Source organism: Macaca mulatta, chromosome 16 (genome assembly GCF_049350105.2).
Source record: "Macaca mulatta isolate MMU2019108-1 chromosome 16, T2T-MMU8v2.0, whole genome shotgun sequence".
NCBI lineage: Eukaryota > Metazoa > Chordata > Mammalia > Primates > Cercopithecidae > Macaca > Macaca mulatta.
Window position 1 is genome coordinate 76037086 of NC_133421.1, and position 1116714 is coordinate 77153799.

Consider the following 1116714-nt stretch of genomic DNA (forward strand, 5'->3'; position numbering starts at 1 on the left):
TCTCCTTTTGGGCTATAGAAGAAAGACCTGAGCTCCTCAGTGACAGGGAGCGTATCTTCTTTATTTTGTATTCCTGGGACTAGCAGAGTGTCTGCCAAAGAGCTGAAGGGTCATGTTTCAGTTTTTGGAAGAGAACTCCACTTGAGCCTCACATCTATTGGACAGAGTGGGCTTATCTTGGCCCTCCAGGCGAAGTCAGCTGAAGGCCATAGTGGAGACCCAACTGGTTCTTCTAGTCTTCTTCTAGTTTGTTTATTAGTTTTGCTAAACTTAGCTCTTTATAACCTTCAACAAATTCAAGGTTTTATTGTGGTATAATTGATTTGCAATAAACTGCACATACTTAAAGTGTACAATTTGATGAGTTTTATATGTGCGTAATTGTGAAACCAACAGACAGTTAACATAGCATCACCCCCAGGAGTTTCCTCATGGTGGTTTTATTTCAAGGTTTTATTATCTAGAGATAAAGAGATAAGAAGATAGATGAAATAGGATTCTTCACGAGTTGATAATTGTTGGAGCTGGGTGACAAGGATTCAATGATTCATTGTTTGAAACTGTTTTTATATATGTTTGAATACATTCATTTATAAATTTAAAAAAAAAATTTTTTTTTAGAAAAAACTTCAATATGTTAATTCCCATTGATGATAGAGGCCACCGGCTCCTGTTTAAAAAATTCAGGAAATGTGCATGGTCAGATACTTCTCCCCAACAAGGTTTGGGGAAGCATTATGAGTGAATTTAATACCCTCTCCCATGTCAACTAAATTAGTCACGAATGAAAAGATATGGGAATTATTTGGGTGGGTCCTTTAGATCTGAATTTTTTTTCTTTCTTTTTGGAGATCGAGTCTCACTCTGTCACCCAGGGTGGAGTGCAGTGGCATGACCTCGGCTTACTGCAACCTCTGCCTCCTGGGTTCAAGCAATTCTCCTGCCTCAGCCTCCTGAGTGCACTATAGGTGCATGCTGCCACGCTCAGTTAATTTTTTGTATTTTAGTAGAGATGGGGTTTCACCATGTTGCCCAGGCTGGTCTCGAACTTCTGAACTCAGGCAATCCGCCTGCCTCAGCCTCCCAAAGTGCTAGGATTATAGGTGTGAGCCACCGCACCCGGCCAGATCTGAAATCTTCAAAGAATTCAAGGATTATGGCTTTGGCTAAAAACCAATTCATGTATTATTTATTTTGATGGGAGGTCTCATTCTGTCACTCAGGCTGGAGTATAGAGGTACAATCTTGGCTCCTGCAGCCTCAATCTCCTGGGCTCAAGGAATTCTCCTGCCTCAGCGTCCTGAGTAGCTGGGACTACAGGCACATGCCACCATGCCTGGCTAATTTTCTATATTTTTTTGTAGACACGGGGTTTCACTATATTGTCCAGTCTAGTCTCAAACTCCTGGGCTCAAATGATCCTCTCACCTTGGCCTTCCAAAATGCTGGGATTACAGGCATGCGCCACTGCATCCAGCCCAGATATTTTAAATGTATATTTATATATAATCTTTTTAAAAACCCATACACGCTAACATTCTATGCACATTTCTGCATTTTGCATTTTCACTCATACATCTGGAAGATATTTCTGTATCAGTACATATAATTAATCTCATTTTTTAAACAGCTGCAAATAATTCTAGCAAATGAATGCATAATTGATCTAACTAATCTCCTGTGGATAGACATTTAATAATTGTTTGCTACTGGAGTCAGTGTACCTTTATACATATGCCTTCATGTACCTGTGCATTTATATATGCAAGATACATTTACAGAAGTGGAATTGGTAGGATTACATATATAAAATGTATCAACCTTTTAAAAGTACTTGCATCAAATGGTTTGTTACATTTTTAAATCCGACAATTACTGCCAAATTGCTCTGTATCATGTCTGTGTGTGACAATTTACAATCCTGCTAATGATGTATGAAACCATTTGATTCTGTACACCCTTAATGAAACAGTGTGTTCCTTACACTTTTTATGTGTGCCCAACTCTTCAGTCACAGTGGGGTTTCAATATGGTCTTAATTTACATTTATCTTTTTATGAGACAGGTTGAGAATCTTACCGTAGGAACTATTTGTTATTTCCTTTTCTGAGAACTATCTGTTCACGACATTTGCCATTATTTTTTCTTGGGCTTGTTATTCTTTTTGTTCTTGATTAATATCTGGTGGGATATTTATTCCTACTTTTTCATTTGGACTGTTGAATTAGCTTGTCTACTTCCAAAAAAATTCTACTTTCATTGGGCTAAGTTACATTTATGGTTTAATTTAAGAAAAACTGACATTTCAATGTCTCTTCCTGTATGAGAACAGGGCATATCTTTCCATTTATTCAAGACATAAAGTGGGTTTAAACAGGTACATTTTTAAAAGATGGCTACTTGTGGAGACCAAATTGAGAAGGGCAAGAATGAAAGCAGGAAGACCAATTAAGTGGTCCTGCAGTGGCCCAGGAGACAGAGCTTAGGCTAGGGTTGGGGGTGGACAGATTTGAGGTCTGTCCTCGAGGAAGTACTAATTAAACTTTCTCATGGATTGGATATGGGAGTAAGACAAAGGGAAGCCTAAGGATGATGCCTAGGTTTTCAACTTGAGCCATTCAGGGACTAGTGATGCTGTGAGATACAGGAGACAGAAAGAGATCCTAGAAGAAGGCTTGCTTAGAAGCAAAGTCCCCAAGCCTCAAACTCCAGGGAGGCTGCCCACAGAAGCTCTTTCAGTGGCAACACAACCAACTGGAATCACAACCAGCCAGGGCCTCCACTAACCCGTGTGGTACCTTGATGTGAATTTAAAAATGGTGGCTTTTCTGGGAAGACACAGGCCCAAAGGTACACTTGGAGAGGAGTATGTGAGTTGAGTTTTAGCCCCTACTTAGTCTCTTGACTGGGTGCTCCTGTGCTATGAGCAACCTGCATGACCAGACCTGGAAGCCTTGGAACTAACCTCTGACTAGGGCATCTGACTCATCCACTCCTATAAAGTATTATCCTGCTCCTTAAACTTACCCCAAAATGGGCCCTGACTCTAGTGTTCTGCTTCTCAGCTAGATCCTCATCTCTACCTATTTAGAGATCTTCCAGTTACAGTGAATCTGACTGCTGCCTGCTTATGCATTTCGGCAGTTGCCTTGCCTCTCCTAAACCTTGAATATAGTGCATAGCGTAAAATATAAGCCTTAAGTCATCTTGGTAACCATAAATCTCAGAATGATGCTTTTTTGATACTTACGCAATTCCTATTGCCCAATTTGAAAATGCCCTGGTTCATCTGAAAACAGACCAGTTAGCTGCATAGAGCAGCAAGTTGTAAGTTGCATCTGAAAGACCACTGGCTTCAAACCATTCTGATTCTGAGTCATCTGTTTGGTGCTCTGACTTTGATCCCAGCCTCCAGCCTCTGGGTCCCCCTGGTCTAGGTGACACCTCTCCAAACAGTGTTGAGCTTACTCCTCAAAGGCAGAGGACAGAGGCAGATTCTGAAAAACTCTGCGTTCAGTCTGACATTCCCTGTTCTTTTCCTGCACCTTCCCCATGAAATAGCACATTCGAAAATAATTACTCATGCCCTCATGACTGACTGACTACCCCAACCCAGGGAGCTCTCCCTTCCTTAATCCCCTCCATTTTAGTTATACCATGGGGACTTCAGGTGGGCTGCAGGAGTACATCCACATTTCCATCAGTCCTTGCTAGGGCCAGTGTTACACTACATTGATAATTCCCCACTCCGGGTGCACAGTCCCCTCTCCTCAACTGAGCTAAGATGTAGGCTACTGATGATTTCATGCCCAGCCCAACTATGAATCAGCTGCTTCCAGTTAATCATTCCTCCTCGTACCCACCAGGAGAAACAGTAACAACTGAGGCAAGAATGCAAAGCCACAACCTAAAAGAAAAGAGACACATTGTTCCATCTGATCTACTGACAGCTAAGACAGTCACTCCATGGAGTACACAGGAGATTCCCAGGCTGCTGCCAGGGCTCATTTTGTTCTTGTCTTCCCTATGACTTTGCTCAGGATTCCGCTATCAGCAACTTCATCCTCCAGCTCTCTCCATCCTCCTATCAAAGCCTCAGGGACATAGAAAGAAGCTTACCTTCGTAAAATGTGCCAGGACCTCTGTCTTAGATAAAAGATGACTCTGAGAAAAGAAATTATTTCATTCCACTATGTTCCATTGGATTTCTGCTTTGCTTAAAAGCAGAAACAACCATGGCTTGAGATGCTTCTAGTGTTTCATGGAGAATTGGGACTATTTCCCCGACATGCCCTGCTCTTCATTCCTCTTTGCTTCTTCCCTTTTTGCCTCCTTGGACTCGAGAGGCGACCATAAGTGGTGAAATTTCTCACCAGATAGAACGCCAGGCAGGTGCAGCTCTTGAAGCACCAAGACTGGCTCAAGAGATTGTAAATGGATCTGTCAAGTGCATGCGCCACTGATGTTCAGTCAGGAGAGCTTCCATTTGTTAAAAATATAAAGGACATTCCTATCATCAAGCATCACAATTACGCAAACTCAAAGAAAACAATGTTAGCTCTACTTGGCCTATGTTATACGCTCTAAGAAAGTATTTTAGAAAAATTTTTTTTTCTTTTAACAAAAATTTATTGAAGGATCAAACGTGTTCTCTTTCTTGATGTCTTTAGCTCGTAAAGTCGTTTTGGGAACTTCGTGCATCTGGCAAATAAAATAAAACACCAATGAAATGCTGAGAAATGATTATTTCCCTTAAGTATTTTAGCGGCCTCCAGGCAGACCTGATAAATATTCAGCGAGTGATTAGCTGGTGCATCCCCACCTGCGTCCTTTGCATAGCCATGTCCGCTACTCTTTCACAGGCAGTTTTACTTGGTAATTTACAAATGTACCGGCTGCACTCTGCACCTGACAGTATTGCAGTAATTAGCTTGGGATGCAAAATGATTTCTAAATTAAGGTCCTAGACTTGCAAAATCAAGAAAGCCTGATAATCAACATCGTCCCTCTGATGGCCAGTGAATAACGGGATAAATACCTAAGACAAGTCCTTTAACCATCCCACGTGGTGATAAATGCCCGACGTACAAATTAAAAGTCTCTACGACACGCAGGTGAAATACGGTATAGGTCAAGAAGAGAAGGTAGGGGAAAGGGTCAATGCTTAATTAGTTAAAAATCGCTGTCTTCCTCCTGTAGGAAGGTCTAGAGCCTGTGTCCTTTAGGGCACACGTGATGAAAGCGACATTTTGGCCAGGTGAAACCTCAAGCTGGTACAGGCTGCTAACACACGGGCGTCGTGCCCCGGAGACATCGGGGGTCCTGAAGATGGGGAAGGGACTCCCTGTTGCGTGTGCTCAGGGGTTAGCGGGTGAGCACCGGGCGGGAGGCTCCGGGGCAGGGGCTGCGCGTGGAGCCTACTCCGGAACGCGGGCTCCTCTCGGCCCGGCACGGACGGCGCAGGACTCCGAGCCGGTCGATAAGACAGAGAGAGAGCGGGAGTGGGAGGAGGAAGACGGGGAGAGGAGGAGGCCGGACGGCAGGAGCGGAAGAAGAGGAGGAGAACTGAGGCGGAGGAGGGCGAGAGGGTGGAGAGCCGGGAGCAGGAAGGGAGGAAAGAAAAAGGCGGCGGAGGAGCGCGCACCCGCCACTCCCGCCCTCCTCCTCCTCCGCATCCCCACTCGGGCTGGCCCTCCCCGGGCCGCCCGCCGCCGCCGCCTCTCCCTGTTCAGTCTTCCCAGCACCGCCAGGCGCCCTCTGCCTCCTCCGCACTCGGCGCGGCCCGCTCGGCGCCGCCGCCGCCCCCCCCCGCGCGCTCCTGGCCCGCGCGCCCCCGCCGTTCTCGTCCGCGCGGCCTCGCGCTCGGGGCATGCGCGGTGGGCGGCGCCGCTCCGGGCCGCCTCTGCCGCCGCGAGTAGGAAGCGCGAGCGCCGGGCGCCGGGCTGTCAGTGAGCCTGGGGCCAGCGGGCGAGCCAGCGGCTCAGGCTCCGGCTCCGGCTCCGGCTCCCGCTCCCGCTCTGCGCCGCACCGGCCTGACTCTCCCCGGTCCCCGCCGCGCCCCCTCGCCGCGACCTCGGCCACCGGCCCGCGCCCCCCGCCCGGGGTCGCCCCGAGCCCGCACCTCTCCGCCGCCGCCCCCGCCCACCCGGCCCTCCGCGGCCGCCGCTCCCCGGCGGAGGCAAGAGGTGGTTGGGGGGGACCATGGCTGACGTTTTCCCGGCCAACGACTCCACGGCGTCTCAGGACGTGGCCAACCGCTTCGCCCGCAAAGGGGCGCTGAGGCAGAAGAACGTGCACGAGGTGAAGGACCACAAATTCATCGCGCGCTTCTTCAAGCAGCCCACCTTCTGCAGCCACTGCACCGACTTCATCTGGTAGGTGCCGGGCCGGGCACCCCTGCCCCGCTCCTCCCCGCCCCTGGGTCCCGGTCCCCGGCGCGCCGGCAAGTCCGCCCCGGGGCTGGCTCACTCCGAGAACTTGGAACCGGCGGGAGTCCGAACTCTCGCCCGGAGTGACACGCGCTCCCGGCCCTGACACCGGCGGGCAGGACTCCCGGGACGTCGCCGCCCCGCCACACACACCCCCTGGCGCCGGAGGGAGGCTGGCCCCGTGCGGTGGCGGCGGGGATCTTTCCCCGGGCCGGGCCCGTCACCTCCCCGGGGGCGTCCACCCGCACGCACCCAGCGGAGCGGCCGCTTGCCGGGGTGGGAGCCCAGTGGACAGGGGAGGAGGAGAGGCCCGAAGGAGCGAAGGTTCCCGGAGAAACGCGTCCCGGAGTAACGGGGGAGCGGCGGCGATTGCGCTGCGCGGTCCAAGTTGCTGGCGAGCCAGGCTGGGCGCGTTCGGGGGGGTGTGTTTGTGCTTCCCATCGGGCTGGACCGCGCTGGAATCTTGGGCCCCTGCCTACTGTAGGCTGCATCTACTGGGCACGGACAGACTTTGACTTTTCTGAGTGAGCAGAGAGAGAGAGAACAAACTGTTGAAAGCTTGCAGTGGGGGAGGGAGAGTTCGAGCAGGCAAATGGCACAAGGGCAGAGGGACTCATTTAAAATAGACCCTGTCGGCCAGGCGCGGTGGCTCACGCCTGTGATCCCAGCACTTTGGGAGGCCGAGGCAGGCGGATCACCTGAAGTCAGGTGTTCGAGACCAGCCTGGCCAACATGGTGAAATCCCGTACTACTAAAAGTACAAAATTTGCGGGCGTGGTGGCAGACGCCTGTAATTCCAGCTACTCGGGAGGCTGAGACAGGAGACTCGCTTGAACCCGGGAGGCGGAGGCTGCAGTGAGCCGAGATCGGGCCACTGCACTCCAGCCTGGTCGAGACAGAGCGAGACTCCGTCTCAAAAAAAATTAAAATAGACCCTGTCAACACGAGATTAGACCTGTAACCCTGTTGATGAGGACAGAGGCCTTATTTAAGAAAAATAACATAAGGGCCAGAGGTGTCAGAGTTCAGGTAATCGCCAATGAATTCAGGCATTCTTAACTCGGAGGATCCTTGGGGGCTTATGGAGAATCGATACATAGAAGGGCTTCAGGGGTCTCTGAACCCTGCAAAACTGGGTGAAATTGTGTTTGTGAATCTTTTTGCTGGTGAGAGAATTACAGCTTTCATCTGATTCTCAAAAGTGTGTGACCCTTCTTCCCAGCTCCCCGTCACCACACAGAAGTTTAGAAAGCTGGAACTAAAGGAGCTCTAGGTCCTCTAGTTAGAGCAGCAGTAGTTTGGTTTTTCTCTTAGATTGCCGGATGCCCTGACTCTTCTACCTCTTCTTTGTCGTGTAGCAATTTCCTGACAAGACAGAGCTATGGCTAGGGCTTCTTAGCTCCCTCCCCTTCTAGGCCAGGGGGAGCTACCCAGGGTGGCAGTCATGGAGTGAATCCTGCCACCAGCCAGCTGTGTGGCACAGGTATCTTGGGCCACTAGAGTGAACATAATATGGATGGATCTGTCTGAATCCATCACACCTGGGGAAAAACATCCCAAAGGTCAGGTCCCATGATCGTGGTGCTGATAAGGTGTTTAATTTTTCCTTTCCTTTTTAGACATCTGCTCCCAAGTACACTTTTACGAAAAGCACAGCCACCTCTATGAGTGATTTCCACTGTCTAGTCAGCATATGAAGCGATTGTGCTCAAAGGAGTAGGTAATCGTAGATAAGGCTATTTAAAATACAATTTCGGAGCATCAGGGCAAAGAGAATATTGCATTTGGTTAAGAGGAGGTGGTCAACTGTGAGAGTCCATTAAAAGGGAACAGACTGCTGGTGACTTTTGCAGGAAGTGGGAGAGTTAGAAAGGGACTTGCAGCCGACCGAGGCTAGCTAGTGTCTTTCCACTGTCAGTTGCCCTTGAAGGATCAGCCCTTGGTGAGCTGAAGAGGCGCTCAGGTCACTAGCAGTGTTGTGAAGTGGAAGATAAAGGCCCCCCTGAGTATCCCTGCAGCTCTCTGCATTTAATTGTAAACCAACCAATTGGAAGTCCCAGGAAACCATCTACAGGGATTGTCTTTTTCAGTTTGCTTTCATTGTTGTTTCTACGGGGTCCTTGATTTGCAAGTTTATTTCAATATTAAATCACTGATATTTTTAAGTGAAATGTTTAGAGTTCATTATGGTTTTTGGTGAGGGGGGATGACTCTTAAGTTAATTTTAAAAGTATGTGAAATACTTTGTGCATTAAACATTCTATGTGAAGCAAGAGGTTATGACGCTCAGCCTTCTGAAGAAATGTTAATGCAGTTAATCCTAGTAGAACAATACCTGCAATTGAATGTCCATGTCAGGGTTCTCTGCTTACAGAGTAAATTCTCTAAAGTCATTTACAAGAACAAAATACCCTCCGTACGTGCTTTGACTGCTGTCGGTTCTCAGTCGAAATTAGATCATGGTAATCTCAAATGCAAACAATAGGAATGATATTTTCTAGCATCTGGTTCCTTAAGCCAAAATTAAATGTTAAAAGTGATGCCGTTTGGCAATTTCTAGACACATAATACTTTAAACAAATGCATAATAAGTAAGCCCACTTTGTTGTCTTTAGGGAGGAAAAAAAAACAATTTTCATTTGGTCTTCGGGAACAAAATTAAGTAACTTCCTTTTAAAATTTTAACCATAAACTCTTTTGTTACTTGAATATTGTATTGTAGCCAACAAGTTTGAATACACAGTCATGTTCTTGTCTTAGTATCGATAACATAGTATAAAAAATTGAAAAGAAGCTTGATATATTGGAATAGTTCAGTGATCCTTTATAGGCAAGATTTTTTTTCCCCTCAAAGTTGAATTTACACAGTAATCTGACTAGATATTTAGGTATGTTTTTTCTATTAAGTCATTGGGTTTCACGTACAAACCTTTAGTAGTGGAGTACTTGGTCACATAACTTGTTTGAAATATGCTATCCAACGCAAAATATGTTAAGAGATTTTGTTTTTGTTTTTGTTTTTCAGGGGGTTTGGGAAACAGGGCTTCCAGTGCCAAGGTAAGCTGCCACTTTTGATTTTATTTTCAAGCACAACATGAAATAAGCATTCCAAACAAGAACAGTATTTCCAGTCATCTTTTCTTTCCAATAAAAAAAAGGTTATTCAGATAATGTTTTTGAAATATGAGGGCTGTAAATTTGGGCCTTAAATAATTTGAGCCTACTAATCTGCATATAGAGCTGCCTTTTTCTCATTGGGAAAAAAAAAAAAAGCCTTCCTGTAATTTTATTTTTTGCCGAGAACATTCTTGTCAGAAACTGCTGTCTTTGTGTGGGTGTTGAGAAAAAAATGGAATCACTTTGTATTCAAGTGGCTTTTCTTCCTTGTTCTTCCTCTTTGTTTTTATTCTTCATCGCTTTTACTTATGTATTGAGTTGGACTCACTGCATCTAATTTTAGGCCACATTTCATTCTAGTAAGGGTTTGTTTTGTTTAGATTACCAGTTGTCATCCAGAACAAAGTTTGCATGTTTTAAAGTTTTGTCGATGATTTGATGGTGACTGATTTCTCCGGTTTGACTATGTGGCATGCTTTTCTTTAAGCTTACGTATCTGACAACACGTGATACCAGCCATCACATACAGAAAGGAATCCATTTGCTTCCCCCTCTGATCTGTAATTATATTCCACACACATCAAATATCTAACTTTTTGTACTCTCCATTCTATTTGTTTGGCTTTTCCTTTTTGAAGAAACCCACTTTATAGATCGTGAAGGCATCACAGGCTCATTAGCTAACTTTTCTGGCTCTCCTGCTCATTGTCTGTGTTGTGTTTATTTAGTTCTGGTTCCATTTCCCATCTGGGCATAGATTTATTATTAGGGCAAGCAGAAAGTACATTCTAGCCTGGAAAATATTATCCTAACACTGTTTAATATTAAGTGCATTAGAGAAAAAGGCACTGTGTACTTTCTTACAACTTGGAGGTTGTGCTAGCTAGTAAATTGGTTGCCTTTTAAAAACTTCTTCAAATTTGTGAACTTGTTTCTTATATACATTTTCTAAACATATTTTAGATGGGAGTATTTTATGGTATGATTATTCATTTAATATTCTACCTTTCTTTCTCCCAGCACATCTTTCTCCAAGATGTGCTTAAAACCCCTACTGAGAGTATCATTTTCAGAGTTACATTTGAAAATCAAGGGATATTCCTTTTAAAAAGAGAATAAAGAGAAAGATGTGTTATACCAGTCTCTACAAAAGATGAAAGGAAAATGTAGCTCTTTCTAGTTCTCAAAGTTGTGGGCCTGAACTTTGTAGGTGAGATTTGAGCCTAGGCTTGAACATGACTTTAGGGAGTTTAAAGATGTAAGATTCTGGGCCAATGTGATTGACATCTGTTAGTTTTGGTGATATTTTTGGTTTGGGTGGGGACTTATATAAATCTATAAGAAAATTTTTGTACTGAATCTTCTCAGTACTACTTGTCTGGGAGAAAGTGCTTATCTTGTTCTAAAACTTTTATCATTTTCTGCGTAAATAAAAAGTAAGATTGATTAGAATAAGGTTGGTTCCTCTTAGACCTGCTCATCTGAGCAGATTCTGTTGTGGAAATCCCAGTGACCATATTACTAGGCTCCAGGGGGTTTTGCACGGTTTCCCCCAGAGCATCTCTGGAACTTTTAGTGGATTAGCAGATTAATAGTCTCATGGCAGCATAACTCCCTTTTACCTAAATTATACAAGTGAAACCCGTAAAAATTTTAAACTGTATAAAATAAAAAGTGAAGTTGCATTCCCTTCTCTCTTCCCACCTCCAGGGATAGCTTCTGTTTGAGACAACCATTCATTCACTCACTCACACATACTTAGTTTTTAAAAGGAGATCAACATTTTATACCACTTTGCAACTGGCTTTTTTCACTCAGCAGTAGATGGTGGATATTCTTCCACATCAAAGCATCAGTTCTGCCTTACTCTGCTTAGTGGCTGCATGTGTGGATGTATCCAATTTATTCACCCATTCCTCTATTGAGGGGTATTTTGGTACTCAGTTCCTACTAGTACGATACCTTTGTCAAGAGCATTATTGAACACTAGTATAGGTATTCCTACAACAGTCAGAAGTGTGTATGTGTGCATCTTAAATGTTAATGGCTACTGCTAAATTACTCATCAAAAGAGTTCCAGTGCACATTTTTTTTTTTGTATTAATGGGACTGCCCCTTCAGTTTTACCAGTGAAGATATTAGATAATGTACATCTTTTACATTTTTTACCAATCTGGTAGGTGAAAAGGGGCCCCTCTAATAGATTTCCATCTCCTGCATTCTGGGTGAGCGTGAACATTTTTTTTTCAACTATGTTTTAGCCATTTGTGTTGTGTGAATTGCCTTACTTTACGTAATATTTGAAACTCTGGATTTACAAACTAGATAAATTAGAGAAGTGACTATGTGCTTTCTATATAGTTCTTTGCTTTGGTGAAGAATTTAACCTCAGATCTCTTTAAATAATGAATTACCCTACTGCATTTACAAATTATAGTTCACAGAAACTTTTTCCAATAGTATACATTTATTTGTAACATGCTGTCCGCTTGTTATATTTTGTTTACTGTGTCTCATCTGTATTTGACTTCTAGTAGGCATATGCTAGTCCATTATATTTTGTTGTTTGTTGTAACTTAATTAAGAAGGATGTGTTACCTCGGGATGATGCTTTTAATCCCACAAATACAGTTATCCAGCTTTTTCTGTTTTGGCTCTTACCTCAAAATTAATCTTTCTATTAACATCTGACCATTGTAGAGTGTTTAAGTTTTCTTTTAATGCACTCATTTTTTTTTTCCTGGTTTTGTTTGATAGAGCATCATTCTTCTGCGGGAGAATAACTCATTCTCACTCATACCTTTGGCAACACACCCTCTGGAAATGACAGCTGGAGTTTGAAACTGCTTTTTGTATTCCTCATACATCAGAGTACTTTTACACGATGAGGCAGTGCTTTCTATCTACTTGTATGTAGTGTGTTGCTTTGGTTAGTAGGTAAAATATCTGCAGCAAGCATAGTTTTTCTTCCTTTCTTTAACTAGAGAGGTGTGTATGCTCCTAGTGACTCACATATTCATGCAGTAAGTAATATAGCTTTAGATCCAAAATATTTATCTTCATATTACTTAGTAAATGATGAGTAGGTATTTGAAGACTAAAGAAATGAGTTTCAGTCCTTAAAACTGAGTTTGTAATTTATGCCATTTAGAGAGTGGCATTTTACAAGCATGTGAAACACTAAGGTTATTTCTACTTTCATTTATGTTGTATCTTGAGAAAGAGAAGGACGTTTTTCTGGAGAGAGACTTATTGGCTTATTCCCATTTTCCCTTCATGGACTCTGTACCATTCTTCTTTATATTGCAATATAGGTGTGCAACCCTGAAAACGGATATTACCAGGGCAAGTAACACAGGAAACCATTGTCAGAATTTGCTGCCTAAAATGGTGAAACCAAGGGCCATTCTTCTGGGGAGGAGAAAGATGAATGTGTAGTAGATTTCCAAGTAGGAAATACTTTTCTTAAGGTCCTCAGAGATAAAGACAAGCGTGTTCCTTCACAGCTCTGAAGTGACCCTTTTTACATGACTTGGAGTTGCCTTCTTATTTTTGGCTGAATGTTTTTTGCTTGATGTATTCCTAGCACTCCTTTCATCTCCATAAGATTAGCAGAGATCTAGTCCTTGCCCACTTTTTCCCCCCGCCTCAGAGAAAGGAGAAGATGACAGGGGAGTAGATTTGTGTGGTATGGACATTGATGAAGTTGAATGTCAAGTCTGGAAGGCCTCTTTCCAGTTGGTAGTTTCTGTCTTGCACTGGCTACTTCCAAAGTCAGTCATCAGAGAACAGAGCGATCCACTGTACTGCTCAAATGCACTCTTCCTCTGGGGCAGTGGAGCTGAAACAGTGTTATCTACTGCTTTCGGTACTGGAAAAGGGAAAGCCAACTCGATTTTATCCCCCTCCTTAGGCGGAGCAACACCCATGCACTTCTCTAATTACAGTGGTAGAAACAGCCTCTCAAAATGGGACCTGCTTATTTCAAATGCCAAACAGTTACATAGTTTGTTACATCTGCCTAACCTCCCCTTGTTTTCCCTAATTTTTTTTTTTGGCTATTCTTTGTCTTTTAATATCACAAATTAAAATGTACTACAAACCCAGGCTCTTTGAGGAAGATACTCAAGAGACAGCATGAGAATTAGGCTCTGCCAATAACCATGACCAACAGGAGCCTGTGGTCCCTGAATGATCATCACTGGATTTTGAGCGGTCTGCTGGGAAATAATTCACATTTTTGTGCTTTCAATGATGCCACTAAGAAGTTGTTTTGAATCTTGAGTCATTTCCCTGCTAAGAACACAACACATATTGTACTTCGTCTGTGACTCCAGCTGAAGCTCTGCATTTTTCAGTGTTAAGGGTTAAAAAATCAGCTACTCGGCCGGGCACGGTGGCTCACGCCTGTAATCCCAGCACTTTGGGAGGCTGAGGTGGGTGGATCATGAGGTCAGGAGATTGAGACCATCCTGGCTAACACGGTGAAACCCCATATCTGCTAAAAATACAAAAAGTTAGCCAGGCGTGGTGGTGGGCGCCTGTAGTCCCAGCTACTCGGGAGGCTGAGACAGGAGAATGGTGTGAACCTGGGAGGCAGAGCTTGCAGTGAGCCAAGATCATGCCACTGCACTCCAGCCTGGACGACGAGCGAGACTCCATCTCAAAAAAAAAAAAAAAAAAAAAAAATCAACTACTCTTCCCCTTTGATATTTTGTTTGAAGGCCCGTTTCAGAGGAGATATTTCCATTGGCTCATCTGAGCAGGGTGGTGGTTTCTATTCCTTCTATAAGAATGAAACTTGGTGTTTTTTTTTTTTTTTTTTTTTTTTTGTTGAGACGGAGTCTCGCTCTGTCGCCCGGGCTGGAGTGCAGTGGCCGGATCTCAGCTCACTGCAAGCTCCGCCTCCCGGGTTTACGCCATTCTCCTGCCTCAGCCTCCCGTGTAGCTGGGACTACAGGCGCCCGCCACCTCGCCCGGCTAATTTTTTGTATTTTTAGTAGAGACGGGGTTTCACCGTGTTAGCCAGGATGGTCTTGATCTCCTGACCTCGTGATCCGCCCGTCTCGGCCTCCCAAAGTGCTAGGATTACAGGCTTGAGCCACCGCGCCCGGCCGAAACTTGGTGTTTAAAGGAAGAAAAAAAAGAATGATTCTCCTCTTGGCTGTGTGAACTGAGGGATTCTAGAAAACAAAACTAGTTAAGGAAGGTGACCTTTAAACAGAAAGGGGGCAGTAGCGATTGAGTCATCAGCCTTTCAGAAAAGGGATGCGCAGTTGTCTTCGTCTGCCACGGTGTTCTGAGAGCTGAGTTGTATGGACACCAAGTACCAGGAGATAGGATACTGAGGTCCGAGTTGGGCAGAATCATGAGGTTGGCCAACTTGAGCAGAGGATCTGTCCTCCCTACGTACTGCATTGACCACTGCTTACCCTGTGTGGCCTCTGGCTGCCCGCTGATTTTCAAAGTTATGGGTTTCAAAGCCAGGGTTTTCCATTATTCTGTCTTCAAGAGGGGTTCAGCCCTTGGTACCTGAGTTTTGATTGGTTACCCATCCCCAAATTGTAAGTTACTTTAATTATAGATGAACTCTTGAAGGTTTAGTTCCAAAAAGATAGAATCCATGGAAGACTGAGTGTAATTTGAAACCTAGAGGTTTTGTAGTTAATGCCAGGTGAAAGCATTATCTCAGCCTCAAAGATGAAATGGCCAATAATGCCTGAATACAGAGAAAAATGGTGGAGGTGGACAGTTAGAACTGCCTTTCTGTGCTTGAGTGCAGTGGCTCATGCCTGTCATCCCAGCACTTTGGAAGGTTGAGGCAATCGAACTGCTTGAGCCCAGAACTTTAAGACCAGGCTGGGCAACATGGCAAAACACCGTCGCTACAAAAAATACAAAAAGTAGCTGGGCATGGTGGTGCGGTGCCCATGGTCTGAGCTACTTGGGAAGCTGAGGTGGGAGGATCACTTGAGCCTGGGAGGTCGAGGATGCAATAAAGTGTGATTGTGCCACTGCACTCCAGCCTGGGCAACAGAGTGAGACCCTGTCTCAAAAAACAAAACCAAACAAACAAACAAACAAAAAACCCCTGTTTTTCTTTTCAACAGTGGTTTTCCTCCGTAAAAATGTGTTAATACTTAGAAGTAGGGACGCTTAGATAAAACTAGCGTTAGGTGTTCCCTTTTGGTGCTATATACTTGTTATAAAATGATTTGATTAATGACTTTCTGAATTGCTACTTTTACTTTATATGGTAAGTGAAAGTGTTTTGTTAATTTATTCACACATCAATCCTACCCCCGCCACCAGAAGCTGGGGCTGTAGCATATGGAGTGGCTATTTATCCTCATAGGCAGTAAAAGCCAAATAAATGTTTACTTTTGCAGATACATCTGATGTTTGAGTTTCCTTTTCTTTATATTATTTTATTTTTTTGAGATGGAGTCTTGCTCTCGTTGCCCAGGCTGGGATGCAGTGGCTCAACTTTGGCTCACTGCAACCCCTGCCTTCTGGGTTCAAGCAATTCTTCTGCCTCAGCCTCCTGAATAGCTGGGATTACAGGTGCATGCCACCATCCCCAGCTAATTTTTGTATTTTTGGTAGAGACGGGGTTTCACCATATTGGCCAGGCTGGTCTTGAACTCCTGACGTTAGGTGATCCTCTTGCTTCAGCCTCCCAAAGTGCTGGGATTACAGGCATGAGCCACCGTGCGCAACCGGAGTTTCCTTTTCTTTAAATTTTTTGGTGGTGTCATGCCCTCTGAGTATTTCACTCTTGATGATACTATTGAAATTTAAATTTTTAGACAAATTAACCCCTCACTTGCTCAGTTGTTTTTCTTCATGAAGAGTCAGAGTATTCCATTTCCAAATAGCATTAGTTTCACAGCTGCCCTATCAGGATAAGTCCAACTCCTTAGCAAGACATTGGAAGACTGTTAAAGTCTCCTGCCTGACATCTTCAGACTTACCTACAATGCTTTCTTTCTTCCCATCCCTGGGTCATTGTGAGTAAGTTGCAGTTTCCCAGGAAGTGCTTTCTTCAATTCTTTCCTCAACCCCCTTTGCCCAGATGATACCTGTTTCACCTGTTAAGTCTTAGTCTAAGGTTTGGCTCTGGTCTTTCCCGATTGTCCTGCTATTCTACATGTTCTTCCTATCATAGGACCCTTTTTTTTTTTTTTTTTTTGAGACAGAGTGTCACTCTGTCACCCAGGCTGGAGTGTGCAGTGGCACAGTCTTGGATCACTGCAACCTTTGCCTCCTGGGCTCAAGCAATTCTCATGCCTCAGCCTCCTAAGTAGCTGGGATTACAGGCACTTACCACGATGCCCAGCTAATTTTTGTATTTTTAGTAGAGACGGGGTGTCGCCATGTTAGTCAGGCTAGTCTCGAACTCCTAACCTCAAGTGATCTGCCTGCCTCCGCATCCCAAAGTGCTGGGATTACAGGCATGAGCCCCCGCACCCCACCCTTCCTGTCATAGGACCTTCACACTGTATCACCTCTTTACTTCTGTTTCCTCTGCCAGTTTTGAGTACAAGGACTGAGTCTTACTTCTTTTTGTGTCTCCAGTGTGTAATGTGGTGCCTGACACTCAGTAGATACTATGTAAATATTTGTTGGGTGTGTGATTATATAAATATTAAGAGATGTGATACAAACGTTCATAACCAGAAAGATCACAGTGACTTCTGCCTGGCTACCTTTTCTATATTTTTTTAAAGCAAGCTTATAATCCAAAGTTATGCCAACTAAAATCTTAGGATCATTAAAGAAAAAGTACTTTTTGAAGCTAAGCATACTTATTCCAAAGAGGGAGCAGAAAATTCTATGTTTATGTGTGTAATAAGTTAACATATGTAATGGCTAAACCTAACACATTAACACTGTAGAAATAAACCACTTAATGTGTCTTCTTTCTGTCTTTGGAAGAGTGTCCAAGCATCAAGAATAAATCTTATTGCACAAATAAAACAAGAGTGTATTATGGGCTGTAGCAGGAGAGGGAAGATATCTTGGGTACAGGGTGAGAAAGTAAGACCAGCTTTTAGTACTTGTTTGGTACAGTTATTTAAATGCTCTGTTTTACTTTGAGATTGGTAATAACTGGAGCTCAATCATCATGCTCCAGAGGGAGCAGTAGCTCAACTTCACTGATTCTGTTATTTTTAAAATTTTTGTACCTGAAAAGTTTTGTGCCTTAATACATTTTTTTTGTGCCTTAATACAAATAATAAAGGTTTTTGTGCCTTAATATGCAAGTAAATGTACAGGGATGGCAGTGGCAGCTTTGGAGTGAAACAGCTGTGATTATGTTTATCATCACAGATTATAACGGTGATTAGAATCACTTTCAAGATTTTATTCAATTGAAAGGAAAGAAAATGAATATGTATTCAATGCTGCATTATGTCAGACATCTAACTTTCATGTTTTATATGCTTTCATTCCAAAAGCACCCCATAACAGGATGTTATCCCCATCTTAGAAATAGAGCTAAAGTACTTAACCAGGCTGGTGGGGCGTATCATGGGTTCAGATACTAACGGTTTTGCAGAAAACATTCTTCAGAGCCAAGTGGAAACTTTTGGTATGAATGAAGCCTGGATTTATATTAGGAGAGGAAAGAATGATGCCATTATGAAACATTTCTTGGTGACATAAAATTAAGGTTTCACTGTCCTCATCAGTCTGTCAAAATTTCCACGGCAGACCCTTTATTTCAGGTCTTGTTTCCACCCAAACTGAAATCTCATGCTCAACTTAAGGCATGGCCATTTCAATGTTGGCTGTGTCTAGTAGAAATTGCTATAACTGCATTAAACTCTTTACTAAATTATACAAAAGGGAAAATGGTTTCTGGAAATAGATTTCTATCAAGAATGGAATGGAAGGGAATGATTTGATTAATTGCCAGCACAAGATAAGAATTATTTAAGAGCGAGACGGGCGGATCACTAGGTCAGGAGATCGAGACCATCCTGGCGAAAACGGTGAAACCCCGTCTCTACTAAAAAATACAAAAAACTAGCCGGGCGAGGCGGCGGGCGCCTGTAGTCCCAGCTACTCGGGAGGCTGAGGCAGGAGAATGGCGTAAACCCGGGGGGCGGAGCTTGCAGTGAGCTGAGATCCGGCCACTGCACTCCAGCCCGGGCGACAGAGCCAGACTCCGTCTCAAAAAAAAAAAAGAATTATTTAAGAGCAAGTCCATAAAGTAAGATTAGCATGAGGGCAATGTATCTTTAATGCCTTCACTTGCTGTTCCCCCTCCAATATCTATACATTTCTATTCTTGGTATTTTGAGAAATAGTAGATCCATCTGTCCTGTCCAGGGTGACTCCGGTAGGTAGTTAGGAAATAAACCATAAGGGTGTAAATATGAGACTTGAAGATGTGCTTATAAATAAGTTTAGCTCTGACTTGGACAGACTTCCTCAAGTTTGAGGGGATGGATCAGTGAGGGTCCAGTTAACAGTTGAATTGAGAGGAAAATTCTACCGTGGAGATTAACTCATGGTTTTACCATCTAGTTTTGAGTTAATCTCTACGATAGAATTTTACTGTATAGTGAGATATATATGTATATATGTGTGTGTGTATATATGTATATGTGTATATGTGTATATATATGTATATATGTGTGTGTATATATATACACACACACACCAGCTGGAGTATGGTTGTGCACGAAGTTTATGACATAGGGGTTTTCTTATAATTGAAACACAATTGATAGCCAGCACCCAGATAGCACTTACTGTACACACTGTTGTAAGCACTCACTTTTAACTCATTTGATCCTCACGACAATTCTGAAGAGAGAGGCAGTGTTGTGATTCCCGTTTTACAGCTGAGGAAACAGGCCCTGAGGCACGGGGAGGTTTACTAATTTGTCCACAGTCACACAGTTAGAAAATGGTGGGGCTGGGATTCAGACCTGGGCAGTATGAGTCCAGATGCCATGCCGTTAAGCCGGGTGTTCTCCTGCTTCTCAGTTCTCCTTTTCTTGAAGTTTTGTCACACTTAAATCACACCATTGACTCGAATGTCTAGGTATTAAAGAATGAAGCATTTTTTTCTTTTTTTTTTTTTTTGAGACGGAGTCTTGCCCTGTCGCCCAGACTGGAGTGCAGTAGCGTGATCTCGACCCACCGCAACCTCCGTCTCTCAGGTTCAAGCAATTCTCCTGCCTCAGCCTTCCGAGTAGCTGGGATGACAGGCTTGTGCCACGATGCCCGGCTAATTTTTGTATTCTTAGTAGAGATGGGGTTTCACCGTGTTGGCCAGGCTGGTGTGGAACTCCTGACCTCAGGTGATCCACCTAACTCGGCCTCCCAAAGTGCTGGGATCGCAGGCATGAGCCACCGCGCCCAGCGGGAAGCATTTTTTCAATTCAATAACACTTAATGTGCTTCCTGCCTGAAGTGGGAGGTTATGGCCCCATAGATGGACTCTGTTTAGTCTGTGTCATGCCAGATCCTGCAGGGTGTGGGACAGAAGACATATATGAAAACAACACATTGTGACAGTACATCATGTACATTATATTACATCGTAGTCTGAATGAAATAACAGTTTTTGAAGCATGTGGGAAGGAAGGAGATATTTTTTGAGCTCATTAGGAGATGGCTCTTGTTTTGGGCTTTGCAGGTTGCTAGAATTTCCTTTGATTAGGAGAATGGAGGAAGCCCTTCTAAGGTAAGGGAATGGCATGAGTGAGAGAGGGATGTGAGTGACTCACGTTCAGGGAGCAGTAGACTGGGAGAGCCCATCTTATTTGAGATGTAACCCCCGCTGACCTCCAAAAGGAAGAACAGATGAGAAAAATATGTGGGCAGCCGCTTCACGTTTGCCACATACTGATTCTTTATTAAATACGTTGTTTCCTCTTGTATCTTTTTGTTTTCATGTCATCATTTTCAGAACAAAGTTACAAATACAGAGATTACTGTATCTACATGTAGAAGATACATTGTAATGAAGCTTGGAAAATAACTTCTTGAGTTTAAAACAGCTTGTTCAACCAGTGGGCCACATGCAGCCCAGGATGGCTTTGAATGTGGCCCAAGACAAACTTGAAAACTTCCTTAAAAAATTATGCATTTAAAAATTTTTATTTGTTTTAAAAGCTTATCAGCTATCGTTAGTGTTATTTTATATGTGGCCTAAGACAGTTCTTCCAGTATGGCCCAGGGAAGCCAAAGATTGGACACGCCTGGTTTAAAAAGTGTGGTACTTTGACACTTCTTTCTGCTCATCTCTCTACTATAAGGAAGCTGGCATATTGATTATTGATTATAGCATCCTGTTGGGAGTCCAGGGTCTTACCACGTGGAAATTATGATTGGAGATGAGATACTCAGTTATACTAGATATATGTATTAATAAGGGGAAAATAAAGAATTAAAACATTTACATATTAAAAATCGGCAACACTTTCTATTTTAGAAACTGTCTACCGATTTATTCAGTCAGAATTTCTGGTTCATGATCCGTAGTTTATTCCTCCTCTCTCCATGGGCTAACCTTGGGCTGATGTGTTTTCACCGTGGTCAGAAACCTTGGTAAGGAAAGCAAAGGGGTGCTGCAGTGTACTGGTGTCCTATTTGGAGTGTAAGATAAGTTTTCGTCTGAGATTCAGATTTGAGAAATACAAGTTTACATGATACTACTACCATGCTACTGTGAACTTACAGTGTACCACCACCGCATGGGTGGAAAGGATGCTGGAACAGAAGCTAAGTAGGCTGCCCTCATGTGTGACTGGTGAACTGGGAAGCTGTAATTTGAAATCAGGCAGATTTACTGAATGTCTGTTTCCACTGCAGTAGTTTTTTTAGTTGCTGAAGCAGTACAGATAAGTAGCCAATCCCTTTTTCTCAACTTATCTCTTCATTTTTCCCTTCTTTTAGGTTTCTAATAAAGAATGATTTGTGGTGCTGTTTGTGGTAATTGGAATAAAACTCTCACTGGCTTAGAAAGCTTGGCTCACAGTTGGAAAGACTTCCATTAGCTTCCTTTTAGATTTGTGTTGAAGTTAAATGGCTGTACACTAGCTTAAATAATTTTCCTTCTTCTGTTGAATTCATGCAACTGTACATCCTCTGTGAATGAACTGCCTTAAAATGTGAAAATGGGAGATTACTCATTTTAAAAAAATTTTAAATATTTTAACTTGATTCTTAAGTATTTACAATGTAGAAAATAGCTTAAAACATGATGGTTAAGTTCTAAATAGGAAGATGTTTTTCTTAATGCTGTTATAGTTGTGAAAAGTTGTACATGATGACTTAAAATTTAATAGGTGGGTTACAAAATAAGATGATGGTATTATGAGTAATTTGCCTACCAATACTTCTGAAGTTTCTTTTTAGTGAACCTAATTTTATCATATGCCAAATTTGTTTAATACTAAAGTGACTTTTGTTCCTTTGGTTTCACATTAGTTTCCTCAATCTGAATAGCACATTAATATGGAAAACTTCTCTAGAATTTTTCTGTTTTAATTAAAAAATGGGGCTTTGTTTCTCTATATCACATATGTGTGTGACTTTAAAATTGAAATGATCATTAATTATAAACAGTTTAGAAACATGGAGGAATGATTTTTATTTAATTTTTAGGTGCGAATTCAAGTTTAGGACTAATGACTGATAGACACCATTATCCTTTTTTTTCTTTCTTTTTTTTCTTTTTTACTTGTTTTGTACAACCAGGCACCATAGCACATGCTGGTATTGAGCTGGATTGGTGTCTATGTGATGCAGATTAGCTTTCACATCATATGTTATAAAGCTGAGTTATTGGGCTGGAGCGGGAATAGTTGGTATGCTTAAGACGTGTCATGGTGGGTTGGACACGGTGGCTCACGCCTATAATCCCAGCGCTTTGGGAGGCCGGGCCGAGGTGGGCAGATTGTTTGAGGTCAGTAGTGCGAGACTAGCCTGGCCAATATGGTGAAACCTTGTCTCCACTAAAAATACAAAAATTAGCCGGGCGTGGTGGCGGGTGCCTATAATCCCAGTTACTTGGGAGGCTGAGGCAGGAGAATTGCTTGAACCCAGGATGTGGAGGTTGCAGTGAGCCAAGTTTGTGCCATTGCACTCCAGCCTGGGTGACAGAGTGAGACTTGGTCTCAAAAAAAAAAAAAAAAAAAAAAAGAGAAAATACTTGTCATGGTGACTGGGTGCAGTGACTCATGCCTGTAATCCCAGGACTTTGGGAGGCCGAGGTGGGCAGATTGCTTGAATTCATGAGTTTTAGACCAGCCTGGGTAACACGGCAAAAACCTTTCTCTACCAAAAAATATGAAAATTAGCAAGGCTAATTTTTATTAGCCTGTAGTCCCAGCTACTTTGGAAGTGGGAGGATTGCTTGAGCCCGGTGGTCCAGGCTGCAGTGAGCCAAGATTGTGCCACTGCACTTTAGCCTGGGTGACAGAGCGAGACCTTGTCCCCTCCACCGCCACCCAGTAAAAGTCTTGCCATGGTGGTCTGCCGTGGTGGTCTACCATGAATCTAATGAAACGTTGTGGAAGGATAATTTAGGGGCTCTGGGCTTTTTAGTTTAATTTTCTGAGTAATATGACAATTGAGGTATATTGCTAATGCTTTTCTAGATGCTACATGTTTTATTTAAAGTAAATTCTGGAAAATGTAAAGCATTTGTGATTTTAATTTTGACAATATCATTTGTGCACAAGTTGTTTTTGGCTGACTTACCCATTGGTGAAGAATTATCAAAGGTTGAAGTTTTGTCTCAAAATTATGAAGCACGTTATTAACTTTGGCTTTTGTTGTATTTCTAATGTGTTCCTTTTTGTCAGGTTATATTTTATATTCTAGGTATTTTGTCCTGATAGCCTGAGACTTTTTCTTATATGGAGACTTTCTTAGCATGAAAAAAAAATACTTTTTTAAGTAGAATATAGTTCATGTCAGGTGAGCAAAACTTTTGGTCACTAAGAAGTAGCTGAGTATCTCTTACAGAACATTGGGTTTTAATAGTACTAAAATTATATATTCATAGGTGGTAGTCATGCAATAACCTGAATTCATATACTTCTGTGTTTTAAAATTTTTTTGAGACAAGTCTTGCTCTGTTGCTCAGGGTAGAGTACAGTGGTGTGATCTCGGCTCACCGCAACCTCTGCCTACTGGGTTCAAGCGATTCTCCTGCCTCAGCCTCCTAAGTAGCTGGGGTTACAGACGCCTGCCTGTAATTTTTTTGTAGTTTTAGTAGAGACAGGGTTTCGACATGTTGGTCAGGCTGGTCTTGAACACCTGACCTCAAGTGATCTGCCACACCTCGGCCTCCCAAAGTGCTGGGATTACGGGTGTGAGCCACTCAGCCTGCCTCTGAATTCACATACATTTAAGTACTGACCTTTGTTGACCTTTTTGGTGAATCCTGTTGTCATAGGATCAGGAAAAGCCCTGTTCTTAGAATTTTAGAGTAAGAAAGGACCATAGAGGCTGTCTAACCCAGGTTCTTGAATTTATACCGGTAGAACTGGCGGTAAGAGTTAAGTGACTTGCTGTAAACCAAACCCCCAGAGAGTGGCCACTTAAATCTCCAGCCCCTACCTCCTATAGGGTGACCCTGTGCTATGAACCTTTGTACTTGTACTCTGTAGTCTTGACTCTCAAATGCCATTCCCAGTGAGTACAAGTGCTCATCCAATACTCTATTTAAAACAAAAACAAACAAACAAACAAAAACATGAGGGAATCTGCAAACAAAGCAGACACGAGATTCCTTTTATTTTCTTTGAAAAATGGCAGTGCCTTTTAGAGACAAATATGCATCTAAAGTCTGGAAGTTTACCAAGTAAATAAGGATTGTATGTTTAGCTTTTATAATTTATAGGTGAACAGTCTAGTAACAACATAAAGAACTTGTATTAAAGAATATTAAAAATGCTTCAGACTTTTGATTTGTATTGGATGAGAATTCACGGGCAAGGAAGATGACCCTTCATGAAATTATATATTTTTTCTCTCTAATTTTAACTCTATGATTCTCTGGCAACAGGCTATACAGCTCTGGTGTTACTTAGTCTGCAAAAATCTTACATTGTTTTCATACCAGAGCTGATTTTACCTTTTTATATATTACCTAAAATACACACATACAAATAAATTACTCAGTTAATCTACAAATGTACATATTTTTAGTGGCTCCCTAAGTGAGATTTAAAGCTTGACTAAATGTAGTCATGGAGCTTATTATTTGGTAGTTTTGCATTCTGTAGTTTATGTAACTCCATCCTTAAAATTGAAATTATTTCTAAGTGGTACAAGCCAAATGCAGAAGTCAGAGCTTTATTTTTGATAGTTTCAATGTTGTTGATTTGAGGTTCTGACCTTGGAAATAAAGATACAGAAAATAAACACACAAAATATACAAAATAACAGATCTGGTGATGAGAGATTAAACATGGACATTTATGTATGCTTTTTCCAATGTTTATTTTCTAGCTAAATCCAAGCACAACCTAAAAGTCTTATAAATATTCCATGGAAAATTTTCCTTCCTATGCTAGGTTTCTGAGTTGCTTTAAAAATTAGTCTGAAACCATGGTTCCTTTTTTCTCCTTGGTAAATTTCCCTGGGTCGGGGGGGTCTCTTGGGCATTCTTTATTGCCCTGAGTCTTTGAACCATATTCAGAATGAGAAACTAAAGACAGTTTTTCTGAAGATACTCAGAGGATGGACAGAAATGACCACTGCTGATTTGATGTGTATGAATAATTTGGAAAAATTTTGATAGAACTTAAGTGCCAAGGATAGTTTCCATGTCGCTTTCTTTATTGCTCCTTTGTGCCTGCTATATAGATGTTATTGTCTTCTTTGAATAATGGCCTGCCTTTTCAAACAATTTAGCTCACTTAAAAAAAATTTTTTTTTGAGTCTTGCTCTGTCGTCCATGCTGGAGTGCAATGGCATGATCTCTGCTCACTACAACCTCTGCCTCCTGGGTTCAAGCAATTCTCCTGTGTCAGCCTCCCAAGTAGCTGGGATTACAAGCATGCACCACCGCACTTGGCTAATTTTTGTATTTTTAGTAGAGACAGAATTTTGCCATCTTGGCCAGTCTGATCTCAAACTCCTGACCTCAGGTAATCCACCCACCTCAGCCTCCCAAAGTGCTGGGATTACAGGGTGTTAGCTAACTTTTCTTGAAAAAATCTTTGATAGTTCCCAGAATGAAGGGCTGAGGGGACTTGTATTTATTCCATGAACTCAGACTCATGCCATCCATGTCTCATCCTGAAGTGATCAAACCATTCTTGGCTCTAACTGGAGTGCTTTCTCATCAGTACCCTTCTGAAATCTTTAGAAGAAGTAGGTTTCTTTGCCCCAAACTTCTTAAACTTTTAGTTGCTCTGGAATAATGTCACTCTGGGTGAGGTCAGCCTTGTCAGGGTGGTTGCTGGGTGCACTTATATTGGTTCTCATTGGCAGTAATCTCATTCACAAACATGGTTAATAGAAATGGAAGGCCAAAGATCTTATGTCATTGCCTGGTCTCTTAGGAGAGATGAAACAGGAATTCATGGAGCTTCAGAGATCTGGAAACGCATCTTCCTGTAGACCAACACTGTCCTGTAGAATTTTGTGTGATCATGGAGTGTTCCCTAATGTGCACTACCTAGTACGGTAGCCACTAGCACCATCTGGCTACTAAGCACTTGAGATGTAGAATTGAATTTTTTATTTAATTTGTTAAAGTTTAAAGTTAAATGGCTACATGTGTCTAGTGGCTACTGTACTGGAAGATTCAAATTTAAACTATTTTTAAAAAAATTCTTTAAATTTTTTAAAGAGATGGGGTCTCCCTCTGTCACCCAGGCTAGAGTGCAGTGGTACAGTTCTAGCTCACTTCAGCCTCCAACTCCTGGCCTCACGTAATCCTCCCACCTTAGCCACCCAAGTAGCTAGGACCACAGGTGGCTCTCACCATGCCCAGCTAATTTTTAATTTTTTTTTTTTTAGAGATAGGGTCTTACTTTGTTGTCCAGGTTGGTCTCCAACTTCTGACCTCAAGCAGTCCTCCTGTCTTGGCCTCCCAAAGTGGTGGGATTATAGGCGTGAGCCACTTCAACTGGCTAGCTTTGGAGTATTCTTAGGGAGTAACATTGGATCACAGTTTTTAAACCTGAATTTCATTGTAAAATAAAACACATACAGAAAACCATGCAAAGCAAATGCATAGTTTAATGAATTACATGCCAACATTCCTATAACCACCACCCAGGGCTAAGTAGTAGAACTTGACCAGTCCTCCACGTGCCTCATCCCTCCCACCGAAAGTAATCACTGTTGTGACTTTTAGATTCATGGCTTCCTCATGTTTTTTAGTTTTATCACCCAAGTGGTTTCCTTAGGCACTATAGTTTGATCTTGCATATTTAAAAATAATTGGAAATGTCCTTAAATCTCTTAAATGATCACTTCCTCCTCCATCTCCTCCTTTTCCTTATAATTTATCTGGGGGAGTACCTGACTTCTTTTGACCTGTAGAGTTTTCCACAGTCAGAATTTTGCTAATTGCATGTTCCCAGTGCACATGACCATATTCCTTTGTATTTTCTGCAAATTGGCAGCTTGATCCAGAGGTTCTAATGATCAGACGCAGGTCAATCTGGGTTATTTAGTTTTTAAGATGCCTTTATAACTTCATATGCTTGTTAATTATATGTCTGTTATTGTGGAAAGAACACCAATGGAATGTTTTCTATCAAGGTGTCCAAAATTGAGAACAGTTAGTATGATTAAATGGTTTGTGTTAAATTTTGCTGCATCTAAAATGCAACACTGAGACATCTACTTCGTGCCACTTGTGGAAAATCAGATTGTCAGAGGTTTCTCTAAGTGTATTTAGTATGTTCATTGGACCTCTATGCAGATTGAGTTTTTATCAACTGCTTCTGTGGGCAAGAAGTGTGTATGGGTGTGTCTCCTGGGGATGGTTCGAAGAATTGCTAATCAGCTCGGTGTGGTGGCTCACGCCTGTAATCCCAGCACTTCGGGAGGCCAAGGTGGGTGGGTCACCTGAGGCCAGGAGTTCGAGACCAACCTGGCCAATGTGGTCAAACCCCGTCTCTACCCAAAATACAAAAATTAGCCTGGCATGGTGGCTCACGCCTGTAATCCCAGCACTTTGGGAGGCCGAGGCGGGTGGATCACCTGAGGCCAGGAGTTTGAGACCAGCCTGGCCAACATGGTGAAACCCTGTCTCTACCCAAAATACAAAAATTAGCCCAGCATGGTGGCTCACACCTGTAATCCCAGCTACTGTGGAGGCTGAGACAGAATGGCTTAAACCCGGGAGGTAGGTGGAGGTTGCAGTGAGCTGAGATCACACCACTGCACTCCAGCCTGGGCAACACAGCAAGACTCTGACTCAAAAAGAAAAATTGCTAATCAAATTGTTATAGCCATTTACTTGTCTAAACTTCATCCACATGACTGTCTATACTGTCTTTTTTTTTCCTAGTCTTTTAATTTCAAACTCAAGATCAGAATTGGGTTTTAGTTATTTTTGTGCACTAGAACATCTGGTGGCAAAGAGAGCAAGAGGTGAATTGGGTGTGTTCCTGTTTGAAGAAGCAGATGGTCAGCAACACTTGGACCTGCTGTGTATAGAACTTCACATAAACATTGATATGGAGAAAGAGTTTTCATAAAAATTAGCCTCTTCATTCTTATCAGGGAGTTTAAAATATAACTAGATGAATCTGACTTAGATACACAAATAAAGGGTGCTTTTACGAAGAAATATAGGTTGGGATCAGTGGCTCACGCCTGTAATCCCAGCACTTTCGGAGGCTGAGGCAGGCAGACCATCTGAGGTCAGGAGTTCAAGGCCAGCCTGGCCAACATGGCGAAACCCTGTCTCTACTAAAAAAACAAAACAAAACAAAAAAACCCCCAAAAAACCAACAACAAAACAACAACAAAAAAAACTAGCTGGGTGAGGTGGTGTGTGCTTGTAATCCCAGCTACTTGGGAAGCTGAGGCAAGAGAATTGCTTGAACCTGGGAGGCAGAGGTTGCAGTGAGCTGGGATTGTGCCACTGCACTCTAGCCTGGGCAACAGAGCGGGACTCCGTCTCAAAAAAAAATGTCAACATGTACAAGTTAATATATAAAAAAAATTTGAGAGACTTTCCAATGTGCTAAAAAAGCAGTAGACTGGAAATTAGGTCATCTTGATTTGACTCCAGTTTAGGCCTCATCTGTGTAAATGGGGGAATTAGATTCTAGTAGGGGTAGCAAACATATGACATTCTTGCCAGATACTATGGCAGATAACACTCATTAGTCACGGTCTTCATTCAACTTCAGAATTCTTCTCAAATTTAGGGCTCCAGTGGCCATTACTTATTGGGTGATTGGAATTGACATGGGAGACAACAATTTGTCATTCCTAGGCTACATCCTTTCCAAGTCCCTTCCTAGCTACAGATCTCCTCTGAGAATAAAGAAAAATATTTGGAAGCTCTAAATTACCCTGCTAGTCAGTGTTTATATGACATATTTCCCTCACTTCTTTTAATTCTTCCCTAGAAGTGCAGCATCTCTGAAAAATATGCTAGTAAAAATTTTTCCTAAAAATGTTATCCTTTGAAATATTGAATATTTCATGCAAAACAAACCATTGGTCATTGTGTATTGGCCTTAGGCCAGAATTGAGTTGGTTTAGAATGGGTTGAGGGGTGGGGGAAACTAACAGTCCTTTTTATCCCTTGATGTTATTTTTCTTTTCTTTTTTTTTTTTTTTGAGACGGAGTCTCACTTTGTTGCCCAGGCTGGAGCGCAGTGGCACGATCTTGGCTCACTGCAAGCTCTGTCTCCCAGGTTCATGCCATTCTACTGCCTCAGCCTCCCGAGTAGCTGGGACTACAGGTGCCCGACACCTCGCCCTGCTAATTTTTGTATTTTTAGTAGAGAGTGGGTTTCACCATGTTAGCCAGGATGGTCTCGATCTCCTGACCTCATGATCCGCCCACTTCAGCCTCCCAAAGTGCTGGGATTACAGGCATGAGCCACGGCACCTGGCCCCTTGATGTTAGTTTTCTTTATTAGCAGCATGTAAAATGTTAAATTTTTCCAACTTTTGTTGGCCTCAAGCTGATGTTTATTACTACTTATTTTATGGGAACTCTTTGCAGTTGAAATTTGGTATTTGAGTCATGTATTGATTTCATGGCCTTTTACAGAGCTCTGTGACCCAAGTAATCACTCTGGTGGCTTCCGCCCCACTTAAAAAAAAATCTGGACAAGAAATAACAAAATACTAGGAGTAGACTTGTGTTTGATCTTATAGGAACCATAATTAAGGGTGAAATAGTAGGATCCTCACCCCAGCAATGCTTGATGATAGTAGGGGTAGAGTGTCCTATTCATAAATCCACAGGAGAGAAAGTCATGTTGGGAACAGCAAGTCGGGAGGCAAATGTTCCTAAAAACCCTTTGAGAACAGGGTGCAGAGAAGGGAGAAAAAGCCTGGGGGTGGGTGGTTGTGATTTATTGAAAGCTCACTCCCCAATCCTTTGAGCTAGCTAGAGAGCCCTAGGATTACTTTGAGTTTATAGGACTTCATGCTTTTGCATGCACAAATCCTATTTTTGCAAATTTGACCTTTAAAATGATTTCCATTCCTGTCTCCTGTGTCTCTCTGCCTTTCCCCCTTTTAAAACTGGCCTTTTGTGTAAAGTTTTAGGTTTTAGGGTTGATGTGAAGGCCCTAAGACCTCCATCTGACTGGCTACCATCCACTCAGACACCTAAAAGTTATTTAGCAGGTACCATGCTAGTTACCAGGAATAACTGGAGGACCTGACATTTGTTGAGAACCCCCTTTGTGTATGGCCCATTGTTAGGCACTTTATGTAGATATCTTTTCTCATTTAATCATCACCAAATGAGGACAGATTATTTTCTGGATGCAATTCAGATTAAGTGTTGCTCAAATCACACAACTGCATGACTGGGTTAGTGTTTGAATGTAGAGCTTCATATTGGTTCATTTTGGTTTTCTCATCACATGGATTTTTGTGACATTTCATAAAGAAAGGTTTTTGAAAGGTAATTTTTTCCATGGGTCTGTATATTTTTAAAAGCAAATGTTGTCTTCCCTGCCCTCTGCCCTCACTCACCCATAATAAATTGTAAACATCTGTAAGAGCGTGCTCTTTAATTTCCTGTCGTATATCCTGGTGGTATATGATGATATAAAACAAGTGTGGCTGAGCCTGGCAAATTTATAAGATTGAGGAGCTTTCAGAGATGCATGAAAATGGGTTTACATATAATCAAAGGTTAACTCAACTCTAACACTTTACTTTTGAGGAGCATCCTCTTTTCTGTATCCCTACCTGAGGATGAAAGCTGCTAGGAGCTCAAACAACTCAGTAATTGTGTGCCTGCCGCATGCCTAGTCTGTTCATCCTTTTGAGCTGCCGGTATCAATTATGTTGAACATAGCCAGAGTAGGGTGTAGTCTGGGTACAGACTCCTCTTGTCTTGGCATTGGCAGTGTGTGACTTCTGTATCTGATGTGTCCATCTAATTCATGTTTTGGAGTTTACTTAGGCCTCTTATTCATCAGTATTTGAAAATTCTTGATAGTCTAAAGTTTGATCCAGGGGAGATTTGCTGAAAGTGATATCAAATAGTACCTTTGTTTTACTTTTGATAACGGATTCATGTAAAAATCACCAGGCATGGTGGCGTACAACTATGGTTCCAGCTACTCAGGAGGCCAAGGTTAGGGGAAATCACTTGAACCCTGAAGTTTAAGGCTGTTGTGAGCTATGATCATACCACTGCACTCCAGCCTGAGTGACCGAGTGAGACCCTGTCTCTTAATAATAATTACTTAAATAAAAATATTCCTGGATGGGCCAGGTGCAGTGGCTCACGCCTGTAATCCCAGCACCGTGGGAGGACGAGGTGTGTGGATCACCTGGGGCCAGGAGTTTGAGACCAACCTGGCTAACATAGCAAAATTCCATCTCTACTAAAAATACAAAAATAGCTGGGTGTGGTGGCATGTGCCTATAATCCCAGCTACTGGGGAGGCTGAGGCAGGAAAATCACTGTAACCGGGGAGGTGGAGGTTGCAGTGAGCCGAGATCGCACCCCTGTAGTCCAGCCTGGGTAACACAGTGAGACTGTCTCAAAAATAAAATAAAATTTCTGGATGTTTCTATCATCATGTACTCCCATAACCACCAGCTATCTGACATCAACTCTGTAAACTTCATGTCCTGTGTCTCCTTCGTCCACATGACTGACTTTACTTTTTTTTTTTTTTTTGAGATGGAGTCTCGCTCTGTTGCCCAGGCTGGAGTGCAGTGACGTTGTCTCGGCTCACTGCAAGCTCTGCCTCCCGGGTTCACACCATTCTCCTGCCTCAGCCTCCCAAGTAGCTGGAACTACAGGTGCCCGCCATCATGCCCGGCTAAGTTTTTGTATTTTTAGTAGAGATGAGGTTTTACCATGTTAGCCAGGATGGTCTCGATCTCCTGACCTCGTGATCCGCCCGCCTCGGCCTCCCAAAGTGCTGGGATTACAGGCATGAGCCACCGTGCCCGGCCATGACTTACATTTATTTCAATCCATTCTTTCTACTCTCATCTCTTTCTCATCTTTTTAAAATTTGTAGTCATCAGATAGATTTTATCTGAGTATTAATATGACAAGTTTGGAGGAGAATTATTTCACAGAATGAGGTCTAAAATTTTAGGTGACTATTCAACAGATTTTTTTCCCTAAGCATTCATTGTCATATCTGTCAGCCACGGTGTCTGATGCTGGAGATACAAGGGAGCAAAGCTGAGACTGCCTCTGCTGGAATCCCTGTAGTGATGGACCCATCCACTAATCCGAAAATCATGTGGACAAATAACAAAAGACTGCATACGGAGTTGCAAAGGAGAGGACCACGGGATTTTGGCCGTGTGTAACGGGGGACCTAACTTAGTCTGAAGGATCAGGAACATCTCTCCTGAGAAGCTAATGTGTTTCCCTCTGTTGCCCGGGTAAGAGTCAGTGGCAGTCGTAGCTCGCTGCCATCTCAATCTCCTGGGCTCAGTCCTCCTGCCTCAGCCTTCGGAGTAGCTGGGTATTAACAGATGCATGCTCCTATGCCTGGCTATTAAAAGACAATTTTTTTTTTTTTTTTGGTAGAGATGGAGGTCTCTCTGTTGTCCAGGCCGGTCTTGAACTCCTGGCCTCAAGGGATGATCCTCCTACCTTGGCCTCCCAAAGTGCTGGGATTACAGGCATGCGCCAGCATACCCAGCTGGAAATAATATTTGAATGAACTCTAAAGGATGAAAGGAGTTAATGGATTGAAAATGAAAGGAAAACCCTTCTAGGTAAAGCAACCAGCAAGTGCAAAGGCCCTAAAAGGGGAACATTGTGTGTTCTAGAAACTGAAGGCAGGGGCTGGGCTCAGCGGCTCATGCCTGTAGTCCCAGCACTTTTGGAGGCTGAAGTGGGCAGATCACTTGAGGTCAGGAGTTCAAGACCAGCCTGGCCAACATGGGGAAACCCCATCTCTACTAAAAATACGAAAATTAGCCGGGCATGGTGGCATGTGCCTGTAATCCCAGCTACTTGGGAGGATGAGGCCGGAGAAGCTCTTGAACCTGGGAGGCGGAGCTTGCAGTGAGCTGAGATGGTGCCACTGCATTCCAGCCTGGGTGACAGAGCCAGACTCTGTCTCAAAACAAACAAACAAACAAACAAAAAACAAGGCAGATCTCATTTGCTGGAGCGTTTTGAATGAGGATCATTATGGTGAGAAGAGGCTGGAGAAGTAGGCAGGAGCCACCTTGCAGGTCTTAGTCCATTTAGTCTGTGTTAAAAATTCAGTGCTTTAGCCCAAGAACCATGGGAATCTTTCAAAGGGTTTTAAGTGAGGAGGTGGCCTGATTAGCGTCTGCTCGTGTAGGAGGATCATGTCTACTGTTATGTGAAGAACTAACTAGAAGTGGACAAGAATGGATAGGGCAGCCTGTTGGGAGGTCTGTCTTCATTCTGGTGAGAGACTTGGTTCCAGAAACCAGAGATGTGGTGGAGGACAAACGTTTGCAAATCCAGGATCCTATTTAGGAGGAGAGATCAGCTGGACATGATTTGGATGTGGAAAGGAGGGGAGGATATCAAAGGTCAGAGGACTGTAGTGCCATTCACTATTATGTAGCATGCTAGAGGAAGACCAGGTTTCGGGGACAACCTTGTGGTTTTAAACCTGTTGAATGAGAATTGCCTCAGAGGTCTCCAAGTGTATGGTGTGAGGACTGGTGCAGAGGGTGATGCCGGGAAGGCAGCCAGATTTAGGTGCTGGAGCTGAGAGAGGCAGCCAGGGCTGGAGAGTCATCTCCTTACAAGTTAAGTTGAATGAATGGCAAGGATTCGAGTGCCTAGAAGAAGGCACAGAGAGAAAAGATGAGAGGGATGATGGAATCAATATAGTTTAGTCATCTACGGAGATGAGAATGAACAAGAGAGGGGGCAGGGTTTGCCCAGAGAAGCAGGAACAAAACCAGGAGCAGTGGTGGTAGGAAAGCCAAGAGAAGAGAGAATTTTAAGCAGGAGGTCCCTACTGCCATAGGTAGGGTGAAGTTTCAAGACAGGAGCTGCTCTGATGGCCTGTGGAGGTTGGAGCTTCATTGTAATGGGCAGAGTAAAGGAAGTGCCACTGCAGCCATCTGAGCAGTAATTCCCTGGAGAGTTACCAAGGATTGTTCAGTCAAACACACCCCGTCATTTATCTGCATAGTTCTGATTTTTGCATACATTGTCTTTGATTGAAATGTCAGTCTTTTTTCAACCAAACGGGATGAAAATGGTGTGAATCGTGTTATCTGTCTTTAGAAGGAAACTGATAAAATTGGGTTTTCTTTGTTCTTCCTTTTATTTTCATCCATTCAATACCTAGTCCTGACTGAGCTGGTCTTACTCAACCCATTCCCTCTGCTGGTCTGTTGGGTACTAATAACAGATGGAAACAACTGGGAAGATAAGCGATTTTCCTGGATTTTTTTTTTTTTTTTTGAAACAGAGTTTCACTCTTGTTTCCCAGGCTGGAGTACAGTGGCACGATCTTGGCTCACTACAACCTCCACTTCCTGCGTTCAAGAGATTCTCCTGCCTCAGCCTCCCAAGTAGCTGAGATTACAGGTGCCCACCACCACGCCCAGTTAATTTTTTGTATTTTTAGTAGAGATGGCGTTTCGCCATGTTGGCCAGGTTGGTCTCGAGCTCCTGACCTCAGGTGATCCACCCGCCTCAACCTCCCAAAGTGCTGAGATTACAGGCATGAGCCATCACGCCTGGCCCCTGGAGATAATATTGATATGTGACTCAGGGAGGTACCAAGCCCAGCTGTTGCCCCCTTTCCTTTATTTACTTATCCAGGACATTTATCTGTATCTGTAAAATGATTTATTTTTTAGAATCATACAGCTGTAATGTCTATTCATCCTATCAGAAGAGATAAAGCGGATCAGTAGGCAAGCATTTGTTGGTGCTTGAGAGAGATTTTATTAAGCTAAAATATTCCATTAGACTCAACTCCATTTTCAAATATTTTGTTAAGAGGGTCTCAGGATGATGGTAGGAAAAAGGTATTTGGAAGATCACGTACACTGACAATAACTAGATTACAAAATTTTATAAATTAGTTAAGATGGACTTTAAAATAGCAACAGGAAAAACAATTTTGGACTCATCTGCGAGTGTGAGCGAAGCTGATAGTAATGAGATTTATGGGTTCTGGGCCTGCAGGGATCCCGGTAGGGATGAATAAGGCACATGTCTGCTGGTACATTCACTGATTCTGCTCTCGGGTATATTATTTACTTCTTTTCTCTTTTAGTAAGACTTTGATCTGTATTAGTCATTGCCCTATACTTTTAATCTCTGGAGCAACTCCATAAATTAACAGGGGGTTATGTCTAAGATGATGCTGATAACCCTGAAGATAAGTTTTATTTAGTGTTTTTGGGATGATGTGTAGAGATGGGATGTCAAAAGGAATAATTTGGAATCTTATCTCCCTGCTCCTTGGACTCAGGTTATCAGGGGACGGGAGCTTGGGGGTGTGGCTGTCTTAGCTATGTCCTCTGACGGCCTCCTCTTGGTGGTTTGGGTTGAAAGACTGTATCTCGTGCTTTTCTCTTCTGTGCTTAAGTATAAACAGAACCCCTTTGTACCTCTCATGTCTTTATCTTCGGAAGACTCCGATGTGGCTACTATGCTCTCTTGCATTGGTTAATGCTACTTTAGTATCTTTATACTTTTGTTGTGTTAGTTGTGATCAGCAAAGTTCTATGCTGTAGCAACACATTCATCTCCAAATCTCAGTGGCTTAACGCTACAGAGGTCTGCTTCTCCCTTGCTATTCATATTCATTGTGAGTCAGTACCGGGACTCCTCCGCACAGACTTGTAGGATCTCAGTATCTAGAACCTAAGGCCAGATCTTTCAGGAGCTGGGGAGGAGAGACCGGAGGATGGTTCATGGGCTTGTTATTGCTTCAGCTCAAAAACACTTCCACTCAAAGTCGCTGGGCGGAGAAAACCACGCAACTTAATCTTGAGAGGTGGAGATAGGGGAAGTGGCGCGACCTAGAGAAGGGTTGGAACATACAGGGCAGAATGAGAATGTCTTGTGAGTGTTCTGGTCTCTGCCCCATCTGTATTATCTTTGTTTCTGGGAAGGAAATTTCTGACAGCTGTGTTGCTGGTATACCCTTTTGGTTGTTAAATGCATTGCTATAGACTTTTCCTTGATGGAAACTTTCTCCAAGACAATATAAACTACGCATTGTCTCTTTCTTGTTAAAACACTTATTTGTACAGTTTATTTTTTCTTTTGCTGTTACAGATTTGATCAGTATTTTCCTTTTGAATCCAATGGTAGCAAACCAGCTTTTTTCCCCCAGAATATATTAGGGCAAAAGAAAACAACTTTTACCCCATTCATAATAGGATGTGTAAGAGTAATACGTCTTGGAATAGACCATGGGAATTCTGGTGATACCTAGGGCATCTCATTTGTTAAAGTATTTTCTTTCTTCCCTTCCCCTTCCCCTCCCCCTCCCTTCCCCCTCCCTTCCCTTCCCCTCCCTTCCCTTCCCCCTCCCTTCCCCCTCCCTTCCCCCTCCCTTCCCCTCACTTCCCTTCCCTTCTCCTCCCTTCCCCTCCCTTCCCTTCCCTTCCCCTCCCTTCCCTTCCCTTCCCCTCCCTTCCCTTCCCTTCCCTTCCCTTCCCTTCCCTTCCCTTCCCTTCCCTTCCCTTCCCTTCCCTTCCCTTCCCTTCCCTTCCCTTCCCTTCCCTTCCCTTCCCTTCCCTTCCCTTCCCCTCCCTTCCCCTCCCTTCCACTCCCTTCCCTTCCCTTCCCCTCCCCTTCCTAGTCTCACTCTGTCACCCAGGCTGGAGTGCAGTGGCACAATCTCAGCTCACTGCAACCTCTTATATCCTGGGTTGCAGCGATTCTCCTGCCTCAGCCTCCCAGGTAGCTGGGATTACAGGCTTGCACCACCATGGCCAGCTACTTTTTGTATTTTTAGTAGAGTTAGGGTTTCACCGTGTTGGCCAGGCTGGTCTTGAACTCCTGACATCAGGTGATCCCCCAGCCTCAGCCTCCCAAAGTGCTAGGATTATAGGCGCGAGCCACTGCACCTGACCTAAAGTATTTTCAAAGCCTCTGCCATAGAGTATAGTGGGAGATGTGGAGAAGTTGCAGAGGGAGGGGCACATTAGCATCTAAAGATTCTGTTGACCATCATCCACGTTAGGTCCATTCTTCATTTTCTTTGAGGTCTAAAGTAGGTTCCTGATATTTTTAAGGGATTTGTTTGTGATTTACGAATCTGGCTATTTTATAGGAGGCTTAAGTGTTCTTTGTTTAAATAAAATGAAAATTTCAAATTTTCCTTTAGAACCATTTGACCAGTTACCTCTGTTTCATCTGCCATATGTGGAAATAGCTTTCCAAGAGAAACTGACATGGAGGCATGTAGTCTACTACATCAATGACATCTATATTACAAATAATTTAAAAATAGTATATGAAGCAGAGACTGGGTTTACCTATTAGAGAATCTAACAAACTATAGCAAATAAGCATACTTTTTAATGAAAACAGATCCCTCTAAATGCTGCAAATTTTATATTAGTGAAATAACTCAATCTTTAACTCATATTCTTGTTATAGCATGAATGATGAAGCTGTTTTCTGATAAATAGCTCAAGGATAAAGTGGTCCAATTTGAATAATGGGACTTTATTAGGGGGATCTGCTTTAATGTGATTTGAAGCACATCTTTCTATGCTCACTCAGTTGCCTTTTCTATAATTACATTCATTATCCATTGTTGATAAAGGTTCACTTCATTTTAACTAGTTTTCAAGTTCTGTCAGGGGAGAGAACCTCTTATTCCCCATGCCCTGTGCTTGTGAAGAGGCCTGGACGATATAAATGGGACGGAGCGAGAGGGAGTGAAGGGGATTAAGTCCTGGACTTTGCAGTTCTGTTGTCAGCATCCCCTGGGAACCAGGCCCTGACTCCTTGGGTCCGTCTGTTCTGAGCCCTGACAGACAGGACAAGTAGAGGTATGTCTAGTCTTTCTTCATACTGGAGGGTAACTTCGGAAAGTCTTTAGGATGATGCTCTTCATCGAAACCTGGGGGTTATGCTTTTTTAAAAAATGTGTTTCACTGTCCCCTTACCCTCTGATTATACTAGTCTTGTGTTCTTTTTAGAACACCTTGCAAATAAAGTATAAAAAAGAGGCCGGGCACGGTGGCTCACTCCTGTAATCTCAGCACTTTGGGAGGCCGAGGTGGGTGGATCACCTGAGGTCAGGAGTTCGAGACTGGCCTGACCAGCATGGTGAAACCCTGTTTCTACTAAAAATACAAAAATTAGCCAGGTGTGGTGGCTCATGCCTGTAGTCCCAGCTACTTGGGAGGCTGAGGTAGTAGAATCTTTTGAACCCGGGAGTCGGAGGTTGCAGTGAGCTGAGACTGTGCCACTGCACTCCAGCCTGGGCAACAGAGTGAAACTAGGTCTCAAAAAAAAAAAAAAAAAAAAAAGAAAAGAAAAAGAAAAAGAAAAAGAAAAAAAAAAGTAATAAAGTGTAAAAAAGAAATGAAGTTACACATGATCAAGTAATCTCTGTTAATCTTTTGTTATACTCTTCTGTCTTTTTAAGTGTGTGTGTGCTTACTTTTTTTCCTTATGTTACAAAAATACATTTTTAGGTCTTTTGTTACTTAAGAGTATATTGTGATAACTCAATTTAAAAATGGGCAAAGGACTTGAACAGACATTTCTCTGAAGAAGACGTACAAATGGCCAATAAGCACATGAGAAGACGCTCCACATTGGGGAAGTACAAATCAAGACCACAGCGAGATACTGCTGCACACCTATTGGATGGCTGTTGAGAAGAGAAGAGAAAACAAGTGCTGAGAATGTGGGTAAATTAGAACTCTTGTGCTTTGCTGGTGGAAATGTAAAATAGTGCAGCTGCTGTGGAAAATGGTATGAGGGCTTCTCCAAACATTAAACATAGAATTCCTGTATGACCCAGCAATTCCACTTCTGGGTATCTACCCAGAAGAATTGAAAGCAGAGACTTGACAGACATTGTACACCCATGTTGATAGCATTATTCATAATAGCTGAATGGTAGAAACAACCCACTGTTTGTCAGTGGATGAATGGATAAACAAAGTATGGGAACACATAGAGTGGAATATTACTGAGCCTTAAACAGGAAGGGAATTCTGGCACATGCTACAATTTGGATGAACTTCAAAGACATTATGCCAAGTGAAATGAGCCAGTAACAAAAGGACAAATGTATAATTTCACTTACATGAGTTATACACTTCATGTATAACTCATGGAGACAGAAAGTAGAATGGTAGTGGGCTAGGGGTAGGGGGAAATGGGAAGTTCGTTTTTTTATTTTTATTTTATTTTTTTGAGGCAGCATCTCACTCTGTCACCCAGGCTGGACTGCAATGGTGTGATCATAGCTCACGACATCCTCCATCTCCTAGCTCAAGCCGTCCTCCCGTCTCAGCTTCCCTAGTAGCTGAGACTGCAAGACATGTGCCACCATGCCTGGCTATTTTTTTTTTTTTTTAGTGGAGACAAGGTATGACTATGTTGCCCAGGCTTGTCTGAAACTCCTGGCCTCAAGCATTCTTCCCACTTTGGCCTCTCAAAGTGCTGGGATTACAGGTGAGAGCCTCTACACATAGTGGGAAGTTAGTTTTTAACGGTAGTTCCAGTTTGGGAAGAAAACATTCTGCAGATGGATGATGATAACTGCAGAATGGTGTGAGTGTACCTAATGCTGTAGGAGTGTGTGCACTCCAGCCTGGGCAACAAGAGTGAAACTCCATCTCAAAAATAATAAAAACAAAAAAACAACAAAAAAAACTATGTGCTTAAAAATGGTTAAAATGTTAAATTGTATGTTATTGCAATTTAAGAGAGTATACTGTGATCATTTCCCACATTACATATTTTTTGAAACTGTGTTTAATATTCCATTTTATAGAATATCTTTTACCATTTTATTTTTAGCCATCATCGTTTTTCTAATTTTCACTAATGCGAGGAATACTATCATGAATAACCTTGTTTATCAGGTTTTTCTTTATAGATAATTACTTAGGATAAATTCCTAGGGGTGAGATTACTAGGCTGCATGGTATGAACCTTTTTAAGGCTCTTGATCCATCTCATCACATTATCCTCAGAATAGTTACTAAATTTCATTTTGGCCAAGCACACTTCCACCAGCAGTGTATGAGGTTGAGCTTTCATTTTATTTTCCCAGGCACTACGTGTTATCATTACAAATAAATTGCCTGTTAAGCTAAACAATGATATGTCATCATTGTTTCAATTTAATCCTTTTTTATTACTGATGACTTTTGTGTTTTTTTTTCCCCCACTTTCATTAATAGTACCTGAAATGTAGGGAGTGCTTGATATTTGTTGAATGAATTTATCAGGTATCTTCTAGTTGCCATATCCTTTTACAGATGTGTGGGATATAATATCAAACAAGACTGAAGTATATTATACTTCTCTCACTGTGTTTACAGTCCAGTGGAAGAGCCATTTAAACAATTGGTAGGTACTATCAGTTGAAGTATGCTTGACATGCAAACAAATATTGGTGGTCCCTAACCCAGTCTGTAAGAGATGAGACTTCTGTAAGGACGTCATGTTTAAGCCAAAATCTGGTTGAATAGGAGGCATCTCAAGGATTCCCCTTCCAGGGGATGAAGTGGAGCTCAAGGAAGAAGGAATGTTTCCAGAAGAAGAACCCCAAGATATAAACTAAAGTTGGCCATTTGTATTTTTTCTTACAGGATTTGGCTATTCATTGTCCTTTGCTCTTTTTCCCCCCTCTCCTATCGGCTTATTTTTTTTTGGTGGGGGGGAGTAATTTAAAAGTACCCTTTATATAGTAAATTATTAAACATTTGCTATTCATAATGTTTCACCCTTCTCTGGTTAATGTGTCACATCCTGAACCCCTGCAAATAAGTTGTATGTGTGTGTGTTTGAGATGGAGTTTCCCTCTTGTTGCCCAGGCTGGAGTGCAGTGGTGCGATCTCGGCTCACTGCAACCTCTGCCTCCTGGGCTCAAATGATTGTCCTGCCTCAGCCTCCCGAGTAGCTGAGATTACAGGCTCCCGCCACCATGTCCAGCTGATTTTTTGTACTTTTAGTAGAGATGAGGTTTCATCATGTTGACCAGGCTGGTCTCGAACTCCTGACCTCAGGTGATCCGCCTTCCTCGGCCTCCCAAAGTGCTAGGATTACAGGCCTGGGCCACCGTGCCCAGCCAGACATACCTTCTTTATTGTTGTAGGAGTCTTTAATTAGATCATTTTTGCTTCCTCCACAGAGTCAAACTCATAGTCCTGGGAGGAAGATAGGAAGGGGGCAGGCAGGGAGGTTACAGGGGGACTCTGAGATGTCTGAGGGTGAGGAGAGGATGGAAGGCGAGGCAAAGGAGTAGGTATCGTTGGTGATCCCCTAAGGACAGTGACCTTCCACCTTATCTCAGTCCTCAACATGTAAAGAGTTTCCTCCATTTTACAAGCGAGGAAACCAAGTTTCTAAGAGGTAAGTACTGTTTGTGGTAGATCTAAGATTTTGTCTTGAGACAGTCTCGCTCTGTCATGCAGGCTAGAGTACAGTAGCATTATCATGGCACACTGCAGACTGCAGCCTCGACCTCCCAGGCTCAAGTGATCCTTGTGTCTCAGCCTCCTCAGTTGGGACTGCCGGTGGTTGCCTCCGTGGCCAGCTCTTTTTTTTTTTTTTTTTTTTTTTTTTAAGAGATGAGGTTTCGCTGTTTCCCAGGCTTGTCCCAAACTCCTGGCCTCAAGCAATCCACCTGCCTTGGCCTCCCAAAATTCTGGGATTTACAGGCATGAGCCACTGCACCCAGCATGGATCTAAGTTTTTTTGAGCTAATAGCAAAACCTATCTTTTTATAATATACTTTTTATAATATACCTCAATGCTGCTGCTTTCAACTTTTTATAATATACCTCAATGCTGCTGCTGCTTTTTTTTTTTTTTTAAAGGGAAGTAATGGAAAACTGGATGCTGGCTTTTTGACTTCTCTTTGAATGTTAAATAAGCTTGACTCCATGAAATTCTTGTAATCTTAAATGCCACAGCTTTAGACCATAATGATTAATCACTTTGTGGCTTTCTATAAGTCAAAAAGCCAATTAAAAAAAACTCTTGTTGCTAAAATTTGTAAGCAGTATGGAGAGTTGTGTGTGTATGTATGATTGAACCTGGGAATCTTTTTTCCCCCCCTTAATTTCCAATTGAGTAGTGATTTATTGTGCTTGTAGAGGTTTTAACCCGGTGAATTCCTCTCGTGGTTCTTCCTGAATGATTTCCTAAGGCATTTTGAAAATCTCTTGGGTAGTGCTTTCAACCTGGCTTTCACAGTTCATCTTTCTTTATTCAGGGAGTGTTTGGATTTTACACCATGCTTGAGGCTGCCGTGTCTCGGTTGCAATAACCAGAAAACATTGGCTTGCTTTGGTCGCCGACCAAGCTTGTCACTACTCATTTCTGCCTGGCTCTAGACTGAAGACTTCAGTCCAATTTTCAGAATGTCCTCTTTTGACTTACTGTGCACAAACCCCACTTTGGCTCTGAACCGTGCTCTGAATATTAGCATAAGCACCTAATGCTGCTTGACTAAATTGTTATTGTTGAGAGAGGCGGATGAGGAAAGGCTGGCACAGGGAACATCTGTTAGGGCTGTACCTTTTCGTTGTATTAGTTTTTCTGACTTCCGGGATTATTTTCATTATGCAACTCTTCAATAAAGCAAATTTGGTATGATAAGGACATAACATTCCCCCCGCTCATTCTAAACATATGGGGTTTCCGGGCTGTTATTCAAAACTGTCTCACAGACTAAAACTTAAAATACAAGTGAACCAGGATTCTGCAGCTGAATCTGGGCTTTGAGGAGCCCACAGTGGGAGAAGGGGGTGAAAAAAACATATTATGTGGAATGTGCTATAACCAACCAATAAGATGTTTTTGCTATTTTAATTGGCTCTTCCTGGCAGGAGTTTCGTACAGCGGTGTCTCAGAGACACTGACCAAATCTGTTTATGGTAAGTCATTTTTGTAGAGAACAACAACATTCAACAGGCTATGGTATCACTCCATTTGGAAGTATGTTTCCTGATCTTGAGGTCGTAGAAGAAAATGACAAGAACATACTTGTGCCCACAGAGGCCTTAATCTCTCTTGCTGGCATTCCTTAGACATTTATTTATTGAAGAGTCTATGGGTCTATATTGAGGTGAGAAACTAGATAGGTTAAGGAATGGATGATAACTTTGATTCTGAGAGCTCTTGTGCTATCAGAAGGAATGTGATAGATGGTGCTTAAGTGAAAGAGTAACTGTTGCAGTATCAACCAAGGAAGAGAGAGCGGATGGCTGGTTTTGGAAGCTGACTTACAGCACTGTTATATCTGGTGTTATAACCTTCCAGAGTGTTACAAAGTTTCCAGTCTGTTCTTATGTCAGCCCTCAGTGAGCTAGCATTGAGATTCGGCAGTTTATTTGCCGAAACAGTTAATCTATCTTTCTTTAAAAATTAGGCCTTCTGGAAACAGTGGCTCAACAGGGAAATGAATTCTTCCCTAAGATCCCACATTTCTTATGCTTCCACTTGGAATAAGATCCCTCTCCTTAACACAAATAATGTTTAATTTTTTTTAAACCACTCTGAAGCTAACTTAGGTTTAATTTTAGTTTATGCTGTAAGTTTTTCTTATGTGACTCCTACAGTTTTCCTGGAGTTATTGAAGAAATTGCTCCTGTAAAGCAAGTTTAGTTTTTATTCTGTTCATTTGAGATCCTTAATAGCGTTTTTTCATTACTACTTGAGGGGAACTTAAAAAGAAAGAAATATAACAGCTGTTTTGGAGCACATTTGAAAAATGGTGAACTGCAGAATCTGTTGCTTTTCCTTCACTCCCTTCACTCTCCCCCAAAGACTTTTAAATAGAAGCTGTTTCCTTTTGCTGCATTAACCCCAAACCCTATCTGATTTCTTCCAGTTGCCGAGCAAAGAGTGGCAGCTTGCCTCTGAAGGCCACCAAAAAGGACCAAAATGTTTTAATGGAAATGGCAACCAAAAAACCCCTAATATTAAAAACCTACCTTGAAATCTGCCAGTGGTGAATGGAAGCTTCATCAGATTTTCAAATGGCTTTTATTAAATTATATAATGGAGGTGAAAGGGAAAGGTCTACACCGTAACTCCTATTCCATGAGCTAAACGTGTAAGCCTTACCATTTGATGTTCTCTTCTAGGCTTAACAGTAAGGACCATTTTGGAGTTAAAATGGTGTGGATTAGTTCTGTGTTAAACATGTCTTCATCTCATTTATGTATTGTATTAAACTCTTTTTTTTTTTTTTTTTTTTTGAGACGGAGTCTTGCTCTGTAGCCCGGGCTGGAGTGCAGTGGCCAGATCTCAGCTCACTGCAAGCTCCGCCTCCCGGGTTCACGCCATTCTCCCGCCTCAGCCTCCGGAGTAGCTGGGACTACAGGCGCCCGCCACCTCGCCCGGCTAGTTTTTTGTATTTTTAGTAGAGACGGGGTTTCACCGTGTTAGCCAGGATGGTCTCGATCTCCTGACCTCGTGATCCGCCCGTCTCGGCCTCCCAAAGTGCTGGGATTACAGGCTTGAGCCACCGCGCCCGGCCTGTATTAAACTCTTTAGGGGAACAGATAAAAAGGACATTTTAGGCTTTACAAACACGCTACACACCATAAAATGTTTGTTTCAGCCCATTGCTTACTCCAAAGCAATGGTCTTTCGCTTGAAGCTAATCTCAGTAATGGAAAACAATTACCAAAGGAGCTAGGTTTTGGGTGGATGAATTGGCCCTCCACAAGGGACTGCGGAATGCTGGTATTTGAACCAGGGGTGTTTTTTTTTGTTTGTTTTGTTTTTGTTTTTGTTGGCTTGTTTTCGTTTGTCAGAATATGGCCCCAGTTTGGTTTTAAGTTTTGAATGTTCAGTAAGTTCTCAGAGCAGACAGGGTCCGTAAAGACTTAGTAGTACTTCTGTGCAAACAGTGATTTCTTTTTTCCCCCAAAATTAATTTGGCCTAAGTGTGATCATGGCTGCTTGACATTTTTTTGTGTTAAGATGGGAGAGCATAAACCACATTCAAAGAAAATATTAGAGCCTATGTATTAGAATATTTAAACTGCTTAATATAGAGCAAAGAAAAATGTCGCCATTGGGTGCTGTTGTGTTCTAAGCAAGTAATGCTTCTCTGGATTTGGATACCTGAGAAATCCTTTATTTAGAAGTCATTCATATTCATCTTTAATACAGCAACTGTGAATATCGTTAGCCAGTAGCAATAAATTTTGCTAAAATTATTTGGCAGTTCAGAAGGTAGGATAGCCAGTTGAAGTCCTGTAGGTCCAAGGAGGAACTTGGCAGTGAGTTATTGTTAAAAGCGGCGAGTGCCAGGAGTCAGCCCAAGGAGAGTTCTGTGGGAATCAGAGGAGTGTGGGGCTAGCTGAGTCCTTATATTATTTATTCCTGCAAGCATGACAGATTATTACAGATCTGAAAAACCACTTGCATGGGTCTTCTCATAATTTTTCACCCCTCTTTTCTTCCTTTTTGTGAGCGGGTAAGACTTAGAACCACATACCTCAGGATACATTGCTGAATCAGTTTTTTGATGGTCACAGACCTCTGTCTAGAAAGCTGCTAGCTTTCTGCTATTTAAAATACAAATTTTGGGATATGGCAGGCTTCACCATTTCTTCACTGTATGTGGCACTGCTTGCTGGGCAGCAGACAGTAAATATTAAGTAAGGTCTTCAAAATCAGTTTCATTCCATTGGAGCATGGTAACATTTTTTCCCCCCGCGTTTAATCCGAGGTGCAAATTCTGAGGGATATTAAGTAATTAAAAAAAATTTATCTACTATCTTTGTGTTTGCTGTGAGATATCTTTCTGGAGATATAAAATTAAGTGAGGCACGTTGTTCTGAAATCTGGGTGCCAATAATTCTTGCATGGTAGGGAGCTGTGCCTTGCATTGTGTATGCATGTCAAATCTGAATATCTCACCTCAAAAGAAGTTTACTAAAAGGGAAAAAGCACTTCCCAAACAATCCTAAATTTTGAGTAAGGAGTACTCAGAGAAAGGGACTGTTTTCAGGAGAGGTTTCATAAATGGTAATCAATCACAAATAATTAACGAGGTACTTGACCATGCAGGTATGATCCTAGCACAGTGCGATGGCAGCTTAGAATTTGAAATTGAACTTTTACCCTGGTTATTTTTAGAATGCTGTTTCTCTTTCATTTATGTGAATAAACGTATATTTTGCATGTTACCCTAAACATTTACATATCCTTATACCTTTGCAATTTACCAAGAAAGGCTTATAAAATTGTGATAAAGATTTCTAGTGAATTATTTTCTTACAGCTATTATACAAGGAATTTAAGATGTTGTATTATCCTATATGGGTCAAAGATATATGTGGTTTGATAGGTTATAAGCTATCTTGACACTGTTCTGCATTTGTAAATTCAGCCATCTTGCAAATGTTTCTGGAGCGTCTCCCTGCACACAGACACCAAGGATGCACCAGCATCCTTGTCAGTTGTGGTCCCTACTTTTGAGGGAGTGTTGAAGACTATTCAGTTAAAAGCCAAATCGTGGCCGGGCGCGGTGGCTCATGCCTGTAATCCCGGCACTTTGGGAGGCCGAGGCGGGTGGATCACAAGGTCAGGAGTTCAGGACCATCCTGGCCAACCAACATGGTGAAACCCCAACTCTACTAAAAATACAAAAATTAGCCGGGTGTGGTGGCTCATGCCTGGAATCCCAGCTACTCAGGAGGCTGAGGCAGGAGAATTGCTTCAACCTGGGAGGCAGAGGTTGCAGTGAGCCAAGACTGGGCCATTGCACTCTCAAAAAAAAAAAAAAAAAAAAAAAAAAGCAGCTCAATCATAGTAAGCAGTTCAGAGATAGAGATAACTTTGGGAGGCAGGGTGAGCATCTGAACCTGTTTGAATGTAGATCGAACTAATGCCAATTAAGGGAATTGCAGGGACAGGACAGAATGTGAAAGTTATACACCTAGAAACTATAAAAATAGTGTAACTGAGCCAAAGTCTGGAGGCAGAGAAAGGAAAACTAAGAGAAGGTATAAGTATGCTGGTATCCACATCTTTGAAAGTAGATTCTCTTACGTCCACCTCCACCTCCTCTGTCCAACTGATTCTGTCTAAAACAGAAGCATTGTTCAAAAAAATTGCTGCAGCTTTTTAATAGTTTCACCATCTCTTAATCTGAAATTTCATTAATTTTCTTTTGCTAGAGTCAAGAAAAATTATATCAGAAATGAAAATAGCACATGGAACATGTTCCCATTTTCATAAAATTACTTGTCATCCATCCATGTTCATAGAAAGATGGCTAGAATGGTTTTTGCTTAGTGTTAATGGTATTATTTCTGTGTGTTGGCATTTGAGTTGATTTATTTTTACATTTGTCTTTCTACTCTGCATTGCATAAATTCTCTATTTCTTTTTTTAAAAAAGAAGCAAATATGCCAAGATGTTAAAAGTAGATAATTTTGGATGTTGAGAACCTGAATAATTTTTTTTTTGTAGTTTTAATTTCCAAAATTAGGGGAGAGGGAGAATGTTATTTGGTTTACCATGCTGAACATAGATTATATGTTATTTTATGCACATAAGTTTAAGTAATTTAAATACCAAGTTACTACTAGTACTTGATTTCCTAAGTTACTGGGAATATACATAGTGGGCTGTTTATAATTTTTGGTACTTAATCCATTTCTTCTCTGCCATGCTTAGCTTTTTCTCTGTCACTCCCCGCCCCCCACCCCTTGTCTATTCTGGAGCCATATCACTCTTTGTTATCCATCACTGAATGGCCTAACTTCCTTTCAAACAAAGTTTCCCTTGTTTGATTAGTTTTCGGTTTTCATGGAAAGTTGTTGAAGGGGTATAAGTGAGTATGGGGTAGGGGAAGGTGGTTTTGATATGATCAGGTTTAGTAGTTCATTTGGCCTGCTGTGCAGAGATCGGATTGGAGGGAGACTGGAGTGAGTGAGACTATACCAGTTAGGTACGGCTGAACAACCATCCCCAAAGGTGATGGCAACTTGGACAGAGGAGGTGCAGGTGGATGTAAGAGGCTGTACTTGAAAAATGGACTAGACTTAGTGGAAGATTAGATATGGAGGGGGGTTGAAGGACAGGGAGTATCCAGGGTGACTTCTAGGTTCTGAACTTGGACAGTAGGATGGATGGTGATCCATTTGCTGAGACAAGGCGTGATGGAAGAGGAACTTGATGTTTGTTTGTATCTGAATCATGAGGCTGGACCAGGTGACCTTGGGCTTCATTTTAAAATTGATAGCACCATAATGCCTACCATTGTATATTTTTAGTGAGGGCTCATGAGTGGGTTTCTTGGGCCCCATCCCTCCCTAAATTAGAGAAAAAAAAATTGTCAGCAGCATTTTCTGGGGAGAGGTTCCTTCCATATTTTTCATTAGGCTTTCTAGGTGGGCCATGACTCAAGAAAAATTAAGAACCACTAAGTATGTTTAATCACAGTGACCATTCAATAAATAATTGTCATAGGCTTATAAAGCACAAGAACAGTATCAATGAATGGAAATTTCCTATTCTGCATTTTAAAGGGGAGTTTGAAGTGCTCCTAAGAACCATTTTCCCAGCACGTCTTTTCTGATCACCTAAGACCAAAATGATCACTCAGTCTCTTAATTCCTTTAGCAGTAATTATGCCTGTACTATTTCTTGGCTTTATTTTTGTTTTTTTGAGTACACTGCTTAGCTTTTCCAGTAGAAACAGCTAGCTATGCTGGGCGCAGTGGCCCATGCCTATAATCCCAGCACTTTGGGAGGCTGAGGCGAGCAGATAACTTAAGCTGAGGAGTTCGAGATCAGGCTGGCTAACATGGCGAAGCCCGTCTCTATCAAAAACCAAAAACAAACAAATAAAGCCGGTTAGTTGTTGTTAGCCTATCCCCATGCTGGCTAAGTTGCATAATCATCCCTGTGAAGTTAGTGTTGGCATCCTTCTTTTAGAGATGAGGAAACTGAGGCTTAGAAATGTAAGTAAATGGTATCTAGTAAGTGGCAGAACTGTGATTTGAATCAAGGCTGTTTGATGCCAGAGCTTTCTATTTGTCACAGGTATTGATAAGTCCTGTTGGTTGGCAGAAGTCAAACCTATACTTTACTTTTATTTATTTTGAGATGGAGTCCCACTGTGTTGCCCAGGCTGGAGTGCACTTGCGTGATCTCGGCTCACTGCAACCTCCACCTCCTGGGTTCGAGTGATTCGCCTGCCTCAGTCTCCCAAGTAGCTGGGAATGCAGGCACCTGCCACCACACCTCATACCTATACTTTGTTTCCAACGTCGTGCATTCAGATTTTTACTGAAAGAATGAATATACATTCTGCAGTATGATCAAGCCTGTTTTGTGTAATGCCCCTGCATATGCCCAGAATAAAATTACCCTTTTTATTTTTCTCATTTGTCTCCTATTTCTTTTACAAACTAAATGCCCTTTCCCGCACCCCCCACCCTCTTGCTGAATTTTCTTAGGAACTCTTATACCCTATCTTGCTTTGGAAATAGCAAAATACACAGGATTACAGAATTGTTATCAATTCACACATTTGAGATTTATATCTGTGTTACCACCATTTCTTCCCACACCAGTTTTCTAGCTACTTTTTTGTGTATGTGGTAGTGCTGTGTGTTTGTATGTGTGTGTGTGTGTGTGTGTGTGTGTGTGTGTTGTGTATGTGTGTATTTAAATTGTGATTAAATTAGAAAACCTTGTTAGGAAGTTGAATTTCTGAAGCAGTCATTTATGTTCAGCCTGTGTAACTAATGTACAATTATCTTTCAGTTTCCTCTGGAATCTTGCTTTAATGACTTTCAGAGTATTGTTTATATATGCCATCACTTGCCTAATTAGTTTTATAAGGAAATCCGTGCTCTCCCGGGTCATCCTGCCAATAGAGGCAGCTTCCAATTCTCTTGAGTCTCCCGAGGGATGCATTCCCTTCACAAAGTGCTGGACCCTGGCTTTTCCGGGACCATTTTCCTTTCTTTTTTTTATCATGGAAATGAGAAAGTCAGTGTCAGGGAGGTGACTGACTGTACTACGGTCCTTCTGATTATTGACATATTTCTCTTACCTCAAAACTTGAGTTATTTCATTGTAAAATTGCAGGCAGGAAAAATGTAGAGAAGCAGTAGCTTTCAGACTGAAGGTGAAGAGGTCTCTCTGAACTTCAGGGAAATTTGGAGATGAACAAGAATTTTGAAAACATTTGAAAAGGGAATTCATAGCCCTAATAAAAAATGCAGTTCAGTGTATCAACATTCTGATTCCGAGGAGACCAAGCACAGTGCCAGGCATATAATAGATGGTTAATTAATTTTATTGAATGAATACCTAAGCAGATGATGGATGAATGCCACTGGAACATAATGTCCATGAGGACAGTGTTGCTGATATTTCTAGCATCATCTAGAAGGTGCTCAGTAACTACATTTGGAGTGAATGACTGAATGCCAGTAAAAGATAAGCTATTGGGTTATCTTTTTTTGCTTTTTTTTTTTTTTTTTTTGAGATGGAGTCTCACTCTGTCGCACAAGCTGGAGTGCACACGTGGCATGATCTCGGCTCACTGCAACATCCACCTCCCAGGTTTAAGCGATTCTCTTGCCTCAGCCTCCCGAGTAGCTGGGACTACAGGCACGTGCCAGCATGCCTGGCTAATTTTTTGTATTTTTAGTAGAGATGGGAATTCATGGTGTTAGCCAGGATGGTCTCGATCTCCTGACCTCATGGTCTGTCCGCTTCAGCCTCCCAAAGTGCTGGGATTACAGGCGTGAGCCACCATGCTCGGCCGAGATAATCTTTTTTAAATTAAAAAATAAATTAGAGACAGTCTTGCTATATTGCCCAGGATGGACTTGTGCTCTTGGGCTCAAGCCTCTTGCTTTAGCCTCCCAAGTGGTTGGTTTTACAGGTTTGCGCCACTGTGCCTGGCTGTTGGGTGGGTTTTAGTATGAAAACTACAGATCCTAAGAGATGATCCCTGGGCATATCAACAAAGTATATTTAAAAGCCAAGCTTATTAGTAATATTGATTATGTCTTATGATACCGAAAATCCATTTATTTGGAAATAGTTGACATATTGAATTTTTAAATATAAATTAAGGCACTGGTTCTCAAACTTTTAGGTCTCAGGATGGCTTTCGGTGCAGTGACTCATGCCTGTAATCCCAGCACTTTGGGAGGCTGAGGCAAGCGGATCATTTGAGGTCAGGAGTTTGAGCCCATCGTGGCCAGCATGGTGAAACTCCGTCTCTACTAAAAATACAAAAAATTAGCTGGGCGTGGTGGCTCGCACCTGTAATCCCAGCTACTCGGGAGGCTGAGGCAGGAGAATCACTTGAACGCGGGAGGTGGAGGTTGCAGTGAGCTGAGGTCACACCACTGTACTCCAGCCTGGGTGACAGAGCAAGACTCCATCTAAAAAAAAAAAAATTATTGGGGACTCCAAAGAGTTTTATTTATATAGATTTTGTCTACTGATATTGATCATATTAGAAATTTAAAATGAGAGATTTTAAAGATATTAATTCATTTAAAATAGTAATAGTAATCCCTTCATACAGTTACATAAACTACATAATTTTATGAAAAAGGACTATATTTTCCCAAACAAAATTTAGTGGGAAGAGTGGTGTTTTACATCCCTCTTCGATCTGACTCAAATAAAACGTAGTTGGACTCTCAGCTGCTTCTGCCTCAATCTGTTGTGATATGTTTTGGTTGAAGTATATGTCTAACACAGTTACGGAATTGAAAAAAGGAGGGAGGATTTTAGCAGCTTTTTCAGGTAACTGGAGATATTCTCTGATATTTTTGATAGTGGTAGTTGGCAAGTAATTGTTTCTCAAAGGTCGGTTGCAAGGTAGAGAATGAAACGGTGTCTGTTTCATGCTGGTTCATATTATGTGTTGAATGACTCATTTTTTTTAGATTGAGCCTCACACTGTTGTTGTCTAGAGTGCAGTGACGCGATCTCGGCTCACTGCAAGCTCCGCCTCCCGGGTTTACGCCATTCTCCTGCCTCAGCCGCCCTAGTAGCTGGGACTACAGGTGCCCACCACCACACCCGGCTAATTTTTTGTATTTTTAGTAGAGACGGGGTTTCGCTGTGTTAGCCAGGATGATCTTGGTCTCCTGACTTCATGATCTGCCCGTCTCAGCCTCCCAAAGTGCTGGGATTACAGACATGAGCGCCTGGCCCTGAATGGCTCTTTTATGCATTGGTGTGACCGCATTCTTTGGTTTGGAAAACACTTTTTCATTGAGTTCTGCAGGTTCTTCTAAATGGTGACACATTTCATTATGCAACATCAAGAAAGTCACAATTGTTAGTATCACCATCAATCTCATCAAAGAGCCTTTAAGTATTATCAGGAAGCTGTCAAGCTGATGGTAGATGCACATTTTCTAAAATTGTATTTTTCACTTGGAAGCTTGAATTTATCATTGGCAGTAAATTCTGTCAGTTACTCAAGCGAAGTGACAGGCTCACTTTACTGTATTTCAAAAAAGTATCTGCCAAATCTCCAAGTCTAAGTAACCATATTGTAGTTGTTCTTTCGAGTCAAATTGGTGTTTCATGTAGAGAGTGGCTGCTCAGCTTAGGACAACCGTCATCCCCGGAGTGTAGGCAAATGCTTTATGTGTCAGAACATTTATGCAGAATCCATTTTTTTTTTTTTGAGACAGAGTCTCGCTCTGTGCCCACACTGGAGTGTAGTGGCCCAGTCTCAGCTCACTGCAACCTCCACCTCCTAGTTTCAAGCGATTCTACTGCCTCAGACTTCGGAGTAGCTGGGATTACAGGCATCCACCACCGCGCCCAGCTAATTTTTGTATTTTTGATAGAAACGGGGTTTCACCATGTTGGCCAGGCTGGTCTTCAACTCCTGGCCTCATGTGATCCACCTGCCTTGGCCTCCCAAAGTGCTGGGATTATAGATATGAGCCACTGTGCCTGGCCCAGAATCAATAATTGTTAATGCTTCATCGAGACTTTCTTAAATGAAACTGGCATAAAAAACAACAAAAAACCCCTGGGGTTTCATGGTGCAAAGAACATAATTCCTGCTAGTACCGCCTGGCACTGTCACCTTGACTCATGCTAGGGTTCCTGCTGTCACACCACCATTGCTCTTGCACCATCAGTGCAAACGTCAACACAAGGAAAAAGGCAAATAGTGGCTCAGTATTATCATTAAAGTGGTTTGATCGTGAGGACCCTTAAAGGTTTGTGGAGCATACTTTCAGGCACACTTTGATTTAAGAGGTTAGAAACAGGCTGGGCGGGTGGCTCACACTTGTAATCCCAGCACTTTGGTAGGCCGAGGTGGGCAGATCATGGGGTCAGGAGATCGAGACCATCCTGGCTAACACGGTGAAACCCCATCTCTACTAAAAATACAAAAAATTAGCCGGGCGTGGTGGCAGCGGGCGCCTGTGGTCCCAGCTACTTGGGAGGCTGAGGCAGGAGAATGGCGTGAACCCAGGAGGCGGAGCTTGCAGTGAGCCGAGATCGTGCCACTGCACTCCAGCCTGGGCGACAGAGCTAGACTCTGTCTCAAAAAAAAAAAAGAGGTTAGAAACATCACATTAAAATTCATACTAATAAAGTGAAATTGTGCCAATTACCCAAACAGTGCATAAATCCAAAATTCTTTTTTGTCTTGGAGAAATGCATTCAAAACATAGTCAACACCACTATCTCATTTTGTCTCTGTGTTGTGTTAAGATGGGTTTGCATACTTTCAGCTTCTTAGAGCAGGCAGTTGGAACATTATCCACCAGCAGGTTGAACAGCAGAGGGGGAGGGCAGCTGGAAGTTGGGCTAATCTAACAAATGAGTCATCCACATGTGGATAATGGAGTTGTAAAATTACTCTCAGCTTTAGTCAGCAGCAGCAAGACTATACGGTTAAAAATTACAGGTCTCCAAAATAGAGACTTCCTGAGAACTTTTAATGTGGCATTTAACTGAGAATGTATCGAGGGTTGGTTGAGGCTTTTTTCGTAAAACCTTTCTGTTCTGGAAGGCAAGTTTGTTTTTTTTTTTTTTTTTTTTTTTTTGAGACGGAGTCTCACTCTGTCGCCCAGGCTGGAGTGCAGTGGCGCGATCTCTGCTCACTGCAAGCTCCGCCTCCCGGGTTCACGCCATTCTCCTGCCTCAGCCTCCCGAGTAGCTGGGACTATAGGCGCCCACAACCGCGCCCGGCTAATTTTTTGTATTTTTAGTAGAGACGGGGTTTCACCGTGGTCTCGATCTCCTGACCTTGTGATCCGCCCGCCTCGGCCTCCCAAAGCACTGGGATTACAGGCATGAGCCACCGCGCCCGGCCAAGTTTGTTATTAATTAAGAGCTTCAGTAATTTCTCTTATGAGGTGTTCAAAATGCACCAGCACCTGAACACAATGTGAGCAGCTGAGTGTTCATCTCAGCTGTGTCCATCAAGTGAATGGTTTGCTGTCTTCCTGTCCATAATTTGAGAGTCAGCCTAATGGCGAGTGGACAATCATCTGATCAAATATTTCATACCTGGGGCAGCAGGTATAAAGCAGATAGTTTATTTTTGCCTTCCATGTAAAGTTTGGCAGTAAAGTTTTTGTCTTGAGATTTTTGTTTTTATAAGAGAAATTAAAATTCCTTCTGGGCTTCCACTGCTCTCCCCTGAGGTTGAATATGCTGCCTGCCCACCCTGCTCCCCACCCCTCCCGGCCCCCGCAGCCCGCATTTGGCAAGGTAGCCGATGTCTTAGGGTTGGAAAACCAGTAGCCGACCCGAAACTAGGCCTGCTGTGTAGACCTCTCTTGGTGATTATGGAACTGTTCCGCAGTAGAGGGTTGCAAAGAAGCCGTCACACCCTTGTTTCCTCTCTCCTTCTGGCTTTTCATTTTTCTTCTGGCCTGTTGTATGGAAGAAATAAGTCATCCATTTTGAACAGTTTGGGTGTGGAGAGTTTGCCCATGTGGTAGACTCTGGCAGGACGGAGGGTTTTCCCGGGCCTTTAGTTGTCCAGGTGCTGTGTTCTTGCACCTCCTCCAGGCTGCTGACTGCGCACAAACACAAGATTCATTCCTCCAATAGAACAGCGTTTGGCCTGGCTCCCAAAACTGCTCTCCTCGCTTGCGTGGCTTTGATTGAGTGTTAGGTGTCTCTTTGGCTGCCTCCAGTGTCTCTTATTTTTAGGGCCTTCGTTAATGTCTTCTGTGTGTGAAACATGAAAATGGAGCCACGGCTGCTGGAATTGGAAACTTAGGGTTTTTAGGCCACCATTCCCTTATCACATGGCCCTATCAGGTTATTTAGTTACAGAGGTTAAAAAAAAAGTCCACCCTAGGAGCCGGCGTGTGTGGGGAAAGGAGAGAGGGGGCAGCTGGGCACCTAACGGACAGTGAAAACAGATATTGTAACTAAAGCTCGGGCCAGTGTCCTCAGAGCGATGGCCTTTCAGGGGCTGGCAGGGGTCTGCTTACAGCTCAGCCTGGTTACAGATGAGGGGATAAATTGGTGGTAACAGTGCCTTTTTATTTTTTTCCTTTTTCCTGTGGAAACTGGCTTTTCACATGTTGGGAAATGAGCTTGGATGCTCAGTAGTTCTGATCTGAGAGGAAGGGCTCAGGAAAGGTGTGACCAAATGAGCCATCTGAGTGGTCAGTCCAGCCCAGGGCTCACCCATGCAGGGAGCTAGGGTCTTTCATGTGGGTGTCCATGGACCCATAGGAGACAAGGAAGGATTGATTACAGGGGAAACTGCTTCTCTTTCCCTCTCCTAAGGGAAACAGAAAAATGAAATAAAAATCTAAAATGTCATTTTCCATCTTTGGAATTCTGTTCATTTGTGTATGGGGCAAATTTTTAAATTAAAAAAAAATTTTTTTTGAGACAGGATCTCCCTCTGTCACCCAGGCTGCAGTGCAGTAGCACCATCGTAGCTCACTGCAGTCTTGATCTCCCAGGCTCAAGCGATCCTCCCACCTCAGCCTCCCAAGTAGCTGGGACTGTAGGTGCGCACAACCACACCTGGCTAATTTTTTTTTCCCCTTGGTAGAGATGGGGTTTTGCTGTGTTGCCCAGGCTGGCCTTGAACTCCTGGGCTCAAGCAATCTGCTTGCCTCAGCCTCCCAAACTACTGGGATTGCAGACATGAGCCACCGTGACTAGCCTGGGACCAGTTTTTTGACAGTCCCTAGCATTCCAAGCATTTGTATGCAAATGCACAGTCCAGAGGCGTGTTTAGTTGACTCCAGTTCCCTCTCTCCCTTTCAGTGTGTGAAACTCGCAGCTTGCTTTCTCTGCATTCCTGCGGTCTGCCACACTTCTCTTTTTAACATGGACTGCAGTACATTTTAATTGTCTGTGTACCAGTTTCCTCTCTCTTACTAAAGTGTGAATGTTTGATGGCAGAAACTCTTGAGTGGACAGGTTCTGTCATAATCACCCCAGTATTCCCCATCATGTGGTGCTGAGTCTGGTACGTGGTGGGGGTGGGTATGCAGTGAATGTGGAATGGGTGGATGCTTGAATGAGTACAACCAAATTTCCTGGCCAGGAAAACCATGAAGTGTCAGCACTGTTCTGATTTTATTTCCTCCTTCACGCTATGGGCACATGCCAACTAACAGGGCAGGGACTGCCATGGCTAGTGGCTATTACCTAAACTCCAGGCGAGTTTTGGTGCCCCTGTTTCTGAGTCCTGAGCAAGTGTTCCTGGCATTGTGTTGGCTCCTATGGTATGTATTTTAGTCTGTGAGACTCTTTCCTCAATTTGAAGATCTGAAAGTAAGATCTTTCACCCAAGGTTTTTAGATTCGAGAGCTCATCCCTTAGGCCAGGGAGAATGAGTACTAATACTTACTGAACCTCTCTCTATATGTGGCTGTGTTTAGAAAGGGCTATGGGGAAACATAAAAAATAGATTTTGACGTTGGAAACAAATGCATTTTAGTACATGCTGCTAAAGAAATGTGTGCTGTAAGCTATTCTCCTGGGGTTATAAATCATTAAATATTAGGTTTTTAAATGATTAAACATGTGACTATATCTTATTGGTTACGAATAATAAATGCCTACTCAAAACAGTGTAAACCATAAAAGTAGATTTTATATAAGGATTCACAGGGTGGTTTATGGGGAAAAGGGCAGGAAATGCTGCCAGGCTACAAGGGAGTCTGGAACCAGGACTGGCGTGGTACCAGGAGCCAAGGCACTGCTCTTTTACCCCGAGAACCCTGGGACACACCCATGCTTCTCTCCCAGTATCGGATTCGTTCTCTGTGGCAGTGGTTGGGCTTCCTCCACTTCCCTGCTCTTAGGGTTTAAACTGGCGGTGTCAGGTCCTGAGTATACCTCTGCCTTCAAGTTCAAATGCAAACAGACACAAGTCTCTGTTTAAATTCCTGAGGAAGAATTTGGTTGGCCCGACCTGGGCAGCCATCCACCCCAGTTCAGTGAACTCTGCTCGCGGGAATGGGCTGGAGAATAAATGTGGCTTAGAGGGCTGATGTGAGATCCCAGAGTCTGGAGGCTCTTTCAAGGTTCTGGAAATAGTCTAAGAGGGCTACAAAACTCAGAGCAAGCCATAGGGTCCGGACAGTACCCTATTTCCTTTATTTCTAATAATTTTCTACTCTGTGTTTTAAGGGAACTCATCAGTGTCTTCCTGAGGCCTGGAGGCTTGTCTGTGACCATGAGATGAATTATCAAGAGCAGGGCATGGGCTCTGCAGACAGCCCAGAAGTTCTCTGATGCAGGGCTAAGTGATAATTATACCGAGGCCGTTGACCTTCCGCTGGATAGCTTTAGAGCAGATGAAAGGGAAAGAATATCAGGAGAGAAAGAGCATTTTGAATTTGTGGTGTTTTTTGAGTTGTATTTTTTTTTTTTTTTGAAACGGCGTCTCGCTCTGTTGCCAGGTGGGAGTGCAGTGGTGCAATCTTGACTCACTGCAACCTCCACCTCCCAGGTTCTGGCGATTCTCCTGCCTCAGCCTCCGAAGTAGCTGGGACTATAGGCGCCCGCCACCGTGCCCAGTTTTAGTAGAGACGGGGTTTCACCATGTTGACCAGGCTGGTCTTGAACTCCTGACCTTGTGATCTGCCTGCCTCTGCCTTCCAAAGTGCTGGAATTACAGGTGTGAGCCACTGTGCCTGGCCTGAGTTGTATTATTTTAGGGTTTGGGGAGGAGGGAAGTGGTGAAGAATGGTATATGAAGGGTGTTCTTGATTTTTCTGAGATGAAATAATTTTATCCAGCCATTTATATTTCAATATATTTCTTTGGTGTCTGTTTTTAATATCCTATTAGACATTTTAGTCTATGAAGAGTTATTGTTAATTGTCAACTAACTACCTGGTTGCAGGGAAGATAGGTTGTTTTTATGCCATGCACTCCAGAGATCTACTAAACAGCTGGATGACTGATTTGCATTAAACTAATGAAGTCCCCTGGTTAAAGGGGTATGTCCTAGATTTAACATTTGAAATCCTTTCCATTAAGTACAGCACAAGCAGATCTTTCTGCACATTTTGGTGAAGCTTAACCATTTTCGATGGCTCACTTTGATGCTAATCTTTAATTTTTCTGATTGCTTTTGGTAACCTTCTATTTGGGCTGTCTGCTGAATTTTATGATAGGTATCCTTTAGACAGCAGATATAATCAGGTCTTTTGATTCAGAAAAGGAGTTTGCTTTCCCTTCTGACTTCTGTTTTGAAAGCGCCAAGGGGCCAGGCACAATGGCTCATGCCTGTAATCCCAGCACTTTGGGAGGCTGAGGCGGATGGATCACCTGAGGTCAGGAGTTCAAGATCAACCTGACCAACATGGTGAAACCCCGTCTCTACTAAGGATACAAAAATTAGCCGGGCATAGTGGCATGTGCCTGTAATCCCAGCTACTCAGGAGGCTGAGGCAGGAGAATTGCTTGAACCCGGGAGGCAGAACTTGCAGTGAGCCAAGATCAGGCCATCGCACTCCAGCCTGGGTGACAAAGTGAGACTCTGTCTCAAAAAAACAAAAACAAAAAAAGCACCGAGGAATTCCCCAATAGAAACAGCGCATGGAACATAATTTGGAAATGAAGAAATTAAGATGGTGTGAGGTTTTTGTGGCTTGCTCTGCGTTTTATAGCCCTGGTGGGCTACAAACAGGGATCTTGCTTCAGCTCTCAAAGCAGCCTCCGTCACTGGGAACTTTTTTTTTTCCCACTGATGCTGCTTTCTCAGCTTCTAGAATTGTTTCCTTTGTCCTGAGTTAGAATGTCAGAGACAGGTTTCGTGCTACTTTGCTGGGAAGGACCACCATCGAACACGTCATGTAGTTTATCTTGAAATTTTATGATTTGGGCATCAGATTCCTTCAAATAAGTTTGTGTCATCTGTTTTGTTGAGCGAGCTTGTGGCTGGGATCGCAGACACGAACCTTGCCTCTTCCTGAATTGTGTCCTTGAGTTGGTTGCATCTCCAGAGTCCAGTGTTTTCTTTTGCAGAATGAAGGAGTTGGTCTGCAGTGATCTCTAAGAGAATTCCAACCCAGCACAGCAGGACTCAAGCTTAAGAAAGAACTATTTTTGTTATGAGTCACGTACATTTAGGGTTCTTACCAGACAGGATAATTAAATATATGCAGCTTTGCTCCATGCAGGCAGGCTCTGGGTCCTCACCTCTGCATACACGATGCTGAGCGTGGTAGTCAGTTCATCAATACTGTTGGTGGTGTAAATGAATGAACGGTGGCCATTCTGAAACTGCTTTGTAGGATCTAAGCTGTGTTGGGAGCCAGTGTAAGTCTAGTCTCTGTCATTTGGAGTATATTTTGAAAATGGAAGATTAAAACCTCTCTTCATTTAAGTTGCCGTCTAAGGTCCTGGACCAGCCTTGGTTCACTCAGGTTTTTTCCTCTGCAGGACATTGGCTCACAGGAAACAGGGCTGCCCCCTTTCCCTGCGTATTTGCCCTCGGACTGTCTACTTGACTAATCAGTTTAAGCTCTTTCCTCTTAGGCCATTAATCCTATTTCTCCAGCCGAGAAGCAGCAGGATAATAGTAATGTGTCCTGTAGCTATTAAAAGATGATATTGCCTTGCACATGAATAAATAAAGTACTTTTTTTTCCTCTGCAAAAGGATGATCAAACAGAAATTTAATTTTCATTTATGCTTTTGCCTTTTTGTGATATTTCTTTGTATCTTCTAGTGCAGTCAGGGGAGAACATAATTTTTACTGTTATTGATAGTTATTGTCTGCTTGTTTTCAGCATCCTAACAAGGTATTTGCTTTCCCATACATGCTTACATTTTGTCATCCTATGATGAACTCTGCTTGCTTGAGGGGACGAAAACAAGAAACGATCTTTGGCATGTGGTGGTTTCTGAAAAACTGAATTTCAAAATAAGCACATTTTGTGGCATTTGCTAACCACAATAATCTCCAGATTCCTAGAGGTCAGATTTTCTCATTGAACACATTTTTTTTTTCTTCTCAGTTTATATATGCAGAAAAGGCTTCATTAAAACTGAGATCATTCTCATTCAATCTTAAGCTGGCAGCCAACCCAGATCCTTTAAAACTCTGCTGTATGTGCTAATGAAAACTCAGGGAAGTGCTAATGAAAGGGAGGTGGTGAGGCTCCTTCCTCTTCTTGCCTAGAGATTTAACCTGTACATTTCTCGGCTTTTCAGAGTTAAGTATTGCACCTGCTTGTGCAGTGGTGATGGAGCTCCTGAGGTATTTCTGCATTTGCTTCCTTGGTCTTGATTTTCCACCGTTAAATTTCAGTCTAGTGGCAGGTACATGGGTGTGTGTTACATAATTCTGAGCTTTTTTTGTATGTCCAAAATAATTTTGTCATCACCATGATCATGGCTGCCATCATCATTTCGACTTTTGAGAGTCAGTTTATCCTCTGACCCTCCAAATCTGCTTCTGAGAATTGGCCCTAAGCAAGTAATCTTGCATATGAAGGAAGATTTTTGCACAGTGAACCTGCCTATTGCTGGTTTATTCGTAACAGAAAAAGCATTGGAAACATCCTTTATGTCCAGTTTTGGGGGAAATGATTCAGTAATGATTGGTACTGTATATTCAAGTAATAGAATATTAAGTGTCCTTTCAAATCATTGCTTAGGATAAATACAGAAAAATGCCCTTGAAAATATACCTTCCCAATTATAGGAAAGATAGTAAATTATATTCACAGTATGATTAAAGTGATTTTTTTTGAGACGGAGTTTCGCTCTTGTCACCCAGGCTGGAGTGCAATGGCATGATCTCGGCTCACTGCAACCTCCGCCTCTCAGGTTCAAGCGATTCTCCTGCTTCAGCCTCCCGAGTAGCTGGGATTTTAGGCACGTGCCACCATGCCCAGCTAATTTTTGTATTTTTGGTAGAGATGGGGTTTTGCCATGTTGGGCAAGCTGGTCTGGGAACTCCTGACCTCAAGTGATCCACCTGCCTCGGCCTCCCAAAGTGTTGGGATTACAGGCGTTAGCCACCACGCCCATCAGTGATTTTTTTTTTTAATCCAGTTTTTAAAATAGTGAACAGTGATGGTGTAAAGGATGAGATGATAGAATACTTTTTTTCTTTTCATATTTCTGATTTTCTTTATCATCTACTTTTTAAAAAGACACCAACATTATTTGCATAACAAAACACCATATAGGCTGGGCATGGTGGCTCATGCCTGTAATCCCAGCACTTTGGGGGGCTGAGGCAGGCGGATCACGAGGTCAGGAGATTGAGACCATCCTGGCTAACACGGTGAAACCCTGTCTCTACTAAAAATACAAAAAATTAGCCGGGCGTGGTGGCGGGCACCTGTAGTCCCAGCTACTCGGGAGGCTGAGGCAGGAGAATCGCTTGAATCTGGGAGGCGGAGATTGCAGTGAGGTGAGATTGTGCCACTGCACTCCAACCTGGGTGACGGAGTGAGACTCTGTCTCAAAACAAACAAACAAAAAACAAAACACCATATAGATGGATATCTAAAAGTGAATAAGACGTGAAAATCAGCCAGAAGTGGTTGCTGTGGTGATAGACATAACCCTTAAAATGATTTTTTAAATATATATTTTTAAAATAGGGTCTTACTCCAATTGCCCAGCCTGGAATGTTACTGGAGTGGTACGGATTCAGCTCACTGCAGCCTTGACCTCTCGGGCTCAGGTGATTCTCCCACCTCAGCCTCCTGAGTAGCTGGGACTACAGGTGCACCACCCTGCCCAGCTATTTACTGATTTCTTTTTTTTTTTTTTTTTTTACTTTTGGGAGAGACGGAGTTTTGCCATGTTGCCCAGGTTGGTCTTGAACTCCTGGGCTCAAGTGATTCACTTGCCTCAACCTCCCAAAGTGCTGGGATTATAGGCATGAGCCACCATGCCCCGCCAAAATGAATTCTTTGGGGTCCAGAAGTCTTGTCTTTTGCAAAGATAGTTTGATGGGGTAGGGTTGCTGGGAAATGAGGGTCCCAGGCTAATAGTTCTCTCAAGTGTGCTTCATGGCTTCTGAGTGCCAGCTCTGAGTCAGGGGTACAGGAGCTGGTGGAAGGAGGGCGGGTATTGCTGAAGCTGGGTGGGAGGGGAGGGCACCAGAGGCAGCTGTGGTCTGAGTCACACTTGGGTCTTGCATCTGGCTTTCTGCTTTTATTACTATTATAGTTTTTAATGCAATGAGCTGTAGATGCACAACCAGCTTTGAGTTGTTAAGAATAATGAGGTCTGTCCTGACAGTGAGGGCAGCAGAGGCATAAACAAATCCCAATGAATTATAATAATGCAATTTTATATTTAGACTTAGAATGCATTATGATGATCATTATAAAAAATATCTATTTCAAATTCTATTAAGGACGATGGTATAGCCATAGGGGCTTTGGAATTAGAAAAGGGTTGAATACCGGCCCTACTACTTATTAGCTGTGGTTTTTAGACAAGTCACTTAAGTTTTCCTGGCAGAGTTCTCTCATTTGTAACATAGAAATAATACTACCTTTCTCATAGGAGTTTGTGCTTATTAAATGAGAGGTAATGTATGTATGGTTCATGGTATATTTGGTAGATGACGATTATCATGAATAACTAGTAAAGTGTAAGTAATGTTACTTAAGTTATGTTATTACAAGACCCGCTGAATACTGTGTCATGGGGAACACGGACTATTATGCTAGTTTGGAAGAGAAATCTGGTTCGGGCAACAGAATGATTGGAGATGAGTGCCTTGGTGAGCCAGTTCTTTCTGGTGAACTTGAAGCAGAGAAAAGAGTAACAAATTATGGAATGTAATTATATTAATTAGAATTATATGATGATTATAATAGAATTGTCTTTTGTTCTAGAATTAATATTTTATAATTTTATAATTAGATCTCTTGAGCATTTGAAAAATTCAGTAAGAAGTACTTGTTTGTGTCATATTAGTCTATTTTAATTGATACACATGCACACAGAGCACAATTTTTTTTTTTAAAGCTCAAAAGTTTATTAGTGTTGGGATGGGATTTGATGCATTGAGGTTTTCCCTGGACAAGATTCTTACCTTCTTTGAGGACTGAATTTAAATAGTTATTCCCAGGAGGGCAGAGGAACTCTTCTGTTTTAATCGAATAATCAGTGTCATTCTTGGGTACCAGATAAATGTAACTGATCACTTAATTGATGCTTTGAATGGCTGCATAATGTGTAAGTTCTTGGAAGCCAGAGATGAGATTTGTTCATGTTTTGCCCTTCCAGTACCTGGAAGGTACTTTGCACATGGTAATGAATACATGTGTGAATTAATAGATGGTAATCTATTACACTCTACACATTTCCTTCCTCAAAGATTCGAGCCTAAGGCTAACATAATATTGAGAAGAAGAAACATAACTACCTTGCTCTTGACAGTGTAGCAGCAAATGTGATCATGTGTGGAACTTCAGGGTTTTCCGTTCCTTCAGTGGTCAGCATACAAAACATGCATCAGTTCCTTTTTTCTTGTCCTCTTAAAATTTTATTTCTTTACCCCCAGAGTGATGTTGGCACAGTTGCTCTGCTGAGATGATTTCAAGAGCTCTTCGCTGCTGATTCATTTAATGATGACAGTCCAAATGGCCCCATTCCCACAAGGAAAAGTGTCTCCGCGTGAGCAGGCACTTTCTTCTGCTTGGTTTCTATAGTTCCATACATTGTGTCACTTTGAGGAGTTGGAAAGAAATTTAACAGGATATTAGGATGAGGGAACCTTTAAAAAAAAAAAAGTTCTGCTAAGGAAGTGTTTCATCCTGGTGAATAATGAAATAAGGTTAAAATTTGCCTTAATAATGACTTTAGACGTAGTCCTTGTTGTTCTCACATTTCATGGGCTGATTCCTTTTTTATTTTAGCTGAGGTCGTGTTAAAACCAAAATAAAGTTGTTTGAAAATCTAACGCAATATTTTATTTTTCTGTCAATGTGTCATTCCCAGAGCAAATTTGGGGAGAGCCAAGTAAATTAAAAAGTGTGAATTTAGGTGATGTTAAGTCTAAGATAGCCCTCAATAAAGAGCTTCTCAGAAAATTCTTGAGCGGCACCAACTTTCATCACTGATAGCCCACAGACACGCGTCACTTCAGTTCTTTGAAAACCTACACTCACCAGAAATGATAAACTTGTAAATGATTTTGGAATCTACTGCCGGTTTCTTAAAAAAAATTATCACAGTTTCTTAATTTATTCTGAACTGGATTTGACACACAGAAAACTGGTTTCCCTGCCTGCTTAGGAATATATCACATCATGTAATAAGCTTCTTGGAGATGTAGCATTGAGTAGATTAAGGCCTCATCTCATAGAAGAATCCCACCCTGGCCGTGTGGGTCTGAAACTTTGGAGGGCTTTAACAATGTCTTGAGGCCATTGTCATCTAAAGAGATGACTCAGTGGTTTTATTTAGTAGAAATAAATGCTAAATAAATAATCTCCACAGGTTATCCAGGGAGGTAAGTTGAAGGACGTTGACAGATAACTCAGTAAATTGTGCCCAAATATTAATAACAGTTTATTCTGTGCCAGCACCAAAAATATTTCAGAGATGCTTTTAGGTTTCTCTCAAGTATGCTGGGAACAGAAAAGGATTATAGAAATATTTATAGTAGGCATAAACTTACACAAAAGCTCAAAGTAGCTTAAGCAAGCTTGTTGCAATTACTCTTTTGGAGAACCGGATTAGGTAATTATTTCTTGTAGCCTCTGACTATTTAACTCCTACTAAACTGCCTGTTTAAATGTCTCTTATTTAGCTCTGTTTTTATCACTCCTTAAATTTAATATTCTCAAGGCCAAAATTATAGCAGTGATGGTCAAGACATCTTTGAAGACAATTAGATTCTCAGAGGATAATTTATGTATAGAATTAGAAATATTCATATCACTCAGAAGTATCATAAAAACCATTCTTTCACAATAACTTTTCCACTCAAACATCGCCACACTTGATTACCAAGACCCTCGCTGTATTTCACTTCTTTGCAGTATTTGAAGTTGGAGGGAAGGGTTTCCATAGCTGAAGAGTTTGGCTAAACCATGGGACCCTTTCACATTGACTGAGGGGATGAGAGTGGGTATTGATCCAAGCCAGCCCGCCCTTATTGATCGGAACTCCCTTTTAGTACTTGGGGGTGACAGGGGAAAGGCCTGGAGAGCATCGGTCCTCCATGAGTCTTAGCTGCTTCACAAGAAAAATGCCCACTGTTTTCTCATAGGCATTGCCACAGTCTTCTCTGATGAGTGTTTAGCAGGCATGGCCTGGTCTGGGAAAGTCCCCTGTTCCTTGGCCCTGCCTGGAAGCTGTGGTGGGGGAGGCCATGGTTTGGAAGAAACCCTAAGGTGGATATCCGAAGGGCTCTTAAATGTTGCTTGTGGCAGCTCGGAGCAGGGATACTAATGAGGAAGGACCAGCTCTTCAATTTCAGGTGGTTCCTGGAGCCTCAGGCGGGAGTCAGATTTAAGGGATAAGTGGTTCCTGTTTTCAGTATCTCTCCTACCCAGGTCTTTATGGAAAATCTTAAAACCTACTCTTGTCATCAGAACTGGATAATGCAGGTTCTTGGTCCTTCCAGTGCTACATTGAACCAAGGGTTCAGAAACAATTGAGCGGTGGGTGATCAGTTCCAAAGTGGCGCTTAGAGGGTCTCAGAATGAGGAGGGAGGTTTAGGGAATGAGTTTGGAGTCGTGTTTTCATTTCTTTTGGTTGAAGGAATTCAAGAGTATCATCTTTATCTGGTTTTATGTATTGTTTTTGTTTGGGGTAGGTGATTAAAAATAGAAAAGTGGGGAAAGGGACAAAGTTAGGCTTCAACAAGCTGTCAGTGATCTGTGACCATATCGTTTTCATTGAAGATTATTTACAAGGTGATGCAGCCTTGGATGCTGCTGAGCTGGCTTCAGGGCAGTAGATAGGAAGGATATTTCCAAGGAAAACTGACTCCGAATGAACTTGTCCTTAGGTATGTGGGTAACCGATATCAACCAAACCAAATGTCAACAAGTCATTCATTGTGAATCATCCTTTTTAGGTCTTGACACTGCAGATACCAGAACAGTTGATCTCTCTCATTTGTAAGTCTTTCAAAAGATGCATACATTAGATTTGTGAGACAAAGTCTTGCTCTGTTGCCCAGGCTGGAGTGCAGTAGTGCGACCCTGGCTCACTGTAACCTCTGCTTCCTGGGTTCAAGTAATTCTCCTGCCTCAGCCTCCTGAGTAGCTGGGATTACAGGCACCCGCCCCCAAGCCTGGCTAATTTTTGTATTTTAGTAGAGATGAGGTTTCACCATATTGGCCAGGCCGGTCTTGAACTCCTGACCTCAAATGATCCACCCGCCTCGGCCTCCCAGAGTACCAGGATTACAGGCATGAGCCACTGTGCCTGCCGGTACATTGGATTTTATTTTCCTCCAACAGCATGGACTCTACCCAGTCTTCCTGGTTCTGGTTTTCCAATAGTTATCTTTCATTGAAGGTGGTCACTGTTTTTTAAATGTTTATAGATTTACTTTAGCTTTCCATTAAGAAATCAAGTAAATCAGATGTACTTGTCCTAATGTAGTAATAAAGATAATAAAATTGTTAGTGGTTAATATTTCCTGAGCATGTTCTCTGCGTCAGGCACCATTCTAAGTGGGCCTTGGCTCGGTTTCCACAAAGCCCCATGGAATGTGGTTTACAGAGAATAATGCGAGAGGGTGTCTGTTTCCCCCAAGCCTTGCTATAGAGGCCGTGGCATCATCTACTGACAATTTTCACCACCTGCTCTATGAAGCCACTTGCATATTCTAGAAGGGGTTGAGCTCTTTCTTTCTTTCTTCTTTTTTTTTTTTATTTTTATTTGACATGGAGTTTTGCTCTTGTTGTCCAGGTCGGAGTGCAGTGTCACGATCTTGTCTCACTGCAACCTCTGCCTCCCGGGTTCGAGCGATTCTCCTGCCTCAGCCTCCTGAGTGGCTGGAATTACAGGCACCCACCACCACACTGGAGTAACTTTTTGTATTTTTAGTAGAGACTGGGTTTCATCATGTTGGCCAGACTGGTCTCGAACTCCAGACCTCAGATGATCCACCCACCTTGGCCTCCCAAAGTGCAGGGGATTACAGGTGTGAGCCACCACCATGCCCAGCTGGGTTGAGCTCTTTCTCACCTGTTTACCTTTTAGTGCAGCTTCCTCTGGGCAGACTGTCCCACTCTTTCAGCCTTCCGGATGCCTCTTGGCTCTACAGGCTGGGTGTCATCTGTCCTCCGCTCAGTTGTCCCCCAGTTTCCACTGTTCTGTATTATAATTGTCTGGTGGTGGTTGGATGCCTTCACTGGATCCTGAGCTCCTTAAGGCTGAGATAAGTCTCACCTTTGTGTCTCATGGGCCTGTTACACAGGAGATAACAGGTGAAGTCTGTTGACTTTTTTTTTTTTTTTTTTGTGACGGAGTCTCGCTCTGTCGCCCAGGCTGGAGTGCAGTGGCCAGATCTCAGCTCACTGCAAGCTCCGCCTCCCGGGTTCCCGCCATTCTCCTGCCTCAGCCTCCCGAGTAGCTGGGACCACAGGCGCCGCCACCTCGCCCGGCTAATTTTTTGTGTTTTTAGTAGAGACGGGGTTTCGCCGTGTTAGCCAGGATGGTCTCGATCTCCTGACCTCGTGATCCGCCCGTCTCGGCCTCCCAAAGTGCTGGGATTACAGGCTTGAGCCACCGCGCCCGGCCAAAGTCTGTTGACTCTTAACTGATGGGGAAATGTATTTGTTCTCTTTCCCTCAACTAGTGAGGTGCCTTGCAGGGTTTTTTTTTTTTTTTTTTTTTTTTGAGACGGAGTCTTGCTCTGCCGCCCAGGCTGGAGTGCAGTGGCCGGATCTCAGCTCACTGCAAGCTCCGCCTCCCGGGTTCACGCCATTCTCCTGTCTCAGCCTCCCGAGTAGCTGGGACTACAGGCGCCCACCACCTCGCCCGGCTATTTTTTTAAAAATCTTTTATTTTTTGAGACAGAGTCTCAGTCTATCACCCAGGCTGGAGTGCAGTGGTGCGATCTTGGCTCACTGCAACCTCTGCCTCCCAGGTTCAAGCAATTCTTATGCCTCAGCCACCCAAGCAGTTGGGATTACAGGCGCCCGCCACCATGCCAGGCTAATTTTTGTATTTTAGTAGAGATGGGATTTTGCCATGTTGGCCAGGCTGGTCTCAAACTCTCGGCCTCAGGTGATCCACCCACCTCAGCCTCCCAAAGTGTTGAGATTACAGGTGTGAGCCACTGCACCTGGCTGCCTTGCAGGCTTTTAGGCACCTTGAATGTGTCTCGTTTTATCAGAATAGCGTCCTGGAGATCTTAGAAATCTTACTTGTTGGAGAACGTTTTAAAGTGCCCCAACCATCCCAGCAGTTGTACATCCTTTCACTCACACTAAAATGCATCCTGTTTTGCTTTCACAGTTATGTATGTTTTGATGAAAAGACATTGCAAAATTGAGCACCAGCTAGCCTAAGTGTGTAGTAAACATTGCATGACTATCTGTGTGTATTTTGTTTTGTTATTTTATTCAGTCAACCCTTTTGTTGTTTTACCATAAGTTTATTTACAAAGGGTAATCTTCTCCCATTACAGTTGCATGGAAGGAATCTTGGAGGAAAAAGTTACTGACTTTCTTAGTGTGAGATCAGAAAAATGAAGCGTTGGCATTGGCCTTGGGGACTTGCTGTCCTTCATCCTCGGTAAAGCAAACTAGCCGTCTGAATGCAAAGGCAGCTCCTTACTTTCCATAAGTAATAAGTCATGATTTCTTAATGAGGCAAATTATCTATTATTTAGTGAATTCATAGTATTTGTTACAAGTAAATTCATTAAGAAAGAGTGCTGTTCCAATAAAGCCAATTTAATTTCACAGACAATTAAGGGGCATCTTCCATGTGCTCTGCACTGTGCTAGCCACAGGGATGGATATAGAAATGGACAAGCTAGGGATGGGCTTCTTATTTATTTTTTTGTTTTGAGATGGAGTCTCACTCACCTAGGCTGGAGTGCAGTGGCACCATCTCGGCTCACTACAACCTCTACCTCTCAGGTTCAAATGATTCTTCTGCTTCAGCCTCCTAAGTAACTGGGACTACAGGCATGCGCCACCACGCCTGGCTAATTTTTGTATTTTTAGTAGAAATGTGGTCTCAGCATATTGGCCAGGCTGGTCTCGAACTCCTGACCTTGTGATCTGCCTGCCTCGGCCTCCCAAAGTGCTGGAATTACAGTGTCAGCCACCACGCCAGGCCTGGAATGGACTTTTTAAAGGACATTATAGCCAAGGGCAGTGGTGTGCACCTGTAGTCCCAGCTACTTAGGAGGCTGAGGTAGGAGGATCACTTGAGCTCAGGAGCTCTGAGCTGTAGTGCACTGTGCCAATTGGGTGTCTGCACTAAATTTAGCATCAATATGGTGATCTCCCAGGAGTCAGGGACCACCAGGTTGCCTGAGGGAGGTGTGAACCTACCCAGGTCAGAACTGGAGCAGATCAAGACTCTCATGCTGATCAGTAGTGGGATCTCACCTGTGAATAGCCACTGCATTCCAGCCTGACCAACACAGACCCCATCTCAATCAGTAAATTCATTTATTCATTCATAGGAATAACAGACAAGGGAATCACTTACCATAAAAAATATACAAAATATAACACGGTGAAACCCCACCTCTACTAAAAATACAAAAAATTAGCTGGGTGCGGTGGCGGGCGCCTGTAGTCCCAGCTACTCGGGAGGCTGAGGCAGGAGAATGGCGTGAACCTGGGAGGCGGAGCTTGCAGTGAGCAGAGATCGCGCCACTGCACTCCAGCCTGGGCTACAGAGCGAGACTCCGTCTCAATTAAAAAAAAATATATATATACACACACACACACACACACAATATAAATGGCTCCAGAGACATAAAACCAAAAGGATTTTGTGCCAAAAAATAGGAATCAAGGAAGTAACATTTGAATTTGATCTTAGAGAATGGATGTACCTTAAACAGGTAGCCCTGTATGGAGAAGAGGAGAGTGGGAATGATAACGAAGAACAGAGACATGGAGGCTGGAAGATGCCAGCTCTACCAGAAAAAGTAGCAGAAGTCAGTGTGGTTGAAGTCGGGGGAGTGCGGGAGCAGGGAGGGTGTGATTGATGCCTGGCAGCTGACCGTAAGGTATGATGAAGTATGGCTTATCCCTTGATTTGGGGGTTTCCAGTTCTCCCTGGCTGCTGGCGGGGCTCCCTCAGGCACACATTAATGGATTCACTCAACCAATGATTCTTCTGTTTTCTCTCTCATTTCCACTTTTCTATCCCATCATGGTTTTCTGCATAACCCCATCTAATTTTAGACCAATTTTGATGTGATTTTTTTCTTCTACGTGAGTGGCTCAGTGAAGGCTTTACAATACCATTTTCCCACTTGCATACTGTTTCAGAACCGAAAGAAAGTAAAATCTAATTGTACCAGGTTTTTGAAAAGCAGTAGTTTCCATTGTATGTGTTTAAAAAGTCCCCAAAGGTCTGTCTGTAAGAATCTTTGAAAAGACACATTGCAGCCCAAACCTTAGGAGAAAAGAAAAAGGGGGCCTTCAAATTGTAAAAGCAGCATTTCTCTTTGCATCTGGATGTTCCGAGGATAGACTCTTGCCTTTGTAAGTGGAGTTTTCTTGTGCCTTTTGGGGGGAAGATTCATGAGAATTAGGGCAGATTTTCTGGAAAGTCCCGAAATTCAGCCTTCTGTTGGATTTCTGTTATCTGTTGAGCAAGACAGTTGGGACAATGAGTCTTGGCATTAAATGTAGCATACAGGAGGGAGGAGAGAGAAGTGGAAGGTGTATCAAGTCTTGCTGGCTTCCTATAGCCTAAGCAGGAGGAGGAAAAGGAGAGGGTGTGAGTAGATGACCCAAGCCCTGCACTAAGCCCTTTAGGTGCATGATCTCATTTAATCCCATTTTCAGAGGAAACTGCCTGTCTGAGATACATTTGACCCAGGCTTTGCGCTCTTAACCACTAAATGGCTTCTCTTTACTGAGGATTTTACTCTGCCCTTATCTTATAGTTACTTACAGGCAGCTATATTTACTTCTTCCAAATAGATTAACTCTTTGTATACTCTTAGGTACCTAGAATAAGTCCTGTGTAATCCTAAACGCTCAAGAACTGTTTCTTAAAATGAAGATGATTCTCCTTGACAGAAAATTGATCTTATTGAGCATATATCCACTGAGAAGACAGACGTATGAATGTTTAATACTCCCTGATTATCGTATACTTTCTTATTTAAGCAGAAGTATAAAACACATGCCAAAGGCTCACATAAATGATTTATTATGCACCAATTAACGTTATCTGAGCCATGGTTTTTCTTTGTTGTTATGAACTGAGCATTGACAGCAATGCAGCACTCATTTGCTTTTTGTTTCTATGCAGAAAACATTTGAAACAGGCAACTGTTGTCTCTCCTGAGTGGTCTGAGAAGGGTGAATAGAGACATTTGTATTAGGTGTCCATCTCATGACGAATATGCTTTGTACTTTTCAAGTTTGCTTTATTCTTAAGATTGTGGTAACTATAAATCTGCCATCCCCACAGATTGTCATAATGTGATCAGCTCTAAAAAGCTTTCTGCTTTTAAAAATGTATAGCCTTAAGGGTGACAATCATATAGATAATCTTTTAGATGTCAACACAGGTGATCTTTTTATGTGATTTATTCATGATGCAACTTACAGTACTCAAAGGAAAAAAATCCAGAAGCCTTACATGGTCTTTAATAAGTACAAACATAGATTGCTATAGGTAGAAAGTAAACTTTAAAGCAAAACTTTATGACACCATTTTGTGAGGCTTTTATTAATTACTCTGTTTTCCAGCAAGGCTTTTTCATAGGAACATGCACCTGACTCACTTATTAAAAATAAATTGCCTTTGCAGTCTTATTTTCAGGGCCTGGTGCTGAAGTTGGAAGGTGATTGGGCAGTTTTCTTTTATACAGAGAGAAAACAATCCAGGAAGAGATCTTAATTGATCTATTAGCTGAACTGGGGAGATGAATTAGTTGTAGTAAGTTTGTCAAAGTTAAGTAATAGCAGTGAGTTTGGAGGGGTGAGCTAGCAGAACTAGAAGAGAAAGGAAAGGAGAATGAGAAATAACTCACAGGCCAGCTGCATAATGGGTAGAGTGAGCTATAGATGAACAAGAGCCTTGCTCTGTTGGCTGAATTCCTTGAAAAGAAAGGATGAGACATTTTTACTCCAGTAAATTTTATGTGTATCTCTTGTGGATTGAAGAAATTATCATTGACTCGATATGATTTAAGTTAGAAACAAAACACACTCACAAAATTCCAAAATCAGTCTTTTTTAAAAAAGCACTTCGTAGTGAGCAAAATTTTAAATTAAATCATCATCTAAATTATGACATGCATTGAGAGGCACAGGTAGGGTTTTTACTCCACGTTGGCGTCCATGTAACAATAATTTTCATGTTAAAGTGATCTTTTCAGTTTGCCCTCTTCCCCTCTCCTTTCTGTTTTCAGATAATTATGTTGTCAGGACGAAAGTAAAATCTTTTGAAAGCACTGCTTTCAGGGTGCCAGAAACTAGGCATTTATAACTGGCCTCAATTTGCAAACAATTTAGGGGTTTGATAAGTTTCTAACGGGACCATGGTGAGTTCACAAAATCTGATTTCTGTAATGGAAACAAAAAGTGTACTTTGTGGAAGTTGATGTTAGGAATTACAAAGAAACCTGCTATTCAGCACAAGTACCCGGGCCTTTGGCCAAGAATTCCTCCGCTTGGAACCTGAGCTAAGAAAAAACCCCTGGTCACACTTACAGATAAAAGACTTAGTGAAAGCTGGGAGGACAGGTGGAAAATGATGGTTTGGAAGCCAGAGACTGTTAAATAGAAGTGACAGGTGAGAGAGGTATCCCGGAAAAGCCACTGCTGTACCTAAAACAGTAGTTAAAATGATTTAAAAATGTAAAGTCTTGGAAATTTGGAACTGTGCTGTTTCTGTACCTTTCTAAATGATCTCCTCAGCCCTTCAGAGTCTGTTACACTGTTGTATCCTAAAAAATGGTCTTGATAGTAAATGGGGTAAAATGGTCTCATCAGGTCTATTTTTCTCTTCTGGTTAAATGTTTACTTAGGTTGAATAAAAGCTGTCCTGTTGTAGTCAAAACAATTAGTTCCTGGCCTCATAAGACCAGGTTTGAATCTGAGCTGTGCTTTTGCTGGCTTTATGGTATGGGCAAGTTGGCAATGTTTAACTTAATTATGTCTCCTCGTTTGCTAAATGGATACCAATTTATGAGACTACGCTCACAAACCTAGAGTGAACAGGTGAAAGACCCTCTGCAAACTAGCTGCTCAAGAAACTGTTGCATGCTAATCCTAAATAAACACTTAAGAGGTATCAGTTACAATGAATTCCCTGTGTTTATAAAATAACCTACAGGTGCAGTTCCCCTTCATAGGGAGTAACTTGAATAAGTAACATCACGTCACCATACTGTTCTGAGAGGTACTAGCAGGTTGGTCAATACTGTGAACTCAGAACTCCAACCGTGGGATCTCAGCCGTCCATTCAGTGGCATTTCTACCAGCACATCTATTTAAGAGATTGAAGGTTGTTTAATTTTGGCGATTCTTACCTTGTACAGAATTCTGTGCATTTTAAGTTAAATTACTCTAGGTAATTGGGAATTTTGAAAATCTAGGCTCAGTTGTTGGTAATTCCAGTGACCTTTGGTCTGGAGCAAATCCCTTAACCTATATATATGTGTGTGTGTGTGTGTGTGTGTGTGTGTGTGTGTGTGTGTGTGTGTGTGTGTGTATGTGTTTATATCTATATGTGTGTGTGTATATATGTGTGTGTATGTGTGTATATGTGTGTGTGTATGTGTGTGTATGTGTATGTGTTTATATCTATATGTGTGTATACATATATGTGTGTATGTGTTTATATGTGTATGTATATATATGTGTGTGTATGTGTTTATATCTATATGTGTGTGTGTATATGTGTGTGTGTATGTGTGTGTGTATGTGTATGTGTTTATATCTATATGTGTGTATACATATATGTGTGTATGTGTTTATATGTGTATGTATATATATGTGTGTGTATGTGTTTATATCTATATGTGTGTGTGTATGTGTTTATATCTATATGTGTATATATATATGTGGTGTGTATGTGTATGTGTTTATATGTGTGTGTATATATGTGGTGTGTGTGTATGTGTATGTGTTTATATCTATGTGTGTATATATATGTGTGTATGTGTATGTGTTTATATATGTGTGTGTGTATAAATTGTGTGTGTATGTGTATGTGTTTATATCTATATGTGTGTGTATATGTGTGTGTGTGTGTGTGTGTATATATATATATATATTTTGAGACAGGGTTTCTGTTACCCAGGCTAGAATGCAGTGGCACGATCTCATCTCATGGCAGCCTCCACCTCCCAGCCTCAAATGATCCACCTCAGCCTCCTGAGTAGCTAGGATTACAGGCGCACACCAGCACATCCGGCTAAGTGTTGTAGAGACAGGATTCCGCTGTGTTGGCCAGGCTGGTCTCAAACTCCTGAGCTCAGGTGATCTGCCCACCCCAGCCTCCCAAAGTGCTGGGATTACAGGCATAAGCCACCACGCCTGGCCCCTTAGCCTGTATAGTTCATGTTTCTCATTCATAATATAAAGACAGAAAAGGTGCTACCTATGGGAAGATGCACGTGGACACAATTTCAAAAATTAAGTTTTATACAAATGTAAAGTACTGCAATTCATGTTGCGCCTCTTGGCTTAGTTGGTTTTAGAATAAAGGGGTTAGCTAGAGGCCTGAGTCTTGCTCCCTGGCCTGGCCCAAATCGCCTTGACCCAGGAGACATCCCAGCCTCTCTAGCTTTTAGTTTCCTAATCTGTAGATTGTGAGGGGGGTTGACTCCACGATTCCCTGAGGTCTCTTCTCAAACATCTCATTCTAGAATATTCCATCGGTCCTTTTCTGTCACCTTCTTCCCAAGTGGTTGTGAAAGAGTGGCTCGTAGGCATTAGGCCAGAGCTGTGTATTAGCCATAATTCAGATAATACAGCTTATAATTCATCTTGTGTTGATCAGAAACTCTGCCCAAGGGAAGGCCCAGGTAACAGCTGTGAAGTGCTGGAGTTTCATCACAGATGATGCTATTGCAGAGCCTCCAAGATTTTGCCTCTTTTTTGTGAGCTTTAGTGACTACGCAAGCCTAATGAGGTCCAAGTTATCCCAGTACTTCCACAGGAGGATCATGTGAAGATTGCTCTCTGGTTCCAAAACTCCCTGATAGAACAGCAAAGGTGGCACCTGGGGGAGCAGGAGGGACCCGTGAGAGGGGTATCAGTGATTCTGCTGGTGATTCCTCCTCTTCCTGTCCCCTTATTAAAATTCCCTGAGGCTGACGTCAGCTAGATGTTGATCAGATTAAAGCAGTTGGTGCTGGGACGAAGGATTATTAAGCTTGAAGATTTTTAACTCGGAGGCCTTGAGGTACTCATTTCATCTCCAAGCATTTTCCATCTCTCTCCCAACTAGTCCAGTAAAACCTGTGGCATTGCTGAGCAATAAGCAATGCACCTGCCCGCTTTCACTATTGGATCTTGCTCTATCCACTGTTTTCTGGGAGAACAGAGGGGACGGGTGGAGTGATGGCCCACTGAGCGTGGGGCTTCTCCATCCTCCATCTGAGTTGGCTGCATTCCTGTCCCAGGCGTCCTCCGCTTCTGCTGAGCCACTGCCACTGCTACCTCCAAGTGTCCTTCCTTCCCTCCGCATGCAGAATGGAGCTTTCCATCCCCCAAGAGCTCCAGCAGCCCGTTTACATCACTGCTGGGAGACCTGTTCAGTACTGCCAAGCGCTGCAGGTGTTTCTGCCTCAGTTGTCTTATCGTTAGAGTGATCATACTTATCATCCAAACCAGGACACTTTTGAGAGTGAAGGGGGGAGAGCCATTAATAATTAAGCTGGGACAACAGGCGTAAACCAGGATTGTCTGGGCAGACTGGAACATATGGTCACCCTATTTGTTCCCTGTACTTGATGGACGCCTTCCTGACAGTAAGGGCAGTCCTTTCACATCCCCTCAACCTCCACAGTGGCACAGACATAATTAGTTTATTGAATGAAGCAATAAATCAAACTATTTTGATAAGCTTTTTTTTTTTTTTTTGAGATGGAGTCTCGCTCTGTTGCCCAAGCTGGAGTGCAGTGGCATGATCTTGGCTTACTGCAACCTCTGCCTCCCAGGTTCAAGTGATTTTCCTGCCTCAGCCTCCTGAGTAGCTGGGACTGCAGGTGCACACCACCACGGCTGGCTATTTTGATAAGCTTTAATGACAGGGATGGTGAACAGTGGTTCACAGTGAGCATTGCCAGGTGCAGTATGCAAGGTCAGCACTTTGTATGATTATTTAATCCTCACAAAATGGCTCTATAGATTTGGTACTATTTTTCTTTTCTTTTTTTGTTTTGTTTTTTGAGACAGGGTCTCACTCCGTCGCCCAAGATGTGTGCGGTGGTGTGATCATAGGTCACTGCAGCCTGGAACTCCCAGGCCCAAGCAATCCTTCCACCTCAGACTCTCAAGTAGCTGGGACTAGAGGTGCGTGCCACCATGCTTGGCTAACATTTTATTTTTTGTAGAGATGGGGTCTCATTATGTTGCCCAAGCTGGTCTCAAACTCCTGGACTCAAGCGATCCACCACTGCCTGGCCTATTTTTCTGTTTTTTGGAGGAGGATATTGATGCCTAGAGAAGTTAAGTTGCCTGAGGGCAGAGTAAGCAGCAGAGCTGGGGTTCAAACCCAGCGTGTAATCTCATAGGCGCTGTATTATACAGATAAGCTAGATGCAGGGGCAGGCTGGTATGTAAGAGGGCATGTTGTCTGTAGCATTTCTCCTTAGTGAATCTCAAAAACAAATCACATCCTGTTTATTTCCAACAAAGGAGCACAAATTTGTGATTATATCTGATTATAGCATGCAAGTAGCAAATATGATGTATGTATTTTTGTAGTTTTTTCTTTTCCAAGTTCCCCATCTTTGGCAAAAATACCACATTTTAAACCCACAAAGAGTTAAATCTAGAGTTAATCACTTAGCATCAGCAGTGCAGCCAGAATTTCCATCTCCTGATTCTAAACTGCCTGACCCTACCCTGAAGTCACTAATGAGGTTGAGAGGAGTTCAGAATGAAGAGAGAATTGTCTCAACCACCTGTTCTGCATGAGAGCCTTTCACCATTTTCTGTATGTTTGTGAAATGACCATTCTGAAGTTCAGATCCACATAAGACTCATTCAAAATGATCTTCCTCATTGGAAACCGGGGGTGAGTTTTGAACCTTAGAGAGACAGTCTGCTCTGGCTGGTGAACAGCACAGCTCTGGACCCAGACTGCCTGGGTTCAAGTCTCAGCTCTGCCACTTCTAACTTTGTGATTCAGGCAAATTATTGAACTCCCAGTTTTTTTTTTTTTTTCTATCTGTAACATAGAGATAATAACAGCACTAGCCACATTGGATGGTATAAGATTGAAATCAATTACTATGTGTAAAATTCTTAGAATAGGGCTTGGCATAAAGCGACACTGTAACTGTTTTATCTGTAATATATATGTTGCTTTTTAAAGGCCACTAGGTGATACATTAGAGCAGGTAAGGTGCCATGTAACGACCCAACCTTTTGTCGTCTGGCAATATTGCCTAAAATCCGGACGGTGGATTTTCACCTTTAAAGTGGTTATTTGGGCACAAGGCCAGTCTTCCGAAACTCCCTGCTTGGTGCCTGGCACATCATAGTCATCTCATATTTTTTGTTAAATTGAACTGAAAACTTGAAGCGCTTAGTATCTAAACAAATGTAGAAAAGTGAGAAGCTGTATCCAGGGTCTGAAGTTGAAAAGATTTAAAATGTGGATAGAAACTTCAGGGGTGGGGGTTGGGTGGGATATTTGTAATTACGGATGATAAGAAGACAGTATCTGCGGTGTTTTACCATGTATATGAGTCTCTTGGGGACTTCATTTTTAAAAATGTGTCTTCTGCATTTGAGATTCTGACTCAGGAGGTCTAGATGGGACCCAGGACTCTGCATTGGCACAGGTGGTCTGTGAACCAGACTTGGAGAAACACTATTTTAGTCCAGCATCTTGGATGCATGAGCTTATAGCTCCTTGGCAATGGCAAAATTAGAAATCTAACTGACATCACCTAGAAGATGTGCATGTATTGCATATACCATTGGAGACACCCACTCAGAGTTTGCTTATTGAGAGAACATTTCAGTTTTGAATTCATAGACGATTCGGTGGCACTGATGAATCGCTAGTTTTTTAAAAATGTAAGCAGGAATACATCCACAAACACTTTCCTGAGAGGTGATAATCTCACGCAAAATTTAAGAAACTTTTATTCTTGGCTGAATCTTTGTGACTTTATGTTATGTGTATTCTTTATTTTGAGACATCCTGAAATCCTTAAATTTTGCTCAGTTTTTTAAAAGCCAAATCCCATGTAACTATGTAAGTATATTCTTTTTCAGTAGTTTTCTCTGGAGAGTTTCCTAAATACATGAATTTAATGGGGGAGCCAGGATGAATGGGTCAGTATGCTCATTGCATTGCCATCTCTTAAAGGGTAAAACTGGCAGCAGTCTAAAAGGGCAACAGGCCGGGCACAGTGGCTCACACCTGTAATCCTAGTATTTTGGGAAGCCGAGGCAGGCAGATCACTTGAGGTCAGGAATTCAACACCAGCCTGCCCAACATGGTGAAAACCCTGCCTCTACTAAAATACAAAAATTAGCCTGGCTTCCATGGCAGGCACCTATAATCCCAGCTACTTGGGAGGCTTGCAGCAGGAGAATTGCTGGAACCTGGGAGGTGGAGGTTGCAGAGAGCCAAGATTGCACTACTGCACTCCAGCCTTGGTGACAGAGCGAGACTCCTTCTCAAAAAAGAGGGCAATAAAGGAAGAGAGATTGATTTATGGCTCACATGCACAATAAATATACCTAACAATTAACTATGAAAATGTGGAAGTGTATTTGCTGTCATGAAAAGATATTTGATATATGGGTAGATGAACAAGCATGTTAAAGAACACATTGTAAGAAAATATCATAATACAGCTAATATTTACTGAGTACTTACTATGTGATGGACATTTGGAATCTATTATCTCATTGAATCCTCACCCTAAACCTGTGTGTTTAAAGTACTATTATCTCTATTTTCTGATGACAGACTTGTGGCCCAGGGAGGGTAAGTGACTTGTCCAAGGTCATACAGCCTATAAATGTTCCCCAAAAGCCCATGTACTTTCGCTGTCATGCATTACTGCACCTGCGGCAGTAGCCACACACTTTGTTTAAAGGGCCTGTATGAATATACCAAAATATTCATGATACTGATTCAAGTTGTAGGAGTTTGGTGATTTAATTAATTTTCCTCTTTCTGCTTCCCTGCATTTTCTTTTTCTTCCCACGGCCAGTTATTAAGTCAACCAACAAATAATTCTAGTGGCTTCCTGTATGTAGAAAGTTGGTTAATTTTGGTATTGCTTTTGCCATTCAGGGATTTACATAGAGACCATCAGATGCTACACCAGTTAACCTTTGTAGGAAAGCTGCCATTAACACCCTCCCTCCTGTTTTCATGGTCAGTTTTCATCCTAAGATCGGGTAGGTTACCTCTGCATTTGTAACATCTTCAGGACTCAAGGCTTGGATGTAGGAGAGAAGCCAGTTTAAAGGGTCCTCAGGTGTTCAGCACCCACTCGTCACCCCAGGAGCCCTTAGAGTTAATAAGCCCAGCGCACCAGTGATCAGCTACTTCATTTCCAGAAGTGGGATGTGGGGGCCCTGCTGCTGTAGTGGGGGTTTGAGGGCAGCTGTTCACCTGGGTGCATGTCCTGGATCTCATGTTGGGGGCGGCAGTGCTCGCCTGGAAGGGGATGAGCCAGGGAGGGGTCTGCAAGGGAGGATGGGCCAGGGAGGGAGGGCTCTGAAGCACACCCTTGCTGCTTGGGCAGGGCCTGCATCCAGAGTTCCTTCCTTCTGCCTGGGGCTTTCCCATGAATCCTTCCTTCACCACCCCCTCAGCTAGCACCTCCAGCTCTCCCTGCCTAACCCAGCTACCTCAGCCCATGTGTGTCCCTTCTTTGCCAGCTCTTCTGTGTGCTAAGTGGCACGGACTGCTGTCTGTGGCTTCAGTCCCCGGTGGCGGAGCGCTGGGGTGTTCCTCCTCTCAAGAGACTGTTGGTTGAGGGCCTGCGTATCTATTTCTGGGTTTGTCATTATCAGGGTCACACGGGTGTCGCCCCAGACTCCTCTGCTGCTTACAGGGCCTCGTGCTGGCGTTACCATGGCATCAGCCCAGCCTAGCGGAGACTTGCTATCTGATTTCCATCCTCATCCTCCAGTCCCCTTTGCACCTCAGCCCCCTGAATTAATTAAGCAAACAATCAAGTCTTGTTTGACACTGTTAAAGGGAGCAGGCTTCCTGGTCTGTGGGGAGCTTCAGGGGAGGGATGTGATGACTTAATTACAACTGCCACTTGACTGAGTGTCTGCTAGGTACAGGCTGCTGAGTTGCATCTTTTTTTTTTTTTTTTTTTTCTGAGACAGGGTCTTGCTCTGTTGTCCAGGCTGGAGCGTAGTGGCTTGATCTTGGCTCACTGCAACTTCTGCTTCCTGGGTTCAAGCAGTTCTCGTGCGTCAGTCTCCTGAGTAGCTGGGACTACACGCACGTGCCACCATGCCTGGCCAATTTTTTATTTGTATTTTTAGTAGAGATGGGGTTTCACCATGTTGCCCAGAGTGGTCTCAAACTCCTGGCCTCAAGCAATCTGCCTGCCTTGGCCTCTCGAAGTGCTGGGATTACAGGCATGAGACACCGCACCCGGCCTGAGTTGCATTCTTTATTCTGTTGAATCTTTATCCTTCTGCATTGTATGCAGCCTTAAGGGGGTAATAGCTTAACGGGAGAATTTATAGTTTTACCTGTATACTCGGTGGAAGACTTCAGGTGAGCAGAAGTCCTGGGAGGATTAAGCATCGAGGGAGATCTTGAGAATGAACACAGTTGAAAATGAAATCAGTCCAGTTGTAGGTAATAAGTGATTGAGGAAAAGGAAGTTCCTTTACCTGGTTAATGAATATTTATTGCTTGCCACCCGGAAACAACCTGGTCTCAGAAGACTTGAGGATACCAGGTTTGTACAACAGGCAGCTTTTGCACTGGACTTGCTGGCTAAAGCCAGATATCGACATGGGCTGTACAGTGATGGCTGGTTCATTCTTCCTTGGTCTGCTTGGTTGGAAATGGAGTCGATGGTATTTCTAGCTGATCCCCTTACCTCTGAATTTAGTCTCGGTAGCTGGTGACTCCTTGGTGAAGTCAGTTTAAGTCTCTGGGAAAAGCATCCCATTCATGTCGTATTCTAAATGTTCTGTGTCAGCCCCAGGTTTCTTTCCCAGGTCCTGTGTTATTAAAGCTCTGGGGGCAGTTCTTGAGGGCATATGTCTTTTCTGCCGTATTTAAAATAGTTGTTTGCTTTAGGCTTGTTTTACACTTCAGGTCATCTACAAGGGAAATGCTACTTTGAGGGAAAAGAGATGCAATGAAGAGATAAATATATAAAGATACAGAGGCTCATCAACACTCTAGTTCACAGCTCCTGGCCAGCCCTGTCCATAGGAGCCATATGGACCCAGCATGTGGCTTAATCCTCGTAAGCCTGGGTCCCTCAGACAGCTGTGAAGGGGGATGTTGCTACCTGCTTCCCAACATGCTGAGCTGTGAAGATCAACTGAGGTCATAGATAATGAAGTGCTGGGCACTCGCAAAACATAATTTACAATCTCCGCAAAGAATCCATTGTTTATTCAATATATATTTATTGACTTCCTTCTGTGTGCTGGGTACAGAGCTATATACCAGCCACCCTTGGAGTGCAGTCCCTGAGCAGGAAGCTTCAGCCTGATGGAAACACTGTTTCTTAGGTTTCCTGGGCCCTGCGGAAGCCTGCTGCATCCGAATCTTCAGGAATCTGTGTTTGACCACCCTCCCCTGACTGATACACAGTCATGTTTGAGAAGGTCTCCTGGCACAGTAGGAGAGGTTCAGAGACAAGCTAACTGTTATGGGCGAGGCTGGCACAAGCAATGGAAGGCGGTAGTAAAAGAACAGATGGTCTGGCCGGGCGTCGTGGCTCACGCCTATAATCCTAACACTTTGGGAGGCCGAGGCAGGTGGATCACCTGAGGTCAGGGGTTCAAGAACAGGCTGGCCAACATGGTAAAACCCCATCTCTACTAAAAATACAAAAATTATCTGGGCATGGTGGTGGGCGCCTGTAATTCCAGCTACTTGGGAGACTGAGGCAGGAGAATCGCTTGAACCTGGAAGGCAGAGTTTGTAGTGAGCCACGATCATGCCATTGCACTCCAGCCTGGGCAACAAGAGTGAAACTCCATCTCAAATCAATCAATCAATCAGTCAATCCTGAGGCTTTGGGATTTTGCAGGGGACTAAACTCAAGCTCTGAGCTGCTTTGGTGCTGGTTTATTACCCCATCTCTACTACATGTATTACATATATACACATATATTATATGTATTGCATATATACACATATATACACTATATATATATATATATATATTTTTTTTTTTTTTTTGGAGACAGGACCTCACTCTGTCTCCCAGGCTACAGGCTGCTAATTAATTTTTTTTTTTTTTTAAATAGAGACAGGTACATTGCCCAGGCTGGTCTTGAACTCCTGGCCTCAAGTGATCCTCCCCCTTCAACCTCCCAAAGTGCTGGGATTAGGCATGAGCCCCTGTCCTTGGCCTGCTGCTGCTTATTACTGTCATTACTGACCGCCATGGTTTACTGTGAATGGATGAAAGGGAAAGTTAAGAACCATTGATGGACATATTATATTGTACCCAACATATTAACATGAAGGTTCTTCTAGGCTGGGCGTGGTGGCTCACGCCTGTAATCCCAGCACTTTGGGAGGCCAAGGTAGGCAGATTACCTGAGGTCAGGAGTTAGAGACCAGCCTGGGCAACATGGCAAAACCCCGTCTCTACTAAAAATACAAAAATTGGCTGGCTGTGGTGGCACGTGCCTATAGTCTCAGCTACTCAGGAGGCTGAGGCAGGAAAATCGCTTGAACCTGGAAGGCGATGAGGTGACATCACGCCGCTACCCTCCAGCCTGGGTGACAGAGCAAGACCCCGTATCAAAAATGTGTTCTGATTTTTTTCCTCTATCACATATGCCATTTAAAAAATAAGGGATGTATGGAGGTATGATTCATGTATCATAAAATTCACCATTTTGGTGGTTTTTAGTATATTCACGGAGTTGAATGACTATTAATACCATCTACTTTGGAATATTTTTATCACTCCAGAAAGAAACCCCAGACCCTCTAGCAATCACTCTCTATTTCCCCTCTCTCTAGCCCCTGGCAACCTTGAATCTACTTTCTGTCTCTTCGAATTTGCCTAGTTTGGACACTTCGTATAAATGTAATTAAACAGGCTGGGCGTGGTGTCTCACTCCTGTAATCCTAGAACTTTGGGAGGCCAAGGCGGGCGAATCATTGAGGCCAGCAGTTCAAGACCAGCCTGGCCAACATGGTGAAACCCCGTCTCTACTAAAAATACAAAAATTAGCCAGGCGTGGAGGCACATGCTACTTGGGAGACTTGGGAGGCTGAGGCAGGAGAATCGCTTGAACTCAGGAGGCAGAAGTTGCAGTGAGCCGAGATCATACCACTACATTCCAGCCTGAGCGACAGAGCAAGACTCTATCTCCAAAACAAAACAAAAGATAATTATATAATATGTGACTTTTTGTGTCTGGCTTCTTTCACTTAGCATAACATTTTTAAGGTTCATTTATATTGTAGAATGAATCAGTACTTCACCCCTTTTTATGGCTTAATAATAATTTTATTTCTCCATCAGTTGGTAGACAGTTGAGTTGTTTCTACTTTGACTATTATGAATAGTGCTGCTGTGAACATTCAGTTGTGTATGAGTTTTTGTGTGGACGTGTATGTTCGTTCCTCTTGGGTATATACCTAGGGCTGAAATTGCTGGATCATACGTTAATTCTGTGATTAACATTTTGAGGAATTGCCGAGCTATTTTCCAAAGAAGTGGCCCTAGTTTACAGTCCTACCAGCAGTATAGTAGAGTTCATATTTCTCCACATCTTCACCAACATTTACTATTTATCCTTTTTATTTAGTCAGCCTGGTAAGACTAATGATGTTGAACATCTTTTCATGTGCTTATCGGCCATATGTGTGTTGGAGAAATGTCTGTTCGGATTCTTTGCCCATTGTTTAATTGGGTTGTCTTTTTATTATTGAGTTGGAAGAGTTATTTATATATTCCAAACATGAATCCCTTTATCAGATACAGGATTTGCAGATATTTTTCTCCTATTCTGCGAGTTGTCTTTTAGTGATGCCCTTTGAAGCTTCACTAATTGTAATTTTGTAAGGAACAAATGTAAGTTTTATACCAGGCTGCATTTTTTGCCTGTTTGGTTTTGCATTTTATTATTATTGGTATCATTCATGAAAGACTTAGCAGCATTTCATTGGTTAAAGCTAACTTTAATTTTGAGGAAGTCCAGTTTATCTTTTTATCTTTTTATCCAGTTTATTATTGTTCATGAAAGACTTAGCAGCATTTCATTGGTTAAAGCTAACTTTAATTTTGAGGAAGTCCAGTTTTCTAAGGTCATGGATATTCCTATGTTCCAAGAATTTTAGTGTTAGGAACTACACTTAGGTCTGTGATCATTTATAGTTAATTTTTGAGGTCTTTCTAATTTCTATTAAAAGTAATCTTTAGTCCAGGATATTGGAAGTATAAAGCTAAAAAAAATAGCCTTGATTTTTCTAAAAGGGATTGTGATACTCAGTTCTGTCCTGTCGAAATTACTAGTCACAGGATGCTAAAATTATAGGTTTAGTTTTTTAAGGGAATAAATAAATGCCTCAATCTCAAATTAATTTTGCTCTGAAATTGAGCTGACTACTAAGACGAGTTCCAGTTTAGGAAGTGTTTTGATATTACCCCCAGTGAGCAGTTTGAGAAGCACATTCAGCAAAAATAAGAAAGCATTCACGTGGGCTGCTTTGTAGGTTTTTGTTTTTGTTTTTAAGTGTTGTATTTAACCTTATGAGAAACACTTGAAAGTATGCAACTTGATTGTCCATACATATATATGTTCGGCTGTGTAAATACAATTTCTATAGTTTTACTCAGGGAGTAAGTGATGTATCTCCTCAGGTTCCTAATAATTCCCTTTTTAAAAATGAGTAAAATAATATTGTATACCTCATGGGGTTCTTGTGAGGATTAGAAACGTTTATTAAAAGGGTTGGAATAAACCTGGCACGTGGTAAATGCTTATAAAATGCTTATTATTAAATATTCCATTATTCTGCTATTTGCAGTACATTTTAGCCACCAGCATAATCAGTACTTCTCATTTAATGTTAAATACTGCTATATTTTTGAATTATTGAGTAAATATATGTTAATTATGATTTTTGCCTGCAGTAAAGGAATAATAAACAGTTCTCATGAATAACTTAAGGCTAATAATGTTTTTATTGTTTTATAACATTTTTCATTTAGTTATAATTACCTAAATTCAGAAAAGCAATTGTAGAACTAGGTAGCAGAGTGTTTGGTGTGTTGAGTTCCTTGTCCTTAATCACAGTAGTTTAACCAATGAAATGATGCTAGATCTTCTGTGAATGTACCCAAAATAAAAAGCAAAACCAAATGGGCAAAAATATAGTCTCTTATAAGATTTATATTTGTTCCTTATAAAGAATCTAAGGTATTTTTGTTTTTTATTTTTCTTTTCTTTTTGGAGACAGGGTCTCTTTCTGTCACTCATGCTAGGGTACAGTGGCACCATCATAGCTCACTGTAGCCTTGAACTCTGGGCTCAAGCGATCCTCCTGCTTCAGCCTCCAGAATAGCAGGGACTACAGGCACAAGCCACCACGCCCAGCTAATTTTTGCATTTTTTGTAGAGATGGGGATCTCACTGTGTTGGCTGGGCTGGTCTCAGACTCCTGGCCTCAAGCAGTCCTCCTGCCTTGGCCTCCCAAAGTGCTGAGTTTACAAGTGTGAGCCACCGTGCCTGGCCAGGTGTCTGCTTTCTCTCCCAGACCAAACAGGAGAAAAGTTCTGAATTTGAAAGGGAAACTTAGGGAGCATTTTGAAGATGGCTTTAGGCCAATTATGAGTCAGTTTTTCTAGCTTGGAGTTCAAGGAGCAAGGAGTTTGTTTGGATGGATGACCTGTGGAAGGAGTGAATCCACCTGGTGGAAGGTTCAGGATGACAAGCCCATGGACATCCGGGTAGAAATGACCACTGGGCATAAGCGTGAGAGGGAGGGCCATGAAGTTTAAATTTGAGAGGAGGAGAAGGATTGGGCAATCAGGTTGCAAAGGTAGCTTGAGGCCAGTTAGGACTTCTTTCCACATCTTGCTCTGTTCTACAGGCAGTCAGAGATTTGCCAATGAATGTACTTATGTAGCATGGGGCAGCAAAATAGGTACGGATTTGCTAACACATAAAGCAAAAATTTAATAGACCGTCCCCACTGTCTTACAGGGTTTCAGTTTTACTGCCCTGCTTGCTGGATTCTAAGAAATAAGTTTAGCTTGTTTTACCGTCACTTTTTAGACATTCTGTGATTTCTCTCTGACCTGTTGTTTCCAAAGCAACAGCATGTGGCCAGTCAAAATACGATTTCACTCTTGTTTGTAGAGCTTTGTAGTAATTAGGAGAGGATTTGAACCTCCATTTGAAATGCAGGCTGGTAATACGATGATGTGCTGAATGTTTCTCAGTGGAGAATAAGGTGCTCCAAAACCATGGCGGCAAAATACTAAATGTTGTGAGAGAGATGGTGATGTCTTCCTCTGTTCATCTCCATTATGGGAAACTTTTAGATGTGGACTAACTTTGCAGGGGTGGAGCCGTGCAAGATAAGGAAGGTTATCCTGGAGGAGCTGCTTTGGTGGAGAAAACCTGGTGTCCTGCCAAGCGTTGGCCTTCAGAATGACCGTAGGGCTGGTCTTCCACATTGTGGGAGAGAGGGACCTGCTAGTCTCGTGATCTCTACTTGCGGGCAATGCACTAAAGAAAAGGGCTTTTTTTTTTTTTTTTTTTGAGACGGAGTCTCGCTTTGTCGCCCAGGCTGGAGTGCAGTGGCCGGATCTCAGCTCACTGCAAGCTCCGCCTCCCGGGTTTACGCCATTCTCCTGCCTCAGCCTCCCGAGTAGCTGGGACTACAGGCGCCCACCACCTCGCCCGGCTAGTTTTTTGTATTTTTAGTAGAGACGGGGTTTCACCATATTAGCCAGGATGGTCTCGATCTCCTGACCTCGTGATCCGCCCGTCTCGGCCTCCCAAAGTGCTGGGATTACAGGCTTGAGCCACCGCGCCCGGCCGAAAAGGGCTTTTAGTTTTGAGTAAAGAGATAGTCATTAAATATTGACTTTTGCTATTGCCATTTATTTATTTATTTAGACAGAGTCTCACTCTGTCGCCCAGGCTGGAGTGCAGTGGCTCAATTTCAGCTCACTGCAACCTTTGCCTCCCAGGCTCAAGTGATTCTCCTGCCTCAGCCTCCCGAGTAGCTGGGACTATAGGTGCGTGCCACCATGCCCAGCTAATTTTTGTATTTTTAGTAGAGATGGGGTTTTACCATGTTGGCCGGGCTGGTCTCGAACTCCTGACCTTAAGTGATCTGCCCGCCTCAGCCTCCCAAAGTGCTGGGATTACAGCAGGTCACTGTGCCCAGCTGCCATTTATTTTTATTTTTTAAAAAATATATGTAATAATAAGACAGAAAAAGTAGGGAGTAGATGAAAAAAGTAACTTAAACGTAGTGGTTCTCAATCAGGAATGATTTTGCTTCCCGGGAGACACTTGACAGTCATGTCTGGAGACAATTTTTTATTATTATCCTGGGGCTGGAGGGTTGCTACTGGCATCTAGTGGGTAGAGGTTAGGAATGCTGCTCAACATTCTGTATGTCCTGGACAGACACCCCTCCCCCCAACCCACAAACAATAAAGGGTGATCCAGCGCAAAATGCCAGTAGTGCCAAGGCTGAGAATTCCTGCAAGAATCCACCCCAACACATAATAATCCCACCCCTAGTTGCATTATGATGGTGTATTTTCTTTCATTATTTTATTTACACATTATACGCAACTGTGTACATAGTTTTTTTTTTGTATCTGGTTCTCTTCATAGAGCATTATATCCTAACTAAAAGAGTAATTATGTAATTTTCAAAATTTTTAAAACTTACGCATTTCTTTCCTGTGCTACATGTATTCTAACTTACTGCCGATGTGTATGACCTGTAAGGAATAACTTTGTGTATTTGGCTTTTCTGTTTCTTTTTTTGTTTTTGAATTTCTAGTTATTTCTTAAGGGTGGCATTTGTAAGTGTTCATATTATTTTTCTAAGTGGTGAATTTTTTATGATTCTTGACAACTCCTTCCAAGTTGCTTTCCAAAGGCATGGTACTAATTTCTGTGTCATCAACAATGTATAGACATTCTGTTTGCTTTTGTTTTTGTCTGCATAAAGCGTAAAGTTATGGGGAAAAACCTATTTTTTTTGGGCTAAGTCAATAGGCAAAAAATGGTATGTGTTTGATTAGTAGTGCTTTTGCGTGGGAGAAACATTATCCTGATCACTGTCATCACAACCCTCAGAAGTCATGATAAAACCATCTGTTTTGGTGGCTCAAGCCTGTAATCCCAGCACTTTGGGAGGCCAAGACGGGTGATCACGAGGTGACAAGATCGAGACCATTCTGGCTAACACGGTGAAACACCGTCTCTACTAAAAAAATACAAAAAACTAGCCAGGCATGGTGGCGGGCGCCTGTAGTCCTAGCTACTCGGGAGGCTGAGGCAGGAGAATGGTGTGAACCCGGGAGGCGGAGCTTGCAGTGAGCTGAGATCGTGCCACTGCACTCCAGCCTGGGCGACAGAGTGAGACTCTGTCTCCAAAAAAAAAAAAAAAAAAAAATCTGTTTCTGTTTCACAAAGGCTGTGAGAGGTATTCTGGGTGAGTGGAATGATGCCTGTCTGTACTTACTGCAAAGAAATTTATTAAGATAAATTGCGATAGTTTCAGCTTTCTTGGAATACTTTTAAAAGAATAAGATCCACTCAAATCATCATGGAAAATCCTGTCAAACTCTTAAGAAAATTGTCTAGGAGGCCAAAGTGGGCGAATCACTTGAGGTCAGGAGTTCAAAACCAGCCAGGGCAATGTGGTGAAACCCCATCTCTACTAAAAATACAAAAACTAGCCAGGTGTGGTGGTACATGGTTGTAATCCCAGCTCCTCGGGAGGCTGAGGCAGGAGAATAGCTTGAACTTGGGAGGTGGAGGTTGTAGTGAGCTGAGATGGTGCCACTTCATTCCAGCCTGGGTGAAAGAGCGAGACTCTGTCTTAAAAAAAAAAAAAAAAAAAAAAGATTGTTTTTGATGAAGCCATTAATGTTATAGTTAAAATATATTTAGGTATGCTAGGACTCCATTGCACTTTCCTATTTTTATGAATTATTTGTGTATTTAATGGGGCACCTGGCACTCCTTGACATTTCATATATGTAGTTTATATATATGCTTGACACGTGGAATGGTCAGTGAAAATGTATTAAATATGAACGAACAAACTTCTGCCCGCACTTTAGGGCCAAGAGTATAATTTTCTGCTGTAATGATGACAGAGAGCTGTAGTGGAGTGTGACCTTTTGATGTACTGTTGGTCCTGATGATAGTTTACTTGACTTTGAAGCCTTGATCAGGAATAAAACCTCCAATTATATCACTTTTTCAGTGGCAAACCTGTTTTATGGAGTAGTGATTTGTCTTGCAACAGGACTTTGGAAACTCATTAAAAGCAGGGATTTTCTCATACATTTCCTAAGAGAATTACAAATGTGAAAAGCTGTGGATAAAAATTCTCTCTCTGAGTTTTGAAGATTTGCTCCGTTTTAGAATAAAACGTTTTCTTATATTTTCATATCATGTTTTCTCAATTTTTATTCTTTCTTGAGGGAACCATTCCAAGTTGTACATTTCTTTAAATATTTGCATTTGACAGTGACTCCCTTCTCTGGTTCTTCTAACATCTTAAATGACTTTTTTTTTTTTTTTTTTTTTTGAGATGGAGTCTCACTCTGTCTCCCAGGCTGGAGTGCAGTGGCACGATCTTGGCTCACTGCAAGATCCACCTCCCGGGTTTACACATTCTCCTGCCTCAGCCTCCTGAGTAGCTGGGACTACAGGTGCCTGCCACCATGTCCGGCTAATTTTTTTTTTTGTATTTTTAGTAGAGGTGAGGTTTTCACCGTGTTAGCCAGCATGGTCTCGATCTCCTGACCTCGTGATCCACCCGCCTCGGCCTCTCAAAGTGCTGTGATTACAGGCGTGAGCCACTGCGTTGGCCAACTGTTTTAGTTACTAATATGTGTCAGTAAATGCCTGAGAACTCTGTCTTCCTCTTCTTTGACTTTTAAAACTTCTTATACAGTAGTATCTTTCTGAATTATGTAGCAATTTTGCTTTATCCTGGATTAGGTGTGCTCATCTAGGCTGGGTTGTTGTGTAATACATTGTGTGATCAGACAGCAGGCGTGGACCAGGACGGTCCCTGGTAGTCCCCGTGTAGGGCTCAACTCGTTCCTTCCCTTGTCTTATGTTACTCACTGGAGCATTTGCTGCTTTCTGTCTTCTCAGCCCATCAACCTAGAATTGAGTAGGAAAGAGTGCGTTGAATCAAGTATTTAAATTGCCCTGATGGTTTTGTATGTGCTACAGAAGGAATTCGAAGACAGTTTACTTTTTGTCATTTTCATGGGAATCAAGAACCTCATTTAATCAGTAGCTTGATATTAGTTGTACATCATCCACACACAGACATGGGGTGATTTTGGTCATGTTATTTTATAGGGCATTGCCTTCTCCTCCAGCCAAAATATTTGTAATATAAAGCCCATGATTTTATCCTCTCTCTCTCTCTGGTTTCATTGATAAACTTCTAATATTTTTTATAAGAACACTTTTAAAAATTAAAAATAGATCCTGGTGTGGTGGCTCACAAATGGAATCCCAGCACTTTGGGAGGCCGTGGCCAGAGGATCGCTTGAGCCCAGGAGTTTTAGACCAGCTTGGCCAACACAGGGAGACTCTGCCTGGGCAACATAGACGCTGCCTCTACAAAACAAAAAAAATAAAATAATACTTGATAGAAAATTCAAACAGATGGAAGGGCACAGTTATTATTATTATTATTTTTCCGAGACGGAGTCTCGGTGTGTCGCCTAGGCTGCCTGGCATAACCTCAGCTCACTGCAACTTCCGCCTCCTGGGGTCAAGCAATTTTCCTGCCTCAGCCTCCCAAGTAGCTGGGTTTACAGGTACCTGCCACCACGCCTGGCTAATTTTTTTTGTATTTTTTAGTAAAGACAGGGTTCGCCATGTTGGCCAGGCTGGTCTTGAACTCCTGACCTCAGGTGATCCGCCCACCTCGGCCTCCCAAAGTGCTGGGATGACAGGCGAGAGCCACTGCGCCCAGCCAGGCACAGTTATTTTTAAGTTTCTTTTCCCATGCTATAGGTTCATTTTGCAGATGTAACCACTTTTGAAGTCTCATTTGTGTCCTTTAAGAACTGCTTTTGATGTATCTCTGCTCTACATTGTATCATCCTACAGTTCTGAGACTTGCTTTTTTTATTAACAATATAGATCTTGGACCTCTTTCCCCATCAGCACAGAGACATAACTTACTTTTGCAGTCGTTCAGTAGTGCTTCGTTGTGTGGGTATGCCAAAGTTTATTTAAGCAGAGCCCAGTTGATGGGCATTTAAGTTACATGCTGTGTTTTGCCTTTTTAAAACAAAGCTGCAGTGAATATCCTTTGCCTGCCTGGGTTTGAATCCTGGCTGCACCGGTTGCCAGTTCATTGACTCTGAGCAAGTTGCTTTACCTCTCATGTCTGCAGGTTTCCCGTCTGTAAAATGGGAATATTAATAATATCTGATGGGTATGTGGAATAAAATAGCCAATGCATATGATACCCAGAACAATGCCTGGGACATAGTGATCAGTGATCATTAGCTCTGTCTGACTGCCTGTGTCTTTGCACACTTGAGAGTCAGTCAAATACATTCCTAAATGCTGAATTGCCGGGCTGCTGGTTCAAAAAATGTACAATTCAAATTTTGATGGAAACTCCTGGTTGCCCTACACACATTACACCCAGTTATTCTTCCACTGGTAATTAAACTTTTAAACTCTAAAAGCCTTTTTTTTGTTGTTTTGTTTTATGAAAGGCTTGAAAGCAAGAATGTTCCTTCACTACTTCCTCCTACTTATCCCTACTTTTGACCTTACTACGTCATGACACATCTTATGAGATACTGGTGTGGTAATAAGCGTTTTGTGCATCCCTTCCATGGAAGAATTGCTGAAAATGTAAAGGTTCTCAGTGGTCTTTTGATTTGTGTTTGAGCTTCTCCCTGGCAACGAGACGCCTGACTAAGAGAGTAAAGGTTATTTCCTGCGTGTTTAATGGGGCTTGATATTTGCATATGGGCAGGTACATCCTGCTTGATGAACAGTGTTGGGAGCCATGTGGATGATTGACATCAACTTGTAGTACAACAGGCAAACATTCCTAGATTAATTTTCCTTTTCACTGGGTAGGGCTAAAGGGTAACTGCACGTGAAATGCTAGGCTGCAGGTTGATGGCTTGTCTTGAGCTATGAATAATAGTTTGGTAGCAGCCTGGGCAGAAAGGTTGAGATTTCTGGATACAGGACCTGGTGAGGCAGGTTCTGTCACAGGGTCAGATCACGTCTAACACCTGGCCATCCCCAGTGCAAAGGAAAACTAGGAGAGAGAGAAGTGAGTAAGAGGCAGCTGAGGGACTCTTGTCAAAGTTGAGAAGGATCTGTTGTCCTGGAGAGTTCTTGTCTTCTGGAGTTAGTGACACCATCTCCGTTTTGTAGAGGCTCCTGATGGCTCAGTAAAAGGGGCCTTTCATCTTGCCCTTCCTACAGGGCCAAGAGGGGAGGGGTTCTTGGGAAAGTGGCTTTTAGCAGAAAACAGTAGAAGCTGTAGGCTGGGCTATCACATGCTTTGCTACTTCTTAGTTTGTAATCCTCCTCTGTGTGTCCCCAAAAGTCCCCTGGTTTCCTCTAAACTGTGGGGCTCCAGCTGAATTCCTGTCTGCTCCCCAGGGGCACCCCGCAGCAGTCAGAGCAGCTTGTTGAGAAGGAGCCCCAGGTGTAGGGCACAGGTGGACCGCAAGCCAGAGAAGGCCACTTGACACAGTGATTGGAGCCCTCCCAGCCTGTGCTTTAGACCTTCCAGATTCCTACCCACTTCACCTTGGAGTAGGACATTTCTCTTCACAATGTCCAGGCTTAACTGTGCCGTCCCCGGCTCTATTCCCAACTGTTCCTATTCAAGATGTCTAGACCTTTGTCCCCCACCTTGGCATTCTCCTTTCCTGGTGTGGAGTATCTCTTTTTGAAATAGCTGTCTCAGCTTTAACATGGCAGAACAGAAAATCTATGTCTGGGCTTGAGGCAGGGGGAGGAAACCATAGATAGATCAAGGAATGGCCAAAGTGAGCAGAGATCCTTGAGCCTGGATGTGTCATGACATAACAAGGATAATTGGGTGGGAGGGGCAGGGATGACATCTTTAGCTTTCTGTGAAATCATAGACATGCTTTTGTTCTTTAGTAGAATCAAGTAATTTTGAAGATAGAGCTATCTGAGTCCTTCAATACTTACCTCTTTTTTTTGAGACAGAGTTTCTTGTTGCCCAGACTGAAGTGCAATGGTGCCATCTCGGCTCACTGCAACATCCGCCTCCCAGGTTCAAGCGATTATCTTGCTTCAGCCTCCCAAGTAGCTGAGATTACAGGTGTGCACCACCACATCTGGCTAATTTTGTGTTTTTAGTAGAGATGAGATTTCACCATGTTGATCAGACTGGTCTCGAACTCTTGACCTCAAGTGATTTACCCGCCTTAGCTTCCCGAAGTGCTTAGGGTTACAGGCATGAGCCACTGCACCCGGCCAATACTTAGCTCTTATTGGCTACAGTTCTCTTGGAGAGTTTGGAGAAAGGTATGGGCCTCTCCCCAGAATACTATATACATGATGTACTTACCAAACAAGTGCACGCGAGTTTAGGGGTTCACAGGCCCCTGAGGTTTGTCTGCACATCTGCACTGTGGGGCAGCCGCACCTTCCTATACACAAAGATCTGAGGTCGTGGGGAGAGGGGACTTGTGTGGGTCACAGAGCTGGAGACGGTACACCAGAGGTTATTGGTCCGCAGCGTCGTGTCTTGCGTTTTATACTCCACCACGTTGCTTCGGTGGGAAAGGTGACCTCATTTTTTGTTTAATTCGAAGACCTCACTGGAAAAGAAACACATAGAGATGTGGAAGGAAAAAGAAAAAGCCGTGGGAAATTGTGAATTCATGGCCATTGATGGTGAAAGGCTCATTGAAACCATTGATGGGAACATCGTGATTCTATTTAAGAAACAGCATCATGTATATGCCTTTCTAATAAAACGGCGTGGCACCTTCCCACGCAACTTGCAGCCATGAGGCTCACCAGAGATAAACGCAGCTTTCCTTTTCCTTACATCTTCCTGCAGCAGCCTTTACAATAGCCCGCACCAAGAGAGTGCTTAGGGTGAATATCTGTGGAGTTGAATTTCACTTTCATACAGAAAGGCTGGCCTTTGAAGGGGAGGGAAGAGAGGACCACCACTCACTTGGGCCTCCCAGAGGCAGGCTTGAGGACCTCTCCTGCAGCATAGTGGATGGGGAGGAGCAGCACTGGGGGTTCAGGCTGACCCCAGCTAGACTCTTGGGGGGTCTCTAGCTCTGTGACCGGAGTGGCTTCTGCCTCAGTAGCCTCCTCTACAGAAGGACACCTTTGCAGGGGTCTCATAAGGAATGGAGAGACTGTATTGAAAAATACGCTGGTGGTATCTGGTTCCTACGGGGTCCTCAGATGATGGCCAGCATCATCTTCAGCATCTTCTTTCACTGTCATCATCATTGCTGCCATCGTTGTCCTGGGCCAGGATGGTTGGCAGTGAGGGGGTCTGGCATACCCATCGTGCTCTGTGATGTCCTGGTGCTGTTTGAAACGTGGGACTGCTTCTTTTAGAGACTGGGCTGAGGAGCATCACCTTTTGTGAACCATGCTGATCAAGTTCATCTATTGTTTGATGTTGGTTGAGAAAATTATTGACCCTAACCTTTCATTCTTACATAGCCTTAATGTTCTTTTTAAGAAAGAGATAGAAGGGCTTTGCCCATGTAAAATGCACATGAATAATGGCTTACCCACTTGCAGATAATCCGTGTGAAAATAAGTTTGCTTGGAATAACATAAAATCATGAAGAGGCCGGGTGTGGTGGCTCACGCCTGTAATCCCAGCACTTTGGGAGGCCAAGATGGGTGGATCACCTGAGGTCAGGAGTTCAAGACCAGCCTGGCCAACATGGTGAAACCCCATCTCTACTAAAAATACAAAATTACCCAGGTGCAATGGCATGCACCTGTAATCCAAGCTACTCAGGAGGCTGAGGCAGGAGAATCGCTTGAACCCAGGAGGCAGAGGTTGCAGTGACCTGAGATTACACCATTGCACCCTAGCCTGGGCAACAAGAGTGAAACTGAGTCTCAAAAAAAAAAAAAAATCATGAATAGTGGACCGTTTTGCAATTTATATATTTTCCTATATTCTGCGATGCTTATAATCATAATATAAACTAATACTTCTTTGGCTGCAATAGCCAAAATATAATTATGGGAAGTAATATTCAGAAGAAAAACACATTTCCTGAGCTAACAGAAAGCCATATAGGAAGAAATGAAGTGTGTGCCGTGGGCTCTCACTCAGCTTTCTGTTTTTTAAGGAACACCCCATTTTAAAGAGAAAGGCCCAGCTATTTCCACTGATGTGTTTCTCTCTCTGAGCCATCAGTAGCATCTGTGGTGGTTTTCTGGAAAATGGAGAGGAGATGCCATGAACTTTGATTTCAGAGCTCCCCTCTGATCATCAAATTGACCCTCTTGGTGATGAATCCCACCACTAGTCCCCAAAAGGTCATACCTTGGTCACTTTTTAATTACATGACCCCCATGGGGTACACAAAAGGAGCTTCATGGGGTCTTCGTGGGCCTCTCCACTGTCTACAACTTGGAGCTTAATTTGCAAAGCCATCGGGAGAGAATTCCCTATGGGGTGAGCAGCCACCGTTGGCAAACAGCTCCACCACCACAGCCTTGGAGAGGGAGGGCGGTGCAGACCGACCCATCCCACCCAGCCCAGGAGTCAACGCCAGGGTTATCAGCATGCGAAGTGAAGAAATCAAGTCTGTAGCAGAGGAAACCCAGCCACCCCAAAGAACTGCTGAGAAGAAATCAGAACCTCCTGAAGACTTCCGGTGCAGTCCACTGCTGGTGTAAAGAGGGATTTTCCATTTTGGTAGATCACATGGACTCATCTTCAGCAAACCGCTGGGCAGGGAATCAAAAGTCATCATAAAGACCTCTGGGTGTTTTTCTGCATCAGTCCCCTGCGTGCTGCGAGTCCTGAAATGGAGCTTTGGGAGCAGTGGGCAGGAGGAGAAGGTCATCGTCCCTGCTGGTTTTGCTTGGCTTGTTTTACCCTGTCCCCACGCGTGGACAGATTCAGCCGGGTGCTTCAAGGCACCATTGAACTTGCATATGCTTTGTTTGTTTATTACACAAATATTTATTGGTTGTGATGTGCTCTTTGAGTGCTTCTTGGTTCCCCCTTCCTCCTCCTCCAAGAAAAGATGGATGTTCCTCTCCTTCTTCCTTACACAGCTTCTCTTCACCTCCCGTCCAAATGCCCATGGCATCCCCAGTGGTGTCATCTGTGCCACATTGGCCACGGGTCAGTAGGGTCAGGAAAGAGGCCTGTTCATCACTTCATCTGCTGCACCTACCACAGTGCCTGGAGGTGGAAGCTTAAACACTTACTGGATGAGAAGTTTCCATAGTCCTCTTACTCAGCCTCTAGGTGGTCACTTAGTGGCCAAAAACAAAACCAAAGAACAACGGTTTTTTACTTCATTGGACAATCACTGCTTGAGCCGCTACTGTTTGTTTTTTTCGCTTCAAAATTGTTTTCTTTTGGAAACTTTCAACAGAAAAGATGAAAGTACGGAGCAGCGAACACTTGGGTATTCCTCTGTCTGGATCCAGAAACTGTTAACAACTCGGCACACCCACTGTGTCCATCTCCCTCCCTCCCCTGTGTGCACACACACGTGTGCATAGACACAGCCTCCTCTTGTGCTAAATCTTCTGAAAGTAAGCACCCCACCCCTATATATTTCAGTCTTAGGAATAAGATACGCCATTTGAAAGTGTGGTTACAGGCCGGGCGCAGTGGCTCATGCCTGTAATCCCAGCACTTTAGGAGGCTGAGGCGGGCAGATCATGAGGTCAGGAGATCCTGACCTCCTGGCTAATACGGTGAAATCCTGTCTCTACTAAAAACACAAAAAATTAGCTGGGTGTGGTGGTGAGTGCCTTTAGTCCCAGCTACTTGGGAGGCTGAGGCAGGAGAATGGTGTGAACCCGGGAGGCGGAGCTTGCAGTGAGCTGAGACTGCGGCACTGGGTGACAGAGCGAGACTCGGTCTCAAAAAAAAAAAAAAAAAAAATGTGGTTACAGAGGACCATGTGTTTAGGAGTACAGAGTGGGAAAAGTTACTTTCCCCAAAAATGGAAACAATTAGAAATGGTTTCTTTGAGAAGGTAACAACGTGTGCTGAGCCATTTGCATAGACACCGGTTTACAGTAAAACTTTAACAAAAGGGAAAAGATAACAGTCTTTCAAAAAGCTTACTATCTCCTCGAAAAACTCATTCCCCTTTACCATATTTGGAGGTTTGGTTTTTATGATTCCTCTGCGGTTTTGTAATAACTACACTTATTATTTCCTTAGCTTCTCAGGGGCTGTCATTGAAAAAGTGCCTTTAATTTTGCTTACTTTTACTAGTAAGGTTTATTCATGTGCAGAGGGGCTGCATAGACCAGTGAAGTGTTTAGTCAGCTGCATCCGCCTTGCTGTGCCAAACGCTGGTGAAAGCTCAGTGACTGGGAGCAACACCAAAATCCAATTTCTGCATTTTAATAATAGCTTAATTTTGTGATTTTGCTTAACAATTCTATACATCCCTAAATAAAACAAAGTATAGGCCATTCTAGGTAGTCAGAACTTCAGCTTTTTCTACCATATAATGGAGGGTTTTGCTAAATTTAAAAATGTGTCCTTGAAGCTGAAAGGCCACCTCTGAGGCACTCTGGGGAGAGTATTCGCTTTCCAACAGTCGGGAAGCAAGCAAATGGCACACACCCTAGACCAGCAAGCGAAAGGCACTTGCAGGCCTGTCAGGCATTTTGTTGGCTAAATAGAGGGGGAAATGATGGAAAACAAATACTGAATATTGGTTTGGGGAGGGAATAATAACAGCTTGTGTGAAATGGAGGTGATTTTAAACATAAGCCAGTAGGTTTCAGAGCACAGGCTATCGGGGGAAGTGGTGGGGAGGGGGAAGCTTAGCAAATCTGGGTATTGGTTTTGCCTTTTCTTTAAACCCCCTTTTGAGTCTAGTAAGGTTAACCACTCTGGTTAGTTCAGCGTTCTAACAGGCGACTTTACGTTGGAGGAAGACGTCCAGAGGCGTGGAAGACACATCTTAGGGCAGCCCCAGCTTCTGGTGATTTCGTTCATCTGGGTTGCAGACCCCATCTGTGTCACACCCAGGAACTGGGACTGGCCTTCATTACCTTATTGACCTGCCTCTCTCAGACACACACACACATCACATTTGCAGCCGTCTCAATTCAGTGGAGGAAATCACATAACCAAAACACTCCCCCAGTGTGTGCTGGAGAAAAGCTTGGAGGGACGGGACTACCCGTCATTTCCTGACACTCACTGACTTGAGTGCAAGACCCCAGAGCCTGGGTGTGTGCAGAGGGCGGGTAGCACATGGGTCCCTGCAGGAGGCCCCTCAGCCTTCTTCCATGTGTGTGCACGTGTGTGTGCGTGTGTGTGTGTGAGCCCTCAAATGTCGGAGCTGCTGGGGACCACCCCGGGAACCCTCTGGGCAGGGGTGTCTAGCCCAGGCCTGAGTGCAGGGCCCTCCCTGAGGGTGAGGGTTGGCTTTTAAAAGAGGAGACCTTTGGCTGGGTGTGGTGGCTCAACGTCTGTAATTCCAGCACTTTTGGAAGCTGATGTGGGCAGATTACTTGAGGTCAGGAGTTTGAGACCAGCCTGGCTAACATGGTGAAAGCCTGTCTCTACTAAAAATCCAAAAATTGGCCAGGCATTATGGCAGACATCTGTAATCCCACCTACTTGGGAGACTGAGGCACGAGAATCGCTTGAACCTGGGAGGCAGAGGTTGCAGTGAGCTGAGATCACACCACCCCATTCCAGTCTGGGTGACAGACCGAGACCGTCTCAGAAAAAGAAAAAAGTGACACTTGAAATAGGGGGCAAGAGGCTCTGAGGGAGAAGCCTTAGAAAAGGCAGCTCTGCTCTTCCTAGAGGAGTCTTAGTTTAGCATTTTACCACAAAGAAATGTATTTTTTTTTTTTTAACAGCAGAGGTCCACAGAAGCTGTGACATGGCTAAGCTTAGATGTCCCAGGCCAGGACTGGAACTGGGTGCTCATCTCACACCTCCACACCTAGCACTAGCCCAAGCTGGGACCCATGAGTTAGGGAGAAAGGATGAATTGGCAAGGAAAGATTCACTTCCAAAGTATGGGCTTAGCAGAGGAGCTGGCTCACTGTGGGATGAGACTCAACTGACGGCAGTGTCATTATTTATGCATAATCTTCACTCATCATTTATTCCCTAATCATGACATCAGGCACACCTGCTGGGTTCTAGGTGCTGAGCATTTGGCTGTGGACAGGACAATCAAGTCCTGTTGTAAAGGGGCTTTTCTTCTGTAGTGTTGGGGTGGTTGGGGCCCATAGTAAGTAAACCCCATGATATGGTTAGGCTTTGTGTCCCCACCCAAATCTCATCTTGAATTGTAATTCCCGTAATCCCCATGTATCAAGAGAGAGACATGGTGGAGGTAGTTGAATCACATGGGGCAGTTTCCCCCATGCTGTTCTTGTGATAGTGAGTTCTCATGAGGTCTGATGGTTTTACATAAGGGGCTCTTGCCCCCTGCTCGGCACTTCTCCTTCCTGCCACCTTGTGAAGAAGGTGCGTTGCTTCCCCTTCGCCTTCTGCCATGATTGTAAGTTTCCTGAGGCCTCCCCAGCCATGCTGAACTGTGGGGTTGGTTAAACCGCTTTACTTTATAAGTTACCCTGGAAAGTCTCTCACTGGGAAAAATAATTGGCACAGGCAGCATGACTATTTTTAGCATTATTTCAATATGGGTTTAAACTTTTTTTTAAAATTGAATACTGTGACTATTAAGTTTAAACTTAAGGATGTGGTTGCTAAGTATAGTTCTTCACTCACTATAATTTAAATTTTAAGTTATAAAGAACTGGCAGTTCTTTATAGCAGCATGAAAACGGACTAATATACCCCACAAACCAGCAGGACCATTTCAGATGGTGATGTGAACTCTAAAGAAGATAGACAATGTGATGATGGCTTAGAACAGTGCAGTAGAATGGAGATCCAATGCAAGATGTGCAGTTTTAAATATTCTAGTAGCCACATTTTGAAATGTAAAAAGCAAGGGAAACTAACTTAATGTAACTTATAACCAGTATATTCATAATGTTACCATTATATATAAATAATTGAGATATTTATCATTTTCTTTGCATTAAGTCTTCTAAATCTGGTGTGTATTTTATACTTAGAGCACATCTCAACTTGGATTAGCCACATTTCATATACTCAATAGGCACACTTGGCTAGTGGCTTTGGCTAGCACAGACTTAGTGCTTGGGGGCAGTGGTACAGGTCCATTTTAGATTGCATGGTCATCTTTAAGAAAAGTCCCATTAAGCACAAGGAATGGTTCCTACTACTGATCTATGTTATGTTTTGTTTGCTGCTAATGTGGTCATACATCAAGGTAAATTATTATTTTAATCTAGATTTCAGCTGACTTTTTAACAGTTTTGCTGTGTGCACACTGAATGGGATTCTCCAAGGACAGGCAATGAGAAATCCTTCAACATTATAGGAGGTGACAGTGGAGAGAGATCCTTGGAGTCTTTGAGAGAAGGCTTTGGGGTTTCCAGGGGATACATTTTATCAGAGATCTTCTTTCCTGTACAGGAAAGTTGGTGGTGCAGGTTCCTTGTTTTTCAGTCTTCCCTTAATTATGGGAAGGAATTCCACCAACATTCATGTTTAACCTGGAAAGTCTCCCACTGGGGAAAATAATTGGCACAGGCAGCATGACTATTTTTAGCATTATTTCAATATGGGTTTAAACTGTTTTTTTTTTTAATTGAATATTGTAACTATTAAGTTTAAACCTAAGGATATGGTTGCTAAGTATAGTTCTTCTTTCACCTACTCAGTCTTTGGGTGGGTGAAATGCTACTTGTTGAATGAAATTACAATAATTTCCATCTGAGTTTTTCAGGTTCAGCTCCAAATCAAGGAGTTGGTTTAGAGTCAATTTAAGAAGAAAGTTTTGGAAAACATTAGAGTATTTTGTGTGTGTGAAAATTAGACTTGTGTGGCTCAAGCCTGTAATCCCAGCACTTTGGGAGGCCGAGACGGGCGGATCACGAGGTCAGGAGATCGAGACCATCCTGGCTGACACGGTGAAACCCCGTCTCTACTAAAAAATACAAAAAACTAGCCGGGCGCGGTGGCGGGCGCCTGTAGTCCCAACTACTCGGGAGGCTGAGGCAGGAGAATGGCGTGAACCCGGGAGGCGGAGCTTGCAGTGAGCTGAGATCCGGCCGCTGCACTCCAGCCTGGGTGGCAGAGCGAGACTCCGTCTCAAAAAAAAAAAAAAAAAGAAAATTAGACTTGTGGAAAGGAGTGTGGTAAAAACTGCTAGCAAACACTAGGCAAAATTTTTCTAAAAATCATTTTCCTTTGCCTTCATGTGTAAAAGTCATATATGTTCTTTGGAACCAATTTGAAAAACAATAAATCATCCATAATGCCATATCTTTACAGTCTTTTTTTCCCCCTGTACTTTTAGATGTGTATTTGATAATGTAGTTTTTACATAGTTTTATGCTGCTTTTTACACTTGTCACGTGTATTTTCTCATTTTCTTATTTTTCAAGAATTAATGGCTGTGTAATATTTTACCTTATGAATGTTCGGTCATTCATCCTCTTTTTTTCTTTTTCTTTTTTTTTTTTTTTTTGCACGACAGAGTCTCACTCTGTTGCCTGTTGCCCAGACTGGAGTGCGGTGGTGCGATCGCCGCTCACTGCAACCTCTGCCTTCCAGGTTCAGGCGATTCTCCTGCCTCAGCCTCCCAAGTAGCTAAGATTACAGGTGCCCGCCACCATGTCTGGCTAATTTTTGTATTTTTAGTAGAGATGGGGTTTCACCATGTTAGCCAGGCTGGTCTCGAATTCCTGACCTCAGTTGTTCTGCCTGTTTCAGCCTCCCAAAGTGCTGGGATTACAGGCGTGAGCCACCATGCCTGGCCCTGTCATTAATTTCATATTTAATTCACCTTCTATTGTTGTTTTTTATTTTTCATTATTATTAGTAATGCTGGCATGAATATCTTTCTACATAAATATTTGTATGGATATCTAATTATTGCAGCAAAAGCTGGTAGAAGCAATCATTGGGTCAAACAATATAGACTTTTTTTTTTTTTTTTGAGAGTCTCTCTCTGTCACCCGGGCTGGAGGACGGTGGCACGATCTTGGCTCACTGTAACCTCTGCCTCCCAGGTTCAAGCGAGTCTCCTGCCTCAGCCTCCCAAGTAGCTGGGACTACAGGCGCCCACCACCATGCCCGGCTGATTTTTGTATTTTTAGTAGAGACAGGGTTTCTCCATGTTGGCCAGGCTGGTCTCGAACTCCTGACCTCAGGTGATCCACCTCACTCAGCCTCCCAAAGTGCTGGGCTTACAGGCGTGAGCCAGCGTGCCCGGCCCCAATGTAGACTTTTTTTTTTTTTTTTTTAGGGCTTTTGATATTTGTTGCCAAGTTACCCTCTAAAAACCTAGTGTAAGATTACATTCTCACCCCTGGGGTGTGAGTGCCTTTTGCCCCGCAGTATAGACCATGCTGGATTTATAATCTTAAGGGAATTTATTAATTTGATAGATGATGGTCATGTCATTTTGATGCAGGACTTTAAGGGAGAAAAGATGTATCTTTAAAAAAAGTGTTCTGTTTTTCTTTTTTAGCTTGTCTTTTGGAGTTCTTGCCTTTGACTTCAGGAGCAAATGTCTTTCTGAGAGAGCTGGGTGTGTGGGTCACAGGTGGTTAGTCATTTTTCTTTTTTTCCAACTCAGTAAAGTTCAGCACTAGTTTTGTGACTTACTATATAGAAGACTTGAATGCATCAAGGGCCTCTAGGGATTTGTGGTAACATCAAGACGTATAGTTTGTAATATGTCATGGGGGCTGTGAGCCATTCAAGGGGAGTTACTCTTAATGGTACCATTATTCAGGATACAGTGCTGACGCCTGCATCCTGATGGCACCACTGTAGTCCAGCTCTCTACGTTTGTGACATTGTTCATGGCCTCTGCAGAGTCAGGGAGCTCCTCAGGATAAGGCTCTGTGACATCGTCTAAACTCCAAAGAATTATAGCCATTATATTTCCTTCCCCAAGGGAGCTGGCATCTACCATCACTGACATTTTTTGAGTCTCTGTACCAGGATGTGGACCCCAACTCTTTATTTCCATGATTAATCCCTATATCAATCAATGTACATGGCAAGTGCTAGCATTTCCTTCATTTTATTGATGATAGAATCGAAACTCGGAGTGTTTAGGTAATTTCCTTGAAATTACATAGCCAGGAATGGGCGAGGCTGGGAACCAAATGGACTCCAGAACCCATGGTCAAAATCCAAGCTCAATATCTCTGAGACCTGGAAGGAAATGAAACAGACTGAAATCAGAGTAACCCTTAAAACCATGAAGATTCCAGCCCAGGGATTCTATCTGCCACATGCAGACACGATTTATACCCCTAGAGGGAAACTGAAGAAACGAGGTGGTAGTTGTACAATAACAGACCCAAAACCCGACCACACTTTTTAAGTGAATAGTGGCTCACGATGGCTTTAAACGTCTTAGGAGAAAAATCAAAGTTGGTGTTGGGCTAATTTGGAAGATTAGCTGAAAAAGATAAGGTGCTAAGAACTAAGTGATGGTTGGAGTGAGGAAGACACTTTGGTGTGGAGAAAGTAAGATGGGGAAGGAAAGCTCCCGGAATAACTCTAGGATTAGAAGCTGGGAGTAGTATGGTTTAATCAGACAATTTGGAAGCAAGACAGAGAGGGGATATTCCCCATTTGGAGAGTAAGCGTTAGTATTCAGGGTAATCAGAAAGGAAGAGTCGGAAGCATATGTAATTAATGAACGAGAAAGGCAGATGGATGATGGGGCGGTGGGTGGCGTCGCGCTACTCATATGTTCTTTTGATAAGTAAAATTATAGCATAATTTCTCACTCATTGGAAACAAGGTTATGCAATTAGGATCCTGCTGCTGCTAAAAGCTTCCAGAGATTTTAGTGCACTGGGCAGACAGAATTATGATGTTTACTTTAAAAATCGAACTTCTCTTTCCAGAGGCTTAATTTTATTTAATGCTCGATTTTTGTATTTACTGGTTCTGCATTTTCTCATGTAGATTAAGATCCAATTTAGAGAAGAAATATATGGGCAGTTTGGCTGTGGAAAGCACAGAGGAATGATGCTGTGGATATCGATGCACCACTTGGTAGACAGCATTTTCTTTTTTCTTTTTTTGAGACAGGACCTTAATCTGTCGCCCGGGCTGCAGTACAGTGGCGCGATCAGGGCTCACTGCACCCTCAACCTCCTGGGCTCAGTTGATCCTCCCTTCTCAGCCTTCCAAGTAGCTGGGACACCACGTCCAGCTAATTTTTGTCTTTTTTGTAGAATACAGGGTTTCACCCCATTGTCTGGTCTTGAACTCAAGGGATCTGCTCGCGTTGGCCTCCCAGAGTGCTGAGATTACCTGGCTGACAGCATTTTTTTTTAAAGCAGTAAAATTTGGATATTCCTTTTAAATTTTTCAAAATTTCAATCTACAGGTTTTAATCTACACAAAAAAAAATTATGGTAAAAGATGCCTAACATAAAAATTACAATCTTAACCACTTGTAAGCGTATGGTTTGGTAGTGTTAAGTAGATTCACTTTTTGAAACAGACCTCCAGAAATTTTTTCAACTTGCAAAACGGAAACTGTTTGCCTATCAAACAACAGCTCTTCATTTCCTCTTCCTCCTAGCCTTTGGCAGTTACTATTCTACTTTGTTTCTTTGAATTTGACTACTTTGGCTAACTCGTAAATGGAATCATACAGTATTTGTCTTTTTGTGATTCTCTTGTTTCACTTAGCGTAATATCCTCCAGGCTCACCCACATTGTAGCTGTGACAGGGTTCCTTTCCTTTTTAGGGCTGAATAATATAACATTGTGTGGATATATACATTGAATATCCCTTATCTGAAATGCTTGGGACCAGAAATGTTTCAGATTGGGGATTTTTTCAGATTTTGGAATATTTGCAGAATTCTTCCGGGTTGAGCATTCCTAATCAAAAATCTGAAATCTGCAGTGCTCTAATGAGCATTTCCTTGGAGCATCATGTTGGTACTTAAAAAGTTTCAAATTTTGGAGCATTTCAGATTTCAGATTTTTGTGTTAGGGATCTTCAATATCATTTTATTTTTTTATCTGTCAATGAATAAAATTACAATTTTAACCACTTGTAAGCATACGGTTTGGTAGTAGCGTTAAGTATATTCACCTTTTTTTGTTGTTGTTTGAGATGGAGTCTAGCTCTGTCGCCCAGCCTGGAGTGCAGTGGCACAATCTCGGCTCACTGCAACCTCCACCTCATGGGTTCAGGCAATTCTTGTGCCTCAGCTACCGAGTAGCTGGGACTACAGGCGTGCGCTACCACGCTCAGCTAATTTTTGCATTTTTAGTAGAGATGGGGTTTTTCCATTTTGGCCAGGCTTGTCAAACTCCTGACCTCAAGTGATCCGGCTGCCTTGGCCTCCCCCAAGTGCTGGGATTACAGGTGTGAGCAACCGTGCCTGGGCTAACTATAGTCACCTTTTGATACAGACCTCCAGAACTTTTCATCTTGCAAAACTGAAACTCTCTGCCTATCAAACAGCAACTCTTCATTGCTTCCACCTTTTGGCTACTCTTGAGTAGTGTTGCTGTGAACATGGGTGTGCAAATATCTCTGAGACCCTGCTTTCAATTCTTTAGGATAGATAGCCAGAATTGAGATTGCTGGATTACATGATGGTTCTATTTAATTTTTTGAGGGGCCTCTATGCAATTTTCCATTGTAGTTACACCATTTTATAGTCTATCCAACAGTGCACAAAGGTTCCAATTTCTCTGCATCATTGCCAACACCTTTTAAAAACAGTACCCATCCAAATGGGCATGAAGACAATCTATAGTTTATTATATCAAGCTTTTCCTCATGGTTATAAAGAAATATTGTAATTAGTGATTTATCTGTGTTTGCTGCTCTACTCCCCAAGGGAGGATGAGTATACCATATATGTCTATATTGATATGTATCTCAGAGTACTGGTTGTACAAGACTATGCCAGGCATTGTTCTTCTTTAAGTATTTGGGGTGTTTCTTTTTGCTTATAATTTAGTATAACTATTCTCAGTTCAGTTAATAATGAGTCCTACTGTGTGGCAGTTGAGAACATGAAAATAATCAGGACACAGTTCCTGCCCTCAAGGGACTGATGAGAAGTAGCCACATTTTGTAGGAATGGGCAAATGAAATGGCAAAGGGAGGTGGCCATGGGTTGCCATAGCATCCCAGGTGAGAGATGAGGAAAGGAAGCACTACACTAGATCGGCTTGTGAGGTGGGATAAAGAAGGCTTCTTGCAGGTAAAGTCAGAGCTGAATTCGGAAGATGGTAGGAATTCACCTGCTAGCTTGGGAGGTGTGAGTGGAGTGCCTGCAGCTGGACCCACTTGAGCAATTGGAAAGCCTGTATAGGAAGCCACAGGTGGCATGATGCCAAGTGGACGTGACATTCAGGAAGGTGATAGGCAAAGAAGTTGGCTGGATGTATGTCAGAGAACATGGTTTTTATGCAGTCATTGATGGAAAGCCCATGACACATTCAGTGATGTGGACGGTTTTGTGGTCTCTGCAGACCACTCTGAGGGCAACGTGGAGGTGGAGGTGGAGGCAGAGAGATTAGGTAAGAGGTGTTTGTGAAAGTTCAAGCGAGATAAGGAATGAACTAGGGCAGTGGTAGTAAGGATGAGGAGAAGGGAGAAAACCTGCCAAATACTTCAAAAAATTAGTAGCCATATGCTGATTAAGTGTGTGAGTGGTGAGACGGGGAACATTGAAGATAACCCACGGATTTCTGGTAGTGGTTTCATGATCTGAAATTAGGAATATAAGAATAGAAACTGAGGGTGGACAGGATCAATTCTATTTTGGACATTTTGAGTTTGATGTGTCTGTAGAAGATACAAATGGTGATGTCCAGTTTACCTTGGGTTTGTGAGTCAAATTTGACAGATTCAGATAGAGACGCACTCTTGGTTCTTATTAGATGTATGCAGTAGTTAAAACTATGAAAGCAGATCCATTCCCTGTGTTGGAGGGGCACAAAGAGAAGGAGCAGCTCAGCAAGGAGCTTGGAGAATGAGAATGAGGGGTGGACCAAGAGGGAATCGTGTCTCGGGGGCTGGGGAAAGTAGAAAGGTTCCAGAATGAGTGAGTGGTCAGGAACTTCAGATGTAGCAAAAGAGGTCTTAGAATGTAAAGATGGAGTCACTTGCCGTGTCAGGATACAGACTGAATAAGTTGGCAGCGTGGAGATACAAGGCAGTGTGAAGATCCTTAGGACCTTTGCCCAGGCGGTTTTAGGAGCTTGGTGGTTGTGGGAAACTAATTTCAGGTAAATGTTTATGATGGGAAGGAAGGAGGGAAAGGTGAAAAAGAGGCCAATAATTTTTTTTTTTTTTTTTTTTTTTTTTTTTTAAGAATGTTATAAGGCAAGGAAGAGGTTGTTGATGATTAAAGTAGCTGACATTTTGGAGGGCTTGCTCCATATCACCTATATCCAGCAGCTGTATATCAACGAGCTCGTCGAATCCATCCAACAGCTCTGAGATGCTGGGACAATTACTATTCCCAGTGTTATGAATAAGAAACGGAGGTACAAGGATGTCAAGTGGATCTGGGCGACACCGGCAGTAAGAGAGCCCAGTTTCTCATAACCTGTGTAGATGTCACTATTTACCAGTGCACTGAGATGTTTCCTGGTTTTGAGGGAGAAGTGGAAGATTTAGGGTAAAGAAGGAACAATTACTAGAACCAAGTTCTAGAAGACACTGGAAAGGATGGGCAGAAAGCTTTGTGAAATTCATTTTTTTTTTAAACATGAAGATTAAAAGTTTAATCATAAGGGAAAAATAGGGACAGTAAACAGAGTTGGATAGAGAAAGCTCCTAAATATTGGAACCTGTCCTGGCTCTGCCTCCTGCAAGAACAGTGGTTTTGGTTTCTCTTCTGCACAAGGTGGTCCTTTTAGTCACATACTGGTTTCTTTATTCTCACGGTCTGAGCTGTCATGGAGTGTGTGACCTTCTGTTATTTTAACAGTGTTATATTAAGAACCTACTGTATGTTTGGGTTTTTTTCAATCCAGTGACTGAAATGATAGCACGTCCTCCATTCTTATTGGTGACTTGTGCTGAGAAATCTTATGCTGGGGACATATTGAAATTGTTGCAACGTGGTTTAATATTACATGTGTTAAAAGCTAAGAAGCTCCTATTATCCTCTGAAATATACCTGGTTTCCAATTTAGTCTACAAAGGAGATGTCATTCCCGACCCTGATTTAGTGGGAGAGACAGAGATGCCTATATGGGATGATGTATTATTCCATACACGCCTACATCCTCAGCTCTAGAATGTTTAGGAGGCTTCAACAATGGGCAGATAGAAACCTGCAGCTCCTACTGCATTATAGCTCCCAAATATGGTGCTAGCATGATTATTTACGAATTTACCCTGTGAGCTATATTTCAAATCCTTGGCCAATCAAAGGGAAAAATAAATCACTGGGAGTAGTGTTTTACTTAAAACCCATTAAAGCAATTTAAGTGAAAGTTTTTTTTTCAGGTATAAATACCTAGCTCCCTGCAGGAGGGCAAATGTTGATGTAGGGATATCTTTATTAATGGTCTTGGTGAAACTGAAGGAGAATGCATACAATACAGTCTTTCAGGGAACTCAGCAGTAGCCATAAATCAATTTATGAACAGTTCAAGTAATAGAGCTTTGAAGCATAACATTAGTTTTCAATAATGATGTTATTTTTTAAAAAATCAAAGGTTTAAATATAACGCATGGGGAAATGAGGCATAATAAATTTGAATAAGTGAGCATGACTTTTCAGTGGATCCAGCAGATTCCCTTATTATTTTATTTATTGTTCAGGTTGTTGAATTTTGTTTATTCAAATAGTAAATGAGACATATTCCAGGGAAGAGCCCTTTGCTTATGCTATGTGATTTAAGGCCGGCTGCAGTTTTTCCCGAGCTACATACGCTTCATAATGTTGGAGGAATCAACTTCAGAAGTCAGCTGGCTGTTCTGCAGACAAGCATCAGACCTGTTATTCACCCTGAATCCTCAGCCTTAGCTCCCCAATCTCTGTTGCACAGAAAACTACAATTCCTGGGTGCCTGAAAAGAGAGTGATGAATATTAATTTGCGTGACAGTATCCTGCACAGGACCTCGTGCTAGGAGAAGCCCAGGAAATGTTTGTTGGTAGTTTTCACTTTGTCTTGCTAGAAAAGCCTCTACAGGAAATCTCGTCTGCTTCTAGGAACGTCAACTTTCAAATAATCCTGGCCAAGTAGCTGGTTCCTATTCTCGACTCCTTCATGGGGGCGGCGGAGGGGAAAGCTTCCTATGATAATACATTGCAGCATTACGCTGCCCAAAGTGCCAAGGGCGGTTGGGTACTATTCTTAGTGCTTATGTCTTTAGTGCTTGTTCTCTTACTTATTTATTTTTGGCAGATTACTGTTTACAAGCCTCAGGAAGTTAGCAGCAAGTTTGTCTCTTAGTCCTTAGCAATAACGTTTGAGAATTGCTGGAACCTGTTTGTCTTGTTAGCAACTACCCAAATACGAAGAAGCAAGGCTGCAAGGCAAACACCAAACTTGTTATTCACCCCAAATCTTCTGCCTTAGCTCCCCAGAGTCTGTTCCACACACTCCCATGCTGGCTGCTGGAAAGGGAGTAGTAGGCCTTTTTTTAAAAAAAATTTTTTATTTATTTATTTTATTTTATTTTATTTATTTATTTTTTTGAGACAGCATCTCACTCTGTAGTGCAGGCTGGAGTGCAGTGGCACGATCTCGACTCACTGCAACCTCCGCCTCCTGGGTTCAAGCAATTCTCCTGCCTCAACCTCCCGAGTAGGTGAGATTACAGGTGCACGCCACCACGCCTGGCTAATTTTTTTTTTTTTTTTTTTGAGATGGAGTCTCACTCTGTCACCCAGGCTGGAGTGCAGTCACGTGATCTCCGCTCACTGCAAGCTCCACCTTCCGGGTTCACGCCATTCTCCTGCCTCAGCCTCCTGAGTAACTGGGACTACAGGCGCCCGCCACCATGCCCAGCTGTATTTTTAGTAGAGACGGATTTTCACCATGTTAGCCAGGATGGTCTCGATCTCCTGACCTCGTGATCTGCCCGCCTCGGCCTCCCAAAATGCTAGGATTACAGGCGTGAGTCACTGCGCCTGGCCTAAGTTTTGTATTTTTAGTAGAGACGGGGGTTTCACCATGTTGGCCAGGCTGATCTGGAGCTCCTGACCTCAAGTGATCCCTCTCACCTCAGCCTCCTAAAGTGCTGGGATTACAGGTGTGAACCACCACGCCCGGCCAAGAGAGTGGTAGGCCTTTTTGATGGGATTGAAACTACTCTTCCTGGGATTTCAGCCAGCCCCTGTCTGTCCCATCAGGAGTGAAGGCAGGGTACAGAGATGGTCCATGGGCTGGTCTCTGTTCACTTTCCCAAGGTGCCGACACTGCGTACACTCCACACGCGAGGCAGGTGTGGGAATGAAGCTGCCTGAAGGCCGTGGGGATTTCACAGCTGGTGAACCTGCTGTCCCTGAAGTGTCATTCCTTAAATCCAGAGTTTTCTGCTCACTTCTCATTTTCTTGAAAATGGTGCATTGGCAAAGTGATGTTGAACTGGGACTCAAAACCAGCGTTGTCCCTCTGCTTTCATCAGACTGACCCACGGGCTGTCCACTCCCCTGTGATGCTCTCTGGATCAGGTCCAGCCCTTGCTTTCCTTGGAAAACATCTGCCTATATTTAGTGGTACCACTAGATCTTCCAGCATCTGTTTTCTGTTGCTGTGTATTCATTAATAATAGGGAGGAAATAAAAAAACAACCCAGTCCTTGTGTAATTGCTATTTGAATTTCACAGTTAGAGTAGACATTTAAAGATTTAGTTGGCTTTAAAATGTAAATTTAGAAGTTCCTGGTAGGCAAAGCATATTTCTCTAAGCGTTTATAATCCAATAATTCAATCCCTATTCCTTTACATGTAAAATTAAGCCTTCCCAATAGGTACAGACGCCTGAATGGAGAAGTTGGAAGGTTCTTGGCAGATGGCTCTCTGTGCTCTTCATTGGCGATTTTTTTTTTTAGCTTGAAAAAGTCAAGCATTTTGGTAGGAGAATATGCTTTGCTGGACTCTGCCAAGTTTCTTGTGGCTGTGTTCCTGTTAGTGGGTTTCAGGGGCTTCCTGTGGACAATGATTATGGTTGGTATGGAGGAAAAATGGAATACATTATTTTCATCTTTTCATTTAAAAAATGTGGCTTCCTTCCCTTTTCTCCAGCCAGCTGTCAGATTTGAATGCCTGCCCCAGTTTGCTCTGTCATCATCCAGTTAGTGGGTTGAGTGATGGGAGCTGGCAGAAGCCCATTAGAATGATTACCAGTTTCCAAACACACCCCGAATCCCTTGCTACAGATGTCTAGGAAAACGGGATAACAGAAATTTTGCCTCTGGGTTTCAGTACATTGATTTCTTGCTCATTTTAACTACAGGTCTCCCATTAAGGAACGGGGTGGGGGATGTTGGGGGGGGGTGCAGGAGGACAGGGGGAAGCAGCTTTGAATTAAAAATGTGACTTGTTTATGGGTTTAGTTGCTTTACTATGAAGACTTGCTCTAAAAAGAAAGTTTCATTGGATGCTCTGAAAGTTCTTTATAAAAAGATCTGCATTGTACAGATGCTGACAACATTCCATGAACAAAAGGCTTATCTGGATCACCTGAAGGGTCTGTTTGGAATCCAAAATAAAACTGGTTCCCAGGTGGCTAATTATCACTTTCTTTATCATGCCTGGAAAATACACAGCCTCCTTTGCCAGGAGTCTATGGCAGGGCAGAAAACGCTGCCCAGGCAGCTTCATGAAGCATTGTAGCTTTTCCAGGTTTTTTTTTTTTTTTTTGATGTCACAGAAAAGATACCGGTGGATATGCATCCTTTGTGCTGAAGTTGGATGGCAGTTAGAACTTAAAATTTAAAGAATGCATTCCATCAGTTGGGCTAATCTGTTTGGGTAGCTGGAGCCTGATACCAGGTAGGTAAAATTACAGGGCCATCTACTTTCATTCTTTTCCACCCATTTGCCATGCCCTGCACCGTCTGCCAGATGAGAGAGGGATGTCAGCTCAGTGCAGGGTTTTACCATGCCTGGAGAAAAGAGCTCATGTCTGCTTCTAAGGGACTGTGAATTGCTGGCAACTTCTTGATCTGTAGAGGACACTTCCTTTCCAGGAAATCTAATTTTAAGAAAACGATTGCACTTCTAAAGGTCTTTCCTGCGTGATCTCTAGACAGTCTTCATTGCTTTAAAATGAAACCTGGGTTTTAATATTTTTACACCATTGCATAGATTCAGAGCAACTAATATTTTGCTTGTTCAGTGGACATCTTGTTGAAGTATGAGTTGAATTAAAGAACTTATGAATTGTAATCTTTAGCCAACCTTTTTTTTTTTTTTTTTTTTTTTTTTTTTGAGACGGAGTCTCGCTCTGTCACCCAGGCTGGAGTGCAGTGGCCAGATCTCAGCTCGCTGCAAGCTCTGCCTCCCGGGTTCATGCCATTCTCCTGCCTCAGCCTCCCGAGTAGCTGGGACTACAGGCGCCCGCCACCTCACCCGGCTAGTTTTTTTGTATTTTTTTAGTAGAGATGGGTTTTCACCGTGTTAGCCAGGATGGTCTCGATCTCCTGACCTCGTGATCCGCCCGTCTCGGCCTCCCAAAGTGCTGGGATTACAGGCTTGCGCCACTGCGCCTGGCCTTTTTTTTTTTTCATTGGTTTTATCCATCTATAAAAGGTTTGGAACTGTGCCCCACCCAAATCTCACGTGGAACTGTGATCCCCAGTGTTGGAGGTGGGGCCTGCTGGGAAGTGATCGATCATGGGGGCGGATCCTTCGTGAATGGTTTAGCACCGTCACCTTGGGCTGTTCTCAGGGATCTGACAGTGAGTTCTCAGGGATCTGGTGGTTTAAAAGTGTGTAGAATCTCCCCCTGACACTTGTGCCTGCAAGAAAGCTTGCCCTGGCTTTGCTTTCTGCCATGATTTTAAGTTTTCTGATGCCTCCCCAGAAGCCGAGTGAAAGCCACTTTGCTTCCTGGACAGCCTGCAGTACCATGAGCCAGTTAAACCTCTTTTCTCTATACATTACCCAGTCACAGGTATTTCTTTACAGCAGTGTGAGAATGGACTAATGCACCATCTGTGCATTATTTATTTGGACCTAAATATTTCTCAGGAATTGTGGTAGACTGAAAATATAGTCTGTATATGCACATTTGAAGTTTATGTGATTCTGCTACTCTGAAGAATGTTTTGCATTCTTTTGTGAAAAAAAGTAGGTTTCCTTTTCTTTACAGTTAAATTAGCATATTAGTAAAAAAAAGTGTTGTATTTTATGGTTCATTAACAGAATTTTACAATTTTCTAACTTGCCAAGGATTATGGTGTTTATTCTTGAACATTGCAAGTGCCATTAAAGTTTGGATTTAACATAGGTGTACATTTTTATGTGTGTTTCTTAGAAATAACAGAGAAGCAGTTTAAAATCATTGTTTCCATAGAAGCTGAAATTCATCTTTTTGAAATAGGTTGGGTAAGGATTTGAGCATTCATGTAATTTGTTGTTGGAACCACCACCTCTAAGGAGGTTATGCTCCATTACATATTATAAAAATTGGCATTGACACTAATTCACTTTCTGTGAAAGATTTACTGGAAAAGATGCTGTAATCAAAATAGGTTGTCAAAGGCAACTACAGGTTGATGGCATGTTATTTGCAGATAAACTGAACTTTTGAAAAAAAGAAGACTATTTGGAAGGAAAAGAATTTCAATCCGATTATCCAGTGTTTAAAAAGACCTGGCTATGAGATTGAGTTGGCTATCTTTCATTGACTGTTAATTAATTAGTACCTTTATAATGGCATAATTTAGAGCACTGCATTTTAGGGCATTACCTTAGTCTCAAGGTTGTCAAATATTTTAGTATTGTAACTTGAGCTTTGAAAACTAGTTTGTGAAAATGAGGGAATACATTTTATCAGTGTCAACTAATTTGAATCAATGACATAAAATACAGCTTGTGCATTAAAGCATCATGTTTGCTTTTGCTTTGCCTTAAAGATGCCCTTACCCACCCACAGAGCCTGAGTGAGCTGATCAGGGCATAGACTTAGTATTTTCCATGTTTGATAATTGTATATAATTCTGTTTTTTTGTTTTGTTTTGTTTTGTTTTTGAGGCGGAGTCTCGCTCTGTCGCCCAGGCTGGAGTGCAGTGGCCGGATCTCGGCTCACTGCAAGCTCTGCCTCCCAGATTTACGCCATTCTCCTGCCTCAGCCTCCTGAGTAGCTGGGACTACAGGTGCCCGCCACCTCGCCCGGTTAGTTTTTTGTATTTTTTAGTAGAGACGGGGTTTCACTGTGTTAGCCAGGATGGTCTCGATCTTCTGACCTCGTGATCCACCCGTCTCGGCCTCCCAAAGTGCTGGGATTACAGGCTTGAGCCACCGCGCCCGGCCTATAATTCTGTTTCTGTTTTGTTTTGGGGACAAGGTCTTGTCCTGTCACCCAGGCTAGAGTGCGGTAGTGCAATCATGACTCACTGCAGCCTCAACCTCCTGGGCTCAAGCGATCCTCCTACCTCAGCCTCCCAAGTAGTTGGGACCATATAGTTGTGCCCCTGTAGCACCAACACCTGACTTTTTTTTTTTTTTTTTTTTTTGGTAGAGATAGGTTCTCTCTATGTTGTCCAGGCTGATCTTGAATTCCTGGGCTCAAAGGATCCTGCCAAAGTGCTGGGATTATGGGCATGAGCTACTGCACGCAGCCATGCTTGCAAATTCTTAAGTCTTTAAAAAAAGAGCAATGTTTGATCTTTTAGACACACTTAGGTGTTTTAAGATTATTTGTGTACTTACTGTATTGTTAAAAAAACAAAAACAAAACCGTGAAAACCCATCCTGAAGTTTTAGTTTTCCTGCCGTCTGCGACAGCTGTTCTCAAGGCATGGTCTGTGGACTGCCGGGGGGTCTATAAGACCAGAGGGTCTTTAAGGCCAAACCACTTTCATGGTAGTACTTTGATGCTTTTGTTGTTTTCACTGTTGACAGTTGCCCGAATGGTGCAAAAGTAGAGGTGGATGAGACTGCTTGTGTCTTGGTGTGAGTCAAGGCAGTAGCTGCACAGCCACTAGTGGCCCTCCTGATCTTCCCCTCCCACCATGTGCAGTAATAAATGAAAAAAGTCAGTTTCATTTGAGAGTGGCCTTGATGAAGCAGTATTAATGTCATCAAACCTTAACTGTGCTGCAGGGTTTCTCGTCTGAGCAATGGGCCACCTGCTTTCTGGTATTTTTTGAGAATATGAAAAAACCTTACTTTTTAAAAATATTCTTCGTAATAAAATGAGAAGTATGGATAAAGTGCCTCTGAGAGATCATTATTTTTCAGGAAAAAACTTTTTTTTTTTTTTTTTTGAGTAGTGAATGGAACTAGCCACTACTCTCATGGAGCATCACTTTTACTTAGTTTAATTAATTAATTAATTTACTTAAGACTGGGTCTCATTCCATCACCCAGGCTGGAGTGCAGTGGCACGATCACTGCTCACTGCCGCCTTGACTTCCTGAGCTCAGGTGATCCGCCTCAGCCTCCCAAGTAGCTGGGACAACACACACACACCACCACACCCAGCTGATTTTTGTATTTTTGGAAGAGATGGAGTTTCTCCATGTTGGTGAGGCTGATTTGAAATTCCTGAGCTCAAGCTGTCCACCCAGCTTGGCCTCCTGAAGTGCTGGGATTACAAGTGTGAGCCACTGCACCTGGCCTATTTTTAAATTTCTATTTTTTTTTAATTTATGTATTTACTTTTGCACTTTTACTTAAAAGAGCGACTGACAAGTCAGTTATTCAGACTTGGTCTTTAAAATGAGTGAAATTAGTGTGTCACTTCAAGGGAAATAACCCTGAGTGTTTGTCCTGAGTCCCACGTTTAGGAGCATCTGCCCTTGGAACATGGGAGAGTCCACACTAGGAGCTGCAGGGACCTGTTTGTCCCACGAGCTTCTGCAGGGATTTGTGTCCGAGCTCTGCACCACCTGCTTCCTGGTGTCCTTCCTTTGTGAATTTCCCAAGTGCTTTTGACTTACCTTAGTAGCGAGGTGGCTGGGTTCTGGGTTCGGGTTAGTAGTTTCTTGAAGATACACCACCCTTCCCCTTCCTCTGGTCTGTAAGAGATAGGAAAAAACCGAAGTGTTTTTCTTATTCTAATACAGACCACTTCGCCCTTGGTCTCTAAAACATGTGAGGATTTCTCCACGCCAGCAGCCAGTCCGTTCCCCAGCAGATACCAGCCGTTAGAGATGGGAAGAACTGAGGTGTTCTTTCTACTCTAATGCACCACTCAACACAACACTTCAGATACCAGATATGTGGAGATTCCCCCCTCCACACACACACACACCCAGCAATTCTCCAGCAGGCACCAGCTGTGTAGTTCAGTTCAGTTCCGATGCTGCCCACCTGGCGATAGTGTCAGATCCCACAAGGTAAGGGCTCAGTCACAAGAGACTACTGCCTCTCTCCTCAGATGCCAACCTGAATCGCCAGATTGTGACCTGTGCTTCCGACTGACTGTCTCTCATTTTGGCTTTCCATCACCCCTTCTCAGGCTCAGTTCATCTACCAGGGCAGCTCACAGAACTTAGGCAACTACTTATATTTGCTGGTTTATTATAAAGGATATTTCTTTCTTTTTTTTTTGAGACAGAGTCTTGCTCTGTCACTCAGACTGGAGTGCAGTGGCGCAGTCTTGGCTCACTGCAAGCTCTGCCTCCTGGGTTCACACCATTCTCCTGCCTCAGCCTCCTGAGTAGCTGGGACTACAGGCGCCCCCCACCATGCCCGGCTAATTTTTTGTATTTTTAGTAGAGACGGGGTTTCACCGTGTTAGCCATGATGGTCTTGATCTCCTGACCTCGTGATCTGCCCGCCTTGGCCTCCCAAAGTGCTGGGATTACAGGCGTGAGCCACCACGCCTGGCCTATAAAGGATATTTCAAGGGATACAGATGAACAGCCAGAAGGAAGAAATGCACAGTAGGGCATGTAGGCAGGGGGGTGGGGTGTCCATGCCCTTTCCAGGTGTGCCAGCTTCCTGGCACCTCAGCAACCAGGAGCCTCTCCATTATGTAGACATGACTGATGATTACATCATTGACCCTTGGTGATCAATTCAACCCTCAGCCTCTCTCCCCTCCCCAGAGGTCAGAGAGTGGGGCTGAGAGTTTCAGCCTCTACTCAGATGGTTTTCCTGGCAACCAGCCACCTACGCATCCTGAGACCATTGAGGAGCCCACCAAGAGTCACCTCATTAGAACAAAAGATGCCCCCCTTACCCAACAGATGCCAAAAGATTTTGCAGCTCTGTGTCAGATACTCGTGTTCCTCAGGAAATTACAGAGCTCTTATGAGCTCTGTGTGAGGAACTGGGCTCAAAGACTAAGTATGAGGGCTGGGTATGGTGGCACACGCCTGTAATCCCAGCACTTTGGGAGGCCAAGGAAGGCAGATCACTGGAGGTCAGGAGTTCGAGATCAGCCTGGCCAACATGGCAATACCCGTTTCTACTAAAAATACAAAAATTAGCTGAGCATGGTGGTGGGCGCCTGTAGTCCCAGCTACTCGGGAGGCTGAGGCAGGAGAATCGCTTGAACCAGGAGGCGGCATTTGCAGTGAGCAGAGATTATACCATTGCACTCCAGCCTGGGCAACAGAATGAGGCTGCGTCTCAAAAACAACAACAACAACAACAAACAAACGAAAAAGTCATTAAATATGAGAACAAAAGATGCCCGTAGTGTCCCTGTCTATTTATGAGGGTTTCAGGAACTCTACATCAGGAACTAAATGGATACCAGCGATATGGTTTGGATCTTCATCCCCACCCACATATCATGTGAAATTGTGATCCCCAGTGTTGGAGGTGGGGCTTGGTGAGAGGTGATCGGATCATGGGGGTGGATCCTTTAAGAATGGTTTAGCACCATCCCCTTGGTGTTGTGAGTGAGTTCTCACGAGATCTGATCGTTTAAAAGTGTGTAGCACCTCCCTGCTCCCTCTCTCTTCCTCCTGCTCCTGCCATGGAAACACCTCCCTCCCCCTTTGCCTTCTGCCATGATTGTAAGTTCCCTGAGGCCTCCCCAGAAACAGATGTCGCCTTGCTTCCTGTACAGCCTGTGGAACTGCGAGGCAATTAAACCTCTCTTCTTTATAAATTACCCAGTCTCAGGTGTTTCCTTATAGCAATGAGAGAATAGATGAATACAACCAGAGGCCAAAAACATATTTCTTGTTACACAACGTCATACTTTGTTACACATGTATATAACCAAGAATGTTTTTGCTTGTCTTATATAATAGGACCAGCTTGGCAGTGGATCTAGTCATTTAGGAGTTTTGCTACTAACTCTGCTTGGTTTCTGTTTGTGTGTGACAATGTGATTCAAGCAGATGTTATAGTCCAGGAACAGTGAACACCGGGTGTACTCTACTGCAGGAAATAGAAAAAGTCAGGGGCTGGTTTGATACATTGTGGTCTTCCTGCATGTGCTATATGCCAGGAGACTTACTTCATGGTAAGACATACTAGGAAGCCACTAGAAACTGAGTTTATTTTTTTATTTTTATTTATTTATTTATTTTTTGAGACGGAGTCTTGCTCTGTTGCCCAGGCTGGAGTGCAGTGGCCGGATCTCGGCTCACTGCAAGCTCTGCCTCCCAGGTTTACACCATTCTCCTGCCTCAGCCTCCCAAGTAGCTGGGACTACAGGTGCCCGCCACCTCGCCCGGCTAGTTTTTTGTATTTTTTTAGTAGAGACGGAGTTTCACCGTGTTAGCCAGGACGGTCTCGATCTCCTGACCTCGTGATTCGCCTGTCTCGGCCTCCCAAAGTGCTGGGATTACAGGCTTGAGCCACCGCGCCCAGCCTGTGTTTAAAGACTGGTTTAGTGACATGTTAGTAAGAAGAGTGGCAAGGTACAAATGCCTATAAATAGACCACAATGAAAATATACTTAAATGTACCCAGAGAAAAAGGCCGGAAGGAAGTGCGCCAACATGATAACGCTTATCTCCTGGTGCTCGTATAATGAGTAGTTTTTTTTTCTTTATACTCTTCCACATTTTCCAAATTTTCAAAAATGGGCTTGGATTACTGTTATAATCAGTAATTTAAATAAACTTTTTAACAGGGCAGCTTATCTGTATTTCATAGTAAAGTCTAGATCATCTCTGCTGAGTTTAAATTCAGCAGTATTATGTACTTAACCATGATTGAGCTAAAAGATGCTGTCATTGAACTTTTAATTTTGATGTTCATTTAGAAAATAAGTTAGAATCTCCTTTGGACTTTTTCCTTCAGTGAACAGCTTATATCAAATTAGCATGAGGTTGATTCTGAATTGGCTACGAAGTGCATGTCCTTTGTAATTTTCAGAGTGATCATTGAGGGGTTAGAAGCTTGCTGTAAAGTGCCGGTTTACCTACACTTGCTCAGCTGTAAATTATTAACTTTTGGCCTAAAGGTAGCCCTGGAAGTCCTGAGCTATTCATTCAGGAGCACGATAGGCTGAGGCCAATGGCCTTAAAACCAAACGGCCAGGTTTCTAAGAGCAGTCTTAAAGCATTCTTCTTTGTTTCCATAAAGATCAAAGCTATCCTTAAATCGATGTTAGAGAAAGCATTCAAAGAAGTGTTCAACTTCAAAGAAAAATAAGTGGTAAGCTTTCCAGCCCTTCCCAGCTCTAAGTGCCCTGGGGTCTGTTGGTTTCTGGGTAGGTTGGGCAATAGGGACTTTGCCTGGTGGCCTTTTTTGCTGTCTGCTTCCTCATCTGTGAAATGGGGATAACAACAATGCCTGCTCAAGCTTGTTGGGTGGATTGCATGAATCCATCCATGTAAAATGCCTGGCACATAAACACTCATCAGCTGTTGTTATAATTAAGGTCAGTCCTTGAAAGGCTGAAAGAAACTCGGGCAGGAGGCTGCTGTAAGTGACATCCACCCGTACTGTCAGGCTGCATGCATTCCCATTCACTAGGGGCGAAAAAGGCCTGGCTGGGCGCAGTGGCTCACACCTGTAATTGCAGCACTGTGGGAGGCCAAGGTGAACGGATCACCTGAGCTTAGGAGTTTGAGACCAGCCTGGACAAAACGGCAAAACCCTGTCTCTACCGAAAGTACAAAAATTAGCTGGGTGTGGTGGCAGGCACCTGTAGTCCCAGCTGCTCGGGAGGCTGAGGCAGGAGAATCACTTGAACCCGGAAGGCGGAGGTTGCAGTGAGCCGAGATCGTGCCATTGCACTCCAGCCTGGGCAACAGAGCGAGACCCACCCCCACCTTTTTTTTTTTTTTTGAGACAAAGGCCAGAGTTCCAGAACCTTTTCCAATACTGTGATACGTGGACAGGGTAGATCCCAGACAGACAATCCACGGTAAGGATTCTGGCACCCAGGATGGGCAGTCCACACACAGGAACAGCATGTTTCCAGCAGCAGAAGGAAGCGGTAGGTTACACAGGCTTCAGAGTCAGGCTGCCAGGGATCATATCCCAGCACCTCCTTTTTCCTGTGATGGGGCTTGTTCAACTTCTTTGATATCTCTAAACTAGGGATAACAGCAGCACTCGCTCGAGACTGGGATACAGACTGGCACACAGTGGGCATTCTGTAAATGGTGGTTAAATGGATGAATGAATGGGTAAGACCCCTCCCTCGCTATGCACTTTTCTTAATCATCTATAATTAATTCCAAAGTCTCCTATCATGAAAGAGCCTGCACTGTTGTCACCTGCCTCTACTGAGGTGGCTGATAGGCTAGCTGCTGGTGGTGACTATCACACAGGCGACAGGTCCTGGACCCCTGCAGGATGGGCAACCACCGTCCTGACTGGCTGAGAGTGGACACCCAGGAAAAGATGGGTGTGGGCTGTGCAGAAAGCTGCAGCGGAATGTCATTAGTGCAACTTCACGTGTGTGCCTGATAGGCTGGAACAGGGAGAGGGCAGCAGAGGCAGTGGCGGAAGTGTACACAGGCAGAGGTGGCTAGGGGAGTGGGGAGCATCCATGTGGCCAGCAGCTGGGGACTGACAGGCACAGCTGGATCCTCTGCCACCGTGCAGTGGCCTGCCCAAACTCCAGTAAGCCTTTTCAAGGACTGGCCTTAATTATAACAGCTAATGAATGCTTATTATGTGCTGGGCATTTTACATAGATGAGTTCATTCAATCTGCCCAGTAGTCTCAAGCGGGCGTTGTTGTTATCCCTAGTTTAGAGATATCAAAGAAGTTGAATAAGCCCCATCACAGGAAAAAGGAGGTGCTGGGATATGATCCCTGGCAGCCTGACTCTGAAGCCTGTGTAACCTACCGCTTCCTTCTGCTGCTGGAAACATGCTGTTCCTGTGCGTGGACTGCCCATCCCGGGTGCCAGAATCCTTACCATGGATTGTCTGTCTGGGATCTACCCTGTCCATGTATCACAGTATTGGAAAAGGTTCTGGAACTCTGGCCTTTGTCTCAAAAAAAAAAAAAAAAAAAAAAAAAGGTGGGGGTGGGTCTCGCTCTGTTGCCCAGGCTGGAGTGCAATGGCATGATCTCTGCTCACTGCAACCTCCGCCTTCTGGGTTCAAGTGATTCTCCTGCCTCAGCCTCCCGAGCAGCTGGGACTACAGGTGCCCGCCACCACACCCAGCTAATTTTTGCATTTTCGGTAGAGACGGGGTTTTGCCGTTTTGTCCAGGCTGGTCTCAAACTCCTGAGCTCAGGTGATCCGTTCACCTTGGCCTCTCACAGTGCTGCAATTACAGGTGTGAGCCACCGCGCCCAGCCCGGCCTTTTTTTTTTTTTAAATACAATAAAAAGTTTAATTGAAAATTATTAAATCCATAGCATAGTTTACTGCAGTTTACCGTATTGTTCAATTTCAGTATAATTAAAGACACAGGTGCCCTAATACCACAAAACTGGAGAGTGTGAACTTTGGTCCCTAAAGATCTGGTGAAATCCCCAGCCAGGTGCAGCAGAGGAATTTGTCTTTGCCTGGATTATCATCTTTGGATGTTACTGTCCTATGTTGCCTCTGTGGCCCATCCATTCCTAGGCTGCAAGGATGGCTTCAGGCCATTTCTACTTGTAGAGACTATAAGTCTCTCTCTGGAATTGCTCTGAGCTGAGGTTTTTCACTTGAGCAAACCCTCATCACATGTACCTGCAGAGAGCCCCTGTGGTCTCTTTTCTCAGTTGCACACCACCCCAGGTAAGGAGGGTCCCTCTGCCTCCAGTGTCACTGCAAAGCGACAGCTACCTGTTGCCCATTGCCCAGGCTCACGTTTGGTCTTTTGCTTGGCTGCCTCTCAGGTAGTGGAAGGTGAAACACATGACTTTTTCTGATAGAAATAGATATTCCTCTGTTGAAATCCAATTTAAATCTCATTCTCTTCATGGCAAGAAAGAGTCCTAGAATTGCTCAGGCCATTCTTTGTTTCACAGTCCCCAGGATGCATGCAACTGGGATTTTTCTTAAAAAACTACTTACCACTTTTATTTCTGTGGTAACTTCCATGCAAGGAATACAAAACACGAATCTGCACAGCAATGTTGCATACTCTGTACCTGTTTTCTTTTCCCCAAATTAGCTGTGTTTGAGCATGGACCTCTTCACGGGCAGTGCAGATCACTCAGCACACATTTCTGTAAACTTTTCGATGCGCACGGGTTTTACTGTCTTCTGTTGAAGCTGTGTTCCCCATTTGGAAGGACATGCAGGTACGAAGGAAGGACAGTTCTTGCTGGAAAAGATGGGAATGGCTTGCAAATGTCTATGGGTTAAGCAGATCTAAAGGCTATGAGAAAATTGCCTACTTGTGTGTGCGCGCGTATGTGTATATGCACACATTTTATATTGACATTCTGTAGATATGTTTGAATACAGAAACTTGTTTTTATTCCAGCTACTGAATCCAGAAGTACCAAATAATATATAGTAAAACTAAAATTTAAGACTGTGTCAAAAAGGTACAGTGATTCAGCCATATCCATTTTTCATTTGTTTCAGCCTTTTTTTTTTTTTTTTTTTGGAGATGGAGTCTCGCTCTGTCGCCAGACTGGAGTACAGTGATGCGATCTCAGCTCACTGCAGCCTGTGCCTCCCGGATTCAAGTGATTCTCCTGCCTCAGCCTCCCAAGTAGCTGGGATCACAGCTGCGAGCCACCACGCCTGGCTAATTTTTGTATTTTTAGTAGAGATGGAGTTTCACCCATGTTGGCCAGGATGGCTTAGATCTCCTGACTGCAGGTGATCTGCCTGCCCTGGCCTCCTAAGTTGCGGGATTATAGGCTTGAGCCACTGCACCTGGCCGGTTTCAGCTTTTTTTAAGATGAGCATTTTTCTTTCTGCAGTTGATTAGTTGGATCCTCCACATCTTGTGTATATACATGGGCTCAATTATTATGTTAGGAAAATCAAATAAAAATACTAGTTCAATGAATACTAGTTCAGCACAGAATGGCGGTTAGGCAGCCATGTGCTCAATACTGATTTCACCTCTTTCTGTAAGCATACTGAGTAGAGACTTTTTTTAGGTTTAAATTGATTTACATGAAAGTGAATTAAAAGACCTTTTCAAAAGAATGGTTTTGAAAAACCTCAGTGCCCTTTAATACTTGTACATTTATTTCCTTTCTTCATTTAATGTAACATATGTCTGTTGTAACTGTTTCTTAAATATGATTTTAAGGTTATATGTTCTTTAATTATGGTCAAATATAATTTGGTCACCAAAAATGAAATAAAAGTTTAAAATAAGTAGCTGTTACTAAGTGTGCTAAAAATACTCATTTTGTAATTAATTTTTAAAGCTTCCTTAGTAAATTATAAATTGTGCCCTGGTCAAGTACAAATGTATACATTAAAATGCCCATATTGTATCTGTCTGTAGTCATTTGATGTGAATTATATGTGAATTTTTTTTGGTTCAAAATTTTGCTAACCAGAATTAAACACGCCGCATGAGAAAAATGGCACAACGCAATCTTGAGGTCCCTTCTGAATCATCAGATTGTATTATGCTTCATGTGTTAAAGAAAAAAGAAACCTGCCTACTTTATTAAACTTACAAGTTTGATAGAGTCTTGGAGACTGATGTCTTGGGGCATGATTGGGAAAGTCTCCAAGGCGTAGGTCCATCCATTTATTTCTTCGTTTATTGACATCTTGTGCCCAGCACTTACTGAGCCACAGCAATGTATAGTAAACATAATGCGTCCTCCATCAGTGTTTGTTGAAGGGGTACACAAACCCTGTTCTGGGTCAAGTTCTTTTTTTTTTTTTAAATATGAGACAGAGTCTTGCTCTGTCGCCAGGCTGGAATGCAGTGGCGCGATCTCGGCTCACTGCAACCTCCACCTCCTGGGTTCAAGCGATTCCCCTGCCTCAGCCTCCTGAGTAGCTGGGACTACAGGAGCGCGCCACCACGCCCGGCTAATTTTTGTATTTTTAGTAGAGATGGGGTTTCACCATGTTGGCCAGGATGGTCTCGATCTCCTAATCTTGTGATCCACCTGCCTTGGCCTCCCAAAGTGCTGGGATTACAGACCTGAGCCACCATACCCAACCAACCAGGGGACATGTTCTTAAAGATAGTGAAGCATCAGCTTTGTCTAAGCTTTAGGCAAGAGTCAGAACTGATACGGATGGTCCCAACTTAGCATCATGGTTCAACTTAAGATTTTTCAACTTCATGACGGTGTAAAAGTGATGGAAATTCAGTGGAAATTGTCCTTAAAGTACCTGTACGACCATTCTGTTTTTCATTTTCAGCACGGCATTCAGCAAATACATGAGATACTTAACATTTAATTATCAAATAGGCTTTGTGTGAGATGATTTTACCTAACTGTAGGCTAATGTAAGTGTTCTGTGCATGGTTAAGGTAGGCCGGGCTACGATATGATGTTAGGTGTATTAAATGCATGACAATACTTTCAATATATGGTGGCTCTTTCGGGATGTAGCCCATTCTAGGTTGAGGATCATGGAGCATTTGTAGTCAGAGGGAAGAAAAGACATTTGGAGGGTTTCGACTGGCTTTTTTTTTTTTTTTTTTTAAATCATTTTGAGACCAGTTTTGGACTAAGAAGACAATCAAATCAATGTTCTCTTTTGGCCTGAAGTTTTGGAATTCAGTGATGTCGTTGTGCCCTGCATTCCCCTCCTTTCTGGAATTTCAAAATCCCCTTCACATAACGAGGGAAATTAACCCTGAAGAAAGAAGGGACTGGAATTTCTACTAGCTTGTTGATAATGCGTTATTGTTATGCTGTCATGGGAAACCTGTCTTCCTAGGTTCTAAATTGGTGGACTGTCTGGTGGCAGAGTCCAAGCGTCATTGCACAGTGAGGAGGAAAAATGCATGTGGCATGGCTACTCCAATGAAGTTGAAAAATGCTTGCTTGATTGATAAAATGTTTGCCTGATAAAATGCTTGCCTGATAAAATGCTTGCCTGATGGCTACTCCAGTTGAGCACATGCATACTGCCTTCTGCTTTTGCTCAGGAGGAAGAGAAGTGAAACCGAAAGATTTTGGTTGAGTAATTTAGAGAGGGAGTAAAAAGATTTTGGTGTTTGTCACAGGAGTTCACAGGCTCTTCTCATGGAATGGAGAACTGCTTTAGGGGCCAGTTTCAGGTTTGTGCCCTTCTGGAAGGAAGGGGTGGTCCCTTTCCCCTTTGACCACTTAACTCAGTTTGTATAATTATGTCAGAACTCAGCCACAGCCTTTTTTTTTTTTTTTTTTTTTGTAGCTCTATCGAGTGATTTTCAGCTTTATAGGGAAAGACAGCTCTGAAATTTTCCTTTTTTTTTTCTCTCTTTCTTTCTTTCTTTCTTTCTTTTTTTTTTTTTGAGACAGAGTCTTACACTGTTACTCAGGCTGGAGTATAGTGGCACCATCTCGGCTCACTGCAGCCTCCATCTCCCGGGTTCAAGCGATTCTCCTGCCTCAGCCTCCTGAGTAGATGGGATTACAGGTGCCCGCCACCAGGCCCAGCTAATTTTTTTTTTTTTTTTAAAGTAGAGGCTGGATTTCATCATGTTGGTCAGGCTCGTCACCAACTCCTGACCTCAAGTGATCCACTTGCCTTGGCCTCCCAAAGTGCTGGAATTAGAGGTGTGAACCACCATGCTCGGCCTTGGAATTTCTTTTTCTCTACTTTTTCCTTTTTACTCACTGTTTAGTTTACTAGGGCTGCTGTAACAAAGTACCATAGACTGGGTAGCTTAAAGAGCAGAAGTTGGTCGGGCGCGGTGGCTCATGCCTGTAATCCCAGCACTTTGGGAGGGCAAGACGGGCGGATCACGAGGTCAGGAGATCGAGACCATCCTGGCTAACACGGTGAAACCTTGTCCCTACTAAAAAAAATAAAAATACAAAAAAATTAGCCAGGCGCAGTAGCGGGTGCCTGTAGTCCAAGCTACTCGGGAGGCTGAGGCAGGAGAATGGCATGAACCCGGGAGGCAGAGCTTGCAGTGAGTGGAGATCATGCCACTGCACTCCAGCCTGGGGGACAGAGCAAAACTCCATCTCAAAAAAAAAAAAAAAAAAAAAAAAAAGCAGAAGTTTAGTTTTTCACAATTCTGGTAGCTAGATATTTAAGATCAAGGTGTCAGCAGAGGTTTGGTTTTGACTGGAGCTTCTCTCCTTGACTCGTCAATGCCATCTCCTCCTTGTATCTTTACATAGTTTTCTCTCTGTCCTTGTTTGTCATAATCTCTTCTCATAAGGACCCCACTCATACCAGATTAGGACCCACCTTAATGACCTTATAAAACCCTCTTGTCTTTCTAAAAGGTCCTATTTCCAAGTAAGGTCACATTCTGAGATACTGGGGGTTGGGACTTCAACATGAGTGATTTGAGGGGAGACTAACATGAATTTTTTGGGGGTGAGGTTTAGCCCCTAACGCCCACTTCACTTTTTCATAGTGCATTGGCAATTCTGCGTCAGGAGCTCAGTTCATAATTGTTTGATGTGTCATGGATTAGAATGTGAAGCAGGGATTTTGTTTTATTCATAAAACTGTAACCCTAGTACCTAGAGCATAGCGTAAGCCCTCAATAAATATTGGTTGGATGTTATTGGATGAATACATGTCATATCTAGAAGAAGGATAAAGGAATGCCCTGAAGACATGTTAGTTTCAAAATGTTCTAAATGCCCCAGAAAGGCAGTGAAGATTTTCACTGGCTTCAGGGCTCTGTGCATAATATTGAAATAGAGAATCTCACACTGAAGCCAGTCAACAGGACCGACTTCTTATAGCCAGTCCTGTCTTTCTAGCAGCATCATTCAATCTAGGACATAAGAGAGCCCTTGTCAAACCATTTTTATATACTGTGACACTCTATTTTTAACATAGTGGTAGGATTATTTATATGCAGTCTTAGATTCATTCAATAACCACAGGTAGATAGTGCTCTCACCTCATTAAAGTATTATTGCAGGCCAGGCATGGTGGCTCACGCCTGTAATCCCAGCACTTTGGGAGGCCGAGGCAGGTGGATCACCTGAGGTCAGGAGTTCGAGACCAGTCTGGCCAACATGGTGAAACCCTATCTCTACTAAAAATACAAAAATTAGCCGAGCGTGGTGGCAGATGCCTGTAATTCCAGCTACTTGGGAGGCTGAGGCAGGAGAATTGCTTGAACCCGGGAGGTGGAGGTTGCAGTGAGCCCAGATTGTGCCATTGCACTCCAGCCTGGGTGATAAGAGCGAGACCTTGTCTCAAAAAAAAAAAAAAAAAAAAAAGAAAAAAAAAGAAGTATTATTGCAGAAAAGGATGTACTCTTAGAACTCTGGACTCTGTTAGCAAAAGCGTTGGGGATTGATGGCAGATTAAATTTTATTCATGATGCTGAGAGTCTCACCAGAATGCAGCGAGGATTTTGCCCCTCGTGTCATCAAGCTAGTAGTACTTTATCTTATGCCTGGTTTCTTGTCTGATGCAACCTTCTATGCACCATAGTGAAAAGTTGCGCTTAACATGTTTATGATCCCATATTTGGAAATCTTGGCTTATTTGGATTTTGCAGGTTTGATATTTTGATAATTCAGAGAGGTTGGACTCAAATTTTAATTTTTATAAACAAAGGATTTACTAACAATAATTTGGAATGATATGACTAAGAAAGATGTTCATTACTTACAGATCTCTTTAGAAGCATCATTTACATGCAACAATGACCTGACTCGGAAGAAAGTCCCCTAGGGAAGTCATCTGACAGTCCTGGTCACTGTCTATGCTTTAAAGCTGGCTGTTACTGAGGCCTTTCATGCATACTGTTTTTCTTCCCAGGTAATCTACAGTAGTAATTATGGTTTAGTTGAGTGGCCTCCCCCAGTTGAGAAACACAATCATATCATACAGTAAAAAATATTTAAAGCACACTTATAGTTCTAGAACTTTGCATGGATAACTAATTAGTCTGGGAGCGCTTCCCTGGAGCCGAATGTGTTTAAGAATTCAATCTTTTAAGTGCTGGTGATGTCAGTTTTGAGACAGCAGTATGCAGCTCCATTCCGCTGTGAATCCATCGCTAGTTGCAGTGTATTTTAGCTAATAGAATCAAGTGCTTGTGTTCAAGTTTTTAAGAGCATAAAAACCCTGTTTATTAAAACAATTCTCTTTGGCACTTTGCAGCATTATGATAATGCTGTCTTAGCAGAAGTGTAGAGAGCTGTGAACTCCTAGGGGGAGGCTCTGGAGGAGGGCCATTCTTTCCCATTGTATTTCTTCAAGACAAGCATCATTTCTTTCCTTAGTCAAGGGCTTTGTCTCAGCTTGCACTTCACATTTTGAATATCTTTCTGGAGAGAAGGAACAGCAAGTATTCTAGATATTACACATGATGATGGTTTTCTTTAATGCCTATCTAATATAAACTCCCATTCTCCTGGAAACTCACATATTTTAAAAAATATTACTTGGGGCTGGGTACAATGGCTCCCGACTGTAATCCCAGCACTTTGGGAGGCTCAGGCTGGTGGATCACTTGAGGCCAGGAGTTCAACAACAGCCTGGGCAATACGTTGTAACTCTACTAAAAATAACAAAATCAGCCAGGCATGGTGGCGGCATCTGTAATCCCAGCTACTTAGGAGGTTGAGGCACGAGAATCGCTTGAACCCAGGAGGCGGAGATTGCAGTGAGCTGAGATGGCGCCACTGAACTGTAGCCGGGGCGGCAGAGCACAACCCTGTCTCAAACACACACACACGCGCGCACACACACACAGGCACACACATATACACATCTTTGAAGTAAGTTACTGATAGGGATGGAAGTCTTCCAAATCTGGAAAAATCGATGTATGAAAGATCCATAAATATTCTGAATTTGTCCTAATGTTTCTATGCACAATGTAAGGAATGCAGTGATAGGTTTCTATGCTGTTCCCCTCACACACACCCCCCCTTTTTTTGTGACAGAGTCTTGCTGTGACACCCAGGCTGGAGTGCAGTGGCACGATCTGGGCTCACCATAGCCCCAACCACCTGGGCTCAAGTGATTCTCCCGCCTCAGCCTCCCAAGTAGCTGGGACTACAGTGCTGCACCACCATGTCTGACTATTCTTTTTTTTTTTGTATTTTTAGTAGAGATGGGGTTTTACTGGGTTGCCCAGGCTGGTCTCAAACTCCTGGGCTCAAGCGATCCACCCTCTTGGCTTCCCAGCATGTTGGGATTACAGGCATGATCCACCATGCCCAGCCTGTATACTGTTGCTGTATAGAAGAGTCTAGTAAAGTCTGGCTCATATTTGAACATTCAAGAAATAGTTGTTGGTCCTGTCGTTCCCACAAGCTGCACAATTTTTGAGTAAACATAGCCAAAGTTTTCAGAATCACTGAACGATGCTAGGTTTTTTTCTTTTCATGATTAATTCAGACAAGCCACATCCCTGGGAGACCCTTCTTCTCCCACTTCTACCAGCATCCACAGATACCTCCCACCAAGGCTACAACCATTGAGCCCTCTGACAGATTTGATCGCACTGCTCAGGCTTACTGTCCTCACTTTCTTCTATGTGTGGTTTGGTCTTTTTCTGTCCGGCTCACCCAGGGCAGGCCTTCCCATGGTGCTGCGATAAGAGTATTGTTATTTGTTGCTTATTGTGTGGAGAAAATCTCTCAATTCCATATTGAACGGTTGTTTGAGGCCTTTTGTTTTCATTGTCAAATGTGTCAGGTGGCAGTCTCAGGAAAAAAATCACATTTGAAGGTATATTCATGACACCTGGTAGGAAGAGAAAAATAATGGTGTTCCTGTGGCCTGTTTACCCGATTCTGACTAAACAGTGTTGCGTGGAAAGCGATTTTAGGGAGCTTAGAAAATAAGGCTTTGTGTCTTTTTTTTTTGAAATCCAGAGATTCAGTTAGTATATTATTTGTTTGTGTGTATCTTACCTTTTCAAGAACTCTTAAGGTATATGCGACCCCAATGCAAACAGCATTAAATTGTGGAAGCAGGAATGGTGTTAAAAGGATTCTTAGAGGTGGTGCCGGTTAGGAGGAGGAAGGAAACCATTGCGTGCCAGGCATGGTGTCACCACATGTATTTCGTCCTCGTAATGATCCTGTGAATTACCCACCGTGACCAGGCTTTCTGGATGAGCACAATGAGTCCCAGTCTGGGCAAGGGATGATGTAGCAGCAAATGGCCGAGCTGGTTGGCTGGGAGTCACACCCAGGCCTCCTTTGTCTACATTGGATTACCTTTTCTATGTCTACCAGCATTAGAAAATGAGAAAAATGTCATTATTTGGAGGAATATAGGGCATTTCAGGTTAGGAAGCAAGCAAGAGTGAAAGTCTAGGATAGAGGTGAACATGAGCCAGGATATTCGGGGAACAATGACCAGACAGTCCAGCTGGAGCGGGGAGTGCTGGTGTAGGGTGGGGAAGGAAAGGTAGGCAAGAGGTCACACCCTTCTGCCCGACGGAGGAATTGGTTTTCATCATCTGTAGGCGCTTTTGTAAGTTTTTGAGGAGAGACACTAGTGAGTGACAGCTTGGAAGTGGGGTTCGACCATAAAGGTTAGGCAGCGTGTGTTGCGCAAAGTGATTATACAGGAGCAAGATTTCAGGTCGGGTCAATGGTCCAGGGAGGCGGAGCAAACCGACAGGAAGACTGGAAGGAGTAAGTGAAAAGTTAAAAGATTTGGGTGGTTGCAGAGGGGAGGTGGTTTGAGGAGGAAGATTATTGTAGCACCATCTGCTGGCACCAGTACCCCAGAGCCATTCCTCTTCCTGTGCTGCAAAACCCCCCCGTTTTGTTCAAGTGTCCAACCCTTGCCTATGTAAACTTGGGTGAATCCTGATTGCTTTGAGATAGTCATGGGAATACCCTTCAAGGGTGGGCATGTGATTCCTGTTAGTGAGCAGGTCACTTCTGAGAAAGATTTCTTTACCCTAAAAAGGGATACAATGAAGAAGTTGTTTCAGCTGCTGCTGGATGTTGCCGTGCGTGTGTATCTCCTTGAGCAGTGGCAGCCATCCGGTGACTGTGAGGAAAGCTGGGAGAAGGAAGCAGGACCTTTGTAGGTGGTTGAGTGACTAAATCAATGAACCCTGGGGTTTTCCTGCCTCGGACCTTGTTTTGTAAGATTATTAACCTTATTGTTCAAGTCAGGGGTTGGCAAACTATGGTCCGTGAGCCACCAGCCACTTAAAAAAATTTTTTTTTTTAAAATTTTTAAAGAGATGAAGTCTTGCTCTGTCTTCCAGGAGCATAGTGGTGCAGTCTGGGCTCACTGCAACCTCTGCCTCCCGGGCTCAAGCGATCCTCCCACCTCAGCCTCCTAAGTCACTGGGACTACAGGCGCGTGCCACTATGTCTGGAGAATTTTTGTATTTCTTGTAGAGACGAGGTTTTGCTGTGTTACCCAGGCTGGTTTTGAACTCCTAAGCTCAGGCAATCCACCCGCCTTGGCCTGCCAAAGTGCTGGGATCATAGGCATGCGCCACCACGCCTGGGCTCACTTGTTTTTTTGTAAATAAAGTTTTATTGGCACACAGCAATGTCATATCATCTATGGCTGCTTTTGCATTGCAGTGGTGGAATTGAGTAGTTATGAAAGAGAGACAATATGGTCCACAAAGCCTTAAATATTTGCTATCTGGTCTTTTAGAGAAAAAGTTTGTTCACCTCTAGTCTAAGCCATTTTGAGTTAGGTTTTCTGTTTATTTGTAGCCAAAGCCTGTTTAAGATGCTGGCCTTGTTTGTACCTATTTACTGGAGATTGTCATGTAGGCAAGGGCTTTGTAGAGCTGTTGTGTTGTCAGGACTGAAGATGTGCATTTGGGATTCACTTTCATATCTCCGAAAGCAGGTAAGAGTTTCTAAGTATGGGGGGTCGATAACATCCAGTGCAGATTGGTTGCAATTTCAATATGGTGGTGAAAAGCCAAGATGACAGGTGCTTAAAAAGGGAATGAGTGGGAATATCAGTTTATGGTCATAAATTAAAATAAATGTTTCAGGTATTTCACCTGTGAACCTAGGATGAATCTTGATGGTCCTGGATTATGAAAATTAACGTTTAATCTGACTTGCTCTAAACAAGGACAAAGTTAGGCAAAAATGCATCCCATGTAACTTGTTTTTGTAGCCTCTGTGATTCTTCCTCCTGACCTCTGCCGTGCTGGTACTGAGCAAAGACTTAAGGTATACATGAGACCCTCATGTATAATGGTTTGACTGATAGCCCCTTACTTGTGTGATTTTTTTCTCGTCATAAATAGTCCTTTTACACAGTAATTGCCCAACTCACGTGATTCACTTCGATTCCAATTCTGTGGCTGATGTTGCATGAAGGTTATAGGCACTGCTGTGCCAGAGTCAACAGGGATAAAGAAACCTGATAGATTGATTTGATGGCAGAGACGTGTGATTAGAGAAGGTCGAATCCATAGGCCTTGGCAGGAGGCAGTGATTCCAGCACCGACATTGAGCTGTCTTCAAAATACTAATGAACAGGTGAGATGTCAAAGGAAGACAGCGTGAACCAAAGATGATTTATTTGATCACTTCAGGGGGAATAAAACCAGTTGACAACACATCAGAATTCAAGGGAAACTGCACAAGACATTTCAAGAAAGTTGAAAAAGATAGTCCAGAAAAGTTAAGCTGAAAATCTGTTTTTTGTTTTTTTTTTTGAGATAGAATCTCGCTCTGTCACCCAGGCTGGAGTGCAGTGGCACGATCTCGGCTCACTGCAACCTCCACCTCCTGGGTTCAAGCGATTCTCATGCCTCAGCCTCCTGAGAAGCCGGGACTACAGTCATGTGTCACCACGCCCAGCTAATTTTTGTATTTGTAGTAGAGACAGGTTTTCACCACGTTGCTCAGGCTGGTCTCAAACTCCTGACCTCAAGTGATCTGCCCACCTTGGCCTCCCAAAGTGCTGGGATTACAGGTGTTAGCCACCACACCCAGCCTGAGAATCTTGAAGGAGAAGGCTGCTACTCCTTGCCTGCTATGGATATTTAATTTTGATGAAATAGAGAGTAAAGGATCATTGAAGGAGTCACTGTAAATTTAAACTTGCACTTAAGCATATACCACCTAAAGCCTTTTAAGAGCCATTAACGTACAGGGAAGTAGTAGATAAAGTTTGAGATAAATTGTCTTATTTTTAAATGTAGTTGGAAGATCTTTGGGGGTGATAAAGAACACCTTTTTTGTCACCAGGAGGTTTCTTTTTGTGACAGTTTTTCATGCTCTTCCGCCAGATCCAAACTTCTCGAGAGTATGGACTGTGTCTGGTTTTGTTCAGCTAAAATCTGACATAGTGCTTGATATCTAGTAGGTGCTTCATAAATATGTGTTAAACAAATTTGCTTTACTCCTAGTTTTATAAGACTTGTGTTTAAGCTGCTTCAGCAGTCAAGTTCCACATAGTAGAAACATCCTCCAGAATGAAGATTGACAACTTAGCTTTAACGTTGTTGGCTTTCATGAACGTAATACATACGTCTGAATGCATATATGGGGTTTTACTTTCTTTTCATGATGGGTTTTGATATATTTAACATTTGAAATTGATTTTTAGAAACAGAACCCCAGTCTATATACCATTATAGCTCTGGGAAGTAAGAGTTTTCTACTTTACTATGGTTTGATTTGTGATTATCATTTAACAACCAGTCAGTAGTGAGGGGTTGCATGTACATTGCGTGGAATGTTAGGACTGGGAAGAGATTCAGCGATAGTTGCATCTAGTCCTTTTTTTTTTTTTTTTTTAAACAAATGAGGAAACTGAGGTAACTTCCTCACCTAAGTTCCAACTGCTGATTCTTTTCATAGAGGGAAGCTACCACCAGTCTGGTTCCTTCTTTCCTCATTGCCCTATCCTCCCTGCCCCCAATCCTGCCTGTACCTCCCTGCAAAATTTAGGCAAAGGTAGAGTCCATCTTCATAAGAGTATACATTGGGTAACAGAATTAATGTGATGGATAGGAAGGAGTTTTATAAGGATGCTGGGAGTGGTGCTTTATGTAATTTTCTGATTGCTTTAAGATCTTTTACTGAAGTGAAACCTTTATTCTTAGCAGATTTGGGTTCACAGATATAAGCATCTGTTTAGGCTTGTGACCAGCATCTCTTTGGCTTGTGATAGAATACTGCTTTTCTCTGCACCTTTTGAGGACTCCTGAGCTACACACTCTTTATTTGATAGAGAAAATTGTAGATATACATATCTGTTGGGTGGTTCTGGATGGAAGTTCTGTTTTCTTTGTCTGCACAGACCCTGATGAACTCTTCCCTGCTCTGCTGGGAACTGGCCCTCATCCTCCTTTTCCATCAAGGTTACACTTCAGGCTTTGAGTGGATTCATGCAGAGAGAAAACAATCTCCTGCCTTTCCCCATTTCAAGTCCCTGGAGCCTCGAGGCTCTGGGGGCAACACCGAATACAGGGATAGAGTGTGGTGCTCATCCAGCATCATCAGCTTTTGCAGCCTCAGCCCCCAGCTGACTACAGGGAGACCTCTGCCATGCCTCCTTTCCCAGGGCTGTGGCTCCGGAAGAGCTGGTATCTGGAGGCACGGCCCTGGGACCAGAGGCATGACAGAGGTCTCCCTGTAGTCAAAACCTGTGATTGGGTTCGTGGTAAGCTATCTGAGGCATCTGCTGTGTCCCTCCCCTCTTAAGGGGTGGTCTCTCTCTCAGGGTTGAAGTGTAAATCTGGGACGCAGGTCCTTAGGGGGCCAGCCCTGTGGTGCACTGAGCCGCAAAGAGGTTCCAGATTGAAACCTTTACAGATCTTCCTCCAGAGCTTGATTTTCATTCATGGTGCAGAGAACTTGCAGGACAAGATTCATTTGCCCTTCTCTGCCGTTTCTCCTTTGCCTTTGTTCACATAGACAAGGAGCAAGGTGGCCTTCGGGAGACTTTCTGGGGCACTAGGAAATGGCCAAGTGATTGGACGCAGAGTTGAAGACTGCTGTTTTCGACCAGGGCTCCCAGCACTGTAGCTTGATTACTGCTGATTACTTCACTTCCTCCCACTAATCCTTTACCTTCCACGTGGAGAGGAAAAGTCCCACTTTCTGACTGGCAGAGGGCTTTCCAAGGAAATCACAGGCCCCAAGGAAAAGTAGAGTGTTAATTTGCTTCATGGGGTGAAACTGCTTTCCGAACGCATGGTTTGGGCCTCCAGTTTGTAATAAAATCACAGCCGGCCCTTATTGTTCACACTGGAAAATGTATTCTTGTTTGTGTACCACTAATGACTAGCTTTCAGAATGCTTACTTTCTTCTCATAATTGTCCACTAATTTACTGTCCTTCTGATGGGAAGAATAACAATGTATTTGAAGTTCCTTGGGCTACTGGGTTTATTGTTTTCGATACTTTTAGATATTTCAAACGTGGACCTTTTATGTGCTTTATGTTGTGCAATATTCATATTTATTAGGGCTACTTAATAGCGATGTAAATGAGTTCAGTGCAGCTGCGCCGGACAATAGTCATGGAAATGAATTCATCTTGCTGCTTTTTTCGTTTCTTTGGTCGTTCTGATCTTTTCATATTTTTCTTAATGGAACAAGCACGTTTCTTCAGGAAAGGTGGCCTCATGTTTTCATTTGTCTGCAGGGCAAATAATTTGAGTTTCATTGCTTTCTGTGGCTCATGACCCAAGTTGGTCAGAATAAAGTCGATTGCATCAGAAATATTGCAGAAGTTTTGTCTCAGCTCTCCAGAGTTCGGCTGAGAAAGCTTCACTCTGGGTAGCTGTGGCTTCCCCTCTGCACTCCAGCAATGTCCATGCTCGTCAGTGACGCACATGCCCTTCCCCTCCATTGTATTACTCTTAAATTCCTTCTGAAACCAAGAATTTAGAATCAATGGAATTGATTCCTGAGTTGGACACATTAGTAACAGCCCTGGTTGCCAACTCCATCCCTCTTCCCCATATCATTTTCAGCTTTTAATCTTCACTGAAAGCCAATAATTAAGTATTGCAGAATTATGTCTGAAACAAGGCCAAATTGGCACTGGGTAAACCTGAGGACCTGTCCCATGGAAAACCAGTAATAATTTCCCCCCGCATCCTAATTCTTTTTTCCTTTCAAATCAGCATTTCCAAAGCACTTTCAAGACCATTTCCTTTTTTTCCATCCTTAGGCTGAAACATGCCCTGAAAGGAAGGGGAGAATGTTTTTAGTGACTCATATTCAAGAAAGAGAACATTGCCAAAAATTTGCAACAACAAGGTAAATTTATTACTCATGCAAGTAAGAAGCAGAGCTCTGCTTCAGCGACAGCTTTCCTCAGCAAAGCTGGGAGCTGGTCTTGCTTAGGATCTTGGGAAGCCTGAAGTTCGGGACTGGTCAGGCTTTGACGGGTAGGAATGAAAGGTCATTAGCAGGCTCCTTGGATGAGTGTCTTGTTGATCAGCTGTTGACAAAAGCATGGGGATGTCAGAAGCCTGTGTACTGGTTCTGAGCTGTCATTGATTCCTTAAACTGGTGGTTTCTTGTTACCATGACTACAGATCATTCCCCCACCTTTACTTCCCCCAAGCACACTCTTCCTCCACATACGCTTTTTGAGGTTTTCTCAGACAAAGCTTCAGGAGAGACCCTCCGGGAGAATCTTCCCTGTGGTTATTAATTTTCCTTCCTGATAATATTTTATTTTCAGGGGTCTGATTTTCATTTGCATTACATACGTGAGAAAACTAAGGCTTAGGGAGGTCCTGGGGCTTTTCTAAGTTCCTGTATTTGGCCAGTTTGAGAACCTAGGCCTTGTCACTTCTTGAGATCTTAGGAGTCTTGATGCCAGGGACTAGGCCTTATTCATGTGAGTTTCTTTGGTGTTTTGCATGTAGTAGGTCTGTAGTTGCTGTTTGTTGATTGAATAAGTGACACCACCAGTTCACTGAGCAGGTCAGATTTTGTTTCTAAGTAAGCACAGGACCCGTCAGTACTGATAAAGCCCCAAACCCCCCACCATTGCAATCAGCCTATTGTGTATTTGGTTGCTGCAAAAGTAATTGCGATTTTTGCTTTTTTTTTTTTTAATGGGAAAAACTGCAATTACTTTTGCACCAACCTAAGACCTTTCAGTAAGTGAGAGGGCAGCTTGTCAAGCCAGGCTGTTTGTAAGGTGTGAGCTACTGAAGGTGAAGCATCCAAAACTAGGCTCTGATGTGTGCAGTTAGCCAGGGGGAAGGAGGTGGTTCAGAAACCCAGGAGGTGGCAGCTAGAATTAAGAATCCCTGCCTCCTGATTTGGATATATCATCACTGCCTTTTTTTGTTTTTTAAGCAAGAACTCTAGAGATTAAGTGTTCCAATAACTGGGATGCTTTCAGAAGGCCGTGTATAAAGCAGTGTATGTATTCCCAGTAGTGTGGGCCCTGGAGGAAACCCCAGGGCCCAGAGCTTCCCCACAGCATGGCCCTGGCCCTGGCGGCATCTTGTAATGAAATTACCTCCACTGAAGTTTCCTATAAACATAGTCAAGAGCAGCCTCTCTCCCTGCTGACCTATTGTGGATCCCTCCCCCTTCCTCTTCCGCTCTCCTTTCTCTGAAACACCAAGTGAGGATGCATGTTTGCTTGTTTTAAGCACTGAGGAGCTAAAGGAGCAGGGATGGAGCTTGAGTTTCTCCAGCCCAGAAGTTCACCGGAGGAGTGTTTTTCGTTTTGTTTTTTATGGAGACAGAGTCTTGCTCTGTCACCCAGGCTGGAGTGCAGTGGTGTTCTCTCAGCTCACTGCAACCTGTGCCTCCCGGGTTCAAGCAATTCTCATGTCACAGCCTCTTGTGACTAGCTGGGACTGCAGGCACCCGTCACCACGCCCTGCCCATTTTTTACATTTTAGTAGAGACTGGGTTTCACCATGTTGCCCACGCTGGTCTCGAACTCCTGAGCTCAAACAATCTACCCGTCTTGGCCTCCCAAAGTGTTGGGATTATAGGCGTGAGCCACTGTACCCAGCCCACCTGAGGAGTTTGTGAAACATCTCACTCAAACCTCCAGCAGTGAGTCCTGGGCACCTGGTTGTTAACTGAGTTTCCCTGAGGACCCTCGGTCTTCCTCATTAGTAGGCCTTGCCCTGGTCAGGCTTCCTCAGTTTGTGGATGGAGCAGGCAGGGCGCACGGAGGTGAATCTCCTGAGCCAGGAGCAGCAGAGCCGGGATGGACCCTGACTTCCAGCTTCCCTCAGCCTGAGCTCTTTCTCTCTTTCTGCCACACTCTTCTTGGGCCTCTTGCTGTCACCCTGGGCTTGTCAGGTGCCAGCAGGAGCTCTGGGACAAATGTCCTATTTCTGCTTGAGGCTTGAGGTTTGGAGCAGCTTAACTGGGAGAGAAGGCAGCATCCCTTACTGCGGCTGGCAGTTTAATGCCATCAAGGGTTGGGATGGGAGTGTGAATGGAAGACAGCCCGTCTTCACTAGAAGGATGTGGCTTGTCAAATGCAGTGTTTGTAGACCTTGTGAAGACATCATGGGCCTCTCAGTGCTAAGAGGGACCTGAATGCAAGGAAAACAATGGCTTTCAATGATGATTTGGGAAACATGGATAGTGCACGGATCTGAGCTTGTAGATCCTGTCCTTGGGTGAACAGAGGGAGGTCAGAAATAGGTGGATGCATGATTCGTTCCAGCCACTGCTGCTGGAGTTATTTTAGCAAAGCTCTCCGTTTCTGTAGTCGGTGCTGGCATTTTGACACTTTCCCCCTGTGCTGTGGTGATCTGGAAGCACAGAGCCAGATTTGTAGCTATTGTTTTGTTCCTAGGCATGCCTTTCTTCCCCGAATGTGGCCTTGGAGTCATATGACCCAGGTTCATACTTTGGTTCCTCGGCTTGTTGGCTGCGTGGCCCAGACAGCTTGCTTAACTTCTCTGTGCCTGGGTTAGAATGATAGCACCCAATAGTCCTCATAACAGTTCCTCAGGTATAGTAATTACTACCTACCTCGTAGGGTTATTGTGAGGAATACGTACAATCGTAATGTTAAGGGCTGAGAGCCTTCCTGGAACACAGTAACTATCCCATTAATGTTCACAAAACCATCACCACTCACGAATTCCTGGCTTGAATATCTACATTAGTTTTGTCTCTCAAACTTGACTCTTTGGTTTGATTGACGTTTTCCGTAATGCTGATTTTCACCTTTATTTCTACTTTGCTGTTTGTATTCTTGTGAGTAACCTTTGGTGTGTGAATGAAATAAATAAACTCAAATGCCAGGCTTTTACCATAGGGTCTAATGTGCTTGAAATCAGAGTGTGATAGAAGCTTTTGCTAAGCTTAAGGGCAAAGAGGGGCTAGTGCTGTGTCTAGGGATTTCAGCCTGGGGACTGCATCCTGGCCTTTTCTGTCCAGTGCCTTCCTGATTCTCCCGCACTTAACTTGCTATCACAGTACCTTGCTACACCAACTAACCAGCACAGTTTGAGACTTTTCTTTCCTTGCTCTGACTTCTTTGTGAGTGCAGCTTATGTTGTCAAAAAGCTCAAAATGTTGTGATGTTAAGGCTGCAGTCCCGTGCAGCCAGCGTTTTGTCGTGTGGGTGTGATGGTGCTTGTGTGCTGTGTTCTTATTGGCAATCGTGAGACACACTCACGGGATCACAGATGCTACCTAAAAAAGGTAACTATGTTCCATAAAATCAGGGATCCTGTTTACTTCGCCCTGGACTAGGCTCTGGGAGGGAGGAGGGAGAGGTGGAGGAGTACCAAAGAAGAGGAGTGTGCAAATTTGGTGGGGAGAAAAAATCTTCTACAAAATTGGGGAGATATCATAAAGCACTGGCAAAAAGAAATGTGTAAAGATGTGTTTAAAACAGTGCACGTGAAGCACAAAGTCTGTGGGGTGGTTCTGATGAGCGAGCTTGGAGGACTTTTTAGGCGGGTGGTGATCTTAAGCTGTGTCTTAAAGACAAAGTGAAGAGAAGTTTTCAGATAGAGAGGATGGTATGAGTTAAGTGGATGCAGACATAGTGCTAAGAATAAAGGAGATTGCGTGTTTGACAAGACCATCGTGAAGGACCCATGCTCTGTTGAACCTAGTAGTGAGGTTAGGATTGCAGAGGCCAAGTTATAGGACAAGGAAAGTAGCTTTGTCATCATGGGCGAGAGGAAACCACTGCAGGTTCTGAGTTGATCCATGGTCCAAATGGGTGGAAACTGGTGATGGCTGGCAGGGGAAAAGGGGAGGGTCCCATTTTCAGGCGTCATGGAGAAAAGTTACCAGGATTTGTTCAATAGTTGGATGGTACAGAAAAAGCATGAAGAAAAATAATTCCAAGTCTTCAATGCTTTTGAGAATCAAGAGGTTGGATGGCATTGATGTTGAATGAAAATCATGTGAAAGCTGGAGATGCAGCACTTAGCAGGGGGACGTCATTAGCACACTTCAAAAGAGGAGAGGCAGTATGTCTGTGAAGTTTGGCTTCTGGACCCTGCAATCACCTGGGTCAAACCCTGGTTCTACCAGTCATTAGCTTTGCAACCTTGACCAAATGAACCTCTATCTGTTTTCCCCATTTATGAGGGTGAAAATAGCACCTACCTCATAAGGTGGTGGCAAGGATTAAGTGAGAGAACACATGTGACAAGGGCAGAACAGTGCCTGGCATGTGGTAAGTACCCCCTGAATGCCAGTGCTTTTATTACGGTGAATATTCATTGTATTGAAAATCAGACACATAGGTGTGGAACCGGTTATGGGAGTGAGGATAAGTCTAGATTTGAGAATCAGTCACAGAGAGGTGGACGATGAACGTCTGAGAAGAAAGGATCTTGCCAGTGGAGTGAACTCAGAGCTTGATAAAGGGAGGATCAGTGCAAGTGGAGCTCAACGCTGTGCCTTGGGAAATACCTCTGTGGATTGGTGGGAGCACAATGAGAAATCCAAGAAAGACACAGATAATGAATAACCAGAGAATTAGGAGGCAAATCAAGAGACTGTGTTGTCATGGAAACCAAGGAAGGAAGATTTTTTTTTTTTTTAAAAGATGTCGTATAAGTCAGATACAATGAGAATTAAGTGAAAATTGAGGCTAACATAATGTACTACTGATTAGGCTTGAATATTATTAAACATGCTAGAGCTGTGGGATGTTTTGAAACCAGAGTTTATGGGATATGGGAACTGTGATGGGAGATGATAGGAAAAAGATGGAGTGGTGCTTAGAAGAGGCAGCAGAGCAAATGAAGCCAGGAGTTAAGAATTTAAAAGCTCTATGAAAAGAGAAATAGAAGGGCAAGAAATTAGAAACACAAATGCAGGCGGGAATGCATGTGGGAGACCAGGTAGGGAGTTGGCAGCGTGGGGAACATAGAGGAGAAAGGCCCTGCTGAGCAGGTGGAGAGGACCTTTTTTGGCGAACAGTGATGGGGAGATGTGTGCAGTGGTGGAGAAATCTGGATCCAGGGGAAGGCACAGACTGAGAACAGGTTTTCTCTATCATAATAAATATCTGCCTGTGACTTGTATAAATGTTGATGCTTCTCAAACCTTAAGAAACTTCCAGCATTTTGTTTTGTTTTGTTTTTTAAATGATAAGTTCTTATTCATACTGCTTCTAAGCATTGGGAAAGAAGTAACTCAGAGTTTTAAAAAGCTTTTATTTTAAAGAGGTCTTGTCTCCCAGGAAACATAAGTTTGGAAACAGTTTGCAAAGAATTTGCTTTTTCTTACTGACAGATGCGGTGTCTTTTGGTTGGAGCAGAGTCCCGGAGCCAGAGGACCTGCCTGCTTGCTTGGCAGTCCCGCGAACAGACACAATTTAGGAACAGGAAACCATAGAGAAACCTGAGTCAGGAGGCTGTGGGTCCCAGAAGCAACTGGGTAGTTGTTTCGAGTTTCCCCCCCTTTTTTTTTTTGGAGGGGGCGGGGGTGGGGGGTGGGAGTGGGGGTGGCGGCTTCAAATTGGAGATTAGCCAAAATGAGTTGGATATTTCCTTAGACAGTTCAAACCCACATAGGTGAACTCATCTCCTTCTCTGTTTCTGCTTAGTTTTCTGCACATCCTTTCTAAGAACTGACTTATGTCTATAAATACCTTTTAACAGGTTCTCTTCATATTTGGATACCAGGAGTAAATAAGTGATTTTGCAAGTATACTTAAGGATTTTGGACTAGGTGTTACTGTGCCCTTTATACAGCCCAGTGGAGGTTGGGGGTGTGTATGGAAAAGAGAAACTCCCAAACCCTCAAAGAGGATGGGGAACAATGTCTGGAAAGAACAGGGCTCAGGCAGCAGAAGAGCTGAAGGGTCTCTGTTCTGAACGGGTCCCCCTTCTTTCTCCCTGCCCCTCATCTTGTGTGACTGTGGTTGAGAAAGACCTGCAGGATTAAAGGATCTGGTGACCTCAGGACCTACACTTGCTTGGCAGTGACAGTCCTGAGGAATTGTATTCTTTCAATTCCTCTATCAGCAAAGCAGCTCAGTAGGTAAGGGGTGAATTCCAGCATGTCAGTGTCTCTTGGCATGGGTAGCTCTCATATTTCCAGTTGATGATGTCTGGACACATGCCCTTGTGAAATGAGTTGAGTGGTGTGAGATCGTGAGCCCACACCTGTGAACACCCAACTGGGCTTTTTCCTGGCCATGAAAAGCTCAAATAATGGAGTGCTTTAGGAAATAAGTGGTTTGAAAACTCTGTTGAGTTGACTTTGAGCATTTGTGGAATATTATTTTAAGAACCAGTTATTTCATTTAAAACAGAGTAAGAAGAGAAGATGATTCTATTAGTCTGTTCTCATATTGCTGCAAAGATACTACCTGAGACCGGGTACTTTATAAAGGAAAGAGGTTTAATTGACTCATGGTTCTGCATGGCTGGGAAGGCCTCAGGAAACTTACAATCATGGTGGAAGGGGAAGCAAACATGTCCTTCTTTACAGGGCAGCGGGAAGGAGAATGAACGAGTGCCCAGTGAAGGGGGAAGCCCGTTATAAAACCATCAGATCTTGTGAGACACTCACTCACTCTCACGAGAACAGGATGGGGGAAACTGCCCGCCTCGGTGATTCAATTATTTCCACCTGGTCCCTTCTACGACATGTGGGGATTATGGGAACTACAATTCAAGATGAAATTTGGGTGGGGACACAGCCAAACCATATCCGTGATTGAGGGGAGAACAGAGAATGAAACATCCCCTCTCAACAGTGGCAGGAATAATGGCTTGTCATCATTATTGTCAGCAGTGACTGACATTTCTTGAAGACCTCAGTGCATAAGGCAGTCTACTGAGCACTTTATATTGTGTCGTCTTTAATTTCATTCAACCGTCCCAACAGCCTCCCTGTACTACATTAAATACTACTGTTACCCACTTTTTATTTTATTTTATTTTATTTTATTTTATTTTATTTTTTTGAGGTGGAGTCTCGCTTTGTTGCCCAGGCTGGAGTGCAGTGGCATGATCTCGGCTCACTGCAACCTCCGCCTCCTGGGTTCAAGTGATTCTTCTGCTTCAGCCTCCTGAGTAGCTGGGACTACAGGCGCGTGCCACCACACATCTGGTTAATTTTTGTATTTTTTAGTAGAGACAGGGTTTCAGCATATTGGCCAGGCTGGTCTCGAACTCCTGACCTTGTGACCCGCCCACCTTGGCCTCCCAAAGTTCTGGGATTACAGGTGTGAGCCACCGTGCCTGGCCTGTTACCCACATTTTACAGGTGAAAAAAATTATGTTGCTCTACCATTTCCACAGATGGCATGGGCTGGCCAATTACTATCCTGTTCCAAAATATGTCTCTCTCAAATAGCTCTGCAGCTCTTCAGGGCTCCTCATTGTCCTCTGTGCTTTACAGTTTGAGATCCTTCATGTTGGAGGTTTGTGGAGGATCACAGTTGGAAAATAGGGCACCTGGGGTCTCTGTTTATCTGCATTTTGCCAAAGGATAATATAGGTCATAGTGCACGGTCTTTTGCTGACTTTCTTTTTGGCAAGAAGCACTATTTTTCATCATTTGCCAAGAAAACCTTTTGTGCATTTTACCTTAAGGACCTAGATAGCATAGGCAGAGAAAGGGAATCAGCATTTTCATGTTTTGAAAAGTAAAACAAGGCTCTTTTTGGTCTTTGCGCCCACATGCCCTGGAAATCCCGTCATGAGTGCAACTGTCTCCTTCTGCTGATGGATTTCCTACGTCACTCCCAGAAAGGGGTGCTTTGTATTGTATTAATATATTCATCCTAAATAAGGGTCTTGGGTTTTTTCCCCCCTCCCAAGATGTATTAAGATTTACTGTAGGCTTTGATTTACTTATTTCCTATGAAATGCCAGAAACACCAAGTCCTAAAATCCTAGATCCAAGTCACTGACTTCTCAGTGATTGTGACCACATTGAATTGATTAAACTCAAGTGACTGACAAGGCAAATAAGAATAGCCCAAAATGAGTCCAGGCCCCATGGTTTTACGAGCCCCCTCCCCCCCCCAGTTCCCTAAAGCTACAGGATGGAAAGGACTCTTGATCCTCTGTAGCTGAAGAGTGTGGTACCTAAGGTATAGCCAATGTTCATTTGTTTCTTCTCTCTGTATTTTATAAACATAATTACTTTGAATGAATTGGGTTATTCAGGAAGTCAGCACACATCTCCATCTCCTGCTTCCTATTTCTAAAGTCCTTGATAGACTTTGCAGACAAGAGGCCCCTGCCCCTTCAGAGCTTAGAGTCTATCAGAGAGATGGGTATTCAGGAAATCCCCAAATAGTGTTAGAGCTACAGCAGCAGTGAGTGACAGGCAGGAGAACTGTAGGACGCTGGTAATGCATATAACCGGGGTGTTACCTAGTCTGGGACTGGTGGTCAAGGGGGCTTTTTTGAGGCCTAGACAACCCAGAGACCGAGGGTGGGCTAGTGAGAGCCAGTGAGGGACACTCTTCAAGATCCCAGTGCTTAAAAGATTGGTTGAGTGCGATGACTCAGGCCTGGAACCCCATCTCTACAAAAAAGTAAATTAGCCAGGGCGGGGTATGGTGGCTCACACCTATAATCCCAGCGTTTTGGGAGGGTGAGGTGGGTGGATTGCCTGAGCTTAGGAGTTCGAGATCAGCCTGGCAACATGGCGAATCCTGTCTCTACTAAAAAATACAAAAAATTAGCTGAGCGTGGTAGCAGGCACCTGTAATCCCAGCTACTCAAGATGCTGAGGCACGAGAATTGCTTGGACCCAGGAGGCGGATGTAGCATTGAGCCCAGATCGCGCCACTGCACTCCAGCCTGGGAGACAAAGTGAAACTCTGTCTCTTAAAAAAAAAAAAAAAAGGTAAATTAGCTAGGCATGGTGGTACTAGCCTGTGGTACCAAGCTCCTCAGGAGGCTGAGACAGAAGGATGGCCTGAGGCCAGGAGTTCGAGGTTGCAGTGAGCTGTGATCACACCTCTGCATTCCAGCTTGGAGGCATGACAGAACAAAGCCCTGTTTCAAAATAAATAAATAAAAAAAATGATTGGGGTGCTCTTAAGTTCACAGTTCTGGCCATCTCCTCCTTCCTTAGTGGAGGAAGATCGTGGATCCCTGAGGGGGAAACCTACTTCCCCTTTCACTTCAAAGTCTGCTTCTGTTTCTAAAAATGAACTGAAACCCCATCTGTTTGCTCATGTATTTGAAAACCCTTGAAAATGTTTATTTTTGTACATCTTCGTACGACTCTCCTTTCAGAGCTGCTTCTCCTCTTCAGGTGGTTTCCGGGCACACTGGGGACGTCTGTGCACCTCCTTTGAGTGGAAGTCAGTGCTGGTCAGCCCCCTTCTCAAGGAGGCACGGATAGCTTTTGCACTGTTTTTTCAGCCTGTAGCCAGTTTTCATGTTGTTTTTGTTCTCAAAATAATAAACTTTTTTTCAGGTGAAGACAGGGAACGTTTAATTTACACTGAAATGATTTTTCCTCTGAGACCTTCTGAAAGCTATGACATATGAGTATTTATACCATAATAGATACTAATGGTATCTTCTCTGGGTGATGGGCCCAGAGATGTTGATACCACAGCATTTTACTCCACTGATAAATGTGGGTGGACGGATGGACGGGCAGACAGATGGAAATATCACACAGGACTGTGCCCAGGTTCCAGTTTGGCTTCAGGACCCCAACTCTGCCAAGGGATATTTTTTATATCGCATCATGTTTTTCATCATGATGTTAGTCTCTCTCTTTTTTTCTTTTTTGAGATGGAGTCTCGCTCTGTTGCCCAGGCATGAGTGCAGTGGCACCATCTTAGCTCACTGTGACCTCTGCCTCCCGGGTTCAAGTGATTCTCCTGCCTCAGCCTCCCGAGTAGCTGGGACTACAGGTGCCCACCATGCCTATTTTTTTTTTTTTTTTTTAGTTGAGATGAGTTTTCACATTGGCCAGGCTGGTCTTGAACTCCTGACCTCAAGTGATCCGCCCAGCCGGGCCTCCCAAAGTCCTGGGATTACAGGCGTGAGCCACTGTACCTGCCTGTAATGTTAGTCTCTCTTCTGAATCCAGTCCCCCAGCTCCTCGCCTGGCCTCCCTGCACCTATTCCTGGTCCCCTCCCTCCTCCAATCTCTTTTCCACTTCACAGAGTGATCTTTAATATTCCTGGCTGCACCGCATACTTCCTGCCTGTAATCATGTAAAGGCTTCCCATTGTTTCTAGGATGAAGTCCAGGATCCTTAAGCTGACCTACAAGGCCCTGTATCATCGGCTGCCCTGCGTCTCCAGCCACCTCTCCTCATCACCCACTTTATTCTCCAGGTGCCATGACCTTGCCTCAACTCCCTGCTCCTGTCACCCACACTTTTTCTTCATAGCCTCCATCCTAGCTGTAATGCAGAATTTTGTTTGATAATTATTTAATTCATATTAACCTCTCCCATTAGACTGCAAGCTTAGCGAGGCCGGGGGCTGTTTTGTTATTTACCCTTAAACCCCAACCCGTAGCACATGTAAGTACTCATTTATCAAGTATTTGTGTTTCATACCCATTTTTTGCCTTTTCTTACATACATGTACACACTTTTCTCTCTTTTGAGATAACTTCCGGAACTGAGTGGTTATGAGCAATTCCTGAATCCCTGTTTGCCTCAGAGCCAGTAACTGTTCTCACCTTTTGGGAACCAGGAACACTGCCATTGTTGAGCTGAACACGGGGTGACTCTGCCAGGAGACCTGGCCATCGTCCCTTTTGTGGTGATCATCTGATGTTTGTGCAGCTACACACATCATATCTCATTTGATCTCATGGACTCCCATTGGTTAGTAGAGACCTTATTTTATAGACAAACAGCTGAAGCTCAGAAGTGTTCAGAAACTTGCCCCATTTGCTGCAAATGGTCCATGAGGGTCTGGAATCAAGACCTTCTGGTTCTGGTTTGATGCTGGGACTGCTCTTTCTGAATTGTTTCCATGCCTGTCTATTCAGTGTTGTAATGATGAGGGGGCCGGCCCCTCACCAGCTGCATTCTGACTGGAGGCTAGAAAATAATGAATGGGAAGTAACTTAGGGGAAAACTATGATGAGGTTGTTGGCATTTGTTACTCTTGGAAAGAAACGTAGCCTTGGAAACCGGAGGCTAAGAAATAAAGCGAGGCTTCTTATATATCGTTGTGTATTAAACAGGAAGCCCGTTTGCTCTGGCCATAGAGTGTGCCCATGAGAGTTTATGGAAGAATGAACTTGACTTAAAAAATAACCCACTCAACGCATGATACCCTTTTCTTCAGCTGCAAGTAAATGTCTGTCATGATGAGTGACATTTGTGGCAGGTTGGACTCTGTGAAACCGAGTCCACACACAGCCTGCTGTGCTGCCTGCCTTGAAACGGGACGGGCCCTTGGTAAATGACTTGCTCCTGAATGGTATCCTCATGATGACGTGTGTGGCCCATTTAATGAGAGAAGTAAAGACCACAGAGGATGGAGGAAAGGGCAGGGGGAGAAGTTTAGCTAATATTAAATTCCTTACCACCCACACCTAATGAGAAAGAATGTCCTGCTTGCAGAGGCAGTGAATTAGGCTGGTGAGGTACCAAGGGAGGAGGAAAAGTGTGTGGATGGATACCTGCTTCATCTGAGCACAGACAGCCCAGAAATGCGGGCGGTCAGGAAATCATGATGGGTTTGGACCTGGGCAGACTTGAGTTGAGACCTATTCCCTCCTCCTCACCAGCCTCAGAAGGCTGTTGAGTCTTTTTCTGAGTCTCAGTTTCTCATTCTGTAAGTGGGGGGATGATGAGGATAAAACCTGACAAGATAATTGTGACTCAAATGCCAGTTCTTAGTACTGGTGTTAGCACAAAGCTGAGTAAATACTCATGGGTTCGAAGGGGCGAGATGTCAAACCATCCAAGTTATCACGGATGTATTTGCTGAGTGCTCCCTGGGTGCTGACCTGGCTTTACAGGTTCTGAATGAAGAGTTGAACAGGGTCTGGTTCCTGTAGTCAGGGCACTTCGGATAGAGAGAAAGCGGCTTGCCACCATCTCTCATGGAATCCCAGATGTGTGCGCTTTCACAGTTCAACGTTCTGGAATCCAGACGTGTCTTACATCATGGCCTGTCATAGATTAATGGGCAGCCTTTTATTTCTTAGAGGTGCATCTACAATGGCTGGGGGTGTGGATTCTCAGACACCTATCGTCAGATGGTTCCTTGGAGCGATTCTCAGAGCTAGGCTACCTAGGGAATGAGGGCTCAGGACTCAGAGCCCTCCTTCTTAATGACCTTCCGAAGAACATCCCTTTTCCTGGAGTGTAAAATATTGCATGTTATCAGGTTTGCAGTTTCCTTGAATTAGGGTGGGGGTGTCACAAGGCTTCTCTTTGAGGCTGAGGTTCAGTGGGTTTGGAGAAGTGTGTTGGCAATGAATTTCGGGGAGAATCTTTGCCTTGTTGTCTGCCTGTGTAGGAGTTTAATTTTAGCAGTTGTGATTGTGAATTATTTTTCAAAAGGTACTCCCACCTCGGAAGCCCTTGTTTGCACCTGGTGGAGACAATAAAGCTTCTAAGAGCAAGATATAGTTTCCTTCCCTGCTTGTTTCTTTTCTTAGCATTTTGGAAAATCCCACTCAGTTTCTAGAGTTCTTTAACACCTTTCCCCACTACTCAGAACACAACACACAACACACACACACTCTCACACATACAGACTCGCTCACTGACCTCGTGGGCCCTTTGCTCTGCTAAACACATAGGCACTGGCGTTTGTAGCAACATGTACCTGCCCCGAATTTGTCATCCAGATGTCGCCTTTGGATGTCCTGTCCTTGACATTGACCCAGGGTGGGACTTCTGCAGTCAAATGCTCTACCCCTGAGCTATCCCCCCTCGGGTGGGGACTTCGGAATAAAGCCTGTGTCACTGTCTCTCTGGTTCCCTTCAGCGGGAGCTCCCTGTGGTTTAGTGGAGTCTCCACTTGTCCAGGGGTGTTTCCAGATGGGAAACCCAGGGAGGGCTGCAGACAAATGGGAGTGAAAACTGAGCTCTGTCCCACTCCAAATGGCATCCGGTATTCACATATCAAGGCTGGCTGGGAACAACTGATCCAGGCTGATCCTGACACTGGAGAGGCCAAGCACTGGGGGCCAGAGGCCATTCAGAAGAATTACCTCGGAGTAGAAGGCTTCCTGATGAGCAGTAAGGAGGAACCCCCCATTCTTAGGGCACAGGCCTAATTGAAACCATCCTGGGAGGAGAACATCTAATTAAGTCTGACTCCTCAGATGACTCGAATAGTTATGTGTGAAGAAATGCTAATCTCGTGGCCTTACTTGTGGCTGAGGAGCCCGAGGTGATGCTCAGGACGGCTACACCAGCCCGCAAGGCCTTGCTGTGTGTCCTGGGCTGTGAACAGTGTGGAAGGGCCCTGTCTGTCTGTCCCCGTGATTTTGACAGAGGATGCCAGGGGCAGAAGTGCTGCTCTTTGGTGGTGTCCTTGGTGGTGTTTTAATCTGTCTACATTAGGGTTGGGTTCACTTTTTTTTTTTTTTTTTTTTCCTTGAGATGGGATCTGGCTCTGGCTGTGTCATCCGGCTGGAGTGCAATGGCACGATCTCGGCTCACTGCAACCTTTGCCTCTTGGGCTCAAGCCATCCTCCCACCTCAGCCTCCCAAGTAGCTGGGACTACAGGTGCATGCCACTACACCTGGCTAATTTTTGTATTTTCTGTAGAGACAGGGTTTCGCCATGTTGCCCAGGCTGGTCTCAAACTCCTGAGCTCAAGTGATCCGTGCACCTCGGCCTCCCAAAGTGCTGGGATTACAGGCTTGATTCCAGCCGAAGTACCTGGCTCACTCTTTGAATTAGGAGTTAAGGTGGGCTTTTAGAACCCTGGTCTTTTCTGTGATTTGAAATGTTGCCTCTGGGGAAGGTGCTGCTTTCTAGTTTTATGAAATGGTAGACTCTGTTCCCAACACTCTCTCTCTCTCTCTTTCTTTCTTTCTCTCTCCCTCTCTCTTTTTCTGTCACTCACTCACTCACTCACACTCCCGCTTCTTGAGGAGACGACAGGAGCTGTGAAGACAGTTGTCCTTGGTGTGGCCAGCCTGGCTGTGGGACATGGGCCTTAAGGTACAGCATCCCCATTCACCTTCTCCAGGATGAAAACAATTTTCTTCTTCCTAATCAGCCTTGCTCAAGAAATATGCCAGGCATTTCAATGTCTTCTGTCCAGACTCTGAAGGATACTCAGGCTACTTCTGTTTAAACGGGGCTTGTTTTTCATAAGCAGTTGCATCGTTGATGTGGCTATATTTAGACAGAGCCCCATCTAGATTGTGGTCAAAGGCTATGAATGCTGCCTCCACTGAGCACCAGGTGGGCTTGTACATTTTGGTGACTCGTTGCTGCTTGTGACCAGAGGGGTCTGCACCCTTAAACCCCTCCAAGGCAGCACTGCCCTGTTCAGTCTCATCTGTGACTCAACGTCAGGAAGCTGAGGACCCAGGTAGCCTGTGGAACTGAGGTGTGCTCCTGGGCTGCAGTGGAAGAGGATCTTGGGGCCCTAGTGATCTCCTAGATCTACAAAGCAGAGACGGCTTAGAGGAATAGAGGATTTGGTCAGGGTATGTGTGTGTTGGAGGGGTCGGGGCGGTTATTTTCTTGCACTGAAAAGGACGAAAACTTCTAGCTTGTTTTGCTTTTTGTCACCCAGTGATTTCTAAAGACAGTACACTTGTGTGTTCAAATCCTTTCTCACAGCTGGAGAAGTTCACTCTTGACTCCCTTTCAATGTAAGAAGTAGTTTAACGTAGTTCCAGAAATGCTTCGATATCAAGCCATCAAAAGACAGACCGTGAAGTCACTCCGAGTGGAAGCGCTCTCTGTATGTGGAGGGCCAGCTTTCTGAGAATGTTTTGGCAGGGACTTGAAAATATCAGTCATGTGTAGACAGGGAAGTGTCACACCCTTGAGATGTATATGGGATGGTGACAGAGTGGGAGGGGCCTTGGGGTGTTGAAAGAAGGGAGCGATTGTTGTAGTCCCAATTCGTTGTCCCCTGAGTCGCTCTTCCCTCATCCTCTTGCATGTAGCTTTGTCTGGTCAGGGATGCCAGGCGAGTTCTGAGCCAGAGACTCATGGGGAGTCCTCTTGTGCAGCTGACATCTTCTGGAGACACCTTCCTCACTCCCAACGGTGCGGGGCCTGAGTGCTTTCTGAGTAGCCACCTTGGACCATGGGTTCAACAATTTGAATAGTAAAATGTGGGATGACATTTTCTTGTGAAAGCGCAGCTTGACTGGGGGAATGAGTTGTTAAAAGAGCAGGGTGGTGGCATAAACGACAGGCGTTCCTAAATTTAGAGATCTGGACCTGGACTGTGCTGCTGAATGTGGACACCTGGACTCAGTGTGACCATCTCTAAGCTCCTTTGAGCTTCTTAGGAGTCTGTCATCAAAGGTGGTTTCCAACAGCCTCCATGGTCCCCTGGCGCTTTGTGCTCCGTCCCCACCTCCCCGCTCATTCCAGTTTCACGTGGGGCTACGAGGCCGCCACCTCACGTCTAGGCTGTCCTCCTTCTGAGATGCCCTTTCTCTTTCTTGTTTACTGGACAGCTTGGTTAAGACCAAACTCGGGTACCCTGGGCATAACTAGGGACTCCCGTACCTCCTTTCCAGAGCTTCGTGTGTGGACCCTTTTTGTCGTGTAGTTATTTGGTTATTTTTCTGCCTCGGTCAGGCAGTGGGTATCGACAGGTAAGGCTACCTTGTTCACCTTGGTATCTGTGAGCACTCAAAAGTGAATGGATTGAATGGAATTAAATCCTTGGAATTACACTAGGAAGCTTAGGTTCTTTAGAATGCAATCGTGGTGAAAGATGGCCGGTGTGTTCTGTTTATCTTGTGCCTTTTGTCCCCCTAACAAGTTGATTATCGTGCCGTTATTTTGTTTTGTTGATAGCATAGTGTGGACTTTGTGCTTCTAAACCTGAGGACAGTGTGGGTGATTAGTCATTTTTGTCACACTGCCGTCTGCCCTAATAAACATAGTATTGGAAAAACAAGATCTGTTAACGGGAATGATGAATTTTGCTGCCTCGGAGCTTGTTGAAAGCTGAAAGTTGGTTTCGGAAATCGAGACGCCTGATGGAAGTTTGTGTGTCGTTTTGGCTGCATTAGGCTCTTCTTGATCCCTGTTAGGCTCGATGCCATTAAACTGCTATGCGTAATGAGGGTGGCACGTTGCAGTGAACTCCCATCCTCCAGAGGCTTTTAAACTGTAGAAACCTGTGTATGTGCTGTGCCTACCCTTTATAGTATATATTAAAATAAAGTCACACAAAAATCCAAGTTTAGTGATTAAAATACATGGAAGCGTATAATTCACGTTATAAGGAAAGTGTGTCCTTTCAAAAGAATTCACCGTGGCTTTCCCTGACTCCTGACATATCATATGATTTACACCAAATCAAAAAACATTCAGCAACATCTCACATCCCTTTAAGCAATCAATGAAAATGCTCATCCAGTTTTACCCCTCAAAATGTGCTTTAGATAAGTGAGTCTAATGGTATGAAATAATGTGCCTCTGTGGACAGGAATAAGTGAGATTCTGGCCAAAAAAAAAAAAAAAAAAACTAAAAGCTTTTTAGACTTATTGAATCTGTCAGTCTTGTTCAACTTTTTTTTGTAGTATTCCTAGTATTTTGAAGAGAATAGGTCCAGCTTTGAAAATATCTGAACTTTAAAAAAAAAAAAAAAGGTGGCCAGGTGAGGTGGCTCATGCCTGTAATCCTAGCACTTTGGAATGCTGAGGTGGGAGGATTGCTTGAGCCCAGAATTTCCAGACCAGCCTGGGCAACATAGTGAGACCCTGTCTGTACAAAAAATGAATTTAAAAAATAGCTGGATGTGGTGGCATGTACCTGTAGGCCTAGCTACTTGGGAGGCTGAGCTGGGAGGATTGCTTGAGCCCAGGAGATGGAAGTGGCAGTGAGCCGCGACAGCACCACTGCACTCCATCTCCAGCCTGGGCAACAGAGCAAGACCCTATCTCAAAGAAAAAAAAAAAAAAGAGGAAAAGCAAAAAAAGTATGAGCTTTAAAGAGAGTGGCTAGGTAGAGAGATTGAGGAATTTTTTGGTAACTCCTTAGCTATACTGCCTTTAAAAAAAAAGTGTGTATATAAGGTAGCAAATAAGTGTAACACTGCTCTTGTTTATATTCTTTGAATTGAACCTTGTTGCCCAACCAGTAGTACATCCTCAGCCTTTTTTCCTCTCCCCAGATAACTCATCTTCACTACCCCTAGCACAGCACTAAATGCAAACCATGCATCCTTATCTGTGAGTCAGGTACAGTTTAGTCTGGAGAAAAGGCCCCTGCGTCTGAAGCTGTTCGTTCTATGAGCCAAACATCAAGTGTTCAAGTCAGAGGGACTCACAGACGAGCACGGGGGGGGCTGGCTTCTAGGGCTGAGGTTGTTGCTGTGATCGTTTTTGGGTGTGCACCTGCAGCGCCTGTGTAAAGATGGAGACAGTCGTGGGAGAAGGAGTGAATTCTCCCACCGTGGTTGGATGGTAGCTGAACGGCCTCAGGTGTAGACAGTTTTTTTTTTTTTTGGGAGCTTCAGTTTGGAAGCAGCCTGTATTGTACGCATTGATTACTTTGAAGAAGTGATTTCTTATTTTGTTTCGTGTTCATTTTCAAGGAGGTATCCCTTGGGGGGTGGGTGTGTTTTTTGTTTTTGTTTTTTTTTTAAAGCATTGTTTATAGCCATGACAGAATGTCATTGGAAAGAGTGGAGGCTTTGGAATTACATTTTTATCCCATACTAACTGGGTGACCTTTGACAAGATCGTTAACTCATTCAGTCATCACTTGACTGAGTGGTGGAGTTCCTGTTTCATGCTGGGAATCATGCTGGGACCTCAAAGACCTCCTGTTCTGGAGAGAGGGATGCTCGTGGGGGGCCAGCAGAGCTAGGCTCACAGGACAGAGCAGGGATGCTCCAGCCAGTCTGCAAGAATTGGAACAGCTTGGTGGAAGAGGGACGCAGTCCCTGTTAGTCACAGTCTCCTTGTCTGGAAGTAGGGGCGATGATACCACAGAGACGTGGTGCTGAGTGCTAAGTAAAACAAGCTAGAAATGCCTTCCGCAGAGTCTGATGAATGAATGTGGGTCCCCATCTGCGGTACCTGAAGACGGCCATGTCCCACAGGTGTGTGGTCAGAGGGTGCGCAGTTCACAGGAGGCCTCCACAGTGAGGTCGGATGCAGGTGGAGAGAGAAGTCCCAGGAAAAGGGAGGCAGGGGAGGAAACAGAAAGCTTGCAGTTGGAAGAAGACCTCAGCACAGGTGCACTTTTTCTCTTGTGAATTAGTTATTACCAGGATGACTTTCATCCACACACTTAACACTGTCTTTGCAGGGACGGTTTTGGAGACGGGTAGGCGTCTGCTTTCACGGAAGGTAATTATCGCAAAAGCTGGTACCAGCTGATGCCGTTCTGATGTTTTGGTTACGCAATCATGGGCCCCTGCACTGTAGTACATTTGTCTTCATAAGCTGTGCTGAATTATTTTTTAAAACCGCTAACTGATATGACTGGTAAAACATTTCGGTTTTTAACTTTTGATGAAAATAGCACTGTTAGGAACTGTGATGCAGGGGTTTCCTGCTGAGTGAAGTTCTAGAATTTTGCTGAAAGTAACGTGACCTCCTCTGTGGGTCTCAGTCTGTCTCTCTGTTGTCTAAGATCGTTGAGTGACTGGAAGAAAAGGAAGACTTGGTGTGTTTCTGATGATCTGTAAGAAATGATGAAGTGAATACGTTCTGTGGATCTCTGTTCTCTCCTTGAGTCTTCTATTAACCACGTGATATCTTAATTTAAAATGATGAAATTTAGGAAATTAGACATTGCGGTTCATCTTAGAAGGCAACAAAGTATTCATGCTGGTGTGGTGAAGCCATATATTAAATCCTCTTAAAACTTAAACCGTGCCTTTTTTTTCAGATTTGATCTGTGTGTGGATATTCTAATGATTGAATATAATAGGAGTCCATTCTTCAATTTCAATTTCAAAACTTTTAAAATACGGAGTTAGAATTTATTTATTTATTTATTTATTTATTTATTTATTTATTTATTTCCTAAGACAGGTTCAGGGGAAGATGCTTTTTGATTATCATCACATTTTGAGATTTTGTTTTTGATAACATGCAGGCCATATATGAATGAAATTTTGCCATTTCACAGCATGGTATGAGCATCCGTTTCTTGTAATTAGAATACGTCTATAGGAGAAGAGGGATTTTAATTTTCAAGTTGCAGCGGATATCTGAGAGTTGACCAGGTATTTTGGAGTAGTAGTTGTACTTTGAGCATATTTGTGTTTGCTTTTCTGGTCAGGAGCCTAGATAAGGAAGCGCCCCCTATCGGGTCAGTGGAGCAGGGGGAGTGGGGTGAGAGATGGAGAGGAGGAGGCCTGGGCAAGGAAGGATTTGTGGGTCTGCCTTCCTGTCCATGGCACTGCCCGCCAGTCACAGCTCCTGAGTCAAAGGCTCTGAAGCAAAGTTGTATGATGAACCTTGGGTTTCCTGTACAGTTTGGCTAACTCTAGGGTGACCTCTAATAAAGATAAAGGCCAGGGGACAGAAATATCTTTCTTTTGCTCCTGGCAAATCCCATTTTGATTCTGTCTCAATCTAACTGTCCGGAAAATTGGATTGAAAGCAGGACACCGCCGGGAAGTAAATCAGATTAGGGCTTCCTCTGCCACAGCCTCCAGCAGACATTTCATTTTGCAGTGCGCTTCCATCATTTATATGAAGCCGTGCATGGCCCCTCCATGCAGCAGGGCGCGTCCAAGCTGACCCAGGGAACCGAGGCATTAGGTGACCCTCCAATTTGATTCATTGAAAATACTGCTGGTGGCTTCATTTTCTCCAGAGAACTGTCTGCACTTCTGTTGGGTGCCTATGATGACCTCATTGAAGTCTTCATCTTTTCCTCAGCCGATGTAGTGTTTGCTAAGGAGCCAGGCCTCAGATAGGAATGGAGAGCCCCAGAATCCAGGTGCAGCACAGGTGCTTCTAGAACCTTCTATTTGGCCCCTTCGGGAAAGGATCATCTGTTTTTGTGAGGCTTAACAGGAAGACAGAACTAGGGAAGAAGCAGGATGAGGAGGGAGACGTGCAGCTGTGTATAGCAAGAATAAGGATCTGCCCAAATTTATCTTGGTGTGTGCTTCCAGAACCTTCTAGTTGGTCCCTTCAGGAAAGGATCATCTGTTTTCGTGAGGCTTAACAGGAAGACAGAACTAGGAAAGAAGCAGGATGAGGAGGGAGACGTGCAGCTGTGTATAGCAAGAATAAGGATCTGCCCAAATTTATCTTGGGGTTTTTATTTCCTCTTGAAATGTTGTGCATTCCAAGAACCTCGAGGAGTGTTGCTGTCACCTGATGGGAACCGACCCAGCTTGTTCCCATTGCACTGAAGCCTTCAGGAGTGGGGCCTCTGCACCTGTGATGAAAACGACATCCAAGAAACCCACCAGTGGGTTCCAGAGCTTCCTTTCTACAGTGACTGTTTGGGTCACAAAACGTAACTAGACAAAAAATTAGCCGGGCGTGGTGGTGGGCACCTGTAGTCCCAGCTACTCGGGAGGCTGAGGCAGGAGAATGGCATGAACCTGGGAGGCGGAGCTTGTAGTGAGCTGAGATCACACCACTGCACTCCAGCCTGGGTGACAGAGTGAGACTCCATCTCAAAAACAAACACATAACTAGAAATTATGAGGTTTATAAGGGCTGGTGTCTTAAACTGCAAGTGCCTGTTTGAACCCCCATTGAGCTTGTAGCATCGCGATGTACTGCCTGTCACATTCAGCCACGTTTGTACAGTTGGTGGCATTTAGGAGTCCTGCCTGGAAGGCCAAAAATATTTTTCCCCACAGTGGCTTAGGAAATGGAACAGGAAGCCCTCATTCCCCTCACTTCCTACTGGCCAGGTGGTCACGGATGTGGAAGTATTCCAAGCTTGAAACCACTGAAGGATGGAGCTCATGACTTGAAACAGAGGCTCTGGGGTAAGGCAGGCACGGGGGACTTGAGGGAATCCCAGGAAAAGACTGGGAACCGGGAGCCACCTGCCCTCATAAGGATCCATAGTCCCCTTTCCTTGGGTCCCGTGATCCTTTTTTTTTTTGAGGGGGGACAGAGTCTTGCTCTGTCGCCCAGGCTGGAGTGCAGTGGTGCAATCTCGGCTCATTGCAAGCTCCACCTCCTGGGTTCATGCCATTTTCCTGCCTCAGCCTCCCGAGTAGCTGGGATTACAGGCGCCCACCACCACGCCCGGCTAATTTTTTGTGTTTTTAGTAGAGACGCGTTTCACCATGTTGGCCAGACTAGTCTCGAACTCCTGACCTCAGGCGATCCACCCACCTCAGCCTCCTGAAGTGCTGGGATTACAGATGTGAGTCACTGCACCCCACCCCCGTGATCTTTAGAGCTGCCCTGCTTGCCTCCCTTTGCGCTGCCCTCGTCTGCTGTAGGTTGAATTGGTTGAAGAGCTGGGCATCAACTGGGGAGAAAAATCAGAGTAGGGCTTCCTAGGACTCTTCTGGTTGTTCTGACTAAAATTGGGTTTTACTCGGTTTTTCTGTCCCTGTTGTAAACATGTACATATTGTTTGAGATTTTTTTTTTTTTTTTTTTTTTTTTTTTGAGACAGAGTGTTGCTCTGTCGCCCAGGCTGGAGTGCAGTGGCCAGATCTCAGCTCACTGCAAGCTCCGCCTCCCGGGTTCACGCCATTCTCCTGTCTCAGCCTCCCGAGTAGCTGGGACTACAGGCGCCCGCCACCTCGCCCGGCTAGTTTTTTGTATTTTTTAGTAGAGACGGGGTTTAACGCGACCATTTAGCTAACACGCAAGTCAAAATACTTTGGGTTTTTTCAGATCCAGTAGCAGGGACATCCAGGCTTTTAAAGCTGTGGGATAGGATTTCTGTGTATTCGGGCTGAATTAATTTGTTTATTGATAACCTCAGTTGTTATCACGTGAAACTGTCAGAATTGGATGTGAACCCAGTGCTTACGGAGACTTTATTTATGTCTGGCTTCCTTCTGAAAACAATTCCTCCTCATGCCCTAGTTTCATGTTGTGATTTTAGCAGAATTAATCTGAAATGACTCAAAATTATACAATTAATTGCATTCAGCTTCAATTACAGTCTGCTGACTGAACCAAGCCCACCGCCCTCTCTGGGCAGTCACTTGCACGTGGCAGCTTTGTAGGTGCTGAGGCCCTGTGGACTCCCTGGTCAGTGTGCTGGCTTCCTGGGGAAAGCATTTTGGGGTTGACAGTCTCAGGGGCCTAATGCCTCAGTTGCAGACAAATGCAGGCTGGACCTTGGGCTGCAAAAATGCCAGGTAACAGCAAAGACCATGGAGGCGAGTGTCATGGACTTTGGGATAAATGATAAATCATTTTTTTCTTTTTTAGTAGAAAACCCAGATTTGGGTATTTAGGGTTGGAGAAGGCAGGATCTGGGTAGGTGTATTAGTCTGTTTTCATGCTGCTGATAAAGACATACCCGAAACTGGGCAATTTACAAAAGAAAGAGGTTTAATGGACTCACAGTTCCATGTGTCTGGGGAGGCCTCACAGTCATGGCAGAAGGTGAAAGGCACATCCACATGGCAGCAGACAAGAGAAGAATGAGAGCCAAGTGAAACAGGTTTCCCTTTATAAACCATCAGATCTCATGAGACTTCTTCACTACCGCGAGAACAGTCCACCATGATTCAATTAATTAACTCCCACCGGGTCCCTCCCACAGTGTGTGGGGATTATGGGAGGTACAATTCAAGGAGAGATTTGAGGGGGAAACACAGCCAAACTATATCAGTAGGTTTAAGGTTTGGAAGGGTGCCAGCCCCAGGGCAGAGAAGCTTCTACTGGGGATTCCTTTCTTTCTCCTTTTATCTCCGTGCAACTGTGGGCCCTGGGGTGAGCCAGGTGAGGGCAGGTGCCTGACCGCAGGATGGAAGGGCCGGCTGATGGTGGACCCAGGCAACAGTGGAGGAAGGGTGGGGGTTGAGGGGACACAGAGGCCTGAGAGAAACTGGGGATGGAGGGCCCTGTGGTCGACGCAGCTATAGGTCTTGACTGATTTTTCCCAGATGAAGAATGTCTTTAAGTGCACATAATTGAATCAGGGACTGCTTGTATTCAACTTGTTCTCCTTTGGAATGTTCTTATTCTCCCCACGAACTGACTTTCATTCACACCGTCTATTTGGCAATACGTGACCGAATTTGGAGCCTAGTTCTTTTTGGCAAGAAAAGTTCATTAATTTTAGTTGGCTCCCCACACGCTTCACAAATGTGCTTGAAAAAATAAAGGGCCTCTTATCGCCACACAATTGCCACGAAATTGCCAGAAGTGCTGAGTGCTCACATGTAGAGGACGACCATTTATGTTGGTGCTATGAGAGGAAAAGGTCCCCTGAAGTACTTTGAACTGGAGCTGCCGGGAAAATCATGTTAAATGCGGAAGCATCAGCGAACCCATAGGCTTTATGACCATTTATTTTTCCAAATTCCTAAGGATTATCTTCATCTCTTTTATTCTGTAAACACTGATTAACATTCAAAGGTGATGAAAGTCTGGCAGAGTCAAATTTACTCATCCATCAACTTAGTGGACTTAGAGAAAAGGCCCTGCCATGGCATTTTGATTAACTGGGATCTTACCTGTGTGGGGTTTTCTTAATATCTAAGAACACAGGGGTGGGAAGAAACTTCAGTGCCTGCCTGCCTTCTGCTCTTTCCATTATGTTATTTTTATTTATTTATTTATTTATTTTTTGAGACAGAGTCTCGCTCTGTCACCCAGGCTGGAGTGCATGGCATGATCTCAGCTCACTGTAAGCTCTGCCTCCCGGGTTCACGCCATTCTCCTGCCTCAGCCTCCCGAGTACCTGGGACCACAGGCACCTGCCACCACGTGCGGCTGATTTTTTTTTTTTTTTTTTGGTGGTATTTTTTAGTAGAGACGGGGTTTCACTGTATTAGCCAGGATGATCTCGATCTCCTGACCTTGTGATCCGCCCGCCTCGGCCTCCGAAAGTGCTGCAATTACGGGCGGGAGCCACTGCACCCGCCCTGCTCTTTTCTTCATCTGTAAATGAACATCTGAGAAGGGAGTGAGAAGTTCATATCCACCTGTGCAGTAGGCCTAGCTATACTCATTTATTTGCTCTCTCTCTTCTGATTTCTCTCTCTACTGGGTTGAAAAATATCCCCTCAAAATTCATGCTCATCCAGAACCTCACAGTGTCACCTTATTTGCAAATAGCAGATACAAGTAGTTAAGGTGGTGGTAGATTAGGAGAGACGCTAAATCCACTGACTATTGTCCTCGTAAGAAGGCCAGGTGAAGACGCAGAGACACACAGGAGGAAGGCCACAAGATGCTGGAGGCAGAGATTGGAAAGCTGCATCTACAAGCCGAGGAATGCCAAGAATTGCCAGGAGCCACGAGGAACTAGGAGTGAGAGATGAGGAACAGATTCTTTCTCAGAGCTTCCAGAAGGAACCAGCCCCGCCAATGCCTTGATTCCAGAGTTTTGTCCTCCAGTAGCAATTCTGAGAATAGATTCCTGTTCTGAGTTACCCAGCTTGTGGTACTTTGCTGGGGCAGCCCTGGGAAATGAGTAAACTTGTGCTTCTGAGGTGTCTTTGTTCCCTTTTTAATTCCAGGTACATACTGCTGCTCATTCTAAATTTCCTCTTGTCTAACCCAAGTTTAGAGCCCTAAGTGGCCTGTTCTAAGTTTTCTTCCCATCCAAGGCTCTGTAAGAGGCCACTGCCCCAAACCAAGGGTTTGGAATAGTCAAAGTTTCTGCCCAGATATGATGCCCAGGTGTTCTCAGCCATGGGTTTGGGGATGATGGATCCCTAAAAATCTTGAACATCTAGACTTTAACATTGTCATCCACTGTGCTGGCTTCCAGCCATAGGTTCTGTGCTGCTTCCAGCTCCCTTCTCTGCTGTTGGAGATTATTTGGGGACTGACCGTGAGGCCAAGTGAATGAAATAGATGGCAGAAAAGACAAAGGCTAAAAAATCCCCTGCATCTACTGGCTTCCCAGACAGTGTCCAAGGAATAAAATAGCTTGAGCCGTGGGCCACACCATATTTCTGTCTTGCCTGTAGCTGTTTTGTTAAGGAGCCTGAACTAGCCTTGGAGGAACAGCTTTCAGTGCTACAAGGGAAGCACAGAGTGGGGATAGCTGATGGGAGTCGTTTCAGTGGTTTAGGCTGACTTGGTGATTCTAGGCATGCCTTAGGCCCGTGGCTTGCTTCTTCATCTGTACGTGAATGTGTGAGTAGGGAGTGAGAGGTTCATGTAAACCTCATGTTGTAGGCCCAGCTGTGTGGCCATGGGAGGGTGTTTGGCATGACTCGGGTGGAAAACTTTTTTGCCTACACTTATCATGCCAGAGCAATTTAATATTTCAGTAAGAATTTAAGGGATGGACTCATCTTGGAGTCATCTTCTTGGCCTGTATTCTCACCAGTGTTTTGGGTATTTGTCCAAGAGAACTTGTGAGTTCTTAACTGAGTATTCTGGGCCTATGGAGTCAGGAGAATAGCACGTTTGTACCTCTGCTGAAGGTAGGAGCTACCTTGGCGTTTGGGGTGAAGAGATGTGTGGGGTTTCTCAGTGTAGTGGATGGTGGTGGAGCCTGGGAGACCTAGATGGCTCAGTTCTTCTAATTCGTTGAGCTTTGGTGCATCCCTCTCTTGGGGTGATGATCATGGTGCCACCTCAGAGGGCTGTTGACGACGTGAGATGCACATGGAGCACAGCATCTGGCTCGCTGTGAGCTCTCTGGCGAGGTTAGCCATTGAGATAGTTTGGCTGTGTCTCCACCCAAATCTCATCTTGAACTGTAGTTCCCATAATCCGCATGTGGAAGGGACCTGGTGGAAGGTAATTGAACCATGGGGGTGGTTACCTCCATGCTGTTCTTGTGATAGTGAGTTCTCATGAGATCTGATGGTTTTATAAGGGGCCTTTCCCACCCTTCACTCTGCACTTCTCCTTGCTGCCAGCATGTGCAGAAGGACATGTTGCTTCCCCTTCCATCATGATTGTGAGTTTCCTGAGGCCTCATCAGCTCTGCGGAACAGCGAGTCAGTTAAACCTCTTTCTTTACTCAATGACCCAATCTCAGGTATGTCTTTATTAGCAGCGCGAGAACGGACTAATACAGCCATGATCACTAGCTGAGTGTGCTGCTGGGGTCACCTGCCATACTCCTGTAGACCTCAATCTTTACAGAGTAGAAAAATGAAGCCTGATATCCCCAAGGGCTCTTTTTGTATATCAGAATCTCCGTCATCTCCCACCTGTCAAACTGGTTTGGAGCAAGCAGCCTGACATAAGGAGTGTGACCTTCACAAAGTCATGTTGTGAAAGTAGCAGTTTCCAGAACTAGGCAATGTAAGTGAGAGCTTGAAACCACTTAGTGGATGAGGGTATCCTGATTTTCACTTTGAAAAGTGGAGATATTATCGGAACATGAAAGGAAGCCTGTTCTGCAGAATCAGCCAGTGCGGCATCCCTTCTATGGTCAGGATCTTGTAGTTGCTGTGTCAGTTAATCTGCTTTTCTATTTAGGCCATTGAAATAAAATTATATCTAAAACCTTGAAGTAAGGTACAAAAGAGTCTACAACTTCCTGGAACGCAGCCTGGACTCTGGAGTTCAACAAAGATGGAGCACTGGAAACAGGGGTCTTAAGATCCCCCAATAGATTATGCAACACTGCTAGGGTGCCTTGAAGATCCTTTCAGGTTCTTCTTCTTCTTCTTTATTTTCTTCTTTATTTTCCTTTTTTTTTTTTGAGACAGAGTTTCTATCCTGTCGCCCAGGCTGGAGTGCAGTGGTGTACTCTCAGCTCACCACAACCTCCACCTCCTGGACTCAAGCAATCCTCCTGCCTCAGCCTCCCATGTAACTGAGACTACAGGTGTGCACCACCATGCCTAGCTAATTTTTGTATTTTTAGTAGAGATGGGGTTTCACCATGTTGGTCAGGTTGGTCTCGAACTCCTGAGCTCAGGTGATCTGCCCGCCTCAGCCTTCCAAACTGCTAGGATTACAGGCGTGAGCCACCGCGCCCGGCCCCTTTCAGAATCTTCTGAGAATTGTCTTATCGTAATATTCCTTACACGTTTGGTTACCGACTTTCCCAGTACATCATTGGAGAAAGCAAAGGGAAAAGGGGGAAGGAGAGAAGTAACATTTGTTAAATGCTGACTGTGTGCCAACCACTTGACATGATGCATGTTATCCCCATTTTACAGATAGGGATGTAGAGGCTGGGGGAGGTAAAGTAACTTGATTAAGTTTACCCTGCTATGAAGTAGTGGGAGTTGGGATTTGAACCACTAAGGAGCACATCTAGGTTATTGTAAGCAAATAGCGGGATAATGGTTGAGCACACTGGCTCACACCTGTTATCCTAACACTTTGGGAGATTGAGGTGGGCAGATTGCTTGAGCCCAGGAATTCAAGTCCAGCCTGGGTCATCTGGCAAAACCCCGTCTCAAAAAACAAAAACAAAAACAAAAATTAGCTGCAAGTGGTGGTACATACCTGAAGTCCCAGCTACTCAGAAGGCTGAGGCAGGAGGATCAATTGAGCCTGGAAAGTTGAGGCTGCAGTGAGGCATGATCATGCTACTGCGCTCCAGCCTGGATGACAGAACAACAATAACAACAACAAAACAAAACACATGAAGAATACTCACCAAAAGATCAAATTAGCTTCTCTGCCTCTGTTGAAGAAGGTAAGAAAGTATACACCAGAAATCCCTCAGAAATATTAATGGTTAGAATTATTTTTAAAGTTTTGTAAGTGCAGGGCAAATTGCTGTTTTCTAGAAAATTCTTCTGGAGGAACACCTTGCTCTCTAAAGGGGCCAGATAAATGAGATTCTGCTTGATTTTAGTACTAACTTCTATGTCTAGTTCTTCCTTGTTGTTATTAAGCAGCAAAGAGAGACAGATGGTTGCAGACTGGGAGGCTTTTCTCTTTATCTTTACTGTATTTATAGATCTGACTCCATCGGGGGTGCTTTTAAGTAAGTAATTATTTGGGGGCATTGTTGCTCTTTTTAGTTTAGTGCGTTAAGTATCACTCTCTACCTGCTTCCTGACCTCTATGTTTTTATTTTTATTTTTTTAGTACTTCCCAGTGAGAAGGGATGTGGCCTCCCAGCTGGTGTTTGTCAGGGTTACATGGTACATGTGCAGGAAGGGCCACATCAGCAGGCCTTGAGTAATCCATCCGCAGTCTCGAAGGATGAATCATTCATGAAAGCAGTTTTCCATCCCGCTCACTGGATGCGAGCCTTTCTTGCAAAGCTGATTTTTTTTTTTTTTTTTTTTTTTTCAAAATTAACCTTTGCTTTCTGCTCGTTGCCCACACAGTTTTTGAAATAGGAAGCCCACAGAGTTGTATTGTTTTTTTCTAAGTAAGTCTAACGGACTGGGCACTTGTAACTTCAGTTATGATGCAAGGTATTGAATTCTACCTATGAAATCTATGGAGGTCATTGCCTGTGGACTTAGAAGTGCCTAGCAGAGTTGAATGTGGTACGTGGGCTGTGTGTGTATGTACGTATTTTTGATCCATATGGCTGAAGTCATGGTTCTTACTATTACTATATGATTATGTATTTTTAAAATATAGCTCCTTGAGATTTTAACTAGTTTTAAAACTCAAAGTATGTGAAAGGGTTTGCATTTGATAGAGGGGGGAAAAGGGCCTACTTAACATCCAGGGTTGATAAGCTAAGGCATGCCACCCCTTCTAAATCCACCCCTTTCATCCTTTACCCCCATTTCTTACACTACTTTTTTGGTGTTTTGTGCATTTTAATTTTTTCTGAATTGCAGCAGTGCAGACAGGGAGAAGAACTAAAATCACTATAGCTGGTCTCTGCTGCTCATTACGTTTTAGTGGGATAAAACCTTGTCTTGCCCTCCTAGTTGGAGAAGCAGCTGAATTGCACCTTTGAATATTGCTGGATTTTGTGCCAACCTGCCAGCTGCTGGGGCAGACCAGCAGCTCGAGTGTCTCCTTTGCTGCGGAAGCAGAACTGCATCCCCATTATTTGACAGGCGGGAAATGGTGAGGTTAGCAAAGCAGGGACCGAAGACTTCAGGTGTCCCAGCTCCTACCCCAGAGGTTGGTCGCAGACACACGTTTATAAAACATCAGTATGTGGAGTCACCTTCTCTGAAGTTGTCTTGTTGTCTTGATATGTCTGTTTCTTCCTTAGAAAAGCACGTCCCAGATGGGCATGATGGTTCACGCCTGTAATCCCAGCACTTTGGGAGGTTGAGGCAGGTGGGTCATTTGAGCCCAGGAGTTGGAGACCAGCCTGGGCGGCAAGGCGAAACCCCGTCTCTACAAAAAATATAAAGATTAGCCGGGTGTGATAGCACACACCTGGAGTTCCAGCTACTCAGGGGACTGAGGCAGGAGGATTGCTTGAGCCCAAGAGCTCAAGGCTACAGTGAACCATATTCATGTCACTGCACCCCAGGCTGGGTGAAAAAGTGAGACCCTATCTCAAAAAAAGAAAAGAAAAGAAAATCACATCACAATACTTTTAAACATTCATGTGCCAAATTTAATATTCAAGTTGCTAACATGTTATCTGTATGTAAAAAAAAAATGTTCTTCTAACTAGACTTCTTCCAGACTTGTTTTGATCAGTCTCAACCGGCATATGTCATTGGCACATTTAAGCACAGGTATGTAATTATTAGCAATAGTGAGATGTTCTACAGTGGAGTGCCCATGTCACCTGAGATGTGGTGAACAGTTTCAAATATCCTTCATTTTCTGGTATTCGAAAATGAGGAAATGACCTCAAATTTCAGTGCTATGATAATTCTCCTAGTTATCTCCTAATTCTGTGCTCAGTTTTTGATGCAGCAATTGAAGCACAGAGAGCTGCCATGCTAGGCAAAAATGATATAACATTTTCTGGGGAAATGTATCCAAAGATCAATCTGTAATAGAAAAACAGTATTCACTGGGCACTTAGGTTTATATTAATGATAGCAGATACTTGAGAACTTTCTCGGAGTAGAAGCATTCTGTGGGTTTCATGGTGGCCTATAAGTTAATTGGCAGCTGGAGTGTGAAATAATTGGCCCCCAAGATAATGGGTGTATAATGAGGAGACTGGGGTTCCTAACTATCGAGCATGCTTCTATGGGATGTCATTGAGGTGTTTCCTGTTTCCGTGAACAGTGTCTAGTTTTTTCTTTTTTGACCCTCTATTTTCATCACTTCTCAGATGAGACCCTGGTTGTGGGCAGAGGGCGTGTGATACATTCTCTTAAACGTCGGGTCTGCTCCCCTCTGTTTAAACTCAAGTTGGACAGACAAATCCCTTCACTGAATGGAAGCTGGCTGGCGCTCTGCGGTTTGAGATCAGTGCACAAGGCCAAACCCAGTTTGTCAATAACAGCTTCTTCCTCATTGTTTTATGTTTCTAATGAAACAGCTCCTATCTTGTAGTACACAAAGGGGAAATATGAGGCTGGAAAGCAACATAGGATTCTTCATTCCAGACAGCAGCCAGTGGGCCCATTGATTAAGCGATGGTTGTGCTTAATGAGAGAAGAAAAAAGACATCTAACAGCTAAAGTTTGCCTAAACGTAATCATCACTTCCCGTGTAGCAATTCCATTTTTCTAATACTTAAATCTCTTATTATATAAGAAAGCAAGGTACTTATTTATTTTTACAACCTTACCTCTAGTTTCTGTGAACGTTTTCATGATATAAATTTGTTTCTTTCTCAAAATAGATAAAAGACACCAACCGTCTTTTTTAATCTACTGAAGCACATGAATAGTGCTCATGTCCATTTTAGGATACTTCTTTTGTAAGCTATGATATAGGTCTTCCCCACCAATGGTGGCAGCTTCTGTAGAGGCAATTTACAAAAACACGAGCACCCCTACCTCCCACCTACGGTTTTTGCTTTCTATAAAAGTGTTGAGTATGTCATAGCTAAGTGGAATGAAACGTCCTCCTCCAGAGAAGAAGAATCTCTTACTAAAAGTAGCCCAGAAGTTTACTGTTGGTGCTTAGAAAATAATTGAAGGATGTGGAAGAAGAATTACAAAGACATGCACACACATGCACTTGCACACATACACACACACACACACACACACACACATTTATGAGTCACTGACTGGCAATCATAATAAATTATTCCCCCAAAATGAATTTTAAGCCTGCAGACTCCAGAGAGGTTGCCTCACCGGCCTGGAGCAGTGCTGGGTGGAGTTGTTTACTCTCCAGTGGCAGCCTTAGGGCTCTTCAGGTATATGCGCTCTTAGGCCTCTTACCTTCTGTCACCGGGAGACAGGCAGCGAGCGTGTGCACCAGAAACTGCTGCCATGCCTGTCGCCCTCTATAATGTGCAGTTTTTGCTGACTTTTCTCTGAAACCGTAAGAAAAGATCTAGGGACCAGCTGAATCACTTGAACTATGTGAGTTAACTGAGCAAACTTGCAGCTACCCAGGAATTTGATTTTATATGGTGAAATTCTTAGCCTTGAGATTCTGTGTGTGTGTGTGTGTGTGTGTGTGTGTGTGTTTGTGTGTGTGTGTGTGTGTGTGTGTGTGTGTTTTGAGATGGAGTTTTGCTCTGTTGCCCAGGCTGGAGTGCAGTGATATGATCTCGACTCACTGCATCCTCCACCTCCCGAGTTCAAGTGATTCTCCTGCCTCAGCCTCCCGAGTAGCTGAGACTACAGGCATGTGCCACCATGCCCAGCTAATTTTTTGTATTTTTAGTAGAGACGGGGTTTTACTGTGTTAGCCGGGATGGTCTCGATCTCCTGACCTTGTGATCCGCCTGTCTCGGCCTCCCAAAGTACTGGGATTTGCAGGTGCGAGACACTGTGCCCAGCTGGTGTTTTGTTTGTTTGTTTGTTTTGTTTTTTAAATTTATTTTTTAGAGCAGTTTTAGGTTCCCAGCAAAACTGAGCAGAAGATACAGAGATTTCCCAGGTACCTCATTTCTCTATGCCTGCACAGCACCCCCACTGTCATCATCCCTCACCAGGGTGGTCCATTCATTGCAATTGATTAACCTGCATTGACATTATCATCACCCAAAGTCCACAGTTTACTCTTGGCGTATCTTCTGTGAGTTCTGACAAATGTATCATGATATATATTCACCATTCTAGTATCATACAGGGCACATTTTCACCGCCCTAAAGATCTTCTGTGCTCCACCTGTTCATCCCTTTTTCCTCCAACCCTTAGCACCCATTGATCCGTCTGTTGTCTCCACATTTTTGCCTTGTTCAGGATGTCATGTATTCGGAATCTTGCAGCATGTGACCTTTTCAGATTGGCTTCTTTCACTTAGTAGTATGCATTTATGTTTTTTCTGTGTCTCTTCATGGCTGGATAGCTCATTTTTGTTTAGTGCTAAATGAGATTCTGTCATCTGGATGCACCACGGTTTATCCACTCACCTACTGACGGGCATCTGGGCTGCTTTCAAGTTTGGGCAGTCATAAAGAAGGCTGCCATAAACATCCGTGTGCAGGTTTTCATACGTTTTAAACTCATTTGGGTAGATACATGACCCAGTGTAATTGTGGGGTAATATGGAAAGAATATGTTTAGTTTTTTAAGAAACTGCCAAGCTGTCTTCCAAAGTGGCCATACCATTTTGCATACCTTCCATCAACAAATAAGAGGTTTCACTGGTCCGCATCCTTGCCAGCACTTGGTGGTGTCAGTGTTTTGGATTTTGGCCATTCTAATAGGTGTGTAGTGGTATCTCATTGTTGCTTTAATGTGCAGATTGCTAATGACATCTGATATTGAACATCTTTTCACATGCATGTTTGCCATCTGTACATCTTCTTTGGTGAGATATCTCATCAGGTCTTTTTCCTGTTTTTAATTGGGCTATTTGTTTTCCTATTGCTGAATGTTAAGAGTTATTTGTATATTTTGGATAATAGTTCTTTATCAGATTTATTTTTTGCAGTATTTTCTCCCAGCCTATAATATCTTCTGATTCTTTTGATGGTGTCTTTTGCAGAGCAGAAGTTTTTAATTGTAATGAAATCTAGCGTTCCAATTATTTTTCATGAATTACTCCTTTCACCTTTAGTGTTGTATCTAAAACAGTATTGCCAAACCCGAGGTCATCTAGATTTTCTCCTTTGTTATTTTGTAGAGTTTTACAATTTTGTGTTTTGGTTTTTTTAATTAAATAAAAAGGGATTGGTGGTTTTTGTTTCTTGGTAGAAACATAGTTTGTTTCTTCACCAGTGACATAGCCAATAACTTAAGTAAATAAATGAATGACTAGGAAACTCTTGACTAGGCCAACCCCCATAGCCTTAATAACCACAACCTAACATTAATATGAAAGACTAATCCTTCAGTTTATCTTTTATGTCTGTCCAGAACTTTAGTCCTGTGAGCTGTTTCATAAACGAGATTTGTTTTGTGGGAAAGGGAATTTTATTTCAACACTTCCCTAAGAAATTGATCTCATTGGGTAATTCTTAAATTTGACTTAGCGTAGTAATGTATCTGGAAGAAATTTATCAACTGATACGTTATTATTTTTTAATTTTTTTAAATTTTTGAGACAAGTCTCATTCTTTTGCCCGGACTGGAGTGCAATGGTGTGATTATGGTTCTCAGCAGCCTTGAACTCCTGGGTTCAAGAGATCCTCCCACCTCAGCCTCCTGAGTAGCTGGGACTAAAGGCATGTGCCACCGTGCCTGGCTAGTTAATTTTTTTTTTTTTTTTTTTTAGTAGTGGTGAAGTCTTGCTGTGTTGCCCAAGCTGATCTCACACTCCTGAGCTTGAACAGTCCTCCCACCTTGGCCCCTCAAAAGTGTTGAGATTACAGGTGTGAGCCACTATGCCCAGCCTGATATGTTTTAATTCTAACAGTAGATCTGCATAGAGAGAAAAGTTGGTATTATGAACAAAGGTAGCTTTAATTCCAAGAGACAACCATCCCCATTCCATGACCTCTTTTCACCCAAGCAAGGAAATTTATTGAGGCCAGTAACATTTTAAATGCTTTTTGGAGTTATTTCCATGTACTTTCTTTCTTATTGTGTAAGATTTGACTTTTTTTATTTTAAAGGAGTTTCTTCACATGGATAACTCAGTTTGTATAGCCTAATGTAATCTCAGCAATAAGTCAAAAGTTTTTCTTCTGTAGGGCTATATAGTTCTCTGACATAGGAAATCATTCTTAGTTCCATTATGTTGAGAAGAAACAGAGAAGCATTTTACATCCAAGTGCACTAGCAGCTGTTTTGTTATGTAGCTGCTCCGTGCAGAGCCCAATACTGAGAATTTTAAGAAGTCACTGAAATATGTCAAAGCATGAGGATGGGTCTGGATCTCCTCACTCTAGATGCCTGTACCTTTTTTCTGTAGACAGTGAATGAAATTTTGGAAAGTGAACTGCACATGTGGGAAGCATTTGTGTGTGTGGGTGGAGGAAGCATCTAACGGAACTGAGCTGGGAGAAGTAGAGCTTGGTCCCAGGTGTCCCAGCTGGAAGAGCTTGAAGCCAGACAGACCCAGGGAGCCCTGTGTTCGAGGCCACCTGCACTGCTTACAAGCCACGGGCCTTAGGAAGCCCTTTCTTGGACCTTGCTTGTGGAGTTGAGATGGGGGTCTGAGTTATTCTGCAAAGTGGTTCCCATTGAGCTACAAGTGACTTTCTCTTCCTCCACATTCTCCTTACCTCAAAACGGAACAAACTTCTTGGCAAAATACCATTTAACATAATTTGGCCACACTGAACATTTATGGAGTCTGTACTGTTAAGAATTGATAAGTATTCCACATAAAATCTAAACATTATTCTTTTCTTTATGAAATGTTTGGTGTAATGCACAAAAACTTGAAGCTTCAGCTTTTTTTTTTTTTTTTTTTGAGATGGAGTCTCGCTCTGTCGCCCGGGCTGGAGTGCAGTGGCCGGATCTCAGCTCACTGCAAGCTCCGCCTCCCGGGTTCGCGCCATTCTCCTGCCTCAGCCTCCCGAGCAGCTGGGATTACAGGCGCCCGCCACCTCGCCCGGCTAGTTTTTTTGTATTTTTATAGTAGAGACGGGGTTTCACCGTGTTAGCCAGGATGGTCTTGATCTCCTGACCTCGATAACATTGACTTTATTTCCACTTCTCTTTAGAAGTGCGAATTCCTTCACGCTGGGGTCAAAGAAGGGAAGTCTATGTGAAGATTTGAATTGTGACCTCTTCCTTCATTTACAAAAAAAAAAAAAAAAAAAAGACTTAAATTACTCATGCCCTCAGTTTAAATTTGTGACTGACATTTGCAACTATGGAAATGATTCACTTTTCCTTGTAGCAAGAAAATTTGAAAATGAAAGCAAAACGATGCTCATATTCAAACTGAACCTACGGTGAAAAGATGTGTGCTGATGGCTTCGTTGCCCTGAAAACACACACGACAGAGATGTCTGTCTGTTGTTCAACACCTTATTTTCCTCTTCCTCTGAGCATCTTAGAGAGGGATGACTGTGCACGTTGCCCCATGCGCAGGAGGTGGTGTATAAAGATCTTTTGGTTTATATCGTGGCTTACAGACTCTCATTTAGGCCATGGAATGGTACATTCCAATACCATGAGTGGTTAAATCCCAGGAATTCCAAAGTGTATGAACGGGGCAATGTCAGCTATACTCTCATTTCATGCTACGTAGCCAGATGTCGTGTAGCTAATCTCAGCAGTTACTATACATAGTATGCTATACCTGACTGATTTAAGGTAAACTGCCTCAGTTTCCTCATCTGTAAATTATGGCTTTTGACTAAATAATAGCTTAGTTTTCATAGTGAACAAAATGCTTAAATAACAGTTTAGCTGTGCAAACACATTTTGCAGAAAAACGGCCCTATCAACAATAGTACCTGCTCTAGTGCTTTTAAAAATTAGAATGAAATTTTGTTTGTACATTTTTGTTTTTGAGACGGTCTCACTGTGTCGCCCAGGCTGGAGTGCAGTGGCACCATCTTCGCTCACCACAGCCTCAAACTCCTGGACTCAAGCGATCCTCCTGCTTCAACCTCCTGAGTAGCTGGGACCACAGGTGCATGCTAGTATGCCTAGCTAATTTTTTAATTTTTTGTGCATCGAGATCTTACTATGTTGCTCAGGCTTGTCTCGAACTCCTGTGCTCACGTGATCCCCTGACCTCGGCCTCCCAGAGTGCTAGGATTATAGGTATGAGCCACTTCGTCTGGCCTTGGTTGTACTTAAAAAACAAAAACAAAAATAAAAGAAAAACAGAAAACTTGTCTTGGCTCCCAGGAGCATTTATATGACTAACAACTTACCTTTCCTTGCTGATAGTTCCAGTTTCCTGAAAATGTGTTTGACAGAAATGGCTCTTAGTTTAGGAACTCCTCATTAGTTGTTTCCAGGAGTGGTCAGGTATCATTTTGATGCTTCTTTATTTCTTCTACCCAACTAAAATACAGGGTGAAGATACGATGTCTCTGAAATGATAAAGCTACATTTGTCAAAAAGCACATATGTTCCATTCGACATTTTGGCTTAAAGAAATGAAAACTACAGAATGACTTTTTCCTTTATCTGAGTCTACGCTGTGTAGTTACCTATTTAAAAAGATATACAGATGAAAAATAGTTTTTGAAATGAACTTGTCTGAATCAAGACGCACACTCTTACAGCAACATCATGGGGCGTCTCTGTCACTGAGGAATCTGTCCCCATTTGTATGGGCTGGCTGGGTGTCTGGCTGTGGGAGGCACACATTGGTGATCTTGGTACAGCAGTTTGCAGTCAGCTGACTGACTTGCTCCTGCACGTGCATTTTTTCCCCCTGGCAAGTCATAATTCATGTTTTTCCTGAGGTCCAACCCTATTATAACTAACAGATCCTAACTGGCTGAGAAACATGGGCACCCTTCTCTTCTTGCCTCTTGTTCCCAACATATTTGTATGCTTTTCAATAGGAAGCTGACCTGGAGTAAATGCCCAGGGTTGTCTGAGGTGTCTTAATGGAAGGTGTGGTCTGAAACCAGCTAACTATGGCAGCATTAGGGCAAGAGCGCACACATAAAGGACTTGTGAAGGAGGGTGGAGGGTGGGAAAGTGGGAGGGGTGAGAGCTACCGTGAATGAAACCGAAGAGAAAAAGAAGTTGTGGCTGGCATGCAGGAAAAACCCAGATTCCCATTCACCACTTCCTCTCGTTTCCAGAAGTTACCCACCATTCCTCTCTATTTTGCAATCCTCTCTTATTTCCCCTGAAGGTTCTGCTTTGAATACTCTCTTCCTAGCAGAAATGTTGAAGGGAAGTAGCTCAGCCCAGTTCCCTTCTGGGCCACCACTTTCAACTATAGACGTTCTAGTCAGAGCCAAGAAGGCCACGGACTGGGAGGATGGCGTTTAAAGTCTCTGCCGGGCTCCACTTAGTTCCCCTTCCCCTACAGATGCCTTATTCCCTCGAAATGCAAGCGAGGCTCCATGGCCACAGTTTCCTTCCCCCTTCTGTCCACATTCCAGTCTCGAGTTCATCATCTCGAGAACACTGGGGCACCCTCCTCTCCCTGCCATAAGAGCTGTCATTTAGTTGTGATCCACAAATCTGCTAAAGAGAAAGGTGCCCTGCTATCATTTTACAAAGGCTTGCTTGGAACACATTCCTGCCATTCTTTTTTGCTGCTCTGTAGCCTGAGTGATGATTTGTTTAGTGTAGGAGTAAGTATGAGGGGCACTGTATTTCTTTAAAAAAAACCAAAAACAAAAACTTTGAGTGACATATGCTCATTGGAGGAAATAAGATAGAAATAAATAATACTGAAAACAAACATCCCTCAATCAAGTGACAACCACAATATAGCACGTTGGTGAAAGTGGTCTTAATTTAAAAAGAAAGCCCATCTCTCTAGGTATCTGAGCAATTCATTACTATTCTGTGTAATTTTTGTGGGTTCATAATTAATTTTGTAGATTGGAGATTTACTAGCATGTGATACCTTTTATAGGATATTTTACATTAAATTATCTTCCTCCCTAGCACATTGCCTAATTCTGTCACTTGTGTTATTGAGGAAACATTTGCAAGCAGGACGAAAACCGGTCTGCAGATACTTAGGCTTTGAGTTGTTTTGTTCTGAAATGCAAACACTATCAATTGGGTTAAGTCTCCCAGCCCCTAAGTGGGGTTATTTATGTTTTTTTTAGGAAAGAGAGGAACTTGGGAAGTAAATGAGAAGTGCCCAGGGCCGATGGCCAGAGTCTTAGAGGAAACATAAACCTCTAAGATCAAGTGAGTATCCACAAACTTAGAGCACTGCAAAAGAAACAGTTGGGTTAGCATTTTATTAGGAAGGTCAGAGATGATTTGGAAAGTTAACCCTTCTAATTGGTAATTACCTTCAGTATGTGTCCGTGGTGGCATGCTGTGTGCGTTCACTACTTTTTTTTTTTAGTGGGAAAATAACAACATGACTCTGCTGCATGTCCCAGGAAGAGGCCACAGAAATGAAACCTCAGGGTCACATGCCAAGAAGGAGATTCCCTTGACATATTTCAGAGCTGATGCTTAATGGACCTGAAGCAGTTTGCTTTCTTTCTTTCTTTCTTTTTTTTTTTTTTTTTTTGAGACGGAGTCTTGCTCTGTCGCCCAGGCTGGGGTGCAGTGGCCGGATCTCAGCTCACTGCAAGCTCCACCTCCCGGGTTTACGCCATTCTCCTGCCTCAGCCTCCTGAGTAGCTGGGACTACAGGCGCCCGCCACCTTGCCCGGCTAGTTTTTTGTATTTTTTAGTAGAGATGGGGTTTCACCGTGTTAGCCAGGATGGTCTCGATCTCCTGACCTTGTGATCCACCCGTCTCGGCCTCCCAAAGTGCTGGGATTACAGGCTTGAGCCACCGCGCCCGGCTCTTTCTTTTCTTTTTTTTTTAAAGACAGAGTTTTGCCCTTTGGCCCAGGCTGGAGTGAAGTGGCACGATCTTGGCTCAATGTAACCTCTGCCGCTCCCGCCACCAACCCGGTTCAAGCGATTCTCCTGCTTCAGCCTCTCGAGTGGCTGGAATTACAGGCATCCCCGCCACCACACTTGTCTAATTTTTGTATTTTTAGTAGAGACGGAGTTTCACTATGTTGGCCAGGATGGTCTCGAACTCTTGACCTCAGGTGATCCACCCACCCTGGCCTCCCAAAGTGCTGAGATTGCAGGCGTGAGTCACTGTGCCCAGCCCCCGTTTACATTTTTTTTTCTCTTTTTGAGACGGAGTCTTGCTCTGTTGCCCAGGCTGGAGTGCAGTGGCCGGATCTCAGCTCACTGCAAGCTCCGCCTCCTGGGTTTATGCCATTCTCCTGCCTTAGCGTCCCAAGTAGCTGGGACTACAGGCGCCTGCCACCTCGCCTGGCTAGTTTTTTTTTATTTTTATTTTTATTTTTTAGTAGAGACGGGGTTTCACCGGGTTAGCCAGAATGGTCTTGATCACCTGACCTCGTCATCCGCCTGTCTTGGCCTCCCAGAGTGCTGGGATTATAGGCTTGAGCCACCGCACCCGGCCTGCATTTTTTTTTTTTTTTTTTTTTTTTTTTTTTTTTTTACAGGGCAGAGACTGAAGGGCACTTGGAGCTACCTGGCCCCGCCTGGCTTTAGAGACCTGATCTGTGCAGACGTGGTAATTCCCCATGTGTCGATGCAGTTCCGACTTAAAGGGCACAGTCAGCCCTTCGTTTCAATACCAAGAATTGCCCTTTTGAAAGGGTCTTGAAGGACTTGACATTCTAGGATTTAATTATTAGGAGCAGAGGCAATGAGATGCAACTCTGAAACAAATGTTTAACCACTTGAGTAGAAGAGGAAACAGAGTGAATTAAAACTTGAAAAGTGATCTTCAAATCAGCTTCCCTCCTTGTAGGCTGATGAAACGACAACTAGCATCTCCAGCTAAGAGTGTGTATAATTAGACAGCCCTGTAGGCTATATCTCAAGTGAGAAAAGAAACATGCCCTTTTCTTAGCCTTTCCTTATTTTTGGCCTGTATTTGGGAACCTTTTTTTTTTAAAGTTTATTTTTTATTTATTTGTTTTTTTAATTGCGCTTCTACAAAGGGCTCTGCAAGTTACAGAGCATGAGGATATATACAAAAGCTTTAGCTTCATTTAGGACATATTCTCTAATTTCTGAAACTTCAGATTAATTTAGCATTTGATGACCTAATATTGCATTTCCTCAATTTTGTTCTATAAGTAGCATTCATCAGAGCCAAGTTTATTTTATGTTGGTGGCATTCAGTAAGTGATACATCACAAAGATTGGATACTGTGGCGTATCAAATATACTTTGAACTGTGTTCTCTGGCAATGCCATAGATTGTAACTGCAACTGACAACTTGTACTTCTAAGAGAGCATTTATCATTGTTGGGCGTGCATTATGTCTGTCTGCTGATTAGCTTGTGAACTCCTTCAGGTTATCCATCTCATAGAGGCCAGTGTCTAGCACAGAATAGGTACCCGCTGAAGGTATCCTGAGTGGAATTGAGTTGCAACAGTGTGTTATAGATAGTGTAGTTCACAAGGAAAAATAGTCATCACCGAGCAGAACTGCACCTTGCAGACCTCCATGATTTTAGGGGAGAGCAAATATAAAACACGTTTTCAGACGGGTGAGTCTGACTAATTTGGAAAATTGAATGGACTATTTTCTAATTTTTTTTTTTTTTTTGCATCTGGGATATACAGCAACAGTGAAAGTTACTTTTTAAAAATGGGCTGAAGAGTGAGAAATGAATCTGACTTATCGAATCCACAGAGGGATTTATTACTTACTGTACCTTTATTATTTATTATTACTTTATTACTTATTATACCTTTATTATTTATTACTCCTTTATTACTTTATTATTTATTACTTTATTATTTATTACACCTTTATTACTGTGCTGCTCTTCATCCCATGCCTGCCTGCTTTCATGACAAGTCGCAGTGAAGTTGTATTTGGCTACGAGAAGTGACTTGCCTTCAGGGTCACTGTGAACCATGTGGGTGGGGCCGGGCAAATGCGTATTCAACTGCTCTAAAATATTTAGAAGCAGAAGATTCAAAATTTGACCCATAAGTTTGATCAAGTTTAATATTTATTTATCTATCATTCATTCATTCATTCATTCATTCATTCATTCATTCATTCATTCATTCAGACATGGTCTTGCCGTGTTGCCCAGGCAGGAATGCTGAGGCTCCATCATAGATACCTGCAGCCTGGAACTCCTGGGCTCAAGCAATCCTTTCCTGCCTCAGCCTTCAGAGTAGCTAGGATTACAGGCTTGCACCACTGCACTTGACTAATTTTTAAAAATTTCTGCAAAGATGAAGTCTTGCTGTATTACCCAGGTTGGTCTGGCTTCAAGTGGTCCTCTCACTTTAGCCTCCCAAAGTGCTGGGATTACAGGCGTGGACCACCCCACCCAGCCTAAGTTTTACTATAACCAATGAGGCAACCTCCGTGGAGACCAAGAAGAAGGGGTGGTACCTTCTAGACATCTTGACCTTTGTCTTCTGGTTCCAGGAGCTGTGATCTGCAGGAGAAGGAAGTCCTGTCTGCTCACAGCCCACCCGCCTCTGCTCAGGTCTCTCTGGGTTGGCTCATTCATGGTAGTGGTGGAAATTGTCTCAGTCATTACGTACAGCCTGTGAATCCTATTAGCATTTCTCCAGTTTTCTTTGTTTTTGTCAAGAGAACATAAATCTATTATCAGGTATTTCCACAAAATTGACCTCATATTTCCTTCCCGGGTTTAGTGCTCAGTTGCCAAAAAAGAAGTGAGGAGTCAGCAGAATTGATGTGAAGTCACTGGGAGTGAGTATCTTCAAATTAACAAGACGTAACATCCCTTTCCTGTCTTTAGCCCACAGATACCCTCCTCTGCTGAGCCACCTTCTTGCAAAGGAGGCTTTTGGAAAAGATCTTTTGGGATTCTATCAGGATCCCACATGTAAAGTAGAAGGAGAATCACGAGTTCCGTGGGAAATGACTCTAGGTCATTTTTCCATTTTCAGAGAAATCAGTGCCTTTGAAAGAGACTGTAGCTTTTTCTGCCTCCAACTGAACCTGCCTAATTTGTGGGGGTGAATGAGGCAGCCTTTGTTCTCTGCCAGGCTGGAGTCAGAGCCCTTAAGCATGGCTTGTTGTACTCCTCTTTCATATCGCAGAGTCCAGAGCATGGTAGAGAAATTTGGAGCATCCTCGTAACTGTAGCACCACCACAAATAATAACCACAGGAGCTACCATTACAGAGGAACTGCCCCATGCCCTGCAGCCACCTCTCCTCCCCAACTCCCCCCCCCACTCCCCCCCCACTCCCCCACTCCTCCCCCACTCCCCCCCCACTCCCCCACTCCCCCACTCCCCCCCCACTCCCCCACTCCCCCACTCCCTCCCCACTCCCCCACTCCCCCACTACCCCCCCACTCCCCCACTCCCCCCCACTCCCCCACTCCCCCACTCCCCCACTCCCCCACTCCCCTCCCCCACTCCCCCACTCCTCCTTCCTCTCCTTCCTCTCCTGCTCCAATATTGTGTGTTTTTACCTGACTGTGCAGCGAGCTGCCTCCCCCTGGAGCTTACTCCTTTGACCTAGACTTTGGGTTTCTGGTGCTTGTACCTGCTCCCTCTACCCTGGGCCAGGATTCTCAGTCTCTGGGATTGGCTTCAATCTTTGTGTTTCCCCAGTACCTTGCTTACCCCTTCACACGTGCTTGGATTGCATGGACTCGCTCTGGCTTGCTCACATGAAACACTCTCCTACCCATCTCTTCCTCTCAGCTGGAGGCGCTGTGCCCATTTCAGACTCTGCCTTCACACCAGGACTCCAACCCTTCCCTTGTAACAGCCTCCATTCAGGAAGGGGGCACCTTGCAGCCTAGACCCTTAGTGACCAGAGTCCCTCGGAACAGCCTTTCCTGTTCTACTGCTGTTCAAGTGTGATGGTAGAGAAAATCAGAGCATCATGATAACTGCAGCACCATCCAAAATAATAACTACAGTAGCTACTGTTAAGGAGTACAGTGTCTAGCAGCTACTGTTTTGGTAGAAGCTCAAGCCAACATGCCTGTAATCCCAGCACTTTGGGAGGCCGGGGTGGGCAGATCACCTGAGGTCAGGAGTTCAAGACCAGCCTGACCAACGTGGTGAAACCCTGTCTCTACTAAAAATACAAAATTAGCTGGGTGTGGTGGCAGGCGCCTGTAATCCCAGCTACTCGGGAGGCTGAGGCAGGAGAATCGCTTGAACCTGGAAGGCAGAGGTTGTAGTGAGCTGAGATCACACCACTGCACTCCAGCCTGGGCAACAAGAGTGAAACTCTGTCTCAAAAAAAAAAAAAAAAAAAAAAAAAAAAAAGGCTCAAGCCAGATCATCAGGATTCAAGCTCAGCCTCATGCATATGAACTGTGTGACTTTGCAATTTACTACTTCTCGCCACATCATTCTCATCCTTAATAAATAAAATCATTTATGAAGAAGATTATTAATACCATCAGTATTATGAAGACTATTACTCTTATCGTTGATCCTTATTTTCTCATGAGACCTGTCAAGTTGGAGTGACCTAACATTATACAGTTTAACCTATTCTTCTGCAGCAACACACCCAGATGGGGAGGAACCCAAAACACCAATGGTGCTATTGACATGATCAGAACTCTCCAGTGACGTTGTCTCTATTTTCTTGTGCATGTGCATGCACGCACGAGAGCTTAAAAAATTGATGGGGACCCTGGGCTGCTGGCTAAGCAGCTCTCCTGCCTCATGCCCAGACAATGTTGTATCTGTATACATTTGCTGGGAAGGGGAGTCAACCTAGCTGGAAGGCTATTATTGTTATGCAAATTGGAAAAGGACACTTTTAACCTACACTCTGGCGAAATGGCTGAGGGTGGCAGTGTGCTTAGGGCTCCAGCCTGAGTTTAATCGTTGTAATGAATCCGATGGAAAAGGACCAAGTTTGCTGCTTCAAGCTCCACGTTCCACCTTCAGCTGTATAATGTGCCGCAGGTATTGCACTTGCCTGAAATAAAGCGCTCTCTGTCTTTTCTTCTTCCAAAGAATCCTTTAGCTGTGTTTTATTATACCGGCAGCCCATTTCCTCAACTTAAAGTAATGATTAACAACAACTAAAGCTTTTTCTCAGTGTGGTTGGATTCAGTAGTTTTAGGATTCAGGGTGGATGTAGAAGAAGGTTTGTGTGTTGCGTGTAACCTGGGTCGTGTGGAGTATGTGGATGCTTTCCCCAGTCATGGAGCAGTTATAACACAGAGCAACAGCTCTGGTGACCACTCAGTCCTCTCGCCTCCATTTCCAGGCAGACCTTACATCTTTCTCTCTGAAAGTGAGCTGAAATCTGATACCCTGTAACTTCCACCCTTTGTTTCTACAGGATTTCCATCCTTCAGGGACAAACAGAACAAGCTTAATCCTTCCTGCAAATATCAGGTCTTCAAGTATTTGCAGACAGCTAAGTTGCAAGCTGTCTTCCCTTTCAGGTGGATCCCACACTCCTCTTAGGAAGTGGTTTCCGGTTATATTCTCTTGTTGGAAAACTTAAGCCAGAGAGGGGCTGCACCCAAGCAATGAGGGCTTGGAACCCTGAACCCTGTCTCAGGAGGAGTAAATACAGATTTGTTGTATGGAGCGCTCACCTCCTCCATCCGAGATGATATACCTCTGTTTATGCAGTCTCTTCTCCTAGTGGCTCTTTTGGCAGCCATGGCACCTTGTTAATGTGTTTGTTAAAACGCCTCAGTCTTTTCATCTGTGGTGCCGTCGATCAGTCTCCTTCTCACTCTGCATTTCTGTAGTTTTGAAGCTAGGTATGGGGATTTTCGAATGATCCTTATTACTCAGTGGAGTCTTGATAGCTATCAGTTTGGTCCAGTTGTGGATTTTCCTGTTGGTTTCTAATTTAGTCATGCAGGATGTGTATTGTGTTTCCCAGTTTCCCTTTTCCCATTTGAGACTTTTGCCTTGTGTGAGTTCATCAAGGTATGGAAAAGGAAGCCTCGTAGCAGCCCTGTTACCTTTGTAGCAGCCTATTACTTCTCCTAAACCAATCCCCCTTTCAGCTCACGTTTAATGCGGATACCTTTTATCTTGGGTACTTGTCAGAAGGTCTTCTTTATATCTTTGTCTTACAGATACAGATAATTGCACAGTGTAGGAACTGATTAATGCCCAGGGGACTGAGTGCCATCACACATAATTGTGGAATGAGAGATTTTGATTGCGGTCAATGAAGATTTGCAGGAGGTTGAGGAAACTTCCTCCCTAATTGTGAGGGGTCCTTTTTAAATATTATTATACCTGATTTTCTTCTTATTTTTTGTTTTTTGAGATGGAGTCTTGCTCTGTCACCCAGGCTGGAACACAGTGGTGTGATCTCTGCTCACTGCAACCTCTGCCTCCCAGGTTCAAGCGATTCTCATGCCTCAGCCTCCCAAGTAGCTGGGATTACACGTGCCTGCCACCAGGCTTGGCTAATTTTATTATATTTTTAGTAGAGGCAGAGTTTTGCTATGTTGGCCAGGCTGGTCTTGAACTGCTGACTTCAAACGATTCGCCTGCCTTGGCCTCCCAAAGTGCTGGGATTATAGGTGTGAGTCACCGTGCTGGCCAATTTTCTTCTACTCTTGGACTGGAAGAGGCTGTGGTTTCTGCTACCTTTTCTACCTTTAGATGGATGGGGTCACACCTTGGGGGCCTTCAGTTGTTGGTGTTGAAGAGGGGGTGGCAGGCCCAGGCTCTGCAAGCCTGGTCCTTGGGGGCATGTTACCTTTCTGCTGCACAGCACCTCCTACCATTGTCCTGGTCAAGCTGGGTTTCCTGATTTACAGGAGAGCCTGGGCTCAGAGGGAGACTGTGAGGGGCCCTGAGAGAATGCCAGCCAAGGCCCTGCCTGGTCTCACCTGCCAGCGCCTGGCCTTTGGGTGGAACTGGGAAGGCTGGGGAAGGAGGTTATGAGAGGCACAAGCTCTGGTTCTCTGTCATTACCTCTCAGCCTAGAAGTGGCCGTTGGAATCCTTTGTATGTTTTCTCTTTTATAGTAAATAAAGAGGAAACTTCTCCCCTCACTGGCCTGCATAGGCTACAGTTGCCCGAGGCTCAGGCTTGCCTATTCTTCTAATCATTGACCTTCTTGTTAGTTGGATTCTCTTTTTCTTTATTTAAAAATACGCCACATTTCCTTTCCCTCAGTCTTGTTGCAAGTTCCCAGTAATTTTGGAGTCCTATTAAATGACTTGTACTTTTAATAAATTTGCTTTCCCCTCAATCTGGAGAGAGAGAAGAGGAATTACTTGTAGAGTGTCTACTGTGTCTCAGGGCTAGGCTGAAGCTTCATGTACGTCATCCTGTCTGTCCTTTACAGTCCTACAAGGCTGGTGGTGCTAATTTCCATTTTAGAGTCGGAGACAGCTGAGATTGTGGGCTTCACGTGCCCAGGGTCATGCAGCTGGAAAATAGGGGTGTGAAGATGAGGACACGGGGCACTGTCCCACCCACACTACCAGGACGAGGGGTATCGTGCTAAACTCTGGCCCACTAGAAACCACCTGGGAAACATAAATACCCATGGATACAGCCATTTCAAAGATCCACACTTAGACCAGAACATTTAGCACAAACCCAAACCCACAGAAACCTCAAAAGGAATAAAAATATCATGTTAATGTTAAAAAAATTATTTAAAATTTGGAAATAAGGCATAAAGGTAACAGCAGCATGTAGTTCTTCAAATGTTGGCCAGGGGCGTTGCTTCACAAGCCTACCCAAGTGTTGTTTGTTTAGGGTGTCATACCTGGCTTTGTTTTTAACTTTTAAAAAATAACAACTTCGTGGCCAGGTGCGGTGGCTCACACCTGTAATCCTAGCACTTTGGGAGGCCGAGGTAGGCGGATCACCTGAGGTCGGGAGTTCGAGACCAGCCTGGCCAACATGGTGAAGCCCCTTCTCTACTAAAAATACAAAAATTACCCGGACGTGGTGGCATGCACCTGTAGTCCCAGCTGCTCGGAAGGCTGAGGCAGGAGAATTGCTTGAACATGGGAGACGGAGGTTGTGGTGAGCTGAGATTGCAACACTGCAGACCAGCCTGGGCAACAGAGCGAGACTCTGTCTCAGAACAAAAAACAAACACAGCTTTGTAATATAATTCACATAATGCACAATTCACCCATTTAAAGTGTACACTCCAGGGGTTTCTAGTAATTTCAGAGTTGTATAACCATCAGCACAGTCCATTTTAGAGCATTCTCATTGCCCCAAGAAGAAACCCATTAGCAGTTCCTCCCCGTTCTCTAACTGGGCAAACTTCTTTTAGATATATTTATTGGTGGACTCTCATTCTCATTTGACCTAGCTTTACCAACTTAGTGGTTCCCTCTGTAAACCAAAAAGTGCCCGAGACAGGTCTCAATCAATTTAGAAGTTTATTTTGCCAAGGTTAAGGACGTGTGCCCAGGAGATAGGTCTGTGCCTTTCGCCAAAGATGCTTTTGAGTGCTTTAGTGTTTAAAGCGGAAGGAGGAAGAAATTGTAAAAGGTGTGGGTAGATAAGAGGCAGAGGGTTGCATTCTTTTCAGTCTTTCATCAGCTGTTCACATGAGAGAGGGAGTAGAGGAATAGTCACTTATGCATTCCTCTAGCTCTGTGAATCTGCTTTTTTAATTTAATTTTATTTTTTTGAGATGGAGTTTCACTCTTGTTGCCCAGACTGCAGTGCAATGGCACAATCTCAGCTCACCGTGACCTCCACCTTCCGGGTTCAAGTGATTCTCCTGCCTCAGCCTCCCGAGTAGCTGGGATTACAGGCATGTGCCACCACGCCTGGCTAATTTTTAGTAGAGATGGGGTTTCTCCATGTTGGTGAGGCTGGTCTTGAACTCCTGACCTCAGGTGATCCATCCACCTTGGCCTTCCAAAGTGTTGGGATTATAGGCATGGACCACCGTGCCCGGCCCATATTCAACTTATTTTTTTAATGATAATTCATAAAACACTTTAGGATCTTGCATTGTAATAGCATTGTCGTGAACATTGCTCTAAAGTTAAGAGTTTTAGTTTCTTAACTAATTAACAATTGGAAAAATTAGAGAATATAGATGAACAAAAATAAAAGTAAAATTAAATTTTCCCAAACACTGCCTTAGAGACATCCCCTTTATCACATTGGTCTGTGTCCTTATAGACTTTTTCTCTTGCAACAACAACTTGTAGTATTTTAAAATCAGTAAATAGCCCTACATCATGATTTTTGTTAAATATAAGTTTTTTGAAACACTATGTATAAGGGTAGATTAAAAACCATTTTGGTTGACTGTAAAAACCCTGGAAGACAACCTAGGCAGCACCATTGAGGACATAGGCGTGGGCAAAGATTTCATGATGAAGACGCCAAAAGCAATTGCGATAAAAGCAAAAATTGACAAATGGCATCTAACTAAACTTAACAGTTTCTGCACAGCAAAAGAAACTATCGATCCAGTAAACAACCTACGGAATGGGAGAAAATTTTTGCAAGCTATGCATCTGGCAAAGATCTAGTATCCAGCATCTATAAGGAACTTAAATTTACAAGAAAAAACCCCGTAAAAAAGTGGGCAAAGACATGAAAAGACACTTTTCAAAAGAAGACATACAGCCAACAATCATGAAAAAACTCTCAACATCACTGATCATTAGAGAAATGCAAATCAAACCTTGAAATACCATCTCACGCCCATCAGTATAGCTATTACTAAAAAGTCAAAAAATAATAGATGCTTGGTGAGGTTGTGGAGAAAAAGGAACACTTTTACACTTATGGTGGAAATGTAAATTAGTTCAACCATTGGGGAAAACAGTGTGGCCATTCCTCAAAGAGCTAAAAGCAGAACTACCATGCGACCCAGCAATCCCATTACTAGGTATATACCCAAAGGAATATAAATTGTTCTATTATAAAGACACATGCACACATATGTTCATTGCAACACTGTTCACAATAGCAAGGACATGGAATTAACTTAAATGCCCATCAATGATAGACTGGATAAAGAAAATGTGGTACAGATATACCATGGAATACTATGCAGCCATAAAAAAGGATGAGTTCATGTCCTTGGCAGGGACATGGATGGAGCTGGAGGCATTTATCCTTACCAAACTAACACAGGAACAGAAAACCAGATACTGCACGTTCTCACTTATAAATGACAGCTAAACAGTGAGAACACACGGACACACAGAGAGGGGAACAACACATAGTGAGGCCTGTCGGAAGGTAGAGGGTGAGAAGAGGGAGAGGATCAGGAAAAATAACTCATGGATACATGGCTTTATATCTGGGTGATGAAACAATCTGTACAGCAAACCCCCATGACACAAGTTTACCCATATAACCTGCATAGGTACCTCTGAACTTAGAAAAAACATTTTTTTTTGGTTTTAAAATTCTGAATAACAATTTATCATATTTATTTTTGAATTCATTTTTTCTTATATTTTCTGACATGCAGTTTGGAAAGGTCATGTATTTGTTTTGTAAGATTTTTCTTTAGTTTTTAAAATTTATGGGTGCTTCTATGCCTTCATGTCCTTCTTTGTGTGAAGACTTTCCTGGTTCCTTTGTCTTGTGTTTTTCCCCAGTTGCTCTCCGCTGTTACCCATGGGCATTAGAATCCCTTGGATGCCTTCAGATTTCCTTTTTGGAAGCTCCTGGCCCCATTCCTTTGTAATTATGTGGTGTTCCACGTCCCTGATGTTTTATTAGTTCCCAAGAATACTTGATAAAAGAGAGGTAATTAACATTTTGGCTTCGTTTTGAAGTGTTCCCCAAGATAAGCAGAGGGAAATGTTACATGGGGAAAAATTTACATCATAATGTGACCAGGCTTTGTCACAAAAGCTCAATGTAATCATGAAAAAATGAAAGCATGTTATTTATGGAAAGTTTCTGCATGTATTTATCTCTAAGAATTAAAAATTGCCACCGCGTTATGGTGGCCTCTGATTTTAGAAGCAACGTTGTACTGTGTTTACTTGTACCGTGCCCTGCCTGTCTAACCAAACTCGAACACCCTCCTTTCGTTTCTGAGACTGTTCTGTGCCCATTCTACCACTGATTGAAACCAAAGCCAAACCAGAACATTAAGTACGAAATGCTTTTTCCCTCACCCATAGGAGCTTTGTAATTACGTGGCTTCAAAAAAAACAACAACAACAACAACAACAACACTGAATTCTGAAATAAGAGTGTTTAGTAAAATATTTGGAACAGTTTCCTACTCTCCTTCAGTGAACCATGGCCAAAGGTAACGTTTTCTTGGTCAATGTGAATTGCATTCCTTCCCCCAGTGCTTGATTTCCCTTTGACCTATTCCGTCTCCATAGTTTGCATGAGGTGGCCCAAGCCTCTTTCCATAATTTTACATAGTTGTTACTGCAGAACGCTGCCAGATGGCTGTCCGTCTTGGTGGGGAGAAGTCCCTGGATCTGCTGTCCTTTTTCATTCTCAGCACCAGCGTCATTTCTGCCACGAGTCTTCCTTGAACTCAAGGCTGGGCTGAGGGCTATTGCCCGGGCACTCAGAGCTTACATTGGCAAGACCTTCCTCCACTTGTATGAACTTGAAATGCTCTCCTAGTGACTCTTTCCCAAACTAGACTCAAAGCTCCGGAGGGACCCTGAGCGCAGTTGATCTTTACAACCGCCAGGGCCCGGCACCATATCTGGGATGTAGCTGTTGTTCGATAAATATTTGTTGACCAGAAGGTAAGTGAACCGAGTACTCCCTGTCCATCATCTGTTTCTTTCTTGCCTACATTCCTGCCAACCCCTGTGTATGACAACGACTCTTCAGTCCCAGGCCTAATAGACTTGCCCCAGTCAGCTCCTTCCTGATTTCATAGAAGAGTGACATGATTGAATACTTCTTCCTTCCTGAAATGTTTTCCCCGTCAGATGTAGGGGCTTCTGCTCTCTGCTCGCCTCTCTGCTAGGCCTGTCTCTGAGGTTGGACTAACTCCTCTTGTCACCCCTCCAGCACTATGAGCAAGGAATTCTGGTTCTCCCCGCACCATCTTTTTTGAAATTGCATTCGTGATCTCCACCATCTCTTCTAGGAAGATGCCTGAAGGGACTGGGCTTCATGTAGTCCTCCCAGGCCTGCCAGGCTTTCCGGCCTTCAACTAGGAGCTTCCTCCGTGTCTTGGAAGGAGTGACCAGTGGACAAACATACAGCTCTATTTTGAAAGTGGATTAGGGCCTGGTGCAGTGACTCATGCCTGCAATCCCAGCATTTGGGAGGCAGAGTTGGGGATCATGAGGTCAGGAGTTCGAGACTAGCCTGGCCAACATGGTGAAACCCCATCTCTACTAAAAATACAAAAATTTACTGGGCGCGGTGGCGGGCACCTGTAATCCCAGCTACATGGGAGGCTGAGGCGGGAGGATCACTTGAACCTGGGAGGTGGAGGTTGCAGTGAGCCGACATCACACCACTGCACTCCATCCTGGGCTACAGAACGAGACTCCGTCTCAAAAAAAAAAGAAAAAAAAAGTGGATCGAGTATAAATTATGCAATTGCAAAGACCAGAAGGATAGATGTGGGTCTTTCAAGGCCTTGCCCTTGAGTTTGCAATCAACTGGCTTGTTTAATAAACAAATATGTGCTAAGGATGATGGCTCCTCACAGAACTTAGGGCATGAAATCATTGACTTCAGAATAAAACTGTAGCTTAGGACCCAGAGAGAAGAACAGAGGTGAGGAAGAATCATGACCTCACTCACTGCTCACCCCTTCCAGTGCCCACCTAGAACCCTCCAGGGATCACAGCTTCAGAACCTTTCCAGTGGATTCTTTCTGAAGTTCATTCTCAAACTCTCAGTGATATTTACTGCCTTTTAAATTAGGAATGTTCTTCACAAAAAGGAATGCTACAGGTTACTTCACTGGGTACGAGGTGAAGATTCCAAGTGTTCATTTTCTGGGTGACTGTGTATCATTTGTGTGGGAACCCACATTCTTATCTCACCACTAAAGATCAAGAAAGTGCTTTCACCAGCCAGCAAGCATCACCTGTATGTGGCCATTGTATGATTACGACGACAGGTGCCAGCTGGTGTATTAAGCAGAACACACACATACAAAGGCAATGATTTTAAACCGGACTTTGGATTAAAGTAATATATTTAACCCCTTAAGAGTTCTGACTGCATTCAACTCATTTATAATCACGAGCACATGAGTCTGTACTAATGCCCCGGATGTTTTTGAATTTGGCAACTTCTATTTCCTAATTGTAATTTAGGTTTAAATAACTTTTTCACTTATGCTCACGTGTAATCTTTGTGTGCCTTTGTTTTTCCCCGTGGAAGTATTCACAGGGCCCTAAGTCACTGGTTTGGTAATAGCTCGTTGCTGCTATGGACTTAAAGGTACCCTCTGTATTTTTAACAGACACAGACATGCTGTCCCGTGGAGCTGTCGGGGAAGAATGCCTTGAATCCCTAACCACTTGCTCTTGTTCATAGTACTTAATTGTCACTCACTGAATCACCTGCCTTCTAAAAACCACCTTGTTGCATGTATTAGTTTGTTAGGGCTGTCGTAACAAATTACCACAAACCGGGCCGCTTAAACAACGGAGGTATGTTGCCTCACTTCCAAAGGCTCGATGCTGGGAGGGTGGGTTCCTTCTGAGGGCTGCGAGAGAGACTCTGTTCCATGAACCCCCCTGGCTTCTGGTGGTTTCCCGGCAATCTTTGGCAATCCTTGGCTTGCAGAAGCAGAAGCATCACCTCAGTCTCTTTCTCCATCGTCACACGAGTTCTTCCAGGGTGTGTTTATGTTCAAATTTGCCCCCACCTTTTTTTTTTTTTTTTGAGACGGAGTCAGTGCAGTGGTGCGATCTTGGCTCACTGCAAGCTCCGCCTCCCAGGTTCACGCCATTCTTCTGCCTCAGCCTCCCAAGTAGCTGGGACTACAGGTGCCCGCCACCGCGCCCAGCTAATTTTTTGTATTTTTAGTAGAGATGGGGTTTCACCGTGTTAGCCAGGATGGTCTCGATCTCCTGACCTGGTGATCCACCCGCCTTGGCCTCCCAAAGTGCTGGGATTGCAGGCGTGAGCCACCGTGCCCAGCCCAAATTTCCCTTTTTTGTAAGGATGCCAGTCATATTGGATTAGAGGCCTTACCTTATGCCAGTGTGACCCCATCTTCACTAATTATATCTGCAGCAGCCCTTTTTCCAAATAAGATCACATTCTGAGATACTGGAAGTTAGAACATCAACATGAATTTTGTGGGGATAGTTTGTGTTGGTCTGTTTTCATGCTGCTGATAAAGACATACCTGAGACTAGTCAATTTATTAAGAAAAAGAAGTTTAATGGGCTCACAGTTCTACATGGCTGGGGAGGCCTCACAATCATGGCAGAAGGCAAAAGACCCATCTTACATGGTGGCAGGCAAGAAAGAGAATGAGAGCCAAGCAAAAGGGGAACTCCTTATAAAACCATCGAATCTCGTGAGACTTATTCACTATGACGAGAACAGTATGGGGGAAGGCACCCCCATGATTCAATTGTCTCCCACTGGGCGCCTCCTACAACTTGTGGGAATTATTTGAGCTACAATTCAAGATGAGATTTGGGTGGGGACGCAGCCACACCATATCACAGTTCAACCCCTAAGAGTATAGCTAATACCTGAAATAATCAGATGACATTTTTATTTGGCAATTCTGTGGAGAGATGGGTAGAAATAACAGTAAATTGCATTGAGTATATACTCAGAGACTATCGAGAAAGGCAATTGTTGTTGGATCCTAAATTATATGAAAGAATTTGGGGGATTGTTTTTGACATATGTAATATAAAAGTAACTTATTTCCCAGGTTTCTTCTCTTATTTTTTTCTGACCAGCTGTTTGTCCATACTGATTCAATAATTTCCCAATGTCCTTCAACTAACGGAGAAAAAGAATTTGACCATATTTGTAAAATCCAGTGTAACTACTGTATTTATTTATGTTTTAGCTTTTATGTACATTTTCATATATCTGGAAAAGCAGAGAGAATAGTATAATAAAAACCATATACTCTTCTTGCAGCTTTAATAATTGTCAACTATTACCAACTTGTTTCATCCATCTTCCCTCCACATATTTTTCTTGCTGGAGTCTTATAAAGGGAATTGCAGATATCCTATTATTTCACTTGTGTAACTTTTTTTTAAGTTAGAGAAATATAATGTTATACTTTCTCACTATTGAAATTAAGGAGGAGAAAGGTAAAACTACTTAATGATAAGTATTAGGACATACACCTTGGCTTTTACACTGTAATGAATTTAAAGAAGGAAAAGCAGGAGATAAAGGAGGAGTTGGACAGGTGGGGATGGGAAGCGAGAGGATGTGAGAGACACCAGCTCCTTTACATGTTTCCTTCCCTACCACGTTTCCTTCCCTCACTAAACTCCGAGCTCCTCAAGGGCAGAAACTGTGTCTTGGTCCTCCAGTTACCTTCATACCTTATAGGGAACTGGTGTATAGTAAGTGTACATCAGCAAACATTTGCCGAATAATTGAATGAATAAAAGAATAAACGATGCTCCCTCAAAACCTTGCATAGAAAGAGACAGAGACACGCTCAGAAAAATACACATTTAGCTCTAGAGGTAAGAAAAAAGAAATAAAAAGACCCTAAAAGATACATTGCTTCTCGTAGTCTCCAGGATATTTTCTCTGACGTTTAGATCTTGTGTAGCGTTTCTGCAACCCTACCAAGAAACAGGACTGTCCTAATGTGCTAAGTACTTATGCCCTTAGCGAGGTGGAGAGGTTTCATCCATGCTGTGAGAGCTCATTCTTCATTTGCATTAAGTGAGAATCGAAGCCTGAGTTCTGAGTGTTTTGACTACCTTCCATCCTCTCAGAATTCTGGAGCCACACTTTGTTTTGCCTGCCATTTGGGAGAAGATCTGGGTTGCTGTGAAACTTAAAGGGCTACACATTTTGCTGAAAAAGAGACTGCAGTCTCAGATGTCCACACTGCAGGCAGACCTACACGCTTATAGATATGAGTGACACTGAAGCAGGGGAAACAAGTCCTGTTCCACTAGACCGAGGAGGCCTTGGACTGAAGGCAAGAGAGAGAAGGCAGAGCATGCAGTCCTAAAGCCCAGTCCAGCCTCCTCAGCTCCTTGCAACTCTCTCTCAAACCCCAGTTTAAGTAATTCCAGACTGAAAAATAAAAGCCTTAAAAATACTGCAGAGAAAAGTTTGGTATTAGAGTCATGATAAACCCTCGTGTAGAACATGTTGCAATAATTAGTTTTTAGGGTCAAAATGAAACCTGACACGCACACTGGGTTGTGGGTGTTCAGACATGAAGCTTGTATTGCAAAGTGCTGAAGGCTTTATGCCCTTATGAGATTAAAGGAAAGTTGGATTCATCAGATGATTCTGAAGTCAGTCCCCAAACACTGCTTGATCTGAGTTTTCCAAAGTAAACCTCTGGGCTTCTCTTTAAATATTTTTGCGTGATTCGTCATATACTTATCTGTAAGAGTTTTGTTGCTGTTGTTCTTTCCATAGAGCAGATACCCTTTTATGCTACAGGTACTCAAGATTTCATTCATGTATATTCTTAGTCAATATGAGAAAAATCTATTTCATTGTAGTTCTGAGTTGAATATGGGAATAAGTTGAAATGAATAAATCTGTTAGCAAACGTGTCACTGTCATCATCTGCATCCTTCTAAGTGTGTGGCTTCTGGGCCATGATGGGCGAGTAATGACCACATCCCATCACCATTCTCATCTTCTCTCCTTGGCTCTGGAAGGAATCCTTTATACTGGTGATTGCCCAACTGTTCTTGAGATTTTTCTTCCCTCAACCCTCTCCAGCCCCCTGCTCTCTCCTGATTCTTCCCACCCCTCAGACAGCCTCGTCCTTTCTACCATCAAACACAAAACTTGGGTGTTTCCAGGACTCGCCTTGCAGTTCTCCCTCACCATGAAGACACCTCTCAGGGCTTGGTCCACAGTCTCCCATTGTCTTTTGGCTTCTAACCTTGAATTTACACCTGCTTGCCTGACATCTATCTGGGTTACCTAGCAGCATATTATATTTAACTTTTCTTAAATTGAGACCCCTGTTTATTGTTTCATTATTTTTTATTGATCTATAATAGTTGTACATATTTTGGGGATACATCTGATATTTTGATACAGGCATCAAAATACCATCCACAGAGTTCATTGGGAGCATGTGCACAGGTATCAAAATATCAGAAGCACCCCCAAAATATGTACAGCTATTATATATCTACATACAATGTGTAATGATAAAATCAGGGCAACTGAAATATTCATCATCTCAAACGTTTATATTTTGTGTTGGGAACATGACAAATCTTTTTCTTCTAGCTATTTTGAAATATACAGTAAGTTATTAACTATAATTTCCCTGCTGTACTATCTATTACTAGAACTTATTCCTCCTATCTAACTGCATTTTTGAACCTGTTAACTAACTGGTCTTCAGCCCTTTCTCCTCTTTTTTCTTCCCAGCGTCTGGTGGCAGCCACCATTCTACTCGTTACCTCTGTGAGATCCACTTTTTTAGCTCCCACATATGAATGAGAGCATATGATGTTTGTCTTCCTGTGCCTGGCTTATGTCACGTCACATAATGACCTCCAGTTCCATTCATGTTGCTGCAAATGATAGGATTTCATTCTTTTTTTATGGTTGAATAATATTCCATTTTGTAGACATACTACATCTTTTTCATCCATTCATCTGTTGATGGGCATTAGGTTGATGCTGTATCTTGGCTATAGTGAGTGATGCTGCAGTGAATGTGGGATTACAGATGTCCGATAGACTGATTTCCTTTCTTTCGATGTATACGCAGCGGTGGGATTGGTGGATCTGATGGTAGCTCTGTGTTTAGTTGTTTGGGAACGTCCATAGTGCTTTCTGTAGTGGCTCTACCACTTCACATTCCCTCCAGCAGCATCCCAGCCTTCCCTTTTCTCTGCATCCTCACCAGCATCTGTTCTTTTTCTGTCCTTTTCATAATAGCCATTCTAACTGTGGTGAGATATTACGGTGGTTTTCGTTTTGCATTTCCTTCATATTTAGTGATGATGAACGTTTTTTCTTCTACCTGTTGGCCATTTGTTTGTCGTCTTTTGAGAAATGTCTGTTCAGGTCTTTTGCCCATTTTAAAATTGTTGAGTGAAGAGTTTGAGACTGTTTTTTCCAATTCTGAAGGTTGTTTCTTTGCTTTGTTTCCTTTGCTGCACAGAAGCTTCTTAGCTTGATGTAATCCCATTTGTCTGTTTTTGCTTTTGTTGTCTGTGCTTTTGAGGTCTTGCCCCAAAATTTTGTCCAGACCATAATGCCCTGTAGCATAAAACTCCTGTTTAAACAACATGAAGAGTAGTTTCTCCTCTTTAAGCTTGTGTAATACTCAGGTTGCAAGTCCCCACGTCCAAGTTAATTCTTAACTTGCCCCTTGGTCTTCTCTGTTCATTTTCTACAACCTGCCAGTTCACCCTTTAGCATTTAGAATTCTTTCTGTGGAAAGTACAGAAAACTCATTCAAACTGGCGTGAACAGTAAAAGCATGTATGATATGACTTTGTGGATTCAAGTGTATTATATGGTATGTAAATGAAGAAAATGACGTTTTTAAAGGGTATTTAATAGTTCGCGTGACTGAGCAGTCTGAAGGCGATAGCCTTGCTGACGCCAAGATCTGGTTTCTTTCTTTCTCCTCTGAGTCTTCTGTATTCTCAGTTTCATCATAAGGCTCACCTCTTGGTTGCAGAATGGCAACACCCTTTACTCAGTTGCTCTGACCGGAAGCTGAGGGCCATTCTTGACTCTCCTTCACATCCCATGTTCAATCTCAGCCCTGTCTTCAAAGTGTACCTCAGGTCCAACCAGGGAAAAATGCACGAAAGATGCTCACCAGTCTTTGCTGAAATGAGAGAAAAAGAAGGCAAGGGAAGAATTAAAGATGAATCTTCTAAAGAAGGGGGAAAGAGGCTTGCCTGCTTAGAATTGGGAATACTGGATTTTCTAAAGAGTTCATTGGGAGCACGTGCACAGATGCTGAAAGGCAGAATCAAGGTGCTGTCTGAAGAATGACATTCTTTATAATATGTGATACAGTGCATTTATTTGATTTGTTTTCATACGACTTTTAATGTGTATCCCAGGAGAAGACTGTTTTCATTGTTACAAATCTGAAACCAATAATTTTCTTTTAACATGTAGATATAATATAAGCTCACTTTTTCATTACTTTCCCTACAAAGCTGAAAGCAGTTGACTTGCCTTAGAGATTTTCCTTTCATTGTATTCTGTTGTGACGTTGCCTTTCATTAATCCCTTCTAGCTAAGCAAAATTTAATTAGAACCATCTCACGTGATGGCAACCATTTATGTATTTAAAAAAAGAATTCAAGGAAGCTCAGCTACCAGTCTTCTCTTCTAAGCAAAGTCTAACTATTATATTTAGTAGATTCTTTCCAGAATTCAGAATTTGTTACATAATGGCTTTTTCTTCATTAATTTTGGATAATAGGGAATTTCTATTCCTGTGTTCCGTTTTACATGACTGTGACCTGAATTTGAAATGACATGGACTTGAGGGTGAAAGGAAAGGAAATTATTTTTTAAAGGAGAAATGGAAAATGACCCTTAGCAGCACATACACACACACACACACACACACACACACACACACACACACACACACACACACACACATATATTTCCCCCTCAATGAATATAGCAATCCATGTTAGGTGTGAATAGGGATGAACCCATTTTGCATATAGATTAAGTGACCAAATGTCTCAGTAGTTTGGCAGGAAAGCCAAGCCTGCAGCCTGAGGGGCCTCACTTCCACCATCATTATTGACAATTATGTGCTCAAGCGAGCAGGGAGGATGCAAGGAACATGTCTTCAGTCCTCAAAGATTATGTGAGTCCTTTGCTCTGAAGTCTGAATTTTCCCTTTGTCTCCACTTTATGCCAACACTGATTTTATTTAGAATTTTATAGAATGGAAGCAAAATCTTTCTTTCATCCTTTCTTTTCTTTCTTTTCCTTCCTTCCTTCCTTTCCCTTTCCTTTTACTTCCTTTCTTTTCTTTCATTCTTTCTTTCGTTGAGACAGGGTCTCACACTGTCACCCAGGCTGGAGTACAGTGGCGTGATCTCAGCTCACTGCAACCTCCACCTCCTGGGTTCAAGTCATCCTCCCACCTCAGCCACCCAAGTAGCTGGGATTACAGGCATGCAACACCACACCTAGCTAATTTTTGTAATTTTAGTAGAGACAGGGTTTTGCCATGTTGGCCAGGCTGGTCTTGAACTCTTGACCTCAAGTGATCTGCCTGTCTTGGTCTCCCAAAGTGCTAGGATTACAGGCATGAACAACCACACCTGGCCCAAATCCTTTTTTTTTTTGATGTCATAATGAACTCAACTATGAACACAAGTAATCATAAAAAGTCTATATAAGCAAGGCTCTTACTGCCTCTTCCTATTCCTCTTATTTATAATTTCATAAATATTGCTTTAGGTTGATAAGTTAAAAATTTTTATTGTAGGTTATGTATAAGATTTTACCACTTTAACCATTTTAAATGTACAAGTCAGTGGCATTAAGTACATTCCCAGTGTTAGACAACCATCACTACCATCCATTTCCAGAACCCTCCCCTGCTTTTTTTTTTTTGAGATGGTGTTTTGCTCTTGTTACCCACGCTGGAGTACAATGGTGGGATCACAGCTCACTGCAACCTCTGCCTCCTGGGTTCAAGTGATTTTTCTGCCTCAGCCTCCCAAGTAGTTGGGATTACAGGCGCCCACCACCACGCCTGGCTAATTTTTTGTGTTTTTAGTTGAGATGGGGGTTTCACCATGTTGGCCAGGCTGGTCTTGAACTCCTGACCTCAGGTGATCCACCTGCCTTGGCCTCCCAAAGAGCTGGGATTACAGGCATGAGCTACCGCACCTGGCCCCCCAGAACTCATTTTTATCATTTCAAACAAACTCTGTACCTATTAATCACTAACTCCCTATTCTCCCCGTTGCCCACAACTGATCACTTCTATTCTACTTTGTGTTTCTATAAATTTGCCTGTCCTAGGTACCTCATATGAGTGGAACCATACAATATTTGCCCTTTTGTGTCTGGCTTATTTCACGTAGCATAACACTCTCAAGGTTCATTGATGATGTAGCATGGGTCAGAGTTTCATTTTTTAAGGTTGAGTCATATTTCATTGTATGTATATGCCACATTTTGTTTATATATCATTGACGGATATTTGGGTTGTTTCTTATTGTCTATCATGAATAATGCTGCAGTGAACACTGGTGTGCAGATATCTGTTTAGGTCCTTGCTTTTGATTCTTTTGGGTCTATGTCCAGGAGTGGAATTGCTGGGTCATATGGTAATTCTATGTTTAATTTTGGAGAGAACCAACACTGATTTCCCAGCGACTGCACCATTTTACATTCCCACCAGCAATGGACAAAGGCTCCAATTTCTCTGCATCCTTGGCGACACTTGTCATTTTACCCATTCTTTTCTTTTTTTTGAGATGGAGTCTTGCTCTGTCACCCAGGCTGGAGTGCATTGGCGCGATCTCGGCTCACTACAACCTCTGCCTCCTGGGTTCAAGCGATTCTCCTCCCTCAACCTCCCACGTAGCTGGGATTACAGGCGAGCACCACCACGCCTGGCTAATTTTTGTATTTTTAATAGAGACAGGGTTTCACCATATTGACCAGGTTGGTCTCAAACTCCTGACCTCTAGTGATCTGCCGATCTCGGCCTCCCAAAGTGCTGGGATGACAGGTGTGACCCACCATGCCCGGCCCCATTCTTTTCCTTTTTAGATAATAGCCATTCTAAAGGGTATGAAGTGGTGATGAATTACTTTTAATTGGAATTTTCCCTCAGCTTGGAACCATGGCTGACGTGTGTGTGATTCATGTTGGTTGCATGCTTGAGGAGGAATTTGCCTTGATTGACTAGGAGCACTGTGCTGCATCTGATTCCTCTATCTGTGGCATCAGTTTGCCATATTCTTTTCATTTTTCTGTAAACCTCTCTTCACGAATGGAGTATGGAAAAAGCCTCTGGACTTACCATTTGCTCAAGATCACTCTAGGAAACGTTGTCCAGCGTTGCGAGCCCCAGCTCATCCATCCATAGGGTGATGACTTTTGACACCGAAACAAGGTACTCTGAGGTCCCTGTGTGTGTCTCATGGGCCAAGACTCATTGTTGCTAAATTATTCAAATTCATGGGGAGAGCAGCATCAGAGGGAGTGCTATTCCCCTTACAAGAGTGTTTGCCTTCAGCACACCCTTTGCTGCTTTTTATTCTCTTTAAGCTCGTGAGCACAATTGAGAACCACTCAATTGAGAACCAATTGAGAAACTGGAGTCTGTGTCCATTGCTGGTGGGAATGTAAAATGGTGCAGTTGCTGGGAAATCAGTTTGTTGGTTCTCCCGAAAATTAAACATTGATTTACCATATGACCAAGCAATTCCACTCCTAGACATAGCCCCAAAAGAATCAAAAGCAAGAACCCAAACAGATATCTGCACACCAGTGTTCACTGTGGCATTATTCATGAATCACAATTCAGAATCAACATGGCAGTGTCAAAGTACACCTCAACTTTTCCCAAAATTTTTATAAATTCTTTTTTGTTGTTGTTTTTTTGTGACGGAGACTTGCTCCGTCACCCAGGCTGGACTGGAGTGCAGTGGCGTGATCTCAGCTCACTGTAACCCCTCCCTCCCGGATTCAAGTGATTCTCCTGCCTCAGCCTCCCAAGTAGCTGGGATTACAGGCACAAGCAACCAAGCCTTGCTAACTTTTGTATTTTTAGTAGAGACGGGGTTTTCCCATATTGGCCAGGGTGGTCTTGAACTCCTAACCTCAAGTGATCTGCCCACCTCAGCCTCCCAAAATGCAGGGATTACAGGCGTGACCCACTGCTTCTGGCCATATGAATTCTTGAGCCAAACACAGGTGACTGTTACTTGTTCTGTTTCTGAAATATACTTTTGACAAGTGATGAAAACTCTGCTTAATTTCCATCTAGTTTACTTCTATAAGCAAGATTAGCAAGGAATATGGATCAGTAGATTGGGTGTTCTCAGTTTTAAAGCCAGGTAATGTCAAGATTTGTTACTTGGCCAAGTCTGTGGTCTTTATTAGTTTTTTGTCCCACCATGTCATTTGCTCAGTGTGATTTGTGCATTTCCTGTGTCATCCATCACTGCTGGGGAGCATACACGTATTACGTAGAGGATTAGAGGAAAGTGATTTTGTGCTTAGAAATAATTGAACGAAGATTTACTTGGACTGGAAGCTGCAGGATAGCTGCCTGTTTTAAAACCTCTCATTGAGTTATATAACCAGAGGTGACCCAAAGTCTTTAAAGATGAGTTTCCGTCTCTGAGTGAGTTTTTGTTGGATAGCCTGTGCTTGCTGGAGCAAAGACCTGTTTAAGGGCCAAGAGCGGCCCCCACGCCAGTCATCGGGTGGAATCTTCCATGACATGTCTCCACTTCCTCCCAGCTGAGTGGCTGCTGTCTTTAAGTTCCTTCTGCCAAGGTCAGGCAGATGTTTGTTGAAGGTTTGCTATGTAACAGGTACCACCTTATTACCTCTTTACTCCAATTTCCTTTGCTTCATATACTGTGGTTAGATGAATTCCTTTAGAGTCCCAAATAAAAAAAAAAAAGACAAAAAGCAATAGCTTCTGATTTTTAGCCAGGGGAAAGCCTGTGTTGTCCATCTCCAGGTAAACCCAGTGCATCCTTTTGTTTTACTGAGCCAGTCTTTTCCTCTTTCAGCAACACTAGCAAGACTTCTCAAATGTCTTCCTTAGATTGTCTTACAAAATATGCATTATCCAATTTCGTTTGGAACTTGAACCCAAAGATCAAGGCCAGCCATCTGTGATTTTTGAAACCTCTGGCTGTTGCTCAGTTTTCTGGGGCAGCCTTTCCCAGGCACATGCTGCGTCCAGCCGGCGTCAGCCAACCTCCAAGCTCCTCTTTCCTGCTCCCCTCAGGGTAAGTGGGGGTGTTGGAGAGGAGAGGGGGCATCTGGGTTTTTTCTCCTTAGTTACCAGGATTGGGCACATTCTCTTTCTTCTTCCTTTGGAGATCATCCATTCTGAATTTTGAGTCTTCAAATAGGCTTGGAGGGTTCTTTATCCTTCAGATAACGTGTCTGTGATTGGCTGCCTGGAAACACATGGCGCTTCTGTCTGCCTCTCACAGGGTGAATCCAGTCCTTCAAATGGGAAGCTTTCCTGTAAGGTAGGTGGGGAGGGGGTAGTTAAGGAAGGCTGGGAGGAAATTAATTTGGGATAGGTAAGGCTTGTTGCTGCTCTTGCAAATTATAGTGGCTAATGAGGGCCTGGGTCGTCTTATGATAAAATTTGACATAAGAGATTTTTTTTGAGGTGTACAATAGAAATACTTCCTGCTGTAGATACATAATTGCATTGACATGTAAATCGTAGACAGAAAGAACAGATACAAAAAGCAAACTCTTCTTCCATGAGATTTGATAAGTGTGAGTTTTCTTAACAGTGTTCATCTGAATGTGGAGATGTTTTTTTTAAAAAGAGATGAAAGGCCCAAATGTTTGAACGATTAAGTAGGGAATAAGAATACTTATTTTCCACCCAAAACACTGCATCTGTAATAAACCATGATGAGGAAGTAATGCCCCTGTAACCTTTTTCCTTTGGTAATTTATCTTTCTAATTCCAGTGGATGAAAGATGACTTTGTGCCTGGGGAGAGCAAGCAGGTCAGATTAATTTGTGCCATCACAGCACAGCTTTATTATCCATCCTTCGAGAGTTTTGCAATCAAGATGCTTTTAGCAGAAACACCGTGGAAAGGCCACTTCTCTCAGGGCTTGTAGGAGCTAAGCACTGCCCTTTGAGTGTCTCCGTGCTGCCTGGGCAGCCAAGAGGGCTGTTTTCTTCACTTCACACTCACCTCCTCCTGCCCCTGACTGTGCAGGGCAGACAGGTGTGGCCAGCGTGCTCCGCAGCCAGCAGGATCCCTCACCCAGGGTACCTCCCCCTATAAAGGGATGCTTGCTTTAAGACACCTCCACTTGTCCCCTTTCTGTGGATGGTGCCTGTTTGGATATCTGGCTCTTTGTCTGCTCAGTATCAGGCATGCATTTTCTTTTTTAAAAAGTGTATTTTTACAGTGACATGGTATCATGAGTACCTTTAAAATGTGTATTTTTACAATCACATTATATTATGATTACCTTAAAAGAAAACTCTTTAAAAAGAATTATCCATGATTCTGTTTCCCTAATATAACATATCTTCATCCTCTGGGTTTTATATTTGTGTATATGTATATGTCTGTGTAGGTATATTTGTGTGTGTGTGTGTGTGTCTATTTTGTCATGTACCCATTTTCCTGTTACCCATGTAAAAAATCTTGGCATCAGCTCTATACCCTTTCTGCTCTGGAAATCCTGCCAGTGGATATGACATGAGGAAAGGAGAGGGGGCCGTGGTGTCCCGCAACTCTTAGCATGAATCTGGTTCCATCACACGGTGACTCACCTTGGGAAAGACCATCCTCTGTTTGTTGGTTCATTCATCTATCCATCTGTCTGTCCTCCCTGCCTCCCTTCCTGTCTCCTGTTCACGAGCATTCACTCTACTGTCGTACAGCATGCTAGATGTGGGGGATCTGGGCAGCATTTTCCCATCCATAAAATATAGATATTGCAGCATATTAAGGAGTATTGTTATGAGGATTCAACTTGCTAATGCATGTGAAGAGACCTAGCACAACAACAGCAACAGCCTGGCACGTGATAGGATGCCAGTTAATGGTGCTGTGTGATCAGTCAGCAAGTCTCATCGTTCTTATGTAATTTCCCTGGCCTCTGTTACTTCCATTTCTTAGCAGCCTGCATGATGATGGGCAATTACTTTCATACCTAGACTGTGCAAGAGGCTTTTAACGGGGCATCATAGGCCTCAATCTATTCTGTTAAATTCTTCCTATTACCACCATTTGCACTTCTAAAGCATTGTTTTTGTGTGTGTTACTCTTGGTGCAGAACCTTTCAGTGACTTCCGAGGCTTTTCTGAATTTCTTACTGGCCACTCGCGGCCCTCCCAGTACTCTGGGCTCCTCTTGAGATTTCAGCTCTGAGCCATCTTGCCACCCTCTTCCACCTACGGAAATGACTCACCCATTTGGTCTTCTGTGTCTACTGCCATATGTGCAGGGAACTGCATTGTCACTGGTGAGAGGAGAAAACAGCATATGAGCCACACATTTGGGAAGCTCTAACCTTCCTTGTGCAGCGTCTTAGTTCATTTTTGCTGCTGTAACAGAATACCTGAGACTAGGTGATTGGTAAAGAACAGAAATTTGTGTTCTCACGGTTCTAGAGGCTGGGAAGTCCGAGATCAAGGTGCCAGCATTGAGCAAGGGCCTGTTTACTGCACGCTCCCAGGGGGACGAAGACCTTATCTTCACGTGGCAGAAGGCAGAAGGGCATAGAGACAGAAGGGCATAGAGACAGAAGGGCATAGAGACAGAAGGGCATAGAGACAGAAGGGCATAGAGACAGAAGGGCATAGAGACAGAAGGGCATAGAGACAGAAGGGCATAGAGACAGAAGGGCATAGAGACAGAAGGGGGCTCTACTCACCCTTTTATAATGACGTTGATTCTACCACTGAGGGCAAAGCCCTTATGGCCGAGTTACTCTCCAAGGGTCCCATCTCCCAAAACTGCCACTATGGCAACCAAATTTCAACACGGGTTTCAGAGCTGACTTGCAATCAAACCATAGCATGCAGTAAAGACTTATGACTAACCTAGTATTTCTGAGGGTATACTGTTTTTTAACATGTTGTTATTATTCAACAAATGATAAGAGTAGTAGATGATACCTTTTTGGAGCTAGACTTCAAGCTTTCAAGGAGAGACTAACTAGGTCATGTATTTTTTGCACCCTCTATATTATTACCATCAATACAAACCTTTTAGGGGGCCATGTGCAGTGGCTCACGCCTATAATCCCAGCACTTTGGGATGCCAAGGCGGGCAGATTGCTTGAGCTTAGGAGTTCGAGACCAGCCTGGGCAACATGGTGAAACCCTGTCTCTACAAAAATGTAAAAATTAGCAGGGTGTGGTGGCGCTCACCTGTATTCCCAGCTACTTGTGGGTCTGAGGCAGGAGGATTTCTTGAACCCAGGAGACTGAGGCTGCAGTGAGCCAAGATCACCCCACTGCATTCCAGCCTGGGTGACAAAGTGAGACCCTGTCTGGAGAAAAAAAACAAACCTCTTAGGGGATTACATTCTATAACAATTACTTTGTTGATTCATCCTCAGGACTATTTATCAAAACCATGTTAAGCTCTGAAAATATTTACTGGGTAGTAGATTTTGCTGAATTTGCAGGAACTCTCCCAACTGGTGACAGCATCTGTAGCAAAAAGACAGATACACGAAGGTGTTAAGGTGTTTCCTAAGATTGTTTTGTTTTGTTTCATTTCAAAGGTGTGTTTTCTGTAGATTGCATTTGTGTCTGAATGAGTTTATTAAGTTCCGAATTCTGCTGAGGAAGTCCTGCAACCCACATTTGGGGATACTCACATTATTTATAATCAGTTATTATCTTTATATTTTATTTCACCCACAGAATATAATGTTTATATACATTTATGTGTGTGTTAGTGTGTTGCTATAGGATGGTGCAAAGTATTTTATTTTATTTTATTTTATTTTATTTTATTTTTTTGGGACGGAGTTTCACTCTTGTTGCCCAGTCTGGAGTGCAGTAGCATGGATCTTGGCTCACTGCAGCCTACGCCTCCCAGGTTCAAGCAATTCTCCTGCCTCAACCTCCCAAGTAGCTGGGATTACAGGCGCCCATCACCATGTCCAGCTCATTTTTTTTTTGTTATTGTATTTTTAGTAGAAATGGGGTTTTACTGTGTTGGCCAGGTTGCTCTGGAACTCCTGACCTCAAGTGATCCACCTGCCTTGGCCTCCCAAAGTGCTGGAATTACAGGCGTGAACCACCGCACCTGGCTAGGATGGCACAAACTATTTTAAATTTTGATTACCGGTTTCTACTTTGGGAAACTGTCTTACAATCTCTGATTCTCCTCTCCTTCAACTTCAGAGAGTAAGAGGCACTGTTTGTGGCCCTGTCAGTGCTGGCATTTTGGGACTCTGTTATCTATGAGTCTAATCAATACCAAATGTTGCTGATTCTAGAATGAAATGCCTTCTGATTGCTGTTTATCAGATTCCGTCTGTAGTGAAATTAAATTGACTTCTAACAGCAAGTATCTCTGTTTGGAAAATAAAGCTCGTATGTTAAATCATGTCTATTCTAATTTTAGTTTTCTTTTCTCTCCACCAGTTTGCTGTTTTGTGGTCCACAAGAGGTGCCATGAATTTGTTACTTTTTCTTGTCCGGGTGCAGATAAGGGACCCGACACTGATGTAAGTATTCTGGAAATCATGAGTTGATGTCAATGTGGATTTCTGAACTTTAATTTTTTTAACGCCTGTACAACTGTTTGTTTTGGCACTTACTATTAATGGGAAGACTCAATTCCCATAGAACGTTGGCTTCTACTAATGAGCAGATTTATAGCTCATTCGAGCTCTGGACTACATCTTAGAGAAATTCTTGTAGGAGAATTTCTTGTTAGCATGTACTGTTCCACTCTGAGCAGCTGCATTGACTAAATCCACCAAATTTATCGTAATAGCTTTCATAAACACAATGCAGTTGTTGACAGATTTTATAATGAACATTTATCACCCTTCAGTTTCTTTCCTTTCCTTTTCCTTTTCCTTTTCCCTGTCCCTGTCCCTGTCCTTTCCTTGGAGTCTCACACTGTTGCCCAGGCTGGAGTGCAGTGACACGATCTCAGCTCACTGCAACCTCTGCCTTCCAAGTTCAAGTGATTTTCCTGCCTCAGCCTCCTGAGTAGCTGGGACTATAAGGCGTGCACCACCACGCACAGCTAATTTTTGTATTTTTAGTAGACATGGGGTTTCATCATGTTGGCAGGCTGTTCTTGAATCCTGACCTCAAGCGATCTGCCCATCTTGGCCTCCCAAAGTGCTACAGGTGTGAGCCACTGGGCCTGGCCACCCTTCAGTTTACTTCTAAGCTGAAATAAACCAATAGGAGCATCATTGCTTTGGGCCAATGTAACAAACTACTCCTGGTTTACTCCCGGGGATTCTTGCTGCCTTTTAAGTGTATATTATCAATGCTGCGGCTGATTGAAATAATTTAGCATCTGTTTCACTGAACAGTGATCTCTGAAGTTGCCCATGTGTGAACACATAATTTCCTCTCTTTGTGGACAATTCTGATGGTCTCTGTTGCATCTCTTCTGTACTTAAAAATGGATCCACAGACCAGGCACGGTGGCTCACGCCGGTAATCCCAGCACTTTGGAAGGCTGAGGTGGGCGGATCACCTGAGGTTGGGAATTCGAGACCAGCCTGACCAACATGGAGAAACCCCATCTCTACTAAAAATACAAAATTCGCCGGGCATAGTGGCGCATCCTGTAATCCCAGCTCCTCAGGAGGCTGAGGCAGAAGAATTGCTTGAACCCGCGAGGCAGAGGTTGTGGTGAGCCAAGATAATTGTGCCATTGCAATCTAACCTGGGCAACAAGAGCAAAACTCCGTCTCAAAAAAAAGAAAAAAGAAAAAAAGGATCCACAAAGGAGTCATGGAAAATACCAATGTCTAAAATATGTTGGATGGAGAGAAACTTCAGCCGTTATATGAAAAGTAATATTTTAACTGAATTAAAAAAATTGTCAGGCAGGCTTAGAAGACTGGACATTTCTGTTCTGAATTGCTTTTGCTTGATCAGTTCAGTCACTCAAGTTGTGTGCTTGAAGCGATTCCCATCTTTAATGCCTGTTCCCATCAGGAAACTTTGATTTGAAAGCGGCTTTCTCAGTGCAGGCAAGACTCAATTCTTCCCTCTGCGAAAGATGACATTTTTGCAGCGTGCTCTGAGGGATTCCAGTTTACGTTATTGTAACACAAATAAGAGGAAAATTGCTGTTTGGTGTTCAGTGCACAGGAACATGCACAATGGGGTTAGGGTGCTCGTGGAGGCAAGATAGAGTGCCTGTTGTGGGTTCTGAGCCACCACGGGTTCCACAAAGGCTCCCAGGACATGGGAGCCAGAGGAAGCTCAGGGGTCATCTTGTTTTATAACTTCATGGACAAGGAAGTCCAAGTCCATGAATGTTGAGTGACTTGGCTGCATACAAACAAAACTAGTTAGTGTCATGCCCCCGCCCTGCCCCCCGGCCCCCGCCACTTTCCATCCTTCTCTTCTGGAACATTGTGCCACTTTCCATCCTTCTCTTCTGGAACATTGTGGAATATTGTCTTCCTTTAGGGCATTTTAGAGGTAGAAATAGCTGGAACATAAAGTACTAACTTTTCCAAAATGCCAAGTCCTATTGACCTTGTTTGGAGTTGTCTAAAACCTCATGTCACAGCCTTCACTTCCTTGCTCATCATTCCCATCTTCATCTTGCTGTTTTTTTTTTTTCTTTCCTCTCTTCTCTCTCCTCCCATTTCTGCCCCATCAAGAATGGGGAGGGAGTATGGGCAGTCAAGAACGGGGAGGGAGGACGGGCAGGCTTCAGGATGTGAGTAGTTTGTCCCTCTTCTCTTCCCTTTTTTCCCCCCTCCTACTTTTTCATTCTTTCGCTTAAATATTCTTTATTGAGAACCCATAATGGGCCAAAGTCTGTGCTGGGTCCTGGGGTATAACACTAAGCACGGAGATGTGCTCCTTACCCTCCTGGACGTTCTGCACGGGGAAGGCAGACATTAACATATCACTCATTAAAATAGGATACATGTACACTGAGCAGGTTTCTCTAAGGGACCTATTGCATTTAAACTGAGCTTGATGCATGGGTAGGAGATAGGCAGACGAAAGGAAGGGGGTGTGTGTGTGCACACATGCATGCTGAGCTGTATGGGGCCCTGGAAAAGGATGTTTGAGACAAAGGGAAGAGCAAGTGAGAACGCCAAGATGTGGGAAGTTTAATCAATAACAGAAAGCTGGGAGTTGGGTGTCTGGCAAGGATTTTGGGCACACTCTTAGGAGCACTGGGGGCTCAGGAAAGGTTTTAACCTAAAAATGATGTGGTCCGATTTGCATCTTAAAAAGGTTACTCTGGTTGCCTTCTAAGAAATGGATTGGGCAGGAAGTGCGCTTGGTGTACTGGTGGAGATGGGGAAATAGCAAAGGCTGGAGAATACTGTGTAGAGGTACCTCTCCTCTGGGCGATGTCATAGGGGCTTGGTGTAGACGGACGCACTGGGGATAGACAGAGTCAACTCATTCAAGATATGTTTAGGAGCCAGATCTGCAGTTCTTGGTCATTGTTGGATCGGGGAGATGGAGATGTTGAAAATGACTCCCTGGTTTCTGGCATGAACATGTGAATGGATGGAGGTACATGAAAGCCATGGGGACTCTGGAGGGAGAGCATGTATTTGGGAGAGTGAGATGGGGCAGAACAGGGGTTTCACTTTGGTCATAGTCTGTTCCTGTTGCCAACACAAAATACTGTAGACTGGGTAATTTGTAATTAATAGGAAATGTTTTTTCACAGTTCTGGAGGCTGGGAAGTCCAAGATCAAGGTGCCAGCAGATTCTGACTGCCAGTGTCAGACATCTCACACTGAATATGTCTCCTAATGGTCCATATCCCCGAAAATCCGTATGCTGAAACTTAACTGCAGTGTGATTGTATGAAGAGGTGGGTCCTTTAGGAGGTGATTCAGCCATGAGGTGGGGCCTTCCTGAATGGGACCAGCTCCCTTGTAAGAGAGGTACAAGGGAGCTGTTACTGCCATTTCCCCTTTTAACCCTTCTGTTATGTGAGTACACAGCGAAAAGGCATCATCCAGGAAGCAGAGCCCAGCTTGCGCCAGATACAGAATCTGCTGGCACCATGATCTTGGAAGAGAAAGGAGAAAATCTGATTTTTGGTCTTTGGCGCGAGAGACCTATGACTAGGGCTTTCTGCAGCCAAGGCCTGAGAAGTGTTGACTGGCTGTGTGCAGGATGATTTTACTTACTCTGCAAATCTGCAAGCAAATCTTATGAAGGTACAGGATGATCAAACTGTCCTGTACCAGGGAGATAGTTGGAAAATCATGAAGGCATTGGGAGGTAGAACTGAGCTGAGATGCTAGAATGTTCTTATTTTATCCTTTTCTGAATACCATTTTTCTGCAAATCCCAGGAGTATTGAGCCAGAAGGGGTATTAAGGATTTATCTGGGTTGACCTTATTTTATCGATGAGGAGACAGCTAAGGCAAAAATGATCTGAGGTACTGTCATATGTTATCTCTTGAGTATCCAGTGGGCTTGTGGCTGATTCTTTCAAGGCAATTGGTCATGAAGAGAAACGAGGCGTTGGTGGCTTGACTGGGTTGTGCAGCCAGTGGAGCACATTGACAGCTATTCCTTGGTGCATTTGTTGAAAATTCTGGTCAGGTGTTTAGAAAACTAGCAGGCTTATTTTACCATCTTGAGAATTATCTTATTCTCCAGTCCTTTTCAGTGTCTTAGAAATCGATCCAATAAAAAATGCCTGCCAGCAGGCTCAAGGAGAAAGACCAGTGAAAATAATGGGAGGTTTCAGAATTTAAGAGAAAAAAAAAAAAACTGCCCGAAGCATTCTTCCCCTGAAAAATTTGAAAATTTTAAATTGGGATTTTTTTTTTCATACCATGGAGAATGGTTAAGATGTCCTGTTCATATGCTGCTTAATAGTACCTTAACTGAGCTTGGCAGACTCTTAACACATTCACAGACGGGGAAAAAGAAGGTACAATCCTTGTGAAATCCTCAAATGTTGTACCTGCTCTGCCATCTTCAAGATGAAAGGATGGGAAAAAGTACTGAGACATAAAATAGCAGTACCCAGATTACAGTAGCCAGATGGGAAGACATTACAAAGTTCTTTTGAACAGAGATGTTCTTCAAGACTCAAGGAGCAGTGGTAGTTGAGAGTATGCATTAGTGCAGGGAATCCTGGCAGAGAAAAGGCCCCCGGGTTCAGCAGAAGGCCCCTCCCTGGAGATCCTCAGGCCAATTTCTCAAGGGTCCTCTGCCCCTTCTGGATGAGATGGCATTCTGTACCAGCAAATCTAGAGCAAAAAGCCGAGCAATTCCTAGACTTTAAGTCTGTCCCCATACACACTGAGTAGAGAAGAAATGAAAGCAGAAGACTTAAAGGAACCTAACGTTATTGGTGAGCTCATTCCCTGGCGCTGCCTGACTTTGCAGCCAGGGCTCAGGCTTGGACGCTGCAGTATGTGGCTCGTGGAATGAGCCATTCTCTTCTTACCTGGTGTTGGTTGGGAAGGCACTTTGAGTTGGTGCAGGATTTATGTTTCCAGGTGTGTGGCCCCAGAATGCAGCTTGGAGCTCTGCCCAGTACCCCATTCCCGCATCCGAGGTTTCATCAGACAACGTAAAATAAGATAAAAGTGCTCTGTGTTTAGAAATGGCTTTTCCCCCTTCTCCACCAAATTAAGACACAGACTCGGACAAGGGCAGGTAGAAGGAGAGTAGGACTTGCTTTCTGGGGCAGTGGGAGTAGTGAGCGTGGCTCTGCTCTGCTGGAGGGCAGCAAGGACCCATGCTTCTTTGGCTGCCATTGATCACCTGCCTCCATGGGCTTCTCTTCCCTGCTCTGGCCATGATGGGGCGGGGCGGATTCAGGAAGGGCTAGTGGTGTGGGGTCTGCAGGGCTGGCTCTTTCCAGACTTCTTCCTCTACTTCTTAAAACCTTTGCTCACCAGCATCTTCTTGGTCAGTGCAGAGCTCCTCCCTGTTCTTAGAAGAGTTACCATTCACTTTCAATTATGTCTGTTCATGAAGCCCACCCTGCTACGAAGAGGAAGAACGAGGTCTGGGGGCTTCCCCTTAGGCATCTGTGCATGGATGTGTGGATATGTATTTGTGTGTGTGTGTTTATTAGCACATTCAGCCGTTTTTAAAATTCTTTTTTTTTTCTTGAGACGGAGTCTCGCTCTTTTTCCCAGGCTGGAGTGTAGTGGCGCTATCTCAGCTCACTGCAGCTTCCACCTTCCAAATTCAAGCGATTCTCTTGTCTCGGTCTCCTGAGTAGCTGGGACTACAGGCATGCGCCACCACATCTGGCTAATTTTTGTATTTTTAGTAGAGACGGGGTTTTGCCATTTTGTTCAGGCTGGTCTCGAACTCTTGACCTTAGGTGATCCACTCACCTAGGCCTTCCAAAGTGCTGGGATTACAGGCATGAGCCACTGCACCTGGCCCTTTTTAAAATTCTTTGTTTTCTCTGTGTGTCTTAAGTGAGAATCACTTTGAGAGAATCATACTAAGCTCAGTCCTGTTCTTAGGGCCACAATGACAACTCCCCCTGCCCCCCAGCTTCCTTTTTTTTTTTTTTTGAGACAGTCTCGCTGTGTCGCCCAGGCTGGAGTGCAGTGGCCGGATCTCAGCTCACTGCAAGCTCCGCCTCCCGGGTTTACGCCATTCTCCTGCCTCAGCCTCCCAAGTAGCTGGGACTACAGGCGCCCGCCACCTCGCCCGGCTAGTTTTTTGTATTTTTTAGTAGAGACGGGGTTTCACCATGTTAGCCAGGATGGCCTCGATCTCCTGACCTTGTGATCCGCCTGTCTTGGCCTCCCAAAGTGCTGGGATTACAGGCTTGAGCCACCGTGCCGGGCCTGGTTCATGCGTTTCTCCTGCCTCAGCCTCCCGAGCAGCAGGGACTACAAGCACATGCCACTACGCCTGGCTAATTTTTTTTATTTTTATTTTTAGTAGAGACAGGGTTTCACCGTGTTAGCCAGGATGGTCTCGATCTCCGGACCTCGTGATCCGCCCACCTCGGCCTCCCAAAGTGCTGGGATTACAGGAGTGAGCCACCACGCCCGGCGTGCCCCTCAGCTTTTTAGTCAAAAGTTGTAGGAAGAGAAGCTGTTCTTATGTGTCATCCATAAAATAACACACATGCTAAGCAACTGTTTACACATAATCTTTAGAGTGTTTACTCTGTGCCTTGGCTGTGTGGACATTTGAGAAAGTAAGGGGTGGTAGGGGGAGGGAGTGGGAGAGGGATTCGTTAAAAGGCTTCAAGCGTCTGGAGGTAGTAAGCTTTCCTCGCATTTTTGTTGAGTCATTATGTTTTTATTTGCCCCGTGCATTTTTACCAGTGACCCTGGCTTCTCTGGGGAGAAACTGTTCACACAGTATTTTGCATGTTATATGTTTGAACCATCCCGTTGAACAGAATTCAGGTGACTTCCCAGGTTGTTGCTGTACCTCACCTGGCAGACAGCCAGCATGTATACCGGTGATGTCACAGGTTCACTGAAGTGTGCCAGAATGTTTGGAAGGAGACCAAATGAATAAATTAATTAACTTGTTAAAAAATAGGGAGGCTTGCTTCAGACCTGGGTACACCTTCAAGTCAGTGAAGATCGTAAAACTGATCTATTTGAAGAAGCTGAGAGCACTGACTATAAACACTGAATGCTAAAAACGGAACCTATCGCACAAATTGCTACAAACCAAAAGTGATATCCCCTGTGAGACTGGACTCCATGGAGGACTATATGTCTAGAAAGCAAAATTGCCTTCTTTTCTTTCTTTACTACAACCTTGAGAATTCTCTCTTTCTCCAGTCCTTTTCAGTGTCTTAGAAAACCAATCAAATAGTAAGGGCCGCTGAAATATTGAAAATTCAACATTTCAAAGATTCAGTTATAATAAAATTTAAAGCGTTTAAAATAAACCTAGAAAAAAATTTTATAGTGAATCTTCTATTTTTTTGAAGTGCACTTTTAAACATCTAATTTGGAAAAAGATGATTTTGTGAGCAAAGCCAGTTCCGCCCCCAAAACATTTTTATGTTCCTGAACTGACACAGTAAAGTTAGATTTGTATGAGGTACAGGAGCTAAAAAGGTGCATTTAAAATTCCTCAGAGTATATAGTGCAGAGTGTCCTGGAGTGGGAATTGGGAGTTCTGCTGGGCCGTATTACTGAAGCCCCTTCTAGACCTTTGTTTTCTTACGTATAAATATGGAGGTTGAATTTAGTGATCTTTAAAGTTGCCTTCAGACCCAGGTTTCATTATAGTCCCTCTGTTATTAAACATGGATTGACAGCCCTGTACTATGAAGGTTACAAAGGTAAAGATAGTTCCTGCCCTCCCAATGCAGCGATTATCCTTCAATTGCAAGGATAAACCAATCAGGCAAAGAGTTATAAGATTGCACAGGGTAGGCCAGGAACGGTGGCTCACACCTATAATCCCAGCACTTTGGGAGGCCGAGGCAGGTGGATCACCTGAGGTCAGGAGCTCAAGAGCAGCCAGGCTGACCAACATGGTGAAACCCCATCTCTACTAAAAATACAAAATTAGCCGGGCGTGGTGGCACACACCTGTAATCCCAGCTACTTGGGAGACTGAGGCAGGAGAATTACCTGAACCAGGGAGGCAGAGGTTGCAGTTAGCCAAGATTGCACCATTGCACTCCAGCCTGGGCAACAAGAGTGAAACTCTGTCTCAAAAAAGAAAAAAAAAGAAAAAAAAAAAAAAGATTGCACAGGGTAGGTGCCGTAAGTGGGGAAGAAATAGAAATAAAATGCTGCTGAGTTTAGCAGCCAGAAAGCCAGCCTGCATCTAATGGGAGAATGCAGGAAGAGCGTCATGAAGATGGTGACATTTCAAGATGTATTTCAATTCTTTTCATCATTTTCCTTTAAAAATAAGTCGATCAGTGTTTTCCTATTGCTCATGTGGGCCCATGGGAGTTACATCTCTTGCCTAATGCTGTCATCCAGCAGTGCCTACACTCAGGTGACATATTTGCCAGTGGACCTGTCATAATAGTGCAAGAAGGGAAGCCTGTAATGTTCTGCATGTCCTATCGGGACCCCCCTCCCGTGAGCCTCTGAGGAAGCCCGAGTCCGTTTCTGAAAGCACCCTCGGCACTTGCCCGCAGGTACCCTTCCTCGCTTGCTGTGATGCCACAGGAAACCTTAAAAAGAAGTTATTTCGGGGAAACAAACCCAACAAAAAAACTCCAGTGCTAATTCTGCTCTTCAGTGGGTGGATTATTTTATGTACCAGATTCACAGTAACAGAAGTATTTCCTACAAGGGAAGGGACTCCTGCTGCACTTGGACCAAATTAATTTAGCCAGGAGTTAAAAATAGCCCCTGAGACTTGTATCCTCATCCGTGGTTCTGATGAGCAAAAGGAGACAGTGGGGGAGGGGCTGGCATGACCATTCTCTTGACTTACCAAGTTCTGGCCACAGGGAAGAGAGAGGGGTGGGGATTTGCCCCGTGGTCTGCACCTGATTAGTAGGGAAGAAATGCATGATGTAATTACAAAGTAAATGCTCCCATTTTCAACCAATCTTTGGAAGGCATGTTTTCAAGGGAGTCACCCTGGGGGCTTTTCAGCTTAGTCCCTAGATTGTAGTTCCTACCTCCCATCTTTGGAACTCCACTTTCGAATGGCCTAGGTGGCCAGTAGTACATCCTTTTCAAAATCTTCACCCTTGCCGAGTGGTCAGCCTCTGAAAGGGTGGTGAGATTGTTTTGGGGGGGCAGACAAAAGGCCAGTGGAACCTAGTCAGAATAAGGGAGCCCTTTGAGGTGGGTAGAATTGTTTTTGGTCAAAAAAAGGAGGTGAGATGATACATTAGAGTGATTTTGTTGTGAAACTTATAAAATATCTCTGACATCAAGTCTGGGAAGAGACCTTTGTGTATTAACGATGGAGAGTGTGTTTGCATCATTGTATAACGTCTCTGGGGCACTTTTAGTTAATATGCTTATTTATTTATTTATTTGTTTATTTCGAATTTTAGAGATGAGACTTGCTATGTTGCCCAGGCTGGACTTGAACTGGACTCAAGTGATCCTCCTGCCTTAGCCTCCTGAGTAGCTGGGTAGACAGGCGTGAGCAGCTTCACCCGGTGCATGTTTGTTTTTAAAAAAATTATTTACTCGGAGGCCAGGCGCGGTGGCTCACACATGTAATCCCAGCACTTTGGGAGGTCAAGGCAGGTGGATCCCCTGAGGTCAGGAGTTTGACACCAGCCTGGCCAACATCGGGAAACTAAAAGTACTCTACTAAAAATTACAAATTTTTACTCTACTAAAAGTACAAAATTTAGCTGGGCATGGTGGTGCATGCCTGTACTCCCAGTTACTTGGGAGGCTGAGGCAGGATAATTGCTCAAACCCAGGAGGTGGAGGTTGCAGTAAACCAAGATTGTGCCACTGCATTCTAGTCTGCGCGACAGAGTGAGACTCTGTCTTTAAAAAAAAAAAAAATTATTTACTCGGGATCTGGCCTAGGCAACAGAGCGAGACCCTATTTCTTAAATTAAAAGAAAAAATGGTCATATTACTTAATAATCATGTTTACACAGTGAATTCTTTGTGAGAGGGTCCTGTGTGTTTTCCGTTTGAAAATGGCTGATGCTGGGGGTGTGGGGGAGCACACCTGATGGGCTTTTCTGTTTTTCCCAGTAGCTGTTTCAAAGTGTTGTCTTCACTATTTGGAATTTAGTTGCAAAAGTAATGGGCAAGGCAGTAGCTTTTTACTGGTTGGAATCGACAATTGGTATGATGGATGTTTGTTTGTCCTGACCAATCCGAGTGACTCGGTAATACTAGACATTTCACGATGTACAAACTGCCAAATTACCTGTCCCTGAGAACTGTTGTTGGAAATGGTGTCTGGAGAGCCTGCTGTAGGAGTGCAAATTCTCAGAAGCCCAGAGTTGGAAGATCCACGGCACAAGATGTGACATCTTTGTGATACTCTTTCACCACGTATTTTAGCGTCTCTTATGTGTCTGGTGTTTTTCTTGCATTTATTCATTGTATGTCATCATTAAATGTTTCTTGAGCATTTATTGTGTGTGAGGTATTATGGGAGGCAAAGGTTAAAAAACACAGTTCTTGTCTTCAAACAACTTATCCTTAGTGAGAAGTCATGTATATGAATAAATACTCAAATAGTCCCTTCAGTGGATAACATACATAAACGCACTAGGTATGCATCATTGTTCCCATTGTACACATGTGCAAATTGAGTCTTGGGGTAGTTAAGTGATTCTCCCAAATGCAGTAGTAAGTGGAGCACTAAGCTTTGAACTGGATCTCTCAACTTCCAACCCTGTTCTTTTTCCACAGTACCACGTGACTGAACAGCAACGCTAACTTAGGGGCAGTTTTCTGTCAGTGAAGGCTCCATTTTTGTGGGTGGAGTCTGGGGTCATTGTGACTATGAGAAATCTTAAAATGGTAAAAGAAATTTGGAATCATACAATCCTGAGACATTAAGAGTAAAAACACTCACAAGACAGATCAGCAACATGAACTAGTAAAGACGGGAGCATGTGGAGCTGATGGGACCAGGTGGGAGCTGGCAGCGGCTTGGAGACTTGGTTTCGGTCCTTCCGAAGAGGGTGCAGAGTGGGACTTTTCAGGACATTGGGTTTCTGGGAAGATCCATTTCAAGTGTCTACACCCTAAGCTGAAAGCCAGCCCAGAGAGCTTTTTGGCTCATGCTGGGGCTTATTCCTGGATTCTAATGAGTCACGTTTTTTAGAAGCTGAACTTCTAAACTTCTAAGCTGAATCCCATTCAGTTAACTGGTACCTTCACCTTGACTTTGTTTTCTGTTTTTGCTGCTTAATGAATTTCCAGCAGGAGATTTAGGAAGGGTCTGTGGACAGAGAAGTAGATTTCCCAAGATCTAAGAAAAGAAGGAAGGTTTACTGTGGGTAGTCTAGCTGTCATTACAACTGTGTTATTTTATTGATTTACAAAGGGATCATGGGCCAAAACCAATCATAACAATCAAATGAACCCACTTAGGAATTCTGTTTCAGCCTCCGATGGTGGCTAAGAGAGAAACAGCAAGTGGGAAGGGCCCCCCACCCCTCCACAGTCGCTTCTATTATGTTGTACTGGAAGCTGGGATCCAGCACCCTCAAACGTAGAGGCTTGTACTAGCAAGAGTGAGATGGACAGTGGGAAGGTCCATTCTAATTATTCTGTTAGTAATTCAGCCTGTTCTATTTATTCGTATAATCCAGCACATTCCAAAACATATTTGTTTTGAGAATGATAAACCAAGGAGAAAAGTCAGGTTCTCAGAAGAATGTCATGGCCGTGATGATAACATTGCTGTTGGGCATTGCTGTGGTCCTGACTGGGTGAAGGTTTCCCAATGACCGTCTTTGTGTGGGAAGAGCGCTCTGCTCCTCATGTTGGGGATGTCATGCCGCCCACGTACGCCACTGTCCTTAGCCTTCCAGCTCTCTTGCCTGTTCTTCGTGCATCTCTTCCTCCCCGCGAGCCAATGCTTACTCCTGTCACCCTGTTCGATTGTAACACCCGATTGTCCTCTGCACACAGGATCCCAAGCCAGAAGCCTTGGGATTCTCTTGGTTGTCTCCTTTTTTTTTTGGTCTCGCGCACCTAATAGGTTTCCAAGTGCTGCGAGTTCCGCTGTCAACTCTCTTTCCTCTCCATCTTCATAGCCACCGTCTTTGTGAAGGCCTGTTGTGTGCTGTGAGTTGGTCTTACTGACTCTGGACTCTTTCTCCTCTATGAACTGTCTTTCATATTGTCACCCCATGGTACTCCAGTTGTTGCTTTTTTGGTTTTGTTTTTGTTTTTTTTTAAATGTGATTATGCACTGTCTTGCTTAACATTTTCCAAGGTTGGTACAGAGTCACTCACAGCAGCCTCACTGACTGTTAGCTGTGGCCGCTGGCCAGGGAGTCCTAGGGTCTGCCCCACATTAGCTTGGGAGGGTAGTACAGGTTTTTTACAAGGGAGTGGCAGTTTTCCAAGAAGGAACACCTGAGTGTACAGACACTTAACAAACTTCCCAGCACTGTGTTTCCCAGTGTTTCATTGGCCAAAGCCGAGAGTCACTGTGAAGGTTTATGAATCAGGGTTCTCCAGAGAAAAAGACCGTGTGTGTGTGTGTGTGTGTGTGTGTGTGTGTGTGTGTGTGTGTGTAAAGAGATTTAATATAAAGTGTTGACTTAATGCAATTATGAAGGCTGGCAAGTCCCAAGATTTTCAGGGTGAGTTGGCAAGCTGGAGAGCCAATGGGATAGTACCAGTCTGATTCTGAAGGTCTGGGAGCCAGGTGAGCTAATGATGTAAGTTCCAGTCCAAGCTCAAAGGCAGGCAAGCTTAAGACATCAGCTGTTAAGTAAGAGCTGATGTTTTAGGTTGAGTCCAAGAGCAAGAAAAAGCTGGTGACTAAATCTCAAGGCCTTCAGGCAGGAAGAATTCTCTCTTACTTGGAGGAGAGGAAGGCTTTTTGTTCCATTCAGGCCGTCAACAGATTGGATGAGACCCACCTGCACTAGGGAGGACAGTGTGCTTTGCTCAACCTCCCAATCTGTATGTTAATAACATACAAAAACACCATTGTGTAAACACCCAGAATAATGTGTGACCAAATGTCTGGGCACCCAGGCCCTGGGGAGGTTGGGTGCTTATAAAATTAACTACCACAGAAGGGTGTGGAACCTGGGGGTATGAGTCACTGGGGTCATTAGTGTAACCATTTGCCATAGGCAGACTTGTCTGGGTTATACTATAATTCTTCCCTCTAAATCTTCTTCATCTCTGTATCCCCAATGCCTAGTATGATCTCTGACTTTTAGTAGGTGATCATTAATGTTTGTTGAAAGAGTGAATGAATGGGGAAAAAAAAATGAGGTATTTGATCCCAAAAGAAAATGAAAATTATTTCCTAGGTTTGAGTCAAGCTTGTCCAGTGCACCTTATTTTGCTGTGGTTGTGGTTCTGTTTTGTTTTGTTTGAGGCTTTTAGCAACCTGAAGCCATGGTTTTTAGTTTCTGTCTCTAGTGATAATAGAAAAGAAGGATGAGGAAGGGACTTGACTGGCCCAACAAGAAACAGAAACTAAGAACCTATGACTGCATTATCTCCCTTGGACACTCCTAGGAGTGGAATATCTGTGAAATGCTTCCTGGGATTCTTTCAGAATCAATACCAGCCACTTCCTGATTGTAAGTTTCCATCTTTAGAAAGAGAATTTCATTTTTGGGGGGAAAAGGTTTTTTATGTTGAGGGACTCTTCAGTGCTTGAAGTTTAAGCCTAACAAAATTATGCAAGATGCCCATTGAGCTTTGCGTGCTGTGTGACCAGAATCTCTTAACCTGGTGAGCATTTTTTTGGTTAAATGTTGGTAGGAAAAACCACCTATTGAAATGCAATACTTGTTTTGTCACCTGCGTATTTTAGGGTGATCATCCTTGAAGTAATTGCTTATCGTGTAGAGAGGTTTATAACCAATCACAATTCAAAAGGGAGAAATTTATAACCAATCACAATTCAAAAGGGAGAAATTTATAACCAATCACAATGTCAAAAGGGACAGCTGAGCGCTAAGGAGTCGATAGCCTTTGATTTCTTTCCTGTTTGATCACTGCCTTTCTGGGTATATACCTGCCTTTACATAGCCTACCTTCACCAGGGTAGAGGCTCCTCTTCAGAAATCGTAGAGTTTGCTATTCTTGTTCATGAGAAATTGTTATGAGATTGCTATAGGAAAGTATGTATTTTATTAATTTTATTATTTTTTTGAGATGGGGTCTCACTCTCTTGCCCAGGCTGGAGTACAGTCTCCAGATCATGGCTCACTGCAGCATCAGCCTCCCCGGGCTCAGGTATTTCTCCTACCTCAGCCTCCCTAGTAGCTGGGACGACAGGCGCACACCACCACACGTGGCTAATTTTTGTGTTTTTTGTAGAGATGGGATTTTGCCATGTTGCCCAGGCTGGTCTCAAACTCCAGTGTTCAAGTGATCTACCCGCCCCTGCCTCCCAAATAATGTATTTTAAAACCCACAGATTATAACTGCTTTACAATAGGTGAGGAATTTTTTTGTGTGTCATAAAACATGCCTGTGACCAATGCCTTTAGGAAAGCAATATGCCTATTGCTAGCTTTCTACACTTTCAAGTTCCAAGCCTGTTCCTCCTCATCTCTCTTTCAAGGCAGGAAGCGTTGTAGAATGAGCATGGGATATCAGTGTTTAAAACGTAAGAATTTCATACTTGAAAATGATATTCTCTGTGGAGGAGGTTTTAGGTTTCTAGATATTAAGCTTGTATTATGACTCATTTGTTCTTAAACAGGTTGTTCTCCAGTTACTAAAATTAATCACAAAAGACCAAGGAAGCTTGAAAAAGAAGGGGAGTTCATACAGCAGGTCTTAAAATTAGAAAGGCAGGGCTGCTCTCTTTTGCGTTTACTAAGTTTGAATGATGCACCAGGATTTAGGTAATTCATCGTAATTGTTGTTTTTTTCCCCATTAAGAATTGGTAACTGGGAATAACTTAATGCGTAAAACTAGACGGGGAAGAAGAATGGTAGGCTGAACGTTTAAGAAGGAATCACATCCCTAGGTATTAAACGGGCTTGGTCTTGCGGATTTGCTGCTTGCCGTCAGTTTGGACACATGTTCAGATCAGGTCATTCTCTCATATGGTGAACTTTTTTTTTTGAGATGGAGTCTCGCTCTATCACCCAGGCTGGAGTGCAGTGGCATGATCTTGGCTCACTGCAACCTCTGCCTCCCAGGCTCAAGAAATTCTCCTGCCTCAGCCTCCTGAGTAGCTGGGATTACAGGCGCACACCACCACAGTTGGTTTATTTTTGCATTTTTAGTGGAGATGGGGTTTCACCATGTTGTCTTGAACTCCTTGTAGATCTCAGGTGATCTACCCCTGTCAGCCTCCCAAAGTGCTGGGATTACAGGCATGAGCTACCACACCCAGCTGTCACATAGTGAACTTCTGTCCATCCAGCAGCCAGACAGTGAGAGAGTCTACACAGTAGTAGCCTCGGAAGAAATACACTGCTTGCCAAATAGCTTCCTAACTTGGCTCCTGGTTTCCATTCCCATCCCCTACAGTTTAACCTCCACAGTAGTTAGCTTCGTGTTTTGCATGTGTTAATATGACACAGATCAAATCATTGTGTCATTCCATCTGAACCCTTCAGTGCCCTCCTCTTAACCACTGGAATAAAAAATATATATATACCCAGCCTGGCCAACATGGTGAAACCCCGTCTCTACTAAAAACACAAAAATTAGCTGGGCTTGTTGGTGGATGCCTGTAATCTCAGCTACTCAGATGGCTGAGGCAAGAGAATTGCTTGAACCTGGGAGGTGGAGGTTGCAGTGAGCTGAGATCACACCACTGCACTCTAGCCTTGATGCCAGAGTGAGACCCTGTCTCCAAAAAAAGAAAAAGAAAAAGTGTGTGACTGTGTGTGTGTGTGTCCATCATGATCATGATCTGGCTCCTGTACACCTCACTGACCAGAACATCCCAAGCTCATGTGCACCCCAGGGCAGATTCCTCTTTATAGAACTGATCTTCACAATGCTCATTTGCACCACTTGAGACTCTGCCGAAATACTGCCTCCTTCGAGAGCCTTTTTAGATGATACCCCCCTCGTTATTAATATTTTCGAACTGGCCCAGGCTGGAGTGCAATGGCGTGAACTTGGCTCACTGCAACTTCCACCTCTCAGGTTCGAGCAATTCTCCTGCCTCAGCCTCCTGAGTGGCTGGGATTACAGGCATGCGCCACCACGCCTGGCTAATTTTTGTATTTTTAGTACATACAGACAAGGTTTCACCATGTTGGTCAGGCTGGTCTCGAACTCCTGGCCTCAGTTGACCTGCCCGCCTCCGCCTCCCAAAGTGCTGGGATTACAGGCGTGAGCCACCGCACCTGGTCCCCCTCATTATTTTCTATTACTTTATCTTTATGCACTTCAAAGCCCCTGTCAATTTATTTGTTACTTGATTATTGTGTATTTCTCCACCAACTTGAAAGCACCATGAGAGCAGGATGTTATCTTACTCTTCTGCTTAACCTAAAACGATGCCTAATGCATGGTAGGTGCTCGGTAAATATTTGTTGGGTGGATGAGTGAATGCATTTTAGTTTCACAAGGAAGATGAAAGATCTTACAGTGGTTTTTGTTTCCTTCTAACAATAAAACTAAAGGGAAATGTCCTAAGGTCAATAGAGACTTTTTCCTTTCTATGACTGTGATGCCATGCCAGTGAAGCCTGAGACCTGCCGTGTGATTCGACATCTTCCAAATAAAAGGTGTGTTCTTCTTAATCTTAATGTTGATGTGGCCTGTAAAATTAATTTTAAAATAAAATGTATACAATCAGCCTTATTTAACTAGAATACATAATTAACCACTAGATTCTGAATGTTGCCCATTCTGGATAAGTGCAGTAGACGTTGAATTTAAAACCTTGAGAATAATTTGTATCTAATAGGATCCTAACCTTGAATATTATGGCTGCATATTGACTTGGGATCAGTGTCCTCTCTTAGATTGTCCTCCGCAGTCATTAATTTTTTTCTACTAATATTCTTGGTGAGCAGTAGGGAGTTGTTAAGTAAATTGATACATCAGTGTGATAAAATACATGCAGCCATTAAGAATGATGCTTATAAAGACATAGACAAATGCTTATATGATGCTAGGTGCAAAGGCTTATTATAAAGTTATTGCCATGATTGTCACTACAGCAGAGTTAGTGCGGGGGAGCAGGAAGTAGAAGGAAACCTAAAAGATGGAAATCATTTAATTGATTTTTAAGGTGATTTGACATAGGGAGATTTTCTTTTTGGACTTAATCTTGTTAGAACAATACAATTTTGAACAGTTCTAAAATTTTGTTTAAAGTACAGTAGTCCCCACTTATCTGTGGTTTGTTACCTTTAGTATAGTACACTAAGATATTTTGAGAAACCACATTCACGTAACTTTCATTACATACCGTGTATTAGTGTAGTTGTTCTATTTTATTATTATTGTTATTAATCTCTTACTGTGCCTGATTTATAAATTAATCTTTAACATGGGTATGTATGTATGTATAGGAAAAACATAGTATATATACGGTTTGGTACTAGCCACGGTTTCAGGCATTTACTGGGGTTTCTTGGGATGTACGCCCTGCAGATAAAAGGGCGACCGTTCTTGTACCTTTCTCTAGTCTAGGCCATGTAAAATTCTCTTGAAATATGACAAAGCACTGTCACCTCCCAGAATGCTACGTGAATGAAACATAACCACCCATCTGAGAACTTTCCTTCGCCCAACAGTGTGATGAGAAAGCTGTCTGTTGCAGATATCTACACTGCTGCAAGCTAAATGTATCATCCTGGGATTCAAACATGAGTAATAGAAAACTTGACTAAGCAGTGGCTTGAACTGAATAGGGAGCTCACTCTCCTCATTTAACAAAATGTCCAGAACAGGGCAGTCTAAAGCTGATAAGAGCAGCTCCGTGATTGTGTGTGGGACCCGGCCTCCTCCAGCCTTTAGTTTAGCTGTCTTGTCTTGTAGGCTTCTTTCTTTCATCCTCATCTTTGTTACCCAGTAGGTGTGAGATGCCTGCTCCAGAAGCATCCTACCCATGCTCCAAGCAGGAGGTGAGCCAAAGGTGAACTCAAATCACAGATGCTTGTTAAGGCCATTCCCATTCAAATAACTACTCCAGAAACAATTCCATTCCAGCAGTTTCTGTTTACATCATCTTGGCCAGAAGCGTATCACGTAGCCACTCCGATTTGGAAAATGTTAGGTTTCTGGTATATTTGGAGGGTTTTCTTTGCTTGCTTTTGTTGAGGTTGCTTTTCACCTGGAACAAAGTTAACTTAGTTTTGTGATAAAGAAGGGAATGTGGCTGGGCGCGGTGGCTCACACATGTAATCCCAGCACTTTGGGAGGCTGAGGCGGGTAGATCATGAGATCGGGAGATCGAGACTGTCCTGGCTAACGCCGTGAAACGCTGTTTCCACTAAAAATACAAAAAAATTAGCCAGGTGCAGTGGCATGTGCCTGTAGTCCCAGTTACTCAGGAGGCTGAGGCAGGAGAGTCACTTGAACCCAGGAGGTGGAGGCTGCAGTGAGCCGAGATTGTGCTACTGCACTCCGGCCTGGGTGACAGAGCAAGACTCCGTCTCAAAAAACAAAAAAAGAAAGAAAAAAAAAGAAGGGAACGAATGTTGGATAGGTCAGTGACTTAACTCTGTCGTAAAGTTGCTGAGGATTGCTTCACCATATGTGCACACATGGGTGTAAGTCTTTTCAATGCTCCTATTGCTGTGACTTCATCTCTAGTACAGGAAGGATTCTGTTACATGATGTCATGACAGGTTTTGAGATACAGTGGAATGAACTGAGTTTCTTGATCTGTTGATGACAGGAAAAGGAGACAGGGATGAGGAAGTCTTGTGTGAGTTTTTCTTTTTTTGGGGGCGGGGTAGGGTGTCACACTTCTTTTGCCCAGGCTTGAGTGCAGTGGTGTGGTCACAGCTCACTGCAGCCTCGACTCTCTGGGTTCAGGTGATCCTCCCCCCTCAGCCTCCCAAGTAACTGGGACTGCAGGAGTGCATCACCACACCCAGCTAATTTTTAATATTTTTAGTAGAGATGGCGCCTCACTATGTTGCCCTGGCTGGTCTTGAACTCCTGGACTGAAGCAATCTGCCCACCTCGGCTTTGCTGAGTGTTGGAATTACAGGCGTGAGTCACCATGCCCAGCAATGAGTTTTTGTTTTGTTTTTGTTTTTTGTTTTTAAACAAGCCTTTTCTTTTGTCTTTAAACAGTTTGCTGGTTCTTTCTGTTTTGGTAGTTGTACTACTTCTAAGTTGTTTATTTTGTTAGGGGGATTTTGTTGTCATCATGAAGTATTTTGAGATTCAATACTTGTGTTTATTCAGTCATAATATTCTTATTATATAATAGCTCCTGATAGTAGATATAGGGATTGATTGAAGCAAAGCAGGTGTATTAATAAACTCAGTATTCATTAAAGCAGCTTGGGTTGCCTGCAGAAATGGCAGAGCATCCCCAAGGCTGAGGGAGGCGGGGCTCCTCTGTGAGTAGCAGACTTCAACCGCAGGACCATGTGCAGCACAGGCTGCGGGTATTAAAGGAGGGATCGAGAAACTGATATGACCAGAGGCACTTGGGAGGATAGGGGTCGGGTAAGCCATAGCGTAGACACCCAGAAAATGAGCCAGGAGTGTTTAGTGTGAAAAAAAGAATAAGGCCGGGCACAGTGGCTCACCCCTGCAATGCCACCACTTTGGAAAGCCGAGGCAGGTGGATCACTCGAGGTCAGGAGTTCGAGACCAGCCTGGCCAACATTGTGAGACCCCCATCTCTACTAAAAATATGAAAATTAGCCAGGCGTGACCGTGGGTGCCTGTAATCCCAGCTACTTGGGAGGCTGAGGTGGGAGAATCACTTGAACCTGGGAGGCAGAGGTTGCAGTGAGCCAAGATCATACCACTGTACTCCAGTCTGGGCAACAGATCTAGACTCTGTCTTAAAAACAAACAAACAAAAAAACAGTAAGTTGCAGGACTTGACGGGAGAGCTGCCTTTCTAGGAAGAAGGGAGGACTCACCTTGGGAACTCCATGTGCTGACCCAGACCACTGACAAGGCGTTAACAGGGGAGAGCGTTTTTCACTACCCTGAAAACAGCTTCCAATGAGCAGATGTTTCCAGCAACAGAACAAGGACTGCAGAACAGGGAGGCTGAGGGGGCTTACCAAGGAATGCCAGCTCTGAACTGGGCTGAAGCAGCAGTGATGGTTCCCCTAGGCTGGAATTTGACACGAGGCTAGGATGGACATTGGGTTTTCTCTCTGGAATACCTCACCTCCTCCTGTATCACCTGGCTAATTCATACTCTTCCTTCAAGAATCAGAGTTGGCCGGTGGCTCACACCTGTAATCCTAGCACTTTGGGAGGCTGAGGCGGGTGGATCATGAGGTCAAGAGATTGACACCATCCTGGCCAACATGGTGAAACTCCGTCTCTACTAAAAATACAAAAATTATCTGGGCGTGGTGGTACACACCTGTAGTCCCGGCTATTTGGGAGGCTGAGGCGGGAGAATCACTTGAACCCAGGAGGTAGAAGTTGCAGTGAGCCGAGATTGGGCCACTGCACTCCAGCCTGGTGACAGAGCGAGAGTCTGTCTCAAAAAAAAAAAAAAAAATCGGAATTAGCATCTCAGGAGATTTTCCTGACTACGCCGTGTCCCCCTATAGACTCCTTTCTTCCTCTCCCTGACCCCAGTTCAGTTGCTTCTCTTCCACCTCCTGCGTACCTCTTTGAAGACTTTCATACCACTTGTTGTAATTGTTCCTCTGTGTCTGCCCGTACACTGTGGCCCTTGAGGTTAAAACCTATCTTTCATCTCCCCGTCCCTGTCCTCAGTGCTTACACAGAATCTGGCATGTATCTGGCTCTCAACAAATATTTACTGAATTAGCAAGTAAATGAATAGAGATCTGAGAGATTCTGCTTGAGTTAACCTTGACGTTAGACAGAATTTCTGTTCTAACTTTTTTCACGCCAAAACCATTCTAACAGGTTTTTCTGAGCCAATCTGTTGTGGCCTCTTAGCATAATGGATAGTTACTGAGAAAAAAGAATAACACCGAGTTCTTGGCGCAAGTGCCATCTCGTTGAGATCTGCGACTTCCATGCTTGTGACAAGGTTGAAAATTACTCATCAAGCTGTTTTTGCAAAGCGGTTTCTGCACTTCAGTTTACGCGTGAAAAGTCCACTCTCTGTCGATGACCGTAACGTGGACCATCTAACAGCTAGGGTGTTTAGGGTGGATGTGAGCACAGCTGCAGGTTCCCTTTTGCTTATTGAAATAGAATAACCAGAGAAGAACAAGGCAAGTTTTAAAAATAACTTGGTACACATGTAGGTGAAATAACCTTACCTCCTAGTAGCTGAGGAAAAAGAAGAAGGTCTCAATGCTGGCTGTTGTTCCAGGATATTTTTAGTAAGATGGCCCTGTCATCTTTGACGGTCAACGAAGGAATAATAATGGCAGAAAAAAAATATTAGGCGAGGAGAAGGCCACGGGCGTTGTTTGGTGTTTCATTTAATTTCCACCTCATCCACCAGAGAAAAGCAAACATAAGCAGAGGCTGATCATGAGCACAGGAGAAAGGAAAATGTGATGCGTCCTTTCCTTGTATTGGTTGATAATACGTGATTTGCTTATACCACATACTGCTGGGAGGTATTTTCAGTCTGTGGCTTTGTAAATTGAAGGGCCTCCTAAGAAACTCCTGTTTCATAAGATATTCCCCGTCTTAACTTTATTCAGGAAAAAAATATGATTTTTTCGGAGTTGCTTAATAGTTTTTAGCTTTTTAAATAGGTATAGTTTATTTGCCACAGCATTTGAGCTATCAGCATTTTACTATGAATGCTACCGGAAAGGTTTGTTCTATTTTTACGAGAATCTTCTTAGGGAAATTGATGAACCTGGTAACCTAATTTTAGACCTCCTGAAATTTGGCAGATGGATGGTATTTATAGTGTTCTGAATCAGTCCCTATTAGACATTTAAAAATAGTCACATCATTAGAGAATACGTTCAAAAAAGAAAAGATTTTTAACCCGAAATCTAATGCCCAGAAAATTTTTAGTCTCCTAAACTGGGTGTGCATTTTGGTAACAGTTTCTAAAAAGCCTTTTTGTACTCTCCTCGTTCTCTTTCCTGTGTGATGCTGCTGTTGTCATGGAAACAGATCTTGGAGTTGCTTTGTTAATACCGTGTAAGGGACTCCCTGATATGGAGAGTTACTGCAGGTCATTATCATCAACACAGAGCTTTAATATCAAGCGTTGTGCTGTGATGTGTACACTACAAAGCACGGAAATCTGTGTTTGGAGGTTACACTAAAGACATTTAACCTTGACACCCATACACACTACACAAACATCAGGGTCTTCAGTCATAGAACCTCGAAAAGTAGAGGCAGTGGGCTCATGCTATTTCTATTGCAGATGGTGAGTTCTGTCCTGGGTTGGGCCCGGCCATTGTTAGGTGCTCCATTAGGGTTGGCTTATTGAGAAAGGAGGATTTGGAAGATTGTTGAGAGAGTCCAGGAAAGGAGTAAGCCGAAAGTTCGCAGGGATTGTTGGAAATTTCCAACAACAGTTTAGAGATGGAAATTGGCTCTCTGGATGAAAAATGGCTGTGCATATTGTGTTTGAGTGCTTGGAGGCCTCTAGCTAGAATGTTTTATTAGCAAGTTTGCAGTCACATATTCATACAAGGCATTTTATGATGTACGTGATTTTGTTGATTGGGGCCTAAGGTGGGGGTGAAGCAATTGGAAGGTATTGTGGACCCTTGCTGCCCTGGGACTATCTCTTGCCTTCCCGCTTATCAGTAAATACCATAACCTTCCTGGCCCTCAGTTTCCTCACCTTTCAATTGGTGATTCTTTTATAAGTTATACTAGGAATTAAATGGGGTGGATGATGATAAAGGATCTTCATGTGCTTGGTGCTTGGTAAGCACTAATTCCTCCAGCCCCCACTTACTTCAACATTCCCTATGGCGGCGGTTCTCAAAGGGGCCTCCCAGACGTACAGGATCAGTATCACTTAGAAGCTCATTAGCAGATATTCTCACACCGCAGATCTTCAGAAGCAGCAAGGCAGTGGCTGGGGCCTGGCATTCTGCATTTCCCAAGCTCTCCAGGTAATGCCTATGTTTGAGAACCACAACCCTAGACTATGTTTCTGGGGCCAAGATTGCCTTGGATATGGTTGAGTGCAGTTCTCCTTACCATGTAAGATTCCTGGCAATTACCAGAGCTCATACACTTCACTGTTAAAATAAGGTGTTGGATGAGGTGGCTTTTGGATTCCTAAGCTATTGGAAGACCAGGATAACTGATTTTGTTTGTTTTGGCTGAAATGCAGTGATCTGATCATAGCTCACTATAGCCTCAGGCACTTGCCACCCACAATGCTAATATTTTTGTTGTTGTTGTTAAGACAGAGTCTTGCTCTGTCACCCATGCTGGAGTGCAGTAGTGTGATTTCGGCTCACTGCAACCTCCACCTCCTGGGTTCAAGCAATTCTCCTGCCTCAGCCTTCCAAGTAGCTGGGATTACGGACGCCTGCCACCATGCCTGGCTAGTTTTTGTACTTTTAGTAGAGAGGGGGTTTTGCCATGTTGGCCAAGCTGGTCTCAAACTCCTGACCTCAGGTGATCCACCCGCCTTGGCCTCCCAAAGTGCTGCGATTGCAGGCGTGCGCCACCGCGCCCAGCCCACCCTGCTAAGTTTTAAATCTTTTATAGAGCCAGGGTCTTGCCGTGTTGCCCAGGCTGGTCTCAAAACTCCTGACCTCAAGGAATCCTTCTGCCTCACACTCCCAGGGTGCTGGGATTACAGGTGTGAGCCATCTCAAAACACAGAATAACTTTGAATACATAGGTCTATTTGTATTTGTCTTGCTATCAAAAGGCACGTTGAGTTCAGCTTATCAAAGTTAATGCAATTAGCAACCATTTTTCCCCTAAATTTCAGGTATTCAGATTTATTATTTAGAATTATACTTTCTCCTTGGGCTGAAGAAACAGTTGGCCCACACTTTTCTAACTCTGTATTCTTCATTCTTATTCCAAAGTGACTGCTGATTTCTGACTTTTAAAACCCAAAATATTTCTTCCTAAACTTACCAAGAAAAGTAAAATGACTCCAGTACCACTTGCCACTGCTATTTTAGAGCCTGTGAAATTCTCTGAGGTCTGTCATTCCTGATTGTATTGCTTTGTAAAGGCCTGCTATAGAATGTTTTTAAAAAATACAATGATTTAGAAGTCTCCATGCCAGGGCATCACTGGCACATGAGGCAGGGGGTCTTCATGTAGGAGATGCTTCAGGGACAGTGTGGCTTGTGGCAGCCTCAGGACTCTGGGCATCTGTCCACTCAGTATAAACCAAATTGCAACTTCAACTAATTTTGATTTGGAAATTGCCCCCTTAAAAAATAAAGTACTAAAAATGTTTGACATTTACCAGATTTCTGCAGCAGTCTGCAGTTTCTCTTGCAAGTGTATTCACAGACAGTGAAAGGAAGTATTTGGCAATTGCTAACTCATGTTTTTATATAGTGTAGAAGACCAAAGATGGTAATAATGTCATATTATAGTGAAGGGGATCTATAGTGTAAAGTATAATGACCATAAAAGAGTTTTCATTTTTATGGTTTTTAAACATGATTTCAGCCTCCAGAGGCAAACTCCTATGTAAGGATAATGGTTGTGCATGGCCGCAGAGATTTTTTCTTTCTTTAATTCTCAGTTGCTTTTCACACTTAACTTTTTCTAATAAGTACTGTCTCCCAAGATCCCAGATGATGGTACAAATGACAAAATAAGTTTTATCTTTTCTCTAAGAAAGACTAAACTGTGATTTTTTTTTTCCTTTTTGGCTAATTAGGACAACTAAAAGTAAACATCCAATTATGCAGCGATGAATCGAGTCATCTGGCTGGAGCTGGATTCTTCAGTGTCTTAAGTTAGAGTAAATATTGAAAAGAAGGACTTCATGCAGGAGGACTGTTAAAAAGAAAAAAAAAAGAAGAAGACCAGTCTCAGACATTCAAATATCTTGTAGAGAATAAATGCCTCTTGGGTTTATGGATTTGTACCATATGTGTGAGAAGAGAAAATAGGGTCAAGAATTGTTGTATTTCTTGACTCTTTGAAAGACAAGAACATTGGCTTGGGAAATAGGGACACGTGGTTTCTAGTGTTAGATAAATCTTCAGAATACAGAATGCTCTTTGAAATAACAAAATACGAGGCCAGGCGCGGTGGCTCAAGCCTGTCATCCCAGCACTTTGGGAGGCCGAGACGGGTGGATCACGAGGTGAGGAGATCGAGACCATCCTGGCTAACAGGGTGAAACCCCGTCTCTACTAAAAAATACAAAAAGCTAGCCGGGCGAGGTGGCGGGCGCCTGTAGTCTCAGCTACTCGGGAGGCTGAGGCAGGAGAATGGCGTGAACCCGGGAGGTGGAGCTTGCAGTGAGCTGAGATCTGGCCACTGCACTCCAGCCTGGGCGACAGAGCGAGACTCCGTCTCAAAAAAAAAAAAAAAAAAAAGAAATAACAAAATACTTGAGTGAAGGAAAGAATTCAGGAACAAATTTAAATTTAGCTCTGAAAGAATTCTTCAGTCTGTGGTTCCCTTAGCTACTGTTCAATCTCTCATTTTCATCTTAGCCATATTTTAGCTTCCATCCTGTGTGACGGAGACAGGGGTCTTTCTCTTGTTTGGAGCACACATCCCTCAACATGTCCAGTAGGGAGCTCCTGGGCAACGGGTCCTGCAGGTGGATGTGGACCAGGAGCCCTGTGGGAGGAACGTGTCCCTGGGGAGAGCTGGTGGACACCCCCAGTGGCAGGCCACCTGGGGTGAAGCCAGTGGAACCTGACTATGGCAGGATGAGAACACTAGCATTTTATAATACCCACTTTTTTTTTTTCACTTCTTGCAGTTTCTGTTTATTTCCTGTTAGCATTTAGTAGTATCTTTATGAGTTTATCTCAGTTATGCTAGGCAGAAAGGAGCTCTTGTCAATTGGCAGGACCAAAAGGAGAGAATAGGCAGGGGGAAGAGGGGACAGTAATCGAAGTAGGAGCACCTTGAGCGAAGTGAAACATGGGATGGAAGTGGAAGCTCCTGTTTGTGATCTCCCAGAGAGGCTCAGTCCATTGCCAGGTGCTGTGTGGTTGTGTAATAAAGAGATCGAATTCTTCCTGTACAAGAGCTTCATGCTGAACCCCACCTTTGTTGAAGGGGAGGAATTAGCTGCCCGAGGCAAACTAGAAGCATGCTTGCCGGAGGGAAGGCTAAGACACACAGTTTATGTGCATAGCAATGAAAGCCGTAGTGTCTGTTCTGAAGTTTGGGAAAATAGTTGTGAGACTGTCTAGTTGGGTCTGTCATTGGCTGACGTGTAGTATGTGTGGGCGCTCATAAAAAAAAAAAAAAAAAAGCCAGGCCCCAAAGGAAGAGGGCATTATTCATAATGAAACCCACTATGAATCCAGTGGGGCCTTGATTTCCTTCCTGGGCTGTGCTGTCAGGACTTCTTTGATAGACCTTCCGTGTCATCATGAATTCTGTTACTGATCCTGGAATAAAGATTTGGTGCCCTCTGGTTTCCAGCAGTGTCCAGAGATGTCCACGGAGGATTTGGGTGGGAGGGATTAAAGTTTGTATACAGGAGAGAAGACTGGACTCTCTATAGTGTGTGTGGCCTGAGTCCCTGGTAAAGGTGGGCTTGGGTCAGATTCTGGTCACGCTGTCATTCTGGCTGCAGAAAAATAGAAGCAAGATGAGTCAATCAGTGTAGGATTTCAGGGTGTGGGGCACTGACCCCCCAAATTTGGCTGCACGTCTGAATCACCTTGGGTACTTTCCAAATTGCACTCCCCCAGTTCCTCCCCGAAATTCAGGCAGGTTGTTCTTGGGAAAAATCGGGAGTTACAAAGCACAAACTTTGGAGTTGAATAGCACTTGGGTTGAATCTCAGCATCAGCATCTTTTATTAGTTGTATGACCTTGAGCAGGGCATTTAACCTCTCCAGACCAGTTTGTTGTGAGCAGAAGACAAACAATCCTACTTATTTATAGATTTTTGGGATGAATTAGATGAAATAATGCATGTAAAATGCCTAGCTCTTTGCCCAGCATATAGTAATCGTTCAATAAATATTAGCTTATGTTTAACCAAAATGTGTGTGTCACATCCCTGCTTAGCACTGTGGGAATGTGCAATAGAATTAGAAAAGTCGTGCTCCCTTCCCTGAGAATATGGCTGAAAAACGCAAATGCACCTGACTATTTGGTGAGCTCTGGCAGGAGGAGGGGACATTATAATGAAGCTCAGATTGCTGGAAGATGCTGGAAGGATGCACTTGGGACCTAAGGCAGGTCCAGGGTGGTGCCTGGTGGACACGAAGAAGGCAGCGACTTTCAGAGCGAGCGTCAGAGGGGCTTGTAATGAACAGAATTGCCTTCTGATGATGTCAACATATCTAATACAAGACTCTGACTAATTACTATTTATAGTTGCTTATGTTCAAAAGCTTGTTTATGCTGCAAGTAAGGCTGAAAACTGTCAGCAGGGTGTAGTGGAAAGAGCTCAGAGCTGAGTCTGAACTCCTCAATTTTTATCCCATCTCTGCTCCTGACTAGCTGGGTGACATCAGACAAGCCTTGCAACTCCCAGGCCTCAGCTTCTGCCCTGTGTACAGAGTGTGTGTGAGTGGGAGGAGATAGGGGGCCAGACAACTGCTGGGGTCTTTTGGCTCCAACATTCAACACCAGCATTGACTGCACTTCTTTCCCAAAACTGACCGTGTGTCCTGATTTTCAATTCCTGATCCTCTGTAAGGGACATTGTTCAGTGGGAGACTGTGTGTTTTGCTAATTTGTTGCTTGCGATTCAGATTCCTTTAAAGTTAGCAAAGAGCATTTTTGTTCTATTGGAATGATATAGGAAGTATCCTTCATTATGCTTTCATTTGGTTTTGAGTCACAAGAAACTCTTACGTTGTTTTGGGAGACCGATGTGGGAATGTCTTAGCACATCATTTCTCTGCTCTAATTTTAAACACGGGTAGTCCCTGACTTATAAACAGTTGACTCGAGATGACCCACATGTACAGTTAGTACTATCTCAGATGCCGAATCCAGTTCTCATCTCCTGCTGCAGAACTCTTCTGTAATGTTTCAATCAGAACACCTAGGAGATGTCTATTCTTCTCATTTCACAGATCTTCACTGCTTGCCTTTTATGGGCCAGGTTCTCTTCTGTGCCCTGGGTATCCAACAGTGAACTAAACAGACAGATCTCTGTGCTCACAGAGCTTAGGTTACGGTGCCATTGGCCTGGAAGGTACGCTTGCCTATTGCCCCAGGTGAGGGGGAGCCTGTGACAGGTGTCTGGGTCTATCTTCCTTTATCCAAGATCATTTTCCCCACCTCTTCCCTGCAAGGAGACTAAGTCATAAAACCACAATACTCTTTTATGTAGAAACAATAAAATATGTGACTGCTAGGTGTATATAGTATATTACAAAGAATAGTCACAGATCCTCCCATCCTGGTTACATGTTCTCTTATAACATGTCTTTGCCATGCTTTCAGTCAGGTGTCTATTTCTCTACTTCTATGAGTCGAGTGGCTTTGTGACTTCCTTTGACCAGTAGAATGCAGCGCAGTTGACATCATGGTAAGGTACTAAGTTGAGGTGTGAAGAGGCTTCACATATCCCACTCCTGCTCCTTCACTCGGAACTTCTGCAGCTGATTACCCTCCTGGAGGAAGTTCTGATTACCCTCCTGGGGGATGGGAGACCACGTGGAGCAGAAATGAGTGTAAACCAAACCAGCACCATTGAGTTAGGCCGTCAGGCACCTGCAGCTGCATGAGCTTTCACCAGCTTAAAAGTCTCAAGATGCTCACCAAGAGCATCATATTTTTTTTGTTACTAACAATTGAAAGATGTAAATATTTATGAACTTAATATGGATATTAATATATTTCCTATTTGTCATGAATGAAATAGGCCCTGGAAGGTTGGCATTGGAAAATGCCTTTCACATTTTGGACCATCCACTTAGAGACACATTTTTGGAAAAGAACCACTTGAAATCTGGTGCCCAGCTGTACATGTGTTTTGTGGAGAGAGAGAGATTAGCACTGGCACATGTGAGACAGTGGTTAGTGAAGGGTGGAGGATTGCCAGGGCACATGGATCTGTTTCGGATGGATGTAAATAGTTGGAGTATACTGGAAGGGCGTGTGTCTAACATGACCCTGACCAGAGTTTGGACGAGTGTGATTTCATTCTTGGGGGACTGACACTTATTTCTTTCCTAGAAGTGTTGATGAAAGTCACGACTCAGTCATATCAGAAGTGTAAGACCAAAGTGGAAAATAAACTCCTGTCTTCATGAATGAAACAGAAACATGTCAGGGCCACTCCATACTCTTTTTCCTGTCTTCCAAAAGTCTTTTTTTTTTTTTTTTTTAATTCAGAAGAAGGTCTGGGAATATTCTGTGCACATAAGTATTTTATAAACAGTATTTTATTTAATGCCCTTGCCAATAATACTTCCTATAAATAAACAATAAGAGTCATAATGGTTCCAGATTGCCTTTATAATAATGATATACCATATGTTTAAAGAAATGATCTAAAAAACATACTGCTGTGATTGAAAAATTTTTGGAAATTGTGTATGCTTACCGTATATTGCTCTACAGAAATCTGTTTTGATCAGTGGATAAAAGCAGCTACACATAACTATGAGGAAATCTTGAGAACATTTATTAGCAATTAAATATATAGCTGAAATATGCGTCTATATGTATATCTGAAAATTATTTCACAGGAGATGGTTTTCAATGAAGATGATTGGATGGCTTTGAAATAAATACGTGGTTTGGTTTATGATTAATGGATTTATTAATTGACTGTGGTCACCTAACAATCCACCCCAGAAGTTGGTGGCTTTACAGCAATAATCATAGTATCACTTACAGTCATGTTATCACTTGCAGACATAATCTGCATGTCACGTGAGGGTTGGCTGATTTCACCTGTGCTCAGCTGGGCACCTCGACCTCTCATTGTGAGGCTGTGAAGGGACTCTGCACCATGTACTTCTCCACCTCTGACGAGGGGGAAGCTAGCTTGGGTGTGCTCTTCGCAGGGCTAAGGGGACAAGGCAAACCCAGGAGGATGGGCAGAAACTCTAAGTCTGCTTCATTCTAGGCTTGGTAGGGGCATGTTGTTACTTCTATCTCATTATGTTGGCCAAAGTGAGTCACATGGCTAAGCTCAAAGTTAGGAAGCAGGGAAATATACTGTATCTTTAGGGGAGGAATTTGAAAGTCATATGAAAAAAAAAGGTAGGGATACTACAGCCAGGGATGAAGATTTGGGGCCAGTAATGATATTCACTGCTGTGTCTGTGTGACTCCTAAGAAGAGCCAAGACTTGTTAAAGACGAGCAGAGAGGTAAATTAGTTTAGAGATGGTGAAGAAGCAGTTTGGGGATACTTTGGTCTGCATATAACATGAAGACGTCTGTCTTTCCCTGTATACCAGGGGTTGCAAACTATAGCTTATTGGGCCACATCCTGCCCAAGGCTTGTTTTATTAAAACACAGCTGTGTCCAGTAGTTTGTGTGTGTCTTGTGTACAGCTGCTCAGCCCTGCCACAGACAGTTGAATACTTGAGGCAGAGACTGAGTGGCCTGCAGAGTTGAAAATGTTGACTACCCGGCTCTTTGCAGGTAAAACTAGCTGACCCCTGTTTTATATGATGCAACTGAATAGAAGTCATTCGGCTATAATCTCCCCCTCTCTGCCTGCCCACCCCACACCCACCCCAGTTCCTTTTAGGGTTTTCCTACTGTGCTTTGCATTCTCATTATTCTGTGTTTTTATAACATAGGTAAAATAATCCTGGTGCCTGGCTGTTGGCACTGATGACCAATGCAATTTGCATCCACGGGTCATAATCCTTAAAGTTTATAAGGCGACAAATTGCAGATTAGAGAACATACAAATGAGGGAGCCAGTGGCTGCTTTTGCCTTTATTATTAATGTTTTGTGGCTCTGCGGGTCATTCATGGTGTTAGACAATAGGGTGATTATTTCTGTTCTGCTGAAAGACAATCTGATTGTGTTTTGTGTAGATGAGGCACTGATTCGCTCTGCCTGCTTCCCATGAGAAATGCCGCAGACCTTTGTCTGCTCAAACCTCCTCCCGTCAGCTCTGGTATTGTGATGGAAGTAATTGCCCAGGCTCCATGGGTCAGCATATATCTGTACTGCTGTTTATTTTTCTTTCTACTTTTTAATGACTAAAATCACTTTCTTGTAAAATAGACATTTTAAAAGAAAAGACTGTCCATTGTATTTTTCCACCCCCTTAACATACATTGGTAACGATCTTTTTAACTGGGTGGGACTTGATTTGGTTTAAAAACAATAATCTTGGTGACTATATGGAAATATGGAAAATGTTTAATACCGTATTCCATTAAAAACATGATACAGGTTGGGTGCAGTGGCTCACGCCTGAAATCCCAGCACTTTGGGAGGCCAAGGCAGGGCAGATCACTTGAGGTCTGGAGGTTGAGACTAGCCTGGCCAATGTGGTGAGATGGTGAGACCCTGTCTCTACTAAAAATACAAGAATTAGCCAAGTGTGGTGGCAGGCACCTGTAAGCCCAGCTACTCAGGAGGCTGAGGCAGGAGAATTGCTTGAACCCAGGAAGTGGAGGTTGCAGTGAGCTGAGATCGCACCACTGCACTCCAGCCAGGGTGACAGAGCGAAACTCTGTCTCCCAAAAAAAAAAAAAAAAAAAAAAAAAAAGATGCAGAATTGCTGCAGGTATATGATTGCAACCATGGAATAAATAGGTATGTGCATGTGGTAGATAGAATGATGTGCCTTCCCCCTGAAGATATCCATGTCCTAATATCCAGACCCTGTGAGTGTGTTTCCTACATGGAAAAGAGTATAATGCAGATGTGGTTAAGTTAAGGGTCTTGTAAGAGATTACCCTGGGTTATTTGGGTGGGCCCAATGTAATCACAAAGGTGAGAGTGAGGGATGAACTCACAAAAGGATGCAGAAGCAGAGTTGGGAGGGCTGCACTTCGAACATGGAGGAAGAGGCCATGAGCCAAGGAATACAGGTGGTCTCTTAACACTGGAAAAGGCAAGGGAAGCAGAGGCCCCCAGAACTCCTGCTAGCACCTCCATTGTAGCCTTATAAGACTCATTTTGGAAGTCTGACTGCAGACCTGTGAGATAATAAATTTGTGTTGCTTTAAGTCACTAAGTTTGTGGTATTTTGTTTTACAGCAGCAATGAAAAACTAATATGGCACATAAGACTGGAAGGGAAGATATTTTAAAATGATAGTTGGAAGTACAATGTATTTTAGTTTGTGTATTTTGATAGGGTGCTTGTGAGTTTGGTTGGTTAAGACTAAGAGGCAACAGATGACTTTTAAATGTTAGAGGAGGGAAAAATGGTAGAGTTTAAAGTTCAGAATCAAGTACAAATGACGAATAAGCCCAGCAAAATTGTTCTCCAGTTTGGGTTTTGATGTGTTGGGTTCAGATGGTTCCAGCCTTAATGGAGAAGCCAGCTTCTTTTTTCTTGTCTTTTTATTGTTTTTAAGCCTCTGTCTGGTTTTCAGTAGAGTCTGAACTTAAATATCTTTGATTACTATTGGTGTCCTTGTAGTTAAGGTCTTTGCAAAAGTTTGCGTGCAAGTATTAAGCTAAAAACATGTTTTTAAACTTTCACAAATGTTTTAAGATGACATAAGCATTCTGTAACATAGACATTATGGTAATAGCGATTTTCTCTCCATCCCTATTTTGTCCAGCGATTTCCAAGTTATAAGATGTGAATAAGACTAACTGCTCACTCCACCAGCAGCTGACCTGGTGGGCTTTTGAGTTCAAAGAGTCATTTCCTTGTCTTACCTCTAGCACTGGAGGGCCGTGTGACATTGCAAAGCCTTGTTTTTCATTGATTAAAGGAGCTCATGCCTCATAAAGCCACTGGTAAGGGCCATGGAGCTCCTGGGCCATCAGGCTTCCTGCCTATCACCTGTGGGTGGAATTGACATTACCCAATGAGTTCTTCATCGGGTCACCCGGGAGGGAGTGGCCCATGGGTGGAATGACAAAATCTCATAGTCAGTCTTTGCAGTTTTCTCCACAGGTAAAATGAGATTTTGGAAGATTTTCATTTGTTTGTATTTGTCCCAAGGTGAGTCTTACATATTTTGAGCAACAAAACGAAGATCATTATGAAAATGTCCTTATGGAAGCACTCTAGGGCCATTGCTCATTTTTATGAGTCCTGGTGCTAAGTCCCTGAGCACTGTGGCTCCTGGCTTAGCTGGCTAAATCAGAGTCACAATTCTCTTAAGCCTCAAAATAAGCTGCTGATGATACTTGCCTGTTGGGCAGACTAATCAAATACATTTGATGTTTCAGCTGACTCCAGATACTTTTCCTGGCTCCTTCTTGGGTCTTTAACTGTCATCCCAGATCCACGGCGTGCAATGAGGTAAACTGAGTCAGGGAGGAAGTAGGACTCCTTTTGCTGCGATGAACCACATTAGCTTTGGATTGTCCGTAGAATGCACCCTGAACAGTTCTTGGAAAATGAATGATTATTTGGCTTCTGCCCCACGTTCAGTTTTCTTTGGCAGCTGCAAACATATCCTAGCTAGAATCCTTATCGTCTTGAAGTTCATCAAAGATTTTGAGCAGTCACGGTGGAGACATAACCTAAGTACATTCATTCCCGTTGAGACAGTTCTTTGGTTTGAGCCACAGAAGGAGGAATAAACACATGAATATATTTTATTGAATCCCAGAGACCCCGAAACACCAAGACTCACTAATATATGCACACATGGATGGCAGGATCATAAACCTCACCTGACCTGTCAGTGTACTCTCAGTTTTTCAGGTTCTCCCCAAACAGGGAAACTGAAAAATACTTGGGCAGAAAGAAAATATCGTCAAATAACACCTATTTCTTTTCAGCTCTGGAGATGGCTGGATATCAAAAGCACCACAGGAGCTGTGCAATTTGTTGCCTCTTTTCAGCCCTCAGCTGGACTCTCAGTTTTCAAGAGGGAGAAAATGAATGTTTCCCAGCATTCTCTGTCCTCTGCTCCAAAGAAGTGAGGAGGCGGTGGTTTCCAAACCTTCTGTATTTTCTTATTGCTGTTAGAGGGATCAACTGCATGTTTCCTGAGGGAAAAGGATGGCTCACTGACCTCCCTGAAGGCGTTCTTTCAGTGGAAGCTAGGCAAGAGAATCCAGGGGTTTCTTTTGCAGGTTTCTGTGCAGTGTCCCTGCCATCACGCTGCCTAAAATGTGAATATTCCTTCCCTGCGTTTCAGAGGTGGCAATATTGGGGCAAGTGGTGGAGATCTAAAAAAAAAAAACATCTTTGTGCTCCCTACCTTGCCCCTGGTATGGATTAAACAGCCAGCACCCTCCTTCCCTTATACCCTGGGGCCTCCTGATGATACTTTCAGTTGCTCCATTGATTCCTTAGATTTTTGGGACACAAGGGCCCGCGTTGTGTCCTCCTGACAACACTTTCAGTTGCTCTATTGATTACTTAGATTTTTGTTGGCAATTAGGAGCTTTTCAGTAACATTCTTTGCTCCAGCGGTAGTCTCTGCTGGCTCCTGTTCACTCAGGAAACACCTGAGCACAAGGCTTCAGGAAAGCCTTCTATTAAATGGGCAGAGGCCCCAGCAGGGCCCCTGTGTGTTCATCTGCACAGCCAGAAACAGCTGGAGGGCAGGAGGAGCCCCGTTCACATAGGGTTCTGCACCCTTGGAGTCACCGTTTCTTCCAAGTACTCTTCACATCAGTGGTTCTTAGCCTTGCCTGAACCGTAGAGTCCTCCGAGGAGCTTTCAAATGAAGCGTGGCAGCCTGGGCAGGTTGCAGGTCCATTAAATCCACATCTCCGGGGTGGGAGCCAGTGGCATCCTTGCTTTGCCAGAACTCCCCGAGTGACCCTAATGTGAAACCTGGGCTGAGAGGCCCTGCCTGAAGCTCAGTTACTTTCACCTGTGGGCGTAGGCGATCGCTTCCCTTTGTGGCTGTTGTCAGGAGGCAGAAAATCCCCTGGGTTGTTGGCTCCCTGGAGTCTTGTTTTTACAGAGCGCCCTGTTTCAGGTGCAGCGACCTGACTGACGTTTTTACAGATAACCTTTTGGTGGCCTCCTGTCACTGCTGTCTCCCTGCAAGGGTTAAATAAGCCTCTCTCTCACCCATTCCTTTTCACACCTGTGTCGTGTATTATTGGCAGGCCTCAGTCCTCAGGGTGTCCGATGGAACTGATGGATGCCAGACATTGTGGATATCTGCAAGTCCCTGGGCAGCAACCAGGACTTGAAGAGTAGACTTTCTTCTCAAACTTATCTTCACGCTGTTTTCCTTCCCCAGACCTCAAGTCTGGAGCCCGTGCTTCCAGGGGTGGAATTTGATTTCCCCAGAGAGGAGCTGTGTTCGGCTTCTGGGCTGAGGAGCTAAGCGGCCAAGCCTCTCCCAGCCCTCTGTGTATTCGCTCCTGCATTATTCAGCGCCTTTGCTGACAGAGCACCATGTTCCACTTCTGAGCAGATCAGGGTGAGTTTCCAAGAGGGAACATTGCAGATGGCTTTGCCTTCAGGGATAGATTTTCTTACTCCCAAGTGACTCACTTCTGGTAAAAAAAAAAAAAAAAAAAACGCAAAAAAACCCCCCACAAAACCTTGAGTCCCTTGAGTCTGTCCCTACCATCTTTGCTCAGAGGGAATTAAAGAGCCAATTCGGAACTTTAGAAAAGTCACGTGATGATCCATTATCTTTTTGCTGGTCATTTCCTGGCCCGCTCCCCGACACTGACTTGTAGTTTTTCATAAGCATTTATTCATCCTTGAATTTTTTTTTTTTTTTTTTTTTTGGAGACAGAGTCTCGTTCTGTCACCCAGGGTGGAGTGCAGTGGTGCGATCTCGGCTCACGGCAACCTCCACCTCCCGGATTTGAGCAATTCTTGTGCCTCCACCTCCCGAGGAGCTGGGACTACAGGCATACACCACCATGCCCAACTAATTTTTGTATTTTTAGTAGATACAGGGTTCATGGCTAGGCTGGTAACTTGAACTCCTGGCCTCAGGTGATCCACCCACCTCGGCCTTCCAGAATGCTGGGATTACAGGCGTGAGCCACCGTGCCCGGCCCATCCTTGAAGTTTAACTGCAACCCCATCTCCTTCCCTCTTTGCATGGGTAAAACCCTACTGCAAGGACTAGAATTCCTTCCACTCACATCCCTGCTGCTGGTCTGGCCTTGAAGGAGATGGGGTCAGTTGCTGTGACCATGGACAGGTTGCCTTGCTGCCTCTCCTGAACATGGGAGGGATACAAAGTCTTTTTTCAGGGGTTGATTCCCAGCGGCTGAACAGCTGCCATCGGTGGAATCGGTTTGCACACGCAGAATCCCGGGGAGTGGAACAGTGCTTTCTGAGCACAAAACAGACAACGTTTGCTTCCCTTCTTTCAGTGAAGAGGAATCCACAGCTGGAAAATACTTGAAGGCAATTGTAACCTTAGGCAGTCAGCAACACTTCAGTCCTTTGGAAGTGGATTTTAAGGAAGAGGAGACTTCAGACGGTAGAGCTCTCTGTGATGTACCTCTTAGATAATGCCTTTTTGATTCCTACACTTCTTCTCCTCTCACCAAGTGATACTTAAAAGGATGCCCTAAAACAGCAGTAAAGTCATAGGCCCTTTTTAAAATAAATTTCATGAATTCACTACTTCTTCCCCGTCACATCTTCTCTTAACCAATGTAATTGCATTTGGTTTGCCTAAAAGAGGAAATGTTTCCTCTGCTCCTCGGCTCACCGTTAATTCCAACGAGACAGGCCTTTGTCCTCTAAAGGCAACCGGGCATTGGCCAAATCCCCTGTTTTACTGCATTCCTTTTTGGAGCTCAGTATTGGCCTGTCCTGATCCCCCCTAGTTTGCCTCAGAATAATTATTAAGGCCATGTGTCTTGAAACAAGTCACACCTAAGGCTGCTAGTCTGTGTGTTGACTGCCTGATTTATAATGAATGCTGAATTTGGCTAGGCAAATGAGAAATGTGGTAGGGTCAGCCTTCTGCCTCCTCCTGGTTTACAGACTCATCTTGACCTTTTGTTTTTCCCATCTAAGGCTTTAATTTGATACCCAGTGGGTTGGTCTTAAGCAACCAGCAACCGGGCAAGATCCAGAGGAGACTGTCCAGGCTGCCGCTCCCCTGGCCAGGCAGCCCGCCCCCGCCTCCCCGGCCAGGCAGACCCTGTTTCTTTTGCGAGTTTCCTGCAAGGCTGTTGTTGACTTGGGGGAGCGGCTTTTGGTTGCTCAGGCTTCTTTCTGCTGCTGCAGAGGAATGTGTTCCCCCGTAGAGGCTGTTGGAAAGGGCAGCACAGACAAGCCGGCTTCCCAGGCATTTAAACAAGTTGTCTGGAAGTTGTTGGACTCTGCAGCACATCAGCCCGTCCGTTTTGTTCCTTCTGTAATGCCGCAGTGTTTATGGAGCCCTGCCTTTTGGAGGAGTGGAAAGTGGAGCTTCCAACTTTTAGCCTGTGTGTTTCTGTCATTTAGAGGCAATATGAAGATTATGACCTTTTCTGGAACTGCTGTCCCCCCTCCAAAAAAAAAATTAGAAAATGATTAGTTTTGATTACATTGACCCTGACCACTTTCTTCCCAAGTGGAGCTGACCACGATTCTGTGTTGGAGCCGAGGTTTTGTATCTGCATATTCCCCTGGGATGGGAACTGGGTCAGTTATTATTGTTCTAACGAGCAGGCGGAATCGGGGTCTCTGAGGCATGAGGGAGATTCCATTGTCTTCTGTCTATTCTGCTGGTATTTCATATCTGATGAAGGTCGCTTCTTATCCCTAATTGTCTGACTTCCTCCTGGGTTTTGTATTCTGAGTATTAGAAATCACAAGTTGATCGGGCCGGGCACGGTGGCTCATGCCTATAATCCCAGCACTTCGGGAGGCTGAGGCGGGTGGATCACGAGGTCAAGAGATCGAGACCATCCTGGCTAACACGGTGAAACCCCATCTCTACGAAAAATACAAAAAATTAGCCGATCGTGGTGGCGGGCGCCTGTAGTCCCAGCTACTTGGGAGGCTGAGGCAGGAGAATGGTGCAAACCTGGGAGGTGGAGATCATGCCACTGCACTCCAGCCTGGGCGCAGAGCAAGACTCTATCTCAAAAAAAAAAAATCACAAGTTGATCTTTCTGAATGTTGGGGCCCAATGTAACATGAGGGAAATGGACAAGTGAACCTTTTAAGGACTCATGGTAATTTGACCCTCTCCTGTATGTTTCCTTACTGACAGTGACATGAAGGGGAATTGCTTGGGATAGACTTAGGCTGTCTAGTGTCATATGCTGATTTTATTAATCCAAAGATTTCTGATAGGAATTTATTTCCATTTCAGTGGGACTAGAGTATAAAAAATGCTTTGTTACCATTTTTTACATACACCACCACCACCGTAAGTAATAATAGTAGTTAGCATTTACCCTCTGTGTGTTACCTACAAGGTGCTCTTCTCAGCCCTTCATGTGAATTATTTCTCAAATTATCCCCAATTCTCTGAGACTGCGCTGTTAACATTTTGCTTCGTAGCTAAAGAAACATCTTAGAGAGGTTGAGTAACTTTTCCAAGGCATACTCAGCAGCAGGCAGGACTTGAACCTGCTTTGTGATTTGTGAATTCACACTTTTAACCACCCTTCACTGCCCATCTACACTGCCTCTTGCACATCTCATGTTTTGCCAGATGGGAAAACTCACCAAGGATGAGACTTCCTTAAGATCTTCTTGAGTATAAATAGGCCATCTGTTGATCTGTGTGTCCATCAGATTAGGGACTCTTACCACAAGCCAACATATGGCAGAAAAAGAAATGTATTGATGTCTTGCGGGACAGTTAATAAAACACAAACGTGCAGTACAACTTCTTTAACCTTCAGTCCTTCTTGGACCCAAATTCCCCTACCCCTGCTGCCAAGCAGGCCTCTACCTGATGGGGTGGGTGTCCCCATCAGCTCTGTGCTGGCCCAGCTTCCTTGGGGTTGGCTCTCACCAGAGTAAGGGCACAAAATACAGCTCTTGAGGGGTCTGCAGACCATCAGAGGAGCCTGAGACCTTTTCTTGGCGGCTCCTGTTGGATCTGTCCTTCCCTTTTTAATCCTGGTGGGATCTCCTCACTACCTGGTCACTGTCTCTGTTCTCACAACAAGATTTAAACAGTTATAGGATATCAGAGAACTGTGAGACCACAAAGTCTTCTAGTCCATTCGCCTCCTTTTAGTGAGTGGCCCACACAGCTGTGGGGTTGTAGCATCCAAGCCAGACCTCCAGTTTCCTTTTCAATAAATACCTACCTTTGAAATAAAAGTGAAAACTTACATCAAAACAGCGTCATGCCTGGAACATACTGAATGGACAGCAGTTCCTTTCTTTCCCTTCCTTGTTCCCCTGATTATTAATTATTTGCCTGACTTTGGATAGCTGTTGGCTTCTGTCCTCTGATATTAATGTACTCATAATTTCTGTTTCTTACCTGGTTTTGGACTAATTGTTCTTTTTTTTTGCACATGCTCTGCCTCTCCAATTGTGACATTTCTTGCAGTCCTTTCAGTATATTTCTGATCACAGTCCCAAATGACATTGAGAAGCCCTGATAGGAAAACGGTGTGTAAGAAACATGAGCTATTTGTCTACGTGACTAGAACTTTCCTGGTGTACTCTGTCCAGTTCAGACCATCTGAATGCGGTTATCTGACTTGCAGATAGATCCTCCACTGATCCGTCATTCAGAGAAAAGCCGCGGAAAACACACAAGATTAGAAAAATAAAACCCACATGTAAAGGCTGTAATGAGGTTACAGCATAGATTATGCAGTCTGGGTAAAGAAGGATAATGCAAATTAAAATATCTGAAATATTAGAATAGCATAAACATAGTTAACTTCAGAGCCGGAAGACGCGGGTTGAATCTTGGCTTCTTCCCTTACTGGCCATGTAACCTTGGGCTTCTTGCTGAACCCCTCTGAGCTGCAGAAGGGGGGTTGCTGTTGTTGATGTCATCATCACCAGTGGCCGCAGTAGAAGCTATCAGTGATGGTGGTTATCACTATTATTATCGTTGTTGTTAGTAAGGAGAGCTAACAAGATGGCTCCAACTGCTCTTCCCCCGTGGGAATTAGTTTTCTGCAGTGGATCATGTGACAGATTCCTGTGGATTCCTGGGACAGATTCAGCCACCTGTCCTTTCTTCTATCCTCCTATACTCATCAGATTGAGCACCATGTGGGTCCAGGCCCTGCGATGAGTGCTCGATAGATAGAGGTGAATAACGGGGGCTTAGTCTCACGGAGCCGGCCTGTAAAATCCCCTCCACCATATCCAGTGCATACAGCTGGGCATTCTTTGCATAGATCACCCCAGTTCTTAGAATCTGTGTTTCAGTAATTCACTCTGTGGGCTCCAGTGTTTCCTTGTGAATTTTACTCTCAGGGAAGCCCCGACTGTGCTCCTGAGGCTGTTTTTTTATTCATAGTAATTTAGCATGCGTGTAGGAGTTGAGGACTCTTGCCTACCCAGGATCAGAGGTGGGGAGGAAAACCACGGTGTTTCAGTCCTTATTTTCTTTTTGAGATCTGTAATTCACCAAAGCCAGGTCCACTGAAGTAAATTATTACCATAATTTATCGTGAGAATTATTTGGGGCCACAGATAAGCTTGCAGGTGAGTATCATTGAGAAAGTACAAAATTTTGAAATGAACTCTAACCTTATGAGTCTGTTGCTCTAGGGATCTTAGGATGGTTTTAGGAGGTAGTGTTAAGAATCACAACTGCGTTGTTAAATGCCAGGTGTTCTTTGTGATTTGATTGAGGCTATAGTTGGGATTCTTTAGGTTCTATATGTGGGACACCACCTAAATATTAACGTTCTTGGGAAGATTTTGTATAGACAGCTTTCTCTGTCATCCGAATGCCGTGTGTTCTTCAGAGTATGTCATAAAAAAAGTCATGAGACACAAATCTGATGGAACTTTCTTTAGCATGTGTTTAAGACTTGTCATCTTCCCATCTCATCTTTGCAGTCAAAAAATACCAACGTTTCCCTGAACAAAATAGAAGTATTTTCTACTTCCCCATTTCTGAAGCTCCTAGACGTTTTATTCTTTTGAGTAAGAGATTGCTTCGTATCCAGGGGCCTGTGCATGGTGCCTTTTCTTTTACTGTGGGTTTTTGTTTTGTTTTGTTTTTGGAGATGGAGTCTTGCTCTGTCCCCCAGGCTGGAGTAAATTGGCATGATCTTGGCTCACTGCGATCTCCACCTCCTGGGTTTAAGGGGTTCTCGTGCCTCAGCTTCCCGAGTGGTTGGGATTACAGGTTCATGCCACCATGCCCAGCTAATTTTTTGTATTTTTAGTAGAGACAGGGTTTCACCATGTTGCCTAAGCCAGTCTCCTGAGCTCAGGCAATCTGCCCGCCTCTGCCTCCCAAAGTGCTAGAATGACAGGCGTGAGCCACCACGTCTGGCCCCTTTTCTTTTTCTTGATGTCACTGAAGACTTTATTTTGGAAGTAGTGAGGGTGCAGAGCTGATCCCTTCTGGAGATGTGTGACAGGGTAAAGAACGCAACTTTGAAACTCCGCGGCTTTGAAACTCCAGTTCTGTTGCTTAAAGCTGTGCATCTTTCAGAGTTACTTAACCTCTCTGAACCTTAGTTTCCTCTTCTGCATAATGGGAGACTAGCATGGGGTGGCTTTGTGAGGATTAAATGATGAGTAGACCTGAAGCATCTGGTGGGATCTCCAGCAGTTAGTAAATGGCAGCTATTTTTATTCTTCAGTTTCATCCCATGTTGGTAGTACTCTCCTGATCCAGTGATGGGCATTAGTGGCATTTGGGACTTGAGGATAACCTTCATAGGTTGGAATGAGTACCGTGCAAAACAGAATTCCACACTTAGCCAGAAACCATTCCAGTTAGCAAACTACCTGACGGTGTAATGTGCCCAGAGGACCCAGGAGGGCCATCCCAGGGAGAACAGCGTCGTCATTTCGGCTGGCCACACGCTGTCTCCTGAGCCCCGGTATCTGAGGCCCTCATCGCAGACATAGGCATATTAGCAGTTATGCTGCCAGACTTTTATCAGCAGTCTGTACTTCTCCTTTTATCTTCCGAACTGTGATGAAAAGAACAGTCCACTCCCTTCTGATCTCAACACTTACCAAAGCTCATCTGTTCACAGGCAAATGTACATTTTTTATTGGAGACTGAGTTTCAGGTGTAGATATCATTGTATTTCTGTGTGGTGTCCTCAGATTTTCACTCTTGTTCTTTCTCCCGACTGCCTTTTTTTTAAAAACTCCTTTGCACTCTTAAATGTCAGGCTGAGTGTCTGTGTGTAAATAAATGCTTTAGGTAGAGACTATTGTTCTGCTATGACAAGCCTTAAAGCAGCACAGCAAGAAACAATACGTTTCTAATTTGTGAGTTTTTCTTACGTTTCCCCTTTGCAAGGCTAGTTATTTCATTAAATTCATTTAATTTAAGCTTTCAATCCTTTTTTTTTTTTTTTTTTTTTTTTTGAGATGGAGTCTTGCTCTATCCCCCAGGCTGGAGTGCAGTAGTACAATCTCGGCTCACTGGAAGCTTCACCTCCCAGGTTCACACCATTCTCCTGCCTCAGCCTCCCCAGCAGCTAGGACTACAGGTGCCCTCCACCACGTCTGGCTAATTTTTTTGTATTTTTAGTAGAGATGGGGTTTCCCTGTGTTAGCCAGGATGGTCTCGATCTCCTGACCTCGTGATCTGCCTGCCTCGTCCAGGTGTGAGCCACCGCGCCTGGCCTAAGCTTTCAATCTTAATAAGAATGGCTAACTTTTAGATGAGAGTTTAACATCAGAAAACCTCATCATACCCAGAGAGATGCTTCTTTAATTCAGATCTGAAGGGACGAATTTCCTTGTTCTGGATTAAACAGCTCACTCAGACGCACCAAATGAATGCAGCATGCAGTCCTAGGTGGCACCAATCACAGAAGAGTGAAAAGCATAAAACAGTTTTAGAAAAGGTCACCACACTTAGAAATAGAAATCTACCCTTGCTCACGCAACCCGAGAGATTTGAAAATAATTTCGAAAATCAATTTAAACATGTAGGCCACCCGTCTTTTGGAGAGATGCAGTTGGTGCCTCTCCTGCAGAAGGGGTGTTAAGCTGTTGCATTTGTTGCCAGGGAGGTGATGCTTTCCCCATTGGGAACCCTAGGCCAGCAAACTTCGGGAAGTGTCTGTGGCAGCTTGAATGCTGCTATTTAAGAGCTGATGAAGAGGCAGCTTGGAGAAAACCTCAAAAATAAATACTCTGATTCATCATTGTTGTTCAGGCTTTCCAGCCGTCAGAGCCGGCCCAGGGTTCTGAGACAAAGGGTAACATTCAGCACAGAGCCCAGTGGAGAGTCTGGAGCCCTGACTGTCTCTAAAAGAGGGGGTGGAGAGGGAGGTAGCTGCCTGCAAACCCTGGAGCGGGGCTTGGTGCTGGGGGACAGTGTGTGCTGGTTTTGCTGCTTTGGGGGTGAGGAGAGGATGAATAATCCAAAGAGGGACATCTCCCGAGAGCAGAGACTGTCTCATAAATATCCCAGAGCAGTCAGTTGGGTGGCGGGCTGCTGTGCGGGGGCTGCAGTTAGAAGCAGGACTCGGAGTGGGGTGGGGCCTCCCAGCGGGGCCCTGCTGTACTTTGTGCATGCTCTGTGGTCGAAGGCCAGCTGGGCCTGAAGGCAGAACATCTGGATTTTGCAGAGGGTTCCTAGGCAGAGACGGAATTCGGACTCTAGGCTCTGTGAGACTTTGTGTGAAACCCCCGGTTCTGTCTCTGTCATTTCTTTGAGTCCCCCACTTCTCTATCAAAAGATTGAATGTGGTGGCTTACAACAGAGGCAGTCAGGGGTAGTTATTAGCATCGTGGTTTGACCTCAAGATCTGGCACTTCCTGGACCTATTTCCTTGTATATTTCTCTGGGCACTCCCTGAGCCTCCCTTTTCTCAGCTGAGAAAATGGTCACACCTATGGTATCCCACACTGTGGAAAATGACCACATAAGACAAGGTATGTGCAAGTATTCGGTAGACCCCTACAGAGGTAGGAAGTGGCTGTTACTAGCTGTTTCCACTGGTATTCTCTGGCCATCTCAGAGCTGTTTAGGGAACATTCCAACTACAGAGGAGGGCAAGATTTAGAGTAGACTCTCAAATGAGTCCATCGTATTTTTTGTAAGAAGGAACTCTAGTAAGAAAGTCTGAACAAAGATGTGAACAATGAGGGGTTTTATTTTGCTTTTTAACTAGATTTTAATACGTTGTGTGCTGTTTCTCCACTGCAGAGATTGACCAAGAGTTAGCTGCAGATTGTAGTTCAGTAAGAAGGTCTTGTGGTACGTGCTCCTGCGGCCCCCACCTCAAGCTCCTGCCTCTCGTGTTCTTGAAAGAAATGGGGGCACCTTTGCAGAGCCAAGGGAAAATGCAAGATTTTGGAGGTTTAGCCCCTTTATGGTTTTTTCCCCCTGTTGCTTATATTGATTTCTGCAGCAAAGAGCAGTTGACTGGAATTGAAAGCTACTCTGCTGGTCTTGGATGTGGAAGAAAAAATAATTCCCACTTTCCAAATAGAGGCTGATCCAGAGGCAGCAGATGCCAGAGGCAGCAGATACTAGCTGCAGTTCTGCAGGCAGGAATTGCATGTGCAAAACGGAGCTGACATCCAGTCCACGCCTCATGGCACTTTGGAAGTGCATCTGACACCGTGTGCCTGCCACACACAAGCCACAAAGACTTTTTGAGGCGACAGGTTATGCCAGAAATTAAGTAAAAATGACATGGCTTCATATGACATTTACGTATCTGTATTTTCAAGGTTTCAGAACATGTGCCCTACAAAAATGTACAGCTGCATTGTTGAAAACTCTTCTGAGTCTCTTAGGATTTTCTATCAGTGCATCCCTCTCGGTTATCACTTAAATGGTAAGTCCCTAAGCTTGTATGAGCCCCTAAAATGTTTTTGAGTCCCACAGTAAATTTTTGGCTGACCGCATTTGTTCTATGTGAGGCTGATAACAAGCCACCACGTGGAATCTCACAGTGGGACTTTAGTATCAGGCATTTACAGAAGCCTTAAGCTCATGTTGCAATTATGGTTCTATATAAAGCCCCAGGGGAAAAAGTCATTTCATGCCTTTAAAATTACTAGTTAATGTTTAAGGAGTTTATACGGAGTGGACTGAGCCAAGCATTTTCCCCTTAACTTTAAAATTATTACAGAGAGGCCTTAAGAACCTGTTCTGTATTAGATGGTGTTTAAAATATGACCTTTTTCTTTCTTTATGCTTAGGATTTTCACGATGTGGTTTGCAATTAATCTGTACGTGCACAGTCTTCATGCTAGTTTCTGTGGACATACAGTGGTGTTGCTTGGCCTTAAGAGCTTCCTGTGTGTGGTTGGGAGATAGGCAGTTAGTAAGCCACGTGTGTGTAAGAAAACCCAGAGCATAGAAGTCGCACATGAGAGTACCAGGTGCTGAGTACCATGGGGGTGAGAGCAAGGAGGGATTATTTCTGCCCCAGGAAGTCTTCTTGGGAAATAGAGCAGTTATGAAGGACCTGGAAAGATGTTCCATTAATACTTGGGTGAGGAGACAAGATAGTCCTAAGTAGGGAGGGCAGAGCACCCTGAGTAGAGGCGTGGTGTCAGAAAGTGTGAGAATTCTTCAGAGACCAATAGTCAGAAGGGATTCCTCTGCAAAGGCCTGCGGAAGGATATGAAGGTTGGAAAGACAAGTGGGAGCCATTGGGGAGACTCAACAAACGTGTATTGTATTGTGTGTGTTTCACTTGGAAAATTATCATGCTATTAATGATAAAGTACAGATTAATGCATTTTTTTGTTTTACTGGATTCAAATTATATTTGACAAGTCATTTCATTCTAGTGTATGCATGTAATTTTCTTGGAATGAGGGTAACATTCTAAAGATAGGATTTGATGAGTCAGTGAGGTATTTTTCAAATAGATTACTGTACTTAGAAAATGTTATAAAATATCTTGGAGTTACAGTTAAGAGTCAATTATTGTTTCATCTATAGGCATCCAATTAAAGTTGAATTATGCTGTTATTTTCACTCAATTTCCAAAGCTATGAACTTCTATAATTTCTATCCTTGTTTACAGTCAGTATAATGTTTAATGCAATGTGCCTGATTTAGCGCTTTGCATTATAAATTTTGCCTGATAAATAATCAACTTATTTTCTTCCGTATGATGACAGATTTCTGCACAGTGAATGGAGCTTAGTGTATTTATATAAAATGTAAGTCTGGGAGAGTTTCCATTATAGTTCAAGTATATTAATTGAATGTTCAAAAGAATGCAGTATTTGTGGTTTTTTGGCATTCTTTGAATACCATGTGGCTCTTCTCTCTTCCTTCTCACCAAACCCCTGTCATTTTATTATTTATATAATGAGAAACTGTAAGATACTAAAACATAAGTTACTGTGAGGTCTGGCTTTTGATGCTGTGAAGTATCCTTTGTTATTTGAGACTAATGAAATGAAATCAGTGAGTTCCAGCTTGTCTACTAGTATGTTGCCTGGAAACAATTACATTCTTTTGAACATTAAATTAATATATTTGAACTATAAGGAAACTCTCCCAGACTTGTATTTTATATAAATACACTAAGCTCCATTGACCGTGCAGAAATCTGTCGGCATACGAGAGGAACAAGCGGATTATTTATCAGGCAGATTTTATAATGCAGAAATACGAAGCAACATAGTGCTGTGCTGAAGACAGAATTGAACATTGTTAGACACTTAGCAATCCTAAGAGGCATCGTGAAGTCCGTGTGCCCTACACCATAGAAAAGGCCACACCCCAAAGTTCTGAAACAAGCCTGGTTTGCTGGCTTTCTGGTGTCAAATGTCAGAAGCAGAAAATGGGAGGATGGTAAAACAGTAGACTCAGTGAGAGCAGCACTGAACTTCAGCAGGCCCTGTAACTGTACAGAAACAAGATTGCTAGGCCGGGCGCTGTGGCTCTCGCCTGTAATCCCAGCACTTTGGGAGGCCGAGGCAGGCAGATCACTTGAGGTCAGGAGTTCAAGACCAGCCTGGCTGACATGGTGAAAACCCTGACTGTACTTTAAAAAAAAAAAAAATACATAAATTAGCCGGATGTGGTGGTGCGCACCTGTAGACCCTGCTACTGGGGTGATGGGGGGAGCTGAGGCAGGAGAATCGCTGGAACCCGGGAGGTGGAGACTGCAGTGAGCCAAGATCAGACTACTGCACTCCAGCCTGGGCGACACAGCGAGACTTCATCTCAAACAACAACAACTACAAAAGATTTCTCACGGCCACTTAGTTTAGGAAGAAGACCCCCATGTAGTTCATGAACCCATTTCTGTGAACCAAAATACTATAAACACCAGTATTCTAGGTCACCACTGTGATCATTGAGAAAATGTTAAAGTATATTGACATATTCTGTTTAAGGAAACAAAAGACTTAAAATGCATTTTAGAAATATTTGTACACATGCTGGTTTAAAAAAGACTGAAAACAAGCCTTAGTATATAAAAAGAAAATACTCAGTTTTCCAGAAAAATGAGGATACTCCCTTACATGAAGCCTTGTTATAGTACTTTTAGTCTTCTTTATTCAAAGAAAGAATTACCAATATCTTTTTTTTTTTCTTTTTAAGATGGAGTCTTGCTTTGTCACCCAGGGTGGAGTACTGTGACGTGATCTCAGCTCACTGCAAACTCCGCCTCCTGGGTTCGAGCCATTCTCCTGTCTCAGCCTCCCAAGTAGCTGGGATTACAGGCATGCGCCACCACGCCCAGCTAATTTTTGTATTTTTAGTAGAGACGGGGTTTCACCATGTTGGTCAGGCAGATTTCAAACTCTTGACCTCAGGTGATCCACCTGCCTCGGCCTCCCAAAGTGCTGGGATTACAGGCATGAGCCACTACACCCGGCCACCGATATCAATGTTTAAAAGTAAATTATTACAATTTCCCTAGGTGGTTAATAAATTACCATTATTTTCTCTATTTTACAGATGACGAAATGATAAGTAACTTACCCAAGGTTATGTTATTTAAGTTAATCAAATGTTTATTGATTGCCAGACTTTTTTCTAGGCTTAAGCAAATGTTGGAAGATACTTCTCTGAGCTTTCAAAAATGTCATTTCTACTTGTCAGTGCTGCAGGAGTTTAATACAGATTTACATACTGTATGACTTTACATTTAAAAATGTTTGTATCCTTGTAGTAAGACTGTTATTTTTTTTTAATCCTACATCACATCATGCATTCCTGAGTGTGAGCTCCCAGTGTTTTTGTCTAGGGCTAGATTACTAGAGCTAAAATATCGGGAGAATTAATGAGAAAAAAAGGCTTAATGACTGAGGCTCTGTCAATATCATTTTTTGTGGCAGGCCATGTTTACTTTCTTCAAGGAAAAATGTCAAGCAAAACTTTATGAACACAAATACAAAAGAGAAGAACATTTAAAAAATCTGATCATTATAGAAATCGTAGTCAGTGCAGAATGTGTCCTGCAGAATCCAAATGTTTAACGAACGTTGGTGGAAAATATGAAGTGTGTGATGTGATTGGAAAGTCATTTACCATATTCATTTTTCTTTTAGAAAAAAAAGTAAGTTAGATTTTGTATGAAAATAAACCTTACTGAGACTTGTTAATTTTGCTCTGAAATTTACTGTCTGATATTAGTCTGGCCAGTCTAGCTTTCCTTTAGATTAATGTTAACATGATATTTTGTTTTTTAGCCTTTTTCTTTTCATATATCTGTGTCTTTAAGTCTGTAAAACGAGTTTCATATAGACAGTATCAGTATGTAGTCTGGTCCTTTTTTATCTGCTGTGACAATCTTTGCCATTTAATTGCAGTCTTTACACCATTTATATGTAATGGAATTATCATTAATTTACCTGGGATTATAATTTACATTTAATGACCACTATCATCTTTCTGTTTGCATTCAGTTCATCCTCTTGTTCCCTTTTTCCTTCTTTTGGGATAATTGAGTATTTTTCATTATTTCATTTTATTATGTTTGGCTATATTAGTTTCTAATATGGTTAGCTGTATTAGTTTCTAAGGCTGCCATAACAGATTAACATAGAGTGTCTTAAAACAACAGAAATATATTCATACACAGTTCTGAAAGCTAGAATTCCAAAATTAAGGCCTTGGCAGGGTCATGCTTCCTTTGAAGGCTCTTGGCAAGAATCTTTCCTTGCATTTTCCTATATTCTGTTAGTTGCCCGTGATCCTCTATGTTCATTGACTTGTGGCTGCATCACTCCAATTTCTGCCTCTGTCTTCACATGGCCATCTTCCTTCTGTGTGTGCCTACCATTTCCAAATCTTTATTTCCTTATAAAAATATCAATCATTGGATTTAAGGGCTACCCTAATCCAATATTGACCTCATGTTACTTGATTACATTTGCAAAGACCTTATTTTTGAATAACGTCACTTTCACATAGACCTGGAGTAAAGACTTTGAGATATTGTTTTGGGGAACACAATACAACCCACAGCATTAGTTTTACCTCTTCATGTTTTGTTTTGTTTTGTTTTGTTTTGTTTTGTGGTTGTTCTAGGGCTTGTAATGTAAATCTTTAATCAGGCCAGGCGCAGTGGCTCACGCCTGTAATCCCAGCACTCTGGAAGGCCGAGGCGGGCGGATCACGAGGTCAGGAGATTGAGACCATCCTGGCTAACATGGTGAAACCCCGTCTCTACTAAAAATACAAAAAATTAGCTGGGCGCAGTGGCGGGCGCCTGTAGTCCCAGCTACTTGGGAGGCTGAGGCAGGAGAATGGCGTGAACCCGGGAGGCGGAGCTTGCAGTGAGCTGAGATCACGCCACTGCACTCCAACCTGAGCAACAGAGTGAGACTCTGTCTCAAAAAATAAAAATAAATAAATAAATAAATAAATAAATCTTTAATCAATCAGTCTACTTTCCAACAATGTTGTACCACATCACGTATGGTGTAAGAACCTTACAACAGTTTACTTGTATTTCCCCTTATTTTGCCAAGCATCAAATACTATGACTTTAAGCTCCTGTAGCATCTCCCGTATCTGTCCCCTCCTGTAGATTCCTACTACTGCCGACTTAAGGTAAGCTCCTTGTTATTTCTTGCCTTTTGTCTTCAGTAGTCTGGAGTTTCACCAGTTTACCTTTGCAATCTTGCCCTTACCTATCTACCTTCATTTCTCACTTAAGTATCGTGTTTCTGTCTCCACATATGCCTGGGTATGTTACATCTCTGAACTTTGCTCACACTGAACTTGAACACCCTGCCCTCCACTTATCTTTCAAACAGTTATTTCCCTTTCAAGACCAAGACAAGTCTTGCCTTCTTTGAATCACTCAATGCAGTCAGCTGTGGTCTCCCTCTGTGCCCTGCTGTGGATGACACACACCCCAATCTCAGTCCCAATCCCAGGTCCTGTTAACGTTTTACTGGATGATTTATCTATCCTCTTCCTCCAAAGGGGATAGGAACCTTGTGAGAGTCATCTCCTAGCATCTAGGATGTCATCAGACTGATAATCACTGTTCAATGAATGTACACTGAATGAAGTTATCAATGAATCAGTAAGTTGAGTACTGGTTTCACTAGTCCTTACTATTTACCGAGAATTGTTTATAAATGACTAAATGTTCCCTTAGTAGGTGTGATGAATCCTACCCACCCTGGGTAAGTTCCTTGACTGTTCATTGATAACTTCATCGAAAGTTACTTGAGAATCGAGAGTCATTTTGACAGGTTCAAATATTGACAGAAGGACATGGACATATTTTCCAGATGCCTTAAAAAAATAGGATGATTTCCTCATTGAAGTAGAAAATAATGAACCCTTGATACCACCAGTTCAACTCAAATATTTACTTGGGCAAATAATTATTTGCAAGCAACGAAACCATCTTATGGCATTTTATTCTGACACATGAAAGTGCTTATCATGAGAAAACCATACACACATCTTTTAGATAATTTTGACCAGAAACATTGGAAGGACATTCATGACACATCCTGGCTGCTTAGAGGTTTGCAAAACATGCTGCTCCACTCTTTTTTTCTTAGGCCTGTACACAGATCCCAAGTCATTTTTTAAATATGGAAATGTTTAAGGGGTTTTAATGTTTTCTGATTAGGGAAACCATACTAATTGTAGCTGTAATAGTGAGACTAGAGCCTGAGGGAGCTTTTCTCTGATTCTTGTTCGGGGGGGGGGTTTCCTTAAAGTCGACAGTGGAAGAACATTATAAAGCAAAAACTACAGCTCCTTACACTTCTCCTTAGCTGTGAAAATAGAGACCAAAAAATTTACTGAGATGATGGTGAAGGCCACCAAACCTCACAGGGCTGAGTCAGCTGGTGCCCATGAGGGTGCCCCTCCTTGACACTTCCTTCCTCTTGGCAGGAAGGAGAGGGGCAGAGAGTCATCTCCTGCCACCTCCCTCCCCCCAGAAAACGATTTATAACGCTTGAGGGATCTGCTGTGAGCAGAGTTCAACACACATGCCTAAAGGACAAGTCCTCTAACAAATGAGGACTTAGCAAGTTGCCTGCCAGGCACCAAGCTGTGTATACCACACAGGTATTTCTCACTTAATCTTTACAACGCATTACGATAGGTGATGTGGTATCCTGAGAGGTGGCCCCTCCCATGCATATCCGTATGCCAATCGCTGGAACCTGTAAATATTGCCTTATTTGGAACAAAAGGGTCTTAAGGTGACCCTATCCCGGACTATCTGCATGGGCCCTATATGCCATCCCATGGGCTTTCTAAAAGGCGAGGCCAAGATTGGAGCGATGCTGACGAGGCAGGGAGGCTGGAGGAGGTGAGGAGGTGAGAGCTGGATTCCCTCCTAGCGCCCACAGGAGAATACGTTTCGGTAAGTTTTTTTTTTTTTTTTTTTGGAAGCAGGCTGTCTCTCTGTTGCCCAGGCTGGAGTGTAGTGGCGCTCACTGCAGCCTCTGCCTCCCTGGCTCAAGCGATCCTCCTGCCTCAGCCTCCTGAGTAGCTGGGACCACAGGTGCACTACCACACCCAGCTAATTTTTGTATTTTTTTGGTAGAGACAGGGTTTTGCCATGTTGCCAGGCTGGTCGCTGAACTCCTGGGCTCAAGCGACCTGCCTGCCTTGGCCTCCCAGAGTGCTGGGATTACTGGCATGAGCCACTGTGCCGGGCCACTTTCTGTAATTTTAAGCTACCAAGTTTATGGCTTTTTTTTTTTTTTTTTTACAATAGCCATAGGAAGACCGTGCAGGTGCCATTATTGCCTTGTTTTACAGAGGTGGAAACTGAGGCTTAGAGAAATGGATTAAGGTGCTCAAGGTTGTAAATTGGGTGTGGGTGGAGCTGGGATGCACGCTCAGTCCTTCGTCCAGAACCTGGGCTCTCAACTTGTTCCCAGTGAAGAAATGCTAATTTGCGTCTATGGCTGATAACAGAATGGGTGGGAACCAGCCAGGGTCTGGTGTAGCTCACAGCAGGTTGCTCCCTTCTGCCACGTGATAATAAGAATCACTTGTGGCCCAGGCCCCTCTAAAGAGATTGAAGTCTTAGAGGAGGTTGTAATGGGACTCTCCAGGCCATGGGACAGGAATGACAGTGCATTTGCCTGTGTCGTAGCCACCTGCTTTTAATCAGCACTTTCAAGGGGGCTGAAACCACAGATTTCACATAAATGGACACTGAGCCGTTGTGTGAATTCCATTTGGACCTCCTCTGGTGGTGGTTCTAACCCAAATTATTTAAAGTGTTTGGTAGGAACACACGCCACTTGCTGATGAGAGAGAGGAGTAAAAAAGACACTGATTTTCCATTCTGGGAATTTTGTTTCTTAAAGCAAGAAAGAAATCCTGAATTGCCTCCTATGTTGCTGTTTTTATTCCCCCCTTTTGAATGGTCAGTGGGGTGTGCTTCTTAATTGTGACAGCACAGATAGAATTCACCTTGGGCCCAAACAAGAAGTGAAGCATTAAGAAATCTAAAAGGAATGAAGTTTACGGAAACATGAGTCACCTCTCATCACACACCACTGCCTCCTCCCCCGGTTAAGGAATTCCTCTGAAATTCCCTGCATGTTTCTCTTTAGACTCTTAAGACCCCTGGGTACTTGCATCTCCACTTGGAACGACTTGAGAGAATCCCTGGCCTGTTGTATTTCATATACTTCCCAGTGTCTCACACACAAGCAGACTTGCTTTTCTGACATGTGCAGAGTTTTACTCTTTTTTCTTGGGTAAGGAGATCCAATATTTCTTGGGTAAATAGCCATGATGGAAAATGAGATCCCAGGACTAAAACCAGTTAGATGATATTCATCTGCTTCTGAGCCAGCATTCTCTCACAAAGGCTTCCCTTTGAGATGTTCCTGAGTGTAGGCCCTTGGGGAAAACATGCCAAGTTTCTGTACAAACTGTCCAGTCTCTTGACAATTGAAAGTTCCGCAGCAGATTAAAGAAGGCTCTGGGTCCGGGTGCAGTGGCCCACGTCTATAATCCCAACACTTTAGGAGGCTGAGGTAGGTAGATCATCTGAGGTCAGGAGTTCAAGACCAGCCTGGTCAACATAGTGAAACCCTGTCTGTACTAAAAATACAAAAATTAGCTGGGTATGGTGGCAGGTACCTGTAGTCCCAGCTACTTGGGAGGCTGAGGCAGGAGAATGGCTTGAACCCGGGAGGCAGAGGTTGCAGTGAGCCGAGATCGTGCCACTGCACTCCAGCCTGGGTGACAGAGTGAGACTCTGTCTCAAAAACAGATGATCAATCAATCAGTCAATCACTAAGGCTCTGGGAATGGAAAAGGGAAAGATTCTCCAGTGCGGGTAAAGGAAAGCACAGCCCTAATTAAAGCTTCCTGCCAGCATTAGAGGCCCGTTCATTCACTGCCTCCTCCATGGTGCGATGCAGGTGCAAAGGGAAGCAACACATTGGTCTTTCTTGCAAAGAGCTTGCAAAGCTGTATACTGTTGAGCATGTAAGAGTGGGGAGCTGTGTGTGTTTTATGAAAATGTCTTTTGTTGCCAAGCGTAGCTGTTATTAAATGGCATCTTTTCTTTTAAAGCCTATAAAACTTAGGAGTTACGTGGGCAGTTACATCAATTTTGTGTTGGTATATAGTAAATTACCCCAAAACACAGTGGCTTAAAACAATTGATGTTTATTATGTCACAGCATCTTTTTTTATTGTTGTTTTTTGAGACAAGGTCTCACTCTGTCGCCCAGGCTGGAGTGCAGTGGCACAGTCATGACTCATTGTAGCCTTGATCTCCTGGCCTCGAGGGATCCTCCCACCTCAACCTTGTGAGTAGCTGGGACCACAGGCGTGCACCACCACACCTGGCTAATTTTTTTTTTTTTTTGAGATGGAATCTCGCTCTGTCGCCCAGGCTGGAGTGCAGTGGTGCATCTCGGCTCACTGCAGGCTCCACCTCCTGGGCTGACACCATTCTCCTGCCTCAGCCTCCCAAGTAGCTGGGACTACGGGTGCTCACCACCACGTCCAGCTAATTTTTTTGTATTTTTGGTAGAGATGGGGTTTCACTGTGTTAGCCAGGATGGTCTTGATCTCCTGATCTCATGATCCGCCCACCTCAGCCTCCCAAAGTGCTGGGATTACAGGTGTGAGCCACCGTGCCCGGCACCTGGCCAATTTTTTTTTTTTTTTTTTTTTTTTGGAGACGGAGTCTCGCTCTGTCGCCCAGGCTGGAGTGCAGTGGCCGGATCTCAGCTCACTGCAAGCTCCGCCTCCCGGGTCTACGCCATTCTCCTGCCTCAGCCTCCCGAGTAGCTGGGACTACAGGCGCCCGCCACCTCGCCCGGCTAGTTTTTTGTATTTTTTTAGTAGAGACGGGGTTTCACTGTGTTAGCCAGGATGGTCTCGATCTCCTGACCTCGTGATCCGCCCGTCTCGGCCTCCCAAAGTGCTGGGATTACAGGCTTGAGCCACCGCGCCCGGCCGGCCTGGCCAATTTTTTATACTTTTCCATAGAGACAGGGTTTTGCCATGTTACCTTGGCTTCATGGTATCTTTGGGTCAGAAATCGGTACCCAGCTGAGCAAAGTGTCTGCCTCAGGGACTCACACAAGGCTGCAATCAAGGTATGGGCTGGGGCTGCAGCCATCTCACACCTTGAGCAGGGGAGGACCCATTTCCAAGCCTGCTTTTCGCAAGCTGTTGGAGGAAGCCTCCTTTGATTCCTTGCCATAGGGCAGCTCTCAGCATGGTAGCTGGCTTCCATCAGAGTGAGTCAGAGAGGGCGAGCAAGACGAAATCAGTCTTATACCTAATCCAGGAGTGATACCCCATCACTTTTGCTATATTCCATATACTTGAAGTGAGTCACTAGGTCCAGCCCATACTCAAGGGGAAGATATTGTCTGAACACATGAGTACCAGGACAGGGGGCAGGGGCAAATTAGGGGGAAACTCAGAGGTTGCCTGCCATAGCAGAACAGTAAGTTTCACTTGAAGCAAACATGTTTATGACAATCCTACTTTGTATATATGAGAGAGAGAGGGGAATTATCTTTCTCTTCTTTCCTTTAATGAAGTATAATTCACATATTACAAAATGCATAGATCTTAAGTGCATAGTTTGAATTCTGAAAAATGTTTAGGATTTTTTTATTTTATAAAACCCTGGGCCATGAGATTTCTTTAAATGCCAAATACTATAGATTTATTTACAGTGTATGTATTTATGTACAATGTAAACAGTAGGTGTATTTGGCCAGGCACAATGACTCACGCCCGTAATCCTAGCACTTTGGGAGGCTGAGGTGGGCAGATCACTTGAGCCCAGGAGTTTGAGACCAGTCTGGGCAACATGGCGAAATCCCATCTCTAGGAAAAAATACAAAATTAGCTGGGCATGGTGGTGCATGCCTGTACTCCCAGTGACTCGGGAGGTTGAGGCAGGAGAATCAACAGAGCCTGGGAGTTAGAGGTTGCAGTGAGCCATGATCACACCACTGCACTCCAGTCTGGGTAATAGCTAAGACCCTGTCTCCAAAACAAAACAAGAAGATGTATTTTTTATGGATTGCATATAACAAATGTCCCTAAAATGTTGTGGCTTAAAGCAATACCATGTATTATCTCGCAGTTTCTGTGGGTCACAGTTCAGCTGTGTGCTTCTGACTAAACCAGGCTGTAGCCCAGAAGTCTAATCATCTAAGGCTCGACTGGGGAAGGATCTGCTTCTCAGCCTGCTCATGTGACTGATGGCAGGATTCAGTTCCTCATTGATGTTAGACTGGTCCCTTAGTTCCTTATGGCCGTTGGCTGGACTTGGCCCTCATTTCCTTGCCCCACGGGCCGCTTGCTTCCTGAAAGCATCCAAGCCGAGACTATGAGGGGGAGAACTTCCAGCAAGGTCTCAGTCACGGTCTTTTATACTCTAATCACAGAGGTGACAACCTGACATTTTCTCCATAGTCTGTTCATTTGGAGCAAGCCACTAGGTCCAGCTCACACTCAAGAAGAGACTACACAAGGGCATGGGCACCAGGAGGCAGGGACGCACTGAGAGCCATGTCACACGCTGCCTCCCGCCATGTCTGATGAAATACACTCTAGACATAACTATTTTAAGAACCTACCAGTTTTATGACTCCAGGTATGTCTTTTCAGTAGAACATCTAAATACAGACAGCTAGAATAACTAAATCTTATAAAAATCTGAATAATTTTTTTTTTTTTTTGAGACAGAATATTGCTCTGTTGCCCATCCCAGAGTGCAGTGGCGCAATCTCGGCTCACTGCAACCTCTGCCTGCTGAGTTCAAGCAATTTTCCTGCCTCGGCCTCCCAGGTAGCTGGGACTACAGGCACGTTCCACTATGCCTGGCTAATTTTTGCATTTTTAGTAGAGATGGGGTTTTGCCATGTCCCCCAGACTGGTCTCGATCTCCTGGGCTCAAGGGATCCACCCGCCTCAGCCGCCCACAGCTCTGGGATTATAGTGTAAGCCACCCAGCACCCGGCCTTATGAATGATTTTTAAATTATGACTCCCCTATGCTCAAATGAGATTGGATCAAATAATGTTTTCTTTTTTTTTTTTTTTTTTTTTTTGAGATGGAGTCTTGCTCTGTCACCCAGGCTGGAGTGCAGTGGCCGGATCTCAGCTCACTGCAAGCTCCGCCTCCCGGGTTTACGCTGTTCTCCTGCCTCAGCCTCCCGAGTAGCTGGGACTACAGGCGCCCGCCACCTCGCCCGGCTAGTTTTTTTGTATTTTTTAGTAGAGACGGGGTTTCACCGTGTTAGCCGGGATCGTCTCTTGATCTCCTGGCCTCGTGATCCGCCCGTCTCGGCCTCCCAAAGTGCTGGGATTACAGGCTTGAGCCACCGCGCCCGGCCTTCAAATAATGTTTTCTATAGCAAATAATTCCATAGCTAGAAAGATCTTTGGTAGGTAGTTTCCTTCCTCTCGTGTGTTCCCTGAGCTCTCCTACTGACATTTTGGAATATTTTCACAGATTGCTGAATAGTCCTTTCTGCAATGGGTAAAGAGCTTAACTCTTATCCTCTTACATGTGGACTAGATTTCGCGACTTGCTTCTAATGAATAGAATATGGTAGCAGTGACAGTGTGTGACTTCTGAGAATAGCTGTAAAAGGCTTCATAGCTTCCTCATATGCTGTTTTTCTTGGATCACTTGCTCTGGGGAAGCCCAGCAGCCATGCCATGAGGACACTCAAGCAGCCTTTGAAGGAGCTGCTGGTGAGGAACTGAGTCTCTCTGCTGACATTGACATGAGCGCAGCATCTTGGAAGTGGATCCTTTCATTTTTCAGGTACCGTGCCAGGGCCTGTGAGGGAACCAAGATGTGTAAGACATGGCCTGTCTTTAGTGCTTAAGGAGTAGAGGAAAGCTGGTGCCATCTCATTGTTCAGGAGATGAAGTGTGTGACCGGGGTGATCCAGAGAGTCTCCTTGAAAGCACACTGTTGAGCCTTGGACCTTGGGGTAGAATTCAGACAGGCGGATGGACAGCTAAAGTGGTTCAGAGGCTGGGGTATAGCATGAGGTCATTAAAATGATGGTGCTGAGAAGTATAAGACCTGTAAGTGGAGAGCTGGGCACCAGATATTGGCACGAAGAGGAAGAAGACACCTGTGTTCAGAAGTGAGCCTGCCAGGGCAGAGTTAAGACTTTTCGCTGGCCAGGTACGGTGGCTCACACCTGTCATCCGAACACTTTGGGAGGCCAAGGCAGGAGAATTGCTCTAGACCAGCTTGGGCAACATCGCGTGACTCCGTCTTTATGAAAAAAAAAAAAAAAAAGAAGAAGAAGAAGTAAAAAGTAATGAGAAAAAACATTATTTCTCAAAAAATAGCCTTGGACTTGTTCAAATTTGGATCAAGTGTGAACTTGTCCCAGTGGAGCCATGGAGCCCAGGCTGTGTGTCAGAAAGCCTGCAAAAGGCTTCCTTGACCCAGAAGATTTTTAGAGCCTCCATTACCAATCACGCTGTGACATGTTTCTTGTTTCCATTGGGGCCTGTGTTTCAAACTTTGGGCTCGAAGAGAACATTCCCATGACTACTCACATCATTTCTCTTACCTAGAACTCTTCTCCCCAGTATTCCCATGCCCGTCTCTACCTTTTGAGATCCTACTCACTTTCCAAAGGTAAGATGACCTGTTATTTTAAAGGACTTTTTTTTTGGTGGGGGGCACTAGCAAATAAATAAAATCTATGGATGTGAAGGGAGTTGGGTTATGACATCCACTGCTCCATTAGCAGCCTTGTACTTCCTCTTGGCCTCCCAAGCTGTGTGTTCTGTGGAAGAAGAGGCCTCTCCTTGCTCCTGGAATGGACTAGCCAGTTGGGATTATCTGTTGCCTCTGAACACTTGTAGTACTGTGTCGATACCATCTCATTATACTTGTGATTCCACATTGCCACCTGAAGTAGATTGTAAATTCTTTTTTTTTTTTTTTTTTTTTTAAGAGACAGAGTCTCACTGTGTCACCCAGGCTGGAGAGCAGTGGCACAATCTCAGCTCACTGCAACCTCCACCTCACAGGTTCTGGCAATTCTCCTGCCTCAGCCTCCCAAGTAGCTGAGACTACAGGCACATGCTGCCACGCCTGGCTAATCTTTTGGTATTTTAGTAGAGACGGGGTTTCACCCTGTTGCCCAGGCTGGTCTCGAACTCCTGAGCTCAGGCAATCCACCCGCCTTGGCCTCCCAAAGTGCTGGGATTACAGGCGTGAGCCACCACGCCCAGCCAGTAGATTGTAAATTCTTTGAAGGCAGGTATCGTCTCTTCCTGTGCAGTCAGCACAGCATTTTAAATACAATGCTTGCTTAGGAAGGGCTGTTTTTCTTTCTGGACTGTTGAGTGTGGCAGGTGGAGGGAGTGCCACGCAACCAGACTTCTTGGCTGCCACACACACGTGGCTTCTTTTATGGAAGTTGCCACCTGCAGATCCCTCACCACCAAGAACATGCTTTTCTACCATATTGCAGAATCTTTGTGGAGGATCCTCGTTCGTCCTTAACTTCCTTTGTGCCACACGCTTCCCCACTTCACTTGGGCACCTTTGAACAGAGAAGCAGGATTGCTGCCTCCCCACCAATGTCATAGATGCTCTTTGCAAATGTCCCTCCTTGGAAGTATATGTTGTAGAAATCCTAGTTTCTAACTTCATCCAAGAAATTTCTAGACAACTTGTAGCCTAGATTATCCTTTAAGAGCCACTTACACTACTGGAAAACAACTCCACCCAGATTCTTATTTGAGTTACAGGGATAAGAAGTCTTTGTATTGTGGGTTAAATTTTTTTTTTTTGATTTTTTAAAAATTTTTTAAAGTTCTATTATGAACTACCACAGTTGACAAATAGTTTCCATAGCAATTTTAGACTGTCCTTAGGTGAAGGGTTTCCCTTCCACATACTATTTAAGATTAAACATGTGTGGAAAGCCTGTAATCCCAGCACTTTGGGAGGCCGAGACGGGCGGATCACGAGGTCAGGAGATCGAGACCATCCTGGCTAACACGGTGAAACCCCGTCTCTACTAAAAAATACAAAAAACTAGCCGGGCGAGGTGGCGGGCGCCTGTAGTCCCAGCTACTCGGGAGGCTGAGGCAGGAGAATGGTCTAAACCCGGGAGGCGGAGCTTGCAGTGAGCTGAGATCCGGCCACTGCACCCCAGCCTGGGCGACAGAGCAAGACTCTGTCTCCAAAAAAAAAAAAAAAAAAAAAAACAAAACAAAAAAAAATGTGTGGAATCCAAGAAGTCATAAAATTATTTCATGTGTCATACCTTGGCAATGCGTGCTACTAATTATTTTTTTGTTCCTGTCGTTAAATATAGAGCCTTCTCATTTATTTTGTCAAATGAATTTTCCTCTACTATTTTTTTTTTTTTAAAGAAAGATGCTCTGTGAAAAGGAAGCCATTCATCCATCCAGGTGAGCTCTGGATGGGCGAGCCAGCCATGGGGCCTCCTCCCTGGGACTGTTGCTCTTTTTGACTGAGCTGCACCTTCGGGCATCAAGTTTCTGTTTACCACCTGGATGCTTTCCATTTTGAACACATTTGGGCCTTTCACTGAAAGGCACTTTAAAAATTCAAGGTTTTAGCATCATCGCCGAAAACATCTACTAAAATATGCATTTGTACCTGGAGTCATTTAAAACAGATGAGTTAACCTCCTGTGCTTTGAGAATAATCTTTTCTTTCTTCTTCTTCTTTTTTTTTTTTTTTTGGTCAAGACAATAGTCTTCATGGGCATTAGGTGACAACAGCTATGCAATTCCATTTTAGTCTGTAATACATTATTTAAAGAGGTTATTGAAAAAGTTGATTCCTGGAGCTAAAGAAATGGAAATATTTAACCAAAAGAAGAGAAACTTTGAAGACCTCAAAGCTTTCATGAGATGTTTGAAAGGCAGTTGAGTGTGGAGAGGGTATGCTATCTGCTCAGGTTTGGCTCTGTTTCCCCACCCAAATCTCACCTTGAATTGTGTCAAGAGCAAGACCAGTCTGAGACAATTGAATCATGGGGGTCGGTGTTTTTCCCATGCTGTTCTCATGATAGTGAGTTCTCAGAGATCTGATAGTTTTATAAGGGGCTTCCCCCTTTGCTCAGCTCTCTTTCTTCTCTCTCCTGCCGCCTTGTGAAGAAGGATGTGTTTGTGTCCCCTTCCTCCATGATTTTAAGTTTCCTGAGGCCTCCCCAGACCTGTGGACTGTGAGTCAATTAAATCTCTTCCCCTTATAAATTACCCAGTCTCAGGTATGTCCTTATAAGAGCATGAGAATGGACTAATACACCACCTGATACTCCCCAGGGAAGAACCCCACGGCATCAGGATAGGGGATCAGGAAACCAGTTTGAGTCAATGGAGGAGCAAATTTGCCAGCAGTTTGGAGCTGTTGATAGTTGGATTCGATGGTTTCATGAAGTTGTGAGCCTCTGGATTCAGAGACCAAGTGACCACCTTCCCCTTGAGCTGAGAGGGAATTTCTTCAGCTGGTTGGAAATGGAATGATAGGTAGGATCCAGAAGGGCCATCTAACTTGATAATTTATGTGACTGTTTTCTCATTTAAGGGAGAGAATATTATCTACAGTGTTTCTGATTTTTTAAGGGCCTTTGGGAAGGACGTAATGAATTATTCAGAGACTTCTCTCTGTGAAGCAAGTTGCACAGAGACAGACAACTTGATACAAATTACGATTCTAAAATTGTTAGTAATATATTTTATTCATGCACTCTACTTACAATAGATTTCCTGCTTGACATTTCTCAGACATATCACTCATGATCCCACAGTTGCTCTTTGAATGGGTGCGAAACCTGTGCAAAAAAAAAAAAAATTATGTACATAGTCTAATGGATTATGCAAGTCTTAAAATACCTCAAGAAAAAGATTACTCATTAGGATTTTCGAATGAATAAATTCAATATAATTGTCGGTACAACTGCTCTCTCATGTAATAGGTATCAAAATCTGATTCGTGTTTTATACTGGGGGGACAGGTACTTTTCTGAAGAATTTTAACAGAGGCAAATAAATACCTCTTCTAGGGTGCTTTATAGTAGAACCCACAAAGATTTTCTTCAGCAATACTATCAGTACTGCTTTTCTCTCCATACTTTAAAAACCTAGAATTTTTTTGCCAGTACTTTTTCCCTGTTTTCTTCTGAGTGGTAAAATCCATCTGGGAAGATTTTCTACAGACCTGTGAGGGGGTGTTAGCCAGAGAGCAGTGTTTTGAGCTCATGTACAGAATAGCTGCCTCTGGATAGAAGTTCCCATCCCAGTATCCTCTCCCAGGCCCCAGTTCTGCACAGGCAGAGGACACCATCCCCATCCAGTCCAGACACCTGCCAGCAAATGCACTGATTTGCTGACATCTAGGGAACCTTATGTTGCTTCTGAATACTGCCCACTGTTCCCAAATGCTGAAATATTTAAGAACTTTATAGCTCTAGCCAATACTGGAACAGCTGTACATTCAGGAATGCTCGTGAAATGTGGCAGGGCCCTGTGCTGCTAGGCTTGAGGCCCAGGCTCCTGGTGGTTGGTTTGATTGGTGGTTCATGCACCTGATACTTACTGTTTATGGGTAGGCGCTAGGCACTGTGCACACACCGAAGCATAAACATTTCCCCTCCTGGGGCTTCTGGTCTTGTTGAAGAGACTGAGAGTCAACATGTATGCCAATAAACACATTATTTGTTTAAAGTCACAGTAGGTGCTATGTAGGCGAAAAACAAGGAGTACCGGTAAGGAATAGGAGAGGAGGGCTTTGCTGGGATGGGATCTTTAGCGGAGACTCAGGGGATGTGTGGAATCAGTCTAGGGAGAGGAGAGGGGAGCATGCCAGGGAGAAAGGAGCTTGGCTGAGGGCCTGGAGCACCCGGGGCAAAGGGGGACCTGGTGCAGGCTGAGGCAGGTGAGCTGGACAGAGGCAGACAGGGCCCAGTGCAGTGAGGAATTTGATTCTCATCCAGCTGCAAAGGGGAGAGTTACAAGGTTTTAGGCTGGGAGTGAGATCATCATAAAGATGGCCCTGACTACTGCCTAGGAGGAGTGGAGAGTGACGGGGGAGGGAGGACAGACTTTAAGTGGAAAAGAGAGAGTGTGAAAAGAGTAGTGGTTGTCAATTGCAGTCGTTTTAGTCCAAGATGATGATACCCGCAACTGAGGTGGTGGCAGTGAAGCAGCTGACGGTGAAGGTCTGCATGGAGGTTCGGCCGTGGACCTGAGGGGTAATCCACCATGCAGCGCAGAACGATGACCCTTGGACTGGGCATGCTTCTCAGTTAACATCTGATGCTGCCCTACTAAAGGTAAAATGGATGGTCCAATGCAGGCAAGGCGGAAATAGTGCTGGTAAGAACTGAGAACACCTGCGCTTGCCATCCCTGTGCATTGGAACAGGCCTCTGGGCTCAAGCGGAACTGTTTGGACAGTACACATTTGAATCTGTGACAGCTTTTGCACTGGACCAGGAAAGTTTTGGGCAAAAGGAGTCCTTTAATCAGAGACTATTTACGCAGGGACAGACCTTAAAAGCCCTCCAGGCCAGGCGCAGTGGCTCACGCCTGTAATCCCAGCACTTTGGGAGGCCGAGGTGGATGGATCATGAGGTCAGGAGTTCAAGACCAGCCTGGCCAATATAGTGAAATGCTGTCTCTACTAAAAATACAAAAAAAAATTTAGCTGGGCATGGTGGTGGGTGCCTGTAATCCCAGCTGCTCAGGAGGCTGAGGCAGAGAATTGCTTGAACCCAGGAGGCGGAGATTGCAGTGAGCCAGGATTGTGCCACTGCACTCCGGCCTGAGTGACAGAGCGAGACTCTGTCTCAGGCAAAAGCTCTCCAGCACTCTCGTCTTAGAGCTTAGGGAACTAAGGCTCAGAGAGGTTTGAGTTATTCGGTTATTCATACAAAGACACGCGTCCAGTGAGTGACAGACAGAAACTATCCAACGAGGCAAACTTTTTTTTTTTAAGAATTTTGAATGATATACTTATAAGTCTTCTTTAAGTCCTTCTAGGATCTAATTTTTGTAAATCCTTTCAGAACTAATTTATTTAAGGATTAAGGCAGTCAAAACCCCAGAACTGTTTCAAGTCAACAGCTTAAAAGTGGAATCTGAATGTTAACCAAGATAATTTTCCTTGTATGTGGACGGCGGTAATTGGGCCCCAGTCTCTCATGTGAAAAGCCAAACAGATTCAGATCTAATGAGTTCTGGCTGCTGGGACAGATGGATTTTGGAATTTGCTATTTATAGTGTTTTCAAGTGTCACCTTCCCCTTTTAATAAGCACTGAGCTGTGATCTGGCCTCAGGAGACTGGAGCACATTGGTGGGTGTGCTGGGGGCCTCGCAGCCCAATGACTTCTGGTCCAGGTTTGGAGTTGAAGGTTTAAGTTGCAATGTTGGCTGTTCCTCAGAATTGAGGATGTTGAGGTGCGCTTGGTGGAGAGAGGCGCACCCCCAGAGGCTTGAGGAGGGCAGTTGCATTTCACGTGCTGAGGAGGAGAGTAGTGGTGTGGTTAAATCAGGAATAAAAAAATATGAAGAAATTGTCAGGGAGAGCCTCAGCTGGGCCCAAAGGAAATCAAGAAAATGAGAACGCAATTTAAAATGTAAAATACAAACTGAAATCAAAGCCATTTCTATGAAACATTAGGAACATTCTGTAAGTATTGCTGGTCAGGAAAGCACAACAAATTGTCTGTGTTTTGAGCCCATTATCAGTGTGTTATTTAGAGGGGAAGTTCTGATTTTTGCTAAGGAGTTATTCTGAGTTGTGAAGCGGTGCGGTGTTGGGGGAAGAACACCACCAGCTCCAGGCCAGCTGCTCCATCTCCTGGAATCTCCCTTTTCTCATCTGTAAGATGGGACCCAGGGCGGCCTCCGTCTGATCACACTGAATTGTTGAGAGGCTCAAAGGAGATAATGTACCAAACATTTTGTCAGCCCTATGACACCATTCAAAGTCTATTGCCTCCCAGCTCTGTTTTCTAAAATCAGGCTGTACATTCGAATCACCTGAGAAGCTTAAGACTATTACTGGCCCCACCACTGGCATTTTTCGTTCTCTTGGACATTAGAGGTTTTCCAAAGCCCTGGAGGTCATTCTGCTGGGCAAGCCTGGCTGAGGGGGCTCTGAGGCATTGGAGGGCCTGTCCACCCTTGCCTTTGGGAAACCAGCCAGCCAGTGGTCCAAGGAGATTGTCGGCTGTCTTCCCAAGTCAGTGCCATCTTCCTTCCTACGCATTTCCTGTCTCCCAGTTTTCCCCTGGAAGCTTTCCCATTTAAATATGAATTCAGCGGCCGCCCGCTGGGATCTGAAGTACTAGCGAGTTGACTGCCTGAGGAGGTGGGCCTGTGGAGAACCAGAGCTACAATTTTCCGCAAAACATATCATTTTAAATGATTCTGAAGCCTGTTAAATTACACTGATGGGATTAATCTGATAAAGTGGTAACAGGGTAGATGCACAGAAGTGATCGCTTTCACATGCTTTTAAATTCAGTCAAAATTAATGAAAGATCTTGTGTTTACAGACAGAACTGGAGTTTAAAATTCTGAGTACAGAATTCATTAGCCGTTTTAATGCATTAATCGAACTTCCTTGTCCGTGCGTGAAACTGAACTGGAGCGCAGCTCGATGCTCCTCTGCCAAGTGAACAGGCAGAAGGAAGCCACATTTTACCCTTGAAGCTGGGTTAGCCCCGTGCCTTGACCATGCCACTGAGAATGTATGTTTCTAGTCTGAATCCTTTTGGCTTTATGTTGTCATTCAGCATGTGTCATGTCCACACCCAGGGATAGTTCCTCTCTTAGAAATAAGGCGTATGATCCAGCAATTACACTTCTGGATACAGACCCAGAAGAGGGTCTCGAAGAGATACTTGTACACCCGTGTTCATAGCAGCAGCAACATTCACGATAGATAAGAGGTGGAAGCAACCCAAGTGCCTATTAAACAACAAATGGATAAACACAATGTGGTAATTACATATGATTGAGTGTTGTTCAGTCTTCAAGAAGAAGAAATGCTAACACCTGTTACAGTGTGGATGAACCCTGAAGACTTTATGCTAAATGAAAAAGCCATTCAAAAAAGGACAAGCACTAAACGATTATATGAGGTACTTAGAATAGTCAGAAATCATGGCAAGTAGAATGATGGCTGCTAGAGGCTACAGGGGAGGAGGAATGTTAATGGGTATAGAGTTTCAGTTGCGGAAGATGAAAGCGTTGTTGAGGTGGATGGTGATGATGGTTGCAGAACAATGTGAATGTACTTAATGCCATACAACTGTACACTTAAAAATGGTTAAAGTGGTCAATTTAATTTTATATATATGTTTAAATAATTAAATATATATATTTAATATCACAATAAAAAAAGTAAAACATAATTTAAAAAAAAAGTAAAACATAACAAAAGAGTAGATGTATCTATAGGAGCTCCCTGCCCTGATTCAGATAGTACCACCCTATAATTGCTGGTGAAGTCTACAGGATTTTTGCCAGCATGGCAACCACTGTGCTGTCCATTCTTGCTCAGAACTGTAGAAGGAAAACAACAGTTGTGGAAGTGTGTCCAGGCATGCTGGAGGACACCTCAGGGGAAACTCATCTGACAAGGACGCAGACATTTTTCAGGTTCCCTGAGTCTTCTATGTGGTCCATCCTATCAGCTGGAGTTACCTGATATTCCAGTGTATGTGAAAATAATAGCTAAGTTTTTTTTTTTTTTTTTTAAGGCAGAGTCTCACTTGGTCACCCAGGCTGGAGTGCAGTGGCTCTATCTTGGTTCCCTGCAACCTCTGTCTCCTGGGTTCAAGTGATTCTTCTGCCTCAGCCTCCCGAGTAGCTGGGATTACAGGGGCCGGCCATCATACCTGGCTAATTTTTGTATTTTTAGTAGAGACTGGGTTTCACCTTGTTGGCCAGGCTGGTCTTGAACTCCTGGCTTCAAGTGATCTGCCTGCCTCAGCCTCCCAAAGTGCTGGGATTACAGACATGAGCCACTGTACCTGGCCTGCTAAAATTTTTAAAAACACTGTATGCCAAGTCCTGCAAGAAATGCTTTAACTGTAACAGCCATTTTAAAGGATTTTCTTATTATCCCCATTGTAGAGATAGCCAAAACAAGGGTGGAAAGAACGGTTGTTCATGGCACACAAGCACCAGAGCCAGGATTTGACAGGCAGACTAGCTGTGTCTGTCTTGTACATGCATCCTCCATGGGTGGAGTAAGTGCCTGTAAATTAGCTTGATAATTTTTTTTTTTTTTGAGACGGAGTCTTGCTCTGTTGCCCAGGCTGGAGTGGCATGATCTTGGCTCACTGCATCTTCCCCCTACTGGGTTCAAGAGATTCTCCTGCCTCAGCTTCCTGAGTAGCTGGGATTACAGGCATGCACCACCATGCCTGGCTAATTTTTGTATTTTTAGTAGAGACAGGGTTTCACCATGTTGGCCAGGCTTGTCTCAAACTCCTGACCTCAGATGATCTGCCCGCCTCAGCCTCCCAAAGTGCTGGGATTACAGGCGTGAGCCACTGTGCCTGGCCAGCTGGATTAATTTTTATGCAGAATGGTTTTATTTTATTATTATTTGGAAGGGAATAATGGCCTTTCTCCATGATTGCCAGTTATATACCTGTAACAATAGCAGCTATTTCATCCTGTTATATTTTCTTTTTAAAAGAATAATTTTTTAGAGCCATTGTTTTAGGGTTATAGGAAAATGGAGTGGAAAGTACAGTGTTCCCTTATATCTGCCCCTCTCCTCAACAGTTTCCCCTCTTATTAACATCTTGCATTAATTAGTGTGGTACGTTTCTTACAACTGATGCAATATTATTAACAAAAGTCCATGGTTTACGTTAGGGTTCAATCTTGGTGGTGTATAGTCTGTGGGTTTGGACAAATGTGTCATGGCCCATATCCACCTTTGTAGTGTCATACAGAGGATCTTCACTGCCCTAAAATCCTCTGTGCTCCATCTGTTCTTGCCTCCCTCCCATCAGCCGCTGATCCTTCTATTGCCTCCATAAGTTTTCCTCTTTTGGAATGTCATATAGTTGAAGTCATGCGGTATGTAGCCTGTTCAGATTGGCTTCTTGCACTTAGTAATATGCACTTTAGTTTCCTCCATGCCTTTTCTTGGCTTGATAGTTCATTTCTTTTTAGTGCTAAATCATACTCCATCGTCTGGATGTACCATGGTTTATCCGTTCACCTATTCAAGGGTATCCTCATTGCTCCCAGTCCTGTGCTCTTTTAAGATTTCAGTTTTTGACCCTTGATATGACAAGATGGGAAGGGCCATAAAAAATCTCATTCTTTTTCTCCTGTTGACTTAGTCTAAATACTCCAGACTATGCTGACCTGTGTGGTTCAGTCTAGGAACTGTAGGCTCTATGAGGCTGTTGAACAATTGAAATGCGGCTGGTCAAGATGGAGATGTTCGTACTGTCTGTGCAGATGCACATTGGATTTCAGACTTAGTATAAACAAAAGTGTAAAATATCGATAATTTCTTACATCACTTATTATAGAAATGATAATTTTTGTTGGATTATATAAAACATTTAAAAACTGTTGTACTTATTTATTCTTATTTATTTATTTATTTATTTAGAGACAGAGTCTTGCTCTGTGGCCCAGGGTAGAGTGCAGTGGTGCCATCTCGGCTCAGTGCAGCCTCTGCCTGCCGGGTTCAAGGGATTCTCCTGCCTCAGCCTCCCGAGTAGTTAGAATTACAGGTGCCCATCACCACACCTGGCTAATTTTTGTATTTTTAGTAGAGACAAGGTTTCACCATGTTGGTCAGGCTGGTCTCGAACTCCTAACCTCAGGTGATCCACCTGCCTTGAACTCCCAGAGTGCTGGTATTATAGGCATGAGCCTCTGTGCCCAGCCTCTTTTTAATGAGACTACTAGAAAACTGTAAATTACCTACAGCTCACATCATGTTTCTGTTGGGCGGTGCTGCTGGGAAAAAGAGGAATGTGTGACTTTTGTCCATGGTGCCCCTTGAAGGATGTTATTCAGCTGATGTTTCTCGGGTACCTGCTATGTGCCAAGTGCTGATGAAACACTTCAGATAATTCAGTGGTTGAAAGAAGCAAACCCCATGACTTTGTAGGTTTTAGTACATTAGATTTGAATATTATCAAATTATTTTGGCATTTTTTCTCCACAGTAGCACCACTTTGTTTAAAAAACCAGGGCCGGCCGGGTGCGGTGGCTCATGTCTGTAATCCTAGCACTTTGGGAGGCCAAGGTGGGTGGATCATGAGGTCAGGAGTTCAATACCAGCCTCACCAAGATGGTGATACCCTGTCTCTACTAAAAATACAAAGATTAGCCAGGCGCGGTGGCAGGCACCTGTAATCCCAGCTACTCGGGAGGCTGAGGCAGGATAATCACTTGAACCTGGTGGGCAGAGGTTACAGTGAGCCCCACTGCACTCCAGCCTGGGTGATAGAGTGAGACTCTGTCTCAAAACAACAACCAAAACACACACACACACACACACACACACACACACACACACACACACACACACACACACACACACACTCCAGTGCCCCAGGAAAGAAAAAGGAGGCTTTAGGATATGTCCTGGTTCTCATTCTGGTCCCAACACTTATTATGGGTGTGACTTTTGGCAGTTCCTTACCCATTAAGCCTCGATTTCCTATCCGTAAAATGGGACTAAGTTATTCCTCTCATAGAGTGCTGCTTGTGCAACAAGGGGTCAGAATGAGTACTCAGGAAGTGATTCCCGCTCAGCCCGCATCCCTTCCTGGAGCACTACAGCTTTGGGATTCTTGTCTCCAGCCCAGCTCTTACAGCCTCAAAGAGCACCCTGAGCAGGGGAAATTCGCTGCTCTAAAGTTCAATTTGCATTGTACCATCTCCATTTACATTTCTTGACCTTTCCCTTTCTCATCCAGCAATCCCCAGTGGGGTGTCTGTTTTCTAAGGCACCCACCTAGCCTCTTTCTGAATTTTAATCCCAGCTCGGGCTAAAAGCCTTAAAGCAAAATATGAATTGTAACTCCACAATTATAATGTGGGACTTTCTGTATAAAATGAAGTTGCTCTAGCAGAAAGCCAGCGCTACAAATCAGTAGCAGCTTCAGGATGCATGGCCTCTTCCTGGCATAGGAGGTCCCTTTTTCTGCTCAGCGGTGGTGTTTCTTCCAACATCTGCGCGTGTCTGTCTGGAGAGAGCTGATGCTAAGAGATACGTACTAATGAAATGCACAGGTGTTCCCTCTTTCTGTTCCAAGTCCCTGTGTGCCCTCCTGTCTTGGTAGATAAGATGGCAGGACATAGAAACACTTGGAACCTGTTTACTATTTTCTGTAAAGGCCTTGCCTGTGGCCCATTGATCTACCCACTATGTATATTCATTTTAATGCTCTTTTTGAGTCTGTTGACCATCCTGGGAAATCAAAATTGACTACCACAGCCCTAGTCCTCAAGTGTCTTGCCTGCAATGAGGTTATCTGGCCTATTAGAATTAAGTGCTAAAATGCAGGAGCTGGGGTCACACCTGCCCGCTGTTTGTGACTACCCTTGAAGATGTTGGGGATTTAAATTTTAGATGGATCATTGTAGCTACAAGGGGTAGGACTGATAGGTGGGGTATCCAGAGTCCTTGGATACCTTGTCTTCCTGGACTCCCTCTCAGCACCCTTGGGCTAAGATGCACTCTTGAATACGTTTCCTCTCTGGCCCCTTTCAAATCTGTGGATGATGCCTGGAGTCCTCCTTTCAGAGTGACCCAGCCCAGTCCCGGGGAAGGGGCAGATAGACTCTGTTGCCCATCTCAAAGTTCCCTGACTTTATTTTCTTTTGAGGTTTTATCAGTCCAGAACTGGAAAGAAGATGGACGCCATTTGCTTTAGAAATATTTTATATGTTTTAGGGAGAAAGAAGCGGAGAATATACTTTTAGATGAGCACACTTTGAAATATCAGTAAGACAGACTTGTTGGAAGACAGGCATTGTGAAGAACTATTTTTTGTTTGTTTGTTTGTTTCATTTTTTGCAACAGCTTTCCCCACTTTGGGTAATGAGACCTTACGCCCTCCTGAATGTTGTATTTGATGGGCCTTAGATCCGTGGGGGATTTTTTTTTTTTTTTTTTTTGGTAAAAGGTAACCTGCTAAGTATAGTCATATCCTTCTAGCATAAAATGTAATCATTTATTAGACCAGCACTGTTTGTAAATTCAGCAGTGTGTCTTGAAAAAGAGCCACCCTCAAATTTAAAGTAGAAATAGATTCTCCATTCTACTACTTTTTCACATCAGATTTGCTTTCCTGGTCTCAGTGCAGGTGTTCCTCCTGTTCGGTGTTTGGGACACAGCCTCCGAGTAAGTCCAAGGAGAGCTCAGGGAGAGCTCAACGGGCCATGAGCCCCTTGCCAGCCTTCCAGGGACTTTAAGAGGGGATGTTGGGGAGAAGATGCTTAATGAAAGGATGTTTTGTAATTTAGAGAGAAAAAGGAAATTTATCCCGTAGATAACTAAACCCAAATGGGAATATTAGAAAATATAGTTGTCACATTATGTAATATTTGTACATTTTCCACTGCAAGTAAGAATACGTCCTTTCCTTCATTTTAAAATATGGAAAAAGTTGACCTTTCTGCTGCCATAAGAAAAATCAAGGGAAAAGGAGGTTTTATACATGATATGGGGAACTTGGTATAAGTATTTAGCTCAGTATGAAAAACAGCAACAGGAATATAAGGTAATTAATTCCTCTAAGTATGAAATGCAATCTTGAAAAAATAGGAAACAGGCGCCAAGGTGACGAGATAGGAAGACAAGCTGGGTGTTGTGCAGTGGCAACAAACAACTTCTGGAACGTTCCAGAGCGTGGCTTTGTAGCTGGAGAGAGCCTCCTGGCTTCTGTGTGGTGACCGAGACTGACCCCTGCTGGCGGGTTGTTGCTAAACCGTAGCTGTTAATGAAGCAGGGCAAAGGCCCTTAAGGAGGAGATCCTGCCAGGACACAGGCAGGTCTGTCTCCCAGGCCTGGCCTTGCACCAACCCTTGATGCTGTTGCCTGAATTCTCAGTGGGAAGAAAAATGGACCTAGCAGTTTTTAGTTTTTTGGTCTCAGTTTCCACCATTTCTCCCCTTTCCCAGTCTGGGATGTCAGTGTTTGCTCTCTCCTCCCTCCCCTCTGTTACCTCAAGGTTTCATGGAAAGAAAAAGCCCTGCTAAATCACAAAGAGGCTGAAAATTCCAGATCCACCTCGGAGCCAGCCACTTGAGAAATTTGATGCCAAGGTACTTTTTGTTTGGGAAAACATCCATATTAGGTTTATTTAAGAAGTATTTGAAAAATTCCTATAAGTGAAAATCAGATGGGAAGAAGTCCAGAAATCTGATTCATGCCATGACCATGATACAACCAAGATCCCCGTGAGCCAGTGGATGGGGAAGAGAGATAATGTACAATATTTGTATGTGTTTCCTGGAAAAATTCTTAAACAGATTATAAAAAGCACTAAGCGTAAAGGAAAATGTTAATACATTGACTGCATTAGATAATAGACCAGCAGAGGCCTGGCATGGTGACTCATGCCTGTAATCCCAGAACTTTAGGAGGGCGAGGCAGGCAGATCACTTGAGGTCAGTAGTTCAAGACTGGCCTGGCCAACACGATGAAACCCCGTCTCAGGCCGGGCGCAGTGGCTCAAGCCTGTAATCCCAGCACTTTGGGAGGCCGAGACGGGCGGATCACGAGGTCAGGAGATCGAGACCATCCTGGCTAACACGGTGAAACCCCGTCTCTACTAAAAAATACAAAAAAAACTAGCCGGGCGAGGTGGCGGGTGCCTGTAGTCCCAGCTACTCGGGAGGCTGAGGCAGGAGAATGGCGTGAACCCGGGAGGCGGAGCTTGCAGTGAGCCGAGATCTGGCCATTGCACTCCAGCCTGGGTGACACAGCAAGACTCCGTCTCAAAAAAAAAAAAAAAAAAAAAAAAAAAAGAAACCCCGTCTCTAGTAAAATTACAAAATTAGCTGGGCATGGTGGCACACACCTGTAATCCCAGTTGCTTGGGAGACTGAGGCATGAGAATCAGTTGAACCCCAAAGGCAAAGGTTGCAGTGAGCTGAGATGGCACCACTGCATGCCAGCCTGGATGACAGAACAAGACTCTGTCTCAAAAAACCCCCCAAAAAATAGATGTGCAGAGTCTATTTCTGGTAGAGGTTTGTGTTTTCCCCACTACATTTTCCACCAGCTTGTTCTGGGAGCTGCTTTTGGGTGCTGGTGAGGAGTAATTCGTGGTTTAGGAAGCTTGAGTGCGGGTGCTGGGTCATCCGCTTGCTGTTCAGCAGGGTATTGGAGGCTGGCGCTGCAGAAATCTGTCTTCAGTGCACTTGCTGGTGTTGCCATGGACAGCTCATTGGTATAGCTGGTGTGGAGGTAATGAAGTAGGGATGTTTTTAAAATGAAATTTTTAAAATGGGGTTTGAGAAGTAAACAGTTCCTTGTGGCATAAAATGACATTATAATCATTTAATTTTGAGATGATTTAAAAATCATTTCCTCATGTTCCGTGTTCTACAGGTTACCAGTCAGGAAAAAGGATAATTCTGTGGGACTCAATGAAGTAATGAAATTGAGAACAAAGCCTTTCATCTTGGAACTTACCCTTCCATGTTCCTAAAAGAGTTAGGCAGGCATATGTAGGTAAATCAAAGACTGAAAACTTGGGGTCTTTGGAAATTTTTTTTCTGGGTCATCTTTTTAATCTTAAAGCTAAGCCTTCAATTGCCAAGCAGTGGTTTTTTGCAATGAATGAGGCTGGTCAATAGGATATCTATATTTTTAAAAATCTCAACCACAAGTAACACCCTACACAAAAACCAATTATAGATAGATAGTAGACCTCATTGTAAAACAATAAATGTTCTAGAAAATGACAGAGCGAGAACATGTTTATGAAGTTGAGGTACAAAATAATTTTGTAAACAGGATCTAAATAGAACTAACCATAAAGGAAAAGATTGATATATTAGATTATAATTAAAATTAGGCATTTTTGTTAATTGAAACATTAAGGAGTGAAAGGTAGACAGGTATTGGGGGAAGATATTTGCTATACTTTTACCTATTAAAGGGCTTGTGTCCTGAATTAAAAAAAAAAAAAAAAAAAAAAGGCACGGTGGCTCACGCCTGTAATCCCAGCACTTTGGGAGGCCGAGGCAGGCGGATCGCCTGAGGTCAGGAGTTCAAGACTGGCCTGGCCAACATGGTGAAACCCTGTCTCTACTAAAAATACAAAAATTAGCCGGGTGTGGTGGCAGGCGCCTGTAATCCCAGCTACTTGTGAGGTTGAGACAGGAGAATCCCTTGAACTTGGGAGGCAAAAGTTGCAGTGAGCTGAGACTGCGCCACTGCACTCCAGCCTGAGCAAGAAGATTGAAACTCCATCTCAAAACAAACAAACAAAACTCTTCCTACAGATCAGTAAGAAAAAGACAATCCAGTAGAAAAATGGGGAGGAGATTTGTAAACTTGATGAGAGATGATATAAAATGGACAATAAACATAAGGTGTTCAACCTAGGTCATCAGGGGAATGCAAATTAAAACTGCAATGGGATGTCACCAGCAGTCATAAAGAGTAAAATGAAAAAAACCACAGTACTAAGTGTTAGTAAGGACATGTTACTGGTATGCAAATTGCTATAAGCACTTTAGAAAACCGTCAGTATTGATTAAAGCTGAATACACACTCCTGTCACACAGCAGTTCTTCTCCTAGGTGGATCCCCAAAAGAAACATGTACATGTGTACCCCTAAAGTTCCTCACACGTAGATTGGACTTTTTTTGTATAATCCTATCATGGGGTACTGTGCAGCCCTAATGAGAAACCTGTTATGTGCAACAAAAGTGTGATTCTTGCAGACCTAACACTGGGAGAAAGAACCCAGGCACAGACCTAACACTGGGAGAAAGAACCCAGGCACAGAGTTACGTTTTCTGTATGTAAAGCTCAAAAAAGGGGCAACACTCATCTCTAGTGCCTAGGGGTCAAGACAGCCACATCCTCTTGCTGGGGAGAAGAGTGACTAGAACAAGCACAAGAGGACTTCTGGGACTCTCATTCCATTCTGCCGATGGACGGGTTTGCGGATACACAGGCGAGTTTATGTTGTGAGAATCCATCAGGCTGCATATTATGACTTGTGCATGTAAAACATGTATGCCACACCTAATAAAACGTGTTTATTTTAGAAATGCCTTCAATATCTACAGCTATGATAGATCATAGAAAAAAAAGACACTTTAAAATTTCTAAAAAAAAAATGTTTAAAAAGCAGTGCCTTCGAACACCCAGGCTACCGCGCAGCGTGTTGCTACTGTCTGTGATGCCTGCGAGGCATGGGTGAGAGGAGGAGGCGATGCCAGTGAGTAGAGTGAGATGGTGATATTGCTAAATCACTTTCTTAGGGTGTGAAAGACTCTGCTTTAGCTCTTTTTCGGGCTTTTCTGCCATGCCTTACTAGTTTTGGCAGTTTTCCTATTAAAATTACATGTAATGTCTTGATATAACTGTGCTCGTCTGGAGCTGTGTATTTAAATAGCTGTAAACTTCTCAACCCAAATTGTGGGAATTAAATTTCCATTAGCAGATTGGCAGCATAATCTGGTGGGATGTTCTCTGGGCCCAAAGCCAAGAGCCCTGGGTTCTAGTTACAGCTTCTAGTCCGGACCCGGAGCGTGTCACTCAGCCATTCTCCATGGGTACCTCCCCGCCAAAATAATATTAAATCTACATATGGAAATCACATCCACCCACCTCTGAGGTTGCTGTGAAGGTAAGGGAAGATAATATCTGTAAGCACTGTTTGCAGATTGCAACTGCAGAGTCATAAATCCGCTTGCATAAACCGCACATTCCGGAGGGATTCTGATTGTGTTTACATATACTTCTTAAATTTCATACTAAATGTCTGTAGACATGAAGATGTGAAAACAAAAGTTCAGTGAAAAAACAACCAACAGAATGGAGGAATTCTGGAGAAGTCTTAGCGTGTAGTGGTTTTCCTGTTCCTGATCCGTATCATGTTGTGGCATTGGATGTATTTATTTCTGTGATTTCATGTTACTAACTGACCATTTTGGATGGCTGAATATACAGGAGAGGCACTGGTTCAGGAAGTAATTTTTTTTTAGCCCATATTTCAAAAGTAATTCTTGTTGGTATATACAAATATGTTTAAATTTTATTATTTGTCTTTTAACAAATTACAACATGCCACATTAGGAATAAGTTTGACACAACTTAATCATTTTAACTGTTATTATCACTAAAATTTGCAGCATCGTCCTTCATGGAAGAAAAAGTTAATTTGGTGGAGTCTTTAGTCAAATTAATTGGTCAGAAGAAATACTGTATACTTAAATGGGGGGGGGGAACCCTGTTTTAATGAACTTAATTTTAACTGAACAACCTTCCTCAATGAATGTTTTAGAAATGGTTTTTCTCAGGAAACAAACTGTTCACCTAGGCAGATGGTTTAAAAACTTTTGTTTGACAGTAAACATCTGCTTTTGCAAATTAAACCTTCCACGGAACCTGAGTCTGTAGGGCAGATAAAAGACCACTCTGAAGCAGGGGTGGGAGTGGAGATGGTAGAAAAATGGGTGGTAGATCTTCCCACTGAGTGTTTGGCGATTGAAATGAGAAGCCTGTTGGATGCCATGAAAAGCCAGATAATTGTTACTCTGAGTGGTGGTGCAGGGGACATTCTGTGTGTGGTTGTGTTATGCTGACATTCCATCCAGTATGCCACTCCATATAATTGGGATGCTGTCTGTTCACTTTGCTGATAGAGGTGGGATTCAGGGACTGTGGTGTCTGTGATGCTGTGATCCTAGACAAGGTAAGTGCCTGATACCTCTAGATGCTGATAGATTAAGCTTTAATTGAATTTATAGTTTCCAGAATGAATATTGTACTTTGAGAGGCTATAAAGAATATCAGGCTAGGCGTGGTGGCTCACACCTCTAATCCCAGCACTTTGGGAGACCAAGGTGGGCAGATCACCTGAGGTCAGGAGTTTGAGACCAGCCTGCCCAACATGGCAAAACCCCATCTCTACTAAAAGTACAAAAATCAACCAGGTGTGGTGGTGGGCACCTGTAATCCCAGCTACTCGGGAGGCTGAGGCAGGAGAATAGCTTGAATCCAGGAGAAAGAGGTTGCAGTGAGCCAAGATTGTACCATTACACTCCAGCCTGGGCCACAGAGCGAGACTCTGTCTCGCCGGGGATAGGGGGAAGAATATCAGTAACTGAGAAATACCCAGGATGAGCCACCTTTCCAGAAATGTTCCAGTTAATCAAATTATACTGGTAACCCACAGCTCACTGCAGCCTTAACTTCCTGGGCCCAAAATATCCTCCCACCTAAGCCTGCCAACTAACTGGGACCATAGGTGCACAACAGCATCCCTGGCTTTTTGATTTTTTGTAGAGATGGGCTCTTGCTGTGTTGCCCAGGCTGGTCTCAAACTTCTGGGATCAAGCAGTCCTCCTGCCTTGGCCTCCTAAAGTGCTGGGTCATGAGCCACCCCACCTGGCCCTGAGGCTTTTTTGACTAAAATATTTTAAAATGTTATATATTTTTAAAACTAGTTTTTGCTATAGTGTGAAATGAATATCTGTCCCCTTTTGAGTGAATTTCAATAAAAAGATACAGAATCCTGTAATTCAGTGATAAGGGAGTTTGGGAGGCCCTTACTTTCAGACCTGAAGAGTTTCATCCCCTTCCACCATTTCTGAAAGGATTCCGAGAACTGCTGGCTTGGGAACTTTTAAAAGTATGGATTTGTTTTTGTGAGTTTGTAAGAGCTGCGTTCTGTCTACAGAGGACCTTGTTAATGAATCCCTCCTGTTATGTTATTTTAGATAGAAATGCTTGGTTCGTGGGTTGCGCCCGTGACATAAACTCTGGGAAATAAGAAAATTATAGACAAACCAAAATAGAAAGCAGCTCCTCTCTCAAGGTGAGTTCAGCAGTTGTCAGTGGATTGATAAAAGGGCCTTGTCGTGAGCAGCTAAGCGCACACTCCTGAATGCCTTTTCATTATAAGAATGAAAATGAAGAGATAAAGGAGGTTTTTTTCTGAGTAATTCCAGCTTACACCGTGAGCAACAGATAGAGGCCAACTTTAAAATCTCCACAACTGAATTACACCTCCAAAACTTGTGATCTGTTCATTTTCTGCTGAAATCAGGAATACATGGGTCATTAATATTAAGTAGAATAGAAAAGAGAAAAGCAGTACCTAAATGCAACCATCTTTTTTATCCTCAGTTGGAAAAGTGTCTGTTTTCTTCTAATTACAAAGATACTGCATGCTCATTACAGGAAGTTCTAAGAGTATCAGAAAGTGTGAAGAATAAAAGATTACCCAAAATTCAGGGAAAAGATTGTTAAAACAATGTTGACAAGCATTTATAACAAAGCATAACATTATTCTTTGACATTATGCTTTGTTGTTGTTTTTAACAATCTACATCTAGCTTCCTAAGTATTTTTCATTTTGAAGTCCCACATTCACCCACCAGAATATACACTGAACTCATAAAAATATTCCACGTTTTCAAAAGACGAAATACAGCCTGTAAATAAACACCTAGAAAAAAGGCCTCGCTGGGCACAGGAGTGCACGCCTGCAGTCCCAGCTCCTTGGGAGGCTGAGACGGGAGGATCGCTTGAGGCCAAGGAGTTTGAGACCAGCCTGGATAACACAGACCCCTATCTCTAAAAAATAAATTTATTTAAAAATTTTTGAAAATGGCCTGAAGGGTATTAAAGACAACATTGTAAAACAAGATCCTGCTTAAGTTAATGAAATCACAACACCCAGGGTTGACAAGGGAGCTAAAAATGGCAGTCTTTTTCTGTCTTACGGCCTATACGTTGATATGGTATATTTGGAAAGGAATTTGGTGATATGTATCAAGAAGCTTTACTGTTTATAATCTTGATCTGAGAACTTCATTTTTGTATTTATTTGCCTAAAGGAAGACTCTATATTTAGAAGGGTGTTTGTGTTGAAATGGTCATTCCAGTGGAAATGGCCTACGTGGAATGGGCTGTACCCCAGTTAGACTTCAATTCAAATGGCTATCTACCAGCTCTGAGCCTTGGGCAAGTCACTTAACCTCTAAGCCTCAGTCTCTACGTTTTCAAATGGGGATGACAATAATCCCTGCCTCAGAGTGTTTTTATGAAGATTACAGTGGAATTTAATATACAAAGCACTTAGAACCCTGTCTTAGCACAGAGAAACACTCAGCGCAGTTGTTACCCCTTCTCTTCAGGGGATACATTCCAGGGACTCCCATGGAAGCCTAAAACTCCAATAGTGTCTACCCTATATAAGCAGGTTGATTATCCCTAATCTGAAAATTTGAAATGTTCCAAAATCCGAAACTCAGTGGTGAAAGGAAATCCCCACTGGGGCATTTTGGATTTTCAGATTGGGGTGTTTAACCAGTTCGTCTAAAACAGATATTCCAAAATCCAAAACAAATCCCAAGTTCAAAACACTTCTGGTCCCAAGCATTTTGGAAAAGGGATACCTAACCTGTACTATGTTTCTTATGCATTAATACGTCTGATCCATTTATAAATTAGGCAGAGTAAGAGATAAACAGTAAGAGATTAACAACAATAATAAAATAGAACAATTATAACAATATACTGTAGTAAAAGTTATGTGAACGGGGCCCCCCCCTCACTGAAAATATCATACTGTTGAGGTAAATCTCGGCATATGAAATTTTTACTTATTGGGAATTTTCACCTTTTCACTTAAAGTAATTTCCAGCTTCTCTTTGACGTACCTGAATTGCCGGCATCACTACTCTGGCAGTTTGTGGCCATTATGAAGTAAAATAAGGATTCCCTGAGCTCAAGCCCTGTGATACCTCAACAGTTGATCTATAACTGAGATAGCTATGAAGTGACTAAGAGGCAGTAGCAGCATCTACAGAAGGGGTCTGCTGGACAGAGAGATGATTTGCATCCCGGATGATACAGCGGGATGGTATGAGATTTCATCACACTATTCAGAATTGTGTGCATTTTAAAACTTACGAATTGGGCCAGGCGTGGTAGCTCGTGCCCGTAATCCCAGCACTTTGGGAGGCCATGGTGGGCATATCACCTGAGGTCAGGAGTTTAAGACCAGCATGGCCAACATTGTGAAACCCCATCTCTACTAAAAATACAAAAATTAGCCAGGCATGGTGGTGCACACCTATAATCCCAGCTACTCGGGAGGCTGAGGCAGGAGAATCACTTGAACCCGGGAGGCGGAGGTTGCAGTGAGCCGAGATCACATCTTTGCACTCCAGCCTGGGTGACAAGAGCAAAACTCTGTCTTAAAAAAATAAATAATACTTATGAGTTGTTTGTTTCTGGAATTTTCCTTTTAATATATTCAGACTGAGGTTGAGCACAGGTAATTGAAACTGGAAAGCAAAACCACACATAGAGGGATTACTTGTAAACATTGCCTGTTACCACCTTATGTATTGCTGTGAGGCTTGAATGGAGTAACACCTGAGGGCAGTGTCTGGATAGAGTAAACCAGCACCGCATGTTCGATGATATTCTTAGTGTTAGTATTAGTACATAAAACTTAGAAACAGGACCAGGCACGTGGCTCACGCCTGGGATTCCAGCACTTTGGGAGGCCGAGGCGGGTGGATCACGAGGTCAGGAGCTTGAGACCAGTCTAACCAACATGGTGAAACCCTGTCTCTACTAAAAATACAAAAATTAGCCGGATGTGGTGGCATGTGCCTGTAATCCCAGCTACTCCAGAGGCTGAGGCAGGAGAATCGCTTGAACCCAGAAGGTGGAGGTTGCAGTGAGCCGAGATGGCGCCACTGCACTCCAGCCTGGGCCACAGACCCCCGTCTCAAACAAATAAACAAAAACTTAGAAACAAATATTCATCTAATAACTGGAGGAAAAGCAAAATAAATTTCAAATGGAGGCTATGCTGTTGAAAACAGTTGGTTACAACACAGTGTTCACTGTAAGGATACCAAATTTTGTGTGTACGGTTGCTGTACCTCTGCCAAAGGATATATGCATAGGAAGACGAAGTAAAAGTAGATTTATTCGACAGTTATAGTACCAGCTTCCATGGTGCCTGGCAAAACATGAAGAAGCTTTGGTTTTGGCCTCTTGAAATTAATTTAAAGCATGAGACAGACTTAAGCCCATACTTTAGAGACCATTAAGATGAAGGAAGAGCTTGATAATTCTGGGCCAGTCTATAATTTGAAATAAATGTATTTTGAAGCGTCAAAGCCAGTGGCTCTTTACTGAAGCATGTAATTTGATGTCTATTGATTTTCGCAAGGTGCTTGAGGACTGTTTTCATGCTGAAATTTCATTTCGGCTGTTCGCAGGACAAGAGAAATTTGATACCCATGTATGACTTGACCAGGCTTGAAATTTCACTTTATTTGATGGCTTGGCTAGTCATATAGAAATTAGTAGGTTCAGGCTTCAGTGGGGAACACACACAGAGCCAGCAGCTGTGGCCCGTTCCTATCTCCTGAGTGAGCAGCATTCACGATGTTCTTTTCACTTAGAAAGGGCTTAGGGAGGATTTATGTGTTCACTGTCTCTCATTTCTGTTCTCAAACCCTTGTTTTCTCCATGGAATTTTTTTTTTTTTTTTTTGAAACAGGGTCTTGCTCTTTCACCCAGGCTGTAGTCCAGTGGTGTGATCTTGGCTCACTGCAACCTCCACCTCCCGGGCTCAGGTGATCCTCCCACCTCAGTCTCCCAAGTAGCTGGCACTACAGACAACGTACCACCAGTTAATTTTTGTATTTTTGGTAGAGACAGGGTTTGGCCATGTTCCCCAGGCTGGTCTTGAACTTCTGGGCTCAAGAGATCTGCCTGCCTCTGCCTCCGCCTCCCAGAGTGCTGAGATTACAGGTATGAACCATCGTGCTTGGCCCTGTGATGCACTTTTGATCATAGCAGTATTTGGTCAAAGGAGTTAAAAGATGGCAGAATAAATAGGCTTGTGGGCTAGGGAGCATCCAGGAGGGACACCTGGTCTTCCTTGAGAGTCCGGAGATGGGGATCTTTGCATCCCTCGCTCACATTGGTCAAGGCCTCATTTCTACTCCTGACGTCTGCTCCTGCTTTGGGCCTGAGAGGTGCAAGCTCTCTTTCCAGAGTAGAATAAGCAGATGGTGATTCTGAGCAATGTGGGATGTGGACTGCGGCCTGGGCAAAGGAGTCCCTTGAGATGAGTCCTCCATAGCAGCCAGGTTGCCACCCTGACTTCTGAGTCCACTTTTAGTCTCTTTTTCTGCAGGCCATGAAATGGCTCAGCCCCTGGCCTGCTTCAGAACTAGAGCTCAGCCAGCCTGCGCTTCGGCCCTGGTTATGGCTTGGGGGATCTGCTCTGTTTCTAGCCCAGGGAGGTGTGTAGTTTGTATGGGAGTGAACTACATCTTTTTAAAAATACATTTTCTTCTTTTCTTTTTTATCGTGTCCATGTATTTAGAGCTAAAGGGGGGATCCACAGCATGAGTTTACACTTCACCTTAGCCAGAAGTCCCTGCCACATTTATCCTTAGATCAGAGAGTGACACTGGAGTGAGGACAGGGCGGTGGGTGGGTGGGGCTGCCCTAGCCTGTTCCCAGATGCTGCATGAGTCATCGTTTTCAATCCTGCGCGCTTAGCTTCCGACCCCCGTCACCCTGCCACCCCCTCAGAAGCTGCCGCACACCTGCTGTGTGCCGTGGACCAGCCGGAGTGCAGGGTTTGTGTCATGCGTCCCCTCCACCCCGCGAGCTCGCTCTTTAACCTTTCTCCTGCAGCTCCTCCTCAGCCCCCTTTGCAATGCCAAGTTCAGAAGCTGTGTTTCCCTTCCTCAGCCAGCTAGCAAGAGACTGAATTTAAAAACTAACAAAACAACCCTCATTGTCTCCCTTTGATATTTGCCTTTCATCTCATCTGTCCCAGGGTCAGGGCATCCACCTAGGCCAGCACTCTGGAAAGGCACCTCACCTGTGACAGGTAGAGCCCAGCAAGTCAGCCCAGGCTTCTGCACATGGTCATGTCCCCATGGGTTTGTCCTTGGAAACGCTTCAACTCCAGGGAGCCTCAAGTCCTTGGCGAAGGATGAAGTGGAAGGGGAATGCAGCATGAGGGAGTCTTTCTCTTCATATTCACCGCCCGAAAATGATGATGGCTCAGGAAGTGCACCTTCTAGACGAGGTGGTCTCAGCAAGCCTTAAAACCATCTGGTCAACAAGAGCAAAACATGTATAAGGCCACGAATGTACCTGGGGCTGGTTTGGTTTGCACAAACTGCCCCCTCCTCTGAATGATGTGTAAATAAGAAAGAAAATAGTAAACCCAGCTCCCTGCCAAGTCATTCTAAAGATGTAGCCCTGTCTTTGCTGGCCAGGTTTGTCTTCCCTTTAGTGTAGAAGACATCAGGGCCCACTTCTGCATCTTGGGCCTGTGGTTTCTGTCCTCTTCATCCAGATGTGCGACTGTCATGATGGTGTCCTAACCGGCCACCTATCTCTGGTCTTGTCCCTCCTCCCAGCCATCCTTGGGCCCCCTTGCACTGTGGGTCACGTCCCCTTGTCAACGCTCATCTGTTTCAAACTGCGGGTGGCTCCCCGTGCAGCTCACCGGGCAGGCCTCTGTGAACCAACTCTAGGCGTCCTCTCCAGCCTCACGTTGCTTCTCACCTCTGCACTTGCAAGAGGCTACTTGTGCTTCTGTGCGGGTCGTGGACTCTCAGGGCTCCCTGCGTCTGCGGGGGCTGCTGCTTTCTGCCTGGAGCATGTGCACGTGCGCGTTCCCTACTCAGTACACAATCATCCCCTGCTGTGGTGCCGGCACACAGCGGAGAGCAAGAGAAGTGGCTTTGCCCCCCATTGAACAGACAGACTAGTAGGGAAGACAGACATCAAGCTAGTCATCATGGCCATAATTACATAATTACCCCTTATGACAAGAGCTGTGAAGTGGCAGGAAAGAGGCAGACCAGGGTCAAGGATGGCCTTCCTGTGGTGTGATGTGTAAGCTGGAATTTGGGTAGGAAATAGCTGGAGAAAGAGCCTGAAGAAAGATGTTTCCAGAACCTGGGATCAAGATGTGTGAAAGTCATGATGGGAAAATGAGGATAACGGTAGCAGTGGGTAGGGGTCAGAGGTCATGCTTACCGAGGGTTTACCGTGTCAGGCACAGGTCTGTGCTACCTCATCACATCCTCATAGGACACTGCAGGGAAGGTGCTTTTACCATCCCCACTGCACACACGTGGAAACTGAGGCACAGAGAGGCCAGTGGGCATGCCTGAGCTCACGTGGCTGGTAGTGTGGCGGGATTTGGACCCAGGTAGTCTGGGTCCCAGGATCAAGCTGCAGTCACTGCAGCATCTTGCTGGGGCCTTTGAAGAGGCCTTTGTGACTGGAGCTGAATCCAAGGAGCTAAGGCTGGAAGGCAGAGGCAGAGGCAGAGGCAGGACCAGCGAGACGGTTTAGGAAGTGAGTGATGGAATTTGGATTTTTATGTGATCAGACTTGGTTGGGAGGACAGTGGATTGGAGGAGAGGCAAGGGAAGGAGGCAGAGAGAGGAATTAAACACCGAAGGTTAAAAAAAAAAATCGGGGATTCGACTTCCCGCCTTCCTTCACCTGGTGCTCTCTCCTTATCCTTCAAGTCCTGGTACAGGTGTCAGTTTCTCTCCTTGGCTCACTCTCTTTCTCTACGCTAGAGATCCTCAAGATCAGGGGAGATGTCTTGGCATCTCTCAGGGTTCCTCATGCATAGGGGGCTCTCTACAAATAGATGAAAGGAATGGAGGGAAAATAGTTATAAAGCTAAGAAGCAAGATGTTTTATTGAGGAATTTAACTTTTCAAGTTCATAATTCTGATGTGACTTTCACAGTGTAAGCTGCCTGCGGCTGATACTTTACTTATGGAGTACCAGTGGTCTGTTATTCAAGCTAAAATTTCCATTTCCTTATTAGCATGAGTGACCAGGATTACTCCCCTAGCTCCACATTCTTAGGGAGTCAAGAGGTCGCTTTCAGCAGGCCAATCTGCGCACGACCTGCTGGTGCCGCAGCATTCCTTACTCAGATCTCAGAGACCCTGGGATTTTGCAGTGCTCTGGAAAGCTGAGAGGGCTGGCACTGGGGGCCGGCTGGGATGGGAACAGGCTGCCCCTCTTGGCTCTCCACACAGGCCTGAGAGCCACGTGGTCCCACATGAGACACTGAGCTATGTGTGGGCTCCGCCTCCAGGGTTCCATGCATTCTTAGCGTCTCAGCAATCCAAGGACAAGCACATCAGCTTCCACGTAGTTAAACATAAGAAAGTTGTCCGTGTTTTAATATAAACTTTACTGACATTTAAACATGCATACTTCATGAAAAGTACAATATTGTAAATGTGCGGTAAAATGGGTTTTCGCCAAACTGAACACACTTAAGATCAAAACATGCCCACATTTGCACCCAGATCAGGAAACAGAACATGACGCCACCCTGCGTCCTTCTTGCTTCCCTTCTGTTTACTGTACTCCTTGCAAAGGTAACCTTTGTCATCGCTTCTAACAGCCTGGATTAATTTTGCCTGTTTTTTGAGCTTTCTACCAATGGAATCATACAATGTGTAGAAAGGATGTACATTTAAGATGAGATTTGTTTTGGTTCCCCCCTTTCCCCGCCAGTGCTCAATTTATCCCGTGTTCCTAGAAATAATAGAGATAACACAAGTGGAAAGACAGTCTCACAGTCTCATGAGAGGAAGGTTATCCATCCGGGGTCAAACCATGCTTGGCACAGAGCCACTCGTTAGGATTTAGCAGTAATTAAAATGACTGTGTTGTTTATAAATTGTTTTATGAGTACATTAGTGCCTTGTTTATTTTTTATCACCAGAGAAAAAGTGATTCTCCTAAGTAAATGTTGTAGATCAGTGGTGAGCAAACTTTTTCAGCCAAGGGCCAGATAGTAAATATTTTTGGCTTTGCAGGTGCATATGGTCTTTGTTGCAACCACTCAATTCTGCTCTTGGGATGCAAAAGCTGCCTTGGACAATATATGCACAAATGAGGCTGGCTGTGCTCCAAAAAAGCTCCATTTGTGGACACTGAGATGGAAAGTTCACATAATTTTTACTTGTCACAAAATATTATTCTTCCAACTTTTTAAACTTGAATCTTTCTGAAGTGTTTTTGTTTTTGTTTTGAGACGGAGTCTCGCTCTGTCTCTCAGGCTGGAGTGCGGTGGTGCGATCTCAGCTCACTGAAACCTCCGCCTCCCAGGTTCATGCCATTCTCTTGCCTCAGCCTCCCGTGTAGCTGGGACTACAGGCGCCTGCCACCACGCCTGGCTAATTTTTTGTACTTTTAGTAGAGACAGGGTTTCACTGTGTTAGCCAGGATTGTCTCGGTCTCCTGAACTTGTGATCCACCTGCCTCAGCCTCCCAAAGGGCTGGGATTACAGGCATAAGTCACCGTGCCTGGCCATCTTTCTGAAGTTTTTAAACACTGATTTAAATTCTCAGGATGAGCTGAGAACATTTTCTTAGTAAATATGGGCAACATGGTATAATAAAAACATGGAACCCCTGGCACTGTCCTTTTGCCGTGTCTCTTTGGGCAAGTTTTAACTTCTCTGGATCTGTTTCATCTTCTATGGGACAGGGATAATAGGAAGGACATTCCACCAGTAGCCCCAGGATAGCTGTACTAGTTATTTGTGAACAGAACCCCATCTGGAGAGTCACAGAGGATCCTAGTTGGTCAGCTTTCAGGCTGTGGCAGTTGTTAAATATTCTGAATATCACTCTTTTTCATGACATCCTCTCTACTGAGGTCTTGTATGCACTATGGCCAGCATTTGCCTCGCATATAGTAATTGCTCCTTCTCCTCTTCCCATGGAAATGGCTGTAGGCATTCTTGGCTAAGAGGGATACTTTACTTTTGTATTAACTACCCTGAAGGGGTGGCCTGCCCCTCCACACCTGGCGTTTCTCATCAGGTGGAAGAGAGACTTGAGAAAAGAAAGAGACACAGAGACTAAAGTATAGCGAAAGAAAAGTGTTCCCTCAGTATTTATTGATCAGTATCTTTACCATCTCCGAGAGGGGGATGTGGCAGGACAATAGGGTAATAGTGGGGAGAGGGTCAGCAGGAAAACATGTGAGCAAAGATCTCTGTGTCATAAATAAGTTTAAGGAAAGGTGCTGTGCCTTGATGTGCATGTATACAAACATCTCCACAAACATTTTAGTGCATTAAGGAGCAGCATTGCTGCTAGCACGTCTCACCTCCAGCTGTAAGGCGGTTTTCTCCTATCTCAGTAAATAGAACATACAGTCGTTACACCGAGACATTCCATTGCCCAGGGACGAGCAGGAGACAGATGCCTTCCTCTGTCTCAACTGCAAAGAGGCCTTCCTCTTTTACTAATCCTCTTCAGCACAGACCCTTTACGGGTGTCGGGCTGGGGGACATGATCAGGTCTTTCCTTTCCCACGAGGCCATATTTCAGACTATCACTGGGGAGAAACCTTGGACAATACCTGGATTTCCTAGGCAGAGGTCCCTGCGGCTGTCCACAGTGTTTGTGTCCCTCGGTACTTGAGATTAGAGAATGGTGATGACTTTTAACAAGCATACTGCCTTCAAGCACTTGTTTAACAAAGCACATCCTGCATAGCCTTAAATCCATTAAACCTTGAATAAACACAGCATGTGTCTCTGCAAGCACAGGGTTGGGGGTAGAGTTACGAATTAACAGCATCTCAAGGCAGAAGAATTTTTCTTAGTACAGAACAAAATGGAGTCTCTTATGTCTACTTCTTTCTACATAGACACAGTAACAGTCTGATCTCTCTCTCTTTTCCCCACAACTACCCCCAACTCAGGGACTTCTGTGCTACAGGTAGAATATCCTTATCCAAAATGCTTGGAACCGGATGTGTTTTAGATTCACATTGTTGGATTTGGGATTTGCCGTGGTTTGGCTGTGTCCCCACCCGAATCTCACCTTGAAGTGTAATAATCCCCACGTGTCAAGAGTGTTGCCAGGTGGAGATAATGGAATCATGGGGGCAGTTCCCCCCATACTGTTCTCATGGTAGTGGATAAGTCCCATGAGATCTGATGGTTTTATAAGTGGGAGCTCCCCCTGCACAAGCTGTCTTGCCTGCCACCATGTAAGATGTGATTTTGCTCCTCATTTGCCTTCTGCCATGATTGTGAGGCCTCCCCAGCCTTGTGGAACTGTGAGTCCATTAAACCTCTTTCCTTTATAAATTGCTTAGTCTTGGGTATGTCTTTATTAGAGTGTGAGAACAGACTAACACAGGACTCTCAACCTGTAGTTTGTCTAGTTTTCTATTCCCCTAGTGGCCACCAGGATGTGAGCTGTACCGTCACCTAGCCTACCTTCAAGTCAGCTCCTCTACCAACTCTACCTTGCTGTTTCAGATGGGTAGGCTGATTAAAACTCTCTAAAGCCAGAGGAGCCCTGCATTCCACCCTCAGCTGAGCGTGAGCCCTGTGTGACCTAGGAAGTCAGCAGCATGGACTTTGGGGCCAGACAGCCTGGTGGAATCCCAGCCCCTGCCATTTATGTTATGTGCATCCTGTGACATGTTACTTACCTTCTCTGTTCTTCCGTCTCCTCCTCTGTGAAATGGGGAGAAATAGCACCTACTGTATAGTTGCTGTGAGGATTTGGTGAATTAGTGTGTGAGAACATTTCAAACAGTCCAGGAAGCACTGTGTAAATATTTGCTAGCATTATTTTTTTGTTTTCACTCCAAACATATTGCTTGGTTCTGATGCTTTCTAATGATAGTTGAGGTTCCCAGGTATATGACCTCTAGATTAGAGAATTTACATATTAAATGACAGATTTGGTGTTGTGGGGAATCTCATGGGCATTGTTTTAGGATTTGATTATTTTCTGTTGTATCTCATTGTCCTCTTCTTAATAGCTCTAGACATCTAACCCTGAGCTAATGTTTTACTGTTCTGTTACTCAGAAAAATTCTGAAATGCAGGGGTTAAGAATGGACAATCAAGTCTTAAGTGCTTTGCAAAATGAATTTATTCCTTTGAGAATTAAAGTGATGTCCTGAAGGAAGTCACAGTTAATGGTTAGTTTCCTTTAGGGAAATATTCTTAAATAATTATAGTGCTGGTCTCACATATCTTTGATGGAAACCAAACAACTCCTGGGTTAATGTTTAGTTAAATGAACCAAAAAAAAAAAAAAAGTATCACTTTGCTTAGTTAGAAGCAGAGGAAAATATTATTTGAATGGAGAAATGTTTGAAAATGAGAAATAAATATGTTACGGTGGTGGGATTACAGATGATAAGTATTTTTCTTTTTTTAAAAGATGGATTTGCCTTTTAAAAAGGGGAAAAAGCCTGAAGCTGTTACAGTCTGTCTCTAAACTAAATTATCTTCACTGCAATCTAACACTGTGCAGCTAAGTGTCATAAAATTAAGACCCACAGCCTAAACCCTCTAATAGGTAAGACTATTCTAAGACACTGGTAACACGTCTCTGAAGAGTGCTGGCGTTTTGTGCTGTTAGTCTCCTGGGTTGATTTTGGTTTGAGTTCACAGCAGAAGTCTGTTGGGTGGGCAGAAAGGAAGAATCATCACGCTGGGACATGAGTCCGAGCGAGTCCTGTCTGTCCTCTGCATTCTTCCTTCCCCCGCATTGTCCTGGCTCGGCTTCAAGCAAGTCTGTGAGGTAAAGGTTGGTGGCTTAGTATCCTAGGGCTTCTGTGACAAATTATCACAATCTGGTAGTTTTTATTGTTTTGTGTTTGTTCGTTTGTTTTGGTTTTGGTTTTGGTAGAAGGCAAATGAGGAGCAAAGTCACACTCTGTGGCCCAGGCTGGAGTGCAGTGACTTGATCTCGAGCTCACTGCAACCTCCGCCTCCCGGTTTCAAGCAATTCTCCTGCCTCAGCCTCCTGAGTAGCTGGGACTACAGGCGCCCGCCACCACGCCCAGCTAATTTTTGTGTGTTTTTTTTTTTTTAGTAGAGACGGGGTTTTACCATATTGATCAGGCTGGTGTCAAACTCCTGACCTCAGGTGATCTGCCTGCCTTGGCATCCCAAAGTGCTGGGATTACAGGCATGAGCCACCGTACCCGGCCAATCTGGTAGTTTTAAAACAACGGAAATTTATTGTATGACAGTTCAGGAGCCCAGAAGTTCCAAATCAACACGTCAGGAGGGCCACACTCCCTCCAGAGTCTCAGGGGAAGATCCTTCCCGGCCTCTTCCCGCTCGTGGTGGCTTCCGCTGTTCCTTGCCTCGTGACCGCATCATTCCATTCTCTGACACTGTCTTCACACGGCCTTTTCCCCTTTGTCTCTGTCAAATCCCCCTCGCCTTTCTGAGGACACCAGTCATTGGACTTGAGGCCTACCCTAAATCCAGGATGATCTCATCTCAAGGTCTTTATTTAATTACACCTGCCAAAACCTTACTTCTAGATGAAGTGGCGTTGTTCGTCTGGGTTAATACCTGAGGTTCATTGCCTCACGCCAAGGAAATCAAGGACACGGACACACAAGGAGTGAGTTTAAGAGCAGGAGTTTAATAGGCAAGAGAAAGAGGAAAGCTCTGTCTCCTGCAGAGAGAGAGGGGCTCCTGAGTGGGTCTTCCAGTTCCATCGTGAAATGCACGGGGGGAGTTTTACAGATGAGCGTGAAGAGGCGGTGTCTGATTTACATTGGGCCCAAATGATTGGTCAGATAGGTGTGCTATTTGCATAACATACAAAGAAGCTGGCTGCCCCACCCTAATCTTTTGTTATGCAGGTGGGTTCTCTGCCTGGCCAGCGCTTGTTGCCTGCTTGTTTACTGCACACCTGGTTGACAAAAGGGAAGATGGACCCTCCGTGTCGAACACGCCTGGCCCCCAGGTAGCCATTTCCTATTGGCAGAGCTGCCGGCATTCACCCGTGCAAGCTTCCAGCTTGCTTATGTATGTCTGCAGTTCGATTTTACAGGCTGTTCTGCTAGAAAAGAAATGATTCGGGGGCTGCTTTTTGTTAAAAGAGAAACCTTACTGAGGACTCTCTCACCCTCGCTAACTGCCTAAGTAATTTCTTTCTAGTTCCTGTAGCACAAATAAGGTCACGTTCTCAGGTACTGGGGATTAAGACTTGGGACCACTCCTTAACCCACTGTAGCTGGCCTCACAGATGTCTTAGCTGACCACCAGGCAGGGGTTTCCACCCAAGGACGCACCTCCCCATTCCCCGTGGCACCGGCAATGTGGAGTGGGGAGCCACGGAGCAGGGAGCCAGCAGCTTAAGTTTGAAGTCCAGCTCCCTGTTCTTGAGACTGGAACCTGGAGGGCGTTATTAAATGTCTCCCAGGCTTGGTTCCTGTCTTGTGTAAAATGAAGGTGACGGTGTCTACCCCTCTGGGTCACAAGAAGCATGTGGGAGAATATGAGAAAGCAGCTGGCAGGGTGCACGAGTTACAGCAGGAACTCAATACGTGTCCTTGAGTCTGAATGCAGTCACTCAAGGTCCTCAGTATTAACTGCCTTGCTCTCAGGTGGGTGATGTTTGAGGATTAACAAATCTGTTGGGTGAATCCAGATAAATGGGGAGGTGACCTTTCTGGATGATACAGGCTGTTAACCATGAGTTAACATATTCAGTAAGTTAATATAAAGAGTCTTGGCAGTGCCTGGTGCAGCAAAAGGATGTGTATCTGTGGTTGTCATTGTCATTGCTGTGGTCGCCGTTGCTATGGCACCATAACCCTGTTGATCTGAACCGGTAGAGATGAGGCCTTGAGGTGGCCCCTGGAGATCACAACTGAGGATCCCTAAGCCCACCCCCAGGTATGTTGTGAAAGTGGCTGCCTTCTTTCCTTTACCTAACTTGTGACATCCTTCAGCCCAGGACTCAGTACACAGTGGGCCCTCAAAAAATAGGGTTAACTATTAACTGAAAGATCTTATTCCAGGTGTTCAGGGAATGAGCAGAATTAGTGTGACTTTCTGCTAATAATATCTTCAACTGATGTGATGAGAGTAGAGTTCCACCAGTGGCCACTGCAAAAGACACAGAGCATGCAAAATCCTCTCTCCTTTTATCAGAAGGAAGAGCTTCTCCATCCTTTCAACCTTGGGCCAGTAATTGGTCCCTTTAGGAGTTAGTTTAAGAAAAGCCATGCATGCCTTAGCCAGCCTGAAGTCAGACCCTTAATGGGAAGCTGGTGCTTTATTGAAACTCAGTAACGGAACACTGCTTTGAGCTCAAAATAACTTCCCCTGAGCTCCTTCAACAGCTTGCTCCCTAGGTGGCCCAATGTTTTGCTGCTGTCTAAAGTTGTATGTACTCCAGTGAAGCTTGAGTTTCTTCATGATCACCATCCACCATCACCAGTTAACATGGGCTGAATATCCATAACATGTCACACTCAGTTGGGATGCATAAAGGACACCCTGTGCCTGCACTGGGGTTGTGGGCCTGAGGGCTCTTAGAACTCCAGATGGCTGCACAGACGCAGGTGAGGCTGTGGAGCAAAGGCAGAGTCGATGGTGAAGGGCCTATTTTTAACATTTATTGCCGCCATGTTGCTCCTACAGTGCCATTATGAATGGTCTCTGTGAGTCCGGGCAGTGGTTAGTGTCTACTCAGAAACTTCATGTCTGTCCTCCTGGGATAGAATATGAACAGAATCCAGGTCTGGAGTCATGGATGTTGAACGTGATAGTACGTTTCCTGGCATCACCAACGTCTGATCTCTTTCCATCTTCCTGCAGTTCTATGAACATTTCTTTCTAACACAGTGTTTTCTAGGGGCTAATTCTAAGTTATTTTAGGGGCCAGTCATCCCTTGTATCCTTCCCCTTTCCTCCCAAGGTATCCCGAAGTTGATGTGCAGTGTTATTGTACACTTTTTCAGCATGTGCAAGCCTGTCTAGCTTATATAACTTGTCATCATTTTGTGTTGTTTTACATTTTATATAAATTGTATTACACTCTACAGATTCGTTTGTAACTCGTTTTCTGTCCAACCTTATAGATTTGAGATTTATCCATATTGATTTATGTAGATCTAGTTCATTCATTTTACTTGTTACATATAATGACAATAATTTGTTCATTTTCCTATGGAGGACAGCTAGATTGCTTCCACATTTATGCTCTTTTAAACATACACACACACACACACACACACACACACACACACATCCTGCTGTGGCTCTTCTTGTGAGATTCTCCTATGTGAGAATTCGCCTAGGTCTGGGGTGTACTTAGAAGGGGAACTGCCAGTCATATGTATCTTTAACTTTCCTAGCTTTGGCAACTTGCTCTGCAAAGTGTCTAAACCAATTTACATTCCACCAGCAGTGTTGGAGGATTCTACTTCCTCAAATTGTTACCAGTGAATGCTTTTATCAGGTTGACCAAAAAGTTTCCATGTGGCTGGGGTGAAATAACAGGCATTTGCCTCCCTCTGATTGCTGGGAAGGTTAAACACCTTTGCATATGTTGATTCGCCATCAGTGTTGCTGCTTCTGTGAATTGTTTGTTTATATCTCTAGCACCTTTTCCCTCTTTCCTGTTTGGGGCATGAGGAAGAGAGGAGATGCTTTACTCACCGATGGGTAGAAATTCTTTACATATTCTGGATACTAATTTTTTGTTGATATAAGTTGCAAATTATCTTCTGCTGGGATGTGACGTTTTCATAAAATATTTTGATGAAAGAAAAGTGAGAAGTAGGGAAGAGTATTCAACCTTTAAGAGAAGCATATTTAAAAGGGTCTATTTATTCTGCTCCTGAGACAAGTTGGTGGTGTGTTAAACTAATGAATCATTACAGTTCCTATATATGCAGTTATCATTACATTAGGCTTTTTTATTCCTTTCTGAGGTTCCGAGGTTTTGTTTTGTTTTGCTTTGCCTTTTTCTTTTCTCTCTTTTTTTTTTTTTTTGAGACAGAGTTTCACTTTCTTGCCCAGGCTGGAGTGCAGTGGCACCATGTCAGCTCACTGCAACCTCCGCCTCCCAGGTTCAAGCAATTCTAGTGCCTCAGCCTCCTGAGTAGCTGGGATTACAGGCGCCCACCATCACGCCCGAATGATTTTTTGCATTTTTGTAGAGACGGGGTATCACCCTGTTGCCCAGGCTGATCTCGAACTCCTGAGCTCAGGCAGTCCACCTGTCTCGGTCTCCCAAAGTGCTAGGATTACAGGTGTGAGCCTCTGCACCGGCCTTGCTTTGCCTTTTTAAGGCATCACCTTTAGGGACTTGCCTTTGTTCTTGATGATTCTCCATGCTCACTTGTTTGAGACTTTAGTAACAAGTTGCTAATACCATTACCTAAGTCCCAGATGAATATGAAGTCTGCCCACTTCCAGGTCATGGTATCTTAAGTTCTTATGACCCATAAAAGGCTTAGACTAGCTTCTTGACACCTACCAGCCCATGGGTGATTAGCTCCCATCCTCCCAAACTGGAAGCAATCCATTTCATTACAAACCCACCAAAAAGCATAATTCTGTCCACCAAGAGATAATGGCTGTTAGTACCCTGACATATATCCTGTTAAACTTTTTCCAATACATATGAGTATATCAATATCATGTAACTAAAGTGATCATAAAATACTTATTTTAGATTGTAGGTTTTTAACCCAATAGACGTCTCAGAAGTCTTCCTAGGTTAATGCAAACATTCTTACAGTGGCAGCTTTAGTGGCTGTATAGTATTCCATTGTTATCTTGAAGATTTCAAAAGATCTTTTTTGTTGGATGTGTGTCTGATTTCCATTTTTTTTACTGTAAGGAGCGATCTTTAAGTGAACCTTCTTGTGCATGGATGTTTGTGAACGTCTAAAATCTAAGACCTAGAATTGCAGGGTGAAAGTTACACTGATCTCTACGACTTTTGATGTATACCCTACAGGTGTTTAGCGTGATGGTGGGGGGCAGTTGTCTGGTGCTCTCATTTGGAGGAAACTTACTGAGCATGAATTGGGGATACGTAGATGATAAGATGATCTCACTCCCTTGTGTCAAGGGCTCATGGTCTAGGGCAGCAGTCTTCAACCTTTTTGGTACAGGGACTGGTTTCACGGAAGACAATTTTTCCATGGACCAGGTGGTGGGGTGGTTTCAGGATGAAACTTTCCACCTCAGATCATCAGGCATTAGATTCTCAGAAGGAGGGCGCAGCCTAGATCTCTCAATGTGCAGTTCACAATAGGCTTTGCGCTCCTATGAGAATCTCATGCTGCCGCTGATCTGACGGAGGCAGCGCTCAGGCGGTAATGCTTGCTTGCCCGCCGCTCACCTCCTGCTGTGCGCCCCAGTTCCTAACGGGCCATGGACAGGCACCGGTCCACGGCCTGGGGGTTGGGGACCATATACTGGCAGGCGAGCAGGAGGCAACAGGCTCAGGACATGAGGAAACTGCCCCTAGGAGGAAGGAGGTTGGTCTCCAGTTTAAGGAGGCAGATGTCAACTGCCTGAAATTCTCTGGAGACGATACCCCCAGCTCCCCTCTCCACCCATCGGCTCTTTCTAAATGATATAAAATGCTTCCCTTGACTAAAAGCACAGCCCTTGCTGTGTCTGAGGTGAGCCACAAAACCTCTTGCATTTCAGTCTCCACCCCTGTTAGTTGTGGAGAATAATAGCTACAGCTTCCTCTGCCTCACAGCCATGAGATGCAAGGCACATAGTGGATGGAAGAGTGCTCAACCACTGTGAAGCTCTGTGTAAATGTTGTATACACAGTACCCCCAATGCAGTCCTCGGAGCGTGCACGAGGGTGTCTGATGAGTAACAGCTCTCGGAAGACGTTAAAGAGGATGCTTGCCTGGACGCAGTGGCTCACGCCTATAATCCCAACACTTTGGGAGGCCGAGGCGTGTGGATCACCTGAGGTCAGGAGTTCGAGACTAGCCTGGCCAACATGGTGAAACCCCATCTCTACTAAAAACACAAAAATTGCCAGGCATGGTGGCGGGTTCCTGTAATCCCAGCTATGTGGGAGGCTGAGGCAGGAGAATCACTTGAACCCAGGAGGCAGAGATTGCAGTGAGCCAAGATCCCACCACTACACTCCATCCTGGGTGACAGAGCAAGACTCCATCTCAAAAAAATAAAAAAATAAAAAAGTGGATGCTGGTCCTGAAATGAGACCTCCTTTCCGAGCAGGAGTATGGACAGCCCAAGAACCCACCACCGCAGCTTAGAATCCTCAACTGAGCATCGCTGGGGGAGCACATGGGCTCTGCTTGCTTATAGGCCTGGGTTCAGATCCCAGGTCTGCCATTTACAGCTCTGTAACCTCAGACAAGTGACTCAACCCCCTGTGCCGCATTTTCCACATCTGTGACATCTGGTGATCACAGAGTTTTTGCGAGAATTGAAAGGAATAAGGCATATAAGGTGCTCAGACTGTGACTTGGTGTGGCCAGTGCTCAATACATGTAAGCTTGTATTATTGTTCTTGTTATTTACAGCGTTTTTTTCTTCTCTTTTTTTTTTTTTTTAAGACAAGGTCTTGCCCTGTTGCCCAGACTGGAACGTAGCGCGTGATCAGGGCTTGCTGTAGTTTCGACTTCCCAGGCTCAAGCAATTCTCCTTCTTCAGCCCCACAAGTACCTAGGACTACAGGCGTGTGTGCCACCATGCCCAGCCAATGTTTTTTGAATTTTAGTAGAAACGAGGTCTTGCTATGTTGCCCAGGCTGGTCTTGAACTCTTGGGCTCAAATGATCCTCCCACTTTGGCCTCCAAAGTGCTGGGATTACAGGTGTGAGCCACTGCTCCCAGCCATATTTGCAGCTTGTTAATACTTGCGAGGAAACTGTTAGAATAGAAAAAAAATCATTCCCTCAGCCATTTAAAAGCATCCTAAAATCAAGTTCTTGTTTTAAGATAGTTTCATTCATTGTTCTGGTATTTCCTAAATAGTTCCTTCCCAGTAAAAGTGCCCCACTTTGGTGGTTTAATTATAGGCCATGAGGATTTGCTTTTTCCGTGTAAGGTTGGAAGAAAAAGTTGGTTTGCTGCTACAGGAAATGAGTAGAAGCTCTGTTGCCCTCAATAGCCTTGTGGAGTTGCCCTGGAAGCCTATGTCCAGAGCTGTCTCCCAGGTCATCCCATTGCTGCACCGTGGCTAACTCCCATGCAGAGAGGGCCCTCTTATAAATACCTAAACATAACCATGTTGAGAGAGCAGTCATCCCTGGTGAACCTGTTTTTAAACTTATCGCTGAAACCAGTTGCCTTTGCTTTGAGGTGATTTTTGTGCATCCAGGGGTCTTAGAACTTTAGACCCAAGAATGTCTGGTCCTAGCTTTGGGGGTTTCATGGCCTAGGATGCAATATTTTAATGGATAGGATCAACATCAGAGTAAATTTTAATTTTTCTAAATAAAGACATTATTAAAAGTTACCAGCTGGGCATCATGGCTCATGCCTGTAATTTGAGAGGCCGAGGCAGGCAGATCAGCTGAGGTCAGGAGTTTGAGACCAGCCTGGCTAACATGGCAAAACCCCGTCTCTACTAAAAATACAAAAATTAGCTGGGCATGGTGCTTCATGCCTGTAGTCCTAGCTACTTGGGAGGCTAAGGCAGGAGAATCACTTGAACCCAGGAGGCAGAAGTTGCCATGAGCCAAGATTGCACCACTGCACTCCAGTCTGGGCGATCCATCTCAAAAAAAAAAAAAAAAAAAAAAAGGTCACCATTGGCCAAACCACCGTTTTATCAAAGAAAAGTCTATTTTAACACCCACCTTCCTCAAAAAATAGAAAAAGGAAGGAAGGAAGCAAAGACATAAGTCTGGTACATTTCCAAAGACTATATAAATTAATTTCATGTAAAACTTCCTCTTTTGTTCTTGTTTTTTGCCGATGCATCCAAGGAATCACAGACTTCATATATGCAAAGAAGAGATAAGATGACTTGCTCTGAGTGGTGTAGTAAATCACACTCAGGCAAGACTGGAGCACGAACGGTTCTCCTGAAGATGCCTTCTAGGCTGCTAGTCAGTGAGTTGTTTAAACTGACTCCAATCCTTTTGTTGTGCAGATGCAAACTGTGATGCAGTTGAATTATGTGATTTGTTTTCTAAATTGTTGATAACCAAAAACCATAGATTCATTTTATTAAATAAACATTTATTTAGAGTTTAAAGGTCTGATCCTGAGGTTGCGGCAGGGTGGACTAAGCTGCTGTAATAAAGACATATGAAATTCGTGGCTAAGGAAAGAGAGAAGTCAGTGTTTCCTCCCATGTAGCAGTCCTTGGTGGGGAGGCTTGGCTCCGTGTGGTCATTCAGGGGCCTGAGCTGCTTCCATCCTGATGCTCTATTGTTTTTCCTGAGTACTTTCCTGGTTTGCATGGTGGAAGCTGGATTGCTGCTGTGTGTGCATGGAAGTGGAGGAAGAGGATGAGGCACCAAAACTCTGTGTCTTGAGGCCAAGACCCATAAGCATCATAGCACTCTGTTCACATCCCACTAGCCCAAACTCAGTAAAGCAGTTGCATATAACTGCAAGAGAGGAAGGCAAATGGAGTCCCCAGCTGGAGGCCACATGCACAGCTGAAACTTGGGGGAGGAGTGAGGAGGGGTTCCTATCACTAAAAGAAGAGGAGAATGACTACTTGGGGACAAAGAGCAGATTCTTTGTCACGGACATGAAGATGTTTTTAATCCATTCTGTTTTTCTCTCTAGCAGAATGGGAAAAGGAAACCCCTGCTTCTAGAACTGTTCCAATGTTCTGCCCATCCTACCAGACTCTCCCAATATTTGGAGGGCAAAGGTTCAGGCAGACATTGCTTGGTGTAAAAGTAAATTTATCTGGCTGAGTGCGAGGGCCCATGCCTGTAATCCCAGCACTTTGGGAGGCCGAGGCGGGTGGATCACCTGAGGTCAGGAGTTCATGACCAGCCTGGCCAACATGGAAAAACCCTCTCTCTACTAAAAATACAAAAAAATTAGCCGGACATGGTGGTGGCTGCCGGTATTCCCAGCTACTTGGGAAACTGAGGCAGGAGAATCACTTGAACCTGGGAAGCAGAGGTTGCAGTGAGCCGACATCGTACCATTGCACTCCAGCCTAGGCAACAAGAGCGAAACTCCACCTCAAAAAAAAAAAAAAAGTAAATCTTTCCCGCATTGGTGATTTCCCTGAAGGTCTGGTACAATGGAGGATTCCAAGCCTTTCTCTTTTTCCCAACCATGGCTCTTCCATTGGAGTCTTTCACAGGGAGATCCAAGGACACTGTGGGAAGAAGATCTTGGGTCCCCAAGGCCCCAATCTGATCGCATTGCCCAGTGTTAGTGATGACAGCTCTTCCTGGCATATGCTGGTTGGGTGGGATGGTCTAAGGACGGCAGGAAGTTTTAGAGCCTAAATTTACCAACTCCTGGCCCCTGCTTGATGATGCTCAACAGAATGAACAAAGCTGTAGATTACTTGTCCAGATGGCCTCTTTATTTTTAGATTGGTGATCCGTTTCCAGCGTCTCTTCATTTCTTCACCATGATGGTCTGAATGATGACTTCAGTGAAGGGCAAACTCAGGCACTCTAGGAAAGATACATTATTTAGGGTGTTATTGCCTGACACCTGATTTCCTGTTCTGGGAAATCATAGGGAAAAGCATCTTCATGTGCAACATACGGGGTTTTTTTTTTTTTTTTAATTTATTTGTTTTTGGTACATTTACAGTTAAATTCCCCAAATCAAAGAAAATGACTTCCCAGTTCTGGGGAAAATAAATTACGAATGGAAATGGAACCCAGCTCCTCTCTACCACACGGGGCCCAGAACATGATGTTCTCTGCTGCAAAACTGCATAGATCAGGTTGGCCACAGAACTGCAGGTGCCTCACTGATCCACATTCCTCAGTTAAGGACCAAGATAGAAACCTTTATATATACTCTCACTGAGGGAATTAATATCTGTGTTAGTTTCCTAGGGCTGCCGTAACAAATTGCCACAATTCAGTGGCTGAAAACAATAGACATGTATTCTCTCACAGTTGAGAAGGCCAGAAGTCCATAATCAAGAGGCTGGCAGAAAACAAGGTGGTTCCTTCCATCCCATGTCTCCCTCCTAGCTTCTGCTGGTGTTCAGCAGTCTTTGCTAGTCTTTGCTTTGAAGACGCATTATTCTAATGTCTGCCCCTGTCTTCACATGGCCCTCTGCCCTGTTCCTCCAATATTTTCCAATCTCCCTCTTATTTTTAAAAAAATTATACATGGGGTCTCACTTTGTCGCCCAGGCTGGAGTACAGTGGTGTGATCTTAGCTCACTGTATCCTCAAACTCCTGGGCTCAAGTGAGCCTTTCACCTTGGCCCCCCAAAGTGCTAGGATTACAGATGTGAGCCACTGCACCTGGCCTTCCCTCACTTTTGTTTCACAAGTACATCAGTCATTGAATTTAGGGCTCATCCTAAATTCTAGATCACCTTATCTCAAGATCCTCAACTTGGGTACATTTGCAAAAACTATTTTCAAATAAAGTCAAATCCACAGATACCAGGGATTAGGACTTGGGCATATCTTTTCAAGGGATGCAGTTCCACCCACTACAATATCATAGCAAACATGCATCAAAAAGGTTAAGTCCATTACCACTGATCCCATGTTGTGTTGACTGCAAAGGCGTATGGCATCAAGCCTCAACAGGCCCATTTTTCGCAGTTGGAAAATCAAAAGTGCTAGAAAGCAAGCTGGCTTATCCTGTAGGGATGGGTGGTGGGTCGCCTCAGGCCCTGCTGTCATTGCCAGGGACCTCATTTGCACAGCTGCGCGTGAAGCGGCTCGCACGTTGTCAGCAACGCTTCCTTCACGTGTGCTTGCTCTCTTAGTGTCTGTAACTAGCGGGCGGGTGTGGTGCCTGTCATTCATCTCCCAGGGTTTGATAAATGTTATTATACTTCTTGATGGGTACCTTCTGGCATATTTACCACTTTGTACCTTTGCTGTTTATTGTGGTTCCTTGGAGCCCAATAAAAGCAAGATAAAAAAAGCAAGCAAGAACAGGGCAGGAAAAGTCAGAACTGTAATTTAGTCATGTAAGGTTCAATTGGATGTGTTTTTCCTTTGCCCCCTGCCTTCACTGCTGGGCTGTTCAGAGCCAGGCTCTGCTCCACTTCATCCCAGTGACATTATGCCCCCAACATCCCCATCCTTTCTGGGGTGATCAGTATCTTCTTCAGTGCATGATGGAAAGGGGAAGATTTTAGTTCGTATCAGATGTTTGGAATCTTTGTAGGAAATCGAAAAAATATTAAACTTAAAACAATTTATTATTTTAAAATATGTATTATGAGAGATGTTGTAGTATAGCCACTGTAAAATGAGAAAATATTATACAGACCTCAACATGGGCCGGGCGCGGTGGCTCACGCCTGTAATCTCAGCACTTTGGGAGGCCGAGGTGGGTAGATCATGAGGTCAGGAGATCGAGACCATCCTGGCTAACACACGGTGAAACCCCATCTCTACTAAAAAAATACAAAAAACTAGCCGGGCGTGGTGGCGGGTGCCTGTAGTCCCAGCTACTCGGGAGGCTGAGGCAGGAGAATGGCGTCAACCCGGGAGGCGGAGCTTGCAGTGAGCCGAGATCGCACCACTGCACTCCGGCCTGGGCGACAGAGCGAGACTCCGTCTCAAAAAAAGAAAAGAAAAAACAGATCTGAACATGTAGCAGGCGTGGAGTGCTTAGGTTTCACGGGTGGCCTTGGAGGTTCTGGCTCTCATGCTACTGAGACAGCCGAGTATAAAGGGGTCCCTGAGAACCTCCGACCCGGCCTGTGCGCTGGGAGGAGTGTGCGCTGGGCGGAAGCCATGGAATTTCGTGATGTCTGCAGTGGGGAAGAGCCTGGCCTCTCCAGTTCCGGGGAGGTAACCAGGGATTCAGTCTGTGAGGCGGGAAGCCCACTAGGAGGAGACTCTCGCTTTGCTGTGTCCCTCTTTCCTTTTTTTCTTTTTCACCCAATAAACCCTGTCCTCCTCACCCTTCAAGGTGTCTGTGAGCCTAGTCTTTCATGGTCGTGTGACAAGAGCCCGGCTTTTAGTTGAACTAAAGAGAAAGCCCTTACAGCACTACCATCCAGCGTCCTCCTCCTTCCTGCCCTGGATTCTTTAGAAATAACTGGAAACTCTCTCCAGAAGGTGTTTTCTGTGATGGCATAAATGGATCAGTGGAGGCCCAGGGCCAGTGCTCTGTCTCCGTCTCTCTCTCTGCTGTGTTTCCTTGGAATTCTGGCCCTCAGCCCTTTCCTGAACGCATCATCTCCTTGAGGGTAAAAGGAGCAAGAGAACACTGTTGTCGCAGACGCCTCATGTGAATTGTTCCATTTTTAAGACAAAGAACGACAGTTGGCCTTAAAAATAAATCTCATTTGTGTTTCTTTTGGTTGTTGAGAAGTAAAGAATTTTTGAAACAGATCCTTTTTATATACAAACGTTTGTCTAAATAGAGCACTTTTTAGATCTTAAACAGGAAAGCGAGCACTCGGAGATGCTTCTGTTGTGGGCTTTGGTAGACAGAGAGGTGAAGATCCCTTCTATCCCTTGTTCTCTTTCAAATAGATGTTTTTATTGTGGTGAAATATCCATAGCATAAAATTTACCACTTTTAACTGTGGAATGTACAGTGTAGTCATGTTTAGCACATTCATAATGTCACGTACTCATCACCACCATCCATCTCCAGGCTTCCTTGTCCTCCCTGAATGAAGCTCTAAACTCATGAAACACCAGCTCCTCATTTTCCCTCCCCTCCAGCCCTTTGGTAACCACCATTCTACCTTCTGTCTCTGAATTTGACTGCTCCAGACACCTCACATAAGCAGAATCGTTCAGTATTTGTCATTTTGTGACTGGCTTATTATTTCACTTAGTATAAAGTCCTCAGGGTTCATTCATGTAGTCACGTGTCAGAATTTTATTCATTTTTAGGACTGAATAATATCCCACTGTATGGTTATACTGCCCTTTGTTGATTCACTCATCAATGGACACGAGTTGTTTCCACCTTCCCCGTCTTCCCACTGAAGCCTTCCTCTCCGTCAGTTCCCAGCTGTCGCACCCTGTCTCTCCTTGGTGATCGCCTCTGGAACAGAATTTTGCTGTTATGAGCCACTCCTGTCAACAGGATTTCCCAGAGTATGTTAAAAAAAAAATCACAGATAATAGCTTTAAAAAAGAACTTGCTTTGGGTAAGCTTTGGTGACATCTGTGAGAAAAAGAAAGTGACCTGGGAGACAGGGAGGGTTCCTGGCATAATAAACATGTTCTTAAACCTTTATGCAAATCCCAGATTAGTAGATATCGTGGGAGTCAACTTCCAAAAGAAAACTTGATTTCCGAAGGCCACGCACAGTTATTCTGTTTCACCATGTGTTTTGTTTGTAAGAGGAATACAGTGGAATAGAGAATGTTTGCCGCCGCCAAGGTTTTCTCTTGTCCCCTTGCTAGGTGGAAACCAAGTGCTGGATGAAATTGTGTCTGTCTGGATGCTGAATAAAGACATGGTTTGCTGAATTCATTTTGGCAGCATACACTGAGGACAAAGTACCAGTCTACAACCACACTACTTAATTAGGATTCTCTGAAGACATGCCAATAGCATCTGCTTCTCAGAAGTAATGCTGCAAAAAGATGAGTCTTGATTTTGAGTATGACTTGATTTAGCCAGATGCATAGGCCCACTTCTTTAAAAGAAAGTCCAAATTTATCTTCTGTGTTCTTTGAGGGAGTGACAACCTAGAATCAGCTTCAAACATAAAATGTGGAAAGTAATGTAAAATGTTTACAATTATGATTGCATTTCTAGGATTTAGTAAACCTTTAGCCACCAAGAGACTGGACTTGGGGGTGTGTTGCCTGTGATAGGATGCTAAGTTGTTTCTTGGCAGAAACATGGAGATTGTTAAACTAGGATGGTGAAGCATGACTTTTTGTCTCTGTCAGCTACTCTGAAGCTATCCCTGAGTCCCCTGGAAGACATGAGCATCCCTTCCTCCAGGACCCCAAGGCTCCTTGTGAATAATACCACATTAGAGCACTTGTCATGCCATGGTGGAATTTTCATGTGTGCACGGGGTTTCATGTAGACATGTGTGTACATAAAGGGCACAGACTCTGCATTGTTTTATTCCAAGCATGGGGCCAATTAATTGCAGTAACAAGGACAACCATTTATTAGATGGCTACTGCACTGTAGGCCCTACTCTAGAAACTTAATCACAGTGAGAAAGGCATTATCACCATTTCTCAACTGAGGACCAAGTAGTTTCGAATTCCCTCTGGTCACTCAACTCATAAGTGGACCCGTGAGACTTGTGGGACTCCAAAGCTGGTGCTTTTCTCATCAGAACATGACTTCCATGTTGGTGGGAAGACACCATATGTCTCATAAAAGAGTTAATTATCAAAACCGCAATGAGATTTTTCACACTCACTGGGATGGCCACGATCAAAAAAGATAATAGTAATTGTTGATGAGGATGTGGAAAAATTGAAACCCTCATAGCTTCTGGAGTGTACATTGGTACAGATCCTTTGGAAGAGTATTTGGCAGTCACTCAAAAAGTTAAAGTTGCCATAGGACCCAACAATTCCTCTTCTAGGTATATACCTGAGAGAATGAAAACATGTGTTCTTACAAAAATTAATACAAGAAGGATCATAGCAACATCATTTATAGAAGCCTAATGTCCATTAGCTGATGAATGGCTAAATAAATGTGATATATTCATGCAGTTGAATATGATTAGGCAACAAAGAGGAATGAAATACGACACATGCTGCAACATAGATGGACCTCGTAGACATCCTGCTCCGTAAAAGCCAGACACAGAAAGTCACATATTGTGTGATTCCATTTATATGAAACATCCAGAATAAGCAAATCTATATAGACAGAAAGTAGGTTAGTGGTTACCTAGGGCTGGGGATGGGGAGCATTTGAAGGGGATTGAGGAGGAACCACTTATGACTTTGAGGTTCCTTTTCGAGATGACAAATTGTGATAATGGTAGCACAGCTATTAAAAACCACTGAACTATACCCTTTAAGTAGATGAATTGTCTGGTATGTGAATTGTATTTCAAAGCTGTATTTAAAAAATATTTAATGAGGCCAGATGTGGTGGCTTATGCCTGTAATCCCAGCACTTTGGGAGGCCGAGGCAGGCGGATCACTTGAGGCCAGGCATTCAAGACCAGCCTGGTCAACATTGTGAAACCCTGTCTCTACTAAAAATACAAAAAAAACAAAAAAAATTAGCTGGGCGTCGTGGTGACTGCCTGTAATCCCAGCTACTTGGGAGGCTGAGGCAGGAGAACTGCTTGAACCCGGGATGCGGAGGTTGCAGTGAGCCGAGATTGTACCACTGAACTCCAGCCTGGGCAACAGAGCAAGACTTCATCTCAAAAATAAAAATAGTAATAACAATAATAATTAATGAAGATCTTTGCCTGTCTCAACAGTCACTAATTACTGTTAATAGCCCTTATATACTACTAGCTTGAGGTTGGCATTACATTGTGATAACCTGGTCCAGTGTGTCCTTTCAGAATGTAGCTGTTGTGCTTCCGTTTCACTCTGGGCACTTGTAGGGGCTCGTCTGTTAATGCTTAATGGTGGGAAGGAAGCATCACACAAGATTTACTAATTGTCAAAGTCACATTGAACATGTTCCTTTTTCATTCATCTTCATGTTCTGAAAGGCTCCAGTGAATCCCCTCGAATGGTCTGTTACTTGAGCCTTTTGGAGAGAGACAGCAACCTTCCTGGCAGGCAGGGAGCCACTGATCGGATACCGTCCCATCATCCTAAAGCTTTGAGGGCAGTGAGGACTCCAGTGAGTCATACTGACTGCTGCCACGACCCTGTTTACACTCACTCTTTGCAAGATGTCAGGGTCCTCTGTTCTTAGCCAATGTGGTGGGGGAATGAAGCTCTTGCTGCTGTTTGTTTTTTTTTTTTTTTTTTTTTTTTTTGAGACAGGGTCTCAGTCTGTTGCCCAGGCTGGAGTGCAGTGAGCCCTGACCTCCTGGGCTGAAGCAATCCTCCTACCTCAACCTCCTGAATAGCCAGAACCACAGGCATTCTCTGCCATGCCCAACTAATTATTAATTAGTTGCTGGGATTACAGGCGTGAGCCACCACACCTGGCCTAAACTCTTACTTCTGATACCTTTCCTCCCTGCACCATAAACGTTTACAAAATTCATGGTCCTATTTCAGAATTTTACCACCTCACTGGGAGGCTTTGTATCATCCTTTTGTCCTCATTGAACATCCTCCTTTATTGATGAGGTGTTGAGCCCTTGGTCACCTCCAAGTACACTGAGTGTTCCATCAATGGACATCTCACTGCTCAGACGGTTATTAGCGGAGTGGTATGTCCTCAGAGGCCACTTGAGTAAATGTGGATTTTTCAGAGATATGGAGTTGGCAATGTAGCTAAATTGCATTTTAAGAGCAGAACCTACAAAGGCTCAATGTCTACAGTTCATCAGTATCTTTCAGAGACTCATTCATTCATTGGACAGATGCCCTGCACTGCTCTAGGTCCTGGGTAGATGCTGATGTCACGGAGCCGATGTGTGGATGCATGTGGCAGAGATGCAGCAAGAGCTGTGATGCCTGTGGGGAGCATGCAGAGTAAGAGAGACATCAGTGTGAAGTCAGGTGGTCAGGAAAGCTACCCCCCTGTGGCCCGTGCCTCCCTCTGTAGCATGGTTACACCCGGCTGCTGCATTTGGTCTTCCAGAACTCCTTGATGTGCCATAGTCCATGCCATGCACGGTCTGTTACACCGCCATGGTTAGGGGTGTTGGGAGGGCCACCACTAGAATGAAAGTTCAAGAAGAATGGGGTTCTTGCTGGGCTTGTTTCCCATAGACTCACCTGCATTTATAGCTGTACCTGGTAGGCAGTAGACACTCAACTATCTGTCAAATCAGCAAATGTTAAATATCACTACAAATACCTGTAGAATCAACCAATATTAAAATGATATAGTTCCCCTTTGTGTAAGAAAGAAATTAAGGCAAAAGTGAACAAAGAAAATTTTAAGATATTAAGCTAAATGTCTAAGATAGATAAATAGTGTGAATTCAGACGATGAAGATACTGAACCAGATGGCTGTGTTTCTCCATCTCACCACCAATACGCTTTAATTACATTAATCAGACCCAGAGCATGGTCTGATTTTCCAGTGGTAAGAGCTCTTGCCCAGCTCTTATTTGCTCTCAAAAACATTTCCTTCTCTTTAACATATGTAAATACCACCTTCGGATGCATGCATATTCACATAGCCACAGATATACACACACGTAAGTGTAATCATCAGTTTATGAGATAAATTAGTGATGAGATTCTGATTTCTTCTTTCTATGCTACCAGATTTTTCCAAGTATGTATTCACCTTATTTAAAAAAACATGCTGCAGAATCTCATTGTTGTTCTTTAAATTTAAACTGATACTTATTATTAAGAGGGAGTGAACAGTTATTCAATAAATGGTCCTTATTGAATATTTATTGAATATTGGTGAATTTAATGCAATCAACTCAATAATTTGGGAGAATAGGGAATTTAGACACTCATTTCATACTATGCCTGAAAATAAATTCATTATTTATTTAATGATGAAAGATGAGAGGCTTAAATATAATAAAGTTCAACCAGGCCGGGCACAGTGGCTCACGCCTGTAATCACAACACTTTGGGAGGCCGAGGCAGGCAGATCACAAGGTCAGAAGATCGAGACCATCCTGGCCAACTTGGTGAAACCCCGTCTCTACTAAAAATACAAAAACTAGCTGGGTGTGGTAGCGCATGCCTATAATCCCAGCTACTTGGGAGTTGAGGCAGGAGAATCGCTTGAACCTGGGAAGTGGAGATTGCAGTGAGCTGAAATCGCACCACTGCACTTCAGCCTGGTGACAGAGTGAGACTCTGTCTCAAAAAATAATAATAATAAACTTAAACCAAAGAAATACCAGGAGACAATAACATTAAAGAAGTCTAGAAGAGCTCATACGAATGTATAAGGACCCCAGTAGATAAATTGGCAAAATAATTCTAAAAGAGAGCTTACAGTAGAAGCAATATAATTACCAAGCAGACAAATGGAAGACATTCTGGTTCTTTTTTTTTTTTTTTTTTTTGAGACAGAGTCTTACTCTGTTGCCCAGGCTGGAGTGCAGTGGCCAGATCTCAGCTCACTGCAAGCTCTGCCTCCCGGGTTTGCGCCATTCTCCTGCCTCAGCCTCCCGAGTAGCTGGGACTACAGGCGCCCGCCAACACGCCCGGCTAGTTTTTTGTATTTTTTAGTAGAGACAGGGGTTCACCGTGTTAGCCAGGATGGTCTCGATCTCCTGACCTTGTGATCCGCCCGCCTTGGCCTCCCAGAGTGCTGGGATTACAGGCTTGAGCCACCGCGCCTGGCCTGGTTCTTTAACAAAGATATTAAAATTAGAAAAATAAAGTACGATAATATTTCCCACCTGTTTAATTAGCAAGACATTTTAAAAATGAGTATCAATTGCTGGGAAAGAGAGCAATCTTTTTCTATGTTTCAGGTTATATCGTAAATTGATACTACTCTTGGAAATCAGTGGCCATATATGTATCAAGAGCTGTAAAACATTTCTAGCTATTTTATTTCTAGAAATCTCTTCTAAAACATACAAAAATATAAAAATGAAAGACTAATGATGCAAATTGTGACTCATGTGGTCATTTAAAAATTAGAAAAATAAAAATTCAGTTACTAAGATTTTAAAGTTATATGTAGTGTAAGCATAACTTACAGTAAAAAACAGGCATGTTTAAAATTACTGAAAGGAAGTACATTAAAATGACCCAGCGATGGAGTTGTGGTGGAGTTCTGGGAAATTTTTTCATTTTCTTATTTTGTAATGCAGTCGCTTTTAAGTTTTAAAACACTTTTATAAATAGACTTTATATTTCTAAGAGTTATGCTTCCTAGAATATTGTTTTTGCAGATTATTTAAATCAGTAAAAATCAAAAGATGCCGGTTCTCTTGGCTGACTTTTAAATTAAAATACTAATAAAGCATTTATTACCATAAGAGAAAAATATGCTTAGAACACCTTTCATTAATTCTACTTTTGCCAAACCACTCTAGAGTTAAATAATTCTCTTTCTTTCCCAATTTACATAGTTCTGTGGGAAAAAATTGGACATATAATGAGTTAAGTGGAGAATTGTTGCAAGCAAGCCATGAACTGCCTTTTAAAAGCTTATCCTTTTGAGGGGAAGAGACATGGATTCTCCACTTCATCCCTCAGTTAAACAAAAATCTGAGTCTTGCATATTTAAAGATAAAAACATACTTAATTTTTAAAGTTATTGTTATGGTCCAGTTTAAAAAATACAACCTCATTTTCTCCTCCGGTGTTTCTTGATACTGATCCCAAAGAATGTGTGTCAAACTAAGAAAGTTAATTTTCATGTAGCAGCATCTGGTTCCTTAGCCAATTCAGGGAACTCTTGAGTGCTTACCCTCAGAGCTTTTGCTGCTGTTTCTAGATTCCACCTTGTTAGCCTCTCACAAGCAGTCCAGTATTTGGTAGGGTGTGGGGGACAGGGGACTCATGAAGTCAGATTCCAACGTGCAGGGTTTGTTTGAGATGCCTGTAGGATCAACCAGGTTTCACCTCTGGATGTATGTTTAATTCAGTGGACGTTGTCATTTTGATGGCACATGCTGTTCAGTAAAAAGAGGTTAAAAGTATTCTAAAATGAGGTGGTGGATTATCTGTTTGGGTAGCTACATGGTCTCTAAGTTTCTTCCATTTTAAGATAAAATTGCCAAAGACAGTTTTTACAGATTTGGAACTTTCTGAGCGGGCGATATGAATTAGGGTTTTGGTGGTGCCAGTCATTGCATCCAGAGGTTGGCACTGCTGTCATCTGCTGGTCTTAGAACACATTGAAGTACACTGATTGGAGCACACCAATTGGAGCACACCGATTGGAGCACACTGATTGGCTTTTGCTTTTGGAGCTTGGGTGTTATACAGTGTTCCCACTTACCTAATCATCACTTTGTTGGTGGTGGAGTAGGGGGCCTTACTCTGGTTCCAAGCAAGTCATTAGAATGATCTGCAATTTGCAGTTCTAAAATCGGGAAAACTGGGGGTTTCTCCAAAACCTGCATTAAACAGAATTTTTTCTTTCTTGAGGGTCCAGGTCCATACTTAAATTTTAATGAGTAATATCATTTTCCCATCAGTGGCCTAATGCACTATAAATTATATATGCTCCACATTAAATTCAGTTTTATTTTTTCACAAACTGGACTTAATGGCATTTGTTGTTTTGTATACCCTATGCGATAGAAATTTGTTGCTGAAAAGGAATTCAGGTCCTCCAGACCTGTGGTTTCCAAACCTGACTCTTTAGGAAAAAACAAAAATCCTCCAGTTTCATTATGGACCTGATGAATGAGACGCCCACAGAGTATGGCCCAGGAATCTGTTCTCCTAAAGGTCTCCAGGAAGGTTGGGAAAGAGGAGGGAAGAGCGTAGGGCCATTCTCCCTGAAAAGAAATAGGCCAAGAGTTGATTGTTGTGTTAGCTGGTAATGGGTACTTAGGGATCCATTATTCTCTCTGCCCTTTGCATGTATTTGAAATTTTCCGTAATGAAAAGACTTAAAAAAAAAAAAATTAAATAAAAGCTTCCCAGGTGATCCTGAAAATCAGCCAGGTTTGGGCAGCGCAGTCAATCCACCTCTCCCCCTTAACAGGTGAGAACATGAGGGCAAAAGAGGCCATGCAGTTTGTGGGGATGAAGAACTCAGATAGGATGTAGAACTCCTGTTTCTACCCATAGGCCTAAGTAAGCCCTTAACTCCTCACAGCCTCCTCAAACTAATCATTTTGCTGACCTTCTTAGCATTTTAAAAGAGAATTAATAAATCTGACTTGTATGATTCACTTATTTTTTTTAAACACAGGAGTGTTGAGTGTTTTTGAGATGTTTTTCTTTCTTCACAAATTTTTCTAAGATGCTTTTAAAACCATTCCATTGGACTTCAAGGTAGCTACTGGCTTTTCAAACATAGGTTATGGGGCTACTACTTTGCTGCTAGTTAGCATATGAGGCCACTGGCAAAAGAATAAATGAGCAGTAAAGCTGCTGAAAAGTGTCTATATGAAGCAGTGTCTAATGAGCCAACCAGAGAGACCAGCTCCATCCTGGAAAATTAAAACAATGGTACTGTGACTTTGCCTACTGCCAATCATTGATCAGTCCTATCAGTCTGGCTTAACCTTCTAAAGCTCTTTACCACAATGAGAGGTGACAAGGTGCTGGCGGCCCTCACTCGCTCTCATTGCCACCTCACGTACACTCTGGCCACGCTTGAGGAGCCCTTCAGCCCACTGCTGCACTGTGGGAGCCCCTCTCTGGGCTGGCCGAGGCTGGAACAGGCTCCCTCTGCTTGCAGGAAGGTGTGGAGGGAGGGAGAGGCACGGGCGGGAACACAGGCCGCACAGCACTCGCAGGCCAGCGTGATTTCCAGGTGGGCACGGGCTCGGTGGGACAGTGAGGGGCTTAGCACCCCGGCCAGCAGCTGTGGAGGGTGCGCGGGGTCCCCCAGCACTGCCAACAGGCCCGCGCCGTGCTCAACAGCCTCCCCGCCAGGCAGGGCTCAGGACCTGCAGCCCGCCATGCCGGAGCAGCTTCCCCGCTCCCTCCAGCCAGTGGACTCCCGTGAGGCCGGAGCCTTCCCCACGGGCGCTGCCCCGTGCTCCACAGTGCCCGGTCCCATCAGCCGCCCAAGGGTTGAGGAGGGTGGGCGCACTGCATGGGACTGGCAGATAGCTCCGCCAGCGGTCCTGGCATGGGATCCACTAGGCGAAGCCAGCTGGGCTTCTGAGTCTGGTGTGGACTTAGAGAACTTTTATGTCTAGCTGGGGGATTGTATATGCACCAATCAGCACTCTGAGTCTAGCTTGTGGTTTGTGGATGCACCAATCAGCATTCTGTGTCTAGCTAATCTGGTGGGGACTTGGAGAACTTTTGTGTGTAGCTAAAGGATTGTAAATGCACCAATCAGCACTCTGTGTCTAGCTCAAGGTTTGTAAACGCACCAATCAGTGCTCTGTGTCTAGCTAATCTAGTGAGGACTTGGAGAACTTTCATGTCTAGCTAGAGGATTGTAAATGTACCAATCAGCTATCTATAAAATGGACCAATCAGCAAGATGTGGGTGGGGTCAGATAAGGGAATAAAAGCAGGCTGCCAGAGCTAGCAGCAGCAACTTGGGTCCTGTTTCACCTAGTGGGAGCTTTGTTCTTTGTTGGCAATAAATCTTGCTGCTCTTCACTTTTTGGGTCTGCGTCGCCTTTATGAGCTGTAACACTCACCGCGAAGGTCTGCAGCTTCACTCCTGAAGTCAGCAGCACCACAAACCCACCAGAAGAAGAAACTCAGGACACACCATCTTTAAGAACTGTAACACTCACCATGAGGGTCCGCAGCTTCATTCTTGAAGTCAACGAGACCAAGAACCCACCAATTCCGGGTACAACAGTGTATAGATAAGTTGCCTGTCATGTAAATACATCTTATTGATTTTGTCAGGCAGCCGTCCAGTTCCATTAAAAATGTGTGAAATCGTCTGAATGATTTGACCAGAAACCCCAAGAGTCAACGTGAGGAGGAAAGAAAGAGGAAGGGAAGGGGGAAAAAAGAGGGAAGGAAAAGGAGAAATACCACTGAATTGAGGCTAAAGGAATGATCGTTGGGGCTACTATGGCTTTTGTTTGGTTTTGGCAAGGTTTTATTTTTTTGCTGTGAATGAAAACAAGAATTGGTATTGCAGGAAAAGCAAACTAATAAAGTGTTTTTTCCTACTGTACTCTCAGCACAAAGCACTTCTGGTCACCAAAATGTGGGGAGATTTTGTCCCCCACCTACACACAAAGCAACTCTCCAACAAAGAGCAACTGAGTGTCCTATAGTTCAGTGTAATTCTGACATTATCTACATGGAGATAGCGTCAGGTCCCGCAGGATAAGGGCTCAGTCCCACAAGACTGCCCCCCCCCACCCCCCACCGCTTCAGACATTAACAAGTACAGCATACCCATAACTGCTGTCCAATTTAGCTACAAATTGACCCCCTTTTGGGGTTCTCTTGTTTGCTAGGACAGCTCGGAGAATTCAGGAATGCACATTACTTACATTTACCAGTTTATTATCAAGGGTATTGCAAAGGATACAAATGCAGAGCCAGGTGGAGGGGATGCGCAGGGCAAGGGATGTGAAGAGGGGCCCAGAGTTTCCATGCCCTCCCCGGACGCACCATCAACCAGAAGCTTTCTGAACCCTGGAGTCCAGAGACTTTTATGGAGGCTGCCTCCCACAGGCATGACAGATGGTTCACTCCATCTCCAGCCCCTCACCCCTTCCTGCAGACTAGGGGGCAGTAGGGCTGAAAGTTTCAAGCTTCTAGTCATGGCTTGGTTTTTCCAGTGACCACCCTCCATCCAGGAACCCACCCAGAGTCACCCCATGAGAAAAAAAGACACCCATCACCCAGGAAATTCCAAGGGATTAGTTCTGTTTCAGGTTGTTGGAAATGAGTGCTCGATGTCGCAAAGGAAATAACACTCGAACAGAAAATATCTCAGCAAAGCAAATTTACTTCTGCAGAAGGGTACTTCCTGTGTCAGTCACACTCACAAGAGCACACCGAACAAAGGAAGGAAGGGGTTTTTAACCCTAACGCAGTTCCTGTCTCTGTGTCCTTCCCCTATTGGTTGGGGTTGGACTGCACAATCTAAGATCTAAGCTGACCCAATTGACTACTGTTTGAAATTGCGTAGGGCTAGTTGGGTGGGAAAGGAGAGACTGTCTGTTACAGTACAAGGCATGTCAGGGCATGCCAAGGCATATCAGTGCATGGCAAGAGCAGGAAGGGTGGTTTACAGATTAGAAACAAGAAACAAGAGAGTAGAAGGAGATTGGGCTTCAGAACAAAGAACAAGGACATTACACAGTTAAACCCTTTGAAGAGGAATTTTATCATCCCTGACAAGGAACTGAGGTCGAAGACCAAATATTAGAACAAAAAATCTCCTAACATCCCTGTTGCTCAGCAATTACAAACATTTTAGAATCTGTGGGTCAGGAACTAGGGGAGGAGGCCAAATGAATATTTCTTATTATATCCCAGTATTGCTTTCTTTTTGTTACAGGTTTTATCGAGATACAATTCATGTACCTGTAAGTTTCACCCAGTTAAAGGGTACAGCTCAATGATTTTTTGTGTATGCCTCGAGTTGTACAAATGCTACCATAATCTAATTTTAGGATATGTATTTTCATCACCCCTAAAAGAAACTCTATACTTATTAGCAGTCATCCTCCTTTTCTCCATTATCTCAACCCTTGGCAACCACTAATCTACTTTTTTCTTTATGGATTTGTCTATTTCGGACACTTCATGTAAATGGAATGCTACAGTAAGTGGCCTTTTGTAACTGGCTTCTCGTACTGCGTTTTCAGGGTTCATCCATGTTGTAGCGTGTCACAGTGCTTCATTGTTTTAATGGCCTAATAATATTCCATTGTATGGATGTACCACATTTTGGTTATTCATTCATCAGTTGATGGACATTTAGGTTGTGTCCACATTGTGGCTATTGTGAATAATTCTGCCATGAACATTACAGGTTTCATGTGGACACATGTTTACTGTTTTCTTGGGTCTATACCTAGGAATAGAATTGCAGGGTCATACGTGTTTAGCATTTTGAAGAACTGACAGTCTTCTGAAGTGGTTACACCATTTTATGGTTCCTCCAGCAGTGAGTTGAGGGTTCTGATTTCTCCACATCCTTGCCAGCATTCATAGTTACAGATCCTCTTGATTCTAGCCATCCTGGTGGGTGTGAAGTGGTATCTCATTGTGGTTTTGATTTGCGTTTCCCTATGACTAATGATGTTGAGCATCTTTTTATGTGTTTATTGGTCATTATATCTTCTTTGGAGAGCATGTATTGAAATCCCTGGCGCATTTTTTTTTCATTAGCTTTCAAGTGAGTTTAATGGTATTTTCTTTTTTTTTCTTTTTTCATTATAAGTTCTGGGGTACATATGCACAACGTGCAGGTTTGTTACATATATATACAATTGCCATGATGGTGTGCTGCACCCATTAACTTGTCATTTACATTAGGTATATCTCCTAATGCTATCCCTCCCCACTCCTCCTACCCCACGACAGGCCCCGGTGTGTGATGTTCCCCTTCCTGTGTCCGAGTGTTCTCATTGTTCAGTTCCCACCTATGAGTGAGAACATGTGGTGTCTGGTTTTCTGTCCTTGTGATAGTTTGCTGAGAATGATGGTTTCCAGTTTCATCCATGTCCCTACAAAGGACATGAACTCATCCTTTTTTATGGCTGCATAGTATTCCATGGTGTATATGTCCTTGGCGCATTTTATAATGGAATTATTTATCTTACTACTGATGGGAAAAGCACTTGTTTTATTTCACACATATCTCATTTTGTGAGTTAAAAAAATGAATGGAGGCCAGGTGCAGTGGCTCATGCCTGTAATCCCAGCACTTTGAGAAGCCGAGGTGGGCAGATCACGTGAGGTCAGGAGTTTGAAACTAGCCTGGTCAGCATGGTAAAACCCTGTCTCTACTAAAAATACAAAAATTAGCTGGGCATGGTGGCAGGAACCTGTAATCCCAGCTACTTGGGAGGCTGAGTCAGGAGAATCGCTTGAACCCAGGAGGTAGAGGTTACAGTGAGTCTAGACCATGCCATTGCACTCCAGCCTGGGCAACAAGAGTGAAAGTCTGTCTCAATTTAAAAAAAAAAAAAAAGAAAAAGAAAAAAAGAAAAAGGCTGGAAAAAGTAACAAATGTTTTAAAACACCCAAAAGACATTATGAACAGTTTGATTGACTTATAGTTCCATGTAACCTAATTTTAGGGCTCATTCTGGTAGTGGGAGAAACCTGACATTGATAATATATAAATAGAGCACACACACAGAATCCTGAATCCTTTTAATGCCTGTTAGGATAGGTGCTAAGCCTGCTGGGAGAATACTGAGTTAGTGGAGCTAGCTGATTTACATTGAGAATGTTCTGATATTTGTGAATTTCTCATGCTATATAAATTAGAGATTCATATGTGCAATTGCGAATATTTCACTGATTCTGTTGGAGGTTTTTTTGTCTTTAGCTAAGTTGTATGGAAACTCAAGAGATAAGTATCTCATTTGTGGTATTGTGAATTTTTCCAGGGGAAGAAAACCTTTTTTCTCCTACAAACAGTTGAAGAAAATTATCTTTTCTGTTTTCAAATTATCATAATTGGGTTTCTGCATCACAGATTTGTCAAACTATAGAGTATGTATAAAGTCATGTTTATTCATTTGGTATTCTCAACATAAGTATACTAAACTTGATTATGTTAATTTCAGAAGAATAGAACATTAAGCTTAGAATTAGACAAATATACACAAGTTGCAATTGTGTACAGGGATTGCTTATATTTCCAGGGTAAAATCAAATCTTATCCCCAAATCTAATTAGTAGCTGTTCATTGGTGTATTTGACATACAGCAGCCGACTTTTCTCACCTCAATAACTAGTACATCATCAACAGATGCAGCAGAGCCTTGACCGCTAATTAGAGTTCTCTGCCAGAATGCTAGAGCCTGGTGTAAGCTCTGAAGAGTTGAATCAAGGACATCCCAGCAGTGGTTTTTGGAGAAACAAAAATTAGAGGTTAAATGCATAGCAGTCTACACAAGAGAGATGGTTATTTTTTTAGATGCACAGAAGTAGATCTCAGTATTATATATACTTTTATTAGTCAGTGCTCTTTGCTACTTTAAATCTGTTTCCAAACTCCACTAGTTTCCTAAAGCTGCTGCAGCCAATTACCAAACTCATTTTCGTAAAACAACGGAAATTTATTCCCTCACAATTCTGAGGCTAGAAGCCCAAAAGACACCCATCAAGGTGTCTCCAGGCCATGCTCTGTGCAAGGCTCTAGGGAAGGAACCTTCCTTGCCTCTTCCTGGCTTCTGGGGGCTCCCTGTGTTCCCCAGCTTGCTGCTACATCACTCCAATCTCTGCCTCTGATTCACATGGCTGCCTCCTCTCTGTGTATCTTTGTGTGTGTGTCCTTTTCCTTCTTATAAGGACACCAATCATTGGATTTAGGGCCCACCTTAATCCAGTATGACTGCATCCTTTTTTTGTTTGTTTTTTTTTTTTTTTGAGACATAGTCTTGCTCCATCGCCCAAGCTACAGTGGCACGACCTCTGCTCACTATAACCTTCGCTTCCCAAGTTCAAGGGATTCTTGTGCCTCAGCCTCCCTAGTAGCTGGGACTACAGGTGTGCACCACCACACCTGGTTAATTTTTGTATTTTTAGTAGACATGGGGTTTCCCCATGATGGCCAGGCTAGTCTCAAACTCCTGGCTTCAAGTGATCTGCGTGCCTCGGCCTCCCCGAGTGCTGGGATTACAGGCATGAGCCACCATGCCCAGCTGACCTCATCTCAATTTAACTAAATTGCACCTGCAGAGACCCTGTTTCCAAATAAGGTCACATTATCAGATTCCAGCTGGAGGTGAACTGGAGGGGCAGGGGGGTTGGGAGGATGGGACACGCAAACCTAGCCACTCCATTTTTTGAGGTACGTTTTTAATGATTGTAGATTTTCATGGATGCTACTTATCAAACAAGATAACGAACGACCTCTCACAGATTTGGGGCATATGTTTGTATGTTTCCGGAAGGACTCTAAAAATCCAGATGGAAATTGATATTTTTGAGGCATCTACCACACAGGAGGCAGTTTTGCATCAATTACCTCCTTGAATTCTCTGAAGTTACTTTCTGTTTATTCCAGTTCCTCATATAATTGCAATTTGCTGAATTTGTTAGTAACTTCTTAAAAATGTTACCATTTCCTACCTGTTACCATATCTGTGTTTATCTCATGACAAATACATAACTCTTAGCCACTGAACAGCTAAATTTGGGAGAGATTCTGAAACTACATAAGCCTCAGTTTCCTCATCTGTAAAAGGGGGCCAGCAATTCATCGTGAACCTTGTGACATTGTGGTGGCTGGCAAGTACCATGTCAAACAGGAAATGTTCCACAAGTGGCAGTTCCTCTTGTTATGCTTTTTTTAAAGCTCTTTTGGAGGTGTGCACAAATTCTTATTCTTTCTGTGCTTACTGCCAAAAAGGGTTTAGGGACAGGTGTATTGTACTGTCCCATTTTCCAGTACAGACATTGTAATTCATGGGCATATCAGTTAAGAATTGGATGCAGCTGGCCGGGCGCGGTGGCTCACGCCTGTAATGCCAGCACTTTGGGAGGCCGAGGCGGACAGATCACGAGGTCAAGAGATCGAGACCATCCTGGCTAACACGGTGAAACCCCATCTCTACTAAAAATACAAAAAAATTGCCGGGCACAGTGGCAGGCGCCTGTAATCCCAGCTACTCGGGAGGCTGAGGCAGGAGAATGGCGTGAACCCAGGAGGCGGAGGTGCAGTGAGCCGAGATTGCGCCACTGCACTCCAGCCTGGGCAACAGAGCCTCTGGATGCAGCTGTATACAGTACAAAAATTCTAAAGAACAGCAGACTGAATGAGAATGTTTATTTCTCCCTCCCATGGAAGGAGTGGGGAGGGCGTGGGCCAGGGCTTCAGAACAGCTCCACAGTCATCAGCAACCAGGCTTCTGTGTCTCCGTTGTACCATCCAAGCCCCGGGCTTCCATGCACAGTCCCCTCTGACCCCAAATGGCTGTGTAGCTCCAGCCCTCGTGTTTATGTTGCATGCTGCAAACCTGTAAAAGGACAACCAGGATGCCTCTCCCAGCTGAGTGACCTCCCTCTAAGCAGCTTTTCAGGAAGTTTCCACATAACACTTCCACTAACATCTCATTTGTTCAGTGACCATGTTTAGCTGCAAAGAGGGGAAAAATGTTTTCTTCTCTTTCAGGCCTCGGTGTGCCCAGCTCAAATGAGCGTTCTTTTATGAAGGAGGGAGGGGAGTGGATGTCAGGGTGGGTAGCCGGCATTCTGTGCTGTAATGGGATTGTATTCTGTAGGGCTCTGAAGGTAGCACTTGGGGATTGAGGAGTTTGGTCTGGGAAGTGAACCTTGTGTGCAGCTCTGTATCTAGGGTTCTAAACATTCTACTTTAGAACCACGGCCTTGCAAGTGATTTTTGAAACAATTCATTCATAGGCAGAGAACTGTCTATCCTTCAAGCCTGAGAGAAAATGAATAATTTACCTCTCCGTTTTGATCACCTGCCACTGTAGCGTTGGTCCTTCCAGGCCCGCGTGTGCCCTGGGATAGTGAAACAAAGCTTTGCCAGAGGTGCCTCCACTGTAAAGCAAACCCACAGATCGTAACTGTTGAAACCAGCACATCCCTGTGCAGTGAAAAGGGCATTCATTCCGTTGGCCTTCACCACCTTGGGCCTGGCCAGGGTTTCAGTGAAATCCCTTTCTGTATATTCTGCTGGCATTGAACTTGAGGGAAGGGATTTCACTGAAATGTTGAATGTTCAAATCCAAGCGGCTTCAAGGAATCCCCCCAGCAACCTTGCTGTCAGGACAGGAGGGGAATCTCTGGGACCTCTTGAAACTGCTTGAATTGGAACATTCATTGCTTTTCTCTAGACCCAGAACTGAGGCAGCTTGCTCAATGCCTTGCTTAGCCATTTCGCCAAGTGAGGTTTTATGTAGTGTTACTCATCACTACTCTGAATCCCAGTTTCAGATTGCAGGACAGACAGACAGCTTTTTAATCACTGATGCCCCTTCCTAAGGGCCCAATCAGAAAGTCTGGCTGGGCCCTAGCCAATCATTCCTTGCCAAATGTCCACGAATGCCAGTTCTAGGAAGAATGAAATGAATAGTAAAAGTATGTAGAAATCAACATATCATGTGGAATTAGCTTAGCACATTCCAGTGGGTCTAGGGGTCCTTGTGCCCCACTCCCACCTTAGTAATAAATATAGAAAGAACATTGTCCATTCAACCATAAGACTTGGATTCTGGCTGTGCCATGACACCCCGTAGCTGAATGTGTTTGAGTACATCTTTCCTCACATGGATGATAAGTGACGGGCAATGATAAAGGCCCTCTGTGGCTTTGTGATTTGTTTACTTGATTATTTATTGATTCCATGCATGTTGCAGATGTCTGTTTGGTATCTGCTGTGTCTAGGCACCGTGCTAGGCACTGAGGGCACACAGAGTGAGTAAGGCACAAGGGCAAGTTCCAGTCATCTCGAAGAGCCATGCAGACTGAGGTTGGAGCTGCGTGCACAGGGTTATCTGCCCCCAGTTACCAGAGCCCATTTCCAAGGTGGTGGAAACCACTTAGTGGAGTCTACACTGCAATGAAACAGATTTGCTCTGAGCCATCGTCACCCTGTTCATTAATTAGCTTCCACTGTGTTCAGTGCCATAAGCCTTTGTTCCAGAGGAATCCAAGTGGGAGAAAAAGAGCAGAGTGGCGGGAAGGTTGGATGGTGAGGAGGCAAAGAGGAGGGAGAAGGGGCTGGGGCCAGGCAGCTGCTTTCATGGGCAATGGGAAGCTAACAAGGGTGGGGCCGTGGTCAGTTTCTTGGTGGGAGCAGGAGCTCCAGCTGTCCCGTGGCTTAGTTGAAGGTTGGGTACAAACGGGGCATAGGGCTGAATAGTTCACGTTGTTAAAAATAAATAAGTTCCTCGTTTATAATTCTGACTAACATAGAACATTTATAAAATACAGCCTCTGGAAAAGTGACACAAAATGCATTATAATATGTCATTCTCAGTCTTTTACTAATGAAAAATGTGAGAAGCCCAAGATCAAAGGAGGCAGATGTTCAGGGAGCTGTTTCATCTCAGAGTCTGATGGGGACAGGATGATGGACTGGGCTTTAAAAATGGACTATCTGGTCAGTTTCATGTCTTTTGACCTACCTAGGTACAGGCTGTTTTCCTCATGTTTGTAATCTAGTTTAGGAGCTTTTTCCCATCCTGGCTCGTTGGCTGGTTTGAAGCCTCACTTTATTCTTCAGAAGGGCCTTGGTCTGTCCACCACCAGATGTCTCGTGTGTTATCTGACACATACCAGCTCCGTGGATATCAAAGGGGGAGGATTACAGGGCCATTGAGATCAAAACAGAGCAAATTTGATGATGAAACAGGGGAAACAGGCCAAGATTTGTCCCTCATGGGCTTGTTCCATCCATTTGAGTAAATTATGCATGGGCTGGCTTGGAGCTGCCAGCAGAGGCCGATAGATCTGCCTCCAGCTACCAAACCCAGATCCAAATATGGAAGAAACCACAAGGCAGCCACTGACTGTGGCCACAAATGGGCACATCGTTTACCCTCACTTTTTGAAAACCATATTAAAATTGGGTCAGCACTCTGGATAACTGCTTGATGACCATCAGGCCTTCTTTGTAAAATTCTCATGAAGACATTGAACTTTTTGGAAGTGAAGCACTTATACGGCTGTCTAGCAGAGTAGGAACTAGGAACTTCTTATGTTGCAATGAGAGAGTCATTCTCATTGTTTTGAACCAATACTGAGATTTTTGTCAGGCCAAGAGGCAGCAGGCTAATTTCTCAACCTTTCGGGTGCTAGAAACACATTGTGTCATGAAAGTTTAGTTGCCTCAACATGGTGCCCTGTTGATTTTTAAGTCAAGGGTAACTTCATTCTTTTGGTACACTATTGGAAGAGTCTTGTCCTGGAGGTGTTAAGATTGCCTTCATTAAAACATAGTCATTCAGGCCAGGCACAGTGGCTCACACCTGTAATCCCAACACTTTGGGAGGCCGAGGTGGGTGGATCACTTGAGGTCAGGAGTTCGAGACCAGCCTGACCAACATGGCGAAACCCCGTCTCTACTAAAAATACAAATATTAGCTGGGCATGGAGACAGGTGCCTGTAATTCCAGCTACTCGGGAGGCTGAGGTGGGAGAATTGCTTGAACCCAGGAGGCAGAGGTTGCAGTGACCTGAGATCACACCATTGTACTCCATCGAGTGTGGCCGACGAGTGAAACTCCATCTCAAAAAAAAGAACATAGTCATTCATTTCTTCATTCACTGTGTACATACAATCTTTACTCTGTCTACAGTCTCTACAGAAAGTATAGGTATTTAATTTATTAAAAGAAAACATTAACTGTTTTGGGGCCCATTATAATGACTTTATAAAACATCACAATTTTAGAATTATGACTTTAAAAAACTTCAGTATCAGGTACAGTTTTGAGAAAGCTCTGGGGCATTGATTAGCTCTATGGCTCCCAAAGATAAATCGTAGACATCACAATAACAAGGGATTATAGTATTTGAGATCTTAGTCATGAATTTTAATAAAAGGCTGTGTGACTCAAGTGATTTCGTGTTCTGGGAAATGTTCAAATTCTGTACTGCATGCCTACATTCTGCAGGGTTAGTCTAGGAACATAGACCTTTGCCGAGAATCTGAAGAGAATTACAACTAAGGCAACTGTGTTGCCTGTATCCTCAGGTATAAATCTTCCCTCCCTCCCTCCCTCCCTCCCTCCCTCCCTCCCTTCCACCCTCCCTCCCTTCCATTTGCTCATTTATTCACCTACCCATTGATTATCATAGTTCTATCAACTTTTAGAATCTTGAGACTTTCCCCAGGAAATAGATAAAGAGGGGAACCCATATAAGTAAAGTTGATCTCGTTGGGCATAATTGGCTCAAATATTATCTACTCTTCCCTCAAGAACTGAGAATGTAGGGCTTTAGAGATTTTTAAAAATCTCATAGTCTTGGCAGTTTTTTTTCTGGCAATCCAAGTCAGCTGGAGGAGCTAGGGTTGGGAAACTAGTTTTGCAAAATGGCAGAAGTAGTGGTTCTTTACTAAGATGGCTCAGTTGAGTCTATCTCATAAACTGTTAGATTATGGGCATCAGAGCTGTTTACAAAAAGAAACAAATTGGAGTCCCTCTCCTCACTCTCTTTCCTGTCATCTAGGTAAATTGTTTAAAATTGGTCTGTGACTCTGGCAGGTGTCAACCATTCCAAGTGACTGTAGGTTTGGGACTGCCTGAAAACCAAATGTGTAGATGATGAAAGCGTGAAGAGCTTCTAACCATGAGAGCAATAGCTGACTCCATCTACGCAGGGCTGTTGGGTTTTTGCTCTGGAAGGAAGTGAGAGTTGGATGCCTGGCACTTTCACATGGCCTATTTTCCCCATGGGAAGTTTTATAAACATACCCATTAAGGCTGGTTTGTATATGCAACAGAAGGGCATAATATACCCCTCAAATGAATATCATTATCTCCATCCATGAACTAAAAGCCTTTGAGGGATGGCAATGCTGTGCAAATTCCACAAAGCCACAGCTTTTGGCAGAGCTCAACTGTGTGGAAACTGATCTCTTCTCTCTCCCCGACTCAGTGTCTCAAGGAAAAACCTCATTAAGCAGGTACCTTAAGATGTGTATTATCTTCCCTTTAAACCTCTGAAAGGGAGGGAAGAAAAGGAGGGAGGTGAGAGTGAAGCTGCCTGTGTTATGTCCAGAAGACTATCTGGAAGTCTTTTTTACCTTTCTTAATCACCTTGATGAGGTTATAAAGTCATGAAGGAGACTAGATTTGGTAGCTGTTACTTTGTAACAGCCCGGTTTTTGGGGGGTGGGTAATGAAAAAAAATTCGAGTCAGCCACACCGTCACGTGTTCCCTTAAATAGACACAGGGGGCTCATCGATAACATAGATCCATCAGCACATGCTCCGTACAGAATGGGTCATGCAGCTTTCAAAGAGCAGCCTTTCCTCAAGGAGCTGTGTCACGTGAATACTAATCAAAGAAATTATCCATGCCGCTTCTTTCTAACTCAGTGAAAACTTGATGAAATAGATAAAATCCACAAAACTGTTCAGCCCTTCATTGAACAGCCTGTTTTAGCTGGTGCCTATTTCCCTGAGATTATGAAAAATCCAGTTCCCTCTTTACAATAGTCACCAAAAATCTCCATTTCCACAAAGGGAGTAGGATTGCCTCTGGTCAGTAAATGGCGATTTCACCTCCAGGTAGGCAGAAGAAAAAAGGAAGCAATACTTGGGAGGGAAGCAACTACAACAGGAAAATGCAAATTTTCCACAAGTGTCCAGCAGACTTGTGTTGAGATCTGACTGGCCAGAGCTATGGGTTGTGGCTACCAATAGTTGCAAGAGAATCGGGGAAATGTATTTTGTTAGCTAAACATGTTATTTCAACGAAGCTCGGAAATCTATTCATAAGGGGGAAAAAAAATGAATGACTTTTGGTCAGAGGCCTAGCAGTGTCTGCTACTGGAAGGGAATTCAGGCCCAGGAAGTGAAAACTGAGTGATTCTATCTAAGAAGTCAAAGTGAACACAGTGACTAGTTGGTATCCCATCCAGATAGCTCACTATGGGCAGCCCACAGAAAGTATACATTGACTGTACCTGGAGGGCCAAAATGTCAGTCAAACATCTTGCCTAATTATTCTGTGCATGTTTTGTAAGTGGAAATAGATCTGTCTTGCAGCTAACAAAATAGCCTTGAGTCTTGGAGTACGTTTTATCATGGAGCATCTGAAAATAACTCAACTCTGAAGTTCCATGATGAAATTGTCCCCTGGCAATGGGGTAAAAACAAGTCTTTATCCCTCCATCAGCTCAAGTTTAGCTAGGCTCTTTCAGTGACTTAGTTGTAGCTTATGCATCAGTTCCTAAAACAATATTAACCCCTAATAGTCTCCCTAAAGAGGAACTGAAAGTTCTGTGAAGACTCTGGTTGACCTTGATGTTCATCGAGATGAGAGGCTCTCTTTTGTTCTCAGGATTCTGGATTAAATGAGCTGTCCCAGGCAATGAAACCTTGAGGCTTCAGGAACCTAACAGAGCCGACCCAAGAGAAAGGCTAGGCGTTTGATTTTCATTAAATGGCATTTACTTGTCAACACTGTAATTCTTGGAATTCAAGTGTGTCTTTAAATATTTCTACTAGAAGCTAATCAAAATCATGATTTTATCCATTGAAGCATTAAAAAATATTATTGTTTCTTCTCCAAGGATCCGGAAACCCTATTTCCTCATATTCTTTGTGTTAAAAAACATACTTTGCCTTAAGTTTACTGTTGTGAAACCTGTTATAATCAATTCAGTCATACCACCCGTGTTGACCACTTAGTGTTCAACCAGAGGATTATTTGCTCCATTTAGGAAGTAGAAATTTTCATAGTTCTCATTAGAACCATATTTCTTTGCAAAGTCTGTTTGTAACTGCTTGATGACCATCAGGCCTTCTTTGTAAAATTCTCATGAAGACATTGAACTTTTTGGAAGTGAAGCACTTATACGGCTGTCTAGCAGAGTAGGAACTAGGAACTTCTTATGTTGCAATGAGAGAGTCATTCTCATTGTTTTGAACCAATACTGAGATTTTTGTCAGGCCAAGAGGCAGCAGGCTAATTTCTCAACCTTTCGGGTGCTAGAAACACATTGTGTCATGAAAGTTTAGTTGCCTCAACATGGTGCCCTGTTGATTTTTAAGTCAAGGGTAACTTCATTCTTTTGGTACACTATTGGAAGAGTCTTGTCCTGGAGGTGTTAAGATTGCCTTCATTAAAACATAGTCATTCAGGCCAGGCACAGTGGCTCACACCTGTAATCCCAACACTTTGGGAGGCCGAGGTGGGTGGATCACTTGAGGTCAGGAGTTCGAGACCAGCCTGACCAACATGGCGAAACCCCGTCTCTACTAAAAATACAAATATTAGCTGGGCATGGAGACAGGTGCCTGTAATTCCAGCTACTCGGGAGGCTGAGGTGGGAGAATTGCTTGAACCCAGGAGGCAGAGGTTGCAGTGACCTGAGATCACACCATTGTACTCCATCGAGTGTGGCCGACGAGTGAAACTCCATCTCAAAAAAAAGAACATAGTCATTCATTTCTTCATTCACTGTGTACATACAATCTTTACTCTGTCTACAGTCTCTACAGAAAGTATAGGTATTTAATTTATTAAAAGAAAACATTAACTGTTTTGGGGCCCATTATAATGACTTTATAAAACATCACAATTTTAGAATTATGACTTTAAAAAACTTCAGTATCAGGTACAGTTTTGAGAAAGCTCTGGGGCATTGATTAGCTCTATGGCTCCCAAAGATAAATCGTAGACATCACAATAACAAGGGATTATAGTATTTGAGATCTTAGTCATGAATTTTAATAAAAGGCTGTGTGACTCAAGTGATTTCGTGTTCTGGGAAATGTTCAAATTCTGTACTGCATGCCTACATTCTGCAGGGTTAGTCTAGGAACATAGACCTTTGCCGAGAATCTGAAGAGAATTACAACTAAGGCAACTGTGTTGCCTGTATCCTCAGGTATAAATCTTCCCTCCCTCCCTCCCTCCCTCCCTCCCTCCCTCCCTTCCTCCCTCCCTTCCACCCTCCCTCCCTTCCATTTGCTCATTTATTCACCTACCCATTGATTATCATAGTTCTATCAACTTTTAGAATCTTGAGACTTTCCCCAGGAAATAGATAAAGAGGGGAACCCATATAAGTAAAGTTGATCTCGTTGGGCATAATTGGCTCAAATATTATCTACTCTTCCCTCAAGAACTGAGAATGTAGGGCTTTAGAGATTTTTAAAAATCTCATAGTCTTGGCAGTTTTTTTTCTGGCAATCCAAGTCAGCTGGAGGAGCTAGGGTTGGGAAACTAGTTTTGCAAAATGGCAGAAGTAGTGGTTCTTTACTAAGATGGCTCAGTTGAGTCTATCTCATAAACTGTTAGATTATGGGCATCAGAGCTGTTTACAAAAAGAAACAAATTGGAGTCCCTCTCCTCACTCTCTTTCCTGTCATCTAGGTAAATTGTTTAAAATTGGTCTGTGACTCTGGCAGGTGTCAACCATTCCAAGTGACTGTAGGTTTGGGACTGCCTGAAAACCAAATGTGTAGATGATGAAAGCGTGAAGAGCTTCTAACCATGAGAGCAATAGCTGACTCCATCTACGCAGGGCTGTTGGGTTTTTGCTCTGGAAGGAAGTGAGAGTTGGATGCCTGGCACTTTCACATGGCCTATTTTCCCCATGGGAAGTTTTATAAACATACCCATTAAGGCTGGTTTGTATATGCAACAGAAGGGCATAATATACCCCTCAAATGAATATCATTATCTCCATCCATGAACTAAAAGCCTTTGAGGGATGGCAATGCTGTGCAAATTCCACAAAGCCACAGCTTTTGGCAGAGCTCAACTGTGTGGAAACTGATCTCTTCTCTCTCCCCGACTCAGTGTCTCAAGGAAAAACCTCATTAAGCAGGTACCTTAAGATGTGTATTATCTTCCCTTTAAACCTCTGAAAGGGAGGGAAGAAAAGGAGGGAGGTGAGAGTGAAGCTGCCTGTGTTATGTCCAGAAGACTATCTGGAAGTCTTTTTTACCTTTCTTAATCACCTTGATGAGGTTATAAAGTCATGAAGGAGACTAGATTTGGTAGCTGTTACTTTGTAACAGCCCGGTTTTTGGGGGGTGGGTAATGAAAAAAAATTCGAGTCAGCCACACCGTCACGTGTTCCCTTAAATAGACACAGGGGGCTCATCGATAACATAGATCCATCAGCACATGCTCCGTACAGAATGGGTCATGCAGCTTTCAAAGAGCAGCCTTTCCTCAAGGAGCTGTGTCACGTGAATACTAATCAAAGAAATTATCCATGCCGCTTCTTTCTAACTCAGTGAAAACTTGATGAAATAGATAAAATCCACAAAACTGTTCAGCCCTTCATTGAACAGCCTGTTTTAGCTGGTGCCTATTTCCCTGAGATTATGAAAAATCCAGTTCCCTCTTTACAATAGTCACCAAAAATCTCCATTTCCACAAAGGGAGTAGGATTGCCTCTGGTCAGTAAATGGCGATTTCACCTCCAGGTAGGCAGAAGAAAAAAGGAAGCAATACTTGGGAGGGAAGCAACTACAACAGGAAAATGCAAATTTTCCACAAGTGTCCAGCAGACTTGTGTTGAGATCTGACTGGCCAGAGCTATGGGTTGTGGCTACCAATAGTTGCAAGAGAATCGGGGAAATGTATTTTGTTAGCTAAACATGTTATTTCAACGAAGCTCGGAAATCTATTCATAAGGGGGAAAAAAAATGAATGACTTTTGGTCAGAGGCCTAGCAGTGTCTGCTACTGGAAGGGAATTCAGGCCCAGGAAGTGAAAACTGAGTGATTCTATCTAAGAAGTCAAAGTGAACACAGTGACTAGTTGGTATCCCATCCAGATAGCTCACTATGGGCAGCCCACAGAAAGTATACATTGACTGTACCTGGAGGGCCAAAATGTCAGTCAAACATCTTGCCTAATTATTCTGTGCATGTTTTGTAAGTGGAAATAGATCTGTCTTGCAGCTAACAAAATAGCCTTGAGTCTTGGAGTACGTTTTATCATGGAGCATCTGAAAATAACTCAACTCTGAAGTTCCATGATGAAATTGTCCCCTGGCAATGGGGTAAAAACAAGTCTTTATCCCTCCATCAGCTCAAGTTTAGCTAGGCTCTTTCAGTGACTTAGTTGTAGCTTATGCATCAGTTCCTAAAACAATATTAACCCCTAATAGTCTCCCTAAAGAGGAACTGAAAGTTCTGTGAAGACTCTGGTTGACCTTGATGTTCATCGAGATGAGAGGCTCTCTTTTGTTCTCAGGATTCTGGATTAAATGAGCTGTCCCAGGCAATGAAACCTTGAGGCTTCAGGAACCTAACAGAGCCGACCCAAGAGAAAGGCTAGGCGTTTGATTTTCATTAAATGGCATTTACTTGTCAACACTGTAATTCTTGGAATTCAAGTGTGTCTTTAAATATTTCTACTAGAAGCTAATCAAAATCATGATTTTATCCATTGAAGCATTAAAAAATATTATTGTTTCTTCTCCAAGGATCCGGAAACCCTATTTCCTCATATTCTTTGTGTTAAAAAACATACTTTGCCTTAAGTTTACTGTTGTGAAACCTGTTATAATCAATTCAGTCATACCACCCGTGTTGACCACTTAGTGTTCAACCAGAGGATTATTTGCTCCATTTAGGAAGTAGAAATTTTCATAGTTCTCATTAGAACCATATTTCTTTGCAAAGTCTGTGGTTCTTGCAGTGGGAGTTAAGAGGAAGCATTAAAAATATCTGCTTCGTTCATGGAGTAGATGCACTTTTCAGGACAGATCCCTGTCACTGATCTGGTGTTTTCTTTGAAAATGTCACAGAAACCTCCAAGAATGGCAAGCAAAAGCAAGAAATAGTACCTTCTCTAGGTGCATACGTCCCAGATGTGATCAGAAAGAGCTCATTTGAAGCAATGTATTTGCATATGTCAAAATAATCTGATCCTCTAATGCATTTGCTGTGTTAAGCCATAGCAGGGTTTTGCAGCTAAATTCAGAGAGTCAGCAAGAAGAAAAGGGTCTTTAAAAATAAGTTGAGGCTGGTTGCAGTGGCTCCTGCCTGTAATCCCAGCAATTTGCGAGGCCACGACGGGAGGATTGCTTGAGGCCAGGAGTTCAAGATCAGCTCGGGCAACATAGTGAAACTCCATCCATTTACAAACAACAACAACAACAAAACCAGCTAGCTATGGCAGTAGCTGCTCAGGAGGCTGAGGCAGGAGGATTGCTTGAGCCCAGGAGTTCAAGGTTATAGAGAGTTGTAATCATACCACTGCACTTCAGCCTGGGTGCCAGAGAGAGACCCTGTCTCTCAAAGAAAAATAAAATAGGTTGACTAATAGTCATAATAACCAGCAGCCTTCCTGCAGACTCCTCATAAATACTGAGTTGTTTGTAATTAATTGTTTGCAAACAATGGCCGCCTCTGTCTGTAACCTGAGAAATGAGATTAACAATAACAGAGGAAAGCCGATTACAGATATGTTTACCATAAAAATTTTAGCCCAGCAGGGCAGATCAGAAGCCCCAGATGGCTCACTTATTTTAATCTGTGCTTAAGAATGCAGTGACCGTATAACAAAGAATTTTAAAATTAATTGTAATAAGAGAATTGACCCATGGTGGTTACCTTTTCTTAGGACCATGGTTTTCATTTTAATGTGGAAAACTGACATCCCCTGGAAAAGTAGATATTGGAGCAACACTTGTTGGGTAATTAACTCAATAAACAAGGGAACTGACTTGTATTAGTCCATTTTCACACTGCTGATAAAGACATACCTGAGACTGGGAAGAAAAGCAGGTTTAATGGACTCACGGTTCCACATGGCTGGGGAGGCCTCACAATCATGGCGGAAGGTGAAAGGCACTTCTTAACATGGTGACGGCAAGAGAGATGAGAAAGAATCAAAAGTGGAAACCCCTTATAAAACTGTCAGATCCTGTGAGACTTACTACGAGAACAGTATGGAGGAAACCGCCTTCATGAGTCAATCGTCTACCACCAGGTCCCTCCCATAACACATGGGAATTATGGGACTACAATTCAAGATGAGATTTGGGTGGGGACACAGAGCCAACCATATCATGACTCTTCCCAGGAAACCGTTGATTTGTGAGTGAATATAGGCTCTGCTGCTTATTTAGTCTTTTCTCCCATTTCCTGGAGGACAGACATTAGGATAGTTTTTCTTCCCTGTCTTCTACTGGTGGTAAAGCCTCACCACACCCAATTTCTTTGGTAAAAGAAGTTGAATTGCTCCTTTGCACCAGAATGCCTGTGTTACTACTTGTAGCAATAGAAATTCACAAATGAAATCAGATGAAAGGTCTAGAATTTTCCTCCGTGGATAACAGTGTTAAATATCACTTGATTATTCCATCCTTAATTATTGACCTCAGCCAGATATTTTTTGCCTGAACTTGACATAGGCTTTTAAAGAGACAGGTACACATCAGTGGGTGATAGATTTGTTTAGAGATCTCGGAAGCCTGATTTGCAAGGTAACTTCATGTAATGGTGTGTCACACACAAAGGAATGGGTGGAAAGCTGCAGCTTGGGTTAAATGTCACCGTTGTCATGATCTTCAGCAAACGTGTATTGAGCTCCCAGGAAGTATGCAACGCGGCCTCTGATCTCCAAGAGTGTGCCGTGCCTTGGGAGGGAATGCAGGATTCATTCATTTGACAGATGTTCACAAAGAACCTGCTTGATGCAGTGGCCCTCTTTTGGGTGCTGGAAGCTCAACCATGAGCAAGGCAGATCAGGTTCCCTCTACTTGTAGAATTTACATTTTAAAGAAAAAGTTGAATTGAAACAAAAATGGAATGAGAAAGATAAAGCTAAATAAGAAATAAATTAAGATAACAGAACAAAAGCTCTGGAGGGCCCCTTTAACCGAGAGAGTCAAGGAAAACCTGGGGGAGTAGGAGGCAGGCACAGGTGAGTTGAGCCCTGAATGACAAGTGAGGCATCCTCCTGAAAAGCTGGGGTGCCTGGCTCCAGGCTGAGGGACAGCAAGAGCAAAGGCCCTGAGGCAAGGAAATGTTTAAAACCTATGCTAAGAAGAAGTGAGAAGAGGGGAGAAAGGGACTTTCCCAACCAGGGCAGGGAGCAGGGAGCTGTGCCCAAAGACACCAGGGCAAGCTTGTAGGCTGTCATCAGATTGACAGGGAGTCCTGTGGTGGGGAAATAGATTGAACAATTACATTGGGCCAAATGGTAGCTGGACTAAGTAGGCACTGGGGAGCGACTAGAGGCTTTTGAGCAAGGGAGTGATGCATGCCAGTCAGGGAATCCTGAAGAGTTATCTGACTAGGATAGAGTGTGGCACAGGGAAGGAAGCCACCAGGAGGTTAGACATGGGACTACAAGGCCTGGCTTAGTCTGGCAAAGTGAGGTTACATGAAAGGGCCAGTTCAAGAGACATTGCCAGCCACATGGGCAGTTCATCTTGGCCACTTATCTCCAGACTCTGAAACTGTCTGTCAGTCTGTCTCTACTGTTGTAGTACTTTGGAGAAGGAGTAGGGAGAAAAAGATCATAGACTTGAACGAATCAGGTGTCACTGGGCGGGGAGTTCTAAATTTGCATTCTCTAACACAGTAGCCACTAGTCACCTGTGACTATTTAAATTTAAATGAATTATTTGGCCAGGCGTGGTGGCTCATGCCTGTAATCCCAACACTTGGGAGGCCAAAGTGGGTGGATCAGTTGAGGTCAAGAGTTTGAGACCAGCCTGGCCAACATGGTGAAACCCCCTCTCTACTAAAAATTTAAAAAATTAGCTGGGTGTAGTGGCACGTGCCTGTAATCCCAGTTACTCTGGAGACTGAGGCAGGAGAATCTCTTGAACCCAGGAGGCGGAGGTTGCCGTGAGCCAAAATTGTGCCTAGGCGACAGAGCGAGACTCCATCTCAAATAAATAAATAAATAAATAAATAAATAAATAAATAAATAGAATTATTAGAAAATAATTGCATGATTAGAAAAAAATTATAAATGAATTGAAAGAAATTTAAAGAATTAAGTAGGAGTCACCACATTTCAAAGGCTCAGTAGTCATAGAAAGCTAGTGGTTACTATATTGAACAGTATGATTGAAATACTTCCCTCGTTGCAAAAGATTCTTTTGGAAAGCATTGGGCTGGATCATGAATTTTCTGATGAAGAAACCCTTCATCTTTCTATAGATCACGAGAAAGTCTCCCATGGTGTTTTATATCACAACCTACTTTGCTGTTGAAACTTGTTTGTACAGAACGTTTCCTCTTATGGATACCAATTAAGTTCTTTGTGATATTACATTGGTTTGACTGTCAAATGTTGTGTGCTTAACAAAGAATCATAGAAAAATCACCTTCCAGAAAGAACAGAATGTTTGAATTGCACGTATCATAGAAACTGAGTAAAAATTTCAGCCTGATTTAACGTCTTTGGAGTAGACTTCTTAGAGGAGAGGGATATGAACACTGTAAAACACAAATTCATCAGAAGTGCAATGACAGTAGGGTTCTTCTCTACTCTGCTGGCGACAAACTTTAAAATTCTATTGACTTGTATCTCTTGATGTCATTCTATTCCCCTCTAGTGGAATTAAAAAGTATCTGTCTTTCTGCTCCAGCTTGGACACATTTGCAGTAGTAGGAATAGAAATCTAGAGATAATAAAGATAGAAAATACCATTATCGCTTATTTTCATATCATGATAGGCGCTGCTTTACATTTTTTACCCTTTTTCCTGTTCTCAGGGGAAAATAGCCTTCTGTTCTCTGTCTGTTTGAGCTACTTGGAGAAAAAAATCTTAGGTATCTATACTATGTATCATTATCTTGATACCAGAAGAAGCCTTATTGTCCAATATGTTAACTTAGGATGTGCCATTGATTCAGTGTCTAGCACAGGGTCAGGCCCATTAATTGAGTTAGAGGCGTGGGTCGAAGTCCTGATTTTATCACTTCCTATCCATGGATTCAAATTCAATCATTTACTTTCCTGAACCTCCGTCTCTTCATCTTTAAACTGGAGACTGTCCTTTGACTCTCCATGGTCGTTTCACAAGATAAAAGGAGATAATGAAAGCTCATTGAAAGTTAAGGTGGACTCTGCACATTTATGTGGCCTCATTCCGCACCACCCCCTGCCCCTGCCCCCGCCCCCGGCAGCATCCTTTTAGGAAAGATGAATAAACAGGTAAACTGGAAGTATGTTTCCGAATCCTCTGCGTACAGGTGAAGCATGGGAGGGGGCTGGGGCTACCTTTAAGTTGGTTGCAAGAGCCCAAAGGCTACCATTTGGTTTGGTTATATTTCCTTTTTTCTTTTCTCTTTATCTTTTTCTTTTTTTCTGGTTTTGTTTGTTTGTTTGTTTGTTTTAAGACAGCCACTCCGTCACTCAGCAGTGGTGCGATCTTGGCTTACTGGAACCTCTACCTCCTGGGCTCAAGCGATCTTCCCACCTCAGCCTCCCAAGTAACTGGGACCACAGGTGCACACCACCATGCCTGGCTAGTTTTTGTATTTTTGGAAGTGATAGGGTTTTGCCATGTTGGCCAGGCTGGTCTCAAACTCCTGGATTCAAGTAATCCACCTGCCTGGGCCTCCCAAAGTTCTGGGATTACAGTCATGAGCCATTGTGCCCCGATATTTTTTTCTTTTAAATGTTGAATTATTCTAAGTTTAAAGTGGTTAATAGGGAAAAAAAAATTTTTTGGAACACTAACAGTTACAATATTTCTCTAGTCTCAAAAAGAGCATTCTCACTAGAGGTATCCACAGAAATGCACTTAAATGCCGCATCCCTCCCCCTCCCCTGTATTCCAGCCACCGTATCATAACCTCCCTCGGCAGAGCGGAGAAGTAAGCTCTAAAGACTAGACGTTTGTTGCGGCAAACAGTGCTGAATTTCTGCCTTTATTTTAACACAACTGTCTGCTACATGTAGAAATATTAGCATATTTGCAGAGATATTTTTATTAGGTATTTGTTTTGCTTTAAAAAACAACCCAGAAAGATGAATTTCAAATGTGCACAGTAGGTTTCTGCCATCCTAAGGGCAAACTTCAAAATTTTTTTAACAGCTAAGCAAACCATGCCAGTAGGTTAAGATGTAGGTTTGGAAGTCTCTGATGCTGTCCTGGGCTGTGGGGGTTGGGGGGTGTATCAATGAGTACTGTTTTGGTCATTATTCTTCAGGTTGAGTTCTGGGAGGCATTGCTCTGGATGCATTTAATGCCACAGGGGAAAGTGCATTAGTGTTGCCTTCTATTGTTTAATGAAAGGGAGGGAGAGAGGGAGGAAGGAATACATCCATGTGATATTTTTGCATGCTCCACGACCACCAGCACACAAAGAAATGCAGAGATGCTGGGAAGTACGAAGTGAGACATGGAAGGGCAGGTGCTAACAGACAGTGCAACTGTACTTGTGATGGTGCTTTTCACAAGTGAAGGCCAAGGTGGAAGTGTCTTTTACGTGGTCACAGCTATAAAACCAAATCCATTACTGAGGATATACCCAAAGGATTATAAGTCATGCTGCTATAAAGACACATGCACATGTGTGTTTATTGCGGCACTATTCTCAATAGCAAAGACTTGGAATCAACCCAAATGTCCATCAGTGACAGACTGGATTAAGAAAATGTGGCAAATATACACCATGGAATACTATGCAGCCATAAAAAGGATGAGTTCGTGTACTTCGTAGGGACATGGATGCAGCTGGAAACCACCATTCTCAGCAAACTATCGCAAGAACAGAAAACCAAACACCACATGTTCTCACTCATAGGTGGGAATTGCACAATGAGATCACTTGGACACAGGAAGGGGAACATCACACACCGAGTCCTATTGTGGGGTGGAGGAGGGGGGAAGGATAGCATTAGGAGATATACCTAATGTAAATGATGAGTTAATGGGTGCAGCACACCAACATGGCACATGTATACATATGTAACAAACCTGCATATTGTGCACTTGTGCCCTAGAACTTAAAGTATTTAAAAAAAAAAAAAATCCAGTGGATCCATGTAAAACTAAGTGCTAAAGAGGCCAATAGCAGTCTAGAACTACGTGTGAGTGTGTGCGAGTGTTTCCTCTCTCGGTTTCTCCTGTTTTATGGCTTCCTACGAGCCCTCCTTAACTAATACATGGTTGGAAATTCAGTATCCGCACCCCCCCCCAAAAAAAAACTGAACATTCGCAGTTTCTCAATCCCTGGTTTTAGAAAAGGAATGAAGGGGCATCAATACAAGATCAAGTGCATCTTTGAGGAGAGAATGGCTTGCTGCAATTGGAGAGACGAAAACCTCAACCATCAATTTGTGGAGGCTCTGAGCAGTCACTGAGCAGATGGGGTTGGTGGGGGCACCTAACTCATGCGCGGACAAATGCCCAAGCCTAACAAATATGGAGAAAAATCAAGAGTTAACATACCACTTTTTAGCTAAGATGTAAAACTGGTTACTGGCAAGCTTATTCCAGCAGGCTCCGCAAGCGTCCAGCACAACCACAGCAGCTTGATCAAAAACAGACCTCTGCCTCTCGATGGATAGCTTTTGCTTTTAATATTTTATGTTCACCTCTTTGGCTCAAGGTTTCCACGTCTGGCTTTTATCCTGGGGAACAGATAAGACGCTTGGACAGTGTGTGCTTATAGCTGCTCATGGTCGTGTTATTCATAACAGTGAAAAAGTCACCTGAATGTTTAGGAATCGGGGGTTGATTAAATCAATTAGAGTGTGAATGTATGATGGAATATACTGTAAGATGTGACGCTGATTTATATTTAATGACAAGGAAAAATGTTTAACGTGAACTGGTGGATTTTCTTTAAAGCTACAGAGCGGCCTCTCTCTCTCTCTCCCTCTTTCTCACTCTCTTATCTTTCTTGAATGAAATCTACCAAAATGTTAATGTGTATATACTTCTTTCTACTTAATTACCTTTTCTAATTTTGTTAGAACAAGTATGTTTTTACCCACTTAAAAGAACAGTTGACCTAAACAATAGAAAATTAGTAACAAATTAGTAGAATAATATTTTGCCATAAACTACACATTTTGTTTTTTAAAGTGATGTTATAACCAAGAAGATCATTGAACATCAATAAATAAAATTGGCTGGGCGCTGTGGCTCACACCTGTAATCCCAGTGCTTTGGGAGACTGAGGTGGGTGGATCACCTGAGGTATTTTGCAAGGTGGACGGTTTCATTGGGCATCACCAACTTGAAACTATTTTCAGTTGAACTCAAACCTACAAGACCAGCCTGACCACATGGAGAAACCCCATCTCTACTGAAAATACAAAAAAATTAGCCAGGCGTGTTGGTGCATGCCTGTAATCCCAGCTACTCAGGAGGCTGAGTCAGGAGAATCGCTTAGACCTGGGAGGCGGAGGTTGTGGTGAACCAAGATTGTGCCATTGCCCTCCAGCCTGGGCAACAAGAGTGAAACTCCGTCTCAAAAACAAAAAAAGCAAATAAATAAAGTTTCTCTTGACATGGGTAAGAGGGGTTGCTGCTTGGGAAATATCTACTGGAAGTAATGAGGAGTCAGGGTGAAGGTCAGAGGTACCTAAAGAGAGAGTCCGGCCCATTTGGACTTTGTAGTCAAGAGAAAGACATAGTTACACCTTCTGCCTCCTCTGTGTGTTTAATAGATGAACAAATACCAGCTGCTGGGGGATCTTACGACGTTACAGTTGGGCATAAAAATCAGCCCTCTGGCAAATAACGTTATACTATTCCAAGTTCATGACAAAAAAGAGTGCAGAATCCCAGGCATATTAGCTCCCTACTACCAAAGAGTAGGCTTCCAAATTCGGTCCACATCATCACAGGATAGCAGACGGTACCTCACACAATGACCTGATCCTGTTTTTACTAAATTAAGTGAAAAGGATGGGATCTTGCAGGCTCTTGAATAAGTATGTTTTTGTTTATCTCTGATTTGTTCTCAGATAGCTGTACAGACTTGGCCATGAATTCTTGTGGGAGACATATCACTTTGTACAGGGCTGGCAGAGGTTTGCATAATTTAGATGCTTCTTGTATTCCTATTTTATGTTCCTTTCCAACTATGGTATTGGAACTCACCAAGTCTGTAATTAGCATAAACATTATTTGGTGCTTAAAAAACAGGGTATCATTTTAATAGGGGATAAATCAGTGGTTGTCAGGGTTTGGGGGGGAGGGTATGACTATAAAGGGGGTGGCATGGGGGAGCTTCTTTGTAGAGATGGAGAAGTTCTGTGTCATGAATATGAATGTGATAAAATTTCACAGAACTGCACACACATACCCTCCTATACAATGAGCACATGTGAAATCCATATACACTCTGTTCATAGCAGGTTTTGATCATGTGCTATGGTTATGTACAATGCTGTTATTGGAGTAAGCTGGTGGAGGGTCCATGGGAACTCTCTGCACTATTTTTACAATTTGTGAGTCTAAAACTATTTCAAAATAAATTTTTTAAATGACATTTTTTAAAAATGTGAGCTATTCCTGAAAAGATTACTATTCTCAGAGTTGCCATAAAGCTAGTTAAAGTAGTCAGTACCCCCAGTTGAATGGGCAAAGAAATGTAATATTTGAATGACTTTTTCCTTAGAGGAATCAGGATGACAATAGGAAAAAGAAAAATAATGATTTATCCTTGAAAAACTGGAACAAAAACACGATTTAAGTATATAGTTTAAGTATGTGCTGAAATACTAAGTAGATGGGGTAGAGAAAGACATACAGGAATATCTGTGGAATATTGTATTATTGTCCCCCACTATTTGTTCCCTTACCTCTCCGATGACCATAGGTCCCTACCCGTTGCTGTGTGACTTGTAGCCCCTCCCTGGATGCAGAGCATCCCCCACCTAGGGTCAGTCTTGGCTCAAGGAGGTGAAGTTTAGCTGCTTGCAAGAAACATTGACAGACTGTCGTTCAGTTTCACCTCTTGCTTTTCCTTTCCTCTGCCATGAGAATGGCGTGTCCCAAATAGCAGTTGTTCCTTCATCCCTAGATGCTGGAATAAGTAGCCAGGTGTTCCTGCCCTGTAGCTACTGAGAGATAACATGAGTGAGAAATAAACCTAGGCCAATGAGATTTTGAGGTTGTTTGGTATTGCTTTGTTGCTGAGCTAAAATTGTATCTACAAGGTGGACGGTTTCATTGGGCATCACTAACTTGAAACTATTTTCAGTTGAACTCAAACCGACAAGCTTTCAAAGTTTGAAGTCCTAACCCATCCTGTGGTTCTTTACCAAATAATATAAAACGGCATTAGATACTAAGCTTTCTGAGGGCCATTGTAGCTTGTATTATTGTTTAAAATATTTGTTGTCCCCTTCTGGGGAGGATATTACACCCTGCCCTATTGACTTCCAGATTGGCCATGTGCCTTGCTTTGGCCAGTGACATGCAAACGGAAATGATGACACCATTTCTATGCAGGAGATCTATGAGCCGTCGAGTACTCTGCCATTTCTCTTTTTCCTCTGCTTTGAGATTGCATGTATCCTAGATAGTGACTGCTTAAGTCCCTAAGTGAAGAGTGAGGGAAATTTTTGTTGTGAGAAGCCACTGAAAGTTAGAAGTGATTTGTTAACAGTATAACCTAGTCTCTTCCAAGTTAGATAGGACCTGAGCCACACCTGGAGTCTTCACATAGTGGGCACACCACCTGGAGCATAGTAGGTGCACAGTAAATAATTTTTTTTAGGCAAAATGAAGAAATTGATAGGTACCTAGGAAATAACCTTATTTTTAAATGAGTTATGTTTAGGGTTTGTGATTTGAATACTTATACATTTTAAACATCTTATTTTTATTACTATTACTTTAGAGACAGGGTCTCACTATGTTGCCCAGGCTGAAGTGCAGTGGCTGTTTACAGGCATCATCATGGCGCATTACAGCCTCAAACACCTGGGCTCAAGCAATCCTCCTGCCTCAGCCTCCCACATAGCTGGGACCACAAGCATGCGCCACTGCACCTAGCTTATCTTTTTTTAATTCAGAATTCCATATGAAACCATCAAAGGTATTTGAAATTTAAAAGTTGTGCAGGGTGACTATAATCAATAATAACTGTATATTTTAAAATAATTCAAGGAGCTTGTTTGGATTGTAACTCAATGGAAGAATGTTTGAGGGGATGGATACCCCATTCTCCATGATGTGCTTATTTCACATTGCATGCCTTATCAAACATGTACCCCATAAATATATACACCTGTGTACCCACAAAAGTTAAAAATAAATTTGTTTAAAGTTGATTGATGATGGAGCAAAACCAGACATAAAACAATGTCTTGAGATGTTAATGTATAAGGTATATTATGAAATAGGAAGATGGTCATAATAATAGCTTTTCATTAAGAGTTAACTTGTATTGATGGCTTGTGGTATTAAATATCTTCATAGCGCCTTCACATAGACACCTTCTCCTGCAGATTGGTAGAGAAACTGCAAACAAAGCCCCTTTGTAGTGAGATGAGGTGGTTGCGCCCCAGTTCCTCTAGCACACTAGGCTTTCCCTGCAATGGAGTCTCATGAAGCAGCCAAAATATAGCCAGTGTATTCAGCTGGACTTCATGGTAATTTGGATTACTTAGATGATGTATGGATTTATTTTTTAACTTAAATTTTTTCAGGTAATATTAAAAGTCTCCTTTTACTTTCATCTCTGAACCTAATCTGTCCCCACACTTTCCCGGAGTCATTTACTTATTTATCAATTTAGAAAAAAGCTGTCTTACTGTTCAGAGGAGGGGCCTTTTTTTTTTCTTGAGGCGGGGTCTCGCTCTATCACCCAGGCTGGAATGCAGTGGCATGATCAGGGCTTACTGCAACCTTGACCTCCTGGGCCCAAGCAATCCTCCCACCTCAGCCTCCTGAGTAGCTGGGACTAAAGGCATAGGTCACCACCCCCAGGTGATTTTTTTTTTTTTTTTAAGTAGAGATGAGGTCTCGTTATGTTGCCCCAGCTAGTCTTGAACTCCTGAGCCCAAACGATCCTCCCAAAGTGCTTGTTTCTGTTTTTTACATAAAAGTCATTATATTTTATGTCTTGTGTTGTGGCTTGCTGTTTTCACTAGATAATATATCTTAGAGATCTGTCCATGATTTTACAGAAAGATTTAGCTCATTTGATTTAACTGCCATGTAGTATTCCATAGTATAAATATATTACAGTTTATTTAGCCATTGCCTCGCTGTTAAAGATTTATCTAGAATTTTTTAAATAATTTATTGCTTCCCATTGAATGATTACAGCATCTTGCATAGCTGAGCAAAGGACTCATAAGAAAACTACTAGCAAAACCTGGTTTGACAGGTTCATCCAACTGTATAGATGAGTGTTATTCACCAGAATAAACTGAAGTGTTACATTGCAGATCAAAAATTAATGAGCTTCACCAAAAATGGAATTTCTCTCGCGCTTTCTTAGAAAAGGAAACATCCAACAAGACCGGTATGGTCAGAGACCGAGGGCGATCCTAAGCCCAAATGGAGAGTGGGCCAGGCAGTCTCAGCAGCCTGAGAGGGGCGTGGCCGCCTTGCTGAGTACATGATACACAATGTAATAATTACAGTGGTCCCCAAGTTACATGCAACCACCCTGATCGCATGACCTGGTTTTGGTAATACGCTCATGTTAACCAAAAAAATTTTAAATAGGTCTTTTTTTATATCATAGAGTTTAAACAAAAAAAAAAAAAACTGCTTCGTAATTCCCTAAATTTCTTAAGAAATTTAAGATCGCAGTCACGATGCTGGATTTGCCCTCGAAGCAGTGTTTTAGGTGTTTCTCATATAGTCAGCATGTGGGTGACATTTAGACCCAAGCTTGGCTTACAAGCATGATTCATGAGAACACATCAGATGGTGACAACAGAGAATTTTCCTTGGTACTTAGAGGAGAACAGCTTCAAGGAGCCATACTGCTCTGGCTGCTGGAGGAAGTTGCACCGCAGAGCTTCTGTTGGTTAGAAACAGTCTTTTCCAGAAACCCTTAAAGCCTGAACCTCCAGCCCTCAATGACAGACAGTTTGGTCCTTCAAGAGAAACCTGTGGGGCATTTTGAAGGCATTCAAATATGGGTGGAAAATTCAAGCCAGGATGACCTCTAACCAAAACCCTGCCATTATTTTACTCATTGCATTAAAAGCACATGTGCAGTGATGTCAGTTCAAATATGAACATCCTCATTAAAAAACATCACTGGTTATCCTCCTCCTGGTGTGAAGGGAGCATTAACTCCTCTAGAGATTTCATAGTGCACATAGCTGGATTAGTCTCCAGCCTCAACTACTGCGTTTGCAAACTTACCTAGAATATGCCTTCCAGATGGCTGTAGACACAACAAGAATGCATCTAGGAAATGTAAAGCCCGGTCAGCATCCAAATTCTGCACAGTGTAGATCCATGTGTTTATTTTAACAAATTGCAAATGATAGTGGTAATGATGATGGTGATAAAGAGAGACTTTGAAAAATCTTGGTAGAAATGTTGAGAAATGTTTCCAAGGAAGACTAATTAAGTTGCTGTATTATAAAACTAAGAAATGAGAAACAGGCCAGTGGATGCTTCCAATAGAATTTGAATTTTTCACTTTTGTTTTTTTTTTTTTTCCTAAGAGGTCTAGATTTAGATTTGTGGGTTAGACTTTATTTGTGCCTATGAAAAGTGATTAGCTGAAAGCCTTCATTTTTTTCTCCCAACCACATATATGACAGAAGTATCTGAGCTGTATTTTTCCCTCTTTCGTTATGATATAATGTCAGGCTTGTGACATATGACAGCAGGTTTCACACTTCACTTAATGAGAGGCTGCCAGTTCCTGGAGAACTAAAAAGAAAGATGAACATGTATTTCACTAAAAAGGAAAATATTATTAACTTGGTAATAGTGAAGCTGGTGTGCACCAGACATTTCTTTGTGGCCCTACGTGTAGCCAGACTTGCTGTAACTTATCTGTGGGATGACTCTATCTACAGCCCTTTGGTGCACAGTGTGCTTTGTTAAGGATTTAGTGGTTGCTTTCATACACATTTACTGAAGGTCTACCATGGAGGGGATAAAATGATTTCAGAGGATACAAAGACAGACTTCTACATTCAGGTAGTTTTGCAGTTCAAGAGGAACCTAGTAATGTCGCTTTTCCCTTTTTACCTTGGTTTCCAGGAAGCTCAGAGATAAAGTTGATACTTAACATTAATCCTCAGTTCGGCAGCATCCTTTAAGACCTCTCTTTCCTCTCTGCTAGACTGTCATGTCAGTCCTCTGTGTGGGGGAGGTGAGAGATAAATGATGAAAAATTAAAAGGGAGGTAGACAGAATCATAATTATCGTAAGTGGCAGAATGTGTTAAGTGGTATGCAAAAGACAGAAATAAAATGCTCTGGAAGGTCAGATGAAGGAGAGAAATTGTGACTGGTATTGACATCTGGAGAGACTTCCTGGAGGAGGAAGGAGACTTTCATATTGACTTTTCAGGTGTTTCAGCAGGTAGAGTCCTGGCAGGTGGAGGCAGCAGCCAAAATGAAGACACAGATGAGAGACGCCAGGGTGCCACCTGGAACTCCCCGAGGAGAAAGATCAGATGTCCAGGTTTATAGATATAGGAAAGGATCCTGAGGCTGCTCTGATCATTTGCATGATGAATTCGATGAATTTGGCAGCTATCAGGAGACCTACTCTCGGGCCAGCGGGGGCAGCTTGTGCCCTGGTGTTGTGGTGTTCACCTTGTCTGTGCATCCAGGTCACAGGCATCACCTGGAAGCCACAAGCCTTACCCACCTTTCAATCCCTCATGGCCCAGGCCGGCGCCACACGTTGCCTGAGCTCTCATTCAGACTGTGCCTTGAAATGATTTTGTTTTGAAAAACGGGTCAGAAAGGTTTGGAAACAGCAGTGTGTTTCCATTACTTAGAGAAAAGCATCCTAATTCTGCTTTTCACATAAATCTTTAGACTCATCCTCCCACGACTCCTTAACATGAGATCCGGCGGGTTATATATTTAATGAAGAACTAACAGATGTTCCTTTGGTGCTGTTCTACTTGAGTTAGTGTATTTCACCAGCCAATATTACTGTATTCCCTACTCAGTAAACAGTATATTAAATGCATGTGTAGTACAGTAAATGCTCTTGCATTGGAATTATGCATGTAAAATCTGAAGAAACCCTAAACTCTGTAGTTTAGTTAGTGGTATTGTAGCATTGTCCTGGTTCTGCAAATGTGCCGTGGTTATGTAAGATGTTATCACTGGGGAAGCTGGATGAAGAGTATGCAGGAACAGTCTGTACTATTTTTGCAAATTCTTGTGAGTCTTAAATTATTTCAAATTAAATAGCTTTAAAAAAAAAAGAATTAAAGAGATGATCTAGTCCAGTTGTTTTCAACTTTAATTTTAGCAGTGGTCTCCCTCTTCTGCCTTCTCCTGCCTCCATCCTCAGCATCCTTAGGTACCACCTGACATTTAAAAAATACTGATCCCACCCAATACGTTTAGGCTCCAAATGAGGAAATCAGGGCCCAAAGAAGTAAAATGCATCACTATTTAGAGGTTATTTATAGAAACACAGCTAGCCTGGGGAGTTTTTAGGACGAGTTGCTCTCTGCAGATCTTCATGACTCACAGCTCTGTCGCTAACACTGTGGTTTCTTTTGTCAGACTAGGTGAGATTAATTAGACTGGAAAAGAGTTTCCATGCTCCTGCATCCCATTGCTGCAGTGCAAGAAATGGCATCATCCATATAATTGAGACGGTGCAAGAGGTGGTTTGAGTTAGCAGACGGTTTCACAAAACACCACTCCGGGCGTTTGCCAAGAGGACTGGCTTGAAAGTCCAGGCTTGGGATGCAGAAGTCGGGAATGCAGGAACTAGGAGGAAGTCCCTTAACTTCTGCCAGCTTGGCCTTCACTCTGACCACCTCTGAAGCCTGAGGGTGATTCGCTGCCCTGTTCCTCCCCATCCAGGCCCAAGTCACTAAAGTATTTTGGGGAAACCCTGGGCACCTTGAAGTTTGCTCCTATGGATAATGTAATAATAATTGCTTATATTTGTCTAGGGATTTTAAGGTTGCAAAGCCTTTCTCTTATATTCCCTAAGTTGAGTGTCACCCCTTGCCCATGACATGGGCAGATTGATGTTCTTTCTGCTTTATAAATAAATGACGTGACTTTTCCAAAGTAAAAGTTTGTGCCGGGACTAGGGTCAGAACACAGGTCTCCACAGTCCTGCTCAATGATCTTCTCATAGGAGAATCTCTTGTTCTAAACAAAGATCTTGGTTATTGTAAAGCACCTGTGCACACTTGCTGATCAACAAACAGCTGGTCCTATTATTATTACTGTCATTGTTGTAATTCATAGGCAGGATCTTTGGCCACACATAATTTTGGGGTGTGACGACACCAAGACTTGCCGGTTCTCCAGACTTAGGCATGAGGTGGAAGTGATGGTTTCCTCTCTTCCTACACCTCCAAACGGTGAGATCCTGAAGGTGCCATATGGCTGTTGCATGAGTAAGCCTTAGGTTTTCCTGAAAAGTGAGTTGCCTGTGTGCCACGTCAATGGAGATCTATGTGACAGCCAACTGGTATGACAACCACCCTGGGGCTGCCTGGCACGCACATACTCCTAAGGGCTCCGTGCGAGCTGCCATTCCTTATTTATTTAGTGCCATTTGTTGATGACTCGTTTCTGCAGGGAAAACTGGTTCCTTCGTTTCCCCTGGCATCTTCTGTGCCCTCCGCACTGTAGGACACAACCTTTCCTGTCAACACAGGTACTTTTAATTGGTGCTGGCACCAGCTTACTCCCTGAACATTCTTCCTGATGTCATGGAATCCTGGGAAAATTGGTGGGCTTCTCTAATGGTGGAAATCTAAGGTCATACTTCATACCGTAGACCCAACTACTACTTTCCAGAAGAAATAAGCTGTCAAGGAAGATGCTGATTTTTCATACCCTGAGAGAGACATTTAGGAGGTAAACTACTGACCTGCCTCAAGGATATCATTAATCATCTGCACATAGAGGTGCTAGGTACTCACCTCGCACCTGTGACGCACTTACTAAATATTTGTTGAATGACCTTCTAGAGCAGTAGTTTTCCAGTCTTTAGTGAGTCCGCCGACACGAGGATCACTGGCAGGATCTGCTCAAACACAGACTGGGAGGCCCCACCCCCAGAGTTTCTGACTTCGTTGGTCTTGGAAAGGACTAAATACTATACCTTTCTAACAAGTTCCAGGTGATGTGATGCTGTGTGGGAACCATGCTTTGAAAACCCCTGTCTTAAAGCAGGGCTTGGCAAACTTTTCCTAAAAGGGCCCCAATAGTAAATATTTTAGATTTTGTGGCCCACACAGTCTCTGTCATAATTATTCAACTCTGCCATTGTAGCCAAAGAAAATATGTAAGTAAAGGGGCATGGCTTTTTTCCAATAAAATTTTATTTACAAAAACAGGTGGTGGACTTGTTTCCCAAAAAAAAAAAAAAAAATGTGTTGCAGATATAAAAATCTGTTGTAAAGATATTGAGAGCCAGATCCTCATTCTGAGTAGATCTCCAAAAGCTCTTGGGATGGGAATCCAATGTTGGTCACATCGTAGGTCTGTGCTCTCTTAAGCAGCACAAATACAAAACTTGGAGTGAAACGAAGATGAGCATTGTTCCTGTGCAAGGATGATGTGCAAATGTGTAAACCGTTTCATATAAAAAAAATCTGAATTATGATGTTCATCAACCATGTGATTTTGGGAAGGTCACTAACATCTCGGTAAAACGAGGATAATTTCGCATTAAAAACCAGGGAAAATGCTCACTTTTATAAGTTCTGGGTGGTGCAGACACGAGGGGTTTACTATTCTTTATACTTCTCTGTATGATTGAACTATTTCAGAATTCTCAAATCTTTAAAAAGTAGTCATAGACCGGGCGTGGCTCACACCTGTAATCCCAGCACTTTGGGAGGCCGAGGCGGGCGGATCACGAGGTCAGCAGATCGAGACCATCCTGGCTAACACAGTGAAACCCCGTCTCCGCTGAAAATACAAAGAATTAGCCGGCCATGGTAGTGGGCACCTGTAGTCCCAGCTACTTGGGAGGCTGAGGCTGGAGAATGGCATGAACCCAGGAGGTGGAGCTTACAGTGAGCCAAGATTGCACCACTACACTCCAGCCTGGGTGACAGAGCAAGACTCCGTCTCAAAAAAAAAAAAAAAAGAAAGAAAAGTAGTCATAACAAGCCTTTGGCATGTATGTGGCTTAGGCTTTAGGTTCCATAGTCAACCAAAAGGTGAATTATCTTATAGTCAGAATCACCTTTGGAATTCCCCGAAATCACCAGCACCAAGGCCCTCAGAAAGTCAGCAGCCAAGAATATTCTACTTTGTGTCACTTTGCATTACAGAAACCCTGGGAGAAAGGATAATTCAAGCTTGGCATGTCTACAGTAGATCTCTGGATCTCTTGCCCTGCCCCAAACCCTGCTTTTCTAAGGTCTTGCTTAATTCAGTGGATGGCCACTCTGCCTTTACAGTTGCTTAGGCCACAAAGAGTGATTCAAGAGGAAGAACTTAACAGGAATGAGTCCTGATAGGTACATGTTGAGTATGAAATTGTTTTGTAGTTCCAATAGAACAGCTGAGTCTATGGCCATACCACCCTGTACAGGCCTGATCGAAAGCTAAGCAGGGTGGGGTCTGGTTAGTACTTGGATGGTAGACAAATGGATCATCTGAGTAGAAGCTCGGAGCTCTACTATTTATTTATTTTTTGAGATGGAGGCTCGCTCTGTCGCCCAGGCTGGAGTGCAGTGGCACAATCTCAGCTCACTGCAACCTCCACCTCCTGGGCTCAAGCGATTCTCCTACCCCAACCTCCCAAGTAGCTGGGATTACAGGCACGTGCCACCATGCCTGGGTAATTCTTGTATTTTTAGTAGAGACAAGGTATCACCATGTTGACCAGACTGGTCTCAGACTACTGATCTCAGGTGATCTGCCTGCCTCGGTCTCCCAAAGTGCTGAGATTACAGGTGTGAGCCACCATGCCCAGCCTACTTTTATATATTAATAAACAGAGGAGGCCGGGCACGGTGGCGCACACCTGTAATCCTAGCACTTTGGGAGGCCAAGGCAAGTGGATCACCTGAAGTCAGGAGTTTGAGACCAGCCCGAGTAACATGGTGAAACCCTGTCTCTACTAAAAATAAAAAAAAATTTTTTTAATAAAAAAATTAGCTAGGGGTGGTGGCAGGCACCTGTAATCCCAGCTACTCGGGAGGCTGAGGCAGGAGAATCGCTTGAACCTGGGAGGCAGAGGTTGCAGTGAGCCGAGATTGTGCCACAGCACTCCAGCCTGAGTGACAAAGCAAGACTCCGTCTCAAAAAAATAATAGTAATAAAAGTGAATAAATAAAAAAATAAGCAGAGGCCCCAGAAGCAGAGGTGCTTGTCTGCACTACCTGCGTGGTACCTACCCACCCTGTGATACGGCACTCTTCTAAGCATTTTACAAAGACTGACTCGTTTTGTCCTTATTTATAGTAACCACAGAAGACAGATGCTGTTAATTTCTCAGCTTACAGATGAGGCAGAAAGGATAAGTAATTCACCCAAGGCCATGCCTCTGGGAAGTAGCAGCGCTGGAACCTGAACCCAGGCAGTGACTCCAGAGTCTATGCTCTTTAACTGCGATGGTCTTCTGTATATAATTTTCCTCCCCTATCCATAATCTGTGAGTTGAGGAACAAAAGCTTAAAAATCTAAAGAAAAAAGATGTCTGGTTGCACCTTCGGTGCTCTATGTGGTATGCAAGAGAAGGTAATGAAATTGCAGTGGGCTCTGGGGAAGCGTAATGTCAGTGCCTTTCCAATTTTCATCTGACCATGCTGAGTTTCCCTATAAAAAGCATAAAATACTTTGGAGATGGTGCAGAAGCAAGAAAATGTACCTGTCAGTTTGGATGTAGATCTGGTTTCACAGTGTATTGTATTTCTGGATACCCTGTCCAAGAGGAGATCTTCTGAATGATCCATTTAGGGTTTTTCCTGTTCAGCTTCAAAAACACACCAATGTTGTGTCTACTTGTGCCCCAGCCTGTGCTAGGCACTGGGGAGACCGAGATGCCAAGTTGTTTAAAACACTCTACTGGTCCCCAAAGGCTTTGGTGACCATAGCTCCAGAAGTAATAGCTTTGGTGGAAACCGTGGTATGTGCAAATTTCACCCCATAAAGAGAGGAAACATAGGTATTCATTATGTAAAACACGATGCAGGCCAGATGCAGTGGCTTACGCAGCACTTTGGGAGGCCAAGGCTGGTGGATCACCTGAGGTCAGGAGTTCAAGACCAGCCTGGCCAACATGGTGAAACCCCATCTCTACTAAAAGTACAAAAATACCCGCATCGTGGCGGGTGCCTGTAATCCCAGCTACTCTGGAGGCTGAGGCAGGAGAATCGCTTGAACCTGGGAGGCAGAGGTTGCGATAAGCTGAGATCGTGCCACTGCACTCTAGCCTGGGAGACGAGCAAGACTCCATCTCAAAAAAAAAAACCAAACCAGTAACTATTTTAGATATTTATTAAATATAAATTTAATTTATATAATTAAATATAAATTAAATTATATTTAATTATATAAATTTAATTTACATTTAATTATATAAATTTAAATTATATTTAATTATATAAATTGGGGAGTGGTGGGGCCTGAGCTTGGCTTAATCTAAAAACGTGGTCCTTTCGTGACTAAAATGAGCACTGTGCTTCTTCTCCTCCCAGGACCCCAGGAGCAAGCACAAGTTCAAAATCCACACTTACGGAAGCCCCACCTTCTGCGATCACTGTGGGTCCCTGCTGTATGGACTTATCCACCAAGGGATGAAATGTGACAGTAAGTAAGTTTTCTTTTCCAGTTCATAGCGAGGCTCTGTAGCTCATGTTCAGGGTTTGCTGAGCAAGGAGGGCTCAGTAACTTTTCAACACCAACTCTTCAATAGAGAGAATTAGTTCAGATATATACCAGACTGACAAAGTGTAGAATCTTCCACTGTCAAAGTTCCAGTTTATTAAACTACTTGATTGCCTCATTATGAACCCCAAAAAAGCACTCGATTTATAAATGAGGTGGGGGGTGCTGTCACTTTTTTTTTTCTTCCTTTTTTTTTTTTTTGTGTGGCAGAAGTCTTCAATCACTGTAAAATATAGCCTAGTCAAACCCCAAAGAAGCCTCCCGCCGCCGGGTCCACATTTGGTTAGCTTCAAAATAAGCCAAGCAACCATACTCATTATCTTCCTGTGTCTCTAATTAGTGGGTGGACTGTGGAAAAATCCAGTAGGCTCTTCTTAAAACTGAAACCAAAATGAACATAAAAACCAGAATAGCATCTTATTTAAGTTCACTCACCCTGCATGTTTATGGACGGATCAAATGTGTATCAGCCCGGCTCAGAACACTGAGGACCACTGACAAGCAAGACACCAGCCCTTTTCTGTTATTTTTTGTTATGTGTGTATCTCCATCAACTACCAGGAGGAAAGAAAAGCAACTATGAAGACTCTTTGCTTTGATCATTCTTTTTTTTTTTTTTTTTTTTTTTTTTTTTTTTTTTTTGAGATGGAGTCTCTCTGTCAACCAGGCTGGAGTGTAGTGGTGCGATCTCAGCTCACTGCAGGCTCTGTCCCCCGAGTTCACGCCATTCTCCTGCCTCAGCCTCCCGAGTAACTGGAACTACAGCCCCCACCACCACACCCAGCTAATTTTTTGTATTTTTAGTAGAGTTGGGGTTTCACCGTGTTAGCCAGGATGGTCTCGATTTACTGACCTTGTGATCTGCCCGCCTCGGCCTCCCAAAGTGCTGGGATAATAGGCGTGAGCCACCACGCCCAGCCTGCTTTGATCAATCTTAAAGTTTGAGATTCCTCAGGCTATGTTTGTTTAAATACAAGTTGATACTTTCAGGACATGAAAAGTTAATTGCCCAGCCTGTTTTTCTAATAGGTTGGGAAGCACTGTGGAAATTTCAGCCTATTGCCATTTGCTAATGACTATTGCCATTTGCTATGACGGTCAGAAGCTGATATTTGTATCTTACATGAGCAAACTGTAGAAAAAGGAACATAAACGAGCATTATAGAGTAGATGGAGTTTCTCAGACACAGAGATTCTTCACCTTACAGAGTTGTACAGCGTCACAACCAAATGCCATATTTGTTTGCTTCAAGAAACCCTAGGATTTCCACCTGTAATCCCAGCACTTTGGGAGGCCGAGGCGGGCGGATCACCTGAGGTCAGGAGTTCAAGACCAGCCTGACCAACATAGTGAAACCCTGTCTGTACTAAAAATATAAAATTAGTTGGGTGGTGGCGGGCACCTGTAATCCCAGCGACTCAGGAGGCTGAGGCAGGAGACTAGCTTGAACTCGGGAGGTGGAGGTTACGGTGAGCCAAGATTGTGCCATTGCACTCCAGCCTGGGCAAACAAAAGTGAAGCTTGGTCTCAAAAAACTAGGGAAAAAAAAAACCTAGGATTCCAAAGATACGGGTTTCAGGGGTTCTGCGAGGGCTTACAACTTAAGTGCATTTGTATATATATTTTAACTACTTCAAAACTGGGAACAAAATAAACATTCAAACATGTTACATACTCAGCCTTCACTCCTTGGGCAGAACTTGGTTTCTGCTACAGCATCCTCTTCACTGAAGAGTCAGCTGGGATGGGGAAGCATACCATTAGACATTGTTCCTGTTTGTACATAGTTTTCTATGTGAATCAGGAGTTTTGGATCCTGTACCACTTTAACAAAATGCAAAAATAAATGAGATGTGGAGGCTGGTCTGAGACATCAACTTGCATCCCTAACCACTGGTTTCAGAGTTCTGTTTGTATCGGAGGGCTTTACTGGTGATCCTTGAATGTCTTTATAATAAATATATGGTATAAATTTGCGTTTGTTAGCTGAGTTGATGCTAATAAAATAACACTCATGTGGTTTACATAATTAGATTCTGCTTTAGATTTTGTTTGCAAAATGGTTTCCTTACTAAAAAAATTTTGAAAACCGCTGACCTGGACCAATGCTTTTTTGTTTGGTTTTGTTTTAAACTCTTTTTCTTAGGAATCTTAAGGCTTCTGTGGCTGCCGCCTGTGCTCCTTTGATGAGCCCCAGAACTGCAACCCCTACTAACCTTAAATTCTGCAGAGAAAAAGCCTCTTCCCGTGCCCTTCCACCTTGTGCAATTGTAATCCTAGATAGAGTTCCACTTGGGATGGGGCAGGGTGTCAGGGGGCAGTGAGCAACAACAACTCGAGTGGGCCAACCTCTCATTTTGTAGAGCTAGAAATGAAGTTAGAACAAATGAGCTTCCCAAGATATACAGCGGAGACTGGAACACGGCCCAGTGCACTTTCACCTCCCGTACCCTCCCCGTTGCCTGTGTGCTTTCCAGAGGCTCTGGCATTTACTGCCTTCACATTGCAAATTTTGCCCGGACACTTAAACACACGACATGGTTAACGCAAGCGACATTCATAACACAGCTTTTCAGGAGCCTTTATATTGGCTAAATTCGAGGTGTAGAATTTTGAATAGTTAGCCTTGGAAATGGAAGCCTAATAGCATCCACTTTTGTGAATTAGCTAATTGTTCTTTCCTCAGCATGTCCATCATTCTGCTGTCAGTCTTTAATCGGAGCAGTATACATTATTCATGATGCTTTTTCAATTTACTTTGTCATGTTAAAATTAAACACTCCAAATGAAACGGAGAGGAAGACCCCACCTTGATGATTACGGAATAACCTTATTAGCCTCCTGGCAAGGATTCGTGAGGATTCCAGGGGCCTTCCCTCCTTCTGGAAGCCTAAAGGTACAAGGACGATCGAGCTAGAACACCTATACACGGTCTTCTGTTTGTTTCCGGCACACAGGATTCTTTTCAGGGTTTCTTTGGTTCATTGCAATAATACTGATCTTTTTTTATCCTCCCCCTGTCTCACCCACATAATGTCAGCTGTAAGGAGTGGCTGATCATGCTAGGCGGGTATTTGTTTTACTTGGAATAATATTTAAATATTTGAAGACAGGTTTAAAATACCAAATACAAGTTCTTTGGGGAAAAAAACACAGGCAGTGTACTTAAACCTTGTTGAAAATACAAGGTTAGCTGAGGAAAGGAAAATTTAATGAATTTTCTATACTCAATCTGCAGATTTTCACTGTTTCTCAGTGGTAAGCCCAGAAAAGCATACAGAATTCATTAGCAAAAAGTCTTATGTTTAAGCTGGGAGCAGTGGTTCATATCCGTAGTCCCAGTACTTTAGGAGGCCTACATGGGAGGACTGCTTGAGCCCAGGAGTTCAAGGCTGCACTGAGCTAGGATTATGCTACTGCACTCCAGCCTGAGAGACAAAAGGAGACCCTGTCTGAAGAAAGAAAAAAAAAAAATCCTATGTTTAAAATTTTCATATTACTTTGCCTCTGTGTACATAAAATATTAATTAAGCTGAGCTTTGTACATATTTACCTGTGTGAATTTTGTATACTGTTAAATATTTGAAACGATCACAGAAGGCCAAGCTGGGATATTTTGCTTCAGTGAAGATTGAGCAAATATGGTATGGGTATTTTAAGGATATTGTCACTCACATGAAGCCTGTGCTGTACAGGACATCTGCTAACAGTTCTTTATGTCACCAAAAACAGTATAGCAAAGTATCGAGTTGGGGGTAACTCATTTTCACTTCTGCTCGTGCACCAAAACACTGAGGAGCGGTGGTTGGAGTCCATATGCCCAGCTCACCCTCTGCTTTCTTGATTCACAGCCTGCGATATGAACGTTCACAAGCAATGCGTCATCAATGTCCCCAGCCTCTGCGGAATGGATCACACAGAGAAGAGGGGGCGGATTTACCTAAAGGCTGAGGTTGCTGATGAAAAGCTCCATGTCACAGGTAAGGCTTGCTCATCCCGGAGCAGCATCGTGGGCAGGCATTTGGATGAAGGTTGATATTAAGGCAGGGTGGGGGCTGAGCTGTATGCCCTGAGGCCTCTGGAGAGGCAGTTGCCCTGGTGGAACCATCACTTTCTGGGAGCCCTGCAGCCCTCTGAACCCTCACGTTAATACACCTCCCAGGAGACGGGTCTGTACACCCAAATTCCCAAATACTCAATGTCACACGAAGTCACAACCACTGTGTGGATTGGACTATTCTGACAGCATGGCCTGTATACTCTCCTCCCGGTGACAGGGGGTCAGGGGAGCCAGTTAATCAAAATGCTGTTGGAGGGAGTGGAACTAGAACAAGGGGAGGCAAATGGATGGATGACCCAGGTGTTTTGTGGCATTGGGCTGTGATGGCCCAATAAATCCACCTCAGCAACAGCAACAGTCGTTGAGTGCTTTTGCTTCCCCTGTGTTAGGGATGGTGCTAGGAACTTCACATAGATGAATTATTTAGACCTGACACCTAGCTGGTTATTAACTTCATCTTCCAGAAGAGGACACTGAGACAGATCAGTCCTTTGCAGTGTGACAGTTAGTAAGTGAGGAGCTGGGATGGGAACGGAGGCATTTGACTCCAGATACTGTGCTTGTAATTACCACAGCTCCCACAAACAGCCTGGCTAGGTGACCGGAATTCCCTGTCCATGGGCCTGGTTACTCCCTCCTCGGGGCTGTTTCTGGGTGGGCTCTGCCATAGCGTAGCTTTTCCTTTGGTTTTCCCACCAAATCCACTTTCGGTTAATCGGCACACACAGTCAAGTTATCCTGGAGTCCTATTGGCCTAGGACCCATCCCGTGTCCTCAAGATGACTTGAGTTCTCTGTACCATGACCCACTCCATGTTGGTGTGTGGTTGAACTCTCAGGCATCAGCCTATTTCCTTGTACTTGGGGGTCCCGGAGGGACCAACTGTATACATTACTCTTGTTGACAAGGGCATTCATCTTGAATTGATCAGCAAAGGTATCTTCCATTTGTATCTAGGAATTTGAAGCTGTCATAAACATGGAAAGACTGATGCTAATCTATTATGTTTAGATAACAGAAAACATAGAAGAAAGGCTTAGGAGGATCTGTTTAAGAAAAAAAAGGAAAGATGGGGGCTTCCAAAGAAAAGCTTACTTTTGGAAACATCCTCAGGTTTTTCCTTTGAAAGATAAGCAAATGTTCGAACCAGGGCTGTCCTCTCAGGTAAGAACTCAAAGAAAACCACAGGATTCCAAGGTATCGCTAGGAGGGAGTAACAGTTTGCCTCCGGATAACCTTGAAACCAGCTATAGCTGATGGTCAGAATGGAATTGGGAATGAAATCCCTATCATAGATACAGAATCCCTTCTGACTTTTTGTAGATTTTAGAGAAATTCTTTTATTTTCTCAAGACCATCCCTATAATGCCTTTGGGGCTGTGGCTGTCACCTGCATTTCTTTTTAATGGGCTGATGCTGTCCTTGGAATCCACTCTGCCCTTATCTGACAGCCAGGGCCCCTCTGACTGGGAACTGCTGCTCTCTGCCCAGAGGAAGATGGTGTTCCTTGGGGGCCATGAGCTAGGCCATGAGACCCCTCTGCAACATCACAGCCTTGCTCTTGTTTCTCTTTTCTACTAAGGCTTCCACATTGTCAAAACCACGTATGGGGGAGCAGATTTTGCAGTCAAGGGGAAAATTACCATAACACCTAGTGTTCATAGGTGGTAAGGGATCAAGGGGCATAAAGTAGAATGCCTATGGGCTAAACATTTCTACGCTTTTCTTACCTTTTCCTTGATTTCCAAAGCGACTGCTGTTGGCAATAGAATAGACATCACAGGTGAATATTCAGAGTTTAATTATGGGTTTACATGTGGCTACCTTATGGCTCGCTGTAAGGCAGGAATGCCTGGACAGAGCATTTAAATGTTTAGCTGGCATTCTTTGTGTTTCTAGATAAAGGAAAACATGCACGCTGTGCATGCTGGACACACCCCGTGCCGTCTTCGGTAATAAAAGCAGCAACCATATGTACTGCCTGAACCTTCCAGTCTCTCCTATGAGCCTCAACAGCCTTGTAGATCTAAAACTGCACAGAGAGGCGCAGATGTCCTGGCTGGAGTGGCACAGGTACACAGGTGGAAGAGAAAGGTCAGACCTCTTCGTGCTAGAGCTTACATCAGGCTAATTCCTCTACTATTGCCAAGAGTTGAACTTGACTCACAATTGTAGAATCGGCTTAAGGAACAATACCTTTCACTGGGTTGGACGTCGACTTTTTACATGTGAAAGCCAGCCAGTATTACTTATGGCAACTATCTGGGCCAAGTCCCTTGAGAATTAGTTTACAAATTTTCGTAGAGCTATAGCTCCACTCTAGGAATGTGAATTCAGCAAGTTTAATAATAATAATGTCTTATTCCATTCAGGCCACTATCACAAAATACCTTAGACTGGGTTATTTATAAATAATAGGAATTTATGTATCACAGTTCTGGAAGCTGGGAAGTTCAAGATCGAGGTCCCAACAGATTCAGTGTCTGGTGAAGGCTCCGTCTCTGCTTCATAGATGGCGCTTCTCACTGTGTCCTCACATGGAAAAGGAAGGCAGGCTGTGTCCTCACATGGTGCAAGGAGCAAACTTGCTCCCTGTTATCTCTTTTATAAGGCTCTGCGTTTGGATGAAATATCCCAAAGCAATTACTTCCCAAATGCCCTACCTCTTAATACTATCACACTGGGAATCCAGTCTTAAGATATGAATTCAGACCATAGCAAATAATAGCAGCAGCTCACAGCTACTCAGTGCTTCCCCCACAGGACCACTTTTTAAGTACTTTATGTACTAACTTTTATTCAAATCTGTGAAGAAGTTGACTTTATTATCCTTACTTTATAGATGAAGAAACAGAGACACAAGGAAATGAAGTGACTCACCCAGAGTCACACAGATGGTAGATTGGATGGCTAAATATTTAAATGGCAGATGCAGAGAGAAGATATTTTGATGACAGTATCCATAAGAATCGGAGTCTATTTTTGAAGTACAGTTGTGTGTGTGAAGGGAATCCAATCTTAAGTATGGAAAGTCAGGCTCAAGGAAATAACTAATTAGTAATTACATCTTTTAACGTTTTAAATTTAAAGTAATTTAAAATTTTCAGAAAAGTTGCACACATAGTACAGGGTTCTCGTACACCCTTCACCCAGCAACCCCTGGTGTTAATGCCCTTGTATAACTATAGTAGCTGATAAAATTTTGAAAAATAGGTACTTACAGCTGGGTGCGGTGTCTCCCACCTATAATCCCAGCACTTTAAGAGGCCGAGGCGGGTGGATCGCTTGAGGTCAGAGCTTGAGACCAGCCTGGCCAACATGGTAAAACCCCGTCTCTACTAAAAATACCAAAAATTAGCCAAGTGTGGTGGCGTGCGCGTGTAGTCCCAGCTACTCAGGAGGCTGAGGCAGGTTAATCGCTTGAACCTGGGAGGAGGAGGTTGCAATGAGCCCGAGATTGTGCCACTGCACTCCAGCCTGGGCGATAGAGCGAGAGTCCATCAAAAAGAAAAAGAGAGACAGAGAGAAGGGAAGGGGAGGGGAGAGGAGGGGAGAGAAGGAAGGAGTACCCGTATTAGTTACTAGGAATTGTTTTAAAGAGCCAAATAGAAGACATCAGACTCATCTTCTTTCAGTATAAAAGGGCCGCAAGTGGTACTAAGCAGAGCCCCCTGGGGGCAGCACTTGCCAGTGATGGATGGCATCCCCACCCCCAGTACCTGCCTGCACCATTTCCCAACCAAATAGTTCAGGCATGAGTTTATCTTGAGAAATGTTTTCATACCAATAGCTACCATTTATTGAGTGCTTGCTCTATATTTATTGTTAATAGGACTGGACCTTTGTGCTCAGCATTTTATGTTCATTGCTTCATTGACTCCCCAAACAATCCCATGAAGTAAATGCTATTATTATCCTCCTTTTTGAGATGAGCAAAGGAGCTGAGAAAGGAAGAAAATCACTCCAAGTTACAGGGTGGAAAGTGATGTAGTGGGGGCCGCAGCCCAGGCCTGGCTTCCACAGCCTTGCTTTCAGTACATAGGCTATGAATGTTCCAAGTCTCTCTTATTAATTAGAGTCTCCTTTGGAACAAACAATAAACCCATAAATATTTGCTGAACCCACAATCAGCACCCCACAAGGTTCTCTGAGGTCACGGAAAGTCCCAACATGGGACTTAAAACCAGGGGAGAAAAGAGTAACACAGGAAGAGGATAAAGAACAACCCACATCCATGTAAAATTAAGCGCCAAGAACGTGGTGATGAAATAGCACACCCTTGGGAGGTGCTGAGTGTGGGGAAGGGGACAGAGATGGAAGGAACCCGTGGAGAAGCAGCCGACTGAATACTGTAGGTATTTGAGAGGCAGAGAGGGAAGAGAGCTCCGACTGAGAGAGGTAGAGGGCTGTGGGAATTAGCCTGGTGACGGCTTTCATGAGAACACAAATATAAACCATAAGCCATCACACGCAGCGTTTATGGTCCAAATAATGAGTGATTTCTCGGAAAATGCATTTAAACCTAAACGCTGAGCAGCTGTGTTAATTGCTAGGTTAGTTCCAGCTGTGTCTTACCTGTGTCGAATCGCAAATTTTACGCAGTAATCCCAAAGTAACATAGAAACTCTGAACAGGAGCTCTGCTGTGGGATGGAAACCACCCTCTGCAGTCAGAGGTGAGTTTTCTTTCTAGCTTGGTGGGGTGTTTATGGGAAAGCCCTCTGCTTTAGCAGTGTATTTTTATTTTTTGCCTTCGGGCAGTGGTGCTGATGTTATCAGAATGGTGTCGCATGTTTTTTTTCTTCTTCTTATAGGAGATTGTAATTGGTTTTCTACACTCTGGTGTGTTTTGTAAATTCGGTTTATAGGCGTAGTAAAAAAAAAAATCCCTCATGGGAACCAATTTTCAATTTAATCTTGTAAGTAAATGGAAAAAATATCGGGTGCTTTACAGCTGTTTCAGGAGCATATCTCTCCCACAAATAGATTATTCTGAAGAAGAGTCTCATTTTCTCAACAACTAGAGGTTGTTAATTTGATGTGGAGATTGAAGTTTTAAACTGAACTCCGGTCGGGGAGGGGAGGATTTCCTCCAGCTCTTACCGCACAGGGACTCCTCCTGCCTACCTGGGGCCCTGCGCGATTCGATGTCTGTCACCCCTGCAGGTACGGAGACTCACCCTCATCTTATTGTGTATTCCCTCTGTGTGTTCTTCCACCTTATCATGGTGTATTTGCTACAGAATGAAGGAAATGAGCCTCAGCCTTGTATGATAATCATTCATTTTTTTGCTTCACCCATTGATCGTACATTATTGAGTGTGTGTCCTGCTCTCTTCCTGGCACCAGGGATGCTAAGATGATCAAGACCTAGACCGTGTCACAGACCATGTCAAAGACCACACAGACCGTGCTGTACCTGGTTTTTTGAAGTGCAGTGGGAGTTTGGGAGAAGGGGAGCCTCAATGGCTCTGGGGAGGCAGTAGGTGACAGCTTCACATCGGAAGTGGCAGTGGAGCTGGGAGGACAGGGAAGGGAAGGAGAGGGCATTCCAGGCAAAGATGCAGAGTGTGTTCAGGAAGCTCAGCACCATCCAGGATGTCAGGAATTTCAAGTGAGAGTTGGAGAGAGCTGGAGGGAAGTTTGTTTCTTTCCATTTTCAAAGTATGAGAGCTGCAATTATCAGTTTACTAGTTGCACAGTCCTTAGGAGCCGTGTGCACAGGCTCTGAGTTAAATATTTCTTTTTAAAATGGGAAGATTTTAAGTTGCAGGTAGCTACATTTTCAGCAAGAACAGAGCCTGAACCCTAGACATCACCCTGAGATTCACAGTGAGTCATTGCTGGGTAAGGAGACGCAGCAGGTAGCGCATGCTTTGCCTAAAAGCTTTGCACAGGTACCTTTTGCAGTGACAAGCAGGCTGTGGAATATAACAACTTGAGGGCTGCCAGCAAGGAGATGCACCAAGCTGCTTACTTAAAGGAAAAGGTGTTAGTTGGAAGTCGTTTCTGTTCAATAAATCTTAGTTATGGGATTTGGATCCAGATCAGGAACATAAACGGTGACACAGCAGATATATCTGCTCCTTTGTGTAGGGATGGAGAGGGTGCTGGCAAGAAGCTGCTTATCCTCAGGGGCACCCACAGCGCCCACTGTTGGTGATGCTGCATTTGACCACTTAGTTCCGTGTTCTTAGCGGATCCCTCCACTGCAAAGGTATTTTTGTTGTCGTCGTTGTTTGTAATTAATAAGGAATCTGGATGTTGTACTGGATGACCAGCAACCTCCCATCTGATGGTTTTAGCCTTAATTATTTTTTATTTTATTTTATTTTACTTTTTTTTTGAGACTCTGCCACCCGGGCTGAAGTGCAATGGTGCAAGCTTGGCTCATTGCAACCTCTGCCTCCCAGATTCAAGCGATTCTCCTCCCTCAGCCTCTCGAGTAGTTGAGATTATAGGCGTGTGCCACCATGCCTGGCTGATTTTTGTTTTTTTGGTAGAGACAAGGTTCCACCATGTTAGCCAGGCCGATCTTGAACTCCTGACTTGAGGTGATCCACCCGCCTTGACCTCCCAAAGTGTTGGGATTACAGGCGTGAGCCACCGTGCCTGGCTGATCATTCTTGATTAAAAGAAAGTAAGGAGACATGATTACCAAATGCAATCTTTAGCACATGGTGGGATCCTGGATCCAAGAAAAAAAACAGCTGTTAAAGAACATTTGGGGGACAGTGGGGACAGTTGAATCTGGACTGTATTTTAGAGAATGTTTTTGTACCAGTGTGAAATTTCTGGGTGGTAATGGTCATGTGATTATGGACGGGAATGCGGAAATATTTTAGGGGTCATTTTTCCTGATGTCTGCAACCTACTTCCAAATGGTTCAACAAAAGCAAAAAAACAGACAGAAGTCTGAAAATAGGACCAGGCAGGGGTTGGGGGCAAGAAGAAGAGGGTGTGTGCAGGCAAGAGCACCTGTGGCGGAATAATAGTGACTCTAGAAAGTGATATAGTACTTCAGTTCACTGTACTGTTCTTTCAACTTCACTCCCAAAAACTTGGGCAATGATATCTGTGTCTGGAGCTTTGTTTCACCTGCTCCAGTACTTAAATGTACTCTCTAGAGGTCATTCTTGGCTAGAAGGAAGCCCCCACTGAAGCAGCCATCAGAGCCCTTCGGCAGTCCAGCTTCCTTGCCTCCACCGTCTTACTCTATGACCCTCCCACTCCTCTGTTCATGGCCACCAACAGCTTTCCTTTTGTGGATGGCACACCAAAGGAGACAATTATTCTGCCTCCACCCTGTGTTTCCTTGTGGCTCTGCACTGAGGCTGGGCCCTGAAGCCTGGTTCATAAAGAGCACTCACCTGGCCTCTGGCCCCCGTTAAACAGGTGAGTCACTGACCATTTCCTTAGAGCCACCTGGGACTGGCTGCATGGGACTTGCCATGACACAGCGGGCCAGACTGCCACAGGCAGGTTCTGGGAATTGTACACTCACATGGATGGGCAGGGGCTGCCTGGGATTGGGAGCCACTAGTGGTCTATGTCCCCAAGAGCTTGTGTATGACCCCCATTTTCCAAATAGCTCAGGCAGAAAAGAAAACATGAATTAAACAGCTAAAGGAGTCATATATAGGTGTGTGTACATATGTGTAAGAAGTAGGCTGGGCATGGTGGCTCACGCCTATAGTCCCAGCTACTCAGGAAGCTAAGGCAGGAGGATCTCTTGAGCCCAGGAGTTTGAGACCAGTCTGGGTAACATGGCAAGACCTCGTCTATACAAAAAGAAAAAATAAATTAACCAGATGTGGTGGTATGCACCTGTAGTCCCAGCTACTCAGGAGACTGACGCAGAAGGATCGCTTGAGCCCAGGAGTTTGAGGTTACAGGGAGCTATGATTGCACCACTGCATGCCAGACTAGGTGACAGAGCAAAACCCCATGTCCAAAAAAAGTAGTAGTTGTGGGCACAATGTTGGCAAAACTGTTACTTATGATATAAATAAACATCAAGGAGTTGGAGAATGGCTGAGTGGGCCGTTTGCATTCTCCATCTCCTCTCTGCTTGGATACCCCACTCTCCCTGATCTGGGGGTTCCCTGCACACTTTGAAGACACCAGCTTCTATTTCCTGCAAGCTTCCATCTCTTAAAAATAAGTAAGTAAGTAAGTAAGTAAATAAATAAACAAATAAATAAAAATAAAAAACCAACAAGCTTTATGATGGTCACACATAAGAGAAACTGCTTCCTTTAGTTTGGGCTTAAATACTGGTAGAGAAAAGTCCATAATAAGAGGGGTAACTGCTCTTCATGACAAAGCACACTTTGTCTCCATGGCTTTGTAGAAGTTTCATGAATCCAGTGACATTAGCTGATTCTGAAAGTGATAAGCGTTGTAGCATTCCTTTTCCCTGGGGAGAGGCACAGCAAGCATGGGTGTCCTCTCTTTTGTAGGTGGAGAAGTAAGAATGAGTGGGGGGTTCAGTGTTCTTGCAGAGAGGATTGGTGGGTCCGTTTAGCTCGGGAAATGGTCACAGCATCTGGCTGGGGGGACCCTTATTATCCGATGATCTCTCCGTGCCTGGCCTCTTGCAAATGGAGATGCTAACGAGACTCAGCCAGTCACAGCAGTAGCAGCTGCCTAGAAAGGGGACGTGAAGGGCAAACCAGAGAAGCTCCTGGTGTTTCCTGAATGCAGAGATCCTGTGAGAAGAGAAACCGACACTGATTGAACAGTTTTCGTGTACCGGGCCCTGATTGGATGCTTTCCTACATATTCCATCACAACCACCTTTCGGAAAAAATGCCATCATCAGCATCAGCAGCATCATCATTTTGTAACTGAAGAAACTGAGGCTTGGAGAGCTCCTACAGCCTGCCCAGCTGCCTCTGTCACCCACACATGCCCTTCCCGCTATTGTAAGCTGCTGACCCTTGGCTCTGGCTGAGGGAAGATCCTGTGATTACTCACAGCCGTTTCCCTTGGGTACAGACACAGCCCACACTGTTGCTTCAAGTGCTTGCAATTTCACATTTCTATCCTGCAATTAATAGTGGAGGCTACTCTGGGATGGCTCCGCAGCTCCTCTGATTACTGTTCTGTTGGCACCACTGGGGGTGAGGGTCTGTCCTCACTTCCCCAGACCCTCCGTTTTCCAGGGTTTCCATAATGGCTGGAAATAAAAATGGCGGCAGGGAATCCAGCTGAAGTCTCCTGTGCTGGAAAATGAGGAATTAAAATGGGCAGAAGGATGGAAACACGCCGCTTCAGGACATGTTTTGACAGTGTGTGACTTGCATGGGCATGCGACTGGACCAGCCCTTTCTTGGCATCCTCCTGGCTTTTTCTTAGTGGTCCCAGTTCTTCCCCATTGGAGACTCATCCGGCTCTCACATTCTCACAGTCTTCAGAGAAATCAAATCTAGCAGTCACCTGCCTTGAGTTCACTGGTGCTTAACATCCAGGCACATCCTTGGCACAAGAAAACGGAAAAGTGCCTCTTAGCTAAAACATACAGCAGTGCGCTTGCACCAGAAGAAAGCCTGCACATTATCCCATTCAAATGCATATGCTTTGGGGTCATAACGGCATGTTTTCAGTGGATTTATCTACTCTCTCTTCTTCCTTGATTGGACATTCCTGAATATCAGTGTCTTATGTCCACATGCCCCCTTCTGCAGCCAGTACCTTGCCCATCTCCCCATATTTACCCTTTATGTCCCCTACTCGTTTGCACCCAGATTTCCAAGCCATGCGCAGCTTCCCCAGTGTGGCAGGCAATAGCCCACCAGTGTTTCCTCCCTCCTTACCTTTGCTTGTGCCATTTTCCCTGCTCCCCAAAGAATGTATTTTTAACATTCAGCTCCAGTTACCTTTAGGAAGCCTCTCCTCACGTTTTATGCCCTGCCTGAAACCAACCACTTTCTCTCCATGCCTTTTGTAGCATGTGTTATGAGATTTCACCTATGTGTTTATTTGCCTGTTGATCTCCTTCCACTATATCATAAGTCCTTTGAGGTCAGAGATGGTGTCTTATCTCCTGTACCCCGCCCAGTGCCTCAAATTTGTACAAAATGTGTGTCTGTTGAGCCAATGATGGTGGTGATGGAAGTACACAACAAGCACAGCATAGAAGTTGACTCAGGCTTTTACTGCACTCCTCACCCCAAATCCAAGTGACTCTTCCCATTTTACCCCTACATCTGGATCAAGTTAAAATGATCCTGTTTTAACCCAATTCATAAAGCCACATGACTTCTGGGATCCTTTAGAGAAACATCTATCAGCTAAGAAAAAGGTTGCATCTTCTCAAAGAGACACATCATTGTTTACATCCCAACTGTTGTACCTTGTCCTCACTGATCTGTGGCTCAGCTTAATGTCAGATATGTACAGACTTGCAGCATGCCATCCCACAGATTGTTATTCATGCTTGGTTCTCTGTGCGGCGATTCCAACAGAGCTTTTCACTCTGGGTGCTTAGTCACTAGATGTGCGTGGGAGGCAGCAAATTGGAGCAAAGGGCAAAGAGTTGCCAGTGTCATTTCCTTCATGAGGCATTTGTGTTTGTTGTAAAGCACCCTGGTGTCCATGCTCGTGGTGACATAGTTTCTCTTTCTCCTGCTTAAGATACCCCAAGCCCTCAGGTTCTTTATAGGGTCATCAGTCATCCATCTTCTTTGACTTCAGTGACTCCTGCCAGGAGGAAGCGTTCTTAAAGCTAGGCTTTGAACGCCTGCATCCCTGGAAGAGGAGAAGCAAATTATTTCTGGGGCCTCTTTGAAGATTACCCCATTAGAATACAGAGATATTGACATTGACTGAGCAGGTCATTCTTGCGCAGGATTTTAATTGCTTCTAATTATAGGATTATCATTTAAGCACAAGATTAATTGCTATGAAATTATTGCAAGGAACTTTATCTTCTTCTAGTAAGTAAATGTGTTAGCCAAGTGAGAAATCTCTTAGAAGCTTGCAAATGATGTCTTTTAAATCACTTTCCTTTGAAACTTTCTTCTAATGCTTGGGGAATGGGAGAGAGATCTTGGGGGTCAGGATGAAAGACGAAATAAATAACAGATAAATGCTCCTTTTGGTTCCCGGTTCTCCACCAAAAGGGTGGAAAACTTGAAGGGTTTGGGAATGGTTAGGTTCACCAGTGGAAATGTCCTAAAATAAATGCAGAAATTCTTTTCCTCTCTTGATCCATGTCATCTTCAACGGTGGGTAGGAATGGCTCAGTAGGAAACTAGAATTGGCAGGTGCTGTCCTATGGTCCTTTTCAACACCAAGCTGCTCGGATATCTTAGGAAAAAAAAAATGTTTTCAGATGTGTTGTAAAGGAATCTCCAATTAATGTGAATACACCTGCTCTGATTATTGGCATCAAAATGGTGCAGAGAAACATCAGACTGTGTGCGTCTTAGCTTGTAGGCATTTCCAATTGGAAAGATTCAGATTTCCTGAGAAAATATGAGATAAGTTAGCTCCTGAGCTGGTTCTAAAATATCCCCATTTGAATAGCGGGCCATGGCCACCCACTGAAAGCTCTGCACAGAGCATCCCCACGGGGGACTTTTTATACTGAGAAGAATGGTAGCCGCCTTTACATGCATTTTCCTTTTTAATTAATGCAAGGTTTGTGGTTAATTAAAGACAGTCAGGGTCCCTTTTCAAACCAAAGCAGGCATTTTTTCCTAGAATAATGAAGAGAGAATAGAAGCAAGGCAAACTTCCTGTAAAAGTTTTCACAGTGAGGAGGGGTGAATTTGGGGAAGGTGGCCTGAAGGAAGTGTCGTTTCATCAACTTCGACTCATTGGAGGTAGGGAATGTAATCAGAAGAGACACCTTCCTCACTGAACACCCAGTGGGGAGGTGGCTCTTTTTCTGGGAAATGCCACACTGACCTCCCTTTCCCTTTGTGAAGTCACTCCGCTGGGAGTGGGGGTGCAGCGCAGGAGAGCCATATTTCTCTGGGATATATTGCTGCTGTCATCTTACAGCCTGCACAGGTGACTTTTCATGGAAGAACTCTCACAGGTGAACATCTGCCCAAAAGAGAAAGTGTACGTGCAGTGAATGTTAGAAATAGCACCGTCGTCCTCCTTACTCTTTACTAATACCCAACCTCTCTGAAAGACCCTGAAGTCTGTTTCAATCCCTCCCACCCCAATATGGCAGGGACTCTGTTATCCTCAGAACTTCTGACTTCTGAAGGATGCCAGTATATATTTGAAAGACAAAAAAAATCCCAGCATACTTTACATGACCAACACTCCATAAAGAAAGAATACAGCAGTCTTGTGTTTATAAAATAATAAAAGTGACTTGCATTTAGAGGATACTGTGGTGTATTAGTCCATTCTGACACTGCTATGAAGAAATACCCGACTGGTATTTATAGAGGAAAGAGGTTTAATTGTCTCACAGTTCTACAGGACTGGGGAGGCCTCAGGAAACTTACAATCATGGCAGAAGAAGCAGCAAACACATCCTTCTTCACAAAGCGGCAGGAAGGAGAAGAAGAATGAGAGCCCAGTGAAGGGGAAAGCCCGTTATAAAACCATCAGATCTCAGCCAGGCACAGTGGCTCACACCTGTAATCCCAGCACTTTGGGAGGTCAAGGCGGGCAGATCACCTGAGGTCAGGAGTTCAAGGCCAGCCTGGCCAACATGGTGAAATCCCATCTCTACTAAAAATACAAAAAATTAGCTGGGTGTGGTGGCAGGCACCTATAATCCCAGCTACTTGGGAGGCTGAGGCAGGAGAATTGTTTGAACCTGGGAGACAGAGGTTGCAGTAAACTGAGATGGCACCATTGCACTCCAGCCTGGGCAACAAGAGCAAAACTCTGTCTCAAAAAAGAAAAAAAAAAATCAGATCTCATTATCTTCACCTCATCCTTCCTACGACCTCTGGGGATTATGAGAACTACAATTCAAGATGAGATTTGGGTGGGGAAACAGCCAAACCATATCATATGGGATTGGCTTTAAAGTCAGGTAGTCTGGATTTGACTCCCAACTATAGTACTAATTAATATTGAATAAGTATTAGGGGTTGTTACTCTATAATGGAGTTTTGTTCCAGTCACATTAAGTCATGTGGTTCAATGGACTGAAGCATGTCACTTTATTGACAGATTAACTCTTTCAGTCCTGACTCATTCATGGTATAGCTATAACCACAGTGGGACTCCAGCGGCCCCAACCAAGAAAATCTAACCCCAGACCTCATTTGTTTTCCTTCACCATGTCCACTAAGAAAGACACAGAAACACACTGTGAAATTACTTTCAAAATTGGAAGGCCTCTGTGTGAGTAGAACAGTTGCATAGTAAGCTGAGGATATTTATTATTATTATTTTTTTTTGAGACGGAGTCTTGCTGTGTCACCCAGGCTGGAGTGCAATGGCCAGATCTCGGCTCACTGCAAGCTCCGCCTCCCGGGTTCACGCCATTCTCCTGTCTCAGCCTCCCGAGTAGCTGGGACTACAGGCACCCGCCACCTCGCCCGGCTAGTTTTTTTTGTATTTTTTAGTAGAGACGGGGTTTCACCGTGTTAGCCAGGATGGTCTCGATCTCCTGACCTCGTGATCCGCCCGTCTCGGCCTCCCAAAGTGCTGGGATTACAGGCTTGAGCCACCGCGCCCGGCCCAAAAGATTTTAACTGGCTGTGAACCTTGACCTCATGGCTTAACCTCTCTTTGTTTCCCTCTCCTCATCTGCAAATTCAAATTAAGGCACTTGAACTATGTGAACCCTGACGGTCCCTTCAGCTCTGGCATTTTGTTGCTCTGAGAGCCGTTTCAGAGAGAGCTAATCGGTGATGCCAGTAAGTGTGCCCCTTCCTGAGGAACTGACGGTAGATTGGAGACTCCAGAGACGCTGCAACTGGGTGAGGCTTGAGAGGCTGCTCATCCAGTAATTTTCAAACAAGTTGGAACATCACATCTTGTTTGAGATGATATTCAAATGGTATTTCACCAGAGTTACACTGATTGAAGGGGAGAAAATAGAGTACTCACCTTCTTCCTCCTCCTCCACCACCCATGAGGAGACTCTGTGGAACAGAGTTTGAAAGTCACGGATATAGGCTGGGTGTAGGGCCTCACACCTGTTGTCCCAGTACTTTGCGAGGCGGAAGCAGAAGATCCCTTGAGGCCAGAAGTTCAAGACCATCCTGGGCAACAGAAAAAGACCTTGTCTCTATAAAGAGTAAAAATAAATATAATTTAAAAATTAAAATAAAAATTAGCTGGGCATTGGTGGCACACAGGCACTTGTGGTCCCAACTACTCAGGGGGCTGATGTGGGAGGATCACCTGAGCCCAGGAGTTTGAGGCTGCAGTGAGCCAAGATTGTACCACTGCACTCCAGCCTAGGTAGCAGAGTGAGACTCTGTCACACAAAAAAAGAAGTCACTGATGTGATTGTTATCAGACTGTGCTGGGGTCCGCGCACCCAGTGCAGCAAAGCCAAATGCTGATGTTGGGTTAACAGCAGGAGGAACTGAGGCATTTATTGCCAAGCAAGGAGAATTGAGCAGCTCGTGCTGATGAGTTGGACTGGCAGATAGCTCACAGTTATCTATTATTTAAAGGTAGGAAGGCGGAGGTTACAGTGGAAGTCATCAATCGGTACATAAGGGCTACACGTTGGTTTGACCCAAACAGGTGGGACATCCCAAAGCTGGGGAGGCAGTGTGCCACAGTCATGGGTGGATTCAAAGATCTTTTGATTTGTGATTACTTAAGGAGGTAAAGCTTTGTCTAAGAATTTGGGATCAGCAAAAACAAAAAAACAAAACAAAACAAAAAACAACCAATATTAGCTCTGGCTTTTGGGTAAAAAAGCATTGAAGGGAGATGGAAGAATGTAGAACAAAGAACAGCAGTCAGAGTGCTGTCTTCTGCTTCCCCCATCCACGGACCGTGTGCCAGCAGATCCGTTTGGTGGGGGTCCAGTTTTCCAAAAAACAACTCAAGGGCATGTGTTTAGATGTTATCTTTAATTTCTACAGAAAACAAAACATCTCTTCCTTGCTGTTGTTTTAAGTTACTGTTACCTTCTTCCTTATCAAGTTGCTCATTTACTTCTCAAGGCTACCTAGGTACCTGGAATTTTCCTTGAAGGAACTCAAGATTTTCCTTTATTTCCACATTAGGGGGTGCTCCTGCCCAGGGACCCTCTGTCTCGTGGTCCATCCCCTTCATTTTCATGCATAAAAACCAAGGCTCAGGGAATGTGGCTACTGTGTAGGGTCTTTGGGGTTATAAAGGATAAAACTGGCTGGGTACGTTGGCTCCTGCCTGTAATCCCAGCATTTTGGGAGGCTGAGGCAGGCAGATCATGAGGTCAGGAGATCAAGACCATCCTGGCTAACATGGTGAAACCCTGTCTCTACTGGAAAAAAAAAAAAAAAAAAATACAAAAAATTAGCCAGGCATGGTAGCGGGTGCCTGTAGTCTCAGCTATGTGGGAGGCTGAGGCAGGAGAATGGCGTGAACCCGGGAGGCAGAGCTTGCAGTGAGCCAAGATTGCGCCACTGCACTCCAGCCTGGGTGACAGAGCAAGACTCTGTCTCAAAAAAATAAATAAATAAAGGATAAAACCAACCCACTCAGGTAGAAAGGGGTATTAGCAAAAGAAATCTAGAGTATCATGAAACGCAAGAGTGGGAATGCTTTGGGGCCATAAGAACGCTGAGAACCTGAGATTCTCTTTCTGTATCTCACCTCTTCTTTCTATATACTGCCTTCATTTGTTTCTTTTCCACAACACGTTGGACTGTCTTTGCATTGCAGAAAACATGGCCCTAGACAATTCTACAGCTTTGCCTCTTACAGCTGCATGTCTTCTACTGTGTCAGTCACAAATCCAGAAATTCTGGGAAAGGGATTCATCGGCTCAGTCTGGGTCACGTGCCACCCTGGACCAATGGACTGTGACTGGAGGGCAGATATGGGGTGGGGTGGGAGGTGGGAGACATTTTCAGGAACAAGGAGTAGTGACAAGCAGACAAAACTGTAGGTAACGCAACACTGCCATGAAACGTGAGCCAGGGTTGTGCAGGAAGTGTGTTCGGGAGGAGGGATGCAGCCAGGCTCCTGCCTTCTACTTCGATGCTCCTTTCCTTCAGCCATGTTGCTCATCCATGAAATTACTCAAGAGGGACAGTGGCTGAGCTTATGTACAGAGGTTGGATATGACTCATAAGTTCCTTTTGAACACATCAACAAGCTCCTGGCCTGGCCAGTCTCCAAAAACAGCCAAGGGTAAAGAAAAAAATTTGATTGAGTGACATTTGTCCAATTCAGCCACCCAGTGCATTGATCACCCTTCTAATTTAGAAGCTGTAAAACAGCACAGCAGGTTCCAAGCATAAATGGTGTTGATGTGGAAGAGATTGAGTGATGGTGGTACCCGCAGGAAGCAGAGTCCTTTGAATGGGCTCACGGGGAGATTGTGGAACAAGTGGCTCAGGAAGGTGGAGCTGTTTGATGAGGGCCTAGGAACTGGACAAGGCCCTCCAGAATGCATTTTGAGCCGTTGGCCTTAAACCACCTTCCCCTACGGCAGCTTTTTCTGCAGGCTGCGTTGCTGCCTTGGCAGAGCCTCACCCCTCACTCCTGGAGCTTTTCTTTCATGAGGAATTCCTGCTGCGAGAATAAACTAAGGTAGTTGGCAGCATGCTAACAATACCTCCGGGTTCTCAGCCTCTGTCCCGACAAGAGCCAGGCCACCTGGCTTTCATTCAGTAAGGGAAAAGAAAAGCAAGGTACCTTTTATCCCTGAATCATCGCCACAAGGCCCTCCCAGGTCAGGAAAATGATGTGTCTCCTGCTTGGTTTGCAAACCATGTGGATGATCCCCAGAATATCAGGTCCTCTCTCTCTCTTCCACCCAAACGAAAGCACTTAGATGTCACATGCCCACCTTGTAAGGCCTCGTGGGGTTTGGGATCCTCATCCTGTGCACCGGCCTTGACTCCTGGGTTCTACGACATTGACTGTCTTCCTGTTTCCTTTCCCTTTCTACTGACAGTTTTGCCAATTCAGTGATGGCTCAGGGCCATGGCTTAGCAGCACACAAGCAGCTTGAGGCATCAGTGGTTTGGGGGTCATCTTAGTTATTTCATGGAATGAAAAGTTTTACATCCAAGATAGTCGGCCCCCAGTCATTTCTTTCCCGTATCAATTTAGTCTCTCCTTAGTTTTGGTGCACGTGGTTGCCTTGTGTAGTCTAAGATGTTGACAGACTGGCCCAGAAAGAGATCCCAAAGCTAATGAGAATGTGTCCAGGTTCTTGTTTGGTTTTGTTTTGGTTTGATTTTGATTATGGTCGAGATAAGAGGCTTTTCCAGGTGAAAATCTCTTAGGCCTGACATGATACCTGTAATTAATGCATATCTTCAGCTTCATACTCTCAGATTAAAGACAGCCATGGTATAACAGCAGGGTTGCAAAGAATAAAGTTTACTCCTGTTTTGTCTCTCTCTCCAAAGACCATAGTGTTCCAGAGACAGATACTGATCGCCTCTCGTGCTCATGAACTCCTAGTAGCTCCCGATAAGTACATCCCTCAGAGAATCAGCTCTGAGCCCATTTGTGGGAACAAGCATATGGGAAAGTTGTCGATTCTGCAGGTGTTGGGAACAGTTCTGGAATGGGATGGCGGATCCCTCTTCTGCTGGCGGATGGAGGAAGGATACCCTTGCCAATGGACAGTTGCCTCCTAACCAGGAATTGCGCCTCATGCTCAGCCAGGGCATTCCGGGCAAGGAAGCCCAGCAAAGCCCACTGGAAGACAGGGCTCCCTCGGGCACAAGTAAGAACAGCTTCCTGCTCCTCTACAGCCTCAAAAGTTCATGCACCTCGTCCCTCGGACAAAAGTGGTAGAAAGAAGGTTGGTGTCACTGGACTTCATCTCTTAGGGTTCAGCTACTTTGGGCGAGGGGTTGGGAGGAACCAATAAATATTTTTGTCTTTGTCTGCCACACTGATGCAAATGCTTATAATTTTATTAGCAGCTGCCTGGGAGCCAGGCCTGACTTAATTTAATTTAATCTCCTGGGTTATTTCAGTTCGGCTTAGTCTATTTTAAGCACAGATGAAGAGGAAATAATCAGACTGAGGGGGCAGATGAGTGAGGGGCCGGAGGGGCCATCCGCTGCCCTTGCTAGTTCCTCAGGCTTAACTTGTCTTGATCTAAAGGGAATGACTTCATGGAGGCAGGTTGGCCAGACGAAGTTCTAGCTCTCACTGTGTTTTGTCTCTGGTATCATCACCTTGTTCTCTAAGAAAAGAAGCATGATATCAGCTTTGTGGGGGAGGGAGGATAGGGGATATTAATTATGCCGCTAGAAACACAAATGGGGCAATTCTCTTGTGCTAGGCAGGACTGAATAGTGACACCTTCCCCCGCCCTTCCCTTTCTCATTTTAGCAAACTACACTGATCACTGTGTTGTGGTAGCTCTTTCTCTTTGGAGTGTTTTTTGTTGTTGTTTGGTTTGTTTTATGGGTGTTTTTTTTTTGTTTTTTTTTTTGAGACAGGGTCTCACTCTGTCACCCAGCCTGGAGTTCAGTGGCGTGATCTTGGCTAACTGCAACCTCTGCCTCCCAGGTTCAAGTGATTCTCGTGGCTCAGCCTCCTGAGTAGCTGGAACTACAGGCACATGCCACCACGCCCTGCTAATTTTTGTATTTTTAGTAGATACAGGATTTCACCATGTTGGCTAGACTGGTCTCAAACTCCTGGCCTCAGGTGATCCATCTGCCTCGTGCTCCCAGAGTGCTGGGATTATAGGTGTGAGCCACCACGCCCGACCGTCTTTGTAGTGTTTTGATGCCCTGGGATTGGTGGTTTGGGAGGAAGGATGCCAGAGCCTCCCCTTTGAGTGGTGTCTTCAGAGGCTCGCTTGGTGAAGCCCAAGGCCCGAAGACCACCACATCCTGTGGCCTGGAGCTGCCATGCCTGCCCTGAGCCCAGGAACTGCATCCCAAGGCCACCCCATCATTTCCTGCTCCCAGGGCCTGTGAGGCTGTGCATTTGGTTTGGTACCAGGAATGATCAAGAACAGGAGAGATTCATGGTCCCAGTCAGAAAGAGAACCCAAAGGTAATGAGAATGTCCAGAGAGGGTTTTGTTTTTTGTTTTTTGTTTTTTGTTTTTAACTGTGATTGAGATGATAAGAGGTTTTGCCAGGTGAAAATTTCTTAGCCTTGACATCATCAAAGAAGAGAGATTCATCATCTCATCATGAAGAGAGATTCATCCCAGTTTCTCACATCTTTTTTTTTTTTTTTTTTTTTTTTTGAGGCAGCATCTCGCTCTGCCACTGAAGCTGGAGGGCAGTGTTGCGATCATAGCTCACTGCAGCCATGATGAGCTCCTGGGCTCAAGTGATTCTTCTGCCTCAGCCTCTGTAGCTGGGACTACCACACCTGGCTAATTTTTAAAATTTTTGCACAGATAGGGTCTGACCACATTACCAGGCTGGTCTCAAACTCCTGGCCTCAAGCAATCTTCCCACCTCAGTCTACCAAAGTGATGGGATTACAGGTGTGAGCCACTGTGCCCGGCTCATTGCAGTTTTCTATGCCAACCCTGAAAGCAGAAAATTGTATCCCCGCTGAAGTGTTGGTTCCGTGAGCCCGAAATTTTTATGGATCTTATTCATTGCAGAATCCCCAAACTTATGGCGCCTGGGACCCAGCATGTGCTCCGCGCGCATCTGTGTAGCGCTGGAGGGTCTTTTCCGGATCATACTGATAATTACAAAAGTTAACAGTTATTAAGGACTCATTTTGTGCCAAGCACTATGCCAGGGGTTTTACTTGTATAATCTTATTTAATACTTAAACAGTTCCTATTGCATGAAACTCTTATCTCCATTTAAATGGAGGCATAGAGGATTTCAGGAACTTGCAAGGCGACAAAGTGGAGCTAGAACTTGAATCTAGGCAGAACATTTTTATCTGTGTCCTGAGAGTTTCCGTGAGAACATGACCAAAAGGTTTTTTGGTCCACGCTGAGTCACCTGCATGAGTGTTCATTCAGAACCATCCTCCCAACACCCTGCGCAGTGGAGATTCCCCGAGAGGGAGCATCGCTGGGCTTGGGGCTGAGTGTAGGAGTGGCAAGAGGGGGTCTCGGGTCCAAGCACCTTCCATGGCTCATTAAAGTCACCTGAGTAGACCTGCTAAGCACTCACTCCTCCATGCCAGGTTTCTCAAAGTGTGCTGCTGGTCTACCCGGGGTGGGGTAGAGTACTTCCCCACCCCAGGCTTCCTGAATGAGATTCTCTAAGAACAAGAACGGAGCCTGCAAGTAACTTGTATTGTTAGTGAGTTCTCCAAGGTGGTTCTTATGCACCTAACATTTGAGACCTGAAGGTATTTTTGCTCCTAGCCTTGCAATATGTTAGGTTTACTTAAAAACATACAAGTGTCTATATGTTTGGGATGGTGTTGGAGGGAATTTATTAAAACTAGAGTTCTTCTCTATCGGAACAGCACACACATTAGGAAAAGCAATAGCATCTGAAGACAGAGGGGTGGCGTGTAGCTCATTTTGGCCTTTCCTGTTGAAGGCCCCCAGGTTCACTCTTAGGATGACCAGGCCCCTACAGACCAATTCCATTGTAGTCCTGACTGAGCAGTCCATCAGGATGCCAGTTTATGAATTTACAGAGAGAAATAAAATTGACCCTGTGACTTGATGAGAGCAATCTCTCAGTGTGGAGAAGATACTGGGCAAGGTATAATGAACCCATTTTATTGATTTGTCACATTAAACGCTGTCACGTAGACTACATGGAGCAGAATTCCACTTTGGGAGTGCCTTCTCTCCCTACAGACAAACCTCAGGGGAGTCAGAATGCTGCCTCGTAAACATAGAATTATAACAAGGGGATGCGATAAATGTTGGATGGCAGCAGACTAAGGTTTAACATTTATCTCAAGTTAGAGGCCAGCTGCTGTGCTGCCGGGGCCAGAAGCACTTGAAGTAGAATGCGTAGATGCCCCTCCTTGGACCTGCATCATAGGCACTGCTGACATTTGCTTAGAGCCTCTGCTTTCTCACTGCTCATTTGAACATATTCATACTGGACACAGGCTGGCCCTACAAGCCTAACACTTCTCAGAACCGTCTCTCCTTCAGGGGACTTTGAGAAGCTCTGCTCTGATCCAGTATTGATGAATCCAGTAGTTTGTTGATTTCCAAAGAAGGATCTTGCTTTCCTTATTTCCTACTACCCAAGGAAGGGGGAATCACCTAATTATGGCTCCAAATATCAACAGATGTTATATAAAGGACTATATAAGATTTCCTGTATCTTAATTCTTTACAGAAATGCCTTCTGCGAAATCTGATTCTTTGTCTGTCAGATGATGATGAATATGAAATAACTGGATTAGTAAAGGAGTGATGTTTATCTTAGAGCAGGATCTGAGCTTCAGACCCGTGGATGTACTCTCAACCCCACTCCAGCTCCAGTGGGGGTCAGTGAATTCTCCAAAATGATATATATAATTTTGTATCTAACTTCTAGGAGAAAGAGTGGCCATAACTCTCCATGTCTCTGCAAGGCACCCCTTGAATCCCCCCTACACACAAATTCAGAAATTATTTCCAGGACAAAGGGCTACATGAAGGACCTTTAACTACCTAGGAACCAGACTAGAAACGTAGACTTTGGTGATACCATGAAAACAAAGGCATAATCATGTGCTATGAAAAGGAGGCAGCTTCTGTTCACAGTAGAAAGAATCTTAGAGCTTTCCCTGTCCAGCCAACCGCCTTGCTTTCTAGACTGAATATAAAGACTCACTAAAGATTGCCCAAGAAAGTGAGCAGCAGGACAGAGCAAGCCGAAGGTCCCCTCCCAGTTCCTTCCCCCACCTCTGCCACCCTTTAAATTCCATCTGGAATGTCTGAGTGTTTAGTTCAGTTGGAGGTTAGGGATCTAGGAGGTGAAATGGCCACCAGGATGATGTCGAATCGAATTAAACAGATACAGCCTTGGCCTTTAAAGAACAGACCACAGTGGAGGCATATGTATTCATCCATTCTTACACTGCTAATAAAGACATACCCGAGACTGGGTAATTTATCAAGGAAAAAGGTTGAATTGACTCAGAGTTCAGCATGTCTGGGGAGGCCTCAGGAAACTTACAGTCATGGTGGAATCTTCACATGGCGGCAGAAAGAAGTGCAGAGTGAAGCAGAGAAAAGCCCCTTATATAAAACCATCAGATCTTGTGAGAACTCACTCACTATCATGAGAAGAGCATGGAGGTAACTGCCCTCATGATTCAGTTACCTCCCACCAGGTCCCTCCCACAACACATGGGGATTAGGGGAACTACAATTCAAGATGAGATTTGGGCAGGGACACAGAGCCAAACCATATCAAGGAACCACATTCAAAAGCCACCCACACAGTGACAACATGAAAGTTAACAACATGAAAGCAAAGGTAAGAGTGTCTGCCATGAGAGCTGATGGTAAGCAGCTTAGATTTGAACTGAGAGTGACCAAGAGTAATTAATTCCTCTTCCAATTAACCAGACTTTCTAGAAACGGTGGAATTCCAAGAGCTACTTAAGAAATCTAGATCTCCTTGCGTTTCTGGATTGAATTGCGGTAACCAGCTGGTAACCTATGAAATGCAGTCTCTCTCATGTCCCTCTGAAATGTTAAGAAGATCCAGGAAGTGACAGAAACCCACGATCAAGACTGGCAAACCACTTATTGCCACTTGGAGAAATTTCTGTTGCCCATTAGCCCAGTGGTCCTGTGTTAAGAGACAATTATCAGTGGTCTGGCCATTGGATGCATGAAAAATCAAAGTCCTGCACACCTGAAAGAAAGCAGGAAGATTTATTAGGCCTCCCCTTCTGCTCAGATAAACAGGGTCTTCAACCAGGCAAAAAACCTGGGAGGTGTTCCTTTGCTATGAAAGTTCTCTTATTTCAGAGGATCAAAATGCTGTGTTTTCTCATCTTTCCATGCAGTCTACAAATAGGCTGTAACTTCCAAAGGAAAAAGAAAAGGGCTCTTCTTGGTGGGTTATGTCCTGAGGGTTAGGAGCCCTGTAAGTGAAGTATAGTGGACACAGGTGTGGAGGTGAGAAAAACTCAAGGGTCAGGGGATTCTAATTTTAAATGGACTTCACAGATTCAGGATGTGTAATTACCAAGCACCGTGAATTGGATATGATCCTACCTGGCTTCAGCAAAAACATGCTCATCATTGAACCAAGAACCATGAACATCAATCTGAGTGCCCTGGAAGAGGGAAGCAAGTTCTCTAGTGTCCCAGTCGACAGTGGATACAGCCAGTGTGGCACACAAAACTCTAGTGTCCCAGTCGACAGTGGATAGAGCCAGTGTGGCACACAAAACTCTAGTGTCCCAGTCGACAGTGGATACAGCCAGTGTGGCACACAAAACTCTAGTGTCCCAGTCGACAGTGGATAGAGCCAGTGTGGCACACAAACAGTCTCTTTGGGCAAATAACACATCTGGATGTACTTGTCTTTGTTTGAGGACAAGTAAAGAAAGAAAACAAGCCTAAAATATGGGGCCCATGTTTAAAACATGGGAGATAAAGTGAAAGGGATAGTATCATGGAGAACATATCTGAATGTGGATTATTGGAAGAAAAGAAATTACAAAAGAGTATTTGAGAAAAATCCATACACATTTTAATAGGGTGCAGGAGGCTGGGCACAGTGGCTTACGCCTATAATCCCAGCACTCTGGGAGGCCAAGGCAAGAGGATGGCTTGAGGCCAGGAGTTTGAGATCAGCTTGGGCAACATAGCAAGTTCTGCCTCTACAAAAAATTTTAAAATTAGCCAGGCTTGGTGGTGCACACCTGTAGTCCCAGCTACTCAGGAGGCTGAGGTAGGAGGATTGTGGAGCCCATGAGTTCAAGGCTGCAGTGAGCTATGATCTCATCACTGCACTCCAGCCTGAGTGACAGTGAGACCCTGTCTCTGCTTAAAAAAAGTAAATATGCACAATCTCTGTAAAAGAGGAACATAATGCCATTTGAACAAACAGGTTGAAAGGAAAAGCAAGCAGAATGAGATTTTTAAAAATGATAGTGGGCTATATAAAGAGACAGAAAAGATGAAAGATGGTGGACAAGTAAGACATGCCAGTTTCTCGTAAGGAAATTTATAGTACATAATTAAAATATTCAACAAACAGCAGAATTGGCATTGCAGAAAATCAAATCAGTGCTGTGCAAGAATCCTGGGAAGCTCTTCTAGGATGCAGACAAAAGGACAAAACGATGATGATGAAAGACAGAATAATGAAAATGGAAGACTGGGAACAGGATATAAATAGAGAATAATAGCTTTGTCCCAAGGATAAAAGAAAAAATTGAAAAAGCACTAATTCAATATGATAGGACCAAATTTATGGAGCGTTCAAATGAAAAGGAATGCACTCTGTTCCTACAAAATTAACTGAAAGAAGTCTGTGTTTAGAAACATTCTGGGCCGGGCGCAGTGGCTCACACCTGTAATCGCAGCCCTTTGGGAAGCCGAGGTGGGCAGATCACCTGAACTCAGGAGTTCAAGACCAGCCTGGGCAACATGGTAAAACCCCATCTCTACCAAAAATACAAAAAATTAGCCAGGCATGGTGGTGGGCGCCTGCAGTCCAGCTACTCTGGAGGCTGAGGCAGGAGAATCGCTTGAACCCAGGAGGCGGAGGATGCAGTGAGCCGAGACTGCACCACTGCACTCCAGCCTGGGTGACAGAGTGAGACTCCGTCTCAATAAAGAAACGTTCTGGCACTTTTAATTACAAAGAAAGAAAACAAATACCTTTTCTTCAGAATATATAGTTGACCTACGGGAGAATAAAAACCAGGTTGTCACTAGACCTCTAATCGTATACACTACTAAATTTTAAGAGAAAAGAAAACATCACTTACAGAGTTTGGAAGAACAAAGTAAATTGGCCCCAGATTTCTCACCCAGCCAAGTTGCCAGTCATGTGGCATATTCTCAGAGATGCAAGAGCTCAGAATATACATCACCCACACTTTCTTGAAAATTATTTAAAGGCGAGCTAAAGAGGACGGCAAGATGAAGTAAAATTAAAAGTTCAGGGATGGGGAAGTCGTATAAGGATAAGCAGTAAGCATTAAAATCAGTGGAACCTGTTCCTGTGGAAAACAGCCATCAAAACTGTAACTCATATAAAAATTATGACAAGCATTAGAGATCCCAAACTCCAGATAATTTTACAGTAACAGAAACAGGAAGTAGGATGGGAGGTCACAGGGAGTAAGAACAGAGCATGCACAGTGCTTCATGCCCTCGGGGAGAGGGGTCAGAAGATGCTATCTCATACTTTCCTCTGATGATGGGAGAAATATAGGATTTAAAAATATGTTTTTGGGTGAATTTAAACAATATTTTAAAAATTTTGGCCAGGCATTGTGGCTCACACCTGTAATTCCATCACTGGGAAGTTGAGGTGGGAGGATTGCTTGAACCCAGGAGTTCAAGACCAGCCTGGACATGGTGAAATCTCCATCTCTACCCAAAAAAAAAAAAAAAAAAAAAAAAAACCACACAGACACACACACAGAAGTGACCCGCTTGATGGCATGTGCCTGTAGTCCCAGCTGCTTGGGAGACTGAGGTAGGAGGATTGCTTGAGCACAGGAGGTCAAGGCTGCAGTGAGCCATGATCGCACTACTACACTCCAGCCTGGGTGGCAGAGTGAGACCTTATCTCAAAAATAAATAAAAATAAAAAATAATTTTAAAAAATTCTAGAAAAAATAAATGCAAAGAAAACAGAGTATAGTAAAAGACTGAAGGCCAGGTACAGTGGCTCAAGCCTGAAATCCCAGCACTTTGGGAAGCCGAGGTGGGCAGATCACGAGGTCAGGAGTTCGAGACCAGTCTGGCCAACATAGTGAAACCCCATCTCTACTAAAAATACAAAAAATTAGCCTGGTGTGGTGGTGGGCGCCTGTAATCCCAGCTACTTGGGAGGCTGAGGTAGGAGAATGGCCTGAACCCGGGAGGCAGAGGTTGCAGTGAGCCGAGATTGCACCATTGCATGCCAGCCCAGGCGACAGTGGGAGACTCATCTCAAAAAAAAGCAAGCAATTAGGAGACAGAGGGGTGATAACAAGTGAAGCCCCACAGGACAGAGGCAGCCAAGAAGTAGGGGCGGTTTAAAAACATACTGGAATTGGGCTGCCTGGGTTTTCAGCCCCTGCCCTTGTTAGCTGGGTGACCTTGTCCTAGGTACTACTTAATCTCTCCAAGCCTCAGCTTCCCCATCTATAAAATGTGGATACCAAGTAGGGTTACTACGGAGGTTAGTTAATATGTCCAAGGTGCTGAGTACCTTACCAGGTACATACTTGTGGGTACAAATATTGAGGATAAGGTAACAGGTTAAGCTGCCCACCATTTTCAGATGGGGTGTTTTGCTAAAATTCAGCGATATCCTATGAATGAGACCTACACCTAAAGTAAAATGATCCATAAACACTGAGAAAAAGGATGGGCAGGGATTTATGAGATGAAAAGAAAGCAAGCAATGGAAGTAGAATTGCCCCGAGTCAGGAAACTCTATATACCTGGATGGAGAAAGCTGAGTCAGAGGCTTGTACCACTAACATGCCTTGGAAATCTAGAACAATTTAAAGTCTAAGCTTGTTGCACGAATTATCAGAAAGTTGAAGAAGATAAAATACATGGCCCTGAAAACAGAGCCGAGTATTAACAGAAGCCGTGCAGACCAATGGGAAAGATAGGGCTTGTTCCATTAATAATGTTGAGAAGTTGTCTGAACATTTGGAGGAAAACAAATTAGATCCTGCGTCACACTATACACCAAAATAAATTTCAAATGGTCTTAAAAGTTAAATATAAAAAAGAAGATATTTAAAACTTAGGTGAGTATTAAGCTGATCTCAGGGCAAGGTTTTTGTAAGCCTAAAAAAAATGGAAGAAATTAAAGGAAATGTTTGACAGATTTAACTGCATAATAAGTTAAACTTCTCTGTTTCTAGAAGAATGGTGACATGTAACACAGTTTGCAGCAACTATGACAAAGGGCTCTTATCATTTATATCTCAACAACTCTTCTGACACAGTAAGAAAACTTGTTACTACCTTCTAGAAAACTTGAGAGTAAGTCAGGCAAAAATAAATACAAATGGGCGAATAACCATGGGGAAAATTTAACCTCAAAAATAAGAAAGTCAGAATTACAGTGTTACTCTTTACTGTTCTCACTACATCTTGATATGGTTTTGGTAGGATTTTGGTAAACTTTTAGAGGAGTAATTTGGCAGTGTATGCCAAGAATCTTGAATAATTTTCCATCCTTTAATCTACTTCCAAGAATGTATTCTTATTCTTCTCTGCATCAGAAATGCTGTGGCATTCTTAAACACACAGGGTATGACCAGACCTGCACAGCATAAATAGAACAAGAAAAAAGTATCAGAAATTTCAATGAATATTTATGCACAAAGATGGTCAGTTGCTATATTATTTGTAAAAGTGAAAAATGATAAAGTTTGTAGATGCCCCCAAACAGGGAATTGATTAAATTCTGATTAGCCATAAAATGAGATGTTAGATATTTAAAATGTTTTCAAAGCATACTTTGTTACAAAGGCAGGATCTAAAACTTTCTTTCTAGTGTGATGTGAATTCTATAAAAATAAATATTTCATTGTAGGTAGATGTGGAAGATACTGGCCCTAAATACGCTAATGTGCCAATGTTCGTTCTCCCATACAGAAGTATAGTTGTTTTAGTTTTCTTCTTTATACTTTTTTTTTTCTTTCTTGAGACAGAGTCTTGCTCTGTCGCCCAGGCTGGAGTGCAGTGGCGCGATCTCAGCTCACTGCAAGCTCCGCCTCCCAGGTTCACGCCTGGGAGTGAACTCTCCTGCCTCAGCCTCCCAAGTGGCTGGGATTACAGGTGCCCACTGCCACACCTGGCTAATTTGTTGTATTTTTAGTAGAGATAGGGTTTCCCCATGTTAGCCAGGATGGTCTCGATCTCCTGACCTCGTGAATCCACCTACTCGGCCTCCCAAAGTGCTGGGATTACGAGCCACTGCACCAAGCCTCTTCTTCATACTTTTATGTCTTTAAATTTCTTGTATGATGGGTGCACCCATTACTCCTATAAGAAGAAGAAATTTTTCTTAAAATAAATATCTTCCTACATTGTTTTGGTAGAATCGTTTCAGTCTCTCATAACCTGGAAAATATTTCTCTCACAACGAGGTCTCATTTTCTTTTGAAACATCAGAGTTATAAAACCTTGATATAAAATTTTATGTTCCACTAATTGTAAAAGGGAAAGTAATGAAATATTTATTATCTTTTTCCAAGGACTAAACATTGCTCTTTCTCATCTTACACCATAGTCCTCCGAATTCTCTTTATGTAAGTTTTGTTCCAGTAGAACTTTGGTTGATGAGTTGCTGACCCGTGTTTTCCGGTACGTGAATGGGACAGAGATTCACTCTTATCATCAAGCAGCCAGCCTTACCAGCAAAACAGAATATTCACTAAATAGGTTCCAAATAGGAAAACGGTTCGTGTCCCTCAGTCCAGGTTTGTGTACGGGGCCATATGACGATGGGAGGCGATGTCTGAGCAGATGTATTTTTAGTGTTATCTCATCCTTCTCGCCTTTGTCTCTGGTAATGAGGAAACAAATATCACAAAATTTAGGGGTCATTATTTCTAAACATGAAAGAGATCACATCAGAAATTCTGCAGCATTCATAAACACAGACGGTGTCAACAGACTTGATAACAGCATAAATAGAACAAGTGCAGTGAACCAGACAGCACCCAGACCCAGTTTGTACACAGAATCTCAGTCTGTAATTACCCAAAAATTGTTCATCGTGGTTGATGACACCTGTGCATTTTATTTCCTGAAATCTAGAGAAGTTCCACGTGATCATTATTTAACCAAGAGCAAAAGTCTGTTTCTGACCCGTTTTTCCTGTAAGTGGAGATACATCATATGCTCTTTTGTCTTTTGTGGGTGCAGAGATTTCTTTCTTCAAAGCATTTAACGTTTTCAAAAAAAGTGTGCAACTCCTTTTGGCCTGGCTTTCTTCGCCCGTGAAAAGGCCTGGGTGGTTTTTCCTTGTCCAAGAGTCCCTCCAAATGGACGCTTTATGTACTGCAACCCAGAGCTGAGAAGTTTCCAAGCTTTCCTGTCTGCGTTAGCGTTCCAGTCATTCAGCAAGAATCTACTGAGTGCAGATTTTATCTTGTCTGTCTCGTGTAGTTGCCCTGGGGAAGTAATACCTGGGGGTAGGAGGGGCTGTGGCCCTTGCCCTCAAGGTGCTGTCAGTCTGTAGACATGGAACACCTTTGGGCTGGGCTAGGCTGGCAGGAGAGTGGAAGGGCAGAGGAAATGGGTCTTGTGCAAGGCTAAGTGCTGACAGCACTGAGATGGATGGGGGAGTGTCCCCAGCGATGGGGCAGTGTGGACCCAGAAGCACAGAGCAAGGTGGGCACGGAGATACACGTGTTCAGCAGTTACTCAGTTCACGCACGGTGCTGTGCTAGGCAGTGGGGGTTCAAAAGAAGTAAAAACAGAGAGTAGCCTTGTTGGAGCGGAGTGGTTCTTTTGGGTTATATAAATACTAAATGTGACAGGTTGCATGCAGTTAAATATTTAACATATAGAACCAACCTGTCAGAACCAATGCCAGCTCCGAAGTCATATCAGCATCTGCTAGGGGAGTGTGGGCCAGAGGACAGAGCACCACTGACATTTAGATAGAGGTGTTCAAGTAAATGGTAGGAAACAGGTTAGAGGCCTGTTTTCCATATTGGGAACCTCAAAGGTACTGTAACCAAGTGCCACTCAAGCTATGATAGAGAATCTCTCAGTTCTAACTTGTTAATGGGAGCAGAATATGATTTTTTTGTTGCTTCTGGCCAAATGATTCTAGTGAATCAGTCTGAAGAGTGGCAGTGCCTGGGCTGCTACCCACGACCAACTCACCCGTCCTGTCGACTCTTCATTGTTCATGCTTGAGAAATCAGTTACCTCCTTATGCCATGGAGGGCCTGACCACAGTGCATGCCCACCAATGGGAAGACGTGCCCACACCAGTGGCAGGATATGCCACCACCATCATGGACCAGCCACCCAACGCCTCCTATCCAAAGGCAGATCCCAGCGAGCGCTTGCTCTCTGTTGCCGGGACTTCTCCCAGCTCCAAAACCGCCTTAGTCTGATCTAATAATATACCTTTTTAACTGGGTGGCTCGTAAGCAACAGAAGTTTACTTCTCACAGTTATGGAGGCTGGAGACTCCGAGATCAGGGCACAGGAAAACTCAGTGGCTAGAGAGGGCCCATTTTCCGATAGCCCCACGTCCTCACACGGTGGAAGGGCAAACCAGCTCCCTCGGGCTTCTCTTATAAGGACACTGATCCTCTTCATGGAGGCTCTGCCCTCCTGGTCTAATCGCCTCCCAAAGGCCCCTCCTCTTAATGCCATTGCCTTGGGGGTTAGGATTTCAAACACGAATTGGGGGCAGGAGGCACAAACATTCAGACCACAGCACAGAGCTCTTCCCTTCCCTAGCCAAAGCAGGAATGACCCGGAGGAAGCCTGCTGTCCCTTTGCACACAGGTTCTGAAAGTGCGTGGGGAGAGGACGATCCCTCGGTCCCTGCGGAACCAGGCTCTTGAAGCATACAACAGAGGTTCTCTACCCAGGGCCTCCCCTAGAATGTCATAAAAACTGCAGTGTTGTAGTAAAGAGGTGCATGGCTTAAAGAGAATGGAGAATGCCCAGCCCAGAGTGTTTTAGGATGTGCCTGTTATCCAAAGTTAAAGCCTGTGTGTGTCAGGAGTGTCACTTGGGGGCTACGCTTCCCAGCCCCCTCTCCTGCGGCAGCCGGAGCCTGCCTGGGCCCCTTCTGAAACGGCCTTCTGTGCCCACATGATAGCCCCTAGCAATGCCAGTTCTGATTCCTCCCAGGGTCCCATGCCAGCTGACCCAGCAGTGCCTGTAACATGTCCCATCCTTGCCAGGGCTTGTGTGCCTGCACGGTTTTAGAGGCTCCAAGTCAGAGCCCCTAAACCCAGAACTTTGCCTTATTGCTAGACAGCTTGACCGCCCCCGGAATATCACGTGGGAAGGGCGCTCGGTAAATCCTGTTCCGGAAGCAATCTGTCACTCCACCAGTTTCCCAATCAACATTTGCCGAGGAGTTCTGGCTCCCGGTGCAGAACTGACTCGTGGCGACGTGAGGGAACTGGCAGCTTCTTAGACCCAAGTTCTCCCTCGCAGCATCGTCAGAAGAGGCCCAAAGTAGAGACGCAAACAAACCTCAAGAACAGCGTGTTCCTCCCGGTAACGTGACCGGGAAAATGTGAGCCGGAGGAAACTTGAGAGCTCCGTGGTGCAGCTGAGCTGGTGGGGTGAGGGATTTTTCCCTTTTTCTATCTGGTCCAGCCCATTGGCCACTGGAGATGCTCCTGAACTGAGTAACCAAGCTGTTAGGAGGGTACTTTCTCAGCAGCACCAGCGCTGAACTCTGGAAAAACGCAGCTAGAATAAGGAGGAAGCAGGGGGGCCTCTCCCACACCAGGCTTGCCCGGACAGGTCAGCTTGCTTGTGGCCCAGTGCTACTGTGCACATGTTCATTTAAAATCCGTATTTCCGAGGCAGCCGTTGCATAATTAAAGAATGGCCCTGTGGATATCCTGTGGCGCTCCCTGTTTGCACTTGCTCCTGGGTGCGGCTAAGGTGTGGGAACGGCTGGGGAAGCCTGAACAAGGTGGGGTTGGCCAATTGCAACAGGTCGCGGCCAGATCAGACGCCCCGAAGAGGAGGCTGTGCGTCAGGTTTGTCCAGGAGTGCCAACTGCTGCGCCAGAAAAGCCGGGAGAAAAGAAGCAAGCATAAGGTGCACATGAGAGGTGCTGGTTTCTGAAGGTTCTGCTAAGACAGGAGAGGATGGATTCACACACTTCTCCCCCCACCCCGCCCCCAGCCCAGAACCCCTTCCTTGCTTCAGCACAAGGTCAGAGTTCAGAGGCTCAAATCAAAGCAGAAGGAAGCTAAGGGAAGTAGAGCTTTCTCTTTTGTGTCACTTTCTCCTCAAACAACTCACTGTGTTGGTGGGGTAGTGTTTGTTCTGTGCTGGGGGTCAGTAAACTACGGCCCAAGGTCCAAATCTGACCCACAGCCTATTCTTTTTTTTTTTTTTTTTGAGACTGAATCTCACTCTGTCGCCCAGGCTGGAGCACAGTGGCGTGATCTCGGCTCACTGAAACCTCTGCCTCCTGGGTTGAAGCAGTTCTCCTGCCTCAGACTCCTGAGTGGCTAGGACTACAGGCGCACACCGCTATACCCAGCTAATTTGTATTTTAATAGAGACAGGTTTTCACAGTGTTGGCCAGGCTGGTCTTGAGCTCCTGAGCTCAGGCAATCCACCCACCTTGGCCTCCCGAAGTGCTAGGATTACAGGCATGAGCCACCGTGCCTGGCCTATTTTTTAAATAAAGTTTTATTGGAACACAGCTGCGTTCATTTGTTCACATATTGTCTGTGTCTGCTTTCGCTTCACAATAGACCTGAATAGTGGCAGTAGAGACTTCGTGACCTGCAAAGCCTAAACGACTGGTGATCTGGCTCTTTTTAGAAAAGGTTTGCTATCTCCTGTTCCACACAAATAGGTGAACCTGAATGCAGAGGTCACCTTGTGGGGACCACACAGAGGTTAATGCCCAGGCCCCTGAGGCAGGACTGAGTTGCACTCCTGACTCCATCCCTTACTAAATGTCCAACCTTGAGCAGGTTTGTTAACATCTCTCTGCCTTGGTTTTGTCATCTGGAAAGTGGGCATCTGAGTCATTATTTCACAGGAGTGCTGTGAGTATTAAGTGAGTGGGTGTATTAAAGCACGTGGAAACCTGTCAGTAAAGTCCTCTTTGTTAATTCAGATATAACTCACAGGTCATAATATTCACCCTTAAAAAATGTACAGTGTAGTGGTTTTCAGTATATTCACAAGATTGTGCAACCACCACCACTGTCCAACCCAGAACATTTTCATCACTCTAAGAAGAATTTCCTCAGTAGTACTTGTAGTAGGATGAATAACAACCACCCGAAGACATCAGATCTTAATCCCTGGAATCTATAAATGTGCCCTTAATTTGGAAAAGGGGTCTTTGCAAATGTGATAGAGTTAAACATGTTGAGGTGGGGAAATTATTCTGGATGATTTGGATGGGCCCTAAATGTAATCACATGTGTATCCTTAGAGAGGCATAGAGAGAAATGATAGGTACAGAGAAGAAGGTGATGTGGCCACGAGCCAAGTCATGCCTGCTGCCACTGGAAGCTGGAAAAGGCCTGGAGTGGATTTTCCTCCAGAGCCTCCAAAAGGAACATGGCCCTGTGGAGCCCCTGATTTTGGCCTGGTGATGTGAATGTTGGACTCCTGACCTCCAGAGCTGCGAGACAATACATTTCTCTTGTCTTAACCAGGAAGTTTGTGATACTTTGTTCCAGCAGCCACAGGAAACTGAGGATACCTATTGGGAAGATTATTATTGATGTCATCCTGCTAGCAGAAAGCAGGCCAGAGCTAGAGTTAAGTCCTGGGATCTGAACTGGGGCAGTATGAGCTTTAGCATACTCCACTTAGTGGTGGAGAAGCCTACTTCAGCCAACAGTCATTCATCTGGCAGGGACCAAACATTTTCAGAACCCACAACTTTTCCCCACACCACTTATTTTTTTTGTTTCCTCCTGCATAGGGTTAAACAGTCCTTGTTGCCTGAAAAAAAAAAAAAGAAAACAAAGGACAATCCCAGCCACCCAACAGGCTTCTCGCAGTATGCACACCACTGTCATTGGGAACATTACTGTAGGGAAATGAACACTGTTTTAGATACATTTATGCTATTTTGTGGAGTATCATTTTTCCTTGGTTTCAATATTTGTTTTGTGGCCTTAAAAATCTCTACATCGGTGCAAATTTACCCAGCTCATTTTCACACCCACTGCAATCTTCTTTCCCCTCTATGCTTTCCATGTGCTGTTTGTCCTAGAATTGGTAACTGCAGCAGAGAGAGAGAGAACCCACTAAAGCACCATTTCCTCTTTGGTGACATGGTTGCTGGGTACTCACTGGCTACGTGGTCACTGGGTACATCATGGTCTTCATTGATTCAGTCACTGGCCTGTTGGTTCTTAGGCAGATGTCAGCACATTCCAGCTGTAGTGACTGGAACACCCCAGTGTACTAAGAGGTTTATTGGTTTTAGAATTACATCCCTGAAGCTACTACACTCACATCTTTAAATCAGGTGCAGCACCTTTAAACCCTTCACTAAGTTGAAGGCACCAAAGCACAGACACAGCTCTGCAGGCTTTGCCTGCCTTCCCACCACCCCTATAGGCACACCCAGGGCTCAGTACAGCACTGCAAGGTGTGTGTTCACTTTTCCCTCTGTGCTCTTTGGCCACCCATCCTTCTAGTGGAAGAGCGTTTCCTTTCCTCCTCATTTTCCTGAGCAACCTTCTCCTCCATCCTCTCCTAGCTGAGGCTGACTTCCCCACCTCTTCTCTGGGACTTTGTCTTGCTCAAGCCATTTCTATACAACAGCAAGCAAAAGTGGAGTTTTGTACAATCACTAGCTCGCCCCAGCTTGGCTACTCATTGGCTTTGTGTAGTGGACAGGTGGTTTCACCTCTCTCTGCCTGAAGGCCCTATCTGCAAATGGGCTTGATAATAGCATCTTTTTACATGAAATTAAATTAGAGATCTAAAGTCCTTTGAGAGAACATTCTGGGTATCTAATGATTATCAAAATAATGAATTCTCTGGGTTTGAAGTCATTTTTTATTCCTCAGAGACAAGGCTCATGGGTTTGGGAAGCGTCCCTCACTCCATGGCCTGGTGTTGAATGACGTGAAGTTCTTTCGACCACAGACACTACATCTCGCCTGTTTCCAGCACTTATCTGCCCTTCCACCAACATCTTTGCATTCACGTTTCTTTTGCTGTTGGTAACTTCAAACAAAGAAGAGTTTGTTTGTTTGTTTTTCTGCAGCGTCAGAGAACATTTTTGCTCATGCCTGGTGTGGAGTAGGATTGGAGAATTTTGTTTACTCTTGCTTTTGCTGTCAGGCAGGGGTGGAGGTGGGAGGTGTCACTGGTTCAGCACACACTGAACAATCCTGACTTTTGCAGTAATTCTGTTTTGAGCCTTTGTCCTTGTTCTTGGCTTTTAAGTAGAAGCCAGGAACAAGGGTGCTCTTAGATGGGGGAGAAAGAGCAATAAAAACAGAGAATTATTTCCTAAAGCAAAACAGATCATTTGAAGGGCCATGTTGTCCTTAAATCTGGAGACACTTGACTTTTGTACATTACTAAACAATGTCCCCATATAGACATGAACCCTTCGATGGGCGGGGTCACTGTGGGTCAGTGCTGACAACTCTGGTCCGCAGGCAACAGGGATACAGCTGTGTCCTCAACAAAGCTTTTGGTGTATGTGCCCATGGATGAATCCTTCAGAACCTCTGCATGACCGTGACCTTACTTTGACCCATTGCCCAGCTGGAGCACCCTCAGAGTGAGGTTAAAAATCCACAGTTGGGGGGGCGGGGGGGAGGTGGGAAAGGGGCACACGCTGGGTGGGTTCCGCAGTGTTGCCACCAATCTAGCTTTCATGCGAGGTGATGAGTCATGGGTGTTTATCATTCCACCCCATCATTTATGCTACATATATTCTCTGGATTAAGAAACCACCTGGAGGGGCTGGGTGCGGTGGCTCAGGCCTGTGTAATCCCAGCACTTTGGGAGGCCAAGGCTAGTGGATCACTTGAGGTCAGGAGTTCAAGACCAGCCTGGCCAACATGGCGAAACCCCGTCTCTACTGAAAATACAAAAGTTAGCCAGGCGGTGCTTGTAGTCCCAGCTACTCTAGAGGCTGACGCAGGAGAATCACTTGAACCCAGGAGGTGGAGGTTGCAGTGAGTCAAGATCGCACCACTGCTTTCCAGCCTGGGCAGCAGAGTGAGACTCCATCTCAAAAAACAGAAGGAAAACATCTGGATCGTTCTCTGAATGGATCAAGGATTGCAATGAGTTATTTTTTTTTTAATTGCAAATTATTTTGGAACACCTCGTTGCTGACTGTTTCACTGTAGCCTAATGTGGTCTGTTACCCTGAGGAAACAGCCCTGCTTCTGGGGTCAGAGAGAACTGAATGATGGTGGGGGTAGAGGTGGTGATGGCAATGATGATAAAGATAGCAAATGCTTCTTTAACACTACCATTAGTAATAATAGCAAATACATAACACTTCCTTTGTCCTGGGTTCTCTTCTAAATTCTTTGCGTCTATCAATTCACTTAGTTTCCCAACAGCCCTGTGGGATGGGCACTGTTATTGTCCCTGTCTTACAGATGAACAAACTGCAAAGTTGGGTAATTTATCCAAAGCCATCCAGCTAACAAGTGGCAGGCAGAGATTTGACCCTAGGTACCCACACTCTTGACCCTAAGTGATGCTGCCCCTGAGAAGTCACCCACCACCCGGAGCACCCATTCAAGCAGACACAGCCTGGCTTTCCCCGGTGCGTCATCGGATGTGCATCCCTCACTCAGGTGCCTGGAAGCCTTTGTGGGCGCACCTTGCTTCTCCCAGAGAAAGCATGGGAGTCACTCCTGCCTGGCTTCCTGCCTGGGTCCACATCTCCACTTTTCATCAAGCAGGCTCTTGGCAAAATCACCGGCTTCATCGCCTAGCCTGCACTGTGCCATGTACTGTGGTGCCCCTGTGGCTTCGATTCTCCAGTCCGGCTAGGGCGGCCCAGTCCTCTGAGCTGATGAGACAGCCCGTCTGCCTGTATCCCCACCCCATTCCTCAACATTGACTTAAAACTCTGCAACTCTCATGTCCTGGGCTGCCGAGCCACCTGCATCAGGGATCACTGGGTAGGTGGTTCTCAGTCTTCATCATCTCATTTGAATGAGCTTTATCCAGAAATGATAGGTTCCATGATCAGGAAATTATATAACCTTCTAACCCAGGCTGTTTTTTTCACAGTGCCAGGCTTGACAGCTGATAATTTCAGAGCAGCCATCTGAAGCCAAAAATATGGGAATATAATTAGTATTCTATATTTCTATTAAAGTTCTGGAATTACAGAACAGACTTTCTATTCTGAAATGGCCAGTACCGTGGCACAGATGTATTTCCTCAGCAGGTGTCTCCTCCTCATAAAGGCTGCAGAACTGCTAATGAGCTGTGATAGAAAACCATTCTTCCCGCGTTCCCTGCCATTTGGGTAGACCTCGGGAAGCAGTCAGTGCTTCTGCAGCTGAATGAGCAAGGGAAGTGTGTTGTTTCTATACTGTTGGGTTTAGAGACCTATCTTTTGGAACTTGAGTTGGCATGATAGATCTCTAAAAAAAAAAAAATCTCATTTTCAATATTGTATGTATCAAAGTAGTGTGATTTTTGTGTGTGTGTTTCCTTATCTTGATTCTGTGGGTCGAAACAAGTTGGTTCTTGCAGAAAGTGAAAGACAAGAAATGAGCCGTGGGACAGGTGCCGGGTCTGTTCTTCTTGGACCCAGTACTGCTGTTAGGCTGTGGAATATTCCACTTCCTTAATAACCACGGAATTGGCATTCCCTCCAACTGTGCTTCCCAAGTGTGGGATGGGGCCACTGATGGGTGTGACTTCTGGTTGCACTTAAGGTGATTTCTGAAGGTACTATACGGATGTTAAAAAAACCTTAAATTACATGATGAGTTAGTTATTCCCAATTTTCTGTCCATCTCAGTTGAAGCAGCAAAGATTTCTGGGGCTGGAATATCCTTAAAACTCTAGCACTTGTTAATTTCCCCTTTGTAGCTAAGAGACTGAAGATCTCAGGCAACTGGATCCAGCTAGAAATGAGTAACATCGATTTTCGTTGTGTTTACTTTTCTGGTTACCTTCCATTTATGGCAAACAATCTTGGTTTTCTGTTTCCTGTAGTGATACATTTCCTTTTTAAATGGTGGCTATTAAAAAGGGAGCCAATTGAAAGAAAAATGTGAATAATAGTCGAAGTCTTCAAATGATGTCGGTGTGTTAGGCCAGGGAGCACACTCGGAGGGCGAGTGCTGAGTGCAGTGAAGAGTGCTGGCTGCACCTGAGGCTTCTCTGGGGAGCTTCACCATCCTGATGCCTGGGCCTCAACCCGGACCAAGTAGATCTGACTCTCTGAGGGCGCGGCCCAGGGATCAGGGTTTGACTAAAACATCCCAGGTGTTTCCAGGGTATAGCTGAGGTTGAGAACATCTGCCCACCTAGCCTGGGCTGCCCTCTGACTCCACATCTTTTTTTGGCAGGTGGGGGGATAGAGTCTCACTGTGTCGCCCAGGCTGGAGTGCAGTGGCACAATCTCGGCCCACTGCAGCCTCCGCCTCCCGGGTTCAAGCAATTCTCGTGCCTCAATCTCCTATCTGGGATTACAGGTGCCCACCAGCACACCCGGCTCCTTTTTGTATTTTTAGTAGAAACGGGGTTTCACCATGTTGGCCAGACGGGTCTCAAACTCCCAACAGCATGTGATCCACCCACCTCAGCCTCCCAAAGTGTTGGGATTTGACGCCACTTCTCGATCGCGTCTTTCCCTTGTTTCTCTCTTCTGTCTCTAGCCCTTATTCTCATCTGCTTCCCCACTTCAATTTTCCTCTTATGTTCTCTTTCCTAGCTTCCCCTCTTCCAGCTTCCTTACAACTACTCCTATGAGTAATGCCCCCTAGCATTGTCTCTTAGACTGACGTTCTTGAAACCATACAGTTGCAACCCTGTTAGAACATTGCCACACTGTACTGTTTTCCCTGACATTTGCTTGCCACTCCGTAAGCTGTCAGTGCAGTTTCTGCGCATCTAAGGCTTGTCAATTTTGTTCTCCACCAGTAACTTGTATGAAGAGCAATTATGATCATTGCTATTATGCTCTCACCGTGTGCCTATCACTGCTCTAAGCACTTTACATGTATGAGCCTACATAATCCTGACTTGAAGGAGATATAATTTTCCAGATGAGGAAACTTAGGGACATAAAATAGCTTGTCCACAGCCACAGAGTGGCAGAGCCAGAATGCAAACGCAGGCAGCCTTGCCCCAGATCCTACACTCTGAGATGGGACCCCAAGTTAGTTGCTCATAATCCTGATTCAGGTGTCCTGGCATGCCATGAGTCACACATCATACAGGCTGTTCTCTGCTGTGATAAGAAATTGAAATTTGGACCCACTATCTGCTTCAATGACATTTGGAATTGATAACTCTTTTTATTTTCAACTTATTTTATTTGCAACTTAAATGATAGTATCTCAGTAGGAAGCTCACAGCTTTAAATCCCATCAAGATTTTAACTCATCACCATTCAGAAGAGATCCTACTTAAATGATTTTTTGTGTGTGTTGTCTGTCAGGAATATAAATTGAAGATATAAAAGCCAGCACCCGCAATAATTCTGCAACTGGCAGGAGGCAACGCAGGACCTCTTGGTGGCCTTGATAAAGGTCTTCTTTGGCTTGTCCAGGATGTGACCTTCTGCAGCCTCCATTGTTAGACATTCCAGGGCATTTTCTGCCTTTTAAAAAGCATCTGATTCTCATTCTGGTGTTTAATCAGAGAGAGCACGCTGGCCTCTTTCCATTCCTCATGGGAGAGCTCCATTTTTGTGCTCAATCTTTGGTGATACTCAGGGTTGATGTTTTAGTGGGCTAGACCTTCTGCATTGGATTAAAACCTTTCACATGAGCTTGATGAATTATCCAGTGACCAAGTCCCCTGGGGGCCTTCAGCCCTGTAGATTTCAGCATGATAAGAGTGGAAACGAGTCCATCATGCCTGGGGTGTAGTGAGCACTCACATCATGGATTTTTTTTTTTTTTTTTTCATTTTCCAAGCCCCTAACCATGTAAGGTGTTTTATAAGCATTCTTTTACTCGAGTCTCTCAACAATTCTATACTACTGGAATTATGCCCCTCTTCATTTTTCTAGATGAAGAAACATAGGCTCAGAGACAAAGCTTCCCAGTGCTCAGGGTTACATGGTGAAGGAGGCAGAGTTCGCACGTACACCTGCTGAGCCACAGGGACCATGCCTGTGTGTTTCATTTATGTGCTATCTGCTCCCCGAGATGAATGAGGTTAGATATTTTCTTAGGAGAAGAAATACTTGGAAGGCACAAATGGGGTACGAGAAACATATATTCAGCTTCTCTGTGGCTAGCAGGCCTGAGCCAGCCCCCTCCCCCTCTGTATTTGAATGTAGTCCCATCTGTTGCCCACCTGTGTAAGGCTGCCAGGTAAGGAGGATGTAAGGCTGTTGGCTGGCAGGAGGCGGCACACAGTAGGTCCACAGACTAGTAAAGGCAATGCCTGTCTGACTTCTGATCTTAGGGCTGTACCTCCCTCATTTGTGTCCAAAGACCCAACATCTTTAGGATTCTCCCCCCGCCCCCTCCCCATCTAACCGTGCCCACTGACAACTCCAGTGCCTTCTTCTAAAGTTCTTTTGTAATTCTTAATAATTAAACTATGCCGATAAACTATGCTAATTGCCTAGATCTGTGGTTCTGCAACATTTATGGACATCAGAATCACCCGGAGGCTTGATAAACACAGACCACTGGACCCCACCCCAGAGTTCTGATTCAGGAGATGATGCCAGTGCCGCCGGTCCAGGGACCACACTGTGGGAACCACTGGACCAGGGAGCCTGGTCCCAGTTATACGTGTGTTGATGGTGTCTGACCAGTTGCATATCTGGTAATTCAGCCTCACTGGGAAAGATGCCATGGGAAGATAATGAGGAAGGCATTTGGGGTAGGAGGCTCAGGCCTTTGTCCCTTCATCATAGCAGTAGATAATTACCTTTTACGTTGATGTGCAGTGGCGTTAGACAGCTTCTCACGGTTGTGAGCCTCTGCCAGCTCTTAAATCTCCGAGCCTGCTTTCTTCTGTGGACGAAATGGCGTTTCCTTCTAATTATTTTTGATTCCCATATCAGGTTTCTCAAGCTAGGATTGCATTGGAAGTGCCTGGAGGTCTTGTTAAAGTGAGGATTCTGAGTTATTAAGTCTGAGGTGGGACCCAAGGTTCTACATGTCTAATGAGCTCCCAGGTGATGTAGATGTCGCTGGTCCATGGATCAGCACCGGGCAGCAATTCTGAGTTACAGCTGTATACAGCAATGGTGCTTGCCCCTGCTGCCCAGTAGAATCACCCAAGGAGCTTTTAAAAACAAATATTTGAGCCACATTCCTTGGAGATTCTAGTTTAATTCTGGGGATTAGAATTTTTAACTCCCCCATTCCCCAACTCCCTTGTGATTCCAATGTACAGTCAGAGTTGGAAGCCATTGGCCTTTACCCACAAAAAGGGATAACACCTTCTGGGAGGTCAGGTGCATGTGCGGCACCATGGACCAGGTCGGGCTGGTTGCCTCCATGTTGGGAGGGTGCGCCATTACTCCTGGGGTGCTGCAGAGGTCACCTGGGAATCTTGTTAAATAATGGATTCTGCTTCGGCAGGTTTGGAGTGGGACCTGGATCTCTGCATTTCTAATAGATATCTGAGTGTTGCTGATGCTGCCAGTCCAGGCTGGTGCTGAGTCCCAAGACCCGCCCACAAGGGCCCACACGATGCCTGTTATCTCTGCCGGTGGTGGCAGTGGGTAGCTTTTCTCATGACGAGCGTTAGAGGCGTTTGGCTTCCCACCATCTCTCTCCTTAAATGCCATCCTGACTTCTCTTTTACTCAGCTTGGTATTGGCACAGGACACTGGGCAATATAGGTCCATTCTCTTTTTGTAATGTTTTCTTCCTTCTCTCTTCACAGTACGAGATGCAAAAAATCTAATCCCTATGGATCCAAACGGGCTTTCAGATCCTTATGTGAAGCTGAAACTTATTCCTGATCCCAAGAATGAAAGCAAACAAAAAACCAAAACCATCCGCTCCACACTAAATCCCCAGTGGAATGAGTCCTTTACATTGTAAGTGGTCTCTCCTTGATCAAATCTCGTTCCTATACACCATGCAGTTGCCCACCTCATTGTTTGAGGTAATGAAGTAGGTTCATTATAAACGTCTTTAAACGTGTCTTCAGTCCTAAGACCTCCTCAGGCTGCCATTAGGGAGGTAGCTATTAGCACCTGTTTGATAGATAGTAATTTGATTTACCAAGAGTTGCATAATTCCGGCCTCAAATTATTATCATTATCTAACCTGGTTAAACAATTCTGTGTAAGGTATTAAAGATGATGTAAAAATGTATCCGGTGTGTCCACCTCTCGATAGACTTAGGTTCTTTTGAGAGTTAGGGGAGGGCATAAGACAAGAATTTAAATAATTTTTAGACCACAGAATGAGTGAGTAATATAGGAAGTGTTATTGCCACTGAAACGGCAAGATCATTCTTGCCTTCAAAGAGAGAAGACCTCCTGGAAAAGAAAGGTGACACTTAAAGCCAGCCTGGGAGGGTTGCTAGGATTTCAGAGGTAGAGATGGTAGAAGGGGAAGAAGGAAGGAGGGAATAAATAAGTCAGGAAGACTGAGTGCAGCTGAGCAAAAGCAGGAGGTCCCCTTTGTAGACCAGTATACAGGAAGCAGCTTTTCTGTGGACAACCAGAAAGGTAGCTATCTATTCTAGAGGGACCAGCAAGCTCTGCTCTGTAAAGGATCAGATAGTATATATTTTAGGCCTTGTGGGTCATATAGCCTCTGTTGCACCTGTACAACTTTCTAGTGCCAAAGCAGCCATAGGCAATATGTAAACAAATAACCATGGCTGGGTTCTAATAAAACTTTATTTATAAAAATAGACGGTGGGCTAGATTTGGCCCATGGGTCATAGTTTGTTAACTCCTCCTGTAGCGCTTTGGTTGCCAGCATAAGGGGTTGGTATTTTACTGGACCAGGAAGAGAATCAAATATACTATTTCTGTATCTCAGGCTCAAATCATGTACAGGTGGTATCTCCCAAGAAACCATGATCAAAATAACCTAGTGTTTGCATGTGTGTGTGTCTTGTAGCAAACTGAAACCTTCAGACAAAGACCGACGACTGTCTGTAGAAATCTGGGACTGGGATCGAACAACAAGGAATGACTTCATGGGATCCCTTTCCTTTGGGGTTTCGGAACTAATGAAGATGCCAGCCAGTGGATGGTATGGAAGCTGCTGAGGTTGAATATGTCTCAAAGCATCAGACCATTTAGACAGTTAGGTTTCAGTCTCTAAAATGTCAGTTGAGACCGGACATGGTGCCTCATGCCTATAATCCCAGCACTTCAAGAGGCCAAGGCAGGTGGATTGCTTGAGCCCTGAAGTTTGAGACCAGCCTGGGCAATATGGAGAAACCCCATCTCTACAAAAAATACAAAAATTAGCCGGGCGTGGTGGTATAACCTGTAGTCCCAGCTACTCAGGAGGCTGAGGCTTGAGGATCGCTTGAGCCCAGGAGGTTGAGGCTGCCGTGAGCCGTGATTCACCACTGCCCTCCAGCCTGGGCAACAGAGCTACCCTGTCTCAAAAATATAAAAATTTAAAAAAGTCAAATGTCTACTTCTCTACCTGTAGCCTCTCCATAGGATGCGTTTCACAAAACAGCTTGACTAGAGGTTCAGGAGAAGGCTTGCTAAACTTGCGGTGGTAACTCTCTTTCTCCTGTCTTTGAAAGGTACAAGTTGCTTAACCAAGAAGAAGGTGAGTACTACAATGTACCCATTCCAGAAGGGGACGAAGAAGGAAACATGGAACTCAGGCAGAAATTCGAGGTGAGGATAACAAAATGCCTGGAAACACCTTTCCTATAGAAAGCCTGACTTCAGGAACAGCCGAGATAGTGTGGTCACATTTTCGAAAGGCAAAAAAGTAATCTAAATGTTAATGATCTTTTTCTTTATTTAAAAACATAAATGTTGTTCACTCCCTTTCCTTGGCAAGCTGTTGACTTTTTATGACTCTTATCACTTAGAAAATGGAAACTGGAAATATCCCAGAAATGAAAGCATGGTTGATTTTTGCATAAGAGATCGATTTGCACATCACTGGGGAGAGAAGCAGCCTCTGAGGGGCAGGATTGTTCTTACAAGGGAGGACTTGTGCTCTTCTAAAAAGGAGGAAGTCATTTTGGCCTTTCCTTGGGAGCTCATTTGTGTGTAATCAGGCTATCATCTGAGACTTTTTTTTTCCCCCTGCAGAAAGTACAAGGTTCCTAATTTTGTTCTGAAAGACCAGCTTAAACAAATATGCCTTTGTGTGTGATCCTTTTTTATCTATATTCCAAGTGTTCAGCAAAGGCCACCTCCCTCTCTTCTTCCTCTTGGCATTTGTGTTTGCCTCTGTCCCGGATTCCCTGGTCTTTTTTCTTCTCCTCCTCTGCTGCTTACTTCTCTTTTTCTTCTCCTCTCTCTCCCTTCTCCTCTTCCTTTACCAGACATCTCCGCTTTTAGTAAACAGTTCTTTTCTCTAAGCACCTTCCTTATGTTTTAAAGTCACAACTTCTAATATTTTTCTGCTTCTCTCATCACGCTTCATTTTGGCTGTTCGAGGGACTCGTAGAGTAGCCTTTTCAGTCTGTGTAACAGGTTAATTCCTTTGTGAATCTTTCTCTTCTTCAGACTCATTAGAATTCCCCAGAATTTCCCCACTCTAGAGCAATACACGTGCACACGCACACATGTGTATAGGTGCTGAACTGTTACTGAAATGTTGACACTAAAGGGATGCTATTGCTCCTGTTTTCCTTCTTCTGTTGTTCTCTAAGAAACAGACAGATCTGGGGGGTAGGGAAGAGTGGTCTTGGGAGGATAATAAACCTCCTTCATGCACCCTGCAAAAGAAACATATAGGTCTTATCCAGAGAGAATGAATCCCAAAGGATGTAAAACATGCAGTTGTTCAAATTACTTTGTTAAACTGATGTTTGGTTAAAGTCTATGTTGGTGGCAAATACTAAATGGCAGGGGCTCTGGTTAGATGTCCTTGGGAGCACGAACGAGTGAAATGATTCACAGGTGATAAATGGCAGTGAATAGCAGGCCTCAGGATTGAGGCAGTAGGGAGTGGTGGAGACTGGGGTAAGCTGGTAAGCTTGAGCCCTGTCTGCAGGTGGCAGCTACTGCTACCCTGCCCGACTTGATGTTTCTCACACACGAGTCCAGGCCTGTGTTGCCAGATCTTCCTTCTTCAAGAGAAGACAGAAATCCAGGTTTTTATGTGATACATTCTGATTTATCTTAATGTTGGCAGAGTTCTAATGTTAAAACTTAGAACCAGGCCAGGTGCGGTGTCTCACTCCTGTAATCCCAGTACTTTGGGAGGTTGAGGCAGGCAGATCACTTGAGGTCAGGAGTTCAAGACTGGCCAACATGTCGAAACCCTATCTCTACTAAAAATACAAAAATTAGCTGGGTTTGGTGGCACGCGCTTGTACTCCCAGCTACTCCAGAGGCTGAGGCATGAGAATTGCTTAAACCTGGGAGGCGGAAGTTGCAGTGAGCCGAGTTCATGCCACTGCACTCCAGCCTGGGCAACAGAGCAAGACTCTGTCTCAAAAAAAAAAAAAAAAAAAAAAAAAATTTTAGAACTGTCCAGATATGGTAGCTCACACCTATAGTCCCAGCACTTTGGGAGGCCAAGGCAGGCAGGTTGCTTAAGCTCACAAGTTTGAAACCAGCCTGGGCAACGTGGCGAAACCCAGCCTCTACGAAAAATGCAAACACTAGCAGGGTGTGGTGGCATGCGCCCGTAATCCCAACTACTCGGTGGCTGAGGCACGAGAATCACTCGAACTCGGGAGGCAGAAGTTGCAGTGAGCCAAGATCACACCACTGTACTCCAGCCTGGGCAACAGAGTGAGACCCTGACTCAAGAAAACAAACAAAATCTTAGAACTCTGTGTAGGTCAAATGTGCATCTATTGCTTTAGACACCAGTAGGATCCAACCAGTCAGAACCAGCTGGCAGTCTCTGCTCTTCAAAAATAGAGGAGAGAAAAAATAATTTTAAAAAATTATTTGTATAGTTGTATATATTAGAATATGTATAAATATAAATATGTGTGTGTATCTGTGTATCTACTATTTGTCTATCGATAGAAAAGAATGAGATTCTTTTCAAAGAGGCCTTATGATATTTAGAGGAATTCAAGTACAAAGATGAAAGTCAGGGTTTTGGGGCAGGTTCAAATGACTATGCCAGGCATAGCTCTTTTTCAATTTGTATTTCTTCCCTTGCTTCATTATCTGTTTCCACCCCTACCCTGCAGCTGAAGATGCAGACCCGGGGTACTAGAGAGGACCACCTTCTTGAGCCCCATCCCTGATGTCACACCACCTCTGTGACGGATGGATCCTTCTAGAGAGAGTTTCAGGACTGAGTGCCAGCATTCCTCAGCTGTCTCAGGCAGGGGAGGAACCTGAGGAGCCAGAAAGAACCTTCCTTACTGAACGTTATGCCGTGGTGTTGATCACGAACAGTCACTGGGTCAGGGGCTGCTGGCGCAGAAAGAATGCATTCGAGGGAGGAACAGCACGGGCGTTCCCCATGGGGTTCCTCACAGTAATGTCTGAGACTTAGCTTTGCTGCTGGAGAAATATTGACCCACTCTTTGTGCTTCATTGTCGTGGCTTCCTGGTGAGTAAACCTCCTGTTTTTCTGGGCAGTGAGTTCAGCTTTTTATAAAGGTCAGAGTTCCAAACAAACAAAAACAAAATACAGGCCAGAGGCCCTGAGCAAACGCGAAGCATTTCTCTTGGGAGGCTGGTCAGAGGCCCCGGGTGTGTTGCTGGTCACTATTCCTCCTCCTGAGAGGGCTGTGGACTTGGCAGGAGCGCCAGCCCGAGACTGTGCAGCATCCTCGGGAGAGGTGGCGTCAGCAGAGTTGCATGGGGTGGAGGCTCTGCTCTTCAGCCTACTGAGGGCTATGCCTGGAGCATCTACATGAACTGCATTCTAGCCTTTGCTTTAAATACCTTTCAGCTTATAGTTCCTAGATTTTACTCAAATTACATTAGCTCATTTGCTTAGAGCATTTACAAAAAAAACACAACTGCGAGAGACTGGGCAGAAAGCCACTAGAGGATGGCATCAAAAAGATGCTGAGAATTTTATGACAGCTGCCATGCTTCATTTTAAAAATGCATATTCAGATCTGATTTTAGGCAGGGGTTCAATCACATAATGGTGTTTTGTTGAGGTCTATAAATGTGAGAGTTGCAAGACTTCCCCAGTGCCAAGTTACTGGGAAGGGATGCACCAGGGCAGAAAGGCTGGCATCCACATTTGAGCAGTTCTGGGTGGCAGCCAGGCTTTGCAAACAGGGTGCCAGTTGGCATCAGGTCCAATTTGAAGCACCTCTTTGAGCCCCCACCCCGTTTCCTCCTTCTCAGTCTGTAGCGTGAGTGCTTCTCAGTGTCTCCAGACTCCCCTCTCTGGGCCCTTTCTCGCCAAATAACTGCCTTTCTAACTTGCTTTCCATCACATTAGTCTTTTCTTCCCTACCCACTCTTTCATAGATATTTTGCCACCCTCCAGTAACAGTTTGATTCAGCTGAGTAAGATATTTTTGTTAAGTTCAATGATGAATCTGTATTGGTTGAAACACACATGAGGGTTCGTCCTGCTGGGAACAGGCATCACTCAGTGGCATCACACAGTGTCCAGTCTGTCCTTATCTTTCCATGTCCAGCTCTGTTTTCTAAAAAGGGTTCCCTCCATGCAGTTTTCGAATCCTTCTCCAGAAATCAAAAGTCATTCCATTGGATGAAAGAGAAACCAAATGAGCATTTACAACTCTGCCACTGCGTTAGTATTCATTCGATAATTAGATGGAACATTTTTGCAATTTAAATGGTTGGTTCTCAAATCTTGGCAAACAGGTTGATCAGTGAGTGGTGAGTGGAGCTCTTAGGAGCCAAGGAATATTCCAGGGTGGCTGGAGATGACCTTCCTCACTAGTACAGATCCTGCTAGAGCCGTTCATTCTCCTACGAGACAAAACAAGCCAGAATCTTGATTGCGATATTCATGGACAGTGTGTCTGTGGGCCTTTAATCTGTTCCATGTTTGTCATCAAGTAAAGTACGCATGGTCCCTGATTCACAAACATAAATGATGCGTTTTTCCATTGGTTAAAGTAAGGTGCCAGCAGTGGGCTAAGCAGACAGTTCCTGCTTTCTGTGGAGCTTACGTTCTGTACCTGTGAGTCCTGCTACAAAAATCTTTGGGAACAAAGCAGGGAGCTTATATCCCCTGTGCTGGCCAGTGATTCCCCTGAATCTCCGGGCACTATTGAGGACAAATGAGATTCCTGTTCTTTCCTCTCACTCCTTGGTCTCTGCTCCCTGTGATCAGGCTCACGGCCAGAGTTGGGAAAAGGTCCACCTTGCATTAGAGGCAGTGCAGAGGATGGGTTAGCTCTGCTCAGCAAACTTCTTCTGTGCATAGTCAGAGAATAAATATTTTAGGCTTTGTGGGCCATGCAGTGTCTGGTATAACACTCAACTCTGCCGTGGCAGCTCAAAAGAGCACAAATACATAAACAAATGAGTGTTGGTGTATTCCGATAACAAGTTACTTACAAAAACAGCTAGCAGACCAGACTTGGCCCAAGGGCCAGAGTTTGCCAACTTCTGGTTCAGCCCATAGGCTCTAGAATCAAATCCTAGTTTTGTCACTTATTTATTATGTGACCTCTCTGTGCATTGGCGTACTTAACTGTAAATGGAAAAAAACAGGTCAGGATAACTAGTTCTGTTTTTCTATTAGTTATAAATAGAACTAATATCCTGATACGATCGGATATTAGCTGTTGGCAGGGCAGTGAATATAACACCACAGTGAGAAGTCAGCTTGCACTGACCCTTCTCCATTCAATAGTTTGATGCTGGGTCTCGATTACAAACTGAAAAGTGAGCACATATGAAAGATGATTTGGCCGGGCGCGGGGGCTCACGCCTGTAATCCCCGCACTTTGGGAGGCCAAGGTGGTGGATCACGAGGTCAGGAGTTCAAGACCAGCCTGGCCAAGATGGTGAAACCCCGTCTCTACTAAAAATACAAAAAATTAGCCAGGCATAGTGGTGGGCACCTGTAATCCCAGCTACTTGGAAGAGTGAGGCAGAGAATTGCTTGAACCCAGGAGGTGGAGGCTGCAGTGAGCTGAGATCGCGCCACTGCAATCTAGCCTAGGCAACAGAGCAAGACTCCATCCCAAAAAAAAAAAAAAAAATTGATGTGAATCACACCAAGAATCAATACAAGTGTAATCATAATGGTTGTTGCAGCTAGTAATTCATTAGAGAAGTGGTTAAGTTAACAACAGAAACGTCACAGTTGATTGACTACTGATTGGATTCACATGAAGGTCCAGTACTTTTGCTGATGTAATGTTGCTCTCTGATCTTTTACAAAATCTGGGATCTGAATCGTTCACATCTTGAGCTGTACCCAGGGAGTTACATGCTACATTCACATTTCCAATGGTTTTTAAAAAAAAAAAAAAAAAAAAAAAAAAAAAGGTATCTTCTAGCCACATCTTTCCCTCTTTTAAAACAGTTCCAGAAGTTCTTATTGTCATTTGCATTTCATTAGTAAGCTTGGTATTTTTGTTTCATGTTTATCCATCAGTTGTTTCTTTCTGTGAGCCTATTTGGGCTACATCTACCTTCAGAGTCTTGGAGTTGTCCTAGAATCAAGAAAATGGGCTGAGAGGGAGGGGAAGGGAGTTCTGGGACCAGTTTCTAGGCCTGCCTGGGATCCAGCCACTTCCTATCCCCAGAGTTACATTCCTTTGTTTCCTCAACCCCCCTTCCTGCTGTGCAGAGCCTTTCTCCTAAGCTTGGCCCCTCTTCCCTAGAGCTGTTTACTTTGTCTAAGACCTTCTTCCCCAATCCTGCAACCTCAAGAGAAATCAAGCCAGAAGGGCAAATAACCCCAGCCATGGACCTGGGGCTGAGGGCACTTCAGGACAAATGATGAAGAGACCACATCTCCCTTCTCCATGCTTCAGGTTTCACAAAACGAAACACACATTTGCTCATTTTGCTCCAGTATCACAATGACTACTTTTAATTTGCATTTTGATGGCTTTTAGCTGGGAATGGACTTTCAGTGAACTCATTTCTACCTGTGGGGTTGCTTATCTACTCCATGTGCTGTTAACAGTTAATGGAGATTCTAATATTAAAAAGTCAAGCAGCTTTCCTTAAATGAGCCTACACCATTCAATTCTGCTCAATTGTCCAGGCTTTTTATTGTTTTTGTCATTTGTTATTTTGTTCATCATTTTAAAAATAGAGCAAAATAAGAAGCTAAAAGCACTTTGACCTTTTCCTCTTCTTATTGTAACCGTAACTTTTGCTGCACACCATTGCTGTCTCTATACACCATTGCTCTATTCCAGAGCAAGTTAAAACATCTAATATTAAAAAAAACCAAAAAGACACTTGTAGCAGAACGAAGACAGCTAAGAGCCAGCACACCTGGGGCTTCGTCTGCGATGGGATATTTCTGTTGTCAGAATATAATGAAAAATGATGTCCCATCAGAAAGCTGATGGATAATATATCACGTATTACTATTTTGAGTATCAGGACCCAAGAAAACAAGATGAGTTTTTTTAAATTGCAGTGTCCCTTGAAGCTTGTGTGAGCTCTCTGAAGGGAGATACTTTTAAAGTTCTTATAAAGAAAGAAATTTATAGCCAAGTGTGAAAAATGAAGTGCGGTTTTGAGGACCAGTTCCCACCCTGTCCCTTCCTGGGGAGCAGGAGTTGTGATGTTGATACAGCAGTGATGAAAGCAGGGGGAATCATGGCAGTGCCCGCTGTGTGATGATCAGATGCTAGGCAGTTTCTGTGCGGGGCATGGTATATTACTTTCATATGAGAAGTGGTATTGCATAGTGATTAGAAGCCTCAGTGTTGGACCCAGACTTCTAGGTTCAAATCCTGCACCTTTTACATCCCAGTTGTATGACCCGGGACACATTACTCAATGTTTGAGCATGGTATTTTCCTAGAAGGAATATGCAATTTAAAACAGCCATAGTTTCATATCCCCGCTCTGCCACTTCCCAGCTGATGATCTAGGATAAGTTCCTTATACTCTCTGACCTTTGTTTTCCTTGTTTATGAAGTGAAGATAATAATAGAGCCTGCTGCATAGGACTGCTGTGAGGATTTACTCAGTTCACTTATGTAAGTTACTTAGACTAGTACCTGGCATAGAGTAAGTGCCCAATAAATGTTTGCTAATTATATGCAATAGACACTATTTGCCCAAATTTGATTTTGACTTATATTTATGGAAAGTTATTTATATGTGCAAATGAGGTGCTATCAAGAGGTAAGAGCATTCTTAGAACCCTGTTTTGAGCATTAGAAATTGTTATCAAGGACTTCTTTCTGAGAACAGACCAGTGGATTGGTTATTCCAACATTTATAGTTTCTTAGCACCTGAGGCTGAACCCGAATACTTCTATCTTGATGACATTTTCAGCAGACAGGCTTCCCAGTTCATCTCTGTTTTCACTCACTTTCTCCTGACATCTGGCACCCAGGAGGCTGGTGAAGGTTGTTTGAACTCGAGTGCACACCTGATCGAGAGCTTTGGCATCTGAGGGACCTGCCTTTTGTACCTGCTCCCAGGTTGCTAATGCCACGTTAGCCTGACTCAGCCGTAAGCATCTGTGCTCTGCCTTAGAACCTCAAGTCAACCCCCTCATAATTAGTCTGATTTTTCCCAGTCATAGACCATTGTCCTCACACCTAGCCTGTCTCCTCAGAGAGTTGAGAAAGCCTTGGAAATTCTTCTACCCATTAGACAAGTCATCCCAGAGGAACCCAGTCTGTCTACCTCTTGTGATTTGAAGCACGTTGTCAGCTGAATCATAAATTCTAAAAAGTCAATAGCTACATTTCGCCTTATCTTGGAAATCCTCTAGAGCCACACTATCACAACAGAATCTAAAGCTAGATGTCAGCACAGTGGTGGAATAGGAGCTTTCACCATCATTCCCCTGTAGACACATCAATTTTGACAACTACCTATGGACAAGAGTATCTTTGTAGGAGTCTGGGAGGCCAGCAGAGAAGTTTCAGCACACTGTTGGAGGAAAAACATCCACAAATAAACACATTGAAGAGGGTAGGAAGAACTAGTCTTACTTTATCTGCAATACCTCTCCCCCAAGGCAGCACTGCTCAGAGCCAAGAGAGACTCCCTCACCCGTAATTCCTCCTAAGGGGGAAAGTGAGAGCATTGTAAGTAAGCACCCAGCTCCCCCAGCCATCCAGAACACTGCCCAAGAGCCCCACTTCTTTCTCGCCTCGCCCAGCTTGCTGAGATAATCAGCATGACTGAGAGATTGGGAGAGGCCCAGAGCAGGAAAGAGAAGCTGCTGACCCTCTGAACTGTTCTATGGACTCCATCAGGAAGCACATCCACGAGCTGCTTGAGACACCTCATCTACTGTTCCCAAACTCTGCACACCTCACCCCCCACCCCCACACTGGCTCCCTAAGTGTGCCCCCATGGACAGTGAATGCAAGCATATGCAGACAGCCAGCTCAACTCTGTGGGATTGGGAGAAGGTACTTGAGTATTTCAGTACATCATTCTAGCACCTAACCTAGCTTTGCAGGATTGAAAGAAGGCATGCAGTGTCAAGAATTAGCCCTCAAGAGGGAAAAAGAAATGTAGAGCAGGTGCATCCATAGAAAAGGATTAAGAGAGTCTCATTATCCATAGACAGGCTGCCTGGTGAAGGCATTTCTCTCCTGATGCCAGTCAATAAGGAATGAGGAGGAGGTGACTGCCTCCTTCAAATGTGAAGACAGCATTTGAAGGAACAAGACTTCAAAGGACAACACTTCAAGGAACATGAAAAGTTAAGCCATGACTTCACAAAGGAACACAATATTCCAGTAAGCAACTACTAAAAAATGGAGATCTAAAAATGACCTGACAAAGAATTTAATTGTTTTAGGGAAGCTCAGAGAGCTACAAGAGGATACAGACAACAAAATCAGAAAAACAAGAACTCAATAAAAAGATTATAAATCGTTTTTAAAAACAACAAAATTCTGGAGATGAAGAATACAATGAATGAAATGAAAAATTCAATAGAGAGTAGCAACAGCAGATTTGATCAAGCAGAAGAAAGAATCCATGAACTTAAAGACAGGTCATTTAAAATTGCCAAGTCAGAAGAAAACAGAAAAAAATGAAAAGGAATGAAGAAAGCCTGTGGGATTGATGGGACAACATCAAAAGGGCTAACATTTGCATTGTGGAAATTCTAGAAGAGAAAAAGAGAAAGGAGCAGAAAGTTTATATAAACAAATGATGGCCCAGGTGTGGTAGTTCATGCCTCTAATCCCAGCACTTTGGGGAGACTGAGGCAGGTGGATCACTTGAGGCCAGGAGTTCAAGACCAGCCTGGCCAACAACAGCAAAACCCCATGTCTACCAAAAATACAAAAAATAATATTAAGTATAGTGGTGCATGCCTGTAGTCCCAGTACTCGGGAGGCTGAGGCACAGGAATCGCTTGAACCTGGGAGGCAGAGATTGCAGTGAGCTGAGATTATGCCACTGCACTCCAGCCTAGGTGACAGAGTGAGACTATCTTAAAAAAAAAATTGACTGCAAACTTCCCAAGTTTGGAGAAAGATATGGACGGTAGAAAAGATAAGCAAGCCAGGCACAGTGGCATTTGCCTGTAGTCCCAGCTACTTAGAGGGCTGAGGCAGGAGGATAGCTTGAGCTCAGGAATTTGAGGCTGTGGAGCAGCTTCGATTGTGCCTGTAAATAGCCACTGCACTGCAGCCTGGGCAGCGTAACTAGACTCTCTCTCAAAAAAAGGAAAAGATTAACAAAACTAAGAATTGATTTTTTGAAAACATAAGCAAAATTGATAAACCTTTAACTAGACTAAGAAAAAGAAGACCAATAAATAAAATCAGAAATGAAGGAGACATTACGACTGATACCACAGAAATACATAAGATCATAGGAGACTACTCTGAACTGTTACACACCAACAAATTGGATAACCCAGAAGATATGAATAAATTTCTAGAAACATACAACCTACCAAGACCGAATCATAAAGAAACAGAAAATCTGAGTAGGCCAATAATGAGTAAGGAGGTGGAACCAGTTATCAAAGATCTCCCAGGAAAGAAAAGCCCAATACCTAATGGCTTCACTAGTTTCACTTTTTAAGAGACAGGGTCTCACTCTGTTGCCCAGGCTACAGTGCTGTAGCACAAACGTAGCTCACTGCAGCTCAAATTCCTGGGCTCAAGCAATCCTCCTGCCTCAGCCTCCTGAATAGCCGGGACTACAGGCATGTACCACCACACCCAGCTAATTTGTAGGGATGAGATCTTGATGTGTTACCCAGGCTGGTCTCAAACTCCTGGCCTCAACTGAACTAGCCTCAAGCCTTATTCTCCTTTTGCTGGGCCACTGTGCCCAGACTCTACCAAATATTTAAATAAGAATTAATACCAATCCTTCTCAAACTCTTCCAAAACACTGAAAGGGAAAGAACATGCCTGAGTTCATTTTATGAGGCCAGCATGGCCCTGATACCAAATCCAGACAAGGACACAACAAGAAAATAAAATTAAAGGCCAATATTTCCAATGAACAGAGATGTAAAAATTCTCAACAAAATACTATCAAACCAAATTCACCATCACATTAAAAGGATGGTATGCTGTGATCAGGTGGGATTTATTCCTGTGATGCAAGGATGGTTTAACATAATCAATGTGATATACAACATTAATAGAATGAAGGATAAAAATTGTGTCATTATTTTAATAGATGCAGAAAAAGGATTTGACAAAATTTAACGTCCTTTCAAAATAAAAATTCTCAACAAATTAGGTATAAAGGAATGTACCTCAACATAATAATAGCCATTTATGACAAGCCCACAGTTCACATCCTACTCAATGGTAAAAAGCTGAAAGTTCTTCCTTTCAGATCATGAACAAGATGAGGATACCTATTCTCTCCACTTCTATTCAACATAGTACTGGAAGTTCTACCAGTGCACCTAGGCAAGAAAAAGAAAAGGCATCTAATCAGAAAGGAAGAAGTAAAATAGTCTGTCTGCAGATGACATGATCATATATATAGAATACCTTAAAGACACCACCAAAGAACTGTTAGAACTAATAAACAAATTCAGAAAGTTGCAGGATACAAAATCAAAATACAAAAATCAGTTGTGTTTCTCTATGCTAACAATGAACTATTCAAAACAATGTAAGAAAACAATTATATTTACAATAGCATCAAAAACAAAAAATACTTAAGAATAAATTTGGCCAAGGAGGTGAAATATCGGTACACTGAAAAATATAAAACACTGATGAAAGAAATAAGAATACCCAAATAAATGGAAAGATGTCCCCTGTTACTGAATTGGAAGAATTAATATTGTCAAAATGTGTTTACTACCCAAAGTGATCTACAGATTATATGTAATCCTTATCAAAATACCAATTATTCGTATAATTTTTTTTCCACAGAGGAAAAAATAATCCCTAAATTTGTGTGAAGCCACAAAGACCCTGAGTAGCTAAAGTAATCTGGAGCAAGAAGAACAAAGCGGAGGTATCACACTTTCTGATCCAAATTATATTACAAACCTATAATAATCAAAACAGTATGATACTGGCATACAAACAAACATACAAACCAACAGAACAGAATAGAAGGCCCAGAAATAAACCACACACATATGTGATCAGCTGTCTTTGACAAAGGCATCAAGGATACAGAATGGAGAAAGGATAGTCTCTTGAATAAAAGGTGTTGGGAAAACTGGATATCCACATACCAAAAAATGAAATTAGATAGATGCATCTCATAGCATACGCAAATATTTCATAACATATACAAATATCAATTCAAAATGGACTAAAGACTTAAATATGTAAAACCTGAAACCGTAGAACTAGAAGAAAACATACTTGAGGGGAAAGCTTCATGACATTGGTCTTGACAATGATTTTTTGGATATGACACCAAAAGCACTGACAACAAAAGCAAAAATAAACAAGTGGGACTACATCAAACTAAAAAGTTTCTGCACAGCAAAGGAAACAAGCAACAAAATTAAAAGGCAACCTGTGGAATAGGAGAGAATATTTGCAAACCATATATCCAATAAGGGTTTAATATCCAGGATACATAAGGAACTCATATAATACAACTCAAAGGCAAAAATAAAACCCACAGATTTTAAAATGGGCAAAAGACCCAAATAGACATTTTTCAACATAAGACATACAGATGGCCAACAGGTAAAGGAAAAGGTGCTTAACATTGCTTATCAGGGAAATTTAAGTCAAAATTGTCGAATTTATCATGAGGTATCACTGCAGACCTGTTAGGATGGCAGTTATCAAAAAGTCAAAAGATAAGTGTTATTGAGGACGTGGAGAAAATTATATAGGCTTTTGGTGGGAATGTAAATTGGTGTATCAGTTATGGAAAGACAGTATGGAGGTCTCTTAAATACTTGAAAATAAAGCTACCATATGACCCAGCAGTCCGAATTCTGGGTATATATCCAAAGAAAATAAAAATCACCGTCCCGGCCAGGCGCGGTGGCTCATGCCTGTAATCCCAGCACTTTGGGAGGCCGAGGCGGGCCGATCACAAGGTCAGGAGATCGAGACCATCATCCTGGCTAACACGGTGAAACCCCATCTCTACTAAAAACACAAAAAATTAGCCAGGCATGGTAGCGGGCGCCTGTAGTCCCAGCTACTCGGGAGGCTGAGGCAGGAGAATGGCGGGAACCCGGGAGGCGGAGCTTGCAGTGAACCGAGATTGCGCCACTGGACTCCAGCCTGGGCGACAGAGTGAGACTCCGTCCCAAAAAAAAAAAAAAAAAATCACTGTCCCAGAAGAGATAACCTGTGCTCCCAAGATCCTTGCAGCATTATTCACAATAGCCAAGATGTGGAAACAATCCATTCATTAATAGATATATATATGATTGAGACTTTAAAAAGAAGGAACATTTGTAACACATGGATGAACCTGGAGGACATTATGCTAAGTGAAATAAACCAGACACAGAAACACAAATAGTGCATGTTTTCCCATATATTTGGAATCTAAGAAAGTCAACCTCACAGAAACAGAATAGAAGTGTGGTTACCATGGGTTGAGCGGGGTGTCAGAGAAGTGAGGAGATGCTGGTCAAATACAAACTTTCAGCTTTAAGATAAACAAGTTCCGGAGAGCTAATGTACAGCATGGTGACCAATAATAATAATAATGTGTTTTTATACTAGAAATTCGCTAAGTGAGTAGATCTTAAAGATTCTCACCACACACACAGACACACACACAATGGTAACTGTGAGGTGATGGATACGTTAATTAGTTTGATTCTAGTAATCATTTCACAATGGATATGTACACAAAACATCACATTGTATACCTTAAACAATTATTAATACCATTTTGTTACAGTCATGACTCTATACAGGAATGCCTTCTGAAAATGTGTCACTAAGAGATTTTATCATGCAAACATAGAGTGTATTACACAAGCTTAGATGGTATAACCTATTCCACACCTAGGCTATACAGTGTAACCTATTGCTTCTAAGCTATAAACCTGTACAGATGCTGACTGCTGTAGGCAGTTGTAACACAATGCTAACTATTTGTGTATCTAAACATAGAAAAGGTATAGTAAAAATACAATATAAAAGAAAAAAAGTGGTACACCAGTGTAGGGCAGTTACCCTGAGTGGAGGTTGCAGGACTAGAAGTTACTCGGTAAGTGAGTAAGTGGTGAGTGAATGTGAAGGCCTAGAACAATACTGTATGCCACCACAACACTTAGGCTACACTGTATTTATTTTTAAAATCTTCTTTCTTCAGTAATAACCTTAGCCTACAGTAATTATTTTATTTTATAAACTTTTAAAACATGTTTTGACTCATAACACTTAAATAGCATGTAAAACACGAATACATTGTGCAGCCATACAAAAATATTTTTATCTCCTTATTCTATCAGTCTATTTAAAAGTTTTAAATTAATTTAAATTTAATTTAAAATTAATTTAAAATTTTTAAATTTTTTTCCTATTAAAAAAAATTTTTTTTTGACCCTACACAGGGTCAGGATCATCCATATGGCTGTCCTCCACCTCTGCATCTTGTCCCACTGGAACGTCTTCAGGGGCAGTAATATACATGGAGCTGTCATCACCTCTGATAACAATGCCTTCTGGAATACCTCCTGAAGGCTCTACCTAAAGCTGTTTTATAGTTAACCTTTGTTTTAATAAGTAGAAAAAGTAAGGCCTGATGTGGTGGCTCACGCCTGTAATTCCAGCAAGTTTGCCAGGTCAAGGCGGGTGGATCACCTGAGGTCAGGAGTTCAAGACCAGCCGGGGCAACATAGTGAAACCCCATCTCCACTAAAAATAGAAAAATTAGCCAGGCATGGTGGTGAGAGCTTGTAGTCCCAGCTACTTGGGAGGCTGAGGCAGTACAATCACTTGAACCCGGGAGGTGGAGGTTGCAGTGAGCCAAGATCATGCCATTGCACTTCAGCCTGGGTGACAGACTGGGACTCCGTCTCAAGAAAAAAAAAAAAAATGGGAAAAACATACTCTAAGATAACAATAAAAATATAGTATAGTGAATACATAAACCAGTTATATAGTCATTTATTATAAACTATGATGTACTATACATAATTGAATATGCTACATTTTTCTATGACTGGCAGTACAGTACCTTTGTTTACACCAGCATCACCACAAACATGTAATGTGTTGTGCAACAATGTTACAGTAATAGGAAATAGGAAATTTTCATCTCCATGATAATCTTGTGGGACCACCATCATTTATGCAGTCCATCGTTGACCAAAATGTCATTATGTAGTGCCTGACTACATATAAAGCGTTTTTCTACATGTATAATCTCAGCAAAGTTTAAAAAAAAAAAAACAGGAATAGGTTAAGTTCAGAACTGGGCTTGAATTTAAAATCCTCACTATTAACACCACCACTATGGATTTGGTTTCACTTAAACATCGTCTTCTGTCCCGTAAATTAGTGCTGTTATTTGGAAATGTGTGTATAACACTTTGCTCAATTTTAATTTGTACCTTTATTATAGCTTTAGAGTTAAGTTAGTGTACTAGTACATATATTAAGGCTTATAGTTATCTGTACATACATATTTTACTAACTCTATTAATTTGTTAACACATGGAGCAAAAAAAATAGTCTCAAGCTAGTCTCAAGCTTCTGTCCAAACTAGACCCCCCAGTAATATTGGGGTGACTTAAGTCTCATGCAGAGAAATATGTGTGTGTCTTCACAGTTCTTGTATTTGTGACCATTCAGAACTATACGAAGGTCTAAGCCAAAAGAAAATTGGCAATCGTGAATGAGCTGTTTTGTGAGGATTGTAAGTCTGGATACTACAGGAAGTATAACCCTGGATTCAGATTGCCTGAAAAATCAAATGTGTATCTGTTTTTACTTATTCAAAGGAAATATTTTGAGATTATCCTTCTTACTAATTAACAAATTAATATGATCCAATTAAACTATAATTAAGGTACTTAAATCAACAAAGATGAGACTCTGTTGCTAGGTGATATGTGGAAAGAGCAAGCAAGCATTTTTCTCTTTTATCAGAATTAGATTTTCCCAAAGCCTCCATTGTCTTTGAAGACTTTAATTCAGAATGCTCTTTTCCAGTTGGGGGGAAAACCCACAAAACACAGTTCACTGAGACCCTCAGATAAATTGTAGCTATTTGTTGATCTGATCAACCCTGCCACGGTTACTATGGAAACCAGAGTGCTTTCAGATGACCTTTTAGACACAAAACAAAAAATCTATGTGCCCCAATATGCTCTCTGCTTTTTTGTCCCTAAATAGCTTACTTAATTACTTTCTTAACTGTGTGATGTTAAGGGGGAAAAAAAATCTGTAAAATGCGCAGCAGTTGAAAGAGATATTTTAAGGTTTGTCCTTCAGCTTTGTCTTAGAAGCAAAGTCTTAAACTGCTATAGGAGACAGGTTAGTAGTAGAAATCATTTTCAAACACTCATTAGATCACTGTCAACAGAGGTTAACCTGCCATTCAACTGAGCAAACTCAAAGGAAGCAAGACAGCCTCTGAACGCAACTGTACAGAATTTCTCATGAGTCTGTCAGGGAGGGTGCATGTATTTATATTAGAGTGTTGGCAGCATGCTTTCAGTTTAATTTTTCTCGAGGAAATAATTTTGTTGGGAAACCAAAAAAGATTGTGCATTCTAGTTGTCTGTCTAATGAATTCCTGAAACAACATAAAAGCCCTATGTCTTGTAGTTACCCGGGATGGCCTTGTGGGTGGATGTTGCTGGTTGAAGAAATATTAGTTAGTATCGGCTGGGCCCGGTGGCTTACGCCTGTAATCCCAGCACTTTGGGAGGCCAAGGCAGGCGGATCACAAGGTCAGGAGATCGAGACCATCCTGGCTAACACGGTGAAACCCCATCTCTACCAAAAATACAAAACATTAGCTGGGCGTGGTGGCGGGCGCCTGTAGTCCCAGCTACTCGGGAGGCTGAGGCAGGAGAATGGCATGAACCCGGGAGGTGGAGCTTGCAGCAAGCCAAGATTGCGCCACTGCACTCCAGCCTGGGCGACGAGTGAGACTCTGTCTCAAAAAAAAAAGAAATATTAGTTAATATCACACAAGCCTGATATTCAATGTTAGAGGCAGCTATGCAAATGTCCCCAGGCCCTGACACCCACAGGGATGAGCAGGTACCAAGGGTACCACCCTTCACTTCCAGGAGCTGGAAGGCGGGAAGGCAGAGCCAGTGTCCGCTAGCACTACATGAACGTGGCAGCTAAGCATTGGCACAGGTCTTCATGGCTCTATCCCAAGCACCTAAGAGGAAATTAAAGCCCCTTAAAATAAAATTAAGAGACTTAGAATAAGGGTGACACTAAACATAATGCTATTTGTTGTTTTCCCCGAAAAACATGCCCTACGGAGAATGAAGATTGCATGTCCCTGGAGCGGTAAATCGCAAGGGTTCTGAACTCCCTGGGTATCCTGAAAGAGGAAGTGGCGAGCAGCCCGAGCTCTAGATCTTGCACCTCCAAGTATGAGAGCTGGTTAAAAAGGCAGAGTCTCAGAGCCCAGCCCAGCCTCTGACCCAGTCAGAATATTATTTTAACAAGATCCCCAGGTGATTCCTGAGCCCATTAAAGTTTGAGAAATGCTGGTCAAGAAGATCAAACCTGTTGACTGATGAGTAAACAAATTCAATTTCCTGTGGTCGTGAAGACAGCAAGGATAGACTTCATCACCCCCAGTATACATATTAAATAGCGTAGGGATCAGACGGATCACAAGGTCAGGAGATTGAGACCATCCTGGTTAACATGGTGAAACCCTGTCTCTACTAAAAATACAAAAAAAAAAAAAAAAAAAGCCAGGCCTAGTGGTGGGCACCTGTAGTCCCAGCTGGAGGCTGAGGCAGGAGAATGTCGTGAACCCAGGAGATGAAGCTTGCAGTGAGCCAAGATCGCGCCACTGCACTCCAGTCTGGGTGACAGAGCGAGACTCCATCTCAAAAAAAAAAAAAGTGATTTCAGTATTTTTAAGTGGTTGAAAAAAAGAAGGATATTTGCGAGACATGAAAATTTGATGACATTCAAAATCTGGTGCCCATAAATAGAGTTTTATTAACACAACCACATTCACTCATTCGTGTCTTATCTATGGCTGCCCCTTTGCTACCTCGGCAGAGTTGAGTCCCTGCAAAAGAGACTGTATGGGCCTCAAAGCCTAAATGTGTGCCCTCTGGTCCTTTACAGAAAAAGTTTGTGACCTCTGGGTTAATGGAATATTAGGGTATTCAAACTGGGAGAGATGTTTAAGATCGTGTTTGTTGATGGGAAAACAAAAGCAAAAGGGAGTGTGCTCAAAGCTAGTTAGTGCAGGACCCAGACCTCCTGTGTGAGTTGATGCTTCTGTGTCATACCCTGTCCCTTCCCTGTGACACCCCTTTTCTGACTCCTTTCCATGCAGCCACCATGCTCGTTCATGCATCTCAGCCCGTGCTTGTGTTCGTTGGAAAGACCCCCCCTTCTCCTCCACTTCCGTCAGTCCCAGGCTTTTCAGATCCTACATGTCCCTTTACGTGGTTCTCCAGCCTCTTAAAATTGCCCTGACTGTGCAGTCTAAAGGCTGCTCACTTGCCAGACACACTTGTAAGACGTGCCACCTTCCTGATTCCAGAGTAAGAACCTCAGGCCCTCCTCTGAATGCTTTGAAGTCTAAACATCAGGCCCATGAGTACTCCACCCTTCGCCTGCACTTTTTTTTGACAGCCCAGAGGAGGATGTCTGAGCCAACATCTTTATGAGGCTGGTTGGAGGCCTTCGGGGAAAGGTCATTTTAGAACCACAGGAACCTCCCTTTCTTCCTCTAGCAGTTACGTAAAACTCACGTGTGTGACAAATCTGGTTGCTCTTGAAGATGGACCAGTTTCTTTCCCATACATTTTATGATTCCAGAAATCAGTCATTCTGGACATTTCTAACTGGTGGATGCTCCATCTACTCTGTGTCAAGCACTGTCCCTGGGGCTAGAGACAGAACCTTGCTCTTGGGAACATTGTGGAGTAATACTAAGGGATATGAGACCTCGTACCTCATCTTCACTTTCCGGAAACGACCCTGACCCTCATAGTGGAAAGAAGCGTACGCTCTGTCTCCTAGATGGTAGCTAGCCTAGATCAGTGGGAATCTGACCTAGGCCACAAGTCAGTTCTTTGTCCACGTAGCAGTATCTGCAGCTCTTGAGATGCTAACCTCACTGCTGAAAAGATTATGGCTTGCCTGATGCAACTTGCCTTTTACAGGCAGCTAGAACCGCAGAGGCCTCAGAGAATTCAGAATCACAGCTCCCCAGGTGGGATCCAGGAACCTGTGGCCAAGGTGCTTATGGTGCTGTCTTTTGGTTTTAGTTTGTTTTCATGGATGAGGCCTCTTTGCCCATTAGGACTGTTGCCTTGATTTACACATGGTGGTGGCACTTCATCATCATGTGTACAACTGGTTGGCCAGTTCATCAGGCCAACCAAGTGGGGTCATAGATCTCCTTGTTCAGGAATTCAGGGAACTCAGTGGCTGTCATGTCTTCAGCACTTCATTGAAAACCAAGTGGTTAACATTTGGCACTAGTGCAGCTTCCTGCCATTTGCCACTTTCACCTTGAGCAGAGGTGTTTTGTTTCCTCATCTCGCTTCCCAGCCTCCAGGTGTGTGGTTCGGGAAGGATTCCCTGGGAGCTCTTGCACACGCGTAGAGCAAGAGGTACTATGCATGTCTGGGCTGGGTCACTTCCGCCTTTCCTTCGATTTCCCCCCCCCCCCCCAGAGGAGATTTGGGATGGTCTGTCGTGTTCGAGTGTGAAACAGCCTTAGAGTTCTTTCTAGGTCCATTTGAGTCTAAGAATAACTACCCAGTGGCTGCCGGAAGGCTGTGAAGCCACATACCAATTGTATCAAGGCATCTCTGCTAAATGTTTTTTGTCTCCCTGTAGAAAGAAGCAGGTGACCTATTACAGATGGCAGTTGGAGGTAGGAACCTCCTAAAGTCATGCCATGTACTTCTCAGGGCATTCCAGCTACTCACTACAGGGTACCCTATGCCTATAGAAATCCAAGCAGAGATCAGACAACACTATGAGAAAGATGCAGAAGAAATGCCAGATTAAATTTCCTCTAAGGTTCTGTCCAATACCAAGATTCCAATAAGGGTGTTTTTGTTGCTGTTGTTAGTTCCCTTTAATCTTGATGTGGATTAAGATCGCTATCCTAAAATAGAGCTTTTGGGATTAGAACAAAATAGCCTATTTTAGGAACAATCGTAAATGGATTTGTGATTACTGACTTTTACAGGCCCATAATGATAACATGGAATAGAAGATAACTCATACCTGGTAAAAGAGATGAAAACTCGTAATTTGACTAGTTTCTCACTTTAGTAGACAAAGTCTTACCAAGCACGTAGAATCGGTTTGCCTCTGATCTCCTCTGTTCAGGTTCAGGGCTGTGATGACCCATTCAGGCTGTGGGATTTTGGTTCAGAAATCTGATCATCTGATCTGATCCCTCTCAAATTCTCTCCCAGAAGCCACCTCCTGCTGCATATGAAGTTGGGGGATTATCCCCATGAATCCTTGGAGAGAAGTTCACCTTCATGAATCCTTGTAGAGGCGTCTCTTTTGAGATGATTTCTTTTTTTTTTTTTTTCTTGTTGCCAAGGCTGGAGTATAGTAATGCAATCTCAGCTCATTGCAATCTTCAGTCCCGGGTTCAAGCGATTCTCCTGCCTCAGCCTCCCAAGTAGCTGGGACTGCAGGTGTGAGCCACCACATCTGGCTAATTTTGTATTTTTAGTAGAGATGAGGTTTCACCATGTTGGCCAGGCTGGTCTCAAACTCCTGTCCTCAAGTGATCCACCTGCCTCGGCCTCCCAAAGTGCTGGGATTACAGGTCTGAGCCGCTGCGCCCGGCCTCTTTTGAGATGATTTCAACTTATTTTTCTCACTTTAGTACTTGAAAAAGGAAAGTTATCCAGTCAAGATAGGTGTTTTTTTGTTTGTTTGTTTGTTTGTTTGTTTTGTTTTGCTTTTTCTTTTTCGGTGGAAGTTGAAAGTAAAAAGAAAAGCAAACCCTGGTTGTGTGGCATTCAGTCAACCGGGGCTTGGTTAACTCACTGTCCCACCAGCTTATGTTTCGTCAGTCATCTCGGGCACTTCAAGATACTGAAGAGCCTTCTGAATCATCAAGAAAAAATAAAATCTTGTTACTAATAGTTTCATGGTAAGCGGGTTTGGTTTCATCATCATTTATTGAAAAATAGCAATCTGTATATAACATTACTGGGCACCTAGCTATGTGCTACCTCAAGCGAGTCGATTCACCAAATACTCCAGGACCCCATCGTGTGAACTGGCCGATAGCAAAACACGTCCCTGAATGTAGTGGAGCTGTTTGATGTGAGACCATGTTCAGACACGGAAATGCCACAATGAAGAGAGAAGGGTCCTGTCCTCATAAAGCTTGATTCTAGGCCTTTCACTACTCAAACAAGGAAGAGTTACTTTCTACCGCTCCAAGGGCCAAATGGGACCTGCACCTGGGGTGCCTGCAGAGCAGAGTGCACTGGAAGGTTCTCTGCGCCTTCTCTCCTGGCCCTGGTGCTGTGTCTCGGGGTCACCATCGGTCCACTGTGCCTGCCTGCATCGTAACTGGAACCTGTGCTGTATTGTACTCAATCTCGTTTTCTCGCGCTGCTAATTGTGTGTAGCATTTCCTGTGTGTAGCCTTTCTCCTACTAACCTGGCAGTTTTTCTCCTTCTCTTATCTTTTACAGGGCTGTCATGTCCGCTTCTTAAAGGTAGTTCTTCCTCCGCTCTCTCCTTGTCCACTTTTCTTCCACAAAAACACTTGCCTCGGTTTTTGTGGCTCCCAGGCCTCAGCCTGCAGCCATGCTCTCCACCCTTAAGGATGCACTGCGTGTTCTGGTAGCTTGAATCTCACACCTACTTGTGTCTTAGTCTGTGTGCTCCCCTCCAAGCAGCCATGACCCTCCCATGAGAAAAAACGTCATGTCTTAATCACCCAGAGAATAGACTAGTCTGCCCTCCTCTTCAGATTAGGTTAGTTTAAAATTTTACCTGCAGGCACAGTGTCTCACACCTGTAATCCCAGCACTTTGGGAGGCCAAGGCAGGTGGATCACCTGAGGTCAGGTGTTCAAGACCAGCCTGCCCAACATGGTGAAACCCTGTCTCTTCCAAAAAAATAAATAAATAAATACAAAAATTAGCCAGGCATGATGGCAGGTGCGTGTAATCCCAGCTACTCGGGAGGCTGAGGTAGGAGAATCGCTTGAACCTGGGAGGTGGAGGTTGCAGTGAGCTGAGATCGTGCCATTGCACTCTAGCCTGGGCGACAGAGTGATACTCCGTCTCAAAAATAAGTAAGTAAGTAAGTAAATAAATAAATAAATAATAAAATTTTACCAAGCAAATATCAAAACCTATCAGTGATTAAAGTTCAAGTCTGTATTGAAAGCATCCAATGAACAGAAAGAGTGCATCTTTAAATGGACAACTCATTTTCCTTTCTTTCTGTTAACATATCTTTCAATCACATATGAGTTAAGACTCATTTTCAGTTTTATAGGCATACATCTGCATTAGCATGCAATCAGTATGGTGTATTTACACTACATGAGTGTGTTCATATGGACGATGTAGTGTAATATATCATAGGCTGAAATCCTCTAATTGTTCTGATGTTCTTAATGCCTGGCTTAATCCTTCTCAATCTTATTTCGTTTTTTCTCATTTTTTGATGTTTTCCCAACTCAATTGTTGCAACCTAATCAACCATTCTATCCCCAGACTATGGAGGGGGAATTTTGCAACTTGCATGTAAATGATTTTAAAAACCTGGTCTATTATTGTCATTTCTGATAGCGCCGCTCTCTTCTGGGAAGCTGGTTAGGGCCACACACCAGCTGTGCTCTCAGCGTATTGCCTGTGTTCGTAATTAAAATCAGCCCGAGATTGTTGCAGTGCTTTCATGTTCATATTGGAACAAACTGGAAAATTTAAACCCTCAAATGCTCGAGTGAAGGATTTGCAAAGGATTAAACCCTACTCCCCCACCACAAGCTGGAATCAACATATAATACTTTCTCAAAAACACTGCCCTAAAGAAAGCATCTAAGGCCAGGCGTGGTGGCTCACACCTGTAGTCTCAGCACTTTGGGAGGCCGAGGCAAGTGGATCACAAGGTCAGGAGATGGAGACCATCCTGGCTAACATGGTGAAACCCCGTCTCTACTAAAAATACAAAAAAATTAGCCGGGTGTGGTGGTGGACACCTGTAGTCTCAGCTACTCAGGAGGCTGAGGCAGGAGAATGGTGTGAACCCGGGAGGTGGAGCTTGCCGTGAGCCAAGATTGCGCCACTGCACTCCAGCCTGGGCGACAGAGCAAGACTCCATACCAAAAAAAAAATATATCATCTAATAAGTAATGTTTTTAGAGTTTCTCATCTCTAGAACTTGTATCTGACCCTGCAGATGTGTGTGTTAGAGGAACCACAGGAGATTTGTGACCTAGAGATACTGGAAATGAGAAAAAAAATACTCCTTGAGGTTTCGTAAGTCTTGCAGAGTGTGGTAAATACTGTGTGTGAAAACTGCCTTTCAAGGCTTCTGTTACTGCCCCCCGCACCCCGCCCTTGTCTGTGTTTGAAAACCCTGCCCCGTGATTCAATGCAGAGTGTTGACTTTGGATACACAGCGCCAGAGGTCGGCCACACCTGAATACACTGAGCCTCTGTGCAACTTCTTCCCGTGGAGTAAAACCCTCCAGCATTCTCAGAGGAGAGAGGCACCCCTTGATCACAGGTGGAAACAGTTCCTGTTTAAAAACCAAGTAAACCCCTCTCATTGCACCCCTGCTACTTCAGAGGAACACCTCCACTCTGATGGAAGGAACTCGTACTTGAGTCCTGGAACCCTAATTGGGACCCAAACCTCTCCCACCTGTGTGGCCTGATGTGCCTGAGCGCTGTTTGTATCCTTGTTATTATGTTGAAAACTTTGTTATTCCAAAGAAACATGTGAATCACAGGGCTTAGTTTCCCAGCATGTCGGAAAGCTGGGTGCTGGTGTAAAACTCAGATGTGGCTGAAAAGGGGACTAATGAGAGGGGAGAAAAATAAGAAGAAAGAGTTAGGGTGAGGCTTTCACCTCCCTGGGTTCCTGCCTGGCTCCTCCTATCTCTAATGAGGGGCTGTCCCTGCCCTCTTCTCCTTAAGGGCTGTCCCTCTTCTTCCACCTGCTGGGCAACGTGGCTGTCACCTCGTCATTCCAAGAAAGCAACAGGGTGTGGCGAGGAAGTGCCACACTGCCTGGGTTCAAGGGTTCAAATCCTAGCTCCACCATTTCATGGCTGTATAGCCTGGGGCCCCTCAGCTTACCTCTCTTGCCTCAGTTTCTCCAAGTCTAAAATGGAAATGGTAAAGGATCAACCTCCTAGGGATGTTGGGAGGATTAAATGAGTAAGTACGGAAAGTGCCTAGAGCAGTGCCTGGCTAGATTTTTGTTTGCTGCAGTCATCACTCTCAGCCTTTTCTCTACCTTCCATCCCCAGGAATTATGAATGACAGAGTTTTCCCTAATGGAGGTGTCACTGTGCATTGCTGGTTTCCAAAAAGCCATTGCCAAGTTAATGTGAACCCTTCATTGTCCTTTTTTTTTTTTTTTTTTTTTTTTTTTTTGAGATGGAGTCTCTCTTTCACCCAGGCTGGAGTGCAGTGGTGCAATCTCGGCTCACTGCAACCTCCACCTCACAGGTTCAAGCAATTCTCCTGCCTCAGCCTCCCAAGTAGCTGGGACTACAGGTGCACGCCACCATGCCCAGCCAATCTTTTTTTTTTTTTTTTGGAGAGAAAGGGGTTTCACCATATTGGCCAGGCTGGTCTTGAACTCCTGACCTTGTGATCCACCCACCTCGGCCTCCCACAGTACTGGGATTACAGTTGTGAGCCACCGCACCCAGCCTCATTGTGCTTTCTAAACCACTCCCGGACCCCAGGTTGGGAGACCCCAGTTGTACATTAGGTACAAATAACCCATCAGGTAGGAACGTGCCCCCTGCACCCCACCCTACTCCCACCTGCAGCAGTGAAGCAAGGCCATCTTGCATTCATTTAAGAATAGGGATGAGAAGTGTCAAGTCAACAAAGTCCCTTTTCTGACATGCTTTGTGTTGGTGCTCATTTTTGATGTTTCCTGTGTGGTTTTGTTATGAGGACAAGAAACGGGCTACTCTACCTGAGAAAGAAAATGTCACCCGCATGTTGGAAATTCACCCTGACCCAGGCAGTGATAATAGTGTACCACTGCTCGCTCACACCTCTCTTCATGTGGCTTCCTTGGCTTGGTCATGAGCTAATCTTTACCTTGTGGCTTTTTCTGAAAATAGACTTGTCAACACTCAGTCTGAGGCTGGCCCCCAGTCACTGGTTCTCTCTGTTGACAGGCTGCAAAGAATCACGCAGGAAGGGCCCTGTCCGTGAGTTACCAGTGGTCATGGGTGGGCAGCCAGGTCTGCTCAAAGCTGGTGGCTTGGGTGGGGGCAGGCAGGACACAGCCGTGGTCTCAGCTCTTACTAGGGGTATTCCTTTTGTGACTACATTCCCCCAGGCCCTCACAGCCTGTGGATACCCTTAGGGTCACAATAATTATATTAATTTAGACTCCCTGGCTCTTTCCTGGCCCATTGACATAAAACCTCTGTTCACTTCCAAAGCCCAGCAGTCACAGCTGGGAGATCCCAGGAGTATCTCCTGTGGTGGTAAAGTGATCCGATCACACACTTCTCCTCTCCAGTGTGAGGCCTCTGCTTGCATCCCAGCCATGTTCCCCGCCACTGCTTCCCTCGGGGAGAATGCCCCCTTGTGAGTCCACGCCCCTCAAGCTACCAGACCTCATGCAGGGGCCAGAGTGCTAGGGTGCAAATACCATGTGTAAAGGGAAAAGTCTCTTGACCTCAGCTGCCCTTGTGCCCTCAGGCCTGTGCTCACCGTTGGAGACAGGAAACACCTACCTCCACCTTGCCCTCAGGCAGCCCCTTCTTCTGGAGACCAGCTCCTCAGTCCTGTCCAAGTCCCCTGAGGGCAGCTGGGAAGCCCCTGTGTTTTCAGGAGAAGTCTCCCTGTTCCACTGCCTCATCTCTTCCCCTTCCTGGAATGCGAATTTGTCTTCTGACGCTGCCACCTGGCAGCAGGCAATGGCTGGGGCAAGACTACTCAGAATGGCAGCAGCCACCAGCCCCGAGCTCTGATCACTCCCTCACCACTGCAGGATGGGAGGGCTCCCAGGCCTGCAGGACGAGGAAGGAGTGTTGACCCATTTTCCAGATGAAGAAACAGGCCTCAGAGAAGTGAGCAGTGCCTTTACTGCTGTCCCAGACCACTGCTGGCAGACCCCAGATCCCACGCTTGTCACCCTCCTGAGCGCCCCCAAGGTCGCCTGTGAGCTGCCTGACACAGAGGGCCCGGAGAATAGCCCAGAACAGTGCAGCTGCTGCTAGCCTTGGAAGCAGGTGTCCCATTGAGCTATAATGAGGCCCCTCGGTTTTAAAAACTGGTGTGGATTAAAAAGGCTCAGTCAGGGTAGGATGAAATCAATGATTATGGAAATATTGTGCTAAATTTAATGACAGTCAGCCGTGCTTTCCAATTGCTTGCTCCTGTCAGGGACATTTTATAAAAATGTTCCGTTGAGTAGTTGAGCAGTATTATCCAGCATTTCAGGGATAGGATGTTTTGTTTTGTTTTGTTTTGTTTTCTCTGTGAGGATGCCCAGTCATCCTGTTTTCCTTTTCTGCAGCAGCTGCACAGCCATGGAGGGAAGGCTCTGGAACCTTCTTCCTCGGGGAACTGGGCTTTATTGCCAGTTATAGCTTGGGTGTGTTTTTTGTTACTGGTTTTTATTGACTTCAGGAGCTGCTGTTCTGTGCTCGCTTAGCTCCAATTGGATTTTCCCAGAAGTGGCTTTGTCATTGAACCCTGCCCTCGTGTGACTGTCATTACTTCTCACTATTTTCCAGGTCGTTCTTTGTTTCTAAGACAAACACAGTGGCTCCCTTGGACTACTCCAGGGTCCCCTGCAGCCCTCACTGCCTCCTCTCCCCCCAGGCCCTGTCTTGGATCTGTGGCTTGCAGAATCTGCACCCAGTCAAGGGTTTGGAAAGATTCGGGAGACACAGAAAGGCCTACAACTGTTTGGATCTTTGTTTTCTAGAAATAGAGCACCCAGAGATCCTAAAACCCACTTTTGGCATCTATAGTTCCATTGGCATTCTATAGTTCCGTTGGCATTTTGCAAAGTCCCGGCACTTACATTAGTGATTCAGGTCATCTACTATAAAGGGTACAGTTTTTTGCATCTGCGTAGATACAATTTTGTGTCTTGTTTGTGCCGTCTTGCCCTATTTATTGGGACTTTACCTCTCTCTGTATGGCAGACTAGTGAACCTTAGGTGGATTTCTGCTAAAAGATCCCAAAGTGCAGTTGCTTCCGAAACTGAATACCACAAGAGGGCAGTAAAGATTTGCAAATGAAAGATTCCATGATGCCTGCACACAACAAATAGCAATGAACTTTTCCCTGGATGTCTTTACATTTTAGTGGACATAAAGATGAGATCAGCACCTTGTGCTCCCAATTGCTCCTTGGCTTTAGAGGGTCTTCAGTGTGCTGCAAAGAAGTCAAGGGTTTTAGGCCGGGCGCGGTGGCTCAAGCCTGTAATCCCAGCACTTTGGGAGGCCGAGACGGGTGGATCACGAGGTCAGGAGATCGAGACCATCCTGGCTAACACGGTGAAAACCCGTCTCTACTAAAAAATACAAAAAACTAGCCGGGTGAGTTGGTGGGCGCCTGTAATCCCAGCTACTCGGGAGGCTGAGGCAGGAGAATGGCGGGAACCCGGGAGGCGGAGCTTGCAGTGAGCTGAGATCGGGCCACTGCACTCCAGCCCGGGCGACAGAGTGAGACTCCGTCTCAAAAAAAAAAAAAAAAAGTCAAGGGTTTCCCCAGAGCCGGATGGCTCCTTCAGTCTACTCTTGCTTGCACAGGGCCCTAGCCCATTTTCTATCTTCCCGGCTTTTTTTTTTTTTTTTTTTTTTTTGAGACAGAGTCTTGCTCTGTCACCCAGGCTGGAGTGCAGTGGCTCAATCTCGGCTCACTGCAAGCTCCGCCTCCCGGGTTCAGGCCATTCTCTTGCCTCAACCTCCTGAGTAGCTGGGACTACAGGCACCTGCCACCACACCCGGCTAATTTTTTGTATTTTAAGTAGAGACAGGGTTTCACCGTGTTAGCCAGGATAGTCTCGATCTCCTGACCTCGTGATCCACCCGCCTCGGCCTCCCAAAGTGCTGGGATTACAGGCGTGAGCCACTGCACCCAGCCTCTTCCTGGCTTTTTTTAGCACCAGAGAAATCCCCAGTTCGAGGCCATGTTGCTGACAGTCTGAGAAACTATTTACTTTGATGATGTTTCTGAGTTCATGTGATTCTTGACCCTGCCACAGCCAACCCATAAAGCCAGCATGGTGTTAATTCCCAAGGGGAACATTCGTAGCAGGAAAAGGAATAGGTTTCCAAAAATTATTAAGCGCTCAAAGGTCTTGAACAATGCTATGTCATGGCTGCATCAGTGTGCACTGGGCCTTCCTCTAAGCTGGGCATCAGATGCAAGTGTGCCATTAGCTCCCTGGTGGGAGAAAAACATTTTTGCACATGGAAAAACTTAAGGTCGTTGGTGGGGAATCCTCATGTAAGCCTGGAGATTTAACGGTTGGGGAGAACGTGGTACAAGGGCAAACCGCCTTTCCAGGAGGTGTTCAGCAGGTGAGACAAGGGGTGCGCCATCGAGATTAGCCATCCTAACAGATGTGTCAATTATCAACAGACAAATCTGGGAAACAGGGAAAAAAATTGGTTGGCTGTAAAGAAAATCACACCCCGGGATACTAGAGGTGAATATTATGTGGTATGAAAAGAACCAAGCACTTTGCAGTTTCCACATCTGGCAAAGTGCCAACACATCAGGGTCCCACATTTCTCCTTGGAGTATGGCTCGGTTGCCATGACAACAGAGGCCCTCTCGCTGCCTGTGAATTTATTTTAACCGTGGCAACAGCTAAAGTGGGTGTGTCTGTGAAAATATTTCTCGTTAAGAAAATGATTGAATGTGTTGCCCTTAAATTTTGCTCTGCTGAATACATACTTCATTCACCACCATTGTTTGTCTGCAAAATTTCCTTTTCCTGTGCTGCCCGGCATAGCAAGCATTGTGGAAGAGCCTGAATAGTGATTTAATTCTAGTGCTCTTGAGATTCTTAATTGTCACTGTTCTGATAGATTAAGGAGATACAGACATCGTATTGAAATCTTAACTGCAAATGAGGATGAATGATTTGAGAACCTGCACAATACACAGCAAGGGTCATCAAACTGCAGTCCACAGCCCAGACCCCAGCTGCTGCCTGTTCTCACCATTAAGGCTTTATTGGAACACAGCTTCCCTCCTTTACTCACTTTTGTAGCTTTCAAGCTATAATGGCAGAATTTGAGAGTTACGACAAAGACAGCATTTGGCACACAAAGCCACAAATATTTACTACCTGGACCTTTACAGAAAAAGTTTGCTTACCCTCGATGTAGGAGGAAGAGCGCTAGATTCAAAGACCAGAGTTCTGGATTCAGAGCTCAGGATGGAAAACTGATTTAGACATATCACAGTGCCTCCTGGGCTCATTCTCCTCATCTGTAACATGGGCAGCCTTGATGAGACTATCCCCAAGTTTCTTTTGAATTCTAAAAGCTCTATCATCCTCCTGCCGTTAGTCAATGATTACAGCCCAGATGGGGCAACCCTTAGCACAGGGAAATATACAGCATGATCCAGCATCCAGTTTCAGGGCCTCTGTAGGGAACAGCAGCATCCTTCTCTTCCTCCCCTAGCACTGCCACGAAGCGACTGTAGTGAAGTTAGCTCCTAGACCTCAGCATCTTCATCTGCATCCTAGGCAGGTCAGACTCCCCAGGGACCCTTCTCCCCAGAACCAGACCCTCAGACCCGTCTGGTTCTGAGGCCCTTGCTGCAGTTGCCAGCAGGAGAAGGAATGATGCACGTCTGTGATTTGCCGGTCACCTGTGATTCTCGCCTCTGGGAGAAAACTCCAAGTGGCAGGTGTTGACCCAGTTGTGTGGGAGGAATCACCTAGGCCCTTATTTCCAGGTTACACTTACAGATCAGATTGTGCAAGCAGAAAAATGCCGTCAGAAGGAAGTGGGGTGGCTTGGGGGACTGACTAAGGATCACTGTTAAGCTCCCCTTCTTAGTCCACTCGGGCTGCTGTAGCAAAATACCATAAACTGTGTGGCTTACAAACTGCATATGTTTATGTCTCTTAGTTCTGAATGCTGGGAAGTCTAAGATCAAGGCAGGTGAGGTGTCTGGTGAAGGCTCACTTTCTGATTCACAGATGGCATCTTCTGGCTTTGCCCACATATGGTAGAAGGGATGAGGAGCCTCTCAGGCCTCTTTTTATTAAAGTTTTTTTTGTTTAGAGACAGGATGTCATTCTGATAGGAGTGCAGTGGCACAATCAGTGTTCACTGCAGCCTCGAATTCCTGGGCTCAAGCAATCCTCCCGCTTCAGCCTCCTGAGTAGCTAGGACTACAGGTGCACACCACCGTGCCTGGCTAATTTTTTAAATTATTTTTTGTAGAGATGGGGTCTCACTATGTTGACGAGGCTGTTCTCAAACTCCTGGCCTCAAGCTATCTTTCTGCCTCAGCCTTTCAAAAGTGCTGGGATTAGAGGCATGAGCCTGGGGTCACACCCACTCTCTGAGGCCTCTTTTATAAGGGCCCTAATCCCATTTATGAGGGATCCACCCTTATGACCTAGTCACCTTCCAAAGACCTTGCTTCCTGATACCATCACTTGGGGCTAAGGATTTCAACATGTGAATTTGAGGGACACACATTCAAACCATAGCACCTTCCAAGACCACTTTCTATATTGTGGAAGGAAAGATGTGTTTTTGTTTTGACATCTGGACATAAAACACATATACACAGCCAGATCTGAGAAAGAAGTACAGTTAGAAATTCCAACCATGAATTTAGACACACAACGCAAAAGAAACCAAGAGCCTGCCTTCAGGAATTAGGCTGCCTTAACTCTGGGCTTCTTCCTCTTCTCTTCGACTTTTCATGGTGAGATTAAAATGCCTGTCCTTGTGCAGTTGGGCACAAGGGAACTTGTTTGTGACCTCCCCAAAAAGGACACAAACAAGTAATTTTCATTTATTCTGAAATTGCTGGGGATCCCCCGCCAATTTCACATTCAGGAATCTATCCTGGGGACTTCAAGGATGCACACAGATTTGGACCACAAAACTGTTCATCTGCATGTTATTGAAAACAGAACTGGGAACAACCTAGGTGTCTAATGGTAAGGAATGGTTACATCAACTACAGTAGAGCCATGTAGTGCGATATGATGCAGTCACTCAAATCATGTGGCAGCAGAGTGCTTATAACCAGAAGTTCACAATAAGAAAAAGGGAGAAGCAGGTTACAAACAATCTGATTCTGTCCGTATCACATAGGAAATCATGAAAAGAAAGGATTAGGAGAATGTCCACCAAAATGTTATTAATGATTACCTCTGGGTGATAAAATTATAGAATTTTAGTATAATATGCTGCCAAAGTGAGTATAAAATTATAAATGTTTTAGGCCAGCTGTGGTGGCTCACACCTGCAATCCCAGCACTTTGGGAGGCCAGATCACTTGAGGTCAGGACTTCAAGACCAGCCTGCTCAACATGGTAAAACCCCGTCTCTGCTAAAAATATAAAAATCAGCCAGGCATGGTGACATGTGCCTGTAATCCCAGCTACTCAGGAGGCTGAGGCATGAGAATCGCTTGAACCCAGGAGGCGGTGCTTGCAGTGAGCTGAGATCACACCACTGCACTCCAGCCTGGACGACAGAGCGAGACTCCATCTCAAAAATAAATAAAAATAAATTTAAAAATTATAGATGTTTTAAATTTTCTTCTATTTTTTTCTGTTATCCATGCCTGTTAAATTTTTAAAATGAGCGGGTATACTTTTATAACAAGAGGCAGGCTTGCTGTAGAAATTATTTTAAAGCAACATTTCTGCCTCTTCAAAATGTTATATGAAAAGCTGCCTCCCCCATATACTCTACTCATTGCTTCTGCAAATATTTGAGGACCACCATGCCCAGACACCATCGTAGGCACTGGAGCTGTGCCAAGGAACAAAACAGACAAGCTGTCCGTGCTCATCCCAGTGGCTGAAAAAGGTAACAAACAAGTAGAGAAATATAGAATCGGTAATGAGAAGAGACGGAGGGAGTATGCACCACAGAAGCTGGTCCAGGGAAAATGTCAGAAGAGATAGAAGGGAGTCCTGTGCCTATCTGGGTCAGAGGAAGCGCCCAACTGCAAAGGACCTCAGGTGGCAGCGTGCTTGGCGTGTCCCAGCAGATGAAGTATTAAACCAGAGAACAGAGGACATTTTATTTACTCTAACTGTGCTACCCAGGAGGCTATCATGCCCGTTAAGTAGCATCATCTTAACCTGTTGCCCCGTTACCGAGTAGAAGATAATAGATATCATGACTTGGAGCTTGTTAGAAATACACAGACCATATTCCACTAATGATACCGTGAAAACCCTCAGTTCCTTTGTGACTTTCTGCTTCCGAAACACTTGATCTCTCTTAACTCACATTTCAGTGGGTGCAGGTAAAGGCATTACCTTAGAGGTGTGATGCTGTGCTGGACATCCTTGGCTATATATTGCATGGCTATTTCTGTTAACCATGCCCTGTTACATGGAACAGCAATGAATCACCATCGGTGGTGTTTTGCCAATGTTGTTCAGATGAACTGTGAATACAGAGGACTTTCATCATTGCACAAAAAATGGTAGGAGAAATCCACAATTATTCATTTGTTCCTAAGGTTGGTCATCGCTGGCCTGTCTGTCCGTGGAATCTTAGATGTAGAAAGAAGCTTCTGTTGTCAAGTTCATCTCTCCACACATTGCAACTGTCTTTGATAAGTATATTAATCGAAGCCTTATTTTCAAGAATGCTAAGAGATCATGTATTTTTGAAGACATATTTACAGAATAGGTGAGAATGAACACATTTACAGTGGAATGTAGTTATGTTACTGGAAAGAAGTCCTGACCCAGACCCCAAGAGAGGGTTCTTGGATTTCATGGAAGAAAGAGTTTGGGGCAAGTCCACAGAGTAAAGTGAAAACAAGTTTACTAAGAAAGTAAAGGAATAAAAGAACGGCTACTCCATAGGCAGAGCAACCCCCAAGGGCTGCTGGTTGGCTATTTTTATGGTTATTTCTTGATCACATGCTTAAAAAGGTATGGATTATTCATGAGTTTTCTGGGAAAGGGGCAGGGAGTTCCCAGCACTGAGGGTTCCTTCCCTTTTTAGACCATATAGGGTAACTGCTGGATGTTACCATTGCATTTATAGACTGTCATGATGCTAGTGGGAGTGTCTTTTAGCATGTAAATGTATTATAATTAACATAATGAGAAGCAAGGAGGCCAGAGGTCACTTTCCTCGCCATCTTGATTTTGGCAGGTTTTGGCCGGCTTCATTACTGCATCCTGTTTTATCAGCAGGGTCTTTGTGGCCTGTACCTTCTGAGAACAGTCCTGCTGACCTCCTGTTTCATCCTGTGATTAAGAATGCCTGACCTCCCGGAAGCACAAATGCAGCCCAGCAGGTCTCAGCCTCATTTTACCCAGCCACTATTCAAGAGGGAGTGGCTCTGGTTTGAACGCCTCTGACAATTAGACATTAAACAGTACTTCAGAGGGCTGCCCAGAAGTTCTATGATTATAAAATGGACCCACTGGGAGCCCTGGAGTTATGGTTCAGATTCTGATTCTTAACTATAGATGAATCTTTGGACCTATATTCATACTGGAGATAAATCAGCATGCCTTGTAAGAATTTCTGGGCAGAGGGCTATTGTATTAGAGGTCAGAAATTTCTATTTTTATGGTCTGTCTGTTTTTCCACATAGTGTATATTCATTATATAAAATTCAAACACAGCAGAGTATCTATGGTATTAAATTAAACCCTTTGGAATTGCTGTTAAGGTGGGTCAGGCTGTCACAGCTCAGCAGCTGCAAACTTTTAACCATCCAGCCCCTCATAGATATACAATGTAAGTCATTTGTCGCAAGCACCTCTCAATTTTAATTTGAAAAACCCCCTAATAGGGAGCTGAATGTGGAGAGCTTCTCACATTACAGATGGACAGCTTCAGACACTGATGTTTTTACGCATGTACCATAACCCCCACGCAGGCGAATTTGGGTTTGCAATATTCAGATTCACTTTGTGTGATTTGCTTTACAGAATGCCACCACAGGAGCCCTTTGAATGGTTAATAGCTTCAATGACTGCAAACTATTGTGACTTTTCAAGAATGTATCTGTGGTATAAAGTGAGACACATGTCAGTCATCAGTAAATTTTCAAATGAGGAAGGAACACTGCCTGGTCTCACAGCCTAGCCTGGTCACTCAAGTGGCATCACAATGCCAAACTTCACCAAATGCAAATATGCCATTTGTTGAGTAACGTAAAAATCCTGGATTCTGGGCTGTTGAATCATAGCTAATAACTGTGAGGTGCTTTAGTCCCATTTTGAAAAAAAGAACATGTTACAGCTTCTGCATTTAGTGTCACTTCATTCCATTTACAACATTATGTATTATGATTCCCATTTTCATTCCCTTTTAAAAATTTGTGCCATTTTATTAAGTCAGGGTCTTTTCCTACTGCAGTCTTAACCCAGCCCCTTAGAGGGCTTCCGTAGGCTTTCCGGAAATCAGGGTGGACATCTAGAGCCAATACCCATTGCCTCTCCTGCCACCCTTAGGAGGGTATGGGAGCCCATGGGGATGTGCCTCAACCTCACAACAGGTCATAAGCTCCTGCAAAGCCCATTTGTAGCCTCACACATCTCTGCAGGTCACAGGGTTTCTGGTCTGTGAGTTAGCCCACAGAACCCTAGCCCGGGCAGCATTCAGTTGCTCCTTGAATCCCAGAAGCCTTCAGTCTGCAGTCACGGAGCAGGTGCATGCCAAGAGCTTGAAGGAAAGTGCAGTCTCCTGCACTTTGTCTCCTTTCTGGGTCAAAGCAAAGAAGACCAGAGTGAGGCTGGGCGCGGTGGCTCATGCCTGTAATCCCAGCACTTTTGGAGGCTGAGGCAGGTGGATCACTTGAGGTCAGGAGTTCAAGACCAGCCTAGCCAACGTGGTAAAACCCGTCTCTACTACAAAAATTAGCCAGGCGTGGTGGCGTGCACCTGTAATCCCAGCTATTCGGGTGGCTGAGGCAGGAGAATTGCTTGAACCGGGAGGTGGAGGTTGCAGTGAGCCGAGATCGCGCCACTACAGCCTGGTGGACAGAGTGAAACTCCATCTCAAAAAAAAAAAAAAAAAAAAAAAAAAGATGACGACCAGGGTGGAGGGAATAAAGCATGAGGTGCTACACTAGAGTCCTTTTGCAAAAGATACCTTATTTCACCTTAAGTGCAGTCCAGCGAGATAGCCCAGGGACACAGTCTTCTTAATACTGTATTACAGATAAGGAACCCGGGGCTCAGAGAGGCAGTCTCATTCGTCCAAAGTCACACAGCAAAAATGGGTGAGATTAAGATTTGATCCGAGGCCGGGCGCGGTGGCTCACGCCTGTAATCCCAGCACTTTGGAGGCCGAGGCGGGTGGATCACAAGGTCAGGAGATCGAGACCACGGTGAAACCCCGTCTCTACTAAAAAAATACAAAAAATTAGCCGGGCGCGGTTGTGGGCGCCTGTAGTCCCAGCTACTCGGGAGGCTGAGGCAGGAGAATGGCGTGAACCCGGGAGGCGGAGCTTGCAGTGAGCCGAGATCGCGCCACTGCACTCCAGCCTGGGCGACAGAGTGAGACTCTGTCTCAAAAAAAAAAAAAAAAAAAAAAAGATTTGATCCGAGCTCTGTGGAATCCAAGTTCAGGGCTCTTTCCAGAGTTACCCACTGGTTTTATATAATAATTGAAGATTGTCAATGATGGAAAGAGTCTCAAAGACCAGTGAATTTGAGAGGGATGTTGGAACTTGGAGAAATGTCCCCACTGTCTTAGGTCAGCATTTCTCAATCTTAAATGTGCACAGGAGACACCCAAAGATTTTGTTTAAAATGCGTGTTTGGACTTACTAGATCTGGGGTGGGGCCAAGAGTCTGCATTTCTCCCAAACATCTAGCTGACACTGCTGGTCTCAGGACCACACTTTGGGCAGCGGTGACATAGACCACAGCACCTTTGGACTACATGTTCTTCAGAGGAGAGGTTACTTCTTATTGGCCTTAGTTTCCCCAGCCCCTGGCACCATGTCTGGGGCACGTCAGACACACAGATGTTTGTGGGATAAATGGGTGAATAAGCTGAAGTCTCACACAGAGACCCGTGAATGTAACAAGAGATGTGTCCTGAGTCATAGCTTTGTGCTGGGATGCCACTGGGCCCTCTTGAGAAAACAGAGGTGAATAGGAAAAAATAATAAGAGGCACCAGGCATCGAGCAGTCACTGGGTACCAGGCACCATCCCTAGCATGCTCACATTTACTCCTCACGGGAGTCCAGTGAGAAAAACACCATTAGGATCATCCCATCCTACAAATGGAGGGCCAGAGGCTTAGCGTAGTGAAGGAGCTTATCCCAACCGTGTCTGGTACAGGCAGGATGCAAACCCTCCACTCTCAGCTGCCTCTCTCTGTTCTCTAAAGAACTGGACAAACATCATCAGAGCTGAAAGGGGATTCCTCCTGGTGCGAGGGTGGAAGACAGTTTCACAAGAAGATGGCAGTACTGAGAGCCCTGGGGGTCTCCAGCCTGTTGACTGCTGCTCAGAGCCTCATTCCCCACCGCTTTCTTTACCTAACTTGGAAATCAGTGAGGTGGACTCAAGATTTGGGACACATCAGCAGGAGTTTTTCTAAGGAGTTAATATCTGCTCGAGGTCAGCAGCCCAGTGCATGCTCTGCTCTGAGCATTCATTCATCTTCAGGAGACATTATGCGTTTCTGCATTTCAACCTCTGCATTCAGAATTTTCCATTTGCCCAGGCCCTCAGCAGGGCATCTGGCCGTGTTGGACCGTGTTTGCATTGCTGGAGTAAAGGATGCCAGCACGCTTATTCTTCTGCTTCCTCAGGTTTTCTGAACTCTCTGCAGTTAGGCTGTTGGCTTCAGCTTTATCCCTGGACATATACTGATTTTATGTGCACTCCTGGTGAAGTCTGAATTACAGTCATGACAACTAGAGTTATGTCAACAATATGGAAGCCAGGAACGGCAGGTCTCTTAATTCTGCTGGGAGACCAGTTGCCAAACAACCCATCAAAACGCTCAGAGAGAGAAATGGTCAGCTCAGGGCTCACTGTTGCTCTTGAGCCAGAGATCCCAGCTGGATCTTGGGCAAGCCAGACTTCTCAGCAGAGGAATAGCCCTTCAGAGACACCCTTCCAAGGGCATGGTTTCAGCTTGCTGGCCTGGCTAACTCGTCTCCTGTGGCCTCTGGGGAGGGTCATCATGGGGCCAACCACCCTAAAGGCAGGAAAGCCCTCCCAGCACTTCTCTGTGGCTGTCCCAGCGTAAACAGTGATTGCTTGAGAGAAAGAGTTCAGATTATATATGAAGGTGCAAATGCAGAGCCCAGGGCTGCTTGTCTGCATCAACTCACCTGATACCACCAGCTGCCTTTTTGTGTTAGTTCGTCATCTGGCCAACTAGTACTGGCTACAAATTGGCCTCTGTCAGTTCTGTCAGTCTTAGTGCTTAATGAGCACAAATGTGAATGAATGAGAGAGAGAACTCTTGAGATTTGAATTTATGTGCCTGATACAGTGCTTGGTCTCAAGATACAAACTTGAGCAAGACTTGGTCCTTACCTTCTAGGATCTCACAGGCTAGTGAGGAAGACAGATCAATAAAGCCAAGAGGCTAGGTGTGGTGGCTCACACCTATAATCCCAGTACTTTGAGTCTGAGATGGGCGGATCACTTGAGCTCAGGAATTTGAGACTAACCTGGGCAATAGGGCAAAACCCCATGTCTACAAAAAAAAAAAAAAAAAAAAAAAAAAAAATTAGCCGAGTGTGGTGATATACGCTTGTAGTCCCAGCTACTCAGGAGGCTGAGATGGGAGGATCACTTGAGCCCAGGAGGTTAAGGTTGCAGTGAGCCGTGCTCATGCCACTGCACTGCAGCATGGGCGACAGAGCGAGACCCTGTCTAGAAAAAAAAAAAAAAAGTCCAAGAAGAGGAAATGTGTGTTAGGTTCCCCAGAAGCTGACACAGCCCCAGGGTTTTGAGAAGTTCATTCCAGAAGGGATCCCAGGAGACATGGGTGGGGAGTAAAGATGGGAGCCAGGGAAGGGAAGGACCTAGCCAAGGGTATGTTCTCAAGCTGGTGACCACTGTGGGCAGCTGGAGCTCAGTGCATCTGTAAGCTGGGGGAACATTCTGAAACAGGCTTCCTGTTCCAGGCTGGTGGAGGGCCATAGTTGGTTGAAAGGGCCATAACTCGGGCGCCTTGGGCTCCCTCTGCAGGAATGGCCTGAATGGAACCCTCAGGTGTTCGCAGCTGTGCAGAACGGAAAGCTCAGGGGATATGGGTGGGGCCCTGTCTGCTGCAGGTTGGAAATTCCAGAGAAACCAAAAGGAGGTGCTTGAGCTGAACTTTGAAGGTGAACGGAATAGCAAGGCCCCTCCCCTCCCAGACTTGCAGTCAGGTGGCAGCAGGTTCTGGAAAGAAAGCTATCAGGGAGAAGGAAGGAGTGTTGGGGTTTCAGGAAGACCACATGGAGGTGACTGAACAGCAGAAGAGGGAAGAGCTGGCATCCTGAGGCAGGAGGCGGCTCCGAGCTTGCAGCAGGCTGGCATGGCTGGGACCAAGGCGGAGGCAGTGGTGGGAAATAAGCCAAGAGACAGAGCAGAGCGAGTCTCCTCAGCCATCAAAGGGCTCGGCCTTTTTCTCTGTGTTGTGTGGGAAGCCAGTGAATCTAGGACAGGACCACTGTTTTTGTTTGTTTTTTGTTTTTTTGTTTGTTTTTGTTTTTGAGACAGGGTCTCACTCTGTCACCCAGGCTGGAGGGCAGTGGCGCGATCTTGGCTCACTGCAACCTTCTCCTCCCGGGTGGGTTTAAGTGATTCTCTCACCTCAGCCTCCCAAGTAGCTGGGACTACAGGCGCCCACTACCACGCCAGCTAATTTTTGTATTTTTTGGTAGAGACGGGGTTTCACCATGTTGGCCAGCTGGTCTTGAACTCCTGACCTCAAGTGATCCACGTGCCTTGGCCTCCCAAAGTGCTGGGATTACAAGCATGGCCCACCGTGCCTGGCTCCCACTGTCATTTTAGCAGTAGCCTGCCCACGAGAGCAACAGGACATCTTTGGGGAGGGGTTTTGATGCTGGTGGGCTAGGGGAGGTCCCCAAACACTGGTGGGACCTCGACCTCAGCCGGTGTCCAGGCTCTTGATATTGCCACGGGAAGGAATTCAAGGATGAGTCAGAAAATAGTGAAAATACGGAGATTCATTGCAAAGTGAACAGTATACACTTGAGAAAGGGAAAGGCAGGCGCACTCCAGAGAGAGTTACTTGCAAGGGGGTTTGGGGCCTGCTACCTTTATGGGTTTCTTTAAGGGGTGGAAGATTCCTGAAGATTCCTGGGGAAAGGTGGAGATTTCTCAGAAACGTGGTGCCACCCGTTTTTACACTAAACATTGGTGTTCCTGGAATGGTCATGGCACTGGTAGGTAGAGGATTGAGGATGTTAATGAGCGGACAATAGGTCCCAGGCGAAACTGGGTCAAATCCAGCACCATGTGGGGTCCAATTGGTCTTAGCCAGCTTGGCCCACATCCTGATTTTTAGGGTCTCGTGGGCCCCTAGCTTATGCAATTATTTCAACTTTTTTTTTTTTTGCTAGTCCCGTGAAACTGCTACCTGGAATTTTCTATTCTGCTACCACCCTGTATTATTCCTGTCTCAGTTTCCTTGAAGAAATAGCAGTTGCGCTGGGACCTGAAGGAGTGGGAGAGGTCAGCCAGGCTAGGGGTGGAGGAGAAACGGGAGGCCAGGGAGGGCTGGGTCTTCAGGAAGACAGAGGAGGTGCTGACCGGAGGTCTGGAGGTCAAGCCTCGCGCTGCATCTGATCCTCAGCCCTGGCGCCCCTGCCCACCTGGAAGTCCTATATGGTTCCTTGTCCCCCTGCCCTCAGGCATCCCCCGCCCCCAGTGACATAGCCGCTTGGATATCCACTGGCTGTCTCCCTCAACCCCAGCATTGATTAGACCCAGATTGCAAGTGGGACTTGCTCAAAGCCAGGCCCAGACCGCTGAGGTTGCCATACCGTGCAGTTTCCTACCGTAAAAGAACTGCTTTCAAAAAGTCAGCATTGGATGACTCTGTGTCCTTTGGCAGCAAGGCCTGCAGGTGGCAGCGTGGAGATGGCTCAGGAAGTGTGTGCTGTAGTGGAAACAGAAGTGCTGCTCTTGATGGGAGCGAGGGTGTGAAGATGCTGGGCCTGCTCTGATCTCAGGGCTGGCTTGGGCTGGGGAGAAATCCATTCTGACCCTCTGGGCCAGGCCACTGAGAAGCCAGCTCTCTGATATAGATGTGGTCAGCCTGCCCTGGACCCCACACCCCGTCTGTCTCCTTCCCAACCAGCTGCCTGCTCTGCCAACCTCCAGAAACTCAGCTCTGCTTCCGGCTGAAAAGAATCTGCCCAGGCAGAGCAGGAAGCCTGTGGCATCCTCTGCCCAGCTCCACCTTGTGGGAGCAGGTGTCTCCTTTGTGGATGCTCCTCTCAAACCTGGTGATTGATTTGAGACCCGAAGCCAAGGTCATATTGCAAATAAGTTCAGAAGTAATTGAATGTAAAAATGTTTTTTCAGCCTTTAGCCTGACTGTGGGGAATGTCTCATGCTTATAACCAGACTGAGATCATAACATGAAACTCACAAGGCCGTCGTTAGGTTATGTCTGCATCGAGGCGGTAGATGGCAGTGTGTGTAAAAAGCCCCCCTGCGTATCTGGAGGCTCATCACTGCATCAGCCCACATCCCCTGACTGTGGTGGTGAAGTGTCAAAGGAGGAAGGCGGAATGACTGGGAATGTCAAAGGAGTCCAGCATAGCTGGGTAGAACCACGTGCTACAGTTGGAAGCGGGGCATTTGTTGGTAGTATGAATAGCAACTTCACCCAGGTGAAAGTGGTTTTCCCCTGTTTCAAGCACCTCAGATCAGCAAGTCAGTGTTTGGGTGTTTTCAGATGTTATTGTGAATCCTGAGAAAATACAATTAATCTGTGCCTCTTTCTGATAACTTTTTTCTTATTCTAAGTCAGAAGAGCAGAGCAGGGTGGTATGGTCGGTATTCTCATCTCAAATTTGCACTTCCTATCTATTCTTTTAAATTTAGGCACAGCCAGTGAGGTGCGGTGGCTCACACCTGTAATCCCAGCACTTTGGGAGGCCAAGGCGGATGGATCAGGAGTTTGAAACCAGCCTGGCCAACACAGCAAAACCCCATCTCTACTAAAAATACAAAAAAATTAGCTTGGCTTGGTGGTGCGCACCTGTAATCCCAGCTACTCAGGAGGCTGAGGCAGGAGAATCACTTGAACCCAGGAGGCAGAGGTTGCAGTAAGCTGAGGTCGCACCACTGCACTCCAGCCTGGACAACAAGAGCGAAACTCCGTCTCAAAAAATTAAAAATAAAAAATTAAATTAGGACACAGCCAAGGAAGTTTCTCAACTTAGAATCATTGCTGGGGCCAGTGTTTAGAGGACTGGGTTGGCCCTGCCAAAGTGGGCAGGCCAGTGTGTGTAGCATCGCAATTCATGTTTTATCTTTATGGGCCTTCTACGTTTCCAGTGGCCCCAAAGTCACAGGTGTCTAGAAGCAAACATGTCAGGGCCATCTCTCCCTCGTGTTTTAATGTCTCTGGTCTGGTCAAATGGGAGCATTCGACTCATCAAAGCATGTATGCAAGCCCTGAGACTTGATCCCTGAACGAGTGAGTTATTTTATTTTATTTTTTTTTGAGACTGAGTCTCACTCTGTAGCCCAGGTTGGAGTACAGTGGCACAATCTCGCCCACTGCTACCTCTGCCTCCCAGGTCCCGATTCAAGCAATTCTCCTGCCTCAGCCTCCCGAGTAGCTAGGATTACAGGCACGTGCCACCATGTCCAGCTAATTTTTGTGTTTTTTTAGTAGAGATGGGATTTCACCATGTTGGCCAAGCTGGTCTTGAACTCCTGACCTCATGATCCACCCTCCTCGGCCTCCCAAAGTGCTGGGATTACAGGCGTGAGCCAGCCACCGTACCTGGCCACGAGCAAGTTATTCTTATCAGAGAAAAGCATCACCCAACAGCACAGCATCTGATAAGCACATTTGGGCTTCAGTTCTGTATTTGTTCAACTAGAGAGCTGAGTGCATGTCCTATGCCGAGTACTGTTAGGGTTGGGAATCTAGACACAGCTGGCTGTCACAGGGTGAACCCCAAAATTGGGGTTCAGCCTAAGAGGCCACATAGGTTCTTGGCTTTGGGCAGGAGGGAATTCAAGAGCAAGCCTACAGAGTAAAGTGAAAGCAGAGGAGTAACAGGGTGGCTACTCCATAGGAAGACCAGCCCTGAAGGCTGCTGGTTGGCTATTTTTGTGGTTATTTCTTGATCAAATGCTAAACGAGGGGTGGATTATTCATCAGTTTTCTGGGAAAGGGGCAGGGAATTCCTGGAACTGAGGATTCCCCTTTCACACCATGTAGGGTAACTTCCACATGTTGCCATGACATTTGTAAACTGTCTTGGTGCCAGCGGGCATTTCCTACAGCATGCCAATGTGTTATAATTAGCATATGCCGAGCAGCCAGGAGACCTGACGTTGCTTTCATTGCCTTGTTGGTTTTGGCGGGTTTTGACTGGCTTCTTCACCACATACTGTTCTATTAGGGGTTCTTTGTGACCTGTATCTTGTGAAACCAGTCCTGCTGAATTCCTGTGTCAGCAGGGTCTCCTCTGGCAAATGCAGAGGCTCCCCAGGAGAGCACAAGGGGGCTCAATCAGTATGTGTAGGAGGAAGGCATGGTGATGCTCCAGGAGGGACAATGGATGACTCCTCGGAAGCCTTCTCTGCTGCTGGTCCATAGTAAAGCCCCTTGAGTGCCTTCCTTACCTCCTTCACCATCATCTTGGTAACCACCAAGGTGTTGACTTGAGTGAGTTCCTGGCAAGAGCTCCAGAGCTCAGGTCTGCTGCACTAGGGAGGGAGGTGCACCCTTCCATTAAGAATGGGCTGGACGTGGTGGCTCACACCTGTAATCCCAACACTTTGGGAAGCTGAGGTGGGCACATCACCTGAGGTTGGGAGTTTGAGACCAGGCTGCCCAACATGGCGAAACCCCCGTCTCTACTAAAAATACAAAAAAATTAGCCAGGCGTGTTGGCGACTCCCAGCTACTCAAGAGGCTGAGGCAGGAGAATCGCTTGAACCTGGGAGGCAGAGGTTGCAGTGAGCCGAGATCATGCCACTGCACTGTGCTCCAGCCTGAGCAACAAGAGCACAACTCCATGTCAAAAAAAATATATATATATATCCAAGGCAAGAATCATTGCCCTAGGGCTCAGGGATACGGCTGTGGAGGTCTAGCCAGGGGCCAGGGTCCTGGACCTGCCAGCAGCCAAGGCTTCTTATAACCAGCTCCTCCCCATAAGGCAGATGTTCAAAATTCAGAGTCTTGTGCTGGGAGACTCAGCCCACTCCAGGCTTCTCCAGGGCTCCTTCGGCGACAGTGAGACTTCCCGTGGGTTTACTTAACTTCTTTTTTCTGCTGAGCCCTTTTTACCTTTTGCCTTTGACATGGACTCTGAGGCCCTGGTGAGAGTCGTGAGGGCAAGGCTCCCGCTAGAGCTTCTAAAAACTCCTTTGGTAGCTCACCCGCCAGGCAGTGACCAGATATTCTTCAGGCACAAAGGGTGCCTTGCACTTATTTTTATTTTTATTTTTTTTGAGACAGAGTCTTGCTCTGTCTCCCAGCCTGGAGTGCAATGGTGCAATCTCAGCTCACTGCAACCTCCACCCCCCTGGTTCAAGCAGTTCTCCTGCCTCAGCCTCCCAAGTAGCTGGGATTACAGGCACGCACCACCATGCCCAGCTGATTTTTGTATTTTTGGTAGAGATGGGGTTTCACCATGTTGGCCAGGCTGGTCTCAAACCCCAGACCTCAGGTGATCCACCTGCCTTGGCCTCCCAAAGTGCTGGGATCTCTTCTTATGCACATCACCATGTCTTTTTGTGAGTTCAACTCTTGATTTAAAGAAAAAAAAAAAAAAAAAACCCAACCCCTGTTCTTACTGTGCATTTGAAAATAGCAATGAATCATCCGAATGGCTTTGCCATTTTAAGCAGTTCCTCTCCAGAGAACATTTTCCTCCCTTTTGGTGTGGGTACAAGTTTTCCTTTATGCAGATTAATTTTAAATTGGAAAATCTACAAATACGAAAAGCATGCGTACACAGTTTATTTCCTTTATTATGTTAATGGACCCGAAGCACTGTTTTTCCCAAGAAGTCAACTTTTACATACTAGAATTACAACCAACCAGCCCTACACGGATCCCCACGCATCAGTTCTAGGCTGACTCTGTAAAGAGTTGTCTCTTGATAGGGAGAGCAGTTTTCTGCTACTTTGCAGACTTTCCCCGTAGGGTGAGTATAGCTACTGATATCTGAACAGATACTTGATCCTCACCCTTAGTTCCTTTTCTCACCCCATCCCACCTCCAAGCAAACATCAAACTCAGTTACAACGCGGTGGTTTCTGTCACTCTTTCCCCAGAAAAACGACCCACACATTTCCCATTTGTGCTTGTTATTTAGAAAGCCAAGCTTGGCCCTGCTGGCAACAAAGTCATCAGTCCCTCTGAAGACAGGAAACAGCCTTCCAACAACCTGGACCGAGTGAAACTCACCGACTTCAATTTCCTCATGGTGCTGGGGAAGGGGAGTTTTGGAAAGGTAAGAGGACAGTCATCTGCAAATGGGAGGGGCTTCTGTAGAGAATGTCGAATCAATTTTGTTCTCCCCGCGGTTTCCAGAACAGCACATTAGATTTCCCTGTGATTCGAAGTCAGGAGATCGAGACCATCCTGGCTAATATGGTGAAACCCTGTCTCTACTAAAAATACAAAAAATTAGCCAGGTGTGGTGGCAGGCACCTGTAGTCCCAGCTACTTGGGAGACTGAGACCGGAGAATGGCGTGAACCTGGGAGGCAGAGCTTGCAGTGAGCCGAGATTGCGCCAGTGCACTCCAGCCTGGGAGACAGAGCGAGACTCCGTCTCAAAAAAAGATTTCCCCATGATTTGTACAGTTGTCCAGAAGACCACCAGGATGGCGAAATGGTAGAAAGGAGAGGTTTATTGGTGATATCAGTTTGCAAACCCAGAAAAGAAAGTCTGTGGTGTGAAATGAAGGTGCCCTCTCTTTGACGAGAGAAAGGCCAGGTTGGGTTTTATGCCTCACAGGGTCCATGTTACATAGTAGAGTCACCCATATTCAACAGGTTTGGGGGAAAAGCTATACATATCTGTGAGGGAAGCCTAGCACAGGTACAACGGATGAACATATATGTAACATGCATCTCATGTTCACTTTGATGTGGGGACTTAGCATTAAAATGAGGTGGAATTTGCCTAGGCACGGTGGCTCATGCCTGTAATCCCAGCACTTTGGGAGGCCAAGGCAGGCGGACCACTTGAGGTCAGGAGTTTAAGACCAGCCTGGCCAAAATGGTGAAAGCCTGTCTCTACTAAAAATGCAAAAATTAGCTGGACATAGTGGTGTGCACCTGTGATCCCAGCTACTCGGGAAGCTGAGGCAGGAGAATCACTGGAACCTGGGAGGTGGAGGTTGCAGTGAGCCAAGATTATGCCACCGCACTCCAGCCTGGGCAACAGAGGGAGACTCCATCTCAAAAAAAAAATTTAAGGGCTGGGCGCAGTGGCTCACGCCTGTAATCCCAGCACTTTAGGAGGCTGAGACGGGAGATCACGAGGTCAGGAGATCAAGAGCATCCTGGCTAACACGGTGAAACCCCATCTCTACTAAAAATACAACAAATTAGCTGGGCGTGTTGGCAGGGCCTATAGTCCCAGCTACTCGGGAGGCTGAGGCAGAAGAATGGCGTGAACCTGGGAGGCGGAGCTTGCAGTGAGCTGAGATCGTGCCACTGCACTCCAGCCTGGGGTACAGAGCGAGACTCTGTCTCAAAAAAAAAAAAAAAAAAAATTTAAAAAGGTGGAATTTGGCTTTTTAGATCAAAAGGTGAACCACAGGACACAAAAACAGTTTGTGTGCAGGCTCTGCAAGCTGCTGAAACTGGCTTAAGGCCTGCAGATGCATCATAGAAAAGAATGTTTATAAGGCCAGTCCTCTGTCCAGTCTGAGTCATAGTGATCTGGGTTGTCAATCAGAGTTAGGAGGAGCCTAGTAGCTCCTACTACTGAGGAGTTTAGCAAGAGTGGTTTATCTTGTAGCTGTAGGGATTTAGAAATTTGCCATGCCAGCTGGGCCCTGAACCCTCACAACCCATAGATAACTGTTTCCTTAACTTTAGTGTTATCAGAAAGGGGTCCTGATCCAGACCCCAAGAGGAAGATTCTTGGACCTCAAGCAAGAAAGAATTCAGAGCGAGTCCATAGAATAAAGCGAAAGTCAGTTTGTCAGAGAAGTAAAGAAATTAAAGAACAGCTACTCCACAGGCAAAGCAGCAGCATGGGCTGCTTCACTGAGTATACTTATAGGTATTTCTTGATCATATGCTAAACAAGGGTTTTATTATTCATGAGTTTTCTGGGAAAGGGGCGGGCAATTCCCAGAACTGAGGGTTCCTCCATCTTTTAGACTATATAAGGTAACTTCCGGGCATTGCCATGGCATTTGTAAACTGCCAGGGCGCAGGTGGGAGTGTCTTTTCGCATGCTAATAATGCATATAATGAGCAGTGAGGGTAGCCAGAGGTTATTTTCATTGCCATCTTGGATTTGGTGCATTTTGGCCCGTTTCTTTACTGCATCCTGTTTTATCAGCAGGGTCTTTCTGACCTGTGTCTTGTGATACCAGCCCTGCTGACCTCCTATCTCATCCTGAGACTAAGAATGCCTGACCTCCTGGGGATGCGGCCCAGCAGATCTCAGCCTTATTTTTCCCATCCCTTATTCAAGATGGAGTCGCTCTGGTTCAAACGCCTCTGACATTAGGGTCCATCTTAGTTGATAAAGAGGCATCTGTTTGGTCTCTCGGATCAGAGTGCACAGTCCTCACCTGGTTTCTACTTCCTTAAAAACAACTGCATCCAAAAAGCTATAGTGGGTTCACTGTGTGTTACTATTTCTCAGTGTTCGGAACAGAGGGGATGCTCAGAAATGCTGGTTGATGAATAGTTTTCACAACTAAAAATTAAACGTGAACTTGTAGTAAACAAATACAATCATAAGAGATCCTGGCATGGGGTCTTAAGCAATTTGCCTGCGTCTCCAGTTGGTTTCTGTGACCCCACATTTCTTGATAGACCCAGGAACTGACTTCAAGCCTAGGCTCTTGACTTGTGGGATTATAAATGTCAGTCCGTTTTCACTCTAAGGATACTCCTGAAAAATGGGCATGATTCCAGACTAATCCTGATACAGAATGTTGAGTATTCATTTTCGCAGCCAAAACAGTGCCATCATGCGGCAGCGTCCTATACCATTTACAAATCTTGGCAACGTTGAAGTTACGCAAATGCTGAAGGGACTGAATTTGTAGTGATGTGTAGAATTTCCAAATTTGCACATGAAGTTTAATATTATTATATCCCTCATTGACAGAGGTGCACAAACTGTCACTGAGCCATCACCTGGCCTGGTTCCTTCCCTCCACCCCCAAGATGTGTGCTTACAAGTGTTCAGGTTGTTCTTGACGTGTTCTCAGGTGATGCTTGCCGACAGGAAGGGCACAGAAGAACTGTATGCAATCAAAATCCTGAAGAAGGATGTGGTGATTCAGGACGACGACGTGGAGTGCACCATGGTAGAAAAACGAGTCTTGGCCCTGCTTGACAAACCCCCGTTCTTGACGCAGCTGCACTCCTGCTTCCAGACAGTGGTAAGGACCCTGGGGTGTACTTCTGTGATGCAGCACCCAGCTCTCAGGGCTGTGCCTCAGCCCAGAGCTTCTTAGCATCCTTGTTCCTTTGGAGAAGGCTGGAGAATGGTGTGATGTGATGTCAAGCAGAGGTGACTGGGGACCACCTCCCACCTCTCTCTGGTAGATACGGGGCATGCCTTTTTTGTGGTGTCCTCTGCTTGGCATTCATGTCATTTAATTCAGCAAACATTTCTTTCTCTCTTTTCTTTGTTTTGAGACAGGATCTTGCTCTCTTGCTCAGGCTAGAGTGCAGTGGCGCAGTCACAGCCCACTGCAGTCTCAACTTCCCAGGCTTAGGCGATCCTCCTGCCTCAGCCTGCCAAGTTATTGGGACCGCAGATGTACACCACCACACTCAGCTAATTTTTGTATTTTTAGTAGAGACAGGGTTTTGCCATGTTGCCCAGGCTGGTCTTGAACTCCTGAGCTCAAGCAATCCCCGTACGTTGGCCTCCTGAAGTGCTGGGATTACAGGTGTGAGTCACTGCGCCTCGCCTTAATTCAGCAAACATTTCCATGAAAGGTTTTCTTCATGCCTGGTACTGTGCTAAGACTTGGGGATACAAAAACAAAAAAATACTCACGGTCTTGGCTTTTTTTTTTTGTAATGGACTCTCACTCTGTTGCCCAGGCTGGAGTGCAGTGGTGCGATCTCTGCTCACTGCATCCTCCACCTCCCAGGCTCAAGTGATTCTCCTGCCTCAGCCTCTCCGGTAGCTGGGATTACAGGCTCGCGCCACCACGCCCGGCTCATTTTTGTATTTTTAGTAGAGACAGGGTTTCACCATGTTGGCCAGGCCGGTCTTGAACTTCTGACCTCAGGTGATCCGCCCGCCTCAGCCTCCCAAAGTGTTGGAATTACAGGCATGAGCCACCTCACCTGGCCATAGTCTTGGCTTTTTAAAACCACTGGTTCAGCTGCCAAACGTGGCATTGGAGCATAAGGAGATTTGATTTTGTAAGAGACCATGTTCTTGTTCAGTGGCACACAACAGGGACTGGCAAACTGTGGTCTGTTCTCTATGGCCCTTGAGTTTAGGAAAGGTCATGACAAGGAAATCCAAAGAGTCATATATCGTGACATTCAAATGTCAGCATCCGTAAACAGCGGTTTTGGGACATCGCCACACTCCTTCCTGTATCTGTCATCTACAGCTGCTTTTGAACCATGAAGGCAGTGTTGAGTCGCACAAGAGACCTCACAGCCTAAAGTATTAACCTACGTACTGTCTGGCCCTTTATGGAAAAAGTTTGCTGAGCTCTGTCATAAAGTAAAACTAAATAGAGGACAAAAAAGAACATTCCAGAGCACTCATCAGTCCGTTGCAGGGTTTGCAAGTGGCCTGCAAGAAACAGAGATGTTTAGATGGCACCATAGTGAGATGTTGCCAGAGCCGGTCTTTCCACTCCTCAGAGGCTGTCCATTTTAAATATGACTCCATAATCAGTAGCTATAATTGATGCGATTATTACTATTTTCAACTGCCCATTGATCAGAGATCGACTTTCTGCCTTATGCCTCTTTGAAAACTCTTGGGAGAAGCCTCTTGGTGCTTTTGGGTTTTAGAATCTCAAAATGGCTTTGCAGCCACACGGAGCCTCTGGGTGTGCAGCAGCGGCTGTGGAGTCCGGCACCGGCCACTACGTGTCAGCCTAGCGCTGGCGGCTCGATGAGCTTCCTGCTCCCAGTCGTTCCCACTGACTCTGAATCAAGTCACACCAGGGAGAGATGAGAGAGCAGCATGCTCGGAAGAGACAACCGCAGCTCTGAATCCCAGCCCAGAGCCTGTAACCCTGGTTACCCTGATTAAGCTCTGGAAAGCTACAAAACAAAGACATGAAGATGAAATTAAAGTTCATAACAGGAAAACTAGAGATTGGGGCTCCCAGGGCTGCTTCCTGGCTATTAGCACAGCTTCATCATTTTTTTCTCCCTGTGTAGCACCTTAATGTTTAATAGCCTCTATGAAATGGGGATGTTTTCTAGCAGAGAGCAGAGGTCATTATTTCACTGTTAAACCCCTCCGTCTCCCTGTCTGTCGCAGCATGATGTCCTCATGAATATGCAGATTTATTTGGGTCTATGATACATGCCAATCATGGGGCCAACACTTAACCTACCAGTGACAGAGAAAATAGAAAAACAGTGTTGGGGCATATTTCAGATGCAAAAGAACATTTGATTAGCCTCTCCATTTAGAGCCCCCTGTCCCATGTCCAGTATCATTGAGCATGTGTAATCCTAAGCCTAAGAGATGTGATTTCAGGAATATTCATTTAAACACAATACTACATTAGTATGGCACGCCTCCCAGACACCGCAAACCAGGCTTTAAACATTTGGACCATGGAGAAGCACTAGTTAAAATGAAATAATTGCCTTATGTGGATTCCTCACACCATCCCTTACTTAGAAATTTATTATATGGATAGGAAAATAGGGAAGAATGTTTGAGGCCATTACTATAATAGAGAGCATATGTAATAGGAAGGCACAGACACGTTGATGGAGAGCCATTATTTCAGGGTTATGTAATGACTTTATACTTCCCAAGGCCCTCATGCAGTAGGGTTTATTACTTATTCTTTCTTTGGAAAAAACGTTAAAGAGCTCTAAACTAAGCAGATCTGCCCGTGCAGTCCCCATTTAACTAATGAGAAAGCAAAACACAACCTGTGAAGAGTAAAGGAAGCCGCTTGGCTGGGGAGGAGCCCTGCTCACATGTTGAACCTTGGTCTGCAGGATCGGCTGTACTTCGTCATGGAATATGTCAACGGTGGGGACCTCATGTACCACATTCAGCAAGTAGGAAAATTTAAGGAACCACAAGCAGTGTGAGTATTATTTTTAAAGTTCCTTAATTTGAGCAACCAAGTTCTACCAACTGGAAACTTTCTTTTTTTTTTTTTTTTTTCCTTGAGATGGAGGTCTCACTCTGTCACCCAGGCTGGAGTGCAGTGGCGCAACCTCGGCCCACTGTATCCTTCGCCTCCCGGGCTCAGGTGATTCTCCCACCTCAGCCTCCTGAGTACTGGGACTACAGGTGTGCACCACCACACCTGGCTAAATTTCTGTGTTTTTGGTAGAGATGGGGTTTCACCATCTTGCCCAGGCTGGTCCCGAACTCCTGAGCTCAAGCTGTCTACCCACCTCGGCCTCCCAGAGTGCTGGGATTGCAGGCATGAGTGAGCCACCATGCCCAGCTTCAACTGGGAACTTCTGCTGGATGAAATGGGAAAGTGGGATTCTGCCCAGTTTTAGGTTGAATAAACCTAAACATGGGAGGCGGGGGCAGATACACTGGTAGGATCCATCTAAGATGATTCCTAAGGAGCAGTTTATTCTATTTCCAATATTTCCAATAAACTGGAGATGGTGCCATGTCCCCTCATCACCCAGGTCCACCCTCATTGACGGAGTCATTCTTATCTATTGAACAAATGGTTATCACACACCTGCTCTGCACCAGGCACTGGGGGTATGAAAGGAACGAGGTGCTCCCTTTCCGGAGGGAGTTCACCCTCCGCCCTGGAGTCGGAAAAGTCACCCAACAATTAGTAGTGCGTTGCTGTAACTTTAGAGACTGGCACAGGATACCACACACGCCCCTAAAAATCAGGGGGAGAGGGAAGTGTGTCCCCAGGCAATGCCTAGCTCAGGTGGGGGAAGAGCCTTCCAGGAAGAGGTGTGAGCAGAGGCAGAAGCAAGTCCAGGGAAGCAGCCTTGCAGCTCTTCAGGTGTGGGAGATGCTCTGAGATTATTTGAGGGTGGGGGAGTTGGGGGGAGCCTGGTAGGTGGGGCTCCGGGTGAAGAGCCTGGTAAGGAGCCTGGCTGCGGAGGGTGGAAGAGGGAAGGCGCTGCAGTGGGGCTTGCACCGTCAGATTCAGTTTTTGCAGAGCTCTCTGTCTGGGGGAAGAAGGAAGCATGAATGGGAATGTAGAGGCTGGTGCAGGCGCTGGTGGGACCCTTTATAGATGAGAAGGAATGGGGCTGTAGTTAGGGGGGCTTGACCTTGGAGCCAAAGAGGAATAAGTGTCTTTGAAAAACATCCTGGAGGAAGAAAAGCAGAACTTACTATGGAGGAGAGAAGAGAGAAACCTCTTCCAGTGAGACCCCATTTTAGGCTTGGGCGGGGGCAGCCACCAAGGAGGAGGTGGTTTGGGGGTAGATTCATGAGCTCAGTTAAGAACGTTTTATTGGAATGCACCTTGCATGACGGGATGCGGGAGTTGGCAGCACGGGAGGAAGACGTGGCCTCCAGGTGAAGATGAGAGATTCATCTGAGGGGTGTGGGGAGCTGGGACTTTGGTGCTGGAAACATCATCTCACCTCTCAGGGGCCGGGAAGTCTCAGGAAACACCAGCGGAGTAAGCCTAAACAAAGGGCGAGTTTAGTTCCCCAGTGAGGAGGCCTCATGGGCATGTACCCTGATGAATGAAGTCAGCAACTGTTAATAGGATTCTGGCTGCTGTGCCATCTAAGAGATACATTGGAAGAATTTTTGGCCTGCGAGGGATTATCCACCCTAGGGAAGATTAACTGAAGGCAGAATAGGGAAATCTTTGGTTGCAAGCTTTAAAAGTGTGAAGGGAGATTTTTCTGCCCTGATTGTTCCTTTTCAGTTTTCAGAAATGCCTGTCCTTTTCTTCTGTCTTATGTTGTGGTTATAAAGCCTTAAAATACTCAGATTGTAAAATAAAGCCTGGTCACACAGGACTACAAACAGCAGATAGCACAGAGTCACCCTATGTTATGAAGTAATGTAAAGGTGTCTGGTCCAATATCCTTTCATTATATTATTTGTGTTGCAGAAAAGTTTAGAAAAGCATGAAAAATAATGTAAAGATCACCTGTAGTAATCCCATCTCTTCACCCTCCCCCTTCCTGTACTCTTCTAGCCTTCAGAGGTGGCCCCTCGTTAAGGGTTTGGTCTTGTCATTAGAGATTTTATTTTCTCTGCTAGTGTAGACACATGTGCCTACTTTGAGCCTTCTGCATGTGATATTTGCACAGGCACAGTCTTGTGGCTTCTTGGACTTCAGAGACTCCTGAATGCTATGCAGATTTTTAAATATTCGCCCCCTTGTAATCTGAGTTTCAGCTATTAACCTATTAACAATTTTGAAGTGATGGTAGTTACTGCTTTTTATTATGAATTATTTAAAAGAGTAAACTCAGATATGAATCATGATGTGTGTCTCATTTATTCCAACACTTGGAAGGAATGAAAACACCAGCTAAAGAGTTCATCACCCACTATACTTTGCCTTCCAGGGAGTAATTGTGTTATACTTTCAAACACCAGTGTATTCTGTCAGTGAATAGGAAAATGGAAATTTTCTCTACTCTGCCATACTCCTGACATAGAATAGTCTAACTGGTATCCATTCTTTAAATGATTGTATTAGAAATTACTCTGCAGGCAATAAGCTACTTGTCCACCTTCCCCATACGAAAATAAGAAGCCGGCCTCATTGGTTTTATTAGCTGTCTCATTCACGGATGAACTGGAGGACGAAGTGATGGAAGGAGGACCAGGGGTTGGAAGAACACGTGAAGGCGATGCTGGTCTCTGAAAGCCTCTGGGTCCAACATTCTTTTCTCTCTTTGATGCTTGAACTTGAGAATGAAAAGTATATAGGCATCTAAAGAAGCAAGCGAGAAACCTGAAGCCTGTTTTCTTTTGCAGATTCTATGCGGCAGAGATTTCCATCGGATTGTTCTTTCTTCATAAAAGAGGAATCATTTATAGGTGTGTATTGAAGCCCTCCTACCAGCAGCTCAGCAGAGAGGTTAGCAGGGCTTCTGTGGGCATGTCACTCTGGAATGGCGACTTAAGACACAGAGTTGATAACCCCCCAGGAGGAACAGAGACCTGCTGGGACCCACCTTCCTCCTCACCCTGGAGGCAAATCAGAGCCACCTTCTGATTTCTAGACCTCAAAGATTTTATATCTTGTTTCTACTTTTTCCACAAGAAAACACATTTTTCTCTCCATTGACAGCTCCTTCCACTGCCTTGTCCTTGGAATGGAGGTCAGGGAGCAATGGAAACTGAATTCCTGTTACAGATGTTCAGCAGAAGGAGAACACGGGGAACTGGGGAGAGGCAAGGAAAGAAATCTATTGAATTAAATTCTTCCTGTTAGTAGCTGCGCTGAAAGTCTGGTGCCAAAGAAGGAAGAATTTCTTCCAGTATTAATTGAAGCATAATTAGAAGGATATATGGCACAGGCAGAATGGAAGGGACATGTGTATGACCCAGTGAGGTGGTTCTAAACCCGTGATTTTGCAAACCTGGTTGTGTGTCAGACCCCCTGTGTGGGACATGAATAAATCAAATGATTGAGATTTCCCCAGATGTGCTCAATTGGACTCTCCAGAATCACAGACACAGGCAAGATTGGGAATCACTAGTCCAGTCGTTTAGTCATCCATTCAGTATGCATTTAAGCACCTGCCATAGCCCAGGCACAATATTAGTCTCTGAAGATATCAACACACAGTAACTCCTGATACTGCTCTCCGGGGACTTATAGTGAATATTGCCATTGAGCTGACAGGTATTCAAATATCCTTCTATTTCACCAGTTCCAAAGCAAACCATGTTATGTCATGGGAAGGACTCTGATTTAACCTGGTTCCTTGCAGGGATCTGAAGTTAGATAACGTCATGTTGGATTCAGAAGGACATATCAAAATTGCTGACTTTGGGATGTGCAAGGAACATATGATGGATGGAGTCACGACCAGGACCTTCTGTGGGACTCCAGATTACATCGCCCCAGAGGTAGGAACTCCGGTGCTCGTCTTCTAGACCGGGACTCCCAAGCTGTAAACACAGCCCTCTCATGGGATATGGGGTCACTGGCGAATCATGAAGTCATTGCATGGTCATGACCACTAAATGGATAAACTGGACAAAATAGACTAAAATAGAGGAAAGAGGAGAGCCCATTGCACATAGTAAGGTTGTGTCTTGCTTCCTGGAACTATTATTTGCTCCATGTGAACCAGTTGCTTGGGAAATTGCATTTCTTACATGGTCATGGTCAAAATCATTTAAGAAACACTGTTGGCCAGGCGTGGTGGCTCACGCCTATAATCCCAGCACTTTGGGAGGCCGAGGTGGGTGGATCATGAGGTCAGTAGTGCAAGACCAGCCTGGCCAACATGGTGAAACCCTGTCTCTACTAAAAATACAAAAAATTAGCTGGGCATGGTGGTGCATGCCTGTAATCCTAGCTACTTAGGAGGCTGAGGCAGGAGAATTGCTTGAACCCAGGAGGTGGAGGTTGCAGTGAGCTGAGATCACGCCATTGCACTGCATTGCATAGCGAGACTCTGTCCCCCTAGCCCTTCCCCCGCAAAAGAAAACGCTATTGAGTGGAGGGAATTGATTGTGAAAATACTCTGCGTGAAAAGCGGGGTGAGAAGGTGGTTGCAGTGATGGCGTTTTAGCAGCATCATAGTGATGACTGTTCTAAACTGCATGTTGTCTGGTCTAGGAAGAACGTATCAGTGTGGTTCTAAGCAAAATGGTTCCGGGACTTGTATCTTGACAGCAGCCGCCGGGCTGCTCTGCTTTTGTTACAACACTTACTGAGGATTTTTTTTTCCTGTTTTATGAAACATCCCACATGCCAATGATAGAATGGGTTGTCACTGTAAAGCCAACTTTCCATCCACACACGGTCCTGTGGATGCCACAGTTTCTTCCCATCTGAACCCCAGCATGGTGGAGACCAACGCATCCAAAGCTGAGCCGGCTTCAGCTCTTCATACAGCTCTCAGATGAGCTGCTGGCAGCCGGTCTCACATGTATTCAACAGATTACCCCATACATTTATCTCAGAGACAGTAGGGACAGTGAAAAAGGCACCCACAAGCTCAGAAGTCAGACCAGTGTGAGCTTCAATCTGGAATCAGTTATTTACAGGCTGTGGGGACGCGGGTGAGTTACTTAACGTCTCTGAACCCCGTTTCTTCAGCAGCACGTTGGGGATAATATCCTCCTTGTAGAATTGCTGTGTGGATCAAAGTGCCTAATACAACATTTTGCATCTGGTAGACGCTCCATAGTCATTGTTCCAAAAGGGAAGCTGCTTTTTATTCCTTTGTGAAGACCTTTTACTTTTATGATATTTCAAGACTGTGGACACATAGACTTCATTTAGAAATTTAAATTCTGAATCGCATGGCTAGGGGTGATATGTGATCTTACTGGATAACTTACTGGGATTTTCCCCTAAAAGAACTCCCTTGTTAGCACTTCCAGACACGAGGTGAAATTAAATAGTCTTATTTTTCAGATATGAATAGACAGGGTACTGTTAGAAATACAACCTCTTGATGTAGTATTTATTCCAAAGGCTGTTACTAGATGACAGGTATTAAGCAGGCTGTGATTATGAGACATTCAGGCTTCATTTAACAATTCAGCAGAGGCTGTAAAAGCTTAGTAATGGGGAATGGCAGCATTTTTAGGAATAAAGGTGACATTGAACCTCATCTCTATGAAGACCGGGTCTCCCCTGTTCCGACAAATAACTCCTTGTGTTCAGTAACACCTCAGCTGTCTCATAACACCAGGAGCAACAGTGTCCGGCAGAGATGAAATTTTCCGTGTCATTAAGGTTGGTCCGTTTGAGTGTCTTGTCTTTTTTCATTGTCGCGTTTCGGTATCATTCACGGTATGAGTTCCTATTGCCACTGTAACAGATAACCACAAACTCAACGGTTTAAAATAACTCAGATTTATGTTGTAGTTCTGGAGATCAGAGTCCAAAATCGGCCTCACTGGGCTGAAGTCAAACCGTGGGCAGGGTTGGTTTCCTCTGGAAGCTTTAGGGGAGAACCTGTTGCCATCCATGCCTTTTTCATTTTGGAGAGGCCACCTGCATTCCTTGGCTCATGGTGCCTTCTTTTCCTCCTCCATGCAATGTAGCATCTTCCCATCTCTGTCTTTTCCGACTACAACCCTCCAGCCTTCCTCTTCTCCTACAAGGATCTTTGGGATTATATGGGGCCCACTTGGATAATCCAGGATCATCTCCCTAGCTCAAGATCCTTCACTTACCTCTGCAAAATCCTTTTTACTGCATAAAGGTAATATATTCACAGGTTCCAGGGATGAGAATGTGGACATCTGTAGGGGAGAGGGGACTTAGTCTATCACACTCGTTATGTGTTGGAGAACCTTCTCACCGTCCTCAACAGGGACACCTAAACACGCTTCTGGCATCTCTTGGTAACTTCAGGCATCTTCGTACACAGAGAATACTCTGCTCTCACTCTAGATACTTTCACATCTGAAGCCTTCATTCCCCTCCTTACATCTACTGTTCAAGCAATAATAGAGGAAGTAACTACCTTCTGTTGTCTACCGTGTGCCAGGCACATGATAAACCTTCTCTTGGCTGGGCGCAGTGGCTCACTCCTATAATGCCAGTGCTTTGGGAGGCCGAGGCAGATGGATGAATTGAGGTGGAAGTTCGAGACCAGCCTGGCCAACATAGTGAAACCCCGTCTCTACTAAAAACTACAAAAATTAGCTGGGCGTGATGGCGGGCACCTGTAATCCCAGCTGCCCAGGAGGCTGAGGCAGGAGAATCGCTTGAACCTGGGAGGCGGAGGTTTCAGTGAACTGAGATTGTGCCACTGCACTCCAGCCTGGGCAACAGAGTGAGACTCCGTTTCAAAATAAATAAATAAATAAAATAAACTTTCTCTCATTTAATCCTCATGACAAGCCCCACAGGGAGGTAGCATCAGACCTGTGTTTCAAATGAGGTGACAGAGGTGGTTAGTAACGTGTCTAAGGCCATGTTACTGAGAAATGCCAGAATTAGGCTTCGATCGCAAGCCCAGGTCACCTCCAAACCTTTGCACTGCTCACTACACTAAACTGCTGGAAACTTTGAGTGAGTCACATGTCCAGACAGCACTCTGCGTGCTTTCTGTCTTTAAGCATGGTGCCACAAGGGATACAAAAATACATCAGATGGCCCTTGCCCTCCAAGTGCTTTCAGTTTATAAGAAGTGACATCATACTGACCAGCAGGAACAAAAATCTATATGTGGATTCCAGTCGGCTTTCATTGAAAACATCAGGCACCACTGCTTTGGAAAATCAATCAATAATCACTTTAGGTTGTTTCACCTTTTTTGTTGGCGTGTGTGTGTGTGTGTGTGATGGAGTCTTGCTCTATTGCCCAGGCTGGAGTGCAGTGGCGTGATCTCAGCTCACGGCAACCTCCACCTCCCAGGTCAAGCGATTCTCCTGCCTCAGCTTCCTGAGTAGCTGGGATTACAGGCACCAAGCCTGGCTAATTTTTGTATTTTTAGTAGAAACAGCGTTTCACCATGTTGGCCAGGCTGGTCTTGAACTCCTGACCTCAGGTGATCTACCCGCCTCGGCTTCCCAAAGTGCTGGGATTATGGGTGTGAGCTACCCCACCTGGCGTGTTTGTTTGTTTGTTTGTTTGTTTGTTTTGTTTTGTTTTGTTTTGTTTTAGAGCCTCACTCTGTTGCCCAGGCTGGAGTGCCACAGCTCACTGCAGCCTCAACCTCCTGGGCTCAGGGCATCCTCCTGCCTCAGTCCCTGGGTTGCTGGTATTACAGGTGTGTGCCACCACCTGTGCCTAGCCTGTTCCAGCTTTGGCTAGCATTTTTTCCTCCTAAGTGTTCAGTTATTTGTCGTATTTGGCCACACGGATACTTACAGTATAAAGATCAAATAGGTTCAAGGTTTCAGAATGTGTGGAAAGGTTAAAATAATCCTGTCCTCTGTGCAAATACTCCTGTCAGGCAGAGACAAAATCATTATCTCACATGGCATTTTCCTTAATAGGCAAAGCAGAGGCTTAAGTATTTATGGCTATTTGTTCAAAAACCTTGAAATCGATTAATACTGTAGCATCTCCCGAGCCAGCGAAGCCAAACTGAGGTGGAAAACGTCACTGACAGATGAGAGTTTGAAGTTGAAATGGACACCCACAGAAGGAGCACTCATCAGAAAATGATTCCTAAAGCTGACAGAGGGTCTTCTTCGCTTTGACATAGAAAGACTACTTCGGGGTGAATGAGAGTCCTTGAGCAGGCCGAGCAAAGGCTTGATTGGGATTTCATCCGTCTCTGAAAGTTAGTTATTTTGGACGTGTGAGATCCAGTCACAAGTCAAGTAGCTCCCAGCAGCCAAGAATCAGACTCCAGACACTAGCATTGCGCACGCTCTCCTGGAAGAAAGAGAAGCAGCAGGAAGAGTGTCTGCTGCTGGCCTGTGTCCCGAGAACCCCCTGCTGCAGTGAGAGCAAAGCTTTTCATTTTATTTCTTTTATATAATTTTGTTCTATTAATTTTATTTTTTTTTTAAAGACAGAGTTTCAGCCGGGCGCGGTGGCTCACACTTTGGGAGGCCGAGGCGGGCGGATCACGAGGTCAGGAGATCGAGACCATCCTGGCTAACATGGTGAAACCCCCATCTCTACTAAAAATACAAAAAATTAATCAGATGTGGTGGCGGGCGCCTGTAGTCCCAGCTACTCGGGAGGCTGAGGCAGGAGAATGGTGTGAACCCGGGAGGCGGAGCTTGCAGTGAGCTGAGATAGTGCCACTGCACTCCAGCCTGAGCAACAGAGCAGGACTCTGCCTAAAAAAAAAAAAAAAAAAAAAAACAAAGACAGAGTTTCGCTCTGTCGTCCAGGCTGGAGTGCAGTGGCAATCATAGCTTCCTGCAGTCTCAATCTTCTGGGCTCAAGTGATCCTTCCACCTCAGCGTCTTGAGTAACTGGGACTACGAGCATGTGCCACCATGCCTGCTAATTTTAGAAAATTCTTTGTAGGGACAGGGGTCTCACTGTATTGTCCAGGCTGGTCTCAATTTCCTGGGCTCAGGCAGTCCTCCTGCCTTGGCCTCCCAAAGTGCTAGAATTACAGGCCTGAGCCACTGTGCCTGGCGCTGAAGTGAAGCTTTTTCAAACGTGCCACGTAGAGTCTTCCTCACAGCATTGCTATGGCGGCTGCTACGTTAGACCACACACAAAGGACATCACGCCTGATGCACTGACTGCTCTGCACCAACCCCCCCGAGCACTTCTGACTTGCCACATTTCATGCATGAGGAGAAGTTCAGTGACTTGCCCAAGGTCACACAGCTGGTAAGAGCAAAGATGGGATTTGGATCCGAGACGTTCTGACAGGAGCACATACATTCTTTCTACCTGTTGCATTGTCTCCAGAGATACGGGAGAAAAAGCAGGTAAAACTGAGCGCTCAGTTCGGGCCATGTTTTCTTGGCCGCTCACTCATCACAACGGGAATCAGGGACCTGAATCATCAGAGATGCAGTGAGTGACGCTGAATTGCATTCCGGCTGTTAACCCCAGGGAGATCCCTTAGAAACCAAGGGTGATCCAGCCACACGTAAGCCCCTCCCCAGCACATGGGCATTGATCTGTTGGCATGTTTAGGGTGCCCCCTGAGTGCTGGGTGCTGTTCCATGCCTGGGGGTGCTGGGCCAGAAAGAGGAGCCCAGAGGAGAGCTGATCTGTTGGCATGTTCAGGGTGCCCCCTGAGTGCTGGGTGCTGTCCATGCCTGGGGGTGCCGGGCCAGAAAGAGGAGCCCAGAGGAGAGCTGGGAGGAGGGCCTTGGGGCTGGAGGCAGCTGGAAATCAGTGACTGCAGCCCAGGAGGGCAGTGGATTTCAAGAGGTGGAGAGGGCAGTATTCTCGGCAGTAACAGATGGTGCCTCCAACACCGCTGAAATTTCCGGGGAAGAAGCTTGCAGACATGGTTGCCTGCCCTGCAGCCAGCTGCCTGTTAGCAGATGGATATACTCCTGGGAGGACTGGGGGCTGCATGGGTCCAGAGAGCTGGAGAGCCATCCTGGGGTCACAGCTTTTGCGTTCCCGCCCTACAGGAATGCCAGCTCAGTGATGCCTGGGACAGCAGCCAGATTCCTGCATTTTTATGTAAAATACACCTAATTGTTCCAAGTTGGCCGTAACATATGTTTTTTAACATGTGTATACAGGTGAAATTCAGCCAATGGGCTATCACCTGTGACCTCTCTTCCTGAGGTCAAGAGTCTTATTAATATTTGGGGGGAGCATATTAAAGATGGGAGGTAAAAAGACCAAGGGATGTCCAGAGAGGGGAAGCACTAGACAGTGGTCTCATTCTTGGACCCCAAGGAAGGCAACTGTTCATGAATTCAGGGTGGCCAGGGACCGAGAGGTCCAGCAGACAGGGATGGGTTGGGCAGAAGATCTAGCCACAGGGAGCCAATGATCCCTGAGAGAGCAGTGTCGGTAACGACGCTGGGATGGGGTGAGTGTGAGCATCGGCAGAGGACCCTCCTTTGAGGACATCTATGGTAAATGAAAGGAAGGCTGACCATGGTAAGGACACCCTTCCCCCTCAGCTTCAGGAGGAAGGTGAAGGGCACACAGGAGACCTCATGGTGGCAGGAAAGCTGAAATCCCCTCCCTGGCCGGTCTGCATCTTCAGAGGGTGACATCAGGAAGGGCTGCTGCAGCCCTGCAGGTGGGAGATGGTTTGGAAGGAGGTCCACAGGGAGCACGATGAGACAGCAGAGACCCCAGAGCCGGGAAAGCCTCGGGCGGGGTGCACATCGACGATAACTCCCAGGCAAGGCTCAGCAGGCCTGGTAGGGGGAGAAAAGGGAGTGCTCAGGACTGGGGGCTGTCCAGGGGAGGCAGCTGAGCCTCCTAGAAGTGACCCTCAAGGTACTGGGAACGAGTGAGTGGGGCAGGAAGGGAGTCAAGGATTTGTCAGAGCACAATTGAGGGGCCAGGGTCCCAAAGAGCATAGAGAGTATGACAGTAAGAACTGGGGGGTGGGGGAGGAATCAATGGGAGAAAGCGGGGGCAGGCGCTGTGCACAGGGCTCTGAATTAGGTATCCTGGAGAAGCCGAAGCCTTCACAGGCACCCCAAGACCCTTTAGCACCTGGGCCCCCCATTCCCTCCCTGACCTCCCCCTGCTGTCCACACCTCCGGATCTCTCTAGACCCGTTGCACTAGCTCCCTTTCCTCTCTCCAACTTGCCAGACACCTCCATCCTCAGGTCAGTTCCTCTTCTCATTCCCTCCACCCAGCATGACCCACCCCAGGCATTACCTTGGGGAGGCCCCCTGCCCTGGTGACCCTGTTTAAACCTGCAAACCTCCAGTCCCATCCAGCACTGCTGACCTCTGTCCCTGCTGTTTTTCCATGGCACTCGTCTCCCTTGGAGGGACAAAGATGTACTCCTGGATTGATTTTTCAGTCTGTCTCACCAAGCTCCACCAAAGGCAGAATTTCATCTGGTGTTGGCTGCTGTGCCCCCACCCCAGGGTCTGGAGCAGTGCCTGACACTCAGTGTGTACTTGGCATGGGTGCCTGCACACAGCACTCCTAGATGTGGCCACCTAGGAATCTGCAGTGGAGACACCGCAAGAGGACAGAGATGAAGGCTTGGAGACTGAGAGGGGTGGGACTCTTTAGCCAGGTGATTGGAAGGGTGACTTCCAAGGCTGTCACAGGTGTAGGGCTGATGATATGTGACACAGTGCAGAGAAGGGCCACACCACCTCATGTCATCGGCTGAAGACAGCCAGCAGGCTGGGGGACCTGAGTGTCTGAAGGTCGATGGGACATCAGTCCAGGTCCCTGAGACAGCCCCAGCTGCCCCCAGAGACTTCACCTGGCCTGTGGGGAAAGGGCTGTAGAGAGGGATAGAAAATAAGAGTAAAGGTTCAAAGAGAAAATAACTCGTGTTATACACGCAGCCAGGCAGTCAGGCAATAAATTAGGACTCGCCACCAAGAAGAAAGGGGGAGAATGAGGTATAGGGAGATAAAAGCCAATCAGTGCCAGCAATGGCTCCTCTGAGATCAGCTGCTCCTGAACCGTGGGCCCCCACACCAGCCCAGCCCGGCACAGACAGGGACAAAGAAAAGCACCTGATGAAAGAAAGAGAATGATAAACCAAAGGGCGGCTAGCTTTCTATCAAAGGCCAGTTTCCCTCTATGGAGGGTCATGGTCCAGTGACTCCAGCGTTGCAAGAGAAGATGAAGCCGCCGCTTTTCCCCAAAGAAATATTTAAAGAGCCAAAGCCAGGCTTTCCTTTGGGGTCTTCTTTAAGTTGTGCAATTCTCAGATCTTTCCTAGGAATTATGTTGGTTTTATTATCTCATATATTATATTGTCTGCCTGCAGCTCTTTTACGGTCTTATCATTCTCCCAGCCTTGGAGTTTAATCAGTTTAGCCTCTTCTCTGGAGCACTGGGCACTTTCTGTGATACTGTGGTCTATGAAACAAATGTGGCCCATTCCTTTCTTTTGAGCCTCCCCCCACTTCCAGTCCTTCCTCCAGAAATAACCAGCTCCTGGTGGCTTCGCTGCCCTTGGCGAATGCCTGCTACATCCCAGACCAGGGCTGAGCGCCTTGTGTATTTTGTTTAATCCTAAGTCAATTCTAATTCCTAGATGGTGAAACTGAGGCACAGAGATTTGTTAATTTTCCCCACCTCCCCAGTTCAAGGCAGACGTGGCTTTGAACACAGGACTCAGCAACTTTTCCCTGCGGTGACTGTTACCCTGGGAGGAAGGGCCTGCAGACATCAGCTCCGATGCTACCCAGACAACATGTCACTCCACATGTGCCAGTGAGCTGCTCTCACAGGCCCGTTACCGGCTTTCAGAGCCCAGATAATGCTCTGTTAGATTTTTACTCCTGGTATTTGGCGGCATGCATTAATTAGCCCTTTATTTAGGGATTTGCTCAAATCCTGTAAAAGTGGGTCAGAGATTTCTGTGCTTTATTTCACCTCTTTCTTTGTAACATTGCCCAGGCGATGGCAGGATGGAGGTGGGTATCACGAGAGATTACTAACATTTGTTCATTTCTTGCTATGCACCATGCACTTAACGCCTGTCATCACATTTAATTCTTACAATAGCCCTCTAAGGTAAGTGGTATTATTCATGCTTTACAAACACTGTAAAGGAGACTTGGAGAGGAGAAGGGACCTGCCCAGGGCTCACAGATGGCACGTGGCAGGGGCGGAATGCTGGCCTGCCAGCCTCAGAGCACAGACTGGCACCCTGATGCCATCCACAGCCAGTTGTCACGTCAGTGTATCACTTATTGCCCTGTCTCCAAATCATATCTGTAGAGATCCACTAGACTTTGAGACTTCTTGGTTCTGGAAAATCTTTTAATCCAGCTAATAAAGCTCTTACAGACACAAAAGTTACTCCTAACTCACACTTTATTCCTGTACCGCACAAGCAGTTATTTTGTTCGGATGCACAATTAACATTTTGCATAGCTTCTCTGCTGACCCCAGAGGAGGCCTGAGACGAGCAGGGTCCTATAGGTGGGTGCTGAGCTGGGACTCCTGCCCAGCTTTTCCCCAGCACCTGCTACCCCCCTGCCACCCTCGGAGGGAGAGACCAGGGACAAGGGCTGCTGCTTCCTTCCTCCCAGGAAGCGTGGCTGGGGGGGCCTCAGGAAACTTACAGTCATGGCGGAAGGCGAAGGGGAAGCAGGCACATCTTCCATAGCCGGAGCAAGAGCAAGAGAGAGAGCAGGGGGGTGCTACACACTTTCAAACAACCAGATCTCATGAGAGCTCTGCCACGAGAATAGCACTAGGTGGATGATGCTAAACCATTCATGATAAACTGCTCCCATGAGCCAGTCACCTCCCACCAGGCCCCACCTCCAGCACTGGGGATTACATTTCAAAATGAAATGTGGGTGGGGACACAGATCCAAACTGTATTATAAACTCTGGCTACAGTACTGCTATTTTAAGAACTTGGGGTGCCATCTGTATAATAGGGTATAATCATAGCATCTTCCTCAAAGCCCAACTTTGAGGGCTCGGTGAGTCTGGCCGTAATGACTTAGCCTGCCTTGGAGGGAGCATCCAGAAAGCCTTGTCCATTATTTGGCAGTTGTTTCAATTATCTATTGATGTGTAATCGCCCCAGAACATAATAGCTTCAAACAATAATCACGTTGTGCTGGACGTGGTGGCTCACACCTGTAATCCCAGCACTTTGGGAGGCCGGGGGTGGGAGGATCACTTGAGGCCAGGAGTTCGAGACCAGCCTGGCCAACATGGTGAAACCCCGTCTCTACTAAAAATACAAAAACTTAGCTGGGTGTGGTGGCGGGCACCTGTAGTCCCAGCTACTCAGGAGGTTGAGGCAGGAGAGTCTCTTGAACCTGGGAGGTGGGGGCTGTGGTGAGCTGAGATCATGCCGGTGTTCTCCAGCCTGGGCAACAGCAAGGCTCTGTCACCAAATCAATAAAGTTAATGCTGTCATTATTGGAGTTGGGGCCTCCATCAGGACCCGGCAGGTGGACTCCTTGCTGCTATAGGTAGGGACATCCCTATCATGGCTCTGCTGGGGCTGGAGGGCCCAAGGTACCTTCCAGCTGTTGGTCAAGGCCACGTGGTTTCTCCTCTACCTGGTCCTTCTTTCCATGCAGCCATTTGTCAGTAAACTTCTTGACATGGTGCTGGTTACTGAAAGGGCAAAAACAGAAGCCACAGGCTGCTGAAGTCTACACCTGGAACTGAACTGTGTTACTTCCAGCACATTCTGCAGGTCAAAGGCAGTGAAGACCAGGCAAGAGGGCCCCTGCTCTGTGTTTTAGAGCAGAGATGAGCAAACTTTCTCTGCCAGGGACTAGATAGAAAATAGGCTTTTCCTAAATCTAAATTTTAGATTTCTGCCAAGAGGCAAAATTGAGCAACTGTTCTTGCCAAAATCATTTTACATTTCAAAATGTAAAAAGCATGCTTAGCTCACAGGCTGTGCAAAGACTGGATTTGGCCTGCAGGCTACAGTTTGTTAAGCCCTGCCTTGGTGGGCTCTCCTGTCTCCGCCAGTTCCCAGCCTGGGCTCTCCTTATAGGGTTAGAGTCTACAGGCCAGTGCCCATTCAGGGCCTGCTCTCCGACCCCTTTTAGACAACAATCTGGGTTCTCAGAGCTTGCGATTCCCTTCCAGGGCCTGTTCCCAAGATCCATCCTTCCTGTGAACACCACCCTGCTGGCGTATGCACTCGTGTGGCCAGTGCAGGAGTCAGTGGGCAGCTGTTTGCAGGGGGCTGTGGGACTCAGTTAGACTTGCAGGTTGGGGTACTATGATGGAGAGGGCCTGGGAAGAGCAGTCGGGTGGGCCATGTCAGTAGTACATTCTTAGGCCTCCACATACTGGAGTGGAATGTCGGGGGTCCATGAATTCTTAAGTTAAACTTGGCCTTCCAGGTTGCTGGGACATGTAAAGGACTGAATTGCATCCCCCTGCCCCCGCCCCACAAATCCGTGTGCTGAAGCCCTAACCTCCAGTGTGACTGTTCTGTAGAGATAAAGCATTGAAGAAGATAATTAGGGGAGAATGAACTCATCAAGGCAGGGCTCTGATCCGATCGGAGTAGTGTTCTTATGGGGAGAGGAGGAGGCCACAGGAGTGTGCATACGGAATAAAAGCCATGTCAGGACACAGCGAGAAGGAGGCAGCCTGCACGGCACCAAGAGAGGCCTCACCAGAGGCCCACCTGCCGGCACCTTCATCCTGGACTTCCAGCCTCCAGACCCAAGAGAAATTTCTGTTGTTTAAGCCACCCAGTCTGTGGTGTTTTATAAGGGCAGCTCAAGCCAACCAACACAGGAAGGTACTTGTGTCGAGGGGTAGGAGAGAGCGTACTGTATTTAACAGTCTGTTAGCTTGATTTGTAATACTCATATTTAGATAAAGGCTATGTGAGTCTTAGTTATTCTTGTCCTGGCTCCCACACCCCACATGTTAGAGATGGCCTCATCCTAGGTCAATAGGGAGTTGTGGGTTAGGGCCAAGTAGATTATGTTGTAAAGCGAGATGTATTTTATATATTCCTATCTTTTTTCATATATATATTCATATATGTATGTGTATGTATTCATACAATCAACATCATTGTCACTCTTATCAGGCAGAACAGGAAGGAGGAATAAAGGCTCCAGAGAGCAGGGGCACTATCGCAGATGTCTTTGTCCCATTCACAGCTCCACCTTACACAAGAGTGGGCACCATGCGCGACAGGAAAGCAAGAGCTATGATGAATCCTGGCCCCATCTGCCACCTCCCCACTGCGTGTGACTCTGGTCACCGCACTTGAGCTTGCTGTGCCGCAGCTTCTCCAGTGGTGAAGGAGGGTATGACCTAGCACAGTGCTGGATTAAAGACTGTGCTCATGGGTGGCTCTGATTCACATTTGATTTATAGTCAATATTACATTCTTAGTGCAGCTCACCATTAAGGAGGTTCCTGAAAACCTCGGGGGAAAAGAGAGGATCTAAAGAGGTGTTTGATTTCTTTGATGTGACGAGAAATTACAGAAGTTGGCTGGGCATGGCACTGGAGAGGTCGGGTGGGCCAAGTCGATTAGATGATGTGGGGTGGGCCATGTCAATATTACATTCTTAGGCCTCCACATACTGGAGGGGAATCTCAGGGTTCCATGAATTCTTAAGTCAAACTTGCCCTTCCAGGTCCTTGGGAAATGGTAAGGGCGGAATTGCACCTATCAGCTCAGGGCACCACCTTGATGAGTTCATTCTGCCCCAGTTACCTCCTTCAAGGCCTAAGCTCTACAGAACAGCCACACTGGGGGGTTAGGGCTTCAGCACATGGGTTGGGCGGCGGGGGATGCAATTCCAAGGTCAGGTGACCCAACTCAATTAGATGACGCTTTTCGAGATCCAGTCGGTCCACAGTCACCTTCCCGATTTCTGCCAGGATCAATTAGCCTTACAGAAGAGCTAAAAAGAGATTCATCCCAAATGAGAGCGTCCTTGGAAGCATTCCATGAAGACTTGAAACGGTGCTGCCTCCTCTCACCTGACCCAGTATTGTCAGTGCCTCCTCTGAGGATCACAGAAAGTCACACCCCACACCCCCCAGTGCACATTCCAGACTTGGAGAAGCGCCGCATGGGTGACGGTGTGGGGAGCGCCTTTCTGCCAGATCAAAAGCCCAGCACCGTATTCAGAGTTTTATTTATGGCTCTTTCAGAAGGTTAGTCCAGTCACGCCTCCTTCATAACCGCCCCATCACACATGATTCAGGTGTCCTGGGGCCGCTTCACGCTCCTGGCTTCCTGACCCAAAGCCCAGGAGACTGCTGAACCCCACTGCCTGACATTATTTGCCGGCGAGACAGCACTGGTGAAGTGTTCGCCTTTTCTTATGGCTGATTTTACTGAAGATTGTTCTTTTAGTCAAACACCTTTACAGTTCTTTGTGTTTGCTGAGCACCCGGGGCTGTCTCGCCCAGCCTTGAATTGTTTCCAGGTACCTTGCAAGCCAGTGTTGTACAATTCTTTTCTGCACAGAAAAAGGACAGACTTCTGGTTTCCAGTCCAGCATGTTAGGAGCTTAGAAGTCATCATTCCACCCTAACAAGTGAAAAGCTGGACTGGAAGATCAGCAATTCTTCCTAGAGCCATTGGTGCCTCCCACGTGGCAGACCTGGGTTCGTTTCACGGCCAGTGCACCAGCATTGGTGGTTCAGTGGTAGAAGTCTCGCCTCCCTAGAGCCATTGGAAAAATGAGGTCACAGGGCAAACCACTATCCCCAAAATCAGACAGACAGGCAGATACAGAAAATTACAACTTAGCAGAACAGAAACCTCCGGGGATACCTGTGCTGGGATGCAGAAACCTGATCTGTAATTGGCAAATTGCTGGAGGCTAAGTATGGACAAGTCTGAGAATCAGTCACGGGGGCTCCATGCTTTTTTGAGTTTTCCTTCAGGAAGTTCTGCCAGGTCCTCACGGTGAATGCTGGAGAAAAATCGCCTCATGCTTCTGGCAGGGAGAGGAGAAAACTAATAACCATTGTGAAATATGCCAGAGCATCCCGTTCTTCTTAACAAGGGCTTCCCTCAGGAGACGCTAATGTGAGCTTAAGCTCCTGGGGTTTTATCAGAACCTAACCTACCAAGGAGAAGGGACATACCCGATTCCAATCCCCTCCACCCATCCTGTCCCACCTAAGAGGAGGAGAGGGGAGACCAAGAAGCACTTGTGAAGGTCACAGTCCACAGGCACGGGCTCCCCACAAGACACAGACCTCATCGTCGGACCGTAGCACACTTCCCCTCTCCGCACCTCACGACCACATCACTAAAGGCTCATGTACTACAGTTCCTTTCACCCAGTGTGCCGTGTCCAGCCCTCAAGAAAACAATTACAGCACACTAAATGGCAAAAAAAAAAAAAAAAAAAAACAGTTTGAAGAGATGAAGCAAGCATCAGATGCAGACTCAGATGTGGCAAGGATGTTAGAATAATAACCAGGAGTTTTGTTTGTGTGTGTGTGTGTGTGTGTGTTTGTTTTTGTTTTGTTTTGTTTTGTTTTTTGGAGATGGAGTCTCGCTCTGTCATCCAGGCTGGAGTCCAGTAGCATGATCTCAGCTGACTGCAATCTCCGCCTCCTGGATTCAAGCGAGTCTCCTGCCTCAGCCTCCCAAGTAGCTGGGATTAAAGGCATGAGCCACCGTGCCTGGCCATAACCAGGAATTTTTTTAAACTATGATTAATTTGCTAAGGGCTTTAGTGGAAAAAAGTAGACAGCATGCAAGAACAGATGGGCAGTGTAAGCAGAGAGAAATTCTAAGGAAGAAAAGATGCTAGAGATCAGAAATACTGGAGCAGAAATAAAGAATGCCTTTGATGGGCTTATTTGTAGACTGGACACAGCTGAGTCCGGGGTCCCTGAACCTGAGAATATGACAATAAAAACTTCCAAAATGGCAAACAAGGACTGAAAAAAAAAATGGAACAGACTATCCAAGAACTGTAGGACAACTACAAAAGATATGTGCCCTGGGAACACCAGAAGGAGACGTAAGAGAGAAAGAAACAAGGAATGTTTGAAGCAGTCAGGACAGAGAATGTCTCCTGAATTAATGTCGGACACCAAATCACAGAGCCAGGAAGCTCAGATGACACAAAATAGGACAAATGCTCAAACAAAACAAAAAACTAGACATATCGTATTCAAATGCAAAAATCAAAGAATTTTAAGGGAAGCCCAGAGTGGGGAAAGTAACACGTTACCTAAAGAAGGGCAAAGACAGTAGAGTGAAATATTTAAAGTTTTTAGAGAGAAAATAAAAAATGAACCTAGAATTGTGTATCCTGCAAAATTGTCCTTCAAAAGTGAAGGAGAAATAAAGACTTTCTCAGACAAAAACAAAGGAAATGTGTTGCCAGTAGACCAGCCTGGCAAGAAATGTTAAAAGAAGTTTTTTTGTTTTGTTTTGTTTTTGAGACGGAGTCTCGCTCAGTCGCCCAGGCTGGAGTGCAGTGGCACCGTCTCGGCTCACTGCAAGCTCCGCCTCCCAGGTTCACGCTGTTCTCCTGTCTCAGCTGCCCAAGTAGCTGGGACTACAGGCACCGCCACCAGGCCCGGCTAATTTTTTTTGTATTTTTAGTAGAGACGGGATTTCACCATGTTAGCCAGGATGGTCTCGATCTCCTGACCTCGTGATCCACCCGCCTTGGCCTCCCAAAGTGCTGGGATTACAGGCGTGAGCCACCGCGCCCGGCCAGAAGAAGTTCTTTAGAGAGAAGGAAACTGACATAGGTCAGAAACTTGGATCTCCATGGAGAAAGGAAGGGCAGGCTTTGCAGATGCTGCTGCCACCCATAGCCCCCTGCACCAGCCATGGTCAGCCCCACTGTGTTCTTCAACAGGAGGCCACATCTCTTTCAAGCTGTTTGCAGACGACATTCCAAAGACAGCAGAAAACTTTTGTGCTCTGAGCACTGGAGAGAAATGATTTGGTTATAAGGGCTCTTTGCTTTCACAGAATCATGCCAGGGTTTGTGTGTCAGAGTGGTTACTTCACACACCATCACATTTCCAAGAAAATTTACTGGTGTCAGGAAAGAAATTTGATCTACAGGAAGAAATTTGATGGTGAGCGCTTCATCCTGAAGCATACAGGTCCTGGCATCTTGTCCATGGCAAATGTTAGACCCAGTACAAATGGTTCCCAGTTTCTCATCTGTACTGCCAAGGCTGAGGGGTTGAATGGCAGAGTGGCATGTATGTGGTCTTTGGCAAAGTGAAGAGAATATCGTGGAAACCACGGAGCACTTTGGGTCCAAGAATGCCAAGACCAGCAAGAAACTCATCATTGCTGACGGTGGACACTCTAATAAATCTGACTCATGTTCTATCTTAACCACCAGACATTCCTTCCGTAGCTCAGGAGAGCACCCCTCCACTCCATTTGCTCGCAGTAGCCTCTCATCTTTGTGCTCTTGCTGCAGTTCTTTGGGTTCCATGTTTTCCTTATTCCCTTCCATGCCTAGTTGGATTCCAGAGTTAAGTTTATGATTATGAAATAAAAACTAACAAGGAAGAGCATCAGAGAAGGAATAAGTGAAAGTAAAATACTTTTATTTTTAGTATTCTTGATCTAACATGAGTTTTTTCAAAATAATATCAACATATTCTAGTGTGCGTGCATATCCTATGTGTAAGTGAAATGAACAAGAGCAGTGATAGAAGGGACAAGAGGGAAAAATTAGGATTATTTTGTTGTTATAAGCTACTTTCACTATGCATGAAGTGTTACAGTGTTATCTGAAAGTAGACTTGGTTTAGTTGTAAATATATATTGCATATTCTAGGGCAACCACTAAGAAAAGGAAAAAAGGAAGTAACTGATATGAACAATGGAATCATATAAAATGCTCAGCTAAACCCACAAGAGGCAGAAAAAGAGTGGGAGACAAAAAAAAAAATGGACAAGGGCCACAAATAGAAAACAATAACAAATATGGCATCGATTAATCCAGTTATATCACAAATCGCTTTCAAAGTCATTGGTCTAAATGCAGCAATTAAAAGATTGCCAGACTAGATCAAAAAACAAGACTTTATACAAGAAATCCACTTTAAGTATAAAGACACATGTAGTTAAAAAGTAAGTGGGTATAAAAGATATATCATGCTAATACTAATCAAAGAAATTAGGAATCACTATATTAACTGCAGATAGAGCAGACCTCAGAGCAAGGAAAGTTATCATGAAAAGGCATTACATAATGATAAAGGGGTCAAGTCTCCAAGAAAACATAGCAGTTGTTAATGCGTGCACCTAACAGCAGAGCATTGAAATACACGTGGCCAAACATGATAGAACTGCAGGTAGAAATAGATGAATCCACTATTTTATTTGGAGACTTCAGTGCCCCACTATCAGAAATAGACATGTCCTGCAAGGAGAGAATCAGTAGGGACAGAGTTGAACTCAGTAATAATGTCCTGTAGACTCTACTTCATCCAACAACAGCAGAATGAACATACATTCTTCACAAGCTCACACAGAACATTCACCAATATAGACCACGTTCTGTGCCATAAAACACACCTTAACAAACTGAAAATAATAGAAATCATGCAGTGTCTTCTCTCAGACCACAATAGACCTAAACTAAAAATCAGTAACAGAAAGATAGCTAGAAAATTCCAAAATACTTGAAGATTAAAGAACCCTTCTAAATAACGTGGGCCAAAGAAGAAATCTAAAAAGAAATTTTAAAATATTGTTAAATAAATGAAAACATAGATATGACTTATCAAATGTTGTATGGTGCAATTAAAGCAGGGCTTAGGAAATTTATAGTATTGAATGCATGTGTTAGAAAAGAAGAAAGATCTAAAATCAATCACCTAAGTTTCCATCTTAGGAAACTAGAGAAAGAAGAGCAAATTAAATCCACAGTCAGCAAAAGAAAAGAAGAACTAGAGCAGAAACCAATGAAATAGAAAATAAAAAACAGGGAAAATCAGCAAACCCAAAAGGAAGTTATTTGAAAACATCAATAAAATCGATAAGCCTCAAGTCAAATTAAGAAAAAGAGAGAGCACAAGTTACTAATAACCTGAAATGAAAGAGAGGGCATCACTACAGATCCCGTGGATGTTAAAGGATGATTAACACCAGCATAGAAAACTACAGACTAATACCTCTCATGAACGTAGATGCAAAAATCCTCAACAAAATATTAGCAAGTTGAATCCAACATGTGTAGTAGGAACTAACTGCTGTTTGAGGCCGGTGTAAACAATTGCAAACACTGCTTTCATTTGATCCTCTTCTGGCCTTTTGTGGGAGGGGTACTTAGGCTGTTCTGTCGTTGACTTCCCATTCTTACAGGGAGGTAAGAAAAGGTGGCTACTATAAATAGATTTTAAAGCACTTTCATTGGTGTAATCACCATTAGATCATTTTCTGTTTTCTCCAATTCTACATAGAGCCACAATTTTTGTCTAAATAGAAAATACATAGGCTGGGCACAGTGGCTCACGCCTGTAATCCCAACACTTTGGGAGGCCGAGGTGGGTGGATCACGAGGTCAGGAGATTGAGACTATCCTGGCCAACATGGTGAAATTCAGTCTCTACTAAAAATACAAAACTAGTTGGATGTGGTGGCGTGTGCCTGTAGTCCCAGCTACTCAGGAGGCTGAGGCAGGAGAATCACTTGAACTCAGGAAGCGGAAGTTGCAGTGAGCCAAGATCACACCACTGCACTCCAGCCTGGGCGACAGAGTGAGACTCCGTCTCAAAAAAAAAAAAAAAAAAAAGAGAAATACATAGTTTGGACTCTAGACTCTTTGTTTTTAATCTTGTGGTAATTTTATTTTTATTTATTTGGTGGTGGTGGTTGTTGAGATGGAGTCTCACTCTGTTGCCCAGGCTGAAGTGCAGTGGCACGATCTTGGCTCACTGCAACCTCCACCTCCCAGGTTCAAGCAATTCTCATGCCTCAGCCTCCCGAGCAGCTGGGATTACAGGCACTTGCCACCACACCCAGCTAATTTTTGTATTTTTGTAGAGACGGGGTTGGCCAGGCTGGTCTTGAGCTCCTGACCTCAAGTAATCCGCCCACCTCGGCCTCCCAAAGTGCTGGGATTACAAATGTTAGCCACTGTGCCTGGCCAGTTTTCTTTATTTTTATATTAATGCGCTTTGTCCAAGGATTTCAAATATTACAATAATTTCCCATGTGATATAGTAAGATCTTTGATCTTGGATGTCACATCTTAGTGTATTTGTCTGCCTTCCCAGTTAGTTTGGTAATCTGTGATACCTAGCAGAGTGTCCAACCCATAGAAATGTACAGTCAGTCATACTCAGTGCGAATGAGCAAAGGAGAGGACTAAGGAAGGTGTTCTAATACATGAGAAAACAGAGAAGCCTGGAGTTTTACTGCTCCAGTAAAAATCAGTTTAATTGCCTGAGGGGAGATTTTTAAAAATCTGTTTGATTCTCTTCTTTACCTGATTCACTTCTGATTTACTATGTCTGGTACACGGTAAGTTAATATTTGCTGAAAGAATGAATGGAAGGTTTATTGTCGCTTAAGAATTTCCAGGTGCCAACAGTCATTTTAGAGTGTTGAACATATATTTTTAGTGTTACCTGTCATATCAAAATGTTTCCTCTGTCCCCCTCTGAACCAAGTTTAGTTTATTTCCTTGAATAACTTTCACCCACCTGCTTATTTCTAATAGGCCCGTTCTTATTTCTAGTGTTAGGCAGTATGAAGTTTATGTGTATTCAACTCACCTGCAGTAAGCACATTTTTAATACACATAATGCCATTTAATCCCCACCACCTACTTGTCAGGTGGGTGCTGAAATCCCAAGATCACAGCTGAGGACATGGAAGCTCAGAGAGGCCAACCAACTTAGCCAAAGTCACACAGCTCCTGCCCTCCAGCAGTTGGGTTCAGAGCTCTCTCACCCCATTCTGCTTCCCGCTTGTATTCTGAGCTTGGCTGTGCCATCGGAAAGGAGTTTGATTAGGAAGTATCTCGATTGAGAGTTGGGGGTGTTTCACGTCTCCCCTGCTGCGGGGCTTTCTGTTTATGACACGCTGGTCTCTGTTCCGATGCTTTAGAAAGAGGACACAGTCAGAAGACCTGAGGCGTCTCTCTTCCTGGCCTTGCTGCTAACCAGCCCCGTGACCTCAGCAAGCTGCTATGCCACTTCGAGCCTCAGGATCCTCTTCAGAACCCTGAAAACACCTTATTTATTTGCTTATTTATTTATTTACTTATTTATTTATTTTAGACGGAGTCTCACTCTGTTACCCAAGCCAGAGTGCAGTGCGTCACGTTTCACTGCACCCTCCACCTCCTGGGTTCAAGCGATTCTCCTGCCTCCGCCTCCCAGGTAGCTGGGATCACAGGCATCCGCCACCACGTCCAGCTGATTTTTGTATTTTTAGTAGAGACGGAGTTTCACCATGTTGGCCAGGCTGGTCTCGAACTCCTGACCTCAAGTGATCCTATCGCCTTGGCCTCCCAAAGTGCTGGGATTGCAGGCGTGAGCCACTGCGCCCGGCTTGAAAACACTTTCCTAAATCACCCCTCCAGACTCAGCAATCCAGCAATTCTAACAGCCCTTTTGATTTTACACTTTAGAGGTAGGTGGTGTCTATGGAGTGGTCTTGGATTAGATCCACTAGTTCTCCAGCACAACCTTGTGTCTGCCCCGTGCCTGAGGTTCTGGTGCTGGGTACAGAGGTGGATGGCCCAGCCCCAGTCAGGGAGAAGTCTGGGTTGAGTAGGGGCAGACAGTCTCAGTAGACATGACAAAGGCTCCAGGAGTTGTGGGCCCCGCAGGAGCAAGTAGAGGAGACAGTTACCAAACTGAAGATCCAAACTGTCAGATCAGAACACCCAGAAAACCTTCAGGCCTGTCCTCTTTCCAAATGGTGCTGTTTGGACGCGCCAGACCGTGCTTCGACCATGTTACATGTAAAGAGTGCCTCTGGTGTCCTGTGTTCTATCCTTGGCAATGGATGATGTTTTTCAAAACAACTATAATTTTTTCATCAAAATGTTTTTGTTTTTTGAAAAAAAGGAAAGGATATTGTTTCCCTGACACAGTAAAAGGACTTGAGCGTGTTTTATGCATAAAGGCCACCGTTACTTTGTAATGACAGCTTGGGAAGAGGCTTTTGTGGCCAGGCCTTTTATTTAAGATTGGGCTCTAGGGGTTGGTGTGTACGTACAGCACAAAAATGAAGAGTAGAATCCCAGTTCAAGTGCAGCCAAGAATGGGAGAGTGAATCTCCATACACATACTTTATAGGTCCATGGGGTCCCTCAAGAAAAAGCCTTCAGAGCCAAGAGCTCCCGAGTGAAGGAGGCATCTTGGCTGTTTTGATCCTGTTAAGCATTTGGGCCACTTTTCAGCAGGAGTCGTGTAAACTGGGCAAGTACCCACCATAGCTGTCTGGGGAACCGCCCTGGATCAAGGCCTTCAGTGTAGAAAAAGGGTCAGAAGTATGGATGCCAAAGCCGATGACTAGGGTTCTAATCCAAGCGTTGCTGCTTGCGAGCTGTGTAATGTTGGGCAAGCTACTCTGCCTCTCTCTACCTTATTTCCTCATCTTTGCAATGGGCCTTGTGAGGATTAGGTGAGCTTCAGAGCTAAAGAGCCTGGCTCTCGGCACATGCCTACAGTGGTGATGTTGGTTACAGCTACGGTTAATATTGCCAGTAGCTTCTAAAACCTTCCTGTACCGTCCTCAGGCTCTCCCAGGCTGGAGCTTTCAGAGGTTAGAAAGCTCCTGGAGTCCCACCCTCTCTGGGAGGCATCTGAGTGTGAAGCCCTGGTAGAGAGTGGAAGGCTGGGTGGCCTTGGAGCGACATCCTTCCAGCTGCTGCAGGCCCTTGGCCTGGTACAAGACAAGAAGCTACCCCCTGGTCCCTTTCATGCCTTGGTCCTGTGCCCGGGCTGGAAGAAAGCTCATTCATATCTCATTTTTACAAGACAGGCAGCCATTTGTAACATCCTGACATTCCCCCAAGCAGTTGGCTCTTAGAAGTATAATAATAATGATCTTAATGACAAATAGCAGTAAAATTGAATGACAGTGGCCCTGTTGGAGGTCTGTCTTTGAAGCCACAGCTCAACCTCCCATGTGCAGCTGTAGCCCTTCTTGCCAACTCTGCCTCTCCTTTTGTGAGTTTCTCCATTATGGGAAACCAGATTGCCATCTCAGCCCCTTGCCTGGGGCTTCAGGATATCAGGCAGCCCCAGGCTTGGCTGCAAGCCCGCATTGGCCCACAAGCACCAGAGACACCTGCTCCTATCCCCATAGGGGACAGACAAGAGAGTCTCCTCATCCATTCCGTAGTCTCTGAGCCTGGTCCTCAGCCCAAAGCTGGCTCCCTAGACCAATGAGAGCCAGAGAACCAGAATGGGCCATAGGAGCCAGTGGAATTCAGAGGGTCTTAGCCAGCACTGTCCAACAGAAGTAAAATACAAGCCGAAACTGCGTTTAGCAGCCAAGTTTTTAACAAGTTGGAAAGAAAACAGATGAAGTTAATTTATTAATGAATAAAAACATTTAATGAAGGCTAGGCACAGTGGCTCACACCTGTAATCCCAACACTTTGGGAGGCCGAGGCAGGCACATCACCTGAGATCAGGAGTTCAAGACCATCCTGGCCAACATGGTGAAACTCCATCTCTACAAAAATATTAAAAATTAGCCAGGCATTATGATGGGTGCCTGTAATCCCAGCTACTCGGGAGACTGAGGTGGGAGAATCGCTCGAACCTGGGAGGCGGAGGTTGCAGTGAGCCGAGATCATGTCACTACACTCCAGCCTGGGCGAACAGAGCAAGACTGTGTCTTTAAAAAAAAAAAAAAAAGTAATGAGCTATGTCTTTAAAAAAAAAAAAAAGTAATGAGCTATTTTGCACTTTTTATACTAAGTCTTCAAAATATGATGTGGATTTTACAGCTGCAGCGCATCTCCATTTGAACTAGCCACATTTCATCTGCTCAGAAGCCACAGGTGGCCAGTGGCTACTGTATTGGATAGTGGCTGTAGACAGCTGAATAGGGACGGTATAGCCAACATCCTAAGTCATGTGTGTCTGAATGTTTATCTTCCTATGGGGCTCTCTAACACTGTTTTCCCTTTTACAGTGAGGCTTTGGTTAACTGGGGTGCTTATTAACTGCAGCTGCTCATTGAGGAAAGATATGCTTTAGTCCAAAAATGAATGTGCAGTGGTGAGGTTGTGCCCTGTACGTGTAGCTTCGATCTTCAGGATCTCCCGTGTTATCTGGTACACACGCCACAGGCGACACATTTCTCTGGGAAGAAATGCTCTGGCTAGATTCTAAATCCCATCCTATTGTTACAATTGAAGGCACTGCAGTGTTCAGAGTGACTTTTAATCTTGGCCCAGTGGCTGAGCAGGCGGGCTGTATGCGGCTGATGAGGATGAGTGCTGTCGCAAGAAAAACGAGCCTTGGCACTTGGCATTCTGCTTTTGGTAAGCCTTGGAGGAAGGAGAGCGTGTTACCAGAAGGAGTCATGGGAATTTAATGCCATGGAAATAGAAAATGAAGAGCCAGCTGGGAGCCAACTTGTTGTAGAACTTAAGGCAAAACCGATCAGGTGGCCATGGCCTTTAGGATTCATGAATCCTTCTGACCGGAAACGGGGCTCCCGCACCCTTGCCTATTGATGGCTCTCCAAATTCGGACATCAGTTTCCATCCTCCAAGCAGAGAGATGTGGTTGGCAACACTGCTCAGGTATTTGTAGAATATAGGACAGGAAACAAAGTATAACCTGATTTGTTCAGCCCTCACTCACCCTTTACCTGATACACACAGCAACACTGGTGCTTCAGCCCTGCCTCTGTTAAAAACAAACTTACTTTGGGAGGCCAAGGCGGGTGGATCACCTGAGGTCAGGAGTTCGAGACCAGCCTGGGCAACATGACAAAAGCCTGTCTCTACTAAAAATACAAAAATTAGCTGGGTTGGGTGGTGGGCGCCTGTAATTCCAGCTACTCGGGAGGCTGAGGGAGGAGAATTGCTTGAACCTGGGAGGTTCAAGTGCAGAGGTTGCAGTGAGCCGAGATTGCACCACTGCACTCCAGCCTGGGCAACAAGAGCGAAACTCCATCTGAAAAAAAAAAGAAACACCAAGTAACATACACAGATGGTGGGGACTGGCTTTAACAAAGTTAAGCATAGTTTAACATAGTTACAAGAGCAAACTTTATTCAAGTGCTTTTGAAATATAGTTACTTAAAATAATTGATGCTTTCCACTAAATCTCTTTAATCCTCAGGGCCCTTTGATTAATATTTCATTAATCCCAGTATCAATGTATTTGAAAATACATTGAAAAGATAAAATTGTATCTTTAAAAGAAATGTGTCAGTATTCAGTTCCACATATTAATTGCTTGGCTTTGAGCAAGTCTCTAAACTTCCAGAGCCTGTTTTCTCCCTATAAAATGAGAATACAGTAAGACCTCACTTAACATTATGGATAGGTTCTTGGAAACTGTGACTTCAAGTGAAATGATGTATAACAAAACTAGGTTTTTCTCCCTCATCAGCATTATAAGGAAATGACGTTATTTGAGGACCTGCTATATGTTGTTTTACTTAAAATCAGTTTCCAAGAACTTACTGCTGGTACGGAGTGAAGACGGACTGTAATAACAACTCTGCTTCATCAGATTATACAAGATGTGTGTAGTGGGTACAGCCTGCAGTAGGTGCCCAGAAAGTGGACTTTCACTCATCCAAAGAGAATTTCTATTGCCCTGCTACTTGGCCAGGACAGGATTTGTAGAAAAGCTGAGATTGTGTGATTCGCTTACATGAAGGAAGTTTTTAGAATGGACAACTCTTGCTGCCACAACAATCCCTGAAATCTCAGTGGCTTAACATAACCAGTATTTCCTTACTGCTCGCACACAGTCTGATGCAAATCAGGCAAAAACTCTCCTCATCTTGCAGCTGAGTCATCTGGAACACGTGTTCCCTAGAATCACAGTGGCAGGAGGCAAGTGGGCTTTTCATTGCCTCAACCCAGAAGGGCAACAGCACTTCCTCTCACTGTCCATTGGCCAGAACTAGTCACGTGGCTCCAAAGCAGAGGAAACTGAAACGTAGGGGAGCACATGGGCTGTTTGGGGAATACTATCTGATGCTGAGGGTTTGTGCCTTTGATTCTAATTTATTCTCTGATATGGCAATATGATAGCCTATTAAGACTCTTCCCACTGACTTGTTTTGTTTTTGAGATGGAGTCTCACTCTGTTGCCCCGTCTAGAGTACAGTGGTACGATCTCAGCTCACTGTAAACTCTGCCTCCCATTCTCCTGCCTCACCCTCCTGAGTAGCTGGGATTATAGTCATGTGCCACTGGACACAGCTAATTTTTGTATTTTTAGTAGAGACAGAGTTTCACCATGTTGGCCACGCTGGTCCCAAACTCCTGACCTCAAGTGATCCACCCGCCTTGGCCTCCCAAAATGCTGGGATTACGAGCGTGAACCACCATGCCCAGCCATTTCTTTTTCTTTTTCTTTTTGGTAGAGATTAGGGTCTTGCTATGTGGTCCAAGCTGGTCTCCAATTCCTGGCCTCAGGTCATCCTCTTGCCTCAGCCTCCCGAGGTGCTGGGATTACAGGCATGAGCCACTACACCTGTCCCCTATTCATTTGTAAGTTTGCTTTCTGGGGTAGGTTTATCTTTACCATTAACCTAGGTTTTACACCACTGGAATTGAAGTGAAATTATCCCCCCACTGCAATTAGTCCATTTTCACACTGCTATAAAGAACTACTGAGACTGAGTAATTTCTGAAGAAAAGAGGCTTAACAAGAAGCATGTCTAGGAGGTCTCAGGAAACTTACAATCATAGCGGAAGGCAGAGGGGAAGCAAGCATGTCTTACCATGGCAGAGCAGGGGAGAGAGAGAACAAGGGGGGAAGCACCATACACTTTTAAACCATCAAATCTTGTGAGAACTCACTATCATGGAGAACAGCAAGGGGAAATCCACCCCCATGATCCAGTCACCTCCCTCCAGGCCCTTCCCCGACATGTGGGGATTGCAATTCGAGATGAGATTTGGGCGGGGACGAGATATGGTTTATGGATAGAAACTGCCACTATTCTCAAGGAAATGTTTTTGTTAGTTTGAAATGAGAATCCAGTGTATACATCAGCTCTTGATCTTTTAGACTGAGGGACTGTGGAAGGGACAACTCATTTCAGTTAAAATAGGCGTTTCCAGGCCGGGCATGGTGGCTCATACCTGTAATCCAACACGCCTATGCAACAAAGCAAAATCCTGTCTCTCCAAAAAAATTGTTAAGAAATTAGCTGGGTATGGTGGCGCATGCCTGTTGTCCCAGCTATTTAGGAGTCTGGATGAAAGGATTGCTTGAACCCAGGAGTTGAGGCTGCATTGAGCTATGATCATGCCACTGCCTTCCAGCCTAGGCAACAGAGCAAGACACTGTCTCAAAAAAAAAAAAAAAAAAAAAAAAAAAAGCATTTCCAAATAGCCAGTATGAATCAGATCTTAATTTTCCTATGTTTAATACTTTGCTTTGGATTGAACTGTTAGAGAAGGACGTCAGTAGCTAGCCACTGAGTTCCAAATATGTTATTTTTTTCCTATGCATTTCTCCTTTAGCATTCTACCTCCCCGCTCCCAACCAGGACCATCTTGAGAACAGTGTGACCTGCTGCACAACTTTTTCTCCCTTGCGAATTTTGTTTGGGGAAAGCCACATTTCCCACCTAGCATCACAGAGTGTGTTTTCCTTTAATTTTATAATTTGCAGCTCTACAAAGACTCCGTTGATAGGGACAAGGTGTGTGAAACAATAATTATGTTTGTGGAACCTTGTCACATTTTCTTAGAATATTATTTTAGAAAGGTCCGGGCATGGTGGCTCATGCCTGTAATCCCAGCACTTTGGGAGGCTGAGGCAGGTGGATCATGAGGTCAGGAGATCGAGACCATCCTGGCTAACATGGTGAAACCCCATCTCTATTAAAAATACAAAAAATTAGCCAGGCATGATGGCGGGCACCTGTAATCCCAGCTAATCGGGAGGCTGAGGCAGGAGAATCGCTTGATCCCAAAAGGCAGAGGTTGCAGTGAGCCGAGATCACGCCACTGCACTCCAGCCTGGGTGATAGAGCGAGATTCTGTCTCAAAAAAAAAACAAAAAACAAATAAACAAACAAAAAACCAGAATATTATTTTAGAGAACAGCCCTAAGCCAAGACATTGGGTCTTATGATCCTTTTCAAAGAAAATCGTTGGGCTCGTTAATCCTTTGATTCAAGTTCTTTTTTAAAATGATATTTTCCAGTTTGACTAATTGAAGATTTCCCACTAAGATAAATGGAAGAGACTTATCATTTGATCAAAATTATAGCAGCGCTTGATGTTTGCATACCACCCTACAGTTTTCAAACAAAATCCATTTACATTCACTCATTTAATTATCCCCCTGGTTTTTCTGGATAAGCAGAGTTTCCCATGGGTGGAATGCTTCCATTCGTGGGAGTACTTTATATTTCCTCTCAGATTTATACATTTCTAGTTGGCACAGCTTCTGCCATTCAGATGCAGGAAATAGAGAATGCCACCAGAGAAACAGATGGAAAGACCAGAAACAGATCCAAGTATGTGTAAGTTCATTTGTTCATTCATGCATCCATTCACTTATCTATATATTCATTATTCATTAAACAAATAGTTATTAAATGTACTATGGCAGTGTCTCCCATAGTAGGTAATAGGATAGGATGTTTAAATGTAGAATGCTGGAGTAGGAAAGCTTCCATGTAAACATTTGTTCAGACACTTACTAATTTTAAGTTTTTCACAATTTTTTAATCTAGGCAATTGGGAAATTATATAGTCAATCTGTGTTTTTGTGGTATAGCAGTGCTCTGTTTTCTGTTCTAACTTCAAAAAACAAATGGAAACAGAATTGCCCAGTGATTACAATGGCACCAGCCTAGATCAGCCAGCATTTAGCTGACTCCCAGATGTGTGAGCACCCAGCCAAGATCAGCAACGCCCCCCGACTGGCCCTATTAAGACTTAAAGGTAGTCCTAAAATTAACATAGCAGCTTCTTTCTGATCCAGATAGAAGTACGTGTTTAAATGTTTCTAGCTCTATGGTAATGTCTGCCATGGCAGCAGTAGCAATGGGAGCGGCTGTGTTGAGGCAAGAGTGAGGGTTCCAACTTTCCTGCTGATCTGGGAAGTATTGGATGTGGAGGGTTGCAATGTGAGAGAAAAAGCAGCAGGTAGACCTAGGTCTCTTGGTGAAGTCAATGAGTTTGAGTAGTTCCTTGCCAAAGACTGGGCTGGCTTACATGAAGATGCACATGTCTGGGAAGATAACTAGGATAATGCTTAAGGCCAGAAGTTTGAGAATTCAGAAAACGGGCACTTGTTTACTGGTGGGAGTAAACGTGCTACTATTTTGAATAACCTGGCAATGTGTCTTTTTTTTTTTTTTTTTTTTTTTTTTTTTTTTTGAGACAACGTCTTGCTCTGTCACCCAGGCTGGAGTGCAGTGGGGTTGATCTTGGCTCACTGCAACCTCTGCCTCATGTGTTCAAGCAACTCTCCTGCCTCAGCCTCCCATGTAGCTGGGATTACAGGCATGCACCACCATGCCCGGCTAACTTTTTTGTATTTTTAGTAGAAACGGGTTGTCACCATGTTGGCCAGGCTGGCCTCAAACTCCTGACCTCAAGTAATCCACCCACCTCGGCTTCCCAAAGTGCTGGAATTACAGGCATGAGCCACTGTGCCTGGACAGCAATGCGTATTTAAAAGTTGTACTTTTGAGTTAGAAGCATTTATTTTGACCCAGCAATTCTACTGACAGGAATTTATCCTGCGGAAATAGTTGAAGGTCTTGCCAAGATACTCATGATATATTATTAAATAAACAAACTGACCACAGAATAGCGGGTGCACATAATTCAGTTTTTAATGCATATGCATACATATATCACACCTAGAAAAAATATGGAAAGGTTTTATATGAACATAACATTATTAATATTTCTGAATAGTGAGATCATAAACAATTTTACTTCCTTATTTCTTTTTTTGAGACGAAGTCTCGCTCTGTCGCCCAGACTGGAGTACAGTGGTGAGCAATCTCGGCTCACTGCAACCTCCGCCTCCTGGGCTCAAGCAATTCTCCTGCCTCAGCCCCCCAAGCAGCTGGGACTACAGGCACACATCACTACGCCCAGCTAATTTTTGTATTTTTAGTAGAGACGGGGTTTTACCATGTTGGCCAGGATGGTCTCCATGTCTTGACCTCATGATCCACCTGCCTCGGTCTCCCAAAGTGCTGGGAGTACAGGCATAAGCCACCATGCCTGGCCACTTCCTCATTTCTTTAGCTTTTCATTTTCTTTCTAATTGTTTTTTAATGAGCATGCATGGCTTGTGGAATTTTTTTTTAAAGCACAAAAAGATTATTTTTAACAGAAATGTTTTACCTGGCAATGGAAAATATAGTGACATTGGTATCAGGGAGATAAATTCAGTCCAGTCCTTTTGGGAGAGCAATTTACCATTGTACCAAAGGTTATAAAAATATGCAACTCCTTTGATGCAAAATTTTTTCTGGAACTGGAATGAGATGTATCATCTCCAAGCAATAGACTGGAGATTCATTTGTTGGGGTTTTTTATGTTTGTATTTTCCAAGTTTTCAGAAAAGAATGTGCAGAAGAGAACAAAGGTTGTAAAAGAAATTAGAGACTCCTTGTAGGTTCCTATGTTTATATCATTTTCTTGTCAAGGAAATGAGCTACAAAGGTGCCAGATCTAATCTTGTTTACCCTTGTTGCTGCCCACACTTAGGCAAACTGTTGGTTCTCGTGTTTCTCATTCTGCATGCAGAAATATTAGTAATACATTAAAGAAATGAAAGTGGGCAGACATGCAGAAAGTTTTATGTCCCAGGACATTTAATTAGACATTCTGGACCATTAAAAAAAAACCCAGAACATGTCAAAGTAAAAGTTGTAAGCGACATGGCAGAATGGTTGTGCTGAGTACCTGTTAAGTGTGTCTTGACCTTGAACCCTGGCACGTGATCCATGGGTCTGGGAATTGTGTGCAGCAGGTACACAGCCTACCTGAGAGGTAATGGAGCCAGTGTTTTAATAAGCCCTGCCATACTTAGAAATTCAAATCCATGTTACTGCCTTCCACGAAGGGAGGTTATAGAATTATTCTAGTACTTCTGATAGCCACAAAGGTAGAAGGAAGTGTAGAATGAGCCCCCTGTAGACTCATCACTCAATTTCAACAGCTGCCAGCATTTGCCAACTCATTTCATCTGTTTTTCTCCCACCTCATTTATTAAAGTGTTTTTTTAATTTATTATGTCAGTTCACCCATAAATACTTTATCTCTTATCTATTTCACCGATAAATATACTCATTTCTAACTGATAAGCACACTTTTAAAATGTTTTAATATTATTATCACTTTTTAAGAGACAGGGTCTTGCTATGTTGCTCAGGCTAGCCTTAAACTCCTAGTCTCAAATGATCCTCCTGCCTCAGCCTCCCAAGTAGCTGGGACTCCAGACTCACACCACCACACCCAGTTAGAAAACATGTTTTCTAACTAGTCAACATACCATTATGCCACCTAACAAAATGAATGGTAAACCCTCAGTATCATCTGACATCCAGATTGTATCTTAATTTTCCCAGTTGTTTCCAATTTTCTTTGTTGCAGTTGGCTCCAGATATTATATTTGCTTACTACATTTTATGCCTTTTTATAAATGTTTTACAAACTTCTGTCATTCAACAAACTGAATGTATATCATTGCACTTCTCTGTGCAACACAAGAAAATTACAACGTTTCCTTATCATCATCCTTACTATTATACTCTTAGTAAGGCCTTGTTGCATAGTTTAATCATCTTATGTGTCAGACTCAGAATGACCTCTGGCTTCTTTTTTTTTTTTTTTTTTTTTTTAATTTTTTTTTTTAAATAGAGACAGGATCTTACTATGTTGCCCAATCTGGTTTCAAACTCCTGGATTCAAGCAATCTTCCTGCCTCAGCCTCCCAAAGTGCTGGGATTAGAGGTGTGAGCTACTGCACCCAGCCTCTAACTTTTTCTCAACATTAAATCCACCTCAGTGTCCACATACTTTCTGCCAGTGAGGATAATTAAAACTACCTTCAGACAGTGCTGTGGCATCTTCAGGTGGATTCAGAACAAGATTCCCCAAACCAGCCATGGGCAGTGAATTTCGGGGTAATAGTTCTCGGTGTGTCTGGTTTGGAGGATCCTCTTCCCTTGTTGTAACATCAAAGACAGATCTTGGCACCTCATCTGCATGAACTGAGTGTATAAATGCCTACCTGCTTGACTTACCTGTTCTGACAGAGGCTACTGGACTTACCACTGATGTAATTGATGTGTTTGTTTTCACACAGATTATCGCTTATCAGCCATATGGAAAATCTGTGGACTGGTGGGCCTATGGCGTCCTGTTGTATGAAATGCTTGCCGGGCAGGTAATGTTTTGCTACATTTTCATGTTTGATTATTGCTGTGTTATGTGAATACTTCAGCTCTGGTTGGGCCTCGAGAGCAGGATCTGACGTTTTAGTGTGGCTGGTGGTGTTGGCGTGACGTCCCTGACCCAGACGAAAGAGGAAGAAACTCCCCCTTCAAAGTGGATCACGTTCAGTATGCACAGAAATTATCACTGGTCATAGAAACTCCATATTGAAAGCTTCAACCTGGAGTGTAGACAGTGTCAGTTTCACATTATGAAATGTGCATGTTGGCCAGGCATGGTGGCTCATGGCTGTAATCCCAGCACTTTTGGAAGCTGAGGTAGGTGGATCGCCTGAGGTCAGGAGTTTGAGACCACCCTGGCCAACATGGCAAAACCGCCATCTCTACTAAAAACACAAAAATTAGCCAAACGTGGTGGTGCACGTCTGCAAACTCTGCTACTTGGGCCGTTGAGGCATGAGAATTGCTTGAGCCTCAGAGGCGGAGGCTGCAGTGAGCCAAGATCGTGCCACTGCATTGCACGGTGTCAAAAAAGAAAACTGCACGTTGATGACAGCAGTGGCCTCTTAAGTTTTCAGTATCTTAAAACTGGGGTTGGGTTATGGTTCCCTGCAAGTTTGTCTGCAAAGATTGCCCCACCTGCTGCCCATGTGTGTAATTAGTAGCAGTGTTTAAGGAAGAAGACAGTTACCTTGAAGAAGCATTTTAATAGATTCTCCCCATCTCCTCCTATCTCACCTTTGGCAATTCATTGTAATTTTCACAGAAGTCCAGTGAGGCTGAACTTCCAGTTAAGGAAGGTAAATTAGCTTTCCGTTATGATGTGACGTGTACCAGATAACCATGTGCCTTATTGCCTTACATGGCACTTTCTAATATAATGGCTTAATATCTGTGTCATCAGGGTGAGTCGTACTAGCTGCCACCTCTAGGCCTTGCCCCTAAGACATCCTATGTGACTGTCCTCATGCTCTCAGCTGAAATTAGGAGGAATTAATGGAGAAATCTGAGACCCTAATAGATGGTGGGGCTGACAGATGCAAGAAACTTGGGTCCTTGAATGACTCTGTGGATCAGTGCCCCACCCCCACATAGGACACATCCTTGGCAAAGTCCTATGTGGGGGTGGGGCACTGACCCACAGGGTCATTCAAAGACTCAAGTTTCTCGCATCTGTCAGCGCCACCATCTTTTAGGGTCTCAGATCTCTCCACTAATTCCTCCTCCTTTCAGCTGAGAGCATGATCAGTCACATAGGATGTCTTAGGGGCCGGCCTAGAAATGGCACGTATCACTTCTGCCTAGGCTCCACTGGCCACTTGGCCCCACTGGGACACAAAGAGGCAGTAAGTATAGCATATCTGAGAGCTCAGCAGGAGAAGCAGGCTTGGTAATCACCCAGCAGATCTCTGCCTTATACTACATATGATTCGGCCGTGGGCAGCTTCTTATAATTCCCAGCACTCAATGTGCTAGTGCCAAGATCTGTGACTCTCCATAGCCAGAAGCCTTAGTCAGAGACAATGGAAAGAGATGGCCATGCCGTGCAGCAGAGCCACCCCCAAAGACATCTTTGTTTCTGGGGGAAAAAGTCTTCCCTTCCCACATGTTACGTCCATTGACTCATTTTTTCATTCACTCACCACGTATTTATTCATTGAACGCTTATGATGTGCACAGCCATAAGGGTGAACAAAACAGATGAGAATCCTTACCTTCATGAAGCTTACAGCTTAGAGGAGGAGAGACAGCAGACAGGTTAGATAACGAAAATGTGTAACACAGCAGAGATAAGCTAGGAATAAAAGTAATAAAGCAGGAAAGAAGATCGTGTTGGGGGAGGTTGAAATTTTAGCTAGAATGACCAGGGAGGATAAGGTTAAGACCTAAAGGAAGTATGGGGATGCCTGTGTGCATATCTGTTGAAAAAACATTCCAGGCAGGGGGAGCTGCCAGCGTGAAGGCCCTAAGGCTGGGGATTGTGCAGCCGTGTTTAAGAAATGGAAGCTAGAACAGAGTTGAGCTAGAGAGAGAAGAAAGTAGGAGGCCTGAGGCCAGAGAGGAAGAGGCTCTGGGTCCTATTGGTAGCAGTGGTGCATCCCTATGAGGCTGCAGCAACCTCAGTTACTTGCCTCCTCAGGAGAAAGAATTTGACTGCAGGGCATCAGGTAGAGTGAGAGCCTAAGACAAGTTTTTTTGTTTTTTTTTTTTTGAGACGGAGTTTTGCTCTGTCGCCCAGGCTGGAGTGCAGTGGTGCGATCTCAGCTCACTGCAACCTCCGCCTCCCGGGTTCAAGCAACTTTCTGCCTCAGCCTCCATAGTAGCTGGGATTACAGACACCCGCCACCACGCCCGACTAATTTTTGTATTTTTAGTCAGGCTGGTCCTGAACTCCTGACCTCGTGACCCACCCACCTCAGCCTCCCAAGTACTGGGATTACAGGCGTTGAGCCACCACACCCGGCCGAAGACAAGTTTTAGAGAGGAATGAAAGCGTATGAAAAAGCATTCGAGCAGGAACAAAAGAGAATAAAGTGCATTTGGAAGAGGGCCAGGCCGGCGACTCGAGAGATCCAGTGCACTCTTGGACTTCTGAGCTGGGGGTTTACACATTGGCATTCTTCCAGGGGTTTACATCTCTTCTCCCCTGATTCTTCCCTTGGGATGGGCTGTCCGCGCGCAGTGGCCTGCTAATGCCTGGGAGGGGCGGCATGTGCAGTGTGTTTACTGGAGTTACAGGCGTGCTCAGCTGGGGCATTCTTCCCTTACCAGTCAGACGTCCCTAGGAGGTGGTGTACTGCTGAAACTCCGCCATGTTGCCTCTTCATGCGCATGCGTGAGCCCACTCGCCCAACTCCTGAGATCTTACCGGGAAGCTGCTGCTCGCCAGTTTCGGGTGTTTGTCTTTATTGGGAGACTGCCTTTCCTTGGTGCTGGCTGCGACCAGTTATTACTTTAGAGAGACAGTTAACCACCTGACCATCACGTGATGGTCGCCTGAGTTTCCTGGTGGGTAGGAGGAGCCCTTTCCTGCCCCGCTCGTGTCCGAACAGCCACCTGTTGTAAGGCTGCAAACGTGAAGGTCATCTCCAGACCAGGGGCTTTGTCTCTAGGATGGGAGGCTGTGGATGATCTCTCCTTTTAGTGTCTTTCATTATATTTCCTAAATACTGAAATAGTCTTGTAGACATTGAAAGACATAAAGCTTTAGCTTGCATTTGATCATTATTTCTCAATGGTGTTAAGACTTGACTGACATCAAAAGAGTGGTTTATTATTTATTTAGTGCCCCCCTCCCCCCCGCCCCACCAAAGCGTTCCTCTTAGGCCATATACGTCTGTGTGTAAACACAGAAAGGCAGTTCATACACAATCACTGTCAGTGAGTCAACAGCTGGGGAAACAGGAGTTGTCTGCTCCTCAAGTTAATTTCCCCTTCCTTAAAATTTTGACAGTAAAATTCGGCTCTGAATTACAGGCCTCCTAGGAGCCCTGCTGTTGATGAAGGCGCAAAAAGCCAAGTCCCCCTCTTGATCCCACTTTAATGTTCAGCTCTTGAGTCCAGAAAACAAACCCTGCTTTCATTAACAGTCACATTTGCATACACTAACAAGCAAAAGAGGCTGGGCGGAAACGAAGCCAGGATCTGTTTCCGAGGGCGCTTTACAAGAGGTCACGTGAGTAGACTCTTGGCCAGCAGGAGACAAGAATTTCAGAACCCGGCCTGCGGGAAAGTCCTCCTCCCTCCCGCTGCCTGGCTTCTCTCCTCTCCAAGCCTTCCTGGGACTTCATTCCCTAGGGGAGAGCTCAGGGAATGCTTTTTTCTGGCAGGGAAGTCCCATTTGTGGTGCGTTTTGAAGCCCTATGACACGGGCCTCAGACCTCGTTTGCAAATTGGCCTTGAGGTGGTTTCCAGGCCTTATTTAAAGGTTTCCCTATTAAGCTTACGCCCCCTGGAGAGCACTAGGCTCCTGCTCTCAACAGCTCTGCAAACTTTCTGGCCTATTTCCAATATTTCCCATGCTGCTTCTCAGAGCCACTTAGCCTGCCTTATATGCATACCTTCCGGTCTCCATAATCTCTGTTGAAAACGGTGATATTCTTTAAAGATGACATCTTAGACCAGGCGAGGTGGCTCATGTTTATAATCCCTTTGGGGCACTTGGGAGGCCAAGGTGGGTGGATCATCACTTGAATCCAGGAGTTGGAGATCAGCCTGGGCAACATGACAAATCCCTTCTACAAAATATACGAAAATTAGCTGGGTGTGGTGGCAAGCGCCTGTAGTCCCAGCTACTCAGGAGGCTGAGGTGGAAGGATTGATTGAGCCCTGGGGTCAAGGCTGGCAGTGAGCCTTGATCACACCACTGCACTCCAGCCTGGGTGAGAGAGCGAGACCCTGTCTCCAAAAACAAACAAACAAAAAAAAAAGACTCCTTAAAGGCATCCCACACTCTGGTGCAATGGCAGGCACAGATAACAACAGTCTTTGTTCCTCTAAATCTCCACCTCACCTGCCACAAACACAGTGGTTTCATTCAAAGCCCCTTCATCTTTCTCTCTGACTCAATGCAAATTTAAACGTATTCCTAGGCTGCGACTCAGCTCAGAAAGGATAATGAAGGCTCTACCCAGTATTATCCACAGCCCCTCCAAGCTTCAGCAATCCTGGAGACCCAGCAAAGGGTATAGACGTTGTTACTGAAAAGTAAGATTAATGATAAAGTTGTTGACAGGGTTTTGGTCTAAGTTTGTCCTCTTTAATCGCAGAGGACTGAAGATGAGCAGGAAAAAAATAGTTTATTGCCATTTTCTTCTCATTTGCTTTATTTATTGTCAGCAGCCAAGGGGGCAGTTAAGAATAAACAGCCTGAGTCTTTATTCAGTTCCTGGACTGCTTGACAAATACGAACACTTTTGGGGCATAAATAGTGTTTACCCAGCACTCTAATGAGCATCTTGCGCCTGGAAGTGTTCTCGGTAATCGTCATAAAGGGACCAGCCCTCTCCTTATGCCCTTTTCTCCCTGGGTTATTTATGCTTTGACTTCACTCCTACTGAATCAGTAATCGCCACTTCATCTCAGAGCTTCGGCCTGAATTGTCCAGGGGAGCATGCCCGGCCCCCAGCCCAGGTTTCTGTGATTTGCAAATAAGCGTGGCCTCCATGACCACTTCCTAGCTAAGCTGCACCAGTGCAGTGAGGTGGCTCACACCTGTGATTAGAAATAGTTTTTTGCAAAATCTGAACCATCATCCCTCATGTGTCGGTTTAAAACTCACAATCACATATTGTTAAAGTGGGAAGGAGCTGGGCGAGAGGGGATAGAACCCATTCAGAAAATATTTACACCAACCCAAGACTTTTCAGCAGGTAGCTTAGCTTGGAACATTGAGTCCAGATTTGTAGAAATTAAAAACCATGGGAAGGGGGTAAAGAGGCAAGAGAAGGCATCCAAAATGGTCATGTACTGAAGCACCTCAGTGACACATTACACCCATGGTCCCCAGGCTAAGTGGCTGGCAGTACTGGAAAGGAAAAGGAATAGAATTAATAACTTTTCACCATTCCCTTGCCTTCAACACCAGGGCCTGAGAGCAAGTAATTACCTGTCACATGCTCCAGGGAGACTTAAACCTAGAGAGACTTAACAAAGGCCGTAAATGTGTTCACATTTTTTTAGGCTACAGGATGCCACACCTGGGAAGTTATTATGGGGATGTGATTCAGAGAAGAAAACAGGGAGATGCACAGGTGTCTCTAGTAGCATTAGTGATGAGGGTACATGCTGGAAGCAATTGTAAATGTGCTGTGGACCAGTGGATCTGTCCTGATGACGCATCACCTCGGTGGCATTCAGCTCATGGGAACACTGGTGGCAACAAAGAAAATGTATTTGCAACAGTCAGTGAAAAAAAAACTCCAAATTTTGCATCATAATTTGAAAATAATATAAGATGCTGGGCACAGTGGTTCACACCTGTAATCCGAGCACTTTGGGAGTCCAAGGTGGGTGGATCACGAGGTCAGGAGTTTGTAGACCAGCCTGGCCAAGATGGTGAAACCCTGTCTCTACTAAAAATACAAAAATTAGTTGGGCGTGCTAGTGCACGCCTGTAATCCCAACTACTCAGGAGGCTGAGGCGGGAGAATCTCTTGAACTTGGGAGGCATAAGGTTGCAGTGAGCCAAGATTGCACCACTGCACTCTAGCCTGGGTGACAGAGCAAGACTCTATCTCAAAAAAAAAAAAAAAAAAGAAAGAAAAAAGAAAATAATATAAGGAAGCATAAGAACCTATATAAAAATGAGAGCAATTTTTGTGACCAGGTAAAGGGAATGGGGATGCTTTTTTCGTAGACTTCCCTTCCCCACCATATTACATAATTTTCATTTAAAATAGGGCTTCAAGCTAGGCGTGGTGGTGCACACCTGTAATCCCAGCACTTTGGGAGGCCAAGGCAGGCAGATCACTTGAGGTCAGGAGTTCAAGACCAGCCTAGCCAAGATGGTGAAACCCCGTCTCTACTAAAAATACAAAAAATTCGCTGGGTGTGGTGACGTGCACCTGTAATCCCAGCCACTCGGGAGGCTGAGGCAGGAGAATCACTTGAACCTGGGAGGCGGAGGTTTCAGTGAGCTGAGATCGCACCACTGCACTCCAGCCTGGGCAACAGAGTGAGACTCCATCTAAAAAAAAAAACAAAAATATAAAACGGGCTCCAGGGAGCTTTTCTGAATGTGCTGGTCATTTTACCAGGTACTCGTAGTCTTCCTCCCTCCTGTCACGGTAGGATTGTACTTCCTTTCTCGTGTATTTGTGGGGTGTCAGGGAGCAGCATATGACCAGCACTGGCCAATGAGATCAGAGGGGAGGTACTCCAGGGTGGGGCTGGAAGCGCAGGTACAAGACACTGAAGAGCTGCTGCACCAACCTTTGCTGCCGCAAGACCATGATGGTGGCTGCTCCATCCCAGTGGGTCCCCGAGTGCAACCAGCAGGGGCCTCTCTGACCCCCAGTGTACAGGTAACATAAGCAGGAAGTGAAACGTGTTGTCTTATGCTTTGGAGATGGTCTCAGTTGTTTGTTTCCACAGCAGGACCCAGCCTATCCTTACTGATCCCCGAAGGCACGGTTAAGATACCAATAGTCTACATCTTGAAGTAAGCCGGTCACAGGGACATGTATCACCCCACTTATATGAGATGCCTAGAGTAGTCAAATCATAGCGACAGAAAGCCGAATGGTGGCTGCCAGGGGCTGAGGGGACGGGAGAATGGGGAGTCTGTTTTGTGCGTGGAGTTTCAGTTGGGAAGATGAAAAAGTTCTGGAGATGGCCAGTGATGATGGTTATGGAACAACATGAACGTACTTAATACCTCAGTGCAGTGCACTTAAAAGTGGTTAAGATGGTAAATTTTGTGTTATATAATACGTATACACATACACACACACACACACACACACACACACACACACACACACACATATATATGGTTTTGTTTTTTTGGTTGGTTGTTTTTGTGAGACAGTCTCACTCTGTCGCCCAGGCTGGAGTGCAGTGGTGCAATCTCGGCTCACTGCAACCTCCGCCTCCTGGGTTCAAGCAATTCTCCTGCCTCAGTCTCCCAAGTAACAGGGACTACAGGCGCCCTCTACCATGCCCAGCTAATTTTTGTATTTTTAGTAGAGACGGGGTTTCACCATGTTGGCCAGGCTGGTCTCAAACTCTTGACCTTGTGATCTGCCCGCCTCGACCTCCCAAAGTGCTGGGATTATAGGCGTGAGCCACCACACCCAGCCTGTGTTATATATGTTTTATCACAATTAAAAAAAAAAAATAGTCTCTATCTTTGCAACAGAGGAAACAGATTAGGAAAAAGGATGCCTTTGATTTGATGGTATTCCAAAACTGGGAGAAGGCACTTAAGTACTCCTCTCCCCTACACCCAAGAGCAGCCCTCTTTTACCTTCTTCAGGTTCATGCCATCTTCAGCCAGCAGGAATTTGGGGAAGCACAGAAGCTGCATTGGCCAGCAGCTGGGAAGGAGGGAGCCAGCCTGATTCCCATCAATTCATTAGAGCTGGGAAACCATGCCAGGTCTCTAGCCCAGAGGCTGGTCGCTCTCTATGAGATGACTTGAAACATCTCAGGCCCCCGGGGCTGCCCCACCTCTTCATTTTCAGAACTCATCACTGCACATTGTGTAGGCTGTGAATCAGCCTTCTAAAATTTACCGCAACACCCTTGCCCTCATCAGAGTTCTCTTTACATGCTGGGTGGGCCTGTAGCCGAGTACCCGCCCCCCCACCTGACTTCACCCCTACCAGGAGCAGTGCTAGATGTCACCCTTCACAGCAGGGCAGGCAGAATTGCTCATAATGGCTAAGAGCCCCGGGCTCCAAATTCAGGATGTCTGGGTTAGCACCTGTGTCCTGAGACTGATTTGCGGATTGAGTGAGCAGTGCCACCCAAGCTCTCTGCACAGCACCTGACGTGCAGAGAGGGGCTGAGAAGTGAACGCCACTGTGGTCACTGTCGCTGCTCCTCCCCTCGTGCCCACAATGCTCCTGCCTTATTAGACAACATGGACTCACAGCAGTGAAAAACGTGAGGGACAGAGATATGTCCCCTCCCTGGGATGTGGTGACGGAGAATCCCTAATCCTTGGGGCCACATCAAGGTTGGAATGCACAGGCTCTGTCACAGGAGCATTTGGTCTTATGGCTTTGTTATAGCTTAAGCATCTTATTCTACCACACAAGCCTAAGAGGCCTCTGAGGATCCTTCCAGCCCTGGACTAAGAATTCACATTGAGTTAAATAGCGTTGTTCACTGCAGGACTTCTCAGGGCCTTTACAATTTAAATGTTAAAGCGAATTGCCAGAGAGGGGTATAGGATGCAAACTTGGACCTAGGAAGATGCTGTAGGATTAGTGTTCTGAGGAATATTCTTTGGGGAGTGTCCGTATCCAGCCTTCAGTGGGACCCAAAGAAGACTTGACAGTAAAAGTCCTCCTTTGGTCTACAGAATCGAATCCCTGATACAGCCATTCGCCTTCAGAAATGAGCGTATGTGGGGACAGCTCACCTGGCAAAGCTGGTTCCCTTGCCAGGAGACAACTAAGTAGATGTGATAGGCCAGTGCCCTGCACAGAATGTTCCCCAAACAATTTCTGGCCTTCCACATTTGGAGGTGGGGTGGCTGCAGCTGCATTGATCTAATCGTCTTCAAATGAGAAGAAGCTTCTCATTGCTCTACTCAAGCCAGATTCCTGGGGAAGCTCCACCTGTGTTTCTTAGAGAACGTTTCTCTTAGGCCTTTGGTTTGCATTGTCTGTGACTTGGCCCCTGCAGCATTCCTGCAGCTAAGATTCAAGCACCTCCAGAGAGGCTGGTTGAATTTTGCTGGCACCTTTGTCGCTGCCCAACAAGGTGCACCCCATTTAGCCCACTTCGGGGGCATGCAGCCTACACGGTCGCACAGGGCTTTGCATTTGGTTTGGTGCTATGCTGTCGCCATCTGGAAATTCTTCGTAGTTTTGAAATGAGGGACTCCCGTTTTCATTTTGCACTAAGACTTGGAAAGTATGTGTCTGACCCTGACCAGAGGCCCTCTTGGGCCACATGGTGAGGTGCCAATCGGTGACCTGGAAGCAGAGCCTCTGCGCCCTTCCCCGCCAGGTCACGTTTGCATTGCAGAGAGTGTCACACAGCCAGTTCAGGAACCTTGCACCCCTGCAGGGTGCAGGCCACGCCCTGAGCAGAAACCATGCCATGTTTTTGTTTTGGAGACAGTCTTGCTCTGTCTCTCGGGCTAGAGTACAGCAGCGCAGTCTCAGCTCACTGCAACTTCTGCCTCCTGGGTTCAAGTGATTCTCATGCCTCAGCCTCCCGAGGAGCTGGGACTACAGGCGTGTGCCACCACAGTCGGCTAATTTTTTGTGTTTTTAGTAGAGATGAAGTCTCGCCATGTTGGCCAGGCTGGTCTTGAACTCCTGACCTCAGGTAATCCACCCACCTTGGCCTCCCAAAGTGCTGGGATTAGAGGCGTGAGCCACCACGCCCAGCCACTACATTTGTTTTAGTTACAAAAACCTCCTTCGCCAAAACTCAGCCAGGTTTATGGATCAGTGATGAGGGAAAATGTCATGGGTGGCCTATAATAGGTGTCCAGAAGAAGCAGGCTGCGTGCTGTTGGGTGGGGAAGATACGGTGGGGCGGACACAGGGCCAACCTGCACTGTAGCTCCATCACAGCTCTCCCCCACCACTGCCTGCCTGCCCTGCCCTCTACAGATGGAAGCTACCTGTCCCCCTGCTGGCACAGGTGGCTGTCCCTCCTGGCACAGGTGGCTGTCCCTGCTGGCACAGGTGGCTGTCCCTCCTGGCACAGGTGGCTGTCCCTGCTGACACAGGTGGCTGTCCCCCTGCTGACACAGGTGGCTGTCCCTCCTGACACAGGTGGCTGTCCCTGCTGGCACAGGTGGCTGTCGGCAGCCTGCACCCCCTGGTGGGTGCCCCTCCAAGCTGCCCTGGGGGCCTCCCAGTCTCCATGTTATTCCTACTGGTGGAAGTCGCTGTGTCCAGCTGCCCCTGCCCTGCTCTGAGTCCCTCACAGGCAGGCTCATTTTAGCTCTCTTCACTCACCTGTAGCTTCAGCCAAATTAAACCTTCTTTACACCAGGCACTTACAACAGAAAAAGAGGCCTGTTGTATTTCCAGACCAAAAAAATGTTGAGTGGTACCAGACACCCAGGCCTCTCTCTGTCCTCCCACTGGGGCTCTTTATAGACTTGGCATCTTTTCCTCAGGGCACGTGGCTCCCGTTCAGGACTGGGCAGGAGACTGAGGTCAGGTCTCGGGTGCTGGATGAACAGGTTGAGGTGATTTGTGGGTGCTGGTTGAGGGGAGGGATCTGCTTGGCTCAACGGCTGCCTCTGACTTGGGAGAAAATGTTTGATAAGAAGGGCATCCTTCTGACTACTGCACAGTTACCTGTGATCCAGGACTCAGTTTAAGCCAAACACTGTGTGACCTGCCCATGTCAGCCAGTGACTGACTCCTTTTTCCCACGAGAAGGGAACACCTCCAGATTAAACAAAAGGATTCTGTACAAGCGCTGGGCCCTGCTCTGCCTTTCTTATGCTAAGCTCAAGGTTACAAAGCCAAAGGGAAGCATTACGGAATTTCCCATGAACGCTTTCCTCCTGTGCCATCCCGCCAGAGTGACAGGGAAGTAATGGATCCCTCAGGACTACAGACATGCTGGAGGAAAAAGTTCAAAGGGCATCGTGAGCTCAGCCTTTCTTCCTAGAAGATTCCAAGGCCCTTCCCAAGAAAGTTGCTCTGCCTTAATAAAAATAGCACCACTAAGTTGCCTTCATTGGGCACTTACCGGGTACAACACAAAATACAAGGCACTTTACTCCCAGAAAGTCCATCTTACCAGTTGGAGAACTGTGTTTTAAAGAACGAAGTCATTTGCCTGTGGACACCCAGCTAGGAAGTTAGTAGAGCTAGAATTCTGGTCCAGATCCACCTGACTCTAAAGCCATGAGCTCCCACGGGGCCAGCGTGCCTTCCTGTCTCAGCTTGGTAACTGTGAACCCAGTCAAAGTGGACGAGGGAGGAGTCGTCCAATGGAAGCTGAGGTCCCATCACTGCCGCTGTGCAGGTGGAAAGCCCCCCCAGCAAAGCAGCTCCTTGTTGGGTCAGAGGCCTGGTGTGAATTACTGGGGACGTCCTCTTAGGCCACGTTCTCAAGTCCCCTTCACCCCCAATGAAAGTGTTGGCATTTTCTACCGGCCACCCCTACCTTCTGACTACAAAGCCGTCTGTAACCTAACTTGATCATAATTAGATTTTTAGCACATGCTTACAAGATTAATGGATTAATCATAGTTTATTTGCAAATCATTAAAAACATTACTCAAAAACACTTTCCCTGAAGACTGTTTGGGTTGCCCAGGGCAAGATAATTAATGAGACAGAGGGGAAAAAATGAAAAACACACAACCGTCAACCTCATTAAAGATAATCAAATAAACCCTCAAGTTCACTGAGCTAACTGTGCAGCCTGCGGGGGGCTGAGAAACCTGGTCTGTTCCTTGGTGCTGAATTGGCTCTTCAGGTACCATGTGAAAGAATTACTCGGCCTAAATACCTTCCCATCTTTCTTTTTTTCCACAACAGCCTCCATTTGATGGTGAAGATGAAGACGAGCTGTTTCAGTCTATCATGGAGCACAACGTTTCCTATCCAAAATCCTTGTCCAAGGAGGCTGTTTCCATCTGCAAAGGAGTAAGTCGATTTGGATACCTTTTGTGATCATAGACCAAGAGCTTTGGTAGGAGAAATACTTTCCCCACACTTCTAAGAGAGATGGCAGAAATACCACAAACCCACACCACTGCATTTTGGCCGTCGACGGTTGGGGCTTGGTGTCACACAGGGCACAGTGGGGAAAGTGAAGGCCGGGAGAATGGATTGGAATCCCAATACTTCCTGGGACTCTGGCCCAGTCACCTAATGACTGTACTGCACTTTTCATTCTAATCCATTTCATAAAATTGTGGTGGGGACTACCAGATGTCATCAGAGGCCCATAGAAAGTGTGTGCTCTCGTCGCCTGTCTCACCTGGTGCGACTTAGTTAGTTCTTTGTTTGCTGCACTTTTCTTGAGCTATAGCATACATACAGCAATGGCACGAATCATCAATATGCTGATAAATGAATCTTCACAAAATGAATCCACCCGTATAATTGCACCCAGCTCAGGAAACCGTGTTTCCACCACCCTGGAAGCCCCCTCCTGTCCCATCTACAGTCACTACCCCGCCCCAAGATAACCTGCCCCCGAAGTTTGGACAGCATGGATTAGTCTTGGCCTGTTTTGAACTCTGCACAAACTGAACCTTGTAGTGTTGCTCCTGGCCTGGCTGCTTTCACTCAATATCGTGATTGAGGATTTTGTCTGCATCGTTGTGTGGGGTTGTAGTTCCTCCTGTCATATTGCTGTGCAGTGTTCCGCCGTGTGAACACACCATCGTTTCCTTATCCATTCTACTTCTGGTGGATATTTGGATGATTCTTGCTTTGGTTTGAGGCTGTTACAAGCAGAACTGCTGTGAACCTTCTGGGGCGTGTGTTTTGGTGAAGATATACACACACTTTGGTTGAGGAAATGCTCTAGGAATAGAGTCGCTGATCATGACTTGTCTGTCTAGTTTTGAATGGTCAAGAGTTAGATCACAAAGCTATTTTCAGGCTTAGTAAGATGGAGTACAATATACCCTTAACAGTATCTGGTGAGTGTGATCATTTGTGAGGCATTTGTCACGTGTCATCCAAGAGCAAGGCACTTGGGAGAGATACTGAGGTCGGGAGGAACTGGCGTCTGCCTTCAAAGAGCTCATAGCTGTTGTTTGTCTCTGTGTCCTGCAATAGGCAGGTTGGAATTAACTAGTCACCTTGCTTGTTATAGCATTTATTTTTCTAATTTATGAGTCTTTGATTGATAACGTTTTAGCCCAGACAATACATAGACATATGATGCTTATTATGGCATCCTCTGTGATGCTAGACTGTGATGCTTTCAGCACACACAATTTTTAGTGATTGCATGTTTTTTTTTTATTACCAGATACATGTATAGCATGGTGTCTCCAAAATAGATAACGTGTGAGATGTCTGTTTAAATTCTTCTTATTCCATTTGGCCATGGGTTCAGATTGCTTCCCTGTTCCCTTATCTTGAAAACCACCATAGGCAGGGCTGCACTTGCCAATGTTATTTTTGTGAGTTGGCTTCACTCCGTACAAGCCACTGAGTGTCTTGGTCAGCTCTCTGAGATGCTGTCCAGGCGCCCATAAAGTCAGGGCTGTAGGCAGAGCTAGGCAAATGGAAAGCGCTGTCTCTGGGAAGCATTTGACATCCATTGTTCTCTTTTTCTCCTTTTCTTTTCTAGCTAATGACCAAACACCCAGCCAAGCGGCTGGGCTGCGGGCCTGAGGGGGAGAGGGACGTGAGAGAACATGCTTTCTTCCGGAGGATCGACTGGGAAAAACTGGAGAACAGGGAGATCCAGCCACCGTTCAAGCCCAAAGTGGTGAGTCCAGAAAAGCAGCCTGTTTTCTGAGCCCCATATCCCCAGATTCTGGGAGTATCCCACTCACCTCTTTTCTTGGAGAGAGGAGGCCGGTAGCCCCTGGCTTGTACAGGGTGAGGAAACCAGCCAGGTTTCAGCCTTTCCTCAGTCCTGTGGCCTCAGCAGCCAGGATTCCTGCTGCCTTCAGAGAGTGAGGACCGATAAGGCAGGGAGGGGAAGCCTGTGCACACTTCGCCCTCCAGCTGGGCAGCTGCAGAGCACCCCCGCACAATTAGGGAGTGAGGGCAGCTCTGCTTTGGGTCTGGACTTTGTGGACTTGCACCCAGCAGCGCTATATTCATAGCCTTCCGTCCTCAGCTGGACTCAGGCTTTGTGTCTGTCTCCAGCTTTCCTGGATTTGCCTGGCACCCATGGGAGCCCTGAAGCACAACCCCATCCTAGCCAGCTCGTAGGCAGGGCCTGGGCCCCGCCCCCTCTTCCGCCACTGTCACCGCTGCAGGGAGTGAGTGTCAGGCACCAATTCTGATGTTGTCAGCTTTTTTCACACTCCCCCTGTTCGATTCCCATTTTTTTTTCATTTATTTAAACACTATGTGCCAGGTCCTGTTCTTCGTGCCTTACAAATATTAATTCACTTAATCATCCCAACAGCCCTGTGAGATGGGTACTGTGGTCCCCAGTTTGCAGTGGAGGGCACAGAGAAGCTGAGTAACTTGCCAGAAAGCACACAGCGGATAGGTGGTGGAACCTGGAGGAGTCTGTGTCCTCACCCACTGCACCATTGCTCCGTCTCAGCGACTGCCCTGGCGCTGATGCTGCGGCCCTAGTTGTTGATTGCGACCAGCCAGTGCCTTTCATGCTTATATCTCTCGAAGTAAACTGAGAGCCTTTAAGATGTCAGCCTCCTCACACACCACCTGCCACTTTGCCGAGCCTCCAGGGAAGTCCTGTTTCTAAGGGCTGGGCGGACTGTGCCTTCCAGCTCTGCCACTATCCTGGCCAGCATCAGGTGGCTCACATTGTGCCTCTGCACGGAGACTGCAGAGAGCTGCTTTATGCCACAGTCAGTTTCAGAAGCATTGCCATGTTGGTTTCGTTCAAATCTATCTCCTCTGACAGGTGCCCCATGAGCAGGCCAGGGGACCCGCCTCGGGTGGCAGAGTTGCCAACTGGGTGGCACACAGCCTTATTCTTAGAGCAGCAACTTCCTCACCATGTGTGCCTCTGTGTCCTCTACCCCAAGAATAAAACTGCTGTTGGTGAGCCCACTGGATTTTATTTTTCTAAGGTATTTTTAGCACACACTGAAGAAAAACTAAAATTAATCAGGTCAGTTGACTTCCTCCTGAATCATCATTTCAAATAAGGCCCTTCTGTATCTGCTACCCCCACCTTTTCTTTAGCCAGCCCTGCACACTGATTTCAGGGGGCTCTCATGGGCTCCTGCCCCTCAACTTACAAAACCTGGTCTGAAGGTTTTGGGGGGATAGGGAGAGTGATTAATGATGCTGCAGGTGGCCTCAGTAGAAAATTCTGTTAGGGATTTTTTTTTTGCTCTTTTACCTTTAATATTTATTTGTCGTCTTAAATTAAAACATGAAGGTTATGCAATAGCATCTTGAACACAGCTTAGTTTCTTTATAGGAACAACGTAGAGATGCATACTGACCCTGCCTTGAGGGTTGAGCAAAATCCAATTATTTGTCAGTCACTTTCCAGAAAAAGATGAGTTGCAGCAAAACCAACCATAAAACATGTCTTTTTCTGTTTATTCCCACCTTATGGCAGAAGAGAGTGTTTATCTGCATAGTCTCCCACGTTTTGTGGATACTCGGCCCTAAGCTCAGACGTAGGGAAGACGAGGGCGACTTGGCTCCAGCAGGCAAGAATGTGAATTGTTCCCTGTGGTCGTGGAAATCACTGGGAGCAAAGCTGTACCCACGGCAGGCAGCTGAGTTAGAAGCAGTGTTTATTTATATTTTATTCCTGGAGCGCTACTGTTTGCTGGGTTTTTTGTTTTTGTTTTTTAACTGAATGCTGGTTAAAATTAAGAAGGAAGGATAAATTGCCCCTGGCTATGAAGAAATAGCCCCTGAACTCAAATGGAGGCAGAAATTGTGGACCCAGGCCCCAAAACTGGAGATATCATGTGAAAGGCCCTACCTGGTGAGAGCTCTGGCCTGAAAGAAGGAAGAGATTTCTCAGGCAGAAGCCCGTGATCTGCTGGAAAACCTGTGCACAAAAGAGGAAGAAGGTAGAAAGAATACAGACGGAGAGGAAATGGGCCCACAGAGGGAACAACGACAGTGAAGATAGAAGCAGGTGGCTGCAGGGGGACCCACAGACACTGTCCAAAAGCAGAGCGTGTCAAGGGCAGAGAGATAAATGGGGCAAGCTCTGATTCCTGGAAGGGCAGCGATGTGTCTCTTGAGAGCTGTTTCCTCTAGTCCTTGTACTGTGCCAGCCAAGTGAGGCTCATCGCAGCATGTCATGCAAGGGCTGGCACCACCGCCTTCAGCGGTCTCTGAGGACTGCACTCTGTTCAGTGATGACACGCTGGAGCAGAGACACCATGCCAAGAGCCATTCCAGTGGCTGGAGAGGACATTTAGAACAGCAACAAGCAACCAAAGTCGAAGCTGCACAATACACCATGGTTCATACAAAGCAGCAGGAGAGAACTAGCGGCGTAGAAAAGTTATTCTGGGATGTGGTTTTCCAGCTTCCTTGGTGAAAAATGTACTATGGTTCCCTGACCCAGAGCTAACTGAAAAGTGAAACGTGTTTACAGAACTGAGCATTCTCTGACGGGTCGTTTTGTTATTTCAAAGGGAGACGTAGCAATGCAAGCCTAAAGAGTGCTGCCGGAGAGAGGATCAGGCAAACGTCACGCAGCCAGCAGCTCTCACCGCGAGCCCATTTCTGAGTGGCTGTCGCCTCTCAGCAGTTCTTATGACCCTGGCTGACCAGCCTTTTCTGTCTTGGTGAAGACTGCCTGATGGTTTTTTAGCAAACGCTGGCGAATCAACTTCCCTGAGACTTGCAGGCTTAAGGACAAGTAGCTGTTTTCACGTGCGGTCCTGCTTCTGGCTCCCATGGAATTAAACCTTTGCTTATTACCAAATGCCAGAAGCGGGACTTGAAGTTCTCACGGTTATTTGCAAACTGCTTCTACAGATAAGATTGAGCTTGTAGGATCAGGAGTCTTTCATCTTTGTTTTACTAACTTTTAAATTTTTTGAACCTCCAATGAAAGAGTCTTCCAGAATCACTTGACTTCTCTAAGGAGGGTAGAAGTATTCCATTGCTGGACAGCCTACAGAGCTTATCAGGGAATCATGGTTCCTCTAGTGTGCTGTCTTAATCCTCTTCCTGACTGCCAGAGTGACTTGACTAAAGTTAACCTTTAGACCGCAGTGCCACGCAAAATGCGATCCCACCACAAAAAGCATCTCACAATGCCATGATCCATCAGGAGGTTCGCACAGGACTTTCCATCTCACAGTGACGTTAAGGTCAACATCTGCAGTACAGCTGTGGGCTGGATTCTGTATAAGGTCACACGTAAAGGAGAACAGAAAGAGGAGAGTGACCAGTGTCAGATGTGTGGAACAGTGACCATCTCCCCTGGCGGTGGCCGTCTCCCCTGATGGTGGCTGACTCCCCGGGTGATGGCCGTCTCCCCTGGCGGTGGTCGTCTCCCCTGATGGTGGCTGACTCCCCGGGTGGTGGCCGTCTCCCCTGGCGGTGGTCGTCTCCCCTGATGGTGGCTGACTCCCCGGGTGGTGGCAGTGTCCCCTGGCGGTGGCCGTCTCCCCTGATGGTGGCTGACTCCCCGGGTGGTGGCCGTCTCCCCTGGCGGTGGTCGTCTCCCCTGATGGTGGCTGACTCCCCGGGTGGTGGCCGTCTCCCCTGGCGGTGGCCGTCTCCCCTGATGGTGGCTGACTCCCCGGGTGGTGGCCGTCTCCCCTGGCGGTGGTCGTCTCCCCTGATGGTGGCTGACTCCCCGGGTGGTGGCAGTGTCCCATGGTGGTGGTCATCTCTCCTGACAGTGGCAAGCCTGGAGGCTCAGATGTGAGGGAAGAACTTGCCCCTGAGGCAGTCAGCAGTGGGAGAGTCCAGTCCTGGACAGAACCATGTCTGTCCCTAAAAAGCTACCATGTGCCACCATGAAGATGATGATTTTCTGGAAGATGGGACAATCATTTTGCAGGGATTATTTTGTAAAAACAAAAGCAAAGACAACCGCAGACAGCAGTGCTGTGAGCCCTGGACACAGGCAGCCAATAACTAGCTCTTCCTCTTTATGAGCAAAACACAAGGCCAGCTGGTTTCAGGGATCTCTTCAAGGAAGCACAATGGCAAACATCCTCTGCTCCCGGGGCGTGAGGGCCGTCAGCTCAGGGAGGACCGTCAGCTCAGGGAGGACTGTCAGCTCAGGTAGGGCCGTCAGCTCAGTGGGGGCCATCAGCTCAGGGAGGACCGTCAGCTCAGGGAGGGCCGTCAGCTCAGCCTGATGTTCTCAACAACAAACCCAAGTCATCAAAAAGAGGCCTGTAGGCCAGGCCTGGTGGCTCACGCCTGTAATCCCAGCACTTTGGAAGGCCGAGGCGGGTGGATCTCCTGAGGTCAGGAGTTCGAGACCAACCTGGCCAATGTGGTGAAATCCCGTCTCTACTAAAAATACAAAAATTAGCTGGGCATCTGTAATCCCAGCACTTTGGGAGGCCGAGGTGGGTGGATCACGAGGTCAGGAGATCGAGACCATCGTGGCTGACACAGTGAAACCCCATGTCTACTAAAAATACAAAAAATTAGCTGGGCGTGGTGGCGGGCACCTGTAGTCCCAGCTACTCAGGAGGCTGAGGCAGGAGAATGGCGTGAACCCAGGAGGCGGAGCTTGCAGTGAGCCGAGATCGCGCCACTGCACTCCAGCCTGGGCGACAGTGAGACTCCGTCTCAAAAAAAAAAAAAAAATTAGCTGGGCGTGGTGGCAGGTGTCTATAATCCCAGCTACTCAGGAGGCTGAGACAGGAGAATCACTTGAACCTGGGAGGCGGAGTTTGCAGTGAGCCAAGGTTGCGTCATTGCACTACAGCCTGGGTGACAAGAATGAAACTCCGTCTCAAAAAAAGAAGAAAGAAAGATCCATAATGTTCAGAAGAGTCTATGTAAGAAGAAATTTTAAGTTTAAAACAGATGTCACCTCTGGAAAGGGTAATCTTCAGTGACTGAGGGAGCAGTGGGTGTCCACCCTGCCCGTCAGCTTCAGGTGAGCGTTGAGGCACCATGGGGAGGAGGGATTTGGCCCAGCAACCAGAAGGCTCACCGAGGGAAGGAAAGCGCTTTCTGCTTTGCCAGAAAAATAAAAGCTCCAGGATTCTGATCCACCATCGCTTTGAATTTTGTAGCCTTTTATTCTGATTTATAATTAAGGTGAATGAAATGGCCAAGAACAGCCTTCAAATTTCCACTCATCCTGCCTGTGATCAATAGCAGTTTATACAAATACCAGGAGCATAAGGTTAATTGATTTTTCTTTTTTTAGTTCTAGCCATTGGCACCAAGGAGCAGAATAGCAAGTTCATAGGCAAGCCAGAATAATTCACTGTACTTAAATGATTATTAGGGAGGGAGAAATTAATCTATAATGTTAACACAAGAAACGTATTCCAGAATTGGGCAGGCGGAGCACGTTGGAAATAGGCCTTTCACAGATGGCCATTTTTTTTTTTTTGCGAAATTACTGTAAGTATTCTATTTTTTAAAAAGGCAGAAAAAAATAGAACTGTCTTTAGGACATTGTCTTCCAATGACCCACAGCCAGAGCCAAAGAGAATAAGAACACTGAGGACATCCCTGCAGCAAGAACACACAATCGGGGTTCCTTTTCCCAGTCACCACAAAGTCCTTCTTCATTTCACAGTGCCATTAGCTTGTTTAGAGAGTTTGATGATCATTTAATTATCGAAGCTGGTGCAAGGATCCTTTTTTTAAAAAATTTTATTTTGAAATAATTTCCAATTTCAGGCTTGCAGAAGGGCCAGGAAAGTAATTTAAAGAACTTTTGCATTCCTTTACCCATGTTCCTCTATGTTAACATTTTAGCATGTTCATATAGTTATATTCTTTTTTTTTTTTTTTTTTTTTTTGAGATGGAGTTTTGCTCTATCACCCAGGCTGGAGTGCAGTGGCACGATTTCAGCTCACTGCAATCTCCACCTCCCAGGTTCAGGCAATTCTCCTGCCTCAGCCTCCTGAGTAGCTGGGATTACAGGCACCTGCCACCACCTGGCTGATTTTTTTATATATTTTTAGTAGAGTCGCGTTTTGCCATGTTGGCCAGGCTGGTCTCAAACTCCTGACCTCAAGTGATCCACCTGCCTCGGCCTCCCAAAGTGCTGGGATTACAGGCTGACCTGGGTATCATCCTTTTTCTGTATATCTCTCCGTGTGTAGGTACAGACACACACATCTGTTAGGTTGGAGCAAAAGTTATTGCAGTTTTTGCCGTTACTTTCCATTCTTTTTGCCATTACTTTTGTACCAACCTTAATATATACTTATTCTTTTCTGAACCACTTGAGAGTAAGTTGCAGAGTTAATGCTTCTTTACACCTAGCTAATTCCATGTGTATTTCCTGAACATAAGGACATCCCCCGGTACTGTGTACTTTTAAAAATTACTCCAGCAAGCTAGGTATATAGTGCAGGGGCTCTGCAGGTGAAAGAAGGAGGGAGGGTCCCCGGCATGGCTGTGTCACAGATCAGATACCATAGGCAGCCTGGGCCACGTCTCATCAGTTCTCTAGGGTGGCAGGCAGCTTCATTCTCTTGGCTTTTCTGTTGGGCCAGTAACAATGATGCCAATTAAAATTGAGATCTCAAAATGGGAAGGTTTGTCGGCAACATACAAACACTATCCAGCCTTTGGAGACTACGGAAGTCACATCATGCTGTATCTAGGTTTGATTTAAGCCTCGACACTAGTCTAAGACAGCACCTTTTACTTGGCTAACTAGAAGCAAAAGCAGTTTTTCCTATTCTTTAATCATTACTCTCTCAAATACTTTTCTGCTTAGCAGAGAAATCGGAAGAAATGAGACATTTAAACTAATAATCAATATAAATAAGCATCGCTGTTGCAAGCCTCGGGGCGCTTCAGTGATGAGTGATGGCATACATACAGACCCTGTGTACATCAAATGGTATGAATTGACAGGTTTCCATTGTTGGCAGTGAAGGTTTCCAAGAACTATGGCCATTACAACTTTTCTTGGAAAAAGAGCTTCAAATCCTCTAAATCTGGCCATTAACATAAAGACCAAATGGAGTACATGTTTTTATTCTGTAGATGACAGCCCGCAGTAAGCCAGAACCTTTACCCTCATACACACGTGGCTCTCACACCTAAGGAATCCCCTCATTTAATGTGTGGCTTTTGGCCTCTGTCTATCAGCAAACTCATCAACGGAATCAGCCTTCCTCCAGAACAGAGTTTGCCCTTTCTGAGATAATGCTGCAGTGCAGTAGGTGAGCTGAGTACTGTTTAATTTTGTCAGAGAAACCAAAGACTATATGAAGTTGGCAGGAGGTGAAAGGGGTCCCAATCCCTTTAAAAAATTACTATTAACATGTTCTCTCTATCTGGTGAAATGAACAGTTAAGTGGTAGAGAAGGGCATAAATGAAAAGATATCTCCCCAACTACTGGTCCTATTCTTCATGATCTTTTCTGTAGCCTTCCAGAAAGTTGCTGTGTGTGTAAACATATACACAGATGAGGTCGTGCTATGTTACACACCCTTGCGTCTTTCACTTAGCAATGTGTCCGAGAGGTGTTTCCACATCAGCTCTCGTGGGTTTATAGCATTCTTTACATGTCCATTCCCGATTCTGGACTTCCAAGGCCAGGAACTGACTATTCTCCAAATCCTCTCCTTTGTCCGTTCTTATTCTCCAGACTGTGTGTACCAAATCCTCTCCTTTGTCCGTTCTTATTCTCCAGACTTTGTGTACCAAAATGCACTGGCTTCAGTGGGCTTCCAGGTCTTCGGTGAGCACGTTTCCAGAACCTTGGGTGACTAAATGAGCAAACTAACCCCACTTTATAACCCTTAACCGTGTGTCCCTGCTTGTGTTGGTCATGCACGAAGACCGCTCCCTGAGCATGCTAATCTTCAGAGAAAGGGCAGACCAATGGCCAGACCCCTTGCTGGATGGCTCCTTAGTATGGACACTACCTCCCAGGAAGCCCAAGCGATACACACCAGCCCGTTTCTGCTGTTGGTTATTTAACTTAAATGAAGACGCTGTGCAACCACGAGTTGGAGAGCTGTGCAGATGGTGGCGGTGTGGTTGCTATGTGCTCCACTTTACCCCAGCACTGGGGCTTGAAATACAAGTAAAGGTTCCCCTACGATGAAGCGCATCCTGCCTTTGGTCATCGTAAGGGATAGCTCCCACCTCATTAGGTTTCCTTTCTCCATAGTCTTGCAACATTCCTTTACTCTTTATTTGTTCTGCATCCTTCCTCCCCTTCTGGGTTTTGTTTGGTTTTGCTTTTTAACAGCAATGTTTTGAGCTACTCATATTTCCCATAATTCCCATAGCTGTGACCACGGGGTTGTATTCTACATGACTGAGACACCGAGGTAAAGGGCAGGGGTGAGACCAACACGTGTATTGCTCATGCCCAGAGACCTCTCACAGGTAAGAATCAGCCACGAAGCCAACTCCTGCATTGCATCTCAGTCTCCCCCACACCCTATCACAGAAGGAAAGGGGCTGTGAGCATTGAGCAGTGTGTTTGCCACACAGGGCTTCAGTGGGGGCACATTGCAATCCCAGATTCCACCCAGAGTCCACGTCATTCATGTTTTGTAACATCTTTACCATGCCTGATTTATCTTGGGTTCGTTGCATTCATTGACAGTTTGACCAAATGGGTAGAAATATCAAAAATGACAAAGGAGTTCAATCCTGAATCCAGAGATCAGAAAGAGGGAGGTAGCTTATTAATAACGTGTATTCATCCCTCAGGTATCGATCACATGCCTTTTACATGCTGGCGCTTGCTTCCCAGGGTGTACCTTATGTCTGTCCTGCCTCCTCATTGAGGAAGGGCCCGTTAGTTCCCTGGATCCTCACAATAGCCTGGGAAGGTGGATGGTCACATCCGCATCTTACCTTCACAGAGAGATGCATTGAGTTTGCCAAAGCTATACATTGGGGCTCTTGATCTCTGGCCACATCCTTCTCCCCTCTGTGTCCCCACTTTCCCTTGGGTGTCAACATCGCCTGGTCTCAGGGAGTTCAAGAGTCACACGCTGACTGGTTGGGTCTGACCACCCCCTGATGTCCTCTTCCCCTTTATCTCTGTCCCATACCCATCGTGTGGTACCCATCACATCCCAGAGGGCAAAAGCCTCAGTCGGGGAAAGACGCAGGTTACCTTTGGAGGTGGAGATAGTGCACACCCAGCCCAGTTTCGCTCACAAGGTATAAATGTTACTTTTAGCGGCTGTTGGGTGGTCTAGAGCTCTGAGGCCATGGACAACCACACCTGCCTGCTGTCACAGACTGCTGTAGAGGCTGCCCTTCCAATGGCGGGAGGCTGCCTGCAGTCATCTTGTACTCATTCACTTGGTGTTCGTGCAGTCATGCTTGGTGCCCCTCAGCCCTTTAGCCTCTTTGCCTTTTCTTGCTCACTGCTCAGCTCCAAGATGGCACCTGAGGCCATTGCCTATCAGGCTCATGGTGATGAGTAAGGTTAGAACATTGATAATAGGAAGAATCTCTTCCATATTAGGAATGCAGTAGCTTCTTGAATCTACTGCTTTTCCTTTCTCCAAGGATCCAGAAATCTCTGGTTTTCATTATCTTTTTCAGTAGGAGGTGGTAGTGGTGGTAGTGGTGGTGATGGTGATGGGGGTGGTTTTCCACATTAACATCTTGGAAAACGAGTAGTTCAAGATCTTCTCCAATTTGACTGAGAGTAGATTGTCTATTTCCAGGGCTACTTTTGCTAAGAGCTGTGGAAGGCTCATTTATAATACACTGGCAGACCTTCTGTGGTGGAAAAGGAAACGGTATTTCTCACCACGCCGAGTCTGCAGTAGAAATAGCTGTGCTGCCCCCTGGCTCTTGGTGGGGCGAAGGAGACTTCTTTGTGGCTTGATCTCCCTAAGAATAAAAAGTTCTTGAGTCTCGGAGCTGATCTAACCCTCAGGTCATCCTGCAGCCCTTCCAGGCTTTCTTCCCCTGCTTGCTAAGATCCACCCACAGCTCGTTTCTGTCCCGTGGTTGATGTGGCTGAACTTCAGTGGTTTAGTTTCTACTCTTCGCCCTTGGCCTGTGCCTGCCTCTTGTCTCTCCACCGAAGAGAACCAATTTAAGAACAGCTTTCATTTGTTAAAGTGAGATTTCTCCCTCTTTGAGTTCAAGGAAAATTCCAGAGAGATTTACAGTGAGAAAGAAGAGGAAGGTGTTTCCAGCAGTGAGCAGTTTTGAGACCAGAAGCCGCACAGCCGCACTCAGTGTGACTGCAGGGCAGCAACTGGGTTGCTCCAGGCTCTACAACTTCCCCCTTAGCTCTGCAGACCTCTGCACAGGCAGAACACGAGCTCTTAACCAGGAAGGGATTTTTGTCCCATTTTATCACAGTACTTAGCTTTTCAAGCAGTGGGCACCCTCAGGAGTGACCTTTCTCTGGACACCAGCTTTAGAATTGGATGTCCTCAAGCCTCCCTCTCCAGGCTTCTCAGTGGGAAGGTTTCTGTGGTCCCCTTTTTAGAGCTTGGGAGATCTCCTTTTAGTTTGCTTTTTATTTTTCCTTGGCAGTAAAGCCATGGCTTTTGGAAACGTCCCATTGGACGATGATTCGTAAATGCCATAAAGACGGGACTGAAAGGGTCAGACCTGTGTACTCTTTTTGCAGAACACATTGATAAATTTAGAGCAGGACAGACATCCAGCCTAGATGTCTAGTCTATCTGTGCAGCCCTAAATTCATCCAATGTGTCCTGTGAAGAAGGGAGAGAACATTTTACCTTGGCTTGCTTTGCTCGTCCTTTTGGGGACTCACGTCCTTTTATTATATTTTTTCCAGAAATTCCTTCTTGCTCATCTTTGCATGGTTAGTGAGTATCAAGAGAAGCACGGATGATCTCTTATTAAAGGACTACACATCCCAGCCTCTGGGAGCCCTGATTGTAGGTTCACTTGAATTCTTACAGGCAATGAGTATTGATGAATCAGGTTCCAAAAGGATGTTCCCAAAGCCAGCTCCACTGAGCTGTCACACTTGCTCCAAATGCTTTTGCCTTGGGACTTCTGCCACTTCTCCATTGTCCACTCTTGCATATGGCTGCTTTGCCTAATTCCCTACTTTGGCTTCATGTCTGCCCTCACACGGATCTTAGGACCTACTCAGCCTCACACGATAGTCTTGGTATGTCCCAGAGTTTCTCGGCAGCAGGACTGTTGACATTTTCAGCCAATCATTCTTTGGGGCGGGGGCAGTGTCCTGGGCCTTGTAGGATGTTCCACACCATCCCCGGCCTCTATCTCCTAGATGCCAGGCTCATCCCGCCTGAGTCATGATGGCCAAAAATGGGTTCCCTGGGGGCAGAATCATCCCTGGTTGAGAACGACTGGTATATCCAGAGGAGGGCTATTTCTTTGGCTGTTGTCATCATCACAGCAGCATCTGAATGTGGAATTCCAAGGAAAGTTGATTTCTATTTGTTTAACTGATGAACTAAGTACAGACTCCCGATTAATTCCTAGGAAGAAACAGCGTGCCCTTGCTTATTTTTCAAAGAGCCTTTCTCGGTGTTTGCAAATGGCCTGTACACATAGGGTAATGTGAATTGCAGAGTCTGCCTCTGCTGACCTTGGCTTTGAGGTGCTTTGTGCTCTTTCAAGGAAATATACCATGGACACGTGGGACGTGAGAGCACAAGCTTTGCTACCCCACGTGTGAGAGGCAGGACGGATGTGACAGTAAGCCTCATGTCTGTATGGCTCCGCAGAGTAACTTGAAAGCACACAGACAGCCCCTGCCTGTCATCCCCCTGCCCCACCACACACGTCACCCACATACTCACCATTCATTGCAGTGTGAAATCTCCTTGGGTGAAGAGTAGGTGGTCCCTTATTAAAATGGAAATAAGCCCAGAGGCTGGGCGCGGTGGCTCATGCCTGTGGCTCATCCCAGCACTTTGGGAGGCCAAGGCCAGCAGATTGCTTGAGCTCAGGAGTTCGAGACCAGGCTGAGCAACATGGTGAAACCCTGTCAATACAAAAAATAGCCAGGTGTGGTGGTGCGCACCTGCAGTCCCAGCTACTCAGGAGGCTGAGGTGGGAGGAACAATTGCGCTCAGGCGGTTGAGGCTGCAGTGGGTCATGCTCACACCACTAACACCAGCCTGGGTGACAGAATGAGACCCTGTCTCAAAAAAGAAAAAAAAAAATTAATAAACCCAGAAAGGAAAGCTGTTTGTCATAAAAACCTTACTTTGAATTTATGACATGCTTTCCACCTCAACAGGTACTTAGGAGCAGGTTTTATTTGATGAAAAGTAGGTGGGAAAAGGGTAATGAAAGTAGCTTCATGGCCGGGCATGGTGGCTCATGCCTGTAATCCCAGCTACTCGGGAGTCTGAGGCAGGAGAATCACTTGAACCCAGGAGGCAGAGGTTGCAGTGAGCTGAGATCATGCCACTGCACTCTAGTCTGGGCAACAGAGCAAGACTCTGTCTCAAAAAAAAAAGAAGGTTCTGAAGCACACCTCCTAGAAGAGAAAGTGTGAAAAAGGAGCCGAGAAAGCACAGCCCATGAGACTCAACTGCCTTATAAAAACACTAGCAGCACGCGCAGCCTCTCGCCTCTGCTGGGCTCTGTGAAAACCCATACATTTCACCTTCGTGACAGCCTTGGCAGGAGGTGTGATGATTCTCCCAGTGTTACAGATGAGCAAACTGGGTGGACCCCACTTCACAGTTAATCCAGAGCTATTCTCTGTTAGAGACCCAAGGATGCCTAGTTAGTTTGAAACGTGTGCTAGCTCAGCTTGAATCCATATTGTCCCTGTGGTGCTAGCAGCAGGTCCCAGGGCAATAATTGGCAACATCTGGAAAATCTTTCTTAGGATCCTCAGTGAAACTCTTCTTGCTTCAGAATCACCCTGGGCTTTCAGGGACTTCAACACGCCACTACCCTTGTGGGTGGCTGACAAAGTGAAGAGACACCCCTTCCCCACTTTTGGGGTCAGGCTACCAAGCCATGCTGCCTAAGCGGCTGTGTGTCTCAGAGACTCCAATGCAGCAGTTCTGCCTGCAGCCTCGACGCGCACAGAGCACCCCAGTGGACCCTGGAAGAGAGGAAGAGGCGAGACAGCAGGCCTCTCCCTGCCTCCCCAGGGTGCCTTGCAAACCACCTCCAGCCTGAGACCACCCTGCAAATGAGCTCCAGTCGCCCAGCCTGCCCGCTGGCCAACTGTGGCTAGGTGTGCTAAATCCTAGCTGGGCCAGGTGCAAATCTCCCAGCCTTGCCGCCACACCTACCTCATATCGCTTGAAGCTTAATTTAGGGGCTGGGGTTGCTAGAGCAGCCCAGTAGGAAGGCAAGGATAACACAGTTTTTCATTGCAAATATTGCGGCAAAGAACGAGATGTCGGCAGTAACTCACCCCCCTCGCTTGGTCCAGGGGTAACTGCCTGCAGCCCCAGCCAACGTCCTGGCCTTTCAACACGGAGCTGTGACTGACAGCCCCGCGTGTGTGGCTTCCATGCTGTCAGCTCCGCTTGCTCGGTGAGGTGGACGTGAGGGGACCGGGGCTGTCCCCTTGTTGCTGCCTCATTGCCAGCCGTGCATTCCCACCCAGGGCTTCTGTTCGGGGTATTTCGAAATTTACAGTTGGGTAACTCCTCGTTGTCTGCTGTGCCTGGCTTTTGAATCCAGTAGGCCTGCAAGTCTTCCAAGATTCCTCCTGCCTAACCAGCCCCGAGTTCCCCAGGGCCGTGCCCCTCCCCGGAGAGGGCCCTCGGAGAGCTGCTGCGCGTTGTCCTGCGGACTGACCTTTCCTTCTTTCTGTCTTTTCTCCACAGTGCGGCAAAGGAGCAGAAAACTTTGACAAGTTCTTCACACGAGGGCAGCCCGTCTTAACGCCGCCTGATCAGCTGGTTATCGCTAACATAGACCAGTCTGATTTTGAAGGGTTCTCGTATGTCAACCCCCAGTTTGTGCACCCCATCTTACAGAGTGCGGTATGAAACTCACCAGCGAGAACAAATGCCTCCCCAGCCCCCAGCCCTCCCCACAGTGGGAAGTGATCCTTAACCCTAAAATTCTAAGGCCACGGCCTTGTGTCTGATTCCATATGGAGGCCTGAAAATTGTAGGGTTATTAGTCCAAATGTGATTAACTGTTCAGGGCCTCTCTCTCACAACCAAGAACTTTTTATCTTAGTGGAAGATGGTACGTCACGCACAGCGTCCAGTTTAATTCTGTAGAAGTTACGTCTGCCTCTAGGTTAACCCTTCCTAGAAAGCAAACAGACTGTTGCCCCATTTTGGGTACAATTTGATATACTTTCCATACCCTCCATCTGTGGATTTTTCACCATCGGAATCCCCCAACCAGAGATGTTAAAGTGAGCCTACCCCAGCCCAGGGGGCTGGAAACATCTCCACCCAAGACGTCTTGGAATCCAAGAGCAGGAAGCCAAGAGAGTGAGCAGGGAGGGATTGGGGGTGGGGGAGGCCTCAAAGTACCCTGTGCGTCCGTTCTCTGCCTCCATGGAAATGGCCCCTAGAATCTGAAAGGCCAGGATGAACCTAATGACTGTTCCCAAACATTGACAAATCCTAACCCAACCATAGTCCAGCAGTTACCAGTTTAAACAAAAAAAACCTGAGATGAGTGTTGGGTGAATCTGTCATCTGGCACCCTCCTTGGCTGATAACTGTCTTGATACTTTCATTCTTTGTAAGAGGCCAAATCGTCTAAGGACGTTGCTGAACAAGCGTGTGAAATCATTTCAGATCAAGGATAAGCCAGTGTGTATGTACGTTCATTTTAATCTCTGAGAGATTATTTTTCAATCCAGGGTGCCATCAGTAATCATGCCACTACTCACCAGTGTTGTTCGCCAACAGCCACCCCACACACACCAATATGTTGCTGCCTACCTTGTTATCCTTCTCAAGAAGCTGAAGTGTACGCCCTCTCCCCTTTTGTACTTATTTATTTAATAGGCTACAGTGTCGTTTATGAAAGTACGATGTACAGTAACTTACTGGAAGTGTTGAATCTAGCATCAGCCCCTACTGATTGATTTTCCTCCCTTCTCCAGCCCTGGATGTCCACTTAGGGATAAAAATAATACGGTTTTGATTCCCATTTCTAGTACACCTGGAGCTGTAGAATCAGGAAACCCGGATGCCTAACAGCTCAAAGATGTTTTATTGCTAGAAGGATTTTAATATGTTTTGCAAATGCATCATGCAATGAATTTTGCATGTTTATAATAAACCTTAATAACAAGTGAATCTATATTATTGATATAATCGTATCAAGTATAAAAAGAGTATTATAATAATTTTATAAGACACAATTGTGCTCTATTTGTGCAGGTTCTTGTTTCTGATCCTCTTTTCGAATTAAGTTTTAGCTGAATCCCTTGCTTCTGTGCTTTCCCTCCCCGCACATGGGCACTGTATCAGATAGATTAATTTTTAAATGTAGATAAAATTTCAAAAATGAATGGCTACTTTACATGATAGATTAGGCTCTTACTACGTGTGTGTGTATATATATATATATATATTTGATTCTACCTGCAAACAAATTTTTATGGGTGAGGACTATTTTTGAGCTGACACTCCCTCTTAGTTTCTTAATGCCACCTTTCATCCCAGTTCCTCCGCCACTCTTCCTCTTGGGCACAACAGGAAGTGTCTGATTGCGGTCTGCCTAGTACACTGGTGCACATGTGGCGTTGCTACAGCACCTGGGCTGACCTTTGTGTGTCCGTGTGTGTGTGTTTCCTTCTTCCCTTCAGCCTGCGACTGTTGCTGACTCCAGGGGTGGGAGGGATGGGGAGACTCCCCTCTTGCTGTGTGTACTGGACCCGCAGGAAGCGTGCTGTCTTGCTGCCTCTTCAATGACCTGTCGTTTGCTCCAGCACGCACAAACTTCATGAGACCAACACAGCCGTGCCCTGCAGGCACCAGCACCTGCTTTTCAGAGGCCGTGGACTTTCTTCCAGCCATTGTGGCATTGGCCTTTCCAGCCTTGGGAGGAGCACGCTGCTTTGGTGAGACACCCCCCATGCAAGGTCCTCAGAGGAGCCAGGTTCTACCACAAACAGAAAGAGAGTGAAAGTAGCTGTCGGTCCTTGTAGAGAGCCACTCTGTTTCCTCCCAGAAGCATCTCCCAGCTAAACTCGCCTTATTTTTCTCCTCTGGCTGTTTGCCTGAAGTTCGCAGAACATACAACCATGAAAGGCTTTTTGAGGTGAGAGGCCCAGGTGGTCCTGGCAACCCTGAGTAGAAGGAGAGACGGGGTAGGGAATGGGCCCGGCCAGAAAAGAGCCACTTCTTCTGCCATCTTTTATGCACCATAGACATCAAGACTCCAGGGTGGCCTGGCTCCCCTGTTCTTGCGGCCCTGCGGATCAGTGCACAATCTGGGCTCGTGTCCTGACCAGGTGCACCTCCTCTGATCCGAGGGGAAAGGGACTGGTTTATAGAAAGAGCCTAGGAGACAAAAGGGCCGGTCCCCCTGCCCAGAATGGAGCAGCAGCAGGACGGACCCCCATGAGGCCCCCAGAGAGGAGGAAGGTCCCATGGAGGAACACATGGGGTTAGGGATCCTTGTTCAGCACCCCAAACGGCCTGTGTGTTTTAAGCAAGCAGCAGGCTCAGGCCTTCCCTGCAACCCCATCAACCACAAGTTTGTTTCTCTAGGAAACACATTCACCGTCTCAGCTGGCTGTTACTCTCTCAGACCGTGTGGCAAAGTTTTCCAAGAAAATGCCCCGACGGGGGTGCCCAGCACACTGCCTGAGGGACAGCAGACCCCAGGACAAACCCCGGGGGGAAGCAGTCAAAATCAGGGCCCGGTGCAGTGTTGTCAGTGGAACCTGCTTTATCCATTGCTGAGTGTTGAATGTGGGTAATGGTTAGGGCTTTACAGATCTCAGCAGCCCAAGACTGTTACTGTCGGGACTGTCATGTAGATAACCATGAGCAATGGCTCGCCTCGGAATCAGTTTGTGATATTCTATGGTACTGGCCCCTTCGTGGGCATTGTGTGAAATGAGATGGTGGCGAGGGGTGAGCTGTGGAACTGCCGCAGCCACACATGAGGTCTCTGGGGGACCCTTTGGGAAGTCCTTGCTCCTGAGCACGACCTGATTGCCAGGGCCTGCGGAGGTCTAGGCCACCGGGCAGAAGCTAGCACCGTCCAAATCCCCGCGGGACCCGAGGAGCTATGACCACAGCAGGCCATTCAAACGGCTCTGCATTCTTTCCTTGGAAGGTGGCCACTCCTAGGTGGCAGAGCCTTTCCCTGAGGCTGCAGGCCATGGGCTGGCAGCCCGTCTCTTGGCATTTCAATTGAAGGTCACCAGGTGCTGGCTTTGAAAGGAAGTCACTGGAATGCTGCCAGGGGCCGCCCTCCGAGGTTAATGCGAGGCCCACATCCAGGCAAGAGCTAATTCAAAAGGCAGATCGGAAACCACAGGAGTCAAAATGATTGCTCCAGCAGTGCTCCCCTTCCTTTCATCCCCTGGCCTCGTGTGGTCCATGCAGAGCCACTGTCTGCCCTTTCTGAGGCCACGTATTAGACCTTCTTATTCAGAATTTTAATAGAAAACCATGGGGCCAAGAGCTCTGGAAGCCTGGCCGGAAAGACCAAGATTCAGGCTAACCCAGCAAATGATTGTTGAGCACCTCTGTGAACCAAAGTCCTTGGGCGAGTGTGGTGACTTCCTGGAAGGAGGGTGCAGACTTCCAGAGAATCCCCACGGACGTGCTGAGAAGAGAGAGGGAGGCGGGGGCTGCAGTCAGGAAGGAGCCAGAGAAGAACAGGGTTTGGGTGCATCCAGAAATATGCCTGCAGTAGGAGGGAGAGGAAGGGGTGCCACTGTCAACGGCTTCCCATCGGAGGTGGTTGGTGCAGATGGAAGTTTCCGTCTGCTGGCCCTCAAGAGAGTGTTTTGCCAGGGACACAGTCTGTTCCTCCTCAGAAAACACCCCCCAAACGCTGACAACATCCCCACCAGCTGCTGGAAGCCCCTTTCCCCTCCCCACCTTGAAGTAGCTCATAGGTCTCTGGGCAGAGCCAGACCATCCAGCGTACCCCAGAGGCCAGTAGGTTCCTGCCCATTTTCCTCTCTGGCTTCCTGCCAAGAATTATGGCAGCTGAGGATAAATGGAGAAGTCATACAAACAACTAACACTGCACAACTAACAACTAACACCACACAACTAACACTGCAGTTCCCACCTGGTTCCACTTAGCAGGAGACATTTCAGAGGTTTTTGTTTTTGTGTTTTGCTGGTTTTTGTTTTCTCAGTACTGAAAAGAGAAAAAGTGACAGTCTTGTATTTTTAGAAGCCTCAGAAAGGTGATACCATCTGACAGTCATTTTCTCACTTTGGTCTTCTGAAGTCACCTATTTCCTGTGTGTACACATCACACCATTTCCTTTTTCTTTATAACCCAACAAGGGTAGGAGTGCCTATGTCCCCTGCTGGGCACACCAGACAATCGTAATCACGAAACAGACGCTGAGCCGGGGGCCCAAAGGCTGTGATCATGAGAGTTACCAGGACAGCAGTAGGCATGACAGTCACCAGGAAGGACAAGGGCACTCTGTTAGTGGCCACACACCAATTTGACAAGGAGTGTTGCGAAATTTATTTTTTTTTTTTTGAGACGGAGTTTTACTCTTGTTGCCCAGGCTGGAGTGCGGTAGCACGATTTCGGCTCACTGCAACCTCTGCCTCCCGGGTTCAAGCGATTCTCCTGCTTCAGCCTCCCAAGTAGCTGAGATTACAGGTGCCCCCCACCATGCCCAGCTGATCTTTGTATTTTTAGTAAAAATGGGATTTTGCCACGTTGACCAGGCTGGTCTTAAACTCCTGACCTCAGGTGATCTGCCTGCCTTGGCCTCCCAAAGTGCTAGGATTACAGGCATGAGCCACCATGCCCGGCCAGGACATTTTTGGTTTTTTGTTTGTTTTTTGTTTTGTTTGTTTTTTGAGACAGAGTCTTGCTCTGTCACCCAGGCTAGAGTGCAGTGGCACGATCTCAGCTCACTGCAACTTCCGCCTCCCAGGTTCAAGCGATTCTCCTGCCTCAGCCTCCTGAGTAACTGGGACTGCAGGTGCCCGCCGCCACACCCAGCTAATTTTTGTGTTTTTAATAGAGATCGGGTTTTACCATGTTGGCCAGAATGGTCTTGAACTCCTGACCTCATGATCTGCCCACCTCAGCCTCCCAAAGTGCTGGGATTACAGGCATGAGCCACCATGCCCAGCCAAAATATTTTTTAAAAGTCATTTTCCTTAAGCTGCTTGGGCTCCATGTTGTGAAATGCACTGGACAGTCAACACTCCTGTCTCCTCCCATTCGGGCTGACACAGCAGACCTAGGGAACATTATCTGTTTCTGCTGTTAGAAGATCCAGAAAATTGGGAAGGTTACCTGATGTACACATGGATGAAGGCCACCATCTAGAAATGGGGTCAACACAATTGTGTTCATTCCATAGTGTCTGGGATTCTTCGGGAAGGTCAACAGCACGAATGATTCTGACCCCTATGCCCCTCATCTATGTGATCAGGTGACAGTTAATAACCGTGGAGGTCACACTCAGCCATCCAACAGCCTTACAGTGACCCTACACAAAAGCCCACAAATTCCAAAGACTTTTTCTTAACCTAAAGGAAGAAATTATTTGTTAATTCCAGTATAGCAACTGAATATACTGGGCTATTTGTACTTTTTTATAGAGAACTTTAATAATAATTCTTTAAAAATGAGTTTTTAGAATAAAGCAACTGACGATTTCCTAAGATTCCAATCCCCTGGAGCTTGTAGGAGGACTCAGCCTGGGTCAGCTGGAGCGCCCCCGACCTGCTCTCCCACTGCCAGATTTTCCCATGCTCCTAGGGTGTGGAGTCCACGTGGGAATGACCTACAAGTTCAGGTGAAACTTGTTGGCAGACTGATGCTCTGCGAGTTTTTAATAGACACTGGGGACAACTGCTTAAGGTTTAGAAACTTCCAAACCACAGGAAAGATATTTTTAGTGTCCCCTATCCAGAAGCAGCCCTGGAATAGGACTCCCGGGGATTTCTGGGACCCCTTTCCTTGCTCCGTGAGGCTCTGTGGCCACCTTTTGGCAGGAGGAGGATGCTTCCTTGGCTCTGTGCCCAGACACCCCTGGTCCCCAGGTCTCTCACATTGGGTGAAGATTCAGAGATGCCCTGTAAGGATTTTGCCCACTGGGCAACTCAGAAATACTTCGATCTCCCAAGATATAAGAGGCAGCAGCAAACGTGCCTATTGATGTCTGTTTCATAGTTATCGCTTACGCGAGTAGACAGAACCCTCCTTTTCAGAAAATAGGTGTCAAGTCCACTTTATAAGAACCTTTTTTTCTAAAATAAGATAAAAGGCGGCTTTGCATTTTCTGATGAAACGACTGTCTTTGTCAACTCTGCTTAACTTTAGGAGTATCCCTTCCTGTGATTGTAGACTTTTGTTGATATTCTTTCTGGAAGAATGTAATTCTTTTCTTGAAGGGTTGGTTTACTGGAATATTCCAAATCAATCATGAAGACAGTTACTATTTTGAGTCTAAAGGTTTTCTAAATATTAACCTCACATCCCTTCTGTTAGGGTCTTTCAGAATATCTTTTATAAACAGAAGCATTTGAAGTCATTGCTTTTGCTACATGATTCTTGTGTGTGAAGGACATACCACGTTTCAATCATTAATTGAAAAACATCACATAAGACCCCAACTTTGTTTGGAGGAAGAGACAGAGGTTGAGGTTTTTCCTTCTGTATAAGCACCTGCTGACAAAATGTAGAGGCCATTCAACCGTCAAACACCATTTGGTTATATAGCAGAGGAGATGGATGTATAAATTACTGCATTGCTTTTTTTCAGTTTGTATAACCTCTAATCTCTGTTTGCATGATACGCTTTGTTAGAAACATTAATTGTAGTTTGGAAGCAAGTGTGTATGAATAAAGATAATGATCATTCCTTTGTGTACTTGGCCTTATTTACATCCCTTCACGGTATGGCAATTATTTTTCCTCCAGTGTTCAACAAATAGCATTTGACTTCAGACACACTCCGCAGAACACTTTCATCTCTTCACCTGTTTTTCAGGCATGACCCTCCATTTATAGTGGCTTTTTTTTTTTTTTACTTAAAAAATATGTCTTGCTTTGAATCAAAGCCCAGACGGTGACTGGGACGGTGCTCTGGCAGGTCCTGCGTTCATTCGTTCATGCACTGTTCACAGAGCCCCTGCGTAGGGCCAGGAGTTGTGTCAGGCCCTGGGGAAGAAGAGGCTGGCACGGTCCCTGACTGCACGGAGCTTACAGTCTTATGCCCCAAACTGCAAGGGATGCCCAGCAACTGATGACATCATCCAAGGCTGGATGGTGCTCCTCCACTGGAAGGAACGATTCCAGAATGAATTCTGCTCAAGTCTTGAGACGTTTTCTCCAGAAATAGTTATTTTTCACACATCCTGTTGGCCACACTGTGGATGCAGCTTCAGGACCGTCCCCACTTTGAGTGTCAGCCGCCTCGTTCTGCATTTATTCACAGTTGAAAAATTGGGGGAAATGTTCAAATGTGGAACATTCAAAAATACCCAGCACTTAACGACTCAACGCAATGGAGGGAATTGTCCTCAAAAAGAATTAAAACAGGCTGGGCATGGTGGCTGACACCCATAATCCCGGCACTTTGGGAGGCCAAGGCAGGAGGATCACTTGAGGCCGGGAGGTCGATGCTGCAGTGAGCTACGATTGCACCCCTGCACTCTAGCCTGGATGACAGAAGGAGACCTTGTCTCTTAAAAAACAAAACAAAACAAAACAAAAATTAGGCCGGGCGCGGTGGCTCACACCTATAATCCCAGCACTTTGGGAGGCCGAGGCAGGCGGATCACAAGGTCAGGAGATCGAGACCACGGTGAAACCCCTGTCTCTACTAAAAAAATACAAAAAATTAGCCGGGTGCGGTGGCGGGCGCCTGTAGTCTCAGCTACTCAGGAGGCTGAGGCAGGAGAATGGCGTGAACCCGGGAGGCGGGGCTTGCAGTGAGCGGAGATCGTGCCACCGCACTCCAGCCTGGGGGACAGAGCCAGACTCCATCTCAAAAAAAAAAATAAACAACAAACACCAAAGCCAAGATCCAGCCTTGGCGAAGTCAATCTTTGCTGATTCCCTCACCTTTTGGGGGATGCTCTCCCCTGGTGCTCATGGCTTCAACCCACTGCTGCCACCCTCCCTCCCATAGCCCCTTAATCCCAGACCCGCCTAGCCCCGCCTGTTCCTCCCAGCAGTCTACATCCATACACATGCCTCCCTGCATTCTCTTCCTTCCGGGCCTTGTTCGCAGCCAGATTACTCGAGTGTCAGCATCCTCTCGGTGGATTTTTCCATCCGTAAGATGCCGCGGCCACACTCAACTTCCTGGAGGTGAAGGGTCTTCCAGCTGCCAATGTGAGGGCTGGCGGGGAGGCTGTTTTGAAGAAAAGCAAAGGACAATGTTCAGGTCTTCAGAGCAATGTGTTCTCTGCCCCCCTGGGCTGGCCCTGACCTTCACTCTGGGCTGGTTGACCTCACATATGTGTGTAGCTGTGGCTACTCCTCACGTTGCCCAGTAGAGTAGCTTACCATGGCCATTGAGCATGCTCTCTGCTTCCGCCAGTGTGCTTTTATTTTATTTCATTGTGGCTGCAATGCGGAATGAAGCAGAGTGGGCCATCAAGCAGCATCCTCACAGGCAGCTGGTGACCCGAGGGACTGAGTAGCTCCACCCAAGTTTACCCCTGCAGGGAGGTCTCAGAGGCGTATCCAATATGGCTGGTCCTCCTGGCTCCACAGACGCAGCAGAGACAACCTGAGCACCAGGCAGTGGACAATTGCCCTTCCAGGGGCAGTGTGTGCCACCCAAAGTGGATACTCAAAAACGAGTCCTTCTGTCCAGCACTGGCCTCCCCGTCCCATGCCCACCACGCCCATCGAGTTCATGAGCAGGCACTGTTGGGTCTACTCTAAATCAGGGCTCTCGGCCAGAGGCCATGCAGCCACCCACAGGGCACTTGGCAATGTCTGGAGACTGTTTTGGTTATCATAACTAGAAGGAAGTTTTATTGGCATCGAGTGGGTAGAGGCCAGGGGTGCTGCTAAACATCCCACCATGCACAGGATACCCCCAGCCCCCAACAAGGTGTCATCCCACCCAAATGTCGGTGCTGCTACTGTTACAAACCCTATTCTAAAACATACTCAGAGTTCCCCTTCTCTCCATCTCCCCTGTTCTTCCTCTCTGGCCTCCTTGACCCTCATGGCCCTCTCTGCTCAGCAGCCAGCAGGACCTTGCCTGAGCAAGCCCTTCCCTGTTGAAAGCCCTCTGTGGCTCCCATCACCCAGCCTTCCCCATGGCCTTTCATCCTCACATGCCCAGCGCTGGGACCAAGGGTTCAATGGCCAGGAGAGAGAGCTCGGAGAGGCGCTAACTGGCTTTCTCTCTCTCTCTCTCCCCTCTGTGTGCGTGCACGTGCATACATGCACACCCTTTCCCATGAGAATAGAAGCTCTAAGAGGAGCCAGTTTGTCCATCCTGTTTGCTGCTACATCCCAGCACCTAGAGCAGAGCCTGGCAGATAATAGGAGCTCAAAATGTTTGTTGAATGACTGAGTCAATGAATGGATCCCAAGACTGCTCTGAGCCTAGCAACATGTTCCAGAAACCCTTACTAGGCCATGGGCTTTGCCCTGAAGGTGTTCACACACTAATGAAGGAGATAAGATATGCACAAAATAACTAATTAAAGATCATCTCTCAAACTCATGATGAGCTTCAGCCTAGGAAACACCAGTTCTCAACCTCTGTCCTTTAGCCCAGAATCTAGAGGCAATGGCTGCCTGTGGTTACGCTTGAGTGATTATTTAACTCCCTGGGCTTCCCCCCTGCCCCTGGCTTATTGTGTGCTCTGGGGATGAAATTATGGTTCAGTGAAAATGCTAATGCACATGGGCAAAGGCCAAGGCCATCTATTTTCACACTCTGTCCCCATCCTGGGAGTGCACAACACAGAGAGCAGGGCATTGCCTGCAGGGAGTGGGCGAGAAGTGCTTTTGGCTCTAAGAAAGCAGAACTGGATGTCTCCCCAAGATTCTTTTTTTAACAAAGCTAATTCAATAAATACATTGCAAAGAGGCCTATTCTAGGCATAAGGGGAGAAAGTGGAAAATGGTTCTAGAGAAATGAAAGAGCTAGTGGTGGGCTCAGGGACTCAACAGACAGGTGGAAATGGCACAAATCAAAAGTCTAAAGGGGGCTGTAAATGGCATCGCACAAGCTGTACGCAGACACGCACGAACACACATGCACACAGAGATGCACACACACACATGCACACAGACACACACACACATGCACACAGACACACCTGTGCACACACAGATGCACACACACTGATTATCAGAACTGTACCAGGCACTCTTCTAAGTTCTTTATGCACATTTATTTAAAGCCCACAATGACAGCCCCTGCCCCCAGATAGGTGCTGTTTACTGTGTCGATTTTACAGAAGAAAGGGAAGTCCAGGGAGCTTAAATAACAACATGTAGGTGAGCAACACCAGACAAATGGAGTCAACTGAAAGCGCAGAGATACAAGCACACCAGATGCCTTCCTGGGGGAGGAGGCAGGGAGGCTGAGGTCCGATGGAAAGGCTGGAAAGGAGAGGTCCCAAACAAGCAGAGTCCAGCACACAGGCAGGAAGGGAAGGGCTGGCATGCATGCAGTACCTAGCTTGTCATCTGAACACACCCATCTCATTTAGTCCTCATGGCATCTCCATCGGATGGAGGCCATTGTTCACATCTCAGAGATAGGGAAACTGAACCCCAAAGTAATTAACCAGCTTCCAGATACACAACTCCTAAGCAGCACAGCCAGACTGGGCACTGAGTCTGATCTTCCTAGCCTTGTCCCATGAGCCGGTCAGATGTAGCAATGGGTGGGGAGCTTCAGGGCCAGACCCCGCTGGGGGCCTTCTCCCCCACTGCAAACCTTCTCCCCCACTGTGGTTTCTTTCAAAGTCCATCCCATTACCAAGGGGGATATTCCTTGCTCTTGGCTAGCTCTGATGCTTATGAGACTAGATGCCCTCCTGGAACTGTTTCCGGAAGCCTTCCCTCCTTCTCTTGACTTTTTTTTTTTTTTTTTTTTTTTTTTTTTTGAGCTGTCTGGGCGTGGGAGGAGAGAGAAAAATAGCATCACAGTTCTCAGAACACAGCAGGTGCCTCTGCAGCCGCCCTCACCTGACTGACTTGCCTGGAAAGGCCCAGGAGGAAGGAGGAAGCGGGCAGGAATGGCTGGTGGGCCTCAGGCTCCCCCTCCCACCACAGGACAGCCCCAGATTGAGACCCCAGCTCCACCCACCCCAGGAGTCAAAAACAATCCAAGGCAAGCATCATCCAGTGAGTAGAGAACTTGTCAGAGTGAAATCACTGATTTCTTTGGCAATGCGCAGCCCGTGGAGGAAAGGTTGGGCTTGGTTAGGTCAGAAATGCTTTTGGGTTTTTGGAAAATTTACAAAAATAACACCTGCTTATTGTAGCTGATACAGATGAGGAAAAGAAAATCCCAACTTCCCAAGATAGTTAAACTTTTTGATTCTTTGCTAACTTTATTTATTATTCATCGTCTTGTTATCTTTTCAAGACTGTACCATGGTATTAGCCTGTTTTCACGCTGCTGATAAAGACATACCCGAGACTGAGTAATTTACAAAGAAAAAGAGGTTTAATGGACTCACAGTTCCACATGGCTGTGGGGGGCCTCACAATCATGACAGAAGGCAAAAGGCTTGTCTTACATGATGGCAGACAAGACAGAAAGATAATCAACTGAAAGGGGTAACCCTTGATGAAACCATCAGATCTCACGAGACTTATTCACTGCCACGAGAACAGTATGGGGGAAACCGCCCCTATGATTCAATTATCTCTCACTGGGTCCCTCCCACAACACGTGGGAATTATGGGAGCTACAATTCAAGATGAGATTTGGGTGGGGACACAGACAAACCATATCAACCTCAAATCCCTCTTATCAAACTCCCCTGGGCCTTGACATTGGTCACTGAAAGCTAGGATAACAGATGTTAACACACACATCCTTCAAACATTTTATTAAAACTTTTTTTTTTTGAGGCGGAGTTTCACTTTGTTGCCCAGGCTGGAGTGCAGTGGTACGATCTCGGCTCACTGCAACCTCTGCCTCCCGGGTTCAAGCAATTCTCCTGCCTCAACCTCCCGAGTAACTGGGACTACAGGTGTGCACCACCATGCCCGGCTAATTTTTGTATTTTTAGTAGAGACGGGGTTTCACTATGTTGGCCAGGCTGGTCTCGAACTCCTGACCTTGTGATCCACCCACCTGGGCCTCCCAAAGTGCTGGGATTACAGGCATGAGCCACTGTACCTGGCCTTTATTATAACTTAAAAGCCAATAAATGCATGGCCATTCAGTAAGGGTGGGGACTTCTCTCTGAGCAGGGAATTCCTTTTTTGAATTAACTATACCCATAATACTTGTCTTACAGTTTCCAATTCGAGTTTATTTGAAGAGAAGCAAGATATTCACAAAGAAAGCTGAATGTAAAGTCCACTTAGATTTTTGCAGTATTTCTTAATCTTTTATAATTGCCTTGCCCACAGCTGTCTCAGTAGCTGTTTTTAAAAACTCGTTATTCTTTTTCTTGAACATTCCATTTTGTGTTCATTGAAACAACTCTATGCTTTGCACTTGTATTTCCTCGGTTTATGAGGAATTTGATTAATTATTTAACTACAAAGCAATGTAGCAGGCATTCGATGTTTTAGGAATAATAAAATTGACATTTTCTTACTAATTCCCCTATTGTTGGAATTTTAGGTTTTCCTGGTTTTTAAATTATTTTGAAAACTCAGTGTTGAACACCTTTGTTCCTAAAATTTTGAATGCATTTTGGATTATATTTTCCACTGGATTCCTGGAAATACAATAACTGAACGTTTTTTAGACTCTTGGTACTTCTTATTTCCCGTTTTTATTCTTGAACCCTGTTTTCTTTTTTTTTTTTAGGTGAAGTCTTACTCTGTCACCCAGGCTGGAGTGCAGTGATGCAATCTCAGCTTAATGAAGCCTTCGTCTCCTGGGTTTAAGCAATCCTCCTGCCCCAGCCTTTCAAGTAGCTGTGACTACAGGCTTGCACCACCATGCCTGGCTAATTTTTGTCTTTTTCTGGTAGAGTCAAGGTTTCACCATGTTGGCCAGAGGCTGGTCTCAAACTCCTGACTTCAAGTGATCCGCCTGCCTCGGCCTCCCAAAGTGCTGGGATTACAGACATGAGCCACCACACCTGGCCCAAGCCCTGTTTTCTGTGGTGACATTTTCTTGCTCTCAGATCAAGTAGTAACGAGTGTCTCTTTTCAATGTCATGCTGTTCTTAGTTGGTTTGTTATCAAGTGCCTTCATTCAGTCAACAAATACTTATGCGAGCATTAAACTCTGCACCAGGGGTTCGAGGACTACCAGGGCTCATAGTCAGGAGTGTTTTTGACTTTCGCCTTTTTCTATAGATTTTAAAGTGGCTTCAAGTGAATAATAAAATAAGAGTACATCAGGACCAAGGTCAATACAAACATCTTGCTATGATTTGGACATGGTTTGTTTGTCCCCACCAAAACTCACGATGAAATTTGATCTCCAGTACGGCAGTGTTGGGGGCTGGGGCCTGTGGGAGGTATATGTGTCACTGGAGTGGGTTTCTCATGAATAGGTTAATGTCCTCCCTTAGGGGTGGGTGAGTTCTCACTCTCAAGGGAAAGGATATTCCATGAAGAGTGGGTTGTTAAAAAGTCTGAGACTGACTTCCCTGACTTTGCTCTCTTGTGTCCTCTCTTACCAGGTGATCTCTTTGCACGTGCCAGCTCCCCTTCCACTTTCAACTCCCCTGCCATGAGTTGAACCAGTCTGAGTCCCTCACCAGATGCATATGCGCAATCTTGAACTTTCTAGCCACCAGAATTGTAAGCCAAATTGCTTCTTTATAAACTACTCAGTCTCAGGTGTTCTGTTATAGCAACACAAAATGGATAAAGACAGAAAATTGATACCAAGAGTGGGGTGTTGCTATAAAGAGGCCTGAAAATGTGGAAGTGGCTTTTGGAACAGGGTAATGAGCAGAGATTAGTACAGTTTGAAGGAACAGGCATTAAAGAGATTACATTGCTTGGAGTGGAGCATTAAGGACAATTCTGGTGAAGTGTTTGTGACTAGAATGTCAATAGAAACATGGACAGTAAAGGCCATGATAATGAAGTGTCAGATGGAAATGATGATGACGCCAATGCTTACCACTTAGGCTCTTTGGAGTGGAGGCATGAGTCGAACCTGGGGCTGCTTGAGCAGGGAGCAGTGTCACAAAGCAGTGCAGGGCTGGGGCATCCATATCCACTTGGTGCTAGCTCGGCAGGCCAGGTGTGCAGAATCCAAGAGTGGTAGAAGTGTGGTGCCTTCCACCTAGATTTCACAGATATATCAAAATGCCTGGGACCCCAAGGAGAAACCTGCCACAGGAGTGGAGCCACCACAGACAGTTCTTACTGGGGCAATACCTAGTGTGGAGCAGGGTCATCACTGGGACCCCAGAACCATAGAGCCATTGGCAGCATACAACATCCATCTGGCAAAACCACAGGCACCCAGCTGCAACCCATGGGAGTAGCCACGTGGGCTGCACCCAACAAAGACATGGCGGCATGCTAGACATAATGGCCTGAGGCCTTTGCAAGCCCAGCCCTGGAACCAGCACACCCAGGAAGTGGGACATGGAGACAAAGGAGATTATTATGAAGCTTTAAGATTTAATGTCTGCCCTGCTGGGTTGCAGACTCGTGTGGGGCCTGTTACTCTTTTCTTTTGGCCTATTTGTCTCTTTTGGGATGGGACTATTTACCAACTGTCTGTGTCACTGTTTTATCTTGGAAGCAAATAACATGCTTTTTATTTTACAGGCTCTTGGCTGGAAGGGGCTTGCCTTAGGTCTCAGATGAGGCTTTGGACTTTTAAGTTGATGCTGAGACAAGGCAAGACTTTGAGGCCTATTGGGATGCTCTGGTTGTATTTTCCATGTGAAAAGGACATGAGTTTTGCAGGGCCAGGGGCAGAATGCTGTGGTCTGGATGCAGTTTGTCCTCACCAAAACTCATGTTGAAATCTGATCTCCAGTGTGGCAGCATTGAGAAGTGGGAGCCAGTGGGAGGTGTCTGGGTCATGGGGCAGATCCCTCATGAGTGGCGTGGTGCCCTTCTCAAAGTAGTGAGTGAGTTCTGTCAGGAATAGATTAGTTCCCTCCTGAGTGGGCTGTGTGAAAGCCAGGATGCCCCTTGGGTTTTGCCCCTTTTCAGGTGTCTCTTCCCCTTTGACGTTCCGCCATGTGGTGACGCAGCACAAAAGCCCTCACTGCAACCAGGGCCATGGCCTTGAACTTCTGAGCCTGCAGAACAATAAGCTACAGAAACCTCTTTTCTTTATAAATCACCGAGCCTCAGACATTCTGTTACAGCAACATTAAACAAACTGCAACACATCCCTTTTCTGCAAACATCAACAAAATTGCTGTTGTTGATTCTCAAACTTGGCTTTGCACTTTCTAACCGTCAATAAAAGTGGGAACCATGGTCACTTATGTGGTTGTCATTACTGGAAAAGAGGGAACATATGTGTTCCTTTGGGAAAGAAAGCCTTTCCTAGCACTGAACCCAAATGACATTTATTGAGTATGATTTTATTACGTTGAAGAGATGCCAAGCAATATCAGAAATGATGTCCTCAACAACATTTAGAAGTTTTGTTGAAACAATAAATGCACTATCAAATTTCACAAAGCCTTTGTTTAGTGATCTTCATCAAATTTGTGGCATATTAAAACATAACTTCCTGAAGGTGACTGATCAAGAAACTCAACCCTAGTCTCCAGGTAAATAACCAATTATCTAGTCCAACTTGGTCCAGAAAAAGAATTTAGAATTCCTGGAGGAAAAAGAACAATGAAATACCATGTTTTTATCTCTTAACTTGGCAGAAAATATGCTTTCTTTAAAGATTAAATCCCAATTTTGGCAAGAGTTGGGAAAGTCAGCCCTCTCATGCCCTGTGGGTGGGAATATAAATTGGTACAATCTTTTTTAGAGGGCAATTTGGCACTAAGTAACGAGAGTCTTAAAAATGTGCTTACACACAGCAATTCTGCTTTGGCGGATCTTTTTCTTCTAAGGAAATAACCAAAAATGCACACAAAGACTTAGGTACGAGATGTTTGTTTTGCTCCGGCTCTTTGGGTGGCAGTAAACACAGATGGACCCAACCAGGGACTGGCGCTGGAAATCTCTAGAGCCAAGGCAGCTCTGGGAGCTGGATTTTTTCTCTCACTCATGTAAGCTCCTCAGCTTCTTTCTCTTTGTGAAACTTTTTATTTTGGAATAATTTAAGACTCAAAATAATTTGCCAAAATAGTTCCCCTGTACCCTTCACCCAGCTTCTTCAACGATAACACCTTACTTAACGATAGTACATTATTAAAACCAGAAAACAGACACATTAGAATTTTTTTTTTTTTTTTTGAGATGGAGTCTCGCCCTGTCACCCATCAGACTGGAGTGCAATGGTGCGATCTCGGCTCACTGTAACCTCTGCCTCCCGGGTTCAAGCAATTCTCCTGCCTCAGCCTCCGGAGTAGCTGGGATTATAGGAGAGCATCACCACACCCGACTAACTTTTTCGTATTTTTTTTTAATAGAGACGGGGTTAGAATACTCTTGACTAAACTATATACCTTATTTGAATTTCACCAGGTTTTACATATACCACTCATTGTGTGTGTGTGTGTGTGTGTGTGACTATGAAATGATATGTATAGATTTATGTAACCACCATCATAATCAAGATCCAGAGCTCTTCTATAGAGATGGAAATTCACCTATGCTACACCTTTGTCATCATGCCCCACCCCCCCCTTAGCGCCTGGCAACCACAGCTCTGTTCCCCATCACTGTAATTTTGTCATTTCAGAAGTGTGATATAAATGGAAGCACACAGGATATAACCTTTAACCTCCTGGTGTGTTTCTTCCTCCCCAGCCTGCCCATTTTCTCAAAATGTCAACTGACCATAACTTTTTCCGGCCCCTCCTCAGCCTCTGGTCATGCTTTTCGCATCAGCGTCCATTGGTGGGTGGGTCTCACTCCATGCTTTTGCCCTGAGAGAGGGAATCCTGTGGCCCGGTGCACGTGTGGGTCCGGCCATATCATCGGTCACTGACAAGTTGGCTGGATTTACTGTCCAGGGACCAGGCTCCCATGTCTGGTTCATTCATCTGTGGCGGAGTGGAGCAAGCTGTTTGACACAAAACAAGGCCACCTTGCCCACACCGTCATCAAAGAGATGAACAAAGGGAGGTCCCCTCTGAGAAGGGCTGGGCCAGGCGGGTGCTTTAACTGCTATATCTACTTCACAGGTCATTGGAAAGAGCCTAAATGTTTGCTAACAGAACACCAGCTTGGGACTGATTTGTGATAACTATGGGTCCTCCAGGGCCCCAGGGCATGGATGCTCTTGGGCATAAGCCTGTTGTGGGAATTCTATGTTCCTTGCCAGTGGCTGGTTTAGGCAGAGCCTGTGAGACACAGCGAGACCCAAGTGAGGACTCCGAGGAGCCTTTCTTGGCCTCCAAAAGTCCTGTGGGAATTAACTGGGCTGGGGCAGGCCCAAGGGAGATCAGCTCGTCATCAAAGAGCTCCCAGGGGTTTCTGTAACAGGAGATGGCATCGTTCTGTGTGATTTCTCCACAGGGCCTTACTCAGGGAATATTGGACAGAAAACCGCTGCTGTGGCATGAACAGTTTATACCAAAACAAAACAGAACAAAAACCAATAATTTTGGAGAGAAGACAAATGGCCAGAGAGGAGATGCTGGGAAATTTTATTAGGCTAAAAAAAATGCAGAGTAATCGTTTTGTGAGTTGGTTCCAAAGGCCCCACGTGATTTCTGTGCTTGAGAAGTTTCTAATGCCTTCCCCAGGTACCTGGTACTCAAAGCCTGGTGTCCCCAGGCTTTGCTGTGGTTCCAAAAGAGCAGAACTCTGTCCCCTCATCCAGCAGCATTAGCCCACCCAGGGAGTGGATAGCATCCTCACCTATCGGTGGGGTGACTTATATAACTTTCCAAACCAGGACAGGTGTGAAAGTGCAAGAGGGAGCCATTAACTCTCCTGGGGTCATGGCCATGAGCCAGGACCACCCAAAGCAGATGTAGGGTCACCTGGCAAGGTGCCTCACTGCTTCTGGTAAGAACCTGCCACCTGCCCCACCTCCCATCACCTTACCTTTTGGGAGACCCCCGTCCCCTATTCTAAGCTTGTGACTCTGATACCATATCTATTTCAGGGCCTCTCACCCTCAACATTGCTGACATTTGAGGCTGCATTATTCTTTATTGTGGGGAAGCTGTCCTGGGCCCTGTAGAATATTTAACAGCATCCCTGGCCTCTACCCACTAGATGCCAGTGATAATTCCTCCCACAGTGTCTCTGGACATTGGGCAAATGTCCCCTGGGGAGAAAGTAGCTCTAATCCCATCCTTCCGGCCCGGGTGTGCTTCTGGGTTAAAGCTTCCCTGGACAGCTAATGGCTTTTTAATCTTGGGGCCTAAAGAGACTGAGTCACAGGGCAGGGCAGGAGGCCACCTATGAGAATGGGCAAAATGGAGCTATGGAGGACCCCTCAAGAAGGGGAAGAAATATGTTCCTTTTTCCCCAAGGCCATTTCTAGAAACCCTGCTATGACGTGCAGGGGCTGGTGTCTCCATAGGAGATCATCTAAGCCTCCCAACCAAATGACCTCCATGCCCCTGGAGAACCAAGTTGGGGGTACAGTCCAGAAACATGTTGCACCTGCAGTGGGAAGATTGTAGCTGGGTCACCCCCCACCCCACTGGGACATGCCATGCACGCTGAATGAATTCCAGTCTAGTCTTAAACTCACTGATGGACTCTGTGTGAGTGAATTAATTTCTCTGATATTTAATTTGCTCACTGGAACAACAAAGAAAAGATTGCTGATCTGCCTTACATGGGTGCAGTGTGAAAGGACCTCCTCCAACCTATTCTCTCAGAGGCCATTTAGGAGATCCAGAAGCATCTATCTGGGGATGGCCACTGCTGGTTACTGCGGGGTCTTTGTAAGGAAAGTGAGGCCTGGAGGGAGAGGGCCACTCCACGAGTACAGTAGGGGCTACCCTGCTGTTTCACCAGGAGCATGGCAAGAGGAGCAAGGCTCAGTCCTCACGTGACACCAGACCAGAATGTCCTTGGAGGAAAATTAGGACTTGGTGGAGTGAGACGTTGTGCTCTTAAGTAACTAAAAAAGGGGTGGGGGTCTGTGTCTTTCACTAGTAGGGAAATTCATCAGGATTCAGAATGAGGGGAGTTTTTTCCCATATCAATAGGGCCATACCTCTGCGCCCGCCTGCTTTGAAGCCAGCAGATAGATGTATGGGCAGGAAAAAAGTCTCAGTTAACATCTAGCCCAGTGGTTTTCAACCAGTGGTAACTCTGGCAATTACCAACTTTGGCAACATCTGGAGATATTTTTGGTTGTCACGGTTGGGAAAGGGGTACTACTGGTATCTAGAGGGGCAGGGGCCAGAGATGCTGCTAACCATCCTGCAGTGAACAGGGCAGCACACCCCCGCCCCGCCCCCATCAATGATACACCAGTAGTTTTAAGGTTGGGCTGGGCGTGGCTCACACCTGTAATCCCAGCACTTTGAGAGGCTGAGGTAGGCAGATTGCTTGAGGCGAGGAGCTTGAGACCAGCCTGGGCAACAGGGTGAAACCCCATCTCTACTAAAAATACAAAAAACTTATCTGAGTATGGTGATGCATGCCTGTAGTCCCAGCTACTCAAGAGGCTGAGGTGGGAAGACCACCTGAGCCCAGGGGATCAAGGCTGCAGTGAGCCAAGATTGTGTTGCTGCACTCTAGCCTGAGTGTCAGAGGGAGACCCTGCCTCAAAAAAAAAAAAAAAAAAAAAAAAAAAAAAAAAAAAAAAAAGGTCTTGAGAAACCATGATAGACCTAGGGTTTGTCGTCTGTCCCTGGGAATCCCATAGGGAAAGGTGGGGGCTCCACACTTCCCCCACCCATAGAATAAAGGCAGGAATTAGAGGTCATATCTCCTGCTCCTCTGAGGTTGTCTTGAGTCATCAGTGGAAGAACTGCTTGACCGCACTGCAGAGTCCAGCACTCATGAGGTTTAGGGAAGACACCAAAGGGTTCTGACCCAGGCCAGGACCTTTTGACTATGGCCACAGGGGCTGGCACTGGGCAACGCCTACAGACTCACAGAAGACACCTGACCAGGCGAGATCTAACCTGGTATCCCCCATCCTCCCTTTCTGGGTAGGGTGGCACCTCCCTTCTTCCCCTGGGGGGCCACAGAGGGGCCCCAGCATGCCCGGGTGACTCATTACCACGTACATCAACAGCACCCAGAAAACATTCTTCCTTTACTGTTCCCTCCCTGCCTCTCCTGTGATCACACACTGCCAACACCTGCTCCCAGGATGGAGCCTGGCACTTCAGCAGACAACTGTGAATGATCTAGAAACACGACCCGCAGGGATTTAGAATTGAATACGCACTAAAACTCGAATTATAACAGTAATCACTTGCTACTTTGGGCCAGGCCTTGTGCTGCACACTTTGAATACAGCATCTCCCTCATTCTCTCAACAGCCTTTCAAGGTGGGTATTATGAGCATTACACCCGCTTTTCAAATGATGAGTCCAAAACTTACAGGGATCAAGTAACTTACCAAAGGTTCTTGGCTACAGCAGCAGACAAAGATGGGATTCAACCTGAGACTCAGCTGACTGCAAGACACAGGCTCCTAATCCTTGATAAGCCTCCACTGGGACTGTTCCATCAGTGAGTTCCGGGTAGGCAGAGGGCCTGCGTCCCAGTGACCGAAGCTCCTGAGCCCATCCCTCCGGCTGCATGCAGCTTTGTCCTCCCAACCCAGGGGCCCTCCATAACTGTCATTGTCTTTAACAAGGGCAGGATCACAGCCTGTGCTAACCTTTCTCCAATAAAAACAAACTGACAGCAAATTTTACGCACTTCCCAGTAGATGGTGGTGGTTGAGGAGCTGGGAATCTTTTCTACCCCACGGTGGGAGCAGAATCTCTGGTCTTTGCAAGTGATGGCTGAGCCATGTGTCAACCTTCATTGAGGCTTTCAGAAGCTAGAGGCTTCCAGATAACCGGAGCCAGGCCCGTTTTCTAAGAGGCCTATTTGCTATGCCCAGGGGGAGTCCCACTTCCTAGAATCAAGCTCAGATGAATCCTACAAGCCTTTGCTGGTTCCAGAAAGGCAGCTGGAGCCTGTGGCAAAGCAACATTGCTTGGATTTCAGCAGTGGGTATTCCCTTCCGGGGGGCTCACCATCCCTTGCCATTTCCTCAGGATGCTTGCACAAAACCAGTGTCATAGGCTCCATATCCACTAGGATGGCTAGAGTGTCAAAAACCAACCAAACAAGGGAAACAACAAGTGTTGATGAGGATGTGAAGACATTGGAACCTTCATACATGGCTGGCGGGATGCAGTCACTATGGTCAACAGCCTTTCCGTTCCTCTAAAAGTTAAACACGGGGCTACCATATGACCTAGCAATTCCACTCCAACATATATACCCAAGAGAAGTACACATGGGTGTTCAAACAAGTACGCGTACACCAATGTTTCCAGCAGCACTATTCACAATAGCCAAAAGGTGGAACAACTCAAATGTTCATCAGTGGATGAATGGGTAAACAAATTGTGACACACACACACACACACACGCACGAATATTACTTAACTATAAAAAAGGAACAAAGTACTGATGCATGCTACAACGTAAATGAACCTCTGAAACTTATGCTAAGTAAAAGAAGCCAGATACAAAGAGTTATGTATGAAGCCATTGTCCTTACATGAAATATTCAGAATAATAAACTCCACAGACACAGAAAGCAAATTGGTGGTTGCCGGCGGGGGAGAATGGGAAATAATGGCTTAGGGAGCATGGATTTCCTTTTGGGATAATTAAAGTGTTTTGGAACTAGATAGAGATGGTAGTTGCATAACACTGTGAATGTACTAAATGCCACTGAGTTGTTCGATTTAAAAGGTTAATTTTATGTTATGAATTCATGATTTTATCTCAATAAAAGTTTTTTTTCTTAATTAAAAAAATTAGTATCATAGTTATACCAGCCTGGGCAGGAGGCTAGGCGGGTGTATTCTAAAAGTACTGTATTATTCCTTAAGCTGTATAGGACAGGCTGTACAAGTTGCTTTAGTAAACAACATTTGTCCCTTCTTCTAATAGCTGTCTCCAAGTTTCCCTTTGAGGACCTGTTCCCATCACACTTTCCAGTCCAGATGCCAGTGATCTGAGTCCATTCATTCGCTTTCCTGGTTTTCTGTCACTTACAATCGAAACACTCCTGACCGATACAGCCAACTTCAGTGTTTCTGTGGAGCATACCCTAGTTTTTGTTTGAGTAATTTCAAGAGGCCATTGAGAGATGTTCATGTTGCAATGTGAAAATTCTAGCTTCCAACCCTCTACTTCAATCTGTACAGAAAATTTCAAGTTTCAAGTTCCATTTAAAATGTTTTCTACGATGGTGATAATGTCCATGTACTTAACGCCAATAAACTACACACTTTAAAAATGGTTACCAAGGTAAAGTTTATGTTCTGCATATTTTACCACCGTATAAAAAATAATAATAAATGTTATTTTTTCTGACTATATGACCATGGTAAAACAAAAACCTGGAGCAATATAGGAAAGTATGAAGAAGAATGTTAATTATCATCCACAATGTCTGTTTCAGGGCTAACAACTGTTAACACGTTGGTATATTTCCTTGTAGTCTTTTTCATTTTTCACAGTGTGAAATACCATATATATACACACACTGTGAAAAATAAAAAGGACTATTGTTGTTAACCCTAAAACAGACATTGTAGATGATAATTATATTCTTCTTCATGCTTTTCTATGTTGCTCAAATTTTTTTACCATAAACATATAGTCACAACAAATAACATTTATTATTATTTATATATATATATACATGCACACACAGTAAATATAAATAAAATGAAAACATAAATTATAGAGTTTTTTGCCCTGATTTTTATTTAACATTATAACATGGCCGGGCGCGGTGGCTCAAGCCTGTAATCCCAGCACTTTGGGAGGCCGAGATGGGCGGATCACGAGGTCAGGAGATCGAGACCATCCTGGCTAACACGGTGAGACCCCGTCTCTACCAAAAAATACAAAAAACTAGCCGGGCGAGGTGGCAGGCGCCTGTAGTTCCAGCTACTCAGAGGCTGAGGCAGGAGAATGGCGTAAACCCGGGAGGCGGAGCTTGCAGTGAGCTGAGATCCGGCCACTGCACTCCAGCCCGGGCGACAGAGAGAGACTCCGTTTCAAAAAAAAAAAAAAAAGACGTTATTTTCTGTCATCCCAGGAGCCAGGAAATTGGGGAGGTAGGCCGGGCGCGGTGGCTCACGCCTGTAATCCCAGCACTTTGGGAGGCTGAGGCGGGTGGATCACAAGGTCAGGAGTTCGAGACCAGCCTGGCCAAGATGGTGAAACCCCGTCTTTACTAAAAATAAATAATTAGCCGGGCGTGGGAGGGCGCCTGTAGTCCCAGCTACTCGGGAGGCTGAAGCAGGAGAATCCCTTGAACCCGGGAGGCAGAGGTTGCAGTGAGCTGAGATCGTGCCTTTGTACTCTAGCCTGGGCGACAGAGCGAGACTCCATCCCCTTCCTCAAAAAAAAAAAAAAAAAAAAACAAAGAAAAAAGAAATTGGGGAGGTGACATGAGCCTGGTCCTGCTTTCTTTGTTCTGAAATATATGGAAATGCTCTCATTTCCTGGCTTCCCTTTCTCCTCACTCCTATCCCCGTCCCCACCCTCCAGGGCCCTTGGCAATATTTTGGGGGCCCTCCCCACACCATGCCACTGATATCTGCTCTGTGCAGTGTGCCTTGCGGAAGGCGGCAGTTATTTGACCTCCCTTCTCTTGGAACCATCCAGAAACCTTCTGAGCTGGCAGCCACAGCAGCCACTTCTCATGGACTGAGCGTCCCGAAGTTCTCTAAGGAACTGCTCGCGTGTAACACCATAGCCCATGTGAATCTGTGCTGACATCTGCACAGATGAACGGATCAGATGAGATTTTATCTCCCTGAGGCCCATGGGCACGAGTCGCTGGAGTTTTATAGGGTCCAGTAAAGAGCAAGGAAAAGTCCGGGTCTTATAAAGGCTGTAATCGCCTCTTACAAAGATTCTCCCGCAACCACCTGGTGCCTTCGCCCTGCAGGGAGCTGTCCAGGTGCTGACCCATTTAAGCGCAGTTTCCTGGGCCGCCTTCAGACCTTCCCCGCCAAGGTTTCGTTCCTCCCTGTTCCTGATGTATTCTGCTCCATCTGGGGCTTTTATTGGGTGCCATTTCCTTTACCACCCTGTAACTTTCTCAGCAGTCAAAATGGAGAAAAGTCTTCATTCTGCTGATGGGTGCCCTGCCCTTGGAACTGTTTTATAAGCAATCATCCAGTTACTAAGGGGACAAATGATGAGAGCAGAGGATGAACAGCTGGTCTTAGGGGAGCCGGCAGGGCAGCTGGGAGAACAGCCAGTGGGCATCCGAGCGGCTGCTCGGTGATCCGGCAGGGACGCGGATGGCTGTGTGAACTCTCCCAGGCTTCACACTCGGATGCATCCGGAACAGGAGACTGCACACTCTCAATGAGGAAGAGATGTGGCTCTTAGGAGCCACATTTGAGTCCTGATAAGGCCCTTAGTGGGCTGTGGAGAGGAGAGGGACGCTAGCTGGGAGGAGCTGTGGGGAACAGCTCAGACTGAACTGAGAGGTGGTGGAAAATGGAGGGATGCGACGAGGGCTAAGCGAGGGGGAAAGGAGAGGTAGGGCCAATGTCCCTGCAGACTCCACCCCCACCCCCACACACAAAGTCAAGTCCAGGAGAAAAAGAGGGAAACACAGGACTGAGTCCATGAGCAAGGAGGAGCCTGTGAGTGAACAATCTCATCTGGAGGCTTAGCACTCCCAAAAGCACAGCCCCACCTTCTAGGTCCCCACCAGCCAGCTCAGATAGGAAGTGCCGTTTGGTGACCCAGCCTCCTGCGTAAAGCAGAATGGACCATCAGCGTCTTGCTTTCTGAAGCACAGTATTCCTTGGGCCTCCTTGCCAGTGACTGTCACCTCTGCCTTCCCTGTTTGCCCAATCATCCGGGCTACATGGCTCTGATACAGCTCCCTGAGTCCCCTGCTTAGACCAACTTTTGCATGCTTAAGCCCTGACAGCTGGCCTAAAGATTCCAGCTGTTGTGCCTACTCACGGCATGGGTGATGCTGATGTGGATGGAGCCTCAATGTGCCATTCTCCTTTGAGCACTAGAATTTGGCCATGTGTAGGGCAAATTACCTCTTTAATCCTCCATAGCCTTATCTGGAAATAGGGGCTAGCATTTGTCCTAGCTCGGAGGGCTGCTGTGAAAACTAAATGTCTTAACACATGGTAAACACTTAGCAGAGTGTGTGGCATGTAATTGATATTAGCTGTAGTGGGAATTAATATTATTATTATTAGCCAACCCTTTACAGGGGCAGCTCCACAGTGAGTTCAGTTCTTCTTGCTCTAGCCTTGACCAGGTTTTTTTTTTTGCCTACACCCCCTCCCAACTTCACGGGGCCCTCTTCCCTCTCCCCCAATGTCCTGACATGCATATATATGCACACTCTGCACATTTTCAGATACTGCTCACTTCAAACTCGACCTGGATCCGCTGAAAAGCTCTGGTCTCCTCCATTCCCAACACGATTGAAGGTGCCTTCATTGGTCTGGTATTGATCGGTCTGGTATTGACTGTCCCACATCAGTGTTGATGACCCCTTAGATCTGAGTTTGGGATTCCATCTCTGCTCTACACTAGGAGCAACATCTGTTTGCTTAAATAAACCAGTCCGTGTGGACTAGATGGTACACACAGCTCATGCTATGTGGCTGCCAGAGGTCAGTAAGGAATCTCTACTCCTTGTCATCACGTGGGAGTTCAGAGTGACAGAGTACCATCTTGACACCTGTCTCCACAATCCCAAAGGCAGAGAGACGAGCATGGCAAAGCACTCAGTGACTCTGAAAGCTTCCACCTGGAAGTGACACATGTCACCACCTCCACCCCCAAGGGACCAGAAGGAGGCTGCCTGGTTGGAAGACATTTCCTCCTCCCAGACATAACTGGGCCTCTTCCTTGTCATCTACGCAGGCTCATTCTGCAAAGAATGTGCATATGGATGTGTGTTTCTCATTAAGACCTAATGAGTGAAGCCATCAGATTTGTTCAGACTGGCCCAGGATTCAGAGAGAGCGAGCTGAGGTTTTATGAAACTCCCCAACCAATGGGGAATCCATGAATTATTAAAAGGATACAAAAAGAGACCCAGGGAGGAAGGGCTGCTCCATTACTCATCAGGCCTGGAGTATCCAAATCCCCAAGCACAGCTGTTGGCTTTTACACCTACAGCATTTTCCCATTATGTCTACAGTGAGCACTTCAAACGTGCTGTATTGGCAGCCTCCGAGCAGGGCTCCCGCCCACGTCACCCACTGCTTGTCTCATTATCTGAACCAGTCCACGGTCCAACTGTGGGGCACAGATGTTGTTGGTGTTGCTCACCCCTTCACTTCCCAGGCTCCCTGATCACAGACCTGAGGGCCGGAGGGCCAAGCTCCTTAAAAGAACTGGGAGGCCTCTCCCACTCTGGCCCCAATTGTCTCTTCAGTTTTGTCTCCCTCCATTTCCCATGCCCGCCCTACCTCAGACCATTTGCCTTTCCCTGAATGTAATTTGACATTCTCATGCCTTCGCCCAGGATGACCCCTTTGCCTGAAACTCCCTTCCCAGCCCTCTGTCTACCTGGTGAATTTCTATTTATCATTTACGGCCAGATCACGAGAAGGGAAACTAACTTCTGCTGAGAGCCCCCGACATGTCAGACCTTTGTGCAAACACGATCTCACTGTTGCAACCCAGTGAGGTTGGCGGTATCACCAGCACCAGAGACATAATTTTGTGGGGTCCGGTGCAACAATTAAGATGTAGCTCCTTGTTGAAAACTGATTAAGAATTTCGAGATGGCAAAATCAGATCATCAGACCAGGCATAGAGCCTTCCAAGGAGCAAGGCTTTGAGAACCCTGAAGCCAGCTTTGGTTATAGAGAAGTGAATGAAAGGTCAGAGAGGTTAAGTAACTTGTCCAAGGTCACACAGCTAGTTAGGAGCAGAGCCAGGTTGAAGACCTCATGCCATCAGATTCAAATTGCTGTTTTTCCACCACCCATGTTGTGGGGACTCCCCCACTTGCCTTGAGCAGAATGACTGGGGAGGAGGCTGTGAGCACCCACGGACACTAGCTTCCTTTTTTCTTCTTCTTCTTCTTTTTTTTCTTATTTATTTATTTATTTATTTATTTATTTATTTATTTGAGATGGATCCTTGCTCTGTCACTCAGGCTGGAGTGCAGTGGTGCAATCTCAGCTCACCGGAAGCTCTGCCTCCAGGGTTCACGCCATTCTCCTGCCTCAGCCTCCCGAGTAGTTGGGACTACAGGCTCCCATCACCATGCCCAGCTAATTTTTTTTTTGTTTGTATTTTTTAGTAGTGACGGGGTTTCACCCTGTTAGCCAGGGTGGTCTCGATCTCCTGACCTCGTGATCTGCCTGCCTCAGCCTCCCAAAGTGCTGGGATCACAGGCATGAGCCACTGCGCCCGGCCACTAGCTTCCCTTTTAAAGGGTGTCTTCTGCAGTCAATTGATCTGTTATTTCTCCATAAGCATTGCAAGATGATCCAGAGAATAGGATCACACAGATCAAAAAGGGGGCCTATCTAGGGGGCAAGTGGACATTCTGGGATTCAATTAGCCCACAAGGGGGGACATCCCCTCTCCCACCCACCCCTTTCCTGACACCCAACACCAGTCAGTCTGCTCACCCCCACTCCATACACATACTCTTCAGTGGCTGGAGGACATGGTGACAGCCCACAGAGGTGACCCACAGGGCATGGATCCCAGGCCAGCCTCTCTGGCCTTTGCTGGGAATATGAACTGCAGACTTTGCAAAAGGCACGTCTCCTGGGTGCTTTGCCCGTTTTCATCTTTTCATTTCATTATCCAACTCCCTCTGAAGTTTTGTTTGGTGGTTTTCTCCTTGACAGCTTTAGTCTTGGGGAGATGTGTCCAACTTCCAGTCATTCATTGAGCAAATACTATGTGCCTACTATGCATCAGACCTTCTCCTTTTAAGGGGCTCCCAGCATAGTTAGCGAGATTGACAATAAATTCATCCTTGCCATACCAGTGAGAGCTGTGCAAGAGGCTCCTGGGCCCAGAGACGAAGAAGAAATCCATTCTTGGGTCAAAGGGAGTAAACTGAATAAGGTCTTGAAGGATGTATAGGAGTTTTCCAAGTAGGGTAGAGGGCAATCCACGCAGAAGGAACTAGCACACTTGGAAGAGTTTGAGGATAATGGGCATTGAGAATTCGAGATATGGGGGCACTCAATCCAGTGGGAGATGTGGTCACCCATCGTATCGGATGAAGATTTTCCATCAGGGTATTCTGGGGGGTAGAGAAGAACACTCGTGGGGTAGGTGGGAAAAGGGAGAAAAGGCGAAAAACTGCATAGGCCTAAAATGCTGTGAATAGACACTTAGTGTATCCTTTCCAAAAACCTTCAGTTGTCCCAACTCCACCTGGCCCCATTCACGTGTGACAAAGTCCTCCCATGTCAGGAGACCTCAGCAACAGAAACGCTTCTATAAGGGTTTCTACCCTACAGTTTTAAACAAATATGTTCACTGCTGATGTCTCATTATTTAGCAACCAACTTGGCTCCCACATATTTCCACATGCCACATCTTCGACCCCCTCATGGTCTGCAGAGATTTTACAGGCCTTTGAGGGGAAGCTGCTGGTCTGTGAGCATCTGCACAAGTGTGCCGGACAAAGACATCGGCCAGGCTGCCACTTCAAAGCAATAAAGATGTGCAGCTATGCAAGCCAGGAAGAGTTAGCCCCTGGGTGCGCCTTCCAACCTGGCTGACCACACTGGCTCCAGCTGCCACTTTCAAATTAGTCACAGATTAACAAACATCTACTGAGCACCTATTCGGTGTCCAGGACCCAGAGACTAAAGGAGGCATAGAACCTAAGAAAGGAAGAAATATTTAAGTGTTAGTTACCACCATTTATTGGACACATATTTCCATTTTACAGTTAAGAGGGACAAACACTTAGCTTAAGACCACCCAGCACAAAAGCATAGTGGGGCTTTAAAGGCTCATATTCTGCACCTAGACAGGCCTGAGCTGCAATCCTGGCTCTGCCATTTTCCAGCTGTGTGTCCTCAGACTCCTTGCTTAAGCACCCTGTGCCTCAGTCTTCTCATCTGTAAAATGGGATTTGTGTGAGAATTAAATGACTTAATACGTGTGATGCTCATTGAACGCTTACACTAGTAAGTGCTCAATAAATACTAGCTGGCATTGTTGTTCTGTTATCGTTATCATCATCATCATCATCATCATCCTTATTTAAAAGCAGCAGCAACAGCAGAGGCAGCAGCCCCAGCTGCTGGAATTTGAAGGTGAGTCCGACTCCAGGCCGGGCCTCCCAGCCCGATGCGGACTCTGAAAGCCTCTCCTCTCCCACGCCAGCCCCCAACTCTTCACCTGCCACCCCCACGAGGGTGCTTACCCCAGAGGTGCTCACCTCCCGGGCTGGGAGACCGCATCCGATCGGTCCCAAACCCCGCCCGCAGCTGGTAGCGCAGGGGTGGGGAGGCCCCGCCCTCGGCCCCGCCCCCTGCCCGCCCCTCCCTCTCGGGGTCCAGGGCGCGAGCTGCGGCGGCGGCGGCCACGGTCACTGGCGCGGAGCGGTTCGGGCTGACTGGACGGGGCGGGCGTCCCGGGCAGATTAGCGCGGTACCTCCCGCCCCGCTCGCCCAGCCGGCGAGGGACACTGGACCCGGGTCGGGGGTCGCGGCCGCTCCAGCGAGGTAAGAGCCGGGAAGACCGGGAGAGACCAGCTCTTCCATCCTGGGGGTCCCTGGGGGACGGTCTCCCACCGGTGCTGGGCCGCGGCGCCGGGCTGTGCCCCCATGACCGCCCAGCCAGGGGCAGGGGCCAGAGAGACCCCGCGATCGCACACCTTGGAAGGGGCAGGGTGATGGGGAGCGCGGTCGTGTGTGTGCGCGTGTGCGTGTGTGTCTGTCCATCTGTCTGTCCCAAGATGTGTCGGGGGAGATGATGACGCCCCCTCTTTGCAGTCGCTTCCAGGCAGTTTACCCACGCCAAAGCTGAGGGTAGACTTTTCCACGTCGGACTTGAATGGGGCTGGCAGAATTATCCGGAGAATGCAGGAAGGAATGAGCCCACCACCACCTGTTGAGCTGGGCCGTCGGCCTACGCGGGTCCGACTCCCCGCTTATCACAGCCTGCAGGCTGGCCTCATTTCTCCAGCTTGTGGGACCTGGGGTTTCCTTCTCCTGCCTGTGGGGAGGGTTAATAGGAGGAGGTGTCCCTGCCAGGAGCCACTGAGCAGAGATGGACTCACGGGGGTGATCAGGGTGGTGCGATGAGGACCCCGCAGCAGGTGCTGAGTGTGAAGTGTCAACCCCCCAGGCACACCCCAAATTTGATTTCCCCAATCACTCCAAAGCCCCTCATTGTGATTACCCGATCTCTTTGCTCTCAGCCTAATTTGGCAGTTGATGAAGATGCAGCTTGTTAAAAATGTTAAAGTGAAATCAAATTATCACTTCCTAGGACTGAAAATGATTTGAGAAATAATTCCGGGAGCCTGGCTGGGGAGGAAAGAAGCTCATATTCTGACTAGCTTCTCCAGGGCTGCCCCGGGGCTGCCCCCAGTACCTGCCAGGCATACTGGTGATTGAGGAAGCCCTTGTTCCCAGAAAGGAAGGGATTCACCTACTTTGCAATGGATTATCAGTGACTGGGTTAGAGCAGGACCCAGGACAGGATCCCCAAGTGGGAGCTGTCTCAGTTTGACAGATGTCACATACAAGCTGTCACCAAGGCTGGCTTCTGCTCCACATCCATCCTGGGGAACACAAGATGAGGCTTCCCCTCCTGGCCACCTCACACCCATTCCCCTCATCTCCACAAACCCCAGGTCTTGATCAGTTAACAGCCTGGATTGCCTGGGTGTGGGTATGGGACCTGGATTGGCTCTGATTTCCTGGTTTCAGAGTATCTCAGGACCACAGGCATCTCAGTGGCAGGTTGGTGGCGCCCCTTTCCAGACCCTGTAGCCAGCCCCTCATGCCAAAGTCTCCTGGCTGCCTGAGAAGCCCTAGCTCTGCGTCACTTCTCTGCTAACACAGCCCTTAGAGGTAGCTTGGGGACACCCCATCTCAGGGCCAGTGTGCCTAACAGGGTGAAATCTGTGCTTGTGCCTGAGACCTCCCTACCCCCAAACCTCCTCCCTCTTGTCATGTGAAAGGCAGTGGATGTGCTGAGGGGCTGGGTAGTCCAGTTCGATGGAAGATAGGGATGTGGACCTGCTGTGGCTGGGGCTGTTGGTGATGTGAGAACCCCAGCATCCTGGCTGGCTGCATCCAAGGCCCCACAAGCCAACAGCAGGCTTGTGGGAGCTCAGCTGTTCTCAGGCTTGTAAGCTGGGGCTCTGTGACTTGGTGCATGGAGAGATTGGCTGAATTGTTCATGCTTGTTCGGAAGAGACTGGCCTTAGGCTGTTGTGGAAAACATGCGCTCCAAACCCTGCTAGGTCCCTGACTGTGTGACATTGTCCAACTTACAGAACGCTTGGAGGCTCAGCTTCCTCATCTGTAAGATGGGTCTGGCAGGGTGTTTTGAGAATCAAGTAAGGTCACAAAGGTTCAGGGCTGGTGTTGTAGCCTCTGCTTTCTCTAGCCCCCAGCCTGACTCTCTGACATTGGACTTGAGGGAAGTGGCTATGTAGCTAGGATCCCTCATGCCATCCTTAGAGGTGGGGGAAGTGGTGTGAATTTTAGTAGCAGGGTAGTTCACAGATTGAACTTGGATTCCCAAAAAGTGAGGATGGAGGATGCAACCCAGTCTCCAGCAAGCCCTGCCTCTGCGGGGAGCTGGCACTTCTGTCCCCAGCTTCTGCCCCCAGCCATTGGTGTCCTGGGCCCACCCCACACAGTCTCCTGGTTCATTGACACTTGGCACATGCCTGCTCTGTCATCTTTTCTGAGTTTTGGGCCAGTCCTACTCCCTGGCAGAATTGGGACTAGCCACTTGAGACTTCAGGGGCACCAGGACAACCCCTGCCCACCAAATATCATCCTGTTTCCCCAGACCTAGTCATCTGATGCTTAATATCCCACCATTAGAGACTTATTCCTGTGGTTCATAGTCTTATGTCAGTTACTAAGCCTTAGCATCAATGACTTGTTTAGAATCTTTCAGGACCTTGGAGAGGAGAGAAAGAGAAGGCAGAACAGAGAGGAGGGAAAGAGAAGCTTGGGGAGTATAGCAGAGAGAAGATTGTACTTTGCCGGCCTCACAGTTCTGCAGAGACAGGCCCAGCTGCTAAGCTCAAGAAGGCCCCAGGGAGAAGGAGAGGCTTGGGGTGAGGGGAAGGGGCAGGCCTCAGGCAGGGAAAGTTGTGAATCTCAAGCAGGAATTCTCCGTGTGAATACAGGGTGGGTGGCAGGCCTGTGGCTGGGATGGGCTACGGCAGCCTGTTGGAGAGGTGAAATAGTCCTTGATGCAAAAGCATCTTTTCTTTTCATGCTGCTCTACCCACCGCTCAGAACACGCCACGTGGGGTTTCGTGTGTTCTATGGGTGGTGCCCTCTGCATTAGGAGAGGCTGGCCTGGTCACGCTGGCTGTTTAAAATCGTCAGTGATAATTTGTTAGGTCAGCACAATGACAGAGTATCCCCTGCCTGGCTGTGCCTCCCTGAAAATTCCCCTGTCACTCCTCTTGCCCTTTCTTGAAAGAAGCAAAAATGGCATAATTCACTCAGTCCCACGAGTCTCCTGGGCTGAGAGTGGCCTGGGGGGAGCAGAGTTCGGCTGGGATCACCCTGAAAAGGCCTGTGGAGGTGATTCCTTGCTCAGTTGGGCACAAGGTCCTGAGTTTTCCAGTGTGGGGACAAGTGGAAGGGAGGATGGAGGGGTGAGGACTGAGGGTCGCTGCTCACGGCAGCCCATGGCCAGGCTCCTTGTGGGGAGGAGAAGGCTGGTATCACCTGGGCGCTCAGGAGGCTTGATGATGTGGACTGGTCCTGGCTGGTGAAGCCCCAGCAATGAGCAGTTTGCTGCCTTTTCTGGATGCTCCAGGGGGCAGAGCCTAGACCAAAAGAAAGATGTTTTAAGTCACCAGTGTGACCTATTGGCCATGAGCACCCAAGGGACCATCCCTAAGGATGATTCTCAACCACATCTGTTCTTAAATAGTTAACGATGACAACAATGATGATAGCAGCTCCTCATTCTTCCATAATGAGCATTTACTGAGTACCTGCTATGCATGTGCTGGCTGCTGTTCTAAGTAACAGGGATATGACTGGAGTATTATTGGCATTCGGGGCTGCCTTGTTCTTCTTTTTGGTGCAGGGGAGGCTGTCCTGGGCAGTGTAGGATGCTCTGTAACAGTGCTAGTCTCTATCCATGAGATACCAGTAGCACCCCAGGCCCCCACCCATTCTTTTTTTTTTTTTTTTTTTTTTTTTTTTTGAGACAGAGTCTCACTCTCTCACCCAGGCTGGAGTGCAGTAGCGCGATCCCAGCTCACTGCAACCTCCACTTCCTGGGTTCAAACCTCCTGCCTCAGCCTCCCAAGTAGCTGGGATTACAGGCATGTGCCACCACGCCCGGCTAATTTTTATATTTTTAGTAGAGATGGGGTTTTCCCATGTTGGCCAGGGTGGTCTCGATCTCCTGATCTCATGATCCACCTGCCTCGGCTTCCCAAAGTGCTGGGATTACAGGCGTAAACCACTATGCCAGGCCACCCCCACCCATTCTGACAACCAAAAATGTCTCCAGAGCTTGCCAAAAATCCCCTGGGAGGCAAAGTAGTCTGCTGTTGAGAACCACTGGGGATACAGCTAGAAAGAAAGACAAAAATCAATCCTGTTTCTTAGGAGCAAGCAGTCCACAGAGAGAAATGAACAACACATGTGGTGTAGGAGTGGAAAATGGAGGAGGCTGTGTGGTGAAGATGCTAGAAAGACCAAGCAGGGTCAGGGTTTAGAGAGCACAGGTGAGGCAGGGTTGCCATTTTCAAAAGGAGCGCCAGGAAGGGCCTCACTGCGCAGGTGACATTTCTCAGAGATGGGAAGGTGGGGAGAGAGTGAGAGGGAGAGGTCTGGGAAAGAGCAAAGCAGCTGCAGCAAGAGAAACTGGAGGAACACGGAGGAACAGTGAGTCTGGGGAGTGGGCAATGTGGGAGCAGCTGGTTGGGCTCTGATGGGTCCCCCATCACCAAGGGCTGTGAGCTTTCTCTGTGAGTAAAAAGGGGAGGTCAGTGAATGCTCACTACCTACTAGGCACAAACGCCACTCCAGGGCTATTCCGCGCATGTGCACTGAAGTGCTATCGGGTGTTATTCCTTTACTTGATTGCTCAGTTGAGAAAAGCAAGGCCCAGAAGCGTTAAGGAATTTGGGCAGCGCTGTTGGGGAATGAGCATGGGCAGCCCACTGTCTACTGTCCACACTAAAATGTGGACTTCGGGGCCACATAGAACTGAGTTCAAATCCTAGCACAGTCTCTTACTAGCCGGGTGGCCTTAGACAAGCCACAGAATCTCCCTCACCCTCGGTTTCCTCTGGGAACTGGTGATCCCCACTTTGCAGGGCTTTTGTTGGGAGTGCTGTCCTCAGTGCCCCCTTTCTGTGCACGCGTGCCAGCGAGAAGCCAGAGGGCAGGTGGCCCCCTCCCAATCCGCCCAGCCACGGGCGCGTGCTCTGGACTTGTGTATCTATTCACTGAGCTGCAGCAATGCCATCTGCTGAGGTCAAAGCCAGTATCCCAGAAGGTCAGGGGAAGTCAAGCGCTCCCTCTTCTGGAGCTAAGGAGGAGGTCCGGCCCTTTCAGAGTCAGCATCTCCCAGGGTCTTCAGGGCCAGCCTGCTGGGTTCCCTCTGATGATGCTGCCCCGGCTTCCCGAGGAAGCTAAGCCTGAACCCAAGTGAAGGATCATGGGGTTGAGCAGGGGCAGCCAGCACAGGCTCCATTAGCAAGATTCTGCAGCCTCAGAACCCCTAAGACTTAAATCCAGGGAGCATCAATGAACCCATCTGGCAGGTTCACATTATTCCAGAGGCACATGTCAGAGGCAGGCTCATCACTGGAGATGTGGGTTTTAAAAATACCCCAGAGTTGAAAAAAGAGGAGCAGCTGCTGGTATCTGCAGACACCTCCCTGATAACTCTCATGGTTGAACCCCCCTGCTCCTCCTGCGTGGGAATGTCTTCCTTGGGGATGCGCCGCAGTGACAGCGAGACCCCAGGAAGGAAGTTTCCTGGGACTGTCGGGCACACTGGTGTGTCTCTGTGTGCTCCAGATGTGTGAGATCCCTCTCGGGAGGTGTGTGTGTCTGCCAGTGTGTCTTTGTGCATTTGCCCTGTTTGATCCCTAAGTGGCTGTCAGAGGTGGTGTGTCTTCCAGAGCCTGTGGCTTCTGATGACGTTGGGATGTTACAGCCACGTGACTTTGCTGGGCAGGCCTGTGAACCTCAGATATCTGAGACAGGTCTCAGTTAATTTAGGAAGTTGATTTTGCCAAGGATGAGGACATGTGCCGGTGACACAGCCTCGGGAGGTCCTGACGACGTGTGCCCAAGGTGGTTGGGGCACAGCTTGGTTTTATACATTTCAGGGAGACACGAGACATCAATCAATATATGTAAGATGTACATTGGTTCTGTCCAGAAAGGCAGGACAACGCAGAGCACAGAGAGGGCTTCCAGGTCACAGGTAGGTGAGAGACAAATGGTTGCATTTGTTTGAGTTTCTGATTAGCCGTTCCAAAAGAGGCAGTCAGATATGCATCTCTCTCTGAGCAGAGGGATGACATTGAGTAGAATGGGAGGCAAGTTTGCCTTAAGCAGTTCCCAGCTTGATTTTCCCTTTAGCTTAGTGATTTGGGGGCTCCAAGATTGATTTTCCTTTCCCAGCCCATCCAGGAAAACATCCCCAAATGCCCACTGCCGGAATTGGCTCCTTCCACTCACCTGAAGGTAACGCCCAGCAGGTGGCAGCCCTTTCTGTACCTGCCCAAAGGAGCATCCTCCGAGCTGTCTCCCGCTGCCCTATGCACGGAGAGCCGGGCAGGACAGCAGGGAGGCCTCCTGCCCAGGAATCTTCTCAGGGGGGCTGCCACAGGAGGAGCCCTGGCTTCAGGAGGGGCAACAGGGGTTTGAGGCCCAGTGATTCTCACTGTGCATGAGCTTAGACAAGTCCCCACACTCCTCTGGGCCTCTGCTTCCCATCTGTAAAAGGACGGGATGGGAGAGGATTCATCTTCTCCACAATCTATTTCTGGAACATCTGCTCTGAGTCAAGGGTCAGGCATGTTTTATGGAATTAAACTGTCCCTCCCTTAGAGGTTTTCCAGTCCAGAACCTCTGCAGGTCCTGCAGCTCCAGAGCTCAAGGGACTGTGATTATTTGAAAATCAAGCTGGACACGGGCACCACGGAGCAGATGGAGCTGTGGAGCCAAGCGAGAAATCAGAGTATCTTCCATCACACAAAAAGTAAAGGCCAGAAGAGGGTGCCACTTTCCCAGTGTGGTTTAGGGGGGCTTCAACTCCCTGCTCTCCCCGGCCCCACTGCCCGCCATGCCCTCACCTTCACTGCCAAATGGGCTGGGCTGGTGGTCTGCGAGGAGGCCTGTGAAATATAAAAGTGATTCCAGGGTTGGGGAGTAGCTTATCAGCCTCTACCAGGCAAGGCAAGGTGGTGAGAGGGTTGCATCCTGGCCTGGGAGAGTTTATATCTGACCTGTACCACCCACTACCCCAGGACCTTAACCAAGTTCCTTGCTGACTCTTGCTCAGTCTTCTGCATGGGTAAGACAGATAATAAGAGCACTGTCGGGAGGGTTTGTGGTTGTTGCAGATAAAGGAACTTTACAGATGAGAAGCCCAAGGCTCAGAGAGGTTGAGCCACTGCTCACAGTTACCCACTTAATAAGTGGCAGTGCTGAGATTTGAACCCGGGTCTCCCGGAAGTCAAGCCTGTAGGCTCCTTCTGTTCAGTGTAGCTCAAGCAAAAAGGCAGAGTTGATGAGAGGCCTCAGGTGTGTCCTGGAACTCAAGGATGGGCCTCACAGTCCGATTTCATGAGAACCCGGAATCCGGAGTTAAAGAGAGGCGGGACCCACAGCTCTTGCAGCGTCTCTGACGCCAGGGCCAGCAGACCTACTTTCCTCTGCAGACCTCAGGCCATAAGAGCCCCAGGCAATCTGTTGGACCTTAAAAAGAGCCAGGCCCTTCCTGAGAGGAAGCGTCTGATGGAGTTGGCTACATCAGGTGTTCACCTTTGGCCAAGCAGCTGGGACCAGGCGATGTGCCTATAAGGACCACTCCTAAGGTAGGGGGGTCAGTTCTTGAAGAAAGAGCAGGTACTGTTGGGGGCAAACAGGCCAGTGGGCAAGTGGGACAAATGGCCTATGAGTTGGCTGAGTACTTTTCTAAAGCACTGTCTTCAGTCCCGCATGCCAGCAACTGGAAAGAGGCTGATGTGTTAGGACATTTCCAAAAGATGGTGGCCGATAAAAACTCCCACCACTTTGGGAGCATCTAGCTTGTACTTGACATGTATTGCACTATTTAATGGAATCCTCTACCATAATCTTGGTTGAGGGTATTATGATTCCCATTTTACGGATGAGGAAACCAAGGCTCAGTAGCTTGCCTACAATCCCATGGCTGATAAACGGCAAAGCCAGGATTTGAACCTAGGCCCTTCTGATGCTAATGGGGGCAGGCTTTCACTGCGCCACTCTGAAGTCCAGCACCTAAAGAAGTAAAGGCACCAAACGAGGGAGAGGAAAAGCTTGGAGGGCATAGGGGGACAGGACATTTCAAGAGCTACAGGTTGGACGGAAGTTGCTCGTGCTTCAGTGACCCTTGTTCCTTTTCGTTTTTATTTTCTGGTTGTTGAAGTAATTTCTGTTTCTGGCAGAATGTTTGGGAAATGTGACCTATCTCCATAATCCCAGAGAGTAAATCTGAATTGGCAGGAAAAGACCTTACCAGGAGGTAGACATGGTGCAGTCGTGGGAAGACTTCTGCTCACGTGGCGTTGGCTGATGGGGAGTTTCCCATCTTCCCCTGTGTTTAAACCCAGGCTGCCTGGATCACTGTGGAGCAAGGATGCCGCAGCAGGGGTGGTCCTGATCCAGGAGTTGGGACTTCCATGAGCCCTTCGTGGGTGGAAACAGCCTGCTCCCAACTCAAAGGCAGCTGGCATAGTGGTGGAGGTCAGGTGGAGGGTGCTGCTCCTATCTGGAAGGAAGCCAGCTGTCAGCCTGGTCCTGGGTGGGGGGAGGCAGGAACCACTGGAATAAGCCAGTGTTGGAATTGCTCTCACACTGGGTGATCTCAAGCGAAAGAGTACGAGCTGCTCCTGGAATTTATGTCTGTGCAGTTTGGCATGAGGGACACAGCTGGGAAGAAAGAAGACCTTGACTCTGGGGGAGAGAGCCTGGGCTGGGGAGTTGTCCATACTCTCTGGGGTCTGGAGTGATGAATCAGAGAGCAGATCTGTGCTGTCCCTTCCAGAGCCAGATGCTTGCAGGAGCATGGGTCACCAGTAGTTCTCTGATAGGAGGTAGCAGGATGATAGAGTAATTCTAGAAGCTAATACTCATTGGGTGCTTATCACTGTCAAAGTCTTTGTAAGCATCCTGTTGTCTCATTCTTATGAGGTATACCTTATCATCATGTGTGTTTTCAGACCAGGCATCCAGCTCTGCTGTAGGCATTAGCTTGGGAATTCAAACCTGGGCTATTACTCACTAGTCCTGGGCCCCTGCCATACGCACTGTGCAGTGGACAGAGGGAATATGGGATTTGGAGCTCAACTGCTCCATGTGGCCTTAGGTGAGTCATTTTACCTCTTTGAGCCTCAGTTTCCTTAATTCTAAAATGAGAAGGAGAGCAGCTACTGTATAAGATAGACATGATGATAAAATTATAAAGGAGAAGACAGATGTCATGCAAGAGGTCCTTGATATATTGACAGCCACTCACTGTGTCTTCCTGGTGCTGAGGACACAGAGTTCATCATATCCTCTCCATATTGTCTGAACGAGGCTCAGCTGATATTTGTGGCTGGGAAGAGAGAAGTTAACGGGTCCTTATAGACAACAGTGTCAGTGATCGTAGTGTCAGTGATCTCGGCCCCAAAGCCATTGTGTGCAAGGGAATGGCTATGATGATGACAAGTTCCTACTTTGGATTTCCCATACTGAGTGCTCTACTGAATGTCTATGAGGTCACTGTCATGAAACACATAGGTGAAGAAACTGAGGCACAGAGAGGTTAAGTAACTCATCCAAAGTCACCAAGCTCATAGGTCCAGGATTTGAACCTCAGGAGCCCCATGTTCTTTCTGAACCTTTGGAATTTGTGAAAGGCAAAGGTAACCAAAATATCTAGCACAGGGTCTGACTTCCAAAATTCTCTTCTCTTCATTTAAAACAAAAACTATTCCCCTGAAGACACATGCACATGTATGTTGATTGCAGCACTATTTACAATAGCAAAGACTTGGAACCAACCCAAATGCCCATCAATGATAGACTGGATAAAGAAACTGTGGCACATATACACCATGGAATACTATGCAGCCATAAAAAGAATGAGTTCATGTCCTTTGCAGGGATGTGGATGAAGCTGGAAACCATCATTCTCAGCAAACTAACACAGGAACAGAAAACCAAACACCGCATGTTCTCACTCATAAGTAGGAGTTGAACAATGAGAACACATGGACATAGGGAGGAGAACATCACACACACCAGGATCTGTCGGGGGGCGGGGGGTTGGGGACAAGGGGAAGGAGAACATTAGGACAAATACCTAATGCATATAGGGCTTAAAACCTAGATAATGGCTTGATAGGTGCAGCAAACCACCATGGCACATATATACCTATGTAACAAACCTGCACGTTCTGCACATGTATTCCAGAACTTAAAGTAAAATTTTTTTAAAAAAACAAAAAACTATTCTCCATATAAGAACCAGGTGATGGAATGGACTAGCTCAAAGATCAGCTTCTCCCAGAAGCTTTCCCAGATGTTCCCCAGTTAGGGGTCCTTGTCTGTGCTCCTGTGGCATCCCCAGCACACCTCCATCAGCCAACTTGCCCCTGCACTACCAACGTCGGTGCCTTCCCAGCTACCCCACTAGACCAGGGACTCACCAAAGGGATATTTACTACCTGCTTGTTGAATAGCATTCATGCCACAGTCACTGAAATCAATGCCCAGTGTCTCCTTTGCCCTTTGGAGATCTGCCTTGGCCCGAGAAGCTTGTATCCCCCATTGCTAATCACAGACCTCCATGGAGGTGAGTTATTAAGACCTTCAAGGCAAGTCCCATCCCTGGGGTCTTGTCTCCATCCACTCTGGGAGGCAGGGTCACTTGGCCCACAATGTGCAGTTGCAAGACATTAAGGACCTGACCTCCTGCCTCTTGGGGCTCCAAGACCAGGTGATGTGTGAAAGGGCATGGCCAATAGAGGCATGTTCTCTAACACGAGGGGTAGCTGAGGGATGCTGGTGTTTACTGAGCTGTTACTTCATGGTTCACTCTATGCCAAGCACTTTGCTTCCAGTCTCTTTTAATATCCTCCCCCAGCAACCTCCCTGCCCCTCATAATTGCTTATATGCATACACTTTGGGTATGCGTTTTTTAAATCATGGTGAATCATATTCTTTGATATAAATAGATGCAATATTTAGGGGTTTTTATTGTGGCACAATACACATAACATAAAATCTACCATTTTAACCATTTTAAAATGTGTGATTCAGTGGCATTTAATACATTCAAATATTGTGCAACTCTCAGCACTCTCTAGTTTCAGAATATTTTCATCACCCGTGAAGAAGTCACTCCCATTCCCTGTTTTCCCAAGTCCCTGGCAACCTCTAATCTGCTTCCTGTCCCTCTAGATTTGCCTTTTATGGACATATTATATAAATGGAATTATAATCATACAACATATGGCCCCTGTGTCTGGCTTCTTTCACTGCACATAATGTTTTCAAGGTTCATTCGTGTTGCAGCATGCATCTGTGCTTCCTTCCATTTTATGGCTGGATAATATTCCATTTTATGGATGTACCACAGTGTGTCCATTTATGAAATGGAATATTATCTAGCCATAAAATGGAACAAAGTACTAGTCAGGCATGCTACCACACGAATGGAAATTTGGGTTATTTCTACCTTTGGACTTACGAATAATGCATGATGAACATTCATGTACAAATATTTGTCTGAACACTTGCTTTCAATTCTCTTGGGTATATCCCTAGGAATGGGGTTGCTGGATTGTCTGGTAACTGTGTGCAACTTCCCAAGGCACCACCAAACTGTTTTCCACAGTGGTTGCATCATTTTATGGGCCAGCCTGCAAAGTATGAGGGTTCCAATTTCTCCACATCCTCGCCAAAACTTACGATTTTCCTGAAAACCTTTGGAAGTGTGGTTACCCATGTTTTACAGATACACATGTGGAGGCACTAAGCAGTGAAGCAAACTTGTCAAAAGCCACACACCTGCTTGGTGGCAGAGCCAGAGTTTGCGTTCAGGGACTGTGCACACTTAGCTACCAACCTGTTCACTTCATGGCTCATGTGAGGCTGAAAAGTCAGAGGCTTGAGGCTTGAAGGAGCTCCATTCTGTTCCTGGCTCCTGTCTGTGTACCTGGCACCCTCTGTCTCCCAGAGTGTCCCTTGGACTTCTGTACCTGGACACAACTTGCCCTCCAGAGGCCCCACTCATGAGCAGTAAGTGTTGGTGTGCCAGAAAGCAATAGCTTCTGTATTAGTCCCTTTTCATACTGCTATGAAGAAATACCTGAGACTGGATAATTTATAAAGAAAAAGAGGTTTAATGGACCCAGAGTTCCACACGGCTGGGGAGCCCTCACAATTGTGGTGGAAGGGGAAGGAGGAGCAAAGGCACATCTTACGTGGCAGCAGGCAAGGGAGTGTGTGCAGGGGAACTGCCCTTTCTAAAACCATCAGATCTCGTGAGACTTACTATCACGAGAACAGTAAGGGGAAAAACCCACCCCCATGATGCAATTACCTCCCCCCGGGTCCCTCCCATGACACATAGGGATTATGGGAGCTACAATTCAAGATGAGATTTGGGTGGGGACACAGCCAAACCATATCACCTTCCCCCTAGGGTGATATATCCAGACACCCCCTCACCCACTTTCCCCCAGCCAGGGCCCTAGGAGACAGGGGACTTCCTATGTAAATCTTACTTGGTCTCAAAATAGGTATCTGCTCCCTGGTGGGCAGCCCTCCCTTGCACCTCTTCATCCCAGAGGTGAAGATGTCTGGGCCAACCTCACCCTTGCTCTGCAGAAAGGGCGTGCCAGGTGCTCTGGGGCCGGCAGATGCACAGCACCAAGGCCAGCTCCCTCCTTCCAGGGCACAGGGCATGTCTCTCTGATGGAGCCCAGACTCCTGGCCGGGGTGGGCTATGAATGATGGGGTCAGGTGGGCCCCCACCGGCTTCCCAGAAGGAGTGTTGTTTCCTGGAGAAGGGTGGGATTTGCTCTGTGCATGGAAAATGTCTTTTTTTCTCACCCTTCATGTTGAGACAACCTGGTTGCTCCCACCCACCTTCAACTCCGGCTCTACCTGAGACCGCCGGTAGCAGGGGTTCTTGATCTTTTTTTCTGAATCTGAACCCGACAGCCCAGCCCTCTGTGACTGGTTGCTGCCCACTCTGAATCCTTCCTAAGGGACGTTGCTCCATTTCTGGGTGTCCCTGTGTTCTCCCCTTATTCCAAGGATTGAGGGAAACTTCCAGAAGCTTGACGGGAGAGCAGCGGCCATGTGCCAGGCACTGGGCCCACCTCCACATACACTGCCATGTTTCATGGTCTTAGCCCTTCTGCAAGGAAGTGTGATCTCCCAGTGTTGTCTCACCTGGGAATACCAAGGAAGCAGTCCCAGGTGAGAAGACGGAGGGCTCCGTCGGTGACTGAAGCTTCAGGGAGAGCACACCATCGAATGTCACACCGTCAGATGGGGGCTGCAGGGCCAAGGCCAGAACCCGGCTTAATCGGCAGGGGAGACAGTCCCAGGTGTGGGCTGGGCCCTGCACATGGTCACCTCATATACCCTACCACATCCCTGAAACAATGTTGGGACCATCCTCACTGAGGACAAGCCTCTCCAGATTCAGACCAAAGTGTTACTGGCTGATAGGACCATGCGCGCCACTGGGATTTCTGCTCAGTTTTGAAGGCATTTGAGTCCGAGTTGGGTAGGAGCTTTTACCTTGGCAGGGGAGATGAATTTGAGGTCCTGGTAGTGGCCCTGCTCCCCTCCTTTGACCTTCTACCCCAGCCCTACGCCAGCTGGTGACCCACGTTCAGACCCTGCTGAGCAGGCCCCAGTGCTGGATGCAAGGAGAAGTCAGGAGGTCTGACCTTGACCTTGCAATTAACGGTGTTTACCCAGTGTTTTCCTAGGGGGCTGTGACCTCCTTGGCTCCTTCGATTAAGCTTAGGAAGATGACATGATGGGTGACACAGATGCTGAGAGTGGTGTCCTCCCCAGGAAGGCCAGGGCAGGACCTGAACTTTGTGCCTTCTGGGGTGCGATCAGATGAATGGGCTGCCGCCGTGTGCATTGATTGAGTGCTTGTTGTCAGCCCTAGAGCTGGCAGGCCATGGCTGCCCATTACGGGAGTACCACTGGGTTCACCCAGCTTCAGGATCAATTCATGTCAAAACTGCAGCCAACATTTTCCCCGCCTGCCTCTGCAGAGGGAAATAAACCAGGGGAGGCAGAATACAGAGACATCATTCCCGGTGATCGATTTCCTCCGCCCCCTCTTCCCTCCGGATGGGAACGGCCTTCTCCATCCTGATGGATGGATTGTTGTGGGGAGGGTGAGGAACACTCATCCTCTGAGGCGCCGGGGTTGGGGGCAGGGGTGGGTTTAGCTGCACTGGGACGGGAGGGGCAGAGGAGGAGGAGGCCAGCAGGCCAGATGGAGCCAGCCCAGGAAGGCGGGGCAGGAACACAGAAGGCAGCCATGTTCCCACCCCGGGAGGGCAGATCTAGCAGTGGGGTGGTGGCCGGGAGCCCCTCACTCAGGGTGCCCAACCCTGAATCTTGGGATTACACTTCCTGGCTGAGTGGCCTTGGGCTGTGCTCTGGGATCTGCCTGGGGAATGCACCCTACCTCTGCGGGCTGAATGGCTGAACACAGGTGGGGGACCACACCCCAGAAGGCACGAAGTTCAGGTCCTGCCCTAGCCTCCCTGGGCAGGACACCCCTCTCAGCTTCTGTGTTCTCACAGGTGAGATGGGTCACGCCACGCATAATGTCATCTTCCTGGGCTTGATGGAAGGAGTCACGGAGGTCACAACCCCATAGGAGAGCGTTGGGTAAAACACTGTGAATCCCAGGGTCAAGGTCAGGCAATGGAGGCGCACACACCTCTGTGACGTACCCTTTCTCCCTCTTGCCTGATGATTCTGCCGTTGTCTTTCCAAGCTCCTGGGTGTGTGATCTTTTTGGGGTCAAGTGGTCAAAAGATACAGTTTAGATCACTGCGAAGGTCTAGAAATTAAATAATGAAAGAAGAGGAAGAAGAATTAAAATCCCCTAGTCCTCCAGGAGGTGGGTCCCAGTACAGCTCCAAGTCAATCCAGCCTGGAGCTGAGTTCAGTAGATCATAAAGGGGTCAGGAGAGGTGAGAAAGCTCCTGTAGCCAGGCAGCCCCTCAGCTCCCAAAAGCAGGCTGTAAGTGGACTCCACCCCAGCCTGTCTTCCTGCCCTCCATTCTGTAACCCTTCTGTGTCTTCCCTTGAAAGACTTGTCCACATCCCTGCTCTTTTGGCCTCAGACTGAAATGGACTGGGGGAGGGGGTCTGAGGACCCCATTAATGGCCTGCTGAGCTCCATGTGACTTGGGCTTTTGCAGACAGAGGTCAGTTATCCATTAAACGATGGAACTGAGCACTCCACTTAGCAGTGTATATGGGACACAGTTAAATAATGAAACAAAAATAGAACATTGCAAAAGCCTGGGGCAGGCTGGCTTGTGCCCCAGGAAGAAGCAAAGAAAGCCATCCCAGGGAGAGGGGAGGAAATTCACTGTTGGCCTCCCTCTTCCATGAAATGCTCTGGTCTAAAGTATATTTTTTCTTTATATATAGGTTATCTTTTGTTGATTTTTAAAATTAAAGTTCACATATATATACATATACAAATACATATATATACACACACACACACAATGCAGTTGGAAAAATAATTTGTGCTCATTGCAGCATACTGGGAAATACAGAAGAATAGAAAGAGGCAGCTTTCCCTCCTCTCCTCCATCCATAATGTGGGGCGGGGGTGTTAAAGCTTTCCAATACCACCCCTAGGAAAGGGAGGGGGATGAAAAAATATGTACTGAATTTGAGACTTCCAGTTTTGGCAACGGAGTACCAACTGTCAGCACTTCAGAAGGTTTTAAAATACATCATTGACTTATAAGCTAGAAGGAAATCCCCAGGGAACTGAAACTCAAAGCCTTGAGCTTGTGAACTAATACTAAGGAGAACCAGGGGGTACTGGATCCAGATATGTGCCATCACAGCTCAAGTCTGGAATTTTAATGCCCACCCATGGACTGTAAAATGCGGTCTTGGGCCCTGGCAAGGCCAGAAGTTGGCACTGAGACTCCCCCTCCACGAAGGGGAGGCTAAAATTTGCCAACTACCAGCCCCAAAAATTGCCAGGACATTTAGCTCTGCCCAGATTGTCTAGGAAGGTGGAGGAGGGTCTCCTCCAAAAAAAAACAAAGACCGAAGAATGAGCTGCCCACAGGTACAGAATCTAAGTTTCTAACATCCCCAAGGGGGAGAAATCCTGAGCTAAGAATTTAATGTAAAATCAGATCCTGGACCGATGAACTTCTAACTCACCCAGCTGAATCAAATCCAAAACCACTTTCCAGAGATTCTTCCAGGAGCCAGAGTATATAGGATTCCCAAAGGGATGGCTGGGGGGAAGCCTTGCTGAAGATGAGCTCACAATAAAAATTACAGACCACATGAGGGCATGGTTTAACCTTGAGGCAACTTAGTACAGACAGCAAATGGGGAAATTAGCACTTCAAAAGCTTGGTTGTAGAACAGTGTGGAAAAGTCCATAAAATAAATCCAATGTGTTTAAAACAACAAGGAGGTAAAAGGAGTAGAAACCATATTAAAATAACAGCAGATTTCTCATCAGCAGCAATGAAATAAAGATGAACAACAAAATCTAGAGCTGGTTGTTTGTAAGAGCTGAATAAAATTGCCCAAACTGAGGAAATACCAGAAAGGGAAAAAGAGAGAGAAAACACAAACAATAGTGGGAATTAGAAAAAGACCAAAATGATATGTGGGAGGATCATTATTTAACACCTAAGAGAATATCATCAAAGAGTTTATGCAAATATGGGTGACTTTCTGGGAAGTCACTCAAAAAAATAGAAAACCTAAATAGATTGTAGCCATTAACACAATCGATAATGGTTAATTTTAGGTCTTGATCCAAGTGGATTCAGGGACACCTGGATGGCTGATAAAGCATTGTTTCCAGGTGTGCCATGAGGGCGTTTTGGCAGGAGATTGGCATGTGAGTTGGATTGAGTGGGGAAGATCCACTCTCAGTGTGGATGGGCATCATCTAATTGACTGGGGCCTGGATAGAACAAAAAGGCAGGGGACAGGCAAATTTGCTTTCTCTTTCCCCTGGAGGTGAGACACCACCTTTCTTCTGCCCTTGGACATCAGAGCTTCAGGCTTTCTGGTCTTTGGACTCGAGACATGCACCAGTAGCCTCCCAGGTTCTCAGGCCTTTGGCCTCAGGATGAGAGTGGTCTTCCCTGGTTCCGAGGCTTTCAGAATTGGGCTGAGACACAGCGTTGGTATACCTGAGTCCACAGCGTGCAGGCGGCCTGTTATGGGACTTCTCAGTCTCCATAATCATGTGAGCCAATTCCCATAGTCAATCAATCCCCTCTCATATATGTATATATCATCTCCCATTTCTGTCTCTCTGGAGAACCCTAATACAAAATTGAAGCAGAATTAAAACATGCCCCCAAAAAGAAACAGGCCCACTTGGTTTTACTTGGCAAGTTTTACTAAACCTTTAAGAAACTGAAAATTGCTGTTTTATGCAAACTTATTTAGAAAGTGAGTATCACTTTTAAAAAGGTACAATTCATATATAATGATATTTACCACTTCTAGGTATAGAGTTTGATAAATGTGTAATCATGATAATATAGAACATTTCAATCACTTCAAAACATTATCTTGTGCCTCTTTGCAGTCAATGCCCTGCCCTCTACTGATCTGCTTTCTCTTCCTATAGTTTTTGCTTTTCTATAAGTTCATATAAAGGAAATCATACAATATGTAGTCTTTTGTGTCTGAACTCTTACCTGCCTGCCTGCCTTCTTCCCTTCCCTTCCTTGTTCCTTCCCGTCCCTGTTCCCTCCTTTCCTTTCCTTTCCTTTCCTTTCCTTTCCTTTCCTTTCCTTTCCTTTCCTTTCCTTTCCTTTCCTTTCCTTTCCTTTCCTTTCCTTTCCTTCCTTTCTCTCTTTCTCTCTCTCTTTCTCTCTCTCTTCTCTTTCTCTCTTCCCCTCCCTTCCCTTCCCCTCCCTTCCCCTCCCTTCTTTTCCCTTCCCTTCCCCCCCTTCCCCTCCCCTCCCTTCCCCTCCCTTCCTTTCCCCTCCCTTCTTTTCCCTTCCCTTCTCCCCTCCCTTCCCCTCCCTTCCCCTCCCTTCTTTTTCCTTCCCTTCCCCCCTCCCCTCCCCTCCCTTCCCCTCCCTTCCTTTCCCCTCCCTTCCCTTCCCTTCCCTCTCTTCCTTCCTTTCCTTTGCCCCCTCCCCTCCCCTCCCCTCCCTTCCCCTTCTCCTCCCTTCCCCTGCCTTTCCTTCCCTTCCCCCCTTCCCTTCCTTTCCCTTCCCCCTCCCCTCCCCTCCCTTCCCCTTCCCTTCCCTTTCCCCTCCCATCCCCTTCCTTCCCCTCCCCTTCCTTCCCCTCCCTTCCTTTCCCTTCCCCTCCGTTCCCTTCCTTTCCCTTGCCCCCTCCCCTCCCCTCCCTTTCCTTCTCTTCCCCTCCCCTCCCCTCCCTTCCCTCACTTCCCCTCCCTTCCCCTCCCCTCCCTTACCCTCCCCTACCCTCTGCTTCACATCTCACCGATCTTGCCTAGGCTGGTGTCAAACTCCTGGGCTGAAGCAATCCTCTGACCTTGGCTCCCCAAAGTGCTGGGATTACAGGTGTGAGCAACCATGCCCAGCTGTGTCTGGACTCTTTCATTTGGCATAATGCTTTTAAGATATCACCCATGTAGTTGTATACATGAGTAGTTTATTCCTTTTTATTGTGGAGTAGTATTCTATATACCACAGTTTGTTTATCAATTCACCAGTTTTGGACATTGGGGTTGTTTCTAGTTTGGGACTATATGAATCAAGCTGTACTCAGGTGTAAGTCTTTATGCAACCACAAGTTTTCATTTTTCTAGGAATCCCACCTACGAGTGGAATTTCTAGTTGTGTGGCAAGAGCATGTTTGACTTTATAAAAAGCTGCAAAACTGCTTTCCAAAGCAGTTGTACGATTTTGCATTTCTACCAGCAACATATGAGAGCTGCAGTTTCTCCAAACCTTCTCCAATATTTAGTATTGCCAATCTTTTTAATTTTAGCCATTCTAGTATGTGTGTGATGGTATCTCATTGTGGTTCAACTGTAACTTTGATGATGAAACTAAACAGATTAAGAATATATATGTAAGACAACAAAAGCAAGCTATATCCCAGTAATGCAAGGGTGGTTTAACATTACAAAATCTATAAGTATAATTTACTTCATTGATAAAAGTGGGAAATAAACACATTATTTCAATAAATGCAGAAAAAAATGGTAAAAATCATTATAATTATAAAACAAACAAAAACAAAAACAAAACCTCTTTGCAAACTAACAGAGAACTTCCTTACCCTGATAAGCTGTATTTCCAACAAATAGCATATGTAATGATAAAATGTTAGAATCATTCGCTTTCAAATTAGACGAGAATATCACTATCATCACTTCTATGTCATCAAGTCCCTAGACAGTGCACCAAGACAAGAAAAAAAATGAGGTGTCAGAATTAGAATGAAAAACTACAAAACTGTCAATGTTCACAGACGATATGCTCATCCTCATAGAAAATCCAAAGGAACCTTATGCAGCAAAGTCGCTAGATACAAGACCAATGTATGTAAATGAATAATAGTACAATACATTTAATTTAAATTTAAGAATGTCTCAAAAGTTAGCATTAAAAAAGTGAAAAGATTGGGAGGCTGAGGCAGGTGGATCACCTGAGGTCAGGAGTTCGAGACCTGGCCTGGCCAACCTGGTGAAACCCCATCTCTACTAACAATACAAAAAATTAGCTGGGCATGTGGTGGGCGCCTGTAATCCTAGCTACTCGGGAGACTGAGGCAGGAGAATCGCTTGAACCCGGGAGGCAGAGGTTGCAGTGAGCCAAGATCATGCCATTGCACTCCAGCCTGGGCAACAAGAGTGAGACTCCATCAAAAAAAAGAAAGAGAGAAAGAGAGAAAGAGAGAGAGAGAGAGAGAGAGAGAAAGAAGAAAGGAAGGAAGGAAGGAAGGAAGGAAGGAAGGAAGGAAGGAAGGAAGGAAGGAAGGAAGGAAGGAAAAAAGAAAATAAAAACTAGGCTGGTCACTGTGGCTCATGCCTGTAATCCCAGCACTTTGGGAGGCCAAGGTGGGTGGATCATGAGGTCAGGAGATCGAGATCATCCTGGCTAACATGGTGAAACCCCATCTCTACTAAAAATACAAAAAATTAGCCAGGCGTGGTGGCGGGTGCCTGTAGTCCCAGCTACTTGGGAGGCTGAGGCAGGAGAATGGTGTGAACCCGGGAGGCGGAGCTTGCAGTGAGCCAAGATCACGCCACTGCACTCCAGCCTGGGCGACAGAGCAAGACTCCATCTCAAAAAAAAAAAAAAAAAAAATAGTGAAAAGATTGGGAGGCCAAAGCAGATGGATCACCTGAGGTCAGGAGTTCAAGACCAGCCCGGCCAACATGGTGAAACCCCATCTCTACTAAAAATACAAAAAAATTAGCCAGGGTGTGGTGGCAGGTGCCTGTAATTCCAGCTACTCAGGAGGCTGAGGCAGCAGAATTGCTTGAACCTGGGTGGCGGAGGTTGCAGTGAGCCAAGATCGCGCCATTGCACTCCAGCCTGGGCAACAAGAGCGAGCCTCCATCTCAACAACCACCACCACCAAATAAATAAAAAGAAAAATAAAGAAAAAAGAAAAGAAAAACTACAGACTGTGCAGAATGTTTCAGCACATACATATGGCAAAATATGAATATCCAGAACACCTCAAGAACTCCTATAAATGAATAAGAAAGAAGATGAAGAATCCAGTAGAAAAAAAAAGTGAGAAAAAGACATGAACAGGTGTTTCACAGAAAAGGGAAGAGAAAAATGGCCAAGCATAAAAAGATACTCCATATCACCGGCAATCATAGAAATGCCAGTTAAGATGACAATGGGATATCATTTGATTCTCACTGTGATTGATAAAAGTTAAGAAATGTGACAATAGCAAATGTTGATGAGGATATGAAGGCATGAGAATTCTTACATACTGTAGGTAGTAGAACCACATTGAAAAACAATTGGCATTGCCTAGCAAAATAAAGCCCATTTCACCCCTCAGACGTCCCGCAATACAGAGATCATGTTATTGCCACCATTTAACATCTTTACTGAATGAGACTCAGGAAGCTCAAGAGTCTTGTCAGAGTTCACATAAGCTACAATGTTCCTGATTCTTTTTTTTTCTGCTGTCTTATCAGGCAGCGATTCTTTGAGTGGCTTTGCGTTAGGAATGGGAACCCTAAATCTGCCCTTAATTGGCCCCAAGCCAGGGAGCTCTGTCCTGGCTGTGCCTTCAGGCTCTTCAGGACTCTGGGCCACACCACCATGTTCAGCCGGCAGGGGGCGAGTGAGCTACCCACCCTCTTCCCTGGACCGGCATTGCCCCTTAGCTCCAGGAAGACAGTTCCAGGAAACTCCTTAATTTTAAAAAGAGGCATGATCATTATGTCATTAAATTAAAAAGTTGTGCATACGTATTTTTTTTTTTAAGACAGAGTCTCGCCCTGTTACCCAGGCTGTAGTGCAGTGGTGTGATCTCGGTTCACTGCAACCTCTGCCTCCAGAGCTCAAGTGATTCTCCTGCCTCAGGCTCCTGAGTAGCTGTGACTACAGGCATGTGCCACCATGCCTGGCTCATTTTTGTACTTTTAGTAGAGACGGGGTTTCACCATGTTGGTCAGGCTGGTCTTGAACTCCTGGCCTCAGGTGATCTGCCCACCTCGGCCTCCCAAAGTGCTGGGATTACAGGCGTGAGCCACCGCACCCAGCCATGCGTATGTATTAAACAAAATCGAGGAAAAGAAACTAAAGTAGAAAGAATAAACACATTCATTCATAATCCTATTATCAAAGCAAGTATTATTAATATTTGTATACTCATCATCCCACATTTTAAAAGATTCTTTTTTAGGAATTAGCAAACAAACCATTGATGCTTTGTATACCAACATTTTGTTGCTGTTGTCGTTTAACATCACCTTACCATATTTTCCATCAATGACTACATAATAGTCCCTTGAGTGGATAAACCATAGTTCCTATAACTCCTCTTTGCAGAGAGGCATGCTGGTGGCTTTGAGCATTGTGCTATACTATCAACAGTGAATCAACATTTTTGTGTATTTTGTACTTGTGTTTATATTTTTTAGTAGCAATTCCCAGAGGTAGAATCACTGGAACCAAGAGGAATGAAAATGCTTAACCCTTGACCAAATTGCTTTCCAAAAGAGTTAACTACTTTTATGCTCCTGCCAGCAGAGAATGGAAGTTATTGTTTCAGAGGTGAAATTTTTTAAATAATTAAACTTTTGATTTTGAGATATTGTAGATTCACATGCAGTCATAGGAAATATACTGAGAGACTCAATGTAGTTTTTTTACCTAGTTTCACCCAACGGCAACATCTTGCAAAATTATAGTACAAGAGGATACTGTATAGGATATCCTGGTAACCAGGATGCTGACATTGACATAGTCAAGGATATAGAAAATTTCCATCATAATGAGGATCCCTTGTGTTGCCCCCTCTTTTTTTTTTGAAATGGAGCCTCACTCTGTCACCCAGGCTGGAGTGCAATAGCGCTATCTCAGCTCACTGCAACCTCCGCCTCCTAGGTTCAAGCAATTCTCCTGTCTCAGCCTCCCGAGCAGCTGGGATTACAGGCACGTGCCACCATGCCTGGTTACCTTTTTGTATTTTTAGTAGAGACGGGGTTTCACCATGTTGGCCAGGCTGGTCTCAAACTCCTGACCTCAGGTGATACACCTGCCTCAGCCTCTGAAAGTGCTGGGATTACAGGTGTGAGCCACCGCACCCGGCATCGTGTTGTCTTTTTGTAGCCACACTGCACACTGGCCTCTTCCCCTCTCCCCTCTCTGTCCCTGACCCTAACAGTCACTAATCTGTTCTCCATTTATTTATTTTTGTCATTGTAAGAATGTTATGTAAGTGGAATCATGAAGTGAAGTTTTAAAGAAAATTATCATCAAAAACAAATAAACTTATCCATAGAAGAAATACAGAAAACACATTTTTGTTTTATTTCAATTTTTAAGGGTTTTTTTCTTTTCTTTTTTTTTTTTTTTTTTTTTTTTTTTGAGATAAGGTCTCACTCTGTCACCCTGGCTGGAGTGCAGGGACGCTACAGCCTCCTCCTCCCTGTGGGCTCAAGGGATCCTCCTACCTAGCCTCTCAAGTAGCTGGGACTACAAATACATGGGCTAATTTTTAAATATTTTGTAGAGATGACGTTTCATTATATTACCAAGGCTGGTCTTGAACTCCTGATCTCAAGCGATCCTCCCACCTTGGCCTCCCAAAATGCTGGAATTATAGGCATCAGCCACCTTGCCTGGCCTGAGAACACGTCTTTAAACTGGCTAGTCCGTACACCAGCACTGTCCAATAGGAATGTAATGCAAGCCACATGATGTAACTGAAAGTTTTTTATAGCCACTCTAAAAAAAAGTATAAAGACACAGGTTAAATTAATTTTAATCATATATTTTATCTAGCTCAATATGCCATTTCAACATGTAATCAGTATTTTTTAAATCACTGAGATAGTTTACATTCTTTATTCATACTACATTTTAGAAATCTGGGGTATATGTTCAGACTTACCGCATGTCTCCCTTTGGACTTACCGTGTTTCCAGTGCCCAAGAACCACCTGTGGCTGGCTAATGGCCACCATATTGGGCAGCTCAGCTCTAGGCCAGAGTAAACCAAAATCAGATCATGAGAGCGTGGTGTTCATATCTTTAGGCCTGTGGGGGCCCTCACGTTGGCTAGAGGCTCTTGACCTTGGCCGCACATTAGAATCAACTGAGAGTTTTTAAAAACACTAATATCCGGTCCCAGCTCATGCCCCCCCCCCTCGAACCCCCAGAAGGTCACATATAGTTGATCTCGAAGCAACTCAGTATTGGGATTATTTTAAATCCCCCCCAGGTGACACTCATGGGCAGCGGGGATTAAGGACCATTGATATATGGGTCTGGGGTTGGGTTCTATCCAATCCCGTCTGGGCATGGGCTCCTGGGAGAGGTCATGGGCACACCATGCCTTTTCTCCTCTCAATTCCTTACCTGACTTCTTGGAAAGCAGACACTTTCCTGTCTAGCAGCTTCTGGGAGGTTCTGGGCTTTCTGGCCTTGCACCTCCCCGGCCCACCCCAAATCTCTGCCTCCTTCACCTAGAGGCAGTGAACAAGGCTGGTTTTAGACTGAGGTGCATACAAGCCTCCCCACCCATTGCTCCCAACCCATGAGCGCCATCTTCTGAGGCCCAGTATTTTCCACCCTGGGCTCAGGCAGCCTGGTGGTCAACCTGCCTCCTTTCTGGATCCGGGAGTAAAGATGGCCATTTGATGACAGCCCAAGGCCTACATCCTCATAGCCCCTCTGCAGAGGGACAGCCATTCCCGTATTATTTATGAGGCTCTGAGTGGCTAAGTGAGTTCTCTGATGGCCCCAGCTCCTCAACTGGCATGACTAAGAGTCCCAGGCCTGGGGCTTTCCCACCCCTTACGCCCCCACCAGCACCTCTGCATCTGCCCGACGGGATCTCCAGCTGAGCGGCAAGCAGGAGGTGTGGCATGAGCCAGGCTGAGGTTAACGCTTGTCCTGCCTTGCGCTTCTTTTTCCAGACCAGTGCTCTCCGATGGGCAGCAGCATGTTGCTGGCTGAGGAACAGGTCAAGCTGCAGCCCCCTCCCTCCCCACATCTTCTCACCGACTGTCTCCTGGGGCCCCATGAAGAGTGAAATCTTCCCCTCCATCCTGGCTGTGGGGTCCCTCCCCAGGCATCTTATTCTGCCATCCAGCCAGGAGATAGCACCTGCTCTTTAATGTGACTCTTGAGAGATAAACTCAAGATACTCACAATGTTCTTTAAAGAGAGGTGGTTAAGGTGAGAATACTTTGAATTCATCTCTCAAGAGTCACCAGTCATCTGCCAAGGCACAGCCTTGTGGTGACAGCAACTGCACCCTCCGAGAACCACCTTCCTGGGCCATGAGAAGCGATGGCTTTTACTGTGGCTCCTATATGACCTTGGGCTTCCTCACTCATAGGGACACGCTCCAACCCAGGCAGCGGGGCGCTCAGGTGTGTTCAGACACCATTTCATCTGAAGTCACGGGGGCAGAGATGGGGAGGAGAAAATGCCACGTTGAGAACTGACACCTCTGAGAAATACATCATCTATTGTAAAGCTTTTTTCTCTCCTTCTGCATGTACTTCAAGAGCCTCACCCTGAAGTGTCTGGTACATCATTTCTCTTTTTGTACTCATGTTTCAGGGGCTAGAACTCAGGGCTTATGGGTGTTGCATCTGGACCCCTGACCACCTGTCTAGTTCCTCTCTTTGAGTTGGCTTTGGGGGAGAAGGGGAGGGATAGAGTGTGGTGGAGGGAAGGAGAGGTTTGGGTGTGTGTCCTACATATCATTAGAATCCTGGTTTACAGTAAAATGTGCTGGAGGCAGGAAAACGATGCTGGAAGGAGGTATTTATAGAAGCGCATCACAGAGCTTTGTAACCTGGCAGGGCCATATTTGGTTATCTTGCGAGAATCCTCCTTGGGCAGCACCGTGTTTCTCTTGAGGGGCGTGTCTTCTGCATGGCGCTGAGGCTGGCTCTAAGTGCGTTCCAGGGAGCTTTTCTAAAGCCAGATTGCTTTCCCTCCCCAGGCTTCTCCAATCCCTCCTTCCTCCCTTCACCTCAAAAGGAAGAATCAGCAGAAAAATAAATTTTATCTTAAAACAGAAATACTGGCTCTAATCATGGAGGGGGCTGGGCATGATTAAGAATAACTCAGTGTCCAGCAAGAAACACTCGGTTGCTTTCTCCCCTCTCCCTCCTCCTCCTCTTCCCCCTTCCCCTTTTCTCTTCCTCTCCACCCTCTCCCTCCTCCCGTCTTCTTTCTCATCCACCTCCTCCATAATCACTATTTTGTAAGGAAAATACTGGGTTCGTCCATTCACCCGCATGATGCCAAGGCCCAGGAGAAAAGGACTTGAATCTTTAACTTGCTTATCTTAGGTAAGAAGCTGATAATGTTGAGAAAAACCAGGTCAGAGTTTTCATTTGCTATTCAGGAATCTCTGTTTTTCAGAAGTGAGAGTTTTCAAAGTGGTGAGCTAAGCATTCTGTCCAAGCTTACCTATGCAGCCTCACGAGAACCAGGCTGAGAGGTGAATGAGAGACAGTTTAGTATAGCAGATAATTGGGCTAGATTGCTGGGTTCAAATCCTAGCTCCCCCACTTTCTAGCTGGGTGACCTTGGGCAAATAGCTTTACCATTCTGTGTCCCAACCCCCTTATCTGTAAAGTGGGGACAATAAGCTTGATGAAGATGAACTACGCCGTACCCGGACACATCCTAGTCAAAATGTCAAAAAACAAAGATGAAATTCTGAAAGCACAGAGAGAAATGTGATTCATTGCACACAAGGGAACTCCCCCATAAGAGTAAGAGCTGACTTCTCATCAAACACACTGGAGTCAAGAAGGCAGTGGGTCCGTCTATTTAAAGTGCTGGAAGAAAAAAAAAATAGCGTCAGCCAAGAATCTTATAGCAATAAAACGATCCTCCAAAAATGTAGATGGAATGAAAATAGCCCAGATAAACAAAAACTGAGAGAATGTGTTGCTGGAAAAGCCATTTGACCAAAAAAAAAAAAAAATGTTAAAAGAATTTCTTCAGACTGAAAGCAGGTGACATCAGACATTAATTTGAATTCCCATAAAAAACAAAGAGGGACCGGGTGCAGTGGCTTATGCCTGTAATCCCAGCACTTTGGGAGGCTGAGGCGGGCAGATCACGAGGTCAGGAGATCGAGACCATCCTGGCTAACACAGTGAAACTCCGTCTCTACTAAGAAATACAAAAAATTAGCCGGGCCTGGTGGCAGGTGCCTGTAGTCCCAGCTACTCCGGAGGCTGAGGCAGGAGAATGCGTGAACCTGGGGGGCGGAGCTTGCAGTGAGCCGAGATCGTGCCACTGCTTGGGCGACAAAGCGAGACTCCATCTCAAAAAAAAAAAAAAAAAAAAAAAGAGGACCAGTAAAGATAATTACATAGACCAAGCTTGTCCAACCCACGGCCCACAGGTGGCACGTGGCCCAGGACAGCTTTGAATGCAGCCCAACACAAATTCGTAAACTTTCTTAAAACATTATAAGACTTTTTTTGATTTTTTTTTCTTTTTTTTTTTTTTTAGCTCATCAGCTATCGTTAATGTTAGTGTATTTTATGTGTGGCCCAAGACAATTCTTCCAATGTGGCACAGGGAAGCCAGAAGATCAGACAACCCTGATGTAGATAATTGGGTAAAAAAGTAATCATATATGCTACATAAGCATTTTACGTATTATCTTGTGCACATGCACACACACACACAAAAGAAGTATAACTGCATATTTCTTCTCGACAGATATAAAAAGCCATTGTATAAAAATATGTACAAAATTGAATTGTTGGGCTTATCACATATGGAATTGTAATATTTGACAATAACAGCACAAAGGAGGCGGGGGAAGGGGGAGCCAGGCTGTACTGAAGTAAGGAAATGACATCAAGTGGTAACTCATATACACCGGAAGAAATGAAGAGAACCAGAATAATTAATTAAAAGGTTAATGTAATAAATATTTTTTAAAAGAATACCTGTGTGCACTTACCATGTGCCAGGCTAGAGTCTCTATTTTAAGCTTGTTACATGTGTTACCTCGTAACCCTTTAAAGAAGATGCCGTTGTTATCCCTGGTTTAATCATAGTGCCTACTGCAAAGCATTGTTGAGAGATTGTGTGAATTAATGTGTGTAAATTCCTAGAACAGTGTCTGGCACGTGGTCCTGGTCCAATAAATGTCATCCTGCTGGAATACGGGTGCAGACGTACATGGGTGAGGGAGGCTGAGGAAGGGTGAAAAAGCCCTGGTGTGGCTTCCTTGCAGGCTTCTGAAGCCTGGGCCTGATAAATGACCAGTGTCACTAGAATTAGATCAAGTCTGAACATTGTTTCTGTCTACACATATTAACACACAGGGTACCAAATTGTTTTCCATTTCTTGCTGGTTCTTATTGCACCCGTTAGCCGCTGGGGCTGTGAGCACTGGGTGTTCAGCTGGAGCTGCCAGAGGCAGTGGCCTGAGCAGGCTCCTAATTGCCAACAGTTAAGACTTCATGTCACTGAATTATGAGGTTTGCAACCCCCATTGCTACTATGTTTAAGCGGAATCTAGAGGAAGAAGAAAGCAGGCAATCCTGCCTTTTCTAAAGGGTGTTTTGCTTTCTGCAAATGCTGAAAAATAAAAATGTCTGGTGTGGTGGGAGTTAGGTGGTGGCTCCCTTCACCTTGGGGCTGGTCTTTGGGCTGGTGTGTCTCTCCTGCTGCTGGGGTCCCTGGTGCACCCTCTGGCTGAGTTATGTGACTTGGCATGGCAAAGAGTTGGGTTGTGTCTGCAGGGCATGGCTGATGGTGGGTCTGGGAGTGATTTGAGTCATAAGTCGGAGGAGCAGAAAGCTCCGAGAAGCAGAAATACTTGCTCAAGACCTCATCTCTATGTTGTTGGAAAAAGGCAGAATTTTTTAAATGTATGGATTAAATGGAAGAGAAAGCTGGTCTCCATCTCTTCATAGGTGTAGGTGTTGGGGAGATGTGAATAGAGTCTGCGCTCGGGGGCTACACATACCTAGCTATGAATCCAAACTGTCACGTACAAACTGCCTTAGAGAGCTCTCTCTATATATCTGTGTGTGTGTGCACACACATGCACACGTGTGTATGCAAAAGTGCACACACACACATATACAAAATGCTTATGTAGTGTATATATGATTACTTTTTTACTCAAGAATATCACACTTTCCACATTGAGCATACGGAACTTCCTCATATACAATAGTTATAGAATATTCTATTATATGGTTGAATCCTAATTTATTTAACCAGCATCGCCTGCCCCCCTCCCCAGCATTGGTCATTGAAGCAGTAGAGATACGCTTCCATATGCATCTTAGCATAGTTTTCCCAGAATAGCCACAGAGTACATTCCCAGCTATCGAATTACTAGGTCATGGAATAATTACATGTTTAATTTTGGAGGATTCCACCAAATAGATCTGTACACTCACTCCTACCAAGAGTATATGAGAGTGCCGTGTCTTACAACCTTGTCTGCCAGCATATTCTCTCTCTCTCTCTCTCTCTCTCTGTGTGTGTGTGTGTGTATGTGTATGTGTGTGTCTCAGAAGGGGTTTACCAATTCTACTGGTGGATATTGTATTTTTTTATTTGTTAATTTCTGCTGTCTTATTGTTTCCTTTCTCCTTTTATGGGGTTTATTTACATTCTTTTTCCACTTTCTTGGGCTAGGTAGTTAGATGGTTTACTTCTAGCCCACTTTTTTTTCTAATATATGTCCTTAAGGTTATAATTTTCCTCCTAAGCTAAGTTTGCTTTACCCAACAAGTTTTAATAAGTTTTGTGTCTATCATTATTCAGTTCAACAGACAAAGAGAACATCTTAAATTTAGTCAGAGAACAAAAGGCACATTAACTTCAGATTAATTCTACATATAGTTTAAACCCACAAGATAGTATTATTATTCCTTTTTTCCTTTTTATACTCACTGTTGTTGTTGTTGTTGTTGTTGTTGTTGTTTTGAGATGGAGTCTCACTCTGCCACTCAGGCTGGAGTACAGTTGCGCCATCTCAGCTCACTGCAACCTTCACCTCCTGGGTTCAAGCAGTTCTCCTGCCTCAGCCTCCCAAGTAGCTGGGAATACAAGCATGCACCACCACGCCCAGCTGATTTTTGTATTTTTAGTAGAGACAAGGTTTCACCATGTTGACCAGGCTGGTCTTGAGCTCCTGACCTCAGGTGATCTGCCTGCCTTGTGCTCCAAAGTGCTGGGATTACAGGCATGAGCCACTACCCCCAGCCTACACTCACTGTTGATTGAGATTTATACACATAATCACTCTTTTTATTGTTCCTCTTCTCTTCTGCATTTCTATGCTTCAGTGCCAATTGTTCTGCCTGAAGAATCTGTTTAGTATTTTCTTTTTATTCAAGTCAGCTGATGACAACTTTCTTCCATTTTTGTTGGCCTGAAAATATTTCTATGTTGCCTTCAATGTTGAGGGATATTTTTACTGGATAGGAAATTCTAAGTGGACGATTACTTTCTTTAAGCATATTAAAGGTGTTTTCATGTTTTGTTCTGGCATTCATCATTCCTGTGTCTGATGTTTCATGCCTCTTGATATGTCCAGTAACTTTTGATTGAATGCTAGACATCTGTGTGGAACACAATAGAAGTTTTTGGCATTGTCATCTTCCCCAAAGTAGGATTCACTTTTGCTTTTGGCAATCTGTTAGGTAGGAGAAGATTGCCTATATCCAGTCACAAATTGAGCTGATGTGAAGATGGGTTTCAGTCTTTGTGAAGGCGGATCTATTACTTGCTCACCTAGAGTAGGAGCCTTCCCAGACCCGCATTTGAAAGATTGAGCTATTTACCAGACCTGTCCTCCTTGGCAGGCTCTAAACTCCAATGTTGAGTCCATAGCATCATAAGATTGCTGTACCATCTCAACCTTTTGTTCTGCCTCTCAGACTCACATTCTGTGTGAACTGGCACACACTTCAAGTGCAGAATTGTACAAAATGTAAGGCTTATCTCAACGCATTTCCTTCATCTTCAGTTATTGACCTCTAAAATATTGGTTTCCTTGATTTCTCTCCAATTTCTTCCAATAGATTTAATCCAACTGTTTCAGTTATTTTCAGCAAGAAGGTTGGTCCCATGCTATATAAGCTAGTCCATTATAGCCAGAAATGGAAGTCTGAACTCTGTTTTTATTTCCATTGATTGATTTATTTTTTCATCAGCATCAAACTGTTTAAATGTTTGTAGCTGCATAATAAGCATGAATAGCTGGTAGTTCCCACTCATTTATGTTCATCGTTAAAAGAAATGTCCTGGTTATTCTAAAATGCATCCTTTAGACTAACCCCAGAACCATGCATCATCTTCTAAACCAAACTCATTTCATTGAATTCATAGGTTAATTGAAAGATGAGTTGATATTTTTATAACATTGTATTCCTATTTTAAAATGTGGTATTTCATTTATCAGTCTTGTTTTATGTTCATCAATATATATTTTTAAGGTGAGGTCTCAGTATGTTGCCCAGGCTAGTCTTGAATTCCTGACCTCAAGCCATCCTCCTGCCTCAGCCTCCCAAGTGTTGAGATTACAGGCATGAGCCACTGTGTCTTGGTCATTCAACAGTAGTTTTAAGGTTTTCTTTATGTAGCACTGGTATATAACTTATTACGTTTATTTCCAATAGTTTATCATTTTGTTACTAGATAGCTATTATTTTCTAATGCCTTACATTTTCCGACTGGCTACTATTAGTGTGGAGCTGTTTATTTTTTAATGTTATTTTTGTGTACAGCCATTTATCTCAACACTTGTATTATTGCTTATCTTTTTTTCAGCTGGTTTTGATTTGGGCATCCATATGTTTACAGTGTTGCACAGGTGGTGATGATGTACCCCAAGAAGTTTCAAATCACTGATGTAAGACATTCTGCTTTACGCAGGAGGTCCTGGAATTTTCTGGAGTATCATCAATAGTATAGAAGTTTCAATCTAGCAAATCACGTAGATACAGCAAACAGAGCTGAGCAGAGCCAAGGTTCCAAATTCTCAGTAGAAATAGAGACTCTTCTGTTGCAGGGCTGTTTCAAATTCTCTGTGTATATGTAGTAGGACATTTGTTGTACCCCAGGCATCAGGGGTAAAAATACCTTTAAAATCTTTCAGATCAAGTCTGACTTATTGATTGATTGATTGATTGATTGAGATGGAGTCTCACTCTGTCTCCCAGGCTGGAGTACAGTGGCGCGATCTCAGCTCACTGCAAGCTCCGCCTCCTGGGTTCATGCCATTCTCCTTCCTTAGCCTCCTGAGTAGCTGGGACTACGGGCCCCCGCCACCACACCCGGCTAATTATTATTATTATTATTATTTTGTATTTTTGGTAGAGACTGAGTTTCACTGTGTTAGCCAGGATAGTCTTGATCTCCTGACCTCATGATCCACCCGCCTCGGCCTCACAAAGTGCTGGGATTACAGGTGTGAGCCACCGTGCCCGGCCAAGTCTGACAAAATTTCTTTTTTTTTTTTTGAGACGGAGTCTCGCTCTGTCGCCCAGGCTGGAGTGCAGTGGCCGGATCTCAGCTCACTGCAAGCTCCGCCTCCTGGGTTTACGCCATTCTCCTGCCTCAGCCTCCCGAGTAGCTGGGACTACAGGCGCTCGCCATCTCGCCCGGCTAGTTTTTTGTATTTTTTAGTAGAGACGGGGTTTCACCGTGTTAGCCAGGATGGTCTCGATCTCCTGACCTCGTGATCCACCCGTCTCGGCCTCCCAAAGTGCTGGGATTACAGGCTTGAGCCACCGCGCCCAGCGTCTGACAAAATTTCTAAGAATGCTAAAAAAAATTGTGTTGTTTAAGCTAGAAATTCCACTTAATTTCACTTGCAGAATTTATCCTGAGAAAATTCTTGTAGATGCCCACAGATATTTAGCTGTAAGTATGGTTATTTATTGTTGATTACAATAGAGGAAATTTTGGAAACAACCTAGATGTTCTAGAGTAGAGAAATGGCTACATCAGTTTTGGTATATGCAAATCAGCAACTATATATATTCTGCAGCTACTAAAAACAGTGCAGAAAATATTGATGCTATTAAGTAAAATAAAACTAGTCCCCACTATGGATGATATGTGCAGTATGGTCCCTTTTTAAAATTATTTTTTTGACAGGGTCTTGCTCTGTTGCCCAGGCTGGAGTGCAATGGTGCGATCATAGCATAACCTTGAATTCCTGGGCTCAAGTGATCTTCTCACTTCAGCCTCCCAAAGCACTGGGATTATAGCACTGCACCACACTTTACCTTCCATTTTATTTTATTTTTACATTTTATTTTATTTGAAGTTCCAGTATACAAGTGCAAGGTTTATAGGTTACCTAGGTAAACGTGTGTCATGGTGGTTTGCCACATTTATCAACCCATAACCTAATAGCATTAGCTATTTGTCCTGATGTTCTCCCTCCCTCTACCCCCTACTGGCACTGACAGGCCCTGGTGTGTGTTTTTCCCCTCCTTGTACCCATGTGTTCTCATTGTTCAGTTCCCACTTATGAGTAAGGACATGCAATATTTGGTTTTCTGTTTCTGTGTTAGTTTGCTGAGGATGATGGCTTCCAACTTCATCCATGTCCCTGCAAAGGACATATCTCATTCCTTTTTATGGCTGCATAGTATTCCCTGGTGTATATGTACCACATTTTCTTTATCCAGTCTATCACTGATGGGCATTTGGTTGATTCCATGTCTTTGCTCTTGTGAATAGTGCTGCAATAAACATACGTGTGCATGTATATTTATAATGGAATGATTTATATTCCTTTGGGTATATACCCAGTAATGGCATTGCTGGGTCAAATTGTATTTCTGGTTCTAGATCCTTGAGGAATATCCATACTGTCTTCCACAATGGTTGAACTAATCTACATTCCCACCAATAGTGTAAAAAGCCACAGCTAGCCTGTCTGCCAGGAGTCCAGGCTACAGAGCTGAGGATACCAAGCTCTGGCATACCCCTGCCACACTGCATTCCAAAACTTCCTGGAGTGGAGATCAGTGTCTAATACAACTCCTCTCATCCTTGGTTTGGCAGGAGGTAACTGATGGTCCAGTTTCCATAGGGACCTAGGTAAACGTGTGTCATGGTGGTTTGCCACATTTATCAACCCATAACCTAATAGCATTAGCTATTTGTCTATTTTCCATACACAGCCTTGCCAGCATCTATTTTTTCTTGACTTTTTAATAATCACCATTCTGACTGACAAGATGGTATCTCATTGTGGTTTTGATTTGTATTTCTCTAGTGATCAGTGATGTTGAGCTTTTTTCATATGTTTGTTGGCCACATAAATGTCTGCTTTTGAGAAGTGTCTGTTCATGTCCTTTGTCTACCTTTTTATGGGGTTGGCTTTTTTTCTTGTAAATTTGTTTAAGTTTCTTGTAAATTCTGGATATTAGACCTTTGTCAGATGGGTAGATTGCAAAAACTTTCTCCCATTCCGTCATCTGTCTGTTCGCTTTGATGACAGTTTCTTTTGCTGTACAGAACCTCTTTAGTTTGATTAGATCCCATTTGTCAATTTTTGCTTTTGTTGCAATTGCTTTTGGTGATTTCATCATAAAATCTTTGCCCATGCCTGTGTCCTGAATAGTATTGGCTATATTTTCTTCTAGGGTTTTTATGGTTTGGGATTTTACATTTAAGTCTTTAATCCATCCTGAGTTAATTTTTGTATAAGGTGTAAGGAAGGGGTCCAGTTTCAGTTTTCTGCATATGGCTAGCCAGTTTTCCAAGCACCGTTTATTAAATAAGGAATCCTTTCCCCATTGCTTATTTTTGTCAGGTTTGTTGAAGATCAGATGGTTGTAGATGTGTGATCTCATTTCTGAGATATCTATTCTGTTACATCGATCTCTGTGTCTGGGTACCAGTGCCATGCTGTTTTGATTACTGTAGCCTTGTAGTATAGTTTGTAGTAATGTAGCATGATGCCTTCAGCTTTGTTGTTTTTCTTAGGATTGGCCTTCTATTTTAAATGCATAGAAAATTTCTGCAAAGACAACAATGATAGAATTACTATTATCACTACTCGGTTAGTGCTACCTGGCTAGATGACCCTCCTACTTGGTGTTTATGTCCATGTCTTTGAGGAAATATTGTGATATTTATGAGACATTTTGTTGGACTTTCAGTAAAGGCATTGTCAGCTCTCTCTCCAGCTAGTCTTCTTCTTTTTTTAAGAGCAGTGACCCTTGGTGGGTGCCCATCATGCCCCTTGGTCCCTATGGAAACTGGACCATCAGTTACCTCCTGCCAAACCAAGGATGAGAGGAGTTGTATTAGACACTGATCTCCACTCCAGGAAGTTTTGGAATGCAGTGTGGCAGGGGTATGCCAGAGCTTGGTATCCTCAGCTCTGTAGCCTGGACTCCTGGCAGACAGGCTAGCTGTGGCTTTGCTCTTAGTCTCGGGGCAGAGAGAGCCTCACACTCCAAAAGCATAATCCTGGGGTTTTGTTTTTGTCAAAGGACAGGAATCCCTGCCCAGCAATGCTCACTCTCCAAAGTGCCTCAACAATGTGGCAGAGAGAGTTTGGCGGGGCCAGCAGGGAAAAGGGGCCATTCATCAGGCCCTCCCTCCCCCATTAGCTGGCAGCTTCATGACCACTTGTTAGGGGCCAGTGTCTCTAAGAGGATCCCAGGTTGAAAGAGCAGGACTGTAATGACACCTAGAGGTCTCCAGTCTCCAGGTGACATACCCCCTTCTGATGCTGAGTCCCTGCTGTGCTTGACATGTCCTTAGTACACACCTGACCCATGTTTGCTAATATTATATTTATCCTTTGTCTACCGAGATGCCACTCTGTCCACCGTGAAGACAACTTTTACATCATTAAACAGAGCATTTTTATCTCCTCACATCAGAAAAAACTAAAATCTCTCCAATTCGTTGATATGGAGGTGAGAGAGGAGACAGGAGGGCTGAAATTTGTCAGGGATGGAAAATAAAATTCTGCAGGGAGCAACTGCCATGGAATTTGGAGAGCTGGACAAAGATGAGAAAGTCTGAGCCATTTTGCCCTTTTCAGGGGCAAATTTACCTTATTAAATCTGCCTTGTTATCGCTTTTTGGGTATCAGGTTGTGCTTCTTTCTTCTTCTTCCTTTTTTTAAATCTTTTTGAGATGGAGTCTCACTCTGTCATCCAGGTTGGAGTGCGATGGCGCGATCTTGGCTCACTGCAACCTCTACCTCCCAGGTTCAAGCGATTCTCCTGCCTCAGCCTCCTGAGTAGCTGGGATTACAGGTGTGTGCCATCATGCCTGGCTAATTTTTGTATTTTTCGTAGAAACGGGGTTTCACCAAGTTGGCCAGGCTGGTCTCAAACTCCTGACCTCAAGTGATTTCTCTGACTCAGCCTCTCAAAGTGCTGGGATTACAGGTGTGAGCCACCTCACCTGGCCAGGTTGTGCTACTTTTTGATTGCAGCATTGTACCGAGATGGCATGAGGTAACCCAGACTTACTTGACAAGTCTTTCATAAATCTTCACAATAACTCTTATGAAGTTATCCCTGTTTTACAGATGAAGAAACTGAGGTTTAGCATGGTCATGTGACTGGCCCAGGATGGTACATGGGAGAGCCAGCATTACATCCCAGATTTGCCTACTTCCATGTGCCATTCACTCCCCCATGTAGCTATAAACTCTGGGGACTAAACTATGACCCCCAGGCCCTCCGTCACTGTCACATTCTGGACAAGGCCATGCCTGGAATTTATATCACATCAAGGTAGTAAGAAGGAGCTAAGTTAGTGAGTAAAGAAGTTATTTGGGTAACTTCCATTGTGTATCAAATTATCTTGAAACATAATGGTATAAAACAGCAACTGTTTTATTGTGCTCATGATTTTATAGGTGTGGAATTTGGGAAGTGCTCAACTAGGCAGTTTTTACATGGAGCTTCTCATGCAGATGCAGTCAGATGTTGGCTGGGGCTGCAGTTATCCGAAGGCTCAACTGGGCTGGATGTCCATCCAAGATGGCCCAATCCCATGGCTGGCAGCTAGTGCTGGCTATTGGTTGGAAGCTTAGTTGGGCTGTCAAGCAGAGCACCTGCACATACTCTCTAAACAAGTGGTTCTCAACCAGAGGTGGTTTTCCCATCAAAGGGACACTTTTGTCTATCACAACTAGAGTGCTACTAACATCTGGTGGATAGAGGCTAAGGACGCCATCCTGCAATGCACATGACAGCCCCCAGAAACAAAGAAATATTCAGCCACAAATGTCCATAGGGTTAAGGTGGAGAAACCCTGTTCTAAAGCATGGTGGTCCCAGGGTGTCAGGTTTCTTACATGAGGCTGGCTTCCCCTGAGTGAACTCCAGAGAGAACCTGGTGGAAGCTACATCTCCTCTTATGACCCAGCCTCGAAAGTCACATAGTGTGAGGTGTGGTGGCTCACACCTGTAATCCCAGCACTTTGAGAGGCCGAGGCAGGTGAAATCACTTGAGGTCAGGAGTTCAAGACCAGCCTGGCTGACATGGTGAAACCACATCTCTGCTTAAAAATACAAAAATTAGCTGGGCGTAGTGATGGGCACCTGCAATCCCAGCTACTCGAGAGGCTGAGGCAGGAGAATTTCTTGAACCTGGGAGGCGGAGTTTGCAGTGAGGGAGATCACGCCATTGCACCTCCAGCCTGGACGACAGGGTGAAACTCCATCTCAAAAAAAAAAAAAAAAAGTCACATAGCATCACTTCTGTGTACTTTATTTGTCAAAGCAGTCACAACGCTGCCTAGACTCATGGACAGGAGACAGGGCCCCTGCCTCTTAATGGAGTGTCAAAGATTTTGTGGTCATTTTTTCACAACCAAGGAAGATAATGGGGATCAGCATAGTGGGAAGCAGGCAGGGCCAGAGAAGCACTGGGGGTTTTCCTCTGGTCACCAGCCCATCCTGCTGGACACTGGCCATGCTGACACTGAGTCACTGGACAAGCTCCCAGGAGCAGCTCTTGTCACTGACTCCAAAGCCTTGTCAGGAACCCCTACACCATGAACCCTTTATCAAAGCACTCTGAGTTTTCTCTGGACCAGTAGGAAACTGAGATCAGGGTGTCTGTATTTGACTCTCTTTCCACTTTCTTCCTCCTTCTCTCCAATTAAACCCTATCCATCCTTCCCAGCAGTTGATAACTGGGCTCTCACTTGCTCCTGTAACCTCTGTCTACCTCTGGGCACCTAAGCACTTCATTGCAAGTCCTTTTATTGTTGGCTTGAGCAGGGGAATGTGCCATTAATGATTTAATCTCCACAAGACATTTCTCCCTAGTTGCTAGTCATGGATGATAATTAGCAACTGTTAATTCCTGATAATTAACAAGCTGATACTTAGAGGTAATCGTGCCTTGGTAATCATCTTAAAAAGCTCCCGTCTCTACTAAAAATGCAAAAAAAATTAGCTGGGCACGGTGGCGGGCCCCTGTAGTCCCAGCTACTTGGGAGGCTGAGGCAGGAGAATGGCGTGAACCCGGGAGGCGGAGCTTGCAGTGAGCCAAGATTGCGCGGCTGCACTCCAGCCTGGGGCTACAGAGCGAGACTCCGTCTCAAAAATAAATAAATAAATAAATAAATAAATAAATAAATAAATAAATAAATAAAATAATAATAAAAGCTCAAGAAGGCTGCCTGCTTCTGGAAGCCAGTCCTCAAAAGATGACACTACATGTTGGCATCTCTACCCCAGGAGTTTAGCTGGAGCCCTGCACTTTTGTATACAAGGGCAGTGATTGGAGAATAGATCACTCTCATCTTTGATTTAGTTTTCTTCTCTGATTCTGGAAACAATACATGTTCTTTGAGAAACTTTGTTGAGCACAGAGAAGTATTTTTTAAAAAAAATGCATAACCTAATTACCTGGAAGCAGCCACCATCAACATTTTGGGTTATTTCTTTCCAGTCTGTGAATTTTGTTTACAGTTGAGTTTAGGTTAAAAGTGTGATGTTGCATTCAACTTCATTCATTTACTATTATAGTGTAAACATTTTCTCTTGTGGTAGCAACTTATAAAAAATGGCTCCTCTCCTATAAGAAAAATCAAATGAACGTGAGATTCGTGGGATAGAGAAGGAACCGTGTAAAAGCAGAAGCTCGAACAAGGGCCTAGGAATGCAGTCCAGACTAGGGTGCATTCAAGGTCACTCCTGTCCCTACTGAAGACACTGGGTGGGAGAATATTTAACACATGCACAACTACGTAGGAAAAACGACTAAAAGGCAATGAACTAAGATATTAATAATGATGGTGTTCTCAGAGTGGGAAAGCACAGGTAATTTTCATTTTCTGTGTTATATAATTTTCTGTGCAATACAGAAAAAAAAGTACTGGGTCAGGATCTAAAATATTTCTAGTGCACACTTTTATCTTTCCAAGTAACTGGCTGGGTAATCCCAGGTACTTCTCCCCTCTGGATTTTGGTTTCCTGTGTGTAGTTTGAGGGAAATATTAGTCCTGCCACCCCACAAGGTGGGTTTCAGAAGTAGAAATCCTGGGTCATAGTGCACCTCCAAGAAGCTACCAGAAGATATGGCTGGATGACTCCCAACAATATGCCCTATAGTATCAAAAGAGAAGCCTTTATGTGACACTTGGCCACTTCTAAAGAAACATTTCCGAATACTGTGTCTCATACATTTCTAGATTGCCTGAGTGACCTACTTTGGATGATTTTCCTTCTTCCCAACACTCTTTGAACCCATATTTCTTCAGCAGGGAGATGATGTAGTCCAAGCATAGACTTTGGAGTTAGACCAGGGTTTAAAACCAGCCTACCACTCACCTATGATTTCCTGTAGGCTACTCCACATCTGTAACCCTGAGTTTCTCCATCCACAAAGTGGGACTAATCCCACCTACTCATGGGGTTATCGTGAGGTCCTGATGAAACCCTGTACATGAAGGGCTTTGCACAGTGCCTGGGGGCTAACCAATACTCAGTCAATAACATTATTTATTTATAAATAAATAGGATTATGTAATAAAAGCATAGATATAATTTTGTAATGAATAAGATTGCTGTTTTTCACCCCAGGTAGCATTCCATAAATGTATTACATACTCTGGAAATAGATGAAACTTTTTGGTTTTCCTAGGTCTATTCCAGGCTTTAGGATCTGCTGTTGTAGAGTCTGGCAGGCAAGGTCACTTTCAGCCTCTTCTTTTATTTCTTGCTTCTGTAGATTAAGATCCAATCTCCTCTCCACTTTCATCTTTTCAAATCTCCAAGACATGAATCTTTTTCATCTCCCTGCCAGGCTTAACATTAAGATTGGCTGCTCAGCTTCAACCAGGTAACAGCAGTCATGCTTCGGAAGTTCTGATCCATTCTCTCTGCAAGACGCAGGGGCTTAGTCCACTGTTGCTTAATAACAATACCTTATGCCAGGATCATGCTTTAGATTTTTTTCAAAGCGTAGTCGTATCTGCTGTCACGTTTAATCACACCAGCAATTTTGTGGAGTGAGCAAGGCAGGTCTTCCTATTCTTCCTGGCAGGTAGTGTGGTTCCCAAAGTGGGTTTCACAGAACATGATGTCTTTTTTTTTTTTTCTCAATTAAGTTTGGAAAATACTGAAATAAGCAAAGCTAATCAAGCTTTTCAAAGTCTTTACCATAATGTGCAATGCAGTTCTTCAAGAGCTAGGTGCAGTGCTTCTCACAAGCTGGGTTTTTTTTCTTTCTTCCTTTTAACCACTTTTTCTAGAATATTCCATGGAATTATTGCTCCATAGAACCCACTTTGGATAAACTCATGGGGGTGGGAGTTTGAGAATGCAAGCCTTGTAAAAGGGCTTGGGAGTGGGGCAAGGTAAGGTTCAAATGCAGGTACCACCATTTGCCAGCTGAGTGCTCTTGTGTAAGCTTCTTAACCTCTCTGATCTCAGTTTGCTCACTTGTAAAATGGGGATGGTAATAGAATAGCCAGGATTAGAATAGGGAGTAAAGTACTTAACAGGATGCCTAACAATGATAAACATTCAATATACTTTAGCTTTTATTGTTAGTCTCTTCCTCCATGTTATCCAGGAGAAAACTAGGCTTCAGAGAGTGTCTTAATTTGTTCTGTGTTGCTATAAGAGAATACCTAAAACTGGATAATTTAAAAGAAAAGAGGTTTATTTAGCTCTTGGTTCTGCAGGCTGAAACATTCAAGGCCATATCCCTGGCCTGTGATGAGGGCTTTCATATGGCATCACAACACAGCAGAGAACTCACCACCATGATAACAACACCAAGCCATTCCTGAGGGATCCCGTGACCCCGGACACCTTCCTAGGCCCACCTCCCAACACTGCCACATTGAGGATCAAATTTCAACATGAGCTTTGGTGGGGACAAACAAACCACCTTATCCAAACCAAAGAAGAGGGGTTAATTTCCCAACCTTACATGGATGTTTAGTAGCATGGTTGAGTGTTGTAAGTTCAAGGCTCTGTTCGCCTATGGGAGCCATATCCCTTTGTTCTCCACTGATCCGCTTACCCCTGCTAACCATCTTTGGGGTTTCAATTCCATTTCCTTTGGCAGATGTTGGGACTTTGTGAGCTTCAAGTGTAAATGACAGTATTTGGCTAACTACTAATATAAAAATACTATCATTACAATGTCACAACTGCTTCCCACCAATTGGCAGCAGCCTTGCCCTGGGCCTCCACTAGGAGTCGGCTTCTCTTCCTCAGGACCTGGGTTCTGCCTGTTACGATGCTAGCCCACCTTCAGTCAGAACAGGATGCTGTGGTTTCCCATTTTTCCAGCTCACAAACTCTACAAGCAGCAACACCTCTGATTTTGTCGCCTCTTCCACAGCTGCAAGCACAGGGTTTATAGGCGCTTTAGTAGATACCTGTGCTAGATACAAGCTGTCCTGCTCCCCTCTGCCCACCCTGTTGCATGGACAATGACTTGGCTGCATGGAGAGGGCTGACTGTTTGGCGCTTCATTTCTCCCTCCTTTGTCAAAGCCAATACAGGAAGGATCATTGTGGCTTAAAGCTCTGTGCTCTTCAGCCTTACAAACATGGACATAGACTCACGCATGCCTCCAGGAAGCCAATGTGTGGCTCACTCTGTAGATCAATCAACTTTCCCATGATCAACTGCTAGGGCAGGGCGGGCGCTGTGGAATCAGGGCCAACGTGCACCGCCCAACCCCTTCTCACAAAGAGGCTCTAATCTCTCCCACTCTCCTCCTACGGTCAACTCAGACTCTGCAGACAAATCTGGCTTCTATCCGTTTTCAGCTGTCTCAATACCCACCCGTGCCTCGGATCTCAACTGGGACATGATACCATCCCTGGGGTAGGGCCCTAGGACACCACTGGAGCCCTGATATTGGTGGACTGCACCAAAGCACTGCTGCACCTCTTTCCTAAACATCACTAACATCCCGTTTCAAAAGTTCTGACTTTGCAATATTGCAAGGAGCCAGTGAAAGATGCTGACTGTATAGCAAACTTGCAGCCACGGCTGGCTTGGGTGACACAACCTTTCTGAGTTGCCCCAGGCCTCACCATCTTCTAGAGATGGCTCTTCCTGCCCCCTCCAGCCCCACTGGATGACCCCTTCTGGGCCCTTGTCGTATCCTGGGTTTTCCCCATCATAGCAGTTGCTACATTACAATGCCATCACCTGTTTGATTGGCATAGCACTTCTCAGATTTTAGTACGCAGACAACTCACCTGGATCCTGTTAAAATGCAGATTTCAGTTTAGGATGTTGGAAAGGCCAGATAATCTATTTTTCTAACCAGCTGCCTGGTGATACCCGTGTGACTGGTCCATGGATCATATTGGAGTAGCAAAGACCAATTGTTCTGAACTTTGGCTACACATTAGAATCACTTGGCAGCATTTAAAAAATACCGTTGCCCAGGCCCCACTTGAGCCCAGTTGTATCAGAATCTCTTGGAGCAGCGCCAGGGTATCAGGGATTTTTAGACACTTCCTAGGTGATTCTAGATTACAGCCAGAGCACAGGAGCCCTGAGACTGGCTATGGGCTCCATGGGGGCTGGCATCCATCTGCCTCGCTCTCCACTGTTTTCTAGCTCCAAGTCCAGTGCCTGACCCTGGCAGGTATCAGCAGGTGGGGCTTGTGGTTGACCTTGCATAGACACTTAGCTTCTATTTTTCTCGTTCAGAGCTGGCCCCTGCCAACATAGTGTGCTGAGCAGGCAAGAGTCAGCCCATTTCTGATTAGGTGGATTTAGGAGGCTGTTGCACTTGGACTGTGGTGTGGCTTCTTTGCTTGTGTTGACCCAGTCCTGCAACTGATTAGTGTCACATGAGGAGGATACCTTCCTCCAAGAAGTCTTCCCTGCCCCTCTACTCCTTCCCAAGGCTGCTGCCAGTGTCCTGTCTGGAGCCAGCATCTCTCACAGAGTGTATTTGAGCCTCAGAATCCTTTTCAACACAGAGCAGCTCACCCAGCAGAGTGCTCTCCTCCATTCTTCCTCTCTACTTCCTGGACAGGTCTCTACCACAGCCCTCAAAGGGCTGCATTTAATTGCTTTGGGGGTGCATTTTTTCTTCTAGATGGGAAGCCCTTCAATGACAAGGATAGTGTCATGTTCATTTTTGTATCTCCCATGTCTGGCACAATGGGTTGCTGAATGAATGAATGAAATGAATGAATGAATGAATGGCAGTACCCAGCAAGGGGACTCCCAGGGAGGACAAGGGGGTCCTTGCAGTGGCATGCCAAGAATGCTCTGAATTGCTGCGGGGTTGGGGAGAGGGTGGCACCTCTGTTTCGGTGACTTGGTGTCCTGGGGGTGGCCTGGTGGTCTTTACCCATCCATTGAGCCAGGTTGGGGGTTGACTTTAGTTACCGGCTCATCTTTGTCTTCTCAGAGCCGTGAGCACTGCCACCTGCTCACCCACTCTCCCTGGCCCCAGAGCACAGTCCGTGCTGGTGGGAGTGTGACAACTAGCCACCCAGCAACGGTCCAGGAAGATGAGTGCCTGCGGGAGGAAGGCCCTGACCCTGCTGAGCAGCGTCTTTGCTGTCTGTGGCCTGGGCCTCCTGGGTATCGCGGTCAGCACCGACTACTGGCTGTACCTGGAGGAGGGTGTGATTGTACCCCAGAACCAGAGCACCGAGATCAAGATGTTCCTGCACTCAGGCCTCTGGCGGGTCTGCTTCCTTGCAGGTAAAGGTGCCCAGGGTTGGGGACAGCCCTGCCCCCCTGACATCACCTGCCCCAAGAGGTACCTCCCTGGGAAGAGATGGCCAAGAGATGCTGGAAGGAGACCGTTCACCATGGATGATCCCTATATATGGTGGGTGGTGCTCCCTGCAGTGACTGGGACCCTGTTCCAAACTCAAGTCCTGATTCTCAATGTCCATTTGAGCCAGTCTTTTCACCTCCCAGGTCTTCCTTCCTGAAAGATGAATGTAACTATGCCTTCCCCACACTCTGCTCCCAGAACTGGATGCAAATGACACTGCACAGATCTCAAATGTTCATGCATGCCTTAGCTCATTGAAGTATTGATCCCATATAATCCTCCCAACAATACTACAAGACAGGACTTATTTCCACTTTGCAAATACAGAAATGAAGATTCAAAGAGGTTAAGTCTCCTTAACTCAGCTTCCTTGCATCCACTAGTTTATAGAATAGAAGATACTTGGTAGTTTCTCTGTTCCTCCATAAAATGGCACAGAGGAAATGCATGAGCAGGTCCCTCCAGCTTCTGCTGCATGGTAGAGGTTTTGACCCCACTTATCTGGACCTGCCTTTTTACTCACTAGGGCTTCTCTGTAACCTTCCAAGTTACCACTCCAAGAATTCTATCCTTTATCCCTTTATCACGGGCCAAGACTAGCCTGCACAAGAAAAACATCTCCAAGTCATACAAGACTAGCTGCAAGCCTGGGCTGGCCTGGATTGCCACAGTGTGGTCAACTGGGCTTTTCTTGGTAGGGACCTGTAACTTATGTGTGCATTGGGAAGACACAGAGTTTGGCTCTCCCAGCCTTTTTCCTCCCAGCTGGATAGTACAGCTTTGGGGGTTGGAGTGGGTATTGGTTCCCACCAGTATTTAGCAGGGAAGATACCTCAAGGTGTTGAGTCTGCCACGGGAATGGCATCCAACTCTGACTTCTTCTGCCCCAGACTGCATGGCATTGGTCTGTGCTTAAATCTGGAGTTTGAAGTCACTAGGATCTGGTTTCCAGGGTGGTTGACAAGGCTTTTGGAGTTCTGCTCCATGACACCCACACTGGACAATCTAAGTCAGCTATGCACCATTGTCAGCCCCATCTGGCCAAACGCAGTGAGATGGCACCAGTTGTTCACTCAGCATGGAGAGTTTGCAATACCAACCTCTTTTCATGTGACTCTTGGTGCTTGGGTCCATCCTCACACAGGTGCTTCTCCAGGAAGGTTGTCATGTCAGGACATGCCTCCACCCCTGCTGTGGGCTATGAGCCAGGGACAGGACCCCCATAGGGTTTGGATCCAGCTCAGGTGCAAAGACACAGCAGGTCAAAGATGCTAAAAACACTTGGAAATACCATTTGAATGAACTAACTTCAAATCCATGTTCAAGAAGGACCTGGAAATGTGATTCTTGTCTCCACAGGTGAGGAGCGGGGGCGTTGCTTCACCATTGAATATGTGATGCCCATGAACACCCAGCTGACATCCGAGTCCACAGTCAATGTTCTGAGTAAGTGCCTTGAGTCTGGCAACCCAGGCCACTGGCTGGACAGAGAGGAGCAGGGCAGAGGGAAGAGTCAGGGTGCCAGCATATTTCTCAAGAGGAATGCCCTTAGACTCCACTGGGTATGCTGACCTGAGTTCACTACAGCTTAATTTTCCAGTAGTGAAAACAGGTTGCTGGAGTCTCCCAGTCTACTGACCCAGGCATCAATCAGGGAACTGAGCTCTCTGGGTCCCAGGGAGCCTGACTTTATGGCCTTGACCTCAACAGAGTCAGTTCTGCCCCCAGTATGAACTTGCAATATTGCAATGCAATTCTGATACTAATCGCCTGGAGTTAACAGAGACTCCACAGGTTTAAGGTCTCAGCCCCTAGCATGACTACCCTTATTTCAGATGCCAGCTGCAAGTTCAGAGGTCCCTGGCCTCCTGCACTTCTGACCAATTAGCTCCAAATATGGGAGCTCCCATAACTCCATCAGGTTTAATAATTTGCAAAAATGACTCACAGAACTCAGGAAAGTGCTATACTTACCATTCCAATTTTATTACAAAGGACACAAATCAGCACCAGCCAGATGAAGAGACACATAGGGCAAGGTCTTGGGGTGGGTCCTGAATGTGGAGCTTCAGAGTCTTCTCTCCATGGAATCAGGTTGTGTCACCATCTTCACACACTGATGCGTTCATCAACCAGGAAGCTCAATTGAGCTTTGGTGTCCAGAGTTTTTATTGGGTTTCATTACATAGGCATGATTGATTACATTATTGATCATGTGACTGATCTCACCCTCCAGCCCCTTACCTTCCCTAGAGGCCAGACTGATATCACCTGGCTCAAAACCCCAATCTTTTAATTCCGTGGTTGGTGTTTCTAGCCCCCATCCTGAGTCACCTGGTTAGCAAAACCTCAGGTGTGGTTGAGAGACCTACCGTGAATAATGAAGACACTCCCATCCTTGGAAAATTCCAAGAATTTAGAAGTTATCTCTCAGGAACCAGGGACAAAGACTAGCCCCAACAGAACTGCTACCCAAGTAATTACAAGTTGAAGAAAACAGAGGCTGTAACTGTCCCCTGCACCATTCAGAGCAACCCCTTGCCCAAGGAAATGGTTAATCTGCCTGGAAGAGGAAGCAAGATGGAATGACCTGGCCCTTCCACAACTGCCATATTTGCAGGCAGTATGGACTCCATATTGGCAGACAGTGTAGACCCCCAGGGAGGTACTAGCTTATGCATGGGGGAAATGACAGAGGCCCTGAAGATGCTGATACTTGAAGTCAGACCTTCCAGGCCCACCTCAGGGACAAAAGTCCTGCTAATAATGGGAGATCCCCAGGCCACCTGATGGGGGTAGAGTCTGGGGAACCCCTGCAGGGGTGAGGATTTGAGGACCTGTTGGTAGACACTGCCAGGAACACTCAACTCGAAATGATGAGGAATGAGTCAGGCCTGGAGACTAACAGGCTGCCCTTTTGTCCCGTTAATTAGAGATGATCCGCTCAGCCACACCATTCCCTCTGGTCAGCCTCTTCTTCATGTTCATTGGGTTTATCCTGAGCAACATTGGACACATCCGTCCCCACCGGACAATACTGGCCTTTGTCTCTGGCATCTTCTTTATCCTCTCAGGTAAGTTATGTTGTTTTCTTTCCTTGCACCCTGAATTTTTTTTTTTTTTTTTTTTTTTTTTTTTTGGAGAGAGTCTTGCTTTGGCACCCATGCTGGATTGCAGTGGCACGATCTCGGCTCACTGCAACCTCCACCTCCTGAATTCAAGCAATTCTCCTGCCTCAGCCTCCCGAGTAGCTGAGATTACAGGTGCCTGCCATCACACCTGGCTAATTTTTGTATTTTTGGTAAAGATAGGGTTTTTCCATGTTGGTCAGGTTGATCTCGAACTCCTGAGCTCAAGCAATCCAACTGCCCTGGCCTCCCAAAGTTCTGGGATTACAGCCATGAGCTACCATGCCTGGTAACCCTAGACTTTTGCTGTTTAACTCCCAAACGACTCTGCATTGGGAACTCCTGGAATTAGGACAGGCTGAGTCAGTCATCCAGACAGAATTGAGTCAGAGCTGAAGGAAACATCTGAGGACCCTGGGCCCATTATTATCTTCCAGAAGAGCAACAGAGGCTCCACAGGAGGGGTGACTGCACAGGCTCCCATCAGGCAAATCTGGGATTGGAACCCAGGGTTCCTTCCTCACTCCACACATCACTACCCCTAAGTACTTTTTAATTCCCACTATCTTGAGTATTCCTGTTTTTGAAGGGGCTATGTCTTCATATTTGTGCATGAATATTAAACACAATCTGCCTTTGGAATAATGGATCCTTCACCCCCCCCCCCATCCCCCAGCTGTCCTCCCGAGACTCCTGCTGTCTCCTTCCCTCTCCAGTCACACACCACACCATAAATCCTCCTAGACCCCTTCAACATGGACTTGTCTTCCTGGACTGATGCCAGATTGTACTTCAGTTTTCTTCTTTTTATTCATTCATGATATCTACCAGGCCTTATTCTGGCTGCTGGCATCACTGCCTACAAAAAGGGCAGTGTAATGGGAGATATAAACAGTAGACAGGAGATAGGAACCCAGTGTGAATAGGACTATGAATAGTGGCCAGCAAGGACTGCAATGGGGGTCAAGACCAGTGGCTGAAACTCAGGGCAAAGATTGGTCATGGAAGACTACCAGGAGGAGGCAAGCTAAAGGATGAGTAAGCATTAGGCAAAGAAGTGAGGTTGGGGGTGGGGGTGGAAAAGTAGCCTGGAAGGAAGAGGGAGGATGAACCATTGGGGGAACTGAGTGTAATCATAGCTCATCATGGCAGGTGCAAGGAAAACTGTAGTGAGAAGAGAGACTGGGGAAGGCATCTGAGGTCATCTTATGGATTTCGGACTTTAGGAGAAGCCTTAGATGAATTTTGAGCCAAGGGATGACACGATTGGGTTTGGATTTTAGAATGACCATGCTGGGGAATGGAGGCAGGGAGGGAAGCAAGACAGGAGGCAGGGAGACTAGGCAAGAGGCTATTCCCATAGTAGAGGTGATGGCCCAAACAGGGGGTTGATGGTGGAGAAGAAAGAGAGGGTTCGAGTGACATTCGAGAGGTAAACTCAACAGAACTAGGATGAGGCTTCCAGGGAAGAGTCAAGGTGAGTGCCAATTTCTTGCTTGAGCACTGGGTAGATGGCATATCACATCATTGATTCAGGGATCACAGAGAGAAGGAGCAGATTTGGGCAGATCATGAGTTTAGTGTGGGAAATGCTGAGTTTGATGTATCCTTATGACATTTGGGAAGAGGTGTCCGGAAGGCTGCCAGAGGTCAGCGTCTGGGGCTCATGGGAGTGGCTTGGACCAAAGATAGAGATTGGAGAGCTACCAGCCTAGGGAGTGGGAAAGGAATCCATGGACATGGATGAGATTACTCATGGCTGGTGTGTAGAGTGAGAAGGGGAAAGAAAACAGTAAATAAAGGTGGACTCTTTCTCCTTTTCAAGGTGACCTGTGGAGACCCTTTCTTTTGGAGATAATGACTCGGGCCAAAGAAGTGGCTCTTGGGGCATGTAATTTAGGTGCCCCAGACTGACTGGTTAGGGATCCTGGGGAGAAGATGTTTGGATGGAAAATGGATGGGTGAATAGCTTGAATAATAGATGGATGGATGGATGGATGGATGGAAAGAAAGGAAAAACAGCTATTGGATACCAAGCATTCTGATTACCACATGACTCCTAAGTAATTTTAGGATCCTTTTCCCAATATTTTCTTGTCAACATAGCTTGGGAGCCAGGTGGCAGTCAGAAAGTCTGATGCCCAAGAGCCATTCTTTCTTTCTCCTTCCATTCATCCATCCATTCATCCATCCATCCATCCATCTATCCACCCACCCACCCACCTACCCACACTTCTTTCCATCCATCTGTCCATCCATTTTTCAATCTACCCACCAACCCATCATCCATCCATTCTTCCATCTATCAATCCATCCTTCCACCCTTCCATGCATCAACCCAACACATATTTATTGAGCACCAGCAATGTCATCAGCCCAGCCTTTCCATGGTGATATTTCCACATAGTCCAAGGGGTACAGACCTAGGGTTAAGCTTTTTATTTTTCCTTCTGTGAACTTCATGATAGCCAAAGCTATAAACAGTAGCTTTGACATACATGAGGTTTTTCAGCAGTGGGCTACAGGATCAGAAATCTAGGATTGAGATGGGCCACATGAAGTCATTTCAATGATAACAATAAAGAGGGTTTGTTTAGGGCACCAATGATTCAAACATAAGTACTAGGAAGGTTTCAGTCACACCAATTTTCCTTTAGCATTCATCCTTCCAGATGCCCTAGTTTCATAAAATAATGTGAGTGGAATTAAACCTGAACAGCTCAAAACAGAGTAATTATGTCTTGATTCAATTACAGCTACTAATTGATAGAACTGATGCCTGAGGCAGTCATTTGCATAATGGCAGTAGGAGGTTGGTCCCCCCTGGCCTCCTGATTTAAAGCTTGCCAAAATCTGGACAAACTCCCTTTACCTCCCTACCTAAAGATCTCAGACAGGCCACACCTTGTGGTCAGGTGGGTTGCACAGACCATGGGCCACATGGGGGCACTCCACAATGATAGGTGCCACCTACCATCTTGGCTCTTTCTGCCCAGGGGGCCTATTTTACCCTTCAGTTCTGTAAAAGCCACTTTCTAGCTCAGTGGTTCACAGCCCTCTTAAGAAAATGCAGTGCCAGGCCCAGTGGCTCACGCCTGTAATCTCAGCACTTTGGGAGGCTGAGGCGAGCGATCACTTGAGGTTAGGAGTTTGAGACCAACCTGGCCAACATGGAGAAACGTCGTCTCTACTAAAAACACAAAATCAGCTGGGCATGGTGGCAGGCACCTGTAATCCCAGCTACTCAGGGGGGCTGAGGCAGGAGAATCACTTGAACCTGGGAGGCAGAGGTTGCAGTGAACCGAGATCACGACATTGCCCTCCAGCCTGGGTGACAAGAGTGAAAATGCACCTCGGAAAAAGGAAATACAGTGCCAGGTCCTCATCCCAGACCAGGTGTATCAGAATGTCCAGAGCTGGGGCTCAGGCCTGTGTGACAGATACGCACAGCAGCGTGAGAACCACTGGGCTTAGCCCATGGCTTAGGAGCTTCTTCCCTGAAACTATCTGCTGTCTGGAAGGTGCTGGTCTAAACAGCGTGCTTGGGAGGAAAGTTTCTGCTCTCCTTTGAACTCCACTGAGAGCATTGTTACCCCAAGGCCAGTGGCTTTGCTCCTGAATTGCAAAGGGAGGTGGGTGCCACCTCAGCAAACTTCCAGGGCCTCTGGGCTGAGCATCCCCTCTTCCCTGCTGCCCAACCAGGCCTCTCTCTCGTGGTGGGCCTGGTGCTCTACATCTCCAGCATCAACGACGAGATGCTCAACAGGACCAAGGACGCAGAGACCTACTTCAACTACAAGTATGGGTGGTCGTTTGCCTTCGCCGCCATCTCCTTCCTTTTAACGGAGGTAAAGCCTGTCACCCTAAGTAGGGATAGGCTGGGGCTGGGCGTCGCCCCACTGAGCCAGGGGAAACAGGGGAAAGGGGACATTCCACAAGCATTTTGGACCCTGGACCACCCACCCTACTTCCCTTCCTCATCCCAGAATGTGTCTTACCTTCCTGGGTCTCCTCCAACCAGGATGTCCCCCAGGGCCCTGCTCCTGTCCCCACGTTCGCTTCCCACCCTACTCGAGCTGTGTCCTGTGCAAACCCCAGCCAGGGGAGATGAGGCAGGCCCCAGCAGTGAGCCGTCCTCTGCTGTCTTCTCCCTGTAGAGTGCCGGGGTGATGTCTGTGTACCTGTTCATGAAGCGGTACACCGCGGAGGACATGTACAGGCCCCACCCTGGCTTCTACCGCCCTCGGCTGAGCAACTGCTCCGATTACTCAGGCCAGTTCCTACACCCAGACGCCTGGGTCAGGGGCCGCAGCCCCTCCGACATCTCCAGCGAGGCCTCCCTGCAGATGAACAGCAACTACCCCGCCTTGCTCAAGTGCCCTGACTATGACCAGATGTCCTCTTCGCCCTGCTGAGCCTCGGCCTCCCCCATCCCTGGACTGTGGGTGGCCAAACAACCCTTCCTGTTCTCTCCAGGTGACCCCTGAGCCCCAGGCCTGTGGTTGACAGGCCCAGGCCACCCATGCTTAGATGTTGTCACTTGACCCCAGTCCTCTCCCTGCTTCTCCAGAAGGGCTCTAACTGCCCCAGCATGGGGGTGGGAGTCTGGAGTCTGCAGGCAAGCTGATTGTCTGGGAACATGGGAGAAGCCCCGCCCATGTGAGTGCCAATCACAGCAGTGGCTCCAGGAAGCCAGCAGGTCCCCACAAGCCCAGGAGAAACCGATATTCCCTCTGTATATTCTTCCTGCACCCCCAACTTCATGGCCCTAGGTCAGGGCCAGCTCTGAGATGCCAAGCTCCTTACACAGATGCAGCTGGACTTGTGCACTTGCCAACTGGCCTGGCCATTCACGTTCAAGATCTGCACCATCTGGCCGAAAGGTGACTCTGATACAGAGGTCTGGCTGGCTTAGACACGTCAAGCTGGCAGCGTTCCTTCTGAACCCTTTTTCCCTTTTTGTCACCCATGTCCCTCCACATGACACACCTGTCCGTGCTCGCCCCTCCCCAACACAGGCTGTGAACCTTTTCTCCTTGCCTCACACCAGAACTCAGCTGCCCTGGGCCCTGGCCCTAAGGGACTAAGGGTGGCTCTGAGGTCACACTGATGAAGTCACAAAGAGGTGTTAATGGCTGAAGACATCGTAATACGTATGGCCCTTTGATAACATATTTTACAAGAGCCTTTTATGCCTTAACCCAAATAACTGATTCTGACAATGAGAATTTTAAAATTGGGCTGGTCTAAGTTCCTATTACCAGACACTGTTTCTGGTCCTGGGGATACTGTCCCCTTACAAGGTCAATATTTCCGGACCAAGGCCCTAAGATGAAATCTTGTAGACAGCTAAACCACCTAAGTGGAAGGTAGCCTTTGAAGAGGCTGCCTGGGAGTGGGAGCTGGATTTGATGACACCTGGTGCGTCTTGAGTTCAAACAAAGGCAGACTTGGAATAATCCAGCTGCTCTCCGAAGGCTGCCTGTGAACATTTGGGGGTTGCCAATTTAATCCTAATATAGAGGAGTGTCTGCTTCCTGGGTGTAGGACAGATGTAGGCAAATCAGATTTTTCCAGAAGACCAGGCAGTGTGACACCCATTCTTCTGGTGGGAAACCAGACCTAGGGGGGTTTTAATCACCTTCCGTAAGTCCACAGAAGCCACTGCAAGCCATGCACCCCTTAGCTCTCCAAGTGTCGGCTCAGCTTAGACGTTTTTGGTTTTGAGATTTTGAGTAGCAAAACAATGCTGTGTGTCGCTGTTCTGCCTGCTCTCCTCTTGCCCTCTTTAAGATGCCGTTAGGTTCTGAGAACAGAAAGCCATGATGGCAATATGTGGACTCCAGCATGTAGTCCAGAAAGCTGCACGTGTGGTGTGTGCAGCCTTGGAGGGGCTGTGTGTTAGGCAGCTGGGCTGCCATAATGAACTACCACAGGCTGGGTGGCTTAAAAACATACATGAATTTTCCTACAGTTCTGGGGACTGGAGTCCAAGATCAAGGTGTCGGCAGGATTGGTTTCTTCTGAGGCCTCTGTCCTTGGCTTGCAGACGGCTACCTTCCTGCTGTGTCCTCATGTGGTCTGTGTGCCGTGTCCCCGGTGTCCCTCAGTGTGTCCAAATTCCCTCTCCTGATACGGACACCAGTCAGATTGGATTTGGGTTCATCCCCAATTAATTGGTGGTTAATTTTCATGAAATAACCTCTTTAAACACTCTATCTCCAAATATAGTCATTCTACAAATGAATTTAGGAAAGACAGAGTTTAGCCCATAACAGGTATTTTGCTGTTGGATTCTTCCATGTGTCTCACAGCATGGTAGAGGAGAAAGATAAGAGAAGCCAGTTCTGGTCCCAATTTAGCCACTCATTCACCACGAATCCTTGAGCAACACTCTTCCACTCTGAGGGGCTTGGCCTAAATGGTTTCCAAGCCCACTCTCCTCCTACCCACCCACAACTCCAATGACTCAGCCTCCTGTGGGAGGCTCCCTGTTGCTTTTGTATGTGACTTTTCAATCCTTACCTATAAACTGATAGCAATTGTGAGGCCCCCTTCCCTCTCCACTGGCACCCTTGCAATGAATACTGTTGTATTCTTCAGTTACTGTTTACAGAATAATACCAAAACCATGTTCTCCCCACAACAAAGTAAAGGAATCCGTTTTTGTGCTTGGAGACAGTTAGATAGCATTTCCAAACTGGACAATCATTTAGGTGAGCTCTACTCCAATTTTTATCAATGTAATTAGCTCTTAATTGCACTTTTCTCTCTCTAGAACACTTTCTCTGTCACTGTGCCAGGCTTGTTTTTTGTGCACCTGGAAAAAATAGAATCCACTCCTAAATACAAGCTGATTGTGGACTCAGACATCACTAGGTTCGGTCTTTACTGGCCCTGATGCTGAGCTGCTAAATGAAGGAGCCCTTAGCCTGGGAAGATGTGGTTTACACGCATCTTAGGAACAGGTTCTGGGCCATTTTTTTCCCCATCGGAGGTGGGTGAATGTGTCAATAATCATACCACCATCACAATTTCCTTTCTGTCTATAAATTCATCTCAGAATCAGGGCCTAGTTGCAGCCTCTCCTCAATCAGGAGATTTTTACCAAGCATTAAACATGTACAAACTCAACTCAGAAATCATAAATTAGGGTCTCTTCTTCAATATACATTCTGATCTTTTGTTTCCTCAAGCACTGTAAAAAAATGGGAGGGGATAACAACACGAATAAACCCAAGTGTTATGAATTGTGGAATAAAATGACTTGGGGTAACAGGGAACAATCTGACATTGGTTCCCCCACACCTGGAACTCACTTTTTTTTTTTTCTTGTGAGACGATGTCTTGCTCTGTCACCCAGGCTGGAGTGCATGTAAGAGTTAAAGAAAGAGGAAAGAACCACAAAAAGTGGCTCAACAGTCAAAGACAGGTTTATTTTGGAGAATAAACCTGAGAGGGGTTTCTGGATGATTTCAGTCAGGAGCACTCTCTCCTACAGACTAAGAGTATATATTGGTGAAAGAGCTTGGACTATTTCTGTGTCGGGGAGAAGTTTATGGCAGGGTTGGAACGTCTCTGGTCAGCAAGAGGTTATCTTGGGGCTGACATCTCTCTGGCTGGAGGGGAGGTTATCTCAGGGCTGGCATGTCTCTGGTCGGGGAGGGGTTTAGAATAGTTCTGGTCAAAGATGTCATTTGTGGTTTATGGTCATGCTGACCTTAGCCATTAGGCTGACATCCTTTTGATTTAGGTGGTTTTCGATCAAGGTGAACTTTAAAATGGCAGTGCTTGTACAAGATGGTGAAGCTCCTGCTCTGTCAGTGCAGTGGTGCGATCTCAGCTCACTGCAACCTCTGCCTCCTGGGCTCCAGCAATTCTCCTGCCTCAACCTCCCAAGTAGCTGGGATAGCAGGCATGCACCACCATGCCCAGCTAATTTTTGTATTTTTAGTAGAGATGGGGTTTCCCCATATTGGCCAGGTTGGTCTCGAACTCCTGACCTCAAGTAATCCGCCTGCCTTGGCCTCCCAAAGTGCTGGGATTACAGGCATGAGCTACTGTGCCCATCCCCTACCTTCTTTCTTGTCCCATGGGTGAGTCAATGATGTCCTCCCAGCCCCACCAGTGACCTTCAGAAGAATTCCGTGTTACCAGGGCTGCATGCAGAGCTGGGGTGGGTGTGTGGGGGTGTGGGGGAAATCCACAGGTGCCACAGGCTTATCAGTGGTGTCCCTGGAGAACCACATGTGGGGGGCACCCCTCCTTAATGTTTGAGTAACTCTCCCTTCTCCCTAGATACAGGGGGTCTATTAGGGTTCTCTAGAGAAACAGAATCAATAGGATGAATATATAGAAAGAAAGATTTATTTTAAGAACCTAGCTCAAGAAGTTGTGGAGGCTTGGTGAGTACAACCAAAATATGATGGCGGAGGCTGGTGGGCTAGAGACCCAATGAGGACTTGCAGTTTGAGTCTAAACTTGCAGTCTCCTGGCAGAAATCCTGGCTGCTCAGGGGTAGTCAAGCCTTTGTTCTATTCAGGCTTTCAGTGAAATGGTTGAGGCCCACCGACGTTAGCAAAGGTAATTGCTTTACTCGGTGTCCACTGATTTAAATGTTAGTGTCATCCAAAACACACCTTCACAGGACAGTTAGAAAAATGTTTGGCCAAATATTTGGGCAACATGGTGGTCCAGCCGCATTGACACATAAAACCAACCATTGTAAGTGGAGAAAGGACAGTGGAGGCCAGGGGAGCCACATTCCACCAAGGCCTGAGCAAATTGGTGCCTGGGCTCTGTTCCTTCACCAGCTGCCTGGATTTTGGGTACAAAGGCCCATTGGCAGCTCTGCAAGTCTTGACTTTCTCCCCACACTCAGTGAACCACTCTCATATGCTCGTGTGACACTTGGAAGTTAACTTGCCTTTGGAACACAGCACTCTGCCTAGGGAGTGGGTGCACAAGTGGATGGATGAGTGGATTCTGCCTAATGCGCCTGTGCCTGGGGCCTGGCTAGCACTGTGAGTGTGGGTTCATCCATGGCAGCAGTGGCTGCTCCATGTGCCATAGAAGAGATGAGGCTCAGTGGTCACCACTACAGGGGGTGGAGGGTGGTACACTGGAGCCAGCCAGAGCCCCCACCAGGGCTGCTTTTGCTCTTTGGGTTCCAGGCATGCAGATGAGTGAATAGGAACTGAGCAGGTGCCCCTCTAGCATCCACGTCTCCCAGGACAGGCGCTGGGGCCTGAGTCCTTGGTACTGGCAGTGCTGAGGTCTCTGGAGTCTCACATCCCTGAACCAGGATCCTGGGTCTCTACTCTGTGACCCTGGACATGTTACAACCTTCTGGGCCTGCCTCCACTTTCTGGTGTGTGAAGCCAGGACTCCGTGTGTGCTCACTGTGAGGCTAAGATTTTCTGCCTGGGTGGCCCTGTCCTTGAAGGTTTGCATGCATGGGCTCCCTGTCCTGCTGGTTCAGAGGCCTGAGTTCTATCGGGTGCTGCTGAGCCCTCTGTGTGTTACCAGCAGCCCTCCAGACTTCTGTCTTTTCATTCCTATAATGGTGGGGTATAGGTAAAATCACCTCATCAGGCTCTGTCCCCAGACTCTATCCCCAACTCTAGAGGCCGTAAGTTTTACAAGCAAAATGCAACCAAGCTCAAGTAGTAGACTCCTCTCAGCGCCTGCCTCCTGATGGAGGCACCCAGATGACAACACCCCAAAGAATGTGGAATTTAGCTAAGAGATCAGATACTCGCAGCACCCCAAGGAAGAATAAGATTTATGCATAACGGAGTGCACATGGCAGGCAGTAGCAGTGGGGAGACAGTTGAGAGGGAGGAAGGCAGAATTCTGCTGCCTTTATTCATGAGTTGGTAGCAAGATGGCAACAGTGATTCCAAACATCCTATCAAGATGCAACAGCATCAGAGGGAAGAGAAGGGTGGTCTTTTTCTCTATGTTTTTCTAAGGAACAAAGACAACTTTCCCAGAAGCAACCCCAGCAGACTTCATGTCATGTCTCGTTGGCCAAAACCAAGTCACATGCCATTCTTAAACCACCATCTGGCGAGGGGAACAGGGTGGCCATGTGCTCCAGTTATTTATTAATATACAAGTAATTGCCCCAAAACTTAGTAGGTTAAGACAGCAACAATCATATTTTTTTTTTTTTTTTTGAGACAGAGTCTCGCTCTGTTGCCCAGGCTGGAGTGCAGTGATGTGATCTCAGCTCACTGCAACCTCCACCTCCCGGGTTCATGCCATTCTCCTGCCTCAGCCTCCCGAGTAGCTGGGACTACAGGTGCCAGCCATCATGCCCAGCTAATTTGTTTGTTTGTTTGTTTGTATTTTTAGTAGAGACGGGGTTTCACTGTGTTAGCCAGGATGGTCTCGATCTCCTGACCTCGTGGTCGACCCTCCTCAGCCTCCCAAAGTGCTGGGATTACAGGCATGAGCCACTGTGCCCAGCCCATATCATGATTATTTCTGACAGCTTTAGGGGTTGGCTGGGCTCAGCAAGGCAGTTGGAGTCAGACAGTGGCTGTCATTTCAAAGGCTTCCCTGCACATTGGTCTGGCAATTGGTGTCCACTGGGACTTCAGCTAAGGTTGTCACTAGAACACCTATGCACACAGTCTCTTCTTAAGGCCTGGTCCTCCTCATAGGGTGACAGCTTGGTTTTAAGAGTAAGGGTCCCAAGAGACAGGAAGAAGCTTCATTGCCTTTCTGGAAGCAGCCTTTGAAATTACCTCATGTCATTTCCATCATAATCCCCAGACTCCCCAGATTTATAGAGAAGAGAACATAGATCCCACCATCTCAGATGTAAGGAGTGTCAGAGTTCCATTGTGAGGAGTGCATGAGAGATGGGATCTATGGTAGCAACCATCTTTGAGAAATACAATCTCAAGCACCATGATTGGCTTTGACCAGTGAGTTATTCTCCCAGCCTGGAGATTCTGAAGTTACTGTGGGGTGGGCTCTGAGGGTCTGTTTCTCTAACAAGCTTCCAGGCGATGTCAAGGCCATGACAGGCTCTAGGCTCTAGGGGTTTAGTTCCAGATCTCTGAATTTTTTTTAAAGCTCTCCAGATGGTTCTAATGTGAAACCAGGGTTGAGAACCACTGGCTTGGATCTACTGGGATTTATCACTGTAGCTGGGGATAAGGCCACCTTCTCCTGAGTCTGGCTGGGGAGTAGCATCCCAAACAAAATGCAGGAAAAGGGAGAATGGTGCTGGGTGGACCCCTGAGGAGGTGGAAGCCCCAGGGACCCCCCTTGCTCTGTCTCAGCCTGCACAGGCCCCACCTCCTTCAACAAGGCTGTGCCTGGGGCAAGATGCCAACTTCATGGGCTCATGCCTAGCCTCTCTGCTCCTGAGCCCTTTCCCCAAGGAGCTGGTATTCACTGGTATGCAGCTAGAGCCTGCCCTTGGAAAGAGGATAGTAGAGGTCAGCATTCTGGAGCCAACATGCCCTCCAGCCCACTGTCAGGGCCAAGGATGGACTTCGGGCTGTAAGCAGGGATGATAAATCCTCAGAAATGATCTCTTGGTCTCGGGCTCTCACTATCAAGTTCAGGTCAATCTTCATCACTGGTCTTTGAATAATTCATTTTGTGCTCAGCAGTTGTAAAAAAGAACAAGGCTCGAAGGTTTAGAGGTTTCTGATTAGGCAATAAAGGAACCACGTATCACAACGTTCCCAGCTGACTAACTTGGGTAAATTTTTACTTTAAATCCACCCACACTCATACACCTCCCACCCTATTTCAGATACAACAATGTGTGTGAAAACACCACGTAAACTGTAAAGTCCTCCTTGGATTAAGTTCTTTTCGTTAACAAAATGGTGAAGAGACTAAATTAAATAAACTGCATAAGGTGAGTAGCAGCTATTCAATTCGTAGCAATTCTCAGTGTCCTAAATGATCAATTCTGGAGAGCATCCTACAAGGTCAGTTCACAGGCTTGGGATTCACCATCTTCAACCCAGACACAGTCTCTTGCGACTGTTGATTTAGATACTACGACTTCAGCTTCAAACCCAGCAGGTCATCACCAACATCCTCACCACCAACATGCATCTAAAGTCTTTATCAGAGTCCTTGGCACATAATAGGCATTTTGCAAGCATTATCTCACGTAACCCTTTCCATCCTGTACATAGAATACTGAGACCTAAAAAAGTTTAGGGACTTGCTCATGACCACACAGCTGGTAATATTTGCACTGCTCTGCTCTACAAGTCCTGTTTCAAGTGCACCCCCAAGAGCCTGGCACCTACAGTCCTAAATGTTCAGCATGGTAAATGTATCCTCTTCTATAATCAGAGAAATAATCCAGGTTCCCATCCAAAGATAAATGGGGGAAGGAAAGGTCTAAATGCAAACAACAGTGATGTATTATTTCCTGAAAGCCTCTACACATTAATCCTGATTTCTTCTCTCCCATCTCTACTCATGATGCCAACCAATGGCGTCATGAGTAATGGAAATGGCTCCAGAAAAACTCTGGATTTTCCTAACTGTGGTCAGCCAGTGGTGGAACCTCACCACACTCTTGTTCTGGAGAAACTGGAGCAACTGGAGAAAGACATGACACATGTTTGACCATGGCACATGTTTGGAGTGTGTGGTTAGGGGTCATCTGGTGCATCCTACCAACGTAACCCCAAGGAAAGTGCTGGAGGAACTGGGCTGAGATCCTGGAGATGAGCTCATGTCAGACTCTGGCCTCCAGAATCCATTTTCCTGGCTGACTCCCAGGGCACCATGGAGCAAATGGCTAGTGGGTGTGCCATGGGAGGTGAGACCCCCCGCAGCATTCAGAAATGCATCAGCTGGAGAGGAGGAAGAGGTGTTTTTGTTTGTTCATGATGTTTCCTGAAGCACCGGAAGTGTGAGCTCCTGGGTTGATGGCTGTGTGAGGTGCAAAGAAAAAAAAAAGTGTAGTGAGAATGAATTTTACTTAGATGCAAGGAGTGTCACCTTGTTGTGCTAAATCAAATTAAATCTGTCTGAGCCCCTGTTCACCTGGGTGGTGAGAAATTCAGTGTTCCCCAGGGTTGCATGGGAATCCAATGGGGAGGGGATGGCAGTGGCGGCCAGGCTGGAAATCCAAAGTCCAGTGGTGTAGGTGCCAGGGTTCTTGACACCTGGTATCCTGTGTCCTCGCAAACACCATCCTGCCACCCCCTCAGACCCTGCCAAGGACTCTGGTCTCTGCTGCTCTAGGAACCCATCAATTGCACCTCCTCACTCATTTCCTTCCAGGTGTGGGAACTGTCCCCACGGGTTGACTGCTCTCCCCGACCTCCTCCAAGGACTCCTTCCAATCTGCCACCCCCTTGGGAGGGTCCTGCATATCCTTCCTCAGTGGGTCCTTAGAAACTCAATGGTGGGCTTTTTTGCCTGGATTGGGGGGAAGAAAAAGAGATGGGGAAAATGAAGGACTAATAATTTACCCTGTGATCCTATTACTAACAAATTAGTACTAATATATTATTTTGGCTATTGCTACTATTTCTTTAGCACCTATTACATAACAGCTTCTGTCCTGGGCTGTTTATCCAGTGCGATTTCATTTTCTTTATTTGCTTTGAATCCTAGTGCAGAATCTGAGTTAGTTACCCTCTCCAGTTCATGATGTACAGCCATTATTGGTTCACACAAGGCCTGGCTCTTGATTTTTTATTCATTCATTCTTTTTTTTCCTTGCCCCTCTACCCCATGAGCAACCATTCAGATGTGGTTAATATATACATTTTTGTTTCTATGTGCTCCTTAAGTGCATATTGTTTTCTGGCATGTGTATTTTAATTTAAATAAAGGGTACTGCATTATATATGCATCTCTATTTTTCATCCAGCACTGCTTTTACAACATTCTGCTTTCCTCCATGAACATATAGTTCATTGCTTCTAACTACTGCCAAGTATTCCACCGCCTTTTTACCTAAACCCCAGTGAAAATCCCAGTAATTAACACCAGGAAAGTGGGATTTGGAGGCCAGAGTCTGACATGACTCATGTTTAGGGTCTGACACCAATTCCCCCAGCACTTCTCTTGGGTAATGTTGCTTCCAACTCCCCCACAACACACGCAGCAAACAGCACTGCTGAAAATACAGCTGTCTGTCTCCCCTTACAGACCTGGCAACCATTTCTTGGGGCCATACCGAGGGGTGGATGTAACGCATCACAGGCTATGTGTGCACTTAATTTAATCAACACGTTCTCATTGTTCTCCGGCACAGATGCTCCAGTTCATACTCCCCATGGCCCCCATCCCCACTAAAACAGCCCAGCATTCCTCAATCTCAACACTATTGACATTTTGAGCCAGAAAATTCTTTGTTGTGGGTGCTGATCCTTGCATTGCAGGAAGTTCAGCAGCATCTCTAGCCCCTACACACAGGATGCCAGTAGTATCCATATCCTCTGCTTGTGGCAACCAAAATCTCCAGATGTCCCCTGAGCGGAAAACTGTCTCCAGCTGTGAGCTACTTAGGCTTCCCTAGCTTTTGCCTTTTTGCCAGTCTAGTGGGTTCCCCCCTACATTCCCAGCAATCCTACAGCCAAACTACCCTCAAAACACCTGATCTCAGAAGTGATGCAGGGTCAGGCCTGGTTATTACCCGGCCAGGAGAAGATGGTACGCTGAACTCCCTGATACCCATCACTCAGCTTTCATGAGGACCAACTCATGTCTGACCCCAGATTCTTTAGAGGCAAATCCCAAACATTGGATCACTTCTTCTGCAATGATTTCCTGCTGTATCAGCAAAAAATCAGGATTCTTTTAAAATCACAGTGCCAACAATACACTTAAAACATTAATAATTCCTTGATGTCATCAAATGTCCAGTTCAGTGTTCAGATTCCCATTTTTTAATTTTTGAGATGGAGTCTCACTCTGTCGCCCAGGCTGGAGTGCAGTGGCATGATCTTGGCTCACTGCAACCTCCACCTCCTGGGTTCAAGCCATTCTCCTGCCTCAGCCTCCCAAGTAGCTGGGACTACAGGCACCTGCCACTATACCCAGCTAATTTTTGTATTTTTAGTAGAGACGAGGTTTCACCATATTGGCCAGGCTGGTCTTGAACTCCTGACTTCATGATCCACCCACCTTGGCCTCCCAAAGTGCTGGGATTATGGGTGTGAACCACTGCGCCCAGCCAATTTTCCTTATTATCTAAAACATGCATATGTGTTGGTGCTTTACTGTTTATCAAGACCCATATAATACCCTGGCCTTGCAATTGTTTTCAGGTCTCTTACATTTCATCCATGAGTTTCTCCTCCTTACCGATGATCAGTTGGCCCATACAGTATCACATAGCCCAGAATGTTCTGACTGTATCACCCTGGGCTTGGTGAATGTTTCTTTCCATTGCATTTCCTGTGATTTGGTAGATGGATCTAGAAGCTTGATTGGATACAGGTCTGACCTGTTGACAATGAAACTCCTTCAGGAGGCATGTGACACCTGGCCATCTGGCTGTATTTTTTTTTTGAGACAGAATCTTGGTCTGTCACCCAGGCTGGAGTGCAGTGGCGCCATCTCAGCTCACTGCAACCTCCGCCTCCAGGGTTCAAGCGATTCTCCTGCCTCAGCCTCCTAAGTAGCTGGGATTACAGATGCCCACCACAACATCCAGCTAATTTTTGTATTTTTAGTAGAGACAGGGTTTCACCATGTTGGACAGGCTGGTCTCAAACTCCTGACCTCAAATGATCCTCCTGCCTCAGTCTCCCAATGTGCTGAGATTATAGGCCACCACGCTCCACCATGGCTTTCTTCTGGGAAGTTAGCAGTCATTGATAGTCACGGCCCAGGTTCATTACTGTTAGTGGTTGCACAGAGGTGATGTTCTAACACCCTTCTTTCTTCATTACGAGCTGGAGCACTGCTGTTCAGAGAAACCTCCCTTCAACCGCTCTCGAGTTTCTGTGCCTCAGTCCTCATGCCACTCTGTGGCTGCACACAACTGCCCTACAGATGCACCCAGGCCCCAGTGCATGGACATGGGGATGGTTTCCAGCAACAACGTCCACCTGTAACATTCTGCCTGCCCTCCCACCCCCAGAAGCCACTCTCATCTTCATTTTTCACAAATCTCCAAGTCATGAATATTTGTGTCCTTATCCTTTCTGGCTCCTGTGTTTTTCTTCTGCTTCAAGGCCATGAAACAACCACATTGAGATGTCTCCCCTAAGAAGTCTGCCCTGATTCAATGTCTCAAGAATGGCCACTTCTCTGCTAGGTTTTGGAGAGGCCCAGGGCAAGCCTGGAGGCCATTCCCAGGGAGGCTGGGAGGGTCTCAAGTTTGCCCTGGCACAGGGTGATGTTGCTGGGAGCTAACACCCCCACTTCTGCTCCCATGTGGAAAGGGGCCTTTCCTGGAGGCCCCCGCCAGCTGTGAGTCACCAGCTCCTGAGCCCCAAACCCCACAGAAGAAATGCAAATGGATTCTGGTGAATAGAGAACTCAAGCCACCTCTGTGTGGGAGAGGATGTTATAATATCAGGCTGTCGGCAAATTAACGTTATTAAACAAATGCACAAAAATAGCAGCCATAATTATTCCCATACAGTAGCTGAATCTGGAACTTTCAGGGTGTTTTTGTTCACCCCCCACCCCCTGAAAACAGGGCTGTCGCTGCTCCTGTGGTCCTTCCTCCTCCCTTCTCTCCAAGATGCTGCAGAGCAAAGAGGCCTTGAGCAAGCTCCCAGAACCTCTTTGTTTCCTTGGGAAATGATAAAATCACAGGAGCTAAGATTTCTTCAATACCTAAGCGCCAGGCCCATATGGAACTCGATTTACAACCTATTGAAGGAAATGCTGTTGTTCCCATTAGACAGATTAGCAAGCTGAGTCCAAGAGAGGCCATGTAACTTGCCTTGAGGTCACTGGGCTTGAGGATATGAACGCCTGGGCTTGAGCAACCTGTGACCTTTGCCCTTTACTCTTTGACTTGCTGCTCCAAATGTTCCTCTCCCCAGTATCTTCCTCTGTCTCTCTAGAGACGCTTCACCTCAAAGTACCTGGCCATGGCACCATGGCTTTTGAAAGCCGCTGTGTTCCGTGGAGCTCCGTATCTCCCTGCTCGGGGTGGCCAGTGCCCAGGGCCAGGTTTGGGCCAGGGTTCCTTGCAGGAGAGCAGAACAGTGGGGATCGAGGAGGGGTGACGTGCCAGCAGAGGCCAGCTTCCTGGCAAGTTGGCGTGAGGACACAAGGTCATGGGGGAGGTGAGAGACCTGGGAAGGGGGTGCCCCAAGCACAGATCTGAACATCTCTCCAGCCAGGCTGCGCACATGATTGCAGGAACCTGTGTCCTGCAGCAAACGGGACCAGTCCTGGTAGCAGCCCACTTCTCGCTTTGACAGGCGGATCAGTCCCCCTCTCTGAGCCTCCATCTCCGCATGATGCCTGCCTCTGTGTCAGGCTATAAACGTCACACGTTATGCAAAGGATGCATGTGACAGGTGCCCATTAGGGATATCACTGGGGATACAGCCATAAAGGGCCTTCCCAGGAGCCACACTCTGGGCTGCAGCTGGGTGTGGAGACAGCAGTCAAGCCCAGGTCTTGCCCCTTTGTCCTCAAGAAGCTATCCAGCGAGCAGAGAAGCCGTGATGCTGCCCCTGATGACTCCCGTGATCACCATGTGGTAGACGCCGTGAGCCCACCCAGATGTCCCTGCAGTCAAGACTGTGGCACTCCGGGCTGCTGGGAGGCCTGTCCTCAGGCGACCCTCAGCCGTCAGCCCTTACCCTGGGAGCTGCCTCAGCTGCAGAGCACCACCTCACCCTTGATCATGCCCTGCCCTGGGCAGCCCACATCTAGGGACCAGTGGTCTGGGAACAAAGGCCTGGTGATCTCAGGTGACTCAGGATAACTCTGAAGGGCTGGTCTGCCTCCAGTGCACCCTAGGAGTGGGGCCTGCTCTGCAGCCGGGCTCCTCCCCCTGCCCATCGCCCCTCCCACCCTTCGTTTCCCAAGTGCCTGGCTCCAGGACATCCCCAATCCCCTGCCAGCTCTTTCTCTGTGCCTGCTTTCTGAGGTATCCAACCTGCAACATATTATTACTATAATTACGTAAGTGCTGATGATGTCGCCCAGGATTGCTTGCAGGTGAGCCTAAGTTGAGAGAAATTGCAGGCAGCCACAGGAACATGCCATAGAAAACATCTTTAGTTTCTGCCTGCCTGAGGGCCCCTCTCCCCTTCTTCTGGCCAAGGAGTGAGGAAAGGACTCAGGCTGGGTTATAGTTCCTCATCCCGGCTCTGCTGGTGAGGGGTAAGCTTGGGCAGCTCCTGCAGTGCCAGGCACCAGGTCAGGCCTTTTACAAACATGACTGCATCTAAGCACATCAATCATGGGTCCCCATCTTTCAGGATTAAAGACGTCACTTGTCCAAGATTACACAGCTAATGAGTGGTGGGACTGGGATCCAATGGTTTTCACATGGGGCTCCGAGGGGCACTGGGACCTTCATAGGGTCCCTGGAGAGAAGGGGGTGAGGAGGAGGTGAAGAGGAGCCTGAGAAGAGGAGCCTGAGTAGGTGGTGCTCCCCAGCCTTCAACGGCGGCAACTCAACCTGCACGGATTTCACATGCCAGGAGGATGCCGCCCTATGCTGGCATCTCAGGCAGCCTGTGCTTGATTTCCCCAATGTCACGTTGACTTTTCCACGCAGAAGTGCTTCTGGAATCAGACAGCTCCAAGCAGCTGACCTTTCTTGCATGCAATTCTGTCTGCCTCAAGTCACTTCAATCTACTGATTTTGCTCTGCCCTTAGGAACCACACCAAGTAGACCTTGCTTTTCAGGTTAGCACCTGAGGGTAGTTACCTGACTTCACTGAGTGGCCAACCATGTCCCCTCCCTCTTTTCCCTCCTGTGGGTGCTGTGCTTCCGGGATGTTTCATCATCCTGGTTACTGTCCTCTGTAGAACCTCCAGATTGCAATGTCTCTTTAAAATATAATTTCCAGAATTGATTCAAAACTCCAGCACCAAATGCCAGGGACTCTTATGTTTCTTGATGTGGGCACCATGTATTTGCTCATTTTCTTTATTAAGAAAATGACCTAAACCTGTAATCTCCAATGCACAGGTGCTGTGCAGGTCAGCAGTGCCTAAACTCTCGTCACCAGCCTGTGCATGGAAAATTGGTTTGTGAAGCCAAAAGTCAGTACTTTACATTTACCCCTTTACCAAATTATACATTTGACCATGGAACACAGAACGTGCACGCTCGAAGAGTCATTTTTTTCTCCCAAATTCATATGCTTACCCAATTTTATCGGGAAAAAAAAGCTAACAATTCTGCCCTCTTATGGCCAATTTATTATTTTCTTCTTCTTTAACCTATTTTCCTGGAACAGAATGGGACAAGTGGATTCCCTACACAGTTTGGACATTGTGTAGCACACATTTCATATAGGATAGCTCCCATCTGCTGGTGGAAATGGAGAAGAACCTATAATAAGGTGGCTGGTGAGGGCAGTTTCCTGGCTCCTCACAGCCCTAGCCATCCACTCACCATGCTTGGCAACTGTGGCTGCCCTGTAAGGCAGGAGAAACTTCTATCTACAAAGAACCTCCGAAAGGACTAGGAATCAGCCTCCGGTGTTTCCTATTTAATTTTGAAACAATCTTATAGAAACAAACTTACAGAAAAGTTGCAAGGCCAGAACAAAGAACTCTTATAAAGGAGGGCTCCCAGGCTTTTACGGTAAATGGCACCCTCGGGCCTCAGAAACTTTTTCCCAGCACCCCTAGGCCAAAAGCACCCAACAGTTCTATTTATCAAATACAAACAGCCCCCGACTTGTGATGGTTCACTTATGATTTCTCTGCTTTACGGTGCTGTCTGCAAAAGTGATACACATTCACTCAAACCCATACTTGGAATTTTGATCTTTTCCCCGCCAGGGATGCACAGTACAATACTCCCACACGAGATATTCAGCACTTAATCCTAACACAGGCTTTTTATTAGATGATGGTGCCCAGCTGTAGGCTAATGTAAGCGCTCTGAGCATGTTTAAGGTAGGCTAAACAATGATGCTCAGCAAATTAGGTGTATTAAATGCATTTTCAGCAGGGCGTGGTGGCTCACGTCTGTAATCCCAGCACATTGGGAGGCTGTGGCAGGAGGATCACTTGAGCTCAGGAGTTCAAGACCAGCCTGGGCAACATAGTGAGACCCTGTCTCTAATTAAGAATTGATTAAAAGGATAAATAGTACAAATGCATTTTTGACATATGATATTTTCAACTTACAACAGGTTTATTGGGACATAATCCCATAGTAAGACAAGGAGCATCTGTAGTTAGGTTTCTGTGCCTTAGTCCTCATTCTACCCTGGAACTGCACATGGTCTGCTGTGTGGAAGCCCCCAGGCCCCAGTGGAGGGTCACGAGGATCGTTTTTGGCAATAACATCCACATGTAGCATCTACCCACCCTCCTCCAGAAGCCACTCTTTCATCTTCATTTTCAACACAAATCTGGAAGTCATGAATATTCATGTTATTATACTTCTGGCCCCTGTGCATTCCCTCTGCTCCAAGGCCATGAAACAACCACATCACACATTCCCCTCTATGCAGTCGGCCCTGATTAAATGGCTTGAGAATGACCACTTCCTTGTCAGGTTTTGGAGACGCCATTCTCAGGGAGGCTTAATAGTGGTAGTCTGGTAGATGTTGCTGTGCTTCCGTCAAACATTTAAAGGATCCTGGCCGGGTGCAGTGGCTCATGCCTATAATCCCAGCACTTTGGGAGGCTGAGGTGGGCGGATCATGAGGTCAGGAGATCGAGACCATCCTGGCCAGCATGGTGAAACCCCGTCTCTACTAAATATTAAAAAATTAGCCGGGCATGGTGGTGTGTGTCTGTAATCCCAGCTACTCTGGAGGCTGAAGCAGAATTGCTCAAACCAGGAGGCAGAGGTTGCAGTGAGCTGAGATCACACCACTGCACTCCAGCCTGGGTGACAGAGTGAGACTCCGTCTCAAAATAAAATAAAATAACATAAAATAAAATAAAATAAAAAAATAAAGTATCCTATGGCACTCCTGAAAGTTTACTGCAGCGCCCTGGGGCACCTCGGAACACGACTTGAGAACCGTGGTTCTGGGCTAGTAAGTTGTCAGCTTGGTGCCCCGTCATCCTTAAATTCTTTAGTGTGTGCTTCCTGCAAAGAAGGACATTATCCTACACACGTAACACACTCATCCCTATCAGAATCCACAACAATGCATCACTACCATTCAAGTGCCACAATGGAGGTCAGTACTGAGACTCACAGTGGACCAAAGGAGGGAGTGACCAGCAGGACTGATGGGTCTCTTTGCAAAGGGAAAAGAGGAATGGGAGTTTCCCAGGTAGGAGGGGACACTATGCCATGCCACACAGGTTTAGGGAAACTTGGCATGTTTGGGAATGCAAAGTTCACTAAGGCTGGAGCTTAAAGACCAGAGACATATGTTGGGGCCAGAGGCAAAAGACCCTTGAACTCCAGATGAAGGATTGTGAACCTCACCCAAAAGGCAGTAGGGAGCCAAAAGACATTTCAGGCAGAGGTCAGGCAAGCCAGCTTCATTTCTGAGAACAGTGTACCAGGCGGCAGTACAGATGGTGGAAGGAGTAGAGAGAGAGGCTGGGCTGGGACAGGAGATGGGGCTGCTCAGGAGCCCAGGGGGGGCCAGGGGGCTGGAGGGCAGCCCCCCAAGGCCAGGGCCTGCTGATTCTCAACCCACACCAGACTGTGAAGATGGAGACCAGCCCTCTGCTTCGTCTGCATCAACCCTGCACCTCATTGAGTATTGTAGTGTAGCATAGTGTAGTGAATCTCAAAGCCGGCCCATCCAAACACAGGTGTGAGAAACTGACTGAAACCACGTGGAGAAGTTCAGCTGTCAGGACACAGCGCAACATCTCAGTTAATTCCGGAAGCACTGGAGTCCGAGGACTGGACTTGTTTTAAGGCTGTGCCATGTGCTAGGTCTGGGGTCCCAGCTACTCACCTCACCTCTCTCTTCCTCACTTAACAAAAGGATAATAAGAATCAACTTTATGAGCTGCATGAGGATTCAAGGAAGACAGCCTTATGAGGTTCTTAGCCAGCGCCCGGCACAGAGTAAGAGTAAAGTAAATGTCAGCTAATACCTTCACGCTTCTCGAAAGGTCTGTGTCTCAACAGAGGAGTTTCTTTCATCACAGACCAAGCCAAAGGACCAAGTTTGTACAATCGGCAAATTCTTAAGCAGCAAGATGTTGGGGCTGGGCCTGGGAACTGGAGATGGAGATGGGGTTGGAGCAGGGTGGGTGTATTAGCCTGTTTTCATACTGCTATAAAGAACTGCCCAAGGCCGGGCGCGGTGGCTCACGCCTGTAATCCCAGCACTTTGGGAGGCCGAGGCAGGCGAATCACGAGGTCAAGAGATCAAGACCATCCTGGCTAACACGGTGAAACCCCGTCTCTACTAAAAATACAAAAAATTAGCCGGGTGTGGTGGTGGGTGCCTGTAGTCCCAGCTACTCGGGAGGCTGAGGCAGGAGAATGGTGTGAACCCGGGAGGCGAAGCTTGCAGTGAGCTGAGATCACGCCACTGCACTCCAGCCTGGGCAAAAGAGCAAGACTCCATTTAAAAAAAAAAAAAAAAAAAAAAAAAGACCTGCCCAAGACTGGGTAATTTATAAAGGAAAGAGATTTAATTGACTCACGGTTCAGCACAGCTGGGGAGGCCTCAGGAAACTTACAGTCATGGCAGAAAGTGAAGGGGAAGCAAGACACCTTCTTCGTAAGGCGGCAGGAAGGAGAAGTGCTGAGTGAGCGGGGAGGAGCCCCTTATAAAACCATCAGATCTCGTGAGAACTCACTCGCTATCACAAGAACAGCATGAGGGAAACCGCCCCCGTGATTCAATTACCTCCACCTTGTCTCTCCCTTGACAGGTGAGGATTATGGGGATTGCAATTCAAGATGAGATTTGGTTGGGAACACAAAACCTAACCATGTCAGGGCTTTCAGGCTGCAGAAGGGAAAGCTGGAAAGGAAATCCAGAATGCAGCAGGATGTTTTGACTCCAAGAACTGGGCAAGAGCAGAGACTAAGCAGAGGACATGGCGTGGATGGGTGGATGGTGGAGGGGAGTTGGGAGAGGTTCTGGAGCTGGCAGGCATGGGGCAGAGGGCAGGGACGGCATGAAGCAGCATCAGCTGCCTCTGCCCACTCAGAACACAGAAACTCCGCCCGCCAATTCCTGGTGTCCTCAAAAGGCAGAGGGAGGCAACGGCAGCATTCATGGCCAGGCTCAGAGGGCACACCCTAGGGAGTCGGGGGAGAGGGGGAATCATCCCCGGGACGATCTTGGCCCAGCTCCTGGGGCAGCAGGGAAGGCAGTGGGGAGGGATGCAGGTCGGCCGGCACGGACCCACACATAGAAGCCTTGACAGAAAGAGAGGCCGTTCCTACACCACTTCTTGGTTCCAGTCATTGGCACATGCTCTATGAGAGAAGGGGATTTCCTCTGGGAGAGGAGCCTGCAATAGACTGAATGTGAATGTCCCTGCAATATTCCTGTGTTGAAATCCTAATCCCTGGTGTGATGGTGTTAGGAGATGGAGTCTTTCAGAGGCCATTAGGTCACGAATGGGTTTACTGCCCTTATTAAAGTGACCCCACAGAGATTCCTCGCCCTCTTTCCATCACGTGGGAATACAAAGAGAAGCCAGCCATCACAGCCCAAAAGAGGGCCCTTAGCAGCGCCGGACCATGCAGGCACCCTCATCTCAGACTTCCAGCCTCCAGAACTGCAAGAAACAATGTCTGTTGTTTAGAAACCACCCAGACTACGGCACTGTGTTACAGCCGCCCCAGTGGACTAACACAAGCCCCAAAGATGATTAAAATTAACCAAAGATAATTAAAATTAAATAGATTTTTTTAAAAAAAAGAAACACCAAAAACCCACTGCAGTTCAAACACACTTAACTGGACAGAAAATTTGTAGGGAAAAAAAAGAAAGCGGTAACACACACACACACACACACACACCCCAAATGCCAAGCTTCCGAATGCAGAGCAGGTGTGTCCCACCGGGAGAATCTTGCCATCAGGAGACTCTGGCTGATAATTAAGCTACAAACTTGTAAAGAGGCACGGCTGTAGCCAGAGAACATTGTAGATCATTATGAAATTTCACCATCTCTAGCTAAGGCGAAGAAAAATGTGGAGAATCTAGCAATCACCTCCAAAAGCTTTTGCTTAGTGCCAGTACAATCTAAGAACAAGGAAGGGGTCAGAGAAGGGCCGCGACAGAAGGAGAGGCCAGGAGGGGGCAGGCCCCGGGCACAGGGTTTGAGCCCTTGTGTCTGGGGCTGTGGGAGAGGACTCGCTGATAGCAAAAGTTGCTGCTGGCAGAGTTCCCATTTTTTCAGCTCTTGCCCCCGGATCTGGGAATGTGCCACTCACTTCCTGTAGTCTTTCTGCCTTTGAGAATGAATTTCTAAACAGTAAAGATCCAGCTCTCTGAATTCACCAGCCATGACTTTAAAACAAGTTTCCCAACTTCAGAGAGGCACATCTGTCATTGACTTGGGGGGCCATTTAGGGAATCAAGTGTCCCTCACCAGGGCCCAGCTGGTTGGCATGGAAACCCTCAGTGCACAGATGCAGGCTCTGGCAGGTTCTGGTATATTCTGGGGCAGAGCAAACTCCCCCGCTGTTCTGATGCAGCCTGTCTTGGCGCCCTGGAGCCTGTCCATGGCTAAAAGCCAAACCACGTCAACGTTGAGATATTTTCCACCAGCACGTTATCAGTCAACAAATAATGGGAACGCTAGACATTGAGTAAATAAATACAAATTTGAACAGGGGACCTAAGGGGACTTCTGACCAGTGGGGTCTGTGGTCAGCGAAGGCTTCCCTAAGGAAATGATGCTTGAGCCCAGTCCTGGATGAATGAGTGAGGGCTCCCCAAGGAAAGGTCTTGGACAGAGGATTTCATGGGACTGTCAAGGGAACAGCTTTGAGGTGGGCTTGAGAAACTTAGAGGAGCCCAAGATAGCAAGCAGGAGAGTGGAAGAACATAATGGGGTGGAGGCTATGGTTGGGGTGAAAATGCAGGCTATAATTGTTGTGCACGCCACCTGGTATTTTTTAAAGGGGGCGAGGGTGATGAGCACCATTTTTCATAAAAACAGTCAACTGCTGCTGGGTGCGGTGGCTCACGCCTGTAATCCCAGCACTTTGGGAGGCCAAGGCGGGCAGATCACCTAAGGTCAGGAGTTCGAGACCAGCCTGGCCAGCATGGTGAAACTCCATCTCTACTAAAACTACAAAAATCAGCCAGAGGTGGTTGCAGGCGCCTGTCATCCCAGCTACTTGGGAAGCTGAGGCAAGAGAATGGCTTGAACCCGGGAGGCAGAGTTGCAGTGAGCCAAGATCACGCCATTGCACTTCAGCCTGGGCAACAGAGCGAGACTCTGTCTCAAAAACAAACAAACAAACAAACAAAAAACAGTCAACTCCAAACTTCTCCCAAGCCAGACAGGCCAGTTCACAAGGGCCTGATGTCTTTCTCTACCAGGAGGAGAATGGCCTGATGAAACAGTGGCTACTTTCCCCACTGCTTACCTGAGAACACAGAGTCTTGGCAAATCCAAATAACTTGCCCCAAACCAGGAGGCCAACATGTGAAGGATCCTGAGATTTGGAATAAGATTTATCTGACCCAATTTCCGTCCTGGCACAATTTGCCTGCCGCCTGCAACTGAGTTTTCACTGAAGGGTCACTCACTCCGCCATTGAGTGGTATTTATTGAGTGCCTATTGCATGCCAGAGGCTGTTCTAGGCAGAGCCCCCAACCTTTAGGAACTTATCTTCTGGAGTGGGGATGAGAGGATGGAACGCAAGAACCACAAGAACACACACCCAGCACAAGCGTAGTGCAATGATGAAGATACAATAGAATCAGGTGGAAGAGACCCAGGGGAGGCCTCTCTGAGGACGTGACATTTGGGTTGAGACGTGAATGGCAGGGGACATTTGTGGACTCTATTTAAAGGTTGTGATTACGTTCAGAAAATGGCGGCATAATTCCTGTGAATGTGAAATGTGGCACCGAGCCATGGCCAAGGTCGCCTCCTCAGACGCAAAGGGAGACGCGCCCTCTGGTGTTCAGATCCAGCAATTGCATGGATTGAGCCGGCAGAAAATCAAAACTCAGGGCGTATTCAACATCCGCAGATAACAAGAGAGAGAGAATTCCTTGTATTACCCTGCAATTCAGAGGCAGTACGATGAGTGTTCTTAAGCCATAAATCAGTAAATATCCCCTAAATAAATAAATAAAAATCTTTAAACTTCAAGTAGATCCGTCTATGCCCGCACATGCCATATGTTTTGCAACATCTAGGTACCACTTGGGATCTTAATATTAACCTTTTTCCTGTAAATCAACTTGTTTGCTAAAATACATTTCATTTAAAAGAAAAATCTTTTGCCGCCTCCTAGAGTAAATGGAAATCCAATATCATGCACCAAAAAAGTAGAAGATAGCCATGAGACAAATCCACGCAACGCCAAATCACATGGTTTGATTTCTTCTGGACCTCAGGCCTGGCTCTGTGTTTGTTACAAGGGGGAGATCAGAAAGTGTGGCTGGGGTGTGAGAGATAAAGGAGCAGGACTGAGGCTTGCCTTAATTAAAGGGAACGAAAGACACTGAGAGGAGAATAATTTTCTCATTGGGAGATTGGGTATTATTTAAGATCATGCTCTCGGCCCCCTAAAGTTCTGGGGTGCAATGCCCTGGGGACTCCAAAAACTCAAGACTATGCATGTTTTCTCGTCCAGGCATGGAATTGACAAGGAAGACTGGAAAATGGCCCTGGTGACCATAAACCAACTCCCACCCCTCACTCCCCGTTGGGCTCAGAGGGGTTAATTGAGTATTAAAGGATCACACAAGGAATGATAAACCTGAAGAGAAACGAGGTCTCCTGACTCCCACTCCAGTGCTCTTTCTCTGCACCTGGGGAGGCCAGCGTCATCTGTTAAGTGAAACAAAATCTTCCTCTTTTTTTTTTTTTCTGAGACAGAGTCTCTCTGTCACCCAGGCTGGAGTGCAGTGGCATCATCTCTGCTCACTGCAACCTCCGCCTCCTGGGTTCAAGTGATTCTCCTGTAGCCTCTCGAGTAGCTAGGACTACAGGCACATGCCACCATGCCCAGCTAATTTTGGTATTTTTAGTAGAGATGGGGTTTCACTGGTCTCGAACTCCTGACCTCAGGTGATCCACCCACCTCAGGTGATCCACCCACCTCCCAAAGTGCTGGGATTACAGGCATGAGCCACTGTGCCCAGCCATTTTCTTTTCTTTTCTTTTCTTTTTTCTTTCTTTTTTTTTTTTTGAGACAGGGTCTTGGTTGCCCAGGCTGGAGTGCAGTGGCATGATCTCAGCTCACTGCAACCTTCGCTTTCCAGGTTCAAGCGACTTTCCCACTTCAGCCTCCAGAGTAGCTGGGACTACAGCTGCGTGCCACCATGCCTGGTTAATTTTTGTATTTTTTGGTAGAGATGGGGTTTCACTATGTTGGCCAGGCTAATCTTGAACTCCCAACCTCAAGCGATCAGCCTGCCTCAGCCTCCCAAAGTGCTGGGATTACAGGCGTGAGCCAATGTGCCCAGTCAAAATCCTCCTTTCATACAACTCTGTTTCATCCTCTGAAAGCTACTTCACAACAAATCTGAATTATACGTATGACTCTGAGTACTTCTTAATAAGTTTGTGCATCATGATTCAGTAGTCAAGGGGGAAATAATGGAGAAGCAATTATAAAAACATAACTTCCCAAAGTAGAATTTCAGAGAAGTTGCCATGTGCAATTGTTCTCTGGAATTCATCTCATGGCCTAATTCCTTATCAGTCTGGAGAAAGAGGTCTTTTTCTGATCCACTTGGGGACTTGAGACTGGACGGCAGCTGGGGGCAGCTGCCCAGACAGCAACCGGGACCAGGATGAGATTTCATAGCAGGCAGATGTAACTCACCAACATGCTGCCAGTGCCAAATGTCCCTAATCAGTCACTTGCCAATTGCCATTTTTAGCAGACTATACATTTCCAAAACCTAAGGATCTGTTTATAAAACCTGATTGGAAATGAAATCAGGAAGAGCAGACACAATGTAAGAAATTGGGAAGCTCAAGCTGGGATTCCCAAGACTGAAGAAAGCCAGGTTGCTTTTCTGAGCATGGGACACCATCCGGACCTACAGTGGCTCCTTCCCACCTTCCCTGGAGCCCCTCCATGGGAGACAGTGGAAATCAGCGTGCTGGCAGCCTGGATAACGAGATTTCCACATCTCACCGGCTCCATCTGCTCTTCTGTCTGCCGAAGCTCTCAGCTGGAAACACAGACCCTAAAGGGACAGTGGCCTTGACTTCCTGGTGGGGAGGAGGGTGAGAAGCCTGGTTAAGAGATTGCTTTGCTACGACGTCTGGACCAGAGCTTTTGAGCTTTCTGAACTTAGAAGGTGCAGACCTTGTTCTTACAAGGCCCACATCCAAGTGATTATATGGTTAGTAGGTGCTGCTTGAGAACACACAAAACCCATTAAAAGTTACTGTGGATTTCATTACACTGTGGAATAAATATATAGTTTATCCATCACAATAGCGTCTACCCAACTGTGAAAACAGTAATCTGTGCACATTTGAGATGTAGGGTTATGCTCTGTCTATGGGGGCAACTTGTCCACGTGGACTCTGAGACTCTGACAGCAGGTCACTGTCCCTTTGGAGTCTGTGGTCCACTACCTGGGAGTTTCCTCTGCTTTAGATGATTCATGCAAACAGCGCCTACAATGCAGAGACATGGGGACTGGGCTCCACACCCCACCATCAGCAGTCATTGATGTTTGAGCTTGTGGTAGTCTCTTTTTTCAACTCAGGGTTTGTGGCTCCAGAATTTCAGATGAAGCAATTGTTTCGGATTCATGCAACCTAAAGAGGTTCCCTCCAATGACCTGGGGTTAGGTGTTCATCTCCCCTCCACCGCCTCTGCCCAGACTGAGCAGATAATTGAGGTGAGCAGGTCTCGGGTCAAGTTGGCGGGGACAGAGGAATGGTGAGTTTGCCCAGATATACAAGACCTTTGCTTTAGAAATTTACAAGGGAATTGCCTGATTTGAGAATTTAAGTGGATTCCAATCCTTTGCCCTTTCACTCTGTCAAAAATACTGTAACTCTTACTTTGCATAATAATGTTTAATTGTGTGCCACACATTTCAGAGCATACTGAACATGCATCTCAGGGCAGAGGTTTGCATGGGGGAAGCAGGAATTTTGCACTTACTAGACACATTCAATTATGTTCAAGGGTAAATCTCATCAAACTGCATTTTCTCCTTAGATGTTAACTTTTAGATCCTGACCCCTAGGAAAGGGGTTGACGTTGCAGTCTGAGAGCAGGGGAGGGGTAGACTTTTATCAGAGCATTGAGGGCGAACAAAAATGAATGACGGTAATTGCAGAAACTTTTAGTGACACTGGGAGACAGCTCTACAGCACTGGGGATTATGTTGCAAATGGTGCTCACCTATTTAGTCTCACATTTTTAACTTCTTCAAGTGGGAATTTAATTTTTTTTTTTTTAGACAGAATCTTGCTCTGCCTCCCAGGCTGGAGTGCAGTGGCGCAATCTTGGCTCACTGCAACCTCCACCTCCCTGGTTCAAGCGATTCTCCTGCCTCAGCCTCCTGAGTAGCTGGGATTACAGGCGTGTGCCACCACGCCCAGCTAATTTTTGTATTTTTAGCAGGCTGGTCTCGAACTCCTGACCTTAGGTGATCCACCCACCTCGACCTCCCAAAGTGCTAGGATTACAGGTGTGAGCCACTGCACCTGGCCAGGAATTTAATATTAAATTGCCCAAAATTTAATTATTCAAAACTGTTACAGATACAAAAGGTTGAAAACCATTAAATGGAAATTTTGAGGCCGAAAATCGGTTCATTCGTTATTCATTCAACAGATATGGATTACACTAATGTGCAACCAGTGTGTGTCAGGCCCATTGTGGAAGCTGGGACAGCCCTTGGCACCCCCTTGCTAAGCCGCAAGCTCCCAGAATCTAGATGCTTGCACCCGCGCTGTCACAGGGCAGAGGGCACCAAGGATGCTCAAACTGTTGTATGTGCCTCATGCCCATCTGCGGACACCAGTGGATGAAGAGTGGGTTTGACTGTCCCAAAGCTTTAGTAAGGCAGCTTCATGGGGTCTCCGAAAAAGAACTCAGGTCTGGGAGCGAGGAACTCCGGTTTCTCACCCCAGCTCTGTGCAGCTCTTGTGCAATTTGCACTCAGTGGTCCATGCCTGGACTCCCGCCCCTGTACCCAGGCTCTGCCTCTCACCCCTGCACACTCACTGGGCACACCCCCAGCCCTGCTGAGCTCAAACCACCTTTCGGTCATAGCCGGGGCCGCCAATGGGTCCTCAGTGCTACTGAAGGTCAAGCTCTATGTCTGAGTCTGTTCAGCCCCCGGCCACCTGGTCACTAGCTTGGACTTTTCTCTTCTGGCCTCAAGCCCCCAACACCTTCTCCATCTCGGCAGATTGATCTTCACGTTCCTTCACCGAGGAAACTGAAGCAGCCACCTCTCTGCTGACATCCGTGCCACCTGTGCCATCATGCCTCCTGTCACTGAGGATAGCCTGTCCATGTCCCCCTCCTGCTTCCTGGATCCCAAGACCCCACTCAAGGCCTCGGCCCCAGTCACCCTTCCCTCTTCCCAGTATCGCTGGGCTTCCCTCTGCTAGACTCTTCTTGCGTGGTTCGTCTCCCGTCTCAAAAAGGAACAGAGCAGAATAAAAGCTTTTCTGGCTCCCGGAATCCTTCTTCTACTGCCTAGTTTCATATTTGCTACCTAGGGCTCCTTCCCTCCCATCCTCTTTTTAACCCTTCCATCAGACTTTTGCCTCAACCACTGCACCGAAAACTGCTGTCACTGGCGTCACCAGGGGTCCCCACATTGGTAAATTCAATGCCAGCCCTCAGGACGGTTTTTGGTTTTTTTGTTTGTTTGTTTGTTTGTTTGTTTTTGAGGGAGGGTCTCACTGTGTCGCCCAGGCTGGAGTGCAGTGGTGCAATCACAGTGCACAGCAGCCTCGACCTCCCGGATTCAAGCGACACTCTCGCCTCAGCCTCTGGAGAAGCTGGGACTACAGGCACACATCACCACACCCAGCTAATTTTGTTTTTGTTTGTTTGTTTGAGATAGAGTCTCGCTCTGTCACCTAGGCTGGAGTGCAGTGGCACAATCACAGCTCACTGCACCCATGACCTCTTGGGCTCAACCAATCCTCCTGCCTCAGTCTCCTGAGTAGCTGGGACTACAGGTGTGCCACCATCATGCCTGGTTAATTTGTGTATTTTTGGAAGAGATGGGGTTTTCCCATGTTGCTCAGGCTGGTCTTGAACTTCTGGACTCAAGTGATCCACCAACCTCAGCTTCCCAAAGTCCTGGGATTATAGGCGTGAACCATTGCGCCTGGCCAGGATGGTCTTTTTTGACCTATCTGCCGTCAGATACTGTTGACGTGCTCCTCCTCGAAGCACGACCTTCACCTGTCCTTCAGGATACATCCCTCCCAGACGCTCACTCCCCAGCCCCTTCCCTGACTCCTCCTCATCTCTTGAACGCTAAGCACTAAGGCTTCCAGGGTTCAGTTCCTAGACCTTTTCTCTCCTCTGGTTCCATCCAGAGGAGTCCATCCAATCTCATGGCTTACATACCACACACACGTCTACGCTGACACATCCCAAACATATATCTCCACCGAGACCCCTCCCCTGAGCTCCAAACCCCCGCTGGCTGGTTGACTTCTCCACCAGAAGAGCTAATAGACATCACTCATTTAACTTCTGGAACTGAACTTCTGACTCTGCTCAAGGCCACTCCCATCAGCCTTCCTAACTCTCGTAATGACTGTGCCATTCTTCATTGCTCTGAGCAAGCCCCTTAGGATCTTTTTCAGCTCTTTGCTTCTTCCCACCTTCTCCCAACCCAATCCTCTTGGCTCTACCTTCAAAATACATCCAGAATCCACATCCATTGATAGATGAATAGAGAAACAGAACGTGGCTTAGTCATACAATGGAATATTGTTCAGCCTTGAAATGGAAGTCTGTTCTGACACATGCTGCGACGTGGATGGGCCTTGAAGACACTAGACTAGGTGAAATCAGCCAGGCACAAAAGGAAAAATACTGTACGATTTCAATTATATGAACTACTTAGAATAGTCAGATTCCTACAGACAGAAAGAAGAAGAGGGGTTGCCAGGAGCTGGGGGAGTGGAGGATGGGGAGTGAGTGTCTAACGAAGACAAGGTTACAGTTTTGCAGGATAAAGAGTTCTGTGGAAGGGAGGTGGTGGTGGTTGCATAACAATGGGAACGTATGTAAGGCTACTACTGAACTCTACACTGAAAAATGGTTAAGATGGGGCTGGGCATGGTGGCTCATGTCCATAATCCCAGCACTTAGGGAGACCGAAGTAGGTGGATCACTTGAGGTCAGGAGTGCAAGACCATCCTGGCCAACATGGTGAAACATCTACTAAAAATACAAAATTTAGCCAGGCGTGGTAGCGCGCCTGTAGTCCCAGTTACTTGGGAGGCTGGGGCAGGTTGAACCTGGGACACAGAGGTTGCAGTGAGTCAAGATCATGCCACTGCACTCCAGCCTGGGAGACAGAGTGAGACTCCATCTCAAATAAATAAATAAATAAAACGGTTAAGATGATAAATTTTATGTCTTGTGTATTACACCACAGTTAAAATAAATTTTTTGAAAAACACTGGGCCAAGTGCAGTGACTCATGCCTATAATCCCATCACTTTGGGAGGCCAAGGAGGGAGGATCTCAAGGTCAGGAGATGGAGACTATCCTGGTCAAAATGGTGAAATCCCATCTTTACTAAAAATACAAAAATCAGCTGGGCATGGTTGCACATGCCTGTAATCCCAGCTACATGGGAGGTTGAGGCAGGAGAATTGCTTGAACCAGGGAGTTGGAGGTTGCAGTGAGCCGAAATTGCACCACTGCACTCCAGCCTGGAGAGAGTGAGACTCTATTGCAAAAACAAAACAAAACAAAACACCTAGAATCTGATCCCTTCTTACCCACTTTATTGCTACCATCCCCATCCGAGCCACAGAAAACTCTTGCTGGAATTGTTGACGTCATCCTTAGTCTCCACCAGCAGCCAGAGGGATCTCAGGAAATCCAAGTTTCACCACTTCTTACCTCTGCTCCGAGCCCTCCACGGCTCCCCTCATACTCTAGGTTACAGCAGCCTTACATCAGTGGGCTCAGCTCCCAGCTGTCTCTAAGTAAGGCAAAGAGAAGGTCAGGGCTGAAGTCCTGGGTCTGCACTAGAGGCTCCATGCTTTCCTTGCTTCACCTCTCACTTCTTCCCACTCCACGGATGCCCCCAGCATGCTTCCCTGCCCCAGGGCAGCTGCTTCCTACCCCTAAAACTCTCTTATTTTCCCTCCTTCCTTCCTTCCTTCCTTCCTTCCTTCCTTCCTTCCTTCCTTCCTTCCTTCCTTCCTTCCCTCCCTCCTTCCTTCCTTCCTTCCCTCCCTCCCTCTCTCTCCTCTCTCTCTCTCTCTTTCTTTCACAGAATCTCTATCACCCAGGCGGGAGTGTAGTGGCAAGATCACAGCTCACTGCAGCCTCAACCTGCGGGCTCAAGCAATCCTCCCACCTTAGCTTCCTAAAGTAGCTGAGACTACAGGTGCGCACCACTATGCCTGGCTAATTTCTATACTTTGTTGTAGAGACGGGGTCTCACTATATGTTGTCCAGGTTGGTCTCAAACTCCCGAGCTTAAGCGATCCACCCACCTCGGCTTCCCAAAAGTGCTGGGATTATAGATGTGGGCCACCTCGCCTGGACCTGAAACTCTCTTCTGATCAATATCTGCCTGGCTGCCCCGTCACCCCCTTCAGTCTTTTCTGACGTTCTTGGCCAGGCCTTCCCTTGCTGGACCATTGAACATTGCAGCTCCAGCCAGGCACCCCCCTACCTCTCTCCCTGGACTATTTCCCTCCACCTGCGAACACCCGACACACTTAGCATTCTGGTGTGTTCTTCACTGTGTGTCTCCCGCACTAGAACATAAGCTTATGGGGGCAGGGCTTTTTGTCTACTCTGATCGCTGACATATCCACAGTGCCTAAACCAAGGTCTGGCAGATATCAGGTGGTCAATACATCTTTGGTGCATGGCAAAGTGGGTGTATCCATGGCCAAGTTATTTCACCCCATGATGCTTCTGTGAGGCCGTCCAGGACAGTGCTTTGCAAACTTTAGAAAGTGTCAGAATGACACAGAAAGCTGGTCGAGCGGACGGCTGGACTCTGCCCCGGAGATTCTGCTTCGGAGTCTGGGGAGGAGGTGAGATGCACCGGTTCTAAGAAGTTCTGCATCTTGCTGATGCTGCGGCTGGTCCAGTATTTCACTGCCGTTCAGGGACTGGATGAAACCCTGAGGCAGGGAGAGCGAGGCAGGCACTTACCAGGGAGAGGAGTGGGATGGGAGCCTCTCTTGTCCCACTGGAGCTCCCACTGGCTTTGCCAGTCCAGGAAGGGGAGCCTCTGCCTGCTGGAAGCTCTGTAGAAGCGGGAGGTGGAGGGGAGGCTGACAGGAGCCGTCCTGGAAATCAGCTCTGGAGAGCGTGCAGCCCTCCTTCCTGCCAGGGCGTCTAGCCCAGACTTGACCCACTGGCCAGGAAATAGTGGGAGATGTGCCCTTAGTGCACAAGAAGCCTGGAAAACCCACTTTGCCCACCCCAAAACCAGTTGTCTTCACTTTAAGGAAGCACTTATAGACCCCACGCAGGTCCTGAGCCACACCCAGTCACACAGATGCTGACCTCATCCGCATTCTCTCTGTTCCTTTCTAATTCCACCCCCTCCTCCCCATCTTCCTCTTCCTTCTCTCTCTCTCTCTCTCATGCACACACATGTGCATGCACACACATGTGCATGCACACACACACACACGGTCATCCCTCCTCACACACAGAAGGCATGCATCCCTCATCCCACCCACAGAAGTCCACACATAAGGGCACCCCTCACATCTTACACTCCTACCTCTCCCACAGGCATGTGTGCCTGCAGCTCGTGTACACAGAAAGGCCCAAAGGGTCTCTGCCAATCTCCTCACCCACACACACCTCGAACTCACCCCTCTTCAGAAAGACACATATGCAAGCCCATAGCCTCACCCATACCCACGCCCAACACACACACACATGCACACATGGACACACACATTCTCGAGCACATGCGTGCACGCACACACACGCAGGCACACACAGGCGCATGCACACACACGGGCACGCACAGACACGTGCACAGGTACACACACACACACTCCACCCCTCCTTCCCCTAAGTCTTCTCTAGGAGTTTTTGGTCCTAGCTTTGCTTTGCCATCTTGAAGACACGCCCCACAGGGCATGGCTTCCCTCATGCCCAAATGCTTGTCCTGAGCCCTGATCTGCCCACCCTCAGGCCCACCTCCGGGAGAGGAGATGCATGCTCAGGATACTCTCCAGGGGCAGCTAGGAAGCAGCATGCCAGGATCAACACCACTCATTTCTGCAGTTGCTGGGGAATCATCAACCTGCCAGCAAGCAAATGCACCTGTAGTCCGCTGGGTGCTGTTCAGAACCCAGGAAATGAGAAATAAGAAGCTGCAGGCCCTGCCTTTAATGAACTCACAATCCACGCAAGAGGGTCGAGGGGCAGCTCTGGGAGCTAAGTGCTATTACATGGTTACTGGAGACCCTGGGGACCCAGATGGGAGTTGTCAGACCTACTTGGATGGACTACAAAGGAGAGGATGCTTGGGCAGGGCCTTAAAGAGTGAGCAGGCATTTGGCCAGGCAGGCAAGGAGCCTAAGACACTCCAGGCAGCAGAGAAAGGACAGAGAACTAAGTGAGCTTGCCCCTGTTGGGGAGCCACCAATCATTTTGTGTGATCACAGCAAGGCAGGAAGGCGGAGGGCAAGTGGAGGATGTGAGGCTGGAGAGGTAAAGGGACCTCATCACTGAGGAGCTGGTGCAAGACTATGATGTGTGGGCAGCCTTATTGTTTGGGTGATGGAGAGCCATTGGAAGCCACTAGATTTGTGTTACATGGGGGTCACGCTGGTGGAGACAGGAGGGAGTGGGAATGGTACTAGAGATAGAAAGGCCCAGAGGCACCCTTGGATATAGCATAGGATTAGATTTGGCTACAAAAAATCCAAAATAATAGTAGCTTAACAAAATAAAATTCTTAATTCTCTCTCATATCCAAGAAGCAGGGAGGTATGGCTTGTGTGGTTCTCATGGTATCAGGGACCCAGGCTTTCAATCTTGTTGTTGTGTCGCAAGAGGATTCCATTCCTACAATCATCTGTGATCCAAAGTGGCTGCTGGAGCTCCAGGCGTCACATCTACATTCCAATTAGGGGGAAAAGGGAAAAGAAAACAATACCTTCTATTTAAGGACAATTCCTGAAAGTTACCTATAAAAATTCTCTTGCATACTTTAGGGTGGGATGTAGTCATATGGGTCTCACCTTGCTACAAAGAGAGGCTAGGAAAGGCAGTCTTTATTCAAGGTGGCCGTGTGCCCAGCCAAACACTAAGGGTTCTGTGACTATGGCACTTGGTGGTGGAGTGAGCCTGGCTTTAGCTGAGAGGCTTCTACACTACATTACCTTGACCAAAGGCAGATACATGAACACACTCACCGTCTTCCCTCAGACAATATTCTCTCCAAACTGGGCTGCGGACTCCAACCTCTTCTCCAATGATGTGCTGGACATCACAGGGAACGTGAGAGAGACGTAAGACAGGCTGCAAAGCTTACAGTTTCCTTCAAGAGCCCAAAAAGGCATAAAATAAACAATAGAAACTAACAAGAGATAAGCACCCCCTAACGTGGATGTAATCCTTGTAAAATAGATGGTTCTGGGCATAAGCACCCGCGACGGTTCCAAAGGGAAAAGGTCATTGGGGACTCCACAATCAGGGACTTCTAAAGAAAACGGGACCCAAGAAGACCCAAAGAAAGCTGATCCCAAGGGGAAAAAGAAAACTTTTACTCTCTCTTTACTATATTATTATTATTATTATCATAACGACTAACAGGGCATAGCAAGCCCAAGGTGCAGGGTAGCGTGCAAGGAAGTTGTCAGTCAGAATAAGGGCTTAATTTGAGCCTGGTCATTCTTAAACAGTGGGCAGAATCTCTTGAGTCTTTGCTCAACTGAGAGCATTTACAGAGGCCCATGCGGTGGGCGGGATGGAGTGATCCTCCAATGGACCTTTCTGAACCACCTTGGACTCTTGTCTACCGGCTGCTATGTCCCCACGGTCAGGCTGCAGGTACCCGCTAGTCCTCGACCCATGCGGAGCTTCCCTGGCTCTGCCATGTGACCCTCACCAGTGGCCCTTCCACCTTGCTTTGCCCTCCTGGTGGGCCCCCTCCCATCCTGCTCTCTCTGGTTGGGACCCTTTGCTTTTGGCCTGTCTTTTGCCTTCTTGCCCCTCAGTTCTATCTTTGTGTCTGGGGCACTGGTCTTACTGCTGCTGCCGCTGTGTTTGTGTGTTCGTTTTTAAGCTATCCCTTTATTCCAAGCCCAAAGGCCTTGTTATAGCTCCTGCTCCTTGAATCCCAGGCCAACCCAGAGACCAGGTCCAGCTGGGGAAGGGAATTGGAACCTCCTTCTTCCTGTTCCTCCCTGCTAGGGCATTAGCATTTCCCCAAGATAGTTTTGAAGACTTTGCTTGGCTTGGGAGGCCAGCGCAGTGAGCCCCACCACCAATGAGCTGATGGTAGCAAGGGGCTCACTGATAAGGGTTTGAATGATACCTTTCTGTGGAGGACATGGTTCCTACATTTCCAATTGTCCGCCCCAGTAGGCCGCCAAAGCACTACTCAGTCTTGCTGGAGGCCGGGGTGGGTGGGAGTGGTGGGAAGGAGAGGGGAGGAGAACACAAGATAAGTTAAGAAGAGACTGGGCTCTGAGAGGACCTCTGGGCAAGGATGGGAATGATTAGAAGGGACGTTGGGGAGCGCCCACTGGGCTGGCACAGAGTAATTTGCTCAGGAGCCCAGTGGGTGCCTGGAGGGAGAAGTCACAATGGGACATGTTCAAAGGGTGTGCTTGTGCTTCCCTCCAACAACATGGACCAAGTAACAATGCAGAAGGAAGCTACCGGCAGAGCAGCAGTGCTCGGGGATGGAAATGGTCCTGGTGGCATTTGGGTCTTTGTAAAGATGCAGCTATCCCCGAGTTTCCAGCTACATCCCTGCACTTCCCACAGCTAGTTCTTCAACTCATCCAACAAACCAAATACATTCCTTTTGGCTTAACCTTGATTAAGTGCTTCTGTTACAACCAAAAGAATTCTGACACAAATCCACTCATCTGCATAATGCACTCCCCTGGGTGTCCCAGGTGAAATGCATCACTGCCCCCTTTTTTTTTTTTTTTTTTTTTTTTTTTTTTTTTTTGAGACAGAGTCTCACTCTGTTGCCCAGGCTGGTGCAATCTTGGTTCACTGCAACCTCTGCCTCCCTGGTTCAAGCGATTCTCCTGCCTCAGCCTCCCGAATACCTGGAACTAAAGGTGTGCACCACCACGCCTAGCTAATTTTTATATTTTTAGTACAGACAGGGTTTCACCGTGTTGGCCAGGCTGGTCTTGAACTCCTGACATCAAGTGATCCACCTGCCCCGGTCTCCCAAAGTGCTAGGATTGCAGGCATGAGCCACCGTGCCCAGCCAAGTCCACGCTTTTTAACCACTGTGGACAGTTGTGCCCACGGCACTTTGTATGTCCAGAAGATGAAAAAGCCCACATCCCTCCGCTCCTCCTGACCAACCTCTTCCACTCTGACTTGCGAGGAACCCAAGCTGTTCTGCATTCCAGGGCCAGGAGACGACCAGGACAAGGCGGGAGCATCCCTGGGCATTGTTCTCTTTGTATTTCATGAGAGGCTGTGAGCTTTTCAGAGAGGGAGAGGCCTGTTTCCGGATGGCACACCTGTGGCCACACTTTCGTGGTCCTGATTTGATGAGTGGCTGCCTCTGAAGGTGCAGGGCAGGGAGAGAGATGCAGACAGCAGGTGTAGGTTCTGCTCCAAGCACCACCTTCTCCCTGGAGGAGGAAGACTCCTGGGACTAAGTCATTGATTTTTTTTCTAATCAATAAAATTCTAAAGTAAACCAAAATCTTCACAGGTATCCTGTGTTCTGTTCTCAGAGATGAAAAGATTTGAAGCACGCTCTCTCTCTCTCTCACGCACAAATACACACACACACACACACACACACACACACACACACACACACTCCCCTTCCCCAGCCTCCTCTCCTGCTAGCCTCCTCTTCTCTCTGAAGCTTGTTTGTCAAGCTCAGTATAGCAAGACTGTCTTCTGGAGCGTCAAGACTCAGTATCAGTGGCAACATCAAAGGAATGTGTTCTTTTCATATGCTTGTCTGCTCGTGTCTAAATCCAGAGTAATGATTTTCTCCTAAATGAATACCTCTTCGCTTCTTTCCCTCTCCCGTATAGAGTGGAGCAGCGAGCAGTTTGCTGGTACTGGATCAGACCGCACCCCGTGACAACTCAGCATATTGTCTGTTCATCTTAGAAGAAACCTTTCTTTGCTTTCATGTGAATTTGCGTCTGAACGATTTGCTGATGCCGTGTGACATATCATGACAGGCGAAGAATAATAACAAAGCTTATTAGTGGGGTTGGTAGGAGGAGCATGGGGTTGTGCAAGCTTTATTCCTTCTTCCACAAATATCTCCTGAGCAGCTACGGTGTACTTGGCATTCTGAGTGCATGAAATTGTATCCTAGTGAGATGTACGTCCGTTTCCCACACTGGGAGCAAAGACCATGCCCCTAACACAGTGCTTAGCATAAACTAAACCTCTGTCACATAAATGGGTCTTTGGTGTTATTATGTGGTGGATTGCATAAAGCACCAGGATGTTTTGCAGCTCCTCCCAGTAAGAGATGAAGTCATCAATTTCACCACCCCTTGAATCTGGGCTGGGCTTGTCTTGCATTGGCCAATGGAATACCATGAAACTGACATGTGATTGCTAATCATAAACATCAAGAGGCCCTGCACCTTCCCTTCTTGCTGCTCTGGGAACCCTGAGCCATCATGTGAAGGAATCCAGACCAGCTTGCTGGGTGATGATGATGAAAGACACACGTTACCCCCAGCAGCCAGCTGACTTCCAGAGGCAGCACCACCAAGCTGACTGGCAGTTGAATATAGACACATGGGTGAGCCCAGGCAAGATTAGCTAAGTCTGGCTCAGACCAGAAGAACTGCTTAGATGAGCCCAGTCTAAACTGCCAACTCACAAAACTGTGGGATAAAGAAATCATCAATTTTTAATCTTTAATAATGTTTTTTGCCCAGTTTTTCAGTTAATACAGTGAAACATATTTTATATAATGTTTTTAAAATACATACCACTACTCTTAACATTCAGTATTCTTTGTTTTATGCATACAGAGATATCTACTATGTGTAGATTCTGATATGATAGGAAAAAAACAACAAACTCTTTTTTTCCTTTGTATTCTGAGATATTGGAAAAACCAAAGTGGTTTTTCTACTCTCTACTTGATATGGTTTGGCTGTGTCCCCACCCAAATCGCATCTTGAATTGTAACTCCCACAATTCCCATGTGTTTGGGGAGGAACCTGGTGGGAGGTGATTGAATTATGGGGCGGGTCTTTCCTGCACTGTTCTTGTGATAATGAATGAGTCTCATGAAATCTGATGGTTTTAAAAATGGGAGTTTCCTGCACAAGCGCTCTCTCTCTCTCTCTCTCTCTCTCTCTCTCTGCCTGCTGCCATCTATGTAAGACATGACTTGCTCTTCCTTGCCTTCCACCATGACTATGAGGCCTCCCCAGCCATGTGGAACTGTAAGTCCATTAAACCTCTTTTTTTCTCCAGTCTTGGGTATGTCTTTATCAGCAGCATGAAAACGGACTAATACACTACTCAACACAACACTTCCGACACCTGCTATGTTGAGGTTGTTTCTCCACATACCAAGCAATTCTCCAGCAGACTCTAGCTGGGTGTCCTCTTATCATATTCAACTCTGACCATGTCTAGCTGGAGATAGTGTATGATCCCATAGGTTGAGGACTCAGTCCCACAAGACTACCCCCAACCTCAGATGTCAGTCACAAATAGTAGGTTGTCACCTATACTTCTGACCAACCTGCTATAAGTTGAGGTTCCCAAGACCCCCTCTTGCGTTCAATCAATTTTCTAGAGTGGCTCACAGAACTCAGGGAAACACTTTACTACCCATTTGTGATAAAGAATATTATGAAGGATACAGACAAGAATGGCCAGATGGAAGAGATGTATAGGGCAAGCTGTAGGGGAGAGGAGTGCAGAGCCTCCATGCCTTCTCTGGGCATGCCACCCTCCAAGAACCTCCATTGTGTTTAGCTATCTAGAGGCTCTCTTAACCCTTTCCTTTGGGATTTTTATTGAGGCTTCATTATACAGGCAAAATTGATTACATTATTGGCCGATGGTGATCAACTTAACCTTCAGTTCCTCTCCCTCCCAAGAGGTTGAGGGTTGGTGCTAAAAGTTCCAACCTCATAATCATACTTTAGTCTTTCCAGTAACCAACCCCCATCCTGAAGCTACCTAGGGAACTCCTGGCCACCAGTCATTCATTAGCATACAAAGGATATTCTTATCACTCTGGAGATTCCAAAGGTTTTTGGATCTGTATGACAGGAAATGAGGAGGAAGACCAAATATTTTTGTTCACAATGTTGCATAGATGTTCATGTATAACATTGCACAATATTGCATAGAGTGTAATAATAACCTCCAATAGGTTATTAGTTGCAAAGGATCTCTGTTACAAAGGATAGATTAACAAGAGAAAACAGGCAGAAATTTATTAACATGTATATTTCATATATACATGGGAGACAACCAGAGAATGAGTAGTTCTCAAAGAGGTGGCTTTGAATTCTAACTTCTATAGCATCTTCAACAAAGAACAATAAATAATTTTATTATTATTATACTTCAAGTTCTGGGATACATGGGCAGAACGTGCAGGTTGGTTGCATAGGTATACACGTGCCATGGTGGTTTGCTGCACTTATCAACCCATCATCTACATTAGGTATTTCTCCTAATACTATCCCTCCCCCAGCCCCCCAGCCTCTGACAGGCCCTGGTGTGTGATGTTCCCCTCCCTATGTCCATGTGCTTTCATTGTTCAACTCCCACTTATGACTGAGAACATGCGGTGTTTGGTTTTCTGTTCCTGTGTTTGCTGAGAATGATGGTTTCCAACTCCATCCATGTTCCTGCAAAGGACATGAACTCATCCTTTTTATGGCTGCACGGTATTCCATGGTGTATATGTGCCACATTTTCTTTATCCAGTCTATCATTGATGGGCATTTGGGTTGGTTCCAAGTCTTTGCTATTGTGAACAGTGCTGCAATAAACATACGTGTGCATGTGTCTTTATAGTAGAATGATTTATAATCCTTTGGGCATATACCCAGTAATGGGATTGCTGGGTCAAACGGCATTTCTGGCTCTAGATCCTTGAGGAATCGCCACACTGTCTTCCACAATGGTTGAACTAATTTGCACTCCCACCAACAGTGTAAAAGCGTTCCTATTTCTCCACATCCTCTCCAGCATCTGTTGTTTCCTGGCTTTTTAATGATCACCATTCTAACTGGCATGAAATGATATTTCATTGTGGCTCTGATTTGCATTTATCTAATGACCAGTGATGACAAGCTTTTTTTCATATGTTTGTTGGACACATAAATGTCTTCTTTTGAGAAATGTCTGTTCATGTCCTTCCCCCACTTTTTGATGGGATTGTTTGCTTTTTTCTTGTAAATTTGTTTAAGTTTTTTGTAGATTCTGGATATTAGCCCTTTGTCAGATGCATAGATTGCAAAAATTTTCTCCTGTTCTGTAGGTTGCCTAGAAGCGTAAATCTTTAGAGAAGTGACAAAACAAAGGAAAAGGACTTTGAGTCTCTATGGGCAGCAACTTGAGGGGGTGGGGAGACAAGTAAATGGCAGATAAAAGCTAGTTCGTAAAGCTTGTTAATATAAATTCCTGTGGTGTCATCTAAAGCTGTCTTCCGTGATTAACCTTTGTTCTGTCTGGTAGAGAGGGAGGCAGGATACTTGTCTTTGCAAATCTATGTCCTGCTTTCAGGCAATAGAGGGAGGACGAAAAACTATCCTGTATTTGATTCTTAATTGTCTTCAGTTCAACAATCTTTCATATTTTGGGAGGCATATTCTAGTCTCCCACATTCATTAAATTAAACAAAAAGGGAATAGGATCACACTCTATAGACCAAATCGTATTCTACTTTTTTTAACTTAATGAATTGTGAACACTTTTGTTGCAATGAAATACTATCTTACAGTATTTTTGTTAGCCATATGTATTTTATTTCATTGTTGTTCATTGAAATAACCCCTTATGGATGGACATTGACACTGTTTTTATATTTTACTATTTTAAATAAGATTGTGATGACTGTACTTGCAAAAATATCTTAAGATCTACTTTTGATTTTTCCTTAGGACAAATTATTGTTAAAGAAAACTTCCATTCTTTCCTTTAATGGATTAAAGAAAAGTTCCATTTTCAAGGCCTCGGATTGTATTGTCACATTGCTGTATAGAAGCAGTTCTCAAACCTTTTGGTCTCAGTGCTTTTTTACACTCTTAAAAAATACTGAGGATCCCAAAGTGCTTGTGTTTATGTTAGTTACTTCTATCAATATGTGGCTGCATTTTAGGGAGCACAGAGAGGCAAAGGGGATGGTGTAGGTACTAGCCATTTTAGAAATTAAAGCATAGAGATTTCAAGAATATTAATTCATTTAAAATAATGACAATAAACTCCTTAAATGTTAGCATAAATTAAGGTAACATGTTATGTACAAAACAAAAAATACCTAGTGTGAAGAATGGCATGGATTTACATCTTTGCAAATCTCATCAAAATCTAGCTTAATGAAAGATGCTGGATTCTCCTATCTGCTTCTGCATCAATATGTTACAAAATGACACATCATAGAGCCTGTGGAAAGCTCCATTGTCTACTAGGGAGAGAATGAGAGTAGCAAAGGCAAAAAAAATCTTAGTATTATTACGAAAATAGTTTGATCACCTGCAGATCTTCAAAGGGCCTCACGAAGCCCTAGGGGTTCAGGGACCATTATCTTTAAAAAGCAACTTTAAAAATCTTTACTAATTTGTTAAGCAAAAAGTAAAATTTCTCCGTTGCTATTTTCTAAGCATCTTTTTGAAGCCTAAATTACATACCATAAAGTTTACCCATTTAAAGTGTATAAATCAACATTGCTTTAAGACACTAAGTTTTCAGGTTGTTTGTTACACAGCCAAAGCTAACTGATATAAATTATGTATTAACATTGACAGTGAAAGAGAAGCATTGAATAAACAGCATGAAAAGCATAAGATGAATAGCTTCTGTACAGTTACAACAGTTAAATCAATATGTGGCATTATTATTGCTATTGTTACTGTTGGTAACAGTCAAATATTTACCGAGTTCCTTCTGTAAGCATTTATTATTCTCTATCTCATTCAGAATTCTCCATAACCACCCTGTGAAAGATGATTTATTAGCTCAATTTCTGTCCCCACAGATTTAAAGAAATTATTATCGTCCATCACAGTGGTGCTATGTTGATACCATCCCTGCTCCCAAAGAATGAGTGCGATGTACAAATGTGAAACATCAGAATAATGCCATCCATTTATTCTTTCATTTATTTATTTTCTAGACATTTGTTGAGGATCCAAATTGCACCAGGCTCTGTGCTAGGCTCTGGGGGAGACAGAGACTAAGGATGAATTTCCCCCCACCTGTTCCTACCTTCAGGGACTATGATGGTGTTGAGATACATCTCAGATTAGTTCATTAATGCTGACTCACGTCACAACACTCACTCCAGGATGAGTGAGGTTGGGGGCAACCGTAGGCAGTCTCACACTGGAGGTAGGACTAAGTGCAGTTGGGTTGTGGGAGGAGAGTCCGTGTTTTAGGAAGCACAGACAAGCAAAGGCGATGAGTGTGGATATCAGAGAGAAGAACCCTGAGGACTGAGGGCTGATATTAAGGCAGAGGGAGATCACACTGCCAGGAAAGGCAGGGCTAACTGGATAATCCAGGACCTAAAGACTTCAGTGGAACAGTCCAGAAACAGCAAAGATGAGGTACACCTGCTGCTACGTCTTTGTTCTGAATGGCAGACATCATTAATCAACCACCTCCTACAGAGCCTGGGTCTTTTTCAACCCAGTGCTCCAGGCAGCCACCACAAAGCAATCAGAGTATGCATACATGATGAGCCCTATTTGCCATTGCTGAAATAGTCATTGTTTCTCGTGGGGACAAAAGACAAAAATATTCAGCAGGCTGCAGATAAGGTGAATCATAGTGTAAAACAGAGAACTCTGGAGCCAGACTTCCTAAGGTTGAATCCTGGTTTCTCTACATACCAACTGTAGGACCTTGTGCAAGATATGTGATCTCTCTGTTCCTCAGTCTCCATGTCTGAAAAATAGGAGTAATAGGATTGCTAAGAGGCATGTATGAGATAATGCATTCTAAACACAGCAATACCCAGCATATCACTATTTCATTCCAGCACTCATACTCTTCACTTCTTAATCTTTCCCCATTGCAGTAGTCAACCAACCTCCAATTGGATTGAAACAAGAAAACAGACTTAACAAAGGTGGGTGAAGCATGTGAATGTTACAGTTTTGCTGCGTAGACAAGAACAGAGCCCACGACTTCAAATAGCCTGTGGGGAGAAAAGTCATTGCCAATCATACCAGCCCCGACCTGAGCATTCCTAGAGACATGCCCAGCAAAAAGTGAGGTGTCTTAGCTCTAGATCTGGGGGACAGCACATTGATGTGTTCCTTTCCTCTCTGATTTTTAGAAACCCTCATGATTACTCAGTTCCACTGACTATGTTATCTGTTTGGTTAATTGGATGTCCTAACATTGGGAGGACAACACTAGCAATGAAGCACCAAGGGGAGAAGAAAACCAATCTCAAAATTAAAGCCTCTGTGATTTCCAGATTTCATAATAGGGAGCCAGGGAGGATCCAAATGCATTTGCATAAATTCCCCCATTGTATACAGAACTCCTTCCCATCAAAAAGAAAATAGTCTACAAGCCAGTAGAAAATTAAGCAAAGTCTATGATCAAGGAGTTCACTGGAAAAGAAATATTAATAGCTTTGAAATAAATGAAAAGATGTAAAGGCCGGGCGCGGTGGCTCAAGCCTGTAATCCCAGCACTTTGGGAGGCCGAGACGGGCGGATCACGAGGTCAGGAGATCAAGACCATCCTGGCTAACACGGTGAAACCCCGTTTCTACTAAAAAATACAAAAAACTAGCCAGGTGAGGTGGCGGGCACCTGTAGTCCCAGCTACTCGGGAGGCTGAGGCAGGAGAATGGCGTAAACCCGGGAGGCGGAGCTTGCAGTGAGCTGAGATCCGGCCTCTGCACTCCAGCCTGGGCGACAGAGCCAGACTCCGTCTCAAAAAAAAAAAAAAAAAAAAGAAAAAAGGACGTTAACTATCTTGAGATACCGTATTTTACCTACAAGATGGGCAAAGTTATTATAACTTGATAATACTCAATGTTGGAAGGTGTGAGAGGAGACAGGTGCTCTCATACATTGATAATGGAGGCATTAAATAGTAGAACCTCATGTAGATCAATTTGATAATATCAATCACAATTACAAATCCCATACCAGAATTGTACACGTGTGGAACGACACATATATGAGATTATTATTGTGGTGTAATTTGTGTTAGTTAAAGTTGAGAAACAACCAATCAATAGGGACTTGTTCAATAAATTATGATAGAGCTGCATAATGGAAAAATATATATGTATAAAAGGGTAATAAGAAAGATCTTATATACAGAAATGGGATTATCTCCAAGATATGTTGATAAGATTTTTAAAAGTAAGATATAGGATATAATCTAGAGTATGTTATTATTTTTGTAAAAAAGGAGGAGAAAAAAACATATTTGCTTGGTTTTAGAGACTCACTATCTGAAAGGACACCTGTAAATTGAGCAACTCTGGCTGGTCTAGAGAGGACAATTGGGTGACTGGGACCAGGAGGAGGAAGAGGACTTCCCATCTATACATGCTTGTACCTTTCAACTGTCCACCATGAGAATGTATTTATCAAACCAATAATTAAAATAAGGCCAGGTACTATGTTGCACGCCTGTAATTTCAGCACTTTGGGAGGCTGAGGCAGGCGGATGACTTCAGGTCAGGAGATCAGCCTGGCCAACACCAGGAAACCTAATCTCTATTAAAAATACAAAAATTAGCCGGGAGTGGTGGCACACACCCGTAGGCTCTGCTACTTGAGAGGCTGAGGCAGGAGAATCGCTTGAACCCAGGAGGCAGAGGTTACAGTGAGCTGAGGTCACACCACTGCACTCCAGCCTGGGCAGCAGAATGAGATCCTATCTCAAATAAATAAATAAACAAAATGTAAAGATAAATAAACAAAATGTAAAGATAAAAAAATTATTTGAGGATGAGTAATTGACTTCTAATTTGCTTTATTTTCCTTAATTTCTGTTTCATATTCATAGTCTTGTGGGATGCTAGGGTCTTGACTTTGCTACGTTATAAAGCAAAGTCAGTTTCTAGTCCCCTCTCTCTTTCTTGACAGTTGTGTGTCGGGAGGGAGAGGGGGATATGATACGTGCCTTGCCAGGCTTAGGCTTTTAAGAACCAAAGCTAGGAAGATACTTTTTGTTTTCCTCTTTATGTTCTGTCTTGTTGCATCTCTTCCCTAAGACAATGTGCAAGAGTCTAGGTGACTCCATTGGCAGGAAAAGGGGGAGGAAAAAACAAGAAAAAAAAAACCCTAAGATATATTTTATAGTTTACACAATGACCTCCAATGAATCCTGCCTCTCTGAAGTCACAGCCTTGTGTGAACCCTCATGCCGAATCTGGGCTGATTTCAATTTGCTGGGACCAGTTGAAGGCAGTGGAAGTGATGGAGGTAAGTGAGCACTCAAATTGAATTTTAGCCTGGCAGGGTTCTTGGCTACACCCAGGAGCAATTCAAGGGCAAGCTGGTGGTGTTAGATAGCAGCCTGTATTGAAGCAGCAGAGCATGGCAGCAGCAGACGTCCAGGCTCCTTGCAGAGCTGGACTACCCCATGAGCAATGTGCCTAGAGTAGCAGTTCAAGGTAGTTGTGCAGCCATATTTATACCTAATTTTAGATACATGCAAATTAATGTTATGCAGAAATTTCCAGAAAAGAGTGGTAACTTCCTGGTCATTGGGTCATTGCCATGGAAAAGGGTTGGTAACGTCCTAGCGTTGCCATGGCAATGGTAAACTGACATGGCACTGGTAGGCATGTTCTATGGAGAGGTATTTGATATGGCTGGGCTCTGTGTCTCCACCCAACTCTCATCTCAAATTGTAATTCCCATAATCCCCACGTGTCTCGGGAGGGACCTGGTGGCAGGTGATTGGATCATGCAGGCGGTTTCCCCTATGCTGTTCTCATGATAGTGAGTGAGTTCTCATGAGATTTGATGGTTTTATAAGTGTTTAACAGTTCCTTCTCTCCCTCACCTGCCACCATGTAAGACATGCCTGCTTCCCCTTCAGCTATGATTGTAAGTTTCCTGAGACCTCCTCAGCCATGCAGAACTATGAGTAAATTAAGCCTCTTTTCTTTATAATAATTACCCATTCTCAGGCAGTTCTTTATAGCAATGTGAGAATGAACTAATACAGTGCTTTTGCCTCTTCCCTGTTTCATTCAGTCTTCAGTCTGGTCTTGAGCCCAAGCCCTGCCTCTGGGATTGAGTCCTATCTCAGAAGTGACCTATAGAACTTGTGCGAGTTACAGGAGTTGCTTTTCTAACTTCCGTTTTCCACTCTGTTGTTGCCTGGAGCTGCCTTGTAGAGTCCAAGCAGACACCATAGGAAGAGAAAGGCCCCAGGGGCTAAAAGATCAAGAGGAGAGAGAGGAAGGAGGGAGCAGACCCAGCCAGTCCCCAACTGTTCAAGCCATCTCAGCTGAAAAGCCAGTGTCAACCAACACCCCGTGAAGCAGAGTTGACCTAGCTCTGTCGAGCCCCGTCCAATTGCTGAATTATGAGCGAATACATGAGTGCTGTTTTAAGCTACCAAACTCTGGGGTGAATTTTATACAGGAATAGAAAATGGATTCTGGAGAAGGCATCAACAATGATATCTTGCCATACAAACATTATTTCATTTAATCCTCACAGGAACTGTCAAAGTAGGCATTATTATCCTCATTCTGCAGATGAGGAAACTGAGACTCTGGGAGCTTAAGTTACACAGCTAGGGCCACACAGCTTGTGTGTGCTCAAGCTGGGATTCAAACTCAGGGTTGTCAAACTCTAAAGGCTTTGCTTTCGGCCCCACCGTCCAGCACTGCAGCCTTGAGGTCTGTGTGCAGACGAGCAATGCATGTTTGTCTCTGTTCCTATGTGACACCAAATTCAGAATCCACCTGGCAGAAAACTAAATAGCACTGGCCCTGGATCTTAGTGAGATGTGAAGGCCAGCACCATGGTCTGAGACATTTTCTCCAAATTAGTGGTTTGAAGTGGTGAGATCTCTCAAAAACACAGCTTTCCAGGCTTTGAAAAATGACTAGGAAACATGTGCTGAAAGGTAAAGAAAGCTGGATAACAGACCTATAAATCAGTACTGTGGAATAACCACTCTATCTTCATTTAAAGACCTAGTCTTAGGACTGGGCACAGTGGCTCATGCCTGTAATCCAGCTCATTGGGAGGTCCAGGTGGGAGGACTGCTTTAGCCCAGGAGTTTGAGACTAGCCTGGGCAACACAGTGAGACCCCGTCTCTACAAAAAATAAAAATAAAAATTAGCTGGGCATGGTGGTGTGTGCCAGTAGTCTGAGCTACTCAGAGGAACCCTTGAGCCTGGGAGGCGGAGGCTGTAGTGAGCCATGATTGTGCCACTGCATTCCAGCCTCAGTGACAGAGTGAGAACCTGTCTCAAAAAATCAAATCAAATTAAAACCTAGTCTTAGACCACCAAATCCTATTTGGAATGATGGAATCTTCAAATTGGATGGTGCATTTATCACAGTTCTTAGGTGCAAGCACCAGGACCCACTCTAGCTGGTCTCAGCTGAAATGGAATTTTTTTAAGGGCTAATATGCAAATCACAGACTGTGCACGAGGTCAGGGAATCAGGTTTGGAGGAGGCAGCACGTTCCACCAGTAGCTCCCAGTACAGAGGCTCCTGCTGCCAACATAGGCACCTCAGCTCCTACCACAGGTGTGCCCTACATGGGTGTTACCACTAGGACTCCACCACTGCTGTCCCTCCCCACTAAAGGACAAGGCACAAGCAGTGCCTCTCTATTGCCTAATACTGCCCTACCCATGGGAGACTCATGCCTGTGCATCTGATAGGTGGTGTCCAGGTCACATGACAGTACCATAGCAGCAAAGGAGTCTGGGAAAGTGAGTTCTGATTTCTGCCTGGGGACAGAGGAAGAAAATTCATAATGTGGGAAGCTCTCCAAACATAGGAAGCGCCATCTCCAAGATGACAAACAGAAGGAATCCTAGAGACCACACTTTCCCTGTCACTTTCAATCAACAGATGAGGAAACTGAGGCTCAGAGAGGGGAAGAGTTTTGCCCAACATCACACAGACAGTGAAAGGTTATGACCAGAATTCTAGTGATAGCCACAATCTTCAGCTTGGCCAGCTTTTGGGCCAGTGTCTGTTGGTTATACATGATGTTTTCATTCATTGTTTCAGCAAATATTTCATGCTGTGCCAGACACAGTGCTAAGACTGGGACACAATATTAAATGTGACTTTACTCCTACCTTCAGGAAACTTACAGTGTAGTAGGGAAGACCCCAGGTAAGTGAGCCAGCCAGCCATGTGCTAAAAGACACTCTTCCCACTACCTGACCATGTCTATAATCACTGATACACAGCTCAATGCCTCCTCCTCCAGGAAGCCTTCCCTCACCAGCTCAGCCTGCAGCCACAGCTCCATACCATTCATCCGTTCTTCAACTAACATTTACGGAGCACCCAAGATGCTCGGTCATGAGACAAACCTGGAAACCACTGAGATGCTTAACCCATTTACATGTGCTATGGTGGCTTATTAAGAGGCTAATGAGGCATCGGAGGGAGGGCTGCTTACCTACCCTGAGGGCCCAAAAATTCTCCCAGAGGAAGTGCTGCTTAAGTTGACATTTGAGAGATGGATAGGTGTTTTCAAGGCAGTTGAGGTGGGGAAGAGTGTTCCAGGCAGTGAAAACAGTGCTAGCAAAGGCATGGAGGTGGGGAATGGCCTTTTAAATTTTTATTTTGTTTTACTTTTCAGCACCTTCCTGACTCTCAGATGGGAACGCCAACCCTCCTGTTGGCTTGTTGACTTGCCTGGGAGGCTCAGTAGAACGGCTGACTCACAGAGAGCTCTCAGCGGCTGCCTGCCATTATGTCCACTCTCCAGACTTCAGTTTACTCTTGGGTCTTAATTTGTTCAGCAACAGGATTAAAGGGTTGGATCAAATGGCCCTTCAGTTGCCCTCCAGCTCTGGAATTAGTAACCCTGTGTACATCAGTTAGGTTATTTTGGTTGCATGCGGTAGACTGGCAACTCTGTCTAAGCTGCATAGAAAGAGCTCTCTATGATGGAGGTGGGCAGAGGAGGGCTCACAGAAGCAGAGAAAATGGGACAGAAACAGAGAGAGGTCCAAGATCACAGTGGTGGGTACCACTGGGCACCTTCTCTAGGGACCCGGTACCAGGAGGGATCCGTATCTTTGCATTAACCTTGGTCAGCAGAGGGAAGGGCGCCTGGGTCAACAGTCCCCTTATGCTGCATCCAGGGGACAGGAGGACCTCCAGGGGGAGATGAGGTGCCATTGCCCACAGAAAGGGGAAGGGACACCACCGGGGCAAAGCCAAAAGAAGCCCAAAGCCCACCACCCTAGGTGGTGTGACAGCGGTCTAGAAACACAACTCTGAGTCTACCAACAGGGATGAACATACTTCAGATAACTATGCCTAGTGCTGTTGAGAGTTTTGAGGTGCTGGCTGTTCCCACTGTCACTATCCATCACTATCCATAGTCTGGGGCTTTCCTTCATCTTCAAAAAAAAAAAAATCATCTCCATCTTGAAGGATTCCACTTCACTGTGAGTTACTCAAAAGTCAAGGCCACCACCAAAGATGGTGTCCAGCACACAGTAGGTCTGATACATGCCAATTGAATGGGGATGATCAGATAATTCCCCCGCAGGTGACATTTCCAGAAAAGTAATGGGGTGTGTGACCCTGTGCACACTGAGGTCCATCCCCTCTGTCCCAGGTTGTCACAGATGCTCTGATGTTTGCAGGGCAGGAGTGGACCTGCCACATGACCCAAAGCATCTGCAGGGGATTTGAGAGCTCAGGACACCCGCCATCCATCCATCAGCCTGTGGAAGGAGAGTGCAATAACATTCCCCAGGGGAAAATGCATAGCAAACACTCCCCTGCCTCTCAGAGGTGATAAGGTGTCCCCCACGACAGACTGATGCAGGGGACAGCAGCGTCTTGGAGAGAAGCACAGGCAAGGGAGAGGAGAGGAGCTCAGACCAGGTCTATGTGGGATCCAATGATTTCTAAGTCAAGATATTCAGCTCTGGGCAATTTACTTAACTTTTCTGAACCTAAGCTTCTTCCTTTGAAAAAATGGAGATACTTACAATACCTACTGCATCAAGGTTGTCGTGAGATTTGATGAGTTAATAATTCATCCCACCAATATTTGTTGGACACCTAATATGTGTTGATTGCTCTTCTAAGTGCCTGAGATACATCAATGATCAAAATAGAGATACCTGCCTTCCTAGAGCTTTCATCACAGTGAACACAGGCAGAGCTGCTACCACAATGTAGGTGCTCTAACTATTACTAGAGTGTGAATGACTTTCCAAGTGGCAGCAGCAGCAGTGTAGTTGGCTAAGTGCCAGACCACTTCGGTTGGGATGCATTCACCAGATCTCTTTCCAAAGATTCCATGTCTCCTCCCGGGCAATGAAGTTAGGGGTGAACATGTGCCTTGCTTTGGCCAATGCAACATGAGCAGAAATGACAGTTGTCCTGGGTGGAAACTTTAAGAGCTAGCACACAGCATGCCATGTTTCCTCCCCAGAGCTGCAGTACTCAGGGACACATGTGACCAGATAGGTACCTGGGTGATTGACAGCCACAGAGCCCCCCTGTGGAACTATAATGGACATGTAGCCTGAGTCAGAAATAGACTTTCAAGATATCAAAACCCTGAGAATTGGGGGTTGCTTGTTACCGCTGCATAACAGAGCATCTCCTAATGGATAAAACTGACCTCCCCAACTTGAGCCTTGGCAGAGCTTTCCATGGCGCAAGCCTTGTCGTTATATACTAACAGATCACCAGAAGCAAAACTGTAGGTCACTAAGCAGAGAGTGCAAATGTAGGAGCCCTGTCCTGTTTCCTCGCTCGTTGCACTAAGCACACTGGGCAGTTTCCACATCTTGAATTCGCTCTCTGTAAACAGTGGCCATCACCCCATCCCCGCCTACTCCAGGATATCAGACGACTACAGGTTCCAGCCTAGGCTGGATCCAGGATCCCCCTGCCCTCCCATCTACTGAAGTTTCCAACTGTGGAGCCCTTCTGGCCAGGCCTCCCGTCCCTGTCAACCTCAGGAAGCCAAGAAGCAGTCTTCCCTCTTCCCTCTCCTGCTTTCAGTTCGGCTTCTCCGATCCAGCACTGGCCTGCTTCCCTCTCTTTCTGTCTCTGTTTATTGGGACCTCCTGTGACCATTATTTCAGGAAACAAACTCCTTTGAACCTCTCCCTACCCCCAGCCTCTTCAAAGACAGGTGTAGCAGTTAGAGTCCAACCAGGAAAACAGAAGCCCTTCTGAGTATTTGAAACAGACAGAATCTAATCCAAGGAACTGATTACATGGGCAATGGGGTAGGGTGGAGAGCTGAGAAGCCAAACTGCCATAGTAAGGCAGCCCAGACACGAGCAACAGCAGGAAGGAGCGATCAGCTCTCGTCTGGAGGAACAGAGGGAGGAGGGCCTGGGGTTAACCAGGGGAAGATGGAACCAGAGCAGGCTGGAGCCAGAGCCTGCAAAGAGACGCAGCCACTGAAGACAGGGAAGTAGGGGAATGCTTGAACTTCTCTCTTCCTGCCACCCTCCACCTCTTTCCAGCGCCTCCCACTAACTGAATGATCTGGAAGCGAAGGACACACTGCCCCAAGCTTTCCCCATATATCACCTGCTGCCCCATAACCCTCGCCAGTAGAGGCTGCTCTTTCTCCCACATCCCTCTTAGCCCAGGGCACAGGGCTATGCTGGCTTTTCCTCTGAGTTTTTCCATCTTGGTTGGTGACACTGCCAAGTCAATAACCCCTGCCCAATCCCCTTCTTCCTTACTTGCCTCCACTCTAGTGCTGGAAAAGTTAAAAAGTTAAAGACTAATTTTCCCAGTCTCCTTGTAGCTAAGGATGGCCAAAGTTTTTGTTTTCTTGATAAGAGGTAACAGACATGTGGCTGTGACCACCTCTTTCCCCTTCTTCTTACCTTGAATGCCATGAAAATATCCAGCGCAGCAGCAGCCATCTTGCAACCATGAGGTAAAAAGCCAGTGCATCAAGGATGGTAGGAGAGGCCAGGTGCGGTGGCTCATGCCCGTAATCCCAGCACTTTGGGAGGCCAATGTAGGCAGATCACTTGAGGTCAGAAGTTCAAGACCAGCCTGGCCAACATGGTGAAACCCCATCTCTACGAAAAATACAAAATAATTAGACAGGCATGGTGCATGGTGGTGGGCACCTGTAATCCCAGCTACTGGGGAAGCTGAGGCAGGAGAATCCCTTGAACCCAGGAGGTGGAGGTTGCAGTAAGCCGAGATCACAACATTGCACTCCAGCCTGGGTGACGAGAGCAAAACTCTGTCTCAAAAAAAAAAAAAAAAAAAAGTAGAAGAGCAGAAAAAAAATAAAAATCCTGGGTCTTTAATGACACTATTGAAATGTTAAGCTAGCCCTAAAAGGTTCACATCCAGACTTCTCAATGTGTGAAAATAATTAAGTGCCCTTATTGCTTAGATCTCTGTTAAGTTTCTCTTACAACTGCAAGCGTTCCTAAAACATCATCTATGCAGCTTCCCAAGCTGGGATCTCAGGAGTAAAATTCAGCTCCCGGGTTCTCTCTCACCCTCCACGTCCCATGACTCCTGGAGTCCTGGAGATTTGTATCTCCTTGGTGTCTCACCTCCTCCCCTCCTTGCCATGATGACTGACTACATCCTAGGTCAGGTTCTCATGCACCCCTATCCAATCTTCCCTTCCAAAGCTTCTCCCCATGCAGACAGAGGGATCTTTCTAAAATGCATACATTGCACATTGGATAGTGTTTCTTTTTTTCTTAAAAACTTGGGCCAGGCACATGGGCTTAAACCTGTAATTCCAACACTTTGGGAGGCTGAGGCAGAAGGATCACTTGAGGCCAGGAGTTCGAGACCAGCCATGGCCAACATGGCGAAATCCCGTCTCTACTAAAAAATACAAAAATTAGCCAGATGTGGTGACAGATTTCTGTACTCCCAGCTATTTGAGGGGCAGAGGCACAAGAATTGCTTGAGCCCGGAGGCAGAGGTTGTAGTGAGCTGAGATGGCGCCATTGCACTCCAGCCTGGGCAACAGAGGGAGACTCTGTCTCACAAAAACAAACAAACAAAAACAAAAAACAAAACAAAACTTGTCCTGGTCCCAGCTCCCCGCTGCCTTCAGAACAAAACCTAAATTGCTTAGCTTGGCCGGCACAGCCCTCGTGACTTAGCTCACCAAACCTCAGCCATTCCTCCTCTTGAACTTCCCACACCAGCCATATAAGCTGCTAACCATTCCCTAAAGTCGTTTTCTGGTTACAAGGCTTTGCGTTCTCCACCCCACACGGCCTGAATGATCTCACGGCTCCCCAGCTCTGGGAGGCCTTCCCAGACCCCAGCTCACCCCGCCCTCCCCTGTAACTGCTTCTTTCCCTGCTTGCACCCAGCTCTGTAGCTCTTTTATTTGCTTGCTTTTCTCTTCCTCCCTTACCAGAAAGTCGGTTCCTTGACAACAGGGCCACGAGTGTTATTCATCTCTATATTCCCAGTGCCTGGCACGCTGCGGGGACTTGATAAATGTGTGTGGAGTAAGAGGGTGAATGAGTGAGTGAGTGAATGAGGCCGTGCCTTCAGGAAGCTGTGAAGTCAGCTGCAGGGAGGAGCTGACTTTTTGTGGGTTTTGCAAAGAGGACAGAACAGCAATGACCTGTCTTTCAAAACGTGCCGAATAACCTGGCTTTCTGGAACTTTGCCCAGCCAGCTTCAGAGAGGCGAACACCTGCCCTTGTAGAGACGTAGATGTATCCCTTCTCCTTAAATGAATTTTGTCTCAAGCCACCTGCCACCAGGAATCCATCTCAAAGCACGATTTTCCCAGAAACCTTCCATTTGTCTTAGAATGTCCAAGGAGAGGAGGCTGAGATTTCAGATTCATCTGTGAAATTCCTTGGAAGCCTCCCGTTCCCTTCCTTCTCAGAGGGGAAGATGACTTTTCCCGCAGCTCTGAGATTGACACACCTGTCTCGGATGGGAAAAGAAGGGCGACAGGGGTAGGAGTCGTGCATCCTCTTAATGACAACAAAGCACATTTGTCCTGCTGGTGAATAAATGATTATCGTGTGGATTACACAGCCCTCCTGTTACACAGCAGCTCAGCGCCAAAGCCTTCTAAGTCGTAAAGGAAGGCATAATAAAGAATTATGGGATCCGGTAAAATGAAAATTGGAATCAATTAGTTCCCTTCAGATGAGAGCTGCTCATAGAACATTCGTTATCCTCACCCTGCTGTGTGTGGGGGGGGGGGGGTGGGGTTGGGGGTGGAGGGAAAACTGTTTTCTTACAAGTGGCCATTGCCACCCATTAAAGAGCCTCCAACGCTGTTCCCTGATTTCTCCTGTGTTCGTGCCTCCCCACGGGGAGAAGCAGAAGATGCCAGATCAAAGGCACAGTCATTAACTCCACGCCAGTCCCTGCGATCTCAGCACCACCTGGGATCGGGCTGATCGGGCTGATCGGGCTGATCGGGCTGCTGGGCTGTTGGAGTGAAGTCCTTCTCAGCTGCAGCTGTAGAGTCAATGCAATTTTAAGTTTCATTCAGGAAACAGCAGTTCCTTAGCTGATGTATTAAATCAATTAGACGCCAACGGCTGCAGAAGCCAAGACAGCTTCCCGGGCAAGCGCCCGTTACCAGGATCATGAATCACACAAGTGTCGGTAACGTGTTGCTCGCTCTATTCTGAGGAATGCATCCGTGAAAGCTCAAGATTGGCCATGGAAATACCACACAGCCAGCCGGCCAGTTCTGAGAACCGGGGGGGATCGGGAAGGGGTCTAGGAGGCAAATTACTGCTTTTTCTCTTCTGCTTCCTTTTTAGTTTAGTTTTCCTGGAAATTTCCATCTGATAACAATGCCCAAAGCCATCTTCGAATAAGTGCAAATCTCTCCCTAACTCTCCCTGCCCCCAGCCTCTGCCTTTGCCCAAGACAGCACCTTTTCTTGCCCAAAGCCTCCTCTCTACAGCCCTCTGATCTGTGCTCCACACTGGCGCTGGATTCATCTTTCCGAAAGGAGGTTTGCTCCCGTTGCTTTGAAAGTCCTTCAACGGCCTGCCCTGGCTTTCAAGATGCCATGCCATTGCTCCTTCCAGCCTCCCTCCAGCAGGCAGCTGCGCGTGCCGTGCCCCTGGCCCAAGAGCTCTTCTATGCTTTTCTTGTCATTTTGGGAGTTTCTGTAAATATCCCCTTCTCCAAGAAGTGTCCCCTGCCTCCCCAGACCAGGGCAAGAGCCCCGATTCTCTGGAATCCTTCAGCCCCTGCACACTCGCCATGCAGAATTGTCACCTGTTTGCTTGAAACTTCCGGGAGGCAGATTTAGGCCTTTGACTCTATCTATAGCTCAGCACCCAGCAAATGGCATATGCTTGATCAGCGTTTGTGGCAGGGCTGAATGAAGGAACGGGCTTCTGGAGAAGGAGAATTTGTATTTTCTGGGCCTGGTAGTAGAGGGTGCAGGTGAGAGAGGTGTGTGCCAGGTGAGACAGGAGAGAAAGATTGGGGAAAGGAAGGGCTCCGGGAACCAGGAAAAATGCCAGTCCTTTCATCCTCATTTTGCTGTTCAATTTGGCAACCACACAATGGCATGTGAGGCAGGTCTGCTGGGGTGATGATCCAGCTCTGAAGGCAGCTGGGAAACACTGCTTCTGAAAGCAGCCACGCCAAACCAGAAGTCTCCCCTCTTGGCTCAAGCAATCCCACCCCAGGACTTGTTTAATGAGGACTCTTGAGGATCATGGAGAAGAGGTTGGGACAGGCCAGGACCACAGAGGAGAGAGACTGGCTCAACTGGTCTGATACCTGGGTTTGAATCCTGACTCTGCCATGCACTACAAGTTAGTGGGGGAAATGGCTTAAGCCCTTGAGCCTCAGGTTTCACATCTGTGAAATGGGAACAAAGTGGGGTTGTCGAGGGGATTAAATGAGATAATGTTTACAGAGCATGTAATATAGTATCTGGGGGGCATGAAATAAAATGTTAGTGCCATCATGATCACCCAGGAACCCCCCAAACTGGAAAAGAAGCGGCAAGGCAGGACCTAGTTAGCACAGCTAGAAAGGATGGCGAAGGCTTGCTCATGAGGACTAGGACAGAAGTAGGGGGGTCCTTGAGCTCAGTCATGGGAGGAATGAACTTGGGCTCCTACTTGAAGACCACCTGCCTTGCTTGGCTACAAAGCCAAGAATGTGTGTTTGCAGGGGAGGGTCCCTTGGCTTGGGCTGAGGACAGGAGGTTTAGCTGAGTGTCTGGACTTGACCTTGACCTTCCAAAGCCCAGATTCTGGTCCTCTACTGATCTCCCACCTGCCCAATCAGCCCAACTTGCCCAACCAGCTGTCATCCAAGTCCAGACATGAAGCCACAGCCATCCCGAGGGCTCAGCCGAGCCCCCAGGCAGCACCAGGAGACCTGGCTTCGTGTTCCTGCTGCCCTCCACCACACCCTGCAGGCAGCCCAGGCCTCAGCCTGCCAGGGAAGGGCTCCCTGCCCAGGGTGGCCCCCAGCTTGTGGTGGGGGGGTCAAGTGCCATGCAAAGCCAGCTGCAGCCTGGCAGGGCCCAAGGCAGCCCCTGATTCCACAGGGATGGCGTTTTCAGCCAGCTTGTTAAATGAATTAAATGCCTCTCTTCATTCCGGCTCTGTAATTTATCACAGCATTTGTCCCTGCTTTTTTATATTAGAAAATAATGGAAATTATTCCTTAAATAATCCATTTTTATAACTTACATTTAATTTACGAAAGAATGACAGGCCTAGCGCCCTGCCTGTGACCACAACTTCGTTCTCCATCTGCCTTTTTCCCTGGGTGCCCTTGCCCAGGGGGAAAAGAAAAGCACAAGGGAGGTGAGGGGAAGAGGGCCAGTCCGTGGGTCCTACCGATTTATCTGCGGCAGGTCCAGCAACACCTAAGCAATCTAGACTTGGATGAGGAATAGTGGAGGGGAAGGTCTGGGGGTGCTGCTCACCACGCTCTCCCCTGGGCAGGTTGCTCCCTCTCAGCCCAGGGCCCCACAAGCCTTTATTTTGATCCATGTGGCTCTATTTTTTGACATGCTCTGCTTCTGGCTGATTTCTGCGGTCAGGTTGATCAAAACATGTCAGTTCTGCACTCAAAACCCTCCGGATACTCCCCTGTAGCTCTCGGGGTGAGATTCCAGCTGCCCAGTTCAGCTCTTGGGCCGGCCAGCTCTTGTTGCAGCCTCTGCATTTCCAACCCCTCTGACCCTGCTGGTGGCCTTGCTGTTCAGGATGGCTTTCCGCCGGCCCTCCTTCAAGGGATAACCCTTCAAGTCCATTCTTCAAAAGTCGGCTCTGGGAAGCCTTCCCCAAGCACAGCCATCTGCCTCCACCACAGCCACCCAGATCACCCCATACCTGCTTTCCACACTTCAGCTGCTGATTGGCCAACTGCCCTCTCTCGGGACTGAGAGCCTGGTGAGGGTGGGAACCACACCTCATTTGACTTTGACCTCCCATAACCTGGTGCAGGACCTGGCACTTAGAGGATAAATCAGTGCCCCGGGGCCGCCACAAATGACCACAAACATAGTGGCCTACAACACACATCTAACAGGTGTAGAATCAGGAGTGCAAGTTTGGCTGGGCTAAAATCCAGCCTGGCAGGGATGTGTTCCTTTCTGGGAGCTCTCAGGAAACTCGGTTTCCTTGCTCTTTCCAGCTTTTAGAGGCTACCTGCATGCCACGGTTCGTGGCATCTTCCATCTTCAGAGCCAGCCACGGTGGGGTGCGTGCTTCCCACGTGGTATCACTCCGACCTTGTCTTCTGCCTCCTTCTTCCACTTTTAAAGGCCCCTTGCGATTCCATTTAGGCCAAACCAGGATAATCTCCTTATCTCAAAGTCAGCTGATTTGCTACCTTCATTCCCCCTGCAACCTCAATTCCCCTTTATCACTCAACGTAACATATCTGTCCACAGATTCGAGGGATAGGGAAGCGGGCATCCTTGGGGGGCCATTATTCTGCCCACCACAGTAAGAATTCAATCATTCATGTTGAGCAAAGATGAATGAGTGAGATGAAACTACAAGCTTCATGGACCACCAATTCTTCGCACCTTTCTGCCTCTATCGTAAGTGGTTACTGAACCACCTAAAAGTGCTTATTTGGAATCACACACTGGAAATCATCTGTTCAGAGAAAACCCACCGAGGCTGGGCTGCCTTCTCACCATGACCACCGCATTCGTGAAAAATCTATCCAGGACATGGTGCCCGCGCACGGCCCACCCCGGCCCTGCACCCACGGTCCTGCGCCCGTGCTTCTCCCCCATAAGTGGGTTGCTTTTCCTCACGAACCCCAAACACGCAATGGAGAATCGCCTCTGCGAGTTCACTCCCCACTCTGGCACCTTCGGTGAACTCTCCCGGCACAAGTGGGTGGATGCCACTCTAGAGAACCATATATAGGTAAAAATCTGAATTTGCAAAGAGGGTCTGTTAGAAGTCGATTACTCATTACAGAAGGATACACCACATGGTCTCTCTAAAGCGCAGGTTTCCGGGAGCACTTTAATGCAGGAGCTGGTGTACGACTTTGAGAGTGACAGGAGGCATTGTCTGGCAGGCGTCACATACTCCGCCGCCCACAGGAGCCAGCCAGGAAGACAACGGAAATGATGACTCAAGCCCAGTAAGAGAGTCCATTGCCAGATCGAGGCAAGCATGCACAACGTCATTTAATGCTGGTAACGTGACACCATTCACAATATTGTCCCATAATTCTATTTGGACAGCTCCTTCTCTTAAGCCTAGACCAGAGTTAGCTGACATCCCCCTGTCCCCTCCTCTTTCTGTGTTTTTATTCTGGGGGAGAGCTAGAGCTGGTTGCTACAGCAACCAATTTATTTCTGCAAGTGCATTTTAACTTCCCTCAGATGTTCTATTTGACGGGAACTGTTCCCTTCTTGGGGTCTGACTTTTGCTGCATGCTTTCACTAAGCCTGCAAAACCTTTGTTTTCTGCTGCCTTAGGGTTCATACACACATTTACTCAACAGAAGGAGGGGGAAAAAAAAAAAACACCCAACTCTAAAAACAAGGCATTTGGAGGAGGGAGAAAAACAAAGCAATTACATTTCCAAGTCTGCTGTCATATCATACTTGTAGGATCTCAAGAGCTGCGGTGTTTACCATACAAGTGTTGGTTCTTCTTTACTCCTCTCCCCACCATATAGCTTGGAAAACATGCTCATTTACTTTTTCACTCAACAAACATTTATTGAGCATTTCTGTATGCCAGGTCCTATGCGTTAGGTGGTGGAGTTGCAGAATTGAACAAAACAGACCTAGGTCCCTCCCGGAGTTTGCCAGGTATGGGAAAGACCAGCTTAAACACACTGACACGCAAACCCTGAGGCTGATTATGGGGATGAGAGCTATGAAGAAAGGAGCACGCCATCCAGACTACTGGTCTGGAACAACCTCTCTGAGAAGGGGATGTTTCAGTTGAGATTGAACTTGAGACTGAACTTGATTGAACTTGAAAGCAAGAATTGAGACCTGAGAGAAAGAAGAATTCTCTAGAGAGAGAGCAAGCCATGCTGTGGCTGCTCTGAGCTGGAAAGGAGCGTGGTAGGTTGGAGGGAGGGACAGCGGCCAGTGCAGCAGCCTCTCAGGGAAAGGGGAACCTGAGCTCAAGGTGGAGCTATACATAAGGACAAGATCACACAGGGCAGGCCAGGTGTGGGCATTCATATTTGACCCTCAGTGCACGGGAAGACGCTCTGACATGGTTTTCAGCAGACAAATGAAGTAATTGACATTTGCACAGATCCTCTGGCTGCCAAGGAGAGAACACATTGAGGGAATGTAGGTGGCAATTGTGAAGGAGGAGGACAGCGTCACTGGAGGAGGGCTTTCCAGGCACCCAGAGGAGAGAAGCAGGTGGCCTGGCCAGGAGGCGGCACAAGACAGGGAGCAGTGGACAGGGTAGAAATGCATCTTGGACATAACACTGGCAGAATCTGGTGGTGGGTTGGCTGTGGTTTGTGGCCTGAGCCACAGGCCAATGGCGGTGCTGTACTGAGATGGAGAAGCTGGAGAAGGAGTAGGTTTGGAAGGAGGAAATGGGCTCCATGGCACCTGCCTCCTGCTCAGAACCCTCGTCATGCAATTCCTCTTTATGCAGTTCCCCTTTTGAGTCTGTCTCCCACTCTGAATGGGAGGTTCCATGAGGGCTGGGGTCACACCTGCACAGTTCACTGCCGCAATTTTTTTTTTTTTTTTTTTTTTTTTGAGACAGGGTCTTGCTCCATCACCCAGGCTGGAGTGCAGTGGTACAATCTCAGCTCACTGCAGCCCTGAACTCCTGGGCTCAAGCCATCCTTTCACCTTGGTCACCAAAAGTGCTGGGACTACAGACATGAGCCACAGTGCCCAGCCCACTGCTCCATTCTGAGTAGCACTCACAGTGCCTGGCACCCGAAGGCCTTCGGATATCCACTGTATTCATTTCTTAGGGTTGCAGTAACAAATTACTAGGTGGCTTTAAAAAGAGAGAAACATATTTTCTCACAGTTCTGGAAGTCAGAAGGCTGAAATCCAGGTGCAGATAGGATTGGTTCCTTGAGGAAGCTCTAGGGAAAACCCGTTCCGCGACTCTCCCTCGTTTTGGGGGCTGCTGGCAGTCTGCGGTGCTCCTGGGCTTGTTGGCGCCTTGCTCCAATCTCTGCTTTCTCCTCTGTGCATCTTCTCCCCTTCTCTCCTAAGGACAATTGTCATTGGACGTAGGGCCTACCCTAATTCAGGATGATCTCATCTCAAGATCCTTAACTTGGTTACATCTGCAAAACGCTTTTTCCAAATAAGGCCACATTTGCAGGCTTTGGGCATTAGGACTCAGGCATACTTTTTGGGGATCACAATTCAACCCACTTCATCCACCAACTGAGAAACGAATGAGTACCCGGCGATTTCTGGTTGATGGGAGAACCAAGTGTAGTGCAAACGCCGGGTCAGAGAGTAAAGCTCTGGCTTTCAACCAGCCTTCTGTGGGAGCTGTTTGTATTCACCGCCAGTTTCTCTAAGTTGGTCATTCAGGGATGTGTCCATAACACAGCATGTCAGGTAGGTGACTCACGGTGAATAAACTGGAGAGAAGTTGAGTCATAGTTAAAAGCGGATTTAACATTCCAAAGGTGAACAGCAATCCAGCCTCCAGGTTGAAGCCATTCTTGTGCCTCTTCCCGCCAAGGCAGAGACAGATAAGTAAATACCATCCCTGAGCCGGGCGGCACAGCGCGACCTCCAGGCCTGCACCCCTCTCAGGCATCCTGCCTGGCCAGTCTACCTCCTTTCAGAAGCGATGTACGTTTCCAGCATGGAGCAGGAGGCAGGTCAACAAATGCTGCTCTAAACATCTTGGTCAAGCTTGCTGTGACCTCCCATCCTGCCACACACATCTTAAGTCACAGGCAGCCTCCTCTCCACACTGCCACCCTGCACTGAGGGCCACCCCCTCTGGAAACTACAGGGGGTCCACTGCTAAAAAGTGGGAGGTTTGTCTGTGTGCCCCACAATCCAGGCAGAAAGGCCCAAGGCAGAGAGGACCTTCGAGGGGTACATGGCACCCTTCGAAGTCCTCAGAACATGTCTGCCTTTCCAAGCTGACCACAGGCACCAACACTTAGTCTTAGGAACCCGACTTCTCCCTACCTACGAAGGTTTACCGCAGAGTTTTGTCTCCTAGAGATCCTGCCCCATCCCAGGCCCTGCCTGGCTGACCATCCTCCCCTCCAGTATGAAGAGTCTGTCTGTCCTGAGCCAAGACAGGCAGGGACCAGACCCTGGAGGAAGGCAAGTGACAGTGCATGGGGACAAGCTGAAAAGTGTCTGAGGAGCCCAAAGGCCAGGCTCTCCTGGGACTGAGAGCAGCAGCTCCAGCTCCAGGGACACACAGGGACGCACATGGCAGGAACTGGGGCTGTCATGAGCAAGGCCAAGTGCTCTCCCTGGGTGCTGAGTTTCTTTGATGACCAGACCTGAGAAGGGCCCTTTTCCACAGGGGCCTTGAGACTCCTGACTTTGCTGCCTCAGCGTGAAAGTGTCCTGTCTCTCCAGCCGAGCCCCTCTCGGGGAGGCAGGTCCCCATCCCCTGGGCCTTCCTGCTGGGGTGTGCTGCTCTCCCCACATTGTGTGGGCACCAGCACTATCCACTTAGCACCTCAACCCCCCGGGGCCTCTTCACTAGTGTCCCAGGGGCTCCCCTAAAAGCTACTTGCTCCTGAGCTCCAATTGTAATCAAGTCCCGAGGCAGCTGGGTTTAAAGACACAATTATGCATTATGGATAAAGGGCAGGTCACCCTCCCCCGCCAGCCAGCTGGGCATCTGTGCTTGCCCCACGGCTCCCATCAGAGGCTCCAGCCGACCTGTCCCCTCCCCTGGGCACACAGAGCAAGCCAAGGCGCCCCTTGGTGCCTGCAGCCCCAGGAGCCGAGCACGGGGCTCGTAGCTGCAGCCGCGGAAAGGTCCTCTTGCTGGGATCCCACTACAAATTGATGAACGCTAATGACCTGCCTCCTCCATCTGGTACCACAATCACGAAGATGCTCCCAAATGCTGGGAGTTGAGGGTTATTCTTTTTTCTTTTCCTTTTTGCCTTTTTTTTCAAATATTTATGAAGAGATTTTCCATTTATCCTGACACGTCTTCTCCACCGTGGGTGTCAGCTGGGAGGGCTCAGACAACAAACTCCAGAAGGTATTTTCCCCAAAGCAGCATCTGGCTCCGTTGGCAAGTACAGCGGGTGGTTTGCTGGGAATTGGCCGAGGAAGAGGGAGGAGGAGCCACAGGCTGGCAGCCTCCGGTCCTGGCTCTGCGATGCTCCCAGGGATGGGGCTGGAGCATCCTAAGAGAGCAGCCAGGATACAGGACCTCACAGGCACCCCCACCAGCCTCTCTCTCACTCTCACCCTTCAAGTCTTCTGGTCTGATACCAAAGCTCCCCAGCTCCCCAGGTAAACCACCTGGGCGGAGACCAGTTCTCCTCGCAGCTTCTAAGAGTCTTCTTCAGTGACAATTCCCAGTGGGGCAAGTTGGTAAAGGAGAGGGTGCTGGCTTGGCCCCTGCATCTCAAGCTCTCCCCTCCTAGGAATCCTTCTAAAGGCAGAGCCAGAGGCCTCCCTCGTTCTCCCTGCTGGGCATTTCCCACCTTTGGGGACAGTGTGACCCATACCGGGGCAGAGGGAGTTGGCTGAGCAGCAGAGCCGGAGGTAGCAATAAGAACCTTGTGGAATCTCCCAGGTCACACCAGCTTAACTGCTGTCTTCTGTACTCACCTGTGGTATAGCCCCCCAAGTGAATCCAGGAACCCCCAGCCCAGCAGTCCTTGATAGTTACCACAGCGTCTGAGCCAGGCTGTATCTGCCAAAGATGAATTCTGGTGAAAATCAAACAATTTCCAGGAGATCTTGGGTCCAAAGGCATCATGACTTCGTGCCCTTGATCTTGCCTGGGCTGCCCATTAGCAATCACTAGGGAGCTTCAGAAAATATCAAAGCCCAGCCCCACTCCAGCACTGTCAGAATACCTGAGAGTGGGGCATATATTTCTAAGATCTCCCACGTCGTGGTCACGGGCATCCAGGGTTGAAAACTATTGAGCTATGGGAAGACTATGTCCCCTGGACACAGGCAGTCCTAGACTGGAGTCCTTGCTCTTTTACTTACTTGCTGTGACCTGGAATCAGTTACTTGCCCTCCCAAAGCCTCAGTTGCACCATCTCTAAAATGGGGGATAAAAACATTTTTCTTGTCCTAAGGTGCCCAGCACATGTAACTGTTCAACAAAGTCAAGCTGCTGTTAATCATCTTCCATCACGAACCCATCTTCCGGGACAAGAGACTGCTGGTGTTGAGTATGCAGCACACTCCAGCAAGGCAGCCGGCCAGGCAGCTGCTTCCATCCACGCACAGAACCGGTACTTTGGAACTGTTACCTCCCTTACCTGCAGAACAGCCTCAAGGTCTCACCTCTGGGTACCAAGGCTGCAAGAGAGCAATTCAGTCCTTACCTCTGGGTACCAAGGCTGCAAAAGGGTAATTGAGTCATGGGCCTTACCACCCCCCAGGTGATGACACTCCCAACAGATACAGCACCAGTCAAAGAATACCTCTCTAGAGGAGGCCGGGCGCGATGGCTCACACCTGTAATCCCAGCACTTTGGGAGGCTGAGGCGGGCAGATCACCTGAGGTCGGGAGTTCAAGACTAGCCTGTCCAACATGGTGAAACCCTGTCTCTACTAAAAATTCAAAAATTAACTGGGCGTGGTGGTGCACGCCTGGAATCCCAGCTACTTGGGAGGCAGAGGCAGGAGAATCGCTTGAACTTGGGAGGCGGAGGTTGAAGTGAGCAGAGATTGCGCAATTGCCTGGGTGACAGAATGAGACTCCGTCTCAAAAAAAAAAAATTAAAAAAAAAAAATCTCTCCTTGAATTTTTAAAGGATCTAGAGCATTTAAAATATCTCCTCTAGGGCTGGGCGCGGTAGCTCAAGCCTGTGATCCCAGCACTTTGGGAGGCCGAGGCGGGTGGATCACCTGAGGTCAGGAGATCAAGACCATCCTGGCTAACATGGTGAAACCCCGTCTGTACTAAAAATACAAAAAATTAGACGGGCGTGGTGATGGGCGCCTGTAGTCCCAGCTACTCGGGAGGCTGAGGCAGGAGAATGGCGTGAACCCAGGAGGCAGAGCTTGCAGTGAGCCGAGATGGTGCCACTGCACTCCAGCCTGGGCCACAGTGAGACTGTCTCAAAAAAAAAAAGAAAAGAAAGAAATCTCCTCTAGGAAGTCAATGTGTCTACCATCCTGTTTATCTGGAAATGGTCTGTTATCAGATTCAGCCGAGAACAGAACCAGATACGAGTGTTTGAAAACTTATTCTGCTTGGCACCGCCCTGGGTGGGCTAGGGTGGCATGGGGAAGCCCTGAGGCCCACCGCAGTCATGCAGGGAGCAAGTGCTTCTGGGCAGACACTCCAGTGATCCTGCAGACCACTTGAAGAGGCCCCCAGGACCCCAGGAGCATTGCTCATTCATTAGTAAATATGATTTCTTATTTTGTATTATGTGCATCTCCTGGTGACATCTGCTGATGCCAGACTATCTTGCCTGGGTCAGCTGGGCACCAATGTCTTCTTCAAATCTCATAGCAGCTCTACCAAAGCAGGTGCCACTCTGCCAGTGGATTGCTGGGATGAGTGGGCCTGGAAGAGTTGAGTTGCTTGCCACAGCCTTTTTCCTATATCACACATTGCCGCCACTTCCTGGACAAGAAAGGAATTTAAAGAGAGTTTTTGCAACTGACAGCAATGATTTCTTTTCTTTTCTTTTTTTTTTTGAGATGGAGTTTCACTCTTGTTGCCCACGCTGGAGTGCAATGGCACAATCTCAGCTCACTGCAACCTCCACCTCCCAGGTTCAAGTGACTCTCATGCCTCAGCCACCCAACTAGCTGAGATTACAGGCGCCTGCCATCACACTAGGCTATTTTTTTTTTTTTTTTTGTATTTTTAGTAGAGACGGGGTTTCACTGTGTTGGCCAGGCTGGTCTCAAACTCCTGACCTCAGGTGATCCAACTGCCTCGGCCTCCCAAAGTGTTGGGATTACAGGCATGAGCCACAGCGCCCAGCCAGCAATGATTTCAATAATGTCTTCATCCCCAAGAAGACCCACATAGGTTCCCAGGGGACAATATGAACCAATAGGGAGGGCTCTGCTAAAGGGGGGGGAGGAACAATAACAATATTTCTGGAATAGATAAATTAATAGGTCTGTATTACAAAGGGTGCTTGAGTCCAGTGACATCAGTGACTGTTGGCAGTTAAGGATAAGCAGTTGAGGATAAGCAGTGGTTGTTGGCAGTTGAGGACAACTTAGTTGTCAGGGAGTATTAACGAGCAAGATAATAAAAGTTACTGTTCATTTAGTAAGTATTTAAATCAAAATTATAAGCACAGGTTCTGTATACAGACTGCAGAGGCTTAAAATCGGGCAATGCTTGGCAAGCAATTTACCTTGTCCATGCCTTCGTTACCTCTTCGGTAAAATGAGGTTGATAACAGTATCGATCTCTAAGAATTTTGGAAAAAATCAAATAAGTTAATGTATGGCCAAGCACATCAAATAGAGTGCGGTACACACAAAGAGCTCAGTAAGCATCAGCTATTAGCATTTTGTGTTAATGTTTTCCCTGGGCTTATTGAATCTGCACGATAACCAACCCGATGAGGCCCATGTTTGGTTTTCCATCTTACTGGGGCCCAGAGAGGTTCAGCCACTAGTCCTAGGCCACACAGCTGCAAATGACAAAGCAGAAGTGGAAACCCAGGTCAGCCTGAATCTGATGACCTTTCCTTTCTGCCTCATCAAAAGGCCTTGGAGAGAAAAGCAATAAAGACCCAGCAGTTCTTCTGTGACAAGCAGGAATCACGGACATAGGAGGCAGAGGGCAAGTAGTCAATTGATAGCAACAATCCAGAAAGATGTCTGCAGTATAAAGCAAGCCCTCCCACCCAGTAGCAAGCATAGCTACAGGAGGGCCAAGAGCAACCCACCCCCCAGCCCCCAGCAGTCAGTTGAGAGCCCAGGGAGGCTGGAGATGAAAAGGAAGGTGTGGTTCTGAAGGCGAAGGTACCTGGACCTCCGCGGAACCAAACCTTTCATTCAGCAACCAAGCATTTAGCAGAGTTGCCCATAAAACGCGCCCTCTTCTTCCAGCCCCTGCACCAGGCTGTTATATTTTAGGAATTAAAAGCTCTGCTTTGGTGAAAGCACAAATGACACATGTTTGCTGAAGAATGTGCTGTCACTGACCATCCTCCCCGCCCCCTCCCGCACCTGTTTTCAAACGTTTCAGCCTCTGAGTGCAGACGATCTCCTCCTTGGGGTTCTTCTCAACCCTTTGAGAGTCAGCTCAGTTTCAGAGGCCAGCTGTGGACAAAGGAACCTCTCGGTCTGTTTGTCCTGTAGAGTGTTTTGAAAAGAATGTTCTCAGAATAACCAGCCGACACTAAAGCGTGCTGCGCCGGAAGCTTTGGCCAAGCCAGGCTGTTAATATCAACATGCTCATCAACCGGGCTGGTTCCAGAACAGATTCTAGCAAGGGAGACTGCCTGCAGGGCACAGTCCATACTGGGATCTGGTTTGCAAACACACAGGTCTGGATAAGCCCACACGGACTTCACTCACAGTTCACTGTGTTGTTTGCTGTTTAAGGATACTGGATTTTCCTGCCATCACAGTAAATGGAAAATGCCCAGGAGAGGGTAGCAGCCAGAGACCAGAGGCACCTCAGAGGGGCCACTGGGTACCTGGGCCAGGGGCTGGCCCTCCGCCCTCCACTCTGGCTAGCATCAGGACAGGTGCTGGGGGTAAGAGCCAGGAGGGAGGAAGAGAAGGGTGGGCTCCCAAGGCTGGTGGCTTCTAGAACCTGCCTGCCATAAACCCAGCTCACTCCTACCTGCCCAGGAAATGGGGAGCCTTCTCCAAACCCCAAACTCCAGACCCACCGCCATAGCTTAAAAAGCACAGCTGTCTCCTAACCTCTCCACCCTCATGTGAATTTTGTTATTTTTATTATTTTTAGATGGAGTCTCGCTCTGTTGCCCAGGCTGGAGTGCAGTGGTGTGATCTCAGCTCACTGCAACCTCCACCTCCTGGGTTCAAGTGATTCTCCTGCCTCAGCCTCCTGAGTAGCTGGGATTACAGGAGCCCCCCTCCCTGCCACCCAACCATGCCCAGTTAACTTTTTTGTATTTTTAGTAGATACAGGATTTTACCATGTTGGCCAAGCTGGTCTTGAACTCCTGACCTCAAGTGATCCACCCACCTCGGCCTCCCAAAGTGCTGGGATTACAGGTGTGAGCCACCACGCCCGGCCCCTCATGTGACTTTGATCATCATTTGAAATTGATTTCATCTGGATAAATATGTGAGGCAGAGGAAGGGAGGAAGGAGAAGTGGACAAAGTGGCCGCTGTGCCCTTCGGGGACTGGGGTGCAGTGTAGTAGCAGATGGAGCCCAGCTGTGCTCCAGGCAGAGCTGGGTTCAAATCCTGGCTCAGTGACTTGCTCTCTGTTTAGCTGTAAGTTCACCACTTACACAACGGGGATAAAAGTGTCCTCTTTATATGGTTGTTGTGATGGATAACTGAAATGAGGGACTCAATGACTGGCACCCAGAGGACACTCACAAAATGCTATTTCCTTTCTCTCTGCACTTCTAAGTCCTGGCCTGGCATGGAGATGGTGAGTGTGCCACCGTTTTATCACAGCTGAGCTGGAAAAATAAATGCTGTATATCTGGCTTCCATCACCTTGAATGGGGTATCTGTGATAAGCAAATGAAATGGAATAAACTTGAATACATAAAGCCATGGAGCATTTTCTCATCCTCAAAGGAGCCTACTGAAATACTGAAGCAAAAAAAAAAAAGAAAGAAAGAAAGTCATCCTTGCAGCGTGCATCATCTGATGCAGGGGAGGCTGTCAGGACCTGGATCTCCAGGCATTCTTCTTGAAGGCTGAGCAGGCTGCATGGATTGCAGATAACCCTCCACACAGAGCCAAGCCCCAGAATCTTCTGAGCCTCATCCCCAAGCCTTGGCTATAGAAACTAGAAACCATGCTTTGTGTCAGTTCACCTGAGATCTCACCCAGGTTCCTCAAATCCCCTCACTAAGCCTTCTGAAATCACCAGAACCATCTGCTTTGGGTTCAGAAATGAGATACTACAAAAGTTGACACACAAAGGTCATTATTTCTGGAGGACAAAGGGAGAAAACAAAGCTTTACCTAAAGGCTTTGGGAGTTGCTGCAGAAAGTGACTGCGTTCCCCTGGTTGGTGGAGGGCCTCTCCCGTCTTCTCGTCCGGGCTGCAGATGCAGCTGGCTTGGCCGCTTGGACGTGCAGGTTACGCAACGTGAGCACCCTAATACCGTCTTCCCCTCCCATGGCCGCCGCCTGGCTGCCTCACCACGGAGCTGGGATTCTTCAGGGCTCTGGGCTCATTAAGGCTCTGTCTTCATAGCCAAAGTAAAGTGAAGAATTGAGGTAATTACCTAAATGATTCAGTAAGAAGGAAAGACACCACCACGTGTGGAAAAAGATGGTTTGGGAGACTGGTCCAAGGGACTGGCAAATATTGCCACCTTCTCAGCTGGCAAGGGAGGTAATAATACATGTTTACTTGTTCACACCCCCAGCAGTAACATTTATACGGCGGGGGTTGGGGGGCAGTTCATAGCGGGAGAGGATGCCAAGTGTCCAGTCTCCCCACAAGACCAGTCCAGGACCTCCTCCTAGGCAAGAGAAGAGCACATCCCTCCCTCAATTCTGGAAGTGTCACATGGGAGAAACTCCAGGGTCCTCAGGCAGCAGTTAAATACTGTCATTTAGAGTTCTCTAATCTGGCTGAGCAGAAATTTCCAGATTTAAATTGTGCTCACCCAGGCATGATGAATGGTCTCAGTCAGTCTTGGGTTTGCTCCAGCTCCCTGTGCCGGCGGTCAAGTCCTTATGCGACTCCACAGTCTACACCCTCATAACCGCAGGACCAAGCGCAGCTGCCAGTGGGTGTCCACAAACAGAAAGGCAAACTGTGGAGCTCCCGTTGGGGTCCCCCCCCCAATTAACAGGTAATAATAATGACACAGCCCAGCAGTACTTAACAATGGCAAAGAGGCTGCTTAGCGTCCTTGGAAAAACTCTGGCCTTGAAGTCACGGAGATTTGAGCTAGGATCTGACCCCACCACCCTCCAGGTGTGAAACCTGGGGCAAGTTACTCAAGCTCTGCACCTCAGATTCCCCTGGTGTCGTCAGGGGGTGAGAGTGAGAATTAACAGTGCATGTAGGTGGCTCACACCTCTAATCCCAGCACTTCAGGAGCCTGAGGTGGGTGGATCATTTGAGGCCAGGAGTCCAGCATGGCGAAACCTCGTCTCTACTAAAAATACAAAGGTTAGCCTGGCATGGTGGCACACATCTGTGGTCCTGGCTACTAAGGACGCTGAGGCAGGAGTATTGCTTGAACCCAGGAGGTACAGGTTGCAGTGAGCCAAAATTGTGCTGTTGCAGTAAGCCAAAATTGTGCCGCTGCACTCCAGCCTGGGTGACAGAGCAAGACTCCATCTCAAAAAAAAAAGAAAAAGAAAATTTTTTTAAAAGTGGATGTAATATATGCCTCCTAGACAGTGTTGGGCTCACTGTCTCCAAAATAAAAGGCAGAAAAGTCAGAATTTACTGCCCAGTCCACAAATGGCAGCTAAGTGTACACGACATGCAAAGTGGCTTTTTTTTTTTTTTGAGACAGAGTCTCGCTTTGTCGCCAGGCTGGAGTACAGTGGCGTGATCTCAGCTCACTGCAACCTCAACCTCCTGGGTTCAAGTGATTCTTCTGCCTCAGCCTCCGGAATGGCTGGGAATACAGGCGCCTGCCACCAAGCCCAGCTAATTTTTGTATTTTTAGTACAGACAGGGTTTCACCATGTTGGCCACAATGGTCTCGATCTCCTGACCTTGTGATCTGCCCGCCTCAGCCTCCCAAAGCGCTGGGATCACAACTGTGAGCCACCACACCCGGCCCAAGGTGGCTTTTTTGACCCTTGAAACAACTCTTTTTTTTTTTTTTTTTTTGAGATGGAGTCTCACTCTATTACCTAGGCTGGAGTGCAGTGGCATGACCTTGACTCACTGAAACCTCCGCCTCCCGAGTTCAAGCGAATCTCCTGCCTCAGCCTCCCAAGTAGCTGGGATTACAGGTGCTCACCACCATGACCAGCTAATTTTTTTTTTTTTTTTTTGGTAGAGATGGGGTTTCATCATGTTGGCCAGGCTGGTCTGGAACCCCTGACTTCAAGTGATCCCCCTGCCTTGGCCTCCCAAAGTGCTGGGATTACAGGCGTGAGCCACCATGCCCCACCAACCCTTGAAACAACTCAGAAAGTTGCACTCTTAGAGAGGTATCGTTTTCCCAGGTGTCTTCGGCTTGTCCAGATCACCTTGCTAGTTAGTTGCAGAGCCAGCATGCGAAGGTGACTGTCTTGGCTTCTGGTCCAGTGCATTCTCAACTCTCCCGCACACTTTTCTGTAAGTGGAGGAGTGAGAGCTGGTCTACCAAGGTTCTGATGAAGGAAGATTTCGGTTTTGTCTCCCATGGGATGAACATGAGGACTGCTTGCTTGGAGGAGGGCCCCTCCACCTAAGTGTCATCTCTGCCATCTCATAGGTGAATGGGGGAAGCTGCTGCTCTCCACCCCTGAAGAGCAGGTTCATGCAACATACATTCGTTTCTCCCAAAGTCCCCGACGAAGGCTGCAAGTGGGACAGGGTGGAGGGGGATGTTCCTGAGTAACCCAGTGGCTGGCTCAGGAAATGGGTTTTCACACCATGCTTTGTGGAATGGGTCTAGAGAGGTGCTTTGGGGACTGCAGTGCCCTGAGCCCCTTATTCAGCCAGAGCCATGCCAGCCCTTACCTATAGGGCTAATTGATGGGAGACCTGGTTTGTTTAATTGGGCTTCCATTTATGATTTAATTTGAAACAATGATTTGTTAGAAAAAGAAGAAGAAAGGAGAAGAAGAAGAGAAGGAGGAAGAGGAGGAGGAGGAGGAGGAGGAGGGGAAGGAGGAGGAGGGGGAGGAGAAGGAGAGAAGAACGGGATTCATTTTCCTGGAGTTTCTGAGAACAGAACCAAGACTTAATCCTAGTGGCTGTTAGGGTTGGAGGTGGGTAGCCCTGTTCTGGGTCACAGCAAACCCATCTCACACCTTCTGGTCCACTTAGACATACGTCGGGCACCTGCTGTGTGCAAAACCCCAGACCCGGTAGCAGGTGAGTTAAAGTAAATTAGAGGTGATGAGACTTGTCCTTCGTGACTTGGAAAGCAGAATAGACACCCCAAGGGGCAGAGGGGGCCAATAAACAATTACTGGCGCAGCCAGTCTGGTCCTCAGGCTCTGTCACCTCGTGATGTTGGTTTTTCCCCTTTATGTATATGATCTATTCCTCCCAATTAGACTATAATTGTCCAAGTGGCAAGAAACACCTCTCACTCAGCAAACATTTATGCTAGTATGTGTGCTAGTCATAGGAAAGGCTCACAATCTCGTGGGACAGAGAACAGTGATTTTAACACGGGGAGTGGGGACCAGGGAAGGTGCCACAAAGAAAGTTAAGCTTCATCTTGCAAGAATAGCAGACTCCCTATACCTTTTTCCATATCCTGGGGTCCAATGCAGCCAGGGATGCCAACAACAGGACCACCTGGACATGTAAGGTCAAAGGGCGCTGCACCTCCTGATGCTGGGCCCTGAGAACCTCCTGGAGGGAGGGCTTTGGAGCTGGGTCTGGAAGGAGGAGCCAGCACCGGCTCCCTGGAGAAGGGAGGGTGTCCAGGTTGGGATCATGGCCAGCAGCAAAGACAATTAAGTGAAGCCAGCAGGGCTCGGGGGGCAGAGGCTGGCAATAAAGGCCAGGTGAGGGAAAGCCAGTTAAGCTCGAGTAGAGCAAAAGGCAAAACGAAATAAAGGTATTGCGAAGCGGCTGGGAGAGAGAGGGAAAAGGCTGGCGGGTGGAGTGTTGGAATCTAACACAACTGGAGTGTTCCTGGACTCCAGTAGTAATAGACCCTCAAAAATGTGAGCATGGAGGAGCGCCCCATCTTCAATCTCAGCCTTGCCACCACTCTAGAAAGCAGGGACCCTGTGTTCTCCCCAAAGGACCTCTCGCTGGCATCGCCCTTCTCCCTCAACCCCAAGTCTGGGTCCTTCCAGGTCCTGCAAGGGGATCTGGAGGAGCAGGAGCCACCTGGGTTGGGGTGGGGCCTGGCCCGGGCCTGGCGTGGCTTGCAGGGTCTGGCAGCTGTGACCCACATCTGGGGTTTCAGGAATTCTGACCTGAACACGCACTCCCACACTCACCTTCATCACCAGGTGAACAGGCACAGAGGGGAAAGGAGGGACACACCCACCCACGCCCTCCTCCACAAATTAAAGAATCCGCAGGGCCGTCGGAGGGGAGGCCGGATGTCCTGGGATGGTAAGAGAGGTGGCTGGAGACGCGCTTTCCCTTCGGTCCTCCTGGGGAAGCCTTTCCTCGGCTTCCTTCACTCCAATAATGTGAATGAACCCTGCGAGAGGAAGAGAGAGCGCGCGCGGGCGCGGGGAGGGGAGGGGAGGCGAGGGGAAGAAAATCTGGGCTGGGGAGAGAGGGGAGCGCAGAGGAGCGCACAGCCGGGCGGGGGCCGAGGAGCGAGGGGCGGCGCCGAGAGGAACCGGGCGCGGGCCCGGAGCGCGGCGGCGGCGGCGGCGGCGGCGGCGGGGGAGGCGCGGAGGGCGCGGGGCGGAGGCGCTGGCCGAGGGGGGAGGGCGAGAGGAGAGGGAGGAGCCCCCGGCCGCCGCCGCCAGCCCGCCCGGCGGCCCGAGCAGCCCGCACTCGCCGCCGAGCCTCGGAGTTTGAGCCCCAGCGCTGCCGGAGCGCAGGCACGCCCGGGGCGCGGAGTCGGAGAGCGCAGCGCGGCGCCGCCCCCCGGCCCTCGGCCCCCCAACCCCGGCGCCCCCGGAGCGGCGCGCGGAGGGAGGAGGGCGGGCGGGCGCGGCGGGCCGGGCCGGCGGGCGGCGGACTATGAGGCGCCCACCATGGTGCGATGCGACCGCGGGCTGCAGATGCTGCTGACCACGGCCGGAGCCTTCGCCGCCTTCTCGCTCATGGCCATCGCCATCGGCACCGACTACTGGCTCTACTCCAGCGCGCACATCTGCAACGGCACCAACCTGACCATGGACGACGGGCCCCCGCCCCGCCGCGCCCGCGGCGACCTCACCCACTCTGGGCTGTGGCGGGTGTGCTGCATCGAAGGTACGGCCGGCCCCGACCCTTCGCCGCCACACACATACACACACATGCGCGCGCGCGCACACACACACACACACGCGCACACACTGCCCGGGGCGCGGGCCGGGGAGGGGGTGGGCGCGGCGCTGGCTCCACGCGAGACACAAAGGAGCCGGAGCGGGCGGGCGGGTCCCCTCGCGGCCAGCTGTGCATCAGCTCGGGTCCCTCTCGGTTGGGGACCTCCCCAGCACACCGATCCCACAAACTCTCCACGCGCACACCCCCTTGCCCACAGACACAATGAAACACACCGAAACTCACGCGCGCGCGCGTAGCCCGGGACCCGAGCGATCCCCAGGGGCCGCGCCGGCACCCCCGGGGGAGGTGGAGGCTGGCGAGGGGGCGGGAGGAGGCTGGGGTTGGGGGGAGCGGTTGGGGGGGAGGGGTTGCTTGGCAACCGGTGTCTGTGCCATTGCCATGGGAACTGGCCATCCTGGGGCGGGGCCGGCCGGGGGCGGGGCGCGTGGGGGCCGCTGGGCTCTCTTTACAGGCTCGGGCCGAGGGCTGGGGGCAGAAGTAGGGGCGGGGGCGCTGTCGGGGTCGGGGTAGGGGCTGGGTTCCGAGCAGATCTAGGGTAGCTGGGTAGCCCCAGCCCGACGCCCGCCTCGTCTCCCACAGAGCCACCAGCCCGCTCCTCGCTGCGCGTTGGAGTGGTGAGGGGAGCGACACTGAGTCTCCCCCAATGGAGACAGCGACCTCGGTCGCGGCCCCTCAGCAGGGAGGCTGCGGAGACCTCAGTAGGAAACTAGGGTGTGCAGGGCCGATCTGCGGACCGGGAACAGACTGGGAGGGGCGTGGTCGTCTGGTCCGAGCTGGGCGCTGCGACCCCCAGATGCAACTGGAGGCTGAGTAGTAGGTGTCATGAGGTTGGAATGCCTCTAGGAGCCAGGATTTCGGCCCTGAGACCCTGGGGACAGCTCCCTACTGGGGAGGGGCCTGGATGCCTCCAACGCCAAAATGCGCTCGGCTTCCGCGCCTTCTGGGCGCCCTTCCTCTGCCCGGCTGCGGAACTTGAACTAACAGGTGGCTGGGGAGGGGCCGCCTGGTCCCGGCCAGGTTGGGCACAGGTTTGCTGCTTAAGCGCGGCGCTCAGATCTGAGACTGGGTGGAGAGAGTTGGTGGAGGCTTTCCTTTGATTTTTCAAAAACCCTTGGACAGAATTCCCTCTTTCTTTTTCCGTAACCTTTCCCCGAGTTAACTCCGCCCCTCAGTTCGGGAAGTTCTCCCACACACCTAGCCTTCCTTACTGCAGTTCAGCCCCTGCACAGAGTTCAGCTGCGGTTGTTTCTTGGTGGAGGTTGGCAAGGAGCCCTTTTCTGGCCGCGTTTGAAGTCATCTGAAAAGAGGCTTTGTGAAGCTGGATCTGCTTAGTGAAGTCAACTTGGCCCCCTTTCCCCTCCAGACCGTGCTTGTTCTCATCTCATCGGGGATCCTGCCCACCTCTGTCTCCCACCCCCACTCCCGAAAGAGGCTGCTTTGCCCTTTGCAATTTGGAGCCTAATACCAGGGCTGAGTGGCGTCTGCAGGTAACAGAAGTGTTCAATCAGTAGTTCGAGAAGCACAGCCACACAAAAGAGCCAGTGGGCTCACGATCACACCCTCCTCTTTTCTTTTGAAAAACATCATTTTTAGTGTGCAATTGCTCAGATCACGAACACCTACTCCTCTCCTCTGGAGAATGTACCCACGTCACTACCTGCTACAGCACCTGAGTTGGATACAGAGCAGAGGCTGCAGTGCCCCATATTCCACCTCACAAGCAAGTTCCATCGGGTGCCATCTACCTGGCACAGTAAGTCATAAGTCATGCCACTGGCACGACCCGAAGGTATGCGTGGACCCAGGGCCTTCCAGTTTCCCAGTGGAAATTCTGAAACTAAGTCCTCCATGCCAGCAAGCCTGGCTTCCTTTATTAATTCCTCATCCTAATTAGGATTAATGCTGCACTTAGCATCTTGCCAGCTGCCTCGAGCCGTTTGCACTTCGGTGTTCGTCAAGAGAGCCCCAAGTTGATCTGGGCAGCTGGCTTCACTAGCAGAGGGAGCCATCTGGGGGACCTCACCGAAAGAACTGGGCTGCCTGTGTTATTCCCCAATGCTCAGCAGTTCTGAGGGCCAGAACATGTTTGTGGGATCCAGGGTTGGGAGAGTGGGTTCAAGATTCCTTGACTAGAATCATTGTGACAGTCCCTCAACCTGGGTGGGAACTGCCAGCCTATCTCATAAAAAGCACATCCCTAGACCAACAGCTCTCAACCACCTGACACCTCACCTCCTACGATGCCTCCACCTGCCAGCAAGTAGCCAGAGCTGAGGCCTGGACAGCACCTTAACCCTAGGCCACTTTCTGGGGACATGGAGGGAGGGTTACCTCCATGTTGGCTTTCATGTTTAAAATGCATTGTTTCCGCCTGTTCTCTAGAAAAGTATCCCAAAGCATTACCTCTAAAGCAAAATGAACAGAAGAAAGTGAAAAAATCAAACCTCTGGGCTGAAACTAAAGAAATACTGCAGCAGGCAGCTGATAAGACTCTGAGCGTAAAGGCAGAACTCTGAAGGGTTTGCTGGCAACTGGCAAACAACAGATTCAGTTTCATGTTCGTGTCTTATAAATGATGTTGCTGGGCCGGAAAGCCCAGCCCTTTGTGTACTTAAGGCATCCATGCATTCTGGCAAGGCTGCGTGCAAAAGTCTGCTGCTCCCAGCTTCACCAGGGCTGACCTTGTCTTAGCCTCTTTCTACCCCTCAAATCAAAGTCTCTCCCTTCTACCCGCCCCTCTGCTGGGAAGTGTCAAAATACTCAAGTGTGCAGAGCCTTGTGCACATTACCGCGTGGTCTGCCCATGACATCCCTGGGAGCGCGCTGTCTTCACCCCCATCTGCAGATGAGCAAGGGAGGTGCAGAGAGGTTCAGGGACTTGCCCAGAGGCGCCCAGGTAGGAGGCAGCCAGGCCAGATTGGAGCCTTTGTCTCACTACAAAGCTCTTCTCACCAGATCATCCTGCCTTTTCCCAAACAGCTTCTGGGTTGCCATTAAAAATAGAACCAAGTACTTGACTACCCAGTGGAGCCCAGCTCTGAGGTTGGGCTGGCGGCAGCATGAAGGCATTAGAAGTGAGGATGCACAATGGATACATAAATTGCATAACACACCTTTTCCCTTATTTTCTCTTCCCTTCCCTTCTTTTCCCTTCTCCTTTTTTCTCCTCCTCTCCTCTCTTCTCCCCTTCTCCCCTCCCCTCCTCCTTTCCCTCCTCTCCCTCTTCTCCTCCCCTCCCCTTCCCTCCTCCTCCTCTTCCTCTCCTCCCCTCCCCTTCCCTCCTCCTCCCTTCCCTTCTTCTCTCCTTTTCTCTCCTCCCTTTTCCTCTTTCTCTTTCAGTCTTTGTCTATGTCTCTCTCCCGATCTGTTTCTCAGTCTCTTTGTGTCACTGTCTCTATCTCTTTCTCTTTTTTCTCTCCTTCCACTGTGTGCTAGACTAGTTGCCAGTCAGTCATCTCCCTGCCTTCTGAGATACTCATCTCATTCTTTATATCTTTGGTGACACCCAGCCAAGTCTGAGGACATAGGAAAAGGGTAGTAAACCTTTTTTCAAGGTTTATCTAAGGCATCACCAGCCAACATTTGTTCAATCTCATGCATTTTGGAATTCAGTGGGTATAGAATGTAAGCAAACGTCACAGAGCATGTACTCATGCCAGGGGCAAAAGAGTCCATGTAGATATAGAAGGGAAGAGGAGACTGGACCCAGAGGGCAGCAGCTTGTGCCACATGCCAAGGCCCTGCCACCCACACCAACTCTAGAGAACTCACTAGAGCCACCCAGTCCCCGTGCTGCCATCAGGAAAGCTCTCCACCCAAAGAGAAGGGTATTGGTGCCTCAGCCATGCCCCTCCCCCAACCCGATGGAGGAAGCTGCCTTCAGCATTCCCACAGCTCTGCCAGGGCCTTAATATAGCAGCCTTGATGCTAGGCCTGGCCCCTGTGCCTGTTTAGTGCCAGCTCTGTGCTGGGCACTCGTGGGGGAAGTTATGGAGAAGGTTCTGGAACCTGAGAGTGAAGGAGTTCTTTGCCCTAGTCATGTTCACCTGCCTCACCTAGGCAGCATCCTGCACACCAGTGTACCCAACCTTTCTTCCCACCATGGCGCACTGAGGAAGAGGAAGCATTAGCCCTGCACCCTGCAGAGGGGAGTGAGAAGACAGCCATGGATGTCTCCCAAGGGGCCCCAGCTGCCCCGAGTCCCCCCCAGGTGCCCACAGGTGGGAGGCTCACTCTTTCCAAAGAGTTTCCTGAAACTCCTTCCTGGTGGGTCAGCTGCATGGCTCTGTCTTAAACCACACTCCCTACATAGGACCGTTCAGAGAGGTTTCATCAAATAATAGCCTTTCTCCACCCACTCCAGGCCTGGCGCTGGGCTTGAAACTTTTCTTATCTGTGTTTGCTTTCATTTTCTCTTGAAATAACCCAGAGGCAGCCTGTCCAGTCAGGCCCGGGTGAATGACAGTGTCAGAGCAGGTACTCCTTCCCTGATGCGCCAAGTGCCACCAGCTAGAATCCTCATCCTGGACCCCCTTTGCCCTTGGGTGCTAATCATCACAGCCATCACTACGGAAGACCTTCATGCAGGACTCACATTCGTGCATGTAATTTCCAGCAACACCTCAAGGTAAATATTAATTATCTGCCTTTTATAGTTGTAGAAAATGAGGCTTAAGACGTCGTGCCCAGCTCCTGAGTATTGCATCTCACTCCCCAGATCATGGCCAAGGTAGAACATAGGAGCTCTTCTGTCCGCTAGTCAGGGGAAATCCTTTATTGGAACCATGCAGATTTGGGAAGGGGCAGGTAAGGGGGTTGTTGGAGTCGGCTTGGGCTGACATCATAAAATATGATAGACTGGATGGTTTGGACCACAGATGTGAACTTCTCACAGTTCTGGAGGCTGGGAAGTCTCCAGAATTGTGGAGAAGATTAAGGTGTCACTGGACTTAGTTCCTGGTGAGGTCCTTTTTCCTGGCTTGCAGATGGCCGGCTTCTTCATGCAAGTTCCACAGGGCATAACTCAGGAGCACCAAGGGTTATGGGTTTAGCATCCGCTGCCCCTCGCACCAGGGCAGGGTTTCTTAACCTCAGCACTGCTGACATTGGGGCCAGATCATTCTATTAAAATGCTCTATTAAAATGGAGAGAGAGGGTACCAGCTGTTTGGTCCTTTCTTACGAGGGCATTGATCTGATCCTGACCCTCACAACCTCATCTAAACCTCATCACTTCCCAGAGGCCCTGTCTCCAAATACCATTGTTCACACAGAGGATTAGGTCTTCATCATATGAATTTTGGGGGCACACAGACATGTATCCATCACAAACATGTGCTCGCCCTGTCTCTGCTTCACAGCTGGTGCTTACTCTCCAATCATTCAGGAAGAGGACCTTCAAAATGTCTCAGTAGGAAAATCAGCAGATCTTTAAAATAAATCCCCTGTGTCAGTCTCCACCAGCAGCCCAGACTCTGGGGATTTCCAGGACATAGTGACAGAAGTGCCGAGTAGGAAGGGGCCTCGGGTCACCAGACCCTGAGCGTCGGAGGCGAGGAAGCTACAGCCAAACTGGAGCAGCAATGTGCGGGGAAGGGGGCCTGGTGGGCCTCTGTCTCCTCATCTGAAAATGGGGCCTGGTTGTTCTGGAACACTCCTCCCACCTCTCATTCTCTGTCACACAAACCCCAGAGAGCCTCTGCCCGTAGCTTCCACTTTGAAGGTGGGTTGGTGTGGCCTCATGGAGAGTCCTTGCCGGAGGAGTTTCCAGCCAGAAGAGCCTTGGAGGCTACTTAGTTCAGTGACTCTTGACCCTTTTGCTGCTGAGACACACACACAGGCTACAAGTCACCCACCTGCTGGGTGTGCGGCTGTCCCCTCATTCATTCTTTCAGCACAGGCTCACTGAACTCCTGGTCTGTATCAGACATGCAGGGCTCAGGGTCACAGCCACAGACAGGACGGACAGGTCCCTGCTGTCCTGGAATTGATATTCCTACGTGTGAGGCCGTTGGCACTTCTAGGTACTGATTTATGTTATGGTGAAAACAGAGCAGGGGGCGTGTGAGGAGCGGCTGGCGGGGGCTGCTGTTGGCTGGTCAAGGAGACAGGAAGCTGTCACATTTAAGCCAAAACCTGAACCACAAAAAGGACCTGGAGGGAGAACCTTCTAGGAAGAAGAAAGGGCAAGGCGAGGCCCCGAGCAGGAGGGAACCTGGTGTGGACAGAGGAGAGGGAGCAAGGAAGAGGTCAGGGGTTGGGTTGGGGGAGGCTTGGAGGTCAGGGTCAGAAGCCTGCTTTATTTCATATGAGATCAGTGTTATTGCAGAACTTGGGGCAAGGAAGTGCAGTGATCTGGTTTATGTTTTTAGCAGACTTCTGACTGCATTTGGAGATGGAGATACCAGCAGGCAGGGGAGGCTACCGGGAGACCCATCTGGACATTGTGGCGGACTGAAGACCTGGGGCTACATGGTAGCAGCAGAGATGGGAGAAGTGGAGGGATGGCCCAGAGAAAGGGATGAGGAATGAAGGGTGAGCTCCCAGATTTGGGGCCACAGCAGCCGGCCAGGAGGCAGCACCATGGCCAAGTAGGGAAAGATGGAAGAAGGAGCAGTTGTGGGAAAGAAAGCCCTTCCACAGAGCGTAACTCAGGAGCACCGAGGGTTGTGGGTTCAGCATCAGCTGCCCCTCGGAGCAGGGCAGGGTGTCTCACCTGTAGCACTGCTGACACTGGGGCGGGATCATTCTCTATCACAGGAGCTGTCCTATGTGCTGTAGGTGTTTAGCGGCATCCCTGGCCTCCCCGCACTGGAACCAGTAGTGCCGCTCCTTCTCCAGCTGTGACAACCAAAAATGGGCTCAGACTTTGCATATGTCCCTGGAGGACAAAATTGCCCCCGTGGAGAACCTCTTGAGTCTAGGGGAAGCATCGTTTAGGGTTGCAGGGACAGAGGGCAGAGGGAGCAGGCATGATTCCTGGTAGCTGGAATTCCAGTCACTTCACTTCACTTGAGAAAGCACGTGGGGCTGGGCGCGGTGACTCATGCCTGTAATCCCAGCACTTTGAGAGCCCAACGTGGGCGGATCACCTGAGGTCAGGAGATGGAGACCAGCCTGGCTAACATGGTGAAACCCCATCTCTACTAAAAATACAAAAATTAGCCGGGCATGGTGGTGCATGCCTGTAATTCTAGCTACTCGGGAGGCTGAGGCAGGAGAATCGCTTGAACGTGGGAGGCAGAGGTTGCAGTGAGCTGAGATCCCACCACTGCTCTCCAGCCTGTGTGACAGAGCGAGACTCTGTCTCAAAAAAAAAAAAAAAAAAAAAAAAAAAAAAAAAGAGGCCAGGCACAGTGGCTCACGCCTATAATCCCAGTACTTTGGTTGGGAGGCCAAGGCTAGTGGATCACCTGAGGTCAGGAGTTCAAGACCACCCTGACCAATATGGTGAAACCCCAACTTCACTAAAAATATAAAAGTTAGCCAGCATGGTGGCATGCACCTGTAGTCCCAGCTAGTCCTGAGACAGGAGAATTGCTTGAACCTGGGAGGCGGAGGTTACACTGAGCTGAGAGCTCACCACTACACCCCAGCCTGGGCAATAGAGCAAGACTCCGTCTAAAAAAAAAGAGAGAGAGAAAGCACATGAAACACAAGTGGGGGAAGCGATCCTATCAATGGGATGACCTGGTGTCTGCTTTAGGGACCAATCCCAGTCCTTTATTAATAGTAATGCTTACCCTGCCCACAATGCCCAGAAGGCGTCCATCCTGGGGCTGAGAACCACTAATGCTGCCCAGTTCTTACGCTGTGCAAACCAGGGAAGTTCAAGACAGGTGAGGCAGAATGACTTATGCAAGGTCGCGTGGCTCAGGAGCAGAAAGGGACTGTGGGGCCCCCTGGCTGGGGCTCTGTCCCAGCATAACCTCTCCTTGGGTGCGTACCTGGGCAAAGGCTGGGCAACACACAGCCACCATAGCATGGGGCAGCAATAGGTGCAGAACACCGATGGAAACTCCCTCCCGTGTTCTCTGTGCCTTAGGCCTCCATTGTGGTTAACCTGCACCCACACTCAGAGAAGCGGCGCTGCCCTCCATGGCAGCCTCCCTTCAACAGGGATACTGTCTCCAGCGGGTGCATGGGCTTGCTGTCCTGGGAAACAGCTTCAAAAAGGAAGCAAACTGGTTCTAAGCCCCAGGGAGGGGCCAGGGAGGACCTGCCTGGATCTGCCCCCAATGTCCCATCCCCCAATTCTTGTTCTGCATCTCCGTGATACTCCGGGAAATGCTACGAGACTCTCTTTTCTGAACTGCGAGGCAGGACATGGTACCAGATGAAGGACTTTTTTTCTAGTATTAACCTCTTCCAATGAAAAACTTTTCAAAGCTGTAACAATGACATCCCATGATTTTACTTTTTGTTTACTTCTTCCTCCTTCAACCATAAAAGAAAGAAAGGGACAAGATAGATAAAGAGATGAGGGACTGGGGTGGATAGAAAAATCAAGTAGTAAAATGAGAGATGATGGCTGCGTCCAGCTAGTGTCCACAGTACCGACTGCAGAGGCCAGCTGGGGGCCAAGGCAGGCCACAGCTTTGTCGCTGAGCTTCCTGGGGGCCAGGACAAAGAAAGGAGCATGGCCAGAGGTGTGTTCACGGGGGCATACAATAAAAGGGGAATATTTCATAATAGAAGCCCAGCTCTTCCTGATACGGAGGCCTAGAAGAAATGATGCCCTTTATTTGAGGGATATTCTATTAAAATGGACTCTGTTGAAAAGGCAGCCTGGGGTAGGGGAAAGAGGCCAGGCTTTGGGGTTGGACCTCTAGAGTTCAAAACCCCAGTTTCCAGGCAGCTGTGTAGCTTTGGGCAGGTTAGGTGACCTCTCCGAGTTCTTGTTGACGTTTGGAAAATGGGATGATGAGGCAGTGAATGGAAAGGTGCCCAGCACATACCTATGGATGCCCCTCCCTTGCGTGGAGTGCTCATTAGGACACTTCTGGGTGGAATCAGAATGGTCCCTAGTGTCTGCATTCTTTGAGGCTCCTGGGTGTGAGTCGATGAGGTGGAGACAATGACTGAGCTGCCAACTCCCAACCTGCACAGAGGACCCTTCTGGTGAAGCACCACGGCCTTTACAAAGCAGACACTTCCACCCCCACAGGCCAGGCTCTCTGCAGGCTTTTCCCGGGCTCTGTCTGGAGCTGGGCTTGAGTTAGGCCCTTTCCTCCCCGCTTAGTTCACATGGAAGCCGCTGCATCAGATGGCTTCGTGGTGCGTGGGCTTGTAAGGGCTTTGGACTTTAACTGGAACTGCTGTTGCACCTCCACGCCCTCCCTCCATCCCACCCCAATGCCATACCCTGCCTCTGAGGACTGTAGACCCAGAGCAAGCTCTCCACTGTCACCACATCCAACCCGGCCTGCCTGCTACCATGGCAAGCTCGCAGAGGCGGAGGCATTGGGAAATGCTGTTTAATTGCCTTTCCTCCTTCCACCGCCATCACCCCATTTCTGAAAGGGAATGTGGAAAGGCAGAGGGCAGCTGCTTGCCTTAAGCCCAGCTCCAGACAGAGCCTGGGAAAAACCAAATGAGTAAAAATCATCAGTCTCCCTGGCTCACCTGCCACTAGCATCTGTCACCTCCTGGACCCAGGGACAGAGAAAGGGGCTGGATCTTCATTCCAGCTCCCCCTCTCCTCCCTACCATGAGTCCACATGGCAGCAGCAGCATCAGACGGCCAACACTGAAGCCACATGGCCCCGCGTTTGAGTCCAGACTCCCACTTGTCAGCTGTGTGTCTTCAGACAAATTGCCTAACCTCTCTGAACTCCAGTTCCTTCATTGTTAAGTTAGGAGCATCATAGAATCAACCCTGGGGTTGTCGTGAAGTTATATGAAAAAAATAAACATGGAAAATGCCCCTTCTCATGCCTGGCACCCTATAGATATTCAAAATATATCATCGCTTTCATTCTATTTCCATGTTTCCTGAACCTTGGAATTTTTCCCAGAAGACATAAGTTGCCCAAATCTTGTAAGCTGCCCCAGGTCAGTCTACCAGCCTGCAGGGCCCAGGAATGGAAGAAGCTGAGCCGCCCCATTGGAGGCCACGGTGTTAATTCCTCACCTCTCAGAGGCAGGGCGGCTCTGAATGGCTCCTGTGAACTGCAAAATCAGAGACTGAGGCTCTCAGTTGGGAGCTGAAAGAGGGCCTAGCACCCAGGCTGTGCCCGGGCTGGGGATGGCAGCCACCCAAGTGTGTGTTCCCAACATCACATTTTCTGGCACAGGGACTTTGCCAAGCGCCCTACCCTGGCCCCAAGGAGGCAGAGAGGAACTGGGGAACTTCCAGTAGCCTCAGGGGTGGGAACTGAGTGCCCAGACTGATACTCAGGAGCAGAGAGAGCACTCGTGGGGGCTGTGGCCGACCCGCGCATCCCCCTGTCACTTACGGACCGACACCTGCCGAGAACCCTGCCGTACCAGGCACAAGGCTGCAGCTGTGAGCTCCCAGTGTCTCAGGGCGAGGGCCAGGGGAGAGGAGGACAAGGGACCGGAGTGAAAACCATCAGGATTGGAGTCAGGGACCTGTGGCCTGGTCCTGACTCCGCCACTCACCATCTGGACAGTCTTTGGCTTGTCACTCAACCTCCTAGAGGCTCAGTTTGCTCGGCTGTCAAACTGGCAAATAAAACCTGTCCTCCCCGCCCTCCTCCCTCTGTCTTTCCTCTTTCCTCCCGTTGTCCTCCCCTCCCTCCTCCCTGTCTTTCCTCTTTCCTCCTGTCATCCTCCCCTCCCTCCTCCCTCTGTCTTTCCTCTTTCCTCCTGTCATCCTCCCCTCCCTTCTCCCTCTCTTTCCTCTTTCCTCCTGTTGTCCTCCCCTCCCTCCTCCCTGTCTTTCCTCTTTCCTCCTGTCATCCTCCCCTCCCTCCTCCCTCTGTCTTTCCTCTTTCCTCCTGTTATCTTTCCCTCCCTCCTCCCTCCATCCTCCCCTCCCTCCAACTTCTTTCCATCCCTCCATCCTTCCCACCTCCAACCCTCTCTCTAACTTCCACCCTCCTCCCTCTAACTTCCTTCCTTCCAGCTTTTCTCTGTCCTCCCCATCCTCCCTCCCTCCTTCCTCTCTTTATTCTTTCTTCCTCCTCCCTCCCTCCCTGCATCTTCCATTCCTCCTTTCTCCTCCCTATCGTCCCTCATCCCTGCCTTCATCTTCTCACTATCCCTGAGTCCTCCCTGCCCCGCCCCACCCCCAGGGTTCTGGGAATATCCAAGCCGAGGATGTTTGTGAAAGTGCTGTGAGAAGCACAGTGGCCGTACTCCCACAGAGGCACCCCGCAGGACACAGTGACTTCAGGCTCCTTTTCTTGGAAACACTGTTGGCTGTGACCTCTTTTCCCTCTGACACCTTGGCAAGGAGGAGCCTGCTGGTGGTAACCTCACGCATCGGCTGTGCTGCCCACCAGTGTGGTCTTGCTTGGACGGCAATGCCCCCTCCGTCTCCGGCCCACTCAGTCACCAGTTCATCCATCCAGCAATGCTGCCAAGAGCCTGCTCTGTGTCTAGCAGAGACAGAAGTCCCTCTCCTGCTGCATCCCTCAGGGCTCCTCGCACCCTCCCCAGGCCTGTGGGCTCCACCTCCGGCACATGCCCACTGTCTTCCTTCCCTCCACCTCTCTCCATCTCACAGCACTCCCAGCTCTGTCATCTCTCGCCTGGATGCCCGCTGCAGAGTCCTGACTGGTCACTCTCCCTGCTCTCCACACACAGCCAGAAAGAGCTTGTAAAAATATCAACCAGATCACATCATTCCCCAGCTCGGTATGTTCCGGTGAGACCACATCCCTCTGATAAAGTCAGGCTTGTTCCTGGTACCCGAAGCCTGTGGATCCAGCCCCACCCCACCCACTTGACTTTCCCGGAGCTTCGTGTGCAGAAGGGAGTCGAAGGTGACATCTGAACTAAGTCCGTGTGATGGTCCGTAGGACAGGGGGGTGTGGGCAGGGGATCCATGAGACCTGCATTTGAATCCTGCTCTGCCCTGTGTTAGCTCTGTGACCTTGGGCAGATTCCTTAGCTTCTCTGGGCCTGTTATTTTCTCATCTGTAAAATGGGGATATAATGACAGACCCCCCTCTCCCATCTCATCAGATGATCAGCATGGTTACATGAGATTGGGCATGGAGAGCCCTGAGGGCGGCCCAGGCACCATGGGGTGGGGAGCAGAGCTGGGTGCAGAACCAGACCTCACCTCTCTCTTGTGTTTTTCTGAGAGCTACCACATGCACCTGCAGGGCCAGGGGCTGCCTTGGAGAGTGGAACTACTTAAAACTCTGTCGTCCTCAAGTGTTTGTGGGGCACCTGCTGAGTGCCTGGCTTCAGGCTGGGCGTAGTGGGCACAGAAAGCCCCCAAGGTACTTACTGTCTGGTTCTGGTGACCCTGGGGCACCAGCAGTAGGAAAGACACCACACAGGGCACGATGTGGAGAGGGCACCAGAACGCGTCCTAGACATCAGGGACTCCTCTTGGACGCTCTAAGGGGGCCTATCCCATAAGGTTGTCAGGAGAATCAGATGGGAAATACACACAGGGCTCCCCACACATCTGTCTTACCGTAGAACTGAAATAAACAGCAACTCTTTTGCTTGGCATCTTGGAGAGGAGGTAGGACATGGTGGTAAAGGGCCCAGATCCCAGAGTGAGTGGGGGTTTGAATCCAGCATCTGCCTCCTACTAGCTGGGCGGCCTTAAGCTAGTCATTGCACCTCCTTTGAACCTCAATTGCTTTCTCTGCAAAATGGGGTTGTTAGCAATACCTGCTACACACGTTTGCTGGCAGGAGTCGCGATAAAGTATCTAAGTGCTTGCTTTGGAGCTGGCATAACATGTTCAGTGCATGGTAGTTATTCTCATCTGCTAACCCAAAAAATACATGGCACGTGGGGACAGGGGAGGGGACCCAGAGTGAGGACGGGTTTCGGAGGAAACGGGGCTTTGGTTCTTAATTCCCAGGGTTCCTCCGGCCCACTTCACCCCTCCCCCACACACCAAAGCACAGGCAAGAAAAGGACACAGATCCCCAAAGACTCCCTGAGGACATTTCAGGACACTCAGGCTCCCTTCCAGGGGCCGGACAGTCCGGCCAAGGCCGTGTCACCAGCTCATCATTAGCATGCGGTGGGGGAGGGATGCCCCGTACTCGTTTCCGGCCCTCAGCTCTGAAAAGCCCGATAACAAGTGCGCATTGATGGCCCAGGTTCCCCAGGGCGAGCACGCTGTCCCTGCCTCGCATCTGAGCCTTCGCCCGAGACATTTTCTCGCTTCAGCAGTTTGGCATGTCATACAAAGGGGCTCTGATTTTTCCTGATATCCAACTCCTCTTGCATGAAAAATGGCTTTGGTTGTCTTTCTGCCTGCGGATTCCTGAGTGTGAGTCAAGGCCAGATGCCTGGTGGGCAGACAGTCCTCACTTGCTTAACCGTTTGGAGGATCTCCCGTCTTCTACCTTGGTGGCCACCTGTGGCCTGTGGCCTTGAAGTTCAGTCTCTGGGGGAGTTCCCTGCTGGCTGCAGGCCTGCCCCTCACCCTCTTTCCGACGAACCCCCTTCCCTCACCCTGGTGGTTTCTGATGTGTCTCCAGTCTCCTCCTTTGAGTTGCTGCCATTCTCGCAGTCCTGGTCACCACACCCACCCAGCCAACCCGAGGTTCCTTTTTGTATGACCATCCTCTGCAACCCAAACCCATTTTCCCCATTCCCCAGTGACTTCTTCCCTTCCTCTCTTCCCTCCTTTTTTATTTTTTATTTTTATTTTTATTTATTTATTTATTTATTTTGAGACGGAGTCTTGCTCTGTCGCCCAGGCTGGAGTGCAGTGGTGTGATCTTGGCTTACTGCAACCTCCACTTCCCAGATTGAAGCGATTCTCCTGCCTCAGCCCTCCTGAGTAGCTGGGATTACAGGCATGCGCCTCCACGCCCGACTAACTTGTTTTTGTATTTTTAGTAGAGACGGGGTTTCACCACATTGGTCAGGCTGGTCTCGAACTCCTGACCTCATGATCCACCTGCCTTGGACTCCTAAAGTGCTGGGATTACAGGTGTGAGCCTCCGCGCCCGGCCCTCTCTTCCCTCTTTCTCTCCTTTCTTTCTTCCTTTTATTTCTAATTAATTCTTCCCCTTTTCCCTTTGAGTCTGCCATCTTTGTAAACCACACAAGCCCTCTCCTGCTTCCTGTTCAAGTCAGTCTTTTGAAAGTTCTTGAAGCATTTCCTAGATAAAAATGTATTATTTTAACTCTGTGATTATTAGGAGGGTTATTAAACATGAAGAGAATTCTATTAAATAGCAAATTGAGTGAGCCAAAAACCCACAGATGTGGAACCTTTGAAGATCATCTGGTACGAAATGGATGTGACTGTGCCAATGGCTGCTTTATTAAGCTGGGAACAAATATTGGAAGGCAATTCACCAAAATGTTAAACTGATGGTCATGGGAATGAGGAGTGACTTATTTGATCTTCTATCTTTTTTTCGAATTTCTGTGATGCAGAGAGGAAAAAATATAAACCTGATATTTAGATGAAAAGCATTCCAAGCGCAGTCTCCAGACAGATGAATGGGTGTGTATGCAGATTTGACACTGCCGGTGTTTGTTCTTTTTATGCCTTTTTTTTTTTTTTTGAGATGGAGTCTCGCTTTGTAGCCCAGGCTGGAGTGCAGTGGCGCAATCTCGGCTCACTGCAACCTCCACCTCCTGGGTCCCAGTTCAAGTAATTCCCCTACCTCAGCCTCCCGAGTAGCTGGGATTACAGGCACGTGCCACCATGCCCACCTAATTTTTGTATTTTTAGTAGAGACGGGGTTTCACCATGTTGGCCAGGCTGGTCTTGAACTCCTGACCCCGTGATCTGCCCACCTCGGCCTCCCAAAATGCTGGGATTACAAGCATGAGCCACTACGCCCAGCCTGTTCTTTTTATTCTTAAATGCATCCAGGAGCACGATCCCAGGCACCACGCCCAGCGACTTCTTGCCAGCATTTTATTACAGGCCACTTCTGACTTATAACCAAATTGATTCCTGGATCAAAGCCTTTGCGAGCCAACCACAATTGAATCTTTATTTCCTGTAAGCACAATTTCCACATTGGGCTTCCATCCCTAGAAATCCATCTCCTACAATAAAAGTGCTAAAACTGACCATGAAAGTGAGAAGGAAATAAAACCCAGATCTATGCTCTTACAAACTTTTATCACATATGTAAACCTAAGTACTTAATCCGAAAGCTGTGTCGTGAGAGGCTCCTCAGGGAGAATTTTTCTGCCAGAGTCAGACGGCTCAATATTTCTTAATATGTGAATCCAATGAAGTTTCAGCAGAAGATGCTTACTTTTTTAAATTATTTCCCTAGGAAATTGCCCTGTGGCAAGCTTAAGCAGCCTTCATTGCAATTTCATTGCAAGAAATTCATTGCACCAAAAGTCTTCAAACTCTTTAAAATAAAAGATTCTTTTGTCTCAAAAATTTTCCATTGCCAATTCCCTTTGTGTAAATCTTTTTTTTTTTTTTTTTTTTTTTTTTTTTAAACTGAGTTTCACTCTATTGCCCAGGCTGGAGTGCAGTGGCACAATCTTGGCTCACTGCAACCTTTGCCTCCTGGGTTCAAGCAATTCTCCTGCCTCAGCCTCCTGAGTAGCTGGGATTACAGGCGTGCACCACCACACCCAGCTAATGTTTGCATTTTCAGTAGAGACGGGTTTCACCATGTTGGCCAGGCTGGTCTCAAACTCCTGATCTCAGGCAATCTGCCTACCTCAGCCTCCCAAAGTCCTGGGATTACAGGCGTGAGCCACTGCACCTGGCCTTCTTAGAAACATCTTTGCATTTCTTCCAGAGGTTCCTCTAAAAGAACAACAAAAAAAAGAAAAAGAAAAGAAAAAGAAAAAAATCTCTGCATGGTGAATACTGGAGGAAAGGCAGTTTCCACTGTGACTCGTACACCCCTGAAACAATCCCTCGCTCTTTGTGGCAGTGAGTCAGTTGACCCTTCAAGTGTCCATCAATGCAGAGATACAAGCTTCCCCTTGGGGCTTTGTTGCCAGGTGCTCAGAATGTTCCCTTTAGTTCTTAGCAAGAGTTTCAGTTAAGGCAGAAGCGGGAGGGAACTGGTATGGAAGGAGATACTGATCAAGTCCAGCATCCTCCAGCTGAGATTCCCAGTACTAGGACTACAAAATTTTCCCTTAGTTCTAATCAAATTTGCTACCTTCAATAGTAATGTCTGTTCCTTTCTTCTTGTTCAGTCTTTCCTGTAGCTGAAAACAAAGCAGTCATCTTCGACCCTTAATAGCCCTTCATATTCTTGGAAGCGGTTTTTTTGGATCCTTCGTTGGTCTACCCATCTCTAGAGGAAAGGGAAGGAAATTTACCTGTTTTTTTTTTTGTTTTGTTTTGAAACCTAGTTGCTTTCTTTAGATGGTAGCTTGAAACGCATAAGCCTTTGTGCAAAGCACTGGGACAGGGTGGGAAGTGCTGGGGCTGAGAGAACCACAGGAGACCCACTCTGTTTGTCACCAGTGGCCGTGAGTAGGAAGGTGCTCAGGCTAGCCCTGCAAGGTCCCCTCCGCCCTAGCTGTTTATCCACTTGACACTCTCCTGCTCGCTCTTCTGTTTAGAGTCCAAAATTATGAATAGTTTAAAAAATAACAGCAAATGCCTACTGAGCCCTCGCTATGCACCAAGCGCATTATGTATTATTTCAATAACTTTCCATATGTTATCTCAGCTTATCTTTGTAACAGCTATAATTTCACACTAGTTACTTAACTATGATTTAATCATGTTTCAGGTGTATTATTGCAGAAAGAGAGCTAACTCTTAGAAAAAAAAGTTTTTAGAGATAGGGTCTCACTCCGTCGCCCAGGCTAGAGTGCAGTGGTGGGATCATAGTGTGTCCGGAGTTGGTTCCTTCTGGTGGGTTCGTGGTCTCGCTGACTTCAAGAATGAAGCCATGGACCTGCACAGTGAGTGTTACAGCTCTTAAAGGTGGCACGGACCCAAAGAGTGAGCAGCAGCAAGATTTATTGTGAAGAGCGAAAGAACAAAGCTTCTACAGGTGGAAGGGGACCTGAGCAGGTTGCTGCTGCTGGCTGGGGTGGCCAGCTTTTATTCTTTTGTTTGTCCCCACCCATGTCCTGCTGATTGGTCCATTTTACAGAGTGCTGATTGGTGGTCCATTTTACAGTGTTGATTGGTCCATTTTACAGAGATTGATCTATTTTACAGAGTGCTGCTTGGTCCATTTTACAAACCTCTAGCTAGCCACAGAGCACTGATTAGTGCATTTTTACAGAGCACCGATTGGTGCATTTTATAAACCTCTAGCTAGCTACAGGGCGCTGATTGGTGCGTTTTACAATCCTAGCTACAGAGTGCTGATTGGTGCATTTTATAATCCTTTTGTAAGACAGAAAAGCCCTCCAAGTCCCCACTCGACCCAGGAAGTCCAGCTGGCTTCCCCTCTCAATAGCTCACTGTGGCTTTGAATTCCAGGGCTCAAGCTTGTTCTGTTGCCCAGGCTGGCTTCAAACTCCTGGGCTCAAGCGATCCTCCTGCCTCAGCCTCCCAAGTAGCTGGATTTACAGGCATAAGCCACCATGCCTGGCAATGAGAGCCAACTCTACTGTGGTTCCTACTATGTGCCAGGGATTGCCCTGTGCCCTTTATATAGATTAACTTGCTTAATCCTCCGCCAGCCTGTGAGGCAGGTGCTAACACTACTTCCATGGTGTAGATGCAGAAACTGAGGCACAGGGAAGTTAAGTAACTGCCCAAGGCCCCAGAGCCAACAAGTGGTGAAGTCAGAATTGAACCCTAGGTTGTCTGGCTTCAGATTCCATTCTCTTCATTCGGCTATACCTCCTCCCAGTTGGTAACAGCAATAGCTATGACACGAAAATCTCTGCAGGCACTTTGCAGAGTTCACTTCCTCCTCACCATGCAGCATGGACAGCACTCCCCTTGTGGGAGACTCACCAGCCTGTGACAGCCCCCAGCACCTGCACCCAGGTCTCGAGCCCCAAAGCCCATGGCAAGATCTTTCTCAGCTCCATGCTAAAAACAGTCATGTGCCTGCTGCACGTTGGAGAAAAGGTGAGGCTGTGGGGTGGCTCAGTGTCCTGTGAATATCCAAAATAACCCACGGTGACCCCAAGAATCTGGGGCCACAGTGCAGGCTACCCAGGCTGGAGGAGGCGTTTGGATGGGAAGAGAGAGCAGGACCCGCCCCTCAGGTGTGTCCCCGTGGTTGCCAGACGCTGGCTGTGGGCTGGGCTGCCACATCAGGCTTCTCAGAGGAGGTGGGCACAGCGTCGTGACCAGAGCAACGCACGATGCTGGGCCCCAGGTCTGACTCATGCAGCCTAGAAAGAAAGGATTCTGCTGTCAGACTGAGGGCGGCTCTTCAGATAGGGCACTCTCCGCAAAGAAAGTGAAAATCATTCTGCTCGAGACAGCTCTTTTTAGAAGACATTAACCGTGCACTCCAAACCCTGGAACCCATGTTTTGCAGGGGCTGCCACCCACTGGCACACTTTCACACCCAGGTTCTGGTTGTTGGCATTCACACGGTGACTCCCAGCTCACACAAAGCAGATAGAAAAACAGGCTGATCATCCTGTGTGTTTCCATTCATACCCTGTTCACACGCAGGCAAAACGAATGCAAGGCAGTGGAGCCCAGCACAGTGGCTCCCGTTGTGGGCTATTGTCTGGGAGGGTGCGAGGTGTGTGAACAATGTTCTATATCTTGATCAGGGTGCTGGTTATATGGGTATGGACACATGTTCATTGAGCTGCACTCTTAGGATTACTCTCTGTAGATTTATCTTCAGTAACAATTAAAAATAGTAGCCAGTTGCAATGGCTTGAACCTGTAATCCTAGCACTTTGGGAAGCCAAGGCGGGAGGATCACTAGAGGCCAGGAGTTCAAGACCAGGCTGGGCAACATAACGGGACCCCATTTCTTAAAAAAAAAAAAAAAATTAATTAATTAATTAATTAGCTGGACATGGTGATGCACACCTTTAGCCTTAGCTACATGGGAGGCTGAGGTGGGAGGACTGCCTGAGCCCAGGAGTTTGAAGCTTTAGTGAGCCACCACTGCACTCCAGCTTTGGGCAATAAGCAAGACCCTGTCTTAAAACAAAAGCAAAAAAACAAATATAGGTCTGGGATGACAAAGACTCCCAGGTGGCCTGCCACCAGCCGGCACTCGCCGCCATTCATCCCCAACTGCTGGCCAGTGTTTTCTTCAGTCCTAGGCAATCCAGCAAATACTCATCAGGAATGTGTGTGCCTAGCCCTGAGCTATGTTCTGGGGACTCATTCATTCATTCATTCAGCAATTATTTTTGCACCCAGCCTCTTGGGAACAGTGTTTGACCTCCCGGAGGAGAAAGATACTCCTGTATCTGCAGATTCTGAGACTCGGAGCTGTTCAGAATGACATGACCTCCCACTTCTTCCTGCCTCGCCATCTGCTTGTGCTGTCTCTCATGGGATCCTCATAACCCCACAGGAAGGTGGATTCTGTCACCCAGAAGGTTCTCTCACCCTGGGTTCTTCACCCAGAAGGCGAAGCAGCAGAGGCAGAGTTTGACTTGAGCTCGAGCCTGAGCCTGCCCCAGGGTCCCCAGGGTTTCCAGGCTGGGAGGCTGTGCTGACAACAAGCCCAGCACCTTTCTGCTCACCTCGACCTCATCCTTGGGGAAATGCCCTGCTGAGCCAAGCACACCAGCTCAAGGAGACCAGACCAAAGGGTGACAGGGGACTGACATGTTTGGGGTGAGGAGGGTCTGACCCAAGGGCAAAGAATGGCCTTGCTTCTCTGAGACTGTCCTCTCTCCCGGCCTGGGCAGCTGTGATCCAGAGATACTGCCTGGTACCCTGCCCTGGGGGGCTCCCACCACCCGCCCTCATCCTGCCTCATCTGTTTCCAACTCCCTACCTGCATTTTCTCAGTATCTATTCAAATCCAGAAAATGCTCATTGAGGATTTGAAAACGAAACCCGAGGCTGAGTCCTGAGTACCCCCAGATTCATTCATTCATTCGTTCATTCAGCAAATATTTATTGAGTATCTGCTACTGATTGAGCAGCATTCAAAGTGATAGGGAAAGTTTTCTTCACAGCAGAGAATAAAACAGACAGCAATTCAGGAAAGATTCTATTGTCCAAGAGAGACAAACAAAAAGCAAGGAAAAAAAGGAGTGTCAGAGTGAGGCTTGTGATGTTAGAGTGTCATTTGTCTTAGTGCACTCAATTTCAGGGAGGCTTGGCCTCTATCAGCCTGGGAAAGTCCCGGGGGGCTTCCCAGAGGAGGCAATATTACTCTTGTCTTGCAGAATGCGTAGGAGTTCCCCAGGCAGGGGAACGTACAGAGGCGCACGTCTTCCTTCCTGAATGCACACACGCACTCTCCTATTCATTCTTTATTCATCCAGCAGACATTTTATGGAGCACCCAGATGAAAAGTAGAATCCTGTCCTGTTCCTCAAAGAAATCAGTGTCCAGTGGGAGAAGGGAGACAGAGGGATGGCCATCTGTTACGGTTCTGCATGGAAATGTGTTAAGTGCACGTCCAAGGAGTGGCAGTGGCACAGAGTGGGAAGAGGAAGGTCCTCAGAGGTGAGGGATATAGTCAGGGAAGTTTCTAGGTGGCAAGTCATGTGAGACAGTTTAGGAAGACGAACACAAGTTTGTTTAAAAAGGAAAAAAAAAAAAAGAAGAAGAAGAAGAAGAGGGTTCCAAACAGAACGCAGGCAAAGTTCCGGAAATATCATGCCTGCTCCTGGGCATTCCATAGTTACCCAGTGCCTACCAGGGGCCCCTGGCCCTGAGCGAGCCCCTGGGATGCATGGGATAGAGGGGGTGTTCCCGAATGCCTAAGAAATCTGGTACCATCGAAACAGAAAGCCTCATATAAGAGGAGGCCCGAAGCTGGGGACAGGGAGGTAGAAGGACAGAAGCAAAAGGGCCCTTCGCTCCATCATACCTGCTTAGGAGCCTGCCTCTGGTCCTCCTGGCCCAGCCGGGCAGGTTGAAGGTCTCACCAAGGGGACATTGAGAGCTGATGTGTGTCTGGAGAGCTCTTGTGGCTTCTGCTGTGCAAGATGGAGTGGAGGGAGCAAGGCTAGAGGCAGGGGCACATGTTAGGGAAACACTGGAAAATTCCAGCCCCGGGGTATGAGTCCTGAATTAGGATAGTGGAATGGAGGAGATGGTGGATTTGAAGGAGATGGTGCCTTGGACATAGACTGGATGCAAGAACGAGAACCCATTATGGGGGAACAGGGTGATGTCACTGAGCAAGACAGGACACACAGGAGGAGCAGAAGATGTGTGAGTGAGGCTGATAAGTCCAGCTCCGGGGGAGGGCACAGATCGGTTGGAGCAGATCATACAAGTCTTGTGTCTTAACTAATGTCTTCACTATTTAACTATCCCCAATTTAAAGAGGAGGAAACAGAGGCACAGTGGGTTACAGTAACATCCTCAAGTGGCAGGGCATTTAAGTGGCAGAGTTGGGGCTGGGATTTGAAGCCGGGCAGTCAGGCTCCAGTCGCCACGTCCCTAACCTCCACACTGTACTACCTCTTGTGCCGGGAAACCCTAAGGAGACCCTCGCCTTGTAGATGTAGTGTGTGAGCCTTGAACTTCCTTGGAGTTGTGAGAGGAGCTATGCGGGCTGGCATCTGTGTCTTAGCAGGATACAGGGTCGCTCTGAACCCCAGGATCCTACAGATGTGAACGTAAGGGAAAAAACGGAGCTCCTCACTGAGGCCTCCTCAGCTCTGTTCCTGGAAAGACTATGCAGGCCAGGAGCCCTTCCCACCCCAGCCATCCCTCTATTCTGCAGTGCTGTCTGGGAGAGAACGTTGCTGCCTGCTTACTAGAAACTGCTAGCTGTCAACACCCCAGGACTAAGCCCTGAAGGACCCAAAACACAGTGATGAGATATGCTGCAACATGAATGAACTTCAAAAATGTGCTAGGTGAAAGATTCCAGACACAAAACCCACTGGATGAGTTTGCCAGGGCTGCTAGGCTTAAACAACAGAAGCTTATTGTCTCACAGTTCTGGAGGCTGGAAGTTCAAGATCAAGGTGTCAGCAAGGTTGGTTCCTTCTGAAAGCTGTAAGAGAGAATCGGTTCCTCTGAAGACCGTAAGAGAGAATTTAGCTTCCAGTGGTTGCTGGCCATCTTTGGTGCCCCTTGGCTTTGTAGAAGCATCACCTTCATCTCTGCCTTCTCTTCATACGGTGTTTTGTCTGGGTGCGTCTCTGTCCATGTTTCTCTTTTTATAAGAACACAAGTCATACTGGATTAGGGTCTACCCTAATGACATCATCCTTAACTATACTAGATCTGTAATGACTTTATTTCCAAATGAGGCCACATTCTGAGATACTGGGGGTTAGGATTTAAATGAATGGAGTTGGTGGGGGGAGGGGACACAGTCAATTCTTAACAGCCACATCTTGGGTGATTCTGTTTATACGAAATATCCAGTGTATTTACAGAAAAAGACAGCAGATTCGTGATTGCCAGGGGCTGAGGGGAGAGGGGAATGGGATTGACTGCTTAATGAGTACAGGGTTTCCATTTGGGGTGATGAAAATTTTCTGAAACAAGGAAACAGGCTCAGAAAGATTAGGTAACTTGCCTGAGGTCACACAGCTGCTAAGTGGTTAAGATGGGATTTGTTCCAAAGTTTATATTCTTTCTATCACAACTGGGGTCAAGTGGAGGTTTGTCCTTGGACAAATTATTTAGATTCCCAGACCCTCATTTCCTCATCTACACAACAGAGTCAACATATCACCCTTATCCTCTACCCCTGTGAGAATTCACAGAACTCACCTAGTGAGAGTCACTGGTACATTCTGAGTGCTTAATAAATGGTCATTATCATTACTCTCTCAGTCAGGGTCCGTCCAGGAAAACAGAAACCGCTCTGTGACTTTCAGACAGAGGAAATTTAATAGAGGGAGTTGATCACTTGGGTGATGGAAGAGCCAAGAAGCCAAACGGGAGAAGCATCAAGCACTGAGATGTGGGTGGCTGCAGGAAGCTCCTTCCTGAGAGAAAATGAGAGAGCGGTTTTACTGGAGGAAGTTGGGACCACAGAGGGAGGGGCTTTCCAGAAGTAACTAGATAGACCCCCAGAGGAGATGCAGCAGCTGCAGAAACCAAGGAAGAGGGGGCGAAATACCCTGACTTTCCCCCTTTTGATGGCCCTTTTTTCTATCAGAGTCTCCTATTGACTAAACCTACCCAGAAGCCAAGGGCAAGGGAGCCTGGGAAGCATGGTTCCTGGGATAAAGCAGGGATCTCAGTGGTGCGTTTAGCTGGTGAGCAGAGCTTACTGTTGGTCTCTGTGTGCCAGTTCATGCACGATGTTGGCATGCCCGAGACTGGACATGGTCCCAGTGTGTGCATACTGTAGGTATGCACCCAGGAAAGAGGCAGAGTGGGAGCCCTTGAGAGTGTGCATATTATGGCTATACATCCTTTGTGTTTGTGTGTGTGTGTATACACACATGCAACTGCACACAGTGTGGTCACAGAGCCACCACCCTGATAGCACCCAGTCTGGCTATGTGAATCCCCATGTACTGCACCTGGGAGCATGTGAGGCCATCACACAGCGTCTGCAGCTCCATCTGCCTGCAGCTCATCCTGTCCTGTTGCCACGGCGGGAAGACCCAGGCTGGAGCACACAGCATCAAGGCTCAGCGCTCTCTACTCCAGGGTGTCCTGTGACTTGGCCAGTCCGATCATCAGAGCTATTGTGTGCATGTATCTCATCTCCAAACAGCCGCCGGCAAGCAGGAGAGGAAAAGGCCCTCGAATCTGTGGCACCAGCTTTTCTTTGAAGTGAGGAAGCAGAGTTTCTGTTTTTCTTGGAAATCCAGCTCCATCGTGAGAGATGTTGCTGCATCTGCCTCTTGGTGCCGCGTGTCTGCCTGGCCTCCTGCAGGGCTTCCCTGCCCATCCCCATCACTTGGCCCTGCACCTCGCCTCACCTCGGTAATGCATCCAGCCCTTGCATCTGTCACTGGTCGGATAGCACCGAGCAGCTCATGGTATCCACTGCTCTCCAGTGGCTCTGAGGAGATATGGGTTGTCAGAGGGGTCTCTTTGCCTCTCTTAGACCAGAATCTTACTGAAATTTCCTGGTGAGGTCTTCCCATTTCTAGTTCTATCATATGTAAGGCATTGAAAAGGCAAGGGAGGCGGGGCGCAGTGGCTCATGCCTGGGATGTCAGCACTTTGAGAAGCCAAGGTGGGTGGATAACTTGAGGCCAGGAATTCAAGACCAGCCTGACCAACATGGTGAAACCCCGTCTCCACTAAAAATACAAAAAGAATTAGCTAGTTGTGGTGGTAGGTGACTGTGATCCCAGCTACTCAGGAGGCTGAGGCAGGAGAATCACTTGAATCCAGGAGGTGGAGGTTGCAGTGAGCCAAGATCGTGCCTCTGTACTCCATCCTGGGCAACAGAGCAAGACTGCCTCAAAAAAAAAAAAAAAAAAAAGGCAAGAGAGTTAAATGAGAAGAGAAACAGAAGCTGCTAAGAGCTTTTTATTCCCAACATCTTTAGCATCAGGGAGAATTATGGATGGAACTGTGTCCTCTAAAATGATATGTCAAAGCCCTAATGCCTGGGACCTGGGAATGCGACCTTATTTGGAAATAGAGTCTTTTTGGATGTCATCAAGTTAAGATGAGGTCACACTCCATTAGAATAAGCCCTCGTTTAATAGACTGGGTCCTCATTAAAAAAAAAAAAAAAGGGAGAAAAGACAGACATAGGCGGAGAAGGACTCAGAAGATAGAGGCAGAGATTGCAGTGATACAGCTACAAGCCCGAGCATTTGCTCAGGGTTGCCCGCAAACACCAGGAGCTAAGAGAACAGCATGGAGCAGATCCTTCCCTAGATCCTTCAGAAAGAGCATGGCCCCACTGACACCCTGATGTTGGGCTTCTAGCCCCCAGAACCATTCGAGGATAAGCTTCTGTTGTTTTAAGCCACCTCGTTTGTGGTGCATTGTCATGGCGGCCCTGGAAAACCAATACAAGGAGATTAATTCAGCCTTGCAAATAACTGCCAAATTAACCACACTTCTGAAGTGTTTTCCATGCTGCTCTCCAAGAGGGAAAAATAAAAGAAAAGTGATTTTGTTAGCAACAGTGTGTTGAGAACTCTCTTTGTAGGCTAAGAACACATATGTGTCACCTCCCTGAACCGCCCACCAACCTCCCGATGTGGGTACTGTTCTTTTCCTGATTGACAGTGGAGGAAACTGAGTCTCAGGTTAAACACTTTTGTCAAAGCAACATCAACATTTTTTATTTCTTTCTGGATCAGTGACTATTTCCAAGGCTGGACTGGGGTCCTGAAGGCAAAATGAGCAACTTTGGGTGAGAAATACATTCATTTTCTCTGTGCTTCTTAACAAATTGCCAAAACATAGTGGCTGAAAACAACACAGATTTATTATCTCCCAGACTCTGTGGACTGGGAGTCTGGACACGCTTTGCCACATCCGCCGCTTAAGTCTCCAAGGATGCAGTTGAGATATTGGCTGGGTAGCTTTCCTTTCTTAGCTTGGGAACCTCTTGCATGCTCACTGGTTGTTGGCAGAATTCACCCGGTTGTGGTTATGAGACAAAGGCTGCCATTCTCTTGCTAACCATCAGCCGGGACTTCTCAGCTCTTGGGGGCCACCCAGAGTCCTTGCCACGTGGCCCCCTTGGCAGTTGACTGCATGACTATTTGTTTTTTCCAGACCAGCAGGAACATCTCTGATTTCTTCCCCTCCAATCTGCCGCAACGGAGTCTTATATTACATAATTGAATTATCATAGTCACAGGTTCCTCCAACACTCAAGGGGAGGGTGTTATACAGGGGCACACAGCAGGGGCGGGTATCCTGAGGGCCATCTTAGAACCGTGCCTGCCACAGATGGAAGGGGCTTTGGTGCAAAGGGTGGTTGCCGGTCAGATGAACTTGACTTTGAGTTCTGGTTCTGTCCCTCTCTAGGGGTGGAGGGTTGATCTTAGGGAATTTTCTTCTGCACTCTTTAAATCTAAGTCTCCTTATTTTTATTTAATTTAATTAATTAATTTATTTATTTATTTATTTTGGGGGATGGAGTCACGCTTGTGTCGCCCAGGCTGGAGTGCAGTGGCACGATCTCAGCTCACTGCAAGCTCTGCCTCCTGGGTTCACACCATTCTCCTGCCTCAACCTCCCAAGTAGCTGGGACTACAGGTGCCCACCACCACGCCTGGCTAATTTTTTTGTATTTTTAGTAGAAACGGGGTTTCACGTGTTAGCCAGGATGGTCTCGATCTCCTGACCTCGTGATCCTCCCGCCTCAGCCTTCCAAAGTGCTGGGATTACAGGTGTGAGCCACCGCGCCCAGCCTAAGTCTCCTTATTTTAAAAAAGAGTACATTAATACCAGACTCAAAGGCCTGGGATGAGGATTAGATGAGTTAAACCATAAAGCACTGGCAGTTGCTAGGAGCTCGGTGAATGGCCGCTCCCTCCCTCCGTTTTTGCAAGCAAATCTCCAGCACAGAGGAAATCACAGGAGGGTGGTGCAGGTGGAAGGCACCTGGTCCTGGAGCCGGAAGGCCTCCCTGGGCTCCAGCTTGATCTCGGCAGGGCCTGCCCATCTCACCATTTCCCCTGCCCCTTCCCCTTCTCCCAAATGGTAAGAATCACTGTAGCTTTGCCTGGTGAAAGATGAAGATGAATTAAGATCTCCAAACAAACAAACAAACACTTCCGAAAGACCTCTCCTTCCTGTACTGTGTGAGGCATGTTTCTCCTCTTCCCAGAAGCCAGATCCTGTAAGAGGAGGGCCCCCCCTCCCCTCCTGGTGCTGAGCAAAGCAGTGGGGCAGGGGGGTGTACGGGTCGGTGGCAGATGTCTTTGCTCCTGGATGGTCACTATATTGGTCCATTTCGCTGCTTGAGTCTGTTCTCCCGTTGGGTCTTCAGTAGACTGGCGACGCCTCCCTACTCACGTGGGTAAGGATATGGGCCTGTGAGGATGTGTTTCAGTTCTGCCCTCCATCCTCATGGGGCACCATCCAGATAGGATTCAGCCCCCAGATATTAACCCTGAATAAGACCTGACAACTCCCGACCACATGTTCATGATTATCTGATATGTGACACACCAGGAAGGCATGTCTCCAGACAAAGGCCAGAAACCTTGAACATTTCAGGGCATCACCTGGCCCTGATATTGAAGCGTACAGAAAGCCAGAGGTGTGAAGGCAAGATCTGCAGGCCGAGCTCTCTTCACCACTTCAAAGGAGAGTCCCAACTTGAAATTTCACTGTCTGGTTTACACTTCCTGCCTCTTACCACCGTGCCTGCTGGAATGCGATGGGGCCCTCCCCAAGGCGAGCTGCCTGCCCATCCAACTCACTCTGTCCATCCCTCAAAACTCACTCAAAGGTAACCTTCCCCACAAAGCCTTACTCCTCTGCAGTTGGTGGTGACACCTCCCTTCTCTGGACTCCTGGAGCTCTGGGTTTGTGCCCAGACTTTGGCCGGATGTGTTATGTCATGTCACGGGGTACCTGGTGCTCCGCCAAGCTCTTGGGGGCCTGTGTTGCCTCCTCTCTTGCCCTTGGGTACCTGGTTGCCCCACCAAGTCAGCACCCTCAGTAAATGTTTGCTACACGAATGAATAGGTCCCACAGATTGGGGAGGAGACGGGTGGAGACCCCACGTTGGGTCAGCCCGAGAATCTCTGTGTGGGAAGTTTTGAAAAGTTGAGATAAGAAGAGCTTATTTGGGTCCTATCCCCACCTACCATTCATTCACCGTTCATTCATTCATTCATTCATTCAACCTAGCACTGGTTCTCCCAGGCACAGGGGATCCATCAAATAAGAAAGGCCTCCCAGCAGCACACAACAAGCCTGGCACTACCCACCAGCACACCCACTTTCCTCGGAGGAGGTATGTCTAGAAAACAGCTGGAAGCAGCCCTGCTATGGCTGGGTAGGGGTAGGGTCAGGTGGCAGCCACCCGTGTGGGCCCCTTCGAGGCACCCCATGGCTCCCCAGAGTCTGGTTCAGAACCCCTGGCCTGGCGGAGGCTTCCTGAGAAGGTAACAGAGCCGGAGAGGCTGTTGTGTTTGCACCGGTGTCTCAGTCCTGCAGCCGGGGACCTTGGTCCAGTGAGACCAAAGCTGGACTTCCCAGACACTAAAGCATCGTGGGCCCTTCCTGAGTGTCATTTTGCACTTGTCATTGTGTGTTATTTTTCTTCATGAGGGCCTGTCTGCTTACACAAACTTCAGGGCCCAACAGAATCTGGATCTGCCCTCGTTTGGGCCACACATAAAACCCCAGATAGATAGAACCATCCCCCAAGTGGGACTTCTCAGGAAGATGGGGCCCCTCTGTGTGGGTTTCCCAGAGGGAGCGCCCACCTTGCACCCAGCGTGCTCTGTGTCTACAGCAGCTGGCCCGGCTCATCTGCTGGGTTGGAACAGGCTGTGAGAACCCTCAGGGCAGCACCTGCAGTGCTCAGCTGGCACCCACTGGGGCTCAGCCACCCCAATCCCCACCCAGGGGACTCCAAGGCTGCCTGGCGGTGGCTTGTGTGGGCCTGAGGCCTGTGGCGGGGGCCTCACGGCACCGTTTCAGGGCTCAGCATTTGCTGAGAGGTTTTCCATCATTTATTAATGAGCATTGGCAGCGGTCCTATGAATTAGGGCTCATTTGGAGACGAGGCTCTGAGTGGCTGGGCAGGCAGGGACGCTGATTCGCAAGCTGTGTCATCCCTGGTGCTGGAAGAGGCTTTGCTCCTGCCACTGAGGCCACTCCCTATGACCACACCCCAAAGAAGGGCTTCATCTTCCCAGAGGAGGGGGCATACATTTGGGGGCGGAAGACTGCTTCACCCTCTAGCTGGGGCCAGGCTTGGACAGCTCACAATCTCCTCCATTGCCAGGTCACCAGGGCACCCCCACGCCTGTTCTTGCACACACAAGGGGGATCACCCAGGGACAAAAGTGCTTAAGGAGTAACCATGTGAGATGATAGATTGTTTTTGTTTTTCTTTTTTGTTTGTTTGTTTTTGTTTTTGAGACGGAGTCTTGCTCTGTCGCCCAGGCTGGAGTGCAGTGGCACCATCTCGGCTCATTGCAACCTCCGCCTCCCGGGTTCAAGCGATTCTCCTGCCTCAGCCTCCTGAGTAGCTGGGACTACAGGCGCCCGCCACCATGCCCTGCTAACTTTTGTATTTTCAGTAAAGACGAGGTTTCACCATATTGGCCAGGCTAGTCTCAAACTCCTAACCTTGTGATCCACCCATCTCGGCCTCCCAAAGTGCTGGGATTACAGGCGTGAGCCACCGCACCCAGCCAATGATAGATTCTTTAACTTGCTTCAGGGTAGTAACTACTGTACTATCCATCTTTATATATATCCCATAACATCATGTTGTAAACTTCAAATACACACATGAAAAAAACCTTTTTTTTTTTTTAAAGAGACCAGAGGTGCAGTGGTTCACACCTATAATTTCAGCACTTTGGGAGGCTGAGGTGAGAGCATTACTTGAGGCCACAAGTTCAAAACCAGCTTGGGCAACATGGTGAAACCCCATCTCTACTAAAAATAGAAAATTAGCCGGGTGTAGTGGAGTATGCCTATAGTATTAGCTACCCAGGAGGCTGAGGTGGGAGGATTTCTTGAGGCCAGGAATTTGAGGCTGCAATGAGCTATGATCAAGCTGCTACACTCCAGCCTGGGTGACAGAGCGAGACCCTATCTCCAAAAAAAAAAAAAAAAGTGCCTCCACTACTGGCAGACATGCATGGAGAAGGTGCCTCAGCACACCGTGTGTGTCAGGACCTCGCGTGTTTGCCTTGCCCTTGCCCTGGGAGGTAGGTCTTGTCATTATCCTGGCTGTTCAGAGTGGGAAGGTGTGGCATGGAGGGACTAAGCAAGCAGCCCATGCTGCTGTCAGCCAGAATGCCACACTGGCCCCCCAGGAGCCTGGTCCTGGTGGCCACGGAGCCCGTGAACTGGGTGTCATGCAAGTAGAAAGCACGCCGTTTGGAACCAGATACAATGATATTCGGGTCCTGGCTCTCTCCAGTCGGTCATCTCCCAGAGCCTCTGCTTCTTCCTCTGTGAAATGGGAACAGCAGTCCCTGTCTCCTGGATTTTCGGGAGGATTCACCAGTGTAACAGCAACATCAGCATCACTGCACCTGCAGAGTTAGCACTCAGCGCCTCCTCCATACCTTCTCAGAGGCCGGTGGTAGTGGAGGGTGAGGGAGTGAGAGGTCTTCCCAGGACGAGGGCAGGGTGCGGAAGGGGGGAATCGGGGCTTTGGTATGAGGAGGACTGGAGCCATTCGTCCCCTTGAATATCCAGAAATCTATGGCTGTGGGATGCAGCTGGAGAGAGCTGCTTTGCAAAGTACCTTGCAAAGAAAGATCTTGCAAAGAAAGATCCATCTCAGATCTTTTTCTTTAACAAGTTTCTCCTGGGGCCAATTTCAAATCAAGTTCAATCTGGTATCTAACAGTGAAAAGCTCATAACTCAGAGTCATTAGATGGAGAATATTCAGGCCTCTGTGGAGGTGGCCCTAGCGCCCTCATGCCACTGCTCCGGGTCGTGGCACCGTGGTAAACGTCATTTTCCGGCTGTTATTTGCACCTCTGGAAGTGGGTGTCTCCGGCTTCTGTCCATCGGGAGTGGGGGTTGTTTCTGCTGGAGAACTGAAGGATGTGCTATTCCTATGTCTGGATCCAAACCTCACTGGGAGGGAAAATGGCTTGATGAATAATGAAAGCTTTGTGATCACACGGCAGCCTCTCATGAAGCCTGAGGAAGGTCAGGCTCTTCAGCCCCAGTTAAGCAAAGGGGAGGCACCGGAAGGGCAGAATGGAACTTTGCAGGGCTGGGGGCCTCACGAGTCCACGCCTGGGTTTGCCAGCATCTTCTCGGAGTGGGCCAGCATTTCTTCTGAAATATCGGGACTGCAGGAATTTATGACAGTGTGGGTTGTGTTAAAAAATGGGATCTAGGCCAGGTGCAGTGGCTCACCTCTGTAATCTCAGCACTTTGGGAGGCCGAGGCGGGCAGATCATGAGATCAGGAGTTTGAGACCAGCCTGACCAAGATCATGAAACCCTGTCTCTACTAAAAATACAAAAATTAACCAGGTGTGGTGGTGGGCGCCTGTAATCCCAGCTACTCGGGAGGCTGAGGCAGGAGAATTGCTTGAACCCGGGAGGCAGAGGTTGCAGTGAGCCAAGGTCGTGCCACTGCACTCCGGCCTGGGTGACAGAGCAAAAAAAAAATGGGATCTATACAGACCTCTAGGTTTTTCCATTTTTCCTTGTTGCCATCAGTTCAACCTATTTGTGAGGGGGTGATTTTTACTTTGATTTTAGAACTGAGTGACATGAAACCAGTCTGACATCTGGTCCCACTGAATCCCAAACCATGGTTTTGAGTGTGGCCCGTTGGATTCGCCTCTAGGACATTAATATTTATCACGTTACAATCAAGCCATGGTTCCAGGAGCGACTTGTTGACTTAGGAGGTTGATGACAAGCAGCTCATTCCAGTGGCATCTTGTGGACAGGGGCACTGCATGCTCTGCCAATGCCTCTCTGCTCCGTGGTTGGGCATTCTGATGGCATTCCTGGGTATCTCACTCCCTAGTGGTAAAGAGGGCAGAGGGCAGAGTGGATTTATTTTTTCTGCCTTTTGCACACAGACACAGAGCCAGGGAGCCAGGAGAGAGCAGTGCCTCCCCTGGCCTCCTAGATCCCGAGTCCCTCAGAGCTCTCTTTGGAGAAAGAACATCAGTCTGATTCTTTTTTTTTTTTTCTTTTTTTAGACGGGATCTCGCTCTGTCCCCCAGGCAGGAGGGCAGTGGTGTGATCTCGGCTCACTGCAACCTCCGCCTCCCAGTTCAACCAATTCTCCCACCTCAGCCTCCCCAGTAGCTGGGACTATAGGTGCACGCCATGACGCTCAGCCAATTTTTGTATTTTTTGGTAGAGATAGGGTTCCACCATGTTGGCCAGGCTGGTCTCAAACTCCTGACCTCAGGTGATCTGCCTGCCTCGGCCTCCCAAAGTGCTAGGATTACGGGTGTGAGCCAACACGCCCAGCCCATTAGTGCAATTCAACCAACATGAATTGAGCAGAGACTAAATAGAAGGCTTCAGTTTAAAGACAAGTAAATCTCAGACCCAGATCCCTGGCTCACGGGGAGACACAATTTAGAAATAATGCAAAAGGTTACAATGACAGGGATATGCACAGACCATTATGAGAAGGCAAAAGAGAAGAGGGGGACATCTCTAGGTGGAGATGTCCCCGGGTGTGGGAAGCCCGAGGGCTTCTTGGAAGGGGCAGCACCTGCCCTGATGACTTCTGAGAGTTTATAAGGGGATGAGGGGAGGACAAAGGGAACAGCCCAAGCCAGAAGATGGTTCGAAACAGCATGATTGGGGAACCCTGCAGAGCTCAGGGTTTTTGGAGGGCAGGGCCAGCGACAGGACTCAGGGTCAGCAGGAACCAGCTGTGATGGCTGGCATGACCAAACTCTATCCTGCGGGAGGTGGAAGGTCAGTGATGGTGCTGTGGTCAAAGTCCTATGTCACCAGATTGTCCTGGCAGGTGGTTTTGAGGGAAGCAGCAACAGCGATACCAGTAAAAAGGAAGAGTTACGCAAACCCAAACTAGGGCAGGGCAGTGTGGATGGAGAAGGGGGTGGATTTGCAGCATCACAGAGGTGGAATTCCAAGATCGGCTGATGGATGAAATACAGGCAGGGTGAGGAAGAGGGAAGAGTCAAGATGCCCTCCAGTGAGGATCCCCAGAGGGTGGGAGCAAGAAGGCAATGAGAGTAGGTGAAGGGTTACAAAGGGCAGGTTGACAGCTTAGTTTGAGCCGTGTTGAGCCCTGTGGCCCCTGTTGGACTTCTAGGTGGAGATGTCCCCGGGGGTGGGATGCCTGAGTCTGAGGAATTGCAGTGCAAAGAGAATGGTTAAAACCAGGCGGCATGTAGTGGCTCACACCTGTAATCCCAGCACTTCAGGAGGCTAGGGCAGGCAGATCACTTGAGGTCAGGAGTTTGAGACCAGCCCGTCCAACGTGGGGAAACCCCATCTCTACTAAAAATACAAAAATTAGCTGGGTGTGGTGGCGCACGCCTGTAATCCCAGCTACGTGGGAAGCTGAGGCAGGAGGATCGCTTGAGCCTGGGAGGCGGAGGTTGCAGTGAGCCAAGAGCACGCCACCGCACTCCAGCCTGGGCAATGGGAGTGAGACCCTGTCAAAAAAAAAAACAAAGGTCCACACCTGTGCAGAGGTCACCAACAGGAGCATGAGCATGGAAACTGAGGACAGAGGAAAAGCTGCGCACCCCTGAGAAGGAAGGGAAGGAGGAGGAGACCCTGAGAGAGACTGGAAAGGATCAGTCAGGGAGTGATCAGGAGGGTGTGAGAGAGAAAGGCCACAGAAACCAGGAAGGCGACCACGTGTGAGAAGAATTGCCAAGGTCAAGGGTGTTGGGCTGTTTCCCTTGCAATGTCAGGGTTCAAGACATGTCAGGGCTGTTCTGGATAGAGTGGCATTGGAGGCAGACTCCACTTATGCCATAAATTTCAAGGCCCCCAGTCTGAAGCAGTTCCCCACAGTGAGGCCTCAGACATCCTGCAGACCATTGGAGATCTTTTTTATTTTTAAAGAGATGGGGTCTTGCTAGTGTCCCCCAGGCTGGAGTGCAGCGGTGTAGTCATGGCTCACTGCAGCCTCCAACTCCGGGCTTAGGTAATCATCCTGCCCCAGCCTCCTGGTAGCTGGGACTACAGGTGCACGCCACCATGCCTGACTAATTTTTTAAATTTGCTCTTTGTAGAGATGGGGTCTCACTTGAACTACTGGACTCAAGCAATCCTCCTGCCTCGACTTCCCAAAGTGCTAGGATTGCACTGCACCCAGCCCTGGGATACTTACTTAACGTGAACATTCCTGAGCCTCAGACTGAAAACTGCTAGTTAGGGCACTGGCCTGAAGCCGAGTTCCCAACCTTCAGGAGGCGCATCCACTGCCCTGAGTGTTCCCCACTCACCTTCCCACGCCCCCAGGCAGGCAGCTCCTTGTCAGTGCGTGGCTGAGCTCATCCAGGGCCAGACCCGGGGCCTCGGGCATGCTCTGGGGCTGCCCATTCACACTCTGCCTCTTGCTCAGTTTCCAAGTCTGTATCATTTGGGAACAAACTGCACGCCGTGCTTCCTCACCCACGCCCTGCCTTCTCACATGAGCCCCTTTCCAAAAAGACACACCAGTTATCTGGAGCATGGGTGCCTAGCATAGGACAGAAGCTGGTGAAGGGGAGATGCTCCTGAGATGGTCTGGGAGCTCACCGAACATCCCACCATTTGGGCTGGGCCTCCCTCAGCCCCTGAACTGCCAGCTGGTGCCTGCTTGTATTTCGTCATATACAGTTTGAGAGGTGGTGGAACCGAGTGGTTTAGGCGCTCAGGCTCTGAAGGATGATGGCTTGGGTTCTAGTCCCAGCCCTGCACTAGATGGGCAACCCTGGGCAACTTACTGAACCTCTCAGGACCTCAGTTTCTTCATCTGTAAAATGGAGTGGCTGACAATGGCAGTACCTGCATGAGAGGGTTGCAGTGAGGACTGAATGAGTTAGAATATAAAGTACATAGAACAGCGATGACCTCAACAAGTATTAGCTGCTATTACTGTAATAGTTGGCAGTAGAGTTGTTGTTGGTGGTGGTGGTGGTGGTCATTGTGGTAGTTAGCATGGGACTAGCTCCCTGACCCCAGGGCACTGCCCCCACAGACTTGAGTCCTACGTTCCTTATCCATCTCAGTGGTGTATTAGTCCGTTTTTGCACTGCTATAAATAAATGCCTGAGACTGGCTAATTTATAAGGAAAGAGGATTAATTAACTCACAGTTTCACTGGTTGGGGAGGCCTCAGGAAGCTTACAATCATGGTGGAAGGCAAAGGAGAAGCAGGCACCTTCTTCACAAGGCGGCAGGAGACAGCGAGCGAAGAGGGAACTTCCAAGCATTTATAAAACCATCAGATCTCATGAGAACTCACTCTCAGAACACCATGGGGGAAACTGCCCCCATGATCCAACCTCCCTCCTTCAACACATGGGGATTACAGGTCCCTCCACTGACACGTGGGGATTCCAATCCAGGATGAGATTTGGGTGGGGACACAGGGTCAAACCATATCAACTGGCAAGAAGCCAGAGCAACTATGATCTATTAGGATAGATGAGACTCCTTGTCCGGGCTGTCTGAGTGCGCAGCCTCTCAAGGGAAGGGGTTTATTTAGATGAATTAGAGAGAGAGCCAACGCCTCCTCCCCAACTGGCTTTCAACTCATCCCTGGCATGGGGATGGTGGGTAATAGATGAATCAGCCACCCAGAGCACTTAGATGAAATTAGTGATGTCCAAATCTCGATTGCCCTCCTAATCAGGTGATGAATGTGGCTCCCCACCGCCTATTTCCACCTGGCTTCCACCCTGCCTTCCCCAGGCTCTCTCTGCAAGCAGAATCTCTGCATTTGGGACTCTCCTCTCTTTCCTTGTGTCGTTTACAGCATTTCTCTTGCTTAATGGTGGGGAGCTGGAGTATAGCTTCCCATTAACTTTTATCCTTCCCATAAACAGCCTGCTTAACTCACGATGACAACTGTTCCACTGTGTTCCCAGGGCTTTCTCTGTCTCCCTCCCAGCCAACCTGCTCTCACTGGGTCCCAGCTCACCAAGCCCCACACATGGGCTCTCCTGTGCCTGTGGAAGGAGGGAAGCTGGATTTTACGTTTTATTTACTTTTTTTTTTTTTAATGCAAGCAAAAGCCTCAAGCCTTCGCTCCAAAACTCCAGGAGGAAGCTGAGGCTGAGTGACCTGCACCTGGGATTTCAGGAGCCTGGAGCCAGGAGAGGGGGCAAGGGTGCAGAGCGCCTGCTCTGGGACATGGATCCTGCCATGTGGGCATGGTCTCTGGGACTGACCGGAGGAGAGAGAGACACAGCAGGACAAGTGAGGGCCAGTGGCCAAGGTCCCTAGGCCCTGAGTGAAGTAGCACAGGGAAGGACGCTTTGGAAGGGTGCTAGTGCCCCTAAGCCAGGACTGCTTTCGGGACAGGGGGATGGATGGTTAGTTTGAAGATAGACAGTGATGGGGGCACTAGTTATCCTTGGAGTCCTCCCTTTCTGCCCCAAGTCAGCAGAGGACCTTAGTGAGACCCCTTTCCCAGAGCCTGGATTCTGACTGGCCTCCCTGCTTCCACTCTGTCCTCCATCCTGGAGAGGAACAGACCTTCCTGAAAAGCAAATCTTGTATATCAGATGGTTAGCTTCACACCCTGATATGGTTTGGCTGTGTTCCCACCCAAATCTCATCTTGAATTGTAGCTCCTGTAATCCCCATGTGTCATGGGAGGGACCTGGGGGAAGGTAATTGAATCATGGGGATGGGTTATTCCTATGCTGGTCTCATGATAGTGAGTAAGTCTCACAAGATCTGATGGTTTTATAAAGGGTGGTTCCCCTGCACACACTCTCTTGCCTGCTGCCATGTAAGACGTGTCTTTGTTCCTCCTTCACCTTCCACCATGATTGTGAGGGCTCCCAGCCACTTGGAACTGTGAGTCCATTAAACCCCTTTTTCTTTATAAATTACCCAGTCTGGGGTATGCCTTTATTAGCAGCATGAGAACAGACTAATACACATCCCCACATGGCTCCCTCCAGCTCTCAGGCCCTGGAGGCCCTGCTACCTCTGTCCCCTCCCCCTGGTTCTCTAATTCCAGCCCCACCGGCCTCCTTTTGCCTTCTCAGACAGGCTCTGGCCCCTCTGGGCCTCTGCAGTAGCCACTGCATCTTTACCTTGCTCCTCTTTCAAGGCGCAGCTGTACTGTGGGTTCCTCTGAGTAGCCTCCCTGACCGCTTACAGGCTATCCCAGGCCCCCTCTTGCCACTCAAAGGCACGGACGGGATGACCCTGGCACCTTCACCACGATAGCCAGGGCCTAGCATAGTGCCTGGCACCCGGCGGGCTCTTAATGTGTCAGCACTGACTTGAGTCTGGGGTTCTACTGGATGACCAGGTCTGCAGCTGCTCTTCCAGGACTTGAGGGGCCCTCATGGGGCAGATGAATTAGACATTTCTCTGTGATTCCATAAGGAATGGAAGGTACACATCCTGTGCATTGTAGCAAAGCTCTTCCTGGAAAGCCAGCAGTGGGCAGGACGCAGGCAGGATGTTGGGTGCCCTGGGGCTTGGGATAGAGGGCAATGGGCACAAGGCGTGACTGATTAGCCCAGGAGCTCTGAGGCCTTGCCTAAGCCCATGATCTGCCGGCTCCTCACCAAGTGACTGAGAAGCACTAGGGTGCTGGCAGGTAATGGAGAATTCTAGCCTGGTGCTCCAGACCACAGGTATGGGAGCATATTCGTCCATTTTCATACTGCTATGAAGAAATACCTGAGACTTGGCAATGTATTAAAAAAAGAGGTTTAATGGACTCACGGTTCCACATGGCTGGAGAGGCCTCACAATCATAGCAGAAGGCAAAGGAGGAACAAAGGCACGTCTTACATGGCAGCAGGCAAGACAGCGTGTGCAGGGGAACTACTCTTTATAAAACCATCAGATCTCATTAGACTTATTCACTATCACGAGAACAGCATGGGAAAACCCACCCCCATGATTCAATTACCTCCCACTGGGTCCCTCCCATGAGACACGGGGATTATGGGAGCTACAATTCAAGATGAGATTTGTGTGGGGACACAGCCAAACCATATCAGGGAGGTGGTGAGAGGGGTCTTAAAAACTGGGTTTGAACTTGGTATCTGGCTGCCCTGAAAGAACTATGCTCAGCCCTGGAGTTACTCCAGAAATGCATGTGTGCTCCCTCATCCTGGTCTGGCTGCCAGAAAGCACTGGTGACCTGGCAGACCTGGCAGGTGTGTGCCCTCCCAGACACTGGCTCTCCCTCTCTCTCATCTTTTCTCTCTCTCTCTCTCTCTCTCTCTCTCTCTCTCTCTCTCTCTCCAACCTCAAATGGAATAAGGAGGCAGGAAATCATAGCAATGACAGCATTAGTTGTAGGATCAGACAGAAGTAGGTGAGAGAATCCTGGCTGTGCTACCTTGGGCAAGTTGCTTGCCCTCTCTGAACTTTGGCTTTCTCATCTGTAAAATGGGTGTATAGGAGCTCCCCCTTCATAAGTTGTTTTTGAAGCTTAAGGAGAAAATAGAAAGAGCTTAGCACATGCTTTACAGAGAATATAGTGTTCAACCAAAGCCAACACTTATTAGTCCATTAGTCATGAGGCTCAGGGAAAAACAGGGTTACTTTGCTGGGCCTTCTAAGAGTCAGGGAAGCTCTGCTTATTTTGGAAGCCACAGTATTATGGGTATATGAAGACAAGGAAGAATCTGTGTCAGTCCTAATAGGGGGCAAACCTGGCCTGCTGACTTCTGACAATAAGACCAGCTGGCTCTTTGTTGCTAGAACAGGGCTGGTTATAACAACAGCAAACATGTTGTAAGCACATACCATGTGACAGGCACGGTGACATTTAAAAGCTGCATACAATTGTGTAATCCCCCAAATCACCCTCACTTTATCCCCATTTGTGATTCCCATTTCACAGATGGGAAAAATGAGGCACAGAGAAGTGAATTAGGACCTCAGATCATACAGCTAATAGGTGGTAACAAAGCCAGAACTCAAACCCAAGCAGAATGACTTCAGAACATACCGTCTCTACGCTATCCAGCCAAAGGATGATCAATTGGTATTTTATCAACTAGCAGCTCCTGAATGGAACACTGTGTTGAGGATTCAAACTATGATCTGGGGAGAAAAGTACTGTGATTGATTAGCAATGTCTGCCATGGGCTGGGAAGGGGAAGACTCAGTTCTGTGCAGGACATTTATTCACCACCAACTACTGCACTATTGACATTTGGAGCTAAATCATTATTTGATGGGGCAGGGTAGGGAGTCATCCTGTGCATTGTAGAATATTTAGCAGCATCACTGGCCACTAGTTGCCAGTAGCACTTTGCCCTGCCACCCCAAGTTGTGACAATCACAACTGTCTCCAACCTTTGTCAAATGTCACCTGGGAGGCAAAATCACCCCCGGTAGAGAACCTTGCACTAGAGCAGGCAGGGGACAGGGGGCAAAAGAGCTCTAAACTTGAAGTCAAGTGACCAACATTCAAAGCTTGGCTATGCTACCAATCAGCTTGTCACCATGGAAATGGCCCTTCACCTCTCCAGGCAGCAAGTTCTTAATATTTGAAGTGAGTGGGGTGAAGTGGATGATCCCAAGGGTCCCTTCTAGAAGTTTATGATTCTCTACTTTGATGTTCCCTCCCTTGCCCAGCCCCTTCAATTAAAATCAGGTTATTGGAGCATAACTTTCCAGAGATCTGCAGAGGCAAATCAATGGAAAAGCTGAAATCTGCAGAGAGCTGTTTCGCCCCTTACAGCTCCATAGTTGTTCCTCATTAAAAAAGAAAGAAAGAAACGAAGAAAGAAAACAACAACCACCCTTGGTACTGAAGTTTCATCTAAGCAGCAGTTATCAAGTAGATGCAAGGAGAAAAATCACAGAGACAATAACTGAATACCCATTTCCCTGTGTTAGGAGAGAAAGGGAGCAATTGGTTGGGGAAATCTCTCTGGCTCCGTTCAATTATGAATCTCGGCAGGAAGCCTGGAAAATCCTGGCCCGCTCTGGAGCAAAGTGTTGGAGGAGGCGTGAGGCTAGTGCTGTGGGTTCTTGAAGAACTCGCTGAGCCAGATGAGGGATGGTGAGAGGGTGTAACCAGGCTCCCACCTCCCGCCCCAAGGGGCAGGAGGGGTTGGGGGGGAAGGAGCAGGGCCCTGAGGAGCCAGGGGCTCTGGGGCCCCAAAGCTGTCTCCAGGGTCCTCTTGGCAGGCATTTCCTGCAATCATGGCTCTGATGCAGGAGAACCCTTCCAAAGTCTTGGTTCATTGACTACTGGCAAGGAGGTTGGCTTTTTTTTTTTTTTTTTGAGATGGAATCTTGCTTTGCTGCCAAGGCTGTAGCACAGTGGCACGATAGCTCACTGCAACCTCTGCCTCCCAGATTCAAGTGATTCTCCTGCCTCAGCCTCCCCAAGTAGCCGGGATTACAGGCACCCGCCACCACACCCAGCTATTTTTAGTAGAGACAGGGTTTCACCATGTTGGCCAGGCTGATCTTGAACTCCTGACCTCAGGTGATCCACCCACGTCAGCCTCCCAAAGTGCTGGAATTACAGGTGTGAGCCACCGTACCCGGCCTTTTTTTTTTTTTTTTTTAATCAGAATGGGAGAGAAACCATCATCGATGGGGACTCTTCTCCCTGCTGGCCACACATGGTGTGAGGCCTGTAGATGTCTCACTATCCATAGAGAGGACACACAGATGCTGAAAGGTTGAGTAGCTCAACAGTGTTTTCTGAGGACACCCTCAGCCCTTCAGGTGACTGAGACCTCAGAAGGCTATAATACACAGGCCACAAGCTTCCACAAGCTTCCACGCAGAAAGGGGCTGGTGCTCAGCATCGTCATCCCCTGATACAGCATCCTTCCTTTCCCTGGAGCCCTGTGGTCTCTAGGGAACCCAAGCTTATTTTCATGTCTTAGAAAGTGTTGCAGACCTGCCCTGAGACAAGGAGTAGAGCCTGGGCTTTGGAGCCCGGGAAAAGCAGGTTGGAATCTCCTTCCCCCAGTGAAGGTACAGCTGGTTGGGGGTTAGGGTTCTCCCGGTTGCAAGCACATAAACCAACTTCTCTGACTTGATCCACAAAGAGGACTTTCTTTTTTTTAAGACAGGGTCTCAGTCCTGTCACTCAGGCTGGAGTGCAGTGATCTGATCTCAGCTCACTGCAGCCTCAACTTTTCAGGCTCAGTTGATTCTCCCACCTCAGCCTCCCGAGTAGCTGGGACTATAAGCGCGCACCACCACGCCCAGCTAATTTGTGTATTTTTAGTAGAAATGAGGTCTTGCCCTGTTGCGCGAGCTGGTTTCAAACTCCTGGGCTCAAGCAGTCCACCCACTTCAGCCTCCCAAAGTGCTGGGATTAACAGGTGTGAGCCACCATGCCCGGCCCCAAAGAGGACTTTATCAGAAGGATGTGGAAGGGTCCCAAAGGATGGAAGGGAGAGCTTAACAGCCAAGATCAAGGAAGGAAAGAGGCAGGAGCCTCTATAACTGGCATCCTGGACCACTCAAGAACACCCCTTTAAAAACTCTCGAAAGTCCCTTGGTCCATGGGTCTCCTCTGTCTCTGATCCAAAATATACACTTCCAAGAGAACCTCTGATTGGTCCAGCTTGGGCCAGAGGTCTGCCGAGGAGCCTTGGCTGGGGGCAGGGCCATGTCATGCGGCCACTGGGGGAAGTTCTGTGTGAAGGACTCATTCCCAGAGAAAGGGGCTCCCGAGGGGTACACCCCTGAGGACCATCGGAACCTCAGTATGGGTGTAGTGCAAGGCAGACGGCCCACTCCCTCTCCGCCCACCTTCTGCCCCTCTGAATCACCACACAGGTGCCCACAGCTCAAGATTCTTAGAGTCCAGGACCCAAAGCAATGCCTCTGCTTACCAAACGAGCTTTGATCTCCAGGGTCCAGGTTCACAGAGAGAATTTGGAGGTAGAAATGGATTCTCTCCAAGAATCCTGCTTCCTATGGGAACCAGAATGGGCTGCAGACAGGCCTCAGTCCCCAAGTGGATTTTGTACCAGAGTCCAGTGCTGTCTCCCTTCGGCTGACCACAAAGGTGACTTCTCTCCCAAATCCTCCATTGGCCCCACTCCAGGCTGCTCCATTGAAAGGAAACACCCTTTCGGACCTTGTGGTTCCCTGAACTGCTAGACACAGGTGGGTCTTGGGGACAGGGCTCCTGCCCCCCTGCCTGGTTCTATAGACGAGCTGACAGAAGGGACAATGGGCCCGAGTCACTATGGAAGCCATTATAAGGCAGGCTGACTCCAAGGGGCCTGACACCATCCCATCAACCACCCCTCCCTGCCCGGAAGCCTCTGGCAGCCTCAGGAAGCTGCCAGCCTGAAGCCAGAATTGATGTGTGTCCCTTTTCACGAGGCACTCCACCATGAGGGGCAGCGATGAGGAGAGAGCTTGTTCCTTCTGGGTGAGCAGGGGCTGCCATGTCCAGGCAGCCAGGCTCCTCTGGGGCTAAAAGAGGCCACCCAAGGGCCCCAGGGTGGGATCTGAAAGCCCTAACAGGCCAGATGATAGCAGCCAGGCTGGGGACAGAATGACAGACATTCAGAGCCTGGAGGGTCTAGAGCTCTGAGCATGAGCCATGAGTTTTCCAGCTTCAGGAAAGCTCCCAGGGCACCTCAGCTGATGGTGTGAAATCCAGTCTCCTTACAGGATGGTTCCGGCTCCCTCTAGGACTGCAGTCCCACCTGCTTACTCAACCTCACTGCTGTCCCCGTCACCTCCCCACGCAAGGTCCCTTCCAGAAGCTCATGCCAAACATGCCTCTGGGCTTTGTCTCACTTGGGCTGCCATATGCCAAGTACTACTTACTTCGTGTGAACCCCAGCCACTCCCCAAGCTTCCCAGACACTCCATTCAGCACTTGTCCCTTATTCTTTGAAATTCCACAAACCTGCTCCTTCTCTCATAGTGTCACTGGCTCTCTTGTTCTGGGTAATGTGCTCACTCACCTCCCCAGCTAGGTCATAAGTTCTCCCAGGCAGGATCCACGGGACCTGGTGTCAATCAATGAATACCAAACTAAAAGAAAGAATGGGCAAAGGATTGAGTGGGTGAACCTTGTTCACCTCAAAAGAAAAACCCCAAACAGATTCTAGTGGGACCATGAGGCACCTCAGTGACTTTAAGCTATCAAAGAAGAAATGAGGCTGGATGCAGTGGCTCACACCTGTAATCCCAGAACTTTGGGAGGTCAAGGCGGGTGGATCACTTGAGGTCAGGAGTTCGAGACCAGCCTGGCCAACATGGTAAAATCCCATCTCTACTAAAAATATAAAAATTATCCAGGCGTGGTGGCCGGCGCCTGTAGTCCCAGCTACCTGGGAGGCTGAGGCATGAGAATCGCTTGAACCCAGGAGGTGGAGGTTGCAGTGAGCTGAAATTGCACCACTGCACTCTAGCCTGGGCGACAGAGTGAGACTCTACCTCAACACAAACAAACAAGCAAAAAACAAACCCAAACAGATTCTAGAGGGACCACAAGGTACCTCAATGACTCTAAACTATCAAAAAAGAAATGAGCCTGTGTGAATCTTTTAGCAGGTGCCAGTGATAGTTGTCCTCATTTGCCCAAAGAAACTTCCCAGACTCTGAATGGCAAGCATTTATTATTTTTAGCCCCTCTCTTAACTCTAATTGGAACACAGTCTAGTCTAAAGACATCTCTGAGAAATGAGGAGTTGAAAACCGTATACTCACACTCATGACATCATCACAATTTAGCCTTCTCAAGGTGCCTTGACCAAATGGGTCTCATTGGGTCTCACTTGAGATTTGAAAGGTTGTAAAAATATTTCCCCCATTTTCCGAATGAGGAGCGGCTTCCCTGACCTCTACTCTGCAGCCTGGGCCTGCCTCCTCGGTGATGTGCTGTCGGAAACTCAGGACTCCTTCTAAGCCCTTTCCTCAGTTGTCACTGAATGACTATGGAAACAGAAAGCTTCAGAAGGGCAGAGACCGTGTCTGTCCTGTTCTCTTCTTATATTATTGATTATTGTTCTAACAGAAAAAATTCCAAATGTATAATGCCTTAAACATGGTAGGAGTTTGTTTCCTGCTCATCTAACAGTCCAAATGGATGGCCCTGTCAATGGACATCTGTGTTCCACAGAGTGATTCAGGGACCCAGGCCTCTCTCATCCCATGGCAGATTGGGAGGGAGTGGAGATGTAGGGCCACCCCCACTGCTCTTGAGCCTTGTCCAGGAGTGGCTCACATCACTTCAGCTCACATTTCATTGGACAGCTGGGTCACAGGCCATCTTGAACCGCAAGGGAAGCTGGGAAATACAGTGTAGTCGTGTGCACCGTAAGAAGAGGAAACAGGTTCTAGCAAGCAAAACACTCCACTACATCTCTGAGTCCCCAGCATCTCACACACAGCAAGTGCTCAATAAATCTAAGTTCAGTGAAGGAACCAAAGGTCATAGTGGCTTACCAGTGTCTCATGGAGAGCCACCAGCAGGTCAGGAAGCTAGGGCTCCCTGAGAAAGCCCGACCCAGCCCAGACTGCCTCTCCACGCCTGAAGTTTCGCTGCAGGAACCCATGGAGAGGTTTCCCAACAGCCTGGCTCGCTGAAGCTGGAGAGAGGCCAGCCTGTAGGAGACCAGAATGTGCCAATTAGGAAATCACAGTTATTAGGGGGTTTCTTTGGCACTCAGCATGGAAGTGGAGGAATTACTAGGGGGACCTTTAAGGGAGAATTGTGGGGAGCAGGGAGCAGGGCTGGGCAAAGAGCTGAGGGGTGGGGAATCAAGGAGCGTCGAGTTTGTCAGCAGCAGCTTGTAGCACTGGCTGGTGGGCCTGCCCAGCATGTCTGCTCTGAACCCTGGGTTATGGGTTAAATTGCACCCTACCTCATCCCTACCAAAAATTTTTATGTTGAAGTCCTAACCCCAGTACCTCAGAATGTGACCTGATTTGGAGACAGGCTCTTTACAGAGGTAATCAAATTCAAATGAGGCCTTTTGAAGCCGGGTGTGGTGGCTCATGCCTGTAATCCCAGCACTTTGGGAAGCCAAGGTGGGTGGATCACTTGAGGTCAGGAGTTCGAGACCAGCCTGGCCAACCTGGTGAAACCCGATCTCTACTAAAAATCACAAAACGTAGCCAGGCATGGTGGCACATGCCTTTAATCCCAGCTACTCAGAAGGCTAAGTCAGGAGAATCACTTGAATCCTGGAGGTAGAAGTTGCAGTGAGCCAAGATCATGCCACTGCACTCCAGCCTGGGTGACAGAGTGAGACCCTGTCTCAAAAAGAAAAAAAATGAGGCCTTTAGAGTGGGGCATAATCCAGTATGACTGATGCCCTTATGAAAAGGGGAAGTTTGGACACAGATACACACACACAGAGAGAATGTGATATGAAGAGAAGGCAGAGATGGGGTTTATGCTTATATAAGCCAAGGAACGCCAGAGATCACCAGCAAACACCAGAAGCAAGGTAGAGTCATGGAAGTGCTTTCTCCCTCATAGCCCTCAGGAGGAACCAACCGCATCAACACCTTGAATTTCAAGCCTCCAGAACTGTGAGGCAATACCTTTCTGTCATGAAATCCCCCAGTTTATGGTACTTCGTTAAAGTAACCCCAGAAAACTAATGCACCCTGCGTCTCTGTGCTGGAATGATCTTGGCCAAGTCACTTCCATCCTGGCCTCCAGTCCCTCTTCTGAAACTACGTCCAAGGACAGCAGCCAGTGTCTCCCCAAACCAAGAACATCACTTGCCATTGCGCTGGGCTGCGTTTCTTGGTTTTATATCTCCTTGCTGCTCCTATCCCATGCAGTTCCCTTTAAGAAGGATGCCTCCCTGGGCCTTCCAACCTGACGTCACCCCCTCCCTTAATCCATTCAGGCTGCTAACAAACTATAAAATATAGTATATATATAGTATATAACAAAATACTGTAAATTGGGTGGCTTACAACAGAAATTTATTTTTCATGGTTCTGGAGGCTGGGAAGTCCAAGATCAAGGTGCCAGCAGATTTGGTGTCTGGTGAGGGCCGCTTCCTGGTTTATAGATGGTGCCTTCTTGCTGTGTTCTCACGTAGTTGAAGGGATGAACGAGTTCTCCAGAGTCTCCTTTAAAAGGACTCTAATCACATTCATGAGAGCTCCACTAATCACCTCCTAACATCATCACCTCAGGGTTAGGAGTTCAGCATATGAATTTGGGGGTGAGGGACACAAATATTCAGACTACGGCATCCCTACCATGGAGACAATAAAGTCCCATGTCCTCTGCCCACCATGCAAGACCCCACCCGCATCCCAGCTCCTTCTGCCTCTACCTCCCCCATCACTGCTACCCAACCACACCAGGACAGCTGTGGTTTGGGAACCTTCACACCTTTGCCCCGACTGTCCCCTTTGTTTGCACCAGACGTGGTGGTGGTGCCTTCTCTGCACACATCAGCCCTTCTCAAAAATCCTAACCTTGCTCCCCAGCCAAGCTCTGCCTTTGTGTCCATGCCTACCCTCCCTGACTACTCGCTGTCCCAGTGGTGTGGGACCCTGGGTTGCCGTCCCTGCTGCTTCAGCATCTCTGCCTGCTAGTGAAGGATTAACGCAGCCTGAAGCATCAGCCGATACCCTCAGCCCCAGAGTCTAATCCTAAGGAGTGTTGGGGACACATGCTTCCCCATGGTGCTGAAGCCACACAGAATGTCTTAGAGCTCTGAGAACAGTCTGTGTTCTTCTGCCTCCCTGGTGTGCGAAGTAGGGGCACAGACTCTGAAGCCAGGCAGCCTGGGTTCAGATCCCAATTAGGGCACTTAGTAGCAAAGGGTGTTAGCCTGTCTACCATATACGGTTAGCATGAAGATTAAGTCAATAGATGTCAGGTGTTCAAAATAGTGCCTGATACATCATAGGTGCTAAGTACAGTAAATATTTGCTGTCACTCTTACCATGAGGACAGAGCTCTTTCACGCCCCCATCACCTATCAGCCCAGCTAACGTCCTGCTACCCCTCAGTTCCCCACCATGAAGTTCCTCCATGAAGTCCCAGGCAGGTCATTTCTGGGATGGTCTGTAGCCTCCTGGAAACACAGAACCCTCCAGTCTTTCTAGGCTGTTCCTTTCCTTCCTGTGGAAATGGGGTGGTGTAGGAGGGGGCCAGGTTCTGAGGAGCTCTGGGAAAACCTTGAGGAGAAGTAGTCGTGGCAGATGGTTGGCAGAAGGACAGAGAGACACAGGCATGCTCTGAGCTCCCGCAGCGTGCCCCTCTAAGACACAGACCTGGTCCATTTGGCCCTTGGACCAGAGCTGTGACCCGAGTACAGCTACCCCCTTTCACAGTGTACAGTCCAGGGAAAACTCTCCAATTTGGAGTAGTTGGGAGATGGCTGCTTTAAATTATGGTAAAGTTCACATTGATGGCTCTCTAGAACAACACATGTTGTTTGATTATTTTGCAGTTCCTAAGTTAATTCAACCAGAGTTGCTGGGACGCTTGGCCCAGGTATGGTCTTCACCCTCACTGCCTTCTCTGGTCTGTGTGGCCTCAGTAGGTGTTCCTTGATGGTCCCTGGACTGAGTCTGGGGTTCTTCCCCTCTCCTCTTCTAGTGTTGCCTGGAGAGAGTGGGGATCATGGGGGATGTTCTGAAATCACGTATTATCTGAGCAGCCCCCACAGGGGTGTGTGTTCCCAGAAGTGGACTCCACACCTTCATCATCTCAGCTTTGAGCTCGGCCACAATTTTAGGACAAGAGTCCGCAGCCTAACACGCCGCAGACCCCTTCCCCTGCCTTCACGCATGGCGCCACCTGAAATGATGCTGATATTCATTTATTTTATCTTCTTGTGTCAATAGCACCCCTTTCCCTGCTCCACCAGAATGAGAGCTCCATGAGGGCCAGACTCCGTCTTACTCAGACTGGCAGCCCCAGCGCTTAGAACATTGCTATGGACTCTGTAAAATGCTCTTGAGGAATGAATGAATGAGATGAGGTGAGATGAGTAAACAGTGACAATACTGTCGAGCAATGAATGATTGAGTGATGAGCAAATGGTAAAAGTCTGTTGAGAATTAATGAGTGATGCATGAGTGAACAAGAAAGGCCCCACTCAGTATCATCTTCTACTTGCCCTCTTTCCTTCTCTTTCCTTTTTATGCACATTCGTCCCCTCCTAGATCCTAAAGGGGCGTTGTGCTGCTGGGCCGCCCTCTCCCCAGCTTCGACAGCCCCAGCCAATTCGAGGCTGCCTTCTTTCCCAGGGCCTGGAGACTCCCAATACCTCGCTCTTCATCACCTGACAGTTGCTTCCTTGAAGCTAACCCGGCGCACCTGGTGGCTATCTGGTTTCGCTTCCTGTTCTGTCTTGGGGAGAAAGACCAGCTGGGCCTCACCGCCTCTAGAGCCCCAGCCCTGCATCTATAGAGGATTCTTGGAAAGGCTGCATCAGGGTGGTATGGAAGGAGCACTGGACAAGGAGTCAGGAGGCTGGATTCCAGGGTGCCACATGCAGAGGACCAGGTGTCCCCTGAGCCTCCCTTTCCTCTTCTGTCAAATGGGGCAGAGAAGACTTTGTTTTACAGCATAGGGTAGAATGCCTAATTGTTCTGCTGTGAGCCTTGTGGAAGCAGATCTTTCAACATCTCTAAGCCTCTTTCTCCATCTTCAAAGGAGCCTTATTGCAGAGATGAAATGGGCTGAAGCATGCAATACGCCCAACTTTCATCGTAGCTTGAACCCAGGGCTGGCATGCAGGGGGTGTATCTTGGGTGGCCATCCTAGGGACCAGGCATGGGGGAGAGGAGAGCCAATGCAAAGGTGTCCTGAGCTGATGATCACCTGGCTTGGTCCTGCTGGGACTCACCCCTTCAGAAGCAGTGTAGAATGGACTTCAGAACTGCCCACCAAGGGACAGTGTTTGGGGACGTTTATCCACCAGCTCCCATCCCATTCTCCACTGTTCAAAGGTTTCCCCCAGGGTGGTTCATCCCTCAAACTTCCAGTTGCGCACGCGCGAGTGCAGAGCGCTTCCCGCAGGCAACATACTAAGTGCTGTGGGTGGAAAGCAAGAAGTAATTGGTGCAGCTGAATTGAGGTGTCAGCAGGTTCCACTTGTACAGAGCTGGTCGTGGCAGCCATGTGTGACTGGGGTCAAAGATAGGCCAAAAGGTACGAGGTGGACAGAAGGGTGACCATACACTCTCAATAGGTGCCTGTGGCATCTGTGAATGTTTGTGAGGATCAAATGAGGTCATGCCTTTGAAAATGCATTGCAAATGAGAAAGGATTACATGAATAGTCGCCATCAGCAAGTCGCCCTCTGACATGCTTTTCTCCAGGATTCCCTTAATGACAATGGCCTCAGGTGGCCCATATGGAGGCTTAGTGTCCCTGAAATGGCTCATAGGGTGACCAGCTTGCCACGTTTGCCTGGACTCTTCCAGTGTTCCTATGTCCCTGGAACCCATCAGGTCCTGGGGGTTGGTCATTCAACTGTACTTGGGGACATGACCCCAAGGCATGACCTTCACAGAGGTCATGGAAGGAGAAGCTCAAATGCTGCCCACACAGCCTCCAGCCCCCAGGGTTCACACCTCGCTTCCCAGCTCCCCTGTCCAAGTGCATCTGCTGTCATTTCAGACCCATCACCTCATTTTCACTTGGAATCAAAGAATCTGGTCTCTTTTCTTACTTTTAATGGTTCATTTTCAGATACTGTAGAAAATTCAGAAAATACAGAGGAATGTAAAGAAAAATTTAACTCGCTCATTACTCTATCGCTCAGGAATAAAATACTGGACACATTTGGGGATATACCTTTCCAGATGCTTCCTGTGCCCACAAAAATATACTTTTAATGAGGCCGGATGTGATGGCTCACACCCGGAAAACCCAGCACTTTGGGAGGCCGAGGTGGGTGGATCGCCTGAGGTCAGGAATTCGAGACCAACCTGGCCAACATGGTGAAACCCCATCTCTACCAAAAATACAAAAATTAGCCAGGCTTGGTGGCATGCACCTGTAGTCCCAGCTACTTGGGAGGCTGAGACAGGAGAATTGCTTGAACCCAGGAGGTGGAGGTTGCAGTGAGCCGAGACCATGCCATTGCGCTCCAGCCTGGGCAACAGAGTGAGACTCGTCTCAAAAAAAAAAAAAAAAGAAATATACTTTTAATGAAAGTATCTCCTGATACGTGCAGATGAAGAGATTATACACGTGTGCACACAAGCCTGTACCTACTCATGAAGGAGCACGCACACCTGTGCACACACCCCGTGCCTGTTATTTACAAAATAGTCATAGAATCTTCAAGCAGGACTGTCCCTCTGGTCCAACTCCTAGGTTTTCTAGATGAAGAAGTAACTTGCCTGAGGCCGAGTGACTAACAAACTCTCACGCTAGTGGTCTCCTGGCCCTTGGGAAGGCGAGGGCCACAGTGTCTCTGGGAACACAGCCCAGCAACCCCTGTCTCCACCTCACGACCTCAGCATTCCTGCAGCCCAGCCAGTCAGGATCTCACAATTAGCCACCCTAACTATCACTTAATAGCTAGCACAGCAAATGGCCCGTGTGTGGAGAGCGAACACGTGTGAAGTGGATTGAAAATGGCTTTCTCTCTTACTCCTTGCACCAGCCATTAATTTTCTCCTTACTAAATGCCCTAGGCCAACGCTAACGAAATTAAATTTGACAGTGATAAATGTGAAGTCCTTAGTGCCAAACATTCTACTCCACAAAAACAGATTCGGGGGAGGTGAGGCAACTTTTGTGGAAAAAAAAAAATCCTAGGAGACCGAATCAACAGTGATACCTAGTCCCATTAACAGAAGCATGGAGTCCAGAGAAGAGGAGGAGAAAGTGCCAGTGTAGTTTGAGCTGGTCGGACCCAGCCTGAACGTTGGGTTTGGTGGTGGAACTGTGCCTCCAGGCCCTGAGAATTGGGAGCAAGCCCAGAGGAGGGAGCCAGGGGGATGTAGGCACTTGAAACCATCAGTAAAGTAATGGCAGCTGGGCACGATGGCTCACACCTGTAATCTCAGCACTCTGGGAGGCCGAGGCGGGTAGATTGCTTGAGGTCAGGAGTTCGAGACCAGCGTGACCAACATGGTGAACCCCCGTCTCTACTAAAAATACAAAAATTAGCCGGTCGTGGTGGTGCACACCTGTAGTCTCAGTTACTCGGGAGGCTGAGGCATGAGAACTACTTGAACCTGGGAAGGAGAGGTTGCAGTGAGCCGGAATTGTACCACTGCACTCCAGCCTGAGCAACAGAGCAAGACTCCATCAAGGAAGGAAGGAAGGGAGGGAGGGAGGGAGGGAGGGGAGGAAGGAAGGAAGGAAGGAAGGGAGGGAGGGAGGGAGGGAGGGAGGGAGAGGGAAAAAGGGAGGGAAAAAGAAAGGAAGGAAGGAAGGAAGGAAGGAAGGTAGGAAGGAAGGAAGGAAGGAAGGAAGGGAGAAAGGAAGGGCTGAAGGTGTTGACCTAGAGAGGATGTTTAGGGGAAACATCCCTGATTCTTGGCTCTAGGGGCAGAGAACAATCTCATTCACTCTCCACGGGGCCAAAGACAACTCGTGCCCTTCTCCACCGCCTCGTTAGTAATAGCTGGAAACAACAGGTGTGCCTCCGTGGGTGAATGATGAAACAAACAATGCTGCATCCATGCCTCAGAATTCTGCTCAGAATAACACGGAGCAAACTACCCGTACGCATGACAGCTCAGATGAATCCCAAGGGGGTTAGGCTGAGTGAGAACAGCCAGTCCCCAAAGCTTACATTGCTGGATGACTCCATTTGTAGGAGAGTCTCAAAATGACAAAACTATTGACATGGAGAACATATTCCTGGCTGCCTTGGGTCAGGGAGGGGACGGGCAGGAGGGCGTGGGTGCGGCTGTGCGAGGGCAGCACAGGGGCTCCTTGCAGTGACCGAGTGTTCTGTATCCTGACTGTCCACGTCAGTGTCCTGGTTGTGATATTGCACTACAGTTGTGCACGATGTTGTCATGGGGAGAAGCTGAGTATAAACGGTACGTGGATGGTTCCCGTATTACTTCTTACAACTGCCTGTGACTCTACAATTATTTCAAGACAAGTGTAATTTTTGTAAAGATGGGCGGAACCCCACGCGTATGTACGTGGAAGGGTGTGCCCACGAAGGAGGGTCTGAGAAGACACACGGTGGACTTGGCAGCCTGCCGCAGCACAGCTAATCAGGAAAGACAGACTCCTTTTTCTTTTTCAACCTCTTATTGCCACTTGTCCCACCGTGCGTGCGTGACTTGGTGATTTTGCTTAGACCCATGAAGTAGCCAAAAACAAGGTGTGTGGGGGAGGGGAGGAATGGGGGAGGGAAGGCATGGGAGAGGGGAGGAACAGCAGAGTTTGGTTTCACCCACCCACGGCTGGCAAAATGCCTACTCCAGGTCTCCGGGAACATTCTGAGCCTGCCGTGTGAGAGCCAGGAGTGACAGGAAATGGATCCCGCCCACTCTGGCCTCTGTGTCCCCACCCCACCACCCTGAGGCCAGCCTGTCTTGGCGTTCCTTCCTCTTGCTCACAAACCGTCATGGTTCTCCACCAATTCAGCCACTCATGAAGGAGCGAGGGTGGGTGATTTCCAGATCCAACAGCAGCGAACCCCCGCTCTGAGCCACCACCATGGGCCAAGAATCACCCTGAGTGCCTTTCAAATATGACATGGTGTAATTCTAAGATCCCCAGGGGATAAGGGCTGTGGCTCTGCCCATTCTACAGATGAGAAGACCGAGGGATTAATAACTACGTTGTTCGTGCTGGATCCCATGCAGAGGACATTCCTAGCACCACCTCTGAGACCCTCCCTCTGCCTCCCCACCATCCCGCCCCCCACCACTGGCCCCCAGGGCCCATGGACCTTCAGGAAGCAGGGTTGTCACTGAGCACCCCAGCTTCTTGGAGGCAGCAGCTGAAGGGGCTCAATGGAGGAAAGAACTTGGGGACAGCAGCCGGTAACCAGCTTCTTGGTGCCCAGGGGGAAGGGCGGCGTGCTCCCAGCTCACCAGCGACCTCTCCTGGTTGGAAGTGTGAGAGGTGGGCGAGCACCCGGACCCTGCCGCCAGGACTGTGCTCCTGACTGACCAAGGCAAGGTCAGGTGCTTGCAGCCGCTGCAAAAAAGGAATTGGCCCCAGTTGGAAACTGCCCCAGCACAGGCCACTCGGGTGTCAAGATGAGCTTGTGGCTCCTGGGCTGCAGGAGCGGGGGCTGACCTGGGGGAAGGGGTTTCTGGCACGGATGGGACATAGCAGCAACACCCTGTGTCCCTGGCAACCGATGTCCAGTTCTGTGGTGAACATTCTCAGACTTCAGGGAAGCAGAGGACTAGGAGAGCGGGGCAGAAGATTCTGGATGGGAGGAGTGGCCTGTCCTACATTATGAAGCTACCCAGGGGGTCTGGCCCCCCACCCCATGAGAGCCACTTCTCAGAGTAGGGAGGAAGAAACCAAGCAGGAGACGGGCTCAGCCCTTCTGGAAGTTTCTCTTGCTCCGTCCTCTCTTCCTTCAATCACACTGAGTGAGGGGATTGGAATCTGCACCAGCTGTGTACCTTAGGAAGAAGTCACCATAACTGTGGTTTTTTTGAGTTTTTTTGAGACAGGGTCTGGCTCTGTTGCCCAGGCTGGAGTGCAGTGGTATGATCTCGGCCCACTGCAACCTCCACCTCCTGAGTTCAAGTGATCCTCCCAACTCAGCCTCCCGAATAGCTGGGATTACAAGTGCACCCTACCACATCCAGCTAATTTCTGTACTTTGAGGAGAAACAGGGTTTCACCATGTTGCCCAGGCTGGTCTTGAATGCCTGGGCTCAAGCGATCCGCCCTCCTCAGCCTCCCAAAGTGGTGGGATTACAGGCGTGAGCCACCGCACTGGGCCATAACTATGGTTTAAGAGCAGGAAAGACACAGACAGACAAACTTCAACCCCACCTTGCCTTTGCATGTCTTGCTCCTCTGCCTGGAAAGCCCCCTGAACCCCATTCCCAGTGGGCAAATTCTTCATTTTTGTTTTGAGATGGCGTCTTGCTCTGTCACCAGGCTGGAATGCAGTGGTGCGATCTTGGCTCACTGCAACCTCCGCCTCCTGGCTTCACGCGATTCTCCTGCCTCAGCCTTCCGAGTAGCTGGGACTACAGGCATTCGCCACCATGCCCAGCTAATTTTTGTATTTTTAGCAGGGACGGGGTTTCCCCATGTTGGCCAGGATGGTCTCGATCTCTTGACCTCGTGATCTGCCCGCCTCGGCCTCCGAAAGTGCTGGGATTACAGGCGTGAGCCACCGCACCCAGCCTGTTTTGATTTTTTTCAAGATGCAGCTAAGAGTCCCTTGGGTAGAGGGATCCAACCTCCTGCTTGCCCGGGGCAGCTCTGCCTGGCACCTCTTATCTCAATGGTTATTCATGCTAGGTCCCCTTACTCTCACGCGCGTCCACCCTTGGACCATAACTAGGGTCACCTTTGGGGCTTATCTCTCCCTGTGTAGCCGTTCTCTGTGTGTCTCTCCTGTGCTCCCACCAGTCTGGGACGCTGGAGCCTTTCTTCTCTGTCTGTCCCCAGGACCTGCGCAGAGGCTCACACACGCGGCAACTGTGTCTGGAGTGAGTGGATGAGTGAAGCCAGACAGGATGTACAGTGTTCTTTTCTTCTCGTTCCTTCCAGGGGTCTATAAAGGGCACTGCTTCCGGATCAATCACTTCCCAGAGGACAATGACTACGACCACGACAGCTCGGAGTACCTCCTCCGTGAGTGTCAGGAGGCCTGGACTCTCTTTCTGTGGGGAGGGGGAAGGCTGGGGGGGAGGCGGCCGAAGGAAAGAGGGACACTGGGCGTGGAGAGGGTGATTGTTTCGGGATGCACCGCTCACTCTCTTGCTCATTCAGACATCGTGAGTTCGGAGGATGGAGTTTTGCTCATCACTGCCATGACATACTGGGTATCTCAATGGGGTTATTTGGCTGCGAGGCCTGTGCCCTGGGGAGACAGGCCTGGGCAGAAAGCCTGCTGGGCGTGGCTGGCTTCGGAGCTACTGATTGGCTGGAGCTGGGGCTGGAGCAAGGGAGGTTAAAGATATAGGCTCTGCCCAGGCTGGGTCTCCCTGAGGGGTGTGGCACCCCAAGCACACTGGGGTCTACCCACCCTCTCCTGCATACTCTCTTCCATTCCAGTCTTGAAAAAGCAGATACAGTCATACACCAAGACAGCCTCGTGGGGTGCTGGGAGACCCAGGGCAGAAGGCGAGGAAGGTGCCAGGGAGCAGCCTCTGATATATGGTCCTGAAGTCTTTTAAGCACCGCGTCTGCCCATGGGAGCCCCCACCTGCTCCTGGGTCCAGTGGCTGCGTGGGGCCCCCAGACTGAAGCCCGGAAGTCACAGCGCAAGCTCAATCCCAAATAACAAACCCAGCCACCATACTAAGTCCAGATCTCATCCCTGGGCCTGTGAATACTTCCCTGGGAGCTGCCAGGGAGGAGCCTGCAAATAGAAAAATAGCACCATTTCGGAGTCATTTTCCCCTTTCACGTTAGGCAAGACACGAAGAGCAGCTCACAGCAGCACCCCTGGGGCTCGAACCCAGCCTCATTGATGGAGAATCGATACCAGCGCCCTCAGAGAGAGCACAATTCACTCTGCACCTGCTTATAGATCGTTTTTTCTAAGAGAAAGGATTTTGATTCTGAGTCATCTGGTGAAATAGAACAGCACGCGGTTCCCATCGAGCCTGGGGCAGTGTCAGGCTGCTGCGACCAGGCCCAGAACGTGAAATAATTTGGCCACCGCTCTGCCTCCCATCCTTCCTCCCTCACCTTCTCCTCCCCTTCTCCTCCTTCTGCCTATACTCTGGTTCTGCTTACCGGGAGCCCACACTGAACCAATCAAATGAGATTCCCACAGGGCCGCCAGAGATAGTTGTGCAGGTTGCACACTGCACAACTCAAAGGATGTCACATGCATCAATTATGGTATGAACATCCGTCCAGTTGTATAGTGCATGTCTGCACAACTGTCTACAGAGGCCCTTGGTGCTCAGCCTAGCTGGGATGACCCAATTGAAAATCAGCCCCAACTCAGAATCTGCCTTCTCTGCCCAATCCAGGGCAATCAGGTGGTTCTTAAAGCTCTGGGGGCAGATGTGCCCATGGTCCAACCCTGGGACTATAAGGAAAATGGCGTTAGAGAAACAAACCATTCCCTCTCCATTTCCCACTGGAGCTCCCCTGAGGTTATGGGCATTGGTGCTAGTTTTTCTTTACTCACCTGTCTCTGTCCCATTCATGGTCCCGGAGTGCTGAGGTCTTTTTCTGGATTGGCCTCAAGATGCAGTAGCCCAGAGGTCACCCCACGTGGCTTCCTGATCTCCCAGCAGGAAGCAGATGTCACGCTCAAACAGGATGAATAAAGGGTGTCTATGGAAGGACCATTTACAAAAGTGTGGGTGAGGTTAAGGGAAACCCACAAGGGCTGGAGAGCACCCCGGGACCAGCAATAGCCGGGAGCCTGGATAGGTGAGGGGGGCAGGCGTGGGAGCCTGGAGGAGGGAGCGGTAGGGACAGAGCCGCCTGGCAGGAGCTGCGGCCATCGGGAAGCAATGTCGCCCCTTCACCAACAGCTGGGCCGAACTCCCTCGCAGACACCCCTCTCCAAAAGCCAGAGGTGGGAGCCCGAGGATTCGGTCCACACAGTCAGCTTCCCGGGGCCCAGGGCAGGATGGAGTGAGGCTCTGGAAGAGCAAAAAAAAACAAAAACAAGTGAGCCGTTCCAGGTCCTCTGGGGAGGGTGCAAGGCGGGGAGGGCTACAGAGTGATTTTCCCAGATATAATGATGGTGACAGCACAACCGCAATTAGAGCTCATTGGGGAAGGCCATGTTCTCCTTAAGCGTACGCTGTGGGGAAAGCAGCCAGGTTCATTAACAAGCTCAGAGATGCTCATGGAAGAGACAGCTTGACGGCTTTCGGGCCTGTGGTCTCTGCTGCTGGCAGAAGTCAGGGCGGGGTGGGAGGGAACTGACTTCCCAACAGGGAGGTGTTTTTCCACTCGGTGGCTGCAGAAACCGGGATATCTGGCCCTAAAACCAAGCTCTGCATGTGTCTTTGATCGTCCTTTTATCTCCAGAGTACAGGTGCCTGTGAGCTTGGAGCCAGAGGGGCTGAGCAACTTTCAGAGACAGGCCAAGGTCATGGTCGCCACAGACATCTGGCATGAGTTTCCAGGGCCACCCTGATTTCTAATATTTTGTCTTCTGGTCTCTGTCCAGACTATGGCTCCCCAAAATATGTAGAAGCACAGGAGGGTGGTCTCTGGCGGTTGATATTTGCAACAAGTGAGGATTCATGAGGGTTCATTTATTCATTCATTTAACAAGTTATTGCAGCCAGACGCAGTGGTTCACTCCTGTAACCCAGCACTTTGGGAGGCCAAGGTGGGAAGATCGCTTGGGGTCAGGAGTTCCAGCTTGGTCAACGTAGTGAGACCTCATCTCTAGAAAAAATAAAAATAAATTAGCCAGACGTGATGGCATATGCCTCTAGTCCCAGCTACTCAGGAGGCTTGGGTGGGAGGATCACTTGAGCCGAGGAAGTTGAGGCTGCAGTGAGCCACGATCGTGCCACTGCACTCCAGCCTGCATGACAGAGCAAGACCCCATCTTAAAAAAAAAAAAAAAAAAAGTTACTGTGGGCCTACTATGTGCCAGGCACTGTATTAGACAAGTGGAGTACAGCAGCAAAGAAAACAGGGCTCTGTCCTCCGGGTGGAGAATGGGTGTTTTGGAGAAGGCAACAGATCCACGGTGGGGCTACCTGTGGGGCTGCCTGTTTCAGGCCGGCTCATCTGCGTGGGCGTGGAGCACCAACCCTGGCAGATCCAAGGCTGCGCTGCTCCCACCCAGTCTTTGACAATTCAAGAAGGAACTCGGCCCCCAGCCATGCATTCTGAAACCTTCCACAGAAGCTGGGCTTGTGTTGTTTGTTGCAGAGTGCCCTGAAGGCCTCTGAGCTCTTATGATGTCCCTGCTGATTTGCAGATGCACAGCCCAAGATTTGAGGGGGTCACCACCCCACCTCCTGCCTACCTTCTCTTCCGCAGGCCCTGCTGATCCCAGGGGTTCCTGCCCACCTTGCCCTGGGCCTGGTGCCCCTCTCCAAGTCTGCATTTTCAGCAGCTAGGTGGATAACTTCTGTGCCAGGCCACAGGGGGCTGGTGTCAGGGCTGCTGGGAGTCCACAGTGTGCCCGGGGGTGAGTTAGAAGGAAGTGTCTGGTCTCCTGGCAGATGCAGATCCTCTGCCAGGGCTTGATATGGCCAGCAGGGCATGGGCTGGACTTCAGCCTCACTCATCCCTCCACCCCTTAGCCACCTGCGCTGTGTCCGACCTGCACCACTGTCTGTGGCAATCCCAGCTGGCATCTGCACATCCACAGCTCAGGCATGAGTCCCTGTGGCAAGGCATAGGTGCTTGTGTGACTTACCTGGGCAGAATGGATGGCTCTGAGCCAAGCCTGGGCATCCAGTGATCTTAGAGCAACTGGGCTTTTTTTTTTTTTTTTTTTTTTTTTTTTTTTTTTTTAAGACGGAGTCTCACTCTGTCATCCAGGCTGGAGTGCAGTGGTGCAATCTTGGCTCACTGCAACCTCTGCCTCCCAGGTTCAGGTGATTCTTGTGCCTCAGCCTCCTGAATAGCTGGGATTACAGGCACCCGCCATTATACCCGGCTAATTTTTCTATTTTTAGTAGAGACGGGGTTTCACGATGTTGGCCAGGCTGGTCTCAAACTCCTGACCTCAAGTGATCCACTCACCTCGGCCTCCCAAAGTGCTGGATGGACTTCCTTCTCTCGGATTCCTCTGACCTGTCTGCAGAACGAGGGCATGGAGGGGATGACTGACCCCAACTTTTCTGGCCAGCACAGATCAGAGGCACATTTCAGAACCACACAGGAAACTTCATCCCAGAGCCCGCTGCTGCCAGAAGGCAGAGAGGAATTGGAGAGGAGGAGGCACCGGAGAGAAGAACTGCATTTAACGCCCCCAGACAATCCCCTCTCTGTGAAGCAGGGACACACACTGATGCGTTCACAAAAAAGGAGACAAACCCTGCCTTCAGAGGAGAGGCTGACAGCCCTGAAACCCGCTCAGCTGGCTGGGGAGGGCGGCGCCTGCCAGTGCGGCCAGACTCACTGTCCCCTGCGGGGGCCACCAAGGGTCCACGAAGCCGAGCTTTCTACGGGGCTGGGAGACAGCAGGTGCTTGGGAAAGGCCGAACTCTTTGCTTCCCTTTCCTGAGTCTCCCTTCCCTCCCTCTGGTCTTCCTCCCACCCCATACGCTAAGGGAGGGGCACCCTAAGCCCTACTGGGTGCTTGACGTTTTCTCATGGTAACCCTCCGATGAGGCATGTTCATTTCCCAAGGCCACCATAACAAATGATCAAAACCGTGTGACTTGCAACCGAAATTCACTGTCACAGTGTGGAAGCCAGAAGCCCAAAGTCAAGGTATTGGGGGACCCTGCTTTCTCTGAAGGCTCTAGGAGAGGGCCACTCTTCCAGCTTTGGGGGTGGTTGGTACTCCTTGGCTCATGGAAGCACCTTTGGGTCTCTGCCTCCGTCTTCACAGCCCCTTCTCCCCTGTGTCTTCTCCTCTTCTAAGGTTCTGTAAGGATGCTCGTCTTTGGATCTAGGGCCCACTGGATTCATCCCGGATGATCTCAGCTTGAGATTCTTAACTGAGTCCACATCTGCAAGACCTCTTTTTTTTTTTGACAGAATCTCGCTCTTGTCACCCAGGCTGGAGTGCAACGGTGCAATCTCGGCTCACTGCAATCTCCACCTCCTGGGTTCGAGTGATTCTCCTGCCTCAGCCTCCCAAGTAGCTGGGATTACAGGCACCCACCACCATGCCCGGCTAATTTCTTTGTATTGTTAGTAGAGACGGGGTTTCACCATGTTGCCCAGGCTGGTCTCTAACTCCTGACCTCAGGTGATCCGCCTGCTTTGGCCTCCCAAAGTGCTGGGATTACAGGCATGAGCCACTGCGCCCTGCCAAGACCATTTTTCTAAATAAGATCAATTTACAGGTCCTAAGGGTTAGGACACAGGTATATTCCAGGGAGGCTGCAATCCAACTCCCTACAGGTAGATGTTACTATTCCCAAGTTATAAAAGGGGACTGAGGTGGCCACCAAAGTCAGCTGTCCCCGCTCAGCTAGTCAGTGGCAGGGCTACAAAGGTGGTTCTGTGGACACTGTGGGTCACAAGCATCCCTCTCGGCCCAGTCACACCTCCCCTGTGACTTCAGGCCAGTCGTGAGGTCCCACATCCTTGTCTGTCACCTGGGGGATGATGATGATGATGATGATGATGATGATGATGATGATGTTGAAGGTATAGAATGGTCAGGCCCAGCGCAATGCACCTTACATGTACAAAACCAAGTGTAGGACACCGGTGCTGTGAGGAACCTCATTCCACAGACGGGAAGCTGAGTTTTGTAGAGTGAAAGTGACTTGGCCAAGCCTGCACAGCCGGCATGTCACAGACCCAATGCCAATGCCTGTGCTCTCAGCCACTGACCAGGGCCACCCTTTGTGGACACTGCTTCCCAGCCTTCCAGGGGCTTCATGGAGACTGCATTGATGCAAGGGCTGAGGGGGTTGTGCAGTGTCGCAGAAATGTGATGCAGTTTGTTGCTTTCATGGCTGTTACTATGGTCTCCCTGGTGCCCACTCCCAGGGAGAGACTAAGCGAGATGTGACTCCAGGGTGAAGGGCAGGCCTGGAGCCCCCACTTGCATCTGATCCAACAGCCCTGAGCTTACCTAGGCCCTGGCCCACCTCGAGTCTCCAGGTCCTGATGGGAATCTCAAATCCTGGGGAAGGGCCTGGAGCTGCAAGGTTCCTGGGAGACATACACAGCCATGCCCGGAAGGGCAGCTGATCTCACTGCCTTCTGCTTTGTGCCCCCCACCTCCCTGGCCAGGCATCGTGCGAGCCTCCAGCGTCTTCCCCATCCTCAGCACCATCCTGCTTCTGCTGGGTGGCCTGTGCATCGGCGCCGGCAGGATCTACAGCCGCAAGAACAACATCGTCCTCAGCGCCGGCATCCTCTTCGTAGCTGCAGGTGAGCCGCCTGCCCGGGCTGGTGCTGGGCTGGGAGCTGGGGACACAGGACTGCCTGTTTCACACTGCAGGGAGTGTGCATCCTGCGGGGGGAATGCAGACATAACATCACTGCATGCAACTGACTTGTAACGTTCCGGTGTTTAGGACGGGGTGGATGGAGAATGGGGAGCACCTGCCGAACAGGGCTTCCTTGTGGGGTGACAGAAATGTTTTGGGTGCTTGCACAACATTCTGAATGCGCGAAATGCCACTGGATTGTGCCCTTCCAAAGGGTTACTTTTATCTTGCATGAATTTCACTTCAACCAAAAAATAAATCCAGGTGTGCAAAGTGGTGCGTGGGGTTCAGCTGGCAGTTTTACAAGCCTGTAACTGGAGCCTGCCTGGGTTAGGCGGTCAGGGAGGTGCCCAGGGGAATCATGCCAAAACTCGAAGGAGTTGGCCAGGTAAACACAGGGTGGGGGCCCAGAATGGGCATGAGTGGCCATCTTGCAGAGGAAGCAGAAGTCCAAGGTGCCCAGGAAAGAGTGAGCAGGCGGCCCCCGCCCATCCCGACTGCCCCAACCCTCCTGGCTACAAGAAGGCAGCAGCACCTCAGAGCCATGCCCGATGTCCCCAGAAAGTGCCACTGGGGAAAAGCCACAGAGCTGTGGGTGACAGTGACATGCCACCTGGGCTGAGGATGGGCAGGTCTGTGATGCCGCACACGCGGGCCTCTCAGAGCATCCTTGTCCTGTCCTGCATTCCCTCGCCCTTTCTCCTGGAGTGGGTAGATGACTTCTGTTCACATCCTGGGACCCGGGGCCACTGCAGTAGAGGGGCTGGCTCCAGCTCTGCAGCCGCCGCTGGGAAGCCGAGGTGCCAGGCCCCAGTTCTACACCACTCCAGGGTCTGTTTCCTTCCAGTGCAATAAATACATGTGTGTGTGGAGTGCGTGTGTCAGGAGTGTGGTGTGTGTATGTGTTTGAGAACTGTGATTGTGTGTGTGGTATATGTGTGTGTTTGAGGAGTGTGGTGTGTCTGAGGACTGTGGTGTGTGTGTGTGAAGAGTGTAGGATGTGTGTGTGTATTTGAGGACTGTGGTGTGTTTGAGGAGTGTGGTGTGTTTGTGTGTGTGAGGACTATGGTGTGTGTGTGTCTGAGGAGTGTGGTGTGTGTGTATATTTGAGGACTATGGTGTGTGTGTGTCTGAGGCACGTGGTGTGTGTGTATTTGAGGACTGTGATATATGTGTGTCTGAGGCGTGCGGGGTGTGTGTGTGTATTTGAGGACTGTGGTGTGTGTGTGTGTGTGAGGACTATGGTGTGTGTGTCTGAGGAGGGTGATGTGTGTGTGTATTTGAGAACTATGGTGTGTGTGTGTGTGAGGACTATGGTGTGTGTGTCTGAGGAGGGTGATGTGTGTGTGTATTTGAGAACTATGGTGTGTGTGTGTGAGGACTATGGTGTGTGTGTGTGAGGACTATGTGTGTGGGTCTGTGGAGGGTGATGTGTGTGTCTGAGGAGGGTGATGTGTGTATTTGAGGACTATGGTGTGTATGTGAGGACTATGGTGTGTGTGTGTGAGGACTATGGTGTGTGTGTCTGAGGAGGGTGATGTGTGTCTGTGTATTTGAGGACTATGGTGTGTTTGTGTATGTGAGGACTATGGTGTGTGTGTCTGAGGAGTGTGGTGTGTGTGCGCACATGTGTGTCTGTTGGGAAGAGGAGCCTGTGTTGAGGGTCTCCTGGGAGAAGCATGAACCTCCCTCCTGGCCAGGCCCCCCGCCCTTCCCTTCTTCCCCGCGGCTCCGTTCTCTCTCCTCCTGCCCCAGGCCCACCACCTGCTCCTTGAAGCAGTCATTTTTCACAAGGTGTGAGCCGTTTAGGAGGTCCCGGCTGTGACCCCTGAACACTGCCCCGGAGCGTCCTCCCCAGGTCAGGAAGAGAAGACTCCAGTCACACCAGAAACCACAGTGGCCGTGCCAGCGCTCTGTGAGCCCGACCGCACCATCCCCACTCCTGCGGAGGAGGCACACAGGGAGTCCAGCAGCTCAGGTGGCTTCCCTGAAGTCACACGCACAGTGGCAAAGACACGCTGTGCCCAGGGCTGCCCCCCTCCAAGGCCCCTCGAGATGCCCCCTGCAGCTGCCTGTGCCCCCAGAAGAAGCCGTTTCAAAGGCAGGCCCAGATGCTTGGTGCCACCAGAGGGGCTTGGAGCCTGGACCCAGAGCCTTAGCCAAAGAAAACTAGTCCAGGCAGAGAAGGTGGCTGCGGCCGGCTGCAAGGAAGCAATGGGGAGGCCCGCAGGGGGACACTGGCTTATTCACTGGCGTAGGGGGCGCTGATGGGGGCCGAGCGTGGTGGCAGGCACCCGGGCGTGTATGGGGCCTGGCTTCAGACCACCAGCCCTGGCAGGGAGGTCAGACAAGCTCTTAAAGAACTCGAGGTGGAAAATGGTAGGTGCCACAGGGGAGGGACAGGTTCCAAGGCTGGGAAAGTCGGAAGAAGATACAAAACTTCTCTGGGAAACTGGATTCATAGAGTTGTCATTTAAGAAACACTTTTCCAACGCGTGCTGAATACAGAGTGGGGAAGACAACACGAAGCTAGGGAAGCAGCAAGAGAGAGATCAGAGGGGAGAAAGGTGAACTGGTGGCGGCTCACACCTGTAATCCCAGCACTTTGGGAGGCCGAGGCAGGCAGATCACTGGAGGTCAGGAGTTTGAGACCAGCCTGGCCAGCATGGTGAAACCCAGTCTCTACTAAAAATACAAAAATTAGTTGGGCATGGTGGCACGCTACTTGGGAGGCTGAGGCACAAGAATCACCTGAACCTGGGAGGCGGAGGTTGAAGTGAGCCGAGATCACACCACTGCACTCCAACCTGGGTGACAGAGCAAGACCCTGTCTTAAAAAAATAAATAAATAAAAAGCGAACTAGTAGGGTAAAAAAAAAAACATGTCAGAAAGGGTTCTTACAGAACACAACGGAAGAGACAAGGAGTCGAAACCCAGGACTAATGAGCTCAGGGCAGGATTGCTGGACCCCTTAGCCGAAGATATTCTAACCCTTCCACACGGGGTGGGTGCTGCAGAAAATGGACAGAGGACGTGGACAGTGCAGAGACAAACACAACACAGCACTTTATGATAAAATGCAGCAGATGGTAATTGAACTTACGGCAGGCGCCCTGTGTGCTGGATGCTGTTGTGAGCACTTTGTATATATCAGCTCATTTAATCCTCACACCAGCCCGGCGAGGTGTGGACCACAGTTACTCCCACTTTACACATGAGGAGACTGACACATAGGGATTGGGAGTAATTTGTCAAAAGTCACACTGATATTTGGTAGAACTGGAACTCACACCCCACCAGTGTGGCTCTGTTCAGCCTCCCTTAGAATAAGAGAGAATCGAATAAACACAACAATGACTCTTTTTCACTTCCCATATTGGCAAAGAACCAGAAATTTGATAATATTCACGATAGGCTGTTGGGACATTTGTACCCTTACAGAGGGCACTTAGGCAGTGACTGTAAATTTAAAACACTAAATGCAGTGTAATATCCTGAATCCATCCAGGGACAGAGAAAGGACATTAGTGCAAACCCAGTAAAATCCAAGTAAAGGCCGGGCACGGTGGCTCACACCTATTATCCCAGCACTTTGGGAAGCTGAGGCAAGTGGATCACTTAAGATCCTGAGTTTGAGACCAGCCTAGCCACATGGTGAAACCCTGTTTCTACTAAAAATACAAAAAGTACCCAGGCATGGCGGTGCGTGCCTGTAATCTCAGCTACTCAGGAGACTGAGGCAGGAGAATCGCTTGAACCCAGGAGGCAGAGGTTGCAGTGAGCAGAGATCGTGCCACTGCACTCCAGCCTGGGCAGCAGAGTGAGACTGAGACTGTCTCAAAATACAGACAAACAAAAAATCCATGTGAAGTCTGAAGTAATGTGCCAGGCTGGTTTGTTTGTTGTGACGAATGTTCCACATAATGTAAAATGTTAACATTAGGGGGAACTGGGTGAGGAGTATATGAAACTCTCTGGACCTTGCAGCTGTTTGGTAAATCATAAATTATTCTCAAATAAAAATGTATTTTAAGTGTTTCAATGCACATGGCCCAGCAGTTTCACTGCAAGGAGTGCACCCCGTAGTTGTATCCATGTGCACACGTGAGGCTGTAGACACAAGGATGTCCAAGGCAACCTTGTCACAGCAGAGGGCAGGGAGCCACCCAGACATCTCCTGCAAAGGCCTGGTTAGGTGGGTCGTGAGACTTCCGTATGGGGGTGCCGCATGTAGTTAGAAAGACGGGAGCAGCTCTGCATGGCCTGATTCAGAACTGTCTCTCAGATATACTGTTAAGAGAAAAAACAAGCGGCCAAAGAGTATTGTGCAAAGGAAATAATAGGGGGTGTGTGTGTGTGTGTGTGTGTGTGTGTGTGTGTGTGTGTGTGTTAGAGAGAATTCTTTTTTCTGGAAGGACATACAAAAGAAGATAACAGTAGTTGCCTTAAAGAGGGGAACTGGGGGCTGAGAGTGTGTTTCATTGTATACCTCATTTGAACTTTGTACTATATTACCCATTCAACATTAATTACTGAAAAGAAAAATTAGCAACGAGAATAAAGAAATACTCATCAGAGAGGGGAGTGTCCACCTGTTCCCTGCCCTGCCCATCCCACTGTGGGTCTAACCTCTGCCTCTCTCCCTCCCTGGCCCCACTCCCCGCTCCCTGCTTCCCTTTCAGGCCTCAGTAACATCATTGGTATCATCGTCTACATTTCCAGCAACACAGGCGACCCGAGTGACAAGCGGGATGAAGACAAAAAGAACCATTACAACTATGGCTGGTCTTTTTACTTTGGAGCTCTGTCTTTCATTGTGGCTGAGACCGTGGGCGTCCTGGCTGTAAACATTTACATTGAGAAAAATAAAGAGTTGAGGTTTAAGACCAAACGGGAATTCCTTAAGGCGTCTTCCTCTTCTCCTTATGCCAGGATGCCGAGCTACAGGTACCGGAGACGGCGCTCGAGGTCCAGCTCGAGGTCCACCGAGGCCTCGCCCTCCAGGGACGTGTCGCCCATGGGCCTGAAGATCGCAGGGGCCATCCCCATGGGGGAGCTGTCCATGTACACGCTGTCCAGGGAGCCCCTCAAGGTGACCACCGCAGCCAGCTACAGCCCCGACCAGGAGCCCAGCTTCCTGCAGGTGCATGACTTTTTCCAGCAGGACCTGAAGGAAAGTTTCCATGTCAGCATGCTGAACCGACGGACGACCCCTGTGTGAGCCACCTGCCCCTTCTCTCAGCTCCGGCCTCTCCCCAGAATGGCTCTTTTTGTCACACAGGACGGCATGTGATCCTCAAGACAACGAACAATGAACTAAAGCCAAACGCAGCCCCCCCTGGTCTCCAGAGGTGTCCTGGGCTGGCTTTGCACAGAGGTTGTGCTGGGAGACTGGACCCGGGGCTGCAGAAGAAGCTGAAGGCTGACTTTGTCCCCTCCCCCAAAAGGGTGTTGTGATGCCCCAGGGTCACTGAAATCTCCCAGGAAGCCCCAGAGCTTTCCTGAGGCTGCCCGGCCTTGATCAACTCGGGAAGACAAAATCGAGCCATTATCTCCTCTTGGAAAGGAATCTTGCCAGAAAAACGGGATTTCAGGCCCCTCCCTCCCTGCCTGGGCGCCTGGCCACCAGAAGGCTCTGCCGAGCACCAAGAGGTCTCTGGGCTCTTGTCAGCTGCTTTTGAACCTGAGGTTCCTGTGTCATTGAGCCAGAAATCAGACCACCGAAGCTCACTCCCTTCCTCTCCATCTCTCCCTCTCTTCGAGACTCTGGCGGTGGCCTGTGATCCTGAAGACAGCTCTGCAGCCAACTGGTGCTTCGGCCTTTGCGCTGTCCCGGGGCCAGCTTCCCTCGACCTGGGGAGGCCATGGCCTGTGGAGGAGGCCCAGGTAAAGGCTGGCAGCTGTTGCTGGCTCTCCTCTCTGCTTCTGGAAGCTTCCGCCTCACTCAGAATGGGCAGGACAGACCCACTGACTGGACTTCAGAGTCTGGAGGGTTCCATTGGTCAGGGGAAAGTGGGCACGTGGCCTCTTGCTGTGCCCCTTGTCACAGACCCGAGGAGCAACTCTGTCCCCTGAGCATTGGGGGTCCTGGGGAAGAGGTGGACACACAGCTCCCTCCAACTGGCATTCGGCAACAGGAGCCTGGACTTCTGTGCAAGAAAGGGAGACCCAAGGGTGAACAGTGGCAAAGAAAAAAAAAAAAAACCCTAGAGAACAAACATCCAATTCCTAGGTGGTTACCAATCATGACTTCCTGCAAATCAACGACAGGAGAGCAACTTACATTCATTTCTTTGTCTTAAAACGTAGCAGCAACTGGCCCCACAACTCCTGTCAATGTAATTTATTCCACCACCACCTAACAGGATGGAGTGGAGGGAGTTTGGATAAATGGGCTGAGCTGGGCTTCTCTTCCTCCCCACAGAGGGGAGATCTCAGCACTTTGTCCGGAGCTGAGGAAGTGGGTTCTGTGTTTTACAGTTTTTCCAGCCATTCTTTTTTCTCCCCCTCGTAAAGCAAGCAAAGAGCGTGGAAGCGTGTACTGGCTTGGAAGAAGAACTCTCTAGAACATGGAACTTAACCCTCTTTTATATAAAACATGTGCTTTCTAAAGAAAAATTGTTTCTTACTTTTTGAGACTCCTTGATCCACCCTGGAACAGTCGCCTGTAGTCCTGGTAGCTATCGTGCTTGGAAATAACAAGTGCATCCTTACCTCAGCTATCTGCTTGCAGCCCATGGGTGGACTCGGCCCCCTGGGGTTCAGACCCAGGTCCATGCGGCCTGGTGATGATGTCATCGTCTATCCCACCTTCCTTTGCCCCCAGGAAAGGACACATCCACCCGTAGCGGCCGCAGCTGACTGCTGCGGTGTACCTTAGAGCTGAAGTGAGGCCTGCCAGGGCCCCTGTGTGCTGTGCTCCGGAGCCTTCGCTCCCGTCGGGGCTGACATCGTCTGGTGGCGTGTCCAAGTGTGCCTAGCAGCGGACGCTGAAGCACCAGAGCTCAAGGCCTTCACCTGCTCTAGGCCAGCCCCGTCCCCACACCCCACCACCTCCACTGCCATGACCAGGCTGAAGACAGGGAACGCCCTCCCCAGACCCGCCGTCCAGCAAGGCCCCGAGACTTTTCTTCTGTGATCTCCAAAAGCAAGGCAGCCGCGCTGTTCTGTTTCCTCTCCGTCTGCCACCTCCCCTCCCACTGCCCCAGAAGTTTCTATCATTCCATGGAGAAAGCTGTGTTCCAATGAATCCTACCTCTTGCCCAGTCCCAGGCAGAGTAAGCAGGGCCCACCTAGGGACCAAGAAAGAGTAGGAAGAAGGGGACGAGCCGGGAGCAAAACCACCTCAGACACCCGGAACTTCTCAGCCTTCTCCCCGCGGCCAGCCGGGTCTCCGGGGACCCTGGGCCCTGGGCCGCCCATTCCTGGCCCTCCCGCTGTATCTCAGACCTGACGCCCACCCGGGGGGATGTGGTGGCCGGTACCCGCCTTCTCTCCCTCCTCCCGACCCACCCCCTCACCCCCACCCCTGTGTGTTTCGCCAGTTAAGCACCTGTGACTCCAGTACCTACTACTGGTTTTTGGTTGGTTGTTCTGTCTTTTTTTTAATTAAATAAAAACATTTTTAAAATGTTCTCTTCTTGATGTGGGGAGGCGGGGGAAGAGCCCCCCATAAGTCTTTGTGGGCGGTTAGGGTAAATAGATGTCCCTGGGTCTAGGGTACACTGTGCCCCACCCCCGCCACCAGAGAAGAAGAAGGAGGCCCAGGGGGCGGGGAGGCCAGGCTCTGACCAAGGCCGATTTTTCCGGCTTTAATCTGGGTCACTGGCCACCTCCCCAGTACCAATGGCTGGTTTCAAACTTCTGGGTGGTGCCATCGAGGTGGCTTTTCACCAATGAGCCAGAAGATACACAGGCTGCCCTGGGTGGGGTGTGGGCCCCTGGGCAGCCAAGAGAGCCAGGCCTGTCCCCCTGCAGAGTGGAGGCCAGCCGGAGCCACAGCTGCCAAGGCACTAAAGTTGCCCCCAAGTGGTTTCAAAGAAGGTCACTAGCCAGCCTCTGTTCCCCTCCGAATTCTGAAATGATTACGAAGTAGAGCATCCTTATGACTACAATGTGAGCGTCATGGCTGGAAAAGCCAGAAGGGAGGATGTGGCTCAGACCAGAGGCCAAATGGGCTTCCTCCACTGTCACTGGACAGTCCCAGGCAGGGCATCCGACCACTCCTGCCCCAGGCCACAGGGAGGAGTAAGGTAAGGAACTGAGAGAGGGGCCAGAGGACCCTTCTAGCCCGGGCGATGGCCAACAAATGGCACAGGCCCCAGCCGACAACCACTGCAGACAGCCAGGTTCACCCTCGCAGGTGGGCACAGACCTCCACCTTCCCCTCCTTGGAGGCCAGAGGAGGGATAAGCAGCACCCTCTCCTGGTTCTGTCCCAGCTGCAGCCCAGGAGACCTTTGCATCCAGTTACACTTTGCTCTTTCTTTCTTTTTTCTTTTTCTTTCTTTGTTTCTTCTTTCCTTCCTTTTCTTTTCTTTTCTTTCTTTTTGATGGAGTCTTGCTCGGTTGTCCAGGCTGGAGTCCAGTGACGTGATCTCAGCTCACTGCAACCTCCACCTCGTGAGTTCACGCCTCAGCCTCCCGAGTAGCTGGGACTCCAGGCGCACGCCACCATGCCTGGCTAATTTTTTGTATTTTTAGCAAAGACGAGGTTTCACCATGTTAGCCAGGATGGTCTCGATTTCCTGACCTCGTGATCCGCCCGCTGGGCTTCCCAAAGTGCTGGGATTATAGGCATGCGCCATGGCGCCAGGCCTGCATTTTTTTCAGGACTTTGACCTTGAGTTTTCTTGCTAAGGGCCACAGGCTTCACTGCTCCTCCTGGAACCAAGAGGCACCAAACTCTTGAGCCTCCTTCAAGAGAACTTCAGTCTCACGAAAAGCTTTCCTACCCGGGTCCCAGAGAAAAGCATGGAGCAGGGAGGTTGAGGGCCCAGCGTCCCTACATCCCTACCTTGGAGCTAAAGTAACCAGTCTTGGCTTTTCTGAACTTTCTGCCCCAGCTTTTAACCTTCTTTCCTCTTATCTGAGACAGGCACCTGCGGAAACTATGTGCTGAGCCACCAGGCCCTGGGGTCAGGGGAGCTCAGGCCTTTGCCCACCCCCTGCTGACCCCCTGCCAAGCTCCGAGCACTCATTCCACGCTGCCCAGAGTCAGCACCCTGTGTCAGAACTTCTGTGTCTCCTGTTGATTCTTAGCCCCTAGGAAACTGGCTCAGTGCAAGCTTCTCAGCCATCCTGGGTGGACTCCCAGGCCAGTCTGCATTTAGTGACTTGGTTCCACCTCCCGTGGTCACGTGGTCCCATGTTTCGTTCAACTAAAAACTCTGCCTCCATAACATGCAGAGTTAGAGCCACAAGAACTGGCACAGAAATAATTATTCCATTTCCCTAATAAAAATGCTGCTGATTAAATGATGGGTGCACCAAAATCTCAGAAATCACCCCTAAAGAACTTATTCATGTAACCAAACACTACCTGGTCCCCAAAAACCTATTGAAATAAAAAATAAATTAAAAAACAAAAAGTGCTGCTGAGGGCCGGGCGCGGTGGCTCACGCCTGTAATCCCAGCACTGTGGGAGGCTGAGGCGGGCGGATCACTTGAGGTCAGGTGTTTGAGATCAGCCTGGCCAACATGGTGAAACCGCCAGCTCTATTAAAAATACAAAAATGAGCCAGGTATGGGGACTCACGCTTGTAGTCCCAGCTACTCAGGAGGCTGAGGCAGAAGAATCGCTTGAACCCGGGAGGCGAAGGTTGTGGTGAGCCGAGATCCCGCCACTGCACTACAGCCTGAGCGACAGCGCGAGATCTTTTTAAAAATAATGCTGCTGAAAAGTCCCTCTCCTCCAGCCCAGCAGCCCCATTCTATCCTGGCACTGGTGTTACTTAGAACAGGCCGACTACCCGCTGGGCGCGGTGGCCCACGCCTGTAATCCCAGCACTTTGGGAGGCCAAGGTGGGCAGATCACGAGGTCAGGAGATCAAGACCATCCTGGCTAAAACGGTGAAACCCCGTCTCTACTAAAAATACAAAAAATTAGCCGGGCGTGGTGGCGGGCGCCTGTAGTCCCAGCTACTCCCGAGGCTGAGGCAGGAGAATGGCGTGAACCCAGGAGGCGGAGCTTGCAGTGAGCTGAGATCGCGCCACTGCACTCCAGCTTGGGCGACAGAGCAAGACTCTGTCTCAAAAAAAAAAAAAAAAAAGAATAGGCTGACTACCCAACCAACAACCCCAAGCATATACAGGATTCATAGAATAGAAGTTCATTTCTCACTCCTATAAAGTCCACTCAGCTGTGCAGGGGTGGGTCCTAGGCTCCACCCAGTCCTGCAGACATTCAGAGACCCATGGAGACTCTGCCATCTTCAACATGGGCTTCTTAGGTTGCACTGAACATTGATGTCCAGTGGGCAGTTGGAGGGGAGAGAGAATGGATGATACTGTGGGTGGAAAGCCTTGTGGGAGGTTTTAATAGACCATGAAGTTGTGACTTCACCCTCTGTCCACATGCCATTGGCCAGAACTCAATCATGTGACCATGTCTAAGAGCAGGGGAAGGTGGGAAATGTAGTCTAATTCAGGGGAAAAGGAAAGCTTGGGGAAGAGCTGGTCAGTGTCAGCCCCCTGGTCTCTGTCTTTTGTTTGGTAACTCCCTGCTTGGCCTCCCTCCACCAAACTTTTTTGGGCATGCCCACTTTAAAGTGACAGCTTTTCCTGGGACTGCATCAACCTGTGTGTCCTGAGCCCCTCCTTCAGCTCCAACGTGATGTCTGACCTCTACTCTCTCCAGATGCCCCGTCTGTAGCATGGGTCTATACTACTTTCAATCCAGGTTGGAAGGACGGTCTTGAGCTTGTGCCTAGACGCAAACAAGAACCACGGAATTACTGAACATCATGCTCAACAGAACTGGCAGATACTTTAGGAATATCTCATTCAACTTGATCATTATATCCACGATCAAGATACCAGCAGAAAAATGCATACATTTGATCATTATAGAAAAGGATCAGGCCCCAAGAGGGAAGGAGAGGGGTAGAAGGAAGGAAAAATGAAAAGAAGGAAGAAAATCATTTTTTGAGAATTTTCGTAACAACCGTGAAAGGGAGCTACCGCTAGCCCAGTGGTTTTCAAGTAGGGGCAATTTTGCATCTCAAGGGGATGTTTACCAATATCTGGAGATATTTTTGGTTGTCATAACTTGAAAGGGGGGTGCTGCTGACGTCTATTGGGCAGATGCTGAGGATGCTGCTAAGTATCCTACGATGCACCAAACAGCCCCATGCTTCATCCCCCAAAAGAATAATCTGCCACAAATATCATTCGTGCTGAGGCTGAGAAGCCCCGCACTCACTTGATTCAACAGTGAGGGAAACTGAGGCTCAGAAAGGGTGACACCACTCGTGCACCATCACATGGCAAGTTTTTGGTGCTTACTGTATCTAGGTTGTGGGCATACTACGAAAACGCATATGTTTAATCCCAGCATCTCCTTTCCCTGCAACCCACTTAGATTTCTGCCTTTTTCTTCTTCGTTGTTGAACCAACAGTTTCAGAAACAGACACTGGAGTTCGAGGAAGGGAATGGGAAACAGCCCCTGTCCCTGGGGAAGAGGGCTTTCTTGGAAGCCTGTGACCCTGTGTCTGGGAACAGAATGATGATGGAATTCAATCAGAACAGGCAGCAGGAGAACAAGCCCAGAAGCCTGGCCCAGCCTGACACAGGGATTCACCCTCCTCCGCCTACACCCTAGAAGCCGCAGTGAGATGGTAGAGGACCAGAAAGATGGAGATCAAAACCCAGCTCCTCCACTCTGAGGGGCAGCACTGGGCAAGTCACCCAGCCTCTCTCAGAGCCTGTTCCCTCCTCAGTCACATGAGGCAGGTGACATCCCCCACCTCGCATTGTTGAGAGAATGAACTAAATTTTCAACAAGGAAATGCACATAAACACCCCAGTTCAGCGACTGGCATTCTAGTGAGTGGTCAGGAATGTTTGTTGACAAACAATACTAAAGGAATTTCCCAAAGTGGATTATTCTAGAACAGCTGTTGGAGGCAGTGCTCTGAGAGCCAGGCCCAGAGGGTGCCAGGTGCACTGCACTTTGCTTTCGGAGAAACCTGCCATCCAGTATTGAGTCTTGCACCTGGGAGCGCCCCCTGCTGCCAGCTCCTTCTATTGCCGAAGCCCATTTGTTTTCACCCTCAGTGTCCTGGGCTGCTGGGCGGAGGTGGTCAGGGCAGCTGTGTGGCTGCTGCTTTCTTTGCAGGACCTGACAACCCCCAAACCCTGCTGGGGCCCTCCTGGTTCCATGAAGGTTACGCAGGCTGCAAGAACCCAGTCCTGACCAGCTCCCAGGTGCCCTGTTCTGGTTCCCTAACGTGGAACCACAGGAGCTGGCACTAAGGAGAGGCCTGGGAGAAAGAGGGGTGTGCGTGGATGGGAAGTAAGGGGGCAAGGGAGACCTCCCTGCAGGGAGCTCAGAGCCAGCCATGTTCTGAGCCTTCAGCTCCCTGCATTGGTACCCAAGACAGCATCCCTCCATCACTGCCTAGCCCTAGAGATCTGGGGCAGGGGGGAGGGATGGGAGGACAGAAATGGTTGCTCAGGGACCTTAGGATCCAGAGGGTGGAAGATGGGGCAGATATACCTGAGGCAGATGTTCTTAAACTTGCAGCTTTCAGCAAAATGGCTGGTGCAACCTCAAGAACAGAAGTCCTGCGATCAAAAAGGGTTACCAACCCACATCCTTGTGTGCTTAGAGCCCATTCTCTCCTCAGTCACCTGAGGAAGGTAACATCGTCCAAACAGCAGTGTTGGACCTGCAGGAGAGGAGGCTTGGAGGGACCTACACCTGACCTTTGTCCCCTATTCACTCCTATAGGACACCCAGAGGCCAATGAAAAGGTCAGGCCTTCTTGTCTACCTCCAAACCCAGCCAGGAGCTTGTCCACATGTGCAGCCTGAGGGCCTGGGCTTTGGGGACAGCAGCCTCAGCCACCACCTGCCCCCACTCCCCCCACCACTCCACAGCCAGCAGCTTCGTACTGCTCTCCTCTCCAAAGGCTGAGCCTGCCTCATCCACCAGACCACACATTTAGCCACTCTTTGCCACCCAAAATAGAATTCCCTCCAGTTGCCTAGTATATCCGTCAGTAGGGCTGTGTAACAAACTGCCTCAAAACATAGTGGTGTTAAACAACCGTTCAATATACTCAAGGACTCTTCTCTCTGCTTGAGCAAGACAGGGTCACGATGATTTTTCTCTACTTCACTGTCTGGGGCCTCAGCTGGCAGGCTCCAAGGCTGGGGGCTGGAATCATCTGGAGGTTCCCTCTTTAACTCACATGTCCAGTGGTTGATGCTGCCACTTGGCCAAGACCTTAGGTTCCGTTTTCAGCCTGAATCTCTATGTGTAGACTCTCTGTGTGGCCTGAGCTTCCTCACAGCATAGTAGCTGAGTCCAAAGACGAGTGTCTCGAAAGTAAGAGAGAAAGGTGGAGGTCTCAGAAGTCACACAGCATCACTTTCAGTGTCTGGTAAGGGTTGGAATGGTCAAAAGGCCACTTAGGGCTCAAGGGTAGAGGAAATAGACTCCACGCGTTTATGAGTAGTAACAAGGTTCTGGAAGAAAAAGTGGGAGCAGAAACACTGCTCTGGTCGTTTTTTGAAATCTGCTCCCCTCATCTCTCTAGTACCTTGTCAGGCTCTAGGCTTCTCCACCCACAGACCCTCCCTCCCATCCTCCATCTCCACTGTTCCCCCTGGAACTTGCCACATCTTTACGTCTCCTTGCTGTGGTCTCCTTCCATCTCCTGGTGTAAAAGAAACCATACCCTCACCCAAGGACATTGTGTCCTCCCTGGTGAAAGCTGCCCATTCTGTAAGAGGTTCGCTCTCTGCCCAGGTTCCCAATACAGCAGTCCCAGCAGCCCAGCCCCAGACTCAGTCCCAAGAGATACACAGGTGGGAAGGGAGAAAGGATCTGAGGGACCTTAGACTCCAGGGACAGGCTCAGGCAGACACACCTGAGACAGATATTTTTTAACTTGCAGCTTCCAACAAAACAGCTGGTGCAATCTCAGGAATAGAAGTCAACGATAACAGATGGTTATGAACTCATGTCCTTGCACGTGGAATTGCAGGCAAGGAGAGTTGGTGGTGGTGGTGGGGGGCTGCTAACACCTGCAAACCATCACTCCTCCACCCTCCTCGGGCAAAGTTTTCTCCTCTGAGGGTCTAAATTGGCCATCCTGAGCCCTTTCTCAACACCATCACCTCCCCAACTCCTTTCCAGCCACTCAACTCACTTTCATCAAAGACTTCACCTTGGCTAAAGCCTTCCTCTGTACCCCAAATACTGCCACCATCACAGCACATTGATGTCCATGGGACCAACCACTCTGACTCCTGACCACACAGCTCTCTGGCCTTCTCACCTCCATTGACCTTCATCTCCAACCTTGACCTTGTCGTCACCCCTAACTGTCCTGGTGTAATCTTCAGGGCCATCATTCTCTTCTCTGACCACAGTCTCCAATGCTCTCAATTCCTCCATGCTCTCTCCGCCATGACACCCGTTCTTCAACCTCATCAAGCCTCAAGGTCTTGACTCCTCCATTTTCTCCCAATCTATCAATGCTTCCTGGTTTCAGGGCCATCCTAACCAGTCTAGACCATGGTGAGGCATCTTTTAACCTCGCCTTTGCCAACACCTCAGTTCCCTTGGGCTCTCTTCTAGTATTTGTCTCCTAGAAGATCCTCAACCCTCTTCCAATCTCACCTATCAAATTTTCTCCATCTCTGCACCTGAGCCTCATGGTAGCACCAGAGAAAATCAAGTGATTTGTAAATTGGTGCCTGTGGGAGGCAGAATGGTGGTCCCCTGAGATGTCCACATCCTAATCCCTGGAACCTGTGAATATGTGGCCTTACATGACAAAAAGGACTTTGAGAGTGTGACTCGCAGGTGACTGAGGAGAGAATGGGCTCTAAGCACACAAAGAATCTTCAGATGCTCGGATTATCCTGGATTATCTGCATGGTCCCAGATAGAAGGACAAGGGTCCCTCTAAGGGAAAGAGGGAGGCAGGAGGGTTGGAGGAAGGCTGTGATAGAGCAGCAGAGGTCAGAGTGATGGGACTGCTGACTTTGAAGAAGGAAGGGGCCGCAAGCTGAGGACCACTGGCAGCCTCTAGAGGGCAGGAAATCTGAGGGGTCTCCCCTAGAGCTTCCAGAAGAAACACAGCCCTGCCAACACTTTCATTTTTAACTCAGTGGGAATTAAAACCTCCAGAACTGGTATGATAATACATTTGCATTGTTTAAGCCACTAAGTTTGAGGTAATTTGTTCCAAGAGCAAGAGCCAATGAATACAATCCCATGTGTATGCATGGGGCTGGTACTGTACTGCACCCCAGCTATCATCCTCAATGCCCTTGATATGCTTTGGCTGTGTCCCCACTCAAATCTCATCTCGAATTGTAGCTCTCATAATTCCCACGTGTCGTGGGAGGGACCAGGTGGAGATAATTGAATCGTGGGAGTTTCTCCCGTACTGTTCTCGTGATAGTGAATAAGTCTCATGAGATCTGATGGTTTTATAGATGGGAGTTCCCCTGCACAAGTTCTCTTGCCTGACACCATGTAAGACATCACTTTCCTCTTCCTTGTCTTCCATCATGATTGTGAGGCCTCCCCAGCCATGTGGAACTGTGAGTCCATTAAATCTCTTTCCTTTATAAATTACCCAGTCTCGGTATGTCTTTATTAGCAGCATGAGAACAGACTAAAACAGCCCTTGTCAGTGGACACTCCAATACTCACAACAGCTATTTCACACTCTCACTACCTCCACGAAACCCTCCACCCATCATTTCCATCTCCTACTTTCAGCCATTGGCCCTACCTCTGAGGTCACCAAGAAAACAGAAGTCTTTAGATGGCAATCCCCTTACCTCCCCACCCCTCACCACCTGTAGACTGGTTTCCCTCATGACTCATCTCTTGCTTGGTCCTTTCCATCCTGGTGGGGGAGGTCACCCCCCTCTTCCTGTCCATCGCCAGCCCTTTCATTTGAGGTCTGGTCATCCCCATCCCCTCCCCTAGAATCTTGCATTTCTGTCTTAAAACAGCAAATACCAGGCCGGGCACAGTGGCTCACGCCTGTAATCCCAGCACTTTGGGAGGCTGAGGCAGGCGGATCACGAGGTCAGGAGATCGAGACCATCCTGGCCAACACAGTGAAAACCCGTCTCTACTAAAAATACAAAATATTAGCCAAGCATGGTCGTGGGTGCCTGTAGTCCCAGCTACTCAGGAGGCTGAGGCAGGAGAATGGTGTGAACCCAGGAGGCAGAGTTTGCAGTGAGCCGAGATCATACCACTGCACTCCAGCCTGGGTGACAGAGCTAGACTCCATCTAAAAAAACAAAAACAAAAACAAAAACTAAAAAACGCAGCAAATACCAAACTTCCCTCATGCCTCTCCTTCCCTTCTAAGCTGAGCACTTTACAAAAATGTCTAAACGTGTTGTCTACCCTTCCTCGCCTCCCATTTCACTCCTCAATTTATTACAGTCTGCCTTGATATTTTTACCTGCCAGTTGTCAAAACCAATGGACATGTTTCTGTCTTGACCTCCATAGTGCCAAAACTTATCAGCCACTCTTGCCTTCTAGAGATGTCCTCTGCTCCTGACCTCTAAGACACTACCCTCTTGGTTTCCTCTATTTCTCTGCCTTCTCCTCTTCTCCTTTGCTGGCTTGGTTTCCATTCTGTATCCTTACATCTTAGGCCACAGAACTCCTGGATTCCACTCTTGGAGCTCCTCTCCTCTTTACCTCGTCACTTCCCCTTAGTAACCTCATTCCCTCTCACTATTACAACTACCACCAAGTCCACATGTCTAACTCAGATCCTTCCCCAAGCTCCAGATCTCCTCCTGGTGTGTCTGCAGCAGACTGCCCTTGTCTCCCAAAATCTGTTCTCCCCTCTTCCATGGTAATAGAGAGCTTTAGCTGGCTAAATGGCCACCCAGCTAATCTCCAGGGCCCTTGGAGATGGTCAAAGTTCTCAACAATTTAAGTGTTTTGTGCAACTGGTGTGTCCACTGTTTATAAGGAAATTGTTTGGTTTGAACTCCAACTCTTTCCCCCTTTCTTGTGGTCTGGAGCTGCCATGTCAGTGACCCTGGCCTTGCACACGAGGACGATACCCCAGAGCATGGTGGAGCAACAAGACAGGAAGCACCCGTGTTCCATTAATGACTGGATGGAGACAATCACCCTGCCAGCCAGACTGTGCTTGAAAGAGAAGCATGCCATGCTTCTGCCTAGTTAAGCTGCCTTTGGGGGTCTCATTGTGATAGCAGCATGGCCTGTATCTAATGAATACAGTGCCTGAGCCCGAACCCATCTCCTGAACACTCAGTCTTTTCTCCTCCAGTTCATCTCATCTGTCAGCAGCATCACTGTCCACCCAGGCCTCCGAGTCTGAAATCCCAACTCCTTCCTTCCATGTTTAGTCTCTCACCAAATCCCTTTGGGTCTCCCACGTGTGGATCTTCCCAGTAGACCCCTTCCTGCTTTGGTTCCCACTGCCATCTCTGTCTTCGTTCATGCTTTTGTTATTCCATCTCAACCCCTTCTATTGCCTGCATTGCTGTTGGTCCAGAGTATCAGTCCATTTTCACACTTCTATAAAGATACTACCTGAGGCTGGGTAATTTATAAAGGAAAGAGGTTTAATTGACTCACAGTTCTACATGGCTGGGGAGGCCTCAGGAAACTTACAGTCATGGCAGAAGGCGAAGGAGAAGTAAGTAATCTCTTCACAAGGCAGCAGGAGAGAGAGAGAGAGAGGAGGAGGAAGTGCCAGACACTTAGCAAACAACCAGATCTCATGAGAACTTCCTCACTATCACAAGAACAGCATGAAGGAAAACCATGATCCAATTACCTCCCACCATGTGGGGATTACATGTGGGGATTACAATTTGGATTGACATGCAGGGATTACAATTTGGATTACAATTCAAGATGAGATTTGGGTGGGGACTCAGTCAAACTATATCATCCAGGCAGATGTAGACACATCAACACTGTTTAAAACCCTTCTGCACACTGGTCACGGTAGCTCACGCTGTAATCCCAGCACTTTGGGAGGCTAAGGTGGGTGGATTGCTCAAGGCCAGGAGTTTGAGACCAGTTAACATGGCAAAACCTCATCTCTACCAAAAAATACAAAAATTAGCCAGGCCCGGTGGCAGGCGCCCATAGTCCTGGCTGAGATGGGAGAATTGCTTAAACCCAGGAGGCGGAGGTTGCAGTGAGTCAAGATCGCCCCACTCCAGTCTGGGTGACAGAGTGAAACTCTGTCTCAAAACAAAACAAAACAAAAAACAAACAAACGAACAAAAAACCTTCTGCAGCTCCAGCTACTCTTAGAACAAATGTACGCTATTTTCTGATATGGTTTGTCGGGCTCTGCAAGGTCCGATCCCTACTCATCTCTCCAGCCACATCTCTCTGTTCCCCGCTTGCCTCCCTTGCACCTGCCCAGACCTAATCACTTACTCAGTTTAGAGTCTGGACTCCTCCTCCCCATAACCTCCACACCTGCTCTTCCCCTGCCAGCTGGTCCTTCCTTCCTCTGTCCTCACCCCACTCAGCCTCCATTTCACCCATGAGGTCTCCTGACTACCCTCTCCAGTGTCACTCTACCTACGGTAGTGGGCCAGGGGTCCCCAAGGCTGCCCTCGAGTGGTCTTAATGATTCACTAGGAGGACTCACAGAACTCAGAAAAGCTGTTATACTCATGGTTACAGTTTACTGCAGTGAGAGAATCCAGATTAAAATCAGCCCAAGAAAGGGTGCAGAGGGCAGAGTTCAAGAGAGACAAGGTGTGGGCTTTCAGTCGTCTCTCCCAAGGGAGTTGAACAGACTTCATTCTCCCAGCAGTGCTGTGTGACAACATGCACAAAGTATCGCCAACCAGGGAAGCTCCTCTGAGGTGAGACTTGGTGTTCAGGTTTTTTATTGAGGATCGGTGCCTATGTGAATGACCTTAGCTACTCAGTATTCATTCCCCCATCCCAGAGGTCAAACTATCTGAGGTGGTCCAACGCCCTTACCATCAATCACATTGTTAGCCTAAACTATCTGGTGTGGTCCAAGACTCCGGCTAGGCAAAAACACTCTTACCAGATAGAGTATTCCAAGGGCATAGAAGTTATCTCCCAGGAGCCAGTTAAGGGCCAGTTCTCTCTTTGGAATGTGTAGGGTTTGGACAACCCAGGCCTGCTGAGTTAACCCTTTACTGAACACCAATGTTCCCAGCATGCCCTCTGCTATCCATCAGAGCTGACTCATGTTAGTTGATGCCTGACTCTCCCACCAGACTGTGGGCTCCTAGAGGGCAGACTCGATGTCTTATTCACATTCTAATAGCCCTACAGTGATCAGTAAGTGTTTGATGGATGAATGAATGACAACAACAGTCACAAAATAATATTTCCCTAGCTCCATCACTACCCATTCTGCAGGAACCACTGTCATCATCAGATTTCTCCAGAAGCACTCCCAGAGTGAGAGTAGTGAGGCGGACAGTCAATGGGGATTTGCATGTTCTCATCAAACTTCTCTTTGCTTGGCTAGAAAATCATCATCATTATCTTTTGACTCTGACCTGCTCAACAAGGTGTTTCCTGCTGCTGCCCAAGCCATGGGCACCAACACTGCAGGTGTCCAGCCCTCTCAGAGTCCCACAAAGCTTCTTATGAAGTAACGTACATCACAGTCTATACGTGCACACATACATTACTGCATTTAATTCTCGCTATAACCCCACAAGGTAGTTATGATCCTCCCTTCTTTGTGAGCAAGAAACAGGCTCAGAAAGGTGACCCATCTCTCACAAGGCACACACACAGTCAACAGCAAAGCTGGGGTTCCAGTCTACGACTGTCACTCCCAGAAAGGACATGCGCTTTCCCTGACAGCTGCGTGCTTCACACAGCAGCCACCCCGGGACACTGGCATGATGCTTGCCACATCCTAGGCGCCACCTGTACAATTACTTGCTTCATCTCTTTCTTTAAATTACCACTTTTAATTTGATCTTGACCTAAAGAAATCATATTAATGATATAATCCAGATCCTCACGAAAAGAAATATGAAAATCGTTAGGCCAGGCGTGGTGGCTCACACCTGTAATTGCAGCATTTTGGGAGGCCGAGGCGGGTAGATCACTTGAGGTCAGGAGTTCGAGACTAGCCTGGCCCATATAGTGCAACCCTGTCTCTACCAAAAATATAAAAATTAGCTGGGCGTGGTAGTACATGCCTATAATCCCAGCTACTTGAGAAGCTGAGACAAGAGAATTGCTTGAACCCAGGAGGCGGAGATTGCAGTGAGCTGTGATCACACCATTGCACTCCAGCCTGGGTGAGAGAGGGAGACTCCATCTCAAAAAAAGAAACATAAAAGTCTTTAAATGACTTTTACAGACGCGATGGCTCACGCCTGTAATCCCAGCACTTTGGGAGGCTGAGGCAGGCGGATCACGAGGTCAGGAGATCGAGAACGTCTGACTAACACAGTGAAATCCCATCTCTACTAAAAAATATAAAAAAAATTAGCCTGGCATGGTGGCAGGCGCCTGTAGTCCCAGCTACTCAGGAGGCTGAGACAGGAGAATGGTGTGAACCCGGGAGGCGGAGCTTGCAGTGAGCTGAGACTGCGCCACTGCACTCCAGCCTGGGCAACAGAGCAAGACTCCGTCTTAAAAAAAAAAAAAAGTATTTAAATCACAGGCTGCCTTCTCTCCTCTTGCACGTATGTACAGGGTGCACTTTGAGAACCCTGGCTGCGGGCTCAAGCCTCCTGAGGGGCCCATGTCTTGCCTGGAGCTCCTCCTCTCCACACCTCTCCAAGCAGGCTGAGTTCTGTCCCAGGAGACCCCCACAGCCCCTCCCAGTACAGTCTCAGCTGCCCTAACAATTTGTGGACTCCTCAAGGGCAGGGAGTGGGTCTTCTCCTGCTTGGCAGGGCAGAAGTCCCAGCGTGGGCCTTATTGTGCCCCAACTTAACTATGGCCCAAGCCCTGGCTGGCCTGTATGTTCTGGAGGCCTCAGGAGGGTCCTGAATCAACAGGGAGGGAAAAGGCCACTGTGATCAGGGCAGTCGGAAAAAGCTGCCAGAATTGGAAGCTGGCAGAGTGGGGTTGTAAAACCAAAGGGAATTGGGCTGGTGTGGATAGGATAAAAATATCTCAGGGGTGCAAGTAAGCATCAACATCTGGAGAACAGAACAGGAAAGGAGCCCCCCAGATTTCCCACAACACTGTGAGTGCCAGGCATCCAGGGCGATTGATTTCTTACCATTACATCCTGTGCTGAATCAAGTACTCAATGCTCTATTAAATGCATGACGGCCTCTCTCCGGTCTCCTCTTATGAGAACACTGCTACGGTTGGGCTCTGTGTCCCCACCCAAATCTCATCTTGAATTGTAATAATTCCATGTCACGGGAAGGACGCAGTGGGAGGTAACTGAATCATGAGGGTGTCTTTTTCTCTGCTGTTCTCATGATAGTGAATAAATCTCACAAGATCTGATGGTTTTATAAAGGGCAGTTTCCTGCACGTGCTCTCTTGCCTGGCGCCATGTAAGATGTGCCTTTGCTCCTTCTTCATCTTCCACCGTGATTGTGAGGCCTCCCCAGCCATGTGGAACTGTGAGTCCATTCAACCTCTTTCCTTTGTAAATTACCAGTCTCGGCAGTGTGAGAACAGACTAATACAGACACTACTCCCATCACAAGGCCCCCACCTCCATGAGCTCATTTCATTATCTCCCAAAGACCCCATCTCCACACACCATCACATTGGGGGTTAGGCTTCAACCTATGAACTTGGGGAAAACATGATGCAGCCCATAGTGCCTACCATGGCTAAGCTGGTCCAATGCACTCCCTCCTGTCCTTCTACCCTCTCCACAGCCAGGCCCATTGCTTTCATTTTACAAAGGGCAGCTTAGAAAGGCTAATGACTTGCTGGAAGCTGCACAGCTGGAGCCAAGCAGTGCAGGGATTTGCTCAGGGCTGGCCAGCTCCATCACCCTCTAGCTTGGTCCCCCTCTCGCATGCTGCCTCCCTGAGATGCTCTCCTCCCTGCTGCCCTGGAAAGGGTGAGATCTGGGGGGAGGACATGGATGTTGCCCTGCCCAACTCTCAGCAAATGCCTGTGGATACTGAAGTCCTTTCCTGGCCCTGCCAGGCTCTTGGGGAACCAGGCAGGCAGCGCGGCAGTGCCTCTGTGAGCAGAAAAGGTGTATTTGAGGGAGCTTTTAGTAAACAGGGGAGAGAAAGTGGATCTGTCGGCCTCGTGGTGCGACTTACACAAAGATGACTTCAAAAGGCAGAGGCCATCAATCTTTAATGCTTTCACTGCACTGGGGCGGAGGACTCTGGACCCCTGCATGGGGCACAAACCTGCCCCCCACCGAGGGAAAGAGCAGCAGAAGTTCCTGGTTGCTGTCCCCGCCGAGACCTGGCATCTTTGAAGGGCCTGCAATATCATCATGGCTGGTGCTGGGTGCACCCTGTGCACTGGGCCCTTTCAGGGTGCTTTCCAAGGCCGTCAGAGGCTCTTGGCACCGAAGAGCTTAGGGCACCCACACCCACCACACCAGGAAATTCAAAAGACACTTTTATTCTTCCAGCGACACTGTATTTACTTGTAGTGCTAAAATTAAACAGCTTCTTTCTAGATATTCTGTCTTAAAACACTGGAACCCTATTCTGGCTCCCCAGCTACTGCTTTGCTTTGTGCCTGGCACTCAGTAGGTCTGCTCAAGCTGTCCAGCACCCCCTGAGATCCCCAGGTGCCAGGATCCTGAAGCTGGGCCCCCACAAGCAACAAGAGAGGGCTCAGAGGCTGCGGCCATGTCCCAGGTTCCGGGAGTTCCCCATGGAGACGGTCCACCCACCTGGTGACAGGCAGTTTCTCCGCGAGCTGAAGCAGGGGCGGCGGCATATGTCAACAATCAGTCAGTGATCAGTCAGTTGTGATGGATTAGCACCCACTGGGAACACAGAGGTGGGGGGACAGGGAGGAAGGGAAGCAGAGATTAGAACAGTGGGGAGAGAAGCTCTCGGGAGATTGTAATATGGATGAGAGACTGACTTTAAAAATATGAACGTTTGGATGGAACTGCAATAAGCACGAGCCTGTGGCTGGAGACACGAGGGTTCAGCTCAGCCTCGGGGCTGTTCACCAGGTGGTCCTGGTTCGTCATGTCTCCTCTCTGGGCTGCAGATTCCTAATCTGTCACAATAGATCTTCAAGCTTCTTCCCAGTTCTAACCATTGGTTAAGACTTCGGGCTCTGGGTCCTGAAACCTGGCTTCCTCATTTTCCCGCTGTGTGACCTTAGACAAGTGACTTCACGTCTCTGAGTGTCCATGTCCTTGTCTGTGAAATGGCAGTAACAGTTGTGTTACTGTGAAATGGCAAAAACAGCCACAGTCCCCTTGTGGATTTGGTGTGAAGAGTAACTGCGATGATGGATGAAGGCTCAGCAGAGTGCCTGTTAGATAGTAAGCACTCACTGAAGATGAGCCACTGCTCCTATTATCATCATCATGAACTTTCTGTGATTCCAAGGCTGGAGGCCGAAATGTTTCTGTCCACATGGGCAGAGTCTCTGTAAATCGTGTCAATCTGAGGCAAGAATTTTGAAGTTCAAGGCCCCACCCAGCTCAGGAGGCTATTCCTGATCATGCATCAGCCTCTCGGCTACACCCAAAAAGGGCCACCCAGTGAGCTGAGAAGGGAGAGATGGCACAACCCAGGAGAGACGTAGAGGCCGCAGCCTCGGGGACAGGCCTGGGGGCCAGGCAGGCGCACAGGACCCTCGGAGGGTGGTCGATCCCAGGCTTTCTGTGTTCTCTGCCATATCCGCACACCCATGAGCTCCTGATGATCCCCTATAAATCAACCTATTCGTTCTTTTTCACTCACACACATATTTTGCAAATTAAAACGTAACTGGAAAATCGTTATCACCTGCTGTTAGTAGAAGGCAAAACCAAACACAGTGCCCTGAAAACAGAACAACCAAGTCCAGCAGGATTCCTCGTCCTCTTCAGGCCGTTCTCGCTTTGTTTCAGAGGACACTTTGCGGGCAGTAATGACACTGACCTCGAACGGAGCTCTGCTCTGGACCCAGTTTTGGGGATGGAAAGAGAATTGAAAAGGAAGTAATGTTCTCGTGGAGGGATCAGAGTTGGGTAAGGCCAGGCCTGGGAACCACCTAAAATCTTCCTGTGGTTTGCGGGATGCTGTGGGGTTTGTGGCTAAAACGCTTGCCTGAGAGGTGGACTCCACAGGCCCCGGACAGGGTCCCTGGGATGTCCCTAGACAGAATCCTAGGCCCCCCAGATCCCAGGATGAGAACCTACTCACTGCCCCGCCGGTAGTAGGCTTACAATGTGGGAGCCCGGGACGGCCGTGCAGCCTGCAGCTCCTGGTCTCCTCCCCTGGCCTGGGGTGCCCTTTCCCATCAGCCCAGAGCAGACAGATCTCCACCCCTGGGGCCCTGCTGCCCACCCCTCGCCCCCTCCCAACTCAGGCACCCTGAGCTGCTACTCCATAGAGGCCTCAATCCACCATCCAGAGCCTTCTCTCCTTGCCCCGCCCCCCACTGGGGTATTTCTGGCTCCCAGAGGGGCAGACAGCGCTGAAACCCGAGCAGAAGCCGTCCCCGGTGCCACGCCTGGAGAGGGGCATTAATAGCAGCCTTCCTCAGGCCCCTGACGCGTCTGGGCAGCTGCTCAGCACATCCCGCGTCCCTCAGCCCCAGGGCCAGCCCACTCTGGCTCAGCCAGGCACACTAAACTTAGTGGCCACTCCCAACTCGACAACCACCGCCACCCCCCAGCTCGGCTGTCACCTGCCGGAGGAGACGCAGCCGCCGGACCCTGCCCAGGGCACCCACGCCTCGGCGACCACCATGTCCCAGACCAAAACGCTGAAGGTCCGCGTGACCCTCTTCTGCATCCTGGCAGGCATCGTGCTGGCCATGACGGCCGTGGTAACCGACCACTGGGCTGTGCTGAGCCCCCACATGGAGCACCACAACACCACCTGCGAGGCGGCCCACTTCGGCCTCTGGCGGATTTGTACCAAGCGCATCCCCATGGACGACAGCAAGACCTGCGGGCCCATCACCCTGCCCGGGGGTAACGTACCCACCCTCCGTCCCGATCCCCACCTCCCGCCCTTCCCCGTCGTCCCCCGGACAAATTTGCCCATGCCAAGGAAGGCAGGTTTCTCAGGCTAGAGATAGGGCAGCCGCCCAGCCCTTTCTGCCCAGGGAAGAAGATCTGAATTGCATGTGCTGTGCTGGTGGCTGGGGCTGGGTTGTAAGACGAGGGCGTTTGTCCCAGCTATTTCTGTCTGGCTGGACCCTGGGGCTTTTCGCCCAGAACAGAGAGCTGGGCAGGCTCAAGACGGGAACCGCAGCTCTACCAGCCCAGGGACTTCTGGGCTCCATCTGGTCACTCTCTCCCTGCAAAGACATGCTGGGTGGCTCTGTGTCCTCAGGCTGGGGGAAACCATGGAGCTGGCAGGTTTGTCCCTGGCCTCAAGGCAGGGGAGGAGAGAGGACAGGCGACGGAATATGCAGGGTCCTGTGCAAAATGAAAATGCAGGGTTCCTTGCTCCAAATTACCAAGGATTTCAAGGCAGCGATAGCAGCACATGAATCCAAGCATGGACCCTTGTGGGCCCTGGGCCTGGAGAAGCTGCACAGGTTGAATGCCTGTGAAGCAGGACGTGGCTGTGGGTGAGCCACCTGCCCCTACCTTTTTTTTTTTTTTTTTTTTTTTTTTTTGAGACAGAGTTTTGCCCTGTCGCCCAGGCTGGAATGCAGTGGTACAATCTTGGCTCACTGCAACCTCCGCCTCCTGGACTCAAGTGATTCTCCTGCCTTGGCTTCCCCAGTAGCTGGGATTACAGGCATGCGCCGCCACACCCATCTAAGTTTTATACTTTCAGTACAGACGGGGTTTTGGCATGTTGACCAGGCTGGTCTTGAACCCCTGACCTCAGGTGATCCACCTGCCTTGGCCTCCCGAAGTGCTAGGATTACAGGCGTGAGCCACCGTGCCTGGCCTCCGCCCGCCCTTTTGTCAGGACGTCAGTCCATTATGCATCCTCCGTTAGCTCAGACCCTGTCAGAGTTACAAAGCATTTCCTCACCCTGTAATTTAAGCGTATTCCTCGATTTCCTACCATGTGACCGAACCACATGTCGAAGGTAAGCTCCTTTTCAGGAGTACCTGGTAGTTGCATGACTAGCCTCTATTCTGCAAATGCCGAGGCTTCTGGATTCTTAGCAAATACAGCACTTTAGAGGAAAGGGTGCTACGTGGAGACCAGGCGGCCAGGGATCTAGTCACCATTGCCCATTACCCTCAAATGACCATCCAGCGAGGACAAAGATCATCTCAGCCTCTGCTTCTTCCTCTATAAAATATGGGACTGACTCTCAGCAATGTAAGATCCCTTCCCAGGTTTACAGACGCCCATCCACAGTGGCAGTGGAGCAGGGTTATGTCAGTGTGATGTCCCACCTGGTTTTCAGGATTATTCCCTCTTTTACCAGACTTTGGTGTTCCTTGAAACCTGTCCTTCAAGGACACTAGGGCTGAGTCCCCAAAGATCTTGCAGTCTGCATGTGAACCAAAGAGCCAACACCCCAACCTCCCATATCTCTGCTCCCTCTTCTTTCCCTGCTGCTTGCTCCAGAGATCCCCTCCCTCATTCACGCCCACTGGACGCCCAGAAGACTCGTAAGTGCCCAACTGTTATAGAAACACCGAGTCCCAGGGCTGAGGGTGACAGGTGTGGCCATGTGCTGGCAGGGTATCGCATAGCCCGGATGCCCATGCCCCTTGGCGACTGCCAAGCACACCCATAAACAGGCAATCCCTCCAGCCAACTCCCCTGGGCAGGGCAGGGCAGGGCAGCTTCTTCAGGGACCGCGCATAGGGACGTGCTGTTACAGTCCTGTTCACCCGTCCTTGGAACCATCTGCCTTTTAAAGTCAGAGCAGAGGACTGGGCAGTGAGCAGAGTCCACACAAGGAAGAGACAGGCTGGTGAGAGGTGACTAGACCAATTACAGGGGACCAACAGGCATTGCTTGTTGGACCAACAGGCCTTGAGCCTGACCAGGATCTACCTCTTTGCCTTCTTAGCCTAACCAGCTATGAACCATACTTCCCACACTTGTGACACTGAGCACTACCTTTCTCCCAGTCATCTTCCAAAATATGTTCCTGCCTTTTTCCCTCTCTTTTCTCTGCAAATGGACATCTTTCTCCTTCCCCATATGCCCTTCTTGTGCCCCCTGGGACCATTCTTGTCTGGAGGGAGGAAGCGGGTTCATATGTGGCCTCTCATTTATTATTAACAACAACAACAATAATAATGGCACATACACGTAACCCTATGTGCCGAATATTGTTGTAAATGCTTTACATGTTTCAACTTTGAATGACATCACGAAAAAGATGATAGAGAAAAAGAACTTCCAAAAATCTTCTTCTCCATAAAAGCAATGAGAAGGCTGGTGGAAATGGTCAGAATCAACATTTTCAGAACTCTGGAAATTAACCAAAGTCCAGCAAGAAAAATGGGTGAATCTCAGGAGGACCAGTGAGTTCTGTGGTGTTTTAACTTGACTTATTCCTGATTCCCTTTCCCAGCTCTGTGGTAACCTCGCAAACCAACATTCATAACCACAGCGAAAATCAGCATCCCAGTAGCCTCTGGAGGGGAGAGAATGGGGTTGGATCAAAGGCCCATTCCCAGAGCATTGTCATGATTTGACCTGTCTGGTGATTCCCTGAAAAGCCCCACTTGAGAAGCTGTTTCTGTTTGACCTGACTCTGAGCTCACCCAGTACAAAGAATCTTTCTCCCTGGGGACATTTGTGGAAAATAATTAGAGATGATTACTTAACATCATGGCTGTCTGAGGCAGTAGATAACAGTTGGGAAAACAACAGGCTAACCAAAAAACTGGAGACTGAGATGTCCATAGGTTGCTTTGAAAAGCTCCAACAAATTCCTGGGAATCTAGGAGGTCACACGCATGCACAAGGCTATGTGCACACTCAAGAAAGACCTAAGAAGGCCCTAAGCACCCTCTGCCTTATCTTAAGTCTCTGTTCAAGCAGAAAGTGAAAGCTAAGGCAGAGGTGTGGGTGGCTTACCTGAGTGTGAGTCATATGCACAGAGCCCCTCAGTAAAGACTGGGGGAGTCATTGTTGCCAAGCATTTTAGGAAATTTCTAATTGGTCACTAAGCTAATTGAACAGGGATTTCAGTGGTCACACATGACAAAAAACAGACTTTACCATCTGAGTTCAAAAAGTCACTAAACAATAGGAACAAATCCTCAAGAAGGGGGAACAACTGATTTCCAGAGTTGCCACATTATATTGTTTAAAAAAATACCGGCTGGGTGTGGTGGCTCACTCCTGTGTTCCCAGCACTTTTGGAGGCCAAGTAAGAGGATTGCTTGAGGCCAGAGGTTTGAGATCAAACTGGGCAATATAGCGAGACCCTGTCCCTACAAACAAACCAACCCCACAAAATAGCCAAGAGTGGTGGCATGTGCCTATAATTCTAGCTACTCCTGAGGCTTAGGTGAGGGAATTGTTTGATCCCAGGAGTTAGAGACTACAGTGAACTATGATCACAGCACTGCACTCCAGCCTGGGACGGCGAGACTGTCTCTAAATAAATAAATACATACATAAACACAAGACATGCAAAGAACTAAAATGATATGGGGCATATATGGGGCAGGGAGAGCTCGATAGATCCCTAAGGAAGCCAGATATTGGACTTACTAGACAAAAACTTTAAATTGGCTATAGTAAGTATATCCGAAGAACTTTTTTTAAAAATCAAAAGCATTAAAGATGAAAATGATGTCTCATGAAATAGAAACTATCAAGAAAGAGACAGAAATTATTTTTAAGGACAAAATGGAAATTCTAGAGTTGAAAAGTACGATAACTAAAATGAGAAATTCACTAGAGGGGCTCAATAGCATATCTGAGCAGGTAAAAGAATCAGTGACCTTTAAGATAAGTCATTTGAAATTAGTTAGTCTGAGGAACAGATAGAAAAAAAAAAGAAAGAAAAATGACAAGAGCCTCAGAGACTTATGGGACACCATCAAGTGTATGTAAAGGAAGTCCCAGAAGGAGAGGGAAAGGGAGAAAGGAACAAAAAAGGTATATGAAAAATAATGTCCAAAAGCTTCCCAAATTGGATGAAAAACATTAAAAATCTACAAATTTGTAAAGCTCAATGAACTCCAGGTAGAATAAACTCGAAGGGATCCACACCTAGACATACGATAATCAAGACAGAGGATCTTAAAAACAGAAAGAAGCAATTCATCACATACGAGGAATCCTTAATAAGATGAACGGCCAATTTTTCCCCAAATCGATGGAGTCCAGAAGGTGGTGGGATGACATACATATATTAGCTCACCTAATCCTCACAAAAACCTCCATGAAGGCCATGCTATTATCATCATTCCAATCTTACGGATAAAGAAAATGAACCACTGAGAGGTTGAGATAGTTGACAAGGTAACACAGGTGATGAGCAGAGCAGCCAGGACTCATACTCAGATGATTACCCCTAACATTCACCTTCTTAGTCAATAAATCAACTACTTTACAACAACCCAGTGAGTGGATTCTTATTCTACAGGTGGATCCTATTCTACAGGTGGTTCTTATTCTACAGGTGGTTCTCATTCTACAGGTAGGAACATGGAGGCTGAGCATAGCCTTCCCCAGGCTAACTAGCTAACAAATAGAGGTTCTCCACCCAAGTCTTGAATCCAGAGCCTCCTTTCTCTCCAGTTCCTTCCCACACCCTCTATTGTGCATGTAAACACAGCTCCTAAAAGTTCTGACCCAAGTGAACACAAGGAGTCCAGCTTTTGACATGGCATAGTTTGAGGGTAGCCAGACCAGAAGCTGGTGCAGTGGAGGAGACCTCTCACGGTCCCATTTAGTTTTAGAATGTTGGAGGCTCAGTGGGCAAGAGTTGTCTAATTTTTCTACTGTCCCCCAAAGAGTCTTAGAAGGACTTCCATGTACAACATCTAAGACCAATTCCAATGCCTCCAGAATGAGAGCAGGGGCCTCTCTCATAGGAGAGACTATGTGTTCTGAAAGTCCAAATGAACCCACAGAGAGGCCATCCCCTGCCCTTGGGCTGGGTGAAGTGTTGCTTCTTTCAGGCTCTGCCTCTTTAGGGCAAGGAGGCAGGCTGCCCCAGGGCCCACTTTGCCTAGTGCCCCATTTTCCCTACTGGTCCATCTTCTCTCAGTGCAGGAATTGGGACTGGATGAAAGAGCATGATACTACTGACCCCAGGAATTTCATGGGCTCCCCTCACCACTCAGGAGTCCATGCCAGAGGCCTAGGCCAAAGCCAGGCTTCTCCCACGGAAGAGTAGTGCTCTGGAGCTCCAGGGTCAGGTCTTGGAGATTTCTCCAGCCCATTTTATAAAATTCTTCCATCAGAGGTGTGGGAGGAGACACAGCCCAGAAAACCACTGTCAGGAGCTGATAGAACTTCATTTACCAAAAGGCTAAACACAACACTGGCATCAATGCAACTTAGAGGCTTTCTTGCATCCCTAAAGTACCAGTTTCTTTGGTTTTGGACAAATCCACAAATTATCTTTGAGTATATGAAAGTCTCCATGGACTGTCACTTGGTACACTGATACGTTCTCAGTGATAACCCAAGGCATCCCCTAATGCTACCAGCTGCTCCAATGATCAAAGAAAGATCCCTATTAACTCTAGTTCAGCTTGGAGCTAAATGTGGCTTCTGCTCTAATTCTTCGAAACTGGCACACTAGACATGGTTCTGCACAGTGACTAATGCCCTTAACCAGAACACTTGTTTAGCCAGACTGTTCCATCCCCCAGTCAAGTCTGAGGGCTGAGTTCACCACAGTTTTAATAAATACCCCATTTAATATTTTTAAACCACTGAGTCTTACAGAAATAAGGAGATTAAAATCAGCATAAGCCATTTGCAGAGACAAAGGAGAATGGCACAACCTCAGAGTTCCTAACACCCCAGATCATCATCCTGGCATTGGAATCTTTGCTGACTTAGTCGGAAGCAAAGCTGCAATCCCTGAGCTTTGTGTAAGTATGATGGAAGCCAGGGCAGTGGGACAGAGAGGGACATCCCAGAGGCACAGGCAGGAAGGCTCAGAGTCTGCACAGGACCGTCACAGTCCCTCTCCTCTTGCCCCATGGCTAAGACGGGTTCCCCTCGGATGTCCTTCCTCTTTACGTTGCCCTGGATGCTCAGTTTCCCAAATAATATCCACCTGGACCCAGGGACAGGGCAGGGAGGGAAGGGGCTCATAGTAGGGTCTGTCCATCTGAACAGGACCCTCACCCTCTTGAGTGACATGGGCAGATGCCTGGCCTGATTTATCCTGAATGGGGCCTGGATCTGACGTGCCCCCACCCCTACAGGGGCCATCAGGGACCATGAAAGGGTTTATGGTCTCCAGTGGGCAGCCACATAGCCCAGGAGTGGATGTTTCTCCCAGGTTCAGGGCAGGACACACTGGCCTTTTTCATGTGCTAAGCCCAAGAGAGGGGACAGGTCGGCCCATCCGTCCTCAGGCCCCTAGTTCAGCCATGTAAGAGTGAAGCTGAGGCTTCCTGATGCCCCGAGAAGGCATCCTAGCCACTGGAGGCCCCCTCCCTCCATTTGAGGACACTTAATGGAGAAGAGGGAGGGGGAACATTGTCCCTGGACCACCAAAAGAAAAGCAATCCCCCCAAAAGCTCACAACCTGGCTCCTGCAGACATGTAGGCTACCCCTGTGTCTGAGTTAAGATCATTTCTAGCCAAGCAGCCAGCAGCCACACAGAGCCTGGCGTTTATCTGGTGGGGATTTGGCGAGCCAAATGCTACCTGTGCGGGAGTCACCTCAGCAACCCACCGGGTGCAAACAGCCGTGCTCCAGCAAAGCACTCCGTGGCCCTCATCTCAGGGTCCTCCGCTGGGAAGGATTTTAACTGACAGCTTTCGAGCAGTCAGGGAGGCAGCTGACGGTGAAATACACTTGAATTCAGTCAATTCTGACAACTGAAACTGGTTCTTAAAGAATACAATGGAAACAGAAATGTTTCTTTGTCCAGAGGGGGACACATGGAGACTTACAACATAGCATGGGCCATTTCGAAGCAGTGATTCAAGAGATCTATAGCTAATAATCTAACAAATAGAAAAGGTCTGTATTATGCTTTAAAATAGCACCGGACGCCGAGAGAGAATAGCAGAGCACCAATTCTGACATCACCACCAGCAGTCAGACACCCCAGGTAATGTGGTTCAAAAGGAAAGTGATTTAAATATAGAAGCGCACAGAGAAAGCTGTTTATGCCAGGAACGGGTACTGCTGCTAAACCACATCCCATCTCCAGGGTCATTTCCTTCCTCAGCCTCAGGAGAGGCAGCAGCCCCGACTTTTGGGGCAAGGAGGGGAATAGTACGAGACCACAGGCTTAAGGAGCAAGAAGATGATTTAGGTCCGATTAAAGAAGGCCTTCATCCCCCCAAAAAAAGCCTTGGTATCACTGCAGGTACGTTTCCAGAAAGAACTAGCCATCAACCGCCTTGTGAGCATCTAAATGAAGCCTGGAAGTGAACAAATGAATTGACAAACTAGACACCATCTAAACTAGAGGAAGAGATGCCTTTCTATTTGAGGGTCATTGACCCACAGGAAAAGAAATCAATGAAGGGCCTCCACAAATAAAAAGCAAACTAATTTAGTTTTTGAAGGAAACATAATATAAAATAACCCATTCATCCACTTCCTAAATCAAGAGCAAAGAAGATAAACTGGATTTAGGAAGAGATAAGACTGTGCAGACTGTGCTTTTTTTTTTTTTTTTTTTGAAACGGAGTCCCACTCCATCACCCAGGCTGGAGTGCAGTGACACGACCTCAGCTCACTGCAACCTCTGCCTCCCAGGTTGAAGCAACTCTCCTGCCTCAGCCTCCTGAAGTGCTGAGATTACAGGCGTGAGTCACTGCGCCCAGCCTGTCCTTTGATTTTATAGTATACCTAGCTATGAGAGAGAGACTGAAGGAGAAAAATGGAAGTGAAATTATATTTTAAATCAGCATGAATTTCCTTGTGCTGAACCCCTCCCCTCTCCCTCATCAAATTCAGATTCGTGTTCCTACTACCCACAGACTTTCCATAGCTTTTATGACAATTATCAGGTGGGCCAAGCGGCTTTGTGGGGCAGGTCTCATCTGGGCTGTCTCACAGAGACCAGCGACCCAGTGAAACCACATGATGGTCACATTCAGCCCTCGTAGGGGTTCCATCTGCGTCCAGGCCATCCCAATGGCCACTCGGAAAAAGCCCTTTGCGGGGCATTTTAAGGAGCCTGGAGCAGGGTTCCCATCCCGGCTGCACATCAGGATCTCCCAGAAAGCTTTTGAAAAACACTGCTTCCCAGGTCCCACCAGTGAACCAGGGTGGGCCTGGATTCTGATGAGAAACAGTCCCAGATTTGGGGTTGGTCCAGGGTTTCTCAACCTTGGCACTCTTGACATTTTGGCCTGGATCATTCCATGTTGGGAGGGCCTGTCCTGCGTGTTGCAGGATGCTCAGCAGCGTCTGTGGCCTCTACCGGCTAGGTGCCAGGTGTACCCCTCTCACCACCACCATGTCCCCAGGCATTGCCCAGTGTCCCCTGGGGGGGCAGAATCGGTCCTCACGGAGACTGCTGTTTGGTTCTTTAGTGATTGTGCACCCTGCACACCCTGAAAAATGGCTTAAGCCTGGGCCTCGGTTACCCCGTCTGCCTAATGGGGTGCAGAACCCATGGGCCATCTGCCCTGTGGACTCATCCAGCCTCAGCTCCCTGAAGACCTCTCAGCCTTCCAGGCAACCTCATTATTCCACTGAGATGTTGTTCTAAGGGTCAAAGACAGACGTTTCAGCCCAGATTAAGGATCTGGGGAGAAGAGAGCCTGCCAGAGCCCCTGCGTGCCCAGCAGAATGACACCGCACTCTCTGCCAGGCCTCTGTCCTTGCTACAGGTCCCTCCCCTCAACTCACAGTGTGTCTCCTCCTTTGCAGAGAAGAACTGTTCCTACTTCAGGCATTTTAACCCCGGCGAGAGCTCAGAGATCTTCGAATTCACTACTCAGAAGGGTGAGCCTGGGTGGAAAGGGGGCTGGGGTGACAAGAGGGGACTTCTGTGTCATGCATCACTGGGCCAGAAAGCCATTGGGGGCAAAAGCACTGACTTCCTCAGGCCTGATGAGAAGAAGCCCATGGTGCATTTGAACAACAGCCTTGTCACCTCTCTGCTCCGGAGGCCCCAGGTAGCCGCCTTCCATCTCCAGGGCCCAGAGCTTCCACACCTCGGGGCCAGGGAGCGTTTGCAGAAGCAGCACTTCCTGGCAAGCTCCTACCCAAGGGCAGCTGTTGTGATGGGAGCTGTGGATGTGGAACAAGTGCTCGGAGGCCCTGTGGTGGCTCTTGGTGGGATGTGATGGTTAGAGTCTTCAGGGACAGTCTGAGTCCCTCCCTGGCCTAGAAATCCCTCCCCAAGTACCGAGAGGGCGCAGTGGGCTCTGGAGCTTTTCAGGACCCACAGAGCTCAGACGCACACCCACTGTCGGGACACACACCTGTGCCTGCCCGCGCCTAGACAGCTGCACACAGGGTGAGTGGGTACACACACAGACGCACACTGACACACACAGACACACAACACAGATACACACATACAATGACACACACAAGACACAGACACACAGACACACACTGACACACACAGACACACAACACAGATACACACATACAATGACACACACAAGACACAGACACACACTGACAGACACACGCAACACAGATACACACATACAATGACACACACAAGACACAGACACACAGACACACACTGACACACAGACACACGCAACACAGATACACACATACAATGACACACACAAGACACAGACACACAGACACACACTGACACACAGACACACGCAACACAGATACACACATACAATGACACACACAAGACACAGAGACACTGACACACACTGACACACACAACACAGATACACACATACAATGACACACACAAGACACAGACACACACACACTGACACACGTACAATGACACACACACAGTGACACACACAGACACACACAACACAGATACACACATACAATGACACACACAAGACACAGACACACAGACACACACACTGACACATGTACAATGACACACACACAGTGACACACAGGCAATGACACACAGACATACAATGACACAAGGCAATGACACACACAATGACACACACGATGATACACAAGACAATGACACACAAGGCACACACACAGAGACACACTGACACACATGTACAATAACACACAAAATGACACACATGACATACTGACACAATTACACACACAGTTACACACACAAGACACAGGCACACACAGAAACACACACTGAGACACATATACAATGACACACACAATTACACACAATGACACACAAAATGACACAATGACACACATGACACCACACAATGACACACAATGACGCACACACCACACAATGACACACAATGACACACACAAGACACAGTGACACACACAAGACAATGACACACACAATGACACACAAGACACATAGACACAGACACACACACATGTACAATGACACCCACACAATGAGACCCACACAAGACACACAGAAACACATACTGACACAATGACACAAGATACACACAGAGACACACACTGACACACGTACCATGACATACACACAATGACACACACAAGACACACAGAGACACACTGACACACATGTACAATGACATGCACACGACATGCAGTGACACACAATGACACACACAAGACACAGTGACACACACAAGACTGACACAATGACACACAAGACAGACACACAGAGACACACACACGTACAATGACACCCACACAATGACACCCACACAAGACACACAGAAACACATACTGACACAATGACACAACACAATGACACAAGACACACACAGAGACACACACTGACACATGTACCATGACATACACACAATGACACACACACAAGACAGAGACACACTGACACACATGTACATTGACATGCACATGACATGCAGTGACACACAATGACACACGAGACACAATGACACAAGACACAGTGACACACAGGCAATGACACAGACACTAACATGCACAGATACATGTACACACCAGCACATGCAGACACACATACACACAGTGACACACCAACACACTGACAGACCCAGATACACATGCACACACTACCATACGCAGACACTAAACACATTCTGACAGATCCTCACATATGTGACACATACATGAACACACACACTAACCACACACAGACACGCACACTGCCACACACACTGGCAGAGCCTCACGTGCACCGGGCTGCGTGACAAGCCACCCTGTGGTCCTTTGCTCCTTAACCCCAGGCAGACCACCCGCCACCCCAGTGCCTCCTGCCCTGTCACTCGAGGAAAGTTTCTGCTCTGGAAAGGCCTCCAGCCACTTGCCTCTCGCCTCTGCCCCCGGTGGGGACCTTGCAGCCTGATGCTCTGGGAAGACATGGGTAGAAGAAGCCCCATGGCAGCCTGGCTCTGCGTGGGCCTTAGGGAAGGACTTGGCCCCTGGGGCTGTCGGCTTTCTCGTGTGTGAGATGGGAATTGTGGTGCATGGGGTGGTCCCTAACCAGCCACCATGAGAGCTCCTGGACTGAGGCCGCATGCCGGGTGTCCCTTGTGTTTGCAGAGTACAGCATCTCGGCAGCCGCCATCGCCATCTTCAGCCTTGGCTTCGTCATCCTGGGCAGCCTCTGTGTCCTCCTGTCCTTTGGGAAGAAGAGGGACTACCTGCTGCGGCCCGCGTCCATGTTCTACGCTTTTGCAGGTAGACTGGGGGCTCCGCCCGAGCACCGGACTGGGGGGACCATGTCGTGGGGGATTCTCCGCTCCACTCTCATGCCCACCGTGGGATTTGGGTAGGGGGCATTTCCCAGGCTCCATCCCCATCCAGGGGCAAACCTGGCCAAGCCCTCAGCGACCCCAGGTGGGCTGGAGGGAGACAGAGCTTGGCGGTCTGTCCATTCCTCCCCATGATTCAACCCTCAAGGCCCCAAAGAAACTGCCCAGAGAATGATTAACAGAAGAAGGAAAGAAACGTGGTCGCCTTTCTTTCTTTTTCTTGGGGGATGAGGAAGAGGGTCTCGCTCTGTCGCCCAGGCTGGAGTGCAGTGGAACGATCACAGCTCACTGCAGCCTCGAACTCCTGAGTTGAAGGGTTCCTCCCGCCTCAGCCTCCTGAGTACCTGGGACTACAGACGTGCACCACCACACCTGGCTAAGTTTTTATTACATTTTAATTTTTTGTAGAGACAGAGGGCTCATCACTATGTTGCCCAGGCTAGTCTCAAACTCCTGGCCTCAAGCGATCCTCCTGCCTCAGCCTCCCAAAGTGCTGGGATTACAGGCATGAGCCACCGTACCCGGCCATGTGGTCGTCCTTCTAAGGGATGCAGGAATAGGGTGGTGCGTGGACAAATGGATCCTTCTGCAGGCTCCCAGCTAGAACCTGCCTTGAGGCAGCTTTTCCCCCAAGGCAAGGTCACTGCCTCCTCCATGCACACAGGCTGGGGTGGGGCTGGGGGTAACGGCAGGCACCCGTCGGTCCCTGAGCGTACCTGGCTCCGCCCCCAGGTCTCTGCATCCTGGTCTCGGTAGAGGTCATGCGGCAGTCGGTGAAGCGCATGATTGACAGTGAGGACACCGTCTGGATCGAGTACTATTACTCCTGGTCCTTCGCCTGCGCCTGTGCTGCCTTCGTCCTCCTCTTCCTCAGTGGTCTCGCCCTCCTGCTGTTCTCCCTGCCTCGAATGCCCCGGAACCCATGGGAGTCCTGCATGGATGCTGAGCCTGAGCACTAGCCCTCCTGTGGCCCTAGCGACCCTCAGGCTTCTTCTCCAGGAAGCCATGTCTCAGCCCGGAACCTTCCAGAGGGGAGGCGGGAGCAATTTTAGCTCCACCCTGCTCCCATCTGCCCCCTGCCACAGTCGCAGGCTGCTTCCTCTCTCTGAGCTCCTCTGGGCTGCCGCAGGCTCCCCTGGGAATAGAGCAAGAGGATGTCAGTCTCAATCTGGCCACAGTTGGGAAAGGCAGGGCCAGCAGGTGGACAGGTGTTTGCAAGGGCCCCACTTCCCCTGGAGCTCAGAGGTGTCCCCACTGTACCAGCCTCTGATAAGCTGCCTCCGGTTGTCCTTTATGAACATTGCAGGGACAACCTGTGTTTGCCAGTTCTTGGTGTTCTGTGTAAATAGCCAGCCCCTCCCTTTCTCAGTGATAAAACACACCCTCTCTGGTGAGCGCAGCGTCCCCTCCTTGGCTTCCAGGAGCCCTGGGAAGCATTTTTAACTGAGTAGAATCTGTCTGTGGCTTGAAATAAAAAGCTCTCAGAAAACTCACGTTTTCTTCACACCTTGCATAGAAATTGCTCAGATTCCTGGTCACATCAGGGGCCCCCTGACGCGGAATGAGAAGGGAAGGCAGGTCACCCGGGTACGTTGAGGACTTTTGTGGGGACAAGAGGGCAACACACGTGGCTTAGAGGCTCTGAATTCCAACTCAGACAGGGTTTCTCTAGGCCCTGAGATTGTTTTCGGGAGAAACTAGAAACCTTCTGATGAAGCAAGGGTGTTAAAAATAGGAGGGGTTATTTCTAGAGCCTGGCATGCAACGCACCTGGTGCCAACGCAGCGCTAAAGCAGCCAGCCAGTGTCTGATTTCTGATGCTGGATTTCTGTTGTGAAGAACATCAGGAAGCAGGGCTTAGCAGTTAGATGCTTAGGGCCACATGAAAAGCCATGATTTGCACACTTCTGCCTTCCAGAGCCCCACAGTACTTGCCCAAGCTTCCGAAGTGGAGTTCAGACATGATTGGCAGATGGGATCTTTGCCTTGCACCCTGGAGAACCCACTGGAGTTCATGCTCCTAGGGCAAGGTTTGGCAAACTGTGGCCTGTTGGCCACACCTGGCCTGCCCCCTCTTGCTGTATGGCCCACAAGTAAAAGGTAGTTTTTACAGTTTTAAATTGTTCAAAACATTAAATTAAAAAAAAAAAAAAAGCCAGGCTCAGTGGCTCACACCTGTAAATCCCAACACTTTGGGAGGCCAAGGTGGGTGGATCACGAGGTCAGGAGTTCAAGACCAGCCTGGCCAAGATGATGAAACCCCATCTCTATTAAAAACACAAAAAATTAGCCAGGCGTGGTGGTGTGCACCTGTAATCCCAGCTACTCAGCAGGCTGAGGCAGGAGAATCGCTTGAACCCGGGGGGGCGGAGGTTGCAGTGAGCCAAGATTACGCCATTGCACTCCAGCCTGGGCAACAGAGTGAGACTCCATCTCAAAACATTAAAAAAAAAAAACCCAAAACAATCAAGGAACTGGGCATCGTGGCTCACACCTATAATCTCAGTACTTTGGAAGGCTGAGGCAAGAGGACTGTTTGAGTCCAGGAGTTTGAGACCACACTGGGCAACATAGCAAGACTCCATCTCTACAAAAAATAAAAATAAAATAATTTAAAGATAAAAAGAAGAAGAATCTCTCATGACATATGAAGATGATACGAAATTCACATCTCAATGTCTGTAAATAAAGTTAGATTAGAACCCAGCCACACCCATTCTGTGGCTGCTTTCGTCACCATTGAGTAGTTTCAACAGAGATCTTCTGTCCTGCAATGCTGAAAATATTTACTATCTGACCCTGTATAAAAACGTGTGTTTACCCTTGTTCTGGAGAAAAACTGTACAAACATCAGCCCACATATCAACCCCTTACTAGTCCCATCTGAAAGCTGAGGGGAAGTTCATTCTTTCAATTTGCCTGCGGTACCTCGGGGGTGGGGGGCTGGGCTAGGAGGGGTGTCAGAGGAGACTCACTCAAAGATGCAAAGATCCAGCCAGGAAATAAACTTGCTCGAGGTAAAGGAGAATCAGAAGATGACAGTCCCGGCCAGCCAGGGAGCTGAGGCCACAATTTATGAGTAAGAAGGAAGAGAGATAACTTCCTCCCATTGATAACCATTCTGGAGGTTGATATTATCGGGTTTTTTCTTTTTTGAGACAGGGTCTCACTCTGGAGTACAGTGCCCAGGCTGGAGTACAGTGGCACAATCACAGCTCACTGTAGCCTCGAGTTCCTAGGCTCAAGTGATCCTCCTACCTCAGCCTCTCAAGTAGTGGGGACTGCAGGCGTGCGCCACCACACCCAGCTAATTTTTTTCATTTTTTGTTGAGACGGGGTTTCAATATGTTGCCCAGGCTGGTCTCTAACTCCTCAGCTCAAGCAATCCACTAGCCTTGGCCTCCCAAAGTGCTGACATTACAGGCATGAGGCCACCACACCCAGCCTGCTTTTTTTTTTTTTTTTTCTAACAGATTGGAGTCTTGCTACACTGCCCAGGCTGGCCTCAAACTTCTGGGCTCCAGCAGTCCTCCTGCTTCAGTCTCTGGAGTAGCTGGGATTACAGGTGTGAGCCACTATGCCTGGCTCCCATATTATTGTTTTATTACTCTTTTTACTTTTAGCAGAATCAGACTGGCGTGCCTTTTTTCTTTTCTTTTCTTTTCAGTTCTCTTTTTTCTCTTCTCTTTTCTCTTCTCTATTTTCTCTCTCTTCTCCCTTCTCTTCTCTTCTCTTCTCTTCTCTTCTCTTTTCTTTTCGATGGAGTCTTGCTCTGTCACCCAGGCTGGAGTGCAGTGGTGCGATCTCAGCTCACCGCAACCTCCACCTCCCAGGTTCAAGCCATGCTCCTGCCTTAGCCTCCCAAGTAGCTGGGATTACAGGTGCCTGACACCACACCCAGCTAATTTTTGTATTTTTGGTAGAGACGGGGTTTCACCATGTTGGCCAGGATGGTCTCAAACTCCTGACCTCAGGTGATCTACCCACCTCGGCCTCCCAGAGTGGTGGGATTACAGGTGTGAGCCACCGTGCCCAGGGCCTTGGCATGCGTTTTCTACTTCCTCATGGGTGCCTATGGGTTGGTGCCCCCAAAAGACATCTGAATGGAATATCCACCAAACAGAATACATTCGGCTTCCCAGGCTTTTAACTCTTTTAAGATATACTTCAGCACAGCCAGAACTGCAATGCAAACCAAAGGGTTGGAGGCTGTCTGCCAGAGAGCCACACATCCTGGCATCTGCCCCAGAAAGAGGCAATGGAGCAAAGCAAAATAGAGTCAACCAAACCAATGAGGGAAAACGTCTTACTCCCCACCTGCCAAATGCTGCTTGCCAGAAGGATGTCCAGAGGGGAAAATGGTCGGCTTTGGCAGGGACTGAAGGCCTCACTTCAGGGTCCGTGCAGGTCCTGCTCTGAAGGCCACCCACAGCCCAACCACAGAACAACAGTGCCATCTGCCCTGAAGCCTATGGTTGGCCTCAGAAGCCCATGGCTTCTCACTCCTTGCTTGGAACTGCGTGACTGACTCTCTCTTTCTTTCTTTCTTTCTTTCTTTCTTTCTTTCTTTCTTTCTTTCTGTCTGTCTGTCTGTCTGTCTGTCTGTCTGTCTGTCTTTCTTTCTTTTCTTTCTTTCTGTCTTTCTTTCTTTCTCTTTCTTTCCTTCCTTCCTTCCTTCCTTTCTTTCTTTCTTTCTTTCCTTCCTTCCTTCCTTCCTTCCTTCCTTCCTCCTTTCCTTTCCTTTCCTTCCTTCCCTCCCTCCCTCCTACCCTCCCTCCTTCCTTCCTTCCTTCTTTCCTTCTTTCCTTCCTTCCTTCCTTCCTTCCTTCCTTCCTTCCTTCCTTCCTTCCTTCCTTCCTTCCTTCCCTCTCTCTCTCTCTTTCTTTCTTCTCTTTTTTTTTGATGGAGTCTCGCTCTGTCGCCCAGGCTGGAGTGCAGTGGCACAATCTCAGCTCACTGCAAACTCCGCCTCCCCGATTCAATTGATTCTCCTGCCTCAGCCTCCTGAGCAGCTGGGATTACAGGCACCTGCCACCACGCCAGGCTAATGTTTTTACTTTTAGTAGAGACGGGGTTTCGCCATGTTGGCCAGGCTGGTCTCGAACTCCGGACCTCGGGTGATCCGCCCACCTCATCTCCTGGAATTGCGTGACTTTGACACCCAGCACAACTTGATGTCCTGTCACACTTGCAATTTCTCAGCATTTTTTGTTTATCTATTTATTTTATTATTATTATTTTTGAGACAGAGGCTTACTCACCATCCAGGCTGGAATGCAGTGGAGGGATCTCAGCTCACTGCAGCCTTGACCTCCTGGGTTCAAGTGATCCTCCCGTCTCAGCCTCCCGAGTAGCTGGGACCACAGGCACACGCCACCACACCTGGTTAATTTCTGTATTTTTTTTTTTTTTTTTTTTTAGAGACAGGGTTTCGCCATGTTGCCCAGGCTTTCTCGGCTTTTTTACATCCATCATCTTCCCTGAGGCAAAGAAGGCAGCAGAGGCAGGACCAGCAACTAGTTCATCAAGATCCAGACTTAAGTGCGATTTTTTAAGAACTGTGGTAAAATATACATAATGTAAAATTACCATCTTAATCACGTTTACGTGTAGAGTTCAGTAGCATTAAATACACTCACATTGTGCAACTCTGACCACCGTGCATCTCCAGAACGCTTCGTCATCCCAAGCTGAAACTCACAAGCACTTACTCCACGTCCTCTCCTTCCCACAGCCACCCTTCCACTTTCTGTCTCTGGGAGTTTGACTCCTCTAGGTACCTCAGATCAGTGGAATCACGGAGTATTGATCTTTTTGTGACTGGTTCATTTCCCTCGGCTGCTGATGCCTTTAAGGTTCATTCACACGGTACCAGGTATCAGAACTCTCTTCCTTTTTCAGGCTCAGCAATATCCCACTCTACGTAGTCCCATATTTTGTTTATCCACTCGTCCATTGATGGACGCTGGGTTGTTTCCAACTCTTGGCTCTTGTGACTTACTGCTGCTATCAACATGGCTTCACACTCTGCTTCAGTCCCTGCTTTCGGTTGTTTTGGATATACTGACTGGGACTTTTTTTAAAATTAAAATTAATGCAAAATCACCACAACACAATATCGAAACTATTAGGTCGGTGCAAATGCAATTGCAGTTTTTGCCATTGAAAGGAATGGCAAAAACTGGCCAGGAGCGGTGGCTCACGCCTGTAATCCCAGCACTTTGGGAGGCCGAGGCGGACGGATCACCTGAGGTCCGGAGTTTAAGACGAGCTTGGCCAACATGGTGAAATCCTGTCTCTACTAAAAATACACACACAAAAAAAAGTTAGCCAGGCGAGGTGGTGGGCACCTGTAATCCCAGCTACTTGGGAGGCCGAGGCAGGAGACTCACTGGAACCTGTGAGGTGGAGGTTGCAATGAGCCAAGATCCTGCCACTGCATTCCAGCCTGGGTGACAGAGCAAGACTCTGTCTCAAAAAAAATGGCAGCCGGGTGCAGTGGCTCACGCCTGTAATCCCAGCACTTTGGGAGGCCGAGGTGGGCGGATCACGAGGTCAGGAGATCGAGACCATCCTGGCTAACACGGTGAAACCCCGTCTCTACTAAAAATACAAAAAATTAGCCGGGCGTGGTGGCAGGTGCCTGTATTCCCAGCTACTCAGGAGGCTGAGGCAGGAGAATAGCGTGATCCCGGGAGGTGGAGGTTGCAGTGAGTCGAGATCCTGCCACTGCACTCCAGCCTGGGCAACAGAGCGAGACTCTGTCTCAAAAAAAAAAAAAAAAAAAAAATAGTAATGGCAAAAACTGCAATTATGTTTGCACCAACCTAAATTAGAACCAAGGCTGCTGGTTTCCCACCAGTCTGATGAGAGCCCTTCCCAATCCTCACTTGGCCTCTGCCCAGGTTCCTGGGAGAACCAAGAGATGGCTCCCTCTCTCTCTGGCCAGCACATGGTAGGACCTGCTCCAGTGGCTTGGTGCTTAGTCCCTCCTTAAACTGAAAATTACAAGGATCTCTGTGTACCTCTATTTTTTTTCTGGCTGTGCTGGTAAAGATGGATTTTAATCACATCCTATCTCAATATTTCCCCTAGTGAGACTTGTTCCATTTTGACCAAATATTTTATTTACAAATCCATTTCTAATTTATACCCTGCCTGCTTTCAGAAACGATTAGAAGTGGAGACAAGGTATTAATAAACCTATGATGTGGAAAGTATCTATTAAACCAATGATTGGTATTCAGGCTGGGACGCAGCTGCCCCTGGCCTCCCCAACCCTTCGTTTCTCAGTCTCACTCAATTGCAACCACTGAAGCCATAAAGTAATCCCCACACAAGGCATTGATCCTGCACACTGGAGAAAGTTATTTAAGGTCATTGCCATTACAAGCAGTGATACTTTCTGTCCTTTTGACTTTGCTTCTGACAAGAATTTTTGCCTAAATGTGAAAGCCCGGACTTTTTGGAAATGTTCATCATTTAGGGGACATGACTTTCATACATAGCTAGCTCTACCTTACTGCTACATTATTATTATTATTATTATTATTTGACACAGAGTCTTGTTCTGTCGCCCAGGCCGGAGTGCAATGGCACAATCTTGGCTCATTGCAAGGCTGGAGTGCAGTGGCGCAATCTCGACTCATTGCAACCTCTGCCTCCTGGGTTCAAGCAATTCTCCTGCCTCAGACTCCCAAGTAGCTGTGACTACAGGCATGCACCACCACACCCAGCTAGCTTTTGTATTTTTTGTAGAGACGGGGTTTCACTATGTTAGCCAGGCTGATCTCGAACTTCTGACCTCAAGTGATCCACCCACCTCGGCCTCCCAAAGTGCTGGGATTATAGGTGTGAGCCACCGAACCCGGCCTTGTACTTTTGACCTCTGCTTCCTTCATAAAATTCTCCAAAATTTCCCCCGAAGATTTCCGTTGTACAATGTTTGCGCTTCTACCATCTGCCCTTTAAACTTTGGTGTTTTCTGCCAGGTCTCATCTCACATCACAATTTCAAGGAAATCCCATTCATCTCCAGGACGTCGGTTCCCGTAATCATCATGAGCTCCTGCCCATCTCTCATGCAGGTGTCAGATCCGGTGTGTTGCCTTGCTTTCTGCAGAAACCTTGTTCTCTGGAAGTTCTAGGCCACCCCACGTGCTTAAGTCCAAACCCAACCCATGGCTTTTTTTTTTTTTTTTTTTTTCACTCTTGTTGCCCAGGCTGGAGTGCAATGGCTCCATCTCGACTCACTGCAACCTCTGCCTCCTGGGTTCAAGTGATTCTCCTGCCTCAGCCTCCCAGGTAGCTGGGATTACAGGCGCACACCACCATGCCTGGCTGATTTTTTTTTTTTTTTAAGTAGAGATGGGGTTTCAGCATGTTGGCCAGGCTGGTCTTGAACTTCTGACCTCAGGTGATCCACCTGCCTCCGCCTCCCAAAGTGCTAGGATTATAGACATGTGCCACCATGCCTGGCCCCAACCCATGACTTTTCTTAACCAAACCGACTCTGCCTTTTCTGTTCCCTCACTTCGATGGGCACCCTATGTACCTATGCCCCCAAGCCAGAAGTTGCTGTCATTTCTCAGACTCCTATCTTGCTCACTGAGTCAAGCCTCGCAGATTCTGCTTCTGAAATGACTCCCAAATCCATCTCCTCATTTTTGTTCTTTCTGCCACTGCCTAAGGGCTCTCTCACCCTCTCTCTGCCACTGGTAAGCGTTGACTGCTCTGGAGAACACTGTTTCTCAAACATACCAAGCCAGCTGACATCCCTCCCACATGGGGCCTCCTTCACTTAAACACACACGTTTACTGAGTATGTTCGCTTTCCATGGATGCTGTAGCAAATAACGGGAACTTAGTGGCTTAAAATAACACAAACTTATTCTGCAAGTTCTGGAGATCAGAAGTCTGAAATGAGTCTCAGGAGGCAAAAATCAAGGTGTCCGCAGGGATCGTTCCTCCTGGAAGCTTCAGGTGAGAATTGATCGCCTTGCTTTTCCAGTTTCTGGAGTCAGAGGCTCTCCTTGGTTTGTGGCTGCATCACTCCAGTCTCTGCTTCCATCATGGCCTCTCTGCCTCTTTACTTTGATTCTCCTGCCTACCTCTTAGAAGGGCCCCTGTGATTACACTGGGCCTGCTCAGAAGATCCAGGAGAATCTCTTCACCTCAAATCCTTCACTTAGGCCAGGCACGTTGGCTCACCCTTGTAATCCCAGCACTTTGGGAGGCTGAGGCGGGTGGATCACGAGGTCAGGAGATCCAGACCAGCCTGACTAACACAGTGAAACCCCGTCTCTACTAAAAATACAAAAAATTAGCCAGGCGTGGTGGTGGATGCCTGTAGCCCCAGCTACTCAGGAGGCTGAGGCAGGAGAATGGCGTGAACCCGGGAGGCGGAGCTTGCAGTGAGCCGAGATTGCACCACTGCACTCCAGCCTGGGCGACAGAGCAAGACTCAGTCTAAAAAAAAAAAAAATTCTTCACTTAAGCACACCTGCCAAGTCCCTTTTTCCATATAAAGAAGCAGGTCCCACAGGTTAGGAAGTGGACATCCACACAGGGTCTGAGCATTCGGATGGGGATATTTGGGAGGACCACTGTTCTGTCTACCACGTTGATGATCAACATTGCATGCCAGGCTAGGCACTGTGCTAAACTAGAATAAAACAAGGAATAAATTATGATCCTGTCCTTCAGGAACTCAGAGTTCAATGGCAGATGATTTTAAAGTAAAGTGCTGGCCAGGCAAGGTGGCTCATGCCTGTAATCCCAGCACTTTGGAAGGCCAAGGCAGGTGGATCATCTGAGGTCAGGAGTTCGAGATCAGCCTGGCCAACATGCTGAAACCCCATCTCTACTAAAAATACAAAAAGTTAGCCAGGCATGGTGGTGGGTGCCTGTCATTACAGCTACTCGGGAGGCTGAGGCAGGAGAATCTCTTGAACCCAGGAGGCAGAGGTTGCAGTGAGCCGAGATGGTGCCACCGCACTTCAGCCTGGGCAACAAGAGCAAAAGTTCATCTCAAAAATAAAAATAAAAAATAAAAAGTAAAGTGCTATGAGATTTGGGATGAGGACTAAGCTCCATTTTTTTTTAATCTTGCTCAAATTCCTACCTAAGCGGTCTAAGGAGTCATACCCTACAAATCATAATCCTCATCAGATGGGTTTTATTTGACCCTATATATTGTGACTTACTTTTCAATCTGACTGGCATAACATTATCAGACAAGGAAAAAAATATTTAACCCCAAAATATATTTCCTTGCCATACCTCGAAATTACCCTGCAAAGTCTCTTGTGGGAAAAATCCACACTCTATGGAGAATCCCTTTCCCCCTTTGTTTTCCTGCCTTTCTTTCCAGATCCAGGAGAAAATCAACTAAGAGCCAGTCACCCTTTTAGGTCTGATAAGAAACATTTTAGGCTGGGCACGGTGGCTCATGCCTGTAATCCCAGCACTTTGGGAGGCTGAGGTGGGTGGATCACCTGAGGTCAGGAGTTCAAGACCAGCCTGGCCACCATGGTGACACCCCGTCTCTACTAAAAATACAAAAATTAGCCAGGTGTGGTGGCACACGTCAGGAATCCCAGCTACTCGGGAGGCTGAGGCACGAGAATTGCTTGAACCCGGGAGGCAGAGGTTGCAGTGAGCCGAGATCATGCCACTGCACTGCAGCCTGGGTGACAAAGCAAGACTCTGTCTCAAAAAAAAAAAAAAGAGAGAGAGAGAAAGAAAGAAACATTTTACAATCTGCTGTCTCTCTCTGAAATCTGTTATCTAAGAGATTCCTCTGCACAATAAAAGTTGGTCCCCACAATCCTTTATCTTAACCTGAACATTCCTTTCCATTAATCCCAGGTCTTCAGATAAACTCAACCAATCGTCAACCAGAAAATATTTAAATTTACCTATAGCCTAGAAGCCCCCGCTTTGAGGCTGCCCTGCCTTTCTGAATCAAACCAATGTATTTCTTAAACATATTTGATTGATGTCTCATGCCTCCATAAAATATATAAAATCAAGCTGTGCCCCGACCACATTGGGTACATGTTCTCAGGACCTCCCGAGGGCTGTGTCATGGGCCATGGTCACTCAAATTTGGCTCAGAATAAATCTCTTCAAATATTTTACAGAGTTTGATTCCTTTTGTCGACAGGGAGGGTTCCTTTTTTTTTTTTTTGAGACAGAATCTCACTGTATCGCCAGGCTGGAGTGCAGTGGTGTGATCTTGGCTCACTGCAACCTCTGCCTCCTGGGTTCAAGCGATTCTCCTGCCTCAGTCTCCCAAGTACCTGAGATTACAGGCATGTGCCACCATGCCTAGCTAATTTTTGTATTTTTAGTGGAGACAGGGTTTCATCATGTTGGCCAGGCTGGTCTCGATCTCTTGACCTCGTGATCTGCCCGCCTTGGCCTCCCAAAGTGCTGAGATTACAGGTGTGAGCCACTGCGCCTGGCCTCGGGAGGGTTCCTTGGAAGCATAGAAGGGGCATGTGGCCTGGCCCTCTCTACCCTACTTGTTCTGCAGGGCCCAGCTCAGACATTATGAGGTGAGATATTCTCCAACTCCTCAAGGCAAAATTCATGCTTCTCTCCTCTTTGACACTTTGTTCATATTTCTAGTACTTACCTCGTTGTAGTACAGCTCATTGGGCCACATGCTTTGCTGATTATAAATTCTTTGAAAGGACGGACTGTATTTTCTGCAGAATCATCCTGCCAGCTAGAATCACCCCCTTCCCCACAATCCTTTTGCCAAATCCTCTGCACAGCAGCACACAGTGACCCCAGGACATGCTAGTGCAGTAAATAAGCTCATGAACTACAGTCAGAGAGGGAATGGGCAGGAGGGACGCATGCAATGATGCTACAAAAAAGAATCGGGGCTGGACGCAGTGGCTCACGCCTGTCATCCCAGCACTTTGGGAAGCTGAGGCAAGAGGATCACTTGATCCCAGGAGTTCAAGACTAGCCTGAGTAACATAGCAGGACTCCGTCTCTACCAAAAAAAAGAAAAAAGAAAAAAAAATTAGCCAGGCATGGTGGTACACACCTATGGTCCCAGCTACTCAGGAGGCTGAGGTGGGAGGATTGCTTGAGCCTGGGAGGTGGAGGCTGCAGTGAGCTATAACTGCACCACTAAACTCTAGCCTGGGTGACAGAGTGAGACCCTGTCTCAAAAAAAAAAAAAAAAAAAAAAAAAAAAAAAAAAAAGGTGGTGGGAGAATCCACACCACAAGAAGACCTCAAGAAGCAAGAAAAGAGTACAAAAGAGCCCATTCACAATCCAGGTCCCTGACCTCAGGTGTTGGCAGCCACAGTGGCTTGTCCTTGAGCTTTGCTTAAGTCAGATAAATGTGACTGAGCCAGCTGTATTTGCTACAGCAGAGCCCACAGCTGCACATCTCTGAGATGAGATGATTTTCCGAGCTAGAACACATCAGCTGACAGGTTTTAAGAACAAACAGATTTCAGGTAAGGTGCGGTGCCTTATGTCTATAATTCTTGCACTTTGGGAGGCCAAGGTGGGCGGATTGCCTGAGTTCAGGAGTTTGAGACCAGCCTGGACAACATGGTGAAACCCCGTCTCTACTAAAATCCAAAAAATTAGCCGGGCGTGGTGGCAGGCACCTGTAGTCCCACCTACTCGGGAGGCTGAGGCAGGAGAATTGCTTGAACCCGGGAGGCAGAGGTTGCAGTGAGCCAAGATCGTGCCATTGCACTCCAGCCTAGGTGACAGAGTGAGAGTCCATTTCCCCAAAAAAAAAATAAATAAAAAGATTTCTGTAATTACAGTAGATCACAATTTATTTTTTTCCAAAAATGTTGGTCTTCCACTCTGTTAACTGAGCCAGCCCAGCAGGAATTACCTGTGGTCCTCGACAGCCACCCTGAGATTTGATTTATCAAGATGAAGCCTATTCCCTCACCCATCTCCCAATCATCTTCTGTTAATTTTGCCCCAGGTTATACAACTTGCTTTAAACCTGGTTCTAAAGCTGAGAGGATTGAATCTGCAAAACTTTGTCTAAGAAAAGGAGCCTAGAGCCCCCACATCTGTTTAGCTTTGGAAAATCACAAACATCCCTGAATTCTAAACAGATGGAAGACTTAACCAGTGGGTGGGTTTGGGGACCAGGCACCAAGACAAGGCCACCTACTCTTGTGACTTCCGGACCTTCCCTTTAGGCTCCCGTGTATCTTTTGCCTATAAAGGAAACAAAACTCAGAAGACTAATTGGAACATTTCCAAGTTTCCTTTGCAAGATCTCCAAAACTTTCAGGCACTCCCCTCCTACATCCAAAACAGCTTGTCATCAGTGTTTCTGTTCAATCTTCCCAGATTGAACAATATCAAAACTCCATCCTCCCACGGCTCCATGTGCAGGGGAGCACAGCATGTGAGCTGAGTGTCCGGCTGGCCATGCCTACCTTCAGAGTCCTTCACTGGCTCCTCCAGATCACCTCGCCTGCATCACTTTGTTCTCAGGGAATTGCAGCACAATTTCCTGAAACAAAGGTTCAAATCAATTTGCAGAGCAGCAGTTTTAATGAGCTAAAAGTGGGATAATGCCATAGGTTTTGCAAGCTGCAGCTTCTATTCAACTTAATTACCTTCCTCTGTGGATTTCAAATCAACCAGAGCTTCAAAGGGGGAATTTCATCATATTCCCAGAGCACTGCATGGCAGGTATATGCCTACAGACCAGAATGTGCTAAAGTAGGCAGCATCCATCAACACTGACATAACCATGGTGAAGCTGTCAGGAAAAGGGTTCTAACAGTGATATCAGGCAAGACACAAAATACTCATGAATGCTAATACTTTGTCACTGCTCGGAGAACCATGTGGAATGGGCAGAGACGTCACTGGACAGGACAGCTTACTCCTCCTTCATTCCAAGCCATCACTCTCCTGCCAAGTGTTGTCATAAGGCCACACTGTGTGGGCAAACAATGTCAGGCAAAGAATGTCAACGGGGAGGGGAGAGCATCTTTAAGCTCTTCTCTCGATCAAACCCCCAGATCCAGTTCAGCAAGCGTTCATCAAAAGCCTGCCATATAACAGGCACAGAGCTGGTGCTGGTGGTTTAGAGGTCTGAGGACATGATCTCTGCTTCCCAAAAGCTCATAGACTCCCAACTATAATACAAAAATGGTGATAAGGGAGGTATAAAGCTTAATTGCAAGCACAGAGACAAAAGGGGCTAATTCCAACTGGGTAGTGTGGGAGGTGAAATTGAGTCTCAATTAATCAGTATCTCTGGGGAGTGGGAGTCTGAGAGCTGATGGGCATGTTCCAAACAAAATCGAGAGGGCGGAAGATCAAGGGTTTATTCAGGAAGTGACGGTGACTGATCTGCTATAACCTGGTATGTGCAATGCACAGGAACATGCCTTGGGTGCCTCCAAGTCCAGCTAAGGGACGTAGGATGTGATGGAGAGCCACTGAAGGCTTTTCAGCCAAAGAGTGGTACAATCTGATCTATTTCAGAAAGGGAACTGGTTGCAGTTGGTAGCATGAACTGAGGGCTCTTCAAATCTTAAGAGGATTTCCACTCATTAGGGAATTGATTTGTTAGGACAATATTATGTAACTTGAGCAGCAGAGTCAATTTCAGACTAAGTGCTCTTTGGCTGTTCAGAGCTAACCACAGGAATATCTGGATGTTCCAGTTTAAAAACGGCTCTCCATCCCAGCACTGCTTCTGCTAATCAGCTTTCACTCTTCATGCTTGACCTGCACTCCACATCTTGCAGTTTTGATGAAAGGAAGTGATTGTTTTATCAATTTTCACACACACTAACTTTCATACTAATACCATTCTCAGAAAAATGCTTCAAAGGGCATCAATATGGCATAGGGCTAACACCTGAGGCAATCACATCTGCATTTTCCCACTCACAGTGGAGCCTGGGGTTATTTCATCTAGAGCAGGGAACAGCTCAAGGAGCCCCCCCAAATCCATTTGATTTATATAGAAAGAAGTTTTTATTTCTAAAGTCCAGATTAGATTAATGTCATATCAAATCAACTCAAAGCGAGATACCTAGCTTAAAATGGATTCACCACAATGAGTACAAACGGTCCATTGTCCTTAGGAAAGGCTGACCGTCCCATCTACTTACATTTACAAACTTGAAGCACAGTATATTCCAGCTAGATTTATGGTGCCACATTAATAGGATGTTAAAAATAAAATAGCCAGGGCACACAAAGCCTTCTGTGACCTGCTAATGCTTCTCAAAATCACATCATGGCAGATGCAAAGAATTATTTCCCCAAGAAAAACAAGACGTTGACTTAGGACAATTTTCTGCACAACCAGCAATTTTTTTTGTTTGTTTTGGATTGTTGAATTAATGCTTGTCACACATCACTGTGAAGTACGTGACTATACCTACATAATATATTGCTACAAACTAGGTTTATGAGTTCTCAAATAAATTCCGGGCTGCATTAACAACTAAGTGACGTGTTAAGAGTAATTCAGGATAATTTTCTTAAATTCGTAAGATGTATGTTGAATGACTCTTTGAAAAGGGCTTATTTTCTCACTGACCACTAGAGATCTTTAAACTTTCAGGTAACACTTTTAAGTCTTAAAAGCATTACTGCTGAAGTTTGGGGATTTAAGCCAAGTCACAAATTTCTGGAAAGTAGAATTACAACTTTACAAATTCACACTGAGTTCTCAGTTACATTCGTTTTACCATTTACTATCAGGAATAAAATCAAAGGGCTGTGCTTAACTTCAGTCAGACCTTTGACCTTAAGAGCAGAAGGAAGCAGAGAATTACAGTTCACACATAATAAACACATCTCCAAATTATTAAAAAGGCATTTTATTATAAATACATTTTAGTTGTAGCAGTAAAATACATTTTGTGTTACCATGAATCTTTGAAAACAAAAGAACTTCACTGAGACAATGAGCACACTGTAGGAACTGTAGACCCCAAGTTGAAAACTTGTTCTATGGAACCAAAGTAGCTAACGTAATTCCAAAACTAAGTTAGAAAAGATAAAGACAAAGAAAGAAGAAAATAAAAACCCTAGAGAGTGGCTTTGGGGTTATTTTATGGTACAAAGTCACTTTTCCTTTTAAGGATCAACTCTTTAGGTATTAGAGCCTCTCAGATGAGGTATCATTTACTGCAAAGAAAAAACATTGTTCTAATTTTGCCACAAATTATGCTTATTTAGATGGCTGTATAACTGGTACTTTGAGGAGATGCACCTGACCACCTCAATTCTGTACCGCTTCCCCCAGGAAGACTTCCCAAAATAAGACCCAGTATGAATTTGCTAAGTAACTCATCTATGAAGTTAGCTGAACAAGTTTAGATAAGAACTATATGTATGAAGCATTAAAAAAAAAATCCTGTGTCACTAATAACAGGACCCTTTAATAAAATGCAGAACTCATTATCTTTATAATTTAGAAGAGAAGTATTTTAATCACCATATTTACCTAGGATACAACTACTACATATAGCCAGTACCTTTATGGGGTTTAAAGGATCAGGTCAGATGACTGGCACAGGAATCAGATACAGTACAATGTCATATACATGGATTTATAGGAAGCAGGCATGGTCTGGATTTATGAAAATCCAGGACCCTTCCTCTGTAAAGGGGGAGGCTGAGAGACATTCTCAGCTGCACTGACACTTTGGGACTTCAACCAGGACAAAGAGCCCTCTGACCTACTGAAAGATATAAAGAGGTCTTCGCATACAAGGTATCGTGCAAAGCGAAGTGTAAATAAACCAAAGCTCCCCCTAAGTTGGGACTGCATAAGGAACCTAGGCTGAAAATATAAACAATCCTCTCCGAAGGTTAGCGAGCCTTTTCAGCAGGAAGGACTGTGTCTTAAGAAAACTCCAAAGCTATATATTCTACGACGGTCTTCACGTGTACTTTTACACCTAAGTCATTCTGTATTCTATTACCTTAAAAATAGATTTTTTTTTGTCTTTCTAGTATCTCAGTAAATTCAAAGCCAAACTAAAAACCAGAAGCAGAGCCCAATACCCCCCAAGATGCAGTCCAGATAAAACAGCAACACACAAATTAAAAACTACCCAAAGACCTGACAGGTTTATTATATTATAGGCAGTTTCTTTCTCAAAAATAACGTGCCCATCCATGTGCATCTATGACTTATGAATAATCCATGCTGTGCAGGTGGCAGATCCCCCTAGGCTGTTTTGCAAACACACATAGATTTTTTTTAAAGGTAGCAAAGTGATCAGAGACATTTATTTTCTGCCATATATAACACTTCAGGCTCTCTCTAACACCTGCTGGCATGCCAGAGAATCTAAAATAACTTTGTTAACCTGAGAAACACATAATTTGAAAAACAAATCCTTTGCCCTCACCACCCTCCCCCCGCCAAAAAAATAATAATAACCATAAAAACTAAACATTGGCCGGGCGCGGTGGCTCATGCCTGTAATCCCAGCACTTTGGGAAGCCAAGGCAGGCAAGATCATGAGGTCAAGAGATGGAGACCATCCTGGCCAACATGGTGAAACCCCGTCTCTACTAAAAAATACAAAAATTAGCTGGGTGTGGTGGCGCACACCTGTAGTCCCAACTACTCGGGAGGCTGAGGCAGGAGAATCACTTGAACTCAGGAGGCAGAGGTTGCAGTGAGCCTAGATCACGCCACTGCACTCCAGCCTGGGTGACAGAGCAAGACTCTGTCCCAAAAAACAAAACAAAACAAAACAAAACAAAACTATTATTTAAGGATTATCTGTTGTTTTCGATGCTCCAGGCCACTGCCATCGTAGGACAGGGACTGCTGCACTCAGTGCCTCGATACATGCTAGGTGCATTCTCATGGCATTCTGATGGCTTCTTTCCAGGATTCTCACTTCCATGCATGTGGATCAAGATTGACTCTAAGCACACCAAACAAATGCACAGCTTCTAGACCAATGCCCAGGCACCAGTGTACACAAAAGCAAACTCACCCTAAAACCAAAGAGCTCCTTCACCCTACTGCGGAAGAGCAGTGCAGACCCCAGCAGGGGTGAGAGGGAGGAGGGATGGCGGTCAATCCAAGGGCCTGTCGCTCCATGGAGACCTTTCTCCACAAATGTTCCACTCATGGCACCAGATTTATAAAAATGTCTCCAGAGATCAGTTTTTTACACTGAGTAAATAAATGCATGGTTGAAAAGACATTCAGACTCTGAAGGTCTCTGAGACTTTCAAGCCGTGAGAATCAGACCAGTGATTTTCAAAAGTGTGGTTCCTGGACTGGCAGCATCAGCATCGCCTGGAAACTTGTTGGAAATGCAAATTGACAGGCTCCAGACCAAAATCAGAAATGCTGGGGGTGGATCCAGCTATCTGAATTTTAACAAGACCACAAGGCAATTCTGATACTGGCTAAAGTTTAAGAACCATTGCTCCGTCCTGTTCACAATTCTAAAATCTTAAAACAGGACAGATTTGTAAATAGGACTATATGACTTCTACTCTGTGTTGCAACCTATGTAATTTGCCACCCTTTCCCCTTTACTTCTCAAACATTAAAAAAGTATTAATGAAAACACGTCATAAAATCAAAAATTTCTTAAAAGGTAATATTGATTTCCCCTCCTCTACAGAGTTCTAAGGCAGGCAATCACATGCTAGTATGCAAAGCAAAATACAGAAGAGACCTCATATATGAGGTAGAAACAGTTAAAAAGACTCCCCACGAACATAATGAAAATTTCATAATATTGTTTAATGAACTCATAGAATTATATAAAACTTACTATGCTTTATGCTTAATATCTGTATCAAAATAAAATCTCTCTGTTGAACAAATTGCAAATAAAATCTGGTCTAATACTCTGATAACTGAAACTATATGAATGTCTCTGGGTTTTCTTAACACTCCAGTTTTAGACGCTTTAGACGACCACTGCAGAACTGGGTTTGGAATTTAAACACAGTTCACATTTCTAAGTCTAGATTCCTCTATTAGGTACCTCCCTCCCCAAAATTTTTAGAAACTCCAGTGACTGTTTACTTAAAGTTCACTCCAAAGTAGACATTTTCAATTGGTTCAAAAATTTTAAATGTTACAATTGTTTTAAAATCTCTTGAACCTCATTTTCTAGTTTAAAGTAGTAACAATGTGTTTAATAAGATTCACTCCTTGCAACAATGGTCTTGACATTACTAATTAAACAGGTATGAAAGTAGAAAGTGTGACTTTAGCAGTTTTAAAGTCTCAGCTAATAAATGTCCATCCTCAAGCAGATGGGAAATCTGAGGAGCGTATCATAACGAGCACTTTCAAGACTAACATGCCAGGTACTCTTTCAAGATGGAGATGGTGTCTTTGTAAGTGATTGGCACCACTACGGGATATTTTCAATCAGAAATCATAGTTAGAACATTAGCTATTCTTTCTAATTTCTAGACGGTTTGAATGTGGATCAGATGACAAAGAGTGGAGACAAATCAGATCCATTAAGACATTTATACCTTGAGATTCAGGAAGACATATAGCGTGACAGTAGAAATTAAGGATTTTTCGATGGTAAGCAAGAAATAATGTCTGGTAAATCATAAAAGACAAATTACTACCATTGAGGAGCTGGAGGGAAAAAAACAAAAAACGATGGCTAGCCTACATAACATCTGAAAGCACCAATTTGTATCTTTCAATACATTTAAAGTTTTAACCTTGTATTTTTATAGATTCTTTCTGGGATTCCCTTTTTAACAACAACTCCACTATAAAACAATGCTATAGAAGGTGTCTGTTTTTAAATGAGTATTTCAGCAAGTCTAATTTTCTTAATAACGATAGTTGAAATACTAAAATTTATCTTGAAATTGTTCTTCACACCCTGAACTCTTAACAGAGGTGGCTCGCTGTAGCTAAGGGGGCTAGAGAAATACCTTTTACGTCTGCAGCTTTGCTCTTGACATGAAAAATATTAAACACATAAAATCAACTACACTAGAGCAACACAATACTATATATTAATTATCCCAAAGTTGGGAAATTCAGTTAGCTTTCTCAGCAGCTCCATTGCCTCCATAAAAGAGGAGAGTATTTTCATAAATAGGTCTTAGAAATTGCTATGTTTAATTAGGTAATGCTTATTCAGTGGGAATTCTGCTTATTGTACATAGTCTGCAGTTCTCTGAACTGAAAAGACCAGTTGATGCTTACATCGAACCTAAACTTATTCTAAAATCTGATGATTAAAAAAAAAAAAACCTACACAAAGCAGTTTGTTATTTCACGTGTAAAAAATGACCTGGATAGAAAGCATATCTGTGTGAGGAAAGGAAAATTAAGGTCATGTTAGTTTAAATGGTCAATAATTAACTACTGATTAATCAAAAACAAAGTTCTGCTATAACATTTTGGCAAAGCATATGTCCAAATGACAACCAAAAGCCCCTTTAAAAACACACCAGAAAATATCCATGTTACACGGAATGAGATTCTTCCAATCGTAACAAAATACCATTTTTAGATCATGAAAAGAAATTTTTCAGCATGAAGGCTCTACTTTACAAACTCTATCATCTAAAATACGGTCTTTAAGATCTCAAGTAGCACTGAAATTAAAAAGTGAAACAAAATATCCTGGCAAGAAAAAGAAAACTTCAGAGTGACACAAAGGACAAAGACGTAAAAAGACATTATGTGAATAATTAACCTCACTTAGAAAAAAATGTGTTCTGAAGAAATGGAGGCTGGTAATACTTGGTATTATCTGAGCGCTATCATCAAGTTTTCTGGAAAAAAAAATTTATATACATATATACATATACTATACATATATATGCATATATAAGGGTTGAACCTAGTATATAAATTATGTTTCATAAATCTGATTTATGGGTACTTGCTACTACTACTCAAGTAATACCCAAAGAACATCAGCTGTACTCAGGAGACATGCCTCATTTTGATGGAAACTTGCAATGATTCTTACACAAGACTTGTTCAAAATGTTCTAAGATACTATGTATGCGTAATGAGCAGGTTCTTTAAAGCACGGTTACAAAGATGGCATTATGTAATGCTGAGGAAGAGTAAGCTTGTTATAAGTCAAAATAAGCATTTGACGCAGAATCTAAGAAGAGTATCAGATGGAAGCAACATGAGAATCCTTGACTGGCTATGGAAATGATAAGGAATGAGGAGCACTCATATACTCACAGCAGAGAGGTGGGCCAATAAGTAGCTATTATTTTTAGTTTTTAGAAATAACTGCTTAGAACAAGGATGTCATGACAACTTAACAGACTCCTTATCCAAAGCTTCCATCATCAACATATTTATATAAGGTAATGGGGGTGCATACATGACCCCATGACCCTTAACTAAATATAAATATAAATAATTTAAAAACTGATATTTTTTAAAGATTCAAGTATAGAAAACAGAAAATTAGGCAATAACCTCATGACAAGGGGTCAACTGAAAGCCTTGACTTGACAATTCTGTCTTCATATTATCAGATTGCTTTTGAACACTTTATCTAGCTTGCGTTGTAGTCCTGTGTACTGGGGTGGGGGCCGGGGGGTGGATAATCACTGATGGGAAAATGATAACATCCTCACATCGGGGAGATCTAATTTTCATTCAGACCATGTCTTGAGTTTCGTCATAGACTTAAAAGTACATAGCTACATGGCAAAACTTTTTCTTCTTTTCTTCCTACTAAAGTATGTTGAGTAAAATTTGACATTGCTAAATGTGGTGATCTGACATCATACAGAGAAAGTGTGGTGCTGGAACTTGCTGGCTCAGTTTTCCAACTGTGATTTATACTAACCATTAACACGTCTGCAGTTTACAAGTCTATGTCTGCCACCTTACACGGAGACCCACAGCCTGTAACGCGAAGCCACACACAAATGAACCGCGCTCTTAGCAGAAAGGTAGAGCTGAATAAAAGAGGCACGCGGCGCTTGTCCTGGAGCTTGCTAACCATTAACCAAAGGCACTCTTTTATCCCAAATTGTCTGAGGATTAAAAGGGGCTGTAGCTGGCCAACATAAACTAAACTCCAATCATAGAAGAAATGTCAGTAATTTTTCTTTACCTTTGCCACCTCTCAACCTGGTTTTAAAAAAATGTACTTTGATTATAGGATGGCCTATCAAAAGTGGTCTTCCAAAAACCTGTTTTTGAATGGATCATCAGGAAGATTGGGTTCACTTGAAAGGTTTCCCAGCCTCGTCTTATTATTTTTTAAAAGTTTATACTGTAGTTTCAAGATACCTCTGAAATATAAAAGTAGTATTACTAGGTCAGGAAAATAAGGACATATATTGCTTTAAATGTGTGACAAGACCAAAAGTTTCAAGAGGGTAAACATTTTCCTTTGGATTTTACCAAAATTCATTCAAAGCAATTTTTAGATGGTAGAATATTTAAGATGGCTTATTAAATTTTATATTGTGTACAAGTTCAATAGGAGAATTTTAGAAGAATTGAAAGACATGAAAAACAAGGGTAGTTTTCTGCCCCAGATTCTGATGAATTTTGATACATTTTTGACAAACATTATATTTCTTCTTTAATGGTCTTCCTCAAACAAGACAGCTAGCAAAATATTTGAATTGCCACATATAATGTCACATTTTAATGTAAACATCAAATAAGGTACCAAAATTTTTACTGGAGGGAAAAAAACCCAAACCTTAAAGCGGCACAATTCTTTATACCACTGGAGAAGAGGGAAGCCAGGTTACAAACATTTACACATGCATAGTGAGAAAAAAAGAATTGTACTAAATTCACGCATTTTTAAAATAGTTATCAAGTCTACTAAGCACCAACAATCCTAAAAATTTTTCAGCTTCTTGATTTGTTTAAAAAAAAAAAAAACACACTATCAAATTAACATTAAAAACAAGCTTGAAGTGTAGCTTGTCCAAAAAATAACTAAGTATGCCAACGTTTTTTTCACATTTCAAAAAACAGTGGCATACAAAATATGCCTGCAAAAAGAATGCCTTTAACTCTATCCTATGGTGGATGGAGATTACAACAACACATCATACATAGTCTAAAACTATAAAAGTTTTAGAACGCAGCATCGTGTCACAAAAAAAAAAAAAAAAAAAAAAGGCTGATAAAGTACTTAGAAGATGCTGCCCCTTTATTTTAAAAAAAATTTAAATGAATTTAAGCAAAAATAACATACATTTGTACATCAACTGGCCATTTCTGGTACAGAAACCCAGCATATGGTAATATATTGAATAAATGTAAATGCTACTTACAATTTTTTTTTCTTTTTAAATACATTTTAGACAAACTTTTTTTTCTTTTTTTTTTTTTTTTTAATAGTTGCACAATTAACCTCTTGGCTGCTAGCTTGATGCAAACATGTAACAATACACAAATTTAAAAATTTGTTTTTATTCTACATAAAAGCTGTCAAAGTTTTGACACATCAAAAATGCAAAATAATGGAATATACTTTAAAAAAATTAGTTGCAAGTCTAGCAGCAAAGCAATTAAGTGAGAACATATTTAATATTAAAACAAAGGGAACTGTGCATCTATAGATGAAGTCCAACTACCTTAATTCTACTGATACAAACAGAAATTAAAACATTCTCCCTTGAGGGGAAAAAAAAGTGATTATTTAAAATATGAGTAAAAGCCATTGCTGCCAGATGAGCTTCCCAGGCTCAGTTCCTGGAAGAGAGACAGAGGGTCGCTACTCTTCTTGGCCTGCTCAGGAGGGGGCCTGGGCTTTGGAGGGGCCCGCAGAGCGCTGGCATAGGACATGGCAGGCTTGCCCCCTGCAGAGCTCTGGGGGCTACTGCTATTGGCTGACTCCGCGATCTGCTTGTTGGGCATAAGGGGTGGAAACTGGCCGAGATGCTGCAGCACACTGTAGTTGAAGGAACTGGACACCTCGAGGTTCTCCGACTTCAGTTGATCCTCAGGGGGTTTGACAGTCTTGGGTGGCGCTAAAAGCAGAGAACAGTGACACTGATTTAAGGATGAGCCCAGCAATGTTCATGTGCCTCATTCACTCAGTGTGTCAGAACTGGCTCTCATCTCCAGGAACACGGGGACAGTATAGCCACAAGGACAGACACCTTCTGCCACAGAATGCTGAAATCACAACACATCCAACCAAACGTCTCTATCTTATAGACACATAAAACAGCCATGAGAAGTGGAATAGCTAACATATAAAAACTAAAGTTCAAATCTGAAGGCTTGCTGAAAAATAAAGTAGTTTGTGTAACTGTACACTTTGATATTTATTCTAGTAACTGCTCATAGTTTGTAAACAGGCACATGCTCTCTCTTAAATAAAAAGGAGCTGCATACCCAGACTCCTGGTCAAAACAGCTTTTATTACTGAGCTAAGTAACAGTGCCATGGGATTCCATTTGTTTACAATGCTACCCTTCCTTGTATTATATACTGAGTAACATGGAATAAGGTGTGTGGGGGGGGACTGTAAATGACTTCACATTTCCTATAATCTGCCTGACTTTCAAGGTTCCTTAAAATTTGACTCCATCCTTCCTAACCAATTTTATTGCTCACTAAACCCATAGCTTGCTTTCAAATAAATGCTTTTCTCTTCAATCTTTTAAAACTTTATATAACATTTTACTGGATTATAAACAATACAAATTCACTGAGGACAATTTGAAAATTTCAGAAAAGTTCAAAGAAGAAAGTAAGTCATTCATACTTCTGAATACCGAGATAGGCCTTAAGTTGTTGTTTTATTTTTCCCTAAGTACTGGATTTACAGTATTTCATAACTTACTTAGGTAATGTCTCATTTTTAGAAATTTTCATTATCGCCAATTTTTCCCTTCTCTGGACTGTGATGTTCCAGGTAAATATTTCTAAATATTCATGGCTACTTCCTCAGGATAAATGCCTAGGTGTACAATGGGATGTACGAGCTATACGAATTCATGTATTTCACAGCTGTTTCCTAGGATAAATCCCTAGGTGTCCAAAGCTTCTAACAACTGTGGCCAAACTGCTCCGCAGGAAGATGCTGCCCATGTGTACTCAGCCAGTCATGCCTGTCCACTGCCATACCCCATCACAACACTGGCATTATGACTGTTTAAAACCTTAGCCTATTTTATTAAGCAAATAATTATCTTGTTGTGGTTACAGTTTGCATTTCCTTGATAGTTGGTGTGTAGGAACAGTTTTTCCCTGTTTATTACCTATTTGCAGACTATCTTTGTCCATTATTCTATTGGACATACTATTCTATTGTTTTTTCCTATTATTTTGTAGGCACTTTTTACGTATGAAGAATACTATTCTTTTGTCACATGTTGCAAATATTTTTACCTGTTTCGTGATTTCCCTTTTAATGTTATTTATAATGCTTCCACTTTGTCAACAAAATGTTTTAGATTTTACTAAGCAAATCCATGAACTAGTGCAAAGTCAGGTAAATATTTACATCTTTTTGTGAATCTTTAAGGGTTTCCTGTTTCAAATTAAAATTTTATAATCTATCTGCAATTTATTTTGTTATGTGGCATTAGGTAAAGATATAACTGTTCATTTATTTTTCCCTTGAATAATTAATTAAATAATCATTTACTGAATAATCCATCCCTTCTATGCTGGTCATACTTCTATTATTACTAAATTCTTTTGTGCATTGAAATCTGTATCTGGGCTTTCTAGTCTTCATGTTCCACTGAACCGTGTTTCTATTCCTGTGTCAGTATTTTTTAAGTTTTTTGTGACCCTATAATAAATTACGTTCTCTGCTCTTTGAAGTCTTCCTTATTTTCCACCTCTACGTCTTTTCAAATAAATTCTGGATATTCTCACAGACCTTCCATTTAATTAAACAGTCAGGTGAGCCATGGTCAGTGTGCTTTTCCTGCTTTCTCACAGGTTGCTTCTCATATCTGGAATTTGCCCATTTACCCATCCAAAACCTTAAACTGCCATCTCAATCCAATAAATATTTATTGAGCACTTACTATGTATTCACTGCTGTGCTATACCCATAAAAGTATACAGTTGGTTAGAGCAGCCCTTCAAAAACTTATCATTTTATTGTGGAAATAAGATAGAAACCCATGGCAAGGCTAAATAACAATAGAAGTGGAACAATGAATGCTGATAGGTCCTAAGGGAGTTCTGGGAGAGCCAGGAGGGAATCTACACAGGGAAGATGAAACTGGGGATGAGTCCTGAAGGATTTAAACAGGTGGGGAAAGACTAGGAGGGCATAGGAGAGACTAGTAACAATCTCTTGGTTTCCGTGCTTTCCCTGCTTCCTTTTAGGTACAGAAACCCCACCCACTACACTAAGCTTAAACTGGACACGTGGTTGCTCATCTAGTGACTACATTTCCCAGCTTCTCTTGCAGCTGAGTATGGCCAAGTAACTAAATTTGGCTTAATTAGATATGAGCAAAAGTGTGCATGCAATTTCTGTGTCATCTCTAGCTTGAAGATAAGCCACTTGCCTTGAAACATTTTCATGGCAGAAACCTAGCTTTGACTACGCAAACAAAGACAAGCCTTTAGAGGACAGTGGGACACAGTAGAAGGATATTGGGCCCTTCAATGACTTTGTGAAGCAAAGCTACTCAGATAGTGTGAACCAGCCAATTAGGTGAAAGAAAAATAAGTTTCTATCTTATTTAAGGCACTGTACTTTGGGGTCTCTTTGGGACAACGACTTAGCCTTTACCCTAACTGATACAGGTAGGAAAGGACAAAAATGGGAAGCATTTCCTCATTAGTCTCCTCTGAACGTAGTAAAAGGTTAATATTAGACAACAGAGGGCGATAACAGAGAGGTTAGTTCCTCTTGTACAAAGTTTTCTCCCAACTACTCCACCATCTTTAAGGGTACAGTGTCTATACTGCACATTTAGCACTTAGTTTTATGCCATTTAATATTGATTGTTATTGCTTTATGTATGTTAATCTTATTTCCCAAACTAGATAGCTCCTTGAGGGAGAGGACCATGCCATCTTTTTCACTGAGCTCTGTGAGTATGGCACTCTGCTTCTTGATGGCCCTGTGGTTAGCGGGCCACAGAGACTGTCTCTTCCTTCCTTGTGTTCATGTCAGGAAGAAAGTGTCCCACTGGAACATACTTGATTCATATGGGGCTGGATTTCTTTTCCCAGAAATTTCAGTATGTGTATGTGAGGTGGGGGCGGGGGGGGGTGTGGGGGCGTGGGTGCAGACAGAGAGGTAAAGTGAGACCTTTAGCTAGATTACTTAAAACACACAGAAGAGTACAGTGATCAGAAGACCAATTCACAGAAAAGCAGGACAAAGGAACAGGTACACAGAGAAAGCCATAGGCCTGGAGGGAGATGCTGAGACCATCACATGGCGTGGCTATTTACCATGGGCCAGGCACTTTGTGCTATGCACCTTCCGTGGTTTAAACACAGTGGCCAGAAAATTATCCAGCTCCCCTCATCAACCCAGCTGGCCTCCCTGGACCTTATTTCCAGTAAAACTATTTTTACCTGAGCTACTTTGGGTTGGTTTCTGTTTCTTGCAATCAGATGTAGCTTAAGACAATCATCAAATAGAATGAACTCAGATATTTGATCTTCAAATATTTAGCGAGGTACCTCTATCCTTGAGTTCAAAATAAGTAAAAAACTGAAACCACAAGAAATCCCACTAATATTTCTTTTTAAAACTCAAACCACAATGGTTCATTTCCTCTAAAACACACTAGTGACACCTGATGGAAGCTACTTTACACTCAGTATGACAAAGTTTCAAAAGCATGTTAACATCAGCAATACAGCTGTCCAATATAACATAAAACTAGAATTCAGAGGTTAAGGTGAAAATATTTCACGTTTTAGCTTGAGTATTTTCTTTATTCAATATGTTAATTTTATAGTACTATTTTAAAATTTTAAAAATTCATAATATTGTTCAAAATGATTTTAAAGCATTTAACATCTTTCTAGTATATTTACCACTTTTCCCTCTAAATGTCACTGATTTTGTGAATTAAACAACTGCTTTCAAGAACAATTTAACAAATATTTCAATATAAAAATGTTCTTTGCTGTCTAAAATAATATATAAAATAAACATGGCTTTGGTTGTTCAAGAACTTACTATTTTTATTTACTTTATTAAGACTTATTTAACAATGTTCTCTGTTCCATAGCAATGTAATTAGTTTTAACTGTTTTTTTTTGTTTGTTTGTTTTGTCTTTTTTGAGACGGAGTCTTGCTCTGTTGCCCAGGCTGGAGGGCAGTGGTGTGATCTCGGCTCACTGCAACCACCGCCTCCCGGGTTCAAGTGATTCTCCTGCCTCAGCCCCCAAGTAGCTGGGATTACAGGCACGCATCACCACAACTGGCTAATTTTTGTATTTTTAGCAGAGATGGAGTTTCACCATGTTGGCCAAGCTGGTCTTGAACTCCTGACCTCAGGTGTTCTACTTGCCTTGGCCTCCCAAAGTGCTGGGATTACAACTGTGAGCCACCATGTCCAGCCTAGTTTTAAATTTTTTCAATTAAATAAATACTTAGAAAATAATATTTTAGAAGCAGTTTAACTTAATGCCTACATCCTTGTCTAACCATGAATACAAGATCGCTACTAATTAATCATGTATATATTCCCAATAAGAGAAAACATTCTCTGAGACTATGAATTTCACTAGTCTTACAACGAATATTTTTCAAAATACACATCTCAGCTGGGCGCGGTGGCTCACGCCTGTAATCCCAGCACTTTGGGAGGCTGAGGCGGACAGATCACGAAGTCAGCAGTTCTAGACCAGCCTGGCCAACATGGCGAAATCCAGTCTCTACTAAAAATATAAAAATTAGGCAGGCGCCTGTAATCCCAGCTACTCAGGAGGCTGAGGCAGGAGAATTGCTTGAACCCAGGAGGCAGAGGCTGCAGTCAGCCGAGATGGTGCCATTGCACTCCAGCCTGGGTGTCAAGAGCAAGACTCCATCTCAAAAACAAAACAAAACAAAACAAAAAACACATCTCTACTCTAAAATTTTCATCCCATGCATTAAAAGAAAATGTCTGCTAAAGTATGTCTTGTCACCAGGTAAGTGAACAGAAACCAAACATACCTGTGTTGGAGGAGCGACTCCCCACCCTCTGCAATGCAACTGGGTCACCCCCTTAATTGCACAGAATCTAGTTTCATTATCTCCTTTCTTCACAAGCATTTACTAAGAGCCTAAAGTGCATTCAGTGTTAAAATGGGAAATTCAAAGTTTAAAAAGGCCAAAGATGGAGTTTCTATTTTAGGCTTACAGCTTAATTGTAAACTGATATCCATATCAAACACAATGATCTTTTTAAAATTTCAAACCAATATAATATAAATGGTTTTCTTCAAGCTCAAGAAATAAATTTCTAACTTCAGTAAGAAGTCTCTCTCATGTAATTATCTTATGTCTGATACCACTACTACAATTCTCTAAAAATAAAAAATTGATAAACAAGAAGTTGTGCTTCAGGACACTCATGATTTGAATTAATTTTTTAATGCCTAACTAAGTGATACTTTCAATTTAAAAATACCACAGTACGTCTCCAAGCAATGAAGAAAATAATGACTTCATATTTGCAGAAATGATACCATAAATGACATGAGCATTTGCTCAGGAACTTTCTACCTTATCAGCTTGGGTCAGCTTTTTATTAATTTTGGCCAAAAGCTATCCTAAAACTTAGGTTAAAAAAAAAACAGAAAGAAAAAGAAGAGAAATGATGTTATCTTTAAAAAAATTATAATAACCAAAAAAGTAACAAATTATCATCACTGATTTGTAATGTAGATGTTTGCCAGGAAATTCAAATATAACATGAGTGTATTTATACCAGTGTATTTATACTATTTATGCTTTGAAAGTGACAAAGCAGGCTCACACCTGTAATCCCAGATCTTCGGGAGGCCAAGGCAGGTGGATCACTTGAGGTCAGCCTGGCCAACATGGTGAAGTCCCGCCTCTACTAAAAATACAAAAATTAGCTGGGCATGGTGGTGCGTGCCTACAATCTCAGCTACTTGGGAGGCTGAGCCAGGAGAATCACTTGAGCCCGGATGGCGGAGGTTGCAGTGAGCTGAGAATGCGCCACTGCACTCCAGCCAGGGTGACAGAGTGAGACTCTGTCTCACAAACAAACAAAAAAGTGACAAAACAACCAGGCACAGTGGCTCATGCCTGTAATCCCAGCACTTTGGGAGGCCAAGGTGGGCAGATCGCTTGAGTTCAGGAGTTTGAGACCAGCCTGGGAAACACAGCGAAACCCCATTTCTACAAAAATAAACACAAAAATTAGCCAGGCATAGTGGCACATGCCTATAGTCTCAGCTACTTGGGAGGCTGAGGCAGGAGGATCGTTTGAGCCTGGGGTGTGGAGGTTGCAGTGAGCCGAGATTGCACTACTGCAATCCACCCTGGGCGACAGAGTGAGACCCTATCTCAAAAACAACAACAACAAAAGACAAAGCAACCCGAGTCAAAATACAGCAGTTTACTCCTAACAGGTACTAACAAATGTCTAAAGATTAAAATGGGCTGGGCGCGGTGGCTCAAGCCTGTAATCCCAGCACTTTGGGAGGCCGAGACGGGCGGATCACGAGGTCAGGAGATCAAGACCATCCTGGCTAACACGGTGAAACCCCGTCTCTACTAAAAAATACAAAAAAACTAGCCGGGCGAGGTGGCAGGCGCCTGTAGTCCCAGCTACTCGGGAGGCTGAGGCAGGAGAATGGTGTAAACTCGGGAGGCGGAGCTTGCAGTGAGCTGAGATCCGGCCACTGCACTCCAGCTTGGGCGACAGAGCGAGACTCCGTCTCAAAAAAAAAAAAAAAAAAAAAAAAAAGATTAAAATGGCAATGTCTTTTGCCAGGAAATAAAAGCAAAAGCTTTAAAAAAATTTTTTTTTCTCTACCACATCTATTGTTCTAAAAATATGCTTGCATGGCACATATTCAAAAATGAGCCAGTTATGGAAACAATAGATTCACATTCTAAAGATGAACAAAATTTGTTTCAAATAAAAAATTGATGCTACTGGGCAAAAATTCACCACACAAAGATCTCACACTTGTTCACAAAGATCAACGTCTACAGCATACAAAGAGAAGGAATTAGAGAATTCAAGCAATATAATTAGTTTCTTTATATTCAATATAAAAAAGAGAACAGAGGAAAGATCAAAGTGCGTTCATCTTTAAGGCTAAAGAGGAAGACTCTAGATTTTCCATCAGACAGTACAAGTTTAGAGTGTCTTATCCATTCCAATCTCTTTCTATGCCTTTTTTGTTCTTTAGCCATGAAGTTCTACAGTTTATCAGAATAAAGGAATAAACACAGGATTCCTAAATCTCAAAATGTTAGACTTTACTGGTCTCTCTCGTGGCCAAACTCTATTATATAGCAAATTGTCAACACTTTACTGACAACAAATCCTTGAAAACATATTAATCTAACCAACTCCCACTTGCCCCCCTCAGCCCTGAAGGAAAAAAAAAACAAAAATTCCACAGATATCCGGGAGCTGAGAAGTAGAGATTAGTTTTAGCCACCAACTCTGTCTTACCTATCAACTCTCTGGGCTGAGCTGTCCTGCTGGATCCATTGCACGGAATGTTCTGATAAGGAGTAGATGAGGTGGTGTTTACCCAGGACTCCGGGGATGAAAAGTTGAAAGAAGATTGATTACTGTGGTCCTGAAGCTCTTTACACTGAGCCAGACTGTCTTGAGGAGTGCTTACTTCTTCAGAACAAGGTTGAACTGAGCTAGATGAGATTCTTCTTTGGTACAAGGGCCGACCAGGTCCTCTGGGCTCATACTACACAAAGAAAAATAACATTTCATAAATCAGTGCACCTTGTGCCATAGTCCTCTCTCTCTTCGCTCCATAGCAATCTCACTATATAAAGTAAAAATTCTCAAGAATACTCTGTGACTGTGAAACCCTCCCTCCACCCTACTTCCACCAAAAAGAAAAAGGGTCGGGGAGGGGGCAGGCTAGGCTCTGGACATGGTGTCAGAAGACCTGGGCTCAAAACTCAGTTCTGTTCCTCACTGCATAGTCCTGACAATACATGTCTGATTTCTGATTCTGTTTTCTTATCTGTAGAATATGGGAACTGAAGTAGTTATTTTCAGTTCTAAAATTCTATTGACATTTTAAATAGTAGATTAAGAAAAAGCATGAAGGCGCAAATCCGATCAAAATTAAATGGGTAAAGTATAGTCGATTGAGTCATGGCCCTCTTGAGCAGAGTCATCTATTCTAGACTTATCTCTTGGGTCCTTCCTTTATAACATCACAATTTGTTTTTCTTTAGACCTGAGGGCAAGATGTGATTCCTCCTGTCCAACATAAGTACTCTTGACTAGACTCCACTGCATTTCTTTTAGTCAAACTTCAAAGGACACAGAATACTCATTCATTTATTCAAAAAAATATTTTATATGTTTGAAACCGAATTAACTTACTCAGTATATTTTCTCCTCCCTAAACGCCCTGTATTTGCACAAGCCAAATTCCTTTAACCCTTCCAACAAGATCTATGTGGCAGCCATGTCAAAATTTTTTTATAGTTACCCAAGTGCTGTTCAATTTGTTCTTGCCAGATTCTTGTGATCAATATTCAGAGTCAATTCTAACGGCAAGGCAGTGTACAGCAGTGGTTAGGTACCCGTCTCCATCTAAAGCCAGACTGTCTGTGTTAGACTTCAGACTCCGACTTTTATTGGCAGTGTCACCTTGGGCAATTGATTTAACTTCTTTGTAACATGAATTACCCACAGTCCCCACATCTTGGGATTGTTGGGAGAATTAAATAAGGATGCATAGCATTTACAACAGTTCTTGGCACACAGGAAGGGTTCATTGCTATATAATTATTTTAAATATATAAAGATAAAATTCCATGTTCAGTCTCAAATGACAGAATGGGATTGGTGTTTTATTGCCCCTTTCTTTTTCCTCTTTTCTTTTTTGGATAGCAAATAATAAATTTGCTGTTCAGTCTGCAGTCAATTATGACTCTCAGAAACTGTACTTTCACCACTGTTGTTAGCAATAATTGAAAATCAGGAACTGGAGGTTGGATTAAAAAGAAGGCAGAGAGATGAACTGGCACAGCAATAACAGGATGGCTTCTGGAAATATAAAATAGCACAAGCAGACACTATCAAGCCAATTAAATGTGAAAATTGTGGGGGTAAGCACTGAGAGTATTAAGTCAAAGTAGATGGAACCACTAGGATACAAACTAGGGAAGAAAATGGGTCTGGACTGGCTGCCCTTGTGCAGAGAGGCAGGAAAGTGGGGAGGAGAACACTTCTCTCACTATTAAGTTTTGAGGGCCTCCATTTCCAAAGTCTTAGCTATTGAATGGAGGAAGGCAAGAGGTAGTGCTGCCATCTAATTAATTTCTTTTTTCATGAAATTTTATAGATCTGTTTCTAAGCATAGTATCTCAATTCATGTTTAATTTTACTCTGCTTTAAAGGCAATTGTTTTCAATGGTCAAATCATTATGAATTTGATTTTGTTTTCTAGAATATTAACCATCCAAATTAATTTAGTGTCGACTAGGAATGTAATCAGCACATTTGAAATTTCTTTGTCTAAGGCATTAAATTACGGTAGTGAGTGGAATAAGTAACCTTTCTAAACTGCACGGTGTGCTCTATGCCTGACAACCCTGGATCACAATGGCTGTGCAGTGCGTCTTTTTTTTTTTTTTTTTTTAATTGAGGTTTGTAATGAAGACAATTAGCTCTTAAAGTTGAAATGTAGTATTTCTTTTTATGACTATCCTCTGAGTGTTTAGTCACAATCTTCAGGGGATTACCTTCTAAAGTTTTCATATGTGAATACCAAAGTACAAAACTAACGTTGGGTATGGGCTCAGAAAGAGCAGGTTATGATAACCAAGTCTCCTGGTGACATAGAACACTCAATATACTCTCGTGAATTTCACGCGTTAACTTTATAAGCCCCTTTTCATTAAATAATGGACATACACAAACCAGCAGTATAAACAAAAACCTTTTTACAATGAATAGACATATGAACCAGAAAGCTTAAAGGAAGAAAACTAAAACTCAGAAAGAAATGGAAGGCTGATATAAGAGACAATACGCAATTAAACTTTATAGAAAATGTGTATCATTTGTATCTTCCAAACTGAAATCCAAAGTAATCACTCAGTTGACATGCACAGCAGGCTCCAGTGAAGTACTGTATAACTTATCTATAGCTATTGACAGAGATAAATGTGTAGATAAAATATGAAATTCAATTTCAAATTATGTTACGAATATGATCAATTTTTAATGTCAGAAAAGCAAAGCTGAAACTGGAAAAATTTTTAATGCTTTTCAAATTAGATATATTGGAGATTATATATATATATATATGAGAGACAGATTGATTGATTTTTGTGTGTTGACCTTGTATCTTGTGACCTTGCTAAATTCACATTAGTTACAGGAATCTCCCAAGGAATTGGGAGATTCTTCGGGCTTTTTCTATACTGACAACCATGTCATCTGTGAATGGAGACAGCTTCATTTCTTCCTTCCCAATCCCTAATGCCATTTATTTTCTTGCCTTATTGCGGGGGCTAAGACTTTCAGCACAGTGTTGAAGAGGAATGTTGAGAGCAAATGTCTTGCTTTATTCCTAATCTTAGAAGCATTAAATCTCTCACTATTAAGTATGATGGTAGCTGCAGGATTGTTATAGATGCCCTTTAACAGGGTGAAGAAGTTCCTTTCCATTTCTAGTTCACCAAGAGTTTCATCATCAGTGGACAGTGCATTCTGTCAAATGCATGTGGTTTCTCTCCTATGTCTACTGATATGATTGTGTGATTTTTCTCTTTAGATTGTTAGTATGGTGTATTACATTAATTTATTTTCAAATACCACGCCAGACTTGCATTCTAGAAATAAGCCCCCCATGGTCATAGTACATTATTCTTTTCATATATTGCTAAATTCAAATGGCTAATGTCTTGCTGAGGATGCTTACATTGATATTCATGGAAGTGGATCTGTGGTTTTCTCTTTTTGTACTGCCTTTATCTAGTTTTGGTATCAGAGTAATGCTGGCCATACACAATAAATCGAGAAGTGTTCTATTCTCTGGAAAAGATTGTGTAAGTTGGTGGTTTTCTTCTTCATATTTTTGGAGGAATTCCATGCTAAAACCATTTGGGCCTAGAGATGTCTTTTTTGGAAGGTTTTAATTACAAATTCAATTTCTTTAACAGTTACAAGACTATCCATATGCCATCCATTTCATCTTCGGGGAGGTTTTAAGGAAGTGGTTCATTTTATATACGTTGCTGAATGTATGTGCACAGAGTTGTTTGTAGTGCTCCCTTATTACCATCCTTTCAATGTCTACTGGGTCTGTAGTGACCCAGTCTCCTTCCTAATATAGGTAGTTTGCATCCTCTTTTTGTCTTCGTCAATCTTGCTAAAGGTTTATCAATTTTACTAATCTTTCTGAAAAACTAACTAGGTTTTACCGATTTTCCTTTATTGCTTTTCTGTTTTGAATTGTATTAAATTCTGTTCTCATCTTTGAAATTCCCTTCCCTCTTCTTGATTTGAATGTATTTTGCTCTTCTTTTTCTAATTTCTTGGGGTAAAAGTTTTGATTACTGATCTGAGATCTTACTTCTTTTCTAATATAAGCTTTTATTAAATTCTAATATAAGCTACAAATTTAAATTCTAATATAAGCTATAAATTTCCCTCTGACACAGCTTGAGCTGCATCACACAAATTAGGACAGGCTGTATTTCCATTTTCACTCAATGTAAAACATTTCTAATATTTCTAATAAAGAAGCTTCCTTTGGTCAAAGATAGGGGACAAGGTGTCAAAATGTATGACTACAATAAAGTAAAAACTCAAATACATAATGATATCAAATAATAATATTCAAAGTGCAAAAAGAAGGGGAAAAAAAAGCCTCAATGATCATCCTGAGGCCTAAGGCCTCAATTCATTACTCTGAAAATTGACTAATAAAGGGCAAGGATTAAACATTTATCCTGCCCTTTCTATATAGACTATATTTTAGGTAGTAATTAAATATTCAATGAGGAAAAGTTCTCCTTTATAAAAGAAAAATAAATAAAAAAGAAATTCAAGGAAGTTTTAAATAATCATTTTGCCGTATCTAATGAAGCAACAGATCTAAGCAACTACCATCAACAGCTGCTAAAATCTGAAAGGTTGCTGGGAAATTTAAAAATCAATAGATCAGAATGACATCATCTGATCACTGAAACACAGTGATCAACTTAACATAGCTAAAGTGGGAAAACTGGATATTAGCTACATCTTTAAACATATAATTTAAAATGAGACATTACATAATGCCTGGTAATTTTTCATTGAAATATCATTGATATCTTTCCATGTCATTAACACTCTTATGAGATTTAATAAGCTGCATTTTTTTCTTCATTTACTTAAAACTAATCTATTTAATTTCCCCAAGATTTGAGGAAGAAATCCTTGATTATAGAACACTTAGGGTCTACTAACTTATTTCAATTTAGCTCCCCCTCAAATTATCTTCTGCTTAAAGCAATATGCTACAGTTTGCTAGATACGTACAGTTCCCTAGAGAGAAAAAACTAGGATGGTGCAAGGAGAGGACTATCACTATAAGATTAAAAATAATCCATTTATTAACAAGCCAGATAACGTGTGATGAATAAACTGTAGTTTACAACAGTAATATCTGTGGGTTCATATCTATGGGTTCATGTGATGTAATCTATTGAAAAGCACTTGATAAACTATAAAATCATTTTTTAAAAGCATGATTCTCAGTTAATGGTGGCTACTGGCCCAAGACTCCACTAAAATAATAATAAATGAATATAAAAGATATACAACAATCAAGACCATGAGACTGGTCATCAATAGAGGACACATTTCCAGAATACATGGAGACTGGATGGAGGAATGGTGTCTGTGGAAGAAGAATGAAATTACAGCTACCACCCAAGAAGGGAAACAATTCACCTAGCAGAATTCCACGGAGGCTTGCGCCTAAGAAATGCCAACTAATACAAAATGAAAGGAAGATGAAGGGATAAAATTGGGGGGTAAGTGAAAGACTATACAGGAAACAGCCGGACTCATATTATACTCCTCCCTACAACTAGTCGGACACAGCCAGCCAGGTACCTACAATACAGACAAAAAGATAAGGAGACAGACAAGCAAAAATCCAGGAAAAACGAAGTCCTCCACATGGATTCAAGCACTAAAACGTCCCCAGCAAAAGGCCTGCCAGGCAATACATCCTGTGATATACACAAAACTCCCAAGTTGCTTTTTAGTGAAAGATAATCAAGCGGCCCGGCGCGGTGGCTCATGCCTGTAATCCCAGCACTTTAGGAGGCCGAGGTGGGCGGATCAACTGAGGTCAGGAGTTTGAGACCAGCCTGGTCAACATGGTGAAACCCGATCTCTACTAAAAATACAAGAATTAGCCGGGAGTGGTGGCAGGTGACTGTAATCCCAGCTACTTAGGAGGTTGAGGCAAGAGAATTGCTTGAACCCAGGGAGCAGAGATTGCAGTGAGCCAAGATTGTGCCACTGTACTCTCGCCTGGGCAACAGAGCAAAACTCTGTCTCATAAAAAAAAAGATAATCAAGGATTACCAGACTTTTAGGGAAGCTCTCCAGCATAAAAGATGGTCCCAGATAAATAAGTTGAAAAAAGGGAGGCCCAGAAAGAAACAATAGTGATATTTTAAAAATATTTTAGAACATTGTTTTAGTTCTTATTAAAAATTGAAAACAAAACAACAAACCCTCTAATTGGTGTTCTCAGAAAAGGCACAGCACTTGGAAAACAAGATGTCACGAAAAAGGAAAAAGCTCAGAATAAAGAACTCTTGTGAGTTTAAAACCTGAGGGCTCAAATATTAAATGCAACAGAAGTGCTTGTAGATAAAATCAAGGAAATCTTCCTGAAAGTAAGAAAAAGTACAAAGGTAACAAAGTATGACAGGAAATAAAGATTTGGAGAATCCAGGAGGCCCAACATCTTATCAAAAGAAGTTTCAGAAAGTGAGACATGGAGAAAAATAATGCTAGAAAATTATCCAAAAAAGATGAATAATAACAGACAATTTCACAGTTGAAGGATATGAGTCCTTCTCTAAAGCAATGCTGTCCAAAAACAATTTCCTGTGGCGATGGGAATGTTCTGTGTCTGTACTGTTCAGTAAGGCAGCGCCTTGCCACAGGAGCTCCTGGTCAGTCAAAATGAGCCTACCAGGGCTGAAGAATTCAATTTTAAATCTTATTTCATTTCTAATCATAACCTCTCCATCAAGAATTCCTCTAGGTTCTACCTGCAAAGTAGATTCTGAATTTATTTCTTACCATTTCCACTGACACCACAAGCCACAACCACCTCTTGCCTAGGTAACTATGACGTCCTTCACTATTTATTTTATATTATTTTAAAAACTTTAAAAAAATAAATTGCATTATTTTCATATAAATTTTAAAGTAATTTTAACGTCACTTTAGCCTTATAAAATTCAATCATAATGACAGAAGCAAAAACGTATCTTAGTTTCCAAAACTCTAGTAGATTTCTAGGTTTTATTGTTTTCCTTAAAAGAAAGATACAGACCAAACTCCCGCAACATGCAATTTATCCATATAACAAACCTGTGTGCGTACTCCACTGAACCTAAGATAAAAGCTGGAAACAGCCTGCAGTTCCAGCACTTTTGGAGGCCAAGGTGGGCAGACTGCTTAAGTTCAAGAGCTCGAGACCAGCTGGGTGACATAGGGAAACCCTGTCTCCACCAAAAAATACAAAAATTAGCTGGGTGTGGTGGCATGCACCTGTAGTCCCAGCTACTTGGCAGGCTGAGGTGGGAGGATCACTTGAGCCTGGAAGGCGGAGGTTGCAGTGAGCTGAGATCATACACTGCAATGCCAGCCTGGGTGACAGAGGGAGACCCTGTCTTTAAAAAAAAAAAGAGAGAGAGAGAGAGAGAGAGAGATACAGGCATACCTTAGAAATAATGAAGGTTTGGTTCCAAACTACTGCAATAAAGCTAATACTGCAATAATGTAAGTCACGTGAATTTTCCGGTTTTCCAGTGCATGTAAAAATTATATTTATACTATACTATAATCTATTAAGTGTGCAATAGCATTGTATGTTTTAAAAAACACAACATATAAAGGCGGGCATGGTGGCACATGCCTGTAGGCCCAGTTAGTTGGGAGGCTGAAGAGGGAGGATCACTTGAGGCTTAAATGAGCTATGATCGCACCCATGAATAGCCACTGCACTCCAGCCTGTGCAACATAGTGAGACACTGTTTCTTTAGACTTTTTTTTTTAATGTATATGCCTGAATCTTAAAATAATGTATTGCTTGTGATTCTCTGGCTAAAACATTTAAGAACAAAAAATATATACTGTATTGCTAAAAAATGCTAACACTTATATGAACCTTCAGCAAGTTGTAATCTTTTTGCTGGTAGAAGGTCTTGCCTTGATGTTGACGCTGCTGACTGACCAGGGTGGTGGTTGCTGAAGGCTGGGGTGGCTGTGGCAATTTCTTAAAATAAGACAATAATAAAGTTTGCTGCATAAGTTGACTTTTCTTTTCACAAAAGATTTCCTTATAGCACACAAAGTTGTTTGATGGTATTTTACTCACAGAACTTCTTTCAAAATGGGAGTAAATCCTCTTAAATCCTGCCAGTATTTTATCAACTAAGCTTATGGAATATTCTAAATCCTTTGAAATCCTTTGTTGTCATTTCAGCAATGTTCACAGCATCTTCCCAGGAGTGGATTCCATCTCAAAAAACCATTCTTTGCTTATCCATAACAAGAAAGTCCTCACTGGGCTCAGTGGTTCACGCCTGTAATCCCAAAACTTTGGGAGGCCAAGGCGGGAGGATCACTTGAGGCCAGGAGTTCAAGTCCAGCCTGGGTAACATAGTGAGACACAAACAAACACACACCAAAAACAAAACAAAACAAACAAACAAAAAAACAAAAACAGAAAAACAAAAAAATTAGCCAGGCATGGTGGTATGTGCCTGTAGCCCCAGATACTCAGGAGGTTGAGGTAGGAGGACTACCGGGGTCCAGGAGCTCAAGGCTGCAGTGAGTCATGATTACACCACTGCACTCCAGTCTAGGTGATAAAGCAAGACCCTTCTCTTCAAAAAGAAGGGAAGAAATTCCTCATCTATCCAAGCTCGATCATAAGATTACAGCAAGTTAGTCATATCTTCAGGCTCCACTTCTAATTCTAGTTCTCATGCTATTTCCACCACATCTACAAGTTACTTCCTCCACTGACGTCTTGAACCCCTCAAAGTCATTCATGGTGATGGAATCAACTTCTTCCAAACTCCCATACATATTGATATTTTGATCTCTTCCCAAGAATCGCAACAAGAAAGCATTTTTTAGCAATACAGTATATATTTTTTGTTCTTAAATTTTTTAGCCAGAGAATCATTAATGGCATCTAGAATGGTGAATCCTTTCCAGAAGGTTTTTAATTGACTTTGCCCAGATCCATCAGAGGAATCACTATCTGTAGCAGCTATAGCCTTACAAAATGTATTTCTTAAAATAATAAGACATGAAAGTCAAAATTACTAATTGATCCATGGGCTGCAGAATAGATGTGTTAGCAGGCATGAAAAGAACATTCATGTCCTTGTACAGCTCCATCAGAGTTCTTGGGTGGTCAAATGCATTGTCAATGAGCAGTAACATTTTGAAAGGAATCTTTAAAATAAAAAAAAAAAATCCCCCCCCTCCCACGAGCAAAGCAGTAGGTCTCAACAGTGGGATTAAAACATTGGTAAGCCATGCTGTAAAATGGATATGCTGTCATCCAGGCTTTATTGTTCCATTTATAGAGCACAGGCAGCGTAGATTCAGCATCATTCTTCAAAGCCTTAGGATTTTTAGAATGGTAAACTGGTACTGGTTTCAACTTAAAGTCACCAGCTGCATTAGTTCCTAACAAGAGAGTCAGCCTGTTCCTTGAAGCTTTGAAGCCAGGTATTGACTTCTTCCTCTTTCCCTAAGAAAGTCCTAGATGGCATCTTCTTCCAATAAAAGGCTGTTTTGTCTACACAGAAAATCTGTTGTTTGGTATAGCCATCTTCATCAATGATCTTAGCTAGATCTTCTGGGTAACTTGCTGCAACTTCTATATTAGCACTTGCTGTTTCATCTTGCACTTTTATGTTATGGGGATGGCTTCTTTCCTTAAACTTCATGAACCAACCTCTGCTAGCTTCCAACTTGTCTTCTCCAGCTTCTTCATTTATCTCGGCCTTCACAGAATTGAAGAGTGAGGAGGGCCTTGCTCTGGATTAGGCTTTGCTTAAGGGAATGTTCTGGCTGGTTTGATCTTCTAACCAGACCACTCAAACTTTCTCCACATCAGCCATAAGGCTATTTCATTACATTCTTATCATCCATATATTCACTAAAGTAGCACTTTTAATTTCCTTCAAGAACTTTTCCTTTGCATTCCCACCTTGGCTAACTGTGATAAGAGGCCTAGCTTTTGGTCAATCTTAGATTTTGACATGCCATTCTCACTAAGCTTAACAATTTCTAGTTTTTGATTTCAAGTGAGAGACACGCAACTTGTCCTTTTACTTAAATAGAGGTCGTGGTAGGGTTGTTAACTGGCCTGATTTCTATACTGTTGTGTCTCAGGGAATAGGGAGGCCCAAGAAGACTGAGTGATGGGGAACAGCAAGTCGATGGAGCAGTCAGAATACACATAACACTGATTGCCCAAAAACAATTACAATAGTAACATCAAAGATCACTGATCACAACAGAAAAAGAAATAATGAAAAAGTTTAAAATACTGTGAGAATTGTCAAAATGTGATACAGAGGCACAAAGTGAGCACATGCTGTCGGGAAAATGGCGCTTCTAGACTCGCTCAACATGGGGTTACCATCAACCTTCAGTTTATAAAAAATATAGTACCTGTGAAATGCAATAAAGCAAAGTACAATAAAACAAGGTATGCCCATATACTGAAATAAATGTGACTTTGCAACACAGTGCACCAAAATCAATTTGGGTCTAAAAGAAAAAAAAAGCCATTTGAAGCATCTCAGAGGCAAGGGCACTTAGAATTTACAAATAGTATTTTCCTACTAAGCAATACTATTTTCCTATACATCCATACACAAGGTCATAGAAGGGATACTAGAATGAATACAATATTACATCTCAGAGAAAAATGTCAGATTCACTGCTGTGACGTTTGGAGCTACCTTGAATCTATCTGACTCTTGTTTACTCTTCTTGAATATGAAACAGTGAAGTTAACAATTAGAGAGCACAACAGCTCTTACAATGAGCAAATGTCGGGGTGGATAGGAAATAAAATAGTTTGCAGTAAAAGTTTACTCTTTGACCCATAACTATTTGCATTTTCTCTGAAGATTCGTAATTACTACAACTAAATAAATTTTACACCTTTTGGAAAAAATGTAATGCTGGAAAGTGTGTTTATTCTTACAGAATGTGGAGAAATTAAGTACATTTCTGATATTTGAAATCTCTAAATTAATCATTTGAGCAGTCAAACATTTAGCAGCTACAACTGGATAGATTTCAAGAAATCAAGAATTCTAAAATGAACTAGCTCCCTTTCTCCCCACCACCCAGAAAAAAGAAAAGGCAAATTTTACACAACTGAAGATTGAATTCTTCACAAGAACATAATCTTGCTTTTCCCCACATCTAGTTCTGTGTGATTGCAATCATTTCTCATTTTCTAAGAATAAACCTTACTCATGGAACAGAGCTCTGAAGAGCAGTGTGATGCTTCAGAAACTGCATGGGACTGTCAGGAGTCTCCACTCCCTTGGGTTAATAACTGCTTAAGTTACAAGTCCTATAATATCTTTGTGCCTCAGTTTCCTTTTAAAAGGGGGGAGTTAAATGATCTTTAAGGCCTGACTAGTTCCAAAGTTACAAGATTTGAAGTCTTTGATAAATCAAAGTCTTTTTCAATGAGAATATATTTTAACTTTTAATTTAAAATGTCCAAACAAAGCCAGGCGCGGTGGCTCATACCTGTAATCCCAGTCCTTTGGGAGGCCAAGGTGGGCAGATCACCTCAGGTCAGGAGTTCGAGACCAGCCTGGCCAACGTGGTGAAATCCCATCTCTACTAAAAAAAAATAGAAAAATTACCTGGGCGTGGTGGTGGGTGCCTGTAATCCCAGCTACTTGGGAGGCTGACACAGGAGAATTGCTTGAACCTGGGAGACAGAGGTTGCTGTGAGCTGAGACTACACCACTGCACTCTAGCCTGGGTGACAGAGTGAGACTCCATCTCAAAAAATAAAAATAAAAATGTACAAATATCTATCATCTTTAACAACCATCAACAATTTGATAGACTCACTAAAATATTCCAAGTGTGATGACAAATCCAAGCCTATTTATGTGATTTAAATTCAGAAAACTACAGGACATGCTAACTGACTGCAATGAAACGCATTCTGGGCAACAAGTTAAAAATGTCCTCTTTTTTCCTCTGCCAGAGGGTACTTCCTATACAGTAAGTTGAAAGACAAAGGCCCCCACACCAAAATTTTAGAAAAACATCTGTAGCCTGCAAAAGAAAAATATTTCTGACAGAGAAATCCCTTTACATCTCCATCAACACTGTAGTTTTGTGGGCCCTTAGGCTGTTTAAACATACTTTCCTTCCTTTCTTTTCTCATTTCTTATTCATTCTTATTTCTATTCTTATCTCCTATTTTCTTTCCTTTTTTCTTGACTTTGTTTCCTATTGCTTTCACCCAGTTCTGTTTCAGGAGGTGAGTATTCCTTCTACGTACATCTCCAGCCAATCAGATTGTTCCTTTATTTTCAGACGGCAACCCTACCAATGACTGATGCTCAGGTTTAATTTTAGAGTCCTCAGGTCTTAAATAATTTCATTAATATTGTTTAAAGGCCCATTTACCCTGCCAGAGAGATTCTTAAAGAGATTCTGGGTTCAGTATCAACTCCATATATGATTGTGTGTTTATAAATATGCTTCATGTTTTACTGTGAAATCGTTATGGTACTACACATATAATAACAATTTTCAAATTCTGCTAATATTTCTTTCCAAATATTAAAATGTAATGCTAACATTTCAAAAGCCATTTAATACATGAAATCTAAGAAAGAAGGAAAAAACTAAACTACAAAACTCATGTATAAATTTTTACTGTTAAAGATAGTTTTAGTTTAAGTAAAAACTCCTAATTTGCTTACCATTGTCTTATAAGACACACCTCTAATATATGACGTTACCAAGCCATTTCACCTGTGTGTATATAAATAGATAACTGGGGAAAGGTCAGCAACTTAATTAATAAGGGCTCTATTTATAATTATGCTATCAAAGCTAATCACCAAGTAAGAGCTAAATACACTAGTGGAAATTCTAAGTCTCATTAACGACGGTGCCAGAAATTTTAATTAAAATAGAACATCTCATTTAAATGATTAGCTTTGATAATTTAAGCATGAATAGAGGCCTAATTTATTAATTTGCTGATCACTGTTAGATGGTTTATTAGATATCATACATTAATGATCTCTCTGAGAAGCTAGGTCAGAGAAGACAGCAATATTTCTACCTGGTTATACAACACAAGTCATAAGTTATCACCATCTATTTCTAAGGTGACAATACGCAATAATCAACCAAGATTATAATCTTCAAGATACATCTGAACAATACCTTCCTCTATAAAAGAGAACTTGGGGGAGTCACGATGATTAGACAACAGTATATTGAAACTAAAATTATCAACTAACTTCAAATCTAGAGTTGTTTGAAAGAAAAAATGAAAATGGCTCAAAGCGTCTTTGCTGAAAAACCAACACACAGAACAAGAAATAGTTCAAAGCAGACACATCATCGAAACATGTCATCTCTAAGATGATGTAAGTAAATGTCAATTTACTGAAAGCTGATCAAAATAAGTGACCTACTAGCATTCCATTTTTATCAGAAAGCCATTACAATATCACCACCACAACACAAAAATGAGCTATTTCACAAGCCAACTCTGAGACTTTTACAAAGACACTTTCAAAAAGGATTTTCTATTTATTCCTTATGAGCACTTTTAATCAAACTACTCCATAGTGAAGCATATCTTAAATGGCAAAAGCTTTCCTTTGCACCAGTATCAGCACTGCTACATAATCGTTTTGAGAATTTGTCCCTGAAGATAAAATGACTGAAAAGTATAATGGAAAAAAAAGGTCCCATTAATAACAAAAACAAAACAAAACAAACCATTCTAAGATTATTGGAAATACTCAAGATTTAAATGAAGATCCTACAGATTTTGAAGAGGAACATTCAAAAAATAAGAAAGAGAGAGAAAGAAGAGAGAGGCCAGGCGCGGTGGCTCACACCTGTAATCCCAACACTCTGGGAGGCCGAGGCAGGCAGATCATGAGGTCAGGAGATCGAGACCATCCTGGTTAACATGGCGAAACCCCGTCTCTACTAAAAATACAAAAAAATTAGCCAGGCGTGGTGGTGGGCGCCTGTAGTCCCAGATACTCGGGAGGCTGAGGCAGGAGAATGGTGTGAACCCAGGAGGCGGAGCTTGCAGTGAGCCCAGATAGCAGCACCACTACACTGCAGTCTGGGTGACAGAGCGAGACTGTCTCCAAAAACAACAACAACAACAAAAAGAAGACAGATAAAGGGAGGGAGGAAAGAAGGAAATAAATTAAATGAGAAGTTTAAAGTATTTGTAAAGATAAAATTTCCCTCAATTTAAGCTACAGGTTTAATGTCATTCAAATAAAAAGCCAAGAAAGGTGTGTAGAGGTGGGACAGAGGAGGAAGAAAGAGTTCATGAAGTTATTCTTAATTTTTTTTAGTAGAAAAACCACAGAATGACCCTCCTCCCCCATCCACCCCATGCCCCACATATAGCAACTGGAAGAGAAAAAGTAATAAGAGAAACTTTACACTACTGGGTTAGAACACCACAAAATCTCAAAAATTAAAACAGTAAAATTCTAGTACAGAAACTTATAGATGAAGAAATACACAAAGTCCAGAAATAGATCACAATATGTAATGAAGAAATGCATCTTACTCAGAGGTTAGATTATTAAATTATCATGCAAAGTGAAAAATCCCACACAGATAAAAATTACCTTTGAAAAACCCTTAATCATGCCAAAATTACTAAAAACTGAACTACTGGAAGCTCAGAGGTCAAGAATTAACTTCTGTTGTTTCTCTCTGCATTTCATTTTTCACTACCCCCACCCCTTGGAGCAAGTATGATACAGTGCTATTGCAAAGAATTTGGAAAGCGACATCTATTTAGTGAGAATGTAATAATTTCAAAAAGACAGGAAGACAACTGGCTAAACGTCTGGAGAAAATGTAAACCCTAATTCCAAGCTTACACTGGCATTTAAGATCAAATTGGAGCAATTTATTAATCTACTGGCAATCAGGGATGGTCTACTGCCTGGCTCAGGAGGAGATGGCATTTTGCCCTTTGTTGTCCTCCTCATCCCATCATATCTGTAAGGACCGGAAGTGGGAAAGGATGCAGGCAGTACTGCCAGACCACAGTGTCCAGCCTTAGCCAAGTAGCCAAGGACTATGGCTTTTGCTGCATTTGAGGTGGGGAAAGAAAACCCATGGAGTTAAGCCTTAATTATCTACACGAGAATAGTCTAAAAATTGAAAGTAGCAAAAAATGTTACAGAATGGGACCAAGATCCCAATCAGTGATGATATAGGTGGGCACAGCAATTGCAGGAACGGCAGAGATAAATTGTTTCAAGTTTCCCCAACAAATAATCTCCCTCCATTACTGGATCATACATTCACATCTATAAATGCTAGGAAAGGCTAAACGTTATAGTAGGTATCTTTGTATAGTGAAATTATAAATAATTTCTCTAACTTCTACATTTTCTGTGCTGGCCATGTATTTCATTTGTCACAAGAAAATCAAAATTACTATAAAGAGAAAAAACAAGTGAAACATAATGTAACCAACCATCTCCATTTAAGTGAACTGTTAACTAACATCCAGATATCATCCCACAAGATTAATCTACTAAGTTTTCTGGGAATAAAAGAATCCATAGTGGGAGGGAAAAGACTTTTTTCTCTGTTGTTAACGTTAAAGAAATTATTTTAAAAGGTTGGAAATAAACAGCAAGCACATCAATCATTCACTTTGTGAGATGATTCATGCAAAAGCATTTTGAACAAACCAAAGTTACCCTAATACACCGAAAATGTGAAAATCTGCAATGTGCTAAAAACAATTATCTTTGTCAAATAAATTTTTCAGTGTTGTAAGTGAATCACTCATTTGTGAATCTCATGCATCAAAATAAAACTAACCAAATATTTTTGCAAAAGTAAATTTCACTCTAAGAACCCACTGACAAGGAAAGGTGCTTATTCACACACACACACAGAGACAACAGAAATATCAAACATTAAGCGCACCAAGGTACAAAAAACTTAAATTCCAAAATTAAGGCCCATTTAAAAAGATCAATGACTAAAGTAGATTATTCAATATGAAGTATTATTTAGTAAAGTACAAAACTTCATAAAACCTATAAAAACTTTGGCGCACAGTTCCCCCTCATATTATGAACTCGTTTGGCAGGTTAAATAAAAACATCATAAGTGATATCAGCGAGAACAGCAGAGTGAGGAACTCCAAAGTCCAGTCCTCCATAAAAACAGAAAAAAATTGGCAAAAGCTGTAATAATCCATTTTTTAGGTACCTAGAAACCTAAGTAGAAGCTTGCAGCAACCAGAAAAACAATCAAGAATTAAGCAAGAAGAAGAAATAAAAGGCATCCAGATTGGAAAGGAAGAATGAAACTATTTTTACTTGTAGATGACATTATCTTCCATATTAAAAAAACCTAAGATATCTACAAAAAAATCTATTACTTAATAGAGTTCAGCAAGATTGCAGACACACTATCAATATACCATCGTGTTTTTAAACACTAATAATGAACAATCCAAAAATGAAATTAAGAAAACAATTCCACTTATGATAGCATGAAAAAGAATAAAATGCTTAGGAATAAATTTAACAAAGGAAGTGCAAGACTTATACTTGGAAAATTATAAAATACTGTCAAAAGAAATTTTAAGAGACCTGAACAAACAGAAAGATGTCCCATGTTCAGGTACTCGAAGACTTAATATTGTTAAGGTGGCAATACTCCCCAAATTAATCTACAGATTTAAAGCAATTCTTTCTTTAAATGTCAGCTGGCTTTTTTTCTGCAGAAATTGGCAAGCTGATCCTAAACTTCCCATGAAAAAATTCAAGGAACCCAGAATAAACAAAACAATCTTCCAAAAGAACAAAATATAAGGACTCATACTTCCAATTCCAAAACTTACTACAATACTACAGTGTACAATACAGTGTGGTACTGGCAGAAAGACACACAGATAAATGGAATACAATGGAGAATCCAGAAATAAACCCGGCATCTACAGTCAACTGATTTTTGACAATGTTGCCAAGACTATTCAATGCGGGAAAGAAGAGTCTTTTCAAAAACAATGCTGAGAAAACTGGCCACATGCAAAAGACTGAATTTGATACCCACCTCACACAATATACAAAAATTAACTCAAAATGGACCAAAGAACTAAGAACCAAGTGTAAGAGGTAAAACTATAAAACTATAAAAAGGAAATGTAAAAGTTAATCTTTGCGATCTTGGATTAGGCCAGGGTTTCTTGGATATGACACCAAAAGCATAAGCAGCCAAAGAAAAAACTGATAAATTGTAGTTTAGCATCAAAGGACACTATCAAGAAAGTGAAAAGACAACCCACAGAGTGAGAGAAATAATTGCAAATCATATATCAGATTAAGAGTCTGTACCAGAATATATATTTTAAAAACTCTTATATGAATAGACATTTCTCCCCCAAAAAGATACAAATGACCAAGAAGCACATGCAAAGATATCAACATCATCAGTAATTACGGAAATGCAAATCAAAACTACAACGAGGGCTGGGTGCGGTGGCTCATGCCTGCAATCCCAGCACTTTGGGAGGCTGAGGATGGATCACCCGAGGTCAGGAGTTTGAGACCAGCCTGGCCAATATCGTGAAACTCCGTCTCTACTAAAAATTTAAAAAAAATAAAATTAAAAAAAATTAGCTGGGTGTGGTGGTGGGCGCCAGTAGTCCCAGCTACTCAGGAGGCTGAAGCAAGAGAATTGCTTGAACCTAGAAGGCGGAGGTTGCAGTGAGCCAAGATCGTGCCACTGCGTTCAGTCTGGGTGAAAGAGTAAGACTCCGTGTCAAAAAACAAACAAACAAACAAAAACACTACAATGAGATCCTACTACACACCCATTAGGATGGTTATAATTTTTTTACAAAGCGAGTATATAAATTGGAATCCTCATACATAGCTGTGGGAATATAAATGTACAGAGAACACAGTTTGCAGTTCCTCAAAAGGTTAAACATAGACTTACTACATCACCCAAGAACTCCACTCCTAGGTTACAGTGTGGATGCACTTCAAAAGCCAGATATAAAAGGCCACATAATGTATGATTCAATTTTTATGAAATGTCTCCATAGACACAGAAAGTAGACTGGGGATTACTAGACACTGAGAGTGGGGAAATCGGGGTGTAACTGCTTAACAGTTATGGGGTTTCTTTTATGGGTGATGAAATGTCCTAGAATTAGACAGTAGTGATGACTGTATAACATTGTGAATATACTAAAATCCACCAATTGTACAATCTAAAATGGCAAAAATGGTGTATTTCATGTGAATTTTATTATAAATAGCTAAAACACCACTTAACTGAAAATTACATTACTGCTCAGTTGTAAAACTACTGTTCATTATAATCTGAAAGACTGTCAGATGTGTACCAAATTTTTGTAAAGTATGGTTCCAAAATTCTAGATCCTGACAATACATATATGTAGATAGATACCAATTCATCTTTATTATGCTTCTAATTTACTTTAAGAGCCTAAAATCGCAGTAAGTTGTTTTAATGACAGCTATGCAGAATGAACCAATCAATGAATACTGGGACAATTTGAAGAGACTGCCTCTAAATCCCTACAAATAAGACATACAGTTTTCCCTATGAATCTTGACTTTTAATTAGCATCTATAGCAGACAACTTGTAAAATGTGAATCGATTATTTTTAATGGCCTTTAGATATCATTCTGAAACTGCCAAAATGAAGCTAATATCAAAAAAGTATTTTTCATATATAAAAATTAGAAATGTTTATCCCGATTTATGTCTCTGTCTGATATGACTACAACCAGCTTTACACATTCTTATCTTTAATCACGGCAAATTTAATGGGATCAGCTAGACATTTTTATAGCCTACACCACACGGTACTGCTTTGGAAGTTTTATAACCTGGAATTACTACGTTTTTCATAGCAATAAAAGTCCATGAAGATGCTCTTTAGAAATATCTAACTATTTTATTTTATTTTATTTTATTTTGAGACAGAGTCTCGTTCTGTCGCCCAGGCTGGCGTGCAGTGGCACATCTTGGCTCACTGCAAGCTCCGCCTCCCAGGTTCACGCCATTCTCCTGCCTCAGCCTCCCGAGTAGCTGGGACTACAGGCGCCTGCCACCTCGCCCGGCTAATTTTTCCTATTTTTAGTAGAGACGGGGTTTCACTGTGTTAGCCAGGATGGTCTCGATCTCCTGACCTCGTGATCCACCCACCCCGGCCTCCCAAAGTGCTGGGATTACAGGCCTGAGCCACTGTGCCCAGCAGAAATATCTAAGTATTTTAAGATAAAATTCAGTTTACCTTAAAATGCTTAGTTTAGCAGAGTCAATTTTATGTTAAAAATCCGCAAATTCTGATATTTGGGAATCAGAGTACCTCAGTCTAACAAAGCACCAGGCTGAGTGGCAGGAGAAGGAGCACAGAACTTGGAGCTGGCACTGGCTGAAAAGCCAGCATCTTTGGAAAGCTCTCGTTAACAAATGTATAATTAACACATGTAACTTAAAGCAAAAAGATGAATCACTAAAAGCCATTTCCTCAGATTAAAAAAAGACAAAGCTCCTTGAATAGAGTCCTCAGATATTCAGTATTTTCTGTAAACAGTAATAAAAGACTTTTAAGGGGCTTCATGTTTCAACAGTAGTGTCCATTTTACAAAATCTGAAATACAATAGGATTAAAATAATTCCCAAGAAAGGATTATCTTTAATACACTATTACATTCAATAAGATCTGTGCCTTCCTATCATCAATCAATAAATACTGATATTTTTCACACACAATCAACTAATAACAAAAGGAAAATAAGAAGACATTTACCTCTTCTAAGCTAGGGAGCGAAGAAGAAGATACTGTTCGAGATGACAATGGGTGAAATGGCTCTTGACCAATAGCATGTTGATGATTCTGTATTTGTACAAAAGGGTTCTGCGGTGGCCTGTGAGGCAATGGAGGTAGGCCATAGGGAAAACCTGGCCCCATTAGGTGATTCTGTTGCAAGTTAGCAAAAGTCCATGCTCCATCAGGTGCCAGGTATTTCAAGGGAGGAGGGGCAAGGTGTTCAGATGGCAATGAGAAAGGTGAGCTGAATATCTGGGGTGGGAGGCGCTGCGGAAATGCTGGGTTGCTGGCTACTTCAATGTCTCTGCTGTTATCATTAAAGTTAGAAAAGTGGCTACTGTGGTCTGTACTGGATGGGGGAGATGGGACTGCTGGTGGGCTTCTAGTCTGTACTTGTCTATATTGCAAAAGTCTTGATTGAGGTGGTGGCATTTCAGCTAGTTCCCGTGTTTCACTTTGATCACGATGAGACAGTTCTCTGATTAAGTCTTGAAACCTACAAGAAAACAATAAAATATGAGGAGAAAACAAAAGGCTCCATCACATTAAGGAAAGCTTAGTCAACTATACATGTATTTTCAACGAACAAAATCATAGTACTAATAACTAGAACTGGCATTAATTCATCTCAGATATAAGCATTAGCACTCAATAGATGCTGAGATGAAGACATTAAATATGCTCAATTACCTGATTTCTTTCTGTTCCCACTGTATTAAAAACATATCCTTGTCTCTATATGTCTTTGACAACTGGAAGTTATAAAAGGTCACCATGATGGTGGACCTTGTTCAGAAGGGATTAGGAAACACGTCAGAGCATTCATGTGACACTGGCCATAAAAACAACCTTACAGTTAGGACCACTCACTCACATGTAGCTGGAATTATAGGAATGTAGAATTCTGTGCCACCAGAAAAATAATTAATGATATAATTTTTAGCTTTTAACCATGAATTTACTCCTGTCTTTATTCATTCTTTGCAAGTATTACTACTAAATAAAAAAACCTGCTCACAGCGATGGTGTTTCTCCTGCAGAAAAGACCACAAAGCAAGGGAACAAGTTAATTTCCAACCCAGAGTAGATCATCCATGCCTAAATTTGTACAAGAGTTACTTCTAAATGAGTTTTCTGTATTTTAGAGCCAATCAAGAGGACTGTGTAGCATGTGCTTAGAAGGCCAGCATCCAATTTCTCTGAGGCAATATTCCAGCTTGAAGCTAAAAGGACTACAGTCAAAAAAGAGAACAGTGAGGGGGTCGCATTCCAGAGGCTATTTTCAGTCGGCTGGAATACCTTGAGTATGTGGTCTCCACTTCATCTTCGGCACTGCTGGTGAGCTTCCAGTCTGCCCGCACTGGCGGCTGATGTAATCCCAGGGGCGGCTGAGGAAGATGCTGGAGGTGAGGATGGTGATGGTGTGGGTATGGAACGCTGCCCTGACTGAGAAAGGCATGATGCTCACTCCATTGCTGGAACCGTGCCTGCTGCTGTCTTAATGTTTCCAGAGCGACGCTCCCATGTATACGATCTGCAAAAATATTTGTGAAAACTTTTTTTATGAATTTGGGGTTTCAAGTTCATTATTTAAAGTTTTTACTAACATATTTTCTCCACAAAGACAAAGAAAGAGCTACAAATTTGGTTTTAGTAAGAAGTAAATGTTTTCTATATTTGCCAGAAATCAGTTATGGTGATGATGACGACTTACATAATGATGATCCTGACATCCACTGGATACTATCATACAGCATTTAGAACTAATTTCTGATTATCACACTAAACGGGGGGTTTTTGCTAGCATTATTTGAAGAAATGATTCAATCTGAACCCAAAATGATACTGTACATACAGTCCATGTCATTTTAAGTAACTAATCTCTGAATTTTCACATCTGGCGATAATAGAACTTACCTAAAGCCTCCCCTATAGGTAATCCTGGGGGGTTCTCATCAATGAAGCTATTCAGATGCGAAGGAAGAATGGGGCCGGGTTGTGTAATGGCTCTCAGAGGACTGTGGCCTTCTTGCAGCATGGGAGGGGGCTGCTGCTCCGAAATCACAGCCTCTGCAGGAGGAGACTGTGGCCGATGAGCAACTGCATTATTAAAAAAAGCATTGTTGGGTCCTGCCTGATATGCAGGAGAAAGCTGAGGAGGTGGCTGCTGAGGCTGCTGATTCAACTGACTTTGCTGCTGGACTACCTGATTTGGCTGAGGTGGCATCTGATTTGCTTGTTCAGGCAAATTATTCTGCTGCTGATTTAACAAGGTGTGCTGCTGTGGAATTGGAAAGGGTGGTCTTGGTAGCTGGGGAAGGGGATGAAAATGGCGATTAGGGATTGCATACTGTGCGTGGGGAGCAGGAAGGGGAAGATTTATGTGTCTTGGGTTGAGATTATCTTTGCGAGGAAATTTGGTACTGGGATAAACAACACTAGGACGTGATTCAGGACTTCTGTTCTGTGGATTTGATTCCAAATCAACCTAGAAAAAAATAAGAAGCCTTTTTTAACTGCAGAAGATTCGAATTCAGTTGCTCTCCACCTTTTCCCAACCCTAACACATCTAAAGGATATGATACATTGATATCTTCCAGCAGGAGAGCTGAGTGCTCAATTATTTACTTCCTCACAATTAAATAAAGGAAAATTTTTTTAAATTTAAAAAGATGACACAGAAAAAAACAGCATATTAAATGTGAGTCATAAGAAAACATACTGCCATTTTATTAGCATATCTACTTTAATTCCTTTCAGGGCATTATTTTTAATTTCACACTTTCTTCCTTAGAAAGATGGTCATTTATTTCATTCTGATATAAATCATTAAAATGTGTTTTCCTTCTGATTTTATGGTGGTTTTTTTTTTTTTTTTTTTTTTTTTTTCTTGGAGACAGAGTCTCATTCTGTCTCCCAGGCTGGAGTGCAGTGGCACCATCGTGGCTCACTGCAATCTCTGCCTCCTGGATTCAAGCAATTCTCCTGCCTCAGCCTCCCAAGTAGCTGGGATTACAGGCATGCGCCACTACACCCAACTAATTTTTGTATTTTTAGTAGAGATGGAGTTTCACCACGTTGGCCAGACCTGGTCTCAAGCTCCTGACCTCAGGTGATCTGCCTGCCTCGGCCTCCCAAAGTGCTAGGATTACAAGCGTGAGCCACTGCGCCCAGACTGATTTTATTGTTTTTATACATCTATTTCCTTAAAAATATCTATGTTAATAAAAAGGTGCATCTCAATTTAAACAACTTTGAAATGAACAAACAAGTACTATACCACTTTTGTATATAACTAGTTTGGTTGTCAATTTTTCCATTACATATTGACATTCTTTCTTTAACATTTATTGTGGCCAACCAATACACTGTGCCTGGTGTTGGAAATTAAATAGGCAATAACAAGACAGCCTACCCATCAACAGCCTAGTGCAGGGGTCTATATACCATGCCCCCACTCCAATGCCATTTCCAGCTCACCAGATTTTGTAAATAAGGTTTTCTTGGAACACAGCTACATTCATTTATTTACATATTGTCTGTAGCTGCTTGTGCACTGTAACGATAGAGCACAGCAGCTGCAACAGAGACCATGTGGTCCCCAAGGCTAAGATTTACTGTCTGGCTTTTTACAGAAGAAGGTTGCTGACCCCTGGCCTACAGTCCAGTAGAAGATAACAATATGTAAACATATCACTAGAGGTACTATAAGAGGATGCAACTGTAGTGCCTGAGAAAATTAAGGAAGGTTTCACAGAGGTCAAGACATTTGAGTTGAATCTTATAAAAAGAGGTGGAATATTCCGAGGAGGGAAGGACATTCCAGGTAAAGGTAACAGTTTATGCAAAGGCTGAAGAAAGGAAAAGTCTGGCAGATTTGGAGAGCATGGGAAGTTTTGTGTACGCGGAGCTATAACTTCACTTGTTTATATATTAGTTTTCCCTTTTTAACATCAGAGGAAACTACAAGAGCCCAATCACACGAGACCCTGAATTATTCAATTCTGAGTAACTGTTTTTAATGCCATAAACTGTGGTAACTACAAAAGGTTTTTAAGCTGGGGAGTGTTGTCATCCTTCTGAAATGTAAGTTTGATCATAAGTGATGATAATGTGAAAAATAAAATATAAGATGGAAAGCGACAATTTTCTTTTTCCAGCTCTCTCAAAACACTCCATGCATTGCTTGGAGTGTAAATAAATTTGGCACGTCAATCTCCTTATAAGTTTCACTGATGAGCTAGTGACTGAGGATTGCACAGCGCTTGCCTCACCCAAGGCTCTTAAATTAGACACAGAACTGACCACTACCAAAAAACAGAACAAGTAGCTTGTTTTTGAACTGCAGTTGGGGTACATTTGGTGACCAACCTGTTGCAACAAATGCTCGCGATGCAAATTGTGTGCCAATTGCATCCTCATCTGTAATCATCTAGCTCAAATGGATTGCCATTAAATTTGGCCAATTTTAGGCTCTTAAAATTACTTAGTATATACAAATTATCTAGAAAAAGAAGTGAGAAGCATGACAATTCTATCTCGGTCTTCCCAAGTATGCAATGCCTGCTCTTCAGATGTCTCAGAACCTCATTAAGGTTCTTCATAAACAAACATTTTCCTCCATAAATCTCCATCCTTTCAACGACTAAAATTATATTCACCTGGGATATACTTTTTTTCCAGAAGATATTGTTGATATGCATACTCTGGTCACATGAGGGAGGTCATAATCAGATGTTAAGGTTGTTTATGAATAAGCTGCTATCTTAATTGTCTCTATCACTTCTGACCTTGACATAGAAAGGAAGCTAGGTCTGTGTCTCAGGACTGTGCTACTCTATAATACTACAATCGGCTCCCTAAGGAAGGTAGAGGACGGTAAGGGCTGAATAAGCCTGCATCTGCTACTATCAGAATCAGATTCTCCTCTATCATTTTCCTCTTAATACTGAGGAGGCACTGAGTCGAAAGAGCCAGGACTAGTTCTTTTATTTTTCCTGGGCCTCAAGACAAAGCATCAGGGTGGGAGAGAAAATGAAACATGTTTTCAGGTTGCCTAGTTCTCTAACAGAGAGAATTCTAACAGAAATTTTAAAATGAGGACATGAGAGACACTTAGCTATCTTGGCTTCAGTTGTTCTGAGAGCATCTAAGACTCGTGTGATTGGTTTCGTCCCAAAGTTGCCTCTGACTATATGTGCTGCTGGTGCAGGTGCACCAGCTTGACATGCCACTCATTCTCTCTCTGCACCACTTCCCAAACACATACCACTTCTGCTTTCACTGCAGCCCCCGCTTATCTATCAGGAGGTTCCCTTGGCTGCCTCATTTGTACTGCAGCCCCTCCAGAAGGTACTGAATCCTTCCAGATATAGAAGCTGTGAGTAAAGAGATGCTTATGTGATATAAGTAAATGAATAAAGAGAATAGCTGCTTAAATAAAACTAGGCTGAGGTTGGAGATACAGATTTGGAAGTCGGTATCATGAAGTGGATACTTAAAATTATGGTTCGGACTGGTTTAGAAACCATAGAATGCAAGACAGATGGGATAAGGACAGAACTCTGGGAAATCCCAACTTAAGGACTAGGGACAGATGTTGCGGGAGGCTGAGCAGGAACTTTTTAAAAAAGAGGTCATGTTAGAGAGACAGTGAAAAGTAAAAATGTGTCAAAGAAAACAAAAGAAACAAGATGGTCAAAGACAGAAGTAGAAAATAGTGCCTAATACCAAGAAAAGCCAAGTAAGAATACATTTGAAGTATGTTCGTAAGAGCACAATAGTTTCAGTGAAATGTAGACTTTGTGGGTTAAAGAGCAAATAACAGGTGAGGAAGAAAGGAGAAATGAGGTAGTAGCTATAAAGGAGATGAAGGTTAAAGAAATTATCTTTTTAAAAAAAGTCTATCAAGTAATTTGCTTACTTTAGGCTAAAAGAGATCTAAATATGCTATAGGCTAACAGGGAAGAACCAACAACTAGAAAGAATGGAAAGATAAATGAGGAGAAGGGACAAGGTCTATGTGGTACCTGAAGAGGAGAGATTAATCTTTTTTTTTTTTTTTTTTTTTTTTTTTTGAGAAAGAGTCTCACTCTGTCGCCCAGGCTGGCACGATCTCAGCTCACTGCAAGCTCCGCCTCCCGGGTTCACGCCATTCTCCTGCCTCAGCCTCCTGAGTGGCTGGGACTACAGGCGCCCGCCACCACGCCCAACTAATTTTTTTGTATTTTAGTAGAGACGGGGTTTCACCTTGTTAGCCAGGGTAGTCTTGATCTCCTGACCTAGTGATCCACCCGTCTTGGCCTCCCAAAGTGTTGGGATTACAGGCGTGAGCCACCACGCCCAGCAGAGGAAAGATTAATCTTAACAGGAACTCTTCTTCTGAGACTGGTGATCAGGAAGTAAGGGTGCTCAGGGCTATGGTAAAAGTGCTAAATTTAAGGTTACAAATTAACAAGAGAAAATCCTGATGAGGTAAGTCTAAGACAAGCCATCCAATAAGGTAACAGAATGTGGAAGGTAATCAGGCTTGAGAAGAGTCACTGAGACAACTGGGCAAAGGAAGTGAGATATGTGTGAAAGAAATGAAGGAGAGCCCTGAGGGGTCCATTCAGATTAGAAAACAAGAACTTCCAGTGGCGCTAATTCAACCAGTGACTTGATTTTCTCTAAGTAGTTTATAAGCACAGAAGCAGAGAAAATAGATGAATGGACAGATAAAGAATTAAGGGCTTAGTGGGTATGATGAGAGAATAAGGTGAGGGACCTGAGGAAGTCTTCCTGTCTCCAAGGAAGAAGTTTTCCTTCTTCACGATAATGACACACTTGTAATAACACACCTGTAGCTCTGTCTTCATTTACTACCTTATCATAGAAAATCTCTAAATTCAACTTTATCACTGAGTAACAGAATTTGAGAAAAGTATACTGATACATGAAATAGCACAGCCAAAGAAGAGATGAAGAAAGAGAGGGCAATATGGCTCACTATATCCCTGTGAAAAAATAAACATAAAGGATAAGGGTACAAATGGAGGTATTTTTCTTTAAAACATCAAGATTCCAAGATGACCAATCAGACTAAATCCACTAGAACAATGCAGTCACTAAGCAGCATACCTGTTTTGGTTCTGTTGGCTTCTTCTCTGGTGTTCGAATCTTAGTAATTTCAGGTCCGGAATTATTTGTATCACTTTTACCTAAGAAAATATTTAAAAATCCTTATAAGTTTTCTCCAGTGGATATGACATTTCCAAGGCTTATCCAATATTAGAGAAAGAGGCAGAATACTTTAAACACTTTTCACCTATTATGATCAGTGTATGACTACTTGGGTTTTGTTCTTAAATTGTCAGTCATAGTTTCTCTGTAAGAAAGTAAACTTATAAATGAAGCAAACTTCATTGACAAGACAAAGCCTAATAAGCGAATAACCTCAAAGCATCAAATAATCCCAAAGGAAACTACCCAGTCTCCAGGAATTACAGCCTCATTTGCTTAAACTAGGTGTATTAAAGGCCTTGGCATTCTTGCCTATTTATAAAGGTTCAATGCTTTCGTCACTTATAAATGCAATTAAGCGAAAATCTAAATAACGCCTCAATCCAATTTAGTAAAGGAATCTAAATGTAATAAAGATATTCAGAAAGGAATGTAGTTATACTGTTTAAAATTAATAGATATCAAACTGAGTATAAGTGGGTGAGAAATAGTAGAGGAGGCAAAATTAAGGTTTTAAAAAAGCACAGTTATAATAGACAACTCATACATGGGAAATGCTTTTAATTTACAAAAGAATTAACCAATGGATAGTTTAAGTTCCTTGAAGGAATCCTGGATTTAGGTTCTTGTTCAGAAACATTCTTTTTGGAACGCCACTGGAACTTTGTAAAATGAATTATCGCTCCAGAATTACCCTACCATTAAGCTTCAAGAAATGAAAACTACAGTATCTGAGATGAAGAATACATTGAATGGAATTACCAGCAGAATAGACACTACAGAAGAAAAATCTGGCAAATTTGAAGGCACAGGAATAGAAATTATCCAAAATGAAACATAGAGAAAAAAATTTTTTAAAAAGTAGCACCCATAAACTGTGCAAAAACTTTAAGCATCCCAATATATGGGTAATTAGAATCTCTGAAGAACAGTGGTAGGGGCAACACAGAAAAAAATATCCGAAAAGATATAAAGGTTAAAATTTTACAAACTTGATAAAAACTATAAACTCAGAGATCTGAGAAACTCAACAAACCTTGAACACAAGAAACAGGAAGAAAACTACATCAAGCCATGTCATAATCAAACTGATAAAACCAATATAAAAAGAAAATCTATGAAGCAGCTAGGGAGAAAAAGACTTGTTACATACAGAAAAACAAGGATAACGATGGCATCAGATTTCTCACTGGAAAAAAAGCAAGTGAGAAAATGGTAGAACACCACCATTAAAGTACCAAATGATAAAAACTGCCAACCAAGAATTCTCCACCCTACAAAAACATCTTTTAAAAATGAAAGCGAAATAAAGACACGTTCAGGCATACAAAAGCTGAAAGAACTCATCATCAGCAGACCTGCACTGTAAGAAATGCACTAAAAGTCTTTCAGGCAGAAGAAAACTTGTATCAGCTGGAAACATCAATATACAGAAAGAAAAATTACTAGAAATGGTAACACATGGGTAAATACTTAAGATTATTTTTCTTATGATTTAAAACTCTTTTACTTGGCTGTTTAAACAAAGATAACAATAATGTTTTGGGGACTTATATGTAAAAGTAAAATACATGACAACAATAGCATACAGGCCAGGAGAGAAAAAACAGCATACTTTAAGCTTCCTTTACTGTAAATGCAGTGGTAAAATATAAATTGGAAAGTAATCTGTCAAGATTAAAGATTTATACTATAAACCCTAAAGCAACTAGCAAAATAATAAAACAAAGAGTTGTCACTGTTAAGCCAATGGAGACAAAAAGGAGTCATTAAAAAAAAAATACTCTCCCAATCCAGAAGAGGGCAGAATAAAAGGAGAAGGGGAAAAAATCAATTGGACAAATTGAAAACAAATAGCAAGATGATAGAATCAAATTTAACTATATCAACAATCACACTAAAAGTAAATGGTCTAAACACCCCAATTAAAAGGCAGAGATTGTCACATTAGATTTAAAAAAATCAAGAGCCACCTATATGTTATCTAAAATAAACAAACGTTAAATATAAAGACACAAACAGATTAAAAGGTAAAAATATACATACACATACACATACATGTACACATACACATACACACACGCACACCATGCTATCACTTGATAAGAGAAAGCTGAAGAGGCTACACTGATATTACGCAAAGTAGATCTCAAACCAGAGAATATTTTCAGGGACAAAGAAGGTCATTCCACAATGATAAATGAGTTAATTAATCAAGAGCACACAATACTAAACATTTATCTTCTAATAATAGAACTTCAAAATTCATTCAGAACTGATAGAACTTAGAAACCTGAAAACTGAAAATTAGACAAATAGCAATTATATTGGGAGATTTCAATATCCCTCCTCAGTAATTGATGGAAAGAGTAGAATCAGCAACGATACAATGGACCTGAACAACTCTACCAACCAACTTGACCTGATTAACATTTTTTTTTCTTTTTTCAAACAGAGTTTCGCTCTTGTTGCCCAGGCTGGAGGCAATGGCACAATCTCGGCTCACTGAAATCTCCACCTCCTGGGTTCAAGCAATTCTTCTGCCTCAGCCTCCCGAGTAGCTGGGATTACAGATGTGCGCACCACATCCGGCTAATATTGTATTTTTAGTAGAGATGGGTTTCACCATGTTAGCCAGGCTGGTCTCAAATTCCTGACCTCAGGTGATCCGCCCACCTCAGCCTCCCAAAGGGCTGGGATTACAGGCATGAGTCACCATGCCCAGCCCCCAATTAACATTTACAGAGCAATCTATTCTTTTCAAGTACACACTGAACATTTACCAAAATAAACCATATTCTGGGCTGTGAAACAAATCTCATTCAAAAGCATTCAAGTCATACAAAATATGTTCTCTTAACACAATGGAATTAAAGTACAAATCAGTAACAGAAAAATTTCTAGAAAATCACCAATAATCAGCAACTAAAACACCTTTCTAAATAATCCATGGGTAGGATTTCAAGAAAAATTAGGAAATATACTGAACTAAATGAAAATAAAAATACAACATACTGGTATTTGTGGAACATATTACTGAAGAAGAAAATTATAAATCAAATACTAATATTCATTTAAGCTTTCACTTTAACAAAATATGTGCAAAGACTGTATATACCGAAACCCTTTTTTTTTTTTTTTTTTTTTTTTGAGACGGAGTCTTGCTCTGTCACCCAGGCTGGAGTGCAGTGGCGTGATCTTGGCTCACTGCAACCTCTGCCTCCCAGGTTCAAGCGATTCTCCTGCCTCAGCCTCTCAAGTACCTGGGATTACAGGCGTGCACCACCATGCCCGGATCATTTTTATATTTTTAGTACAGACAGGGTTTCTCCGTGTTGGCCACGCCTGGTCTCTAACTCCTGATTTCAGGTAATCTGCCCACCTTTGCCTCCCAAATGCTGGAATTACAGGCATGAGCCACTGTGCTCAGCCTGAAAACGTTTTTTAATACTGAAAAAAAAATAAAGACCTAACAGAAAAAAATGGAGACATATACTCTGTTCAAAGATCAGAAGAATCAGTATGTTAAGATGTTAATTCTCCCCAAAATGACCTAAAGATTAAACACAATGCCAATCCAAATCCCAGAAGGCTAAGTAGGAATTGACAAGATGATTCTAAAATATATGGAAATGCAAAAGACCTGGAATAGACAATTTTGAAAAAGAACAATGTTGGAGGACTTACACCTGATTTAAAGACTTTTACAAAGCTGTAATAATCAAGACAGCATATTTGGTGTAAACATAAACATATGCATTAATAAAAAGGATCCACACATAGGATCAACTGATTTTCAACAAAGGTTCCAAGGCAGTTCAATGAAGGAAGGACAGAGTTTTCAACAAATAGTGCTGGAATCACTGAACATACACATGCAAAACCAAAACAAAATAACAACAACAAAATCTCAGTCCTTACCCTTACACCATATATAAAATTTAACTCAAAATGGACCTAATTAATGTAAGAGCTAAAAACTATAAAACTTCTAGAAGAAAACATAAAAGAAGATCTTGGGTTAGATATATTTAAGACACAACACCCAAAACATGATCCACAGAAGAAAAAATGGATACAATGGACTTCAACAAAAATAAAAGCTGCTGCTCTTTGAAAGATACTGTTAAGAAAATGAAAGCTAGACACAGTGGCATGTGCCTGTAGTCCCAGATACTCAGGAGGCTGAGGTGAGAGAATCTCTTGAGCCCGGGAGTTCAAGGTCTGACTGGGCAACATAGCAAGACTCTGTCTTTAAAAGGCAAAAAAAAAAAAAAAAAAAAAAAGCGCAAGCCATATCCTGGGAGAAAATATTTTCTAAATATATATCTCATTAAAGATTAGTAAACAGAATGTATAAAGAACTCTTAAAACTGGAGACAATCGACCCAATAAAAAAGTGGGCAATAGATATAAATAGAGGTTTCATCAAACAAGATACACACATGGCAAATAAGCACAATAAAAAGATACTCAACATCACCCATTATTAGGGATATGCAAACATGTAAATTAATACCACAATGAGATATGATTAGATATCCACTAACAAGAGTACAATTTAAAAAAAAAGACTGACCATAGCACATGCAAATGAGAACATGGGACAACTGGAAATCTCATACATTACTAGTAAAAATGAAAAATGGTTCAGCTACTTTTGAAAAATAATATGGCAGTTTCTTATAAAGTTAAATATATATTTATAATATGCCCAGCAATCTCACTCCTAGGTATTTACCCAACAGAAATAAAAACACATGTTCACACATATGTTCACTGCAGCTCTATTCATAAGGGCCAAAAATTAGACGCAACTAATATGTATATCAACTGAGGGATGAATAAACATATTGCAGTACATCCATACAACTGAATACTAACAGTAAAAAGGAACAAACAACTGAAACATATAATCTGGGGGAATAGCAAAAGCATTAAGCTAAGTGAACAATGCTGCACACAAAAAAATTATACATTATAGAATTCCATTTTTATGACATACTAGAGAGTATGGGACAAAAGTCAGATCAGCGGTTGCTCAGGGTTGGGGGTTGGAGGATGGGACTGCAAAGGGTGGGAAGAAACTTTTTGTAAATATGTAAATATCCTGTATCTTGATTTTGGTGGAAGTTAACAACTCTGGATATTTGTTAAAATTCATCAATGTACGTTTTAACAGGATGAATTTTACTGTATTTAACTCATACCTCAATAAACTTGAATAAAAAATATGGTAAGTTTTCCTTGAAATTCTAGCAGATTTGTAGTAAAAATAACCTTTTATCAACAATCCCACAACATTAATGCGTAGTATACCACAAAAATATTTCGAGTTAACAAAAATGTTTAACAGGACCTTCCATCTCAATTTTAAATGACTACCACTTTAAAGTACTCTAAATATTCAAATTTAATATTTTTTTCAGAAACTCAGTGACACCAATCGTAAGTGGTAGGATTTAACCTAAAGGACACTCTGAGGTTACATCTCAATTTTCTATCTGTGTACATAATTTGTATCTTCTGGAGAGCGGATCCAAAGTTTATATATTAGATTCTCTCTCTTTTCTTTTTTTTTCCTTTTTTGAGATGGAGTCTTGCTCTGTCGCCCAGGCTGGAGGGCAGTGGCGCGATCTCGGCTCACTGCAAGCTCTGCCACCCGGGTTCACGCCATTCTCCTGCCTCAGTCTCCCGAGTAGCTGGGACCAGAGGCGCCCGCCACCATGCCCAGCTAAGTTTTTTGTATTTTTAGTAGAGACGGGGTTTCACCGTGTTAGCCAGGATGGTCTTAGTCTCCTGACCTCGTGATCTGCCCGCCTCAGCCTCCCAAAGTGCTGGTAGATTCTCTCTCAAAGAGTTCTATAATCCATGAGAAAGTTAACAATCATACTGTTAATGGAACTTTCTATGTGGCTAAAACTTTACATGTCATCAGTTTAGGAACAGGAGAACAACAAAGCACAACTTACCATTTCGATTTTGCTCATGTTGATCCTTCTCCTGATGCTGATTTTGTGGCTGGCCTATGCTGACAGGTGGGTGATGTCCAAGGCCATAAGGAATAGGAGATCCTCGTCCATGTGTCTGTAACAGGTTCATGTTATAGGCCATTGCTGCCTGATGTGTAATGATTCGAGGATCAACTGCAAACCTACCCTGGTATCCTGTCCATGGTACCTAGGTTATTAAAAAATAAAATACATGCATTAAGTATATTTTGGAAGACAAACTAATAGAGTGCTACTAATTAGGAAAAAGCAAACATACAAAGACATACATACGTGCACACACACACAGAGATGTTAATTTTTTCAAAATAAATAACTACAAAGTTGATGCTAATAGTAACAACTGTGTCTTAACTGGCTAAAAAACAGCTCCCTGAACCTTTAGTATGTAATGGAAAACAGATCATTTTTCAGATTAGGAAGAAACTGAGGGTTTAAAATTGGTAATTATTCCTTGAGGCATTAAATCATTTTATAGTATTTACTTATTTCCCCTCCATAGGAATGTATACATGTCAGATTACCACAAAAATTATCTTATAAAGTCATAATTGCACAGAAACATAGTTTAATAGACAGGGGAAAAGTTAAGGAAGAACTTAGCCTAAGGAGTCTCAACTCAAAAAATTTGGTATTCCAACTTAAGATGAGTAACCACATCATTTAATGTTCATCTATTATAGGTAAAATTCAAATGGGTCATTACTTTTTAATCTGTGCCTTTAATTCAACTCTATCTTAAAATACAAAAACAGAAAACTTGATTAAGTGTGTCTAGATATATAATCTCTGCATATTAACATAAAAGGAATAAATACAATGACATCTTAGCTACTGCTCCTATTATTTTATTATAACTGTTAAGTGTAAACTCTCAGAAATCTTACAAAATAGAAGCCTCGTTAACCTAATAAAGTGAAATATAAATCCTAAGGGACTTACTATTTAAAGCAGATCATGTACAATGTTGCCAGGCTGTCTGGAGAAATAACTCTGCTAAAATCCAAAGTCTGAAGTCTATGGGGAGTGGGCATGAATTACATATTTCTCATTTACAGTCATTCTCCTTGGCTGTCAGATTGTGAACTATCCTGACCAACATGGCTGAGAAATGTTTGCAGCTTAGCATTTTCCCATTCTGGAGTGTTGCCAAAAACCTTTGGCAATGATCATCTCAGCCCGAAATTAGTGCTTGCCTTAAATGAAAGAAATTGTTTCCTAGGCTAAAACTCCTGAAGTGAAAATACTCACATCAGCAAATTAACAAAATATTCAAAAATTCTAAAGAAAGTGAAAATGGGTTTATATACAAGACGGGAGGCCTCTAAAAATCTATAGTCTTACAAAGAATAATGTTTTTAAGTAGTAATTAAGATTTCATAAGATGTGGAATTTCTCAAATCAATTTAGATCCAAGTGAACTACACTAATCCAAGCCTCTCTGTGTCCTGTATTTCTTAGGAACAGTTTTTGACTTATATATAAAATGAAAACATCACTTTACAAAATGAGACCAATTCATTAGCTCCGTTAACTTTTAGCTCAATTTTCTTCAATGAAATATTTTAAAAGATTACAAAGGTGGCCGGGCGCAGTGGCTCATGCCCGTAATCCCAGCACTTTGGGAGGCCAAGGTGGGTGGATCACCTGAGGTCAGGAGTTTGAGACCAGCCTGACCAACATAGTGAAACCCTGTCTGTACCAATACAAAAAATTAGCCAGGCATGATGGTGCATGCCTGTAATCCCAGCTACTTGGGAGGCTGAGGCAGGAGAATCGCTTGAACCCAGGAGGCGAAGGTTGCAGTGAGTCAAGATTGCACCATTGCACTCCAGCCTGGGCAACAAGAACAAAACTCCATCTCAAAAACACAAAACAAAACAAAAAATTACAAGGTTTCTAAGTTGAAATATAATTTCTTCATAGTCACTAGTAACCTAATAATGAATTGTAAGCAACAATTCACAATTTGAAGGTTAGAGGCAACATTTGCTTTAAAAGAAGCTTAGGAGCACTGAAAATTTTTTTTAAAACAGAAGTTGGTAGAATACTATTTGGGATTAGCATCATTTTAGTGAAACCTATTTTACTTGATTCAATAGAAAGTATTTTGAATGTCCACTTACAGGTAAAGGCACCGACATAACTACATTCCCTCCATAGACAGCAGGTACATAAAGAATACTTGTCCCAGTGTGAGGATCTATTCTTTGAACAGGGCTTGGAGATTTTCCCAAATTTGGGTGAGGTCCAAGAGGGGGTGGAGGAGTATATGCTCTAATAGGATTGCCAATGAGTACGGAAGGATTGGGCTGAACTGAAAAATAAACAGACAAAGGATGCACTCAATAGCTGTACATAGTCATCTAGAAAAAATAATTTAAATCATTCAACAGCGAAATATGTTTCCCAGATTTGCCTAAGATATCTTATCATCAAAGAATTATCAGTGTGGAAAAGTAAAGCATATTACAAAAAAAAAACAAAGAAACTTTTATAATGCTTCCTAAAATTAACTTGAATTATACAAAGCATTCCTTGTATAAACTAGCATAATTTCAAATATTTTCTGAGGAACTCAGGATGAGTCTTTCAAGAGAGAAAGCTATGCACACATTCCTAGTAAACAGTCTTCTGTCCAAAAAAGTATACAACTCTTCAGAATAAAGTTTTGACTGGCAATTGTAACAGAACCACATACAATATGGAAGTTAAGGAATTGTTATTTTAAAAGCACAACTATGCAATATTTAAAATCATTTAAGTAAATTTTTTACCTTGAAACTTTTATGACCTGACATGTGTAGAATATAATTATTTTCTGAAAACTTATGTTGCATAAAAGGCTTAAATGTTTTTCCTCAAAACTTCTGGATATGTACATGAACACCTACAAAATCACCCCTTTTCAGAAATAACAGATCAATGCACTGATAAAACCCTAAGTGTTGAATAAAAGAATTAAGAGAGGTTCCAAAGTGACTGCGTGTGTGCGTGTGTGTGTGTGTGTGTGTCTGCCAAAAAGAGAGAGAGAAAGACAGAGAAACCATCTCCCCATTCTCCTCTTTCTTGTGGTGAAATTTGGGGGAAATCTCTTACATCAGAAAAGCAAGTTTTCGTAAGGTAATTTTTCCACTTACCAATTCCATCATTCTGGAAGTGATCATTCTGGGTATGATGAAGACTTTTCCCCTTTAAAGAAAAACACAAATGTATAATAATTTAAGCACATTTAATATTAGAAAACAATAACGATTTTCCTAATCATAGGTAAATTAACGTATACACCAATAATTAAAATTTTAAAACTGTGAGTCTATAATTAATAACCATTAGACTGCTTTGAGCCAATTTTCTTTTTAAACATTAGGTCACAGCCATCTCAAATAACACGGATGGGCCTCAAGTTTTCTCAGTTTCAAATTAAAGGTATCTAAAATTCCTTCTTTATGAATATTTTTCATTAAAATGAAATATGCAATCAACATGACTTAAATTCTATTCCTTTGAAGGAACAGAACTGCAGTTTCTCTATACATTTTCTAACAAATCACAAAACGCAGAAGTTGTTTTTCAAAGTAAAAATGTGAATCTTCAATTCTTGAGGATGAGAACCTTTAAAACAGTAAAAAGAATGCAAATATGGCTTAGGATTTATGATATTTTGAGTATAATTCATGGTACATTAAAGTATAAAATTTACTTTAACAAAACAAAAACAGGAAAAGGGGAACTGTCATCATTTGCTTGTGAGATAATCTAGCTAATTGCTAGACAGCAATATGGCAATACGTATCAACAGCATCAAAAATGTACATATGTTAACCCAGTAACCGCACTTCCAGAAATTTATCCAAATGAAGTAATCATAAATTTGGGCACAGAGAGCTTGGTTTATGTGCATAATAAATGTTAACAATCTACATGCCCATCAGTGCAGGATTTACTAAATAAGCAATAGCAAATTCACATAATGGTATATTTAGTCTACCATTAAAAATGATGACAAATGGGCAGAAACAATATTTGAAGAGACAATGGTTCTGAATTTCTGGATTAAAAACAAAATTCTCTCTTCCCATGGGCTAAAAGTAATACATATCAAGCCAACTGAGGAAAAGTAGAACATTATGCAACTTACCTTTAGACACACACAGATTTGTAAATTTGTAAATTATACCTGAAAACTAAAGAGGGGATTATGTCTACAGCAGGAAGAAAAATTCATTCTTGACCAAAGCAAAAACACAAGGATGTTTGATTTACCTACCTATCTAACTGTTGGAAAGAGCAAATACTCAGATCAGCAGTAAACACAGAAGGTTTAAGGTCAATTGGTTATGAGTGAGGAAGGGCAACTGAAGTCACAAAGTCATCAAAAAGCCTCATGAAGTCAGAAAAAGACCCCCAAAAAAATCACAGTTTGTCCATTAACCTCAAGAGAAAGAATGTTCACAGTGACTGGCACCAACTATATATATATATATATATATATATATATATATATACTTCTGAGGAATAGAGAAGTGATAAGAAAAGCATATAGAAAAAAGGAAAAAAAGGCAAAATCAAGATGGCAGAAGTAGAAGATGAGAAGCAGGAGCAATTAGAAGAGACAAGAGCGCCAGTAGCACACACACTGACAGAAGAAAGGAGAGCCAGTGACACAAACAGCAGATAAGACAGTTCCAAAAGGCTGACAAACCATTTAGATTTCTTATCCTCCAGACCTATCACTAATTTGCTAATGACTCAACAACCAGGGACAACTGCATAGCATGTAGAAGAAACACAGCAATTTAATCAGAGTGTGACAGGCAGAATGGCCCCTGTAAAGAGGCCCACATCCTAATCCCTGGATCCTGTGAATATGTTATGTGGCAAAAGGGACTTTGTGAATATTAATTAAAGTTACAGATTTAAAATAGGGAGATTATCCTGGATTATGTGGGTGAGCCCAATCTAATCCCATGAGTCCTAAAAGCAGAGAAATTTCTCTGGCTGGAATAAGGGAGATGCAGTGGAAGAGGAAGTAAGAGAGATTCCCAGGGAAAGGAGGACTCAATGTACCAGTGCTGGCTCTGAGATGTAGGGGACACAGTTGAGAACTGGTAAGAAGCCTCTAGAAGTTAAGAATGATTCCCAGCTGACAGTCACCAAGGAAACAAGAATATCAGTCCTATAACCACAGGGAATTGGATTCTACCAACAACCTGCATGATCTTGGAAGCAGATTCTTTCCAGAGCTTCCAGATAAGGACCCAGAAAGCTAATACCTTGATGCTGGCCCTGAGAAGCCCAGAGCAAATAAACCAACCAAGCCAGTTCAGACATCCGACTCATAAAATTGTCAAGTAATCTATTTGTGTTAAGTCACTATGTTTGTGCTTATTCATTACAGTAGCAATAGGAAACTAATAAAAAAATAATAACCATAATCTAGGGTAATCCTATATTGTAAAGCTGGAAGCACACTAGACAATATACATCAGCACGATGGGTGCTGTGTAGTATACTAAATAAAAAAAGCAAATTGGGGCCTATGGAGTAAAAAGATAGTGGCATGTCTACAAGTATAACTCAGCATTCTACATGGTTCAATACAGGATACAATCCTCCAGTCACTGTATTTTGTATTTTGACTCAGCAAGAAACCATAGAACAGTAAATTTACTTAGTTTACATAAAATACACAGTATTTGGTAGCTTATTAACAAAATAATAATGTAGCAGGCTAGACACAGTGCTCAAGTCTGTAATCCCAGCACTTTGGCAGGCCAAGGCAGGCGGATCCCTTGAGGTCAGGAGTTTGAGACCAGCCTGGCCAATGTGGCGAAACCCCGTCCTACTAAAACACACACACACACACACACACACACACACACACACACACACACACACAAAATTACCGGGCATGGTGGCGCTTGCCTGTAGTCCCAGCTAGTTGGGAGGCTGAGGCAGGAGAATCGCCTGAACCCGGGAGGCAGAGGCTGCAGTAAGTCAAGATCGCATCGCCCCATTGCACTCCAGCCTGGGCGACAGAGCAAGACTCTGTCTCAAAAAATAATAATAGTAATAATGATGTAGCAGTAAGCTAGAGCTAGCTATGTATGAAAGTCATGTCCCCTGTTCTCTCATACCATGAGTCTTTTGTAAAAGCTCTCTTAAGCTTTACTCATTCATTTAAAAACTACTTCTAAGTACCTATTATGAGTCAGATTTTGCTCTAGGCACAGAGGTGAGAGCAGCAAATAATACAGGCAAAAATCTCTGCCTTAACTGAGCTTATCTTCCAGTTTTTGACATGTTTCCCCAATCTCCCACTACCTCCACCCATCCAATAAACTTCTGAACAAGATCTCCTTGGTAGACATTTGCTTGAATCTATCTACTTCCTCTCACTCCTCCAACATGGCCACAGGAGAACTCAGGGGCTAACTTGCTTATCTGTGCTCCTTTAGCACCTACAATAACATCAGGCACATAGAAGTAACTTAACTGATAAATAAACAGCTAATACATTAATAGTATAAGCTTGAGAAATCTACAAGATTCATTTATGTAGAATGTGTGATACCCTAAAGATGCCAAATCACAAGTAGTATTGCACATTAGGTCCATTTTTATTAAACTAAGAATGTACAACAGTATATTAACACAGAGAATAGTTCTCTTCTCAGCGGAGTAACTATTTAGCTAAAAGATTTTCAAAGTATCAAACCATTAATTACTGCTTACACATTAAGATTTACATTTTTTGCCCTGGTGCAGTGGCTTATGCCTTTAATCCCAGCACTTTGGGAGGCCAAGGCATGCAGATCCCCTGAGCCCAGCAGTTTGAGACCAGCCTGGGCAACATGCTAAACCCTGTCTCTACAAAAAATACAAAAGTTAGCCAGGCGTGGTGGTATGCGCCTGTAGTCCCAGCTACTCCAGAGGCTGAGGCAGGAGGACTGCTTGAGCCTAGGAGGTGGAGGCTGCAGTGAGCCCAGATTGTGCCACTGCACTCCAGCCTGGGTGACAGAGACCCTGTCTAAAAAAAAAAAAGATTTACATTTTTTAAAGGAAGTGCAAAACTGATATACTCTTTTAATTCTTACTGGTAACTTTAATATGCTGATGATTATAAATATTAAAACAAAACAAAACAAAACAAAACGGAACAAATACTAAACATGCCAGTCTCAGAACTTTTTTTTCTAGACGGTAAGTGCAAGCATTTTTTTCAGGCACTCTAGCAAAGAAGCCAGGTGTCTCTGTCCAAAGTAACTACAGTTCAAAAGTGGAAATGGCCTTGACTCCCCTGCTCCACTTCCTCTGACTAGAATGCTTCTATACAAGAAATATGGGTCAAAATCAATTACAGTCATCTTCAAGAAGTCAGCCAAATTTTTTTACTCTGTCAAATACCACCTCAAACGAATCGGTCATCAGTAAAGGTTCAGAATTATTTTCTTTATATAAATATCATTATTATAACATTATTCCTTATAAAGAATGTAAGGACATGTTTTAATAAGTGTGATAATCTTTTAAACTTCTTTGTTTTATTCACATCTCACTAAAACAACTCTTATCAGTAAAGAGGATTAGGAGGTTATTTTACATAAATGATATCAAAAGTTATCAGGTATTAAAAATTGTTTTGAGAATGATTATAACATTAAGCATGACTAAATGCCACACTGTATTTTCACTTACATGTCCACACTAAACAAGTTCCTTGCAGAAACCGCTTGCCGCCAAATGTAACCTTCAATTCCAACACTTAAAGTAACTTGCAGCCCAATAAACCTTTGGCACTTCTGCGCAGTTTTCTCCCTTTAACCTCTTCAATTTCATTAACAGAGGCTTTACCTTGGGTGGTGATTGCTGCTGTTTGTTGGTACTTCCTGAATGCTGCAGTCTTAGAGCCCGGGGGATAAATTCAGGTGCCAGCGGATTCAACACGTATGTCTTCTTTAGCTCTAAAGCCTCTAACTGGGCCTTGATCTGTTCGAAAGTGATTCCATGTAGGCTATTGTTTTCATGACACAGGGCAATAAACCGTTCCCAAAATTTCCTACAGAAAAGATTTACAAGATCAGTTTATAATTCAATGGATGAGATCACAGAAATGAACATAAGTAACTAAAGATAATTTCAAATTCCACCCCAACTTCAAATCCTTAAACCCAATAGTCATCTGACTATGATTGAGATAAAATCTTTCTACTAGATCACAAGACTACAGAAGTTTGATTTTGAAACTATAGTCATACCTTGTATTACAGTACATATAAAATAGGCTCTCCATTAATTTTGGCTCATCAATGCAAGTAATATGGTCAGTACTCACCTATCCACACTAATTCAAAATGATGTTTTTTATTACCCACATAATAAGTTTTCAAAACTGATGGCAACTCATTTCATAAAAAATTTGTACTTCTAGGCATACTTACTACATACATATATATACTATATATACATAAAATTCAATATAATGAATATAAATAATTCTAATTTATATACATATGCATACACACATATACATGCATGTATATGTGTATATATGCACATATATACATACACATATATATACACACACACAGATACACACAAACATGTGTATCTATGTGTGTGTGTATATATTTGAATTATAAGGCCAAAGTAGCCTAGTGTTAGATGACTAAGAAAAGCCAACTCAAGACATAAATTTGAGTCACAAAGTAGATAATCCTCATGAAAATTCTTAAGAAATAACCAGCTACTCCTTATTTTTCTCTTAATTAACAGGTGCTAGTCACAAGCACAATTTATACCATTAACTAAGTTATAAGTGTTAAATGAATTATGAAAAATATAGGAAGTTGGAATGCTAATTTTAATGTTGATTATTCATTTCTTAATTGAATTAATAAGTACTAAAGGAGAAAAATACATTCAAAACTTGTTGCATTTGTATACTGTTGTTCCTAGGTTTGAAAATTGATTTCTAAATATTAAAATTATTAAATACACATTACAAAAGACAACATATAGTTTTTAAATTTTAAATGACTATTATAAATATGCATACCTATGTTTAATATGAGAGGTTCAAATAATGTTTTATTATGCTATAAAAGATATGTGATATGGTTTCTTCCCAAGTTGGTATCCTTGTGTCCAGGTGGACAGCAGGTAATCAAGATGGCTTCAAGAAGCATAAATGAAAAGGTTTATATTATAAAAGTTAGTATATGAATGGGAATTGAGTTATTAATATATTCATCAAACTTTGCAGAGTTTAATTTCAAACTATGCTTCTCTTACATATGCCTTCTATCCATCTTTCCTAGTTTTTTGAAGATGAGTTTAAGAAATGAATTGAGATATTGGAGATTCAGAAGGTAGAGGGGTGGGAGAGGGGTAAGGAATGAAAAACTATCTGTTGGGTACAATGTACACTATTCAGGTGAGGGGTACACTAAAAGCCCAGTCTTGATTACTATACAACTTATCCATGTAATCAGAAACCACTTGTACCCATAAAGCTGTTGAAAAACATAAGTTTAATAAGAAAAAATAAAAAATGTTAAATGGAATGAATAAACAAAAAAATAAACAAATGGGTTCAGAAAAAATTTTAGACCTATATGTAAACAACAGAAAAAGTAAAAATGCTACAAAATATTAAATATATACTTCTGACCATAAGACTAAGGCTAATAAAACAGTCATGCAGTTGCTGGAAATGTGTGTTGCCAAGAAACGCACGCTGAAAAGCTGTCCTTTATTTTTATTTTTAAGAAGCCCAATGAAGGAACTGTGCTTTTTTTCTCATCTTAACATGAGAAAATATAAGGAAGGACTATCTTATATAGCACTCAGGATCTAAAATCCATCCACTTTCCCACCCTTTTAATAAGAATAGCCACAATATTCAACTGTATGAATATTTTTATCAATACAATTCTACTATATACTATATTCAAAAGGTCTTTTTAGTCTAATTGATAAAGTATCAGTTTCATAAAGTGGCATTTCATGTTTGTGTTGGACTTCAAGACAAAGCAAAACATCAAGGAAAGAATGGATTGACTTTTACTCTGTCTAGTTGAGTTTTTTGTTTGTTCAGACAGGGTCGTGCTGTCACTCAGACTGAAGGCAGGAGGGCCGTGGCATGATCACAGCTCACTGTAACCTTGAACTCCTGGGCTCAAGCCTCTTGCCTCAGCCTCCATAGTAGCTGGGACTGTAGGTGTGTGCCACTACACCTGGCTAATTTTTTAAATTTTTTTTTGTAGAGATGGGGTCTCGCTATGATGCCAGGGCTGGTTTCAAACTCCTGGCCTCAAGTAATCCTCCCACCTCGACCTCTCAAAGTGCTAGGATTATGGGCATGAGTTACTGTACCCAGCCTCTAGCTCAATTTTTAATATCAATTTCTTATTATGTTTTTCATCTCCAGCTTACACAGCCAAAATGCTAGAACCTGATCTATTTTTAAGCTACCTTTTAAAACTCCATACCCTGTTCCTATATCACCCTCACTGACCTTGACTGCAATGAACAGAATTTGAAGTAACATTGAGTTAAGTCAAACAACCTCATACTTCACAAAAAGCTGGAGCTCGGTGACAGTCTTTGCCTACAAGATTCCAGGGATTTCAAAGAAATAGCCTTCGAGTTAAAGTATACTAATTTAAAAGTAACATTAAATAATTACTATAAGTTAATCAAGTTAAACTGGCTCTAAAAGTGACCTGAAATTTGCATGTTAAATCTGACATTTTTTTGGGGGGGGGGAGGGGGCACCGTTGATATAGCAAAATGGTAAAGCATATGGATTCTAGAACTAGCCCAAAATCTTGACTCTATCATTCAGTAGCTGTGTGACTTCGTGCAGATTACTTAGCCTCTCTTTATACTTCAGTTTCCTCATGTGTAAAGTGGGGCACCAGCACGACTATTATTATTATTCTTTACTATTGAAATGACATTTGTGTCTTCTAAATTTTCAGGGAAATGCTTCTTTCCTTCAAAAATTCTTAGTTTTAAAGCTAAAGTTTTTCCTTTTTTCTCTTTACACTGGCCCTTGAACTCCCCAATATCTGACCAAAGTACTGTGTATACAATTATGAAGCATTTCTGAATACAGATAATTGAAAGATCACATTAGAATGAGGACAAGAATTCACCACTCTGGTTATTTAAAGATTTTATCAATTCTTAGCCCCCTCCCTAAAATGTTAATATAATATTATGTTAACCATTTTTTAGTACTATTGGTTTAAAAACCCAACTGTGCATTACACTGTAATATAATTTTAGGCATTTCAAAGGATGTAACCTTATTTTTAATCACTGCCTGAACACAAAGTTTGATTTTCTTTCTGTGTTAACCTTACTTCTAAGATGACTGATAAAACACTAAAACATCACTTGGTGTCCTTAGGTCACTGTGTGTGTGTGTGTGTGTGTGTGTGTGTGTGTGTGTGGGTGTGTGTGTGTGTGTGTACACACATACATACATCTCTACACATACATGAGATATGTTTATATTTCACAGAGTAAATAAAATGTGCTAAATGAAGAAATTCAGTTCAAGGGAAGACCTTCTCCAAAGGTCTTGGTTTGAAGAAAGGTTATCACTCTCCTCTTAGCCTCCTGCCATTCCGTGCAGATTTATCTGAGCATATCCATCAGTTCTGGGAAAGGCAGCATAACCAGAGAGAAGAATGTGGGTTTTGAAGTCAATCTGACATCTGTTTGAGTGGACCACATAATAGATATGTGACCCTGGGCAATTTAATCTCTCTGAATCAGGCTGCCCATTTAAAATGCAAATAAAATATCCACATTATAGGGTTGTTAAGAGGACCGAATGAGGCAATGTGTGCAAAGTACATAAACCAGCACCTGGCTCAAAGAAAGCTGTCAATAAACAGCAGCCACTATTAATACTTGTTAGCTTGGCGCGAGAGCGGGAGGATCTTCACTATATCCATTTTGGATTAACAGAAAAAAAATCTGTTTAAAAATAAAACAAAAAAGAATATATAACTGACTGACTTCTGAACTGATATAATATACACAGTAAGTATTCCTCAAAAACTTGATTGATATTTGGGAATATATTAGTTTTTTTGAAAATATTAAATGAAAAAAGCAGGAAAACAGTCCTAATGAACTCAAAGAACTCACTCTTCCATTTTTACAGGACCCAAGAATCGTATTACATTCTCTGAGTTTACTTGTATTGTGAGGGTAAATTAATATCTAATTAAATTAGTGAGATTAAAGCTTAAATATCCATATGCCCCAACCATTAATTCTTGGGCTACAGCCATGATTAAACTGTACAAATAAAGCAGATAATCAACATTGCCATGTAACTATGAAATGTATGGTTTTTTTCCCACTCAACACAGTATATTTACTTCCCTGAAAATATTCTGCTTAGCTTATCAATTAAGGTGTATACCTTGACACTTCCCAGTTGAGTAGTAAGAAACAGGCAACAGTAGATTCAGCTTTGAAGTTAAAAATTAGCCCTGGATAATTCTGAAAGCATGGCCTCAGGAAGAATTATTCACCCATTTGCTCTAAGAAAGTAATGACTTCTGTCAGAGAATGGATGAAAAATGCTGATCTCATGCAATTCACAGTATAATATGACTCTATTAAGAAAGGGGTAATGGTTTCTTTAAAAATATTCAGGTTGGTAAATATATTTGGAGTTATATGTAAGGAGAACCCAAACCTAATGTGGCTTAATACTATTCTTTTTTTAATTTTCTTTGAGGCAGGGTCTTGCTCTGTCACCCAGGCTGGAGTGCAGTGGCGTGATCACTAGAGCCTTGACCTCCTGGGCTCGAACGATCCTCCCACCTCAGCCTCCTGAGTAGCTGGGACCACAGGCACATGCCACCACACCCAGCTGAACTTTGTATTTTTTGTAGGGACAAGGTTTTGCCACGTTGCCCAGGCTGGTCTCAAACTCCTGAGCACAAGCAATCCACCCACCAGGGCCTCTCAGAGTGCTGGGATTACAGGTGTGAGCCACTGTGCCTGACCGTAACACTATTCTCATATCCGTTTACTCCCCTCATAGTTTCTAGTTGTTTTCAACACATTCCAATCTACATATGTGCTTTAATATATTACATTCTAATCAAATAGTATGTGCTGTCTCACTTATCAAATAATAAATATAAGCAAAAATGGTAAAATACCACAAGCAACATTCTAACCAAATATACTTACAATGACTAGTAAAGTAATATAAAGTAAAATTCTTAGGATGAAAGCCAAAATAGTAGACTCCTTGATATACTTGGTTTCTTCTATTCATTTGTAACTTAGGATATTTTCAGCTAGGCGTGGTGGCTCACGCCTGTCATCCTAGCACTTTGGGAGGCCAAGGTGGGCAGACTACCTGGGGTCGGGAGTTCAAGACCAGCCTGACCAACATGGAGAAACCCCGTCTCTACCAAAAATACAAAAAATTAGCTGGGTGTGGTGGCCTGTAATCCCAGCTACTTGGGAGGCTGAGGTAGGAGAACTGCTTGAACCCAGGAGGCGGAGGTTGCAGTGAGCCGGTATTGTGCCAGTGCACTCCAGCCTGGGCAACAAGAGTGAAACTCAGTCTCAAAAAAAAAAAAAAAAAAAAAATTCTCCTCCCTCCAATTTTTTGTCATTAGTGACTACAAATGCATGGCAATATGTTTTTAAGGTATGAAATTAAAGATGTTACAACAGAATTGTTTATAGACAAAGTCACGGACCCTCCAAGCTTTGATTTTTAAAGAAGAAACATTTTTTTCATCAATTAAAACTCTACTTGATTCTTCTGATGACAGCTTTCCCCTAGAAAGGCCATGAACTTTTTGAGGGTCTTAAATTCTGATACATCAAACTGATTCTTAAAGGTGTCAAATAGTCTCCCTTCCCATAGGATTTTTCTTCCTGCTAGAATACAAAAACAGATAATAAAGTGCTGTCATCATCTATATTGTAAGAAAAAAAAACCTGATTTAAAGAGTGCCATGTCCTAATAGTTTTGTCTACTTTAATTCTAACAGATCAAAAAGAAATAATTACCCCAAGGCAGATTCAGGACTATCTACATTTCTTTTTACTATTCCAAACTTCCTATGACAGGAACTAGCATACTTATAAAATTTTAAGTAATCCCTAGTGTATTTCTTTCTTTTTCACAAAAGAATATATAAATATCTGTTCAACTGCTTTTTTTTTTTTTAAATGCTAACACAGTTCTTCAATACTCAAAAGGCCAAATTTTCTATTACTGGCTTCATACAGTTAAAATTCCAATTCACTGGTATAAGTCACAAGTGTATAAAGAAAGATTTTGGTGTGTAGGTTGGTATTTTAACCATATTTAGTAGAAATTGTTCCTTAAAACTAAAGTCTAATGAATACTAATAATGCTATCAAAAGACAAAAGACAAGTAATGACCACGTCTAACCCCCTAATGTTAAGATCTTCTGGATTAACCAGATACAAAGAATTATCTACATTGAGAAGCCTTGAGAGAGCAAGACTACAGAAGGAAATTCATCAAAAATTAGAACAATGAAGGGGAAAAGTGAGGCACCAAGGGATACAAAAGTTAATATCCATCAATTACAGACACATACATGAAACCAGCTCAGGACCCTTGCTCTGGTTGTTGCTTCTTCCTGGAGCACTTTTAACCCAAATAGCTTCTCCCTCACTTCCAAAGTCAGCTTCTCAGTGAAGTCTGCTCTCACCATGCTATTTATAATCACAAGCCAGTCTGCCCCGTCCCCATCACTCCTAATTCCTCTTAATATTTTCCTTTCCATTCAACTTACCATGTAAAATACTATGTAATATTCCTATTTAGTGTATGGTAATCTTCCTCTCCTTAATAGTAAAAAGTAAGCCCCACAAATAACATGTAAGCCCACAAGGGCAGAGATCTTTTGTGTATTTTGTTCACTGCTGTATCTTTAGGAGCTGGAAGAGTGCTTAGAACCTAGAAGTCACTCAGGAAATATCTCTTGAATAATGGCTCAATGAATACACAATTATGCATACAATAAATAGATTCAAAGTAATATGCTTTTGTGTTCCCATTGGATATCAGGCTATAATAAACCTGATTTTAATTAGCCAGAAGGTCATATGAATAAATGTACACACAGGGATACAAATCATGTCACATTTCCCCTTTAATGTCTCAACATTAATACATATTTACCTGCATCTTCCAATAGAGCACAGAGCAATGGGATCACCCACCACAGCAACCAGGGATTGTGCTCTTGTGATGGCAGTATTGAGAAGCTTGTAGTTAGATAAAAAACCATAATCTAAGTCCTCTGTGGAATCTTCCAGAAGTTGCTCTTTCTTTTTAATTGGTGTCTGTTTATGTTTACAAGTATGTCTTGTACGTACTGTGCTAAGAAACAAAACTCTGAATTGCTTTCCTACAAAGAAAATTTTTAAGAAAAGACTTAAGATTGTCATTCTGAACCACTGATATAATAAAAGCATTGCATTTTTTAAAATGTAATTGCTAAATAACAAACATTGGCAAAGATGCGGAGAAACTGAAACCCTTATGCACTGCTGGTGAGAATGTCCAATGGTACAGCTGCTGTGGAAAACAGTGCAGCAGTTCTTCAAGAAATTAAGCAGAGAACTACCATATGATCCAGCAATTCTATGCTTACATACATACTCAAAAGAACTGAAAGGAGGAACTCAAACAGATATTTGTACATCCACATTCATAGCAGCATTATTCACAATAGCCAAAAGGTGGAAGCAACACAAGTAAGTATCCCTGGACAGAGGAATGGATCAACAGAATGTGGCATATACATACAATAGATTATTCAGCCTCATAAAGGCATGAAATTCTGACACATCTTACAACATGGATGAACCTTGAAGGCATTATGCTAAGTGAAATAAACCAGTCACAAAAGGACAAATACTACATAATTCCATTTATATGAGGTAGCTAGAATAGTCAAATTCATAGAGAAAGAATGCAGAAGGGTGACTGCCAGGAGGTAAGGAGGAATGGGGGCATTTAATGCGTATAGAATTTCAGTTTGGAAAGCTCAAAAAAGTTCTAGAGATGAATGGTGACGACTGTTACACAATAACGTAAATGAACTTAATGCCACAGAACTTATGTGCATAAAAATGGTTAAAATGGTCAATTTTACATCATACATATTTTATGACCATAAAAAAAATATTTTTAAGGATACTGTTGGAACCAACCTTAAAAACTATCCAGTCCCACGTTCCACCCAACACAAGGACCCTTTGTTGAAAGAGTCATCTAGTCTCTGGCCAACGGGGGCAGGCACAGTTGATTTCATAAAGAAGTCTACAGAAAGTCTAGGTGTATATCATTTTTTCTTATGTGCTTCATATAGTAACATATCTATTCCCTCACCCTATGACGAGTCTCAATACAATGTTGATGTCAATCCTTAGTCTTCTCCTCTCCAGGCCAAACATCCTAGTTTTCTCATGGCAGTTTCTTGACCATTCACTACCTTAAGTCTTCTCTGGGTGCTTTCTAATTTACTCCTAATGTTCTTTCTAAAATGCTCACCTAAATTCTGTATAATCTGGATAACACATTGTACAGTAGAACTATTTTTTTCCCATGCTCTTACTGCTGGATATTACCATAAAACCTAACATTGTATTAGGCTTCATTTAGAGTTCACATCGTAATGTTGCTTCATATATTTAAAAGCACAAATTTTATAGCAATTAATTAAATGAAGATAATTTAAAGGAGTTGCTGTTAACTATAAACTTAGAAAAGCCTATAAAGGAGTTGCTGTTAACTATAAACTTAGAAAAGCCTATACATAAAAAAGAAATTCATCCTCAGATACAGTATAACCGCAAAATGTGTGATATACTATTATGATTGTAATTCACAGCATACACATACTATGTGGCACTGATACAATTATGGTCATAGAAAAGGTATATTTGTTAATACTTATTTTGTTTGGATATAAAAATTTAATAAACATGTAAATGAGTGCAACCTTTAATTGCCAAACCTGGCATTAAAGAACTTGATATGAAAAGAACACATAAGTTCAGAAAAGAGATCTTAAGCATTAAAAATCCAGTGTGAACACACTTTAGATTTAAGCATTTGAATGACTTAATTCATTTCAATTGATACTTACCTTGAACATTTAGCACCCTTTCTACATTAACATCAGATAATCTCTTTTTTCGAAGTTCAGCACGTATTCTAAACACTTGATCAGCATATGGAGTCACCACACCAATACTGCCATCATCTAACTTCCCCCACGCTACTGGCCACTTCCTTCTTAACTCTTCCACACGTTCCACCACTTCAAACACCTTTAAACGAACATACACATACATATTAAAGTCATCATCAATGTTTGGAGAAAATAATATCGTAACCGAAACACATTTATAAAGGATCCCATTTTAGCAGACATCATTTAAAAAAAAAAAAAAAAAAAACTACCTCTAAATGGGAGTAATGCTTTGCTGATGTGAATAGAATGAGAATATAATTTTTCCATTTACATTTTAAAGAGTAAAATTCTCCAATACTACAACCAGTGAAAACATGAAAATCAGGGGCAATGCTACTGGCCCCCAAGTTCCTGTGTAGGGAGGAACAAGATCAAGTTCCTGCATGGGGAAAAAGACAGGCCATGATCCTAGGGGAGGTAAGTTCTCACAGCCCCAGTAATTCTAAGTCCACTATCTTCAGATCAGAGAAACTAACCAACTAGAAGCTTCCTGTCATCAGGGACGTCACTAATTCCCAGCAGTACAAGGCCTAACATTGTCCCCTTCCTCACTGATATAACTAAGCAGACCAGCCAACAGCCACCAATTGACAACAAACCACAGTTGGGAGTAGGCCACATGTGGATCACAGAGACAGACTTTCAGAATTCACTACCTGCTAGTGGTACAAGTCCAGCCAAGCCATTTCATTAACCTTGCAATAAAGCAACACCACAGTTTATGCAACTAAATTTTTCAGACCCTAATTATTGGATTATGATAGGGTTTTTAGGATAGTTTGTTCTACTTTAATTCAATAAATTGATCAAACAGTTTCAATGTTTGGCACAGTGGAGAAGGTACAAAAATTAATAAAACATGTACCTTGCCTGCTACTTACGGAGAAGAGCTTATGGTTTATTTAGAAAAGAGAGCTATAATAAAAAAAATACATATAAGGCAAGCACAACAGAGCGTCAGTCAAGAGTCTAGGGGCATACAGAGGAAGGAGATACGCTTTTAAATATCTTTAAGTACATCGTTTCTTTATTAGTTACTAACAGTATCTATTTGAATTTATAATATTAAATATATTTAATAAAAATTGACAATTTTCATCTTTTGAAAAACTTGAGGTTATTGACAGTGAAGCAGTTCCCATGTCCAGATATAAATTCAATGAACTACAGAGGTAAGGACTACAGTTATCCTATTGTTATTATGATACAGCAGCAGGTGCATCACATACACAGACCACCCAGGGAATGTGAAGAGCAAACTAAAGACATGGCGTTCTCACTATCAGGAAACAGAGTAGACATACTGAGTCTACTGAAATAAGGAATAAGAAAAAATTATCTTTACCCATGTGGTTAGATGTGGGGATAGATGAGTTGGGAAACACCTCTGCTGCACCCTCCCACCCCATAAACAGAGTTCCCACCACTAAGCAACACACAACCATTTCTGCACTTTATCCTACTGTCGTGTAGTCAAAAAACAGACTTAGAATGATGGTATGAGTCATTGTGGGAAACCTCTTCCCCAGACAGACATCTTTTAAGTTGGTCAAAATTAGCAAAGACAATCAAAGTCTCTAAACACAGACGAAAGAGGTTACAAGAAAATTGAGAAGCATCTACCTATTCAACAAAACCTACAAAACTCACTGAGAACAGTGGAAGGTTGAGGCCTACAAGCTACGGGCTGCCTCCATTCCCCCACAGCTCTGTCTTACAGAACTGTTTCAACGGCCAAGGGCCAATTTCCATCTCCCTAGGTCCCTCCTATTCCAGGTGCTTTTGGCAGCTGGTAAACATTGGCAGATTTCATTTTTCACAGCTTTGTGCTGCAGAAGGCCTATGATAAGCAGTTGGCAGTAGTCAGGTAGTACCTGTTCCCCAACCACCCACCATCTCCTGCTACACAGGGAATGGGACAGTGGGTAGCAGTGCAGTCCCTCTTTCCTACATAGCTCTGTATTGCAGGAGAGCTGTTCCAAATGCCTTGGCAGTCCACTGACAATCTCCATTTTCTCTAGCTTCCTACGACAGAAGACCTATGCTTCGTACACTCAGCAGCCACTGAACATCAGCAGATCCCAACCTCCCCTGGTCTGCACTGCAGAAGACCCACATTGGGTAGTGGCACCAGCTGGATGGAAGCACCTGGATGGCAGCATGGATTACACACAAACACACAGCATACACAGAGCTCCTGCTCCATAGGATGGATGCAGGTTGGGAAAAGCAGTGAGGAGGAAGTTCCATGTATTCCCCCAACAACTGCTCCATAAGTTCTGCCCAGGAGACAGTGAGAGGAAGGCTTACAAACAGGTAACACTCTGCCTCTGCCAAGAGACCCATGGCAGCTGGATTACACCGTGGAGCAATTTATGCCCTAGGAAGTAGAAAAGTAAAAACATTGAAATGAAAAATTTATTGCCAAGAGTCAACTGTAGATTTGAAATAACAGAAGCATGAATCAGCAAACATGAAGATACATAATGGTTACGCAATCTGAAGAACAGAGAGAAAAAGTAATGCAGAAAAAAGAACACAGCCTCAAAGAAGTGTGGAACACCAATTAAGCTCACCAACATGCATCTGATGGGAGAACAGAAGGAGAGCAAAGATGGAAAGGAGCAGAAAAAAGGTTCAAAGAAATAATGGCTAAAAATTTTCCATATTTGATGGAAAACACTGAGCTATACATCCAAGCTCAAATGAAATTTGAGTAAGATAAATGCAAGGAGACCCACACAACAGACAACCATATTAAAAACTACAAAAATAAAACCTTGAAAACAGCAAGAGAAAAACAACTCATCACTTACAAAGAAATTCCAGTAAGACTAACAGATTTCTCACCAGAAACAATAGAGGCCAGAAAGCAGTGAGAAAACATATTTCAATGCGCTAAAAGAAAAAATCCAACCAATTCGACTAATAAGCTTATATTCTACTTTTCAAAAATGAGGCCAAATAGAGACATGCCCAGATGAAACATAACCTAAGAGAATTCCTTACTTGCAGACTCCCCTTACAAGAGACACTGAAGGAAGTTCTTCAGGCTGAAAGCAAGTGATACCAGACAATAATTCAAATCCACACAAACAAAGGATCTCGGTCAAGGTGATTATGTGGGTAATGATAGAAGACAGTATAATAACATATTTCTTCTCCTTTCTCCTCTTAACTCATTTAAAAAGCAATTGCATAAGCCCATATGTACATAATTGTATTGTTAGGCTATAACATATAATAATGTAGTATGTTTGACAATAACAGCACAAAGGAGGTAGGTAAAAAATGACACCAGATGGTAACTCAAATCCACAAAGAGAAGTGAAGGTTAATATAGCAAACTCCATAAATATGTACTTGTCACCCTTCTCTCAGAATTTTTTAAAAACATAAAATTATATAAATTAATAATTATAAAAATATAGTTTGTTATATATAGGTATACTATATATACTATAATGGCACAGAAAGGAAGGAGGAATAGAGCTATGTAGGAGTAATTTCTACAGCTCTTTGGAAATAAGTTAGTAAAAATTTGAAGTAGATTCTGATAAAGTAAGATGTATATTTTAAGCCCTAAAGAAACCACTAAGAAAATAACTCAAAAAATATAATTAAAAAATAATTAAAAGAAATGGCCGGGCATGGTGGCTCATGCCTATAACCCAGCACCTTGGGAGGTCAAGGTGGGTGGATCACTTGAAGTAGGAATTTGAGACCAGCCTGGCCAACATGGTGAAACCCTGCCCCTATTAAAAATACAAAAATTAGCCAGGGATGGTGGCAGGCACTTGCAATTCCAGCCACTTGGGAGGCTGAGGCACAATAATCACTTGAACCTGGGAGGCGAAGGTTGCAGTGAGCCAAGAACATACCACTGCACTCCAGCCTGAGCAACAGAGTAAGACTTTGTCTCACAAAAAAAAAAAAAAAGAAAAATAATAATTAAAGGAATTAAAATGTGACACTAGAAAATATGTACTTAATACAAAAAAAGGCAATAAAGGAGACACAGGAGATCAAAAACTACATGAGACATAGAGGAAAAAAGGGCTGAGGTAAATCCAACCATATCAATAACATTAAATGTGAATGGATTAAAAATCCCAATCAAAATGCAAAGATGACTGCAATTCCAGAACTTCGGGAGGCTGAGGGAGGTGGATAGCTTGAGCCCAGGAGTTCAAGACCAGCCAGGGAAACACAGCAAATCCCATCTCTACAAAAAATACAAAAATTAGCTGGGCATAGTGGCATACATCTGTAGTCCCAGCTACTTAGGAGGCTGAGGTGGGAAGATCACCTGAGCCCAGGGAGGTCCAGGCTGCAGTGAGCCATAATCGTGTCACTGCATTCCAGCCTAGGTGACAGAGCAAGACCCTGTCTCAAAAACAAAAGAAAACAAAACAAAACAAACGAACAAAAAGGCAGAGATTTTCAGACTTTTTTTAAAAAATCAAGATCTAACAATATGCTGTCTATAGAATATGCACTTTAGATTCAAACATGTAAATAAAAGTAAAATAAAAAAAGATATACTGTGCAAACAGCAACTATAAACAAGCTGAAATTGTTATACTAATGTCAGACAAATCAACTTTAAAACAAAAAACTGTACTAAGATAAAGAGGGATTATTTATTTATTTTATTTTATTTTTTTGAGACAGGGTCTAGCTCTGTTACCCAGGCGGCAACGCGGTGGTGCAATCTCAGCTCACTGCAACCTCCACCTCCCAAGCTCAAGCCATCCTCCCACCTCAGTCAGACTCCTGAGTAGCTGGTACTACAGGCACCTGCCACCACGCCCACCTAATTTTTTCATTAGAGACAGGGTTTCACCATGTTGCCTGATCTTGAACTCCTGGGCTCAAGCAATATATCCACTTCGGTCTCCTAATGTGCTGGGATTACAAGCATGAGTCACACCAAGGAGGGACATTTAAAAATGATAAAAAGATCAACCTATTAGGGAGATGTAACAATTATAAATATAGATAATTAACTGCAGATTCTCAAAACATATGAGGCAAAAACCACGTTCTCCTCTATGCCTCAGGTGCCACCAAGCCCAATGGATTCATTTTGTATATCTGTACAACTCTGTCTACCTCTCAGACCACACCATCTTATGGTTATTATCCATAGCTCCTCCCTTCCAACTAAATTTTTCAAGGTAAAGAACTAAACCTTGGCCCGGTATGGTTGCTCACACCTCTATTCCCAGCATTTTGGGAAGCTGAGGTGAGAGGATCGCTTGAGCCCAGGAGTTCAAGACTAGCTTGGGCAACATAGTAAGACCTCATCTTTACAAAATACATATTTAAAAAAAAATTAACTAGGCGTGGTGGTGCGTACCCATAGTCCCAGCTATTTGGGAGGCTGAAGCTAATGAAGCTAAAGGATCACCTGAGCCCAGGAGGTCAAGGCTGCAGTGATCACACTACTGCACTCTGGCCTGGGTGACAAAGAGAGACTCTGAGTCAACAAAAAGAAAAAAAAAAAAAAAGAAAGAAAGAAAAAACATATCTGTGGTGCTTAGTATTTAAATTGTACTTTTTTCTCACCTTGGCATTAAACTGAAACCATTTCATTACTGTGGGATATAAGTTCAGAATCAAGAAAAAAAAGAATGATCTTTCTCAGTCTCCTTCTACAATTTTAAGCACGTGAAAGAAGACACAATTTCAAATGATGTACAAAGCACGAGATACGTAAAATAAAAAGCATGTTGCCTAAACAAAAGAGAACTGTGCACAGCACAAATGCTATGAGTATTCCTTCAACTTGAGGTTCTTGAACTTTACTTTTAATTCCAACCTTTTTTTTAAAGTTTATTTTTATTTTAACTCTATGTAAGACTATCTTATTTTCCTAATAGTGGAATGTAAACTATTTTCAAATGCTCTCCTAAGTATTATACTCTTTATAAAAGATATCATTTTTCCCCTACGAATGCAACTGATGCCACTTCCTCTGCTTGTTCTATAACACAAAATAGATTTGAGTTTCACTTTTAAATTACATACCATCAAGAAAAGACCAGAGCTTCTAAAATCATCTTACTGTCCAAATAAACCTATATTAGTATCCAAATATGCCTACACTGGTATTCAAAAATTCAAAACACCTACACTGGTATTCAGCTGAGGTGAACAGGGTCAGTTTTTGCCCCTTGCAGAAAGAGTCCTGGAGCAATATGTCTCAAAATTTTTGACTACAGTAACTCATGGGGCTGAAGACACTCTCTGAACAACCCTGCTTTGGTGAAAGTCAAGGTGATTTGAAATGTCTCTAAAGTTACATGCTTAATATTTAAAGGTCACACGACCTTTAAACTGAGCTGTCTTTGTGACCTTTTAATATGAACAAATATTTTTCAAAAAAAACCAAAAAACAAAAAACCTTTGAGTAAAACTGACAGTCCATGAAACAGCACCTTATTTATCCTATAGCTTACGGGTTTCCTGGGAAACACACCAGGTCACTGTGAATGAACAAGTAACCCAGGCTGAGAAACTGAGCCTCTCAGTTGTAGTAGGCAAACATCAATCCTGCCTCAGGATCAAGGATCAAGGCTCAGCTCTGATGCCTGATGTCACCGCAGGGCCACCAAGACTTCTGGATTTCAGGCCCTGCTTGCCGCTTCCTGTCATCCCTCCCACCCATAATCACGGCTAATTCCTAGGTCAGTGGTTTCCAACTTGAGTGCAAAAACAACAAACGAGACCCCTAAAGTTATTTTCAATATTTCAAATATTTAAAGAAAAGTTTACCTTTTCCTAAAATTAAACGGCACAGACTAACCAAAATGTCAAGTTTGTTTTTGGCTAGGATTTTATCAAGTGAGTACTGATGATTTTTTTGTACTGACTTCTAACTACAGGCCCGTGAGCAATGTCTTAACGGAAAAATGAATTCCTACTACATCATAAAAGCCATTTCTTTGTTAATAATATGGGTAAAGCATGGAATTCAAGGGCAGTGGAGACTGGAGATCAAGAGCCATGCCCCCAATGCTCTGCCATCCTCCAGGTTTCCTCAAGTCCAGAATTCCACTCCCTCCTGACGGACAGAACCTGAACTCCAGGGTTTCTGGTTTGTTAGCCCCTGAAGACGTTGCCATTTTTTTGGTCTGCTGCCTGATCTGACCCTTCAAATACTCACATTCTCTCTAAACCTAAAAAGTCAGAAATTATAAGAGAATTATGTAAGTTGGAGCACATCATGGAATTGCAACATTGCTATCTGGGTCCATGTGATCTCTCTGGAGCACAGGATTCTGCAATTCAAGTTTTATTCATTTAAAATGATACCTCATTTGCATATGCACTATAAAACTTACTCAGAGTCTATTTTAGATACCTAACAATAATGATCTAATTGAGAACAATGTTGGTTTTTCTTTTGAATGAAATCATGTATTTTGTGTCTTACCATAAGACAAAATGTAAATCAAAGTTTTTGTTTCCCACAGGAGATCCATCTGAACAAATCAATGTTATACAAGAAAGAATAAACTTTACATACTATTAACATGTAAATGAAGTCAATATGCAATACAATGTCAACCCAAAACTTTAAATAAATGCTTAACAAAACCAGACGATGTGACTGAGGAAAATGTCAACAATTTTCAAAAAAGAATTAAGGTACCTCTGCATTATTATAAAAAGCTGTGCTATTTTTTTCTTGTACATCTTCTCCTCGTGCTGTAAAGAAAGTTAGTGGGTAGAAATCTTTGTGTGCTGGCTGCTTCCCACTGGCCATCAGTTTGCCCTCATAGAAAAGCTCAGAGGTGTAACTGTAGTAAAAGACAAAAAGAAAAAAGGGGGAAAATCTACATCAATATTAATTTCACCTATAAGAAAAAAAAAAGTCAATTCTAATAATATTGCCTTATGTCCATGATTAATTTTACTCCAATCATCTAATACTTATGATGCCAAAAATTTCTCCAAAAATAACAACAGTAGGGTCCTGGCGTAACATTGTTAAATGGAATGATTTTGGTAAGCTACAAAGCCAAAACAGGAAGAAATGATGACAGTTCAACACAAGATGAGACTTTATGAGGAAATTTGCTAGCCAGTATATTTCCTTGGTTACTATGTATTTTTATTTAAATGAGTCACATACAATCATGTACCACATAATGACGATTTAGTCAACAACAGACAGTATATATGATGATGGTCCCATAAGATCATAATACTGTATTTTTACCATACTTTTTCCATGTTTAGATATACAAATACCATTGTTTTATAATTACCTACAGTATTCAGTACAGCAGCATGCTTTGTACAGGTTTGTAACCTAGAAGCCAACAGGCTATATACACCATATAACCTGTATGTGTAGTAGGCTATGCCATCTAGTTAGTGTAAGTTCACTGTGACATTCACACAACAACAAAAGTGCCTAATGACACATTTCTCAGAATGTGACCCATGATTGTACTAATACATGCAAACACATAGATATACAGATGCTGAAACAATGTACACAACTGAAAGACGATCAAGCTGTAAAATGAATCCACTTTACTGATGAAGACACCATCTAGTACTTGACTCATCCATGACTGCAGCAAATGACTGAAGACAATAGAAGAATCACATTTTGAGAGAGAGAATTCTATCTATCCAATTGCATTCAGGGAAACCTAAAAACGGTTTTCACATGGTTGACATAATCAATATTATTAAATTATACTACATTTTTTTACAGTGTTAAGTTTCTGGTCAGGGTAGTGACTGGAAAGGAGCACAAAGGGGCGTTCGGAGCGCTGGTCATGTTCTGCTTCCTGATCTGGATGAGGGTTACATGCTGCATGCAGGTGGTGACAATCCACTGAGTTGTTAAGATATATACCTTTATATCTCTTTATATTTATGCACACTATAGCTAACAGAAATCTTTTAAAACTTATTAAGTTTCATGGTTTTTCTCCCTCCCTTTCTTTCCCTTCTTCCTTTCTTTTAAAGCAGATTCCTTGTACAACATAGCCAAAGACATAAGCAAACCATCATGCTATTTGTCAATATATTTATTATAGCATGTAACTTTTCATACAGATTATATATTTGGTCACAGAAAAACATATGTATAGCTAACATAATCTAAAGTTTTGGTTTCCAGAATTGCCCTTGTGGTGTTATTTTATTTATGTGTGTGTGTGTATTTTTTTTTTTTCATCCATAGTTCCTGGCTCATAACTACCATAGCTCTTGTTACAGTCTTTTGTTATAATTTGGGTATGTCAGGCCCAGAATCTCTCTGACCTTCTCCTGCCTTCCTTTCATCGGCCCCAAAGCAGGACTCTAATCTTCCAGTCTTTTTCTTCTTATTTTTGTTTCTGAGACAGGGTCTTGCTCTGTCACCCAGGCTGGAGTGCAACAGTGTAATCATGGCTCACTGAAGCCTCAACCTCTCGGGTTCAAGAAGCCCTCCCATCTCAGCCTCTCAAGTAGCTGGGACCACAGTTGCGTGCCACCATGCCCAGCTAATTTTTTTTTTTTTTTTTTTGGTAGAAAGGGGGTCTCCCTGTGTTGCTCAGACTGGACTTGAACTCCTGAACTTAAGCAAACTTCCTACCTCATCCTTCCAAAGTGTGGGTCTTAAGACCCTCCACAGAGAGGGTTCCGCCCTATACTCTGAGGGAAGAAATGCTGACATCACAAATCCTTCCATAAAAACCCAAAGAACTGGGTTCGAAAGCCTCTAGAAAGCTGAACATGTGGAGGTTCTGGATGGTGGCGTGCCCAGGGAGGGCATGCCAGCTCTGCACACTTTCTCCCACACCATGCCCTAGGCACTCTTCATTTATATCCTCTGTAATATCCTTGATAAGAAACCAGTAAACGTAAATAACTGTTTCCATGCGTTCTGTGAGCCACTCCAGCAAATTAAGTGAACCCAAAGACCCAAAGAGAGGGTGGCAGGACCCTCAACTTGAAGGCGATCAGTTAGAAGTTCCCAAGGCCCAGGCTTGTGACTGCTGGAGGGCTGGCAGGTGGGCAGTCTTCTAAGCCCTCAACCTGTGGGATCGGACGTTATTTCTGGATAGATGGTATCAGAATTGAATTGGAGGACACCCAGCTGGTGTCCCCTGCAGAACTGGTTGCTTATTTGTTGGTGGGAGGGAATTCCCTACATTCGATCATACAAGTCTTCTGTGTTAATTGTTGTGAGAAAGCAGAGGAAGAACATGATTTGAGTTTTTCCCAAAATAGCCCTACTCTGTGAAAAATTACAACTATGACTTATGAAGTTTTCTTTTAAAGACATAAAATTAAACATAATTTGCAAGACAAGGGACACTATGTAAGTCTGTTGGGAATCATCTGTCCCTAGTAACAGTTCTGTTTTGAGATCCTTCCCACCACCAGACCACAGAAAGTATGACACGGAGGGGGCAGTTCACACCTACTTGATGATAGCTTCATGGGAGCGGTAGTTCTCACACAGGAGAATCCTACATGGGAACTCAGCAGGGTAATGCTCATAGAGTCGGTCAAGTAATGAAACGTGAAGGTTTCTCTCCCTGGCAAACTCGCTGTAAACAAAAGGACTGAGCTGTAACAGACAAACATACAGAGAAAGTTTAACTGAATATACAAATAGTATTTTTTAACCTACTTATAAAAAAATCCACCAAGCTAAAACTTCTTATATACCAAACCTCAACATGCTAAATGCTGGGACAAGCACAATCAGTAATATTTTCTCTGAACCATTACCTCTACTAAGAACTTGGCTAAAATGTCTAACTTCTCATTGCAGTTTACCAACACTAACCTAGAGTTTCTTTCTACACCTGACAAAGGGCTCCCCAGCATAATAATGAATAGCTACTACTTCAGTGATTCTAGGCATGCAACCCACTGCATCACTGAGGGAGTCTAACAGTTATTTCACTAAAATTGATTAATTATTTTAAATGGTGAGCTGGTAGGACATACAGCCTACCACTAAAAAATCATTTTTAGTAATTAACAAAACAATCCTCTTGATTGTATGAAGTATAAGGAGCCATTCGTGGTTATGCCTTTTACCACTAGAGAGCAAAATTAAACTACTTTAGGCAAAGAAATGAAAACAGAATTTGTTCCTCTACATTTAACTCTCTCCTTGATGTCCTGACAGCTATATAGTAAGATGTAGGTCCAATCTTAACTGCAGCAGGAGAGAAAGAGCCCCAAACTGCGACCTTGTGAAACAGGTATCCTCATAGAAAAACTGTATTTCTCTTTCCTACATATAGATATTCAAATATATAAAATCACACTCTTTCAGATTTTGGCTATAATTTTTAATTAAGCCCTCTATTTCCTAGTTTTCAATTACACCAACAAAAATTACTCCTTCAGGTAAACAAATAGTAAAGTCAGGAGCTGGGGAATTACAATTCCCCAGGATCCTACAGGAATGATCATTTAAATTTTACTTCACAAAAAAAAGTAAGAATCAGATATTCATACTATAAAAGAACAGAACTTAAATAAACATGAAAATTATAACAGTGACAGACTATCCAAAGAAGAAAAAGAGTAGCAGAATAGTAATTTTTCTTCAGAAATAACAATATTTTTCACTATTAGTACAGAATTATTTGAAGTACTAAAGTTATAATGCATGGCATGATTTCATAGGATGTTTTAGAAATAGATTAAACATCAAAATATAATTAAAAGTTACTTTCAACACAGCAACTTAAAGGGCATTTACCTGCATGTGATCACCAGCCAAAACAATCCGAGTGTTTTGAGTTGCTAATGCTAGAGGCATAATGGTTTCACACTCCATGGCCTGGGCAGCTTCATCTAATAGAATGTGTGTAAAAAACCCTAGAAAGTACAGCATAAACACAGGATAGCATGCTAGAGCAGCAACAAAGGCAGAAGGACTATAGTTATCTTCTTTTCTGCTAAGTAAAGAGTTCAGTTTGCTAATACTCTAAGAGTAGTGAGTATTTTTTTTTATTTATTTATTTTTATTTTTATTTTTTTTTTGAGACAGGGTGCCACTCTGTCTCCCAGGCTGTAGTGTAGTGCTATGATCACAGCTCACTGTAGCCTCAACCTCCTCGGGCTCAAGTGATCCTCCCACCTCAGCCTCCCAAGTAGCTGGGACTATAAGCATATGCCATGAGGCCCAGCTAATTTTTGTACTTTTTTATAGAGATGAGGTTTCACTGTATTTCCCAGTCTGGCTGAACTCCTGGCCTCAAGTGCCTTAGCCCCCCCCTCAGCCTCCCAAAGTGCTGAGACTACAAGCATGAGCCACCACACCTGGCCCCAGATTGGTACTGCTTTTTTGATGATTAAGTTTTGCCATATTTGTCAGAACAACTTCCTGACATCTTACATCTGTACTTCACATAACACTAGTTTGATTTTACATAGCTCCTGTACTCAAATATAATAATCTTAATAGTATGCCATAATAAAACCTATTATAATTATCATCTCTACAGTATATAATGCAAAAGCATTTTATAACAAAAATCTGAGAAAAGTGTAAAAAAAAAAAAAGAAAAATACCAACACTCTCCAAATTGGAATTCTTCATATGATCAATAATAAATACCATCTGACCAACTAGAGAACAAATGGAATAGCTGTCACTAAAATTAAACCAGAGGTTGGCAAATTTTTCTTCAGTAAAGAGCCAAACTATATATTTTAGATTTTGTGGACCATATAATCAATCTCTGCTGCAACAACTCAACTCAGCCACTGTAACACAAAAGCATCTACAGACAATAAATAGGTAAATAAATGAGCATGGTTGTGTTCCAGTAAATAAAACTTTATTTACAAAAACAGGCAGTGAGCCAGATTTGGCCCACACACTGTAGCTTGCCAATCCCAGTCTAAACTGAATTCATAAGCCCTAAAATTGTGAGACTGTGTCTTGAGTCAGCATACCAGGTTCAAGGTCCAACTGACAGAGGTACTGGGAAGTATTCAATGTAACAACCACCACTCGATGTTTAAGAATATCTTCTTTCTGGGGCATCTGAAAGGTGGAATGTGCACTTGAGATCAAACAGTACTGATGCACAACTGGGTGGACAGTCTTTACCCAGCGATTTCTGAAATATACCCTGGAAAAGAAGAAAATATTTCTGATTTACATTTACTAATTTCTTAACAGTATCTAGTTATTAAAATACCGACATTGTTATTTTAAGACTGCAACATATGAAAAGTAACAAATGAATCTGATAACCATTAGCATTCTATTGAATTAGAATTTAACATACAACTGCCACTATATCCACTGTGACTCTCTACCAAAAAAATGACATAGAAGTATATGCAATTCCACAAAATAAACGCCTATTTTTAAGTGCTCACAGTAATCTTGCAACAGAATCGTATAAACATAAGATTTATAAGCATTACAGTTTTTTAAGTTCAAAACATTCCCATTCTGGAATTACCTTTTTCTAGACTGTTCTTACAAAAATACACTGACTCCTATTTTAACTATTTATGCTAACAAAAAACAGTGAATTGCATACTTATAACAGGAATTCAAAGGTTATTTTCATTTTATATTAGACTATATTCTTATACCTATACTTAAATAGACCTCTGAGGTTCTGGAAATTTAAGAATAAATTTAAAATTTGAACAACTGGAAAGTCTAAGTACTTCCATTATTTGCAAAAGAAAAATATTAATAGGCCTCATGCAATAGATTATTAAAATGGTACAGAAATTACTCATCCATCCATCTACTCATCCACCCACCCATCTCTAACCTACCCAAGTAACAAAGATTTTTTAGGTATCTACTATGCTCCAGCACAGAGGCAGATCACATAGGGCTTGTGAGCAATCCTTGGGTTTACTCTGAGTTTGATGAAAAGCCATCAGAGAGTTCCAACAGGGCAGTGACACCATACGACTTATTTTGTTAAAGGACTATTCTGTTTCTCTGGGCAGAACATATACAGTGGGGGTGGACAGTGGTGTGCTGGTAAATGTTTAACACCTAGCTCCTGGGCTAGGAAGAGGAGGGGATTTTGGTTTGTAGTGTTTGCTGATTTGTGGTGTAAAATTGTCATGGCGATTTCAAGCTACCAGCATGTCACTGAACGTGAACCTGAGAAGTCGTACACATGATTAGCTCTAACAAACCAATACAAGTTGGCTCCAATACAACACTGAGCGGCATGGAGGAAGGAGCAGGGGGTGGAAGCAAGGAGACCAGTTACAAGGTTACTGTTAAGACTGCAGACAAGAGCAGATCGTAGCTTGGACTAGGCCAACAGCAGAGATGTGACAATGGTCAGATTCCCTAGACATTTTGAGAGTAATGCCAACAGAATTTACTGATGAACTAGAAGTGGAATTTAAGAGAAGGAATGATTCCATGCCTCTGAAACTGGATAAATGGTGGTGGCTTTTGCAAAGGTGGTGAAAAAGAGGAATGGATTTGGGGTGGGAATTGAGAGTTTCGTTCTGGGCATATTCAGTAGATATCCAAGTAGATATATCCAGTAAGCAAGGCAATACATAAGTATGGAGTTCAGGAGAATGCCTGGGGCAAGATAGCTACAATTGGGATAATACTAAACCTTGAGACTAGATGAGATTAGAGAATAAAAGTAGATTTAAAAAAAAAAAAAAAAAAAAAAAAAAAAAACCTAGTGGAAGGAAGAATGACTGATGGACCACTCCAACATTCAGAGGCTGGGAAAGGAGACTGGGAAGGAACAAAGATATAGAACTCTGGAGAGCGTGGGGTATTGGAAGTAAAATGAAGCAAGTGTTTCAGATAGAAATAGATAGGAATAACTGTGTTAAATGCTGCTAAGAGGCTTAAGTAAAATGAAGACTGACCACAGGACTTAACAGCAAGAAAACCAATATGATGAACCTCAATATGATGGTTTTAGTGTAAAAGTACAGATGGAAATCTGATTAGCTTGAGCTTAAGAAAGAAAGAGAAGAGAGGAGATAGTGCCAGGGAGTACATATAGACAACTGTCTAGATAAGTTTTGCTTAAAGGCATGCAGGTCAGGTGAAGGTGAGTTTTTGTTTTTGTTTTTTTTTAATAAGACAATAGTATATTTTCATGCTATATAAAGAAAAAACTATGGAGGAAAGAAGAAGCTGTGTATCCAGGAAAGGATGAGAGCTCATTCACAAGTAGAGAGGTTGGTCCCTAGAAAAGAAAAGAACAGTTTAGAATGGGAGGGAAAGCAGTTATTTAGGAGATGCAAGTCAGATGATCTATCAAAGAGAAGATGTGGGCATTCTCTTCTGATGGCTTCTACTCCATCGGTAAAATTACAAAGATCACCAGATGATTGTTATTTTCATCGCTACTATTCCTCTTTCCTAGTTAGGAAAACCGAAGCCCAAAGAGCTTACAGCCAGGATTTAAACCTGTGTTCTTCCCCTCTCTAAGCTTCATTTCTTATTTCCAAAATGAATATAATAATTCAACTTCTCAAGGATTTGGGGAAATTAAATGAGATAACAGATGTATAATATGTAGCATAATGCCTGGCAGCACCAACAAACCGAAGCCCCCCACTTCCCTTCACCCACAGCAAAGCTGAAACTAAAACCAGCATTTCTAAACACTCAGTAAATATTCAATGTACACTGCGCAAACGCAAAAAGGTAGCATCATGATATGAATATAGGCAATCAAAACAATTACTTAAAAGATCTGTTGTTTATTCCATCTAAAAGCACATATTGTGTGAAATATTTTATTTAATAAGTCATCATATGGAACAAAAGAATAATTTATACGCAGCTTCTAAAAAAGTAAGAGCAAAATCTGGTGCTTAATTGGCATGCCTTCAGTTAGTCTAACATTTTGGTAACAACTTCCTTTTCTCAAAGAGCCACCATTTGTTACTAGGCTCTTGTCTCTTACTTTGTGTTAATGTTTCTCAATTTTATGGCCTCTGCACATTTTATGAAAGCAATCTTAAATTATTTTTGGAAGCAAACCAAAAAGGTTTTTAAAAGAGAATTATTAATATTTTGGCCACGCACGATGGCTCACACCTGTAATTCCAGCACTTTGGAAGGCAGAGGTGGGTGGATCACTTGAGGCCAGGAGTTCAAGACCAGCCTGGCCAACATGGCAAAACCCCATCTCTACTAAAAATACAAAAATTAGCCTGGCGTGGTGGCATAAACCTGTAGTCCCAGCTACTTGGGAGGTTGAGGCACAAGAATCACTTGAACCCAGGAGGTGGAGGCTGCAGTGAGCTGAGATGACACCACTGCACTCCATCCTGGGTGACAGAAAGAGACTGTGTCTCAAAAAAAAAATTTTTTTTTAATTTAGAATGTAAAATAAAAGGCCGGGCACGGCTCATGCCTGTAATCCCAGCACTTTGGGAGGCGGAGACGGGCGGATCACGAGGTCAGAAGATCGAGACCATCCTGGCTAACACGGTGAAACCCCGTCTCTACTAAAAATACAAAAAATCAGCCAGGTGTGGTGGCGGGCGCCTGTAGTCCCAGCTACTTGGGAGGCTGAGGCAGGAGAATGGCGTGAACCCGGGAGGCGGAGCTTGCAGTGAGTGGAGATCGCGCCACTGCACTCCAGCCTGGGCGACAAAGCAAGACTCCGTCTCAAAAAAAATAAATAAATAAAAAATAAAAGAGTAGTTATTTTTACTGTCTGATATTAATTACTAAGTAACTTTCTGTTTCTTTGTTTTTCTTAGACATTGGAATTCTATTATAGTAATAAATCTTGCAAATTGCTATTAAAAGTCAACTTTACTGATTTCTTAAATAAGAAAAATAAAAGTCTTAAGTTGATAATCATTTTTTACTAAAAATCACATCAAAATATGTTTTAAATTCTTCAAACCAAAATTGAGTTCACTTTTCCATTTTTCCTTCAATTCAAGACCACACTTGAAAGTGATAATTTGGTGAGGGGGGAAATTTTACACAATGGAGATAATCTAGACTTGGCAGAAGAATTACAACCTCTATATCGTAAGCTATGTACAATCATTTTCTTCAAAAGGCAAGCACTGGCTCACACAAAAACATCTCTGGATACATCAAAGTTAATCATGAAAAAAATCCTCATTATTTCTGATCCTGGCCTACCTGTCTAAATATCAACTTACTGGTAAGCAAATACTAAGGAAAAACTAGGCAGTTATGAGCCACATTTTAAAACTAAAATTCTACCCATCCCCCAGATGAACTATTAAATCTGATAGCAGAATAAAGGCATTTTCAGATATGCAAAAGCTAAAAAATATTACCTCCTATGAACTTTGTCAGAAGGGTTGAAAGCACTAGTTAAGGGTGTGTAAAAAAGGATGTGCACCATCAAAACAAGGTAGAAAATCAAGAAAGAGGAAGACCTAAGATCCAGGAAATGGGATCTAATATAGAAGAGAAGAAAAAGAAATTCCAAAATAATGGCAAAGAGAAGTGTCAGCATAACAAAGAACAACCAGTTCAGAAAGGAGGAGCAAGTGAAATCCAGAAGGGGAGCTTCCAGGAGAAAAAAACAGCACTGACAAATTATCTAAGAGCTGTGACAATAAAGACCCTTGTTTCAGTAGGTATTTACAGAGTCACTTAGGGTATAAAGACCTGATTAGACGTTCAAAGAAAATAAAGCAAATGAAAAACAGTAAGTATTAATGCTAGAACAAATCCAAAAACATATATACATATTATTTGTTAGGAGCAAATAATTTACAGGATCATCATAATAAAAACACTAAAAATGAAGCTACCATACACTCTGGGAGGCCAAGACAGGCGGATCACCTGAGGCCAGGAGTTCGAGGCCAGCCTGGTCAACATGGTGCAACTCTGTCTCTACCAAAAACACAAAAGTTAACTGGGCGTGGTGGCGTGTGCCTGTAATCCCAGCTACTCAGGAGGCTGAGGCAGGAGAATCACTTGAACCCGGGAGGCAGAGGTTGCAGTGAGCCCAGAGAGCCCCACTGCACTCTATTTTGGGCAACAAAGCAAGACTCTGTCTCACAAAAAAAAAAAAAAAAAAGCTACAACAGAAAGTCAACAAATATCCAAAATCAAATTAAGACACAGCAGTTGATATATGTGTGTTTATATATATTTGTTATATATATACACATATATAATTTGTATTTTATATTTTATATATTTATAATTTGTATACATAATATACACACACATATATAATTTTTATATATTATGTTTATAATTTAGAAAAATGGAAGTATCAAAAGAAACTGCTAAAAAAGTCAAAAATTCCCTTGGGAATGATACTTGGTGAACAGTGGCTAGGTTAATTGAAAAAAAAAATTTTTTTTTGCTCTCAACTTTAAATACAACATGACCTTTTGTAATAGTGTATACATGTGATTTCCTTTAATAAACATAAATACTAATCTAAAACAAAAGCTAATTATTTGAATCATTATGGGGAAAATAATTACCAATATTTGAATTTAACTTCTCACTTATAGGTGGCTTTTTAAAATTAAAATTCTCTAGTTTCCCTTGTTTAAAAAGAAACTTTACTTAAATTCTCATATTCTCCCAGTCACTGTCCAACCTCTCCCCTCCTTTCACAGCCAGGCTTCTTTTTAGAAGTATTATCTAGATTGTCCTCTCCAGTTACCAACCTCCTACTCACTCCTCTACTCATTCAACATGGCTTACCTTCCATCTAATCAAGGGACATAAACAACTTCCACATCACTAAATCACACGGATGTTTCCAGGCCCATCGAGTTACCTGACTTGGCAGCATGCAAAGTTCCGCTGCTGCTCCCTCCCAGGAACTCTCCCCTCAGCTTCCATGACTCAAGCTTTCTCTGATTCCCTTCTAACTCTCCAGCCCTCCTCTCCCCTGACAATCTCATCCATGCCCACGCTTCAATCACCACCAATACCCTAGTGACTCACACATTTTCTCTCTCCAGCCAAGACCTCACCTCTGAGTTCCAATGAGTATTTCATTGTAAAATTGAAGGAAAAAAAAAAAAGGTGGTTTTTCAAATTATTCATTTATACAGTATGGATATTTGTTCCCATCAAAATCTCAAGTTGAAATGGAATCCCCAATGTTGGAGGTAGGGCCCAGTGGGAGGTGTCTGAATCATGGGGGCAGATCCCTCATGAGGGGCTTGGGCCATCCCCTTGGTGATAAGTGAGCTTTTGCTCTGAAATCTGATCTTAAAAGTATATGGCACCTCCCACACGCACACTCACTCGCCCCTGATTTCACCATGTGACATCCTACTCCCCCTTTGCCTTCCACCATGACTGTAGCTTCCTGAGGCCTCCCTAGAAGCTGAGCAGATGCCAGCACCATGCTTTCTATAAAGCCTGCAGAACCATGAGCCAACTAAACCTCTTTTCTTTATAAGTCACCTAGTCTCAGGTATTTTTTTAAAGCAATATAAAAACGGCCTAATATCATCAACTAACTCCAAGCACCTGTTTTTTCCTCAAAGGAAAAAAAAAAAAAAGAAAGAAATTAAAGTTCTAAGTCTCACTGCTGACTTTTTCACATTTACCTTGGAAAGTTACCTCAAGTTGAAGCTAGTAAGAATACAAAGCTTGACCGCTGAGCCAATTTTCTTGAAAGTATAATATTCTAGTCCCAACTTTTAAAAGATTTTAAAATATTCTCTGCACTTTCATTTTGTGCAACATTTAAGTTAGACACTGTGTAAAAGATTATTTAAAACACAGCTAACATTTTTTTAAATTGGAGAATTGACAGTAACAAGACAATTTCAAATTCACAGTATAAAATATAATACCAATTAAGAAATTTACATATTTTCCAGAAAGAAATCAATCCACATATCCCACATGAATTATAAGAGAGAGTCTGGTAATATATAATTTTAATTCACTAATTTTATTCATGTAGTAAATTTATACACAACAAATAATCCCCAAAATGTCATTACTTAAAATACTATGAATAAGAATGACCTGATCACAGAAGAATATGCTTCTTTGAAGATCAATATAAAACAACAATTACCTTCCATTTTCCCAGAAAGGAGGAAATGCACCCCTCCATAGATGACCCCTATCTGCAAAGTCATAACTCTGTCAGAACCAGATACTGATCTTGAAAACCACACACAAAAATAAACTGTGTTTTCCCCTCTATTCCATTTTAAAATCTTCTAGTTCTAGTGAAGTAACAAGTAAAAACTGAAACTAAGCAGGATCTAAAATGGTTTCTAAAATCTCCATCTCCAAATATTTTAAGTTCAGCTCAACTCCTGGCAACTAAAAGAGTTTTACAAATTTTAATCATAAGTATGTATATTTAAACACATTTACTACTGTATTCACTATGTAATGTTTTGACTATTTTCACACTATAGCACTTTCCAGGGCCTGTTCCAGACTATATCATGAAGACAGCAAACCCTTCATGAGCCTTTCTCCCTAGAGACAACCATCTTCATGGTCATGAGCAGACACTTAGTGCCCTCTTGTGTTCTTTCCTCTGCATCCTGGGACAATTCAGATAAAGCTAATCTTCCCACAGCACTCAGTCATTCTAATCTTCTCTATTCCATTTCACATGCCTCCTATGTTTGTTGTCTATCAGGAAAATTATCAATTAATCTGAGTTAATGTAATATTAGATAGTGCTAATAAATCTTAACAATTCAATGCATAAATACTCTGAGGAAATACATTTGCAAGTTAACACCTTTCCCAAAGAGAAAAACTATGGTGAAAATGTAGGACTACATAAAGCAAATATTTGGGAAGTCAGACTTTTTCTTACTTTGTTCCATTTACTAAATGAAACCACATGAAGTTTACATTTGAATATATTTATAAATGTTTTTCCATCTTGGGTTGAACCACTTTTGAGACTTACAGAGAGGTGAGAATTTCTGATAGAGGGCAAGTTTCAATATTTGGGCCACAATGATACATGTACCCTACTGAACATAACTTCTTATTCTGCATATCGAGATGCACCACATGTTGGATTATAACCTCCAAAAAATAATTTTACATGGAAAAAGCTAAATATAAGCTAGTTGAGTGACGCATTTAGTGTTCATCAGCAACAGCTCTACAGCCCCAAATGTCAAATAGCCTATGCTAAGTCAACCAAGATTTGAGTGGGCTTTACCCCACTGTTTTCACACCAAGTACACCATGATAACTGAGGTCACACTTCCTATGGAACACACATGCGCACTCTACCAACAATATAAGTGAACAAAACAAACCACTTATATCATTAGAGTAAAAATACCTATAGCAAAAAAGGTAACTACTCAACTTTCACTTATGAGCTGGAAGAGATTAGATTCTGAATCAAACTATTTATTGATGAATGTATCCTTCAATAAATACCATGTTTTCATTTATAGTGATAATGATTGTATATATGTAATATTTTCTTATTAAATACAACCAGATTCTATTTAAAATAATTACTGCTTCTTAATCTTCCAGAGTGAAAATAAAATATGGCAAAAAAAACCTGTGTTAATAGGTCACACCACTTTTTTCCTCTTTTTTTTTTTTAATGGAATTCTAAGATCATTCAAACAGCTTTGGTTATGATTACTGAAGAATTAAATAACATAATTTCATTTCCCATGCTTGAGCTCTAGTAGAAATAAAAAGTTAGTGACTTAATGATTCAAAAGTGCAGTTAGAAATTAATTTATAAACAACTGTATTCAAACAACCTAGGGCATGACATATTAGTTTGTAAAATGGCAAAACTGAACATTAATCCATATAACAATGAAAGCAAATGGTATAATAAACAACAATTTGATGATTCTTTATTGTTTTCTGAAGAAAAGGATTTCTATTCCCCCACATCCTATATTTAAGTACATTTCATGTTCATATATACTCAGAGGACCTTTCTATATCAACCTTAAATTTTCTTTGACACTTAAATGATAGCAAAAGTTGTTAAATACCAGTCAAGTACATTTTGTTGCAGAAATCATTTCAGTATTTCATGTTTAATGTGTAGCTTCTATGAAATTACCTGCATCACAGCCAAAATTTTATTTTCATAAAGAACTGTCCACTGCATGACTAATCTGCCATGCAAAATATACTAGAATTTTAACTGAACTAGATTTAATTTAAATTATCATATTATGTTATTTCATCATACTAGCTTTTAGAGGTACATATCAAAATCTACTCAGGTTGAAACAACACTTTACACACAAAACTTAAAAAAGGATGTCTTTCTCTTACTTAATGTTTAAGAAATGAATAGTCAAAGATTTTTACATTTTTCCTTAATTTAAACAGTTTCTTCAAAAGACATAACCTCTAAATGTCAATGCACAGTTAAAGACTTTGGTATTTCCAAAGTTACTAAAATCTTTACAGACACCTTTTCTTAAGAATAATAAAGTATGATACAGATACATAATAAGCCTTAAAAAAAATACCTGAGAGGTCTTGCCTGGGGATTGCCTGCTTCTACATATGGATGTAAATAATCCTTTATGTAGAGATCAGCAGCACTATTAGAATGGGTGCAAATGAGAATCCTGCTGAAATAAATGGTGCAAATAAAAAGAATGATAAAACACAAAACTATTCAAGCAGTATAATACCGAAAAAAAAAAGCAGTGGCCATCCTAACATTATACAATTCCCTCATCCTACTCAGTAATCCCTAGCACTATTCAGTGATACCTTTAGGAAATTAAGTTAAAAAGGAAGTACCCCAAAATTATTTTTAAATCTATCATATAAAATATATATACATATGTTTAAACCCAAGTCTTTTGGCTCTAACAGATATCACAATTCCATAGCAAACTTGCTCTGATGGCTATTTAAAAACTATTTTAAAACTTACTATCTATACTACCAATTTTAAAAACAGTATGTTTTAAGAGAATTCAAATTTTTAGTGCTCTGGGGTTTGGATTTACGGCTTTTCCTTTTCTTTTTCATGTTTAAGAGCTGCATGAAAACTGTCTTGCTAGCCCTCATTTTGCATTTAAAACAAGAACAGAGGTAGTACCCTACCAGGGAAATATGAGCACGCTTCCCACCCTCTCACCTAGTCTCCTGTTGCTGCAGAATATGTTTGACAGCCTGAGCTAGAGTGAACGTTTTGCCTGTCCCATAGGGTCCGATGATAAGCACAGGCGGCAGCTGGATTGCAAGTGGAGTGGTAATGGCCAGAACAGCCTCTTTCTGTTTTGCATTTAGTCGAGGATCCAACTGTTCATCCCATTGTCTATGGAAAACAAAAATTTATTTTAAACATATGCATCTTGTTAATAAACAGAACACAACACAAGAGTATCCTGAATTTCAGTGAACCATTAAAACCACTGAAATAGCACAGCATCTATAAAAACAAATGCTTATTCTAAAGCTACTTTTTAGAAAGTTACCCAACAGAGTCAGTGTAGAGTGTTTTAACATGTAAATCAAAATTAATTTTATCTTGTCCTATTCTACATACAAAAAGATTTTGGTAACTTATCTAAGGAAATCACATACTTCGAATCTAGCTGCTGCCAGGTCTTTAAGTAGAAATGGCAATGTTTCAAAAATGTAATTTCCCTCTGTTACAAAAAGCATCATAAAACTTTTTACTGATATTAACGAAGTAGTACTTTTTTTTTGCATAACAAATGAAATGCAAAAGGAAAACGATCTGAATTTCAAATTCTTTTTTTTTTTTTTGAGACGGAGTCTTGCTCTGTCACCCAGGCTGGAGTGCAGTGGCCGGATCTCAGCTCACTGCAAGCTCCGCCTCCCGGGTTTACGCCATTCTCCTGCCTCAGCCTCCCGAGTAGCTGGGACTACAGGCGCCCGCCACCTTGCCCGGCTATTTTTTTTTGTATTTTTTAGTAGAGACGGGGTTTCACCGTGTTAGCCGGGATCGTCTCTCGATCTCCTGACCTCGTGATCTGCCCGTCTCGGCCTCCCAAAGTGCTGGGATTACAGGCTTGAGCCACCGCGCCCGGCCTGAATTTCAAATTCTAATTATTTAAAAGATCTGCTGGCAAAGTTTAAAACAAGAGGAAAAGAACAAACCTATATGTCCCTGGTTAAGAGATACTAATTTTTACAAAGATCTTAATGTAGAAAAGATTAGGTCTTGTAAAAAGGCATAAAAAGCCAAACAAAATGAAATGTTTTTTAATATTTTTGCACACACACACACAAATAATATACATATCATACTGGTCAGCGTAGAAAACACCTGTCACAGTCGCACAGATGGCTACTGTAATGAGATCTATCTTACTAGTGCCCCTTCTATGACTTGGCTAAGTTTCGAAGATTTAAATGGACAGCAGATGCTGCAACAGATCAAACTGAGTGGAGAATCAACAGCATTTTTTCTCACAACTACAGTTAAAATACTATACATTGCAACAACTATGGTAAAAATGAGAGGGATGTGAATCAAAATAGTAAGAGTGTGTAAAGAAACTCTTAGAAAATTTAAAATAAAAGTGCCTGCAAAATAACCCTGAAATAGAGGACAGAGTTTAGACAGGAAAATTCTCTCTGTGAGGCTATATCGTACTTAAATCAGAAGCTGGTTATTTTTGAAAAATCTTAACACTTTCAGTTTTCAAGAAATTATAACCTAGCCAGGCGTGGTGGCTCATACCTATAATCCCAGAATTTTGGGAGGCCAAGGTAGGAATGTCATTTGAGATCAGCAGTTCAAGACTACCCTGAGCAACATAGCAAGACCTCACCTCTACAAATATGTATAAAATAACTGTTAAATTATGACATATAATCTCAAACCAACAAAATTCTCCTTAAAAAATGTAAAACTTTAGAAAACAAATTTTGACCATGTAATCATGCCAATATTTTTCTGAAATTTGCCATTTGCTAAACCCCAAACATTTTATTTCAGAGTCCCTCAGCATTAACTGGCTTATTTATTCATAATTCTGCCAGTATCCAGCAATTTTCCATCTTCTATAAATGAGAAAACTGCTTTAGGTGATGGCTAAGTCCAGACCTACTGCATGTAGCACTGGGTGGAATGGTTACCCTAAAACCATCAGAGCAGCCTTCTCCCCTGCCTTCCTTTACTGTTGAGCCTAGTCAGCTATAACGCTCCATCTCCCAGCCTCCTGTGCTATAGACCCAATTCTGGTCAATTAGATGGGGGAGGAAGTCCTCAGAAGGACTTCCATACACAATAAAATAAAAACAAAGCCTCACTTATTTTATATATATGTATTTTTAACTAAAAAGAGCCCTTCTTGCTCATCACTTCCTTCCTCAGCTGACCAGAAAAAGCTTATGGTAAATAAACTACAGCAATCATCTTATATTTTGCATGAGGCAAAACACATCAGGAAGAAAACAAACATGCCCTACATGGTAGAAAGGAGGGGGAGGTGTCTGTCCTTGATGGCCCTGCAGAGCTCCTGCACAGTCCTGGACCATGTATCTCTAGGCTGATAACTCCACCTTTTAAAGTCACAATCAGTTCAGTAAACTGCTAACTGAATCTATACCTGACTACTATGATTCTATGATACCTGTCCCCAATGGTTCCTTTATCTGTGCATGAAGATAATGACATTTGCGTCAGATGGTTATTTTAAAGATCAAGTGGGATAATACATGTAAAGCTGTTTAGAAAAATAATTGAGCAACAAAAGTTCAATTAAGGTTAGCTTCTGTTACAATATTTTCTAGAGATTACAGAAAAATGAGATATTACTTGACTAGTACACACTTTTAAAGCAAAAAGTTCTTAAAATACCCTCTCATCTTTCAAATCTGGGGACTTTCATGAACTTAAGAATGAGATAGATATCATGATGAACATTTATAGAAAGCCAGTGAATGGAACAAACTGTATTTATTTATCGAACTGTCCACTTAATAAGGGAAAGAAGATTTACAATATACATGCTAAGAGGAACTTCTGATTTTCAAAATTTAAAACAATATAAAATCTCAAGTTTATTCTGAATGAAATACTTTATTTCATTCCCAGAGCTAAACTAATTCGAAGTCCTTTCTTCCCCTGACCTAATGTAGTTATAACTAATTTACAGACTATATGCTCAAGAACAATTTCTCAATTTCATTTATCTATCTATATTCTACACTAGTCCAGAAAATATATTCTGGCACAATTGTGGCTCACTGCAACCTCAAACTATTAGGCTCAAGCAATATTCCCACCTCAGCCTCCTACCTAGCTGAGACTACAGGCGTGTGCCACCACACCCAGGTAATTTTAATTTTACTTATTTCTTTATTTATGTATAGAGATGGGGGTCTCACTATATTGCTAAGGCTGGACTCTAACTCCTGAGCTTAAGCAATCCTCCCACCTCGGCCTCCCAAAGTGCTAGGATTACAGGTGTGAGCCCATGACCACAACTCAGTATGTTCCTAGACCCAGATACCTTTTAATTGCTATTTAAATTACAGTGGTATAAAAATATTTTCTTGCTTGAAAGTTTGCTTACTTTTGCAGCTAAAACTTACAGTCAGTAGTATTTAAATATACTATGTTATACACAATATAATTTTCAGAAGTGAGCATATCCAGTAAATGTGCCTACAAGCTTACTGGTATGGCCTCACAATTGAAACTTTTCTTCTTTAAACTTGAAATTCTTATTAACTTAAATGTGCTGAAGATGAATAATGTGTAAAACTCTATGGGTATTCGAAGAAAAATAAGACATGGTCTCTTTCTGTACAAAGTTCAGAGTTTACCAAGAAAAACAGTCTAGAAACGTACATGAATTGACAAATTTAGAGAAATTATACTTTAAAGCACAAAACCGAACCTAGTACATGTCAGGCACTCAATAAATAGTTGTTAAAATATTGACATGAAAGGCTCAGGTTCATCTGCTGACCCTTTAATCCAGAGCATACGAGCTGGACTAAATATTAAAGGACAGAGAGCTCTTCAGTGAACTAACATTGGGCAAAGATTATATGAGAGAAAAAATCACTTAAAGAGGCGGCAAGGCTGCAGGAAAGGAGAAATGCGGAGTTGTCTGATGGGTGTACAGCATCAGTTTTGCAAGACAAAAAAGTTCTGGAGATTGCACAACAATGTGAATATATTTAACACTATGGAATTGTACATTTAAAATGGTAAAGAGGGTACATTTTACGTTATGTGGATTTTACCACAATTAAAAACTTTTTAAGAAGAATAACAGAAAGATAAGGAGGCAAATAAGTATATGGCAAATTAAACAAACTTCAAGGTAATTCAATATTACTAAAACATGGGGATTTAGAGGGAGAAAAGGAGTGTCAAGCAGAAAAAAATAAAAGAAATCTGAAAGGATACCGCAGGAAAGCACAGTCAACGAGGCCATACACGGGCGCTTCGGCTTAGACTGCTCACCCTTTATCTACGTATCGAGGAGAAGCCATCAGAGATTTGTGAGCAGTGAAATGACATGATTATTTCAGAAAACTAACTCTAGGAGAAATATTTGAGATGAGCCAGAAAACACAGCCACAGACGGCAAAGCTACTGAAATACTCCAGGTCTAAAAGCAGCACTGGCTCTGAGAAAGAAAAGAAAAGGAAGCATGAAGAGGAGCTGAATCCAAAGAGAACTGAGGAGATGTCACTGGATTTTTACAATTAGTAGATCACCAATCACTTTCAGGATAGCACACAAGAGGAAAACAGAGGTTACAGAGTGAGTAAGAAAGAATACTGGAAATACACAGACTATTCCCTCTCAAGAATTTTGGCAGTAAAAAGAACAGAGGGGGACAGCACAGTAAGAGTAAGCAAAACAAGGGAAAAATGACTGAGGCCTTGTGTTGTAAGGCGTATTTCGTGTTGTTCTGCTTTTACGACCATAAGAAATGGAATGTGAGGGAAGTGATATATGCCACTTCTAGGCCTGGCCCATAAAAGCTTCCCACACGACCCTTTGTGCTCACTCTTCCCCCGTCAGTCAGCTGAATGTCAACACCCAGGGTGACCCTGGAAACCACTCACTGAAGATCCCAGAGGCTCCATCAGTCATGGAAAGGGCCACCCTACCATGATTAAATTGAAAGTGATAAATAAACTTCTATTTTGTAGAGCCACTGAGATTAAAAAAGAAAAAAAGGTGTTGTGAGTTGAGCATGGGCAGGCACTAAGGGCATAAAACCCAGTGAAGAGATGAAAAGGCAGATACAGGCATACAGCTCTCAGTCATCCATGCTTATAACAAAATGGAAGTACCTTCTTCCCCCAAAAAAATTTAGGCAGAACAATATTTATATGACCATTAACTGGACAGAAGTTTCTGAAGCAGTTTCTTCTATTGTAATTTGTCCATTTTGCTCATTTATAAAACTCTCACCTATCTTTAAAAAGTATTTTAAATTAGGACAGGTGCAGTAGCTCACATCCCAGAACTTCGGGAAGCCAAGGCAGGAAGGTCACTTGAGGCCAGATTTCGAGACCAGCATGGACAAGATAGCAAGACCCCTGCCTACAAAAAAAATTTTTTTAATCAGCCAGACACAATGGTATGTGTCTAAAATCCTAGTCACTCAGAGGCTGAGGCAGGAGAGTTGCTTGAGCCCAGGAGTGCAAGGCTGTAGTGAGCAATGATCATGCCACTACACTTCAGCCTGGGTGACAGAGCAAGACCCTAACTCTAAATAAATAAAAATTGTTTTAAATTAACTACTGGAACCACTTCAGAAAGGCCCTAATTTCCCCATTCAACTTCTACTTGGAAATATTCCTAAATTGCTTGGCATCCTATCAAATTAAGGCTGTTGAGAAAAGCAGTGGAATTCATTTAGACTCCAAGAAAAAGTAAATAGATGATGAACCTCCAATGTTTCATTTTAAGTGTTCTTTTACTCTCTTTCTAAACTAATGTCTCCTGAAAAGCAAAGGCAAACTTTCTTATAAAACTATGCTTGAATTATCTTATACAGATATTCAATTTAATATTAACCTTCCTTTAATAAGACAACGCCTTAGTGTACCTGTTAGGACTCCACGGTATGGTGGGAGTCATACTGATGTCTGGAAACAAAACCCCATTGTCCTTGATCCTGTCTAGTGCATAGTGCATTTCACAGAGGGGTAATCGATTTAACTGAAACTGAAGTTCAACCTGAAACACAAAATGAATTTTTTTAAAAACCTCATGAAAGCAAACATCAATGCTGGCAGCTCGCTAGAATACTTTGGGAGGAATCTGTTTGGGACAATAAGTGCAGAGATTCTTTCAAAGTATAATCATAGTCTAACCATAATTACGATGAATATTTGCTTTGTTCATTTATAACCAGGCACTGTAACAAGTACTTTACTATGGATTATCTCATTTCATAGTACCAATGATAATATATACTATTATTAACATCATTTTACATATTAAGAAACAGACATATTTATAAGTTACCTAATCTCTAGATAAAGGCTACTTGACTCTACCATTCGCATGAAAATACATTAGCAAAAAATCCGAACATGTGAAGTATCCAGTCGTGAGAGATGATTAGCCCTATGACACTCTATCAATTTGCAATGAATAAATAATATTCACCAAGTTTTATGTTTACAAAGAAAAAAAGATTAATCTTCCAGTTAAATATGGCAGACTGAAGACATAATTCACCTAACACCCCATAAAGATAGAGAGAACAGGAACAGATACAACTGCAGATGAGAGAGGTCCAGGAGGTAGCTTAATTTCTTTTCATCTTTTCTTCCATTACTGATTTAAAACTCTAATCAGAAAGCTCAACCTTGTATAACACTAGAACATTCCAAATGTTACTTAAATTTAAAAGAATCACTTTTCTCTGGGAGTTGCTACACGTCCAATTCTCAACCTACCACCGTAGACTTCAAAGTCAGCTTTGCTTTCGTTTATGGCAAAAGAAAAACTAAGCCAGAGGAAGACTATGAGCCGATAATGAGGCTACAGGCCACTTTGGTTAAACTGCAACCTTAAAACATACCTGTGTGTCACAGTCAGGCCGAAGATTAAGTTCTTCACAGCATTCCCTAGATAGCCTTAAAAATATATATTCCTTTGTTTTTTCTTCAATAGTAGCTTCATAAACCTTCTCTTTGGTTCCCTGGGTCTGTCCTAACTTCTGTTTAGGGACTGGTAATAAATAAACAGCATTGACTTTGGTCATCACCAGTCGTCCAGCCAAAGTATCTTCAGAAAGTGTTTCAGTAAGCTTAAAGCGACCAAAAAGTTGTCCATTCTGAGCATACTTTGCACCTCCAGAAACGCCAGTGAGCATGAAGCTTGCTAGAATCTGCAATTGCACTTTAAGGTTGAACCTAAACCAGAAGTAGAAAACTAGTTTGAATATTTTACATACAAAATATATAAAAACTAGAATAGTGAAAGTAAATCAAATATACACACAACAAAAATCAAACCATTATATCACTTCCACTTCATTGAGCTAAAAACTGTATTTTTCTGCCTTTAATACAAGCTGGAAACAACAACACTTTTTTTTTTTTGAGACGGAGTCTCACTCTATCGCCCAGTCTGGAGTACAGTGGCATGATCTTGGCTCACTGCAACCTTTGCCTCCCGGGTTCAAGAATTCTCCTGCCTCAGCCTCCCAAGTAGCTGGGATTACACGTGCCCACCATGCCCGGCTAATTTTTGTATTTTTAGTAGAAACACGGTTTTGACATGTTGGCCAGGCTAGTCTTAAGCTCTTGATCTCAGGTGATCCACCCACCTCAGCCTCCGAAAGTGCTGGGAGATTACAAAGGTAAGCCACTGTGAATGGCCAACAAAACTTTTTTTTAAGTGAATAAACTCCCATGTAAGTTACATAAAGATACATACTAACTTGTGTTGAAGAATATGCACATTCAAAAAACATCAGAGTATTTAAAATGAAACTAAATGTCGTTTTTGAAAGTAACATGAAATATTATATACTAATTAATATAAAAGTCTGTTTGAACACACCATTGGGACAATAAAGACTTTAAAATCACCTGGAACCAGAAGGAAACACATTGCACTGAAAATTACAATGGACTTTAAACCAATTGCTTTCCAAGTAGAGCTTATCAACAGATTCAAACCATAAAATATCTCTTTCAATAATGTTAATGAACATTTAAAATAAATTTTCATTCATGGCTACATGGAGGCAGGTCTCATGCAGGAATTATGGAAAGAGAAGTTAAGGCCTATCTTATTAGACAATGGTTGGTATACTCCCTCACACTTCCATGTGTGCACGTGAGTGTGAGAGAGTATGTGTGTGAAGGCAGCACAGAGAATCAAGATTAATTTACACAGTCAAGAAATACGGAGCCGGACATGGTGGCTCACGCCTGTAATCCTAGCACTACGGGAGGCTGAGGCAGGCAGATCACCTGAGGTTGGGAGTTGAAGACCAGCCTGGCCAACATGGTGAAACCCTGCATCTACTAAAAATACAAAAATTACCCAGGTGTGGTGGCACGCACCTGTAATCCCAGCTACTTGGGAGGCTGAGGCAGGAAAAACACTTGAACCCAGGAGGCGGAGGTGGCAGTGAGCCAATATCATGCCATTGCACTACAGCCTAGGTAACAAAGTCAGATTCTGTCCCCAAATTTAAAAAAAAAGAGAGAAATATGAAGTGAAAGAAAGATGTAAACTAATTAACAGTTCTCCTTCGCTGTTCTGAAATGGTGCTGTAAGAGGTAAGACAACATGGTAAGAAATGGTGGCAATATTTTCTCCTTTCTCTTAGGTTTGTCTTAGTCTGTTTTGTGTTGCTGTAACAGAATACCTGAGACTGGGTAATTTATAAAGAACAGAGATTAATTTCTTACAGTTCTGGAGACTAGAAAGTCTAAGATTAAGGGGCTGGTATATGGTGATGGTCTTCAGGCTGCATCATCCCATGGTGGAAGGCAGAAGGGCATGAGAGTGTAAGCAAAAGCAACGGCAAGAGAGGACTGAATTCACTCTTCTAACAGCCCACTCTCATGATAAGGAGCCCACTCCTGTAAAATCACATTATCCACTCATGAGGGTAGAATCCTCATGGCGTAATCACCTCTTAAGAGTTCCACCTCTTAATACTGTCCCCATGGCAATTACGTTTCAACATTAGTTTTGAAGGGGACATTCAAACCACAGCATTCTGCCCATAGCCTCCAAATGCACGTTCTTCTCACATACAAAATACATTAATTTCATCCCAATAGCACCTAAAAGTTTTAACTCTTTCCAGGATCAACTCAAAAGTCCAAGCCCAGAGTCTCAACTAAATCAGAAACAGATAAGACTCAAGGCACAATTCATCCTGATTCAAATTCCTCTCAGGAGGAATTTGTCTGTGAAATTAATGAGTTACATGCTTCCAAAATACAACGGTGGGACAGGCACAGGATAAACATTCCCATTCCCAAAGGGAAAACTAGGCAAGAAGAAAGGAATAAGTGGTTCCAAGAAAGTCCAAAATCCAAAAGTGCAAACAACATTAAGTCTTTTTTCTTTCTTTTTTTTTTTTTTTGAGACGGAGTTTCGCTCTTGTTGCACAGGCTGGAGTGCAATGGCGTGATCTCGGCTCACTGTAACCTCCGTCTCCCAGGTTCAAGCAATTCTCTTGCCTCAGCCTCCTGAGTAGCTGGGATTACAGGCATGCACCACCATGCCCAGCTAATTCTGTGTTTTTAGTAGAGACCGGGTTTCTCCATGTTGAGGCTGGTCTCGAACTCCTGATCTCAGGTGATTCACTCGCCTCGGCCTCCCAAAATGCTGGGATTACGGGCGTGAGCCACCGTGCCTGGCCTACATTAAGTCTTAAAGCTGAAGAATAATCTTTGCTTCCACATCCCACATCCTGGCATACTGGAACAGTAGTTGGGCTCCCAAGGCCTCAAGCAGCCCTGCTTCTATGGCTTTGCTGCACTCAGTCCCCCCAGAAGCCCTCACAGATTGAAAGTCTTGTATCTGTAGCTTTCCCAGGTGAGAGCTGCATAATGCTGACCCTTCAGTTCTGGGGTCTCAGGATCTAGCCCACTCCCAGGGCTCCATTAAGCACTGTCCTAGTAGGGGCTCTGCACAGTGGCTCCGCCTCTGCAACAAGTCCGCCTGGGCCCTCAGGTTGTCCAATACATCCTTTGAAGTCTAGGTGGAGTGACCATTCTGGCCAACCTGATGAAACCACATCTCTACTAAAAATACAAAAGTTAGCTGGGCGTGGTGGCACACGCCTGTAGTCCCAGCTACTCGGGAGGCTGAGGCAAAAGAATTGCCTGAACCCAGGCGGCGGAGGTTGCAGTTAGCTGAGATTGTGCCACTGTACTACAGCCTGGGTGATGGAGCGAGATTCTGTCTCCAAAAAAAAAAAAAAAACACACGGCCGGGCGCGGTGGCTCAAGCCTGTAATCCCTGCACTTTGGGAGGCCGAGACAGGCGGATCACGAGGTCAGGAGATCGAGACCATCCTGGCTAACATGGTGAAACCCCGTCTCTACTAAAAAATACAAAAAACTAGCCGGGCGCGGTGGCGGGCGCCTGTAGTCCCGGATACTCGGGAGGCTGAGGCAGGAGAATGGCGTGAACCCGGGAGGCGGAGCTTGCAGTGAGCTGAGATCCGGCCACTGCACTCCAGCCTGGGCGACAGAGCGAGACTTCGTCTCCAAAAAAAAAAAAAAAACAGGAGGCCATGTGTGGGGGCTCACACCTGTAATCCCAGCACTTTGGGAAGCCGAGGTGGGAGGATCACTTGAGGTCAGGAGTTCAAGACCAGCCTAGCCAACATGGTGAAAACCCATCTCTACTAAAAACACAAAAATTAGCTGGGCATTGTGGCCCAGCCTGTAGTTCCTAGCTACTCAGGAGGCTGAGGTAGGAGAATCACTTGAACCCAGGAGGTGGAGGCTGCAGTGACCTGAGATAGCGCCACTGCACTCCAGCCTTGGCGACAGAGTGAGACTCCATCTCAAAAAGAAAAAGAAAAAAAAAGAACCCTTACTTTATTCATGCTTTCTTAAATGAAATTAAAATTGTACTTTCCTTTTACTACCCATATAATATGCAGAGTTTAGGGGTCATTAAAACTTTCTTAGAGGGAGGAGATTACTTCAGAGTGCAAGAAATTCTTGATTCACAAAGGACCTCTTTTTGCTAAGATGATGTACATGATGTACAGTTTTCTTATTTTTTTTTTTTCACTATACAATCAATGTCTTCTTCCTTTGAACTCCCTCTTCCATGGACTTCTGTATGGTAATGCTCTCCTAGTTTTCTTCCTACCTCTCCTAGCTGCTCTCCATCTCCCATCTAAGCACCACCTACTTTCTATAAGCTCCACCCTGCCTTCCTTCTACTCTGTAAGTTCTTGCTAGGTCACCCTCTCCCAGATCTCCCAGCTCAGGGCTGTAAATCCAACTGTCAAATGGACACTCTTGTTTATATGCCCTTTAAACTCAGTATATGCAAAACTATCTGACCTCCCCAGTGTGACCCAACCCAATCTTCCCATGTATTAACAACTTAGAAAATGGCACTATCATCCATGTAGGTATCCAAGCCAAAAATCAAGTCATCCTTGACCCTGCCTCTCTCACCAACCTTCATTCACGCAACACAGAATCACTATGCCCTGTTAGTTCCTCATGGCCCTGTTAGTTCCCCTCCTTCCTAATTCATCTGCATCCTAACATTTTTAACTTGCATTACTGTAACAGACTTCTAACCCGACTTCCTGTCTCAAATCTGTTCTCCACACCCCCATCAGAGGATCTCTGAAAAATGCAAATCTGATAAGTAGCTTTCTATAGCTGAGGACAGAGCTTCTCTCTCATCTAACCTGTCCCCACCACACAAGCACCCTCCATTGCAACTACAATAAACAACTGGCAGCTCCCCAAAACTCTATGCTCTTATTCTCATCCTGTTTCCTTTAACCAAATATTTTTGTCCTACTTTTTTTTTTTTTTTTTTTTGAGACAGAGTTTCACTCTTGTTGCCCTAGCTGGAGTTCAATGGCCCCATCTCGGCTCACTGTAATTTCCACCTCCTGGGTTCAAGCGATTCTCCTGCTTCAGCCTCCTGAGTAGCTGGGATTACAGGTGCCCACCTGCAGACCAGGCTAATTTTTTGTATTTTTAGTAGAGACAGGGTTTCACCACGTTGGCCAGGCTGGTCTCGAACTCCTGAACTCAAGTGATCCACCCGCCTCGGCCTCCAAAGTGCTGGGATTACAGGTGTTAGCCACCGCGCCCAGACTTGTCCTACTTCTAAACCTGACGAATCCTTACCTGTTTCTCAAAGTTCGACTTACATTCCATCTGCTCTAGAAAGCAGATGTGAGCCCCTCCTTGACTTGACTACCCTCCTTGTCTCCACTAAGCTGGGAAAGTGCCTCTTCCACGGGGCCCTTGTGCATTCCTCCAGTACAGTGCTGATCACATATTATTATAACCCTATATTTACGGGTCTCTCTCCCCTACTGGATTACAAACTTTTAGGGGACAAGGAAACATATTTTGCTTGCCTTAGAATCAGCAGTGACTAGCAGAGAACCTAACGCCTTCAATATTCAATAAATTTTGTTCACTGAATTAATTTTATGTTTTTCTAATAATCTGATTTTTTTCCCAAGCACCATATTCCCACTTCAGCCACTTTATATTATTTCCTAACATATTCTTGAAATCCTGTCATATATTTCTCAACTATCTTAAGCCATATATATTTTTTTAATAGTTTTTTGTTTTGTTTTTTGAGACAAGGTCTCACTGTCACCCAGGCTCGAGTGCAGTAGCACAATCTTGACTCACTGCAGCCTTGACCTCCTGAGCTCACGCAATCCTCCCACCTCAACCTCCTGAGTAGCAGGGACCATGGGTGCACACCATCACGCCCAGCTAATTTTTGTATTTTTTGTAGAGATGGGGTCTCGCCATGTTGCCGAGGCTGGTCTCAGACTTCTCGGCTCAAAAGACCTGCCCTCCTGGGCCTCCCAAAGTGCTAAGATTACAGATGTGAGCCACCGCACCCAGGCCTTAAGCCATATATTAAAGTTTCACTCATGTCTATTTGAGAATCACCATCCCAAAACACTTGATCACAATTTAGCAGGCATGAAAAGTTAGTCTCACAGTTTAGAGCAACAAGAAAATCCTCTTGTGACACTGGTTGTGTCTTGTAACAAAATTCTTGAGGTAGAGGCACTAGAAGTGCTAAGAAATAAAATAAAAGTCTTAAGAAATGCAGCTTTTCCCACAAAAAATTCATCACATGTTCAAGATGCAGACATTATAGACTTTCTAGTAGAGGTTATAGCTAATAACAATTAATTTGTATAAAAGATTAACAGGCTAAAACTAAAATTATGTTAGTAATCTTAAATATTAAAATACGTACTTTTTGAAATTTAATAACTCAAAAATACCTAAACTAGAAAATATATCCTACAATTAACAAAGATATTTCTTAATAAGAAGAAAAACGATCTTTTCATTGTTGCATGCTACATTTTAAAATCAACCTTAAAGTTTACATAATCCCTAACCTTTTAGGGAATGGCAGAATTACAGTCAATTGAATACTCAATAGACTTAAAAAGATACTTCTAGGCTAATGAGAAATATGGCTCTATCAACCTTAGCAACAATTCTATCTCTTGAGTGCAACTTTTCAAAAATTTCAAACCTACAGTGTTTTCATTTCATGTGATTTCTGACTATATGAACAATAAAAATCAACCAAAGTAATAAAACAATCCCTGAGTTTACTAAAGCAGAGCAACAGAACAGAGGTATCACCAATAGAAGCAGCACCCATCTAAACGATGAAATGTGCACCCCACACTAGGCCTGTCATGTCAGCTGTTAGCATTGAGAAGCCAAGCACGATGACCCGATGAGGCATGCACAGTTTAATGGACACAATAGCTTCAGCTAAAGTACATTTCTTTTGAAAATGCATCTCTTAAAAATCAAACAGATTTCACTTCAAAGTAGAATCATTATTGAACACACACCAACATGTGACTGAGTATGAGAAGTAAAACAAACAAATCTCAAAAGAAAAGCATTTTCTAAAACTTAAATGAAATGAAATGTAGTATTATCTTTATCACTTACACACATCTCACACTAAAAAAACCTAAGAAGAAATTTCTGGACTGCTTTGAAAAAAATCATCCCCTAAAAAAAAAAAAAAAACTAGATTATTAAATCCAGCCTCAAACCAAAACGTATTTTACCTAATCTTGGGAGCCTTTTTTCAATCTACTTTCTAGAAAGAAATGCTAAAATGACCATGTAAAAGGCACTGTCTGATGGGATCTTGCTCTGTCGCCCAGGCTGGAGGGCAGTGGTACGATCACAGCTCACTGCAACCTCAAATTCATGGGTTCAAGTGATCCTCCTGCCTCAGTCTCTTGCAACCCTTATCATCAAAATGTAAGAAACTAGTATGAAGCTCCTTGATACTACTTTCATGATTAGAAATATTCTGCTTTGGCCTGGTGCGGTAGCTCGCACCTGTAATCTCAGCACTTTGGGAGGCTGAGGTGGGTGGATCACCCGAGGTCAGGAGTTCAAGACCAGCCTGGCCAACATGGTGAAACCCCATCTCTACCAAAAATGCAGAATTAGCTGGGCATGGTGGCACTCGCCTGTAATCCCAGCTACTCAGAAGGCTGAGGCAGGAGAATTGCTTGAAACCGGGAGGTGGAGGTTCTGGTGAGCAAGACTGTACCACTGCACTCCAGCCTGGGCAACAACAGCAATACTCCATTTAAAAAAAAACAAAAAGAAAAAGAAAGAAAAGAAAAAAGGAAATATTCTGCTTAAACTGTCAAAGTTCACAGAAGACTGATACATTCTCGGAACCTTGGGAAATATCCTACTAATTGTGTGGCACATCTGACCACAATGTCACAAAGAGGCAAACTTCAGTGTGTTCAGAACACACTTATTACTGTCAATACATACCCAAGTCATTTAGAGAGATGAGTCAATATAGCCATACCATTGTCTCCTACCTCTAAATTGGGTTTCAAACCACAACAAAACATTCTTCATGATTCTAATGGTGACTTGGGTTTGCTCTGATGACTGGTATTGATTGAACAGACAAGCAAAATGGCCCCGTCAGACAAACTAGAGCACAGTCCAAAGGCCAAAGCCAACCTTCAGACTGTTTCTGTATAGCCCTTAACTGACAGTGGATTTTACAAAAAACAAAAAGAGAAGAAGAAATGCAACCAGGCCTGTATGAAATTCTCAAAGCCTAAAATATTTATTAGCTGACCCTCTACAGAAAAAGTTACTGAGCCCTGCACTACACCATAGCTTAGCAGCTACACAGGGACCGCCCCCAAAATTTTTTAAAATATATCTTAGTTATGTTATTTATACTTAAAGAATTAACAATCAAAGGTAAATTAAATTCAAGGCAACATTAAAATGCATATAAATATTAAGTTTAAAGAGTAAGTAAAATACTCTTTTAAGCAACAAAAGTCTGTCACAGACTTTTGAAAATCTTCACAATCTATGTCTACTTGCTTACAGATGCATTCTGAGAACTCTAATTACTACTGGATCTGTTTCTTTGTATGTGTACCAATTCTGCACTGCACTTCACTAACATTTACAGGCCTGCCAAATTGAGAAATTTAATTTACCAGCCTTCATATCCAGGGTTACCTTTAGGTGAGAGTATCACCAGAAATTCCAGAATTCTCTAGCACAGTAACTACTTGTCACATGTTAGGCAGGTCGCAATAAATTATCATTTATATCTTGAAGATCCTTCAAAACTCTTGTGTAGTTGTGTACAGAACACATCAATAGTGATCCGGCTGATTTACATTCAGTTTGTAAATATCCCTATTTGAGTCAATAAATATGATATAACTTTAAAGATTTAAAAAAACAGAAAGCTCAGAAGTTCCTATAAAAACATTCTACACTATCTTACCACTGCCTTACTGCAATCTCTTCTTTTCATACCTAAGGGCTTTTTACACCATGAGCAGCAAGTGTTGCCACTAATGATGTACCAGTTTCCTTTACATTTCTTTGTTCACTTTTTTTTAATTATAAGAGCAATATATGGTCATTACAGAACACTTCAAAAGTAGAGAAAACTATTACAACATAAAAATCACCTGTTAGTCCATCAACCAGAACATTTTGCTTTAATTCTTTCCAACATTTTTATACACAAATACATACATGTATGTGTATAGGCATCTATATAAAATTAGAATGGCAATAAGGTGTTATAACTAGCATATTTTCTTCCCTAATATTATATCATGAGCATCATTACTGTATTAAAAATTCTTCAAGAACATAATTTCAAGTTATATAACATTCAATCATATAGCTATATCATAATTAACTTATTCTTCACTACTCTTTGAAAGACATGTGTCCAGAGATCTTTGACCTGATTATTGCTTCATTATGATTCCCCATAAGTAGAATTGCCACAACAAAAGATTCAAACTTAAGGTCCTTGATACAAACCGCCAAACAGCTCTCCAGATAGATCACACAAACTGGGCTGGGGCAGGGGCTCATGCCTGTAATCCCAGCACCTTGGGAGGCCAGGGCGGGTGGATCACTTGAGCCCAAGAGTTCCAGATCTTCCCTGGGCAATATGGCAAAACCACATCTCTACGAAAAATACAAAATGAAGCCGGTGTGGTGATGCACACCTGCAGTCTCAGTCACTCAGCCTCTCCAGTTAGGCTGCAGAGGATCACCCCAGCCCAGGAGGTTGAGGCTGCAGTAAACTAAAATCATGCCACTGCATTCCAGCCTCGGTGACAGAGTGAGACCCTGTCTCAAAATAGTAACAATATTTTTTTAAAAGATCACACCAACTTAGTTTGCCATCAGTGCTAATATTTTTAAGGCCCTCTCATACTGGCTTTGAAAGCCTTTCAAGATACTCGAACAGTGCACTTTCAACTATCCAGTTTCTTTTTTTTTTGAAACAGGGTCTCTCTCTCTCACCCAGGCAGTGATGTAATCACAGCTCACTGAAGCCTAGACCTCCTGGGCTCAAGCAATTCTCCCGGCTCAGCCCTCAAGCTGACACACGTCATGCCTGATTATTTAACTTTTTGTAGAGATGAGGTCTCATTATGTTGCCCAGGCTGGTCTCAAATTCTTGAGCACAAGCAATCCACCCACCTCAGCCTCCCAAAGTGCTACAATTACAGGTGTGAGCCACCACGCCCAGCCTTAGATACTCGATCAGTATTTAACCTCTACAATTTTGTAGGGTTTCTCCTTTTATCCATTCAGACTAGTTTCCGCTTTTAAAAGATTATTCTGAATATAATACTGCTAAGCTTTTTGGGCTTTACATGCACATTCTAAAGTAATGGAATGATTCATAAACCTTAATAAAATATTAAACAAATAAAAGTTAATATACAATTTTTTCTGAATTCCTACTATGATACTCAAAAATAGTCTCCAGGATTCCGGTAAGCTTTTAAATTCTATTTAATCCCAATATTTATGATTTATCATGGTGTTCTTTCCTAAGGAAAAGGAATCCATGACAATAAAAATAATACAGATGATACAAGTCACTGTCCTTCTTATTTAATAAACTAACAGCCTACAGACACAAGTGATAAAAGCCTTTTAAGAGACCATCAATGGGCCAGGATTTAGTCTTAGAGTAATGAAAACTATACTCTGACTTTGTAAATTTTACATGTATTTAATTTGAAATTAGGTATTTTCAAAAGTTAAATCATAACTAATCTATAAATAGGGTAACCAAAGTATCTGTAAGTTTTCACTTTCTTTTCCTTTTCTGAATATACTCTTAATGAGTGTTCAGTATTTATTATTAATACTAATGATAAGGAACCATAAGGCATCCTGGAGAAGAAAAATATGCTGGTTCAGCTGTATTTAAAAGTAAAACTACTTATAAAAATGAATTCAGGTCTCATAATTGTGGGTCAGTTTTTAAGGCCTGTCTCCAGTTTATCCAAAACATATTAACAGACAGCTACTACCAAATACAACTATTTCACGAACATCTTCCCTCACCCTAACTTTCTTTTCTGAGATTTTTTTTCCTAAAATAATTCAAATAAGCTTTTGATTTAAGCACTTGCTCTTAACCTGTGGCATATGGATAAAATGTAAAATATATTAAGGTATTTATAAGCTGCTATAAAGCTATTTTATTATCAACTCGTTTTCCTGAAAACCTAAATAATTTCATTCTTAAAACAACTTTTCAAAATATGTGGTCTCTTTCAGTTGTTGTATATCTGTCCAACAAATATTCATTCAGTGCTTGCTACGACTACCATTGACTGAAAGCTCCTTATGAGCAGGAACCACAGATTTATACTCCCGGCATGTGGCAAAGAGCTTGTCCCCTAATAGATGTTTAGTAAGGTCTTATAGAAATGAACTATGTGCTAAAAAAAAGGGATACCATGGTGAGCATGATAGAGTTCTTGCCTTAAGAAGCTCATATTTCATTTAAAGATAGAATACAGTTATTTAATAACAACCATTTACTACCTGTCTTCACTTAGGCACACTTCCATTTTAAAGATTAAAAATACCATTCAAAGGGGAGAGTTTTTGTTTTAAAGTGTTTCTAAAGTAACTTACTTGCTGATTTCTTTATACTGGGCTATCTCCTCAATATAAAGAAGGTCATGTAACCGTGACTGATAGTTGCTCTTGGTCAATGATTTGTCTAAAACGGACTGGGTAAATAGCTGGTCAGCAGAGAGGGGAATTTGGTATCTGATAAGAAGGCTCTTCTCCAAATCAGTAGTTTCATTAGGTTCAAAATCTATAATAGTCTTAGAGGAAGAATCCCAACGTTTAGCTGTGGTTACTAGCTGCTGTTTTGCATGCATCAGGTATTCGAGATCTAAATGGAAACAAAAAACACATTTATAAAGAAACAGAACATTAAAATTTTTAAATAACATTAAAATTCTTAAATACATTACATATTCTTGTATGAGAATTGTATATGGTAGAGCTGAAATTCTTAAAAACTTAACAACACAAATACCCATTGACTGAGTATTTTCCCCATATCAAAAAACAAAACAAAGTAACATTAGTATAAATCCATGTTTCAAAAAAAAACTTTTTATAGAAATTAACATTAATATTATAAATATTAGACTATATAATTTCTAGAATAATTTCTAGAAATACTAGAAATTATTAACATTTTTAAAATACAGATTAACATTTAGAACTTAACTCTTCGGTCAAGAGAAATCTGATCTGCATGAAAAAGATATGATAAATTCTTCATAGGTTTTATCAGATGATAATCACCTTCTCTTCCTACTACCAATACCCATCCCATTATAGAAAGAGAAGATCAAAAACTGTAAGAAGCTAAATCTTCTCTTGTGTGATAAAGCACAATGAAACTACAGTATCTTAAAGTCAACTTACTACAAACAAAAATCTTTTAGAAAACATTAATGTAAAACACTGCTAAGTCCTTATGAAAATGCAGTACAATGCCATTCAAATGTCATTTCCAAAAAATCCAGGTTAGCCTCCATTAAATTATACTGTAAGTAGGGCATAATGTCAAAACAAATGACTGTTCAAGTTCTGACATATCAGGGGAAAAAAAAGTAGCACAATACCAGCACAAGATGAAACCCATAGTAACATCAACTCTAAGCACTGGGTTGGCTCACTCTATATGTAGAACATGTTACTTTTCTATTGAGTGAAACATACATATACCCATAAAAAGAAAACTTAACCAAAAGAAAAAAAAATGTAACCTTACTGACATATTACACCAAGATTTTGACATAATTGGAAAGACGGTTTCACAACTCAGATTAAAATTTTAGGAAGAAATAATTAAAAGTTAGACAAAGATCAGTCTCCAAAGTACAAATTGTCCTAAACTCTCTTTGAAATGACAACATAATGCATAATTGTCATGTCTTTTTTAGTGAGAGATTTGGCAACATTTAAATGTTACGTATATATTATAAATGTGAGCCTAGTCATGCACCAAGATTAGTGACTCAATAGTGGCAAATAGCTTATGCTAATAATCTTAATAATTTCTAACCTTTGCTCCTTGAAAAGGCATTTTTACATGCCAGTTTTATTTCTCAAATGGCAACACAAATACCATTATAACGATCAAATGTAAAGATGGGTCTGCTTATTAAAAACTTACACTTTAAAAATACTCTGGATTGGGGCTGTGCACAGTAGCTCCTGCCTGTAACCCCAGCACTTTGGGAGGCCGAGGCAGGAGGATCACTTGAGGTCAGGAGTTCACAACTAGACTGAACAACATAGCAAGACCCTGTCTCTTAAAAAAAATAAAATAATAAAATATATGATAAAATTAGCTATCATTAAAAAAAATACTCTGGATTGATGGTCTGTCTTTGCAATAACCTCACAAGCAGAAGTTTCCTAATGTACACTAACCACATTTTCTTCCTAAATCACGTTGACAGCCAGGTACAGTGGCTCACACCTATAATCCTGGTACTTTAGGAAGCTGAGGTGGGAGGATCACATGAGGTCAGGAGTTCCAGAACAGCATAGCCAACATGGAGAAATCTGGTCTCTATTGAAAATACAAAAGCTGCCGGGCACGGTGGCTCAAGCCTGTAATCCTAGCAGTTTGGGAGGCTGAGGTGGGTGGATTGTCAGAGCTCAGGAGTTCAAGACCAGCCTGAGCAACACAGTGAAACCCAGTCTCTACTAAAATATAAAAAATTAGCCAGGAATGGCGGTGTGCGCCTGTAATCCCAGCTACTCAGGAGGCTGAGACAGGAGAATCAGTTGAACCTGGGAGGCAGAGGTTGCAGTGAGTCGAGATCGTGCCACTGCATTCCAGCCTGGGCGATAGAGTGAGACTCCATTTCAAAAAAAAAAAAAAAGGAAAGAAAGGGAGGGAGGGAGGGAAGGGAGGGAGGGAGGGAGGGAGGGAGGGAGGGAGGGAAGGGAGGGAGGGAGGGAGGGAGGGAGGGAGGGAAGGAAGGAAGGAAGGAAGGAAGGAAGGAAGGAAGGAAGGAAGGAAGGAACAAAAATTAGCCAGGCATGGTAGCAGGCGCCTGTAATCCCAGCTACTTGGGAGGCTGAGGCAGGAAAATTGCTTGAGCCCAGGATGTGAAGGCTGCAGTGAGCCGAAACTGCACCATTGTACTCCAGCCTGAGTGACAGAGCAAGACTCTGTCTCAAAAGAAAAGGAAAAAAAAAAAAAAAGACTTTGAAATTGAAAACTGCCATAATTATCATTCATTAGATCATAGCTACAAAAAGTATTGAAATTTTATAAATGCCAATACCCCTAACATAGATTATACCATCACTAAAGATCAGGGGCTAATTATTATCAAAATAACAAGGAGGTATATAATTTTTGTCCTTCACTCAAAAGCCAAAAAGAGAAATAGCGTATTACAGTGACATATCAAATAACCAACTCTTTAAAAATAAATAAAAACTGCCGAGCGCAGTGGCTCATGCCTGTAATCCCAGCACTTTGGGAGGCCAAGGTGGGTGGATCATGAGGTCAGGAGATCGACATCATCCTGGCTAACACGGTGAAACGCCATCTCTACTAAAAAAAAAAAATACAAAAAATTAGCTGGGCGTGGTGGCGGGCATCTGTAGTCCCAGCTACTCGGGAGACTGAGGCAGGAGAATGGCGTTAACCCGGGCGGCGGAGCTTGCAGTGAGCCGAGATCGCGCCACTGCACTCCAGCCTGGGCTACAGAGCAAGACTCCATCTCAAAAAAAAAAAAAAAACACAAAAACAAAACTTAGCCAGGCATGGTGGCGTGCGTGTGTAATCCCAGCTACTTAGGCAACTGAGGCAGGAAAATCACTTGAACCCAGGAGGCAGAGGTTGCAGTGAGCCGAGATATCGCCCTGTGGCACTCCAGCCTGGAGACAGAGCCAGACTCCATCTCAAAAAATAAATAAATAAATAAATAAATAAATACTAAACCCTACATAATAGTAAGGAATCTATTTAGTATGTAGTTTTTAAAGGAGATCTAACTACTCTTTGGTGGTGGGGAGACTGTATTTCATAATTTTATTTTACATTTCACTTTAATAAAATTAATTCAGACTATGCCTAGATTACTATTATGTTCATATACTTTAAAAACTCACTAGTGACTCCTAACCGATGCTTAAGTAGCTGAGACAAGAACAAACCTAAAATGACAGAGCTTTCCCTTGAAAATGCTTTTTGAATCACCTACCTAATATACAAACAAAATGCAGAAAGCTTTTCTACTCTGGGTTAACAGTATTTAGGCTTTTGGGGAAAAGTGGCATGAGCAATAGTAGTGTTTGTTTTTCTCATTTTATCTATATAGTACCAATTCCCACCTTGATTTTATGAAATTCTTAAATGCTTGTATCAAAATATCACACATACTTCATAAATGTATACAACCATTATGTATCCATAAAAATTAAAAATTAAATGTTAAGTGTCTTTAGCAGGTAGCACAGGAATTTCAAAACAATTCTCAAACAATGCTAAATTTTATTCCATTTACTTTTTTTGATGACTTTAAACACAGTGCAGGGGAAAGGAAAAGTAGAGGAGCAAAAAGAATCTTGAAAAAAAATCCACACATGCCAGCAACAAAAAACCTACAAACTACTGATCTGTCTTCAACTCGGATGTCAAAAAATGAACTGTGGCCAGTGACTACTACTAAGGATACGGTATGCAAAACCCATTTCTCTTTCCCTACTTCATCTGAATTTGAGTCAAACTTCCAGCTCCATTCCTCTCACTTGTACAAAGAAACTTACTAAATGGATTTAATGACCCACCTAACCTACAGTGCTTAAAGGTCACCTAGTAAATAGAGGAAGGACATGGGTCCCTTATGGGGACACTGGGCATGACTCCTACTGGGGCTCTTTGTCATCTCCACCAACAGCACATGCGTACCTGCTAACACCTCAGCACTCAGGGCAGCCTGAGACAGTGCATACTTGGCATGCATTTTCTTCAGCCTAGATTAGGCTAAAGTGAAAAACACTGGAAAGTTGAGAGGTGGCTCATGCCTGTAATCCCAGCACTTTGGGAGGCCGAGGAAGGCAGGTCACCTGAGGTCAGGAGTTCAAGACCAGCCTGGTCAACATGACGAAACCCCATCTCTATTAAAAATACAAAAAAAAATTAGCCAGGCGTGATGGCTCGTGCCTGTAGTCCCAGCTACTCGGGAGGCTGAGGCAGGAGAATCACTTGAACCCAGGAGGCAGAGGTTGCAGTGAGCCAACATTGTGCCACTGCACTCCAGCCTGAGTGACAGAGCAAGACTCGGTATCAAAAAAAAAAAACAAAAAGATGAGAAGTAAGCAGGTTAGGATCAATTTCATAAAATCATTTAGGAATTTAACTTTTACACTGACTTATTAACCAATTCCTATAATAATAAATCTCAAAGCAAACTCAACAGAAATTACAGACCTGGCCGGGCGCGGTGGCTCACGCCTGTAATCCCAGCACTTTGGGAGGCCGAGGCGGGCGGATCACAAGGTCAGGAGATCGAGACCATCCTGGCTAACACTGTGAAACCCCGTCTCTACTAAAAATGCAAAAAATTAGCCGGGCGAGGCAGCGGGCGCCTGTAGTCCCAGCTACTCGGGAGGCTGAGGCGGGAGAATGGCGTGAACCCAGGAGGCAGAGCTTGCAGTGAGCCGAGATCGCGCCACTGCACTCCAGCCTGGGCGACTAAGCGAGACTCTGTCTCAAAAAAAAAAAAAAAAAAAAAAAAGAAATTACAGACCTATGGAATGTGTTACCCTGAGATGTGCTAGGCAAAAACTATAAACAGATTTTAATAGCAATCTGTAAGAAAAAGTTAAAGATAATTAGAATACACCTAATCTTTTGAAGATAATAGTCTTTTGAAGGGGTTCCGCTATCAAAAATAGAATTCAAGGTTGAAATAACTAGTCTGACACAAGATACATTTCCCAACTTCCCTTGGCCTTCTGACCCTGAGAATAGCAGTGCCTGCATTTCAACCATATCTTTACTATTCTAATAAAGCATCCAAAGGGTGGGTTTGTTTCGTCTTGAAGTATACAGTACAGCAGACTTGAAAAATACCTTTAACAGAACCTGGAGGGTAGATAAGAAGAAAATAAGGGGTGGGGAAATCGAGTGTTCTAAGTATCCAGCACAAGGGCTGACATGTAAGAGGCAGGCAATAAATGGGTGTTAAATATGGAATTTATTAAAACCTGCTATATTTATCTAGGAGTTAGACAATGAGATGAAATGCCTCCTAATTCCAAAATCAGATACCACACTCTTCCTTAGAAAATATTTTGGTATGTGGCTTTACAAATCTTGACTGCCCCAATTAACAATAAAATAAAATCCCACAGTAAACCCAAACGACCGCTTCAGTGATCCATTTCTATACCCTTTCTTTCACCCAAACTGCCACATGGAAGCAAGGTAAGTATCTCTCAGCTTGTCCGTGTTAACTGTCCCTATTTCTCTCTCTGAAAGAGGCTAACAAAAAGTTAAAACAGCAGAGTAAGACCATTAAGAAATACCTCATGCTTTTGGCCGGGCGCTGTGGCTCAAGTCTGTAATCCCAGCACTTTGGGAGGCCAAGATGGGTGGATCACGAGGTCAGGAGATCGAGACCATCCTGGCTAACACGGTGAAACACCGTCTCTACTAAAAATACAAAAAACTAGCCGGGCGAGGTGGCGGGCGCCTGTAGTCTCAGCTACTCGGGAGGCTGAGGCAGGAGAATGGCGTGAACCCGGGAGGCGGAGCTTGCAGTGAGCTGAGATCGGGCCACTGCACTCCAGCCTGGGCAACAGAGCGAGACTCCGTCTCAAAAAAAAAAAAAAAAAAAAAAAAAGAAATACCTCATGCTTTTTACATGCTTCTATTCAGTTTTGTTTCTTTTATTGACAAACTAAGTCTATTTTTCTATTACTTTTCTGATTACATAACATTATGTAGATACGTAATATGCTCTTCACTTACCAACAACTTTGGTAGTTGGGAATACTTTCTTAGATAGACTAAACTTTAATGCTAATGTTAACATAGACAGCTAGACTCAAACTAGAGATATATATGATACCAAGTGTCCATATTTAACCACAGGAGTTCATTTTCAACATGCTGCTTCCAGATACTCAAAACAGAATTCCAAATCAATTTTGCCAAACAAAAATTTTCCATTAATCAAGTTGTGGTATAAACCATAAGAATGCAGTCTGTTTTCTAAACAGGGGATAACTCACTAGCTTCCTTCCTTTGCAGATGCCTTTTGCCACGTATTTTTGAAAAGCCATATCCTTCGTCCAAAAACTCTTTTAGTATATAGTGTCTTTTAATGAACCTGAATCTCCCCAACAAGGGAAAAAAAAAAACTAGAAAAAGCAAAGAGTTTTTTCCTAAAGAGTTTCCAGGATTGCCAAAATGACTAGAGAAAAAAAAATGTTTGTTCATGGCCTACAAATAGAAAAGGTCTGGATGCTTGAGGTATAGTGACAGTAATATTAAAAAAAGAAAGAAAGAAACCTAAAACCTATGTTTATCTTCCTCCAATTCAAATTTGAATTAACTAAAGTAAGTAGGATTTTTAGTTCAATACTGAACAATGAACTAAATAAATATAAATATTTGCTATATAACTTGATTTTAAGTTTCAATGAGTAACACTAATATAACTGTTACACGAATATATCAGTTTGACAGACACTGAGAGCCAAGGATTGAGCTACACTGTGATTCTCTAAGAGAGAAAGAATGCATGCTGCATTTCTAAACTTACTTGTACAAAGAATTCTACACCTTAGGTGTTACTATTAATTTTAGTGGAACACAATTTAGAAAATGCTAAGCTAACAGACAGCCTAGCATGGTCCAAATTTATAACTTTATGCAAGAGAAATATGTTTCCAGCATTCATTTAAGGACAAAAACTTGCTTAAAAACAATGAACAGCCAATCAAGTGGAGGAGGCAATAAATATTTCTCACTGAGAAGGAGTAATCTCTAAAAAAAAGAAACATAGGCCGGGCACGGTAGCTCACGCCTGTAATCCCAGCATTTTAGGAGGCCGAGGCGGGTGGATCATGAGGTCAGGAGATCGAGACCATCCTGGCTAACACCGTGAAACCCCGTCTGTACTAAAAATACAAAAAATTAGCCGGGCGTGGCGGCAGGCACCTGTAGTCCCAGCTACCTGGGAGGCTGAGGCAGGAGAATGGCGTGAACCCGGGAGGCAGAGCTTGCAGTGAGCCAAGATTGCACCACTGCACACTCCAGCCTGGGCAACAGAGTGAGACTCTGTCTCAAAAAAAAAAAAAGAAAGAAAGAAAAGAAACACACTGGCCGGGCATGGTGGCTCATGCCTATCATCTCTGCACTCTGGGAGGCTGAGGTAGAAGGATCACTTGAGCCCAGGACTTCAAGACCAGCCTGAGCAACACAGCAAGAACCTGTCTCTACAAAAAAAAAATTTTTTTTAATTAGCCAGGCATGATGGTGTGCACCCATAGTCTCAACTACTTAGGAGGCTGAGGTGGGAAGATCACTTGAGCCTAGGAGTTTAAGGCTGCAGTGAGCTATAATCGCACCACTGCACTCCAGCCTGGGCAACAGAGCAAGACTCTGTCTCTAAATAAGTAAATAAATAAATAAATAAATAGAGATATTTCCTAATCCAATTCCAGTTTCATGGAATCACTATGTTTTCTTGTGTATGCAAAAACCAAATTATATTATAATTTATAATATTTTGAAAACTGTTTGGAAATATGACAGATCCCAGACCTAATTCAATTCCCAATTGCATTTGGCCAACTTATACCTGGAATGACACTTTTCTCCTAATTTCAGGCCAAGGAAGATCCATTGATGAACTGGCTGAGGCTGAAGATCAAATTAGCCAGGCTGTCAGATTGTCACCAATTTAACAAAGTAGTTATCTTGCTCTCAATGTCTCTGAATGTTGTCCACACAAGTATTCCAGGAAAAGATACAAAATAGGACACTGCCATTTTACATTTTTATTGTCTCAGAACATTTTATAAAATTGTAAATTTCACATAAACAAATTGTTTGCCCGTAAACATATTTTCTGCTGACAAAGACTCTCCCGTGCTAATCAAAACACTAACTGTAATAGTACTAAGATAAAAGCAAGAAATAAATATTACACTACTTATATGCTGCTTTCACTTCTTCACAATTCTGTTAGGACTCTCCACATAATCACACTGAAACCAAAGTAGTCACGTAATAAAAATTTTAAGAATTAACAAAATGGTAAGATATTCAATGACATCAATTTTAAGGGTAGGGAAGTTATCAAAGAGCTAAAAATTAGCATAAGTCATTATGCTGATGACTAAAAAAAGTTAGCCCAATGTCATCTAGCTTGACTAAAACCTAGATCTAAGTTTTCCTTTCCCCAACTTTCAAAATCTTACATAAGAAAATGCATTTTGTAGATTTCATAATGTTCGTTATTTTTCCTTTGTCTTTAAACAAATTTCACTATGTGAAATCATGTTAATGTTTCCAAATTAGTTCAAGAAAATGCTTAAGTTTTTTCAATTATTTTCTATCACAAGATTTAAAAGTAAAATCTTACTTAAAGGAAAAAAGGCAAACTACAAAGAAGTCACTAAAAAAGGGATATGGTATTATAAAAAAAAAGAGGAGGATATCCTCGTCTGTATAAATCCCCTCTACCTCTGAATGAAATGTAAAACTTAAAACATTTTCAAACTGATATATTAGAAACATCAGAAAGGAGACTCTCTGTTTCTTCCCGCTACCAGGCTCAAAACATCAGTCATCTTGGAAAACTACGCTTTCAACTCCTACATTGTGTTCTGTTGCCAAGATCTGCAGGCACTGTGGCCTCAAGGACTCGGGTCTTCATCTCTGCTCTTTAAGTCCTCTACTTGCACCCTAGTCCGAGTCCTCATTCTAAAAAACAAAAACAAAATAAAGAAACAAAAAAAACCCAACTCTTCTCTTTTCCTCCTTTCTTCCTTTCGTGTATAAGCCAGAAATTATCCTAATCAAGGCTAATTATAAACATAATAGCTACTATTAACTAAATGTCTATTATGAGCCAGATGTTGTACGAGGCTTCGGGTTCTCACAATAACCTGTGACAGATATTACTAGCCCCATTTTACAGACGTTTCCCCATGAAGCCCAGAGAAGCTGAGTACTCTGCCCAGGCTCACATACGTAATAAGCTGAAAATCAGGATTCAAATCCTATTCTATTTGACTCTGAATTTTGTCCACTGCTCTTCTTCTCCAACTAGAAAAATAACACATATCTGAGGCAGAAGTAGTCAAAGTACTTTTACTCTTCTCAAGCCTATGAAAGTACCCCGAGTTCTTCTTCATCAACACCTTCTCTAATTATCATCTGTTTTAATAGTATCGTTCTTTCACATTTTGCTGCAGACATTTAACATTTTACATTATTAATTAAATATTTTATTAACTAATAAGAATTCTTGACAACACTTATAAACATTTCTATGGGTAAAGGAGTCTGAGCTATAAGCCACTAATCTACAAGCAAACTTCTAAAATACAACCCACATGTAAGCCAAGAACATCCTTTACAGTTATATTTGAGAGTAGGAAATGTATGTTGGTCTCTCTTTATGACTTAAATCTCTTTATGATTTAAAAAGGATGCTGCCTAGTGGTTCTCAAGGTCTGGTCTCTAAAAGCAACTTACTAGTATGGGGTAGGCAAACTACAACACGAAAGTCAAATGCAGCCATTGTTTTTGAAAATAAACTTTTATTGGAACACAGTCACTCACACCCATTTGCTTCTGCATTGTCTATGGCTGCTTTCTCATTACAATGCAGAGCTCAGTAGTTGCAACAGAGATCACCTGCCCTGCAACACCTACAATATTAACTGTCTGGCCCTCTGCAGAAAGAATTTGCCAAATACTATGCTAATATATATAAGCCAAATACTTTATTTTTATTTTATCAACTACCATATCTATTTAGCTATGGAAATTAATTTATTCTGATTCCAAAGAGTACTGAAAAGATGACAAAAATACACACTACAGAATAAAAACAAGTAAAAGGGATCCAAGTCAATGGGAAATAAGGGTAAAGTGAAATTTGGGTAGTATCAGTACACACAGAAGAAGATGTCACCGAACAATTGTTAAATTTGGGCACCATCATTGTTTCAACCTTACTAGCAGCTAAAGTAAAGAGGAAGACAGACCAATTTCACCTTTTCACTATTTGCAAAAACATAAAAGTCTAGCATTTGCTCATAAGAAAAACAACTTCTTCTAGGTTCTCATGAATGGCACATTATGGTACATAGTAAAAAACGTCCTCCACAATATGGTTAGTTTTAGTCAATACAAAGACAAGTTTCATACAGTTCTGCTTTTTGAAGTGTTTGTTAAATAAATATTTAGTTTTTGTTAAACAGAATAGAACACCTATAAATCCAACTAAGAGCAAAGGAAATGTGGGCTAACATGCCCTTTCTTTGTCCTGTTGGATCTTGGCATAAAATTTAGGTGTAAGCAATAAATTGACAATGTACAAAGTAATTTCTTATATCACACTTAACATGTTGAAACCAGGGACCTCTTTCCAAAAACAAAGAGCAGATTTGATTAAAGGCACCTTGGCCTCCTTAACGCTAGTGGATGCACAAAATGATTTATGAAGGCTTATTATATTCAAGACTTTTCATTCAGAAATAATGTACTAACATCAGCAAAGTTAACTAGTCAATAGGACATGAAAATAAACATTGTAGGTATATACACAATTACCATTAAAATGATATTCTACCCAAACTAATATTGAAAGATATTACTGTGCTAAAACCATCCTACTGTGAAATGAAATTGGTAGACCAAAACAGGCCTGATCATCTACTCAAACAAGTTGGGGGAACCCCAAAGCTCAAGCTTTGCCTGGTGGCTCTATGAAGAAATCAGGGCACAGTGTGAACCATTATAAGCCCATTACACAGTAAATAAGTCAATTAATCTGCGATTTTTTTCATTATTATTATTCTCTTCCTATCCATGGAATATATTCAGGGGCCAATACATATCTTTAAATGTTGCTTTTTAATACATTGTATCAGGGGAAAAAAGTCTAAATATTACCTTCTGTAGAAGCTGCATCAATCATTACTCTTTGCATGAGTACTGGTTCCAATCCAAAGTCGAAAACTATGGTTTGGCGAAAAGTTCCAAATATTTCTGTGTTAAATGCTATCCCGACTTTATACACATAATGATCTAATCCATTTTGGGCCATCTTTCCTCCTATCCATTCTTGACAGTTTTCTGGGACTTCTTGTGATACCTGGGTAGTACTATCTCCGGCAGATATTGCAATGATACTAAAATGAGGACGATGAGCATCATAAAGCAATGCTACACGATACAGCATTCTTGCAGGCTACAAGGAAGTTAAAATAATTCATTGAGTACAAAGGGGTGAAAAATCCAATTGTAATTGGGCTCTTCAATGAAAATATCTCCATAAGGGACTTTTACTTCCCCAAGCTTCTACGATACTATGTTAAAACACAAATTGTGCTTATAAGCCATTTAAGATAAAAATCAGAAGGGTTTTTGAAAAATCAGTTGTTAAAATTATATATTTATGCTATATCGTTAGCCTCCCTTCTCTTTCTATGACATGTTCATTTTTCATTGTGGCAAAAGCTATCACCCTATATAACCATCAACCTTCAACTTTCCATACTCTTTGCCTACAAAAGTTTCATGTAGCCTCAAGTAGGAAGCCTTCATAAGAGGGCAGTTACCTCTGAAAGCAATGGATTGGGTTCAAGGCTGAAGCTAACTGTTCTTAGATTTTTCATCCCCAGATACAGAAAGTACAGCGGAAGAAATGCCACGAAAAAGACAAAAACTTTTCCACTGAGCATACTCATAGAAACTGTTTATTTTGCTTCAGTCTTAAACTTTGACTACTATAATTTAAGATGGGAAGCACTGCAGAAAGTGCCCCATATTGAAAACCTATTATCACAGAATGTGTGACTTCATCATACCAAATATAAAAACAAGTTGTTATGGTTTAAAAATCTTAGAACTGCTATATTAAACAATTTTTAAGTAGTTAATTATAAGCCATGAACCCCACCCTATGTCCCAAGTTTAGAAGACAATATGTCAAAGATCTCTTTACCAAATAAATAAATATGATAGCATCCTAAATATCTACAAAGATTTCATCTAAAAGTATTTTTTAAATTGTACTTCTAATAATCAAAATACAGAAATACACTTTAGAACCTATATATAATATGTTTAGATTAAAATATTTTCAATATTCTTTTAACACAGAGATTCAAAGGTCACAAGAGTTGAGAAAATTAAACACAACTTACATGCTTTAACTAGCACAAAATTCATACCTTACAGGTGAGAGCAAAGGTCCATGTCTGGTGGGATTTTTTAGTGCTGACAGTAACTGACAGGTCAGGATTGTGCTCTACCTTTACTCCTTCTATACATTCACTAAGCTGAAAACAGAAAGCAATTTACGTTATGTTTTTACTGCTAAGGGCACAAACAAAATCTTTTGCATGGAAAATAAATGTTAACAGTTAAGATGATGATGGAACTGTTTACAGAGTAAAGTATTTTATACCTTCATTTTCAGTAATTTTGATAAGAACAAAATATAGTAAAGCTAAAATGAGAGGGAAGAAAATTAATCACCACCACAAAATGGCACTCAAAAACTGCCTGAATGAAGGTAATTAATATGGTACAGGCAAATCTTCAAGCAAACGGCTTAGTTCTGCTCTTCATTTTAACAAATGGGTCTACTACAGCTACTAAAAACATCATTCTATCAGAATCAAGTTCTTTGCAAAGAAGATAAGGAAATAAACCAAAATAGAGCACATAACAAAGTCAAGACTCAAGTTCACTGTTTAAGACAAACAAAAAACAATGTAGCTTATTTTCCTCACCACTTTCTCAGGAGACAATGAATTCATCCACTTTTCTATCAACGTTTCCATGTAACTGCCTGAGAGCTGTTTATTCTCATTTTGCTGTTTCAATTTTATCAGCCGTGAAGCATATCTTTTCTGCCATTCTGCTAGTTCTTCCTGGGAATGTGCTGAAGTACACTGGGCACCATACCTACATATTCCTTGCTCTAAAAATCTAAGTAGAATAGGAAAGACTGTTTTATCATATACTTTGTTGAACCATTTAAAAATAAACTCCCAGCATTTGCCCTCTGATTCTTCAATAAGAAAAACAAAACTTCATGTGCTGAAAGGCCACATTTATCATACTGTCTTATATAAAGGAGGGAGAAGAGGTTTAGAGAACATTTACAACAGTTAATCAAAACATCAACTCCCCATATTATTCACTGGCTTTCTCTGGAATTAGGGGATCCTAAGGCATAGGTATTCACGTTGGCCCTCCAAAAGAGGCACTGAAAAATAGCTTCTTTGGTCATATAAGGACTCTATTAGACAATTCCTCTTAGAATAACTGGGTTTTGTTTTTGTTTTCGTTTTTTTGGGGGGTTTTTTTGAGACAGAGTCTCGCTCTGTCACCCAGGCTAGAGTGCAATGGCGTAATCTCAACTCACTGCAACCTCTGCCTCTCAGGTTCAAGCAATTCTCTGCCTCAGCCTCCCAAGGAGCTGGGATTACAGGCACCTGCCACCACGCCTGGCTAGTTTTTGTATTTTTAGTAGAGACGGGGTTTCATCATCTTGGTCAGGCTGGTCTTGAACTCCTGATTTATAGATCCACCCACCTCAGCCTCCCAAAGCGCTGGGATAATAGGTGTGAGCCACCATGCCCAGCCAGAGTAGGATTTTTTAAAGCAACACTGACATCAAGTGGATTTGCTGCTCACACACAGGTATGCCCTACTTCCCAAAATGATAAGGACCTTAAAAAATTTTTCTTTTTTTTTTTTTTTGAGACAGAGTCTCGCTCTGTCGCCCAGGCTGGGGTGCAGTGGCCGGATCTCAGCTCACTGCAAGCTCTGCCTCCCGGGTTTAGGCCATTCTCCTGCCTCAGCCTCCCGAGTAGCTGGGATTACAGGCGCCCGCCACCTCGCCCGGCTAGTTTTTTGTATTTTTTAGTAGAGACAGGGTTTCACCGTGTTAGCCAGGATGGTCTTGATCTCCTGACCTTGTGATCCGCCCGTCTCGGCCTCCCAAAGTGCTGGGATTACAGGCTTGAGCCACCGCGCCCGGCCAAAAAATTTTTTTTTTTTTTTTTTTTTTTTTTTTGAGACGGAGTCTCGCTCTGTCGCCCAGGCTGGAGTGCAGTGGCGCGATCTCGGCTCACTGCAAGCTCCGCCTCCCGGGTTCACGCCATTCTCCTGCCTCAGCCTCCTGAGTAGCTGGGACTACAGGCGCCCACAACCGCGCCCAGCTAATTTTTTGTATTTTTAGTAGAGACGGGGTTTCACCGTGGTCTCGATCTCCTGACCTTGTGATCCGCCCGCCTCGGCCTCCCAAAGTGCTGGGATTACAGGCGTGAGCCACCGCGCCCGGCCAAAATTTTTCTACATATGCGAAATGCATTCTGAAAAAAGTTAACATATGATTAATTACCATTTTAAGGCTTTCACTTTTCACCTTTAAACATAGTGATTTTACTCTTTTCTACATTACTATTACCTATATTTCACTGAAAATATAACTTGCTTGAAGTTTTAAATAAATTTAGAATAAAAGTTTTATATTGCAGAGTCACAAATTTATTCAACAGTCATGTTAAATTCAAGAGAATAAATTATAAATGTTCATTTTAAAGGAAACAGAGTCAATGACTTCTCAACGTTTACAACTCAGAAAATTCAACTGACAATTCAGTGATCAAAAACAGATAAAAATAAAATACCTTGATAGTTTTCTTGGTTTTTTGAAACAGAGCCTTGCTCTGTTGCTCAGGCTGGAGTGCAGTGACACAATCTTGGCTCACTGCAACCTCTGCCTCCTGGGTTCAAGGGATGCTCCCGCCTCAGCCTTCAGAGTAGCTGGGATTACAGGTGCCCGTCACCACAATGCCTGGCTAGTTTTTGTATTTTTAGTAGAGATGGGGTTGCACCATGTTGGCCACGCTGGTCTCGAACTCCTGACCTCTCAAGTGATGCACCCGCCTTGGCCTCCCAAACAAAGTGCAGGGATTACAGGCATGAGTCACCATGCCCAGCCCTGATCACTAACTTTTTTAAAAAGTTTTAAATACCCTACAAAATTATAGGCAAAGCCAGTTTTTAAATAAAAATAATAAAAACACTGATAAAAGATCTGAGAAAAAATGAAAATTAAACTAGTAATATAATTAAATGGTTGGGCGCAGTGGCTCATGCCTGTAATCCCAGCACTTTGGGAGGCCGAGGCGGGCAGATCACCTGAGGTCAGGAGTTCAAGACCAGCCTGACCAACATGGAGAAACCCCATCTCTACTACAAAATTAGCTGGGGTGGTGGCACATGCCTGTAATCCCAGCTACTTGGGAGGCTGAGGCAGGAGAATCGCTTGAACCCAGGAGGTGGAGGTTGCAGTGAGCCGAGATCATGCCATTCCACTCCAGCCTGGGTAACAAGAGCAAAACTCCATCTCAAAAATAAATAAATAAAAATAAATGTAATTAAATGTAAATATAAAACTATAAATAGCAAAAGACAGATGTTATATTACAGACCATTTTTCAATTGGAAAAAATATGGACAGTAAGAAATAAAAAAATGAACCATAGCACAATATAAATTTTCAAATGGTTCACCATTATTTGAAAAAATGAGTATATTTAACACTTTTCCTGATGGTACAACAAAGTACTTGAACTTAAAATTATACTATTTATTAAATTCTGTTACACTTCTGCAGACACACTTCAAATCATTTTATGTTTCTTTTCAGTATGTCTTAATGGACCAAATCTTTGTCTTTCTATTGCTTGGCTTTAAATTATTTCCCTAAAAAGTGAAAGTGTTATATTCTTATCTGTACTTCAAATCTTCTCATATTTCCTTTTCATAGGACTGTGTTCTATCTCTTCTACAACATAACACCACTAGGATTTTCAATACTTACTCATTAGTTTCCTGACTTTCAATAATCAAAACCATGTAGCAAATTTCCTTCACTACCAAAAGCGATCTAAAGAGGTACTGAGAATTTATATCTAAAAATCCCACTAGTTACAAGTTCTTACAAAAAGAACCAAAGAGTTTATCATTTTAAATGTAACTTTAATCATTCATTCCACATTAGTAAATTATTAAATTTTGAAAGGTTAGCCCTTCAATATGAATTATTCATAAATTCTACATAAGAATTACATGAAGATAATATTTTTCAGAAAGGTTAAAACAATTTAACATTTCTTTATTTTACTTTTTACATAAAGTATTGTCAACTTCGATCACCACAACCTAAGTAAATTTCACATTAACAAATGGCCATGGTCAGGTGTGGTGGCTCACATCTGTAATTCCAGCATTTTGGGAGGCCAAGGCAGGAGAATCGCTTGAGCTCAGGAGTTCAAAACCAGCCTGAGCAACATGGAGAAACCCCGTCTCTACAAAAACATACAAAAATCAGTCAGGCTTGGTGGTACACACGGGTAGTCCCAGCTACTTGGGAGGCTGAGGTGAAAGGATCACTTGAGCCTGGGAGGCAGAGATGGCAGTGACCTGTGATTGAGCTACTGCATTCCCATCTGAGCAACAGAGTGAGACGCTATCTCAAAAAAAAAAAAAAAAGAAAAGAAAGAAAGAAAAGAAAAACAAAAGGACAGAAATTAAGTTCAGCCATAATAATACAACTGGTATTATAAAAGACTACTGAGGCTGGGCACAGTGGCTCATGCCTGTAATCCCAGCACTTTGGGAGGCCAGAGCGGGCAGATCACGAGATCAGGAGTTTAAGACCAGCCTAGCCAACACAGTGAAACCCCATCTCTACTAAACATACAAAAAAATTAGCCAGGTATGGTGGCACGTGCCTGTAATTCCAGCTACTCAGGAGGCTGAGGAAGGAGAATCGCTTAAACCCGGGAGGCGGAGGTTGCAGTGGGCCGAGATCGTGCCACTGCATTCCAGCCTGGGCGACAGGGAGAGACTCCATCTCAAAAAAAAATAAATAGATAAAAATAAAAGACTACTGAACAGTCTTAACAACCTGCACTTAGATCACTGTTTTTTAGAATTAAAGGAAGACGACTCATCAACATGCTTTTGACTTTTATTATTTAATGATAATGACCTTTATGGCTTCTGTTTCAAACTGAAAATAAACCATTTCACTCCATTAGATAAGGAAAATTATCTGTTCTTTCAACAAAACATGTCATTGTTTAAAAAAAAAATTCACATTACCTTTTACACAAAGTATATTCCTCGCTGCTTGTGATTCCCCTAGGTGGTGGGCGGAAATGCCAACCATTACAAGACCCTAGGGAGTAATTAGGATATAGTCTTATCATTTGAGGCTAGCCAGTAATTCTGATATTTTAATGTATAAGAAACACTACAATCCCTCCACACACATCATCCCATATGATATAAAAAAGAACATGACATACTTGCCTCTACCAAAAAAGTAATCTACCAATCAGCTACATAAAACGTAGGAATCACTGAAGAGGCAGTTTCCCAGCAGTTACTTAAATCAAGCTGGTGACTCTGACTCTGTCCTAGCAACTGGTGGACAGGTTTCCATGCAATCTCTTCCCTAACAGCACAAGGCGGGTGGCTGGCATATTGGTCATTTCTAGGCATGGGATGTTTGTCTATCAGGAATTCCTTCAGGAATGAAAAAAATCATTGTATCCTGGAAGGAAAGCTTACATAACAAATTCCACTACTGCATAGTGAGAAGAAGTTCCACATTATCACATTATCATCCATGTTCCTTAGGATTTGTCTGTCACATGTCACTGTAGAATGTAATCCTTCTTTATAATTGAAATAAAGTTCAAAAAGTTGAATTCTGAGACAGGAGCTAGAAACGTAATTATTTATTTACTTGTGAATACAATGAGCTTTGAGTTGTTTGGATAAGAGTTTCTAAATAAGCCAGGGAAAATAAGGATTATGAGGGAAAACAGACTAGAGCTTTATAGAGGTTGAGCAGCAACAAGTTTCAAGGAACTTACAGTCATTTTTTACTTCCTCACAAGTCATTATGCCCCCCAGAAAAGGAAAAGAAAGATATTCAGCCAGGTTGAGTTTAAAGCTGTGCTTCATCTCTTACTAGCTGTGTGACTTTGGGGGAACTCATAAACCTTAATGTAAGTTTCATCACCTGTCAAAAAGATGAAGAAGGACTCTAAGAAGTCAGTACATGTTTTGTGAAAGACACTGCCCGTAGTACACAGCATTCAGCAGGCACTCAATGAATGTTCATCTTTTCCCTTTCCTCTGGTGAGAGGAGAGGAGATCACAGAGTTTCATTAGGGCAGGAACAACTCAGCTTACAGATCAAAACTTCCAAAAAGTGGTAACTGTACTAGCATAGGACAGAGAAAGAAGAAAAATCTTCCCTCTACAGATTGTTAAGAATGATGTTTAAATTTAGTCCTACATGGAGGCAAGGAAATAAACAAGATGACCTCTGAAGTTACCTCCTACCTCCATTACTCCATCATTCTATGAAAAAGTACCAGGGAGAAAATTGCTTTCATCTACACCTACTTCTTAAAATTAAAATCTTATATTCTCTCCTACATCACCATTTATAAGTACCGCAACTCAGTAAATTTTCTCCCAATAATTAATAAAAAAGCAAAGCCCATATTCACAGCTACCAGAAGTTACACAGCGTTTGGCACTTACCCTCATCTAAGTCTTCCACGTGATATCCAGAGAGGGCGTTACTAGTTGCTGTCTGCAATTTTCCAAATGAAAGACATTTTTTAACGAAGAAATAATCAGTTGATGCTGAACTAAATTTGAACATTTTCAACATTAAAACAAAGGTGAAGTTGGAATACTCAGAAATTTTTAATAACATTAATATATTACCAATGATTTTAGTCTTTTTCTATGTTAAACTATAATTAAATACGGAAAACATGTATTTGTGAGGCTCTCATTAAGGAAACTGATAGAGACCTCCTACACAGAAATTAACTGGCAGAAGAAGAGAAGTCCAAGTCTCCGGTCCTGAACCTCACGGGGTAGCATCTTCCATCCATTTATTCACTTTACTCTCCTCTTCATAACACCTTGAAAATGTCTGATTACAGAGGTCCTTTTCCATTTTTTTTCTTTTTTTTGAGACCAAGTCTTGCTCTTTCACCTAGGCTGGAGTGAAGTGGCACAATCTCAGCTCACTGCAACATCCACCCCCTGGGTTCAAGTGATTCTCCTGCTTTAACCTCCTGAGTAGGTGGGATTACAGATGCCCATCACCATGCCTGACTAATTTTTGTATTTTTAATAGAGATGGGGTTTCACCATGTTGGCCAGGCTGGTCTCCAACTCCTGACCTCAGGTGATCCACCCACCTCGGCCTCCCAAAGTGCTAGAATTACAGGCATGAGCCACCATGCCCAGCTAGAGGTTCCTTTCTCTTGCAGCTAATGGCGTGCTACCAGTTTGGAGCCTGGGAGCACTTCCTGCCAGGTCCCCCACTCACTCTGAGATGAGCCCTTCTCCCACAGAGAAGTCCAAGGCTAGGGATCCATTCGCTCTAACTTCCTCAGATAAATCGCCAATCTGCGCATTTGGTTCTAACTTTACCCTAAGCTCTACACCTCCAATTTCAACAAAGTGCCAACCATAGTACTTTTTCTAAACTATTCTGTAGTATTTTACATGCTGGATCGTTACCAGCTATATACAGATCTGCTGTCAGCAGTCTGTAACTGCCTTTCTATATTCTTGTACCTCTCAAAGTATCTGGCACATAATAATGGGTGCTCAGTAAATGTTGGATGAGTGGGTGGGTGGATAGATAAGACGGTTGATGAGCTGGATGGAGGGTTGGATGGATGGATGGATGGATGGATGGATGGATGGATGGATGGATGGATGGATGGGTGGGTGGATGGGTGGGTGGGTGGATGGGTGGGTGGGTGGATGCGTGGGTGGGTGGATGGGTGGATGGATAAATGGATGATTTACCTAAGCACTTTAAATGCAATGGGTCCAAAGCAAAATTCATCAACTTTATCCCAAAGTTGATCCTTCTTCAGTGTCCTTTATCACAAGTTAATGGATTATTGATACCCAAAGAGAGCCAAGCTGAAATTTTTAAAGCCATCTTGAACTCCTCCCTCTTCTATCCTGCCCTGAATATTCTCCAAATCTTGTCCAAATAGGTCCAGAATGTCTTTCATCTCTCTTACATTCTCTCCTCCCACTTCCACTGTCCTAGGTAAAGCCCTAATTACCACTTGTCTCATTTATCCCTGAACCAACTGACAGCTTGCCAATCTTGCCCTGTATCAAGTCACCTGTGGGTCTTTACTAAGTCATATGGTTTGGCTGTGTCCCCACCCAAATTTCATCTTGAATTGTAGCTCCCATAATTCCCTCATGTTGTGGGAGGGACCCAGTGGGAGACAACTGAATCATGGGAGCAGTTTCCCCCGTATCATTCTTGTGGTAGTGAATAAGTCTGATAACATCTAATGGTTTTATAAGGGGAAACCCCTTTCACTTGGCTCTCATTCTTCTCGTCTGCCGCCATGTAGATGTGCCTTTCACCTTCCGCTATGATTGTGAGCCCTCCCCAGCCACATGGAACCATGAGTCCATTAAACCTTTCTACTGTAAACTGCCCAGTCTCAAGTATGTCTTTATTAGCAGTGTGAAAACAGACTAATATAGACTAATATACTTAGCTATCCCTATCCTTTAAACTCAGTTCTCACACTTCTGCCTCCCTGATTTCCCTGCAGAGTTTTCCCCTTTCCCTGCCTGTATTTTGTGATAGCACTTACTGACCACAGGCTGCCCTGTGTGCACATTAGCTATGTGCATCTCTGACCTGACAGATTGCTTTTCATGGACATCTCAGCTTTCCAGAGCCTTGAACAGCACAGGTGCTCAGTAAATGTTAAACTGAATCAGAAGGAGTAAACAGTATCCCAAGATGAAATCTGGAATATCTTGTACCATAGAAAGAATGTCATGAATGCTAACTGGTCATAACTGAAACAATACTATCACTATAATTTATATGTGGTTGATTAAATTGTACTTTTTAGGTTGGGCTTGAACTAAACTCTGTAATACTGTTTCTACAGGAAAATGCCTTCTGATTATCAGTAAAGCACTTACTAAGGAGTTTTTAAAAGGCAACCCATTCTTTTTGTAAAATGAAGGGCTGAATATAAGAATACACAGATTAACAAATCAGGAGTAACTACTCATACTATAAACATTCTATGCTGCAAAAAAAAAAAAAAAAAAAAAAGCCATTAAAAGATCTCTTTAAATTCTCCAAGCAAGGTCTATGTGCCACTGTCACAAACTAGCCCTTCAAATGATTCTGTTTACATAACATATATAAATAGATAAGCTAAAAATTCACTGCAAGTAGGAAAATTTTAAAGTATCTCCTTTTTAAAACCTATCAAAATAAATTTATCAAATGTGCAAGAAAAATAACAGGAATAAAAATGTTTAATAAACATTATTAAAATGTTTTGGTCATAAAATAAAGCCTAAAACACTTATAAATGTTGGCAAGAACACCACACGGTGCATTTCAGCAGGCAGCGCCTGCAAGGATCAGTGGCGACCCACGCAGGCCTGCGCTGACACTGAGCTCTAGGTCTCGTGGGGATCTGGGGAGCAGCACATGCTCAGCAGAGAACTGGCAAAGTAAGGCACTCAGCCCAGCTAACTATTTAGTAGTACTCGCTTTTAGGTTCCAAAGCATTGTGATTGTTTTTTTAAACACTCTATTTATGCGCTCATACTCCAAAACAAAAAGACAACAGTTTATCATCATTAGTCTTTACTGACACCTTCAGGAAAAACGGCCAAAGATTACACTGCTAGAACTATAAATTCAGAATTAAATCTATTAATCAGATATTTTAAATGTTACTAAAGAATATTTACTAAACAATACTTGTTTTTGTTTTTATAAATCAGCCTTGAGTTCCAGGTCTTTAGTCTCATCCACTAGCATTTCCAAGTTAAATGCCAACTTAGCCCAATCTTTAAATAACAAATTGTTGCTATTTTTAAATGTGTCATGTGCAATAATCAATAAGGGTAGCATTGTTTGTTAGCTTTTCCTAAACGGTTATCTTTTAATAACATCAATTCACTAACCAAAAAGACTACTACTCTAGTCAGATAGAAAAAAAATTACAAAAACTTAAGTCACTTCTTCCAAAAGTATAGTCACAAAATAAGAGTCAAGTGATATTTGTGGCCTTACATGCAACAGGATTATAAACATTAAAAATAAAATAAATTGCATGTGTTTATCAGATGTAAAGCTGGTAATTCAATTAAGGCAATAAAAGAAGAACAAAGCCAAAAATCTTAATGAAATGAAAGGTCATTTTATGCTCTCATTTTAAAAGTCTACAACATTTACAACTGCCTTCTGTTACTTCTTAGAAATTAAAATGGCTACATATACACTATTAGGTTGGTGCAAAGTAATTGTGGCTCTGCCATTATTTATTTATTATTTTATTTTTTGAGACACAGTCTCACTCTGTCGCCCAGGCTGGAGTACAATGGTACAATCTCGGTTCACTGCAACCTCCGCCTCCTGGGTTCAAGCCATTCTCCTGCCTCAGCCTCCCAAGTAGATGGGATTACAGGCACCTGCCACCATGCCTGGCTAATTTTTTTATTTTTAGTAGAGACAGGGTTTCAACATGTTGGTCAGGCTGGTCTCAAACTCCCGACCTCAGGTGATCCGCCCACCTTGGTCTCCCAAAGTGCTGGGATTCTAGGCGTGAGCCACCGCACCGGGCCTGTTTTGCCATTCCTTTCAAAGGCAAAAACTGCAATTACTTTTGCACCAACCTAATACCTATATATACATATGGCTTTGAAGTTAGTGAGAGCTTACTAATTCTCGGTTAATTCACAATCAGGCAACATAAGACAAAGAAAATGGAATTTAGAAGAAAAAGCCTAGTAGTAGCAAAACAGTTATTTTTTCCAGCTTGTATAATCCACGGTAACCATCTTCTTTGCTGTTTTTTTGGTATGAACTGGGATACATTACTACATTTGGAATCGAAAGGAACCTACAGGAGGTCAAAGTTGACACCAGGGTCTCTGCACATCCCCTCTGGCTGTCTGAAGTGCCCTCTATCTCACTCTCCATGAGATAAGCACCTTCTGGACTCTCAGCTCTTGATTTAACTGTCTCAGTCCCTGGCCACCAAATCCAGTGATTTTTCCAGCAGAAGAGTTCATTCTTTTCCCTCATACCACCTACCTCTCTGTGAATTACACCTACGGTTGTTTAATTCATTTATTTGTCTATCTCCTTCCTAAACTTTAACCTCCAAGAGGACAAGAACCATGTTCAGTGTTGTATCCCCAGCAACAAGCACAGTACCTAGCACACAGGAAGTGCTCGATTCTTGAATAAATAAGCCAATTAATCACTGTACGTGGGCTTTTATTTATGACCAAAGCTGACAAAATGGCTTTTTAAATAAGACATCTAAAAATAAAAATACTTTTGTTTTTTGTTTTTTTTGAGACAGAGTCTTGCTCTGTGCCCCAGGCTAGAGTGCAGTGGCGCGATCTCGGCTCACTGCAAGCTCTGCCCCCCGGGTTCACGCCATTCTCCTGCCTCAGCCTCCCGAGTAGCTGGGACTACAGGCGCCCGCCACCACGCCCGGCTAGTTTTTTGTATTTTTTAGTAGAGACGGGGTTTCACGGTGTTAGCCAGGATGGTCTCGATCTCCTGGCCTTGTGATCTGCCCGCCTTGGCCTCCCAAAGTGCTGGGATTACAGGCTTGAGCCACCGCGCCCGGCCATAAAAATACTTTCATATGCCTATATGAAGAAGAGAAATTTACAAAGCTCAGGGCCTTTTACATGCCACTGTTGTCCCCGACCTTCCATGTGTCCTCCAAGTCCTTCACTGAAGTACTTTTTTGTTCACTATTTATCCTCACACACATTATTTCCATCTCCTAAACACATTCCTTAAAGACAGTCCTTAAGTCACAGACTTCCATCAGGTGCTTTAAAAAAGACAAAAAGAAGGCCTGGTGTGATAGCTCATGCCTGTAATCCCAGCACTTTGGGAGGCAGAGGCAGACGGATCACTTGAGCCCAGGAGACCAGCCGGGGCAACATGGCAAAACTCCATCTCTAGCAAAAATTAAAAGTGAAAAGATTAGCCAGGCGGTGGAGTGCGCCCATAGTTCCAGCTACTCAGGAGGCTTAGATGGGAGGATCACCTGAGCCGAGGGAGGTCGAGGTTGCAGTGAGCAGTGATCACGCCACTGCACTCCAACCTGGGTAACAGAGCGAGACCCAGTCTCAAATAAATAAATAAGAAATAAATAAGGCTTGAGGAGTATCTCATTTTTAATGATAGCATTTCATTTTCTAGTAGCCAGAAGTAGTTAAAAACTAAACTTTCCCAATCATCTTCCCATTTGTTGTCCAGGAGAAGCAGCGTTCCCAGGATGGGACTGTGGGTTACGGGGGTTACGAGGGTAGGCTGGCAGTCCTACTGCCCCACCTTTACAGACTTGCCTTCCGGCTGATGTCACAAAGGTTTTCCAAAATTTAATACATAATGCTTACTAGACAGATTGAGTCAAACTCTTCCAAACAGATCCACTGAAATGGTCTTACCTCTGTTTCTGAAAGAAGTGTTTTTAGTCTTGTCAAATCCTTTGTTACCATCCCATTCTGAAAGGGTGAATAAAAAAGAGAAAAACCAATTAGTATATTAGTTCTTTACTATGGCAACTTAGCTCAATTCCTCTGTTGTTTCTGAAGTTTATTTGTAAAAAACAATGTTATCCTCATCCCTCATCACTACTACTATTAACAATGATAATAAAGCAACACATCTACAAGGAAAGTTTAAAAGGTTAACAGGAAAAACTATACAGAGTGCCTTTTCTGGTAAGTAAAACCACTGTATTCACCTTACATTAATTAAAATTAATTCAAGAAAATATTAACAACAGGTACCACCACAGAGCAAGATAGCATAAATGAAAAGGGAAATAATCTATAGCTGTTTTTAACCTTTTCCTTAAGATTAATAAGCTTTTATGTACAAAATGGTGAATTCAGCCATGATTCAGAAAGATTCATAAGCTGATCACACCACTTTAAAAATGACTCTTTAATAAAAGGAAAATACTGCTCTGAAATCTAAATTTCATTTGAGATTTAAAAGTAAATTACTCTTTACTAGTTTTAAATTTAAAAACAACAGGTAAAACTGTAATATACTTAACGTATACAGAAAAGTCCTTTAATGACAATCTTAATAACAAAGAAGAGAGATATTCCTTTATCATCTACTTAGAACTAAATAGCTATATAATTTTTCTATGCTAATAAATTTTAGCTTTTAAGTTCATTTGTGAATCTGGTGAAATCAAAAGACACTGATAAACATAATTAAACAAGTCACTGCACAATAATTCCTTAGAAAATAACTATCCCGAGATGGGCCAATACATTACACTCAAAAACATACCAAGTACTTTCCTAACTTCTTTTTAACCAAATATAGTTATTTAATATTTGAAGTAAAAGCACAAATCTGCCTCATAATTTTATCACCTATATCAATTCAGAATAGGTAAGATACAGGGAATTCACACAGCAGAGCAAAGTATACATATACTTTCTTGCTCTCACTGTTTTTCATTACGATTCTTGAAAATTATCAACAAATTTCATAAGTTACGAACTGGTTTTAAAAAAAAGGTTATAGCTCTTCCACTTTCTACAGATTATCAATTCCAAAGTTTCAAAAAGTAGTCTTTCAACTATCTTAACAAAAAAAAAAGCCAAAAAATTAAACACAGTGCTGAGCAAGTGGCATATGCCTACTGCCCTAGCTATTGAGGAGGTTGAAACAGCATCACTTGAGCCCAAGAGTTCAAAGCTGTAGTGCACTATGATCACCCCCTGTGAATAGCCACTGCACTCCAGCCTCAGCAATATAGCAAGACCCCGTCACCTAAAAAAATCAAATGCTACATTTACAAAATTGATTATAAAGTCTGAATAGAGTTAGTTAGTTCCATCAGAGCGGTTATGGATATTGCTTACACACATATGAAAAGAAACAGAAGCCCTTATTACTTAGTCTGGATAGATTTAAACATTTATGAAATAAATTGTTGAATGTAAGAACCCTATCAGATCATATGTCCACATCAGCATTTTAAAACTCAGGCTCTGTTAAATCCTATCTTCAAAGAAAATCACTTAGTTAACCTAAATTATTTAAAAGTATCTATAATTCTTATACATATAATCACAAACTACAAGAATCAATAATTAAACATCAGTTTGGTCTTGAAAAAAGAGCAGGGGCTCACGCCTGTAATCCCAGCACTTTGGGAGGCCAAGGAGGAAGGATCACTTGAGCCCAGGAGTTCAAGACCAGCCTGGGCAACACAATGAGACCTCGTCTCCACAAAAAGTCAAAAATTAGCAGGGATGGTGGTGTGCATCTGTAGTCCCAGCTACTCAGGAGGCTGAGGCAGGAGGATCACTTAGGCCTAGGAGGTTGAAGCTGCAGTGTGCAGTGATCACACCACTTCATTCAGCCTAGACAACAGACTGAGACCTTGTCACAAAAAACAAAAAAAAAGAAAGAAAGAAAAGAAAAACAAGTATTACATCTCAGGATACTCATGAATTTTGCTTTCTAATAAGAACTAAGAGAAAAAAATATACACTTTTTTTCCCACAATATACCTAAGGAATCAAACAAAAAATTGTTTTCAGGCATACAAAATTAGAGCTTATCAACATACCAGGGACTCTCCTGTCAGTGACTTGGCAAGAATGGTGGATATAGGTTGGAGCTTCCCTTTCAGCTGCATGCAGCAAAGCACTGCCCGAAAGGCATCCTCTCCCTTGGCCAGTCCTTCTCCCAGCACTGCCATGAAAGAACAGCCATCATTAACCACATGGACATTTAATGCACAATTTTCTTGATTATAGTATTAACACACTATCACAAGCATGGTTTTTTATATGTTAAAAGAATAACTTCAAATACTAGAGGGAAGCAGTGGTGTTTCTATTCCGTCCAAAACAGGCATATAAGAACAAGAAAAAACATGCCGCAATAAACATACCGAACTTACAACCAGTTGAGATCAAAATCACAGGAAGAATCTATCCTAAAGCTCTCGGGGGAAAAATACTGTTCAACCTATGAACCGGGTAAACGAGGGTTTTTAAACTGCAGACTTAGCTGAATAAAGTTCTCATGTTTTTTACAGTGACATAAGACTGGGTACCATTAAAATGAATAAGAATAGAAACTGCAAATCTCAACTAGATATTCCTAAGCAATTAAGAATTAGTCTTTATCAAATCCAACAAGATTTACTAAGAATCCAATGGCCCAGTGGCCATAGAAAATGCTACCCAAATTGTTTGCAAGGGTTTGCAGATTTAATCTAACACAATCATGAGGATCATGTTTCTAACGAAACAGAATATACTCATTTTTATGCCATGTCATTTGAGATGATTTCTCACAGCAACTGCTAATGGTTCAACTAGCAGAGCAATCTGTATCCTTCTCTGCATTGCTAAGTCCAAGGTTCTATTATTAGTTTGTACATACTTTAGCTTCCTTTGCAAGAAAATAATTTGCTGAAAGAAAATATTTTAGAAATTATTTTTTAAATTATTTCCAAGGAAATGTTTCTTTTAAGTATAGTATAACATACCATACATATAAAGTCCACTGGATCTGTTCATATTTTTGTTGTTATATCTTCTTATATTGTTTGATTTTTTATTACACAAACAAAAAAGTTCATCATAATCTCACTACTCAACAGTTTTCACTTATTCATTTTCTCCTCCAATTCTGATCAATATTCACATAATATTTACAATGATTGTAACGGATGCCAACATGACAGCTTGTATTCTATTTTTTTGCCCTCAGCACATTCAGTATTTTCCATGTGATCAGTGCTTATCATATTATTGGCTATATAATGTTCTATCAAGTAGATACATCAACTTATTTAACCTTTTCCTTGCAAGATAATTCCAATTATTAACTATTAAAAATAACACCATAATAAAAATCTTTACATATACCCTTTATTGAATCAGATTACTAAATTGAAAGTTGCAGTCTCTCTGTATTTGAAAGGGTTTTATTAAATTATTTTTAGTTTGGACAAATCAATTGTTTCAACCCATCCATATTACGGATCACTCATCTACTCAACAGTCACTAGATAATTCCAATTAAGTGAAAAACTCCAATAAGGTATCATTAAGAATCTCTTGAGTGTCTTACAAAGTTCCAAGGTAAGTATTCATTTCCCTCAGATCTTACTATTCCTAAAACTCTTCAAATCTGACCTTGGGCAAGTTACTTTATCTCTCTGACCCTCAGTGTGGCCATCTGTAAAATAGAAACATGTATAAATTTGCCATTAAAGATTAAATGAAATAATACAACTAAAATGCTCTCGCCAGGCATGGTGGTTCACGCCTATAATCCCAGCATTTTGGGAGGCCAAGGCGGGCAGATCACCTGAGGTCAGGAGTTCAAGACCAGCCTGGCCAACATGGTGAAACCCCGTTTCTACTAAAAATACAAAAATTAGCCGGCATGGTGGTAGGCACCTATAATCCCAGCTACTCGGGAGGCTGAGGCAGGAGAACTGCTTGAACCCAGGAGGCAGAGGTTGCAGTGAGCCGAGATCGCACCACTGCACTCCAGCCTAGGGGACAAGAGCGAAACTCCGTCTCAAAAAAAAAAAAAAATTGCTCTGAAGAAAAATGACACTCCTACTAAGGTATGGATTAGTTACATCGCTAAGCCTATTTCCTCCCCTATCAGATGGAGGTGACAGTAGCTACTTCATAAGGTTGTGATAAAGATTAATTATGCTAATTAGAAAAGTATCTAGCAGTCTCCTGCATAAGAGTTCCCTACATATTACCTTCCCCTTCTAAAAATTTTACAGCAGTACTGAGCACTGCTGAGGAAATATCTTAGTTCATTTTTAGTAACAGATATTAAGAAACTAGTTGTCAAGAGCTGAAAAATGTTTGCAGGAATGAAAAAGTCTAAGAATATTTCAACCTCATATGATGATGTCACACTTAAAGAGTATTAAATCACATAACATTTTACAAACATGTTTCATAGATATTTGGTTTTGTATGAGGTATTTGCTGAATTTCATTTTGCAAAGTTTCTTCCACTACATTGCTGTATGAATATCTTAACATTTGTCAAATTTATGTTTCCCTTTTTTCCATCTCTTTTTCAGACATGAAGTAGTACTGACATACTTTCTTCCTGTTTCCCTTAAATGCAATTCAATTTATGTATGGGAAGATCCCATGTAAAAAAACTATGGCATAGAAATAGTCAATAACTATAAATAAAAACCTCTCCTGCTACTGTATTGTATAACAAAATTAAATTGCAATGCTGCCAATCTAGTTCCTTATTACCTTGAAAAAGCTTGGGGAAAAAAAAGTATGGCCTACTGTATTATTAAACTTGTCTTAGCTATAAAAATTGAACTTGCCAAAAGAGATGACATTAATAATATAATCTTGAACAATTGTAAAAAAGTTACAGCTCCTTGTAGATAAATTCTCTTCCCATCAACTATGTGTGAGATTGTACTGTGTGCACACAACTGTTCTCAAACTGAATTGTTCCTTTCTGTTTACTAGGAGTTACAAAGGAGGACTTCTGTCAGCTCGTTGTGTATCTTTTTTGTGGTATTTTCTAACACGTGAAACACGTCTTAGAATATTTTGGACTAGATACTGAGTAGTCTTAAAGGAGTAATATTCATTGAACTGTTTTAGCAAAATACATCTTTGCTGGGGTTCAATAGCCTCTGGCTATCACAAGGCAAAGATTAACAATTAAAATGCAATTCCCCTTGCTTGTAAAAAATTACCTACTTATTATAAGGAAAGTAATCTTAAAACAAGCTTATAGTAAATGTTGAGTATTATTCTCTACTGTTTTCAGTAATATGACCATATTAGGACTTTTTTGTTTTGTTTTGTTTTTGAGACAGTTTCACTCTTGTTGCCAAGGCTGGAGTGCAATGGCACAATCTCGGCTCACCACAACCTTCGCCACCCAGGTTCAAGTGATTCTCCTGCCTCAGCCTCCTGAGTAGCTGGGCTTACAGGCACCTGCCACCACACCTGGCTAATTTTGTATTTTTAGTAGAGATGGGGTTTCTCCATGTCGGTCAGGCTGGTCTTGAACTCCCAACCTCAGGTGATCCACCCACCTCGGCCTCCCAAAGTGCTGGGATTACAGGCGTAAATCACCACACCTGTTCTTTTTTTTCGAGATGGAGTTTCGCCTTTGTTGCCCAGGCTGGAGTGCAGTGGCATGATCTCAGTTCGCTGCAACCTCCACCTCCCAGGTTCAAGCCACTATCCTACCTCAGCTTCCCAAGTAGCTGGGATTACAGGCATGCACCACCACGCCCGGTTAATTTTGTATTTTTAGTAGCAGTGTTTCTCCATGTTGGTCAGATTGGTCTCGACCTCCTGACCTCACGTGATCCGCCTGCCTCTGCCTCCCAAAGTGCTGGGATTACAGGCATAAGCCACCACGCCCAGTCTTTTTTTTTTTTTTTTGAGATTAAGTCTCACTTTGTCGCCCAGGCTGGAGAGCAGCGTCATGATTAGGCTCACTGCAACCTCCGCCTCCTGGGTTCAAGCAATTCTCCTGCCTCAGCCTCACCAGTAGCTGGGATTACAGATGCGTGCTACCACACCTGGCTGATTTTTGCATTTTTAATAGAGACAGATTTTCACCATGTTGGCTAGGCTGGTCTCGAACTCCTGACCTCAGGTGATCCACTCGCCTCAGTCTCCCAAAGCACTGGTACCACAGGCGTGAGTCACTATACCTGGACTAGGTTATTTATTTTATCAAATCCTTAGTTACTTCTGAAGTGTTTTATTAAAGAGCTTAGCCTAATGAAGGTATTTTTTCCAAAAGCTTTCCTAAAAATTTTTTTCATTACCATACAAACTAAATCCTTTATTCAGTAATGAAATAAAATAACTCATTGCTTAGATATAATCATGCTCTCAGAACTAACACTTCAGAAACTGAATTTAAAATGAAAATAAAGGCCGAGCCTATAATCCCAGCACTTTGGGAGGCTGAGGCAGGCGGATCACCTGAGGCCAGGAGTTAGAGACTAGCCGGGCCAACATGGCAAAATCCCATCTCTACTAAAAACACAAAAATTAGCCAGGCGTGGTGGCGCATGCCCATAATCCTAGCTTCTTGGGAGGCTGACTGCTTGTACCCAGGAGGCTGAAGGTACAGTGAGCTGAGATCAAGCCATTGCACTCCAGTCTGGGCGACAGAGCAGGACCCTGTCTCAAAACAAAAACAAAAACAAAAACAGCATGGATGGATCTCAAGAGGACCATGGTGAGTGGAAAAAAGCCATCTGAAAAGGTCATATGCTGTATGATTCCATTCCAAATTAGCTGGTAATTTGAAGTACAAATACTGCAAGTACAAAACACTGCTATTTTTCTTCCTAAAGGTGTTATTTAAAATAATCAAATTGCTTTTCCATGTTATCAACCTCATTTTGGAACAAAGAACCACAAATGATGAGAAAACTCTTTATTACATTCTCAAAGTGGCAAAATTAGAGAGCTGAAGAACAGATTAGTGGTTGCCAAGGGTTAGAAAAGGTAGTAAGGAAGGGTGGTTGAGTGTGACTGTAAAGGAGTAGTACATTTCCTGAGAAAGAACAACAAAAAAACAAGTTTTTTAAAAAAAAAACTGTAAAAGGTAGGAGGCAGCACAAGGGAGATCTTCACGATGATGGAGCAGTTCTGTATCTTAATTGTGTTGGCGGTTAAATCAGTCTACACATGATCAAAATGACACAGAATACACACACTCCTTGTACTAATGTTAATTTCCTTGTTTTGATATGGTGCTAGTTACGTAAGACATAACAACTGTGGGAAAGTAGGTGAAGGGTACATGGGACCTCTGCACTATCTTTGCCACTTCCTGTGAACCTATAATTATTTCAGAATAAAGAGTTTGAAATAAATAAAGCTTATATATAAATTTTTTTAAAAAATAGTTTGTAACTGGATCCAACAAACAATGAATTAAGAAATGTTGTTAAGGCTGGGTGCAGTGGCTCACATATGTAATCCCAACACTTTGGGAGGCCGAGGTAGGAGGATTGTTTGAGCCCAGTAGTTCGAGACACGCCTGGGCAAAATGGCAAGACATCATTTCTTTAAAAAAAAAAAAAACACCACACACACACAAAAATTAGCTGGTTGTGGTGGCATGTGCCTATAGTCCCAGCTACTTGGGAGGCTGGGGCGGGAGGATCACCTGAGCCCCAGAAGGTCATCAAAGCTGAGGTGAGCTGTGATCACACCATTGCACTCCAGCCTGAGTGACAGATTGAAACTCTGTCTCAAAAAAAAAGAAAAGAGAAAAGAGGAAAAAGAAAAAAGAAAAGAAGAAAAGAAAAGAAAGAAGAGAGGAGAGGAGAGGAGAGACGACGCGAGGCAGGAAGGCAAGGCAAAGGCAAGGGCAAGCGCAAAGGCAAGGGCAAAGGCAAAGGCAAGGCAAGGGAAGAAAAGGGAAGGGAGGGAGGGAGGAAGGAAGGGAAGGCAGGAAGGAAAGAAGGCAGGTTGGTTGTTGAACTGCATCTCTATTTTAAAAGCCTGGGGAATTAAAAAACAAAAACAAAAAACAAAAACATGGTATGGCACAGGAGCTTAAATACTGAAATTCTTGTCTCCAGCACACTAATATTACAATTATTTAAGCGATCCCGAGGCTCAATTTTTTTCATTTTTAGAATAATACAGTTATTTTTGTGCCTGTTTTCCAAGTTTTTAGGCTAAAGGAGATAAAAACATCTGCAAAATGCTGAAGTAGGCCGGGCACAGTGGTTCCCGCCTATAATCCCAACACTTTGGGAGGCCGAGATGGGTGGATCACCTGAGGTCAGGAGTTCGAGACCAGCCTGGCCAGCATGGTGAAACCCCATCACTACTAAAAATACAAAAATTAGCCAGGCATGGTGGTGGGCATCTGTAATCCCAGCTACTCAGGAAGCTGAGGCAGGAGAATCGCTTGAACCCAGGAGGCAGAGGTTGCAGTGAGCCAAGATCGCGCCACTGCACTCCAGCCTGGGCAACAGAGCGAGACTCTGTCTCAAAAACAAAACAAAGCTGAAGTATACACAAGTACTAGCTGAGGATAAAGCAAAGCAGCACGCCCTTTCAGATTAGAAAGTCTTCAGTTCAAAACCACACTTCCACTCTGGACTGGCTCTGTGGTCTTAAGCAAGTAACTTAATCTCACAAAGTCTGTCTGCTCATCTGTAAAACTGGAATGGTAATACAATTTGACTAAACAACATATTTCAGAGGGCCCGACCCTGTGATAATTCTAAATAAATACTGTTACCCCATTCATTAAATATTTTTTGCAATAAGATTTTTAATTACCATAGAAACTAATCAAAACTCTTCTGAGGACCAGGTGCAGTAGCTCACACCTGTAATCCCGACACTTTGGGAGGATGAGGCAAGAGGATCGCTTGAAGCCAGGATCACTCAAGACCAGCCTGGGCAACAAAGCAGAACCCCATCTCTACAAAAAATACAAAACAAAAATTAATCAAGTGTGCTGGCACATACTTTGTTGTCCCAGCTACTGGGGAGGCTGAAGCAGGAGGATCACTTGAGCCCAGGATTTCAAGGCTGCAGTGAGCTATAATCGCGCCACTGTACTCCAGCCTGGGTGACACCGTGACATGCCATCTCCAAATAAACAAATTCTTCTGAGAAGAAAGATAGTTACAGATATCACTTCCTCCCCCAGAGAGAGTACAGAAGTTTCAACCAATCGCCTATCAATTTGCCTTTCTAACAGTCAGCCTCTTTAACAGCAGTTGTTGATTACTGAATCATTTACTTCACAGGCCAAGTCTCACAACAATAAACGTCAATAGACGACCCAAGCCCCTTTGTTTGCAATGATGACTTCTTACATTAACAAAACCCTCAGCTAGGGTTTACAAATCTTACAGCCTCATAAAAAATTTTCATTGATGTTTATGATGATTAAGTTTAACCTACATATTACAAGTGGTATAATACTCTTAGTTGATAAGATTACTTTCTTTTGATTTTACTTTCTCCATTTACCTCATTCTTTTTTTAGTGTAAAAAAATGGCCAGGCACAGTGGCTCACACCTGTAATCCTAGCACCTTGGGAGGCCAAGGCGGGCAGATCACGAGGTCAAGAGATGGTGACCATCCTGGCCAAAATGGTGAAACCCTGTCTCTACTAAAAATACAAAAATTAGCTGGACGTGGTGGCACATGCCTGTAGTCCCAGCTATTTGGGAGGTTGAGGCAGGAGAATCACTTGAACTCAGGAGGCAGAGGTTGCAGTGAGCCATGATCACGCCACTGCATTCCAGCCTGGCGACAGAACGAGACTCAAAAAAAAAAAAGAAAAAGAAAAGTAAGTTTCCTATATAATGACTATTCCAAAGGCAAAAATAGAATCATTATTTCATCAAAGTTTTTGTGTTATGCCAAATACGACTGATGTTCAGACAACGAAAAGTGACTTAACTACCTCACTTACCCAGTGGTCACTGGCTTGGCAATCTTCACTATCCAGAATACAACAATGAACTTGGAACTGAAACCCAGAACTTAAAAAGGTGCCCTTGGGTCCTAACTCAGAGTATGTTTACTCTTATTGAAGCAGAATTCCAGCTTTAAAATTTTATAACCTTTAATCAGTTCCTGGTTTAAACAAATCAGCCATTAAAAAAAAAAACTTTGGGGACAGAAAAACAGGTAAATTTGATTAAGGACTGGACTTTAGATAGGTTAGGGAATTATTAGGGAATTACATCGATTCTATTATGCTAATAATAATATTGTGGTTATGCGGTCTTGATCTTATTTTTTAGAGAGGTATACTGAAGTATTTAGGGGTAAATGTCATGATGTCTTTATTCTCAAATATTTCAGAAAAATGAAGTAAATATGGCAAAACATTAGTTGTTCAATCATAGTTTTGAGAATATGAATGTTTATTATATCATTTCCTCTACTTTCCTGTATGTCTTACATTTTTCATATTAAAAAAGAAATAATGGGCCGGGCACAGTGGCTCACACCTATAATCCCAGCACTTTGGGAGGCCAAAGCAGACGGACCACTTGAAGTCAGGAGTTCGAGACCACCCTGGCCAACATGGTGAAACCCCTTCTCTACTAAAAATACAAAAATTAGCCAGGCATGGTAGTGGACGCCTGTAATCCCAGTTACTCAGGAGGCTGAGGCGGGAGAACTGCTTGAGCCCGGAAGGCAGAGGTTGCAGTGAGCCAAGATTACACCACTGCACTCCAGCCTGAATGACAGAACGAAACTCTGTCTCAAAAAAAGAAGAAAGGGGGAAGGGAAGGGGAAAGGGAAGGAAAATAAAAGATTGCTTTTTAATTCCATGATGAAGACTGCTGGTCTGATTTCCTAACCCACAGTAGGTCAGAAGCTGCAAGTGGACAGGGAGAGTAGCTGCAATGAGGCATGTTGAGAGTTGGAAGAATGCAAATCGATAGCCTGACAGTAAGAGAACAGACATCAAGACTATGCTGTAAGGCCGAGGCGGGCAGATCACCTGAGGACAGGAGTTCAAGACCAGACTGGCCAATAGGGTGAAACCCCATCTCTACAAAAATACAAAAATTAGCTGGGCATGATGGCAGGTGGCTGTAATTCCAGTTACTGGGGAGGCTGAGGCAGGAGAATCGCTTGAACCCTGGAGGCAGAGGTTGCAGTGAGCTGAGATCGCACCACTGCACTCCAACCTGGGCGACAGCGACAGCAAGAGATGCCTTCTCAAAAGAAAAAAAAAAGGCTACACTGTATATGAAATGCAAACATAAGAAGTCAACGGTCTGGGGTGCTTAAACTACAAGCTATCCATGACCATCCCTGGAAGCATCTTAGCATTACAAAACTATAATTAACAGAGACTGAGGTTCACATGTTGCTTTTTATTACTGTCTAACCATAGTATTTCCTCTTACACAAAAATAATGTTACTAAAAGTTGAAAAGAAAAAATTACATGTAACAGCAGAACTCTACAACTATTAATATGCATGTATAATCTTGGCCAATATTTCCAAATGTCTATTTCAAATAAACAACTCTGGATATACTGCTTTTGGATTTATTTAAAAAATGACCATTTTCCAAGCTCTTACTTATCACATAAAGGGGAACAAGGAATGTGTAGAATGTAATTAATGAACTCCTTCCTTATTGCAAGCTAACCTATTTTTCACTTTTATACACAGCACTGCAATGACTACCACTCTGTATACAGTATTTTCTCTTTTGGATTACTGATTTAGGATAGTATTCCAGAAATGAGATTAGTGGGCCAAGGGTATGACTATATTACCAAGTTGCATTCCATTCCATACTCCACCAGTACCACAGAAGCATAATCATTTCATGACAACTTTATCTTAGGCAATGGATAAACTTGTATTTTAGTGATTCAAAAGTTGTGAAATAGCACCTAATTTTAAAATGCTAAGTAAAACAATTAACAGAATAATGCAACATATGTCCATATGCTCCTTCAGCATTTACTTTTGTAAGACTTTCCCTAAGTCACTGAACTTTCTAAGACTTTGGTTTGTACATCTTCAAAATAACAAGACTATCAATTTCACTAGTACTCAGGGCAATGAAAACTGAAGAGGAACTATTTCTCACACATGAGATTGGCAAAATTTCAACACTGACAGGTTTCAGTGATAGATTACAGACTGGGCAGTCTCGTCTATTGCTGTGGGTGTGTGCATCTGAAACTAATCTGACAGTGTCTATTAAAATTATAGGCAATCGCAGCACTTTGGGAGGCCGAGGCAGGCAGGTGATGAGGTCAAGAGATTGACACCATTCTGGCCAACATGGTGAAATCCTGTCTCTACTAAAAATACAAAAATTAGCTGGGCATGGTGGCACATGCCTGTAGTCCTAGCTACTCGGAAGGCTGAGGCAAGAGAATCGCTTGAACCTGGGAGGCATAGGGTGCAGTGAGCTGAGATCACACCACTGCACTCCAGCCTGGCAACGGAGCGAGACTCCATCTCAAAAATAATAATAATAATAATAATAATAAAATAAAATAAAAACAAAAAGTGTACATACTCCTTAACCCAGAAATCCAACTTTTAAGACTATCCTATAAAGGGCAACAAAAAGAAAGAACTTGTCTATTACAGGATGGTTTATAATGACAAACCAGAAAAGCAGAACCACCTAAATGCTCATCAATATGGGAATAGTTGAATAAAGAGCAGTACAACCACTCCATGGAATATTAAACAGGAATTGGAGCCAGTGTACTAATTTAGAACAATATTCATGGTATACTGATATGTAAGAAAGCAAGCTGCTAGGTGATGATCACAATATAACTCTTTTTTAATTTTTAAAGGAAAAACTTTCTATGTATCATAAGCACTTATGTTTGTCACTATAAAGGCACAGAAGACCTTTCTCATACAGCAAACTACTAACAATAATTTCTTCAGATGGGGGAAGGATAAATTATTCCTCTATATTATTTGACTTATTACTGTTTGCTCATTGTAATTTTAAAATTCCCATAGATAGCAGGGATGTTTTTAAAGGAAAATTCTACTAGATATCTCTTAATTTCTAGTTAACTTTCAAAGCATATACTTCTAGAAAATGAGGTGAACAAAGGTCAAAGAATCTTTAATGAACGGTTAAATTATGTTCAAAGGCCACAACAGTATGTAATATAGTTTTGTAAGGTTTACAGCAAACATAGTTAATACTTCTTTTTTTTTTTTTTTTTTTTTTCCAGACAGAGTCTCACTCTGTCACCCAGGCTGGAGTGCAATAGCACAATCTTGGCTCACTGCAGCCTCTGCCTCTCAGGTTCAAATGATTTGCCTGCCTCAGCCTCCTGAGTAGCTGGGATTACAGGTACGTGCCACCATGCTTGGTTAATTTTTGTATTTTTAGTAGAGACGGGGTTTCACCATGTTGGTTAGGCTGGTTTCGAACTCCTGACCTCAAGTGATCCACCTGCCTCAGCCTCCCAAAGTGCTGGGACTACAGGCATGAGCCACCGTGCCCGGCCTAATACTTTTTAAAGTGTTAACACAAAGGAGTAAGCAGGGGGAAAAAAAAATTAACTCATGTTAAATATCTCAGCACAGTTACCCCCAAATTCTGGATGAATGAAATACTGCGTTAGTCAAATCGCTGAGCTCTGCAAACAATTCCACCAAATGTGTGTGAGACTGTACAGTGAACTCTTCTCCCACTCACTCCTAGATTCATTTTAGTAAACAGCAACCACCACAAAGAAAAGGATTCCTATGAGTACTCGAAGAGCAAGAATCTTATTAATCTCAATTTCCTGCCTGAAACAGGAAACCAAGTTCGGTGGCTCATGTCTGTAATCCCAGCACTTTGGGAGGACAAGATGGGCGGATCCCTTGAGCCCAGGAGTAAGAGACCAGCCTGGGCAACACGGTAAAACCATCTCTACAAAAAATAAAAACATCAGCTGGGTGTGGTGGCACACATCTGTAGTCCCAGCTACTTGGGAGGCTAAGGCAGGAGGACTGCTTGAGCCTGGAAGGTAGAGGCTGCAGTGAGCTGTGATCACCCCACCCCACTCCAGCACGGGAAACAGAGCAAGACTCTGTCTCAAAGAGGGGGGGAAAAAACAGGAAAAATTACTAAAGAGCATTCTAGCTAGTCTCCTCTCTAAGGAAGATCTTCTGATCAAGAAAGAAAGACATTTTAGGAGGGACAGGCCCATCCTTTCCATGTATCTAGGTAAGCTTAACATTTTATTCAACGTGAGTTACATTTCTCAAACTTTGGCCCTCATGACTAGAACTATTCAAACTTTTTTTTTTTTTTTTTTGAGACGGAGTCTCGGAGTATCACTCTGTCGCCCAGGCTAGAGTGCAGCGGTGCAATAACAGCTCACTGCAACCTCCGCCTCCTGGGTTCAAGCGATTCTCCTGCCTCAGCCTCCCAAGTAGCTGGGACTACAGGCATGCACCGCCACGCCCAGCTAATTTTTGCAGTTTTAGTAGAAATGGGGTTTCACCATATTGGCCAGGCTGGTCTCAAACTCCAGACCTTGTAATCCGCTCACCTCGGCCTCCCAAAGTGCTGGGATCACATGTATGAGCCACCACACCCGGCCTCACACAAACTTTAAAAGGACACATCATCAATGTTCCCAGGGGAGTGACAAGAACGTAAACATTCATGAATAACAGCAATGTTCACAGGTATGCCCAGTTTAGTGGGAATGTCATCATCCAAATCAGTCACTAGCCCCCACAGTAAGGTGGGCTTTTTAAACATTATCATCACTTTTTAAATTAGCACCCCCCCCAAAAAAAATCAAACCTTAAACATGTTCAGTTCAATAATTCAAAAGTCTCACTTTTAAACATACCATGTCTACAATCTTCATCAGCTTGCACATAATTTTTCTGCAAAACAAAAATACAAGATAAAATTAAGTATTTCAACAGCTGCTTTTAACAGAAATGTTATCAAAGGGAAACTTGGCTTTGTTTCAAAGTTTAATCATTAATGTTGTAAACTTACTATTCACAGAGCAAAGCTAACACATGTGCCCTCTGAGGATTATAGCGCACTCTACAAATAAACGTCATAGTGTACTTCCTAGTCCATGGACCCCTACTCCTACTTCTCACCTTCTCTAACTCACCAGCACCTCCTTCCCCGCCAGCAGCTTTACTGAGAAAACTGAAGCCACAAGAAGAGAATTTTTCATAGACTGTCACCATGTCTCCCCACTTCCCAGCATACACTCTGTCTTCCTTCTACCTGTTAACAGACATACTATCGTGCTCCTTTCTAAAGTCAACCTACGCCTGTGCAGATCAACTCAGCTGCCTACGCAGGTACAGCAACTCCAGCAAGCCTCCTCGACTTGTCCTAAATCACTAATTTTTTGCTTTTGATTGGCTCATTTCTATACAGAAATACAGTTATTTCTCCCATCTAAAAAAAAAAAAAAGGCCCTTGACTTTATCTCTCCCACTAGCTACCATTCCTTTTTCTTTTTCCTTTTCCTTTCTCTTTCTTTTTTTCTCTTTGGTGTCTCTTCATGGCAAAACTCTTCAAGAGTTGTCTATGTTGCTGTATTTCAATTCCTTCCTCCAATTCTCTCCTAAGCTCTCTTTTTAAGCAGACTTTCACCCACTACTCCAAGGAAGCCACTCACATGAGATCACCAGTGACCTCTGCTGCATCCACATGGACCCACACGATTCACATGTGCCCACTCAGACTCATTCTCACGGCTTTCTTGGCAGCTGCTGACACCACTCAACATTTCCTCACTTGGACACACTTCCTTCCTTCACGTGGCTACCAGGACTCCTTACTCTCACACTTTCCCCCTTCCTCAGGGTTGCTCTTTAGGGTGCTTTGCAGGTTGTTGCTCTGCTCCCCAACCTATTGACACTGTAGCAGCCCAAGACTCGGCCCTCAGTCCTCGCCTCTTCCCTATAATGCTCATTTTCCCTTGGTGATTCTACACAGGCTCAAGACGTCATACAGCCCTTCTGTCCCACACTCTTCAATGAATCTCTCTCCCAAATTCCATACGTGCGTATCTGACTGCTTACTCAGCATCCTCAGCTGGGTATCTGAATGACATCTCAAACTCAGTATGTCCAAAACTCAACTCCCACCTTCCCCAACAAAACCTCCTCCCTAGCTGTAGCCTTCTAACCTCAGTTGAAGGAAACACCATTCTTCCAATTGCTCAGACAAAAAGAATCGAAGTAAGTAACTGCGACTGCTCCCCCTCATTCCCTGCGTTCAATACATCAGGAAACCTGATTGCTTCTATTTTCAATGTATAAACCAAAACCTAGTTACTTCTCACTATCTCCACTGCTACCATTCTGATCTGAGCCACTCTGGCCTGGATTATTCTAATAGTCTCCAACCTAGTATCTTTGCATCAACGCTTATCCCTTTACAGTTTATTCTCAGCACAAAAGTCAAACAATTCCTGTTAAATTAGATCACGCCACTCCTCTGCCCAAAGCCCTGTAATTAGCTCCCCAACTCACAGAGAATAAAAACCAAAGTCTTTACCACGAGCCAGCGGGCCCCACAGGCTTTAGTCCTCCCACCTCTCCACCACGTGCACTCTATTCTGGCCAAACTAACTCCTAGCTGCTACTCAAGCACAGCAGGCATGCTTCTGCTGCTGGGTCTGTTTCCATTGCCTGTAATGCCCTTCCACCAGCTTTACACATGGCTCAACCCCTTCCTCTGGTTATCACCTTCTCAATGAGGCCTGCCTTGGCCACTCTATTTAAAATTGTAACCCCATCTCTAATCCCAATATTCCCAATCTCCCCTGCCCTGTTCTCCTTTTTTCATGCAGTTATTACCTTTTAACAATTTATGGTGGTTTTTTTTGGTTTGTTTTATTTTATTTTTTTTGAGACGGAGTCTCGAAGTCTCACCCTGTCACCCAGGTTGGAGGAGTGCAGTGGTGTAATCTCGGCTCACTGCAACCTCTGCCTCCTGGGTTCAAGCGATTCCCCTGGCTCAGCCTCCTGAGTAGCTGGGATTACAGGCACGCGCTACCATGCCTGGCTAATTTTTGTATTTTTAGTAGAGACAGGGTTTCACCATGTTGGTTAGGCTGGTCTCGAACTCCTGACCTCGTGATCCACCTGCCTCGGCCTCCCAAAGTGCTGGGATTACAAGTATGAGCCACCATGCCCGGCCAGTGTTTATTTTTTATAATGTTTACTGTTTCTTTTCTGTTCTCCTACTAGAAAAAGTATCATAAAGAAGAGACTTTTCTTTCTCTTTCATCAATATATATAACAAGAACCTAGAACAGTGTCTAATACACAGTACATACTCAATAAATACTTGTTGAGTGAGTGCATAGTCCAAAATGCCCTAGAGTAATATAATTTTCAAGGTTCAAAAACATAGTTACCTTGCCTCAAAGATACTCAGCAATCACCAGCCACTTCACTCACATCTCGTCGGCCCAGAATTAGCTATTTGTATCGTCCCCACTCAATGAAAAAGGCCATTTTACATAGTTCAGCATTGGCTTATTGACAGTGTTTACTCACCAGTTGCAAAAATGAGGCAATTCTGTAGAGAAGACTCTCGATTTTGATGCGTTCTATTTCCAAAGGACAAGGCCCTGTGAAGTCTGCCATGGAGTACTGGCCTAGAGAAAGAAGGGCCTCTGTGCAGTGCTTGAGGGCCATTTCATAGTCCTGCCTCTTAAGTGATTCACATGCTTGTTCACATGACTTTTCCGCTCTTCTGTCTTCCATGACTCAGGGACAAAAATCCTACAGACAGGGAGAAAGAACAAGAGAAGGTTTTTAAAACTTATTAATTATAAATTCTAGCCCCATTCCTATCTCAGCTGGCTTAATTATCTATCTGAACACTCTCAGCTAGCCTTTTGATCAAGGTCATGGCTAAGCAGCAGCTATTGATGCTACAAAATCTATACTTCTCTTTGATATTTTATGAAGTCTTTACTAAGATTCAAGCAAAATGTCAATCATAAGCCAAGATCATACCAACAATATAACAAATTTATAAATGAGACAAATTTAGAAATGAAATATGACTGTGAATATTGCAAAGTATTCAACAAACCATAAAGGATTCCCTTTCTTAACCAAAGGGACAGAAACATTTCATATCCAAACCTCCAAATTTCAGTTTTCTAATTTCATTCTCACAGTTCTGTGACCATGATTGCAGAAAACCAAAATCTATACCATGCAGGATTATTTCCCACCAATTAAAAAACTGGTTGGAACTGTTTGAACTGTCCATTAATTCAATTCAACAAACATTTCTCAAGGGCTAGGCCCTGTGCTAGCAGCAATGAATACAACAGGGCATGACATCACTGCTTTCAAGAAACTCAGATTCTAGCAAGAGAGGCAAAGCACAAATGAACAATTACAAAAAAGACTTATTCCATCTGCCTAAAGGCATGAGCTGATTGCGAAAGGTGAACAGGAGTTCACCATACAGATGATAGAGAGAGCAAATGCGAGCTTTTCAGAGAGAAGAGTTCAAGTGAATCACCAAGGGGAGAAAGTACACAGCCTAAACTCAAGGTACAGAAAAGTAAGAGAAACTATGAATGACCTCAAATGCCACAACAAGAAACAAGGGTTTTATTCCATAGGCAATGGAACACAATGAAATTTTTTAAATAAGGAAGGAATCTATCAAATATAAGTCCGACCAGCTCTATAAAGAACTGGTTAGAAGTAGAAGAAACCACAGGCTTGCCACAGGGGAAGAAATGGCAAGCACTGCCATTAGTAAGAGATCACTAAAATAGTCCAAGTAAGAAATAGCAGGAGTTTACACATTGTTTCTCCCTACCTGTATCACTCATAGCAGGAGCAGTAAACTTGGACACAGAAGACCGACATCCTTTGACCTGACATTCACAATACTGTTCCAAACAGTCCCTCTTGCTGACCATCTCTCTCAGACTTACAGATTGCTTTCCATGCCTGCATCCACCTTCTCTCTCTCCTGCTCTTCCCTACCTTCCACCTTAACCAGCTGGCTTCATGGTACTTCTCTGTCCCTTCCGCCTGCCTCCAGCCTACATATACATTCTCTGCCAGCCTTCCCAGCTTTGATAATGACACACGGGCCCTGCCCTCTCCTCACTGTGCTATAGCCATCTGCTGCCAATAAACTGCAGTGCAAGATGAGGGTAGAAAAGTCATTGATGGGCAGCCCATAGAGAGTGGCAAGAGGCAAGATGACAGACATCTGAAGAGGTCTAAGCCCCTTCAGCTTTTGAGATTCTTAGTCTACCAAAACAGTAGAAATAGCTAGGCAATGAGATAAGGAAGAGTTCAAACAGGACTTCAACAATATCTGTCAGATTTGTTCAATGTTGGGGATTTACACATGTGGTACAATATAATATTCCCTACTTTTCTCAGTTTGGAATTTTTAATTAATTTTAACACTTTTTTTGGGACAGGGTCTCACTCTGTTACTAGGCTCGAGAGGAGTGGTACAATCACTGCTCACTGCAGCCTTGACCTGCCAGACTCAAGCAATCCTCCTAACTCAGTATCACAAGTAGCTGGGACTACAGGCATGCACCACCACGTCTGGCTAAATTGTTTTTATTTTATTTTTGTAGTGACGGGGTCTCCCTATGTTGCCCAGCCTGGTCTCAAACTCCTGGGCTCAAGCTGTCTTCCCGCTTCAGCCTACCAAAGTGCTAGGATTACAGGTGTGAGCCACTGCACCAAGCCTAAATTAACACTTTAATATAAAAAGAGAAATCTAATTGTGTTATTAAGATAACCTCCCCCCCCCACCCCTCCAAAAAGAGTATTTATCCTTGGTCTTCTACAGGGTTTCCGTTTAAACTTCCTCAGGGGGCGGGGGAAGGGGCTGTAATTCCCAGTTTAGTTTAAGGGTAAGGGGATTTAAATATTTAAGTCACAGTTGGTATGTATGCTTCTTATACAAACATATATTGATGTGGGTGAAATCAATTATTCAACAAAAGTCAAAAACAATTTCTGTATCACTACAGCAATGTTGCCCATTAGACAAAGAGTGGCATTACAAAATAATTACTAACTTATGATATAGTCCAGATATAAAATATCAACACTATTAACATTTTGGGCTTAACAATTTTTTGTTGTGGGCCGTTCTGTGCCCTGTAGGTTATTTAGCAATCATTATCCCTAGTCCCTACCAGCTGATGCCAGTAGCACATCCCCTGACTGTGACAACCAAATATGTCTTCAGTAAACGTCTGGAGAGGGTAAAATCAGCTCTAGTTGAGAACTACTAATATAGACAAGCACACACTGCTTGCCAGATAACAGCAACACAAGATTCATAAGTCCATGGATACCAGAGGCCCTAGAATTAGCAAATCTTCCCTACAGAACTCCCAGCTCAGATCCAGACAAATAATACAAAAAGAAGTAGTAAGAAAACAAAGCTAATAATGTACCAGCTAAAATCTTTCTTAGGAATGAGTACAGCACAGTGATCCAGAGCACAGACTAGGAGCCAGAGGACCTGTGTTCAGAATTCACCAGCTGTACCACTCTCCAGCTGCATGGCCTGAGGCAAGGGGGTTTACATGGATTATTTCAACTTGCTCACCTCTAAACTGGGAACACAACTAATACCTACCTCCTGGGGTTACTGTAAGGATTAAGTGAAATAATACCTATAAAGTACTTAAAAGAATGCCTGGGACATAAGTGCTCAATAAGTGTTAGCTATTATTATGTCCCTAAAATTCCTTATTTTCACTTTATATAAAGCTTTTTTTGGGGGGGCGGGGGGACAGAGTCTCGCTCTGCAGCCCATGCTGGAGTGTAGTGGTGCAATCATAGCTCTTGTAGCTTCACACTTCGGAATGATCCTCCTGCCTCAGCCTCCCGAGAAGCTGGGACTACAGGTGCATGCCAACTGGCTGATTTCTTTTTTTATTTTTATGTAGAGACAGGGTCTCACTGTGTTGCCTAGGCTAGTCTTAAACTCTTGGCCTCAACAGATCATCCCGCCTTGGCCTCCCAAGTGCTGGGATTACAGGCGTGAGCCACCACACCCAGCCTATATAAAGCTGAAATCACTTTACTGATCTCAACATACAATAGAGTACAGACAATAAAGTATTATTCTATGTAATTACTTTACCTACTTGACAGAGGAATTATTTTCACCTATTTTCTCCATCTCAATACACGGTAATGATTACGCAAAGAATAGCCATTGGAGAAATAAGTATATCTGCAAGTCACTGATAAGGATTAGCTAAACCCTAAATCTGGCTATGAGGGATGATCACAAAGACTACTATCAACATTGATCCCCAAGCATATTAGTCAGAGAGATCTTGATAACATTAATATATAAGTAGAGATTAAGGGCAGAACTATGAATTTCAGGAGCTTTGAGAGGAAATGACTCAATTTATGACCCAGGTGCCTTCCTCAGAAGTGAGTATCTACCCCGATTACCTTTGTGAATCAGGTCCTGATACCTAGTTTCCAAGGTCTACCTGAATCACAGTAGGGTCACCTAGCTGTAGTGTGGAACTCAATCCAACGCATGCTCCCTTCAGCTGTTTTTTCGAGTTTTTCAGAAAACAGCATGACCTTACTGTACCCACTCCTTCTGAAGAAGCTAAAGTGGTTTATCAAGAATAAAAGCAAAACTGTCTGTCAAAGTCAAAATGAGAAAACACCTCAGGCCATGCTAAAATGGACTATGGATAATACACAATGAGAGATCTAGAAGTACTTCTAAACAAGGCCAGCTCCCAGATATACTTCAAGAGTATAGCTGACACCCTGTCTAGGACACATGGATACATCTGTATCTATTGTACGTGATCCTGCTACCTGAACCTAACAGCCAGATTCAAGGGCAGATACTGACTAAGTTGGGTCTCTAAGGATTTTTCCCATGGGGACAGAGTGGCCCAGGGAACGGAAGTCACTGGAGCTGAGTCACATTAAGCACACTAATGTAGGAAGAAGCATCACATTCGCCCATTGCTGAGGTCCACCCCATCTGTCTTGACTCTTTCTCTTCCTGTTAAAAATTATCCAAACTTGGCTGGGCGTGGAGGCTGACGCCTGTAATCCCAGCCCTTTGGGAGGCAGAAGCAGGTGGATCACAAGGTCAGGAGATCAAGACCATCCTGGCTAACACAGTGAAACCCTGTCTGTACTAAAAATACAAAAAATTAGCTGGGTGTGGTGGCACGTGCCTGTAGTCCCAGCTACTCGGGAGGCTGAGGCAGGAGAACTGCTTGAATCCAGGAGGCGAAGGTTGCAGAGAGCTGAGATTATGCCTTTGCACTCCAGCCTGGGCAACAGAGCACGACTCCTTCTCAAAGAAAAAAAAAATTATCCAAACTTCTATCAAAAGAACATAAAACACTAATTTCCTGCAAACTCCTATCCCTATGAGAAACACTGACTTGGAGGATGTGACTTCACAAGCAAGAAAGCTGAAATCAGAAACCAGCACTCTAATCCAAATCCACTAACTCCTCTGATCTGCTGCTGACCTATAAAAAGAGACTAATACCATGCAATGAACATTAGTTGTTTTGCCACCAAATACCCATTCCCTTTCCTGGTAATAAAAGCCTACAATTTCCCTTTGAGAATTCACCTCCCCCCATCTCTCAGACCATGTGGTTCCTGTGCGGGGTGGCATGTGACACTAACTGGCCAATATAAGCCTCACAGTCCTGAACACAGGGATTGGCTCAGGGTAGGACATATGACCCTGTAAGAGCCAATGAGATACCACGAGACTTGCTGAGGCTTCTGGGAAGGAAACTGATACTCCTTCCAGCTGAATCTAAATTCTGAGAAGCTACAGGTGGTTGAATACACCGCAGCCATTTTTCTTACAGTGTCAGCAACTGAAGTCTATACGAGAAAAAGCAGAGCTGATTCACAGGGAGAAACTGAGTCCTGATGACATCACCTGACCCCTGAATCCAGCTCTGGCTAGCTGTGCCTGGACTTCGAAGTTAGGTAAGCCAAGAAACTTTTTTCCAGCTGAAGTCAGTTTAGGTTGATATTTCAGGCAGTTGGAACCAAGACAGTCTTAACTTAGATAATCTGATCAGTACCAAATGAGCTGATAATTGTCTTGTAAAACAGTGTATACATGATTATTAATAACAATGATGTTATTTATTACTAATAACAGTAAGTGTAAAAAGAAAAAATAAGTGAGTATGGGAGACAAATGGCTTAGTGTGATATATGATTCTTCTGTGTCTTAAAAATATAAGCCTAGCTTTCTGTGCCCATAGTGCTCACACAAACACGGTAAACGTTGCTAAAACCCACCAGACTTTCTGTAAGAAGTGTGGCAAGCACCAACCCCACAAAGTGACACAGTACAAGAAGGGCAAGTATTCTCTGTATGCCCAGGGAAAGCAGCGTTATGACAGGAAACAGAGTAGCTATGGTCGAAAAACTAAGCCGATCTTCCAGAAAAAGGCTAAAACTACAAAGAAGACTGTGCTAAGACTTGAGTGTGTTGAGCCCAAACAGATCTAAGAGAATGCTGGCTATTAAAAACATCTAAGCATTTTGAACTGGAAGGAGATAAGAAGAGAAAGGGTCAAGTGATCCAGTTCTACGTGTCTTTTATTATGAAGACAACAAAATATTGAGTTTATGTTCAAAAAATATTATACATACATATATAAGCCCAAAGCATTTGTTTTAACAACTTATAAAGTTACTTCAGTAATAACAACAAGCTTTTACTGAATGTTCATTGTCGATTACATGTACATAATCTAATTTAATCCTCACAATGACCCTATAAAGTAGATATTAGAATTGTTATTATCATTCCCATTCACAGATGAGGAAACTGAAGCACAGAGTTAACTTACTGGGTAAGTTAACTCTCCCAGTTACACTGTAAACGACAGAGGCAGGATTCAAGTCAAGGCAGTCCGACAACTCCTACTTTTAGCCATGACACTGATTCTGAGCCCACAAGCAACTAAGGTTCTAATGCTATTCCAGTGGAGTAAAAACTCAAAGTCCAGCACTCCCAAAAGCACCAAATGTGACAGTAAAATATCATCTTTTAATTCTGAAACAGAGTTAACATAGTTCTGCATTATAAAAAGTATGTCTGTGTTAATAACCACAACGTTAGTGATTACCATTTTAAAAAATGTAAACACACACACACACATACCACACACACACACACACACCCCCCTAAGCCAATTATCTCCTTGGTTAAGCAAAAGTCCTATGTCTCAAGATGAAGGAGTGTATTAATTAGTACCATCTTTCCATAAAATGGTAAGAATTTGCATTCTTCCACAAAAGTCAACTTTCAGAGAGTATCCAATCCATAAGTTACTTTTTACCACTTTTATAAAACAGAAACTTATTCTAAAATTGATTCATCTTAGCACAATCTGACAAAAGAGAAAAATTGATAAATTTTCCCAAAATTAAACATTTTTGTACTATGAAAGACACTGTTAAAAGAATGAAAGACAAGCTAGAGACTGGGAGAAATTTTGTGCAAATCACTTATCTGAAAAAGGATTCAGGTCTGAACATATAAAGAACTCCCAGCCGGGTGCGGTGGCTCACACCTGTAATCCCAGCACTTCGCAGGTGAATCACCAGGTCAAGAGATCAAGACCATCCTGGCCAACATGATGAAATCCCATCTCTCCTAAAAATACAAAAATTATCTGGGCATGGTGGCGTGCACATGTAATCCCAGTTACTTGGGAGGCTGAGGCAGAAGAATCGCTTGAACACAGGAGGCGGAGGTTGCAGTGAGCCGAGATCGCACCACTGCACTCCAGGCCTGGCGACAGGGCAAGACTCCATCTCAAAAAAAAAAAAAAAAGAAAAAAAAGAAAAAAAAGAACTCCCAACAGTCAACAAAAAAACAAATAAAATCTCAAAAGATTTCAACAGATACTCCGCAAAGAGGATATAAGGATAACAAACAAGCACATAAAAGGATGTTCAATGTTATTAACCATTAGGGAAATGCAAACTAAAGCCATGATTAGATACACTACATACCTATCAGAATGGCTAAATTAAAAATAATTGATAACACCAAGTGATGTACAGTAATTGGAACCCTTATACATTGCTAGTAGGAATATAAAATGATTTAGCCACTCTGGAAAAAGGGTTTGCAGCTTCTTATAAAATCAAATACACACACTACACTATATGACCCAGCAATCCCCTTTGCCCCTCAGATACCACAGAGAAATGAAAACTATGTTCACACAAAGATCTGAACACAAATATTCATAACAGCTCTATTCATAATTGCTAAAAAGTGGAAACAACTCAAATGTCCTTTAATGAGTGAAGAAACAGACCTCTTTGTGATATAAAACTACTCAGCAATAAAAAGGAACAAGCATTCAATATATGCAATAACGTGAAATAATCTCAAAAACATTATGCCACATAAAAGACCCCAGTCTCAAAAGCTGACATACTGTATGATTCCATTTCTTACCTCAAAAAGATGAAACTACAAAAATGAAGAACGATCACTGGTTGCGAGCAGGTATAGGTTGGGTAGGGGTAACTATGAAAGAATAGCATGAGGAGTTTTTAGGGTGATGACACTGCCCTGTATCCTGACTGGGTGCACATGTGTTAAATTAGTAAAACTGTATAGCAAAAAACATCAATTTTACTGCATGTTAATTTTATGATAATATTGTAAAAATTATTTTTAAAATATGAATCTGAAAGTCACATTTGATTTTTTTTTTTTTTTTGAGACGGAGTCTCGCTCTGTCGCGCAGGTTGGAGTGCAGTGGTGTGACCTCAGCTCACTGCAACCTCCGTCTCCTGGGTTCAAGCAATTCTCCTGCCTCAGCCTCCCCAGTAACTGGGACTACAGGTGCACACCACCACACCTAGCTAATTTTTTATTTTTAGTAGAGAAGGGTTTCACCATGTTGGCCAGGATGGTCTCGATCGCTTGACCTCGTGATCCGCCCGCCTCGGCCTCCCAAAGTGCTGGGATTACAGGCGTGAGCCACTGCACCTGACCGATATGATTTTTTAAAACTAAAAAGGAGATACAGCAGGATAAGCGTGCTACGAATAAACAGAAAACCCATGCACTTCCCTTCCTGCATATGTAGGTTTTAGAGGCAAGAATGGAGTCAGAAAGAACCTCTCCAAAAGGAACAATGATTGAGCTCACTTGGCAAAAAATGTAGAATACTTCTGAAGAACTCCATCATAGCTAGATGGCTGGTCCAGGACCAAAAGTAAATGCTGGAAGAAAAACAAAATCAATCTTTCCACTCCAAACCTCTGTCTGTGACAGTAAGAACCACCAGACCACCTTGAAATCAAGTCATGAAATATAATTTCATTTTAAAAATCAGTTATATTCCTCAAATTAACTTCTCTTGTTAATGCAGTTATAGTCTTCTTTGATCTCAAAAAACCAAATCCTTTGTTAACAGAGAGCCTTTAAGCAAAAGTAAACTGACCAAATAGCAAGAGACCACAGTAGTAACTAAAATTTCTTCTATCTAAATTCAAGATGATTTCTGCATCTCTGTCTTATACATTTGCCTATTAGAAAAAATATATGTATCTACCACAAAATTAACTCAGGTGCAATGAATTAGACTGCATTTCTAAAGGTTTTAGAAGACTGACGAATTACATTAAACATCATCACTCTCTCCTTTGACAGAAATTACTAACACCCATAATTGGTTCTTAATCAGACCCCAAGATATCTTTACTTATTAGACTATATAAACAATAAAACTTAAAGGACAAATATAATAAAATGCACATTTTATTATATAACAAAACAAAAATTTAAATCAGAAGAATTGCTAGAAAAAATTGGATATCCACATTTCTTAAGTTAGTTATTTGCCATTAATTCTTCTAATTGTTTTCCTTGTGGAAATTAGGTTACTAACCTGAAACTAGAAAGTAAATACACTTTGAGTGGCCCAGGCAGGCAGATTGCTGAGCTTAGGAGTTCGAGACGAGCCAGGACAACATGGCGAAACCCCGCCTCTACCAAAAATACAAAAAATTAGCTGGGAGTGGTGGCACACACCTGTAGTCCCAGCTATTTGGAAGCTGAGACACAAGAATCACTTGAACCCTGGAGGCAGAGGTTGCAGTGAGCAGAGTCAGCAGAGATCATGCCACTGAACTTCAGCCAGGATGATAGAGCGAGACTTTGTCTCAAAAAAAAAATTTTTTTATTGTGACAAAAGATAGAAAAGCCAAATTGATACATCATCATCATTATTATTATTATTATTATTATTATTAGAGACAGAGTTTCACTCTTGTCGTCCAGGCTGGAGTGCAATAGCGTGATCTCGTGATCTTGGCTCACTGCAACCTCTACCTCCCGGGTTCAAGAGCTTCTCCTGCCTCAGCCACCCAGGTAGCTGGGATTACAGGCATGCACCACCACACCTGGCTAATTTTTATTTTTAGTAGAGATGGGGTTTCTCCATATTGGTCAGGCTGGTCTCAAACTCCCAACCTCAGGTAATCTGCCCGCCTCAGACTCCCAAAGTGCTGGGATTACAGGCATGAGCCACTGCACCCAGCTGATACATTATTAAAATAACCCAAGTGAAGAGGAAGAAAGCCTATCAGAATGTGCCCCTTTCCCCACTGAGCAGCAAGGCCCTGGTGAGCCAGTGTGGCCAAGGTGTATCATGCTTCCACATGGAGAAAAAGTATTACTTTCGAGATGGCACAGTAACTCTGAAATGCCCATAAAATAATGTCAAAGCTCATTAACAGATATCTGGGCCACCACCAATCTGGCTACAACCTAACTTGCCCATTACCCCAACACAGGTCCCAAGTACATAGTCAGGCCTCTGAGATACTGATAACATTGTTCCCTCTGTCCAGAACATCCTTTCCTCACCTCTCTCTGGACCTAAATCTACCCAGATTTTAACAAATGCTTCAAGATCTACTTCTCTAAGATGCTCTCCTCCCAAAGCTAAAATAGCATTACTTCCTATAGAATTACTTGGCCTCTGAATCATCTATTATCTTGAATTAAATGTATTATGTAAAATGCCTTATCTGCCCAACACAACTATCTTATAAATTAGAGTCCATTTTACACCATTTTTATCCCCATGACAACCATTTAATTCACTAAAACCATTCCATAAATAATTAAATTTCCCAAAGATGACCTAAAATAGCCTAAATGCCAAGCATACCAAGAACTGTCCTATACCAAATTCAGTTCTCATTAGCATGTCAAGTCACAAAGAGGCATGTTGTATTACCTTTAAGTTCATCTGCATTTTTCCAAAACTGGAATCTATATGGTCCTATAGTATACACAGGCAAAATATTCTGCAAAGTAGTTTTACTCATTGTACTGCGCTTAATATTCAGTCAGACTTGCATTTTTCGCTAAAACATGAAATCACTGAGTATGCAAGAAGCATCAGAAGAGAGACTAAGCCTACAGAGAAGAAAACTAAAAACTAAGATCATCAACCATGCTCTATTTTGAATAATCACTTTCATAAAGAGGTAAATTCTCTTAAATTTCAGAATAAATGGAATTTAGTAGAGTATAAACTGTTTCAAATACATAAAATAAATATTCTGATGGGCCTTCTGCCATCTGTTTTAGTGACTGAGATAAACTGAATTTTCTAAAAATTATATCAACAGCTAAAATTGAGATTTTTTTTTTTCCATCTATTACTTTGATTTTTCCTGATCCATTTTTCAGGATTTCCAGCAGTTCTGGAGCTTCAAGAATTCCAAATTATTTCTTGAAGAGTTTGAGCCTCTTCCCAAATCACTTAACATGCTTATTAATTTAAAAGATATGAAGAAACAAAAAAGCCACACTTAAGAAGCAAGCAAGGCTGGGCACAGTGGCTCATGCCTGTAGTAATCCCAGCATTTTGGGAGGCCGAGGTGGGCAGATCACGAGGTCAAGAGATGGAGACCATCCTGGCCAACATGGTGAAACCCTGTCTCTACTAAAAACACAAAAATTAGCCGGGATTGGCAGCACATTCCTGTAATCCCAGCTACTTGGGAGGCTGAGGCAGGAGAATCACTTGAACCTGGGAAGCAGAGGTTGCAGTGAGCTAAGATCGCGGCATTGCACTTCAGCCTGGCGGCAGAATGTGACTCCATTTCAAAAAAAAAAAAAAAAAAGCAAGCAAGCAAATTATACTAAAAGACTGACTTCTAGAAAACGTTACTGCTTGCCAAGAAAATTGTATTACTATAAAACATTGTCTATTCTTTTTATTTCTTGATTTTCCCTTCCAGATTATCTGTGTAGACACAGAATCATATTACTACCACCACCACTACTATCACAGCCCCTTAAAAGCCATCTTCAATTTACCAACAGATTATGTTCTAATGCTGTATTTTCAAATCAGACTTTAAAACTCAGAACAGAGTTTTCTATACAATGTTAACAATAACAATAAGGTTACTGGGAAGATCTGAAGTGACAAAAGCAAGTTATAAAATAATATATATGGTATAATCCCATTTTGTAAGTAAAAACAAACATTATAAAATAATTGTCATCTCATTTTTGTAAAACATGTTAAGTATTGAATATTTTGCATAAGAAAATCAGGAAGAATGAGAAACAGTCTAATCATGAAGAAAATATCAGAGAATCCCAAACTGAGGACCATTCTATTAAATATCTAAATAGTACTCCTGAAAACTGTCATGAAAAACAAAGTCTGAGAAGCTATCACAGCCCAAAAAAGACTAAGAAGACAAAATCACTACATTCATTGCAGGATTCTGGATAGATTCTGGAACAGAAAAAGGACATTAGTGGGAAAACTGGTGAAATCCAAATAAAATCTAAAAATTAGTTAATAGAAATGTACCAACAATGGTTTCTTACATTTGACAAACATGCCATGGAAACTTAAGACATTAACAATGGGGGAAACTGGGTAAAGAGGTTATGAGAACTCTGACCTGCGTGTCTAACTTTTCTGTAAATCTAAAAGTATTCCAAAATTAAAAGCTTACTACAGGCTGGGTGCAGTGGCTCACCCCTGTGATCCCAGCACTTTGGGAGGCCGAGATGGGTGGATCACTTGAGATCAGGAGTTCAAGACCAGCCTGGCCGACATGGTGAAACCCTGTATCTACTAAAAATACAAAAATTAGCCAGGCCTGGTGGCAGGCGCCTGTAATCCCAGCTACTCAGGAGGCTGAGGCAGGAGAATTGCTTGAACTAGGAACTCAGGAGGGGGAGGTTGCAGTGAGCCGAGATCACAGTGTACTCCAGCCTGCGACAAAGAGCGAGACTGCATCTCAAAAAAAAAAAAAAACTTTACTACAAAAATAAAAGTGGATATCTCCGGGTGATGCCATTACAGCTTTTTTATTCATCTGTATTTTATAATTTTTTTTTCAAGATGGAGTCTCGCTCTGCCACGCAGGCTAGAGTACAGTGGTGCAATCTCAGCTCACTGCAACCTCCGTCTCCCAGATTCAAGCGATTCTCCTGCCTCAGCCTCCCAAGTGGCTGGGATTACAGGCACGCACCACCATGCCAGGCTATGCCCGGTTAATTTTTGTATTTTTAGTAGAGACAGGGTTTCACCATGTTGGCCAGGTTGGTCTCGAACTCTTGACCTCGTGTTCTGCCCGCCTCGGCCTCCCAAAATGTCAGGATTACAGGCGTGAGCCACTGTGCCTGGCATTGTATTTTATAATTTTTAACAAGCAGCAAGTTTTCATTGTCATGGAAAACAAAAAGACTTAGTCCCAGAAGACTTAAGTTAATTTGCCCAAAGACACAAAATGGAGGCAGCATAGCAATTCTGGAATTAGTCCTCTTTCTCTTTACTCTAGACCCCATGCAGAAACCTAAGAACATATCCTATTAAACTTTTTGACTCTCCATATTTGCTAATACACAAAATTTAAGGTCACCAAATTACTTTTGCTTCACCATTTGCTTCACTGTAATTGATGAAGAGGGAGGAAACAGATGAAACAACACAGAGAGCGGGTGAAGGTGGACGGGGTACACGGGCATTGATTACACTCTTCTTTCTACTTTTGTATGTCTGAAAATGTCCAGAATAAAAAACTTTTAATGAAAAAATAACCAGCCTGGGCTGAGCATGGTGGCTCATGCCTGTAATCCCAGCACTTTGGGAGGCCAAGGTGGGTGGATCACTTGAGTTCAGGAGTTCGAGACCAGCCTGGTCAACTGAGTGAAACCCTGTCTCTACTAAAAATATAAAAATTAGCTGGGCATGGTGGCACATGGCTGTAATCCCAGCTACTGGGGAAGCTGAGGCAGGAGAATTGCTTGAACCCGGGAGGCAGAGGTTGCAGTGAGTCGAGAATGCACCATTGTACTCCAGCCTGGGTGAAGAAGCAAGACTCTGTCTCAAAAAAAATTTAAAAAAATAACCAGCCTTGCCAACATGGTGAAACTCCATATCCACTAAAAATGCAAAAATTAGCCAGGTGTGGTGGCACAACCCTGTGATCCCAGCTACTTGGGAAGCTGAGGTGGGAGAATCACTTGAATCTGGGAGACGGAGGCTGCAGTGAGCTGAGATTGCACCACTGCACTCCAGCCTGGGTAACAGAGCGAGACCCCCATCTCAAAAAATTAAAAATAAAAATAAAAAAAGGAAAATAAAGTCCTCACTCCCCAACATAACTATGCCACTTCCTACTCTATTGAGCACTGTTGCCTGGGTGAGGAGACACCACTGCTGAGAACCTTCAGTATTTCTCGGTGTGAAGCAGAGAGAAGTCATGGACTGGGAATCTTGAAGCTTCCATCTTGGTTCTGCTTTAACTAATTGTGAGACCTCACTGATTCCTCTAACTTTTCAGGGCCCTAAACTTACTTAGCTGTTGCCCCAATAAATCTCTGAAGTTCCTTCTAGGATTAAAACTCTGATTTCAACTTTCTACCAGCTCCTTAAACTCAACACAATCAAAACCAAATTCATCTTCATTCTAAACTCCTAAGAGCCATTCTCCCTCCTGACTTCCCTATTCTTTTTTTTTTCCTTAATGTCCCATTCTTCCAGCCACCCAACCATAAAAACCACAACCTCATCTCTAACTTGAGATGTAGAACTCAAGTTCTATATAAACCCCTGTCCCCGTCTCTACTAAAAATACAAAAATTAGACAGGCATGGTGGCGGGTGCCTGTAATTCCAGCTACTCAGGAGGCTGAGGCACGAGAACAGCTTGAACCCGGGAGGCGGAGGTTGCAGTGAGCTGAGAACATGCCATTGCACTCCAGCCTGGGCGAAGAAGCAAGACTCCGTTTCAAAAAAAAAAAAAAGAGAGAGACAGAACTCTGGGAGGCCAACGCAGGTGGATGGCTTGAGCTCAGGAGTTCAAGACCAGCCTGGGCAATGTGGCGAGACCCCATCTCTACAAAAAATAAAAAAGTTAGGTGGGCATAGTAGCTCATGCCTGTAATCCCAGCTACTAGGGAGGCTGAGGCGAGAAAATCGCTTGAACCCAGGAGGCAGAGGTAGCAGAGAGCCGAGATCGAGCCACTGCACTTCAAAAAAAAAAGAAAGGGCCAGGCGCAGTGACTCACGCCTGTAATCCCAGCACTTTGGGAGACCGAGGCGGGCAGATCACGAGGTCAGGAGATCAAGACCATCCTGGCTAACACGGTGAAACCCCGTCTCTACTAAAAATACAAAAAATTAGCTAGGCGGGTGCCTGTAGTCCCAGCTACTCGGGAGGCTGAGGCAGGAGAATGGCGTGAACCCGGGAGGCGGAGCTTGCAGTGGGCGGAGATCGCACCACTGCACTCCAGCCTGGGAGACAGCAAGACTCCGCCTCAAAAAAAAAAAAAAAAAAACAGAGATACAGAATTAACTGTTCCCACCCTACCCCATCTAATTAGTCACCACATCTCTCCATTTAACCTCCAAAATAACTCTTGAATCCTTTCCATGGCCACCAACTCAATTCAGGCTCTCATCGCCCTACCTTAGACTACTACGAACCCAACTAAAGGCTCTGTCTCTCAATTCTCTTCCCTACAATCCATCATACTCATCCTTACTCTAACATTCAAGAAACTCCAAGGCCAAGCATGGTGGCTCAGGTCTGTAATCCCAGCACTTTGGGAGGCCAAGTGCTTCAGGCCAGGAGTTCAAGACAGCCTGGGGAACATAGCATCCCCTAACTTTATAAAAAATGAAAATAAGAAAAAGTTAAATATTAAAAAAAAACCTCCACAAAACCCAGTCCTGATCTATTGGCAGTCTTACCTTCCATTATGTTCCTTTATGTATCCTAGGACCCAGGAAACTTGGATATGCAATTTCCTGACACCCACATTTCTGATATAACCCCTAGACTTCCCTCCAGAATGCCCTTTTCCCTTTGCTTCTCAGCTTCCTGGTGGTGTGATTTAAATGCCACCTCTTCACTTGAAGTGTTCCCTGATATTCCCAAGGAGGTAGTATCGCTCCCTCCACTTAATCCCAAAGTACCTTGTATGGCCCCCTTCAATGGCTCCTATTAGTCCTTTCATTTGGGGGTGCCCCTATTCTCTCTACAGATAATTATTAGTTCCTTGTCAACAGAACAATATTTCCTTTATCTTTGGATCCCTCAGAACAGAGCTTCTCAAAGGGTGTGTCATGGCACACTGGTATGCCCTGAATGAGTTAAAGATGGCCTAGACAGTTGTGGTCTTCTCAGCAATCCAAGCAGCCACAAATAGAAGGCCAGCACGGTGGCTCACGCCTGTAATCCCAGCACTTTGGGAGGCCGAGGCGGGTGGATCACGAGATCAGGAGTTCAAGACTAGCCTGAACAACACTGGTGAAACCCCGTCTCTACTAAAAATACAAAAAATAGCAGTGCATGGTAGTGCTAGTCTGTAATCCCAGAATCTCAGGAGGCTGAGGCAGCAGAATCAACCTGAACCAGCGAGGCAGAGGTTGCAGTGAGTCAAGATTGTGTCACTGCACTCCAGCCTGGGCAACAGAGCGAGACTCCACCTCAAAAAAAAAAGAGAGAGAGACAACAGAAGCCAGAACCCACAAATGGTCAAGCCTCAAGCAGTGTCCTGCTTCAACCCAGCACATGCCATCACAAGAACTCGAGAACCACTCAGAGGTCACAGTGATCCAAAGTGGCTCACAGCAGATGCCCAATAAATACTTGCTGAACTGAATCCTGGAATAATCCATCTGTTCCCCTTCAACCACTCTTCCCAAGATCATTTATCATTTCGACCATACTCTCTTATAAACAATTTTTACTGACCATGTTATACCAGCTTTACCATTCAAAGCCTAAATAGTTAACTGCATAATACAGCAACAGATATCAACAAACAATTCACCATAAAGAGGCTCAAATAGTTAAATTCAACATTATATAACAAATAAATGAAAGTGCCATTTTACACTATTAAATTCACAAAAACTTCTGAGGAAAAAATGGTTTTCTGTACTACTTATGGTAAAACAGGTATATCCATATCTCTTAAGAGCACAAAGTGGTATAACACCCTTGAAAACAGTAGGACAATATATGTGAAGAGCCATAAAAACATTGATACCCTTGAACATAATAATAGACTCCAAAATTTATCCTTAAGATATCATTAGGAAAAATGCAACAATATCTACAGTGATGTAGATTAAAGTGTTAACTGAAAACCAGCCAGACAGCAGTATAAATACTTAACATAAAAAGACTTAGGTAAATTGTAGCATGACTTGATGAAATTATTTTTGCAGCCTTTCTTTTTTTTTTTTTTTTTTTTTTGAGACGAAGTCTCGCTCTGTCGCCCAGGCTGGAGTGCAGTGGCCGGATCTCAGCTCACTGCAAGCTCCGCCTCCCGGGTTTACGCCATTCTCCTGCCTCAGCCTCCCGAGTAGCTGGGACTACAGGTGCCCGCCACCTCGCCCGGCTAGTTTTTTGTATTTTTAGTAGAGATGGGGTTTCACCATGTTAGCCAGGATGGTCTCGATCTCCTGACCTTGTGATCCGCCCATCTCGGCCTCCCAAAGTGCTGGGATTACAGGCTTGAGCCACCGCGCCCGGCAGCCTTTCAATATATAAAGTTAAATTATAAAATCTGTAAGATGTAAATGTTTCATGATATAGTAAGTTTTTAAAAATCAAACTATAGGCCGGGCGCGGTGGCTTAAGCCTGTAATCCCAGCACTTTGGGAGGCCGAGACGGGCGGATCACGAGGTCAGGAGATCGAGACCATCCTGGCTAACACAGTGAAACCCTGCCTCTACTAAAAAATACAAAAAACTAGCCGGGCGAGGTGGCGGGCGCCTGTAGTCCCAGCTACTCGGGAGGCTGAGGCAGGAGAATGGCGTGAACCCAGGGAGGCAGAGCTTGCAGTGAGTTGAGATCCGGCCACTGCACTCCAGCCTGGGTGACAGAGCGAGACTCTGTCTCCAAAAAAAAAAAAAAAAAAATCAAACTATAATGTATAATTTAAAATGAATTTTAAAAATGTATATTTTGAAATGAAATGCCAAAAAGAAAATCAACTGTCTTAGGACAATAACCCAACATTTAACAATTTATTTAATATCAATTTATTCAACATTAAGTAATAAAGTTCTACCCTACTGAGGAAACAAAGGGGTTCCAGGAAACAAGCTTGATAAAGTCTCAAAAAGACCACCCCTCCCTTCTACTGCTCACTTTGGCCTTGACTGTTTTCATACTCTCCTTGGTCATGATGACCTATAACTAACCCAAACCCAAATTTTCAAGGACCAGCCAACTGCCTCAATTGGTCCTCTGACCATCCCTATGAACCAGTGGAAGACAAGTCATGCAAAAAGAGCAACCACTCCAGAAACAAAGAACCTGATCAAGCGCGGTGGCTCACGCCTGTAATCCCAGCACTTTGGGAGGCCAAGGCGGGTGGATCACCTGAGGTCAGGAGTTCGAGACCAGTCTGACTAACATGGCAAAGTCCCAGCTACTAGGGAGGCTGAGGCAAGAGAATCGCTCGAACCCAACCCAGGAGGCAGAGGTGGCAGTGAGCCGAGATCCCACCAGTACACTCCAGCCTGGGTGACAGAGTGAGACTCTGTCTTGAAAAAAAAATTTTTTTTTTTTACTTATTAGTTTAACATTTATTTACTACTTTAACAATTTACTTCTTTATTACTTTAGCCAATCAGCAAGTACTCAGCCCAAGTTTCACTGTAAACCCTAAAAATATACCATATTGGCACACTAAAATCTCTGGGATTCTCAAGGCCAACTTGCTGACTTAGCAGTGAACTGTATCAGTTAAAAGGCAGTGTGGACTCAGACAAATCAAAGAACCAGGGGCCAGGAGACCTGAGAACAATTAAAAGCAAAATGTAGATAGTTTTTTTTTTTAACTACAAAAAACACAAAGCTAAAAAGTCCAGCTTAAACCAGATGAGTAAAAAAATTAGCTGGAGATACTCTTTTAAGTCTTACATAGCCAAAGTGCAAAAGGGAGGATGGAAAGTCATTTTATTAAGAGCTGAAGCTAGCCGGGCACAGTGGCTCACATATGTAATCCCAGCACTTTTGAGACGCCAAGGCGGGTGGATCACTTGAGGTCAGGAGTTCGAGACCAGCCTGACCAACATGGTGAAACCCTATCTCTAGTAAAAATACAAAATTAGTCAGGCGTGGTGGCGCACACCTATAGTCTCAGCTACTCAGGAGGCTGAGGCAGGAGAATCGCTTGAACCCAAGAGGCGGAGGTTACAGTGAGCTGAGATTGCCCCACTGCACTCCAGTCTCGGCAACGAGAGCGAGACTCCGTCTCAAAAAAAAAAAAAAAAAAGAGCTGAAGCATTCTGCAGATGAAGACATCTCACAAAAGACAAGTATTGAAAATTCATGGCCAGCTATGGTGGCTCACACCTGTAATCCTGGCACTTTGATAGGCTGAGGCAGGTGGATCATGAGGTCAGGAGTTCGAGACCAGCCTGGCCAACACAGTGAAACCCCATCTTTACTAAAAATACAAAAAAATTAGCTGGGTGTGGAGGTGGGCACCTATAATCCCAGCTACTTGGGAGGCTAAGGTAAGAAGAATCACTTGAACCTGGGAGGCAGAGGTTGCAGTGAGCTGAGATTGTGCCACTGCACTCCAGCCTGGGTGACAGTGCCAAGACTCCACCTCTCAAAAAAAAAAAAAGAAAATTAATTAAAAAATAATTTTAGACCGGGTGTGGTGGCTCACGCCTGTGATCCTGGCACTTTGGGAGGCCAAGGGGGGTAGATCACCTGAGGTCAGAAGTTTGAGGCCAGTCTGGCCAAAATGGTGAAACCCTGTCTCAACTAAAAATACAAAAATTAGCTGGGCGTGGTGGTAAGCACCTGTAATCCCAGCTACTCGGGAGGCTGAGGCAGGAGAATCACTTGAACCCAGGTGGCGGAGGTTGCAGTGAACCGAGATCATGCCATTGCACTCCAGCCTAGGTGACAAGAGCGAAACTCTATCTCAAAAATAATAATAATAATAATTTTAACTCTGATGCTCACAAGTATTAAAATCCTTCTAATTTATTTCTGTAGTATTACCATTTCCTAAGTATAATAATGAAAGATGAAGATACCTTAGTTGACCAAGAAGATTAATTACTATGAAATAATAAATACTCAAGATTTAACTGTTTTTAATTAACAGGCATTGCAGTAAAAGGTAAATAATCTGAAAGACTAATAGTACCAATAGAGGTAGTAAGACAACTAGGAAAAAAAGTTCAACCTTTTGTTTCTATTGATATGTTTGTTCTCAGTATTTAGATCCTCAAAACTGCAGATATATACAATCATTCATGACACTATGTAAACAGCAGATAACAGGAAAAACAATTCAATACTTAACCAAGTTCACTGAAGAACAAAGTAATCGCCACTCAAGAATGTTGACACAAAAACTGAAGGACCTCTCAAGTTCCAATAGTACACAGATAGGTTGAGCCCCTATGCAGTTACTCATCTGAACAGAAGTGGAAGATTAACCTACCCTCACTCTTTTCACACACACTAACCTGACAAGGCAGCAGGCAGTCTCTTGGGAGCTTGTTCATCATTCAGTCTGTTCCAGAAGTAACCGATTCCGTTAGGATCTGTGCCTTCAGGTTACCACCATTTCACTACAGCCCTATATCACTTCACCCTTGTCCCACCTTATTCTTTCAGGCATTATAAAATTCTTGTTTTCTAAATAAACTTCTCCTAAACCTTACTCACCTGCAGTTCACTGCACTGGGTATCACCCAAATAGCCCATCAGAGCTCTTTATAATTTCTGAAAGACAAAGAAGAAAGTTTTTTTAATACATAGTAGAAAACACCATTCACCAAGGTATCATTCCAAAGTATGTGGTCTTTTGGTCCACACTAGTTCAATAAAATGTAGCATGACCAGCACTGGACCAAGAGTCTTGAGATAAGCCTCCAAAGATTAAAAACAAGCTTGGTTTAATGTTGCTACTACTGAGCTGTGTGACCTTGAGCAACTCATTTAATTTCTTCAGGCCTAAATTTCCTTATCTGGAAAATAAGTCACTCAGACTAGCTAGAGAAAGAAGAGCACAAGCTTTCCAGAAAGAACACCAGCTCCACTACTTTACTGGTCTCGTGACATTACGTTAGTTGAGTCACACTTAAGCCTAAATTTCTTCCTTTGTAAAATGGAAATACCTATCTCGTGAGTTGCTATGAGAATTAAAGGAGATGAGGCCGGGCGCGGTGGCTCAAGCCTGTAATCCCAGCACTTTGGGAGGCCGAGACGGGCGGATCACGAGGTCAGGAGATCGAGACCATCCTGGCTAACATGGTGAAACCCCGTCTCTACTAAAATATACAAAAAACTAGCCGGGCGAGGTGGCGGGCGCCTGTAGTCCCAGCTACTCGGGAGGCTGAGGCAGGAGAATGGCATGAACCCGGGAGGCGGAGCTTGCAGTGAGCTGAGATCCGGCCACTGCACTCCAGCCTGGGCGGCAGAGCAAGACTCCGTCTCAAAAAAAAAAAAAAAAAAAAAAAAAGAATTAAAGGAGATGATGAGTTATAAAAAGCCTATAGTAAATATACTGTGCAGCTTATCTTAAAATTCAACAGACGGTAATTCATTACTACCATTAACCCCCACCAGCCCTAACATTACATGAATTCAATTCACGCATATTTCTTTTAAAAGATCAACAAATCAAAACTTTACCAACCTGACTAAAGAATTAACTGTTTTCGTGTTTCACAATTCAAAGTACAGTTATCTTAAGCTGATGGTAGTTTATCATTATTACTTATCACAGAAAATAAGAACAGCACAGTCCTTGCACAACATTCAAACTCTGGTTCAATGACCATGCCTTTTCTGACTTCTCACTCTACTTCCACACTGCCAGAATATCTCAGGAATAGAGAGGTCTTCCAAAAGCTAAATGACACCCAGCTGTTTACCAGATTCAGCTCAGGGGAGCAGGACTAGAGACAGAGGAAGAACAGAGGCTTTTCTTTTTTTTAACCTTTTTTACTTCACGTACTTACGTACTGCTCAAATTTGTTTACCATAAGCATACAGGAGTTTTGCATAAAAGTAAGTAAGTTTTTAAAATTATATTAGTTAAACACGTTGCCTACTGACAGGAAGCTCGCATTACAGGATATTTTCATCACAACAAAGATAATTTCTGCAGAAGGAAGCAAAAAGGCAAATTCAGATGTGCCAAGAACACCTAAAATATGGCACAGAAATGACAAAAATCACAAACATTCACACTTCAGAACAGTTCAGTCAACGAAGATGCCACGCATTCTTTGAAGAACCTGACAATGAATCAAGTTCTTTTTTGTTCAAAGGCAAGAGGTATGTATACACTGCTTTACCAAACAACTTCCTGCTCTTACTTGGAGAAACTGACCCAGCACGATTCGCAAGAGTAAACAAGTCGGTGTGACTGTTGGTATTAGATGAAAAACTTTCCATTTCTTTTAAATAATTAAAAGTTGACCATAATAGTTATTATATGTATATATAAATAAAATTCTTCCTGTTACATCTACAGTGGTCTTTTAGAAAGAGGAATATTAACTGCTAATAGATTCAAGATTACCCAAAATTATTATCCCAGCCACCTTCAAAGCAATAAACTATCATGTTATATGCCGCTTCTAGCCAATGCTACAGAAGTAACCCTGACTGTACTCATCAACTGAAATGAATGGCAAGACAGTTTGTATGGCATACTCTCCACTAGTATCACTTTTCTTCTGGAAAACATTTCAAAACTTTACTTAGAAATTCTTTTTTTTTTTTTTTTTGAGACGGAGTCTCGCTCTGTCGCCCAGACTGGAGTGCAATGGCGCGATCTCGGCTCACTGCAAGCTCCGCCTCCCGGGTTCACGCCATTCTCCTGCCTCAGCCTCCGGAGTAGCTGGGACTACAGGCGCCCGCCACCACGCCCGGCTAATTTCTTTTTGTATTTTTAGTAGAGACGGGATTTCACCGTGTTAGCCAGGATGGTCTTGATCTCCTGACCTCGTGATCCGCCCGCCTCGGCCTCCCAAAGTGCTGGGATTACAGGCTTGAGCCACCGCGCCCGGCCAGAAATTCAATTACATCTGCTTACATCTGCATGTACATTCACCTAAGTTTATGAAAATTAAACCTAAAAATTTGCTTATAATTTTTTTAAGTAGTTCCTCCCCATCTCTTGGATAACTATTGTTGGTAAACTTGGCCTGAAATCTTCTATACATTTGAAACAAAAGGCAAAGGTCCTTATTTCTTGTATGGGGCCTGTATTTGGATCTTAGGGTCTCTGACAGACAATTAAAGACTAATCTACATTCAATATTAATGCCAAGCCTACTGCTTAAACAGAAAACACATGCATCTATCAGATCTGCCCTGCTTACTTGTAGGTCCCTCTGCACACTATTCTTAGCCTTTCATGAATATGCTGTAGATTTTTTAATTACACGAGGCCCTTTGCAAGCAAAAATTACTTTTCCTGTTGTTTTGGCATCACTCCTCTTCCAGTGAAAACTGGACAGTCTATAAATATATACCAACTTTAAAACAATGCATTTTAATATCTATGGCATTAGAAAATAAAACTTCTTGTTAACAAACGCAATAATCAAGCTTACCAGCTAATAGAAAGGTACTTACTCCCAAAAACTACAGCCTTACCTAAAAATAGTGTCCTAGCTTCCCAGCCAAAAGGACAGACTAAAAAAGCTATGTCTTTATTCAGCTCAGAGACACAGACTTCTACCTCACCACAACCTTCAATACTATGGCATTTCCCATTTTAGAATACTCTGTGTAACAAGTTGTTCAGTGGCCAACCACTAACTTCACTTTGAAATGAATACTAACACTTCACATAGTCTACATGTGTGAGAACTGTGGAAAATGTCTTGACACAATTCAACAAACAACACTAGCCACACAAGATTACCTAATTCTAAATATTCCATTTTAGACTACAAACAAACATCTCCATAGGCAAAAAGCAGACCACTGGCTCCTTTCCACAAAGTTATCTGTAGGTTTCAAAAAATAAGATAAGGCCAGGCATGGTGGCTCACGCCTGTAATCCCAGCACTTTGGGAAGCCAAGGCAGGTGGATCACCTGAGGTCAGGAGTTCGAAACCAGCCTGACCAACATGGTGAAACCCTCTCTCTACTAAAAATACAACATTAGCCAGGTGTGGTGGCACATGCCTATAACCCCTACTTGGGAAGCTGAGGCAGGAGAATCGCTTGAACCTGGGAGGTAGAGGTTGCAGTGAGCTGAGATTGCACCATTGCACTCCAGCCTGGACAACAAGAGTGAAACTCTGTGTCAAAAAAAAAAAAAAGAAAAAAATCTATCTATATATAAAATTATAGATGTATATAAAATCTATATATATAAAAATATATAAAGTTCAAATTGGGAGGTCTAAGGCAGGAATATGCCTCCATCTGCAAAATAAAAATAAATTTTAAAATCCATATTTGCTCTGTCAAAAATAAAAATTATATGAAATAAACATAAGCACTGCTGAGTTTCAAATACAAGAAAATGTAATATGTGCATTTACAAAAGAATCTTGGTTTATGTCTACCTTCCTCTCCTAAGTTTTTATTTTTTTAAGGCAAAATGTCAACTACATGCCTCAATCTAGACAAAAAAAAAAAAGGACAGCTTATTCTTCTTAAACAGATGTTGTGATAGACATGAAAAATTTGTGAGAGGATTTCACAATCCAGAGGCCCAGATGTGTGGAGAGAGAGAAAGAAAAAAAAAAACAAAACTGCAGTAACCAATAGATCACAATTACTTATGTTTTTCTAAAAAAAAAATTAGTAAAATATTTTAAGTTGAGAAAACTGCTTGTGAAAAATGTTAAAGTAGCAAACTTCTCTTCCTCTCTGTAGCACAGAAAACTATTCACTAACACTGTATCAATAATATCCTTTAAATCCAAAGCATTACAAATTAGATTAAATAAAGCAGTCTGAATTCACACACCATGTGTGATAAGGACATAATGACAAACTAGTCTTATCCCTAATAAGCTAAACAGATCTCAACACTATCATCTTTATTTCAAAATAATCATTAAAGAGAAAAGTACTACTCCATGTTTCAGAAAATAAAAGCAGGAGTGACTGACCTGCCTAATTCTTTCCAACGGAAAGGGTATACTTTACAAGAGTCCCACAAACCAGGTACACACAAAATCCATATACATAATCACCGGGACTAAACGTACAGTAGGTGATAAACACCAAAACACAAATAAAATTAAGACATCCAAGTAAAGTTACGCAAGAAAATTTGAATAGGCAAACTATAATTATCCCTGGTGAAGATACTGATCAAGAATAGCTGCAAGTAACATTTGGCTCTTAGTTAAGTACCACTATGTTTGAGTATGTTGGAGCAACTGAAAAGATTGGTACATTCAACATATTTTTCCTTTCTAAATCTAGCCCTGCCCATAGACCCATTTGACTGAGTGATATATTTGGAAAACAAAGATGGCCCCATCAAATTACTCAGTTTCAGCCCTACTCTCAGACGTTGATTAAATAAAGAAAGAAAAAAAGGAAATTATTTTCAACTGCAGTCTCACCTTACACATCTCACCAGCACTGTAGTTCATTAGTGATCAATTACTTCATCCAATTCCTGAGGCAAATAGAAAAGATGTGTCTATACAACACCAGTAACAGACATTATCAGCAGCAAACATTTTATCAGCCTGAAGTGAAAGGGCATCCACATTTAAAATGGAAAAAGTTACAAAAAATGGTACAGTGTGCAGCTTTGCAATGAGTCTTTTTTTTTGACCTTAAAACATTTCCTTTCAGTAAGATAAAAGAATAGATTATACAATGCTCTTAAAACTCAAAAACATAACAAAGTCATCTTTTTCAACACGGACTGACCTTTCAAAAGCAGAAAGAAATGAAGGAGAGGAAATTTAGTTAATATGAGTTTGAGAGCAAAATTAAGAACAAACTAGGCAAGACAGACAACTCCTCCCTCCTTCCTCCGCTCCAGGAATCCACTGTCTCTGTGAAGTTACACTTTTTATTATATTAATGATTTGCCTGAAAAGTGTTAAGTTGTGAGGGAGAAGGAATGACAATTTTTGAATTGCAAACAAAACCTGAGAATCCCGATCCAAGAACAATCAGAGGATCCTGGCTTCCAGCCCTGTCTGAAGAATTCTCAGCAAAGGCGAGGGTGCAGAAGGCTCCAATAATTTGGGGGAGAGGAATCAAAGTTCCCTAGGTAAGACTGCAGTCTGTGAGCCCTTGAAAAGGGTACTGGAGTACTCTCAAGGAATCTCCAGGAAAAGAGAGCCTATCTTTATTTTTGTTGATGTGCCTGTGGGCCAAAGAGCATTTCCGAGGAGGGGGCGGGGAAAGGGGGGGAAGAAAGTGAATCTCGGGCCGAGAGCCCTCCGCGGGGGAGGGAGGGGGCGCACCCCTGACCCACTTTTCCCGACGCCCCCGCTCCAGCCCCCGCCCCACCCGGTGTAAGTCCGAGCCCTGAGGGGGGGCATTGAGCGGGGCGTGGGAGGCCCGCACGCTCCCCACCCCCAGCCGCGACCCGGAGGAGGGGAACGTGCCGGGAGGCTCGAGTCCCCCTCCCAGAGTGCCCCGGGCCAGAGAAACCTCCCGCTGGCTCCCGGGCCGGGCGTGCAAGGCCCCCTCTCCGGCCAGGGCCCAGGGCGCCGCGGGCCCCAACGGAGGGGAAGGGGACTAAGTGGGGAAGAAGCTGTAAACAGCCCCAGCGTCCGGGCCTCGCCTCGAAGAGCCCCGCTTCCCAGGCCCCGCCGCGGGCCGCCCCGGCCCCCAGCCCGCCCCGGGGCCGCCGCGCCCGGGGTCCGGGACACCGGAGGGGAGTCAGGTCCCCTCCCCGGAGAGCTCCGGGAGCTCGCGGAGCGGCCCCAGGAGCAGAGAAGGGGGAAGTCAGGACTTACCTGTCATTACTTTCTACGCCATCTTGGATCCACTTGTCAACGTCCCCACAAAGCATTATGGGTAAGAAAGAGCCTTTAAAGTGACTCCCCCCGGCCCCCGACTCCCGCCTCCCGCCGCCGGCGCCGCCCCCTCCGGCCGCGCCTCCCGCCCGGAAAGTTGCCCCGGGTGGACCGCCGACCCCGGCGCCCGCAGCTGGCCCCCTCCCCTCCCCCGGGCTGACGGCATTGAAAATTCACCCGCATTTTTAAAACGTGGCTTTGGGGTTTTCTCTTTTTCTCCTGCCCTGGCCTCCCTGCCCCCACGCCCGGTCCTCTTGCCCCGCCGCGCTCCTGCCCGGGCAGACGCCCCGCGTCTGCATTGAATCAGCCCGAGGTTTCCTTGCCGCCGGCGACGCGGAGCTGCTTGCGGATTTATTTGTGCGCGTGGATGTGAGCCTTTCTGCTCCTGCGGCCGCGCTTCCAGGAAGCCAGCGAGCGGCCGGGGTCGCCTTCAGGGCCGGGCAGACCAGCTCCGCACCCGCCACACGGAGAGGTGCCTCTGCCCTGGGAAACCGCCCCGGGACCGCCGGGCTCCGGGAACTGGGAGGACGCCGTGTCCCCGAGTCCACCAGCGTCGAAGCACGATTTTAAAAAAAAGAAAAAAATGAGCCAAATGCAACTTTTTACCCCTTGTTTACTCTGCCTCCCGCGGTCTCCTCCTCCCGGCGGGTAACGTGATCCGCGACCCTCTAGGTGGGGACCCCTCCCCTAGGAATGTGGCTCCGGGCCCCGCGGATCCAGCCTGGGAGCGTCCGGGCTGCGGACTGTGACACCGGGGCAGGTAATCCGGGGCGCGGGCTGCGGGCTGCAGGCGGGGCGGGGCGCGGCGCGGAGGCAGCCAGGGCACGGGGGAGGGTCTCGGGCGGAGAGCAGGGTGTGCTGGTCCGGGTCCACCTGGCGGGCCGGGGGAGAACCGCGGGCGCCGCTGCAGCTCGGGAGGCTGGAAGTGAGGACGCCCGGCGTCTCCGGGCTAAGACCCGCTGCGCTGGAAAGTGCGGGGCGTCTCGGCGCGGGCCGAGGTCTGGGACCCGGGCGAGCACCCCCAGCCCGCCGCCCACGCTGCTGCCGGGCATCCTCTCCCCGCGACACCGCTCCCGCTTTCGGCTGCGCGGGGGGAGCAGAGTACTGGCCCCGGCGTCCAGCCGCCCAGGTCCCCCCAGCAACGGAGGCCCCTTGGTCTGGCTCCGCCCGCGCTCTCCCCAGAGCCTGTGGTCCCTGCTTTGCTGTCTTTGAAGGCCTGCTCCAGTTGCTTTTTTTTTTTCCAAGCGAGTTTTTACAAGGAGATACCCAAAAGAAAATTCTCCAAGACAGGAATGTTTGCGAATCGTATTCGGTACAAAATGCTGTTGAACGGCTCTCCCTTTAAAAGAACGCAGAGGCACTGGCATTAAAACCCCCTTTCGGTGCACGGGGAGGGCCTGGGGCCTTGGGTCTGTCTACCCGAGGGTTTTACGCTCCTCCGGACCCTATCAGCGGCCTCACTAGAAACGTGGACGGTGGCAGACAGGAGCCCTGCCCCTGGGGAGTCAAAAACTCCACCAGGCAATTGTCCCGGTCTGATGAGAAGAGTGAGGTGTAGACACATTAAGGGATTGGCCCCGGGTCACTCGTGAAGGAGGGAACGAGGTAGTGAGTCATTCCCAGCCAAGAACGCAGCGTGCTGGGGAGCAACCTCCCCTGAGTCACCCGCTTCTCACCTCGGAATAAGTGGAGAAACTGGAGCCTGGAGCCAGGTTCTTAGATGGCCCAGCCAGGTAGCCACCAAGGGCATGGGCTAGGCTGGGGGGTTGGCAACACCCCACCTGCTGGAAAAGGGAATGCTTGTCCCGTCTAAAGAAGGCTCCAACGTCTCTTTCCAGGGTACCCCAGTTGCTTATTTTCCAATTCCTCTTTTGCACTTATTTAGCCACTGGTATGCACTGACTTAATGGTGGTTTTGTTTGCATGGCACCTTTCTGTGTGTGCTCTGAGTTGACTATTAGGTTAATGCAAAAGTAATGACAAAAGTCGCAATGACTTTTGCACCAATTTAATTTAAGTAAACAGGAAATAAGCTGAGGGCAAGGACTGTGTCTCCCAAACACGTTTCTTTGATAGGCAGCCTTTCTTTGCCTTGTATAGGCATTGACCCAAATAAGTGTTCAGTTTGTGTGACTGTCTAACCCATTCACTGCCTGCGGTGTGTGTATCCAAGCCCAACCTTGTCAAATACACAGTTTGTGTGCCTGAGGTGGGATGGCCTGCTGACTCTTCTCCCTGCCCCTCCTGGATACCTACAATTCGTCCTCCACCTGACCAACACTGTGACATTTGATGAATGTAAATCAAACCTAGACTCCTCTGCTGAAACCCTGGAGTAAAACCCAAATTCCCAACCATGGCCTACAAGCTCCTTTGTGAGGTGGTCCCGCCTTCCCTCCAGGCTGGCCGCCTCTCTTTCCCTGCAGCGCCCCAAGCTTCCTTCCAGTGAGAACCCTATTGCCCCAGATATTCTGATCATCTTTTCTTTTTTCTGTTTTTTTGTTTTGTTTTGTTTTGTTTTTTGACGGAGTCTTGCTCTGTTGCCCAGGCTAGAGTGCAGTAGCGCAATCTCAGCTCACTGCAACCTCCGCCTTCCAGGTTCAAGCTATTCTCTGCTTCAGCCTCCTGAGTAGCTAGGATTACAGGCACCCACCACCGCGCCTAGCTCATTTTTGTATTTTTAGTAGAGACAGGGTTTCACCATTTTGGCTAGGCTGGTTCCGAACTCCTGACCTCGTGAGCCACCCGCCTCGGCCTCCCAAAGTGCTGGGATTACAGGCGTGAGCCACCACGCCTGGCCCATCATCATCTTTTCATCATATTTAGGTCTCCTCAAAGAGGACTTTTGTGATCCCCTTAGCCAGACCAAGTCTCACTGAACACTTGACTTGTGTTAGAAGTTCTCTTGTTTATCTGTTGTTTGTTGTTTCTTATCTGCCCCACCCCCATTTGAGCATATGTTCCATCAGGGCACAGGCTCTGTCTGGCTTGTTTGCCTCAATGACTAGACCAGGGCCTGGCACATACATAGACGCTCAGCAAGTATTAGTCGAGTATATAACCAAACTTCTCTCAGGGACGGGCGTGCTGATGAACGGGAGTGCTAAAGTGTGGAGTGAGATGCTGAGGGCCCTGCCTTGCATCTCTTCAGACCCCTCTGACCACACACAGCTAGAGGCAGGCAGAAAGAAACAGTGTTGAGGGAGAACAGGTCCCTTGGCCACCGTTGATTTGGCTCAATTCTGATTCTGATCTGATGAACACACACAGCCCTAAGTAATCCCCCCTGCATCGCATCCCCCGTCCTTCCCTCATTTTTTCTTTCTCTGTTCCGCACTGGCCGTGGCTTCTTTTCACCTTTTTTTTTTTTTTTTTTTTTTTTTTTGAGACAGTGTCTTTCTCTGTCGCCCAGGCTGGAGTGCAGTGGCGCAATCTTGGCTCACTGCAACCTCCGCCTCCTGGGTTCAAGCAATTCTCCCGCCTTAGCCTCCCAAATACTGGCACCACAGGCGCACACCACCATGCCCAGGTAATTTTTGTATTTTTTAGTAGAGATGGCGTTTCACCATGTTGACCAGGCTGGTCTTGAACTCCTGGCCTCAAGTGACCCACGTGCCTCAGCCTCTCAAAGTGGTAGGATTACAGGCGTGAGCCACTGTGCCTGGCCACAAGGCCTTCATTTTCTGCTGCTTGGAAAGTCCCAAGTCTCAGTCCTTGGGTTTCTCTTCTGCAGCTACAGTCCCTGGTCATTTGTTTCAGTCTCAAGCTTTTGAATACCATGTTTACCCTGAGGAAGGACTCCCCGACCTAGAGCTCAAATCCAGAGCCTTGCCCTGAGCTTCAGACTCTTATCAACATCTTCTTGGCATCTCTACTTGGACATCTTTTAGGCATCTCAAAGTCAGCATGTCAAGAACTGAATTCGTATTTTGTTTTTGTTTTTTTGTTTTTGAGACGAACTCTTGCTCTGTCACCCAGACTGGAGTGCAGTGGCGAAATCTCAGCTCACTGCAACCTCTGCCTCCCAGGTTCAAGCGATTCTCCTGCCTCAGCCTCCAGAGTTGTTGGGACTACAGACGCCCGTCACCATACCCAGCTAATTTTTGTATTTTTAGTAGAGACGGGGTTTCCCCATGTTGGCCAGGCTGGTCTTGAACTCCTGACCTTGCAGTTCACCCGTCTCGGCCTCCCAAAGTGCTGGGATTACCGGCATGAGCCACCGCGCCAGGCCCAAGAACTGAATTCTTGAGCTCCCCACACAAATATGCTCCATCGTGGTCTTCCCCAGCTCCATCACTGGCAACTGCATCCTTAAAACTGGCCAGGTTACAGTCCCTCCTTTCTCTCAAATTCCACCTTCAATCCATCTGCAAATCCTGCTGACATATATCCAGACCTGATCGCTTCTCACCACCTCCATCATTTCCACTCTGGTCCAGTCCACTGTGATCTCCTCCCCTTTGCCCACATCCAGTTTCATCTCAAGGTAACTGGGCCTGATAAAATGCAAAGCAAATCCCATCACACCTCTAAGCACAACCTTTTGGTTTCTATTCATCTCATTCAGAGGAGAAATGAGTCCTACATAGTCGGCCTCCTCTCGTCTCTCTGGCCTCATCTCCTACCTCTCTCCCTACTTTGCCCTGCTTCAGCTGTAATGCATTCCTTTTTGAGGATTCTCATGGTTCACTCCCCTTTGCTCACTCCAGTAAGTCCCTCTCACCATTCTGTTTAAAATTACAATATTCTGCCTGGCGCAGTGGCTCACACCTGTAATCCCAGCACTTTGGGAGGCCAAGGTGGGTGGATCACAAGGTCAGGAGATCGAGACCATCCTGGCTAACACGGTGAAACCCCCATCTCTACTAAAAATACAAAAAATTAGCCGGCGTGGTGGCGGGCGCCTGTAGTCCCAGCTACTCAGGAGGCTGAGGCAGGAGAATGGCGTGAACCCGGGAGGCGGAGCTTGCAGTGAGCCGAGATCGTGCCACTGTACTCTAGCCTGGGCGACAGAGTGAGACTCAATCTCTAATTAATTAATTAATTAAAATAACAATATTCTGGCTGGGCGGGGTGGCTCACACATGTAATCCCAGCACTTTGGGAGGCTGAGGCGGGCGGATCACAAGGTCAGGGGTTTGAGACCAGCCTGGCCAACCTGGTGAAACCCCGTCTCTACTAAAGATCCCAAAAAATTAGCCGGGCATGGTGGCGTGCACCTGTAATCTCAGCTACTCAAAGAAAAAAAAAAAAATTACAATATTATTCAACACACACATACACACACAAATTCCGTATTTCTTTTCATGCTTTATTTTTTTTCTCCAAAGCATGTATTGCCTTTAAACGTAAGTAATTTATTCAGTTTCTTGTTTGTCTCTCCTCATGTGACAGAGTCAGCTTGCTAATCACCAAATACTCCTGTTTGCTGCTGGTAACTGCATTTCCCAGATGTGCCCTTGCATTTGGCTGGGTCCATGTGATTAATTCTTGCCAATGGACATAGAGCAGAAGTGGGACTCTGAATGAACACTCAGAAACTGCCCTGGCCAAAAACACCTGCTCTGGACTCTAAGTTGAGTAGACAATAGATCTTTTTTTTAGACGGAGTCTTTCTCTTGTCACCCAGGCTAGAGTGCAATGGCGTGATCTCAACTCACTGCAACCTCCGCCTCCCAAGTTGAAGTGATTCTCCTGCCTCAGCCTCCCAAGGAGCTGGGACTACAGGTACCCGCCATCACGCCCAGCTAATTTTTGTATTATTAATAGAGACAGGATTTCACCACATTGGCCAGGCTGGTCTGAAACTCCTGACCTCAGGTGATATGCCCGCCTTGGCCTCCCAGAGTGCTGGGATTACAGGCCTGAGCCACCATGCCTGGCCAATAGATCTTTATGATGTTAATCCACATAGCATCTAGCACCTCAATTACTGTACCTTGGTTACTGTGGCCTGCTAGAATGGAAGCTCAATGAGGGCAAGAATGGATAGATGTTTTGTTTATTAATGTCTCTGTCCTCAGTGCCTAGAACAAAGCTTGGCATTTAGTAGGTACTTAATATTTGTTGAGTGAATGAATGAGTAAATAAATGAATGAATGCATACCCTTTTCTACCGTGAATTGCAAAAATAAGTGGAGAACACAAAGGAAAGAAGAACAAAAAGGAAAAGGATTAAATAGTTTTGTTTTTGGTGAAAAGTAGAAACTGGGTTTCTAAGAACCATTGGCTGTAAGGCCTTGGTAAAAGTAGATAGAATCCCTCCCTTCACTTTGGGAGGCTGAGGCTGGCAGATCACTTGAGGTCAGGAGTTCAAGACCAGCCTGGCCATCATGGCTAAACCCTGTCTCTCCCAAAAATACAAATATTAATCAGATGTGGTGGCAGGCACCTGTAACCCCAGCTACTCGGGAGGCTGAGGCAGGAGAATCGCTTGAACATGGGAAGTGGAGATTTCAGTGAGCCAAGATCACACCACTGCACTCCAGCCTGGACCATAGAACGAGACTCCAGCTGAAAAAAAAAAAAAAAAAAAGTAAATAGAATCCCATTCTTTTAGTTTTGTTCTGCCCTGTATTCACCTTTTCTTCTCTTCCACTTTTCTACCACCTCCATCTCTATTCCACAGAAGTTCTCCTTCACTCCTCCCTTCTCGAACTCTTTCCTTTCTCTGATGGGCTATCTTGTGTTTTTTCCTCCTACTTAATCTAACAAGAATTCACTGCTTATTAATTTCAGACACTCTGAATGCTTAGCCAAGATATCGGCTCCAAGTCATTTAAAATATACTATGGGGGGATAACATGGGTTTGAAAATATAACAGAATTTTAAATCCTTGAACTCTAACATTCCTCTTCTACTTTTAGGCCCACTTCATTTCTATTTGAGATACAGAGAAGAAGTGATGGTGGACTGGATAATGCAGGCTAACCCTGCCATTGAGGACAGCGAAAACAAAGTAGATCATATTTTTTAAGGCATTTGCTTGAACACAGCTAGGTAAAAAGAGTGAAAAGCTACCAATAGTAGACAGAAAAGGAAGGTGATTCTAACATTTGGGGTCCTTTTGCCCTAGGAACATTTGCTTTTAACAGCTCAACTGAACAAGTATCAGCAAACGTTTTACATAAAGGGCCATATAGTAAATATTTTAAGCCTTGAGAACTATATGTAGTCTCTGTTGAGTATTGTTCTGTTTCTCTTTGTCTCTCTCTTTTTTGTTGTCTTTTAGGAGTTTTTTTCCCCAACTTTTTTTTTTTTTTCAGACAGGGTCTAGATCTGTTCCTCAGGCTGGAGTGCAGTGACATGATCTTGGCTCACTGAAACTTCTGCCTTCTGGATTCAAGCTATTCTCCGGCCTCAGCCTTCCAAATAATGGATTACAAGCATGCACCACCACGCCCAGCTAATTTTTTGGATTTTTTAATAGAAACAGTAGGTTTCACCATGTTAGCCAGGCTGGTCTTGAACTCCTGACCTAAGTGATTCATCTGCCTAGGCCTCCCAAAGTGCTGGGATTACAGGCATCAGCCACCACAGCTGGCCCCCAATTCTTTAAAAATGTAAAAACATGGCCAGGCACAGTGGCTCACGCCTATAATCCCAGCACTTTCAGACACCAAGGCAGGAGGTTCGCTTAAGACCAGCCTGGGTAACATAGTGGGACCCCATCTCTACAAAAAAATACAAAAAACCAAAAAAAAATGAGCCAGGTATGGTGGCATATGCCTATAGTTCCAGCTACTCAGGAAGCTACAATGCCAAAGGAGGTAAGATACAAGTTTGGAAATTTGAGCAAAAATATCATTTAAAAAAAAAAGAACAAAATGGAAATTCTAAAACTAAAAAATAATATAAACAAAATAAAAAATGAAATTACACGATAGTATTAGCAGTAGTTTAGACCAAGCTGAAGAGAAAATTAGTGAATAGGAAGTTATATCAAAAGAAAACATCCAGAATAAGGTATAAAGAGATAAAACGACGGAGAATACAAAAGCGAAGGTAAATGGCATAAAGGATACATGAAAAGATCTTAACATGTATACATACAATTGGAGTCACAGAAGGAGAGGATAGAGAGTAGGGCAAAAGCTAAATTCAAGGAAATAATAATTGAGAACTTTAAAAAACTAATGAAAGATACCAACCACAACCCTATGAAGGTCAGTTTCAAAGTTCAATTTATGGCTCACACCTGTAATCCCAAAATTTTGGGAGGCTGAGTTGGGTGGATTGCTTGAGCTGAGGAGTTTGAGAACAACCTGCATAATATGGTGAAATCATCATCTCTACAAAAAAGTGTTTTAAAGAGAGAAAGGAAGACATCCACCATCCTGGGTTCCTTCCAGTCCTCAGCTCCTATCTCCTTCTTTTTTTTTTTTTTTTTTTTTGAGACAGAGTCTTACCATGTCGCCAGACTGGAGTGCAGTGGTGTGATCTTGGCTCGCTGCAACCTCCGCCTCCTGGGTTCAAGCGATTCTCCTGCCTCAGCCTCCTGAGTAGCTGGGACTACAGGCGTGCACCACTACTCACAGCTAATTTTTTTTGTATTTTTAGTGGAGATGGGGTTTCACCATGTTGGCCAGGATGGTCTCAGTATCTTGACCTTGTGATCTACCTGCCTCAGCCGCCTAAAGTGCTAGGATTACAGGCATGAGCCACTGTGCCCAGCCTACAAAAAAAATTTTTTTTAATTAGCCTGGCATTTCAAGACTAGCCTAACCAACATGGTGTAACCCCATCTCTACTAAAAATACAAAAATTAGCAGGGCGTGGTGGCAGGTGCCTGTAATCCCAGCTACTCAGGAGGCTGAGGCAGAAGAATCGCTTGTACCCGGGAGGCAAAGGTTTCAGTGAGCCGAGATCGCACCACTGCACTCCAACCTGGGTGAAAGAGCGACACTCCATCTTGGGGAAAAAAAAAAAAAAAATTACCCAGGTGTGGCGATGCACGCCTGTAGTCCAGCTACCCGGGAGGCTGAGATAGGAAGATGGCTTGAGCCTGGGAGGCAGAGGTTGCAGTGAGCCAAGATTGCACCACTCCACTCCAGTCTGGGTAACAGAGACTGCATCCCAAAAAAAAAAAAAAATTACTCAATTTAGGCTGATACAGGGAAATTATTAAAAACAAAAGGCAAAGCCTGTAATCCCAGCACTTTGGGAGGCCGAGACGGGCAGATCCCGAGGTCAGGAGATCAAGACCATCCTGGCTAACCCAGTGAAACCCCATCTCTACTGAAAAATACAAAAAACTAGCCAGGCAAGGTGGCGGGCGCCTGTAGTCCCAGCTACTCGGGAGGCTGAGGCAGGAGAATGGCGTGAACTCGGGAGGCGGAGCTTGCAGTGAGCTGAGATCTGGCCACTGCACTCCAGCCTGGGCGACAGAGCGAGACTCCGTCTCAAAAAAAAAAAAGACAGAAATCTTCAAAGCAGCCAGAGTGCCTTGAAGACATAACAATTAGACAACTTTTCTACAAAAACAATGAACATCAAGACAAGTGAATGATATTTTTTAATTTTTAAAAATTCAGGCCGGGCGCAGTGGCTCACGCCTGTAATCCCAGCAGTTTGGGAGGGCAAGGCAGGCAGATCACGAGGTCAGGAGTTCGAGACCAGCCTGCCCAACATGGTAAAACCCTGTCTCTACTAAAAATACAAGAATTAGCTGGGCATGGTGGCCCGTGCCTGTAATCCTGGCTACTCAGGAGGCTGAGGCAGGAGAAGAATCACTTGAACCCGGGAAGCGGAGGTTGCAGTGAGCCAAGATCGCACCACTGCACTCCAGCCTGGGCGACAGAGCAAGACTCCATCTCAAAAAAAAAAAAAAAAAAAATTCAGGAAACCTAAAATTTTCAATTCAGCTAAAGTATACTTCAAGAGTGAAATTAAATGCAAAATATTTTGGGACATTCAAAACTAAGAAAATTTGCCACCAGCAATTTACACTAAAGGAAATATTATAACGGTTCTTCAGGCACAAGGGAAATTATCCCAAATAGAAAGAATGAAGACAAAAATGGTAAAAATATGGGTAAAAATAAATGCATATTGGCTATAAAGAAATAATTATGGCCGGGCGCAATGGCTCACACCTGTAATCCCAGCACTTTGGGAGGCCAAGGCGGGCAGATCACCTGAGGTCAGACCATCCTGGCCAACATGGCAAAACCCATCTCTACTCAAAGTACAAAAACTAGCTGGGCATGGTGGTGGGCACCTGTACTCCCAGCTACTCCAGAGGCTGAGGCAGTAGAAACTCTTGAACCCGGGAGGCAGAGGTTGTAGTGAGTCGAGATTGTGCCCCACTGCACTCTAGCCTGGGCAACAAGAGTGAGACTCCATCTAAAAAAAAAAAAAAAAAGGAAGAAAGAAAGAATTATAATGGGCTGCCCACGGTGGCTCACGTCTGTAATCTCAGCACTTTGAGAGGCCGAGGCGGGTGGCTCACTTGAGACCAGGAGTTTGAGACCATCCTGGCCAACATGGCGAATCCTGTCTCTACAAAAAATACAAAAATTAGCATGGTGGCTCATGCCTGTCATCTGATCCCAGTTACTCGGGAGGCTGAGGCACGAGAATCAAGAATCGCTTGAACCTGAGGGGCGGAGGTTGCAGTGAGCTGAGATGACACCACTGCAGTCCAGTCTGAGTGACAGAGGGAGACTGTCTAAAAAAAAAGTCGGCCGGGCGCGGTGGCTCAAACCTGTAATCCCAGCACTTTGGGAGGCCGAGACGGGCGGATCACGAGGTCAGGAGATCGAGACCATCCTGGCTAACACGGTGAAACCCCGTCTCTACTAAAAAATACAAAAAACTAGCCGGGCGAAGTGGCGGGCGCCTGTAGTCCCAGCTACTTGGGAGGCTGAGGCAGGAGAATGGCGTGAACCCTGGAGGCGGAGCTTGCAGTGAGCTGAGATCCGGCCACTGCACTCCAGCCTGGGCGACAGAGCATGACTCCGTCTCAAAAAAAAAAAAAAAAAAAAAAAAAAAGAGTCATAATGACTTGAATATAAAGTACATCTAGAATTGAACTATTTGATAACAGTGAATATAAATCTGAGAAGGGTGGTAGTTGCAGTTAGTGGAGTTAAAATGGTCCAAAGTAGGCCATACGCGGTGGTTCACGCCTGTAATCCCAGCCCTTTGGGAGGCCGAGGAGAGCAGATCACGAGGTCAGGAGATCGAGATCATCCTGGCTAACAAGGTGAAACCCCGTCTCTACTAAAAATACAAAAAATTAGCTGGGCATGGTGGCGGACGCCTGTAGTCCCAGCTACTCAGGAGGCTGAGGCAGGAGAATGGTGTGAACCTGGCAGGTGGAGCTTGCAGTGAGCCAAGATCATGTCACTGTACTACAGCCTGGGTGACAGAGCAAGACAACATCTCAAAAAAAAAAGTCGAAAGTATTTACATTATCCAGCAATAAGACTAGAGTACCAGTTAAGACTAGACATTGACAAAGGTAAAGATGCATGTTGTAATATCTAAGATAATGACTAGACCTGTAAAAGAATGAATAATTTCCAAGCTAACATAGAGGGAAGACAATAATAAATTCAAAAGAAGGCAAATACTCATTTAAAAGACCACAAAAGGCCAGGCGGGGTGGCTCACACCTGTAATCCCAGCACTTTGGGAGGTTGAGGCGGGTGGATCATGAGGTCAAGAGATCGAGACCATCCTGGCCATATTGTGAAACCCCGTCTCTACTAAAAATACAAAAATTAGCCGGGCATGGTGGTGGGCGCTTGTAATACCAGCTACTCGGGAGACTGAGGCAGGAGAATCGCTTGAACCCAGGAGACAGAGGTTGCAGTGAGCCACGATCACACCACTGCACTCCAGCCTGGTGACAAAGCAAGACTCCAGCTCAAAAAAAAAAAAAAAAGGTGGGATTTAAACAAATTATATCAGTAATTACTTTAAATGTATTCATAAATTAATTGCTCTGGTTATAAGATAAAACAAGTTATATGCTGTTATCAAGAAATAAACCTAAAAGATAAGGATTTTAAAAATGTAAAATAGTATAGGCCATGCCATTGCACTGCAGCCTGGGTAACAGTGAGACTCCATCTCAAAAAAAAAAAAAAAAGTAGTGACAGTATAGACAAAGACAAGCCATGCAGAGTGAAAAGCAACCTACATGACCGGGTGTGGTGACACATGCCTGTAATCCCAGCACTTTGGGAGGCTGAGGAGGGCGGATTACTTGAGGCCAGGAGTTCAAGACCAGCCTGGCCAACATAGCGAAACCCTGTCTCTATTAAAAATACAAAAATTAGCTGGCTGTGGTGGTGCACACCTATAATCCCAGCTACTCAGCAGACTGAGAATTCCTTGAACCCAGGAGGCGGAGTTTACAGTGAGCCAGGATCACACCACTGCACTCCAGCCTGGGCAACAAAGTGAGTGTTACCGTCCCCCCCAAAAAAAACACACACACACACAAAATGAAAGGCAACCTACAGAATGAGAGAAATGGGAGAAAATATTTACAAATCGTGTATCTGGTGAGGGGTTAACATCCAGAATGGACAAAGAATGCCTACAATTCAACAACAATGACCAAAAAAACAAACCAATCTGATTTGAAAGTGGGCAAAGGATACCACTTCACACCCATTAAGATGGCCACTATTAGAAAATAAATAAATAACAAGTGTTGTCAAGGATGCACCCTTGCGCGTTGCTAATGGGAATGTAAAATGGTACAGCTGCTTAAGAAAACAATATAGCAGGTCCTCAAAAATTAAACATAGAGGCCAGGTGCAGTGGGTCATGCCTATAATCCCAATGCTTTGGGAGGCTGAGGTGGGCGGATCACTTGAGGTCAGGACTGAGTCTTGCTCTGTCTCCCGGGCTGGATTGCAGTGGCACGATCTCAGCTCACTGCAACCTCTGCCTCCCAGGTTATAGGCATGCAACACCACACCGGCTATTTTTTTTTTTTTTTTTTTTTTTTTTGTATTTTTAGTAGAGACAGGGTTTCATGGGGTTTCTGTTGGCCAGGCTGGTCTTCAACTCCTGACGTCAGCTGATCCGCCCACCTTGGCCTCCCAAAGTTCTGGGATTACAGGTGTGAGCCACCGCACCCAGGTTGAGGTGGGCGGATCACTTGAGGTCAGGAGTTCAAGGCCAGCCTGGCCAACATGGCAAAACCCCATTTCTACTAAAAATACAAAAATTACCCTGGTGTGGTGGCACATGCCTGCAATCCCAGCTATTCAGGAAGCTGAGGCACAAGAATCACTTGAACCTGGGAGGTGGAGGTTGCAGTGAGCCAAGACCACGCATTGCACTCTAGCTTGAGCAACAAAGCAAGACTCTGTCTCAAAAAAAATAATAATAATTAAACGTAGAATCTCCACGTAATCCAGCAGTTCTAAATCTGGGTATATGCCCAAACGAAAGCAGAATCTCAAACAAATATTTGTACAGCCTCATTCATAATATTATCCATAATTGCCAAAAGATGAAAGCAACACAGGTGCCCGCTGATGGACGAATGGATAAATACAATGTGGTACATACACACAATGAAATATTAATTTTTGTTTTGAGACGGGGTCTTGCTCTGTCACCCAGGCTGGAGTACAGTGGCCCAAAAAAGGCTCACTGCAGCCTCAACCCCCTGTGCTCCAGCAATCCTACCACCTCAGCGTCCTGAGTAGGTGGCACACCTATAGGCACGTGCCACCATGGCCCAGCTAATTTTTTAATTTTTTAATAGAATTGGGGTCTCCCTGTGTTACATAGGTTGGTCTCCTTCCACCTCTGCCTCCCAAAGTGCTGTGATTACAGATGTGAGCCACAATGTCTGGCCTTATGTCTTAAAAAGGAAGAAAATTCTGACACATGCTACCACATGGATGAACTATGAGGACATTAGGTTAGTAAAATAAAGCAGATAGAAAAAGTACACATACTGTATGACTCCGCTTATGTGAGCTTCCTACAGTAGTCAAATTCATAGAGTAGAAGGATGGTTGCCAGGGGCTGGGGTAGAAGAGAATGGAGAGTTGTTATTTAATGGGCATAGTTTTAATTTTGCAAGATGAAAAGAGTTTTAGAGATCAGTCAGCAAAACAAGTCAAATGTACTTTACTGACCTGTATGCTTAAAAACTTTTAGATGGGAAATTTTCTGTTACACATATTTTACCACAATTTACAAAATTAAAACATTTGAGACTGGGTGCGGTGGCTCACTCCTGTAATCCTAGAACTTTGGGAGGCCAAGGTGGGCGTATCAGCTGACGTCAGGAGTCAAAGACGAGCCTGGCCAACATGGTGAAACGCCGTCTCTACTAAAAATACAAAAAAAAACTTAGCCGGCATGGTGGTGCGTGCCTGTAATCCCAGCTACTTGGGAGGCTGAGGCGGGAGAATCACTTGAACCTAGGAGGCAGAGGTTACAGTGAGCTGAGATCATGCCACTGCACTCCAGCCCAGGAGACAGAGCAAGACTCAGTCTCAAAAGAAAAAAAAAAAATTTAAACACCAACCATGCAAAGACTGACCAAAATAAAGTAGACTTTAGGGCAAACAGCATTACTAGAAATAAAGAAAGACACTGGATAACATTAATATTCTCAGTTCACCAAGAAGATATTCTAAGAAACAATTCTAAGTTTGTGCGTTGCTGATAAACATAGGCTCAAAATATATAAAGCAAAAAATGGTCTGAATTCCAAGGAGACAAATCTACAATAATAGCGGAAGTTATGTCTGTCAGTAACTGTTCAAAGAAGCATATGCAAAATTAGTAAGCTATAGATCTGAACAACTGGATAAGCAAACGTTAACCAAATGGACATATATAGAATAGTGCACCCACAACTGCAGATCCCAGATTCTTTTCAAGTATACATGGAATGTTTACGAAATGCTAGGCAATATAGCAAGTGCCAACAAATTTCAAATGATGTAAATCATACAGAGTACATTCTCAGACAATGACGCAATTAAGCTAGAAAATAAGAATTTTTTTTTTTTTTTTTTTTTTGAGACGGAGTCTCGCTGTGTCTCCCAGGCTGGAGTGCAGTGGCGTGATCTCGGCTCACTGCAAGCTCCGCCTCCCGGGTTCACGCCATTCTCCCGCCTCAGCCTCCCAAGTAGCTGAGACTACAGGCGCCCGCCACCACGCCCGGCTAGTTTTTTGTATTTTTAGTAGAGACGGGGTTTCACCATGTTAGCCAGGATAGTCTCGATCTCCTGACCTCGTGATCCACCCGCCTCGGCCTCCCAAAGTGCTGGGATTACAGGCTTGAGCCACCGCGCCCGGCCGAAAATAAGAATTTTTAAAATTAAGTAGGAAATATCTACATGTTCAGAAACTATATATATACTTGTAAATAACTCACAGATTTTTTTAAAAATCACAATGGAAATTAGAAAATATTTTAAACTTATAGTTCATAAAAATATTACATCCTCAATGGAAAGTTTTAAATTAAGTATTTTTAATGCCTGTATTAGAAAATAAGAGAGACTGAAAGAAGAATAAACAAAGTACTCTTGTTGAGAAATTAGAAAAAGAACAGCTAATTAAGCACAGAGAAATGAAAACATAGGCTAAAGTTAATTATTTGAGAAGCCTAATAAAATTAAGCCCCTGGTAAGTCTTTTTTTTTTTTTCTTTATGGAGATGGAATCTCACTCTGTCACCCAGGCTGGAGTGCAGTGGTGTGATCTCGGCTCACTGTAACCTCTGCCTCCCGGGTTCAGGGGATTCTCCTGACTCAGCCTCCCAAGTAGCTGAGACTACAGGCGCGTGCCACTATCCCTGGCTAATTTTTTGTATTTTTAGTAGAGACGGGGTTTCACCATTTAGCCAGGATGGTCTTGATCTCCTGACCTCGTGTTCCACCGCCTGCTTCGGCCTCCCAAAGTGCTGGTATTACTAGCATGAGCCACCATGCCCAGCTTTTTTTTTTTTTTTTTTTTTTTTTTGAAACACAGTTTCCCTGTGTTGCCCAGGCTGGAATGCAGTGGTGCGATCTTGGCTCACTGCAGCCTCCGCCTCCCAGGTTCAAGTGATTCTCATGCCTTAGCTTCCCAAGTAGCTGGGCTTACAGGCGTGTGCCACTATGCCCAGCTAACTTTTGGTGAAACCTCGTCTCTACTAAACATACAAAAAATTAGCTGGGCGTGGTGGTGTGTGCCTGTGGTCCCAGCTACAATGGAGGCTGAGGCAGGAGAATTGCTTGAACCCGGGAGGCGGAGGTTGCAGTAAGCAGAGATCACTGCTCTGCACTCCAGCCAGAGCAAAAGAGTGAGACCTTGTCTCCAAAAAAAAAGAGAAAGAAATCTAACCTCCACAAAGAAAAATTAATTCCAGGTGGGTTGTAGATTTAAATGTGTAAGAAAAAACAATAAATCTCCTCAAACAGTACAAACCAAGATAAAATGAAAGTATTCTATGATCTGTGCTTTAATAAGGCAACTGAGGAAGTATTTATTTATTTATTTAGAGACAGTCTTGCTCTGTCGCTAGGCTGGAGTGCAGTGGTGCAATCTCAGCTCTCTGCAACCTCCACGACCCGGGTTCAAGCGATTCTCCTATCTCAGCCTCCTGAGTAGCTGGGACCACAGGCACGCACCACCACACCCAGCTAATTTTTGTATTTTTGGTAGAGACGGAGTTTCACCATGTTGGCCAGGATGGTTTCGATCTCTTAACCTTGTGATTCGCCCTCCACCGCCCTGCCATGGCCTCCCAAAGTGCTGGGACTACAGGTCTGCACCACCGCTCCTGGCTTTTGTTTCATTTTAATTCATTTCTGTTTAAGTAGTCACAGATGGCTGCCATATTGGGTACCACAGAACTAGGAGATAATATTAAAATATCTTTGTGACCTGAAGGTAGGAAAGAATTATTAAATAGGACACAAAAATCAATAACCAAAAAGAAGAAACAAATTAATAAATTTGACTACATTAAAATTAAGAAATTGTGTACACTACAAAAGATTATTAAAAGAGTGCAATGTCATGTCACAAGTGGAAAAGGATATTTACAGCACGAATAACAAAGGACTTAGAGCATGTAAAGGATTCTTACATATCAATAAGGAAAAAAAAGAACCCAAAAGAAAACCAGATAAAAGCCATTAAAAGGCAATGCATCAGAAGAGATACCCAAATGACTGATAAAGGTGTTTGAAACTGCTTAACCTCACTCATAAGCAAATAAATACAAATTAAAATCGTGATGAGATAGCAGCACACACCCAGCAGAAGGGCTAAAATTAAAAAGGCTGACAATACAGAGAGGGGGTTAGGATATAGAGCAATGGAATCTCAGATACAGCTGGGTCAAGTTTGGATTGATAAAACCACTTTGGAAAACTGTTTGGCAGTATCTACTGACGTTGAACATCCTCTATAACCCAGCAGTTTCACTCCAGGAAGTATATGAACTTGTGCCTCAAAAGACGTATGTGTATTAGAATATTCTATAAGCATTTGTAGCAATATGAATCATAATAGCCAAAAGCTGGGGCAGATGTACTTCAGCAGTGAAATGAGCAAACTTCAACATTCATACCATGAATTACCCCCACAGCAGGCAAGGAATGGTGGCTCATGCCTGTAATCCCAGCACTTTGGGAGTCCTAGACGGGTGGATCACTTGAGGCCAGGGGTTCAAGCCCAGCATGGTCAACATGGCAAAACCCCATCTCTACTAAAAATACAAAAATTAGCCAGGCACGGTGGCACACACCTGTAATCCAGCTACTCAGGAGGCTGACGCAGGAGAATTGCTTGAACCCAGGAGGTGGAGGCTGCAGAGATCTGAGATCATGCCACTGCACTCCAGCCTGGACAACAGAGCAAGACCCCGTCTCAAAAAGCAAAAGGCAAACAAAATTACAGCATTGACAGACGCAAGCTTAGCAAGGAGACAACTGCCATAAAATTTAGGACCGTGGTTGCGTCCAAAACGAGGTGGGAAGCATGAGTGAGGGTTCGAGTTGCTCATGATGGTACATTTCTTGACCTGATGATTTGTGACATGGCTCTTTGCTGTGTGATAAAACAGTGAGCTATCTCTGTTTCATAAACTTTTCTGTAGAGTGTTATATTTCACAATAAGAAAAGGCTAAAAGGAAACAGACTGGCACAGTGGCTCACACCTGTAATCCCAGACTTTGGGAGGCCGAGGCAGGTGGATTATGAGGTCAGGAGTTCAAGACCTGGCCAATATGATGAAACCCTGTCTCTACTAAAAATACAAAAATTAGCCGGGCATGATCACAGGCGCCTGTAATCCCAGCTACACAAGAAGCTGAGGCAAAGAATTACTTGAACCCCAGAGGCAGAGGTTGCAGTGAGCCAAGATTGCACCACTGCACTCCAGCCTGGGTGACAGTGACACTCTGTCTCAATAAATAAATAAAAATTTAGCTGGGCACAGTGGCTCACGCATGTAACCCCAACACTTTGGGAGGCCAACGCAGGAGGATCACAAGGTCAGGAGATCGAAACCATCCTGATTAACATAGTGAAACCCCGTCTCTACTAGAAATACAAAAAACTAGCCAGGTGTGGTGGTGCGCACCTGTAGTCTCAGCTACTAGGGAGGCTGAGGCAGGAGAATCGCTTCAGTGAGCCAAGATGGAGCAACTGCACTTCAGCCTGGGCGACACAGCAAGACTCTGTCTCAAAAAAATAAATAAAAATAAAAATTTAAGCTCAGTGGGTATGTTTAACAAAGAAGCAACTGTGTATTTTCTCCTTCCTAATGAAAGCAGGAACCTTTCTAAAAGGAAGTAGAGTAGTAGAAGTTTGCAGCATTTCTGGCCTCCCAAACATATCCAGTGGCTATTTTTGGCTTCTCAGTTCACTTTTGAATCTCCTACTTTTCCTTCTCTCTCCTAGTCACAATGTGTTCTCTGTGTGTGTGTGTACGTGTGAGTGTGAGAGTATGAGTGTGTGAATGCATGAGTGTGAATGCATGTATGTGTGAATGTGTATTTGTGTGTAGATGAGTGTGTGTGAATGTTTACGTCTGTGTCAACGTGTGTGTGTGCAAACATGCTTGTGTTTGTGTGTGAACATGAAAGTATGTGAGTGTATGTGTGTGTGAGTATGTGTGTGTGTGCACAGGCGCCTGCATGGCTCAGCCTTGGCCCCTGGCTCTCTGGCCTCTGCAGGCTCTCCCACGGAGCACCCTCTGCTGACTCTGCAGCCCCGCAGGCCTTCCTCGAACAGTCCATGACAGGAAGCCAGGCTTCCTGGGGTCCTGAGTCAGCAGAGCAGGAAGGAAACAAAGGCCTCAGAACCGCAGAAGAGAAAGAAGGCAGCCTGAAGACAGAAGGCGGCCCTCTGAAGACAGGTCTAGAGACTTAACATATATTGTTCCTGGAGTCCCATTGCCTGTAAGGGAAGCACAAACCCTGGGTCGCACTGTCCTCTGACCTGTCTGATCCCAGGCAAGCTCCTCGACCTTTCTCCCCTACAGTTTCTTTTTTTTTTTTTTTTTTTTTTTTTTTTTGAGACGGAGTCTTGCTCTGTCGCCCAGGCTGGAGTGCAGTGGCCGGATCCCAGCTCACTGCAAGCTCCGCCTCCCGGGTTTACGCCATTCTCATGCCTTAGCCTCCCGAGTAGCTGGGACTACAGGCGCCCGCCACCTCACCCGGCTAGTTTTTTGTATGTTTTTTAGTAGAGACGGGGTTTCACCGTGTTAGCCAGGATGATCTCGATTTCCTGACCTTGTGATCCGCCCGTCTCGGCCTCCCAAAGTGCTGGGATTACAGGCTTGAGCCACCGCGCCCGGCCTCCCCTACAGTTTCTTTGGCTGTGAACCAGGGATAATAAAATAGCCTTCCCATGGGCCGAGCACAGTGGCTCACGCCTGTAATCCCAGCACTTTGGGAGGCCGAGGCGGGTGAATCACGAGGTCAGGAGTTCAAGACCATCCTGGCTAACATAGTGAAACCCCGTCTCTACTAAAAATACAAAAATTAGCTGGGCGTGGTGGCGCGTGCCTATAGTGCCAGCTCCTCAGGAGGCTGAGGCAGGAGAATTACTTGAACCCAAGAGGTGGAGGTTGCAGTGAGCCGAGATGGCACCACTGCACTCCAGCCTGGGCAACAGAGTGAGGCTTCATCTCAAAAAATAAAAACAATCGCCTTCCCAGGGACTGTGGGATTACAGGCTTCTCAAACCTCTGCTTGGATAGAGTAAGTCTACAGAAAATTAGCTCTTACTACTTCAACGGTTTTAAAACAGAGAATGTTAGATACCCACTTATTTTCTTCCTACCTTTTATCTCCCATGTTCCAATTGATAACTAATATCAAACAAGCAAACAAAACAAATCAGAAACCCCCTGGTAGCCAGTGTTTGGCATTTGTGATTAATCTACAGGATATCAGTACTAAAATAGGATATTATGTCTGAGGACATTTTCATGCTAGGTCCTACTGCAACTCGAATGATACTTAGACTCCACAAGACCAACTTCCTATTTCTACATCAGCGAAGGTTCGGAGTGGAGCTTTTCATTCAACAAAGACCTCGGGAAGCACAGAGTTCGGTGACGAATTCTCACATGGTGAGCCTGGTCTTCAGAGGTGTTAAGATGTCGTGGGAAAGCAGAAAGCACCATGTTTAGAGGTGACTTAGACGTTGTTCCACTACAAGACCTTTGGCTAATTACTGAATCTGGCGCTTCTTATCCATCAGAGGGAAACACTGGACTACATGGTCTAAATTTCCTTCACCTCAATAAGTAAGGATTTCACTCTTCTAACGAAAGAGAGAAAGAGGGTCGGGTGTAGTGACTCACGCCTGTAATCCCAGCACTTTGGGAGGCAGAGGCAGGTGGATCACCTGAGGAGTTCAAGACCAGCCTGGCCAACAAGGTGAAACCCCGTCTCTATTAAAAATACACAAATTAGCTGGGCGTGGTGGCAGGTGCCTACAGTCACATCTACTCGGGAGGCTGAAGCAGGAGAATGGCTTGAACCCAGGAGGCAAAGGTTGCAGTGAGCCAAGATCTCGCCACTGCACTCCTCCAGCCTGGGTGACAGAGCAAGACTCTCAAAAAAATAAGAGAGAGAGGGAAGGAGGTGTAGAGGGAAGGAGGGATAGAGGGAAGAAGGGAGGGAAAGACAGATAAAAAGAAGGAAAGAAAGGCCAGGCGTGGTGGCTCACGCCTATAATCCCAGCACTTTGGGAGGCCGAGGCGGATGGATCACAAGGTCAGGAGTTTGGGACCAGCCTGGCCACTATGGTGAAACCCTGTCTCTACTAAAAATACAAAAAAAAAAAAAAAATTAGCCGGGCATGATGGCACATGTCTGTAATCCCAGCTATTTGGGAGGCTGAGACGGGAGAATTGCTTGAACCCGGGAGGCGGAGGTTGCAGTGAGCCGAGATCGCGCCACTGCACTCCAGCGTGGGGGACAGAGCGAGACTCTGTCTCAAAAAAAAAAGAAAAAGAAAAAGAAAAAAGAAGGAGGGAGGGAAGGAAGGAGAGCAAGTGATGAAGATTTTGGCTGAGAACCAGCTAGGAAAAAAAAAAAAAAAAAAGTATCCCCTAACATCTTTCTTCTTACAAAACAAAGTGTGTTTTAATTGTAAGTCAAATTTCACTTTAAAGGAAGAAAATAACCCTTAGGCATTTTCTGTTCTAGTTAATTTAACTTTAATTTTTGTCTCCAGCAGGTACCTCTTCAGTAGAAAAATTCACTAAGGTTTCTGACACTTTCTACCTATGGGCCAGTTACACACAGAAGAGAAAACTGGAACTGAAAACTGATTTGTCATTTTTACAAAAAGTCACTGCAAAGAAGGCGAATTCCAAGTACTAATGACTTAAGTACATAATTCTCTTGTGCCATTTCTGATGCTATAGGGTTAATCCAGTATGAAGAAAGTGACAAAGGGCAGGATTTATTTTTACGGATTTCACATTATAACCAAGTACTTGGCAACCTGCCCTCTCATACGTTGTGAAACAAAAATGTTGCTTCCAGTGTGTTTTTAATAGGCCAAGCAGTTTGTTTGATCACAATGCTCGGGTCTACACTCAGAGACACCAGAACATTCTTATTGCGTTTTCACTGCTTTGCTTAACATCTTGGTCTCCTGTCTGTGCTCTAAAGAACCATTTGAGGACTCAGGGGAGTCATGTCATGGGAGTGACTACAGGTCCTAGGCCGCAGCCCCTACTGTCTCAGCCTAAACCACTCAAAGGCACTCAGATCCAGATTTGCAAAATATTTTGCAAAACTTGCAAAAACCCCACCAGGTTTAGATTTTGAAATTATTGGCACAGGCAAGTGTCTACAATCGTGAAATTCTCATGAGTAGGGTGGAACAGATTTCTGTAAACAAAGCAAACTCCAGTCTCTCCAGCCTGCTGTAGAAATATTTATACCCGGCCGGGTGCAGTGGCTCACGCCTGTGATCTCAGCACTTTGGGAGACCGAGGCGGGTGGATCACCTGAGGTTAGGCGTTCGAGACCAGTCTGGCCAACATGGTGAAACCCCATCTCTACCAAAAATACAAAAATCGGCCAGGCGCGGTGGCTCACACCTGTAATCCCAGCACTTTGGGAGGCCAAGGTAGGTGGATCACCTGAGGTCAGGAGTTTGAGACCAGCCTGGCCAACATGGCGAAAACCTACTAAACCTCTACTGAAAATACAAAATTAGCTGAGCATGGTGACAGATGCTTGTAATTCCAGCTACTCGGGAGGCTGAGGCAGGAGAATTGCTTGAACCCAATAGACAGAGGTTGCAGTGAGCCACTGAAACTCCAGCCTGACCAACATGGAGAAACCCCATCTCTACTAAAACTACAAAATTAGGCAGAAGTGGTGGCATATGCCTGTAATCCCAGCTACTCAGGAGGCTGAGGCAAGAAAATCGGTTGAACCGGGGAGGCGGAGGTTGCAGTGAGCCGAGGTCGCACCATTGCACTCCTGCCTGGGCAACAAGAGTGAAACTCTGTCTTAAAAAAATAAAAGTACCAAAATTATTTGGATGTGGTAGTATGCACCTGTATGTAATCCCAGCTACTTGGGAGACTGAGGCATGAGAGTAGCTTGAACCCAGGAAGCAGAGGTTGCAGTGAGCCAAGATTGCACCACTGCACTCCAGCCTGGGCGACAAAGCAAGGCTCTGTCTCAAAAAAAAAAAATGTAAAGTAAAAGAAATATTTATACCCAAAGAAAAGGGTCCCTTCCAACTCAAGGATGCTTTAATGTAAACTTTTTTTTTTTTTTTTGAGACGGAGTCTCGCTCTGTCGCCCAGGCTGGAGTGCAGTGGCCGGATCTCAGCTCACTGCAAGCTCCGCCTCCCGGGTTCACGCCATTCTCCGGCCTCAGCCTCCCGAGTAGCTGGGACTACAGGCGCCCGCCACCTCGCCCGGCTAGTTTTTTTTTTGTATTTCTTAATAGAGACGGGGTTTCACCGTGTTAGCCAGGATGGTTTCGATCTCCTGACCTCGTGATCCGCCCGTCTCGGCCTCCCAAAGTGCTGGGATTACAGGCTTGAGCCACCGCGCCCGGCCGTAAACTTTTTTTTTTAACTATAAATGAAGTGCTTTGAGCAAACCTCAGAACCTTCAGGTGCATGTTTTACCCTAACTCATCTCTTTGCCCCATAGGCTTGACCAAAAGGTAAAAATATCCTTTATGATTCTCTGCACAAGAAGGGAGCCAAGTATTTATTGGATGCAAGACAGTTTGTTTAAGGAGCCTAAAAAAGCAAAGATATTATAGCCGTGAAAAAGAACAAGATCATGACCTTTGCAGGGACATGGATGGAACTGGAGGCCATTATCCTTAGCAAACTTACATAGGAACAGAAAACCAAGTACCGCATGTTCTCACTTATAAGTGGGAGCTACATGATGAGAACACACAGACACATAGAGGGGAACAGCACACACTGGGGACTTTTGAGGGGTGGAGGGTGGGAGGAAGGAGAGGATCAGGAAAAATAACTAATGAGTAGTAGGCTTAATACTTGGGTAACAAAATAATATGTACAACAAAACCCCATGACACAAGTTTACCTAGTAACAAACCTGCACTTGTACCCCAGAACTTAAAAGTTAGAAAAAAAAAGAAAAATCTATTGACTCAAAAGCCTGGTAAGCACCTGTCACTGTTTTCACCAAACCTCATCAGAGCCACAACAATAGACCTTCCATAGTCTTGACCAAAGGTAAAGATTAGCCTCACAAGAAGGGAGCCAACTGTTTATGGCATGTAAGGCAGTTTTTTAAAGAACTCCTTTAAAAAAAAAATCTGTTGACTCAAAAGCCTCGTGACCAGTTTTCACAGTATTCGCCAGACCTCGTCAGAGCCACAGTAAACCTTCCCATAATAGCTTCGGTGTCTCAGAAGACAGCAGCAAAGCTGTGGGTTGATTTATCAGTCGTTATTAACATTCGTATCTGCACACAGTTGGATTTCTTTTAAATGCAGCCTAATTTTTTTTTTCTGGCCGTTGTACCATGTTTGCTCACCTCATTTAGTTATCTAAAGGCTTTATGTGACGTCGGGAGAGTTTCCAACACTACAAATGATGATTGGAAGTGGATGATGGTTCTTTACACCAAATAAAACTATCCTCACCGGAATTCTTACAAAGTGAGAGGCCACAGTTCCAGGGACCAAAGAGCCAGCATCAAGCAGAGCAGAGCAGGGCTGCAACTGAGCCTCCTGTTATTCCCAGTCTGTCCCTCACTGGATCCTCTCTTTCTTTCTGGCTTCTTTTTTTTTTTTTTTTTTTTTTTTTTTTTTTGGCTCCTTCTAACTTCTTTTTGTTTCCTAATCTTTTTGTGTTTTTGAGACAGAGTGTCCCTCTGTCGCCAGGCTGCAGTGCAGTAACGTGATCTTGGCTCACTGCAACCTCCGCCTCCTGGGTTCCAGCAATTCTCCCACCTCAGCCTCCCAAGTAGCTGGGACTAAAGGCGTGCACCACCATGCCCAGCTAATTTTTGTAATTTTAGTATAGATGGGGTTTCACCATGTTGTCCAGGCTAGTCTCAAACTCCTGACCTCAGTTGATCCGCCCACCTTGGCCTCCCAAAGTACTGGGACTACAGGCATAAGCCACCGCACCTGGCCACTTTCTTCGTTGTCTCTTATGTATCCTTGTTTTCCTTCTCTTCCCTTTCTCTTTATTCAGCTACAGTTTTTCATTTGCTTGTTTGTTTGTTTGTTTGTTTGTTTTTGAGACGGAGTCTCGCTCTGTCGCCCAGGCTGGAGTGCAGTGGCGCTATCTCGGCTCACTGCAAGCTCCGCCTCCCGGGTTTACGCCATTCTCCTGCCTCAGCCTCCCGAGTAGCTGGGACTACAGGCGCCCGCCACCTCGCCTGGCTAATTTTTTTGTATTTTTAGTAGAGACGGGGTTTCATTGTGTTAGCCAGGATGGTCTCGATCTCCTGACCTCGTGATCCGCCCGTCTCGGCCTCCCAAAGTGCTGGGATTACAGGCTTGAGCCACCGCGCCCGGCCCGTTTGTTTGTTTTTTAATGAGACAGGGTCTAACTCTGTTGCCCAGGCTGGAGTGCATTGGTGTGATCTCAGCTCACTGCACCTTTCACCTCCCAGTCTCAAGCAATCCTCCTGCCTCAGCCTCCCAAATAACTGGGACTAGGCACATGCCACCATGCCCGGTTGATTTTTGTATTTTTTGTAGAGACAGGGTTGCCATGTTGCCCAGGCTGTTCTTGAACTCCTGGGCTCAAGCAATCCTCCTGCCTCAGCCTCCCAAAGTACCTGGATTACAGGCGTGAATCACCTCACCCAGCTTTTCTAAAGTCTTAATCACTGAATTACAGCTCTGACCCAGAACTCTCACCTGTCTTTCGTTCCTACCTTCCAGGGCATCCTTAGGGTTGTTCCCATTTTCTTCTGCTCTTTGAAAACATCTCCTGTCTCTGCTCACGTGTCCTAGACCACCCACCTCCAAATCTAGTATCCTTTATGCTACTAGGTGATCTCAGTACTGTCACTTCAGTCATAATTGCAAGATTTTTCTTACTGATTCTTTTTATCTTGCATTGGGACACAGATTTGTTACACACCCCAATATCCATTCTCTCTCTCCTTGATTTTCAGATGGAACATGACTGCCCAGACTGCAATTCACAGCCTCTCTTGCAGTTAGAAATTGTCCTGGAACAGGCTGGGCACGGTGGCTCACGCTGGTAATCCCAGCACTTTGGGAAGCCGAGGCACGCAGATCACATGAGGTCAGGAGTTCAAGACCAGCCTGACCAACATGGAGAAACCCCGTCTCTACTAAAAATACAAAATTAGCCGAGCGTGGTGGTGCATGCCTGTAATCCCAGCTACTCCGGAGGCTGAGGCAGGATAATCGGTTGAACCTGGGAGGCAGAGGTTGCAGTGAGCCAAGATCGCACCATTGCACTCCAGCCTGGGCAACAAGAAGTAAAACTCTGTCTCAAAAACAAAAAACAAAACACAAAAAAAAACAAAAAAAAAGAAATTGTCCTGGAACAAGGAGTTGCAATCAAAACAATTGTGTGCATTGTCCAGAAAATGTCCTCTAAAAAGGATTATGGGAACTCTTTTTTGCTCCTTTCTATTTCCTGTTGGGTAGAATATGGATGTGCAGTCTGGAGCTCAAGCAACCAGCTTGGATCATGAGGCCGTGTGCTAATCATATTAGAGCGTGAAAACTAGAGGTGCTGGCTGGGTGCGGTGGCTCACACCTGTAATCCCAGCACTTTGGGAGACCAAGGTGGGTGGATCACCTGAGGTCAGGAGATTGAGACCAGCCTGACCAACATGGTGAAACCCTGCCTCTACTAAAAATACAAAAACTTAGATGAGCATGGTGGCATGCGCCTGTAGTCCCAGCTACTTGGGAGGCTGAGGCAGGAGAATCGCTTAAACCCGGGAGACGGAGGTTGCAGTGAGCTGAGATCGCACGATTGCACTCTAGCCTGGGCAACAAAAGCAAGACTCCTTCTCAAAAAAAAAAAAAAAAAAAAAAAAAATTAGAGGTGTCGGGGATGGTGGCTCACGCCTATAATCCCAGCACTTTGGGAGGCTGAGGCAAGCAGGTCACTTGAGGCCAGGAGTTCAATACCAGCCTGGCCAACATGGTGAAACTCCATCTCTACTAAAAAAAAATAATAATAATACAAAATAACAAAAATTAGTCAGGTGGGTTGGCACACACCTGTAATCCCAGCTAGTGGGGAGGCAAAGGTGGGAGGATCACTTGAGCCTGGGAGGTGGAGGTTGCAGTGAGCCAAGATCACGCCACTGCACTCCAGCCTTAGCAACAGAGCAAGACTCTACACAGCAAGACTCTGTCTCTAAAAACAAGAAGAAAATTACAGGCGTCTTGAGTCTCTGATGATTAGGGGACCCCATACCAGCCCTGGAATGACCATCTGAATTCTGTTGAGTGAGAAACTAAACTTCTATTGCATTTAAGCCTTTTTGTTTGTTTTGTTTTGTTTCTTGTTGTTTATTTTTTTAAGACAGAGTCTCACTCTGTTGCCCAGGCTGGAGTACAGTGGCACGGTCTCAGCTCACTGCAATCTCTGCCTCCCAGGTTCAAGCAATTCTCCTGCCTCAGCCTCCCGGGTAGCTGGGATTACAGGCACCTGCCACCACGCCTGGCTAATTTTTTTGTAATTTTAGTAGAGATGGGGTTTCACCATGTTGCCCAGGCTGGTCTCAAACTCCTGACCTCATGATCCACCCACCTTGGCCTCCCAAAGCACTAGGATTAAAGGCATGAGCTGCTACACCTGGGCTCCCCACTATTATTTTTTTTAAATATATGTAGCCAGATGTACATTCTAACATATGGAATTTATAAAGTCATACTGCATATAAATCTAATTTACCTAGACCTATGCAAAAGTCATTAGGCCTAGGGTGGGCCTTGCAGAGAGAACAGATAAAGGGTAGGGAATTCTACTGACTCAAAACCCTTCTGACCAGCTTTCCCGGGCTTAGCAGATTCCCTTAGGGCCACAGAAAACATCTTATAATAGCTTTAGTGTCCAGAGGCAGAAGATACTATAATATTTTGTAACTTTTTGCATAATTGCAAGTTCTTGCAAGAATAGTGGAGGGAGTTCCCATACAACTTTCACCCACATTCCCCAAATGTTAACATTTTATCACATTTGCTTTATCATTCTCACTATATCTATATTTTTTTCTGAAACATTTGAGAATAAGTTGCAGAAACACTGCCCTTTTACCTCCACTTTTTTTTTTCCTTGAGATAGGGTCTTGCTCTGTTGCCTAGGCTTGAGTGCAATGGTATGATCATGGCTCACTACAGCCTCAACCTCCCGGGCTCCAACAATTTTCCCACCTCAGCCTTCCAGGAAGCTGGGAGTACAGGTGTGTGCAACCACACCCAGATAAGTTTTGCTTTTTGTGTGGTTTTTTTGCATAGAAGAAGTCTCACTATATTGCCCTGGCTGGTCTCGAGCTCCTGAGCTCTTAAACTCCTGCCTTGACCTCCCAAAGCACTGGGATTATAGGCATGAGCCACCACACCCAGCCTCTAAACACTTTGTGTGTATTTCCTAAAAACAAGGAATTATGTGGGAACATAACCACAGTAAGACAATTAAAATCAGAAAATTCACCTTCATACAATACTATTAGCTAACCTAGCCCGGCCTAGCCTTGACATTTTTGAGGAGTCGGTTGTTCTGCAGAATGGCCCTCAGTTTGGAAACATCTGTTGCTTTTCTCAGGACTAGATTCAGTTTGTGCATTTGCGGCAGGAATATCCTGGAAGTAATGCTGTGCTATTCTTAGTGCATCATAGCAGGAGACCTATGATGTCAGTCTGTCCTGTTACTGGGGATGTTAATTTTGATCATTGGTTGAGATGGTGTCCACCAGCTGTCTTCACAGCAAAGTTAATATTTTCTCTTTGTAAAATAAGTATTATGTAGCCAGGCACAGTGGCTCATGCCTGTAATCCCAGCACTTTGGGAGGCCAAGGCGGGCAGATCACCTGAGGTCAGGAGTTCGAGACCAGCTTGGCCAACATGGTGAAACCCCATCTGTACTAAAAAAAATACAAAAATTAGCCCGGCGTGGTGGCTGCTGCCTGTAATCCCAGTGACTTAGGAGGCCGAGGTGGGAAAATTGCTTGAACCCAGGAGGCAGAGGTTGCAGTGAGCAGAGATCGTGCCATTGCACTCTAGCCTGGGCAACAAGAGCAAAACTCCTCAAAAAATAAAATATAATAACTATTATGTGTGAAGCACTTTGAGACTGTGTAAATAACTGTGTAATCCTCCAACTTTCACTCAAACCTTTTAGCATTTATTGACGATTCTTTTTTTATGTTTTTCTTTTTTATTTTTTGAGACCGAGTCATGCTCTGTCGCCCAGGCTGGAGTACAATGGCGCGATCTCAGCTCACTGCAAGCTCCACCTCCCGGGTTCACTCCATTCTCCTGCCTCAGCCTCCTTAGTAACTGGGACGACAGGCGCCCGCCACCACACTCAGCTAATTTTTTTGTATTTTTGGTAGAGACAGGTTTCACCGTGTTAGCCAGGATGGTCTCGATCTCCTGACCTCATGATCCACCTGCCTCAGCCTCCCAAAGTGCTGGGATTACACGTATGAACCACTGCACCTGGCCTAATGATTCTTGCATAAATCAATTATTACTACGATGATTGGCCAATAGTGATATTGTAACACTTTTATTTTCTTTTGCAAGGAGGATTGAAATTAGAATGACATGAAAGCAAAAACCCGAGGACATGGTGCTTATCTCCATGAAGAGTATATAAATAAAAATAATTTACCAATTAAGAAATCTTTTTTGGCCATGTGCGGTGGCTCACGCCTGTAATCCCAGCACTTTGGGAGGCCAAGGCAGACGGATCACAAGGTCAGGAGTTCGAGACCAGCCCGGCCAATATGGTGAAACCTCGTCTCTACTAAAAATACAAAAAATTAGCTGGGCATGAGGCCGGACACAGTGGCTCATGCCTGTAATCCCAGCACTTTGGGAGGCTGAGGCGGGTGGATCACAAGGTCAGGAGATCAAGACCATCCTGGCTAATATGGTGAAACCCCATCTCTACTGAAAATACAGAAAATTAGTCGGGTGTGGTGGCAGGCGCCTGTAGACCCAGCTACTCGGGAGGCTGAGGCAGGAAAATGGCGTGAACCTGGGAGGCGGAGCTTGCAGTGAGCTGAGATCGTGCCACTGCACTCCAACTTGGGCAGCAGAGGAGATTCCGTCTCAAAAAAAAAAAAAAACAAATTAGCTGGGCGTGGTGGCGGGCTCCTGTATTCCCAGTTACTCGGAAGGCTGAGGCAGGAGAATCGCTTGAACCCAGGAGGCAGAGCTTGCAGTGAGCCAAGATTGTGCCACTGCACTCCAGCCTGGGCAACACAGCGAGACTCTGTTTCAAAAAAAAAAAAAAAAGAAAAAAGAAATCTCTTTTTGAACGCAGAGCATGTGTCTGGAGTTGTGCCAGACCTTAGGATTCAAAAGTAAATGAGTCCATGGGCCTACCACTGTGAACACGTCTGATCTCATCTGATCTCAGAAGTTAACCAGGGTCAGGCCTGGCTAGTACCCGGATGAGAAGCCAACAGGGAATACCACGTGCTGTAAGCTTAAAAAAAAAAAAAAGAAAGAAAGAAAACCAAAAAAAAGAGTAAATGAGATATCCCAGTTCTTAGGGAGCACCCTTGTTTAGCAGGGAACACGTGAATAAACACAACACAGTAAGGGCTATTTCTGGAACCAGGCTCCTTGTATGGTAGAGTCTAGTGCTCCGCTGTAAGATGACACACTTTCTTTGTCATACAGCTGTTTGCATACACTGAGAAAGATGTTGCTTTCTGGGAGGCAGAAACTTCAACCCTATCTATTATTGATGTATCTGAGGAAATAGGGTGCCCAGGCAAGAGCAAGATTGCCAGAAAGGACTTATAGGAGCCTTAAGAGGCCGGGCGCGGTGGCTCATACCTGTAATCCCAGCACTTTGAGAGGCCGAGGTGGGCGGATTACGAGGTCAGGAGATTGAGATCATCCTGGCTAACACGGTGAAACCCCGTCTCTACTAAAAATACAAAAAAAAATTAGCCAGGCGTGGTCCCTGGCACCTGTGGTCCCAGCTACTCGGGAGGCTGAGGCAGGAGAATGGCATGAACCCGGGAGGCAGAGCTTGCAGTGAGCGGATATGTGCTACTGCGCTCCAGCCTGGGTGACAGAGCGAGACTCCGTCTCAAAAAAAAAAAAAAAAGAAGAAGAAGCCTTAAGAAAGATCTCACTTTAAAGAAAGCAAGAATTGGCTGAGGGAGGCAGCCATCCTGGCCTAAGACCTTCACAGTCCTGGCTTGTGGAAGTCTTACCTGATATCATGTCAAACATGAAATATGCCCACATCTCATATTATATTAATCTATGTATATATATATTAGTTTTATATGAGATGACTTTGCTTGTTTGTTTTTTTTTTTTTTGAGATGGAGTCTCACTCTGTTGCCCAGGCCAGGAGCAGTGGCTCGATCTCGGCTCACTGCAACCTCCACCTCCTGGGTTCAAGTGATTCTCCTGCCTCAGCCTCCTGAGTAGCTGGGATTACAGGTGCCTGCCACCACGCCCAGCTAATTTTTGTATTTTTATTAGAGACAGGGTTTCGCCATGTTGGCCAGGCTGGTCTCCAACTCCTGATCTCAGGTAATCCACTCGCCTTGGCCTCCCAAGGTACTGGGATTACAAGCATGAGCCACCACACCCAGCCAAATTTTATATGAGATGAGTTTATTAGTTAGTTGACATAACGTTATAATTTGTTAGCATTTTATTAATTTTAATTGTTAAGTTTTTATAGTTTAAAACAAATACATATTGGCCGGGTGCGGTGGCTCACGCCTATAAAACCAGCCCTTTGGAAGGCCAAGGCGGATGATCACCTGAGGTCAGGAGTTCAAGACCAGCCCAGCCAACATGGTGAAAAGTTAGCCAGGCATGGTAACAGGTTTCTGTAATCCCAGCTACTCGGGAGACTGAGGCAGGAGAATCACTTGAACCTGGGAGGCAGAGGTTGTAGTCCGCTGAGATCACCCCATTGCACTCCAGCCTGGGCGACAAGAATGAGACTTTGTCTCAAACAAACAAACAAACAAAAATACATTTTCTTAGGTCTCAAACCAGAAACATTTTTGTATTCTTTTACATAGCTTGTAGGCATTAGCAAGTATGCCTGACATGCCTAATAAGTTTTGTTAAGTTGAAAGAAGTTTCATTTACTTTATCAAATGTCCCTGAGCTAGTAACATTTTATTCTTTTTGTTTGTTTGTTTGTTTTTTGAGACGAAGTCTCACTCTGTTGCCCAGGCTGGAGTGCAGTGGCACGGTCTCAGCTCACCTCAACCTTCTCCTCCCAGGTTCCAGTGATTCTCCTGCCTCAGTCTCCTGAGTAGCTGGGATTACAGGCGCCCGCCACCACACTCGGCTAATTTTTTTTTTTTTTTTTGTATTTTTAGCAGAGACGGGGTTTCACCATGTTGGCCAGGATGGTCTCAAACTCCTGACCTCATAATCCACCCGCCTTGGCCTCCCAAAGTGCTGGGATTACAGGTGTGAGCCAGCCCGCCCGGACAGATTCAGTTCTTTAAAAAAAAAAAAAAAAAAAAAAAAAAAAAAAAAAAAAGGCCGGGCGCGGTGGCTCAAGCCTGTAAGCTCAGCACTTTGGGAGGCCGAGACGGGCGGATCACGAGGTCAGGAGATCGAGACCATCCTGGCTAACACAGTGAAACCCCGTCTCTACTAAAAAATACAAAAAATGAGCCGGGCGATGTGGCGGGCGCCTGTGGTCCCAGCTACTCGGGAGGCTGAGGCAGGAGAATGGTGTAAACCCGGGAGGCGGAGCTTGCAGTGAGCTGAGATCCGGCCACTGCATTCCAGCCTGGGCGACTGAGTGAGACTCCGTCTCAAAAAAAAAAAAAAAAAAAAAAAAAATTCCATCTTGTGTTTGTTTTTGTTTCTGAGATAGAGTCTTTGTTACCTAGGCTGGAGTAAAGTGGCATAATCACATCTCACTGCAGCCTGAAGCTCCTGGGTTCAGATGATCTTCCTACCTCAGCCTCCCTAGTAGCTAGGTCTACAGGTGTGTGCCACCATGCCCAGCTAAATTTTTGTATTTTTTGTAGAGATGGTGTTTCACCATGTTACCTAGGCTGGAACCCAACTTTTTTTTTTTGAGACAGACTCGTGCTCTGTCACCCAGGCTGGAGTGCAGTAGCATGATCCCGGCTCTGTGCAACCTCCGCCTTCCAGGTTCAAGCAATTCTTCTACCTCCGCCTCCCAGGTAGCTTCAAGACTACAGGCTCCTGGCCGGGCGCGGTGGCTCAAGCCTGTAATCCCAGCACTTTGGGAGGCCGAGACGGGCGGATCACAAGGTCAGGAGATCAAGACCAGCCTGGCTAATACGGTGAAACCCCGTCTCTACTAAAAAAATACAAAAAACTAGCCGGGCGAGGTGGCGGGCGCCTGTAGTCCCAGCTACTCGGGAGGCTGAGGCAGGAGAATGGCGTAGACCCGGGAGGCGGAGCTTGCAGTGAGCTGAGATGCGGCCACTGCACTCCAGCCTGGGCGACAGAGCGAGACTCTGTCGCAAAAAAAAAAAAAAAAAAAAAAAAAAAGACTACAGGCTCACGCCACCACACCCAGCTAATTTATGTACTTTTAATAGAGATGGGGTTTCATCATTTTGGCCAGGCTGGTCTCAAACTCCTGACCTCATGATCCGCCCATCTTGGCTGCCAAAGTGATAGAATTACAGGCGTGAGGCACCGCACCCAACCAGAACCCACCTTTTTATTGAGATATAATTTATATAACATAAGATTCGCCCATTTAAAGTGCACAACTCGGCCGGTGCTTATCTCCATGAACAGTACATAAATAAAAATAATTTACCAATTAAGAAATCTTTTTTGGCCATGTGCAGTGGCTCACACCTGTAATCCCAGCACTTTGGGAGGCCGAGGCGGGCAGATCAGGAGGTCAGGAGATTGAGACCATCCTGGCTAACATAGTGAAACCCTGTCTCTACTAAAAATACAAAAAATTAGCTGGGCGTGGTGGCGGGCGCCTGTGGTCCCAGCTACTCCGGAGGCTGAGGCAGGAGAATGGCATGAACCAGGGAGGTGGAGCTTGCAGTGAGCTGAGATCGCGCCACTGCACTCCAGCCTGGGCGACAGAGCGAGTCTCCATCTTAAAAATAAATAAATAAATAAAGTGCACAACTCATTGGTCTTCAGTACAAAGAGTTGTGCAACTATCACCACTATCCAATTTTAGAACATTTCATCACTTTAGGAAGAAACTTTATGCCCATTTAAAGTCACTTCCCATCCTTCCTCCAGCCCGTGGCACCCACTACTAGTCTACTTTTGTCTCTATGGATTAGCCTTTTATCGACCTTTTATCTAAATGGAATCATACAGTATGTGGTCTTTTGAGATTTCTTTCAACTTAGCCTAATGTTTTGAGGTTCATCCATGTTGTAGCATGTATCAGTACTCCATTCTTTATTTTGTTTGTTTTTTGTTTTGTTTTGTTTTGTTTTGTTTTTTGAGACAGAGTCTCAGTCTGTTACCCAGGCTTGAGTGCAGTGGCAAGATCAACTCACTGCAACCTCCACCTCCTGGGCTCAGACGATTCTCCTGCCTCAGCCTCCCGAGTAACTGTGATTACAGGCATGTGCCACCATGCCCGGCTAATGTTGTACTTTTAGTAGACACGGGATTTTACCACGTTGGCCAGGCTGGTTTTGAACTCCTGGCCTCGACCTTCCAAAGTGCTGGGATTATAGGTGTGAGCCACCGTCCCTGGTTCCTGGATGATTTTTTTGCTGGCCAAAAAAAAAAAAAAAAAATTCCAACTTCAGGCCAGGCACAGTGACTCATGCATGTAATCCTAGCACTTTGGGAGGCTGAGGTGGGTGGATCACTTGAGCCCAGGAATTCAAGACCAGCCTGGGCAACATGGTGAAACCCCTTCTCTAAAAAATAAATACAAAAACTAGCCAGGCACGGTGGTGCACTTCTGTAGTCCCAGCTACTTAGGAGGCTGAGGTAGGAGGATTGAGCCTGAGATTGTGCCATTGTACTCCAGCCTGGGTGACAGAGGGAGACCTTGTCTCAACAACAACAACAAAAAAGCAAAAACAGCAAAGTGATTACCCAGAGCAGAGCAGGCAGAGGGTAGCTCCCTTTGTCCCAGATCCCTTGCAGGTATAAGCAACCTCCACTTCCTGGATCATAAGTAGCAAGGAGCACCCAGCCACAGAAACCTGCCCAATTACTCAGTGTGTCAGAGGTGTTTAAACCAGAGCGACTCCATCTTGAATAGGGGCTGAGTAAAAAGAGGCTGAGACCTACTGGGCTGCATTCCCAGGAGGTTAGGCACTCTAAGTCACAGGATGAGACAGGAGGCCTGCACAAGATACAGATCACAAAGACCTTGCTGATAGAACGGGTTGTGGTAAAGAAGCTGGCCAAATCCCACCAAAACCAAGATGGCAACGAGAGTGACCTCTGGTCATCCTCGCTGCTCATTATACGCTAATTATAATTCACTGGCATGCTAAAAGACACTCCCAGCGGCAGCATGACAGTTTACAAATGCCATGGCAATGTCAGGAGCTTATCCTACATGGTCTAAAAGAGGGAGGAATCCTTAATTCCGAGACTTGCCCACCCCTTTCCCAGAAAACTCATAAAAAATCCACCTGTCGTTTAGCATATAATCAAGCAATAACTATAAGTATCCTTAGTCCAGCAGCCCAAGCTGCTCCTCTGCCTATGGAGTAGCCGTTCTTTATTCCTTTACTTTCTTAATAAACTTGCTTTCACTTTGTGGATTCACCTCGATTTTTTTCTTGTGCAAGATCCAAGGACCCTCTCTTGAGGTCTCGATTGGGACCCCTTTCCGGTGTTAAAGCAAACTAAATATGGCCTGAGAAGGACTCCGTACTTCTATATTTGAGTCCTTGTGGATGAACCAAAACCTAGCTTAGTAAGTAGACAAGATGGAAAACCTAACCTAGGAGTATGCGCCTATAACAATAGCTAGGTCTTGGCCAATCCCTGTGGCCATACTTCAGCGATTTATACACTGCTGAGTGTTCAAAATCTATTCAAAGATTAGAATCTATTCAAAGATTACACCTATTCAAAGATTAATCTATTCAAAGATTACACCTGGACGAGGTGTAACCAGTCCAGCTGTTCTGTACCTTACTTCCAACTTCTGTATGTCATTTCCCATTTTTTGTCTATAAACCTTCTTCCACCACGTGGCTGCGCTGGAGTCTCTGAATCTGCTGTGATTCTGGGGGCTACCCAATTTGCAAATTGTCATTGCTCAATTACACTCAATTAAATTTAATTTGGCTGAAGTTTTTCTTTTATCACCGGTAACAACTGCGCAGAGAACAGCTGCAGACACTAAATGGAACTGAAGAGGACAAGCCCTGCCTGGGAAGGTGGAGGGTGGGAGGATGCTGAGTGGCAAGGAGGGGGTGCGGGAGTAGGGGGTGTCTCTGAATGCAAATAAACATTGCCAGGCTAGGCGCAGTGGCTCACGCCTGTAATCCCAACACTTTGGGAGGCCGAGGCGGGCGGTTCCCTTGAGGTCAGGAGTTCGAGACCAGCCTGGCCAATATGGTGAAACCCCATCTCTACTAAAAAATGCAAAAATTAGCCAGGCATGGTGGTGCATGCCTGTAATCCCAGCTACTCAGGAGGCTGAGGCAGGAGAATCGCTTGAACCCGGGAGGCGGAGGTTGCAGTGAGCCGAGATCGTGCCATTGCACTCCAGCCTCAGCAACAGAGTGAGACTCCATCTCAAACAAACAAACAAACAAACAGACAAACGACATTGCCCTCCCCCTTTTTCCTGGAAAGTATCTTAGAAGATTCACCCATTCTGGCCGGGCGCGGTGGCTCAAGCCTGTAATCCCAGCACTTTGGGAGGCCGAGACGGGTGGATCACAAGGTCAGGAGATCGAGACCATCCTGGCTAACATGGTGAAACCCCGTCTCTACTAAAAATACAAAAAACTAGCTGGGCGAGGTGGCGGGCGCCTGTAGTCCCAGCTACTTGGGAGGCTGAGGCAGGAGAATGGCGTAAACCCGGGAGGTGGAGCTTGCAGTGAGCTGAGATCCGGCCACTGCACTCCAGCCTGGGCGACAGAGCGAGACTCTGTCTCAAAAAAAAAAAAGAAGATTCACCCATTCTGTATGGCATTGATCACGGTTTTCCAAGGCCCACAGCAGGTCCTCCCTTCCACAGTCCGATGATGATGAGCACTTCTCAACAGTCCTCTCCATTCCACTCCACAAAAGTTCTTGTCTTCGTAAATTTTCCTCTGGGGATCTTCAGGCCTCCCTCTTCTTGCCAATTCAGGACTGCCAACCCACCCTTTCAAATCCCGGCTTTGGACTTGGTGTTTCAAAGCTTTCCTTGCTTCCTTGTTTGCCCTTTCCCGAGACTCAACACCAGTTCACCTTTGCACCATGACCCAGAGCACAGGCCTAACCCACCCTCACTGGAGAATCAATTTCACTCTTTTCCATTGCCTCATAACTGCTGACCAATCATGCCCTCTTTCAAGCCCAGACCTGACTCCCAAGCTCCTGGCCTGGGCTAGAATCCAAGGTCCTATTTGCCAAGAAGAAGAAGTTGGACAGTTTTTCCAGCTGCTGCCTTGCTGAAACCAGAGCCTCATTCCCAGTACCCTGACCTCATCCGTCCCATAGTTTGCATTACTCGTCTCTCAGAGGTGAGGAAGGGCCTTCACCACCAATATAACGTTTTTTTTTTTCACATTTGAAAAGAAATTAAGAGCATCCAGTGTCCAGTGTCTACCTCCAAGAGGAATAAATAGCCCTGTCGGAAAACCTAAATTAGCCATTTGGGCAGTTCGCCTATTTATTCTGCAAAGTCCTGTTCTTTAGGGCACTTCTTGGGTTTGTGCTGAGCCATTGAATTTAAATGCTTGCGATAGGATCCAAGATTATATTCAAGGTATGACTTCTTCCTTACACCTGAAACACAAACCAACAAAAACCCAGACATTTGCTGGGTGTAAAATCTACTAAATCCATTCGAATTCTGAATACAATTCCATGTTTTTTCTTTTGGTAATTTAGAAAGTATCTGGAATATTGCGTCATGCAGTAGATTTTCTGGCAAATAATAGGTCCATTCTGACTTGCCTGTAAGCCGCCTCCTACTTTGGATTCCCTTCCTCCCCTTTCTTCCTCGTTGATCACCTTTCCCTACAAAAATGATCAAGCTCCAATTCCCATCCTTCTCCCTCTCTGTGTCTTGCAAATTTCACAAGCCTCTGGTGTCAAAAGCATGTTGATGGCCCAGTCACTGCTGCTCCTGCAAAGGGGCCAACTAGGCTCCTGGAGCTCCGTCCTTCCTGGTTTCCCCAGGGAGATGAGAGTAAGCTCTGGTTTCAACAATGTGGGGGATGTCTTAGGGTAGGGAGAGGCTCAACTTGGAGCTGCAGCTGGTTCGTCCTAGTGTATTTAAAAATCAAACATATGTGACCGGGCAAGGTGGCTCACGCCTGTAATCCCAGCACTTTAAGAGGCCGAAGCAGGCAGATTACTTAAGGTTGGGAGCTCGAGACCAGCCTGACCAACATGGAGAAACCCCATCTCTACTAAAAATACAAAATTAGCTGGGCGTGGTGGCACATGCCTGTAATCCCAGCTACTCGGGAGACTGAGGCAAGAGAATCGCTTGAACCCGGGAGGCACAGGTTGCAGTGAGCTGAGATGCACCATGGCACTCCAGCCTGGGCAACAAGTGCGAAACTCCATCTCAAAAAAAAAAAAAAAATCAAACATACGTTGCCTTGATTAATTTTCTTCCAAAACCCTCTCCTGTCTGGACTACATAGGAGATTCATATTCCTTCTGTTAACACAGCTTTGACCCTGTTCCTTGTAAACGAATCTGTTTTGCCCCGTGCTTAGCACATGAGTATGCCCGTGTTCCTTGCCCACGGTTGCATGACAAAGCATCCTACCTCCACTGGCAACCATTGCTGGCAGGCCTAAATTGCCAGAAGGTTTCTTGGCGCCTCGGGGGGTGGGAGCAGGATGAAAATTCAGCTCACCCAGCCTCATTACAATTAGGATTATTACTCGTGTCTCCATGCCCAGCCTGTCAGGCTGGGAGAGCCCGAGGAAGTGAGATTTGTTAATTCTTCAAATATTAAGTCAGCAAGGTATGACCTAAATAGTAACTCTCTATTAAATAGAACTTTAATTACAAAACAACAGCAATAACAATAAGAGCAAATCCGTTTTTCCAGTCTAGATATTATTATCTAGGTTAGGCCAGATAATCAAATTTACCGTACAGACTTCATGGGGCTGCTTTGGAACATGTACAGCACCATAACCATCCTGATGTTCCTGTTTCCAGGCCATCAAGTTCAAATCAAAATCTGAGAATTCCTGTCAGGAGAGCTCATGACCGCCTTTTGAGAGATTTTTGTACAATTGAGCAAAGCACATCCTGACAGATATTTAGATACAACGCTGTAGGCCATTTTGACAAAAGGAAATCATGAAACTGTATTTTAAAAATCAATTTTTTTTTGAGACGGAGTCTCATTCTGTCACTCATGCTGGAGTGCAGTGGCACGATCTCAGCTAACTGCAACCTCTGCCTCCCAGGTTCCAGTGATTCTCCTGCCTCAGCCTCCCAAGTAGCTGGGACTACAGGCCTCCACCACCATGCCTGGCTAATTTTGTATTTTTAGTAGAGATGGGAGTTTCACCATGTTGGCCAAGCTGGTCTGGAACTCCTGACCTCAAGTGATCTGCTTGCGTCGAAGTCAGGAGTTCAAGACCAGCCTGGCCAACATGATGAAACCCTGTCTCTACTAAAAATACAAAAAATTAGCCAGGAGTGGTGGCCTGCACCTGTAGTCCCAGTTACTTGGGAGGCTGAGGCAGAAGAATCGCCTGAATCCGGGAGGCAGAGGTTGCAGTGAGCTGAGATCATGCCACTGCACTCCAGCCTGGGTGACAGAGCAAGACTCCGTCTCAAACCCAAACAAACAAACAAACCAAAAGACCTCTGAAGGGAAAATGATAACATGACAATACGAAGGGCAAAACTGTGATCCATCTGGCTTGGTTTGTTATGTTTTTTCCCACAGAATCCAGTCCCAATCAAAGTGTGTAAACAGCACATAAGACTGTGTTACTTGGGTCGGGCGCGGTGGCTCACACCTGTAATCCTAGAACTTTGGGAGGCCAAGGTGGGTGGATCCTCTGAGGTCAGGAGTTCGAGACTAGCCTGGCTAATATGGTGAAACCCTGTCTCTACTAAAAATACAACAATTAGCTGGGCGTGGTGGTGGGCGTCTGTAATCCCAACTACTTGGGAGGCTGGGGCAGGAGAATCACTTGAACCCAGGAGGCAGAGGTTGCAGTGAGCCGAGATCACACCACTGCACTCCAGCCTGGGCGACACAGCAAGACTTCATCTAAAAAAAAAAAAAAAAGACTGTGTTACCTGCACTTCTACCATTCACCATTCCAGGGAACTGCCTGTTAGGCCCAGGCATTTCCAGAAAAAAAAAGTGAAGTGCAGATGAATAGGCGAAGCTCAGGATTTTTGGGAGGGTGGAACTACTCTGCATGATATTTTAATGCAGATACATGCACGTCATGTTACGTTTGTCCAAGCCCATAACGTACGACACTAAGAGTGAACCTTAATGTAAACTATGGGCTTTGGGTGATGATGTTGCACAGGTCCATTGATGGTAATGTTACTGGAAAGGGATCTCAATTCATACCCCAACAGAGGGTTCTTGGATCTTGTGCAAAAAAGAATTCAAAACCAATCCATAAAGTGAAAGCAAGTTTATTAGGAAAGTAAAGGAATAAAGCATGGCTATTCCATAGGCAGAACAGCCCCGAGGGCTGCTGGCTGGCAACTTTTATGGTCATTTCCTGATTATATGCTAAACCAGGGATGGATTATTCATGAGTTTTCCCAGAAAGGGGTGGGCAATTCCTGGAACTGAGGGTTCTTTCCCTTTTTAAACCATATAGGGTAACTTCTGGACATTGCCATGGCATTTGTAAACTGTCATGGCGCTAGTGGGAGTGTCTTTTAGCATGCTAATACATTATAATGAGCATGTAATGAACAGTGAGGATGACCACAGGTCACTTTCATCCCCATCTTGGTTTTGGTGGGATTTGGCCATCTTCTTTACCACATCCTTTTGTCAGCAAGGTCTTTGTGACCTGTGTCTTGTGCGGACCTCCTGTCTCATCCTGTGATTAAGAATGCCTTAACCTCCTGGGAATGCAGCCAGTAGGTCTCAGCCAGCAGGTCTCAGCCTTATTTTGCCCAGCTCTTCTTCAAGATGGAGTAGCTCTGGTTCAAATGCCTCTGACAGTAACAAATGTACCGCTCTGGTGGGGGATATTGATAATGGGGGAGCCTGTCCTATATGGGGGCAATAGGTATATGAGAAGTCTCTGTATCTTCCTCTCAATTTTGGCGCAAACTTAAAACTGTTCTAAATTATTAAAGTCTATTGGAATAAAGAAAAATGCAAAGTGCTGGTACTAGTGCCTTAATTATAAAATGCCCACACTTCCCATAGCCCCATAGTACTATCTCTCCATTGAGGATGATCAGATAACCTTCTAATTAAAAGGTTGGGCAAGGCACAGTGGTTCACGCCTGTAATCCCAGCACTTTAGGAGGTTGAGGCGGGAGGATCACCTTAAGTCAGGGGTTCAAGATCAGCCTGGCCAACATGGCGAAACTCCGTCTCTACTAAAATACAAAAATTAGCCAGGCGTGGTGGTGGGTGCCTGTAATCCCAGCTACTCAGGAGGTTGAAGCTGAAGAATCACCTGAACCCAGGAGGTAGAGATTGCAGTGAGCCAAGATCGTGCCACTGCACTCCAGCCTGGACGATAGAGCAGGACTCTTTTCAAAAAAACAAATAAATAAAAATAAAAAAGCGTTGCTGAAGAAATTAAAATACATCACAAAAAGCCCCCTCTTTTTTTTTAGATGAGGCCTTGCTCTGTCACCCAGGCTGGAGTGCAGTGGCATGACCTAGGCTCACGGTAGCCTCCACCTCCCGGGTTCAAACAATTCTCCTGCCTCAGCCTCCCAAGTAGCTGGGATTACAGGCATCTGCCACCATGCCCAGCTATTTTTTGTATTTTTAGTAGAGACAGGGTTTCACCTTGTTGGCCAGGCTGGTCCTGAACTCCTGACCTCAGGTGATCCACCTGCCTCAGCCTTCCAAAATGCTGGGATTACAGGCGTGAGCCACTGCACCCGGCCTGCCCTGCTAATTTTTGTATTTTTAGTAGAGACAGGGTTTCTCCATGTTGGCCTGGGGCCAGGCTGGTCTTGAACTCCTGGTCTCAAGTGATTCCCCCAACCTCCGCCTCCCAAAGTGCTAGGAAGACAGGCATGAGCTACCGTGTCTGGCCCAAATCACTTATTTTTCGTATAAACTAGAGTGTATTTTAGATTATCTTTATGTCATCACTCACATTCATTGACTCATTCAACAGACATTTATGGAGTGCCCACATCCATGAACAAAGCAAAGCACCTGCCCTTGGAAAGCTTATGCTCTTAAACAACAGACTGGTAAACAAATATAAACCTAGTGCAGGGTAGCAGTAAGTGCAAGATAAGGAGACAGTTACCCAGGTGACCCAAGATAGCTTTACTAAGGAATGTAATTAGTACATTTTGGGTGGAGACTTTATGGAGTAAGAGGGAGTCATGCAAAAATCAGAAGGAAGGTCAGGTGTTGTGGCTCAAGCCTGTAATCCCAGAACTTTGGGAGGCCAAGGCAAGTGAACTACTTGCGGCCAGGAGTTCGAGGCCAGCCTGGCCAACATGGTGAAACTCCGTCTCTACTAAAAATACAAAAATTAGCTGGGCATGGTGGTGGGCACCTCTAATCTGAACTACTTGGGAGGCTGAGGCATGAGAATCACTTGAACCCAGGAGGCGGAGGTTGCAGTGAGCTAAGATTGCGCCATTGCACTCCAGCCTGGGCGACAAAGCGAAATTCCATCTCAAAAAAAAAAAGAGATTTGCAAAAAGGTAAAATGACTGCTCTTCTTACTAATCTTTATTTCTTTTGGAAAATACAATAATTTTTAATATAAACATATTATTTATATTAACAAAAAGATAGCACTCATAAACAAAAGCTTCTTGGGGGTCTTCAGTAATTTTTAAGTGCTTAAAGAGGTCCTGAGACTGGAAGTTTGAGAGCCACTGGCTTAACCAGTAAGGATATGTATGACTTCACATAATCAGAGGTTCAAAGGCAGAGGCGTGGGTTCCGGGTTAAATGCAGGGGCTCAACCATGACATTGAAGACCGAGGTGCTTTCCAGCTTTCCAACTGTCCATTTGGCCACACTCAGCATGTCAGCAGCATCCCTCCTCGCGGTCAAAAGATGGTTGAGCAGTTCCAGGCATCGCAGATAAGCACACAGCTAGCCAAGAAAGGCATTTCCTTCCATGAGTGTCCTTGCACTAGGGGAACTAAAAATACAAAATTACAGGCCGGGTGCGGTGGCTCACGCCTGTAATCCCAGCACTTTGGGAGGCCGAGGTGGGCGGATCACCTGAGGTCAGGAGTTTGAGACTGGCCTGGCCAACATGGCAAAACCCCATCTCTACTGAAAATACGCACACACACACACACACACAATTTGTCGGGCGTGGTGGCGTGCACCTGTAATCCCAGCTACTTGGGAGGCTGAGGCAGGAGAATCGCTTGAACCTGGCAGGCGGAAGTTGCAGTGAGCCGAGACCGTGCCACTGCACTCCAGCCTGGGTGACAGAGTAAGACAATGTTTCAAAAAAAAAAAAAAAAAGATTTGCCAGAAAGTAGAATGGCGGTTGACAGGAGCTGAAAGGTAGGAGGAAAAGGGAATTGCCTAATGGGCACAGAGTTTCTGTTGGGGAAGATAAAAAATGTTCTGGGGATGGATGGAGATGATGGTTGCACGGCAATGTGAATGTATTTTATGCTACAAACTGTACACCTAAAAGTGGTTGAAATAGTACATTTTCTGTCATGTATGTTTTATCACAATAAAAAAATAAATCATTTGCAAATGTGGGTACTTGAATAGTTACAAGTAACAGATTACCTCTGATACAGCTCAAAACGAGAGAGTCTTGACATCTACTAACACACTAAGTATTTTCAGGCGGGGCACAGTGGCTCACAGCTGTAATCCCAGCACTTTGGGAGGCTGCAGTGGGAAGGTCGCTTGAGCCCAGGAGTTCAAAACCAGATGGGCAACATAGTGAGGCCTTATCTCTACAAAAAAAAAAAAAAAAAATGTACAAAAGAATTAGCTGGGGGTGGTGGTGTGTGCACAGAGGTGGGAGGATCCTGGGTAGAGCCTGGGGGGTAGAGGCTGCAGTAAGCTAAGATCATGCCACTGCACTCCAAGGCGAGACCTTATCTAAAAACAAACAAGCAGCCGGGCGCGGTGGCTCAAGCCTGTAATCCCAGCACTTTGGGAGGCCGAGACGGGCGGATCACGAGGTCAGGAGATCGAGACCATCCTGGCTAACACGGTGAAACCCCATCTCTACTAAAAAATACAAAAAACTAGCCGGGCGAGGTGGCGGGCGCCTGTAGTCCCAGCTACTCAGGAGGCTGAGGCAGGAGAATGGCGTAAACCCGGGAGGTGGAGCTTGCAGTGAGCTGAGATCCGGCCACTGCACCCCAGCCTGGGCGACAGAGCGAGACTCCGTCTCAAAAAAAAAAAAAAAAAAAAAAACAAGCAAAAACAAAAAACAAACAAACAAAAAGGGTGGGAGGGGGCGCAGTGGCTCAGGCCTGTAATCCCAGCACTTTGGGAGGCCGAGGCAGGTGGATCACTTGAGGTTAGGAGTTCCAGACCAGCCTGGCCAACATGACAAAATCCCGTCTCTATTAAAAATACAAAAATTGGCTGGGCATGGTAGCGGGCGCCTATAATCACAGTTACTCAGGAGACTGAGACAGGGGAATCGCTCGAACCTGGGAGGTGGAGGTTGCAGTGAGCCAAGACTGCACAATTGCACTCCAGCCTGAGTGACAGAAGGAGACTTTGTCTCAAACAAACAACAAAAAAGACACTATCGTTTTCATCATCAACAAAACTCTGGCCCAGCTAATAGCCAAATTCATTTGCAAAAATTCTCATTCACAGTCACTTATTCTTTACAACTAAGTCAGCTAGGGAGGGACAGATGATGTATTTGCAGGAAAGCAAGGGGGAAACCAGGGCAGTGCTATGTATTGAACCGTTTCACACTATCACAAATAAAATTGCAGGTTGAGCCTCACACACACACACACACACACACACACGTGCGCGCGCACACACACACACAGAGTATCAGGAAACAGCCTGTCCGTTTTGGCTGCAGACGCAGGGATTTTGGTTTCCTTGGCTTCTGAGCTGTTCTTGGAGCGGGGCCATCTAGGGAAACTGAGCAAGTACACGGGGCCATCAAACTTGGGCTGGATCCACCAGGGACACAAAAAACAGACTCTCCAGCTCTCTCCCCGAAGTGGAGCAGACAAAAGTGCTGTTGATGCTGAAGCTGCAGAAAGCTTCAGAAGGCCCCGTGGGAGGAAGCTTGGCATGAGAGGCGAGCAGCTCCAGCTGACCCTGGAAGGGAGCAGCAGGCTGGGGTGAGATCCAGGCTCCGCTCAGATGGGAGTGCCCGCACCCTTCGCTTTCTCACTGTGAAGGAGAGAAACGGACTGCCTGGAAGGTTTCTCCTGGTGTCTGAGAAATTTTCTCAAAAAGACACCTCCCACCACCCATGGAAAAAATGCTCATGCTACAGTGTTGAATGAAAAAGTCAAGACTATATATACACATCTATGTATCTATCTTTTTTTTTGGAGACAGTCTTACTCTGTCGCCCAGGCTGGAGTGCAGTGACATAATCTCGGCTCACTGCAACCTCTGCTTCTCTGGGTTCAAGCGATTCTCCTGCCTCAGCCTCCCGAGTAGCTGGGACTACAGGTGCATAGCACCACGCCCAGCTAATTTTTGTATTTTTTGTAGAGATGAGGTTTCACCATGTTGCCCAGGCTGGTCTCGAACTCCTGAGCTCAGGTGATCTGCCCGCCTTGGCCTCCTAAAGTGGTAGGATTGCAGGCATGAGCCATCGTGCCTGGCTCTACCTAATGTCACCTATGTTTAAAAAAATTAATTTTACCAGGTATGGTGGTATGTACCTGTAGTCCCAGCTACTCTGGAGGTTAAGGAGGGAAGATCCCTTGAGCCCAGGAGTTTGAGGCCAGCCTGGGCAACATAGCAAGACCCCGTTTCATTTAAAAAAAATTTTTTTTTTCTTTTTTTTTTTTTTTTGAGACGGAGTCTCGCTCTGTCGCCCAGGCTGGAGTGTAGTGGCCGGATCTCAGCTCACTGCAAGCTCCGCCTCCCGGGTTCAGGCCATTCTCCTGTCTCAGCCTCCTGAGTAGCTGGGACGACAGGCGCCCGCCACCTCGCCCGGCTAGTTTTTTGTATTTTTTAGTAGAGACGGGGTTTCACCGTGTTAGCCAGGATGGTCTCGATCTCCTGACCTAGTGATCCACCCGTCTCGGCCTCCCAAAGTGCTGGGATTACAGGCTTGAGCCACCGCGCCCGGCCAAAAAAAAAAAATTTTTTTTAAAGCATGCATTGAAAAACAAGGTCAGAAGGAAATACAATACAATATTATCAGTGATGTTCTCTGGGTGGTTGGATAACAGGTCATTTTGTATTTGTTTTTTTTTTTTTGTTTTTTTTTTTTTTTGAGACGGCGTCTCGCTCTGTCGCCCAGGCTGGAGTGCAGTGGCGGGATCTCAGCTCACTGCAAGCTCCACCTCCCGGGTTTACGCCATTCTCCTGCCTCAGCCTCCTGAGTAGCTGGGACTACAGGCGCCCGCCACCTCGCCCGGCTAGTTTTTTGTATTTTTTAGTAGAGACGGGGTTTCACCGTGTTAACCAGGATGGTCTCGATCTCCTGACCTCGTGATCCACCCGTCTCGGCCTCCCAAAGTGCTGGGATTACAGGCTTGAGCCACCGCGCCCGGCCCATTTTGTATTTCTTCTTGACATTTTTCTACCGCTTTTAAATTTTCCTCCAACTAGATGTGTTTTTTGATCATCATAAATAGACCTTATAATAATGGACAACACCCCAAGCTCCACCAACCCAGTGGCCCCTCAGCCTGGCGGAAGGTGTGGGCTGTGGAAAAATGGGTGGGGAATGCTCTTCAGAAATATTTGGCAGTTGCAGTATGCTTGCTGCTGAGGGAAAACGCCTGGAAGGCCAGAACTAGCGTACACCCCCTGCCTCTTTGCCTTTGAGTTTCCCTCCGTGTTACTCCAGTGTCCCAGATTATTGGCTTATTTAGCAAGGAACACAGCAGCAGATATTTTTCCCAGGCAAATGCAGTCCAAACTTCTAGAGCAAAACCAGCTTCTTGTCCCTGCTCCCTGCCCCGTATTCCTCACCTGATCTTCAGAAAGACTTTTCTGTTTACTTTCCACGACTTTCTCAGCTGCCTCTACCTGTCTGGCGCCTCTGAGAGTGTGGCCCACACTCCTGGGGTCCCGGCTGCTTTCTGGCTCACGGCTCCTGACACCCATAAGCCCTCCCTTCTACCTCCCCTGCCATGCTGGGACCACGTGGCTAACACCAGCTGCACTGTGGATAATGACATAGCCAGAGTCTGTCCCTTGGAAACATTTAGTGTCTTCTGTGGAGGAAAACCTTAGCTCATCTCAAGAAAGAGAAGAGAGTTAGGGACAGTGCAGTCATCTCTGGATTCCACAGGACTCTCTTTCTTAGCTTTTTAAATTTTTTTTTTTTGAGATGGAGTTTCACTCTTGTTGCCCAGGCAGGAGTGCAATGGCACGATCTCGGCTCACCGCAACCTCCGCTTCCTGGGTTCAAGCGATTCTCCTGCCTCAGCCTCCCAAGTAGCTGGGGTTACAGGTGCCTACCACCACACCCAGCTAATTTTTGTATATTTTAGTAGAGATGGGGTTTCCATACGTTGGCCAGGCTGGTCTCAAGCTTCTCACCTCAGATGATCCCTCCACCTCGGCCTCCCAAAGTGCTGGGATTACAGATGTGAGCCACTGTGCCCAGTCCTTTTTCTTTTTCTTTTTTCTTTTTTTTGTTATTTTAAATATCATTAGATTTTTGCAGCCCTTAATTTCCCAAAGAATGAATTTTCTTCATGCGAATGGTATGGTAAGGCTGTCTCACAGGCACCTCACAGAAGCAGAATCATGCCTCTTCATAGCTTGGCATTAGTCACTTTCTCTGAATTCTCACTTTGTGGTTGGGGTGGGCTGGATGGAGCCTTAGACTGTGCCTAAGAGGGTGCCCCCAGAGCTTTGGGAGAGGGACTCATATTTAAGAATAGAGTGAGGGCCCGGTGCAGCCACTCACGCCTGTAATCCCAGCACTTAGGGAGGCCAAGGCAGGCAGATCACCTGAGGTCAAGAGTTCGAGAGACCAGCCCGACCAATGTAGTGAAACCCCAACTTTACTAAAATTACAAAAGTTAGCTAGGCATGGTGGCATGCACCTGTAATCCCAGGTACTTGGGAGGCTGAGGCAGGAGGATCACTTGAATCTGGGAGGCGTAGGTTGCAGTGGGTGGAGATCCCGCCACTGTACTCCAGCCTGGGTGACAGAGAGAGACTCTCTCTCAAAAAACAAAAATGAGGCTAGGCTCGCTGGATCACACCTGTAATCCCAGCACTTTGGGAGGCTGAGGCAGGTGGATTACCTGAGGTCAGGAGTTCCAGACCAGCCTGGCCAACATGGTGGACCCTATCTCTACTAAAAATACAAAAATTAGCTGAGTGTGGTGGCAGGCACCTGTAATTTCAGCTACTCAGGAGGCTGAGGCAGGAGAATCGCTTGAACCTGGGAGGTGGAGGTTGCAGTGAGCCAAGATTGCGCCATTGTACTCCAGCCTGGGTGACAAGAGCAAGACTCTGTCTTAAAAAAGAAAAAAAAGTTAAAAAAAAAAAAAGAATAGAGGGGCCAGGCGTGGTGGCTCATGCCTGTAATCCCAGCACTTTGGGAGGCCAAGGAGGGTGAATCACAAGGTCAGGAGATCGAGACCATCCTGGCTAACACGGTGAAACCCTGTCTCTACTAAAAATACAAAAAAATTAGCCGGGCGTGGTGGTGGGCGCCTGCAGTCCCAGCTACTCGGGAGGCTGAGGCAGGAGAATGGCGTGAACCCGGGAGGCGGAGCTTGCAGTGAGTGGAGATTGCACCACTGCACTCCAGCCTGGGCGACAGAGCGAGACTCCGTCTCAAAAAAACAAAAAAACAAAACCCAAAACCAAAACCAAAAAAAAAACTAGAATAGAGTGAGGACATCTGGGAAGGCTGAGGCTGAGGGGCTGGAAACCTGGCTTGAGAGAAGGATGAGGTGATGAGAGCTAGAAAGTTCGCTGCTGCCACAGCTGTGGCCACCCCCAGGCACCTCTCCCGCTCACACAGAACAGCCTGCGTCAATGTCTGCCTGCCTCTCAGCTGGGTGGGCTGGGGGCTGTCTCTGGAGGTGGAGGCAGATCTCCCTGCTGTCCATGAGAAGTTCAAGGCAATGAGGCACGCCCACTCTGAGTCCCTGGCTGGGAGGAGGGTCAGGAGCCCTGTTCCTTATTTCTCTCCTTTTTTTTTTTTTTTTTTGTCACCCAGGCTGGAGTGCAGTGGCAACATCACAGATCACTGCAGCCTCAACCTCCTGGGCTTAAGCAATCTTCCCATCTCAGCCTCCCGAGTAGCTGGTACCACAGGTGCACACCACCACACCAGGATAATTTTTATATTTATTGTAGAGTCGGGGTATTGCCATGTTGACCAGGCTGGTCTCGAACTCCTGGGCTCCAGCGATGCGCCCGCCTGGGCCTCCCACAGTGCTGGGACTGCAGGCATGAGCCATGTGCCCATGCCCAGCCTCTGCTGTTCTTGTCTTGGAGATGACGCCAACCTTGTGGGAGGAACGTCTATCCTTTTATTCTTTTTTTTTTTTTTTTTTTTTTGAGACGGAGTCTCTCTCTGTCACCCAGGCTGGAGTACAGTGGCGCGATCTCGGCTCACTGCCAGCTCTGCCTCCCGGGTTCACGCCATTCTCCTGCCTCAGCCTCCTGAGTAGCTGGGACTACAGGCGCCCGCCACCACGCCCGGCTGATTTTTTGTATTTTTAGTAGAGACGGGGTTTCACCGTGTTAGCCAGGATAGTCTCGATCTCCTGACCTTGTGATCCGCCCGCCTCGGCCTCCCAAAGTGCTGGGATTACAGGCGTGAGCCACCGCGCCCGGCTATCCTTCTATTCTTCTTCCCCTTCTCCAGCGGGGCCCCTTCCATTGCCCTGTCCTCCCGGGTCCCAAGCGAAAATTCCCCTAGGGCCCGCCCCCTCCCTCTCCTGCAGGCCTGCGTCCCTTCCCGGGGCTGAAGCTCCTGGGCCTGTCCCAGGGTCCTGAACGGCTGACAACACACGGGTCAACTGGACCACTGGTCACCACAGAAAGGAGGCTGTAGCTGTTTCCTGCTACCCTTTGAGAGATCAAAGAGCGTGCCCAGCACGGGCCCGCTTCGGAGACAAGACCCAGGGGAGGAAGGGCCTCGCAGACCTCCTGACTCAGGGCGACCTACACCTGATTCAGGGCACCCTCCTGCCTTAGGGCACATTTAGGCTCCTGAGAGCACAGCCTGAGGCCGTGAACAGCGCCGCCCCCTAGTGGCTTAGAAGGGCCATGCTGGTCTCTCCAGGAAGCCAGGTATCATTCGTTTCTTTAAACATAAAACCAAACAGGCCGGGCCCGGTGGCTGACGCCTGTAATCCCAGCACCTTGGGAGGCCGAGGTGGGCAGCTCACCTGGGGTCAGGAGTTCAAGACCAGCCTGGCCAACACGGGGAAACCCTGTCTCTACTAAAAGTACAAAAATTAGTCGGGCGTGGTGGCACGCGCCTGTAATCCCAGCTACGCCGGAGGCTGAGGCAGGAGTAATCGCTTGAACCCAGGAAGGGGAGGTTGCAGTGGGCCAAAATCCCGCCGTTGCGCTCCAGCCTGAGTAATAAGAGTGAAACTCTGTCTCAACAGTAACAAAGAACCAAACAATAAAGTAAATATATAAAGCAAAATTTTAAAAATATATATAAATATAATATATATTTTTAAATACATATAAATATATTTTATTTGAACTCCTGACCTCAAATGCTCCACCCAGCTTGGCCTCCCAAAGTGCTAGGATTACAGGCATGAGCCACAGCGCCTGGCCTTTTTTTTAAGTTTTTTAAAACTTTTTTTTTTTGAGACAGAGTCTTGCTCTGTTCCCCAGACTGGGGTGCAGTGGCCCCATCCTTGACTCACTGTATCCTCGACCCCCTGGGCTCAAGTGATCCTCCCACCTCAGTCTCCTGAGTAGCTGGGACCACAGGTGTGCACTACCACGTCTGGGTAATTGTCATCTTTGTTTTGTAGAGACAAGGTTTCACCACATTGCTCAGGCTGGCCTCAAACTCCTGTGCTCAATGAATCCACCCATCTCAGCCTCCCAAAGTGCTGAGATTACAGTTGTAATCCAGTACCTGGCCCGAAAAAAGTTTTTTGTAGCCTGGGCAACATAGCAAGACCTCATCTCTATAAAATAAACATTTTAAAACTAGCCACCATGGTGGGACATGCCTGTAATCACAGCTACTAAAGGGGCTCCAGAATCACTTGAGCCTAAGTGTTGAATGCTGCTGCAGCCTGGGTGACCGAGTGAGACCCTGTCTCCAAACCAAATATACGTTTATATACATATATATATAAAATATATAATTACATGTTTTTATATATTTTATATATATATTTTTTGAGAGGGAGTCTCACCCTGTCACCCAGGCTGGAGTGAGGTGGTGCAATCTCAGCTCACTGCAGCCTCCGTCTCCCAGGTTCAAGCAATTCTTCTGCCTCAGCCTCCAAAGTAGCTGGAATTACATGCACCTGCCATCACGTCTGTCTAATATTTTTGTATTTTTAGTAGAGACGGGGTTTCACCATATTGGCCAGGCCGGTCTCAAATTCCTGACCTCATGATCCACCTGCCTTGGCCTTCCAAAGTGCTGGGATTACAGGCGTGAGCCACCACACCGGGCCGCCCATTCCAATGAACTCACCACACATTCAGTCCTTCATGTCTCAGATCCCTCCCGAGACATCGCCATGACCGCCTCCAGTGGCTTTGTACTGGTTTATCCGTGGGCCTTGGACAAGTCCCTATACCTCCTGAACCCCACGTCTATCTCATTTGTAAAAGGAGGAGATGGGACAAGGTGAGTCGCTCCTGAGGGCTCTGACAGCCTCCAAGCCCATGAGAGGCAGAGGGGAGACACGGATGATTTTTGTTTCTCACTATCAATAAGCCGGGTTTTTGTTGTTGTTGTTGTTTGACTTTTTTCTTTCTTTTTTTTTTTTTTTGAGACAGAGTCTCACTCTGTTGCCCAGGCTGGAGTGCAGTGGCGCAATCTCGGCTCACTGTAAGCTCCGCCTCCTGGGTTCACGCCATTCTCCTGCCTCAGCCTCCCGAGTAGCTGGGACTACAGGCGCCCGCCACTACGCCTGGCTAATTTGTGTATATATATATATATATATATATATATATATATATATATATATATATATATATATATATTTTTTTTTTTTTTTTTTTTTTTTTTTTTTGAGACGGAGTCTTGCTCTGCCACCCAGGCTGGAGTGCAGTGGCCGGATCTCAGCTCACTGCAAGCTCCACCTCCCGGGTTTACGCCATTCTCCTGGCTCAGCCTCCTGAGTAGCTGGGACTACAGGCGCCCGCCACCTCGCCCGGCTAGTTTTTTGTATTTTTTAGTAGAGATGGGGTTTCACCGTGTTAACCAGGATGGTCTCGATCTCCTGACCTCGTGATCCACCCGTCTCGGCCTCCCAAAGTGCTGGGATTACAGGCTTGAGCCACCGCGCCCGGCCAGTTTTTTATATTTTTAGTAGAGATGGGGTTTCACCGTGTTAGCCAGGATGGTCTCGATCTCCTAACCTTGTGATCTGCCCATCTTGGCCTCCCAAAGTGCTGGGATTACAGGCGTGAGTCACCACGCCCGGCCAATAAGCTCTTTAGTGACTCTGACTCTCTGGGAAAAAGAATACAAATTGTACATGTAATGAAAAAAGAAAAAAAGGCCAGAGAAATGTGTTGCTTAATGAGCAGAAAAGCTGGTTATCTCCAAAGATTGAAAACCATCCTCTGCCCCAAGTCATTTAACACAGCCCATCCAAGGGAAATAACTTGGTAGAATAAATTCTACCACACACCATTCATCAACTCAACAGATATGTGCAGTCACACAGCCAATACTAACGCTGCTGTTGATGACAGACCACATATATGGCGGTCCTCTAAGATTATAACGGGGCTGAAAAATTCCTATCGCCTAGTGACAGCGTAGACATGTCATAGTGCAGACATTATTCACATGTTTGTGGTGATGCTGGTGTAAACAGACCCACTGTGCTGCCAGTCATGTAAAAATCCAGCACATAGGCCGGGTGCAGTGGCTCATGCCTGTAATCCCAGCACTTTGAGAGGCCGAGGCGGGCGGATCACCTGAGGTCAGGAGTTCAAGACCAGCCCGGCCAACATGGTGAAACCCCGTCTATACTTAAAATACAAAAATTAGCCTGGGATGCTGGCAGGTGCATGTAATCCCAGCTACTTGGGAGGCTGAGGTGGGGGATCACCTGAACTCAGGAGGTGGAGGTTGCAGTGAGCTGAGATTGAGCCTCTACACTCCAGCTTGGGTGACAGAGCAAGACTCTATCTCAAAAAAAAAAATCTAGCACCTACAATTATGTACAATATATAACACTTGATAATAAATGACTATGTTACTGATTTATGACTATAGTATATTTTGTATTGTTATTTTAGAGTGTATTCTTTCTACTTATTAAGAAAAAAGTTGGCCGGGCATAGTGGCTTACACCCATAATCCCAGCACTTTGGGAGGCCAAGGTGGGTGGATCACTTTGAGGCTAGGAGTTCGAAATGAGCCTGGCCAACATGGTGAAACCCAATCTCTACTAAAAATACAAAAATCAGCCGGACGTGGTGGCATGCATCTGTAATCTCAGCTACTTGGGAGGCTAAAGCCAGAGGATGACTTGAGTCCAGGAGTTCGAGGCTGCAGCGAGCTATGATTACCACTGCACTCCAGCCTAGGTGACAGAGTAAGACTCCGTCTCAAAAAAAAAAAAAAAAAAAAGTTAACTGTGAAACAGCCTCAGGCAGGTGCTCAGGAGGTATTACAGAAGCAGCAATGGTTATCATAGGAGATGACAATTACAGAAGCAGCAATGGTTATCATAGGAGATGACAATTACAGAAGAAGCAATGGTTATCATAGGAGATGACAATTACAGAAGCAGCAATGGTTATCATAGGAGATGACAGTTACAGAAGAAGCAATGGTTATCATAGGAGATGACAGTTACAGAAGAAGCAATGGTTATCATAGGAGATGACAATTACAGAAGCAGCAATGGTTATCATAGGAGATGACAGTTACAGAAGCAGCAATGGTTATGATAGGAGATGACAATTACAGAAGCAGCAGTGGTTATCATAGGAGATGACAGCTCCATGCATGTTATTGCCAATGAAGACCTTCCAGTGGGACAAGATATGAAGGTGGAAGAGAGTGATGATCCTGACCCTACATAAGCTGAGGCTATTTATGTATGGGTTTTTTGTTTGTCTGTCTGTTTGTTTTGAGACAGGTGGAGGTTGCAGTGAGCAGAGATCACGCCGTTACACTTAGTCCTATATCCCAGGACTGGCACGATCTCGACTAACTGCAAGCTCCGCCTTCCGGGTTCACACCATTCTCCTGCCTCAGACTCCCGAGTAGCTGGGACTACAGGCATGTGCCACCACACCCAGCTAATTTTTTGTATTTTTAGTAGGGATGGGTTTTCACCGTGTTAGCCAGGATGGTCTCAATCTCCTGACCTCATGATCTGCCCGCCTCGGCCTCCCAAAGTGCTGGGATTACAGGTGTGAGCCACCGCGCCGGGCGAGACTCCGTCTTAAATAAATAACTAACTAAGTAAATAAATGTAGCACAGCCTAAGTGTCCAGTGTTGATAAAGTCTACAGTACTGTACAGTGATGCCCTAGGCCTTCGCATTTACTCACCACTCACTCACTGGTTCACCCAGAGCAACTTCCAGTCCTGCAAGCGTTTTTATTGGTAAATGCCCTATATACCTATACCATTTTTAATCTTTTATTTTTACTTACCTCCCCTCTCCCCTCCTCTCCTCTCCCCTCTTCTTCCCCCTCCCCTCCCCTCCCCTCCCCTCTCCTCCCCTCCCTCCCCGTCCTTCTCCCCTCCCTTCCCCTCCCTTCTCGTCTTTTCTTTTCTTTTTTGAGACAGGGTCTCACCCTGTCACCCAGGTTGGAGTACAGTGGTGCGATCCTGGCTCACTGCAACCTCTGCTTCCCAGGCTCAGGTGATCCCCTCACCTCAGCCTCCAGAGTAGCTGGTACTACAGGCGTGTGCCACCATGCCTGGCTAATTTTTATATTTTTTTGATAGAGATGGGATTTCTCCATGTTGCCCAGGCTGGAAAGGGGGCAAAGGATAAAAGACTACAAATAGGGTGCAGTGTATACTGCTTGGGTGATGGGTGCACCAAAATTTCACAATTAACCACTAAAGAACTTACTCATGTAACCAAATACCACCTGTACCCCAATAACCTACGGGAAAAAAAAAAGACGGCAACACAGTGAGACTCGATCTTCACAAAAATAAAAATAAATTAGCCAAGCATGGTGGCATGTGCCCGTAGTCGCAGCTACTCAGGAGGCTAAGGTGAGAGGATTGCTTGAGCTGGGGAGGTTGAGGCCACAGTGAGCCATGATTGCCCCGCTGCACTCCAGCCTGAGCAACAGAGCAAGATGCTGTCTCAAAATAAATAAATTAATTAAATAAAGCCAGGGCCCTGAATGAGAAGCTCTGGGGAGAGGCTGTGGACAGGATACAGAAGACGCCAAGGAGAGACCCTGGCACCTGCAACAGCTACAGGTCTGGCAGTGTTGGTGGTGGAACAGCCATTGCATAGGGTGTGGTGGCAACTGTGGCGCAGAAGCCTAGAGAGGAAAGTGTTTCAGGCGGGGCGCGGTGGCTCACACCTGTACTCCCAGCACTTTGGGAGGCCAAGGTAGGTGGATCACCAGAAGTCAGGAGTTCGAGACCAGCCTAGACAACACGGCGAAACCCCCGCTCCTACTGAAAATACGAAAATTAGCCGGGCGTGGTAGCACATACCTGTAATCCCAGCTACTTGGGAGGCTGAGGCAGGAGAATCCCTTGAACCCAGGAGGCGGAGGTTGCAGTGAGCTGAGATGGCTCCACTGCACCCCAGCCTGGGCAACAGAGATTCCATCTCAAAAAAAAAAAAAAAAAAAAAGAAAACCAACCAGAAAACTAAGAATGTAAATGGTTTAAACAATAAAATTTTCTGATCTCTTAGAACTTATAGGATCAAAAGTAAGGTGGGTTCCAGGCAAGGGGTTATCAGCGGCTCCAGGAAGCCATCAAGAGCCAAGGTGTTGGCTTTCTTTGCTCCACTGTTCTCAGCTGACTGCTCTGAAGACAGAGCTCTCCTGGTCATGGGATGGCTGCCAGCAGTGTCTGGAGCTACATGCTTCCATATTTTTATGCAGCAGGAAGGAGAGAAAAGCTAGCTCCCCAATCATAGAACAGAAACCCTTCCTCTGGGTTTGATTGGACCAACATAGAGTTGAATCTAACTGAAGTCAACCCTGTGATTGAAGGTAGTGTAGCTGGACCAGCTGCAGACAAAAACTCCTCAGACACCAGATTAAAGAAGGAAGAGGTTTATTCAATGGTAGCGTCGGCTGACTTGCATCTTAAGAGCCGAGCTCCCTGAAAAAGAAATTCTTGGCCTTTTTAAAGGCTTACAACTCTAACAAGTCCACGTGAAAGGGTCGTGATAAATTAAGCAAGTGTGACGGGGGCTACATGCATCAGCTAACAGAACAGAAAGTTTTGCAGGCCAGGCGCGGTGGCTCAAGCCTGTAATCCCAGCACTTTGGGAGGCCGAGACGGGTGGATCACGAGGTCAGGAGATTGAGACCATCCTGGCTAACCTGGTGAAACCCCGTCTCTACTAAAAAATACAAAAAAATACAAAAAAAAAAAACTAGCCGGGTGAGGTGGTGGGCGCCTGTAGTCCCAGCTACTCGGGAGGCTGAGATAGGAGAATGGCGTAAACCCGGGAACCGGAGCTTGCAGTGAGCTGAGATCCGGCCACTGCGCTCCAGCCTGTGTGACAAAGCGAGACTCCGTCTCAAAAAAAAAAAAAGTTTTGCAATCCTTTTTCATACAATGTCTGGAATTTACAGATAACACAAGTAGTTTAGGTCAGGGTTGATATTATTATTATTACTTTTTTTAACTCCTAGGGCCAGGTGGCGGTGCCAAGGTTGTCTGGCTATTTATCTTCTGTTTCCTTCCAACTTTTTGCTTTCTCTCTTTCCTCCTGTCTTGTGAACTAGGCAAGGTAGGGGGAGGAGGGCAGCAGGAGTATTAGTGGTCTCCTTCCTTAGTAGGATCCCACTACTTGTGACAGGAAAAAGAATAGCGGGTAGGCAATAAGCAGAGTCTACTACTGGTATGTTCCTAAAATTTTTTTGTAAAAGATATTTAAGAACTTGGCCAGGTGCAGCGGCTCCTGTCTATAATCCCAACACTGGGAGACTGAGCTGGGTGGATCACTTGAGCTCAGGAGTTCAAGATCAGCCTGGGCAACATGGTGAAACCTCATCTCTACAAAATATACAAAAATTAGTCAGGCACAGTGGTGCATGTCTGCACGTCTGTGGTCCCAGCTACTTGGGAGGCTGAGGTGGGAGGATCACTTGAGCCTGGGAGGCAGAGGTTGCAGTGAGTGCAGATGATGCCACTGCACTCCAACCTGGGTGACAGCGTCAGACCTTGTCTCAAAAAAAAAAAAAAAAAAAAAGATATTTAAGAATTTGGTGCTGTGTGCAGTGTAATTACTACTGTAATCCTAGCACTTCGGGAGGCTGAGGTGGGCGGATCACTTGAGGTCCAGGAGTTCAAGACCAGCCTGGCCAATATGGTGAAACTCCGTCTCTACTAAAACTACAAAAAATACAAAAAATTAGCCAGGCGAGGTGGCGGGCGCCTGTAGTCCCAGCTACTCAGGAGGCTGAGGCAGGAGAATGGCGTGAACCCAAAGGCGGAGCTTGTAGTGAGCTGAGATCGCATCACTGCACTCCAGCCTGGGCGACAGAGCGAGACTCCGTCTCAAAAAAAAAAAAAAAAAGAACTTGTTAAAGGTGTTAAAGGTGTTTTCCTTTGGGGAGAGGGTTTCAGGTTGAGGATAATGGATGGAGACTTCATTTTATACACTCCTGTATAATTTGATTTGTTTTACAGTTTTTGTTTTTGTTTTTTAATTCAGACTTAACTGTGTGGTAGAATTCTACGCCCTTTAAGTTTTCATTCTTTTATACCATCTGCATTGGAAAAAGAGAGAGAAAAAATTCCTACAAAAAGACAAATTGTGAATGGGATTTAAAAAAATGTTTGCAGGTAAGAACTGGTGTGCAGTTTTATGAAGATTAGAATTAGAGCTATGTAATAAATGAGTTTATTCAATAAGTTTAATATCTTAGTCTCTGCTGTTTAACAAACTATCCCAACAACTTATTATTTCAACGACAATTTCTGATTTCCCATTTGACGTGTTGACTGAGAAGTTCTTTTGCTGGTCTGGCCCGGGCTCACTCATGGCTACATTCAGTTGCAGGTCAGTTTGCGACCCAGGTCAGGTGGGATGGCCAGACAATGGGCCTCTCTCTCTGGGTGGCCTTTCCAGCAGGATGGCCTGGACAGCATTCCAGGAGGACCACCCCATACAGGGGCACTTGTCAAGCCTCTGCTGGCATTCCACTTGCTGTTGTCCCATGGGCCAAGCAAGTCACGTGGCCAAGCCCAGAGTCACCATGAGAGGGGATTATAGCAGGGCATAGGTATTAAAAGGCATGATGCTCTGGGGGATGTTATTATTATTATCACTATTACTATTATTACAATTTCTACAACTGCACTCTACTTAAAGAACAATGTCTTTAAATAAGGGAGAAGCTCAGTTTTGAGAGACATTTTCAAAACCCCAAATTATGCACTCTGTGTTACGGATATAGACAAATGCTCTGTTCAGACAATTTACCCTGTGTGATAACCAAATATGTGTCATAATGAGGAACTGAAAGCAAATTTGCACAATAAACATCAAAAGAAAAAAATTAATGTAAATATTAAAACAGGCTGGGCCTAGGCGACAGAGCAAGACTCCATCTGAAAACAAAACAAAACAAAACAAAACAAAACAGGCTAGGTGTGGTGGCTCACGCTTGTAATCCCAGCACTTTGCGTGGCCGTGGTGGGAGGATCATTTGAGTTCAGGAGTTCAAGACCAGTCTGGCCAACATGATGAAACCTCGTTTCTACTAAACATACACAAATTAGCCGGGCGTGCTGACATGTGCCTGTCATCCCAGTTATGTGAGAGGCTGAGGTGAGAGAATTGCTTGAACCTGAGAGGCGGAGGTTGCAATGAGACAGGATCGCACCACTACACTCCAGCCTGGATGACGAGAGTGTCTCAAATAAATAAATAAATATTAAACCAACACCAAATCCAGTGTCTCACAGATGAACAACTATGACTTCATGATACTCTAGCCCACAGTCCTACTTTATCTTCTTTGTTGCTGCCAAGTTGATAGTTTCCTAGATGAAGAGTGTGGGGAGTTGGGCTGAACAGCTCATCCGAATGCACTCGATGTGAACAGCCAATCTGAATTAATCAGATCTAAACTCATCACTCCCTCTGTTTGATTCTCCTCCAAGAGCACAGTGAAGGAGAAAAAGTGAGAACTAAGTTATTCAGCTAATTCATTTGAAGAAGTGTGGGCAAACATATACATGATATATGTTGTCAGGAAACAAACGTGGCATATGACAGTCCTTTCCCTCAACAAGTGAACAGTCCAATGAAAAGAACTAGACTTAATGCTGGCCAGGTGCAGTGGCTCATGCCTGTAATCCCAACACTTTGGGAGGCTGAGGGAGGCGGATCACCTGAGGTCAGGAGTTCAAGACCAGCTTGGCCAACAGGGTGAAATTCTGTCTTCACTAAAATACAAAAATTAGCCAGGCATGGTGGCACATGCCTGTAATCTCTGCTACTCAGGAGGCTGAGGCAAGAGACTTCCTTGAGCCTGGGAGGCAGAGGTTGCAGTGAGCTGAGATCACACCACTGTACTCCTGCCTTCCAGCCTGGGCAACAGAACTAGACTTAATGCCAGCAGGCCAGGCACTGGTAGATGCTGACATGGGAGAAAAGGGAGGGGAGCAAGGAGATGCTATGGTTCACACCTATAATCTTAGCACTTTGGGAGACCAAAGTGGGAAGATTGCTTGAGGCCAGGAATTCAAGACCAGACTGGACACCACAGCTAGACTTCATCTCTACAAAAAATCAAAGATAAAAAAATTAGCCAGGTGTGATGGCATGCACCTGTAGTCCCAGCTACTTAGGAAGCTGAGGCAGAAGGGTTGCTTGAGCCAAGGAATTTGAGGGTGCAGTGAGCCCCGATGGCACCACTGCACTCCAGCCTGGGCAACAGAGTGAGACCCTATCTCTAAAAAAGAAGAGGCGAGGACACACAGAGACTCCGAAGAGGCACAGGTAGGACGGCCATGAGAAGACACAGGCAGAGACTGGACTGATGCAGCCACAAGCCAAGGAGTGTTGGTGCCACCAGAAGCTGGAAGAGACAAGGAAAGATCCTCCCCGGGAGACTTCGGAGGGACCATGGCCCTGCCGATACCTTGATTTGGGAATTTGACCTCCAGAGCTCTAAGAGGATACATTTCTGTTGTTTTTATTTTTATTTATTTTTTAATTTTTTTGAGAAGGACGCTAGCTCTGCCACCCAGGTTGAGTGCAATGGGACGATCTCAGCTCGCTGCAACTCCTGCCTCCCAGATTCAAGCTATTCTCCCACCTCGCCCTCCTGAGTAGCTGGGATTACAGGCACCAGCCGCCGCACCCAGCTATTTTTTTGTATTTTTAGTAGAGATGGGGTTTCACCATGTTGGCCAGGCTGGTCTCGAACTCCTGACCTCAAATGATCCACCTGCCTCAGCCTCCCAAAGTGCTGGGATTACAGGTGTGAGCCACCACACCCAACCTAATTTCTGTTGTTATTTTAAGTCAGTAAGTTTGTGGTAATTTGTTACGGCAGCCCTGGGAAATGAATTCAGTTTGCTTGTGCTGAAACCAGAATGCAGCCCTCTTTTCAGTCGAGCTCTCTGACCACAAGAACACACTTTATTGGGGTTTGAAGGCCTGCTCAAAAGAGTCTAAATGTGAATTAAGGGGTCACATAGCAGGTTTTTAAGTTTGAAAAAAGCACTGCCCTGATGACCCAGAAACTCTGGTTTAAAAAAAAAAAAATCAAGGCCAGGCGGGGTGGCTCACTCCTGTAATCCCAGCACTTTGGGAGGCTGAGGCTAACAGATCACTTGAGGTCGGGAGTTCGAGACCACCTAACTAACATGCAGAAACCCCGTCTCTACTAAAAATACAAAATTAGCCAGGCGTGGTGGCGCATGCCTGTAATCCCAGCTACTTGGGAGGCTGAAGCAGGAGAATCACTTGAACCCGGGAGGCGGAGGTTGTGGTGAGCCAATACAGCGCCGTTGCACTCCAGCCCAGGGAACAAGAGTGAAACTCCATCTCAAACAAACAAACAAACAAAAAATCATGGGTCCCCAATAATTTGGTAAGTTGTTCAGAGAATTCTGAGTCTTTTTTTTTTTTTTTTTTTTGAGACGGAGTCTTGCTCTGCCGCCCAGGCTGGAGTGCAGTGGCCGGATCTCAGCTCACTGCAAGCTCCACCTCCCGGGTTCACGCCATTCTCCTGCCTCAGCCTCCCGAGTAGCTGGGACTACAGGCGCCCGCCACCGCGCCCGGCTAGTTTTTTGTATTTTTTTAGTAGAGACGGGGTTTCACCGTGTTAGCCAGGATGGTCTCGATCTCCCGACCTCGTGATCCGCCCGTCTCGGCCTCCTAAAGTGCTGGGATTACAGGCTTGAGCCACCGCGCCCGGCCAATTCTGAGTCTTAGAGCTAGGAAAGCAGAGATGACTTAGCACAGCCCTTTCGTAATACAGTAGATATAAATTCATTCTCCCATGCTTAGGTCAGAAATCATCCTACAATTTGATTTTTATTCTAAATCAAATGACATCCCATTAGGCCTCCACTGCTTTACAAAGTAAATGAGAAATTCCAAAACTGATTACTCCTGGGGATGCTTTCCCTCTTGTCTGGTTACTGTAAGAATTTAAACTTGTTCAATTCAAAAACCAGGAAGGGTCATGCCTGTAATTCCAGCACTTTGGGAGGCTGAGGTGGGTGGATCACTTGAGGTCTGGAGCTCGAGACCAGCCTGACCCACGTAGCAAAACCCCGTTGCTACTAAAAATACGAAAATTAGCCTGGCGTGGTGGCACGTGCCTGTAATCCCAGTTACTCGTGAGGCTGAGGCAGGAGAATCGCTTGAACTCCAGGAGACAGAGGCTACAGTGAGCCGAGATTGCCCCACTGCACTCCAGCCTGGGCGACAAAGCAAGACTCAAAAAAACAAAAGCAAAAACCAGGAAGGGGCCTGGCCTTGAGGCTGCATGGGCACAGGCAGGCCCTTGGGGGTCTGCTAGAAGTGGGTGGCCCCAGCCCCTCTATGCCAAACCTGGTCTGCTGCCTCAGAGGGGCACACGTTCATCCCACCGTACCTGAAGCTCTCTCACCCACTCTCTGAACCTAGGGACTGTGCGGGAGGGTGGCACACATCCCTGATGACACAGAGTGTGCAGGACTAACTCCTTCTCCAGGCTTGGGAGTAAGCAATTCCCTCCTTTCCAGTGGAGCTCGGCCTCTTCTCTTTCCAGCCTCCCACAACATCTGCCTCCCTTAATAAACTGCTCATTTCACACAAATCCAGGGGTAGAAGACAGAGCCTCCCCATAACTTCACCTCCCTGCCCTTATCATGTAGCTCTTTCAGAAAGGGCAATGGAGCACAGAAACATAATGACTCCTTGGAATGAAAGAGGGAAAAATATCTGTTTGTTTTATTGTATTTATTTATTTTTTTGAGACAGAGTCTCATTCTGTCGCCCGGGCTAGAGTGCAGTGGTGCGATCTTGGCTCGCTGCAACCTCTGCCTTCCGCGTTCAAGCGATTCTCCTGCCTCAGCTTTTTGAGTAGCTGGGATTACAGGCGCGCACACCTGGCTAATTTTTGTATGTTTAGTAGAGACAGCGTTTCACTATGTGGGCCAGGCTGGTCTCAAACTCCTGATCTCGGGTGATCCACCTGCCTCGGCCTCCCAAAGTGCTGGGATTACAGGCATGAGCCACCGCGCCCAGCCTAAACACATACCTGTTTTGTTCATTTGTTTTTGAGCCATCCATAATAGTAGGAACACAAAACAAACAGCTCAATAAATCATGTTCCACAGTATCCAGTGGAAGAGCCCTGAGGTCCTGGTTCTCTGTAGAGGTTCTTTCTTGGATGCATTGACACACAATGGCCTCATCTCGGTTCTATTTGCCTGCAAGGGCTTTAGATGTTTTCTTCCTCAAAGTAACTGGAAATACTCTAGGACTTAACTTTTGAAAACGACAGAATGGCTTGGTGTTTTCAGGTGCATCTGGAAAAAGGAAGTGAAGACGGCTGCCAGCAGTTGTCTTCATTTAAATTCACTTTGAGTAGCAGAGCTGAATGATTCTGTTACAAATCCCAGGATTCCAAGGAAACAGCTTTGACAGTCAGTTCATCCCTTTACAGGCAAAACAGGTAGTTCATAAACATACACATTTCAGCATGATACCATCTCAGAATATGCAGCATCTAATGCACCTCCACCAAGTGCTGGTGTAACTACTATAACTGATAGAGGTTTTTGTGTTTTTATTTTGAGACAGGGTCTCACTCTGTCGCCCAGGTTGGAGTGCAGTGGCGCAATCTCGCCTCACTGAAACCTCTCTGCTTCCCGAGTTCAAGCAATTCTTGTGCCTCAGCCTCCCGAGTAACTGGGATTATAGGCGCCCACCACAACACCCAGCTAATGTTTGTATTTTTAGTAGAGACGGGGTTTTGCCATGTTGGCCAGGCTGGTCTCAAACTCCTGACCTCAGTTGATCTGTCCACCTTGGTCTCCCAAGGTGCTGAGATTACAGGAGTGAGTCACCACACCCAGCCCCGATACAGTGTTTTAATCCAGATTGGAAACGCTTTCACAAAAGGAGCATTTGACCGTAACACCAGTCAATGCTTTTTCCTCCACACGAAATGCTTGCCATAAACATTCACAAATAGCAAGGGAATTTAAAAACCAGGAAGGAAATGAGTGATAATTATCTCATGAGAAGGAACAGAACTTCCTTACAAAGACATAAATGTTCAATATTCACTTGTATCCCATCCTCCCTCTGCCTGGCAACTGAGTTTGCTTAGAATGGTGTCAAGTAGTGAACAATTTGCCTGAATATATCATCAAAGGTTCAATAGTAGTTGGAGTTTAGCAAACTTCTTTCAACAATACAGTGTATCTCAAAAACCAGAGGAGTACATACATAGTTAAACATTTTAGGTTCAAATTCTGAAAAAAAAAAATAGTCCAGGCCAAAACTGAAGTTAAATTCAAAATAAGAAAAGGGGCTGGGTATGGTGGCTCACGCCTGTAATTCCAAGCTTTGGGAGGCCAAGGCGGGCAGATTACTTGAGACCAGGAGTTCAAAAACCAGCCTAGGTAACATGGTGAAACTCTGTCTCTACAAAAAGTACAAAATTACCCGAGTGTGGTGGCGTGCACCTGTGGTCTCAGCTACTTGAGAGGTTGAGGTGGGTGGATCACCTGAGCCCAGGAGGTCAAGGGTGCAGTGAGCCATGATCGTGCCACTGCAATCCATCCTGGGTAACAGAGAGAGACCCTGTCTCAAAAAATGGCTGGGTATGGCTGCGCATGCCTGCAATCCCAGAACTTGGGGAAATCCCTGTTACATCTTAAGTTATCTGTTTTGCCACACAGGAATTATTTGCATCTCCAGTGGACAAATATCTGCAAATGAATCTCTGATTCTACAGAATTTAAAAACAGCCCAGAGGCAGACAGATCACTTAAAGTCAGGAATTCAAGACCAGCCTGGCCAACATGGTTGAAACCCTGTCTCTACTAAAAATACAAAAATTAGCCAGCCAGGTGCAGTGGCATGTGCCTGTAGTCCCAGCTACTTGGAAGGCTGAGGCAGAATTACTTGAACCCGGGAGGCAGACGTTGCAGTGAGCCAAGGTCGCACCACTGCACTCCAGCCTGGGTGACAAAGCAAGACTCTGTCTCAAAAAAAAAAAAGAAAAGAAAGAAATAAAAAAGAAAAGGACTAAAGGGCTCTGTTCTCTCTTGAAAATATTTATGCCGGGCGTGGTGGCTCAAGCCTGTAATCCCAGCACTTTGGGAGGCCGAGACGGGCGGATCACGAGGTCAGGAGATCGAGACCATCCTGGCTAACACGGTGAAACCCCGTCTCTACTAAAAAATACAAAAAAATTAGCCGGGCACGGTGGCGGGCGCCTGTAGTCCCAGCTACTCGGGAGGCTGAGGCAGTAGAATGGCGTGAACCCGGGAGGCGGAGCTTGCAGTGAGCCCAGATGGCGCCGCACACTCCAGCCTGGGTGACTGGGCGAGCTTCTGTCTCAAAAAAAAAAAAAAAGAAAATATTTATAATGCAGAGGTTATAATGCAGACGGAAAGTCTTTGATTCAGGGGAGGCCAAAAAGTTGTCCATCAGGAAAGATTTTACCAGTCACACTTGTTACCTTGCTGAATTTTCTAGAGAAAAAGTCTGACCTCTGGCCTTATAGGCACAGAAATCCAGTGTTTCCAACTCATTAAGAGTAGGTCCGGCCGGGCGCAGTGGCTCAAGCCTGTAATCCCAGCACTTTGGGAGGCCGAGACGGGTGGATCACAAGGTCAGGAGATCGAGACCATCCTGGCTAACCCGGTGAAACCCCGTCTCTACTAAAAAATACAAAAAACTAGCCGGGCGAGGCGGCGGGCGCCTGTAGTCCCAGCTACTCGGGAGGCTGAGGCAGGAGAATGGCGTGAACCCGGGAGGCGGAGCTTGCAGTGAGCTGAGATCCGGCCACTGCACTCCAGCCTGGGTGACAGAGCGAGACCCCGTCTCAAAAAAAAAAAAAAAAAAAAAAAAAGAGTAGATCCATCTTTCACAAATGGATGTACGTTATCCATCCGTTGCAAAACTGATGTATGAAACGTGAATGATGGCTGGGCACGGTGGTTCACCCCAGTAATCCCAGCACTTTAGGAGGCCAAGGCAGGTGAATCACCTGAGGTCAGGAGTTCTAGGCCAGCCTGGCCAATATGTTGCAACCCCGTCTCTACTAAAAATGCAAAAAAATTAGCTGGGCATGGTGGCACGCCCATGTAATCCAGCTACTCGGGAGGCTGAGGTGGGTGAATTGCTTGAACCCAGGAGGCAGAGGTTGCAGTGAGCCAAGATCGTGCCACTGCACTCCAGCCTGGGCAACAGAGCGAGACCCCATCTCCAAAAACAAACAAACAAACAAACAAACAAATGGAATGACCTTACACCTGTAATCCCAACATTTTGTGAGGCTGAGGCAGACAGATCACCTGAGGTCAGGAGTTCAAGACCAGCCTAGCCAATATGGAGAAACCCTGTCTCTACTAAAAATACAAAAATTAGCCGGGCGTGCTGGCGTGCGCCTGTAATCCCAGTTACTCCGGAGGCTGAGGCTCGAGAATTGCTTGAACCCAGGAGACACAGGTTGCGGTGAGCCAAGATCATGCCACTGCAGTCCAGCCTTGGTGACAGAGCAAGACTCCATCTCAATAAATAAGTAAATAAATAAATAATAAAACCAGAATGACCATTTACTGATCACTAATGAGAAATTTAACGGTCATCCCGGAAAACATATGACCAACCCATCCTCTCCTGACAGACATATAAGATGGCAAAAAAGTATCCAAAACTTGAAAATAGGTAAAAGAGATTACTACACCGGGCGCAGTGGGTCACACCTGTAATCCCAGCACTTTGGGAGGCCAAGGTGGGTGGATCACCTGAGGTCAGGAGTTCAAGACCAGCCTGACCAACATGGAGAAGCCCCATCACTACTAAAAATACAAAATAATCCAGGCGTGGTGACAGGCACCTGTACTCTCAGCTACATGGGAGGTTGAGGCAGGAGAATCGCTTGAACCCAGGAGGAGGAGGTTGCGGTGAGCCGAGATGGCACCATTACACTCCAGCCTGGGCAACAAAAGTGAAACTCAGTCTCAAAAAAAAAAAAAAAAGTTACTGAGTTACTTTCAGTGTAGTACTGGGCTTGACTTTCTACCCTCTGGGCTATTTCAAAATTCTGTAGGACCCGAGATTCATTTATAGATTTTTGTCGTCTAGAGATGCAAATAATCCTTTTTTTTTTTTTTTTTTTTGAGATGGAATCTCACTCTGTCGCCCAGGCTGGAGTGCAGTGGCAGGATCTCGGCTCACTGCAAGCTCCGCCTCCCAGGTTCACGCCATTGTCCTGCCTCAACCTCCCAAGTAGTTGGGACTACAGGCGCCCACCACCACGCCTGGCTAATTTTTTGTATTTTTAGTAGAGATGGTGTTTCACCATGTTAGCCAGGATGGTCACGATCTCCTGACCTCGTGATCTGCCCACCTCGGCCCCCCAAAGTGCTGGGATTACAGGCGTGAGCCACCGCGCCTGGCCCCTAAGAGATGCAAATAATTCTTATGTGGCAAAACAGATAACCTTAAGACGTAACAGCGTATGGCCCCATTGGACTTTGATATTTTTATCTAACTAGCAATCTATCCTCATAGAAATATCTTAGCTTCGGCCGGGCGCGGTGGCTCAAGCCTGTAATCCCAGCACTTTGGGAGGCCGAGACGGGTGGATCACGAGGTCAGGAGATGGAGACCATCCTGGCTAACACGGTGAAACCCCGTCTCTACTAAAAAAATACAAAAACAAACTAGCCGGGCGAGGTGGCGGGTGCCTGTAGTCCCAGCTACTCGGGAGGCTGAGGCAGGAGAATGGCGTGAACCCGGGAGGTGGAGCTTGCAGTGAGCCGAGATCCGGCCACCACACTCCAGCCTGGGCGACAGAGCGAGACTTCGTCTCAAAAAAAAAAAAAAAAAAAAGAAAAGAAATATCTTAGCTTCTCAAATACTCTTTGAAGTAATTTTAACATTTTACTGGTTAATTCTTTAATTCATAAGTTGAATAAAATGTTCATATGTATGTATTTTATATTTGCAACAGTCATGACATTAGCTTTTAAAAAAATTAAGGTGAAATTCATGTTACAGAAAATTAACCATTTTCAAGTGAACAACTCAACGGAATTTAGCACATCTACAGTGTTGTGCAACCACCATTTCTATCTAGTTCCAAAACATTTTCATTACCTCAAAATAAAATCCTTTATCCATTAAGCAGAAGGAATTTCATTCCCTCCTCCCCGTAGTCCCTGGCAACTCCCAATCTGCTTTTTAACTCAGTGAATTTATCTATTCTGGATATTTTATACAAATGGAATCGTACCATATGAGATCTCTTGTGTCTAACTTCTTTCACTTGGCATAATGTAGAAACTTACTTTCCCCTTCCCCTTCCTTCCCTTTCCTCTTCCCCTTTCCCTTCCTTTCCTTTCCTTTCCTTTCCTTTCCTTTCCTTTCCTTTCCTTTCCTTTCCTTTCCTTCCTTTTCCTTTTCCTTTTCCTTTTTCTTACAGGGTCTTGCTCTGTCGTCCAGGCTGGAGTGCAGTGGCATTATCTTGGCTCACTACAGCCTCCATCTCCCAGGCTTCAGTGATCCTCTGGCCTCAGCCTCCTGAGTAACTGGGATTACAGATGCATACCACCATGCTCAGCTAATTATTTCATATTTTTTGTAGAGATGAGGTTTCATTATGTTGCCTGGGCTGGTTTCGAGCTCCTGGGCTCAAGTGATCCACCCACCTCAGCCTCCCAAAGTGTTGGGATTACAAGCATGAGCTGCCGCGCCCGGCTGGCGTAATGTTTCAAGTTTCATTCTCCTTATAACATATATCAATATTATTGAGTAATATTCTATGACATGGATACACCAAAATTTTTTTTTTTTTTTTTAAACAGAGTCTCCTCTGTCACTGAGGTTGGAGTGCAGTGGTGCAATCTTGGCTCGCTGCAACCTCCACCTCTTGGGTTCAAGCAACTCTTCTGCCTCAGCCTCCCGAGTAGCTGGGACTACAGCCACGAGCCACCATGTTCAGCTGATTTTTGTACTTTTAGTAGAGATGGGGTTTCACCATGTTGGCCAGGCTGGTCTCAAACTCCTGACCTCAAGTGATCCACCCACCTCCATCCCCCAAAGTGCTGGGATTACAGGCTTGAGTCACCGCACCTGGCCCCATAATCTAAATTGTAGAGGAAGAATTTATTTCCACATTCTTACTGTAATCCCTAAGTACTGACAGCAGAAGAAAATCACATTATTCTTCTCTTTCAAAATTTGCATTCCAAAAGGTGAAGGAGATGTGGTCTTCTGTAGCAGGTCCATTAAGCGGGAATACTGAATGAAACATCTGCGCTGCACTGTATGTACAATGGAAAGCAATGGGGCAGCACCGGGAAACCAGCTGTTTAGTATTCTGTAGTGAGGTGCTGTATTGTGCATTCAGTAGTAGCCGACATGATGTGCATTTTAAGAAGAATTTTATTCCTTTATTTGTTTATTTTTGAGATGGAGTCTCGCTGTGTCACCCAGGTTGGAATGCAGTGGCTCTATCTCGGCTGATTGCAACCTCCACCTCCTGAGTTTAAGCAATTATCCTGCCTCAGCCTCCTGAGTAGCTGGGATTACAGGCATGTACCACCAAGCCCCAGCTAATTTTTGTATTTTCAGTAGAGACAGAGTTTCACCATGTTGGCCAGGCTGGTCTTGAGCTCCTAACCTCAGGTGATTCGCCCACCTTAGCCTCTCAAAGTGCTGGGATTACAGGCATGAGTCACCATGCCTGGCCTGTTGCTCTTTCTTGAAGGTGAGTTAGCTCTTTTAAAGTTACTTAATTCTTAAAATCCTCAAAAATTCTAATTGAATCTAATGCTAAAACCTCGATCAAGTAAAATTAGTCTACATCATATTTCTTTAATCGTTTTTAGTTTCTGTACTTGCAAATGACATTTAAGCATTTAAAAGAGAAAATCATTATGAAACCAGAAAGTTTTCCCTTACAGTTCAAGAAAAATGTCCAAAGTTCAAGTTAAGGTATAAAACTGTCACAAGGTCAGGAGATCGAGACCATCCTGGCTAACACGGTGAAACCCCGTCTCTACTAAAAAATACAAAAAACTAGCCGGGCGAGGTGGCAGGCGCCTGTGGTCCCAGCTACTCGGGAGGCTGAGGCAGGAGAATGGCGTAAACCCGGGAGGCGGAGCTTGCAGTGAGCTGAGATCCGGCCACTGCACTCCAGCCTGGGCGACAGAGCCAGACTCAGTCTCAAAAAAAAAAAAAAAAAAAAGGTATAAAACTGAACGGGGTACTAAATTTAGAGATATCAAATTTCTTTTTTTTTTTTTTTTGAGACAGAGTCTCGCTGTGTCACCCAGGCTGGGGTGCAGTGGTGCAATCTCGGCTCACTGCAAGCTCCACCTCCCAGGTTCACGCCATTCTCCTGCCTCAGCCTCCCGAGTAGCTGGGATTACAGGCGCCTGCCACCACGCCCAGCTAATTTTTTGTATTTTTAGTAGAGACGGGGTTTCACCGTGTTAGCCAGGATGGTCTCGATCTCCTGACCTCGTAACCCACCCTCCTTGGCCTCTCAAAGCGCTGGGATTACAGGCGTGAGCCACCGCACTTGGCCGAGATATTAGATTTCTTAAAGACAAAGATGATTTTTGCTACAGAGTTGGTACTTGTCACACATTAAGTAAGGCTGTATATATGGCAATACAAAAAATTATGAAAAGGTGCTTCTGTAACAACTTCCTTCCTCCTAGCAGATAAAGCTGTCCTTATTGAGAACATTGTTTCTTTTTGAAATAGGGTCTCTCTCTGTCGCCCAGGCTGGAGTGCAGTGGCACAATCTCAACCTCTGCCTTCCGGGTTCAAGTGATTCTCCAGCCTCAGCCTCCTGAGTAGCTGGGATTACAGGTGCATGCCACCACACCTGCTAATTATTTGCGTTTTTTAGTAGAGACAGGGTTTCACCATGTTGGTCAGGCTGGTCTCAAACTCCTGACCTCAGGTGATCCACCTGCCTCGGCCTCCCAAAGTGCTGGGATTACAGGTGTGAGCCATCGTGCCAGGCCGAGAACATTATTTCTACACCCTAGTTTCTGAAGAAAACTTGGCCCAGATGCGCTTTTGTGGATACGTAAATAAATAATGTATGTTTATTTAGCTATTTTTATTATTCATACCGAATAATCCCTGTTTATTTGTACCCAGTGATGCCAAATGCGCTTTCAATTTTTTGGTTTTAAAATCCTAAAACGGCTGGGCGCGGTGGCTCAAGCCTCTAATCCCAGCACTTTGGGAGGCCGAGATGGGCGGATCACGAGGTCAGGAGATCGAGACCCTCCTGGCTAACACGGTGAAACCCCGTCTCTACTAAAAAATACAAAAAACTAGCCGGGCGAGGCGGCGGGCGCTTGTAGTCCCAGCTACTTGGGAAGCTGAGGCAGGAGAATGGCGTAAACCCGGGAGGCGGAGCTTGCAGTGAGCTGAGGTCCGGCCACTGCACTCCAGCCTGGGTGACAGAGCGAGACTCCGTCTCAAAAAAAAAAAAAAAAAAAAAAAAAAAATTCCTAAAACATCCTTAATGGGTTTTGGACTGAAGATCATCTATTGAGAAGATAGGAGGGCCAACTTTAATCATAATTTTTCAACTGGGACTCACGCACACGGTACATACCCAGTGTGGCTGAAATGACCCAATAGCGTTGGTCACGAGTAATGCCTCCTCTGCTGGCTCTTGCACTCTTTGACAATAGGTACAAAAAGATAGGAGTTTTTGAGGAATTGTCTTTATGTTTAGTGGGATAAGATTTAAAACAGTAAGCCTGGGCACAGTGGCTCATGCCTGTAACCCCAGCTCTTTGGGAAGCCACAATGGGAGGATTGCTTAAACCCAGGAGTTCCAGATTGGCCTGGGCAACATGACGAGACACCACCCCCCCGTCTCTACTAAAAATACAAAAATCACCCAGGTGTGCGTCTGTAATCCCAGCTACTCGGGAGGCTGAGGCAGAAGAATCGCTTGAATCCAGGAGACGGAGTTTGCAGTGAGCTGAGATCGTGCCACTGCACTCCAGTCTGGGCGACAGAGCACGACTCCCTCTCAAAAAACAAACAAACAAACAACAACAACAAAAACCCAAAAAAGAAAACAACCCAAGTGACCATCAACAGATGAATGAACAGAAGCGGTACATACATATAATAGAATGCTCTTCAGCCTTTAAGAGGAAAGCTGTCTGACGCAGGTTCCAAGGGATGAACCTTGAAAACATGATGCTAAGTGAAAGAAGCCAGACACAAAGGGGCACTTATCGTCTGATCCCATTTACACGAAATATCTAGAAGAGGCAAATCCATAGAGACTGAACGTAGAATAAAGCTTGCCAGGGGCTGGGGAAAGGGGGAAACGGGCACTTACTGCTTAATGGTTAGAGTTCCTGTTTGGGGTGTTGAAAAAGTTTAGAAAATAGACAGTGGTGATAGTTGCACAACATTGTGACTGCCATTAATGCCAATGAGTTGTGCACTTAAAAAGGGTTCAAGAAGGGTCCAGATGTGGTGGCTCACGCCTGCAATCCCAGCATTTTTGGAGGCCAAGGTGAGTGGATCACCTGAGGTCGGGAGTTTAAGACTAGCCTGACCAACATAGAGAAACCCCCGTCTCTACTAAAAATACAAAAATTAGTGGTGGCATGCGCCTGTAACCCCTGCTACTCAGGAGGCTGAGGCAGGAGAATCATTTGAACCCGGGAGGCGGAGGTTGCAGTGAGCCAAGATCACGCCATTGCACTCCAGCCGGGGCAATAAGAGTGAAACCTCATCTCAAAAAAAAAAAAGGTTAAAGTGGCAAATTTTATATTTATTTCAACACAAGTTTGTAAAAAGTCAATGTACAGAGACTTTTTGTTTTGAGACAGGGTCTTGCTCTGTCCCCCAGGCTGGAGTGCAGTGGCGTGATCACAGCTCACCACAGCCTCCACTTCCTGGCAATATAGGAGTTAAGAAGCAATTACTGGCCTGGTGCGGTGACTCAGGCCTATAATCCCAGCACTTTGGGAGGCAGGCAGATCACTTGAGGTCGGGAGTTTGAGACCAGTCTGGCCAATGTGGTGAAACCCTGTCTCTACTACAAATACAAAAATTAGCTAGGCATGGTGGTGCACATCTATAATTCCAGCTACTCGGAAGGCTGAGGTGGGATAATCGCTTGAACCCGGGAGATGGAGGTTGCAGTGAGCCCAGATCGTGTCACTGCACTCCAGCCTGGGAGACAGAGCAAGACTCTGTCTCAAAAAAAAAAAAAAAGAAAAGAAAAGAAACTACTTAGGCAGATAGTGAGGGTACAGGAGTCCTCGGAAGGTTTTCCTTTTAATAAAAAGCACCCCCCAATCATTTTCTTTTCTAACAAAGAGCAGCCTATAAAATCAAGCTGCAGACATAGACAAGCAAGCTGGAAGCTTGCACGGATTAATGCTGGCAGTTGTGCCAATGGGAAAAGGCAACCTGGGACCAAGCAGTTTCAAAATGGTGGCTTCATCTTCCCTTCTCTTTGCCAACCCCTGCGTACAGTAAGAAGAGGACAAAAGGACTCCGACCAGACAAATACCCTATTTGCATAATAAGATTAGAGTGGGGCAACCAGCCTTTCCCAGCACACTATGTAAATGTTACAGCTGATGGAACCAATCTGTGGGTCCTATGTAAATCAGACACCACCTCCTCAAGCCTGCCTATAAAAATCTAGAGCAGGCCCTGGAGGGCACGGTTTTCCTCTTGGAAGCCCCTTTCTCTGGCAAGGGAGAGAGCTGTTCTCTTTTCTCTCACTTTTTTTTTCTATTAAAGCTTTCCTCCTAAACTCACTTCTCATGTGTGTCCATGTCCTTAATCTTCTTAGTGTGAGACAACAAACCCCGGGGATTTACCCCAGACAATGACTCTGCTTCACTGGGTTCAGGTGATCCTCCCCTCCCTAGTAGCTGGGATTACAGGTGCATACCACCATGCCTGGCTAATTTTAAATTTTTTTTTTTTTTTTTTTTTTGAGACGGAGTCTCGCTGTGTCTCCCAGGCTGGAGTGCAGTGGCGCGATCTCGGCTCACTGCAAGCTCCGCCTCCCGGGTTCACGTCATTCTCCCGCCTCAGCCTCCGAGTAGCTGGGACTACAGGCGCCCGCCACCACGCCCGGCTAATTTTTTGTATTTTTAGTAGAGACGGGGTTTCACCGTGTTAGCCAGGATGGTCTTGATCTCCTGACCTCGTGATCCGCCCGTCTCGGCCTCCCAAAGTGCTGGGATTACAGGCTTGAGCCACCGCGCCCGGCTAAATTTTTTTGTAGAGATGTAGTCTCACCATGTTTCCCAGGCTGGTCTCAAACTCCTGGGCTCAAGCCATTTACCAGCCTCAGCCTCCCAGGGTCCTAAGGTTGTAGGCACGTGCCACTGCAACCCACCCAGTGTTTAATTTTCAAAAGGTGAGCAGCTTATAGGTAAATTTAAAACCTTAACTTAGTTGTTAATTAACACAGGATGATGCTATCATCAAAGAAATGATAATGTGTCTTAAAAACATTTTATTGTGAAGTTTCTTCATACATAATTAAAACAGAAAATTATCCACATAGCTATCTTAGCCCTCCTTTTACTCTATTAATGCTGGACTGACCAAAATTATTTTTCCATATAATGAAGATGACTTCTATTACAATTTAATGGGTGGGGGTGTAAAGAAAATAAGCAATTTGCTATAGCTCAGATTACAACTTTTTTTTTTTTTTTTTTTTTTTTTTTTTTTTTTTTGAGACGGAGTCTCACGCTGTTGCCCAGGCTGGAGTGCAGTGGCGCGATCTCGGCTCACTGCAAGCTCCGCCTCCCGGGTTCCCGCCATTCTCCTGCCTCAGCCTCCTGAGTAGCTGGGACTATAGGCGCCCGCCACCGCGCCCGGCTAATTTTTTTGTGTATTTTTAGTAGAGACGGGGTTTCACTGTGGTCTCGATCTCCTGACCTTGTGATCCGCCCGCCTCGGCCTCCCAGAGTGCTGGGATTACAGGCTTGAGCCACCGCGCCCGGCCAATTACAACGTTTTTTAATTCTTTATTATTATTATTAATATTGTTATTATTTGAAACAGAGTCTTGCTCTGTCACCCAGGCTGGAGTACAGTGGTGCGTTCTCAGCTCACTACAACGTCCATCTCCTGGGCTCAAGCAACTCTCATGCCTCAGATTCCAGAGTTGCTGGGATTACAGGCGTGCGTCACCATACCTAACTAATTTTTTTCTATTTTTAGTAGAGATGGGGTTTCGCCATGCTGCCTAGGCTTGTCTCGAACTCCTGGCCTCAAGTGATCTGTCTGCCTCAGTCTCCCAAAGTGCTGGGATTACAGGCATGGGCCACTGCGCCCAGCCTAAGTTCTTTAATTCCAACTTCTTAATATCTCTGGTGTGTATGCCCATTTCCCTGAGTCTTTTAATCCTTCTTCCACACTCTGCCACGGCAGTTTTAGCATTTCCACTTCACTTAGTGTGGCTTGCTGCTTCCTCCAGACTTCTAAAGGTCATACTAACAGCATATTAGCACCAGCTTTCCGGGTCCTTGTTGGGGTATTAAATCCTGTACCTTAAGAGAGTGCTTCCATATTGATAAATTCTTTCTTCACCAACTGTATGTTTCCACCCCTGTTGTGGTTTAAATGTGTCCCCCCAAAGTTCATGTATTGGAAACTTAATTGCCATTATAACAATATTAAGAGATGGGGCCTTTAAGAGATGATCGCGGCCGGGCGCGGTGGCTCAAGCCTGTAATCCCAGCACTTTGGGAGGCCGAGACGGGCGGAACACGAGGTCAGGAGATCGAGACCATCCTGGCTAACACGATGAAACCCCGTCTCTACTAAAAAATACAAAAAACTAACCGGGCGCGGTGGCGGGTGCCTGTAGTCCCAGCTACTCGGGAGGCTGAGGCAGGAGAATGGCGTAAACCCGGGAGGCGGAGCTTGCAGTGAGCTGAGATCCGGCCACTGCACTCCAGCCTGGGCGACAGAGCGAGACTCCGTCTCAAAAAAAAAAAAAAAAAAAAAAAAAAAAAAAAAAAAAAAAAGAGATGATCGTGCCATGAGGGCTGTGCCCTCACAAGTGGATTAATGCTATTATTGTAGGCAGGGATTAGTTATTGTGGGAATGGACTCTCAATAAAAGAATAAGTTCACTTGATTTTCTCTCTTTCCCATGCACCTGCTTGCCCTTCCACTTTTCTGCCATATTATGAAGCAATACACTTTGCATGCCAGAAGCTGCTGTCATGCCTTTGGCCTTCCCAGCCTCCAGAGTCTTGAGCCAAATAAATTTTTTACAAATTACCCAGTATGTGATATTCTGTTATAGCAACAGAAAATGGGCTAAGACAACCTTTGTTCCAGCATCCTCAGGATCCAATCCCATATATACTCCCCTGGCTTTTGCTGACTAGATCCTGTAGTTCCTTTAGAGTTTGGTCTATTTCCCAAGTGAATTTCCCTAGCCAGTTATTTTGTAATTTAACCCTGGTTACTGGTCTGGTGATTAGGAGGGGAGGTGGAGGTAGATCCTAAGAGGTTGTTCACGTTGCCTTATAAGGCGGACATCTCTGTAGCATCATCTTCAGGCAAGGTAAGTGTATTCTTTAACACTTTTATACAATCTAAGGTTTCAGGGGGATCTTGACTTAAAGATTCGTTTTTTTTGTTTTTTTTTTTTTGAGACTGAGTCCCAGGCTGGAGTGCAGTGGCTCAATCTCGGCTCACTGCAAGCTCTGCCTGCTGGGTTCACGCCATTCTCCTGCCTCAGCCTCCCAAGTAGCTGGGACTACAGGCGCCTGGCTAAGTTTTTGTATTTTTAGTAGAGACAGGATTTAGCCATGTTAGCCAGGATAGTCTCAATCTCCTGACCTCATGATCTGCCCACCTCGGCCTCCCAAAGTGCTGGGATTACAGGCGTGAGCCACTGCGCCCCGCTAACTTCAAGATTCTTGAGGACATGGACCCAGTTGTCTCCATCCCTTATCTTAAAGTCCCCCTCTTTTCCAATCCAATTAGGGACCTGACATTAGCATAACAGACCAGGTTATTGAGGTTGACTCTTCAACCTCCCCTGGAGTTCCACTACTCTGGCAATTCCTAGGCCAGATCCTCAAAACTACTGACACACTGTAGATGAGTCTCTTAATAAGGTGCCGAGGAGGCCCCTCTGCTTTTCACACTTAACCCCCAGTTGGTGATTAATCATTCTAAGCCTTTGTCCTTCTCCTAACTATTGATTGCCCCAAGAAACAACCATCCAAATTTATTTTCTTTTGACTATTTCCATAATATTTCTTTCTTTCTTTCTTTCTTTTTTTTTTTCCTGAGACAGAATTTCACTGAGTTCCCCAGGTTGGAGTGCAGTGGCACAATCTCGGCTCACTGCAACCTCCGCCTCCTGGATTCAAGCAATTCTCTTGCCTCAGCCTCTGGAGTAGCTGGGATTACAGGCACCTACCACCAATTTTTTGTATTTTTTATTACAGATGGGGTTTCACCATGTTGGCCAGGCTGGTCTTGAGCTCCTGACCTTGGGTGAACCATGCACCTTGGCCTCCCAAAGTGCTGGGATTACAAAGTGTTGTAGGTGTGAGCCACCACGCTGGGCCTATTTCCACAAAATTTCTTCTTCTTTTTTTTTTTCATTTATTTGAGATGGAGTCTTGCCCTCTCACCCAGGCAGGAGTGCAATGGCATTAATTTTGGCTCACTACAACCTCTACCTCCTGAGTTCAAGCAATTCTCCTGCCCCAGCCTCCCAAGTAGCTGGAACTACAGGCGCACAACACCATGCCCAGCTAATTTTTTTATCTTTAGTAGAGACAGGGTTTCACCATGTTGGTCAGGCTGGTCTCGAACTCCTGACCTGGTGATCCGCCCATCTTGGCCTCCCAAAGTGCTGGGATTACAGGCATGAGCCACTGCACCCGGCCAAATTTCCACAAAATTTCTTAAAGGTCATTCATTCCTTTCTGATATGGTTTGGCTCTGTGTCCCCTCCCAAATCTCATCTTGTAGCTCCCATAATTCCCACGTGCTGTGGGAGGAACCTGGTGGGAGGTAATTGAATCATGGGGGCAGGTCTTTCCCGTGCTGTTCTCATGATAGTGAATTGCTCTCACGATATCTGATGGTTTTAACAACAGCCCTCTATTTGCCTGCCACCATCCATGTAAGATGTGACTTGCTCCTTCTTGCCTTCCACCATAATTGTGAGGCCTCCCCAGCCATGTGAAACTGTGAGTCCAATTAAACCTCTCACTTTCTTCTTTTTTTTTTTTTGAGACAGGGTCTCGCTCTGCCGCCTAGGCTGGATTGCAGTGGCAATCTCGGCTCACTGTAACCTCCACCTCCTGGGTTCAAGCAATTCTCCTGCCTTAGCCTCCTGAGTAGCTGGAATTACAGGCACATGCCACCACACCCAGCTAATTTTTGTATTTTTAGCAGAGACAGGGTTTCCCCATGTTGGCCAGGCTTGTCTCAAACTCCTGACCTCGAGTGATTTGCCTGCCTCGGCCTCCCAAAGTACTGGGATTACAGGTGTGAGCCACCATGCCCAGCCTAAACCTCTTTCTTTTATAAATTGCCTAGTCTCAGGCATGTCTTTATCAGCAGCGTGAAAACAGAGTAATACGGTAAATTGGTACCAGTAGAGTCAGGTGCTGCTGAAAAGACACCCACAAATGTGGAAGCACCTTTGGAACTGGGTAACAGGCAGAGGGCAAGGATATGTTTCTACCCCTGTTGTGGTTTATGTTTCACAGTTTGGAGGGCTCAGAAGGAGACAGGAAAATGTGGGAAAATCTGGAACTTCCTAGAGACTTGTGGAATGGCTTTGACCAAAATGCTGGTAGTGATATGAACAATAAGGTCCAGGCTGAGGTGGTCTCAGATGGAGATGAGGAACTGGTTGGGAACTGGAGCAAAGGTGACTCTTGTTACGTTTTAACAAAGAGACTGGTGGCATTTTGCCCTTGCCCTAGAAATCTGTGGAACTTTGAGCTTGAGAGAGATGATTTAGGGTATCTGGTGGAATAAATTTCTAAGCAGCAAAGCATTCAAGAGGTGACTTGGGGCTGTTAAAGGCGTTCAGTTTTAAAAGGGAAACACAGCATAAAAGTTTGGAAACTTTGCAGCCTGACAATGCAAGAGAAAAGAAAATCCCATTTTCTGAGGAGAAATTCAAGCCAGCTGCAGGAATTTGCATGAGTAGCGAGGAACTGAGTGTTCATCACCAAGACAATGGGGAACATGTTTCCAGAGCATGTCAGAGACTTTTGCAGCAGCCTCTCCCATTACAGGCCCCAAGGCCTAGGAGGAAAAATGGTTTCGTGGGCCAGGCCCAGGGTCCCTCTACTGGGTGCAGTCTAGAAACTTGGTGCCCTGCATCCCAGCTGCTCCAGCCATCACGAAAAGGGGCCAAGGTACAGCTCGGGCTGTTGCCTCAGAGGCTGCAAGCCCCAAGCCTTGGTAGCTTCCATGTGGTGTTGAGCCTGGGGGAGCACAGAAGAATTGAGGTTTGTGAATCTCTGCCTAGATTTCAGAGGATGTATGTAAATGCCTGGGTGTTCAGGCAGAAGTTTGCTGCAGAGGCAGGGCCTTCATGGAGAACCCCTGCTAGGGCAGTGCAGAAGGAAAATATGGGGTCAGAGCCCCCACACTGAGTCCCTACTGGGGCACTGCCTAGTGGGGCTTTGAGAAGAGGGCCACTGTCCTCCAGACCCTAGAATGGTAAATCCACTAACAGCTTGCACCGTGCACCTGGAAAAGCCACAGACAATGCCAGCTCATAAAGGCAGCCAGGAGCGGGGCTATACCCTGCAAACCCACAAGGGCAGAGCTTCCCAAGGCCACGGGAGGCCACCTCTTGCATCAGCGTGACCTGGATGTGAGACATGGAGTCAAAGGAGATCATTTTGGAGCTTTAAGATTTGACTGCTCCGCTGGATTTTGGACTTGCATGTGGGGTCTGTAGCCCCTTTGTTTTGGCCAATTTCTTTGTTTTTTTTTTGTTTTTTTTTTTTTTGAGGCGGAGTCTCGCTCTGTCGCCCAGGCTGGAGTGCAGTGGCGCGATCTCAGCTCACTGCAAGCTCCGCCTCCCGGGTTCCCGCCATTCTCCTGCCTCAGCCTCCCGAGTAGCTGGGACTACAGGCGCCGCCACCACGCCCGGCTAATTTTTTTGTATTTTTAGTGGAGACGGGGTTTCATTGCGTTAGCCAGGATGGTCTCGATCTCCTGACCTCGTGATCCGCCCGTCTCGGCCTCCCAAAGTGCTGGGATTACAGGCTTGAGCCACCGCGCCCGGCCCTGTTTTGGCCAATTTCTCCCATTTGGAATGGCTGTATTTATCCAATTGTATGTACCCCCATTGTATCTAGGAAGTAACTGACTTGGTTTTGATTTTACAGGCTCATGGGTGGAAGGGGCTTGCCTTGTCTCAGGTGAGACTTTGGACCTTTTATAAATTGCCTTGTCTCAGGTGAGACTTTTTGAGTTAAGGCTGAAATGAGCTGAGACTTTGGGGGACTGTTGGGAAGGCATGATTGGTTTTGAAATGTGAAGATATGAGATTTGGGAGGGGTCAGGGACGGAATGATATGGCTTGGCTCTGTGTCCCCACCCAAATCTTATCTTGTAGTTCCCATGATTCCCACGTGCCGTGGGAGGAACCCGGTGGGAGATGACTGAATCATGGGGGTGGGTCTTTCTGGCGCTATTCTCATGATACTGAATGGATCTTATGAGATCTGATGGTTTTAAAAATGGGAGTCTCAGCTGGGCATGGTGGCTCACACCTGTAATCCCAGCACTTTGGGATGCCAAGGCAGGTGGATCATGAGTTCAGCAGTTTGAGACCGGTCTGACCAACAGGTTGAAACCCCGTCTCTACTAAAAACACAAAAATTAGCTGGGCGTGGTAGAGCACGCCTGTAATGCCAGCTACTCAGGAGGCTAAGGTCGGAGAATCACTTGAACCTGGGAGGCGGAGGTTGCAATGAGCTAAGATCACGCCACCGCACTCCAGCCTCTGTTTTTTTTGAGACTCCATCCCTCCGCCCCCCAAAAAAAGAGAGAGTCTCTCTGCACAAGCCCTCTCTTTGCCTGCCACCATCCACGTAAGATGTGACTTGCTCCTCCTTGCCTTCCACCATGATTGTGAGGCCTCCCTAGCCACGTGCAACCGTGAGTCCATTTAAACCTCTTTATCAGCAGCGTGAAAATGGACGAATATACCTTTCATCAGTCATCCTAGTTCACCAGCAGTTTTAACAACTGTACCCCTACTGTATGTGGGGTCTATACATGCTCCACTTATTACCAGTGATGGGGTTCTCACTGCCAGCTGCTGGCCAGCTGGTAAGCTGGCTACAAAATCTGATTTTTTGAGTCAGCTTTCTCAGATCACTTCCAGCACCAACTGTCCCAGGTCCTGTTCCCCCAGAAGCTGACTCTGAAATGGATATTCGCACAAAGAGCTCACTGAGGCTTGCTTGGGAGATCAACTCCCATGAGCAAGTGAAGGAAGGAGGATTGGGAAGAGAGAGAAGTTGAGCCATAGTATAGTTGTAAGAAAGGCCTCAGTCAATCTTGGGGGAATTCTCCAGAGCTGAAATGGCCCTTCAGAGTTGTCCCAAATTGTAGCAAGAGGACCAGGACTTCGTATTCTTAGGTCAGTCTGTCATTGGAAGGGAGGGAGCTCTCTTCAGCTGAAGGTGATCATGGGGAGTGGAGGAAGCGGGTGAGGACACACTCAGCTACGGGTCATTAACACTCTCAGGACTAAGTTTTCCAGTCTTGAAGGAGACTAGCTGGGTGGTAGACCACAGTGTTCACTAAATAAAATGAAAGAAATATGGGAAAGTGGTAGAATATCTCCTTCCAGTGAAGTTAGAAGTATCTGAGGGGCAGAGAGTGGAAGAACTACAAAGGGAAGCTGAGTCCTATTTCTTAAATATAAATAGGGCATTTCAGACTGTTGTTAAACTGTTCTTCATGTTGGAACATGAAGGCTGGAGTGCAGTGGTGCAATTGTGGCAGGCCAGGTCTCACCAACGCAGGCCTCTGTAACAACTGTTTCAGCACTGAGTGCTGAAGTTAAATATTAAAAGCTGAGAGAGCCAATGCCCTTCTACAAAGGCTGGAACGTAACAAAAGCCCATCAAGGATTTTGCCCAGGCCCTTCCTAGGCCTTAAAGCATGACAAGATAACACAGGAATTCTTAACAGTACCCGTTTAGGATTAAACAAGCTTTACTGAGGGGAGGGGTGGGGGGGCTCCCCAGACTTCCACCAACAAGTTTATTGGGGGATCTGAAGAAATTCCCCAAACCTCCATGATTTAGCAGGAGACAAGGGTAATCACCCCAGCACGTGGACTCATTTAGATTAAGTAAATTTACTGAGGCTCCAGAAGGTCTTCAGGACTCAGATCTTAACGATTAGAAGTTAGTCACTTATGGCCAGGCGCGGTGGCTCACGCCTGTAATCCCAGCACTTTGGGAGGCCAAGGCGGGCGGATCACGAGGTCAGGAAATCGAGACCATCCTGGCTAACACGGTGAAACCCCGTCTCTACTAAAAAAAAAAAAATACAAGAAATTAGCCTGGCGTGGTGGCAGGTGCCTGTAGTCCCAGCTACTCAGGAGGCCGAGGGAGAATACTGTGAACCCAGAAGGCGGAACTTGCAGTGAGCGGAGATTGTGCCACTGCACTCCTGCCTGGGGGACAGAGCGAGACTCCGTCTCAAACAAACAAACAAAAAAACCCAGAAGCTAATCACTTGTGTCTTTAGATGAATGCACACTTACACGTAGACATATCTTAGAAGGTACATATAAGCTCTGGAAAACTCTGTAATTTTGAGTTGGTCTGGCAATATTTTCCAGGCCTTTACCCTGTCCCGGTTACACAAATAAACTCCCTTCTTTCCCAATTCATTTACATCTCATTATTGGGCCGTGAGAATAAGCAGCCCCACCTGTGGTTTGGTCTGGGAACACAATCGCAGCTCACTGTAGCCTCCACCTCCTGGGTTCAAGTGATTCCGCCACTTCGGCCTTTTGTGGAGCTAGGAGCACAGGTACATACCATTATGCTAGGCTCATCTGAGCTACAGCAAATTGTTTTTTCCCTCCCAGCCATTTTAAATATTTTTGTTGAGATGGGGATCTCACTATCTTGGCAAGGCTCGTCTTGAACTCCTGGCCTCAAGGGTTCCTCCTGCTTTGACCTCCCAAAGTGTTGAAATTACAGGTGTGAGCCACCATGCCCAGTCTATTTTTTACGTGTATATACTCTTGGGAAAAAACTTCTCAGAGTAATGTTAAGGTTGGACATGAAGATAGAAACAAAATTCCTGCAGGATGTGATAATGAAGGATTAAAAAAGATTAAAAAGCAATTCAACAAGCACTTACGTTTCTACTATGTAACAAATGATGGATTACAAAGATAAACATGGTCCCTAACTTAGTAAAAAGAAATAGCAAGATAATGAAACTTGGGATCTTCAAAGAAATGTCATTCAGTTCTTTCCATATACTAAATATTAAGCTGCAGGCTGTGTGCAGTGGTTCATGCCTGTAATCCCAGCACTTTAGGAGGCTGAGGTGGGAGGATCCCTTGAGGCCAGGAGTTCGAGACCAGCCTAGGTAATATAGGGAGACCCCGTGTCTACACTCGCTCTGTCTCCCAGGCTGGAGTGCAGCAGCACAATCATGGCTCACTGCAGCCTCAACCTCCCAGGTTCAAGCAATCCTCCTACTTCAGCCTCCCAAGTAGCTGGGATTACAGGTATGAACCACCACACTCAACCTCTACAAAAAAATTTTAAAATTAGCCAGACATGGTGGTACACGCCTGTACTCCCAGCTACTGGGGAGGCTGAGCTGGGAGGATTACTTGAGCCCAGTTCAAGGCTGCAGTAAGCACTCCAGCCTGGGTGAGAATGAGACCCTGTCTTAATAAACAAAAACAAAAACAAAAACAAAAACAAAAAGAAACAGGCGTGGTGGCTCACACCTGTAATCCCAGTATTTTGGGAGGTCGAGGTGGGTAGATCACTTGAGGTCAGGAGTTTGACACCAGCCTGACCAACCTGATGAAACCCCATCTCTACTAAAAATACAAGATTAGCTGAGCATGGTGGCTCATTCCTGTAATCCCAGCTACTCGGGAGGCTGAGGCAGGACAGTCATTTGAACCCGGGAGATGGAAGTTGCAGTGAGCTGAGATCGTGCTGTTGCACTCCAGCCTGGGCGACAAGAAGGGAACTCCGTCTCAAAAAAAAAAGGACCAGGTGCGGTGGCTCACGCCTGTAATCCCAGCACTTTGGGAAGCTGAGGCGGGTGGCTCATCAAGTCAGGAGATCGAGACCATCCTGGCTAACACACGGTGAAACCCCGTCTCTACTAAAAATACAAAAAAATTAGCTGGGCGTGGTGTCGGGCGCCTGTGGTCCCAGCTACTCGGGAGGCTGAGACAGGAAAATGGCGAGAACCCGGTAGGCGGAGCTTGCAGTGAGTCGAGATTGCGCCACTGTGCTCCAGCCTGGGCGACAGAGCGAGAATCATCTCAAAAATAAATAAATAAAATAAAATAAAAATAAAGCTATAAGTTAGGAAAGTTGTTTAATATCCTCTCAAAAACGCCAAGATGATTTCTCTGCATCACAGAAGGCGTATGGTAGCAGACTTTCAAATCACTAAACTCCAAAACAACTGGCTCTCGACAAGCATCATGCTGTAGCTATACCGTCACATGTACCTTTACTGATATCCGTGTTTTTTTTTCCCCTAAAAATCTAAAACACCAACACATTTCAGTTCTTTTCTAGTTTTTACTATCCATGTTGTCAAGAAGAATGGTTCTCAAAGTGTGGTCTGTGGGCCAGTAGTTCTGGTACTGAGAACTTGTTAGAAATTAAAAATTCTTGGGCCCCACTCCATCCCTACTGAGTGTGAATCTGGGGGTGGAGCCCAGCATCTGTGTGTAATAAGCCCCACACGTATTCTGATGGGCCTTGAGATGAAGAACCACTTGTCAAGTGCCCAATAAAAGCATGGCCTAAGCCACCAACCCCAAATCAGGAGTTTAGGAGGGGCAAAGTCCGTCAGCTGGCTTTTGAAACAAATGTGCAAGGTGTTTTCTCACTGCTTCAAAAACAGGTTCAGATTCACCCAAAGGATTTGAAAACTTAGTCCACACAAAAACCTGCATATAGATGTTTAGTTTTATCTGTAATTGCCAAAATGTAAAAGCAAGGTGTCCCTCAGGAGCTGAATGGATAAACTGTGGTACATCCAGACAATGGAATATTACTCGGCACTAAAAAGAAATAAGCTATCAAGCCATGAAAAGATGTAGAGGAAATGGAAATGCACATTTACTAAGAAGCCGATCTAAAAAGGCTACCTATTGTGATTCTGACTCTATGACATTCTGGAAAAGGGAAAAACTATGGAGACTGTGAAAAGCCTCACAATTGTCAGGGGTTTTGCTGGGAGGAAGACATGAACTGGCAGAGAATTGTGGGGCGGTGAAGTGTTATGGTGTATAATGGTGGATACATGCCATTATACATTTGTCCAGACTCACAGAATGTACAAGAATGAACCGTAAACTATGGACTTTGGGTGATAATGATGTCAATACAGGTTCATTAACTGTAAAAAATGTACCACTCTGGTGGGGGATGTTAATAATGAAGGAGGTGTGAGAGCAAGGAGAAGATGGGAAATATCTGTACCTTCCACTTAATTTTGCTGTGAACCTAAAATTGCTCTAAAAATATAATAAAGTCTTAAAAGACAAAACAAAAAAGTAGGTTTAGAGAGAGATGATTTGGGGTAAAAATGAAAATTATGGTCTTTTGTTTCAGACAATGAGAACTGAAAAGAAGTGATCTTTTAAAGTATGAGTTTATTCTCCAGGTTTTCTTAAATACCCACAAATTAGTGTTTTTATTGCTGCTATATCCAAGAGCTGAAAACAATTTAAAATATGTACTTTTATCACATTTAACATTTACGAAAGATAGAATGGAACTGTTTGAATTTTAAAGATGAGTTTTTCAGATTCAGTAACATATGGAAATTGAGGATAATTATAGAAACAGCTATTGAACTCTAAAATAAAAAAATCATATGGAAATAAAAGGTATTTCATTTGAAAAATGGCTCATCACCTCTCCTGCTGGTTAATACACTAATGACAATGAAATGGAATCAAGTATTATCTTCTCCACATTGAAAACAAAGTGCTTCTTTTCCTGATTGCCAGCTTTAGGTCTGAAATGTAAAACAGGATTAACTGAGGTTCCGAACAACTCAAATATTTTACTATTCTACTTTATGCTAATGAATTATATTGTAATACTAAGAAAATAAATTGGTAAATACCTCATAAATTTGCTGGATTAATGTTTGACAGGAAAAAACAAGAAATGGATGAACAGCTGATCAAGTTGGGTGCAATGTGGTCACTGGGACAGTTACAAATAGCACTAAATCATAATACACAAAGAGCCTAGTGTGTGTTAAAGAAAGACCAGAGGGTTTAGGCGCAGTGGCTCATGCCTGTAATCCCAGCACTTTGGGTGGCCAAAGTGGGTGGATCACCTGAGGTCAGGAGTTTGAGACCAGCCCGGTCAACATGATGAAACCCCGTCTTTACTAAAAACACAAAAATTAGCTACGTGTGGTGGCAGGCGCCTGTAATCCCAGCTATTCAGGAGGTTGAGGTAGGCGAACTGCTTGAATATGGGAGGCAGAGGTTGCAGTGAGCCAAGATCGTGCCACTGCACTCCAGCCTGGGCAACAAGAGTGAAACTCCATCTCAAAAAAAAAAAAAAAAAAAAGAGGAACATTTGCAATCTCTATGGCAACATATTTGGCCAAATAGTCCAGGTTTGACAAGCCCACAGGTAATAAGTCCCTAGAAGGATGAAGTTAATGAAAAGCTAGTTTCAAATTAGCTCCAATTTTATTTACAAGTTAACAATACACAATTTTATCTTCTATCCTTTTCATTCAAAGGAAAATTAAAACCATACTGTTAGTGTGAACTTTTGTTTCTGAACTTGCCAATTTTTTTTTTTTTTTTTGAGATGGAGTCTCACTCTGTCACCTACGCTGGAGTGCAGTGGCGTGATCTCAGCTCACTGCAACCTCTGCCTCCGGGGTTCAAGCAATTCTCCCATGTCAGCCTCTCAAGTAGCTGGGACTACAGGTGTGCACCACCACACCCGGCTAATTTTTGTGTTTTTTTTTAGTAGAGACAGGGTTTTGCCGTGTTGGCCAGGGTAGTCTCGAAATCCTGACCTCAGGTGATCCACCCGCCTTGGCCTCCCAAAGTGCTGGGATTACAGGCGCCAACCACTGCGCCCGACCTTTTTTGGTTAGTTTTTAAAAGACAAGTGATAGCAGATGTTGATGTTATTAATGTGACCAATGCACTGAATTTCCAAAGAATAAGATTAGATTACTTTAGTACTATATGTCTTTATTCCCAGTGACTCACAGGATAAATATGACAGATATCCCACAACTGTCTTCAGTCCTGGGATCATAAAAAAGGACAATTGATAATTTTCCATTAAGCAGAAAATTAATTAGGAGAAATGCCATTTCTAGAATGCTGTTTTTCTTTTTCTCTTCATTTGAATTTTTTTAAAAAGTAGACCTCACACTTTCTTCATTTAAACATCATTTTAAATAACCTTCTAACATTGTTTTATTTTTCTATTTTCTCTGAAATAAATCAAATTAAAACTTGCAAAATTCGTTCACACCAATTCATCTCAGATGTTTCTTTGACAGCAAGCTACTTTTAATTCTGTGAAAATATTTCAGTACTATACCACTTACTCTATGAGGGTGGCCTGAAGTCTTTCTTTTTGCCATTTTTTTTAAAGCATAAAAAAATTAGGTTATCCAGTGTTCGTATAATGGAACTAAAAGTTCCTACAGAGATAATGAATTTGGAACAATAATGATGTAATTAGACTTACAAGTATAAAGCTACAAATAAGCCTTATAAAAACAACTTTATGTTAAATTTAAACCCATATAAAGAAAGGGGAGAAGAAGAGCAAAAAAGAAAAAAAAGTAGTCACTATCCCTATAGAGAGGACTTAACACCCAATAACCTGTGTCAATGATGTCAGTTGATTCTGTTGAACAACTGATCAAGTCAGAGGATGAGGGCTGAAAGCAATCAAGCTACTGTGACTAGAACCAGCCCGACTCAAAAAAAAAGTCTACAGCTTACCAGATTGTTGCATACACACTCAGTTTAGACTTTCTGCCACAATATCAAAGTACAAATTCTTCACAAATCACAACTCTATCCCAAATGTTCCTGTATGCTCTGTTGCTTTTCTATTCTACTAAATGACTGATAGCTTTACAATGAAATTTATTTTATTTAAAAAACACTTGCCAAATCACTACCCACAAAATGTTTAGAATCAGAGGTAACTGTAGAAAGGAAATGTGTATATACTGCTTTTATTATTGTAATATGTTTGTTAGTTGAATGAAAACAAACAGTAGCTAAAAAGGTTTCAAATGATAGAAAAACATATCTGGGTAAGTTATGACACAACTTTTTGTGTATTCAGACGACAGAAATGTGTATTTTTGCACCAACTGCAAATGCAAAGTTAACAATGAACTTGGGGAAATGAAAGGTCAAAGGGAGTCTCAAAACATATTCACTATTTTAAAATTTAAGACAAAGAAGCTTAGAAAAAAAACCCCAACATATACACCATTATAACAGTCTCTTTTTTTTAATGACTTCCAATTTTAACTTTTTTCTAAAAGCATTAAGACCCTTATTGTAGATTATGTATCATCTCCTCTTTGGCTATGAGATGTGTAGTTTTGTTAACCAGAGACATTAATGAGTTCAGTTTCTGAGACCAGTCATTTAATAAATTATTTGGATCCTTAGGTCTCTGGAAGTTGATAATTCCTGCTAATCTGTCTACTTTAGCAAAGATGGTCTTGTTAACTACTAGATTTGAGAGAAAGGCTTCGGACTCCTGCAAGAGAGAAAGATGAATTGGATTAAGACAGGATAAATTACAGACAATAAACAACACTTCAGAAAAGCATTTTCTAAACTCTTCATCCAAGAATATGCAGGGGGATTCATTTTTAATAGTAACTGTTCAGCTGGGTGTGGTGGCTCACACCTGTAATCCCAGCACTTTGGGAGGCCGAGGTGGGTGAATCACTTGAGGTCAGGAGTTCAAGACCAGCCTGAGCAACATGGTGAAACCCCATCTCTATTAAAACTACCACAATTAGCCGGGTATGGTGGCATGTGCCTGTAGTCCCAACTACTCCGGAGGCTGAGGCAGAAGAACCGCCTGAACCCTGGAGGTGGAGGTTGCAGTGAGTTGAGATCACAAAAAATGTACTCCTGCCTGGGCGACAAGGCGAGACTGCCTCAAAAAAAGAAAAAGAAAAAAAAAAAAAAAAAAAAGAGTTAGCAACTGCTGACTTCCTGTAATAAGTACTTATTTTACTGATAGTCTAGGGAATGAATAGAATCTGAGTAGACTCAATCAGGGGTGAGTTCGAATCTGCCTCCTTGCAAGCTCAATGCTGCTGGTATCCATGCCAACAGCAAGTTGGTCTACTCCCTTTTCTACAAAGTTTTGCCTCAAAGGCAGTATGGTACAGTGAACATTTCCAGAAATGCTGGGTTAGAATATGCGCTCTGCTACTTGGCAACTACGTACCACGGACAAGACACTTGACGTCTAAGGACTCTGGTACTCTCATTCGTAAGTGACAAGAGCTCCCTGACAAGCTGATCAAGGAGCAAACCTTCCAACTCTAATGTTCCATGAGTCTTATCACCTAAACTGTCACAACTCCTTCTGGTGACAGAAATGGCTTTTCAGGCCATTACTACACACTTGGGTTAACTCCTCTTTGTGTGCTATGCATTTTGTCAACATGAAACACAGACCTGAAGACAACATTGCTCCAGCAAGACCTGGGATCACTTGATACTTAGGTTAGTTTTTGGTACTCAAGATCGCTTGGGAAACTATCTATTACCCTATTACCTAAACATAAAATTAAATCATAAAATTGATTCTGTTTTTTTTTTTTTTTTGAGACATAATCTTGCTCTGTTGCCCAGGCTGGAGTGCAGTGGCGCAATCTCGGCTCATTGCAAGCTCTGCCTCCCAGGTTCATGCCATTCTCCTGCCTCAGCCTCCTGAGTAGCTGGGACTACAGGTGCCTGCCACCACGCCCAGCTAATTTTTTTGTATTTTTAGTAGAGACGGGGTTTCACTGTGTTAGCCATGATGGTCTCGATCTCCTGACCTTGTGATCCGCCTGCCTTGGCCTCTCAAAGTGCTGGGATTACAGGCGTGAGCCACCATGCCCGGCCATAAAATTTGATTCTCTTACTCAATTTTTACAAGTCAATATTCAAAAAGAATGCCTACAAATAACTCAAAGTTGATTACTACTTACATCAACAGACAGATCCAGAAGCTGTGCCATCCTTTTCATTGTTATCCGAGTATAATACTTGGCCATTATTCTAATATTCTGGGGAGAGGATAGAGAGCAGGGAGCATACGTAACATTTGTCAGCAAGTCTCAAAGTCCATTTATTTTCACATCCAAGGTAAGTTTACTTAAAATGTTAGACTCGGAGCTTTTATTTTTCTGTAGTCCATAACTGGAGCAAAGCTAGTTCTAATCTTCAGTAACAAAACTAAATACTTATTTTGGTTCCTGTAGTTATTTGTGAATTACTATGAATATTCTACACAGCTCTTTAAATATATAGTCAAAATATATGCCTGTCTTAACTAGCGGTTAAAAATTATAATTGTACTGAAATATTTTTGCTGAGTGCAAGAATCTAAAGTTAAGCTTTCTAATTATAACACAAATGTTTTAAAGGCTAAAATCTAAAAAATGATTGGAGATCAATCGGGTGCAGGGACTCACACCTGTAATCCCAGCACTTTGGGAGTCTGAGGCAGGAGGACTGCTTGAGGCCAGGAGACCAACACCTGCCTGGGAACATAGCAAGGCCCCATCCCCACAAAAAATTTAAAAATTAGCTGAATATGGTGGTGCCTGCCTATAGTCCTAGCCATCTAGGAAGCTGAGGTGGGAGGATCCTTTGAACACAAGAGTTCAAGGTTACAGCGAGCTATGACTGTGCCACTGCACTCCAGTCTGGATGACAGAGCTAGACTGACTCTCTCTTTTTTTTTTTTTTTGGAGACAGAGTCTCACTCTGTCACCCAGGCTGGAGTGCAGTGGCGCGATCTCGGCTCACTGCAAGCTCCACCTCCTGGGTTCATGCCATTCTCCTGCTTCAGCTTCCCGAGTAGCTGGGATTACAGGCGCTCGCCAAAACCCCTGGCTAATTTTTTGTATTTTTAGTAGAGACGGGGTTTCACCACGTTAGTCAGGATGGTCTTGATCTCCTGAACTTGTGATCTGCCCACCTCGGCCTCCCAAGGTGTTGGGATTACAGGCGTGAGCCACCGCGCCCGGCCTGACTCTCCCTCTTTCAAAAAAATAAGATTGGACATCATTTCAAATACTCATCACTTTACCCTTATTCCAATGACTTACAAGTAGCTTCAAATTAAATTTCCTAATTTTCACTGGCGATGGTGCTGCAGTTAAGACACAGAGACTCCCCTTTACTGTTCTTATAGGCAGTATTATTAACAATAGCACTCAAAAAAACGTGGGGGAACAGTGGGGAGAAAAATGAACTCAATCTTTGAAGAAGCTACATTGTCTCCTATCTCTACCAGGGCTGATGGCAACACGAACACATCAGAAAGCACGAGAAGCATTCTTCTCGCTTTTCTTTTATCCTTCAAATCTAACCTTTTCCTTCATGCTTTAAATCTAATCAATGGCTGCATTCTATTGATTTCCTTCCTTAAAACAATCATATTCCACGCATTCTTTAATCCCTTGGCTACTGCCTTATTTAAAGTCCATATATCTCTCACCTTAGTAGTCTTCTCTAGTCTCCTCCCTCTCCAATGCATTCTCCAAACTCACTCTCAGAGGGACCTGGTGCGCAGGCTGCCCTCCCTTGTTCCTGCCTGCCCGATACCTCACACTCCTCTTACAAACCTCACCTCAATCATCAATTCATCCAACCTGATCATTCCTCCATGTAGAAAAGTTTCCCATAAGCCTCACTCTGCTCTCTAGATACTTGTACTACAATATCTGATACTTTTTATTTATAAGTACATCTTTCCCTATAATTTTTAATGCTCTTATTCAAGGTAGGGTAATGTCTTTTTTTTTGAGATGGAGTCTTGCTCTGTCGCCTAGGCTGGAGTGCACCGGTGTGATCTCCACTCACCGACACCTCTGCCTCCTGAGTTCAAGCAATTCTCCTGCCTCAGCCTCCTGAGTTGCTGGGATTACAGATGTGCGCAACCACGTCCAGCCATTTTTTGTATTTTTAGTAGAGATGGGGTTTCCCCATGTTGGCCAGGCTTGTCTTGAACACCTGACCTCAGGTGATCCGCCCACCTCAGCCTCCCAAAGTGCTGGGATTACAGGCATAAGCCACCACGCCCGGCCTAGGTAGGGTAATGTCTTATTCTCCTGTGTGCCCTGGTACTTTGTACAGTGTCTAGCACATAGAAGGCTCACAATAAATGTTTGTTATGTGAAGGAGTGAATGGTAACATAATACAACATGACAACAGTGATACTAAGAAGATCAAAGTTCAGGTTTAAGACATGTTACCTGCTTCCAAGACTAGTAAGTGAACATTAGAGAGAAACACCCTCCTGCCCCAATTCTTAGGAAATTCTGTCTGGTTTATATGCTATAAATTTTGGATTCCTGAGAGGTTCTCTCAAAATGAAGCAAGCTAAAATACAGCTATCTTTTCTGAAAGGCCAAAAACAGGGAAAAAACCCAAGATGCGTGAGATACATTCCAATATGCTTTGGGAAATGCAGAGTAAACATCTGAACACCAAATTTTTATCACTACTACAGTGGGCATACAAAAAAAATCCTAAGTGAAGAATTAAAGACATAACATCCTAAATGAACATTTGATTATCAAATGTGAAAAATAAAATAGTTTATGCTCAAATCTGCCAAAATTTAATTCTAAAAAATAAATTCACTAAAGGTTAAAATAAAAATTGTCATTTCTATGACAGATTCTTACATGTTCAACAACTCTGTTCTTCAAGTCTTTCCACCTTTTTTCGCCTTCCTCCGTGGAACCAAAAACATCAGTTGCAGGACTCTCAAGGGAACCTTTTCTTAATTCCATTCCATAGTCCTCAACAAGTGTGGACCAACGCATCAACTCCATTGTGGTAAAAAGCTTTAAAAGATCCCTGTAAATTGTATACATCTTAATATTCCAAATCTGTAAAAATTAAGTATTAACTAATATAATAGCAAAGTTCAAAAAAATCAACAAAAACTGTTTTCGTTAAATTTTATTTAGTAGAATGAGTACTGTTTGGTTATTGTGTATTTTACCAACTTTACTACCATTTTTCCCACAGTAGCTCAGAATACAGCATTCTCCCACTTAACACTCTGCTCTTTTCTGCACTGTCAATTTCTGAAATAACTGTAAATGTACTCATGAAACAAACAGAAATAAGAATCTGTTGTGCTTATGATGAAGCAAGTCTATTTTATATAATAATTTTCAGAAGTATGCATTTCTGAAAATCACAAAGCTCTAAACTACTAATGATGAAACTCTGTCAAATAATTAATCAAAAGCTGCCAGTATAGACCTGATATGAAACTTCCACTTGATAAGCAATTTAGAATAAAGTATATTATAATCTCATTTATTGTTAATGCAATGCTAAAAAAAAATTCCACCACTTTATCATCTCTAGTTTTATTCTCTAGTATAATCTATCAGTAACCAATTAAGAAGTACACACTTAGGCCAGTCGCGGTGGCTCAAGCCTGTAATCCCAGCAGCACTTTGGGTGGCCGAGGTGGGCGGATCACCTGAGGTCAGGAATTCGAGACTAGCTTGGCCAACATGGTGAAATCCCGTCTCTACTAAAAATACAAAAATTAGCTAGGCATGGTAGCGGGTGCCTGTAATCCCAGCTACTCGGGAGGTTGAGGCAGGAGAGTCGCTTGAACCCAGGAGGCAGAAGTTGCAATGAGCTGAGATTGCGCCATTACACTCCAGCGTGGGCAACAAGAGTAAAACTCCATCTCAGAAAAAGAAGTATACACAGAAGTATACACTTAGGTTAGCAATTTTTTTTTCAAAATAGTGTTTCTACTGAGATATATCATGATAATTTCAAAAGTACTTACTTGTATTTGGGAATTTCTTCTAACTTCTTGTCACCACTTATTCGGTGAACCAAATCTGACTGTTCGTTGTCAAAAGGAGCCAGGATAACATAGAGTACAACGCTCTTCAGAGCCTAAAAGAGTTGTACAACAAAAGTTATACGCAAGACTAGACATAACGGAAATTTTGACGAAAACTGAACAATCATATCCATTTTAAATTTTAAAGTCATAGCTGGGTGCAGTGGCTCACGTCTGTAATCCTAGCACTTTGGGAGGCCAAGGTGGGCGGATCACCTGAGGTCAGGAGATCGAGACGATCCTGGCTAACACGGTGAAACCCCATCTCTACTAAAAATACAAAAATAAAAAAAATTAGCTGGGCGTGGTGGCACGTGCCTGTAGTCCCAGCCACTCAGGAGACTGAGGCAGGAGAGTCACTTGAATCCATGAGGCGGAGGTTGCAGTGAGCCGAGACTGCGCCACTGCACTCCAGCCTGGGAAACAGCGAGACTCTGTCTCAAAAACAAACAAAAGACAAACGAACAAAAAAAAGTCTTAAGGGGAAAAATATTTCCAGGCTGCCTTTTCATAGTGTCTTTCTATAGCATTTAGTTTTCACAAACTAATATAATAAATCATTGCTAATCTGACTTACTACCTCAGCTGACATTTTTCTTTTTTTTTTTTTTTTTTTTTTGAGACGGAGTCTCACGCTGTTGCCCAGGCTGGAGTGCAGTGGTGTGATCTCGGCTCACTGCAAGCTCCGCCTCCTGGGTTCACGCCATTCTCCTGCCTCAGCCTCCTGAGTAGCTAGGACTACAGGCGCCCGCCACCGCGCCTGGCTAATTTTTTGTATTTTTAGTAGAGACGGGGTTTTACTGTGGTCTCGATCTCCTGACCTTGTGATCCGCCCGCCTCGGCCTCCCAAAGTGCTGGGATTACAGGCTTGAGCCACCGCGCCCGGCCTCTGACATTTTTCTTGACATTCATTTTTGACAAATGTATAAAGAAAAAGTTCTTATAACAAGTTAGCAGTATAAATGTGGAATATATATATAAGCCCTTTAAAATAGTTTTGTAAAATAATTTTCCAAAGTAATGTCGGGTCTTTATCTGCAACCTTTATTAGGATATGACCCACTGTACATATTTTAAACAGGAAGCCCATATTTCTCCAAAAGTGAGACATAAACTATGGCCGCAATTAGACTGAATCAGTAATATACTGAACAACACTGAATAGAAAGCAACACCATACAACTGCATGTAATGATTGCAGTTAAAAAGATTTGAAAATAAAAAAATGCAAATTACTCTTCTGAATAAGCCATGTCAATTACACAAATAAACTCTTACCTGCTGCCATTTTTCACTTTCTGCCTGTATACAGGGAGTATCATATATTGCTCTGTAGTGCTTACAAATAGACAAATAGGATCCCTCATGTTGATCCAGCTGAATCATTAAATTATAGTACTTCAACTTTAATTTCTGCAAAAAAGTTGGCAAAACAAATTGGGATTTATGGGTTTTATTCATACCTTTAAACATGTGGTCAGAGATATGCTCACCTCGGTATTTTCTTCCTGGAAAAATTTGGTGTTAATTTTCTTGCTGATGATTTGTGTTCGAATGTAATCCTTCACAGCTAGGCAGAGCCTCATTTGCTCCAAAATAAATTCCACTCTCTCTTTCTTTTCCATTGACCCGTAGGTTTCCACCTAGCACAGTAATTCCCGAAATAAGTTTATAACACTTTGCAATTTTGTGAACTGCAACAAAATTAAAGATACTAAAATATTCATCCTTGTTAAATAATAAGAACCTTCATGTATATAGGCAGAGTGTTGACAATTATATTAAAAGCTATTTAACTCTAGAAAATTATAATTTATAATGGACTTTCCCCCTTCTGGTATAAAATTCTATGAATTTTAACACATGTAGTGATTTGTGCAACCACCATCACAATGAAGATACAGAACTCAAAAAATCTTCCTCATATTGCCCCTTTATAATCACACACTTCCCCCACTCATAAGCCCTCCCAAGACATCCAATGATCTGTACTTCATCACTACAAATCTGTCTTTTCAAGAATGTCAAATATAGTATGTAATGCTTTGAGGCTGTCTTTATTCACTCTGTATAATGGCCTAAATTGTAAGATTCATTCAAGTTATACATCAATAGTTCATTTCTTTTCATTGCTTAGTAGTATTCCATTGTATGGACATACCACAGTTTATTTATTCACCTGTTGAAGTATATCTGGGCTGATTTTATCTTTTTATTATCACAAATAAAGCTATTCTGAACAGGTTGTGTGGACTGGTTTTATGTAAACATAAGTTTTCATATCCCATGGGTAAATACTCAAGAGTGGGATTGCTGGGTCATATGGTAAGCATATGTGTAACTTTATAAGAAACTGCCAACCTGTTTTCCAGAGTGGCTGCACCACCTTGCATTCTCACCAGTAAGGTAAGGAGCTCCAGCTGCTTTGCACCCCCACTAGCACTGAGGATTTTATTGTTTAAATTGTAGGCATTTTAATAGGTATGTAGTGGTACCTCATTGTGGTTTTCTTAATGGCTAATGAGGAAACGACAATTTTAAACATGAAAAAAGATGCCATTCACAGGCTTTCCATCAAAATTCAAAACAATTATTGGTCCCAAACATTTTGGATAAGGGATATTCAACCTATATTTCCATTAGAAAATACTGCTGACTAAACAAAGTTTTACCAACTCTAAAATGCAGTACCTTACCTGTAACTCCTGTAGAATGGAGGCTGCCTCTTTCACATCACCATTTTGTTCTTTTATAGTTGCTAATGTTTTAGTCAGTCGAGCACGCTCAATTTCAACATAAATCTACAAATGAGAAATTTACACAATCAAAATTCCGTGGAAACGTGTTAAAATTGAAAAAGTAGGCTGGGTACGGTGGTTCACACCTGCAATCCCAACATTTTGGAAGGCTGAAGCAAGAGGATCACTTGAGGCCAGGAGTCTGAGACCAGCCTGGGAAACATGTTGAGCCTGTCTCTACAAAAAATCAAAACATTAGCTGAGTGTGGTGGCATGCACCTTTAGTCCCAGCTACTTGGGAGGGTGACACAGGAGGATCACTTGAGCCCTGGAGCTCAAGGCTGCAGTGGGCCATGATCAGGCCACTGCACTCTAGCCTCAGCAACAGAGTGAGACACTGTCTCAAAAAAATAAAATAAAAGGTAGAACTGAACTTTTTTTTTTTTTTTTTGAGATGGAGTTTCACTCTTGTTGCCCAGGCCACAGTGCAGTGGCATGATCTCGGCTCACCACAACCTCTACCTCCTGGGTTCAAGCAATTCTCCTGCCTCAGCCTCCCCAGTAGCTGGGATTACAGGCATGCGCCACCACGCTCAGCTAATTTTGTATTTTTAGTAGAGACGGGGTTTCTCCATGTTGGTAAGGCTGGTCTCGAACTCCCGACCTCAGGTGATCCACCCACCTAGGCCTCCCAAAGTGCTGGGATTACAGGCATGAGCCACCGTGCCTGGCCAGAACTGAATTATTCTTTAACCCAACTATATTTATTTTACAGCTATTGTGCACTTTATCTACCATGTACAAACACAGTTGTGGAACATTTTATATTTCACAAATATATCTGTAATTCTTAAGAAAATAAAACTTTATCCATATTTTGCAACTCTGCTTTCAGAACCTAAATATGAAATTACTATGTTTAACAAATAATAGGACCACAAGCTACATAAATAGCACAGAAGATGCAAAAGCCTTGTGATTATTTGAAAAGTGTGTTATATGTAGTCCAATATCTACAATTAATACCCTAATTCTGATTTATGTTTAAATACAAGACTATCTTATTTAAAAATACCTAATTTTGCTAGGTATTAAAGTTGTTAACATTTTTGTAGCTATAAGTAATGTTAGTAGATTTATAATTTCCAACAAATTAAACACTAAAAATATGACTACAGTATAAACTAAAGCACCTAGGGAATGAATTTTCATGCTTAGGCTTGCTTACCGTATTTCCAATAATAGCAAACTAATTACAGCTTCCTACATCTATCATACATTTCTTACTTTGGTATCTCTGAATATTATTTCCTCTATGTCTAAAATGCTCTTCTCCCACACCCTGACCCTGTAGAATTTTTATTCTTTTTTTTTTTAAAGTTACATATGTATCTATGATAAGATACCCAATTCCCAGAAAAATCTAGATATACCATGGCTGTCACTATTTAAATAGATTCATTTGCAGAAAGGGATGTACAAAGACATTACTGGTTGAATTACAGTGATGACATTTTGTGTATTTCTTTAAAAAATAAACACAAATAAATACTTATACAAAATATCTACATATATTAAATATCTCTGAATACAGAAAAAACAGTACATATCATTGTGAGTTATGTCAACAGAAAATTTACCTTGCCTTCAGTAACCATTCGTAGAGTATCAATTAATCGAAGTTTGATAGGAAGGTCTGTGATTTCCTCAACATACGTACAGCACTGTTGAACCATTTTGGCAACAGCCTAAAATATTAAAAACCATTCATAAGTAAAATACATTCCTCACAGAGGAAAAAAAATGTATTTTATTGACAGAAGAGCAACGATCGAACTTGGTCTTCCCAAGCAACTCTAGACAAGGAAACGTCATACAGAACATCACATCAAAACTCACTGATACCTAAAAAGTACCAACTACTCCGTAACAAGTCAGTAAAGGTCAGGAAAACCTCAGATGCAGAGATGCAGGCAAGCAGGAAAGCATGGAAGAAACGGCATCTCACGAAGGGAAGAGAAAGCAGAGGTCCATGGCAGCTTGAAGCCATGACCTGCAGATACTGTGACTGAGGAGGAAAAAGGCAGTGGCAGAGGCAAAAGGTGAAACAGTTCTACCACCTGGGTGGGAGGAAGAGCCACAGTCACCCAAATTTACCTCATGACACTGTGAGCCAGAGACCCTCTCGCCTTCAGTTTCCTCATAGGTTATTATCAAGGGGCTGGAATACATTCCTTTCAACACTAACAATTCTATGATCTAAGTCACAAATCAGCAAACATTTTCTGTAAACTTTTGCAAATGTTCATAAAGTAATTATTGTGGACTTTGCGGGCCACACAGTCTCTGTGGCAACTATTCAACTCTGCCTCCTTAAAAACAAATGGGTATGGCTGTGTTCCAATGACTTTATTTATAGAAATAGGAGGTGGGTGGGATTTGGTTTCTGTCCCATCATTTGCCAATGCCTGATCTCTAGATTTTAAGCAATATATCATAATCATTAATAATTAAGACCCTGGGCCGGGCGTGGTGGCTCACGCCTGTAATCCCAGCACTCAGGGAGGCCGAGGCAGGCAGATCACGAGATCAAGAGATCAAGACCACCCTGGCTAACACGGTGAAACCCCATCTCTACTAAAAAACACACACACACAAAAACTAGCTGGGCATGGTGGTGGGCACCTGTAGTCCCAGCTATTCGGGAGGCTGAGGCAGGAGAATGGCATGAACCCGGAAGGCAGAGCTTGCAGTGGAGCCCAGATCGCGCCACTGCACTACAGCCTGGGCAACAAAGCAAGGCTCCATCTCAAACAAACAAACAAACAACAACAAAAAAACAAAAAACAGTAATAATAATAATAATGAGCATGAGTCATCAAGAGAATGTTAAATTACATTAAGTATATTTTGGTTAAGGCAGCAGCAAAGTGAATAGAATATCTTAGAAAGATTTCCACGAAAAACATTTAATGTTTAAGCAGTTCAGGCTAAATATTTTCGTTGTGGAGGTGATTTTATTTTCTTTTAGGTTCGGGGGTACATGTGGAGGTTTGTTTCATGAATATATTGTACAGTGGTGAGGTATGGGCCTCTAGTGAACCTATCACCCCAACAGTGAACACTGCACCCAATAGGTAATTTTGGATACAACAGGTAACCCTCAACTCCTTTCATCCTCCATGCTTTTGGAGTCCTCAGCGTCTGTTATTTCCGCCTTTTTTTTTTTCTTTGAGACAGAGTTTTGCTCTTGTTGCTCAGGCTGGAGTGCAATGGCGTGATCTCAGCTCACCGCAACCTCCACCTCCCAGGTTCAAGAGATTCTCCTGCCTCAGTCTTCCCAAGTAGCTGGGATCACAGGTATGCGCCACCACACCCGGCTAATTTTGTGTTTTTAGTAGAGATGGGGTTTCTCCATGTGGGTCAGGTTGGTCTCAAACTCCTGACCTCAGGTGATCCGCCCACCTCGGCCTCCCAAAGTGCTGGGATTACAGGCATGAGCCCACCACGCCCGGCTCCATCTTTTTTTTTTTTTTTTTTGAGACGGAGTCTCACTCTGTCGCCCAGGCTGGAGTGCAGTGGCCGGATCTCAGCTCACTGCAAGCTTCGCCTCCCGGGTTCACGCCATTCTCCTGCCTCAGCCTCCCGAGTAGCTGGGACTACAGGCGTCCGCCACATCGCCCGGCTAGTTTTTTTGTATTTTTTTTTTTTAGTAGAGACGGGGTTTCACCATGTTAGCCAGGATGGTCTCGATCTCCTGACCTCGTGATCCACCCGTCTCGGCCTCCCAAAGTGCTGGGATTACAGGCTTGAGCCACCGCGCCCGGCCTTTTTTTTTTATTAAAACATTTTTTTTGGCCAGGCAGAAGAAGTGCAGAAACTCAGGGGACAGAGGTTGCAGCAGGCCAAGATCGTGCCATTGCACTCCAGCCTGGGCGACAGAGCAAGACTCTGTCTCAAATAAATAAATAAATACATAAATAAATGTCACATTCACATATTTTAGGTTGCCTCAATTAAGTCTATGCTAATTCTTAACACCGGCTTATATATTTTCGGTGTGTTTTTTTTTTTTGAGACAAGAGTCTTGTTCTTTTGCCCAGGCTGCAATGCAATGGTGTAATCTCGGCTCACTGCAACCTCTGCCTCCCGGGTCAAGCAAGTCTCCTGCCACAGCCTCCCAAGTAGCTGGGATTGCAGGCGCCTGCCACCACATCCAGCTAATTTTTGTAAAGACAGGATTTCACAGTATTGCCCAGACTGGTCTTGAACTCCTGGGCTCGAGCAATCTGCCCACCTTGGCCTCCCAAAGTGCTGGTATTACAGGTGTGATCCACCGCACTGAGCCAACACTCTCTTTTATATGCATGTAAACTTACCTAAAGAAAAATAAACCAAAACCAATTATAGTAATTCTGACTTTTGCAAAAAAAAAATTTAACCCGCTTTAACACTATCCTTACCCTAGAAGCAGTCTAATTAACAAAATAAGGAATTTGGACAATAACACTACATATTTATTTTTGGTTCCATTACATCCTCTTTTATAATGTCATTGTCTTTATTATTTAAAGCAAGAAATTAAAACCCAGAAACTACTAAGGAAACAGTATTTAAAAGTTGAGATAAAAATGTAAAAAATGAGATCTACTTGTACAGGGGAACATTTAAATATATCTCAAGAAGAATAAGGAAACAGTAAAGAAAATCCAACTTCACCAAAACACTAAAAGAGAACTTACATAATCTCTAAACAAAATGAGCAAAACAGTCTCTCTAAAATTGGCCTCAAAAATAAGTTGGAGGGCTGGGTGCAGTGGCTCCTGCCTGTAATCCCAGCACTTTGGGAGGCCGATGTGGGAGGATCACTTAGGCCCAAGAGTTCAAGACTAGCCTGGGCAACGTGGCGAGATCCAAGTCCCCATTTCTACACACACACACACACACACACACACACACACGATTAAATATTTAACAGTACATTCTTTTGGCAGACTTCAGTTTTCTCAGGCAAGCACTCTAAGCTGGGGTTGGGTCATCCTGGAAATGCAGCCTTGAATTATTAGAAACAATCTTAGTATTTGTTTAAGTCTACACAGGACAAGGTTAAGGCCTTGTCAAGAAGAGGGCTCAGAGAGTTTAGTCAAGGAGAGAACTATTTGTCAGTATGCATAGTTTTTGAATGTCAGTAATACCTCAAAAAGCTGTTTTGCAAAAAATCATATATTGGGATAATATAAGAAAATGAAATATTTAGTTACTACTAAACATTTTAAAACAGCATAAAAAGATGTGTTTAATAAAAGAGATATGACTAAATAAATCAGAATATCAACTTAATAAATTATAATACAACCATTTAGAATAATAAAAGTGAGGGCCGGGCGCGGTGGCTCAAGCCTGTAATCCCAGCACTTTGGGAGGCCGAGACGGGCGGATCACGAGGTCAGGAGATCGAGACCATCCTGGCTAACACGGTGAAACCCCGTCTCTACTAAAAATACAAAAAAACTAGCCGGGCGAGGTGGCGGGCGCCTGTAGTCCCAGCTACTCCGGAGGCTGAGGCAGGAGAATGGCGCAAACCCGGGAGGCGGAGCTTGCAGTGAGCTGAGATCCGGCCACTGCACTCCAGCCCGGGCTACAGAGCAAGACTCCGTCTCAAAAAAAAAAAAAAAAAAAAAAAAAAAAAAAAGAATAATAAAAGTGGGGCCAGGCACAGTGGCTCATGTCTGTAATTCCAGCACTTTGAGAGGCGAAGACAGAGGGATCACTTGAGCCCAGGAGTTTGAGACCAGCCGGGGTAATATAGCAAGGTCTACAAAAAATAAAAAAATTGGCCAGGTGTGGTGGCATGCACTTATAGTCCCATCCGCTTGGGGGTTGAGGTGGGAAGACTGCTTGAGTCCAGGAGGTTGAGGCTGCAGTCAGCTGTAATCACACCACTGCACTCCAGCCTGGATGACAGAGTGAGACCCTGTCTCAAAATAAGTAAATACATAAGGAAAAAAAAAAAAAATAAAAGTAGCAACACCAAAATAGAACAAAGATGTATGAACACTCTAACACAATTTTTAAAAAATATGCAAACATATAAAGACTAGAAGAACAAACAGAAAACAGTTATATCATTATGAGAATGTGGACCGAATTTTAAAACACCCTCTAGGATGTTACAATGTTGACTTAACACATTTTAAACAGACTTATAGAAGAGTTTGTGAAAAGGTCTGAAATACAAATGCTTTTGTGTTTCGGGCAGACGTGATCATGAACTCACCTGTTTTAACTGACTCCGCCTTTTGGACAAAAGCATAATATTTTCATTAAGTAAATCCCATTCTTTAGCCTCATAGCACATCTTCACTACTGCAACTAAGATACGGGATGTAGATACCATATCGGAAGCCTGTAAGGGTAAAAATACATTGAAAGTTAATGGAACAATGTTCAATGCAATTAATGGTAACTGAGCTTTTCCCTGTAAACTACTCACAGTACGAGTCTGCTTTTCCAGAGAGAGAAGGGTTTCAATGACTTCTTGAAGTCTTCCTTCCTAAAACAAAAGATGAAAATGAACAATAAAAAAACACAAAAAATCCAAATAACTAGTCTAAAATGAAATGGTTTTGACACAGAAAACGAAAAATCAACGGCCTCTTCTAGAGGAAAATGATCACCCCATAACTACTTTTGCTTCTCTCCTTTTCATGATAGTGCTTTCTTCTCTAGTGGGTGATGGCAGGCAGTGGTCCCCTACTTGAAGCCCACAAGCTATTTTTAATATTTTTAAATGCCTAAGAGAAAGTGAACATATAACAATCATGTAACATCTGAGAGAACACCAAGTCTTTGTTCTGGATTCTAATTTATCAACTCAGTGTGGTAACACCTGTTTATCTTGTTCTTTTTTTAAGACAGAGTCTCACTCTTTCACCCAGGCTGGAATGCAGTGGCACCATCTCGGCTCACTACAACCTCCACCTCCCGGGTTCCAGCGATTCTCATGCCTCAGCCTCCACAGCAGGTGGGACTACAGGAGTGCGCCACCACACCTGGATAATTTTTGTATTTTCTGTAGAGACGGGGTTTCACCATGTTGGCCAGGCTGGTCTTGAACTCCTAACTTCAAGTGATCATCCCACCTCGGCCTCCCAAAGTTCTGGGATTACAGGCCTGAGCCACTGCATCTGGTGGATCCTGTTCTGATCAGAGACTCTAAGTGGTAGTCACGTGTCTTTAAAGAATAAAAACAGAGGCCAGATGCAGTGGCTCATGCCTGTAATGCCAGCATTTTAGGAGGCTGAAGGGGGCAGATATCTTGAACTCAGGAGTTTGAGACCAGGTTGGGCAACATGGCAAAACCTGTCTCTACAAAAAAATACAAAAATTAGCTGGGCATTGTGGTGCACACCTGTAGTCCCAGCTACTCTGGAGGCTGGAGTAGGAGGCTGGCTTGAGCTGGGGAGGCAAAGGTTGCAGTAAGCCAAGATCGCACCACTGCACTCTAGCATGGGCGACAGAGTGAGAACCTGTCGAAAAAGTAGGAAAAAAGGATTCCTTTATGAAGTCACTGTCACCCTAACAGATATTTTAAAATACGGAATTCCAAGAAGAAATAAAGAGAGTGCTTGGTGCTAAAAGACAGGAAACTCTGGTTTAATTTTTCAGTGACTTTAAAAATAAATTAGTAATCATGCTTAAAGGAAATGAAAGCATCTGAGAACACCCACACATGCTATCCTTAAAGTCATGCTCTTGAGCAGATACTGGTCCAACTGAAATACAGTTTCTGACAACTTACACTAACTAACCTCTCCACACCTCTATCTCAGATGTAAAAATAAAACGTTCTCCCTGGCATACATATTTAGAGATTGGAACAATAAAACTCAAAAAATAAAAACATAAATGACAATACACCAGGACTAAAGCAAGTTATCCTATTAGGAACCACACATTTTGATAAAACCAAAACCAACATACAGCACAAAAACTGCACCCATTGGCCAGGCATGGTGCCTCACGCCCTGTAACCTCAGCACTTTGGGAGGCTGAGGTGGGAGGACACTTGAGCCCAGGAATTCGAGACCAGCCAGGAAAATAGGGGGAGATTCTGTCTCTACAAAAAATTTAAAAATTAGCTGGGCACGGTAGCCTGTGCCTGTGGTCTCAGCTACTCAGGAGGCTGAGGCAGGAGAATCACTTGAGCACAAGAGTTTGAGGCTGTAGTGAGCTAGGAATGCGCCACTGCACTCCAGCCTGGGTGACAGAGTGAGACCTGGTCTTTAAAAAAAAATTTTTAAAACGCATTTATTTAACACACTAATATTAAAAACTATCAAGTAAACACCTCTGACAATAAATTGAAATGAGAAGAGTATTATTTAAAAATTGTTTTGCTAACCAAAAATGAAAACTCTTTTTATCTTAATGACATTCATGGATGGTACATGAGTACTATCCTTTTCTACTAATGAAAGAAACTTATTACATAGCTTCTGAATTATGGGCATAAATAATTTTTTGACTTTTTAAAATACTGCTGCCATATTTTTCCAAGATAACTTTTAAACATGCATGAATTTTCCATGCAGCACTGCATATATACTGTATAGTCCCTGTCTGAACTTATTTTAATTAAATCTGAAATATGTGATTACTAACACATTTTAACAACATTTCCCATTTGGACAGCCCTAGTTCTCCTTTCTCTGAAAGCTCTATAGATTTATGTATATAATAAATACTGGCTAAATGTTCATCAGAGGAAAAAAACGAACAAATCTATAAATTCTCCAAAGTTGAAGGCTAATAAATCCTAAAAGATGAAAGAATCTTAGAACTAGAAAGACTGCTAAGGATTATTTAATTCAATCGCTTCATTTTAGAGATGAAAAAGACTGAGGACTAAACAGCTTAAAATGACTTGCTTAGCCACAAAAGGTATCAGCAGAACTAGATCCGGGGCTCCTGCCTCAAGCTCCAAAGCTCTCTCCACCGCAGTGCCGCACTTCCCCTACCATATTAGTTTAAATCTCACTTTTTGCTTTGATCAAAGTCATCCCTATGGTTACTATCGGGCAACAAAAAGAAGCGCAAAAATAGTTAAAACGCAAAATACCGTTTAATGACAGTCACCCATCACATTTGCAATTACTATTAGTCACGTGACTGTGATCAATGGAGTATGGTTTAATATATGGTATTCTAATTCAGAAGCATGGGTATTAAAGAATTGCATGATACATGTGAGAGAATTACACACTGGCCTAAAGCCATAGTCTGGAGTATCAACAAAACATTAAACGTCATTTTCTCACAAAGGCATTTTTGGATAACACTCTCTAAAAATCAGTAGTCACTCAGCACCTTTTCCTTTCATACTCAACCATACTGTCTCCACTCTGCAATTACCCCAAACTATATTCTATTTTGGTGTTTACTGTCTTTCCAATCTCAGTAGAATGCGACCTCTGTAAGAGCAGGGGCCATGTCTACACTGTTCATCACTGCAGTTCGGTGAGCTGCATCACACCAAGCACATGCCAGTGCTTCTGCAGATACTATGGTCCATCCTTCCATCCTTGTATCAGTTACTGATGCACGTAACTTACCTCCTAAGTGGTCTACAAGTTCCTTTAGGGATGGATGCTTGTTTACTTGTCACTTCTCTTTGCACCAACCTCCACATAATATGTGTTGAATGGACTGGCACTCACCTGATCTGTATTCAGTTGATCCTAATGGCTTACAGTTCCTGATTCTTACTGTCACAATAAGCAGGATGTGACAAACTATATGGTTGACAATTTAGTGCTATTTGAAGGACACTACCATCATTTCATTTAATACAATTTCCAATTTTCAAATCATCCCCGTTTTTTCTCCCAATCTTCCACGTTCTACCCTATTGCTAAACATCCTCCTCCTTTTCCTGTCTATTCACTCAAGTCCTGAAATTCCAACTCCTTGATGCTGCCTTTCAACTCAGAGGAACAAATGGTTAGAGGGCTATCCAAAACCAACCTGTTAGAACATGTGACTTCCGTGACTCATTTTTCTCATGAAAATAATCCTTGTAAATGATGTAAGCGACTAATGAGTTTGTTCAACATCAATACATGTTGAGTATCTGTAAGTTCTGTTTGCGCCTCCTTTAATTCCTGAATGAATCCAATCTTTTAATGATTTGTTACACAACCTAAACAAGAAAGAAAAAGGCTGATAAAAAGTCACCACAGCCAGGCGCGGTGGCTCACGCCTGTAATCCCAACACTCTGGGATGCTGAGATGGGCGGATCACTTGAGGTCAGGAGTTTGAGACCAGCTTGGTCAACATGGTGAAACCCCATCTCTACTAAAAATACAAAATTTAGCCGGGCGTGGTGGTGGGCGCCTGTAATCCCAGCTACTTGGGTGGCTGAGGCATGAGAATCGCCTGAACCCGGGAGCGGGAGGTTGCAGTGAGCTGAAATCATGCCACTGCACTCCAGTCTGCGTGACAGAGTGAAATTCGGTCTCAAAAAAGTCACCACAAATAGTTGAAATTTAAAGCCAGTCCAATACTCCCCCTACATAGACTAACTTTTAAAGTGACCCATTCCTTAAAGGCGTCTCTTTTGTTTAAGCTGCTAACAATGTAAACTGTTCTACATTTCACTTGCTCTTTATTTTTGACGTTGCACATAAGAGACTGCAGGTGACCAAAAGAAATGAAAAGACATTAAGCCAGGTACAGTGGTGTGTGCCTGTAATACTAGCTACTCAGGAAGCTGAAGCAGGAGGATCTCTTAAGCCCAAGAGTTTGAGATCCCCATATCTTAAAAAAAAAAAAAAAAAAAAAGGAAGGAAGGAAAAGACATTAACATTATCTCTAACGTTCCATTATTGGAACGCTAAGTTTGTGGGAGTTATTTATAGCCTACTGCTCAAGGTCATTGCCAAGATCTGATTTTTCACAAAAAAGATTTTGCAACCTCCAGCATAAATGGGTTAAGAGGAAGGAGAATCAAAGGATACATTCAATTTAAGAATGTAAGTAGTCCCCAAATAACCATGTGCCAAATACAACATAATCAAAAAGAAAGGACGAGAAACCCTCAGTATATTACGAACTGCTAAATACCGTATCTTTACAGCTCAGAAAAGGCCCTCTTTAGATTAATTTTTAACTCCTGAATACAAGGCGAAGAGATAACCATCAAGAACTAGTATCACTTTTACTAACACCCCATCAACCTGACACAGGGTGCTTACACACAAATCACAGAGACGGTAGAATGGTTAAAAATACAGGCTCTGGTTGGGTGCGGTGGCTCACACCTGTAATCCCAGCACTTTGGGAGGCTGAGGTGGGTGGATCACAACGTCAGGAGTTCGAGACCAGCCTAGCTAGTATGGTGAAACCTCGTCTGTGCTAAAAATACAAAAAATTAGCCAGGCATGGTAGCGCGCGCCTATAGTCCCAGCTACTCAGGAGGCTGAGGCAGGAGAATTCCTTGAACTCAGAAGACGAAGGCTGCAGTGAGCCAAGATTGCGCCACTGTACTCCAGGCTGGGCAACAGAGTGAGACTCTGTCTCAAAAACAAACAAACAAACAAACAAACAAACAAACAAAAAAACGGGCTCTGCAGCCAGACTGCTTGGGTCTAAATTCCCAGCTGTACTGCCATATTGCCTTGGGTAAAACACAAGCTCTCTGACTCAATTTTCTCTTCAGTGAAGTGGACACAATACTTGTAGCAATCCACAGGGTTGGTGTAAGAATTAAGTCAATACCTATGAAGGTACGCCTGGAACATAGTATGTACACACCATAATCATAGCAGCTGACATCTTAATAAAGTGTATACAGCAATAAATATTAGTTATTAGTTATCATTTGCAACATGGGTGTTAGGATAGACATAGAACTAGGTTACAACTACAAGAGATTTAAATGATCTACGTTTGGCAATTTTACAACCCAACTCTAGAATTTGTCTGCCTTTCTAAGGCTTCTGCTATATATGGTTTCCCAACTAATACATTATTAAGTCTGTATACACAACTTTTTTTTTTTTTTTTTAAGAGATAAGGTCTCACTCTGTTGCCCAGGGTTCCGTGCAGTGATGTGATCACAGCTCACAGCAACCTTGAACTACTGGGCTCAAGCGATCCTCCTGCTTCAGCCTCCAGAGTAGCTGGGACAACAGGTGCGTACCACCACATCTGGCTAATTTTTCAATTTTTGTGGAGACAGCGTCTTGTTAGGCTGGCCTCAAACTGCTGGCCTCAAGTGATCTTTCCACCTTGGCCTCTCAAAGTGCTATATACACAGTTTTTATCTCCAAATGTTTTTCACATTTAAAATAAAAAATGTCTTAAGGAAATTAAGGACAGAATTGATAATCTCTTAAAGAGGCAATAGCAAAAAGAACACCATTTTTTTTAACCAAGAGATGTGAGTTTGATCTGCCTCGAATAAACCACTTAAGCTGCCTGAAGCTTAAATTTTCTCACAAGTGAAAATAACAAGAAGTTCTTCATAGTTTTATTGATGGACTCAAAATAAAATCAAAAGAATGTATACTAACTGTTCCATACATTCCAATGTAGAAATACAATGTTGTTATTATTTTTTTTAATGTTTGGCAGAATGGTCAGAAAATAATATGAAATGGAAAATAAAAAGCAACTGGGCACGGTGGCTCACGCCTGTAATCCCAGCACTTTGGGAGGCAGAGGCGGGTGGATTACTTGAGGCCAGGAGTTTGAGACCATCCTGACCAACATGGTGAAACCCCGCCTCTACTAAAAACACAAAATAAGCTGGATGTGGTGGCACATGCCGGTAATCCCAGATACTCGGGAAGCTGAAGCACAAGAATCAATTGAAACCGGGAGGTGGAGGTTGCAGTGAGCCAGGATCGTGCCACTGCACTCCAGCCTGGGCAACAAGAGTGAAACTCTGTCTCAAAACCAAAAAAAATAAAAATTAAAAAAAAAAGCGAAACGGAAAAATACGTTTAAAAAAATTAACCAGGAGTGTAGGGTAACCATCTAATTTAAAGTTGAAACTGGCTCGGTATCAAAAAACAAAACAAAAAAAATATACCCTCCCACAACATATACCTTGTTTTATTCAGCTGGCACATTGGCTTAAAAAAAAAAATCAAAATTCAAATGTACCTATCTTAACAGGTCCCAACATTCTTTTTTTAAAACACTTCTGTTACCCACTGGACACCTAAAAAAGCATCTGGTATTGGAGTTTGCAAGTTTTTCAACAGTCTGGAACATGACAACAATTATTTAGGAATAAATGCTACATAAGATCACCAGAACAATTGTAGCAGTGAAGCCTTTTTTCTTACTGATCTCTAAGCTATTTGAGGGCAAGAGCCTTGTCTGATAATCTCTGTACTTCTCATAGTATCTAACATTGACTAGGTCTTGCACACAGTAGACTGGTATTAACAGAAATTCATAAAAGATCTGGTTGTGCTTTTCTAAAGCAAATGACTTGTTTCTTCTTTATGGACACTATCATTCTATTAATTCCAAAGTGGAGGTTCAGAGGCTGACTTTGGCCTGCATATTTTGTTCTAGTTACATTGTATTGGCTCAAACAGTATTTTAAGATGACAGATTATTATCCAATTTCTAAATATTAAGGTATTTCACAGAGAAATCCATCTTCCTGGTTTCTCCCTCAAATTAGCAGCATCGACAAGGCTCGGCCTTCATCCCCAGTTGGCAAATATTATCTGAAGGTGAAGATCTGCTGCCTCCTTTTCCTGGGCAGGTGCTCGGAAGTTCAGGTTTTTGGCCAGCCGCAGTAGCTCACACGTGTAATCCCAGCACTTTGGGAGGCCGAGGTGGGTGGATCACTTTAGGTCAGGAGTTCGCGACCAGCCTGGTCAACATAGTGAAACCCCGTGTCTACTAAAAATACAAAAATTAGCCGGGCGTGGTGGCACTTGTAGTCCCAGCTACTCGGGAGGCTGAGGCAGGAGAATCGCTCGAACCCGGGAGGCGGGGGTTGCAGTCAGCCGAGATCGCGCCGCTGCACTCCAGCCTGGGTGACAAGAGTGAAACTCCGTCTCAAAAAAAAAAAAAAAAAAAAGAAAAAAAGTTCAGGTTTTCATTACAATAGGCTTCTAGGCAGGGCAGCATGGTGTGTGACGGCACCAGCTCCGAACCTAGAATCGGTCTGCCTGGGTTTGCTTCTTGGCTTCACCACTTTACTAGCCGTATGATCTTGGCGCCTGTGATTCAACTTTTTCTAACCCAAGTTTTCTTACCTGTAAAATAAGGATTATAGCAATAGCCATTGCATAGGGCTGAGGTGAGGATCAAATGGCTTAGTGTATGTAAGCACGGAGCCTGACACTGCAGAAACTACACAACAAATATCAGCTATTGTTATCTGTGTGACATTGGAGGCGGCTGAGTTTCCCACCCTTATGTAACTGATGTTTGTTGATGCTAGCTGCTAGAAAGCTCTTAATGAATTTATGGCTCCCCCTCAGCAAGCATACTGAACCTAAGATATACATACGTACCAACTTTATCACCTTTCTCCATCCTTGTTTTTTGGAAAGCCCGTTGAACTCTTATAGTACCTACTCGTCTTTACTTTTGTAGTTCCGTCTCCAGTAATGACTCCACTCCACCCAATCTTACTAATTCTTCAAGACCCAATACAAACGTCAGCCTTCCTGTAAAACCTTCCCTTATGGCACCATTAAGAATGCATAGCTTCCTTCTCGGTGTTCCAGTAACACTCTCCCCTTGTATGGCCCTCACCACCATGCATGACTTGACTAATTCATTACGTACATCAACTCCTAAAGAACAGGGTACTGTTAGTCATCTGTGTACTATCACTTTCCTACCCCTTCTCCTGGCCAAAGACCAGGCACATAAGCCCATGATCCATAAACGATTTAACGACATAAATGGATTGGGCAACAGCAACAGAACGAAACTCTCTGATCCAGCCTGAATACTGAAGCAGCCTCACCCCCTGGGAAACCACTAAGATAAACGTTACTTAAGCAGCATCCAAGAAAGGGCAAAAAGTAAAACGGAGCCCTAAGTCCCACGGAAGGAAGTGATCATCTGTTTTGGGGAGGGTCTGGGAAGCTATAGGCACTGGCGTACTCCGCAGCCCTGGCCGGGCCGACCTGGGGTCTCCCACTCGTGCAGGCCCAACCAGGGCTGGGCAGGCAATGGGGGGATGCACGCTTCAGCCCGTAGGCCCCCTGAGGCCTAAGCAGGCTCCGCGCCGTGACTCAGCCCTTGGCGCCCGCCAACAGCCAGCCGGCCTCTCCTCACCTTGGCTAGCTTCGCACACTCGGGTAGGCGCTGATCCACCGTGGCGCTGTAGTCCACCTCCATCTTGACGATGCGCCCGTCAGCCCGCTCCGAGCCGCCGTCCGCCATGGTCCCCGCCTGAGCGTCCCTTGCTGTACCCCCGCTTCGGCCACCACTAGTCACCCACACCGGAAGCCGCCCGCGCACCCGCTCAGGCAGTGCTTCGGGAGCCCACGCGAAGGACCCCTCGAGGTCCCCGGCGCTGGTCGCCACTCAGGCATTGCCGCGGACAGCCCTGGGGGTGGGGCTTGAGGCACGCGGGGCGGTACTCGCCGCTCCATCCCGCAGCGTCAGGTTTTGTCTCTGGGAACATCAGACTTTTTATCTAAAATTTGCAATGAGAAAACCGAGTGTAGTAGAACAGACCATCTCATATATCCCTACACCCCTGCTTCGAAATATAATTTCTCAGGACCATGGCCAGTCGCTTAACTTTTCTTGGATCTCGGTTTTCTCATCTCTACGTTAGGAGGCTAAAGTAAACCTTAAAGTAGAAAGTTCTAAGGTTTTATCTAGTTGAGAATCTTGGTGGCTTAATCTGTGGGATCTCTGAAAGCTCCTAAGAGAAGATATGGAAGCAGCTCAGTCATTTAATAAGCAAAGTGGTTTCTTTGTTTGTTTGTTTTCGTTTTTACTATAATCCACTAAGTTGGTAAAAAGAAAAGTTAGAAAGATTTAATTGTGGGTTTTGTTTGTTTGTTTGTTTGTTTGTTTCTTGAGACAGAGCCTCGCTCTGTGGCCCAGGCTAGAGTGCAGTGGCTTGATCTCGGCTCACTGCAAGCTCCGCCTCCCAGGTTCCCGCCATTCTCCTGCCTCAGCCTCCTGAGTAGCTGGGACTACAGGCGCCCGCCACCACGCCAGGATGGTCTCGATCTCCTGACCTCGTGCTCCGCCTGCCTCGGCCTCCCAAAGTGCTGGGATTACAGGCGTGAGCCACCGCGCCCGACCAGAAATCGACTATAGGACTTTCGTGAGCATCAAACGAGATGACATGTGAGACAATTTCAATTCTTAAGGGCCTTACACGTTTTATGTGTTATCATTCATACCATGCTGGTCCCTATAAAACAGCTTAAGATCTTAAAAAAGCTTAGGATCCTTGAAAATGGGAATGAGGTTGTGTTTGGTGTGGGCATATGGTCAACAGCAGCCTGGAAAGCAAACAGGAAAACGGGAAATCTTGGAGTGGTTTATCTATTATGTTAGTGGTTCTCAATTTCATTAGTGCCGACATCACTTTATGGATGCTGAATAGATCTCTTTGTTTTAACTGCAATGAAAATCAGGGAAAATATAAACCATTTACAAGAAAAATAAGACACTAGCTCAGCTATAATCTGTAATGTAGAGGAGAAACAAATTTTACCTTTTTCTATTTTTGTAGAGACAGCAACTATACTACGTAGCCCAGGCTGGTCTCAAACACCTGGCCTCAAGCAGTCCTCTCACCTTGGCCTCCTAAAGTGCTGAGATTACAGGTGTGAGCCACTGTGCCCAACCAAGAAACAAATTTTATAATAGCAAAATAATATATATTTCAAAAGATAACGGCTAAAACATGTCTACAGTGGAAAACACAAGGAAGTAGTTATTTGCTTGCACCCATAAACCGTAACTATAAATGTAAAAGCTGCAACTGCAACAGGTGTGTTCTCTTGGTTCCTGAAGCATGGTAAGGGCTTATTGTTGATGACATTTTCCAAAATGGTGAGCAACAAGCCACTTGGTAAAACTTTTTTTTTTTAATTTTAATTTTATAGTCCATCAGCTGGGTCTTACAGCTCATGCCTATAATCCCAGCATTTCGGGATGCTGAGGTGGGTGGATCACTTGAGGCCAGTAGTTCAAGACCAGCCTGACCAACATGGCGAAACCCTGTCTCCGCTAAAAATGCAAAAATTAGGCAGTCGTCATGGCATGCGCCTGTAATCCCAGCTACTCAGGAGGCTGAGGCAGGAGAATTGCTTGAACCCGGGAGGTGGAGGTTGCAGTGAGCCAAGATTGCGCCACTGCACTTCAGCCTGGGCGACAGACGAGACCCTGTCTCAAAATAAATAAACAAACAAGCAACCAACCAACCAAACAAACAAACTTTGTAATCCATGACCCGCTGAAATAAAGTTCTGACTATATCAACATATAATCTTCCATTGTTTTCCTCATAGAAGAATTCTTAGAAATTTTAGTTGATATTAAAAGTGAAAGGAAAGTAGCTTGTCATATGTAAAACTGACTTAGAGTCTAGGCCTCAGACACAGAAGAAAGTGTCTGGTAGGTCATTCAAAAGTCTGATGGAATGTGAGACAATATTGTATTGTGTGGGCTTGTTGCATAGTAGGCTGTGTAGCATTGCAATCACATGCTGGTGTCTCCCTCTTCCCTCCGTGATTGTGACAACTCAAATTCCCCTACAGGCTTCTAAAACACACTCTAGAGGCTGGTATTGTTGAGACACACTAGGCTAAGATGGCTTTTCACTATATATTCCTTGTGACATTGGTTTGATGAGAGTAGACAATAGAATCTGGAAGCGTAAATTTATTTTTTATTTAAAAAAAAATCTTTTTTGAGACATAGTCTTGTTCTGTTGCCCAAGCTGGAGTGCAGTGACGAGACCAGGGCTCACTGCAGCCCTGACCGCCTAAGCTCAAGTGATTCTTCTGCCTCAGCCTCCCAAGTAGCTGAGACTACTCAGCTATCGGTTTTTGTTTGTTTGTTTGTTTGTTTTTTGAAACGGAGTCACGCTCTGTCACCCAGGCTGGAGTACAGTGGTGCGATCTCGGCTCACTGCAACTTCTGCCTCCTGGGTTCAAGTGATTCCCCTGCCTCAACCTCCTAAGTAGCTGGGATTACAGGCGTGCACCACCACACCTGATTTTTGTATTTTTAGTAGAGACGGGGTTTCACCATGTTGGCCAGGCTGGTCTCAAACTCCTGACCTCAAGTGATCCGCCTGCCTTGGTCTTCCAAAGTGCTGGAATTACAGGCTTGAGCCACTGTGCCCGGCCCTCAGCTATTGTTTTATTTTTTATTTAGTTAGTTATTTATTTTTGGCAGAGATGGGGGAGGTCTCACTGTGTTGCCCAGGCCAGTCTTGAACTCTTGGCCTCAGGCGAGCCTCCTGCCTCTTCCAAAGTGCTGGGATTACAGACATGAACCACAGCACCCAGCTGGAGGTCTAAATTTAGAGTGAAGAGTTTGAGAAGACAAAAAGTAACAAAGGTGTGATGGAGTAGACAGATTTATGATTTCCTGAACTCAAAAATTAAGGAAAGGGTCTAAGAAGGGGCAAATAAGAGGGGGAGAAAAGTAGTTGGCTCCCAAACCGAAATGAAGCCCTTCCTTGCTGAGCTTAGAGGCAAAAGAAAATGAAAGCAAGCTGAGATCCTAAGAAAACAAGAGATTAAAGTTAAATAAAGAAGGAACTCGGAAGTCTGAGCAATAGTCAGAAAAAAATAGGTGAGAGTACTGTATTACAGACAGATACCTTATATGAATTCTTTATTTGGGTGAGTCTGAGATTAAATCTGTGGCTTTGCAAGAAGGAAGTTTGTTTCAGAAGAGAAAAATTGGCAGTGTAGGAAAATCTAAAAGGCAAGGGAGAAATGCTGATTGGGAAGAGGAGTTGATTCAGAATGAACAGGAATATTATGATACTCATTATTAGAAATAATGTGCCCCTATGCTATGTTAATTACTATGTCTTGTACTATTTTTTTTTTTTTTTGAGATGGAGTCTCACTCTGTCGCCCAGGCTGGAGTGCAGTGGCGCACGTGATCTCAACTCACTTCAAGCTCCGCCTCCTGGGTTCACGCCATTCTCCTGCCTCAGCCTCCCCAGTAGCTCGGACTACAGACGTCCACCACCATGCCCGGCTAATTTTTGTTTTTGTATTTTTAGTAGAGACGGGGTTTCACCGTGTTAACCAGGATGGTCTCGATCTCCTGACCTCGTGATCCACCCGCCTCAGCCTCCCAAAGTGCTGGGATTACAGGTGTGAGCCACCGAGCCCAGCCTGGTATTTTTTGTATAGTTGGCATTCCTGGCACATCCATCTTATTGGCTGTGCACATAACTGTCCCAAAGATCCTGCCTTTGGGAAGTGAACATTCTTTTTCTTTTTTGAAACAGAGTCTTGCTCTGTCGCCCAGACTGGAGTGCAGTGGCATGACCTTAGCTCACTGCAGCCACCGCCTCCCGAGTTCAAGTGATTTTCCAGCCTCAGCCTCCCAAGTAGCTGGGACTATAGGTGTGCACCACCATGCCAGCTAATTTTTGTATTTTTTCAGTAGAGATGGGTTTTGCCATGTTGGCCAGGCTAGTCTCAAACTCCTGACCTTAGGTGATCTGCCCACCTCGGCCTCCCAAAGTTCTGGGATTACAGGCCTGAGCCACCACGCCCAGCCATGGAAAGTGAACATTATATAATGGAGAGAAGACAGAAAATAAATATGTAAATATGTGTGTGGGTGGGGCAGGGGGTGTGATAAGCATTTGGGAAGTAGTCAGGGAAGGCATCACTAGTGAGCCAAGAACAGAAGTAAGGGAGCCAGGCTTGCAGGTATCTGGGGTTTGAAGATTCAGGCAGAGGGTGCTGCAGGTGAGAGAACTCTGAGATGACAGCAATCAGATCACATCTGGCCTGTTTGAAGAACAAGGAGGTCAGAGTGACAAGAGCAGAATGAGTGAGGGCGAACATCGTAGGAGATGAGGCTTAGGGCAACTTGGCCATTATAGGGGTTGGTTGTTTTTGGTTTCTACTCTTTTAGAGAAGGAGGTCTTGCTATGTTGCCCAGGCCGGTGTTGAACTCCTGGGCTCAAGCGATCCTTCTGTCTTCATCTCCTAAGTAGCTGGCCTCTTAAGTAGCTGAGATTACAGGCACGAGCTATAGGACTTGGGTTTTCATTTTTTTGTTTTTGTTTTGAGATGGGGTCTCGCTCTGTCGCCCAGGCTGGAGTGCAGTGGCATAATCACAGCTCATTGCAGCCTCGACCTCCCAGGCTCAAGCGATCCTCCCACCTCAGCCTCCAGAGTAGCTGGGACTATAGGCGCATCCACGACACCCGGCTAATTTTTTTTGTTTTTTGTAGGGACAGGGTTTCGCTGTGTTGCCCAGGCTGGTCTTGAACTTCTGGACTCAAGTAATCCTCCCACCTAAGCCTCCCAAAGTGTTGGGATTACAAGCATGAGCCACATCACCTGGCCAGGACTTGGTTTTTAATCCTAGTGAGATGAGAAGCTAATGGGGGTTTTGGGGAAGGGAGTGGCATGAGCTGACTTACATATTAAAACAATCATTCTTGCTGCTGTGTGGTGACTAGATTGGGGAGAAGTTAGGAGACTAGTTGAGAGGTGATTGCAATAATCCAGAAGGAAAATGATGGTGATTTGAACTAAGGTTAAGGTGGTAGGCTGGGCGTGGTGACTCACACCTGTAATCCCAGCACTTTGGGAGGCTAAGGCGGGTGGATCACCTGAGGCCAGGAGTTCGAGACCAGCCTGACCAACATGGTGAAACCTCGTCTCTACTAAAAATACAAAATTAGCCAGGCGTGTTGGCACATGCCTGTAATCCCAGCTACTCAGGAGGCTGAGGCAGGAGAATAGCTTGAACCTGGGAGGCGGAGGTGGAGGTGGTGAATTCTGGATATCTACCAAAGATAGAGCCAAGATAGGATTTGCTGATACATGTGAGAGAAGAGGGGTCAGACATGTCTGCAAGTTTTGTGGCCTGAGCATCTGGAAGGATGGAGTTGCCATTTACCAAAATGGAACAGATTAGGGAGAAGCAAGTCAAGAGGAAAAGAGGAGGAGCTCAGCCGGGCATGGTGGCTCACATCTGTAATCCCAGCACTGTGGGAGACTGAGATGGGTGGATCACTTGAGGTCAGGAGTTCGAGATCAGCCTGGCAACCATGGCGAAACCCCATCTCTATTAAAAATACAAAAATTAGCTGGGGGCGGTGGCACCCGCCTGTTGTCCCAGCTACTCGGGAGGCTAAGGCAGGAGAATCGCTTGAACCTGGGAGGTGGAGGTTGCAGTGAGCCGAGATTGCGCCACTGCACCCCATCCTGGGCAACAGAGCGAGACTCTGTCTCAAAAATAAATAAATAAATAAATATATTAATTAAAAACAAAAGACAGAGAGAGAGAGAAGGACCTGTTTTGGATAAATTTGAGGTGACTGTCGGATATCCAAGTGACAAGAAGGCAAGTTAGTGTTCAAGTTTCAAGTTAAGGGGTGTCATTTGGGCCCAAGATTTGAATTTGGGCCAGATGCAGTGGCTCATGCCTGTAATCCCAGCTAAGGCAGGAGGATCTCTTGAGGCCAGGAGTTCAAGACCAGCCTGGTCAACATGTCAAGACCCTGTTTCTAAAAATATGTTAAAAATTAGCTGGGTGTGGTATGTCTGTTATCCCAGCTATTCAGGAGGCTGAGGTGGGAGGATCCTTTGAGCCCAGGAGTTTAAGGCTGCAGTGAGCTATGATCACGCCACTGTCCAGTGTGACTAATTTTTGTATTTTTATTAGTAGAGATGGGTGTTTCACCATGTTGACCAGGCTGGTCTCGAACTCCTGAACTCAAGTGATCTGCCTGCCTTGGCCTCCCAAAGTGCTGGGATTGCAGGCGTGAGCCACAGCACAGGCCAATTTATTGCTATCTTACTTGTTTAAAAAAGAAGCTATACCTTTGGCCACAGAACCTCCAGTTTTGTTTTGTTTTTTTCTGTGTGAAGCAATTTGTAATACATCATTGTCAATTCGCTTTTATTTTATGGGCATTTACTGCACAGCTATAAGCAATTCCACATCAAAGACATTCTCTCTGTATTTAACAGAGGCCTGATAGATGGGTGGGTCTACACATAAGAATTGCCTTGGGACTTCCTATGTGTCATTAAGAAAGAATTTAACATTAGCTTAGTAACCAAACGATCAAATATACAGGTATTTAAACACAAACACACGCACAAACACTTAGACTTTCTTGGAATTATGCAAGTAATATTTAATAAAACAAAAATTAATTGTAGGCTGGGCGCAGTGGTTCACACCTATAAACCCAGCACTTTGGGAGGCCGAGGTGGGTGGATTGCTTGAGCTCAAAAGTTTCAGACCAGCCTGGATAACATGGCAGAACGCCATCTCTACAAAAGAAATACAAAAATTATGGTGGCATGTGCCTATAGTCCCGGCTACTTGGGAGGCTGAGGCCGGAAGATCAGTTGAACCTGGGAGATGGAGGTTGCAGTGAGTTGATATCGTGCTGCTGGGTGACAGAGCGAGACCCTGTCTCAAAAAAAAAAAAAAAAAAAAGCAGGAATAACATTTGATTTTTAAAATGTTATAAAAAAGAGACCATGTTGGCCAGGCATGGTGGCTCACGCCTGTAATCCCAGCACTTTGGGAGGCCAAGGCGGGTGGATCACCTGAGGTCAGGAGTTCCCCACCAGCCTGGCCAACATGGTGAAACCCCATCTCTACTAAAAATACAAAAAGCCAGGCTTGGTGGCAGGTGCTTGTAATCCCAGCTACTCAGGAGGCTGAGGCAGTAGAATTGCATGAACCTGGGAAGTGTAGGTTTCAGTGAGCTGAGATTGAACCATTGCACTCCAGCCTGGGTGACAGAGCAAGACTCCGGCTCAAAAAAAAAACAAAAACCAAAAAGAGGCATGTCAAAAGCACATAGGAGTCAACCAGAAAGAGCTCCCAACGGCCAATGCTGGAATTGTCTGAGCAAAATAAATAACATAATATTGATTATATTATTGATTATAACTTGAAGTATAAAATAAATAAGCATGAATCCACGCAGATATATATATATATATATATTTATATTTGAATAAATATATAGAGAGAAGGGACAAATCTTTTTTTTTTTTTTTTTGAGACAGTCTTGTTCTGTCACCCAGGCTGGAGTGCAGTGGCATGATCTTGGCTTACTGCAACTTCTGCCTCCCATATTCAAGCAATTCTGCCTCAGCCTCCCAAGTAGCTGGGACTGCAGGTGCAAGCCACCACGCCCAGCTACTTTTTGTATTTTTAGTAGAGACGGGGTTTCACCGTATTGGCGAGGGTGGTCTCGAACTTCTGATCTCAAGTGATTCGCCCACCTCGGCCTCCCAAAGTGTTGGGATTACAGGCGTGAGCCACCATGCCCGGCTTTCATTTTTTAATCGTCAGAAAAACCTGTTAGTACACTTTTCTTTCAGAGGCTGTTTACAGAGGTGGGTCAAGACCGTATTAGTTTTTTCACACAAACAGGGAGGATTAAAGAGATCATCAGAATGCCTCGAAGAGAATAGGTTGAAATGATCTTCTTAAATGATCTTGGTGTGCCTGTCACACACATGCACAGACTCATATTCGTTTCCTCTTTGTCTTATCATTCCTCTCTGGTAACTTTACTGTTTTGTTCCTTTTTGCCTTTTGTGCCCCACCCCCATTAAAAAATGTGATGATCAGCCACAGCAGATTGTACATTGTTAACGGAACATCATGACTGTCCATGATGATGATAGCAACAGCTTCAAGGTTTTTTGTAAGTAGATATTGCACCTCATTGTTTGAGAAGAAACAAAGATACAATTCTTGCCAGACACTTGCTGAGGACAGGACTTGAAACCACCGCGCTTGGCCAGCAGATGGCGCGCCCCGCCCTCAGTGTGCATGACTTATGAATGAATATGCCCTCCCTATGCTCTGCACCCCGCCCCTCCCACCTCTGCTAGCCTCTCCAGCTCACTGCTATCAGAACCTCTGTCTGAAGCACAGATTGCCAAGGCCTGTGTTTAAAATGGTGTCATGGGAATTGAGCTGGGGAGAGGGATTATCTGTGAAGGCAATGGGTTGAACAGCAGAAGGGTTGAGATAGAAAGGTGGCTGGGGAGGAGGGGCTTTTGCAGCCAACGAACTCCTCTCGTTTGGCTGGAGTTGGGCTGGGAAGGGTAATGGACTAATGTGGGAAAGGTAGATCCAGAGCCTCGAAACTCCTACCAAGGCATTTTGACTTGCTCAGTAGGCCATAGAGAAGCCCCAAAAGGTTTTTATATGTTTTTTAATTTTAGAGACAGGGTTTCAGCATGTTTCCCAGGCTGTTCTTGAACTCCTGGGCTCATGCGATCGGCCCGCCTCGGCCTCTCAAAGTGCTGGGGTTACAGGAGTGAGCCACCGAGCCCAGCCGGGAATCGCTATAAGGTTTTGAAGGTGGCTGTACTTGCACAAGATTAGTATGACCAGGTCTGCGGATGCACTGAATGAAAACAAGAATCCAATGGAGAAGTCACCTTACAACAGGAGGGGTGGGCTGGGCGTGGTGGCTCACACCTGTAATCCCAGCACTTTGGGAGGCCGGGGCTGTCACCTGAGCTCAGGAGTTTGAGACCAGCCTGACCAACATGGTGAAACCCCATCTCTACCGAAAATACAAAATTAGCCAGGGGTGGTGGTGGGTGCCTGTAATCCCAGCTGCTCCAGAGACTGAGGCAGGAGACTTGCTTGAACCGGGGAGGTGGAGGTTGCGGTAAGCCGAGATCATGCCATTGCACTCCAGCCTGGGCAACAAGAGCGAAACTCTGTCACAAACCAACAACAACAACAACAAGAGGGGTGATGGAGGAAGCATGTACGTGACAATTTACAGTTCGGAAAATTCAGAGAAGTAGCTTCTCGACCGTGTCACCCGTCAGTAGAATACTTCCTTCCAGAATCAGTGTCAGGAAATGTCCAGGAAACCAGGAACCTAGCCTACACATCCCGATGTCCTATGTGAATGCGTATGTGGGGCTAGCCAATCCCTTGCCTTCCTGCCTCTGGGAAGATTATTAGGTCTTCCATTTGTTTTCAAGTAAGAAGCAAAAAAAAAAAAAAAAAAAAAGGAAAAACAGCTTGAGTTTCTTTCCATATCACAGCCTTCCAATGTGTTATTATTCAACACTGCAGTGTCAGATTTAGATTTTCCACCTCGAGGAATTTGGTTTAGCTTTAATTAGTTGCTGTGAATATTTCTGAGCCAACTCTGGAAAGCATTTATCTGGAAAATAGTTTCCACTAAAATATAAGCTGGATACAGGGTATCATTTTCCTAGGAGGGTTTGTATCAGTTAACACAGTTATACCTTCTCTCCAGCCCTCTGGATGACTTTTGCCACAAGCCCATCATCGTCATATTGGTTAATTACTTATTAGTCACAATTCAAAATTCTATATTGAGGCATCTGCATCCCGATCCAAGTTCTAGCCTCAGAACCTCAGAGCATGAAGATTTTCCGGAGAAAAGATAACGCTTACAGGTTATTCTCATACAGGCAACTGATGCATTTTTCATCCGGCAAGTTTTCATAAAAACAAGCTGAAAAATACCAGACAAATGAAAAACAGACTTCAGCAGTTCCATGCTGCTTCCTGAGTAACTGAAGAATGTGCTTCTTGTGGTTAAAATGAGGGATCTGTTTAATATGGATGAAATAGCAACACTCCAGGCATTTTCATTGACATTTCACTGTGACTTTTTGAACTTAGGAGTGCGAATACGAAAACCTACTCTTTCTTTCTGCTGTGCGGAGCCTGCACAATCTGCAGAAAGATTGCAGAGCCGGGCCAGGCGAGGTAACAGGCTACGTGGGGTTCATGTGCTCTCTGGTTGTTCCCTCCCCCTGTTTGTACTTCATTTCCATTCACACGGCTGCACTTCCCAGTTTTCCAGGATCTCTCCTCTGAAACCAGGCAAGGGTTTGTTCCCAAATCCCACCCATTGCCTCTCCAGCCCTGGACTTGCTTACTGGACCACACATAGGTGGTGGGCATTGGTGACTTGTCCCTAGGGTCAGGGGATCAGAAACTGCCCAGAGGGGCTGGATGGAGCTCGGCGGCACTCAGGGCACAATGGAGAGCGGATTCAAAGGGCAAAGGAGCCGAGGGAAGCCCCTCTGCCCGAGCCTCCCCAGCGCCGGCCGGGCTCCGCTCCGGAGCAGCCCCGCCGTCTGGCAGAGACATGCTGTTTTGTTTAAATCCTCCACATTCTTTGCCATTTCCCCATTGGCCGGATGGGGCTACCCTCCCCGCCGCGGCCGCTGCTGATGTCAGCCTTGCTCGCGCTCGCTCTTCCCGCACCCACCTCCCGGGCCCAGGCACACTGCATCGGCGCGGACGCTCCGGCCCCGGCGAGGTGGCTGCAAACTCGCGGGCACGCACGGCGCCCGGGGAGCCAAGGGACTCGGGGGAGGGGACGCGCGCGGAAGGCGCCAGCTTCCTCCCGCCCGCCCCTAGCAGCCGCGAGCTGAGGTTGGAGGCGCCCGGGGCCCCAGCCGGGCAGAGCCGAGCGGCGGCTTCCCTTTTCTCCCCGAGCCGAGCCCCGGAGCGGCGCGGGGACCGGCCCTAAAAAGAGCAGGAAATCTTGTTTACCGCCCGCGGAGAGGAGCCGATCGAGCCTTTGTCTGGAAAGTCAGCATCTCCGGCTCCGGCTGCAATGTGTTCCTGGTGACATTAGCATCGGGCAGACCCGCCGGAGGAGGGGGTTCGCCAGGTTCCCTTCTGCTTTCGGAGGCGGATCGAGCGGGTGACTTTTGTGCATTCGTTTTAATTTTTGGAAATCTCTCTTTTTTCCTCCCTCGCTCGCTGCCGGGCATGTCCTGATCTGGCGGCCGCTCCTACCACCCTGGGCTGCCGAGCAGAGCCGTCACCAGCGGGTCTCCCTCCCTACCTCCCTGACTTTGCAACACCGCGTTCTGGGAGGACCGGCCTCGGCGAGGGAGGAGGCGGAGGAGCTGCGAACACCCGGACCCAAACCCTGACATGCTCTGGGGCGGAGAGGAGGAAGCCAGGAGCTGAGCTTGCCGCGGGGGCTGCTTCGCCCGCCGGCTACGAGCGCTGGGCTCCGGGCGCCCTGCCCTGCGCCTGGGCGGCAGCCTTGCTGGTCTGGAGGGCGCCCCCAGCTTCCCGCCCCGGGGATCCGCGGCCGGCAGGACCATGCTGCTGAAAGAGTACCGGATCTGCATGCCGCTCACCGTAGACGAGGTAAGCGCCGCGCCCGGCCCGGCCTCGCCCGCTCCGGGACCGCCGCCGCCTCCTGGCCGGCGAGCCCCGGGCTAGCGGCAGGAAACCCAGGTGGACGTTACCCCGCAAGCCCGAAGGCTGGAGGAGAGGAGGAAGGGGATTTGCGGCTTCCACTTGTCACCCCAGCGGGGGAGGGCGGCGTTGGGTGGGGCGGCGGACTCCGGGTGGGCTCTTTGGGGGCGCCCAGAATCCAGACTGTTGGGGATCACAATGAGCCAAAGGGAGTGGGTGCGCCCCCTCCTTCCAAATAAGAAAATGAATAAAGCAAACCCAAGAGCCCCCGGCGCGCGCTGTAGCTGGGGTTTGGGGGGCACCCCGTCCTGGCCGTGGGCCCATCTTCCCCTCCCCGCCCTCTGCGGTCAGGTCGGGGTGCAAGGAGGAGCCTTGCGCCCTCGGGATCTGCACGCCCAGAGCCCCGCGGGGGGCACCTCGGAGCCCTTGGGGGAGGTCCCTGCGGGGCCCGACTTGTCGCCGTCGCCGCGGTCTTGGGCGCCGCTCCCGGCACGTCCGCCCTTCGAGGCTCGGGACCCGGCTCTGTCCTTTCGCAAACCGCCTGGCTCGGAAACTTTCTGCGTCTCTTATTTCTTCCGCCGCGGGGAGCGTGGTCGGCCCGCGAGCCGGGAGCGGCTGAGGCTGCGACGCGGCCACAGGAGGGCGCTCCAGCACGTGGTGCCGGGGCAGCGGCTGCCGGCTGGGGGCGCCGGGCGCGGGGCGGGGGCTCGTCCTCCAAGCGCGGCTTTGCTGCCCTTTTCCCGAACCTGCGAAGCCACGAGCCCCAGCATTCAGGAAGTGGTGACTCAGACTGGATTATTCCAGCCCTGGCTTCCCTTTCTTCCCCTTCTTCCTGCCCACCTTTGTGGTGATTTCACGACTGCTGAGCGTCTCTGTCCAGGGACAGCGAGGGAGCCCAAAGCCAAGCACGGCAACGTGAAACTCACTAGTATGGTTTGGTGTGGCAACACACATGAAATCAGCCACCCACACCGTCTTTATATTTAAATCTGGTGCCTTGAAACTATCAGATATGTTATTGAGCCACCACTTGGTGAGAGGGGCGATGCGCTTTGGGAGAGAAAAAGATCCTTAACTGAGAACGTGGCTGTGCTCACAGGGGCTGTCCGTATTTGCCATCTGGACCAAGGGTTAAGGCAAGACCCAAGTACAATCCAAGACAAAATCAAAGTAGCTGCAAGTTTACAAAACGCATCAGGGGTACACAGGCTGCCAAGGAGGGAGAGATCAGCTTCCACCAGAATGATCAACCGAGTTTTGGAGTTCTTTGGCATTTGAGGAGGTAGCATTTAAGTAGGGTCTGGAAGGGTGGATGCCAGATGGGTAGACAGAGATTCGAGTTGCATATGACCTTGTAAGTGGAAAAGCAGGACATAGCTTTGTGGAGAAAGCGAAAGGCAAATGAATGGGACTGGTTAATAGGTCTTTCCAGAAAAGGTGGATATCGTCCCACCTTCTGGGCAGTTGAGCTAGAGTAATTCACCTGGGAGGCGTGGATCCCTCTACTCTATCTCCTAATGACCTTGTTTTTTGATATGAGTTTGGATTCTAGGAGCAATGTTGGGACTGCATGGAATACACAGAAAATTGCAGGTGATAATCAAGAAAAGAACCAGTTCTAGAAGCTTCTCTACTACCTACAAAATCTCTTTATCCTAGTTAGTTCCCTTTTCAGGCTTTCTGAAACACTCAGGCAGATGCTTTTCCCACTTTTGTTTTTGTACCGAAATATCCACAGGTATAACATGGGGTAATTACATTTGAATGATATAGGTGGAGGCCCTTCCTTCCGTCCATCCGTCCGTCCTTCCTTCCTTCCTTTTTTCTTTTCTTTTTTGTTTTTTTGAGATGGAACCTTGCTATGTTGCCCAGGGTGGGGTGCAATGTCGAGATCTCAGCTCACTGCAACCTCCACCACCCAGATTCAAGCAATTCTTCTGCCTCAGCCTCCTGAGTAGCTGGGATTATAGGTGCCTGCCACCACGCCTGGCTAATTTTTGTAGTTTTAGTAGAGATGAGGTTTCGCCATGTTTGCCAGGCTGGTCTTGAATGCCTGACCTCAGGTGATCCGCCTGCCTCAGCCTCCCAAGGTGCTGGGATTACAGGCATGAGCCACTGCGCCCGGCCAGCCCTTCCTTTCTTAATTGGCCAACAAAATCAGACTCATCAGACTCCACCTGTAATATAATTATAAATTCTTTAATGTATAATTCATTTTGGCTAAAGTATGATTCAGTTTCTGTAAGGTTCATATTCTGAAGTCATTTTCTGCTTTGTCAGAGAAGCAGGAGGGCAATTTAGATTAATAGATGTTTCCAATTAAAAGGATTCAGATTAGCTAAATCTGATGATGAATGAAGACATGAGGCCTAGTTTGCCAGATGTTAAACCCCTAAAGTCAGAACTGATAGTAAATTCCACAGTCTCCACCATCCCCTTTTACACTGACCTTAACATTGAAAATGAGGAAGCAACTTGAGTTTCTTCAAAGAAGATGTTTAGGTAAACTTTGGAAGCCTAACTTTTTTTTTCCTTTCGAGACAGGGTCTTGCTCTGTCACCCAGGCTGGAGTGCAGTGGTGTGATCCTGGTTCACTTCTGCCTCCATCTCCTGGGCTCAAGTGATCCTCCCACCTCAGCCTCCTGAGTAGCTGGGACAACAGGTGTGTGCTGCCAATTTTTTTACTTTTGTAGAGACAGGGACTTGCTATGTTGCCCAGGCTGGTCTTGAACTCCTGGGCTTCAGTGATCCTCCTGCCTCGGCCTCTTAAAGTGCTGGAATTGCCGGGCACAGTGACTCACGCCTATAATCCCAGCACTTTGGGAGGCCGAGGTGGGCAGATCACGAGGTCAGGAGATCGAGACCATCCTGGCTAACATGGTGAAACTAAAAATACAAAAAAATACTAAAAATACAAAAAAATTAAGCAGGCATGGTGGCAGGTTCCTGTAGTCCCAGCTACTTGGGAGGCTGAGGTGGGAGAATGGCATGAACCCGGGAGTCGGAGCTTGCAATGAGCTGAGATCACGCCACTGCACTCTAGCCTGGGAGACAGAGCAAGACTCCGTCTCAAAAAAAAAAAAAAAAAAAAAAAGTGCTGGGATTACAGGCATAAGCCACTGTGCCCGGCCTGGGAGCCTAACTTTTGCTTCCACTCTTGGTTGGCTCTGGACTGATTCAACCTACATGGATCTTCTAGAACTTGTTTCTGTTTAATCACCAGAGTTCATTGGTAGCAGTGTCCATACTTTTGAAAATGAAGCAAATGCTTATGCTTCGAAGAGTCAGTGAGAGAACCCATACTTTGCCTGCTTCTTGTGCCTGGCCTTATCCCTTCTCCCTCATTTAACCCTCTGGTGGTGGTGGGCGGTGGAGCATTAGTGGCACTGGTGTGTTATTATCCATATTTTGCAGATGAATACATTGAGATTCAGAAAGGTTAGGTAATGTGCTCCAGGCCACACAGCTAGTTAATAGGCAAGCCAGGAGGAGAGCATGGTGAAACCCATTATTTGTTGTTGCTTACTCTGCTTTTTACCTGTCACTAGTATTTAATCCAGCAAAAGGAAAAACATTTCTTGAAAACAGATAAAGTCAGCACTATCAAATAAATGAAAAATCAGAGGCCTTTTGACTTGCTATAGATGGTACTGGCGTCTACTATTTCTCTACTACTTTATTTTAACACATAAAATGTTCCCTAGTTCCAGGAAAAAAGAACATCTCTGGGAGATCAAGAAAATAAAGCTGAGCTACTGTCTAGAATAGAATGGGGTTTTTCGGGTGTGTGTGTGTGTGTGTGTGTTTTAGACATTAATTTCAGAGTAAACAATTAGTAAAAGTAACATTCCACAGATTAATTTTAATTAAAACATTTCATTGGAATAGTTCCTTGTTTGTGTTAAATGTAGGGGTCTCTGAACTCAATATAAGCCTGTTGGAAAGGTATGAACAGGAGAAGTTCCTGAGAACTGAGAGTTGCTATAGAGAGAAAGTTGTCATTATCTTCATTTGAAACATTTGGTAGCGGTAGACATAGATTCTAGAGTTTTTGTTTGTTTCTTTTTTTGAGCCGTAATCTTGCTCTGTGGCCCAGGCTGGAGTGCAGTGGGATAATTTCGGCTCACTGCAACCTCCACCTCCTGGTTTCAAGCAATTCTCCTGCCTCAGCCTCCCAAGTAGCTGGGATTGCAGGTGCCCACCATCACTCCTGGCTAATTTTTTGTATTTTTAGTAGAGAAGGGGTTTCACCATGTTGGTCAGACTTGTCTGGAACTCCTGACCCCAGGCGATCCGCCCACGTTGGGCTCCCAAAGTGCTGGGATTACAGGCACGAGCCACTGCCCCTGGCTGATTCTAGAGTTTTAGACCTAGAAGGAATATTGCAGATGATTTATAATTGAGCCATTTATTTATTTATTTACTTTTGAGATGGAGTCTCACTCTATTACCCAGACTGGAGTGCAGTGGTGCAATCTTGGCTCACTGAAACCTCTGCCTCCTGAGTTCCAGAGATTCTCCTACCTCAGCCTCCAGAATAGCAGGGATTACAGGCGTGCACCACCCCAGCCGGCTAATTTTTGTGTTTTTAGTAGAGACAGGGTTTCACCATGTTGGTCAGGCTGGTCTCAAACTCCTGAGAGTTCACGCCTAGTGAGCCATTTCATTTTATGATGAAGTCTAGACCTGTAGAAGGTGCAATTAAGCTGTCTACCTCATTGACAAACTTTAGGCTAGAACCAGGTCTGATTTAAGGCTCAAGGCTGTTCTACTGTATGGAATTCTCCCTCCTCTGAGATACCTTGCTGGAAGAAAATATTCTCCTGAGGACCCACGTGTAAAGCAGGTATACTGGCTCTAGTCTCTAGTAGAAGGTGGCTGGGGACTCCGACCCTATGTGCTTAGCGGAGGTTCCATTGGAGCCTATTGGAAGGGTGGCTCGCCTCCTCTGCCAGCCACTCCTTGGTCTCAGTGAACGACCTGCTCACCAAGGAGGCTCCTTGGAGCACAATCTGAAGATCACCCTGCACCTACCACCCTCACCCCAGAGGTACTTGTTAGTAAAATGAGCATCTCTCAAGAGACGCTAAGCACATCCTAATATTATCTAAGGCAGGAATCCTTTCATTTTCATTGCTTTCTGTACTGTTTAACCGTTTTGGCTGGGTGCAGTGGCTCATGCCTGTAATCCCAGCACTTTGGGAGGCCGAGGCGGGTGGATCACCTGAGGTCGGGAGTTCGAGACCGGCCTGACCAACATGGAGAAACCCCGTGCCTACTGAAAATACAAAATTAGTCAGGCATGGTGGTGCATGCCTGTAATCCCAGCTACTTGGGAGGCTGAGGTAGGAGAATTGCTTGAACCTGGGAGGTGGAGATTGCAGTGAGCCGAGATTGTACCATTGCACTCCAGCCTGGGTAACAAGAGCGAAAGTCTGTCTCAAAAAAACAAAAACAAACAAACAAAAAAATCAGTTCTTGTTCAACAGTTCCTGTTCTGACTGCATTAACATTAATATGTATACTTTTAGGGATTGATTTGTGGTCTTGAGGGATTTGGTGCACAATGCAGAAAAATAGAAACACTTGCCTCTGCTCCAAGAAAAGAGAAAGAAAGGAAAGAAAAGAAAAACAACTTTTTCTTACAGAATATTATTTTGTTCTTTGCCCTGGCAGGGAGCCAGTGCACTTCATCCAGGCTCCCCCAGGGTCCCTGGAGAGTTTTCTTGCGCACATTTCTGAGAACAGATTTGGGATCAGGGTGGTGCCGCCTCTGGAATGACATGAATGGAAATGCCAAAATGCCGAACAGTGCTCCTTGTTCTCTGCTTTAAACCATTTTCCTGAAATGCATCTGCAAACATATCCAGGCAGAAATTATTGAAAGGAAGAGATTTTAAGTTTGCTGCTGGCGTCAATACCTCTGAATATAAAGGATAAAGACTCCTTGGATTAATCTCACAGACTTTCCCCAAGGTTTCTCATAAACCTAATTTGGAAAATGTTTTCCTTGTCTGGTGTAAAAATTTTATTCTGAATAAGATAATTCTATAAAAAGTTTTCTCAAGAATGAGCATATTGAGAAGTTGTTTTATTTTATTTTAAATTTTCTGTTGAGAAGGGACCAAGGTCAGCATCATGTGTGTGATTTCTGATCCAGGTAGTTTCATTGGCTTGTTCTGAGAGGTGAAGCCAGCTGGACTTCTGGGTGGGGTGCAGACTTGGAGAACTTTTCTGTCTTACAAGAGGATTGTAAAACGCACCAATCGGCACTCTGTAGCTAGGATTGTAAAGTGCACTAATCAGCATTCTGTAGCTAGCTAGAGGTTTGTAAAATGCGCTAATCAGCACCCTGCAAAAACGTACCAATCAGCTCTCTTTGGCTAGCTAGAGGTTTGTAAAATGGACCAATCAGTGCTCTCTAAAATGGACCAATCAGCACTCTGTAAAATGTACCGATCAGCAGGACATGGGCTGGGACAAATAAGGCAATAAAAGCAGCGCCCCCTCTCCTTCCAGGCTGTGGAAACTTCCAGGCTGTGGAACCTTTGTTCTTTCATGGTTCACAATAAATCTTGCTGCTGTCCACTCTTTGGGTCCGCACCACCTTTAAGAGCTGTAACACGCAGGGCAAAGGTCCGCAGCTTCATTCTTGAAGTCAGTGAGACCAAGAACCCACCAGAAGGAACCAACTCCAGACACAGTTCCACAGCCAGGGGACAGTGGAGGTTTACCTAGCTGTCTGGCAAAGCTCCATTTTTTTTTTTTTTTTTTTTTTTTTTTTTTTTTGTCATAAAGGGCACAGGGAAAGGAGGGCGGGTAAATAGATTTGTGCAAACCTTTCAACACTAATGGAACAGACAAGGAGCAGATGCTGTCCTCCTGGCTGGTCAGTGAAATTGACTCTGTCCATGAAAGAAGCTGCATTTTCCCAGTGACTTGGGTGGAAGTACCTGGCACAGGAAACGGATACAGGGATCAGGGAAGCAAACTATTGTTAACAAAACCCTGGTTAAAAGTAGGTAGTAATTAACTTTTGCTTTTTCTTATTGTGATATGGAGGAAGTTCCTAAGGCTCTTAAGTCAATTTAGAAACCTTGTGTCTGATTGCATGAGTGTGACTGATATTCCAAAGCAAAGCGAATAATAGTCATTTCAGTAAGGCTGTTGTTTCAGGTCACTGGAGAATATTATTTATTGTAGGCATTAAAATAAATTAATATACTTTATTTATTTATTTTGAGACGGAGTTTTGCTCTTGTCGCCCAGGCTGGAGTGCAGTGGCACTATCTCGGCTCACTGCAACCTCCGCCTCCCAGGTTTCAAGCGATTCTCCTGCCTACTTCAGCCTCCCGAGTAGCTGGGATTACAGGCGCCTGCCAGTACGCCTAGCTAATTTTTGTATTTTTAGTAGAGATGGGGTTTCACCATGTTGTCTAGGCTGGTCTCAAACTCCTAACCTCAGGTGATCCAACCGCCTCGCCCTCCCAGAGTGCTGGGATTACAGGTGTGAACCACTGCGCCCAACCTAAAATAAATTAATATAGTTTAAACATTCAACCTCTTTAAGAGCTTCCCCTCTGCCAGGGATGTGTAGGTATGGGATAGGGAGTGGGAAATCACAACGTTTTGGATTTTTAAAAATGTGAAAGTGTATGCACAATGACAGGCAGTAAATGTGTTTTTCAGGAGCAGTAATTACTGGAAAAGTACATCTAGATTGATTGCTTTAGCTGCCTGAGTGAGATTGCAGCACCCTGGCTGGCTTGTGTGGGCTTTGGCCTGTTTTCTGTTGCCTGGAGGTCTGTAGTGTTAGGCAAGTCTGAAAACTTTTTTTGAAAACTAGGTAACACTTTTGCCCCGGTTCAGAGAAACAGACTGAGTTCTAGAAATCAGCTAACTTGTACTGAGAAGGTTTTATGTATCTTTAATAAATTCAGCCCACCGGGAGAGGAAAAGGAGAATTTCAGACTAGAAATCAGGAATTTTGTATATTCCCAAGTGAAGATTTTTCTTATAGGTTACAAGGAGGATAAGGCACAAATATATTATAAATATTAAAATGGACGAACCAATCGTATCTGGAAAATGTAGAGTTGTCTGGAAAAATCATCTTGGAAGCTTTACTTTTTGTACTATGCAACCTCTAATTTACAAATAACATCCAAATCATTCAAACGAACAGTGTCACAGGGCTGCACACCGCCAGGGGGCGCCATTTACATGGGCCCCAGTGGGAGTAGAGCAGTGTGGTCGCCTGCAACTGACCAACCTGCCTTTTATCGGCCTTTCATGCTCCCAGCCCCTGCTGCTGTCCTGGGTTAGAACTTGAAAGTTTATACCAAACTCATGGGGTTTACAAGTGGAAACATCACACCCTTAGCATCGTGTTTCCTGAACACTCCATCTACAATAGCTTTTTCCCCATCTAAATCTCTGGCCAGGCACAGTGACTCACGCCTGTAATCCCAGCACTTTGGGGTGCCAAGGCGACAGGTTACTTGAGGTCGGGAGTTCAAGACCAGCCTGGCCAACATGGTGAAACCCCATCTCTACTAAAAATACAAAAATTAGCTGGGCGTGATGGTGCATGCCTGTAATTCCAGCTACTCGGGAGGCCGAGGCAGGAGAATTGCTTGAACCCGGGAGGTGGAAGTTGCAGTGAGCTGAGATCGAGGCTGCACTCCAGCCTGGCTGACAGAGCGAGACTCTGTCTCAAAATAAAATATAAAATAAAATCATCTTTTCCTTAATACTCTCCCTAATTATATCCTCTATTATCTGCCTCTCCACACCTGTTTATTCCTTCAGAGCATTTATCTCAATTTGTACTTATTTTGTTTACTTGTGTTATCTATTGCCATCGTTATCTTTTCAACACGTAATCCACGTGAGAAGATACTGATAAAATTTTTTCACTTATTTTTTTTCATACTAAGTCTTTGAAATCATGTGTGTATTTTCCGTGGACACGCATCCCAGTTTGCACTGGCCACTCTGCAGTGCTCAAGGACCACGTGTGGCTTGTGGCTGCCATACTGGACAGTGCAACTCTGGTGCTTAAACTTAGGGTCCACACATAGTAAATATTTGCTGAATGAATGGATAGGAAGAAGCTGAGAAAAACAGAAACCATTTAAGGAAGCCTGATCCTCTATGGTCTCCTGTAAAAGGTTTAATATTTTTTCACTTCTATACTGCCTGAAATTTTACCAGTTAGAGATATCTTTTGTATTTAAAACATCCTTATTTTAAAATTTCTTAGTGATACCCCTGAGAAGTTTGAAATCAGTCATATATATTTAGGAGTTATTGTAATTAGACTGCTTTCCTCCCAACTCCCAGAGGAGTTTGTATATTAGTTTTCTTTTCTTTTTCTGTTTTTTTTTTCCTTGGAGTCTTGCTCTTGTTGCCCAGGCTGGAGTGCAGTGGCCTGATCTCAGCTCACTGCAACCTCTACCTCCTGGTTTCAAGCGATTCTTCTGCCTCAGCCTCCCGGATTACAAGTGCCCACCACCACACCTGGCTAATTTTTGTATTTTTAGTAGAGATGGGGTTTCGCCATGTTTGCCCGGCTGGCTGCGAACTTCTGACCTCGTGATCCACCTGTCTTGGCCTCCCAAAGTGTTGGGATTACAGGCATAAGCTACTGCACCCAGCCTCTTTTCTGTTTTACTTTGAGACATAGTCTTGCTCTGTCACCCAGGCTGGAGTGCAGTGGCATGATCTCAGCTCACTGCAACATCCGCCTCACGGGTTCAAGCAATCCTCCCGCCTCAGGTTTCTTAGTAGCTGGGACTACAGACCAGCACCACCACACCTGGCTGATTTTGTATTTTTGGTAGAGACAGGGTTTCACCATGTAGGCCAGGCTGGTCTTGAACTCCTAACCTCCGGTGATCCAACCGCCTTAGCCTCCCAAAGTGAGCCACCGTGCCTGGCCATGTATTAGTTTTCTATTGCTATGTTACAAATGGTCACAAACTCAGTGGCTTACAACAACACCCATTTATGAGTGCACAAATTCTGTGGGTCAGAAGTCTGGGTGTGGCATGGCTGGATTCTCTGCTCAGGGTCTCATAAGGCAGACATCAAGGTGTCAGCCAGGCTGCCTTTCTTTCTGGATCTTGGAGTTGTCTTCAGGGCTCACGTGGTTGTTGGCAGAATGCAATTCCTTACAGTCCATCAGTTAGAGGCTCGCTCCTAGAGGCCACCTGCCGTGTCCTGCCATGTGGCCCTCTCCACAACATGGCAGTTTGCTCTTGCAAGGCCAGCAGGAGCTTCTACTGCAACTTCAGATCTCTGACTTGCTGTCTCTGACTTCTCGATGCTTTTCCAAAAGGGCTTACCAGTCAGTGGGTATCTTGAGGGCCATTCCGCCTCTCCTAGGAAGATTCGCTAAATTAGAGAAGTAGTTATTTCTTGAATCTGGAAAAGAGGGCTATGGAAGTTCCAGGTTGACATCATGAAAACATCCATTCACAGATACTTTATTGAACTCCTGCTCTGTGCCAGGTGCTAGGCCTGGAGTGGCTAACAAGGCAGGTAGATCCCTGCCCTCCTGGAGCATCTAGGCCAGAGGATACTGGAGAGGTTTTATTGTCATATAAAAATAGATGATGGACGTGGTTGCACAGGTCTGTTAAGTGTATTAAGAACCATTGAATTGGTATGTAAAGTACATCTCAATAAAGCTTGTTGTTGTTGTTTTGTTTTGCTTTGTTTTTTGAGATGGGGTCTCACTCTGTTGCCCAGGCTGGAATGCAGTGGCGCAATCTTGGCTCACTGCAACCTCCGCTTCCTGGGTTCAAGCGATTCTCCTGCCTCAGCCTCCTGAGTAGCTGGGACTGCAGGTGCGTGCCATCACGCCCGGCTAATTGTTTGTATTTTTAGTAGAGACGGGGTGTCACCTTGTTAGCCAGGATGGTCTCAAACTCCTGACCTTGTGATCTGCCCGTCTCAGCTGCCCAAAATGCTGGGATTACAGGCGTGAGCCACCATGCACGGCCAAAGCTGTTGTTTTTTAGAAATAGAAGTGCTTACAGATTTGTTTGAGCAGAATAGATACCCATGTTCAGAGAGAGAGGGAGAGAGAGAGCCATTGAGAGGCAGAGAGTGCCGAATGTGAATTTGTGTCAATTGAAAATTTACAGTCCCCGTCCTTGAGATGGCTCTGGTTGTCTTGAATTTAGCTTTCCAGAGGAGGAGGTTCTCTTCCGCAGCAGTGTGGGAAAAAAATCTACCAGATTTGGACCAGAATGACTGCAATTTAGGTCAGAACATGATACTTAGAGGGAAAAAAGTAATCATGGCTTGAATAGCTGCCCTAAGGCCAGCTACAGGGTTGCAGGGGTCTGAGGAACCTTACTTGTCAGAGCTCAGGATGCTTAGGGGTCCCCGCAAGGGCATGGAGGCTGTGGCCATCATGAGTAGAAGAACCAGCTTCCGAAGGAACCCAGGATTGTGCTGGCTCTGGCTCCAGGTGCATATCTCTGCTTTCTGTGATCATTGAATGGGAAATCACGTGTTAGCAGAATAAATCCCAGAATACACATTCAGGAGAAGACGGTTCCACATGGCACATAAGTCCTTTGCCTTATTGATGTTTGTCTGGCAGATGTCCTTAAGCCTTCCCATCAGGTACTTTATTCTGAGGGTGGCTAACTGGCTATTTAAGCCTCATCTCAATAGTGTCTGTCTAGGATGGCAAAATCACACCAGGTTCTGCTAGGCAAATCTCCCAGGTGGCATATTGTTAGAGGAGAGCTGCACTGCAGAGGACACACTGTCTTGGCCACCGGTTTTGCAAACCATAGTGGAGGAGGGAGTTTGGGGTCACCAACCACTTCCTGGCTGATTGCCTGAGCCACATTATACAAGACTGTTTGTTGACTTAGTAATACTGAAGCCAGAGCTCACCAAGACTTTGACATCAAGCATTAAAGTGACTAATTCTTCTGTTTCCCAGCACTTTGACAAAGGGGCCTCTCTTAAAACTCCTCATCGTACGTTAGTGGAAGTCGACTCATGTATCTAAACATGTAGCCAGCGTAAGTTCTTGGTCAGATTGATCCAATGACTTTTTTTAGCGTGTGTGTGTGTGTGTTTTAATCTTTTTAAGTTTGGGTGAAGTTTGACCTTCTGGAATTCCTGTTTATTCCTGAGCAAAGGAAAAAAAAAATCATCATTCTTTTTTTTTTTTTTTTTTTTGAGGCGGAGTCTCGCTTTCTCACCCAGGCTGGAGTGCAGTGGCATGCATGATCTTGGCTCACTGCAACCTCTGCTTCCTGGGTTCAAGCGATTCTCCTACCTCAGTCTCCTGAGTAGCTGGGATTACAGGCACATGCCACCATGCCCAGTTAATTTTTGTATTTTTGATAAAGACAGGGTTTCACCATGTTACCCAGGCTGGTCTCGAGCTCCTGACCTCGGGTGATCCGCCTGCTTCGGCATCCCAAAGTGCTGGGATTACAGGCATGAGCCACCACTCCTGGCCAAAATCATCATTCTTTAATTCCTTTAGCATCATATCTGACCATCTTTAGGGTGTTGTTTCTTTCCCAGACTGAATCACCCAGATAAATAAGATTGGCCAAACAAATGTAATTTGATGATACCCTATAATAATGTTGTTTAAGTAGTTAATCTAAGCTGCTTATCTCCAAAGACTGTTCCCCTGCCCCATGTCATCTTACACACATACACACACACACACACACACACACACACACACATACATACACATTCAGTTTCTGATTATATTTGCTGCATTAAGGCCAGATCCAGGTATTTCTGAGCACTAGTTTGTGTGTTTTTATGTGAACATAACTAGTTTATGTATTTATTTATTTATTTTTGAGATGGAGTCTCACTTTGTCATCCAGGCTGGAGTGCAGTGGCATGATCTTCGCTCACTGCAACCTCTGCCTCCTGGGTTCAAGCGATTCTCCTGCCTCAGCCTCCTGAGTAGCTGGGATTACAGGTACCCACTGCCACGCCCAGCTAATTTTTATATTTTTAGTAGAGATGGGGTTTCACCATGTTGGCCAGGCTGGTCTCGAACTCCTGACCTCAGGTAATCTGCTCACCTCGGCCTCTCAAAGTGTTGGGATTACAGGAGTGAGCCACCATGCCTGGCCAAAAAGTTCAGTTTCTTAGAGATTAAATAACCCTTCAGGATTATCAAAGGAAATAATTAGGGAAAGGTAGATGTTCTGTCCCAGTAACAGAAGAAAGTGGTCCAGAAATTTTATGTCCCATCAAATGATCGATTTTACCTAAGTATTAAACCAAGTGACATTCTTCAGTTTAACTCTGATAAATGAATCATATTCCTCTTTGCAAATAAGTTTTGTAGCTCGTGCTCTAAAAAGAGAACCACCCCTACACTCTTGGAAATTATTCCTTTTAATGGCAGTAAAAACCTTTGGCTTTCAGAGGCGTCATCAGCAGAGATGTTAGTTCATGAGCACCTGTGAGTTTCTCAAAATTAGTATCTGAAAATGATGGGAACGCACAAGCAGCACCATGTCTTTGGCACATTTAGTTGAAAACTTAAAATTCTTCAGGTGGAGGTAAAGCAAATTGGAAGGTATTAAAAATGATCAGAATGTACTATTCAGAGTTTTATATTTACCCTTCCATCTGAGATGCCTGCGCCTTGGAAAACCCAGCTCACTTTTGCTTGCGGTGCCTCCAGATCCAGTTTCTAAACCACACAGCCAGATTAACATTATTGTTTTATAGTCACACTGCATGTGGACTAAAATAATTTTTTTTTCAGAGACCAGGGTCTCACCATGTTGTCCAGGCTGGTCTCAAACTCCCAAGCGCAAGTGATCTACCAGCCTTGGCCTCCCAAAGTGCTGGGATTATAGGTGTGAGCCACTGCGCCTGGCTAAAATAAATATTTTTAAGTTTAACACGGTTATTATTTTGAAATTGGAACTCTAAAAGACTTTTCAAAATTCAAAATGATCAAGAATGTTAAAAATAATGAAAAAAGCACCCCTAAACCTGCCCTAGATTCCCCAGGGGAGATTCAAAGATGTTTTGCTTTGTATCAGCACTATTGAAATAAACATGTTATCACCTAAAAGGAGCTATTTGAAGGGGACTGCACTTCATTGGATGTGTATATCCTGGTGAGTTTTTTATTAATGTTTATTGTTTTTTAAAAAATGTGTTAAAATGGCTGGGCGCGGTGGCTTACGCCTATAATCCTAGCACTTCGGGAGCCCAAGGCAGGCGGATTACTTGAGGTCAGGAGTTGGAAACCATGGTCAGGAGTTGGCCAACATGGTGAAACCCCGTCTCTACTAAAATTACAAAAAAATTAGCTGGGCGTGGTGGTGCATGTCTGTGACCCCAGCTAGCCGGGAGGCTGAGGCAGGAGAATTGCTTGAACCCAGGAGGCGGAGGTTGCGGTGAGCCAAGATCGTGCCACTGCACGCCGGCCTGGGCTACAGAGCAAGACTCCACCTCAAAAAAAAAGAAGAAGAAGAAGAAAAATGTGTTAAAATACACATGACATTTGCCATCTTAAACCATTTTTAGTATACAGTTTTTTGTTTTGTTTGTTTGTTTTTTGAGACGGAGTCTTGCTCTGTCGCCCAGGCTGGAGTGCAGTGGTGCGATCTTGGCTCACTGCAACCCCTGCCTCCCGGGTTCACGCCATTCTCCTGCCTCAGCCTCCCGAGTAGCTGGGACTACAGGCGCCCGCCACCTCGCCCTGCTAATTTTTTGTATTTTTAGTAGAGACGGGGTTTCACTGTGTTAGCCAGGATGATCTCAATCTCCTGACCTCGTGATCTGCCAGCCTTGGCCTCCCAAAGTGCTGGGATTTCAGGCGTGAGCCACTGCGCCTGGCCTTAACCGTGTAACATTTTCATTCTTGTCAATTCTGTTAGTGATATCTACAAATAGAGCTTTCAACTCCCTATAGCCAATGACCTGGGCTTTATTAGATTTTATAGTACAAGGGTCCTGTCACTTTCAAGGAGCAGTTTGTCATGAACACTATCCAAAAAAGTATCTAGAAAAATGTTAGTCTTAAGAGTTTCAATCCAGTCTGAGAAGCGTTTTCCTACTAGGGACAAAAGGTGTTTATTTAACCCTTACTGTTACCAAAACATTACACATCTACAACACAGAGGTTAAAGAAGGCCAGGCTTGGTGGCTCATGCCTGTAATCCCAGCACTTTAGGAGGTCAAGGCGGGAGGATCACTTGAGCCTAGGAGTTTGAGACCACCCTGGGCCACATAGTGAGAACCCCATCTCTTCTGTGATACCAGGGATTTGGCTACTTTTGATATAAGAGTCAGTACTAAACTCCCTCTTTAAAAAATAAGATGGGCCGGGCGCAGTGGCTCACGCCTGTAATCCCAGCACTTTGCAAAGCTAAGATGGGTGGAACATGAGGTCAGGAGTTCGAGACCAGCCTGGTCAATATGGTGAAACCCTGTCTGTACGAAAAATGCAAAAAGTAGCTGGGTGTGGTGTCGGGTGCCTGTAGTCTCAGCTACTCGGGAGGGTGAGGCAGAAGAATCACTTGAACCCAGGAGGCAGAGATTGCAGTGAGCCGAGATCGTGCCACTGCAATCTAACCTGGGCGACAGCAAGAAAAAAAAATGGTTGCCAGGAGCAGTGGTTCACACCTATAATCAACACTTTGGGAGGATGAGGTAGGAGGATCGCTTGAGCCTAGGAGTTCAAGAACAGCCTGGCCAACACAGTGAGACCCCATATCTATTTATGTATATATTTTAAAAGTTATAGAAAACAACGCTCTTATTAAACTGGTAATTAGCAATTAAAGTAGAAAAACATCATTGGATAGATGGCTGAGAAAAGGGATCTGTAATCACCTGTTTATCTGGACAGGTTTTTTCTTTCTTTCTTTTTTTTTTAGAGATACGATCCCACTCTGTTGCCCAGGCACCATCATGACTCACTGTAGCCTCACACTCCTGGGCTCATGCTATCCTCCTGAGTAGCTAGGACCAACAGGCCTGCACCACCATGTCTGGCTAATTTTTTTCTTTTTGTAGACATGGGTGGGGAAGTGTCTTGTTACATTGCCCAGGCTGGTCTCGAATTCCTAGCCTCAAGCAATCCTCCTTCCTCAGCCTCCCAAAGTGCTGGGATTATAGGTGAGAACCACCACACCTGGCCTGGACAGGTAGTTTTGAAAACAGGGGTTATCACTAGAGAAGTGTGTGCTTGAGCTGAGGAGCATGTTGTCTGAAATGTGTAAATTTCCTATAGTTAGTGCCCTGGTGGCATGGTCCTCCATCAAGAACATTTTGCTGAGTTTTCCCTAACTTGAAATAATAACAGTGATGCTGGTGCTGATGAAAAGACTGATGTGACCCTTACATCCCGCATGAATCATCATTCTGGATTATTGTAGCCTCCATAAAAGTGATACAGTGGATGAAAGTGGTTTTTCTCAATACTTAAAAATGCTGTGAAAATGAGATAGGTTTAAAGATATAAATGTGATTTTTTTAATCCTGCCCCACACCCAAGTGCCAAGAGTTTGGTGACTAGAATTGCATTTAGGATCGGGGTACAGATTGTAGCTTGCAGGCCGGAGACTCAAACCTTTGGCTATTGAAGGCCATGACAAATGCTCATTTTTTGATACTCTGTTTTTGCTGCTCATAAAGAGGCATCATGTTCAAAATGGAAAATCTTTAGATTCAGGACTTGATAGTTCACCTCTTTTGGATTGTGTTTGACGGAAACTTGGACACAGCTGAGTGTAATTATGCTTTTCAGCAGTATGACTTATAGTACTGCAGATATGGGCACACTTTGAGATTTTTCTTTTTGCCAAAATTTGTCTGAAAAGGAGGTTGGTGGTGGTTGTGTGTGCATGTGTGTTTTTAAGGTAATTAGGCTATCAGGGGTCCAAATGGAATAATCCCCTTAAGCCTTTTCAAGAAAAACACTTTTGAAGGGGTAAGTATACTTAAAATTAGCCATTATTTACGTAGGTGCTCAGCTTTTTGACCATGTTCTCTAGGAGTTGTTTCTTTTACATTTTGGTTATGTTTGTCAGAAACCATCTTATGTTTTATTTTTTATTTTTCTTTCTTTCTTTATTTTTGAGACAGAGTCTCACTATGTTGCCCAGGCTGGAGTGCAGTGGTGTGATCTCAGCTCACTGCAACCTCTGCCCTCAGGTTCAAGCAATTCTTCTGCCTCAGCCTCCCAAGTAGCTGGGATTACAGGCACCCGCCACCACACCTGGCTGATTTTTGTATTTTAGTAGAGATGGGGTTTCATCATGTTGACCAGGTTTATCTCAAACTCCTGACCTCAGGTGATCCACCAGCCTCGGCCTCCCAAAGTGCTGGGATTACAGGCATGAGCCACCACACCTGGCCTTAGTTTTATTTTTTGAGATGGGGTCTCTCTCTGATGCCCAAACCGGAGTGCAGTGGTGCAATCACTGCTCACTGCAGCCTTCACCTCCCTGAGCTGAAGCCTTAGCCTCCTGAGTAGCTGGGACCACAGGCGTGAGCCACTGTGCCTGGCCGCGACCAACTTATTTTTTAAAGAGGGAGTTTAGTACTGGTTCTTAGATCAAAAGCAGCCAGATCCCTGGTATCACAAAAGCTCCATCATGGATTTATCTATTTTTCATCTCCAGAATGCCACCTCAGTGCTGTCCTGGCCAACAATCTGTTCTCTAGACCTGGAGAAGGAACTGCCGCAAGGCTCTTCCAGGCCTCTCTTTTTGAGAAAAGTTAAGAACAAAGTAAAAAGATGCAGTGGCGAAATGACGTCGGGGTTAATGGATTGGGATTTTAGGGCTGGAGTCCAGGCTTTTGTAGCTCTCTGCTGAGTGCAGGATCTGCCCTGAACATCTCTCAAAATCATGGGCTGGGGTAAAACCTGCTCACCCTGGCTCAGACCAGAGGACTTTGCAGCCACCTCGAGACATATGTTTGGGTGTGTCTCATCTCCAATCAGGATGTTCAGCTTGCTTTCTGCTTTTCTTAGATCTTTTTGAATTGCGAATTTGGTCACAGCTGACCACTTGCTTTTACATCAATACTTAAAAGTGTTCAAGGCCGGGCATGGTGGCTCACGCCTGTAATCCCAGCACTTTGCGAGGCCGAGGCGAGCGGATCACGAGGTCAGGAGATCGAGACCATCCTGGCTAACACGGTGAAACCCGTCTCTACTAAAAATACAAAAAATTAGCCGGGTGTAGTGGCAGGCGCCTGTTGTCCCAGCACATGCCATACATGCCATACAGGCACATGCCACCATGCCGGGCTAACTTTTGTGTTTTTAGTAGAGACGGGGTTTCACCGTGTTAGCCAGGCTGGTCTGGAACTCCTGACCTTGTGAGATCTGCTCACCTCGGCCTCCCAAAGTGCTGGGATTATAGGCATGAGCCACTGCGCCCAGCAGAGGGTAAGCTTTGATGGTTGTTCTCAATTGGTCGTTGTCAGCTTTCAATGGCCGGCCACTATGATCCTCATCTTCAAGGCTCTTGTCTCCTTTGAACAACTTCTTGGACCACCACTGCACTGTACATTCTGTAGGCATTCCTGGGGGCAAATGCGTTGTTGATGTTGAGAGTTGTCTCCACTGCTTTACCACACATTTTGAGCTCGAATAAGAAAATTGCTCGAATTTGCTTTTTGTCTAACATCATTTCCATAGTCTAAAATAAATATAAAATAAACAGCAAGTAATAAGTCATTAGCAAAAAAAGTGAAAAAATGTGCATTAAAATGATGTATAACATAACCATATTTATTTAAGAATGTATTCTAATATCAAACGGCAAATTCCAACAATGCAAAAATTTACCCCTGAAAAGAGGCATAGTCACTTTAAACTTGGTTTTTCTTTCATTTTACTTTACCCTCTTATTGATGAAACACCTTTGCATTTTATCTCCCTGAGCTAAAGTACCTGTAAGTTGCTCAGAGTTGGGGTTGGTGTAGTACTGTGGAAGAGTGTGGACACAGAAGATCTAGTCTGTCCTTGCTGTGTGATATCAGTGATTTGATTGAGAAAGACTCATTTTCCTGGGCCTCACCTGTCAATGTTCTCAACTGTCAAATGCCCTCTTTTGGCCTGTATTAGGGGCTGATCTCATACAATACGGAGCCTACTCTGCAAATACAAGGGGTCGTGATCATTGTCCATTTGTGGGAAGTGTGAAAACACCTGGGGATCATGGTGGGCTAGATACTGTCTCACACTTTAAAATGCCTTTATTTTAGGGGTACCCTCTAGTGCAATAGGTATTTTGGACTCTCTGCTTTCCACATGGCCAATGGGAAATCCTGAGATGTCCATGGGATCTAAGTTTGCCCAGTGGGAATGTTGTGTCATAGTCATAAAGGCTTAAGGATTACTTTATTTCCAGCCCTGCAGGGGCTATAAATTGCTACTTTAAATTTCATTCTCCAGCACCCTGATGTTTATGTTGCTATGGTGGTGTGTCTCTTGCTCGGGTGACAAGATTGCCATTGGAAATAGGCCAAAGTAACAGCCTAACAGGTGGCTGTGCTTTGGGAAGTCATTTGCAAAACTATTTTGCGAAGAAGTCTGGTGCAAATAAGTCACACGACTGTGCCCTTAACTGTAGTTTATAGTTTAGCATTTTTTTTTTAAAACGCATTCCTCCCCCTTTCCGTTTTATATATAGACATTTTTCCTCTTTCAAGTAGTGCCATGCTGATTTCCTGTAGTAACACAAGGAAAGATTTCAGTTCATTTTATTTAGCAGTGGATGTCCTTTCCTTATTTTGTGTAACCGGAGCCCTCTTTCTAAAAATAACCCTTCTTTTCCTAATGTGATTCTTCTTATAGCTGATGTACTCTATTTAAATGAAAGGCCTTTTTAACATGCCCATTTTAATTGATATATATTTATTACATATAACTATATATAATAAAATACATATATAAATATATAATAAAAGATTTCCCTGTAGGGTCTAATCCTCAGTGAATGTGGTAGCAGAAATTGTTCTTTACACTTTCACCTGCCAATTATGACTGTTTTCTTTCTCTCTTTCTGTTTTTTTTTTTTTTTTTTTTTGAGATGGAGTCTCACTCTGTCATGTCACCCAGGCTGGAGTGCAATGGCGCCATCTTAGCTCGCCGCATCACTGCAACCTCCGCCTCCTGGGTTCAAGCAATTCTCCTGCCTCAGCCTCCCGAGTAGCTGGGATTACAAGCATGCGCCACCACACCCAGCTAATTTTTGTATTTTTAGTAGAGACGGGGTTTCACCATGTTGACCAGGCTGGTCTCAAACTCCTAACCTCAAGTGATCCACCTGCCTTGGTCTCCCAAAGTGTTGGGATTACAGGCGTGAGCCACCATGTCTGGCCAGTTTTCTTTATTTTGAGATAAAATCATAGAAAGAACCTGAGTATTAAACCAGTTCAACTTCCTACCCACTTGAGAGTCCTTTCTATGATAATCTTGGGTGGCAATCATCTTGCCTTTGGGCTTACTACCAGCTATCACTTGGGTGTGGGCTCTTTTTGGTAATATAACCTCTGCAGTTTTCCACTTTGATTTGTTGGAAGATGCTTTCTCATGTTTAATTGGTATGTGATTCCTTAGAGCTTTCAGGATCGTTTCTACCGCTATAGTGACACAAACACAAGCCCCTTCCGCATGCTGACTCTTTAAACATTTAAAGAAATCTATAATGTTGGCTGGGTGCGGTTGCTCTTGCCTGTAATCCCAGCACTTTGGGAGGCTGAGGCAGGTAGATCACGAGGTCAGGAGTTCAAGACCAGCCTGGCCAAGATGGTGAAACCCTGTCTCTACTAAAAATACAAAAAATTATCTGGGCGTGGTAGTGGGCGCCTGTAATCCCAGATACTCAGGAGGCTGAGGCAGAGAATTGCTTGAACCCAGGAGGCGGAGGTTGCAGTTAGCTGAGATCGTGCCACTGCACTCAAGCCTAGAGGACAGAGTGAGACTCCATCTAAAAAAAAAAAAAAAAAGTCTAGAATGTTGTCCTCTGGCCTTCTCTTCCACTGGCTTACTACTCTCAATTCCTTCAGATTGAATTTATGAAATGCTTTTGTCTCCCTCACCATTCCTGTGGTTCCTCTTTCTTATTGTCCTTTAGAAAAGGACAATAAACATTGAACGCAATGCTTTAGAGCAGAGGTCAACCAACTTTTTCTGCAAACCGCCAGATAGCAATATATTAGACTTGCAAGCCGTAAAGTCTCTGTTGCAGCTACTCAACTCTGACCTTGTAACATGAAAGCAGGCATAGGGCAACATGTAAATGAATAGGTGTGGCTGTGTTCCCGTAACATTTTATTTATGGACACTGAAATTTGAATTTCATAAAATTTTCACATGCCACAAAATATTACGTGCCTTTTGCTTTTTTTTCCCCCAACCATTTAAAAATGCAAAACCCATTTGTAGTTGGAGAGGCGTACGAAAACAGGCTGTGGGCTGCATTTGGCCCATGGGCGGTTATTTACTGATCTTAAATATTGGAAGACTGGAATCACTGGAACTTCAGCTTTAACACTAGCACTGTCATTTTCAGAAGCTGCATCAAACTGCCGGCTGCTTCTGACAAGGTGGTCAGTTACACTTGGTCTTCTCCACCCCCGCACTCCTCCCCCATTTCCTGACAGAGCTGTCTCTCTAACCTGTGGGTATGTGTTCTGCCAGAAACAAGAAGCCATACCACAGCAACCATAACCATAGGACTTTGAAACAAATGCAGTGAATGGCATCCACTAGTTTCAAGTTTGACCACATGTTTTTATTGTTTGTTTTTTGAGGTGGAGTCTCGCTCTGTTGCCCAGGCTGGAGTGCAGTGGCGCAATCGCTGTTGGCTGCAACCTCCCCCTCCCAGGCTCAAGTGATTCTCTTGCCTCAGCCTCCCAAGTAGCTGGGATTACAGGTGCCCACCACCATGACCGGCTAATTTTTGTATTTTTAGTGGAGATGGAGTTTCACCATGTTGGCCAGACTAGTCCGGAACGCCTGACCTCAAGTGATCTGCCCGCCTTGGCCTCCCAGAGTGCTGGGATTACAGGCGTGAGCCACGGCGCCTGAACTGACCACATTTTTGATTCTTGCTTCTGTTATATCTATATTAACCATTCCTCTTAGCTGCGTGGCAGATGTGATAAGCATGCCTTTATGTCTTTCTCTAAGTCACTGACTTTTCAGTAACATCTAAATCATAAAACATAAGTCTGGCCGGGTGCAGTGCTTGTGCCTGTAATCCCAAGAGGCCGAGGCAGGAGGATTGCTTGAGTCCAGGAGTTTGAGACTAGCCTGGGCAACATAGTGGGACCCCATCTCTAAAAAAAAAAAAGTCGTGACTGCTTTCCTTTGTTGCAGAAACCAGTAGGTATTTGGGTGTAGAAATGAAACCCTCAATTATATTCATAAAGGCTAAAAATGAACTATTCCCTACTTGCTCATTTGTTTTAATTTTAAAAATAAGGTTCTCATTAGATATTTTGAGAAACAGTTTAAGATTATAATTTCGTATGCAGAGGAGAAAATTTAGAAAATGGTGAAGCCAACTTTTTTAGTGTATAAACATTTAATTATAATTATATGTGTGTCTGTGTGGACATTTATTTAGCAAGGCTTTGCTTTAAGGGGAAGGGAAAACACAGAGGGCCAACATTTATGGAACATTCTAGTGGGCCAGGCCCAATGTGTTAATCATCTCATTTCAATTTTGCAGTTATCCTCCAAGGTGGATCCTATTATCTTCATTTAACAGACGTGGAAATTGAGGCTTAGAGGATTTGACAAAATTACCCCGATCATTAATGGCAGAGCTGGATGTAAACCCTGGGCTTGGTCAGGCGCGGTGGCTCATGGCTGCAGTCCCACCTTTCTGGGAGGCTGAGGCCGGCAGATCACCTGAGGTCAGGAGTTTGAGACCAGCCTGGCCAACATCCTGAAACCCTGTCTCCACTAAAAATAGGAAAATTATCCACGTGTGGTGGGCAGGTGCCTGTAATCCCAGCTACTTGGAAGGCTGAGACAGGAGGATCCCTTGAACCTGGGAGGCGGAGGTTGCAGTGAGCCGAGATTGCGCCACTGCACTCCAGCCTGGGCGACAGAGCCAGGCTCCGTCTCAAAACAAACGAACAAAATTCCTGGGCTTTTTGGCTACAAATTCCATTCCAGCAACACCATTGTTTTGCGTAACCAAAGAGAAGTTGATGTTAATTCATTGTCAAGTTATTTGTACCAATATCCTAAATATCCTAAAATGGGAATATGTTCCTCAGTTATTTACTGGAATGATAACATTTCTGGAGCATACATCTTCAAAACTGTAATGTAAATTAAGAATATGAACATTCTTAGTGGAAAGAGACTGTTCAAGTTAACATTATTTGCATTTGCCATTCTTTGGTGAAACCAGAAACATAGATACAATTTTAGATTACCTTCAAGCTATTATAAATCTTGAGGGAAACCTTGATTGATTTTTAGAAAACTATGTCTATCTAGACTGTTCTTGCAAACAGGCACTTTAAGATGTCATTATATGAATATTTAGAAACTAAGATGTAATAGAGCCTAGATGAGAATGTGTGATAATCTAAAGATATCATTTAAGTCAGGGCTTTAAAAATACATGACTTCGAGTGAGAAACTAAGCCTTGTAAACAAGTTCTTTACAATTCACCAAGCATGCTCTAAACCTGCGTCCATCCTGAGTCCTTTTAAAGGAGACTTATAAAAGGGAGATGAAAGAGATTGTCAAAATATATTTTTGAAGCACAAAGTAAAACATATTTAGTATTTTAATTGTATGAAATGAGTTGCTTAAACTAATAGCCGCTGCTGGGAATGACAAAAGCTTGGCTAAGATTATTCTACGGGGAAGCTGGTTTATGGCTTTCTGGGGCCGGTGGCCGGGCATGGTTTAGATTATAGGTTCCTTGTAGGATTATGATTGTTATTGCCTCTTTTTTAACTCCCTGTAGGAGCTTTGATAGTGCTTTGCACATGGTGTTTGCTTAGTTGAGGTTGACTACCAGTTTATGGTCATTTAAATTCAGATTTAGGGCCAGGCACCGTGACTCACGCCTATAATCCCAGCACTTTGGGAGGCTGAGGCGGGCAGATCGCCTGAGGTCAGGAGTTTGAGACTAGCCTGGCCAACATGGTGAAACCCTGTCTCTACTAAAAATGCAAAAATTAGCCAAGCATGATGGCACACACCTATAATCCCAGCTACTTGGGAGGCTGAGGCATGAGAATCACCTGAACCCAAGAGGTGGAGGTTGCAGTGAGCCAAGATCATGCCACAGCACTCCAGCCTGGGCAACAGAGTGAGACTCTGTTTCAAAACAAAAAATTCGGATTTAGGGACGGGTGCAGTGGCTCATGACTGTAATCCCAGCTACTGGGGAGGCTGAGGTGTGAGGATCACTTGAGTCTGGGAGTTCAGGGCTGCAGTGAGCTATGATTGCGCCACTGTACTCCAGCCTGAGTGACAGAGCAAGACCCTGTCTCAAAAAAAAAAAAAAAAAAAAAAAAATTCAGATTTAATTTTGTGTTGATCGTGGCTTAAAAAACAAGAAAAACATATTGCTGTTTTAAAATTTTTATTTTTTATTGGATGTTGCACAGGTATGAATCAATTTACCCATAAATCTATTGTCCAGTTTTAATAAGTAGAATGTTATGAGTGTATTCAACATTTTCTTTCTTTCTGTTTTTTTTGAGACAGGGTCTTCGCTCTGTTGCCCAGGCAGGAGTGCAGTGTCATGATCTCAGCTTACTGCAACCTCTGCCTTCTGGGTTCAAGCGATTCTCCTGCCTCAGCCTCCTGAGTAGCTGGGATTACAGGCATGCTCTACCATGCTCAGCTAATTTTTTGTATTTTGTTTTTTTTTTATACTTTTAAGTTCTAGGGTACATGTGCACAACGTGCAGGTTTGTTACATATGTATGTGTGTGCCATGTTGGTGTGCTGCACCCATTAACTCATCATTTACATTAGGTGTATCTCCTAATGCTATCCCTCCCCGCTCCCCTCTCCCCACAATGTGCCCCGATGTGTGATGTTCCCCTTCCTGTGTCCTAGTGATCTCGTTGTTCAATTCCCACCTATGAGTGAGAACATGCGGTGTTTGGTTTTCTGTTCTTGCGATAGTTTGCTGAGAATGATGGTTTCCAGCTGCATCCATGTCCCTACAAAGGACGCAAACTCATCCTTTTTTTATGGCTGCATAGTATTTCATGGTGTATATGTTCCACATTTTCTTAATCCAGTCTGTCACTGATAGACATTTGGGTTGATTCCAAGTCTTTGCTATTGTGAATATTGCCACAATAAACATATGTGTGCATATGTCTTTATAGCAGCATGATTTACAATCCTTTGGGTATATACCCAGTAATGGGATGGCTGGGTCAAATGGTATTTCTAGTTCTAGATCCTTGAGGAATCGCCACACTGTTTTCCACAATGGTTGAACTAGTTTATAGTCCCACCAACAGTGTAAAAGTGTTCCTATTTCTCCACATCCTCTCCAGCACCTGTTGTTTCCTGACTTTTTAATGATTGCCATTCTAACTGATGTGAGATGGTATCTCATTGTGGTTTTGATTTGCATTTCTCTGATGGCCAGTGATGATGAGCATTTTTTCATGTGTCTGTTGGCTGTATAAATGTCTTCTTTTGAGAAGTGTCTGTTCATATCCTTTGCCCACTTTTTGATGGGGTTGTTTTTTTCTTGTAAATTTGTTTGAGTTCTTTGTAGGTTCTGGATATTAACCCTTTGTCAGATGAGTAAATTGCAAAAATTTTCTCCC

At 44.8% G+C, this 1116714-nt stretch overlaps 7 protein-coding genes, 1 long non-coding RNA gene, 1 other non-coding gene and 4 pseudogenes across 27 annotated transcripts; 10 read left to right on the forward strand and 3 right to left on the reverse strand.

Moving 5' to 3' along the window:
• Nucleotides 1-5896: 5896 nt before the first annotated feature.
• Nucleotides 5897-535355, forward strand: PRKCA (protein kinase C alpha). 4 transcript variants are annotated; one of them, XM_077969624.1, is made up of 18 exons: nucleotides 5897-6374; nucleotides 9454-9485; nucleotides 206504-206586; nucleotides 356382-356497; nucleotides 360424-360552; nucleotides 402578-402734; nucleotides 403774-403908; nucleotides 404420-404516; nucleotides 449444-449581; nucleotides 452536-452709; nucleotides 455495-455586; nucleotides 458442-458504; nucleotides 459404-459542; nucleotides 491148-491228; nucleotides 503430-503537; nucleotides 505204-505344; nucleotides 513351-513398; nucleotides 519454-520896. In XM_077969624.1, exons 5-18 carry the CDS (start codon nucleotides 360432-360434, stop codon nucleotides 519616-519618), a joined length of 1659 nt encoding a protein of 552 aa, XP_077825750.1. In that variant the 5' UTR covers nucleotides 5897-6374; nucleotides 9454-9485; nucleotides 206504-206586; nucleotides 356382-356497; nucleotides 360424-360431; the 3' UTR covers nucleotides 519619-520896.
• On the forward strand, nucleotides 353213-353316 carry LOC114673273 (U6 spliceosomal RNA). The gene has a single exon (XR_003723995.2). It is a non-coding gene; the product is annotated as a U6 spliceosomal RNA (small nuclear RNA).
• Nucleotides 478464-491136, forward strand: LOC144335897 (26S proteasome complex subunit SEM1 pseudogene; annotated as a pseudogene). Its single transcript, XR_013407102.1, has one exon. The product of XR_013407102.1 is annotated as a 26S proteasome complex subunit SEM1 pseudogene (transcript).
• Nucleotides 524171-526634, forward strand: LOC144335898 (uncharacterized; annotated as a pseudogene). The gene is made up of 4 exons (XR_013407103.1): nucleotides 524171-524321; nucleotides 524644-524741; nucleotides 524786-524832; nucleotides 525587-526634. The product of XR_013407103.1 is annotated as an uncharacterized LOC144335898 (transcript).
• Nucleotides 535356-593445: 58090 nt separating the features above from the next.
• On the forward strand, nucleotides 593446-609643 carry CACNG5 (calcium voltage-gated channel auxiliary subunit gamma 5). 2 transcript variants are annotated; one of them, XM_015120159.3, is made up of 5 exons: nucleotides 593446-593694; nucleotides 595133-595219; nucleotides 596707-596847; nucleotides 600604-600749; nucleotides 601059-604151. In XM_015120159.3, exons 1-5 carry the CDS (start codon nucleotides 593499-593501, stop codon nucleotides 601314-601316), a joined length of 828 nt encoding a protein of 275 aa, XP_014975645.2. In that variant the 5' UTR covers nucleotides 593446-593498; the 3' UTR covers nucleotides 601317-604151. The 2 variants fall into 2 exon arrangements, with proteins under 2 accessions (XP_014975645.2, XP_077828690.1); XM_077972564.1 differs by lacking the exons at nucleotides 600604-600749; nucleotides 601059-604151 and adding an exon at nucleotides 609411-609643.
• Nucleotides 609644-641843: 32200 nt separating this feature from the next.
• On the reverse strand, nucleotides 641844-653543 carry LOC144335899 (uncharacterized). Its single transcript, XR_013407104.1, has 3 exons — nucleotides 653300-653543; nucleotides 651780-651980; nucleotides 641844-642651 (listed from the first exon to the last, which is right to left on the reverse strand). It is a non-coding gene; the product is annotated as an uncharacterized LOC144335899 (long non-coding RNA).
• Nucleotides 653544-673307: 19764 nt separating this feature from the next.
• CACNG4 (calcium voltage-gated channel auxiliary subunit gamma 4) lies at nucleotides 673308-742510 on the forward strand. 2 transcript variants are annotated; one of them, XM_028836693.2, is made up of 6 exons: nucleotides 673308-673734; nucleotides 675173-675296; nucleotides 675403-675562; nucleotides 728366-728449; nucleotides 734678-734818; nucleotides 739561-742510. In XM_028836693.2, exons 1-6 carry the CDS (start codon nucleotides 673523-673525, stop codon nucleotides 740097-740099), a joined length of 1260 nt encoding a protein of 419 aa, XP_028692526.1. In that variant the 5' UTR covers nucleotides 673308-673522; the 3' UTR covers nucleotides 740100-742510. The 2 variants fall into 2 exon arrangements, with proteins under 2 accessions (XP_028692526.1, XP_014975646.1); XM_015120160.3 differs by lacking the exons at nucleotides 675173-675296; nucleotides 675403-675562.
• On the forward strand, nucleotides 740139-741180 carry LOC100424173 (uncharacterized; annotated as a pseudogene).
• Nucleotides 742511-759768: 17258 nt separating the features above from the next.
• CACNG1 (calcium voltage-gated channel auxiliary subunit gamma 1) lies at nucleotides 759769-773608 on the forward strand. The gene is made up of 4 exons (XM_001111491.5): nucleotides 759769-760190; nucleotides 769190-769264; nucleotides 771908-772045; nucleotides 772852-773608. Exons 1-4 carry the CDS (start codon nucleotides 759962-759964, stop codon nucleotides 773076-773078), a joined length of 669 nt encoding a protein of 222 aa, XP_001111491.4. The 5' UTR covers nucleotides 759769-759961; the 3' UTR covers nucleotides 773079-773608.
• A 14355-nt stretch (nucleotides 773609-787963) lies between these two features.
• HELZ (helicase with zinc finger) lies at nucleotides 787964-966586 on the reverse strand. 12 transcript variants are annotated; one of them, XM_015120168.3, is made up of 33 exons: nucleotides 965600-965640; nucleotides 964241-964296; nucleotides 959358-959414; nucleotides 938634-938861; nucleotides 935945-935981; nucleotides 923163-923287; nucleotides 921007-921063; nucleotides 915034-915085; nucleotides 913576-913651; nucleotides 909183-909381; nucleotides 908619-908726; nucleotides 907336-907633; nucleotides 895776-896043; nucleotides 884129-884462; nucleotides 883145-883275; nucleotides 877225-877404; nucleotides 876602-876703; nucleotides 867101-867279; nucleotides 865899-866017; nucleotides 864601-864746; nucleotides 861822-861969; nucleotides 854054-854237; nucleotides 852079-852307; nucleotides 844718-844922; nucleotides 840001-840052; nucleotides 838987-839177; nucleotides 836822-837029; nucleotides 830748-830827; nucleotides 825546-826116; nucleotides 824928-825162; nucleotides 823608-824124; nucleotides 803719-803971; nucleotides 787964-796104 (listed from the first exon to the last, which is right to left on the reverse strand). In XM_015120168.3, exons 4-33 carry the CDS (start codon nucleotides 938841-938843, stop codon nucleotides 795770-795772), a joined length of 5829 nt encoding a protein of 1942 aa, XP_014975654.1. In that variant the 5' UTR covers nucleotides 938844-938861; nucleotides 959358-959414; nucleotides 964241-964296; nucleotides 965600-965640; the 3' UTR covers nucleotides 787964-795769. The 12 variants fall into 12 exon arrangements, with proteins under 12 accessions (XP_014975654.1, XP_014975650.1, XP_077828693.1 ...); XM_015120164.3 differs by having other exon boundaries at nucleotides 876602-876706; XM_077972567.1 differs by lacking the exon at nucleotides 965600-965640 and adding an exon at nucleotides 966266-966586 and having other exon boundaries at nucleotides 794734-796104.
• Nucleotides 944331-944879, forward strand: LOC106994105 (large ribosomal subunit protein eL42-like; annotated as a pseudogene).
• On the forward strand, nucleotides 964030-966252 carry LOC106994104 (uncharacterized). Its single transcript, XM_015120169.3, has 3 exons — nucleotides 964030-964063; nucleotides 965158-965660; nucleotides 965942-966252. Exons 1-3 carry the CDS (start codon nucleotides 964030-964032, stop codon nucleotides 966227-966229), a joined length of 825 nt encoding a protein of 274 aa, XP_014975655.2. The 3' UTR covers nucleotides 966230-966252.
• Nucleotides 966587-1054794: 88208 nt separating the features above from the next.
• PSMD12 (proteasome 26S subunit, non-ATPase 12) lies at nucleotides 1054795-1078963 on the reverse strand. The gene is given in 11 exon segments (NM_001265853.2): nucleotides 1054795-1055353; nucleotides 1056810-1056887; nucleotides 1059520-1059694; nucleotides 1060656-1060768; nucleotides 1061994-1062128; nucleotides 1062209-1062358; nucleotides 1063412-1063516; nucleotides 1065094-1065201; nucleotides 1069731-1069859; nucleotides 1069947-1070006; nucleotides 1078776-1078963. Coding segments are annotated over 11 exon segments (1371 nt in total). The 5' UTR covers nucleotides 1078884-1078963; the 3' UTR covers nucleotides 1054795-1055143.
• Nucleotides 1078964-1116714: the final 37751 nt, after the last annotated feature.

Bases quoted from the DNA above. Each gene is read 5' to 3' on its own strand.
- PRKCA (XM_015120147.3), top strand. From the start codon at position 6,202: ATGGCTGACGTTTTCCCGGCCAACGACTCCACGGCGTCTCAGGACGTG. The intron at 491,229-503,429 runs GTAATGTTTTGC...TTTCCACAACAG, and splicing joins ATGAAATGCTTGCCGGGCAG to CCTCCATTTGATGGTGAAGA. The intron at 503,538-505,203 runs GTAAGTCGATTT...TTTCTTTTCTAG, and splicing joins CTGTTTCCATCTGCAAAGGA to CTAATGACCAAACACCCAGC.
- CACNG1 (XM_001111491.5), top strand. From the start codon at position 759,962: ATGTCCCAGACCAAAACGCTGAAGGTCCGCGTGACCCTCTTCTGCATC. The intron at 769,265-771,907 runs GTGAGCCTGGGT...TTGTGTTTGCAG, and splicing joins CGAATTCACTACTCAGAAGG to AGTACAGCATCTCGGCAGCC. The intron at 772,046-772,851 runs GTAGACTGGGGG...CTCCGCCCCCAG, and splicing joins CATGTTCTACGCTTTTGCAG to GTCTCTGCATCCTGGTCTCG.
- CACNG4 (XM_028836693.2), top strand. From the start codon at position 673,523: ATGCGACCGCGGGCTGCAGATGCTGCTGACCACGGCCGGAGCCTTCGC. The intron at 675,563-728,365 runs GTAAGTCATAAG...CGTTCCTTCCAG, and splicing joins GGTGCCATCTACCTGGCACA to GGGTCTATAAAGGGCACTGC. The intron at 734,819-739,560 runs GTGAGCCGCCTG...CTTCCCTTTCAG, and splicing joins CATCCTCTTCGTAGCTGCAG to GCCTCAGTAACATCATTGGT.
- LOC106994104 (XM_015120169.3), top strand. From the start codon at position 964,030: ATGTTTGAGTATGTTGGAGCAACTGAAAAGATTG. The intron at 964,064-965,157 runs GTACATTCAACA...ACCCGGTGTAAG, and splicing joins TGGAGCAACTGAAAAGATTG to TCCGAGCCCTGAGGGGGGGC. The intron at 965,661-965,941 runs GTAAGAAAGAGC...CTGCCCGGGCAG, and splicing joins GTCCCCACAAAGCATTATGG to ACGCCCCGCGTCTGCATTGA.
- HELZ (XM_015120164.3), bottom strand. From the start codon at position 938,843: ATGGAAGACAGAAGAGCGGAAAAGTCATGTGAACAAGCATGTGAATCA. The intron at 864,747-865,898 runs GTAAATGCCCTT...TGTCTGTTACAG, and splicing joins TGGCTGGTGATCACATGCAG to CTCAGTCCTTTTGTTTACAG. The intron at 840,053-844,717 runs GTAAAGCCTCTG...TTTTCTTTAAAG, and splicing joins AGCAGCAATCACCACCCAAG to GGGAAAAGTCTTCATCATAC.
- CACNG5 (XM_015120159.3), top strand. From the start codon at position 593,499: ATGAGTGCCTGCGGGAGGAAGGCCCTGACCCTGCTGAGCAGCGTCTTT. The intron at 595,220-596,706 runs GTAAGTGCCTTG...CCCGTTAATTAG, and splicing joins GTCCACAGTCAATGTTCTGA to AGATGATCCGCTCAGCCACA. The intron at 600,750-601,058 runs GTAAAGCCTGTC...TTCTCCCTGTAG, and splicing joins TCTCCTTCCTTTTAACGGAG to AGTGCCGGGGTGATGTCTGT.